This window comes from Tamandua tetradactyla, chromosome 18, assembly GCF_023851605.1.
Source record: "Tamandua tetradactyla isolate mTamTet1 chromosome 18, mTamTet1.pri, whole genome shotgun sequence".
NCBI lineage: Eukaryota > Metazoa > Chordata > Mammalia > Pilosa > Myrmecophagidae > Tamandua > Tamandua tetradactyla.
Genome location: NC_135344.1, coordinates 70,973,432 through 72,116,265, shown reverse-complemented (window position 1 = coordinate 72,116,265; position 1,142,834 = coordinate 70,973,432). Strand labels below are relative to the sequence as shown.

At 40.3% G+C, this 1,142,834-nt stretch overlaps 2 protein-coding genes and 3 long non-coding RNA genes across 12 annotated transcripts; 3 read left to right on the top strand and 2 right to left on the bottom strand.

The window, feature by feature from the left end:
* Positions 1-69,896: 69,896 nt before the first annotated feature.
* Positions 69,897-97,676, bottom strand: RAB12 (RAB12, member RAS oncogene family). The gene is made up of 6 exons (XM_077135954.1): positions 97,191-97,676; positions 83,816-83,876; positions 75,193-75,331; positions 72,933-73,022; positions 72,113-72,217; positions 69,897-71,084 (listed from the first exon to the last, which is right to left on the bottom strand). Exons 1-6 carry the CDS (start codon positions 97,636-97,638, stop codon positions 70,971-70,973), a joined length of 957 nt encoding a protein of 318 aa, XP_076992069.1. The 5' UTR covers positions 97,639-97,676; the 3' UTR covers positions 69,897-70,970.
* A 12,064-nt stretch (positions 97,677-109,740) lies between these two features.
* LOC143662701 (uncharacterized) lies at positions 109,741-115,297 on the top strand. Its single transcript, XR_013165552.1, has 2 exons — positions 109,741-110,166; positions 114,895-115,297. It is a non-coding gene; the product is annotated as an uncharacterized LOC143662701 (long non-coding RNA).
* Positions 115,298-317,433: 202,136 nt separating this feature from the next.
* On the bottom strand, positions 317,434-1,141,172 carry PTPRM (protein tyrosine phosphatase receptor type M). Of its 8 annotated transcripts, none has more exons than XM_077135947.1 (34): positions 1,140,786-1,141,172; positions 925,577-925,699; positions 805,709-805,980; positions 776,516-776,594; positions 759,630-759,745; positions 734,032-734,206; positions 729,125-729,418; positions 638,572-638,880; positions 633,534-633,643; positions 625,007-625,208; positions 618,990-619,092; positions 577,230-577,503; positions 576,235-576,271; positions 569,434-569,508; positions 541,281-541,413; positions 465,986-466,137; positions 461,480-461,554; positions 461,246-461,272; positions 456,445-456,632; positions 416,868-416,955; positions 402,689-402,765; positions 397,578-397,614; positions 377,098-377,195; positions 352,535-352,651; positions 351,771-351,821; positions 348,015-348,169; positions 347,643-347,778; positions 345,260-345,409; positions 344,150-344,323; positions 342,637-342,768; positions 338,541-338,666; positions 336,499-336,662; positions 330,580-330,715; positions 317,434-318,163 (listed from the first exon to the last, which is right to left on the bottom strand). In XM_077135947.1, the coding sequence occupies exons 1-34, from the start codon at positions 1,140,856-1,140,858 to the stop codon at positions 318,110-318,112; spliced, it is 4,512 nt and encodes a 1,503-aa protein (XP_076992062.1). In that variant the 5' UTR covers positions 1,140,859-1,141,172; the 3' UTR covers positions 317,434-318,109. The 8 variants fall into 8 exon arrangements, with proteins under 8 accessions (XP_076992062.1, XP_076992061.1, XP_076992060.1 ...); XM_077135946.1 differs by lacking the exon at positions 1,140,786-1,141,172 and adding an exon at positions 1,130,243-1,135,125; XM_077135945.1 differs by lacking the exon at positions 1,140,786-1,141,172 and adding an exon at positions 1,041,727-1,046,509.
* On the top strand, positions 339,106-362,553 carry LOC143662322 (uncharacterized). The gene is made up of 3 exons (XR_013165293.1): positions 339,106-339,508; positions 347,857-348,195; positions 362,410-362,553. It is a non-coding gene; the product is annotated as an uncharacterized LOC143662322 (long non-coding RNA).
* LOC143662321 (uncharacterized) lies at positions 551,373-578,336 on the top strand. Its single transcript, XR_013165292.1, has 3 exons — positions 551,373-551,548; positions 577,463-577,689; positions 578,066-578,336. It is a non-coding gene; the product is annotated as an uncharacterized LOC143662321 (long non-coding RNA).
* Positions 1,141,173-1,142,834: the final 1,662 nt, after the last annotated feature.

The following is a 1,142,834-nucleotide window of genomic DNA, read 5'->3' as shown; positions in this document are numbered from 1 at the left end:
GAGCCCCATCCTTCAGGGCCCCCCCACTCCCCGCCCCCGCCGTCCCCACGCTCCTCTAAGGACAGCTGGTACTCCAAACCGCTTTCGGGTCCAAACGGGCGCGGCGCTCCACTCTTGGCACGCCCAGTGGCCCGGGGAGCCCAGGGAAGGAGGCTGTGCAGGAACGGCTCGCCAAGCCCGGGGTCAGAAAGGGCGCTCCCGGCCACGCCCCAGCGCGGCCCGACGGTCCCCAGGCCTTGTTTTAATGAGTCCTCATAACGACCCCAAATTGGATGACCCTCCTCGCGGGGGAGGACGAAGGTGAGGGAGAGTGACGACGCCTGCTGGGGTCCCTCAGCCAGTCGGTGGCCGAGTCGGGATTCGAACCCCGGTCGGTGAGATTCTCCACCCCGTGCTCTCTGGGCTCGGGGACCCAGGCCACCGAGATTTGAGCACCTGTCCTGGTCACTCGACCTTCTCGAGCCTCGGTTCACTCAGAAGCCTGTATAATCGGAAGACACGCCCTGCCTCCCCCCACGCCTCCCCCCGCCCAGGTGTTTGTGAGGATTAAATGAGCAAAATAGGAGAAAACACTTTTTAAACTGTAAAGGGCTTTGCAAGCGTTACTGAAGTCAGTGTCTGTTGCAGGGGTTGGAAGTTGGAAAACAGTGAAAGAACTAGGACCCAAGTCTGTCCCCTAGTGCTGGCGGGGAGGGAGGCGTAGGAGCAGACAGGAATTACAGGTGTTGGGATGGACATTTAACCCAGCCGGGGAGATGGTGGGAGGCTTCTTCTGAAGCCGATGTTTGAGACGCACCTGGAAGGATGGCGAGCCTCATGGGTGAGGGACAAGGACATGCCAGCAGCCTGGGCGGGGCCAAATATCTGCTGCAGAATTTGGATGTTACCCTAGAGGCTGAGGGAGCCTTTGGAGGGTTCTGAGTAGGAGGGGATTCATGGTTTGCTTGGAAAGACCACGCTGGCAGCTGGGCAGCAGGGAGGCTGGTGGCTGTGAGGATAGGGCAGGTGAGGGCTGATGAATAGCTCTATCCAGGCAGTGGGGGGAAGTATGGAGAAAGGGGGACAGGTTTATGAATTTAAAAAGAGAACAGACTCCACAGTTTGTGATCATAATCACAAATTAACCTGCTGTACCCACCTTTTTCAAAAAATACAGTGTCAACTGATTTTTTAAAAATCCTGCTAGTCAGGACGGTGCCCTCAGAAAACATCCTGCCTGCTTTCTGCTCAGATTCCCTGGAGGAGAAGCCCTGGCCATGCCCCCTCTGCCCAGGTCTGAGGGGGATGGAACCCTCACTGGCTGTTTCAGATTTTGCCAGTTGTTGGTCTGGGTGCTCCTCTGAATGCGGGCAGCACACACAAAAAAGAATCTCTACCAAATCAGCTTTGATGCACTATCTAAGAAGACCGCAGTTATATCTCAATAAATATTAGGAGAAAGGGGGAAAACGATGGACTTTGTCTTGTTGGCACGGATGAGAGTAGCTGCAGAAATTTCTGGCAATGAGGCATGTTAGTTTGAGAGGCTTGTGCCACCCTTGCCCCGTGGTCATCCAGGCCATCAGCCCCCTCAGTCCTAAGGGCCCTTCTGACGCCTTCTTGTGACTGCCAGTCAACCAGCAGCTGGCAACGGTCACATCCCAGGGTGCAACTAACGTGAGCCCGGTGACCAGGACCTTTGCCCACAGCTTCCTCCAGAGACCCAGAAGTTCCTAACACTCTCACATTTCTGAGAGTTACTTCCAATACCTTTGCAAAGCTTTCTTGCCGCTTCATACCATATAGAATCCTGCAAAAGACCGCCTCAGGACTACTTCATCAAAGAGTCCAGAGAAAGCGAAAAACATTAGCTTATGTGACCATACGATTTGCAGCAAGCTTACTTTGCCCCCACATAAGTCAAACAAATTCATATTCCTTATTGTTAACCTGGCAATTGTTTCTACTAACTCTTAGCCAGAAGATGTTCAAGAAGGCTTTCATCGTTTTCCAATATTCAGTGAGATGCAAGTATAAAGCAATATCTGCTTGCGTAATAGATGTTTTTTAAAAGTTGCATGTGATTGTAAAAATCTTTTTTTTTTTTGTAAATCAAATGCTTCTATAGACATTAGGGAGTTCACTATTTAGAGGAGCCTCGAAGTGCTTTATTCTGTAAAACAAAATCCAAGTGTGACTGTGTTGGTTTGATCTGTTTGCCCAGACACAGTCCTTCCCTTTCTCCTACCCTGCTCTTTGTGGGAGGAACAGTCAATCCCTTAAACTGAGATGTCTTGGAAGATGCCACCTGGTGGTTAGTGTTAGAATAGCACCCCACCCTCCACAGAAGCTGGAAGTGGGGTGAAGGTCCTGTGTCATGTAAAATAGCTTCCAGGTGATTTAATGAGCTGGATTCCATTAAAGGGAGAGTATTCCTTTAGAAAGGCTTATGGCATGTTTGCTAAATTTGAAATTAAAAGTCCAGAGCTCTTTCCTCTCACAATGTAGCTGCTAAAAATTTTTTAATTATTTTAAATAATTAATTCCAAGCTTGTTGCATAGGGAAATTTAAGTTGTTAAATAAGCTAAATAAGTAAAATGAATCAAAGTTAGTTTATATTTATCCTTTTTCAAACCTCACTCTACGTAATTGACACATTTTACCTCTCCGTTCCCAGTTTCTTTTTTTTTTTTTCAAAAATGAAGGGAAATTGATGGTATGCTGTCACCCCATAATTTAGAACACTGCGCATTTCAACATGTCAATTCTGAACTGTACGGCAAGTCTTGTGTGTGCTTTTATTATAATTCAGCATTGCTTATTTCTCTCCCTACAAAGTTACTACCCTTCAAAGCAAACATGGTGACTTGAAGTAGAAAATGAAATAAACACTTCTTGCTGACGCTGTCTTTCCTGCCCAGCTTTAATGCTCCTCTTTACATACAAAATATACAAAATAAGGGCAAGTTTACGTGGAAAACAAAAATAAAACAATGGGTGCATAGAAGGTTCCGTAGCAGATAATACATACGAAGTAAGCAACCTATTCAATTAAGGAGATAGGACACTATATAAAATCATCATAAAAACACATTTTAGTTATTATTACTGTGCAGTAATTACTGCCAGGCAAATTTTACCAATGAAGACATATAACAATGTGAACTCCAGGCCTGAACACAACGTTTTGTTCAGTTACCTTGAATAGAATAGCTCCAGTCTTCCTGGGTGTTAGAGACCTTGCCTATAAAATTAGGGAGTTGAACTTAAATGAGCTTTAATAAACTTTCCAGCTTTATGAATCTGGGAGTTAAGGAGAACTTGTACGTGCTATTTTAATTATCAACATGGGATTATCCATAGTAAATGGTAGGCCACTTCTGTTCATTCTCAGACAATATGTAGTCAAAGAGTGTAAACTAATTTTAACAGAAGAAAATCATAATTAAGTTTAACATGATGGAATAAATAACAAATATTACTAAAATGTATTCTTGATTACCTGTTGGGACAGAATACTAAGAGTTAACCATGTTTTTAAGTGGTTCTTGATGTTAGGGGCTTAGAATAAGTAACTTTCGTCATTGGCTCCTTAAATACTGCTCACAGAATTCGAGTGTAGGATGAGGTACAAAAAGCATTTGCCAGTCCTCTCATTTAACAGGCCCCATCTGTGGGAAATCTCTCCAATAATTAGGGTGATCATAAAATTTATCATGTAGGCCAGAACACACTTGAAAGAAAGGCACACTATTAATTACCTTTGAGTGACAGGCATATCTGAATATGTGAAAACACAATTTTTGTGCATTAGCAGGTATTGCTCCTTGAGAATGATGGCCTAAACACTGGAGAAAAAAAAAGTTGGCATATTTAAGGGCTATAAATCTCTGAGCAGCTAAACTTGTTTAATAGTTGTCCAGGTCAAAGGGAAATGCTAAATAGAAAGACTTTTAGCTCCATGAATTTCTTTTGTCTTCCAGTGAAGCTAGGATCTTATCTTTTGTATCAACCTAATAGAATTTTTTTTTTTTTTTTTTTTTTAAAGGAAAGACAGAGAGAAGGAAGGAAGGATAGAAGGAAGGGAAACATCTTTAAACATTTTCTTGTTTTATTGTATTCTGTTTCTCCGTTTTTGTTACATGGGCTGGGGCCGGGAATCGAACCGAGGTCCTCCGGCATAGCAGGCAAGCACTTTGCCCGCTGAGCCACCGCGGCCCGCCCCTAATAGAATTTTTTTATCTAGAACATGGTGTTCAGTGATTTTGTGACCTCCCAAATCCTTTCAGCCTTTGCAACTGAATTTGTGTGTGTTCATTTCAACTTTCCCTATGGGATGCTTTCCAAATACAATCAAGAAGCTACTAATATTAGTTTGGAAATATATCACATAATGAAATCATAGAAGCATTAGAAAGAGGAGATTAAGAAAATAAAAATTCATTGCATATTCGAAATTCCGAGGGAATGAAACACAGTATTTAAAGATATACGTGTTTTCATCCCTAAAAAGGTAAATGAAGTAGAACAGAATGAGCTGTCTCCAGAAGTACAATTGCAAGTTTTCTGTCTTCAGAAAGTATTGCCAAGGCCAGACAGCCATTTTTTAAGGATGCTACAGGGAAGATTCTTATTTGGGCAAGGGGTTCCCTTTCAACTCCACAGTTCTATCCTTGCTCTCTTCCTTACAGTGTAAACTTCTCAAGTACTGAATCACAGGGCAGTACAGAAATCTACACAGTAGGTAATGTGCATTTGCCTGGTATATAACTAGTGTAATTTACCGGCAGAGCAAGTATACATGAGAAGGAAAACAGCTAGAAACTTGCAAAGTTGGGGAAGTGCCAGAAGCTGCTTTTGTCACTATGGTTATCCTTTTGGTCTTTATGGTTAAAGATGATAAGGGTAATTAACATCTTTGTCATTCTCTGGGCATTTTGAAAATTCCACAGTGAGAAAAACCTTTGTAATCATAAAAGTTGCCTTTTTATCCTTTCTTTGCTCCAATCCTTGAAAAAGTTTTTATAAACAGATCAAGTCCAAGAGAGTTATCACTTAGAACTCAGAACAACTTAGAGCTGTCATTGGCTCAAATCCATTTTATCAGAAATGATGCCCTTCCATCTATTCACTATGAGAGTCTAAAATCTGATCCAACATTCTATCAAATAGAACATCCTGGATTTTGTTTTTACTTTATTCACTGAAAATTATAAAGACAAAATCCTTCCTTTATACTAGTTCTACATATACTTCCAGGGGGGAGAAGATGGACCAGAAGTACATTTCTCTTACAGCTTTTTCAAATAAAACTCATTTTAATCTCAACTAATGAAGTGTAGAGAAATAAAAATCAAAAGCCTCAGCAAGACGAGTCGATTAACCAAATGTGGTATATACATACGATGGAATATTATGCAGCAGTAAGACAAAAAATGACGTCCTGAAGCACATGACAAGGTGAATGAGACTTGAGGACATCTGCAGCATCAGAAAGGTATAATCAGAGGCTTATAATACAGAATATGGGGGACTTAGAGATACATAGAAGCTAGAGATGTGTGAATGGTTAGCTGATGAGGTTGCATCCAATGTAAGGGAATAGGAGTGAAGGTGGTTCTCTAGTGGGCCTATAAGTAATATTACCGTATTGAAGATGAACATGATTGAAAGGGGTTGTATAGATCTATGTGCCCCACTGATGAACACTAGAAATATGAATTAGTTCTCAAAGAATTTCTTCAAAGATATGATTCTTGTACAAAGAGTGTTTAAGTCCAGGATATGGGGGGAAACTACTATTGCATGCTATGAGCTATGTTCAACAGAAAACCATCATTATTACCACAGCATCAGCAGAGGTAAATAATGGGGGGAGGGACAAGAGTTAAGAGGAGGTTTAGATTTCCTGTTTGGTGAGGGTGTGTTTATTGGTTTTCTTTCTCTAGGGAACAATGAAATTTATCTAAAATTGAGAATGGACTCATCTCATCTCAGATGATGGACTGTGAACTGTGGGCCCTCTACACGATGCCCAATGAATGCAGGTGGCTGACTAAGAAGTAGATTGGTGAACTGTGGTGCATACTTATGAATGAAGGTTGTGCTGCTACAAAAAGGAACAAAGTTATGAGGTGTGCAACGATGTGAATGAACATGTGGGACATCTGGTGAGACAAAATAAACCAGAAACAAAAAAACAACAATGGTATAGTCACCTTTAGAAAATACTTACAAGAAAACAGGAGTCTAGATTGTTAGCTTTTAGAGCAGACACATTAAGTCCCAAGTGGTGATTATTATTTCTGGATTTTGAGAGGCTGTTTTATATATATAATCTGATATTTAGAGATAGGAATGAAGCTGAACAGGTTGGAGTTAAAGTAATTCAGAACATAGGGGTGAGGAAGACAGTGTCTATATTTTAGAACCACATATACTCTTTGAGACCAATGGAAGAAAAGTTTATTTTATCTGGAACTGAAATTTTCTGTAGTGCATAATCTAATTAAACCTATCTGTATAGCTCATTTAAACAACTGTAACACAGAGAGCACAGAAGGAGAAAGAGGTCCTTTAAACCTGTATAGATTATTGTAATGCCTGGATACATCCTGAAGTATATTAAGTAGAAAATCAAAAAGTATTTGCAAAGTCCCCTGAGGGAGGGGAGAAAGACTATGGAACCATTCAACCTTACCATCAGGGAATCCCCTGATACTGTGTCAAATTTTAGGGACACCCAAATCAATAGGCCATGCCCTCGATCATGAGTCTTACTCTTGTGAAGCTTAAGTAGGTAGTGGAGAAGCTTAGACTACCTATAGGCATGCCTAAGAGTTACTTCTGGAGGACCTCGGTTGTTGCTCAGATGTGGCCTCAGTCTCTCCAAGCCCAACTCTGCAAGTAAATCATTGCCCTCCCCCCTACGTGGGACATGACATCCAGGGGTGAAAGTCTCCCTGGCGATGTGGGAGATGACTCCCAGGGATGAATCCAGACCTGGTATTGTGGAATCAACAATTCCATCCTGACCAAAAGGGAGAAAAGAAAAATAATAAAGTGCCAGTGGCAGAGAGAGTTCAAATAGACTGGAGAGGCTACTCTGGAGGTTACTCTTACACAACCTTCAGGTAGACCTTGCTACCTGTCATAACCTGCCAACCCCCAACCAGGACCATTCCAGCCAATCTTAAAGACACCCAGAGCAATATATAAGATTCCACAAGGGTTCCAGGCACTAGAGTAACTTTCCAGAAAGCCACAACCTCCAGATGGTTCCCTGGTCCAGATAAGTCCTGAAACCTAGCCCAGCCTCTCCAGAACATCAGATAGTTCCATCTCCCTACCCCGTATTAGGGACAGACCCTTCCAATATGAAAAATTTAGAATTGCCATAACCCGAACAACCCCAAAGAGAGGTATGGAAAGATTAAAGGTAATGGTGGAGTTACACAGTGAAGCTAGGACATAGTAAATGAATATGAATGCTGAATCATTAAATTGATATCTCTTTTAGTCTCCAGTTTTTTAGAGCAGCTAGATGTAAAAACCTAAAATTGTGGAATTGTAACCCATGTCAAACTCCAAAATATGCTCTACAACTAATTGTGGTGCTGTGCTTTGAAATTTATAGCTTTTTTGTATGTATGTTATTGTTCACAAAAAAAAAAGAGAAAAAAAGTTGGTTGTGATGATAAAAAAGTATTTTAGCCCTCTAGCCTCCTATATTCTGGAGCAGCTAGAAGGAAAAATATGAGAGGTTCTTATGACAGCCCATGACAAACTCTGGAATCTGTCCTGTAACTACTTGTTGAAGAGTGCTTTGAAAACTATTGCTTTTTTATTTCTTTACTTTGTATGTCTAATATACTATGCAATAAAAAAAGTTGGGAAAAAAAAAAAAGCCTCAGCAGGCTTTTGCCTTGGACTTTTCAAAGTAAACACCAAACCAGATTCATACACTTTAAAGAGTTTTTAAATTTAGGAACTGCTAAGAAGCAAATAAGAGCTCCCAAGATTTCTGAGAGAGGTGAGAAAACTGCGAAGAATCACTATCACAGTGTGTAATTTTTACATGAATTGTGCGTCTGATACCTCCTGAAGTAGAAATAAAATGCATTGAAAGATACAGTTGAGAGGCTACTGTCTTAACTAAGCCACAAATGGTATCTTTGCTGCCATATAACCCTTTTTTAGCATACTTGCATCTCAACCGGAAATCCACCCAAGTCAAATCATAACAAATGCAAACAAAAACAAAAGTTAATCCAAATAGAGACAACTGTTTTGGTTTGCTAAAGCTGCCAGAATGTACTATACCAGAAATACATTGGCTTTTACAAAGAAATTTATTGAGTTACAAATTTACAGTTCTAAGGCCATGAAAATATCCAAATTAAGGCATCCAGAGAAAGATACCTTCACTGAAGAAAGGCTGATTGCATCCAGGGTTCCTCTGTCACATTGGCAGGCACATGGTGACATCTGCTGGCCCTTCTCTACTGGGTTGGTTTCAGAATGACTCTCTCAGGTCCTGCGGGTCCTTCTGGCTTCTCCTGGAGCATTTTCTTTCTCTCTTAGCGTCCTTCAGTTCTCTATAAAAATTTCTCTCCCTTAAAGGACTCCAGCAAGTGGATTAAGACCCACCTTGAATGGGTGGGGTCACATTTCCAGAGAAACAATCTACTCAAAAGGCCCCACCCAACAAAAGTTCTGCCCCCACAAAACTGGATTAAAAGAATATGGCTTTTGTGCCTAAGAGTTACTTCTCGGGGATCTCTTTCATTGCTCAGATGTGGCCTCCGTCTCTTTAAGCCCAACTCTGCGAGTGAAATCATTGCCCTCCCCTCTACATGGGACATGACATCCAGGGGTGAAAGTCTCCCTGGTGACGTGGAAGATGACTCCCAGGGATGAATCCAGACCTGGCACTGTGGGATCAACAATTCCGTCCTGATCAAAAGGGGGAAAAGAAGTGTAATTAATAAAGTATCAGTGGTAGAGAGAGTTCAAATAGAGTCGAGAGGCTACTCTGGAAGTTGCTCTTACGCAAGCTTCAGGTAGACCTTGCTACCTATCATAACTTGCCAAACACCAATCAAAACCATTCCAGCTAATCCTAAAGAACACCTAGGGCAATATATAAAATTCTACAAAAGTTTCATGCACTAGGGTAACTTTCCAGAAACTTACAACCTCCAGATAGGTTCCTGGGCCAGATAAACCCTGAAACCTCAAGAGGCCAACCTCTGAAGAACATCAGCTAGTTTCATCTCCCTACCCCATATTATTGACAGCCCCTCCCAACATGAAAAAATTAGAATGGCCATAACCCAAATACCCCTAAAGAGTGGGATAGAAAGATCAAAGGTGATGGTGGAGTTATATAAACAAGGTAGGGTTTAACAAATGAATATGATTGCTGAATCATTAAATTAATATTTCTTTTAGTTTCCAGTATCTTAGAGCAGCTAGAAGTAAAAACTTAAAACTGTTGAGTTGTAGCCCATACCAAACTCTGAAATCTGTTCTAAAATGAATTGTTGTGCTGTGCTTTGAAATGTATTGTCTTTTTGTATGTATGGTATTTATCAGAGAAAGGAAGGAAAAAGTCTATTGTAATGATAAAAAAAAATTTATTCCTTCTAGCCACCTATATTTTGAAGCAGCTAGAAGGAAAAGTCTGAGATGATGGTATGACAGCCCATGACAAACTCTGGGATCTGTCCTGGAACTACCTGTTGAAGAGTGCTCTGAAAATGATTGCTTTTTCCTTTCTTTACTTTGTATATATGTTGTATTATACAATTTTTAAAGTTAAAAAAAAAAAGGACATGACTTTTCTGAGGAATATAACAGATTCAAACCAGTACAACAACCAAACCATTTAAAATCAACCAAAGCTGACAGAAGTGGAAAATACAAATTCTAAGCAAATTGCTCCAGTTTACCAGTATACTGATTACTCAGTTAAATAAAGTGCCGAGACTCAGCAATTGATCTTTGGCTTGTGAAGTGGTCCCAGGGGACTGCTGATGAGGAGAAAGACTCAGAGGTGTTCTGAATTTACTCTTCAGATGTTCTTTACCATTCATCCATTCGTGGTTAGTTTTCATTTATTCTTTCAAAAGGCGTGTACTGTGACAGGCACTGAGTATAAAAAATGAAAAGGCTCAGCCCTGCCGTTGAGAAGTTATGAGATGGACAGTAAAAAAAAAAAAAGATTGAAAGAAAGTTGCTATAATAGCACTACCCGGGACCAGCTACATAACTTTTCGGGTCCTATGCAAAAATGAAAACTTGGGATCCTGTGTTCAAAAATCAGGGGTGGGGGGGGGAATCCTATTAGATGTTCTGAAATGTAAAGCTTTACATTTCTTCTGTGGTCTCTCTATCCACTTGTCAAGGTGTTATTTATCTGCTATTTATTGTTGTTCTGTGTAAGGGAAAATTAACATTTTAAATCTTCACATCATGCGATGCCAGTTTTAAATAAAAGTATAAAAGCATTTAATGTGTATGGAGAATCACCAAAATTTTCCAACTTGTATTTCGAATCTGGTACATGCATATGTAACATGTTCTTACCAGAACAGCAGAAACACTGCGCTGAAGGGGCTCTACTGTTTTCGTTCTGTTGCTTGATACCTGCGCATTCTATCAACACTCTGTTGATACATGAGGAAGGACTGAGAGGCAGGGCAGTAAGGGTTGCCATCCCTTTCGCCTTCCCTTCTCTGTCATCACGGAGTGGTTGGCTAACCTGGGGAAGTAGCACGGGGAAAGAAAGAGATGATGGGGTTCGTTGATCGTTAGCAGTTCTTGGAACACCATTGCCTTCTCTCTGCATTGGAAGCAAGTTCTGGTTCTAAAAGAAAGGGTAGCCTCTCGGGCTGTCAGCACCGCTGACTCCTCAGCCACAGACCTAACACATTGTCTTCCTTGTACATTCCTCGAGTTTCGCCGAGTTCGTACATCGTGGGGCCACCAGAAGTCTGTGCTCAGCAGTGGGCTGAATGCAGGTGGCAAGGGGCAGCAGGCTGTCGTCTGGTCCATTTCTTCCCCCCCAGCTCCACTGTCCCGTGGGACCTCCCGTAAACACCTGGCTTTGTGTGTGAATGTGAATACTCCCACTGGACGGTCTGCTTGCGAGTCATGGGGGTGGCAAAATTTGTGATGTATATATGTTTCTACAATTTTAAAAAAAGAACAGCTAAAGAGATGATGATAATTAAATGTAATACATGATTCTGGACTGGCTCTAATAATGGAAGAGAAACAGCCCAAAAGGACATTATTATGACATGAAAAGAATGGAATATATATTGTAAGCCTCATGTCAATGTTAAAGTTGTTGAATTTGATAACTGCACGGAAGGTGATCACATAAGTGAGTATCCTTGTCCTTTCAAAATGGACATGGAAGTATTATGTGTGCAAGGAACATGAGGTATGCGACCTACCCTCAAATTTCTAGGAGATAAATAAATAAATAATATATATATATATATAGAGAGAGAGAGAGAGAGAGAGCGGGAGGGCGATGGATATATAGAATAATATGGTAAATGTGGCAAAATGTTAAAATTGGTGAATCTGGGTATCTGGAGAGAGGGTGGGATATATCAGAGTTCCTGTATGGGGTTTGTTTTACTTTTATAACTGTCCTGTAAGCTCAAAATTATTGCAACATAATTTTTTAAGGAAAAAGGACACATCCAAAGATAAATTACTAGTTTCTAGTTTAGTGCAACAGCAGAGAATTAAGCCAGGGGCGGGGCTCCTGTGGGACTCAGCCACAGGGGAAGGTCTAATGGCCGTGAGGCAGATTGATCCCAGAGATGCCTAACTTCTTCAAGGAAAAAATCAAGGCTCGGGCGGGCCGCGGTGGCTCAGCGGGCAAAGTGCTTGCCTGCTATGCCGGAGGACCTCGGTTCGATTCCCGGCCCCAACCCATGTAACAAAAAACGGAGAAACAGAATACAATAAAAAACAAGAAAATGTTTAAAGATGTTTCCCTTTCTTCCTTCCTTCCTTCCTTCTATCCTTCCTTCCTTCTCTCTGTCTTTCCTTTAAAAAAAAAAAAAAAAAAAAAAAAAAAAAAATCAAGGCTCGATGTCTGCTTTCTGGATTCTAAAAATTAGAAGCAGTCTTGGAATTCCCATCCATAAATGAGATGATAGTGTAAAAAGGATGTTTTGGTTTCCTAATTACTAAACAAATGTCATAGAATCGGTTAGCTTAAACAATGGGAATCTATTGGCTCATGGTTTTGAGGCTAGGAGAAGTCCAAACTTTAGGCATCAATGAAGTGATGCTTTTTTCCCCAAAAGTGTGGCATTCTGGGGCTGGCTGCCAGTCATCCTTGGTCCTTTGCTTTGGGGTCACATAACCGTGCATATGACAGCTTCTCCTGTCATCTCTCTGCATTTGACTTCCCTCTCCTTATAAAGGCCTCCAGAAATCAGGTTAAAACCCAGCCTCCTTCAGTGGGGCCACACCTTAGCTGAAGCCACATCTTTAAGAGCTCTTATTTACAAAGGGCCCACACCGTCCAGAATAAGGGCCGAGACCAGAAACATGGCCAAACCGGGGTCCCTGATTCAATCCACCACGGAGGATTTATAGACTCATCAGGAATTGGAGGCCTTTGGGCATGCACAGAGTTTATATAGGAAGGATGAGTTCGACTCAGACTAATTCTGTGCAAGTTAAAAATCGAAAAGGTGGGGAAGCAATTTTTAACTAAAAGTTGAATAGGGCCATTGAGCATGGCGCAGCACATTCCCCATAGCATGGTCCAGGGAAGGGCTGGCCTTAGGTTCCTGAATTAACTCATTGTCTTTCGATCTCTCCAGAAGTTTAAATGGGGTCCTGGGAGGGGCAAAGGAAGAAGCAATTAGATTCTTCGAGCCTCTGGGAAAACAAAGCCATTAAGGCAGCACGGAATCAGCCTGTGATTTTCCAATTTCCATTCAAGAGCACCATTGTGTTTGGGCCTGTTTTCCTTTAAGCAGCGGGCAAGTGCCGACGGAACAAGAATACTCCATGGATGTACTTAGGTCCTCTGGGGTGAAGGAGGAGCATGATTCTGACTCAACGCCTTCAAAAACTGTATCTCAAGTTCAGACAATCATTTGAGCACAGAGACAGTGTGGTTGTATCCAGTGCCGATTTAACAACATGTTTAAGAAAAGTCAGAAGTGATTAAGCCCTTAAAAATGACAAAAAATGTAGCATCATAGATGCAAAACTCATGCACCAGAGTTTGTGATGTCATTGATAGGTACTGTGTGTGTGTGTGTGTGTGTGTGTGTGTGTGTGTGTGTGTGTGTGTGTGTGGTTTGACTTATTTGGTCAGGCCACTGATTTTCAGCTCCTCCTATCACGGGTAGTTTTACCATGTTCACGAGCAGGGGAGAGTTTCCACAATCATATGCTGCCTTCCTTTTGGAGGACATTGAGTTTTGTCTGAGGGTTCCAAAGGAAGTAAAATGATGGCCAGGAGCTTACACCTGAAATTCTAGTAGGAGGGAACTTTTAGAGAACAGAGGGTCACGCAGGAGCCCCCTTCTCAATGCTTCTTTTCTGTTCCTTTAGGTTGGTACTGGGCCCCAGAAGGTTAATCTTTCTGTTTCTCCATCCCTGAGACTTCCAAACCATCCATCCAGGTAATTCATTTTTATTGAGCATCTACTATGTGCCAGGCATAGCTACACCTCTCCCCCACCCCCACCTCAGCACCTCCCCTGTCCACACTGGCGTCACCCTGCACATCACCCAAGCTCTCTTGAAACTCTAGGTAGTGACCAACTCTGAATTTCCTGCCGTTGCATGCTTGACCCACGCCGGGCATGGCACAGGATGGGAAAATACCCAGCTGGGGCTTGCAGCCCCTCAGGCTGTAACACTTCCACACTTACCCTGGACGAACAGCCAAGATCAGAGAGCACAAATGCCAGGGTAAGTGGAAGAGCTGCCCTGCCAGTTGCTGAGAATTTTCCTGAATAAAGGAGACATTTATTCTGTTTTAACTGTACAAAGCCGTAAGTATTCCTCTCCAAATACATGAGCCTGGATTTTGGCTTTTTTCCTTAAAATTGACAAAATATTGGTCTTTGTTCGAGAGACTGCAAAATCTCAAATGAGAAAAAAATCTGGAAAAATGACACATGCAATATTTCACTTCTGATTCACAATCTTAATAAAAAAAAACCCTTGTTGTTATGTAGACAACCTGAGAATTGAATGAAACATAAATATCTTCATAATAACAAATTTGGTCAGGAAGTGAGTAGAAGGGTAACTTAAATGTATACGAAGCCTGTTTTTTTTTCAACTGAAGAAATTCAGCCGTTTTTGCACAATAACTGGAACCAGAACGCATATGTTCTTTGCTGAGTTAAGAATTGGAGCACCTAATCTTTTTTTTTTCTGCTGGAGCACCTAATCTTAATTCTGTCCCTGGTAAGCAAAGAATGACTTGAACATGTCGTGCTTTGGGGCCAAACTGACCTAAGCTGAAATTTCAGCGTGCCTGAGCGGATACCTCCAGCTGCTAGATGAGCAAGTCTGTGCAAGTAGCAGCTTTGCTCCTCTCTGCCTGTTTCCCTTGTCTACGAACAGCATGACAATAACAGTGACCAAATACTCACCTAAGAGTTGTTGCTAGGATTAAATGAGATAATATATGTAAAACCCTTTGCACATTAGAAACACACGGAAGATTTCCACTTAATTAGCACTGTGACCTTCTGGCAAGCCATTAAAACTCATTGGCTTTCAATGCTCTCCAACTCTAAAATTCTCTTTCCAAACAGCCTTGAGGATTAGAGAGTTGTAATTAGCATATCAAACACCAGGCTCATTTGTGCCTGCTTTTGCTTACACTGCAATTCCACTGTTTATTTGTAAATGGTTCTCCCGCCCCGAATGGGGCTGCTCTCAATTGGGCAAGCTGTGTCTACAATCTTTATTTACCATCCTCATTTCCTGAGCAAACCCTCTTTCACTGTTAGCACACAGGTACACTTCTCCTCGCCAGCCTCTGAGGAATGGGCAAGGTTGACATAAGGCCATGTGAGTTCTCAAGCCTTCTGTATGTCCAGTGATGGGCATAGAAATGACCCCATAGGTGAATAGGGTCCCCTCCTTCTTTAAGAGGGGTGGGTGGATGGGGGGTTGGGGAGGTGGATGCTATTTCTACTGGGATCCACAACTGCAATTAGCTATGACAGCTGTTTGAAGCTTTTTTAAACTGAAAGGGAATTTTAACTGATCTGAAATTACCATAAAGACATGTGTGTGTCCCACAGAAATATGTATAGTGAGGACGACGATTGGATGGAATGGGTCTTGGTACCTGCTAGTGGACTCCACTTCCCATGGCGACATCTGCATCGGGCCTAATTAAGGCCCATTCATGCATTCAACAAATCAAGTCTATCAAACAAACACAGGGGACACAAATTTGACCAAGCATTGGTTTGGTCTTTAGAGAGTCTAGTTAGGGAGACAACATATAGGAAGTAAGAACTACAGTATGGACTTAACGTCTGGGGAGATGAAGCCTGCAGGGAGGGGGATACAGAGCAAAGCACGAACAATTCACCGTGATGAAGGTGGGAGGGGGTTAGTGAGGAATGATCTAGAAAAGGGATGACCGTATATGTCTTTCCCAAATATACCCCAATTTTTAAGGCTTTTTTCCTACTCCTCATTCTAAAGAAAGATGCCAGCTCTTGCCATCTGTTGGCCTCCTGTTTGGGGCATCACATTATCCCCAAGCTGAATGTGTGAGCGGGAGACCAGCCTGGACTAATAACTGCAAGGAAATCAAGGTTTCCCTGGCTTGCTTGGGCATGCTCCCTAGAAGAAAAGCTCAGCAGGAGCTACTCATCAACCTCCTTCTGAATGGGGAAACCAGGACTCGCCAACAGCTTGGGGTTATCGTGGGACCAGGCGAAACAGCAGTTGGTCATGTTCCCTGAACAAGACTCCGCAGTCTACACTCTAAACAGTAGGTAGGCTTTTCATTGGTCGCTAAGTCCCCGTCATCAGGTAGTTCAGTTATTGGAATGAGGCCACTTAGAGCCTGTCAGGATGTGGGAAACTGCCTAAAGGCAATCCTTAAAAGTATCCAGCAACTACCTTCACAGTCACCAGCTCTCTGCAGGCGGTGATTCTCAAATTTAGAAAGTATCAGACTCAACTGGAGCACTTGTTAAAGTGCAGAGGGCTGGGCCCCACCCTCAGAGTCTCTGACTCAGTAGGTCAGGCCTGGGGCCTGAGAATTTGCATTTCTAACGAGGTACTAAGTGAAGCTGAGGCTGGTGACCCGCCCCAAAGCATGTGTGTTTGATTGTCCTTGCTAAAGTAAACTTACTGACAGTTTAGGGATGAGCACTGGGCAAAGATTTACCACAATCTTGCACACAAAGAATGATACAAATTTACTCCTCTTAAAAATTTCAAAGTTTTTTTCTTGTAGTATCAAATACAACATCATGTTTCCGATTTTAACCACTTTCCAGTATAGGTTTCAGTGGTGTGAATTATAGCTACAATGTTGCACTATCTGCCTGCCAATTCATTACCAAACCCTTTCCATCACCTCTATACAATTTTCTCTGGGTAGGGATATTTTACAGAAAAATAAATAGTTATTGGATGATCTTTGTTAGACCCAATACTATAAGAAAAGGATATTTGATTAAAGAGCACCTTTCTCACACTTGCCTGGGTACGTGGTTGGCTGGTTTCCCAGAGCAAGTCTAAATCCCATCAAAGCTTATCATTAAATTGTTAACTTTGGTTTTTTCACTCAAGAATGCTCATTTCTGCCCAGAATAAGATTGGGAATTACAACACACAAACTTAGGTTCTATCCCATACTGGGTTTGGGACACATACTCTTTTGTACCTGGAATGCACTGTAAGGATACAATGTTACTCCCCCAGACATTTCAGAAGGGCGAATGCAATTTAAGGAAACAATGTTACTCTCCCAGACATTTCAGAAGGGCAGGGGCTCCAGCCAGGCTGCTCTAGGAAGTCAGGACCTCCTGTCCGCCCCACCAACATGCAGTTCCTTGCCTCTGCTTTCTCTGCACACTCATTTGTAACTTCTCTTCTCTCCTGCAATTTCTCTGCATGAAGCTCTCATGTCCTGCAGTGATGGCTGAGCTGTGACCGTCCTCAGCACAGTTGACCAACTCCTGGGAGAGAAAATCTGATTGACCCAGCTTGGGCCAAGTACTTGCCCTGGACCAGTAAGGGGAGTTGGGGGGGAACTTCCAGCTCCAGGAGCAATGGCCAGGCCACCTTGTCCCCCACCCCCCACCCCCGAGAGAGGAGGACGTGTCCTGCTGTAATGTGAAATGGACCTCATGCATTCGTCCTCACAGCTTTGTCATACACGCATAGAAACCCCAACACAAGGAGAGATGTGTGGTAGACACTCAGATTCTTTCCCTCATTCTTCTTCCTGAGAATTCATCAGGAATTTAGGAAAAGGGTAGGGGTGGGGCAGACAGAGGATTCTGGCTTGCCCTATCTATGAGACTAAGAGTCCTTCCTGGATGCTCTTTGGCAGACTCGTTCTTGCCCTTACAGGTTGCCCAAGGAGCCCAGACCCAGCGCTCAAGTGTGAGCCCAGCCCCTCTCTCCTTCCTTCCCTGGGGGATGGCGAGACTTCAGGTCTATAAGCTCAGGACACCAAGGAGCTGTCACCAGCCTCCCCTCTTCACACTCCAGAGAAGTGTGAACGTTTTGTCAAAGATTTTATTTTTACAGGAAAGGTGACAAAAATTATGAATGTGTAAAATTGTACCTTGATCTCAAGGGTCCAAACCAGATGGTTAACTGTAATCTGAAAGCTTAAATCCATGGACTTCATAGCATTGTGTTATTTTGTGCTGATGTATGAAACAGGAACGTTTGTAATCACCCAACAAAAAGAGCCAATGGCTTATAAAACTAGCATACATAAAAGGAATTTTGTCAAAATTAAAAACTTTTGTACACCAAGCGGCATTATGAAGTATGTGAAAAGACAACCTACAGAATGGGGAAAAGTAATTGGAAATAATGTATCTGCTAAGGGTTTAACATCCAGAATATATAAAGAACTGCTACAACTCATCCACAAAAAGACAACCCAATTTAAAAATGGGCAAAGGGCTTGACTTTTCAAGTAGATATTTTTTCAAAGATACACAAATGGCCAATAACCACTTGAAAAGATATTCAACATATCTGGGTATCAGAGAAATGCAAATCAAAACCACGAAGATATAGAGAGGGATGGAAAGGTCAAAGGTGATGACCTCTTTACAGAGAAGATAGAATTTAACAAATGAATATGAATGCTGAATCATTACACTGATACCTCTTTTAGTCTCCAGTATTTTAGAGCAGCTAGAAGTAAAAGACTAAAATTGTGGCATTGTAACCCATGTCAACCTCTGTGTTATGTTCTGCAATGAATTGTGGTTCTATGCTTTGAAATTTATAGCTTTTATGTATATATGTTATTTTTCACAAAAGAAGGAAAAAAAGTTGACTGTGATGATAAAAAACATTTACGCCCTCTAGCCTCCTATATTCTAGAGCAGCTAGAAGGAAAAATCTAAGAGGATCGCATGGTAGCCCATGACAAACTCTGGGATCTGTCCTGTAACTGCTTGTTGAAGAGTGCTTTGAAAACTACTGCTTTTTTTATTTCTTTACTTTGTACATATGTTATACTATACAATAAAAAAGTTAAAAAATAAATTAAAAAAAACAAGGAACACAGCTAGGATGGCTACTTTTTTTTTTTTTAAGGAAAATAAATGTTGATGAGGATGATGAAAAATTGGAATCCCTTATGTTGCTGGTGGGATTTTAAAATGGTGCAGCCACTGTGGAGAACATTTTGGCCAGCCTCAGAAAGTTGAACACAGAATTACCATATGATCCAGCAATCCCGCTTTTAGGCATATACTGAAAGAATTGAAAGCAGGGACTCGAACAGGTATTTGTGCACCAATATTCATAGCAGCATTATATGCAATTTCTAAAAGGTGGAAACAACCCAAGTGTCCATCAACAGATGAATGGATAAACAAAATGTGGTACATACATACAATATTATATTGTATGGAATATTATCCAGCCATCAAAAGGAATGAAGCTCTAATGTATGCTCTCAATATGGAAACACTTTGAATGCATTATATTAAGTGAAATTAGCCAGACCAAAAAAAAAAAAAAGGTCAAATATTGTATGATCTCACTTACATGAAATACCTAGAATAAGCAAATTAATAGAGACAGCAAGTAGCTTACACATTACCAGGGACAGGGCAGGGGGGCAGATATTGCTTAATGGGTACAGAGCTTCTGTTTGGGAAAAATTTGGGTAATGGAAGGTGGTGATGGTAGCACAACATTGAATACCACTGAAGTATACACCCGAAAGTGGTTAAAATGGAAAATTTTAAGTCGTTACCACAAAAACAAGTTTTTATACAAATTAGCACGAAGAGTTTATAAAGATGTGAAATCTAATTCAGTTCATGTTCGCTTCAGGGAGATTTTTTTCCCTTTCCCTTTCCTTCTCTTTCCCTTCTTTCCTTTTCTCCTTCTTCTGTTTGTCCATTTGCTTTTGCATTTAAATTTTACCAATTTTCTAGGACTTTCTATCAACAGAAGTTGCATTTTATTTGTAGTGTTCGACTCATTATACACTGCACCAAAAGGCCAGCTGGGAACCGGGTACCAGATGCAGGACAAGGCAGCACCTTCTTGCCTGTCCCCGCCCCGCCCCATCCCACCCCCACCGCTGCCCCACCTCCAGCCCCCGCCCCGCCCCACCACTGCCCCGCCCTACCGCTGCCCCGCCCCAAGGCCACGTGAACAGAGAACCCCTGTACACTGAGCGCCCCGGTTTTCCCTTCCCATCTCCTGCCATGAGGTCTCCCTCACCATGGCAGGGTCAGTTCTGTGGGAAGAGTCTGCCTGGTTCATTTTAATTTTAAAGTACCTGTAGTTTAGTAAACCATACGTCGGTTTAGTATTTATTGTTTTCCCAGGTGAAAAAGAAAATAGCTTTTGCAGGTCTGAGGACACGACTACCATTTTGCCATATGTCACATCAGTCATTGGTTAACTAGGTACCATAAGTAAAAAGATATTGAAGTTACCTCTTTAGGGGATTTTAATGTTTTCTTTTTTTATCTATACTTTCATTTTTAAAAGTTTTTATTTTCTACTTTAGCCATTTTTAAGTGTGCAATTCAGTCACATTCATTATCTTTATAATGTTGTGCTGCCATCCATTAGCAGATTTTTCTCATCACCCAAAACAGAAATTCTCCACCCACTAAGCAATAGCTCTTCATTCTGACTATTGTTGTTAATCATTTTCATGTTGGGAGGAAAGAAAATTGTGGAGGTATATTTCACTGTGTTTATAAGTCTTCAAAATTTTCCTGTCTTTACACCAGTATTTCTCTTTTCCTAGGGAGGGTGTAGATAAGGAAACTGCAAAATGAAAAGTTCCTCCTAAAAAGCAGCATTTTCTCTTTCAGACTAGCTATAATTTTTCAAGTCCTTTGACCAAATTTTGGAAAATAATATTTAGTCCATTCATTATAATTAACATATTAATTATATGTTAAGCATAAGTTTACTGGGGTGCCCATTTTCTCATCTGTTGTAAAAGGAAAAGCTTCTATTCAGCATGGTTCACTATCACGGTCCTTTTTCCTGCTTGAACTGACATCTGAAGCTGGTCATTGAGCCATCTTCACAGGAAATAATTTTTTCTTTGGCAGTGTGTGAGATGGTTCTCGAACTCTAGTGTGCTTCAGAATCACCAGAGGGGTTATTTAAATGCTGTTTGCCGGGATCTGTCCCCGGTCCTGATTCAGCAGGTCTAGGGAGGGGCCCGGGAACTGGCATTTCTAACCCAGTCCCCCAGGAGGCTGTGGTGCTGGTCTGGACCACAATTTGAAAACCAAAGGCCCAGATCAAGAGCAGCCGGCAGCTGTGCTAGCATTTCCTCTGAACCGCCCCCCCCAGCTGTCCCCTGCAGCCCTGACTCCTCCACCTCTCCCAGTTTTAGAATTTGGCTCATGCTCTATAGAGGATGAGCAGGTACCCCAAATCTAACACCGTATAAGGAAAATAAATCTTACATGGAAATGCCACATTTCAATTTTTTTCAGACGTAGTCATTGAATTATAGAGAAAAGAATGTCATACATCACGGAGCACCCCCGCCCCCACAATTAAAAGATGAAAGAACTAGACAAAGAGAGGTTTAACCATTCATAAACTTCACTGCAAGTCTCCTGATCTCTGTCCGGTGTATTTTCCCATCCACATCTTGCTCTCTCCCATTTATTTATTTAAAAAAAAAAGACAATTCAAGAGTGGCTGCTCTAGGCAGCGAGGAGGTCACGGGGTGAGGTGGGACTTGGCGGGGGCTAATGGCCAGGTCAGCCGCGGGACTAGCGGAGTGGACCTCCATGCGACCTTCCACTTCCATAGCAGTTTGAGGAGTCTGCTCAAAGGCAAGCAATAAGTGATTTTTGGGGGTGGTGGTGGTGCACAGTTCAGGAATTGAACCCGGGTCTCCTGCATGGAAGGCGAGCAGTCTACCACTGAACCACCCGTGCACCCAGTAAGTAATTTTTAAAAAATTTTCTAAACATACAAATAATAAGCAGATGTGATTGGTAGTCAGAAATCGTTTGGAATTTGTCACCAGAAATCTTTATTTAGTGTCTTTCTTTCTTCTGAAAAGAACAGTTTTTAATGAGGCTGTGCAGAAGTTTGTCTCCTCTTCATCACTGTCTATGACTGTACCCCATTATTGGCCTTCCAGTATCTTTTCTTCCTAGTCTTTTTTTAAAATAAATTGAGTTATTTAAAATAAAGTGTTATGATGCTATATGTAACATTTTGCACCTTATAAAAGGTGATAAGTTTCTTTCTTCTCTTTGCAGTTAAAACATCACGTTAATTGCTACCACTTATCGTATGCTCACCCTATGTCAGGCTTGGTACTAGGCACATTGCTTGCATTCTGTTGTGGAATTCTTAAATCTCCCAGTGGGACTGATACTGTCACTATCCCCACCTACACATGAGGAAGCTGAGGCCCAGGGCAGTCCAGCCCCACAGTGGGGAAATGGCAGAGGCGGGCTGTGCCAGTTTGAATCTGTGGTGGACCCCAGAAAAGCTATGTCCTTTAATCCTCATTCAATATTGCTGGGTGGAATCTTTTTGATTGTTTCCATGGAGATGTGACCCACCCAATTGGTAATTTTTGATTAGATCGTTTCCATGGAGATGTGTCTCCACCCATTCAAGATAGGGTTGCTTACTGCAGCCCTTTAAGAGGGAACCATTTTGGAAAAAAGCTCAAAGCCATGAGAGTCACCAGAACTGACAGAGCCCTGGGGAATCCACTGAAGAGAAAGCTAGCAGATCTCGCCAGGTGCCTTTCCATCTGAGAGAGAAACCCTGAAAGTCTTCAGCCTTCTTGAACCAAGGTATCTTTTCCTGGATGCATTAGGTTGGACATTTTTATAGCGTTGCTTTAATTTGGATATTTTCATGGCCTTGAACTGTAAAGTAGCAACTTAATAAATCCCCCTTTTTAAAAGCCGTTCCATTTCCAGTATATTACATTCCGGCTGCTTGCAAACTAGAACGTGGGCTAAGAACCCAGGCCACCCACCAATGGGACCTCGTTCTTTTTTTTTTTTAATTGAGAAATCTTCGCACACCATACAGTCTGTGCAAAGTATACAATCGATGGCTCACAGCATCATCACATAATTGTGTATCATCTCCACAATCATTTTTAGAACATTTGTATCACTCCAGGAAAAGAAATAAAAAGAAAAAAGAAAATTATTCAAGTCATAGTTATACAATAGTCTTCATGAATCAAGGCTACTGGAATACAGTTCAGCATTTAACAACACTTTGAAGCAATTTTCCAAGTCCTATGACTCTCAGAACTTTTCTAAGAGCTGGAAGAGCCTCAGAAAATTGATCTGAACATAATGAACCTCGAAAAAGATGATTCTCTCAAAGGCGCCAGCCCTCAGATTTTTTAGTGGATTTTTGTTCCACTGCTGTTACGTCATCCTGGTTAACCCTCCCACCTTGAACTGTGGCAGAGTTGCTGCTGGCACTGCCTGGCTTTGTGGTGGGCGTCTTCGAAGAAAACAGAGTCTCCAGAATGCAGAGAAAAATGGGAAAGTTTCCCCAAAGTCAATATTCTCTTTAAGGATGCTATTGAAAAATCATTCCTTGATGCCATAAGAATGAGATGTGAAGACGTTCAGCAGAATCACAACGTAATAGTCCAAAGTCTTGCAGCCTTTCAAAAATACGGGAATGGGCGGGCCACGATGGCTCAGCAGGTAGAGTTCTTGCCTGCTATACTGGAGACCCCGGTTCGATTCCTGGTGCCTGCCCATGCGGAAAAAAAAAAAATATATATATATATATATATATATATATATATATATATGGGAATGGTCAGATTGACTTTGCTTTCAGCATAGGCCGAGTGAATCCGCAGAGAGGAGGAAGGCGCTTTCCTGGAGTGCTGACAGCTTTGACTGGCATGGCGGTGGTGCTGATCGGGTGTCATCGGAGAGCAGAGACTCTGAGCGTGGCCTCCTGGTGCACAAGGCAGTGGCCAGATGGGCAGCAGAAGTTGTCCTGTGGCTGGAGCAGCTGGGCCCTTGGGCCACCCTCTACAGAGGCAGGTTTTTATCTGAAAGAGTAAGTGGAAGGTGAGGAACAAATTTTTTCGGACATGATTTGAAAAATTTTTAAAAACAGCTTTATCGAGAGATACTTCTCATACCATAACTTTCGCCCATTTAAAGAATACAGCCTAGTCGCTTTTAGTGAATCACAGAATTTGTAAGCATTGCCACAATCTAGTTTTAGAACATTTTCATCACCCAAAGAGAAAGGTCAAACCCCCTGTTAACAGTTGATCCCCACTCCCCCACCCTGAACATACACTTTCTGTCTGTGGATCTGCCTGTGGCGGACATTTCATATAAATGGAATCATACATGTATATATATATATATATATATATATAAATATATACATAACTCAGTCAAGCCTAACTTTAAGCAGCCCTCTTCTAAGTGTTGAGAAATTTCTGAAGAAAAAGCAAAGCCGTAGCTACTGAGTCTCACTAACTTTGTACCCTGGCTTTTAACTCTCAAAGAGTAACGAAAATTCAAGGTTTAGTAGGCCAGAATTGACATGGTTTTTACAAATTTCCCCTTGTGTTTTATAAAGGAGAAATGGCAATTTTGCAAGTGAAGTATTAAAAAATTTCATGTTAATTATTTTCTTAGCCGAGCAAAGTCTAATCAACTACTGACCTAATAGATATTTCACATGTTGTTATATATCAGCTGGAAAAGCTGGTGGCATGTGTATTTTTCATTTATAAGTGTAAAAATTCGGCCCTCTTCTCAACCTCACTACAGCTGAGAACTTTATCAATAACACCTTCTGGATTAAAACCGTAACCATCCAAAGATGAGACAGTTAATTAACAAGTGAAAATTTGCAGCATTGCAAATTTCTTTAATTTAGAAATGGGAAACAGAACAGTGTAAGGGGATAATCTTTCTACAATTTGCATAGATGACGTATGACCTATGACATATTATAGATTACAAATGCATTGAGGAAAAGTCAGTTGAGAGATACAGAAGTAAACATGCCTTTATTTGGTTTTATTAGACAAAAGAGAAACAAAAATTCATAATTTATTTTTGAATTAAAAATAGAGAACAAAATCCTACTAATTGAGCATAATATATAAAATGTATATTTCTGTTTTGGATGGTGCAGGGTTGCAGTTTACTGACTGCACTCAGATGTGTGAAGAAAATGTGGTTTTATTGCTTCATTAGAATTTGTTTATTCTTCCTTGGGAGTGTCCCACCATGCCAGATTGGTAAATTTTTGTCTAATCTACTAATTCAGTCTGACTAAGACATTTTAAAGGCTCTTTTCTTACCCTCACCAATGACTCAGGCTTTCAGATTTCTTCCCTCTCCCCTTTTGCTGCACAGGACGGTTTCTGGGTAGATAAGGGGCCTCAGACCCCCACTGGGCAGTGGGAGAGAAAAGCCCATTCCATCTGGTGTCCTCTGGATCCCCACTGCTTCCATCATCTCCCTGCACTGTCACCACTGGACTGAGACTAGTCCTATCTGATCTTACCCCTTTTTTTAAAATTTTCAATTTTGAAATAATTTCAAATTCATACGACAGTTACAACAATACAGATCCAATCCAGAAAACTCCAACATTACCCCTACCCAGATACCTGGATTTACCCACTTTTAACGTTTTGCTGTATTTGATCATTTTACTTATCTATCTATCCTCTATCTCTCTATCTATCTCTTGTCTAAACATTTGAGAGTCGGTTGTACACACCATGCTCCTTGAACACATAGTGCTTCCATGTACATTTCCTAAAAAAAATTACATAATCAACGTAAGTACAGTTATCAAGTTCTCAAGAAATTAAACATGAATGTAAAGCCTACAGTCCATATTCCATTTTTTCAGTTGTGCCAATAATCCCCTTTTGGGCCTTTTCTCCTCCATTATTAGATACACTCCAAGGTCATGTTTTTGTCTTGTCTTTTTAGTCTTTCTCTCTCTTTTTTACTATGGAAACATATGCATAAAAATAAACTTTCCTATCTCAACCAAGGATTCAATCACATATCCACTGTATGCTGCCTTCACCACTGTCCATTACCAGAACCTCCGCATTGCCCCAAACAGAAACCCTGCACCTACCGTACATTAACTCTCCCCATCCCCACCACCCGTTCCCTAGCAACCTGCACTTCACCTTCTGTCTCTATGAATTTGCATGCTCTAGGTATGTCAGGTCAGTGGAATCATATGATACCAAGCCTTTTGTGTGTGTGTGTGTGTGTTTGTTTTTTAACATGGGCAGGCACCGGGAATTGAACCCGGGTCCTCTGGCATAACAGGCGAGCACTCTACCTGCTGAGCCACCAGGGCCCACCCTTTTTTTTTTTTTTAAGCCTTTTGTGTTTGACTCACTTCATTCAACGTGATGTTTTCAAGCTTCATCCATCCAGTACACATATCAGAACTTCATTCTTTTCAATGGTTGAATTGCTATTGTATGTATATACAATATTTTGTCTATCCATTCATCTGTTGATAGACATTTGGGTTGCTTTCACACTTTGGGTGTTGTGAATAATGCTCCTATGAAAATTGGTGCACAGTATCTGTTCAAATACCTGCTTTTGAGTCTTTTGAGTTTGTACCTAGAAGAAGAATTACCAGGTCATGACTTTGGTAAGTTCTATGTTTAACTTTCTGAGGAACCACCAAACTTTTTCAGAGAGGTTGCACAATTTTACATTCCCACCATCCATGCACAAGATATTCCAATATCTTCACATCCTTGCCAACACTTATTTTCCTTCTTTTCTTTTTTTTGGTAATAGCCATCCTAGTGGGTGTGAGGTGGTTTTGTGGATTTGATTTTCATTCTCCTATTAGCTAATGATTTGAGCATCTTTTCATGTGTTTATTGGCCGCTTCTATATCTTTTTTAGAAAAATATCTATTCAAGTACTTTGCCCATTTTTAAATTGAGTTATTTGTCTTTTTGTTGTTGAGTTGTAGTTCTTATATAGCCTTGATATAAATCCTTATCAGATATTTGCTTTTGAAATAGTTCTTCCCATTCTGTAGATTTCTTATCACCTTCTTGACAATATCCTTTGATGCACAAAAGTTTTTCATTTTGATGAAGTCCCATTTATTTTTTCTCTTGCTCTTGTGTTTTTAGCGTAAAGTCTAAGAATCCATTGCCTAATACAAGTCCCGAAGATCTTTACCTACGTTTTCTTCTAAGAGTTTTATGGTTATAGCTTTCATATTTAGGTTACCAATCCATTTTAACTTAATTTTTATACATGGTTTGAGGTAAGGCTCTACTTTTATTATTTTTGCATATGAATATCCAGTTTTCTTAGCAGCATTTGTGGAACAGACTATTTTCTTCCCCACTGAATGGATATGGCACCATTGTAAAAAACCAATTGGCCATAGATATATAGGTTTATTTCTGACCCCTCTACACTGTTTTGATTACTATGGGTTTGTAATAAGTTTGAAACTGGGACATGTGAGTCCTCAAGCTTTGTTCTTTTTCAAGTGTTTGTTTTGTTTTTGTTTTTGATAGTCAGGACCCCTTTCCGTTCCTAATAAATTTGGTGGTTGGCTTTTCCTTTTCTGCAAAGAAAGCTGATGGATTTCACAGGGCTTGCATTGGAGGTGTAAATCACTTTGAGTTGATTGACATTTTAATGATATTGACTCTTCTAATTCATGAGCATGGGATATCTTTCCAATTATTTATGTCTTTTTTTAAGAATGTTTGCCTAAACAGATTTTAAAGGTACAGTTAATGTCTTCCTCTGGGTCAGAGGGCAGAATTGTTTCCTGACTGCGACAGAGAAGAGAGAATATGTCTTGCCATGGAGACATTCCAGGATAAGAAAGATTGAGACCTCGGTCCCCTCTCCAGAGAAGATTTGCTTCCATCTCCCCCTCTGCTGGGGGAGAGAATGCGTAGTTTCCCCAGCATCTTATTCTGAGATGGGGGTTTCCTGAGCTCAGTGTTCCTCAACTGTGTCAGGTCCTTGTGTATGTGGCTTCCTCGGAGCCTACATCTACACAGTCTCCATGGGACTCGGAGAGTTGTAGGAGGAACTGACTTGAACATGAAGGCCATACTTTCTGCCGTGCCATGAGAATCAAACCATCTAAACCCATCTGGGCTCATTGTGTTCTTACTGGCCAAATGTCTGGAAATGTGAAGAGTCAGCCTGGCATCTCCTACCTGTGCTGCCATTTGGGAAATGCTTGACCATGACACTCTTTCATGAAACTTCTTTTCATTTATTTTGTCAATTTTCTATGTTCATATTTGTACTGATACATTATATATTTAAATAAGTTATAATTTAAATTTAATGTAGCATATATGTGTTTGCAGATACAGAAGCAGAGGTTATTCTTTAAAAAAACTGAAGTATAATATTTATAGATGAAGGCATAAAAACTATAAGTGTACAACTTAATGTATTACCACAAAGTGACTATACCCAAGTATCCCCCGAGAAATAGAGAAATAGTAGCATTCTGGAAACATTCTAGAGGTAACCCCTATCCTAACTTCTAACACCGTAGGTTGGTTTTGCCTGTTTTTGAGCATTACATAACTGAGATCATTCCATGTGTTTTCTCTTGTGTCTGCTTGGTTCAAATTTTATTTATGGTTTTCATACATGTTGTCTTATATAGCTATGTTTCACTCCTTTCCACTGCTGCAGAGAATTCCGTTGTTTGACTGCCGCCATTTATTTATCACTCTGCTGTTCATGGTCTTTAGGTTGTTTACATTTTTTGGCTGTTAAGAAATGCTGCTGAGGATATTCTTGTGCATATCCTCTGGTGCTCGTGTGCCTGCAACTCTGTTGACTATTATCCTAATAGATAATAAAAAATAATTTTTCATTTTACAGATGTGCCAAATCATATTTTTACCAAAGTGTATGAGAGTTACTTTTGCTGCAAAATCTGGTATTATTCTTCCCCATAAATTTTAAGGTCAGCTTAAGTTCCAATAAACACGCAGACGCATGCAACACACACACATCTTTTAAGGACTGCACTATACACACCAGTATCTCTCTTGCTTTCTCTCTTTCTTTTATTATGATTAACAGAGTGTTTAAAAAAATACTTAGGAGAGAATTTCAAAAACATCTGTTCCTCCAAACCCTAGATAGGAATTTAAGTATTTTTTTCAAAGGGCTGTTGTTTTCATTTATTATGTTCATGAACCCTTTTGAGAATAAAATTTATAGGCCTCCTATATAAAGTGCATTTATGCACACGTGCACATAAAATGATATGTGGGCGTCTAAAGGAACACCCAGAAACCCATCAATTCATTGACTTCTGGTTGAGGATGCCCTCATACAGAACAGACCTCAGCACAGTAACTTTCTCAAGAGATTTTCCAGTTCTATTTCCTGGAAATATTTTTTTATTTCCCTCACTTATTTTCAGTGGGGAAGAAACCTAACTTTTTACTCTGAAAGAGTTATACCTCATTTAAAAAAAAAAGAAGTCTGGCTCATGCACACGAGCCCTGGAAGTTAGAAGGTCATTGTATTGGTCAGGGTTCTCTAGAGAAACAGAAACAACAGGAGATATCTGTAAATATGAGATTGATAAAATGTGTCTCAACAATAGTGGGGACGTAAGGGTCCAAAATCTGTAGGGTAGGCTGTGAGCTGACAGTTCCAATAAAGGTACTCAACAAACTCCCCAGGAGAGGCTGGCTGCCTGAAGTGGGAGGAGAGAGTCTCCTGAATTCTCCTTAATAGCCTCCAGGTGGTTAGATTGTTACTCATTGCAGAAGACACTCCCCTTAGCCGACTGCAGATGTAACCAGCTGTGGATGCAACCAATCCAATGTGCTCATGATTTAAGTCCATGAAATGTCTTTACAGCAACAGATAGGCCAGTGCTTGGTTGACCAGACAACCAGGTCAGGCACCATCACCTGGCCAAGTTGAAACATGAACCTGACCATCACAGCTATCAAAACTGAGTTCACTTTCTCTCGATGGCATTGAGAGAAATGCTTCATTGCCCCCTCCTCTCTCACCACCTCTCCCTCTGCCCACTCACGGTGGTGATGTTAGCAATGCCAACTGACACACAGTCAGTTGGCTGTCCCACTCCCAGCGCTCCACCTACCTGCAGCCAGACTGACGCAGGCTCTCCACCCCACCTCTGGGTTTATCATTGGTCTTGATTGTACATTTTCCAAGAAAAAAGAATTATTGGTCAGAAGTCAAGAAATTATGAGCCAGTGGGGAGGCCCAGGGTTCAGAGCAGTGGTTTTCAGCCCTGGCCACCCATTGGAATCATCTAGAACAGGGATGCCTGGCCCCACCCACTAAGTTAAACTGGTCTCGGGGCTGGGTTCAGGCATTGGTGTAGTTCAAATAGTTTCTTCAGGTAGTTCTGATGTTCAGAGTAGCTTGGGAACAAACTATAGGCCAAAGGCCAAGTCAACAATGTAAACAACTATTTTATACAAATGTATAGAAAAACTATCTTTATGTGGGAAAAGTATGGGGAAATGGAAGTCATCGCTGCAAATTCTAGAAGAGTTTCATTTGCAGTGGTCCATTAAATTCAGAGTACTTGGAGCAATTAAGCCCTTTCCACATTCCATCCAAACCTCCTTCTAACCAGGAATAAGAGATGATTAGATGAGTCTTTACCCTCCCACTGATTTATATCTTTTTTCCTTTTAAACAATTAAATCCTTAGTGTTTGTTTCTGTCATTAAAGGAATGCATCCTCAACAAACAGCAGCTTTTTGAAAATGTATTACTCATTTATTGCTAAATGTAGTCCCTTCCAGTTTTTCTCTGTTCATGTGACTTTTGCTTTTTTTCAAATGTATGTTCAAAATTAAGCGTTTTGCTTTCTCCCTGAAAATTCTAACATAAGTGACGTCCCTGGCTATTATATAATCTGGAAATATTATATTGTTTAACATTACTGTTGAATAGTCATTAATAATAGAAGGTTACAAAGAAAATTCTCTCCATGTATACTCTACCCCCAGCCACAGGTAACAAGCAGCCCCACCCTAAGCAATATCCTCTGCAAGCAGCTCATTGGAATCTGAAAAGCTTTTATACTGTTTCATTTTCTCTTTATTTCATTTTCTTACTGACTTCCTTTCTACCCATTTTCTTAGCTGGGGATCAGGTTGCACTAAGCTAACCCTTACTAGCTTGTACCTTTGGGGATTTACTAACCCTCTCTGTGCCTCGGACTGCAGTTCTCCCATTGTAAATGGGGATAAGAATGGTTCTTATCGCTTTTCCATTTACGTATTTATTTGGTTTAACAGGCACATATATAATACTCAGGATGTGCCTGACACTGTGGTAAACACTTTACAAATATCAACACATTTCATCCTAACGGGGTTCTGAGGAGTAGGCGAAGGTCGTAGCACGGTGCCTGGAGCACAGGAACTGTGCAGCACGCATTAGCTGGCATTAGCATTCTCCATCTGCTCACCCGTTTTCTTCCTCCAACTTTGGGAACTCCCCCCACATCTGTGAAGAGCTCCCCTCTCTGTCCTCCGTGAAGTCCTACCTTTCGTGTGAGTTTAGACTCTGCATAGGGATTAGCAATTTTCCACTCGCATAATATGCGGGGCTTTCCTTCCGTTTGCTTGTGATCTAGTTCTCGTTCAGACAAGCACCGTTTTGGAAGAGTAAGGGCTGGGGATTACCAGGAGACGTCTAAGGATGTGAAGGGTTCTCACAACTAAGGGCACTTCAGAAATCAGAGTATGAGATGGCAACTGCACGGTGTTTGAGGAGTGGTGGGAACTCCCCTGGGGCAGGAGACTGAGGATGAAATTAGAGATAGGTAAGCTTTCAGAGACTGGAAGCTTGCAGAGATGGGTCAGTTTGTCAAGGAGAACCCTGGGTCCTGCTCCCTGGAAGTTGTACTTTCCATTCTTCTTTGAAGCTTCTTGTCCCTGGGGCATTCCAGTTTTTTTTTTTTAACAACTTTGAGATATTTCACATAACTCAAATTCACCCATCTAAAGTATACAATACAGTGTTGTTGTTGTTGTTGTTTTTAGAACATTTTCTTTTTTTTAATAATTAAAAAAAATTACAAGAAACAAATATTCCCAACACATACATTCAGCAATTCACAATATCATCACATAGTTGCATATTCATCATCATGATCGTTTCCCAGAACATTAGCATCAATTCAGAAAAAGAAATAAAAAGACAACAGAAAAATATAACAAACAGAAAAAAGAAAAAAAAATTTACAGGCGATACCCCTTACTGATTCCTTTCATTGAACACTAGCATTTCAAACTAAATCTATTTTAACATTTGTTCCCCCTATTATTTATTTTTATTCCATATGTTCCTCTCATCTGTTGACAAGGTAGATAAAAGGAGCATCAGACACAAGGTTTTCACAATCACACAGTCACATTGTGAAAGCTATATCATTATACAATCATCATCAAGAAACATGGCTACTGGAACACAGCTCTACATTTTCAGGCACTTCCCTCCAGCCTCTCCATTACATCTTGGATAACAAGGTGATGTCTACTTAATACATAAGAATAACCTCCAGGATAACCTCTCGACTCTGTTTGGAATCTCTCAGCCATTGACACTTTGTCTCATTTCACTCTTCCCCCTTTTGGTCGAGAAGGTTTTCTCAATTCCTTGATGCTGGGTCTCAGCTCATGCTAGAGTTTTTCTCAATCCCTTAATGCTGAATCTCAGCTCATTCTGGGATTTCTGTCCCACGCTGCCAGGAAGATCCACACCCCTGGTAGTCATGTCCCATGTAAACAGGGGGAGGGTGAGTCTGCTTGCTGTGTTGGCTGGAGAGAGAGGCCACGTCTGAGCAACAAAAGAGGTTCTCTTGGGGGTGACTCTTAGGCTTAATTTTAAGTAGGCTTGACCTATCCCCTGTGGGGTTAAGTTTCATATGAACAAACCCCAAGACTGGGGGCTCAGCCTATAGCTTTGGTTGTCCACACTGCTTGTGAGAATATCAAGAATTCAACTTGGGGAAGCTGAGTTTTCCCCCGTTCTCACTATTCCCTGGAGGGGACTTTGCAAATACTTTTCCATTCACTGATCAAATCACTCTGGGATTCATCAGGGCATCACCTGGACAAACCAACAATATCTCATGTCCTATACAAAGTTCCATGTACTTAAGGTGTTCAGTCAACTATCCACATAAGTTATATTAGGAGATGCACTAGTCAAAGCATAGATTTGTACCAAATAAACATTTTTTGCTTTAGTCTCACACATTAGTTGAAATTTTAAACTATTAAGTGCCATCTATTTTCATCACACTGCAATAATGACATTCTTTTGTTCTTCCTAATGCAAAAACATTTTTTAAATTTGTAAATTTAGTCACTATCATTATACACTCTAGGCATTCCTAGATTACACCATCTCAATCTTTATCGTCTATCTTTCTTTGTGATTTCATTTATGCCCCAGCCCTCCTTTCTCTATCATTCTCATATGCAGCTTCATTCAGTGTTTTAACATAATTGTATTACAGTTAGGTAATATTGTGCTGTCCATTTCTGAGTTTTTATATTCAGTCCTGTTGCACAGTCTGTATCCCTTCAGCTCCAATTACCCAATATCTTACCCTATTTCTATCTCCTGATGGTCTCTGTTACCAACGAAATATTCCAAGTTTATTCACTAATGTCAGTTCATCTCAGTGAGACCATACAGTATTTGTCCTTTTGTTTCTGGCTAATCACACTCAGCATAATGTCCTTAAGAACCATTCATGTTGTTATATACGTCATAACTTTATTCTGTTTTACAGCTGCATAATATTCCATCTTATGTAAATGTCACAGTTTGATTAGCCAACTGTCTGTTGATGGACATTTTGGCTGTTTCCATCTCTTGGTAATTGTTAATAATGCTGCTATAAACATTGGTGTGTAAATGTCCATTTGTGTCCTTGGCCTCATGTCCTTTGAGTAGAGACAGCATATAGATGGATCCTGTTTTTTAATCCATTCTGCCAGACTCTGTCTTTTGATTGGAGAGTTTAGCCCATTGACATTCAGTGTTATTACTGCATGGGTAGTACTTTCTTCTACTATTTTGCCTTCTGGATTTTATATGTCATATCTAATTTTCCTTCTTTTTACCTTTACTCATAGTCTTCCTTTCTACACTCTTCTCCACACCTCTCTCTTTTGTCTTCATATCTGTCTCTAGCGTTCCCTTTAGTATTTCTTGCAGAGCTGGTCTCTTGGTCACAAATTCTCTCAGCGATTTTTTGTCTGAAAATATTTTAATTTCTCCCTCACTTTTGAAGGACGATTTTGCTGGATATAGAATTCTTGGTTGGCAGTTTTTCTCTTTTAATAATTTAAATAAATTATCCCACTGTCTTCTCGCCTCCATGGTTTCTGCTGAGAGATCTGCGCATAGTCTTATTGGGCTTCCCTTGTATGTGATGGATTGCTTTTCTCTTGCTGCTTTCAAGATCCTCTCTTTCTCTTTGACCTCTGACATTCTGATTAGTAAATGTCTCGGAGTATGTCTATTTGGATCTATTCTCTTTGGGGTACGCTGCACTTCTTGGATCTGTAATTTTAAGTCTTTCATAAGAGTTGGGAAATTTTCAGTGATAATTTGCTCCATTAGTTTTTCTCCTCCTTTTCCCTTCTCTTCTCCTTCTGGGACACCCACAACACATATATTCATGTGCTTCATATTGTCTTTCAATTCCCTGAGTCCCTGCTCATATTTTTTCATTTTTTTCCCTATAGTTTCTGTTTCTTGCTGGATTTCAGATGTTCTGTCTTCCAGTTCAGAAATCCTATGTTCTGTCTCTTGAAATCTACCATTGTAGGTTTCCATTGTTTTTTTCATCTCTTCTACTGTGTCTTTCATTCCCATAAGTTCTGTGATTTGTTTTTTCAGACTTTCAGTTTCTTCTTTTTGTTCTTTCCTTGCCTTCTTTATATCCTCCCTCAATTCATTGATTTGGTGTTTGATGAGGTTTTCCAGGTCTGTTTGTACATTCTGAATTAGTTGTTTCAGCTCCTGTATGTCATTTGAATTGTTGGTTTGTTCCTTTGAGTGGGCCATATCTTCAATTTTCCTAGTGTGATTTTTTTTTTTTTTTTTGCTGGTGTCTAGGCATTTAATTACCTTAATTAGTTTGTTCTGGAGATTGCTTTCACTTCTTTTATCTAGGGTTTTCTTGCTGGGTGAATTTGTTGTCTATCTGTTCTTTGACATTCCGTTCAGCTTTATCTGGACCTTTAGCTTAAGTTTTGTTTAACAGAGGAGAAATTTTCAGTTCTTGTTTTCTTGTTTCTTGCCCTGCTTGTGTGGTGCCTTACCCCCACACACACTTAGGAGGGTCTACTTAGATATTATAGACCCCAGCCAGATTTTCCCAGACCAAACTGGCCTCCTATCAGGAGGAAAGAGTCACCTGCATCGGTTTTCTCTGAGGGTGAGAGACTTTCCTGTGAAGTCTCTGGACTCTGCTTTTCTTACCCTGCCCAGTATGTGGCACTTGTCTGACTGCAGGTCCCACCAGCATAAGATGATGCGGTACCTTTAACTTTGGCAGACTCTCCCTGGGTTCTGGGGGGTGTTTGCAGCAGCTGGTCCAACTGGTCCAGACTGGGGTTCGCTGTGTGTCTGGTCACTATCGTGGCTCCAGGAGCTGCTCTGTACTGTTTCTGGTTATTTAGTAGTTGTTCTGGAGGATGAACTAAAATGTGCACGTTGTTAAGCCGCCATCTTGACCCCAAGTTCAGGGTGGTTGTTTTTAAGTATATTTACAGAGCTATGCAACGACCATCATAGCTTTAAGTTTAGAATAGATTTATCCCCCCCAAAAGAAATCCCATCACATTAGCAGTCATTTCCCACACTCCACTCTCATCTTCAGCTCCTGGTAGCCACCATCCACTTTCTATCTCCACTGATTCCCCTGTTCTGGACATTGCATATGAACAGAATCACACAACATCTGGTCTTTTCACTTAGCACAATGTTTTCAAGTTTTATCCACGTGGAGTATGTATCAGTACTTCATTTATTTTTATTTTCCCAATAATATCGTACTGTATAGATAGGCCATGTTTTGTTTATCCAATCATCTGTTGATGGTCATTTAAGTTGTTTCTGTCTTTCAGCTCTTATGAATACTGCTGCTATAAACATCTATATTCAAGTTTTTAGATGGACATGTGTTTTAATTTCTCTTGAGTATATAGCCAAGAAAGTAGAGTCATATGTTAACTTTCTGTTTAACTTTTTGAGGGACTGCCAAACATTTCTCCAAAGCGACTGCCCATTTTACATTCTCAGCAGTAATGCATGGAAGATTCTAATTTCTCTGTGTCCTCAACAACACTTGGTATTGTCTGTTTTTTTTATTATACCCACTCTAATGGGTGTGAAGTGGTATCTCATTGGTTTGTATTTCTCTGATAGCTAATGATGTTGGGCATCTTTTCAGATGCTTATTGGCCATTGTATATCTTCTTTGGAAAAATGTCTATTCAAATCCTTTCCCCATTTTTAAGTTAGTTTCTTTTTTATTAATGAACTGTAGGAGTTCTTTATATATTCTGGATGCATGCCCATTATCAGATAGTGATTTGAAAATATTTTGATAGAGACAACCTCATTTTGGGTGTTGTCTTGTCACTTCCTTGATGGTATCGTTTGCGGCACAAAAGTTTTAAATTGTCACTAAGTTTAATTTATTTACATTTTCCTTCATTGCTTGTGCTTTTGATGCTATATCTAAAACATGACTGCCCGAGGTCATGAAGATTTACTCCTAAGTTTTCTTTTGAAGATTGTATAGTTTTAGTTCCTACACTTGGGCCTGTAATCCGTTTTGAGTTGATTTTTGTGCATACTGGAAGGCAGGGATCAGATCTCATTCTGGACATCCCATAGTATCAAAGACTTGAGTTCTCTCACTAAGTGAAAATGATTGGCTTGAACTTCAGAGCAGGAACTGGGGCTCATTATCTTTGAGATGGGTAAGAGAAGATGACAAGTGATTTGCTTTCACAGTAAAAACAAATAAAAGCCTGGTCTCTTAATTAGCTAAATTGTTCTTCTTTTCTTTCTTTAGTTCTCATTCTCTCAAAACATTGAACTCTCCATAGCCTTACCTTTTATTCACTTCCCCTCCCTTCCCTTTTGTTTATTAAGCTGCAATATTGCAAACATTCAAATATTGGAAGACAACCCACAGCCCAGCTTCTTCCATCTTCCTCCTCTCTCTCTAACCTATGCTTTCCTTTTCATGCCTCGATTTGGCTGGAACACTCACCTGCAAATAGGCCTGATGACATTCTCTCCCATTCCCCATAAATCTCTTTGTATCAGATTGGATCACCCATCAGAAGAACTTACTTCAGGTTGAAGCTCTACTATATGTAATCAAATGTGTAACTCTGGGGATGTGACATCCATAGCAGACCTCCTGCATAAATGGGAGAAATGAGTGATCAATTGCATATCTGGGAATGATTTGTCAACTTCTACACCAAATCAGATAGAGCACTTTCTCAACCACACACATTAGTGTCTGCTCACTGAAGATCTACGGGCAAGTCACCTCTCTCGGCAATGCCTGGCCCGTGGGGAGAGGTCGATAAATGCCAGCTGGCATCCCAGCTGCCATCTCTGAAGCCATGAGGGCTGGTGGAGACTACCCACCCAGCTGGGCAGTACTGGGAAAGCTGCCGGCCAGTCCTGGGCAGGGACCATACCTGCCTTGTTTGCCTTCCAGGGGCTATAGAGCAGGGCTTGGCACTCGGATGGTTCACTCATGAATCAGATATAAACACAGCTAAGCATACGATGCGCCTTTTCCATGAAAGCACCAAGCTGTGGCTGTCCTTGCATGTCACAGCCTCCCTGGGGCCTAACAGAGAGTAAAGGAGGGCAGGGACCGCTGGGGTGGGAGAAGCAGCAACCACTGCAGACCTGCTCCCTATCCAAGAAGTGCACCAGCCACTTGCATCCTGTGGGTGACGGGCCAAGAGATTTGCAGGGCAGAGGCTCAGAGTTGCGTCCTGCTGGACCACAGTCGGCAGAGGCTCAGCTGTCTGCCAGGTCCCTGAGTCAAAGAACGATGGAAGAAGTTGGGCCGATTCAGCTTGCAGGTCCCACACCTGCTCTCCAGAGCTTGGAATTCTTCACTCTGCTGCAGTGTGGCACTGTACTCACACATGGTCCCACGTGGGGCCTCACTGCACCCTGCCTCTGCCACTTACCAGTGAGGGGACACTGGACTAATCACTTACCCTCCTGTTTCGGTTTGCTAATGCTGCCAGAAATGGATTGGCTTTTCCAAGGGGGATTCATTAAGTTACAAATTTATAGTTCTAAAGCCATAAAAATGTCCATATTAAGGCATCAACAAGAGGATACCTTCACTCTAGAAAGGCCGAGCACTTGCAGGGATTCTCTGTCACATGAGAAGGAACATGGTGACATCTGCTGGCCCTTGGCTCCTGGGTTTTGTTGCTTTCACCTCCTGGTTCCAGCGGCCTCCTCTCTGAGCTTCTGTGGGTCCTCTCAGCTTCTCCAGGATAAACTCTGGATTTTATCTCTTAGCATCTCCAAACGTCTGTGTCTTGGTTTCATTTCTCTGTTCTCCATGCCAGTTCTGAATTCTTTCTCTCTCCATGAGCTCTTTTAAGGACTCCAGTAAACTAATTAATACCCACCTTCAATGAGTGATGTCACACCTCCATGGAAACAACGTAATCAAAAGATCCCACCTTAAAATGGGTCTGCCACCCAGATTGGATTAGGATTAAAAGGACATGGCTTTTCTGGGGGTACATAACAGTTCCAAATCAGCACACTTCTTATTTCTAAAATCAGCATAAAAACAGTGCACATCTCAGAGGCTCCTAGAACAGCACCTAATGACTAAGGGTGCTGCATGCCCCCACCCTTGTCCTCCCCCCACCTCTCCACTTTGCACACAGCTAGAGCCCAGCTCCTCTCCAGGGAAGCCCCTGGGCCAGGGCCAGCAAAGGGCACAGAAGAAGGTCGGCCTTTGCCAAAGCATAGGAACAAAGACTCCGCCTGCCAGCCAAGGTCCAGACACACGCTCATGCGTCTTTTCTTTTTCTAAGTAACATAACTAAACTGGGAAGTCGAGGTCTTTGTCCTCACCTCACCCTGATGCCAAGGTCAGGCCAGCCTGGAGGCTTCTTGGGAACATGATGAAAAGAAGGTGGTCCAAGTGGTCCACTGTAAAAATCACAGGGTTTTGCACAAAGTTGCAATCCAGAGAGAGAGGGATTTCCCCCGCCTCATTCTGAAAACAGAAACGTGTTGCAGCCTCCTCCTCTGGGGAAGAAATGGGCATGCTTCATGCTAAACGAAGCTCCTCCCAGGGGCAGGATTTCACGTGGGCCTTGCAGGGCCCCACGCCCTCATTCAGCAGCGGGCTGGGATTAGCCTTTTTTCTGTTTGCAAGGTCACCCTGAGCCCAGCTGCAAGTGCAAGTGTACAGTGAGAAAGGATGCAGCGTGCAGGGTCCCTCGGCTAGCTGGTGTGGGAGCCAGTTTCCTAGGTGACAAGCTGTGCCATTTTCCTGAGCAAATTCACAGGAAGAAGGAAAGAAAAAAATTTTGTTTGATGAGCCTGAGGAATGAACTAACCGTCTTCAACTAGTAAAGGCTGCCCTGAGCCCCAAGCAATCACTGTAAATTGTGAACCAAGTCCTTATTTTAACCTGCTCTCTCCTTCCTTTATCTTTATCCTCCTCACAAGCAATAGTGCAAGCATGGTTGTCCACTGTTTATTATTCAATTTGTAGCAACAGGCTTAAAAAATGCATGGTGCAATTTATGTTTTCACAAGTGAGTTACGCTTGCTTTTCTGTGTAGCAGTTAATGCTAAATTATCAAGTTACAGAATGAAAATTAGGTTTGTAGGAGTGTAGAGACTTTTCTTTCTCTGTCTCAGAATTATAGCATCTCTTACTTAATTTCATAAGGTTGTGATTTAAATGTATCTCTCTATCCATCCATGTACCTACTCAAACACACATTGAAGCTCTATACAATTATGTTCCTTTCTCCTTTTTTTATTGCCAACGTTTCCTCACTGCATGCGTGGTCTGTACTGGACACTCATTTGTAATGACGGAAACCCCCCTGCCCTCAAGAACCCCACAATCTAGATGGGGAGCAGGTGTGAAAAGTCATTATAGCATATCAATTGGGTTTCACCAACCAATGTTCAAGAAATCCATGCTATACTTAAAAATTCCAAGTTCGTTCTTGCCCCCATTTCTGCCTGCAGATCTGGTATCTCCCTGCAAAGTTCTTTCACGGGGGGGCTGGCGACAGAGAAGTCCTTACTTAGCTCTTTATGAAGCCCCGTATCAGTCCCCTTGTGCTTGGGATGGATGAACACAGGAATAAATAACGGAGCGAATAAAAATATAAATAGCCCAATTTGGGTGCAATTCGGAATGTATTCCTAATAATTGGTTAAATTCATTTTGGATCACATACTTGAAAGTGTAGAGAGGGAGCTTACTAAGCAAAACAAACCAATAGCAGACCATTCTGCACAGCAAAAAGAGTACTGTCATTTTCTAATGTCCAGGATCAACTAGCTTTGTTTGGTTTGGGTTTTCATGTGTGGGCCTTCTTTCAAGTACACAGGTCCCATGATACTTAAGAGACTTTTCCAGGAAGTCATGGAACATCCCAGATGCAGAAGCCAAGTTTGGAGAGGTCTGCCTGAATTCTGCCACAGCTCCCCATCAGGCTTTGGTAGAAAACTTTTACTTTTTTTTTTTTTTTTACATGGGCAGGCACCGGAAATCGAACCCGGGTCCTCTAGCATGGCAGGCAAGCATTCTTGCCTGCTGAGCCACCGTGGCCAGCCCCTTTTTTCTTTTTTAAAAAACTTTGTTTTATTGTATAGTATAACATATATACAAAGCAAAGAAATAAAAAAGCAATAGTTTTCAAAGTACACTTCAAAAAGTGGTTGCAGGACAGATTCCAGAGTTTGTCAGGTACTATCACACAATCCTCTCATATTTTTCCTTCTAGCTGCTCCAGAATATAGGAGGCTAGAGGGTTTAAATACTTTTTTATCATCACAGTCGACTTTTCTTACTTTCTTTTTTGGTGAACAATAACATATATACAAAAAAGTTATAAATTTCAAAGCATAAATTTCAAAGCATAACACCACAATTAGTTGTAGAACATATTTCAGACTTTGACATGGGTTACAATTTCACAATTTTATGTTTTTACTTCTAGCTGTTCTAAAATATTGGAGACTAAAAGAGATATCAATTTAATGATTCAGCATTTATATTCATTTGTTAAGTCTTATCTTCTATGTATAATTCCATCATCACCTTTGATCTTTCCATACCTCTTTTTGGGGTTGTGTGGGCTATGGCAATTCTAAATTTTTTATATTGGAAGTGTCTGTCGCTAATATGGGGTAGGGAGATGGAACTATCTGATGTTCTGGAGAGGCTGGACTAGGTTTCAGGACTTATCTGGACCAGGGACCTATCTGGAGGTTGTAGGTTTCTGAAAAGTTATTCTAGTGCCTGGAACCCTTGTGGAATCTTATATATTGTCTTAGGTGTTCTTTAGGTTTGGCTGGAATGGTCCTGGTTGGGGGTTGGCAGGTTATGATAGGTAGCAAGATCTACCCGAAGCTTGCATAAAAGCAACCTCCAGAGTAGCCTCTTGACTCCTTCTGAACTCTCTCTGCCACTGATACTTTATTAATTACACTTCTTTTCTCCCTTTTGGTCAGGATGGAATTGTTGATCCTACAGTGCCAGGTCTGGATTCATCCCTGGGAGTCATCTCCCATGTTGCCAGGGAGACTTTTACCCCTGGATGTCATGTCCCACATAGTGGGGAGGGCAATGATTTCACTTGCAGAGTTGGGCTTAGAGAGACAATAGAGGTCCTCCAGAAGTAACTCTTAGGCACACCTATAGGTAGTTTAAGCTTTTCTGCTACCTACATAAGCTTCACAAGAGTAAGCTTCCTGATCGAGGGCATGGCCTATTGCTTTGGGTGTCCATAAAGTTTGACGCAGTATCAGGGGATTCCCTGATGGTAAGGTTGAATGGTTCCATAGTCTTTCTGCCTTCCTTCAGGGGACTTTGCAAATACTTTTTGAATTTCTGCTTAATATACTCTAGGATGTATCCAGGCATTACAATAATTTATATAGGATTAAAGGACCTCTTTCTCATTCTGTGCTCTCTGTGTTAGTGTTGTTCAAATGAGCCATACAGATAGGTTGAATTAGACTGTGCACTACAGAAAATTTCAGTTCCAGACCAAATAAGCCTTTCTTCCACTGGTCTCAAAGAGTATGTGTGGTTCTAAAATACAGACATTGTCTTCCTTACCCTTATGTTCTGAATTACTTTAACCTGTTCAGCTTCGTTCTTATCTCTAAATATCAGATTATATATATAAAATAGCTTCTCAAAATCCAGAAATAATAATCACCACTCTGGACTTAATGTGTCTGCTCTAAAAGCTTACAACCTAGGCCCGCTTTCTTATAAGCATTTTCTAAAGGTGACCATACCATTGCTGTTTTTTTGTTTCTGGCTTATTTTGTCTCACCAGATGTCCCACATGTTCATTCACATCGTTGCATGCCTCATGGCATTGTTCCTTTTTTGTAGCAGCACAACCTTCATTCATAAGTATACACCATCGTTTGCCAATCTATTTCTCCTTCAGTCACCTGCATTCATTGGGCATCATGTAGAGGGCCCAAAGCTCACAATCCATCAACAGTCTCAATTTTAGATAATTTCATTGTTTCCAAGAGACAGAAAACCAATAAACACATCCTCACCAAATAGGAAATCTAACACTCCTCTTAAATCTTGTCCCTCCCCCCCATTATTTACCTCTGCTGTGATGGTGCTGATGGTTTCCTTTTGAACATAGCTCATAGCATGCAATAGCAGTTTTCCCCCTGTACCCTGGACCAAAACACTCTTTGTACGAGAATCATATCTTTGAAGTAACGCTTAAGAGAACTCACTCATATTTCTAGTGTGAGTCCATGGGATATATAGATCTATACAACATCTTTCAATCTTGTTCACCTTCAGTATGGTAATATTACTTCTAGACTCACTAGAGAATCACCTTTGCTCCTATCTATTCCCTTATATTGGAGTTCAATCTCATTAGCTAATAGTTCACCCATCTCTATCTTCTATGTATCTTTAAGTCCTCTATATTCTCTATTAAAAGCCTCTGATTACACCTTTATGCTGGTCATATACATTATCTGTCCTTTTGTGTTTGGCTAATTTCACTCACCATTATGTCCTCAAGGCTCATCCATCTTGTCATGTGCTTCAGGATGTCCTTTTGTCTTACTGTTGTATAATATTCCATCATATGTATATGCCACATTTTGTTGATTCACTCATCTGTTGATGGGCATTTGGTTTGTTTCCATCTTTCAGCAATTGTGAATAATGCTGCTATGAACGCTGGTGTGCAAATGTCTGTTTGTGTTGTTGCTTTCAGCTCTTCTGGGTATATAACAAGTAGTGCCATTGCTGGATCAGCAGGCAACCCAATATTTAGTTTCCTAAGGAACAGCCGAACAGTCTTTCATAGTAGCTGGACCGTTATACATTCCCACCAGCAGTGTATAAGTGTCCTAGTTTCTCCACATCCTCGCCAACATTTATAGCTTTCTGTCTATTTAATAGCAGCCATTCTTATAGGTGTGAGGTGGTATCTCATTGTAGTCTTGATCTGCATTTCCTTTATAGCAAATGAAAATGAGCATCTCTTCATACGCTTTTGTGCCATCTGTATTTGTTCTTCAGAAAAATGCTTATTCATATCTTTAGCCCATTTTGTAATTGGATTGTTGTTCTTTTGTTGTTGAGTTGTATGATTTCTTTGTATATGCAGGAAATCAAACCTTTGGTATGTGATTTCCAAATATTTTCTCCCATTGAGTTGGCTGCCTCTTCACCTTTTTGACAAAGTTTTTTGCGGTGCAGAAGCATTTGATTTTGAAGAGTCCCCATTTATTTATTTTTTCTTTTGTTGCTTGTGTTTTGGGTGTAAAGTTTAGGAAGCTACCTCCTTCTATTACTAGGTCTTGAAGATGTTTCCCTACATTTTCTTCTAGAAGCTTTACGATACTAGTTCTTATATTTAGGTGTTTGATCCACTTTGAGTTAATTTTTACTTAGGGTGTAAGATAGGGATCCTTTTTCATTCTCTTGGCTTTTGATATCCAGTTCTTCCATGCCAAATTATTGAAAAGACTATTTTGTACCAGTTCAGAGGATTTGGGGGCCTTGTCAAAAATCAATTGACCATAGATTTGGTGGTCCATTTCTGCAGTCTTGATTCAAGTCCATTGCTCAATGCTTCAGTCTTTGTGCCAGTACCATGCTGTTTTGATCACTGTGGCTTTATAATAGGTTTTAAAGTCAGGGAGTGTTAATCCTCCCACTTCGATCTTTTTTTTTTTAGGATGCTTTTCGCTATAGGAAACCTTTTATTTTTAAGACTTTTCTTCCCAGAAGCTGGTCCCAACTGGTGGGTGCAGGAAGCTTCAGCTCCCTGAATGGGCAGCTCCCCAGTCTCCGATCCCAGAACTGTCCTAGAAACATGGCAGATGAGCTCTTTGCAAAAGTCCAACAAAAGGAGGCACTGTGAGTTCATCTGAATAATATTAAAAAATCGCAAACTGGATGGGGGCAGTGAGTGGTGCTGTAAAAGCCAGGTGGTATCCCTGAAGGCGAAGGAAGAGGTATTCAAAGTAGAACATGATTAAAGCTTCTACATGAAGCTAAACCCTAAAGCCTAGGTGTGGGAAATTTTGAATAAGATGAAGGAATGAGGACCACATGTTAGAGGAGGTTTCATTGGAGCTGGAACTTAGAGGAGCCCGCAGGATTTCAGAGGGCTGGAGAAAGGAAGGAAGGTCTGGGCATGGTTCTCCACGTGACCTGAGCAAATCCATGGAGAAGTCCAAGTGCCTCCAGATAGCTGGGCCCAAGCTGCTTGTCCACAGGCCTCTCTCCAGGCATCATCTTGGCACCATGAGAGCGGCACCAGGCCCTGGCCAGGCTGTCAGGAGCATGAGGCTCTCCTCCAGCTCCAGCAAAGGCACACACTGTCCCTCACCTGGACTCCCAGGGCCACGCTCTAAGAGCCGCCGATGGCCTGGCATAATCCTCTGACACCCAGAGCCTTGGCCAGTTCCTCGGTGGAGAGAGACTCCCGGACACCTAGCGAAGGGTAGGGAGAGGCTGAAGAAAGGGGAGCAGGCAGGAAGGGTTTGGGAGAGCCACTGGACAACACAAACAAGCTCTGCCGGCTCGTCTGGGGGCCGCCTGGCTGCCGGGGAATCGGGACACACTCAGCCAGCATTTGTCTCAGGAGCTTCACACACTTTGTGGTTTTCCTCTGCACAATCACATTTCATAGATGAGTGGACACTGCGGCTCCAAGAAATCCAGGGAGTCTTCCAAATTCATACATTAGCTCTTGGCAGAGTTGCAACTAAGCTCTGATTGGAGTCCAAGGCCCTTCTCTCTCCCCTCAACCTCTGGAGTTGCAGACACTGAGATCCTCTGGCCTAAACCCGCTGTCCCCCACCCCCCAAGGTGGACAGCCCATGGCTAGCCATCCTATCTCCAGTTTCTTCTTCCCCTTTCATTTACATCCCGTGGGGGGACCCAGTTTCAATTTGAACATGGCTATTTATATCAGCATCATTAGTTAGCAAAATCCGTGAGGCAAAGAGTAGGTCCTTTTTTTAACTTCATAATCTCTAAGTGGCCCAGACAAACATCTGATCAATGCAGACTTTATCTTAAGGTCAGATGGTTTATTGCATCTGAAGCTGAAGTCATATGAGACTAATACAATTGTGGCTGCTAATGGCAGTTTCAGTTTCCTCTTAGCCTCTCTCTTCCTCCCCCTCTCTCTGTGGGCTTTATCCCTCCACCCCACGGCCCTCCCCACCACTTTCTCCCACACAGCAGCCTCTCCTTGGCTAGAACTGAGATCCTTTGTGGAAAAGTGGTTTATAAGTAACCCAGGGGGTCCACCATATCAAACTCCAGCTAGTATATAGAGAAGTGTTTGAGGAGAAATTCTTTGGGGAAGGGGCACCATAGGAACTTTGCTTAAAGAAGAAGAGGTACTCCTATATTTTAAGAAGGCTAAGAAGTTAAAAATACAATAAACATTGCTTCTGCAAATGAGATGTGATCTGCCTGATTTGTTTCCCTCTGGTTTCTTAAGAGTCGCATCTCTTCTCAGCTCCCAGCCAAATTTCTTAGGAAGACACCAAGACCAAGCAGCAACCATCATTGCACCTTAAGAGACATAAATTCCTGATCTTTGATTAGACCTCTTCTGAGGACAGAGTGATCACTGAGTCTCCCTGGAGAGAAAACTCCTGTAGCTCTGTGTATGCGCGTCACCCTCACAGGTAACCCTCTGCCAAGACAGTGGCAACAGAGAGTGGCTGGGGTCTCCCTGCAATAAGCCAGAGGAACTTCCTTCCAGGACTGCCAGGGTCCTTTCACCGAATGCTAAGGGAGAGTCTGTTGGCTGGAGCAAGGCCCCTGCAAGCTCTCCCTGGGCTCCCTGACTCAGCACTGACTCAGCCAGGTTGCTGGTCGCCATGGCAACATGAAGGGCCTAGGCGGAGGCTGGCCAGGCAGCTGTAAGCTTGCACAGGGGCTGTGGTGGGCTCAGGGCTTCCAGAAAGAGCTCCCAGTGTACACAAGATTTACAGCATTTTTTTTTTCTAATTGAGGTAAAATTATAAAATGGTGATGACGAAAAAAATTGCACAAATGGTGGAGAAAAGGAAAGGTAACAGTAAAAACCTGAAAGTGACCAGTCAGCTATTGGGCATTATCAATGAAGGAGGGGGATAGTAAGAAAATAATATCATGGTGGAGCTTAAAAAACTCCCCAAGGGGAAAAGGGAGAAAGGAAATGAAAGGGTCTAAGGCAGCTGCCTGGGGGCAAGGAGTGCCAGGGGTGGGGTAGGAGTGTGTGTGGGGAGGATATAGAGTGAAGGGGAGGGGGCAGGGGGTGACAAAGCCAGACAAGCTGCAAATGTAAAAAGCTGCAGCTACCCTCAGCACCCAGGGGAGCATGCCAACATTTTTATATTTAGCATTAAGAGATGACTAGAGATTTTTTTTCCTGCCTCGAATTTAAAGTATTTCTTACTATGAAATCAGACTTTTCTTGTAAAGTGAAATTGGATTTAAGTGGCAGTTTCTAGTAGTCATCACAAATCATGCCAAATCAGATACACAAAAAAAGTGCCGGGCTGGTTCTGAGCAGACACATCGGCAGGTGTTCGCTGCTCTTACCGAATCTGTTCTCCAAGTTATCACTCTCGCCTCCCCAGTGAGAGAGGAGCTATTTTGGCTTCACTGTTGAAGTAAATTACAGGAGTCAGGGGACAGCCTCCTGGGCATTCTCACTGGAGTCTGAGCAGATCAGTTCTGAGACAGTCTCCAGGTTTCCCTCTGTCTCATAGGCTGTTTAGTTTCCCAGCTCATAAAACAAACACCCTGTAATGGACTGGCTTAAACAACAGCGCGATTGGCTCATGGTTTTGAGGCTAGAAGTCCAAAATCGAGGCATCACAAAGAGATGCTTTCTCCCCCAAGACTGGCGTTCTGGGGCAGGTTTCTGGTGATCCTCGGTTCTCGGCTTCTCTAGCACATGGCAACATGCACGAAACTTCTCTTTCAAGTGCCATAACTGCCAGCTTCTGGCTGCTCGCTGTGATGTCTTTGGACTCGAGTAATCCAGATTAAAGCCCAGTCTGGTTCACTGGGCCACCCTTCAACGGAAGTAACATCCTGAAGAGATCTTACTTACAATGCGTCTACACCCACCAGAAGGCAGACCAAGGACCTGCTCAAACTGGGGTCTGCAACTTAGTCCATCACACATCGGTTAAACAGAAGAACTCTAATGAGTGACAAAGCCAATACTTGCTTCTCTATTAAATTCATCGAAGAGAAAAGTGAGCAGAACCATGTTATTGTTCCCCAAACAGTGAAACCGCGTCAGGGTTATGTTTAATTTGGGTGAAATATTTTGACTCATTTTAAAGCAAGTCATTAGCCAAATGGGAAACTTTCTTGCTGTGCCAATAAATTGTACTGATCAAAATTTGAACAATGGTCCATTCTAGAGCTCTCTTTCAAACACCTTCTGAATTTCTTGAGATGCTACAAAAAGCTGTTCAGTAAAATACAAAGTTACATATCCTTAAGGTTGGCTTTTTTTGTTTTGTGTGCTGTATGGTGGAGGTCACATTTCATTCTTTTTCCATGTGAGTATCCCATTATTGCAGCACCATTTTTTTTTTTTTTTTTTTTAGGGGAAAGTACATGGGCTGGGAATCGAACCTAGGTCTCCCACATGGCAGGTGAGAATTCTACTGACCTACCCATGCACCCCCTGGATTGATTTAAATTTATGCTTTGTGCCTTAGAATGGTGGTGGGGTGGGAGCCCAGCCCCCACAGAATAGAACTCACCCTCTATGATTTTTCCTCTGATGTTCTGTTTGCTCAAAGACTTCGGGTTTCCTTGCTGTCATTAATCGGCATTTATCTCTGTATAAGAACATTTCAGGACAGTATCCAGTATATACAAAGAGCTCCTATGAATCAATAAGCAAAAGGCAGACAACTCAACAGAAAAATGGGTAAAAGATGGGGAAAACATATTAAAAATATAATGAGATGCTTCCCTATGTTCATCAGAATGGATTAAAAAAAAAAAGGTAGACAACTACAAGTTATTCAGAATATGGAGTAGCTGGAATACCCAACTCAATCAGTAAACTGGTGCCAAAGCTTTGGGAAACTTTTTTGGCAGTATTTATCAAAGCTGCATGTACATACTGTATGTCCTAGCAATTTTAATCCTGGGTATATACAAGAGACATATGTACCTGTGTTTACCAAAAGAATGATAAGAATGTTCAGATCAGCCCTAGTTTTAGTAACTCCACATTATCCAAATGTCCAACTCTAGGAGAATGGATAAATTGTGGTTTACTCACACAGTGGATTACTGTACACAATGAAGATGACACACTATGATTTCCTGTGGCACCACAGATAAATCTCACAAACACAATTATCAAGGGAAAGAAGCTAGCAGATTTGCTAGCATGATTCATTTATAAAAAGTTCAAAACACAGGAAATGAATCTATGGAGTTGGAAGTGAGGATACAAGGGAGTGTGAGGTTCTGATAATGCTTTATTTTTTGTTTGGGGGGGTGGGAATGGGGGCTGGATCCACAGGTACTTTGAGAAAATCTCTCACCTTACAATTTATGATCCATGTCCTTTTCTTTACATATGCTATAGCCAATGAAAGTTACTCCAAAAAACCAGAGTAGAACCAACCCACACACCTCCAGGAGAGCCCCCCTCTCCCACCCTCCCACCTTGAGAAGCCCTGCTCCCTCCAGTCCAGTCCTGGGGACTCTGGTCCTCCGGTAGGCCAAGACTGGCCTCTCCACCTTCTAAGACACCAGGAGATAATCGCCTTTTCCCCATCAACTCTTATTGCCCACTTATTGCTCACTCATCACTTTTGCTTGTCCCACAATGGTCTCTCTAAGAACTCTCTCTGCCTAAATCAATTGCCAAGGAGGGGAGTCAGAGACAAGTGAGTGTTCTTTTCTTATGTCCTAAACCTACTCATCTGCCTATAATTATACAGCAAGAGAAGCATGCTCTATTTCTAGCTGCTCTAAGATTCTAACCCTTTAAGGTGTCCTTGCCAAGTTATACACAAAATTCAGCTCCTTTCTCATATGCATGTTTTCTCCTTCTCAGACAAAAACTCACGTGCTGTAATTGACGTTGTTGTGCCCTCCTTAAGCTTCTTTCCCAGCCTCATGGGGACTGGGGTGCTTTGTGGAAATTGGGCGTGTGTTTTCCCCCTCTCTGTCACTAACAGCCCCTACTCCATTCCTCAGTGGATCCCGTGGTATCTGCCCACAGTCGTGGAAGACGACTTTGAGTGTGGTTCACAGCTAAAATTCAAAAAGCAATGCCAAGTAGAGTCAGTGAATAAAATATGGATTTGTTTTCCTTAAATGGCACGTCATCAAAATCAAAAAATAAAACTGATTTGAATTTACCAAGAGGATTTAATTTAAAATGTTTCTTGTACTTTGCCCACCTCTAACATTCTCTGTTTCAAAATCTTCAGGCTTCTGTTTAGGAAAATTCCCTTGCATTCAAACTGGATTCATTAGGTCTGTTCAAATTACTGCTAAAATCGAGGGCATAATTTTAAAATTTACATTTCTCTTCTAAATTATACAATTTATTCAAAAGATACATTTTAAGTATGTAAGTCTTTATATTTAGCTGAAACATTGAGAAAAGATTCTAATTTAGAAATCTAGTTAGTTTACCCTGGAGTATTTTTATAATTAATGTTGTGGCACCCCCTACTGGAAAGCTTTAATCACTGCAGAAGCATTTCAGTGATAATTTCAAGTATCCCTAAGATGTTTCATTGGATCTAGAGGCCGGATTACTTCCCAAGGGATTTGAAGTGGCTCAATGAATAGACATATTAATATAAAGTAGGAAATTACATTAAAATTCAAGCTTACAATGTACTCAACAACAGTCCTTCACTAAAGGTGATAATGGATTCCAGAAGAGTTTTCTTAAGTGATCCATGTGAGTTGAAGGTGTGACACCAAAGCCCAGTGAAGACAATTTCTGGGAGCCAGGGAGATGGGGTTCCTTTTCCAGTTCACATGAGTTTGCGCTTTCTTGACTAGGCAACGATACTAAGAAAGGAACAAAAGAGAATGACTTCAGAACTACACACCACAGAGTTTTTGAAGAAGTTGAACAGCAGATATTTGAAGCTTGTAGTCACTTTCAACAGCTCAGAGGGTGGGAATTTTGCGTAGCTAAGAGCAATCCCTATGTTTAAAGAGCACCAAGCAGAGGGTAGGGCCTCTTTCATTCAGATGGCAGGTAAAAGGCTTAATGAATACACGAGGCTGAATGGATAGCACCAGGCGGTCTCATCCTATTCCACTCAGCCTCACTTTTGATACTCGATTTATTCACAATCACTTAATTCCTCTATTGGCTTTTCTAAAGTGGGCAGTGGTAAATTATTCTGTGATTGGTCATGGGGGAAAGAGAAGGTAGTATTATTCAAAACAGCAGGGCCAAGCAAGAGGAGATGAGCAAGGCTTCCGGCAAGATGGCGGCCTAGGAGAGGCTGAGTTCACCCCAGCTCCATTAACAAGAGATGCGATAGAAAAACGACTGGGACAGTGGTTCTGGGTGTGAGTGATTATAAGAGGTTTTCTATCTGACAAAGGGAGCCCCTCAGAGAAAAAAAAAACGGAGAAATTGGGATGGAGCAAACAGGGTGGATGTACTCAGTCATGACTCTGCCTACCCCTGCAGCTGGCTTGGGAAGATTTCTCCTTTGGCTTTGTAGCAGGGAGTTCCTGTGGTGAACTTGGACGATAACAGATGTGCTTTTCCTGTCCATAGACTCCACCTAGTCAATGCATAGTGCCTACTCCCCATCTCTGTGACACACTGCTGTGGGTGCCTGGTTCTTTTGGCAAAGACTGAGGGACCCTCCCCTGGGGAGGAAGGGGGGATGTAGCGTGATGCTGGTCTGACATCCAACTGGTGGAAGAAACTTATTTGGGTCCTGATACCACTCTCCTTCTCCCACAGGGGCCCAGAGACTGCAGGTGTGTGCAGCTGGAGAGGTGAGGCCGAGGAGGTTGGCCGAGCTGAGTGCCATGACTGGCCGCTAAAGGTTGTACTTGCAGTGAGGGACAGGTGGTCTTAAGGGGACGAGAATACTCAAGAGTGCTACTTGCTGGGGAGAAGCAGAAAGTGCAGTCTGACAAAGCGCCTATCTGCCTAGCTGTCAATTAAGCCCTAAGTAGAACTGCCATTTCCCCTTGCGATTAGGGACTTGGTTTCAAGGGGAATGACTGACAAACCAAACCCAAAAGAGGATTCAAAATCTTAGAGAGGGAAGAAATAAATCTGAAAATAACCTTATTAAGACATTAAAATGCCCCATCTACAACAAAAGATCTGTAGATATGGCTCAGACAAATCACCAAATTAAAATAGTGAGGAGACACAGAATTTTGAACAACTAATTAAGGTTATTCATAACAACACAAAGGATATCAAGAAGACACTGGAGGAGCACATGGAAGAATTTGAAATAATAAATAGAAAAATATCAGCTATCACAGAGATGAAAGATATTGTAGATCAAATTAAAAGTATATTAGAGACTAAAAACAGCAGACTTCAAGAGGCAGAAGAATATGCAAATTAGAAGATAGGACAATTGAACTTCAACGTTCAAAAGAACAAATGGCAAGAAAAATAGAAAAAATGCAACTTGATCTCGAGGAAATGACAGACACCATGAAGCACACAAATGTAGGAACTATTGGTGTCCTGGAAGGAGCAGAGTAAAGGGATGGGAAAGCTAGTTGAGGACATAATGGGGGAAAACTTCTTAACCCTTATAAAAGACATAAAATATTCAAACCAAACAAGCCCAACAAATCCCAAACAGAATAGATCCAAATAGACTTACTCCAAGACAAATGTTTTTCAGAATGTCAAATCTTGAAGAGAAGCAAAAAGTCATGAAAGCAGCAAGAGACAAGAGATTTATCACACATAAGGCAAAACATTTAAGTTCCAACTACTCAACATAGAGGCAAGAAGGCAGTGCTATGACATATTTAAGATTTTGAACGAGAAAGACTACCAGCCAAGAATTCTTTATCCTGCCAAGCTGTCCTGCAAATTTTGAAGCAGAGATTAAAATTTTCACAGATAAACAATGGCTGTGAGAATTTGCCAAGAAGAGACTTGCCCTACAAGAAACATTAAAGGGAGCTCTTGTGACTGAAAAAAGGGAGGTCTCGAGGAGGGTACAAAATTGAAGAGCATTAGCAAGGGTAACTTAAAGGACAAAAAATGAGAGAGGGAAAAAAATATATAGATCTGACAAATAAAAACTATAGGTAGCTATAGAAATATTAGATAAAATAGATTCCTGAAATAAAAAAACTGGAAGATGTTTAGTAACATAGGTCATTACTATAGCAAAGTTGATATTTGTAATTTTCTTCTTCATATTTTGAGAATGTATATAGTTTAAATAGCTAATCAAATGATATTCAAATTAATGTTTAATATTTAGAATTTAAGAAACTCTGATATCTTTTATATTTTTTTCCTTGTTTGCCTTAATTTTAAGTTGGTTTATGAAACTTACTGTATAAACACAGGTTTACAATGATTATTTGGATAGTTTATTTAAATATGCTTATGGATAAGCTAAGATACCCATTTTCAGTGGTTCTAAGTGTCTTGTTTGTTTACTTAAACAAAATTTTTAAAATAAAGATGAGGACATAAGCAATAAAAAAAAAAGAGTAAATGCCATCTCATTTACTTTTGGCAACCATCCTATAAATCTCCCTTTAAAGTGAATGTGCTCATGAGGCTGGGAAGGGTCAGAAACCTCAGTTGCTGGCAGGTGGTAGCACAACGGGCCCTACAGACCCACCTGGCTCCCAAGTCCAGGCACCTTCTGCCAGTTTACCAGTTTACTGACCAGGGTGGAAAACAGGACTGAGAAGCAGCTTGCAGGCCCAGTCCTGATCACTTGGACAGACGCTTTCTTCTTGCAAACACAAGAAATAGTGATAAGTGTGCATAACTCTTCCTTTTGTGCACCTCACATACACGTCTAATTTTTTTCCACGCTTGATACAAAAGCCATCTGCCATATGTAGTTTCTCCTGACCAGGATTCAAATGTAAGCTAATTCAGAAACTGAACTAGTTTATCTTAGAGCTGCTTAAATCACTTCTGCTTGTCTTAAATTTTTTGTAATTTGATTTAATAAGTTTTTATTATCAAAGAAATATAAGTTCATTGTAGCATATTCCTGGTTTTTTTGATCAGCGCGGTTTAGAGTCTTTTGTACAGTTACACTTTTCCCATTGGATCAGAAAGTAAATTGTTTACATGGGCGCCATGTAAACATCTGGTTCCTATCAGCCAATCACCTAATGGGTTTTATCAGCATTCTATTAAGATTTTACATACAGTACAATTTACCCTTTTTTTTTTTATTAATTAAAAAAAGAATTAACAAAACAATTAGAAATCATTCCAATCTACATGTACAATCAGTAATTCTTAATAACATCACATAGTTGCATATTCATCATTTCTTAGTACATTTGCATCGATTTAGAAAAAGAAATAAAAAGACAACAGAATAAGAATTAAAACAATAATAGAAAGAAAAAAAAACAAAAAAAACAAAAACAAAAAACCTATACCTCACATGCAGCTTTATTCAGTGTTTTAACATAATTGCATTACAATTGGGTAGTACTGTGCTGTCCATTTCTGAGTTTTTATATCCAGTCCCGTTGTACAGTCTGTATCCCTTCATCTCCAATTATCCCTTCTCTTTTTTTTTTTTTTTAATTAACGGAAAAAAAGAAATTAACCCAACATTTAGAGATCATACCATTCTACACATGCAATCATTAATTCTTAACATCATCACATAGATGCATGATCATCATTTCTTAGTACATTTGCATTGGTTTAGAAGAACTAGCAACATAACCGAAAAAGATATAGAATGTTAATATAGAGAAAAAAATAAAAGTAATAATAGTAAAATCAAAACAAAACAAAACAAAATAAAACAAAAACCTATAGCTCAGATGCAGCTTCATTCAGTGTTTCAACATGATTACTTTACAATTAGGTATTATTGTGCTGTCCATTTTTGAGTTTTTGTATCTAGTCCTGTTGCACAGTCTGTATCCCTTCAGCTTCAATTACCCATTGTCTTACCCTGTTTCTAACTCCTGCTGAACTCTGTTACCAATGACATATTCCAAGTTTATTCTCGAATGTCCGTTCACATCAGTGGGACCATACAGTATTTGTCCTTTAGTTTTTGGCTGGATTCACTCAGCATAATATTCTCTAGGTCCATCCATGTTATTACATGGTTCATAAGTTTATCTTGTCTTAAAGCTGCATAATATTCCATCGTATGTATATACCACAGTTTGTTTAGCCACTCTTCTGTTGATGGAGATTTTGGCTGTTTCCATCTCTTTGCAATTGTAAATAATGCTGCTATAAACATTGGTGTGCAAATGTCCGTTTGTGTCTTTGCCCTTAAGTCCTTTGAGTAGATACCTAGCAATGGTATTGCTGGGTCGTATGGCCATTCTATATTCAGCTTTTTGAGGAACCGCCAAACTGCCTTCCACAGTGGTTGCACCCTTTGACATTCCCACCAACAGTGGATAAGTGTGCCTCTTTCTCCGCATCCTCTCCAGCACTTGTCATTTTCTGTTTTGTTGATAATGGCCATTCTGGTGGGTGTGAGATGATATCTCATTGTGGTTTTGATTTGCATTTCTCTAATGGCCAGGGACATTGAGCATCTCTTCATGTGCCTCTTGGCCATCCGTATTTCCTCTTCTGAGAGGTGTCTGTTCAAGTCTTTTTCCCATTTTGTAATTGGGTTGGCTGTCTTTTTGTTGTTGAGATGAACAATCTCTTTATAAATTCTGGATACTAGACCTTTATCTGATATATCATTTCCAAATATTGTCTCCCATTGTGATGGCTGTCTTTCTACTTTCTTGATGAAGTTCTTTGATGCACAAAAGTGTTTAATTTTGAGGAGTTCCCATTTATTTATTTCCTTCTTCAGTGCTCTTGCTTTAGGTTTAAGGTCCATAAAACCACCTCCAGTTGTAAGATCCATAAGATATCTCCCAACATTTTCCTCTAACTGTTTTATGGTCTTAGACCTAATGTTTAGATCTTTGATCCATTTTGAGTTAACTTTTGTATAGGGTGTGAGAGATGGGTCTTCTTTCATTCTTTTGCATATGGATATCCAGTTCTCTAGGCACCATTTATTGAAGAGACTGCTCTGTCCCAGGTGAGTTGGCTTGACTGCCTTATCAAAGATCAAATGTCCATAGATGAGAGGGTCTATATCTGAGCACTCTATTCGATTCCATTGGTCGATATATCTATCTTTATGCCAATACCATGCTGTTTTGACCACTGTGGCTTCATAATATGCCTTAAAGTCAGGCAGCGCGAGACCTCCAGCTTCGTTTTTTTTCCTCAAGATGTTTTTAGCAATTCGGGGCACCCTGCCCTTCCAGATAAATTTGCTTATTGGTTTTTCTATTTCTGAAAAATAAGTTGTTGGGATTTTGATTGGTATTGCATTGAATCTGTAAATCAATTTAGGTAGGATTGACATCTTAACTATATTTAGTCTTCCAATCCATGAACACGGTATGCCCTTCCATCTATTTAGGTCTTCTGTGATTTCTTTTAGCAGTTTTTTGTAGTTTTCTTTATATAGGTTTTTTGTCTCTTTAGTTAAATTTATTCCTAGGTATTTTATTCTTTTAGTTGCAATTGTAAATGGGATTCGTTTCTTGATTTCCCCCTCAGCTTGTTCATTACTAGTGTATAGAAATGCTACAGATTTTTGAATGTTGATCTTGTAACTTTGCTGTACTCATTTATTAGCTCTAGTAGTTTTGTTGTGGATTTTTCCGGGTTTTCGACGTATAGTATCGTATTGTCTGCAAACAGTGATAGTTTTACTTCTTCCTTTCCAATTTTGATGCCTTGTATTTCTTTTTCTTGTCTAATTGCTCTGGCTAGAACCTCCAACACAATGTTGAATAATAGTGGTGATAGTGGACATCCTTGTCTTGTTCCTGATCTTAGGGGGAAAGTTTTCAATTTTTCCCCATTGAGGATGATATTATTTGCTAGAATTTTATTGAGGATTTTTGCATCTGTATTCATTAGAGAGATTGGTCTGTAGTTTTCTTTTTTTGTACTATCTTTGCCTGGTTTTGGTATGAGGGTGATGTTGGCTTCATAGAATGAATTAGGTAGTTTTCCCTCCACTTCGATTTTTTTGAAGAGTTTGAAGAGAATTGGTACTAATTCTTTCTGGAACGTTTGGTAGAATTCACATGTGAAGCCATCTGGTCCTGGACTTTTCTTTTTAGGAAGCTTTTGAATGACTAATTCAATTTCTTTACTTGTGATTGGTTTGTTGAGGTCATCTATGTCTTCTTGAGTCAAAGTTGGTTGTTCATGTCTTTCCAGGAACCCGTCCATTTCCTCTAAATTGTTGTATTTATTAGCGTAAAGTTGTTCATAGTATCCTGTTATTACCTCCTTTATTTCTGTGAGGTCAGTAGTTATGTCTCCTCTTCCATTTCTGATCTTATTTATTTGCATCCTCTCTCTTCTTCCTTTTGTCAATCTTGCTAAGGGCCCATCAATCTTATTGATTTTCTCATAGAACCAACTTCTGGCCTTATTGATTTTCTCTATTGTTTTCATGTTTTCAATTTCATTTATTTGTGCTCTAATCTTTGTTATTTCTTTCCTTTTGCTTGCTTTGGGGTTAGCTTGCTGTTCTTTCTCCAGTTCTTCCAAATGGATAGTTAATTCCTGAATTTTTGCCTTTTCTTCTTTTCTGATATAGGCATTTAGAGCAATAAATTTCCCTCTTAGCACTGCCTTTGCTGCGTCCCATAAGTTTTGATATGTTGTGTTTTCATTTTCATTCGCCTCGAGGTATTTGCTAATTTCTCTTGCAATTTCTTCTTTGACCCAGTCGTTGTTTAGGAGTGTGTTGTTGAGCCTCCACGTATTTGTGAATTTTCTGGCACTCTGCCTATTATTGATTTCCAACATCATTCCTTTATGGTCCGAGAAAGTGTTGTGTAAGATTTCAATCTTTTTAAATTTGTTGAGACTTGCTTTGTGACCCAGCATATGGTCTATCTTTGAGAATGATCCATGAGCACTTGAAAAAAAGGTGTATCCTGCTGTTGTGGGATGTAATGTCCTATAAATGTCTATTAAGTCTAGTTCATTTATAGTAATATTCAGATTCTCTATTTCTTTGTTGATCCTCTGTCTAGATGTTCTGTCCCTTGATGAGAGTGGTGAATTGAAGTCTCCAACTATTATGGTATATGAGTCTATTTCCCTTTTCAGTGTTTGCAGTATATTCCTCACGTATTTTGGGGCATTCTGATTCGGTGCGTAAATATTTATGATTGTTATGTCTTCTTGTTTAATTGTTCCTTTTATTAGTATATAGTGTCCTTCTTTGTCTCTTTTAACTGTTTTACATTTGAAGTCTAATTTGTTGGATATTAGTATAGCCACTCCTGCTCTTTTCTGGTTGTTATTTGCATGAAATATCTTTTCCCAACCTTTCACTTTCAACCTATGTTTATCTTTGGGTCTAAGATGTGTTTCCTGTAGACAGCATATCGAAGGATCCTGTTTTTTAATCCATTCTGCCAATCTATGTCTTTTGATTGGGGAATTCAGTCCATTGACATTTAGTGTTATTACTGTTTGGATAATATTTTCCTCTAACATTTTGCCTTTTGTATTATATATATCATATCTGATTTTCCTTCTTTCTACACTCTTTTCCATATCTCTCTCTTCTGTCTTTTTGTATCTGACTCTAGTGCTCCCTTTAGTATTTCTTGCAGAGCTGGTCTCTTGGTCACAAATTCTTTCAGTGACTTTTTGTCTGAGAATGTTTTAATTTCTCCCTCATTTTTGAAGGATAATTTTGCTGGATATAAGAGTCTTGGTTGGCAGTTTTTCTCTTTTAGTATTTTAAATATATCATCCCACTGTCTTCTAGCTTCCATGGTTTCTGCTGAGAAATCTACACAAAGTCTTATTGGGTTTCCCTTGTATGTAATGGATTGTTTTTCTCTTGCTGCTTTCAAGATCTTCTCTTTCTCTTTGACCTCTGACATTCTAACTAGTAAGTGTCTTGGAGAACACCTATTTGGGTCTAATCTCTTTGGGGTGCGCTGCACTTCTTGGATCTGTAATTTTAGGTCTTTCATAAGAGTTGGGAAATTTTCAGTGATAATTTCTTCCATTAGTTTTTCTCCTCCTTTTCCCTTCTCTTCTCCTTCTGGGACACCCACAACACGTATATTTGTGCGGTTCATATTGTCCTTGAGTTCCCTGATACCCTGTTCAAATTTTTCCATTCTTTTCCCTATAGTTTCTGTTTCTTTTTGGAATTCAGATGTTCCATCCTCCAAATCACTAATTCTATCTTCTGTCTCTTTAAATCTATCATTGTAGCTATCCATTATTTTTTCTATGTTTGCTACTTTATCCTTCACTTCCATAAGTTCTGCGATTTGTTTTTTCAGTTTTTCTATTTCTTCTTTATGTTCAGCCCATGTCCTCTTCATGTCCTCCCTCAATTTATCGATTTCATTTTTGAAGAGGTTTTCCATTTCTGTTCGTATATTCAGCATTAGTTGCCTCAGCTCTTGTGTCTCATTTGAGCTATTGGTTTGTTCCTTTGACTGAGCCATATTCTCAATCTTTTGAGCGTGGACAGTTATCTTCTGCTGCTGGCGTCTGGGCATTTATTCAGATTTCTCTTGGTGTTGGACCCAGCAAGGTTGTAATATTTTTCTGTGAAATCTCTGGGTTCTGTTTTTCTTATCCTGCCCAGTAGGTGGCGCTCGTGGCACACGTTTGTCTGCGGGTCCCACCAGTAAAAGGTGCTGTGGGACCTTAAACTTTGGAAAACTCTCGCCGTCCTGGGGGTTCGCTAGCCGAAGCGGCTTGAGCTGGCCCGGGGTCCGAACGCAGGGAGGGTGTCCGAACGCAGGGAGGGTTGCTGGTCACCGCAGCCAGGGAAAGAGCCCGTCCGAATTTCCTAGCCGGCCCTGGGCAACAAGCGTGGCGGGAGGGCGCCAGCGGCAGCGGCCCGCCCGAGAGAGTGCACGTTCCCCGGGAGTCACGGGGTCACCGTTCTCCGCGGCCTGGGGGTTTCCGATCCAATTCTCTCAGTTGGTCCGGGGGCTGCGCGTGGTGTGGGCGCCAGTCGCCTTGGTTTCAGGGGACCACCTCTCCAATTCTCCCAGCCGGCCCGGGAAGGGGGAAGGGAGTAACTCCGGCCGCTTGCCACCCCGCCCAGTAAGGCCCGCGCGCCTCGGCGATCTCACCCGAGCTGCTTCTCTCAGCCAGCCAGCCGTTCCAGGATGGGGTACGCTGTCTTTTTTTATCTCTGTTGTGGCTTTGGGCGCTTTCTGTATCGTTTCTACTCCCCTAGTAGGTGTCCTGGAGAAGAAACTAAGATCCGCGCGTCTTACTAAGCCGCCATCTTCCAGGAAGTCCCAATTTACCCTTCTTAGTCAGCAGTTCTTAAGTCCTGACAAACATAAAGTCATGCAACATCAACACAGTCAAAACATAGAACCATCTATTACCACCAAAAAATTCTCCATGCCCTTTGTATCCAACCCCTGCCCCTGCCCCAGCCCCCGGTAACAACTGATCTGTTTTCTGACCTTATGCCTTTTCCATAATATCATACAAATGGAGTCATAAAACATTCAGCCTTTTCAATCTGGCTTCTTTTACTCAGCATAATGCATTTGAGATTACTCTAAGTGGTTGTGTGTCAGTAGCTCATGCTTTTTGTTGCTGAGTCATGTTCTTTTCCATGGATATACCATAGGTTTTTTATTCCTAATCCCCATTTGAGGCAAATTTGAGTTGCATATTAGCTCCCTAGGGCTGCAATAACAAATTACCCCAAACTGGGTAGCTTAAAACAACAGAAATGTATTCCCTCCCACTTCTGGGGGTCTGGAAACCCAAAACTGAGGTGTTGCAGGTCCATGCTCCCTCTGACACCTGGGAAAGAGAATCCTTTCTTGCCTCTTTGCAGCTTCTGGTGATCACAGCCATCCTAGGAGTTTCTTGACTTGTAGCTCTATCACTCCAATCTCTACCTCCGTCGTCACATGGCTGCCTTCCCTATATATCTGTGTCTCCAAATCTCTCTCTCCTTTTAAGGACATTAGGGCCTGTCTAATCCAGTAGGACCTCCTTTGAAGTGATTGTACCTGCAAGGAGCTTATTTCCAAATAAGGTCGCAAGCACAGGTATAAGGGCTTAGGACGGCGACATTATCGCTTTTTGGGGAAACACAATTCAACCCACAATAGCCTCCCTCTGCACCCTACCCCTCAAATTTCATGTCCTTCCTACATGCAAAATACATTCACACCATCCCAGCATCTCCCAAAGTCTTACACTAATCCAGCATCAACTCTTAGTCCAAAATTATCATCAGCTTGCAACATCCTAAATTTCATTTATAAATCATCTAAATCAGTTACGGATGAGACTCTGCACTTGGTATTTGCCAAAAGACCTGGAAGCAATCGGTCAGACTCTGGGTGTGGTCTATCCTGTGGCAAAATTCCTCTGCCCCTGTGGACCTGTGAACCTAGAAAAGGAGTTATCTGCTTCCAAAATACAATGGTGGGGCAGGAATAGGCTAGATATTCCCATTCCAGGGCAAATTTCACTGGGTTTCAAGGCTGTGAATAATTTGCTGTGGCTCCGGGCTCTGTCTGCCTGGCCTGAGGTGGTGGTGGCCCCACTCTCTCTGCCTGTAGCTCTGCCCTGAGTCATCCTTCACTTTCTAGACGGATAATTCAAGTGCACAGCTGAGTAGTTCTGTTGGACCATTTCCTTACTGTAGAATCTTAGATGTCTGGCAGCTCTGTCTCTGCCCCCGTCAGTCCAGCTGGCAGCACTTTAATGGTATAATGTTCTCAAAATCCTTGTGGGTCTTTTGTGTATGTCAAGGGGACTGACACCATTGGATGTGAGGGTTCTCCACAGAGCCATCCTGATGACCCCATCTCTATTCCAGGCTTCTTCTGAGATGACTGACTGGATCCATGAGTCAAATGTCTTATCTCTCCTGCAGAAGGTTGTTCAGTCACACCCTTGGTGCTCTCTCCAGAGCATGTTTTAGGATCTTTTGCAATGTGGGCAAAGAGACCTTGCCCAAATCAATCTCTGATTCTGATGATTTTTTTCTAAGTGGTTAAGTTCATTTCTCAATTTGTCTCCTCTTGCTTTCTATTATGAGCAATGAGGAGAAGCCAGGTGCCATTTTTCACATTTTGTTTGGAAATCTCTACAGCTGAATATCTATGTCCATTGCTTATAATTTCTACTTTCCACCCAACACTAGAACACAATTCAGCCATGTTTCTGCTACTTTATAAAAAGGATTACCTTTCCTCTGGTTTCCAGTGACACATTGTTCATTTCCATTTGAGACCTCAACAGAAGCAATTTTAACTCTGTATTTGCACCAACAGTCTCTTCAAAGCAATCTATACTTATTATTATTATTTTTTACATGGGCAGGCACCAGAAATTGAACCTGGGTCTCCGGCATGGCAGGTGAGAACTCTGCCACTGAGCCACTGTTGCCCGCCCAAACAGTCTAGACTTTTTATATTCATTGTTGCATGGTCTTCTTTCCCATGTGTGTCCAAATCTCTGTCTACGCAAGGACTTCATCACTGCATTTAGGGCCCATCCTAATCCAGCATGATGCCTCTTCACCTGACTACATCTGCACAGACCCTATTTTCAAATAAAGTCTCAGCCTCGTATCAAGAGCATGGACGTCAACATATCTTTTTTGGATAACATAGTTCAAGCCACAACAGGGTGTCTTTTGTTTTTGGGGATTATAAAGTGGCTAAAAACATTTGTGTTTAAGTTTTTATATAAATATCAGTTTTCATTTCTCTTAGCAGTGGGATTGCTGGTTGTGTAAGTGCATGTTTAACTTTACAGGAAACTCTCAAACTGTTTTCCTATGTGGCCATACAATTTTGCATCCCCATTAACAACATATGAGATATCCATTTGCTCCCTAAAACTTCCAATATTTGGTATTCTAAGAGTTGATTTCCCTCCCACCCCCTTCAAATAGATTTGTAGTGATATTTTCATTGTGGTTTTACTTTGTTTCCCTAATGACAAATGATGCTGACCTCTTTTTGTGTGCTTATTTGCTTCCCTTACATCTTCTTTGGTGAAGTGGCCATTCAAAGACTGCCCATTTTTTTCCCCCATTGGGCTTTTTGTTTGCTTATTATTGAGTTTGAGAGCTCTTATATATTCTGGGTACAAGTTCTTTATCAGATATGAAATTTGCAAATATATTTCTCCCAGTCTGTGACTTCTCTTTTCATTTCCTTTAACAGTATTTTTTGAAGAGCATTTCTTGATTTTGATGAAATTCAATTTTTTTTTTTAATGAATCAGGCATCTGGTACTATATCGAAGAAATTTTTGCACAAGGTAGAGTCCTAAGGATTTTCTCCTGTTTTCTTCTAGAAGATTTAGTTTTAGGTGTCACATTTAGGTCTATGATCTGTTTTGTGTAGGGTAAGAGGTATGGATTAAGGTTCATTTTTTTACATATGGATATCTAATTGCTTGAGCAGTATTCATTAAAAAAAAATTCTCCTTTCTCCATTGAATAGCTTTTTTCCACATTTGTTGAAAAGCAATTGACCACATATGCATGGGTTTATTTCTTGACTATATTTTGTTTCATTGGTCCCAATGTCTACCATTTCTTCTCCACTGTCTTGCTTACTATATATTTAGAGTAACTCTTACAATCAGGTCATGTGGGTCTCACAACTTTGTTCTTCTTCAAAATCGCTTTGTCTCTCTTAGTTTTCTTGTCTTTCTATATAAGAATCTGCTTATTGATCTCTACAAAAAATTCCTGTAGGGATTTTGACTGGATTGGTACTTGTGCTGGTTTGAAAGGAAGTATGCTCCCTAGAAAAGCCATGTTTTAATCAAAATCCCATTTCATAAAAGTAGAATAATCCCTGTTCAATACTGTATGTTTGAAACTGTGATTGGATCATCTCCCTGGATGATGTGATTTAGTCAAGAGTGGTTATTAAACTGGATTAGGTGATGACATGTCTCCACCCATCTGGGTGGGTCTTGATTGGTTTACAGGAGTCCTACAAAAGAGGAAACATTTTGGAGAGAGAGATTCAGAGAGAGCAGAGAAGAATGACATAGCCATGAGAGCAGAGAGCCCACAAGCCAGCGATCTTTGGAGATGAAGAAGAAAAATGCCTCCCGGGGAGCTTCATGCAACAGGAAGCCAGGAGAGAAAGCAACAGGGCAAGATGACGCCTTGCTTGCCATGTGCCCTTCTAACCGAGAGAGAAACTGTGACTGTGTTCACCACGTGCCTTTCCAGATGCGAGAGAAATCCTGAGTATCAACGGCTTTCTTGAACCAAGGTATCTTTCCCTGGATGCCTTTGATTGGATATTTCTATAGACTTGTTTTAATTGGACATTTTCTCGGCCTTCAAACTATAAACTAGCAACTTATTAAATCCCCTTTTAAAAAGCCATTCTGATTCTGGCATATTGCATTTTGGCAGCTAGCAAACTATAACAGTATTGTATCCATGGATAAATTGTGGGGAATGTCCATATTAACAACACTGAGCCTTCCAGCCCATCAAAATGGGATATTTCATTTATTTAGGTCTTTTTAAAAGTTTATAGGATATAGATCTTGCATGTATTTTGTTAGATTTGTACCTATGGATTTCTTTTTGATGTTATTTAAATGGCACTTAAAAATTTCAACCTCTAATTGTTTTAGCAAATATACAGCTGAATTTGTATATTGACCTTGTATTCTGTGACCTATCTAAAATCACTTATTCTAATAGCTTTGTTGTAAATTCTTTGATTTTTCTGTGTAGACAATGTTGTCTATGAATAGAGCCAGTTTTATTTTATTTATTTATTTCCCTCTATTTCTTTTTCTTGCCTTAAGACCTTTAGTATGATGTTTGATAGGAGAGCAAACAACCTTGGTTGTTCCTAACTTAGAGGAAAAGTAATTGGTCTTTCACTGTTGAATATGCTAGCTCTTGGTTTCCTTTAAGATACCTTTACCAAGTTGAGAAAGTTCCCTATTTATCTATTTCTTTTTAAAAGAGCTTTGGCAGTTTGTTCAAGAAATGTGTCCATTTTTACCTAAGTTGTTAAGTTCATGCAGTTTGTGGTATTCTATTAATGGACTGTTTTAATGTTCAATACCTTCAGAATCTGTAATTATGTCCCCTCTTTCATTCCAGATATTGGCAGTTTGCGTCTTCTATTTTTCATAATGAGTTTGGCTAAAGGATGCTTTCAGCTATAAGGAAAACCCCAATAAAAGTGGTATAAACTGGTGTCATTTGGAAAACCAAAGGTTCAGCAGCTCTAAAACGGAAGTGCCTGGATTCTTTCCATTTTTCACTTCTGTTATCCTCAATATTTTGATTATCTTTTTAGGCATAATTTCTCTATAGTTCCAAGAGGACTGCCATAGTTTCAAGCATCCCACAAAGATGATTAATTCCCAAGGCAAAAATGAGAGTACTTGCATTGTGTTGCTTGTTAGGAGTAAAAGCCTTTCCAGAAATCTCCCAGCTTACTTGAACTCATATTTCTTGGCAAGATTGTGGTCACAGTCCATCCTCCAATCCTGGGGCAAAAGGGTGGAATTATCATGGTGCGTTCACACCAGTCAAGAGTCACTCCCGTGGCTGAAAGAGCACACAGCCCCTTGCTACCTGAACAAAATGAAAGAAGTGAGGAAATGATGCTAGATAGAAACCAACACACCTGTTGCTCCCTGGAGCACATAGTATCTAGGAGACAAGCAGAGGAAGAGATGCTTAGAAATATTCTGAGGACACTGGCATTAATGGGATAAGTGGTGATGAGGAGCCCAAAATAGGTTGCTGAGGGAAATATCAGGAATATCTGGGGTTACAGAAGCCAAGGAGGAAGAGTCTCAAAAAAGAACTAGATTATTAAAAAATAATTGGTGATACCTAAATAAGGTCTGTAGATTAGTTAATAGTTCTGTATCAATGTCCATTCCTGGTTCTGATAACTGTACTACTTACCTGAGAGACCATCAGTAGGGGAAACCGGGTGAAAGGTATATGGAGACTGTACATCTTCACAATTTTCTGTCAGTATATAATTTCAAAATAAATGATCTAGCTAATTTTGCTGAGCATCTTCTGTCTGCTAGGTATCATTACAGGATGCTTTACAACCATTATCTTCACTTTTGAAATGGGAAAACCGAGGCACGCAAAAATTAAATAACTGCTAGAATGTGGCACAGCTGGTAAGTGGTAAAGCGTCAAACTTGCACAGCCAAGGTCACATTTCCGGCCACTACAACACATCGTTGCTCATAAAATAGCCTTACTCAAAGGGGCAGCTGGAAGGCAGAGGGCCCATCATTTGAGGGACCCCTGCATCAGGCCTTTACTACTTGTCCAGTGGGTTTAGCACAGCCAGGCTATTGGCGACTTGGGTGAGAAGCATTTCTGTGGAGAGTTGCAGCTGGAAGTTTAGACTGCAGGGACTGAGAAATGAATAAGGTGAGAGTGGAGTTAGTAAGTGCAAATGGCTCTGTTCTAGTTTGCTAGCTGCCGGAATGCAACACACCAGAGACGGATTGGCTTTTAATAAAAGGGGATTTATTTTGTTGGTTCTTCAGAGGAAAGGCAGCTAACTTTCCACTGAGGCTCTTTTCTTACGTGGAAGGCACAGGATGGTCTCTGCTGGTCTTCTCTCCAGGCCCCTGGGTTCCAACAACTTTCCCCGGGGTGACTTCTCCAAAGGCCTGGGCTGAGCTGCAAGTGCTGTGATGAGGAATGCTGAGCTGCTAGACTGTGCTACATTGCATTCTCTCATTTAAGCACAAGCCAATTAAGTTAAACGTCACTCATTGCAGCAGACACGCCTCCTAGCCAACTGCAGATGTAATTAGCAACAGATGTGATTCACCTACCATTGGTTCATGTCCACAGCAACAGAACTAGGTTCTTTCACCTGGCCAAGTTGACAACTGAATCTAACTACCACAGGCTCCTTCAAGGAGACTAGCTTCAGAGGGGAACTCCAGCGGGGGAGATCAGAGGAGAGCTTTTTGAACTTTTAAAATTTAAGCAAATTCAGGTCAAGGGGAAAAGGGTTAGCAAGAGATCTTGAATACACAGGAGAGGGAGGTATGTGCTGGCCCACGGCTCCTGAGAAGGCAAGTGGATACATCCATTCAGGGAACACTTGAGACAGACATTCCCCTGTGGTGTTCCTCTGTTCTGTGAGGTAGGAGGCAGGGTCACCCTCTGAGAGTGAGAAGAGGCCAGACAAGAAGACCACAGACGTTATGAAACTAATGGCTTTGTCCCCAGGCTGAAGGCAGCCATGGCTAGTTGGGAAATATGCCTTCACTGGCTTAATTCTTCAGCTTTCTTTCTAAATCATTTTCCCACCTCATTTTCAAGATTCTCCTTCAGGTATCCACTGCGTTCCTGCTTCCAGATCTCTCCTGCTCAATTCAAGGCAGGATCTATTATCCAATTATTTTATACTTGTTGAATGACAGATTTTACTTTGATGAGAATTCAAAATGAATTACTTATACCAAAACCTTTTGTTTCTAGCTACTGAATGAAAAGCTGCTTTCTAAGTCAAAGGGCATTTCTACAAAGTGGATAGATATCCTTAATGGGCTAAGGGACCCTGAGACAATCTTAGGCTTAGGCTTGACTAGCCAACTGTGAAGGCAAAGCTGATGGTACCCTGGGATTGGAGGGGGAGAGTCTGAGAAGCAGTTGGAAACCACAGTCAGAGCTTGTTCCTTGGGACAGCCACCAGGCATGCTTTACTATTTGATTCTTTTTCCCGAGGTTCCCTTTGGTCCCAAATTTACTGACAGCTTTTGGATATACTGTCCCTCATGAGTCAGCCTTGCCATCAGTTAATACTCTACTCATTCTTGAAGGTCAAGGAAAAATACTGCTCCCACTTCCCCCTCATTTTCTCCACTGGCCTTCTCCCCTTAATGAGGTGAGCTCTGGCTTGCATTCAAGTTATGGACCTGTCTCTTACACTTGATGAACTCCTTAAGGGAAAGGGACTGGTATTTATTTCTGTCTGGGTTCCCTACAGCACATAGTAACTGCTAAATAAATTTCAATTCTGTTGACTACAGAACTGCAGCATAAATAATAGGCCCATACAGCATGCCATGACCAGTTCCTAACTGCAGTTTGTGCATCTAATTGCGAATTCTAGGCAATATATCATCTTTACAAGCTCCTTCTCTGGTAATGTACATCACTCATAAAGAAAATAATTTTGGGTTGTTTATTTTACAGCTAGAGAGCAGCTGGACTAATTGCTTGTTTTGCTGCCATGTTGACTAATATTCACCCCTCATGTTTCAAAAACATTTAACCATTACTTATTTAACCTAAAACCACCTGCCAATTTGAAAACTCGCTTGCAAGACCCCAGAGGTAGGAATGAAGGAGATTAGAGCACAAAGAAGAATCTGCCGTTGCCCTGCTGCAAGGTACCCCGATTCACTAGTCATTTCCACGAAGAAGCAGAACTCCAACTAAATTTAATAGCCAGGTCACAGACTAGAAATATGACTTTGTGGCCATAACAAAACACAGAAATGGGGTCTTAAGGAGATTTTTAATTGTACTTTCTTGGATTATGTTCCTTCTCATCTGGATGCATAATTGAAAATTAATTTCATACCTGGCTCTACTTATCTCAGCATTTCTCTGAGAGTCAAATGAGACACTAGGCTAGGACAATGAGCTATAAAAATGTAAAATAAAGGGCGGTGCACTGGTGGCTTGGTGGCAGAATCCTTGCCTGCTGTGCTGGAGACAAGGGTTCGATTCCCAGAGCCTGCCCATGTAAAAAAAAAAGCAAAATTAATATTATTTACAACTGTTTTTTTTAAAGGAGAGTTAAAAATGAGATATTGAGTTTTAGCTTACTACATGATGGTGAGGCTCTACTGGGCCATCATCTGGGCATGACAGGCCACCAACTAGTCATAAATCTAACTACTTATGAAACAGATAACAAGGAGTCCCCCACCCAAAAAAGTTGCAGGATAACAGTATAGAAAACATCAAGTATTCTGACCCTACTGTCACAAAACCTTACCCATCGGTAGTTACAACTACAGACGATGGACACAAACACATGGAGAGGAAAATATAAAATAGAGCAAAGCTTCCTGATTTAGCTACAAAGGTTCGTAGCAGACAAAACTGCTTTTCTTCAACTCATCTTTGAGGATATTATGAGCGCACTCCTGATTCCAAGTACTCCATCAACCAGGAAAACACAAGGGATTTAATATAGGGAACTAGCTACACTGTGGCTAAAATGCTAAGTGAAAAAAAAGGGTGCAAAGGTAACTCAGTGGTTAAAAACCAAAGGAGGGTGCACAGGTGTTTCAGTGGTAGAATGCTCACCTTCCATGTGGAAGACCCAAGTTCGATTCCAGACTGTGTACCCTTCCAGTTCCTCAAAAAAACCCAAAGAAAGCAAGTACTACCGAGAGCTTGGAGGACAAAAAGCAGAGAGTGTGTTACTGAGAGGAAGGATTCCTGGAAGACTGCTTGGGCATCTGACAGCACCTCTGAGAGGGGGCAGGAGCCAGTGGGTATGTGGCCTTCTGAGGACCAGACAGGTATGTGGAGGGCCTGGCAGGCAGAGCACTGACAGCCCCAGTACTACTGGTACCTCTGACAGGGGCAGCAAGGCTGGAGTTGAGTGTCTCCAAGGGAACTGGAAATGACGCTAACAGCTGTTCCTGCAGGTGGATGGAAGGGAGCAGATAAGGGAATAGCAAGTGCCTTCTTGCCTCTTCCTGGACTCCTCAAGCTTCTCTCCTTAGCAGATGTTAACAGGAAGAACAAGAGAGCTAGACAGACAGAGTATAATATCCCAATCCCAGCATCAGGGAATAGAGCACAAAAGGGGAGACTTGGAGGTGAGAAGTAATAAGTAAGAAACTGGCACAATCCATGGTCAATTGTTGAGGATAAAAGTTACACACATCAAAAAGGCTTTTCTCTAAGACACTATATTTTTCCTATTAAAACACTCAAAAGATCAAGAAGTGGCATTAATGAATATTGTCAGCTATACAATTTACAACTGCACAAATAAGTGTGGCAACTCGGCATCATTCATAAATACAAAATTTTATTTGCACTTCATTAGTGTAGAAAGACCACAAGGCTTCTCAATACCACAACACTCAAGACACGCCGAGTTATTCAAATACATAATTACTTATTTATCTTGACTAAACAAAACAGTGCAGTTTAATAAAAGATATACCAAAGAGTTCACAAATTCATTACCAGACCCAAAGAAAAAAAAAAGAGCACAGACTAGGCTTTACTAGGAATAAGCTCTACCCAGCAGGGTGAAGTGCTATCATTACAAAGGTACAGGGTGTTTAGGTAAATACAGGTATGCTCTTTGATATAGTAAAATGTATCTCTTTAAAATTCCTTTAAACAGGATTTATTCAGGCAGCAGCGTTGTTTTAAAATCTTCTACTACAATTTCAAAACCACTTCTTTATTGAATCTCTGCAGTTCTTAAAAGTACAGGGTATGTCCGTCAGGAAACCGTGCCGATGATGCTGCAGCCTCAGACCAAGTCAAGTTCAGTCTCTCTAAACTAGTAATATTCTACCATTACATAACATTAATAAATAATCTTAAATGATGGCTATAAATGGATCTTAGCTTTGTGGCAGAAATACTCCAAGACTTCAAAGATGCTACAGCGGTGGAGAAAATGTCTTGTAAATAAAGAAAAAGCACTTTATGATAGCATTTTCCAAAAAGTCTTTAGTTTTACAAATTTTCTTTATAACAGTAAGCAAAGCACCACGTTCTCTCTTCTTATCAGAATATCTTCTGTCCTCATAATATAATCAACAAGGACAATTATATTATTTATTTCAAGAAACATTATACCTTGTATTTCTCCCGTTCTTCATATTAGAAGTACTACGTTTCCCAGTGTATGTGCACTAGTCACTGGGGTCATGAATGAAATATAATAATTTGGAGGGAAACATGGAATTTATAACCAAAACTTACCCAGGATTGCATATTTACAAGTTAGTGTATAGCTCTGATTTGGATTACAAAGTGCGAAAGGAAATTGTCAAAATGATTGTAGTGCAGAGTAGAGTTATTCCCCTTCCCAGGAAATGTTTCCGCTTTGTCTCCAAAGTAGCAAATCAACAGCATCGGACGTGGGGTCTTGGTGGAGGCAGTTCTGGTGGAATCTCAGGCTCTGGTTGTAAGGAGAGGATACTGTTGGACAATTCGTTCCTTAAAATATCCAGAGGCATCTCAAAGACAAAGGAAAAACAGAAATAAGCCTCTTTTTGATGAATACGTTTTAATGACACAATGTATACTATGCCTGCTTCGCAAACCATACAATAATAAGAACAAAAATATTGTTATGTACAAAGTTCTCTAATTAGTACTAAATAAAAACTAGGTTCATGGAGCTTTATGTCAAAATCTAACACTGCCCAGCCTATTTTATACCCGAGACCAGCATCATAAATACTTGATGTTTATAAACACTTATTTTCATAGAACTAAGTATAATGAAAATTGAACACATGAAGGAATGAAAAAACAGCTATGCATTCTGAGGGATTTTTATCATTATGAAGAAATTACCTTTGGCAATTACATAAACAAAGATTTTATTACAAGCTTCTGAATTGATGGCTGAACTGAATAGATTATACCTAATAATAATACAAATAAATTTAAAGAAAGTTCTTAGTAAAAATGTCAGTGTAAAGATGTCGGAAGAAGTGATGGCTGCTCAGTGAAGCTGTCGAGCAGTTTTCTGCAGTTCAGCACCGTGAAAAGGCCCTGGGACTGGAAAGGTGCTCCCAGGAGAAAGCAGAGCACCAAGAGGAATAAACAAGTACCAACAGCTCTTGGCTGAGCTAAGAGATCTGCGCACTCTGCAGGTTTCCACTGTCTTCCTCTAACTACATTCTCGTGCGAAAATGGGAAAAAAGGAAAGTAAGTGTCATATAAACATGATGTACTATTATACCATGCTCAATCATGCCACTGAAGTGTATCTTAATGCTAAGCACAAATATAATACAGCCATACTCATACTGATGCTAAAAACCCAGGAAGGGCAAACAGCTGCTGTGACAGAAAGCTGGATACCTTCAGCCTGGGTAACAGCTTTAGCTAGGTTCTTGGCCACAGAATAACTACTATACTTTCCTTTCTACATAAAAATTATCAATGAAAAATAAAGAAAACAACAATAACAGGTTTTACATTAAATGCTTCCAGATGGGGAGATTCTTTTTTCTTTTAAACTTTTTATTTTTACCTTTTTCAGAATGTCATCAACGAGTTTTAGAAATATTTCATCCACATTGAAATTATCCTTGGCACTTGCTTCACAGAACCGCATCCCAGTTATCTGCTGTGCGAACTAAGGAAAAAAATACATTTCTATGTGTAGGGTGCAATACAGTCGAGTCTAAGGGCAGCCTGCGCCTTCCGGGACCTGGGAAACCACAGCTTGTGAACTCTGCTTCAAAGTTCAAACAGCTGTGGCCTGAAGATATATAAAGCCCATTAATGCTCAAATAGAATTTCATGAAGATTCTAACATTGTAAGTAATAAAACAAAGTCCCTATGATGGTTACAGGTCCTTCAAATCAAATTATTTGCCCAGGTTTCTAAAACTGTAATGGCACATAAAATGTGCATGTAAAACGTGAATATCAGTGATTCTTTCTCCATGAGTGAATCCTCAGCAAAAAAACAAGGAAGTACATCAGAGTGAAAGAAAACTATGAAACCAATTTTTACAGTTTAAAATGTTTTGTTATAAAAATGTCAGATTTGATAATAACGTAGGTTATACTAACTTTTTTTTTTCTATTTCAAAATGAACTTAAAGGAGCAAGAAGTTAAAAACAGTTAAATCTTGAGAAGGATATGAATGAATAATTCTATCTATAATGGTTTCTTTAAAAATCTGCTAATGATTGCTATATCTGTATTACTGTGTGTACTTTTTTAGATGTTTGAAAGAATACATCATTACAAATATGCAATTTACTAAAGAAAAGTATATTGAGTGCTAAGCATATCGAGTGAGGGCTGTGGTTGCTTTTTCATGCCCAGGCAGTCCTCTTACCTTTTCACCTTGCTGCCTGGTGATCTCTCTGTCTGCTTCACAGTCCAACTTATTTCCAACTAAGAGAAGTTCTGCATCCTCTGAGGCATACTGTGGAATTAAGAAAAAGAAAAAAAAAGCTGCATTTCAACGACAGGCACTGTTATACACTGATGTGGAAATGAAAATCAGGATGGGAGTTTTTCATTTCTGCTCTCATCGGTCCCTTCCCTACAAAAATCTGTGAGCCACAACCATGTCCTGGGCAGGGCCAGCTGCGTGGGGCATAAGCTGGTTTTCATGGGGTCCCGGTACTACAGGAACAGGCATTTCAGAACTGTGCTGGCAGTCTCTGACTCAATAATTTCTAAGACTCTTTCCTAAGGAAACGATTAAAAATCTAGGAAAAGCGCTATACTCAAAATGGTGATCAACTGAAAAAAATCTAGACGTCCAATAAAATATAGAACTAAGTAAGGTAAGGTACATCTAAAATGCCGTCATTGAAAAAAAAATCATGCTTTCTTTGGAAGAAATTTAATGACACAGGAAGATCATCAAAATGATAAAATGTTTAATGAAATTAATAGGGTATAAAATTAAATGGAGGGTGGGCCATGGTGACTTAGTGGCAGAGTACTCGCCTGCCATGCTGGAGACGGGGGTTTGATTCCCGATGCTTGCGTATGTAAAACAAAACAAAACAAAACAAAACAAACAAAACAAAACAAATTAAAGGGAATTGCAGGTACACAGGTGGTTCAGTGGTAGAATGCTTGCCTTACATGCGGGAAACCCAGGTTCAATTCCCAGACCATACACCACCCTCTCCCCCGAAAAAGAAATCAAATGGAATTATGATTTCAAGTCAGTTTTTCAGGATGGTAGAGCTATAGATTTTTTAATTTACTTAGTGTTTTTCTTAAATTTCCAAATTTTATATAATGAGAGGTACTGTTAATTTTATAATTAGGGAAAAGGCTACATTTCTAATTAAAAAAACATGTATTTATTGGCACAATATAATTTTTCTTCTGAAAAAGGTTAAGACTTTGTGGGGAACTCATTTAATTTTCTGTACTCCAAAAAATGCTTCGAGACAGTCCACGCTGAGACAGCGAGGCCCTGGGCTCCCGTGACCTTCTGCAGCCGGGAACTGTGGTGAGGACTGGGACCGCTGCGGGGTCACGGGCACTCGAGAGGGGACAGGCGGCACAGCCCAAAGAAAGGCAAACCCCAAGGGCCAAGCATTGAAGGAGGAGAGCCCTAGAACCCAAACAACTGGAAAGAGTGTTCAACCCCAGGACTCGCTCGCAGAGAAAAACAAAAGACTCGAGTCTGGAACGGGGCCCTTCGGAGTGAGCCACTCTTGGGTTCTAAACTCACCAAGTTAGACCTGGGCATTTAGACTGCGATGAGGACTGCCCCTCTGGTCTCCTCAGGAACACCTGCTGGGGCATGGCAGGGAGGCAGCCAGGTCCCACAAGCAGAGCCCAGGAAGCGAGGAGTGGGGGGTGGGGGGGTCTCAGGTCTGTTGTGTCTCTGCAGCCCGAGTCCCTGACGCAGTGTCAGGGCCGCACACTGGCAACGTGTTTGGTAAAACCAGCAAAAGAATAGCTTCCAACTTTATTTGCCTGTTACGCAAAGGACCTAAACATCAAATTATTGCATAAGGAGAAGAAAACTCTCAAAATGTGACCAACTGTATATAGCACATCTTATGCCCAGCTGCTTTGCCATCCCCTCCTGGGAGGTGAACCCACAGTTTACATCAATCACATGGACCCAGGTTATGTGTATATACCTAATCAAGAGGAAATAATAATTTCTCTCTCGTTCACGTGATGAGCTAAAGGACACCTGTAATTTTTGCAGGCAGATGTCCGCAGACAGCTGAGGAGATGCTGTGAGAAGGCCATCTCTCCTCTAAGCTTTACTCTACAGACACTGACAGGACATGGCCTCACTTGAACTTGACACAGGAGCAAAGCTGTATGCCCAAGTCCATGGAAACACGTTTGGGCTTTGAAGCCAGTGACCCAGGGGACCAAAATAAAAGTCCTCATGTTATTCTTTACCAGCTGCATGATCCTTTGCGTTGTCTGTAACACAGGGATATATATATATATAGTTCTTGCTGCTGCAGGTCTTAAGATGGACTAAATAATGTTTGGTGTGTAAAAGCAGGCTCAGGAAACAGGCTTCCCCTCCTTCCTTCTGTAACAACTAACATCCATAAGTAAGGGTGTCAGTTCCCATCTGATGAAAATCCCATGCCTACCTTATCAATCATTTTCATCCACTTGGGCAAATCATCAAATGTCTCCTTCTTAGTGATGTCATACACCAATATGATCCCCTTGGCACTTCTGTAATAGGCTGAGGTAATGCTGTTGAATCTCTCCTGACCTGCCGTGTCCCTAAGAAAGAGCAGAAAAATCAGTTCCCAAACAAGTAAAGCAAGCCACCCCATATACCACTGCAGACATACACTACAATTTCATTTTCTAATGGGAAGGGACAAAAGTACCACACCTATTGTGTTCCTTTCCCCCTGTCCCTGATGGCTACTGTTCAAGAGAGCAAGGAAAATCCAGGCTGACGACTAAAGCTATATGTGAGATATGAAGTAGCTCTGTTCAGAGGTGTACCTGGATGGCTGGAGAAGGATTATGCAACAAATTACCCAGAATATCTTTCTCCTCTAAAAGGTAGAATATCAGCAATAGGTATGCTCACACCTATCAAAATATATGATTCTGTCTTTCTAAATAAAACAGAAGGAAAAAATTTTTAAATAATAGTACTAAAAAGAAACCTTTAATAGTTTGTATTTTAGGTGATTTGTGAAACAATTCTAAACAGATCTGAGAGCAATGATGACACACAGGGAATCTCACTTTTACACAGATGCTCAAACCCGCACACACTCAAACCGAGATGCTAAATGGTAAGTATCCTAAGACTGTAAGAAATGCATGCCCTCCAAATCAACAGGAGTTTAGTTCTCATTTCAGCCCCCAGTGCCAGTGCTAAGGGGGGGATAGGAGCAGCTGTGGCAGCCTATCTATTACTATTTCCTTGAGCAAAGGAGAAAAAGGATTTATGCCTCCAATCCTGGAGGCCAGGACTACCACCAGCAGCACAGCTGCATGGAGACAAGGCAGGGCCAGTTTCTGGATGTGCTTGACCTGGGCCGACTGTCACAGCTGGCTTAGTCCCCTCTCCAGGTAACTCCTTGCAGCTGTGACAACACGCAGGGCAAAGCCATTCCTGCGAGTGGTGGGAGTGTTCCCGAGCTAGTAACCAGTGAAGAGAAAGATAACCAACTCTCAATTTCTATTTAAACCAGGACGTTGAGGAAAAAAAAAAGCAAACGACAAATTTTATAACAAAAAGACAGGTGATTCCCACCACAGATATTAAAATTCTTCACACAGCAAAATCTTATTTTTTTCCCCAAATTGCTTTTCTAATGTGAAAATTCACACAGAAATATCATTAAGCGTAAAGTAATTTTTCAACTCATGACTCATCTCTTAAGAGCTAATATAAGCAAACATAACCTTTATAATGGATTTTTTTTTACCTTCTGGGCTAAAATTACAAGAGTATAAAGTTATTTAATACTACACATTACATAATGTACTCAAATTTACCAGCCCCTGCAACCATTCAACTTTACTCTAAAAGGCTTAAGACCCCAGTTTACTATATACTTTGAAGGGAACTGATATAGAAATATAAGAATAATAATAAAGATATACAGGGAATTGAGTACTGAACTGATATTAAACTGCTTCAGTTTTCTCAAGTATTATGCCCAAGTCAGTTCTTCCAAGTATTTTGCTTCTATAAATTGGTAAAATAAGAGATAGATATGCTGTTATTTCCTGACTTCTTTTCAAAGCATTAAAAATTGCTCACCCAAAAGGAGGAAATAATAAACTTCCCCATCTGGGGAACTCCTGATTCGTGCAAGCAATGGGGACAACAAATTCAATAGGTTGAGCCCTCTATCTTGAGGTTTGACCCTATAAACCTTATTCCTGCAAAGGAGAAGCTAAGCCTACTTATAATTATGCCTAAGAATCACCCCCAAGATAACCTCTTTTGTGGCTCAGATGTGGCCTCTCTCTCTAAGCCAACTAGGCAGATGAACTCACTGCTCTACCCTATAAGTGGGACATGACTCCCAGGGGTGTAAATCTCCCAGGCAATGTGGGATAGGACTCTGGGGATGAGGTGGGACCTGGCATCATGGGATTGAGAAAACCTTCTTGACCAAAAGGGAGAAGACAGAAATGAGACAAAATTGTTTCAGTGGCTGAGAGATTTCAAACAGAGCTGAGAATTATCCTGGAGGTTATTCGTATGCATTATAGAGATCTCCCTTTTTAGTTTATGGTGTATTAGAGTGGCTAGAGGTAAGTACCTGAAACTATTGAACTGTATTGTAGTAGCCTTGATTCTTGAAGATGACGGAATAACTAGATAGCTTCTACAAAGTGACTGTGTGATTGGGAAAACCTTGTGTCTGATGCCCCTTTGATCCAGGGTATGGACAGATGAATAAAAAATAAGGAAAAATAAATAAATACATAATAGGAGGGGATAAGGGATTAAAAAATCGGGTAGACTGAAATACTAGTAACTACTGGTCAATGAGAGGGACAGGTAAGGGATATGGGATGTGTAAGTTTTTTTTTTTCCTTTTCATTTCTTTCTCTGGAATGATGTAAATGTTGTATAAATGATCATGGTGATGAATACTCAACTATGTGATGATACTGTGAGCCACTGATTGTATACTATGGATGGACTGTATGTGTGTGAAGAATTCTCAGTAAAAATATTTAAAAAAAAAAAAAGACTCACCCATTTGGGGTGGACAACAGCCATTTTGGGAAGCTCTGTGGCCAGCAGTACTCTGCGGAGAGCCATGGAGGGGGGTCGGGGTAGAGTCCTGGGCACATAGGCTCTGTCCTTGGATGTAGGAACTGGTTTTTTGAAGAACTTAATCTTTCTGAACCTTGCTTTTCTCACATGTAAAATGGGGGAAATGACAACGACAACGAGAAAATGCACAGAAAAATCTATTTCAGCTTGCCACTCTCCTTTAACCCATACAGATGTTAAGTTCAGATTTTGCTCATAAAATGACCAACAGTTCCCTGCTTTTCAAAATCCTACAGAATCAGTCTTGTTATTTTGTTAATGCCTCCAAACAGAATAGGTATCCAGAGGAAAAGGGATATCTAAGAGGTTTGCAAATAGAGTAAACTTCATTATTCTCTGACTGTGAATTTGTAATCTAAGAACTCTGTTCTCCAGGCTGAAGTCAACCACTGCTGCGTGAAGAACACAAGCCCCACAGCATATAGCAACTGGCTGAGATATATTTCTCTATGTGAGAAGCCAAGAAATGGTTTTGAGAACTATCATATTTTAAATTAGAAATGAGGCTCTTCTCATCACTGAATAAATACAGCAGAGCTTTTGATTAGGAAAGACTAATAAGGAAAACAGTGTCTTTAAAAATGATCTATAATTCAGCTTTTCCCAAAATGAGTCCCAAAGAACCCTAATTCTGTGGCATACTGAAGGCATGATGAGAAACAGGTGTGTCATGTCTTGTAAGTTGGGGGCAATCGAGCACATAAAAAATAAGCCAGAATTCTTCACTGCAGGGTTTCCAAAAGCCTCTAATACAACATGCGAGTTTCCGAAAGGGGAAGATAATTTATAACATTTTCCAAATGTATCTGTTCAAAGAACACTGTCTTGCGGCTGCTATGGTTTATGGCCTCCTTCAGTCTAAACGTCTGTTGGGGACTGAGATATGTCCCCTCTAAAGACATGTTCAGTCCTAACCCCCAGGCCTGGGAGTGTGAACCCATCTGAAAACAGGACCTTGGTGAGGATGAGGTCAAACTGAAGAGGGTGGGCCTTATTCCAATGTGGCTGGAGCAAAGGAAACTGGACAAGGTAGTAGAAATCAGAGGAGACAGAAAGAGACAGACTGCCATGTGATGGACAACTGCCAGAAAGCTGTCTATCACCTAAATGCTACACACATTCAAGAAAGCAGGGCCCTGCCAACACCGATGGTGGCTGGACTTTTAGCTTCCAAACCTGTGAGGCAACAAATTCCTGTTGTTTAAGCCAACCCATCCTAGCAGGCCTGGCAAACTAAGATAACTTCCCATCAAATCAGCTTACATCAGTGATGTTATTAAACTTGATGGTAAATGCATTTGCCTGTAAAGCCAGGCCACTTGCTTTGTCTGAGAGGATACAAGAGCCCACTGCTTTGCTCTACTGGAGGTGTCAGGGGTGGGGATGGGGATGGGGGGCAGAGGTGGTCTGCTTTGTTTGCCAGGGCCCAGCATAGTGCCTAACCACAGCAGGCAGTTAACAAACACTTGCTGGAAAAAAGGATACACTCCTAAGAGGAAGAAAGCTGACGCCACTTCAAGGCAAAACAAATGACTTTGGGACTTTATTTTTTGACTGAGAAGTGCCCAAACAAAACAAAACAAAATAAAAAAAAAACAGGAAAACTTAAGAATATATTAGATAGAGACTGAATTCAGGATCTTTAAAAGCACCTTACAGCCCACATTAATAGGCAATGTCAAGGCAGCTGAGAAGAAACTGACTCAGCATTTCATTTATATAAAGGATCAATGAATAAAAATTTCTCTAAGCCTAGGCATTTAGCAGCAGACATCTATATCTCAAATCAATAAAGAGTTACATCTCTCAGAGAGTAGTGGTCCATTCCATTGCAAGTTGTGGCTTGTTTAGATTAGGATTTGATGAAATATCTTTAATGTTTTAAAAAATATTCTGTGCTGTTAATATATTAAGAAACATCTCCTATTTATTTAAAAAGCCAAAAACAGAGCGCATTATTCTACTCTGAAATTTGCACAATATAGCTGCACTGCAAATTTAAATAGCAAGCAGATACAAGATCTTCATTGCAGCATTTTTGGAACTACACATTTAATCTTTTCTAAGTAATTTTAATGTGGCTTTTAGTCTAAGTCAATTCACATTCATTTCTCTACAGATTCAATGAATTTAGTTAGGATCCAGAAACTGGGAGCTAAAAAACAGAAATTAAAGATAACAGAAATTTTTAAAGAAAAACCCAACAACTAAGAATAGTAAAAAAGCATTTCTGATGTAGCTAAAAAAAAAAAAAGTTACATGAATAATATACTTAAGAAGCTTAAAAACACTGAGAAATCAGCCCTCTCTATTGGTTTTAAGTCAGACACACAAAAGGGAATATGGACCACTAAATACACTATCTGAGGCAATACACAACTGCCCAGGTAAATGAGCAAATCATTTTAGTTTACAAAAATCCCAACAAGGAAACATTAAATAGTTCACTACTTCCCAGTTATGGCCATTTCTTGATTACACCTTTTTGTGCCTGGTTCTAAACGCTTCAAGTAGAAAAGCCTCTTTCTTTTAAAGACTACTCCACATTCCCAAAATATTTGGGTTGCAAATGTTTATTTCCTCTGTATATTAAAATCTTCTGCTATCGTATATGCACAAAGAACAGGGTAAATGAAATGTCCTCAGTACAGCAAATATTTATTAAACACCTATATGTCAGTACCATAAAAATCCTGAACAAGTCTCCACTTTTCAAAAAATGAGATGATAAAATATCAATGTGTTGATGTTTTCATCTTTCTTTGAAGATGTGGAACCCTGATTACTTTCCATCTTTTCTCCACAGATTTGAATTTTCATGATAAGGACAGCTGATTTCTAGAAAATTGCAGTTTATTAACATCAGTTAGTTGTCATGTGATCATATTCTTATTTGTCTCTGTTTCTGATGCAAATTGAAAAACTCCTGAAATTCTGTTTCCCCAGGTTGGTAATATAATGATATTCATGCAATTCAAAAATTCTTACACATTGTGTTTAATATACCCATTTAAATGATGCAATTGCTAATTTGCAGGGCAGGAACCAATGTCTAAGCTGTGAAAGGCTCTTCCTCTTCTAAACAGAACAAATGAACCGAGCTCAATACTAACAGAAAGGAGGCTAGTTAAAATACAATTTCCCAACAATACAGACTGGAATGATTTACAGAAGAGGGATTCTTAATTGAATAAATTTAATTTTATATCTGCGTAAAGGAAGGGTATGAATTTCATGGCTTCAGGTCTATTTCAACACAGCGAACTGAAGTTCACCTTGCATAATATCTAGCACAGCACTTTGGCTATAAATCCAAGGAGCATCAGTTCATGAAACTATATGATGATCCATTTTGTTTTACTTAAACTTTCAGAAAGTTTGGAAATATTCCAAATACACATTTGGAAATACTTTAAATACAGAGATAAGAAAAAAGATCCTTTTGTGATCATACATAATCAAGGAACTGAGAAATGTGATAATGATATTTGTACCTTTTGATACTTTAGACCTTTAGGAGTCTATAAATAATATTGTGTTATATGGCTATGTGCAGAAATCATCAAGAAAAAAATGTATTTCTTCTAAACAAGAACTCTCCACTGAAAACCAGCCGGCAATGCTACGTGGACTTAGGATCTAAGCCGATGAGAACAGAGTGCAGCCCACTGTGCCTCCTGGAAGAGTGCCACTTCCATCATGCTGGCTCTGCCATGGTGTTGACTGATGACAGAGGATGATGATCACCAGCCCACGAGACAAGGCAGATGACACAGCAACAGCCAGGGATGGCTCATCAAGTTCGGAAGAAGTCATGTAGCACTCCAAGGGCCAGGAATTAGAATCTCTACCCCAACACCTACTTACCTCTAACCTACTGGCAAGCAATAATGAATTTTCATCTTCTAAATAAAATATTTCAGAAGATAAAAATCATACTTCTGAGTTTTTCACGTGATTCACAGAGTGGCCAGTGTATTATGAATGTGTCATTCACTGTGGAAAATCCCTTCAGGAAAAGATAGTTTTGACTTTCTGACGGAATCATTGGAATATTCCACAGGGAAAGCATGCAATCAACCTTTAAATAAACTCAATGAATCTCACCTCTCTTTTACATATATTCTTCAATAATGTTGTAAAAAGTTTCAAAAATGGAGAGAACAAAGGCAAAGCAGTAGGGAGAAGCAGGGGAAGAGCAGTTTCTGGAGCAGACATTAAGGTCCAAGAGAAAAGTGGCTTCTGAAGGCAGCCTCATACAGGGGAGGCGATAAGGCAGGACGCTCTCAGATCAGACTGGAGGCAATGCAGTTAGATTCCAGGAGTGTCACATGTCTCCCCAGTACCACAGCCTGGGCGGACCTACAGTCTGCATGTTCCAGGGAGCCTCACGGCACATTTGGACTTACTCCAATAAATCAGGTCACTCCCGCCAAAGGTGAAAATTGAAATAGATAAAATACATTATATAAGGTATATCTTTTTAGTTATGCCACTGCCATCAGGCATGGCCATTTTCCACAAAAGCAAACTTTCCAAATGTCTAAGACTAGCTGCACTGCCCTTTGTGAGACCATCTCTTCATCAGCAAGTACTGTACCCACTGGTGTTAGGTACAGAGATGGGCAGACCCCAAATCCTTCCAAAAATGGGCTCTTTATCTTAAAGGATTTATAATGAGAAACAGCAGCTTACAAACAAGACATTTTGTTGCCATTTCCAGAGTTCAAACATGAGGAGCAAATACAAAAGAAAGTTTGCTGCCTTTCCAATCAAGAGCTAAAATAAAAATATATATTTTAAGCAAGACTATCAATGTTTCATAATTAAGTCAAAATAAACACACACACACACAAAAACAAAACAAACAAAACAAATCTTTAAAGTGAGTTACAGATAGTCACAGATGACCAAATGAAGGTATTACCTGAGATACCTCCGTCGGCAAGCAACGCTGGCTTGGCTGCAGGTGTGCCCACACAGGGACATGGATGGAGAATGAAGACATGCCACTAACATTCAAGCATTAGGTGACCGGTGATGCCACAGATGAAGCAGCAATTAACGCAGATGAAAGCAAACACACACATGGTGGACATACAACCAGAGCTGAGGGTGTCCTGCCAAGAGGAGTTAGTAAGCTGAGTACGCTGCATCTGTGTCATTAAAACAAAACGGCATTCTCAGAAAACCACAGTGGCACCACTTTCACACCACACTGGACCCAGGCTCTTTGCCTACAAATGGCACTAGCCACAGAGTGTGTCCCAGCACCACCTGTGGACTGTTAGCCAACAGGAAGCTCTTGGCATGGAACAGTTTCAACATAGATGGTTTAGTCTCTCATTTGGATTAGGATTCGAGAAGGCCGACTGCTGAGAAAGGGCTTCTCTTCAGCAAGGGGCCTGAGTTCACCCTCCAGTTGGCATCATGGGGATCCACCATCACATGGCAACAGTGGCGCAGTGGGCGGATTATGCCAGGCCCACAGCAACAGTCACACTGTGCCACTAGGTATGGTGATCATCCCATGCATGATTTGCCTTTAAATTATGCAAATGTGGGCATGAGCATATTGGATTTTCTTTGAATACTACTGCATAAAATAATATTAAAGACATGAAGACAAGCATGTGAGCCATCATTTTAGTGATGACAGTTTTGATACGCATGCCAAATGATTTGGAAATAGAGGCATGAAGGCTCCGAACTAGTCATTAAAGTAACAGTCTTCTTCTCACAACTCCCCATGTGCAAATGGAGTATGAAATAAGTAGACTCCCTTGTAAATTAGCTCTTGAAGGAAGCACTGTTTGTTTTATTTTAAAATGAGGAAAGAAGAAAAAAAGTGGGAGAGGCAAACCAGCTCAGTTAATTGTATTAGACAAGCATACGGACTAGTGTTAGACACGCACAGCACGTGACTAGGACACTCTTTCACTTACCAGATCTGTAATCTGATTTTCTTTCCTCTTAGCTCTACAGTTTTGATTTTAAAGTCAACACCTATAAATAAAAGAAAATACAAGAAATAAGAAGCATACCAATAAAGAGGCAATTTTTCCTAAAAATAATCCTATTTGCAAATTTTTATTTACGTACCAGGAAAATGGAAAGACAAAATACTGATATTGCTAGCTATCAGTAAGGAAAAGGCCAAAGTATACCCACCTCTGTAACTGTGAGTCCTACTCACACTTAGCTACACAGTTGTAAAAGACAACTGTGCCATGTTTTATCCTGAACTGTCTAGCGTTTGGTGCTTGTAATATAATTTATTATTGCCACAAACTTAGCATAAAGATCATCTTAAAATTACATATAAAAATGACATTAACCAAATGAATGGCTTTCAAAGAATGTTATCTTAGGGAAAATTCTTATGTGGAACACTGGAAACTTAATCTTGATTTCAAACAGTCTTAGTCTAAATTTAGAAATGACTGTATTAATGATTTTAGTATTAACAAAAAAATGTGGTAAATAAAAACACAACTTCTTTATTATATCATCAGTAGTGCAAAAGAATTGTTTTTAAATTTACTTATGCAAATTAACTTACCTAATTTCAATTTTTACTCACTTTGATATAACTAAGTAAACTATCCTGGGTCATTATCTTTTTCCAATTCAGCTCTTCAAGCTTCAGATACATTTCTGAAAACCAAATTTGTATTTGCATATGCTACCTTTTTATGTTTCTCAGTTATAGAAAAATCAGACATTTCAACAAACTTTTTACACATTTCCACAACTAAAGAAAGGAAACGACAGGGATGCTGGCTGAATTTGAGAATCAGGAACACACTCCCTACAAGCACCATTTCCCGACTGCTTCCTGCAGACCCTGAGTTTTTGATAACACCCGGAACATAACAGGCAGTGAGGAGACATGTGTTGGCTGGAAAGGGCACCCGCACACTGGTTCCCGGGTTCTTCACCCCTGTGAACTGGGCTAATGCTTCAGAGTCAGATGATGTGCTGGAGGTGAAGTGGAAGACATGTGACCAGCCTTTATAATTAGCAACACCGCAGACACCAGGCAGTACCCAAAGATATGTTTACAACTGCAGGGGTGGAGGGCTGGAGAGGTGCCCACCTGAACGGTCAGAAGCCGTGTAAATACAAAATGTCACAGGCCGACAAGGCCAGAGAATACTCAGCCACATTTCCATTCTTGATGCATTAATCTCACACACCAAACACAATTTCATATGTCACTGAACAAAAGTTGATTAATCCAATTTCACTTTCAGTTCGACCTGAATTTTTTTTCAAAGTCAAATGACTCCGAGATGGCCTTGAAATAGGAAGCAGGATTTGTGCACACCAATATCTTTCAAAAGCATCTGCAGTGACTCAATAAGATAACACCATAACTGGAAGTGATGTTCTATAAAACACAAAGCACAAACCGGATATATAAGCTAGGTTCTGATTTTAAAAGGCATAGACAGCTCAAGGACAAAACACTGTCTTCCTGACAGTAAGAAAAAGGTAGGGTTTTACTGCCGTAAGGTTACTGTGGCAGCAATTTAAAAATTAAACTTTTCTGTCATACGACCACTGTTCTTCTTTACTTTTGTTTTGTTACTTTTTTTTTTTTTTTTTTTTTTTTACATGGGCAGGCACCGGGAATTGAACCCGGGTCCTCTGGCATGGCAGGCAAGCGTTCTTGCCTGCTGAGCCACCATGGCCCACTCTGTTTTGTTACTTTTAATGTTTTTTTTTCTTAATTTTTAGTTAAGAAAGCTATAATTTCATAAATCTTGTCATAGTGGCTGTTACTTCATTGAAGAGAATTGGCAGTCATATCTCTCTCATGAGCTCTGCTTCAAATCAATTAAAAGAATCCCTTGAAACAGACAGAGCAGATAATTTTTGTTTCGTTTATGTTTTCTCTGCTAAGAATGGTTCTTTTGAATTTGAGCATGTCAGATGCTCTTTTTCAACTTTCAGCAACTTTTCCAATTCCAGCAGTCCTACAGTAGGACTATTTTGTAACCACAAAGTTTAATTAATAAAAATAATTAAAAATTATTTTTAAATTTTAAAAAATATTTTAAAATATTTTAAAAAGTATTAAAATCAGGAAATAAGGGGTTATATCACCATATGACTATAAATACATTACAGATTTTAATTTAAAAACAAAAAACTGAACATGACTAGAATTAAGAGTCTGTTTAGCCAAAATGAAGAATATCTAGTTTTAGTGAATAGATTAATTACAATAATATCAACAGCAACAACTGAAAAAACACCCAGTAGCTCAATCTAAAATTCCCTAAAAGAAAATAGCTCATTAAAACAGTCCTATCTCTTAGATGAAACATTCTTTACCATATCTAGTAGCCATTAAAGAAGTTGTAATCTTTGGAAACTTAATCTAATTCTAATTCAATTTTGGCTTAGAAATATTTTATACTTGTATCAGCCTATACAATGAACTAAACATTTCTAAAAGCTTCTTAGAGCAAAAATCAAAATACCTTTTAATACTGTTTATTTTTAATATTTGGAATAGATGTTATAGAAATCAAAATGACCCTTGATAAGTATTTCGGTAACAAATCATCAATAGCCTCAAGTATTCGGCGGAAGTGTCAGCACAGAAGGCTCCTCTCTGAGAAGCACTCTGGGACGGAGGTTACAGAAACAAGGCACCAAGGTGGGTGGGGAAAGCATCTCCTACAGGTGCCCTGTTGGGTCCCTGTCGTGGGGACACTGACCAATGGCTGCCCTCGCAGAGCACTGTCACGCAGCCTACGTGGTGCCCCTGGTGGCAAAGGGCCTTCTCTGCTGCCTTCCTTCTCAGGGACTAGGAACCTCCCTTCCTGCGTCCCAAACCCATCCCACCCGCGCCCAGCTTCTGCCTGCACCCCCCCTCTGGGACCCACACTCTCTCATAGCCCTGGTCATGGTGTTCTGTGGGTCTCAGTTGTCCATAGGCTACCCCCTAAGGACGCAGCCATCTTTGACTCCCTAAAGCCTTGGACATGCCTGGACACAGGAGCAACCCAAAAAACATCTGATGAATGGAATCTGCTCCCTTTTCCTCAGCAAATGCTGACTGTGTCAGGAGAAATGCTAATTTGGCGGCGGGGGCGGGGGGGGGGGGGAATTAGGGAAATTCAGGACTGAATGCGGGAGCAAAAGCATACTTATGTGGTAGAAATGGAGTGCTGATGCATTCAAGCTCTGGCTGGCAGAGGAGTAGAATGGAAAACAGCGAGAGGCTATGGACCTGGCACACAGACACCAACCTAGAGACGGAGCATCTATTTCTCCTAAAATTCAGAGTATTGACTATAGAGCCTTAAGGAATGGGACACCGTCTCTCTGACCCTCAGGTCCGCTCCAGCTCCACTTCCGTGCATAAGCCTGGCACGTGAAAACCACTCCGCACACTGCAGAGCCTACATAAACTAAGGTCTCCTTCATCTGTTCTACGATGCTACCATATTTCTCCACTTACAGACAGAAGAACAGGTTTCGTCACCATTTACCCTTGAAATAAAATTTTTCAGTGTAAATTATAGACCAGTTATTATACCTCAATAAAAATAACTAAATGGGGACAAATCAAAGATTTTAAAAAAAAAGGAAAAACATGCAATAAGCATCTCAAGTATCAATAATCATTTGAAATAAAGATTATAGATTTTTATAGTTACAGGTTATGAAGCTGTACATGATAAGCACTGGGACTTTTCAAAATCAATTATATCATTTTATAAGTTGCCACTGTACAAGATATTCCTAACAGAAATAAGGGGGAAATTATTAGAACTCAGTACTATTTAAAATAAGGTCATATTTCAAAATACTAAATAAGTGGTTCCTGTTTCAATGTACCAAGTGCCTACTTATTCCAGGACCCACAAGAACTGCCAACACAGGAGGTCCAAGTCCCACAGACCATGAAAAGTCAATTCGTTCAGACAGCACGTCTTCCCACAGCTACCTATCTACTGACCAGAGTCTCGCCAGCCTCCTTTCAACCTCTCTCAGGTGCTGTTCCTACCCCTGAAGGATGATGCCATCTTGCCTGTTGCACGGGCCATGTTATGACCACAGCATTTGAAAAATGGGAATTGGGTCGCCTCTACCTTCTCCTAGATTGGGTGAAATGAAAGGAGGCTCCAGCTACTGGGAAATGTGGGAAACATCATGTCAAACCTCTGCAGGGCACGGCAACCCATCCCTGTATCTGGGGCTCAGGAAATAAAGGTCCTGTAGTAAACCCTGCTCCTGAAGTCCCAAGTTCAGCAATCCAGGACTCCACATATGTGGATGACCACAAGCTGGCTTCATGTGGAGTCTGAGAATTGTCACAAATTAACAGAAAAAACAATAGAAATATGGGAGTGGGCTAAACGACCCACCAAAGCTCCCACTTCCTGGCTTTTTAGATTGCAAAAGGATGCTAAAGTCTCCTTACCTCCCTGGGCCCACCTTGGAAGGACAAAGATCTTCCAACCCGTAGAGCTCAGAGGACACTACCACAGGAAGTCCTGGGGCTGTGGGGCCAGTGTGCTCTCTCCTGCCAGTGGCCTCTCCACTTCCAGGCACATGCCCTCCATGACACACCACACAGAAGTACACACATGCACAGACCACAGACATGCAATCCACACAGCAACCCCCCCACATACACACATACATCACTCACATACATCCATTCAGCTTTTCTTCCCATCACCCAAATACTCTTTACAGAATTGTGTGAGGTTTATTTTTGTCCCTCATGGGCTTTCAAAACATCACTTGACATTTCTTAGGTAAATAATCTACTTTAAGTGAAATTCCCTATGTCTACCCATAAATGTGAATCATGACCATAAGTATTATGTAGTAAGTTAGAGGGTGAAGGTGTCCATCAAGAGAACTGTTCTGATAATAGGAGCTGCCCTCTCTTCAAGCAGCAGGTGGTTTTACCAATTTTATGGACATCTTTCTGAATATAAATTTTTTTGGCATGGGCAGGCGCCAGGAATAGAACCCGGGTCTCTGGCATGGCAGGCAAGAATTCTGCCACTGAATCATGCTGCACCACCCTGAATGTATTTTTGTGGTGCCTTCAGAAAGGACACAGGTTACAGCCTATCATCCCCACCCTTGCTGCATCACCATGTCCTCTCTGGGCCTTACTTTCCTTTTCATAAGAATAACTATGGCTGACATTTACCAAATGCTCTGTGCCAGGTACTCTGCCTTGCATCCATCCCATGGGATCCTCATAACAGCCCTGTGAGTTGGGTACTAATATTCTATTTCAGAGGAAGACACCAGAGCTCAGAGAGGACAAAGGGATCTGCCTAAGGGTATATCATATGCAGGCGAGCCGGAGACCCCTGATCCAAGTGGATACCACTGCCCACAATGAAACTGCTAGAGCACAAGTCCGATGGGCGAAGAGAAAAGTGCAGTGTGTTCTGCAAATGAGCCATCACCTCCACGAGTAAGTGGTTCAAGAGCAAAGCTGGTACTGTGCCCTCTTGGTACTGGTCTCCACATACCTCAGCAGTGTTGTAAGAAATCACCATAGGCAGTGCTAAGAATTAGGTAAATCAGGACTGTACTTTTTTTGTGTGCTGGGCTGTAAGAAATTATGAAAATGAAAACAGTAAAAATAAAGAGAAGCTTCTTTCTTCACATTCCTTTGTAGCAGAAGCAAAATGAAAACAAACACACCAGAAAGGTCCCTGTCTGAGCTCACAGCTGAATGAAAACTTCCTCCTTTTCCCTTTAGTTTCCTTCTCCTTCTTTCTGACCACCAAAGAACTGGAATTTCAACGAGAATACAGAGTTTATTTTACTTCCTATTTTCAAGGAGTTGAAGGATTTTCAAATACTTTGAAGTAAGTCTCAAATTGAAGGGTGAGTGTGCTGTGACTGTCAATTTTTAATAACTACCTTAAATTTGTAGAGTGGCTTTTCTTCCCAAGATATATCTTATATAATGTTGTTCAATTTGGGATATAATTTTCCTATCGAGGGGGAGGATTTCAAGTATGAAATGAACTTAGCATTCAGAGCAGGTCCTCTGAAATGTGCGATGTCAATTGGACGGGGTATTTTACCCAGGTCATGTGATACTTTTGATACTTCACCTTCATGTGTGTATTTTCAGTATGAATCTCTAAAGGATTAGGATTTTTGTTTTGGAATGTTTCAGAGTCTTTGTATTCATAGCATAAGTTAGGAGAAGGGATCAAAATTGAAATTTATAATTGCCTTTTCTGGGGGCCAGACACTGATTTCTTATCCCCATCTTATTCCCATACCATGAGGAGGGGAAAACAGGGGTAGCCACACTTTTTCTCTTATGTAGAAGAAACTGAGGTTAAGCCATCTTCCTAAAGACACAGTGACAGCCTGTGGTGGAGCTGGGGTCTAAACCCACAATGGCTTGTCTGACTCCCAAATTCCCACTCTTTTCACATGCCACACCACCTGCCGGAGCATCTAGAAGGATGAGATAATGGCCAAGGAGAAGGGCGAGTGCTTTTTTCCTTACGAAAAATTAAAAGCAGCAATTTGTGTGTAGGTGTGTTATTCTCCAGCTGGTCAAGTGGTAAGGTTCTACCACACCCAGGCATGAAGGGGGAGAAAAAGCACTTGAAAACTGCCAGGCGGCCGGCCCGCGGGGACAGCTGCTTATTTACAGGAGACTGCTTCTTCACCAGAGTCCTGAAGCTTCTACAGTAAATTAAGGTCTGGGAAAACTAGGAGACCTGTCTTTTTGTTTTGCTTTGTTTTCAAACGAAGAAAGTATTATGTAAGCCCCCAAACAGAACAGGAGAACCTGTCAATTTGGAAGGGTTTCTGTGGAATATATACTGTTCTTTAAAGGTTATGCTCCACTTCCCTGTTTTAAAGGGTGAGGACCTTCTGAAAAACTCAAATTAGGGCACTACTTTAGGTTTGTGCTTTTGGTTCTTCAAAAATATTTCCCAAATGTCAAAGATGTGAGATAAAAGGACAAAAGGAGGATAATCAATGCCTTCTTTTGTTGAAGTACAATAGCATTTTACCTCTTTTATAGCATTTTACTATGGCTGGCTCCATGACTCACTTCCCCTTCTGAAAAGGACAAGCACCAGGTAAGCAGGCATGAGCTGTGCACCCTATGAAATGGCGATCAGATTGGAGTTTCACAAACATATAAATTGCCACTCAAACAGTATCTGCTGAGTGATTACTGTCCAAAAATATGTCTTCTTTACCAATTCAAACAAATGCTTAATGAAAACAATGTATCTGGCACCCAAGGCTACAGAATAATTTGGACCTATCAGTTTTCAAAGGAACCTTCTCTGCTTTCTAAGTGCCATTCCAAGATCTGTGAACAGATGGCTTCTGGCAGATTTCACAGACTGGAGGGAAAGAGGCCATCGCCAAAAATCTGGAACTCTATCATGCATTAGGTAACCTTTCCTCTTCACGGTGGGCCTAGTCTAAGTGAAGATTCCTGAGATCTAAACCCAGGTCTTTAAAAAAGATTTTTATTCAACTGAGACAACCTGACCCCAATTGAATGCTCACATCTTCTCTGAAAGATAGCTACTGTATTCCACAAACACTGACATGCTCTCTACCAGCATATGAATTTGCAGTGAATTCATTAAATAAACCTAATTACACAATACCTAACATATGCTGTATAAAAACTTGATGTTAACTGGGCCACATGCGTTTCTTTCCCACTCATACACATCTCCCTGAGTCACTGTGTTACATCATCTTGGCTTGGATCTTTTGCACAAGTTACTCTCCAGATGGATGAAATGACACTGGAGAGCTGCAGCATTTCGGCTTATGGAGTGAAAATTCTGGATGACGTTCCCCAATTCACTTACCAGGGAAACACTTGAACAGATCCTGCATGGCTTGCGGCCTGCATATGATCACGGAGGAGTAAAATAAAACATATAGTTTAGGATTCTAATCCAATGTAGATGCTCACTCTGGGTTTTCTAACAGAAATTTCCGACCTAAGTTTCTAGAATGAAGTCCTGGTGGTAAATTTTCCCCTGACGACCTCCGCAATGCTTCTAGATAAAGCAATGGCATTCTAGCAGACTGCATTTATGTCATGTCATGTCATCTTCAAGGCCAGAGCCACAGTTAACCTCAGGGTCCCCAGTGTTAGGGGCCTCCTCCCACAGGAATGGATGCCCAGATGCACCCTCGTCTAAACTCAGTTTGTAAGGGAAGAGTGAGGCAAAGAGGTCAGGGACTAGGGCCAGCAACTGAGGAAAAGAGGGCTTCCATACAGCAGCATCATCTCCTAAGACCAGCAATGCTCAGGGACCTGTCTGGGAGTTTTTAAGAGCATTGCTCCAAAATGAGAAAGAATTAAGAGAAAGTAGTAAGGTTGTCAGAACTAAAGTTCCTTTTTTGTTTTCTCTGATCTGAATCTTTTCTTGAAATATTGGTTATAGTATTTTTATTTATTTTTTTCAAACACGTTCTTACTTGGCATATTAAAAGAATTGGTAAGCATGTGTTGGCCTCCAGTATTGTGGTAGAAATTTTACTGTCCATGAAAATCAGAATTCTGGTCTAGGCAGTTTTACTTCTACTTTTTCTGCATTTCAATAAACTCATTTTATGGAATTTATCAATATTTTACAAATAAGTAAATGCTCAAAATAGTAGATTGACTATTTTAGATAAGAAAGGCAATTATTAGAGTATTATTTTAATATCCAGAAGGCAAAAGACAATTATGACAGGGGCTTAGTAAAAAACAATTTCATTTGATACCACGTGACAGCTATATATTGTCTTTACAGGGCTGAGGCAAGGACCAAATCAAACAATCAGGAAAGAACTTCAGGGTGCAGGGACCTTTTCCGTGTGAAGCCATGAGCTCTCAGTACTTTCAACAAAGGTGAGATTTAAATCTCAAAGTAAGCTATGGAACAGAGTCAGAAAAACAGAAAGAACTCATTTCTAGTGTAGGCCCTGACTACTCCAACAGTGGATAAGCTGTTTATCCTCTCAGAAACTTGAGTCTCCTCATTTATAAAGTGGGGAGAACTTTCAGGATTGTTGAGAACTAGAGAGTGCACCCTGCTGGCACATGGTAAATGCTTGGCAAATGGGAGTACTCTCTAACAGGACATTATATTTTACATGCACAGACAACCAAGTTACTTATCCTAAGTTACAAACTAGTTAGTGGCAGAGCAAAACCAAGGGCCCAGGTTCCACATAGGACATGGCTTCCAGGGATGAGCTGGGCGCTGGCATGGGATTCAGAATGCCTTCTTGATCAAAATGGAGAAAAGAAAAGGAACAAAATAAAGTTTCAGTGGTTAAGGGATTTCAAATGGAATTGAGATGTCATTTTGGAGGTTACTGATATGCATTATAGATATTCCTTTTTAGTTTCTAGTGTATTAGAATACCTAGAAGAAAAGCTTGAAACTGTTGAACTGTAATTTGGTAGCCTTGACTCTTGATGATTGTATATCTATACAGTTTTTTTGTGATAACTTTGTGATGGACACTCCTTTATCCAGTGAATGGGCAGATGAGTAATAAAATAAAGGCAAAAATAAAAAAATAATGGTGGGGATAAGGATGTTTTAGGTGCTCTTTTTAATTTTAATTTTTTTTTTTGGAGTAATGACTATGTTCCAAAATTGACTGTGGTGATGAATGCACAACTTATACGATGACATTATGAGCCACTGATTGTATACTTTAGATGGATTATAGGGTGTGTAAAAATATCTCAATAAAACTGCATAAAATTGGCCAGGTTCCTCATTTCTAATCTGCTTTTTTCTACAATGCAGTGCTGTGGAAGCAGGGTGAGGTATCTACCTGGTAAAATCGTTTCAATCCAAAGTAACAGCATTCTTACTGCTATAGTTCACTTGATTTTGTAGGCTAATACACTAGTTTCCAGTACTGACATAGAAATAAAACAAAAACTACATATTTTTATGGCAATATTTTTGAAATATACTTCTTAAGGCTTATTTACCTTTTCAGGTTGATTCTAGGAGTCAAATGGGAGGAAGCTAGAGCAAGAATCCAGAGTTGCCAGACAGAAATGGTTTCTGCAGCTTCCATTCAGAAAGCAATGGTATGTACGCACACATAGATGCATGGGAGATGGTTACATATAGTTCTGACATATATGTCGGTATGAGGAAAGGAGTGACTCAGGAATATCAGATAGTTGTAAATTTCTATGGCCAGCTAGTTTCCCCCCCAATTCTTACACTTTAAAGTGCTGCCCCTGCACTTTTAAAAGAATTGTCAAATTAGGCTAGTCATATCATACCAAGTAACTCAATCCCATTACTACAAAATCACATCTGAAAATAATACCTGCTAGGCAATTTCCATTAAGTAGGCCAATTATTAAAAACAATCTTTTTTTTAAACTTCTTGTACCCTTGTGAATTTTAAATCAAATTAGTCTCCAATTTGAAAACAATAAAAAAATCAACATTTTGCTCAAGCATAATTTTACAAAGCAGAGAACTCATCTCAAACCTCTAAGGCTTTCCACCCCCATCTCAATCACTTAAAAAAGGTACCTGGAAAAAAATTAAAAAAAAAAAAAAAAGGCACTTGGTGGGGCTACTCTCTTTTAGTCTGTGAATGACTCGGCACTGGTAACGTTAGAGATGGATGGTCTCCGGCTGGAGGCGCATGGATGTGCCTGGATGAGTCTCTCTGACCCTCTGCTGTGTGCCAATCTGCAAGTCTGGACAGGGTAAGGGGAAACAGCCACCACGGAAGAGATTCCTTCTCCCAGTGGAGGTAATTATACCCTATGAAGATGACATTCAGGTGAGGCAACCACAATCCCACACCACACCCAGCACCATGCTTAAAGCGCATTTTTTTCTAAAGGAACTCAAAGAACGAGTTTATCTTCTCAGCATTTCAGGGAGGAGGAAGCCCTCTTTGACCAGGCCTCAGCTGACCCCAGATGGGTGGCACATCTCCACGACATCCCTGCCACTGTCCTTATACACCTGGAATCCACTTCCCCACAAGTTCGGATCACTTCTGGACAGAGACCGCATGCTATTTATACCTGAATCCCTGTGGGTAGCACAGCACCCAACACACAGGAGGTTCTCACTAAATGTGAGTTAGGTGGGAGGAAAAAGCAACCTGGAGGCAGAAATCCAAGGGGGTCTACTGAGAGCTTTCTTAAATTGTTTGAGTATTCTGGATCAGGACAGAGGTTATCATCTTTCTCTGAATTCCACAATAAACATTTACTGAGTCAAGCACTTTAGGAGGACACAAAAATATGCAAGACATAAACCCAACTGCACAGGAAACTCCACGGAGAGCATGCATGTGAGTATGTATTTATGTTTGTTTTTAAAAGTATACATCACACAGTATACAACTATGTGATGATACTGTGAGCCAATGGCTGTACACTATGTATGGGATGTTTAAGAATGTATGTGCTTGTACGTTGTTTTATCAATAAAAATTAAAAAGAAAAAAGAGAGACAGAGAAACTGTCTGATCTCCATGTTTCACCTCCATCCACCAAGCCTATACTGACCTCTTTGCATCACAGTATTACCTCTCACTTTTATATATTTAAGTGGGGCGCTACAATAGAGTGATAATTCTGAATTGTTTTTAATCCTACTTTATTACGTTGCATACTAAAATAGCACTGTGCACTTCACTGGATGGATTACCAACTCCCTGTAATCTACAGGATCCAAGATCATGTATGTGAAACAGAATTATTCTAATGAACTTTCAATCTCAGACTCCAAGGCCAATATTTAAAAAACAAATGGGGGTGGGGTGCGCAAGGGTAGTTCAGTGGTAGAATTCTAGCCTGCCATGTGGGGGACCCGGGTTCGATTCCTGGTCCATGCACTTCCCAAAAAACAAACAAACAAAAAATTCAACAAATGGTGCTTGAGTAATGGGATACTCATGGAAAAGGAATGAAATGTGACCCCCCCCACCAGACAACATATAAACAGGGTTCTGAGAGCGCATACATTTCCAAAATGATCTATTCCAAAAAAAGGAAAGAATTAAGGGAAACAATTTCTTGAAAACAAAACAATCGCAAAACTGGGGATTTAATTTTTCAATCAGACATTTTAAATATTGCATTGCTTTGTCACACCACAATTTAAAACCAGTTCACCTCAAAATTGTGCTACACTTTTTAAACCTCACATACCCATGCCGTTGAAAATACCGCTGGTTACAATAATAAATGTCAATTTAGATCCAAGCAAGAGTTCTGCGAAGATAAGTAAGACAAAGTGTTGTTCGGGTCAACTTCGGAGCACAAAAATGAGATAAGGACTTCCAATTAAAGCAGCCAGGGCTCTTTGAACCTCAGACAAGTACACGGAACGATACTTGTAATTTCATATTTCAAATCTAAATACCATCCCATGTTTCTTGGCTCTCCCAGGGGTAAATCCCCTAACCGCATTATCACTTAACCATCCCAGCGACGCCAGTCCCCTAGCTTTGACATTTTTAAGGGGTTTTTCACAGAAACAAACGTTACCCACACCGAGGGACAGCCTCAATGTCAAGTCTTGTACATCCGACCTCATAACAAAACTTTCTCTGCACTTTTCCTTTCAGACCCTGACGATATTGTACCGCCCGGCCTGACTGGTACTGGACGCCCTGTTCCCACTTCTGAGAGTCACTGGGTTATCCTGAAGTCACGTTTAAGTACAAAATCGCTCTGCCCATATTTACATTCAAAGCAAACTGTTGGAGCATAGTTTTATTTTTACTAGTCTCTTACAGAGTCTCCATAGCGAACTCTTAACTTCATTGCTTCGGAGCATCATAAAAATTGGTCCCCACTCTCGAGTTAGCCCTGTTTTCAGTGGAAATACTCCTCCTTCTTAGGCAAATTTTACAGATCGAAACTTGCTCCAGAAGACCCCCCCCCCTCGGCCTCTCTGTGCAGGGCGCCACGGCGGCGCGGGCTGGCCTTTAGCTTTACTCTCTGCACGCTGCCCGCCTGCTTCCCACCTCGCCCTCCTAGTCTAGGCGAGCAAAGCAAGAAGGCTCCGGGGTTTGCAAGAGGCTGGACCCGACCAGCGCACGACGAGGTCGCGCGGGCGGACTCTGCGGGAAGCGTCGTCGGCTCCTACCGGGGAAGAGGGACCGGCGCGAGGAGGCTGAGGTAGGAGAGGATGTGAGGCCGAGGCGGGCCGAAGATCGCCGGCCGGCTCGAGGCCTGAGACCCGAAGGGCCGGCAGGGGAGAGGGCCCACCTGCCCGCGCGCTGGAGGAGGGTCGGGGGCGGCGGGCCCTGCCTTACCCACGGTGGACTTGCAGGCCTCGCAGAAGGTGTCGTCGGTGAAGCGCTCCATCAGGCTGGTCTTGCCCACGCCGCGGGAGCCGATGATGATGACCTGCAGCTTGAAGTCGGCCGGCCGGGGCGGCTGCTTCCTCCGGCGGGCCTGGCCGCCCGACAGCGCCGGGGAGCCCGCGCCCAGGCCGCCCCCGGCCCGCCTCTGCCGCGCGGCGCCCGGATCCATGCACACATGCGGCTCCCGCGCGGCCCGCAGCCCGCCGCCGCTCGCCGCCCCGCGCCCCTCCTCGGCCCCGCGCCCGCCGTCCGCCTGCTCGAGCGGCTCCGGAGGCCCGCGGGCTCCGCGCTGCAGCTGCGCCGCCGGCCCGGCCCCCGCGCCCCTGTCGCCGCCGCCGCCGCCGCCGCCGGGAGAGGAGGAAGGGAAACAGCCGCCCCGCAGCAGCGGCAGCAGCATCCCGGACGAGGAGGGGCAGGAAGCGGCGGCGGCGGCGGCGGCGCGGGGCGGGGCGGGCGGCTCGGGGGCGCGGGCCGGGGACAGAGCGCCTCCTGCCGGCGGGAGGACCGGCCCGGGTGAGCGGGCGGGAGCCGCGCGCCCCCTGCCGGCTGGAGGACCGGACCAGGAGGGCTGGCAGAAGCAAGGCGCCCCCTGTCGGTGGGAGGACCAGCCGGCCGGGGCTTCCGGGCGCTCCCAGAGCAGCTCACTGGCTCCGCTTCTTTGTCTCCAGGTCCTGCTTCTTGTCTCCTTCCTGTCCCCTTTCTACTCAAGCTGTACAGTTACCTCTTTCTAACCTTCCATCTCCTTTCTTTCTGTCTGCTCTTTTATCTTTTCTTTCCCTTCCACCCTCCCCCTCCTCCCTCCTCACTTTTCTGTGCACGGTTGACAAGCTGTCGATCCCCCGCACCTCAATTTATCCTTTTGGACTTCTTCTCCCCAATTGCTGCCGCAGAACTAGCATGCTGCCGGGACACCGAGACAGCCCCCAAGCCCGCCTTCCCGGCTGTGGTCTACACTCGGGTGCAAAGGCCACCTACAGCTGCAAGTGCCGACCACCCTGAGCTCTGTCTTTCCCTATTCTGTTTGTTTTCCTTTTTTTTTTGCCACAGGCACAGGCAGCATCACTTATTTTTTACCCTAATCTCTGCTTCACTCGAAAAAGTGTTAGAATTTTAAAATCCAGAAGATTCGATCCTGTTTAACTTTTAAAATAAATAAATGTCATGCCCCTTTGGGGAAGCCAGCGAGTTACAACTCAACAGTGGTGAGAAGTTTAAACTCCAAAAGTTTAGGAATTATAGACTCGGGCAGTATGTTTTGCCACTTCTGTTTGAAAGGATTTCAGGTTACAGAAAATTCCTGCGCCAGTGCCTTGCTTAGGGATTTGTTTGACAAATTCCTCAGCATGAACTTGAGCCCCTTCAGAACACAGGGTCCTAAATACGATACCGGCTGGCACATTTCCGAGAATGATCACATTACCCACCAAACCTCAGCTTTATTTAGAACTGGGTTTAGTAAATGCAGAGTGCTGGTGTATGTTACTCTCCAAACCTGACTTGTAAATCTCCAGATTGCCCACAAAGTGAATAGGAGTAGGTTTGCCTTTATTAGAGAACTCAAGTTTCCCAAAAGCAATCACAGAGAAAACTTTTCAATAGTTCTTAGGGTATTTAAAATAGAATTTGATTGCTATTATTTTATATACAGCCCCATCCCTTAGCTAACAATCCCAGAACTTGTCGAGCTGTGGGTTTCTCTTCTGCTCAATAGGGAAGCAATCTAGGGTTGTCAGAGATGGGGGTCATGGGGCTCTGTGTGGCGTGGTGGAGGTGACTCTCAACTAATGCTCTATGTAAAGTCTGTTATAAACCAGAAAGCACTATGCAAGTGTAAGGAATTAAAGGACCTGATTTATGCACAACTTTTCAGGACTGTTTCTGTTTTGTGAAGCAAGACAGCTCTGCAAAAGTAATCTCAAGATTGTTAATTTGGTCCAAACTAATGGATAGCACTTCCTGTACTAGTAGACAGATGAATGTGGTGTGCCTTGTGGGGGATAAAGATTGTCTTGCCACAAAGAAAGCTCTGTCTTCCCCCCTAAAGCAATCTATAATTTCCTCCATTAAGAAGGTAATGGGTTAAATAAATTGCAGAGGTTCAGCTGGTACCACTAGAGGGCACAGTTAAGATGCGTGTGTGCTGTTATAAACCAATCATCAGTGTCATTCCAGGATGCGCTCAGCCCTAGAACTAGGCCTGCTTCATAAAACACATGATGGTCAATTTCATGTGTCACCTTGGCTCTTTTATTGTGTCCAGTTGCTTGGCCAAGCAAGCGGTGTCTGATTGTTACTGTGAGGGTATTTATTTTGTAGGTGGATTAGCATCTGTAGTCAATTGATTGCATCTATGGCTGATTGCATCTACAATTAACAAAGAAGGTTGCTTTTGACAATTAGGGAATCTCTTTATTCAATCAGCTGAAGGCCTTAAAGGGAGAACTGAGGATTTCAGCAGGCAGAAAGATGAATTTCTACCTCTACTTCATCGGCCCCTTTGCCTGAGGAATTCACACTCACCTTCGTCAGAATTCCCAACTTGTGACTTTTCCTGGGGAATCCAACCTTACCTTCACTGCAGCTTCAGCTTGTGGCTTGCCCTACGGAATTGAGTTTGCCAAATCATCATCTTCATGCGCACCAATTCCTGTAATAAATCTCTTAATATTTACACACACATACATATGTATCCTATCGGTACAGTTTCTCTGAGGAACTGTGATTAATACAGTACATATTCAGTAAATATTTGTTGAATGAATGAATGAAATTTTCATAGATTTCCGTATTAGTAGAGGTAGTTAGCAACTTGGGCTCTGTCCTAAATCTGGATTGTGAAATAATCCCTTCCTGTAGCTTTCTTTTTTCCAAATCCTGACACTTGGTAAGGCACCCTTTCTTCACTATCGCTTTAACATCACCATCACCACGGAGAGTTTGCAACTTTTACAAAAGGACAGGAATAGGAGAATATGGAGAGCAAGAAACAAAAACTCAAGGACAGAATCTGGGGATCGCCAATTCCCAAAAGGTAGGGAAAGGAAGAGAAGCCAACCTGGGAGAGAAAGGAGGTAGGAATCTGGAGGTAGTAGAATCATGGAAAATCAGGGGAGGATTGTTTTTTACCAAGGTTGGGGGGAGTGGTAAAAAGAAGGCTTGCTTTGCTTGGTAGCGTGGGACCACTAAAATGAACGAGCAAGCTCAAAATAGGCAAAACAATCTTATTAAATACAATGGGAGACTTTTTTTTTTTTAATCAGTAACCAAATTTACTTGGAAAGGCACATTGCCTCAATTAGTTGAAACATATCTTGAGAAAGAAAAATGAAGTGGAAAGTCTCACACTACCTGACTTTAAAAAAAAAACTTTTTGTATTGTATAGCATAGTATATATAGAAAGCAAAGCAATAAAAAAACAATAGTTTTCAAAACACTCTTCCACAAGTAGTTACAGGACAGATCCCAGAATTTGTCATGGGTTACCATATGATCCTCAGATTTTTCCTTTTAGCTGTTCCAGAATATAGGAGGCTAGAGGGCTTAAATCAACAAAAGACATTTTGATAGTTCCCTGACTTTTAAACCTTTTTGGCAAGAGAGTGACAATTGTCTGATTATTATAAATGTATAAGGAAATGAAAAAATATTTATCTAGGACACTGTAATTCGAAACTTCAGAAACATTGAGAATTAAAGTGTTGAGAAATAGTTTAAATATTGCCAGCCTTTTTTTGCTGTTTAACTTATGGCTCAGAGTAAGCATTTCCCCTTTGCCCTGGGAAATTGTTATCCTCCTTTTTAAGTTTGGATCAACTTCCAACATTTTATTCTTCTTGTTTTCAATGTTATGAAATCTCTCCAAGAATTCATTTAACATTAAATTCTTGCAGGTGCCCTTTCCTCTCGGATGTCATCATCCTTCTCATCACACCCACTTTTCTCCTTTATGCCAATAAGTTCCTTTCACTGAGTTCTTCTGGCTGCCCATCTAGATAGTCTCTAACAGCAGAATGTCAGCATCCCCATGGACAGCTGCTTCTTTTCTGACTCCATTTACATTTGATTCAAGTTTCACTTCAGGCATCATCACTTTTAGCCTCTTTGCTGCCCCCACATCTTTGTTGGCCAATTTCCTTTTTTGATAATCTGTTTTTGTAAAATGTGTGGATTTATCACCAGGAGATAAGGAGGCAATACAGCTCCATGCTTTGCTGTCTGTGCTGGTTTGAAATGATGTATGTTCCCTAGAAAAGCCATGTTTTAATCCTAATCCTGTTTCGTCAAGGCAGCCGTTTCTTCTAATCCCTATTCAGCATTGTATGTTTGAAACTGTAATGAGGTCATCTCTCTGGAGATGTGATTTAATCAAGAGTGGTTGTTAAACTGGATTAGGTAGAGGCATGTCTCCACCCATTTGGGTGGGTCTGGATTAGTTTCTGGAGTCCTATAAAAGAGGAAACATTTTGGAGAATGAGAGATTCATAGAGAGCAGAGCAGAACGACATAGCCACGAGAAGCAGAGTCCACCAGCCAGCAACCTTTGGAGATGAAGACGGAAGGGAAAATGCCTTCCGGGGAGCTTCATGAAATAGGAAATCAGGAGAAGAAGCTAGCAGATGATGCCATGTTCACCACGTGCCCGTCCTGATGAGAGATAAACTCTGACTGTGTTAATCATGTGCCTTCTCACTTGCGAGAGAAACCCTAAACTTCATCGGCCTTCTGGAACCAAGGTATTTTTCCCTGGATGCCTTAGATTGGATATTTCTAGAGATTTGTTTTAATTGGGACATTTTCTTGGCCTTTGCACTGTAAACTAGCAACTTATTAAATTCCCCTTTTTAAAAGTCATCCCGTTTCTGGTATATTGCATTCTAGCAGGTAGCAAACTAGAACACTGTGTGAACTGAAGTGACGTAGTCACCAACAGACTTTGAAGAAGTGATGTTGTAATAAAAAGCTTGACTTCATTTTTTGATGTTTGGCTGCTGACAGCTTTTAGGACTCCCTCTTCCTTCTTTTCCCTTCCCATCTGGGCGAGTTGTTAAGAACCCACCTGGGTGAACCTTCCCGCCTTTGACACCGGTGGGAGATTAATACCACAGGAGCCGCTGTGCACATGCGGGAACTCTCACCTGAACCCCACCTACTGTTCACAGTAAAAACCGAAACCCTGTCTCCTTTCCCCACTCTCTCAAGACCTTTTGAACCAACCCGGGAGGCCCACCCTGTTCCCCCGACAGAAGCCTCGATTGTATAAGTAACAAACCTCTTTGCACCCTCTTGGTATGTGTGCGGCATCATCAGTCTTGACATCTGAACCAAATTTTGAGTGTGGTCCACCCTATATCTGCAGGATGGTCACATCAAACCTGACTGGTCACTGATCACCATCACATCTGATATTTATATAGCGATTTGTGAACTGAAGAGCTAGTGGTAAGGTTTGCGATTGAACTCAACCGTGATTCCTGAAATTTCTGCACATCAGAAGCAGACAGAGAGGGGGCTTGCGGTATTGCAAGCATTCAGTACAATAAGTGGGGGCGGGGGTATGTGGATCAGATTGCATTGGGTAGAGGAAAACATGCAAAGTGAAGTCCGGAGACATGAAGAAGCCAGCAGGTCTCAGTTTTGTTCCTGCCAAGATGCATTTCAGCCCTTCTCATGCTTTGTGCATTCCCACAGAGACATGCCTCATTGTGTGCAACTCCTAATGATCTAATTATATGTTAACCCTTTTTGCTCTTACTGAAGAGAGCATATCAGAATGCAAGCAACTCTACCAATCACCACAGGTTACCCACTCGACAACCACTCCCTTCTCTGCTACCAGAATTCTGAATTTTGCACAGGTATCTACACTATTCTGTGAAGTCCTGTGATTCAGGTTAAATTTGTCCAAGCAACAGGACTGAGGGTGAATGCACATTTGTTTTACCCCATTGTTCTGATAATATTCTCCTTGCCAGTGAGTGCTTAGGAAATAGCATATGGCCATGTGTGGAAGGGTGGAGGATTCTGGTAAGAAGTTCTTAACTCTTAAAAAGGGAACCAAGGAAGAGAAAGTCCCTATTGCCTCTGGACCTTTCCATGTGAGGATATCATATTTAGAAGATAAATACAACATAAAAAGAGGAAACAGAAGGAAGGCTATGGGAGAAGAGAACATGTCTGCTCTTGGTGCTGAGTTGGCATCTTTTCAAATCAGTAGGTTGTAGATGTAGCTTCTTGTGCTGGTTTGAAGCTGTTACATACCATAGAAAAGGCCGTGCTCTTTTAATCAATCCTTGTGGAAACAGACCTGTTGGGGTTGGGAACGTTTAATTAGGTTGTTTCAGTTGAGATGTGACCCAGTCCATTCTTTGATTCACTGTTTGTGGACTCTTTCTTCAGTTTCGACTCTTCTCCAGAGGTCCAAGCAAGTGGGATTTGTCCTTTGATTCAGTGAATCTCTGGGGAGATTCCCTCCCCCCCCCCCCAGGGAAGCCTTACATCGCCATGTTAATGACATCCTCTAAATATAATTTTGAAACTTGCTAATTTTATTATTTAATTTCTTGGCACATTTATATAATTTTTTTACTATACTTATTGACTGTGTACATTTGACCGTATGACAATGATTTGTAAGATCTTTTTTTTTTCTGAGATATGCAAAAAAATGCAGTCTTTCAGGAATGCAGTCTTTCCTTTGCACAGTTGAATGGAATTTGTGGTTTCCTATTGACATGTAAAGCATGTGACTTTATATCCAGAAATACTGACTGTTATAGTTTTGCTTCAGGCTTGTGCTCTACAAATACAGGAATTCTGATTGATTCTTTTTCACGTTTTAGATACAAAAAGAAAACAAAATATAGATTATGTTTATAATTGTTTACACTTACAGGAGAGAATTCCACCTTGCTTAGGCATGGATGGAAAACGAATTCACCACTTACAATTTTATATCTCTGCATTCTGGCTTCTATCTCTATACATTATTCCCCTTCATTGCTGTGTATTTGCAGAGCAGATGGAGGACTGCTGTCTCTACCCCCAGAAAAGAGAGTGGGGTGGTGATGAGAACCTTCACAAGGAAGCAAGCATAACAGGACATCGAAGGCGCTCAGAGCCCTTCCACAACCTCTCTGTTACCATTTCCCTGAAGTTCAAGGCTGGATTGAGGCCTTTACTATTTATTTGTATTTTTCAAACCATTTCCTAGTTTAACCACTTTCAGGTATACAATTCAGTGATGTTCATTAAAACCACAATATTGGGCTATCATCAGCACCATCCATTACCAAAACTTTTCCATGACCCCCAGACAGGAGCTCTGTACCAATTAAGCATTAACTTCCCATTTCCTACACCCAGTCCCACCCCTGGGAACCTGAAATCTACTTTCTGTCCTTATTAATTTTCTTATTCTATTTATTTCGTGTAAGTGAGATGATATGACATTTGGTTTTTTGTGTGTCTGGCTTATTTTGCTCAACATGATGTTTTCAAGGGTCATTCATTTTGTAGCAAGTATCTGAAATGCATTCCTTTTTTATAGTGTCTGAATAATTATCCATTGTATGGACAGAACATGCTAAAATACAATTTTGAGAATTTACGAATTAAAAAAATATATTTTGACGCTTTACATGGTAGATGATACAGGTCTTTACATGGTAGATGATACAGGTCTTCCATCCACTTAGGAGCAGCAAAAACTTCTAGAAGCTCTAAGTACTATAAAGATTTTGCATACCACTATTGTCATCCTGACATGTAATGCAAAAGTTAAATCAAACTAAACTTCATATCCATAAGAAGGGACTGAGAAATCCTGTTCTCATGATAGTTATTTTGATGTTTTGTTCTTTTGTTTTGAGAAATATCAAATTCTTTCTTAAAACTCTGTCCGCTCTCTTTTTTGTTGCTTCTAGACACTGGGGCTCTGGGTAAAGACTCTATCCATCCATAATATTGTTCTGACATTCTTTTCTCTCTGTCCCCATAACATTTTCACCAACCTGGAGTCTTCCTGAGAAGAGGATCCGACTAATCCACCTGGGTCAAATGTCCATCCTTGGTATGCCAAGAGCTGTACCTGCTGAAAGAAGATAGACCCATGATGTCTTCTTCTGCTCTGCTTGAGATGCAGGTAAGGAGTAGCAATGGGTAAGGAGGTTGGGGCTGGACAGGCATCCCAAGGAATAATTGGCTACAGTTATTCTAAGAAAAACTATAAAGGTGGAAGTATAGCTCTTAGGAAAGCAAACATAATATGGCCTGCTCGGACTGGACCAAACTTCTTCTATCCCATTCCTCTTAGTTGTGAAATGGATAATGGAATGCAATGGAGAGAGGAAATGACTCTACCAGTTTATTCCCAAAAAGCCTGGAGACCATTTTACATATAAGAAGTCAGTAATGACTTTAAACATAAGCAGGGAAAAAGTAGGACTGAGCTCATTTCAGTATCAGCTGCCATTTTGTCAATTTTCTTCCCTCTTTAATATTGTTCTTTTATTTCAGACATAGTCAAAATGCACACATGTGGGGAGAAGGACATCCGGTGTGCTTTTTTTCCCCCATCTATGTCCTCTAAGAATGGACACAGATCCCCCATCTAAGTACTGATCCTATATCCTTGGAAAATTTCAGTTAAGCAAACACATCTTTTTTTTTTTTTTTAATTAGAAAATGTAAAAGTATTAGTGTATTTGGTTTCAGGTGATGGAAATATTAACCATGACAAGCTTTAGCAAAAGGCAAAATTTACTTTTAGGACATCGTTATGTCACGTAGAGATGAAAGGGAGAAATGTCATTGGACCACAAGGAAGGAACTGGAACCCGAGGCTCCAATGTCATCAGCACATTCTCCCCCAACTTTTCTCTATGCCTCTCTCTTGATGTCAGTTCCATTTTCATCTCTTGTTATTGCTCTGGTTTCGTGGTTCCCTGGAGAGGAAAAGGCTGTTAGCTGCAGCTCCCAGGGAGAAAAAATTAAGAGCTTACATCTCTTTGTTGAGTGGTTGTCTCTCATTTGCACTTCCCTTGTGGGGAGTTCTGATGTTCCTCTGGCTCATGGTTTTGGTTTCACCCATAACCATGGAACTCCAGCAATACCACCTGCTGTTTGCCCCTTCAGAGGGTTCAAGACCTAAGATGGGCAAGACCTAAGAGGGCCCCAAAATGTTTTTCTCTTGGGTACAGATCCCAAATGTTCATGGGAAACATTCATGCGGTATTTGCCCTGGCATTCTTGGGATACAGGCCTCCTGCACAGTCAGCTCTCTTTTTCACTCACCACAGCAGAGAGTGACTCCGTCTCCCACCTCTTAGATTTCTCTAGTAGGGAATGGATGCCAGTTGACTGGGTCCCTGAATGCATGGGACATATATCAAGCTCTCTAGGCAGTCTCTTGAATGCCTCTCTCAGTAGCTTGAGTTGAAGGCAAGCATTCTGCATTCTTCCCTTTCAGGGACTGGGATGGCTCTCTCTCTCAAAATCCTCTGCAAAAATTCCCACAGTTGCCACACATTCTCACCCTTTTGCACCTTTGATGTAGGTGAGGGTTAAAATTTCTCATGGACTACCTTAGGAGCTTGCATCTTTTTTTGGAGCCTCAGTTTTGGCATCTGATCTTTCTCAGCTTAAGGTTTCAGCCAAAACTTCCATTTTTGTGTCCTATTATACACTACACAATGCCCCCTTTTAAATCTTTCTTTCAATTTTAGAGAAATAAATATTGCTTTACCTTTGAAAGCTATTTGTACTTAAAGTTATGAAATCAAATATCCTTTGTTTTCAGCCCATCCATTCTTAAGCATTAGACATTTGAGGGGCTTCATCTCTCTCTGCTTTAGAGTTAAAATTGGAAATGATAATGCTTTTCCTTTATGTGGCACTTTGGAGCTTAGAAAGCACTGCTTGCAAATTGCTTGTTTCTACACTCATTTGTTCAAAAGTAGGAGACACAAAAGTACTGTTCAAAAAAAAGATGGAGTATGAATAAGGTGTCAATTTGTGTTCACCTCAAGCAAGTAAGTAAGTGAGAAAGTACATAATGGGTTTTAAAGCTATGGAAGAAGATTTGTACCCAAACCAAGATTATATGGTTGGGTTATTTATTTCAAATATTCTAATGGATTTTCTCATTGATGGTCATGCTGTTAAAAGAAGCACTAAAAACTTTCCTTGTGTTTTCCTGAAAGGAGGCATTCAGACTTGAAGGTTAAACCCCAGGATGCTGATTTTAATACTGAACATGCTTGTTGGTATGACTGGTATGAAATGAGTGCTCTCCTCAGAAAGTGTTTCACATGCAGCCAGAAGAATAGGTGGGACTGCTCCAGGCAGGGCATTTGCACAAAGCCTTAGGTGGCTCAAGCTGTTCCATTACCCAGACAATGCATCTGTTCTTCACTTGTTCCCGTAATTTCGTCTCCAGAGTCTGAAGTTACTGACCCCCACTGGGACTGGTCATTTGATTTGGAATGATGGCTTGTTAATGATGGAGCTATGGCTTTCTCTCTCTCTCTCTGTCACACACACACACACACACACACACACCACATAGCCAATTTTTTTTTTTTTACCTCTATCTCTCTTGTTCTCTCTCCCATCCTTTCCAACTTCAGACTAACCCAGGAGACATTTTGGCATTTGCATGGTGACTGGACATCTAGTTTTTCCTCTTATGGGGAGGAAGAAGGCTAGTGGAATTGGCAGTCAGAAACTAAGGGCTGCCTCCTCTTACCAACTGTATGTCCTACTTATGCCTGGGCACAAAGCACCAGAAATTCTTCCAGACTCCTCCTTGGGTGTCTCCAGTCATGGTTTTTATACCACAGGCAGTTGCCAGGCTTTTTTGAGGAAGTGGCTAACTTTAGTTTTTATCTCTTCACTACTTGTTCAATTGTTCAATTTAAGAAATTTAATGGGAGACAACAGGGTTCTTTATCAATAATACAGGGCCGGTTCAGAAGCTTTTATTCTTGGAGTCCCTCAATTAGGGCGCTATATTATTGTCTCAAGGCCGTGCCAGGACCAACCAGCCCCCATATTCATTGTTCCTTCTAATCCATAGCCAGGCACACACAAGTCAACTTGAGTCAGTGGCACTATTTCCTTTAGGGTCTCTAGGTGTGGTAGAAATCCAGATTTTGCACACCTTTTCATGTGACCTGAATCTCGTTTATTTAATTAAACTGGTTTATGCATTCAACCACCATTTGTTGAGTACATCTATCTGACAATTCCTGTGCTATCCAATAAGGGAGGTTAACCAAAGGATGCCTGTTTTGAAAAACTTACAATCTATTTCTACATCTACTTATTAGCATGGTGAATCTCCAGTGCACTGGAGGCCATTTCAAAGCCTTCCAGCCCCATCATTCTCCAGCTACAGCTACAGCAACCTTCACCATACAGGCTTTGACTAGCTTTGTAAGGTACTTCCGGGCAGTGTCCTGCATCTCAGCAGGTCCACACTCAGGACCTCATATTTCTTTTCCCAGGGTTTCTCTGACGCTATGGCGTAGGCCCTTCCACAGATTCTGCTTAGCACCTGTGCATGTATAACCAGAAAATGAAGGAGTTAATACCAGGGGGCACTCTTAGTCAGTGGGTGGTGGGAGCTTCCCCTTTTCATTGTTTGACCAAAACAGTAAATCAGAAGCAACACTACATACTGGGAGATATTGCAGGTATTGTCACTGCCGTCAGAGACTTAAAAGGATGCAAGAGGTGTGATCCCTGTCAGATCCTCATTAAGGTTCCAGTTTGGCATTTGCATAACACAGATGGATCCCAGGAGATGATGATGGATCACTGCTAACCTAAGAAAATGGTGGCCAGTTACAATGGCTGACTTGGGTGTGATTTCTTTATTGGAGCAGATTAGCATGAAGTATGCTTGGAGGATTGATCAGGAAAATGCATTTTTTCTCATTGTCATCAATAAGAAGGATCAAAAGCAATTTGCTTTATAGAGAAGTACACCAGTATTCTGAGATGGGTACCATAACTCTCTTACTCTCTGTCACAATGTAATCTGCAGGAACACTTAGTATCTTGACATTCCACTAACTGTCATGCTGGTCCACTATATTGATGTTCCAGTGTTCACTGGACCTGGTGAGTATGAAAGAGCAAACACTCTAGATGTGCTAGTAAGAACATGTGTGACAGACGGTGAGAGCTAAACATCATGAAGATCCAAGGACCTGACACCTCAACACAGATTTGGGATCGAATGGTTGGGAAGAGAAGGGGAAACTTCTTTAAGGTAAAGGGCAATTGAAAAAAAAAAAAGGCAAGGCACTTGATGAGCTTTTGGGGATTTTTGAGACACCATTTACCATAGTTGGGAATACTGCTCTGACCCATTTATTGGGTGGCTCAGAAGGCTGCCAGGTTTAAGGGTGGCTCAGAGCAAGAAAAAGCTTTACAGCAGGCCCAGGATGGGGTGCAACTACCCTTCCAAGCAGGCCATGTGACCCAGCAGAACTGATGCTGCTAGAGGTATTTATGGTGGATAAAGATACATTTCTGAAGCAAGGTCATTCTGCAGTAGAGAACTACCTGCCATTTGAAAAGAACAGTTCCTGGCATGCTTCTGGACCCTTGTAGAGACTGACTTCCTCACCAGTGACACCAAGTGACTATGTAACGAGACCACCATGAGCTGGACATTATCAGCTGCACCACATTATATGCTCAGAAGGTGCACAATGCTCTCATGATCGGCTCCAAGCAGGGTCAGCAGACCCACCTATGACATAAACAGATGGCCCAGAATCCCAGGGTAACCACTTCTGTGGCATTGATGTCTGCCTCTGCCTCAATCGAATCTATGCCGTACTTGGGAGTGGATGAGAAGAAGAGTTTCTACTCATTAACTGACCTAGAGGGCACAAATTCAGGCCTGCATCACAGGTATTTTCATGTTCATGATATTTTTGACTAGCCGTAAATGGGTGTATGAATGACGTACTCCAGGATCCAGTCTTGCGCATGAGCAGCTTTTAAGGACAGTGATAAGTGTACAACCTCCCAGTGGGCAAGGCTTTGTGGCTGACTTGTGTGGAGGACAGGGGTCAGAAGTAGGATAGATGTAGATTTCTGGGTAGTGGCAAGCGGTTTGACTGTTGGTCAGGAGCTGGAGAGGCACAAGATGGGTAGACTTGGATTCTACTTGGGATAGTGAAATTAAAGGTCTTCAAGATATATCAGTGGGCTAAAATACTTTAAAGACACCTTACCCGTGTATGAACAAGGTATCAGGAATTAGTAAGGTCTACATCTCCCTTAGAGATGTGATCCAAGGGTGGATCCATAAACAGTCTTTTTCACAACTTCCAGTTAGTTAGGAGAAAATTCGATTGCCTAATTCCTACTGGGGTGGTAACAGATTCCTGATGCTGAAAACATTGTTGCCTCTGCCCCAAGTGATCTTTCACGCAGGTAGTTGACTTGGGACTTCATGGGGCTTACAGAACATGTTATATGGCCTGCTCTGTGCTTGCTTACTAGTAAGTGTTAATGTATTCAATATTTCGAGCTTTTCATTATAATCTAGCGGCAATGTGGTAGGTGACGTCCATCCAACTCAGGTGTTGCTGGCTACCATTATTTCCTAAAAAAGCAATGGGGAGTCATGCACGACTGCTTTACTTGAGGGCAGTCACAGCACAGGAAACTGTGCAAGAACCAGGGTCCTGGGCTTGGAGTGGTCAAGGATCTCTGAAGATGGATGGGATGGTCAGAGAAACTTGAGTACAAGGTATCCAGGAAAATGAGGTTGGTTAAAATTAGTCAAGAGCTACCCAAGTATCAAATTTGTTATTACAAAACAAAAGTAATTAAAACAGTGTGGCACTGGGGCAGGGACAGACAAACAAGTGGAACAGAGAAAAGAGTCCAGAAACAAACATCCGGATATTTGATTTATGACAGAAGTATTTGTGGGACAGTGAGGGGACTGTGTCTTCAAACATCAGACCTGGTTATTGTTTGGGGATTAAATCACGTCCCCTATAAAGGCATGTTCAAGGCCCCTCCCCTGGTCCTGTGGGAGTGAACCCATTTGTAAATAGGACCTCTGAGGATGTTGCTATCAGTTAAAGGTGTGGACTCAGGTGTGAATAGGCTCTTCAAAGATCCTATTTAGATGGGGCCAAATGGAATCTGGCGGGCCTTTGTCCATGGGACTGGCATCCTTATAAGCAGAGGAATTTCAGATGCAATCCAGAAGGCAGAAGAAGGCACAGAAGGAGACAGTGCTATGTGATGGAAGTAGGGATGCAAGCTAAGGAACCCCAAAGATAAGCACAAGCTGGCACTGCAATGATACAGACTCGGGGAGAAAGCACGGCCAGTGGAGACCTTGATTTTGAACTTCCAGCCTCCTAAACCAGGAGATGATAAATTCCTGTGGTTAAAGCCAACTGGTGTGTGGTGTTTGTCACTGTAGCCCTGACAAACTAACACAGGTACCCCTATAGCAAAACAATGTAATTAGACTCCTACCTGACATCACCCATAAAAAGAAATTCCATGCACATTATAGGCTCACTTGTGAAAGACAAAACTATAAAGTATTTACAGGTTCATTGGGGAGTAAATCTTCATGTCTCTTGTACTGGTTTGAAGCTATTATATACTCCAGAAAAGCCATGCTTTAATCTTGATTCAATTTTGTGGGAGCAGCCATTTCTTTTAATCCTGATTCATACCGTAGGGTGGAAATTTTTTATTAAATTACCTCCATGGAGATGTGGCATGTCCGATTGTGTGTATGACCTTTTGATTAGATGGAGATGTGACTCCACCCATTCCAGGTATGTCTTGATTAGTTTGCCAGAGTCCTTTAAAAGAGGAAACATTTTGGAGAGAGCTCAGAGCAGAGCAGAGCTGATGTAGACGTTTGGAGATTGAGACAGAAATAGCTCAGGTGCTGAACAAGGACTCACAGAAAAAGCCAGAACTTGAAGAGAAGAAATCTCTGGCCCTGGCAGTTGCTAAGCTAAGAGATGAAACCCAGAGTTTCGTCATGGAGCAGCTAAGTGAATGCCTATGGACACTTAGAGAGGAAACCATTGCTGGGAGCAATGGAACTGAGAACAAGGACCAGCAGATGCCAACCACATGCCTTCCCAGATTACCCTTCTTTGAAACAAGGTTTCTTTCTCTGGATGCCTTTTTTGGACATATTTATGGCCTTAGAACTGCAGACTTTTAACTTACTATATTCCCTTTTTAAAAGTCATTTCATTTCTGGTATACTGCTTTCCAGCAGCTTAATAAGTGAATACAACTGCCAAAAGAAAAGAGTTGTTATAGAAAGCACAACAAACTCTATCCATAAAGAAAAAGATGAATAATTGGACTACATTTCAAAACTAAGCATTTCTGTGCATCCAGAATATGTGAAGACCTCCTGTACAGCAGTAAGCAAAAGACTACCCAGTAGAAAAATGGACAAAAGACTTAGACAAGCATTTTACATGAGACGAATTACAAAGACCAGTAACCTTAAAGGAACTTTACTTCCTTAATTTGTATGGCAGTGCCATGCCTCAGTTATCAATTCAGATAAACATGTCTCTATTTCTGCACATTTTATTCCTTATTCCAGAGACCCTTTGTTTTACCTGCCTAAAGAAGAAAACTTCTGTTTTCTGTTAGGATGGGAGAGGGCGTGGTTCCACTGCATAGACTTAGGAAAGGGTGTGGGATTTTTTAAAAACATTTTTTGTTATTGTGAAATATAACATATACACAAAAAAGCAATAAATTTCCAAGTACATTTTAACAACTAGCTATAGAAAAAATTTAAAAGTTTGGTATGGGTTACAATTCCACAATTTTTCTTTTTTTCATCTAGCTGCTCGAAGACACTGGAGACCAAAAGAAATATCAATATAAAGATTCAGCAGTTATACTCATTTGTTAAATCCTATCTTCTCTATTGTACTCCTCCTTCTCTCTTTTTTCTTGTGAAAATAACAGATATACAAAAAAGCAATAAATTTCAGAGTACATTGCAACAATTAGTTGTAGAACAGATTTCAGAGTTTGTTATGGGTTATAATTCCACAATTTTAGGTTTTTACTTCTAGCTGCTCTAAGTTACTGGAGACAAAAAGGAATATCAATATAATGATTCAGCGTTGATACTCAGTTGTTAACCTCTACCTTTTCTGTATAACTCCATCATCACCTTTGATCTTTCTCCCAGTCTTTAGGGGTATTTGCGCTATGCCCATCCTAACTTTTTCATGTTGGAAGGGGCTATTGATAATATGGGACAGGGAATGGAACTAGTTGGTGTGCTGGAGAGGCTGGGCCCTCTGAATTTCAGGACTTATCTGGTCCGGCGACCCATCTGGAGGTTGTAGGTTTCTGGGAAGTTACCCTAGTGCATGGAATCTTTGCAGAATCTTATACAATGCCCTAGGTGTTCTTTAAGATTGGCAGGAATGGTTTTGTTGTTAGGGTTTGGCAAGGTATGATAGGTAGCAATGTCTAACTGAAGCTTGCATAAGAGTGACCTCCAGAGTAGCCTCTCGACTCTGCTAGAACTGTCTTAGCCACTGATACTTTATCTGTTACACTTCTTTCCCCACTTTTCGTCAGGAAGGCATTGTTGATTCCGTGGTTACCGGGCCAGGCTCATTCCTTGGAGTCATCTCCTATGCCGCCAGGGATACCTTCATCTTTGGGGGTGGGACTTTTTGTATAATACATATAGCAAGTTCTGATGAAGTCTCACTTCCAGCAGTACTTGGGCTGCCATTCCTGAGTCTTTTGGGGGATTTTGGTAATGTATGTCATGCTGCTTCTCACACTGCTGGCTGAAGATTCAATGTCCTTGGGCTTACTCAGCCATTTCTTACTCTTGCATTTGCGTCTAGCCTCCAATTTTTGTTGTTGCCTTTCTTTCCATCATGGTGAAATTATTCCTTTTAAAAACTCCCTCTGCTCTCTTTGTAATGGCATTTGGGAAAAAGAGACTGTCTACATATGCATATAAACTAATTTCCCATCTCTAAACATATATTATTTAGACAAAATGTTTTAAAATGAAGAAAGAATCAAAATCTGGTATCCATGACTCAGTTTCTCATTGCCAACAGAATAACAAAGAACTGCAGATGCCTGATATAAGAATAAATTACTTAATCCATTTTTTTTTTTTTTTTTACTTTACCCATTTTTAATGATGACGTTGTCTTATTCCTATCTTCTTAGTTTCAAATGTCAGTCTCACACGGAGGAAAGCCTTCATGACCACCTGAGCTGATGTCAGGAGAACCCCACAAATTAGTCAAGGTTTTGGCTTACGACCCTCAGGGTAGACCATGGAGAATCTCGGGAGGACACCTCCCCCAGGCTAGTTCAGAGAAAGCAAAGTTCCTCTCTGCATGGAAATGTCAGGGGCTGCAGATTTGTTCACACTGAGATTCAGATGTCCATATAAAAAAAGGGGCTGATTCTGTTTTGAATTGATCTGGCTTTCCTGCGAGGTAGGGGAAGGCACCCCAACTTTTTTTTTTTTTTAGTGATATATTTTATAAACCCAAGATATTCAAAACAGCATCATTCAATGTGTAATCAATATAAAAATTGATGGCTATTTTACATTTGGCTTTTCCTACACAGTTTTTGAAATCCGGTGTGTATCTGATGCAGTACATCTCAACCCACATGGACAACAGGCTCAGGTGCTCGATAACCAGGTGTGGCTACTGGCTTCCATATCGCACTGTGTGGAAGGAGAGCATGACTACATGAATCAGAAGAAAATTAGAACCATGAGAAAGGAGAGAAAAGCCAGAAAGCAAAGGCTGAATTACGGCCAGAGGAGGGGACCATCCCATGCTTGTCTTATCCCACCAAGTGCATGGGCCTCGGGGATCCTGCTCACGGCAACTTCCCGTTCCAAATAAATGTCCTTGAAGAAGCCCATGGGTGGAGGCTGGCTGCCCATACCAGGGTTAGGGCCCTACACCTGTTCCCACGCTAGTGAATAAACAGCATCTTGGCTCTGTGCATCAGTCTGGCATTTAGTCTTTGGTGTTTTTTTTTTTTTTTTTTTTGGGTGCATGGTCCAGAAACTGAACCTGGGTCTCCCACAGGAAAGGCAAGCATTCTACCACTGAACCACCCGTGCACCCTGGCATTTAGTTTTATGCATGGTTCGTATGGTCCTGCCCTGAGCTGTGCACTTATGCTTGGTGTTCAGATAAAATCAGGCTTCTGGTCCTGCAAGGAAGAAAGCCAGAGGCCCCCTAAGGAAAGGTATGAGAAATGCAAGTTTCCTCCGGTTCCATCCCTGGATATTGAATCTGTCCCGCTCTCACCATGCCCAGTGCATGAAACCTGTGCTGCTGGAGAGATACACTGATGCCTTTCATTTCTGCTGTGGCTTTGCAGGTTAATGTCCACAGTTTACAGGCCCTTTTGGACCTGCCCCTGTCCACTTCTCAAGCCTCATCCTTCACCCTCGCTCTTGGCACGTGATTATCTTCTTACTTGGAAAACTATTCTCCCTTTCCCACTGTCCCACAGACTCCTCCCCTCTCTACTGCTGAGACTTTTTCCTTTTTCTTTTTCTTTTATTAGAGCAGTTGTAGGTTTACAGTCATGTAGAAAATGCAGATCTCCCTATACCTCCCCTCACATACTCAATTCTCTCTATCATTAACATTTTGCATTACTGTGGTACTTTTATTACAACTGATGAAACAATATTGTTAGAGTAATGCTATCATTTTAGAGTGCTGTTTATATTAGGGTTGGTGCTTTGTGTTGTGCAATTCTATGGGATTTTTTTTTTTTTGGTGGCAACTTACACACAAGCTAAAACTTCTCTTTTCATATATATAGTTCAGTAGTACTAATTACATTCCACAAAGTTATGCCTCCATCACCATACCCCATTGCCAAAAGTTTACATCATGCCAAACATAAACTACATATTAAACCTTAAATCCTTATATCCCTTCTCCACCCAGTCCCTGCTAACCTGTGTTATAGTTTCTGACTTTTATGAATTATCATATTCTACCTAATTTATATAAGTGAGATCATAGAGCATTTGTCCTTTCGTGTCTGTCTTATTTCAGTGAACCTGATGTCTTCAAGGTTCGTTCATATTGTAGCATGCATCAGAACTTCATTCCTTTTTATGGCAAAATAATATCCCCTTGTATGCCACATTTTGTTTACCCATTCATCTGTTGATGGACATTTGGGTTGCTTCCACCCTTTGGCAATTAGGAACAATGATGCCGTGACTATTGGTGTGCAAATATCTGAGTCCCTGCTTTCAATTTTGGGGGGGTATATATTTAGAAGTGGGATTGCTAGATCATATGGCAATTCTTTGCTAAACTATAATGAGGAATTGCCCTGTTCTCCACAGTGGCTGCACCATTTTAAATTCCCACAAACAATGTACAAGTGTTCTTATTTCTCTGAATTCTCTCCAACACTTGTTCTTTTTATTTTTTTAAGAATAGCCATTCTAGCAGGTATGAGATGGCATTTCACTGTGGTTTTGATTTGCATTTCCCTCGTGGTTATAATGTTGAGCATCTTTTCATATATATATATTGGCTATTTTAATGTCTTCCTTGAGAAAAGTCTAGTCAAGTCTTTTCCCCATTTGAAGTGTTAGGTTGTCTTTTTTGTTGTTGAGTTGAAGGGGTTTTTAATATGCTGGATATTAAACCTTTGTCAGATAGATGGTTTACAAATACATTTTCTCATTCTATAGATTCCCTTTTTACATTCTTATAAATTCTTTTAATGTAAAAAAGTTTTAAACTCTAATTAAGTCCCATTTATCTTTTTTTTTTTCTTTTATTGCTCGTGCTTTTGGTGGGAAGTCTAACAAACCATTGTCTAACACAAAGTCCTGAAGATGCTTTCCTGCGTTTTCTTCTGGAAGTTTTATAGTTTTAGTTCTGATACTTAGAGTCTTTGATTGATTCTGAGTTAATTTTTATATATGGTGTGAAGCATCCACTTTTATTCATTTGCATAGAGATATTCAGCTCTCCCAGCATCGTTTGGTTGAAGCGACTGCTCTTTCCCCATTGAGTGGATTTGGTAGCCTTGTCAAAGATCAATTGGTCAAAGGTGTGAGGGTTCATTTCTGAACTTTCAATTTGATTCCATTGGTCTATATGTCTGTCCTTGCACAGCACCAGACTGTTTTGAATACTGTAGTTTTGGTAATGTTTTAAAATCAGGAGAGTTGAGTCCAACTTTTTTCAAGATGGTTTTGGCTATTCAGGGCTATTCAGGGATATTCATATGGAATCATCAAATTGAAAAAATTTCAATTCCATATGAATTTGATGATTGGCTTTTCCATTTCTACAAAGTCTGTTGAAATTTTTTAAAGACTATTTTTATTGGTAAAACAACATACAGACATTCTTAACATACAAACATTTCATATGTTGTGTACAAACAATGGCTCACAGTATCATCACATAGTTGTGTACTCATCACCATGATCATTTTTTTGAACATTTGCATCACTCCATAAAAATAAATAAAAAAGAAAAAAGCAAAAACTTTTACACCCCATACCCCTTACCCCTCCCTCTCTTTGATCACTAGTATTTCCATCTACCCAATTTATTTTAATCTTGTTCTCTCTATTACTTATTTTTTATCCATATTTTTTACTCATCTGTCCATACCCTAGTTAAAAGGAGCATCAGACATGAGATTTTTCACAATCACACAGTCACACTGAGAAAGCTTTATCATTATAAATCATCTTCAAGAAACAAAGCTACTGGAACACAGCTCTATAGTTTCAGGCACTTCTCTCTATTTACTCCAATTTACTGTAAACTAAAAAGGGGATATTTATATAATGCACAAGAATAACCTCCAGGGGAACCTCTCGACTATTTGAAATCTCCCAGCCACTGACACTCTTTTTTAACCCCTCATTTCTTTCTTCCCCCTTTTGGTCAAGTTTTTCTTAATCCCTTAATGGTGGGTCCTGTCTCATCCTGGGATTTCTGTCCCATGTTGCCAGGGAGAATTTCACCCCTGGAGTCATGCTCCACATAGAAGGGAAGGACAGTGAGTTCATTTGCTGTGTCGGTTCAGAGCAACCAAAAGGGTTCTCTGGGGGTGATTCTTAGACCTAATTTTAAGTAGGCTTAGCTTGTCCTTTGCAAGAATAAGTTTCACAGGGGCAAGCCCCAAGATCGAGGGCTCGGCCTATTGATTTGGTTGTCCTCACTGCTTTCTAGAGTATCAGAAATTCTCTAAACGGGAAAGCTGAATATTGCCCCCTTTCTCCCCACTCCCCCAAAGGCACTTTGCAAATACTTCTTTCTTCACTGTCCAAATTTCTCTTGGATTTATCAGGGCATCACACTAATCTGGACAAATCAAGAAAATCTCATGCCCTATTCAAGTTTCCATGTACTTATGGTATTAACTAAACTGACCATACAAGTTAAATTAGGAAGTGCACTAATCAAAATGTAAATTTTGGCTTCGCCCGCGTTGCTTGGAGTTGAAACCTAGAGCTGGAGAAAAGCTGGTGATGATGGAAAAACTTATCTTAGAAATGGGATCATCAGACTCTTTCGTAAGAAGCCTACGGAACGGGCCCTTTTTAAAATGATCACCTGTTAGAGATTTCCCAAACCTAATCTCAGTTCTTTCTCAATTCAGTCTTTGTTTCAGTTGTCTAGTCATTCATTGTTCCAAAACATACTGATAAACTCCCATGAATCAGTAGGAAAAAGACAGAAACCCAATAGAAAAATGGGCAGAAGACAATTCACAGGACACTCGGAGTCCAATAACCTCGATAATTAATAACCTCATTAATAGTTGAGGAAACACAGTGAGATGCTTCGCCTTCCCCAGCGGTGACGACGTGGGGCAACTGGAGCTCTCATATATTTTTTGAGGAAGCGTAATCTGGTGCAACTACTTTGGAAAACTATTTGGCATTATGTAGTAAAAGTGTGAGGCTGCTCCAACACGCTGGAAATTAAAAGAAATATCCAGGAGAAAAGATGGCGGCTTAGTAAGGTACGTGCATCTTAGTTCCTCCTCCTACAAAGCAACTACTAGGTGAACTGAAACAGTGCAGAACAGCTCCTGGGGCTACGGCAGGGAATGGACACACAGTGTACCCCAGTCTGGACTGGCTAGTCTGACTGCGAGACTCGGCTGCGGTGAGATCCCCAAGCGGCGCGCGATTTCCTGAGCAGCGGCAGCTGTGGCGGTCGGAGCTACTCCCTCCCTCCTTCCCGGGCCGGCTGAGAGTCTCGGAGAGGCAAGTTTCCCAAGCCGAGGCGGCCGGCACCCCTCTTTTGCGGGCGGCTTCGAGTCCGCGGCTACGAATCTCGGATCAGAGGGCTATCCAAGCCACGGTGGCCCACCCCCCGCGGGCGGCTTCCTGGTCCGGTGGGGAATTCCCCAGGCCGCGGCGGCCGGTGACCGACGCCCCTCCCCCGTGGGCGACCTCCTGGTCTGGTGGCGAATTCCCCGGGCCCGCTGCGGCCAGCGACCAGCCACAGGGTCCCCTCAAGCTGCGGCGGCTGACGCCCCCACCACGTGCGGCCCCTGAACCAACAGAGAGAATTGGATCGGAGATCGGTGACCGGGGGGGGATCCATTCCAAACACTTGAGACAAACGTGTGCCACGAGCGCCACCTACTGGGCAGGATAAGAAAAACAGAACCCAGAGATTTCACAGAAAAATCTTACAACCTTGTTGGGTCCGACACCCAGGGAAATCTGACTAAATGCCCAGAAGCCAGCAGCAGAAGATAACTGTCCACGCTCAGAAGATTGAGAATATGGCCCAGTCAAAGGAACAAACCAATAGTTCAAATGAGATACAAGAGCTGAGACAACTAATGCTGAATATACGAACAAAAATGGAAAACCTCTTCAAAAATGAAATCGATAAATTGAGGGAGGACATGAAGAGGACATGGGCTGAACATAAAGAAGAAATAGAAAAACTGAAAAAACAAATCGCAGAACTTATGGAAGTGAAGGATAAAGTAGAAAAATGGAAAAAACAATGGATACCTACAATGATAGATTTAAAGAGACAGAAGATAGAATTAGTGATTTGGAGGATGGAACATCTGAATTCCAAAAAGAAACAGAATCTATCGGGAAAAGAATGGAAAAATTTGAACAGAGTATCAGGGAACTCAAGGACAATATGAACCGCACAAATATACGTGTTGTGGGTGTCCCAGAAGGAGAAGAGAAGGGAAAAGGAGGAGAAAAACTAATGGAAGAAATTATCACTGAAAATTTCCCAACTCTTATGAAAGACCTAAAATTACAGATCCAAGAAGTGCAGCGCACCCCAAAGAGATTAGACCCAAATAGGCGTTCTCCAAGACACTTACTAGTTAGAATGTCAGAGGTCAAAGAGAAAGAGGGGATCTTGAAAGCAGCAAGAGAAAAACAATCCATCACATACAAGGGAAACCCAATAAGACTATGTGTAGATTTCTCAGCAGAAACCATGGAAGCTAGAAGACAGTGGGATGATATATTTAAATTACTACAAGAGAAAAACTGCCAACCAAGACTCCTATATCCAGCAAAATTATCCTTCAAAAATGAGGGAGAAATTAAAACATTCTCAGACAAAAAGTCACTGAGAGAATTTGTGACCAAGAGACCAGCTCTGCAAGAAATACTAAAGGGAGCGCTAGAGTCAGATACGAAAAGACAGAAGAGAGAGGTATGGAGAAGAGTGTAGAAAGAAGGAAAATCAGATATGATATATATAATACAAAAGGCAAAATGTTAGAGGAAAATATTATCCAAACAGTAATAACACTAAATGTCAATGGACTGAATTCCCCAATCAAAAGATATAGATTGGCAGAATGGATTAAAAAACAGGATCCTTCTATATGCTGTCTACAGGAAACACATCTTAGACCCAAAGATAAACATAGGTTGAAAGTGAAAGGTTGGGAAAAGATATTTCATGCAAATAACAACCAGAAAAGAGCAGGAGTGGCTATACTAATATCCAACAAATTAGACTTCAAATGTAAAACAGTTAAAAGAGACAAAGAAGGACACTATATACTAATAAAAGGAACAATTAAACAAGAAGACATAACAATCATAAATATTTACGCACCGAACCAGAATGCCCCAAAATACGTGAGGAATACACTGCAAACACTGAAAAGTGAAATAGACACATCTACCATAATAGTTGGAGACTTCAATTCACCACTCTCATCAATGGACAGAACATCTAGACAGAGAATCAATAAAGAAATAGAGAATCTGAATATTACTATAAATGAGTTAGACTTAACAGACATTTATAGGACATTACATCCCACAACAGCAGGATACACCTTTTTTTCAAGTGCTCATGGATCATTCTCAAAGATAGACCATATGCTGGGTCACAAAGCAAGTCTTAACAAATTTAAAAAGATTGAAATCATACACAACACTTTCTCGGATCATAAAGGAATGAAGTTGGAAATCAATAATAGGCGGAGAGCCAGAAAATTCACAAATACGTGGAGGCTCAACAACACACTCCTAAACAACGAGTGGGTCAAAGAAGAAATTGCTAGAGAAATTAGCAAATACCTCGAGGTGAATGAAAATGAAAACACAACATATCAAAACTTATGGGACGCAGCAAAGGCAGTGCTAAGAGGGAAATTTATTGCCCTAAATGCCTATATCAGAAAAGAAGAAAAGGCAAAAATGCAGGAATTAACTATCCATTTGGAAGAACTGGAGAAAGAACAGCAAACTAATTCCAAAGCAAGCAAAAGGAAAGAAATAACAAAGATTAGAGCAGAAATAAATGAAATTGAAAACATGAAAACAATAGAGAAAATCAATAAGGCCAGAAGTTGGTTCTATGAGAAAATCAATAATATTGATGGGCCCTTAGCAAGATTGACAAAAAGAAGAAGAGAGAGGATGCAAATAAATAAGATCAGAAATGGAAGAGGAGACATAACTACTGACCTCACAGAAATAAAGGAGGTAATAACAGGGTACTATGAACAACTTTACACTAATAAATACAACAATTTAGAGGAAATGGACGGGTTCCTGGAAAGACATGAACAACCAACTTTGACTCAAGAAGACATAGATGACCTCAACAAACCAATCACAAGTAAAGAAATTGAATCAGTCATTCAAAAGCTTCCTAAAAAGAAAAGTCCAGGACCAGACGGCTTCACATCTGAATTCTATCAAACATTCCAGAAAGAATTAGTAACAACTCTCCTCAAACTCTTCAAAAAAATCGAAGTGGAGGGAAAACTACCTAATTCATTCTATGAAACCAACATCACCCTCATACCAAAACCAGGCAAAGATATTACAAAAAAAAGAAAACTACAGGCCAATCTCTCTAATGAATATAGATGCAAAAATTCTCAATAAAATTCTAGCAAATCGTATCCAACAACACATTAAAAGAATTATACATCATGACCAAGTAGGATTCATCCCAGGTATGCAAGGATGGTTCAACATAAGAAAATCAATTAATGTAATACACCATATCAACAAATCAAAGCAGAAAAATCACATGATCATCTCAGTTGATGCAGAGAAGGCATTTGACAAGATTCAACATCCTTTCCTGTTGAAAACACTTCAAAAGATAGGAATACAAGGGAACTTCCTTAAAATGATAGAGGGAATATATGAAAAACCCACAGCTAATATCATCCTCAATGGGGAAAAATTGAAAACTTTCCCCCTAAGATCAGGAACAAGACAAGGATGTCCACTATCACCACTATTATTCAACATTGTGTTGGAGGTTCTAGCCAGAGCAATTAGACAAGAAAAAGAAATACAAGGCATCAAAATTGGAAAGGAAGAAGTAAAACTATCACTGTTTGCAGACGATATGATACTATACGTCGAAAACCCGGAAAAATCCACAACAAAACTACTAGAGCTAATAAATGAGTACAGCAAAGTAGCAGGTTACAAGATCAACATTCAAAAATCTGTAGCATTTCTATACACTAGCAATGAACAAGCGGAGGGGGAAATCAAGAAACGAATCCCATTTACAATCACAACTAAAAGAACAAAATACCTAGGAATAAATTTAACTAAAGAGACAAAAAACCTATACAAAGAAAACTACAAAAAACTGTTAAAAGAAATCACAGAAGACCTAAATAGATGGAAGGGCATACCGTGTTCACGGATTGGAAGACTAAATATAGTTAAGATGTCAATCCTACCTAAATTGATTTACAGATTCAATGCAATACCAATCAAAATCCCAACAACTTATTTTTCAGAAATAGAAAAATCAATAAGCAAATTTATCTGGAAGGGCAGGGTGCCCCGAATTGCTAAAAACATCTTGAGGAAAAAAAACGAAGCTGGAGGTCTCGCACTGCCTGACTTTAAGGCATATTATGAAGCCACAGTGGTCAAAACAGCATGGTATTGGCATAAAGATAGATATATCGACCAATGGAATTGAATAGAGTGCTCAGATATAGACCCTCTCATCTATGGACATTTGATCTTTGATAAGGCAGTCAAGCCAACTCACCTGGGACAGAACAGTCTCTTCAATAAATGGTGCCTAGAGAACTGGATATCCATATGCAAAAGAATGAAAGAAGACCCATATCTCACACCCTACACAAAAGTTAACTCAAAATGGATCAAAGATCTAAACATTAGGTCTAAGACCATAAAACAGTTAGAGGAAAATGTAGGGAGATATCTTTTGAATCTTACAATTGGAGGCGGTTTTATGGACCTTAAACCTAAAGCAAGAGCACTGAAGAAGGAAATAAATAAATGGGAACTCCTCAAAATTAAACACTTTTGTGCATCAGAGAACTTCATCAAGAAAGTAGAAAGACAGCCTACACAATGGGAATCAATATTTGGAAACGACATATCAGATAAAGGTCTAGTATCCAGAATTTATAATGAGATTGTTCAACTCAACAACAAAAAGACAGCCAACCCAATTACAAAATGGGAAAAAGACTTGAATAGACACCTCTCAGAGGAGGAAATACAAATGGCCAAAAGTGTCCGCGACTTCTCGCTCAGCGTCAAGCCCCCGGCCGGCGGGTGAGACAATGAGGAGAGACAGAGAGACGCAGACAAATCCGCGCTGGTGAGAAACACAGATCCAAGACACGTAGCAGTTGTAAGCACAGACCTTTACTGGAGTTAAGCTTGCATTCTCTGTTACAGGTTCCGCGCGGGACAGAATACCCCGCGGGGGAACAACCTCTATGCGGCCGTCAGGTACGGCTCCCTGTGGGTCGTCTCCACCCACCCTGTCCGGGTAACCTCTTATATACTGTGCCCAAACCCAATAGGTTAGTGCCACGTATACAGAGGTGATTGGAAGATAGGGTTGGTGGGCGCGTACGTCATACGCGGAAACAGGATGCGGGCGCCATCTTGGCTCACTTGATGGGCGGGGGGAACTCTAGAGCAGGCTGCAGCGCGACCACTAGGCCTGACCCGGGAGGCGGCTCTCCACATCTCCCCCTTTTTTATTATTTTTGGTCCGTAGACCCTTTCTTAGACCCAGTGTCTCCATTGATGAGTGAGCTCCCGTGAGCTTGATTAGCCCACTACTTGTTTTGGTGCTTTGGGGAGTCTGGACTAGGCTTGCTAGGCACCAACCAGAATGCCTCCTCATATAGAGACCGGAGAGCCCGTGAACTGGAAACAACGTGACTCTCCCTGCAGTGCTTCACCCCGCAACTGGGCTAAGCGGGGCTCAGGAGAGCGGCAACCAGAGTCGAGAGTGTCACTAGATGTCTCTGTGCAATGGCCGGAGTCTAGTCTGGCCAGGACCGTGACTCTGCCTTAGAGATCATCCTTTAGACAAAAATTATGACTTCTGGTGCCGCCTTTTACACCCGGGACACGGCCATGGGCTTTGCAGCAGATCCTGTTTTCGAGCGCCCCGCCCTGAGTGGCCGGGACGGGTCATACAGTGAGGGGGGAGCTGGTTCGTTGCCAGGAGCATCAGGGGCGAGTGACATAGCCAACATGGTAGTGACACGTAATTGCTGCTGTGTCTGGAGCAAGCGTTCTAACAAACATTTAACAGTGACTAAACCCACTAATAGTCCCACTGCCACGAGGATCCAAGTAGTCAAATTGGGCCAAGAGAACCAAGAGGTGACTCGGTTCCACAGACTTTGTACAGTCTCGCCCAGTTCGGAAAGGTCGAAGGCAACGGGGGTTAACTTGATCTTCCCAAGCACTTTAAGGTCTGATTCCACCTGTTGGGAGAGTGGGGGGTATTAAAACTGGTCCCCCTTCTAAACAATCGAAGGGTGACCGGCATTTTCGTTGCCATCTCGTCAGTCGCCGCCATCATCAGCAGAGTTGGAGGCCGGGTCGGACGGTTCAGGTTGAAGGTTTGCTGATTTGTTGGGCAGCAGTTCCTCGGCGCCCCCGGGCGGTGTCACGGTTCTCACCAGTCTCTCCGGAATCCACACCGGCTGGCGTCTTGGTTCCTGGGGAAAAACACAAACAGAGCCTCTGGCCCAGCTGAGCACTGGGTCAGGGCCTTGCCATTGTCCTGACAGGACATCCTTCCAACGCACTAGACCTCTATGTGGAGGACTCGGAGTGGTGTGTTGAAGGGCAGGTGTCATTCCCTGTGAATTTTCATTTAAAAAATTGTACGTAAACAAGGCTATGGACAGTTGAGCCTTTGGGGACAGGCCGTGACCTATTCCCCCTTTCTGTTTCTTTAGTAAGTCTTTGATGTCTAAGATGAAAATAGACCAATGCTCTGGCAGAGCTGAGAGAAGGGGCAACCCCATCTGAACAGGTCCTAAGGACTCCATGCAATTATTAATGGCTCTTAAATCATGTAACAATCTCCATCTGCCTGATTTCTTTTTTATGACGAATACGGGTGTGTTCCAAGGCGATGTGGAGGGAATGATATGGCTCTCTTTTAGCTGTATAGACACTAGAGTATGCAATGCTGACAGCTTTTCTTTTGGTAAGGGCCACTGAGGCACCCACACCGGGGTACTGGTCTTCCACTTTAGTTTTATAGGTGTGGGTGGGAGTCTCCCCTCAGAGGCCCCTAGGAAAAACCCAGGCCTCGTCTGTCAGAATTGGAGACAGCTTGTATAGGCCTTGCGCGCCCGTGCAATGAGGCTCCTAAGCCTTTGCCGGGGACATATCCCATTCCTTTTAACAAGCGCTTAGAAGTTGGAGAGCAGCCACTGTAATTACCTGATTCGGCCACCAGAGGGAGCCCGTGGTGAGGGTTTTTGGCGAGATCACCAAAACCATTCACCGGAAGCCGCCGCGCCCCTGCAGCAGACGCTGGCGGGGCGGAAGGCTGCGTGGGTGAGACAGGGGGCCTCTCCCAATCGATTAACGGAGGCGCATCCGCACCTTCGGTCTCACCGCTATCTGACTCAGAATCAGAGGTGTCTGAACTGTTGTTTGGCTTGGACGGTTTATGAATTGACGGCTCACTTTTACAGGAGCCGTCTGCAGACGAGACCGACTGAGCTTCCTGAAACGCGCGCCGTGCCTGCTGCAGGGCAAGGGGCGGACCGAGGCCTGTAGCAACCTCTGCCTCAAGACAGGCGCGGACGGCCTCCCAGACAGGGACTAGGATCGGGTCCATGCACAAGCCTGTACGGCGCGCCCTGTCTATGTCTCTGCCAAGCTTTATCCAAGAAGGCAAACTAAGACTCCCGGTCTGGGGGAACCAAGGGGCGAAAGTTGCCACATCATCAAGGAACCGCAGGAGGGAATTTTTCTTAATTGAGATACCCCGCTCCTTCAAGAGGGTCTTTAAAGGAGCTAACAAAGGTGAACTTCCTGACTGCCCCATGCTTGCAGTCGGCACTGTACCTTACCCACTCGGGGAGCTCTCCCGAGCCACCGGGGCTACCTGAAAGCCCGCGGCCCTTAGCTCTCACGTAACAAGAAGCACTCACCTTCCCACGGTGATCAGGCGTGGAAAGTCCGCCGCGAACTCAGGATGCGCGTCCTCACCAGCTCGGGGAAAGGCAGCAGAAGGGTTCCCCGTACGGGCCACCACTTGTCCGTGACTTCTCGCTCAGCGTCAAGCCCCCGGCCGGCGGGTGAGACAATGAGGAGAGACAGAGAGACGCAGACAAATCCGCGCTGGTGAGAAACACAGATCCAAGACACGTAGCAGTTGTAAGCACAGACCTTTACTGGAGTTAAGCTTGCATTCTCTGTTACAGGTTCCGCGCGGGACAGAATACCCCGTGGGGGAACAACCTCTATGCGGCCGTCAGGTACGGCTCCCTGTGGGTCGTCTCCACCCACCCTGTCCGGGTAACCTCTTATATACTGTGCCCAAACCCAATAGGTTAGTGCCACGTATACAGAGGTGATTGGAAGATAGGGTTGGTGGGCGCGTACGTCATACGCGGAAACAGGATGCGGGCGCCATCTTGGCTCACTTGATGGGCGGGGGGAACTCTAGAGCAGGCTGCAGCGCGACCACTAGGCCTGACCCGGGAGGCGGCTCTCCACACAAAAGGCACATGAAGAGATGCTCAATGTCCCTGGCCATTAGAGAAATGCAAATCAAAACCACAATGAGATATCATCTCACACCCACCAGAATGGCCATTATCAACAAAACAGAAAATGACAAGTGCTGGAGAGGATGCGGTGAAAGAGGCACACTTATCCACTGTTGGTGGGAATGTCAAATGTTGCAACCACTGTGGAAGGCAGTTTGGCGGTTCCTCAAAAAGCTGAATATAGAATTGCCATACGACCCAGCAATACCATTGCTGGGAATCTACTCAAAGGAATTAAGGGCAAAAACTCAAACGGACATTTGCACACCAATGTTTATAGCAGCGTTATTTACAATTGCAAAGAGATGGAAACAGCCAAAATGTCCATCAACAAACGAGTGCCTAAACAAACTGTGGTATATACATATGATGGAATATTATGCAGCTTTAAGACAGGATAAACTTATGAAGCATGTAATAACATGGATGGACCTAGAGAACATTATGCTGAGTGAGTCTAGCCAAAAACTAAAAGACAAATACTGTATGGTCCCAATGATGTGAATCGACACTCGAGAATAAACTTGGAATATGTCATTGGTAACAGAGTTCAGCAGGAGTTAGAAACAGGGTAAGATAATGGGTAATTGGAGCTGATGGGATACAGATTGTGCAATAGGACTAGATACAAAAACTCAAAAATGGACAGCACAATAATACCTAATTGTAAAGTAATCATGTTAAAACACTGAATGAAGCTGCATCTGAGCTATAGGTTTTTGTTTTGTTTTGTTTTGTTCTTACTATTATTACTTTTATTTTTTTTCTCTATATTAACATTCTATATCTTTTTTCATTATATTGCTAGTTCTTCTAAACCGATGCAAATGTACTAAGAAATGATGATCATGCATCTATGTGATGATGTTAAAAATTACTGATTGCATATGTAGAATGGTATGATTTCTAAAAAAAAAAAAAAATGGACAGCACAATACTACCTAATTGTAATGTAATTATGTTAAAACACTGAATGAAGCTGCATCTGAGCTATAGTTTTTGTTTTTTTATTTTTTTCTTCTTATATATTTTTGTATTTTATTATTATTTTTTCTCTATATTATCATTTTATTTCTTTTTCTGTTGTCTTGCTATTTCTTTTCTAAATTGATGCATATGTACTAAGAAATGATGATCATACATCTATGTGATGATATTAAGAATTACTGATTGCATATGTAGAATGGAATGATTTCTAAATGTTGTGTTACTTTATTTTTTTTAATTAATAAAAAAAGAAATATCCATAAAAAATATATATATATACATTTTGCACCAAATAAACATCTCTCCCTTTAGTCTCACACAGAATTTGAAGTTTTAAAACATGGACGACATCATCCTTTACCCAGTCTTCTGATATACCTTCATCCTACCAGATGAGCTTCATTTATATCTCTACTTGATGTCTGATCACTTTTTTCAACTTTTTAAACAGTTCCTGTATGGAGTCCTGCTGACTTTCATAGCTTCAGAGCTCTAACTCTGAGTCTCAGGTGTCACATAAATACCTGAATTTTCTGGGAAAGACCATGTTATATACAAACAGCTCAGTGTCTCAGGAGTTTAGATTTAACAGTTACACATCCTGAATATATGTAACTGCTGTAAGAACTTAGAATCTATTACACTTTAGAATAAGCCCCAACCTGATAACCCATGCTCTCGACTTTAGTTCACTGAATTTTTATATTATAGTTAGTCCATAAGATTGAGGCATGTTTTATTCACACATCATACAATCTAGTCTAATCGTATAGACATGCCTTTGCCACCATACTCTATCTGAAGGCATTTCCTTTTCTTCCACACAGAATCTGTACCCCTTTCCTAATCCCCCTACATGTTGACATTTAGTTTTGGCATAATGCCTTTATTACATTCAGTGGAAACATATTACAATGTTACTGCTGACTATAGACCCTGCCTTACATTGATGGTACTTTTTCCCATATACTGTCTATTTTCAAACCCCTGCAATACTGACATTCATTTGTTCTCCCTCATGCAAAAACACTTTTTCTAATTTGTATATTTAATCACTATCATTGTACACTCTAGGTATTCCTAAATTATACCATTTTCAGCTTTTATCCTCTTTCTTTTCTTCTGGTTTCATACATGCCCACAGCCCTTCTCCCTCAATCATACTCACATTCAGCTTCGCTCAGTATACTTATATTGTTGTGCTACAATTAGGTGGTATTGTGTTATCCATTTCTGAATTCTTACAATCAGTTCTGTTGCACAATCTGCATTCCCTCAGCACCAATTGCCCAATCTCTATCCTATTTCTATCTCCTGATAACCTGTGTTCTTAAGTTTAATTCTCTAAGTTCACTCATTAATATTATTTTATATTAGTGAGACCATACAGTATTTGTCTTTTTGTTTCTGGCTAATTTCACTCACCATGATGTCCTCAAGGTCCATTCGTGTTGTGACATGCTTCATGACTTCATTCTATCTTTACAGCGGCATAATATTCCATTGTATGTGTATACCACAGCTTGTTTAGCCACTCATCCATTGATGAACATTTGGGCTGCTTCCACCTCTTGGCAATTGTAAATCTGCTGCTATAAACACTGGTGTGCAAATGCCATTTGTGTCCTTGCCCTCATGTCCTCTGGATATATACCTAGCAATCGCATTGCCGGATCATATGGCAATTCTATACTTAGCTTCCTAAGGAACTGTCAAACTGCCTTTCAAAGTGGTTGTATCATTTTACATTCCCACCAACAGTGGATGAGTGTGCCTCTTTCTCCACATCCTCCCCAGCAATTGGCTTTTGTTTTTCTGATAATGGTAGGTGCCAGATGATATCTCAATGTGGTTTTGACTTGCATTTCCCTAATAGCCAGTGAAATTGAGATCTTTTCACGTGCCTTTTATCCATTTGCATTTCCGCTTCTGAGAAGTGTCCGTTCATGTCTTTTGCCCATTTTTAATTGGGTTTGTCTTTTTGTTGTTGAGTTGAATCTCTTTATATATTATGGATACTCAACTGTTACCTAATATGTGGTTTCCAAATATTGTCTCTCATTGCCTAGGCTGCCTTTTTATTTTCTTGACAACGTTCTTTGATGCACCAAGTGTTTAATTTTGAGGAGATCCCATTTATCTATTTCTTTTTTCAATGTTCATGCTTTGGGTGTAAGGTTTAGAGAACCGCCTCCTATTACAAAATTTATAAGATAAATCCTTACATTTTCTTATAAAGTTTTATGGTCATAGCTCTAATGTTTAGGTCTTTGATCCATTTTGTATTAATTTTTGTATAGAATATGAGATATGGATCCTCTTTCATTCTTTTGTATATGGTTATCCAGTTCTTCAAGCACCATTTATTAAACAGGCTGCTCTGTCCCAGGTGAGTTGGCTTGACCACTTTTCTGAACACTCTATTCAATTCCTTTGATCAGTATATCTATCTTTATGCCAGTACCATGCTGTTCTGACTTCTGTAACTTTTTACATGCTTTAACGTCAGGTAATGTGAGACCTCCCACTTCATTTTTGTTTCTCAAGATATTTTTTAGCTATTTGGGCAACTTGCCATTCCAAATAAATTTGCTTATTTGTTTTTCTATTTCTGCAGAGTAAGTTGTTAGAATTTTTATTGGTATTGCATTGAATCTATAAATCAGTTTGGTTAGAATGGTCACCTTAACTATATTTAGTCTTCCAATCCATGAACATGGTATGCCCTTCCATTTATTTAGGTCTTCCATGGTTCCTTTTAGCAATTTCTTGTAATTTTCTGTGTATAGGTCTTTTGTATCCTTAGTTAAATTTACTCCTAAGTGTTTGATTCTTTTGGTTGTTATTATAAATGGATTTTTTTCTTGATTTCCTCCTCAGATTGCTAATTATTAGTGCATAGAAACACTACTGATTTTTGGATGTTGATCTTGTACCCTGCCACTTTGTTGTATTCACTTATTAGCTCTCATAGCTTTGCTCTAGATTTTTTGGGATTTTCAACATAGAGTATCAAATCCTCTGTAAACAGAGAAAGTTTTACCTCTTCCTTTCCAATTTGGATGCTTTTTTATTTCTTTTTCCCACTAATTGCTCTGGCTAGAACTCCAGCACAATATTGAATAATAATGGTGACAGTGGGCATTCTTGTCTTGTTCCTGGTCTTAGAGGGAAAGGTTTCAGTCCTTCTCCATGGAGGATGATGTTGGTTGTGGATTTTTAAATATACTTTTTATCACATTGAGGAAGTGCTCTTTTAATCCTCCCTTTTGATGTGTTTTCATGAAGAAATGATGTTGAATTTTGTCAAATGCCTTTTCTGCATCAATTGCATTATCATGTGGTTTTTCTGCCTTGATTGTTGATACGGTATATTACATTAATTGATTTTCTTATGTTGGACCATCCTTGCGTACCTGAAATAAATCCCCTTGGTCATGATGTATAAGTCTTTTAATGTGCTGCTGAATTCAATTTGCAAGTATTTTGTTGAGGATTTTTGCATCTATAGTCATTAAAGAGATTGGTACGTAATTTTCTTTTCTTGTAGTATATTTGTCTGGCTTTGGTATTAGGGTGATGCTGGCTTCATAGAAAGCTTCATAGCTTTCCCTCTGCTTCAATTTTCTTGAAGACTTCGAGCAGAATTGGTACAAATTCTTTCTTGAATACTTGGTAGCATTCACATGTGAAGCCATCTGGTCCTGGATGTTTCTTTTTTGGGAGCTTCTTGATGACTGATTCAATCTCTTTACTTGTGATTGGTTTGTTGAGGTTGTCTAGTTCTTCTCATATCAATGTTGGTTGTTCATGCCTTTCTAGAAAGGTGTCCATTTCATCTACATAGTCTAGTTTATTAGCATAAAGTTAGTCATAGTATCCTCTCATTACCTCCTTTATTTCTGCAAGGTCAGTGGTTATGCATCCTCTTCCATTTCTGACTTCATTTATTTTCATCCTCTCTCATCAACCTAGCTAAGGTTCCATCAATTTTATTGATTTTCTCCAAGAACTAACTTCTGGTTTTGCTGATTTTCTTGATTATTCTCAGGGTTATCAATTTCATTTATTTCTACTCTAATCTTTGTTATTTCTTTCTTTTGTTTGTTTTGGGGTTAGTTTTCTGTTCTTTCTCTAGTTCTTCCAAGTGAACAGTTAATTCCTCAATTTTTGCTCTTTGCTCTTTTGTAATATAGGCATTTAAGGCAATAAATTTCCCTCTTAGCACTGTCTTTCTGCATCCCATAAATTTTGCTATGTTGTGTTTTCATTTTCATTTGCATGGAGATATTTACTGATTTCTTTTGTAATTTCTTCCTTGACTCACTGGTTGTTTAAGAGTGTGTTGTTTAGCCTCCATATATTTGTGATTTTTTTGGCCCTCTGCCTGTTATTGATTTCCAACTTCATTCCATTATGCTCTGACAAAGTGTTTTGAAAGATTTCAATCTTTTTAAATTTACCCAGACTTGTTTTGTGACCCAGAACATGGTCTATCCTTGGGAATGATCCATGAGCACTTGAGGCAAATAGATATCCTGCTGTTGTGGGTTGTAATGGTCTATAAATGCTTATTAAGTTTAGTTCATTTATCACATTATTCAAATTATCTGTTTCTTTATTGATCCTCTGTCTAGATGTTCTATCCTTTAATGAGAGTGGGGATTTGAAGTCTTCAACTATTATGGTAGAGGTGTCTATCTCTCCCTTTAGTATTGTCAGTGTTTGACTCATGTACTTTGGAGCATTCTGGCTTAAAAATCATAAATATTTATTATTGCTATGTCTTCTTGTTGAATTGTTCCTTTTATTAATACATAATGCCCTTCTTTGTCTCTTTTAATTATTTTACATTTGAACTCTAATTTGTCAGATATTAGTATAGCTACTCCTGCTCTTTTCTGATTGTTATTTGCATGAAATATTTTCCCCAACCTTTCACTTTCAGCCTATTTTTATCCTTGGATCCAAAATGAGTTTCCTGTGGATGGCATTTAAATGGGTCTTATTTTTAAATCCTTTCTTACAGTGTATGCCTTTTAATTGGTGTGCTGGTTTGAAAGGAAGTATACCCCCTAAGAAAAGCCATGTTTTAATATAAATCCCATTTCATAAAGGTAGACTAATCCCTATTCAATACTGTATGTTTGAAACTGTAATCAGATCATCTCCCTGGATGATGTGATTTAGTCAAAAGTGGTTGTTAAATGGGATTAGGTGATGACATGTCTCCACCCGTTTGGGTGGGTCTTGATTGGTTTATTGGAGTCCCATAAAAGAGGAAACATTTTGGAGAATAAGAGATTCAGAGAGAGCAGAGAATGCTGCAGCACCACAAAGCAGAGAGTCCACCAGCCAGCGACCTTTGGAGATGAAGAAGGAAAACGCCTCCTGGGGAGCTTCATGAAACTGGAAACCAGGAGAGAAAGCTAGCAGATGACACCATATTCGCCATGTGCCCTTCCAGCCAAGAGAGAAGCCCTGACTGTGTTCGCCATGTGCCTTCTCACTTGAGAGAGAAACCCTGAACTTCATCGGCCTTCTTGAACCAAGGTATCTTTCCCTGGATGCCTTTGATTGGACATTTCTATAGACTTGTTTTAATTGGGACATTTTCTCGGCCTTAGAACTGTAAACTAGCAACACATTAAATCCCCCTTGTTAAAAGCCGTTCTGTTTCTGGTATATTGCATTCCAGCAGCTAGCAAACTAGAACAATCAGGGAGTTTAATCCATTAAAATTTAATGTTATTAATGTAAAGGCAGTCCTTTCTTTTGTCTTTTGTCTTTTGTATATCATACCTATTTTTTTTTCTATGTTTACCTTTACTGATAGTCTTCATTTCTACACTTTTCTACAGACCTCTCTCTCCTATCTTTTCCTATCTGTCTGTAGTGCTCTCTTTAGTATTTCTTGCACAGCCTGCCTTTTAGTCACAAATTCTTTCAGTGATTGCTTGTTTAAGAATATTTTAATCTCCCCTTTATTTTTGATGGGCAATTTTGCTGGATATAGAATTCTTGGTTGGCACTTTTTCTCTTTTAGGATCTTAAATATGTCATACCACTGCCTTCTTGCCTCCATGGTTTTTGTTGAGAAACCCACACATAATTTTATTGAGCTTCCCTTTTATGTCATGGATTGCTTTTCTCTTGCTGCTTTCAAAATTCTCTTTTTCTTTAACATTTGACAATCTGATTAGTAAGTGTCTTGGAGTATGTCTATTTGAATCTATTCTGTTTGAGTATGCTGTACTTCTTGGATCTTTAATTTTATGTCTTACATAAGAGATGGGAAATTTTCTGTGATTATTTTCTCCTTTAGTCTTTCTGCCCTCTTTCCCTTCTCTTGCTATTCTGGGACACCCACAACATGTATATCATACACTTCATATTGTCATTCAATTTAATGAGACCCTGCTCATATTTTCCCATTCTTTTCCCTATATTTTCTTTCGTGTGTCAGATTTCAGATGTACAGTCCTCTAGTTCGCTAATCCTTTGTTTTGCCTCTTTAAATCTGTTGTTGTAGCTTTCAAGTGTCTTTTAGTCTCTTCTATTGTGCCTTTCATTCTCATAAGTTGTGTGGTTTGTTTTTCAAACTTTCGAGTTCTTTTTGTTCACCTAATGTCTTCTTTATATCCTCTCTCAACTCAATGATTTGATTTTTGATGAGATTTTTCACATTTGTTCAAACATCCTGAATTATTTGTTTCAACCTCTGTCATGGTCAGGTTCATGTGTCAACTTAGCCAGGTGGTGATGCCCAGTTGTCTGGTTGGGCAGATGCTGCCCTGTCTGTTGCTATGAGGACATTTCACGGACTTAAATCATGATCACGTTGGCTGCACCCACAGCTGATTGCATTTGTAATCAGCTAAGGGGGGTGTCTTCTGCAATGAGTGATGCTTAATCTAATCACCAGAAGGCTTTTAAGGATAATTCAGAAGAGACCATCACTCTTCCTATTTCAGCCAGCCTCTCCTGAGAGTTCATTGAGGACCTTCATTGGAGTTGCCAGCTTGCAGCCTGCCACCCAGACCTTGGACTCTACATCTCCATGGTTACATGAGACACTTTTATAAAGTTTATATTTCAGATTATCTCCTGCTGATCCTGTTTCTCTAGAGAATCCTAGCTAATACAACCTCTGTATCTCATTTGAAGTGTTGATTTGTTCTTTTGCCTGGGCCATATCTTCGATTTTCCTAGTATGACTCATTATTTTTTGCTGGCATCTAGGCATTTGAATTCCTTAATTAGTTTATTCTAGAGATTGTTTTCACTCTCTTACCTAGGATTTTCTTGCTGTATGGCTTTGTTCTCTAACTGTTCTTTGAAATTCAGCTCAACTTTTTCTAGACCTCTAGCAAAGGTTCTGTTTAACTGATCCGAATTTTTTAGTTCTTGTTTTTCTGTTTCTTGCCATGCCTACGTGGAGCCTTTTTTTATGAAGAGGTTCTACTCAGGTATTATAGATCCAAGTCAGATTTTCCCAGACTAGACAGGCCCACATCTCAGGAGGAAAGTTTATCCAGCATCAGTTTTCCCTGAGAGTGGAACCCAGGATGTTGACAGACTTTCCTATGAAGCCTCTAGACTCTGTGCTTTTCCTGTCCTGCCCTGCATGTGGCATTTGTCTGCCCACAGCTTCCCACCAGCTTAAAGTAATGTGGTTCCTTTAATTTTGGCAGACTGGCCCTGCTGGGGGTGTGGTTGAGACAGAATTGAGATTGTAGGATGGCTTTAATTGCTTGAGTTTTCCAGTTACTGGGGCCTGAATTCCTTGAAGGAGGGATTCCATTTGAGCCAGGCCCATCCTTTCTCTTTGGGAAGGTATAGCTTTAAGGGAATTAACTCCTTTCACCTGACTATTTACTTTGTCTCTCAAGCAAACTTAATTCTGCCCTTGTCTGGGGCAGTGCTGGAGTCTAAGAGTGCTTCCAGTTCTCTAATGAGCTGTTAAGGAGTAGAAAAATAGTAGCCTCTCCAGAGCTGGACCCCTGCTCCTCAGGTTTGTCAATTAAGAGCTTAAGTCAGTATGTGGCATCTCCAGGCTCTATGTGCCCCTTTTTCTTGGGGTCCAGCTCTTTTCCAGTATTTTGTGCTGTCCAACTAAAAAAGCCTCTGTTATATATATATTTTTTCATCAGCCCTGCCCCCTCTCTACTGGGGCAAAAATTCCTAGTACTTTTAGTGCTTATTCCAGGTGTATCTGTGTTGGGGGCCTATTTTCAGTAGTCAGAATTTGTTAATTAATTCTGCAATTGCAGCTTGATTGAGTTAAACCCTTGTTGCTAGTACAGTCTGTCTCCTTTCCTTTCAGGGACCCAGGCTGCCGTGTCCATGGGGAAGAGGTGTCAGCCTCCGTGGCTTGGGGAATTGCAGTTCTGTGTGGAATCTCAGTCATTCCACCTGGCCAGACTGGTGTACGCTGTGTGTCTGGTAACTGATATTCCCCCAGCAGTTGTTCTGTACTGTTCTTGGCAATTTACTAGCTACTCCGGAGAGCAAACTAAATTCCACGCCTCACCATGCCATCGTCTCCTTAAGTTTTGAGATGTTGTGTTTCATTTTTGGTTATCTCAAGATATTTCCTGATTTCCCCTGTGATTTATTTTTGATCCATTGATAGTTTAAGAGTATGTTGTATATGTTTGTGGATTTTATAGTTTCTCCACTGTTATTGATTTCTAACTTCATTCCATTTTGATCATAGAAGATACTTTGTAAATTTCAATCTTTTAAAATGTATTGAGAGCTGCTTTGTGAAATAACATGTGGTTTCTACTGGAGAATGATTCACGTACACTTGAGAAGAATGTGTATTCTGCTGTTTTTGGGTGCAGTGTTCTGTATATGTTTGTTAGGTCTAGCTCATTTATAGTATTGTTCAAGTTCTCTGTTTCCTTATTGATCTTCTGGCTAGATAGTCTATCTATTGTTGAAAGTAGTGTAGTGAAGTCTCCAACTACTGTTTAGAGGTATCTATTTCTCTATTCAGTTTCATCGTTGTTTGCCTCATGGATTTTGGGACATTGTAGCGGGATGCATACACGTTTATGACTGCTATTTCTTCTTTGTGGATTGACCCTGCTTAAGTTTGATAGGCTCCTGAAAGCAATATAACATAAAATAGATTGGCTTTTAACAATGGGAATTTATTATCTTATAGGCCTACAGTTTTGAGGCCATGAAAGTATCCAAATCAAACTTTCTTCCAAGGACCCTGGACAACTCTGTCATACAGGAAGTGATGACGCTGGACAACTCTGTCATACAGCCAGTGATGACCCTGGACAACTCTGTCATACAGCAAGTGATAAATGACCTTGGACAACTCTGTCATACAGCAAGTGATAAATGACCCTGGACAACTCTGTCATACAGCAAGTGATAAATGACCCTGGACAACTCTGTCATACAGCAAGTGATGACCCTGGACAACTCTGTCATACAGCAAGTGATGACCCTGGACAACTCTGTCATACAACCAGTGATAAATGACCCTGGACAACTCTGTCATACAGCAAGTGATGACCCTGGACAACTGTGTCATACAGCAAGTGATGACCCTGGACAACTCTGTCATACAACCAGTGATAAATGACCCTGGACAACTCTGTCATACAGCAAGTGATGACCCTGGACAACTCTGGGATACAGCCAGTGATAAATGACCCTGGACAACTGTGTCATACAGCAAGTGATGACCCTGGACAACTCTGTCATACAGCCAGTGATAAATGACCCTGGACAACTGTGTCATACAGCAAGTGATGACCCTGGACAACTCTGTCATACAGCCAGTGATAAATGACCCTGGACAACTGTGTCATACAGCAAGTGATGACCCTGGACAACTCTGTCATACAGCCAGTGATAAATGACCCTGGACAACTGTGTCATACAGCAAGTGATGACCCTGGACAACTCTGTCATACAGCCAGTGATAAATGACCCTGGACAACTGTGTCATACAGCAAGTGATGACCCTGGACAACTCTGTCATACAACCAGTGATAAATGACCCTGGACAACTCTGTCATACAGCAAGTGATGACCCTGGACAACTCTGGGATACAGCCAGTGATAAATGACCCTGGACAACTGTGTCATACAGCAAGTGATGACCCTGGACAACTCTGTCATACAGCCAGTGATAAATGACCCTGGACAACTGTGTCATACAGCAAGTGATGACCCTGGACAACTCTGTCATACAGCCAGTGATAAATGACCCTGGACAACTGTGTCATACAGCAAGTGATGACCCTGGACAACTCTGTCATACAGCAAGTGATAAATGACCCTGGACAACTCTGTCATACAGCAAGTGATAAATGACCCTGGAAAACTCTGTCATACAGCAAGTGATAAATGACCCTGGAAAACTCTGTCATACAGCAAGTGATAAATTACCCTGGACAACTCTGTCATACAGCAAGTGATAAATTACCCTGGAAAACTCTGTCATACAGCAAGTGATAAATGACCCTGGACAACTCTGTCATACAGCAAGTGATAAATTACCCTGGAAAACTCTGTCATACAGCAAGTGATAAATTACCCTGGACAACTCTGTCATACAGCAAGTGATAAATTACCCTGGACAACTCTGTCATACAGCAAGTGATAAATTACCCTGGACAGCTCTGTCATACAGCCAGTGATAAATTACCCTGGACAGCTCTGTCATACAGCAAGTGATAAATTACCCTGGACAGCTCTGTCATACAGCCAGTGATAAATGACCCTGGACAGCTCTGTCATACAGCAAGTGATGACCCTGGACAGCTCTGTCATACAGCAAGTGATGACCCTGGACAGCTCTGTCATACAGCAAGTGATGACCCTGGACAGCTCTGTCATACAGCAAGTGATGACCCTGGACAGCTCTGTCATACAGCAAGTGATGATCATACAGCAAGTGATGACCCTGGACAGCTCTGTCATACAGCAAGTGATGACCCTGGACAGCTCTGTCATACAGCAAGTGATGACCCTGGACAGCTCTGTCATACAGCAAGTGATGACCCTGGACAGCTCTGTCATACAGCAAGTGATGACCCTGGACAGCTCTGTCATACAGCAAGTGATGACCCTGGACAGCTCTGTCATACAGCAAGTGATGACCCTGGACAGCTCTGTCATACAGCAAGTGATGACCCTGGACAGCTCTGTCATACAGCAAGTGATGACCCTGGACAGCTCTGTCATACAGCAAGTGATGATCATACAGCAAGTGATGACCCTGGACAGCTCTGTCATACAGCAAGTGATGATCATACAGCAAGTGATGACCCTGGACAGCTCTGTCATACAGCAAGTGATGACCCTGGACAGCTCTGTCATACAGCAAGTGATGACCCTGGACAGCTCTGTCATACAGCAAGTGATGACCCTGGACAGCTCTGTCATACAGCAAGTGATGACCCTGGACAGCTCTGTCATACAGCAAGTGATGACCCTGGACAGCTCTGTCATACAGCAAGTGATGACCCTGGACAGCTCTGTCATACAGCAAGTGATGACCCTGGACAGCTCTGTCATACAGCAAGTGATGACCCTGGACAGCTCTGTCATACAGCAAGTGATGACCCTGGACAGCTCTGTCATACAGCAAGTGATGACCCTGGACAGCTCTGTCATACAGCAAGTGATGACCCTGGACAGCTCTGTCATACAGCAAGTGATGACCCTGGACAGCTCTGTCATACAGCAAGTGATGACCCTGGACAACTCTGTCATACAGCAAGGCACGTGGCTTGGCACAGAGTGGTGTCTGCTGGCTTTTCCCTTCTGGCTTTTGTTGTCTTCTGTTTCTTTCTTCTATGTTTTTTTTTTTAATCTCTCTGCATTCATCACATTTATAAAAGAATCCGGTTAGAAGATTAACATCCATCCTGGGCCACATCTTAAATGAAGTAAACTCAGGGAAACCTACATGCAATAGGTTTTTTAAAAATCCAGTTTTGTTGAGATAGAGTATATATTCAGGACACCCTACTCTTCCAAATAAAATTGAGCATTGTTTTTCCTATTTTTGTAAAGTAAGTTGTTGGGAGTTTAATTGATATTGCAATGAATCTATAAATCAATTTGGACAGAATTGACATCTTAACCATATTTAGTTTTCCAATCCATGAACACAGCCTGTCCTTCCATTTATTTAGGTCTTCTTTAGAAAAGTTTTGTAGTTTCCTGTGTGTAGGTCTTTTATGTCCTTGATTAAATTCATTACTAAATATATGATTATTTTGGTTACTATTGTAAATGGAAGTTTTTTTCTTTATTTCTTCTTCAGATTGCTCATTGCTGGTGTATAGAAATGCAATTGATTTTTGTGTGTTGATCTTGTATCCTGCCACTTTGCTGTACTCATTTATTAAGTTCTCGTAGCTTTACTGTAGATTTTTCAGAATTTTCTATGCACAGGATTATGTCATCTTCAAACAGTGAAAGTCTTACTTCTTCCTTTCCAGTTTGGATGCTTTTTATTTCTTTTTCTTGCCTAATTTCTAGCTAGAACTTCCAGAATAATAGTGATGACAATGAGCATCCTTGTCTTATTCCTGATCTTAGAGGGAAAGCTTTCAGTCGTTCCCCATTGAATTTGATGTTAGTTATCAGTTTTTTATATTTTCGCTCCATTTTTTGAGGGTTTTCCTTCTATTTCTATCCTTTGAAGTGTTTTCATCAAGAAAGGATTTTAAATTTTGTCAAATGCCTTTTCTGCATTGATTGAGATGATCATGTGGTTTTTCCTCTTTAATTTATTAATGTGGTGCATTACATTAATTGATTATTTTGCATTGAACCACCCTTGCATACCTGGGATAAAATCCACTTGTCATAGTGTATAATTCTTTTAATGAGTTGCTGGATTCAATTTGGCAGTATTTTATTCAGGATCTTTGCATTCATATTCTTCAAATAGATGGGTCTGTAATTTTCCTTTCTTGTAGTATCTTTGCCAACATCTTAGGGTGTTGGCTTCATAGAATGTGTTAGGTACCTGTTCTAGTTTGCTACCAGCCTGAATGCAATATACCAGAAATGAAATGGCTTTTAAAAAGGGGAATTTAATAAGTTGCTAGTTTACAATTCTAAGGCCAAGAAAATGTCCCAATTAGAATAAGTCAATAGAAATGTCCAATCAAAGGCATCCAGGAAAAGATACCTTGGTTCAAGAAGGCCGATGAAGTTTAGGGTTTCTCTCTCAAGTGAGAAGGCACATAGTGAACACAGTCACAGTTTCTCTCTTGACTGGAAGGGCACATGGCGAACACGACATCATCTGCTAGCTTTCTCTCCTGGCTTCCTATTTCATGAAGCTCCCCGGAAGGTGTTTTCCTTCTTCATCTCCAAAGCATTGGCTGATGGACTCTCTGCTTCTCGTGGCTATGTCATTCTTCTCTGCTCTCTCTGAATCTCCTTCATTCTCCAAAGTATCTACTCTTTTATAGGACTCCAGAAAGTCATCAAGACCCACCCAAATGGGTGGAGACATGTCATCACCTAATCCAGCTTGACAACCACTCTTGATTAAATCACATCTTCAGGAAGATGATCTGATTACAGTTTCAAACATACAGTATTGAAAAGGGATTATTCTGTCTTTACAAAATGGGATTAGATTAAAACATGGCTTTTCTAGGGGACATACATCATCTCAAACCAGCACAGTAGCTTTCCATTTTCTTCAATTTTCTTGAAGAGTTTGAGCAGGACTAGTACTAATTCTTTCGTGAATGCCTGATAGAATTCACACATGAAGCCTTCTGATCCTGGGCTTTTCTTTTATAGGAGTTTTTTGATGGCTGACTCAATTTCTTTATTTGTGATTGATTTGTTGAGATCTTCTATTTCTTCTCAAGTGAATGTTGGTTGTTCATGCTTTTCTAGGAATTGTCGGCTTTGTTTGTCTAGTTTGTTAGCATGTAGTTGTTGACAGTACCTTCTCATTATATCTTTCATTTCTGCAGGGTCAGTAGTTATACCAACCCCCCACCCATTCCATTTCTGATTTTATTTATTTGCATCTTCTTTCTTTGTTTCTTTGTCAGTCTATTTAAGGGTCCAACTATTTTACTGACTTTCTCAAAGAATCAACTTCTGGTTTTATTGATTCTTCCTATCGTTTTCATGTTCTCAATTTCATCTATTTCTACTCCAATCTTTGTTATTTCTTTCCTATTGGAAAATACATATTCTGTGTCCCTGTTAGGAGGGGTCATTGCTGCTGTTTCTCAGCCTGCCCACCCTGTGAGACTGAGTGCAGGGAGGGGAGAGGACTGGCTAGTCCAGGATGGAAATTTCCTACCTGATCTTTTCACTTCTTCAATTCAGGATTTGAAGGTTCTCTTTCCAGTCCATATCCTCCTCCAGATTTCTGAATAATTCAGAATTGCTCTTTTTCAATGCTGAATTTCCGAAGAAAGATTTTCAGTAGCTGTTTATGTCACCATGCTGATCTTACCACAGGTTCACATGAACAAGAATGGATTAGCTTTAAGGAGTACATGCACTTCCAAACCACCACAGACCCTTTTCTTAATATACAGTAGTCCTTCCTTGTCTCTTATAACTGCTTTTTATTTAAAGTCTGCTTTGTCTGACAGACTTTTGTCTGACAGAGCTACTCCACCTCTCTTTTGTTTACTATTTGTCTGGAATTTTTTCCCATCCTTTTATTTTCAACCTCTTTGTGTCTTGGGTCTGAGTCTCTTGTAAACAGCATAGAGTTGGATTGTGTTTTCTTATCCGTTTGGCCAATCTGTTTCTTTTGATTGGGTAGTTCCCCCCATTTACATTCAGTGTAATTACTGATAAGATAGGACATCAGTTATTTTGTGCTTTGTGTTTTGTTCTTTTTTTTTTGTATGCTGTATGGTGGAGGTCACATTTCATTCTTTTTCCATGCGAGTATCCCATTATTACAGCATCATTTGCCGAAATTTTGTTTGTTTTTTCTTTCTTTTATTTGCTTGTTTGATTGTTTTTGGGAAGTGCATGGGCTGGGAATTGAACCTGTGAACCTGGGTCTCCTGCGTGGCAGGCAAGAATTCTACCACTGAACTACCCTTGCACCACCCCCGACCTTTTGTTTCTTATATGTCTTGTATCTTTTTATTTGTCCCTCTTTGCCTTTACTGTATCCTTCTTTAGTGTATAGTTGATTTTTTTGGAATGTAACTGTTTGATTCCTTTTTCATTTCTATTTATGTACCTATTGTCAATATTTTCCTTTAGTTACCCTGGAATTTCTATTAAGCAACCTAACTCTATAATCTATTAGTTTGAAAAGATACTGTTCTGGTTTGCTAGCTGCTGGAATGCAATACCAGAAATGGAATGGCTTTTAAAAGGGAGAATTTGATGAGTTGCAATTTTACAGTTCTAAGGCCGAGAAAATGTCCCAATTAAAACAAGTCTATAGAAATGTCCTATCAAAGGCATCCAGGGAAAGATACCTTGATTCAAGAAGGCCAATGAAGTTCATGGTCTCTCTCTCAAATGAGAAGGCACATGGCGAACACAGTCAGAGCTTCTCTCTCAGCTGGAAGGGCACATGGCGAATATGGTGTCATCTGCTAGCTTTGTCTCCTGGCTTCCTGTTTCATGAAGCTCCCTGGGAGACGTTTTCCTTCTTCATCTCCAAAGGTCGCTGGCTGGTGGACTCTCTGCTTTGTAGTGCTGCAGCATTCTCTGCTCTCTCTGAATCTCATTCTCCAAAATATTTCCTTTTTTATAAGACTTCAGAAACTAATCAAGACCCACTCAAATGGGTGGAGACATGTCATCCCCAATCCGGTTTAACAACCATTCTTAACTAAATCACATCAACCAGGGAGATGATCTCATTACAGTTTCAAATATACGGTATTGAATAGGAATTATTCTACCTTTATGTAATGGGATTTGTATTAAAACATGGCTTTTCTTAGGGGACATGCTTCCTTTCAAACCAATACAGATACCAATTTACCTGCAACAGCAGATACAGTATTTTCTTTGCTTCTCCATTTCCCTGCTTCACATGGCTTTTGTAACAAATTACCTCTTCATATTTTGCATGCCTGTAACATGGAAATATGATTGTTATTCAATTGTATTCTAAATCTTATAGGAAATAAAGAGTAGAGTTACATACTGAAGATACCATACTTTGGATTTTGCATATACTGGAGGCCTTAACTACATTTTCAAATTGTGCCAAGCTACTATCTCCTGCCCTTTCCTTTTAACCTGAAGATTTCCCTTTACCATTTCTTGAAGGTCAGGTCCGTCTGTGAGCAACTTTCTCTGTTTATCTGAGAATATTTTACTCTTTTCCTCATTTTTTGGGGGGGAGTACATGGTCTGGGAATCGAACTTGGGTCTCTTGCATGGCAGGTGAGAATTCTGCCACTGAGCCACCATTGCACCGTCCTCCCTTTTTTTTTTACATGGGCAGGCACCAGAAATCGAACCTGGGTCTCTGGCATGGCAGGCAAGAACTCTGCTTGCTGAGCCACCGTAGCTTGCTCCCTCCCTCATTTTTGAAAGTCATTTTTGCCAAATATAAAATTCTTGTCTGGCAGTTTTTCTATTTCAGTACGTCAAACACGTCATACCGTTGCCTTCTTGGCACCAAGGTTTCTGATGAGAAATTGCAATTTGGTCTTACTAAGGATCCCTTAGATATGACTTACTTATGGTTCAGGTTCTCCTTCGCATGAGGCTTTTCTACTTCTAGTAATTTGTCCATTAGAGAATCTTGACCCATGGAGCCAAATGGGGGTCGGTATTCAAACCCAGCTGATTTTTCTTTTTAGATGCACCAGGAATTAGGGACCAGTCTGGGAGTGTGCACAGTTTGCCAATAGTTGTTTTTTTGGCTGCTTTGTTTGTGTGTGCATGCAGACCACTAGGGCCCAGCTGCGGATCTATGTGGCCTTGGGTCCTTGTGCCTGAATGTGTGTGGGACTCAACGGGACTGCATGGGTGGCTCCATGGTCAGCAACCACACGAGGAGGTGCCTAGGAAAAAGTGCTGCTGCCATGTCTTTTGAACCGTGCAAGACTAAGCGTGGGAGAGGGATTGAGAAGGCAATTCTGTGCTATTCTCCTAGCTCTTTATATATGTGTTACTTTGATTTGTGGACAGCATCTGTGGAGTCTTCTTCTAGTCTCTCTCACCCTCCAGAGTTCCAAATAATTTGAATCTGCTTTTTTATTTTTCTGTCTCTAAGGGGAAATGATCTCAGGGATGTCTTCCATCACCACTTTGATGGCATCATTTTCTCACCCTGAACCTTTTCTTCTTTTTCCCACGTATTAATTACTTTATATGTTATCAACATACATTTATCCACTGGAAAATCACAACATACATTGATATTTTAAAAAGTTGTTTTAGTTACATTTAAAAATTCTTCATTTTCTGGGGGGACTACATGGTCTGGGAATCAAACCTGGGTCTCCCACATTGAAGGCCAGCATTCTACCACTGAACCATCTGTGCACCCTAAGCCTTTATTTTTAAGCCTACATATAAACTGATCTAAATCACCAAAACTTTTTTTCTACATTAGAAATAAAATAAAAATTTTACCTTACAAACTGTAAATAAAAGCCTCTAGCTTCCAAAGATTTCTCTAGTGATTGTGTTTTTGGCAATCCCAAACAGTTTTTAGAAATACAATGAATGTGTTGATGTGCATGTTCATTCTGAAAAAAAAGAAAAATCTATTGATATCTGTAATGCATTTTGAAGAGGAAAACACAAACTAGCATACAGCAGAACAAATTAAAACACTTTGACTTCAAAAGACCTGCATTTGGGCAAGTTAATTAGCAGAGGGTAATGGGACCAAGGCCCAGAAGAAATTAGGATGACGGAAGTCATGCTCTCGGAAACAAAAAATGATGATTACAAACCAATTACGACCTCCCTCCTGAACCTCCCTATTTGGGGTGCAACAGCACCCACCCCCAGCCCTGGCCCTTCCACATTATCACTGGGGCACTAATTATTGGACAGGACCAGTGAAAAGTTTTCAAGTCACTGACCATGTGACCTGAAGATTTTATTTAAAAAATTTATTTATAGGCCAGAATAAATTAATTACATCTCAAAAATATTCAAAACTGATGCAAATCAAAAGGATGACTCTGGTAAAAAAAAAATAGGTACTTTTTATTGGTTGATTTGGATTAATCCCACCTCTTTGAGCATAGTTTTTGAGGCAGTCTAATATTTTAGCTGAGAAAGCCCTTCTAGTACCTTGAATGCCAGCTCCAGGCACTCCTAGAACAGAGCTGGGAAGATGGTAGGAGCTAAATGTGTAAATGTGGCACAGCTTTGCTCCTGAAGCACCCGTGCTTATAGACATGGGTTGACTCAGGTCACTTACAGAGCATGGGCAGCACCTCGGATTAAAGGGGAATGAAGCTGAAAGAAGATTGAGGTCCCACAAATCATACCCACAGCCAAGGGGTCCCCAGGACCCGGTGCTCTGCCTGTTGTGTTGAAGGAGTGCAGTGAAGGTAAACTGAACATAAGCGAAAGAAAGACAGAAAAGGTGGCAAAGACACATTTTCTCTAAAGAGCACGTTTTCACCCTACATCATCTGGCAAACATGTAGAAAAATGAGGTTATTTACGACCAGTAGGCCCTTTGAAAGGGGAGGTCAGTTTCTTGCTCAAATGGCTACAAGGTCTGCACCGCTGCCAAGGTCTCTGGCATCTTCACTATAGGTCGGTGCTGGGGTTGGCTGGTTTCAATTCTCCTTTCTTCCCTCTGGGTCCTTTTTTGTGTGAGTAGCTTTTATTCTTTTTATTCAATGGAACAAGTATTCATTGTAACAAATACTCAATGTTGTGAATGTTCAAAAATGTATTTTTTATTTTTGTCAATTAATATAATGAATATTTAAGGTTACATGCAGAGGGATTTAATTTCTGAAATTTGGCCTAGTCCTTCTTTCTCAGTAGTTTCATACCCCGAGAGGTAATACAGACATTTGCTTACTACTTTTAGATTTATCAGCCTTAGCCAGCAGGCTGGGTTGAAACTGTTGGGTGCACCAGAAAAGCCTTGTCCTTAAATCCTCATTCAATATTGTTGGGTGCGAGCTTTTTGATTACCTATGGAGATGTGACCCACCCACTTGCAGGTGGTACCTTTTGATGAGGTGTTTTCCATGGAGATGTGTCTCCACCATTCAAGCTGAGTCCTTTACTGGAGTCCTTTAAGGGGGAACCATTTTGGAAAAAACTTCAGAGCTGACACAGACAGAGACATTTGGAGTTCCTCTGGGGAAGCCGTTTGAAACGAGAAGCAAGGAGAGAAAGCTAGTAGACATTGCTATGTGCTTTCCCAGCTAACAAAGAAACCCCATCAGTCCTTTCTTGAGTCAAGTTATCTTTCTCTGTTTGCCTTAATTTGGACATTTTTATGGCCTTAGAACTGTAAACTTGTAACTTAATAAATTCCCTTTAGAAAAGCCAGTCCATCTCTGGCATATTGCATTTCCGGCGGCTTTAACAAACTATAAACAGACAGTATCTATTAACCCCCTGAGGAGGTTATCAGACACTTCAACAGCAATTTCTGTAACATCTTCTGACACCAATGGCAAATACCACAGAAATTCAATCAATTCAATCCTGGTTCTAACTACCCGGAGTCAGGCCAGACCCCACAGGTGCAAGAGGTCCTCCGGGAGATGGTCCTTCAGGCACAGTCGCAAGGTCGGGGCTTCTTGGGCTGACCAGCTACAAATCTGGGGGTTTCTGCCACTATCTTGGGTTTGATAATTTGCCAGAACAACTCACAGAACTCACCGCAATTGCTGTACTTACAATTATAGTTTTATTGTAGTGAAAGGATATAAATCAGAAGAAGCCAAAAGAGGAGGTGCACAGGGCAAGGTCTAGGAGGGTCTCAGATACAAGCTTCCCTGTCCTCTCCTCATGGAGTCAGAACATGTCACTCTCTTGAAACTTCAAGGGCCCCAAGTCTACATGGGGGCTCATTACACAGGCATGATTGGGGAAATTGATGCTCACATGACTCAAATCAATCTGCAGCCCCTCTTCTCGTAGAGGTCTGGAGTTGGGCTGATTGGAGGTGGTGCAAAGCCCCATCCCCTAATCACCTGGTTGGCTTTCTGGTGTAACCAGACCCCACCCTAAGGCTGCAGGTGTGACTGGCCTCCCCCTGTCATTTCATTAATGCAGGAACGACCAGATGTGGTCCTGGGACCATCATGAAGAATGAAGGACATTCAAACCATGGCAAATTCCAAAGATTCAGAGGTTGCTTCCTCTAGAATTGATAACCAACCGAGTTTCTCATTATCCTGGTCTCCCTATCATGGAAGCTGGCATAAGGCTCTACCCTGTGCAGACTTGTCTGCAGCTCAGCCTCTCTGGGTCTTAGTGTTCATCACCAGAAATGGCAATAATAGTAATAACCTTGGGCTCACAGGGTCTGTGCTGGTTTGAAAGGATTATGTGCTCTAGAAAAGCCATGTTTTAAACCTAATTCCATCTCGTAGAGGCAACCTTTTCTTTTAATCCTTGTCGAGCACTATAGGTTAGAAACTTGATTAGATTATCTCCATGGAGATGTGACTCGCCCAATTGTGAGTATTAACCTTCCATTAGAGGGAGGTGTGACTCCACCCATTCCAGGTGGGTCTTGATTAGTTTACCAGAATCCTTTAAAAGAGGAAGCATTTTGGAGAGAGCAACAGAGCCATGAGAACCACGGTAACCATGAAAGAGCTGCAAGAGAGCCATAAGAACCATGAGAGTCCACAAAGTCAGAGACCTTTGAAGATGAAGAAGGAAACCACCCCTGGGGAAACATCATGAAACAGGAAGCCTGGAGAGAAAGCTAACAGATGTCATCATGTTTGCCATGTGCCTTTCTAATGAGAGAGACACCGTGAACTTCATCTGCCTTTCTTGAGTGAAGGTAACCTCTTGTTGGTGGCTTAATTTAGATATTTTTATAGGCTTGCATTAATTGGGATATTTTCATGGCCTTAGAACATGTAAACTTGCACCTTATTAAATTCCCTTTTTTAAAAACCGTTCCATTTCTGGTATATTGCCTTACGGCGGCTAGCAAACTAAAACAGGGTCGTTAGACAATTCAGCTACTCTTTTTTTTTTCTTTCAGGTTTTTTTTATTAATTAAAGAAAAAAAGAAATTAACACAACATTTAGAAATCATTCCATTCTACATATGCAATCAGTAATTCTTAGCATCATCACATACATGCATGATCATCACTTCTTAGTACATTTGCATCGATTTAGGAAAAGAACTAGCAAAACAACAGAAAAAGATATAGAATGTTAATATAGAGAAAAAATAAAAATAATAATAATAGTAAAAAAAAGACACAAATAAACAAACAAACAGACAAACAAACAAAAAAAAAACCTATAGCTCAGATGCAGCTTCATTCAGTGTTTTAACATGATTACTTTACAATTAGGTATTATTGTGCTGTCCATTTTTGAGTTTTTGTATCTAGTCCTGTTGCACAGTCTGTATCCCTTCAGCTCCAATTACCCATTATCTTACCCTATTTCTAATTCCTGATGGTCTCTGTTACCAATGACATATTCCAAGTTTATTCTCAAATGTCGGTTCACATCAGTGGGACCATACAGTATTCGTCCTTTAGTTTTTGGCTAGACTCACTCGGCATAATGTTCTCTAGGTCCATCCATGTTATTACATGTTTCATAATTTTATCCTGTCTTAAAGCTGCATAATATTCCATCGTATGTATATACCACAGTTTGTTTAGCCACTCTTCTGTTGATGGAGATTTTGGCTGTTTCCATCTCTTTGCAATTGTAAATAACACTGCTATAAACATTGGTGTGCAAATGTCCGTTTGAGTTTTTGTCCTTAATTCCTTTGAGTAGATTCCAAGCAATGGTATTGCTGGGTCGTATGGCAATTCTATATTCAGCTTTTTGAGGAACCGCCAAACTGCCTTCCACAGTGGTTGCACCATTTGACATTCCCACCAACAGTGGATAAGTGTGTCTCTTTCACCGCATCCTCTCCAGCACTTGTCATTTTCTGTTTTGTTGATAATGGCCATTCTGGTGGGTGTGAGATGATATCTCATTGTGGTTTTGATTTGCATTTCTCTAATGGTCAGGGACATTGAGCATCTCTTCATGTGCCTTTTGGCCATTTGTATTTCCTCTTCTGATAGGTGTCTGTTCAAGTCTTTTTCCCATTTTGTAATTGGGTTGGCTGTCTTTTTGTTGTTGAGTTGGACAATCTCTTTATAAATTCTGGATACTAGACCTTTATCTGATGTGTGGTTTCCAAATATTGTCTCCCATTATGTAGGCTGTCTTTCTACTTTCTTGATGAAGTTCTTTGATGCACAAAAATGCTTAATTTTGAGGAGCTCCCATTTATTTCTTTCTATCTTTATGCCAGTACCATGCTGTTTTGACCACTGTGGCTTCATAATATGCCTTAAAGTCAGGCAGTGTGAGACTTCCAGCTTCGTTTTTTTTCCTCAAGATACTTTTAGCAATTCGGGGCACCCTGCCCTTCCAGATAAATTTGCTTATTGGTTTTTCTATTTCTGAAAAGTAAGTTGTTGGGATTTTGATTGGTATTGCGTTGAATCTGTAAATCAATTTAGGTAGGATTGACATCTTAACTATATTTAGTCTTCCAATCCATGAACATGGTATGCCCTTCCATCTATTTATGTCTTCTGTGATTTCTTTTAACAGTTTTTTGTAGTTTTCTTTGTATAGGTTTTTTGTCTCTTTAGTTAAATTTATTCCTAGGTATTCTATTCTTTTAGTTACAATTGTAAATGGGATTCGTTTCTTGATTTCCGCCTCAGCTTGTTCATTACTAGTGTATAGAAATGCTACAGATTTTTGAATGTTGATCTTGTAACCTGCTACTTTGCTGTACTCATTTATTAGCTCTAGTAGTTTTGTTGTGGATTTTTCCGGGTTTTCGACGTATAGTATCATATCGTCTGCAAACAGTGATAGTTTTACTTCTTCCTTTCCAATTTTGATGCCTTGTATTTCTTTTTCTTGTCTAATTGCTCTGGCTAGAACCTCCAACATGATGTTGAATAATAGTGGTGATAATGGACATCCTTGTCTTGTTCCTGATCTTAGGGGGAAAGTTTTCAATTTTTCCCCATTGAGGATGATATTAGCTGTGGGTTTTTCATATATTCCCTCTATCATTTTAAGGAAGTTCCCTTGTATTCCTATCTTTTGAAGTGGTTTTTTTTTTTTCTTGAACAAAATTTTTTTTTTTTTTATTAACGGAAAGAAAAAAAAAAGAAATTAACACAACATTTAGAAATCATACCATTCTACATATGCACTCAGTAATTCTTAACATCATCACATAGATGCATGATCATTGTTTTTTAGTACATTTGCATCGGTTTAGAGGAACTAGCAACACAACAGAAAGAGATATAAAATGTTAATATAAAGAAAAGAAATAAAAGTAGTAGTAATAGTAAAAAACAACAACAACAAACAAACCAACAAGCAAACAAAAACAAAAAAAACCCTATAGCTCAGATGCAGCTTCATTCAGTATTTTAACATGATTACTTTACAATTAGGTATTATTGTGCTGTCCATTTTTGAGTTTTTGTATCTAGTCCTGTTGCACAGTCTGTATCCCTTCAGCTTCAATTACCCATTGTCTTACCCTGTTTCTAACTCCTGCTGAACTCTGTTACCAATGACATATTTCAAGTTTATTCTCGAATGTCCGTTCACATCAATGGGACCATACAGTATTTGTCCTTTAGTTTTTGGCTGGATTCACTCAGCATAATATTCTCTAGGTCCATCCATGTTATTACATGGTTCATAAGTTTATCTTGTCTTAAAGCTGCATAATATTCCATCGTATGTATATACCACAGTTTGTTTAGCCACTCTTCTGTTGATGGAGATTTTGGCTGTTTCCATCTCTTTGCAATTGTAAATAACGCTGCTATAAACATTGGTGTGCAAATGTCCGTTTGTGTCTTTGCCCTTAAGTCCTTTGAGTAGATACCTAGCAATGGTATTGCTGGGTCGTATGGCAATTCTATATTCAGCTTTTTGAGGAACCGCCAAACTGCCTTCCACAGTGTTTGCACCCTTTGACATTCCCACCAACAGTGGATAAGTGTGCCTCTTTCTCCGCATCCTCTCCAGCACTTGACATTTTCTGTTTTGTTGATAATGGCCATTCTGGTGGGTGTGAGATGATATCTCATTGTGGTTTTGATTTGCATTTCTCTAATGGCCAGGGACATTGAGCATCTCTTCATGTGCCTCTTGGCCATCTGTATTTCTTCTTCTGGTAGGTGTCTGTTTAAGTCTTTTTCCCATTTTGTAATTGGGTTGGCTGTCTTTTTATTGTTGAGTTGAATAATCTCTTTATAAATTCTGGATACTAGACCTTTATCTGATATGTCGTTTCCAAATATTGTCTCCCATTGTGTAGGCTGTCTTTCTACTTTCTTGATGAAGTTCTCTGATGCACAAAAGTGTTTAATTTTGAGGAGCTCCCATTTATTTATTTCCTTCTTCAGTGTTCTTGCTTTAGGTTTAAGGTCCATAAAACCACCTCCAGTTGTAAGATCCATAAGATATCTCCCAACATTTTCCTCTAACTGTTTTATGGTCTTATACCTAATGTTTAGATCTTTGATCCATTTTGAGTTAACTTTTGTATAGGGTGTGAGAGATGGGTCTTCTTTCATTCTTTTGCATATGGATATCCAGTTCTCTAGGCACCATTTATTGAAGAGACTGTTCTGTCCCAGGTGAGTTGGCTTGACTGCCTTATCAAAGATCAAATGTCCATAGATGAGAGGGTCTATATCTGAGCACTCTATTCGATTCCATTGGTCGATATATCTATCTTTATGCCAATACCATGCTGTTTTGACCACTGTGGCTTCATAATATGCCTTAAAGTCCGGCAGCGCGAGACCTCCAGCTTCGTTTTTTTTCCTCAAGATGTTTTTAGGAATTCGGGGTACCCTGCCCTTCCAGATAAATTTGCTTATTGGTTTTTCTATTTCTGAAAAATAAGTTGTTGGGATTTTGATTGGTATTGCATTGAATCTGTAAATCAATTTAGGTAGGACTGACATCTTAACTATATTTAGTCTTCCAATCCATGAACACGGTATGCCCTTCCATCTATTTAGGTCTTCTGTGATTTCTTTTAACAGTTTTTTGTAGTTTTCTTTATATAGGTTTTTTGTCTCTTTGGTTAAATTTATTCCTAGGTATTTTATTCTTTTAGTTGCGATTGTAAATGGGATTCGTTTCTTGATTTCCGCCTCAGCTTGTTCATTACTAGTGTATAGAAAAGCTACAGATTTTTGAATGTTGATCTTGTAGCCTGCTACTTTGCTGTACTCATTTATTAGCTCTAGTAATTTTGTTGTGGATTTTTCTGGGTTTTCTACATATAGTATCATATCGTCTGCAAACAGTGATAGTTTTACTTCTTCCTTTCCAATTTTGATGCCTTGTATTTCTTTTTCTTGCCTAATTGCTCTGGCTAGAACTTCCAACACAATGTTGAATAATAGTGGTGATAGTGGACATCCTTTTCTTGTTCCTGATCTTAGGGGGAAAGTTTTCAATTTTTCCCCATTGAGGATGATATTAGCTGTGGGTTTTTCATATATTCCCTCTATCATTTTAAGGAAGTTCCCTTGTATTCCTATCCTTTGAAGTGTTTTCAACAGGAAAGGATGTTGAATCTTGTCAAATGCCTTCTCTGCATCAATTGAGATGATCATGTGATTTTTCTGCTTTGATTTGTTGATATGGTGTATTCCATTAATTGATTTTCTTATGTTGAACCATCCTTGCATACCTGGGATGAATCCTACTTGGTCATGATGTATAATTCTTTTAATGTGTTGGATTCGATTTGCTAGAATTTTATTGAGGATTTTTGCATCTGTATTCATTAGAGAGATTGGTCTGTAGTTTTCTTTTTTTGTAATATCTTTGCCTGGTTTTGGTATGAGGATGATGTTGGCTTCATAGAATGAATTAGGTAGTTTTCCCTCCACTTCGATTTTTTTGAAGAGTTTGAGGAGAGTTGGTACTAATTCTTTCTGGAATGTTTGATAAAATTCACATGTGAAGCCATCTGGTCCTGGACTTTTCTTTTTAGGAAGCTTTTGAATGACTGATTCAATTTCTTTACTTGTGATTGGTTTGTTGAGGTCATCTATTTCTTCTTGAGTCAAAGTTGATTGTTCATGTCTTTCCAGGAACCCATCCATTTCATCTAAATTGTTGTGTTTATTAGCGTAAAGTTGTTCATAGTACCCTGTTATTACCTCCTTTATTTCTGTGAGGTCAGTGGTTATGTCTCCTCTTCCATTTCTGATCTTATTTATTTGCATCCTCTCTCTTCTTCTTTTTGTCAGTCTTGCTAAGGGCCCATCAATATTATTGATTTTCTCATAGAACCAACTTCTGTCCTTATTGATTTTCTCTATTGTTTTCATGTTTTCAATTTCATTTATTTCTGCTCTGATCTTTGTTATTTCTTTCCTTTTGCTTGCTTTGGAGTTAGTTTGCTGTTCTTTCTCCAGTTCTTCCAAGTGGACAGTTAATTCCTGAATTTTTGCCTTTTCTTCTTTTCTGATATAGGCATTTAGGGCAATAAATTTCCCTATTAGCACTGCCTTTGCTGCGTCCCATAGGTTTTGTTATGTTGTGTTTTCGTTTTCATTCACCTCGAGGTATTTACTAATTTCTCTTGCAATTTCTTCTTTGACCCATCGTTGTTTAGGAGTGTGTTGTTGAGCCTCCACGTATTTGTGAATTTTCTGGCACTCCGCCTATTATTGATTTCCAGCTTCATTCCTTTATGATCCGAGAAAGTGTTGTGTATGATTTCAATCTTTTTAAATTTGTTAAGACTTGCTTTGTGACCCAGCATATGGTCTATCTTTGAGAATGATCCATGAGCACTTGAGAAAAAGGTGTATCCTGCTGTTGTGGGATGTAATGTCCTATAAATGTCTGTTAAGTCTAGCTCATTTATAGTAATATTCAGATTCTCTATTTCTTTATTGATCCTCTGTCTAGATGTTCTGTCCATTGATGAGAGTGGTGAATTGAAGTCTCCAACTATTATGGTATATGAGTCTATTTCCCTTTTCAGTGTTTGCAGTGTATTCCTCACGTATTTTGGGGCATTCTGGTTCGGTGCGTAAATATTTATGATTGTTATGTCTTCTTGTTTAATTGTTCCTTTTATTAGTATATAGTGTCCTTCTTTGTCTCTTTTAACTGTTTTACATTTGAAGTCTAATTTGTTGGATATTAGTATAGCCACTCCTGCTCTTTTCTGGTTGTTATTTGCATGAAATATCTTTTCCCAACCTTTCACTTTCAACCTATGTTTATCTTTGGGTCTAAGATGTGTTTCCTGTAGACAGCATATAGAAGGATCCTGTTTTTTAATCCATTCTGCCAATCTATATCTTTTGATTGGGGAATTCAGTCCATTGACATTTAGTGTTATTACTGTTTGGATAATATTTTCCTCTAACATTTTGCCTTTTGTATTATATATATCATATCTGATTTTCCTTCTTTCTACACTCTTCTCCATACCTCTCTCTTCTGTCTTTTTGTATCTGACTCTAGTGGTCCCTTTAGTATTTCTTGCAGAGCTGGTCTCTTGGTCACAAATTCTCTCAGTGACTTTTTGTCTGAGAATGTTTTAATTTCTCCCTCATTTTTGAAGGATAATTTTGCTGGATATAGGAGTCTTGGTTGGCAGTTTTTCTCTTGTAATAATTTAAATATATCATCCCACTGTCTTCTAGCTTCCATGGTTTCTGCTGAGAAATCTACACATAGTCTTATTGGGTTTCCCTTGTATGTGATGGATTGTTTTTCTCTTGCTGCTCTCAAGATCCTCTCTTTCTCTTTGACCTCTGACATTCTAACTAGTAAGTGTCTTGGAGAACGCCTATTTGGGTCTAATCTCTTTGGGGTGCGCTGCACTTCTTGGATCTGTAATTTTAGGTCTTTCATAAGAGTTGGGAAATTTTCAGTGAAAATTTCTTCCATTAGTTTTTCTCCTCCTTTTCCCTTCTCTTCTCCTTCTGGGACACCCACAACACATATATTTGTGCGGTTCATATTGTCCTTGAGTTCCCTGATACCCTGTTCAAATTTTTCCATTCTTTTCCCAATAGTTTCTGTTACTTTTTGGAATTCAGATGTTCCATCCTCCAATTCACTAATTCTATCTTCTGTCTCTTTAAATCTATTATTGTAGGTATCCATTTTTTTTTCCATCTTTTCTACTTTATCCTTCACTTCCATAAGTTCTGTGAATTGTTTTTTCAGTTTTTCTATTTCTTTTTTTTGTTCAGCCCATTTCTTCTTCATCCTCCCTCAATTTATCGATTTCGTTTTTGAAGAGGTTTTCCATTTCTGTTCGTATATTCAGCATCAGTTGTCTCAGCTCCTGTATCTCATTTGAACTATTGGTTTGTTCCTTTGACTGGGCCATATTTTCAATTTTCTGAGCGTGATCCGTTATCTTCTGCTGGCGTCTGGGCATAATCAGATTTCCCTTGGTGTAAGACCCTGCAAGTTGAAAGATTTTTCTGTGAAATCTCTGGGCTCTGTTTTTCTTATCCTGCCCAGTAGGTGGCGCTCGTGGCACTCATCTGTCTGCGGGTCCCACCAGTAAAAGATGCTGTGGCCCCTTTAACTTTGGAAAACTCTCGCTGTAGGGGGGGGTCGCCAGCCGAAGCGCTTTGGGGAAGTGCCAATCCGAATCTCCCAGCCTGCCCGGGGATCTGCTTGCGGGGAGGGTCGCCGGCCTCTGCGGCTTGGGGGAACGCCTGTCTAAATTTCCCAGCCGGACCGGGAAGCCACGTGTTTGGAAGGGACCCCGGTCGCCATTCTCCGCGGCTTGGAGATCTCTGATCTAATTCTCCCAGCTGGTCCGGGGGGCCGCGTGTTGGAGGGGGGCACCAGCCGCTGCGGCTTGAGAGGACCGCCTGTCCAATTCTCCCAGCCGACCCGGGAAGGAGGGAGGGAGGGACTCCAGCCGCCTGCCGCCCCAGTCCGGGGAAGCCTGCGCCCCTCGGCGATCTCACCGGAGCGGGTTCTCCCAGCCAGTCAGCCGTTCCAGAATGGGGTATGCTGTCTTCTTGGTCTCTGTTGTGGCTCTGGGAGCAGTTCTGAATCGCAGTTCTGAATCGTTTCTACTTCTCTAGTAGCTGTTCTGGAGGAGGAACTAAGACCCGCGTGTCTTACTAAGCCGCCATCTTCTCCGGAAGCCCTCAGCTACTCTTTTGAGCACTTGTTCTGTGTACAGGTGGTTCACGGTTCCTAGAAGCAGTGAGGATTGCATAAGCTATGCAGGGAAGGACCCAGCATGCTGCCTCCCCCAGCTCAGCTCCACAGGGGTTGACCATTGTTATTATCGTTATCATTCCCGCGGCGTCCTGGCCAAGGAAGGGTGCAGCTCTGCACATCACGTGAAGGGTTGCCAACATACTCTGGGGCCACAGATCCACCCGGCTGTTCTTGTCCCTCCTGGACACTGAGGACAGGTTCCCCAGGAAGCTCAGCAGATACCCCATACCTGTTTATCCCCACTCCTTGCTCCCTGGGACTGTATTTTTAAAATTCTGTGGTTTCTTAGGTGACATTTACTTATTTGTCTTGTTTTGATATATCTGATCCTTTGGTCTATTAATCTCCCAGTGTTGGCTTTTAACTGTTTTTTGTATGTCCCACTGAGTCCAGATATCTTTCCCTGTAGCTTCTAAAGAGCATAAATAACCCTGCTTTACCTTGGTCTCCTCAAACCCGCGTCCAGACAATGCATCCCAGCTTTGTTACTAACACAGCAGAGTCATGGTGAAGAGCTCTAGCTCAGGGGGAATATCACTTTTTTCATCCATTTATACTATCCTCTCCTTATCGACAAAGAGGCTGTGAGTCAATGTATTTAGCAACTAACAAATTCAGGATGTGTAGAAAATCAGGCCATACTCTACTCCCCCAGTCTGCATAGATAGAAGAAGCTGATTGCAGTGGCTACTGGGGTACACTTAGAATTGTCCATTATATGAACATAATGGCAGAAAATATTGACAAAAGAGAGGGATCACCCAAAGATCTTTTGAAATATTTCCAGTTGCTTCCTATTAAAATGTAATCTTGGAATACATTTAAATTGTGCTCATCCTGGCATGTCAAAATTTGTACAGAAAACGGTAAACAATGTGTGGTAGAAAATTGCTTTGTTTTGTGGGTTCTCCTACTATATTATAAATAGTTTTCTAATTTAGGGAAAACAATGAGAAGGCTTTTCCTGCCTGAGGAAGGGAGCTTTACCTAGTGTCAAGGTAATTGGAATGCTTTAGTGAAAACAGCCCAACAGGAGAACGCATTTAGAGAACTTCCACAGGAGAAGAATCACCATCTGCAAGCCATAGAGGATGTGTGTATTGGGTTATGTGTATTACTGCGAGGAAAAAGGTGTGAATAAAAAGACAAATGGCTCAAAGCTACTTCTGCTGTTTGGGAAGATGTCCATGGTCAACTCTCCCCTTGGCTGGGCCCAACCCCTTGGGGTGATGAAAGGGAACGAGAGCCAGCTGAGCAGTGCTGGCGGTTTTGCTCCAAACCCAGGACCACTGCAGTGGGCCCTAGAGAGCAAGGTGGCCTTATCCCAGACCAGGCTTCCCTGGGGCTGGAGGTGCAGGTTGCAGAACAGGTTGGGTAAAGAGTATTTGCATCCCGTGACTCCTCCGAGTCATCTTAGAGCTGCTCAGCAGAACCCAGAAGCTCTCTCAGGCACACTCATGCAATAAGTCAAAGTTTCCCACTCCACCTTCCCCTGGAGGGGCCATTTACTACCAAATTCTCCCCAGATATTTCCCCAATGTGGAGCTCACCAGACAGCATGCATCCTGGCCTGTAATGATTGTTTACTCTACTCTCTGATGCTTCATTATTATAGTCCAGCAACATAATGAGAGGGGCCGGGAGCCTGGCAGGCAGTGGTGGAATGGGCTGGTTTGGGCTCTTATTCACTCCATTTCTTTGGGTCCAGCCCCAATTGTGTTTTCCTGGCTTATCTCACTTCTGTGCTCCTGAGAATGGATTCCACAGCTCTGCCAGATCCACTCCCTGCCTTTGCTCCCTTTCCTTCCTGCCTCCTTACCCCGACGTCTGGCTGATCTGTGTACTCTTTCCTGAGGATACAAAGATTGGCCTTTATTTCTACTCATCCATCCTGACAACTTGATTTCTTTATAGAGTACTTTCTACCTCCTATCAATACCGCCCGTTTAACAGCTACTCAAATTTCATGCATCTTTCTAAATTGCCTTATCCCCATGCAAAGCAATTAACTTATTATTTTTCCATCTGTTTGTCTTGTCCCATTTCTTTTTTTTTTTCCTTGTATTGTTCTATAGCATAAAAAATGTCGGTACCTCCTACTATCTTAATTTCCCTCTGGAAACTATGTAAAATATTAACTAACCTGATCCCATTCCCCAAAAGGAAATGCCTTAACCATGCCAACTAATGCATTGGGTGGATTATCTTTTAGCCATCTTAAATAAGTTTGAACTGCTTCTTTATCTCATTGTTCTAAGTGTGCTCTGTTTCTATTGCTATTTCTTAATGTATTTCTTGATTAAAAAATATAACCAAGAAATTAAGATTTCAGGGATGATTTTGATTACTAAATCATTATATGGATACTCCTTTTTCCTTTCTGATGTATTGGAGTAGACAAAGGGAAATTCCTGAAATCTCTAAATTGTAATGCAGCTGCCTTGATCTTTGATAATGATTATACAGTCCTTTTTTTCTGCCCTTGTCTTTTAAAAACCTGTGACTAACCTTCATTTGTACCCAGTTATCCAGCTTTTCAATTTTAGAGTCTGTAATCACAAAAGACAGCTCCTAATGTTTATAAATGAAGGGTCTTGGGTCAGCCCAGAACTAACTCACCCCAAGTCCAAAGTTATCTCAATAACTGAGACTGGATCTAACCAAATCATGTGTGCATGCGCAGTAATTAGATCCCCTCTAATGACATTACTGGGGCCACTGTGCTCATTATCCTAAACCCTGCCCATTCTTTTGTCTAATAAACCTATCTGAATTACTGTAGTTTGGAGAGACAGATTTTGGACCGCTAGACCATCTGCTCTCCTACTACATGCCTAGTAATGAATTCTTTCTCTCTTTGAAACTCCGGTGTCTTAGGAGTTGGTTATTGGGTGTATTAGGCAAAAGAATCACGGCCTTTGGTAACAAAAATGGAAGCAATTTCAAACTTAGAGAAAAGGTACACATTACAAGAATTGTTTTTTCCCAAATCGTTGGAAACTAATTTGCCCTTATGATGTCCCATAGCCCCTAAATTCTTCTTAGGCGTTTGAAGGACATCTACATAAGCATACAAATACAACTATTTAGAAAACTAACATGATGCTTGTCACCATCTCACCCCCAGGCTTCTTTTATGGCTTACCAATTGTCCTATTAACATCCTCTATAGCAAATGGATCTGGTCTCATCTCTTGCATGGTATCACTCTATCTCTTAAGTTCCCTTCATCCTTGAATAATTTCACACTGTTTCCTTGACTTTCATCTCCTTGACTTTTGAAGGTTATGAAAGTCTGAAATTTATTTAGCAGAATGTCCCTCAATTTCGGTTTATCTGATGATTCCTCATGGTTAAATTTGATCATGCATCTTTGCAGGAATATCATGAAGTGATGTTATAGTGTCATTGCTTCCTTGTCAGTGGAACATTTCAGTCTGTCCCATGATGGGTGATGTTGACTTGATCATCTGATTGAGTTGGTGTCTGCCAGGCTTTTTCACTCTCCAGTTACTCTCTTTCTCTTATTCAGTGTTGTGGGGTTAATTGTGTCCCCAAAGAAGACATGCTGAAGTCTTCCCCATATGTATGACAGAGTGTGAACTTACTTGGAAATAGGATCACTGCAGATGGAATTAAATTAAGATGAGGTAACCCCAAAGAAAGATGGGTCTTTAATCCAATGACTGGTGTCCTGGTAAGAAGAGGAGCAGAGACAGAGAGAAGACAGCCATTTGCCGGTAGAGAGATATGGAAGTGCAGCATCTACAAGCTAAGGAAAGCCAAGGACTGGTGACAAAGACCAGAACTAAGACGAGGCAAATAAGGATTCTCCTCTACTAGTTTTGGAGGGAGCATGGCCCTGCTGATGCCTTGATTTTGGACTTCTAGCCTCCAGAATTCTGAGACCTCGAACTGCTGTTGCTTTAAGCTAACAAATTTGTGGTACTTTGTGACATAGCCCTGGGGAACTAAAACTGCAAATCACAAGCATTTGGGGAGCAGATTCTCTGAGACTATGTAAATATTCAGTTCCTCATCAAACTTTCCAGTTATTCAATTATCTTCTTATTTATATAAATATGGGTATGTAGATTACAGTTTTATTCAATGGGTTATCATCTATTATTATCATTCTCTGTTTGCTCAAAAATGTCCCAGATGTAGCCAGCAGGCTCCTCTTCAAGCTGGCTTCTACATCCATTCCATTAATCTTTCCATTCTTTGAGCTCTGCCCTGCTTTCTGGCACAAGCAGATATTTCAGTCTCATCTTGTACTCTCCTTGTCGCAGCCCTGGGATTGTTGCTGGCTTGGAATTCCTAGGTTCTTGGCTGCCATGAGAAAACACAGATTGAGTAAGCAAGTAGAAGGTTTATTAAGTACATATGCAAAAGGAGCATGCGGGCACTCTTGCAAGGAAAGAGAGAGGCAAGAGGTGGGAGATGCTGGGGGAAGAGTTTGTCATTATAGTTTTTTGTTCCTTTTATAATTTTTATTAACTATGTATTACCCTTTCCTTCTTCTTCTTTTGTTAATACTTGACTGTACATAACTCACTCAGCTGGGGTCAGTTAGCCCCAGGTACTGTTCATTGCCGTTCTTCTCAGAGGTATCTTTCTCCCTGAAGCCTGATTGCTTCTTGGAATTTGCCCTTCACTCATCAGCCAGCCACCACCCTAATTCTAACCTTTCTTCAGAAGCAGACATTTTCTCCAGGGTGCCCTCGTTCATTTTAGTGTCAAATGGTACTTAGAACCCAAAATCTGGGCACTGAATGTGCTCATTGCTATTGGTGTATTGCTGTTCCCAAGCCTTCTCAGTCAACTCAGCCAGGGAATATATGTATGTATGATAAGTATGTGTGCACATACATTTCATCTTTCTCTAATTCCAATCAAACAACAGCATCCATGCTGGTTCTCTCCGTTTCCACTTCTTGACAGCCAGAAATCTGGCTCCCATTATCCTTAGCATATTTACTTATTTCATCAGTTTTCCCATAGTGAACCCAATTGCCATCACTACCTCTCTGTTTTCATGCAGATGTCTTCCTCAGCCATAGGGTCCTCAACCCTACTGGATCAAGCACCTCAGTGATGGCTTTCTCAGCCCATTTAGGTTTTGCTGCCCCCAAGGCAGCTCAGCCTGGTAAGGACACCCTCATCTTCCTTGGGGAACACCAGTGCTTACTCCTCCCCACCTGTATTAGTTAGGGTTCTCTGGAGAAACAAAATCAATAGGGAACACTTGCAAATATAAAATTTTTAAAAGTGTCTCATGTGACCACATGAACGCAGAGTCCAAAATCCGCAGGGCAGGCTGTGCAGCTGATGATTCCTATGGAGGGTCTGGACGAACTCCACAGGAGAGGCTCACCAGCCAAAACAAGAAGAGCCTGTCTCTTCTGAATCCTCCTTAAAAGGCTTCCAGTGATCAGATTAAGCATTACTCATTGCAGAAGACACTCCCCTTTGACTGATTACAAATGCAACGAGCTGTGGATGTAGCTGACATGATCATGATTTAATTCTATGAAATGTCCTCATCACAACAGACAGGCCAGCGCTTTCCCAACCAGAAAAACAGGTACCACCACTTGGTCAAGTTGACACATGAACCTGACCATGACATCACCCCAGGCAGGCATCCTCTGTGCTTGACTTTACCTCATGTGTTTTGGACTTCAGTGTTCAGAAAGTGATGGGAAAAGAAAAGGAGGAGCCCAAAGTACAGTTATATGTAGCGTCCACTGCCACAAAATGTCAAGCTTCTTGCCATGGCCGCCTACAGGACAGAATCCCTGGCTCCTGTTGCATCACTTTGGAGGATTAAGGTAAAATTCTAACCAGACTATTGAAATGGCTTGTATTACCTGGAAGAAACAGAAACTCCCTGTGGTCCAGAAATATTGAGGCTAGTTGGCTCATCTTATTACAACTCCCCACTGGCAGGAAAGGCTCCTTCTCTTGCATCCCTCTCTACCCCCACCTTCCACTGGTCATGCCCATCCTCATGGAGGTGGAGCCATGGGAACCATGCTTCCACCTTCTAAGCCATACTCTGAATATCTGGGATACCGGGTTTCTCCACCCCAACAGCCCCAACACTGCATCTGGGGTCTGAACAGCCTCAGCCCCAGATCAGGGTAAATGGCATTTCCCCTGCTCACCCTTTTAAGCCAGAAGGCAACCAAAGAGTAGCTAGCTTTCTGCAGGAGGATAGCCTGGATGTGCAGGCTGGGGCATTGATACTGAGCACTGACAAAACCCCTCTTGGTGCACAGTGGAGCCGAGGGTGCAAAGAGTGGGGTAAGCCATCAGCTAGGGGCTAGTACTACCCATGCTGCCCTGTTCCATGGTGGAATTCTGAGGACCTTAAAATTCTAAATGTGAAACTTGTGATCCAGGTTGGTATCAGAGTAAGAGGATAGAACATACTGGATTTTCCATTTATTTAGCCTGATTTATAACTGCCAGATATTTAGATAAAGGATATATGGAACTACATTTGTGTTCTGGAGCAAAATTTTTGCATGTATGTCCATCTGGTCTGGGAAGAGAAGAGAGTGGGTTAAAGAAGAGTTCAATTTTCCTACATAATTAATAAGCAGGAAATTTCAATTTGCTTCTGGCAGATAGGATTTGGGATCCTGGTATTGGAGAATAAGGGAAATGGGAGAAGGATCAGGATGGTGATATTAGGGGAAAGGGTATGAAATAGACCAAAGAAGGTTTTAAAAGCCCTACTGTCCCTCAGATCACTGGGGCACGTATTAATATCTGTACTGTAACCAGTGCCCAGCTGGCAATGGTACCAGCTGAGCCCTGTTCTAGGTGCAAGACTCTCACTGCTAAAAGAATTTAGACAAATGAGAGGGCCAAAGGGATAAGCAGTAACATTTACTAAAGAGAAAGAGAGAGAATACATGCTAAAGAGGTTAATGCAGATGGACCCAAGAGAGGGACACGCACTGAGTGGAAGGGGTTTAGCTCATTTTATACGAAGTTTTGTTGGTAGTAGGTTTCCATAGCAACCTTTGAACACCAGTTGTCTTCTTTGTCCAGGTTCCCACAGAGACCTTGGGACATCAGGTATCTTCTTTGTTCTAGGAGGAGATAGCTATTGGAATTTTTTTTTGTATGTTGTATGGCAGGGGGTCACATTTCATTCTTTTTCCATGTGTGTATTCCGTATTGCAGCACCTTTGTTGGATTTTGTTTGTTTGCTTTCTTTCTTTCTTTGTTTTTTTGGGCAGTGCACAGCCTGGGAATCGAAGCTGGGTCTCCCGCAAGGCAGGTGAGAATTCTACCACTGAACTACCCTCATACCCCCAGGCATTGGAATTTATGGTTTGCTACCATACACTTAAAATTCGTCTTTGGGCAGATGTTTAACAATCTTTATGACCCTATGCTTTCTGTAATTAAGACTTTTCTTTGGCCCAGGATTTTACAAGCTTTTAGGGTTTGGGGAGGTTCAATTGCTTGGAGGAGGTGTTGGGACTTTAGGAGAAATTTTTGTTCCATGAGGTTTGCAGTTCTGCATTAACTCTTCCAAAGCTGAATAGAAGACGAGGGTCCACAGCCTTGATGCCCTATGATATCCTGCCTCAGTACCAAATATCTCATGACTAAAGCTCATAAGATTAGCTTTAAAATGTTAGCTTTCTAAATTAACATGTCACCTTGATTTAAACATTCTTATTTTCTAGCTTTCTAAAGGAGTAAACAACAAAAGCTTGCACTTATGTACTATTGTACCATTTATAAAAGTTTCCATATACAAAGACTGAATTTTTGTATTACTGTCAAAAGTTATAACAGTCATTTATTTATTTTACTTGTAAAGTAACTTTTTGTTGGTGGGAGGGGCATTGGATATGCTCCTGAGTTTAAGGTAATCTGCATAATCTTTTATTCTTAATATTATTCATAGCAATAGCTGTGAAGCCATTTTTAGCAAGTTAATTAGCTCCAAGATGCTAAGCTTATTCAATTTAAGTAAACAACATAACCCTCTACATCAACAGCTTAAAACAAATGTGGTTTCCTATAACAAATACCCATAGTCTCCAGGTTACACATGGATAGTCTTTGAAATTATTTCAGCACACTTTCAATAAAACACAAAAACTTTTTGCTTGTTTAAGTAAACAACCTTAGACAAAACTCAGCTTTATGATGACTAGGTCAAAATACTTATAGATTTAATTTATATTTTAGGGTAACTTGAATGTAAATCCCTCCTAATCTCCTTATGTCTTGCAAAATAAAGACAAAGGGAAGTCTGTATGTGTATACGGGGAAGGGTGGTACAACAGAATTCTCTGTATTTTCTGTGTAATTATTCTGTATAACTAAAACTGCTCTAGAAATAAAGTTTGTAATTAAAAAACTTGGAAAAAAACATTCTCAGAATCCTAGTATCTACAGTTTTTCATCCTCTCAAAGTTCTTGCTTAAAACAAATAAATAAATAAGGAAATAAATGAGCAAACAAAAATTTTCAACCTCTTGGATCAGCTATCCTTTTAGTTAAGACTGAATAAGAAACATCTGGAGTTCTGGATTTCAATCCTTCTGGCTGTCTTCTAAACCAATAAGCCGCACTTATTTTGATAAAAGTGAGTTTCAATCAGTTGTAATCTCAAAGGGCTACTACCTTATTTTCATTATATTTCTAAAATGTACTAACATTTTTTTTACCTTTATATTAAACTTAATGTCTATAGAACTTTTTTATTTCTAAATTTAACTCTAAGAAATCAAGAACAGAAAAAAATTAGTTGGCACTAATTAATTCATCATTTTATTTCTAATAATACTATTTAAGGCCTTAATTGCTTAAAAACATCTTTAGGGCCCCAATAATAATTCACAAGCAAAGCAATCATTTTTAAGAAATAAGTTAAAAAATAAAAATTATTTCTATGCAAAATGCTGCTAAAGAGGTAAAAAGAGAAGTAGAAAAATCCTGTATAAAATATTTGTTCTTTTCCTTTTAAATACATCTTAATTTAGTTCAGCAAATTGTATTACAGTCTTGGAAAGTGGGAAGGGGTGGTGATTCATGTGGGTTTACACCACCGTTGACCTTTGCAGCTTCTTGGAGATGGATTTACTCACCCGGCACAGAGGAAGAGAATTGATCTCAGTTAAGAAACTACAAATTAGACAGCAGGGTGCTCCCATAGTAGGGTACGGATGGCAGTGTGCAGCGTTTGGGAATGAATGCAAACAAACAATACCCAAGAGAAATTTCTGCTGCCTGCAAAAGCTACTGAAGCATAATTAATTCCCTTTATGATAATAAGCCTTTATTCTGGTGTCAAATACTTAATTTTTTTTTGATTCACTATATTTGAGATGCAGTACTGCAGTTGTACTTAGATTTACATAGATCAATTATATTTATTTCAATAAAATAGGCAAAATTTTAAAAATGTTCGAGAAGATTAAATTATCCCTACTAAAAAAGAAGCAGAGCCATTTTCCTCTTTTATTCCCATATTTAATAGAGTTAAAAGTAATAAAAGGCATTAAATATTCATTTTCAAAATCCACTTTTCTGGAATGACACATCGTTGCACTTGGTAAGGAACTGTCTGTCTTTTAGGGTGATTTCAGTGATTACTCAGTACAGAAGTTGGCTAATTTTATTTCACAGGATTCATTTTGTAAATTTAGAGATTACATATACCATGCTTAACAGCTGGTTGATTAAGTTAATTCAGGAAATTAAAAAAATATCACTCAATCATCTTACAACAGACTGAATTTCTTTCCCATTAACCCATTGTTTAAAAATAGAAAAGCACAATGTGTGTTCTGGTGTGATGTCCTAAGATAGCACTGCCTATAACGTGACACAGAAAAAGGAGTTTAATTGCATCACCAACTTCACTCATTTTACAGATGTTTATTCCCTCCCTGGTCTTTTTACACTGGCGCCTGCCCCTGAGGGTGCCTGTGGAATCTGCTCCCCTCTCCACCCAGATTCCCGGTGAACTGAGTCTCTGCCAAGTCCCCAACATGACGATGCCACCAGTGAGAGAATGCTGTGGTGTGTGAAAAAAAGGCACCAAAATTTCCAGGAGGATTCAGGACTTGTGATGGACTTTAATCATTTGTTGGGTATCAAAATTTAACATTTGTGGCCACATCATGGGTCAGGCACCTAGGATGTGTAGCATATGTGACCAAGAACAGGGGCTAACTCAGAAGAAGTATCTGTGAGCCTCTGTGGCCAGGGGCCTTCAATGGAATTGCATGGGAAGTATCATGGATCTGATCAATGGCAAACACTTTCAGTTGGGATCCTGTATTCATTAAGATGTCTTAGTTTCCTGGCTGCTATGACAAATACCACACAATGAATGGACTTAATAACAAAGAATTTATTGACTCATGGTTTCTTTGACTGGGTGGCTTGCTTCTTCCTGGGGTTGGTAGTGCATTGACTGGCCAGCAATTCTTGTGGTTCCTTAAATTTCCCATCACTTGGGAGAGTCTTCTCCTTTCTCTTCCAAGTTCCATTGACTTCCATCTTCTCCCTGTGGTTTTCTTCCTTTATAAGATCTCCAGTAATAGGGTTAAGACCCATCTTGATTCAGTTGGCCACACCTTAACTAAAAATAACATTTACAAAAAACCTTATTTTAAATGAGTTCCCACACAAAGGGATGAGATTAAGATTTAAAAAAAATTTTTTTTTTCCTGGGGTACATAACAAACCAGGGCTGGTTTGATTGCTTCAAGTTGTAAGGGACTAAGGTCCATTGAGTTCTCCTTGTCCTCATGGTTCAAGATGGCTGCTGGAGTTCCAGTCATCATACTTATATTTCAGGCAGCAAGGCTGAGGAGTGGGGACTCTCCTTTCTAAAAAGAGTTTCTAAAGTACTGCATGACACTTCCTTTTATAGTTCTTTGATCAGATCTTGGCCATAGCTTGTGGCAAGGGAGGCTGGAAAATGTAGTAGTTTGGATGAGTGCATTTCCACACCCAGGATATGGTGGTAAACAAGCTCTACTCCCCACTTCTTCCCCCAAACAGAAAGAAAGAAAGAGAGAAGGAAAAAGGAAAAAAAAAGTCCTGACTGGAGTGTTTGCCACTTTCTATGGTATAAATACTATTGTCAAGGCCAATTTCAAGCTACTAATGGTTTAACAATGGTTCACACAAATTTCCTGGAAATGTAATAATTAGGCCTTGTTAGCTGGTTCCAGCTGGCTCAAGCAGACCACTGGACTGCAAATAATAGCAGAGTTTGTTTCTAAAGAGGAAGGGCAGAATGAACTACGGGTAGACAGCCAGCAGTCTCTTTCCCAGACCACAAACAGAAAATAACTATTTTAACCATGCGTAGGGTTGCAAACATATGTCCCACAATTCCAGGAGAAAGAGAATAGAACACTGATTTCTGGGGAAGCAACTTAAAGGATGGGTGAAAACCTTTAAGAAGATACTGGAGAAGATCTAACATTTAAAGACAGCTGCAGGGCCAGGAAAAGCTATCCTTGAGATCAACAGAGCTACAAGGAGTTCGAGTCAAGCAGATAATTTTGGAATTAATCACTTAAGAATGCAAGGACCTAAAATTATAATGATGAAGGGGCACCTCAAGGTGAAACCGGATAACTGGAATCTTCTGGAGAAGAGTGGAAGAAACAGGATAATCTATTTCGTTTAAGGATCCATTTTCCCTTTAAATTGTAAGCTCTCTGAGGCTTAGGGCCATGTTTTTCTTGTTCATTACTTCATTTTCTATGTATAGCCCAGTGCTTGGCACATTCATTCTTTCAACACACATTGAGTGTGTTACTGTGTGACAGGCATTGGTCTATGTGCTAAGGGATAAGCAGTGAACAAAACTGACAAAAATTCGTGCTCTCAGAGAGCATACATTTTATTGGGGAGGTGAGAAAATAAGCAAAATATTTTAAATAGTGATAAATGCTACAGGTAAAGTAAGACAAGGAAGTAGAATTGGGAGGATTATGTAAGCACTCAGTAATTTGTTTTTAATGATGTTTTAGGTTGGGTTTCCCAGAAGCAGACCCTTAGATGAGTAATTTGTGGATGAGCAATTTATTAAGATTTCATTCCTATTGGGAACTGGTAAAGGAGTGGGGAAAGCAAGATGGAGAAGGGGAAGAAGCCAAGCCTACATGTGATTTCAGGCTAGCCACATGAGGATAGCTTTTGCCTGATCTGCAGGACAAGGGAGCTTGGCTTTCATACCCTCTTAAACTCCAGTTATAGACTAAGGATCTAAACTCCTAGTCACTTCCAACTTGAGTAGTGTAAGGGAAGACTTCTCAGGAAGAGCTGTAGATATGGGGTGTTGGAAGCAAAAGCACTCCGAAGCCAGGAAGAAGCATGCAGGAATGCAGAGGATGGGGGACTGGGATGGAGCAGTGGCAGCGCCCACTACAGTCTAGCCCTTGCACTTGTGAGACCCACTTCTCCTTCATAGTGAACTCACTCTTACCTCCTACATTACTCAGTGTGGTGTTTGGTCAGTGTTCTAGTTTTTAAGCTACCGGAATGCGATATACCAGCAATGGAATGGCTTTTACAAAGGAGAATTTATTAAGTTGCAAGTTTACAGTTCCAAGGCTGTGAAAATGTCCAAATTAAGGCAAGCCTATGAAAATGTCCACTGTAAGGCATCCACTTGGTTCAAGAAGGCTGATGATGTTCGGGGTTTCTCTCTCAACTGGAAAGGCACATGGCGAACACAGCGATGTCTGCTAGCTTTCTCTCCAGGCTTCTCATCTCCTAAAGCTCCCCTGAGGGCACTTTCCTTCTTTATCTCCAAAGGTGTCTGGCTGTGTGGGCTCTGAAGCTCTTTCCAGAATGGTTCCCTCTTAAAGAACTCCAGTAAGCAACCCCACCTAAAATGGGTGGAGACACATCTCCATGGAACCCATCTAATCAAAAGTTATCACCCACGATTGGGTGGGTCACATCTCCATGGAAACAATAAAAAATCTCCCACCTAGTAATATTGAATGAGGATTAAAGAACTTGGCTTTTCTGGGGTACAAAACAGATTGAAACTGGCACAGTCAGTTTCTGGATAGGGTTTGCAAGAGGTTTTACATCCTGCTGCTGTGGTGCTTATGAGGATATAAATAGTAGTTAGCATCCGTGTTAGTGCTTCTGTTGGTTTAGGTGAATTATCTGAGTGAGAATGGGGATTGGGGGACACTGACAATGTTCACTGGAAGTGGGATTAAGTAACTCATTCAGGTATTGTTAAATATAAAGCATCTGCAATACTTGGAATGACCTGAATGGTAGAGTTGAGATCTGGCATCCAGAGTAAAGAAAAGCAGCCAAGGGCCTCACCTTACACAATGTTACTCAATAAGGCTAATTGCTATCTGGTGTGATCCAGGTTACCAGAGGTAAACGCCGTGCAGTTTTTGTAATAATAAAGATTTCAGAGTGTCCTATTTTTGAAATTCCAACATTTCAGAGTCTGAACATTTTCTTTCAGTCTGCTTCAGCCCAGGCATCCCCTTCTGGGGCAGGTCTTTTTCTAATAGTGGCTGAACAAACTGTGCTCCAGAGCAGGGAGCATCTCACCAGGAAGCAGGGATAGAGGACTGCTGACTCGGCTCCATGGGCAGCAAACAGCTGGCGATTGCAAAAGGTAATAGAGATGAAAACACACAGCAGCGCCAGCCGCATCAGCAACCTGCAAGGAAGACAGTCTGCAGAAGCTAGGACACAGTCTTATCAGAAACCTGTCAGGAAGAACGATGAAAAAGAAGATGTAGTCAGCTCACGTGCGCTTTGAAGACAAAGGCAGGCATGCCAAGAAAGAGTTGGGAATTCTCAAGCTCCCCAAGGGAGACCCCATCTCAAGATTGAGGTTGCTAGAAGAGAAGCCACTGCCTCATGAGCCCAGAACTCAATTGTTCCAGGGTTTGATAAAATTGTGATTCAGCATTCTATCCTGTCTTCCATAAGCTAGAACACGTCTATCATTTATTTTATCATTTGTACCCCTTAAATTGTCATCATATTAATTATATGTCATGTATCAGCACTGAAGTTGTGAGTGAATCCCTTGGTGTTTTTGTTTTCGTTTTTAACCTTACTTTCTTCCATTTGCACTGATTTAGGACTATGCTTCTACCATCTGAGAAAGATGGGTGAAATAGTTTACCTTAAAACTTAAAAAAATAGAGAGACCAACAAATGAAGTCTTACTGTGAATTACACACTTATTACATATGTGTGAAACTAGGACTATGTTAGGGCAAACTGATTGTGTAATATAAAAAGAATCATGTTAAATGATTTGCTTCAACGTCAAAAGTTTACTCAACATTTTTTTGAGTAAGAATCAGCATTATGAACATTTTGAGATATCTAGAGATATGTGAGGTTTAAGGACCTCTTTTGATGTTTACATAATCCCATTAATATTTCAGTTACCCAGTTTTATTGAATACTTTCTATTGAGCTGAGGCTGATAGCAGGTTTCTGTAGAAGTTCTGCAGAAAGTTCCTGAACACAGGTAAAATTAACAGTGTCCTCATCCTCAGGGGGCTGTTGGACACTGAGTACCCCCCCCCCCACCTTACAGTTGCTGTAGGAAGGCTGACCAATGCCCCAGCCCCCTTAATGACGTTGTGCCCTAATCCTTGGAACCTGCGGATGTCACCTTATTTGGAAACAAGGTCTTTGCAAATGGGATTAAAGTTAAGGATCTAGAGATGGGCTTTTATCCTGGATTATCTGGGTGGGATCTAAATGCAATCACGTGGATCTTTAAAAGAGGGAGGCAGAGAGAACTTTGTCACACACAGAAGAAGAGGTGATGTAAAGATGGAGCAAAGAGAGATTTGAGGATGCTGGCCTTGAACGTTGGAGAGAGGTGGCCACAATGCCGGCAACCACCAGAAGCTGGAAGAGGTCAGGGACAGATTCTCTCCTTGAGCCTCAAGAAGGACAGTGGCCTGGTGGCACCTTGATTGCAGCCCGGTGATACGGTGATACTGATTTCGGGTTTCTGGACTCCTGGATGTTTACTTAGCAGCTGGCAATTCAGTTCAGTCCTTCAAATAATGATTGACTTTCCTTCTATGGGCAAGGCCATACAGACACCAAGATGAGGTAGGCAGGGGCCCTGCATTCTAAGCACTCACACTCTAGAAGGGAAGTAGATGTAAACAAGTGGTGGTAAGTGCTCCCATGCAGACAAACAGAAAGTACAAAGGTGGTGGAGAGGGAGTGGGTCCAGAAAAGCTAATGAGAGGTGACATATGAGACCCTTAAGGATCTGTAGGGATTTTCCAAGTGGAAAAGGAGAGAAAGGCAGGGGAATCAGCAAGACTGATCATGCAGGCTGATGCTTCCTCTTGAAGGGGCGTCTCCACGCGGATCCTCCTTTCTGGGGTGCAGTGGTTATTATTAGGGAGTGATTTCACCCCTTCCCCCACAGCAGGCGTCTGGCAATCAGGAGACTTTTTCGTTGTTCCAATCTGGAGGCTGCTGCTGGCATGTAGTGAGCAGAGGCCACGGCTGTGGCTCAATGTCGTGCAATGCACAAGACAGCCCCCTCCCACGAAGAATCGTCCAGTACAAAATAGCAATAGTGTCAAGGTGGAATTGGCTTAGCTAATTCTCCTCATCCTTTAGATTTCATCCTAAAAGTCATGTGTTCAGAAAAGCTTTCTTCCACCCTGGGTAGGTTAGAGTTCTTGTGGTACTCTGTAATTCTTCATTTGCTAGTCTTACAATAACACAGATCTGTGCAGACTATAAGCTCCTGAAGAGAGGGCCTGTGTTCATTGAGCTCATCATATTGTCCCTACTATTTTGCCTGGCCTATGGCAGGAGCTCTGGAAATGTTTGCTGGATGATGGATGGATAGTTAGGGCATTTCAGGAATAGCAAAGAGTCCATGAGGATAAAGTATAGGGGGATTAGGAGGTTGGAAAGGAGTTATTGGGATGAGTGATGTGAAAGCAAGGCTGTGTGCCCTGATGATTATCCAGACTCACTCCATGGCAATTTAGGAGCTCCTGGGGCCTTTTACTCAAAGGAAAGATAAGGCTTGATGTCACTGTTTTAGAGCAGTAATGATTATAGATGGGAGAGAGGAGAGACTGGGTATCAGCGACATCTCAGTGGGAGTCTTCTAGAAAGCAGAGCTGAGCCAAGAGCTGAAATGCAGATGTTTTATTTGGAAGTCCAGCACAGAGCAGCGGGAGTGAGGAGAGAAAGGGAAGCAAGGTCAGGGAAAGCATGAAGCAATGCAACGATGCGTCACTGTGTTGGACACCAAGCCACATGGAGATGCACCTCAACAGGCACAGTTGCTGGTCTTGCCAGACTTCTCTGGAAGACTTGCAAGGAAAGACTGCATTTGGAGCTGTTTGGGATGGGTAGAGTGGAGAATGCTGGAGTTTGCTCAGTCCTCTCATAATTCCTGTTTCCCAGTGGTCAAGAGACACTTTGCGGTGAGCTACTTCTCCACATTCTGGGTGGGCATTACCTGGTTTCCCAATGTTCTAGTTTGCTAGCTGCTGGAATGCAACACACCAGAGATGGATTGGCTTTTAATAAAAGGGGATTTATTTTGTTGGTTCTTCAGAGGAAAGGCAGCTAACTTTCCACTGAGGTTCTTTCTTACGTGGAAGGCACAAGATGGTCTCTGCTGGTCTTCTCTCCAGGCCCCTAGGTTCCAACAACTTTCCCTGGGGTGACTTCTTTCTCCATCTCCAAGGGCCCGGGCTGAGCTGCAAGTGCTGAGATGAGGAATGCCAAGCTGCTAGCTGTGCTATGTTGCGATCTCTCATTTAAGCACCAGCCGATTAAGTCAAACGTCACTCATTGCAGCAGACACGCCTCCTAGCCGACTGCAGATGTAATTGGCAACAGATGAGGTTCACGTACCGTTGGCTTATGTCCGCAGCAACAAGATTAGGTATGCTCACCTGGCCAAGTTGACAACTGAATCTAACTAACACACCCAACATGACAGGGAAGTCAGCTCCTCCACTGGGTAGTGTAGCATTTTATAAAGTCTAGATGGGGGAAGCATCTCATTCGGGAATTTGGGGTAGTATGGGGATTGTGTGGACTTCGAAGAGAAGAAGGCCATGTAAGGAAGCCAAGAAGGTGCCTGAGTGTTGCATCTACTTCTGGCTCAGTGAGTTAACTAGCATTGTGACCTGGTTTTGAACCTTATTTTCCCAACGGTAAAGCTGAAGTGGGATTAGCCAGCCTTCTGTGTCCCTTCGCTAAGACTGCCTCCTATGCTATAACACCTCAGGGTGCTTGGAAAGGCTGCAGGGAAGCTGGGTTTAAACAGCCATGACCACCGTCAAGGAGAAGTCCTCCTGTTTGGTTTGAGCAGAGATCTTGAAAAAGGAGTGGATGGCGCATTCACCCCTATTCACCCCTCTACATGCCCAAGAAGAGGCATTGTTCTCACCTGTAGGAGAGGAAGGAGACCTGGCAACAGTGTTTGTCCTCTGAGAAATTTGCCACTAGCATCCACTCAGTGGTCAGCAGGAGCCTACTGAAAGGAATTTAAACAAAATTTACAAAATGAATGACTTTAATTGGTTGCAAAGGAAATATGATCATATTTTACAAATTGCTTAAGCCAAAAATTTGGAATGCATATGGTCCAGTGGCCAGTGAATCATAAGCCATGACGCTACATGCCATGTGAACGATGGTGACTTTGGGGTGGGGTGAGGGAAGAATCTGGAGCTGGAGGAGGCTGGAAGAGGCAGCTGTTTTTTTTGTTGTTGTTTGTTTTTCATGCTTGAGCTGAAACTTTTTGTGTTTCTACCCCCCACAGGAAACAATTGTTTGATTTATTTTATGAAAAAATGTTATACAACAAATAGGCAAAATATTGAGATTTGATAAAGTTGAGTAACATGTAGATGAGTATATTCAGTATATGTTTAAAATATGTAATAACTTTTAAAACTTTTTCCAACATTCAAGTTTTATTTTTAAAGAAATATGAATGCATTCTGACAAGTTAGCTCAACTATTCCTAACGGCCTCACAATTTTTTAATTGATATATATTATATATTCACATACCATGTAATCATCCAGAATGTACAATCGATGGTTCACAATATCTTCATATAGCTTTGCATTTATCATCACAATTGACTTTTTTTTCTTTTTTGTGAAAAATAACATATATACAAAAAAGCAATATATTTCAAAGCACATTGCAAAAATTAGTTGTAGAACAGATTTCAGAGTTTGGTATGGGTTACAATTCCACAATTTTAGGTTTTTACTTCTTGCTGCTCTAAGATACTGGGAGGCTAAAAGAGATATCAATATAGTGATTCAGCATTTGTACTCATATGTTAAACCCTACCTTCTCTATATAACTCCACCATCACCTTTGATCTTTTTCCCACTCTTTAGGGGTATTTGGGCTATGCCCATTCTAACTTGTTCATGTTGAAAGGGGATATTGATAATATGGAATAGGGGGATGGAAATAGTTGATGTTCTGGAGAGGCTGGGCCCTCTGCGTTATCATGACTTATGTGGTCCAGGGACCCATCTGGAGGTTGTAGATTTCTGGAAAGTTACCCTAGTACATGGAACCTTTGTAGAATCTTATATAATGCCCTATGTGTTCTTTAGGATTGGCCAGAATGATTTTGGTTGGGGTTTGGCAAGTTATGATAGGTAGAAATGTCTAACTGAAGTAGCCTCTCGATTCTATTTGAACTCTCTCAGCCACTTAACAAATAAATACCTTGTTTGTTACACTTCTTTTCCCTCTTTTGATCAAGATGGCGTTCTTGATCCCACAGTGTCAGGGCCAAGCTCATTCCTGGGAGTCATGTTCCATGCTGCCAGGGAGATTTTCACCCCTGGATGTCATGTGCCATGTAGAGGGGAGGGCAATGATTTCACTTGCAGAGCTGGGCTTAGAGAGACTGAGGCCACATCTGAGCAATAAAAGAGGTCCTCCAGAAGTAACTCTTAGTCGTACCTATAGGTAGGCTAAGCTTCTCCGCTACATACTTAAGCTTCACAAGAGCAAGCCTCAAGATCAAGGGCTTGGCCTATTGACTTGAGAGACTCTAATGTTTGAGACAGTATCAGGGGTTTCCCGTGGTTGTGAAGTTTAATAGTTGCATATGTTTTCCCCCATCCCTCAAGGGACTTTGTGTGGCATATTTCTCAGGGACTGGAGCCTAGCCATGCTTAAAATTTTTTAATCCTTCTCTCCCTCTCTACATTCACTCTCTGCCCTCCGTACCTGTAACCCCCCTCTCTGTTTCCCCCTTCCCCCTCTTGTTGTAGACCGCCCATTTCCGTAGCTCACCACTAAACCGCAAGCCTTCCTGTTATTCTCTTCACTCCTCTATACCTAACCTAAGCCCTCAGCCTAGCAACTGCCTCCTGCCTTGTGTGATTGGCTGTCTCCCCCTGACGTGTGCACCCAAGACTCCACCCCTCCCCGAGAGTACTTAAGCCCCACGCTTACCCCGCTCTGGGTCGTCCGAGCCCCGGGGTCTTTGGACCCCAGACGTCTCACTCCTCGGGTTCCTGGGTGGCCCATCCCGGAGTGTAACAATAAAAGCTTAAAACCCGCATCTGGCCTGAGTGACGACTTCTAGCGACCGCCGGCTGGGGAAAGCGCCGGCTCCAGCTTACCCAGGTTAATTCCTGCGAGCTCGCCCCAAACCCACCCAGTGTACCAGTCGCGCGGCCTGGCTGAAGCTATCAGCGGCAAGTGGCGCCCGAGCAGGGACCCTCTACACTTCCGTCGCTGACTGGACACTGGAGATCCTAGGACCTCTCTTCTGAACCAAGGTAAGCCTACTAGACTCTCCTGCTAAATAAACGCAGTCCTAGGTTCTACAAGCAGTGAGTAGTCCCCTCTAAATTCTGTTATGGGTCAATCTCTCTCTAACAGCCAGGTCCCCCAGGTGTGCGCCCTAGCCGCACTCTTGGATACCCACAAATGTAAACCTCCCACAGACGGCCGATCCAAGTCTGTAAATGCGGCCGCTGCGGAAGCCTCTCCCTCAAGCGACTCGAGAGGCACCCGCCCTTGCGGGACCATGGCAAACATACTAATGGCGGACAAACAAACTCCACCCTTCCGCCTTCTTCCCCATCATCCAGACCGGAAAAGGGCCGCAGCCTTTACCCCACCCTCCCTAAGAGCGCGGAGGCAAAACATCCTAAGCCCTCCCCCGCCCCTTCAGCCCCTCCCTCCGCTACCCCCCCCTTCTTCCTTTAGCTGCACTAACCCTTTTGTCCCGGAGGCGCAGCCGCCATCTTATGTTCCCCCACCGCCATCTTACGCAGGGCCGTGCCCGGGGCAACCTCCATCTTGCCCACCCTGGCTGCCCTGCTACAATCCCACTAACAATAACCCCTCCCCGGGACCTGGACAGCTCTAGCCCTCGGTCCGGCCGCTGCCGCCGACACAGGTAGTGCTCTTCCCCATTAATCTCACCCCATCCCCGCAGCGCCCATTCCCGTGGGTTCCCCACAGTGAGGAAAATATAAAGCGGCTACGCAAAGCAGTCAAAGAGGATGGGCTTACCGGTCCCTACGCTACCCAGCAACAGTTGCTCCAAAGGATTGGAGCCTCTTCGAAAGAATCCTACTTGCCATAATTTTCCTGTGCATCATTGCGTGTTTTAACCTGCTCATTTTCTTCCTCTAGGTGCTAACCTGCTTATTATTTTCAGTAAAAATGTTCTCCCTAGCACGCCCCTCCGGAATTCCCACCTGGCGACTCCTCCCTGTAACACTTCTAATTTTCTCCACAGCCACTTCTGCAAAACCTCCTGAAAGCGAAGTGTGGGCCGCAGTCCAATATCCCCCCGGATTACTGTTCCTCACCCCCGATTCCCCCACATTCCCACAACTTTTTGTTGATACCTTAATACCTCTTTCTCAGTAGTTTTCATAGTGCTTCAACCTAAACTCCTTTGGATCCCAATCAACGCGACCAGGTGGGTCGCCCCCCAGATACCCTTGGACAGCGCCACCGCTCAGCTTAGCCAACGTGCAAAACGAGACTTCGGCATCACCGCCGCCATCTCGGCGGCCATCATCGCCTCCGTTGCAGCTTCGGTCACGGCAGCCGTCGCGCTCACCCAGACCTCCACCTCTGCTTCTGTCATAAATAACCTTACCAGTTCCACCGCCTCGGCCCTGTCCTTACAGGCAGGACTCAATTCCCTAACCCACCAAACCCTGTTTCTGTGTCACCCCTGTACTTGTCAACACCTCTCGTCCTCGCCTCACCCTGCGTGATTGGAACTATACTCACAGCCTTCAAACTCAAATTCTAGCTATAGAAAACCTATAAACTGTCTAGCTCTCTCCTTTCGGACCTCCTCCATAAATTCTCTTCCCTTTTCCAACCTTCCAGCCTTATCTTCTACGGTGTCCTCCTACTAATTTTAATTGTTATCCTTTTCTTACTTAAGTGCCTCTTTTCAAAAATCTCTCGTCACAAACGAAATACAAAACTCTTAGCTCTTGCCACGCTAGAGCTCCAAAATCCCTTCGCCAACGCGGACAACCGTCGGCAGGCTCAGGTATGGCTCGCTAGTGTTGCTCACCCCCAGGACTGATCACCCTGAGGTTAGTGTCGCTCTCAAGACTGGCCATCTTGTGCAGTCGGCACTGCGCTACTGCGGCTCTAGCCTTGCCTGCCTATGCCTGTGCCACTCCCTGCCTCTCTCCATTCCCCTACGGGGGCTGCACGTCACCAGAGAGCGTGCATCTGGGGCCGCCGCACGGCTACCAGATGGGTACCGCTGGGTGCGACACAAAGTAGTCGCAGAAGAGGGTCTCTCTAACAGACCTCCTCTGGCTCTTCTGGGGCACATGAGATTTGCATAAGGGTCGGCTCAGCACATACCCTTCCCCTGAAATTCTGAGCCTCAAGTGCAAGGGGAATCTCATCCCTACCCCTCCCAGCAAAGGTTAATGCCCACCACCTGTCACACAGGTGAGCCTTTAAAAGAAAAAGGAGAGGAATTGTGGCATATTTCTCAGGGACTGGAGCCTAGCCATGCTTAAAATTTTTTAATCCTTCTCTCCCTCTCTACATTCACTCTCTGCCCTCCGTACCTGTAACCCCCCTCTCTGTTTCCCCCTTCCCCCTCTTGTTGTAGACCGCCCATTTCCGTAGCTCACCACTAAACCGCAAGCCTTCCTGTTATTCTCTTCACTCCTCTATACCTAACCTAAGCCCTCAGCCTAGCAACTGCCTCCTGCCTTGTGTGATTGGCTGTCTCCCCCTGACGTGTGCGCCCAAGACTCCACACCTCCCCGAGAGTACTTAAGCCCCACGCTTACCCCGCTCTGGGTCGTCCGAGCCCCGGGGTCTTCGGACCCCAGACGTCTCACTCCTCGGGTTCCCGGGTGGCCCGTCCCGGAGTGTAACAATAAAAGCTTAAAACCCGCATCTGGCCTGAGTGACGACTTCTCGCGACCACTGGCTGGGGAAAGCGCCGGCTCCAGCTTACCCAGGTTAATTCCTGCGAGCTCGCCCCAAACCCACCCAGTGTACCAGTCGCGCGGCCTGGCTGAAGCTATCAGCGGCAACTTTGCAAATACTTTTTGATTTTCTGCTTAATATACTTCAGGATGTATCCAGGCATTACATTAAACTGTACAGGATTAAAGGCCCTCATTCTTATTTTGTGCTCCCTGTGTTTGGATTGTTTAAATGATCTATCCAGACAGGTTGAGTTAGATTGTGTGCTGCAGACAATTTAGATTCTGTACAAAATAAATCTTTCTTCCTTTGGTCTCAAAGAGTAGATGAGATACTAAAATATAAACAATGTCTTCCTTACTTACCTCTGCATTCTGAACTACCTTAATCCTGGCTTGATTGGCTTCGATCCTATCTCTAAATACCATGTTATACATGTCTAAAACAACCTCTCAAAATCCAGAAGTAACAGTCACCACTCTGAGCTAAATGTGGCTGCTATAAGAGCTTACAATCTAGGCCCCTGTTTTCTTATAAGTATTTTCTAGATGAGATCATCCATTATTTGCTATTTTGTTTCTGGCTTATTTTGCCTCACCAGATGTCCCCCAGGTTCATTTGCAATGTTGAGGCAGCTGTTTTGGGTGGCTCTCCATGATGGCTCGACCAGGAAGAAAACATCACAGCATCTAAATGACACTTAAGGTCTGGAATTGCCTTCAGCTCCAGTGGTGACTGAAGGACAGGTTTAGCTACTCTATACCAGGTGCCGTGTTCACTGGCAAGAATTCCTCCTAGCAAAAGGGGGAAAATTCAACCTCCCCAAGTTGAATTATTGATATTCTCACAAGCAGTGTGGACCACCAAAGCTATAGGCTGAGTCCCCAGACTTGGGTTTGTTCATACGAAACTTAACCTCACAAAGGATAGGTCAAGCCTACTTAAAATTAGGCTTAAGAGTCACCCCCAAGAGAACCTCTTTTGTTCCTCAGATGTGGTCTCTCTCTCCAGCCAACACAACAAGCAAACTCACCGCCCTCCCCCTGTCTACACAGGGCATGACTTCCAGGGGTGTGGACCTTCCTGGCAACGTGGGACAGAAATCCTAGAATGAGTTGGGACTCAGCATCAAGGGATTGAGAAAAGCCCCAGAATGAGCTGAGACTCAGCATCAGGGGATTGAGAAAAACTTCTCAACCAAAAGGGGAAAGAGTGAAATGAGACAAAATAAAGTGTCAATGGCTGAGAGGTTCCAAACAGAGTTGAGAGGTTATCCTGGAGGTTATTCTTAGGCATTAAATAGATATTACCTTGTTAGTCAAGATGTAATGGAGAGGCTGGAGGGAACTGCCTGAAAATGTGGAGCTGTGTTCCAGTGGCCATGTTTCTTGAAGATGATTGTATAATGTTACAGCTTTCACAATGTGACTGTGTGATTGTGCAAACCTTGTGTCTGATGTTCCTTTTATCTACCTTATCAACAGACGAGTAAAACATATGGAATAAAGATGAATAATAGGGGGAACGAATGTTAAAATAAATTTAGAGTGAAATGCTGGTGATCCGCGAGGGGGAGGGGTGGGGGGTGTGGTATGTATGAATTTTTTTCTGTTTTCTTTTTACTTCTATTTCTGAATAGATGCAAATGTTCCAAGAAATGATCATGATGATGAATATGCAACTATGTGATGATATTGTGAATTACTGATTATATATGTAGAACGGAATGATCAAGGGTTGAAAAAAGAAAAAAAAAGAATTGCTTCTAGCAGCTCCACTTCATGTCCAGGGCCAGGGCTGTGCATGGCACAATATAAGAGGACACCATGCAATAACCCAGGAATGTGCATTCCAAGAGCTGGGGCTTCCTGTCCTGTATGTGCGCATACCTTGATGGTAAATTAAAAAAAAAAAAGAATATTAAATGATATATCTCATCATCTCCATTTAAGATTGCCAGATTTCAGAAATACAAATACAGGTAGCCTAGTTAATTTTTTTTTTTTTTAGATTTTTAAGGTAAGTAGTAAAGGTTATTAAAAACAGAGAGTACACGTTGGAGAGGGTACGTGGATGTGCCCAAGGGAGGGACAGGCGCTGAGTGGAGTGGGCCAGCTTGTTTTATAGTTAGCAGATTTCCATAATAACCTTTAAATGAATACTAGTTGTCTTTGTTCTAGGAGGAGATAGCTAGCAGAGTTCATGGTTTGTTGTCACATATCTAAAATTTGTCTTTGGGCAAATGGTTAACAACATTTGTGACCCTGTGCTCCCTATTATTAACTAAGAGTTCACTTTGTGCCTATAATTTTACAAGCTTTTATGGTTTGGGGAGGTTTCAGTGGTTTTGGGAGGTTTGGGGGCTTTAGGGAAATTTTTGTCCCAGGGAGTTCCTTTGGAGCTAGATGAGAAATAAGGAACTTGGAATTGTCTGTTAATGCTTTCAGAGCTGAGTAGGAAACCAGGAACTTGCAGATGTCCCATTTTATCCTGCTTCAATCCCCCTCCTGAAGAGCTCAATCCCTTTAATCTTAAAGGGATATTGAGGGATCAATCTTTGGTGTTTTTACAGAGTTGAGAGAGTATATGTAGGAATGTGCATAATTGGTGACAATGTTAGAAGGGCTGAAGGATATTAGAAAATGCAAAAACATTGTGTTACAATCTGCCCCATCCCACCTCTTGAACAATCTTTCTGCCACCTCTTCTGCATAAGTCCCCGAGCATGGGAATGGGAAGTTACAGGTTTACAGCTTGCAATGTTGAGAAATGAGAATAAAACAGCATTTGGGGGAAGACAATTATGCTTTGGCTCGCTTAGAGCTGCTTTGCCCTTCTGTTCATTTATTTTGTCATATGGTGATGTCATATGAATGTTGACAGCCATCCTATGTGCTGGGGTGCAGTTGAATCAGAAGTTCTGGTGTCCAGGATGTTACCTTTAGTAATCATCCACACTGAGCTGTTCCAAACACATGTCACAGATGGGTGAGTCCTTCTTAGAGGCACTATTGCTTTTTAAAAAAAGTTTCTTGTTTTTGAAAATGAATTTATGATTTGTAGTTTACTACAAACACTGCCACGTTTAGAGATACTCAGGTCTCTGTGATTTTGATATTTTTCATTGAGATCCAGGGAGCTATTGGCCCCAGGGCCCCTCCAGTCTTGGTGGAGGACAGCCAACAGGACTTTTGGAAAGGACTTGCTCCCCTTTGGAGGCTCAAAGCATTCTTGGGCCCAGGGTCCTGCCTTCTTGCCTCATGGGCAGGGTGCTAGAAGCTCTCTCCATCTCAGGGCTCCCTTGGTCTTTGGACTCCTGCTTCCAGGGCCCCAACTCTTGACATCGATGACAGGTTCTGGTGGCTTCTGCCCCGAGTGGCCCTGAGGTGGCCGTTTACCATTCACAGCTAAGCTTATGAGCCATGACTTATTCCAGTCTCTCCTTGCTTTCTCCTCCTCTGTAGGAAATGCAGCTCTCGAAGGCTGGTCTCCTGTGTGGAAGATGTTGGTCTCCTGGGATCTTTTGAAATCACTCGTGCCTGGCTTGCCAGAATATGTAACCCATGCCCTGCTGGCAATGGGGCTAACTGAGCCCCGATCCAAGTTCCATATTCTGGAAAAGAAAAGAATTTAGAGAGGAGAGGGGCAGTAGGACTTAGTGCAGTTTATTAAAAGAGAGGTTTTTAATTTTACATTTAGTGACTAAATGTACAAATTTAAAAATGTTTTTGCATGAGGAAGAACAAAGGAATGTCACTATTGCAGGGTGTTGAAAATAGATGGTAATTAATATTTTAAAACTGTAACTTATGTGTGAGACTAAATAAAAAGCGTTTATTTGGTACAAAATTTATATTTTGACTAGTGCATTTCCTAACATAATTTATGTAGACAGCTTAATAAGAAAAATAAAAATAAAAGAGAAATTTATTAAAAAGAGAGAGTACACGTTAGAGAGGTTAATGTGGTCATACCCAAGGGAGGGACACACCAATCCAGTTAATTTTGAATTTCAAATAAACAATGAAAGATTGTCCCAAATGTTACATAGGGTGTACTTATGCTAACAAATTATTTGCTGTTTATCTAAAATTTAAATTTCACTAGACATCTTCCATTTTATCTGGCAGTCCTACCTCAAATATGATGTTGTCTGAATATATAAACACTTGTGTGAATATATATATATATATATATATATTCCATTTTTGCACATATTACATTCACTATTCTGTGCCTTGATTTTGTTATTTAATAACACATTTCATTAATTACTCTTTATTGTATTATTCTATATCTGCCTCATTCTTTTTTTGAGATATAGTCATTTATCATATATTCCATCCAAATTATACAATCAATAGCTCACAGAATCATCACTTAGTTGTACAATCATCATCACACTCACTTTTAGACAATTTTCATTACTCCAAAAAGAAAATTATCAGACAGATACAAGAAAGGAAAAGCCAAAATACTCCAAAGGATAAGGAGACCCTTGTCTCCCCCTATTATTGAACCCTATTATTTCTGTTGATGAAATAATTTTTAAGCTTTACTGTTAACTATAGCCCATAGCTTGCAATAGCTGTTTCCCCCAACTTACTACTCTATTATTGACTCATTACCAGTGCCGTACATTTGTACTAGTTTACGCAAATACTTACATAATTTGTAGTGTTAATCAGTGACGTGCATAAATAACTACAAACAACCTGTTTCAACCGAAATCACCTACACTGCAGCACTGTTCCACTAACAAGCAAACCTCACACCATATCTATTTCAACCTCGGGATACCTAACATATTAGGTTACCACTCCACCTTCTTTAAATTTGTCTATTTCTAGATATCCTATATTCTACATATAGGGTATGTATGAAATCATGCAAAATCAGTCTTTTTTGTGTGTCTGGCTTATATCACTCAGCATTATGTCCTCAAGTCTTATCCATCTTGTCACGTGCTTCAGGACCTCCCTTCTCACTGCTGCGTAATATCCCATTGAATGTATATACCACATTTTGTTTATCCCACCATTTTTTGATGGGAATTTGGATTGTTTCTATCTTTTGGTAATTGTGAATAATGACACTGTGAACATCGGTGTGTAAATGTCTGTTTGTGTTCCTGCTTTCAGATCTTCTGGCTATATATTGAGTAAAGAAATTGCCAGGTCATATGGAAACTCAACATTTAGTTTTCTGAGGAACTGTCAAACTGCCTTCCACAGCAGCTGTACCATTTTACATTCCTACCAGCAGTGAATAATTGTTCCTATTTCTCCACAACCTTTCTAACACTTGGAGTTTCCTGTTTGTTTAATAGCAGCCATTCTTATAGGGGTGAGGTGATATCTCATTGTAGTCTTAATTTGCATTTCCCTTATAACTAATACAGATGAGCATATCTTCATGTGCTTTTTAGGCATTTGTATTTGCCCTTCGGAAAATGGCTATTCATATCTTTTGCAACTGGGTTGTTTGTTCTTTTATTCTTGAGTTGTATGATTTCTTTATATATACGGGATATCAAGTACTTATCTGATGTGTAGTTTCCAAATATTTCCTGCCATTGAGTTGGCTCCCTTTTTACTCTTTTGGCAAAGTCCTTTGAAGCATAGAAGTGTTTGATCTTGAGGAGTTCCCATTTACCTATTTTTTTCTTTCATTGCTTATGCTTTGGGTATAAGGTCTAAGAAGATATCTCCTATCACTAAGTCTTGAAGATGTTATCCTATGTTTTCTTCTAGGAGTTTTATGGTACTGGCTCTTATATTTAGGTCTTTGATCCACTTTTAGTTAATTTTTGTATAGGATATTGTTCTAGTTTGCTAGTTGCTGAAATGCAATATACCAGAATCAGAATGGCACTTAAAAAAGAGAATTTGATAAGTTCATAGTTTACAGTTCTAAGGCCAAGAAAATGTCCCAGTTAAAACAAGTCTATAGAAATGTCCAATCAAAGGCATCCAGGGAAAGATACCTTGGTTCAAGAAAGCCAGTGAAGCTCAGGGTTTCTCTCTCAGCTGGAAGGGCACATGGCGAACACGGCATCATCTACTAGCTTTCTCTCCTGGCTTCCAGTTTCATGAAGCTCCCCAGGAGGCATTTTCCTTCTTCATCTCCAAAGGTCACTGACTCATGGACTCTCTGTTTTGTGGTGCTGCTGTCTCTGAATCTCCCATTCTCTAAAACATTTCCTCTTTTATAGGACTCCAATAAACCAATCAAGACCCACCCAAATGGGTGGAGACATGTCATCACCTAATCCAGTTTAACAACCACTCTTGACTAAATCACATCATCCAGGGAGATGATCTGATTACAGTTTCAAATATACAGTATTGAATAGGGATTATTCTACCTTTATGAAATGGAATTTTGATTAAAACATGGCTTTTCTAAGGGGCATGCATCTTTTTAAATCAGCACAGGTATGAAGTAGGGGTCCCCTTTCATTCCTTTGGCTATGGATATGTAATTCTTCCAGCCCCATTTATTGAAGACACTATTCTGTACCAGTTCAGTGGATTTGGCAGCCGTGTTAAAAATTCAATTTCATTGTCTATCTTTGTGCCAGTGCCGTGCTATTTTGAACACAGTGACTTTTATAAAGTTTAAAGTAAGGAAGTGTAAGACCTCCCATTTCATTCCTCATTTTTAGGACATTTTTGACTATTCATGACCCTCTTTCCTTCCAAATAAATTTGATAAGTAACTTTTCCAATTCTGCGAAGTAGGTTGTTGGACTCTTTATTGGTACTGAGTTGAAGCCGTAGATCAATTCGGGTAGAATTGACGTCTTCATGACATTTAGTTTCCCTATCCATGAAAATGAAAAGTCTTTCCACCTATTTACATCGTCTTTGATTTCTTGTAGCAACGTTTTGTAGTTTTCTGCATTTAGGTCCTTTACATACTTGATTAAGTTTGTATATGCTTCCAACTTAGCATTTTCATGGTTACCAAATAATGTAAAACCTTTTTATTTGCGCTGTCTTTCCTAGGATGGATCTGGGCTTTAGATCCGCTAGGCTACTGTTGGTAAAATGTGTGGTGGTTTTTTTCTGGCATGTCATTTGGTATAAATTTAGCCACCATCACATTTGCATCCTTGGATCCCTTTGCATTCCTGTTTCAATACAGGCTGCTCGCTCTCACGGCACATGTGGGCAAGAGTCTGGGTCTCATCCTCACTGGTTTTCTGGATTGAATCCATGGTCTTCTGAGTCCTATGCCTTCCTCATCTGGGTTTATGCCTTCATTTTATAGGACAGCATCCTCTAGGAGCTGTCGTAGAAACCTGACCTAAGAAGTAATTTTATAAATCCTTGCAGGTTTGAAAATACCCTATTCTGCTCTCATAGTGTGCACTTTCCCTGTCTTAGATTTCCACATTGCAAATAATTTCTCTCAGAATTTTGAAGACTATTCCATTATTGTCTAAATTCTGGTGTTACTATTAAGAAGGCTGATCCATTCTGACTTTCATCCTTTTTTTTATGTAACCCATTTTTTATCCCCCTTCTTGGAAGCTTATAGGACTGTCTCTTTCTGATGATGAGCTATTTCTTGAAAATGTGCCTTGGTGTTGGTCTTTTAGTTCAAGGTGCTGGGCAGTTGATGGTCCCAACGATTCTGAAGACATATCTTTCAATGAGGGCCATAAGTCATATATTTTGTATTAGTTCTCGGATAGTTTCTTCACATTCATGTTCTATGTTCTCTCATTTTGAGACACCCGTAATTAAGATACTGGAAAAAAAAGATACTGGAATTTTGAGGCAGAATCTCTAGTTTTCTTATCTCATTGTCTTTTCCATCCTCTTGTCTATTGATTCTACTTTCCAGGAGATTTCCTTGATTTTATCTCTCACACCTTTCAATAAATTCATTAGAGTGTTCAGTATTGGATCAGTCAGAATAAGTTAGGATGTGTATGATAATAAATGACACCAAAATCTCGGTGACTGCAAACAACAGACATTTCTTTCTAGTTCATGCTATGCATCCATCGAGGGTCAGCTGTGGTTCTGCTTTGCATTATTGTTACACAGAGACCCAGCTGATGACACAACTTTCATCTGGGGCATTCCTGGTCTTCTAGCAGGGGGAAAAGTGTGGCGCATGACAAAGCACATATTGGCTCCTAAAGTTTCTGCCTAGACTGACACATCCTTCTGCTCATATTTAAATGGCCAACTCAAGCTGGCCATTTCTAGGGTGAGGAAGCATAATGCTTCCCTGCAGGAACATTTGTGAAAAATAATCCATCCTACCATATATCATATATTTAAATAGCAAGACTCTGTTTTTATTTTCTGTTCCATACGTTTCTTGATTTATGGTTTCAATATCATCCTAAACCTCACTGAGGATATTTTTTCAAGATTTTATTTTATATTTTTAAGTTTTGGCCTGCATAATTTCTGTTTCTTCTGGTGTCCCCTTTTTTTCCCCTCCTATTTGTTTATTTTTAATTTTCTATGGTGTATGTATGGAAGTCTTTGATTGCCTATTCAGATTTAAGAGTGAGTCACTTAAAAGCGTATTGATGAGTAGGCGTTTCTGTTGAGTGGGTAGCAGATGTCTTTCCAGGGACTAACAATCTTTAGTCTACGGAGGGTGTGTCAGTCAGTGTCCAGCCGAGAAGTAGAAGGCACACTCAGTAGGGGATTGAAGAGAGTTTAATGATGGGAATAGTTGCAGAGATAAGGGAGCCAGCAATGGATGGTGAAGCTCTTGGGGACCAGTAGCAGTAGGAAATAATTGCTGCTTGGGCCCTGGAGAAACCAGGGGAATGAGCCATCTCTGGAATCTAACAGAAGCATGCAGCTTTGGGAAGAGGGGCTACTAAATAGGAACCACTACTGTAGGTAGGGGAATGCAGCTTTTGCCAAACCAGAGCCTGGCATGCAGAGGAGGGAGGATGAATACTCCAGCCTCTCTCTCATTTGGTTTTCTGGTCTCGTGCTAGTGCATGCCCAAGCCCACAGAACCCAGCCAGAAGCCTGAGAGAGAGAGCCCAGGTGATCTGTGGAATAGAGCCTCCTGGAACACAGAGCCAGGTAGTGGAGGGTAGAGAGGAAATGTGGAGGGCCAAGAAGAGAATATCACAAACACAGATCTGTGCTCTGGGGAGCAACTCAGCTTCTCCAGGGAGGATCTTCAGATAGCTTGCTGGGGCTAGCCACCCATGGCAGGTTTTCTGCAAACGAGGTGAGAAGGGCAGCTGGGAGGCCAGCTGCTGTACTTGAAGGCTTTCACTGAATGCTTCGGTTTTCTTCCCCAGGTCCTTGGACGTTCAGGGATGAATCAGCTTCCCTTCTGCATAGTAACCCCTGAGGGTTGTATTTCAGGTTGTAGCTCCCTCTTCCCTACTAAATCAGTTATCACTTCTCTTTCAAAACTTCATTGAAATTCCTGTTTCTTTTTTATTCCTCTAACAACATAGGAACCCTTGTATTTCCAAGGTTCCAAGGAACCCTATGTTGTTAGATACGCTATTACGGCTATAAACAGTTTCGTAGAATGGCTGTAACAGAGGCCACTAACTGGGTGGGCTGAAACAATGGAAATTTATTCTTTCACAGAGGAGGCTAGATGTCTGAAATCAGTGTGGGCAGGGCCATGCTGCCTCCAAAACCTGCCGTGGAGCCTCTCTCCTTGCCTTCTGTAAATTCTGGTGTTTTCTGGCAATTCTTGGCATTCTTTGGATTGTAGATGCATCTGCATCCATCTTTGTATGGCCTCGTTTCTGTGTCTCTCTTTCTGTATCCAAATTTCCTTTTCTAATAAAGAGATCGATTGTATTGGATCAGGACCTGCCTTAATCCAGTTTGGCCTCATTTTCACTAGTCACATCGTCAAAGATTCTATTTCCAAATACAGTGACATTCATGGGTCTGGGGGTTTGGGCTTAAGCATATCTATTTGGCGGATGCAATGCAGCCCATAACAAACACCGATAATATTATGTGCTCCTGTTGTGAAGTAGTGAGAAGTTCACAAATTCACCAGTGTTCTTGCTGGAATGTTTGACCTACATGTAAATCACAAGGAAACAGTCCCGTAATATAGAATGTGGGATGTTTGGCAGGAACCCTTCAAAGGACTCAACATCAAGAAGAGTGGAGCAAAGGGAAGGGGTAGTCCTAGACTGGGGGCAGGAGAGAATAAGATACACACCTAAATGCAGATCTGCGAATCTTGATTGCATTCTGAATTAAAAGGAAAATTGGGCGGGCCACGGTGGCTCAGTAGGTAGAATTCTTGCTTGTCATGCCAGAGACCTGGGTTTGATTCCCAGTGCCTGCTCATAAAAAAAAAAAGTAGCTGTTTTTTTTCAGCTGAAAGCTCCAGGGTGCCTGTCCGGGTGTCTGCAGCCCACTTGCAGATGGACCTGCAACCAGAAGACGTGTGGAGAGAGAGATAAAGTGAGTGTGGCTTATGTCTCTGGTGAAGGGTTTTAGGAGTGTCATTGTCTTGTTCTTTTGAAAATCTTCAAAATAAAAAAAGAATAACTTAGAACTGCAAGCAAAAAGAAAACTTTCAAACTTTTCGAATTTTAAAATTTCAAAAAATTTTATTGTAGGAACACAACTGTCTAGTTCAGGGGTATGGGTCCTTTTGCTTTGTAAAATAAATAACTTTGGCATGCTGAAAGAAGAAAAGAAAGAGCAAAGAGAAATAGCTGGAGATATGCCCTGGGTGAGAAATGAAATATTTAGCGATTCTACTTGCCAAACACCAAAAACCCAAGCCCTCTTTCATCCCTCTAGAAAGAGGAGAGTGTCATAGACTCCGTTATGAGAAGAGCAGGGAATGTGGGAGCTACGACTCCCCTCTTCCATGGCACTGACCAGCCAGAGGTCCCAGCTTAAATAAAATACTGACTTAAAATTCAAAATCTAAAATTCCCCAGATACCTGGAGAAAAGGAGGGGCTAAAAACCTAGGCATGGCTTCTACCTCTGCTCTTTACTGAATTAAGAATAGCAAGGCACAAGAAATCGAGCTTCATCTCCCAGAAGACGACACTCAGGTAAAAGCTGAGAATGCTTACCCTGCAAAGTGCTACAGCATGGAGTAAGCTGACGGCTGTCCACGGGGATTGAAAACTCCCAAATGCCAGCTGACCTAGATTGCTTTCACTTTGGGATGCAAGTCCCACACACAGAATCATAACCACCACCAATAGAATGTGGTGGACACTGTACGCACATACAGGTTAACACAACCGGACGTTGTACACACATGCAGGTTAACACAACATCCATTTGATGTCTTGGCATTTTATAGCAGAGGAAGAGTTGGGGAGGGTGAATTTGCTCCTGCCCCATTGCTGATGCTTCTGAAGGCATGTTTGTGTACCTGCTCACTTGTTTTTATAGAAGTCATTTTGGTGTGGCTGGTGTGTACCTACACACCAATTGGCTAATACAAGTATGATTACAATGTGAATGGTCATGTATGCACACAGTCTGCCTACAGACACACACATGCTGACATGTGCATCATTAGGAACGGTAAAGGAAAAATAAACATTCCTCCTTCTCGGACATTTGTGTCCTCCCTGAGTCATCTGACTCAGTATTTCCTCCTTCTGAAGGCACCACCAATCTTGAAAAGACGTCCATCTGCACACAGGTTAGGGAGAAAGGAAATAAATGGGGTTTTAGAAACCAGATTGACAAGGAGGGGCCTGGAATCCTAACATAACAGACTTCATCCTGTGACTGAACCAAACTCTATTGGAAAGAGCCAAGGACTTGGTCAAGACACGGCCTTTGTCTTTGAAGGGACAATATGACCTTCTCCTCTTCAGTTTTTCTTCAAGGGAAGACAACTCTGGACATTCTTTTCTGTCAGCTCTCAGAGATGAGTCCTTCCACACATCAGGTAAACAACATACCCCAAGACATGGAGTTGTGGGCAGGCATACAGAGTAGCTTAAAGATCAGCTGATATAGGCTTCAGCGATCCCTGCCACAGTGGTTGGACGATTCCCATGGCTGATGGGGGAAGCCCTGGTCTCCATATGGAAGCCACACCTAAGGGTGGGGTTGAGCATCTATCAGCAAAAGTGTTTCAGTCTGTCAGTTCTGGAGAAATGGTGTCTCCTCATTGTGTCCAGGTATTGAGGGTGGGCTTTGAGCAGCAGAAACAGAACAGAACCCCCTCCTCATTCAAGGTTACCTTTCTCCATTTAATCAAGAAGGCAACATATTCAAAGAGAAGAAAGCGAGGGATCCTCCATGTTCGGGAAGGTCAATGACCAAAGAGAGATGGTGCATCAAAGAATACTCCTGGATGAACTTCCGAAAGCTTTAACCCTCTTCTGGATCTCATATATTGCTCATATATGGAAGAAATGTCTGCTTCAATGCATCAAAGCACATTCTAAAAATGACTTATCACATCAAAGTTCTCTGCATAAACTTCTTCCTACCCATTCTAAGAGAAAAAATGACAAAGAACAGTTTGATCAGGTTATTATTTCTCTTCTTGTAGTCACTGACAGGGCATCAAATGGCCAAATCAACAGAATTCCTGGACAAGAAGTTGCTAGAACAATAGGTAAGAGGTTTTGTTTTGGATTATCAACCTGCGTCTTCTGTGGAAAACTTTGCTTTTAGAGTCAAAGTACAGCTTCATAAGGCAGAGCATTCATCCTGCTTCTGCAGTAACCCTCTCCTTCTCTCTTACTTTCTGGGAAATGCTTGGCAGGGTCTTCATGTTGCATGTGGACAGCCAGGGCTGGCTATACTTCTGTGCTCACCTGGCACACAAAGGTTGTGACTGGAGAGTTGTCAGCATTTCCCCAGGTGGAAATTCGCTCTTCTGATCCCATATCTTGGTAGTGGGGGGCGACAATGGGCAGAATGGTGGTTTCTCTTGTTTGCAAAGAAGTTTTCTCAGGTTTGAATTGTCAGATAGTAGGATATCCCTTCTGGACCTCATAACTTCTTATTCAGCAGGCATGTTACGTATTGTAAAATTAGGCTATTATAGTGTGCTGGTTTGAAACTATGCACCCCAGAAAAGCCATGTTCTTCTAATCCAATCTTGTGGTTGCAGACCTACTGTGGATGGGATCTTTTGATTAGGTTGTTTCCATGGAGATATGACCCACCCAATTCTAGGCTGGTCTTAATCCTTTTACTAGAGGCTTCTAAGAAGAGAAAGGCAGAAAACAGAGAGAGCTCAGAGCCAACACAGACAACAGAGAGACGGAACCAAGTGAGGGACACAGAGAGAAAGAAAATACCCCAGGAGATACCAGAAGGTCCCACAGGAGCAGAGAAAACCATTTTGAAACCAACCCAAGAGACAAGGACCAGCAGACATTGCCATGTACCTTTCCATGTGGCAGAAAAACCCTGGATGTGATTGGCTTTTCTTGAGTGAAGATATCCTCTTGTTGATGCCTTAATTTGGACATTCTCATGGAACTGTAAATTTTTAACCTAGTAAATCACTTCTGTGAAAGCCAATCTATTTCTGGTATATTGCATTTCAGCAGCGTTAGTAAGCTGAAACATCAGGTTTCACTCTCAGCTTGCTGTGGCTTCCCAGAGACTGAGCTATAATTGTTATATATGCACTTAGAGTTTAAATTTGGAAGCAGAGGAAAAGTCTTCATTCTTATTAGAGCTGATATCTCAAGATTCATCAGGTAAAATCTTGAAATTCAGAGACTCCTTGTTCTTCAAAGGGATGGTCTTGACTTCTAACAATTCTTTCAAGCTTCTAGTAGGTGAGGTCCTGCTTTCCTTATACAGGTTGGTTGAAAGAAGATTAAGTTTTGCTGCTAAGGCCAACCCATCTCTGACAAAGTAATGCTGGGTGCAAGCATACCACCACTCACATATGCAGATTAAAATACATGCTACAAGAAATATTTGTAGCTGACAATTCCAAGTTTCCTCCAAAACCACTTGTTGCTTTGGCCAGGTGTTGATCAGAACGGACAGAGAGGTGTATAAGTTTCCTTATTGCTACAGTAACAAATGACAACAATGTTAGTGGCTTAAACAACTCCAATTTACCCTCTTACAGTTCTGGAGATGAGAAGTCCGACATCAGTTTCACCAAGCTGAAGTTAAAACAGTTGACAGGGCTGGTGGCTTCTGGAAGTCCTGAGGGAAGAAACTGTTTGCTTCTCACTCAGCTTTTTGTTGCTTGCACAAGCTGGCTCATGGCTGCTCCCTCCTTCTTTAAAGCACATCTCTGCCTCCATCATCACTTTGCCTTCTCCTCTGACCCTGACTCTTGTTATGTGTCTCTCTCATTGGGATGAAATCTGACCCAGAAGGTTTCTCGTAAAAACTTCCATCTAATTTTTGTCTATGCTTGAGATGTACTTATTTTCAGAAAGATAAAACTGCAAACACTTGCAAAGAAGCTAAGCTCTTAAAAACTCCAGCTCCTAGAGTCATTGCCCCCTCATCCTGTGGTGAACCACAGTCACTGGCCAATGACCCCATCTCCATGCTAACCTCAAGTTTTTGCCTTACCACAGCCAGGAAGTCCCCTTCCCAAAGCGTGTGCACTAAGCTCCCGACTGGGACCTTACTTTACCTTAGTTCATTGTAATAGTAAAATCTCTGCCCTTGGGCAGGATCTAGATACCATTTTCTGAACATACGATGAATACAGAAGTATGTTCTAGCATGACCAGGGACCGCAAATGCTCAAACCCAATTCTTTGGAAATCCTCTTGCTCACTTGCACCAGCCACCTGTGTGTGCAACTCCAGGCCCCCAGCTAACTGTGTGTGTGCAAGTCCAGGCCCCGAGTCACCTGTGTGTACAACTTCAGGCGCCATATAAAAGAACCATGTATACCTCCCTTTGGGGGAGAGAGTGCTTTTTGGACACAAGTACACCCTGCTACATTCTTTGGCCAAAGAATTAAGTGCTGCTTTGCTTTACAAACCTGGTTTTGTCCTATTGGTGTGAGTGACACTGGACAAGAGACCCAGTTTGGAGGTTAATAGCACCACTTGTAAGGACCATTTGATGGGACCACCTCGATAATCTCCCCATCTCAAGATCCTTAACTTAATCACAGCTGCAAAGTGTCTTTTGCTATATACTTTAAATGTAAAGTAACATTTGAAGTTTCTGGGGATTAAGACATGAATATACTTGAGAGACCATTATTTAACCTATCAAAAGGATGAGGTAGGATGAGATACTACCAAGTCCTTCTGACCAGAGATCCAGTGATGCTGCTTTCCTGCTGCTGGTCTTCCACTCCCAGCTCTGGGAGTGCCCTCTTGCATTCACCTTGCTTTATTAATTTTTTATTCAATGAACAATTCATAAATATCCATCTTGCAACCAAGTTCTTTGACCACATTCCCCAATCCTAATCCTTGCTTCACCTCCCTCTCCATCCCAAAGGTCAACACTGCTTGTTGGTTGATACTCATCAGATGTATCATTGCACTTACATTTATCTGTACCCATGGGAAGCATAGTAATATTTATGGGTTCCCTCAACACAAATGGTATTTTAATGTGCATATATATATATATATATATATATATATTTTGTTGTTGTTGTTGTTGTTGTTGTTGCATGCTTTTTTCACTCACTAATATGCCTTGGGGAGTTTTCCACATCACCACTTATTGATGGACCTCATCCTTTTAAACCATCTCACAATATTCTCTATAATGGGCACACAGTTGTTTATTTAGACAGTCTTATATTGATAGATATTTAGGATTTCTTCCCCCCAATTTTGGCATTATAAGAAGAGCTGCATTTGGAGGGTGCCTTATTGAAATATATGTATATGTATTAGTTTGGATTCACATTCAGCTACTGTACATAGGTCCAAAATAACAGTGGCTTAGACAACCTAGAAGCTTCTTTCTCTCACATAACAGTATGAACAGAAGCAGCCCAAGGTTGATACGGTGCCAGAGTGTCTTCTCTGTGTTGTGATGCTCATCTACATAGTTCGAGATGGACCACGTCAAGGCTGCATGCAGCCAGCAGAAAGGGAATGCGGGGAAGGGGAGGGCACTCCTGCTCCTTCCCTTTAAGGACAAGTCCTGAAAGAACGCAGGTCTCCTCTCTTCCCATCCCATTGCCCAGAACTTGGCCACACGTCACACCTACCTTTGAGGGAGGCTGGGAGATGTAGTCTTTAGCTAGGAAGCTGACGATAACATTCCCATGTGAAAGGGGAGAGAGGATGGGGAACTAGAAGCTAGTGCCACAGAAAAGCGCTTCTTTTTTTTTTAAAATTTATTTATTAATTAAAAAATAAAGAAACAAAATAAAACAACATACATAATCAGTAATTCACAATATCATCACTTAGTTGCATATTCATCATTTCTTAGAACATTTGCATTAATTCAGAAAGAGAAATAAAAAGACAATAGAAAAAGAAATAAAACGAACACAGGAAAGAAAAAAAAAGATTATACCTACCATACCACTTACCCCTCGCTTTCATTGATCACTAGCATTTCAAACTAAATTTATTTTAGCATTTGTTCCCCCTATTATTTATTTTTATTCCATATGTTCTACTCCTTTGTTGACAAGGTAGATAAAAGGAGAATCAGACACAAGGTTTTCACAATCACACAGTCACATTGTGACAGCTGTATCATTATTCAATCATCCTCAAGAAACATGGCTACTGGAACACAGCTATACATTTTCAGGCAGTTCCCTCCAGCCTCTCCATTACATCTTGAATAACAAGATGATATCTACTTGATGCATAAGAATAACCTCCAGGATAACCTCTAGACTGGAATCTCTCAGCCATTGACACTTAGTCTCATTTCCCTCTTTCCCCTTTTGGTCGAGAAGGTTTTCTCAATCCCTTGATGCTAAGTCTCAGCTCATTCTAGGATTTCTGTCCCACATTGCCAGGAAGGTCCACACCCCTGGGAGTCATGTCCCATGTAGAGAGGGGTAGGATGGTGAGACTGCTTGTTGTGTTGGCTGGAGAGAGAGAGGCCACATCTGAGCAACAAAAGAGGCTCTCTTGGGGATGACTCTTAGGCCTAAATTTTAAGTAGGCTTGACCTATCCTTTTTGGGGTTAAGTTTCATATGAACTAACTCCAAGACTGGGGGCTCAGCCTATAGCTTTGGTTGTCCACACTGCTTGTGAGAATATCAAGAATTCAACTTGGGGAAATTGAATTTCTCCCTGTTTTCACCACTTCCCAAAGGGGGCTTTGCAGATACTTTTCCACTCATTGATTGAATCACTTTGGGATTCATTGGGGCATCACTCTGGACAAACCAGCAAAATCTCATGTCCTACCTGAGTTTCCAAGTACTTATGGCATTCAATCAAACTATCTAAATAAGTTATATTAGGAGATGCACTAGTCAAAATATAAATTTTGTAATAAATAAACATTTTTTTGCTTTAGTCTCACACAGAAGGTGACATTTTAAAATATTAATTACCATCTATTTTTAGTACCCTGCAATAATGACATTCCTTTGTTCTTCCTCATGCAAAAACATTTTAAAAATTGTACCTTGTGCATTTCACTATTATTATACACTCTAGGCATTCCTAGATTATACCATCTCAATCTTTAACATCTATCTTTCTTTTTGATTTCATTTATGTCCCCAGCCCTCCTCCCTCTATCATTCTCACATGCAGCTTCATTCAGTGTTTTAACATAACTGTATTACAGTTAGGTAGTATTGTGCTGTCTATTTCTGAGTTTTTGTATCCAGTCCTGTTGCATAGTCTGTATCCCTTCAGCTCCGATTACCCAATATCTTACCCTATTTCTATCTCCTGATGGTCTCTGTTACCAACGACATATTCCAAGTTTATTCACTAATGTCAATTCATATCAGTGAGACCATACAATATTCATCCTTTAGTTTTTGGCTAGTCTCACTCAGCATAATGTTCTCTAGGTCCATCCATGTTATTACATACTTCATAAGTTTATTCTGTCTTAAAGCTGCATAATATTCCATCGTATGTATATACCAGTTTGTTTAGCCACTCGTCTGTTGATGGACATTTTGGCTGTTTCCTTCTCTTTGCAATTGTAAATAATGCTGCTATAAACATTGATGTGCAAATGTCCGTTTGTGTCTTTGCCCTTAAGCCCTTTGAGTAGATACCCAGAAATGGTATTGCTGGGTCGTATGGCAATTCTATATTCAGTTTTTTGAGGAACCGCCAAACTGCCTTCCACAGTGGTTGCACCATTTGACATTCCCACCAACAGTGGATAAGTGTGCCTCTTTCTCCGCATCCTCTCCAGCACTTGTCATTTTCTGTTTTGTTGATAATGGCCATTCTGGTGGGTGGCCAGAATCTCATTGTGGTTTTGATTTGCATTTCTCTAATGGCCAGGGACGTTGAGCATCTCTTCATGTGCCTTTTGGCCATTTGTATTTCCTCTTCTGAGAAGTGTCTGTTCAAGTCTTTTTCCCATTTTGTAATTGGGTTGGCTGTCTTTTTGTTGTTGAGTTGAACAATCTCTTTTATAAATTCTGGATACTAGACCTTTATCTGATATGTCGTTTCCAAACATTGTCTCCCATTGTGTAGGCTGGCTTTTTACTTTCTTGATGAAGTTCTTTGATGCACAAAAGTGTTGAATGGATGAGTATGAGAATGGGGACAAGCTGAAGGTACTTCCCTGTGCTCACGCCTTCCAAAGCCGCTGCGTGGACCCCTGGCTTACTCAGACGTGGAAGACCTGCCCCATCTGCAAGAAGCCTGTTCATCAGGGGCCTGGGGATGAAGAACAGGAGGGAGAAGCTCAGGGGCCAGAGGGTGATGAGGAGCCAAGAGACCACCCTGCCTCAGAAAAGTGCTTCTTGAGGGTAAGTGCCCGTAATAGAATGGTTAGGTCATGAGGGCATGCTCATTTTAATTTTGATACCCACAAATTATCCTCCAAAGTTATAGAGATTTACACTCCCATGAACAATGTTCAAAATATCCTCACCAACCGTTAATATTAGCAAGTGTTAACATTTTTGCCGTTTACAGTGGGTGCAAATGGTACCTAATTGTTTTTGTTGTTTGCTGTATGTCAGGGTCACATTTCATTATTTTTCTATGTGTGCATCCTGTTATTGCAGCACCATTTGTTGAATTTTTTTTTTTGGTGGTGGTGGGGAGTATATGGGCTGAGAATCAAACCCAGGTCTCCCACATGGCAGGTAGAATTCTTCCACTGAACTACCCTCGCACCCCTCATCTTTTAATGTTTTCATTTATTCTTAGTGAAAGTGAGCATTAAAAAATATCTTTATCGGCCATTTCTATGTCCTCTTCTTTGATTTTCCTTTTCTCACCTTTATTCTTTTTATTTTCTATTAGATTGTCTCTTTTTTCCCCAATTAACTGTAAGGAGTGCTTTACATGTTCTTGGTATTAATATTCGTTATTTCCCCCAATTTGTCATTTATCTTTCAACTTTGTTTTATGATAAATTTTAACTGAAGTTTAAATATGCTCTATTTTTGTAATGTAAAAAACATTCATTTTAAAAAGCAAATGTCCCTCTAAGTTTTGTTTTGTAGAGCTAGAAGATTCAGATGCGATTACCTGAAGAGTCACATCCCCTGTAAGTCACAGCGACTGAGAAAGCCAGTACGTGGCTCACGGCACCACCACAAGTCCCAATGGCATCTGATTCTGCCACGTGGTGTGCACAAGGCTCTTGTCATGAATTAAGTCATGACCAGCAGAGGTTTCTGACACCCGAGTGCAAACTCTGGCTCCTTTGAAACCCAAGGCATCTGACCCAGAGGAGAAAGCCTTTGATACTACCTCCTCGAGTCTGCAGGGCTGCTGGGGCACCCACATACACAAGAAGAGCCACCAGGTGAGCAAAACTGTTGCATCTACAGACCCTTGAGGCACAAAAGGCCCCCATATCTCAGCCTTCTTTGGGCTAAATTAGACAGAGAGGGACTCTAGGTCAACTCGTTGACCTATGTTCATGATTCCTGAAAGGAGGCTGGGCTGTGCTTCCCAGAAGTGGAGGTTTTGGAGAGATCAGTTCTCTTACATTACTTTCAGAATGGATGCTGGCACTCAGGGACTGCTTGAGCTCTTCAGAGAAGAGGTGCTCACTCCACGTTCCCTGTTAGCTTTACTCTTTTCTCAAAATGCACCAAAACCAAGCTGGCACCTGGGCAGATAAGGTGACGCTCTCTTGTCCTTATAAGAAGTTTTCCTCCTACCTACCAACATTTTAAGGCACATCTTGTCTAACCAAAAGATTGGCTATGTTATTATCAGTATCATCAGGCTCACAAGCCATTTCCCAAATCATGATGGACGCTCCACCACCGATTCAACCTTCCACTTTTTCTAAGGAAAAAAACAGCTCAGGAATTTCCTTGAAAAAAGAAATCCATTTTTAGATAGGGCAGTTCCTATTATAACTATCCATCCAATGGCCTCCTCAGCATCTCCTCCCGCCTCCCAAAAAGAGGAGCAGTTTCCTGCTCAAAGAATTCTTTAGAAATACTCTTCTTGATGAAAACAGGGAACCCAGGCCCTCTGACCTCCCCAGTCAAGAAAAATCTGGGACAAAGCTATTTCCATTGAAGGTGAGCATGATGTCAAATATTTACTAACCATTTCTATTTCATCTTTTCTGATTTTCCTTTTCCTCTCCTTTCTTCATTCTTTTCTATTATAGTGATTGTTGTTTTTGTGACTGACTGGAAATCTGCCCCCCATTCCCACACCCAAAAAGTAATATTCCTGTATTATCCAAGACACACTCCAGGGAGGCAGGATGATATGGAGGGAATATCTAGAGGATATGTAGATATCTCCTGGATGACAGCCAAAGAATGAGAAATGGAATGCTAAGCTCTGGTCCTGGCTTCATTGTTTTCTGACCACTTGGCTTGACGCCTTAGTTCTTTCAATTTACATCTAGAAAGACTGAAGTGTACCTGGTATCACTGGCTGCTCTTCATAGCTTCAGGTATAAATTTGGGCTTCCTTTTCTTCCATTGGGGAATCTTGGTGGTGATGAATTTCTTGACTTATTTGATTCTGAGGACAGTTAGGAGCTGCCCACTCTTGAACTCTGCTTGCTTTATTCTCTGCAAGGACCATATTCATTATTTTAACTCTCAGTGGAAATTTACTTTTTTCCTTGTTGCACATTTGTCTCATTGTCATGGTTTTAACAGATGTTTCTGAAGCCTGTGATGTCAGTAACATATAAGTGCAAATCTGAGGGTATGGCAATATGGATTTTACCTGAGAAAGCAATAGGGAGAACAGATGATATCAGGTCTTCAGCAGAGGAGTCAGTTTGTAAAGCGCAGAGCTGGGGCTGGGAACAACAGCATCTCATATTCATTTTTTTAAAATTAACCTTTTTATTTTGAGATCATTCATATTTACTTTTAACAAGGTAATTATATGAGAGCAAGTAAAAGATAATCACAAAATGTGACCTGTTAGAAAATGTGATAAGATGCCAAAATTAAATAACTTAGCAACAGGATTATTCAAACCCTTCTTTTCTGTATCTTCTTTGGTGAGTACCAAGTGGTGGATATTAACATTGGAGATAATAGTCTTTAGAAGGGAAATAAGGATTCCAGAATACACATCCTAAAAAGAGCAAGTGTTTTTAATTGAACAACAATAGTGTCTTTCATTTGTAAAACTAAAACCTGTTGCAATTTAGGTGACACTGTCATGTAGTAGGTTGAATTCTGTACCCCAACAAACACATTCTTAATCTTAATCCATCCATGTTCCTGTGGGCATGAACCCATTAAATAGGACTTCTTGAAGGTGTTATTTTAGTGAATATGTGGTGAGCTGAATCACGTGGGCCTTGATCTGTATTACTGGAGGCTGAATAAAGTGCCGGAAGTCACAGAAGCCAGAAAGAAGAGAACCTCGTCACTTGTTGGGATCCAGAGATACAAGGATTGAGGCGAGTCACACAAAACCTACTGACTCTGGGAGGGAGAAAGCCTTCTAGCCTCTGAAACCGTGAGACAATAATTTCCCATTGTTTCAGCCTATTCATTGTGGGTATTTGTCACAGCAGCCAGGCACACTGAGACATCACGCATCTGTGATCTTAACCAAGGGTCGGTGGCCAAGAAACCTATTACCACCCCCATTTTATAGATAAGAAAATCAATGAGATGATAACTCTTGGAGGCATCAGCACACTCCAAACAGGCAATTTGAGGACCGTTTAACATCGTGACTATTTTAAAACATCTAGGCAGGGTATAGGGAAAAGAATAGCAGGGAGCTGTTACCTCTCTTGCTCTGAAAAGGCAAAGCTAGGAAGTTACCAGTTCGGGAGAGGGCAGCCTGATGGGAGCAGGACATAGCCAACGAAGCCTCTTGGCCAAGAATAAAGAACGCCACTCTTCTCAGCACCCTGGTCTGCGGTAGCCTCCCATCAGCCGAATCTGCTTGGCCACATCCACTGTGGAGTCTGGTCTCCCTTCCGTCCAGGTTCCTCACTCTGGATCTAAAATGGTGGCTCTGGGGTTCTCTCTATAGGTCTTGTCTCGTCTGGGTGGAAGCAGCCTGTGTAGTGCACTCTGGCTCCTTAGTCTTTCCTTGTCTGAACTTGGACTTGAGTGTCTTCCCATGTTCCCAATATGACTCCCAAAGACTGGTCATTAATAGACTCATTTTAGACTTAAGAAGAACTCTGTATCAGAATCCAGAAACATATTCCTAAGCCACATGTGATCACAGGAAGTGTTCTGAGGGCACTAGCACTGCATCCGTATTAGTAAATACTAGGGTATATTTCTATATTTTCTGGAGAAATTGCTTTGAGTCAAACAAAAATGAAACCTTTGCTTTTTAAGCTTCAAACACTTTGCATAACACATTCCCAGCCATGATCTCATTTGAGTTTCAGAACTTCTAGTGAGATAGAAAAAAAAGCATCATCATCCATTTAATAGATAAGAAAACAGAGTCTTGGTGGGTTAAATGACTTGCTTGAAGTTTCACTGCAAGGAAGTGGCCTGTCTGATCCTGTATGACTCCTGTACCTCACTCCCCAGCCCAGAAATTTTGGTCTCCCCCAGCAAGTCTGCATTTTCCTGGGAATCATTTTTTTTTTTTTAATGTTTTTCTTTCAGCAGCTTGACCACCTCTTAGAAATCATACATTCAGTCTATAATAGTCCATGTCTGTTTCACGGCTTCGCTTATAGTTCTCCAGTGAATTTTATTTCTAAGTTGATAACTCTCAAAGAGTTTCATGGAGGAACCTGTGAACTTTCAGTTTCTTGCCTTCCCTAGTTGTTTAACACTCATGGTCTAGGTGAAGCTATTGCACAAAAATGACTTGTAGAACATGTAAAGGAATCCCTTAAGAGAGTGGGGCTTCCATTGCAGTATTCAGGAATCAAATATATTCAGATTCTCAGCATCTTCCTTTAGGGGAAGCCATCCTCCTCAACTGAGGTAGGACTTGCAGCAGCTGGGGGTAACCTCGTTATGCCCTTATCCATTGGAAGACTGGAGGGTCTCAGTCAGGCTGCCTTTTGGGGACAGAGAATTCCTGTCTCCATTGACCATCCAACGTGCATACAGTGAAACTCCCTACTAGTAATTCCAAAAGTTTCAATTTTTAAATGGAAATCTGAAGAGGAAAAAGTGACAGTGATGGACAAGCTGCTCATTCCACTATATAAACGTTTGTTCTTTTTATCACTTGCTTAAAGCCATTTTCCATTTAGAATTACCAAGGCTTTACAAAGACCAGCAGCATCAGTGGCAATGCATCGTAATTTCCATCTTCATAGGGAGTTTGAGCAAGAGAAATATCTGCAGCCACATTCATACCCTGATTAACTCTTATTCTCCCCTCAGTAGGCTGTGGTGGAGAAAGCACTTAACCGAATGCTCCTTCTATCTCAGCTGCAGGCAAATCACTCTTCCAGCTGGGCAGGGCATCGCCCATTTGTCCCCAGGATCACTCTCCCCCTTAGCCTCTGACTTCTGACTGGTTCAGCTAAGAAAGTCATGGCCCCAATCTGGGGGTTTCTGGAAATCCAGCCTTCCAGGCTGACTGGCTTATCCTGTCCATCCACATTTTTGCTTTGTCCTCACCCTCAGGAAACTCAATGTGGATTGGAAGTTTGAATGTTTGGAGTGAGGCAGGGTGGGGGTGGTTTGCAAGCTGCTTCCTTCTGTAACCAAGAAGTTAGGATTTAATAAATGACTATGATTACTGAATCATTATATAGACATTTCTTTTTCACTTTCTAGTATATTAGAATAGCCAGAGGGAAATACCTGCAATTACTGTACTATACTCCAGCTGCCTTGATCTCTGATAATGAGTCTCTCACTATAACTAGGCTTTATCTTGTGATTGTAAAAACCTTGCGACTGGCCCCACTTGTACCTCCTTATCCTGTTTTTCAACGTTAGAGTCCTATGATGATTAAAGCAGCCCCTCATGTTTATTAATGAAGGGATTTGAATTAGCCCAGAACTAACCCACCCCAAGTCCAAAACTGTCTTGCTAGACAGAGCTGGATCTAACCACAATTGGCCCGCCTGACAGGCACAGTAGCTTAAGCTTTAACTTGTAAATGACCTATACCTCATTCAACACTAAAAATCATGCCCATTGTCATAATAAGGCAGCTATTTTCTTTCATAGGTTCTGTGACTAAACGTAATCAAGCTGTGCATGCTCAATAATTAGATCACTGCTAAACCTGTCATCTTGGGCCATTGAGCTCATTATCCTAAAGGCTGCCCATCTTATGATATTACAGAACCATCAGAGTTACTGCAGCTCCGGGAGACAGATTTTTAAGCCGATAAACCAACTAATCTCTTGCTTTGTGCTTAGCAGTAAACTCTTTCTCTCTTTGAAATCTTGGTGTCTCAGGGATTGGTCATTCAAGCTCATTGGGCAGAGAACCCCTCCCCCCCTTTAGATTGGAATCACTTCCTTCACGAAGAATGAGATCCTATGATAGCAGCATCCCAAGAAGGATGAGCAGGGTCAAGAGGCCTGCATTAGACCAGAGGTGGGGTTAGGGATGGGGGTCAGGGGTGTCCATTGGGAGAACACTGTCTTGTAAACTAGTGTCACAGATTTTTAGTTTCAGGTGCATCCTCTGGTCCTCTCTCACACCAAAGAAGAGAACTTAACCCAAGATTTAAAAGTGTGGCTAAATGCAATAGTAGGCTTTATGCCAATCTCATTAATGTCACATCCTATTTTTAACAATAAATACTATTCATTCTCAGTCCCGAGTATTACAGCCTACACCACGCATGCATATGAAGCTTGAGAACAAATAAAAGAAGAAATTGTTCAGCAAGATTAGATTAGGAGGAAGAACTGAAATCCAATTTTTGATCCACATGCCCCATTTGGAGAGAAGCTTCTGGAGCTGGTTATCCATAGAGAGCAGCTGTGCACAGGTGGGTTATCTGCTCCAACCCCAAGGCCTCACCAGGATCAGGATGCTGTCAGATAATTACGTTTCTTCTATCCATTATTGCCACCATTGTTAACCAAAAGATGATGTTACCATTGAATGACAATGGTAAATGGAGGTGATACATGGGACAGGATGGAGTGAGGGTCGTGGAATCCGGGGTCTTGGAATTTGTCTGAATGCAACCAATAAGGGAAGATGTAACACAGCAAATCAAGCTTCTACTGGAAACTCTATGCTTGAAAATACTAACACTCTTTTGTCCTGACGTGAAGCTGAGTCAGTTTTGTATAAATGTTTCCTGAAAGAGGTCTTCCTGCAGGCTAAATTTAAGCCTGCTATAAATTAGTGTCTAATATAATATAATGTTTCCTTTCTACAAAGGGAAATAAAACTATTCTGTCCACGAGTAGACAGAAAAGTGAATTGGAGTTTGGCATTCACGTGAACTATAAACAGAGTCATCAAATTAATGTGTAGTGAGAGACTGGTCTTTATGAAAATATATAAGAAAATGCACTGACGATAAATTTCCTTAAAGGGTAAACTATTTTTTCTGCCTAAAGCCCATCTGGCTGTCACCTTGAAATGAATATTTATTAAGGGAATAAAATAAAAGCATTTTAAATCCACCCAGGAAATGTATTTAAATAGATATGATGACAAAAATATAATAATCCATGATGAGGTGGTCTGGGTTTTTAAAATGATAGAATAAATCACTTTGTTAAGGAAGAATAAGCTAGGAAGATGTTTTTGGCACCTCATATACAGTTCTCCTCAATCAAGATATGAAGCCAGCGAAGCAAGAGATGGCCAATTTTTGGGAAATGGGATCTCCGCAGCTACTTCTGAATAAACTCAATCCGTCAATCAGCAAACCTCCGTGTCCTGGCAAGCTGCCCAGGTTGGAGCCAGGGTTGGGTGATGTCTCAGGGATTCTCCGGGCAGACACTTTTAATCACCTACTTGAGGGCCACGCCCTCTCCACACCACCAGTGTACTACGTCAGATCATTACTCAGCTGGCAAAAATGCCAACACCAAAAAAGAAGGGTGCAAAACCAGCGTTCCAGGACCAGGCTTCGGTGACCCATGTGTCTGACCTTTAAGCAGCGGTCAGTCCAAGTTGGTGTCATTGGGCTGCAGCTGACCTGGACACAAACACCAGGCTGGGGCCTCTTCCTTGGGCTCTTGCAAATCAGAAGCCTCTCCCATCTCTTGCTACTCTTCGAGCCAACCCAGGAGAACTGTAACTTTGCCGTGGAAATGGGGGCCAAGTTCTGGAAGCAGGAAGGACCTTAGAGGGTTGCGTGGCCCTGGGCAGCCTGGATGGATGGGATCGGCTCAGCCCTGGCTTCTACTGGAACTGGACCTTCCATCAGCTGGAACTTCCCTGCAGAGAAAATTGTAAAGATAACAGCCCCTCTGCCTCTAAAAAAATGTCCAAGTTAGGATAAAAAGATGTAGAATATAGGGCAGGCCATGATGGCTCAGCAGGCAGAATTTTCACTTGCCATGCCTCATGTTGGAGACCCGGGTTTTATTTCCGGTGCTGCCTATGTAAAAAAAAAAAAAAAAAAAAAAAGTAGAGTACAGACTGTCACTCAAAACTCCACCTGCTGTTTACAAGTACATTTTTCTTATTTCTTTTTTCTTTTCATACAACTCTCTCCTTCACCTGCTAAATTCCAAGCAGACCCCAAGACCTGGCGATTCTCCATAAGAATCATTCCTTTTCCTTCCTACCCACTGCCCCAGGTCAGCCCTCAGCATCCCTGGCCTTGGCTACTAAAGGTCTCTGAACCTTCAGTCTCTTCCCTCCAGACCTCCCCAAGGACAGTCACAGATTGCACATCACTCCTTGTCTGACAGTCTCCAGGAGTTTTCTCTGGCTCACCAAGGTTGAGTCAGCCCCTTGGTGGGACATGCTTGTGTGGGGTCACTTCGCTCCACCCTCCCTCTGCAGCCTTTGCTCCCAGCACCCAGCACAATAGGCTCCCTAGACCCGCCTTCATTCACTCTCCCCGCTGCCTAGGACACCCTTCCCTCCTCACAGAGGACTTCTCTCTACCCAGCAGCTAGGGGAACACGCATCCTTCCCTTGTGCTGCCTGTCGGTTGTCTTAACTTCTCTCTGCCTGTCGGTTTTTCTTAACTTCTTAACTTCTCTTAAGTTTTCTTAACTTCTTTTGAGAGTTTCTGGGATCAGAGTTTCTGACCCCAAAGCCACCAGGCTACTATCTGCAAGATCTTGGGGACATTAATGCCGTGGTTAAGGGTGGGTATTTATCAGCCTCCTGCAAGGTGGACTTCCCCTTCAGGGCAAGGCTGTGTCTTCTCACTCATCTACAGCCCCTACACCACAACAGAACTCAGGAGTTGCTCATTAAAAGTCTGCTGTATGAAACCAGCCTCCAGAGCAGATCTATAGTTTGCAGGTCCATGGAAGTACAAAACAAATTATTTCAGTACTGGAAACTCTCTCATCTTGTAATTAGCTCCAGAGGGCATGTTGTTACTCAGCACCGACCTGGGTCACTCATTTTGCCCTTACTTGTCAACTTTCATAACTAAATTATTGTAGAAATCAGGGTAAGGAATAGGCTCTTGCTGACAGACACCTCTTCTTTCCTGATAATAGCACCAAGTTTTTGTTTGTCTTTGGTTTCTTTCCTTTAAAATCACCCTTCCTCCATTCTCAGTGTAGGTTGCATGGACTTTTACACATGTCCCCATTCCCTCCCTAACAGTGACAGGCCTGTATAGCTCAGGGATGGACCTGACAGGTCCCCAGGCCACTTGCAGGGTGGGCCGGCGAGTGAAGCTTATTTTTTCATAGAGAACCTTAGGCCTGTGTTTGGGAGTCCTGGGACTAATGTACTCCCATCTCCTGACCCGGGGGTGTGAGATTCGAAGGACTGGAACTGCTCCAGCCATCAGAAGAGCCCAGAGCTACAGCTGGAGGATCCAACCAGCGGACATGGAGCTGAGATCTGGATGCTGCAGACATGTTGGAGTCCTGGGTCAAGCCATGCCTGAAACTGGTAAACTGATAAGATGCTCATCTTATCTCAGAAGTCATTAATCCCCCAATTCCAAAGATTCTCTCAATGTTTCTTCCAGTTGGAACTTTTCACGGATCATAGGGTCTTTCCAATTTTATAAAGCCATGTTTCCAACCATGTTCAGAAAAATCCCACTGAATGACAAAAATTGAAAGAGAAAAATATGACTAAAGGAAACCTGGAAAATAAATACTTGTGCAGTATCTGGCAAGCATGCTGTGTAGATCTCATAACACCTCCTGCTTCCTCTAGCAGGCTGTGCTCTGCCGACCTCCAGACCCCTTGTCAGGCTGTGATCCAGGCAGACCATTGCAGTTTGCTAACACTGCCCAAAGGCACTATACCAGAAATGAGTTAGCTTTTACAAAGGGGATTTATTAGTTTACAAATTTACAGTTCTAAGGCCTTGAAAATGCCCAAATTAAGGCATCAACAGGATGGTACTTTCTCTGAAGAAAGGCTACTGGCATTCAGGGTTCCTCTTCCACACACGGCCAGTGTCTGCTGGTCCTTTGCTCCCAGCTTCCATAGTTTTCAGGCTCTGGCTTCAGTGGTTCTTTCAATCTGTGGGTTCTCTCTTAGCATCCCCAGGGCTTTTCTTCCTCAGCTCTCTTGAGGTGTTTCTCTCTGAGCTCTCTCAGCTTTTTCTGTCTTTTATTCTTTTATACAGGACTCCAGTGAAGGATTAAGATCCACCTTGAGTGGGTGGGGTCACATCACACTTAAAGCAACCTAATCAAATGTCCCCATCTTCCCACGGGAATGAATGAAAAGAACATGACTTTTCTGGGGTAAGCACAGAAGGAGTGTGGATCGGAAGCGAAGGGATACTTCAGGACTAGAAAGAAGTCACAAATCTTCAAAAGGTGGTAGTAGTAGAGATACAAAAGGATCAAAGGATAAGAATTCACGGTCTGACAGAAAGAGGTCTATATCAGAGAGTAGTCGATCAGGCAAAAGATCTTCAAGAAGTGAAAGAGACCGAAAATCAGACAGGAAAGACAAAAGAGGTTAATGGGAGAAGCCAGGTTTTCTTAGCCTATTCTTTGCAGCAGAAGATTTCTTGATGAGTAAAAGGATTCCCTTTCCTTGTAAAGAGGATGCTATGCTGCCTTAAGAATTGCATGTTGTAAAAAATCTTTTTGGAAAATACAGACAGTTTGTTTACCAGACATTCTTGTACTTTTTGCATAATTTTGTAAGAGTTATTTATCAAAATTATGTGAGGTTCCAAATATGTAAAAATAATAATAAAAAAAGATTAACAAAAAAAAAGTTTCAAACCAGCACTTAGGCCAATTGGGGTGGTCATTTCTCCCAGCTGCAGTGATTGGTTGAGAGACGGACATGTGATCCAAGGAGGACCTATCAGTTTATTCTCTGAGACTTTGTTTTATTACAGGGATCTATGCTCAGGCTAGGGTGGGTGCCATTTAGCCATCACCTGGATGCATAAAGGAAGTTATATATAGTAAGATGGTGTATTAGTTTGCTAAATTTGATGAAATGCAATATACCAGAAATAAGCTGGCTTTTTTTTTTAGCATGGTTATCTGAGTCTCTGGCATGGCATGCGAGAACTCTGCCACTGTGCCACTGTGGCCCACCCAAAATAGGTTGGCTTTTACAATGGGGATTTATTAACTTAAAAGTTTACAGTTTTAAGGCCATAAAAATGTCCACATTAAGGCATGAGCAGTGATGATACTTTCTCCCAGAAGGCTGGCTGCCAGTGATCTCCAGCACCTCTATCCCATGGCCAGGAATATGGAGACATCCGCGGCTCTCTTCCTTCTTTCTGGGTTTTGTTGCTTCCAGCTTCTGGTTTCAGTATTTGTTTCTATGTGTTTTCTCTTTGTTTTCTGTGTGTCCTCTCTTTTAGCTTCTCTGGGGCCTTTTTTTTTCTTTTTGCATGGGCAGGCACCGGGATTCAAACCCAGATCTCTGGCTCTGGGGCCTTTTCTGTGTCTATCTTTAATCCTTTTACAAAGGACTCCAGTGAAAGGATCACGACCCACCCTGCATGAGGTGGGCCACATCAGAAGTTAAAGAGCCTACTCACCAAAAGACCCTACTTACAATGGGCCCACACCCACAGGAGCAGATTAGCTTTGGGAATATGATTTTCTGGGGTGCATACAACTTCAAATCATTGCAGATGGAAAGAAGCCAAGTTTAGAAGGAAGCAGAAAGCAGAGTCAAAAAACTGTGATAAAGAGAGAGGGAGCTCTGGATCTTAGTTAGAACCATTTTCACTTGGGTTTCTGTCACTTGAGAATGAGAATGTCTTTATGAATAAATACATCTTTCATCCCACTTTGGAAAGACAGCTCTCAAGTGTGATGGTGGCTGTATTTCAGGCTCTGAGTGTGTCTTACATGTCACTGGTGCATGGTAGCTATTCAGTAATAGCAGCAACTGTTTTTAGCCATTTGCCAAGGGACGTGGCCCCAACAAGTGAATATTTGGGGGTTCTTAGTTGTTGTTTTTTGCACGGGCAGGCACTGGGAATCGGACCTGGGTCTCCAGCACGGCAGGTGAGAACTCTGCCTGCTGAGCCTCCGTGGCCTACCTGGGTTCTTAGTTTTAAAAATCTATTTTTAGAGGAACAATAAAGATGCCTAATAGTCAGCAGATTTTGTTTTTCTGTTTGATTTTTAATAAGTAGAAAGCAATGTTTCTCAAGGAAAATCTATGGAGGGAGATAGCAGATGAGTGGTTTTCTGGGGTCAGAGGTAAGAATAGAAATGAACAACAAATGGGCAGAAGGGATTTCACAGGGGTGAGAAGATGTTCTAAAACCAGCTTAGAGTGAGGTGGACAGCTTGGTGGGTTGTCTAAACATCACTGAGTTGCGCACTTGCAATGGGTGAATTATATGATATGTAACTTTTGCCGAATTTTTGCCCTTTCTTCTTCTTTGATATAGGCATTTAGGGCAATAAATTTCCCTCCTAGCACTGCCTTTGTTGCATCCCATAGGTTTTGACATGTTGCGTTTTCATTTTCATTCGCCTCGAGAAATTTACTGATTTCTCTTGCAATTTCTTCCTTGACCCACTGGTTGTTTAAGAGTGTGTTGTTGAGCCTCCACGTATTTGTGAATTTTCTGGCACTCTGCCTATTATTGATTTCCAACTTCATTCCTTTATGATCTGAGAAAGTGTTGTGTATGATTTCAATCTTTTTAAATTTACTGAGACTTGCTTTGTGACCCAGCATATGGTCTATCTTTGAGAATGATCCATGAGCACTTGAGAAAAAGGCCTATCCTGCTGTTGTGGGGTGTAATGTCCTATAAATGTTTGTTAAGTCTAGCTCATTTATTGTAATATTCAAATTCTCTGTTTCTTTATTGATCCTCTGTCTAGATGTTCTGTCCATTGATGAGAGTGGGGAATTGAAGTCTCCAACTATTATGGTAGAGTGTCTATTTCCCATTTCAGTATTTGCAGTGTTTGCCTCATGTATTTTGGGGCATTCTGGTTTGGTGCATAAATATTTATGATTGTTATGTCTTCTTGTTGAATTGTTCCTTTTATTAGTAGATAGTATCCTTCTTTGTCTCTTTTAACTGTTTTACATTTGAAGTCTAATTTGTTGGATATTAGTATAGCTACTCCTGCTCTTTTCTGGTTGTTATTTGCATGAAATATCTTTTCCCAACCTTTCACTTTCAACCTATGTTTATCTTTGGGTCTAAGATGTGTTTCCTGTAGACAGCATATAGAAGGATCCTGTTTTTTAATCCATTCTGCCAGTCTATATCTTTTGATTGGGGAGTTCAGTCCATTAACATTTAGTGTTATTATTGTTTGGGTAATACTTTCCTCTACCATCTTGCCTTTTGTATTATATATGTCATATCTAATTTTCTTTCTTTCTACACTCTTCTCCACACCTCTCTCTTCTGTCTTTTCGTATCTGACTCTGGTTCTCCCTTTAGTATTTCTTGCAGAGATGGTCTCTTGGTCACAAATTCTCTCAGTGACTTTTTGTCTGAAAATGTTTTAATTTCTCCCTCATTTTTGAAGGACGATTTTGCTGGATATAGAATTCTTGGTTGGCAGTTTTTCTCTTTTAGTAATTTAAATATATCATCCCACTGTCTTCTCGCCTCCATGGTTTCTGCTGAGAAATCTACACATAGTCTTATTGGGTTTCCCTTGTATGTGATGGATTGCTTTTCTCTTGCTGCTTTCAAGATCCTCTCTTTCTCTTTGACCTCTGACATTCTGACTAGTAAGTGTCTTGGAGAACGTCTATTTGGATCTATTCTCTTTGGGGTGCGCTGCACTTCTTGGATCTGTAATTTTAGGTCTTTCATAAGAGTTGGGAAATTTTCAGTGATAATTTCTTCCATTAGTTTTTCCCCTTCTCTTCCCTTCTCTTCTACTTCCGGGACACCCACCACACGTATATTTGTGCACTTCATATTATCATTCAATTCCCTGAGTCCCTGCTCATATTTTTCCATTCTTTTCCCTATAGTTTCTGTTTCTTTTTGGATTTCAGATGTTCCATCCTCCAGTTCACTAATCCTAACCTCTGTCTCTTGAAATCTACCATTGTAGGTTTCCATTGTCTTTTTTCATCTCTTCTACTGTGTCTTTCATTCCCATAAGTTCTGTGATTTGTTTTTTCAGACTTTCTGTTTCTTCTTTTTGTTCATTCCTTGCCTTCTTCATGTCCTTCCTCAATTCATTGATTTGGTTTTTGATGAGGTTTTCCATTTCTGTTCGTATATTCTGAATTAGTTGTTTCAGCTCCTGTATCTCATTTGAACTATTGGTTTGTTCCTTTGACTGGGCCATATATTCAATTTTCCTGGTGTGATTTGTTATTTTTTGCTGGCATCTAGACATTTAATTACCTTAATTAGTTTATTCTGGAGATTGCTTTCACTTATTTTACCTAGGGTTTTCTTGCTTGATGAGTTTGTTGTCTATCTGTTCTTTGACCTTCAGTTCAGCTTTTTCTGGGCCTCTAGCTTAAGTTTTGTTTAACAGAGAGTAATTTTTCAGTTCTTGTTTTCTTGTTTCTTGTCCTGCTTGTAAGGTGCCTTTTCCCTCCCCACCCTTAGGAGGGTCTACATAGGTATTACAGACTCCAGCCTGATTTTCCCAGGCTAAACTGGCCTCCTATCCGGGGGAAGGAGTCACCTGCATCAGTTTTACCTGAGGGTGAGACCCAGCAGGTTGAAAGACTTTCCTGTGAAGTCTCTGGGCTCTGTTTTTCTTATCCTGCCCAGTATGTGGTGCTTTTCTGCCTGCGGGTCCCACCAGCAAAAGATGTTGTGGCTCCTTTAACTTTGGAAGGCTCTCCCTGCTGGGGGCGTGGTGGAGACAGAAGAGAGGTTGTAGGCTGGTTTTAATGGCTTCAAATTACCAAGCCCTGGGGTCTGAATTCCTTGAGAGAGGGGTTCCACCTAAGTTGGGCTTCACCCCTCCCCTGGAGAAGGCACAGGTGGGAGACAGCCCTGAAAGCAGTCTGTTTCTGACTTTGCCTAGAGCAGTTGCAGCCTGAGTAGTCCACCGCTGAATTCAGAGGCAGTCAAGCCTCCATAGAAACAGTGAAAAAAAACCTCTGTTTCATCCCCTTTCCTCTTTTTCAGTTAGCCCAATAAGTGACCTCCGCCTTGACCAGGTTCGCCTGAGCTGGAGGCCTATTTTTAGTAGTCAGAATTTGTTTATTAATGCCACAATTGGTGTTTGGTTGGACTCAGTCCCTGCTACTGTTAGAGTGTCTTTCCTTTCCCTCCGGGAAGCCACCTGTGGGGGAGGGGCGCCAGGTGCCGGCCGCCGCAGCTTGGGGAACTCACAGTTCTGGAGACTCGCAGCTGGTCCAGCTGGTCCAGACTGGGGTACGCTGTGTGTCCGGTCACTATCGTGGCTCCGGGAGCTGTTCTGTACTGTTTCTGGTTATTTAGTAGTTGTTCTGGAGGATGAACTAAAACACGCACATTGCTAAGCTGCCATCTTGGCCCCTCCTCTGATATGTAACTTTTGATTCAATGAAGTTTTTATGATGTTGTATTAAAAACAGCATTGTTTCTAGAACCCTAGTTCTGCAATGTGTCTTGTCATGGTGTGGAGAACCAGGAGTAATCAATCAGGCCCAAGCAGGGAAAGTCCCCACAACATTGGGGTGGAATGCCCCTAAGAGTTAAACAATAACCAATGTTAGGGAACTGGGGGAACGAGATGTGTTTTGGCAACAGCTAACGGCATTTTTTTGCTTCTATGATCACGCTTGCTTGCTAGCAACTGTAAAACCACAATATGATTTCAGCTTTTATAAGCACACCTTGAAAATCTCTGGGGGGCTCCTCTCTGAATCTTCCTTCTTGGATGTTTCTGAGGCAGTCACCAGCCAGCTAAGTAAGACTCCCAATTGGCTTGCAGTTTTGAATTGTGTGGCCTCTCTTTCGGTGTGCCCCACAGCAATGGTCAAGTTCATGTGTCAACTTGGCCAGCTGGTGATACCTGTTTTTCTGGTTGGGCAAGTGCTGGCCTGTCTGTCGCAATGAGGCCATTTCAGAGAATTAAATCATGATCACGCTGGCTACATCCATAGCTGACTGCATTTGTAATCAGCCAAGGGGAGTGTCTTCTGCAATGAGTGACATTTAATCTAATCACCCGACGGCTTTTAAGGAGGATTCAAAAGAGGCAGTTTCTCTTCCTGCTTTATCGGCGAGCCTCTCCTGTGGAGTTCGTCCAGACCCTCCATCGGAATCATCAGCTTCACAGTTTACCCTGCGGATTTTGGACTCTGCATCTTCATGGTTACATGAGACACTTTTATAAATTTTATATTTGCAAGTGTTTCCTGTTGATTCTGTTTCTCTAGAGAACCCTAACTAATGCATGCCTCAAAAAAGGAGTTCAGATACGTTTAAGAAACACTGTTGGTGTTTCCCCTTGGGAGATTTACAAGCCTCCTGAGCATGTAAAGGATCTGAGCAGTCCTGCGGGGAAGAAACCTGCCCACCTTCACCTACGGCAGAATTCCCTCAATGCATTTAACATGCGACTTATTTCTCCCTCCGTTTTGACTTTTATTTATATTCCTCCAAATGAATTCTCTGTGGCACACGCTTCAGCAACTGTAATCTGAAGTTTAGTAGAAATGGCTTTGGTTGGCAGGCAGCTGCTCAAGACTAATACCCAAGGGGATTAGTCAGCTTGGCGAATGCAAAGAATGGCCAAGGGCCCACCAGATGGTGTCTGTGTGTGTTGCCACCTCCTCGGGAGAGGACAGGATAATGAGGAGGGGCCTGGAGTCCGGGCTTCTCCTAGCACTGCCCAGGCTCACCACCCACTTCTTTTAAAACGCCGCTACTGTTTTTATGAGGGAAAAGGGACCTCTTAATGACAGTCCAAGGCTAAAATCATAGACAGAACGTTCTGAGGGGTCTGTGACACCAACCAGGAAGTAAAGAACATTTATTAAGCATCGACTGTATGCCAGGCACCACCTCACTAGGCGTTTCTCTATCGTTGACTCACTTAATCCTGTCTATCAGCCCCTCTGGCAGGCCCTATTTCACTATTTTACAGGTGTGGAAACTGAGGCACAGCTGGGTTTGTACCCAGGTTTCGTCTATCCACATCTATGTTCTTCTTATGAGACTATAACTGAGAAATTAAGAACTAATAAATAACTATGATTACTGAATTATTATATAGATGCTCTTCTTACTTTCTAGTATATTAGAATAGCCAGAAGGGACATACCTGAAATTACTGAGCTGTGGCCCAGCTGCCTTCATCTTGATAATGACCGTATAACTATATAGCCTTTATCTTGTGATTGTAAAAAACCTCGTGCCTGGACCCACTTGCACCCCTTATCCTGTTTTACAGAATGTTTATTAATGAATGGCCTTAAGTTGGCCCAGAGCTCACCCACCTCAATTCCAAAACCATGTCGATGGATGAAGCTGGAGCTAATCAAAATGGGCCTGCCTGACATGCACAACAGCTTGAACTTAAACCTGTAAGTGACCTAAATCATGTGCATCATCATAGCAAGGCTGCCATTTCCCTACATAATGTTCTGTGACTAAGCCTGTAACCCATCTGTGCATGCTCAATATTTTCTCTAACCTCATCATCTTGAGTCATTGGGCTCATTGTCCTAAAGCCTGCCCGTTTTCTGATACTATGAAGCTATCAGAGTTGCTGTAGTTCAGTGAGACAGATGTGTAAGCCAGTAGGCTGCCTTATCTCCCTCTCTGAGCGTAGCTAAAAACTCTCTCAGTGTCTCGGGAATTGGTTTTTGAGCCCATCGGGCACAGAAGCCCCCCACTTTTGATGGATATCAGTACTACACGTGGAAAACCTGGTCAAATGCAACTGAAGAAAGTCTTTTCCACGGATAGTGGAAGAGATGGTAAAACAGGTTGTACTCGTAGGGAAATTTTTGGTAGGTCCCCTTCCATCATATGTACACAGACAGGGTGGTGGCAGCAGACATGCCTAGAGCCCGCGTCCCAGGGGACACCTTGCGGGGGAGTCACAACAGAGCGTGGGAACCCGGGAAAGTCTCCCCAGTGCACCGAGGTCAGGCAGGACTGCCAAGACAACCCCCGGCCCTTGTCCCCAGGCTCAGCCAACACAGAAGACCACAACCCATAAGGAAAATGAGATTTTCCAGAAGGGGAGGCAGCCCTCACTGACTTGCCAATGTGCATGAAAGCTGAAGGCATGAGGCTGCAGAAGGCTAGGGTTTCCTTCTCTGTCCTGTCCCGCTGGTGCAGCAACCTGTGACCTTGTTGAGGCGGGAGGTCACCAAGACCTGCCCCGTCTCTCCCTGGGAGACCTTCATGTCTCCTGTCTGGGTGAGGTTGCTGGGTCCAGCTCACTTGTGAGTCCTACGCGGCTGGTGGCCTGTGGGCTAAAGCTGTGTCTGGGCATCTCCCCAGAGGGACACGCTGTCCACACCATCTCTAAGGCTCCATAGGTAACAATGCCGTGGCCTCCATTTGTTGGACATTTAACGTACCGGGCATGTCACATACAGCAATCTCATCTAATCTCAGCATCCAAACCTCTAGGAAGTAGCAATATTAACTCTGTTTTATGAGAGTTATGTGATGCAGCGTGTCTCGGAGTCATAAGTGGGACAGAACCCAGGTCTCCATGTGCAAACTTGCGCACATAATGACTTATAGACAGATTCAGGCAATACTGTGTGTTTGGCTTCACTGGAATGTCCTTGCCTCTGTCTTGAGGACCACCCATCCCCTCTGTGCTTCCAGTCCCCCTTTTATGGCACTGCTTGGAGACCTGCCTGGCACAAGAGTCAGCCAGTCCCAGCTGGCCAGTAACCTCATCTGCCCAGCAATCAAAGATAAATGCCTTGGTGCCTAATAACTGCATAATAAATAGTTGTTAAACTTAATATTATCCCCAAAAGCAGCTGAAGAGATGAACTGGACGAAATCAAAAGGCAACTGTAAGCTGGAGGGTTCACCCTCAGTCCTGGGTCAGCCCAGGCTCCAGAACTTCTCTTCCTAGCTGGGTTCCTTCTTTCATCAGAGGCTCAGGGTGATGCCTTTGGGACACTGGCTTTTCTGCACAGCAGTGGATAATGTGGAGGGGACGTTTTCTTTTTATTTTCATAACGTGTTATTTTCCTTATTGGAAACGTAATACATTATGTTCGCCATTAAAAAGAAAAGAAATGTCAGCACAAAGAAGAAAGTTGAAATCACCTTCAGTATCTCTACTGAGCCAACATTTGGCCCTGTACTCTGAAAGGTTTTTCCTGGGTATTTACACATATTACAAAAAAAATGGACTCCTAATATGTTTGTAATCTGTTTCCCCCTCACCCCCCTCACCTATTGAATATTTCTCTCTAATATGATGTAGTTTTCCATAATTTTTGAGGTCTGCCTCCATTTCACCATTATAAGTGTCCATCTATCTTTGGATGGTTAGGTTATTTTAACTTTTTTGCTGTTATGAAAAATGATTTTGTGAATGTTCTGGTAACAAAATCTGCAGCACATTCATCAATATTTTCAAATGCTAAATTATGACATTTGGAACTTTGGGCTTAAAAATATATTCCAAAAATACAGTTTAAAAACATTTTTGAAATAAGTTTAAAAGATAAACAATACCATCAGGCTGTCCCTGGCCACACCCTGCTTCCCTAAGTGCTCAATACCATCCCATGACATAAAATATAAAGAATACATAGATGTTGAAGAAATAAGAGTCACTATTATTCATAGTAACACCTCCCAAAACAACCACTGCTAATATCTGATTTTACTTTCTTCATAAGATTTTTTTTTCTGGGCGTTAAAAAAAAAAGATCAATCACTTTATACAATTTGGTATTCTGTGGTTTTCACTTAAAATTAGTTGGCAAGATAATTTTACAAGAAATTTACATTTGCTCAAATTTTTCTCAATTCTGTGTGTTATCCGAGCAGGTAGTGAAGATTTAACCTAGAGAGTTTTCCCAGAGAAAAAATGAGAAGCTACTTAAACATGATGGATATTTAAATTGAACAAACAAAAACCTGGGATCACCTTTGAAGCACTTTTGCTAAACAGGCCTTGGAATGCAATAGGTGGGTCTCTGGTCTTGCTCAGAGATGGGTGGTTCTTGAGCACTTAGGGAAACAGGGTGTGGCCAGGGACCACCTGAGCCCCGGGCAGGGCACAGAACCACAAAAGCCACTGACCTGAAGGCCTCAAGCTACCTGGGCACATTGGAAGGCATCTGAACATCCAGGAGGAGCATGATATTTATTCAAAAAATATTTCCTGGTAATGTGTGTCAGGGATTGTTCTAAGGGCTGGGAATTGAGTGATGGACAAGATAAGTAGTGTTCCTTTCCTCCCTGGGTATCTAATCTAGTTGGGCAGGGGTTGGGTAATAAACCCCTGAATGAGAAATCTCCTAGGAAGTGATCTGCCAAGACTAAATCAGGCCACAAGGTATGCTTGACCTCAGAGGAAATGACAATTACAAGTGATGTTTGAATGATAGATGCTGGTCATGCTGTGATTCAGAGGGAAAGATTCTAAGACATGGCTCATGCAAAGGCCCTGAGGCATGACCCCAGGGGCTTGGAATATCTGAGAACAGAAAGGAACCCCCTGTGGCTGGAACAGGGCAGTCAAGGAAGAGGACAGTGGGAGGTGAGGTTAAGAAGGGGGCAGGCCAGAGATCACAGAGGGTTTTGCAAATGGAGATGTGATTTAATCAAGCGTGGTTGTTAAACTGGATTAGGTGGAGGCATGCCTCTACCCATTTGGGTGGGTCTTGATTAGTTTACTGGAATCCTATAGAAGAGGAAACATTTTGGAAAAAGGGAGATTCGGAGAGAACAGAGAATGCCGCAGCACCATGAAGCAGAATCCACCAGTCAGCGACCTTTGGTGATGAAGAAGGAAAATGCCTCCTGGGGGCTTCTTGAAGCAGGAAGCCAGGAGAAGAAACTAGCAGATAATGCCGTGTTCACCATGTGCCCTTCCAGATGAGAGAAAAACCCTGAAGTTCATCGACCTCCCTGAACTGAGGTATCTTTCCCTGGATGCCTTAGATTGAACATTTCTATAGACTTGTTTTAATTGGACATTTTCTCAGTCTTAGAACAGTAAACTAGCAACTTATTAAATTCCCCGTTTAAAAGCCATTCTGTTCCTGGTATATTGCATCCCAGCAGCTAGCAAATTAGAACAGTAGGCTTGGGAGGTTTGAACCTGCTGATCATGAATATGTTGTGGGAGGGTAAGGAACAGACAGGAATCAGAAAATGCAGCTTGAGTTTAGATGCCGGCGACTGTGTAGATGGTGATGGAATCTATTGAGTTGGGAAAAAAGGGTGAGGAGTAGGTCATGTCTGGGATGAACTTTCCTAATACAACAGGGAGATGAGGGCTTGAGTTGAATTTAATTTCATTTAAGAACATTAAGAAATGGACATTTCAGAACACTCAAGACTGTGGATTGATTCATGCCTCCGAGATTATAACATAAACATGTCTGTTATTACTGTTATCATTTGATAGACCAACAAGCGACTAGAATTTAAGTCCCCTCCGAATGACACAAGGTGTAAATAATGAAATATTTGACTGTTCTGTACTTGTCATTTTGGTTGTCTTCAATTTTTTTTTAATACATAACCACTGATATGAACATATTTGGGTTCATTTCCTATTGTTCTCACAGGCTTTAGTTCCAGAAGTGGAATGATTGAATCAGATTAAAAGATACTGACATATGCTAAATTGCTTCCTAGACCAATTTTACTCCCACCGGCAGAGTACAGAGTGCAGGTTTCATTCCTGCCAATTATATTTTTAAAAAATTAAAAAAAATCCTATCTCTGCCTCTGCCTCTAGGGAACTGAACCTAAAACAACAGGTGTTGGAGGCAGTCTAGGAAGGGGGGTCTGCAGGTGGGATTCCTGCTTTGGCTCACCCACTGGCCAGCGGGCACGTCTGGGTAAGTGGGTACCAGTAGCCCCATGATGACCCTCGCCCACTGTGCAGTGGGTGGGATGGGGTGGGGAGAGAGTGTACCTGCTGCATAATAGCTCTGGCATTTCACAGGTGCCAGGAAAATAGGAATTACAAAGATCGTAGAATCGGGTGGTTGTTGCTGAGCTTCCCTGATGCATCGAAGAGAGACAGTGGCAGGATTGGGTCACGTTATTGCCAATAAGTCCAAGGGAAAGGCTCAGAAGCCTGCTTGGTGGAATTTAAAGAGACCCTAAGCCCCGGGGGCTGGAGATGCAGAACGGCCCAGAGCATAATGCTGGGAGTGGTGGAACTTTCAGAGACAAGGACTCTCAGCCTTGGAGAGTCTCCAGAGCCTGGAGGGAGGAGCAGGAGTCTGAGACTTGGGAGAGGTGTCTGGGGATCTGGAACCCGCAGATGTTTCTGATCCCCTGGGCCTGCCGCGATGGCCTGCTCCCTTATTAAAGAGCAGAGGCTTCCCTTGTGATCAAACGAAGCAGGTGCAGAACAAGGCTTCCTACCCCTGCCCCCGGGATCTGCTCCTCCATCAAACTCTAAGACCAAGTCACAGTCAGACCTGGCTGGAGAAGAACTGGGCCTCCAAAAGAAAGAGAGGAGTCTGTGGGAAAGCAGCTGGGACCAGGTTCTATAAGAGCAGATGGGTGCTGTGCATGAAGCTGGATGAGGGAGAACATGGCAGTGTGGTAGCGCTCACTTGCAATGCAGGGCTCAGTGTCCTGACATGCTCCTGGGGGACCTCTTGGAAGCTTGGAGAACACCGCGAAGTGAGGTGGAGCTGACAGAACTGTACAGCCAAGTGTAGAAGAAGGAATTGGAAGCATTAGCAGTAGGCAAGCTGGAACGGATCTGTTGTACAAGGTCTGAAAACCATACTGGGAACCAAGACGATGATAAAGGCAGAATTCTCCTATGACCTCTGAGATTCCTGTCTCTTGGTGTACACGCCCTGGAGGCAAGTCTTCCTCTGAGAGTGGACAGAACCTTGAATGTGATGGGATTTCACTTCTGCAATTGCATTATAAATTGTAGGGCACAGGGAGGTTATCCTGGGTGGGCCTGACCCAATCAGGCGAGTCCTTTAAAAGCAGACCACTCTCTCTGGCTTATCTCCAAAGATGCACTCTGCCTGGCTAGTAGGAAAGCAGACATCCATGTTGTGAACTGCCCCTGGGGGCCAAAAGGTAATGAATTGTGGGAACCTCTGGGGACCAAAAAATGATTTCCAGCTGGCAATTAAGCAGGAAAATGGGGACTTCAACCTTACAACTGTAAGGAATTGAATTCAGCCAGTGACCAGCGAGCTTGGGAGAGGACCCCCAAACCTCAGAAAACTCATCCTGGCTAACCCTGAATTCAGCCTGGTTAGTTCCTGAGCAAAGCATCTGTCTGCACTGTGTCCAGACCCCTGACCCACAGAGTCTGTGAGATAATAGATACGCACGTTGCAGACCACTAAGTTTGTGGGTCATTTATTCTGCAGCAGTAGAAACTGAACAGAGCACTAAGTGAGGAGGAAGTTGGTGTTTTTGAGAGGCTCTGAAGGGTCTGTCTGCTGGACTGATGACAGGAGATGCTATAGCATCTCTGGTCTGTCTGCTGGACTGATTACAGAGTCTGCACTGATGGCAGGAGATGTTAGTACATCTCTGGGCTCACTGGGGGCCATGAGGCGATAGGCGAGGGCAGCAGGACAGGGTCATGAGGAGTGTCTGTCCCGGGGTCTCCTGCAGCAGTGGGGTCTGCAGCTCACCCCTTATCCCTCATAAGTTTTCCTAGAGCCTGACCGGGGCAGGTTGAAGGGCATCTAAAGGGAGAAGCAAGAGGATCTGGGCAGTGCAAGGGTGGCCTGTGGCAGATGCTATAACTGCCTGCCCAGGTCCCCTGCCCTCCCCTTCCCAGCTTTGGCTGATGTGCCCAGCCCCCAGCTGCTAGGTGCTTTGGTAAAGGGTTTGCCCCCTAATCTTCTGAACAATCAAAGCCAATTATTTTTTGGTACATATAAAATAATACTTATATTCTATCACTAAAATTTGTTCATAAAGGACATGATTAGGAAGTGAAGGGGACACAAAGATGTAAGGGAGGTTGAGACCACTCATGTCCCTAAGAAATTTATAACTGTAGTACGAGGTGTGTCCAAAAATAATGACTACAGAAGTTAGAATGTGATAAACGTCCCAATGTGCAATGGGAGAAAGAAGATGGGAGAGAGAGAGAAAGAGAGAGAGAAGGCAGCAAGTCCTTTGAAGGTGGGTAACGGGGAGGGGCTTGGTGCTGGAGCTGGCCTTGGAGCTGAGCCTTTGAGGGTGAGCAGGATGCCTGCAGTTGGGGGTGCCAGGGCCTGACCTTCCAGAGAGAGAGAGCAAAGGCATGGAGAGAGAACATGAACTCGGGAGCACCAAAGCATTCTCCTTGTCTGGACTGTGGAGAAGAGAGTGGGTGGGTGAGGGTTGTGTGTGTGTGCACTCGTGTGTGTGTTTGCCCGAAAGAAGCCAGAAGAGGAACATAGTTTTGAAGGAAGGTGATGTGTTCATTTTGGAAAAACTGAGTTTGAGAAGCCAGCGAGGATTTCAGATCAAAGTAGCCAGCAGGCAATTATTAAAGCTGGACTGGAACTCGGGAGAGAGGTCCAGGCTGGGGAGAGGAAGGCTGTCACCCTGGGTTGTTCTAGTTTACTAGGTGCTGGAATGCCATATACTGGAAACAGATTTTTTTAAGGGGAAATTTATTAAATTGCAAGTTTATAGTTCAAAGACTGTGAAAATGTCTAAATTAAAACAAAGCAATAGAAATGTCCAATCTATGGCATCCAGGGAAAGATACCTTGGTTCAAGAAGGCCGAGGATGTTCAGGGTTTCTCTCTCAACCGAAAAAGCACATGGCGAACATGGCGGTATCTGTTAGCTTTCTCTCCAGGCTTCTTGCTTCATGAAGCTCTCCCGGGGATGTTTTCCAAAGGTCTCTGGCTGTGTCAGCTTTCGTGGTTCTCATGGCTCTAAAAAAGTGGCTACTCTCCAAAATGTTTCTTCTTTTAAAGGATTCCAGTAAACTAATCAAGACCCACCTGGAATGGGTAGAGTCACATCTCCCAATATTCATAAGTTAACACCCACAATTGGGCAAGCAACAGCTCTGTAGCTATCATCTAATCAAGTCCCAACATACAATACTGAACAGCACTGATTGGATTAGGGTTAGAGCGTGGCTTTTCTGGGGTACATAAATCCTTTCAAACTGGCATAGCGAGAACCTGGAGAACCTCAAAATTAGGAAATAAAAAGAGATGTTGTCTTGGGGTGGATTCTCTAGAAGCAGAGCCTAAGATTTAATGAGGGAGAAAACAGTGAGGGAGTCAGGAGAGGGAAGGGGAAAGAGTCCCAATAGAGTATGGTTTCAGGGAAAGCCTAACTTCAGCCTGATTGTGCAGGAGCTCTGGAGTATGAATCAGAGCAGACTCAAAGCAGCAAATGGGATTTTCATGCTCTCATCCCTTTAGTCCTTGGCCATGGACTGTTGGGGGACAGAAGTGGAGGCAGCATGATTCCCGGGCACCTGCTCAATCCAAAATAACCTCCCCAATCCCAAGACCTTTAACTTGATCTCATCTGCAAAGTTCCTTTTTTTTTTTTTTTTATGTTATTATTACTTTTACATGGGCAGGCACCGGGAATCAAATCCAGGTCCTCGGACATGGCAGGCAAGCACTCTTACCTGCTGAGCCACTGTGGCCCGCCCTGCAAAGTTCCTTTTGCCATATAAGGTAACACATTCACTGGGCTCGGGGATTAAGATTGGACACCTTTGTGGGAGGGAGGCATTGTTTCCGCCCAGCACAACTTCCCGGTTGGAAATCAAAATCCAAGTGCTTTCTTAAGGCAAAATGTATCTATCATCATTTTCCTGCCTCTTTTCAACTGGAATCCCGCCCCTTAGAAGCAACCTCTCAACAGTGTCTTCTGGGTTCTTCCAGTATCTTCTGTGTAATCAATTATTATATCTAACCCCTTTTTTTTAAAACCAAATAATAGCATATGATACTCATTCTTCTTTAACGTAAAAAAAAATTAATGTATCTTGGAGATTTTTCCATATCACCACTTATAAATCTATACTGTTCTTTTTGACAGGTCTACACATTTCCATTTCATGGCTCTGCCATAAACATCTATGTCCAGTCCCTTACTAGAGGACATTTAGATTGTGTAGTGGGCATTAGTCAATCAGTTCTTCCCTCCTGCCATCCTAAAATAATGCCATTGTGCTTGGTTATTTATCTCCTTTCCCCAGCTGCAGATGGCAGTATGGATTGACCTGAGCCTGTGGGAATTTGGCATTATTCAGGTGACAGTTATTGGTCTGGGAATGTGCAGATAATCCAAGCTGATCCAATCAGACTGCAAGATAGGGCTTCAAGCTCGTATCTGGGGAGAAAAGTGACCCTCCGTCCTCTGTCTCCTTCTCTCCTCTGCACAGCAGAAGGAAGCAAGGAGCCATCCTGCCACCATGAGAAGAACCAGCCAATCCAAGAAGTGGCAGAGCTGGGCAAGGAAAGTCCTGGCTCCCAGATGACATCTTGAGGTACTTCTCATACCATATCTGTCTTCTATCCTCTAGATTTGCAGTTGTTTGCATGAATAACTTTCCTATTCTCTTAAGCTAGTTGTAATCACAGTTTCCTGATTGATATGCGGTCGGGAAGAGAATTTAATTATTTTACAGTTGTAGAGTTTTTAAAATGGTGCTTAGCACATAATAAGCACTGTATCGATGTACCCATGTCTGTTAAATAAATCAGTGAATTGCAGGTTGGCTTCCACCTGTCTTCTATTACATATAATGCCATCATGAATATCCTGCACATACATCATTGAGTCCTTCTACCTAAATAAGTACAGACATACCTCATTTTATTGTGTTCTGCTTTATTTGTGTGTATTTACAAATTGAAGGTTTGTGGCAACCCTACCTCAAATGAGTCTCTTGGGCACTAATTTGCCAACAGCATGTGCCCACTTCATGTTTCCATGTCGCATTTTGATAATTCTCAAAATATTCCATATTTTTCTCTATTATTATATCTGTTATGGTGATCTGTGATCAGTAATCCTGGATGATACTATTGTAATAGTTTGGGGGGCCACAAACTGTGCCCATATAAGGTGATGAATTTAACCGATAAATGTTGTGCATTTCATTCACTCCACAGACTGGCCTCTCCCCATCTCTCTCCCCCTTCTCAGTTCTCCTTATTCCGTGAGATACAACAATATTGAAATTAGGCCAATTAATGGTCTAATTTAGGTCTAATTAGGCCATGTGATAGTCTCTTGGTGTTCAAGTGAAAGGAAGTGTCGTACAGCTCTCACTTTAAATCAAAAGCTAGAAATGATTAAACTTAAGGAGGAAAGCATGTCAAAAGCTGAGAGTGATAGTCAGGCCTTTTGTGCCAAACAGCCAATTTGTGAATGTAAAGCAAAAATTCATGAAGGAAATGAAAAGTGCTACTCTGGTGAACACACAAATGATAAGAAAGCAAGACAGCCTTATCACTGATATGGTGAAAGTGTCTGGATAGAAGATCAAACCAGTCTCAACATTTCTTAAGCTAAAGCCTAATCCAGGGCAAGGTCCTAACTCTCTTCAATTCTGTGAAGTCTGAGAGAGGCGAGGAAGCTACAGAAGAAAAGTCTGAAGCCAGCGGGTGTTTGTTCATGAGTTTAAGGAAAGATGCCATCTCCATAACATAAAAGTGCAAGATGAAGAAGCAAGTGCTGATGTAGGAGCTGCAGCAAGTTATCCAGAAGACTGAGCGGAGATAATTGATGAAGGTGGCTACACTAAACAACGTACTTTCAATGTAGATGAAAATTGAAAGAAGACACTATCTAGGACTTTTATAGCTAGAGAAGAGAAGATAATGCCTAGCTTCAAAGCTTCAAAGGACAGACTGATTTTCTTGTTAGGGGCTAATGCACCTGATGTCTTTAAGCTGAAGCCAATTCTTATTTAACATTCTGAAAGCCCTAGGGCCCTTAAGGATTACACTAAATTGACCCTGTGCTCTAAAAATGAAAGAACAAAGCCTGGACGACAGCACATCCATTTACAACATAGTTTCCTGAATATTTTAAGCCCACTGTTGAGACCTACTTCTCAGAAAAAAAAAAAAAGGTTCCTCTCAAAATATTACTGCTCAAGAAGTCTCTGATGGGTATGTGCAATGAGATGAATGTTGTTTTCATGCCTGCTAACACAACACCCATTCTGCAGCCCATGGATCAAGGAGCGATTTCAACTTTCAAGTCTTGTTATTTAAGAAATATATTATGCAAGGCCGTGGCTGCCATTGATCGTGATTCCTCTGGTGAATCTGGGCAAAGTCCATTGAAAACCTTCAGGAAAGGATTCACCATTCCAGATGCAATTAAGCCCATTCCTGATTCACGGGAGGAGGCCAAAATAACAACATTAACAGCGGTTTGGAAGACGTTGATTCCTACCCTCATGGATGACTCAGGAGGTTAAGACCTCCGTGGAGGACTTAACCACAGATGCGGCGGAAATAGTTGGAGAGCTAGAATTAGAAGTGGAGCCTGAGGATGTGACCGGATTGCTGCAGCCTCTTGATAAAACACGAATGGGTAAGGAGTTGATTCTTATGGATGAGCAAAGGAAGTGGCCTCTTGAGATTGGAATCTACTCCTGCCAAAGATGCTGTGAACATTGTTGAAATGACAATAAGAGATTTAGAATATTATATAAACTTAACTGATAAAGCAGTGGTGGGGTTTGAGAGGGTTGACTCCAATTTTAAAAGACATTCTACTGTGGGTAAAATCAAACAACATCACATTCTTCAGAGAAATCTTTTGTGAAACTAAGAGTCCATCGATGTGGCAATCTTCTTTGTTGTCTTATTTCAAGAATTTGCCTTAGACACCTCAACCTTCAGCCACCACCACTCTACTCATCAACGTGAAGGCAGGACCTCCCACCTGCAAAAAGATGATGACTTGTTGAAGTCTCAGATGATGGTTAGCTTTTTTTTTTGGCAATAAAGTATTTTTAAATTGAGGGATGCACTTTTTTATTTTTTAGACAGAATGCTATTGCATAGTTAATACACTACAGTATAGTGTATACGTAAACTGTATGCACTGGGAAACCGAAAACTACATGTGACTCACTTTATTGCAGTACTTGTTTTATTGTAGCAGACTGGAACCAAATGTGCAGCATCTCTGTATAGGGGGAGTGGCTAGAAGAGCGCCGTCTGGAACCAAGGCTCTATGCATTTTAGATAAGGATGACTACTGATAAACTGCCTTCTAAAGTGGCTGGATTTACCCTTCCACCAACAGTGTATAAAAGTGTTTATTTCTCTGTGCTTTCACCAACAATCTTTTTGAATATGGTAGATTTAAAAAGTGGTATATCGTTTTAAGTTAGGATTTCCTTAGTTGTGAGGATGTGCATTTTCATATATATGCTTGCAATCTGTATATTTTTATTTTTTCCTTTAACTTTATTTTTTATTGTATGGTATAACATATATACAAAGCAAAGAAATAAGAAAGCAATAGTATTCAAAGCACTCTTTGACAAGTGGTTACAGGACAGATACCAGAGTTTGTCATGGGCTGCCATACTATCATCTCAGATTTTCCCTGTGGCTATGTGACAGAATACTATGTAGACATTAAAAATCATTAAAAATCTAGCTGCTCCAGAATATTGGAGTCTAGAAGGAATAAATATTTTTTTATCATCACAATTGACTTTTTAAATTTTTTTGTGAAAAATAACATATATACAATAAAGCCACAAATTTCAAAGTCCAGGACAACAATTAGTTGTAGAACATACCCATCTGTATTTCTTTTTAAAAACTATAGTTAAAAAATTCAAGTTTGAAAAAATCAAAACCGACTCAATTTTCATAGACTTGGCTATATAAAAATCAAAACACCCATACAAAAAGTGAAAGGCTATCTCTAAACTAGGAAAAGAAATATTTGTAACATACTTGAGAAATGGACAATATAAATATCTCATAAATCAGTAAGATAGGAATACAATTTAAAAATAGGCAAAGGGAACAAACACTTATCATAGAATTCAAATGGCCAATTCAGTGAAATTCACTAAAAAATCAAATGATATCAGATTGGCAAGAATTTTTTTCTTATAATGATTCTTAGAGTTGCAAAAATTCAGGGACACAGATACTTATGCGTACTGTTAGAGTGTGAATTGGCTCACTCTTCCAGGAAAGAAATTAGATAACATTTAACTACCCTTTAAAATGCATGTAACATGCTTTCTGACAGCCATTCATTTTCTAGAAATTTATCCTAAGGAAAATCATCAGAGATGTAAACAAAGCTTTTATGTAAATATTATTCATTACACCATTATTTATAATATAGAATTGGAAAACTGCACACTTCATGTGTATATTAGCACCGGGAATGTTAAATAAATGTGGTGTGGCTATATGACAGAATACTACGCAGACATTAAAAATCATGAACAGGTTATTAAATCACAAAAGAATTCGTTCAGGACATATTAAGACAAATGATGACAAGGCAGTTTAAACAGTGTGATCTCAATTGTGTGTTCGATGGAGTGTGTCTTTGGGGAGCTCACATGCACACACAGAGAGGCTCTAAGTGCACACACAAAGTGGTTAACCCTAGCTCTCTCTGTGATGAAATTTCAGGAGGTCTTTATTTTCTTCCGTATTTTTGTTTGTTTGTTTGCATGCTGTATGGCGGGGGTCACATTCCATTCTTTTTTCCATGTTAGTATCCCCTTATTGCAATACCATTTGTTGAATGTTTTTGTTTGATTGGTTTTTCATTTGTTTGTTGGCTTGTTTGTTTATTTGTTTGGGAAAGTGCATGGGCTGGGAATCGAACTCAGGTCTCCTGCCTGGCAGGCGAGAGAATTCTACCACTGAACTACCCTTGCACTTCCTCTCCTGTATTTCTTTGTATTATTTAAATTCTATTTTACAATGAGCATGTTAATATCCTTTTCTCCCAAACAATAAGGCTATTCAAATTACTTTCTATTGTCAATTTAATATATTATAATATTACAGTTTGAGACAACTAAATGATGCTAGAAAAATACTATGAAATGGAAACATTGAATATTCATTTTCATTAAGAATAGCTCAACGATTCATATGAAAACTATTCTCTTATTTATACTGGCTTATGACATATTGTTGGAAGGCCTGATAATTCTTATCCTATAGAGGGGAAATATGCATTATTTTAATGTACATAATGTAGCTGAAGTTATTTTTGAACAAAGCATGTAGGGTAGCACTTAGAGTCTGAAAACAAAATCTGCTTTAAAACTTCATGTTTTACAGTTGCAAATGTTTAGTTGAGACCCATTGTAAGAGAAGTTTCTTGAGCTACAGGCTACTGGGTTGTGTTTTTTAGAAACACGTAGTCTGAAAATTAAAAAGGATCTTATTTATTTTCATTTAGTTAGCAGTATCAGAAATTAAATTAAGATAAAAGTAAGCAGCAAGTACCATGTCTTCTTTTCAATCCTATTGTAGTTTCTAAATTTACTTCTAATGTTCAAAGAAGCTGGAAATTAGTCTGATACTCAATGGGGCAGAAAACTTACTTGCCTTGATGAGAACAAGAAAGATGCTGGGGAAGCTGTCCAATTTTGCATTTAAAAATGACAATAAATTGTTTCCTGCATGAATTACTTAATTTGGACCTGTAGTCACTGTTATTTTCATCTACTGCTTTTATCCATGCTTTCCATTGTTCCCTGTATATAGACATACTAGTCATTAGATTATGTTTGGGTCTGTAGAATTATTGAGGTATGAATAAACTGATTTTCTTCTTCATAAATGGTTGTTTTCTGTTGTTAATATTTTTACAATTTGCTAACACATTCCACCATGTAATAAATCGTCAAATTACTCAAAATCCTATCTCCAGTGACCAACGGTTTTAATAGGAATGGTATTTCTTAAACAACAATAACAAACACACTATTTTTCTTAGGGTTTTGAATGACTGTAGATTTAAATGGGCCACAGTCATCTTATACTGGGTACATTTAAGCTTGGTTTTAGCTGATAGTTGAGGTCTCCTTCCCTTCAAGACATGCCCCACAACTAGGTGAAAAACTTGAGTTGTTTAAGTTTTAACAGATTTTATATTGCTTTATCTAACTTCTTTAAAAATATATTATAAGAACTGAAAATCCCAGGGTCTTTCTTTTCCACCTGAACACTCAATGTTGAGGTTTCGCAGGCCTCATCAGTCCTGAGTCATCTTCTCTCTTTCTGACATTTTCCTCCCAGATAATTACATAAATCCCATAAAAACCATCTTCATGCTGCTGTGTCTCAAATACATGCCTTTTCCCTAGACCTTTCCTTTGAGATACAAACCCACAGATCCAAGTCCCAACTTCTGCAGCTCCTAGGCTAAGCTTTGGAGATATAAAGAGGGGAGAGACACCTTTCTGGGCTCAAGTTTTGGAATCCAGGCTGATAGGGTGAGGGTTTGGGGGACTAATGTTATTTCATACAACTTTTTCATACCACAGATGGGAAATTTGAAACCCACAAGACTTTGGGGTTATGTCCACTTGGAATTTGCAAAGAAACTCAACTTTGTCTAGAAACATTGCAAAATGAGTGTCTGAAAAACCTCTTGATTGCCCCCTCCATCCATTCACCATCCCCAGCTTTTTCTATGACAGTAAATAGCACTATTATCCCCAGCTGTTATTTATGCCAGAAACTTGGACTCATATTGACTCCTCACTTTCATTACAAGGCCATTGGCAAGTTCTATCACTTCTCCTTCCACATTATGCCTTGAACTTGTCCACTTCTCTCTGTCTCCATGGTCAAGTGATGATAAAGCTCCCAGAAAGCAGAGCAACGACAAAAGATGTGACATGGGGGAAAATAATAAGAAAATTAAGTGATCTATCCAGGAGGTCCAGCAAACAAATAATAGGCATCCGAAAATGTAGACCAGAGGAAGTGTAGGAGAGAAAATGATCGGACAAACAACTGAAGATTTATCAGAACTGAAAGATAGAAATTTACAGTTTGAAAGGGCTCATTGAGTATGAGGAAAAGGCCCATATGAAGGCACATTAGCATGAGATTTCAGAACACAAGGAAAAAGAATAGATTCTTAACTCCTCCAAAGAAAAAAGAGGTAATTAAAAAAGGATCAGGAGTCAGAATAATATGAAACTAATGGATGACAATTACGCATGTTAGAAACCAATGGAGCCATGCCTTCAAATTAAGAGGGAAAACCATTTCCAACCTAACATTCTACATCTAGCCAAATTATCAATCAAGAATAAGGGCAAGGAGAGTTTTAGACATACCAGACCTCACATTTTACTCTCCGTGTGCTCTCTTTCTAACCAAGCTACTGGTCCCTGTCCTTCACCAAATAAGGGAGTAAGTCAAAATGGGGGTTCTACCCAGATGGGTGACAGGTACAGGAAATGTCAAGGTGATGGGGAAGGAACCTAGATTAGGACAGAGGGCTCCAAGAAGGTGTATAGAGAAAAAAGATCAGTTGAGGTATAACAAGAGATCGTGTGGCGATTGTATAAATGGTAGAGTCTTTGAAGATAAATCAACAGATAGAAAGAAAGCTCAGACAAAAACCACAATGAATAACTCCAGCGCAATAAAGTTGTAGAAGAAGAGAAATTTTATTTTTCATTTTTTAATTTATTATACATAACCACATACACGCATTCTTATTATGTGATTGTTCCATTCTTGTTATATAATCAGTAACTCACACTAGCATCACATAGTTGTATATTCATCATCGTGACCATTTCTTAGACCATCTGCATCAATTCAGAAAAAGCAATAAAAAGAAAACAGAAAAAAATTCATACATACCATACCCCTTACCCCTCCCCTTCACCGATCACCAGCATTTCAATCTACTAAATTCATTTTAACATTTGTTTCCCCTATTATTTATTCATTTTTAATCCATATGTTTAACTTGTCCATCAATAAGGTAGACAATAGGAGCATCAGACACAAGGCTCTCGCAACCACACAGTCACACTGCGACAGCCACATCATCATACAATTATCTTCAAGAAACCTGGCCACCGGAGCACAGCTCCACATTTTCGGGCAGTTCCCTCCAGCCTCTCCATTACATCTTGACTAACAAGGTGATATCTGTTTAATGCGTAAGAATAACCTCCAGGACAACCTCTCGACTCTGTTTGGAATCTCTCAGCCATTGACACTTTATTTTGTCTCAGTTTGCTCTTCCCCGTCTTGGTAGAGAAGATTTTCTCAATCCCTTGATGCTGAGTCCCAGCTCATTCTAGGATTAGAAGAAGAGAAATTTAACTATGTGTATGTATGTGGTTCAGCTATGAATATTATTTATTATCACAATAAGGTAAACATTGATGTGTGTGTGCAGTGTGCTTGTGTTTGTATGGGTTAAGGTGAGAAAAGAAGCTATATCTTCTCTCTTATAAAAGAAACCAATAAACACTATCTAAAAGTGAAAAAAAATCAAGAAATAGCAATATCCACATTTTATTTAGAAATATGGAGGGAAAAATAAGAAGGAAAACTGTAGGAATGGTTGCACTCTAAGGGAAGGGGATTAGAGGTGGGGAAGGGTGGAGAAGGGAAGTTCCTTTTTTTTTGTAATAAAATGTATAAAACCACTTGGCTTTTAAAAGTGTTTATATACATAAAACTTTGCTTAGAAAGGCGGAAGGAAAGAAAGGAGGAAGGGAGGAAGAAAGAAAAGAAAGGAGAGGAAAGGAGAAAGTAATCTGATAAATTAGTTCATAGAAAGATAATTATAATGAGTTAGAGTTCCCCAAGGCAGTCCTATTTTAAAAAGGTGACACAAAAATCTATTCCCATTCTAACCCAAAGCTATGAATCAGGACCTGTAATGGGTAAGTAGGGGTTCTAGCTGGGAACCAGATAATCTGAAGACATTATCCAACTCCTTGAAGATCACAGATTGAAGAATGTGTGCTACCAGATTGCTGGAGGCAAGGAGGAAAGTTATTCCCTAAGAAGGCAAGAGAACAATACAGTAGGGATTGTTTTATTAGTCTCAGGATCTTCAGAGACCCCCACAGAGCCTGGGATACAGTTGAGAATATTGAATAAATGGATCTGAGCATGGGAAGCTTAGGGTAGTACCTGGTTTGACTAGGGAAGAGGACCGGGGTGCAAATAAAAATAAAGTTTGAAACTATGTCCGTGTAGACACCTGTAACGAAGGGTCTGGGAATTCTAGCTGAGAAGCAGACGGCTGACCCTGCTGGAGGCTGGTGATGAGGGTCAAGAGACAATTCTCAGTCATTTCCTAAAATCATGCATTTGTGCAAATGATGTGGGTAAGACAATACATTCAGATATCATTTGTGGAAGTGTCAATTAGATTATCAGTTTGGAAAGCAGTAAGGTAATACTGGACTTTGAAAATGTTTATGCCCTTTGATACAGTCATTTCTGGAATGCTCTCTCAGAGCTATAATTCTAAATCTGGACAGATTTTTGCACAAAGACTTGCACTGTGGTGCTAGTTATAATAGCAAGAAGTAAGAAACAATCCTAATTGTAGATGTGTGCTTTTTTTGGTATTTAAAAATAACAATGTAAATGTATGTGCGCATGATTTTTGTCTATATTAGAATTATGGTGCTGTTATGAAAATGATGCTTATAAAAATTTGGTAACATGGAGATACTATGTTATGTTGGTGGAAAAAGAAAACAAAATAATGTATCTTTTGTTACCAAAATCTATGTAAAAAACTGCCAAAGAAGACAAAACAACTGAAAGCAGTACAATTAAATATTAACAGCAATAAGAAGATTAATAATTTAACTTAATTTTTATGCTCATTTTTGAATTTATATAACGAACATGTATTGCTTTTTCATGGGAGGCATAACATATGCTTTAAAAAAATCTCCAATCACATCAGTAGATTTCTATCCTTGAAATCAGGTTGGTAATATAAAACTTCCTCAAAGATATCCCACGATTCTAAATCCCTTCTGAAGTATTTAGCTACTTTCGTTTCTAAGCATCTTTATCAAATATTGAATTTTAAACGATCAATCAAAAAGTTTAATCATCCTAATCTCTTTTAAAGAGTTATTGTGGGGCTCAAGTTATTCTTCACAATCTCTGTTAGAGGTCTCAAACTTGTTCCAAATGTTTCAAGAAGTTATTATTCCACTCCATTTAAATGATTTGTAAAGATTCGTATTAGATTTTCTCCAGGCTACACAGCTGTCGTAATGAACAAACCTAGTCGTTATTCAAAACAGAAGATGTCAAATCAGAAAGCCACAGAGGGGGAAAAAAAAAGGGTGGGCCACGGCGACTCAGTGGCAGAGTTCTCGCCTGCCATGCCAGAGACCTGGGTTTGATTATAGGTGCCTGCCCCCCACCCCACACACACAATGCCACAGACCTGGGTGCATGGCTGGTTCAGTGGTAGAATGCTCGCCTTCCTTGTGGGAGATCTGGGTTTGATTCCCGGACCATGCACCACCCCGCAAAAAAAAAAAAAAAAAAAGTCACAGAGCTTGCTCCCAGAAAGTATTTTGGCTGTCTCGCTGAAAGCAAGCTAATGTCAGGCAAGGGGAGGAAGACCCCAAGTACCGCCTTCTAGAACAGGGGCAGTGACCTTCTATGTTTGACAGGACAATTAAAATGCAGGACAAGCTGACGCATTCTACTAAAATTTCTTTTCCCCAAGGCAACCAACCAACCAGGCTATCGGCCAAGAGAACGGTGGAAAATTCTGAAAGGTCTCCCACCAATTGTTGCTGTTTTCTTGTCACATAGAAAAGACTAGACAGCTTTTTCTCCCAGCCTAGCCAGCAAATTGGCTGCATGGGGTCTCGGATACACAAACGTGTTACTCCTGAAGCTACAGAGATTTCCCAGAGCTCAGGTACTTGTCAGTTTTTAAACCTAGGCTTCACCTTCCCCTGCTCGGAGGAGTTCTACAAACGCTGACACGGTTTGTGCAGGGATGGATTTCCCTGATTTTAAGTAACAAGGGCCTGTCCCAAGCCGCATTTCTGAGCGTACGTCGCCTTGTAACCAGCCGGAACCACCAGATGGCTCTGTAGCCACAGCAAAGGGGGCCCACCCCAGAGCTCCCACTGTGGAATATTCCACCCCAGCAAGTTCTCCCCCAGACTGGTGATGACAATTACATTTCATCCTGGTTAGGATCTTTTAATTATATTTTGTCCTTTAATGTTTTCTTAATTTGTTCCTAGTTGACGTAATGTGTTAAATCGGATACCAACACCATGCAAACGCATGTCTCTAAACAATACATATTTTTTTGCACTGCTGTCCTAGGTACTATCATTTTTCTCTTATAAACTTTATTTGAGGGAAAAGAAGCTGTGCCTACCATCACGGAACAATTTTTGTCCTGTGCATCCCAAACAAGACGCTTTTCATTGTAATTCAAAATGGGTTGGTCTCTGCTATTAATAGGCAAAAAGCACACAGCTCCTTATAGCTTGACGCCAGTGAAAAGCACTCAGTCCAGGTCCCGAGGGCGAAGGCCATTGGTGGGGGCTCAGGGAAAACAGCGTTTTCCTGAACAAGCTGAGTCCCATGCTTGGTGACAAAGGCGGTCTTGTTGTGTGAACTTGCTAAGCTGTTCTCAGCAAAAATACCTTCTCCTCCCCAGGGACCATGGTGAGGTCTAACGTATGGGTTCCCTCGCTCTGGAGGTAAGGTGTTTGGAGCTCGTCTCTAGGAAGCTTCTGGGTGGAGGCAGTGGCGGTCACCTCTCTGAAGAGAAGTTCCGAAGGACCACCTGTCCCCATCTCTCTCCCACCAACCTGCCTTCCTCCAGGGAGGTCCTTAAAGCCCATGAGAAAGCATCAGGTTGGGCGTACATGAGAAACCCATAAAGCATCTCCCGTTTGTGGTCTAGGGTAGAGACAGTGATATTTAGGGACATTCCTCCCAGGTGATTATAATGTAGAGACAGGGTAAGGACCCACTGGGTTAGTGAGCGAACAGGAGAGAAGGTTCTAGATGATACATCTGTCATCACCGTCTCCCATCCCATTAGACCTTCTGAGAGGCACAGAGAGGCTGAGGGTTTGTTAATGGGGACCTGGGCCATTAGAGCCCAGGGAAGGCAGCTCTGGATGAAGCACTGGAGACCAAGCCAGCACTGAATGTCATGCAGAGGAGAGAAAGGGACGAGGCTAGGTGTCTGCATTTCCTCTACTCATTCATTCCCCGCCACCACCCTGCAAGGGAGGTAGAACCCCAGTTATTACAAATGTGATCCTTTCTCTTCTTTGCCCAGAGTCAGTGAAAAGGTGGAGATCTGCAGCACAGAGAACAAGCCTGGGGTGAAAGGAGGGGCAGCAAGATGGGCACTAAAGGGATGTCAGGGCTTCAGCAATGCTCAGCCTCAGTCTCATTTCACTGGGCCACTTGACCTGGAGAAGGTGATTCTGCCACATCTCACATCCACACCCTTGCTCCCATGATCACCACTCTAATTTCACAAGGTTTCAGAAAAGCGTACCCAGAGAAGTTGAGTCACTCTTCCAAGGCCTCATAGCAGGAGCTAAGGTGGCTATGGGTGCAGTTCTCTCACTGCTCTCCACCTGCCGCAGCATTCTATGCTGTCACTCCCCAGCACATTTCTCCTGGCTCTTCTCCTGGAGATGTCACTTATGCCACATTCACCTCTGGGCCTTTGCTCCGTGGCATACACTCTTGGTACCTTCAGCCTCTTCCTGGAATACCTGCTCCATCTCTCCACCTGCTGACCCTCCCTGAGCCTTGATGTTTCTTGAGGCCATGGCTTCTTTGCAGCCACCACGAGGAGAGCCTACTCATGCTGCACCACCAGTATTCCAGGGCTCAGAGGCAGGGCTAGCATTTTCTGTTCCAACCTCATTCGAAAGTCTCTGCTCACAGCATTTACCTGACAATTTCCATTTTCATGTGCTAACTTCCCTTGCACCGTGGGCCTCCTCTGCTCTGCCTTTCCCAAGTCCTACCTGGACGAGCTCATTGTTGACAATGATAAAACCAGCCCCCCAGCTGCCGGGGGCACTTGAACACCCATGACCTTGATCTCGGTTCCATTGCCAGCCCTCTTGGACCTTTCTAACCCGCAGGAGACTCCAACTCTGAATGTCTTAAATTCCACTGCATCCTCTCAGAATCCAGCCTCTGACCCTTTAAGCCAGCACATCTCAAACGTTAGTGTGCATCAGAATCTCCTAGAGTCTGTGTTATAACTCAGATGACTGGCCTCACCCTCCAAGGTTTTGATTCAGCAGATCTGGGATGGGATTCATAAATTTGCATTTCTAGGAAATTCCCAGGCCATGGTGCCGATATGGAGCCCACCCTCGAGAACTAACTGCTTCAAGCCTGTTATGTCCAGGCTCCACCTAGACTAATTAAATCAGACTCTCTAGAGATGGGCATTCATATACTTTTAAAGCTCCCCAGGTGATTCCAATGCACAGCCAGGATGGAGATCCACCGCTCTCTGTACCTTGACCCCACCGTCTGTTTCTTCACTCACTCTGCAAGCATCACCCTCAATGTCCTTGCCTAGCTTAGGAAAATTGCAGTCCTAGATCAATTCAACTTTCTGTCGTTTCTGCTTCTAAACCTGGGCTGCTGAACAGACACAATCACACGGATTCAGACCATTACCAGTGCAGAGTTTCCAGTCTCCATTGGGTACTTAATGCTACTCAACAGTTTTTTGATGGGTCCCTTGTTGGCTCTCTCTCCCAGCTTCCATGATGCCACTTTCCATCCTTCTCCAGCTCCTCAGTCTTCTACCTCCATCATGGGTTTTTCTGCCACACATGCTGGGACTTGCAGTCCACTTTCCTCCAAGGAATAGAAACTCTGAGCTTCAGTTGTCTTACCTGTCAAAAACAAAGAACAGTTCTCCAGCAGTGATGCTGAAAGTATTAGACTCAATCATATAAGCTGAGTGGCTGTTGGGGTGCTGGGCAGTCTAGGAACTCATAGAAGAAACTACTGTGGTTGTGATGGTGGTTGATATACCACCTCCTGCACAAATAGCCATGGACCCTGTCTTAGTTTGCCAGGGCTGCTATGACAAATAGAATCCAGTGGGTTGGCTTACATGGAAGGATTTATTGGCTCATGGTTTCAGAAACTGGAAGGCTAGCTTCTTCCTGGGGTTGGTAGCTTTTTGGTTGGCCAGCAATCCTTGGGTTCCCTGGTTTTTTCATCACATGGCATTGTCTTTTCTTCTCTTCTGGGTTTCTGCTGACTCTGGCTTCTTTCTCTTTATAAAGCTTCCAGTAACCTGGATTGAGACCCACTGTGCTTCAGTTAACCACGCCTTAACTAAAGGTGCCTTCTTCAAAAGATACTATTTATGGTGGGTTCACACTCACAGAGATACAGATTAACATGTCTAAATTGGGGTACATGATTCAATGTACCACAGACACCTCAATTTCCTGTTTGTCTTCCTTTAAATCTATATGAAAGTGTCAGGAAAATACTTCTTTCCCCATTCCTGACTACATCTACTAATTTGAAATCTTACCTTTGGAAGAATTTAGGAGTTGTGAAGAGCCTCTTCTGTCCTTCTTTCCACCTCCTTACTCCTGCTCACCACTGGTTGAGTTGAGGAGAAGAAGGAGTATGGTGGTTTGGCCACATCCTCTCTCTTTCTTTGGAGTGGCCAACCTTGCAAAGCTGAATATCTTCTCCTTGGCCACATGGTACATTTTTTTTTTTTTTGGCTCTGGATGCTGAATCTCCAGCTTGTCCTGCACCTGGTAGGGGAGGTTAGCTCTGGAGACAGGGAGTGTGCTTGTTGCGGTGAGGTGGAGAGAAGACATTGTAGGGAAGGCTCTGACCCCATAAGCTCTCTTTGCAGCTTTATCATAATAAATCCAATTTTTAAATGCCTGATTCCTACATGTGATTTCTCAGTTGGTTCCACATATGGAGGGAAGGAGAATGGGAGTGTGATTATCCTTCCCAAACCCCGTCAACGTCCCCACTCCTCTGTAAGTTTAATTTTTCTATCTGTGCCCTGGGTCCTATCACACTTCTTCAGGGACAAAGTTCTAGGGACTATCTATGGATAATCCATGGGTTATCCCTTCTCCCAAATGCATCTTTATCTATGGATAATCCATGGGTTACCCCTTCTCCCAAATGCATCTTTATCCTCTCTGTTCCTGCAAACTCTTTCTCTGCAGTATAATTTTTTTCCTCTTAGGAAAAGACAAACAAAAAACCAATTTCTTGAATGGGACACTCCTCTCCTGGCCTCCTGGCCTCGTTGAGAGCACATGCTGTCCACCGCATTCTTCCCACTTCCTCACCTCCCATTCATTCCCTTTTCAACCTGCATCCTGGACTATCCAGCTAAAAGGGGTCTCTTCAATGCCACTGGCCTCCCTGTAGCTGAACTCAATAATCATTTTTTCCAATCTTACGCATCATGTCTACAACACTTGATGCTGTTCACCCAACCCATTTTCATAAATGGTTAATGCAATTCATGTTCTTTCTGGTTTTCCCTTTGAAAACTGCTCCACTGCTCCTTCTCAGACTCTTTTCAACTCTCCTTTTCACCTCTCTGCCCCAAAAATGGAGGTGGGGTCCATGTCTGTCTTCTCTCCATACCTCTCCCATGCCCTGACTACCACCCACATGTTAGGATTCTAGAACCTCTACCACCCAGAACCACCTGACCCCCTGCCTGGTGGTTCCAGAGGCAACTCAATCAGAGTCCAAATGGACTGTGCCCCCCACCTTTACCCTGCCCTCCCCCCAACATAAACCAACAAGAAATGAAATCTCTCAGTGGTGCCCCATTGTCTGCATCAGCTTCAGGTGGGATCTAAAGCTCCTCATGGCCTGTCCTTTGTCTTGCCATGTGGTCTCCAGCTATCCCATTTGAGACTTCAAGTCCTATAAAGGGGAGTTGCCAGGGTTCACCCCACATGCCATGCTGTCTGAGGCATCAGGCTTTGTCCACGTGTCTCACTCTGCTCAGCCTGGCCTTCATGCAGCATTTGAAACTCAGCTCCCCATCATTTCCTCTATGATGGCTTCCATGAACCCTGTCCTGGCTGGGTTGGGCAGCCCTTACATATTCCCATAACAGATGGAGTGTATGGATTTAGCATATCACCTGAAATGCTTTCCTGTCATCCCACTTGACACTGCCTCTCCCAATGCCCAACGCAGAGCTTAGCCCCAGACGGGTACTTGACAAATGTTTGGTCTCAACACAAGTCCAGTTTCCCACTCAAGGAATCTGAAGTCCAGGTGGGAAGATTGCATAGCTCTGGCTCTGTGACTTAGCAATTGGGTGACCTTTGTCTTCATTTCCTTATCCGTAAGACAAACTGGTGATTTCAAATGAGTTAGCACTTGGCAAGTGATGGACTAGTGCCTGGCACTCTGGAAGTATTATTATTGATTGTGGTATAATCTAGATTCTGTGACTGAGAATCTGCTTATCAAGCCATGGGGGTGGGAATGGCTTTGCTCCATGGAGAGGGGAAGGGGAGGGGCAGGAGCTAGGCAGAGAGATGAATATATATCCAGAGATATATATTCTCTGCTTAATCAAGAAAAGCAAAAACTCCTATTTCTTCTGCCTCGTGTTGTATTGCGGTTGTGTGTGTATGTGCAAGTGTGTGTGTGTAAATGGCACAGTTTGTACTCTGAGCTTTTTGGTTTTGGAAGCTGTACTACGAGCCCACAAAGGGATGTGGTTTGTTATCCAACTACATTAAATCCTAGATTCTTTATTTATGAATCAGGGATTATAGAGTCTCTTTTATAGACACCATAAGAATTAAATTATGGTTTTAAATATCTTTTTCAATCCCTTTTTGAAAGGTGTTATGTAAGGATAAAGCATTAGGGTGATATTACCACAAGTCAAGTCTATAAATCTCAATCTATGCATCTAGTTGAATTTTTAAAATACATTTTTAATCCTTTCTCCCACTGGTTATCATAGATAGCAGGAAAACTCTAAAATGTAATGAATAATGATAAAAATCAGTGGAAACTGAGTCAAATATTGAAGCAAATTTTGAAAGGTCATCACTCATGGCTCTGCTATAAAAATATGTCAGAGATATATGGAAGTTATTTTATTTTATATTATGATCACTTTGTAAATTATTTTTCAGACTGAAAACATTCCCAGTCCAAGAACAACAAAAGTGAAGTTTTTTTTGTCCTCTCAAGTTTGCTTAGACAATTTTTCAATGAAACTCTGACAGAGTTTAGGCATGAAATACTGAAATTGCTGAAGATGTAATGAACTGACTTCCCTTTGATTAATAAGGCAACTATATCAAGACACATTAAGTACTACTACCTTCTCCATGAGGTCAGACCACAGACAGGTCATCCCCGATGTTCCCATAAAGATATCTTGTCCTAGCTCACCTATAGAGGTAGGATTTAAGCAGCTAGATGGCTCACCACCACCTGTAATCCTACTGAAGGTTTCTTAGAAGTGATGAATCTTAAACTTTCTCAGCTCCTCTTTTCTAAGACCAATGCTCAATAAAGGGGTAAGACACTGTTTCTGCTTCCTTAAGGTTTTGGGGCTTATCAGGGAGGACACTGATGATTATCCTGGCTTATTTCTCGAGGGAACATAAAGCCCATCCATCTTTACTGACATGGAAAGAAAGATGGCAGGTGGGGACAGATGGAGAAGAGTGACTTCAGTAATGGCACGAAGAAATGAAGAAATGAGAGGGAAGGAGACATTTAGAGAGCACTCTGCTTTGGCATGGGACGCAGAACTCCATCTCAGATTAGCTGATCCAACTGGGCTAACCTGGGACTTGGCTCCCATTAGAAGCCTAGGTATGGCCCATGGGGCATCTGGACATCATTGGACTTTGCTATTATTAGCTCATAAACAAAGGAATTTTTCCCTAGGCTTGAGGGTCAAACCAGAAGGATTTTACCATGCTTACTCATTCATCCCATCAACATTTCTGAGCACTGCCTCAGTGTTCCAGAATTCTCTATCAAAAACAAATAAAATTCAAACTCCTTGGCAATTCTGGGTAAATCCATTTGGCTAGGTCTTTCTTTGGGCCTCTGTTTTTTTCCTTCCTTGCTGTTAGAGCTCCTACCTTCAAAAGACTTTAGCTGTTTTTCCAAGATGATTACGATAGGGTGAAGATGGAAACAATCAACTCTGTGCTACCGTAGCTGAGACTAACTTGCCGTTTTGAAGAGTAATATCACGGCTCCCAGTCTCTGATTAGTTTAGTGAATCTTATCTTATGATGGCTGTGGAGGAATATGTATCCTTAGGTACAAAGGACTGTCAGTTTTTCATTACCTCTTGGAAGCTGGGTCCTGGTTGACAAAAGGCCGAGTTTATACTGAAGAATCCACTGATGCAGTAAAGAGGTTTAAACGGCCTGACATCATTTTTTCATCAAAGCCTCTAGAAGAAATTCAGTATGTAGCCCTATTCTCAAAATAAGTGCCCCCAAATTTGGCAGCTCATTCTGTCCCCTCTCATAAAAGCCCTTATGCATTAGTAACTGGCACTAACCAGTTTTTATTCTTACTTATTCCTCTGCTGAAATAGACCTATATGGCCATATTTGAACAAAATCAATGAACAAATATCATCTACTAAAATGAAGGGCAATTTCCTAATTTTCCACAGAGAATTGTGTCTTTTGTTAATCAGAAAGAAAGAAAAATTTTAATGTAATAGAACTCAATAGAAGACTTTCTTACATTAAAGAAGACCAGAATACAGTACTTCAATAAGGAACATTAAAATCCCCTCCAAGAGTCTTAGAATCAGCTCACATTTTTTTCCCCAACCAGTAGCACCAGAAAGAATTGTGGTGGTTTATGTGCTGGGAAAAGCTGCATGAGACATAGGCTGAGTGCGAAACCAAAGGGGAAGATGTCTCTCCTCACTAACCACTCCTTCCAGCCCTTATCCCCCACTGTCTGAGGTTATCAGCTGAGCAGAGACCAGCCCAAGTTTCTAAAAGAGCATATCCTAGATTTTTCCCATTGATCAGCTTCCTGATGTTTCAAAGTACCCAGTGACTCATATGATCCTTCAGTTCTGCTGGTGGGAATGCTTAGGCTGCCAGTTCCGGTCATGGAAATTATCCATGTGGTTTCTTTAGATATGGGAAGGCTTCCCAAGCTTGGCAACTGCTGGAAGATGGCATCAATCCACCAGAATAGCAGTGTTTTTTCCTTCTGGGGAAAACAGGACTTTTATAAATCATTGTGCTCTGAAGCAATATCCTTTAGACCATAGGAAAGGGATGGTTCCCTTCATACATATACTACTAATGTGCCTACCATGTACTGAGACCTTTCCATGTATGAGATTCTTCACTGAGCACATCCCATGCATTTTCTCATATTACCTTTCCAAAAATCTGGGTGTGATGGTGAATTTCACATGTCAACATGGCTCAGTTATGGTGTCCAGTTGTTAGATCAAAGAAGCACTGGCCTGATTATTACAGTGAGAGTATTTCATATCAGCATGTATAGTCAGTTGACTGCCTCTATGGCTGACTGCATCTACAATCAACTAAAGAGATTTCCTGCAGGAATGTGGGGATTCGTCTGGTCCAATCAGTTGGAGGTTTTAAAATCCAGAACTGGGAGCTCCAGATTAGGGTCAAAGTGCTCCTTCTTGCAAAGGCAAGAAGCAATATTCCAGAACTCAGAAGAAGACTGGTAAAATGAGGACTAAAATATCTAGGGGAAGGGCAGAGCTCTTCAGATCCACTGCCGATAGCTAGAGATAATGAGCACAGTGCCAAGATGGGGGACCACTGAAAGAGGACACATGTGCCTATAGCTGCTTTCTACAGAGGTCCTGGAAGGAACTCTGCTCATGCTTCAGAAGAAAGCTGATGGTACCACAAACCCTGACCGTGACTTGACCAAAATACTTCAGTTTCTGCAGCACAGGCCAAAGGGTTTGTGTGCTGTGGGGTTGGTATATTTCATATCTTGATGATCCAGAGACTACCACAGACCTCTTTCTTCTTCAAAGCGATAAGGCTTTGTTCTGGCCGAAGGCCCAGAGCTGAGAGCATGGAAGCCAGAGGTTGGCTCGTCACGAGACATCGGGCGACTCTGGGAGAGTCAACTGAGCCCACAGAGCAAGGGATTTTGTTGCCAGATAAAAGTGGTGGTGTTTCCAGGTAGAACCTGGCCAAGATTCAGTCACCAATCACTCTCTCCCTAGGCATTTCGTCTGGCTTGTAACCCAGCTAACAGGAAGGCGAGAAAGACAGGTGTTAGGTTTGCCATTGATATTGAATTTCATAGGAATTTAGCAAATACAATGGAAAAAATGGTTTGGGTGACTCCACTTTAGGAAAGAGTTAGTGATTCGAGGCAAAGCTGGAACTTTTTTCTTTTCTGTTTTGCTCTATTTAATGCCAGCCCACCCTGAACCCAACAGAGAACCAGACCAGATAGCAAGGCACGTCCCATCTGGAAGGTAGGAATACACATGTACAAGTGGTCACTTATAATGATTAGGCCCCTTCTACCAAGCTTGGTTTCCTGCCTGCCTCTTGTTGGAGCCGACAGGATGCCTAGAGTGGTCTAATCCTATCTGGAGAACCCTCCGGAAGTTCTGTCTAAGCTCTCTTTACTCCACCTTGCCTTTTGCCAGCATTTGGAACTCACACAGGAACGAGTCATCTGTGTCTCATTTCCCATCTATTTTGTCTTCTCCCCTTTTTGAGTGGAGAATGAGTCCAGTGACTAACACTTGCCCATCATTGCTAACCAATGTGGGCTCAATTTAGTAAAATTACTGCATTGCATTGGCAACCACTCTGTTCTAGTTTGCTAGCTGCCGGAATGCAATATACCAGAAACAGAGTGACTTTTGAAAAGGGGAATTTAATCAGATGCTAGTTTACAGTTCCAAGGCCGAGAAAATGTCCCAATTAGAACAAGTTTATAGAATTGTTCAATCTAAGGCAGCCAGGGAAAGACACCTTGGTTCAAGAAGGCCAATGAAGTTGAGGGTTTCTCTCTCAAGTGGGAGGGCACACGGCGAACACAGTCAGAGTTTCTCTCTCATCTGAAAAGGCACATGGTGAACACGGTCAGGGTTCCTCTCTCATCTGGAAGGGCACATGGCAAACACGGCATCATCTACTAGCTTCTCCTCCTGGCTTCCTGTTTCATGAAGCTCCCCGGGAGACATTTCCCTTCTTCATCTCCAAAGCTGGCTGGTGGACTCTGCTTCTCATGGCTATGTCATTTTGCTCTGCTCTCTCTGAATCTCTTTCATTCTCCAAAATGTTTCCTCTGTTATAGGACTCCAGAAACTTACCAAGATCCGCCCAAATGGGTGGAGACATGTCGTCACCTAATCCAGTTTAACAACCACTCTTGATTAAATCACATCTCCAGGGAGATGATCTGATTACAGTTTCAAACACATGGTATTGAATAGGGATTACTCTGCCTTTATGAAATGAGATTTAGATTAAAACATGGCTTTTCTAGGGGACATGCATCCTTTCAAACCAGCACACACGACAAGACCCTCTGCAACCTAGAATAAAACATAACTCCCCTTCCTGACACCGATGGTCGGCCCGAAGCTTTGCTTCCCATTCTGTGAGTGAAATCCGGGGACTGTAGCTTATCTCTCTGCTTCCAGGCCCTGCACCCCTAATGCATACTCTTTGGGCATATGCCTGCCGGCCTCCAGAGGAGGCTATTCCAGCACTAATGCTAATATCTAGTTGCTGGGAGGATCCATTGAGTTGCTTCCCTGTAGGGCTTCTTTTCACCTGCTGTTCTATTTTACAGTCCACTTACATCCTACCGCAGTCGATAGACATGTGGGCCCGTCCCAGTGCAGCCGGCACGTCAGCAATCCAGGGGCGTTCCCAGAAGTCCCGGCACGGTGCATTAGGCAGCGGGCCAGCAGGTGAGCACCAGGGAAAGGCTCTCCATCTCATTAGTTTCCCCCTGTACAGCAGAAAGCCTGGCCATCTAGGTTACAGCAATCAGGGCAGAATTGCTTGCGAATGTGTTGCTCTAGATTTCGGAGACGTCAGATGCTGCTGCTCTGTGAACGGTGGCGTTTCAGGGCAGGCCCGGGAAGTGGGGTTGATCCAGCCAGGAGGGTTTTGTTCCTGGCAACTACCTGGTTGCAAAGCAGAAGGCTTTCAGGTGTCAGTGTTAGATCACCATTATCTGAAGGAAGCTCTTCTCTTGGCTTAACGGCCAAATACAATGCAAGCTCCAGGACTAAGCAGAAAATCTGTCTTGCTCTGCTATGAATCTTAGTAGGGGCTTTAAAAGTCAGCGAGCGTTTTAGGGCTGACAAATCTTTTCATCCGCCAAGTTGACAAACTGGACTGGAGACAAAGACATTGGGATGGTCCTGGTGTCTGTAAGGGCACATATTGATAGATGAGGGATGCATGGCTTTGCAAGCTGTTATTGATCCTACCTTTCATCTGATTTTCAGTGGATCATTCATTTTCTTAATTGGAAGAAAGCTAGGGAACCAAGGGAGGAGATGACAGTTAGGCTTAACATTGGTGAACACAGTAATTGATTTCTGTAAGTACTGCGGGCCAGCTCAGCACCTAACAAACTACATTTCAGCCTCTGTGCTTGACCTGAGATTAGTCCTTGAAATCTCCTGGTCTTGGGGTGGAGGTGAGGGTGGGGGTAGGGGGGTGGGAGGATGGCTGGCCACTCATATAATTTCAATAGTGTAAGAAATATGATGGCAGGTATGCAAAGGGCTCTGTCAGCTAAGGGAGGGCTTCTGGGAGGAAATGAGTGGCCTCGTGGGCTGGGAAAACTACTTCCTGGACTCATCCAGTCCCTACTAGGACAGTGGGTGACTCAACCCTAACCCCCTCGCCACCCCCAGCTGGGTGGGGCTCTTCTGAAGCTGGTCTTAGCCAGCTGAGAGAGGAGGGCCTGGGCCCTGTGAGAGAGTTCTGGAGGAATCTGCAGGCAGGGCTGAGAACTGGCATGGGCTGTGGGAGAAATCCATTGTGCAGGATGAGAAGCCCAGGCTCGCTGCGGTCAGCCTGCTTTCCACCACGTGGGAGCTTCCTACCTTGGGCAAGTAACTTAAAAGTTTAAAACCCATAGGGCCCCCTGTAAAACCTCAGAAAGAGTTTGCCTTTGAGCTTTGGCTGTTTGTCTTGCCTCCGGGGGTCCCCTTTGCCTCCCCCTCTACCCTGCACAGCAAGTCTGGCCTGGGGAGAGCTGGCTTGGCTGGTCTGGGGCCACCGCTGGCCCCTTGGCTGTAACCGGCCAGCACCCAGGTCCAAGCTGATCTGGGATCTGCTCAGGGATGGTCACCAGCACTCGAGGGGTCATTTTCTGGGCTCTTAAGGAAAAACTGTCCTTGCTCTTAAAAGCCAGCCACAGGAAGCAAGAGCTCTCTCCATGGGGACATGGGGCAGGAGCGTGAGGCCTGCCTGCTTCCCTGACATGAGCTTCCCTGACATGAGCTTCCCTGACATGAGCTGGGTTTTCTGTCTCTTGCCCCCGCAAATGTTCTAATGGTGACCATCTCCCTCAACTGAGCTGGCCTCTTGCTGACTGTAGCCTGGCACAAGTTTTGTCTCCCCACCCATCCTCCACACGCAGCTGCCCTTCTGCAATCTTCACTGCTACAGAGGGAAATCCACGCCTTGCCCCCTCTTCCAGGCTGTCCCCACATCTCTAGCCCCTGCCCCTGTCCCCCAAACTCACTCTACCCTGGAAGACTCAAGGGGCTGAGCAGAGGTTGCTTGTTCATTCACTGCTTTCCCTGGAGACCTTCCCTACTCCTTCTCTTGTAGGGTGATGGACTGTCCAGGTTCTCCCAGGACTCAGGGATTGCCGGGACAACGGGCTGCCAGTGTTAGAACTAGGATGGTCCTCGGAAAACTGGGATGAGCTGGTTACCCCATCCTTCTGCCTCTTAACAGCTTGTTTCAAAGCAAGCACAGGCACCACCTCTTCTATGTTGCCTCATAAGTAACTCACCCAAGGTTGCACAGTGATTTGGTTTGCTAAAGCTGAATATACCAGAAATGGGTTGGCTCTTTTTTTTTATATGCTGCATGGTGGGGGTCACATTTCCTTCTTTTTCCTTGTGACTATCCCATTATTGCAGCACCATTTGTTGACATTTTTTGGGGGGGGTGGGGTGGGGGAAGTGCATGGGCCGGGAATTGAGCCCTGGTCTCCTGCATGGCAGGTGGGAATTCTACCATTGAATTATACATACCGTAGGTTGGCTTTTACAATGGGGAATGATTTACTTACAAGTTTAAAGTTCTGAAGCTGTGAAAAATTTCCAAATTAAGTCATCGACAGGATGATACTTGGTCTCTGAAGACCACCTGCCAGTGAGTTTGGGCTCCTCTGGCAGATAGCAAGTAACATGCAATGTCTTCTGGTTCTTCTCTCCTGGGTTGCATTGCTTCCAGCTCCTGGCTTCAGTGGTTTTCTCTCTCAGCTCTTCTGGGATTTTTCTGTGAGCACCTTTTAATTTTATCTCTATGTGTTTTATCCTCTAATGAAAGACTCCAGTAAGAGGATTAAGATTCACCTTGAATGAGGTGGGCACAGGCACATCTCAATTGAAATAACCTAATCAAGAGGTCCCACCTGTAATGGGTTTACACCTACAGGAATGGGTTAAATTTAAGAATATGATTTTCTGGGGTACATAACAGCCTCAAACTCCCGCACACAGGTAGAAAACAGCAAACCCAACATCCAAAAGCACATCTTTCCAACACTGAAATCTGCTCTTTCTACTGGATTGTGCGACTTCCTAATAACTCCTCAGCCTAGCTCTCTGAGCAAGAAGAATTAAAGGAGCTCATAGAAGTAAACATAGGTTTAGAAAATTTTACACACTGGAAGGTATTCAAGAGCCCAGATTATAGGCTCATTTGCTTGCCTGAAATGTGAGTGTGATTTTAACTTTATCTGTTCCACTTACCCATTTTCTATTGCGCAAAGGAAAAATGCTGCACATTCAACTAGGAAGGGAAAAGCACAGATGCTTGTCCAACTGACGAACGGGCAGCTCTGTGGTTGACTGACCCCTCCATCTACCACCACCTTATAAGCAGAATGGTTCTGGCGTATTAGCAAGCGCCCACTAACCCTCCACAATGTGGGTGATGGATGTCTGAGATACAAGCCCATTTAAAAAGTGCCTAAGCTCTTGACCAAGAAAATATAAGAACATAAATCATGGGTAGCTTTACATAGAAATTGCATGTGAATAATTCAACACCAACCCCACAACGCTCCTTATTTCTCCATTACATGGTGAGGAGAAGGTTCCAGCCTCTCAGTGTGGAGCTGCCCGCAGTGGGGGTGGGGGTGAGGGGTGGGAAGGGAGGGGGGGCGTGATGGAGATCTGTTTGTTCCATTCCCCAAAGTGATGTAAAAATAGTGAAGCCAGTCAATAGTGATTGATTAGTCTCAATAGCATAAATAATGGTTGTGATTGCACTTGAAGGAGAAATGCTTACTTCTTTGATTAATCTGACCCTCTGGGCCACCATTAATGGAGGTGCCTTTGAATGTTAATCAGAAAGTAGGAGAGAAACAGGCTGGACCAGGTACCTCTCTCTGTCCAGACTTCCCCACTCCATCCCCTGCTCTGCGCTCCAGCTCTTCTATCGTGTGTGCTGTAGCCTGAAACAGCTCTCTGTCAACTAGGACACTCTTGTACATTGCCCTCTCTCTCAGAGCTATTACCACTCGAGAAAAATTGCCTGCAGCGTGGCCATTCCTAATTAACCCACACTGCAGCCTGTGCGTGGCTCAGTGGCTGGGTCATCATCCCATTTCACAGATTGCAAGGCAAACACACCGAGGTTAAGTGGCGTCCCTAACCAGCCAGGAACAGGGCGGTGTGTGTGTGTGGTAATGATAGGAGTAGTGTGTTCTTCCAAGTCCTCAAGCCAACCTGTGTGTGTCTCCTAGGCCACGGGCAGTGCTCCAGGGTGGCCTGTCCTGTGACTTTGTAGCTTGTCCTTCTTTCCGATGGCCTTCCCTGTCTCCTCTCTTCTCTCCTGGTCCCACCTGTCACGCCCAAGCCCACCAGGCTTCCAGCCAGCCATTTCCACCTCTGCAGGTTCCTTCTCCCTTTTTCCATTACAGAGGGCGGGTCTTAACATCTGGGCTGTAGGGGCCCAGTCCAAGGGACTGGCCCCATAAGTGAGTCATTTTTTTGAGCTTGTGTCTTTATATTTGGAGACACAGTCACACTATCCCCAGCCCCTGGGAAAGCTGGAAAAGCTACAAAGCCAAAGAAGAGAGGGAAGTGGCCAACACTCACAGGGTATGAGACCTGCGGACTTGGGGCCAGTGTACCTCCTCTGCTCTCCTACCTCCCTCCCGAAACCTGGTCTCAGCCTTTCATCCCCAAAGCTGAAAGCGTTCCTACATTCCCCTTCCCCGGCAAGTTAGAAGGATCCAAGTCTTTTGCTTCTCTTGATGGGAGCATATTGAGCCTCAGTAAGGGAAAAGCCGATGTCGCAAAAAGGAAGCCAGGAGTTATATTTTGAGCACAGGCTGTTAAAATGAAAGTTTTGTTTTGCTCTTTTGCAGGGAATTCTCCACTTGAGATCTTCAGCCTCCTTTGCCTGAATACAGAAACTGGTGCCTGAGGACCCATTTGTAAAATAATACAGAGGCCCTGTGGGAGGTAGCTGTTTTGGAAGGAAGGAAGAGACCGCCCTTTGATTCCGATAACTTTCTTTACTTTCTGTTTAGTAGCGCTCAGTGTCAGTATCTGACTTTTCATCAGCAGCCAACGACAACTTCCTAGTTATAATTTGTTCTCAATATAGCAGCTTACACGTTTTGGTGCCAATCATCCTGGAGGCGGATTCAGGCATCACTTAATTCCAGAGGGTCCGTATAGAGCTTTCTAGAGCTGGCAAAGGTTGTGTCTAGTGTTGCTGAAGAGTAGGGCCTTGGGAAGTTCTGCTCGGTGCTATGGAAACGCTCACAAGGTGGTGCTAGCTCCCCAATCCACCCACTGGACTCGGTCCCATCTTTCAGTGCTGGAGAGAAGGCTTTTCAGAACATCTGGTGCTTCAAACTTGAGGTTTACATTAAGCCATTTTTAAAAAAAATTAATTCTGAGAATCCCACTTTTCCAGGTGCCTGTCTGTCTGTCTCGGTCTTGGTATTTGCATGGTTCCCTGCATCTGTGTTCTCTTCCTCTTTTCATTCCTCCATCACGTTATTAACCTCTGCTCTATTGTTTTTAGCTGATCACAGTATAGATGTGGGATTTATTTACACTTTTTGTTTTGTTTGTTTTATACGCTCTTCTCAAGTTACAAAGGATGAGTAGAATATTTTTTTATTCCTGTCTCAAAAGAATAATACAACGAGGTTCCATTTTTTTTCTATATGTGGTCCTTGACTGGCCTTTACCTGCAGTGAATAGCTTTCAAAAGTCAGAAGTTTCTCCAATTCCATAGGGCTATTTACTAATTAAAATTAACACTGAACAAAAAGGCGTAACATTTCCCCCTGGTACCATTATCTCCGAAAGGAATGGTTCATTCCAAAAGGAATGGCTATTGATAGAAGAAAGGAAAGAGAAGCAGTTTATGAGATGTTTTGTGCTGATACGGAAAGGATGACGGGAGTTTGGGTCATTCTCATGGTTGAAAAGCGGGACTGGAGAAGTCTGCATTTCAGTCCCGTGTGGCTGGAAAATACCCATTGATGCTTTCTTTTCTACAAGCCAAGTTCCACCCAGCATCACAGGCAGCTTATTTTTATGAGAACTGACTTCACTTGGCAAAACTAGACAAAAGTCAACCCGCCCCAGATGCCAAGCACACACACTCACGCACTCAGTAAAAGGAAAGCAAAAGTTCACATGCGTCTTTGTGTACAGTGCCTTCATATACAAGAGGATAGAAGCCACCCCCAGTTTTATTGTCATCATTTGCTTTTAAAAAAAATTTTTATTGGCGATCCTTAACAAATAAGCATTCTTGACATATAAGCATTCTAGACAGGGTGTATAATCAATGACTCACAATATCATCACATAGTTGTGTATTGTCATCATTCACTTTTACTTTAAGGCCAGAAGGCATGCTCTTGACAATTGTCACGATGTCATATTCGGAGGACAGCTTGTACAAGGACCCTGAGAACAATTTGCATGGAAAAGTTTCCAAAGGCTGATGTTACAGTCACAGATTCTTAGTATTTCTACCAAGTAGACTCTAGTATTAAAACTTAAAAATATATACGGCCGTTCAAGGGCTGCCAGGTGGTTCAGTGGTAGGATGCCTGTCTTCCATGCAGGAGACCTCGGTTTGATTCCTAGATCATGTGTCCCCCCCAAAAAAAGATCATAAAATATATATATGGTCATCCAAACTTGTTAAATGTGATATTAAGGATGCTCCTCAAAAGCAAAAAGCAGAAAAACGACCAGTCATTGAGTAATTCTATTGCTTTTACAAAGAGGACAGAACTGGAAGTATGTCAGGATGTGTAATCCATTTTACACTTAAAATAATTTCAAATGACTTTCTTTCAATCAGGGACAATCGTGGTTTGCTTTGCCCAAAGGGCAGACAAGCCATGCCACTATCTCCAACAGTTTGCCCAATTTTTCCTCTTATAACAATGCAAAGAAAGTGCTTGCACAAGCTGAATTCTGACTAAACCGTGGGAAAATGCCTACAGCCTTGACATTATTTGTTGTTGTTGTTACCATCAAACCAACAAAAGACAATTCTCAAGATCACACTTATTTTCATGTGTCAAATTGCAGTACTGTAATTTCTTAGCAGAGTAAAAAATATTCACTGCTTCCGAATGATATTAGGGCTCTTGTCCCCCCCCTTTCCAAGAAATCACTAAACTTCAAATAGCCACTGGTGGCTAGTTCACCTCCATACCGTCCTATCAGATTAAACACTCATGCGCACGTGCACACACACACGTACACACACATAACAAAACCAAACAAAAAACCAAAAAATCCCACCCTTCAACTGGCAGAAAATGTGACAACACAGGCTGCATTTAAATTCTTGCAGACAAAATCTAGTTCCTATTCCAGATTGTCATTCTGCCCAGGGCAAAGAAATAAACATTGGCAAATAAATATACTTTCTCTAAGCGGAGCATTTTTCCTTTACTTTCCGACACCCTTACCTTCCTAGGAGAGGGATTTATTTTTCGCTCCTAAAGTTATGGTATATTAAAAAGAGATAAAGACTGGAGATTTTTCAAGATAAATCATTCCAGTGAAATGAGACGTCATACCTCACAGCACAGCATTGCTTGGAGTGATCTCGGGCAGAGGGCATGCTTCCTTAACCCCAGCCCTGAAGTCTGATAACTAAGAATCTTAAGCAAGCACACAATTCTTCCAGCAATTGACAGGCTGTGCGTCCAGCGAGTCTCTGAATTCCTTTTGCAATCATGTACCATTTCCCTCCCCTGAAAAATATTCTCTGCTGGTTACCTCCACTTGTCCAGGCAAGGAACTCTGATTTCAGAGCTTGATGTGAGAATTCCAGGCTTGCTCCATGGTGACTGAGATGTTTCTTTCCTGAAGGACCTGGTCAGCACTGTTCAAGAAAGTGAGCTAAGAGAAGGCTTTCCCCTTTGCCTGCAGGTACTGAGCCCCATGACAAAGCTAGGGAAACAAGGAGGTAGTTCCATTGGTCCAGGGCAAGTCCTCTCTTTCATCTGGTGTGGGCTGGGAAGAGGAGGGCACCAACAGGTCATTAGGAAAGCACTTTCACTTAGACCCTCGTAGCTTCTTCTAGGCTAGCACACCTCACACTTTAACATGCACTTTATAAAACCATCTGCAGATGTTGTTAAAATGCATTTCCTGACTCAGTAGGTCTGGGCGAGGACTGATCATTTTCATTTCTAGCAGGGTCCCCGGCTGCTGCTGGGATTGGTGCTTGGACCACAATTTGAGGAGCAAGGCACTAGGAAAGGAGGTGCTACCGGCTGCTTCCCAGGTGTGGTGTGCATCAGCAGCACCTGGGAGCTTCTTAGAGAGCAAAAATACAGAGCCCCATCCCAGACCCATCGAATGGGTGTCTCTGGGTGTGGGGCCCAGCCATCTGAGTTTTTAAAAAGGTGTCTGGGATTCTTAGGTACGGCGAAAGTTTGGGAAACTCAGTTTTGGAGCCAGGTCCCTCTAAAATGTGGACTGGTGACCTCTCTGTCACTTAGAAGTTTGATAGGCCCCACTGGAGACCTTTTGAACCAGAATCTGCATTTTAACAAGATCCCAGGTGACGCATCTGCACCTTGGAGCTTGAGAAGTGCTGTTCCGGAAGCGTGAGAGTAAACTTGAACATTTGTGGTGAGGACACTCCTGAAATCTGAGGGTGACTGCTGTCCCCTGTGCCTAAGCCTGCCTGCCCTTGACCCCGGGTCAACCCTGCATTGCTGCTAGGCCAAGCTGGGTCCAGAGGGTCACTTGCCCATGGTCACCTGCCTTAACCCCTCTGTCTGTCTGTGCCAGAGTTCAGGGAACCAGGCCACTGGGCCTCACAGCATTTTCATCCTAATGTATGTTTTTTTCTTTTTATTTAGTTAGCAAAGCAACATATGTGTATCGTGGGACATATAAAGGTCAAAGAAGAAATGACTTGCTGCCATCACCTAAAGAACCATCATTTACATATTGGTATATTTTCTTTATGCGTTGTTAGCATTCCATTTTTTTCCCACTTAATTCTGCTTTAGGCCTTAAAAACTCTTCGTAAACATAATGTTAATTCCTACGAATATTCAATTGGAGGAGCAGAAATTAATCAACTTAAAAAAATTATTGTTAGACATTTAGGTCATAAAAATCTTTCTCTTTCTATACATGCAAGGAAGGTCTTTATATTCCTTTCTTTCTCCTTTGGGTAGAGTCCTTTAAGTGTAATTGCAGCAATTACTTAGAGTAATTACTGAGTTAAATGGTTTGAATATTTGTGAAGCTTTTGTTGTACATTGCCATTTTGCTTTCTGGAAAGTTTTTAGCAATTACAACTCACTTGTAGTTAAGTCAGAGTACCTAAATCACCTCAACCTCTCCAGCTTAGAGCATTACTGTTTTTGGAATATTTGCTAACATGGTGAAAAAATAGTATATCATCGTTGCTTTAATTTTTCTTTATGTGATGGTGAACAATTTGTTCATTTACATAGCCAGGTCTTGCAGGGCTGGAGCTTGTAAGAGCTATCTTTCCTAAGGCAACTTTAGTTTTTTCTCACGCTTGCCTTGTAAATTTCCCTCACCCTCTGGGATTCAGTGGCCCCCTCCCACCTTTATTCCAGGGGTCTCCTCTGCCTTGCAGAGCATACCCTTGGGCATGCTAAGCCCACCCAGCCAGCTCTCCCCACTAGCCCATATCTAGACCTGGCTGGGGAGAGGGAGACATTCCCCAGGCTCAGCACCGCTCACTCCCACTGTTGTCCCAGCCCGCTTCTTACCTGAGGACTTTTATATTCAGTTGAGTGGCAGCAGGACCGCTCCTAGCTCCATAGGGTAGGTGTGTGTGTCTTGCACCAGGTGGATGCAGCCCCATGCTGGGGTGTGCAAGCCTTGGGGAGGGGTCAGGGCTAGATTTCAGTCCCCATCTACCTACCTGATGGCCAGGTGCCCAGGACAGGGCCCATTTGCACCAGTGTTCCAGGAAGCCCTGCGGATTAAACTCCTGGGGGTTCTTCATGAAGCCCCCTCACAAGACTTGAGAGAATAAGTGCCTCCCCTTGCCTCCTATTCTAGCATCCTTTGTCTACAGCAATCCTTTCTTTAATCAACCTTTCAACAATGTTTTCTCCTTGAAGTGGCTTTGAGTTAAGGCATGCACAGCTACCGATTTTCCCACTTCTGTTTGGAATGAGGAAGTTACTGAGACAAAGACTCATTTGAACTTCCTGCTATGCATTTGCTCTAAATTTCATTCTAAAGCTAGATCCGTCGCTGCACAGTCTCTGAATGGCCTTTCCACCCTCAGCTGTTGCTGCCGATGGTTCTGCTGGCGCCAGTGCCCGTCTCTCTCCGAGAAGAAGCGGTGGCCATACGATGACTGGTGTAAGTTCTTCTTAGACCCCCAGAAGAACGGCAAGAAGGAAGGATTGGGGGGAAGAAAAACTGGTGAAGAGGACCTGCTTTTCTTGGAGTAACAAATGAAAAAATGGAGAAGGCACAGGCCATCAGATCTAATTGAGGAACTTCTTCCTGGTTTTAAAGAGTCTTAGAAAGAAACATTCTTTGTCCCAAACCTGCTGCTATCACACTTAAACCTCAGAGCAAGCTTCTGAGAACATACTAAGCAACAATTACTAGGTTTTGCTGCCACTGGTTGCTAAAAATCATATGGAAGGTTGTTAGGATAATGTTATACTGGTTTTGTAAGTTCAGTTTCTAAGTGAATGAATCATCATACTGTTTATAATCATCACCAAAAGTAATATTATTTCAGCAGCATCCTCATTAGCCCTGTGTCTCCATCCCTAGGGGGTAGGGGGTGGAATCTGCTGGACTCCAGTGTGGGAGAAGTGGGGAGGGACTTCCTGGGAGAACAGCGCACTCTCTTCCCCAGACCTATTCTGGGTATTTGCTTTCCTCCAGCTTGTCCTGCAGATACCCCAGGCTTACATTTCAGCGGTCATATCAAAAGACTATGGGGGGGGGACCATCTGTCCCTTAAATTGCTTGTGGGATCGTCTTCTCAAGCATACCACCAGTTAAGAATGGAGTGACCTTGGAGGTTGGATGGTATTAAGATGGAATTAGCATCACATTGAGTGAAATAAGCCTGACATGAAAGGAAAACTAGTGTATGATCTCACTGTTATGAAATAGAACAAGCAAAGTCATAGAGTCAGAAACAAGAATACAGGCTACTAAGTGGCAGGGCGGGGATAGGGAATGAGGAGTGTGGCATGTTTCTCAGGGATTGGAGCCTAGCCATACTTAAAAAATTTCTAATCATTTCTATATTCTCTCCCTGTCTCTCAAGCCTGTCACCTAGCTCACTGTTCCCCCTTCCCCCTCTTGTCGTAGACCGCCCATTTCCGTAGCTCACCACAATACCGCTAGCCTTCCTGTTAATTGCTTAACTTCTCTATACCTATCTCCTGCTAGGTTCAACTATATTTCTATACTGAACTTCAGCCCTAAGCCTAGCAACTGTCTTATAGCTTGTGTGATTGGCTCCCCGGACCCTCTGCCCCCTCCCTCACTCCTCCCCCAGTGCAACTGTATATAACCTGAGCTCCCTAAAAGCTCGGGGTCTTCTGCGCACTTGAGCTCCCTCAGTACTCATAGCTTATACTATGTAACAATAAAGAAGCTTTGTGCTGATTAATTGGCCTCTGGCTCAAGTCCTTTAGCCCCCTAGCCAACACGGCTAGGCCCTGCTTACCCAGGTTCACCCCCAGCGAGCTCGCCCCCTTCCACCCAGGGTTCTGGCCGCGAGGCTGCCCGGCGACTATCAGCTCGCCGCGTGTCTGCCCGGCTGAAGCTATCCCGGCAAGGAGTTAATACTTCAATTGTACAGAGTTTCTATTTAGGGTGATGGAAAAGTTTTGGTAATTGATGGTGGTAATGGTAGCACTTTGGGAGTATAAATAACAGCATTGAATTATATAATTGAATGAGGTTAAAAGGGGAAATTTTTAGGTTGTGCATATGTTACTAGAATAACATTTCTAAAAAAAGCCTATGGGGGAAATCTCTCCACAAACTTCCTCAACATCAAACAAAAACATGTCACCCAAGCAACTGTGGTATGAAATATACCACGTTCACAGAAGTTGACCAGAACCATTCTCATTTGCAGATAGAATTGAAATGCACAAAATAAAACAAAACAGAGGAACTCTCAATGGGAAGTGGGAATGGGTGATGCGGTTGATTATTTTTTTCCATTGCCTATGAATTTGCTTCTTTATAGCTAGTAATCCCTAATCACACAAATACAAAAATTTGAACAAACTGTGAATTTTGGCCCATCTTAGTGGCTGAATCATTCCTTGACAAGATTTCTCTAGGTGTAAATTTCTTGCATAAATTAGCATCCAGTGCAAAGAAAATAATATTCTGAGAAATGGCTCCTTTTATCAGAAAGAGTTTTCTTGGAGCTGTGTTACTATTTTTCAAAATTCTCAACACAATCCAGGGAGATGTGTTTTATTTGTGTTTCATATGTTATTAGGTTTATGCTTGACAATTCCTTTTTTTGGATAATTTCCCCTGGCTGAAGAGTAACACTGACTATGACACAGATTTATTATAAAATATAACAACCAAAGATGGTATAAAAATTTGTGTATCACTGGATTGTTGAAATCAGTGAACACATAATCTCTCTGTTATCTTGGAGGAGGAGAGGGTACATTTTGGGCCTGAAAACTAACAACATCCACAAAGAGAGGATCTTACTCTGGGATGTCACTGAGTTTCTAATGGAAGTCCTTCTGAGGTCAACTATCTTATTTTAAATCCCTCTGAACATCATTGCCTTCTGTCTCTCTTTGAATTAAAATTAGCTTCCTTGAAAGTACTATTCTTTGACTCTGCTGAATCAACCCAGTATTTAAGTCCACTTCCTCTTCTTTGTAACTATTTTTGAGATTTTGATGGTTCTCAACTCTTTTTCTATGGCACAGATTCTACATATGCTTTTCAGTCAGACAGAGCTGGGTGTGAAGACCTTAGGAAAATTACCAAGACTCGTTGAGCTCAAGCTTTCTATTCTGCAAAATGGAAACTGTGGTAGTTAATTTTATATGTCAACTTTGCGAGGCTGTGGGGTTCAGTTGATTGGTCAAAGACCAGTCGAGGTGTTTCTGTGAAGGTATTTTGTAGAGGGCACTTGAGTTTTTGTTGGATTATTTCCCACTCTCTGACACACAAATTTCTTACCAAAAAGTTTAGATTAGTTGTTACTTCTTCCTCACTAGATCCAATCATCTTAATGTCATCAATGAAATGGAGGAGTGTGATATCTTGTAGAATGGAAAAGTGATATCAAGGCCCCTAGGAACTAACATGACATAGGGCTCGAGAGTTGATATAATACTCTTGAGGTAGGACAGTGAGGATGTATTGCTGGCTTTTCCATCTGAAAGCAAATTGCATCTGGTGGTCTGTACTAAAAGACATTGAGAAAAGTTCACTTGCCAGATCAACTGCTGCATCCTAGATACTAGGGGATGTGAAGCCCTGAGCTCATGATTTCCTTTCCTATTTTCTCCAACAGAGTTAGGAGCAACCAACCTCACTAAACTTTAGTCTCATTAAACTTTATATTTATATATTTTATTTTAAAGAATTGACTCATGCAATTTTGGGAGCTGGTAGTCCAAAATGCATAGGACTGTCCATATTTGTGAAATTTTTTAGGAGTTCAGAGGTATGGAGCATATGGAGATATTCCTTATAAGATTAAGGATAGGTTGATGCATCTAGTCCCTTCTACAATCAAAAAGGGGCACAACGCTTAGTTAGCCTCTTTGGATTTTGCATGCAATAATATACCTCATTTGGATGTGCTACTCTACCTCCAAAACTCCAACTTTTAAATGGGGACCAGAACAAGAAAAAGTTCAGGATGTTGTGTAAGTTGCTCTGCCACTTGGGTCATATGATTCAGCAGATCCAATGTTAATTGAACTGTCTGTGGTAGGTAGAGATGCTGTTTAGAGCTATTGGAAGACCCCCATAGGAGAAAAATAGTGATATTAGGATTTTTTAGAAAAGCCCTGACATCCTCTACAGATTACTCTCTTTTTGAGAAGCATATTTTGGCCTGCTACTAAGCCTTAGTCAAGACTAAATACTGGACCATGGGCTGTGACCCTGCCTTGCCCCACCATGAACTGGTGTTGTCTGATCCACCAGGCCATAAATTTGAGTGTGCACAGCAGCACTACATCATCAAATGGAAATGGTATATGAGGGATCCATCTTTTTTTTTTTTTACATGGGTAGGCACTGGGAATTGAACCCGGGTCCTCTGGCATGGCAGGCAAGCATCCTTGCCTGCTGAGCCACCATGGCCCACCTGAGGGATCCATCTTGAGTAGGTCCTGAAAGCACAAGTATGTTACATGAGGAAGAGTGGTACCAATGCTCATGGCCCCAACTCCTGCCACATTACTTTCTCATTCCCAGCCCACAGTGGTGGCCTCACGGGGAGCTTTCCATTACAATAAATTACCTGAGGAAGAGAAAATTGGTCCAGGTTTACAGATGCTTCTGCACAGTGGTACAGGCACTGTAATCAAGTGAACAGCTGCAGCACTACAGTCCCTTTCTGGGAACTGAAGGACAATGATAAAGGGAAATCCTACCAGTGCACAGAAATTCAAGCGATGTCTTGGCTGTTCGTTTTGCTTGGAAGGAGAAATGGCCAGAGGTGTATTTGTATATCAACTCATGGGCTGTGGCCAATGGTTTGGCTAGATGGTCAGCTACTGGAGAAGGACATGATTGGAAAGCTGGTGGCAAGGAGGCCTGGGTGAGAAGCATGTGGATAGACCTTACTGAATGGGCAAAAAACACGTGAAAATATTTGTCTCATGTAAATGTTCACAAGAAGTTGACCTCAGCAGAGGAAGATTTTAATAATCAACTGGGTACTGGTCATCTTCTCTGTCTAGTTGCTCTGTCATTGCCCAATGAGTTCAGGAAGAAAGTGGTCATCATAGTAAGGAAGGAGGTTATGCTGAGGGGAGTTTAGCATTATAGACTTCCTCTCATCAAGGAAGACCTTGCTACAGTCACTGTTGAGTCAGTCTGACAGCAGCAGAAACCAACGCTGAGTCCCTGATATGGCACCATTCCCCACGGTGATCAGCCAGCTCCTGGTGGCAAGTTGATTACATTGAACCACTCCCATTACTGAAGGATAAGCTTTTTGTTCTTACTGGAATAGACACTTACCACCACTAGATATGGGTTTGCTTTCCCTAAACTCAATGATTTTGCCAAAATGACTATCCATGGACTTACAGAATGCCTTATCCACTATCCTTGTATCGCACACAGCATTCCTTCTGTTAGAGGAACTCATGGGTCAGCAAATAAAGTGTGGCAATGGGTACATACTCATGGAAGTCCCTGGTCTCATCCTGTTTCCCATCATCCTGAAGCTGTTGACTCAATAGAACAGTAAATGGCCTTTTGACAACTCAAAAGTATGTGGCAATACCTTCTAGGGCTGAGGAGATGTTCTTCAGGAGGCTGTATATGCTCTAAATCAGCATTCAATATATTGTGTTGTTCTTCCCATAGTTGGGATTCGCAGATCCAGGAATCAAGGGGAATGGAAATGAGAATGGCACCACTCACTATTACCCCTAGTGATCTACTAGCAAAGTTTTTACTTTCTGTCTCCATGACCTTAAATTCCAATGGTTCAGAGCACAAGGTTAGTTCTAAAGGGAGGAGTGCTTCCACCAGGAGACATGTCAATGTCTCCATTGAACTGGAAGTTAAGACTGCCACCAACCACTCTGGGTTCCTCATGTCTCAGAATCAACAGGCAAAGAAGGGAATTACGATACTGTCGGAGGTGAATGGTCCTAACTACCAAGGTGAAATTGGACTTCTACTACATAAGGAATAGTATGCCTGGAATATAGGAGTTCCTTTAGGGCATCTTGGTTCTGCGATGCCCTGTGATAAAAACCAATGGCAGACTTTATTCATGCAGCACTGCCAATAGCTCAGACCCTTCAGGAATGAAAGTTTGGGTCATCCCAAACCCAATCACCCCATTCCCCCTCTGGGAAAGACTCTTGACCAGCTGAGGTACTTGCTGTAGGCAATGGTGATATGGAATGTGTAGTGAAGAAGGAAGCTATGAACATCAGTTACGAGCATGTGGCCAGTTGCAAAAGTGATGGCTATAATTGCCATGAGAATTTCTTCCTTCTTTTGTTATGGATGTTTGGGTGTGTGCATGTATATATACATACATCAGCAAATATATGTACAGGAAATTCCTTTTTCTTCACTCTCTTATCCTCTTATTTAATATGCTGTGTTAACTCTACGATACAGTATTTAAGTGACAGAATATCAAGGAGTAAAGTGAGTATCACCTAAGCACTTGCACCTTCTCCTGGGGAAAGGGTTCGTCTAGTTTTGACTGCGTGTATCATGTAACAGGATAGTTATACCATGTTAGACTGAAGTATGACTTGATAATTAACAACTATTGTCTTTATTTGGAGATTAAACATGATTTAAGGAGATGTGTATGGTGCCAAGTTGGCAAGGTGTATACTGTGATGGTTGATTTTATGTGTCAGCTTGGATAGGCCATAACATCCAGTTATTTGCTCAAGCATGAATTAGATATTGCTGTGAATATATTTGTAGATGGGCTTGACATCTACAATCAGATTTTAGTAAAAGACATTAATTTTGATAATATGAGAGGGTCTCATCTAATCCATTGAAGGTCTTAAAAGCCAACACTGAGGTTGAACAGAAAGAAGAAATTCTGTTTTGCTAAATTCCTGCCTGAGTTTCCATTTCCAGCAGAATTTATTATATATATATTTATCTTCTCTCTCTTTCTATATATATATAATAATAGAAGGGGAATTTAGGATATTATATATATCCTATTGGTTCTGCTTCCCTAAAGAACCCTAACTAACACAGGGATACTATGCTGTATTGGCTATCTATTGTTGCATAACAAATCACCCTGATACCTAGTGGATTAAAAAGCATTTCTTTAGCTTCATGGTTCCACTGGCTGGCTGGCATTTCTTGCTTAGGCTGGGTTGACTAATCCCAGCTGGGCTTGTACATGCGTGCGCAGTCAGTTGGCAGGTCAGCTGGCTGCTGGCTGCTCCACGGTGGTCTCCCTCTCATCCAGCAATGAGATGTCACAGGAGCGATGGGGCTACCCATCCTTTAGGCTGGCCTGAGCTTGTTCACGTGGTGATCGTGTTTCCGAGAGCAGCAAGAGGAAGCCAGTGCATGCGCCCTTTTCAAACCCCTGTTACATCACAGCTTCTCCCATTCCATTCACAATGTAAGTCACGTGACCAACCCAAATTCAAGGGGTGGGGAACCAGCCTCTTCCTCTTTATAGGAAGGGTGGAGAACTGTGGACATTGTTTGTGCTATATCACAAAACACAACTGCACAATGATGGCCTGAGTTTTAACTGGTAGAAAAAATGTATAGGGTCTGGCACAGAGCGTGGCATGTGCTGGGCATGCGGGAAGCCGTGGCCATCTCATCTGTAAATGGGAATAATAATAGAACTGATGTCAAATGGTTATGCGACTCACAGACACTGAGAGACAGTATAGCCTGAGAGACAGCGAACACTCTGTAAGAGTTTGTTACTATCATTATTCCCTTTTTCTCTCTCTTTCTTTTCTTATCCCTCCTTTCAGGAGCCTCTAGTTTATTGTCATAGCAGGAACCATGGTTATCTGACACTTACAGCCTTTTGCTATTCCTTTTCCCCATGCTCATTGCCTCACTCAAAGCAGAGGCTATGAATTCTAGGGTTTATCAGGTTCTTTTGCAGCTGGCAGCAGCCAGAAGACCTGGTTCTGGTCAATAAGATGAAAGGGAAAGTCTGCTATGGGGGAGCTGGGTTTCCTGGTAAAAGGGGCAGATGTTTCTCCTCTCTTCTTTGCTTCCTCCAACCTTGCTTTGGCTTGGGGTGAAAGTGGTCACCCTGTGAGCCCAAGGCAACGTGCATGAAGATGAAACATTAAGCTGAGGGAGAGCGGTGTGAAGAAACAGGAAGAGAGTGTACCTTGCTGAGCTTGCTGAGCGGCAGAGCCCACACCAAAGTCCCTTTTGCCATGCTTTTGCCAGATGATAAAAACAAATTCCCCTTTGGCCCTCTGCTCATCAGGCATTCTGTTGTTTGCGGCTAGACCCCCAGCCTGATTCAATGATGAATTCTCTGGAAAGTGACCTTTGCTTTATACACACATGTTTTTCTCTACACATAAGAAAATTTGTAGAAATATAGAAATCAAGTTAATGATTTTGGTTATATTAGAAGCTTAGGGGGGGATAAACCATGGAGGGGGAAGAGGAAACAAAGAAGGGAGTTAAAATAATTAAAAATAAGATGTAATAAAAATGTTTAAAAAGATATAACAAATGATCATAAAGATACATGTGTGTATAGATACATAAAGTAAGTTCATCGTAAGCTATGTTTAGAATAAGAAACTGCAAACATTTGGAAATGATTATTCAGCTAAAGGGGCTTGGTAGCAGAAAAAAATAAAAATCTCTGAGGTCATTAAAAGTGATGATGTATATATGTTGGTACATATAAAAATACACACAGACATACCTATCTACATCTATAAACCAATATGGAACAGGCTTTAGGATATATGGTGCTCATAGAGAGTATATTAGAAAGATATGGTGTGATCCCCCCTATTTTTTAGGTATGTGTCAGGAAAAGCAGCCTGCTGGGATGAATATGCGACAAAATGAGTGCAGTCACGTCTTTGGTTGTAGTGCTACGGGTGATTTCCCCCCAATATTCTAGTTTTTCTACATTGTATCATTGTATCAATTGTATCGATTCTGTAATATAGAAACAGCTAAAATAGGACTTCTGGGAAAAGACCTGTTTCTCCATTAAGGAATGGAGCACTGCCCACCCAGAGCTCAGCTGGAGAGGGAAGGAAGGTCTGATAAGCCTTCATCAGTGCTGGAGGCTTGGTTTCTGGAACATTCTGTGACATGAGTGAGCAGAGAGGGCCCATGCCAAAGATCCCATTTCTTCGGTACCTACCTCTCAGGGGTGAGGCTGGGATTAATCAGATTTTAAAACTGCCTTATAAAACCTCTATTAGTTCCCTAGAGATATGAAAGGTGTAAATTTGAGGTGTTATTATTGTACATTATTATGGCTTTTCCATTCTGGCTGGGGCTGCAAAATCAAGACTATCAAATATTATAGGTCTTACATTCTGTTTTTATTATCAGAGTACTGGATAATAAATTTAAATGGGAGAGACAAAAATAAGATGACCTCTTCCCCTACCAGTTGTAACTGCTGTGAATTCAGGTTGAAACTTTGAGAACTGTGTGTCCTTTTTTTTTCAAAGTAGAAGAAATGACTTAGTAGTTAAATTCATGTATAAGGGTATGTGTGAAGGATGTAAAAATAGCTTGTCTATGGAACTCACCCCTCCTCGGGAAATTTTATGTAATGAAATTTAATGGGAACTAGCCTCAGCTGAACTAGAATTTTTTCCCCCTGTCTCTTTCCATTGGATCCACAGACATTTTCTTTTAATCATCTATTTCAAAACATGACTTTAACATATTGAAGTAATATTTATTTTTCCCTTTAAAGATGCTTGTTCCAAGCCAAGAACCTAAGGATTTTCCCCTCAGCATTTAATCTCTAATTTTGTAGGTTATACTCATTTGCAGATTTTAGAAACTGCCTTTTATTCTTTGGTAAGTGCTAAAGCAATTTAGATTAATGGGCCTTGGACTCTTTGATACCAGTTTTTAAGGCATTTCAAAATCTGTGTAAGATGATACCCTTTCATATGTGATAAGTAAAAATCTTGGCACATGAAAGACTTTTTTTTTGTTTTGTTTTTGCACAAAAGAAATCTTTGGAGCTGTAGAAAAATTGCAGAGGAGAGAGAAAAGAGCTTTGCTATTGCAGTTTTCTTCCCTTGGGGAACCCTCCCCTTTGCAGCTGTTCTCAGGATAATGGGGAAGGATGCAGCATGCTGCCAACTCCACAGAGTGGGGCCTGAGGAGGGCCAGGCTGACCCTCACCGGACTCACACCACGCTGGGCACCACAGGACCACCGCTTTTGTTCTCCAACTGAAATGCTTACTGAGCTGGTGCTCTACTTCCAGCTGCATGCATCATCTCACATGGACTCTACTGAGCGCATGCTATCTGATACAGATGGCCATCTAAGCCGTTCATTAGGGACCATGATTGGTGCCCTCAGCCAGAGAGGCATGTAGCATTTGTGTTGCATCCCCCACAGCCCCCCAAGTCCTGGGGTAGTGCACTCTGACGAGCCCTGAGCAAAGCCAGCACCATGGAAGTGGCGCCAGCAGCTCCAGTCACTCTTATAAAAGACTGTTAGATCCTATCCATTGCTGGTCCACCTTGAGCATGGGGCACAAACGTATCTGTCTGTCTCTGTGCTTTTATTTCTGTCTATTTGCATCAAGAAAAGATGCATCAAGGATAAAAAAGAGGGAAAGAAATCACATGGTGTTTTATGATATTTGGTCACCAACACAATGTTTTTCTTGTCTTTGATTGAGATGAATGCCAGGATGTGGGTGAATTGCAACTAGATGCTTATGTGAGCAGAAAGCATCCAGCCAACCCCCCAGAGAGGGTTGGAATTAAGCATTGAGTGAGTGGTACTGTGCTGGTACAGTGTTGGGGTTGGGATTTTACAAATTTCACATAGCTGTGCTGGAACAGAAGACAACCCCCCCAGAACTTCCAACAAATGGAAAATAATTCTGATGCATTTAATTTTGCTGGTAGGTTTTTCAGTGTAAAAAGTCAAGTAATTTTTTCCGTTTATGTTAATCAAAAACATATCAAGAATTCTGGGTAGTTGAAGTACAGCAGCTGCATAAATCTGAATCTCCCAAAATATCCTCCAAAAATCAACAAAGAACAACAAGAAAAGCAAATGAAATGACGTGACCCCAACTCAACTTAAATTACCTCTAAATAGGAAAATAAGCATCAAATTCCAGTAGGCTGTTTCTCATGTTCCCACCTCAAGACTTTGGGGAAATCAAGGGCCGTCTGGAAATAATTGAATGGAAGAGAGAAGAGGGAACTTACTGGTGGGACTTAGATTGACTTCAGATCACTCCCCAGAGAGGAATCCATCCTAAGCGCAAAAAATACTGAGCAACTGAGCACGATTAGAGAGGGCACTCTTCAAAAGGCATCACTTCTGGGGGAGAAGCTATAAAGGAAGGAAAACACACTCTTTGGAGATTGGGTAACATGAGGGAAAGAGGCAAAGAGAGGAAACTCTAGGGTTCTACAAGAAAGAGAGAAGCAAAAATAGTCCACAAATCTATCACCTTTCCCACCCCCAAAAGCCATCCATTAAAGAAACTGTACTTTCCTCCATTGACAAAAGAGGTACCTTTGAAATAGGAATTTTGTAAGCTAGTCATTAAAAGGAATAGGTGAAGCAGACTAAATATATACAAATCTACTATTAAAAAATAAAACAAGAAAACACCAGCTGATGAAGCTCTACATCTACCAGATGCTCACAAAGCAGAAGATAATTGAAACACAATCCTCAAAACTGAATTAAATGTTACCAAACAAGCCTTTAGAGATATGATAACCTACCTTAAATTAGAATTCCAAAGTTAGGATCAGAAACAGCCCAAATAGGAAGAAATGAAAAGACAACTGATTGAGCTCAGGGAGAGAAAAAAAAGACCGATTAATCTCAGAAATGGAAAATAAGTTACAGCATGTCCAAGGGAGAGGAGACTCAATGAAAACTTAATAAAAAGCATTGAAGAAAGGTAGAAAAACACAGAATGAAAATGAGGTAAAGAAAAAAAAAGGCTCAGAGAGAAAGGGATTGAAATGGAAAAGAGGCATAGAAAAACAACATAAGTAATTAGAAACCTTAAGAAAAGACAAGGTAATTACTGCCACTTTCATAGCACACTTGAAAGTGATTAAAATGGGAAAATTTGAGCTGTATATAGGAAGCAATAAAAAGTCATAAAAGAAAAGAAAACAAAACTCTTACAATCCAATAAAACTTTTTGGTACTAAGAGGAAACTTGAATCTACACATTGAAAGGGCTCACTTCGTACTTGGAAAAAAATTGACCAGTCAATCAAAAATGGACCATATCATAGGATGTGGCTTAAGAACAATAAACTCTGAACCATACCCTAGTGAACCTGTTGGGTAAAAGGAAATAATATGAAAGCTGGGATTTCAACCCTGATAGCTGGCATAATAGAAGTCAAGTAAAAAAAGAATTAAAATAACAAAGAAGGACATTTCTAAGCTAAAAGCCACAACCTACCATGAAGATTTGGCAATTCTGAATAGCTATGTATCAAATACCACACAAATCACCTTAATAAAGCAAAATCATCAAAAGAAGACATAAATGGAAACACATGAATAGAAGACTTTTACAAACCATAAAACAGACGAAGTGAAAAAATATAAAGATGAAGAAGACAAATAACATAATCAATTGTGGATATATATTAATGTTTAAACCCTTATAATAGAGACCACACCTTCTCAAATGGAATATTTACAAAAATAGATAATATATTAGGTCACTATAAAATTCAGAAAGTTCAATTTCTGGTTTTTGGCCCAGTAGGTAAAGAGCTTGGAAGTCATCATTCCCGTCCTCATGACAAGGAAAAAAAGTCCCTGAGAAACTGAAAATCAACAACTCTTCTTAGATCCATCAGAAAATTGAGGTCACTCCCAAGCTGGAGAGATAGGTAGATACAGAGCCACAGTTTCCAGTGGGCAGAAACTACTGCTGCTCCCAGCATTGGGCAGGAATAATTCAAGGGTAATTGACTAATTGCTGAAGGCTCAGTGTGGACTTGCTTGAGAGATACCATACAAACTACTGGATGCTGAATCTCTGGGAGTGGGGCTGGGGGCGCCTTTGTGAGTTTTGCCTCCAGGAGCCTCAGCAGCTTCTCACAATGTGATGACTGAAGACAAATTCATTGTGCTTCTGGTATGCGGAAGGGGAAAGTAAACATTTTGAAATATGTAAGAGCATTCTGTTCTTCTGAACAAATGTCTGCTGTTTGACTGGATTCTAACCAATGTGGGAAATAGCCACAATCTGTATGGGGTGAAGGGAAAGTTCTAGTAATGCAGCACTGTAAATGTGATTAGCCCCATGAAATGGTATGCTAGGGAGGGCAGGGGATGGGAAGATTTGTGTTGTATACACGTTTACACAATTAAAAAAGAAAGAGAAAAGGAAAAGATAATCACAATTAAATGCAATACGTGATATTGGAGATAATTTAAGAATGGAGGAAAAGAGGCTCAATAGGACATTATTGGGAAATAAGAAAAAGAACTGGAACATGGAATGTAAGCTTTATATCAATGTTAAATTTCTTGAACTTAATCATTACACATAAGGTGGTTATATAAATGAATATCCTTGCTGGTAAGAAATGTATATGGAAGCCTTATGTATTCAAGTAGTATGTTGTATGCAACCTTCTCTCACATGTTTAGAAAATAGAGATAGATAGATAGGTAGAAAGATAGAAAGATACAGTGAGGTGGCAAAATATTAAACTTGGTAGGTATCATGGGGTGAGGTAGAAACTCATGTTGAGCATGAGTTCTCTGTATGGGGTTTGTATTTCTTTTGCAACTGTCCTATGAGTTTGAAATTATTTTAAAAATAAAGGTTAAAAAATGAGGACGTGGTCCACGAATTGAATAGAATGATTTCTAGGATATATGATGCGAAAAATGAAAAAGAATGCTACCCTTGCTTATGAAAGAGGAAGGAAGAAGAAAATAGACAATTATGTGTTTGTCATGTAGAACGAAACACAGGGAAGGATAAACAAGAAGCTAATTAGTTTGGATACTTTATGAAAGAATGGGGGCGGATAGAAGGAACTGGTGTGTGTATGTGGGATGAGAATGACAATTCTTTGAGTGTACTCTCTTTACCATTATGACCTTTGGAACCATGTCGATGCTTCACATACTGAAGTTAAATAGTACAATACAGTTGAAAAGCCAATAAAGAGTCGTGGAGCCCCTAAATGGAATATAAACAGAAATGAATGAACCAAACTTTCACATGACTAACATAATGACCCTGAAGGATCTGGGGGAAGAACTAATCCAAGTAATTCGTGGACATAGTATGTGGCTTATATACAGTCAGTTTAAAGACAAAACACAGCTATAAACAAATCCTAACCTCTAATTTGGAGCATTCATGGTTTTCTTTTCCCCTTGGATAGATGGGCTAGAAATTCTGAAATTATTTTCTGAGAATTTTAGAACTGAACCAATAAGTAAACGTGTTGTGAGTAATGGGAGCTAGTGTTCTTTATTTAAAAAAATATTTTTACTGAGGAATAGCCACATACATACATACAATCCAACCATATTATATACTCAGTGGCTCACAATATCATCACATAATTGAGTATTCTTCCTCATGATCATTTTTAAAACTTTTGCATCACTCCAGAAATAGAAATACAAAGAAAAAAAAGAACTCCTTACCCTTCCCTCTCATTGACCCACAATATTTCAACCTACCCAATTTTTACCCTTTATCTCCCCCTATTATTAATTTGTTTTTACTCATCTGTCCATACCTTGGATAAAAGGAGCATCAGACACAAAGTTTTCAAAATCACACAGTCACACTGTAAAAGTTACATAGTTATATAGCCTTCTTTAAGAATCAAGGCTACTGGAACCTGAAACACAGTTTCAGGTACTTCCATCACTCCAATGCACCATACACTAAAAAGAGACATCTGTGTAATGTGTACGAGTAACCTCCAGGATAACTTCTCCACTTTGATTGAAATCTCTCAGCTACTGAGACTTTATTTTGTCTCATTTCTCTCTTCCCCTTTTTGGTCAGGAAGGTTTTCTCATTTCCATGATTCTGCATTCCAGCTCATCCTGGGGAGTTAGATCCCACATTGCCAGGGAGATTTACATCCCTGGGAGTCATGTCCCACGAAGGGGTGGGGGAGGCCAGTGAGTTCACCTGCCAAGTTGGCTTAGAGAGAGAGGCCACATCTGAGCAAAAAAGAGATTCTCTGGGGGTTACTCTTAGGCATAATTATCAGTAGGTTTAGTGTTTCGTTTGCAGGAATAAGCTGTGTAGGTACGAGCCCCAACATTGAAGGCTCAGCCTATTGGTTTGACTGTCACCACTGCTTGCAAGAATATCAGGAATTCTGCACATGCGGAAGTTGAATATTTCCTCCTTTCTCCCCAGTCCCCCAAGGAGACTTTGCAAATACTTTTTTACTCTCTGTCCAAATTATTCTAGGATATATCAGGGCATCCTACTAACCTGTCCAAACCAACAAAATCTCATGTTCTATTAAAAATTCCATGCAATTATGGTGTTCCAGTAAGCTGACCATAAAAGTTAAATTAGATAACGTGCTACCCAAATATAAATTTTGCACCAAATAAAAATCTCTCCCTCTGATCTCACACAGAAGTTGGAGTTTGAAAATATGGCCCATATCATCCCTTGCCCAGTATTCTGGTTTACCGTAGTCCTATCCAAATCAACTTCATTCATATCTCTAGATGAAATCTGATCACCTTTTCAGCTATTTTAACAATTGCTATGTGGGGTAATGCTGACTCTCATAGCTTCAGTGCTCTAACTCTGAGTCTCAGATAGCACATAAATACCTGAAGCTTCAGGGAATGACTAGTTTACATATAAATAGCTCAGTATCTCATTATTTAGAAATCTCGGTTACAAATCCTAAATGTATGTGACTGTTGTAAGAGCCTACAATCTGGAAACCTTTACAATAGGCCTAACCTGATAACCTATGCTCTCGACTTCAATTCTGAGTTTGTAAATTATTGTTAGTCCATGTGACTGAGGCATGCTAATATTTGTCTTTGCTTCTGTTATTTTATTCAAAATATTATTCTTAAGGTTCGTTCACCTAGTTGCATGCCTCACCACTTCATTCCTTCTTGCAGCCACTCAGTAGTGTTTTGTATGTAAACACAGTTCCCCCTTCCACGTCTCAGTCATATGGACTAGGCCACCCCCATCCACTGTGAATTGTGAACACTGCCACCCGAAACACCAGTGTGCAAATGTCCATTCGTGTTCCCACTCTCAGTTCCTCCAGGCATATACCTAGCAATGGAGTTATGAGATCATAGGGCAACGCTATTCCAGCCTCCTATGGAACCACCACACTGTCTGCTGGAGGGGCTGCACCTCTCATTTCCCTACCAACAGTGAATAGTTACATCTCTTTCTCTACATTTCCTCTAGCACTTGTTTCTCTCTCTTTTTTTTTTTTTGCATGGGCAGGCACCGGGAATTGAACCCGGGTCTCTGGCATGGCAGGCAAGAACTCTGCCTGCTGAGCCACCATGGCCCGCCCTCTATATTCATTTTTAAGCAATTTTATTTGCATGTCATAAATCCAACCTAAGTAAATACACATGACTTGGCCACTAAAATCTATATGAAGACATTTCCTTTACTTCCACATATAACCCATACCCCTCCCCCCACTCCCCACTTGTTGACATTTAGTATTTAGTTTTGGAATAATGCCTTTGTTATAGTCAGTGGAAGCATATTACAATGTTACTATTGATTATAGATCCTAGCTTATATTGATTGTACCTTTTCTTTTATACTAATAATTTTCAACCCTTGCAATGTTGATGTTGATTTGTTCTCCCTCATGCAAATACATTTTTATATTTGCACATTTAATCACCATCATTGTCCACTCTAGGCATTCCTAAGTTGTACCATCTCAGTCTTTATCCTCTGTCTTTCCTTCTGGTTTCATACATGTGCTCAGCCCTTCTCCCTCAACCACACTCACATTCAGCTTCATTCAACATGCATATAATTGTGCTACCATCTGTTTGTAACGTGCTATCCATTTCTGAATTTTTGCAATCAGTCCTATTGCACAATCTGTATTCCTTCCGCACCGAATGCCCAATCTCTACCTTACTTCTATCTTCTGATAACCTGTGTTCTTAACTTTAACTCTCAAAGTTCGCTCATTAATATTAGTTCATATTGATGAGACCATATGGTATTTGTCCTTTTATTTCTGCCTAATTTCACTCGGCATAATGTCCTCAAGGACATATGTTATATGCTTCATGACTTTATTCTGAAGTCATCCATATTGTTATATGCTTCATGACTTTATTCTGCCTTACTTTTGGACAGTATTCCTTTGTATGTATATACCACAGCTTCTTCAGCCACTCATCTGTTGATGGACACTTAGGCTGTTTCCATCTCTCTGCAATCATGAATAATCCCTGCTATGAACATTGGTGTGCAAATGTCCATTTGTGTCCTTGCCCTCATGTCCTCTGAATACATACCTAGAAATGGGATTGCTGGATTATATGGCAATTCTATACTTAGTTTCTTGAGGAACTGCAAAACTGCCTTCCAGAGCAACTGTACCATTTGACATTCCCACCAATAGTGGATAAGCATGCCTTTTTTTCAACATCTTCTCCAGCACTTGTCATTTTCTGTTTTGATAATGGCCATTCTAGTGGGTGTAAGATGACATCTCATTGTGGGTTTGATTTGCATTTCCCTATTAGCCAGAGAGGTCGAGATTGTTTCATGTGCCTTTTAGCCATTTGCTAAATTGTCCTCTTCTGAAAAGTGTGTTCATGTCTTTTGCTCATTTTTTAATTGGGTTGTTTGTCTTTTTGTTGTTGAGTTGAAGAATCTCTTTACAGGTTCTGGATACTAAACCCTTGTCTGATACATGGTTTACAAATATTGTCTCTTATTGCATAGGCTGCCTTTTTATTTTCCAGACAATGTTCTTTGCTGCACAAAAGTGTTCAATTTTGAGGAGGTCCCATTTACCTATTTATTTTTCAATGCTTGTGCTATGGTTATAAGGTTTAGGAAACCACCTTCTAATACAAGATTTGTAAGATATATCCCTACATTTTCTTCTAAATGTTTCATGGTCTTAGCTCTAAATTTAGGTCTTTGATCTATTTTTTTTAACTTTTTATTGTATAATATAATATATATATATAAAGAGAAGAAAGGAAAAAGCAATAGTTTTCAAAGAACTCTTCAACAAGTAGTTACAGGGCAGATCCCAGAGTTTGTCATGGGCTACCATACCATCATCTCAGATTTTCCCACAATGTTGGAGCAGCTAGAAGGAGTAAATATTTTTTTAACATCACAATTGATTTTTTCTCTTTTTTTTGTGAAATATAACATATATACAAAAAAGCAATAAATTTCAAAGCACATCACAATCAATTAGATGCAGAACAGATTTCAGAATTTGGTATGGGTTACAATTTCACAATCTTAGGTTTATACTTCTAGCTGCTCTAAGATATTGGAGGCTAGAAGAAATACCAATATAATGATCAGTAATCATACTTGTTTGTTAAAACCTACCTTCTCTGTATAACTTCACCATCACCTTTGGTCTTTGTCCCACTCTTTAGGAGTATTTGGGCTATGGCCACTCTAACTTTTTCATGTTGGAAGGGGCTGTCAATAATATGAGGTAAGGAGATGGAACTAGCTGATGTTCTGGAGAGGCTGGCCCCTCTGTATTTCAGGACTTATCTGGTCAAGGGACCCATCTGGAGATGCAGGTTTTTGGAAAGTTCCTCTAGTGCATGGAATCTTTATAGAATCTTATATATTTCCCTAGGCATTCTTTAGAATTGACTGGAATGGCTTGGGTTTGGGTTTGGCAAGTTATGATAGGTAGCAATGTCTAACTGAAGCTTGTGTAACAGCAGCCTCCAGAGTAGCCTCTCGAGTCTATTTGAACTCTCTCAGCCACTGATACCGTGTTTGTTTTGCTTCTTTTTCCCTTTTTGGTCAGGAAGGCATTGTTGATCCCATGGTGCCAGCGCCAGACTCATCCCAGGGAGTCAATCTTCCACACTGCCAGGGAGATTTTCACCCCTCGATTTCATGTCCCATGTAAGGGGGAGGCTACTAATTTCACTTACAGAGTTGAGCTTAGAGAGGGTGAGGCCACATCTGAGCAACAAAAGGGGTCCTCAAGAAGTAAGTCTTAGGTATACCTATATATAGGCTAAGCTTCTCTGCTACATGCATTAACTTCACTAGAGCAAGCTTCAAGATCTAGGGCTTGGCACATCGATTTGGGTGTCCCTAATGTTTGACACAGTATCAGGGGTTTCCCCAATGATAAAGTTCAATAGTTTCATATTTTTTCTTCCATCTCTCAAGGGGCTTTGCCCTTGATTATCTGCTTAATATATTCTAGGATGTATCTGGACTTTGAGTCAATTTTTATATAAGGTGTGAGATAAGGATCCTCTTTCATTCTTTTGTATATGGATACCTAGTTCTCCAAGCATCATTTGTTGAAAAGGCTATTCTCTCCCAGGTGGGTTGGCTTGACTGCCTTATCAAAGATCAATTGGCCATAGATGAGAAGGTCTATTTCTTAATCTGAAATTCAATTCATCAGTATATCTATTTTTATGCCAGTGCCATGTTCTTTGACCACTTTTAAGTTCGTAATATGCTTTAAGTTCAGGTAGTGTGAGACCTCCCACTTCATTTTTCTTTCTCAAGATATTTTTAGCTATTCAGGGCACCCTTCCCTTCCAGATAAATTTGGTTATTGGTTTTTCTAGTTTTGCAAAGTAAGTTGTTGGGAATTTAATTGGTATTGCATTAAATCTATAAATCAATTTGGGTAGAATTGACATCTTAATTATATTTAGTCTTCCAATCCATGAACATGGTATGGCTTTACATTTATTTAGGTCCTCCATGGTTTCTTTTAGCAATTTCATATAGTATTCTGTGTGTAGGTCTTTTGTATCCTTAGTTAAATTTATTCCTTAATATTTGATTCTTTTTGTTGTACTGTAAATGGATTTTTTTTCTTGATTTCCTCCTCAAATTGCTCATCACTAGCGTATAGAAACACTACTGAATTTGGGTCTTGATCTTGTACCCTGCCATTTTGCTGTACTCATTTATTAGCTCTAGTAGCTTTGCTGTAGATTTTTCAGGATTTTTGATATATATTATCATGTCATCTGCAAACTGTGAGAGTTTTACTTCTTCCTTTTCAATTTAGATGCCTTTTTTTTTGTATGCTGTATGGCAGGGGTCACATTTCATTCCTTTTCCATTGAGTATCCCCTTATTGCAGCACCATTTGTTGAATTTTTGTTTGTGTGTTCACTTTTGTTTGGGAAGTGCATTTCCTAGTTCTGTCCACTGGGAGGTGCTAGAAGCAGTGCCCCCTCAGGACATCGAGTACCCACTTCTTCATTTCTAAATTCCATTTTCCACTTTGAAGAAACAGGGTTCCTTGGGGAAATGAGTGATCCCAGGACCCGGGCAGAGAAAGTACAGGATGAGCTTAGAACACCTTTTGCCAGAAAGTAAAGAAATGCTGAAGGGATGAGGGGACACAGGAGTGGGCAGTTTGAGGGGACACAAGAGCGGGCTGCAAACCTCAGGCAATGCGAGCATCAAAATAAATAACAATAGTGATGAAGCACAATCCACTGGGTAAGATAAGAGTCTGTGAATTTATACCAGTTATGTCGATTTCAAAGTACTATGTACCCCAGAAAGCCATGTTTTAATCCTGATCTAATCTTGTGGGAGCAGCTAATACCTTTAATCCTGATTCGATAGAGTAGGTTGGAAATGTTTGATTAGATCATCACCATGGAGATGTGATGTGACATGCCTAATTGTGGGTGTGACCTTTTGATGAGAGGGAGATATGACCCCACCCATTCCAGGTGGGTCTTGATTAGTTTACTGGAATCCTTTAAAAGGAAACATTTTGGAGAGAGAGAGAGAAACAACAGAAGCCTCAGACACGACAGAGAGAGCAGATGTAGATGCTTGGAGAACAGTTGCTTCAGAGAACAGAGACAATGGTTTGGAGATGCTTGGAGCCCAGTAGATATTAAGTGAGATATTAAGCAAGGCCGAACCCAGACAAAGCCAAAGGAAGCCAACAGATGAAGCCCCAGGAACCCCCACAGGGACAGAAGCTGAAAGCAACAGAGCCTAAGAGCAAGGGGCCAGCAGGTGCCAGCCACGCGACTTCCCATCCGACATGTTCCTGATCCATCGGCCTTTCTTTAGTGAAGGTCACCTCTCATCGGCACCTAAATTTGGACTCCTTCACTTCCTTAAAACTGTAAACTTGTAATTTATTAAATTCCCCCTTTTTAAAAGCTGTTCCAGTTCTGGTATATACTGCATTCTGGCAGCTTTGACAAACTAACACTCCACTATAAATAAATAGACAGATCAGTAAACAAGCAAATAAATAAATGGCCGAAAAAAGGAAAGCGCTTCCTTACGGCAGAAAGCCAACTAATCAAGGTAGAAGGAATGATGTCATTAGGAAATCACCATCTGGCAGCCAGAATAGTAACCGCTAAGGTAAGCAAGACTCATCAGTGGGCGCTAAACATTGTGAGCTGAAGTTGGGCAACAAGGTGTTAACAGAGTCTCAAGGTATCTCCCCAGAAGATACCTATTAATTTTAAAGGAATGACTAACTTTAGAGGAGAGAAGCCTCCTGAACTAAGTGATCAAAGTTTACATCATGTACCTCCTGATATGAGGCTCTGAGAACACGCCTCTATGCGAGAACCTACGAAATAGAGCACACCTAAATCTAATCACCTGGAAACATCAGACACATTGAGGGGCATCCCATTAAACAAGAGAATTCTTCTAGAAATGTCAATGTCATAAAAGACCTGATTCAGGTTAAAGGTGATTAAGTATCCTGTATGACTTGAGGTTTTTTTTTTTTGTTGTTGTTGTTCTGTTTTTTGCTGTAAAGGAAATTATAAGGACAATTGATAAAATCCAAATAGAGATTTGTTGATTAGATAACAAAGTTGTATCCACGTTAATTCCCTGATTTTGATAACTGCACGATGGTTTTGTTAAGAAAATGTTCTTGTTTTTTAGGCAACACACACTTATGTATTTAGGAACATAAGGACATCACGCCTGTAATTGACTTTCAGATATTTCAGAAAAAGAAATGAGACGTATGTGTACTGCATTGGCTTCCTATGTTTGCTATATCAAATTAGCACAAACTCGGTGGCTTCAAACAACAGAAATGCAGTTCTGAAGGATAGAAGTCCAAAATGGTTTCACTGGGTTGAAATCAAGAACCTCTGTCTCGCTGCCTTTTCCTGCACCCAGAGCTGCGCCCCCTGGTCCCTCTTCATGGCCCCTGAGCCCTCCTTCCATCCTCAAAGCCTGCACTGTAGTGTCTTGCCTCAGCAGCCACACAGTCTTCTTCTTCCGTGTCAGGACTCCCTCTGCCTCCTTCTGATGAGGACGCTGGAGAATGCACTTAGAGCCCACCCGGATATTCCTAGAAACCTCCCCACCTCGGGGTCCTTCACTTAATCCCATCTGCGAAGTCCTAACTGCCAACATTTAGGGCATCTGGGTCAAGGGTATATGAGAATTCTTTGTAATATTCTTGCAACCTTACTGGAAGTCTAAAATTATGTCCAAACATTTGAAGGGAGGGGAAGAGGGGGAGAAATTATCTAGGAACTATATAAAGCTAACATAGTTCATGTCAGAGCCTCTGACACCCCTTCTTTTCTTTAAGCAGAGCTGCCACAGAGGCTCTGATATAAAGTGAGCACTGTTCTGCTTTATTGATCCTGAATGCCTGATTGTATGATGTAATTTTTAATATGGAACACTGGATGGATTCAGGGGGGCCAGGAATCTTGGAATGTGAGCTGCCGATAGTACATGTCACTATTTTGCAGATGCTGGAATGGAGGGAACACTTCTCCTTCCTGTCTCCTGCATGCCGGGAGGATATGAACAGCTGAAACCCAGAGCCTGGGAGGGGTGGAGGGTGCGGGAGGGAGAGGACAACCTTTATTATCTTCCGGGGGAGAAGTTCCCAACTGCTGCCTCTTTTCCCACTCACTTCCCAGAACTGCCACTCTGGGTTTCATTGACATTGGGGCTGGAGGCATCTCAAACTGAAGGTCTGTCCTTTCCTCTCTTGCCCTCAGTTCTACTCTTGGTTGTCCCATTCCTGTATGTAATCCAAGGCCAGGGGTAACAGATACACAAACCGAGGCTTCCATGAACAACAGAAATCTGTTGTGTCTGACCTGTGGAGTTCCTTGACACGAACACAGCCTTCAGGAGCCAGATTGGATTTCGGACACTGCTGGTGGCAGTCAGTACACCACACATTCATTTTTCACTTCTTCTAAAGCTCCTCTCTTGTCCCAAGATGGTCACAGAGTTGTGTTCTTTATGTTCTTTCAGTTCTCTCTGAACTTTTCTGCACAGAGAGGGAGAAAAGGGGGAAACTGTTCACATCTATTTACCAAGAAATGTTCTAAGGTTCAGTGATTTTGTGCAGATGAATCTTTGGAAAAGTAATAGGTATTTTCAGATTCAGAATATGGGCTTTTCCCAAATCCCTCCCCTGCCCCCTGCTGCTGTCCCCACCGTCCACCCTGCAGGACCTGGCATTCAGCAGAGAACTCAAGGAGTTCTCAAGGAGAACTCAAGGAAGCCTGAAGGAGCTTCCTTGAAGCTGCCCCTGCCTTGCACCAGCTGGGAAGAGAGAGAGCCTCAGACAGCCTGTGTTGTGAATTCTTCTGTGTGACATTGATTATTTTGGGAAGGGGTGGGAGAAAGCCAGGAGAACCCAAAGCACCATTTTCTGCACTTTTAGAAAAGTGGTTTGAATAGGCACTTACTTTTCCCAGCTCATCCAGATGGCTGGGTATTTGAGGGGATGTTTTGGTTCCACAGTGTAGTTCGAGGTCCATCGGCTGTGGATGCACATGGCCAGGGCTGCATCTCAGCGGGCTGGAGAGCCTGAGAAACACGCATAACAATGTTTCTGCAGCCTTTGTGAAAGGCTCCTGAGAGCTGTGCAATGTGGCAGCCCAGATTTGAGTGTTTGAGACGAACACTAGCTGTTGCCTAAGGTAGGAGATGGAATTAGTGACAGAGTCAATTCTAGTCGTGGGTCTAGAACAATACCCGGGCACAGTTGTGGTGCAAGAGGGATGACCTAACTCACTCCTGGTTAGTCTTACTTGGTGCTTGTTTTCTTGACTCTCCAGACCTCAGTTTCTACCACTATATAAAAAGGAGGTGGGACAAGGAGATTTTTGGGGGCCCTATTAGCTCTAAAATTGTGCTTCTTTATATTTCAGTTCTTCACTCATCTATTAATTTATTGATGGATTCAGGGGCAGAGTCATTGGGAAACAAAGTTTAAGCCTCAGGATCCCTGACATGTATGAGCTCTTTCCAAGGGCCTGTATTTTTGCATTAAAATGATTTATTATTTTTTCTTAAAGCGCCCTCCCATCTGATGGTATAAGCTTGAAAGCCCCACAAAACCTAGCTCCTTTGCTGAGTCTTTGCTGAGTGCCTGTCCTGCGGTTAGACCCTGGACAAGCCCAAGCGCCTGCCGTGGCGCTGAGCTGTATCACCTCTAGTGAGTGCCTTCCATTTCTAAGCCTCACTTTTCTCATCTGTAAAACCCAGGTTGTCGTGAGGACCCCACGAGGTAGCATTTGCAAAAGCACTGGGCCTTGAGCTGCCCCGCCAGCCACACTGGCCTCTTCCCCGTCCTCAGGAAGAAGGCGAAGCTCTTGGAGGAATTTGGTCAGGAGGCTCAGGATTTAAATGTGTGCTACAGCAACACAGGGCTGCAGGGAAGCCCCCCACCCCCCACCAGGAGGCAAACGGTGGCATCTGCCCCGGGTAATATTTCAAAGGGCCTTTGAGTTAGCAGATGGTTGGATATGAGGGCGGGGCTTGGCATTACCCCCTAGTTGAGGGCAACAGAATTTTGCATGGGAGATTTCTGCAGAGGCTAAGATTCAATCCTGGCAGAGTGTCAAGGATATCCTGGGAGAGGTAGGAGGAGGGGAAGGAAGGGAAGGTGGGAAACCTGGCTACCTGAGTAGGGTGACCAGCAGCCCAGACTTCCAGCTAAGTGACAGGTGAGTCATCAAGGGGAACTGGCCTGCCTGTCAGCAGAGAGAGAGCAGGAGGCAGCCACCAGGACCAGAAGGACAAGCCAGGCCAGCAGTGGCCCTCTCCAGGTCTCAGGTCAAAGGGCAGGTCACACCTTTCCCCCTTGGGTGTGTGTGACCTTAGGAAAATACTTGTCATGGGGCCCCAGTCTATATAAATTATTTGATGAAAAATATTACAAACATCAGGGGGCCATGTGAGATTGAGTGCTTCATTGATGAATATATAGGATAATGGGTGGAGAATAGATACTACTTATTTGTGTATTGTCCAAGCAGAGTATGGGAAGATTCTCTATCATGTCCAGATGCCGTCTCTTTGTGCACTTTTTTTGTCTAATGCCCCATTCCTGACTAATTTCATATCTCCATGAGCAAAAGTTAGCAGCAAGTTTTTACTTACAAAGTTGGGACTCTTGGATGTCAGTGGCTGAGAGATTCCAAACAGAGTCGAGAGGTTATCCTGGAGGTTATTCTTATGCATTAAATAGATATCACCTTGCTAGTCAAGCTATAGTGGAGAGACTGGAGGGAACTGCCTGAAAATGTGGAGCTGTGTTCCGGTAGCCATGTTTCTTGAAGATGATTGCATAATGCTTTCACAATGTGACTGTGTGATTGTGAAAACCTTGTGTCTGATGCTCCTTTCATCTACCTTATCACAGACAAGTAAAACATATGGAATAAAAATAAATAATAAGGGGAACAAATATTAAAGTAAATTTAGAGTGAAATCCTGGTGATTGGCGAGGGGGAGGGGTGGGGGGTATGGTATGTATGAATTTCTTTCTGTTTTCTTTTTATTTCTTTTTCTGAATAGATGCAAATCTTTCAAGAAGTGATCATGATGATGAATATGCAACTATGTGATGATATTGTGAGTTACTGATTATATATGTAGAACGGAATGATCAAAAGTTATGAATGTTTGTGTCTTGTCTGGTTTTTTGGTATTTAAAAAAAATTTAAAAATTAATTAAAAAAAAAGTTGGGGGTCGTGGAACCTGTTTGTGTGGAGCAGCGTCAGTCTTCCCTGGAGCTTCCGGGACCACCGATGTGGTCAGCACTGGTTCCATCCGTCCCCATGCGACTGCATCGCCCATCACTGCTCATGATCCTGGCTTCCATCAGGTCTTCTCCTGGACTCCTTAGGCTGGGCTTGTTTGCCAGGCTGCTGTCACAAATACCACGGACCAGTTGGCTTAAAGGACGGGACCTTGTTATCTCCTCGCTTTGGAGGCTGCCGGGAGTATCCTCCCAGCCCTGTGCTGACTGGTGGAAGAGTCTGGCCCCTTCACGCCCTCACATCCCATGTTCTTTCTATTCTGCTCACCCATCTCCCCATGCAAAGGCCAGACAGGGTAGATGAGCCCCTCAAACAAAGAGCAGCTCTGGGAATGAGCTTCCCAGGCGAGGTAATCCAAAAAGACAAAATGAGTGGGAGTAAAGGAAGAGAAGACCAGAAATGAGGCATAAATGGCAATGAGAAGAGAAAGGCATCTAAAGTATTCCAGACCAGTTAACAGAATGAGAAGAAAACGAGAGGAGGAGACAAAGAACAAAGAGATGGAAAACTGAAAAGGCAGCTCAAGACAGATGGCTCAGGGAAAGAAAGAACGAGAACAAAATGAGGCTGCTGCCCGCTGGGAGAGGAAGGGGCAGAGTGGGCTCAGTAGCCCTAAGACCCCATGCCTTGGTTTGCACTTTCTGAATTGTCCAGAAGGTCCTGGCAATCCAGGGACCACCTGAGCCCCTAGAGAATGGACAAAGGCTGTTATCTTAGTTTCTAGAAGGCAGGCAGCACTTCAAAGGAACTTGAAGTTGGTCAGTGGGCTTCACCACCCAGAAGGAGATGAGGATGCTGTATCTGTGTTTGCGCTTGGGGAAACCGAGGCTCCACTTTCCCGGAAGTCATATGAGGGAAGAAAAAGGTGGGAAACAGGGGTTAGTATTACAAATTGACATCCAGCCCAGTCCTCTATGTGCTGGTTTGAAACTGTTATAAAACCCAGAAAAGCCATGCTCTTTAATCCTGAGTCAATGTTGGGTGGGATGTTTTGATTAGGTGGTTTCCATGGAGATGTCTCCACCCATTCAAGATGGGTAGCTTACTAGAGTCCTTTAAGAGGGAACCATTTTGGGAAAAGCTTCAGAGCTGACACAGAGAGAGACGTTTGAAGATGCAGAAAAAAAAAAAGCACCTCATGGGAAGCCCTTTGAAATGAGAAGCTGGGAGAGAAAGCTAACAGAAGCCACCATGTGCCTTCCCAGCTGGCAGAGAATCTCCAAACGTCATCGGCCCTTTCTTGAGTCAAGGTATCTTTCTTTGGGTGCCTTAATTTGGACATTTATGAGGTCTTAGAACTGTAGGCTTGTAATTTAATAAATTCCCTTTATAAAAGCCAACCCATTTCTGGTATATTGCATTTCCAGCAGCATTAACAAACTAAAACACCGAGGAAGAAGTAACTTCCATGCTTCCTTCTTTCTCTTGTATCAATGGAAATATAATCATAAAAGTAGAGGGTTACCGAATGCTGCACCCAGTTCTAAGTACTTTACTTGTATTCATTCGTTCCGTCCCCTCAACAGCCTTAGGGAGGTAGCTCTATGGTTATTCTCATCCTGAAAGGGAAACAGAGGCACAGGAAGGCTGAACAGTGGGCTCAGGTGGTGAGCCAGGGCAGGCCCCAGAAGCCAGGAATTAGGTGTGAGCATTGTCTTTTCACATGGGCCGGGGGTGGGGCGGCCCCCTCTGCCCATCCCTCCCTCTGCATTTCGCAACATAGCTTCTTTGATTGTTGTCATTTAAAAGTTATATTAGCAGCTAATTTATTTTACACCACAATAAGGTGCTATTACTTGTTGTGAAGGGAAATAGGAAATTTCTGTGCCTCTGCAGTTCAGGGCATTTACTCGTTTGGTTGAGATATAATAAGTAGAAATAAAAAACATAGTTCCTGTGTATATACATTGTCAGGTAATATATATTCAGAACAGGATATTCAAAAATGAACCATCTGGGGGTGCGAGGGTGGTTCAGTGGTAGAATTCTCACCTGCCGTGCAGGAGGTGTGGGTTTGATTCCCGGCCCGTGCACGTCCCCAAAACCAAACAAATGAAAACCAAGCAAATACTCACAAATGGTGCTGCAATAACGGGATACTCACAAGGAAAAAGAATGAAATGTGACCCCCACCATCCAGCATACAAAAAAAGAAGTTAACCATCTGCCAAGACAACATTAATTTGTTTGGGAATGTGATTGCCTCATTCTGATATAAATTTACTGACAAATACATCACTCTGTATTTACAAATTGGCCTTGGAGCCCCGAGCAGGCAGCCTCTCCTCCCTGAGCTGATGAAATGTGTTCCGTGGCATCAGCAGGTTAAAAGGCCATTAGCTATCAGGAAGATGAAGATGTGAGCAGGACTGAAGGCCCGGGACCCACGATAAAGTCGGAAGCACGTTTTCTGCTTGTTGGTGTGAGAAATCTATATTGTCAATCTGTCCTTCATTGTGACGGTGGTGGGCTTGGCCCCGACTCTGGCCAGATGATAACCCCCCACCCCCAGGTCATGTCCCTATGAGGAGGGTTGGATTTCACGTCACATTGGCGATGCGGTGACAACTGGGTGGGCAGTGAGCATGCACTGCCATCAGCTTATCAAAGCAAGGCCGTTTCATGACCAAGGGGGAGTCCACCCTCTTGGACCACCAGGGCACAGATCCATGCCCGGGCTCAGGTGGCGTGGGCTCACATTACGGAATGCAACCCTGTGTGCACTCCCGGGCTCAGTGGCGTGGGCTCATGTTACGGAATGCAACCCTGTGTGCACACCTGGGCCCAGTGGCGTGAGCTCACGTACGGAATGCAACCCCCGTGTGCACTCCCGGGCTCAGTGGCGTGGGCTCACGTTACGGAATGCAACCCTGTGTGCACTCCCGGGCTCAGTGGCGTGGGCTCACGTTACGGAATGCAACCCTGTGTGCACGCCCGGGCTCAGGTGGTGTGGGCTCACGTACAGAATGCAACCCCCATGTGCATGCACGGGCTCAGTGGCGTGGGCTCACGTATGGAATGCAACCCCCGTGTGCACACCTGGGCTCAGGTGGCGTGGGCTCATGTATGGAATGCAACCCCTGTGTGCTGAAGGACCAGCACTGGGCAGCTCCAGGGAGCCGGGGCACAGGAGGCTGTAGCTGTGTTTTCCTTCGACAGAGGCAGAACCAAGCCAGGCAGGGGCAGCTGGAAAGCAGGTCATGAGCCCTCCAGCTTTCTGGAGACCACACTTCCCCCAAGAAGGCTGACTTTCCTTAACAGCTTCCTGTTCTAGAACATGCCAGGCCAGGCTGCTGTCTGCAAAGCTAAGGGGACAAAACAGCCAGTTTATAGTCTCTGAGGAGCCCCAGTGTCACTTGGTTTGATGGAGGCATGGCAGACTTCCTAGTTCCTACATCTAACCATTAATTTCGGGGAGAGGGAGGATGTGGTTTGCAATCAGTGCTTTTATTGCTATTTATATTGCAACTTTGCCTCGTTTAAGGGGACCCACAATCAGTTATCAAAAAAGGTATTGGGTGCTCTTTAAGTGCCAAACATTCTATCGGGCACTGGCAGATATTAAAAATGAAGTAGGTGACCCCATGAAGGGGTGGTGGCAGTTAGCGTGCCTCGAGCAACAGGTCAGGTTTGCAGAGAAGAGGCTACTGCACAATACCTTTACTTCCTTCAGCCCCAATATCATGGGAAGGAGGTATCGCCTTACGTTCTCGACTGGCCTGGAAGGTGGAAATGTGGGAGTGTTCTGGTTGGTAGAGTGGAGGGAGCTGTGGGAAAATCCCCAAGCAGGGCAGACAGATGGCTTTTATTTTTCCCTGCAGAACATATTCACTTTGCATGCCAGACATCTCGCTTCAGAAATGTTAGGAGGGAAGGCAAGAGAGAGGTGTGTCAGTTTGAAACTGTCGCTTACCCTAGAAAAGCCAGATACTTTAATCCTCATTCAATATTGGTGGGTGGGCTCTTCTTTTCTGTTTCCATGGAGATGTGACCCACCCAATTGCAGGTGGTAACTTTTGATTAGATGGTTTCCATGGAGACCTGCCTCCACCCATTCAAGGTGGGGTTGCTTACTGGAGCCGGTTAAGAGGGAACCGTTTTGGGAAAAGCTCAGTGTTGACAGAGCCCACACAGCCAGAGACCTTTGGAGATGCAGAATGAAAACCCCCTTGGGGAAGCCTTGTGAAATGAGGAGAGAAAGCTAGCAGACGTTGCCATGTGCCCTACCAGCTGACAGAAGTGTTCTAGACCCATCAGCCTTTCTTGAGTGAAGGTAACCTCTTGTTGGTGCCTTAATTTGGACATTTTCACAGCTTTACAACTGTAAATTTGCAACTCAATAAATTCCCTTTTTAGAAGCAGCTCTGTTATTGGTATATTGCATTCTGGCAGCTTTGACAAACTAAAATAAGAGGCAAGAGGGGAGGAGACCTAGCTTCATTCACATTCTATGTTAACTCTAATGGGTAACCATAAGTACCATCAATTACTTGCTATGGTCTTTTCATATTGAATAATTTAGGACGCTCTGGGTTGCAAGTGGCAGAAAACACACTTTACACTTACTCTGAGAAGAAGGAACTTCATGGCTCACACACCTGAAGAAGGCCAGAGGGGGTATAGAGTATAGAGATGTGGTGTGATGGGAGCCCTGGCTTGGGCTTTCTTGACAATTTCTCCTCTGCCTTCCTCCATGGTCAGCCTCTTCCTTGGGTTGGTTTTCTCAGGGTAGCCCATGACCCAGGATTACAGGTCTCATCTGTGCCATCCCTTCCAGGGTGAAAGCAAGTTTCTCTTCCTCGGGTCCTGAGCGTCATTCTGACTGGACCAGTCTAGGTCACACACCCTCCATACCAGGATTGGGGTTAAGTCTATCAGCCCCGTCAGTCCCACCCCAGCCACATGCCTGCTATCCTCAAAAGGCTGCCAGGGAAACAACTATAGTTAAGTGTGTTTCCAATGGACACATTATCCCCTGAATCTTCCTGAAGACTCTCTGACATAGTCACTGCTTTTCTTGTTTTACAGGCAGGTAAGAGACTTGGATTGATAAGCAAAATCAGGTAATGTGTGCAAGGTTGTGTGTATTTTGCAATTTTGTATTTGTAAGTGTGAGAGCTGGTGTTTACTCCAGGTCTGGGCCTCCAAGCTCATGATTTTAATTGATCACAGCATCTTAGACATGCATCTATGTTGTGCACCACAGATGCAGATTTTCATCATATGTTCCTCTTGCACTTAGGGAAAATGGAATCTGTAAGTGAAATAACACAGTCTAGCGAACTCCTAAATCTTCCTGGTTGACATCTACATCTGACTCTGAGCTGTCCATGCCCCTTTTCCCACGTGTCTGGGTCATAAAGGGCATGCGTAAGTTGCAGAGGGTTGAATTGCATCTCCCAAAGGTACTTTGGAGCTCTAAATCCCAGTGTCTGTTAATATGCTCTGGTTGGGAAATAGGGTCTTTGCATATTAACTCAAGTTGAGATGAGGTCATGCTGGAAGAGGTTGGGCCATAATTCCAAAGCAGCTGACTTTAGAAGAGAGAGGAAGGAGATTTGAGCAGAGATGCAGCCCACCCAAAGGAGAAGACCCTGTAATGACAGAGTCAGAGATTGGAGTTAAGCTGCCTCCAGAAACTAGGAGAGAGGCGGGGGGCAGATTTGTCCTTAGAGCCCCTAGAAGGAACCAGTCCTTCTGACACCTCGATTTTGGATTCCTGCCTTCCAGAACTGTGACAGTAAAGTTCTGTTGTTCCAAGCCACCAAGTTCATGATAATTTGTGCCATTTCTTATAAAGGTGTTTCTGGGATTTGGTGATTTCATCTGCCTCAAGTTGCATTTCTTGGCGAGAGATGAGCAATCTTTTCACAGGCACTACTGCTTGTGGGTGACTTCCACTTTTAGGTCTTATAAAGCATTTGGTTATGGCTTTGCAAGAAAGCCTGAAATTGAGAAATGTGGAAATATTTGCTGCCCTGATATTGAATGTCTGCCCCACCTGCTCTGTTTCCATGCTCATTGCATATACAATATTTTTTCACTTTGAGGCCAAATCACAGTGTACTGTTTTTGAGGCTATTTTAAAATAGCAATTAAGCTCACCCTGTGTAGCAACAGCGATGCCCCCATAATTCAATTAAAGTGACAACCTCAAAGAATCCTAGGGTTGGACGAGCACATGCAGAGTTAATGACACCTACAGCAGGTTGCCAGCCAGTGAGCGTAGACACATCCCAATCTGGGATCCCAAAATGTGCATCTTAGACTTGATTGAACTTGGCAGTTACGTGCCACAAACATAATCAAACGTATACTTCCAACAGCTGTAGGAGAGGCCGTTGAAATGAAAGAGAAAGAGATTACCTGGGATTTAAGCTCGCAAATTAGAATCACCTGGGAACTTCAAAAAATGCCTATGTTCAGGCTACATTGCCAGAGATTCTTATACATGGTAGGACGGGGATGGAGTGGGGTGGGGAGGAGTAGAGTGTGTTAGAAGCTCCTCAGGTGATTCTCAGGTGCTACTGAGGTTAACTTGCTCTATGGAGCACCTAGATCAGTGCTTCTGTGTCCCTGTGCCCAATTCTCCAGGTCCAGAGGTCTTGATGGGGTTTTACCATAGCCTAGCATCCCAGGAAGACCAGGCATCTGTTATTGTCCCCTTCCTGCCTCATCCTCAATGGATATCTGTCTTCTCTGCCCCAGGTGTGCACACCTAAGGACCCACTTCTTCCATGCAAATCACCTCCTGTAAAGTCATCTGGTGTCAAAGAAAAAACTGCACTGGACAATATTAAACAGGAAAGGATGACTTTGCCAGGGACTGCTGTAGCAGGGAGAGAGTCTAGAACTCAACTCCATTGGGACAAAGGACAGACAGCTGTTTAAGGGTTGGGGGTGGTATTCTAGTTTGCTAGTTGCCGGAATGCAACACACCAGAGATGGATTGGCTTTTAATAAAAGAGGGTTTATTTCATTAGTTCTTCAGAGGAAAGGCAACTAACTTTCAACTGAGGTTTTTTCTTACGTGAGAAGGCACAGGATGATCTCTCCTGGCCTTCTCTCCAGGCCTCTGGGTTCCAACAACTTTCCCTGGGGTTATTCCTTTCTGCATCTCCAAAGGCCTGGGCTGAGCTACGAGTGCTGAGATGAGGTATGCTGAGCTGCTTGGGCTGTGTTATTTTGAGCTCTCTCATTTAAGCACCAGCCAATTAAATCAAGCATCATTCATTGCGGCAGGTATGCCTCCTAGCCAACTGCAGATGTAATCAGCAACAGATGAGGTTCACATGCCATTGGCTAATGTCCACAGCAATAAATCTAGGCACCTTCACCTGGCCAAGTTGACACCTGAATCTAACTACCACAGGTGGGTTGGATGGAAAGCTCTGGAAGATGGAAAGGGGTGGGGGAAGATCACTGGGGTGGGGAAGTGATTGCTGAGATTGCAGTTAGGACTCCTCAGTTGGAATGTTTTTCTTTGCAGTAATGAGGCCACCTGGAGTCTGTAGGGGCTGGGAGAGAGGAGGAGGGAAATAAGGAACTACCCAGTTAGGAGCTTCCCAAGCACCTGGACAGCTTAAGGGTGGAGACTGCCAGAGGTTTAGTTGAGCTAAAGAGAAGCTAAGGCTGCCTTGGTCACTGGACATCAGTGCACAAATCCCCAAGACACCCAGCATCTCCATTCTGGATAGCCACCTGCTCTGCGTTAGGTGCATGTTCTAGTTTGCTAGCTGCCGGAATGCAATATAACAGAAAAGGAAGAGCTTTTAAAAAGAGGAATTTAATAAATTGCTAGTTTACAGTTCTAAGACTGTGGGAATGTCCAAATTAAAGCGAGACTATAGAAATGTCCAATCTAAGGCATCCAGGGAAAGATATCTTGGTTTAAGAAAGGCATGTGGCTTTCTCTCTTGTTGTTCTCTAGCTTTTTCCAAAGTGTTTCTCTTTTTAAAGGATTCCAATAAAACCAATCAAGATCCATCTGGAATGGGTGGAGACATGTCTCCACCTAATTGAGTTTGATACCCACACTTGATTGAGACATCTCCATGGAGATAAGCTAATTAAAGTTTTCAACATACAGTACTGAATAGGGATTAGAAGAAACTGTTGCTCCCACAAGGTTGACTAGGATTGAAACATGGCTTTTCTAGGGTACATAAACCTTTTCAAACCACAAGAACACTTCAGAACCCTGCAGAACCATGAAGCAGAGAGTTCACCAGCCAGCAACTTTTGGAGAGGAAGAAGGAAAACCCTCCTGGGGAGCTTCATGAACCAAGAGGCCTGGAGAGGAAGCTAGCAGATGACGCTGTGTTCACCATGTGCCCTTCCAGCTGAAAGAGAAACCTTGACCATGTTTGCCATGTACCCTTCCACTTGAGAGAGACCCTGAGCTTCATCAGCCTTCTTGAGTCAAGTTATCTTTCCCTGGACGCCTTTGATTGGACATTTCTATAGACTTGCTTTAATTGGGACATTTTCTCAGCCTTAGAACTATAAACTAGCAATTTATTAAATTCCCCCTTTTAAAAGCCATTCCATTTCTGGTATATTGCATTCCGACAGCTAGCAGACTAGAAGAGTGCAGTCGAACCTTGCCCTTCCTGTCCAGACAGGACATGCCTAGTGAACTCCCTGTTCTCAGTGGATAGGACCAATTGATCAGGTTAGGACTAATTGCTCTGCAGCCAGACCTAGAAAATGCCGAGCTGTCCGCATCTGTCCCCAACAAAATTCCTTCCTGGGGCAGGCAACAAACACTTATTTTGCTGTTGAATTGAAAACCAGGGTCTCCTGGCTCCAAATAATGGTCCCCTGATCTGGGAAAGTGGGAAACTATTTGTGCTTACATTGGGTAAGTTCTGGGAATTGTGAGGTATCATAATGGGAGTTGCCAGTTTTCATAATCAAGGAATCAGGTATTGGGGACAGACATATGTTTTGAGCCAGGAAAGTTCTGCCTCTTGGTTTCTCGCATACACTTTCTCTAACTGTTTGCAGTCACGTATCTGCTCTGCATCTTGAACAGGAAACGCGCTGTCTGCTCCTGACCTCCCACGTCTTAGGAGACGTTTGTAAACTCAGAAAATATTCTTTCCACTGGTGTGTCCCATCTTAAGAAAGTGCCAAGTACAAACATTCAGCTGTATGTAATTGTCAAACCGGAAGTGATTGTTTGCTTTACGCAAACATTTCAGCTGTGCTCTGGTATGAAAAACACTGGTTTGCAACTTTTGGGGAATGCATTAATTATCCAGAACCGAGATAAACCTGTAGTCCAAGGCTGGGCTTGAGGGGTGTCCATGAAAACTGAAAATGTAAATTTTCTGTCAGCACATGTACTTTTCGATTTTTTTTTTTATTATGAAAGAGGGTCCAAAACTTTCTTGGATATTCTCAAGTGGGTTGGTGACTCAAAAACAATTAAGATCCCCTTTGTATGTAGGAAGGTTCATAAGAGTTTAGAATTTTGTCTTTCTTTAATATTGGCTTTCATTGCTCAGGTCTTAAACACAGGTTTAGTGAGAGATCACGATGGAGTTCAGTGTTGGTGATAGAGAAGCATAAATTAGACAGGAAAAAGGAAAATAAAAGAACTGGAGCTTAAAATAAAACTAAGCTTCTTGAGGCCAATGCAAAAATATACATCAGAGACTTAGGCGTGTTACCAGCAGCTTACAAATTTGACTCTAAGCACTTTAGTACCTAAGTCTCAAGCATTTTTCCTTGGAGAATGTGGGGCTGACCTGACTTATGAAGCAAAACACTTTGTTGTAATGGCTACTTAAGTACTGACAATTAAAACCAATACCTATTACACGGTCATTTAAACGTGTGACAATTTGCTAATGCTTTTATAAGCTTATGGCATCTGAAAGAGGAGGTGAATTGTATTTTGACTAATATACACCTTAAAGTGAGGGTAATAAAAAAAAAACAAAGGGTGGTGCAACACTGGCTCTGTGGCAAGAATTCTCACCTGCCAAGCTGGAGACCCGGGTTTGATTCCTGGAGCCTGACCATGCCAATAAATAAATAAATAAATAAATAAATAAATAAATAAATAAATAAATAAAATAAAAAATGAGGGTAATAGCCAACAAATTGGAGTTTTATGAAATAGTTGGAGACTCAGATAATGTGGGGAAGATTGAGGAGATGTGCAGATGGACAAGGGCTTCTCATTAAGGCAGTGGATAAGCAGAAAACCAGGCCTTCCACTTTTGCCCAGGCACGCCCCCCCCCCCCCCCCCCCCCCAGGCTGAGTAGGGGAGATCCAGCCCAATAGGTCTCCAGCATAGGGAAAATCCCATCTGCCACCAGCTTCTTCTCTTTGCCAATCAGCGAGGAACTATTGGATCTCATGCAGCCTGTCTTAGTTTGCTAAGCTGCTATGACAAGCATCACCCAACTGGCTGGCTTAAACAGCAAGCATTTATTGGCTCAAAGTTTTGAGGCTAGAAGAAGTAAAAAAATCAAGACATTGGCCAGGTGTGCTTTCTCCAGGAGTCTGTAGCATTGGGTGCTGCCTCCCAGCCATCCTCGGGGTTCCTTGGCTTGTGCTTCTGCCTCTCGTGACATGGAGATGTCCTCTCCTTTCCTCAGCTCTTCCAGTTTCTGCTGACTTCTTGTTTCTTCCTGCATGCTCTTCTCCAACATCTGGCTTCCAGTTTCTTCTCTTTTTAAGCCCTCCAGTAATACGGATTAAGATCTACCTTCATCCCGTTGGACCGCACCTTAATGAAACATAATATTTTCAAGAGGTCCTATTTACAAATGCAGATTAAGATTGAGAACATGTCTCAGTTTGGGTACATAATGCAACCTGCCACATACCCTGCAGGTTGCTGCAGCATAGTCAAATGCTCCCTAACATACCCCAGCCTGAATTTCAGGTTCTCTGGCCGTCTGTGGGTGAGAGTGAATCCCCTGGAAGGAATACTGTGCTGGCCTCGCTGGCCTGCATTCACCCAGCAGGGGTGTACCTGGAGAGCAGGATCCTGCCTGTATAGCCAGGCCTCCTTCCCTGTTGGGGTCGCTTCGCTGGTGGAGTTTCTGGGCTGGTTTCTAATGCTATCAGCTCATGTTACTGAGGTGGCGGGAAGGCCTGAAGTGGCCGTGCTGATACAGTGGCCACTGTCTGCTTGGAAAGGTAGCCACTAAGACAATTAAAAGGCAGAGCTCCTCCTGGAGTTGGCTGCATTTCTGGGCCTCAACCAGGACAACCTGAAGACTCAGGAGAGGAGCCCTGGTGCCCCCACATCAATACGACTTCCTCTTCCCGCCCTGGGCTGGGTCTACTGTTCTGAGTTAGTGGTGTGGGGGGATGGCTTTGTCACACACCCCTCCTCGGGCCCTGTGACAAACCAGGGTAGGGTTTCCTTCCTCAAACAGACTTGCATTTGGCCTGTGTGTGGGTAGGGACCAGCCTGTCCTTCCCTTGACCTACCCTGACGGGGCACAAGTGCCCCCAAATAAGTCAACTCAGCTGATGGGGCAGGTGAGGAGGGGGTGTTTTAGGAGTCCCCATGAAATGGAGGACAGGAATACATCAAGCCGCAGCCTCTCTGAGCTGAAGTTCTGACCAGGAAGGCCGAGAAAGCATCTGGGGTCCTAGTTTCCCTTTTGGGTCATCTAGGGTCTCCTTTTCAACAGGTGCTGGTGTCCACGGCTGCTCAGGAACATGGATGGGACCTCATACAGCGTGGGGGTCTGAAGCTGGCCACAGGGGGTCTGAAGCTGGCTGTGGGGAGGCTGGGAAGCCCTTTGCTCCACTCTGCCACGATGGCTTCTGCATCTTTGAAGCATGAGGGCTTCAGTGCTCAGTGCTGGGGTTCGCCGTTGGCCTGGCACCTGGGCTGCTCTCCTTTCCAAGCCTCTCACCACTTGATGTTTCAACTCAGAGCCTGCAGCAGCCCAAGTGGTCTTCCTGTTGTCCGTCATTTGTCCCCAGCCTCGCTGATGTGCCCTGCATTTTCCTTGGCCCGACAAATCAGCAGCTGTCCTGGTTTGAAGTTCTTATGGACCTCAGAAAAGCCATCTCCTTTAATCCTCATTCAATACTGCTGGGTGGAATCTTTTTTATTGTTTCCATGGAGATGTGACACACCTAATTGTGGGTGGTAACTTCTGCTTAAATGGTTTCCACGGAGATGGGTCTCCACCCATTCAAGGTGGGGTTGCTTACTGGAGCCCTTTAAAAGGGAGCCATTTTGGAGAAAGCTTCAGACCCTACAGAATGGACAGATCCCCGGGGAAGTCGTTAAAGATTCTTGGAGAAAAAGCTAGCAGACATTGCCACATGCCTTTCCAGCCAGAGTAAAACCTTGAACATCACTGGCCTTCTTGAAGCAAGGTATCTTTCCCTGGATGCCTTAATTCGAACATATTCACAGCCTCAGAACTGAAAACTTGCAACTTAATAAATTCCCCTTTTTAAAAACTGTTCTGTTTCAGGTATATTGCATTCCGGTAGCTTGCAAACTAAAATAGCAGCACATCTGCTTCCTCCCATGTGGGAGTAAATCCAATAAGATGCCTCTGTAGAGGTGCCTTGGGGAGACCCTTCTGCGGCCATGGAGGTCACAGGACAGCATTTAATTTTCACTAAAGTGCGAGAAAATAAGTAAGGAAAAGATGCACATATATCCTCAAAGTATGCCAGTTGTCCAGGAAACCTGTCCAGATGAGGCGATTAAAACGCAAAGAGATTAGATAAACTGTCCAAGATCAAGTAATGAGCAGGGTGGCCCCACTTTGGACACTAATCCTGCCCCCTCATGCCTGGGAAGCACATGGGGCAGCCAGCCTGACTTCAAATCCCGACTTGGGCCACGTTCCAACCCAGCAACCTTAGGGGAAGCACCTACCCTCTCTGCAGATGGGTTCCTTTGCCTGCAAAATGAGCCCGATAAAATCAGCTTTTTTGGGTCATTTTGTGTTTCTTTATTTGGTAGGTTAGGTGGCCTTCTGTGTGGGTTCCGACTCCTCAACCTAGCCAGCGTGCCCTCACAAGGCAGTCAGCGTCCAGAGCTCCAAATAAAGCAGCAAGCACAACTTTCAGAAGCATTGTGAATTAATTAAATTATCTGTGGTAATTGCGTTTTCAGTCTATCACTTAACAGGGAGGGATAAGAGGGCATTTTAATGAACTGAGAGGAACCTCTACAGACTGCAAAGCCAGCATCTACAGCTGCTGTTGTTGCATTGTCTTTGTTTGTGGGCTCCTCTAGCTGCGCTGCATGTTGTGGGGTTCTGGGGGCAGATCCCACTCACTGAAACAGCCTGGAGAGCCCCCGGGCTTATATACAGTCTGGACATCAGCAAAGTAAGGGTGATTTCGACCATATTCCTGCCAGGTGTAGCTAAGTCACATTCACTGACATTTCACTTTTCATAATTTTTACTTTGCCCTTGTGAAAATATTTTGGTGGCTTTAAATTCTTTACATGTCATGTCCATAGTGACTGTATTGGAATGCAGGGTGCCCTTTTAATTCTCACCACAGCCTCCTATTTTGTTTAGTTCTGCATTGTTTTCTCATGGGAGAAACAGGAAAGACACTGCTTTGGCAGGCAAGGAAACAGAGGCAGAGAAGTCACCAAGCCAGCGGGGTCCCTAGTGACTGTGGTTAGTTTAGTTTAGATATTTCTGCTTGACAGGGGACAACACAGGGCTTTGGGATGGAGTACTGTCCTTTTATTATGAGAGAAAAGTGGGGGGCAAACTGCTACCTTGTTCTTTTCCCAAATACAACCTGATAACATTCAATGACATTGTGTTTCTAAGATCACCCTGTGATTTAAATTGTGCATTGAGCTTCTTACAACCCAGAGAGAGCCATGCAGCCATCACCATGAATCTTATAGGAAATGGAGAGGGGGTTAAATGGTTAAGTCCCCCTTGCTCAAGCTGCTACAAAGCACTTACACATTACGAGGCACTCATTTGACTGTGACTCTGGAGAGATCCAGCTCAGCACTAATGTGTGTGAAATAGCTGAAGTGTAGGGCCAGACTAAGACAGGGGGCTGGGGCCATGCCATGGATCTTTTCTTACAAAAGCCTTCCCATCCCCTCCCTAAGGAGAACAGAATGGAATAGAAGACACCAGGGATGGGAAGGCGTTCTAGTAAAAGCTGTTATCCAGTGTATTTGGGGCTGGTGTTCACTTGTGCTGCCCGAAGTGGATGTTTCCTGTGGGAGGGGTCCCCACGGAAAAGCCCAGGGAGGGCCTAGGGCACTATGGGCTGCTGTGGGCTGGCAGGAGCCAGAACTGGTGACAAGGGCTCAGAGGTTTACAGCAGCAAATGTCCTGCTGCTATTCAACAGGTCTGTCTGCAATTATCTCTTTGTGCTGCTAAACAAGCAAGCAAGCAAACAAACAAACAAACAAATAAAACCACTCTGATTCCCACATCAGATTCTTTAGAGGCTATATGCAGAAGAAATCCTCAACCAGGGGATTTCAAACTAGACCCTAGAGCCCCAGGGCCCCTGTGGAGGTAAAGGCAAGGGTTAGGATGGGGCTGGGGGACAGTCAGAGGAGAGGCCAGAGGGGGTGGCTTCTGCTTTTTCTCAATGCTTTGACCTGTCCAGCCTCCTCCACTTCCCATCCCGGGGCCATCTGTGAACTGTGCAAACTCAGGGGCTGTACATATTTCACGTGAAAGGAGATTGAGGGTAAGAAGAGCTTTTAAGGCCTCCATGCTCATCTCCCTGAACTCTTCACCTTCTATCTGTGGTTTCATGCCAAATGGAGGGATTATGGGTCAGGCTGGGCTGGGGGAAGTAAAAATCCTGGGTCTGGAGCAGGTGTTGGTGGGTGGAACTAAAGGGAAGGGGTCACAATTAGTTCTAGGGCCTTGACAGGTATTAGAAAAGCCATTTCTAGGAATCACATAATATTAACAACGACAATAGCAACACAGAGAGTAGCCAGCTATGGCCATCTCACTGATTATTACGTTCTAAACTTAATTTCATGTAAGTTTCACACAATATTTCTTAGTTTCCTGGCTGCTATGACAAATACCACACTAAGGTTGGCTTAAAGGGCAATTTTCTGTCTTTTGGTTTTGGAGGTTGGAAGCCTTGCTTCCTCCTAGGATGGGTGGCCTCTGGTCGGCCAGCAATCCTTGGGCTCCTCAGCTTTCCCATCATGTGGTGAAGTCCTCTCCTTTCTCTTCGAGGATCCAGCTGCCTCCAGACACCTTCCCAAGGCTTTTTCTCTTATAAGGTCTCCAGTAATAGGATTAAGACCCAGTTTGATTCAGTTGGCCACACTTTAACTAAACGTTCATGTTTACAATGGGTTCACAGCCACAGGAATAGGATTCAAGATTAAGAATACATTTTGTCTTTTTCTTGGAGTACGTAAATAAATCCACTTTTACAGATGAAGCAAGTGGGGTTGAGCTCAAGGTGGCAAGCCAGTGGAAGCTGAAATCTGGACTTGGGTTTCCTTCCAGATTTATACTCTTAGTTTCATGCCTTCCTGTCTAGATTAATGGAAACCAACACTCACCGTTGAGCACCTGGTAGGTAATTGCTGACTATTTGTGGATTTTAAGTACAATGCCACCAAGCTGCCCCAGACCCAAACCTCTTCCTCTGAAGACTGTTTCCTGGGCTAGAATAACATTTCAGAATACATGGGGGGAGGGGGTTTCTTGTGAGTGTTCTGTGGCAGGATTACAAACCTGAAGAGGAGGCTACAAGCAGTAATACAAAATTCTGGCATGCCCTCCGTGGGAAAGACGGGAAGGAAGAGCCATTGGAAGGCTGAAATGAAGCTTGCATGGTGAGGAAACCCCCCGGTCTACCACTGTGGTGGAATGGGCTGGTCTGTGCCTGAGATGCCCACAGCTGCAGGCCCGAGGACACATGTGGTGGCTGGTTTCCAATAACTTCTCGGGCTTCCTTTATTCAGTTCGAGGTATTTAAAAGTCTTCCCACTTTCAGAGATGGGTCAGGATGGGGCAGTTTCTAAAAATTAGCAAAGTGAATATGCAAGCAGCATAGGGAAATAGAGGCGTGAACATTTCTAGAATCTGGGAACCAGATATTTTCAATCCCCCTTGCGAAACTCAAGACTCACAGGATATTTTAATGTGTAGGAGCTTGATTTTAAAGTGAAAACAGACTGCATTTCTCTCATATGCAAAACCCTTAATGGCTTAATTTACCCAATTGCTTTTAGGAAAATTCTCCACAATCTTTATTTCAGCCTTTACTATAAAGACATGGGCCACCAGCACCTCTCCAGCACCTCTGCCTACCTCTTGCCCTGACTCTAACCTCCCTTCTTTATGTTCCTTGATTTTTCCCTTCATGGTCTTTTGCATAACGCCCTGTGGCCTGAACTGGTCTCTTGACAACCTCAAAGAGGACTTCACCTATCCCTTGAGTAAATTTGAGTTAATGCCCTTTTATATGTCCCATCTGTAAAGCATTCTCCGTGACCTGTAATTTATTCATTTTTTAAAGTTATTTAATTTCTCGCTCATTACACTAACTCTCTGAGGGTAGGAATTGAAAGTATTTGTTTATTGCAGTGTCCTCAATGCCTCGCACAAAGCTGAGCCTTGGTAAATATTTGTTGATTGAAAGTATAAATTAAGAAGTGAGTGAATCTCAGGCAACCTTCAAGGGACCTTGAAACAAATTAGCCTGAGTCTGGTTTCTGCTCTGAAAAATGGGAGGACTACACTCTGTGTGAGCTCGTTATAAAGGCTAAGACATATCATACATGTCCAAGGAATCCCACACAAGAGTTTAGAGTTGCCTAAATTTAAAAGGAAGTAAAAGCAGAGCTATTGTGGGACAAAGCCTTCATCTTCTTACATGGGGGTCCTGAGGTTGTTCCCAGGAGCAAATCAGGGAAATCTCTAAATTAGCCCAGTGCCCTCATTTTATAGTTGAGGACACTCTGATGATACGATTAGCAAAACTGAAATTATTCTTCCTTCTTCTGGTCTGCCTCTCCACTGCATTCAAACCACCAACCTGCTGCAGGAGCGTCTGCCCCAGGAATCAAAAGCAGCAGAAAGGCTACAAGCACCATGGCTGAGTCCAGAGACAGAGAGCAGATCCGCGGAGCCAGCCGGCTTCTTGAATTTGGAGAATTGCTGTCTCTGGACTTCTGCAGCCTCAGCTCTTGCAGACCTTGATGAAGGGCAAGTCTGGTGTTCAGGCCTGTGCTGGCTGGACACCTAGGGGGCGTGGTCAGAGGTCTCTCTCTGGCCATTTCCCAGCTTTGCTTTTTCACCGACTTTCCACGCTCAAGATGCTGTTCATATCTGAGTACCGACTGTACTACCATGAACGTCTTTTTTAATGGACTCACTTAAAAAAATAATTTGTTGGGGTGAATTTCACATAGCAAAATTGACCATTTTCAGGTTACTTTAGTGCCATCTTTTACATTCACAGGGTTGTACAAACACCACTTCTATCCACTTCCAAAACATTTCATCATCCCAAAAGGAAGGTCGGTACTCATTAAGCAATTGCGCTCCACTCCCTTTCCCCCCAGCCCCTGGCCATCTTCTTTCCACGGATTTAACTCTCTGGATATTTCACATGAATGAACTCACATACTCTGTGATCTTTTGTGCCTGGCTTCTTTCACTTACCATCATATTTTGGAGCTTCCTCCATGTTGTAGCATGTTTTTGTGTCACTTCTTAATGTTAATTAGACATATAATTTTATTTTATTATTATTTTTTTTTACATGGGCAGGCACCAGGAATCCAGCCCGGGTCCTCGGGCTTGGCAGGCAAGCATTCTTACCTGCTGAGCCACCGTGGCCCACCCAGACATATAATTTTAAAGAAACATTAACCCTGGAGGGAGTCTTGGTGAGTGATGAAACCATATAATATTAGAAATACAGTGCATTACAATAATACACTCAATTCGAGAGAACAATGTGAAGACTTGACCTTAAAGGAAATATCTTTGGTGGCTCCATTGGAATATAATGGCCCAACACCAACACCAGAAACAGTGTTTTATCATCACTGAAGCTCACACATGTTCTCGGGGCCTCTAATGCTACAGTCCACTTAAAAAATAAAAAAAAAAACAAATCAGTACAGATAATATTGAACATGTGAAAAACATAAAAAAATGGAGGTGATTCAAAGAAAGAGGAAAGACACCAAGTCTCAGAGGTTAAAGTCATTAAGAAAGACAAGGACACAAGCCCCATGATATAACAGGTGCAGCTCCTACACAATAAAAAAGGAAAGCACTTCAAAAGCTGGTGGTTCAGGTTTGAATTAAACTTTGTCTGTACAACCATGGCCTGCCCCTAAATTAATAGGTCACCAACCCAGAACCTGCCACCTACCAGGGGATTCAAGATAATATTCTCTTACTTTGGGATCTGGTAAATTTTCTAAAATTCTAGAAGGGTTTGAAATATGAGTTGCTGAACTCATAAAGCTGAAGTCATAGGACAATGTAAAGAGTGTAACATTGAGAATGTGCAGGAATAAGAACACAGATGAAAATAAAAAGTAAAATTGAAGCCATTTTATCAAGGTCAGTGTAACCTCTCTGTGAAAAGGAATTAATCAATTTTGTAAATATATTTTCTCCTTGGCCATGTTAAATTTAAGGGGTCTTAGTACTGGGGGAACTTATATATTAGATTGGGGATTTTAATTAAATATCTGAAAGTATCGTGTTAAGTTTGTAATCTAGATTTTTATGTAGAAATTTAGGCAAAGTTGATTGTTTAATATATTCACAATGCTAATTGTCTAATAAATTCTCAAGATAATAAATGGGATATTACATAAATTGCAATTAGTAGACAGTATTCCTCTCTGCATGAATTTGGGGCCAACTGTGGGAGTTAGCTGATGGTGAAGTTAGAGGGTACAGTTCACAACACTGCGTTCACTTGTGACACCAGCTGCAAGTTCAGAGTTTCCCCAAATTATCCCCCATATTACGTAATTCACTGTAAAGACTCACTGAACACACGGAGAGCTAATATATTTATGGTTATGATTTATTATAGGAAAGGGATACAGATTACCATCAGCCAAGGGAGAAGAGCACGGGGCAGAGTCCTGGGAAGTGCTAACTGTGGAGCTTCCTTGTCCTTTCCCTGTGAAGTCATGAACACATTACTTTCCTGGCAATAACATGTTATGGCACACATGGAGTATTGCATAATATGTTTATTCTGTATGAGTCCAAAATCATGATTTATCATTATATTTATTTCTTTGCCTTTTTGATCCTATAGAAATTAAAATTTAGAGTTTCAGGAGGTAAGATGGCTGCATAAGGAAGTGTGGAATTTAGTTAGTTCTCTAGAGCCACTAGTAAATAGCCAGGAACCAACTGGAAAAACTGTTTGGGAGACATCCATGACTGAACACACATTGCACATCTCTTGGTAATGGGTGGAAGGGATGTGATCATAGCACAGAAATGTAAGTAAAGCCCCCAAACTCCAGAGGCTGGAGACCCTCCATCACTCTTTTTTTTTTTTTACATGGGCAGGTACTGGGAATTGAACCTGGGTCCTCTGGCATGGCAGGCAAACATTCTTGCCTGCTGAGCCACCGTGGCCCGCCCCCTCCATCACTCTTATAACAGGTTGCTGGAGACACTTTTTATGGGGGAAAAGAAGCCCTCTCTACTAAGAACAAGGGAAGGTATCCCAACCAAGCTCCAATTGCAGTTTTAATGAGCAAATTTGGACTTCTGGATATAAGCTCCAAGAACAGATAAACCCAGAAAAAGCAGGAAAGTAACCCTGGAAGAGAGGAGATGGAGCTGATGAATAACAAACAAAAACAGAGGTAACCAAGCTCAAAATACTGGAAAAAGGCTGTGCTCCAAGATAAAGGGCCATAAAGCCAGGTACCAACTACAGTTCTGGACTGGCAAACCTTGGGAGCTCTGAAAAGGGATTTTCTTTTCTTTTTATTTTTTTCTCTCTATTTTTTCCTTTGAAAAAAGTATTCTAAGTAGCTTATTAGCAAAAGCCTCAGGCATTTCCAATTGTCTTTGCTGACCCAGGCAAGGGTGTGATTAAGACAGGTCTGAAGGATAAAATGATAAATCAAGTGAAGGGGATATTTCCTAAAGGGCTTATCTTCTCCAAAAAAAGAAGGGAGTGGGGCCCAGCTCAAGCGGTAGCGATCCTTCAGAGAATTCAGACTCCAGGGGCTGGGAACTAGAAACAGCTTGAGGTTGTCTTCCATCTCAGCCTCTGTCTCAACCATGCCCCTGGCAGGCTGAGAATTAACGGCTTCACACCACTTTACACCAATAGGGAGCTGTGAACTGACAAGTGCTACCTGCTAGGCAGGATAGGAAAAGCACAAGTTTAGAGGTGCCACAAGAAAGTTAGACAACCTACTGGGTCTCATCCTCAGGGAAAATTGATACAGTTTACATGCTCCTCCCGAAGCCTAGGTCTGCCTTGTCTGGAAAAATCTGATTGGAGTCTACCACATCTGGAGAAAACCTCTTTAAAAAAGGTTCCTTATAGGCAGAGCAAGAACTAGAAAAGCAAGAGCTGAAAAATTATGACCAGTTACACAGAAGCTATGTTAATGGGCTAGAATAAGTTGAACTGAATGCCAAAGGACAAATAAGAAACAAAGGCAATCAATAAGAAAACCCTAGGTAAAAGAGTGAAAATGACCCACAGAATAAACTAATCAAGGAAATCAGATGCCTAGATACCAGAAAATAATTACAAGTCATACCAAGAAAAATGAAGTTATGGCCAGTCAACAGAGCAAACTAACACTGAGAAGGAGACACAACTAATTAACGTTCAAGCAAACATGCTAAATCAATTAAAAAATCAAATCAATGAGTTGAGGGGAGCTATGGCAAAAGATGTGAAGGATATAAAGAAATCATGGGTGAACATAAAAAATAACTTGAAAACTTGAAAAAACAAATGGCAGCACTTATGGGAATGAAAGGCACATTAGAGGAGATGAAAAACACAATGGAAGCCTACAACAGCAGATTTAAAGAGGCAGAAGAAGGGATTGGTGAACAAGAGGGCAGGACATAGAAAATCCTACAAATGGAAGAGCACATAAGGAAAAGAATGGAAAAATATGAGCAGGTCTCAGGGAATTGAATGCCAACATGAAGTACACAAATATACATGTTTTGGGTGTCTCAGAAAGAGAAGAGATGGGAAAAGGGACAGAATGAATAATGGAGGAAACAATGACTGAAAATTTCCTAACTCTTATGAAAGACATAAAATGACAAATCAAAGGACAGTGTACCCTAAACAATTCAAATAGAGACACTGCAAGACACTTACTAATCAGATTGTCAAATGCCAATGACAAAGAGAGAACTCTGAAGGCACCAAGAGAAAAGTGATTCATCTTATTGGGAAGCGTCATAAGACTATGTGTGGATTTCTCAGCAGAAACCATGGAGGTGAGAAGTCAGTAGTATGATATGGCAAAGATACTGAAAAAGAAAAACTGCCAACCAAGAATTCAATACTTGGCAAAACTGACCTTCAGAAATGAGGGAGGGTTTAAAATATTTTCAGACAAGCAGACACTAAGAGAGTTTGTGAACAGGAGACTTGTTCCACAAGAAATACTAAAGGCAGCATTACAGGCAGATAGGAAAGGACAGGAGAGAGAGGTCTGGAGAAGAGTGTAGAAATGAAGACTATCAGTAGGGGTAAAAACAGAGAAAAATGAAATATATCAGAATAAAGTCATGATGCATGCAACAATGTGGATAAACCTTGAGGACATTATGTTGAGTGAAATCAGCCTGAAACAAAATGACAAATACTGCATGATATCACTAATATGAGCTAGCATTAATGAGTGAACTTTCAGAGTTAAAGTTGAGAACACAGGTTGTCAGGAGATACAAATAGAGTAGAGAGATTGGGCATTGGATGCGGAAGGAGTACAGAATGTTCAACAGGATTAGCTGTAAGATCCAGAAATGGACAGCACAGTACTATCTGATGGTAGAACGATAGTGTAAGTACACTGAACATAACTAAGTGTGAGTATGATTGAAAGAGGAAAGCTAAGGACATGCACGACACCAAAAGGAAAGATAGAAGATAAAGCCTGGGACCGTATAATTTAGCAAAACATAGAGTGGATAACAATAGTGATTAAATGTACAAATATAAGTATAGTTTTACATAAGGGGGAACAAATGAATGTCAACAGTGCAAGGTGTTGGAAATGGGATGGGATGGTGTGCCAGTTTGAAAGGATTATATACCGTAGAAAGACAATGTTTTAATCTTGATCTATCTTATAGAAGCAGCCATTTATTTTAATCCCTATTCAGCACTGTAGTTTGGAAACTTGGTTAAATTATCTCCACAGAGATGTGACCCACCCAACTGTGGGTATTAACTTTTTTTCTTTTTATTTTTTTAGTTTTAGGTATTAACTTTTGATTAGAGGGAGATGTGACTCTACCCATTCCAGGTGGGTCTTGATTAGTTTACTGGAATCTTTTAAAAGAGGAAGCATGTTGGAGAAAGTTTGAGAGCCGCAAGAACCATGAGAGTCCACGCAGCCAGAGACTTTTAGAGATGAAGAAGGAAAATGCTCCCAGGGGTGCTTCATGAAACAAGCCTGGAGAGAAAACTAGCAGATGTCACCATGTTTGCCATGTTCCTTTCCAGTTGAGAGAGAAACCCTGAACTTCATTGGCCTTTCTTGAGTGAGGTAACTTCTTGTTGGTGCCTTAATATGGACATTTTTATAGACTTCTTTAATTGGGACATTTCCATGGTTTTAGAATTGTAAACTTGCAACTTAATAAATTCCCCCTTTTAAAAGCCATTCTGTTTCTGGTATATTATGTTCTAGCAGCTTGCAAACTAGAACAGATGGCAAATGGAAAAATACTATTAATGCAAACTAGGATCTATAGTCGACAGTAATGTTGTAATATGCGTCCGTTAAATGTAACAAAGGAAATCTATCAAGGCTAAAGGTCAATAAGAGGGGGTATAAGGGAGGGGTATGTGATTCTTGGAGTGGTTGTTGTTTCTCCTTTTTATTTTATTTTTTATTCTTCATTTTCCCTTCTTCTTCTTTCTTTGAGGAAGAAATGGAAATGTTCTCATACAGATTGTGGTGGTAAATGCGTAACTATGTGATTATATCAGGAGCCTTTGATTTTCTACTTAAGATGAATTTATGGTGTGTGAATAAAACTGTTTAAAAATAAAAGAAAGGTACAAGTGCTGGAGAAAATGTGGAGAGAGAGAGAGATGGACCTATTCATTGTTGGTAGGGAGGTAGAAGGGTGCAGCCATGAGGGCAATGTCGTGGTTCCAAAGTAATCTAAATATAGGGCTGCCATATGATCCTGCAGTCCTATTATTGGTATAAGAATTGAAAGAGGTGACAGGTGTATACATACAATGGAATACTGAGCAGCTGCAAGAAAGAATGAAGTTGTGAGGCATGCAACTAGGTGAATGAAACTTGAGGGCAGTATGTTGAGTGAAATACGCCAGAAATGAAAAGACAGGTAGTATAATGCCTCACTAATATGGACTAACTATAAAGTGCTAACTGAGAGTTGAATTCAAGAGCATAGGTTATCAGGGGAAGGCTTATGGTAAAGTTCCCTAGACTTAAGCTTTAACAGTGGTCACATCTATTCCTGAGTTGTAACTGTTATTTCTAAACTCAGAAATGCTGAGCTCTTTGTGTATAATCTGCATGTTCCCTGGAACTTTGGGTACCTGTGTGACACCTGAGGCTCAGAGCTAGGGCTCTGCAGCTATGAAAGCTCAGCATTACCTCCTATAGCAACTGTTATAAACACTGAAAAAGTGAGAAGACTCCAATTACAGATATGAATGACAATGATCTGGTTAGGACTAAGGTAAAGCAGATTAAAGGGTAAAGGATGATATTGACTGTGTTTGAAAACTTCAACTTATGTGTGAGACCAAATGAAGACACATTTATTTGGTACAAAATTTATATTTTCTGTAGCATACTAGCTAATTTAATTTGCACAGTCAGTTTATTCAAACATGGAACCTTGAATAGAAAGTGAACTCGGTTTGAAGAGGAGAGTGTGATGTCCCAATACATCCTAGAGCAATCTGGGCAAAAGATAAAAAGTATTTGCAAAGTTCCCTGGATGAACTGGGGAAAATGTGGAAATGTCAAACATACCCATCTGGGGAAGACCTGATATTCTGGCAAGTACTGGGGACTACCAATTTAATAGGCCAGGCCCTCAATCTTGGGGATTGCCCTCATAAAACTTATTCCTGCAAAGGAGAAGCTAAGACTATTTATAATTATGCCTAAGAGTCACTCCCAGAGAAACTCTTTTGTTGCTCAGATGTAGTCTCTCTCTCTAAGCCAATTCCTTATGTAAACTCAACGCCCTCCCTGTATGTGGGCCATGACTTCCACGTGTGTAAATCTCCCTGGCAATGTGAGACTTAACTCCTGGAGGTCAGCCTGTTCCTAGCATCATGGGATTGAGAAAACCTTCTTGACAAAAGGGGGAAGAGAAATGAAACAAAATAAAGTTTCAGTGGCTGAGAGATTTCAAAGAGAGTCAAGAGGTCATTCTGGAGGTTATTCCTATGCATTATATAGATATTCCTTTCAATTTTTGGTGTACTGGAGTAGCTAGAGGGAAATGCCTGAAACTGTTGAATCAAGTAGCTTTCATTCTTGAAGATGATTGTATAACTATATAGCTTTTACAGTGTGACCATGTGATTATGAAAACCTTGTGCCTGATACTACCTTTATCCAGTGTATGGGAAGATGAGTAAGGAACGAAAGACAAAAAAATAAATTAATAACAGGGGGAGAGAAGGTATAGGAAGTTTTTGTGATTCTTTTCTATTTTTTTGCAGGGCCAGGTACCAGGAATTGAACTGGGTCTCTGGCATGGCAGGCAAGAATTCTGCCACTGAGTCACTGTCACATCACCTTGGGTATTCTTTTAAAATTTTATTTTTATTTTTTTTGTGTAATGAAAATATTCAAAAAGTGATTTTGATGATGAATGCACAACTATATTATGACACTATGACTCATTTGTGTACTTTGGACGATTATATGGTGTGTGAACATAACTCAATAAAATCATATCTTTAAAAAATTGATTATAGATATAATGATCTATTCTGAACTATAAGTTTGACTCAATTGGTTGATATATCTATCTTTGTGCCAGTTCCATGCTATTTTGACTGCTGTAGCTTTGTAATATGCTTTAAGGGAAGGAAATGTGCATCCTCCAACTTCATTTTTCTTTATCAAGGTATTTATATCAAGGTATTTATTCAAATAAATTTGATAATTGGCTTTTCAAAAAAAATAGTTTCACATCAAAATCATTATTTGTGCCATCATCTTTACCAGAGCTCCTTGTTTCTTCATGTGGCTTCAGTCATTTGTCTAGTGTACTTTACTTTCAACCTGAAGAACTCCTTTTAGCTTCTTTTAATAGGGCCGGTTGTGGTGATGAAGACTCTCAGCTTTTGTTTATTTGAGACTGCCTTAATTCCTCCCTCATTCGTGAAAGACAGTTTTGCTAGGTACAGAATTCTTGTTTGGCAATTTTTTGCTGTCAGCACTTTAAATATGTCTTCCCTGCCTTTTTGCCTCCTTGGTTTCCAATGAGAAATTGGCACTTAATCTTCTTGAGACTCTTTTGTAGGTGACATATCACTTCTCTCTTGTGAATTTCACTCTCTATTTTTTGGCATTAGATAATTTGATTATAATGTAGCACAGTGGTCTACTTGGGCTTATCCTGCTTGGATTTCCTTTATCATCCTGGATTTGTAATTCATGTCTTCCATTAAATTTGGGATGCTCTCAGCCATTATTTCTTGGAATTTTCTCTTTCTTCTTCCCCTAGGACACCACAGCATGTATATCGGTACACTTGATGGTGTCCTACATGTTCTTTAGGTTCCGTTCACTTTTCATCATTATTTCCTCTTTCTGCTCCACAGACTGGAATGATTTCAGTTGTCCTATCTTCAGGTTTAATGATTCTTTCTTTGCAAGTTCCAATCACTGTTGCACCCTTGTAGGGAGTTTTAAATTTTTCTTACTGTAGTCTTCAGCTCTGGTAGGCTCCTTTTCATGATTTCCATCAGTTTATTGATACTCTCTTTGTGTTCATCTATTGTTTCCTTTAATTCTTTGTCCATGTTTTCCTTTAGCTTTTTGAGCCTATTTGGGACCATTTTTAAAAAGTCTTTGTTTGGAATGTCCCAGGTCTGGCCCTCCTCATTGATGGTTTCTAATGCCAAAATCTTTCCCTTTGCCTGGGACATCAATTCCTATTTCTTTGTATGCTTCATAATGTTTTGTTAAACCTGGGCATTTTGATATTTTAGTATGCTGTCGCTGGAATTTAGACTCTGAGGTGATGGTTCCTTAAGCTTCTATCCAGGTAGTGTTATGACAGAAACTTTCTTAAATGCCAGGAATTAGCCACAAACACAAGGAAGAAGAAGGAGGAAGAGGAGGAGGAGGAGGAGAGGAGGAGGGGAAATAAGACACCTTTCTCAGTCTTTGCATATTGATCTGCTCTCCTTCAGGGCATATCCATACAATGAGTTTAGAGAATAGCTACTGGCCAAGTATAGGAGCCTCCCTGATCTATTATGCACATGTTTCTTGTCTTGGGGTATGCGTGTGGTCCTAGGAATTTCCTGTTTTCATGGATATGAATGTCCCCTCTTCCCTAGGAAAGAGTTTGCTCATGGTGCTGGGCACTGCACTGTATGCCCTACAGACAGCAATCCCTTGTCCCAGGCAGCCACGACTTGACTGTCCTCCGACAGCATCCTATAGGATTGCTGGGCAAGTCACCCTCTACATGCAGGGCAGGTTCTGGATGATGAGTCCCTCAGGCCACCACTAGACAGACTGGGCCAGACACACATGCTTCCTGCTCTAATGGGAACCAGGACCAGGGATCCTCACTGGGAACATGGGCTAGCTCTGCGCTGAGTCAGTGAGAGGATGGAGAAGCTGCCACCAGGGAGACATGAGATCCTACACTTTTGGGTGGCCTTTTCCTTGACTTGGTTCTCACCCTGTTGTTCCTCTAGTCCTTTAACCATTTTCTGGAGCTTTGAGAAAGATGTTTCTGGCTAGTTGTTCAAAGCTTCTGAGGGTGGGGGAAGGCAGAGCCTTAAAACAGGTTATACCACCATCCTGATCTATGAGCCTATTTTCAGAATCACTGCAGCAACCCAGAATCACAGAGCTGGAGATGAAGTCAGGGTTTATGTTGTGAATGTGGAGCACAATAGACCATGCAGATGTTGCTCCCACACTTCAGACTTCCTTTTAAAGAGTGTGCGTCATGCAGAGCTGAGACACTATATCACCGGAGTCATTTAAATGCCATTAGCTGGAATAAAAACAGAGTGAAAACAACATGTTGTCTGCTAATTGCCTGCATTTTAACTTCTGCTCCTTCAGACCCTCTATGCTTCTTTCTGCACTTTTCTCTCTATTGGGACCGTTTCCAATATCTGATGCTTCTTTTTCCTTTTTTAAATCCTAGGTGACTTTGTGTTGATAGTATATTCTCAAGTATGAGCCATTATTTTTTTCTGGATGTTTCAGAGTTTTTTAAAGACCCAGGACACATTCTCCAAGTATAATGACTTGCTTGCGCATATGAAGGAGCAGAGCATCTTGTTTACTTGTGGAGTCTCACCCTCATTTTTTCCTTCTACCAGTATTTAACGAATATGATGTGGCAGGAATGGTGTTAGGCTCTGGCGATACTGTACTGAACAAATCACAGTTCCTGCCCTCATGGAGCTTCCAGTCTGTTGGGTGACACAGACACTGAAAATGTACCTACAGGTGGACAAAGCACGACAGAGAGGAATTGAAAGGGGGCTAAGAGAGAGGCTAATGTAGCCTGGAGGGTGGGGAAGGCTTCCTGAATGAGGCAAGATAACATTTTGAGTTGCATTTTGCTTCCAGTACTTCGTTTTCCTTTCTGACTGCAAGCAGGAATTGTGGCTCTCTACTTCCTGGCCTGTGGGGATGTTGGGAGGTGGGGACGAAGTAGAAGGTGCCTGTGTGAGCCTTGCCCTGAGGTGCCTGGTGATGACGTCTTCAACGGCAGGTGGCCTGGGTGCAGCAGCAGGCGTCAGACATGACATCTCAGGACTGGGAAGGAGAGCAAGCTGTGTGGACTCTGGGGGAGAGGGGAGATGTTTTCCAGTAGGTAGTTGAAATTCAAGGAGGTGGCACTCCCCCGCAGGGATGGTAAGGGGGTGCCCAGAATAGGACCGTAGAGAGCCAATGCCAGCCTGACCCAAATGTCCTGTGGTTCAGGGAGGTCAAGGGGCAGCAGAGCAGCAGACCTGCAAGGCCACATGACTGGACACGGGTCTCCTGGCTACAATGGATGCAGTCTGATGAATGGTGGGCGCCCTATCTGCATAAGACAGTGGGGTTTTGTCCATTTTGGGGGGTGGGGTAGAGAAAAAAGTGTCAAGAAAGATTGAAATGTGATTTCTCTCCAGCCTGGCATGATAGGGCTGGAGTTGGATATCAGCTGATTTGAAGAAGATAAAAGGATGCTTCTTGAGACCGTTGAGCTGTATTCTGTCACCCTGCTATGTGGAGGAAGAGGTGTTTAAGTTGAAAGCAAAAGATGGGCAAAGGAAGAGGGTAGAGTGCCAGAGTGGAATAGTTCTTATGGCTGAGGGAAGAGCATGAGTATGTGTTTTGGGATGAGAAAGGGCTTGGGACATGGCAGGACATGAAAGGCTGTGTGGCCAGAGTCAGGATCCAGGGGACCAGACACTGAGCCAGGGCTTTGTCTCAGAGGCATTGGGGAGACAGAGAAGGGTTAGGTGGGCTGGGGCTGGGGTGGGGTGGGGGGACGGGATCACATTTGGCTTTTTGTAAAATCACACTGGTTAGGATGGGAGAATGGATTGGAAGGGGCCATGGCTCTCTGGATGCCATGGTAAAGACCACAAGGCTTTGGAAGTGTCTTTTTAGTGGGGATAGAGAAAAGAGAATGGATGTAAAAGAGAAGTAGAAGTAGACTGAAAACGCCCAGGTCCTCAGATTAAGCAACTGGGTGAATGGAGTGTCATATCCAAGGGCCGTGAAAAGGATGTCCCAGGGAGAAAAAGAAAACAATCCCTCCCACTCCAACCCTGATGAGGTCCTAAGTTCTGGGGCTGTAGAGCGGGCTCGGCATTTGAAGAAGGGAAATTTTTATGGATTTTCTGAATTTGGTGAAAAGTGGCTGAAGATGGGTGTGGATTAAGATACATTTATAAGTATGAAGCTGGTGTTTTTTTTTTCATTCCTGTGAGGTAGAAAATGAAGCCATTATTGCAGGGTAGGTAGCTTGAGAGTGGCAAAGACTTGGGTTAATTGCTTTGGAAACTGCAAATGGAAAAATGGATACCATGAATTTATAGCGACCACAATATGCCCATTTGTGTAATTTATTTTCTCTATCAGCTCTCAGCAGCTTGGATGTATTAAAAAAAGCAGATAAATGGTTTCTCCATTTCTTTATTTTTAAAGTGGGTTTCTTATAGGCAGGACATAGGTCTTGCTTTCTTATACAATCTTGGACTTTTAATTGGAGTGTTGAGCCTATTTACATCTTAATGTGATTATTGATATAGTTGAATTTAAATTTACCCACTTGCTATTTGTTTGCAATTTGTCCCATCTGTTCTTCAATTTTCCCTCTTTTTCTATCTTCTTTTGGATTAATTGAGTCTTTTTTATGATTCCATTTTATCTCCTTTGTTGGCTTGGCAGCCATAACTCTTGGTTGTGTTATTTTAGTGGTTGCTTTAAGATTGATAGTTTACATCTTTAACTTATCACTGTCTGACTTCAAATGATATTCCACTGCTTCACATATAGTATAAGAATCTTGTAATAGTACACTTCCATTTCTCCCCTTCCTGCTTTTAGATTATTGCTGTCATGCACTTTTCCTAAACATATGCTATAAATCCAACATTATATTGTTATTCTTTTTTATTTGAACAGTCAATTATCATTTAAGATATTTCAAGAACAAGAAAAAAGTATTTTATATTTACCCACATAGTTACTCTTTACAGGGCTCTTCCTTTCTTTGAGTAGATGCAGATTTCAGCCTGATAAAATTTCCTTTATTTTTGTAGTGGGGGTCTTCTGGGGATGAATTCTTTCTGAATGTCATAAAATGCCTTTATTTTACCCTTATTTTTTTGGTATATAGTTCTATTTTAGTTCATTCAATATTTTAAACTGGTGCATCACTAACTTCTGGCTTGCATTGTGTCCACAAAAATGTTGGCTGTAATTCTTATCATTGTAATTCTTATCTGCACATAATAGGTTTTTTTTTTTTTTGTAGTTCTTTTTGTGGTTTCCCTTTGCCATTTGTTTTAAGCAATTTTATTGTGATGTTTTTTTGGTATAGTTTTCTTCATGTTTCTTGTGCTTTGAGTTTATTTAGCTTTGTGTGCCTGTGGGTTTATAATTTCTATTAATATTGGAAAACATGGGCTATTATACCTCTCAATTTTTTTCTGTCCTCCTCTCCCCACTTTGGGCACAGGGACTCTAATTACACACATATTGCACCACTTGAAGTTGAACTACCATTCACTTCTACTCTGTTCATTTACTTTTTATCTTTTTCTCTGTTTCATTTTTGATAACTCACACTGATGTTTTCAAGTTCACAAATCTTTTCTTTGGAGAAGACCAGTCTGCTATTTACCCCATCTGGTATATTTTTCATCTCAGACATTGTCGTTTTCATCTATTGAAGTTCTATTTGGGTGTATAGATTGTCAAAAACTGCTGTCAAAACCTATATCCCTTGTAATAACAGTTTCTGACCCATCTGCACATACTGCAGTAACTTAGTCCAGTTCAATCCTGACTCTAACTACCCAGAATCAGGCCATGGTCCACAGGTGAAGGGTGGTCCTCTACAAGATGGCCCTTCAGCAGAAGGACACACGTACAGGGGCCCAGGTTACAAACACTTCTGACCAATTGGCTACAAATTCACGGGTTCCCACCACCCTCTCGGGTTTGATACTTCACAAGACCAACTCACAGAATTCACTCGAAGTACTATACCTGTGATTATAGTTTTAATATAGTAAAAGGATACAAATAAGAAGGCCAAAGAAGAAGATCTTGCATAGGGCAAGAGATCTGGGAGGGTCTCAAATGCAAGCTTCCAGGTCCTCTCTCTACATGGAGTCACCCTCTCAGCAGAGATGCATCTTATCAATTAGGAAGCTCTTTTTGAGCTTTGAGGATCCTTAGTTTATATGGGTTCCATTATGTAGGCATGACTTATAGAATCAATAGATGAACTAAATCAGTACTCTCTCTCCCCTGCCAGAGGTCAGGTTGCTGGGCTGATGTGAAATGGCTCCAAACCCACTTGGTTAGTCCTCCTGGTGTGGCCAGCCCCCACCTTGGTTGTCCCCATCCTGTCATCTCAATAGTGTGTGAATTATGCAGTGTAGCCCTGGTGCCAGTGAAGAACAAATCACTACTATTGCAGGAAATTCCAAAAATTCAGAAGTTGCTTCCCCACCTGGGGACAAAACCCAGCCAAGTTTTCCATGACACTACTTGGGGTCTTTCCTTTCGTGGGAGAGGGCGTCTTTGCTTATTTATTTTTCCTTAACGATGTCTTTGTTTAATATGCTCTTTCCTCCAGCTTCTGATCATACAAATACATTTATAAAATAACTGCTCTGATGTCCTTGCCTACTAATTCTATCATCTGTGTCATATCTGGGTCTGTTTCAATTGATTGCTTTTTTCTCCTCATTATGTGCCATATTGTCCTGGCTTTTTTTTGGCTTTATGCCTGATAATTTTGGATTGGGTGCCAGACATTGTGAATTTTACCTTGTTGGGATGCTGATGTTTTTGTATTCCCGTAAATATTTTTGAGCTTTGCTCTCTGCTGCAGATAAGTTACTTTTAAGGGAATATGATTGCTTCTGTTGTTGATATTAAGTTTTGTTAGGTGGGACCACAGCTGTGTTTAGTCTAGGGATAATTTAGCAACACTACTGAGGCCAATTCATCTGACTATTTTATCCAGTGGGAATAGGAACTATTCTGGCCTTGTGTGAGCTCTGAGAATTGTTGTCTGTAATCCTTTTGGGTGGCTCTTTCTTTGGTCTCAGGTAATTTCCTGCATGCTTATGCTAACCAGTACTTAGCTGAAGATTTGAGGGGACACTTTGCAGCTCTCCAGAGCTCTTTCTCTGTCCAGCTTTCTCTGGGCCTGTGCCCTGAAAACTCCAGCATTCCTGGCCTTCTCTCACTCCCAGCTTTATCCTGCAACAAGGAGACTGCTGAGCTCCACCTGGATTTCCCCTCTCTACACCATGATCTCAAAATTCTTTCCAGGCTGTAAGCTGGGCCAATCGCAGGGGTCACTTCATTTGTTTCTGTTTCTCACGGATCACCATCCTTCACTGCCTGCCATCCACTGCCTTGAAAATGATGTTTTAAAAATACTCCCCTCCCCTCAAGATTTTTTAGTTGTTTCAGTTACAAGAGTAAATCTGATCTTTGTTATTCCAGCTTGTTTGGGATTGGAAGTCCTGGACGAGTTTCTTTAAAGTTGAGCATTTGCAGGCTAAGTATGTTGGAACTATAAAGGGTCCAGGGCACTGAGGGTGATGGAAAACTGTGGTTGAAGCGTTACATTATGGGGATTAGGTTTTACTGGGAAAGAAGCTAAGCCATGTAGGTGTGGTGTGCTCAGAGAATGGGCTGGAGGTCTTCATAAGATCAGAGAAAATGGATGGCAGGAATAAGGCGAAGAGAAAACTTGGGTGGGGGTGACCATCTAACATGGCCAAAGTCTCAGATTAAAATGATGGTGTGATTTCTTCCTTAGGGGACTTTTATGCCCCAGCAGAGCATTGTATGGACTGCGCTAGGGGGCCCTTTCCACGGTGGAGTCCCTCTGGCAGGAACCATCTTGCTCAGCTTTGTGTCCTGCTTAAATGCACCCCGATTCTATAACCCTTTAATAATGGCTTTCTCAGCAATTTCCAGGTTTGAATGAGGCAGGGAAAGGCAAGATATTATTCCCTGGAGACTGAGGTCACACTGAGGAAGGATGTGGTTGCTAGTGATCAGTCATAGCTCTGGGTCAGCCCAGGCCTGCACAGCCAGGTGAGGGTCTCTGTCTGAGAGGGTCTCCTTGGGCTGGCAAGGGGAGTGGAGGGGCAGCTCTCCTACTGACAAAAGCTTTCTCTCAAAATCCCACCTCTCCCTGCTCCAGGCAGATGCACTCTAGGTCGGCCCACTCTCTCGGTGGTCTGGTGCAGCCGGGAGCTGCCCTCTTCCTGCTGCTGGGACACCAGGGACACACCACGGCCACATCACGTGTCATCATTTATTGAGTTGAGAATTCACACAAGTAACATCATACAGCAAATCGTTTCCAGAGCTTAGGAAAAATGATTGTCACTCACTGGGCTTCACAAAAGTTTCTTTTAATGAATAAATAATTTGATGAAATCAAAATATATTTACAATATAAACACATGGAAAAGCTTTGGATCTGCGAATCTGATCGTCAGGTTTTGCATTTTTGACCTGAATCCCTTCCAAGCTTTTCCCTGGGAAACAATACAAATCTGATAGAAACAACAACTCAAACAAGGTATCTTTGTTCGGCACACGCTTATCTGTTAGTCCTGGAAAGCTACAGAAGCTTATGTTATGCAACATGTTAGAATACAAATATGGACTAAAATAATACATTATATAATGCCAGGTAGCATTCTCCATAGACAAAAATGTACACACAGCTGTAACAATAACAAAGGATCACGGGCCACAAAATAATACCCCAAAGGTACAAATTCCTTCATAAGAATATAATTGTGCTCTTCAGTTTCTCAGGCGCCCATGCTACCTGGCCGGGTCTGTGGCCAGGACAGAATTTGGTGCCTGTAGCTCTGTGTGTCCATCTGTCTGGCAGCAGCATTACAGAGGGAGTTGGGCAGTGCAAGCAGTTTATAAACACTTTCTTGGGCTCTTAAAAAGAGCCGATTATGCGAAGCAATATAAGCATATCGAGAAGTCTTCATTGGGTCTCCACAGATACCAGGATGTCCTGGCTCCGTGGGACAGGAGGGCTGTTTGCGGTGTCAGCCGGAATTCAAGTACTCCAGAGCCACCTCATAGCAGAACTTGTACTGGTCCTGGAAAACGGAAGGGGACAATGTCAGCTCCACGAGGCCGAAATGCAGTTGCTTTTAAAGCTGTTAGGCCACATGAAGGTCTCAACTGGACTACAACTGATGAGGAGTTGAATTGGACATGAAAAAGTGGCAGCTCAGAACGACAGATGTCTTCACGCTCAAGGCCTGATGCTCAACGCTCATGAGAATTCCTGGACAGTTCTGCACAACTGGTTAAAACTGTCCCCATACCTACGTTTACCTGCATATTGACAAGCTGAGCTTTGCAGATGGAAAACCAGAAGCCTAAAGGCGCGAGATGATGGCTGGAGAGAATGGCTCCTAAAGACCTTTAGTAAGTTCATGTGGCTCCACTATCAGCCCAGCTTACCTTTGATTTCCAATCAAGAGGATGTTTTCCTTTGGCACCTGTAAGTGCCAAGCATTTGACCTAGCCCTTGATTTTAGAAGTTGATGATCCAAAAGGATGAGGCTGGTGGCCAATGATAGATAACACCCAAGACACCATCAAGTGAGGGCCCCAAGCATAGTGCCCCTGCAGGTGCTGTGGGGTCAGGGTGGGGGAGAGAGCAGGACTTCTTGGAGAGATCTGGAAAGAGGGAGCAATTGGCTGGATGGACAGCACCTTCCCTGGAGGACGGAACTAAAGTGTGGAGCTGGGGTGGGTGATTCCACAGTGGTTTACCTGTTGCCTTGGAAGAATTATTGACAGCATCTTCCCTCAGACCCCAGAGGGCCCAGTTTGGAGGATAAAGCATATGGCCATCCATACTGGGGGCACAACTGGCATTCCAGGTGGAGGTGGCAGGGCAAGGAAAGGCCTAGAGGGGAGAAGCTTTCGATCTTCTAGGGGCCATGACCACAAAAAATTCCTTAGGCAGGCAGGGGGTTCACTCTTTTGGGCCACAGCTTTCCCAGATCCTGTAACTTGTCCTGAGTGAGACGGTGAGGGGAGAGGCCCAGGCCAGGGGGTATGTTCTGTAGCTGTTCACCCACATGCTGATGACAGCTCCATGTCTGTAGCCTCTGAACAAGGGGAGGGACCTGGCCCAGGAAGTGTCCATCTGCCACCTGTCACCCACATCACTGAGAAACACACTCCTAGCATCTGGAGACTCAACACCACTGGTTCCTCATCTATCTCAATGGCCACCACCAATGAGCTATACTATCTATTTTTTCATTAAAAAAATTCCACTATTTTTTAAATATATGCTTTCTAATTAATCATTGAGATTTCCTTTTCTTCACCTGCATTTTGTTCATCTAATGACCCACTAAGCCAACCTATTTATTTGAGGACAAATGTTGGTTTATTCCTCTTTGTATGAAGTCTTGGTTTCTAGTGCAGGACCTGACATATACTTGAGAGTCAAATATTGATTACACCCATAAATGAAGGACAAAACAGGGGTTCAGCATCTGATTCAACTCAATGAACATTCAGCCTAGAGACCAGGGATTTCAGGGTACATGCTCTGTCCTCCAGGAGCTTATAATTTAGAGGTGAAGACAGAGTAAACAGATTACTTCAATATACAGATGTGCTATGAGATTAAAAATCCATAGCAGTATTACCCAATAGGATGGTCAAAATACAAAAAGAAAGACGATGACAAGTGTTGGTGAGCATGTGGAGATACTGGAACCCTCGTACACTGCTGGTGATGTCAAATGGGGAAGCCACTTTGGAAGACCGTCTGCAGTTCCCCAAAAGGATAAACAGAGAGTTACCATGTGAACCAGCAATTCCACTCCTGTGTATATACCCAAGAGAATTGAAAACATGTGTCTAAACAAAAACTCATAAATGAACAGTCATGGTGACATTGTTCATAATAGCCCCAAAGTGGAAACAACCCAAATGTCCATCAATGAATGAATGGATGAATAAAATGTGATATCCATACAATATATACAATAGACTACTATTCGGCCACAAAAAGGGATGAAGTAGTACATGCTACAACATGGATGAACCTTGAAAACATTTTGCAGAATGGAAGAAGCCAGTTAAATAGTCACACATTGTATGATTTCATTTATATGAAATGTCTAGAACAGGTAAATCCATAGAGACAGAAAGCAGACTAGTGGTTTCCAGGGGCTGGGAGATGGGGGTAATGGGGAGTGACTGATAATGGGTACTGGGTTTCTTTTGGGGTGAGAAAAATATTCTAAACTTAGGTCGCGGTGATAGCTGCACAACTCTGTAAATATGCCAAAAACCACTGAATTGTACACTTTAAAAGGATGGATTTTTAGGGTACATGACTTATAACTCAATAAAGCTACCACACACACACAAAAATAGCTGAAATATTGCTCACTCCACGCAATGACTCCTCTTACGTCAATCAAGGTATCAGATGGGGTGGACCCTGGAGAGCTTTCATATGTTAAATTGGAATCCAATTGCTTTTGAAAGCTGGATCTGGTTTCCAAGGAAGGCATCCACAGTGTAACCAGGAGTCTGGGGTCTTACTAACCAGTTCCTTGAGACCTCAGCTTTCTCCCTAAGAAAACATGGGGATCACATCCTATCTAAGGTTCCCTTTCAGCCTTGTCAACCTAAAATTCTATGATTTAAGGACTTGGTTTGTCTTTAAAGCAAGCCTGATGATATATGCAAAAGCCTCTGTTAAATTGTTTCACCTTGCAAATAACAAGTGCTTAACCAGCCTGTAGCTTCTTTCCATCCCATTCCCGTCCCTCTCTCCATACCCATGAGGAAGCACCACTCAGAGCACAGACTTTTTTTCTCCTTTTTTTTTTTGACTCGCACTGGAAAAACGATTACTTTCTCTAGGTAAAGTTAATATTTCTAATTCATATTCTAGGGTCTATTATTTCAGGATTTGATACTTTTATTTTCAAACTATTGATAAGGAAATAAATTATTTGAATTTTGAGATTCTAAAAGTCCTCCTTGTCAGATCCCTGAGCCAGGAAGTGCCCCAAGCATTTCTCTTGTTTTTGTGAATCATGGGAACAACTGATTTTTTTCCCCCCGTTCTTTCAGGGAAACCGAAGCGATTCAATCCCTTATTGCATAACAACGATTTTGCAGAAACCTAATTATGCAATTAATTTCAGTGATGACTAAAGACCCATTAAATGCATTTAGTGGGGAAAAGCGGTTGTTGGAGCTTCCACTTCTTGGTAAGGGGCTGTGCCCAGGAAGTCACAGAAATTGCTCTGTCCCAGGCATGATTAGAATTTTCAAAATGAATTTCCGCTCTCCTACCTCATCCCTTCTAAACTGTCAATCCCCATAGATTCTATGATGACTGGTTTCCGAATCAGGAAAATAAGGGGAATGAGACAGAAAATCACAAATTGCCGTGTCCCCTCCAGCAAGCATCTCTGCAAATGCCTGGAATCTTCCTACATTGGAGACTGATTACACTTGATCACCAGGTACATACGGGCCTGCCTTCTGCACAGTTTCCTCTTTCGGTTCACTTGCTTTGGAACAGTATAATTAAGCCGTATAAGCTACCCCTGTGCCTCAGGGGAAAAAAAGAACATTTGTGCTTTAGTCCCCAGCACTGCCAATTTGGGTGACATGAGCTGCTTTGGGGCATGGAAGATTAGAGAGACAAGAGGGGAGCCTGGGGCTCAGGGAGGGGACTCAGCAGGTGCTGCCCCCCTCTCCACTTTCTGTGCAAAACCAGGACTCTCTCCCCAGACCCCCCTCCCCGCCACCATCCATCACAACCCCCACCAGGCCAAGAGGGAGCCAGCGGAACCCAAAAGGAAGCCTGGACATGAGCTCACGCTTCAAAGGGCTCAGGCTGGCTCGGGGAGGGCACCGGGAGGCAGAGCAGCCACAGCCCTGGGTCTTGGGACACTCACTCGCAGAGCCTCGTAGGCACATGCGGCTGGCATCTAGGAATGCGGAATCCTGACCTCACGCCTGGGCATTGCCAACTGCCGCAGCCCAAGGTCTCAGGGTGGATCAAAAGAGTGCAATGGACACCGTTTCCTGGTGCCAGGCCTCCCTTCCTGTGGCAACTGCTTTTTTGAAAGTAAGACAAGTTTCACAATTTCGGCTGGATCCTGCAGGGAGAGATGCTTCAATCTGAAGGAACTGGCAGGAGGTGTCATGGACCCTACTAGACCGCCACAAGAGCCCTTGGGACAGGTCACACCAGGTGTATGGACCTCTGCGTTCAGACGGCTGCACTTCTCCAACCCTGCATGTAATGGCTTATTACTTGCATGGATATCTAAAAAGTATTGTAGAATTTTCTTCATTCAAAGTCCCGGGCATTGATGCCTGGCCAATTCTCTCTTTGAGTGCTGCCTGCTTATAGCCCAGGGCTTCTAAGGCCAGATGGAGCAGAGCTCTGCTTTCCCCAGGTGAGGGTCAGTGTGCATGGATTTGGGCTTGGCTGCAGAGCAGAGACAGGTAGGCACGGGCAGGTACTAGGTGGCATCTTCCAGAAGTTGGAGCTCTGTGCTCCATGGGCACTGCAGGCCTAGCCCTGGGGAGGTCCTGGGGGGTGGCATTCACAGAGAATTTCTCAAAACCCTTCTGTGGGAGCACAGGAAGACTGCCATAGGGCTGTTCAAGGTGCCATGGGTGTGAGGGCTCCAGGGGTCCCACGGGGGGGGGGGCAAGTTCTAGGGAAGCAGAATGCAGCTGGCATCAGCAGGGACAGGACACAGAGCCAGACCTGAGCTCGCTCCCTGGTTCCCCACCTGGCTGCCACACTGCCCACCGTCATGTACACACATGCACTCACATACACATGCATGCCCCAACACACACACACCCACTAACACACACACATACCCACAAACATGCACACATGCACACCCACCAACACAAAGACCAACACACATGCAGATACGCGCATGCCCACCCACCAATATGCACACACACACACACACTCCCACCACACACACACACACACTCTAACACACACATAGAGCCTTCCAAATAGCCTGTAAATTTTACAAGTAGAGCTATAGAGAGATTGGTTTATAAGTGTGAGTTAGTTGATTGTATTTTCTGCACAAGGGGGAGAATCACAGGCCCACACAACATGCCAATTTTGTAGAGGACGACATCACAGAGTATATTATTTTCTGTATCCTCAAGGGAAAATTAAGGCAGACTCTGGATGCCCAGTTCTAAATTACAGAAGGGGAGAACCTCAACACCATGCAATGTCTATGGTCTATCTGCAGTAAATAGGGGATGGAGAGGGAGGGCAAGAAAGCTTTTCACATATCAGAAGCTTGCCTTACTTAAAGCAGCGAATGGCCTTGTGAATCCCTGGGAGCACTTCCTCCACCCTGGCTGCACGGCAGGCTCACCTGGCTTGGGCTTGGGCATGGCCTGGGTACCATGGGTTTTTAAAGATCTCCAGGTGACTCTAATGGGCTACAGGGTTGAGAGCCCTTCTAGGTTAGAGACTGAGTTTCTCAGCCCTGGCTGCACTTTAGAAGCCCCTGGGGGGCCTTTACCAGCCTGATATGTAAGCCTGCCCTGGATCAATGAACTCAGAATCTTGGGGAGAGGAGTGGCGGGTTTTCACATCTCTTTTTAAGCTCCCAAGTGACTTCAATGTGCAGCCAGGTTTGAGAACCACTGAGGCAAGACAGCGTCCTAAGTTTACAAGTGGTGTAGGTATTGACAGGGAGCAGGCGCTCTCAAGAGACATTTCCCGAAATTAAGCTTGTAAAGTACTTACTGGATTCCACTCCCTTTACTCTTCCCCATACACTGAATTGTTCCCTCTTTCTCCTAGCTTGAGAGTGTTCGTTGCTTACGGTACTTCTACCCTGAATCTTTCCTGCCAACTCCCTGCTCTCACCTGTAAACTTACAAATCACCCTTACAACATTAGCTTTATAACTTTATCAGTTGAACCCCTTCCTTTAGACTCCCATGTGTTTGGTGATTATTTGGCTAAATATTTGGCTAAATTCTATTTGGATTTTTTCTCTTTTGACTCAGTGTAAATGGTTGACTTTTCCTTTGACTTTTTCCCTTTGACAAATCCTGATAGCTTTGCTCGAGTCCCAGCCTCTAAGCTGGTGAACGGCTTAGGAGAGACTTGTGGGATGGCAGGTGTGGGGGTCTGGAGCCGTGCACCCCAGAAAACATGTTTTTAAAGTTAATCCATTCCTGTGGGTGTGAACCTATTGTTAAGTAGGACCTTTTGATGAGGTTACTTTGGCGAAGACGTGGCCCAACTCAATCAGGATAGGTTTTAATCCTTGTACTGAAGTCTTATAAGCAGAAGGGAATTAAGACAGAGGGAGAAAAAGCCACGGCAGCAAGAGGTGGAAGGTCAACAGAACTCGGAAGAGAAGGGAGAGGCCAGGAGAGGACGCCATGTGCATTGCCACGTGACACAGGAGCTCAGGACCAACCCCCCAGCAGCCAGCTTCAGAACGCCAGTCTTCAGAAGCAAGCATTGCCTTGATGATGTCTTGATTTGGCCTTCTAGTCTCAAAACTGTGAGCCAATACAGTTTCATTGTTTAAGCCAACCCACTGCATGGTACATGCTTTGGCAGCCAAGAAACAAAAATTACAGAGAAAGCTTGGGCTTGAAGCAGTAAACCAGGATTCAGGCTTTGCCTTTCACTAGAGTTCAAAACTCTCAACTAACTTCCTTCTCTGTGAGAGGGGCATGTGGTGGCAGCACTTACCCTGCCTTGCTAAGACGGTGTGTCATGAGGTAACTGATGGGACCATTCTTTGTAAAGAGAAAAGCCCTACAGTAATCCATGATCAGTGTGCTTTTAAAAGATGTGTTACTTTTTAAAAGTAACAGCTTTACTGACTTCTAATTCACATACCATAAAATTCACCCTTTAAAGTACACAACTCAGCAATTATTATTATATTCCCAGAGCTGTGCATGGACTGAGTTTAGAACATCTTCATCACCTCCAAAAGAAATCTGTACCCATTAGCTGTCACTTTGCATTCCCTCCTCTGGCAACCACTAATCTACTCTTTCCCTATGGATTTGCCTATTCTGCACATTGTGTATACATGGAATGATATAATATGTGCCCTTTTATGATGGATTTGTAATTAATATTCTTATCCCTACTTTACAGATGAGGATTTATGTTCTGCCACCCCAACTCCTTCTAAGCTTTCAGAGGGAAGGATCACGTCTTCTATTTCTCTGGTATCTACTATCCTGCCCAGCTAAGTACTGGGCACAAAATAAATTCTGGAAAATGCTGGTTAAGTCAAATGGAATTAAGATGCATTAGTTGGCCATAGCATTGACATGTCAGCAGGTAAAATTTTATTTTCTTAAGAGCGAGGACCAGAGTTTCTCTTAGAGGCGAAACTGCCTTTGCTTGGGAAGATGACTTGACAAGTGGCCTTTGGAGGAAGATGAGACTTCCAAGGGCATGTTCGCTCAGCAGGAATTTGCTTTGCTCCTGAGAAGGAGGACAGAGAAGAGAAGGGGGTCGGAGTAGGGTCATGGGAGCAGGAGAGGGAGGAGCAAAGGAGGGACCGGAGGCCTGAACGAGTTACCTTGTGGCAGGGGCCTGGAGGATATGAAGAACAATGAGCCTTACTGTTCTAGTTCAAGTTGACCTCATCTGCAGACACTGATTAATCTTGTGAGCGAGCCTTGCCATTGCCATGTAGTGGGCATAGAGGGGGGCATGGATTTCATGACTGGGATTCCATTCAGCATATTCGGGAGTCAAAGTTAACCATGAGACCGTAAGTACCAGGCAATTTACAGGAACCTGAGAGGGGTTCTGTCCTTCAGTTCTGGGGATGTGGGCCAAACTTAGCTGGGTTTCAGGAGCCAGGAGGCTCCAGCTAACACGTAGCTCAAAAACAAATGATTGTTTAAAGTATGCCTTAGAAGGCAGTTTTGCCAGATTTGCAAAGGACATTTTGGGGAGAATATGGGCCATTTGGTTGACTCCCTGGGTAAGTCAGAACACCACACAGCCAGACAGAGGGTGGGTCTCTAAAGTTTCCAGCACTTCCCAGGAGACAGTATGTTTCTCTAAGAAAGACCCATCAGTCTGTTTCTCTGTTAAAACAGAGCCCTGGAAACTTCAAAAGCCAAATGAGAAAGACAGAGGTGAGAAGGGGAACCGGGCTTTTGAAGCAGCCCGTTTTCCTACAACTGTCTTAGCTTCAAAGGAGTCCAGGCCCCCAGGACTCTGCTTGGATCTAACAAGGAGAGTGAGAGTGGTGGTGAATCTCAGACCCAGCATCCTTGCCCTCTTGGGGCTCAGTTCTTTGATGGGGTCCTGAGGCTAGTTGAAGAGATGCATAACTTAGAAGCAGGGCTGGAAAAGAGGGTCAGGAGAAATCCAGCTGTCCCCACAGGACAACAAAATATAATCTGGTGTTATAAATTATTTGTCCTCCTGACAATCAACTGACTTTTCTTCAGAGCTGCCCAAACTACAGATTTGGAGGGATAAATCTTTGGAGCCGTGTGGCTCTCCCTTGAGAATGCCATACTTCAAACTGAATTGATGAATTTTCAGATGCAGATGTGATATAGAAAATGAGCACCGCAAAGGGGAATGGAGACAGACAGAGTCTCTTTGCCTACTCAGTCCCATCCTCTCACTGATTTTCCAGCAGTAAGATTTGAGAATTCTGAGTGGAGAGATGCTATTGATGCAGTCCCTTTGATGCAAGAGTAAGGAGATTTGGGGGCGCTGAGGCCGGCTTGGGATCCCCCATGCCTGGGGCCATGCCTCTCCCTCTCTCTCCTTTGCTGCCTCTTGGGCAGGACAGCACAGAAATCCTCCCCAGGCCTCTTTGGTGCATATTTGTAGCATCTTCTATGATGACGCCGCTAAGAAGACACACTACATTGGTGTTGTCACAAAATTTTGTGTTTAAAAAACTCAGGTCTCTGATGGCCATTTATAACCAATAAGATCAAAACAGATTTTATCATTCTAAAAGAGTTAATTCCCTCAACCAACACATACATGTACTAGTACCAAGCCAAATAGAAATTGTAAAACAAAAACAAACCACCTAAAGAGAAGGCATCCTGTTCAATTCTGGAAGCTTCAAACCTACTGAAGAGAGCACTGTGACACTGTTTTCTCTGGTCATCATATATTATCTCTGATCCTACTAATAGCCACCATGACCAATTTATCAGAAATTGATTTCCCCAGGAAACTGAAAAAACTTGCTTTACATTTCTCAGCCACTGATCTTATCCTAAAACTTGTGTTCCATTTAGGGGTTTGGGCCCTGTTTTAGTTTTCCTTGGCTATTCAAGCAAATATCACACACAGTGGGTTGGTGAAAACAGTGGAAATGTTTTGAGGGTAGGAGAAAGTGCAAATCAAGTCACTCTCCAGGCATTGCTTTTGTATTAGTTAGGGTTCTCTGTAGAAACAGAATCAACAGGGAACACTCGCAAATACAAAATTTATAAAAGCGTCTCACGTGACTGTGGGAAAGCAGAGTTCAAAATCCGCAGGGCAGGCTGTGAAGCTGACGATTCCGATGGAGGGTCTGGATGAACTCCACAGGAGAGGCTCACCAGCCGAAACAGGAAGAGCCTGTCTCTTCTGAATGAATCCTCCTTAAAAGGCTTCCAGTGATCAGATTAAGCATTACTCATTGCAGAAAACACTCCTCTTTGGCTGATTACAAATGGAATCAGCTGTGGATGCAGCTGCCATGATCATGATCTAATTCTATGAAATGTCCGCATCACAACAGACAGGCCAGCACTTGCCCAACCAGACAAACAGGTGCCACCACTTGGCCAAGTTGACACATGAACCTGACTATGACAGCTTTCTTTCCAAAGACTGTGGAGTACTGAGACTTCCTGCTGCAGTCCTTGGTCCTTGGATCCTCTGTCACATGGCAATGCATATGGCAGCCTCTCCTGGCTTCTCTGTTCTCTTCTGGGTTCCACTGATTTTTAGCTTCTTGCTTCCTATGGCTTTTTCTCTCTCTGCCTAAATTTTGTTTTTCTATAAAAGAGTTCAGCAACAGTATTAAGACCCATTCTGATTGAGGTGGGCCGCACCCTAAATGAAGTAGCCTCATCGAAAGGTCCTGCTTACAATGGGCCACACCCACAGGGATGAATTAAGTTTAAGAACATGTTTTTTTGGGTATATACAACTCCAAACCACAATAGCCCCTCAAGAGTCCCAGGTTCTCCATTAGAATTATACATAGCAAGAGAAACTTCCAGATTACTATAGAACAGTGGGCGGGGGTCAGAGGTTCTCTTCTGTCTGACCACCTGGTCTCCCTTCATTTCGTGAAGAATCGCCAGTGTCCCAGTGTCTGCACAGCTGATTTGGAAAAAGCCACATGTTTCTGCTCAGGAAAATTCTTGAGGGATGAGAGCCATTGGAAGAATGGCCTGAAAGAGTCTATCCAACCGGCTGCTTAATTCAGGCTGTGGTGAGAGTGAGATGATTTTATTTTTAAAATCAAGGTCAGCTTTGCCCAAGTACCAACCAAAGTTTGGAAGCTACACATTTGATTTCCAGTCAGTGAGATTACATACCAAATGAAATCATGGTCAGAATATTTTAATTTATGTGTTTCTTTCCAATTTCTGCCAGACGTCTCATCTGCCCCAAATCTGGGCCATCTCTGATTGTGCGACTGCCCTTTTCTCAGTGGTTTTCCTCCATCCCCAATCCCAAACCCAGAAGATTGAGAATTCAGTAGTGGCAGAACTCTTTAGGGTACTGGGAATGAAGGGCTGGCTCTAGACCACTTGGTGCCCTCAGAGCACGCTAAGTGGTCTTTCATCTCATCCACAACAAACCCGTTAGTATGTGGAAGGTGGATAGGATGGCGCCTGGCACATATTAAGCACCACATGCATACAAGCTGCTAGTATCCTCCTCCTCCTCCCCCTCCTGTGAAGGACCATTTCAGAGAGTTGTGTGCATCCCAGACTGTAGACCCTGCACTATCAGAAAGCACATTTCTCATGTCTACAATTTCCAAGGTACCTTTGTATGTATCATCTCATCGGAGCAACTCCAAAAGTGCTAATATCCCTGTTTCACAAAACAAGGGCCCTGAAAAGTTGGGAGACTTCCTCAAGAACACTGAAATGGTTGTCCGAGGATACCGAATTTGAATGAACAGTGAAGGAGAGACTAGAACTTGGGTTTCCTGGCCTTTAGCTAGGGCAGGGGAAGACAGGGAAAGAGTTTGGGAAGCGGTATCCTTTTTGCCCCGGAAGCCATTGTGGTAAAGACCACTGGTTTTGACCAGGCACTTGACCAAACAAGCCTCCCACTTTCTGGGCACCACCAGGCTTCTTGGAATAGAAAAGCTCACCCAGCGTGGGTGGAAAAGCAGATGTTTAGGGAGAGAGGCTTGATGACCAGGGCTTGGCTGTGTCCCAGCAGTGAGTCCTCACTTGGATCTAAAGTTACCTGGCCCACGACACTGTTTTGATGGTTTCTCAAATTTCAGATGGTGACCTTGGCCACCTTATAAACATTAACTTGAATCTCAACTCTCTATTTAGTTCCTTTATATATATATATTTAATTTCACTTCCCCATCATGGTGTTGTGGGCTGGGGTTGACAGGCTTTCAGAGGTAGTTGGCATCGGTCAACTCGTCCTCATGGGCCCCTGTCCTGGCCATTCTTCCAACTTTGGGGTCAGTCCTATTATTTACTGCAGAGCCTTTCTCTTCTAACAGAGAAGTAGAAAAGTAATCTAACAGCTTCCTCTTTTAAACTCTTCAGCTATTCTTGAGGCCCAGTGGTTGGCATTTCAACAGTGCTACATAAAAAGAGAGTGCATGAAATACTCTAAGAAAATAATTGCACACAGCCCTTTGTTTCTCAACCCCTTTAATCCTTTTCTCAGATATGGCCACCATAATTACATGCAATATTCTGTATGTCAAACTCCATTCAGAGCTTTGATAAATATTAGGCGATTAAGCTATCTATAAAATATATAATTTGAAAATCTGGCATTGCATTTGCTGTGATTATTTCCTCCCTACCAGGAAGGAATGTTGAGTCACGCAGAAGGCACTGCTAGGTACGGAAATGAATAAGGATGTTCACTCAGGAGGCTCAGCTATTTCCGCATTTCGAAGGAGGTGACACAAAACCTCCTTGTGAGAAAGCAAAGAATGAGAGGAAGAGGGAGGGAAAGAAAGAGGGAGAGGGAGGACCACGGTGGCTCAGTGGAAGAGTTCTCGCCTGCCATGCCAGAGACCCGGGTTCGATTCCCAGTGCCTGCCCGTGCCAAAAAGAAAAGAAAGAGGGAGAAAAGGTTTTCAAGTGAAGCAGTGGCATTAGGCTCTTGAAAATGAGCCTCTTCCTCTGCTTGAAGGTTTCCCGTCCAGTCAGAGTTGCGGGGAGAGGTCTGCTGGGAAAGCAGGTGGGGAAGGGGCCCTGAGGAGTGGGGCAGGGCACCTACCAGGAGGTCCACCATGTTGGGCTTGTTGTTCCTTAGTGTCTTCACAGCATGGAACACGTCCACCGCCCTCTGGTGCCGGAGCATCTCGCAGACAATGCTGATGGCGCAGAACGCGCCACTGCGGCCACCCCCGTTCCTGTCAGAGAAGACATAAGGTGGTTGGACCATGCTGCCCTTTGGTGAAGTCACTCGCATGATCTACGGAAACACAGAACCTCCAAGTCCTTGAGTCATGAGGGTTTCTGCGGCTGCCCAACTCCCACCCTCGGCCATGTCTCCCAGTTCAAGCAAATGGAGTCCATTAGCACAGCACTTGGCCCAAAGGTCACCTGTAGCCAAGGTGGCAGAAGAACTAGCATGACCTCCTCTCCCTTCATGTCGATGCCACACTTTAGCTATTTTTACAGAAAACCTCCCCAGCAGAAAACATGCAATGAGCAGATACCTGGCTGGTATCTGCTAGGGAACTGGTGGTGAGCATGGGGCAAGTTCAAAGACGTACCTGGACTTTCATTTATTTTTACTCCCTTAATATTTCATGATTTAACTCTAAAACATAGGATTCTGGATTCTTTTTTTTTTTTTTTTTAACTTTGTATTCTGAACTACTTTTGGGCTGACAGAGAAGGTGCAAAAACAGTCAATCCAGAGAGCTGTCCTGTACAGTCAACTCTCCCTGATGTTGACATCTTACAGAACCACACCATAGTGTTCAAACCAGGAAGTTAACCTTGGTACAAGATGATTAACTAAACCACAGGCCCTAGTCCTGTTTCACCAACTCTTCCACTAAGGACCGTTTTCTGGTCCAGGATCCGACTCAGGCTGCACGTGGCATTTAGTTGTCCTGTCTTGGTCTCCTCTGACCTGTGACAGCTCCTCAGGCTTTCCTTCTCTTGCTTGACCTTGACACTTTAGAAGAGTACCGGTCGGCTGGTCTGTAGAACGTCCCTTACTTTGGGATGAGGTTGTGCACCTTTGCAAGAGAACCTACAAAAGTGATGATCTGTGTCTTGTCATTGGAAACATTGACCTTGACCATGTGTTAAGATGGTGTTGGTTGGATTGGTTTTCACCATAAAGTTACTACCTTCCTCTGTGTGTTTAATGAAATACTTTGGGACTGTATGGATATCTCGTTTCTCTTCAAACTTCTATCCCCTAAGTCTTAGCATCCACTGGTGGATCTTGTCTTAACAACTGCTGTGGTATTCACCTAATGGTGATTTTGTATTTCCCTCTTTCCTTCAACATTCATTCAATGGAATGCTACCATAATCAAGGGTTGCACCTTCTTCCCCATTTACATAGTTCATTTGATTATTTATTTTTATTGATCTCAGTGTGGCTTAACAGATGTTAATTTTATTTCTGAGTTAAAATCCAATAATATCAACGTTTATTTTTTGGTGCAAGTTTTTCCCGCTTCAAGTATTAGGACCTCCTTCTGTTTTGCTCTGTGTTCTTTTGACACATCTTCACTGTGTTTTCCTAACTTTCTGGAACTACAAGATGTTCAAGTTTCAGCCTGTATTTTCCCTGTACCAGCTTTGGAATCACCTGCTTCTCTCAGAAGCTATGGGCTCCTCTTTTCTTCTCTCCCTTTTCTCCCCTTCCTCCTCCTTCCCTCCTTCTCTTCCCTTTCTTCTTCCCTTTCCTTTTCTCCCCTTCCTCCCTCTTTTATTCTCTCCCCTTCCTCCTTCTCTTATTCTCTCCCTTCCTTTCTGCCTTTCTTTCATCACAACATCACTATCATACCTAAAACACACACTAATACACTGTTTTAATGTAATCTGATTTCTAGTCCATGTTCAAATTTCCCAGATTGTTCCAGACATTTTCTTACAGCTGCTTTGTTCAAACCAGCATCCAAACAAGGTCCTACACTGCATCTTATTGCAATGTCTTGCAAGTTTACTTTAATCTATAGGTTCCTCTTTGCCCTTTTTTTTCTTGGCAACTCTTTAAGGAAACTGGGTAATTTGTTCTATAGAGGTTTCCCAAATTCTGGATTTTTCTAATTCATTGCCTCTCTGTGATATCATTGAACATATCAGTCACTAACTCCAGACTTCCTATAAATTGGTAGTTAGCTTCAGGGCTTAATAAGAACTCAGGATTTTTTTTTTGACAAAGACACCTAATAAGTGTACTTTCAATCGGAGCCAGGCACAAGATACCTGATTGTCCCTTGAATGTGATTTAAGATTCACTGATCATTGCATTCAGGTGTTGGCTTGACTGGCCCATGATAAAAGTTCCAAGCCAGCTTTCTAATAAAGCATAATATACCTACAACGAGGTCCACCAATGGTGAGTATACATCCCAGTTCATTATGACAAAGTATGTACCATGTAACCATCATTCAGCTCAGATGCAGACGTGTCAGCCCCCAGAGTTCTCCTCTCTTCCCTGCCCTCACTACCAGTACCTTCAAAGGGAATTGCTGCTCTCACTTACCTCAGCCCACATTTCTTTAGCCTGCCTTTGAAATCTATAAACGGAATCACGCAGTATATATTCTTTCAGTCTGAATTTCACTCCAGATATGTGAAAAATTCACATTGTTGTATCAGGAGTTTACTCTTTTCTATTGCTAACAAGGGTTCCATTGAATGAATATAGTGTTATATGATTTATGCATCAAAGAGCTGATGAAGATTTGGGTGGTTTGCAGTTTTTAGACACTATGAGTAAAGCTGCTACAAACATGTCTTGTAGTACACATACACTCTTGTGCTAGTCATATACCTTAGAGCAGAAGTTTGTCTGCATTTAGTTTTAGTAGATGCCATTAAACAGTACCAACTTGTACAATTTTTACTTTCTTCCAGCACTGTGTGAAAGTTCCAGTTACTCCACTGCCCCAACACTTGGTATCATCATTTATAATTATTAGTTTGTTTTTAAAACTTAAGCCATTTTGGTGAGTGTGCAGTGGTATCCAATTCTGTTTCCTGTGTGTGTATATTTTCCTGAGAATTGATGATGTTGACCACCTTTTCTATGCTTGCAAGAAGCATAGAAGCTCTATGCTTCTATTGGGATACCCTTTTCTTTCTTTCTTCCTTTTTTAATGAAGTGCCTGTTCAAGTCTTTTGTCCATTTCAAAAAAAATTGGTTTGTCTCTTTCCTATCGACTCGCAGTAGTTCTCACACATTCTGGCTATGGACCTTTGTCTCGCTTTCCACTCTCTTATTGGTGTCTTTTGGTGAATAGGAGTGTCTCATTTTAATGATGTCCAATTTATCAACACTTTCTTTTATGGTTGGTGTCCTTTCTTTGATTAACTCATGAACGTGAAGACTTTGTCCTATGCTTGCTTCTAGAAGCTTTCCTGCTTTACTTTTCATGGTTTAGGCTACAAGGCCATCTGGAGTTGATTTCTCTGTGTAGTGTGGGGATACATCCCCCTTTATTCAGGCCATGGTTTTCCGGCTGCCCGCCATAGGCTGTTAGGGCTGGAGCCCTGTAAATCAGGTGGGTGTTCTGGATTTTCTCTTCTGCCCATGGGGATGCCCACGTTTACCACACTGCTTCTCCCCATCAGCTTTGCCCCTCGCGGCTTGCAGGAAATGATCATTGTTATGTCAAATACTTTCATCCAGGCTTGTAAAGCGGTTCTGGTTTAATTAGCTAGGAGACACGTATAAAGACAAAAGAAAAAAAGAAAAAGAAAAAAAAAACCCTTATCCACTCTTAGCTCACCTTGAGCATACTTGGCTCAAGGAAGCATTCAAACCACAGCCCCTGGAGGGCGGCAGCTCCGTGCAGGGACTCTGTCCACTGCCATCAGGTGGTGCCACGCTCTGCAGGGAACAGAGCTCCTGCCTTGGAACAGCAGGCAGTTATTGCAGGAGTTCGGAGCACCCTTTTCTCTCGGGCATCAAGGACACTGATTTAATAAACTTTGCTTCTCACAGCAAAATAAAGTAATCTTAGCGTTAAATGTATAAATCTAACCAAATATAAACATTCTCATCGGGTCTGGGTCACATGCTACCTGATGTTAGAGCTGGGACTTCTGGGTCCCCAAAGAACTTGAGTTCTCTTCCCAGGAGGGCAGAAGTACCAGTGTCCACACTGGCCACTCCACTGGAACAGCTGCCTGCTGGTTTGCAGGCCACAAGGAACAGTGATGCAACTGTTTGGTTGTCGGGTCCCAGCTGCCTCTTGGGAGGGTAGGTGTGGCTGTGTCCAGACGTGGCGATTTCAGTGGCTGTGGCAAGACCTGTCTTAAGGCTGTTTAGAGAAGTCTCCCACCTGGGGTTCATTCCTTCCTTTGCCCTAGATGGAGCGCTAATAATTCCAAGCAGTAAGACACAGGATACACAGATCCAGCTGCTGGGATCTCCAGATGCAGGAAGTGGTATATGAAAAACACTTGTGGTATATCACAAAACCCCAACAGATGTAATATCAACTCTAACTGCAATGTCATGTTTCGTTGTTGGGATTGTATCAATTCAGTGAGGCTATATCTGGACATAGATACATAAATATGGGAAAGAGAGCTGTTAAATACTTTTTGGTATGTTTTTGGTTTTAAGGCATTGGGTTCATGACAGGGAAGGGAAAATAGTAATGTGGTAAGGTTAATAACAACAGCTTTTTGGAGGACAAAGGGTTGAGACCTCTTGCTGAGGATTAGCCTGAAGAAATCTGCAAGTCTTCAAATCTACCACGTCTGCATTTAGGGTGAGACACCGGACAGAGAGAAAGCAGGGTGCAATTCTAAATTGCTAAGAAGGCTTCAGAGGGTCCCGGGAGCCAGGAGGGAGGTGGTACTCACAGAACAGCAAACCATTCTCTTAGCCAAGTTTGAAAGTTTAACTAGTATTGGGCTGTTCAGAGTGAAACTTTTATTTTCTCTTCAAATTGGAAGAGATTTCATTGTGCATTTCTGATAACACTCCACTGGAAAGCAACAAAGGCTGATACTACTTTAAGTTTCTACAAATTCTGTAAACATCTTTCCTAACTGCCTTGCCTTTCTAATTGCCTGTTCCATTAAGCCAATTCCAGCTGGTTGATTAGCTACATATTATTGCCAATGAGAAAATGCAGGTGAAAGTGGTTTGAAATGTATACATTCTAGGATTTCAGGATTTCGCAATCTTGGATGCACATCGACATAATCTGATTTTTTTTTTTTAAAGTACTGCTGTCTGGCTACCACCCTGAGATTTGATTCAATTGGTTTGGGTATAGCCTGGGCATTCTCACCCTCCCTTTTTTTTAAGGTTCCCCAAATGATTCTAATGTGCAGCCAAGGTTGAGAAGCATTGCATCGGAGCAGAAGTTCTCATTTCAGTGCATCACAAGAACTTTGCAAATTTACGTATCTGACAGGATCCAAGGTGACTGTCAAACTGTTGGCCTGGAGATCATACTTTGGGTATCACTGCTTTAAAACCACAAAGGAAGAAAAAGAGGTGGTCTTCTGAAATCCCTGACATGATTTCCAGGAGACTCACCAAGTAACGTGCTGGTAAACGAGCTTTGGGGACGAGGTGGGGTGGGGCCTTGCTGTGAAGCATTTGCTGATGATTTGGAGCTACCAACAGCTTGAAGACCAGCTTGCAAAATTCCTGAAAAATTAACACTTGGCCCTCAGGAGCAGTAGGTGCCAGCTCTAGCATCCCATGATCCTGCCCAGGGATTTTTTTAGGTGGTTCCTAATCATGGTTTTGGTGCTTGGTTTATACCTGAGATGCACCACCCAAATGCAAAATGTGCCTATTCTGTTTTCTGCAAAGCACACGAAACCCTCAGTGAGTGAACTGATCCTGCTAAGTCCACTATCTCCTGTCACCCCGACCTATTTACTTCTTTCTATTCAAAGACAGCGGGAGGGGAGGTCTGCACTGCTCACCCAGCACCCAGCTGGGGTGAAGCGCTTGCTCCCAGCACTTACAAGCAATGCACCACCGTGCGACCTTCGCCACCATTGTACTCTTCCTGCCACTTGTCCACCTGGCGGATAAGCTTCAGGAAGGAGCGTTTGGACACCGGCGTGTCCCTGTACATGGGCCAGCCCAGGAACTGAAACTGCTGCACCATCCGATATCCATCCTGGGGCTGCAGAGAGAAAAAGGGCATTATTAACTTCACTGAATTACAGTGGGCTGCTTCCAATTATTTGATCTTCTCATTGGAGCAGGCCATTATTAAAGGAGAGTGCTGCCTATAAATAATGAAGGTAGTTTCTGCCGGTCTGAAGAGTTATGCGTTTTAATCTCTATCTGTTATAAAAAACCAGGTGCTTGAAACGATGGGTCAAGACAAATAAGAGTGAAGCAGAACCCGCATGATTTTGCAAAAACCAAGTGAAAAAATAACTCAACGTGGTATTGGTCCCATTGCCTTAAGTGGCAACATGGTTTTACTTAATTAGACATTAATTAAAAGTGAAGAATAGATTATAATCTGGAGATGTTTGCAAGTTCAGCGTGATATAGATAACACTGTGTTTTCTGTGAGTTTGTGTTTGCTTCTTGTTGTGAATCTTGCTAAGGTGTGGATAGTTGATCATTAGTCACAATTAAATTGAATTTTGGGATTAAAAAAAATGTTCCTGAGCTTATATTAGAGAAGTAACAACACAGCTTTATTGTGACCACAGCAAAATCGCTTGAACTAAATCTCCTGTGGCCTTCAGAACTGTTTGATATAATCTATGGCTCTTTTCCCCCAAAAAACTTTTTTTTCACTTGGCTGTTTGCATCTTCCTCTTTGGTCTCCCCTTTTTCTGCCTCAGCAATTTTTCTCTTACATCTCTTACTGATGGAACACATTTAGGCTCAGTCCTTGGCTCTTTTCTCTTCTCTCTCTCTCTCTCTATTTGCTCATGTGAAGATTTCACTCAGCCTCATGGCTTTAAACATCATGGACATCCCAGTAAGTCATAAATTTCTCTCTCTAGACCAGGTCTCTCTCCTGAATTTCACCCTTGAACATTCAACTGCCTTCTTGCTATTTCCACTCACAGTTTAACAGTCATCTCAAACTGAACATGTCCAACATTGAACTCTGGACTCTATCTCTGTGCACATGTCCCTCACCACCACCCCCGCCAAAACCTCCTCTGCGAAAATCCACTCCACGACTGTCACCCCCATAATTAATCCTGAGGGTCTTGATGCCCTGTCGTCCAACCTGCCAGCAAACCCCATTGGCTCTGCCTTCAAAATATATCAGGGGCTCTCTGCTGCTTACTCCCTCCAGCTGCTTTCATCTGCTCCCAGCCTTTGCCATTTCTCACCTGGACTATTGCAATAGCCTCTGGCTAGTCTCGCTTACTCCTTTATAGTCTAGTCTTAACAGAGAAGCCAGACTGGTCCTTTAAAAATGTAAATCATGTCATGTGATTCTTCTATCCAAAACTCTGAAATGGCTTCTTATTTTCTTTAGAAGCAAAGCTATAAACCTAACTGGCTGACAAAGCCCTATGTGATCTCTGCTCTCAGCTGGGCTACCTCCAGGTAACCTGCTCTCATCAGCTATTCTTGCCTTTGCTTACTGTGCTCTAGCCATAGGAACCTCCTTTACCATTTCTACCCCAGGGTCTTTGCACTGCAAATGTGCTCTTCCCAGAGGGCCATGCGGCTACTGCCTCACTTCCTTCAGGTCTTGGCTCAAAAGGCACACATCCTATTCCAAGACTGAAACTTTCTCTCCTTCTTTACATTGCCCTACCCCTCTCTTTGCCCCTGATTTTTTTTCTATAGCATTTATACCATCTAACCTACTTCAAAATTTCCTCACTTATTACATCTATTATTTACTGTTTATCTTCTCACATCAGAATGTAAGCTCTACAAGGTCAGGGATCTCGGTTTTGTTCATTGATAAATTCAAACTCCTAGAGCAGTGACTGGTGCAGAGTAAGCACTAAAGGTTTAATGAATGAGAGAACAGTAAGACCACATAATAAGCAACATTGGCCCTGGCTCTTACTCTGGCTGCATTATAAATACGGAATATTCTGCTGATGATGTCCTCTTCTAAGTCGGCAGAAACAAATTCCACTTGGATGGGACCGTGTCTGTGTACTCCATTTTCTGGCCAGTACTGGGGACACAACTGGATTCAGAACAGAAACACAAGGTTAGTTATAAGAATAACTTCACTCCGAACAGTCTGGAAAAGGTCAGTGTCAACATTCAGTAAATTTTAATACTCCATTGATTCACTTCATTTCCCTTCATTTCTTTCTCTTGCTTTCAGCAAGGAGACTTCAGGTCTTTCTTGTTGGTTGATTCCCAATGTGTCCTTTTAGTATTTTTTCCTTTCCTTTTTCAGAAAGCATCTTTTAGTCCTGACACAATTCTGCTTTCCAAACAGGTCTTGTGGACATGGTTCTCACATCCCTTTGTACGATATCTTTTGCATGCTGAAAGGAGCTCATATTTGGCTGTGGGGGAGATGCCAATGGCAGAGAGACCTAATAATGCCCAAATGCCCCACCTTCCCCTCTCTGGGATTGTGTCATAATTCATAACCACTTTGGGAGTAGGGCTATTTTGTGGCAAGATTCAGAATGGATTTGTTGGTTGCTGAGATAGTTTGGACCTCTATGTTCCCTAGAAAAACATGTCCTGAAATCGGATCTATCCCTATGAACCTACTGCGAGTAGGACCTTTTGATGAGGTTACTTTAGTTAGGTGTAACCAACCCAAACACGGAGGGTCTTAATCCTATTACTGGGATCCTTTATAAGTGGAATGAAATTCAGATAGACAGAGAAAACCACAGAGGGAGTGGCCAGAAGCTGTATATCAACAGGACTCAGAAAAGAAGAGAAGGACCAGAAAACGTGGCCATGTGCCTTGTCATGTGACCAGCCGAGGACCAAGGATGGTTGGCAGGGAGAAAGCCCCGCCTTGATGACACCTTGATTTGGACTCCTCTCAACCTCAGAACTGTGAGCTGACAAATTCCCATTGTTTAAGCCGATGCCTTGCATGGTATTTGCTATAGCAGCCAAGGAAACAAAAATCTTGGCATTTTCATGTTCTGATCCGAATGCTCCCTGCTCAGAGCTAGGGAATCTGGTGTAGTAAGAGTAAATGCTTTGCTGCTTTACCTAGAGGTGGTTTAATTAAAAACACAATTTCCTAGGGTCTAAACCCCAGGCATTGGTAATACTGGGTAACTGGAACTTTTGTACAGTGTAATGCACAACTCAGTTCATCAAGGAAAGTCAGAAAGGAAAAGTCCCTGAGATCTCTTCTCTTCAACAACCTTTCCTAACCCTTGAAACCCTGGTAGGCATTTAAAGTCTGAAATTAAACTTCTTTGGGGATGTGGTTGGTATTCCACTGACTTTAGTTGGAGACTCCTTTAACTTTTCTCTTTCTGATTTATCTAAAAGACAAATGGCTTGCGGTGAGCAAGAGAATTAATTTGTTATTTCATAATGCATTTTTATTGGGTTCAGAGGAGACACAAAATACATTACCTCATTTTAAGCAAAATCGTGAATTTCAGTCTCCAAAATGGAGAATCCACTGATTAAGTTTGATTTCCTTCCTTCCTTCCTTCCTTTTCTCTCTCTTGATGACTTTTATTGCCTGAAGGATCTAAAATCTCATTGTCAAAGATTGCAAAGGTTGATGTATATTCAGGAGAGCAATTTGTTTTTAGTTAACAATGGGTCAACCAAAACACAATCTCTCTCCATTATGGAGAAGCTAAAGGTTCTGATTTCATGAAAGCAAAATAGCTAAGGGGACCTTTGATGTTAGCTAAGCCTACAGTATTTTCAACATTACATATGTTTATATTTAAAGAACACTTCCATGAAAATTTTCCTTCCTTGCCAGCACTTTTGGATGACAAGTTATAAAACCACCTTGTCAAAATATAGCATACTGATGTTTATTTTTTTTGATACCCAAATGCACCCACTGTTAAAGTTAATAGGCATTATGTTGGGAAATTGAGATGGTAATAAAAGCCATAACGTGTTTTGAACTGTTTGGCCTATTTTCCTGTTGACTGAGCTAGTTTTGCTTTCTGCTTGCTCTCTTGGTTAAAGCTTGGACCGAAAGCTTGTCACTTATACTAGAGAAATATGAATGGCCCAAGCCCCTGCTTTGCTTTTGGCACACTGCATTCCACACTGTTCCCAAGTAAACCAAGCATAGAAAATGGCTTAAATGGTGCATAGCGTGGCCGTGAACCAGACCTATAAATACTTAAAATAGTTGAACGCTATTCTTGTACAATTGCAAAGCCTTTAAGTTCAAATGCTGTTTAGTGCTCTCGAAAAGACGGAATCCCAGGAGCCTCTTTTCTCTCACTCTGAAAATCTGCTCTGTCTGCTGAACAGAATTGTGGTCTTTTTTGTCTCTCCTACGCCCAATCACCCAAGTGTTGGGTTGAGGCCAGAGAGTTGGGGCTCCGAATACAGCTTTAGAATTCAAACGCTGTTGTTCAAAAAGAACACACTCAAGTCATTTAAGCCTTAGTAATCTGAAAACAAACAAACAAACAAACAAACAAACAAAAAAAACAGTTAAACAGTCGTTGTATCTCAGGATTCACAGCAGGAAAAAAAAGGAGGATTCTAAATCGGGAACAAGCCCCTTATCCTGTAACTGTCTATTACGGCAAGAATTCGGATCTAGTGAAATTGAACTCATGCCATTCTAAGTTAGAACCCAGCATTCTGATGTGCTACTTCCAGCTGTGTCTTTGGGTTGATTTTTAAGCACCCGGGGCCTTGCTGTCGGAACGTCTTTATAAATGGCAGCAATCTCTCCTCCAAGAGGGACGGGGGTGGGGTGGGGGGGAGAAGAGCTCTAAAACATTTAAGCTTCTTAAGCAAAATGACTAGACGAGACAAGGATTATCATTATTATTTCATTAACTAGCTTTCAAGATAGAGCCTTAACAATATAATGTAGTGCCCCAACCATAATTGAAAACATTGTAGAACTGAATTTAATGTTCACGCCAGTTGTCCATTTATGGAAGATTGATGACAACAAAACAGATCCTAGGAAGGAGAAATCTTAACCAGTTTGGATGCAGAAATAGTTCAGCTCGCTCTCTCTTTAAGAATTAGTCTCAACTAGATAGGAAATAGATTTAGTTCCAGAACAAGTTTATTTTTAATACATGCTAAACGTGAACTTTCAGTAATGGCTTGGCCTATGATCAGCACGGCTATACCCCAAAACATCTAAAACTGATAACTCTACCTTGCAAAGGACCACTGCACTAAAGCAACCCCATTCCTAAAAGCTAGCCATTGCTGTCAAATTCTTTCTCTTTTGATGCTGAAGAGGAGGAGCTATGCAGAAGCCCAATTTGTCATTCTAAGTTTCTTTTATTTCCAAGTCCCACTTTCATGTCTTTTTTTTTTTTGGTATGGGCAGGCACTGGGAACTGAACCTGGGTCTCTGGCATGGCATGTGAGAACTCTGCCACAGAGCCACTGTGGCCTGCCCCGGTAAAAAGACAACCTCATGTCTTTTTAATATCGTTAACAAAGAGTTCCAAAACTAATTGCTTTCCCTTCAAATTGTTTACTTCTCTCTACACCGCCGCTGTCACGTCAACCCCCTCATCCTCATCCCCAACTCTTCTGGGGGCTCCAGGTGAGCCCTGCCAGGAAGCATCCAAGGACTGGGATGAGGGCTGATTCTGATGTTGAATCCCTTCCCTGACTGCCCTGTGGTTACTTTTCTCTTGCTTTCAGCTCTGGTATGTTTGGATGCTCGTATAGCTTTGACTTTGGCTATTACCTTGCTGCCCTCCAGGCACTATCTCCACCCGACTCAAAGAGTCTGATTTCTGACCCTGTCTTGTCCTGCCACTCCCATGTCTATGACTTCTGCCTGTCTTTTTGGTGTCAGCCGACTTTCTGCGCTCACCCCTAACTCCACCTGACTCTTGACCTCTGTCCTTCAGCATCCGTGGTTCTCCAGCCTGCCCGGTGTTTGTGACCTGGCACTGGCACCTGTGCTTCTTGATGTGTAAACAAAGCAAACACAGGTTTGCCCCCTGGCACCGGTTCTGACCACTGCGGCTAATGCGTCTCACCTGGGCAGGGTCCACGTCATTTAGCATAACCACCGATGTGCAGTGATAATCCAGGACCAGTCTCCAAAAGTCTTTGACTGTGTTTGGCAAAGGATGCTGGGTGACTATAAAGGCCGAAGGCTGTTTATAGCTCTGCAAACACAAACAAGGAAGGTCTAAATATACTGGGAGATGCCAATGCAGGAAACTCAAGTTATTTTGTGCACATGGAAACCTGTGGCACCAGACACAGAGAGTATTTAACAGTTGTTGAATTCTAGCACCATTTACACCTAAATAGATGAAATATGAACGTGTCTACAAAATAAAGATGATAAAATCTAATAAACATCTCTCATGGATGTTTTGATATTTCTGGTGGAAGGGCAATATCGATCCCGTACCTAATTATTTTAATGGCAAAACATTAAAATAATGTTTCAACTTTGCTTTAAAACATTAAGCATCATTAAGATAATCTTACCTTACCTAAAATCTGTCATTTGAACGTGTGGCATCGTTACTTATTCCTATCCTACCAGGATCCAGATGCTCTTTACAGCTCTGGAGAGCTCCAAACAAGTTTAAGTACCCTTTTACTGATATCACACCGAAAGAATCAAAATTTCCATATTAGCCCTGGAAATATTCATTCACTCTTCCCATCAACTGAGCAGCACACGCTCCTTCAGTTAGAGGTAAACAGACTGACAGGGAGTAATGAGTTGTGGGTTATCTGCACAGACAGGCATTTCTCCCCCGATGTTAATTGCGGCCTAAATTAGGGAGGGAGAGAACCGGAATAATGCTGCAAACCGCATTACCCCGCTTCGCTGCCTCAGCCGCTCAACAGCTGCGGGTGGCTCTCGGGCCGGCAGGTTAAAAAATGTACATGCTCGGGGAGGAGCGGGAGCCGGGTCACTCCCTCATCCAGGTGTCCCGACCGGCTGTCTCTGAGACCGGACACCGGAACTTAGGAGTGAGCTGAAATGCATTTTGCTGGAAAAGCAGCCTGCATCTGAGAAGGGAAGTGCAGAGAGGAGGAGGAAGGGGGGGGGAGGAGGGGGAGGAGGAGGAGGGGAGGGGGAGGGGGGAGGAGGAGGGGGAAGGAGGGGAGGAGGAGGGGAAGAGGAGGAGGGGAAGAGGAGGAGGGGAAGAGGAGGAGGGGAAGAGGAGGAGGGGAAGAGGAGGAGGGGAAGAGGAGGAGGGGAAGAGGAGGAGGGGACGAGGAGGGGAAGAGGAGGAGGAGGAGGAGGAGGAGGAGGAGGAGGAGGAGGAGGAGGGAAGTGCAGAGAGGAGGAGGAAGGGGGGGAGGAGGGGGAGGAGGAGGAGGGGAGGGGGAGGGGGGAGGAGGAGGGGAAGAGGAGGAGGGGAAGAGGAGGAGGGGAAGAGGAGGAGGGGAAGAGGAGGAGGAGGAGGAGGAGGAGGAGGAGGAGGAGGAGGAGGGGGAGGAGGAGGAGGGGGAGGAGGAGGAGGAGGAGGAGGAGGAGGAGGAGGAGAAGGACGGCCTGCCCCCTCCCCCCGCCCCGCGTACGTCCATCAGCGCTGCGTTGATGTAGTTGCTGCTCTCCCCGTCGATGGTGATGAGGAAGGGCAGGCAGCGGTCTGGGGGCAGCACGTCCATGCAGCGGTTCTTCTCGTGGTTCCGGGGCAGGAGCGCTATGCTGCAATCCTCCACCCGCAGGGTTGGCGTCACCATGTTGAGTGTCTGCGCCAGGGGGTCACAGCCGGGCATTAGGGACGGGGAGGGGCTGGACGCCCGAGGCCTCTGCAAATCTCCTCCCCCACTTCTCGACAACACACACACGCACACAGACACATATAGACACAGTCACAGCATATACACAGACACATACACAAAATCACATGCAGACATAAGTACACAGAGCAGACAGATGGACGCACAGAGGCAAGTCGCACACATACAACAACATCCAAGCAACCACCCCCCGCCCCCGCACCCCCAAACACAGTGGCTCCAGCACCCCCAGTGAGAGTCTTATGTCTCTCCTCCCTCTTTGGGTTTCATGTGGGCAATGCCCATGAGACCTGTGGCCACAGGCCCGGGGGCCACTGCAGGTCCTGAGGGTAAGGGCCGCGGGAGATGACACGGGCAGGATGTCTGAGAATCTGGGAGGTGAGCGGAGGAGGAAGAGTTTGACCCTAGAATCAGAGGCATTTACACAAAGCTCGAAAAGGGGAATGCAATGAGGAACTCTCGTCCAGGAAGTGCTCTGAATGCATGCTTCCACGGTTTGACAGCACCCATGGTCACACTGTGGATGGGCGTAGGGGACACGATGTCAGGATTATGTGGGGACCACGTGGTGTCTGCTTTCCTCAGGAAGCACACAGTTCTGAGTGACGTGGCTCTCAGCCAGGCGGTTCTGGCCCCCTCCGCCCCTCTCCCCCCATAAGGGGACACTGGGCCAAGTCTGGAGAAATTGCTGGTTGTCACAACTAAGGCCGGGGGTGCTTCTGGCATCTAGTGGACAGAGGGACAGCCCCCAGGGACCGAGGGTTACCTGGGCGCAAACGTCAACAGTGCTGAGGGTGAAAAGCCCCGGGTTAGCACAAAGGTTCACGGGCTGAATGCAAGAGACTCCTCATCAGATGACCTGCCTCCCCCTTCGCCATGACTTACCCGGAATTCTTCTTTGATCTGACTGGAGTTTGTCTGAGGGTCCAGCTTGTTCATGTCGTAATACAGAGACCTCACTTGGGAAGCTGGGACTGAGGTGTCTCCACAAAGACAGGCTTCCAGAATCGCATCGTGGATGAACACGTACTGCTCCTGGGGAGACACATCGAGTGGTGAGTGTGGGGATGGGTAAGCCTTAACCCACCTCTCCGTGGATGTGAGCCCACTTGCAAATAGGCCCTTTGAAGATGGTGTGATCGGGTAAGGCATGACCATCCCCCAATATGGCTCAAGTCCTTATATGCAAAGGAAATGGGGCACCCAGGTGGAAGACAAGTGAGTGGAAATGGGGGTGGACTCAGCGGGAACAGCAGAGGTGGCCACGTGATGAAGATGCCACAAGACACCACAGACTCGGGAAGAAAAGTATGCCCTGCCGAGACCTTGCGGTTGAACCTAGTTCCAAACCATGAAGCAATAAGCTCCTGTTGTTTAAGCCAACCCATTGTGTGGTATTTGTCAAGGTAGCCCTGGCAAACCCAGCAGATGGTGGTAGAGAAATCTTGGAACTTGAAAGAGCCAGAGGAGGGAAGACACAGAAGAATTTTAACCCCACATAATCAAGACAATGGAACAACATTGGGTCGTAGACAGTGTATCCTTGACAGAGAGAAATGTGGTCCTGGAACCTGGCTACTTCAGGATCAGCACCCCCATTCCCGAGGGGACAGCTGGGCAAGTGACCCACGTGGCAGCTTAAAGGGAGGATGGGGCAACAAATCTACCACTGATAAATATCAGTGCAAGCCCTGCACGCTATATTCTGTAATACGTATCAGTGGGATCAGAATGCTCACTAATTCTGATCCTACAAATTTGGAACCCAATGCTTCAGGTGAGGACCGGGCAGAATTTTTCCTACCTGTAATGAAGAGGATTTGCTAGCCAGATTAATAGTGTAAAGAAGGTTTAAGGAAATTTGACATTGCTATGAAAACAAACTGCTCTGAGCATTTCAAACTACTTACTTTAAAACATTAATTAACGTGACAATTATAGAAGCCCTTACATGTCCATAGAAGAGTGCCTGAATGTATGTAAAATAAATCCAGTTTTTAAAAAATCAGTCCTCTAATTCTGAATTGGCACTCACTTCCCCTAGAATTAATTAGGAAAGTTTTACTATACTTATTACTGCTCTTTAATTGCATGAGATGTAAAAATTGTGCTTATTAGTTTTTTTACTAATTAATTTAATTTCTATAAATAAGTAGGACTGAGTGCTGAAAAAGCAGCCCCATCCTATTAGAGACAATGCCTGGGAAAAAGAGGATCAAGTGAGAAAGTGGATGTGACAACATTTGCTCAAAGTAAAGTACATTAGAAAATAAATGACTATCGTTACTATCTTTAAAACAGAATATTCTTTATGTAAAGAAAAGAGACCATGAAAGTAGCATTTAAAACTTCTACTATTTTTCTCCATGTTAAAAAAAATGAAATTAAACTTCCCTGTGGCTTCTGTAAACTTTAATGCACAATCTAAACATAAGCTATTATTACTCCTTATTCTTCATTCTGTTCATGAATCATTTTCCAGGTGGGTGCAAAGCCTATTTAAAGAGATCAAGTGGTAGTCAAAACAGGAATTTCCTAAGGACAGAAGCCTAATACCTTTTCTCAAAAATTTAAATTCCTGATACACTTTGAATTTCTATTTAGAGTTATTAGTTGATACAACACTTCTACAAAAACAGGCACGTTCCCATGATGCCAGGGCAAGGGGCAGAACTTTCAGGGACAGTACACTCGTTTCTTCTCAGTACTCCTGGAGAACAGCAAACGGACAGAGAGTACCCTAAAGCTATTTGGCCAATGCCTGGCTATTCTCGGAGGTTGTCTTGCTCTGGTTACCAGCTAGTTTAAAAGACACAACTAAAAGAAATGATATTGAGGGTCCGTGGGTGTTCCAGTGGTAGAATGCTCGCCTTCCACGTGGGAGACCTGGGTTCGATTCCTGGGCCATGCAACACCCCCCTTTCCCCCCGCCCCGTTAAAAAAAGAAATGATTTTGAAATTCTTACTACTTTATGTGGAGACTCAAATCGGGATCTACAACATTCCCATGTGGGCAAATTTAAGCTCATGGCTACAGATTCTGTTCCGTGAAAATTGCTGGCCTTTTTTGTTTGATTAGGGAAGGAAAAATAAAAGGAAGGATGGAAGGATGGAAGGATGGAAACAGGGACTGCCACGTATATCATTTTTTCTTCCCCTTCTAAAGAGTTCTGAAGATCTAGTTGCAGGGATTTCTTTTGCTTCTGGTTCTGGGTGGTGGGCTGGAGGTGTGGCATTGGGGGTCAGAGCTAAAGGAAGGCGCTGGTACCTCTGTCTGCACCATGTTGACCCTGCGGGAACGCAGCTCCCGGACGCAGTTGTAGATGTCCACCACACCTTCCCTTTCTGCCATGTCCAGCATGATATCAATGACAATGAAGCAGCCGGTCCTACCAGCCCCAGCGCTGAAGGAAAAAGAGGCTCCCTTTAGTGGAGGAAAAGGGACCCCCGGGCTGCATCTGCTTGACTTTATTTTCTTTTAGGAAGGTGAAATCCACACAACCTCAAGTTGGCACTTTGGAGTGTCTGGTTCGGTGTCACTTAGCACATTTGCAATGCCCAACACCCACCACCTCTACCTGGTTCTAGAGCACGTTTATCCCAGCCATGTGGATGCTGTAGCCCCAGCCACCGGGCTCACCTGCAGTGGACCACCAGTGGGCCGGCGTTGGGTGGGCTCTTGGATTTGACCTGCCGGACGAAGCCCAGCAGCCCCGTGGCGTGGTATGGCACGCCGTGGTCCGGCCAGCCCGTGAAGTGGAACTGTCTGATCTCGCGGATCTCATGAACACCTCTCTGCCCAGAACAAAGGAAATCACTTGGTAAGCATGAGCAACTGGGGAGGGGGGGTGGGGCGCCACGAACCCAGGAAGCCTGGGGCTAGAAAACCATGCACTGCTTGGGAAGAAGGTCACGCTTAGCTTCAACACCCAATGTGAAAACATCTCTCAGGAAGAAGTCTGTGGGGGTGATGAGGCAGGTGCTGATGTAGGGAAAATGCTAATGTGTGCCGTCCCTGCAAGGTGATGGAGCATTTCATTCTCTGAAGCTCCTTTCTCAAAGTACAATAAGTTAGATGTGTATACGTCATTGGATGCTGCGGTGTGCTGGGGAGGGAGGACTAGGAGGAACAAAGGACACCTGTGAGCTCAGCCCCAGCTTACTGAAATGCAAGGCCCTGTTCCAGCTTTTTGGAATCCTGGGATCCCTTTGTCCCAGGTGCCAGAACAGTATACATACACTGCGGGTGCTCAGAGAATGATCGCTGGGTGGATGAATGAGAACCACTCCATGCTAACTGGCCACAGAGCTGACTTTCACTTGCAGCTTGGTTTGTTAGGTTTTTCTCTCATCTAGGTGGACATTTAACCTGTTCATTCCAGCACCAGCACCACTGGGCATACGTGAGCTGCCCGAGGTGACACTTCTTTCCTTAAATGGGTCCCACAGTCTGGGAAAGAGGCTCATAAGCAAATAAAGACTATGGAAATCAAGAGGCATTTTCTTTTTTTTCCTGAATTCAATGTTAGAGCAGTACATGGAAGAGGGTTGCTCTGCCAACGAACTGAAGGGAAGGCAAAAGGATTTTTTAAAATCTTGTTTTAAGAATAATTAAGGTGATTTGTACCCGCATTTATTTTTTTGTATCAAGGTTGTAATTGAAGCAGTAGTCTGTTCTGAAGACAATATTCACTTCAGAATTAAAGCTAGATGTGATTTTGAGGATCACATTTGACTTTCCTTCCTCATTCAAGGAATGTTTACTGAATCCAATCTCTGTAGCAGGCCCTGAGTTTGGTTTTATTATATCTTAATATTCAACAACACACTAACTTTATCACATTCACCATCAGTCATTCTTCATAATTATTAGTGAGAGAAGAAATTCAAAATGTTTATTTGCTTCAAAAGACTGAGAGAGGCCAACGATGATAGATTTTAAGACTCTCACATGTGTTAATATGTGTTGGTTTAATAACCCACGAATGCTGAGGCTTTATTTCTCTGTGAAAATGCTATTTTTAAATGGAGCTTAAGTGTTAAGGAACTAAGCAGTCAGGGCTTCATAAATGAAAATCAACACTTTCATCCGCTCCATAGCCTCTGTGATTCCAGACTAATATTACTGGGCACTTAGGAACCCAAACTGCTGTCTATGAGAGCACGGTGACATTTGGCCACTCCAAAAGTCTCCGTTAGGAGATGCGCAGTTGTGCCTGTGTCACCTGTTCCTGGAGCCCCCTTATCACCCTTTGTCCCCCTGGCTTTTGTGTATGATGACTGGGCCAGAGGCCACCCAGTTTGGTGATAAATATCCCATGACTAGGAAGGCTTGCCTGTAATACCTATTAATTTATTCCAAAGGTACATATAGTGATTTGGTTGGTTTGACATTTTGAGCACATCCTTTTCTAGCTTTGCAGCTCTTAGCTCCATCCTCCCCAGCGGGCTCCATTCATCGTGAAATGTGCTCCCAAGACTAATTTTCTAAGCAAGCTAAATGGCAGTTTTGGGGATCCAGAAAACTTTTTCCCAAAATAAACTTCTTCCATCTACTATGCTGATTATTGACAAGGTTAGCAGAGGAAATGGCCCCCAATCCAGCTCTCAATCTTGTTCATTAACGCAGCAGTTTCTCCTTATGCTGCTTGGTGATACATTTGGGGAAGAAAATCCCAGATGTGATCAGCGACCACAACCTCAGTACTTCCCAATTCGATATTGATGACATTTTCTCCGTATTTTTCATTATAGCAAGTATTGGCCCTATATAAAAAAGTTATATTTGCTTAATTTTCCCAATGTAAATTGTGGGGAAGAAGAATCCAAGCTGCACCTACCATCCAGTGGGTGTATTTGTGGAGTGAATGAATATTTGTGGAGTGAGTGAGTCACCGGACACATGCCCCATCTTGAGACAGGAGGGTCATACTCTCAGTGCCTCCCCTGAGGGCCAGGCACTTCCTGGGTAGAGGGAACTCAGGGGCCATTGCCAGCTTCCTTTCTGCCAGGTAGAGATGGGGATGGGCTAAGAGCCTGGACCCACCAGCCTCCTCCTGATAGGACGGTACTACACGCTATTTAAAATTTGTTGAGCTTTGAGTTGTTAGACATGTGGGAAAGGAAAGATGACAATCTGATTCAAAACAAGAATTCACTGTGTTTTAAACTGAGTCCAGCACAACCCATTTTTTCCCCTTTAGGTTCCCCGCTGCAACACACTCTCAAAACAGAATCAGAGTTTCAAGAATCTCAAAAGTACATGTTTGACTGTTTTTTCTCCTTTCTTTTCTAATGAGAGAGCTAAAGACCTACGAGCAGCACTCCACCAAAGTACTAACGATTTGTTTTCCTTAAAGATTCCAATTGCCCGGTTGGAAAAATCACTAACATGTCATTTTGATTTCCCCAAATGCATTAACAAGCTCTCCTTCCTCCTCTTCCTTCCATCACCTCCTCATTGGTTGTCTAATGACTAAAATAACTGGGTATTTTAGAAACATTTCTGTGCAGCTGGGGATGTAGGAGAGTACAATATGAGGTTAGAAAAAGAGCAAAGAAACAAACAAACCGTTCCTTTAGCAACAGAGATGCATTTTCAGCTTATTAGAGATCTGCCTATTCAAAGAACTCCAAGTTTAAGTGATGGCTTTTGGATAAAATTTTTTTAAAGAAAAAAAAATTGGTCTTTTATCGCTACCTGTTTTAATGCAGTTATTCATGAGTGCTCTTGCCAAGAGCCATACAAAAATCCTCCATGATTTTTTCCCCAATCCTGCCTAAGAAGGAAAAAAAAAAACTGACATCAAAGTGTGCTGCTCAGAACTTGAAGAACTGAGTCAACCAGAACTCCACTTTTGAAGTCTCCAGGCCTCCTGCCTGCTTATTAAAAAAGGCAGGCCAAGGGGAAAAAAAAAGCTAAATAGTATGAGAAACAGTTTAAAATAAACTAGTCTTTTCAGCCTTGTGATTCTATGACAAATATGGATTTGCAAATGAGGATAAGTAGTTCAAAAATATCAGAGCAAATTACCCTGTAAACAGATGCTGCAATTTCCTTGATCTCCAAGAACTGGTCATATTAATCCCAAAAGTGCATTTAGATGCAATGAGAATAAAGAGTAGAGAGGAAGGTCAGGGGCCAACTGACCAGCAGTTCACTCCAAGGAGACCAGCTACTGGTCAAGAAGCTCAAGCTTCCATTGACCAAACTCATGACAAAATGGCCCTGCCCAGTGCAGATGTGCAGCACGCAGTTAGGTCAAATCGGCTCTTGATATAAAACTCAGTGGCCCCCAGAGACAAAATGGTATGTCCCCTTTCACCCAAGGCAAGATAAGGATAAGAAGGCAGAGAGTTTCCCAGCCACATTGCTTCCGGTTTCTTCACAGCCTACCTGTGACACTTCTCGGGGTGGACTGCAGTTTGCTTCACTTCCGGCCCCTCCCTGTGTCAGCAGAAAGAGGGGGGAATAAGGAAATTCCCTGTTATGCCCTACAATGCTCCCAGGGAAGAAGCCCCACCCAGGCACATGGGATGAGGCAGAGTTGAGCCAAGGCACAGCATTCACTGACTCAACAGCAGCCACTATAAAAGGCTGACATCTCAGTATGGAGGCGGGTATGACTGAATGCATTGGTTCATGCAACATCACATGTCTAATGGCCAGTCCTTGCTTATGTTTCCAGGTAGGTCATTTTTACCTGGAAAATCCATCAGTCCATATTACATCAAAAGGCTCGAAAAGCCTCAAGGAAATAGAGGGATTCTGGGAGGAGTTAAAACCAGTTTCTTAGCACTGCTACTAACTCCCCAATGGGAAACCCATATGGACATGAAGGAAATTTGTCAAACTTTCTGTGAACAAAGAAAGAGAGATGGGCTAAACAAAAGCAATCAGTTTTAGAAAAGAAAAAGACAAGTAGATATTTTTGGTTTAGTGGCAAATTATAGATTCATATGAAATGGGAATGATTTGTATTCAAGATGAAAGTGAGCTATTATAGAATCAGAGGGCAAGATGCAAGCTTGAGAAATCCCTAGATAGGCCCTACCTGCATTCAGGTGTGGCCCTGGATAAATCACCCTATATAAATTAGTGAGGTGAGGACAGTGCCACTAACATCTGATGCTGGTTTTTAAAAGGAGTACAAAACTTACCTTTTCAACAGCAAATGTTCTTATCACATATTCTGCCAGTAGTTCTGTTTCTATTAGAGTAACTTTAATGTCTTTATATATCTCTGTGTCATCTGGCCAGTATTTGCAGCATTTGACCTTTAGAAAACACAAAGGAAATTAAGGGTTTAGGTTTGTTTCTCTTTTTTTGAGGTCTCTCAATGGTAGGTCATGATGATTTATACAATAAAATTTGCAGAGAAAACCAAAAGTTCAGCTGTATATGCAAGAGAATTCTTTTATCTAAAAAATACATTTTTTAGATCACCTGTTCTTTTGTTCTTTCCCCAGAAGAAAACAAAATTTGAGTTATAGGTGGAGTAAACACCAGAAAAATGTTCTAAAGTTAACAAATTGTGTTTAAACTACAAATATCCCAGTTACAGTAACCATTCATTTCCTGTTTATCTCTACTCAGGGAATGCCCTAGAAAAATAAACTATAAAAGGGAGTTTGCAATATTTTAGCTCCTCTGAATTTAAGTTATTCCTAGTTTCAGAAATCGACCGATGGTTTTTGAGCAGGGGTGAACAGGGAGTCAGAGCCAGCATTGAACATTAGAGAAATTATTTGTTTTCTGAAGAAGGAATCAGCTTATGGGTTTTTCCAAGCTCCAAGTTAAAGCTATAGATTCATTTTAATCTAAGTTAAATTCAATACACAGAACCTGACCAAATATAAATACAGTCTTTCCATATTATTTGAAGCCTCTAACCTAAGGATTTTCTGGTGGAAGAGTTTTGTTGGACTTGGTCCTTTCAAGCGAGTTGGTTTTTGTGTCATGAGCTCTTCTAGATATCAGCAAAGGCCTGGGATACAGCGAGAGTAGGAGCAGAGACTGGGCGGGGACTTGCGGTTGTCCCCCAAGATCCTGCCTCGTCTGCTTCTGAATTCCTGCCCATTCCAACTGCTCCTGTAATCTACGCCTTCCCCCCGCCCCCCACCAAAAGGATGAGTTCCTCTCCTGTGACTCTGGCCCTGTTTCTCCAAGTGCCGAACTTTATTTCTAACTCCTTTTGTAGGTATCTTTCCTCTGATATTCAGCCAGCACCTCAAAGGCAATATGCCTAGAAGATAATTAATTCTTCTCATATCAACTTCTCTCTTCCTGACGCCCCACGGATGAAGCCTATGCTATGACAGTATGATTTTTCCTGCCACTCAGGCACAAAAAATTGGTAATTCCTTCTTCAGAACCTAACCAGTTGCCTAGTCTCAGTGTGTCTTTGAAAGAGCTCTCAAATATGTTTTCCAACTTTTTATCCCCTCTGCCACAATCTTAGGTCAAGCTCCAGTAACTACTTCCACAGACATTCTAGACATACCAGTAGCAGAGAAACCCTTCCAAAGTGCAATTCCAGGGCATTTACTTTCTCTGCTCAAGAATCTTCTATTTTCAGTCCGGCATCCAAGGACTTTTTTTTTTTTTTAGCCAAAAATACATTTTCAGCTTATCTTTTACTACTCTCCTTCCTATCTGCATGCATTTTATGTTCAAGGTCAAGTGGTTTGCCCTAACTCCCAAATGTATCCCATGATCCAAACTCCTACTCATGCCATTTCTTCTGTTTCCAATGTTTTCCTCCCACCCACATCTCCCCAGATGAAAATGTCCATTCCTCCAAGTCCATCATAAATGCCACAGCCCTCGAAAGTCTTTCCTCCATGGAGGCAGGTTCTTTCTCTTCTTGATGTTCCGATAAAACATGCTTGTTCTGCTACTATGACAGCTCTCTGAAATCGCTTGATATTGTTCTTTAGCCTTCTTACCTGTTGGCATGTAAAGGTTTTTTGCTCATTTCTGCCTTTCCTCCGGCACCTGAGATTGAGTCTTGTGTACACAGTCTAAGATATGGATCTCTGGGGGAACATCATTTGGACCAGTGTAGGGAGGAAAATCCCAGACTGGGAAAGTTGACAAAAAACAAATATAAATTGGGATGACCTCTCCAGATTGCCAAACACCTGTGGCACATGGATGCTTCCCATGTTGCATGATGTAGCTGGTCCTTCTGGATCTTTCTGGCAATCTGTTCAGTGACGATCAATGTAAGCTCTTAATTTCTTTAGATGGAAAGATGTAAGCGACACACATACTTTAAAAATTGGAGACATAGAGGAACATAAAACAGTGGTGGTCTTTGCCCCCATTAAGTTTTTTTAAATATATATTTTTGAGATAATTTCAAACTTACAGTACGACTGCAAAAATAATACAAAACTCATACATACATCCCCCTGACCCAGATACTCAGATCCATAAGCTTTTACCATAGTGCCACATTTGCCATATCATTCTTTTTACCCATCTGTCATCTATGTATCTGCCTATTTTGTAAACATTTAACAGTAAATTGTATACATCATGCTCCATGAACACTTAATACTTCCATGTCCTCATTAACTTTACAGTATCCTTTTGGAGTTTTTTTTTTTCATGAGGACATTATCTGCCTTTATAAAGGGCTTATTTATTTCAGAAATTGACATGATGGATATCTGTACAGGATCTAAAATAACTCCGAGTAAGAGACACCTATTATTTCTCTAGTCCCTTTCCTAGCTCCAAGCGAATCGGAGCACATATTTGTGGAGATGCCAAATTTGATAACCACAACTTCATTTGCAGAATGTCTAACATCACACTTTCACAATGCTAGTGAACAAAGATGCTTACATATATATTGAATTCTTTATATTGAAGGACTTTGACCTTTTGTGACTTTGATTATGTAAACAGAAGTTAGTGAATAAATATAAAACTACAGACAGAGACACATGTACACACTTTAAATAATTCCGGATGAAATGAATATACAATGGAAGATTTCACATATTGCTCTGAAAATCATAAAACATCAAAACACATGCCTACAACTTATATAATATTAGGGTGCATCCTATTTCGTAAAAAGGAACTTACTGTACGGCGTAATTGATTAGGACAGTTTGAAAGATTGTTTGGCTATCTATTCTACTTTAGATTTCTTTTCCTCCACGCCCCCCAATTTTCAATATATGTGGGGAAAGGGGGTTTCAATGCCTTGTAATTAGGGATCCCAAAAGCCCCAGCAACACACCGAAATCTCAGAGTTTCTCTCTGTGGTTCTTCCTGAGAGGTAAGCACAGCCCCCTTGCGCCAGCTGCCCGCCCCCTACCCCTTGCCCTCCCCGGGGCTCCGGGTCCCGCGGGCGGGTCGGATGCTCCGGCGCCCACGCGCGTCCGCAGCGGGAAGCTGATGCCGCCGCCATCAGAGAGACCCAGCTGGGGCTGTGGGTTTCTAAGTTAAGCCACGCCCGGGTCAGACAGGTGCCTGCCACTCTCAAAGCCAAGCAAGAGAGCCATGAGAAACCAACTCCCGCTGCTGTGAACGACCAAGCACTTCTCACCCGTGCCGCCCGGATTCCTAGATGAGGTGCTAATTACCAGAAAGGAGGAACTGTGGCTGCTTCCTTCCAGACTGTGTTTACAAAGGCACCTGGCTGGGCCCGCACAAAGAGGTGGGCCAACCACTGCAGACCCGGTCCTCCCATCTCAACCCCCAGGATAGCCTGAAATGGTTTGCCACATCTGTTTTCAGCCTACCCCAAACCTTTCGAAATTGTGTTCTTTTTAGTACCTTTTAACTTCTTGGACTGTTATTTTGCTTAAAAACAAACAATAAGAAATGGAAAAGGAATCTCAGCTTCTTTCTGGATGAAGCCTTTCCATGCCTGAAGAGTCTGGAGCTTGCCTCCTAGCCTCTAAGATCTGAATACAGAGATGTTAAAAGCATTGATTTTGAGGCACCTGTTGGAACTCAGAACCCATAGAGCCAGATGCTTCATTTTCTCTGATCTGGTGCCAGGCTCACTGCCTCCTGCAGCTTGGAGCTACCTGCACAGTTTCTAAGAGAGGATGTGCTCTTGCACACTCGTAATCAGATAAGGCAACAGCCTCCAGCCCCACAAAGGGGAGCTGTGATCAGTATCATCTAATTACCTCCACACCCCACGCTTGTTCAATCAGATCATCCATCAACCACATATCCGTTGCCGGCTGCCTGCTCATTACCGGGCTGAGCGGCAGGAGGAGACGGAATGGTGCCTGCCTCCAAAGAAGTTATAGTTGTTGGCTTGGAAATTCACAAACATGAGACAATGCAGAGAGCAGTGTAATGCCAGGATTTCTAACTTATTGAATAGAAATACTTGAGGAGTGTCATTTTAGCCAGCAGCCCAGATGATTCCCACGTATTATCACAGATGACTCTGAGGGGTTAGCGCTTAGTTCCCCAACCTGGCAGCATGGTACTGCTACCTCCAGGGCATCTTGAAATCTCTATAGCTGTGTTTCTCAAACTTGAGTGGACATCAGAATCACCGGGAAGGCTCATTAAAACGCAGACTGCTGGACCCACCCTGATTCAGTGGGTCTAGGGTGGGAGCCTGGGAATCTGCATTTTGAACAAGCTTCCAGGTGATGCTGCTGAAGGCGGACCACACTTTGAGCAAGGATTTGTACAACACAACCTGGCTGCATAGGCTGTGGGGTTAGAGCTACAGGCTAGCAGGCTGGCTTCCTCATGTACTGCTGATGTGCACTTGGATGGGTTACTCAAGTTTGCGCCACCGCAGTTTCTTCATTTGGAAGGAGGCAATGATTAGAGCTCCTACCACTAATCTAAGTTCTAAGATTAAGTCAGTGTTTACCTGATTTGGGAAACACTGCACACGAAAATCACTTGTTGGGAAGTAGGGTGCCTTGGTAAGCTCCCAAGTGCAAGCCCATTAAATCATAACTTCTGGAGGCAGGAATGAGGTATCAGTATATTTTGAAGCTCCAAGGTGATGCAGATGAGTGCAGGAACCACCAGATTAAGTGAAATGATGAGATGAAACATTTGGCCCAGCACCCAGAAAATTATCACTTACAGTTGCACATAAGTGAAATTCTAAGTGATAATTTTGTGATCTGGACTCCAAGAGACTCTGGGAGCTCAGAGGGCAAGCGGCTCACCAGGGGCTTGGAGAGGGTAAGCAGAGTTGTCTGGAAGAGGTGGAGAAGCTGAGCGTCAACAATTGTGCATGATTTAAGATGGTGGAGGGGACAACACGGGTGAAAAAAGAGGGAAAACCCCAGTGCTTCTTCTCTTTCTTTTTCCCACAAGCCTTAGTCCAGGGACCTAGCTGAGAGAGAGGCACCTGGCATGTCTATTTCCCCATCAGTGTGGCTTGATTAAAGTCCAGCAGAAATTAGGAAATATGTTTTCCAGCAGGAAAAAAATGTGACTATGTTTTTTTGGGGTAGGAGAGTCAAATGAAATAGAGCTGTGAGGAATCATGGATACATCAGTTTCCATGAATTCATTTTCAAGATCAGTGCCACTCCCCTGCCCAGAGCCATGCATGCTTTGAGTTTGAAAGAGCGAATTGTTGCATTCTTGGAACTGTGGCCCCATTTAGGAGCTTGGGGAGGCAAATGATTTGCCTGGAAGAAGGGAGCCAGCATGAGCTAGGCTGGCCTTCATCGCCTGCATTCCTTCCTCTTCCTCATGTTCTGAAATGAAGAACTAAAGGCAGCCCAGGGAAGCCAGTGACTTGCTCAAGTTAATAAACTAGACGGTGGTGATGGAGAAGCTGGACCTTCAAACTCTTGGGGGAATGAAACTCAACATTCAGGTGCTGTCTTCGGTATTGTCTGGAGGTCCGGCATCAGGAATAGGCACAGAGGAAGGAGACTTGAAACTGTCTAGCTGCTTTGCCTTTTTGGGGATGTGGGGACAGGAGGAACAGGAAGCACCCTCTGACCATCATCAATTTTTGCCCCTTAGCACCATTTCTGCCATGCCTCTGGCATTACCAACTCTCCCAGGCCTCAGAGAGGCCCCTGGGCAGTGTGAACATCTGTGTATGGGCACTGTGCTTGGGACAAGGACTTATTTTCCAGGGTACCCATGATGATGAAGAAGCATCGAAAAACTGAATAGATAACTATTACATGTGATGGAATAAACACAGCCTTAAATGGGTACAAGGGAGGAGAAGAAAAAGGCACTGTTATAAATTCTGATTTCTCAAGAGGCTCTGCAGACTTTTTATTTTTTTCTAAAAAGAGATGTCCAAAGAGAGAGTGACCACAGTTCTATTAATAGTTGTGTGCAGGACAGCTGGAGATACTGGATTGTGAGAGCAAAAACATTGCTATGAAAGCACAGTTACCAAACAGAGCTCCAGCCAAGTGCAACTGCCAGCTAGGTTTCCAAGCGAACAGTCTATTATATCCAAAAAACAAGTTTTACAGAGCTCTCAACTGCAGTGGAGACATTCACTCATTTAAGTATCCTGAAAATACAGATTGCTTTGATCAGTGTGATACAGTAAAGTAGACCTGCATTTGCTTTGCTCCTTGCTAACCTGTGATGTTGCAGTAAGTGACATACACCCTTTGAGCCTCAGAGAGCTCACGAATAATATGGGATAATACTACAGATTTCCTGGGGAGGTTATGAAGATTAAATAGGATGATATCTATATATATGCTTTGCCTAAGTACCTGGCTTATAATAGACCCCACTTCTTTCCAGACTAGCTTCATTTAGTCTTGGAGCCCCCTTGGCAACACCCTTCAAGACTATTTCAAAATTGGCACTAAACTGAGAACTTCTGGAGGACTGGAGAATTTGGGTTTGGGAAAATGACTTCACAATGTGAATAAATATTCCTTTGGTGCCTTTAAGCTCCTGTACCTAAAGTCCCCTTATAAGCTTCTAGTTTTACCTCTGGCTCTCCAATAACATCTCTTGACTAATACTATTACTGGATGAACAACCAATACTTATAATAAGCACCAAGGTCATGTCCATATCCAAACACATGCCTTCATCAACTTTTCATCAATAGTGGAATTTTAAGCAGTCTTACAAACCACATGAGAAATCTGGCTGCTGAATTCTTGCTCTACTCATTTGGATGGAAAGTTTCACCCAGTTGGATCAGAATGCATCATTAATCTCACTGCAGCCAGACTTTCAAGAAATACATTTGTCAAGCAATAATGTTTCCCACCTTCTTCAACAGATTTGGTTTTGACTCAGCCATTTTCAAAACTTAAGTCCTCCTGCCAAAGAAGGATGATTTGCCATCACTGGAGACAATAATAAGAGTGTCAGATATTCTGAAGATTATCCTGGAATAAGTGTTTCGGAAATCCTTTGAGCAATGACCATATTATTAGAATACATACATCTGTATGTCCTGAGGCCCAAGAGAGGGGACCTTTCTTAGAGTGATATCTGAATAGATCTAGTGAGAATAAAAGTCCATACTTGATCTCATTGATGTCTTCATATATAGCAGGAGGTAAGTTGATTGATGTTGGAGTAGTAGTTTAGGTCTAGGTATTTTTTTATATTTATAAAGTGTTACATTGACTTGTGCAAGTCCAAGAACCATTCTGAAGGTCCTTATTTGCAAAAGGAATCCTAGACCATATGTCATTAAAAGGATCTCAAGTATTCAAATTATCTGATTAAATGATTCCACAAAATATTGGAAAGTAAATATTATCACCCCTATTTTGCAAATCTAGTCTGAAGTTGGAAGAGGTTAGTAATCTGAAGCTGGGAGAGATGAATAATCTTAAACTAGGAGAGATGAGAAGATTTAAGGGATCAAATCCTGGTTGTGATGTGGCAAAATGTGTGTCTGCGCTCAGGGTTCTGGTGTCTTTCCATCCCTCAGATAATCCTTCAAACCCATAACTTGTAGAACACAGTCCAGACATTGCTGGGGCTGCAGTGAGGGTGAGATACTGTTCTAAAGCATGTGAAGCTGACGATGACCTGGAGAAGATGGATGTGTAATAAGAAACCTTATTCAAGGCAAAGTGAGGGGCCAGCCCAGTGGTCAAGAGCTGGAACCACCATGTCCGAGTTCAAAGGCTGTGTGACCTTGGGCAAATTACTTAACCTCTGTGGGCTTCATTTTGCCCCATCTATAAAATGGGGATGATAATAAAGTTGTTATGGAGATAAATTCAATTATTTTTTGGAAAGCCCTAAGAACATGTTTGGCACACAGGAAATGCTGCATTAGTGTGTGCTAAATTAAATCTTAAAGAATGAAAAGTGCTATTAGAACTTAGAAGAAGGAACATTAATTTTAAAAGAAGACATTAAAAGCATAAAAAGGAGATAATATTGGAAAGACTATGAAAAAACAAGTGCTATTTCCAGTGTGGATAATAGGGGTAGACATTCTACATGGAGGAAGTCAGCAGAGAGCTGTGGAAGCAAACCATGGAATGTCCAGGGGAGGCTGGATGGGTTGGAGTCCTTGCTGTGTCAGGGTCTGGATGACTGTGAGCTGCATAACAGTGGAAGGAAATAGTCCCATTTCACCTTACTGCTTCCAACACTATCCTGGCTGCCTTCTTTGGCTTTAAAATAACTGCAGTGGGAGGTGCAAGGATAGTTCAGTGGTAGAATTTTCACCCGCCATGCAGGAGATCTGGATTCAATTCCTGGCCCATGCACTTCCCAAACAAACAAATGAAAAACCAACCAAACAAAAATTCAACAAATGGTACTACAATAAGGGGATACTCAAATGGAAAAATAATACAGCATACAAAAAAAAAATAATAACTGCAGTGGTGTTGGGATGGAAAGGGCATAGGTGAGAAGAGGAGCTGCAGAACCAGCATTTTTAAAGGACACAAAGTCTCTCTATGCAAGCACGTAATCATTGGAGTCCATTGGGGCTCTGCAGCTGGGCCAACTTCCCTACTGAGATGGGCCACCAAGTGCAGAGTACAAACTGAAGGCTAGAATGTTCTTATGAATGTTTTGGGCCTGGGGAAAGGGGAGGCCAGATATAGCTGATTACCTATGGACATGCATCAAGGTGTCTCATGACACTGAGATTCTTCTAGATAGACAGTTGATATTTTATTTGTAAAGACTATTGATAAAGAAGGTTTGTCTAACTTTTCTTAAAAATTGACACTGAATGATGAGACAGTGTTGTGTGATAGAAAGAGCACTGGTCTCTGTTGTCATCTAGACGTGTGACCTTGTGCAAGGCACAAAACCATTTTGAAGTTCCCGGGATTCCTTATTTGCAAAAGAGGATCCTAGACCATATAGCCATAAAGATTGTTATTAATTAAAAATACCCTTAATATTATCCAATTATGAGACTCTGGACAGTGGTTTATTAGAAGGCTCTTGAGGTTAAAGAAGCAAGCAAGAAGAACTTCAGAAAGGTACTGGCCAAATGGAACGCTTGGCAGTGGTTGAGATGGGAAAGCTAAGTTTGCATAAATGTTTCCACAGTTGAAAGAAAAGAGCAACTGAGGAGACAATGGCAATTAAATGCAACAGATGATCTTGTACTAGATCTAATAATGGAAGAGAAAAGGGCCAAAAGGACATTAATTGGAATATACAAAAAATTTGGAATATAGACTCTAAACTTTATATCAACGTTAAAGTTCTTGAACTTTATTTACAGTGGTTACATAAGTGAATATCCCTTTTTTAGGAAATAGACATGGAAGTATTATGTGTTTAAGTAGCATGATGTAAATAACCTACTCTCAAATGTTTAGAAAATAATACCCAGATAAAAAGATAGTTAGATGGACCGATAAATGGATAGATAGAGGGATATAGCAAATATGGTAAGATGTTAAAATTTGGTGGATCTGGATATCTGGGTGGGGATATGTTGGAGTCCCCAGTGTGGGTTTTATATATTTTTGCAACTGTCCTGTAAGTTTAAAGTTATCTCAAAATAGTTTTAAAAGGCACTGGTCTCCTTGAGAATCAGTACCTTTACCTGTTATAATACCCTCTCTTCCTCTGATTATCACAGGAATTGCTAAAAAGAGTTAAAGACTTTGAAGAATATAGAGGAAGAAATAAGTGACCTGCCTGATTTCTTTTCTGAATGTCATTTAAATGCTCCTTAGCATGTGAAGTTTCTGATCCAATCAGTCGAATGGATTAAAACTCTACAAATCCACTATTGATCTTGCGATTTTGTAATTTCGCTCCCCAGAGACAAATCTGTCTTTGGTGGGATGATGGTGGGTACTGTCTTTTTCTAGAACAAAGAATTCTCCCTCCATCTTGAATTTTAAGTGGAAAAGGTTCTGTTTCTGTTTCAAAGTAGTGGACAATCCAGAGCTATCAGCTACAAACCCGGACAATGTCAGTTTTGAAATACCTTTTTTCCCCTTGCCTTTCCTATTCCCTTCAGCAGGCAGTATCCCCACAGCATGTCACTGGTCTCCGTCAGTTTTCCCATTTCAGATCATGCTTCCTTTCAGAAACTCCTAAAAGTAATCCAGTGAAATCCACACAGTCAGTTTGCCCCCATTCCCTGTCCTCGGTGTTGGCCCTGCCTATCAGCACTCATCTGTCCCCCAGAAACACCCTCACCATGTTCAAATAATGTTACCCAAACACATATTCCTTGATCCTGAGGTATAAAAACCCATCATTCAGGCATAAAAAAGCAATTTATCTTCTTGCCAGGTCTGAGGGAGGTTCTTTGGTTGTATTTTATGTCAGAGAAGTTTCCAGAACTCTTCCACCTTCTCATTGATAAAAACTTGGTCCCAGAGAAATGTGGCTGTAGCTGAAACCGTAAGCCACTGTCCTACCTGGTGCTTCAACATAAGCTCTGGGGCAGTGGATGCTGGTTGCTTGTTAGTCTTCTGGTTGCTTGTTAGCCTTCTTTTATTTCCTCAAGTAATGAAATGAAAGTTGAGAGACTGATGTCTTGTCCTTTTGTTTATCTGAAAGAAGTTGTATCAAGACCATAAAAGTGCTCCCTGGGTTAATTTGCCTCTTCTCCCCTATTCCCCTGGGAGAGTCCCAGCATTTACTCATGTATTTACTTAGCCTGATAACCCCCAAGACTTCAGGGAAGGGTGGAGCCAGGTCTCAGAAGACGAAGTTAGCAGATTGAGAAAACAGAGAAGTGAAAAAGATTTCTGCTTTCAAGAAAGGACACCAGTTATGGCTTTTCAACAAATGGTTCAAGACTCGGATATACCAGCAGAGTGCAAAGTGGGGCAAAGACCAATTTTCAAGTGCTCATGTGAGCAGAACAAAGATGGGGGACTGTCACCACTTTGAGGCCATCCCATATTGCGTGCAATTACAGTGCCAAGAAACTACAGACGCACGCTGCCTGGGAGCGCTTGGGGGTGTGCCATCCACGCGCTCAGGCTATCCAGCATCCATCCCAAGGCACACCTGTCCATCTGCTCCATATTCCAGCTCAAAGACAATGGCAGGAGATGAAATTGGGTGGGACAGAGTGAGACGACAGAGGAGCCCAAACCCAGACAAGTAAAGGGTGACTATATAGGAAGCACAGAAGCAGATGACAATGCAGGTTTCCAGGGTCAACCAATGGTAGTGAAGCAGTAGGGCCGGCTGAGGGCTGGCTGTAGCACTTGGAAATGGTGACCAGGCAAAGCAGGTACAGAAGCTTAGGGGTCTGCCCCTGTGGCTGGAGAATGCTAAAGAGCTGATCTGCACACAGCTCCTTTACTGGGGGAGCAGGAGGGCGCTTCAGAGAAGCACTTGTTATTCAGACCTGGAGATTGCTTTGCTCCTGCGATATCCTGCGGCGCTATTAGAGATGGCTGATATGAAGGTGTCAGGTGACTTGCAGCACACATGGATTTGTCTCTGAAGTCTAATTTACAATTCATCAATACTCGAGTAAAAATGACTTTTGCAAAGAGACCTAATGGATTAGGCTGAATTGCCTGAAACGTAATATCAATGGGTTAATCAGGTAAGCTAAGTATAGATTCACCTCTGACATATATTGCTGTAATGAGCTTAACCTATGTTTATAATCACGTTATTTATATGTGTGTGACTTTAGATTAAAGGTTGTTCCCCCAGTGTAGAAGAAACCAAGCGAAGGAGGGCTATAAACAGAAATAATCTTTGTATGAGGAAAGTTATTTTACACTGGCTTCTGTGGTTCCTTTGTGATGAATCTTCTGCCTTTCCAAAATGTCCACAGACTACTTTCTATGTGTCCAGCCTTTGGAACTGGAATTCACAGATAGAATATGAGAACTCTGCCCACAGGAGCCTGTGCTAGGCATGGAGGGAAATTGGTCATTGGGGGTATTTGTTTCTTCCTGTGCACAGCTGTACATAACAGCACTTTAGGCTGTCGAGGTCTGGAAGGCAAGAGTCTCTTTTTTCTGGAATTCACCCAAACAGGCTGAGCAGCCATGGAATATCTGCATGTTCACAGGGCCATTTATACCAAGGACAGGAGGCAGCTGACAGACGTGCAAAGCCAACTTTCCATCCTGGACAATGGCTTGCAAAGTCCCCGAAGGCAGAGAAACAGGAGGTGTGAGCATAGAGGCAGGAGGGTGTTTCAGGCTCCTCCACTGGAAACTCATTAATTCATGGTGACAACCCATGCAGAATTCAGAAAAGAGGAGATGATGGTCTGCACTTTGCACAAATAGCAGTTTGCTGTTCCCAACAAGACCAAGAACATGTATGAAAGTGAAGGAAGGATGTGTGAGCAAGGGAGGATGTGTGTAAGCGTGTGTATAATGTGTGTGTCTGTGTGTGACAAGCATACATTTGAGAAGAACCTTTTATAGTGTTGGGGACTGAATCACATCCCCTACAAGAGGTATGTTTAGGTTCCAACCCTTGGCCCTATAGATGCGAATCTCTTTGTAACTTGGCTTTTGAAGATGTTATTAGTTGAGGTGTACTCAGACTGAAGGGAGGTGAGCCTTAATCCGAGATGGCTGAAGCCTGTCTTCAGCAAAGGAAGTTTGCTGAAGTTTATATAAGCAAAGGAAATTCAGACATAGGAAAAAGAGGACACAAGGAGCAACCAGAAGCTGGAAGTCAACAGAACCCAGAGATTAAAGGAAAAGATGCTGCCCCAAGCAGTGTTATGTGATGGAAAAGCCAAGGAAGCCCAAAGACAGAAGATACTGACCCCGGAAAGAAGCAAGACTTCTAGCCTCTGAGACCGTAAGGCAATAATTCCTGTTGTTATGCCAACCTATCATATGGAAACTAAAATAGCCAGGTACAGGGAATGTAGAAGATATGAAGGAGATCTAGTCTGCTTATATATATATATATATGAGAATATATTTATTTGGGTGAACATTATCAGAACAAAGTTTACAGAAGCTTGGGTTAGCATTACAGATGTGAAGTTTTATAGAAGAATCCTCATTACCTTAAACTATAAAATGCAGCACTTACTATTTACTTTAAAATACTTAATAAGTCTTCAGTAAGATTGAATAATAAGGTATAAAGTGTAATATGTGGTTTTCTCCTTGCTTTATTCTGAGAGTATTTAATTTTAATCTTACATTTTTCAAAATCAGCACTCCGTTTAGTAGTCAATGAAGTGCTTCCTAGTTAAATGAATTTGTTTTACAATTGTATTTGTTCTTGCATTTATTTTTTTTTACCACAGTTAGCCTTTCAATTAAATAAATTTGCTATCCAAATTGGATGGATGGACATTAAGAAACGGGATCAAAACAAAAAGGTTTGATGCATTTGGATAACAGTTGATAACACCCGTGTATTTTTTATAGATCAACAATTTTGAGCACTTTTGAAAGAATATATCCTCCCGACATTGTTAGGTTAGGCCATTTTCAAAAGAAGGTGTATATGTTGAAGAACAGACTGAACATCTTTTATGGTCTGCATAAATTAAAGTGGAGCTAGAACACTGGGTCTCATTGGTACCTAACTATACACTGTGGGATCCCACTGCAATCTTCTACAAAAGTCACGTCTAACACAGCAGAAGAAGCAAGAGTGGATGGCTCTCTTCTGAGGAAGTGACACACATCATGTCTTTTTACAGAACCATTTCCTTTTAAAACTCCAGAACTCAATACTTTCTTCCTACTGATTTTTTCAGAGCAGACACAATAAGGGACACAGGCCTCGAACCCAGGAGGTTTGATGCATTTGGATAACAAATGCTCGCCTAACCAAAACGTACACGTAGGAAAATGATCATCATAAACATGTGGGATTTCAGAGTAGGAATGGATTTTAGAGTTCTTGCAGTCACTTTCCCCTCATTTCAGGGATGTGAGAACTAAGACTCAGAGGTAAAACTTGGTTGGTTCAAAGTTCATTGAGAAAAGCTCACAATAGTTGTGGTTACTGGTCTACCTCATGGTCACCCTTCCCGGTTCCATAAGGACCTGGCTACTGCTTATTGTAAGATTGCATTCCACCCATGGCCTCCTTGCAGCAACCTTGCTGACATCTTCCTCTATTCTTATCTTCTCCCCAAGAAAGGAGCATGCCAACTCCTACTCAGGGCTGACCTCTCTACCTGTGTCTTTGACCGCCTTAAAATAGCCATTTCCCCAGTTTCCTCAAGCCCCCAACCCACCCTTGCTCACCTCCCTCTTGGCCCATGGCCTTGCTCCTTAGTTCACCAGGAAAGCCAATATTCTCAGGAGAAGGTGCCAGGCCAATTTAGCTAATTTATGCTTTAGCTTAACTTATTCCCTGGCTCTACCCTGTGTCTGCTCTCCAGGCTCAAAGGAAACGAAGCCCTCCCTTCTAAGGCTGTGCTCCCATCCCTTTCCACCCTGGGAAGCACACGCCAGACACTTTCTGCTCACCAGTATTATCAATCTTAGAATCTCCTTCTCTCCTGAGTCTTTTCCTTATCACATAAATATTTTTAAAGGTCTCCCACCTTAAGGATGTGTTTTGATTCCAAGTACTTTTTTGTTTACAGCCCCTAGTCCTCTCTCTGATGAGTTCAAGTTCAGCTTACACTTCCTCATTTTTTCTGCTTGCCTTGACTCCATGTGGCCCAGCTTCTGTCCTTGCCATCGATAGTGAATACTTTCTGGCCACTCAAAACCAATTTCATCCATTCATCCTCTCTAAGAGGTCCTCAACTTCCTTTTGGAGAATTACTTCTCCAAAGTAATTGTCAGTAGGGGTCCTGGACAGCAGGGGATGAGCACATGAACAAACCTGGGGAGCCAGATGACCTATCCTTGTTCTTTGAACCCTGAGCACAATCACAACAAGGATGGAATGGTTGGAGCTTATCCTCTTGGCACCAGCATGCTGAGAAGATGGTTCTGGCTGCCGGCCCCACCAGGCTCCTGGCCCTCTGGAGCTGTTGCCTTCTTTCAGTCTACTTCTGAGCCTTAGTCTTCACATCGATGTGAGGTCCTAATATTCTTCCAATAAATTGTCCTTTTGCTTAAATTAGTTGCTTTAGAAGCAAAGTTGTTTTCAATCGATTCTGTTGCATACAATCAAAGAACCTGAATGCATCACCCTCTGAAACTACTTAAGCAAAATGTCACCAGTGACATTTCCCTTGTTCAACCCAATGGCTATTTTTCTGCCTTTATATCCTTTACATTGGCTCTGCAGCATCTCCAGTCTGTTCCCCTTTTCCACCCAACCCTCACTCAGATCCTTTGGGGTCACTCTGCTGTTCACAAGCCGAAGCTCAGAATCTTGATGTGGCCTGTCTAGCTCAGTAAGATGGGAGCTCAATTCTCTCCATACTTCCCTCTCTTTCCATGTTGTACAGAACACGTGCAGTTTCCTTTATGTGTCCTGGAATAACTTTCCCTTCCTTTTTTGCTGATTAATTCCTAATTATTCTTCCATACTCAGCTCTAAGACTTGCTTTCTCTGGGAAAAATTCATTGACAAACTCCTTGTACCTTCAACTCCCTGTTTGGATGACATACCATAGTATCCTGTAAAGCTTTTTTTTAAATCACAGAATGTAATCACTTTGTCTGACTCCTTCACTCCTTGTGGGGAGGTACAGATTTAATTTATCTTTGTAGCCCCAGCCTCTCATGACTATACAATATAACTGGTGTATAACATATGTTTGTTAAATGATTGAATTCCTTCCTATCTCTTCTGTGATTTTTCTCTGTCCCTTCCCCCTTTCTTTCTTATACCTTCATTCTATGCTTCCAATTATATCTTCCTTTCAGATTTCCAATTATGCTTATGTCTACTCTATTGCTAAACACACACACACCCCAACCACGATTATCACTATATTTGGACCTTCTTTCCCTTCTGGGTGCTGGTCCATCTTTCTCTTTCGAGTCACTTCTCTAAGAACCAGCTGCAAGTGTGTCTTTCCCACACACTCAAGCCATCATTCTCTTGCCATGAGGTTCACAGTTGTGTTGCATCTCTGAGACTTGACTACGTGTCAAAGAGCTGTAGGTTTAAGAGGAAGGCACTGCCTAACTATAAAGACCACACGGGCTTTGGATCTATACAGATCGGGGTTTAAATTCCAGTTCTGTGCCCTGGGCCAAATTATTTAACCTCACTGAGCCTCATTTTCTTAATTTTGAAAATAGCTATTGCTATATGTGTCTTGGGAAATAATTGTGATGATTAAGTGAAATCACTCTTGTGAAAACATTTAGCAGAATGGGACAGAGTAGAAGCTCAATACATTTTGATATCGACCTTCCTTTGCCTGTCCCACTTTCCTGACCTCTCGGTAAGCTTCTGACATATGGCTCACCCCATCCTTCTTCTGGAAACTCTGTCCTTTCCTAATTGTAGGCAATCTGGATTCTCTGTTCTCTCCCTATTGCTCTTACTTTATTTTTCAGACTCTATTGCTAGCTGTTCTTCTGACTGCCCCAGATATAGGTATTCTCCAGTGCACCTGGAGAATAAAATGTTTTAAAAACATTTTAAAAATGCTTTATCATAATAGTACATGTTCCACTTAAACGTTCCCATTTTAGCCAATTTCAAGTATACAATTTGGTGGTAGAAATTACATTTATGGTCTTGTGCTACCAGCACCAGCATCCATACCCAGTTTGTGATCCACAGAATCGAAGGAAATGCCTGACCTCCTCCATCTCTGATAACAGAGAGGCCATCCCCTGCCCCCACTTTTAAGGGAGGAGGGTGAGGTGCCACCTGGCCCTCAGTTCCAAGGATTTCTTCATCAACCTTTTCCACTGGGCCTACAGGTAAGGACCAGGTAAGGCCCCCACGACCTGGTGTCTGTGGATAGGAAGTATCTCAGAAGAAGACCAGCTTGGGGACGTGGGCAAAAGTACAATGGTATATTCACTTTTGTTGTTTAATCCTTGCAAAAATCCTGTGAAAAAGGAAGGTTCCATTAGTTCTTTCCAGATGAGGAAATCAAGGCTCAGAGACTTTAGATGCCACATTCCAGCTGATATGATGAACTTGTGGGAGAGCCAGGATTGACCCAAGGACGTATTCTATGATGCCCCATACTCTAGGAGGGCAGAGGGTACTAAAAATCATAATAAAGGAGAGTATAGGGTAAGTCACATAAAATGGGAGATGAAGGACATAAAATGGCCATTTGAAAAATCAAGCAAGGTTTCTTTCTAATAAAGTTTAAAATTAGTATTAAAAGAAAGGTCATGGTTAAGCAGGTGGCAGGAAAGTCTTCTCCATTTCCCAAGACAAGAGGCCCTGGCCATGTAGGGCTATTTATGTTTCAACTAATTAAAATGAAATCCAATTCTTCATTCACACAAGCTCCACATTTAAAGCATTCAACAGCCATCTGCAGCTCGGGGCTACTGAATGGGACAGAGCAGATACAGCAACTTTCCACCACATGCTGGAAAGTTCTGCAGGGCAGTGCTGCTCCACCTGGAGCCAGCTTTGGCACCAAAGGCACAAGGAACAAAGTAGGAGGCAGGTTTGGGGAGTGGCAGACTTTGGTTGGAATTTTTCATGTTTGCAGGAGAACTGTGGCGGATGAGCTTGAGTAGGGTGGCTGGGGGCCCTTTTTTGAAAGGGACGGAGGACGGACTTCATTCTGGATTCAGTAGGGGCCCCTGAAGGATGCTGAGCAGATGAGTGGCACATAGGAAGTGAATTTTCGTGAAAATTACTGCAATCGTGATGCAGAAAATGAACAGGGGAAGATGGCATGAAGCTGAGGGGACCGAAGTGGAGTTGCAGACACAGCTATGAGGAAGACCGTGGGCTCCCGAGTTATGGGGGGTGGGGGGCCCAGGGAGAGGCAGACGCTGCTGACTCCCATCCATAAGGCATGGCACTGTCATGGGGGAGTGAAAAGGAAGCTCATCTCGAGCTGGGATGGTGAGAAGAGCCAGTGAGGAACAGAGGTCTGAGAATGAATGACGAGCTTTGTTTCTGAGGTGCTTTGTTTTTATCCATATATTTTGTTGTTGTTTCCTCCCTGTTTTGAAGTACAGGTAAGATGTCTGTGAGCAGTTGAAAAATCCACGTGGGAAGTCAAAGATCTTAAGATATTTTCTTTAAATATCTGGTTCATTATAAAAGATCTATGAAAGGTAATAGTGAAGAATTCAAGACAGAAAAATTTGGCAATATCTATAAAAATAATTTGCCTCTTCCCTTTCACATGTGAGTCTGCTGTCTAGAGATTTTGCGAAAGGTAGTACTGTTATATTGTATTCATAAGCATGGTCCAAGTTATTCTTGTTATGAGTTAATATTCCCACATTTTATAATGCTCTCTTCATTGATCCTGGATCTGTCAGCTATTGTAGAAAAGCAGATGTTCTTTGTTGTATGTGACCGAGGAACTTGGAATCTTAATATACCTTCCTTGTGTGTGAGTTAGAAATTTGATTCTGAAGTCTAGTTTTCATCTTAAGCCTTCTTTCTTTTGTTATTCTTTTAGTGGCAAACATCGTGAAAGGAATTCTAGGTCAGCTCCTTTGGGGTGGTAATATTCTCTAAAGCTCCATGCCTTCAGGGGCTCCCTCCCACCCTCACTACTGATAGAGATAAATAACCCTGGTCCCCACTTCTCTTAGTTCCAAAGCATTTTATCACCGATTATCAGAACTCTTGCAGCAACTCAACAATAACTTTCCTAAATGACTGTAAGGCATCATTTGGATTTTTAATAAACAGTCACATTCTAATGAGGTCTTCATAAAACTGACAAAATATGTTTAGAAATCATTAGCTTAGATTACCGGTGCAAACACCTCCTCTGGGAGCCTGCAGATTTGGTTCTAAGACTTCTGGCAGATGGATTCGTGTAACAACACAACAGAGTTTTTGAATCTCCACACAAACGGTGTAAATTCGAATGCCTGGGAAACAGGCTACTGGATGAAAAGCTAAATGTCCCTCCGGTGGGTTCATTAAATAAGAAAAACAATCACAATCCATTCCAGTGCCATCGAGACACCAGGTGTGCAGGAGGAGCCAGGTGCCAGGAAACTGGTGAGGGCCCCTTCACGCGGCACACGGCAGAAAGGGGCTGCTCGGTGGTGACAAGGCGGGCTCAGATAATGACAGGCCCTGGCAGATGTCCTGGGGACCCTGCTGGAGGGAGGTGCAGCGTCCGTGTCTTCTGTACCAGGTGCTGCGACCTGGAAGCCCTCCCAGCATCTCCGACAGCGGCAATTAGAGCTGCCGGGTGAATTGTGCTGCAGGGCAAAAACAAGGGGGGACCCCGGCTCCCACCTAATGAGTCCACAGCAAGGCTATGTAAATAAACACGCACCCACCCAGCTCATGCTTCATTCATGAAGAATGCACAATGTGCTGTAAACATGATAAGTGGTAGCTGTAGCCCTTAAAATCCATGTTGTTTTGATTTCTTGGGCGGTTTGCTGCTGTCATTTTTTAAACATGGGAAGTGGGGGAGTCATCTCTAAACAAATGTGTGCATTTAACAATGGGAAAGAAAAGGGAATCAGATTAGTGTCTCCCCTGGATGGAACATGACCGCTTGCCAAAATTCCCAAATTGCACCAATGGTAGATGCCTTTAGAGTCATGGTCAATTAATGGCAGGTTGTTCCAAGGTGAATGGGATGGGGTGAGGCCTCATCAGTGCTTGAACCTGTTCCAACAAGGCTGGTGCATTACTTTAACCCTATGGACTTATATTTGTGGGGAAACCTGAAACCTAGTTACCCTAACCCTCTTCAGCTGCAAAGTTCACAGGCATTTCCAGGGTTATCTGTCATAAGGAATACTTGAGGCCATAACATACAATGGTTCACACCTTTCACTGGACATGCCCAAACCTCCAGTGGAAGGAACAGCAGTCACAACCACATGTCCTTTTTAGTTGTCAAAGATGGGAAACTCATCATGAAATCTGGCCCCCTGCAAAATGTGCCATGTGCAAGAGACAGGAGACTTCAGGGTGTGATTATTATGTATTTTTTACCATAGTAATTTTGCTGTACCTATATTCTTTTGACATTTTGTCCTAAGATTATACTGTCCTCATTTTTCCTTAAAGTAAAAGGGTCTATCATATGAAAATAGCTTAACTTCTTAAGCCATCAAGTCCAGATATAGTGTATTTTGGGATTTCCAATAAGGAAAAAAAAAACTCCAATGGTTCTTATTTTAACAATGGTCTCCTTTTCAAAATAATTTGCTTTGGGATTCTTTGAAGAGAACTCAAATGCAAATATTTAAATTTTGAACTGATGAATAACTTTTGGGGGATCCACTTATCGTGAGGGCCAATTACTCTATTTTCTTATGATCACATGTCAACAATGAACACAAATTTGTAAAATAAATGCAGGATTGAGTAAACATTTTAGGGCGAGAAGCTCAAATAAATGAAAACAGATATAACTTTGAGCTTAATAATTTTAGAGCTAACTTAGCAGGTGCTAACTGCTGTCTGACACGAAGTAGGAAGGCTTTCCCATTCATTCAGTTTATTCAGCATTTACTGAGTGCCTGGCACCGTGCTAGGAGGAACAAAGAAAAAGGTAGTAAACCAGTTAGTCCCTTCCCTTAAAGGAGCATGTTGTCTGGTGGAGCTGGTAATTGTTTTGCATAGCAGATCTGGGAGAAGGACATTGACGAACGGATGCCACCGTAGGTCTTAGACTTGATGGAAACACAAGGGTCACGTTAATACCTGTTGTTACTGAGTCATCGGGATGGTGTAGGGACATCGCTAACTGCCTGCCAGTCAATCACTTAATTTTCACAAGAATGCTAGGAAGCAGTTGCTATTATTTCCCCACTTCACCAACGAAAGATCAGGGCAAGAGGGCTCAGCACCCCCTGCCAGGACTGTACCCCTTCTAAGTCAGGTCATCTTCTTGAAAAAATATATATATATTAATTAGAGAAATTGTAGGTTTACAGAAAAATCATGCAGAAAATTCCAAGTTCCCGTATGCCCCTGTATTATTAACACCTTGCATTTGTGTGGTGCCTTTGTTATAACTGATGGAAGAACATTATTATAATTATACTATTAAGAATAGTCTGCAGTTCACCTTCTGGTTCCCTATTTGTGTGGTGCATTTCCATGTTCTTTTATTTTAAATTTATTCTAGTAACATATATACAACCTAAAATTTCCCCTTTTAATCACATTTCAATATATATTTCATTGCTGCTAATTATGCTTACAAGGGTGTGCTACCATCACCACCATCCATTACCAAAACATTTCCATCAGAAGCAGATTACCTTGTTCCCACACTCCTTCTTAGCAGTGAGGGAATTGGAAGGAATAAGTTTTATACTTTTTTTGTACAGAAAGGACTGCTTTGTAAAATTTTCTACTGGACATAGAGGTTCCATAGTATCTCCTTCCTTTGTTTTGTCACTTTCTTTCTATCTTTTATTGTACAGAAAAACTTGCATCTTAATAGGGTCAATTTTGCCGATTCTTTTCTTAATGCGTTTGGTGTCTTCGAAACAGTCTTAAAAAAAGTTCATACATATTTTCTCTATCTTTTCTAGAAGTCTTAAAGTTTTATTTATTTCTCTGGAATTCATTTTTGAGTGTTTTATGAAAGAGGATTTTTTTTTTGGCCCACATGGATAATCAAATGTCCCAACTCAACTGAGTGAAGAATTCACGCATTCCCATTCATTGTATATTTTTCCATGTATGCCTGAAGTCAATGTACGGGCTATGTATTTTGATCCATTATGTATTTTGATCCATTGGTCTATTCAGCTCTTTTTACTGGTTTATCTGACCTATAATTTTTCCCTTTTTTTTTTTTTTTTACAGTTTTCATTTTGACATGAAGGTTATACAGTCTTCTTAGAATTAAATGGGGAAAGAGTTTTTTTTCCTATTATTTTAGAATAGTTTTGATAAGATTTGAATTTATGCATTCCTTGGATATTTAACAGAATTTATGTGTAAGTAAATAATCTGGGCCTGGTGTTTTTCCATTGGTCAAATTTTAACCATAATTCAATTTTTATATAATTATTGTCTTCAAAGACTTTCTGCTTCTTTTTAAGTCAATTTTGGAAAATCTTATTCTTCTACAGTATTACCTAATTACTCTAAATTTTCAAATTTATTGTTAGTTACTCATATTCTATCATGGCAAAAAAAATTCTATCCCAGTCCTAATATTGGTTGTTTGTAGTATTTCTTCCTTTTAGTTTTGATCTATTGCCAGGGGTCTATTTAGTAGTATTTCCACAAACCAGGTTTTGGCTTTGCTGGTCTTTGTTACTGTTTCTTTGCTTTCTATTTAATACATTTCTGCTCTTTTTATCATTTCCTTTTTCTTTTTTTATTTTGCTCTGTTCTTTATCTACCTTTTTTTTTGTATGCTGTATGGGTGGGGCCACATTTCATTATTTTTCTATGTGAGTATCCTGTTATTGCAGCACCATTTGTTGAATTTTTTTTTGCGGGGGTAAGGGAAGTGCATGGACCAGGAGTTGAACCCAGGTCTCCCACACGGCAGGTGAGAATTCTACCACTGAACTACCCTTGCATCCTACCTATCTTTTTAAAAAAATTTTATTAATAAAACCAATCAACATACAATGTGAACATTCTTTTTTTCATCACATAGCTGTATATTCATCATCATGATCATTTCTTAAAACATTGATTCAGAAAAAGAAATAAAAAGAAAACAGAAAAAAAATTCATACATACCATACCCCTTACCCCTCCCTTTCATTGATCACTAGCATTTCAATCTACTAAATTTATTTTGATATTTGTTCCTCCTATTTATTTATTTTTAATCCATATGTTTTCCTCATCTGTCCATAACCTACCTATCTTTTAAAATTAAAACCTTTACTAGTTTTCCTTCTTTTCTAATAAAAAAGTTAAAGAACATATATTTCCTTTTGTGTTTATTTTCATAGCATCTACAAATTTAACATGGGATACTTGCTTTATGATTTACAGTTCTACATTTTTTTTCTGACTTACGGTATGGTGTTTTCCTTTGATCCAAGAGTTTAGTGGAAGTGCTTTTTCATCCATATCCTAAGTGGATTTAGATGAACTTCCTTGTCATTTCCTTCTGCCGGGCTGGTCTCCCTCTGTTTGTCCTTTTACTGAGTGCCTTTTCTTTGTGAAGTGTGGCTTTCTGTTGCAGCCTCAGTTTACATTCTTGGCATCACACAGGTCCAAGACCTTATCTCCTGTCCTGGGTGTACCTTACAAGTCACAGTCACGAAACTGACACATACCACCCCTGCCTTACCTCAAGAAGGCAGCTTCAGTGCCCTCTCTGTCTCTCTCTCTGCTTCTCACTTTGTTTCTGGCCTCTAGTAGTTTTCCTTATTTTCTTGAGATCTTAGCTCACCATTATTAACACATATGGTTTTATTTCTATATATTGAGATGTATGTTTGGATTTTATCCAGAATTTCTAGATGTTGGTAAGGGAAGGGTTTTCAGGTTAGTCTGTCATTTTTGCCAGAATTGGAAGTATCTGCCCCTTCTTAATGTCTCTTCATGGTTCATGTCTCCTTATACTTTCCTAGAATCTTAAGAGACAATCCCTTATGGTTTCTGCCCCAATATTTTACTTCTAAGGTAACCTCTAGGCTGCTTTTGCTGAGTTTAAATCTCCCAAGTTCAACTTCTCTAAGAAGTGCTCTTGACTTGAGCATGATGAGAATGGAGTTGAACCTATGATAAAACAAAGCAATTGCACCCTGTGCATTTTCTTACTTTTAAATTTCATTTTGGAAATAATCCTATAGTACACTGATAATGAGATCATAACTAAAACACTTCTAAAGAATTACAACAAATAAAGTAATACACACAACCATGGGGGAAAACTGAGGCGCATGGAAGTTGAAGGTGAGCAAGAGAAGGTGCTGGAATTCTAATCAAGTGATTGGATCCAGTGCTGTATCCTACTTTTTGAATTCATTTTCCTGAGTTAGGGAATGCAGGCACATCTAATCCAGCATCACTGAGTTTTGACACCCAATAAAAAGCATTCATGCTTTGAGGTGTTTCTGTGTGCTCAACATAGCTAGATAACAACTGCTTTTAAATCTTGAGTGCCTTTCCTGTGTGTTGCTATTTCAACAAATAAAAACAACTCGGGCTCCAATTTTCTGATAATTTGTAAGCCAGTGGAGCAATAGGAGGAGCTGTAATAGCTAATGATTTATGTAGTACATATATACTTAAAAAACTTGGCTCATACCTTACTTCATATTATAAACTAAGCAATGAACAAAATGGTCATTTATGTATAAATTCAACTTACCCTTCCAACCTCCACAAGGTTGGTCACCATAACTATGCTTGCGGTGTTTTCATGCCACACCATCCTCCAGAAGTCATATATGGTCTCTTGCATTGGTCCTGCAGCAAAAGGGAACAAAGAATTTTTTACTTTGTAAGTGTTCAACTGTAAAACTTCTGAGGCTTGCAAATAAATCTATTAATGCCTACATGCAGGTAGGTACTAAGTGGACTTTATTAAATGGACATGGATTTAGAGTTTCAGTGCAAAAAGGTACTCTTTCTAAAATAGCACCTATAGAAATATCAAATTTTTCATTCATGGTTGAATTTTCTCATATCATCAAACCTATCTGCATTTGAGCGCTTTTTACTCTTCTTAAACTACTACCGTGAAAAAAAAGTTACTTCTCCATCATTTAGTTATTTATCTCCATGATACTCAAGAGTGAAATAAAAAAATGGGTTACATTACTCTTTCTACTAACAATTGGCAGATATCCCAGGGAAATGGTATATAGAATGAAATGAGCCTCTCTAGGAAAAATGGCCTTTTCTAAGCTTCTGATATTTTTCTTATTCTGTGCTGGCTGTCAAATTAATCTATGTTTTTGCTTGACTTTCTAAAGTGAGAGAGAATTTAAGAGTTTTAAGCAGTTGTGTTTCCTTTCGCAGAATATAAAGATTCCCAGCATAATATGAATAGGCATCTACTTCCTTAGCTCTTGGGATCTCAGTTTTAGAAAGCTATTTCTTATGCACTAAAAAAAAAAGAGAAGGGAAATATGTATTACAAAATGCTGGTGATACAGATACTTAGGTATAGAAACTTGAAATTTAATGGTGCTTTTTTTTTCCAGATGAAAAAAATCGCAAACTCTAATTTATGATCATGCATATTTGAAGGTATAAAATGTAACAGGATAAATCTATATAAAACAAGTAGATATGCAATACTTACATGATATACACAGAATTGAACAAATGCTCAGAACTTAATTGTACTGTAGGAAATTGACAGTACAAATTATTCTATTTGGAGCTCAAATGCTTGAATTTGAGATTTGCCCCTACCATTTACTGGCTTGGCTATGTGATTTTTGTCAAGCTACTTTGCCACTGGAAACATCAGTATAACTTCATCTTTCCTCATCTGTATAGTGATTGCAACAGCATCTCTCAGGGTTATTTTGAGCATTCATGACATTTATGCACACTCAGGAATTTCGTAAATAGTATTTGGATGAAAAGCAGGGTACATTTAAAGATCATTATTAATGCTTTATCCCTTTGCTGATGCTTGGACTCTGAGCTAAACTGGCACAACTGAGAAACACCTTCATTCACCTTCCATTCTTCTGGACCAATTATCAATCACATCTGTAATTTTTTCTCTCTTTCCTTACTGTCAAAGCCTTCTTCCTTTCTTGCCACACTGCTGCCCGGCCATTCACCTTGCTGCTTCGTACACTCTTACCCTCCCAGAAAAAACTGACTTGATTTCCTGGTGTCCCCTGTGTCAAATCTGTTTTTGGGACATGTAGGCCACCTCCCACAAAGCCACACCAGTCATTTGAGCCCAGGCACTTTGGCATGTGCATATCATTCCCCTGACATACAGGCTGAAGGCTTAAGTGATATTTAATCTGAGGTTACAGAGGGAGCCAGTAAACATCAGACTGCATCAGTCACGCTTGAACCAGGGTATATTCATTGTGTACTTAATAGCTTATTAACTATTCAGAAGAGAAAAAGTACCAAGTCCATCTTTGTGCAAACAGTCTTTTCAATGTGACCCCTGAAACAAAGGGGTGGCCTAGATGTTTTTTGTTTGTTTGTCTGTTTCCTTCCCAAGATATATAGGCTTGTGCCACCAACTCTGAAGCTTCCAGAGATAGTTCTGATGAAAATGGCTATGGTGGGTAAATGGCATGTTCAGCACCATGGACAACGTTTGCCTGGGGGAGGAACGCCATCTCCTTTCAATGCCAAAATGAGTATCCCTGAGACAGTCTAGGCTAGAGTCCCTGCTTCTCACCCCCAAACAGTTCATTATCTTTTTTGTAAAGCATTCAACACCTTTGTGGTTACTTTTTTCAAGTTTTCCCTGGAGGGGAACATGGCCCTTTTGGTTTAGTGCCACTTTCTTAGTGGCCAACGGAGTACCTGAGTCTAGCAGAAATTCAGTGAATAAACGGATGAATGAAAAAGCCTGCGTGCATGTGTGTACATATTTTTTATTGTTAAAATGTTTATTATAGGAAATATATAATAATTATATTAATATTAATATATATTTTGAAGACTATCTGTAGAAGTTTGAAAACACATAACCTTAATTCTTTACCAGTTCATCAAAAGGGTGGCATGTTTTGCAAAGGTTTCTTTTCAGAAATGAGTACAATCATCATTCAGTTCCCAGAGTGTTCCACTTAAATGGCTACCCTTGACCACAAAGCTGATCCCTCCTGTTTCCCCACCCATGACTTGGCCTCAAAACTTAATTCCATCTATCACCCTAGGTAACAAGTGGACAATCCCAGCTTCCCAATAACTGTTTTTTTTTTTTTGAAGCCTTCATCCTCTACTCTGGCTACCCATTCACTGTGGAGTTTAAAAAAATTCTGATGTCCCAATGCAAAAGACTCTAATTTAATTGGCCTGGGGAAGGCATTGGTCTGGGTTGTGTTTAAAATTTTCCCCAGTGGAGATCTAAACCTCAAGGGCATCAGCCTCCTACCTTCCAACTGAATTGTCAGATGATTTCAAATGGAGGTGTGACTGTGAAGCCCAAAGAATTGTTTGTTTTGAAAATACTGATTAGTCTAACACTGTATGTGACCTCTTTGTCCAAGGGACCTCATTTCTCTGATTTAGAAGGAATTTCACTTATAAAATGTCTTCTAAGAACATGGCTGAGTATCCATTAGATGGCAACTTTGCATAACTAAATCTAGGTTATCTTTAAAATAAAGGGTGCTTATGACATTATCAGCTTTTTTGGGGTGGATAATGTATACTTTATTCCTCATGGTCTCCTTGCCCCTTGGCCTGGGCTAAAAGGAAATGATTAAGATGGAAAAATTAATTAGGAGAGGTTTTTTCAGTGCTAACATTAGGTTTCGACATCCAGAAAAACTAAAAAAAATTTGGTGTTAAAATCTGAAAAATGAAATTGAAGACACCTTAAGTTGATCCCAGAAAGAAAGAAAGGAAAAAACCCAAAACAAACAAGTACAAGCAAAGGGTACCCATCTCCTCCTTGTCTTTCCTGTTCTTGCTGTCATCCCCTGTGTGCCACCCCAGACTCCTGCCATACCAGCTGGCCGTCTCCAGACCCGGCCTAGCCCACTCCAGCTGGCCGTCTCCTGACCCGGCCTATCATGTCAGCTTCATAACAAAATTGTTCAGGAGTGGGTACTGGATATTTTTGGTTGATGTTTCCAGGTATTTCCTTGAATGCTCATTCAAATTCTGTATTCCTTTTATTTTGTGTGGGGGTGGGGGGGTTGGGGGGCAGAGAAGAAGGAAACCACCCTAATCTAATGCTTTTAATGTAAAATTTGTCAATCCCCTCTTTCTTTTCCCTCTGACATACGTTAAATAATTTCCTGAGATCTGAATAGATTATTACTTGGAGACAGTGTACTCTGACAAAATCAAAAAGCCTACTGGAGGTGGGGGGAGAGATAGACTTTATTGTACTGGTGAATGACTCTGCTGGATGTCAGCAGCTCTTGGTGAGGCCCATGATGGTCTTGGGGCTCACACCCTCGTGGGACCAAAATGCTGGGAGGAAAACCACAGGAGGGTTTAGTAGTCCTTTCTCTTCTGCCTCAGACTCCTGAACACTGCAGGACAAACACCCTCACCACGAGGAATATATTTCATAGTGGTCATTGGGATGCTCTAAGAGTACACAAACAACCAAACTCCCAAGACAAAGGAATTCAAAACATCAGGCAAAGGATTCCCAAAAACCTCCACTGCACCAGGTATGAACAGCTGCGCTCGGCAACTCCAGCGTTGGATTTCTGCAGTTCCTGTCTGGGAGGGAGCTGCTATAATTACTGTGGCAATGCATTTGCAGATGTTTGCACAATAGGCAAGGAGGTTATTCCCAGTAGTTGTCTGTCCCCCCCCCCTCCTGTGGGACTAACATGCTTGAAAGGTAGGGTCTAGAAATTTCAATAATATCAGGCCACTAATCCATTCTATTTCCCTCACAATAGCACATACAGACCTCTGCTGAGAAGGAAATGTGCAGAGAGGCCATTCTTGCCACTGCGAAGTCCCAGAGGGGACAAAAGACAGAAAGAATTAGAGGAATATAAAAAAATTAAAAGCATACATGAAAGGCATTCAAGGATGGGCTCCATTGTGTGAGATGATTTCTCTAGTTCATGGGAAATGAGAGAGATTTAAAATCATCATTTACAACCTTGATAGATGACTCAAGCCCATTGTTTCACATTCAAATTTCTCTATAGTCAGTTTTCTGTGTTTACTAGGGATGCTGAGAAGTCAAGTTATTTTAAGCTCACAGCAGCGTACTGGAGGTTTTTGAAGTGAGGAAAGACAATACAAATATGAACCTGGGCGTTCCATCATAAGTAGAGCAATACCTAATACCTCCTAACATGATGTCCCAAGTCCTGTTCAAAGTATTTTACCTGATTATCTCATTAAATTTAAAACTCACAACAATCCCATGAAATTGGTCCTCTTGTTACTGAAAGGAGACTGAGGTCTAGAGAAGTCATTAAGTTGCCCAAGGTCAAGTGGCTGATGAGTTGTGGAGCTGATTCTGAACCAGGCAGTCTGCCCTGCTATATTATATTGCTTCCATCTGTACATCAAATGCAACTCAACAGGTGTGTACGAACAAGGACCCTGGTCCAGGCAAGAATGAAATTGATGCAAATCCATGTCAACCATAGGAAATCTGCCTCTTTGAAAGAGTTTGGATATTAGGTCAGGTCCCCACTTTAGACCCACTCCTACTGCTTCCAGGCTAATATCCAGCCTCATGGGCAGAGCCGGCTCTCCAGTTGCCTTTTCCTCCCACCCTCATCTCTCCTTCCTGAGCTGCTCCCACTCAGAAGTACTTCTACAATATCCGAGATCTGTTTTTCTTCTCTCCATTGCATTCCCCATCCTCGTCTGAGCCACCGTTCTCTCTCACCAGTTTCCAAAGGAGGTTACAAACCTCCCTGATCCACAGAGGATTCTTGCTCCGATGGGTCTTCTACAACACAGCCAAGGGCTGATCCACGAAATACATAAATCCGATCATGTCATCTTTCAGCTTAAAAGTCTTTCAGGGTTTTTCCATTGCTCTTAGAGCAAACCCAAAACGTGGCCAAGCCCAGCCCAACCCAACCCCATCTGTGCCTAGACCACCTCTTCCCAGCCACCTCAACTGAGACCTCCTGGAGCCTCTGCCCAGAGCATTTCTGGCCTGACTGTGTCTCTCTTGGGCCCTCCCTCTTTTGCATAATTAAAGCCCAAACATCCTGCTATTCTAAGGTTTAGACCTGAAAAGCCATCTCCTCAGGCAAGTTTTCCAGGCCCTAGGTCTTGGCTCCCTGTTTCTTCATTGTGGCCCCAGTGTTTTCAATGCCCATTTTCCTTGATAATCTGCAAACAAGGATCAGTACCATTCATTCTTACTGTCTCCCTGCAACCTATGAGTTTATATCTAGCTTGCAACATTCATTCACAGCACCACTTTGGCTTCCACGGGGATTCGAATTTGCAACCCCTTGTGCTATGCTTAAGCACTTAGCTTACTCCAAGCCAAGAATTCTTCAAAGCACAGGAACACAAAGGTGAGTAACTTAAACATAGCTCCTCTTCCTTTCAAGAATCTTGTAATCCTATAAGGTAGGCAAGAGACAAGAACAGACCAGGTTCTAACAGAAGGTACACTAAGGTGATGTCTTAAGACACTTGAACTGCAAATTGAGATGGCTCACCCCTGCAGACTCCTGAAGACTTTTTTCAAGGGTACGTGGACAGTTTTGAAAGTCCTTCCTTCCTGCTAATTAACTTCTCTACGTACTTTGCCAAAACTGATCGCCCTGAGTCAAGCACTTATCCTCACAAAGGTCTTTCTCTCACTTGACAAAAGGGACAGCCCTCGCTTCCCCAAACATTACCAAGGCCACTGTACAAGTGTGAAAGCTGCAGTCACCACTGGAAATATAGGGTGTCCTGCCTTCCCCATCTTATTCATGCTTTTGGTAGGGGTAGGAAAGGGTGTTAGAAATGGCGTATTTTGGTTTTTGTTGGGATCCTCTGAGTTCTGAGCCTGTAGAATTAGAATCTTATCATGCTCATATTTTTTTAATGGAACTGAGCTGTTTTGTGGGGCCTTCCAAAATTTCTTGGATGAAATCCATGGATAAAGTTTTCTTTCAGGTTTGGTGTGCTTTCAATCCCTACTATAGTAAAACATATTTACCAAATATCAAGAAATATTCTATTACATCAATCCTCATCTTAGGAAGTATGTAGTATTGTTTATCCAACTAACAAATCAACACATAAACATATGATGAAAATTTTGGATATCAACCTAAAAGTGAAAAGAAGTTTTCTCAAAACTTCTTTTGAGAATACATAAGCAAAAATATTTGAAGACCACTATCAGTTAAGTGACATATGAGTCTTTTCATAGTATTTAAAATTAGGAAGAAAATTTGTCTGGCTGGTGAGGAAATGTCAGCAAAAGTTTTACTGAAAACAAGGCACCTAGCAGGGGACTCAAAGGATGGGTCTGGTTTTGACGGGTGGAAATGGAGGGTGGGGTGGTGGTTTCCCAGGCAGAATGTCCAGCCGCAGCAGGCTCAATGGCACTGGACAGGGGAAGAGGACATGAATGTGAGATCTTGTGAGGAAACCTGAAACCAATAAGAGTAATAATTATGGGTTCTGGTTTTATGAGCAGAAAAGAGGAAGGATATTAAAAAATCACAACCAGGCAAAGAAGAGAGCAAGGTAGCTTTAGATTCCAATGCTGGGCAAGTGAGAGGAAGAAGTGTTTTGTTCTCTGGGCAGACTCTAGGGGAGTTGTTTGGAAAGCAAAGCGTGTTTTACTAGATGTGGGCTCAGCCTCAGGCATGACGAAGTTTGGGCTGCTGAGGAGGGACGAGGGAAGGGGTGGACAGGGTCAAAGGACTGGACTGCCTTCAGAGTTGAGTTGACTCCCAAACCCTCTGGCCCCTTGGCATGTATCAATAGAGGCCAAGGTCCAGCATGGAAGCATCTACCCCTTTTCCTCCCAAGAAACAGGAGTACCTTGAACATGTACAATATGGAACTGTAGATAAAGAGCACATGGGGGACCAACAATGCCATCCTGGCCAAAAGAGGGAAAAGAAGTATAACAAATAAGTCAGTGGCTGAGAGAGTTCAAATAGAGTCGAGAGGCTACTCTGGAGGTCCCCCTTATGCAAGCTTCAGTTAGACATGGCTACCTATCATAACTTGCCAACCCCCAACCAAAACCGTGCCTGCTAATCCTAAAGAACACCTAGGGCATTATATAAGATTCTATAAAGGTTGCATGCATTAAGGGTAACTTTCCAGAAACCTACAACCCCTAGATGGGCCCCTGGAAAAGATTTGTCCTGAAATGCAGAGGGCCCAGCCTCTCCAGGGCATCAACTAGTTCCACCCCCCTATCCTATATTATCGACAGCCCTTTACAACATGAAAAAGTTAGAATGGGCATAGCCCAAATACCCCTACAGAGTGGGAGAAAGATCAAAGGTGATGGTGGAGCTTACAGAGAAGTTAGGATTTAACAAATGAGTATGAGTGCTGAATCATTACATTGATTTTTCTTTTAATCCCCAGTGTCTGGGAGCAGCTAGTAGTAAAAGCCTAAAAACATGGAGTTGTAACCCATACCAAACTCTGAAATCTGTTCTACAACTAATTGCTGTAATGTGCTTTGAAATTTATTGCTTTTTTTATAGGTATGTTATTTTTCACCAAACGATAAAAAAGTCTATTGTGATGATAAAAATAAAAAATAAAAAAGTTAAAAAAAAGATCATGTTCCCTATTGATTAGCAAGAGGGAAATGTTTTTAAGTCTTTTACTTCAGGTAAACACTGTCGGAATAACATATTCCAAGAATGAATCCCTGTGCATCCAAATGGCAGGTGGAGAACAGTAGCAGCGATTTCCAGGCAGCGACAAATCTGGAACTGCAATGTAACTCAAGGGGATGATTCTATTTGAATGGCACATGCAGCCTTGGGGTGGAGAGGTCTGGGCAGTCCTTGGCAGGGGGACAGCCCTTAGCTGACCTGGCGCCCTGGCCTGGCCAGGTGATACCTGAGCTCCCTGCTGGCGGAGATGAGGCTCAGGTGGGCTTCTTAGTAGGTCAGGTTGGCTTGTGAACGAGTGGGTGGTAGGTAGTGCTGCCCTTGGGGAACACTTTGGATGCTACTGAGGGAGAATCCTTATCCTGTGATTCCTTAGTGAAGACCTCTGCTTTGTCAAAGCCAAGGACTCTGGACTGGACCGAGGGCAGAAAAGGGAGGATGGCGGGAAGGGAGTTGACAAGGACAGGGGACAACTAGAAGAGGCATACATGGAGAAAGGACCGTTGGCCGGGTGCTGTGAGAAGGGCTTGAGGGCACTGCAGCTTGGACAGGAAGCATATCTCCACCTTTAAATGAGAAACAGGTTAAGGTAACCCAGTGGCTTTCTTAAGGCAGCACATAAGATGAGGCAGTGGCAAAGACCCTGCTCTGCTGGTCTTCTTTCAGGATTAACCAAGCCACGCTGGGGGTGACTGGGGACCCTGTCTGTGCATCCCCATCCTCCAGGTGTCTGAGCTGGGCTGGACTGATTCTGGGAATAGAATGGGTGTGGGATGGGGTGGCAGGTGGGATACCAAGGAGTACGGAAGGTACAGAGAGAATGGGAATGAGTAAGGGCAAAGAAGCTGCAGGACAACCAGGAGTCTTTCCTTCTGGTCCTGGCCCGGGTTAGGCTTTGTCAAGTTCTTCAGCATCCAGAGCACTCCCACCAGAACTGAAGACACCTGAGAGGGGATATGAATGCAGAAAAGGAGGGGCCTGCATTTATGATTTCATTTTAAAGCCCTTGCTACATAAGTAAAGGGGGCCCTAAATTTTTGGTCCATAGTTGTCATCGTTCCTGCTGGTGACAATCTATATAAGCATTTTAAAGTCAGTTATTCAACATTCGGAGCATGGGATGCCCCTGCAGTAGATTCTGAGTCAGTTTTTATTATACAACTTGATGCGATGTTTCAACATAATACTTCCATATAACACATATCTCTAATTTCACATTTAGTCGCTTTTCATTTTTGCAGTAGTGAGATGTAAAAGGTAAAATGTGCCACAGAGCTTTCAGGACTCAGCCAGCCTTGTGGGTCACCAAAGCAGTAATGGTGACACAGAAAACAGTTACCTTCTGCAAGAATAATCCTTAAAAACATTTATTTGATAGATGCATGTGTGCTCCCCTGAGGTTACTTATGTTAAAATCACGGATTTTTTAGGTATATTTTTTGGTTTCCTGCTGCAAAAAAGAAAACCAAAGTTGAGATGGCTAGGCAAATGTGATGTCATCTGCTCATTTTCCGGAACTGGTAAGTATATATAAAAAATTATCATTTAACATGAAACAATACAATTTAATGAATTAGAAGTGAACATACTGAGAGTCGTTCTATGATGGGGAAATCTTGGGAATATTTAAATGGACTTAAATCCAAAAGCATAACTAACAGTGTGTTAAAAATTACATTTTCTAAGGATAGGTCTCACATGAAGCACCCTTTATATCCAGAATCTAGGGTTAGACGGTTCACCAGTCTACTGGAACTTTAATTGAGACAGTTAAATAAGATAAAATAGGCACTGGGGGCTATAATATAATAGGCTTTTACAAAAGGAGTGTCAAAAGGCACGCTTTAAGCAAAGAAGTTAAATAGTGTTTTAGGTTAATAAATTTCCCTGGTTCCCACACGATGCCGAATCTCTTCTTTTTACACTGGAGTAGGTTTTTCTACTGAATGAGTTTTTTTCCATTCACCTGGCTCAGGGCTGCTGAGTAGGTACTTGCTGATTGCTCTATTTCTTCTAAATTGGCTGGCAGGTGTGTGTTCTTCTCACACCTACAACTAGCTATACACTTCCTGCTGCATCCATGAATAACATTTCCTCTGGAACACGTAATCCACATGTTGGTGTTTACATTCCCCCAAATTCTCCTTTTAGACTCAGATAAGGCAGTGTGGCACCATTAACTGTGCAGATATTCATGACTTTCTCTAGATAATTAGTTTCATGAAATGTTTGTTTCTGGGTACATTACTGAGAATATATAAAACACTGGATTAGACACCAAACCCAATCATATCAGGCTTAATTAAGAGAAAATTGGTATAAAACCAAACACCAGTGGACAGGTTGCATATAAACAGCAAAATCACCTGGGAAAACATTCTGTAAGTGCAGTTGTAACCTTTGCAATCATTCTCTCTTTTTGTGGTTAATAATCTGGCTTACACTTTATTCACTTATTCAATTATAAAAACTATGAAATATTTAAGAAACACAGACAGGATAAAGAATAATATATTGACATTGCTTGACAGGCTTTCATAAAGGTAAATTAAAAAAAATACCTACTCTCTTCCTAAAAAATAAGAGAAACCCGGTATATTTTAAATTCTAATCTTTACTTTCTCATTTTCCATATTATTATCGTTGTCTAGCACCTTGGTTCCAACATGAGTTTTCCCACCTTACTTACTCATTATTATAATTAATTTTTAATGTTATCAACTTTTATAAACGTTCATGGTTTTTATTGTGGTTTTCCTTAATTTATCCTTGTTGTGACAAAGTTTGTGCAGTTCCACCCTACTGTCTCAAGTCACATTAAAACAGTAATTTTTTAAAAGTAAAGTGAAAACAAAACAAACCAAGTCCTCAATATTTTCTTCCATTTCCCTACCCGAGGCTTGTCAAAAGCGACATGCTTGTCATAATTTGGGGGGAGTTTTGTACTTAACTTAAAGTTACATGTGTTAAAATTAATTTAAATAAAGCATTTAAACATAAAACTTTTCAAGATCATCTTTAGAAGCCTTAAAACTATTTCTGACACACAAATTCCTAACCTTTTAGAATAGGGTTATGTGTTAATGAAATCCCACAAAAAGACTAAACATAAAATATTCATTTTAGAAATAATTTTGGTTGTTTTGATACCACAGATATCATACGATGATTAAATTACCATTATGGGTTTTGTTTAAAAATATACTTATAGATATTATATATTCTTATATGCATAATATAGAAATGTTGGCAAAGAAACTGAAAATCAAAAGGTTATTCAAAGTGTTACATGAGTTCTAAGTGTTAGGACATATTTTTAAAAACTTTTTATTGTAGTAACAGATATAGAGCAAAAATGGCATAGAGTTTAGCCACATTCAAGCTTAAGAAAACTAAAAAAAACCAACAACCCTGTTATGTTTAAAAAAAATAGAAGCAGAATAAACCCAATCTGATGTGTTGTTAGGAACGGTTTTAAGAAATTTGCTAATAAATTATTGGTGAAAATTCTTAATATCCGTTATTCACTTATGTGAATGGTGAGATTTCAAGATTATCACTATTGTAGTGTCCATGTGTTACTGCCTGCAAGTGAACATTTCACTAGGTATATGTGTGTATGTGTATGTGTGTATTTTAAGAATGTAACCACAAGGTTTTTCTATCACTTTCAAAATGACAATATTCCTCAAAATAAACCTCCATCAAATATTGACTCCTCGGTTCTTTTCCTGAGCTGACATGTAGTCCTTGGGGACACCTGCATTTCCTGGGACTCTACTACGTGGAGTAGAGATCTGGGAAGCAGCCAAGAATTCCTTTCGGCTCAGCCCCACTCTTTCCCTGCCTCAGGTACAGATTTGATTAATGTCTTTGAGGCATCTAGTCTACCTCAAGCCATAAACATATATCTTTCCATTTGTCTCCCTCTGATTCTTCCCTGGGCTCTGCTGTCATTAATTTCTCTTTGCTGGACGATCACATCTCAGCCCCATTTTGCTACCCATCTTCTGAGCTCTTTAAAGGCCCATCTATAAATCATACTGTGTAATCCTTAATCAGAAGTTGGTTTGGATAAAATCTGTGGAGAAGGAATTGGCCCAGACTTTGAATTAAGCAGCGTCTTCACTGATGTATAGTCCAACCTGAACTGGGCATGCGGAACCCTTCAGAACACAAGGGTATGGGGCTGCTGGCTTTCATTGCTATTACTGCTGCTCAAATTCTTTTAAGACTTCAGAAACTGCAGTCGAATATGTTCTTCCAGTTTGCAACTATGGCTGATTATCTTTCCTACCTACACTTGTCTTTTCCTTAAAACTTGAGAGCAATGGTGATCTCTGCACTCTGGAGGGGTTACAGCATATTGGTGAAAATGGAAGTGGTTCCCCTTGATACATTCTTGTAGGAAGCAAGCATTAATAACACCACGTGTTAGCTTTTATGAAAACTGTATGAGTGTGTACTGTATTTGGGTGAAAGCCTGTACTGACTATCTGATATTGAGGAGTGTCCTTTGGAGTCCAGAGGATTGTAAAGAGAATGAAAAGAACTGTAGCTGATATTTACTGAGAGCTTGCTTTGGGCCAGGCACTGTTATAGGTACTTTTTATGTATCATTTAATCTTTATAAATGTCTCACGAGGTAGCTTTCAATGGACATCCGTATTGCCATTTTACAGATGAGGAAACCAAAGCGTCAGGAAGTTAAATGATTTGTGCAAGATCATGCATCTGCAGATCTCCTATCCAGGCTGATGCACTCTAACTCTAGAGTCTACAGTCTTATTATAAATCACTACGCTGTGTTACCCTTGGGGGAAGAAATGTTTTATCTAGTTACTGATAGAAACATGTTTGTATCCTGAAAGGGTTTTAGTACCAAAATCTAAATATTTGCCAAGGCATACTTGTGAGTAAAACCAAGCATGGGGTGATTCCCAGCATGATTTGCCCTTGCAGCTGAAATGTCAGGAGAAGCATTTCTGAATGCCCTGTCTACCAAAATGAACCATTATTTGGATTTTTAAAAAAATTTTTCAGGCTATATTCATCCCTCCTCCAGAATCACATCTTCTTAGCAGTAACAAACATTTTCTGTTTCCAGTGGTGCCGTTCTGTACGAGAAGGCAAAGACTGATGTTATTCTTGACATGGAAAGTGGGCTGAAAGAGGCAGACAAATTAGATTTGAGTGATAGGGGTAAAGATTAGGTCTCTGAAGATAAACTCTTATAAAGGAAAGAAGGAAAAGGTTGGAAGGCAGTGTTGTGGCAACAAGCCATTCTATGACACAGATACTGAGAAACCAACTCTAGAGGGACCTGAGATCCCTGGTCCCTGGGACAGGTGGTATGGAAATACGGCATGGAGAGCTGGGAAGAGGGACGGCAGAGAGTGTTTGCAGCTTTGGAAGGGAGAAACATGACAGATGTTCACAGCACAAGAGCCTCCTGCTGGCTGAGTCACAGAGCATTCATTAGAGCTGGTCTCCAAAGAGGACCTTGGTAATGGAGCCTGAGTACTTGTTCCTGGCGGTGGAGAGGGGGCAGGCAATCAAGGAGACAGAAGAGAATGGCAGCCCACAGCATGGAGGGTTTGGTGACCCAGAGGATCTGGCTGCCTTCTGTCAAAGAGAAGCAAAGTGAAGAGAAAAACCTATATTCACAGGCTTCGGGGGCTACTGCCATAGAAAAAGAAGCTTTCATTAATCTATCTTCTCCAATTAAGCATTCCTCAGTACACAAGTGGGATCTGCTTTTATTTAAGAAAAAAGAAAATAAATGTAATAAGTGAATAAAATAGAGATCAGTTGACTCCCTAGACATAGCTCTGTATATGCAATTTAGAATTTTTAATGGCAGTGCAGAGCAATATATTAGGAAACTTCCAGCAGCATCCTTTTGGGTAAAAAAGCAAGAAAGAGAAGTAACTTGCAATGGTCAGAAACTTCCTGAACTCTTTGCTGCCCTGATAGACATTTTCAGAACTGGGTCAATGAGTCTTTAAGGAATCTAGTCCTGAGAAACAAGACGAGTGGTTCTAGGTCTACATAGGATCTCAATTTTTTATCTGTTCAATGCAACAGGGGAGGCAGGAGAGAGAAATAGCCTAAAGAAGTTCCCAAATCTGATGTTGCATCAAAATCACAAACTAGTAAGAGGTGGATGTCATTTGTCTATGTACCTGCCCTGTGTAATTCCCGAGACCATGCTGTGTTTCCCAGCCAGGTACTATGCTAACACTTGGTAGGTGCCCAGAAATGCTTGTTCAGTTTTGCATGAACCTGGTCTGAAAGGAATGACTGTGTTTGCAAGGGTCCAAGGTGATGGAGGCCCAGGGCTAGCAAACAACTTGGAGAGTGAGTAAGTATTTAGATACAGCTCTATCCTCTCAGAAAACTGAGCCTGCAAGAAAGGTGTGATCTGAGAGCTGAACAGAAGGGCCCTCAGGAAACTGGGTCTGTCTTTAACATGACAGGTTTCTCTTAAGTCAAACATCAAAAAACTCTGATACGTATTAACGTTAGTCCAACAGTTCAAAAATATTTTTGCATACATGAGTCATTTGAACTTATATGGATGAAGGTTATTTAAATCAACTTGCGCTTTAAGTTCTGACTATAAAACCAGGGGAGTGGACTAAGAGTTTTAAGATTTCAACCAACTCTAAGCAATTTACAATTTTCTGCCTTTAAATTACTCTGGAAGATGTAGAAAGCATTTGCCTTAAGATAATCTAAAGAAAGCATTTGCCGTAAGACATCACTGGTCTTCAAATCATTTTATATTAATTCAGGTTGCGTTACTCAAGGGATATGTTTACACATATGGCACTGAAAACGACACAATGGTTGTTACCTAACAGCATCTATTTTTTGGCATCATTTTTTATTTTATCTTTAAACATAATCGCTGCTAATGAGCAAGTTTATTAAGAGCACAAGGATGAGAGACATCTGTGAAACTGGACCATTTGGCTAATTGGCCAGTGTCTTCGGAAATTAATCTGGTGAAGAAAAACGATTGTTTCAAAGGAAGTTTGTGAATAAGCTGTCGGTTGCAATTGTTCATTCTCTCCTGGAAAACAGATGTGTGGTAAAATGTGGGATGGCTTTACAGAGAGAACTTGCCACTGGGCATCTGGAATACCTAGCCCTCACAAGGGTGTCACTGTTTGCCTATGTATAAATCACACTTTCTCAAAGCTTTCCTACTTAAATCTCCATTTCACCAGATAATACTTTTAAATCATCTTCAAATAGGATACAATAAATGAATCCAAAACATAACCTAGAACCCACTGACAATGTAGGAACATCTTAGCTAGGAAGTACATTGTCAGCTAAGGTAGAATTTGTACTTGAAGTGCAACCTGTGCTCCTGCTTCGGTGAATACAAACAAAAGCTGTTTACTGAAAGCTGAGCTTTTGATTTAAAAACAAAGTTCTTTCAATTCTACTGGAAAATAATTTCAAGTCTTCATCTCTGTCTGGAGGCCACAATGTAGGAGACAAAAGCTTCTTTATGTAGTATGTAGACTTTCCCTGATGCTCTGACAACTCTCAGCTACAATAATGACTTGCCGATAAAAGTTAATCATATTATTCAAAGCACTCTTATTTATTGGCTTAGGTGCCTGAAGGAGAATTTTGAGCTGGGAAAATATAAGCCATATTTATCTTTCTGCAAATCTTTATTTAAAATGCTTATACCACACAGAGCTTGTGGAAGAAATGTAGAAGAAAAACAGTTTCAGAGCAAAAGAATGGCGTTATTCTAGCAAAGTTTCAACTGTTTTGCAGTAATTAAGGCTCTGTAAATATTTCCATTATAAACTGTTATTCCCATATTGTTATCATTTTAACATATAAGTTTGTTCATAGGTAAAAGTTTCTGAAGGTAACTTTTTTTACGTTCTCTTTGTTTCAAATTTTTGACAAATTTTAATTACAGACAGATAAAACCAATTATATAAGGGGTACATGGCAGGCAGTGTGTGGATTTACACACACAAGATCAGTGAAGAGCTTAGCAAAATTAATTTAGCAATATGGACTATCTCCAAAGATGATGCTTTGATTTATGACACACCTAACACAAGAAAGTGTTCATAAAAAGAGGAGTTGACCAGTTTTAACTTAGAAAGAGTCATAGATGTTGGGCATAATGATCTCAAATTGCCCCAGGAAGGAGACACTTTGTCAGGCCAACATGAGATATCCTTTCTGCTGGCTGGAATATTCTCCTTTCTAAACTGCTGTTGAGGATTAAATTATATACCCCATAAAGGGTTTGTTCAGGTCACAACCCCTGGTTCTGTGGGTGTGAACTCATTTGCAAATAGGGCCTCTGAAAGTGTTATTAGTTAAGGTCTGCCCAAAATGAATGAGGGTGGCCCTTAATCCAAAATGGATGAGTCTTTATAAAATGAAATTTGACACACAGAGAGAAGCTATGGGTTGTAGCCAGAAACCAGAAGTCAATGGAACCCAGGGGAGAAAGGAAATGACATTGCCATGTCAATTGCTGTGTGACAGAAAAAATAAGGAACTCCAAAGACTGATGGCCAACCAGAAGATACTGGGAGAAAGCAAGTCTTCTAGCCTCTGCAACCGTGAGTTAATAAATTTCTGTTGTTAAGCCAACTCATTGTATGATATTTGTTTTATGATCTAGGAAAGTAAAACAATTTGGGTCTGGCACACAGAATCTACCAATTTATTCATGCATGCATCCATCCATCCATCCATCCACCCATCCATCCATCCATCCATCTATCCATATATCCATCCATCTATCAATCTATCCATCCATCTATTTATCTTCTATCATCTATCTATTTTCTAAACATTTGAGATTAGGCTGTATACATCATTATCCCTGAACACACAATACTTTCTATGATTATATTTTGATTGTGAGATAAGTACAGTCACAGGCAATTCTCCCCTACCTGCGTGCTCACCTGCCTTTTATCATGAATCCTGCTTTTGAAAATCCCAACTCTTCCCCTGCTGTCAGTACAGCATGTAGTAACAGATGGTGACTTCTTCTCCCCTGACCCCTGGTTGGCTAATGAATAAATCTTGAACATTACAATTTTATTAATGTCTAGTCAGTCAGAGTGATTAAATTAATACTAGGTCATCAATATATGAGTCACCAGACAGAAAACAATTAAGCAGAGGGGAGACAGAAAGAACATACTAAAAAAGCAAAAGATCTGGCTTGAATATGGGCCCATCAATTTTCAGAAACATTACCATTATCATCAAAGGTCAAAGTCAGTTACTGGTAGAAAAATCAATAGTTTAGGGATAAGGAAGGAAAGACCTAATAGACAAATTTGTGATGTGCTCTGTATTGACAGAACTTTGGTGAAAATCTGTGTATTTCTAACTCTTGGGAAAAAGATTGATTGTCACTAAATTGGTCCATTCATGTAGTTTCATAAGCTCTTGTTGTGAATAGATTTTAGAGGATTATATCATTGCAAAACACAGAGAGGAAAAAAGCAAGGAGAGATTTTAAAATTGCCTCTGGCTGTTAGCCTTTATAATCCATTTCATTGGACTGTTAGAGGGTGTTTTTGTTTTTAAATGAAAGTATTCCATGAGCATAATCTACTGTCTGTGCAATAATCTGTGGTAATCAATTACCACAGATTATCAGAGATCTTTATTACCAGCAAACTAAAGCCATTGGTTACATTATGCTTGTGGTAAATACGTTAGAAAAGACTCTATTTTCTAATCTGAACATTGTGGTCTCAATGTATTTTTCTTAATATGATGTGTACTGTCTTGACTAACTGTGTGATTAAAGATACCCTTTCCTTCTATTTACTTTTCCCCTTGAACCCAATACCAATGATGTAGGTGCTACCATTTTGAAAAGTCCGACCTGCAGCAGACCCTAGCACTGGAGAAAGGCACAAGGCTCTGGAAAACAGGTGACTGTGCAACTTCCTTCCCCATTAAGGGCAGAGTGGTAGTCTATTACAAATTGATTACATTTGCCATTTTTTTAGCTGCCTACAAATATATTTGCTCATTAACACTTGGTAAATTGAATGCTACTAAAGAGGATGGCTGAGCAATTAAATATCATTCAAACTAATTCCATAGGAGCCAGACATGACTTCTCTTAATGGAATTTTTCTTCAAAGAGTAATCTTTCTCAGGGAGAGAGAAGCAGATAGGATGGATGTAGGGAAGCCAGATGAGGACCCCCATGGAGGACTTGGGGTGTTTCAATCTCTATTTTACCCAGCTGTTTTGTTACATGAATCTAGAAGTTCCTCAGTCATGAAAATTCAAGTAACTATATGCTTATACTTTCCATGAAAACATGGTTTGTTCATGAAGTTACTGGATACATAAGAAGCTCAGAAATAGTTTGTATATTTTACAATTCACTTTTCACATCCATTTTAATAAGCTGCTAATTTCAAATTATTGTCCAGTTTATTAAATCAGATCGGCTATGACCCTGTCTTTAGGACATTCTAGAAGCCATCTGCATGGATTTCAGAGAACTAACAATGGCATCGATTAGTTCAGTTGGGAAACAGCAAGGTACAGGGGAAAGGTGCAAGGGGTCAGGGGTCAGAGGCTTTGGGATCATGTCCGTGTCTATCCCCAGTCACATGCTTTCTGAAGACCTTAGCAGCCCATACACAAGTGCCTGCTCTGTGCCAGGTTCATGCTGGGCACTGTATATACAACATCACATCTGACTAGCAAAGCTATCTTGCCAGGAGCCATTAACAACTTCATCTCACAGAGCAGGACTCATTATCGTAGCTCAAGCCTAGAACCAGAGGGCAGAGTCCATAAGTGGTCATGTGAGACAGTGCATCCCATGTGTAGTATCACCAAAGAGAGTGTGGGTATCAGGAAAGATAAAGTCCCATGGCTCCTCCGAAACTAGTTGTGGCTAGAGTTTCTCCCCTCCAGAGTTCCACTGTCCAATACAGTAGGGACTAGGCAGATTTAAACTGACATTTAAAATTCCATTCCTCAGTCATAGTGGTCACATAGCAAGTGCTCAGTGGCCACGTGTGGTTAATGGCTGCCATATTGGACCCTGCAGATACAGAAGCTTCCCACCATTGCAGAAAGCTCCCAGACATTGTTGCTCTAAGTGCTGGTCTTCTACTCATTGGCTACAATAGCTGCTCCTATCAGGTAACTCAACAACGGCACCTGGCCTCAGTCCTTCAGCTCCTGCCCCTACCATATTGTCCATTGGACATCTCTTCCCTCTTTTGCCTCCAAGCCCAGCCTTTCCAACCATGATTGTCTTGGCACTCTTGATTCCCAGTAATTGCTCTTTGACTTTCTGCTGTGGATCCCTCTGTCAATTCCCAAACACTGGCAGATCACATCCTTCTAATTTCTTTGCTCTTGTTTTGGGGATATAATATATTGGTGGAAAAAATAAAAATATTAGTAAAACACAGAGACTAATGCTCTTCAACCTTAACTGTATCATCTCTGCTTCTTAATGCCCCATTCATTCATATTTAATTGATTCACTAACTCATTCCTTATAATGCCCAGTCCCTAACCCCACAATTCTCTCATTATGTTCACTTTCCATAGATGATCTGCCTCATTCTTTGGGGAAGCTGATATGAAAACCAATGCCAGGAGCTGCCTCAATGTTTTTCTCTAGATTTCCTTGGTTTCCTTTAGCCACAGTGATCCACCCACTGCTTTCCATTACTAACAGGATTAACTTACAGCTATGGATTTTTGCTCATGATGTTTCTACCACTTAGGAGTCCCACTCCCAATTTCTAGCTCTGTCATGTAGCTGCTCTTGGATCACTGCATTTGAAACAACCTTTTTCTCCTCCAGATTTCCTGAATACTTCATCTGCACTTCTCACAGAAGTTTTTAACTGATATTGAATCTCATATCTTCCTCACATTTTACCCATGAAACCACAACCCAATGTGTGTGTGTGTGTGTGTGTGGGGCGAGTGGTGGGGTGTGCTGGCCAGATTCAGCTTCCACCTCCAGCAGCAACTAGCATAGTTCTTTGTCTAGAGAATATTCAGTGCATATTAATGGAATGAATATCTCTGTATCTGTTTTTGCAAATGTCAAATTTATTTGTAAGGTAGGCAGATTGAATTCAATAATGAACTGATGAGCCATTTCTTCTAATAGTCTCAACATGAAGTTCCAACGTAATGATTACATTGCCAGCATTTCTGATGGGAAAACAAGGACACATGTTGATGACTAGAACTGCAATAAATGGCACTGCAGCTATGTGCAATATCTTTCTGCAGGAGGGTGAAGCATGTATGAAATGATAGCGAATGTGCAAACAGCCAAAGAAAGATATCAAAACTGAAATAAACTTACCTTGGGTAGCAATATAATGATTGGGTCGATGATAACCCTAAAAATAAATGAGAAAGAATATTTGATGAATACCATTGATTAGCAGTACAGAAGTCACAAATTCAGCTTGTGAAAATGAATGCATTTACAAATACCAGCAGCATCACTTGAAGTTATATTACCAAGCCTGGTGGCATAGAGTTTCTCTTAATAAGCAAAGGTGCATCAAGTTTAACGGTTCTGATGCTTTCACAGGAGGCCCGAGTAACTTAATCATAGAGGGCTATGAGATGATGGATGGGCAATAAACACTAACAACTTATGGATTCTCTGAACTAACATGGCCATGACTCTGACGAGGGCAAACAGCTTGGGAATGTGCAACAGAATTTCATTTGTGCTTGGGATGCTATTGGCAACGAGCCAAGAGTCTCTCATACTCTGTCATATCCATATAGACAGTTATATCAATAGTCCTACTAAAAACATTATCAGATGCTGATAGTGCAGTGACATGATGCTGCAGCAAGGATCATGTTTAAAGAGGCAGAAGTTTTGCTATACTTCTTCCTTTTATCAGGACTTTGTACAGAGGGGCAGAGATGAAAACTGAGACCAAAGAAAACTGAGAAGTACATGGGAAAGAAAAAACCAACTCAGAGAAAATTACACACAGGCAACAGAAGATATCATGACAGGTCTCACTGCTCTCCACTTCTGTGTCCTGAGATTACCCAAATTACTCTGTCCAAAGTCAACTGGAAAATGGAATAAAGAACCTTGGAGAAGAAATCCAGGTTTCTCAAACAACTTAAATGCGTATCTACCAGAGTGTTTGCGCATAAAAACAAATTGACAAAAATGAACTACAAAAACCAACACATCCTTTCATATAGCTGATCTGAAATATATTGGAAATAAAAGAATTATGACCAGTATTAATTAGAATAAGTTAGCAGCATGCATTTCCTGCTAGCTGATAAGTCTGCAAGGAGGAAGAACCTTGGCTGGCCTACTTGCTCTGTATGTCCTCCAGTGCCTATAAAAATGCCAAATGGAGAGGAGGAACACCTTTGACAAACTGAATTAACCCAAACAGTCTACAGATGAACTCTGTGTTGCTGAATACCATGGCCATTTCTTGGTCCTTATGTACTTATCCCATCAGCAGCACAAATATAATCAATCCCCTTGAAAAACTTTATTCATTTGGCTTCCAGGATATAACACTTGCTGATTTCCTTCCTCCTTACTCCCTGGCCACTCCTTCTGAGCTTCCTTTGTTGGTTCCTTGATATCCTTGTCCCTTTCACCTCAATGTTTGAATGCTCTGTCTACAGTCTTTCCCTTTGTGATCCCATTCAATATCCTGGCTTCAAAAACCATCTGTAGCTGATGCATCCTGTATTTTTATTTCCAGCCCAGATCTTTGCCCTGGAATCTAGAGATGATATCCATGGTCTACTCAACACCTCCACCTGGTTGTCTAAAATATATTTAAAATATCACATGTCCGAAACTGCACTCTCATCCTTGTCTCCCACCACACCCATATCTACTCCTGCACAGTCTCCTTCTCAACCGCAACTCTACCTCGGAGACACCCTTGACTCCTGCCTTGCTACTACACCCCAGGTCCAACATGTCAGCAAAGCCCATTGACTCTGTCTTCCAGATCTACGCAGAATCCTGTCATCTCTCACCACCTCCACTGCTACCACCTTGGGCCAAGCCACCACCTTTTCTCTTTGATTGTTTCTATAGCTATCTAACAAATTTTCTTGCTGCTTTTCTCACCCACCTACAGTGAGCTTTCCTCTCAACAGCCAGATCATGCTATTCCTCTGACCAAAATCCCTCTATTGACTTCCCATTTCCCTTTCAAGTAATTGTTCCCCTTACCTGGCCCCACAATCTCGCTGACCTCATCATCTCCAACTCCACCCCAGTTCCCCCTTCACACCAGTGCATCAATACTCGCTTGCTTGTCTTCCTTACAGTTGCCAGAAGTGCTCCATATGTTCCTTAGCCTGATATGCTCTTCTCCCAGATCTATATACACACATACATGGTTCAATCCCTTATCTTCTTTGCTCAATGTCACTTTCTCAGTGGAATTTATTCTAGCTATGCTGTTCAAAATTGCAGTCCCCCTCCAAACCTGGCACTCTTTAATTAAGCTCCTGTATGGCTTTATTCTTCTCCATAGGACGTACATACTAATTCCATACTACACAGAATAACTTATTTGTTTTATTTATTGTCTATTCTTCCAAATTACAACATGAGCTTCATTAGCACAGAGATTTTCATTTTGGCTCTGATTTGTTCACAATTAAAACTCTAGCACAAAGAACACTAGCATCTAAAGCAAAAAATGTTTATTTGTTACAAAATTTAGATTTTGACTAGAGCATTTCCTAATATAACTCATGTAGATAGTTTGATTGAATGTCATAAGTACTTGGAATCTCAGGTAGCACATGAGATTTTGTTGGTTTGTCCAGAGTGATCCCCCAGTGAATCCCAGAATGATTTGATCAGTGACTGGAAAAGTACTTGCAAGCCCCCTTCGGGGAATTGTGAGAGTGGGGAGAAATTCAACTTCCCCAAGTTGAATTCTTGATATTCTCACAAGCAGTGTGGACAACCAAAGCTATAGGCTGAGCCCCCAGACTTGGGGTTTGTTCACATGAAACTTAACCCCACAAAAGATAGGTCAAGTCTACTTAAAATTTAGGCCTAAGAGTCACCCCCAAGAGAGCCTCTTTTGTTGCTCAGATGTGGCCTCTCTCTCCAGCCAATATGATGAGCAGTCTCACCACCCTCCCCCTCTCTGCGTGGGACATGACTCCCAGGGGTGTGGACCTTCCTGGCAATGTGGGACAGAGATCCTGGAATGAGCTGAGACTCAGCATCAAAGGTCTGAGAAAAACCCTAGAATGAGCTCAGAGAATTAACATCAAGAGACTGAGAGAACCTTCTCGACCAAAAGGGGGAAGAGTAAAATGAGGCAAAGTGTCAATGGCTGAGAGATTCCAAACACAGTCGAGAGGTTATCCTGGAGGTTATTCTTACGCATTAAGTAGATATCACCTTGTTGTTCAAGATGTAGTGGAGAGGCTGGAGGGAACTGCCTGAAAATGTAGAGCTGTGTTCCAGTAGCCATGTTTCTTGATGATGACTGAACAATGATATAGCTTTCACAATGAGACTCTGTGAATGTGAAAACCTTATGTCTGATGCTACTTTTAGCTACTATATCAACAGAAGAGTAGAACATATGGAATAAAAATAAATAATAGGGGGAACAAATGTTAAAATAAATTCAGTTTGAAATAGTGGTATATGAAAGCAAGGGATAAGGGGTATGGTACGTATAGTTTTTTTTTCTCTATTATCATTTTATTTCTTTTTCTGTTGTCTTTTTATTTCTTTTTCTAAATTGATGCAAATGTACTAAGAAATGATGAATATGCAACTATGTGATGATATTAAGAATTACTGATTATATATGTAGAATGGAATGATTTCTAAATGTTTTGTTTGTTAATTTTTTTAATTAATAAAAAAAGTGAAAAAAAAACCACTAGCAACTGGCACATAAGAGGTTCTCAATAAGATTTCATTGATGAAATGAAAGAATCAAGGAGCCCTGAATATTGATTCCTTTCTGTTAAAATAAAATTAAAACTCATTATTCTGGTAGTTTTCTACTTTGATGTCTTTGTTCATAGTATTCTCTCAGCGTGGAATATTTTCTCTTCTTTATCTCTGCTCACCAATTCTTTAAAGTTTAATTCAAATCACCTCCTCTACAATGTCTAATATGATCACAGCTACTCCATCAGTCAGCGAAACTTCACTCATTAAGTGCTTCCTATCTCAGGCCTATGCCAGGTGCAGAGGATACCAAAATGGGTGGGATAAAAACTGTCCCTGTCCTCAAGGACCTCTCACGTGTCGCAGGAGCTGGGGCTGCAGTGTGAACCTCCTAAAAAGTATGTCCAAGTTGACCAGGACATAGGGGGCTGGAAGCAGACATAGTTTTTAAAATTTCATCTTCTAAAATTGTGAGGCCTCGAGGAAAGTTAACGGACCTCGGCATGTGTGTACTTCCACAAGACATTCAGCAAAGGTCTGCTGAGTGAAGGAATAAGTGCCATGTACTTTTGGAAGAAAACACTTTAATTAAAAAAATCAAACCTCTTCTGGGCATGATTTTGACCATTACCAAAATGATTTAGGGGGCTTTGTTTGATGAATGAGATACTTATTATTCTTAAATGATCAGTTCCTAGTCCTTACCCTCAAATTTATAACCAAAAATGTCAAATCTTTTCTTTTTCTAATTACCACTAAAAAAAATATTCTGATAGTTCTTTTTGGATAGTTCTCGCCTAGATATTGTCATATTAGCTGCCTTTAATAGCTGATGACTAATACTTAAAGAAAATAAAATAATCTCTATATATTTGGATAAAAGCTGTGCATGAAAATATTGATGGATCATGAAATAGACACAGAGTTATGTCTGATCAACTGCAAGGGCACTGAAATCTGTTTAATGCAAATATGGGCCTTGGAGGTAGCAAAAGATTTCCCTTGGTTTTCAGTCTATTTCATTCATTCTTTTAGCTGAAAACTGCTGTCTCCTAAAACATTAAGTTAACATGATGCAGAATGAACAAAGCAGCAGTCTTCAATAATTAAACAGCCTACATATTTAATGAAATGTCTTGCCTGCATTAGAAGTCCTAGTTAACAGCTGCAGACTGTTTTGAAGGGAACTTAAAAGTGTAGCGATGACAAGAGATTGCAAATCACCGTATTAGGTATTATAGAGTTTTGTCCATTAAAATGCAAACATCTTTTGAAAGTATCAAATAATCAAAGTCGTCGACAAAAAAATGGAAATAACATTTTCTTAGGCTACAAACGCATGGGAGGGCAAAGGAACCATGGACTGTTACAGAGAAATTCGCCAATAAATAAGCTGGCTTGAGTAAAGAAGTGGCCACATTTGCATGTTCAATTCTGCATGTTTGTTCCTGGTTTTGGCCCATGTGTGCCTATCAATCATACAGAAGACAGGGGCTCTGGCTTGTATGAGAATAGCATCAAATACATACATCAATATAATTTCCATTGATATAGTCTGAGTTGGTGTCTCCTTCCAATGTCTGCAGCCTCACCCGGGAATGATCATCTGCAACAGAAAATGAAAAGGAAACCATTTGAGAACTCAGATCTACTATGCTGCTTATTTCCCAGGGACTGAGATCAACCACATCTATGCTGGTTTAAAGATAAAGAAATGAATAGTACACACCTTCTGAGTATCCTCTTTTGCTCTTAGACTGGGAAGAGTTAGAATTCTTTGCATTTTCCAGTAGATCTCACTAACTTACTCTTTGATCATTTACAGACATGAAGCGTTGGCAAAGGTTTGAGACTTTTATACAGAGCTCTCTGAATCACAACAGAATTATTTCTTGGATGGGAAGTTTGAGAGGCTTCACTAAATCACATGCAACATCTGAGGCTCTGAAGGTTGCTGAGACATCCACCCTGATAAATGGCGGTTATAAAGTCACAGCCCCCCTTCTTTGGTGTGTGGATGTGCTAATAACTTCCCCCATCTTCCATCTGTCCAGGAAGGCATTAGGCAGTCAAAGCGGTGGCATCCTTCATCAGTGGCCACTAGAGACCAGCTAATACCTCTGCCAACCTCAGCCTCCTCACTGGAGGCTGCCTCGAATTGGGTGGTTTTAGGGATGAAGTGAAAACATAATGACACATACTCAATGCTGGATAGTGATGGTGATTGTGGTATTGATAAGCTATATTTACAATTTTTTAGGAATGAAAAGTTTTCTCCACAACTATTCTTGCAGCATATCACATATTTCCTTGAAAATCCATATCTTAAAAAAGAAAAGAAGTAACAGCCCCAAAAGGGCAGGGATGGTAGAATAGAGTGGAATTCCAGCCTCTCTATGTGGACCACACTTGCACTCAACTCCTCCTGACAGGAGATGTGCTTTGCTTTCCTGTCTGCACTCAGACTTTTCCTGAGAAGCTTTTTAAAAGGCAGGCTCTATATTACAGCCTTCCCACTCTTTAGAAGTAGGGCTCAGTTATATTGTACATTCATGTCAGATCCTCTTCTTTCATTTTATTTCTCTTAGAACTTCAGGGTGAATGCCACCCATTCCTGGTGATTTACCACACTTGAGTTTCTCAAATTGTCCTGCAACATTCTCTTTAGAGTTTCAATCTCTGTCAGGACTGCACTCTCATTTCCCATAAACAGAGTCTTTGAAATAAAGAGTTTTCCCATCATCTCCTGCAGTTAAGTCGGCTACCAAAAAATAAAATAAAATTTAACTTGGCTGTTACGTCTCTAGATTTAATTGCTTTTACTCTAGTCATAATTGGGAAACTCATAAGACATATGTACAACGTGATTTCCTAAGCAGACTGAGATTGTTTTCATTTGTTTTTATATGCATGGTAGTATCTTTCCTTCTTCTTATCCTTTTGTGGTCAGAGTCCACATTTGTGTGCATTTTGCATCTTGCTGGGCACCTTTCACCAAGGCATAGCACACGCCTCCATATGCAGTGCCCTGCCTCTCACACAACAAGAGAGCAAAAAGAACTTAACTCTTCTTCATGCCAAAGAAGGGGCAGCAGTCCAAGGTCATCCACAATGTCTGGACTGTTTCCATAATACCTCTCACAATTTTTAGTTTAATACTGGCTTGTCTAAAGTCCAAATAGTGAGCTGTTCCATCTCCTAGAAATCTCTCTCATGTACCCATTCCTATCCATCCCTAACTGTCCAAATTTTACCATTTTTCAACTCAAATGGTCCCTCTTTAATCTGGTCTTCTCGTTCATTCAATCTTTTATTTATTTACTTATTTCTTTTGAGCACCTCCTATGCGCTTTGCTAAGTATAGGGGAGACAATGGCACCAAAGTTAGTGTGAGATCCTTGAGTTCATGGAAATTTCAGGCAACAGAAAAGACATTAAATATGCAATGTCATAAATAATGTTATAAACATGATTTTATAAGTGATAAGTTGGAAAGGTATCGAGAGCAGTGATTATGTCACCTAGAACTTGACTTAGTCTGAGGGATCTGCCAAGGCTTCTTTAATAAGGGGACATTTAGATGGAGACCATGAAATCAGAAAGTCAGGGGTGGGGTGGGGCAGAGAGGAGAGAGTCTCTAATTTCTGCATCTGGGAAACAGCGCATGCTCAGGCCACGAGGTAGGAAGGATCCAGCACTTTCAGAGGCTGGAAGGAGGTCATGGGAAGGGTGCTGGGAAATGAGACCACAGAGGAAAGAAGGACTGGGTCATGAAGGACCTTTATCCTAAGCACAATGAGAAGCTCTGGAAGCATTTTAACAAGGAAGGGATATGCTTCTTTTTCATAGGGACCTCCACTGTTGTGGAGAGTAGGTAGGAAGGAATCCAGAGTGGAGCAGGAGGTCAGTGGGGTGCTGCTACCATAGGCTTGGAAAGGAGGTGATGGTAGCTGGGTGGGTTGATCTGAAGGCTAGTTAGAAGATAGGACTGACCAGAAGGATAACTTCATTTGACGTGGATGAGAAGGAGGTATCATGAGTGACTTTTAGGGTTCTGGCAGGAGAAATAGAAGAGAATTCACTGTAATGGGGAAAATGTGAGAAGAGGCAGCTTGGGGAGGTGGTAGACCATGAGGGGAGTGTGTTGGATGTTTTTACCTTGAGGTGTTTGTGATCCAAGTAAACTTACAAAGGTGGGGTATGAGTTTCAACAGTTCTTTGTTTTTCTCTGCTGCTCCATGTCTTATCTTCCTTATAGATCAAAATCTACTTAAGGGTAGGAGCCATGTCTTAAGTACAACCATGCATACTTCTGTGGAGCATCATGAAAATATGTTTTTTATTTTTATGAAAGTGAAAAAAAGTCTAACTCAAAATGAAATAAGACCAGAAATCCACTAGAAAGATAAACATTCAAAAGTCTGATGACACTAAGTGTAGGCAAGGATGGGGAGTAGGATGAAACCTCATACACTGCTGGTGGAAGTGAAAATTAGCACAACCACTTTGGCAAACAATTTTCTATGATGTAGTAAAGTTGAAGATCTCCAGGCCAGATGACCCAGCAGTGGAGCAATGGATGCCAGGTGCATCTTGATACTTAAGTAGGAATCTGCACGGAAATATTGTTTACAATAGATGTAACTGCAAACACTCCAAACATCTATCAACTGTAGAGGGGGATATAAATTCTGTTATATTAATAAAGTGGAAAACCATGTAGTAATGAAAATGAACAAGCCACAACTACATACAACAACCTGGATGAATTATGCAAACATAATTTTGAGCAAACATGAAAGAATATATACCAGTGCTGTCCAATGGAGCTTTCTGTGATGATGGAAATGTCCCATATCTGCACTTTCCAATATGGAAGCTCCTAGCCACGTGTGGTTATTGAGCATATGAGAATTGGTTAGTTCGGCAAAAGAACTGAATTAAAAACTTATTTAATTTTTAAAAGATTTATTTAATTTTAATTAATTTAAGTTTAAATAGTACATGCAGCTATTAACTCCTATATTGTATAACATTTAAGTTAAATTGCTTCCTTTATAGAAAGCTCAACAACAGGCAAAAGGTAACCATTATATCCATGCTGTCCAATATGGCAGTGGCTAGGCACATGTGGTAATTCAGCCCATGAAATGTGGTTAGTCCTAATTGGGATGTGCTGTATATGTGTAACATACATACCAGATTCCAGATAACTTCGTACAATAAGAAATGTAAAATGTCTCATTAATAATTATTGTAAATAGATTAAAATTTGAAATGTTAATATTTAGGACATATTGGGCTAAAGGAATTATCAAAATTAATTTCTCATTTCTTTTTCTGTTATTTAATATGCTTATTAGGAAATGTATGGTGGCTCGCACTTGGAGTTGATATTCTGTTTCTACTGGACAGCACTACTGGGGGATACATAGAACAGTAAAGATAAGCATGAAAATGATCAAGAGGCATGGTAGACGCTGTCTCAGTGGAAGGAGGAAGAGTTGTGCTCAGGAAGAAGTGTGAGGGGCTTTCTGGGGGTGCTGGTAACCATCTAGTTTTAGACTTGGTTGATGGTTTTATAGGTATTTGCTTTATAACAATCTATCGAACTGTATATGGATGCTTCATACATTTTTCTGAATTTATATTATATTTCATAATTTAAGATTTCCAAAAAAGAGTCCAATTTCTCTATTCCTCTCTTGCATGATACCTCCTTGCGTACTTGTCTGGCACCCTGTATACTGTCATCCTGGATATTTTGGGAAACAGCGATCACACACAGGAAGGGCCCTTCATGAACGAGTTATCTTAGACATTCCTTTGTTAGGCATATTCTCCTGCGATTAGATCCCTCTCTCTGTAGCAGGGACGTTCACACTTGCTAACAGTGGTCATATTGTTAATGCGCGCTCAGTACAGAATAGTTCTTTCAATGATAAAATACGTCACTGATACATAAAATACTGATAGGTACATTTATCTTAAGCTCAGATATCTATTTATTGGTCAATCAATTGGTCAATTGTTAGATCTCTCAATATTTTAGAAGTTAGAGTACACTAAAAATCAAGGAGTCCAACTGTAGAGGAGAACATAGACGTTTTGCCCACAAAGGTTGGCTGATGATGACATTATTGTAGTGTGATGGCAATGGGCCAGCACTTACTAAGTCAACCCCTCTGCTTTTCCTAAACAAGGATAAAACAGAAAGGAAACTCTCATGTCACTCACAGTGAGTCAGTGAAAATAAAGGCAACAGAAGTAGAATGATGTGTCCCTCCACCACAGAACCTACACACTAACATGCTATTTGGACAGCTAAGAATGACTCAGGGACAGAAGCTCGGGTGTCCTATTAAAGCAAGCTTTCCGTGGACTATGCAAGCAATAAACAGACAGTGGAGAGAAGATAAATCAGTCTATGGAGCCTCATCACCATAGTTTCTTGACATCTCATTCACCTTGAATCAGATGACAATTAAGAAGACTAATATACACTGACCATTCTTTGAGGAAAACTCTAGGGCTAAATAGTATCAAAGTACCCTGAGAAAATGCCTATGGGACATTTCCTGCATTTGACAAATATGGGAGTCACTCAGGCTAAAGATCCAAGGAGACGCCAGCCATCCCTTGACTGAGTCCCTGTTCTGCCAGTTTGCTTTGAAAACCAGCCAGCTGGGAAGAGGACCTCTTCTTACTGCCAAGGGTTAGCCACATGGGTTGCAAGGAGGATGAGGTTTGGCGAAGCTTAACTGCTTAGTTTGGAAAATCTAGTGGGATTTGGGGTTAACAATAGAGCAATTAGTGAGCCTGGCAGCAAAGGGGTCAAGATTGTGACATACTGTAGGGTGAAAAAGGGCAGGTTACAAAGCAGCATATCTAGTAAGAATCGATTTACATAAAATAACAGTGCATTTGCTATGTGTGTAGGTATGCTCAATGGGAGAACTAGAAGGGTGTAGTTTCTGCTGGGTAGTAAAATTTGTGGTTTTTGGTGGGGGGGTAGGGAATGGTGCATGGTCTGGGAATTGAACCTGGGTCTCCTGCATGGAAGGCGAGCATTGTACCACTGAACCACCCATGTACCCTGCGTGGTAAAATTTGGAATGATTCTTATTTTCCTCTCAATGAGTTTATGTATTACTTCAATTGCATAGATGTGTTATACTGTATTTGGAATCAGAAAGACATTTAATTGAAAAATAAAGCCAATAACTATGGCACAGAAAAGTAAAAGATTGGAGCAAAAGAAAAAATTAGCAGAGTTTGAATTTGGAGGCAAGGTTGTGGGCAAGTTTTCCCAAGTTCTCTTTTCTGCACAAGCTTTCTTTAATATGTATGAGTTGCTTTTATAATTGGGAAAAACTTCTTTAGACATGGATGATTGGAATATGGTAGAAATCCAACCAATAATTATATTGTAATCTCAAGTCAATGTTATCCCATCAGGAAATGAAACAAACTGCCACAGTGAGAAACTCAATTTGCATGAAGGTTTGGTTGCTATTTCTGATTTCCTTCAGAAAGTTTTGCTACATGAAGTAGGGGGAAAAATGATATTTTTGCATAAGAAATGCACATAAAGCCTGGGTTGTACCAAACCAATATTTAGCCCTGAAAATTTTCAATCTGCTCGCACTTTTCTCCATGTATGTACTGGAGGCAGCTAATGAGAAAGATCACAGCAGGTCTCTATGCTCTACTCCAAGCTCCTAAAACATATTACTTATGCCCTCTCCACCAGGTAACATTATGCAGAGAGAACTCCTAAGCAGCTTCAACTTAGAAGTTGAAGTGTTAGCTTTTAAGACTTTCATATGAAACATAACAGATATCAGTAATAGACTTGTAATCTTTACTTGTGTGCAATTAGATAATCTTACAGCAGTAGAAATCGCCTATGTAACTGATAATCATTCACCTCTAATCAATTCTCTTTCTCTGCTAAATACTCACGACATATTTACGTTAAACTAGAACCACAATCATTTCTAAGAGAAGACATGAAATTAATTTGAATTACAATTGATTATTACAATTTGTGGCTCCCTTTATTCCTGTGGTTACATGCTTGCTGAAGACTATTGTTGCATTGTGCTGCTACTTGCTTCAAAGTACAAGATGCAGCACCAGTGGACAAAACCGTAAGGGTGTTTCCAAATGCTTCATGAGCCTCAAACCCTTCGTGACCCCCATGAGTGCCCAGTGTCCCTGCTTATTTCCATCTGGGGTCTCTGGCTGAACCACTCAGGTTCTGGTCAAGAAGCAAATAAAGAATCTTTGGGATTAATGGTGGGTGGCTCCATATTAAGCTTTATTCTTGCAGTTGGTTTTAGATCTGGTTGACTTAGTCTTGTCTTGTTTCTGACTCTTTTTCACCAAGATCCTTCATCAGAGATTCTTATCCTTTATTCTTCAGAATTATGGCAGGGACCCCTGAGTTTTACTTTGCCTGATTTTCTAGATTTTACCCTTTGGCTTCTTAAATATACTGTGTCAATGTGCTTTTCCCTTACTCTTGTCCAATTGAATTTTAATGCCTCCACCTCTCCCTACCTGTCCATCCTCACCTAACTAAACACCTGTTCCCTCCTTCCCCACTGCTCTGGCCTGTTCCACCTAAGCCTGGCCATGACAGTAGATTTCTCAGAAAACGACACTGCTTGAGTTCTCACTTAGCAGAGAAAAGCACATGCTACAAAATAAAATCCTGGAAAAGTGATGTTTTCATCACTGGCCAACAAGATGGTGTTCTTGGTTAAAAAAATCTGGTGAGATAGAACAGGGCAGTTTTCACTCTTGTTTTAGTTCCCTTGCAATTAACCAGGAAAATGGAGTAGGAGAGCCTGTGTAACTCCATTCAAGACTGAACTCAAACGTGAAGTTGTCTATACTGTCATGTCTTCACCCCTACTTAGCCTCACCCACTCAGGTCACAGAAGTTCTTCCTAATTTAATTCATTACCCTCATGCTGTTACACCAGTCTCTGTACTGGATCTTTCAGCAGGATGCCACTGCCTCAATCTTTTCTCTACGATGCAATGCTCCTTTGTACTGGGGAAGTACCAATCACAGGTGTATTTTCCATTATCAGAGCCTCCCTAGGCTTGTTTCTGGGCTTTCGATGCCTTCATTGGCCTCTCCAGAGATAATCCCATCATGCCAAGGGCTTCATTCTCCAGAGATATGCCCATAACATCCCTCTCTTTTAGGTTTCAGATCAGCCTATAAAGCAGCCTACTTGGCATTTCACTTGAATGCTTCAAAGGCATCTCAATATGTTCTCAAACCAAACACATAATCTTTCTCTCCTGCCATCAGCTTCCTGCCCACCACCTAGCCCCCACCTCCAAATCCAGTTCCCATCCAGGGTTATTCTTTTGATAAGTGGATCATCCTTCCTTCTATCTATCTATCCATCCATCCATCCATCCACCCACCCCCCCACCCACCCACTCATCCATCCTGCTGCAAATCTGAAATACAGGAGTCATCTCTGACTCCTTGGTCTTCCTCATCCTTGCATTCTATTCATCATCAGTTTGATCAATCACTTGTCTTGAATGCATTTACTTTTCTTCCTCTTGGTTCACATTATTATCATTTCTCACCTGGACTAACCTGAATGTGTCATTTGATCTCTGCCCCATAGCTTCATGAAGGTGGGGTTTGGCTGACTGCTGTCCCCCGGTGTCTTCACATGTCCCACCTCTCCCCTTGCTCCTTCTACTCCAGTGGGCCCGGCCCCCCTGCAGTTCCTAAGATAAACTGAGGCAGGCACCCCACCTCCACCCTGCCTTGGAGCGCTGCCTGGACTGGTTTCCATCCCCCACTTGCTTCAAGTCTGGCTTTGAATCTCAGCTTCTCGGAGCAGCCTTCCTTCACCACAATCTTAAAAACAGGACCCACTGTCACCTGTTCCCTTCTCTCCCTCATTTTCTCTGCTATATCAATCACTTCTTAACTTACGTATTATGCAGTTTACTTCACAATTCCTTCTCTGTCTCCCCCAGAAGATTGTGAAGCACAGGATCTTGTCAGTTTTGCTCCCTGCTCTAACCTTGACACCTAGCAAAGCGCTTGGCTGATAATAGGCATTCAAGGAACAGTTGTTGAAAGAATTACTTCAATTTGATACAGTGTGTGAAGCATAGCAGATCAAGACGTGTTCATACAGGAAAAGGTGGGGGTTGAGGAAGGGGGCAGAACCCTGGGAAGCTCCTGTAGATTCTGGTTCTTTTTCCTCAATCACCAGCCCACCAGGACAGCTCCAAGGAGGCTACCTTGTTAGCTGGGAGATTTGGTGTGTGCCTTAAGCCTAGAGTTAATTGTAATGAGGAACTGTTGAGGGTTTTCAGAAGGCTAAATTTGCCTATGTGGCGATGGTAATGGTGGAGAGGGTTTAAGTTCATATTTGAAAAGGGCTAGCTCAGCAAATTTATCCTGTAAATAAGGGACAAGTTGCACTTACTCAAGAGCTAAAGCCAATAAACAGTTTTAAAGCACCATTAAAACCGTTTTATATGCACACCCTGTTGCAGGCCAATGAATGTACTCATTATGAGCACTTCCTGTACTTTTTGAAAAGCACTAACAGAATCCCTAAGACATGGTGAGTGACTCCCCCAGTCCCTCACCCTCGTTAGCAGCATTTCTGGTTATTGTGGAGGCCTGGGCTCCATGAAAAAGACACCCCATAAGTGAAAGTGCCCTTTCTACAATTGTACAATTTTTATTCTGGGGTGAGGGGGGTAGATGGTAATACTCTTCTCTGTTGTCGGTTGCCTGTAAGCAACTAACAATGTGAGTACATTCATAGGCATGATTTAGCTAAGTACTTTTATTCTTTTGTCTTGTCCAAATCCTTCCATGATTCAAATACCACCTAAGAGTTATTTTCATTGCCCTAACTAAAAACACTGCCTCAAATGAAGCAGTTCCCCAGCGAGGCTTCTCAGGGGTCCACTTAGACTTGCAGGGCTTCCTCAGAATAAGCTGGAAGCTCCCAAAGGAAGGGGGGTCACCCCTGGGAAACAGTGCTTTGTGCATGGAATGACCCTGAGGGCAGCCTTGGTCTTGGTGCCAACTGTAGCAGTATGATATCAACCCTTAGATGGACTCAAGCTCACCCTCTTTAGCTACGGTAGATTCTCAGTGATTTCATCTGGAGATTGGGATTTCCTATTTTGAAAGCATTAATTTGTTTGGCAGTGGTCTAAGTGGTTGCTATCAGAAAAGATGCCAGTGGAGGGCCTTATATAAAATTGCACAGACAGCCACAGGAATTCCAGAGGAATTCTAGAGAACAAGAGAAAACTAGAGGAAAAGCTAATATGGATGTGCAAGGAAAGGCTTGGGGTGCATGGAAGGTGAGGAGGAGAATTAAGAGACCAGGTGAGTTCTGGGGCAGGGAACTCCTTTATGACACTGTCCCTGGAAGGGTACAAAAACAATACAACCCTGTAAAGAAACAGGAAAAAGTGCCTTGAGGGGATGGATGGAGGGTGGAGGAGGGCTAAGAGAATGCAGTCCCAGGGGTCAAGGCTAATGGTCACACTTGGCAACCTACCTGGGGGTGAAAGCCAGGGCCTCCAGTCACAGTCTACATGGTACCAATAATTAAATCTAAAGAAGAGTAACTAACATGGGAGTAATGAAGAAGAAACAATGTGATTCTTTTCATAGTAATCAATGCTGTTAAGACATAACATTCTGGTTCACTTCCACACAGATGATATTCCTGGGAAATGGTGATGTTGACAAGGCCATGACTTACCCAAGGTCACACAGCTGGTGGCAGGGGTCAAATTGCATCTTCTAACCCCAAAGCACATCTTCTAACTCCAAACTCTATACTCAATTTTGTCCAAAAAGTCTTCCCTGATTAGTCTACCCTTCCCTCTTTTGCCCCCCTCACACACTTTCACAATAATTCCCCTACTATACATGTCTTCAGACATTTGTGGACTTGAGAATTCAGGTGTGTTTCAGTCTGGTCTTGCTCATAGATTGTAAATTCATCGGGGTAGGAGGTAGATTTAAACCTTTGCCGCTTCTTCCAACATTGTGTTAGACACACAGACCACATCGGGACGTGCATATTGGTTGACGGAATAATTGGCCCTAACTGCAGGGTCTTGCAAGTTGAATCTTTGGTGGCGGTACAAATGCACCCAAAGTGGTGGATATGGAAAATTCTTCTCATGGCACCTATTCTCCACTCAACCAGGAGTCAGCACACTACAGCCTGTGGGCAGATCCAGTCCCATCACCTGATTTTGAAAATAAAGTTTTATTGGAACATAGCCAGGTCTACCCATTTTCATCTAACCTCTGGCTGCACTAGAACGGCAGAGCCCAGACATTCAGCTGAGACTGGCTGGCCTGTAAAGCTTAATATATTTACCATTTAGCCCTTTATAGAAGTTTACTGAACACTGCACTACACTGTGTTTAATCATCTTCCTGTTACAGAGCCTAGCATGACATGGGACAGGGAGTGGGTGATTGATAAATACTTGTAGAATGAAGGGACAGATTACTGAGTCTACGGAATCACATATCCTCTGTCCAGCTTGAAGAGAAATAAGGTAGAGGAATGGGACCCGACATTTCTGTGGAAACCAGCAGAAGAGCAAATATCCAAAGGGGTCCAGTGGAGGCAGGCAAGGTAGACCAGAGCTCCGTGCAAAGGAGAGAATCTACTTGGAATGCTGTGGCAAGCCTGCTACATTTCACTAGAAAGGAAGCAATCAATATGGGGCCATCCTCATGCTTGCTTGGAGCTGGCTATGCCTCTACCCGAACCTATAAAACCAAAATTTTCTAGATAATTGAATTAGAGAATCATTTTTTTTTTCACACCAAAAAAGACAATAACCTCCTTATGTGATCACAGGGAAATCCCTCCATTTCTTCAAGCCTCAACTGGAGCATTCGGGAATATTGAACTATTTTACATTGGTATAAAATTTCTGGTTTCCACATATCTTCACAAAAATGCATTATGGGTTTTGATTATAAAAAGTTTGGGAGGTAGATTGGGCCATGTTTATCATTTGTTACACTTCTTGCCCCATTCCCCAGACCAGCATGCTAGCCTGCACTCTTCTGGCCTCCATGCTGCCTGTTTCCGTCACTCCCTTGGACCTTAGCAGCTCTGCTGGAGCTGCCTTTCCTTGCATCCATTCATTCATTAAAATGTCCTCTGACCGCCTCTCCCCTTTCAGAGTCATTCTGTGCTGGGTGATGGTAGGTGATAATAGGTTATCACTTAAATTTTTCTTCTGTGGAAGAGAAAAAGAACTTCTGCAGAAGGTCCTCAACAGTGGCAGTTCCAGAATTTCTCTGCATTAACTATGCAGCCAGAGGCCAGCCTGTGGAGTAGAGACTTACCTTGATGCTACCTTTTCCTTACTTGGTGCATCTGGGGTGATCTGGGTAGATGCAGGAGGAGAGGAGGGGCCTGAACTCATCCATCTGTCTCTTGTCCCCGACACTGGCCTGTAAAGACTCTGGTGTCAATGGTGAAAGCCTGTGGCCTGGTGGCCAATGAGAGTGGACCAAGCAGTCAATTGCAGGGCAGCAGTTCCAAAAGCTGTTCTAGGCTAGACTCCTGCTTCCACATCTTCCTCACCATGACCTCTGTACCCTCTCTGTGTCTCAATTTCCTCACCTATAAAGTAGGTATAACCATGGCACTACTAGTAGTCAATTAAGTCATCCCAGTAAAATGCTGAGAAAAGTTCTAGCACATAGTGAGTGTGCAGTAAACACATTTGGTAATTTTTTTTCATTAATCCTTCAAATTAATGTCTACCAAATGTAGGTATTAAACCATGAGTGCCTGGGAAAGGAGAGGACACTGGATGAAGCTGATGGTATTCATTCTCTCAGGACCACCAAAGCCACACTCTGTGGGCTGCAGGACAAATGTCCCTCAGCAGCCCCTTCATGCCTGTGTGAGGAGGGGGGCCCAGAGAACTACTGTGAACTTCCCCATTTAACCCTCAGGAGTCTCCTCAAGAGTTTTTTGCAGAGCTGAAGGCCTCCTGAAAAGGATTCTGTGAGTATCCAGAGAAATCTGGGTTCCTATAACAGTGCAGGGCTTCAGTGGGTTCCCAGAGAAGACGAGGGACTTGGAAGGGTCCATCCAAACCAAAGAATTCTTCCTGTGACCACTATCTGGGCAGAAATCACCTTTCCCTTCTCTGAGTCTTTACAATAGTGCCTACGCCTCTCCCACCTGGCCTGTGTCTTCTCATGGGATGTTCATAGTTGCCTGACTGCCTGCTCAGCTCTGTCCTTGGCTGGAAGGGGGTTTGCACACAGCCTTGATCACCTGTGTGCTCGGTAAGTACAGAAGGACGTCAACGGACATCACTGAGTGAAGCCCTATATGAACACAGCAACACAAAACCTGCAGCTGGCATCAGTAACCTGCAAATCTGCAGCTCTGGCTTTATTAGGCACCTCAGCTAGGAGGTGTCACATTATGTAAGATCCCAGATCTGCTGCCCCCCTGCACGGCCATTCTGTAATACATGTGGTCGAACTGCGCTGTCTAGTGGTATAGCCACTTGTCTCGTGCAATATGTAGATTTAAGATGATTAAAATGAAATGAAATTAAAAACTCAGTTCTCATTCACTCGAGCCATTTCAAGCGCTCAGCAGCCACACCTGGTACTTACTATATTGGATAGCATAGACCGAGGACATTTCTACAATCACAGAAAGTTCTATGGGACTGCGCTGCTCTAGAATCTATGTCGTCATCATCAGAAATGTTAACTCAGGGAAATAAAATTTAACCATGCTTTCACAATCGGTAAACCTAATCTCCTGCTCCCTGGAAGAGCCAAACCTTTCAAGTTTGTCCTCTTATAAGTGATCAGGCACGACGAGCTAGGTGTTCTCCAGGCCTAGCCTCCCGTTTTGTTTTGCTTTTTAATTTACGCACTGTTATAAATGGTATTCATTCTATTAGTCTACTCGAGTGTGCCTGTTCTATCTCACGTAGCCATGTGTGACTCACAGCAGTTTAATGCGGGGGATGGATGACTTCAGTCTGGGGAGAACCAGGCTCATCCATCTCCCAGGCAGCCCCGCATCATTATGGCACATTAATGAGTTTGCCTAGATTTAAAAATCATCTGAGGCATAATGGATTGGTCACATTCAGTTTCCCAGGAACTGGGACTTTCTGCAATATAATTCCAGCTCTTTTGCTAATGAGTGTTGCGATATGGGGACTATCATTTAACTTCTCAGTTTCAGTTTCCTGTCCTTAAAATGGGGCCATTACTGACCTACCTCACCTAATGTGTAGAGGATGAATGATGAACGTCTGCGGAGAAAGCGAGCTCCTTGCGTTCAGGCAGGCCGAGCATTCTAATTTTGATTCGTTCTCATGGAGCAGCTGGGAGACATTTTCACTCTAATGTTTGCTCCTAAGATGCATTTTCCTTCTCTGCATTTTAATATTACCCATGTCACCCAAATCTTAAACCTAAAAGTAAAACTGCCCCCCGTTGCAACGGTGCAGGGAACGTGTGGAGGTATTTATATAGCTTTTCGTTTCTTTAGTCTGAGCGTAAACCAGCTTTTGTAGCTGCATTCGGAAGGCAGCGATGGCGTGGTCGGCTCTCACTGCAATCAGAAAGTCCTACAACCACACGGTCGCACGGCCAACACTCACATGCGATGATATTCCCGTATCTGTTCTTCATTCTGTTCTCATCTTTCTTAGCCGAGTCCCATGGTGCAGATTGCCCTTCAAAGAAGCTCTGGAAGAAAGAAAGAACAAGCATAAGATTCATATCTGGGTGCAGTGAATATGGGGATTTTAATGATGAGGGGGCTCTAATGAAACGCTGAGAAGGAAGGAAAACGTTCCTGGAAATGAGTAAGGGGATTAGTGAGCGACTTTATAGCTTAAATATTTCATTTAGCTTCTTCCAAATTGTTCTCCTTTTAGCTAATATCTTACAAACACAGGGATGAGGGTTGAAGAGGTTGAATCCACAATTTTTCTGGGAAATCCAGTAAAAATGATCCCGTGTTCATTGCATTCCTGCCTAAATATTTAATATAGAAAAATGTACATGTATCTCAATTTCTTAATTATATTACATTTTCTCTTCAGTATTCTTCTAGGAGTTACATAAAGATACCTTTTATCTTTCAAATTTCTAACTGAAAGGTTATTTTTGGCTAAAACTGTGAAAGTAGGTAAGCCATCCTTCAAGGCTGAAATCCTGTAATAAACCCTGCTAGAGTTTTCTCTTCATTTTTAAAGGAGCTTAGATGTCCATTTATTTAAGGATTTGGCATTATTATGCTCCAGGCCTTTAATCTTCATGTTATTAGTATATATATATGTATAAATTTTTTCTTCTGTTCAAGTTATAATGAAAATGTCCTGCACGATCAGGTTGAGAAATGAAAATGAAAATCCGGACTTTTCATTTCCATTTTAATCCAGGTTACATTTTACCCTTTATGAGGCCAATTACAGAGGGAGGTTATGGGAAAGACTGCGGCAGGAAGAACTTAGTAAACTGGTTTCTTGTCTTTATCACAGTAACTCTTATACTTCTTGGTACCAACTGAGAGAGAAGGGAAGGGAAGGAAGAAGACAAAGGTAGACGAGATGCACAACAGCACATCCCGAAACGCTTTCAGCCAGAGAAGGTCTCTTTTCCAACTCATACCCTCAAAGAGGCCCCAGGAAGGTTTTTCCAAGTTCTCCCTTTAGAACGGAAACTTTTGTACTCCCTCAAATCTCCATCTAGCTATCTGGGCCATTTCCACCAACTACCAATATTTAGTGATTAGTCTGTGGTCCAACAGAACCTATTCCTTTTTACGCATCCAGTTATTCCTTATCAATAATTGAGTCTTATGTACTATGTCAGGAGAATATGATTTCTCCCAGAGGCTGCACATTGTGTCCTCTGGACCCCTGACATGCCTGCACATCGCAAAGCCCTCTGATGGTATACCTGGGTAGTGCCAGGCATGCTCTATTGTTTGTCTGTTTCTCCCTGGGACTGCAAATTTCCTTATATAGGGCTGCGTGTCCGCCATTCTTCTTTGCCCAAGGTCTATGCCTCATGGTGGAATCCAGTAATTAGTTACTGAATGAATGAATGGCTGTGGGGTTTGGGAAAAAGGGTGTTTTAGTGTTGCTCTCAAAATAAAGCTTCATTTCTACAGCCTGAGTGTATGAGGGGTTCTACTTACAAAACCTAAGTATCTGCAGTTTGAAGAATTCATCATGCCATAGTTTGCAAAGTCACATCTTGTTGATGACCTGCTGTGTTTTGATAGTGCTGGACACATATAGTTCAGCCTTCGCCAACAACGGGCTGGGAAAGAGCCCAATTCCCACTCCATCCCACGGTCTGGCTTCAAATCTTGTCACCAGTACGCACGTTTTCACAACAAAACAATAGGAGTAAATACAGTTTTATGGCTGTATAACACTACAAACATGATTATGAATTTAATAACTCAGAGTTGTAAATTGCCTGTCTTAATTTAAGGTACCTTATTCATTATCTTGGTTGATGTCTTACTATCATAATTTTTACTTTATGTTTATCACATCAAAAAAAATCTTGGGAGCAGATGAGGGTCAGAAGAACTATAGCTACAGATATACAAACAGATTCACACTATACATTGCTATTTGAATGACAAAATGCTGTACAATGCAGGGCATAAAAATAAAATCATTTCTGGTTTATTAATATATTAAGTCAATAAAATATTAGTAGCAAAAATCACTAGTTAATTCTATCTAGAGCAAGACCATGATATGATTAGGGGACTTATTCAAATATAACTTCTCCTTTGCTATAAAATAGGCATTTAAAAATAAGTTCAGGCAAATGTATGATGCTGTTATAATGAGTTAGTATTAGAGGGGTATTATTATAAACTATAGTTAACAGTAATACCTTAATATTCATTCAAAAGTAACAAATGTACCACACGAATACTAGGGGTGGGGAGGTGGATAAGGAGTATGGGATGTTCTGGATTTTCTTTTATGTTTTTCTTTTTTTTCTTTTTTTGAGTAATAAAAGTCTCCGGAAATTGATTGTGGTGATGAATGCACAACTATGTGATGATACTGTGAGCCACTGATTGTATACTTTGGATGGATTGTATGGTGTGCAAATATATCTCAATAGAATTGCATTAAAAATAAGTTCAGGGATTTTAAATCCAGATAATCTCTTTCTGAATAGTCTTTGCGGCTCCATGAATGAGAAATATTTCATAGCTGAGGAATAACTGTTATTTGACTTCCCTTATACCAATTTCATTCTACTTGGACTTTGTCACGATTTAAATACCAATTTCATTTCCACCCATCTAGAAAGTCTCAGGTTGTTAAATTTTCTAGGAAGATGGAAGAAGACACCTGAATTCTAGAAAGACCTTGTGATCTTCCAGTTAATCCATGACCGCTAGTTGACATAATCACAGGATGTCAAGGAGAAGCACCACCAATGGCTGAGAGGGAGAAAGAACCTTTTGTTCAACTAGAAAAAGAAAATGCCTCTAGATCACCTGTGGCAAAGCCACAGCTGAGTCTTAAGATCCTTTTCCCTCTTGACAAAGAGATGAACTATTGTGGTCTGCTGCATCACAGCTGTGTTTCCTCAGCATTTGTAAAATCATAGGATTTCCAGGGGTCCTTGCTTTTAAAAACAGTCATTTGGAGTTGACTGTTTTCATTTAACTGGTAACCAGGAAACAAACACAAATTAACAAGTGAAATAATAACCAAGCTCTAGATATATTCCCAAAATTTGGTCTTTAAAACAAAACAAAAATATAGCTGTTTCAACTATAAGGTTAGGTGACACATGACGTCTACAGATGCATGCCACGGTCTCCTGACTCCCTGTAGGCAGGTGACCAGACCCTGCATTTTCTGGAACATTCTGTTGCCAGTTATGTAGCCAGAGTCCCCATGAATATACTTCTATCTTTAGGAACATCTGTTCTTATCCTTGGCTTAGAAAGTAAGTAATATACCTATGGGGAGCCCAGTGAGAGAATGGAAGGCAGGGCTTTCCAGATCTGCTGCCTTGGATTTTTACTCCTTTGGTTCAGAGATGATTTTTATTAATTTTTAAAGACAGGCTCAGTGTCTTTACTGAGATAGGCTATCCGTTGCCATACACTTTCAAAATACGTGAGGACTATCTACCTTAGACATGCTATACCTTTGATGCCTAAAGTAGGACAAAAGTCAACAGCTTAAATTTCTAGTAGGAAAATAATACTTTATCTACACCGATAGAGCCACTGGATACTCAGAGAGGACATAGCATGATACAGGGGTCTTTCACGTCAGGAGCCCCTGGCTCCCTCCTGGTTTGGAAATTCTCAGAGCAAGAATAAAGGGGCAAGAATGCCTGCAATCAGTGCTGGAGAATCCTATCTTGTCTCTTGTTCCTCAACAAGTCCTGGCACAGACAGGGGACTCCCTTCACTCTTCCTTTCCCTAAGAGATTGAGGGTTCTCTGAATACCCTGTGAACCTGCCTCCCTTTCCTTTGCAGACATGAGATGGACACCAGCCACTAAGAAACCCACCTGGGAAACAAGCCTGGGGAATATTAACTACCTCAGGTTATCTGTAATTTTTCTTTGCAATCATTCAATTAGGTACTATTTTACATATTTTGGACTATTAAATATCTTTTCAAAACAAAGATTAGTCAAATTATAAAGTTTTCTCTTGTGCATTTTTCTCTGGACAAGAACAAAAGACCCTTAAGCTATCGTTTGAGAAAGATAAAAGTTATACGTGTTTCTTTGAAGTGACATAATAAATTGAATTATTGAATATACTGAGGGGAATTCTACTCTGAATCAATACTCTCTGGAAATAATTCAATATAATTACATAGAATTATATTGCATCTAGATAAAAAATGTTCATATTCAATTGGTTTAAAGTAAAGCCAGGCAGGTTTTGGATCCTCTTAGTGCTCAGACACAGGGAACTTTGTGGCTTGAAGGGGTCAGAGGATTTTCTTAGCATTTGCCAACGATGGGCTTCTGGCTACTCCAGGGCTGTTTTGCTCATCTCTTTCTCACATTTCCCTCATGCACAAATAAAATCTCCAGTTCATGCTTGATTTTGGATTGACCTCCATAATCTTGTTCCTCAAATTATTTTTTCTTGACAAAAGTTACAGTCAGGTTCACTTAAACGGAATTCAACCAAAGCACAGATGTTCTAGTTTGCTAGCTGCTGGAATGTGATATACCAGAAACAGAATGGCTTTCAAAAACGGAAATTTAATATGTTGATAGTTTACAGTTCTAAGGCTGAGAAAATGTCCCAGTTAAAACAAGTCTATAGAAGTGTCCAATCTAAGGCATCCAGGGAAAGATACCTTGGTTCAAGAAGGCTGATGAAGTTCAGGGTTTCTCTCTCAAGTGGAAAGGCACATGGTGAACACAGTCAGGGTTTCTCTCTTGGCTGGAAGGGCTCATGGCAAACACGGAGTCATTTGCTAGTTTCCTCTCCAGCTCCTTGGGAGGTGTTTTCCTTCTTCATCTCCAAAAGTCGCTGGCTGGTGGACTCTGCTTCTCATGGCTGCATCGTTTTGCTCTCTCTGAATCTCTTTTTACTTCAAAATGTTTCCTCTTTTTATAGGATTCCAATAAACAAATCAAGACCCACCCGAATGGGTGGAGACATGTCTCCACCGAATTCATTTTAACAACCACTCTTGATCACTGAAGATCACATCAAGGTCACATCAAGATGTGACTCCCTAAGTCACATCTCCAGGGAGATGAACTAATTACAGTTTCAAACATATAGTACTGAATAGAGATTAGAAGAAACGGCTGCCTTTACAAAATGGGATTAGGATTAAAACATGGGTTTTCTAGGGTACATACATTCTTTCAAACCAGCACAACAGGCGTGATTTTGAAAAAGAGGCCCAGTGGGAGACAGCAGAAATGATGGATAATGGCAGCTCCATGAAAATCATCCCTTAGCAGCTCATGTCTTCCCTTTCTGGGAGAACTTAAGGACAAGCCTTAAATAAAGACAGACAGAGGTCCTCTTGCTTTATTTTTATAATTTATTTTGAAATACTTTCTGTCATCACAGTTACAAAACTAATACAAATCCAACATAGTTCCACCCCCTAGATAACAAGATATATCAATTTTCACATTTTGCCACTTTTGCCATATTATTTGCTCTCTTTATCTATCTATCTATCTATCTATCTATCTATCTATCTATCTATCTATCTATCTATCTATCAACCTATTTTCTGAGAGTAGGTTGAACATATATCATTTGAACACATAATATTTCCATTTACATTTACTATGAACAAGGAGATCCACTCTTTAATCACCTTAAGTGCTGTTATCAAGTTACAGAAATTAAACATTGATATAAAGCTTATCCTATATTCCAGTTTTTATTATGTCAAAACAGTGTCCTTTTTGAGACTTTTCTCCTCCTTTCTTAGATACCATAGAGAACAATGTATTGCATTTAATTGTCATTATCTCTTTAGTTTCTCTTTCTTTTTTTTAATTATGGAACATACATAAAACTTAATGTTGTGGTACCCTCACCACCATCTATTACTGGAAACTAATCTTCACCCCACCAGAAACCCTACACTCATTTTGCATTAAATCTCCATTACCCTTAACCCACACCCTCTGGTAATCCGTGCTGTACTTTCCATCTCTATAAATTTCATATTCTCTGATATTTTCTTTGAGCTTAAATTTAATATCTTAAATCTATAACAACCTCATTCAACTTGATACCAACTTAATTTCAATTCTGTACATAAACTATGTTCTTATAACTCTTTGCTTCCTTATATTTATATAGTTTTTGACACTAATTACATGTTTATACCTTATGAACCCCAAATCACTGATTTATCATTACATTTTGTGCATTCGCCCTTTAAATCCTGTAGGAAATCAAAAGTGTTGTTACAAACAAAAAAAAAATACTACTGGTATTTATATCTACCCAGGTTATTATCTTTAACAGAGACCTTTATTTCTTCATGAGGCTTCAGTCAGTTGTCTAGTGTTCTTTCCTTTCAACTTGCAGATACCCTTTAGTATTTCTTGTATGGCTGATCTAGTAGGGACAAAGTCCCTCAGCCTCTGTTTATCTGGGAATATCTTAAGCCCTCTCTTCTTTTTGAAAGACAGTTTTGTCAGATAGAGAATCCTTGGTTGACAATTTTGTGCTTTCAGCACTTTAAATATGTCTACCCACTGTCTCTTGATGCCATGGTTTCTGATGAGAAATCAACATTTAATCTACTGAGGCTTCCTTCTACATGACACAGTGCTATTATCTCTTGAAGCTTTTAGAATTCTCTATTTTTGGCACCAGTTTGAGTAAAACATGGCATGGTGTGGGTCTATGGGGGTTTATTTTGTTTGGAGTTTGCTAAGCATCTTGGATGTGTATATTCATATCTTTCATGAAATTTGGGGAGTTTTCTGAGCATTCTCTCTGCTCCTTTCTTTCCCCTCCCTCTGGGTTGCCCGCAATGTTTATATTGATATACTTGATGGTGGGCCATGGGTTCCTCAGGCTCTGTTCACCTTTCTTTGTTCTTTATGTTCCTGATCCTTAGACTGGATAATTTTGATGGTCTTATTTTCAAGGTCACTGATTCTCTCTTCCGCCAGCTCCAATCTGCTCTTGAACAGCCCTAGGGAATTTTTAATTTCTGTTACTGTGGCCTTCAATTCTATTTTGTTCCTTTTCATAATTTCCATCTCTTTATTGATATGAACTTTGTGTTCATCTACCATCTTCTTGATTTCTCTCAGTTCTTTGTCTAAAAGGTTTTTCTTAAGCTCTTTGAGCATCTTTAGGACCATTTTTAAAAAAAACTTCTTTGTCTGGTATGTCCCAAGCCGGGTCCTTCATATTGATGGTTTCTAAAGCTTTCTCTCCTTTGCCTAGGCCATTTCTTCTTGTGTCTTTGAATTATTATAATCTTTTGATGGAATCTGGGCATTTTGATATTTTAGTGTGTTATCACTGGAATTTAGACTAAGCTTGTGCTAGCTAGTGTTACGATAGAGTTTTCCTTGAATGCAAGGAGCTAACAAAAAAAAAAAGGAGAAAAAGAAAACACCTTTCCCAGTCTTTGCTGATAGCTGAGTGTGAATGCTCTTCTTCAACGCTCATCCATCAAAAGAGATTACAGAATAGCTATGGGGCAAAGCATAAGGGCCTCCCTGATCTTTGCTGTGTGTGAGACTCATCATGGGCATGCAAATTTGGCTTTAGGAATTCTCCCATTTATAGAGATAGGAATTCCTCTCTTCCCCAAGAAACAGTCTCTTTATAGTCCTCATACAGTTCTGTACGTCCTATGCCCGCAATCCCTTGCCTCAGACAGCACTACTGGAGTGTGCTCTCACAGCCTTCTGCAGGAGAGCTCCTTGAGCCCCCTTCTACATGCAGGGCAAATTCTGGGACAATGAGTCCCACAGGCCATTACTAGACAGATTAGGCCAGATGTACACGCTCTCAGCATATGCATGAGGGTTAACCTGTTCTCTCTGGAACCGGGATCAGGGATGTGCAGTGGGAGCACCGGGGCTCCACATCAAATGGGTGAGGCAGAGGAGAGGAGCCAGCCAGGGCTCCGTGAGGGTCTACGACAAAGGAGCCTTTTTCTTGATTTCGTGCTTGCCCTGTAACTGCAGATCTTTAAGTATTTTCTGGAGCTTTCTGGAGCAAGATGTTTCAGTCAGTTTTTGCTGTTAAAAGCTTCTGGGTGTGGGGGTGGAGGGATGGAGGTCTGAGGCTTCTCACTTCACCCTCTTGATTGGGGTGGAGACCGGAAAGCCCAGTGCTCTCTATAGGAGGAACTTTAAATACAATATACACATTTTAGCAATATTTAGTGCTTGGGGTAGCTTTTTAATATGCAGATACAATTTAACACACCAACTATGGGCTGTTTATTGAGAAAAAAAAGCATTTCACGTATCTTGGGGATTTAAGTTAATGTTCTCACCGTACCTTCTGTTAGAATTTTCATAAATATACTCATGCTTTTACTCTACTTAAAATGTAATTAAAGTGTTTTCCTCTGACTGCTTTAGCTCATATATACTGAGAAAAGGCAGCAAACCTGGGAACCACTCCGAAAGAGTAATAAGCCTGTGAAACAATAAAAATGAAACCAGGCAAGCTCCACTGAATACCAATGACTTCTTCCTTTAAGATGCTACACTCTCCATGGGCACAAAAGCACAAGGAAATTGAACTTCCCGCACGCAGTCATTTTTTTTTCTGAATAGAAAACATGTTTTGGGGATTCAATCACCTCCTCCCCCTACCCTCAAGCCACCTTCATTTTCTACCGGTTATAATTATACATCTCAGTAGCCCACCTCAAGAGAACATTACTCCAAAATGATGCTGTCTGTTAAGAAAAGCCACAGCTCCCAGATATTAAAAAGGGAGGAAAAAAAAAATCCTATTCAACAGAAAAGCAGCCAGAAAGAATGGCATCAGGTCAAGGCTGTGCGAACGTACAGCAGGCTTTTCAGGCGATGCAGGGTCAAGTTTTTTAGAAGCTACTGAAATTGAATTTTTCCTCCCTTTCCAATATGAATAAGTCTGTGCATGTATAAAGTGACTACAATTGTCACCCTGAAGGAAGGAAGATGAACTCGCTGGGGCATGCAAATTCTCTGAACTTTGTTTTCTGTCCATACTTCTGGCTCTTCCAAAAGTTGCATTTTATTAGCTCGTCCATATAATCTATTCATTGTTGTAGCATGAAAGCAATGGAAGAAACCTACACTGCCCGGCGGGCTGCAAAGGGGTCGACGGGAAGGTGGCCCCTGAAGGTCACTTGTCACTGTCATTATCAGAAAGTCTGGGCAAAGACAGTCAATGACGGAATAAATGGGCACAGGAGGAGACCCAGGGTCTGGGCACAGGAAGAGCGCTGTTTCTAAAAATATTCAAATCTTAGTGTGAATGCTCACTGATTCTTTTAAAAGAAGTTGTTAACAACTCCCGATCTAAAGAATTTTGATTCCAACTTATGCCAAGCCCCAAATTTTGCAGAATTTTTATATTTTGCAGAAACCAGGGGAGTGACGATCTTAGTAAACAGCTGCACAGAGCTGCCTTCCTTTACCTAACATCGCTTTCTTTTTTGATAATGAAATTGAGGTTTGCAGCCTAAATCATATGTTTTAGTGCCTGGAAACAGTCCCTCCCACGGTTGGCTGAGTTTAAGACTTTTAAATTTTTTTCCTTTGACTATTACTCTGAATGACTTTTTACAGCAAGGCCTTATATTTAATACATGTTTATGGTGTTTCAAAGCTCTAGCACATAAGCATTTCCATTCCTATTTTACAGATAAGGAAATTTATGACCACAGAGGTTAAATGGCTTGTTGAAAACCATGCTGCAAGTAAGCAGAAGAATAGGGGACCTGAACCCTGGGCCCCTGCTTCTGAGTCCAATTCTCTCTACATTTTGCCTCAAATTGGGGGCAGATCACAGGATCTCTGCTTGCTTCATTTCACTGAACGAGCTGCTTTTGGAAGCTGCCTTGGCCGTGGGCCACAGGCCACCAAACCCTCTCTGGTTGCCAGTTCTTATGGACCAAGCCTGTTGGTGACAGGGCCTTGTCACCATCAAGCACAGTGATTTTCACAGGGCCTGGCATGTGAAGGACTCTCGATCCATCTGTTTGGTTCTCGCTCTCTTTTCAAAATGTGTCAAATTTAAAAACTCCCCTTCCCACCTCCATCTCTGAGGCAGGGAGCTCTTGCTAACTGCGTGGCCTGACCCTCAAGTGAATCGAAGCAGAAAAGAATCTGAGAACCCCTGACCTAGTAGCCACAGAGAAGAAAATGCTCTTTGAGTGGTGAAAGAAAAAGAATGATGTTGGCGATGAAAATGGTAACTGTGGAGCATCTGTTGTTTATGAACAGTTCATAGACTAGGCAGGTATCCTGTAGAATTACACTGATGCCCAGACAAGGGTGAGTTTGGTCAAGCATCCCTTTTCAGGGGCAGAGGGTGACTGTTAGGGAATATCCAGTTCTCTCTTGGCCTAAATTCCCTTCTCCTTGTTTCCCAAAAAAGAGCTTATTGGCCAGCATCCTGCGTCCCGGCAGTACGCTGTATGCCCCTTACCAGGGTACCTGTTTAATCAGTTGGACTCTTGTCTTCCTTCTCATGTGATCACTGATGCTGCAGAGGTAGTTTAGAGTTTGGGGAGTCTCTGGTTCCCTGACATTTGCTCCTGGGAGCTTTCAAGGGTCCCATTTCACGGAAGAGATTCCTCAGTTTGAAATGCGAAGGCTGCATTTGCAGTTCCTTCTTCTGGATGCCCCTGGGAGTGTCGCAGCTGTGTATTATGGAATGAGGAGTAGTGCATTGGAGGGGCTGGACAGCAAGGGATGATCAGCAGTGTTTTATATTCATTCTATAAAACTTTGTCAAACTTTCGTTGCATGAGTTGGACTTCAGGCATTGCATTGCCTAACTCTTCATAACGGTGTATATCATGAAATCAGTCAATTTTGCTAAGATTCTGAAATTTGGACTTGGTTATGTCTTACCCTGGCAACCCCAAGGAGGCCACAGTGATTGGATGGAGATTCAAAATAGTGACATCAAAGAGTGACGTTACAGGTGGTGTCCTGAAGAGGGCTGCTCTGTTTTAAAGGAGGTGGAAGTATCTGATCCAATCACTTTATGGTTTCTGTCAATAACTCTGGGTGCAGTTCTACATCTATGGATGCCACCTACATTTCAGAGAGATAGCAATTTTCATTTTCCCTCAGATGCAGGTGTCACCAGAGTTTGGGATGTTAATGCTACTTGATAACTGTAATTTCCTCCACCTCTGCATCTAATTTGAAGAGTGCTTTGTTACTTCTTGAGGCACCCAGATCTTCAGAGATGAACAAGAGAACATCCTTGGAAAAAGGCATCCTAAAGCATCTAGAGAACAAATGGCTGCTTTTGCAAAAATCTAGCTGCTCCTTTCCTCCTGAGAGAAGCCAGAAAAGTAGAGTCGTTACATATCTCTTGCAGTAGCTTCCTAAATCTCCTCACCTTCCTCCAGTGTGTATACTTCTGGAGTGATCTTTTAAGAATACACCTCTGCTGAGTAACAAAAAAAAAAACAGATAAATTGGACATCATAAAAATACAACCTTTTGTGTATCAAAAGACATTATCTAAAACATGAGAAGATAACCTACAGAATGGGGGAAAAAGTGCAAATCATGTATCTGATAAGTGTTTGATAGGCAGGAAGAACTCCGATAACTCAGCAACAAAAAGACAATTTGAAAATGGGCAAAAGATGTGAATAGACATTTCTCCAAAGAAAATATACAAATGACCAATAGCACATGAAAACATGCTCAATATCATTAGCCATTAGGAAAAGGCAAATCAAAATCACAATGAGATACTATCTCATACCTACTATGTTGGTTGTCATTTAAGAAAAATGGAAAATAACAATTTTTGGTGACGATGTGGGGAAATTGGAAATCTTGTGCACTGCTGGTGGGAATGTAAAATGGTGTCACTGTGGAAAATAGTTTCATGGTTTCTCAAATAAACATAGGATTACCATATAGCCTGGCAATTCTACTCTTAGGTGTGTACCCCAAAAGAACTGAAAGCGGAGACTCAAACAGATACATGTACACCAATGTTTATAGCAGCATTATTCACAATAGCCAAAACATGGGAACAACCCAAGTGTCCATCTACAGATGAATGGGTGCACAACACATGGTATATACATACAATGGAATAGTATTCAGCTGTAAGGAGAACTGAGGTTCCGATGTATGTGGCAACATGGATAAAGTCATGCTAAGTGAAATAAGCCAGACACAAAACGACAAATATTGTATGGTATCACTTAGAAGAAATATTTAGAATAAGCAAATTCATAGAGACAGAGAACAGATTAGTGGTTACCAGGGGTGCAGCAAAGGAGTTATGGGGAGTCACTACTTAATGGAGTTTCTGTTTGGCTGATGAAAAGTTTTGGTGATGGATGGCGGTGACAGCAATTAATATTCCAAATGTAATTAATTCCATTCAATTGTAGATGTAAAATTGTAAAATGGCAAACTCTATATTACATACATATGTTACTATTATATACTATGTAACTATGTTACCATAATGAGCAATAACAATAAAAAGCTACCTGCTTTCCTACTTGAAAATCTACCAAATGTCTCTCCAGACAACACGTGGCCATCCTAAGGATAAGATACCCAATACATCCAATATATTATAGCAGGCACAAAAAGTGTTCAACAATGGCTAGCAATCATGATTCTTATTTCATTTCAAATATTAAAGCTTGAGGTTTTGATTAAAATAAATCTACACTGACTTTATTGCTTTTTCTTCTTATCTTCCTGACCAAGTCTTTCATTCTTTTTCTTCCAGTGGCTCTGTTTTTTTTCTCCATTGATTCTATATGGGGCATTTAGAAAGGGGGTGATTGTTGTTTTATTCTTGGCCCAGAGTTAATAAAAAAAGCAAACATTCCCTCCATGGCACTTCTTCAAGAACTATGAGTTTTAAAATGTCCTCTCCTCTGAAATCATATCACATAAACTCCATCAGATGTGACTGAAAATTTAAGGATACTTTTTTTAGAGATGACAGGTTGGGAAATGAATAAGTGTAGCAGAAAAGGGAATTTTAATGTGAGATTTGTGACTCTCTCTTTTGACATCTGTTAATTTATAAAACCTATCACCACACTCCCTGGGCTCCTCCTGCAGTGCCTAAGTTATGGTGGTCAAAACTGAGAAAAGAGAATTATTTTAGAAATTCAGAAATCAGGCTTAGAAACACTTTTCAAACAATTTAGTGAAAAATAATTACATCTCAAATTACTGTCAGAAAGTTCAAAGTCTATTCTTAAATGCAAATACTTTTATTGGAAATTAGAACTCAGAAGTTATTTTTAGAGTCATAAAGGCTCTCCTTTATTGACAGCTTTTTTTTTAAGCCCAACGTGAATTTTTATTCACGATTGGGGATACCATCTCTATAGACTGACATGGAGTATTTCTTGTGAAGAGAGTCTGGGTAGTACGCCTTAGTCTATGGGTATAAGGAGGAGATGATGACTAAAGTCAAAACAATGAGCCTGTCCCAGGTACAAGGTGGTGTTCCTGGCATGGTGGGACTTTCTATGTGCAGTTGGTCAACCATCCATAGAAACAGAGTGGTCACAGCCTCCTTCAGGAATCCTGAGCTGCTCCATCTCTCAGAACACATCAAACATTACTGGCTAAAACCATTTTACTGCAGACTGTGGTGTAATGTCTTATTCATCTGAAGATACGCCCTAGAAATTGTTGTGCCTCTTGCTTCTCCTCAACACCTGGTTTGGGATTGGAAGACTACAAGCAGGTGAAGCCAAAGACAAGACAGGAGTCCCAGGAGATAAGTGATGACATAGGGAATCAGTGGCAATTGCACAAGCTCTTTCTACATTTTATTCACATGGGCATTACCTTCACCACTTCTCCTTATTCCCTTAACTACTCTCCTCTAATGTATTTAATGGTTTACTATGTATATTTGAAAACATGAATTTGGAAATGAAGCCTTACATCATGACAGTAAATGGAGAGCCAACAACATTTACTGCATAGGTTAAGGATAATTGAAACAGTTCATACAGTGAAAACAAAGCAACAAAATTACATTCCAGTCTGGCAGTACTGCAAGTCTATGTTCTCAGCCTGAAATATGCTGCTGCTTTGAGTTAGAGAGGTGGAAAGACATTCTAACCTCCATCTAAGGCTCACCTAAGAATCAAAAGGATAGGAAGAGCACCAACTGAGCAGAGAAACACTTCCCCACTCAGCAATTCAGCACTGTCTCTTCCCTGGTAGACTTCCTAAAACCACCTTTTGCACACCATCAATGGTTTGCACTACACACATTGGGGGAAATTTGAATTAACCATCAATCTTGGCTGATGGCACAGGATTTGAACAAGAATTGTGCTAAAATAACAATCTCTACCATAAAACAGTGAACTTTCACACACTATCCAGACTGTTATTTCAGCAAAGAACATTTCTGAAAGGAGATCTGAAATTTGCCTAGAAGTGTAATAAGGAAAAAGAACACTTTGGCTCAAAAGATTTTGATTACATACAAACTCTTTTAATGAAATCATAATAACCTATCAACATAGTAACAATACCAACAGTTCCCATTAATAATACATGATATTAAAGCACAAGATACTTTAATGTGTAGTTTGCATTTCCCTAAAAAGTAAACTTACATTTACCATTAATCTTACTGCTGGTGTTTATCCCAGAGAATCTAAAATTTATGTTCACACAAAATCCTGTAAATGAATGCATGTAGCACACTTGCTATGTTCCAAATACTATACTGTTTTACTCATAATATCTCATAGTTGTCAGCTCATTAATGGAGATGAGTCCTTCACCCACTGTGCTTGTTTGAAAGGACGCATGTACCCTAGAAAAGCCATGTTTTAATCCTAATCCCATTATGTAAAGGCAGCCACTTGTTCTAATCCCTACTCAGCATTGTATGCTTGAAACATCAGATCATCTCCCTGGAGATGTGATTTAATCAAGAGTGGTTGTTAAACTGGATTAGGTGGAGGCATGTCTCCACCCATTTGGGTGGGTCTTGATTAGTTTCTGGAGTCCTATAAAAAAGGAAACATTTTGGAGAAAGTAGGAGATTCTGAGAGAGAAGAATGACATAGCCATGAGAAGCAGACAGTCCATCAGCCAGTGACCTTTGGAAGTGAAGAAGGAAAATGCCTCCTAGGGAGCTTCATGAAAGGAAGCCAGGAGAGAAAGCTAGCAGATGATGCTGTGTTTGCTACATGTCTTTTCAGACGAGAGAGAAACTGTGACCCTGTTCGCCATGTGCCTTCTCACTTGAGAGAGAAACCCTGAACTTCACTGGCCTTCTTGAACCAAGGTATCTTTCCCTGGATGCCTTTGATTGGACATTTCTATAGACTTGCTTTAATTGGGACATTTTCTTGGTCTTAGAACTATAAATTTGTAACTTATTAAATTTCCCTTTTCAAAGTCATTCCATTTCTGGTATATTGCATTCTGGGAGCTAGCAAACTACAACACCCAGGTTCAAGTTAGAGCTGCAAATGAAACTCACGGAAAGAGAATCCAGTATATTCATAAATAAGCACTACCATTACTATTATTATCACCCATAAGTTTAAGGAAGCATTATACTGGTAACCAATAAATATGACTAAATTTTAAATTATGCTAAAGAATAACATTTTTAAAAACAGTTTTATTCATACACCTACACCATACATTCTATCCTAGGTGTACAATCAATGGTATAATCACATAGTTATGCATTTACCACCATAATTAATTTGCGAACTTTCCCATTTCTTCCAAAAAAAGTACCATACCCTTTATAGCCCCCTATTATTGACATTTAGCTTTGGCATAGTGCCTTTGTTAGTTACTGAAAGAATATTACTATCTTACTGTAAAATATAGACCTTAGTTCACATTAATTGTATTTTTTCTCATACATGACCTGTGCTGAGTTGAAACTATTATGTTCCCCAGAAAAGCCATGTCTTAATCCTGATCCAATCTTGTGGGGCCAGACCTATTGTTATCCTTAGGGTGGAAACCTTTGATTAGATTGTTTCCATGGAGACTGACCCACTCAATTGTGGGCGTGACCTTTTGATTAGATAAAGATGTGACTGCAAGGTGGGTCTTGATTAGTTTAACAAAAGGGGGGGCATTTGGGGGAAAGCTCAGAGTCAACATGAGACCCAGACATTTGGAGATGCAGAAAGAAAAAGCCCCCGGGATAGCTGTTTGAAACCAGAAGCCAAAGGACCAGCAGATGCCAGCCATGTGCCTTCTCTGCTGATAGAGGTGTTCTGGACTCACTGGCCTTTCTTGAATCAAGGTCTCTTTCCCCGGATGCCTTAGTTTGGACATTTTTTGGCCTTACAACTGTAAACCTATAACATAATAAATTCCCTTTATAAAATTCATACCATTTCTGGCATATCGCATGCTGGCAGCTTTAACAAACCAGTACTCCACCCTAACATTTTTGCTATGGACATTCACTTACAGGATTTTGTGTGGACATAAGTTTCCAGGGCTCTGGAGTAAACACTCAGGAATCAGATTGATGGGTATATGATAAACTTAAGTTAATGTTTTAAAGAAATACAAATTATTTTCCAGAGTGGTTATACCACTTTACATTCTCTTGTAGTAGAGATGTATATTTGTTCTAGTTCATGTAAGAACTTTCTAATATTTATACAACTAACCACCACCTTCATCCAGTCTAGGTTTTGCTAAGTTATGAAGTCCCAGTTTTTATCCTCTCGCTTTCCTTCTGGTGATATAAAGATGACTCTGGCCTTCCTTTTTCAGTCACGCTCACATTCTACTTTGTTAATTATATTTACAGTACTACACTACCATCACACAGTATTGTGGTATTTCTGAACAGTTACAAACAACCTTAAGGAATAATGTAAAAAAACTTATTTTGAAATAATTCTGGATTCACAGGAAGTTGCAAAGATAGTATAGAAAGGTCCCATGTGCCCTTCAGCTTTCCTAATGGATTCCTCTTGAACGCCTATAGAACAATATCAAACTCAGGAAACTGCCATTGGTGCAATGTGTGAGTAAATTCTATGCCATTTTATCACAACCTTGTAACCACCAGATGGCCATGATGCAGAATCCTACCACGTGCTCTGAGATTTCCCTCACTCGACTCTTTAGTCGCCCAGTATCTCTAGTCTCTAGGATGAGTCAGGGCTCCCCAGAGACCCAGGACCAATAGAAATTGATGTTAAGGAACTGGCTTATGTTTGCAGGGGCTGGCAAGTCCACAATGCATAGGGCAGGCTACAGGCTGGGAGCTCAGGCAGGGATTTCTAGTTTTGCAGGTAGAATTCCTTCTTCTCCAGGAAACCTCAGTTTTTGCTCTGAAGGTTTCCATGTTATCAAGGGTTTACATAAAGTCAGCTGACTGTAGATGTTAATCATATCTGCACAATACCTTCCTGGTAACATCTGAACTAGTGCTTGACCAAACCCCTGGGCACCATCGTCTAGCCAAGCTGACACACAAAATTAACCATCACATTTGGCCTCCACCACTCTTTTCTTCTGCTTTATAATTTTTATAACATTTTGAGATGTTAAGAAATGCAACCGTATAACATGTGTCTTTTGATATTAGTTCTTTTTTCTCACTCAGTATAATGCCCTTGAGATATACCCAAGCCATATGAATCAATAGCTTGTTTCTTTTTATTGCTGAGTTGTATTCCATGGAGAGGAATTACCACAGTTTGTTTAGACATTCCTCTTCTGAAGAACATTTTGGTTGTTTCTAGTTTTGTGCTATTACATATAATGCTGCTATGGGCACTCATTTACAGGATTTTGTGTGGACATAAGTTTTCAGTTCTCTGGGATAAACACTCAGCAGTAAGATTAATGGTAAATTTAAGTTTACTTTTTTAAGGAAATGCAAATTATTTTCCAGAGTGATTATACCATTTTACATTCTCATCAGCAATGTATGAGAGCTATGGTATCTCCATGTCCTCATCAGCATTTTTAGTTATTATATTTTGTAGCTGTTCTAGTAGGAGTGTAGTGATACCTCTTCATGATGCTCATTTGCATTTCCCTAATGGCTACTGATGTTGAACATGTGTTCATGTGTTTATTTTCCATCCATATGATTGGATTCTGCTTTGCTGTTGAGTTTTGAGAATGTTTTAAAAATATATTTTAGATGTGGATCCTTTGTCAGATAGGCGGCTTGCAAATATCTTCTCCCAACCTGTAGCTTGTCTTTTCATTCTCTGTAACAGTGTCTTTTACAGAGAAAAAGTTTTTAATTTTGATAAATCTCAGTTAATCGCCTTTTTTTCTTTTATGGATGATGTTTTGGTATCACGTCTAAGAACTCTCAAGCCCTATGTCCCAATAGATAATTTCTATTTGATATAAAGCACTGCAAAAATCTACAATGATTGATAATTAAATGACAATGTTAAATTGTGTTACCATTGACCAACCAAGATTGAATCAGTGATGGCAAAGTTAACAACAAAACACTTGAAAGTTTGAGATGCCTTTCTTGATGGTACATTTTGGACTCCAGTCACTCAGGCTTTCCCAGGTGTTTCATACACGCCCTCCCTTCTTCTCTATTTCTCCCTCTGAGTGGAAGAAGGGGGAGGTAGCTGAATGCTTCCTGCAACCACTACAGAGATGACAGAACTATTGATGGTACTGATGAAGGAAGCTGCCCACTCAGTTCATGGCTCAGCTGAGCTCCCTAGACACACTGAGTCACATATCAGGGCTCAAGAACTACACATGCTTAGTGGTCATTGGTCATCATGTTGGATATCCCAGGAGTAGAAGAACCCATCACCAAGGGAGGGGCTGTGCCCATGACTTGGTTGTCATTAAACTATCCCTGAACTAAGCATCCCCAAGCTTCTGGGTGTGGGCTGGAGAGGAGAGAGCAGGAACAGGTAGACTGGAGACCTCTGTGGCTCTACCAGGACATGGAAGAGCCCACGGCTGCAAAAATGAATGAACAGGGAAGGCTGAAAAAGGAACAGGGGAAGGTTGAGGTAAAAAAGGAAAGAATGAAAGCATCACTATTATGCTATATCCAAGATAAAGGTCATAATGACTGTTGTTTCTGTGCCTTCTGTGTTCTACCTTCTCTGTGTTATGATGTTCCTCTGGCAGGGAGCCTTTCTTTCACTTTTCTTGCCTACAAAATGAGACCCACCTATTAGAACTCAGCTCAAACCCAACTCTGCTGTACGTTTTTCCCTCCACAGATGTTTGGTCATCTCCAAAATTCTACTGATATGTGACACTTACATTTTCTTTACACACTCTGTGTACGTTATTTTTTTGCATAATTATATTATGCTTATCATAGCGTCTGAAGAGCAGACCCATATCCCTACATTAACTTCCATGGCAAAGAGCTAGGTATGAAGCAGGGAGCTGGTACGGTGTTCACTTAGTGAGTACCAAATCCATTCAGCATGAAAGACAAGGGCTGTTCTACAACAATGGAAATGTTTGTCATGTGGGTTACCCAATACGATAGCCATTAGCCACTTGTGGGTACTGAGTGCTCAAAATGTGGCTAGATGATCAAGGAAATGAATTTTCAGTTTTGTTTAATTTGAATGAATTTATATCTAAATAGCTATAGGTGGCTAGTGGCTACTGCAGTTGACAGTGAAGGTCATGGTCTGTAGGGGACCCACCAAGGGGGCCGATGGGAGGGGTGCCAGAGAATCGTCAACAACCTCTAGGGGAAAGCCCTTGGTTATATCTTACATTGCCTGACCTCTTAGCCTTCCTGATCAAAAAATCTGATCTTTATTTTTTTAGCAAAGTTGGAGATAAATCATTTCCAGTTATGGATTCACAAACATTTAGTGGACGTGAACCCCACATGTAACCCAGAACTCTAACATATTAATTAAAAAGGGAGGATATTTCTTCTTCAAGCCTCTTTTATGCACATAGTACCTTTTGCTGTGGCACTGACTGGAAGCCAAATCGTTACACCAGAGGCTGCTTGGGGGAGGCAAGCAGAATGTTTGGGGTGTAAGTCATCTAAATGTTGAGAAGCTGAGAAAACCTGGCTCTGGCAGTCAAACTTCTCCCTTTGTAGACCGAGACTCAATGCTGGATACACATATACAATATCTTAATCGCTGACCCTCTGTATACCTTTTCCAAGGTGAACATTCCCTTGTCGTAGGCGCGTTCATTCCTTTTTAGTTTGGAAGTGTTATTGTCACTGATTTCTTTGTCAAGTCATGGTCCACATGAGCTGGGAGATGTTCTGTCTCGATGGCGTGTGTGGATTAGAGCTGACCACTCACAGTTCCAGATGCAACCAATGCCACTGTCTTGAAGACTCAATGTCAAGTGAAAGAAAATGTGGCCCTGGGTATAACACGGTCACTCACCCCTCTTCAGGTCGGGCTTACTTTGTAATGTTCTGGGGGGGACTCCTCCAGCAGCTACAATTAGTGAAGAATTAGATGGGGATGCTAAAGAGCCAACAGCAATCTGCAGAGTCCTGGCAGTTAATTAAAGGTCAAGTAGAGTTCCCTTTTCTTCCTTCCACTGCTCTGCCTGCCACTTGGGGCCTCAGAGCCATGCAATCTTGCACTGATGCCGACTCATGACTCAAGCCTTTTCAGTATCCCATGCTGCACGATAGGAGATGAATGCGAGAGGGATGAGTTATTACATGCCCATCCTTCCAAACACTCCCCTACAGATCATACTCGACAGGTGAGAACATTTTCTAGAACGTATGGTCTTTGAAAAAGGAAGAAACTCCGAAAGACTTGTAGACATGCTTTCAAAGGAAGCAGTCACAAAACCACTTTTAAGAAGAAGTACATTTTGGTGCAGAAACAAGGTCATGAAAAGGAGCAAATGTTTCAATTGGCAGAAGAGTTTGGTGGAGAAGCAGATTTAGATATGAGCATGGACACGACGCCACTTCTTATTCTAGCACCCAACCACACAAGGGCTATGTCCAGAGTTCAAAGGACACTGCATGCCACAGCTCCTTTCTTATTTTCAGCAGTTTCTTGCCATTTGGTATGTGCCCAAGGAGTTCAAGGAAATGTATATGCAATTACATTTCTCCTGAAATGTATAATGTGACCAGGTCTTTCATCTATTTATTTTTTCATTTTGCCTCTGCACTCACTGACGACTGCAGCAATCCCTCAATCAGAAGTGAAGGCTGAGGTTTAATGACTTTATGTATAATTTAGTTTTCTGCAATATGCCTCTTCACTTTCTGTTCTGCACGAGCTTGGAAAAGCATGACAGTTTATCAGGTGTACAAGGACACCAAAGACTTATATACATTTTGGCTCTACTTATTTATCCTATAATTTCTCTCATTAGAATCATGCACTCAGGTTAAATTAGCTGCTGTGAAATATTATAAAAGTTCAGCAGAGGAGACAGATGATACCTTTACTTTTTGTGTTGTTCCCCAAATGGAAGCTTTTAGGAAGCTTTGGCTGTTGTATAAAAATTTTCCTTATAAGGACTCCAGGCATCTCTTTTTTCATTAGATCCACTAGAGATGATTTCAAGTAGTTTCTTAGATTATAGATGGAATAGGTTCTGAGAAGCAGCTATGGGAGTTAGCCAACAAAGGGATAAAGATCAGTCTCTGTGTATCGACTACTCAAATTCCAAAATGAAATAATGTACTGAGAAACCAAAATCTTACTTCATAGACATGTCCATGCTTTCCATTTTTTTCTTCTCTAAATTTGTCCCTACTTATATGAATTTACAGACACACATAATATATTGGCCTTTAACTCATTATTATCTGAATTCCTTTTAAAGCACCTATGTTATAAACAGAAAATATTTTAATAAGAGTAGCTTTTCTAGGAGCTACACATGATAATCAACAGAGTATTTCCCATTCATTAAGCCAGTTCATTAATTACAGACACACATACACACACACACTTGCATACAAAACAACAAGCTTTCATAAATCTTGATCACTGTAAGCTCTACCTTTATCCTAGAGGCTTTTTAACTAAGTTAGATTCTAAAAATTTGTATAATTGGGAGATTGACTGTTTGAAATATGTTATTTCTACGTACCAAACAAGGACAAATAATTTGATGCCTTTTTTCTACTGACCCTTCACTTCATCACATACATTGTACTTACTGCAAAAATGCAGGAGGATGCTTCGTGTGCAGTTTGGCATTACAGCAGCCAGCACCACAGGAAAAAAAAAAAACAACAAACTTTTTGCTCCTGTAGCCCTTTTCCTCTTCAATGCTAACTGGAACAAAGCTACCTTAAGCCTGACTCTCAGCATTTTCAAATAAAGTGAAAACTATACAAACAAAACAAATAAGACAAGGTCACCTTACAAGCTCATACGCCAACACCACATAGTCATGCTATGAATTTAACTTCCACCATTTCTAATATGTCTTTATACTCTTGGAAAAAGAAAAGAAAGAGGGATATGGTTTCAGTGAATCCCCAAAGTACGTTTTCTATTTCTGCTATTCACAATAGGAGAAAGTTTTCAAGTTGCCTTCTGTGTATCTGACACACGTAGGATCCCTATTCCAAATGCTTTGCCATGTTCTTCAATTGCCCCCCACCCCCCCAATCAGGTTTCTCAGTTTCTACAGGCCCAAAGCATGGTGAGGGAATGGCGATGAAGATTTTGACTCCTTGCGGAACCCAGAAGGTGGCGTGGGCATTGGAGTTTACTGTCCTGGTTTCATATTCCAGCACCGTCTAGCTTTGTGATGAGGGTAAGGGATGGAACACCCCCAGCCTCCACTTCCTCATCTGTATAGTGGGCAGGGTTGTGGGGAGATTTAAATGAGCTAACACGTCTATGGGCTTAGCTCAGAGCCTGACCATGGCTGGTGCTTACAAATGGTAGTTGCCTTTGTGAGAAAGTCGTTGATGACTCCCCCTTCTGCCATGAAGCCAACCACCTGCCCTCATCATTTTCAACACCATGAAACAGTAACGATTGGTTGTTAAACTTCAGCATCACTGGCCTGTGTTGTGCTATCACCTGGAAGTCCTGTAAATAGTTCCTTGCTCCAAATAACTACCACAGGGAAGCCTGGTGTTGGACACTGGAGAGACTCTACAAAAGAAAAGCAAGAGTCATACTAGAGAATGGGCAAAGCAGTTGTGGGGATAAGACTAACCTTCCCGAAACACATAACAAATGGTACAGCGCAGTGCATAGATAGAGCCTCAGTTACACAGCACACGTGTTGGAGGGCTGTGAATGTACAGAGAAAGTAAAGTTGGCAAGAACCTGATGGGTTGGAGGAGGCGAGGCTTGAGCCAGTCTATGAGGAACTGACTGGAAGGATTTGGAAAGGTAGAGGGGAGACATAAATGGGCTCCAAGAAGAGGTAGGTGATGCCTACAGAAAAGAGAAAGGCATGGAAATTACGGAAATGATTGGTGGATTTTTATTAGAGAATAAGAAGCTACAAGGAGGGTGGACGAGATCACTGCAGGATCATAAATGCCAGGTGGAAGGGTTTAGGCACTGTGCATTTCTAAGTATAGGACACTGAAATAAGATTTCAATGTGACTAAGGAAAGCAAAGCCTAGTAGTAGTATGAGGACTGATTGGAAGCAGAGGTGTCAGCTTGGTGGCCCTGGAAGGGACCCAAGCACGACGTGACACAATTGTGGAACACAGGGAAAACGATCTATTTGTGTGTTTATGTTACGTATAGATGCACACATAAACTGTCATCCCCATTCAGTACAATGTGGTATAAATACAGTGCTGTTCTAAAGGGGGAATTGTGGTTTTGAGAGTACATCACAAGAGGACATGCAAAGGACAGACACCTGCTGCTGGGGTGCCTTGTGTCAAGCAGCTCCAAGGAAGAGGCCAGAAAAGATTTTGAGATTTTAAGATTTTCTGACCTCATTCATGCTTCACCTAAACAACAGAACGATTCCTTTTTTTAGCTGCTCTTGCATTTGCCTTCTTGCCAAGTTCTGTAAAGAGAACCTCCTGCTACCACTGCATTCCCTAGTCTCAGTCTTCTCATAAATCCAATGGACTTGGCTGAAAGAGGGATTCTGTGCTTTCTAGTACCCATTCAATCACAATTTTAAAATATGGTGCCACGTTTTTATGCAGTCATTTTCTTATGGAACCTACCAATCGCAGATTGCATACGAAGTAAGTTTCTACCATGATTGTGGGTTGATAGGTAATCACCTATGCCCCATAAATTAAGTAGTAAACTCTGTAGGAGAGCCCTCAAAAGCACTGAGGCTGGGCTGATATCTGATGTCAACCAAAATCCCAATGAGTTCTTCCCTGATTAATTATGTATGCAAGCTCTTGACAACCACAAGGAAAGACTCTTTCCTGAGGACAGAGAACTCTGGGCTGTGGCACTTTCACTGGCATACAGGCTATGTCCCTAAGGCTTGGAATGACTAACAGTGCTTAGGAGGGTGCTCAGGGGAAAAGACCTTATAGGTTTAATTACTTAACCAACACTTGAGGGAATGCTATTCTGGAAAAGGGTCCTTAAGCAGCAATGGCAGCAGAGCTCAAGCACCGATTAAATGGTTTTGACATAAATCGCCAGTTCAATGGACCCAGAACAGCCACAACTCAAATACTGTTGGAGGGAAATACTACTGGAAAGAGTCACATGGAAATGCACTGGAAAAGCAATTATGAAAAATCATTTATTTATTTTATGGGAACACTGATGTCAAATACTGATATTTTTAAAAAAGAATTAAATTTATCTGATTAATGCAGCAATCATAGCTGGAACTCAAAACACATACATTTAGAAATTGTATTGCATACAAAATAGATGGAATTCCACGTTCTGCAGCCTACCCCATGCTATTTAAAATGACTAAGAGGTCAAGAATATTAATAAAGTCTGGACCAAACTATAAACAAGAAGTTGGACACAGAAATTGGCCATCGAGATTTTAAACCTAGCATAAACCAGCTAAATTCTCCATGCAAGATTTCCTCCCCAGCCATGAGAGCACTCAGGGCCTGACAATGAACAATGCCAGTTCTGTCTATGAAGAGCAGCGCCAGGGCCACCTGTGGCATCCAGGTACCTTGGCAGTAGGTTCCGAGCTTACTGGGGAGTAGGTCAGGCACCACCCTGCTCCAGAAGAGCTGCAGGATTTAAACGAAAACATTACAGTTCTGCACACCAATAATTGTTGTTAACACTCAGAGGAATTTCAAGAGGGCAAAGTGAAATGGATGCAGTATACAGAGCTTTTCCGCAAAGTACTTTTTCCACCAGCTTTGAATTGTTTATCCAGCTCCATTATCCTTGTCCTTCCTGCTCATCAGACTTACAGTACAAGTTGTATTGCTTCTAAATACAGGCGATCTGGAGTTGTGAATGCCACTTAAAGAACTCCCAAGTATACCAGCTTTTACTCCTGTATATGCTGATGTCCCCCAACCTCTGCTGATGGTGAAGATGCTTCCGTTGGGAAAACCTTGCTTATAAGGTTTGTAGCTTTTAGATAGTGTTCTGAAGGCCAGGCAGTGGAAGGAAAAGAAGAAGGAATAGGAGCTGTAGTGGGAAATGAAAAGGCTGTGGGGTCAGTGACAGAAAGAGAGGGATGGACGAAAAGTGAGCCGAGGAAAGTATGTGGCAGAGGTTCCTGAACCTATATAGCCCATCTTTCAAGGCCACTGTGAATCATAGAGGAGAATCAAGTTGAAGAGCATTGACACAACTTATCAAGAAGCGGGGGGGGGGGGGGGGGAGACCACGTCACAAAGGGAAATCAGACAGGTTGTCCTCATCATTTTTAGGGTATATCCTATGAGCAAAAGCAAGAAGCAAAGCTGGAAAGGAAGAGGTAAGGGGTTGGTCTGTCAGGAGAGAGAAATGCAGCAGTGGCCACAGCTAGAAGCAAGTTGATGATGGGATGACGGGAGGGTGTTGCCCGAGAGGGATCACTGTTACTATAACCAAGAGCAAAGGTCAGGAGGCGCCCAGGTTCCCAGGGCCCTGCGGTCACCATGGCTACAAGCCTGTAAACACCTGGGACCATGTTGAAAGCAAGGCTTTAGGTTGTAGGGAGGATAAGCCATCTTCTGCAGTTTCCTAACTGCTCCTGTGGGTGTTGTTGAGGACAGAGGTCAGTCCTGAGTCATCTTTTCATGCCTAGGGTCTAACTTAGACAGCCCCCATCATTGTCTGCTGAATGCATGAAAGGGCAAGTGAAAGAAACATTACCTTGTAGATGCTATAAATCTCCAGAGCTCCAGGAATCTTTGTCTCTGACTATCAGCAGATATTTCAAAGAAGCAGAAAACTGTCTTTGAGGACAAGGGTAAGCAATTTAATTAATTCTAGATTTTTGAACTTAAATATGCATGCTGACATTTCTATAGTGACTAGTAAAAGAAAACAGAATGCATGCTTTCCGAACGAATACAGAGATATTTAGAGTGTGACAAAAACTCAATCCAAAAATCAGCAAGAAAAGGAGCAAGTAGGAGGGGAGAAGTAAAAGAAAACGTTGAACAGATATAACTTACAAAATTAAGTAACAGAAATAAATTAAAAAATGTCAGTGATCACCACAAATTAAAAATACCCTAAATAGTAGAATGGTAGAGTTTAAAGGTAAAGGCTGTAAGAATCCATTAAATTACTCAAATTCACCTGTATGCTGTTTACAAGAGACACACGTAAAGGAGAAAAGGTTGAAAGTCAAAGGATAGAAAATACATCCCAGGAAAATGTTAATTAGAAGGAAACTCATCTAGTTACATTGAAATTAGATGAAATAAACTATAAAGCACAAACATTATGAAGGATAATGTTACAATTCATTTGAAGAGCTAACAATTCTGAACTTGAATTTACCTAATCACTTAGCTTAAATATATGCGCTCCTAAAATCCCTTTTTCAGTAATTGATAGATTAATTAGACAAAAAGTCCATAAGTATATGGAAAATTTGAACAACAAAATTTAAAAGCTTGAACTATAGGATATATAGAATATTGCACTCAACAAGACTTTTAAAAAAATGTTTAAGAGAATTAACTCTAAATAGTCCCAGCTAATTTTAATGAATTTTCTCTGATCAAAATGCAATCCTATGTCCTGAGGAATAAAACATATACTCATACACTTGCATGCTTCTAAATAACATACAGGTCAAAGTAGAAATCATAATAAAAATTTATAAATGCTTGATATGCAATGATAATTGAAACACCATCTATCAAAATTTATGGGTTCAGGTTCACTGATGCTGAGAGGAAAAAAATTAAATAAAATTAAAGCTTATTTTACAAACAAAGATTACAAATTAATGTGTATCACATCTTATTTAGGAAGTTAAAAAAAGAACAGGATAAACACAAAGAAAGTAGAAATTAATTAATAGCATAAATCAAAGAAATTTTAAAATATGCAATATTAAAGATCAATACAGCCCAAAGTTATTTTTTCAAAAAGAATAACAAAATTGATTAATGTATGGCAGGAATATTCATGAAAAGAAGATAGAAGACACAAATAAATACTATTAAGGATGAAGAAGAAAAAAAGGAACATGATTACAGAGAATAAGATAATAAGAAAATATTACTAATCAATTTATCCCCTTAAATAAAAACTTGGGCAAGATACACACATTTCTACCGAGGGTATTAATACAAAAATTAACTGATGAAGAACTAGAAATCCAGAATAGTCTTATCACTATCTAAAAATGTGAATTATTATTTGATATTTTTTCCATGATGAAAACACCATACCTAGCCAGTATAATAGATGAATTCTACACATTTTAGAAAAAGGTAACTCTAATATCAGATGCAACTGGAAAAAATATAGATGGCTATTTCATTCATTATAAAGCAGGCCTAATTTTCACCCTAAAATGAGAAAATGAAAATAAAAGAAAGATAATAAGCAGACAGGTCTTGCTCATGAACCTGGATGCAAAAATCATTAGTGAAGAGACTCAACATGCTTAATATATATCACGTCCAAGTTAGGTTTAATTTAGGAATGAATGGTTAGTTCAATATTAGAATATTAACTATATTAATTAACTCGCTACTTAACATATTAAAGTAGAGAAATAAAATAATTATTTTTGTATTTCTATTAAGGTTGAAAATGCATTCTAGCAAATTTATTATCTACCCATGCTAAAACTATAAGAGATCAGGAATGGAAGGAAATTTCTTCAGCCTAATCACAACTGATTATTAACCATTACAAGCCTCTCCTTTTAAAATCAGGACCAAGATACAGATGCTTATCAACCAGAGTTTCATTCAGCCTCATATTGGAGGTTCTAGTCAGCTTTACAAACAAGAAAAAATTCGATAAAATGTGTAAGGATTAAAAAGAAACAAAACTCTCATTCATGAGAGTTGATATGATTTCTCCACAGAAAATCCTCCAAATTATCTGAAAATCATTGAAATAAAGAGAGTTAAACAAGGTTTCTAGGCATAAGATCAACACACAAAAGGCAAGAGCATTTCTATGTACCCACAGTCAATAGAAAATGTAACTTTAAAAAGGCACCGTTGCCATAACAAAACCGTACACACAACTAAAAGATGTGCAAGAAGTTTATGGAGAGCATTTTGATACTTTGACACTTGATGGAAAACTATTAGAGAAGAACCAATCAAATGGAGACATAAACTAAAAGAGTGATTATGAAGATTCAAGATTGCCAAGTGGTCAGTTCTTGCAAGCTTTATAAATGGATCCCAGGCAATTCTATATACAGGGTTTTCCAATGAAACTGTCTGAAATGTTCAGGCTTTCCTCGGACAAGCTGATTCTAAAGTGATGCAAGCACAAAGCTTCAGGAATGACAACACATTTCTAGAGAAGAAGAGCAAGGCAGGGGGCAGGTCATGGAAAGCTCATAAAATCTACCAAGAGACACTAGCACTCGCGTAGAAAAAGGAAATGAACAACAGATTTGCACAAGGCCAGTAAACATGAAACCACGGTTAGCTTCAAAAAGAAACCATAATGAGTTACTCTTTTTCAGGCATCCAACCCAGAGACCAAAAGGAAAAGATTAATGGCCACTTCGGTGATGGCGTGGAAAGGGAAGCATTCTCACTGAGTGCTACTGGGAGCATGAATTGGCATTACCTTTCTAGGAAGTACATTGTCCATAAAGAACTGGAAGCATTTCACGCATTTTGAACCAGTAATTCCACCTCTTGAAATCTTACAGGAAATAACAGAGGTAACTCTCAAGAATTGTTTAGAGTAGTTTTACAGCAAAGACATAAGGGTATATTTGTTAAATAATATCAAGTGGGAAAACATGATATGAAACTATTGATATTAAGATTGCAATGTATGAAAATATTGGAAGGAAGCTGACATAAAATTGAGAGTGGGCTTATGGGTACTTTTTGTTGGTTTCTTTGTGTGCCTTCACACTTTTCTTAAAAGCTAGAAATTTCTTCCAAAAATCAGGCATTGCTTTTAAAGGAACGCAATGATAAAAGACACTCGAAATATAAACTTGAGATTTAGAAGTCTTTTAAAACATATTAAGGTGCAATGTATCCTCATAACTGCTTTTCATCACTAAAGTAGGGGAAAAAAGGTAAGCATTCTCTTTAGGCAGATAAATTATGTTAATTGGATTTACAGTATATTCTCTTCATGTTTCAAGAAATAAGCTTAAAATACACTTAATAATCAGCCAAGTAAAATATTTTGGCCATAAAATTGTCAAGGAACTCAACTGCATAATTACCTAAAGCACAAAAATACAATACATATAAAAACATATGCTGTATATTTATAATTAACACCGAATACATTGTAATTATTCTGTATCTATTGCATAATTTCCCTGAAGTAAACAGATAAAAGGTTTTCCTCGTCTCTTTAAAGGGCAACAACAGAAGAAAAAGGGAATGAATAAGGTTTTGAAACGTATAGGAAATGAATTACAAGGGTGAGTCCTAAAGTTTATTATATTTCAGTCATGGACATAAAATAACTTTATTTTGGGAGATGTGTCAGAAAAAACTGGAAATGTCAGTGTGTTCTCTTTATTTTCAGTGATATGACAGGGCAAAAAGATTAAGGGTTCTAATCTACTATTACATTGGTCTACAAAATAAAAATCACAGTAATATAGATAATACAATATAAAATTGGAAACAAATTAACTAGTTCAACATACCTAATGCATATATTTCCTTACACTTATGATCCTTAAAAACTGGGAAAGTGAAGATCAGAAGCACAGTGCAACTATGACAATAAGCACATTTCAGATATTTAGGGGGCTTGAGGCTAAAATGTAGTAATGCCAATACCATATCCCTCAATGCAGAGTTCCCAATGTGTTGGAAATGTACTAGATTGGAGTCAGAAATGAGACAAGGAAAAAGTTGAAATGGGGAAAAAGACAGGAAGGAAAGTTCAGAAGAGCATAGCAAATGAGTCCATCGAACCAGAAGCCTGGCATCACGGAGGTGACAGAAGTACTAATAAAACATAAATATTAAGTGCTTTACATTTCTATGGCACTTTGTCTCCACAGACGTTTGAAAGTATTTGCTCAATTTGTTTCAGAGTTAAATGTTAGCAGAGAAGGACCAGGACTCAAGTCTTCTGATGCCTGATCCATTGTCCTTTCTACCACACGGCACGGTTTTTTGAGAAAAATAATTGACTTTTCAACTGGTCATTTTTTGCATCATTTGGTCAAAGCTTAAAGGTCTTATCTTGGTTCTGCCTGGAGATTCAGTTAATAAGCTTGTCATCGTTACGTTGCATCACCTCGTTTCAAAAAACCCCGGAATCTTCCAGAGATAATCTTTCAGAAAACCTTGGGTTTCTGCACACAACTCAGGTTTACAAATTCATTCTTCCCTCCCCCTTTGCCCACCCTCCGGGGTTGGATTTTAATAACACCACCACCTGGGGAGGCGTCCTGTAGAATCCGTGACCTCAAGAGCTGCAGCCCAATGTTAGCTTATAACTAGTCGTGGTGGGTCTTTTCAGAAGGATCTCCCTGCATTCGCTGGCCCATGAGGTGACCTCACGTCACAGCGCAGAGACACTGAGTGAGACTAACTGGCAGCATCTGCTGCTGCTGAGATGTGGAATCGCACCAGAGCTGGCACCGCCATGGAGCCCCAGGGCTGGCTGGGTCCTTTGCCAAAGGACGGGAAGCTGCTTAAATCATGCAAGACAGCCCCAAGGTAAAAACACCCCTCCTGCTGCGAACCACAAGTCACAGCGATCAAACACAAGGCGGATTTCCACAGATCTGCTTCTTCGTGCTGTTGCATGAAGAAGTAACGTGGGGGGTGTGGAAAGAACACGGGCTTTAGAGTCAACCACAGACGGTGGATGGAAGCCTATTTTACACTATCGTAGTGGGACGACCTTGGTCAAGCTACTTAACATTCTCTGACTCTACTTCCTCATCTGTTAAATGGGTATGCTACTAACGTCAGAACAGTGAAGTTAGGAAATATATACCTATATGTTTCTTTGCAGAATGCTGAAACAGTAGCTGTTAGACAGAGGTACAGAATATCATCACCACCAACACATTTCTAGAAAGCAAGCAGTACTTGATGAAAAGTCTACCTCAAACCCTTGCTCCCCCACTGAAATACTTTTGAAACTGACTGTGATGATGTGTAATTTCTCTCTTGGGAGAGTCAGGGCATGAAATGCACTGAAGTCTCATCTAAATATTTCTAAACTGTTTCGACTAGGAGTTAAATAAGACATTTTAAGCAATCATGGGTTAAACATCCTTATCCTAACAGTATTGAAGGTATGGGTGGTATTAAATGAGTAAAAAGATCAAACTGAACTACACCCATCCTTATCATTTCTAAATAATCATTCTCAGGAGATTAAAGTTAGTCAACATAGCTTTTCTGGCTGGAAGCTGTCAACACTCTCCATTCTATATAATGATTTGCACCATTCTGAGCTCGCATTTTTAAGATAATTCTCTACATCTATAACCTTTTTTTTCCCTTCTAAGGATGTTTGTGCTTAAATACACACAAATCAGTTTGGCAAACCTAAATGCTTATACTCAGCAGGTGTTTGTCAAATATCTACTGAATAAATCAATTAATAGATTGCCTACTACATTATCAACTGCTCTACTGCTTGCTATATTATTCAAACAGAGTTATGAGACCATGGAGGGGCACAATGGTTTCTCTTTGGGAGGTCAGGAAAAGCTCGGAGGGTAGGTCCCATACAAGCTGAGTCTGAAGGGACTTTGGCAAGTGGGTTGGGGCTGAGAAGTCCCTCCAGGGAGGGCCCACAGCATGGGGCAAAGACAGAGACACAAAGGTGCTTAGAGTGTGAGAGGTGCTAGGTCAGGTGAGCTAAGCACGGGGCATATGGCAGGTGTAGGGGGGAGGAGCTGCAGGTAAAATTAAACATGAAATAGAGGTAAAGATCACGTCCCATCACGAAGTGCCACATGAAAGGGTTTCTTATTTTGGAAAGAATCCACAGGTGATTTTTGAGCACCCATCAAACATGATAACACCCATGTTTTACAAAGAACAGTGATGACAGAGTGGAAGACAGAAATGAAGAAGGACAAAACAGAGAGGGAGAAGTTAGGGGACCCTCACAAAAGCACTGGCAGCAGAGTAGGAGAGGAAGGGATGGAAATGAAAAATAGTGAGGTGGAAAATAGTCAGTTCTTGCGACTCACTGATGTGGAGGTGAGAGAGAGGGAAGGGACAGTGTCAACTTTCATCATTGCAGCGGACGGCGACATCATCAACCTGGACACAGGGCTATTGACTTCAGGGATGGATGAGGTCAGCAAGGGTTCGAACCCAGCATGGATAGCTTCCCTTCTGGGTCAAGCTAACCAGAGAGAAAATTGCTTAACTTCTCTCAGATTACATAGAGAGAATTCTCATAACCAGCTCCAAAATGGAATTGACTAGAAATGCTTCAGCAAACTGGAAAAAGTCCACCGCCATGAACTATCATCAGAAGAGAGACAAAGAGGTGCAAGAAAATAGCAATTTCTAATTAAACTTGCTGAGGTTTGTACAGTTACATCACGGGGTCAGGCGAAAGCACAGAAGGAAACTGGGTCAAAAGTCGGCTAGCACTTAAGTTCTGGAAGCAGGGAAGACGACACGGAGCACGCAAGAAATAAACAGATACTTTCATAGTTGTACTTCAAAAAAAATCAACCCAGTATTCATGGCAAAAACAACTCTCTCAATTGCATTGCTTAAAAAGATGCAGAAACTCATCTACTAAAGAAGTATCCATAAATAATGCACATTTGACTTGCCCCACAAATAGCCTGAAGCGATCTCAAAATTTCAGAGAGAAGTATTTATCATTTTCTTGTGGACCTGGCTCACCATCACCATCATAATTAAGGCAAAAAATGTGTCAAAAATCATTTGGCTGCTGCAGGCACAGGAGACGCAGCTGTTGGGATGCCTGATGCATACCCAGCGCTTGCCAAAGCTCCCCAACTCCCCATCCTGAGCCTTCAGCAGTTTTGTTTAGTTTGCTTTGTATCCTATGGGATGGAAAATAACCTGCGCTGATTGATGCAGTTGATGGACTCAGCTGGTGCCTCAGAATATGAAATAGGCACAGAAAGCCCCTCTGAAAAGTGGGGGGCTGGAGGTGGGCGGGCAGGGGCACCTCTGCCTCTGGACTGTGCAGGGTTGCCGAGCCAGCTGTGTTCAGCCAGTGGTTCTATCAGCCGAAGCACAAAGAGTACCTTTGTGCTACCTGCCCCTGCCTTTGTTTTCAAAAACCCAGCAAAGACACTGCTCTCCACTATTCTCAAAGCCCACATCTGATTCTCTAGCTAGCTAACCTCTAGCCCTAAGGAGGAGGCAAGGCACAGGCATGTTCTCCTCTCTGCTCTGTTCTTTTGCTGCCCAGAGCCAGGGCATCCAAGGACAGGGAGCTAGACCGGAAGCCTCTGGAGAGGGAAAGTGGTTTGTCAGGAGTGCTTTTTATTTAAGGTTACAGGGGATCCTCTGAGCTGGCAGGCAAGGGTGTAGAATGACAGTGAGATTTTGCAGGGCAGTTGAGACATTTTAATCAGAGTTCCTTAACCTGATACTAACTTTCTCAAATAAACACAAAGACATCAAACGCAGCACTGTGCCTGCATTTAACAAAATCAGCTGTTTTACTTAGAAAACAGAGAGAGAAAAGGAAGGGATCCACAATCAATAAATTGTTTACAAGTTTACAAGGAGATAGATGGGATTAAAGAAAATCCTGGTTCCTCAGAAAAATTCCATGGTTGTACTCAAGCTTGAGGATTTTGGCACAATCCTTTCATTTCCCCCGTTTAAACTCAGTTAAAAAAGAAATCAACCTTCATGTCCAATGATAAAGTTAATCACCAGTGTTTTGACCTTGGAGAAATACACATGAAAAAAGAGTAGGTGGGATAAGGATATATTATATATATATATTATATATATATATATATATATATATATATACACACACACACACATATTTTTCTGAAGAGAAGGGTGCAAAGAATTACTTAGGTTTACAAAAAGTTTCAGCTCTTGTAATTGGAAAATAAATGTTTTGCACCCCGGAGTGATATTGACTATTAGCTAGCCGAGAAGTACACTCTGTGATTTTCAGGACATCCTATTTGGAAGTAATTTTAAATTGCTGTCCTTCCTTTGTCTTAATTTTGCAACTATAGCAAGATTTGCTCTTTCTGAATTACGTGACCATTTGTCTACTGAACATTCATGTCTTTCTTTATGGATCCCCAAAGGGATTTGAGACCACCTCAAAATCTGAGGATTTGGGGGAGAAAACTGGGCTCTTGGGGAAAAACTCACTCTCCCACTCCCAGTCTACAGGGTTTGCCCGGCCCCACCTCGTTACCTGACTCAGCATTGAATAGCTTATTTCTCCAGTGCAGCTGGAGCCCAATAAGAGCTCCTAGGACCTGTCTGTGGGTTCATGGCTGGGCTGCAGAGGTAGCAGCTGGTCTCCTTTTCTGACTCCAGGAGTAGGGGCTGGGTCTTCTTACATCTGTGCCATTGAGTGCAGCCATCTCTTTTCTCCATTTCTGGTAAACCCTAGAGAGAATCTCCCCCCCACCCCCCTCCGCAACCTCCTGCCATGGGTTAGTACAGAACTCCTCTTTGCTTGTTAGGAGAAAGACCTGAACTCCTTATTTCACAGCCACATAAATAAACTTGCCCTTTCCACTGGGTCTTTCTCTTGAGGTCCCTGAACTACTCTCTGCTGACGACACGCCATTTTCTGTTCAATTCGGCGTGTTTACTTTTTTATTGTGATTCATGTCTGAATTTCTTTTGAATCAAATTATTGCATTTACCTGGTGAGATGTGCAATATGACTATCTTGTTAGAGCAAAATCAAAGAAAAAATTGGCTGTGAATATTATGCGGGCTCAGCTCTACCACAAGCTTCTTCCTTTTGTGTGGACACACTTCAGTCAGCGAGTTGATCAACCATGAATTGTCCCCAGGTTTAGGCCCAATTTCAAGCATTTCTGTCTTGGAAAAGATACAGAAGGATGGGTTGAAACAGTGTCAACAGAGAGACGGTCTCTATTTAAAAAATATCTTACAACCTGAATGGCTGGTCTTTCCCTATATACTGGAAAGACCTTTTTGATGATTACTTTGGGTGAGTCTTAGCTATACCTATGATGATTCTTTATATTTGATTAAAGTGGTTTGTTGCTTCAATGAGTCTTGATGACAAGCAGTCCATAGCATTTCTGAACAGGGGTAGAGCAAAATAATCCATATTACACTTTGTTCAGTATTTACATTTCCTTGCTCCTCTTTATGCCTTGGTTATCAATTATTGCATCTTTTGAGCGATTCCTGTGTGCCTCCTAATGATAACATTTAAAAATTGAGCTATCCACATTAAATAGAGACTTGTGTCACTTAAGTCTTTCTTCTCTTCCCAGTGCTTTCAGATTGAAGTTCAAGCTCCTCAGTGAGACAAATGAGGCCCTTTAATCCCCCCTTTTGTTCCACACCATTTCCCCCAATGCACCCCATTCTTTTGCTTCTGTGTCTACGCCCCTATAGTATTCTCTTTGGAATGCCCCTCTCACCTGCTCCTCCTTCATGCCCGCTTGTCCTTCAAGGATATAAAGTCATCCTTGCTCAGTCATTCTCCCAGATGGGCTCAGGAGCCCCCCTGTTCTCCCCATGCCCTTCAAAGCACCCCTTGCAAACCTCTCCTGAGGTGTCTAACCATTCCTGCTGGAATTGCTACTTGTCCCTTTCTTTCCACTGAGGGCAGGGGAGATATGTCCTTCCTTTCTTGTATATATATATCCCCTAGTGCAGAATCAGGTTTGTAGTAGGTCCTTTACATACAATTGTGAATTAATTAGAATAATTTTTAAAATTAAACTTTTCCCCAAATCCTACCTTGCCAAAGATGTCAGTAAGACCACTTTTATTGTTGATGTTGTTTAAGATAATAAAAGAGAGTCTGTATTATGCCTTGGGGCTTTCTTAACTTAGATATGAAAATACTATTTTAGGAATAAAAGGTGACAGCCGATATTTTAAAATACATAACTTAGTTTCTCAGTTCTTATATTTTTTAATCACGGAATCAAACCTATGCATTCTGAAGTTACTTGTTAACGGGGATGTTTGCTAATATATGACACTTGGTAAGGAAACTATCTAGTCCCATAGATGAAGTAAAAAATGCTCCGGCCCCTTTCCTTAAAGGGACTGGCTCATTCTATCAGACTGCAACATATAAGAGATAATGCAGAAGCACAGAAACTCAGCATGACACCGTTTCACTGTAGGAACATGGTATGTACGTCCTTTCTTGGATCTCATCTTTAAAAGTTGGTTTCTTTCCTTTTTTTTTTTTAAATAGTAAACATTTCATATGATGCCAGATACAATTTGAAGCACTTACAATGGTTTGATGGTTTAATAGTTTAATCCTCACAGCAACCTCATGAGTTTGACACTATAATGATACCATTTTACAGAGTGGCCCAGAGAGGTTAGGTAACTTGCCCAAGGTCACACAGTTAGTAAGAAGCAGAGTGAGCATAGAGCACAGATTGTCTAGAGCCTCAGCCTGTCCTGAATGGCAGCCTCTCCATGTCTTGACCATGAGATGACTCACACTGTGGCAGTCAGCATGCAAAGCTGTCCACAGCAGGCTTGTGTTGACCCTAGGGACACTAACTTCCCAGCGAAGAGCTTCCCTTTCACTACCTTTCTAGAAGGTAAAATGAACTTTGAAAAGGATCTGTCTGAGAATTTTCAAATTCGCAGTAGAATAATAGTTCAATTACTGGGGTTAGAGAAAGCAGAGCAGGAGAAACTGTGGTTTGGGGCCTACCATTGCACTTTGACCTTCCAGAAGCCTGGCTGTGCCACTAGGAAAGATGTGGGCATGCAATCCAGTGAGGCAAAATTGGGGAAGGTGGAGAAGGACATTAGGTGGCGGGCGAGGGGTTGCCCCCTTTTCCCTGCAGCTTCCTGCTAAGATCTATCCATTTGCGGTCAACTCCTGCCCACTTCTCCATCACGCTGTCCCCCGTTCTTCTGTACCAGCAGGGCTCCACAGGTACTTAATGATCTGAAATAATCACACTGAGTAGTATGACTTTCTCTAACTGTATTTTCCGTTTCACTTTTTTTTTTCAGTACAACCTTCCTATTTGTTCCTGCTTTCCTCTCTAGTATCCTTTCTTCTTTCATCCCCCCCACCTCCTTTCTTCTCTTTTAAAAAGATATTTAGATATTTTCAAGTTGAAAAATGTTTACTTTTCAGCTGTCCTCCTGGATCCACTTAGTAGCTAGAACAAAGAAAAAGTGTTGTCTGCGATGTAATTAACCAAATTTTATTTCATGGTATAACAACTTTTAATGACTCACCTGGTATAAGCTTAAAATAAGTGTATACTGAAGCAGTTTACACTTGAAGCCATAGTTTTCAGGTGAGCTGAATAGGAAATAACTTTTTTTACATACTTTCAAACATGTATTATCTATAGTGTATTATATGAAGTCCCATAAAATGGTCCAGGAATAATTGGATTCAGATTAATACGTGAATTGATTTTTTGACCCACAGCTAATCTCTTTGACCTTTACATCTTTGAAAAACATTTGAGCAACGTTTGCATTCAGAATATTGGATAAAATGATGACATCATCCTCACTCATTAGGCTTATCTAGATTCAACAACCGAATTTTGTCTCTCTTATGGCATTAGTGCTTTCAGAAGTCTTATGCCTCACACCCTTAATCCCTAAACCAACCTTTAAAAGTGCATAAGGAAATACGAAGAGTCAGTCAATTTCACTGAATTATAAATTACAACACTAAAGGTAAATCTAAAAATTTTAGGGGTGTGGAAACGCAGAACTTCATCTGAGAATATCTGAGAGACTTAAGTCCAACCTGGGGCATGATTTGGTGCTGTTTCCCTGACCTTGCATTCTTTGTCATTGACAGCAAACTAGATGCACTAGATCAGACGCACATCCGTCTACTTCTCTGCTTTGCACTAAAGACCGCTTGTTATGAAGAGGGTAGCCATTGCAAGGCCAGCCTTCGGACCACAAGTTGCTTTCACTTCTAAAACGAGTCTCTGGTGATTAAGCTCAGAAAGGTAGCCAAACCCAAGGCAAAGCAGCATCTGGGCACAAAACGAAGTCTCATAACTGCACCTAAAAGAGGACTAAGTAGCAGAGTTTGAACCCATACGACACAGAGGTAGTCTGGACCGGTTTAAAGAATGTTCTAGGTGCAGGTCAGATGCTTCCCAACTAACAGCTAGTTAGGTAGATACAGATTCAGAAACACACTCTAAGATTTAAAAAGGCACCTACCTCTATATACTCGTAGCTGTATTCTGTGAGGAATCATAGCTCATACAGACTGAGAAACTGGCTAATGTCAGAGGCCGTGAAAGGGATGAACCCTGTGCTTTATATAGAGTAAGATACTTTCACTGTTGGGGGAAATGACTGAGAATGCTGCCGGCACCAAGGCCTGGAACAGTGCCATGCTTTCCTGGGCTGGCAGCGCAGCATCCACTGTCCCGGTCCCGGGCAAGCCAGTCTCTCTACCTTTGTCTCATCTCCAGCATGTGACATCACTGGCTGGCCCGTGATGCTTTTAAGTGCACAGTTTCTTCCTGAGATAAGTACTATGAAATTATCCGGGGTTAGCATCATACTCAAGTATAAGCAAAGCCAAGGGGCGTGATGAACAATGGGGAAAGAGAGTCCAGCGGCTTCCTCTCTCATCGCATGCTTATGTGTGATCAAGGAGGACGGGAAGCCTTCCTCCTTTTTCCGTGTCACCCGCATTAACCCCGCGCATTGGGAATGGGCGCATGCCCGAGGCACTGGGGCCCTTCCCGGCAGCCCTCGTGGGGTGGGCCGCGTTGCAGACCAGGGACCCCGGCGCAGCGGGCAGGGGCCCCGCGGCCCGCGCGGTGCTCAGCTCACCTCGTATTCCTCCTTGAAGCCGTAGCCCTCGGCGCACTTCATCTGGGTGATGTGCTGAAGGAGGTCCGCCACGCGGATGGCGGGGTGGAGCTGCCCGGTCTGGTACGGCACGTCTGCGGGCTCGCGTTTCTTGTACGTGTGCGACTGCACCAAGCTGCTGGACTCGCTGGCCATCGTGTGGGTGTCGTCTGGGGAAGAAGGCCGGGACAGCGTGAGCGGGGCCGGCGGGGCGCGGCTGCGGGCGCGCTAAGGAGCCGGCCGCGGACCCCAACCTGCGGCCGCCATCGTAGGAAAAGAAAAGTTAAGTGTTCGGGCATTTCGACGGGATTGGCCACACTGATAGGAATGAGGCAGAAAGCTTTGTTTTTACAAAGCAGGTCCGAACGACTGTGTGGCTGCCGCCAAGCTGCTCGAGATAAGCCCCTGAGCCTTTTAGGGGGCTAACGTCTGCAGAAGTTTCGGCTGGAAACTTCATCCAGGACTGGCAGCAAATCAGTCTTGTGCGCTTCCAAAGATTAGTTACCTACTTTGTGTGATGAAGTGAATGAACTCTGTACAAATGTCCTGTGAGCAAAAGAAAAGTGCACAAAATGGTTCGGCTTATAAAGCTAGCAATGGCAATGTGGACTTATGTATAAGCGTGACATCCAAAGAGAAGCGGAGAAGGAAAAGGGAAGTCGGCTTGGGGTAACATTCTGATGCGTCACTTGGCATGCTCTGGTATCAGAAAGCTTGACAAAATATTGTGGACCGGTACTTGGCACGTGGAATGTTCTAGATCGACTAACATGCAGGTCAACATACAACGGAATCAGCTGGCTCTGCTGGAATCTACAAATCAGACACACACACCCGCTCCCTCCACACCTTTTCCATGGACAGAAGGGGAACTTACCATTTATTGGCACTTTTAAGAAGATACATATCAGGAGAAAAGAGGAGAAAAAGGAAACAGGGCATAAGCAATAGAACTGCGTGAAAAATCACAGGTAGTTTTAATTTTGTACTTTACAGTTAAGTTCCCTATTCCTAGATGATGGGAGGCAATGTCTCATCTCTCCCATCACGCTAGGATGGGATATTTAATCTAAGCACTAGATAACAAAAAGGAGGTTAAACTCCTAACGTAATTGCTCCTCACCCCCCTGAAACAAGTAACGACTAAATAGGCCTTATTTGTATTCAGCACATTTTCTCATTTAAATCTCTTTAACAAGTCAACCAAATTATACTACAAAATTAGTGTCGAAATTTGGTCAAATAAGCCTAGAGAGGCTATATTTTAATGGAAGACTACCAGTAAATGAAATTAATGAACTGCGGAAAGTATAGCTATTAAAAATGTCTTTGGCAGAAAAATGCTATTCGATTAAGAATTCCACCTTCTACAGGGTAAGCCATTATAATGCTGAATCCTCTAGCTGTTTTATCACTGAGGATGTCTATCATTGAAATATAATGCTAGAGTCATTTGAAATGAGACATCTCAAAATTGATTGCAGGTATGAAGAACTGAAAGGTATAAGAAAGGGTGTGTTCGATTAAAAAAAAAACCTGCCAGGGTGTTTATCAATAGGGGAATCAGCTATGGTAACTATTGGGGTTTTATTGAGAAGTTAGAAGTTTAGCTGCAAAGAAAATTGAGTTCAAGGGTCCTTGATGAGCTGGACCTGGCTGCACTGCAAAGCACGGGGGCTGTATGGCATGGGGTGGCAGACACGCGTATAGCTGTGTGGCTGCTGCTGAAATGGCACCTGGTTCACTACAAGGCGGCAGAAGACACAAACGACAAAATAAAAGAGGGTGGGAGGTTGATTTCATGATTTTTTTTTTTCATTTGGATTTGCTTTGAAACTCAGCAAGCCGTAAGTTCCCGTCTTATTAAAACCATCACAGATAAACCTGGACATTTTTCACATCAGATTGGCTTGCTGGCAAGTGCCAAGCCAATGAATGGGGATGCAGGATCCCTGCTAAACTACCGGACAAACTGAGCTTTTTAGCTGCTCCAGCAGGAAGTTCTGTTCTTTATACTCAAAGAAATGGAATGTTAATGAGTTTCCGTTTTGTGCCTCTCTCGTTCTCTAAGTTTTGTATCTTTTGGGGGGGAACATAATTAATACGCCTTCCAAGGTGGACTGACCTTCGAAACTTCCCTAATCATCTGGGCTTTTCACGTGGGTACATAGCAATCTCGCAATTCTCCTCCTGGCCTCCTTGGAAGCTCTACATCCTCAGAGCTAAAATCACTTCCACTGCTGTAGGTTATAGGTCTTGGCCTCATAACTTGGGGGATGCATCTTCGAAGCATTTAAAAACTACCTGTTCCATCTAAGAAAGAATTCTATTATCTAGTAGACATATATATCGAAGAAGGAATACACTTCTCCTGCAATATCTGCTATGAAATTGGATCACCTATATTATTAGAAATTCTCGATTCCACGGAAATTAGTGATTAATGTTTCCTCTAACTTCTTAAAAAGGAATTGTTAATGATCAAATATATTGTCTGTTGTTTTTAACATTTGTTAAAAAATTGCCCAACAACATTTTATTTTTAATTAAAAATTGTGCCTAAGAGGACATTGGAAATAAAGCTGCTCACTAACATTTCTGAAGGTTTTCCTAGAACCGAAAAACAACTCTATCTTTAATGAACTGTCTTGAGTTTTCAAAAAACAGGAAAAAATGCACCATGAATATTATATTCATGGGGTTTCTATATATTTTTTTCAGGGTGGGCAAGAAAATGAGGTAAAAGCATCCTAAAGCTCTATACAGTAAGGCTGGGCATGTGAGAGAAAAAGGCAAAGGGCCTGCGGGCTCCCAGTCACAATAAAACATTCTTTCTTGTTTTAAAGTAGGTTATAATTAGTACAGTCTCCCTAAAGAGCCAGGGTAGCTAAACAGTTTATCTCCTTTCCATAGTTTGACATAACCATCTCACCAATCCTTATCAGAGTCACATCTGCACCAAAGAACGTGTAAGGAATACAGTCCCCAAGCATGGCCATTTGTTATGCTGTTACAAATATGAGCTTTACCTGGGTAACTATGAGGACAGTTACTTATCAATCTGGCTGACATATTTTTCACTATGTACATCATTTTTGTGACTTGAATTGTCTGTTAAGGTGACTCAGTAAACAAGCCTAACCAACTTTAAAGAAAGTCCTTAGCATTCATAATCACAAAACAGTGACTTAAAAAAGAAGCTATCCAAAAAGAAAAAAAAAAAAGGAAGAAGAAGAAGCTATCTGCGTAATAAACTTGTCTTAATCCTGCTGTGTAACCTGAACATTTGCTTCCCTTTGACAAAGCATGTCTCAGCCCTCCCCACTCACAACTCCCCAAGGTCACCAAAGGAACTGGGAATGAATGCAGCAGCACACAAAGAAATCACAAATCTGTGCCTATCAAAAGAGGCTGCAAACGTCATTTGCATGAAGATTACATTGTTTGGGTACCTGAGATTAGCTTGCCCCCTCGCTTCTGAAAGGAATGAAAATGCAGCTTTCTTTCTTTCTCTTACAGTTGGTATTTAAAGGGGAACTTTAGTGCACTTTGTTAGCCAGTCCTCAAAATGATGCAAATTCAAAAATCCTGCTTTATGTCTGTTCTTCAGCTTCAATCTGAACCCTGCATTTTTTTCCTCAGGCAACAAACTCACTTAAGCCCAGATAACACCATCAGGGAAAAAAAAAATCACCCTCTTTACAAAAACTGTAAAAACTTAGAGAAAAGAGAAGCACAGGTGGAAAAATATTACATTGCAAAGAATCAGACCCTTGCAGGGAGAATTAGGGAGAAGAAGTTGAACAACTGCAGATGGAACTCTGGCTACAATGAATTGTTATATACCTGGAAGCCGTTTTTGCTGTGCTCCTTTTCGGTAAGGATAGTAGTAGAAAGAGAACACATGCCGTGATGCACTCAGGTTATTTATGCGTCTCAAATGCAGTAGCAGCTCATGCTTATTTTGTTATCATAGCCAGGTAATGCCATTTACTCTTCGCCCTTCTTATATTGGGCAAATGGGATTTTTTCTTTAACCCCCTGCTGGAAACATTTCATACTTTAAATGCATTCTGCCCCACTTGGCTAACATTTTATTTCATCTCTAGTGACATCTGACACACAATAAACCATGTGATTATAAAGTGCCATCACATCATATCGCTGTTCAAAACATCAGTTCTTTTGACATCCCACTATGTGGCAGACACACCACGGAAAGCTGGGTGGGGCCAGCAGCTCCAGGATGGGAAGGAAGGGGGCCAGAGCTCTAGCAGGAGAATTTTTCTGCACAACATTTGGCATAATCAGAAAAATGCTCTTTTTGAAGTTGAAGTTTGCAAGTGCTTAGCAATAAGTGAAAATAATGAAAAGCCATTCTCACTTTTATGCCCACCACACCGGGCAGAATCTCACTTAGAAGTACACAGCTGAGTGAGCACACACTATTTTCCCCCCAATTTAAAGCGAGCAGACCTCACTTTAAATATTGAGCAGACCTCACTTTAAATATTGAACATATTAAAAAGGAGAATATGGGAGCAGAGATGGTATCATGCCCCCGCCCCCAACATGCCGCAAACCCTTCTTATCACTGGATATTGTTTTAGCAAAAATCTTTTTTTATTATCTACCCTCCCAAGGCCTCTCCCTGAGCCCTTCCACCATGTCCTGCACATAATCTCTGCATTGGATGGAATAAGGCCTTCAGTCTCCTACAGTGTGGCTACTGACTTTCTCAATTACTCCTGCAATAAACTGTGATAAAGGGAAATGTTCTCACCTAAAATTGCAGTTGGCACAAATGGGTCTGTCATACATCATAAGCAGGTCAATGCAGAAAAAGTAAAAAAGAGAAAGAACAGTAAATGATTGATAAAAGTTCCCCCACTTTTCCCGTAGAAAGCCACAGAAAGCACTGGGTTACAACACATCAAGCATATTATGCTCCCAAAGCACCGACGGATTCTGAGTGCTGAGGGTGATGAGAGGGTGAGGCAATGGGAGAATCCGTTACCTGGGTAATAGGAATTGGGCACCGACGTGCTCAGCGTGTTCGTTTTCATGGTGAAAGATGATGGTGAAGACACAGCTGTAAGTAAAAGAGAGGCTGGTCAGGGGCTGTGGAGAGGCACTGCTCTGGCAATACAGCACTCCAGACGATGTGGATCCAATGAAGAAGCATCAGGGACTTATGGAAGTCCACAGGGAAAATACCAGTCCTTGTTGTCTCTGGGGAGTGACTTGTGCATTAGAGGACAAGCACCCTTTTATTACCAAAAGACTTTTCTTAACCCACAAATGAAGAAAGGCAAACACAACCGTGGCCGCCATTTTGAACAGAAAATTCACTAGACTTCTTTTTTGACTTGTAGCCTTGGCTTGTGGAATTCTCCATCACATCCTGTTGATTTCTACAACAAAGTATGATGGTGTGTCTATGCCTGGCTTCTGCAGAGAATACCAAAGACTTATAAAGTAAGAGTCAGTGAGTGTGCTATTACCATAAGTCCATTAAGGCAGCACATTGGTAATTAATTATGCGATGTGGCTATACTTTCCCCACATACAGTTTATCAGTATCCTTGGGTTCATCCCCAGTGTTTAAATATGTTATTTGAATTTTAAAAAAAGCAAAAACAAAACCAAAAACTATTCTGAATGTTCTTCAGTGTTCACTGAGGAAATATGCTGGAATATTCTTTCTCCTTTCATACCTTCTCATCTACTTCTCATAACTACATTGATAAAGTTTTAATATGGATAACGTCCAATTGCTGGGAAGAAGTCACAGTCTTCATTTAAGAAATTCAAATCTTTTAGTAGTTTGTTAAGTCCTCTCCTCATATTTTAGATATGCAGAGACTTTTCCATAATGCTATGCTTTGGTTTATGAAAATAAAGGTGATGCTACATGTGTGCTAGATTTAAGGTTCAAACTGCATGCATATATTGCTCTACACATCCTTTAAATCCTTATTAAAGGCTTATTTTTCTCTGAAATATTCCTCTGAAACAGTCAAGATTTACCTGTCACATCCTCCCTTCCTCTGTGTTATGAAGAGGGAGAGCAGATCTCAACCAACTTTTCTTATCCCATTGAAAATGGATATTTCTGTTTTTAAAGTTGTCTGTCAACTCTCTTCAACTTCTTAATTGATCAGTATTTTTTAAACACTTTAATTTATTTAAAGCATATGGAGAAATGATTTGAATGTTCTCAAGTGCTGACGTTAGTTAAACTTAAGTCTGAATTATCTTAGCTCTTCGAACAGTTGTCAATTAATTTGATGCTGACATTCTGATTGGGACAGTAATTCCCAATGGCACCCCCATATTGAGGGGCAGCATGGCCAGATCTCTGTGGGTGTCGTCAGGAAGGTTCATTCCAATAACACCATCTACTTTAGCTCTCCTGTTCAGTTCCTTCAGGACGGTGCCTCTACCTGTGCGTATATTTTTAAAGCATTTAAGTACTTGGTTTGGTTTGACTGTAGAATTGGTTGCAGCTGTTCAATAAATAATTGGTCGTAGAATTAGTAAATGACAAACAAGGAGCAGAATCTAGGCTGCCTGCCATTTATGAGAAATACAGAAGTATCACATTTATAATGAATGTTTATGGTCAGCTTCCAAGAAAGTGAGCAACCAATAAAAAGAAGAACAAAAACTGCTGGGTAGGTAGCTCCACAACACACCAGCTCCCCATGAATAATGATGTCTACCACCATTTTTATGAGGTTGGCAAATATGTGCAAAGCCGATACAAATTAATCATGCTTATCTTCATCTTTGTGTTAAAATAAGGTTGTTATTTTTTTGCTTGCTGGTCAATTAAAAAAAATATTTTTATTGACAAATCTTCACACACATAGAGTCCATGCATGGTGTACAATCAATGGCTCACAATACCCTCACATACTGGTGTATTCATCAGCATGATCATTTTTTAGAACATTTGCATCATTCCGCCATAAAAATAAATAAAAAGAAAAAACTCATATATACCACCCTCCTTAACCCCTCCTTCTCATTGACCACTAGTATTTCCATCTACCCAATTTAAAGTAAGGTATTTTAAAATAGTTTTGCTTTCTAGTATAAAAATTAAACCCTTCTCCCACTATACATATCTACTCCCTCTCCTTTTTATAACGTATTAAAATAGAGGGTACAACTCACATTTGCTTTGATGGACAGATTCTTCTCAACTTCCATAAATATGCTCATGCTCAATTTGATTGGAGATTCAAATTCTCCAATCTCATTTTTTCTCTGTTTCATTTCTAAAAGCAGCTCACGTCCAAATTTTCTCCCGACCCTAAAAGATCTTAAACGTATCCACACTTGCAATAGATTTTGAGCTGGCAGCCTGGTTTTCTAGTGAACACTTTTCCCTCCAGTGCTCTGCCCCTAGTACTGCTTTCTTATTTATTTATATTTATATTTTTAATTTAATTTTATTATTATTATTTTTTTGGCTTGGGCAGGCTCTGGGAATTGAACCTGGGTCTCCAGCATGGCAGGTAAGAATTCTGCCACTGAGACACTGTTGCACCATCCTGTTTTCTTATTTTAAATGCATTAAGATAATTTTCCCCATTATGGTCTCTCTAAATGGATGGGATTCCACGGGTCCTCCCCATGGCTCAAAGAGAAAAATTGAAAGGTTACTCTTTTGTTTTCTTGGCAGATTCTATTGATGGGGCTGAAAAGAAAGCTGGTACTCTTCATGCTCTTTGCATGAGCATTTGTGGATTTCTGCAGATACAGTCACTTTTTAAAAACTAACTGCCAAATTAAATTTCTTATCCTGGGGCAAATATCTCCTGTTGTTTCAACTTCAAAAGCTCGGAAACTGCTCTCGTGGATTTCTGCTCTTTGGGAAGGTCATTCCAAGTAAATGTATTCGTGAGAAATTTCACCACGAAATAGAAAGCTTGGAACATTAATGGGCTGTCCTGGAAAGTGAGACCATATATCCGTGTGGTCCTTCCCTACAGACATTCATGAAATATCAACTGCTACTCTAAGAATTCTAACCTTGGACGTGGGAGAAAGGACTTCTCCAAACCCACCCCATGGCAAGTGCATCATAGGTGGCTTTATTTTGGACCGTATGTGCATTACCTATTTTTTAAAATAAAAAATATAATATCTGCTACAAAAAGCAGAGATTTTTATATGAAAAAAATGGGAAGCAGTACAGTTTGTGGTATTCTATGGTACTGACAGCTTCTACTCCTTACACTGACATGATGACATGGAATGGGCAAGAACAGTGACAATGAAGATGACTGTTGTCCTGTCCCACCTGCAGCAAAGTGGGGCCTGCTCCTCCATAGCTCCCGTGGGGTCTGGTGTGCATGCAGAATAAAAGGCAGTAGCTTTTTTAGAAGGGCAATGTCAGACAAATGCAGCCAGCATAATGGAAAAACAAGACCAGACTCAACAAAGACTTGCTGTGTGTAAGAGGAACTCAGGTAGCAGGAGAAGTCAAGTGGGTACCATGCCACAACTTGAGTGAGGAGGAGTGGAGCCCAGGCTCCCAGCTCCTGAGACCAAGGTGCAGACACAAAACAGGGCAGAGTGGATGGTCAGAACCCCAAGCCCAGACTGTCCATGCTGAGGACTGTATTGTCTTCCTCAACAGAGATTCCATTTCTACGCCTGTGCTTTTAGTGCTGCTCTTGGAATGGGGTGGAAATGTTGCTGCTCTCTCCTGCCCCAGGTCCCAAGGACCCCCGCCTTCAAGCATTTTTTAATAATGGCTATGGCTGCACTTTGATTTCAAGCAAGATTATGCAGCCAGGGGTAAGTGCCAGTCCACGAAATGGATCTCCCATGGGTAAAGTAACCCCTGACCTTGGACCCAGCAAGGCCGTGAACCATGGAGCTGGAAACACACCTTGAGATTCACTCTGATCTCTGAAAAGATCACTGGGGACAAGACGTTTGTTCTTTTTGCATTTCATATAATCAGCATCATTCCTAGTTTCCTAAAATAATGCCTCATACCTGGATCGCAAGTATAAAGTATAGGAAGGTCTTAGCTGAGCTTGGTTTATCCACCTGGTGTGAAATGTAAGCCTTGTGGAGTTGAAATACAGTTTATTTTATTAATTGCCATGGATAGCCCTATAATCAAGGCAGAACCTGTCAGCGAAACAGATAAACAATTAACTTGTTACTGCCACTTAGTGAATTGTTTTATAACAGGCTTCCCCTGTGCAATTCTACACCTGGCTGGCTTACAGGTGGGCTCTGAACAACAAAAAGGATGATGAGAAACAGGTGCCTTCCTCTAAGGGGCGAGAGAAACCTTCCCATCCCTGTGGAGATGTCATTTCTGCTAAGCAACCTCTAGGGCCTACAGACGTTTTCCAGATCATCCACATGAGTGGAGAAACCAAAATGACATGAGCATGCCTCAGGGAGCTTTCTGTTTGTTCAAGCCCCAGCCCCACGTGGAATCCTGGAAAACCAGGCAGCCTTATTAAAAGCCAGGAAGTGAGGCACTCACAGCGCCCGTTGAGGTTGTGCGTGTCCATGAAGGAGAAGGCCTCGTCGCAGTTGGTGCCCTGCTCTGCGTAGCTCTTGTCCATGGAATTCACCATCACGGTCATCTCCTGCCGAGGACTGCTGGTTGTCTCCTTCCGCTTCTTGGCAAGTTTCCTTAGAACAAAAGGTTCGATTAGATGGATGTGCACAGACATGGAAAAAGAAGCTTTGGCACGCGTGTTAACTGATGTTCGTGAATCCCTTCTACTGAATTGATCATCTTCACCCGTGTATTCACTTGTGGCGCCTTTGCATCTCGGGTCCTTCGCCACGCCTCTGGGACACTGAGATGGACAGGTTTGCTGCCCATCCTCAAGAAAGCCGCAGCGATATTAGATATTCACAGTTTAACAGATAACGCCATGCTTCTCCACTATAAGCTAAGTTAAACTGCTCAAGGACTCCAGGGCAATGCAATCATAGTCTGCTTACGGATATGCCTCTTACATTCTTATTAACTTTTTACTCAGTTCTTTTCTACATGGACATACTGGGGATCAAAGAGAAGCTACCCGTAGTAAGTATTTGCCAAGTGAAACAAATAATTTTGGTGCATGCAAAAGACAAGTTGTCAAATGAAACACACAAGGCAAGGCGTTTGAAGGGATTATAGAAGTATGAGCAGACAGGTGGGCAACTCACAGAGCCTCAAAGGACAGAAGAGGTTAGGTTTTGGAGGCGTTGGAGGGGCATATTATATTCTCAGAAGATTATGGCCCTGGCCAGATCCCAAATGAACTCCAACTGGTTCCCCATTGAAGTTTGTTAACCCCCACAGGGCAGAATGAAACAAAAATCATGTTTCTGTCTTCCCTGGAAAGTTTAATTAGGGAAGCAAGTTCCTGTCGGTGAATCCCTCCTGGAGAGGATTACAATAAGAACCAGGAAGGGTGAAGATTTCCAATTCTTGTTGAGAAACAGTTTAATCCTGGCCTCTGCGTCTGGCTCACTGGCCACCAGTAGTTCATTATCTGAAGTTATAGGTATCTGGACACAAGCCAAAATAACCCAAGGGAAACCAAAGTATAAGTAAAGAGATAAGACAATTTTACAGATCTTACCATCGAGGTGGTAGGAGTTGTTTTTTTTTTTTTTTTGTTTAATTTTTTTATTAATCAAAAAAAAGAAAAGAAATTAACACAACATTTAGAAATCATTCCATTCTACAAATGCACTCAGTAATTCTTAGTATCATCACATAGATGTATGATCATCATTTCTTAGTACATTTGCATCGATTTAGGAAAAGAACTAGCAAAACAGCAGAAAAAAATATAGAATGTTAATATAGAGAAGAGAATTAAAATAATAATACTAATAATATATATATATATATATAAAGGAAAAAGAAAAAAACAAAAACAAAAGATACAAACACACAAACAAACAAACAAAAAACCATATTTCAGGTGCAGCTTCATTCAGTGTTCCAACATAGTTACATTACACTTAGGTATTATTGTGCTGTCCATTTTTGAGTTTTTGTATCTAGTCCTGTTGCACAGTCTGTATCCCTTCAGCTCCAATTACCCATTATCTTACCCTGTTTCTAACTCCTGCTGGTCTCTGTTACCAATGATATATTCCAAGCTGATTCTCAAATGTCGGTTCACATCAGTGGGACCTTACAGTATTTGTCCTTTAGTTTTGGGCTAGACTCACGCAGCATAATGTTCTCTAGGTCCATCCATGTTATTACATGCTTCATAAGTTTAGTCTGTCTTAAAGCTGCATAATATTCCATCGTAGGTATACGCCACAGTTTGTTTAGCCACTCGTCTGTTGATGGACATTTTGGCTGTTTCCATCTCTTTGCAATTGTAGATAATGCTGCTATAAACACTGGTGTGCAAATGTCCATCTGTGTCTTTGCCCTTAAGTCCCTTGAGTAGATACTTAGCAGTGGTATTGCTGGGTCGTAATCCATTCTGCCATTCTATGTCTTTTGATTGGGAAATTCAGTTCATTAACTTTTAGTATTATTACTGTTTGGATAATATTTTCCTCTACCATTTTGGCTTTTGTATTATATATATCATATCTGATTTTCCTTCTTTCTACACTTTACTCCATACCTCTCTCTTCTGTCTTTTCGTATCTGACTCTAGTGCTCCCTTTAGTATTTCTTGCAGAGCTGGTCTCTTGGTCACAAATTCTCTCAGTGACTTTTTGTCTATAAATGTTTTAATTTCTCCTTCATTTTTGAAGGACAATTTTGCTGGATATAGGAGTCTTGGTTGGCAGTTTTTCTCTTTTAGTAATTTAAATATATCATCCCACTGTCTTCTAGCTTCCATGGTTTCTGCTGAGAAATCTACACATAGTCTTATTGGGTTTCCCTTGTATGTGACAGATTGTTTTTCTCTTGCTGCTTTCAAGATCCTCTCTTTCTCTTTGACCTCTGACATTCTAACTAGTAAGTGTCTTGGAGAACGCCTATTTGGGTCTATTTTCTTTGGGGTGCGCTGCACTTCTTGGATCTGTAAATTTAGGTCTTTCATATAAGTTGGGAAATTTTCAGTGATAATTTCTTCCATTAGTTTTTCTCCTCCTTTTCCCTTCTCTTCTCCTTCTGGGACACCCACAACACGTATATTTGTGCGCTTCATATTGTCATTCAGTTCCCTGATCCCCTGCTCAAGTTTTTCCATTCTTTTCCCTATAGTTTCTGTTTCTTTTTGGAATTCAGATGTTCCATCCTCCAGTTCACTAATTGTAGCTTCTGCCTCTTTAGATCTACCATTGTAGGTATCCATTGTTTTTTCCATTTTTTCTTCTTTGTCCTTCACTCCCATAAGTTCTGTGATTTGTTTTTTCAGATTTTCTATTTCTTCTTTTTGTTCAGCCCATGTCTTCTTCATGTCCTCCCTCAATTTATTGATTTGGTTTTTGAAGAATATTTCCATTTCTGTTCGTATATTCAGCATTAGTTGTCTCAGCTCCTGTATCTCATTTGAACTATTGGTTTGTTCCTTTGACTGGGCCATATCTTCAATTTTCCGAGCATCATCCATTATTTTCTGCTGGTGTCTGGGCATTTGATCAGATTTCCCTGGGTGTGTTACACAGCTGGTTGAAAGCTTTTTCTGTAAAATCTCTGGGCTCTGTTTTTCTTTTCCTGCCCAGTAGGTGGCGCTCGTGGCGCTCGTCTGTCTGCACCGCAGTCGGCCCGGGAAACCGCGCGTGGAGGTGGGGGTCGCTGGCCGCCGCGGCTTGGGAGAGTGCCGGTCCTAATTGCCCAGCTGGCCCGAAACGCCAAGCGTGACGGGAGGGCCCCGCTATCCAACGTTCCCAGTCAGGCCGGTGAGCCACGTGCGTGGAGGGGACCCCAGTCGCCAGCCGCCCCGGCCGGGAAAACGCGCGCCCCTCGGGTAGCTCACCGCAGCAGATTCTCCCTGCCCGTTCAGCTGTTCCTGAATGGGGTACGCTGTCTTTTTTGGTCTCTGTCGTGACTCCGGGAGCTGTTTCGTATTGTTTCTGTTTCTTTAGTTGCTTTTCTGGAGGAGGAACTAAGACCCGCGCGTCTTACTAAGCCGCCATCTTCTCCGGAAGTCGGTAGGAGTTGTTTTATGCACCCAAGACGAACCAGAACAGGATTAGAGAATTCTAAGAGAAGGTATAACACTCAAAATACTAGGTCCTAAAATATTTTAATTTTATTAAGCATCTAGCAGCATTTACAAAAAAAAAAAAATAAAATGGCAGCTCTTTCTAGTAAATCATCTTGACTGATTAACCTAGGACACTGCAGAATTTAAAATGAGCCGCATAATCAAAATTATCACCATATTAGGGGATTGCAAGTGCAATGTAAGGCATTTACAACATTAGACCATATGGATAATCTTTATTATCATTTCCAAATGCAACATGATCCAAATGCCTTCTTGCCTGTAGTTATAAGAATCTTTTAATCTCATACTTTGAAGGCAGAGGGGTTTCATTAACAAGTTGCCCTTTTCATTGCTAAAATTTGCTGAAATAAGATATGTTTCTAAACAGAAAATCTCCTATAACTTCTATGACAGTGTTAAAATTATAAAGCTTTTGAAAAGTAAGAGAGGGTGAGTGCTTGCAGCACTAGCACTGCTCTCTAACCATGAGCAGATCGTAGATTGCTTTTTATGGAGTTCCTTTTTTTTCTAGGCAGCCAGGCTAGTCTGAGCCCCAGTCAGGGCTTGGAAGTTCTCAACAGGTGTTCTGGACAGCGAGGCGGCACCCAGCTTGATCTCCATAGCTGTGCTTACAATAATACATTTTCTCTCTACTTCTGAATCTGCCAGCTCATTGGAAAAAAACATTCTTAGGCCTGGCCTCCCCAGGAACGCTAAAGTGAAGGTTTAAGATAATTAGCTCCAAATTCAGGCAAAGTGCCCACTATTTGCTTGAATTTCTTTGATTTGCTTCGAACTGGTTTATGCAGATAATTGCCTCAATATTCTCTTTTGTTCCGTTCACGAAGAGGGGCAAAGTGAACTTGACTAGATTTTCCTTTTTGCCTTTTCTGGCTTGTATTCCTGTAATCCTAAAGGTTTGCAAATGACAGCCAATGTGTATTGTGCAGTATTGGTGGCAGCGGGCACGGGTGGGGATATGTGCCCTGATAAAAGCTAAGCTTGAGCTGCAAAACAGTGTTCTTTTTCATCCTCCATCGTGTGAACTAATCTCAAGCTAAATACTTCATCACTGATCATCTAAAAGCACAAAAGCATCCAGTTAAGGACAGGTATGAACCTGCTCAAATCAGAGATTTTGTCATAGACCAAGCTTTATGCCCAGATCCATGAAGGACACAATCTATGTTCATGGTTCTCCTTCAAAGTCCAGCTCACACATGACATCCAGGGGTGAATGTCCCCCTGGCGATGTGGGGGAGGACTCCCAAGGATGAATCCAGACCTGGCACCATGGGATCAACAATTCCATCCTGACCAAAGGGGGAAAAGAAGTGTAACTAATAAAGTATCAGTGGCAGAGAGAGTTCAATAGAGTTGAGGGGCTACTCTGGAGGTTGCTCTTACATAAGCTTCAAGGTAGACCTTGCTACCTATCATAACCTGCCAACCCCCAACCTGTACCATTCTAGCCAATCCTAAAGAACACCTAGGGCAATATATAAGATTCCACAAGGGTTCCATGCACTAGAGTAACTTTTCAGAAACCTACAACCTCCAGATGGGTCCCTGGTCCAGATAAGTCCTGAAACCTAGCCCAGCCTCTCCAGAACATCAGTTAGTTCCATCTCCCTACCCCATATTAGTGACAGACTCTTCCAGTATGAAAAACTTAGAGTTGCCATAGCCCAAACATTCCTAACGAGAGGGATGGAAAGATCAAAGGTGATGGTGGAGTTATACACAGAAGATAGTATTTAACAAATTAATATGAATGCTGAATCATTAAATTGATATCTCTTTTAGTCTCCAGTATTTTAGAGCAGCTAGAAGTAAAAACCTAAAATCGTGGCATTGTAACCCATACCAAACTTTGAAATATGTTCTACAAATAATTGTGGTGCTGTGCTTTGAAATTTATAGCTTTTTGTATATATGTTATTTTTTACAAAAAAAGAAGGATAAAAAGTTGATTGTGATGATAAAAAAATATTTAAGCCCTCTAGCCTCCTATATTCTGAAGCAGCTAGAAGGAAAAATATGAGAGGATCGTATGGTAGCCCATGACAAACTCTGGGATCTGTAACCATTTGTTGAAAAGTGCTTTGAAAACTATTGCTTTTTCATTTCTTTGCTTTGCATATATGTTATACTATACAATAAAAAAACTTAAAAAAATATTAAAATGGCAAATTTATGTTTATATATGTTACCATACTAAAAAAATAAAAAATAAAAAAAGAGAAAGACTGAGCTAAATACAAGCAAATGTAATAGGGAACTAACCTGTATCTAATGTTTGCTAACAACAGGTGCTGGGCTACGTGGTTTTTTTTTTTAATTAAAAGAGAAGTCAAGGGATAGTAAGATAAAAATAAAATGTATTATGAAAAAAAAAAGTCCAGCTCACGGTATCCTCAGCAAGCCTTCCTGCATTAACCTTATTTTTACTCTCATTGGACATCCCACACACAAGTGTCTCAGGGCTGGGCAGGTAATGCCAGACAGGAAGGCAGGTGCAAGACAATAAGGAGAGGTGGAGACTGGGGAGGTGGACAGACAAACTGCACTCAGCTCCAGCAGACTGGTGTCCCATGAAGTTCCCAGATTTTGCAAGTTTCAGAGAAACCAGGCCAGCAGATTTTAAGTAAACTCTTCTAATTTTTTATGTTTGGTCACATAATTCAGTTGTAAAAATAAAACAGTAAAGGGCCCAAAAAAAGTGCAACTGCCACCAGTTAAAAACAGCCCTTAGGAACTCAATTTTGTTGGGAAGGAAATGAACAGAGAACATACAGCTACTCTAGGTCAGTACCTTATAACTGGTACCTCATTCAATCCTAGAAACCTTGTAAGGTTGTTAGTCTTACTTCCTATCTGTGTCTCAGAGAAGTTAAGTAACTTGTCTAAACAGTGGAGTTGGAGTTCAATGCCTGATCTTTCTGACCCCAAAGATACTCATTCTAGGATAAGGTGCTATCTCTAGTAGTAGAGTATTTCATTAATTTGCATTTCCTGTTGCATTACTTTACAATCCTCACATTGCTTTCAGTATGAATCCTCTATCACAGCATAATCAAATATGTTTGTAAAAGTAGGATTCTTTTGCTAGCACCCAAGCAGTGCTTTACAAAGGAAGTGACATTCAACATGCTTGTTTGCTGAACTAACCATCATCATACTAAAGCATTAGTGAGGAGAGCTTTTCTCCAACTACCTATGAAAAGTAGCTTGCTTGGTTATGGGGGTTTTTGAATCCCTGTTTGGGATTTTTATGTGTTCTTTCACAAAGCTCAAATGCTCTAGTCCCTAATTACAAATGGGTGAGGAAGGATAGATTTAGAATTGACCTTTGGAAATGACTGTAAATAAACTGGGGTTTCCAAGTGCTTTTTCCCTTTTCATCTTCTCATTTCAGATCTGTATTTTGTTTCAAGTTAGAAATTTGAAAACTCACAGAAAAACCTGGAGAACTTAATGAAATAAAGTCTTTCATGCAGAGAAAACCCCTAAAATTGAAACAATTTTCTATACAATGTTATCTTAAGGCACAAGTAAATTTGTTTTCCATTCTGATTTTCCACAAATGGTTTGACTGCAATCTTAGCTAATCCCTAATCTCCAAACTTGAACTGCATGAATCTCAAAGGCCTTTGGTAATAATATTAGTTTAAAGAGGTCCTAGCAACATCAAAAAATAGATGGTAAAAGAAAAAAAAACAGAGGGAAAAAAATTAATCACATCCCCCAAATTCCAAGCTAGAATAAAGGTGGGAAAAGAGAGAAATGGGAGGAGTATTCAAATTGAAGGGGTGGTCCTTCATTCTTATGATAGTTCAGTATTTCCCCAATATTTCTTCTCAGGGATAAAAAGGAAAAATGATATGGAAGTAAGGAAAACGGAAGGAAACTTCTTGGCCAGTTGTTATCTACATAACAGGCATGAATTACACTGGTAAAGAACACATTAAAGAATGGGCTATTTAACAGTGTGTCCCACAGTGACAGGGTAAATAGGCGCAGTTAGGAGGGCAAAGTTTCACGGTGGAAGGAAAGCAGAACAAACTCTTCCTTTCTGAAATTGACGGAGTGCTGTCATCAGACAAAGGTGGAGGATTCTTTTGCCCGATGTGCTCAAATGACCAATTCCTGAGACAGCAGGGTTTCAAAGAGAGAAAAAGTTTATTGCTAAGTGCAAAGCAGGAGATCAGAGGCCCTTTTGGCCCCCAAATGTATCTCCCTGAACTGCAGTAATTCTGACAGTTTTATAGTATTAAAAAGAGAATGAGCGCCGTGTACCCAGACGATGCAATTAGAGATGGTCTAATTGCTGAGCAGGTGCAGGTTGATTACACGCTTAGTTACAAAACATACGTAAGAGAATGGTGGCCTTAGCACGGCCATGGGCACAAGTTTTATAATGAGGTGCAGATCACTCATACTTTTAAGTGTATGCTACTTTGCATGTCAGGCGGGCCTGTGTTGGTTAGATGCAATTGAGGTTATTAAGATGATTTTGGAATAGGAGTGGGTAAGTTCTGGGCTGACCCAAGACACTTCATTAATAAACATTAGGGGCTGTCTGTAGAGATTATAAGACTTGAATGTCAAAAATCTGGATAAAAGGGTACAAGTAATGGTTCGTTAAAAGATTTTTACAAAAGGCAAGGGCACAAGATAAAGGCTGTACCATCATTATCAGAGATCAGGACATCTGGACTACAGTTCAGAGATCTCAGGTATTTCCCTCTCTCTACTCCAACATCCCAGAAAATAAAAAGGAATATCTATATAATAACTCAGTAATCTTAATGATCCTTTAAATCCTAAATTCTTATTACAGTGTCAGCTGTGAGAAGGGCAGGAAGGAAGGGCACATTTGCCACAAGTGCCAAGTGGATATAAGGAGAAGGAACTCAAGAGTCAACTTCTGTATGGATGCTACTCTTACTGCTGCTTAGAGGCGCTTGGGGTTTGTGACATGGTCCATCAGAAAGCACAGCTGGCCTGAGGTTCTCTCTACTGGAGCCCTTCCTTGCCTTGTTGACTTCTGCAAACACAGACAGTGACTCAGAAAAGACTTCTTAGCATTGACCTTAGGTCAATACAAAATGTGTCTTCATTCAAAAAGATAATCTGTTATTTTAAATACGACAGGGGGATGGCAAAACTTACAGAGTTAAAAATCATATATAGACATAAGAATGGAAGGGCAAATGGTTTTACAATTAAGTGTATGCTTAGACTTAATTTAAGGAAGTGCTGGGGCAGGAGTTGGAACAAAGAAGTATTTAATTTTTTTTCTCAGTAGGGGTAAAATAGTAATGGGTTGAGTCAAACAATGCCTACATTATACTGAATTGCCAAGATCCTGCGGTATAAACCTCAATGAAAAGGGGGCTATCTATCACCTCAAAGCTAGATTTGTGAGAATTAACAGACAACAATGTTTTCAAAGGTAACATTTCAAGGGGGAAAACCCAGTGGTATGATCTGTAATTATTTCACCTAAAAAAAATCTTGTAATACAACAGCTGATAGAAGTACAATAGGAGCAGAATTTCAAAAACATGAAGCACATGGGATATGCCAGGCCCTAATGGAAACACTGCATGGCCAATACCTAACAACTGCCCTGTGGGGAAATTGTGACTCTTATCCCTGTTTTAGAGAGAAGGAAACTGAGGCACAGCAGCTGTTTAAGTATGTTGCCTCGGGCCACGTTGCTAGAGAATGTTCAACCTCTGGCATTATTTTCCTATGTTTAGATAAAATCATCTCTAGCCAACCTTCCCTGGTTGCTGAAGTCTGGGCATGGGAATTACAGGCCAGTTCACTTTGCCAGTTGTGGCTGAATTGTAGCTACTTTCCTAGTATCAGCTGTCTTCATCTCTTAAGAAATCCACTCAATCCATCTCTTACCCCTGGTACAAAGCTCCTTTCAGTGATTCCTTGACTAGTGACCAGGCATGTGTTTAATCACAAGGAACATGATTTAGTTTGAAGACAAATCAGGACTTTGATCCTTGTTGTTTGCTTTGGAGTTTACCTCTGGACTGTTGATAAGATAGAGGAATGATGTGGATGTAGCTGGCCTACATCATGACCCCAAGATGTTTGTCTTCTTGCCTTGCCAACCGAGAGATGGGCACAGGTTCTGCTACTATGTGGCTGGAGGCTACTGCTTTATGTTAGGTGGCCTCAGCTGTAAGGACAGGGTGGCATACTTCATTGCCAAGTTAGGGATTCTGCAAATGAGCACAGGGCAGGACAAAAGAAGCAAAGAGCCAGGAAGGTCTGTAAGACAGGTAACTGTCAGCATCCCTGTTCACAGGTACACACAATCAGTTATGTTTCATGTGAAAGAGGCTCAAATAACAGGCTCATAGTATCCAAAAATTAAATAAAATAGGGTCTTTTTTTTTATCTCAAACTTGTATGTTGAGAAGGAAATACCTAGAAGTTAGGTTTTCTTTTCAAACAAGTCGGAATGACATGCATTGTTTGTCTAGTATCACTTGAAAGTCACGACATGAATCTCTCATTGACAGCAAGGGTTGTCATGACCCCAAGTTACAATAAACAGGGGGCCACGATTAACATAACTTACTCATTGTAACAAAAGTCAAAGGAATAATAATCAACACGTGAAAGCAAAGCGAGTTTCAATATCCTCATACGTTCAACACAATTTTTATTTTCGGAATTAAAAAAATTAAGATAAGCGCTTGTTATATTTTTGGGGGTGGGGCGCGAGTACCTATAGCTTTGTGACAGTAGTGTTAGACTGAATAAAAGGAAACTCTTCCTCGCCCTCGAATTCAAAGGCACCTCTGATTAGTGAGCATTATTCTTGCATGGCTGGGAAGTTCTCATGATCTTAATTCTCAGCCAACAAGTTTTTCCTCTGCTTCTAGGTGAAAGTCACGCATCAACTCGGAGAGGGCAGGGTATCTGTGTGTTGTGTTTACTTTGCATCCCCTCCCCTGCAACAGTGCCTGGCGCATGGAAAGCATGCAACCGGTATTTACTGAAGGCACGACTGTCCCTATGATTCTGATGGACTGATTAACCATAGCGTCTTCTTTCCTGATCATACAAAAAGTATGATGAATGTAATTGTACATGTATGTGAGAGAGAGAGAGAGAGAGAGAGAGAGAGAGAGAGAGACACACAGACAGACAGACCGGTGCACAGATGCTGACTCGGAAGGTCCAGGTCAGTGCTTGGTAAAGACACATGCATGCCTCTCCCATTTGATCCACTTGGTCTGACACTTTGCAATTTGTTAATGGAATTAAAAAGACCCTGGTAGTTAAAAAACACAGAACCATTTCACAGATGGAGATGGTGTATCTTGGAATTTTTCTCAGCAGTGAAGAATTGGAAAAGCAGACAGCTTTCTTTGTAACTTAATTTAACAGGATTCAAATAACCACCTGGGAGAAAAAGCTTTTGGGCTGACCCCCACTACACTTAATTTTTACTCTCATTACTCGGCTGAGTGGCCACCTTCCTCCTTCCCTCTAGTTACCCTTCCTCCGAAGGAGGGAAACCTCGAGAGCCGCATTGTGCTCCCATCCTCCGCTGGGCTCCTGTGCCCTGGAGGTAAGCGCTCCTCCTTGCTAACCTGACTGTGTTTTATCGTGGGAGCCTCTGCACCCATGCTGAGGCCAGCATCGGTCAGTGCACACGCGTCCCGTTCCTCAGGCCCCCCGCCCCCAGAGAGACCCCTCCAGACACAGTGTCCTCCTCTCAGGATGGCTCACGGCTCCTAAGCGAGCCTAATGTGATTCTCCAAAGCAGCTGAAGACTTTATAAACACTAAAAACAGTCAGCAATAAAAATAGTAAGCATGATACCTGTCACCCTTAGCAATATTTTGTTTAGTTTTATATCTCACATCATGGCAATATGAATCCAGAGGGATTGGAGCCAGTGATGGTAGAGGAAATATGAAAGGGGTGCAATCCGCAATAGCATGAAATGGGAATAAAGTGACGTGAGTGAGAGCAGGCCCTGCTCACTCAGCTTAGGGTGCTGAATTCCATGTGTGTACATTACATCGGAATGTAATGGCTGCCAATGTATCACGCTGCAGCAAGATTAAATGGGTAGAGTGGTGGCCCTCTCTCAGGCTATAAACACAAGTGAGAAAGAAAGAAATTCCGAATGCATGTCATTTTGGAACAGTTTCCAAAACAGCCCTCCAGTTTCCTCTTGAAAAGTTTGTTAAGCTCACTGGAAATGGTGGAACATTTGTCTAATAAGAACAGGGTGAGCCAGTGGTGTCAGCACCTAGGAAAACAGGGCACCTGTTTGTTTCCAAATCTGCATCTTCAGTATCCTAATTTAAGCAGTGACATTATCATAAAATCCAGGTGACCCCCTGTGATGGGCAGAACTAACAATTCAAGGACCCCAGAAAATTGAATGAAAATTGAAATGGATGAAATGGATAAAAATTGAAAAAAGAAATCATTCCATTCCAAGTTGAACATATAGCTGCTGCTTAATTATCACAAGAGGAAACACAACCTGTTTCTTACCAGACTCTAGTAACCGGCATCAAACACAATGACTAAAAGAGATTGCTCTAGAAGTGCCAATTTTAACCCAGGAAGGAATGCCCCTCTCTGCTTGAATTCAGATTTCATTCACTCGGCAGAATAAATGTCTCCAGAGATGTCCACCTCTTAATCCCCAAACCTGTGAGTATGTGTTCTATTATATAGCAAGTGAAGATTGCGGTTGTAGATGGAAGGAGGCTGCTAATCAGCTGACCCTATGGCAGGGAGATGATCCCAATGACTTAGGTGGGTCCAATCTAATCATACCACATCTTGAAAGGCAGAAGTAGGGTAAGGTAGAGAGACACATGATGAGAAGGGCTCAACCCACCATTGCTCATTTTGAAGATGGAGGAAGGGACCACAAGCCAAGGGATGCAGGTTGTCTCAAGGAGTGAGAAGGGCAATGAAACATATTCTTCCCTTGAGCCTCCAGAAAGCAAACAGTCCTGCCGACACCTCTCTTTTGGCCAGTGAGACTCCATGTCAGACTTCTAACCTGCACAACCATAAGGTAGCATATTTGCGTTGTTTGAAGCCACTAAGTTTGCGGTATTCTGATACTGCAGCAATAGAAAATGAAAACAACTGCACACAAGCAACCCATGTCCAGAATTTTAATATTTTATCAATTATCATGGGAGTGGCTATGGACAACTGACTGACCATTTGTCCTTTGCAAAACAGCTACTTATCTATCAACCACACTTCTTAACAAGCCCTACATTTTCCTATTGACTGATCCAAAACAACTGTCCCTCTATTGTTAAAATACTTTTTTTCCCCCTTGGAAAACTATGAAAGTCACAAATTAAAAATCTTTACCACTGATTCTGAATTTGTAAGTTTCTCATCTTACAGATAAGGTTTTTAAAGCATGTTAGGTTTGTATTAGTGCTTTGGTATGCTGGTAGTGAAAGGTTCTTTCTTATTAATAAAAACATGAAAGTCAAGTCTTGGCATTTACATGCTATTTATTTATTGTGTGCATGGTATGTATGTGGGTCTGTGTGTGGGGGCTGCATGGGAATGACGAGGAACCAGATTTTTTTTTTCAAAATTAAAATGAAATCTCAAAAGTATTGCAAAGTTGAATTGTCAGCGTACTTGATGAAGCTGTGGTTCCTACATACTCGTGAACACTTGATATCCATAAAAAAAAAGTTTTCCAATCTGATGGGTGAAAAAAATGGTATCTCATCAATTTGCATGAACCTGTTTATGTTTGAGGTTAAACATTTTTTCAAATGCTACTTAGCCATGATCATATCTTGAATCCAGTTTTCTATTTGGGTTGCTTGTCTTTTCCTATTGATATATAGATGTTCTTTATATTTAGGCTATTAATAATTTGACTAAATATTAGTTTTTCATAGTCTATAGCTCTTTTAAAAGTTGTTTACAGTGTCTTTTGTTATAAGAAGTCTATAATTTTGATGTGTTTAAATTTATTAATGATGTCTTTTATGGTCTTAGGGCTTTCTAGTCCAGATGGAAAGAAATTCTTTTATTTTTATTAGACAACAATGGCCTGTCTCTTCCTGGAGAACGTATTGAAAGGAGACAAGTTAGAAACTAGCATGTCAGATATGGCATAGGAATATGCGAGGGATGACAGGGTAAAAAATAATGATGGAAGTGGATAAAATAGGTCTAGAAGTGATGATTTACCTGGGACATGTAGTGACCCCCTGCAGTCAGACTTTATCTCTAAGTGCCATTTCTCTCTAAAAGAAACCTTTTTTTTAAGAGAAATGTCTGATTTCAGTTGTGGGACAGACAATGCTTAAGATGAGTTTAGAACATCCTGTTATACCCAGAAATCAAGAAAGCAATCAAGCAGCTTTAGAATTAATGTCAAAGAACACAAGAGACAATTTGAAGGGGCTCCTATTGGCCAAAGATGAAGGACTCTGAACATTCAAACACCAGTGACTATAAAGTATTCAAATGTATCAAACACGTGAACAATCTATCAGTTCACAATGACCCTACTGGGCATCTTAAAAACTCGTTGTACCAACTTATTTTGAGATCGGTGAAAAAAGGGAGCAAATGAAACATTTATCTTGAGTTTCCTACATGAACCACATTTCAGGGTATTCAAACAGTTGAGTAGAGAATGGAACTTTAAAAATGCAGAAGGGATGACAGAATTGGAATGTTATAGTTTTGGAACCTGTAGTAAAATAATGAATCTAGGCAATCATCAGTAACTTAGAAAGGTTAGGTGGCTTGCCTGGTGATAAATCAGATGGAGGGCCAGAACAAGAGTCCAGGTCTCCATTATTTTATTCATGTCTTCCATCGTATTCTGACCAAGACTTTGAGCTCGACAAGGTCAAAGTCATTTAACTTTCACATGGCCAATCTGGTTTCTCTGAGTTTCACTGGAAATTTGGAGGAAATGAGCTGATATGTTCACTTCATATGAAGCCACTGAAAGGTGGCTGATTTTGGAAAATAGAAAAATGGCTTTTCTTTTTAACTGGGGGCTTCATCCCAAAAGGGGGTTCTCCTTTTCCTCGTTGGCAGTCTTTCTCCTTTTCTTGTGATTGAAGTGTCACACGATTGAAGTAAAAGGAGACACTGAGCCTACCCAGGTGATAGCTATGTGATTCTTTGGAGCAAATAGCACAGACATGAAAGACATCTTCTGCAACGTATGACAGACTTTCAAATTATCTTTCTCTAACTAATTAGCATTTTACAAAAATCGGGTTTAATCATTAAAGAAGCCATCTGCTTATCTGGGAGCAGGCTATGAATAGAGCTGGCAGTGTTCAGGGATGCACACCCAGCAGGTACTGCATTTTCTCTCAATTTCTGAAGGCAGGAGGAAGGCTTCACATCCCTCTTTCCACCCCCCAACTAATTCAAACATAATGCTCTATTCCGGCTCCTCATTCACATCAAAGAGTGAACAAACTTTGAGTTGAAGGTATTTAGAGATCCCCTTGCATATACTATATATATGTACATATAGGGGATAGTACAGCTTTGCTTAATGTCTGAAAGATCTGTTTTCTCTTTCAGGTTAAACAACATCACAGCAGACATTTACAGGCATTTGACATAAATCTCAATCCCTAGATTCTGTAAGGTCTTGAGCAGTTGGAACAGTTAAGAGTCCTAGCAGGGGAGAAGGGATAGCCAAATGGGCCAAAGCCATCTTCAATCAAATAGAATTTTTTTCCCATCGTGCAATTTTCTACTGCTTTGGAGGCTATGCAATGGGACATTCTACTGTAAAGTGTTTGCTCACGGAATCACAGGGGATAATGCTCAGAATTTCAATCTGCTAATGAGTAGAACTCAAAAAAGATAACTACATGAAAAATATCTGTAATATTTGAGACTGTCTTACGGTAAATTTAATAGAGTTGAAAAATTTTTTGCTAAATTACCCACTGGAAAGATAGGTTATATTTCTATCCACCAGCTCCCTGACACTGGCTTGAAGCCTCCTTAACATTTCATTCTGATGAGATACAATAATAAATTCTTAGAATTACTATCTCAGGACCGGGCATTTCTGAGCTGATTTGAAATTAGTTAACCACCTTCTAGAAAAACAAATAAGGCATGAGCTGCCTTTACTGAAAGCCTGGCCTTGTTTGTCTTGGAGGCGAAGTTGAGAAGTTTGTACAGAATTCTCAGACAAGAAAAGTCATTCTATAAATGACTCATATTTTAGGAAGAGTGATTTGCCACCTTTTCCTGTCTCCTCATTAGTCCCCCTTCCTCCCTGTTAGATGAACATCATTTTACTGAGGAGAGAGCAGCCCCCCGAGGGGACTTCCCTGCTCCCCCTCCCCTCAGTTGCCTGCACCCTTGCATCCGCACCCACATGCTCTGACAGATCTGCCTTTCCATGTGAAAGACACTGAAATGTCCAGTCTCAGTTTCCTCATGTGTACAATGGGTTGAACATATTACCCATTCTGTAGGTTTCTATGGGGATTAAATGAGAGTACATGTAAAACGCATGTTTCCAATACTCAATAGAAAGGGGAGAAAAATGAAACGGGGACCCTCTCTAACAGCTTAATTTTCCTGGACTTTTGGGTATCCATGAAAGATGTCTTTCACTCTCTTTGTGCTCAGGATTTTGTAAGCACCCTTCAAAAGTCCAGCATCATGCTCTGTGCTTGGCACACAAGGGTGAAGATGACATTTCCTACTTCTGAGAAACAGCGTACTAGGGTTGACGGCATGTGAGAACAAGTGACTATGGCAACAAAAACATGACATATTGCAGCACAGGCTCAAGGAAGGATTGGGGCATGCAGAAAGAGAAGTGAGTCAACTCTGGATTATAATTTGGATAGTGTTCTTCTTTGTGTTTACTCCTATCCTACTTTTCTATGACAAATTCCTCTAATTGCAGATTGAAAACGGAACACGCGCTCAAATTCACAATAGCTCAGGGAACAAGAAAGAAGGAAGTTCAAGTTCAAATGAAACAAAATATCTCCATTTTTCAAGGGCAATCACTTGACTATTATTTCACCTGCTTATTTCCACTTTATCCATTGGGATATTATCCTCTAAGGGTTTTAAACATGTGTTGATGAATAAACTGCCTTCATCTGACAGTTCTCATCAATGAGTATAAAGGAGATGTAATGTTTAATAACATCTATAAGCACATAAACATTTATACCTATTCACAGGTAAAATTTGGTATTAAAAACAGCAATGATTTTAACATAGGTAAATCAAGGAATGATCGAAGAAAGCCTCTTATTATATAAAGTGAACCAGCAATTATAGTCACTGATATCAAATTAGACAGCCAAGAATTAGATTAAAATCTGGTTCTTTTCCTCAAAGGAGTCTTAATCAGGAGGAACTACAGCTTTCCTAATTAAAAAAAATATATACTCATTTAGTGGGCCCATCTACCGTACAATGTACCTTTCATGATTCTCTCTTGAGAATTGGTTCTAATGGACTAGGGTCACCCCAGGAAGGCTCTGGCTCTGCCAATGAGATCATCAAGTCTAAAATGTCTTAACCTTTTTCCAAATAGCAAAAGAAAATGAATCCCTTTGTATGTGTGTGTGACGAAAAGCAGGAATCTTATGACTGCCCTGTGCTGTACGAAAGAGTTCTGATAAATGGCTTGCATTAAGCAATGTCTGCCTGCCCCTAGAAGCAAGCTGGTAAGCACTTTAAAGGACATTAAGTACAGAAATAGTAAAAATAAGGATTCTGAAATTACTGCTTATGGTCTGTCTGTTTTCTTTCTCTTGTTTGTCCCACTCCTTTAATCTTTTCTCTCCTCTGTCCCATTTACTTCTATCACTACGCTTCTTTAATACGTCCATATTCAATGGTGTTCTTCTTGAAAATAATTTAATAACGGCACTATGTAATGCTTCCTCAACACATTCTAAGGTGAGCAGAGGAAGCTTACAATTTGTATAAATATTGTAAAGAGACCTAAAGCCTTCAGTGGAAGCAAGGTTCCACATTGCTTGCTACTGCCTGAGTTGGGGAACCCAATCTCTCAACTCCCCTATCTCTTTGAGAGAAGAAATCCTGTCTGGGATCCTTTATGCAGAGTCATGAAACCACAGCCACCGACGACCTAAATCCGACTTATTCTCTGAAGAGCAGCATGTGTGCATTCCATGCAAGCACAGCAAATAGCAGGTCACACGCTACCCCTCAATGCTTTTCCTCGAAACCTGCAGAGGACCATTCTCAGAGCTTCGCATGCAGCCTTGCAAACATGGAAACTTCAGCACGAAATGGGAATCAGAAATATTTCCTTGCCATTGAGCACACGCTGCCCCTTTTCACATGGGCTCCCCGCGGCCCCCGCAAACGCACAACAGTCAATCTGCTGTTTATTCAAAACCACCTACAGAAGTTAATAGACAGTTATAAACTAATTGAGTGCTTCTGTGGCGCTGTCTCCTCGTTCATCTTGCTTATTCAATCTAACTCCCTTCGCCTTCCATAAGGCACAGTGTCCCTGCTGCTCAGAACGGTCGCTGGCTGCAAAAAAGGCCCTGAAACAACAGGAAGCTAATAGTTTAACTGTTCTTCCAAATTTGTTTGACAGAACTGACATTTAGTGCATTATGTCGCATTGTCCATAATCTGCAATTTACCCCTGGGCGTGCAGTGGATGCTCATTTTATTTACCTCTCATAGTTAAAAGCGTAATTAATATTCTGCTCTGTAACAAAGATTAGAGATTTGACAATCATTGCAATTTAAATTCCCCATTATAGCAAACATTAAAATCAAACATCTTCCACACGCCCCATTGCATAGAGGACACGTGTAGCTGTAATTTAACTTTTAGTTTTTAATACCACAAACTAATTTCTGCTGTCAGTTTAATGAGCTGGAAAACACAAATCTTGCTGCTCTCTATGTGGGCCTAGGCTGGGAGGGTTGAACCAAAGGGAGAGATATCACCGATTTCTTTCAAAACACATTTGTAAATGCACCAAACAAATTGCATCTCTGTAACCTAACAAGTACAATGCAATGTCGTGGATATGTGAAACAATTTTAGAAGTTAAAAAATAAAATGCAGCTGCAAAAAATACATTTCAAGAGAAGAAAGAAATTGCCGCACTATTCTCTGAAGTCAAGGTGTACATGGGTAAGTGAAAAGGAAATGCATGAAGACAAAATTCCAGCCAGCCCACGTGAGTGTTGGTGAGTAAGGCGATCATATAATATACATGACTGACATGGAGCAGCTTCTGGAGCCCTCAGAGGGGGACAAGGTGGCCAGCCTGCTGGAGGAGTTGCCAAACACAACATTACTGATATTCTAATTCATGCTAATTTTTACTAGAGTCTCAGCTTCATAAATTTTATGTGCCTGATTAAAATTATTGTTATGGAGAATACCTTTAGGCAGCTAAGACTCATTAAACAAGGAAGCTGGCTGGGAATGATCAGTAATGCAACAAATGTGTATACTGTGATTTAGCTGTCATTGAAAGACTGTAGGTGGGATATTTGTATTTAAATCCTCCCCTTCCCCTTCAGTGGAGCTGGACACAGGAGGGGGAGAAGAAGAAAGGCTTTTAGGAATCACCAATAGGTTCTGATTGTTCCTGGACTTCCTTCTTAAGACCCAGAAACTCACTGACTTGCCCGAATGCCTCACAAGACTTCATTAGTCACTGCCAACTCCAATCTGCTTCTGTTATTTTACATTCAGATCCCTGGAGGAAACGCATTCTCTCCTGCAATTTCAGGCTAAACCAAAGATAAACGGATTCACTTTAGAAAACGACAAGCCAGCATGTCCCAACTTACACTAACATCTCACAACATGGAGAAAAATATGTGTACACGTTGTTGACCTTGCCAAGGGATTAAATGAAAGAGGTATGCATTTCCAAGGCAGAAGGTTTCAAAATGGCCTAGGTCAGATGTTCTATCTGGGCTGTTCCCATAAGCTACACAGGTCTAGTTAAGGACCATTCATTTCCTTTCACTCAGCCCATACCCAAGAACCCTCCTGGATAGAGGGGTTTCCACAGGCAGGGCTCTGATTCTCCCCAGTGCCCCATCCTTGGAGAAACGGGATGCTCAGCTCTGTGAGAGGAGTTACTCAATTGCCTTTGATCAAAATGAATAATATATTGGCTTTTAGCATTTAAAATGAAAATCATTGTCAGTTTGGTATAAAAAAGAGCATTAATTTCTATGAAATTTCTGTAATTTCCCATAAAATGCTTTAGCATGCCCTGTGGACATAAAGTGCTACCATATGACTCAGGGTGGTTTTATAAACTAGTTGGGCAAAAATTAAGTCAAAACATGCTTGGTATTTAATAAACAAAATTTTGGAAAAGATCGGCCAACTGAGAGATTGGGCCTTTCAGGGGAAAAAAAGAAAAAACCCAATAGGAAGATGAAAACGAGCTATAATAGGTATAATATCAGTGTGATTACATTGACTCAGTGATTACATTGTGTATGTGTGTGTGTGTACGTATGTGTATGTGTATGTATATAAATGATCCCACTATAGAAAGAACAAGTTATCCTATCTAACAGAAAGCCTGACTGACTTTATTTACATACACATACAGAGTATGTAGAGACATGCAAAATATGACTATAAAGGGTTTATAAGTCAGGGACATATTTCAAGTTCTTCAGCTCATCTTTTCTATGCTATGAAAACAGAAAAACTCACTTGTGGTGTCAAGAAACAGAATGCAATCACCAGGTGGTAACACACTAACATTTTCTGACATGCTCACTTTTTTTCTGGCTGTACTAAAAAAAAGGAAAGTGGTCCTTGGAGTAAATGGGATGCTCAGAATAAAAACAACCTCAGCAGAACATGTTTTTTTTTTTTTTTTTCCTACCTTACAGAATATTATGAGTGCTGATAACAGGTTTTAAGAATCTGAGCCATAGTCTCTCCTTGTATGTAGATAGGACAGTCTGCTGTCCTACATCATCTATATATAATAAGTGAGTCATTTATTATAAGTTTCTTGAGATTAAGACAGGATAGCACAATGCCCTTTTTAGCCACATATTCTCCATATTCAAAATGCTAGTGCACATTTGAAGGGAGCTTCCCGTATCTGAAGGGAGAATTTCAGATACAGAGGCTGTGAATGCCCAGTCACTCTTGCTGGGAGTAAGTAAAAGGCAAGATCTGGGCTAAATACATAAAATCAAGATCAAGTTAGAGGTAGAGCAAAAACAAAGGTTTTTGTAGCAAAGCCAACCGACACAGAGAGAGATGAAGGAGAAAGCAGGGCTGTAAACAGCCTCTTCTGTGAGAAGGGAAGCCCTGGACCTGGGCTTTAGCACTAAGCTAGCACAGACAAAGCTGCTGCTAAATAACCATGGTTACGGGGAGAGGTGGATGGGTTAAATAAAACATGTAGTGCAGGTTAAATCAAGATCACCCCAAGCCTTTTTTATTCAAAGCAGCTAAGTTCCTCTGTATCTCAGGGAGCCAGGTGAGAAGCAGGAGGTAGGATTTAAGAGAGAATTAGGGCAGGAGAGAATAAGTTGGAGTCTTAAAATCAGAAAGGCTTTGACTTGTAGGCTTGGGAGAGGCAGAGATGGGAAATTTTATATTGTGTAAGTTTCCACCATTGAAGAAAAAGAGAGATCAAAGTGACCATGACAATATATGATCCTGGACTGGATCTAATAATGAAAGAGAAAAGGCCCAAAGGACATTGTTGGGACATACGACAAAACTGAAATGTAGATCATTATCTTTGTGTCAGTGTTAAAGGTCTCAAACTTGAAAACTGCACTTAAGGTGGGTATAAAAGCCAATATTCTTATTGTGTGCTCAAGGAGCATGATGTATACAATCTATGTGCAAGTATTTAGAAAATGGGCTAATAAGTGCATAGACAGACACACAGATAGATAGATGGACAGGCCAATGGATAGATAGAATTTTAAGGCAAGTGGGCAAAATGTTAAAAGTTCATGGATCTGGGTGGGGTGGGGTGGGTTGTTGGAGTTCTCTGTCTTGATTTTGTATTAATTTTGCAACTGTTCTGTGATTGTGAAATTATGTCAAAATTAAGTTTTGTTAAAAATTGGAAACACTGAATAATTGTTATGCCAGATATATGTGGAAGTGGCTCTTAATATGCACATTTCTAGGAATAAAGAAAAATGCTTTTATAACTGTCTTTGTGAAATTCGGGGCATGGCAGATCTTTAAGTTTCTTGCAAGGAAGGGACGGTAAATGAAAATTCATCGCATAATCCTCATTATTACTTTTTAAAATATATTTACACAGCTGATGGCCCTTTACTGTTGTGCTTCGTCTTTATTGTATTATGCAGTGGTGATACAACAATTAGTGGTGTCACAGGCACCTCTTCCTAATCTTGTTCCTCAATCACGAATTTTCCTCATAGATGATTTTTCAGAAATCCAGTTCTGGAGATAGGCAAGGCATAACTTGCAAATTTCTTCTTATTCGCTAGGGATAATGAAATGTCAAAATGGTGACTGTCAAAGAAAAATAAGCTTTGTTCTATGATAAAATGGATTTAAATCATTTGCAAGGATGGTCTGACTTCATAAGAGAAACACCAACTGTTGAAGGCTTAGAGTCTGGATTTAAAAGTTCAAAGAGACAGGGCCATTACAGATAAGAAAAAGAATCTATCAATTGATTAAAAAAAAACACACGGAAAGCTAGACGATGCAAAATTATCACTTAATGCAATCTATATTTTCTTGGCCATCATGGGTAATAATCACATCTCAACAATTCAATAATGAAATTGGAAACAAGCGTCACTCAAACTTTCAAAACTGTGGTTTAGAAACTAATATTATTGTGGATTAACACTACCAGCGTATAGTTAGAAATATTTAACCAAACAGAAGCAGTTCCTTTCTGATAGGAATCCAGAGCACAGCATTTCATACACTGGTCGCAGTAAGACCTCCCTTTGCATCACTCAGAGCCTCTGTAAGCCCTTCTAGGAGAGGCTGGTGCTTGTAGAACTCCAGCTTCTGCTGGACCAACTGTCACCTCCCCAGGCCTTCTGTGGGTGGGCCTGGTATTTTAATTGTGGGAGAATTTATAGAGTGATAAAATTAATGAATGAAGTGACTCATCTTCACATGCAGTTTATTCCAGCTACTTCCGAAACAGCTGGTTGTCTGAATTCTAGAACTTAGTTATTTGAGAAGTATCAAAAGGATGTTTATGAGAAGTCCTTGTATGATATTATCTTTCCAGAAGACTGGAATAGAAGATGTGTAATGAATGCTAGATAAACATGAACTTGGTCTTGTTGCACACCAGTCTTGTACATATTAAAGCTTGCCCTAGGCTTATGGGATGTGTGTGCAGCATTTGGGGCATCAGCCATCAGAGAGGCATGCTGGGTTCCTTAATTTGGGGGCAAAATGAGATGTTAGTTAGAAAACTACTGCCTATAGCAACAGTCTCAACTTTTTTTTGTGGCCTTCGCACATTGTAGGGTAGGTCATGGGGTCCATTGACAAAATAGGCTACAATGGAAGTTGTGGTTCACTCAAGGTAGAATAGGGAGGGATGCTTACTTTTGTAAAACTTCAGATTTTCAGAAGAAGGGAGCTAGAGTTTGAAGAACCTCCCAAGGTGGTTCTGACACATTACTTTGGCAAAGACAAAACCAGGGTTTTAATACTGGGTGTGCTGGAGGCGCAGCCTTCTCTACTGCTTGGTGTAGGAGTGAACACCTGACTCATTTCCGCTCATCTGGCCACGCTTCCTACTAATCCAACCATGAGGTCTCGATTGTATGCCCCACACTTCCCTGAAGCCACTACTTCACTCCATTTCCACTGCTACCCTTCCTAGTCCATGCCACTGTCAACTACCCTCTGGCTAGGACAGCAGCCTTTCAACTGTGTCCCCACCCAGAATCCATTCTCCACAACACACAGAATGTGCTCCTAAGGAGGTAAAGCATTTCAGTTCACTTCCTTGCTTCAAACACTCTAGTGGTTTCGAGCACAGAATGGATGGAGTCCAAATTCTTCACTGTAGCTTAGCCAGCCCTGCAGTCTAGTTCTTGTCAGCTTTCAGATGTCATCTCCTACCATTTGTCTACTCACTTATTATACTCAAGACACACTGACTTTTTCTTTTTCCTTGAAGCAGTTAAGTTTCTTCCCTTCCATTGTCCTTGTACTGGTCTTCTCCCCTTTGTCATGGGCTGGCTCCTTCTTATCACTCAAATCTTAGTTTCAATGCCAGTTCCTCAATGATGCCTTCCTTGATTGCCCCACCAATATTAATCATCTCTCATCCTCTATCAGATATCACTCCATTTAAGCCTTCTGCAAAGCTACTATCCTATACTTCTTTTACACGTTCATTTGCTTACGATTTGTCTTTCTTCACTGGGGTGTAGTCCCAGTCCCCAGTCAATAAGGATGAGTTGAATGAATGGATGGATGGGAAAGGTGCTGCTCTGACAGCTCCCTCTCTCTGTTTCCTATAATCCATGCATTATATTATGTACCACTCTCAGCAACAGATTCTTTTAAAATAGTTGTTGCAAAGAGATCACTTTGGGGAATGTGCTCAAAGAGAGCAAGTGCTTTCTTTGCTGCCTCCTAGAGATGCCTGTGCCCCTGGAAGGTGTGTTCATCTCCCTTTGCCAATAAAATGTCTCTGGTCCTTGGAGTTTTCGATAAGCCAGTTCTCTTTAGGTTTATAATTAGGAGCTGCACTTATTGGGTGCAGCAGTCCATTCTCCTCTTGGGTGTGAGCTTTCAGAACTCTGCAGCCACACACTGCAGGTCCTGGAGAACTTGTTCATGTTTTGATTACATGCTGCAGACTGCTGTTTCATGATACTGATGCCCTATCACATCAAGGCAGGCCATTACTGATTCAACATTTAAGAAAACCTTTATATGCAAGAATTATCCTCAAAGAATATACCTCAGTGATATCAGTGAGCTCTTTGTGATGATTCATCTTTCTGGTTTAACTCTCATAACCAAAGGACTTCAAACCCAATGTTGAAATGTTTCTGAATCACAGCCAGGAGGCCAGGGGGCTGCATCATACTAAGCCCATCACACTCTCTTTACTCTTGGTGTGGGACATTTGCCAGGAACCCACACTGAATGTATTGGAAATCTGAGAGTCATGTTTTCAAGTTAGCCTTATGGAATATTGGTAGATAGAATAGCAAGAAGGTCAGAAGATGAGGGATTGGCCTAACAGTGGCTAGGTAAAACTGTGCAAGAGGTCAGAAGAAGGCAGTTGGAATGATGGTGGGTTTGGTTGGGGGTGTGGGTGGGTGGATGCAGTGGGAAAAGAGAAAAAAAATGCATTTTTGTTCAGTATGTGTACACATTAGTTAACAAATTAGATATCTGTACACTATGGAGTGACAAAGAAGCGTTACATTTGTAATTAAAAAAACATTGATTACCGTTCACAATTCTAAATAGTGAAGAAAGTCATTTCCTTGGTTTGTTAATACACGTGTAGCTGCAGACTCACACTTACTCTTGGGACTCACACTTGCACACGGTACCATTCCACACACATGCCCACTGCTGCCGTGCTCACCTGCGATCTTCATTCATCCCTCGGTACTTCCTCTCTGAAGCCTTGCCTGCCTTCCTCTCTCCCTGGGGTTGGTCCCTTCTCTGGGCTTCCATTGCCTCTGGCATGCTCCTCTTTTGCAGCCCTGACCACTTTAGTTTATAGGCCTCTTCTTCACGACACTATGAATTGTTTGAGAAGATGGCTTCTTTCCATTCATTCACGAAGTTCTTTACAGGTTCCCATGTCCTCATTCTTCTTCTTCCTCAGCTCAAATCCTACAGGCAGGCACGACATCGGCTCCTTCACAGGACGCCCCCCCTTGCTGCTCCAACCTCACGCCGCATCACAGACCTGCCTGGAGTCCACCTCTCCAAGACTCTGGACTTGCATCTGTGCAGAAGGACATGGCTGGACAAACATCCATAGCCGTGCTGATGAAACTCCTGCCCACCAACCTTGAATGAGCCCTGGTGTCACGTGGCAACCACGACGTGTTTTCCTCCCTGTTTCATGCCTCTTCCTCTCTCCTCAAATCTTCAACTCCCCATCCTCCCTCTCAGGACCCTGCTTCTTCATTCACTGAGAAGACTGAAGCAGTCAGAATTTCCCACCACATCTCTGCCCCCATACTCTGCCTTCCACCCTGCTACTGCGGGCAGGATGACCACACAACCTTCTGAGTCTAACCCTTCCCCTACCCATCAAGACCTTTCCCTTCCGACTGCTCAAGGAGATGCCCACGCAACCCTCCCCTCTGGTGGCTGCACTCCATGTCCTCCTGTCACTCATCTTATCTCCACTCTGCAGGCCACTCCAGCTAGTATCCCATTTCCTTGCTTCTTTTTACATCAAACTCTTCTAAAGAGCTCTTTATACCCACTGTCCGAAATTCTTCTAGAGTTTTCTTTTGAATCCAATCAAGATTCACTCCTATCTGAAATCATAAGGCAGGATTGCTTGTGACCTCCACATTATAAATCCCATGATCATTTTTCGGTTTTCATTCTACACAATCTATCAGTAGTTTTTGGTCAAGATGAACACTCCTTTCTCCTTAAAACCTGTTATTTGGGCAATACGCTTTTCTGGTTTTCCTCCTACATCATTGGCAAAGCTGTTGGTTTGTTTTGCTTTTTGTTTCTCATCTCCTCAACCTCAACATTCCCCAGGACTCAACTTATACACCCTTCCTTTCTAATGCATTTTTCTTTTCTCCAGCCCAGGTTCTCCCCTCAACTCCACACTTCCCTAGTCAACCACTGCTCAACCTTCCTCCTTGGATATTTAATAGATATTTCAAATTTAAAAGTTCTCAAATTCCCAATTCTTAATTTCCTTTCTTCTCTCACCCAGATCTCCCTAACCTCTTGTTTTCCTTCAGAAAATGGCAAATCTATCCTTTCCGGTGCTCAAGCTAAAAAACTTGGTGACGTGCTTCACTTCTCACTCTGGCTCACACCCCCCCTTCAATCTACCAGCAAAACCAGTTGTTCCTACCACCAAAATATCTCTGAAAAGTGACCATTTCTCACCCTCGACTGTTCCAACTCTGCTCCAACCACCTTCGTCTCTTGCCTTCATGACGGCAGTTTGCCATCTTCTCTTCTGTCTTCCTCCCTGCCTCCCCACAGCGGACACTTAATGCAGCAACATTATTATTCCTCTACACGGTATGAAGACACATATAGAAAACTCTTCTGTTTTATATCCAAGAGGGAATGCGTTGCTCATGCAATCTCTTATGAAATTGGGTCACCTAAATTATTAGAAATTATTGATTCCACTAAAATTAATCTTCCAATGGACCTCCTCTTCATTCAGTATAAAAGCTAAAATCCTCTGAACTTGGCATTTCATATTTTTCCTCTTATACATACTGCTTAAAGTATTTATTAAAGGGCTTATATATTATATCTATAATACTTAATTCCTGAATAATTTTTATTGTACACATTTCTCTCAAATTGCCATTTTTCTTAGCTTTTCAACACACACACACACACACAGACACGCATACTGCTTTTTTTTTTCCACATACCACTTATTCAGCAACCTCATTTCATTAGCTGGTCTAAGGATATAACTAGCATTTATCTGTTTACAGAATCCTCTCATTGAGACTTTACCCAATCTAGTTTATTTGTCCCTTATCAATAAGTCATTAAAATTACAGACACCTTAATATATTTTTTCTAAATATAACTCATTTTCATTGTATTAAATCTGGGAAATATAAGAAAGGTCAAGGAAAACACAAATGACCCATAATTTCATAATTTTGCCATTCAGAATAATAATTACTTATTATTATAAGTAATTATTATTATAACACTTTAGGAATATTTTTATCTAGTCTTGTTTTTCACGAGTATTTATTTTAAATAAAATTTGGATCTTATTGTATTTATAAATCTATAGCTTACTTTTTACTATTTACTTCGTAATTTTCCCATGGCGTTAAAATTTGACTGAAAACATGGAAGTTAGTGACTAAACAACATTTAATTACTTGGTGGCACCATCGTTTGTTTAATCGTGTCACAACTGCTAAAAATTTAGGTAGCTTCCAAATTTTCCACTGTCACTTGTAATTCTCTGATGGTTAGATTCATCTATAAATCTTCACTACATCTGGAAATGCCCTTAGAAGAAATTCTAAATGGTGTTGGGTTGATTGGTACCCACATTTAAAAGATAGTGACAGAAACTATAAATAGCTTTCCAAAAAAATTAGTACCAATTTTTACTCTCAGTAGAAAATACATGAGGATACCCTTTTCACTGTACCTTAGCTGGACTTTCAGAAGTCACTGTCAATTTGATGTGAAAAACAGAGCATTTTACTTTTTGAATTTGGATTTCCTTGCTTACTAATGAAGTTGAAAGTCTTTAATACTTATCATCCAAAAACTACCCTATCCATGTCCTTTCCTCATTTTTCTATCAATATTTAGTGTTTCATTCTTAGATTGTAATGGATTCTGCTGAGGTTATCAGCCATTCGCTGCTCACCAAAGTGGTCTGCCTTGATACAGATTTCTTTTCTTTTTTGCTTGCATTGTTCTCTCTTCACTCAACCATTCTGCATGTGTTCTCTGCTCCCACCACAACTCACTCTTGTCCATTCTTCTGTCCCTGGCATGCATCTTTTCTTGGGTCCATGGTAGCCCGACTCTTCTCAGCCTCAAAGCAATCATCATCCTTACCTCATCCTGTCTTAATTACCTTTCTCCTTTTTTTATTTTTGCATGGGCAGGCACCGGGAATCGAACCCAGGTCTCCAGCATGGCAGGCAGGAACTCTGCCGGCTGAGCCACCGTGGCCCGCCCAATTACCTTTCAATATGTATAGTGTCTTACGAGATCCATGAGGTAAGTAAGACACCACTTCTCAAGCTTCACAGGCCTAGCATGTTGCCAACAAATATAGTGATTCAAGTCCCTGGGCACTTCAAACATACAGTAATGCCAAATAATTAGCACTGATTTTAAATTTCTTTGCAATTTTCTTCACACTGAAATATATCTTTCCTAAGAAGGAAAATGTCATCAAATGTAAACCACTCTTAAATAACAGAAATTCATCATGCGTTTAGACGGGATTATTTTATTGTACATAGTGCAGGCTGTCATTACATCCTGAGATGAACAAGGAAGTAATTATGTATAAAAGCTAGTGGTGTGCAAATGGATATATTTTTGGCAGACATGCTATCCACTGAACATGCGTTATTGGTAGTGGATGTGTCAAATTATTTTTCTAACTCAAGTATAACATAGCATTCTAAATATAACTATAGATGGAATATCACAATACAGCATATTGCTGTACTCTAAAATGCCAAAATATTGAAAGCTATAAAATATATGATCAATTAAACATATAATAAAGAAATAAAGAAGGCAGATCCAAAGAACTGAATGCAGTTTATCCTTATTAATGAGTACCATATGTGTGTTTGGTACATATTTCTAAAAATGAACTCATAAATATAACCTAAGGCCATATATTCTTGTGTGGATATGGGTGATATTTGTTTGGAGAATCCACAGGCTTGACTAACAACTTTCTAAAAAAATTTCAAATGATTGTACTTGATATATTTTCTTTCTATGGACAGGGATTGGATTTATATTAGTGAGAAATTGGATTTATATTAGTGATTCTTTGCATGTTAGATGCATAGAGTTCTTAAAGCTGTTCTATGCACTTAATGGTTTAATATTTCAGCTTAAAATTTTAGATGACTTTTTTTTTAACACTGAACATATTTTTTCCTTAAGGCTAGAAATGCTATCTAATCGTCAAGCAAATTAAATAAACTGAAGTCAGTTAGCCACATAGTATTTTGGTTCATATGAGTGTAAGAACAACTCTATGAAAAAAATCTAAGCACGTAACAGGAGCTTAAACAGTAAAATGTCATTCTATGTTTGTAAATGTATATGAGACAAAGAGAATATATGGCACAAGCTGGTAACCCAAACTCCTTCCATACTTTCACTAGAAGATTCCCAAAACCCGATACATTGGAGATGAAATGAAAAGATATAAATTCCCAAAAAGGTTTCTGGTTTTTGATGGGGAGTATTCAACATTTTTTTTTTTTTTTTGGCTACCATATAAGGATTACTTAAGAAGAAGAGCTCTCAATCCGGTCATTTTCTGTATCAAGTCCAAATACAAGTTTTCGACAACTCTTAAGTGAAGGAAAGTGCAGGAAAATGACCTTCCTCACACAATGCTTTCAATTCTCATGCATTAAAACTGTTCCTCTCACATGCAGCCAGTAGACTGGGGGTCATTTCCTTTTATTTCTGAATCATTTTTTCCTCCCTAAAGCTGTAAATGACATCAAGGTACAGTCTTCTACCCCTCCCTGCCTGCCTTTTTTTCTTCTTCTATTTCCTAAGATGCTATTATGCTGTCAAAACTAATCTATTTATATAACAAAAAAGTCAACACAAATAGAGGGCTCTAAAAAGAAAACAAGCCTATTTCACGTCACAACGTTGACTCAACTCACCTTCCCACACTATTCCCAACACACATAGAGAAGAGGATAAAACACATCCCAAAGTGACACATTCTCCTTTTTTTAATGTCACTTTGGGGGTTGGGAATGCTACTATTGAGACTGCAGGAAGGTCAGAAGTGGATGCAGTGCCTGCACCTTGGAAAGCCCCCCCGCCCCCCAGGGTCAGCCCTCCGACACACAAAGGCATTATGTGGCAGAAGCTTACAAGCCTTTGCAGATCTTTTAAATCAAGTCATTTAAATGTTATGGCCTTATTTTTTCAAGAACATTTTTTCCTTTTTTCAGAAGGAAAATACCTCTTGCAATTGCATGGGGTTTAATTTAATTCTGCCCACATGGAAAGTGTGATTATATGTGCAGGACACGGACGGGCACTATTAGGACACTTTTTCTACTTCCCTGCTTGAAAGGGGTGGTCCTGGAGTGACAGCCTCCCCAGCTCACTGCCCTTCTGCTTTCCTGGCCGTGTGTTTACTCGGGGAAGGCAAGGGTAACAGACTAGAGAATAATGAAAAAGGAGGAAACATATTTTATCAGTAGGACAGTTAATTTAGAAACTCATCTTTTATTCACTTAGAAGAAATAAAAAGGACAAGAAGGAAACTTTGCAACTTAGAGTTCTCTCTTTGCATGCGTATGTCTATCTATCTATACATATATGTAGATATATATGCTTTATGTATCAACTAAAACTAATACTTCACCCCCCAATTTTATAAACTTTCACATCAGTAGATCTGCCTTAGATTTGTGTTTGCTTTTTCATTCCCTGTCTCTCACTCTGTGTGTGTATGTGAGTGGGGGTAGTTCTTTTGATGAGCCATTTAAAAGTTCATAGAAGGCATCATGTTTTACCCCTAAAACTTTAGCCTGTGTCACCTAAGAACAAGGAATACTCCTACAGAGTCAGAGTATTATAAGGGTGATAATACTGATATTATCACCATTATCACTACTCTCAAGAAATTTAACACGGATTCAAAAATATTACCTAACGTATGTCCATCTTCAAATTTTGGTTGCAGAATTCAATAAGGGATCATGCATTGCCTTCAGTGGTCACAGTTCTCTAGTCTCCTTAATCTAGAACACTTCCCTGGCTTTTTGTTTTGTTTTGATTTTTGTTATGACATTGCCCTTTTCGAAGTATAAAAGCCAGTTGTTTGGTGAAAAACTTCCTGAAATCCAAATACTTTCTTGAATCTGACGTAGATCCAGGAATTTACTCCACAGTAGTTTGAAGCACCCTCCTCTGAGCTGCAGATGCTCCAAGGAGCAAAGGAATTCTATTAATGTTAATATATAAACACTGGAGACCTCATGGTACCTTCAAACCCAAATTACAGTGCCACGAGAGGGGCTAGACCAAAGGACTTAAACAGCGGGAGGCCCTCCTCACATTTTCCAAGAATAATCTGAGCTAGCCATAATTATACAGATAGACATTCAGTTTAATTCACTGTAAAACGAATACAGATATTTTATATTTGCAAATTAAAGTGGAAACTCATTTTTTAGGGGTGGTGAGTGGGAAAATAACCGTAGCTATGTGCTACTTGGAGCTGCAAGTCTCAAGGTGTGCTGATTTGAATCTGTGGTGGACCCCAGAAAAGCCATGCCCTTTAATCTTCATTCAATAGTGCTGGGTGGGAGCATTTTGATTGTTCCCATGGAGACGTGACCCACCCAACTGTGGGTGGTAACTTTTGATTAGATGATTTCCATGGAGGTGTGTCTCTACCCACTGAAGGTGGAGTTGCTTGCTGGAATCCTTTAAAAGAGGAAACATTTTGGAGAGAGTCCCTTTTTGTAGAGCCACGAGAAAGCCAGCAGACACCACCATGTTCAGCTGAGAGAGAAGCATTGAACGTTGTCGGCCTTCTTGAAAGGTATCTTTCCCTGGATGCCTTAAATTGGACATTTCTATAGACTTGTTTTAATTGGGATATTTTCTTGGCCTTAGACCTGCAAACTAGCAACTTATTAAATTCCACTTTTTAAAAGCCATTCCATTTCTGGTACATTGCATTCAGGCAGCTAGCAAACTAGAACACAAAGTTTGGCAGGTCCTTCTTAGGGGAAGAGGAATCTTTGGAGGGACATGTGTATAGGATGGGAGACAAGCTGGCCTGCTGGGCTGGAAGGCTTTTCAGCTATAAGGAAGGGAAGGCTGACGGGAATTTTGGAATTCTCAAATGACATTTTATTAAGTTAAAGAGAAAGGGAAGAATAGGAACACTGAGGCAGAATTAAGGAGAGAAATATTAAAAATAATAGAATGAAGGTCTTGATCTGTGAAGAAATAAAAAGCTCTTCTGAGGCAACAAACTGATATAGTGGACAGGTTGGACAAATTAACAGGAGGATGCTGTAGGCAGCAAGTTTTTTGAGAAGTCTACAAATTTCTTATCATCTATACCAGAACAAGAGGACAAGGTAATGTATTTTACCGAACGGAAGCAGGAAGAAAGAACTATATATGTGATCGAAACAAGACATAAACATCTTAAAGCACAGGATTATTCTGTGTGCTTTTTTTTTGGCATGCAGATGACCTATCTTTCTAAAGATAGGTAAAACATAGAGCCGCTTACTGAAAGTACATTACTCAGTCCTCTTTGGGCCCAAATTGGGTACATAATTAATAGAAATGTGACAAATACAATATTCCACAGAGAGGCAGCTCTTCTTTCTAGCACCACTTCAAAATACATCTATTTATTATTAATCAGGTGGGTCTAATATCCTAAAATGTGACCTCCAGGTGTTGCTGTGGGAAGATTATTACTCTCTTCCACTCTATTCCCCTCAAATAACAGTAAAACCCTGAGATATCGCAAACTAGTTTGAGAAACCTGACACTGCCTGAGTCTAAAGACTTGATGATAAAGCCCGTCATGGACCCTCAAACTGAAATACCAACGTAAAATGTAAAAATCTCATTCAACATTTGGAGTACTTTTTCAAAGGGATGTTTTAAGTTGAGCAAACAGAAGGGTGGGGAATCTGAAAAAGCAAGACTTGATGAAACATATGGGGGAGCAAAAGCTAGCATAAAGGTTCTTCTAAAGGGCCACCACCTTTATCAATGCAAAGCACAGCAAAAGGGATATTTAGTGTGGTGCTGGTTAATCTCAGGTGCCGACTCGGCTGGGTTACGGTGCCCAGTTGTTTGGCCAAGCAAGCAATGGCCTGTTACTGGGGGGTATTTCCTAGTCAGTTGAGTGCTTCTGTGGCTGATGATATCCACAGTCAACAAAGTAGACTGCCTTCAGCAGCGAGAAAAATCTCCTTAATTAATCCATTGGAGGCCCTAAAGAGAGAACTAACGATTTCAGCAACCACAGAGCCATCTTCCTCTGGGAACTTCATCACCACCTTCATTAGTTCCCAACTCGGGGCTTCTCCCAGGAAATCCAACATCACCATCAAGTTCAACTTAGGGCCTGCCCTACCTAAATTCAGACTTGCCAATTCCCATGGTTGCAAGAGCCAATTCCTATGACAAATATCTTAATATTTACATATGTGGGTTTGTTCATGGTGTTACTTAATTATGTCCAAATATAATGGCTTTCTGGGGGGGAAATGAAGTAATATCACCATAAACTTGTTTTGCTGTCGTATCATATACACATTTTAAAAGGACAAGAGTAATGAGTGACATAAGCTATTTGCACATTAAAAAAATGGTCATCTTGAAAAGAAATGGTCATTTATATGCATCAAGAAGTGAAAGAGTATATATTTCAAAAATCTCTATTTTTCTGATATCCATTCAATCATATATTCAGTTGAATGAATAGGAAAAAAACTTATTTTACTATGTAAATAGAATAACACAAATAAATTGTTTAAACATTAAATCCTTAGATTAAACATTATATATATATAATGTGGTTATGTAAGAGAATGTGTGTGTGTTTTATTTGCTTATTTGTTTTTAGAAATTTTACCAGATGTATTTAGGAGTAAAAAGGCAAGGTGTCTATAACTTTGGCTCTCAGAAAAAAATTGCACAGACACCTACACACACCAACAAATGATACAGCAAAATTTTAAGAAATGGGGCATCTAGGTGAAAGGTATATGGGAAATTTTTATACTTTGTACAATGTAGTTTTTTGTGAGTTTGAAATTATTTGAAAATAGAAAGTCAAGATAGAAAATAATTACAATTTACAGAATTAAAAAAAATTATTATTATGAGTGGTGTTGCTAATTTTACTCATTGTCAGTCCATCTCTGGACTCTGGCAGCTCCTGTAGCACGAACACCCCCAAGGAACATGCTGGAGTGAGGCTGCAAGCCGGTGCAGGGGGGAGACAGATGTCCATGTGTCACCCACACTTCACCCAGCCCTGCCAACCCGTGTAGAAGGTACACTTTGAAAAAGAAAGGAAGCCACTATACAACTGCAACTTGCAGCCCTCCGATCACTTATAATGACTTGAACTAGTGAACGGAGTCGTTAGTCTTTGCACAGAAAAGCTGGTTCACTTCCCTGTGACACTAGTGTCGGCCTCTTCTAACAGGCAAAGTAAACTCAAAGGAAGTGAGCAAAAAGGTGGCATGGGGACAGCCTTGAGCCTAATGGGCAAAATAAAATAAAATTAAATTAAATTAAAAAAAAAACAATATGTAAAAGTGACAGTGCTTTATGATTAGTTGCCCATTGCTGGCTGCACACCCCACCCCTGAGGACACCTGGCCAGGTCCTGCATTGCTGCTGCCTACCGTATCTGTGGCCTGGTGCCCTCCTCGCACTGTCCACTTCGGTTCTCCTTGGAAGGAGAATGACCAGTGCGTTGATGAGGGCCAGCACAGATGTCGGAGCGGGATGGTCCAATTCTCATTCTCCTTTGTAATATCTGACTATCTTGTAGCCATGGAAGTTTCTATTTAATCATGAGATGAGAGGCCATCGGATGAGTTTCTGGGGTCTTCTTGTAGCTTTGTGAACTGACCCGTAGACCACGCTCTCATTTAACACAGGGGGAGCTGCTAAATCTCCTTTGGGGCACAAGTCATATCCCAGGGACTTTCCGCAGTAAAATAATGCCCACAAATTATTTAACAACATGGCATGACTTTTTTGTTTCTTTGTTTGGAATTGGGCTTTGACTCAGGACACTGGGGAAGTGCGTCTATTCCTTCTTTTAAGATGCTTTGGCCACACAGAGGCAACAAAACCCAAAGGGACCACAGGTAGGAAGGACCTCGTTACGTGAGGAAATGCACTCCGTGCATTTCTCTGCATTTGGCCAATGCAAAAATGAAATCAATCACTGTTTCCCCACTAGGGAGAATTTGTAGGATTTATCTGGGCTGATTGTTTCCCTGTAGGATAGTTGGAAATGAAATACCGTCACTTCAATGAATCTTATCCCTGTGATGTATTGCTTAAATAAATAATAAATGAATCTTTCTGGGCAACTCAGCTGTAGAATAAATCAGAAACCCATGGTGTATGTGTATGTGCATGTGTGTATTATATATAGTATAATATATATATAATATTTATATGTATATATAAATATTTTGCTTTTTTGAGTAGGCTTGGAACATTAACTCTCTTTTGTCACAGAACCAGATTCATCTTCATTTTATATTTACTAAGGAGTCTCCTACTTTCATTGTCAAAGAGTGCTACTAATGGCAGCTGCCTAGAGGTAGGTTTGGTGTTTTTCTTCATGCTAGGCTAGACTTTCTCTTAGCCTCTCCCAAGAGCTGTGAAACTTGAGTGTGAGTTGAGAGCACAGGCGCTGGGCTCAGGTGGGCTGCCTCTGTGTTCCTGCTCTGGAGAAAGTTCCTTGCACTTCACCTCTCTGTGCCTTGGTTCCCTCAGCTGCAAAGTAAGGTCCTGGGAGAGTCTTCCTTACCGAGGATAAAAGGAGTAAGGGCACAAACAGCTCACACTTAGAACAGTGTCAGCTCTCAAGGCAATTTAGTAATGACTATCATATAAAAATATCCAGAGCAGAATGCAGGTGGGGAGGAAGAAGGGGAGACGGGCTGTTATGGAGCAGGGGCGGGTCTGGTCTCTCTATCTTGGATGCCATCTCCCTGAGAGTGAGCAAGGATCCTGCTCTCCCAACCTTGGAGGCATCTCACCTACGTCCACTTCTGCTGCCATCACGGCAAGACCTTGGACACCAAAATGACATCGGAACATTGGACGTGTCAGCCCAGCCCGCCCAGCTGTCTTATTTACTGAGCTGATTTTGCTGGCAGCTTTAGGGGCAGTCAGTAATTCCAGCTTGCCTAACCGGGCCATACTACGTTCAACAAGTCTAGATGAACTGAGATGGCGAGGAAGCTGGCTGTGGCAAATGAATGTTTCCCTGGCGAGGACAAGGCAGCAAGCAAAGTGCTAGTTTCACTGTTTGGAATCACCCATGCAGTGCTTGGTCCACTTTATGTTCCGAACCTCCTTCTCTTTCCCAACTAAAGAATCAGCACCCAGCAGTGTCAACACAGGCAAGTGCTCTCAGGGCCTATCTGCTAAATGAGCAAGTTGCACAGATGATTTATTTTGTTATAAACACGGAGGCCTGGCTTTAATGACAATAATATTAAAGACGCAGCTTCAGTTTACATCCACTTTCAGAACAATCGATGGCAAAATTTTGTCAGTGAAATGAAGGCATGTGTTTTCCTAGTTCACGATCTACCCCACTGTCCTGCCAGAAGAACTGATTTTCAAACAGACAGGCAGTCACTGAAAGTTTCAGAAGCAGAGGGTTCACGTAGGGAAATGCGCGCAACGAGTGGACAGGATTTGTTTCCACTCATCAGACTCAGTACATTTTCATTCCACCGGGCTACTTAGTGATCCCTCAGGGGCTGGAATTTCTGGAATGAGCCTCTAGGGATGGTGAAGTACTGCATAAAGTTTCAATGAGAGCGTGTTTGGCAGCCAAATGCCTTGACTCTCGATATTTTCCTGGCATGCGGTTAAAGAACATTAGTTTGTTTACCAACCAGAAACAAAAAAACTAAACTTCATCTTTAACTGTAACTGAACATTGGTCTGTTAGGACCACTAGCACACTGCTCCGTAAGGCATTTTGTGTGTGGTGTGAAAGAAAAACGCTGATGTTACCGAGAACTATATTAGTGAAACCACAGGACAGCATGTGGCCTGATTAATCTTATGAACTTGGTATTAACATATTGCTATAGCATAATGTAGATTATAAATTTATGAATGCACAACACTGACTCCCAATAAACAGAAAAGCTTAGTCTTCAGCAATTTAATTCCCTCTCTCTCAAGCTTGTCCTGTGAACAACAACTAAACTTTCAAAGTAGTGACTCATGAAATTCAATGAAGTAATAAAAATAAAGTAACATGCTATGGTTTTCCCAAGCTTTCATTGTAAATAAGTCCTTCCAACAATTTAAGTGTGGATCACGTTACAATGTATATATGATAGTCAATGGACATGTTGCTAATGAAGCTCCAAGGATGCTTGGCTCAGACACAGTACCTGCATAATAACTTTTCCGTGAAAATGCAGAGTGGGTAAATAGCAATATTATTACCTAAAATAATACTTTATAAGAATCGTAAAGAATTTACCTTATTACCTAGAACCTAAATCTACAGTTAAGAAAGAAACCATGAGTACCATGTTATGTCAAATGTCTTGATGCACGCACACACTCAAGGAATATTTTCGAGCACTTTCTATGGGTAGACACTCTTGTATCCTCTTGAACAAATCAGAGTCAAATATTGTCTTATCTTGAGATTCTTGAAATGCACATTTGTTTGGCTTCATACATAACATACTCCCAGTTAATTCCTTTTAGGCAATCATTACAGTTCCCTGTCTCCATACCCTTGGGGCAGATATATGCCCAGGTATGATCCACACCTACGGAGCTATATCCACCCCACCGCGTACTCTGTGCAGCCTTTAATTTCTGCAAGCCCGTGGACTGCCTTGCAAGGTGTCTGGGCCATGTCAGGGTTCAGAAAACCTGAGCCGGGCTTGCTCCTTCTGACACGTTTCTCCTAACTACCTTCTGAGACAACCTAACAGGCTTCCTTATCATAATCACTGTCAAATGTGAGAAATAATTTACAAAGACGACAATGAGACTTTCCATGTTGAGCTCCATCCTGGGCATTAACCCTAGACCACCAAACGCTCCAGACAAACACCACATGAAAGCAGTGGTAGCTTCTGAGTTTCTATTACACTGATGTCTCTTGCATCTGCACAATATCACCTTGTATTTGCATGAGTACTTTTCTTCAAGAGTGTAAACCACTGGCCGTGTAACTTCCTACAACTCCCAAGACTAACAGACCCTTGGGACAGAAGCATGAGACTCCGCCTGAAAATGAGAAAGTGTCCGGGAGCATTTGTCACGTCTCCAGCATCCGGACCCTTTCCTGACATAAGTGTAGACTAAACCAAGCTCACCTCTACACTGCTTGAAGGGATAGACATGGCAGGCCTCCATGGTCCCTCCAACCTTCCTGGCCACCAGTGATGTCCAACCCAAATTATGATTCAATCCCAGAAGAGCTAATTCAATAGAAGCAGATGTGTGGTCATTCCAGACCTCCCTAAAAAGCTGCCACCAGCTGGCCAAAATGTTTAACTGTAAAGGAACACAGATTAATTAATGACAAGGATATTACTCACGCTTAGGTAGGAACTCACATAGTGTCCTTTTTATTTTTTTCGCAGATGAGGTCAAGATTGATTTTCACCTCTGTCTTACTGCCACTTTGTCCATTCAAAGTGGATGACCCTATGGCAGTACTGCCTAGGTTTTCCTGCCTGGCACATCCGCACATTGTCACTAAGCTTTGCACAAGGCATCAGCACTGTAATGACCCAATACCTCAATCGTGTGCCATGGACCCACACAGCAAATCTATGCTTGAGTCAGAGATCAAAATTAGCTAATGGAGTCCGTACAAGAGGTCTCTGGTTTGGGCCTTGCCTGAAAAAATGAAACTCTAAGAGTAGAATATTTTGACTCAGTTCTCTTCCTGGCTACCTCTTGGTACCCCAGGCTGATGCATGGATAACAATACTGCAGGTTTTTAGAGGTTTCTGAAGAGAAATGTCACAGTCAAGATGAAAAGCCTTAAAAAGCAGAGCCCTGCAATTGGGGTGGTTGTTTTTTAGGCATCCCTGGGCGGCAGTTTCCCAGGAGATCCTTTCTTGACTCTTGTGAGGAAAGATGTGTATGGCAGATCCTTACAATCATCAGAGGGGCTCCTGCAGCTTACATCTGATGAGACAGAGGAAACAACCCCAATCTCGGGCTGGCCAACACTGCACCACTGTAAGTACCTGCCACTCCCAAATGGGGGTGCATCATGCAACACAGCATTTAAAAGGCAAGACAAATTAAAAAGGCAGCACAAAAGTGTCATTGAGAAGGGGATTTCTACATTGACTTTGAACACAGGATATGCTGGATGGCTGCAGCTGTGACTGCACTGTTTCCTGTTCGTATTATTTCCAGACTGCTGACGCCATCCATCACAACAAATAAACAAGGCCTAATGAACGGATACCCACTGCCACTCCAGACAGCTCCAAAAGTTCCTCTTCTTAAGGGATTTTGGCTCCAGGCTGGAGTCCATGCTCTCGCTCCAGTTGGCAGGGGCGCGCTCGGCTCCAGGGACTGTGTTTAGTTCTGAGATCCCTGGCTCTTTGCAGAGTTTTGTGATAAGTAGCCGCAGACAGAATTTTCTACAGACAGAATCCCGTTATTTTAACGTTTCTTGCTTTTCACGAGATTCTTCGTTTTGAGTGTGTTTCTCATAATTCCTTTGCTTCTAATCTCAAAACTCTTCTGGCTAAAAAAATTCTGCAAACTCAGTTACCATATGTTATTGTGTTTACTCTGAGACTATTGTGGATGTGATTTGCTTTCGATACAGAGAAACTGCTGAGAGAGGGGTAGGGGTGGAGGGGAGAGATACTAGGAAAAGAAGTTGGCACAGAAATTTCAGTTGCAGATCAAATATTCTAACCGTATTTTGGACTGTGGTGCTTAATTAAGCATGGAAAATGAAGGAGGAAAAGAAATGGAAGGACGAATGATTGGAAATAAAAGTTGTGGCTTGGTTTCAAAAACGCTCTTTCAAGACCCCTCTTTTTATTGCAAGGAGGATTTTGGTAGAAGAGTGACATCACAGAGCATCACTTGGAGAACATGTCACTCCCGAAACCGATCTAGTGCTACCACATTAATGGGTTCTGGTGCTTTTCTTATTGTGGCATTTATGAAGACTCAACATCAAAGACCCTAACAAGGCGCAGAGCTCACAACCCATTAGTGAGGCCATACGTATTTGGAGGACAGTGTGGACCAGGAGGGGTGCAGCTCCCTCTCTTTCAACTTGGACTTGCAGCTCAGGGTCTCTAACTCAGAGAGCCCTGGGTCTCCAGATGCCCTACTGTGCTTATCCAAAGCCTTCGGCTGCCAGCTGTGCACCCTGCTGCTCTCTCCCTCTCCATTCTCCAGGAAAGGCCTGAGTCTGCAGAAACCACCCTTTGGGGAGGGCATCTGGCCTGCAGGCTGCAGGGTACCTCTCCAGGCCTCCCTCTGCTCACCGCAGCTGACCACAACCCGCCAGCGGCCAGGAAATCCTGACGCTGCCATTTCATCACACTTTTTAAAGGGCTTTGGGAGTTACGGACATTTTGTTGACTTAACTTTTATACTGGCAAGTACAAACCTGCAGGGAAGAATGAAAATCAACACAAATCAATTAATAAGCATCTAGAAGAAAAAACGCAACTGTATTACTGTACTACTTGATAGCTTTCTCCCCCACAACTTTTTATCATGAAAATTCTTAAATGTATAGTAAAGGCAAAAGAAGAGTATAATATAAGCTGAATTAGCATTTGCATTTTCTTTCAATTTTTCCACTGGAACCATATGAAAATTAATTTTAATTATTATTTTTCTCCCTAAATACTGTGTCAGTATTCATATAACCCCACAATCATTATACCTAAGAACAAAGGTGGCTCTGATATTTAATATGTAGTCCATATTCAATATTCCCAATAGTTTTAAAATGCTTTGTATAGTTGCTCATTTTTGTTTCTGCATCCAGGTTCTAACAGTACATTTGGTTCTGTCTCTTTAGCTTCCTTTAATCTAGAACAGTACACCTGCCCTTTTTTTTTAACAACATTGACTTTTTTTTTTCCCCCATGGGCAGGCACCGGGAATCGAACCCGGGTCTCCAGCATGGCAGGTGAGAATCTGCCTGCTGAGCCACAGTAGCCCACCCAACATTGACTTTTTAAAGAGTTCAGTTCAGCTTTCCTGCAGGAAGTCTTACATGCTAGACATTTCTGATTGCTTCCAGATTAGACTTCCATGTCAGTGTTGGGGATTGAATCATGTCCCCCCAAAAGACATCAGGCCCCACCCCTGGTCCTATGGCTATGAGTCCATTTGTAAACAGGGCCTTTGAAGAGGTTCTTGGTTAGGATGTGGCCAAACTGAATGGGGGCAGGCCTTAATCCAATTTGGCTGAAGGCTTACGAGAAAAGGAAATGGGGCATGGAGACCAATAGTAGCCAGAAATGAGAGAGAGAGAGAGAGAGAAAGAGAGAGAGAGAGAAACTGAGGCAGTCACGAAAACTTCACAAGCAATTCTGATGGCATCACATTTCGGGGGCACATGATATGAAGTTGAACCACTGTGGCATTGTGAAATTTGAAAGTAAGTTGCTGGCTGCCAGGTCCTTCCTTTGCAAAGGCCCATCTTTCCTACACAATGAGGAAATAAGTAACCTGTGGGTGACACTTTACGATGGTGCGAATATTCTGGCTGTTTGTCATCTCTCATTCTGTTGTTTTAGCAAACACTGATGATTCTTCTCTGTATCAATGACGACATTGGGCTTTGCAGAATGGTGATTTTCTATTCCTATGTTTTTACATTTACTCAATGGCATCATTCAGTGAAAAAGTGCTCCTTCCCTTTCTCTTTAATTTTTTCATTTTTAAAACATTACATGCATGGAATTTTAAGAATCCAGGGTAATATGAACAATTGCTGTCATTGTTTTGGATAATCAAATTGTTCCAAATGTGGCCTGTGGGAGCCTTTCCAGCTGGCTTCTGTGTCTCTTGGACACGATCCCACTGGTCTTCGAGGATAACTTGTTCTCTGGCACAGGTGTTACAGGCTCACCTAATGTCATCCCTGGCCTAGACCTGGGACTAGTCAATTCTCCAAGAAGCCCTGGCTGCTCTGGGGAATGGAATCCAGAAACCAAGATCAAGTGCCAAGTATGCTCATTGCTATTAGAGTTTCATTGTTTCTAGTTCATTTCAGCGACTAGAGCTTAGGAAATCATATATATATGCATATATATTATAACATAATATTAAATGTATATTATAGCTTATATGTTTAATCATGACTTCATACTTATATGACTTCATGCTAATATTTCCCATTCAAATTTAACATGATGGAGATTTTCCTTTGCTTAAAAAAATTTAATTGTATCTCATTGAGTGATTTTAGTTCCTAATTACATCAATCTATTGGCCTATTTGCTTGTTCCTACTATATATAAAGTAATTTTAGAATAGTAATACCAATATTACTGTTACCAATAAATCTATTAAATAAAGTTTAAGATTTCATTGTAGTTCTTTCTGGCCTTAGAATATTTTCCACTAAGCATATATAGTCAGAGGGGCATGCTTAAATATTATTTAAATTCTTTTTTCAGCATGGTGATATTATCAATGTGTTGTATAGTTAAGAGTCATCCATTTCTCTTTATATTCAATCTCAAAGTTAGTTTGTTTCATATGTTTCACTTAATTTTTTTGAGTATGCAAAATACTTTTTGATTAAACAGTCAAAACTTTTAAAAGAAGTGTATTCAGAGTAGTCTTTTATTCCTCATCCTCTGTTTCAACCCCATTTGCACTCATCGTCCCCATACGTAACCAGTTTCAACCATTTTGGGTTTATCCTTCTTGGGCTACTTTTTGTAAAAAATAAGTAAATGTGTGTGTGTGCTTACACAAACTTACACATATACTTACTTATTTACCTTATTTCTTATCCAAAATATGTCATTCCTCGTGCAGTCATTTGCATCTTATATTTCATTGGCTGTTTCCCTTTTCAGAATGGTAGCTTTCTAATCCTATTATCCCATCCACATTGATAAGCTGACATCTTTCTCTAAAGAAGAGCTTTCCTTCTGCCTGCCCCTTCTCTGGAAATCACTCTACCTCAGTTCAGAGAAATTTTGTTCATCTCCTTTACAGCTGTACTTTAGCATGTATTCCATTTTCTCATGGCTTCTCAGTAAGGTGGGTCATTCAGATGTGTCTCCTATGTTCTTACGAGGAGAAACCTCTACCTTAAACCTATCCCCCCAGACATACTAGTTAAATATCAAATGATATCACCTGCAGGAAGGACTAGCCACCTGAAGAGCACCCTGGCCGAGGTGGCAGCTACAGGTGAATCTAGGTGGTCACCCGGGGCTGGCCTGGCAAAGCTTGTCTGACTTCTCTTCAGTCTCACCAGTTTTCCATTTTCCTCTCCTACTTCCCCCAAACTTTACCCTGCCTTCTCCTTCCAGGTAATTCTTCCTGGGCCAAACAGACAACTCCCGAAACTTACTCAGCTCCCTAATTGTGCCCTTAGCAGCTTTCCATCTAAAAAGATATTAACTAATTATGTTTTTGCAAACCTGTACCCCTCCAGGTATGAGTTATTCCACATGGCATTTACCACCCCCCCAATTCTTCATTAAGAGTAAATTCAGTCTGGTTCTATTTTAGGAAAAACAAATCTGTGATGACTACGTTGTTTTCTGTATTTTTTCTACATATATACTCTGAATTACAAAAACCTTTACCCAAGAAAACGATCATCTTGTATATTATTTTTAACATCTATGCATTTGAAATCTAATTCATCAGTTATATTAACTATATTTTACAAGATCTTACTACATATGAAATAAACGATAGAATGCAGATTTATCATTTTCAAACAGGCTGGGATATAACATAAGAGAGTCAAATACAATATATTAATTTACTGATGCTTAAATATGTGGTAGCATCTCTGTCTTTTTGGAAGCTAAGGAATACGAGAACAATCACTAGGAAAAGCAGGTCAGTGGCTGGAAATGTACTGTCTTTTCACAGAAATGAGAAAAACTGAAGTGACCCCTGTCTTACAGGGTTGGGGTTAAGGATGCTTTTAAAATACGACATTGCAAATTTTAACTATTCATTTTTTTTAATACTGCAAAGAAAGATCGACTATCAACTTTTTGTCGCATCTTTTAAGAGGCTCCTTTGATGGTTCAGGGTGATGCTTAGCTCAGCAGTCACTCTGGGCTCGGGACCTCAGCAGGGGATTTTCCCAGGGTCTGCCAGATTGGCTGAGGAGGGAACGGAAGACTTTGCTAATCCTGAAGGATGCCAATCTCAGGTACACATGCTGCTATCTACCATCTCACTTTGGGCAGAGGAGAAAACAAGAAAACACACTTAATTTGCAGCAAGAACCATTTAATTTTTACAAGGATGGTGGGCTGCCAGAGATTCTGCCTCCATAACGCAAGCTGAGAGAGGTCATGTGTCCTTCCCTGGACAACAACCACAGCAGCCACTCCCTGACGTGTTGTCCATTCACCTTCCAACTCTGTGATTTTTAAATGAATAAGATACAAACAGAATTTAAACCCAGCAGTCTTCAGAAAGGTGTTTTCTGAGAAAGTGGTTGCCTTAAGAATCCAATGGCTTTTAACTGGGGGTGGTGTAACTTTTATTTACGTTATACCTTATTTTTTGAATTTACGTTATACATTAAAAAAAATCCACCTGCCATTCCTGGAGATTCTGGGTATGTCTGGGGCAGACACTGAATCTGTATTAAAAAACAGCCCCTTCCAATCCCTTCCCCCCCAAAAAAAGCTCCTCCAGGAACTTATTTTTTATTTTTTAACATAGGCAGGCACTGGGAATCGAACCCAGGTCTCCTGGCATGACAGGTAAGCATTCTTGCCTGCTGAGCCACTGTGGCCCACCCTCCTCCATGAACTTTTGATGCATATCCATTCAATTTAGGAAACATTATACTTTATCTATTAAACTGGTAATATGCAAGTAAGAAAAAAAAAAGGCACAATAAAGACCGTCACTGATGCTGTTAAGTCCTTTGCTGCTTACAAAATTCGAATAAATAGCACAATACTCAGTCATTGTAGTTCAATGCCTAAACGTACACAGAGCATACAAGCTGTGATGGTGTGAGAGGAGTCCTTAAGATGGCTATTTTCTTTAGTATTATATTAACGCACCATCTGCTATATTTAGGAAGCAATGAGAACTTGCTTCATTATACAACAGTGTTATCACTTAAATATTTTCTACACAGTTTGTGTCAAAATTCCAGGTTGGTTCAACGTTACAGATTGTAGGAAAATGTTAGCTGTTGCTATGATTTATGGCTGTAAAAATCCAAGCTGTGAACACGCAGCCCTGCTTTGTGTAAAGCACAAGAAGCTTTCTCTTCCTATGGGCACGCAGTGTTCAGATTTTATGCACAACCATGGCGACCTTTCTGCTGAACTACACGCCTCCTGGCCTTTATTTTACCCTTAAGAAATGTCCCTTTCCATCTCTCCAGACGTTTCTGAGAAAGAATTAATGTAAACAAATTTAATTTATTTCTCAGACTTAGCTAGCTACAGTTTCTGACACAGTTTCTTCTGTTTATGGAATGACATCTATTTTTAGCTCATGGGATGAAAAGGATTTATGCTTTTAAGAATGGTTGGAAAGAAGCCGGGGTAAAAAAAAAAACATGTTAAAAATGAACATCTGAAATTGCCATCTGCATAGAGAGCTCCAAAAGGCAAATGGAATAAAGCGCAATGTATTGTTCCAAACAAACACTAGAGCTACATTTTGAGGGTCGTGTTGCTCCTGGAGAAGCTTGTGTGAGCCTGGCGAGAGCAGCCCAAGGCGGAAAAGCCCCACACCTAGTTTTCTATTTCACTATTTTAATCTTGGCCGCTGTGTGCACTGCACTTTCATTTTTCCCGCATGCCTGCCTCTCCCTAAGTTCTCCTCTTAAATCCATCCACTTTTCTCCAACTCCTCTGCTGTCTGTCTACATGGCTTCCACCTTCTCTGGCATGAAATTCTACAATGGCCTAGCCATGGGGTTGTCTGAGCCAGGCTGCCCACTCTAACCTCCTCCCCATGCTGCCACTAGAGAGAGATTTGGCAACACACATCTGAGTACTCATCCCCTAACTCCAATCGCAGCAGTGGTTTCCACTGCTCTTGGGATAAGATAAAACCTTCCACCTGACCTAGAAGGCTCCCCTTCTGGTCCGATGGTCCAGTTCCCACCTGCGTCCCCCCAGTCTCACTGCTTCCCAGGCCTCACCCTCCCACCTCCGTGGGTAGCGTCTTTCTCTCTCCCTGGCCTTTTCCAGTCACTCACGCTTGTCACCCTCCCTCCCAGCTCAGGCCCACTGCATGTGTGCTCCACACTCCATCCCCTGGGTGGACTCCTTCTCAGCCTTCTGGTCACCCATGAGTCCTTGCACAGGCAAGCTTTCCTTGACTCCTCTTAATCTCTGTTACAGGATTGGAGGTGGAACGCCACATACCTCTCCCTTCTGCTATCATGTCGGTGATTAATTTATTAAATTCTAAAATACCAAAGGAGTCACTTTTGATCAATATTCCTGTGGAGGGAGCCAATGACCCTGGTGAGAAAATGGAGATCAGAGCTTCTGGTCCATCTCTGAGAGCCACGCACAAAGCAAATGGAGCACAAGAGGGTTCAGGGCAATTAATGCAATTACTGCTGTAAAAGCAAACAAGAGAAAACACCTGGAGATTACCTACATGTCCATCAATAAACTATGCTAAAATATTAGACAATGGTTTAAAAGATAAGGTATATTAACTGATCTTGGTTGATATGGAAAGAGTCCTACTATATACTAAGCTAAACAAAAAGTCAGACTATCAGTAGGGAAAGATTCTATCTATGTGAAAACAAACAAAACACACAACACTCTATGTTTATACATAAATATGTGGGTAAATACACTGAAGAAAGACTCAGTAAAATCATACTCTCACACATCTTCTGAGCTATTTCTATTTTTTGACAAATTAGATATTCTGCATAACATTTTCATTGCACCTTTTCACAAAATACCCAAGAAGTACAAAGTATAAATTAATCTATTTTATTTTTCAGCTCTAGGAACCAGATCCTCCACCTGGCAAAGAGAAGTGTGTGCAGAGGGGGTAAGGGGCAATGTGGGGAGATGCTTTACCTTTTAACTTTATTTATGCCTACGCTTGATTACTTTTATTCTTTTTAGAAATGAGCCCATATTCATAGATTGGCTAAAACTGATTGATAAGTAGCTGTCTTTTTTATGCTAGTCTGATCTCAAATAGTTCCAGGGCTCATTTTCCTGGTGAGGAAAAAAAAAAAAAGAAGAAGAAGCTAATGTTTATTTCACTTATACATTAGAACAGTCCCTATGCATTTTTATTTTTCTTCCCTCTGTTGACCAAGGATCATTGTCTCTTCGGATGAGGGCATAGAGCCAAGTGCTCAGAGGTCTTTCATACTCATAAACCTACATAAACTGAGCCAGAGGAATTTTTATTGCAGGAGTGACACGTTTTTTACGCACAACAAGTAGATGGGAGAAAGATCCTAGAGAGGAATAGGCTTGCCTGAGGGTACGACCCGCAGAGGGGCGTGAGGCACCATGTCTCTGGGCCAGGAAGGACCCACACAGGCTGCAGCAGTAAGACCCAGCTCTGCCTTCAGCAAACGCCAGTCCAGCGAGAGGATGAGCTGCACAGGGCGGAGGGAGAGAGCCACCAGGAAGAAAGGAGGGCACAAGCTCTAGGACCGCCCTGCCTGTGTGGGATCCCAGTTTTCCACGACTTGGGTGCTGCATTTACGTAGATGGGTGACAGCGGGTGCCTACCCCACACGGCTCCTGGGGCGCGCAGGGCTGAGCACACACTTGCCAGGCTCATGCTGAAGGGCAGAGTGTTGGGGTGCACAGGGCCACTCCCCCAACCTGACACCCAGTTGTTGGGTCGGGGGAACCGGAAGGGCACTGTAACTGGAGCTGCAGAGGCTGTGCTGCCCCTCCCAACACGGCTTCTGGAACCGCCCCTTCCAGACACCTGACTTCCGGAGAACCGCCCCTTCTGGACACCTGACTTCCGGAGAACCGCCCCTTCTGGACACCTGACTTCCGGAGAACCGCCCCTTCTGGACACCTGACTTCCGGAGAACCGCCCCTTCCTGGCGTCACCTGACCCCCTTACTTAAAAACTGCTCACCCAGGCGCTGACTCATCTTCCTCCATCTTGGATTTCGTGAGCTCAGTAAGGGAGCGCGGAAATAAACCTGCCCGCTTTAAATTTCCTGGTCTACCTTCCTTGTTTCTCACCCTTTAGCCTCCTAAACCTTTCACCAGTGTGGTGCCCAAACTCAGCAGTCCCCCCGTACATGGAGCCTCTTTAAGTGCTGGGAATGCTGTCGGTCCTCAAGAAGGAACTAAGGCAAAGAGGGGCAAAGAAAGCAGCCAGTGTATCTTTATTAAATGAAAAGGAAATAGAGATAAGACGTCTGCAGAGAACCCAGGAAGCATAGGTCTCATTACTTTATGGAATCACACAGTTGTACAATTTTCCTCCCTCTTTCCTGTCTCACTATTGTGTGTTATGGACCAAAAAGGTGATTCTGATAAAGTCACAGTGTCTCATTTCTAGAAATAACATTAAAAACTGGGATGTGAAGCCTATCAGAATTTACTATCAATGTAAAAATCATTTAGATTTCTTTTAATCAGAAAGAAAAGCTAGTTATGTTTGGAGCACTTCTAATATATAAAAACATTCAGAATCCACGATTCATTTTGAGCAGGTTTTAGAACTAAGGAAGCCAGTGGTTTACACTTAGAACAAATCAAGTTCATGACCACAATGAGGAAGGTTTCCAAATGTTTTCAGGTATCTATAGGGGCAGTTTAAAATTTGATTATACATGAATATTTTGAAAGAAGTAAATAATTAAATATAACTCCTGGCATAGAATGGTGTTTGTGACATAGTGCAAGAAAAAGCTCTAAGACAGCTAAGAGAGTATTATACTTCCTCATATAAAACATTATAGAAAGGTGCAGACACATTTATACACACACACACACACAACTCACTGCAGGGTGTAAGAGATTAGATAATTTTACTTCTTTGAACTTTTCTTCTGTGATTGAATATTTTAACATATTTTACATTATTCAATATTTTCTTTTGTAATATCGAATATTTCACAATAAGCACGTATTAACTTTCCAAAATAAAAAATGCTATCAAAATTAAAATCTTCATTTAATTAAAGGTATTTTTCAGCGATAGCATAAAACAGTAGTTTCCAAATAGGAATACTTGTGGTGCGTTTTATAAATAGAGATTCCTGATTATTCTCTGTTCAGAGCAATTTAAGGTGGGACAAAAAATTACTTTAGGTGACTCTGATTTAGAAGTAAGGTTAACAAAACTGGAGAAAGGTGCTGCAATACAGCATTCACCATATATTTTAAATGCATTAGAGTTTAGGTAGGATAGTATCTTTGAGACTCAGTACTGCTTAGAGGTGAGACTTCTTTAAAATAAATGAAATAAATGAGATCCTTTAATACAATCAGCAACTATGAATATATTCACAACCCCTGTTCACTTCTTCTGCTCTACAGTGAAAATGTCTTGGCTTTCTGATGGGTTTTCCTTTCATAATGTAATAAAGGCAAAGAAAAAAAAAAAGAGTTAAATTAGAATAAGACCCCAAAATATCAAAGGCAGCACATAAGGTGAGCCTGAGACCCAATCTGATTAAAGCCCCATCTTCCTCTTAAATGGAAACAGGACATAAGTAAAAATAGGCTCTCTTTGAATCTCAGTTTTCTATTTTAAGAAGTTTGAAAAGACTGAATGACTTCTCAGATGACCAGCAATTGAGTACTCTTTGCAACTGGACCAGCACTAGGGAATGAAAGTGGGCTCCAAAACATCGACCGGGAAAACTTGATGCAGGTCAACATATTCTCAGGGGCATTCTCTTTGATTCAAATAGCCAGTAGGCATCGTCCATAGTAACACTTTCTAAGATGCACAAGAGGTAGAAAAAAAAGAATTGACTTGTGCAGAATCACAGATGCTCAGACAGTTCCCCGCGCCATACTGGGCTATTTCCCTTCTTGACGTGGTCCAGTTCAGCCTCATTGATCCTCCCTCTTTGGTCCCCAGGTCTAGGCTTCCCCACGTTTGGGAAGGACCCCCGACCCCCCATGTCCCAGCTTGACAACTCTCGTGCTTGGTGGAGGCCATCAGGTCTTCAGCTCCAGGTTGCATGGTCCCTACTTCTGCAGCAGCTTCAGGTGCTGGGCGGTGCAGCACATCTAAGCTCTGGAAGAGGAAAGGTTTCTGCCTGTTTTGTTCACTGCTATATTCACAACCTCTAGAACAGCTCTCGGCACAAGTAGAGTCTCAAAAACGTGTTGAACGAATGAATCAACAAATAAAGAGGCAGGGAAAATTTTGTAAATAATTCTTACAGAAACGATTTTATTTGATTGGTTGGATGATGGACTGAGAAAGTATCAATGGGAATCTTAGAAAAGTGAAAAAAAAAATCACTTAGTTTTGCTCCATAGGTCATCAGTATTGAATGACTAATAGGAAAACACACTCCCTCGGATGGGTAGGAGAATATGGGGTTAATAGAAAACAAAAAAGAAAGGATTCAAAAATCATTAAGAAATCAATGCACATGCAAACAAAGGACAGAAAAAAAAAGGAAGTGTAAAAAGAAAAGACAGAGAAGCAGCAGATGTATTTCTGTTCAATCTGATCCACAAATAAGTAGAAGCAGCACTATGGAAGGAAGTCCTAATAAATTCTGCAGGAGTCTGGAGGATGGAAAGAGGGTGGCAGCCTTTGTTTCCCTCTGAGGTTAACTTCCCTTTCTGAGCACACTGGCCTTGCTCTCTTTTCACCGACTGGCCCTTGGTGTTTTGCTAATCAGAGCAAACTTCTCCATGGGTACCAGCTGGGTGCCTCCGGAGCTAATCTCTCCATGACCTTTATGTGGTCCTTTCATGCGACTGTCATTTCAACATTCAGAATATATCACAAATTACCAGCCTCTTGGTGCTGGTGTCGGCGTTGGTTCTCTTTATTAGCAGAGATAGCTCTTTGGGGTTCAGCTTAATAATGGACAGCAGTGTTCTATAATGAGAGTGCTGAATCCCAGAGATTTTTTTTTTTCACACGCGAAATTCTAAATACGAGAACTCGCATCTTTGTGTGTTTGTAGTGCATGGATAATTATGGGAATTAGAGAAGTAGAAGAGGCGTAAGAAGCCATCAGATCCAACACCCTGCCTCCAGCCATCACTCTTAAATCACTGAGATAGATGGTTGGCCAACCTATTTTTAGAGCTCTCAACGGATAGAGATTACAGAGGCGCCCTTGTTAGTTTGCTTCCAAAAAGGACTTCTAGAGTGCGTCTAACTGAACTCTCTCTCGACTATTATACTGCCGTACAACAAGCAATTCATTAATTGCTCAAAATACTGCATGAATTAATTTGCCCTAGGAAACCATAAACAATACCAGCTTGTAAATTTTTAAATTTCCTGATTTGACCCTGGATGGGCTACATCTTCAATATTTAATACTTTGTGAATATTGCTTTCTTTAATTAACATGCAAAGCCCCGAATGCTTAAAAATGCTGCTTTTCCTCTCTTGGGTCATGAGAAGAACACATGCTTGTCCTTTCGTTTGCAGCCTCTAAGAAATGAGAACAAGCAGGAAACCCTGTAGTCGCAAGAGGCGAACAGGGCACAATTAAATTTGCTTTACATTTTCAGGGAGAAAACAGTAATGCTCTGCTTGTGAAACAATTCTCATGTTAAATTGTGCAATCTTTCACTGTAGAAATGCTTCCAACTCTAATCCTAAACTGTGAGTGACCAACAAAATTACTTTCAAGCTACCCATTTGACTCTGCGTGTCTGCCAATGCCAATTCTTCCTCAGAAGCTGAATCTAACCAGTCACATTTCATTGACTTCAAACATTTGACCTAAGGTATTAATAGGTGAAGACCTTAAAACAAGGAAATTACAGACTGTCTAATTAAAGTTGGTATTGGGAAGGGGGTATTTACAGATGGCTAGTGCAATTGTGCTTTGATCTTGGCATATGTAAAAGAGCACCCTCCAGAAGTAAAACAAAATAAAAGGAAAATTATTACATACTGAAGTTTCTATAGGGTTTTTGGAATATTGTTCTTTTTTTTTCTTTGCTAAAATTTCAAGTATGAAGCTTTTCTCTCTAATTTCCACAAACGGTGAATATTTATTAATTCCAGTGTAGAAGTCTTTCTTAAACACAAACATCCCCTCTTTATTTTAGACCTCTGCAGGTCACTGAAAATCTGAATAATAAGATTATAAATTAATTTTTCTTGACTGTGGTATAACAACCTTAATTAGCAGCAAATCCTCTTGCCCTATTTGCTTTTGCTGAATTTTCCTTAATTACTCTGCAGCCTAATTATGAAACTCCATCTAGAGAAGAACTCACAAAAGCCAGTGATGCAGAAAGCAGACAAGCATTTATTCCACCTCCTAGATTTACTGTTTGGAATCCTATAGTAAACCCGTTGGAACAGCCTCTGTTTGCCAGGGCATTAACATGTAAACAGTGTCAGAGAGAAGACTGCCATGCTAATGAAAAGTGATATGGAGTTTACTAATTCAGATAAGAGCACACAGATTGCCTTTTCTCCAAAGCACAGGGTCTGTCAGAGAAACAAATGCGGGGCCCATGTTGCAATTAATTTGATTCTTGTTCTTTTAAGGCTCTACTTGTAGATTTAATTAAAGCTTTCACACACTGGGCACATCCAGGAAGCATGTGAGTTTAATGGCTCTTTTGAATGAAAGCAGCAATGGACGTTAGCATTCAAACAGTAACAGGGCAATCACAAAACAGAAAGATGTTTTTAATAGGAAAGTATGCTCCTTCTTACTTACATAGCAATCCATTTTTTATTTTAATGAGAGACTGCAAATTGCAGTTTCTCCATAGGTTCCTCCCTCCTCCTCTTTGTGTTTTACTATTTCTAGGCTAAAAAATACTCTATACTATGTTAGGATTATCATGTTTACCCTATTTGCTTGATAACTCCTTTCATTAAATTGACTCTACTGTATTACCGATTCCTAAGTTACACAATCCAGAACCCATCTCTTCTTGCTCAGATCTTTAAGCTTACTTCGAAAATCACTATCTCTTATTAGCTTTGTAAAGGAAATCGATATCCTTTGTCCAAAAGTACTTTCCTAACCTGACCTATTTATACTGTTTAATCAGTACATGCACTTCCATGAAATGAGCAAACTGCTTTGTTACAGTAAGTGCTCTGAAGATACGATAAAAATCATAATTGTAAATAATGATAATACTTATTCCAACAGCACTTATATTCTTACCATGCGCTTTTAATCTTTTTTTACAGCTGAAAGTTTCAGTGTAATTGCTACCTCCTCCTTGAAGCATTTCTGACTATTCCAGTTGAAAATAATTTCTCCCTCTAGCTGGCAGAACTCTTTACTCACTCATCCTACAATGGTGTTTTATCACTTTCAACCTAATATTAGCTTTATAGATGTAGCTATGTTTCTAATCAGATCATGCATTCTTGAGGTCCTGGGGTTGGTCTGGAGTGAGGGTCATAGAAATGCACAAATGAACAAATCAAGTAATCAGACTAGAGTTCTCTAGGTAGTAATGCCAAGGTTTAGTTTATCTAATATATCTCTTTGTTATAAAGATCAGAGTTAGTGATACCAGAATCAGACATCAGTAGTGCCAAGGTACCTCAAAGATTATCTGACCGTGTTTGAACTGATCAAACAAGAGAGACCAAAAAAGGTCACATTACTTGTCAAAGGTCACATGTCAAGTTTGTGGCCCTGCTGTAGCCACCCAAAGTCTATTCTTTCAAACCAGACTATGCTTAATCTTTCTCAGAAGCAACTTAATATCTTCACTCTATGAAAATTCTCTTCAATGATCTGCAGATATTGACTACTATTCAATAAAATGGGCACAATTAAAAGACGTACAGAGTAGCCACCTTCGCTGGGCACTTGACAAGAAGAGGTGATTCCCTTCCTTTAGGCTTCAATCTCTTTTCTATGACCAGCTATTAAAGCCTGGTCCAGGACCAGATGGAATGACCTAAGCAAAATTTTCAACTACATTGTCTACTTCTACTCAAAACCCTTTCGAGAGACCTGACGACCTTCAGTTTCACATGGTCAAAAGCTAATTCAAGTTACACCAGCCAGTCGCTCATCTATGCTGCGTATCTCCCCACGAATGAGCCTCCTCATGGACTTGACAGTTCATCTTTAAACCCAAGTGCATTTGCAGATCTAACACGAAATTATGCAAGGATCCTTCCAGTAGCATCTGCCATGGAGCCCTCTGCTTGGGGTTCCTCTCACAGAAACAGGTGGCTCTTTAAACAAAATAACACAGTGAGAGAGACATTTCAGAATACTGTTACAAGAAGGACTTTTCATGAAACTTAGGATCTCTCAGCTTTATTGAGTGATTCATGAATCTGGCAGCATTTCGTTCAGAAAGTAGAGGGGAGCTCTGCCAAGGGGGTAGAAAGGGAGAGCTTATATTAGGCAAACGTGGAGGCAGGTGATAAAATGTTCTGGTTGGCTGATGTTAAGTTTTTCATTTATGGGAGTGTGTCTTAAAAATTGGGGAGCAGACAGACATTGGATAGTATAGCATACTTATCCCTTTATGTAGGATATCATTACTGGATTCAGACCGGCTAATCACTAAATGTTGCAAAAATCATAACTTTATTGGGACTACTCCACTCTTTTAGAAAGTTCCATCCTTTGTCAGTTTTATCTTTAAAAAAATCTCTGCCATGTCTCAGAAAGCTTGCTCCTGGCAACTCCCAAAGCAGTTGGCTGTTTTATTTTTATTTTACAATACCAACTTCTTTAAAACTTGAGCCAAATATACAGGATGATGCTCAAAGGTATTGGAATAACTACTTACAGAAGACAGGAACTATCTCTCTAAAGATACTTCTCTTTCCTAAGGAGAAAAATAAAAACTTGAATGCACCATTTGACTCATATATTAAGAAAAATGACTTCCTGTGGCATCCTGGTGGTATGTCCTGGCTGTGGACATAAAAAAGGAATGGTTACTAAAGTGTTAGGGAAAGAGTTAGTAGCCAGGTCTCTCAAAATGACCTGCAAGGATTTCTTTCTCAAGAGATTCTTTTTCCTTACAAGAATCTGTAGCTCAAATCTGATGCCAATTACCTCCTACTAGGTTATAACACCAACAGGACAACAGCATATCTGGTGAAATTATAATGATATCCAGAATATTAACACTGGACAACCTCATCCCATCTTCCTACCTCCAGATTTAGACACTTTTTTTAGATAATCAGCTGAGCCACAAGGGAGACACAACTTCCTGTTTGAAAGAAGCACAGTCCATAGATGCAAAATACATCCTCAACCTTGCCACATGTTCTCTTCACCCTGATTCTCTGCCACGCAGGCCCTGATGCTTTCCTCTGCACAGAGGACCGAGCTGTCTACAGAGCACCATTTCCCCATTTCTCACAAGTTCTACATACATGGCAGCCTGGTGGCATCTGGTTCAATATTTCATTAAATCCTCTGGAAAACTAACAGTTCAATCTATTAGAAAACTGCAGACCCTAAGCAACATAAATTTATCTGGCAAGCTGTGGCTGTACCACGCCACACAGCCCATTTGCTGTGGAGACATTTATAGTAGCAGAGTTTTTGTACAATCTGGATGCAAGAAATATAACCTTTTATAAGCCTCCCTCAGACAGCAAACACTGAAACTGAAGAAAAAGTTCTCAGCAGGAAAAGGTTATTTAGGTCTAGAATGAATGATTTTCATGTTTTTTCTTAATTATCCATGACTTTAACGTAGACTCTTTACTGGGGGGGAGAGGGGGGCTGAGTTTTTAACTACGTGTGTAGCCTGAGGTGCCTGCCCGCCTCTCTTAGCCTTCAGACAAATGACTGAAGAGTGTTTGTGGAGGACCTTCTTGGAATGTTCTGGCAACAAAAATTTAGAGTTAATTTATTTTTGCTCCAGGGCATCTGCAAGTTGTGTGGCTTAGAAGTAAGTGTAGATGAAGAATTTGCTTTTGGATTAGTTTCTGACAACCAGTGGTCAGTCTATATCCCTTGCAAATGCCATTGTCACTTAAAGAGCAATGGAAGTTTGGAAACCTTTGAGGGCTCTGGGGAAGAATGGACAGGCTGTGACCTCCCAGCCTGTTACTAAAGTCACATAATAATGCCAGGACCAGCTATAATTAAAGGGCATGGGCTGGTGCAGAGAATTATTCTTGGTGAATCTTCCTATAATTGGCTCCTTGAACCAGTTTCCCCTCTTAACGCTTGGCCACGAATCTGAACTTTGCTTTGTAATAATAAACAGAAAGGTAGGTAAATCTCTGATATTACTTTTAAGGGCCCCCAACAAACGAGTTATAGACCTAAAACTGCCTATTTGTAACTTAAAGGCTGCTTTTTTCCCCCCTTGAGCAATTTTAGTGTTAACAGTTTGTTGCACAGAGAGAGCAGGAAAATGCAGCTTTAATGACAGCAAATTGTAAATAGCTCATTTACAAATTTACTGCTGGAAAGCTTGAGGGAGCAAAGTCTTAACTAACTGCAGTTGTGAGATTGTATACAGGCATCGATCATACCGGGGTCTTTCCAAACCCTCCATGTGGCTTGGGACTTCTTGCTTAGTGGAGCTCACTTTATAGCACTAGAAAAATATGGTAGTTTTAAAATGAGTCATGTGGCCCTGGCGTTGTCACTGACACATCATGAAATTAGTATGGCTTGCATCACTCAGTTAAGTTTGTCATCAGAAAAGTCACATTAAAAAAAACTTTGCAAATCGGAATTCACAGCTGTGTACTCCCCGCCCCCAAGCATGTAATTCATTTGGATTTCCGTTTTTTCATCGACAAAATGAGAGGTTAGGAATAGATGAACTCCAAATTTCCTTCTAGCTTTTGAAATTCTATGCATCATTTACTTTGAACAATCTTATGCATTGAACGCATTCCAAAGGATAGGAGTGGAAAGTGAATACTTGCATACTAAATCATGCTGCAAAATTCCTTAAACTGTTGTTTCTGAAATAAGTACTTACAGAAAAAAATGGACCTAACATACAAAAAGAAATCACATTTCAAGGAATCAGTATCCTTTCAGCCTATACGAGACATACACTTTGTAAAAAAAAAAAGCCATATTAGCAATCAATCCATGTGATTCTGATTCCTGAAGACAAAGTAAAAGCATACACATACATGACAGTAAATTCCTATCTTGGGTGAAATTCTTGCCAATTTTATGCATTATATGGAATTTCAGGATAACCATAAATTAAAGAGTTGAGGTTTTTTCTTCTTTGCTGTTGATGATACTGGTTATGTGTCTAAGTCACATCTATGTGAAAAAGTTGTCTAGAGATAAATGTTATGCAGTGTTCAGAGAATGCACTCAAGAAAAGGGGAACTATTTAAACAAATGTATTACTTTATTCTTCCAAGGACAAAAACATCTTGCATTATTAGATAAGCAGTTTTGTCTTATTCAATACAATATTTTGAAGATAAGTAACTTTTTTGGCAGCCACTGTTAATGTTTATCAATTAACACTCAGAACATTTTTAAATGTTCTAAATTTTCTAAATAAACTTTTCAGAGGGAAAAGAAAGAAAATAATGCATATATAATGGTAAGAGAGAATAGGACTTATATCTCCTAGCTGTGGGGCTTCCCATTGTGATAAATGGCATTTCTCCTTTTCCATATTCATTTTCCTTCCATATATTCACTATCTTTCTCTTTCTAAGGAAAGTATCTCTTAGGGTGTTTACATGATATTTATAGAAGAATGTAAGCACAAAGACAAACAAGAATGCAATGTATTTGATTTAATTTCTTCTATCAAGTCTGAGAAGAGCTTCCATACACAATAATTATAAGTCAATTTGAATTATCAGTGAACAAATTTTCCTCTTTACAAACTGTCTGTGGTGCAAGCAGTTGTGCTACAAGCAAATACTTGGCCTGTGTCATGGTGAGTTTCATGTGTTAACTTGGCTAGGTGGTGGTACCTATTTGTCTGGTTAGGCAAGGGCTGGCCTGTCTGTTGTCATGAGGACATTTCATAGAATTAAATCATGATCACGTCAGCTGCATTCACAGCTGATTGCATTTGTAATCAGCCAGGCGGAGTGTCTTCTGCAATGAGTGATGCTTAATCTAATCACTGGAAGCCTTTTAAGGAGGATTCAGAAGAGACAGGCTCTCTTCCTGCTTCGGCCGGCAAGTCTCTCCTGTGGAGTTCATTGAGACCCTCCACTGGAGTCAGCAGCTTTGCAGCCTGCCTTACGGATTTCCCCTCCTCCCTTTTTTTCTTTACATGGGCAGGCAATGGGAAATAAACCCTGGTCTCTGGCATGGCAGGTGAGAACTCTGCCACTGAGCCACCACTGCCCCTGCCTTATGGATTTTGGACTTTACGTTCCCACAATTATATGAGACACTTTTATAAATTTTATATCTACAGCCATTTCCTGCTGATTTTGTTTCTCTAGAGAACCCTGACTAATACAGCCCAAAAGACCCCAAGAAGGGAATTCCATTAAAGCAATCATTATTATGGAGATTTCCATTGGTTAAATCCTATTCCCTAAAATTTAGTAAACAGGGGGCAGTTAGTCTAAAAATAGTTTTGTTCCACAGAATTCAGCATTTATTTAATACTAAACAATTTGCGATGATCTGTTTTATCTGGACCTGTTCTCTCCTCTAACACAAATAATTGAGTGTTGCTTTTCCTTATAATGGGATCCTTAAAAAAGAGTATTAAGAAAATACAAGAGAAATGAATATGGGGGCTAACTTATTTTTCTCACTAATGAAGAAGAAACAGATCAAATTACTAAACTTAAAGCAAATTTTCTAGTGGGACAGAGAGGAAAAAAGTTAAAATCAAGAGTACTGCGGTTCCAAGTCTATTCTATGCTTTTGTTTTGCCAAGTCAAGTTTTAATAGTAATGATGATCTTTGAAAGCATATTTTGTCATAACCGCAAAAGAGTTTATGAAGACATTACTATAATATTCTGTTTTTTAGACTTCACTATAAAGTGGTCTGAAGTTGCCAAGTTTAATGTGGAAAATAAACTAGTTGGCATATAACTGAGATTAGATGTGATAAAAAATGGAAATATTAAAATACTAGATCTCAGGAAATACCTTTCAGACTAAGATTAATACTATGAAATAATGTTGAAATATATGATGAAAAGCATATTAATGCCAATAAACATTTTTAACTGAGTGCTAGAAACCCATTTGGTACTGTTTGGGGTTGAGAAGCTGAGAGTATTTCCTACCACGTGGAAGATAAGACGAATGCGAAATACTTACATGTGAGAATAAACAAGCAAGGGCAGAAAGCTGGTATAAAAATCAGTTTAGAGCCCTCATGGCGGGTAAATGGCAAGGTGTGGATCACTTTCAAAACTTAGCATCCTGCTTCCCTATATCATTGGAAGGGAAATCTCTGTACTTATCTCAGTACTCAGATGCAATCCTATGTCAAGAGAGACAGAAGAATAAGAGCTGCTGCACCACATTCATTTTACCCAACTTCTCACCTATCAGAAGCACACGCCAGCTCTGTCTGCTTTTGAAGGAAGGGGTCACAAGCCTATGTCAATGGCCTATATCTGACTTGATGAATTTGAAACTTACACTGCACGTTACCTTCCTCCTCAAGACATGAGAATTCTCACCTTTGAACCCAGTGCTCCTATCTACACGAGCAGCTCTTCCTCCTCATTAGGCTGCAGAGTCACAGCAATGCTGAGAAGGAGAGCTGGGGCATGTCCCATCTACCCGCCGGCAGGCACACCACCTTCTCTCCGGCTAACAAGTGAGGAGGTAAGAAATAATAAGAACCCAGCTTGAGTTTCAAGTTCCAGTCTTTTGGGTGGGCTGGAAGCGGGGAACTAATTATGGGATTCTGAGTCCCAAAGATGAGTGCAGCTGGTCAGACCGATGCTGAGGGGTGCCACGGACTGACCTCTGGGACACTGCAGGGCACATAGGACAGAAGCCGGTTTCGCTTGTCCAAGCTGAGTGTCTGCTGCCATACGGTGCTAAAAGGGTGGACCGACAGAATCCCCAGGTACCAATGCGTCACTGCCACACCAACGTGATTTTCCCAGTGGGCATCAGGGGAACTTGAACATGATTCATGCATGAGGGTGGATTTATTTGAGACATGTTTCAAGGCTGCCCCTGTTCCTTGTAAAGGAACCCGAGTGACCCATTTCTCCTCTATTTCTGGACCTTGAGTGAGCAGAACGATGACAAAGGCAGCTTCGAGACTGCACCTAACACGGGCACCCAATTTCTTCTTTCACTAAATGTGTGAGGTGAGAAATAGGGGCACACTGGTTATTACTGGGTCCTGGGATTTTCTGGTGGATTCTTTCCAGCTCAGTTTGGGTAGAAATTGTGGCCCTCTTTTTCTAGTTCTATTCCATTTCAACTAAAGAAGTTTAATGACTCAGAATGGCAGCTCTGGAGATAGGTGGCCTGGCTTCTCCTCTTGGTTCTATCATTTACTGGCTGTGCAACTTTGAATAACTTACTTACCTTCTTTGTGTCTTAGTTTCTTCGAGTATAAAACAATAATAGTGCATTGGTCATAGAGTTGTGGCAATACATAATTGTGCTAGTACTCATTGTATTATATGTTTGCCTAGTATGGGGCAAACACATAGTACAATTTGGCTATTCATTATCCTCATCATTATCATTATCATATTAACTAACAACTAATACAAATGACAAGGCTATAATTAGAAGGGTCAACTCCTGTGCATTCATGGATGTGTTATTAGCCCTTAGGTAATTCAAGGTAAACTTTGCTTTCATTCTTTTTGGATCATTGTTTCTTGTGGTTCAAAATCCCACTGGCAGGGAAGATGGGCTCTGTAAGAAGTTTCTCCCCTCAGTAATGAAGCAAATGGGTTGAATTCAGAGGAGTACCTTTTATGAGCTGGGGACCAAGGGGTGGGGTACATGATGGGCAGGTGCCCAAAGGCTCACAGAGCTTAGGATCTACTGTTCAATCACTCATTTACTCAATGGGTCAACCAACAGTTATCAAGTGTCCTAAGGAGTTAGGAATGGGGGATGGAAAGGTGATGAAGCCCGGTTCTGCCTTCCAAGAGTCTCCAGTCAAGTGAGAGTCACCAAGTCTCTCTCTATAGAAAGGCTACTTTGCAACAGATAATGACAAGAGAGCAACAGAGAATAATTCAATATCCATTAACGAGCGTCATTCAACCGAGAGGAAGTTAACCTCCGCCCACCAGCTCTAAGTTCTACATAGACTACACTAGATTTATCTTCAGTCATTTCGTCAATTCCATAAGACTGAAACTGCATCATTTTGGGGCCTGTGTCGGGGGGAGTTATTTGGATTTGATTTGAAGCCCTGTGGTTTTCAGAATGCCAGATGCATTCGTATTCTGTTTCTAGATGATCTGTGTCAGAGTCACCCGTAACTAGTAAAGAAAATTTAAAAAGTGACAGCTGTGAAAGCTGTATTTTACTCTCTGCAGTCTAAAAATAGTGCAATAGGACATGCCATTTGCTTTGCTTATGATTGAAGTAGTCAGTGCGTCACCTGTCATTGAAGCACACATGTTCTGGCTGATTCCAGGAGGAAGGCTCTCCTGCCTTGCTTTGGGGTTACTGTGTAATAATCTCAGAGGTAGCTTTCAAAGGCAGGCTGGCCCTCTCTGTGTGTACATTGCCTGTCACAGTGGTGGGACACCTTGGGCTACATGCGTCAAATGGAGTTCTGTGTGTTTCTAGAACCTTCCTAGCCTCAAGTGAATATCCATCCATCACGTAAGTATCCTCTTGCTGGGAGCTGACAAAGCATCTCTCCCAACCATCCGGGCCAACAATCCCCACTTCCGGTCAACTGCCTTCTCTACTCTTTGGTCAACTGCATGTTCTACTCTTTGTATATGATTAGATAAATTAGGTCTGAGGCTGAGAGTTCAAACTCTCTCACACCATCACTCTGTCTGCCGATCTTAGGACATTTTTTGTGTGAATAAAGATGGCAGGCTTGCATTTCTGGGTCCCAGCCTAGTGTCTCTTTCACCTTAGAGAAGGCTCACTTGTGGCTCGATAAATGAGGTTATTAGACTGCTAAATCACAGAATCTACCAAGTAAGACACTTCTTGGCTCACATACCCTCATCCAGTGGGCTCAAGTCATGATGTTAAACCTTTCAGAATCCAAAATCTTATTTAGTTTTTCCTTCAAGTCCTTCTCCTCCTGGTAGCTTTCATATGTTCTACTTAGATTCTTCATAACTAATGAGTCTTTAATTACGGCTACTTCATTTACCTTAACCTAACTTGATTTGCTATTTGTCCAGAGTTCCAGTTTTAATTGTTTTAAGTGTTTCACTTATTGTCAAACTAAAACTAGCAGTGTCACATCTGAAAGAGAAATGATTGCCGAGTGCTCTCTATTTAAACTTAAAAATGCTAACGCTAAAGCAACGGTCAGGATGGTAATTAAAAGATGTTTTTGACAATTCAAAATCTTACAAGTCACAGAACACACGGTATTAAAAAAAAAGTAATGTCTTCTAACGCTATGCTAAGAAAAAGACCTGAAAATCAAATGAAGAATGTTAAATTGTACTTGATCGGTTCTATAATTTTGACCTTTGAAACTATGAACTTATGATCCTCATTAATCAACCCCATTCTTCCCAGTCAGTTTCTCTCTCCACATAGTGAATTATCATTTCACTTAGCCTCTTATAATTTCAGTTAAATGTTGCTGTTGCTCATACAAGTAAAAAGGCACACAGGATAAGACCCAGTACTTTCTGTCGCATTCCTTTGTTAGCATACTACCCAAGGCTATATTGGTGGAGCTACCTTGGGAGTAATCAATAACAGGCTGGGGGGCGTTCGCATACAGGGAGGTGGTGTTCCAGATGGTTTATTTTATGGTAGATACTGCTTGCCCCTCACCCTTGCAAGCCGAGGACTGATGAGTTTGGGTTACCTTCAACACTCAACAAGCTAGACTTCATCCAGCATTAGGTCAGGTTGGGAGACTCAGACTAGCACTCTAAAAGAGCTGGAGGGAAAAAACCCATGATTTTAGGATTAGGGAGGAGTTTTCGCACAAGTGTTAAAGATTGTTTGGCAATCCATACGGATGGGCCATTCAAGCCCCCACAGGAGGACATGATTAGGACGGTAGAAAATTAAAGCCACCCTTCTGTGCTCAGGCAGGTGAGTTCTTTCCTGCCGAGGCATGAAACTGGGTTGGCCTGGGCCCCTGGAGGGCTGTGGGCTGGCCTCAGCTGTTTACGTAGGAGTGCATCTTGTTAGGAAGGTGCTAACATCTGAGAGGGCTGTGGGCTTAGGGGGGCCAAAGTGCGAGGACACCTGTCAAAACTGCATCCTGGGGTAAAGACCAACGTGGATCCTTGGGCAGTGGGCTTGGGACACTGGGGCCCTTCAAAATCTTCAGTGTTCCTGATGTTACTTACATTCTGATTCTGATTCTTAAAAGCAGGTCACAAAATAGGGGGTGGGGGTAAAGGGTACATAGGGGAATACCCTACTGCCTTATCCTCAGTTACAACAGTTCGAGAGATCTCATGTTCTCAAATCCAGCATAAAGGAGTCCATAGGGACACCCACAGGCACGGGAATAGCAAAGGACCCTTTCTTACAAGACTCCTTAAGGGGGGCCGGATTACGTGCAGGCTAACCCCACCCTCAGAATGGGTCAGATCCCACCACTAAGGATGGGCATTGCCAGGGACAGCCTGTGACTCTCTCTTCCACTGAGTCAGCTGTTTTAAAGGACCAGAAAGATGATGATGTGAACAGAATTCAAGAAGTTTAACTTTAATGTGATGAGTGAAAGTGCTCTAAGAGATGTTACTCTTCAAGGCTCATTTAGAGTCCAAAGACTCAGCATGCATTAGAGAGGGGACTCAATGGCAGTTCTAAGAGTGGAACGCGGGGACAAGATTTCAGCGTAAAGCGAAGGTGCACTTAATCCAAAGAACCCAGCAGCATCGCTGACAAGCTGGTGAAGCTTATCTTGTCTTTCTAAGTAGGAACCATCCATTCACAAAAGGAGGTGCAGCTGACTTCTCTCTTCACGGGTCTTTTGGGGTGATGATGAGTGTGTGTGGGGGGAGGAAGCTTGAGCGAGGGAAGATTCTAGTGTCTTTATTTTTCTGGTACAAGAAAATACTTCTAGCCAGAGACATGACAGTGGTGAAAGCATTTTAAAGTGCGGTCACTTACATGTATCTTAAAATAGAATCAGAAATCACAAATTGGTGACTAGCATATCCCCTTTATTTGGTCAACACAGCATTAAAAAATTTGATTAGCTGCCAACAATAAAAACATAAAATATTTAGTTTAATTCAAATTTCCTCATGTCCTCTGAAAACAAACCAGGAAAATCTGTGACATTGCAGTATGCCTGATTAAAGCTGCAGAACAGATGCCTTCTTAAGACACATTCTCCACTTGGGCCCCAGCTTTGATAACCTGGGCCCCACCTTCACTCACCTGGGCCTCAGGTCACCTATCCTGGCCCCTGTTGGCAGTTACAGCCATGACCTTTTAAGCACTACCTTCCATGACCTATAGAACTGGAACTCTCAGTCTACCCCGGCTGGACAGATTTTAAAATAAAAATCTTGACTATTGTGACTAACCATGCAATGGACAGATGCAATTATAATTAGGCAATTTTCAGCAAAGACATCCTCCCATATTTCCAAGTGTGCCCTGAAGAGGCAATGCCTTTGCCAGCTAACAGGCACTGAGTGAAGAATTTCAGTTAGTGCCATGTTGCCCTTCACTTTCAAAATCTTAATATATTTCTGAGATTTTCCTCCTTGCCGTCATAGGAAGGCTTAAGAGCCATGCCTAAGAATTTTATCAATAACTGGCCAATTCTCTTGAGTAGGGGTGAGTTTCTGCAATCACTGACTGCATGACTCTAAACTCAAAGCCCAAATTTTCAGAAAAATCGGGTAAAAAGATAAAGGACATATTGATAGAACTCAATACTTCAATTAAACTAAGCTGTTTAGTAGATGGCTTTTTCCTGAATTTGTTTCTATTAATATTTCTATCTGACACAGGGCAGCAAATCAAGGGTACCACTAATTTCTATCGTATATACTTAAGGAACACTGTCTTGAGCAAATGCAGTGGGAGAGCTATTAGCAACAGCAGGACTGCCTTGAAACTGAGACGATGTCAATGAGTTGCAGACTTTGGAGTCACTACCAAAGATATAGCGTAGACACTTCCATGGAAAATCCATCGAATGGAGGACTTTAAAAACGGGATATTTTAAGTTATTTGGAGCTGATGCTCACTGTGTAACAAAAAATTCATCCTCAGGTTGTCTATTCATTTTCTGAATATAAGAATTTTTATCTAAATTGATGTTGCTTGTAAAAATATGCAATGGAGAACACCATTTAAAGTAGGTTTAAAAATAAATGGTAGTTTAAATAAATGATCACTATGAGCCCATTTTTCTTTCAGTTAAGCTGGATATAAATTTAAATAACCCCCATTCATTTCACCTATTTAATACATTAAACTTAAAAATCCAAAGAATTACTATTCAAGCTTTTAAAAATCAGGCTGTTCAAAAATAGGGCATCTGTCTACCAGAAGTCTATACTATAAAAATTAATAAAATATGTTATATGAAATTTAAATCCCTTCATAATTATATAAGGCCAAAGCAGTTCAGAGCCCACTGTTGCACAAAAGGGCTGCATTAAAGAAACATTTTTCCTTTAATTATTCTATGTCCCAAACATCCATGTCTCCTACCCACTGTACGCCCACTGAGTCTACCACACACTATATGCCCACGTTGTCTACTGTCTACTACATGTGCATCTACTCTGCACCATGCGCTTATTATGTCTACATCATCTCTAACCACACGTCTACTACATCTACGTCTACTCCACACCACGCATCTATTACCACTACCATTATTCAATACTACGCGTTCTACTAGGACTGCATCTACTCCACACCACACATCTATTACCACTACCATTATTCAATACTACGCCTTCTACTAGGACTGCATCTACTCCACACCACGCATCTATTACCACTACCATTATTCAATACTACGCGTTCTACTAGGACTGCATCTACTCCACACCACGCATCTATTACCACTACCATTATTCAATACTACGCCTTCTACTAGGACTGCATCTACTCCACACCATGAGTCTACTAAGCATATGTCTCCTTTATACCACGTGTCTTCTACGATCATGTCTAAACCACATGTGTACTATGCCTTTGACTACTTGATACCACACATCTACTGCACCTACGCTGATCCTACACCATGCATCTACTAAGACTATCTCCTATGACTCTATCTACATCTACTAAAAGCCTTGCTTTTAGACTGCTTTAGGTAAATAATTAACTTTAAAAAGTTTTATTCATACTCGGAACTGTGAAGGGGATTAAAAATGGTCACTTTTAGATAGGATAAACTGGGCTACATAATTGCCAATTTTTTAACTTTTTCACAAACAAATAGAAATGTGTCAGAATTTGACATGGAGTCAATTTTTCCATGCAGCAGTGAAAAATAGTGTCAGTTCCTTTCCCACAATGTAATTCCAATAAGGCAACTGTGCATTAAAATAAAGATGACAACATCAAGAAACTTGATTCCAAACTAGTTCCAATAGATCTAGAAAAGCATTATTCACTTTAAAAAGTCTACCCTGTGAGAACACTCTCCTACTCAAGTAAATATATTTACTAAAGGGAGACCATTATGTAACATAATATTGCATCTTATAATGTTAAGATCTGTTTAATTCTTTTACTGGCCTCCCAAAATATCCTCTTCTATTTAAAACAGTGACTCTTCCTTATCCCTTTGTAAGATTAATTTTATCTAACTTTCTATGAATGAACCTAAACTAAAGGGTTCAGATGCAGCCCTGTTTTCTTTAAAAAGAAATGTAGATGTAAGCTAGAAGAAGATAAATCAAGAATCTTGCCCAAAGGGCTCAGGTTGGAAATTAGCTTATACACTTCAGGTAAAACAGCCACAGATTTTGTCCCTTCAGTACTCCTTACTCTACAGTCTGGAAACTGACACTATGCCAACGTCAAAAGAGATGCAGCCCCTCTAAAGAACACAGAGCTTCCGGGTGGGATGGGGGTGGGAATGTCAGCACCCTGTCTCTGGAGACATCAAGCATGAAGAATGATCCATTTTAGAAGTAAATATTCCTGGCGCTCTCCTAACACCCATACGAATACTGTGAACTTCAGTGTCAGAGGTAAGATGTTTTAAAGTGGAGACAGGATAAAAATGAGCTGTGTTGGAGAATGACAGGACTCATAAGGAGTACACAGGATGGCTAGGACCTGGGATGATGGGGAGACACCAGGGGAAAGTGGTGGGCAACCAGGGTGGGGACTGTTCCCAGGGACAGGGGGTGCAGATGGTTCTGGGGACCTGCCTGGACCTTCTGGAGCAGAGGGAGCTGGGTGCACGGGCTTTTGAAGAGGGTCCAGGAATCTGTATATGTGCATGATGGAGGTTTTCCACACACTGAGAGAGTAGGGCTGTCCTTCGGGTCCTGTCCCAGAAGGCACACTCTGGACCTTATTGTGTCTGGATCTGATAGGTTTTAATACCAATGTATTTGTATTTAATGACAAGGCCAGACCCACTCAGAAGACGTTGGGGTGTAGAGTTAATTCCCCACAGGTGGTGGGTACTGATGCCCTGGGGCCTTTGGTTTACTTCTCTTTTCCACAACCCAGCCCTCGCTTGAACCGAGCAGGACTCTGCAAAGGGAACTCTAAGGTGGCCGTGGCCAAAGAAGGCCTCTCACTTGTTCCTTCAGCTACATCACCTTCACCCAGGCTGCAGAGAGCTGTCGTGTTCCAGGCAGCTGTGCTCCTAGCCATTACATAATTACATGCTCCATCCTCTGTGGGTCCTTGGGTGGCAAGGGATGGTACTGCCCTGGGCAAAGGAGTGGTGGACCTCCCTCCAGGAGGAAGGACTCCTTACCCTTGGTCCTTTCCCATGGGTCTGGAGAACAACATCTGCACTCCTGTCATCGGTCTCCAGAACTCCTGTGCCTAAGCTGTGAGCTTCCCCTCTCCAGGATTTGTCTTAGAGGAGGAAGGGGTTGAGCCAACGCTGCCTTGTTTCACAGCTAACTATAACACTTAACACATTTCTCTCGTGCACTAAACCATATGAGCATATGGTTTACTCACTACTGTAAGTTATCAGAAGTAAAATAATGAATCAAAGAATGATTCAAGATACAGCTATTCAGCACTATTTTTTAAAACACCGTAAAGGAGTGAGCGGGAAAAGTTTCTAGTTAGCTGTTCCTTTAGTGATAGCTCAGAAAAGAAATGAATATGTACTGGCAGGGTTTCAAACATATGTGGACTTAATGCACTGGTAAACTGCAAGGCGCTGGTATGCTGACAAGCTGATGACTCAACTGTGTTTCCGACTAATGAATACAGAGTACCTGAGTTTTATAGTGCGAAACTCAAAGACAGTGCTGAGCAGGTTTTACAGACTGGTTAAGAATCTGACAAACTTGGATTTATCCCCAGGCTCTGCCTCTTACCAGTCATGTGATCACGAACAATTTACCAAATTCTGGGTTCTCATCTGTGCTATTATTTATAACACAAAGTTATCTCATTTAATTTTCACAGTTTCCCTAAGAAGTGCGTATCATCATCGTTGCCCCTTTTCAGGTATGGAAACTGAGTTCGGAGAGGTTACATAACTCATCTCAATGTACGCTGCTACAAAACAGCCGGGGTATGAAGCCGGGTGTGTGAGATTCTAAACGTAAAGATTCATTCTCTGCCACTCTCCTCCTATAAAATGAAAATTTGGTGCCCACATTCCCCATCCACCTTTCAAAAATAAAGTCTTTTTAAAGAGCTCCCAAAGAACCTCTAATGGGAAACAGTTAAACCAAACCATTAGGTTGAGCCCAGAGAGAGTAGTTAAAAAAGGAGCTATTAGAGTAATCATATAAAATCTGGGTTTAAAAAGGCCTTTAAAAAGGTTCATTTTTTTCTACTTATCCTTGTACAAGTCCATTCAGTTGTCATCTGGAAAACTGAAGAACATTAGCTAATTGATAAAGATAACAAATCCATACATTTTTGTAAGCATGTATATCATGTTTCAAGCATGCCAAGTCACGTGCTAAGGTAGAAAAATCTCAATATCTAGTGATTACAAGGAGGAAAAACAGAGATTCTAATATCTTATATGGCTTCATTTTAAGTACTCATGTTCTAAATAATAATTACAAAAAAAAAACCCCACTTCTACATATGACTTTCTCAATGTAGTTTGAAAAAATGTGATTTTTGAAGTAGGACTTTGAATAAAGCATCCCACCTATGCTGGTTTGAAACTATTAAGCCACATTCTTTTAATCTTCATTCAATATTGTTCAGGATGTAATCCTTTGATTAGATTGTTTCCATAGAGATATAACCCACTCAATTGTGGGTGTGAGTTTCTGATTAGATGGAGCTGTGATTCCACTCATTTAAGATGTGTCTTGATTAGTTTACTGGAGTTCTTTAAAAGGGGAAACGTTTTGGAGAGAGTTCAGAGCCAACAGAGTCAACACGTGACCCAGACCTTAGGAGAGGCAGAAAGAAAATGCCCTGGTGAAGCCATTTGAACCAGAAGCCAAAAGACCAGTAGACACCAGCCAGGTGCCTTCCCAGCTGACTGAGGGGTTCTGGACCCATCAACCGTTCTTGAGCCAAGGTATCTTTCCCTGGATGCCTTAGTCTCGACATTTTTATAGCCTTAGAACTGTAAAATTCTAACTTAATAAATTCCTTTTATAAAAGCCATTCCATTTTCTGCTGTATTGTATTCTGGCAGCATTCACAAACTAATATACCATCTTAAAACTTTTTTTGCACATAACTCACACTTAGTTATAGTGGAAAATAATTCCTGCCTTCTATGTGAACAGGCATACCAGGAAAACCATATCTAATGCCACCTTGCCTCCAGCCACATACGGCTGCCATGCCTTTGAAAAGAGGGCTTTTATCAATTTTTCTCTCTTATCTTTTTTGTTTCATGATGTCTTCCGAAATACTTCCCATTTTTATGTAATTTTTTTTCTTGGTGGCATCAGTATTGTTTGACTATAATAGAATGTGTACTAAATATTTAATCAGGCTGCATTTTCAAAGTGTACATTTGCTACAATGTATCATGGAAAGGAGCGAGAGGTATAGTGCTGCAGGATTAAGATAATTATATTTACCTAGAACAGGTGTGTTCATGGGGTAGCATAGCTACTGTTTGTGATTTTGCCAAAGAACGCATACTTCTTTAATTATTCCCAAGTAGCCACAACTTCTGCAATTTCAATTTCCCATATTGGTTGAGACAGGAATATTACGGTAATTAATACAAATGTTCTCAAACTTCGAAAAGATGCATAGCAATGTTAGAAACAATAATGAATATAATTAATCAAGGTGAAATTGATGGTGCTTGTATACTAAATTCTGTCAGACATGTTATGGAGATAAATTATTCCTCATGAAAAGTGTTACAATGCGGGTATTTTCATTTATACAAATATATCAAAATATCTAATTATACACAGATGAAACATGATAAAAATTAAATATCTCCTCCTCAAGTTATTTTATACTAATTTGTGACTATATTACCCTTGGCTCTGTATGAAACTCTTATTTCATAGATATTCAGTTCACACCCTTTCTTAACATTTGCTGCATCAAAACATTCACCCTCAAGGGAACACACACTTTGGGAAAGAGAAAATAACATGAAATTGCTTTGCTTTCAGAATAGAATTAAAAAAAAAATGCATAGGTTTTGTAGAAGTCTTTAAGGAAAAGAAGGTTTCATATTAGAAAAGCCCAGGTAAGGGGCAAATGGATTAGTACTCATAAATGAAGTCATAGGTTTGTAAAGTCTTAGAGCCAATTAAAAATAATGGTTTTCCCATTTTTAAAAGTCTTTATTGTCCATATATAATAGAATTCCATGAGTTAGCAAGACCTGAAAAGATTTTACATTTTCTATGAGAGACCCACCTTTAACAACTATTTTTTACAGAAGGCAAAGAATTATTAGCTCAGCTAATAATTACCGATGCTTTCCAATATAAGACCACAATAGGCTCCACTGTGTGAATCTGCTCTGCCTCATTCCCATGATCTCAGACCGAGCTGGCCTGGCCTGGCCTGCCAACAAACAGACAGTAACTACCAACTCATTCTCAGCAGGACAGACTTTCCAGAAACATTGATGGCTTTGCTTCCCCACATTCTCTCTGTCCTTGTGGCCAATGGCACACATCTGCTCCGGCTGACTTGGAAGGCTGCGGCTGGAAGAAATACAAGCTAACGAGCCCCTATAGAAATGGGACTCTAAGTTTGATTAGCATTAGGTTCTAAACAGCAGAGACCACTAATAATAAATTGAAATCCCCACCTGAGGCAGTCGGTTTCCTTCCTTCCCTCTCTCTTCCCTTTCTGAGTTTGCCCATCACTTCCCCTTTAATTGAGTTTCTTGAATGACAGGAAAAAATAAGGTAAAAGATAGACTCCACCCACAGAGTACACCTCTAGTCTTGAAATAACCGGACAGAGAGCCCTGGTGGACATACTAATATAATTAAATACAATAATAGGACATCTTCGGGTTTTCCAGAATAACAAATGCTCAGTAGTGTCACCACAGGCTGCTACCCAGGAGAAAACCCGGTAGTTTGGATGTGGGGGCACTTGAGAAATCTCCTAGTCCAATTTTCTCAATGTACAAATGAGGAAAACAAGGCCTCAAATTACAAAGTTAGTTAAAATGCAGATTCGGGAATCCCAAATCTAAGCTCACTGTTTTACCCAAACAATGACGTTTACTACATGTCAATAGTACTCATGCAAATTAACCATGATACATATCATATTTGAACTATTCCATTTAAAAACACTAATTTAAAAATTTGGACATAAATTTTTGGGGAAAACCCTGAAAAATTAGAAGTCTTCAGAATTTATATTAAACATGGCAGTTTGTTCAGGTCTAAATTTTATATCAGTGTTTGCATTTATTGGTATGGTATTTTCGGTAATTGGCCTTAGAGAAAAGCATATTTTGTGTTTCAGAAAAAGCAAATAAAAGGTGGCATATTTTATGGAAATAGCCTCTTTAAGATTATTAACTACTAAATAATCATGTGAACTTGATATGACTTATTTAGACTAGGTATTTAGTTTAAAGTTGTATCAAGGCCATATGTTACTAAAGGCAATCTATTCATATGCATAATTCAGGACATCAGCTCACTGACTGAGAGTCCAAGGTAGAATAATGAATTAACCCAGCAGAAACAGATCCTTGGAGGATTAGTTAACATTGAGTTGAGGTCACAAGGGCAACTGGATTAGTAGTTTCAGGCTAGACCTCACAGAGAGCTTGCCAGATGACACAAGAATCCAACACGTGTCTACAATTCTAAAGAAATCTCTCCAAAATGTTTGTTAGAATACTCAGATACGGTAAGGACTATGATTGCTTAGCATTTACAGTGGGTCATGTTAAAACAAAAAGTTACGAGCCACTGGTGCCAAAGAAAATGATCTACATGAATACTGAAGCAGGGAACAGGTGAAAACCATCCAGGAAAAAATGTAGAAGTGAGGGATAAGTAAAAGAGAAAGAAAAAAGATGGAGAAACGGAAGAGAGAAGTAAAGAGAGAAACAACTAAAGATGAGGAAAAAAAAGAGTAAAGAAAAGAGAGGTACAGTGAAGTGGAAGGAAAAAGCAAAACAAGGATAAGGATCAATATCAAATGTGGGACATAAAAGGGAGAATAGCAAAGGACTGATAGCCAGTGGGAAGAGGAAGAAGAAGTGACGGGACAAATGGAAGAAGAGATGCAGAAGGAGAGCACACAGGTGTGACAGAGTAAGGTTTTGTCCTGGGCCTAACTAGACCAACACACATACAATGGAGGAGGAAGCAAGGATAGTAGTATAGGTAGGGATAGATATTTGGATATTAACTCACCCGTTAAACATTGCTGCTACGGGTTGTGTCTCTGTCCCGGACCTTCCTTCTTCTCACTCTACAGTAACATTGAATGACCTCATCCCCCATGGCTACAGCTCCATACAGGTTGATGATTTCAGATTATGGAATTCATTATTCCTAGTTCACCCTAGTATGTCCAACTGCCTGCTGAACAGCTCCACTTAAATATTTTACAGCAATATTGAATTTAACATCTGCAAAGCCGAACTTCCAACAGACTCCCCCAACACCCCCCCCCCCCAATAGGTTTACTTATTCTGTTCCACATTTTGGTGTATGGGGATATTTCTCTACCAACTTGCCCAAGTCAGTCGCTAGGTTCGTTTTATATTGTTCCTGCTCCTCCAGCTTCAACCTCCATGGAAGGCCATGGAAATTTAACTCCTAAATATCTCTAAATGGGTCCCCACTCCTCTCCCCAGCTGGTTTTCCTGATTGGCCCTCCTTCACCCTTAACCTCAGAGTGAGCTTTCTAACATGAAAATAAGATCATGCCAATACCTGCTTACAAGGTATCAGTGGATTTCAGGATGGAGCCCAAACTCCACAGGCAAACAGAAAGGACTTCCAAGACTCCACTGCACCAGCCTTTCCATCTTCACCTCTACCTCCCAGGACAGACCTCCACCCCTACTCTATGACAGTAAAAAACCTAGAGAGAACAGGAAGTCTAGTGATCTGTGGATTAACTGTTCGGGAAAACTTGTTCTATCCTTCCTTAACATCTACAATTTTAATGTTCATAATTTTTTGTCAATTGAGTATTTTATTATCAAGCCAGTTTTTAACTTATGAGGGCAAAACAAAAGACACTGGATATTTCTGAAGTACCAGAGGCCAGGATTGCATGTTACAGCTAACTCTATTTCTCTCCTCCCCGAGTCCACCTCTTGGCTAGCCAGGGTAATCTGATGAGATGCGTCTTGCTCTAGCGCTGTCACTGATGTGTCCAGGTCCTGCATTTCTGTGGAGCTGTCCTTTGAGATTCTTTTTCTCCTACCGTGTTTTGCTGATGGACCCACCTGGCAAGGTGCTTGCCTCTCATATGGGCTCAGTAAACTCTGTCATCATTATCATCTCCATTATCCTAATAAGAAGCACTCATCTTTTTCCTTCTGTCCTCCAGAACACAAAATACAAAGTCTGTAGGTAATAAGTACTAAACAATTTCTATGTGAATAAGTGGCTTGTAAGACTTTGCAGAGCTTTAAATGCACCACTTTCATGGGAATACATGGTTCCTTTGTTGTTCTGGCACAATGGGGTTTGTATGTTCATTCAGAAATCAAAGCCACTTACTCGACATTTTGTCCCATAGCCTTGAAGGCTGCATGGTGAAAAATGTTCATAATCAAGTCACACTTGTGTCAGGGCCATAAAAGCCAGCTCATGACCGAACATTTCACACGTATGAAGCAACTGGCAACCGATGGGCTAGAGCTCTATCTTTGCAAAGAGCTGGGGGCTCACCTTTTCTTCATCACCAGCACAGCACCAAGGAACAGAATAACGAACAGCAAGACCCCGGCAATGGCTCCGGCAACTTTAACAGTATGGTCTGCTTGTTTCTCAGGTTCTGGGACTGGTTTTGGAGTGGCAGCTCCTGAAAACGAAAGGAAATGAAAGAGGAGAGAGAGTGGGTAAGAGAGAATAAAGACGTTACATTCTTTTTTTTCTCAATGTTGCCGCATTTAACAGAGCAAATGAGACTTATCAGAGCCAACAGATAGGCAGGCTTTGATTTTTTAAAAACAGCTTTCATATGCACTGAAAGGAGTGAAATTGTGCATATTGTTATTCAGCATTGGGCTAAACCGTAACACAGGTTGGATAGCGCACCGCCGCCTGACCCTTTTAGGAGAGAGTCTTCTCAAGCACAGTTTCCTCTACTTTATTTTTTTTCTATCAACTCCCTGCTTTTTTCTGCCATTTAAAAACTTGCTAACAAACACAATAGCTATCCTAGGTCCTTTATCCAAATTTGATTTGTTGGAACATTTTCCTCAATTATTTCTCATAAATGAAGCAGCAATTCCAGAACATATTAGCTCAAACACCTGGAAAAGTGAGATAAGCTCATTTACCATGCATTTTACCAGCAATTTTTTTTTTTTTTTTTTGTAACGCAAAAAGAGTTTTTCCCCTGTGCCTTTGATAATCTAAATCTAGGTCACATCTGGTAAGCAAAAGACTCCTTTTGAGCAATTTATTCACCAAATGGGAAGCAGCTGATGATCACACTATTGGCACCCACATTTAATATCTGTTTAAATGAGATAACCAGGGCCGAACGGCTTCTACTGCCTCAGCTCCCCATCCCACCGTCTCCAAACACTGTGTACACTGTTTACAGTCTACTGTGATGCGACATCAAAACGATGTCTGTTAAAATATCCATTTCCTCTGCTAAATGGGTTCAGGATGAAAAACACTAGGAATGCCACGTCCAATTCACTGAACAGGACCCAGTATCTTCAGGATGCTTTTTCAGCAACATGACAGGGTGAAGTATCTGAGCTCATATGTCACTCTTAGTAGGTAGACAGGCCGCTCTGAAAACAGGGATTTTACTTTCAAATTTCACATTTTCAAATTTCAAATTTTCTTTTTTTTTGCATGAGCAGGCACCAGGGAATCGAACCTGGGTCTCCGGCATAGCAGGTGAGAACTCTGTCTGCTGAGCCACCATGGCCTGCCCCGTATTTTCATTTTGCCTTACCAGCAAAAATGTGATTAAAATGGAATGTCAATACTGGCTCCTTTCTACCCTTTCATTGTTGTCCCTTCATGTGTCCTAAAATGAGTTATCATGAGAAATGGGGATGCGCAGTTACACCTTTCCATCTGCTTCTTTGTTTCCTTTGGGAACATACAAACAATGTTTCTTTCGAAAGTTATTCATGTTGTAAACATGAGAGTTTATAAAAGAGACCTTGAAGCTTCTGAATATAATATAGCCATGGTCAAATTGGCTAGACTGGTAAAGCATAGGTAAAAAGTGTGAGTCTCTGTTACAAGTACATATTTCAACCAAAGGGGCAAATAGAGCGAAAGCAGCTCTGATGTAAAAACTGCCCGTTATTAAATAACGGCATTATCTGCTGGATAATCCTGTATTTGCCATCTTTATTTCTGATGACTTAGAGAAGATGTCCTGATTTAATAGCTGAATGATTATTCCTCAAATAAGATGTCCAGTAAAATCTCGAAAATATTAATGTTCATTATATTTGTATTGTAATTGCATCTGACATATCCAATTCCAATATGCCATTGGGATTATATAACCAGTGGGAGATGTGAAGGAGATTGCTACATTAAATCAATTCTTCAGAAATTGTTAAAGATAAAATGTGTATGTAATAAATAGAAGAAGAATAAAAGTCTTTAAAAAAAGCAATCCATGTAAAAAAGAAAGAACATATTCTGAATTCAAAAATTGGAAGAAATTCCAATGTTTTTCAATTTTTATTTTTTATGCAATTCAAAGAACTTTAACTTAAAAAATAATACCAGACTGGTTTATTCTTTCAGGCATTGGCATCTGGGAGCCATTCCATTTATTTCAAACATATTTTCCAAATAAATGATTTATTAAGTTTTTTTGGGGGGGTAACTAAATTATGTCAGCAAATTCAACATTTGGCAATTAAATATTTTATTTAGTGCTAAAAGCTTACATATAAAAACCAATACCAATACAAGGTGAATACTCAGTAAGAGATTTTATCCTGTGAGTGGTCACAGGTTTGCTTCTGCTAATGAAACAATAAACAATGAGCTATTTTTTATTAGCAAGTTACCCAGGCTATATGGGACGTGGTGAATGACCCCATGCATTCCTTTTTGGCCAACACAAGGTGATCACACTTGCAATGTCTCATTCTGTCCAGGAAGCAGACAAGACATTGTTATGCAGCCGGTGTAAGCCTTGGCACTTACTTTTAACTCAGTTCACATTGTGGGTCAAGAAAATGAAATGAGCTAGCTGGCTCTGCCTGACACAGCTGCAATGTGATTATGGCAGCAATCATGCAAAATGGGGCGGCAGCTCCAAAAAAGGGGGGAAGGGCTCCCCAACATTGCGGCTGTCCCTCGGTCTCCTGGGGGGATTTGCTATTGTCAGATTAGAAAGGTTTTACTTGAGTTAGAGGATGGAATCAGATGCTTGGGTTTAGGACTACTCTCAGAAGCATCTATGAAAACATAAGTTAGGGATGAATATATCACAACCCTCCAGTCCTGAGGGCCATCTGCCCAAGGACGTACATGTCATTATTTCCAGAATACACTAGACATGACCTTTCTGTTGTTTGCTCTCCCCCTACCTCTTCCAGAACACGCACCTTTATGTTCTTTCTTCTCCTTAGAAAGGGTGGCTTCCCCCTACTTTCATTTCTTTGGAAGTGTGTGGTTGTGGTTTTGAGCTGCCATTCAGCTTTGGACAGAGCATTATTTGTGACAGAACATGGTTGTAAGTGACATATATATTTTTGCTCACCCAATTTATAAATTTGACACTAAAATTTACAAACTGCTTGGCAAAAGAGTCGTCTTTACAATATCTTCCCATCTGTCTTATTTTCTTATCAGGTTTCCAATGGTAGAAATTTGTACATGAATTCTAATTCTTGGAAAGGGATTTTTTTCTCTTCTTGTATGTGTTCCTTGTATTTATTCCTTTCAAAGAGAATCAACTTAAATGTATGTATTTAACAGTGAGAACTATCTAGGTCTGAACATATTCATTAAAAATGAAGAATAAGTCAAATATTTCAGGGAGAGTGAGGCCAAGAGGCTGATAAAATTCCATCCTTTTCATCATTTTCACAAATGCCACCCCAAGAACTCCTAGAGACAACTCTCATTATTTGTTTATTTTAATGACCAAGAAAATAAAAAAAAAGTGGTACTCCAGTCCAGCTGCATTATTGAAGGGTTCAGATAGCAAGTCCAGTGTGAAAAATTTTGAAAGAAAGAGGACAATTATCCAATGCACTCTCTGGTTGGTTTTCAACTTGGCAGAAAACATCCCGGCTTGGCCTGATGTTGGATGCTAAATTAAATAACAGCAGCAAGCCAAGTTGAGAACATGATACAAGCGGCCACTGGCTTGAGGTTTGAGCCCAATTCTGACTACTGAACTGGCTGCATGAATTTTCCCAAAAGATCTAGGGACATGAGCCAGGAGGCTGTCCCTAAACGCCCCCATTGTTGTCTCACCTTGAGAGAACAGGAGGCCCCACTAAAGGGAAGTGAGAGGCAGAGCTGGGCAACTTCTGTTTAAAGGTGATTAGTTCTAGGCTGGTCTTGAATGTGGAGAAAAATTGAGCATTATTCTTCATTTATTCAACAATTATTTATTGAGTGCTTATTATGTGCCAGGAACTATTTAGGAATATGGCAGTGAACAGACACAAACAAAAACCTCTGTCCTCATGGAACTTATATTCTTGAGGGGAAAGATAGACATAAATGTAAACAAGCAATATTTGCATTATGTTAATTGATGCCATGTGCTACAGAGAAACATAAAGAAGAGCAGATGGGGTATGAGGGTGGGGCAGCTGCTACTGAAATCCAGGGATCTGAGAAGGAATTTTTGAGACAATAACATTTGAGCACCCAGGAGAAGAAAGCAAGGAAGAAACACCCATCTCCAAGGAGCGGCATTCTAGGCAGGAGGAAGCAAAAAGGGAAAAGCACGCAGTGAGGCTGTGAAACACTGGAGGAAAGTGGAAGGGTATGAGGTCAGAGGGCTGGGGCATACCTCTGCAGATTACTGAGGAAACTATCTTTCTCTGCATGAGCAGAGGAGTGACGTGATCTGGGTGAGATTTTAACAGGATCACTCTGGTAATTGCTCACAACAGATATGAGAGGGTCAAGGGTAGACGCAGGGAGATGAGCAGTGAAGCTGTTGCTGAGAATATGGGCCAGAGAGGTGGTGCCAGTAGAAGTGGTAAAGTGCAGTCCAACGCCAGGTACATTTGGAAAGTAGAGCCAATGTGTTCACCAGTGAACTGGATGTGTCACCACAACATCGAGGTTTCCAGAATGACTGGAAAGACAGAGTTATCATTTGCTGCAATGTAACCTGGGGGGAGCAGGTTCGGGAGGCAGATGGGGAAATCAGGAGTTTGGTTTTGGACAAGTTAGGTTTGAGCTATCACATATCCAAAAGGAGACATCAAGTAGGCAGCTGGATATGCAGTTTTGGGACACAAATTTCATAGTCATCAGCAAGAAGATGGCATTTAAGGCCAGGAGACTCAGAAAGTGAACATAGAGAGAGAGGCTGGTCACCAGTTTAACTGAGTGGGGGAAAGGAGCTGCCAGCAGGGGCCTCTTTCTTCCATTTCTTAGGGTTCTTCTGTAAGAGGGATCCAGAAAGGAATGCTGGGATCAAAAGAAGTTTTTGTTTTCCTTCTTCTCTGCATGCTAATGCTAATAGCCCACTAGGAGAGAAAGGAGGGGACTGCTGGAGCAGTGTTGGGGAAGAGGCAGGAAAGGATGGGGTCTAGTCCTCAAGTGGAAAGGTTGGGAGTGCAGGCACCTCATACAGCAAAGGAAGTCAGGGCACAGGGCACAGGGCACAGGGCACAGGTGCTGTGAGGTGAAGGGGCCTGGTAAGAGCGGGAGTGGGGCCATGGCATGGTCTCCTCTGGATTGCTTCATTTTCCTATCGAAAGAGGAAGCAAGGCAGATGAAATGAGATTGGGTGTGGGGAATTTGAGGACAGGTAAGTTTGGGAATAGTTGCCTAGAATAGTGAGAGTGTGACTACACAAGGCTGAGGATCTAGGGAATTAACTGGGGACTGACCTTGAGTTCCAGAGGGCATCGAAGGGTTTTGAGCATTGGAAAGAGAAGGAGATGGGGTCAATCAGCGTGGTAAGGGGTGGATATATGAGTGTTCCAGGGGAAGTGGGGTGTGATGCACACCTGGGCTTCCTGTGATAAAGGGAAGAGTGGGACAAAACCCAGTGATTCAAGGGGGAGAGTGATGTTGAGGGTGTGAGTTTTGGAGATAGGGATGTGAGGTCAAGAGGAGTACAGAGCTCTAGGGCCCCCTCTCTCCTTATAATTGAGATGAGAAAGAGGAAGAGGAAAGCGAAGAGAGCAACACATCCCAAAGGTGGGAGGCACAGTGGTCCGCAATCACATTAGTGGTGCAGAAGTACCACCCATACAGACCACCCACACAGAATGGATGTGGAGAAAGGACATGTGCTAGAACCCCCTTGGTCATATGACAGAACCAATCTTGACTTTAACCGTCTTCAAATAAACAACTCTTTATTGGGCACCATTTACGCAGGGGGGCCAGAGATAACCAAAGATGAGTAAGAAGACCTTGCCATCTTCCTCATGCCATGAACAATACAAGAGGCAGTGTGAAGGGTCACAGGTCAAATACAGAACCCCATGGCAGGGAAATGTGGAAAGGGAGCTTAGAAAAGGCTCCTTTCAGAGGTAGCATTTAAGAAGGGACCTGAAGAATGAAGAGACGAGTGGGAAGCCATCAGTCAAGACAAAGAAGTGGGGTGGGGTGGAGAAAGAGATCTCTGTGATCAGATACTAATGTGGCTAGAGCCCACAGTACAGAGAGGGGAGCACTGCAGGAGGGGCCTGGAAAACTGGGGATTGGCTACTAGGTTGAAGAGCCTGTATTAAATTTAATAAACAAGAACCATGGCAAATAAAGAAGCTATGCCTTGAGGAGAATAATTGGGCAGTAACACAGAAGCTCAACCGAAGAAGGAAAAGGAAGGGAATTCGGGGGCACGGGAAGACCATAAGCCCAGCCAACCAGAAGCCTCCAAGGTCTGAACTAAGAGGCATTTGGGGCTGAAAGGACACAAGGACTCAGGTGGTGCCACTACCTGTGCACAGGTAAAGGTAGAGTGCCACCCAAAGAAGACACTCTCAGGTCCACAGTCGGAGGGGCTGGGTGAATGGTGGTGCCATTTATGGAAATATTTTGCCAGTTTTCTGCTAGGGGAAAACCATTTATTTGGGTTCAATGTTTGAATATTTGCATTTTTTGTCAATATTTGCCTAACATGCAGAACTTGAGTGGTAACCCGAATTATCAAAATATCATTCTTCTTTTGGGGAAAAAAGAAAGAAATTGGAGGCAGCCACAATGGGAATTTCTGAAGAGAGAAAGTGAGCAGGTTGAGAAATCTTATGAGGTGGGATGGGAGAAGAAATGAAAATAGAAAACAAAATGGAAGCCATGGGAATATGTAAAAATATTGTTTTGCCAAGCGTTTCAGTGAGCACTGGTCCCAAAAGATATTCTAAACTTCAATTAAATAAACTTCAGACACTTTGCACTAGCATTTTTATGACTTTAATGGAATAGAGAATCTATGTGAATTAATTTTCATAGCTTTTGTTTGACCCTTTGCAGATGTAAAGTTTTTTCTTTCTTTCTCTTTTTAATACCAATATCCTGGTTTTAAATATTATTGTGAGAAAGTCCACATATGTCTTGTTGCTCAGAGAATTAAAATTCCTTGCAGCTTGGTGTTTAGCTCCGTTAGTTGTACCTTGACATTATACATAATCTCAAAACACCTCCAAGATTTTCCATTTAAATTGCACTTCATTGGTTTTCTTCCTGGAAACACAAGGCCAATCACAATTCCTAGAATAACCTACATCCATATTTCATGTATTGTCTGTAACCTGAGTGTATTTTGAATTTATAATTGTTCCTCTGTCCTTAATTCCTACTTCACAGCATGTAGAGCATGCACGACTTATAAATAATAACAGAAACATAATTTTTCATATATAACTGAGACTGTTGTTTGATATACACTGCCTCTAAAAATTAATCTACTTTTATATTTTTGTTCTAACTTCACTGCAGTGATTGCTCCCATTTATTGCTGTGATTGACACCCTATGGATAAGATATTCTATTAAAGCCTTAATGCTTACATTACAGTTTGAAGAGAATTATTAGTGCTATTACTATCCTGATGAAATGGCTTTATTTTTTCAAATTGCATTTCTCAAATCATGGTCAACTAATAAAATGAGGAAACAATTTATTAATAGCAAGTTATCAACAGTACACACCCTTCAGATGCAGTGAACAGTCAATGAACAGTCAATAAAGGGAATGTGAGTGGCTGCTTCTAAAACAGAGGTGTTTTGAGGATGAACCAGTGAAGAGTAGAAGTTTCCCACAATTTATTTGAAACTAAACTTTGAAGGCATTTAAATCAAAATCTACTTCCCCAAATTTCTTTCCAAACTTTGTGTCTTAGTTCATGGGCTAGCTTACATTGTTCTTAAGAATTGTTTCTGTTGGCCTCCCAGATGGTGGTGTGACAAGCTTCAGGGCTCTGCCTCCCATAGGTGCCTTGGACGATTAGCAAGAAGTAGCAGAAACATCTTTCTAAAAGCTCCAGAAAGCAGTAAGGGACTGTTGTTACATGGCAAGTGATAAGTCAGGAAACAGGCCTTTAAAAGTGACAGGATCTTATAGTACCCTGGCTGGTCCCTCCCCCGCCCCTCCCCAGCTCAACATGGAACCAGCCCACGATCCCCTTGCAGAGCCCTGATTCCACTCTAGAGGGAGTAGAGTAACCCTCATTTATAGAGAGCATGAGTGTCTGGCCCAAACTGTCTGATGGTGGCCGGAGGGACTCCCCATCCCAGAAGTAAAAGGTAGCTCCTACAGAATGTTGTGGGAGAGCCGTCAAGTGGCTGCCTGGGGCAAGCAATTTCTGGCCGTAGGATATAAAGTGCAGTGTCTGAGACTGTGAAGAAATTGTTTCCTAGGGAAGAGGGGACTTTTGGAACCATGGAAATGGGTGGATTTCTAGGGCCAAACATATATGCACAAGACAAGATGCATGAGCAGAGAAGATTGGGGAGGCCCTACACCTGGACTTGGAGGTATTCTTCAAGCTCATTGTATGGAAAAGCTCTGAAGGAGAGCAAAGACAGACAGATATTTTCTTTTTTTAAAATTTATTTATTTATTTATTTTTGTTATGTTCTAGCATTCAATGAAAGTTCTATATGTTCTAGCATTCAATGAAAGTTCTATCATAAAACTAGCTGGACACAAGCTTAAGGAACAGATGACTCAGAGTCTAAATTTCAGCAATAAAACCTTAAAATATAAAAACATCCAGGTTTAAACAAAAAATTACAAAACACACAAAGAAACAGGAAGTGATGGCCCAGGCCAATGAGGATATTAAATCATTAGAAACCATCAAGGAGGAGGATCAAACCTGGGTCATTCCAGACAAAGACTTAAAAAGTGGTCCTAAATACACTTAAAGAGCTAAAGAAAAATAAAGAACTAAAGGAAATCAGAAAATGATAGTTGAACACAAGAGGACATCAATGTAGAGTTGAAAATTATGAAAAGGAACCAAGCAGAACTGAAGGGAACAATAATGGAAATTAAAAACAAATTCCCCAGAGGGGTTCAAGAACAGATTAAAGCTGGCTGAAGAAAGAATCAATGAAATTGAAGATAAGATCATACAAATCGTCTAGTCTGAGGAGCAGAAGAAAGAAAAAATGAGGAAACCTGAACAGAGTCTGAGATACCAGTGGGACATCATAAAGCATACCAATCTATGCATTGTGAGAGTCTCAGAAGGAGAAGAAAGAGAGAGAGGGTAAGACAGAATCTTTGAAAATTTCAGAAACTTAAAAAGACTATGAATATACATATTCAAGATGCTCAATGAACTCTAAACAGGATAAATCTAAATAGGATCCATGGTGGAGCAAAAAGAGAGAATTCTGGAAGCCTCAAGAGAGAAACAATGTGTCACATACAAAAGAGTCTCAAGAAGATTAAGTTCTGATTTTTTACTGGATGCCACAGGGACTGAAGGTGGTGGGAAGACATATTTAAAGTGCTGAAAGTGAAAAAAAAAATTATCTATCCAGCAAAACTCTCTTCCGAAAAATGTAGGACAGATTAAGACATTCTCAGACAAACAAAAGCTTAGGGAGATTGTAGCCACTAGACTGATTCTACAAGAGATTTGCTAAAGGGAGTTCTGCAGTATGAAAGGAAAGGACAAACAACTAACTTCCATCACATGAAGAAGTAAAGATCTCCAATAAAGATAATGACATGGGTAAGTATACATATAAGGAGTTTTATAGCTTTGATTTTTAACTCCACTCTTTAATTCCTGCAGGGTCTAAAAGGCACATGTATAAATTATAATGATGAACCAATTGTTTTGGTATAATAATGCATACATATGTAATTTGTGACAAGAACTGTATAATGGTTGGGGGATAAAGGGATATAGGGATATAGTCATGGATGTTATTGAAGTTAAGTTGGTATCAAAGCAAACAAGATTTAGAATGTTAAATTTCAGCCCAATGGCAACCATAAAGAACATATTGGAGAATATGCAAATTCATAGGGCAGAAAGTAGAGTAGAGTACATAATGGGTGCAGAGTTTCTGTTTGGGATGAAGGGAAAGTTCTAGTAATAGATGGAGGTGAGGGTACTGCAACATCATGATGTGATTATTCCCACATAATGGTGTGCTTGGGAGGGGCTTGGATGGGAAGATTTATGTCATATATGTTTCCACAATTAGAAAAAAAGAAAAGAGAAAATGACAATTAAATCCAATACATGATACTGAATGAGATCTAAGAATGGAGGAGAAATGGCCCAAAAGGACATTATTGAGAACATATGAAAAAAAGCTGGAATATAGAATGTAAGTTCTATATCAGTGTTAAATTGATAACTCAAATTGTCAATGAACTTGATATGCACTTAAGCTGATTACATAAGTGATTATCCTTTTTTTATAGAAAATGTATATAGAAGCATTGTTTTCAAAGACATGATGTGTACAACCTGCTTAAAATGTTCAGAAGTTGATAGATAGACAGATGGATAGATAGATACATAGATAGATGGATAGATAGATAGATAGATAGATAGATAGATAGATAGATAGATAGATAGATAGACTGGCTTAACAAAGGTAGAAAAATGTTAAAATTGGTGGATTTGGGTATCTGGGGGTGGGGTGAAGACATGTTGGCGTTTTCTGTATGGGGTCTGTACTATTTTTGCAAGTGTTCTGTAAATTTGAGAGTATTTCAAAATAAAAGTTAAAAAAATTACTCCCATCAGAAAAAGGATCATGATAGGTTCCCACACAAAGTAGTAATTTTTTGCAAAAATCTCTGACAACGTTTTGCTGCTGCATGAAATTTGCCATCCAATATTTTACCCCAAAACTAAACACATGTAATAAATTCTACATGCTTGCTAGAAGAATCAGCATTTCTGAAGTTCAAAAAGTGTACAAAGAACCTAGCAAACTGCATGCAGGTGCTTATGAGCTACATGTACAAAAGGCCCTTAGAAGTACAGAAGATAATAATGTAGATAACCTTGTAGGATTTGTGGTGTCTTCGAATAGAGTGGGGGGACAGCGGGGAGAGGGGAAGGTGTCACAGAGTTTCCCAGCTCTCATTTAGAAACATATATCTCACCCTCAAAGAATTGCTTTTACAAATAAGGCTTATGCTAATTGAGGTAAGCTGTACAATATATCCAAGAACAGAGGATCTCTAATCTTAGAGAGTTTAACAATCGTTTGGAGAGGTTTGGAAACATTCTGATGGCCGGGATCCCCATGGATTTTGGATCAAAAGGTCTGCAGTAGAAATTGGGAATCTATCTGCAACCACCTTAGGTGATGCTCTACTAAACATGAAGAAAAACCCCTCACTTCAGTGCAGAAGTTTCCATAGTCTATGAAAAGATGGGAAAAATACTTAATTGAGTTGCTGGTTTTTAAAACTCCTCCTGATATATTAATATTTTACTTTATCACTTTGCCAGTTTCCTTCACTGTACTATTTGAAAAGCAACTTTTACACCATTAAGAGTTCAACCATGTGGAATCAAACCCTATATTTATGATTACCCATGGTAAGGAGACATTGGAAAATATTCTTACATATAAAATAATTTAAAGTATCGAGGCAGGTGTTACTAAACTAGGTAGGAAGGAAGAAGGCGAATTTTTTGAAGACCTACTTTTTAAAGTGCCAGGTACCTTACCTCATAAAACTTTTATTCAATATTACTCCACAAGGGATGATTAAAACCATTTTACAGATGAGGACACTGAAGCAGCATAAATCATAAGGTTAGATAGTTTGCTCTACGTCCACGAGAAAGGAAGTACTGGGGAGCCACTCTCTGAAGCCAGGTGTATCTGACTTTGAAACTCATGTTTGTTTCACTGCACCCCAGTCTTCCCCAATGACGTGCACGCGCGCACACAGACACACACACAAAACTCAGGTGAAAACAATCAGGAAGACAAGACTCAAGTCAAAAGTTATTTTCAACAGCACTATAAAGGAGAAGAGAATAAACTAATGAAAACACAAATAGATGTGCAGAACAATGCAATAAGGAAAGAAAATTCCCAAATTGAAAGTAAGATAATTATATGAGGACAAGGCATTCTCTGAGGATACGTGTAGAAAAGAAAGACCTGGTGTCATGGTCAATGAGACTGTGGAATGTATTAGAGGCATGATGCATGCCAGTAAACCTTCTAGAAGACAATATGCTGGGCAAGAGAGAGACGCTGAAAAAGAATCAGAGAAGAAACATATGTGGTTGAGAAAGCAGAAGAGAAAGACTCTGACAAAGGAGAAAAAGAATGAAGGCCATTTATCTAACCAAGGAGAGGACAAGTAGGTGTCCTGACACTGTCTTTTACTGGGGCTTTTCAAATGTATGAACCATTTCTTGTTCTACTTTTGACTGCTAGTTATTAACAGGCTTTTTTAACTTAGCAGGGACTTGATACGCCTTTGCTGAACACCATATAAGAGACTTTTATAGGGAGGGAAATGGCTGTTTGCAGTCTGTTTATGTATGGGGAAGAATATTTTTTAACACATAGGCTTAAACAAAGCAAGAGTTCAAGTTCTTACAGAAAAAAGGGGTGCATCTCACCCCTGTCTGCATCCATGGTACTTAGAATGCAATATCAATAAAAGTCAGAGCAAGCCAATGACTTCTGATGGTACATAGAGGACATATTGACCGTCCACATACACCTGGAATAAGTAACAAAGGAGGTTTATTTCTCTCCTTGGTGCAAGGAAAAGCTATCAGATGCTAAACAGGTTAGTCCTCACCTCCCTGACCAGTCTGTAACAAATTAAAAAACAAAACAAAACACTGCATTTTCTTTTCTCGATCTCTTTTCCACTGCCATGATCCCGGTCAGTTTCTCTTTGGAACTACTGTGCTTGCTTCCCAAGTGGACATATCTGCTCAGTTTCTTTTACACAATAGACAGTCATACTGGTCATCCTAAATAATAGCTTTACTCTGGTCACTCTTCTGTAGAAAATTCATGAACTTCTTAAAAAATGTTTTTCAAATGACAAGCAAGACCTTCTATGAGCTGGCTCCAGCCCCTCTTTCTGACTCAACGTCACCCCTCTTTCTAATTTCCTTCACCCACCTACGTTCTAGCCAGATGGAAAGGTTCCATTTTCTCATACACAACCACTTCCTCTTCTTGGGCCTTTGCTCTGGCTGCTTCTTCTCCACTGAAATCCTCCCCTCCTCTCTTTTCATGAGTTTAAATCTTGCCCATCCTTCAAAGGCCACATAATCCACAAACTTCCTGATTGCTTGGTAGAAAGAATTCTCTCTTTTCTACTGACCTCCTATAGCAATTTGTTTAACTCTTCTTGCAGAGGACTTGTTATTTTCAACTCTGCTTTCAGTTATTTTGGAAAATCCCTTATATCATATACTAAACTTTAAATTTTGGGGACTCATTTTTGTGGCCCTCAAATGATCTGGTCCAGTATCTTATTTGTCCACAGTAAGTGCTAGGACATGTCGCTGAATCAAAAATCTTTATACCATCCACAGTTAATATCATATTAGTTTTCCTGTTTCTCTCATTTGCATTCTTTCATAGTTTAACTACTCCTTTTCTATTTACATTAAAATCCCCAGATGCTAGGAAGTGGGCATGAAAGGAAAGATAAAGAAGGAAAATAGGAAAAGTGATAAGTACAGATAATATCAGGTCCTATTTTATGGTCTTTCCTTCACTGTTCCCTAGTATCTAAAGAGGGGTTTTTAAAGATGTTTATTAGCTCTACTGAGTATGCCAAGAGAGAGCAAGTCAACAGAAGGGTTTTCCCTAGCATATTGGTGACACATAAAAGCTCTTACTTTACTAGTAAATTCTCTGACCAAACTTCCATCAATGATGAAATGAGATTAATGGAAAGAAAGAGCTTGGAAATAAATGCCAGTGGCAAAACGTTATATTTCCAGCACCCAGAGCACTGAGATGTATATCCATCAATGATGAGAAAGTTAACTGGGTAGATATCATAGAGACAGGAAATGAGTATCTGTCAAGAACAGAGTGTTATGAACTCAATACTTGTAATGAGAAAGTGGATATATCCCATTTTTCATGATCATATATGGAAGTTGCTTTAGAAGTCTTTAAACTTGCCAAGATGTCTGCTCCACAGTAATTCACCAGTCTGGGGCTTTTCGGAAAAGGAGAGGCAAAAAAGAAACATCTAATAAGACAATGCTAATCTGTTTAAAACTATTAAGATAAAATTGATTTAATAAAATGGTTATCTCATTCCTATGACCCTTTCATGGGAGCATTTTCTAACTTCTCTACTACTCAAGAAGAACTAAGCAGAACCCTGAAGATTCCCCCTTTTAAGCCCTTAACCAAGCTAAAAGCACATGTGATGTGTTCTGTGTGTGTGCATGCATGTATGGGCATATGCATACACCAATAATGAATGAAATTACTCAAAGAAATATAGGGAGATCCCAGTGAATAAGCAATATCATCATAAAGATAACTTTGTTTTTTATCATGTTTACAACGGGAACATATATGGTGACCTTGAGTAAAAACAAAATTAAATCACTATAAGGACAATGCCTAGGCAAAATCCTAGATAAGGATTGGTATGCCAATATATCATTTGGCCAAGAGCTCTAATTTTAATAAGGTATATTATAATTAATAATAAATCATAATTAATAATTGTATTGTTAGCAATGCCAATAAGTAAATTATACATATTAAGTTGAACATCAATTACATTGTTTAAATGATGTGTCGCTTGGATATTTACTAGAGTAAATAGGAAAACACACTGGAGGTGCTGAAAGATGTGCTGAGATGATACCATTTAATAATTCCAAGACAGGTGTCAAGCATATTTTGAAATCTTGTTTCTCAGAGATAGTTATCTCCTTTTAATGAAAACGATGTGCTGAAGAAAAATTGTGGCTGAGCCCTCCTTCTACAGAGGGTTTCTCATTCCCTTACTCACATCTCTATTTCCCACTTCCTAATCCGTGCCTGAAAAAGTTATTAAATGAGTCAATCCATAGCATCTTGATAGAGTTTTATTAAAGTGCATCCTTGCAAGCTGTCTTGAGAATTGGTATGACTGAAGGACAAACTCAAACAACAGCGTGTATGTTCAAGACAAGAATACTGGGGAACAAAGGAACCCCAAACAGGATGACAAAGGGAGCTGGCATTTCGTTCCATGTGCTGGGCTAGGGGGAAGCACAGAATCGGTTATACACTGCTTTGGGACGTTACTGCTCTAAGTAGTTTGATCTGAACATGCAGTCACTCCGTTCATCATTATTGCCATCACCATCATTGGCAGTAGCGAGATAACACCTGAGTCATGCTAACACTGCTTATATCCCAAAGGCAAGCAAATGGAAGATGCCACCAGTGGGGGCTCCTTACAGGACTTGACACTTGATAGACTGATAGTGTCCTCCCTCGCTCCCATGTCCCACTGACATTTTCATGGCCTTCCTGCAAATGATGCCCTACCTTCAAGAAACCCAGTCATTTTCCTGGAACTTCAATCCTGAGCTCTCGGAAGGGCTTGCATACTTGGGACTGGCAGTGACCTAGACCTAATTCTCTTGAAAGTCCTTTGGACCATCAGACAATCTTCTATCAGAAAAACAGTAACCACAAAATCCCTTCAGAAGCCCCAGTGGCCGCCATGTCCTCAGAGACTAGACTGGGCCTAGCTTTGTGCTAGGCACTTCATTGGTATTAGTGCCACAGCCACTGAGTGGCTGACAGGCAGCATTTCCCTGTTTTATCACTATGGAAGCTGACATTTAGAGAGCTGAGGGAACTGCCTAAGCAGCCTGTCTTTGAACCCATTACTTTCTGTCAAAAATAAATGCTTTCTAAATTATGTGTATGAGATTTCAGGGTTCCTGTGTGGACTAAACCAGTAAAATCAGATTCAGAGACATATTAGACCCAGGTTCTGAACCTGAAATATTTGAGCGCTGTCCAGGGGAAGTGTGACATTTGGGTTTGAAAATGATCTGGATTCTAACTGGAGGCCCTCACGCTTCCCTGCCACCCCATCTGAAGCCACGAACTGCTCAAAGGGAGGTTGTGACCCTCGTGCTTTTTCATTATTTGTACTCGTGAGGGCAGACGAGAGAGCAAAGCACTAGCAGGACTCTGAGCTTTCTCCTAAGTGGCCCAACCTTGAGATTGTTGCACGCAAATATAGCATTTTATTGCATAATACACTGATCTTTAATCAAATTGATGTTTTACATTATTTACCAGCAAGTTTGGAAGATAACACCTGTATGATCCTATTGCCTTTATAAGTCTAGGACTCCAGCTTGACAACGACATGAGAACGTGGGTGCAGATCCAAGTGCTGTGTCACCACCGAGGTGGGAACCCTGCTCTTCCCTTCCCTTGGGACACCTTCCCAGATGGAGAGAAGCCAAGACACAGCCCCGGCATGCTAAAACAGTACAATGGCAATTCTCAAAGTAGTGGAGAATGGGGAAGAAGGGCACGGATCTAACATGCTAGAATTTTATAAGTAGCTTTTTTTTTTTAAAGACTTTGACCCTTCTTCTCAGTCCTCTAGAGACATGGAAAAATTTTGACAGTGGTGTTACCAAAAAGAACGAGGGAAACACTTCTTTCGTAAGGACTGTGCTTTTTCTCCTTTCATTCTCCAATTCTGAGCTCTCCCTTGATTCCTTCACAAGGTCAGTTGAGTATTTAAAACAAAATTCTTTCTTCAAAAAGGAGTTTTGTTTATGCTAGTTCTCCCCCTGTTGTTTTCTTGACCCACTTTCTTCTCTGTGTCTTGTCTGACGATGAGGAAGGAAATTCTGACTTCCTTTCTGTTCTGATTGAATATATTGGATCACATCAATAAGTACCTTCACAGGACTCCCACAAATAATAAGTATTTTAAAGTGATCTATAAATCTTTAAATAAGAAGTAGTCCAAGGTCAACCAAAAAGGTAATTCAGAGTATGGGGAACTCATGATCTTGGTCTACAAACTGTGAGTGAAATTCACTGGGTTTCTTAGACCTAAAATGGTCAAAATTCATCTTAAATGCCTTCTATTCTAAGTTGCAGTGATGTTTTCTATAGTAAGTAAGAGGATGAAAATCAAAATATCACAATTGGTATCTACCAACAAGTAGTTAATGAACAGCTATATGTGTCTGGTTGTATGTCAGGAATTGGGGTTAAACAGAAAACCTGGCAAAACAGGTGCAGTCACTTAGCTTTGGTAAATACATAAACAATATTCAGGCCTTTTCCATTTGTATTAATATTGAGAATAAGTTAATTTAATTTGAATATAAAGCAGAAATACTGTATTTCCTTGTAGAAAAGTTAAGGATGATTTAGCTCATTCATACAAAATATTTCTTGCAAAATTTTAAGCTATTTTTTAAACTGCAGGCACTTTTCTTACATACTATTCTACATTTTTTACCAAAATCTTGGCGTATTTTGAGCTCAGAGTATTTACTTTTAACACACCTTTTGGACATGCAAATGTACCAGATTAATATCAAAATTAAAGGAGAGATTTCCAAATAAATAAAATTGTTATTTATGTTTCAGCCAGAAAGGTCTATGTCTTTAGCAAATAAAAGATGGTTAAATATGCTTTTATTTTCTTTCATCATACTGCTGGTAGAATGACAAAGCATAAAAGGATATTGAAAAAATTTATTTTTTCTTATATGCTGAAATTTTTTTTAAATAGAAATGATTATTTCATGTAATGAAAAGGGAAAATAATACTATTTCAGTGCAATATCTATCTTTTAAATGTATTATTTCTGAAACTAAATTCCTGACATTTGACTCAATATTTCATTCCAAAAACTGACAAAGAAAAAGGAACAGAATATCCCATGGCATTCCTGTATCCCCTTGCCATTTGCTTGTAACTATACTGTTTTATGGATGAAACTGCCACAGCAAAATGACAAATATAACACATAAAAGGACAAAAAAGGGCAATAAATCACCAGTGACACGGCAGCCCATTAAAATGCATTCAGCTGGTGCTGCAGAAAGAATAAAATTTTCCCCTCACTTTACATTCTTTCTAGTTGAAAAGGAAATCTCTGAATCTTTAAGCAACCTTTGTAAGTGATGCTGAAATTCCAACTAAATTCTCCTCACATTAAATTTCTACGCTGCTCTGAAGCACCACAATATATAGCACTGACCATCCCTAGTCACCATTTAATGGGAAATGTACAAGATGGAGCTCATGGATTTATAATCATTCATCTTTATACGATACCACATTTGCCAAAAAACAAGATTCCCAGTCAGTTGGAAAATGGTAGTTCAAATTCAGCCATTGTTTCCAAGACACTGATTATTAGTTTAAATGGAGAGCTTGGTCATTTTTATTTATAGGCCTGTTCTTCCTTCAATTCTTACCCAAAGTTCTCTCTAAAGGTTAAGTGAAAGTGCTGACAAAGAAAATGGCTCTGGCCTCACATGCATGTAATGGTTTACCATATGTGGTGGTTAGATTCAATTGTCAACTTGGCCAGGTGAAGGCACCTAGTTCTGTTGCTGTGGAAATGAGCCAATGGTACGTGAACCTCATCTGTTGCTCATTACATCTGCACTTGGCTAGGAGGCGTGCCTGCTGCAATGAATGACGTTTGACTTAATTGGCTGGTGCTTAAATGAGAAAGCACAACGTAGCACAGCCCAAGCAGCTTGGCATTCCTCATCTCAGCACTTGCAGCTCAGCTCAGACCTTTGGAGATGCAGAAAGGAATCACCCCAGGGAAAGTTGTTGGAACCCAGAGGCCTGGAGAGAAGGTCCAGCAGAGATCGCCATGTGCCTTTCCATGTAAGAAAGAATCTCAGATGAAAGTTAGCTGCCTTTCCTCTGAAGAACTAACAAAATAAATCCCCTTTTATTAAAAGCCAATCATTCTATGGTGTGTTACATTCCAGCAGCTAGCAAACTAGAACACCATACAAATGAATATATGGTAACTTATTTCATTACCTAAAAATTATTATTGTTACAAATCGTTCAAGAGATTGGCATAGTCGTTGAACTTGAATATTTGTTGAATTGTTCGTGCTGGTTTAAGACAGATCATAAAAATAAAGATACGTTCCTTGAGAGTAAACAGCACATGTTACACTTCTTTGAACACTCCACAGCTCTTAACGCAGAGATAATTACATGACGAGCTCTATGAGAGGCTGAGAAGTCCATGGACATAAGAGAAGAATGGATGGGTTCTCCCTGCTCAAGCGGAGAACAATGTGTAGACTTGGACCAGCTCTGAATATGGCTTCCTAAAGCGAAGTCTCACAAGGATTGAAAAGTTTTAACTTTTATTTCCACAAGGACTGAACTATAAGCAATTCATAAAATTGTATGAAGGGTCATGGCTTCTTTTCTCATCTATGTAGTACCTGGTCCCACCCACTTCCTGAATCCCACTCATCCCGACAGCATTTGCATTTGGAAGCCCCATCTACATTAGTGTTGTGTTTTCATGTAAGAAAAAAAAGAGTGGTGTGGAAATTAGCTTCTACCAACTGCAGATACCAGAAACAGAATGTTTTACAAATTAGTTCATTCCGACAGAACATAACCGGTATATGAGTGTTTTTCACATACCAAGCAGAGTGGCAGGCTGTGAAGAGTATAAAGATTGATAAAATATGGTTCTTAGAGTGGATTTTTGTGGCAAAAACATTTTTATGTGTTTGTATACATATTTATGAGTAAACACAATTAATTTCTCAGGCACAACAACTCATGAGCCTAGAAAGTGCCTAAAGGTGGTACGATTTTATCTCAGTGCCCATGTATTCAAACAATATTGTTGAGTTTCATTATCCTTTATATTTTTTTTGTCAATTTCCATTTATAGGTATACCCCAATAAAAAACTCTCAAAATAAATCTAGCAGATCCCCCAGACAGTGGGTTGAATGAAACCATTCCATCTTGAAGGTGCTGAAAGAGTTCCTTTTTCATGCTTACTCCTGACCCTCAGATTCCCTACCATTTGCTTTCCCACACTATTGGCAGATATCAGTTACCCATGGCTGGTCTCACTTTTAGCTCTTCTCTTCACACACACCAGCTCTCCTCTGTCTTCTAGGTTGCTGGATAGTCTTCCATTCCTTAGACTTGAATTGAGCCTTTGCCTATTTCATCTCTCTTCCAATGTTTCAAGTGTAGCTGGAATGTACAATGCAAACCTGAACCCAATCAACTCCCTTAAAATATCTCAATTGCTTTCCTGTTGGTATGAAGACTAAATGCTTCAGTGTACCTTACAAGGCCATGGCGGGCATCTTTTGGCTTGTTTAACCTCATTGCTCACCACACAGCCTTCTGCTCTCTGCCTTAGAGTCTTCATGCAGTTCCTCAAACTTGGCCATGCTGCTTCCCACCACAGGACGCTTGCACCTGCTGGGCCGTCCACCACCTGAGCTAAAGTCTAAATGACTTGGTTCATGGAACAATCCCACCATTTTCAAGTCATCTTCAGTCCTTCCAGCTACTCAACGCTGCTGAGATTTGATCTCCATATCTTCTTTAACTTACAAATAGAGATGCCTGGGTGCACAGAAGAACTGTGTTGCCTGTCTGCATGATACCCTGCCGTGGCTAATTGCTCATAAATAACATCTAAGCCTGCTGGGGGGGGAGGTGAGTGGAAGGTGGAGAGGTGGATGGATGCAGTCTTGGGAGTGGGAGTCAACCAGATGGTGTTGATGTGTGGGAGGCATTCTTTGAAAAAAAAGATTGAACTTTTTTAATGTACCTTGTAAAAATTGTGAAAGTAGATGGAAACATCACTCACTTTATTTTAATTTGCACTGCTGGAAAGACTTAGTGAATTAAAAGATACACCATAAAGAAGAAACGTTTTCTGTAATTGAGTAATTTATAAAATTAGTCAAAGCAGGCAAAATGAGCCAATTTCAAAGTTTCTTGTTCTCCATCAGAATGTGTTTAAAGCCTACTCATGATAGTGATGAAACTAGAAAGTGCCTAGGAGTGAATCTGACAAGAAAGATCATTGGCTATTTCTCACTCATTTACTTAAACAGATAATGTTGAGCACCCACTGGGTGCCACAGAGGCTATCCTGGTTGCACAACACAGATGGATGGACACACCCTGCTCCCGCAGCCTGCGTTCTCACTGGAGGGAAAGGCACAGGAATCCAGTACTACAAGCCATGAGGGGAACTTTGACCTCAGTGATGGAGGTTGGGGGATCTCCTCTGGAAGTCTGGGTGGGGGCAGGTGACATTTGCACCGAATCCTGAATGTGGAGAAGGCGCTGGAATAGGAAGAGTGGGGAAGAGATTCGGTTCCAGGGACCGGCAAGTAGCAAGGCACTGGTGTGAGACTGGGCAGGGTGTTCTGGAGCTACAGAGATAAGCACTGAGAGCGAGAGAGGGGGGAACAGAGGGCAGAGGGGGGAACAGAGGGCAGAGGGGGACACAGAGGCCCTGGTCATGCAGGGCCATTAAGAAATCTGGAATTCATTCTAAGCGCAGTAGGAAGTTCTCTCAGGGCTTCAAGAAGAGGAGTGAGAGCGCCAGACTTTAATTTAAATATCAGCCCAGCTGCTCTGGAGCAAAGGAATTAGCAGGGAGCCAGAAAAGTATATGGGAGACCAGCTATGGTGCTGGTCCAGTGGGGGGGCAAAGGCGGGGCTTAGACTAGGGTGTGGCTGTGAGATGGTGATGTCATTGGATTTAGAATACATTATGGAGTTAGATCTGACAAGACTGGCTTACGTAGAAAACTCCAGATTGGTATTCAAAATCTTATAACAAGATCTGAATAGACGGAGAAGTATAGCAGGTCTTTCCAAAGGAAAACCTGACAACCATCATTATTTTTCATGACAATATATAGATTTGGGATTTCCAATGAGAATCCCAGTGGCGTATTTTCGGTCTTGACTACTCAGTGTGCACCAGGCCATGTTCTCGGTGCCTGTGGGACCCAGGAGATGAAGATTCCTGCCCTCAGGGAGGTTATATTCTAGTCAGGGGAGAAAGGCAGTAACAAACAGCCAATGCATGTGGACATTGATGAGTGCTCTATAAAAGGACAGAGGAGCAGGGTAAGGGGTAGGGAGGGCCAGAGGGAGGGGATAGGTATCCTGAAACCTGTAGTGTTAAGAAGGGTGAGTGTTCAAGGCAGATGGCACTGCAAAGGTGGGATTTGGGCAAAGACTTGTAGCAAGTGAGGGACCTGGCTAAGTGGACATATGGGGAAGAGTGTTCCCAGGCATGGGGAAAACTGGAGCAAAAGCTCAGAGGTGGAGCACTGCTGACGGGTTCAAGGAAGAGCAGGGATGTCCATGTAGTTAGGATTAGGGAGAGGCAGAGCAGTTAAAAAATGTAAATGGGACCCGTTCACAGAAGGTCTCTGTAAGGACTGTCACATACAGAGAAACACAAATGGTGACAAATGTCTGACTAAGAATAAGGAGAGAACTCTAGTTTTATCGGACAGTAAAATAGCAGTAAATGAAAAGGTCATGATAATGGCATAGGAAGGGATAAGGAGAGCCACACTAGAACCTATTTCTGACAAGTCCAGGTATATTTGAGAACTTAATAGATGACTGAAAGGTTGGCAGAATAGTGAGTGGACAAGGGACCAAAGGAATCCGGTGTTAAGGAGAACCCAATGGAAAGAGCTAATTAGGCTGAAACCAGCAAAATCTGGAGGGCTCTGAGGGCAGAGGAGAGGAGGAAGGCTGTAAGGAATGTTCAGAGACTGTTTTCAACATCAGCCACCGCTGTGGGAGTGGGGCTATGGACTAAACCACAGAGTCTGCTTCAAACACACGTTCCTGATTTGACCAAACATGGGCCCATGGAGGTGAGTCTGATCCCTGTGAGTTTAGGTTTTCCCAGTTATAAAATGTAATCGCATTTTCCTGCATGGTGGTTGGGAGGGTTGAGTGAAGCAAGGTACACGAAGTCTGCAGCACAGCATCTTGAACACAGAAGGTTCTCGGCAAGAACTGCATTTTCTTTCCTTCCTCCGTGGTGAGCTCGTTTAGTGACTTCCACGTCTTTACACTTTAAAAATCTCTTTCTATCTTTTGTTTTAGAGCCACAGTAAGGAGAAAAAAATCCCTTGGGATTTGATGTCATACAGTTTTTCCTATATTTAGACATATGCTCCATGTATTTTTCCCAAGACTTGAAATTATGTGGGAAAACTTGTTGCCTAGTTCTCTTTTTATAAGCGACAATTATACCTAGCAAGAAATTCCACAATGTCTAAGAAAATCTGATTTGTAACTGAATCCCAGAAGTCACTTTGTTTGTAAATACTTTAGGATTCATATTATCATATCAGACATACGGGTTAACCGAAATGGTTGATAAAATGTTCTTTATGGAAATTGTTCTCTATAGCATCTTGGAGTTGGCTGGATTACTAAGTCATAAGTAGAAATTTATTAATATAAAAGAAAATAACCTAGACACATTTAATCAAGTTTAAAAATTCTTAGAGAGGAATTTCTGGCATGGACAACTTTTCTCCCCAAAGCAGTTGGATATTATGGGTAGTAAATCAAGGATAAAGGGAACGAAGTAGAGATTAGAAGCATTTCCAGTGTCTAGAACTTTCTCTGAGTGCACCCTTTAGAGTAGGAGTTTTGAAGAAGAAAGGACATTTGTTCTAATATACATTCTGATCCCTTTTGCCACTTCCTAAATCAATGTTTAGCAAGGCATTTTTTGTTGCATGGGCAGACACTGGAAATCGAACCTGGGTCCCCAGCATGGCAGGCGAGAACTCTGCCACTGAGCCACTGTTGTACTGCCCAGCAAGGCATTTCTTTTTTTAAATTTATTTATTTATTTTTTTATAATACATAACTACATACAGACACAAACATTCTTATCATATGATCATTCCATTCTTGTTACACAATCAATAACTCACAGTATCATCACATAGGTGTATATTCATCACCATGATCATTTCTTAGAATATCTGCATCAATTCAGAAAAAGCAATAAAAAGAAGACAGAACAAAATTTATACAGACCATGGCCCTTCCCCTGCCCCTTCACTGATCACCAGCATTTCAATCTACTAAATTTATTTTAACATTTGTTCCCCCTATTATTTATTTAATTTTAATCCATACGTTTTACTTGTCCATCAATAAGGTAGACGAAAGGGGCATCAGACACAAGGCTCTCACAACCTCACAGTCACACTGTGACAGCCATGTCATCATACAATTATCTTCAAGAAACATGGCCAGCGGAGCACAGCGCCACATTTTCAGGCAGTTCCCTCCAGCTTCTCCATTACATCTTAATTAAACAGGTGATATCTATTTAATGCATAAGGCTAACCTCCAGGATAACCTCTCAGCTCTGTTTGGAATCTCTCAGTCATCGACACTTTATTTTGTCTCATTTTGCTCTTCCCCCCTTTTGGTTGAGAAGGTTTTCTCAATCCCTTGATGCTGAGTCTCAGCTCATTCTAGGGTTTTTCTCAATCCCTTGATACTGAGTCCCAGCGCATTTCAGGATTTCTGTCCCATGTTCCCAGGAAGGTCCACACCCCTGGGAGTCATGTCCCACATAGAGAGGGGGAGGGCAGTGAGCTTGCTTGCTGTGTTGGTAGAGAGAGAGAGAGGCCACATCTGAGCAACAGAAGAGGTTCTCTTGGGGGTGACTCAGGCCTAATTTTAAGTAGGTTTAGCCTATCCTTTGTAGGATCAAGTTACATATGAACAAACCCCAAGATTGGAGGCTTGGCCTATTGCTTTGGTTGTCTCCACTGCCTGTGAGAATATCAAGAATTCTTCATTCGGGGAAGTTGAATTTTCCCCCTTTCTCACCATTTCCCCTAGGGGACTCTGCAAATACTTCCCTATTCACTGTTCAAATCGCTCTGGGATTTATCTGGGCATCACTCTGGACAAACCTACAAAATCTCACCCAGGGAGGTATTTTTCAAATTGTGGGTTACAACCCATTAGAAGGAAATGAAATTTCTTCAGTGGGTAGAAACAGAATTTTTTTAAAAAAGGAAATAGAATAAGATAGAACAGAATAAAAAATATCAGAGTGCATCTTCTGCAGTAGTACATATCCTTAGTTTCAGTTGAACTAATGTGTCTGTATATGTGTGTGTATATTGGGTGATGACACATTATTTCTTACTGTGGACTGAGGATAAAAACATTTTACATCATTGTTCAGTGCAATGACAAGGACTGCTTATTGAACATATTAGCATTCTACTGTTTGAGCTCGTTATCTGGATCTTTCATGGTATCTGGGCCATTTGTTCAATGAAATAACAAATATTTTCTGATCACTTTTTGCTCTGTCAGGTGCAGTCCTATGTGCCAGGGTCAGACCACCAGGGCGTTTGTTTCCTTTCTCTTTTTCTAAGTACTAATTATTTCTAAGCAAAAAATTCTCTGTGGTCTGATATGCCTGATTTGTAAGAGAATCCCAGAAGTCCCCTTGTTTATAAATATTTTAGGATAGCTGGGAGGCCCCATTCTTACCAAAGCAAATGCAGCCAAGATGTGCTTCCTACTAGTACAAAATGAACTTAACTATAAAGGATACATTATCTTATGAAAAGCTTCTAGTTAAATTTAGTTTAGAATAGCATTTGGAGAGGTGAGATGCCAACAAGATCAAAACAGAAACAAAAACAAAGAGATGATGGCACTTCAGAATGAATTCCTCATGTATTTCCTGTTGGCTTATGGAAGAGGCAGTCCTTCTTGAGTACGCAAACTGGCACTAGCACTCTTGAATGGGTCACATATGTGAAATATTGTGGGATGTCCCACTGATCATTTTTAAGCTGTTTAACTACAGGAAAGGTTTTACATGTCCTTTCTTTGCTAAGCGACAAGTATGGTACTTCTTTTTCAAAAGAGTACATGTGTAGGTAGATATTGATGTTACCAATGACAACACACCTGAGACTGAGACGTCTGGGCAAGCATATAAAATAAAACTCTCTGCAAGAGTTAGTAGGTCTAAACCTGATGCACGGAAGGTACCCACTAAATGTCAAGTAAATGATCGAATGCATTAAGTCTCAGGCTTACGGTGTGCCTCATGGATAAATCTATTAACAAAGACAGAGTTACTGCTATCAGAGTTGATGGCTGATACAAATGGAAAATGCAAAAGAAATATTACCTGAGTTTGAATTTATCTGGGCAAGATGAACCGTCATTAAAAGCAGCAGTAAATACTGAAGAGAGAACAGGAGCTGTTTCTTACTGGGTTTTGAGGTTTATTCTAACACTTCATCATTTTGATCCCTAATAATAAAAGCAAATGAATACAGATCTCCTACATCCTGTGGGTGAATTTTAACCACACCCTGTACCTATATATACGTAGGCTTCACAACTGGTGCAAAATCATAACACAGACTGGATTTGACAGCCCTTATGAAAGAGGCTGACTTATGAGATATCTTCTTAATCATGTGAGTTTTAGAGAGAAAGTTGTATTCAGAAGCTTCACTTAATTCATAAAGAACATGCTCCATTTGAAGGTAGGAGAATAATGATAAAGCCTGAAATGGGGCTTCTTTCACTTTACCATGAGTACTCATCCTATGATGGTGTCTGCAAGCCATTTTTTGAGTGATTTGCTGACAAAATGGGTACCAGCTCAGATGTAGAGGGGGTCAGACGTGCTGAAGGACCCCAGGCAACCTCCATGCTGGGCACCTAACCGTATGTGGAGTTCCCTAAATGCGGGGAATCTGGAGAGGAGGACCGGGATTACGAGAGACACTCATTATCCCTCAAGTATTTTTACTGGTGAGAAGAAAATTTCAGAAGTTCAGGATAAGAAAGTGTCTGTGACAAGCAGAATATCAACCACTAAAAGAAATACACTTAAAAGAAACCTGGAAGTAAGGGAAGTGGAATTGTCCATAAGTTTATAGCTTTTAGGCCCTGAAATATGACTGAAAACACATACAAAATTTCACTAGAAATAGAAGGAAGGAAATAGAATTATCCTACATTTCTTTACCTTAAAAAATAAAGTCAGTCTATAGTTTTCCTAAGTCTCAGTTACTTCATTTTCCAAAACAAAAAGCTCACAGAACAACCTAAATATTTATAGTTTCTGGCGATGAGTTCAGCTTTATCATCTTAAATGTTTAGGCAGATTTCTCAGTTTCATATACACACACATACACAGAAAAAATGCTACAGTGTTATATGGAGAACAGTTGTATTGTCTCTTGCTTGGTTGTAATCATGCTTAAACTATATTGATGCTTTGAGCATGCATTGATCCTTTTGCAACTGGAATGTGAGTCCTGCCCATGCACTTAGGTTAAAAATCTTGACAATGGCTTGACTTTGATGAAGGCCAAAAGTTCATTTTCTGGGGTTCTCTAACCACTCACCTTTGATCTGGAGTAATTTACTGGACTCTTTTCCTACATGAGTTTATGGAGAGGTTCATCCACCTTTAAGTGCCATGGATGAACAAGCTAAGTTCTCTTGTTTAACTCTGTGACACTAAGCCATTTAATTTTTAAAAACTTTCCTAAATTATTCAATGCATTTGACTCGCAGATGCGCCACTGGTTTATATAAACAGGTTGCTTTGAAACAAGGATCTATAAAGGACGCAATCAGCTCCGCTCCAGTTGCATGTGCATGCAAAGATGTCTAAACAGTGCCACCCCCCAGCAACTTTGGGTGGCTTCATTTAATAACACTGGCAGACAAGAGTGGGTATTGGTAAATGCGTGTGCAACTAGACCCTGCAAGGGGAAAAATAAACCTCTCTCAGTCTCAAATCACAAAGGCTTCTTGGATTAATTTGGAAACCTGGGAATACATCTTTATGTTTGATGTCATCACTATGTCAAGTCCAGCAAATTTCATTTATCTATAACATTAGGCTAGAAAGGCAAATACCAACAGACAAAACACACAATGAAGACATGCAGTGGAGTTGTACTTGATGCATGGAGAGAAATGCGCATACAGAAGAGGCCAAGCATGTCACTTTAATTAATAAGGGCACAGGTCCGAACCAAAGGTCGGAAACATTGTAAACAAGCCTTAAGCGAAGGAGGAAATGTCGAGGGGAAACAAAGCCGAGAAAAATGAGAAGGAAATGGGCAAGATGACTCATCTATACTTGAACATCTGACCTGTTAGCTGGTCGTCACCTGCGGCGGGGGCGATGCGAATGTATGGTGTTGTAAGCTGAGTCAGGATTATCGCAGCTAAGGCAAAGGAAGATTTCCAGGTCAGCATGCATGAGGGAAAAAAAAGCCAGACTGAAGCTAGGCTATCAAGAGGAATCTCCATCAGTATATCAAATTGTCTCAACTTTGTTCCAACCACAGCAAAAAGAAAAGGAAAAACAAAACAAAACATAGCAAGGTGTTGAGTTTTTCTGAATTCTTTTCTCTTAAACAAGTTTTAGGCAGTTCAATGTCTAACTATGACACAGTTGCAAGCTTTGGCTGAGATTTTGGATAGATCAACTCTAAGGAAAAAACAAGTGAAAAGAAGAAACATTAGTCCTAAATAAGTCTGAAGATTGAGTAGCGTTTCCAATCGTTATAGACTACAGCGCGTAAAGACATACTGCTAATTCTGGCCATCCCAACTTTAGGCATTTTTTTAATGTATTAAGTTATTTAAAATGCTGTTGCTCAAAAAAACAATCTGTTCCTTTCTCATTAAAATCATCTTTGTGAAGAATATTGTCTCTTTCGCTAAAATAATCTTTTATGAAGAGAAATTTCTCCAATAGCAAGATTCCACGTAGAACATTTCTACTTGGGAAACTTATTTTGTCACATTTAGAGAGTAGAAAAATGCAATCTCAAGCATCAGTTAAAAAAAAAAGCTACTAACAGCCTGTGCTCTAGTTGTCATGGTCAACATGTTACCAAAGAAACGATGAAGATTCTTGAAGCTAGCCATGGGAGCTCCGTTTGCCTGCATAGCTCAGCTGTTGTGTTTAAGTGGTTAACATTGATGACACACAGATATTGAAAAAAACAGGAAAATAAAATGTCAATTCTAACATGACAGGGCTGGAAAATGAGGCAAAGAAAAAAATATCGGAAAATTAAGAACAGGCTTACATGAACGATTACTAATTTACACGGAACAGCCTGTGTGCTATTAGAAATGTGGCAGCGAGTAAGGAAAACAGATCATTTACCATCTGCAGACAATTAAACTCAAAACTGCTGCTGCATAATATTTTGAAATATCCCTCTGCACTGTTCAAACAGTGTTGTTCCTTGTAAGTAGACAACGGTAGCAACTGAGTTTAAAAATGGTGTAATAGTGTTTCACACATTATTAATGAAAACATACCAGTATTGCTAAGTTAGATGAATAAACTAACATTTTGGCCAGACAATGGAGAATTTCCAAGGCACTGCAAAGCTTATTCTCTTTATATAACACATTGGGAAATTTTGCATACTGATATGATAAGTTGTCTATTGTAAAATGTTATTTTTAATACTTGTTACAAAGTTGATACCAATCCCAACTTTTATAGGCTCAACAATTTTGCTTGGTCATAAAACTGGTGTTGTTCAACCAATATGCCTGTTCTGTTTTTCATTATGTACAGGAAAATTCAACCTGCTCTACCTTTGAGAAAAATTATATTGCCTCATAGGCCAAAACAGAGCACTGTTCCAGTATCCAAAACGGTGAACAATATAGCAAAATTACTTGAAAATAGCAATGTAGAGAACCTTTGCATTCACAAATTAAAAGGATCCCAAACTGCAATCCGAAGCCCCAGACTACCATGTAAAAAATACATCATCAACACCAGGAAGGGTTTTGGTTTTTTTTGCATGGGCAGGCACTGGGAATTGAACCTGCGTCTCTGGCATGGCAGGCAGGAATTCTGCCTGCTGAACCACCATGGCCCGCCTGGGGTTTTTTAAATATGATCTCTGTGTTCTGATTTATTCATGACAGTATTTATTTATTTATTTATTTTTGGGGGTGCATAGTCTGGGGATCGAAGTTGGGTCTCCCACATGAAGGGTGAGCATTCTACCACTGAACTACCCATGTACCCCATGACTATTATTTTTAGTTACAAGGAAATAACTTGATTATGTTACGGATTACCTTAAAACAGGGGTCAGCAGGCCCAAGGCTGTTGTCACAAATAAAGTGTTATTGGAACACAGCTATGCTCATTTGTTTACATATTGTCTATTGCTGTTTTTTTGTGCTATAGTTTCAGAATTGAATGGTTGTGACAGACTCAAATGGCCCACGATTTACTAACTGGACCTTTACATTAAACGCTGGTTGACTCTTGATGTAAAACATCAATAAGAATGCATTATAAATAGAATATCACTAAATTTGGTAAAATAAAGTCAGAAATTCGTTGATAAATTTAGGGTCCCTTGTATGTACGAAGGAATGTAGGAAGAGTAAAATAATGCTCAGAGAGTATCAGACTTCTGAAGTGCCATTTTAGGTGCATGTAGTGGGATCTTCTGGAATTTGATGAACCAGTATTTACACAATTGCATTTTGCATGACACTAGCATTTGTTGAAAAATAAGTTTGGGTCAAATAGAGTTGAACAAAGTTGAACAGTTTTCTTAAGGAATTTCTTAGTGGCCTTAATAAACTCATAATACACATCAGCAAGACTATTTCAGATCAAGAAAAGAAAACATTTTCTCTATAATATGTTGAATAATAAATGTATTCATATTTATGCTCCTATTCCTATACCTACAGGTAAATAATAGCAGGTTGGCATCTATGAGTGGTCTTCATATATAATTTGCTTTCTTGATATTGGATATGGGTAATTAAAAAGTATCTTAATTAGCTTTACATCTCTATAATCTTCTCAGTTCTTTTATCAGTGTACCTTCATCTTGCAGCATTGTGGTCTAGAAAGGATGGTATTTCTTTGAACGAAACAGTGAACAGAAAACAGCCTAAAGAAATGTCTCAAAGAGTCGAGTGATTAAAAAAAGGAACATTCAAATTTCTGAACATAGTTAGAAATTTTATCAGAGCAATGGAACAATGGAAAGCATCCAAAGTTTCCAGAAAACCTTCCAGCAAAGCACAAGCACATTCTAGAACAAATGTAAGGTAAATAAAGTATAAAACTTACAAACAGTGAAGTAGTTTTTCTTTTCTACAGAAAATTCTCCTTTAAATATAACCTTAGGATAACTGTTTTCTTTTTGTTGAAGGTTTATATTCTAACTTCTCTAATACTTTCGGAAAGAATTTGGTATGTGCTTGCCTGCAGTTTTTGTTTTGAATTCTAGCTACCCTACTGTTCGCCAAAGCACAGCAAGGAAAGGAACAGATGAACTCAAACGATGACCCCTTAAACCCCCACCCCCAACCCAAATTCAGAAAAAAAAACACAAGTAACCCTTGATGAACTCAATCAAAATTCTCAAAATTAAAAAGGTGATATATGTATGTATTGAACTTGGAAGTTTCACCGATTATTCTATCCTAACACATAGTAGGCATTCAAATACTTTTAAAACAGAAGCTCCCAAATAACTATATTGTTAAGGAGAAGCATAGGTGATAAAATATCGTACCATAGGAAATATTATTTTATCAAGGGTGAGTGTCATGTATACAGTTTAAACAGAATATTCTATCAATTAAATGACTATGCCTCACTTTGTACAAAAATCCCATTTACTACAAGGCAGGTTTTGATTCTTAAGTTTACCCTGTCATTTTTGAATTTATTATCAGCAAAGCCTTCCAAAACCAGCATAAAAATAACTCCCACCCTTTCAGTTATCATAAGGTAACCATAAGGAATATACAAGTTAAAGAAAACACACATGCTAATTGCTAAAACACAGTTGGACTGAGTGGTGTTGAAAAGAATCCAACTATGAAAATGTGACTGTGGTTAAAAAACAAAATGGAATTTTAGAAAATAGAAGAGTAGTCAAGTATTCTATTTATGTTCCTCGATTGCTTATAAAGAATCTTTCGAGTTGGGAGAGGCATGTCCAAACTTCATGTGTTCCTTATTCTACAGTGTCTTTACCTCTTAACTCAAGAGACAGAATAATTCTATGATGATTTTGCCTATAGTTAACAATCAAAATACAATCACACATAAAGAATGGGAGCTCCTCTAGATGCTTAAATTAAAGGAGGATAGATAAAAATATAGGCAGTCATCCACACATAGGGAAATATGGAACAACACACCTTCGGCTTTTTCCTGTGCCTAATTTTTAAGAGGCATTATATTTCAGGTGATTAGTGTCAAAATATACTCTTGGAATATAATTAAAATAATCACAACATTAAATTTATAAATAGCATGAACTATATTGCTAAGAGACATACCTTTACTTGAAATTATAAACTGAGCTCTCAGTGAAAACAGATTCCACCTCCATCCTTTCTCTATAAAGATACTTGTCAACAGTTGCTTTATAAGAGCATGGAAATCTTTGTAAATTCAAAGTGCTGCTTAAGAAAGTGGCTTGGAATATGAAAATTCAATGAAGCCAACAGGCTCTCAGCAACGTGTGGCAAAAAACACTCAGGATGTTTGAACTCTGACATTTCAAACATTTTTTCTCTATCGTATCACTAAAGGCATTTGATCTTTCTATTCCTCTGTTTTGAATAAATAGTCAAGATGGAATGGTTTCCCCTGCTGCAAAAATAAATTGTAGTATGAATAAAGAAAACATTTTCTGATTATAAAGGTGGCTGATTGTTGAATCTGTATTATGTAGAATTTAATAAAAGAAAATAGTACAAAACAGGTGGTTTTGCTTGGAAGAATTATCTCCCAAGGTTTCCTTCTGTCCTATGATTCTATGAAACACAAATGACAGTGTAATGTAATGAACAAATGAACATTAATATTTGTTTCTTTCTTTCCCCGAAAGAAATGATTCAGAATTTGTTGCTGTGTAAATGTTTGCAAATGACTCAGGAAACATGAGTGGGGAATGTTTAGTCAATCAGGTCATCTGATTGCCTAATCATCCTTTGGTGAATTGAAAAACAAATTACAATATTGATTAAATCTAGCTGATGGAAGAAAATTATCCAAATCACCATCTAATCCAATCTATTGTGGAAACAGCCAACTTGTCAAATTTCCACATTTACTGCGGTATTATTTATATAATTATTTAACTGTTCAAATAAAAATAGTGACCAAATTACCGTTATTTTCTCAGTATACTGGGCAGAGACTCGATTCCAACAAAGGGCAAGTGGGAATACTGTAATTGGGCAGAGGTTCTTCTGGGTGAAAAGACATGAGGTGCAGTGAAAGCAATTTTGGGGTGAAGAGCCCAGATGCTAGGATCAAGCCTGACCCTACTGAAAATGACCCAAATGTCCTTGGCAAGTCAATTCCTCTCCAAAAATGTTTCCCTCATCTGTCTCTTTTCTCCCAGTGTTGAAGAATTAAAGAATATGTGTATGGAAATTTTAAAACTCTAAGCTACGATGTTACATATAAGGCACTATAAATTAGGCACTCTGGAACTGAATTTGCTCTTTTTAGACCTCAAGGGTAATAAGATTTCAATAAAACGATATTTAAAAATTCCTGCTCCTGAGCATGGAAAAAGATCTGGAGATCGAAGAGCCTTCAACTATCATTCAAGGGCCCTGTGAGCCTGTGATAATTCATAGCTGTACTACATTAGTAGTGTACCACAGCTGATAAGACATACTGATGTCTGTAATTTAATTTATTAATTGATCCCTGTACAGAAAGGCCCTGAATCACATACAATATAATATAAAGAACTGAATGTTAAAAAATCATTATAAATAGATTCTAGGACATAGAATGATGAGCTCATGTGGACACACAAAGTACAAATGAGGGGAGCATCTTGCACAATCCCTGGTCCATAACATGTAACCAGGAACCAGCTGTTGAGCTAAGATGAAAAGATGAAATAAAAATTTCAAAAAGAATTTTGAAATTGCGGATGTATGCCCACAATATGTGCAAACTACGTCACCTGAAGGTTAAGCAATAACAATAAAAAGATAACTTTCTCCAACAAAACTCATCAAGGGACTACTTTGGATTTGCTTAAATCTAATGCCATAGAGCCAATAATGCCTGCTTACCATTTCTAAATTAAATCACACAAAACTTCTTTATTGTACTCTTGGTTACGCAAATGGTCAGAAAAAGTCTAACTGCAAGTATTAATTTATAATGCCTCATGATTAATATAACATTTTGGATTTCTCAGCGCGTTTTCGCATATGTGATGGTAGAACGACCTGGTAAGGTTCGCAAGGCGGCTGTTCTGCTTAGGCACACACGCACAGCCGACTCTGTCCTCTAGGAGGCGCTGTGTGGTGGACTTAGAGTGAGCAGACCAAACCACTTTAAACTTCACCCTCTGTCACGTTTTCTTAGACTTTTAACCGGCCCTAGGAAATGGAAGTTTCACAGTATCTCCTGCCCTCTGCACTCAGGCTACTAGGCTTCCAGGATTCAGAGAGACACACGTTATCTGTGAGGAAAGCACCCACAGACTATTTTAAAAGAGCTTTATAATTAGATAGCTGCATAAAAAGGGTAGACAATATTTCACTACTTTGTAGAAAGATTCACTAGAGGGAGTATTACCAGGTAAAATTACATTGGCCTTAAAACTGTGTGCTGAGATCATATAAAAATTAATTTTACTTTAAAATAATTTTTAAAACAATGAACACTGAAAATTGTCTGGAACACAGCAGTAGGTTTCTCTATAAAAAACAAATATTTATATGAAATAGAGTCCATCAATATTAAATGGCATAAGATTCATGTATGTGTATAGAAATGTATACACATACATACAAACATATTTATTTCTACAAAGTTAAGTGTCAGGAAGTGTTGAAACACTGTCTAAAATTTTAAGGGATATAAAGTAGGAGAGCATCCCACAATTTCAACATACCTTTTGTGGCCACACGGACGCAGTCTATTTTGGTTTCCTGTGTCAAAGAAAGAGGGGAAAAGTCATTATTCATATTATATTCAAAGTGAAGATGCAGTCTGTTTAAATAATACTAATAAGAAAAGATCTCACTGCACCAAATGTGGTTTTAATCATACAATGGTTATTTCTTGAACCATGCTCAGAAGCATTTTCAGGCTTCAGTCCTGGTGGTGGTGACATTTTTCGGACAGATAATGAGAGAGAGGAGCTAGAAACAAAATAGTAGGGCTGCATTGGAGACCCCTGGCCTCTCTGCACTCTTCCTTGTGTAAGCACTACTGGGGAAGTAACCTGCATCCCAGACTTTCCCCCTTTTTGTTGGCAAAAGAAAAGTCAACCAGGAAATCTGGCCCTGTGCTACGAAGGAAGCCATTGTGCTAACTGGGAAAACTTTCCCTTCCATCTCTAAGACTTTAAGATCATATCACCATCCTGGGTTGATCAGAACAGGAGAGGGGAAAAAAAATTCAAAAAGAACTTAATGAAGCTATTTTCTCTTTGGGAAAAAAAGAAGGTATCTAATTTAGCCACAGCTATACGAAGCATAAAGTCTTGCATAACACAGGAAATGGGACAGAGTATGTCGAAAAGACAGATGTTATGAATCTCACAAAAGTTTAAATGAGCTGAATGTATATGCTGTAGCTATATTATTTTCCTCTAAAATTGTAAGCAAAGCAGAATGACTAGCCAACTTTTAGTAAAAAGTGAAAATTGAAAATAAAAAACATCATGTTGACAATATAGTCTACCTGCTGAAAAAAAAAGATGAATATATTCATTTTTTTTCATAAGTTTCTCAAGATGAAAATAATTTGAGAAGGAAGGAAAACTGTTTCCAAGTGGAAAACATGGGAAAAGCGTGACTTCATTGCTTCCTATTTGATTCAATCTGAGTGTATTTACATTGATAACCTAAATTGCTTAAGTAACCAATTATCTCTAAAACTTACCCCATTGGCTCTACTAGCAGCCTGGTAATAAATTCTGTAGCTTTTATGGGGGAGAAGGGGGGTGTTCCAGTATCCATTGTAAGTCTTATTATCACCAATAGTAAAAGGCTGAGCAGCTTGGAGGCTGTTTGCAGGAAATTCTGCAGCGAAGTAGTACTGGGAGTTCAGGATTGATGCATTCTGGAAGTGAATTGGCACTGGGTAGCACTTTAATATTTCCGTTGCCTTTTTAGTTCTTCGAGGACGTTCTTCTTCAACCACTATTTGGTAGACACTGGAATAAAAGAGGAATCTCATCAGTGATCCTATCCTGGATTATTGCACTGTAACTGAACTGACCCTCTCTGTTGTTAACGGCATGTGCCTGCAGGACAGCCAAAACAAGGAGTCCACTGGACAAAGCACGCCAATAGGTATTTGGTACATAGAGGAAACTCCATCTACACCTGCTGCATGAGAGGTAGGTGCTTAATGTTCTTCTACAGAACTATATCACCCAAATAACTTAATTTATTGAGGGGAAAAATTCACCATTATTTAAAAAAAAATCATTCTATGACAATCTCTGCCGTTTATGTGAACACTTCAATATAATGTTTTTCTCATATGTAACTGAAGATGCATTTGCAGACAGTAAACTCAGCTCACCTGATAACATGAAATTATATTCACTGTAAGATTACTACAAAAAGAAGTGTCTGATTTCCTTCAACGACATCCACATGAGCACATGGGAAGTTTTAACAAATCACAAATCACCAAATATAACAGTAGATATTCATTAAGGTTTAACGCCCCACAATTTCTTGCATTCCTTTGTCCTTGACCGTATTCAGGCAGTGGGAAGAGATGGCACAAGAAAGCAGAGGAAAGGAGCTAGAGTCTCAAAAGTCACAGCCTGGGAGGTACAAGCAGCTTGTAAGAGCAGCCCCTGAGCAAGGCGACTTGAATTATGTATAAAGAGAAAATGACACTGAGAATGCTCCAAAGATGCCTGCAAGAAGAGATTCCCCTGCAGCTCTCCCTACTCCTGCTGGCCTCTCTGCCCTCACCTCTTCCCTGTGCATTTCAAAGGGACCTTGGGGGAATGGGAAAATAAATCCTTGAACTGCCTGACTATTTTTTTTTAAGTTATATACATTTGCTATAATGATGAACATTTTGTGTAGTTTTGTTGAAAAAATGACAACCGAGAAAGTTCCTAAGACTGAGAAAAAATTAAACCTCGACTAAAGCTTTAAAAAAAAAGAGTCTAGATTAGTTTGACAGTCCTTTGGCAAGGGAGATGCATCTTTTTCTCTCTGTATCAGAAAAGCACCAGGAGTCCCTGGAATAGCGCTATGATCCAGGGATGGCTTGATACAGGGGCCCTACTGCCAAGGAAAAGAATATGTCTTGGTTTCCTGGCTGCCATGAGAAAGACCACTGACTGGGCTGGCTTACCCAATAGGAATTTAATGGGTCACCGTTATGAGACTAGAAAAAGTTCAAAGTCAAGATATCAGCAAGGCTTCCTTTCTCCCCAGAGACTATCGCATTCTGGTGCTGGTTGCTGACAAGCCTTGGGGTTCCTTGGTGATGGTCTCTCCTTTCTCTGCTCTTCTGGTTTCTGATGTCTTCCAGCTTCTCCATGTGGCTTTCTCTCCCTTCTGCCTTTCAATTTCTTCTCTTTACAAGGCCTCCGGCAATATGGAATAAGACCAGCCTGGTTCAGTTGGGCCACACCTTTAATGAAAATAACATCCCCGAGAGGTCCTGTTTACAATGGGTTCGCATCCATTGGGACGCAGATTGAGATTAAGAATACACTGGAGTACGTAATTCAACCTACTGCAGATGCTGCTGGGGTTATGCCATGTCCCTTCACAAAAAAACATGCCCATGTCCTAAACCCCGGTCCTATTGGCGTGGGCTCATTCATAAACAGCACGTCTGAAGATGTTGTCAGTTAAGCTTGGCCAAGAATGAGGGTGGGCTTTACTCTAATATGACTGGAGACAATTGAGCCGGAGATGCAGAAAACAGAAGGGGGACAGAAAGAGACAGCGGCCCTGTGAGGGAAGCAGAGACTGGACCAGCCCCAGCACACTGCAGACTTTGGATCACACGGGGCATGCAGAGAGCTTGGTGTTGGGCCTCTAGCCTCCAAAACCATGGGGTGAAAAATTCCACTGTTCAGGCCAACCAATCTGTGGCATGTGCTTTAGCAGCCCTGGCAAGGACTAATCCAGATACCTACCACCCTGCCATCCTGGGGAATGTGTAGCGAGGACCCCCTTTCTGTTCGTGGCTGGGTGATTTCTGGATTTGTGCTCAATAAAACCACCAATCTCTTTGAATCAATCCACACAGCACAACCTGTCATAGTAACAAACACAGGTTGTCCAGTTTGTCATTTCATCTAAATAAAAATCAATTGTTCAAGAATATGAGAATGACTGCTCAGAAGACAGTTGTCCATATCCTAAAGTGAAATGAATAAGTGAATTTTGAGCAGTGAGGCAAACGTTACACAAAAATAGAAACCATTTTTATCTCCTGACATCAGAGACTTTCTACTGGATCTGGTCATATGCGAAACTGCACCAAATCTGTGAGCATTTTCAGTGCATGATGGATCCAGAAAAGGAGGTATTTAAAAAGCATCTTCTTATAGCTAGGATATAGGGACACATAAAGAGGGAAAATGGACAGCGATGTCTCTCCCCCTTCTCTCTAACCTCTCCCATCTGCAGTCAGATGCGGTGATTTTAAATAAACCCACAAATTCGCTGACACTTCTCCCAATAAGAGGTGGGGATGGCAGACTTCAAGGACTCACCTGTAACTAATAGAATGACACAAAGGTGGAGGCTGGAAGAAGCCATACAGGCTCTGTCTGGTTCCCTTGGGATGCTTACCCTGGGAGAAGCCGGAGGCGATGTAAGCAGGCCAGCTTTCCTGACTCTGCCAGGCTGGGGACTACGAGGCCAGGCAATTGGCTCACGCCCCAAGAGCCACCAGCTGACAGGCCCTTTGCTAAGTGTTGGGGAATTTGCTATGCAGCAAATAATAGCCAGGATGTCAGATGATGCAACAGCAAGAGAAAGGGGCAAAGGTAAATGTCAAAGACTAAATGTTACCTGCTCTGTAGTATGACCAGAGAGGTCAGGTGCCCTATGAAGAAGGATAAAAAGGATCACTTAAAAGCAATCACACTGGGTGGGCCACAGTGGCTCAGCAGGCAGAGTTCTTGTCTGCCATGCTGGAGACCTGGGTTCAATTCCCGGTGCCTGTCCGTGCAAAAAAATAAAAATAAAAATAAAAGTATAAAAGCAATCACATTAAAGAAGTATGACAGGCTCTCCTGATGCCTTCTGTAGGGTGGTGGCAGGTGGTGAGTGTCTTGGTCTGAGGGTTGGAGGCTCTAGGTTCCAATCATAATTCTGCTAACAATTGGGGTTTTAATTTCTCTGGGTCTTACTTTTGTCCTTACGATATCAGAGAATTAGATGGATATCTAAGTTGCATTTTATAGCTATCATATCCAGCATTTTTCTTCAACATTCAAGAATTACTTTTACTGCCTGGAAAGTTGTAGGAATAGTCACTTGCTTTGCAAAAGGATTCTCCACTTGATAGAATGAATTTTACCACTGGCTTCCTCCAAACAGTTTCTCTAATCTACTTGCTATATGATGCAATTTTCAAAATTGCAATTAAAAACCAGAATCAGGGAAAATCACACGCTAGCCAAAAGTGAAAAAAGGAAGATACATGGAGAGGAAAAAATACTGCAGAAACGATTTCCAGAGGGAGTACTGACAGTAAGTTGTATATCTGTATCCAGGATAAATATTTCATAGGAATAGAAGTGGTATTTTATTCGAAATATCTTCTTTGGAACTTTGCTATATTTTGGAAAGGCTGAGCATACAGCTTGGATTAAGCAAGAAGACTGTCCCAATGTCCCCACTTCATCCCCTAAAGACATCTCCAGGTGAAAAAAATAAGAACGACAATGAAGACGCCTAGGACAGCTTACCTGCATGGAGAACTTCCTGTGTGCCAGATGTAGAGGCGAAGCCCCTACACTGCGCAAGTGACAGAAGAGCCAGAGTGGAACTGTGGTTCTGATCTAGAACTGGTCCACGTGGTCATCTGATAAGACAGTGTCAGCACTGGCTGTCAGCAAGCCTGTTAAGGCCCTGGCATGGACAGATGCCCTGTTGGAAGCTTTCTCTTGCTCATACAGACACAACTAGCATACAAATCAGGGTCTCATCCCTTTCCATAACCCATTTGCTTTGAGTACCCGGTAAAAATTCTTTCTCTTTTATGGTATTAAAGGAGCTGAAGATGGTAATTAGGCTTCTGACCTCAATTCCTTCATCCATCTGTAGCCATCTCATGAATGACTTACAGTGCGTGCGCCCTGACTCCACAGCGAAAGGGTACCTGGTCCGTGTCTTCCTCAACTCCAGGTTCCCACCAGGAACCGTTCAGTAATGGCAACTACTCTCAACTCCCTTGACCGCCCAGCAACTCCCTCCTCATTCCAGGACTGCTGGATAAAAACTTAGCACAGTCTCTTCTGGTCCCAACATCTTGAATGCTTCTACTATGAAGACCTATACTCTTTCCTTCATCCTGCTCTAGACCCCGAATTTGCTATTTAAATTTCGCTCTTCCCCCCGCCCCCAACTGAAATCTGGTCACTTTTCACAGATGACCCTACCTTGATTCCCTCTTTCAATGTGCTCTTGCTCTAGACTTGCAAAAACAGGTTTCCTGTGAGCTGTGTTCACAGGAATATAATGAGCTGTGTTCCTTTTCAAATTATTCTATTTCTTATGAGCATAAACTATTAGAGGGCTATCCAACTGGCTAACAGAAGGGGGTGATGGCAGTGAGGAAAAGAGAGAGGTAGAAAAAGAATGATCTATTGCAGTGTTGCTTTTGCTAATCCTTTCAACCCCAACCCTAACCCTAACCCTAACCCTAGCCTTAACCCTGACCCATCATTGTTTTAAAAGTCTTATAAGCTCCTGGAAGAGTGCTATGACTTAGTTACTTGTGTGCCTTACTACACTTAGAACAAAGTGGGGCATGTCATAAACATTGTTTGAAGCATAATATAATTCAGAAATAATTTCTGTTTTATTTAGGGCATGTTATATGCTACATGTGGTACTCGAGAGGAAACCCTAAAATTAAGCATTAAATTTATTTTTATTCATTTCCTGAATGCCTAAAAGCCAAAGAAGGAAGAAATTACACAGGAAAAGCATCTGTGACAAGAGGAGGCTGGTTAGATTTTAAGTTTTTTCTGAATAACTCACAAATATATAATGTATCTTAAGGAAATCAAATGCTGTGCCTCCTTCTTCTCTGTTTCCCTCTCTTTTGCCTCCATCTCTCTTCCCATCCTCTTTCCTCCACCCTCACTAGTTCACTCAGTTATTCATCAGCAAATATTTTTGAGCACCTACTATGTGCAAGGTATTGCCTACTTTAATCTGAACAATACAATAGATAACCTGACATTTCCGAATGAAACACAATTTTGTTTTGGAATGTAAATACCGTTAAACAAACGTGGGTGAAAACAAATGAATTTCTTTCGAAGCAACACTTTTCTGACGATTAGATCAAAATTAGAGAATTAAATGTTCCTTTAATGGGCCTTCATTATGGCCAGCTGACATTAGTGACATTATACACTGTAGTCCAGATATATTACGTTTTAAATGGTTACCATCCACTCATCTTCAGATATATTAAAGGAAGAACTAACTTGACTAGAGCAATTTCAAACCCAAGATGTCTTTTCATCCTTGCTCCACGAGACAAATTAGATTTGTAAGCATCCAGACCTCAAATCTATTTGCTCTTTAATAATTTAAGCACTGAAAGGTCAAGCAGCTCTTTTCTGTTCCCCTTTATCAAAGCCCAAGCACTAATGAAAAATAGCTAAATCCTATCTGCTGCCCAATTGCCACACATTGCTGTCTGGCCGATGGAAATTAACACATTATTAGCTTCTAGGTCAACAGTACCTTGACAGAACCTTATGGCTGATGTGTTTTTCAGTTATACAAATAATATCGTCACTAATGAGTTTCATAAAATTTTTCCAAGCACAATGATAATCTGGAAACTAGCTTTGAAAAATCTCACCATCTAAAGGGTTTTCTAAAAAGATGATTAAAGAAAGCAACTTCTCAGGGATGGAAAAACCGATGGAAAATTTATAGTTTAGTGAGCTGAATTAAAATTCTGTTGTCCTTTCACACTCTCCTTATTTATTAAAGCTATCCCATTCCTAGCCTGTTCCATCACTATTTTGGAATTTAAAGTTATGTAAAGTCTTCTTACCCCATTTGGAATATTAAAGCACAATCCACACTGCAGATGGTTCTGCCAAAAAATGTGACACCATGCTATCAGAATTTTCTTATGCAATGAAATTTAACTTAAAGTTTAATTTATGCTAGAATTTTCTACAACAAAACTCTAAGGCCCTCACAAGGAGAATACAAAATCTGCATGTTTACAGAATGGAACATGAAGTATAACCCAGAAAAAAACATCTGAACATCTTTTTGTGTACTTTCAAAAATTTTAATGTTCAAATGTGATAAAATGTTTTTGGCCTTTTCTAACTTTGACAACTTTAAGATGAAGCCTATTGTAAATTTGACATTAACTTAAAATTTTTGTCATAATGGATTTCAAGATTAGACCCTTAGCTTTAAGTCCATATGTCTTATCAATTTATTCTATTTCCTCTTAGCATAAAATATTAGAGGTTCCTCCCACTGGCTAACAGAAAAAGGACAATGAGAAAAAGAGGAGCAGAAAATGAATGATTTATTTCAGTGTTACTTTTGCTAATCTTTTCAAGTAGGTACTTCTGAGCATTTCAAGGACTTAGAATATTTTCCTCTTCCTGGTACCTAATAGTAATTTTTTCCTTGATATGCACTTTTTTCAACAAACCATCCATTTTATATCTATAAAACAGAATTGAAAACAGTATGAACATCTCTCCAAAAACTGATTACTGGGGAGTGGAAGAAAGATGAAAATGTGATTTATACCCAAAGCTTGCAAAATAAATTTATAATTAAGAAAGTTTAATGCCAAGCTCTTATATTTTAAGCAACAACCCAGAATCTATTTTCTCTCTGTTACTTGTTCAGGTACGCCCTCCCCTAACTTTGTCAGCATTCTTTACTGAAATGACACTCTAACACTCACTCCAAACAACCTGGTAGAATCGAAACGAGGTTTAAAAGTATTTTCACCAGTTTAAAAATAGGAAAAAAGAGTTAGAATTCAAAATGTTTGTCATCATGGTTAGGATTCCACAGCATTCTTCATGTAACATTGATGCTGAAAGTAGCTGACTACTATTGTTCTGTCCTTAACATTATAAACAAAAATAACCACCATTACACAGAAGATGGGCACGAGATAACACACTGCATAGACTCATAGATCTGTGGGTTTGAACCTTCTGTTGTAGCAACTTTAATTTCTCTTTGTCCTGCTCTGATGTAGATAAGATTGGACATCAATTGCTTTGGAATATTTGCTGGGCACCACAAATGTATTTTATATTCTCTCAGCCTTAACTCAGGGAGTTTGCCTATCATCGATACATTACTATTGATGTGTGTGTGTGTGTGTGTGTGTACACGCCAAAGTGAGTACAGTTCAGTACCCTGCTGCTCTGCCAGTTAATGATAAAATCTGATGTAATAAAATATTAATTACAGCAGAAAGGTTGGGTGAGAAATACGAACTCATTTATAGTCCCATACTGGGAACAAAGGGCAGAGGGAACAAAATCCTTTCCTTATGGAGGCTGGGGATAATAAAAGAACAACTAGAACATTAGACTCAGACTGAGAAGCTCTGTAAAAGGCCACCTGTTATTAATCTTCACAATAGGCACCAAATTTCAAGTAAGTTAGTCCGAGATGGAGCAGTGATTTCTCCCCTTCTTAACAAGTGCAGACGGTTTCCTTTCCTTTACTTCACTTAAGTTTATCATAATTTAATAATCACAGTTTCAGAACAAACACAGGAATATAAATTATAAATCAAGGTTAGCTGTTATTATTAAAGCATATTCTCTTAAACAGTCCAAGTAGTTTGAATAAAAATAGGAACAGAATAATATTAGAGCCACATTCAGTATCTTGATTCATATGTGCTTGTATTATTTCCCATCCTGAATAGTTCAGGCCCCAAAAGCTAAGACTGCAGGCTAGGTGAGCTGGTAGACAAATGTCAGCATCAAAATAAGGCAATTACAAATGAGGGGGAGTATTGTTGAAGGAACACTGCACCTGGAGTTGTGAATGTCAACTCTGGTCTTGCCACTTAATCAATAATGGGCTTTCAAGCGCCTTATAATTTCCAGTATGACATTAGGCAGTGTTGTGACATCAATGAATGAGAAGAGACTTATTCCATTCATGTGCCCTTCATGCTTTCTTTATACAAGTATTTACTGAGTGTCAAGCACTGTGCCAGGCATGGAAAAATAAAAAGAAGAAATAGGCATAGACTGTCCCCTCCTTAAGAAACCTAGTCTAAGGGTTAGAAATAAGTCATTAAAACCAAGAACTGCCATGATAAGGTTGTGATAAGAATCTATTTAAAGGGGGGAAGTGTCCGTCTCTGCATCAAAACCTCTCATATCTACTACATTGAGGACATCTGGCCTGGATCCAAATTTTCTCACTAACTAATAACACCTAAAGACTATAACCACCACCTTTATCCCCAAATTATAAACAAAAACATCAACAATGAATGAACAAAAACCAAGTGTCCTTAGATTCCCTATGTAGTTTACCTGCCTTAATTACATTCCAACAACTGTTCCAATGAAGTTCCAACAATGGTTCCCCACAAACTCACTACAAGCTGCTCCGCCTACCTACTGCCTCCAACAGCTTTGAAGAAATCACAAGGACCCTTAACCTATAACACAGAAAACTGAGAACAACAGTCCTGGGTGTTGCCTCTGATACCCCCTGAGATCCTGGCAGGCATGCCCTGAGAACCCAAGTTAAAAGGTGATTTTAGTTTGCCAAAGCTGCTATGACAAATACCATACAATGGGTTGGCTTAAAAGACAAGAGTTTATAGTCTTGCGGTTTTGAAAGTTAGAAATCCAGAATCTAGGTCTTGGCAGGCTGTGTTTTCTCCCGAAATCTGCTGCATTCTGGTGATTGCTCTTCTCAGCCACCCTGTGTCCAAGAAGAGCTTTCTTTCCTGATGTCTGTTCCTCTAGATGCCGCTGACTTCTGGCATTGTCTGGTTTCTTGCTTCTTCTGACTGACCACATCCCCGTTTCATCTCTTCAGAAGGCCTCTAGTCCCATCAATGAAGGCCCACCCTGATTGGGTTCGGCCACACTTAAATAGGGCCTTCAAGGATCCTGTTCCCAAGTAAGTCTATACCTTGACTCACCTTAACTTATTCAGACACTACTGACAAGTGGGTCCCCACACCAGCGTCATCCTTAAGACTTAACATTTCTTCATGGGGGACTCTATTCGATCTCAAGAGAGGTCTTGGTAGCACAGTGCAGCTACACTGGCCCTACAGCCCAGCTCCTGGAAGAACCATGCTGTTGGGCAAGGGTCCTGCCTCTTGACCTCCTGAAAGGAGGAATCTCTGCTACTTGAGTGGGGAGGGAAAGAAGCCCCCCAAAGGGCATGGGGTTGGTTTTTATTTCCTTACCTTGCTCCAAATTTAGAACTATTTCTTCTACCCTCTATAATTACCTTTAAGGATTGCAAGCCATCATGTAATCAATATAGTTACATTGAAATATTACAAGTGTGCTTTGTTGTTTTTTTGGTGTGATGGGGGTAGAATCTGGCCCGATGGGCCACCCCAGGTTTTCCCTGTCCCCAGATGGTCTCTGTGCTAGGGCCTCTTCTCAGAAGGCTGGTGGGTGCTCTTCTAAAACACCCACAGCAGGGGCCCTGGAAATCAGACTGGGATGCTGTATCCAATACACAATACAATCTCAGAGGAAATTATGTTAAGAAAAGAAAATTTAGAAAATAGGGAATAGAAAGCTATGCAGCATATTCTCTTGCACAAAGGAAAGTTTAAAATAGAGTTAGAAGGAAAGTTAAATTAAGTTTCATTGTATAAACCCTCAAATGCATCTACTCTATTATTATTATCTTCCCTTGCCATTTTTAAAGCTTCTTTTCAAGAGTTCTTGAAGAGCAAACTTAGTTTCCAAAATGAATTTTCAAAGAGATGACTGACATTGTCATCCAAGAAGCCACATTAATAAAAATGATCTTTGTTTCCTGGCAGTAAAGGAATACAGAGTATTATTTTTTAATACACTCAAAGTCACCTAAAAGCAGGTAGGGGGAGGAGGCGGTGGTGGTAATAAGGAACTTAGAACCTTTTATTAATATACACGGTAGCAATTCAGTGATATTAAATAATAAGAAAAGCAAGGTAACAGTCTCATTAAAACTGAAATTTCACCATTCAGTGATATTTTGATCTTTAGGATTATGTGTAACCTAAATGAAAAAAGGAAAATAATTAGGTTAGAAGTCACATATCTAGAGTTCCTTTCCTTTAACAATTCTAGCCATAGATGGAACCTTTTCAAAAGGTTCGAAAGTGTGACAAGACAGCATCCAGCCCCAAAGTTTCAAGATGACCCTGCAATTTACATGTCTTCAATGAGTAGAAAGGATCAATTAAAAAGTTCCTCATAAGCATTTCAAAAGAATGGTTATTTGCTTTCTTGATTCTCTGGAGTCTCCTAAAATTGGTGAAAGGAAAAAACATATGCAACCACAACAAAATAAAGACAGACTAATTTGATTGAAACAAATCCAACACTCTGAAAAGTGATTTTGTTAAATCCAAGTCCTTGAACTTCTCAAAACTACATTGCTAAACATTTAGCAGGGTGTGATGGAGCTTGGCTTGTCAAAACAAAGCAAAACAGTCTTAACTTAAACACGGCAATGAAGAAATAGCCATAGGGAAACAACAGTTACAAAAACCAGCATATAAAAAATTCAAATAATAGGGATTAAACCCAACGATTCCAGAGGTCAGAATCTAAAAACACAAGTTGTGATATATTTTTCTAGTGCTTCCAATAATGATAAACAAAGGATAGTAATTTGCAGAATAGCCCACGTCTGCAAAGGAAAGTGAAACCTGCTTGGTTCCATGCAGTTTTCAGAGAAAGGTGTCTCTGCTTGGAGGCCAGCAGAAAGGAGAAGAACAAGTTCAGTTCCAGGAGGAAGAGGCCCTGCGGGATTGCATGGCGTTACATGGAAAGTGGGTAGCTTTGGAGTTAGAGCAGGTAAGCCTGGTGGCTTCCTTAAACCTCAACTGCTTTGTGTGTGGAGTAGGGAGGATCATCTACCTTGAATATCTGCTCTAGATGTTCAGAAGCAATTTCATACTAGAAGTAAGAGTTACTATTAGTTGTTTATTAGTGTAATTATTTCTCCATCATAAGCCACTCAGGAGAAAGAACTGAGGGTCAGGAGTATCGTTCTAGGGCCTGGGAATCTTCCCGAAGACATGGGTAGAATAAAAGGCATCAGCCCATTGCCTACAAGTTCTTACTTTCATTACAGTCTAGAACAGCTCTGACTCTAATAAAGGCTTTCATATATTGAGCACATGATATCTACGTTAGCTCCTGCTGTTAGTGCCGTGTTTACACGTCATTAAGTCTCCCAGCAGACCTGGGAGGCAGGTTTATTAGCCGCAGCCAATGGATGAAGAAAACAAGACCCCCCCAAATTACCTAACTTGTCTAAAGTTACAAAGCAAATACAAACTGGGACTTAACATCCATTATCATCAAATGCCAAGCAGCATTTTTTTAATGATCCTTAACATCTTTGCACCCTCCTTCCAAGCAGAGATGTTATTTCTATGATTTCAACTAACGTCTTCTCTTTCTGCTATGGTATTCTGATAGAACAAAGAGTCTTCTAACACTGTTCATTTTATAGTGTGAATGCACAATGTAATAATAAACACCACTTCCTTGTAGCACCCCCAAAATTGTCAAAATATGGGTTGCTATTAGAACAAAGATCTCAGGTGAGTGATCATCACAGTATATTGACATAGAATTTAAAGTGCTGAAGTGATTAGAAATTTTAAGCATATTATTAAAAGCGGATAATGAGGGATATTCTAAATAGCAGTCCATTCAACATGCTTTGCTAACTAAATCCCGATGTTACAGTTTTGCGCATTTTTAGCTTTTTTGTTTACAAAGCATTTTCCATGTCTGAACCCCCATGACATGAACTTTACAAATGAAGAGACAGATGCAGCGAGTTCCCAGGATGGGCACGCTTAGCCCTGGAGTGAATGACACTGCCTGGACGCAACCTCAGTCTCCTGGGCCCGTGTCCACAGTTCTTTCAATGTGCAACACCCCCTCTCTAAAAGATTAAGTTCTATCAGTTATCTACAACAGAGATTCAATTTCATTTATTCTCAGTAAACGTCCATTATTTGGAGAGAACTGAGAGACAGAGATCTTTAAGACGGCACCTGACATATCTCAGCCATCCTCCCCGCCACCACCCAAAGCCCTCTGTGGGGTGGGGGAGTTGCCTCTGTGGGGACCTAGCCGGGTGTTGCAAGCACACAAGAGCACCTCACTCACAGAAGGCTCCCCATGGAGGCAGAGGTCTGGGGCCACCTCTGAGGTGGGCAGAGCTAAGGGAGAGAGTGAGACAGGGAGAGTGTATGCATTTATGTGTGTGTGCTACGACTGTGCACCTGTGTATGTGTGTGTGCATTCTGTATGCGTGTGACTGTGTGTGTACATGCATGAATGTACAGTGTGCACAAATGTGCGCATAAGTGAAGCAGTGTGACTGTATGTGTGCATGAGTGCACACGTGCATGTACATGGGTCACATGTTTGTTGTGCATGTGCATGTCTGAGTGCAGCTGCACAAGTGTACAAATGTGCACATATGCACATGATTGGGTGTGACTGCATTTGCCCATGTGCTTGTGCACACTCGTGTGGATGTGTGCGAGTGAGTCAGCATGTGATGGGACACATGCATGAATATGCACACACGTGTGTTATATATACACACACATGTGAGTGCATGTGTATAAGTGTACATATGTGAATGTGTGTGTGTTGGGAGGCAGGACAGAGGAGGGAAGGAGAAAGAGAATATTCCATGCTAAAGAAGCATCAGATGCAAAATGAACAGTGCAGAGGATGGGTGTATTCTTAGGAATGGAGCATATTTCTGCGGTTTCAGGTTGGGGGAGGCTTGCAGGGAGGGCTCACACAGAGTGCTGGATGGTGAGGCACCTTCTCCCTGGGCTGGGATGTGTGGATTCGTCTGAGGGCAAAGGCAAACCACTGGATGGGAGAGTGAAAGGTCACTGTAGAGACAGTTGGAGCCTGAGTTGGGGAGCTGAGAAAGGCAAAAAGGAATCAGTGGAGGGGGTAATTAGTGACCCTTGGAGGTGAAAACCTGGATAAGTTTTCCCAGTAGTAATTAAGGGGTGCAGGATTACATTGATCTTCCTGATGGAATCTGCACTTGTGGCAATGGATTATTCGAAGTGGTCTTTCTGTCTTTCTCTTCTCATTGAAAAAGAAATATCACATGGTGATTAAAGGGTAAAGGTAGGCTGTTCTTTTATGCTTTTGTACTATATGGAAGGGTCATGGTATTCAACATTAATTTAGGGATGAAAATATAAATTTAAAATGTTACATGTTCCTGATATGTCTCACTAGATAAAAGGAAATCTTAGACCTTCCGCTTCGTATACCTATAAAAATTTCAAGTGCTAATAACTTCAGCTCCAAAGAAAAGGATGAGGTTAAATTCTATAAACATTATATTCCATACTTACTTGGGTTTGAGATACTGAACCAGGTATTCGGAAACTAAATAATGAAAATTATTCTGTGATCATTTTGTATCTCTTTATATTACATATATACTATATAAGTTAAGTCTAAAATGAACAATATTCATTTTCAGCATTTAACACATATAGTTAATTAATCTTCCTTATGTGTTGGCCAAACACCATTTATTGTGTGTGTGTGTGTGTTTTGCTTTATTTACCAGGTGACCACTGTTTTCAGGTCTTCAATATCTCTTAGCCTGGGCTTCCCTGCTACAAACAGACACCTGCCTTTCATTCCAGGGGCCTGGCCACTTGCTACCCATCCTTTAGGTTTCAGTTCTCAGTGAGACTGAGATATTTTTGAGATTTTCTCCTTCTGTTATATGCTCTTAGAAAATCCTGAACTTTTTTGTGGAGCGTTTCTCAGAATCCTAGCACAGTGACTTGAACACAATAGAAGATATTAAGTTAATGAATGAGTGTGTGAAAGAATGACAAATGTCAGCCCCAAAACTCTCTGGAACACCTTTCAGTGGTATGAAGAACAAAAGCTTAATGAGATACCAATGATGCTACAGAGAGCACTCTTACTTCTCACTGACACTGCACAGGGTAACATTTAGTAGGTCCAACGTGAAAACTGAGAGAATTGGGACATAGATAGCAACTTAAAAGGGACGTGATGATATTGGAGAAAACTAGTCTCATTACCTAATCGTTCTAGTATCTACTGAGCATTAATTTAATTAAATAGCTGAAAACCAAATGCAGGTAATCATCATAAGCATATTATAATACTGTACTTCATTAAGTCATTTCTGATGACACATAAGTATATCAACATCTTTGTCTGCTCTCATAATAAGCGATTATATTTTATATATTTATAAGAGCTGGTTAATAAAATATCTCGCTTAAGAAACTGATAGAGAACAGAGTTCACTGTATGGATATAGTCAAAAGATACAGAAGGGCAGTAACACGAGGACACAGCCGGATGATCTCTGAGTATCTTCAGCTTCAGCAGTCTACAACTCTCTAAAGCATCCTGGGTTAGCTTTCCTACCTGACCTTTATATGACTTTATCGGCCTCTTAGAAATTGCAATCTTTTTTCAAATATACAGGGGATTTTTTTTTTTACATTTTTAATATTGGAAAAGTTGTAGGTTTGTGAAAAATCATGCAGATAATAGAGTTCCCCTATAACTTCTGTCACCCATCCAGTTTTCCCTATTGCATTAGTGTGGTACCTTTATTAGCATTAATGAAACAATATTATTATAATTGTGCTATCACCTGTACAGTTACATCAGGGCTCACACTTTGTGTTGTACAGTCCAGGGCTTTTTTTTTTTCTTTTACAAATTTTTATTAATAAAACCAATCAACATACAATATGAACTTTTTAATCACATAGTTGTATATTAATCATTATGATTATTTCTTAGAACATCTGCATCAATTCAGAAAGAGAAATAAAAAGGAAACAGAAAAAAAATTCATTCATACCATACCCTTTACCCCTCCCTTTCATTGATCACTAGCATTTCAATTTACTAAATTTATTTTAACATTTGTTCCCCCTATTATTTATTTATTTTTAATCCATATGTTTTCCCCATCTGTCCATACCATAGATAAAAGGAGCATCACACACAAGGTTTTCACAATCACACAGTCACATTGCAAAAGCTATATCATTATACAACCATCTTCAAGAAACATGGCTACTGGAACACAGCTCCACATGTTCACGCAGTTCCCCCCATTACATTTTTTTTTTTTTTATTAAGTAACGGAAAAAAAAGAAAAAAAAGAAATTAACCCAACATTTAGAAATCATACCATTCTACATATGCAATCAGTAATTCTTAACATCATCACATAGATGCATGATCATCGTTTCTTAGTACATTTGCATCGGTTTAGAAGAACTAGCAACACAACAGAAAAAGATATAGAATGTTAATATAGAGAAAAGAAATAAAAGTAATAACAATAGTAAAAAAAAAAAAAGACAAACAAATAACCAGACGGACAAAAACAAAAACAAACAAAAAAAACAAAAACAAACAAACAAAAAACAAAAACCTATAGCTCAGATGCAGCTTCATTCAGTGTTTTAACATGTGTACTTTACAATTAGGTATGATTGGGCTGTCCATTTTTGAGTTTTTGTATCTAGTCCCGTTGCACAGTCTGTATCCCTTCAGCTCCAATTACCCATTATCTTACCCTGTTTCTAACTCCTGCTGGACTCTGTTACCAATGACATATTCCAAGTTTATTCTCGAATGTCTGTTCACATCAGTGGGACCATACAGTATTTGTCCTTTAGTTTTTGGCTAGACTCAGCATAATGTTCTCTAGGTCCATCCATGTTATTACATGCTTCATAAGTTTATCCTGTCTTAAAGCTGCATAATATTCCATCGTATGTATATACCACAGTTTGTTTAGCCACTCGTCTGTTGATGGACATTTTGGCTGTTTCCATCTCTTTGCAATTGTAAATAACGCTGCTATAAACACTGGTGTGCAAATGTCCGTTTGTGTCTTTGCCCTTAAGTCCTTTGAGTAGATTCCCAGCAATGGTATTGCTGGATCGTATGGCAATTCTATACTCAGCTTTTTGAGGAACCGCCAAACTGCCTTCCACAGTGGTTGCACCATTTGACATTCCCACCAACAGTGGATAAGTGTGCCTCTTTCTCCGTATCCTCTCCAGCACTTGTCATTTTCTGTTTTGTTGATAATGGCCATTCTGGTGGGTGTGAGATGATATCTCATTGTGGTTTTGATTTGCATTTCTCTAATGGCCAGGGACATTGAGCATCTCTTCATGTGCCTTTTGGCCATTTGTATTTCCTCTTCTGATAGGTGTCTGTTCAAGTCTTTTTCCCATTTTGTAATTGGGTTGGCTGTCTTTTTGTTGTTGAGTTGAACAATCTCTTTATAAATTCTGGATACTAGACCTTTATCTGATGTGTGGTTTCCAAATATTGTCTCCCATTGTGTAGGCTGTCTTTCTACTTTCTTGATGAAGTTCTTTGATGCACAAAAGTGTTTAATTTTGAGGAGTTCCCATTTATTTATTTCCTTCTTCAGTGCTCTTGCTTTAGGTTTAAGGCCTAAAAACTGCCTCCAATTGTAAGTTTCATAAGATGTCTCCCTACATTTTCCTCTAACTGTTTTATGGTCTTAGACCTAACGTTTAGATCTTTGATCCATTTTGAGTTAACTTTTGTGTAGGGTGTGAGATATGGGTCTTCTTTCATTCTTTTGCATATGGATATCCAGTTCTCTAGGCACCATTTATTGAAGAGACTGCTCTGTCCCAGGTGAGTTGGCTTGACTGCCTTATCAAAGATCAAATGTCCATAGATGAGAGGGTCTATATCTGAGCACTCTATTCGAGTCCATTGGTCGATATATCTATCTTTATGCCAATACCATGCTGTTTTGACCACTGTGGCTTCATAATATGCCTCAAAGTCAGGCAGCGTGAGACCTCCAGCTTCGTTTTTTTTCCTCAAGATGTTTTTAGCAATTCGGGGCACCCTGCCCTTCCAGATAAATTTGCTTATTGGTTTTTCTATTTCTGAAAAATAAGTTGTTGGGATTTTGATTGTTATTGCATTGAATCTGTAAATCAATTTAGGTAGGATTGACATCTTAACTATATTTAGTCTTCCAATCCATGAACACGGTATGCCCTTCCATCTATTTAGGTCTTCTGTGATTTCTTTTAACAGTCTTTTGTAGTTTTCTTTATATAAGTTTTTTGTCTCTTTAGTTAAATTTATTCCTAGGTATTTTATTCTTTTAGTTGCAATTGTAAATGGGATTCGTTTCTTGATTTCCCCCTCAGCTTGTTCATTACTAGTGTATAGAAATACTATAGATTTTTGAATGTTGATCTTGTAACCTGCTACTTTGCTGTACTCATTTATTAGCTCTAGTAATTTTGTTGTGGATTTTTCCGGGTTTTCGACGTATAGTATCATATCGTCTGCAAACAGTGATAGTTTTACTTCTTCCTTTCCAATTTTGATGCCTTGTATTTCTTTTTCTTGTCTAATTGCTCTGGCTAGAACCTCCAACACAATGTTGAATAATAGTGGTGACAGTGGACATCCTTGTCTTGTTCCTGATCTTAGGGGGAAAGTTTTCAATTTTTCCCCATTAAGGATGATATTATCTGTGGGTTTTTCATATATTCCCTCTATCATTTTAAGGAAGTTCCCTTGTATTCCTATCTTTTGAAGTGTTTTCAACAGGAAAGGATGTTGAATCTTGTCAAATGCCTTCTCTGCATCAATTGAGATGATCATGTGATTTTTCTGCTTTGATTTGTTGATATGGTGTATTACATTAATTGATTTTCTTATGTTGAATCATCCTTGCATACCTGGGATGAATCCTACTTGGTCATGATGTATAATTCTTTTAATGTGTTGTTGGATACGATTTGCTAGAATTTTATTGAGGATTTTTGCATCTATATTCATTAGAGAGATTGGTCTATAGTTTTCTTTTTTTGTAATATCTTTGCCTGGTTTTGGTATGAGGGTGATGTTGGCTTCATAGAATGAATTAGCTAGTTTTCCCTCAACTTCGATTTTTTTGAAGAGTTTGAGGAGAGTTGGTACTAATTCTTTCTGGAATGTTTGGTAGAATTCACATGTGAAACCGTCTGGTCCTGGACTTTTCTTTTTGGGAAGCTTTTGAATTACTAATTCAATTTCTTTACTTGTGATTGGTTTGTTGAGGTCATCTATTTCTTCTTGAGTCAAAGTTGGTTGTTCATGTCTTTCCAGGAACCCGTCCATTTCCTCTAAATTGTTGTATTTATTAGCGTAAAGTTGTTCATAGTATCCTGTTATTACCTCCTTTATTTCTGTGAGGTCAGTAGTTATGTCTCCTCTTCCATTTCTGATCTTATTTATTTGGATCCTCTCTCTTCTTCTTTTTGTCAGTCTTGCTAAGGGCCCATCAATCTTATTGATTTTCTCATAGAACCAACTTCTGGCCTTATTGATTTTCTCTATTGTTTTGATTTACATTTATTTCTGCTCTGATCTTTGTTATTTCTTTCCTTTTGCTTGCCTTGGGATTAGTTTGCTGTTCTTTCTCCAGTTCTTCCAAGTGGACAGTTAATTCCAGCATTTTTGCCTTTTCTTCTTTTCTGATAAAGGCATTTAGGGCAATAAATTTCCCTCTTAGCACTACCTTTGCTGCATCCCATAAGTTTTGGTATGTTATGTTTTCATTTTCATTCGCCTCGAGGTATTTACTAATTTCTCTTGCAATTTCTTCTTTGACCCACTCGTTGTTTAAGAGTGTGTTGTTGAGTCTCCACGTATTTGTGAATTTTCTGGCACTCTGCCTATTATTGATTTCCAACTTCATTCCTTTATGATCCGAGAAAGTGTTGTGTATGAGTTCAATCTTTTTAAATTTGTTAAGACTTGCTTTGTGACCCACCATATGGTCTATCTTTGAGAATGATCCATGAGCACTTGAGAAAAAGGTGTATCCTGCTGTTGTGGGATTAATGTCCTATAAATGTCTGTTAAGTCTAGCTCATTTATAGTAATATTCAGATTCTCTATCTCTTTATTGATCCTCTGTCTAGATGTTCTGTCCATTGATGAGAGTGGTGAATTGAAATCTCCAACTATTATGGTATATGTGTCTATTTCCCTTTTCAGTGTTTGCAGTGTATTCCTCACGTATTTTGGGGCATTCTGATTCGGTGTGTAAATATTTATGATTGTTATGTCTTCTTGTTTAATTGTTCCTTTTATTAGTATATAGTGTCCTTCTTTGTCTCTTTTAACTGTTTTAGATTTGATGTCTAACTTGTTGGATATTAGTATAGCTACTCCTGCTCCTTTCTGGTTGTTATTTGCATGAAATATCTTTTCTCAACCTTTCACTTTCAACCTATGTTTATCTTTGGGTCTAAGATGTGTTTCCTGTAGACAGCATATAGAAGGATCCTGTTTTTTAATCCATTCTACCAGTCTATGTCTTTTGATTGGGGAATTCAGTCCATTAACATTTAGTGTTATTACTGTTTGGATAATATTTTCCTCTAACATTTTGCCTTTTGTATTATGTATATCATATCTGACTTTCCTTCTTTCTACACTCTTCTCCATACCTCTCTCTTCCGTCTTTTCGCATCTGACTCTAGTGCTCCCTTTAGTATTTCTTGCAGAACTGGTCTCTTGGTCACAAATTCTCTCAGTGACTTTTTGTGTGAGAATGTTTTAATTTCTCCCTCATTTTTGAAGGATAATTTTGCTGGATATAGGAGTCTTGGTTGGCAGTTTTTCTCTTTTAGTATTTTAAATATATCATCCCACTGTCTTCTAGCTTCCATGGTTTCTGCTGAGAAATCTACACATAGTCTTATTGGGTTTCCCTTGTATGTGATGGATTGTTTTTCTCTTGCTGCTTTCAAGATCCCCTCTTTCTCTTTGACCTCTGACATTCTAACTAGTAAGTGTCTTGGAGAACGCCTATTTGGGTCTAATCTCTTTGGGGTGCGCTGCACTTCTTGGATCTGTAATTTTAGGTCTTTCATAAGAGTTGGGAAATTTTCAGTGATAATTTCTTCCATTAGTTTTTCTCCTCCTTTTCCCTTCTCTTCTCCTTCTGGGACACTAACAACACGTATATTTGTGCGGTTCATATTGTCCTTGAGTTCCCTGATACCCTGTTCAATTTTTTCCATTCTTTTCCTGATAGTTTCTGTTTCTTTTTGGAATTCAGGTGTTCCATCCTCCAAATCACTAATTCTATCTTCTGTCTCTTTAAATCTATCATTGTAGGTATCCATTGTTTTTTCCATCTTTTCTACTTTATCCTTCACTTCCATAAGTTCTGTGATTTGTTTTTTCAGTTTTTCTATTTCTTCTTTTTGTTCAGCCTATGTGTTCTTCATGTCCTCCCTCAATTTATTGATTTCGTTTTTTATGAGGTTTTCCATTTCTGTTCGTATATTCAGCATTAGTTGTCTCAGCTCCTGTATCTCATTTGAACTATTGGTTTGTTCCTTTGACTGGGCCATATTTTCAATTTTTTGAGGGTGCTCTGTTTTCTTCTGCTGGCGTCTGGGCATTTAGTCAGACTTCCCTGGGTGTTGGACCCAACAATTTGGAGGATTTTTCTGTGAAATCTCTGGGTTCTGTTTTTCTTATTCTGCCCAGTAGGTGGCGCTCGTGGCACACGTTTGTCTGCGGGTCCCACCAGTAAAAGGTGCTGTTGGTCCTTTAACTTTGGAAAACTCTCGCCGTTGGAGAGGTTCTCCAGCCGAAGTGGCTTGGAAGAGTGCCAGCCAGCCTGGGGTCCAAACGCGGGGAGGGTCGCCGGCCGCCGCAGTCCGGGAGAGCGCCCATCCGAATTTCCTAGTCGGCCTGGGGCGCCAAGCGCGGTGGGAGGGTGCCAGCCACCGCGGTCCGTCCGGGAGAGTGCACCGTTCCCGGGGAGTCACGTGTTTGGAAGGGGCCTCCCACCCGTCACCGTTCTCCGCGGCCTGGGGATTTCCGATCCAATTCTCTCAGTTGGTCCGGGGGGCCGCACGTGGTGTGGGCACCAGCTGCCGCGGCTTGAGGGGACCGCCTCTCCAATTCTCCCAGCCGGCCCAGGAAGGGGGAAGGGAGGGACTCCGGCCGCTTGCCGCCCCGCCCGGTGAAGCCCGCGCCCCTCAGCGATCTCACCGGAGCGGGTTCTCTCAGCCAGTCAGCCATTCCAGGATGGGGTACACTGTCTTCTTGATCTCTGTCGTGGCTCTGGGAGCTGTTCTGTATCGTTTCTACTCCCCTAGTAGCTGTTCTGGAGGAGGAACTACGATCCGCGCGTCTTACTAAGCCGCCATCTTCTCCGGAAGTCCAGTCCAGTGCTTTTTAAAAACTTTGTTCGAGTGACATATATACAACTTAAAATGTCCCCTTTTAACCAAATTACAATATATAATTCGGTAGGGTTAATTATATTTCCAATGTTGTGCTACCATCACCACCATCAATCACCAAAACTTTTACATCACCCCAAACAGAAGCTCTGTACCAATTAAGCATTCCTTGCCCATTCCCTTCCCTGAACCCAGCCCCTAGGAGGCTGTATTCTAGTTTTTGACCGTGAATTTGCTTATTCTAAATATTTCATATCAATGAGATCACACAATATTTGTCCTTTCATGTCTGCCTTATTTCATTCAACATGATGCCTGCATTCATGTTGCCACAGTATCCATTCCATTTTATGGCTAGTATTCCATTGTATGTATATACCACATTTTGTTTATACATTAATCTGCTGACAGACATTTGGGTTGCTTTTCGTTTTTGGCAATTGTGAATAAGACTACTGTGAACGTTGGTATCAAATATCTATTCAAGGGCCCGTTTTCAATTCTTGGGGTGTATATTTCTAGAAATGGAATGACCAGGGCATATTTAGCTCTTCTCTGATTTATTTTAGCAATGCTTTGCAGCTTTCTGTGTACAATCCTTTACATCTCTGGTCAGATTTATTCCTAGATAATTTATTCTTTTACTTGCTTTTGTAAACTATTTTACTTGCACATGAGATTTTTTTTGCTTTATTTCCTCTTCGTGTTGTTCATTATTAGTATATAGAAACACTACTGTTTTTTTTTTCTTTGCATGTTGATGTGGTACCTCATTACTTTGCTGAATTTGCTTATTAGCTCTGATAACTCTGTTGTGAGTTTTTTTTTAGTATTGTTTATATACAGGGTCATGTCATCTGAACATAGACCAAGTTTTACTTCTCCATTTCCAATTTGGATGCTTTTTATTTCATCTTCTTGCTTAATTGCTGTGGATAGGACCTCCAGTACAATGTTGAAAAGCAGTGTAACAGTGGCATCCTTTTTTTTTTTTTTCCTAATCTTGGAGGGAAAGCTTTCAATCTTAATCCATTGAGTAAACTGTTAGTGATGGGTTTTCGAATTTGTCCTCTTGCCATGCTGAGGAAGTTCCTTTCATTTCCTAATTTTCTAAGTGTTTTTATCAAGAAAAAGTGCAGGATTTTATCAAATGCCTTTTGTGCATCAATTGAGATATCTGCGTGTTTTTCCCCCCTTTCATTCTGTTAATGTTGTGTATTACATAAATTGATTTTCTTATGTTGAACCATCCTTGCATACTTGGGATAAATCCCATTTGATCCTAGTAATGTGGATTAGATCATGTACCCTGGTTTGGACATGTCTTGGTCTTGGTCTGCTAGTTGGCGTGGACTCATTTTAAATAAGATTCCTTCAGGGTATTATGTCAGTTAAGGTGGGGTCCAATTAAATTGGTTTGGCTTTAATTTGGATAACTTATAACTCCTTTATAAACTGAGTAAAAGTCAGAGAAGCCATTGAAACAGACAGAACTGGAAGTCAATGGAGCCCAGAGCAGAAAAAGGCACCATCTGCATTGCCATGCAACAAAAAAGCCAAGGACCAAGGATCTCTGGCAGTTAGACCCACACTGTCTTAATCATCTTACGGAAAGAATCATCTTGCTGACACCTCGGCTTTGGAATACTCCTAATTGAAAACTGTGAGCCAACAAATATCCTTTGTTAGCTTAAATAAAGCTAACACATTGCATGGTATTTGTATCAGCAGCTGGAAAAGGAAAACACCTGGTGCATAATTCTTTTAATGTATTGTTCGATTCTGTTTGCAAGAATTCTGTTGAGTATTTTTGCATCTATGTTCATTAGGAGATCGGTCTTTGATTTTCTTTTCTTGTGGTATCTATATCTGGCTTTGGTATAAGGGTGATGTCCTCATAAAATGAATTAAGGAGTGTTCCCTCCTCTTAAATTTTTTGGAAGGGTTTGAGAAGGACTGGAGTTAATCCTTTTAAATTTATTTGTCTTTTATTATCTTGTTTTTCTTTGTTTAGGTGTTAAATCTTATTGGAATGTTTGGTAAAATTTAACAGTGAAGCCATCTGGTCCTGGGTTTTTCTTTGTTGGTACATTTTTGGTTATTGATTCAATCTCTTTACATGTTATTTGCCTGTTTAGATGCTCTCTGTCTTCTAGAGTCCATGTAGGTAGCTTGTGTATTTCTGGAATTTTATCTAATTCATCTAGGTTATCTAATTTGTTGGCACAGAGTTGCTCATAATATCTTCATATCCCTTTTAAAATTTCTGTGTGGTCAGTAGTAATAACCGTCCTTTAATTTATGCTTAGTTATGTGAGTCCTTTCCTTTTTTCTGTGTCAGATTAGCTAAAAGGTGATCAATCTAATTGATGTTTTCATTGAACTCACTCTCAGTTTCATCGATCCATTCCATTGTTGTTTTTATTTTATTCTTCATTTCATTTATTGCCACACTAATCAGTTAATTTCTTCCTTCTGCCCACTTTAGGTTTAGGCTGTACTCCCTTCTCTAGTTCCTCTAGTTGTGAGAGTTGACATATTTCTTCTTTTCTTAATGCAAGTATTTAAAGCTATAAATTTCCCCCAAGCACTGCCCTCCTACATCCCATAAGTTTGGTACACTGTGATTTCATTTTCGTTTACTCCAAGATAATACCTAATTCCCCTTGTGATTTCTTCTTTGACCCATTGTTGTTTAATTTTCACATATTTGTGAACTTTCTAGTTCTCCTTCTATTGATTTCCATCATCATTTCTTCATGGTCGGAGAAGATATATTGTATGATTTCAATATTTTCAAATTTATTCAGACTTTTTGTCAACTAACGTATTGTATATCCTGGAGAGTGATCCATGTGTTCCAAGTGTTTTATATATGTCTGTTAGGTCTATTTAGTTTAGAGTACCAGTCATCCCTTATATTTCTTTATTAACCTTTTGTCTAGATGTGCCATCCATACTGAAATCTCCCACTATAAATCTAGAACATTCTATTCTTCCCTTCAAAACTGTCAATATTTGCATCATATACTTTGGGGCTCTGTCATTAATTGCAAACATATCATTCTTTTGTTTTCTTGTTGAATTGACTCTTTTATTACTATATAGTCATTTCTTTGGCCCTTAAAAATAGACTTAGAGTCTATTTTATCTGCTACTGGTATTTTTACTCCAGCTTTCTTTTGGTACTACATGTATGCAATATTTTTTGCAATCCTTTCACTTTAAACTTACTTGTGTCTTTGGATTTAAGGTGAATCTCTTTTAAACAGTAGATAATTGAGTCTTTCATCCATTCTGACAATCTCTGACTTTTGATTAATCCATTTTACATTTAAATTAACCAGTGATAATGCAAAATTTCCTTCTGCCATTTTGCTATTTGGTCTTTTTAAATCTTGTACTTTTTCAACCCTCAATTTTTCTGTTAATGTCTACTTTCACATTTACTTTATTTTTTCCCCCTCTCTTAAGTCCCTTCAATTTCCTTCTTCATACATTTTTCAGATTTTTGCTTTGTGGTTAAGTGGGTGCTAAATTTAGCATCCTAAATCTATAACAATCAGGTTTGATTTGATATTAACATATTTTCAATAGCATATACATACACTGTTCCTATATCCTTTGCCTGCCATGCTTTTTGTTGTGCTTGTTACAAATAATTTCTTTATACATTGTAAGTCCCAAAGTATAGATTTACCATTAGTTTTATGCAGGTGCAGTTTAGAACCTCTAAATAGTAAAAAGGAGAGTTGAATATCAAAAAATATTTTACAGCAGTACTGGCGTTTATAATTACCCATATGGTTGCCTCTACCAGAGATATTTATTTCTTTATGATGATTTAATTCACTGTCCATGGTCCTTACTTTTAAGTCTGATGAACTCCCTTTAGCATTGTTTGTAGGGCAGGTAATGGTGTCAGAGTCCCTCAGCTTTTGTTCATTTGGGAAGGTCTTAATAACTTTCTCATTTTTGAAAGACTGTCTCACCATATATAACATTGTTGGTTGGCAATTGTTTTCCTTCAGGACTTTGAATATTTCATGTTTCAACCCACTGCCTTCTTGCCTTTAATGTCTCTGATGATATAACTGCACTTAGTCTTAGTGGGACTTTCTTGTTAATAACACATTGCTCTCCTGAAGCTTTCAGAACTCTCTCCTTATCCTGGCATTTAACAGTTTGACTAATCTCTGTCTGGACTTGGTTCTATTTGAGTTTATCCTGTTTGTGGTTTTTGGACTTATTGAATGTGTACATTTATGTTTTTCTTTAAATTTGGGAAGTTTTCTGCCATTATTTCTTTGAATATTCCTTCTCCCCATTTCTCTTATTTTCTCCTTCTGGGACTCCCATAATGTTTATATTGGTACATTTGATGGTGTCCCACAGGTCTCTTTGCCTCTGTTTACATTTTTTCATTCTTTTTATTTTCCTACTCCTCAGCCTGAATCACTTCAAATGTCTTGTTTTCAAGTTCACTGATTCTTTCTTCCACCAGCTCAAATTTGCTGTTGAAATCCTCTAGAAAATTTTCATTTCTGTTTTTGTGGTCTCCATTTCCATATTTGTTTGGTTCCTTCTTAAAATTTTTCTTTCTTAATTAAGAGATTCTCCTATTGCTCATTCATCATTTTTACTGATATCCTCAAGTTATTTCTCTGTGTTTTACCTTACATTTCTTGAGTATTGTGCTGGTTTGAAATGATGTATGCACCCTAGAAGAGCCATGTTTTAATCCTAATCACATTTTGTAAAGGCAGTCATTTCTTCTAATCCCTATTCAGTATTGAATGTTTGAAACTGTAATCAGATCACCTCCTTGGAGATGTGATTTAATCAAGAGTGGTGGTTAAACTGTATTAGCTGGAGGTGTGTCTCCACCCATTTGGGTGGGTCTTAATTAGTTTTTGAAGTCCTATAAAAGAGGAAACATTTTGGAGAAAGAGAGGTTCAGAGAGAGCAGAGAACAACATAGCCACGAGTAGCAGAGAGTTTGCCAGCCAGGGACCTTTGGAGATGAAGAAGGAAAATGCCTCCTGGGGAGCTTCATGAAGCAGGAAGCCAGGAGAAGAAGCTAACAGATGATGCCGTGTTTGCCATGTGCCCTTCCACTTGAGAGAGAAACCCTGAACTTCATTGAACCAAGGTATCTTTCCCTGGATGCCTTTGATTGGACATTTCTATAGACTTGAGGTAATTGGGACATTTTCTCGGCCTTAGAACTGCAAACTAGCAACTTATTAAATTCCCCTTTTTAAAAGCCATTCCGTTACTGGTATCTTGCATTCCAGCAGCTAGCAAACTAGAACAAGTATAGTGAAGGTCCTTTTTTTAAGGCTTTGTCCTTTTGCTGAAGTATGGTATCTTTCATTAATGGTTTCTGGAGTTTTATCTTGTTGCTTTGGATGAGCCATTCTTTCCAGTTTTTTCATTTGCTTTGTAATCTTTTGTTGCACAATATACAGTTTCATATTTTAAGCTGTTAATTCAGGGATTTAGTCCCTGAGTTATTTGTTCCTTACGTTTGTATGCAGTTAGTGATATGACAGAGATTTCTTTGAATGCCAGGAACTAACAAAAACAAAGTAACAAACATACACACATCATTCAGTCTTTGCAAATTGGCTCTGCATTGGCTGGCATTCCTCTTCACAATTTAACCCTCCTATCAGAAAGTTAAGCTGAAGGTGAAAGTTTAGTGCCAGGTCATCTGTGCTTTCTCAGCCTGTTCTATGAGCCTGGGCTTGTGCTCTCTCATGACTTTCAGAGTTCCCTTGTTTATAGGAAAATCTACTCCCCTCTCCACTCCCTGTGATATATCCTTCCCTGCCTCCAAGTTGTTCTACTGCATGTCTTAAAGCAGGCAATTGTTTGCCCCAGGCCAGTTTGACTTTATTGTTTCTTTTAGTGTTTGAAAGCTGTTTATGTCTACAGGGAAAGTTTTGGGAGGGTAAGCCAGAGATGAGTGTCCTGGCTCAATCTTTTAGGCTATTACCTTCCCAAACTTGACTGGCATCAAATGTAGGCATGGGGCTACATTACTCCCTCCATAACAGGGCCAGGAATGCACAATGGGAGTGCAGGCTAGCTCCACGCTGCATTGGAGAGGCAGTGAGGGAGGCCAGCAAGGGGTACCGTAAGCTCTTACCATTTTTCAAGTTGTGTTTTACTGATTTGGCATTTTCTCAGTTACTGTAACCTCATCAGTTTCCTGGAGTTTTGAAGAAGATGGGTCTACCAGTTTTTGTTAATTGCTGAAAGATATTATGGGGGAATGGCATCATGGCACATCTCACCACCATCTTGGTCAACTGGAAGTCCTATATGTATGATGTTAGCATTTTTAAAAAGTGAGGGTGAGGCATCAATTCCCCTGGCCTTTGTCAAACATTTCAGCATCATCTCTCACAAATGCTTTAACTCCTAGCTTGAGCCACCTCTAGAAATCCATCATTTAAATTACCCAGACTTAACAGTCATGATTAAGAATGGCCAGCACTTTCTGAGAGTCAGTGGTATAGCAGCTTTGATATTCCTGAGGAAATGTATTGTTCAAACAATTCCTTTGCAATGAGTGTGTTTCAGTTTTATAACTTACTTTTAAATTATTCCATTATTAATACTTAAAGACTGTCCAGATAGATGGGGGAAAGAAAGAGCATACAACTTTCTCTGCTGTCATGGAAAACGGAGATTAACTTGCATGTACACCTCCATACACATTCTGGCAACTGCCTTGGCTTCTGATCGGTAGGATAAAAAATGCATGACACCTTTTTGTGTTCAATTCCAGGGAGGCCCATCAGGTATAACGTACAGTTGCTATGGTGAATGACTCTCAGGCCTTTCATCTAATCTGTACTTCCTATCCCAGACGTTAAACTTTTCCAAGACAAGCACAGTTTCCCTCTGGTATTCTCACAAGCATAGGGGCAATCAATAACAGGTCAAGCCCTGGAGCTCCTATGAGACTTAACCTGCAAAGGAGAAGCTAAGCCTACTTATAATTATACCTAAGTGTCACCTCCAGAGAACCTCTTTATTGCTTAGATGGGGCATCTCTCTCTAAGCCAACTCTGCAGGTGAATTCTCTGCCCTCCCTCTACCTGGGACATGACTCCTTGGGGTGTAAATATCCCTGGCAACATGGGATGGGTCTCCCATGATGAGCCAGAACCTAGCATCATGGGATTTAGAAAGTCTTGACCAAAAGGGGGAAGAGAGAAATGAGAGAAAATAAAATTTCAGTGGCTGAGAGGCTTCAAATAGAGTAGAAATGTCACTCTGGAGGTTATTCTTATGCATTTTATGGATATGGCTTTTTAGTTTTTAGTGTATTAGAATAGCTAGAAGGAAATACCTGAAACTGTTCAACTATAATCCAGTAGCCCTGATTACTGAAGATGATTGTATAATGATAGAGCTTTTACAGTGTAACCATGTGATTATGAAAATCATGTTCTCTTTATCTAGAGTATGGACAGACGAACAAAAAACTAAGTACAAAAAACCAATTAATAATAGGGGGGAATAAAGGGTAACATTTTGTGTAGAGTGCAATACTAGTGGTCAATGAGAGGGAAGGGTAAGGGGTATGGGATGTATGGTTATTTTCTTTCTTCTTCATATTTCTTTCGTTGGATTGATGCAAATGTTCTAAAAATGATCATGGTGATGAATACACAACTATGTGTTGAAAAAAAATAAAAAATTAAAATTAAAAGAATGGGCTACTTATGGCATAACAGGAATGAGAAACAGCATGATTAAAACCTTGGGTCTTCCTTGGCCCCAGTCAGGAATTACTCATATTCATCCACTAAGGGCTCCGACTGTAGCATTCCTTTCTGAGCAGAGAGAAGCATTACAAGCTCTGACACTCAATGAGCAGGCCTAGAAGCATTAATTCAGGAGGCTAATTCATAATATATATCATAACAGATACGATGAGCACCACAAAAATGAGCTAGCACATCATAAAGGGGTTAGGGCCATGCAGGTAAAGGGACGTAGGGAGAAACAGATAAGGGAAAGATCTTAAAAGTTCCTCTGAAGAGCAGGGACTAATAACAGCCACATATTTTTACTGCTTATGTAAAAACTGGTAATTAAAAATATTTATACAGTAATTTCAAATAAATGATTAAAGACGCATTGCTACGCTAGTTTTCTGCTTTAGGATATTAGTATTCACTTTAACGAGACTTTACATTCGATTAGTCAATATATTCTTTTTTCCCCTAAAAACAGACTAAATGTTTTTTATTTCTCTAAATCCTGTTTCTAATGATAATCAGTATTTAGCAATTATAGATCTTTTCCCTCATGCCCTAAGTGTTACCTGGGTATTTAACTGAGCCCAATGAAAAGGAACCCTAGAGGAGCTCAGCTCTTGCTCTTATTTGTTTTTCCGTAACATTCTTTTGTTTGTTTTTCCCAATGTCCCCTCTCCTCTAATACACTCTCCAATGCTTGGTCTTTGCTTCATTATTTTCCTTACTAAATCTCTTGGATGGCTACTCCCTGCTTAAGGGATAAATCTACACTACTGGGTATGGAGCAAGTAGGTTGTCCATTCTAGCCCCAACCTGGCTTTGCCTATTTGTCATCACACCACTCTCTAACCATTAACGAATTCTGACTCCAAGACCACAGCAATTTACTAAGTGCTCCTTCTTGGAACCTATCGGTCTCGATCATCCTTTATCCCCTGCCAGATACCCAACCTCGCAGATCACATACCTCCACATCACATAAATGCCTTGCACAATACCCATCCCTCAAGACTCAGCTACTCAACTCCAGAGGTCTCTCCTTTCTGAAGAGTTTTCTGACCCTCCCAGATATCAACCATTCCCTCTGCAGGATCCACTGATCTAAGTTCTCATCTGCAGTACCAACAGAAAACAGATGGCACTTTGATCCCTCTCCCCTTTCTAGATGGCTAACCCGTTGTGAACAGAGCCCAGAATAGGCTTGTCTGTATGGCCAGTGCCTTGTATAGTGCTTGGGACCTCATGAATTCTCAATAAATGTGGAACTAACATCTTTGTGGGGGGTTTACCCCTGGCTTTGGATGCATGAGGACCCTGATACTCAGAGATGTTGAATTTGTGATGGTCACCAGATTCATCTAAGTGCAATGTTCTTTCCCTATTTCATAGTGCTCATTTGAAAAGTTAGAACCACGATTTGTGGAATGTCTAAAGGTGAACTGTTATTTGATTATTAGACTAAGCCAAAGGGGGGAGTGACTCTGCCTATCCAAAAGGCTGGCCCATCTGACATTATCTTGTTCTTCAGATGGTAATGATCTTGACTATTAATTATTGATTGGTTCAGTAGTTTTTAGTTAATTTAGGGCAAGTTGTTGCCTACATCTAAAAACTGATTTATAATAAGCTAGTTTAAAATATATTTTAAATTAATATTTATATATTTAAATATAAATATATAAGATATTTATATATTTAAAATATAAAAAGCTAACTATAAAATATTTAAAAATTATATATAAATGTAATTTATATTATAGAATCTTTGTATCTTAAGGTTAAACTTTACATTGTGAAATTTTGCACAGTTGTGTTTTCTTACATGAATTATTACAGTTGTTTCAGCAAGAAAATACAATCAAGGAATAATATCTGTTGTAGCTAAATGAGAAAAGATATTTGCAAATAATTTATTTAACTATTTGCAAATATCTTATTTAACTAAGCTAGGATCAAACTTTTGAGTACAATTATATTGATTTAAAAGACAAATGATAGAATCTGGGTAGTAAATTCTAACATCATCATAATGACGGCATGATCATAAAATGGCACTTGAATCACATGTGTCTAAGAAAGTGGAATAACAATCACATTCTTCATGGTGGATATGACATTAAACTTCACTGAGCCATGAAAGTAACATATCTTGCTGGTTCTTCACCGGTTTGTCATAATCGTAAATTTTACTGCGTTGCAGAGTAATCTTCTTCAGTGGCTATGAAAGAGAAGATCAGATTTTCCTTGTTTTATGGTTAATTCACTCAGTAGAGCTGAGAATAACCATAATTAGCTAATGACACAGGGGTCATCAGGGAAACATCAAACCTTTTTCAAGAGTTGTACAGAGCTGGGGTTAAGGAAGAATTGACTACCCATTTATAATATCAATTTCTTAAAACTTGCAAATGCATAAATAGACAGACTCAATCAAGTTTCAAAATCCATTGCAGATATCAGAATTTACAGTAAGTCTATTTATGATTCTGTTGGTAAAGACAATTGCTAAATCTTTAGTTTCTTTTCCAAGCAAAATTAGATTTTTTGTGATATCAAATTTTAAGAAAGTGAGGTGAACGAATAAATGAAAAGCTGGAGGATTAGGGCTGGTCCTGTGAATGGAAACAGCATAAACCAACCAGCAGCATGACTTGAGTTTGCCACAACAAAAGCAAAGTCTTACGTGGCATTTAGTTGTGTGAAGTACGGTTTGAAGTGTTTTTAAAAAATTTATTCATTTAATCCTCAAAATAAACCTATAATATTGGTACAGTTATTATGCTAGTTTTATAGATGAAAAAACTAAAACACAGACAGATTAAGCATCTTGTGTAAGGCCACACAGTTAATAGTGGGCCTAGAGTTTGAAGCTGTGCAATCTAACCACCAATTTATGCCTCCATACATACCAACTAGCTCCTTTCCCCACCATCAACCTACCACAACAACACTGCGAAGTCAACCACTGAGGCTGGGAAATGGGCAATGGTTTTGTGTCTCCAGAACCAACAGCCAGTGAAGGCATTCTGGCCTTCTCTCAAGAAACAGCCAGAAAATATTTGTGAGGCCAGCTGCCATTTTTGAAGGCAGAAAGTCTGATCCTTCGGTGAACTGGCACAGAACATAAACTGTCTATGAAGCCATGGCAGGTATCTGCAGGCACAGCAGCAAGAGAAGGGGCTCAGGGCACACCGTGGCACTGAGGTGTAGGGGTGGGTGACTGGGAGAAAATAAATGGGGCAGGCAGGGGGACATCTGGTACTCAGTTCTGGGCCCCGAAACACAGAAAAGTAGCAGGATGGATGACAAGAGCAGAAGGGATGAAGACGTAATTTCAGTGTTTCATAGTTTAGGCGCAACTTGATCCTGGTAAACCTAAAGATTTAAAAATATACACATATTTACAGCAAAAAAAAATTATACATATATACACGCATAATACTCAAATACACATGTACACTGCACACACACATATACATGTACATATATATAAACACACACACATATACATATATATTTTTTCTATTTAAAAAATCTGGGGCACTTTACTAAATCATTCATGAAGCATGTGATAACATACTACAGCATAACCTGACTCCTGCTCCCAACAAAAGCATAGCTCATTTTGCCCGGCATTCCTAATCCACTTCTCCATGCCTTTTCCCGTAGATATCACCACATTGTGCTATGTGATTAGCTGTTTTCATGCCTGCCTCCTCTTTAGATGTGGCCACTTCTCTCCCCATAGCAGAGTTCCCTAGGTTATTGGAGGCTCTGGGAGGCATTCATTATTTAAATGCTTCATCTACTTCAGACAACCACCAAAACTCCTGAATGATGACACGTGGTAACTGTGCCTGCATTAGTTGGTTAAGCTGTCAGAATGCAATATACCAGGTTATACTTTTAAAAATGGAATTAAATAATTTATGAGTTTATAGTTCTGAGGCTGAGAGAATGTCCAAATTAAGGCATCAACAAGAGGTTACCTTCATTCAAGAGAGGTTGATGCTGTCTGGAGCACCTCTGTCAGCTGGGAAGCACATGGCTGGCAGATGTTGGACCCCTGTTCCTGAGCTCCATTGCTTTCAGTCTCTGTTCCTGTTGGGGCTCCTTATTTGGCTTCTATGGGGCTGGCTTTCATCTCTTGGCTTCCCTTGGCTCTCTCCAGGTTCTGGCTGGTTTAACATCTCATGGGAAGGTGTACAGCAATGCTTGCTGGGCTCCAAGCGTCTCCAAACATCTGTGTCTCTGTTCTCTGAAGCAACAGTTCTCTGAGCATCTACATCTGCTCTCTCTGTTTGGCTGTTTTCCAAGCATTGGCATCTGAGTCAGCTCTGCTCTCTCCAAGATGTTTCCTCTTTTAAAGGACTCCAGTAAACAAATCAAGACCCACCTAGAATGGGGGGAGTCACTTCTCCATCTAATCAAAAGGTCACACCCACAATTGGGTGCATCACATCTATGTGGAGATAGTCTAATAAAAAGTTTCCACTCTACAATATTGAATTAGGGTTAAAATAAATGGTTGCCCCCACAAAATAGGATCAGGAATAAAACCTGGCTTTTCTGGGGTGTGTAATATATTCAACCCGGCACAGTGCCCTATAGGGGAAAACTACAATTGCATGCTAATTAACAGGAAGACAGCAACAGTACCATAGCACTACAAGGGGGTAAGTAATTAGGGGGAGGGACAAGAGATTAAGGGAAGTTTTGATTTGATATTTGGTGACGCTGTGTTTACTGGTTCTTTGTCTCTTGAGACCAGTGAAAATTGTCTAAAATAGAAAGTGAGGACATGGTAAGACATAGTTTGCCTATTTTGGACATTATCCATGATGCACAATGGATGGAGGGGGCAAAGGGTACAAGGACTGAGAAGCTGAAAGGCAAACTGTGGCTGATATATCATCTATATATACTATGGAATACTTTGCAGCTACCAAAAGGAATGATGTTGTGAGGGTCGCAATGAATTGACTGAACCTTGAGGACAATGTGTTGTGCAAAATAAGCCAGAAACAAAAGAACAAATGTGATAGAGTCTCCTTCAGAAAATACTTAGGAGAAAATTGGAGCCGAGATTCTAAGCTCTTATAGCAGCCACACATAATCTGAAGTTGTAAGCTTATTTCCAGATTCTGAGACACTGAGCTATATGTGCATGAGCTGGTATTTCCCTGGAACTTTGAGTATTTCTAAGACCTAAGATTCTGAGCTCAAGTTCTGCAGCTTTGAAAGTCAGCTTTGCTATATACAATACCAGTTAAAGTAACCAGAAAAGAGATGAGTTCTCAATTGGAGATAAAACTGAAGTCGATCTTGTTGGGACTAAGGTAAATCAGAATACAGGGCAAAAGATGATAGCGTATGTACTCTAGAGCTTCACCTACCAAAGGTGGTGAAGACCAAAGGCAGAGAGGTTTATTATGTCTAGAACCTAAATTTTCTGTAACACACAATCTAAATCAACCTGTCTGGAGAGCTCATTGAAACAACCCAAACACATGGAGCCCAGAACAAGAACAAGGGCTTGTAATTCTATCAAGCTTAATGTAATACCCAGAGACATCCCAGATTATGGTGGGCTGATTAATTAAAAGGTATCTAAAGGTAGACTCGCTTTAGGCCCTGAAGAAAAAATTATGGAAATATTAAATTTTTGCCAACTGGGAACCCCCTAGAACTCTCTCAGACACTAGGGACACCCAAGAAAGTAAGCCAAGCACTTGATTTTGAGGCTTGCCCTTATAAAACTCATTTCTATAGTGGACAAGCCAAGACTACCTATAATTATGCCTAAGAATTGCTTCCAGGAAATCTCTTTGCTGACTCAGATGTGGCCTTTCTCTCTCTTTAAGCCTAAGTCTGCACGGAAAATCATTACCCCACCCCCTACATGGGTCAGAACATTCAAGGGTGAAAGTCTCCCTGACAGTGGAGGACAGACTCCCATGGTTGAGCCTGGCCCTCGTACTGTCGGATCAGCATTCCCTTCTAGACTAAAAGGGGGAAAGAAATGTAACAAAATAAGGTAATAATGGCTAAGAGAGTTCAAATGGATCTTAGAGGCTATTCTGGAAGCTACTCTTATGCAAGCTTCAGTTAGATATTGCTAATTGACATGGTATGCTAAACCCCAACTAATATCTTTCCTGTTAACTCTGAAGAACACAGGTGGCTCTAACTGAGACTCTACAAAAGTTTCACGTACTAAGTTTACTTTCTTGAAGCCTATAACCTCCAGAGGGTTCCTAGGTCAGATAAGTCCAGAAAACCAGAGAGGCCAACTCTCCAAGAATGCCAAGTAATCCCATCCCCCATCCCATATTGTTGACATACCTTTTCAACGTGAAAAAGTTAGAACAGGCATAGCCCAAGACTCCAAGATTGGGAGTAGGATCAAAGGAAAAGGAGGAGTTATAACAGAGAAGATAATATTTAACAAATGAATATGAGTCCTGAATCACTATAATGATATTTCTTTAAGCTTCCAGTGTTCTGATGCAGCTAGCAGGAAAAATCTGAAAATGCGAAATGGTGAACGATATCAAACTTTGAATCTGCTCTAAGTAACTACTTGCTAAAATGTATTTTGAAAGTAAATGTTTTCTTTTTCAATATATGTCATATTTCACAATAAAAAAGGCTTAAAAAAAGAATGAGGGCATGGAAATGTCACCTCAATCTTGTGGATGAAGGGGAAAAAAGACCATTAAATAAAATATTTTCCCCATTAAATTTAGCAAACACTTATTGATTCCTGTTGGGGATACAAAAGTAAATAAGATCCAGCTGTTGCCCTACTTATGCTGATTGCTATAATGGCATACACGTGAATGAGGGCTAGTGGTACCCCCAAAGCAGGATGGATGTAGAGAGGGGTGACATCTGCACTCAGCTTTGCAGAATGAAGGGGGCTCCTCAGGGAGAGAGAGGGTGCCAAGTTCCTGGCAGAAGTGACAGAAAGCTCCAAGGCTCCTTGTATGAAGAAGAGAATTTTATGACCAAGGAACTATAGAAAATGGTGTTGATGAAATGAAAAGCTCCATGTCTGGGAGTGGGGTGCAGGGATAAGAAACAAGGTCTAAGAAGAAGGTAGGGCAAATATGGCAAAAGGCAATGAGCTGGCTTAAAAGGAATATATATCCTAGAAAAGCCAAGTTTAATCCTGATCCCAGCATGTGGAAGAGCTTTTCTTTGAATCTCTATTCAGCACTTTACGTTGGAGTTTTGATTAGTTTATCTCCATGGAGATGTGACATACCCAATTGTGGGTATTGATTAGAGGGAGATGTGCCTCCACCAATTCCAGATGGGTCTCGATTATTGTACTGGAATCCTTTAAAAGAGGAAGAATTAAAAAGAAAAGCTTCAGAGCTACAAAGAGCACCAAGGGAGAGTCATGAGAACCATGAGAGCCCACAGAGCCAGAGACCTTTGGAGATGAAGAAGGAATATGCACCTGAGGTAGCTTCATGAAACAAGCCTGGAGAGAAAGCTAGCAGATGTCGCCATGTGCCCTTCCAGTTGAGAGAGAAACCCTGAACTTCGTTGGCCTTTCTTGAGTGAAGGTAACCTCTTGTTGGTGCCTTAATGTGGACACTTTATAGACTTGCTTTAATTGGGACATTTTCACAGCTTTAGAACTGTAAATTTGTAACTGAGTAAATCCCCATTTAAAAAAACCAGAACAGGCACCAAAAGCTGTCCTAAGAAATTTCACTTCTTGATTGAAAACTTTAAGCAGAGAAGTGATATGACCGGTTGTGCTTTTAAGAAAGATGATGCTATCAATATGATTGACAACAAATTACCGTGCTAGGTATCACCAGGACTCTTTCCCTGGACTCACAGAAATGGAGACAAATGAGTTGCTGCTGATTTCAAATATATTTTTAAAATCCCTATTCACAGTTCAAAACATCCAACTTCGAAACCACAGTCAATTGTACTTCAACAACTGTAATTTCTATCATAGGAAACTTATTAAAACCCAAAATATCTTGTTGTTTAAAATATTTTTTAAAAATGTTTTAAAACATGGTTCTCAAAAACAGGTTGCTTTTTGAGCAACCTGTTGCTCAATATATCTATTCCCACCTTGCTTTTTTCTTTGCACGGGTAGGCTCTGGGAATCTAACCCAGGTCTCCAGCACAGCAGATGAGGACCCTGCCACTGAGCTACTATTGCCCACCCTCCCACATTGATTTTTAAATGTAACTATTAAGGAAGCATTTGATATGGAGATTAACCACAGTATAATAAGTTACCAATGATGAAGAAAGCAACAGCAAGCATTAAAATAATAGGAGTTGCCTTTACTAGAATTAAATTAAAATTATATTCACATGTCTAGGACTTCAGTTCTAATGTTTGGGTTCTTGAAGCAATTACTGTCCACCTCCCAATTCCCATGAATAGACAACTGTGATAGGTGTTTTCTCCACTTACGAGTTTCTCCTGAATTTCACAGACATGAATACCAGAAAGTTAAGCTAACACATGCAAGCACGGAGTTTTGACTAAGAAGAGTGATCGCTCCAGTCCATTTATGAGCAAAGAAAATAACAATGCCTAAAGAACAAAATTAGTCATTTCAAAAGAGCATCACCTAAAGCATGGCCATGTGATCATGTCTCAAGCTGTAGACAATTAGAAGGTATAAAAGATCATTGATGAGGGATATTGCACAACATAGATAACAAAAGTAAAACTACAGAAAGCATTTTTGTTAGTACAAGTAAAGCACAAAAGTTTGTGTAAAAATCATTCTTTATTAAGGGCACACTATCACTATCAAACATTGAGGGTTTACTTTGTTGGGCTGTAACTGCATGGAATGAACAGTGGGGAGGAGAAGAGAAATCAGGGGATTCTGAATGAGAAAAAGAAAAATTTCCCTGCCTTGTTAAGAAAAAAATTGAATCCATGAACAGGCATTAGAATTCTGACCCAGATGCTCATTTGCTGGTTGGAATGATGGAATTTGTGTTCTTCCTAGCCATCTCAGGATTTAAATAATTTTATATGTCAGAACTGATGTGCTGATCAATAGAAAGGCAACAATCATTTAGATGGAGGGTTTAGTGCAATTTCAAGAATTTGCATTAACCAAGCTGAGTGTTTGTGGTGAATCAATACATAACCACCTTGCTTAGTGAAGTGCATAAACAAAGTATGACTGAATTTTCAACAGCAATGAATATGGATTAAAGAAAAATCAAATCAATTGAAAGAATGGGTCTTGAAAATCACACAATGAATGTATTTTTTTTTAATACATAATAATGTGCAAAATCTAGGAGAGCAAACAGATGTTCACTTTCATTTCTACTCTTTCTTCTAGTATTTATCTTATCATTTGGGAAACACTTTCTTGTATTGCAGTTTGATTACATGTGCATTTTGCAAATTTCCAGATGTGTTCAAATGTTGTAATCTACAGTATGGCTTACATGTTTTAGGTATCTCTGATTCCCTAATCAGAGTTCTTATTTCTCTAAACATTATACGAAATCTTGAAATTTTAACATACTCCATTTAGTTTTGAGGATATTATGGGCATTTTTTTCCCAAATTAGTCTTTCTAGATATATTGATCTTCCACCTACTCAATAGATAATCAGTCCCATTATGTCGCACAATATAACAAATCCCTGTAAAAGAACATTCACTTTCATGGAAAAAAAAAAAGAATTCTTTTTTAGCAGGTGAGGTTAAGATTATTTCCTTTCTCAAATTTTTGCCAAGGAAATTTGCCCATGTAGCACTGGCATCATTCCAGCAAAAGTGCTACCTGGAGAAGGTCTTCCTGTAATGCCTACTGCAGTGTGTCCCATGTGGACTAATCTTCATCCCACATCGTGGACACTCACTTGCAGTGATGTGGGCTATGAGTACAGCTAGTCAGCTTACTGACCTCCAGATGTGAACATGGAGGAAAGCATAATAGAGGCAGAACTCAAGAGTGACCCTGACACCTTAAAGGCGAGCTGAGCCAATAACTAGATGGTCTTCAATCAAAGCCGGGTGGTGTGAACTTGGAAAAAGGGGGTTACAATGATTATAAAAAAGGGTGTGAGCCCATAATCTGAAATGATAGCTTACCTAGAGGCGAGGGCCTGATGAGATGATGTAAGATCACAATGAAAGCTAGGCATTTTGGACATTTTGACAAGCACTTGAATTTGTATTTGTATACACATAATAACAGAAAGTCCAAGGACATCTATAATGAATAATTTACTAGAGGCCCTCTATCTCCAAAACAATTGGAAATGTGTATAAGTGGAGAAGAAAAAAATAATGCCTTAGCAAGATAGATGATAGAAAAAAAATGAACAATAGTTCAGAATGCAACTTCTACATGACAGATAAGGGATGGGGGTGAAGGGGGTGGGAAGAGGACTAACTTAGCTTCCCAGAGCAATGCCACTTGAGAATTAGGACTTAGAAAGCCCTATACAAAGACGGGGGTGGAAATCTGACTGAAAGCGTTTGGAGGTAAGATGCACCAAAAGCAGAAAGGGGGTAGAGGGAGTTTATATGATAATAGCATTGCACAGGGAATCACTGACTGTGTTGGTGGTAAGGGTTAGGGTTTCAGCTCTCCTCAGTTTGGAGGGATTGAAACTCTGTGACCTCTTAAATCCTTTAATTTGATCATGATTCCTTGGCAGCAAAACGCTGACTCTTGTCCTAACAACCCATTAGGGCTGAGTTGGTCAGGAAAAAAAAAAAAAAAGGATGCTGTCAAGGCCATGATTAAAACTTCAATTTTTGTTTAATAATAATTCAGCTTTCTAGAGTGAAAAAAGCCTGGCCCACAGACATGGTACTCTTGAGTCGTGGTCAGACATCTAAAGCACAGGAAGGGGGTGTGGGCCAGTCGGGACACTCTTAACCCATAAGCGGCTCCCCCAAAGGAACTGAGGGGCTGGTGGTGTCCTGTTGCAATCAGTATCATCAACAGAAATTTGGAATAGCACTTTTGCATTTTTCATAGTGCTATCACAAACTGTACTCCTGAACAGTGAGCCTAAATTGCGTACATGAGCTGAGTTTATTCAACAGAATAAACTAAAAAAATTATTTCATAAAATTTTGTAGATTTTTCAAAGATAGTTTTCTGTGATTCCTTCTGCAACTCACTTCACTATCAATGGATGCTATTTTAAGTTTTCATTTTATGAACTGAAACTTTATATAATTTAAGTAGAAAGAAATCCCACTGATTGCCTATGGTACCAGCGTGAAAATGTGATCAAACACAGCCAGGATTCAAAAGGTTAATGAGATAAAATTCTACAAAGGAACATGAAACAAACCCATCATGGTCTTAAATGTGAATGTAAATGTTTCCTTGGAGTAAGCTATTCAAAGTAATAGACTATTTTGAAGGGAATCTGTTCTGATAATTCGCAGGTAAAAGATCTAAATTCCCTCTGAAACAAGTAGAAATTTCATTTATAAAGATTAATGAGCTTATGACAAGTTCATAGTCAAGAGTTACTCAGGCATTCCTTTGCACCTTCCTGGGAAGAATAAATTTATTTTATTCACTCACTGTAGAAGTTACACTTTGTAATTTCTTATCTATACAAATCATTGCGGAATGAAAAATCTGGCCTAGATGTTGGTAATAAACTTCTATCGTTCAAATAAAGACTTCACAGCACTCTTACAATAATCTGTTTCTTTCTATAAAACAATTGCATCCCATATATTCAATTGAGAAATCAGCCCATTAACTAAAAGTTAACTGACTTAAAACCCCAGGTAAACGAAAAACAAATGTCTATTTAGAGAATGGGGATGAACATATGATCTGCCGTTGGATTTCTAAACAGCAACAAGCAATTCCCTTTCAGAAGGGGAGCCAGGCACTCAAGGGACAGTCCCTTTCTTCCTTATCTGCAAAGAACAACCCACTTGCATCCTAATTGAGCTCTTTAAACAAATCAGTGAACACCCTGCATCAAAGTACTTTCATTTCTCCTCAGCCCTTTCTTTTAATTAGGGCTAACAGAGGTATGGGTTTACAGGCTGACTGAGGCTGGTGGCAAATTCTTAAAAAAACACGTTTGAGAAATTAATTGATGTGCTCCCCCATCGCCCCTTGTTCCATACCTGACCGGGGCGCCTCGGCTGTGCGCTGGCTTCAGCAGGACTGTCACCGTATTATCAGTTTGATTCAAAGGTGTCTCAAATTCATAAGCTGGCATGGAGGGTGCTGGGGGAAAAGGCACAGGATGGAAGACTCATTAGTTATGGTTTATCTTTTCAGTTTTGTTTTCTACTTTCTTTGACAAAAACCACTAAGAGCTCAGTGCATTAGTTTAAATGGCAGCTATGGAGAGACCATTGAAAAGCTTTAGTTGTGTCTCCACCCCTGGACGAGGTCAGGGACCTCTGCTAACACACGTCTATATTGGCCTCTTTGATCCTGAGTTTACACTGGGAGAAGGAATAGGGGGAGGTTCTAAGGTGCTAGTTATACTGTTTCTCAATTCGGGGTCTGGCTAAATGGGTCTGGTCAGCTTGAGAAAATTTGTTGATGTGTGTGCTGATCATTGGTGCACTTTTCTGCGTGTGTGATATCCTTCAGTCCAGTGTCCACTCTAAACACATGTTTAAGAAATCATCAGTGGGGCCATGTTCCAGCCCAGTACAACCCTGAGACCAAAGAGCACACTAGATAGAAGATTACCCGTGAGTTTAATTAGGGGCTAAGAGACAGGAGGAAGATCTTCCCCAATGGCGGCTGGTTGGGAGATGCAAGTCTGCTCTCCACCCAAAGACAAGAGGACAATGGAAAGGCGAGTCGGGGGAAAGGCCTGCACAGTCTCTCAAGATTTGGTTACAATGGCATTTCAGCAGACTCTCCTGAGTTCTGCTTATCAGGTGAGGTGAGCTTTACATTCCCTGACCTTTAACGTCTGTCCCAGTCATGCAGGTGGCTGTGTGAATTGCTCTCAAAATGGGGGAGGGGTGGGGCCTGGGCCCTGGGTCCTCATAACCGGGTCCCACACAGCAGACTTTGTGGAACATAGGACAGACATTGCATCGTGAACAGTGTAAGAGCCGACAGTACCTAAGGCATCCCCTACACAGACATAACAACTCTGCAAAATGACGCTGTTATGGCCAAGGAAGGGGACTGAGTCATGCCACTGATAAGTGATGAGACCTGTGAATTCAGTCCTAAATGAGAAGCTTCTCTTCCAGACTTTTCTGAATGGGTGAATTCTGCCAGGCCAGCAGGATATTCTACGCAGTCTAATTCACAGGGGCCACAGTCCAAGGGAGGCTGGTGACACCTGACAGTGGTAGTTTAGGGCACACTCAGCATTGAGTTCTATTGCACACCTAGGTTACCACAGAAGCCTATTGCAGGAAGGTATCTGCTACAACGCTAAGGACAAAAAAGAATGCACATTAAATTTCCATTAGTAGACAGATATCACTTTTCCCCCTGCAATTGCAGGGAGTTTTCTGGAGTCATATACACCATTAGCTTGGGCATAAGTATTCACAGAGTCATACATACTGTACTTTGGGGTATGGGGGTCCTGGGTTTGTTACATATACAACTTTGGGCATTTTGTGTATAAGCTGTGGTCTAACACTTAGATTTTGGGGTGGCCCCAATACCCCAGGGACCTAGGATTCCCCACCCTGCATAGGCCGGGATCATGGCCATCATTCTTGCTTCCATGTGGGCATCCACACTGCCAGGCCCTGGCACCCTGCCCAACTAACTGTCAGCACAAATAGTTAATGCATCTCCTGGTTCATGGACAATGACCAACCATAGAGCCCTTAATTCAGCCCATGCTTTGCACGGTCCCAGTTTCCCACCATATATCGTCAGTATTGGGCTACACAGCTATTGCCATCCTGGTGGCAGGCTTCCTGTGTGCTGACCCAGCAGTATACCAGGCAGACTTGGGTATATGGCCACATCCGCCCACCATGGGTACAGGGACGGCCACCTGGGGAGGGAGGATCAGCAGGCAGGGGCAAGTGCTGTTCTGCCACACTAGAAACTGGTCTCAGGATATCATGCATTTCTGCACTTAAGGGGCTGTTGTTGAAAATGCCGTGCTGTAGCAGATAAGCATGCACCCACGTCTGTATGGGGATGGCTGGTCTTAATTTCATAGGGCATTTCTCAGTTAGTCCTTCAACTTACAGTAAGGCATTATAGGCAGCATGTAATTCTTTTTCTAAGGGACTGTACCACAGTTCAGCTCCTGAAACCAGAAGCTGATGGGAACCTGCTTTGCTTGTTGCTTTTGCCACAAGCCCCACCCAAATCCAATATCAGAACTGGCCATATTTAATTCACAAATCACATCTGTGTCCGCCCCCCACAAAGTCTGAGCCAGTGCAATGGCCCATGTGCTATTTTCAAAAACAGGCTGCTGGGAGGTATCCCATTTCCAGGAATAGCTTTTCCTAATCCAAACATAACATTTGGGCTGAGAGAGGAACGAAAGATTTCTAATATGCCAACAATCCCAAGAAAGCCATTGGTTTCTTTGGTGTATGTGGCTTAGGAAAACATTGTACCTTATCCATCACAATAAAAGGAATACATGTTGCCTTTCCCAACCACACAATATTCAAGAATTTGACAGGGCAGCCAAGGTATTGTAGTTCACCATGATCAATTGTCTATCCACAGCTGTTAAGATAGAATAGCAATGATCCTGAGACCTTTTTTAAAGTTCTGGAAAAGCGTTACCAGTTAACATGGCATCATCAATATAATAAGCAGAGCCACATTTTTCCATTAAACCAAATCCTTGAGACCACTGCTGATGGTCAGGCTGTGTGATTAGCTTCATGCTAACATCCTTGATTTGGTCTTTCCTGGCAAGGGCGAAAATGGGGTTGACTGGTTTCATTTAAGGGAATATTAAACAATTGAGTGTTAATTCCTTATAGCAAAGAGGCAATCTTGGAAACACCACATACAAAGACAGCATCACTCCACTCTTCGCCTCTTAAATTTCTTACTTTTTTCCCCCTACTTTTCATTATCAGATAAAGTATCTATGGGGCCCCAAGCCTTTAGATCCCAGTCAGGGGAAGTCAGGATATGGCCTCTTACTCCAGCATACCAGCATGCTCTCATTTCTAAACTCTTACATGCAGGGCATAGCCTCTCATTCAAGCATCCTCCAAATCTGCTGATCACTCTGTCTTATTGTAACAGACTTGCAGATTTCTCTGTCTTCCTCAGACCCCCTGCCATAGCTGGCAGAATCACACACAATAGCCCACTGACTGCAGCCCAACCTGATAAGTGGGCGACCCTTTCCCTGAACCAGGGAAACAGGGGAATCACCTCAGCAGAGCCCCTTTCCCCAGACTCCTGCTCTCTATGGCCAGCAGCTCTTTGAGAGGGAACTCCTTCTGCTCTGTTGTCTCTTAGAGTGTTCATGAAGTGTTGATGTCATCTGTTGTGTGGGGCTGGGTTGTGAGGTCCCAGGGTCTGAGCCCTGCTCCCTCTTCCATTCTGAGAGCAAGTCACACAGCTGCCTACATGACTGGGACAGATGTTAAAGGTCAGAGAATGGAAAGACCCCTCCCCTAACAACCAACTCTCATGAGTATCTGCTGAAACGCCATTGTAACCAAATCTCACGAGACTGTTAAACTTTATACGCCCTTCTCTGGACATTACTCTCTCTTGTCCTTTCTTGGCTTTGGGTGGAGTGCAGACTTTCATCTCTCAACTGGCTGCCACTGGAGAAGATCTTTCTCCTGTCCCTTAGCCCCTAATTAAATGCATGGATAATCTTTTGTCTAGTGTGTTCTTTGACCTTGGGGTTGTGCTGGGCTGGACAACCATGAAGGTGAACTTTACAGTTTTTCAACCTAGGACAAGGTTTCCCATTTATCAGAGATCTGTCTAGAGATTTGAAGGTGGCTTGAGAGTGGCTTGTTGCAGTAGGAGATGACTTTATAATCTTCCAGAGAAAGCATGACAGTGGAAAAGATACAGGACTTGAAGTAAAAGAGACTTGGATTTGACTTTCTGTTTTGTTTTCTTTTAACCAGTCCTACAGCTGAGGCACATTAATTATCTCTGGAGCTTGAGTTTACTCATCTTTAAAGACGGGGAAACTACCCCCCAAGGCTTATGATGGGAAGCCAAGGAGATAATAGATGGAGAGAGCCAGGCAAATATAATTTTATAAATGTTAGTTCTCTTCTCAGTGTGAATTTTACTGCTAGGGCCATTTCATGGCATTCCTTCTTCTCTAGATTGTTAATTATTTTTACAATAAGACAATAGCAGGTCTGTATGGTAATTTTATCACTGCCTTGGACGAGGCACATCATTTAATGGGGACCATGACACAGGAGGATCTAAGGTCTTTTCCCAACCCGCAGGGAGAGGTACCTGATGAGAAAGCTAGAGATTATTTTGTGCAAAGATAGCTTTTGAAATTGTGCTACCTATAAAAAGGTTTATGTAAAGGACATGGGCCATTTCTCACTTCTCTTTATCAGATTTTCCCAGCATTAAAAATGAACTCCAATTCCATTACAAATTAACTCCAACCTGTAATATAGAATTAAATTTTGTGGACTAGAGTAGATCCCTGTCTAGGGCCTGTGAAAGTAGAAAATGGTATTCAATTACTATAATCTGTGTTTTTAACTGTAGAAATCAAAGTTATTGTTGATGAGCCCGCAGAACCTAAGTAAAACCTCAAGTTCCATTGTTTTTGGATAGAATTATAAGGATTTGGCTGGTTAACAGGCACCAGGCTCATACCGATCAGAGCCCCTGTCTAATAAAAATGGTAAAAATGAATTATTTTTTTCTCAAATAATGCCCCTCTTAAGATAAAAGTTTTTGAAATATAAGCTTCCTAGGGGAAATTAAAAAAAATGTTTTTCATTTATACACACTGGTGTCTATTTCATGCACTAGCTATTGCCATCTTTAGCTTACATACAGCTGTAAATTAATTTGATCAAGATTCGAAACGAAGTACATGAAACAATAACAACTAGAAACCAAACTTTCTGGTCCTAAGTCCAGGAAGGGGTCCTTCTATTCATCCATGTGATTTCTAACCTCCCAAGCATTTCTTCTTTTCCAACTACTTATTTTTTTCCTATAACCTAAAGCTTTATATTGAATATCAAATTATTTTAAATTTCAAGCCATGTGTGTTTTCATAAATGAAAATCTTTCTACACAAAAAATTATTTCTTACATTATAATTGCTTAAAATCAATAACCCAAAGCTCCCTTCCTCAAATCTAGCAGAGAGCTTATACTACTCTAGTTATATTTCCCTTCTTTCAATTCCAATCAAAGACTTTTAAAAAACCAGGTAAATAGGACATTAGATATAAACATTAAGTAACCCTGGCTGATTAAAAGGGTTACTTCCCTCTCCTACACCATCCCCTTTATCCCCACCTAAAACAGTAAAGCAAGACTCAAACAAATACTTTCCCACTCATTCCCAAATGAGAAAAAAAAAGGAAAAAGAAAATGTCCATGGAATTGTGTTTATTGCTATTACATATCCCATACCAGATGGCAACTTCATTTCCCCTAGACTGAGGCACAAAGACATTTTCTGCACAGTTGCACATACCCAGAAGTATTTTTCAAGTTATGTCTTCTGCTGGATGGTGTAAAGGGGGGAAAATTGGACGCTGTAATTGCCTGGTGCCACTCATCTCTCTTCAGGACCTAGAACAACTAACAGTGAAGGTCCCAAGGAAGGCTGATCCTTCTGGAAGCTGACTCTGTGTAATGCCGACTTTCCGCTGAGCTCTCAATCATTCACGGTTCATTACAGAGATTTTTCCGACTCTGCTGTTTTAGTAATTTGGGATGAGAGTACACTGAATAAAACCTTCTGCCTCTGTCCAAGACCTTTAATGCACACTGCTAAAACAGTTACCACTCTCTAGCACATAAGGATTTTGTGCTCCCAAAGTACAAGTATTTTGTAGCATCAAATTCTATGAGTTGATATTTAGGCACCCAGAGGTATTAATTTGGGCAAGCTCTGTTATTTTGGGTAAACTTTGACAATGGAAATGAAGAAGTACAAAAATGTTCTTTCAGCTAAAAGACAAAACTCATGAATTTTTAATCATACCTGATATTTTGGTGGTGAATTGGTTTGTTGCTGGAGGTCCAAAACCCTTAGCGGTGCTAGCTCGGATGGTAAAGGAGTATGTGGTCCCTGGATATAACCCAAAAAACAGGAAATGGGTTTCATTTCCCAGTTTTGAAACTCTTCCACTCTGATCGGATAAATCAATTTCTGGGTCAAAGGAGCTGACTGCTTTGTAGGTGATCTGCAAAAGAATAAGAATGTGATAAAATATCTGCAGCAGATGGACCAAGATTGCACCTTTCTACAATAAAGCCTTCCGATGTATGCCTCCTCGGACACTCTATGATCAGCTCTCCAGTTCACTTAGACTCTCCAAGTCCTGCATCCAGCAAGGCAGCATGGGAACTCAGCTGAAACTGTGATGACCTATTACGTTTATAGACAGGGGGGACTTAAAGTCAGTAGATGAGGATGTGCAGGGTGACTCAGGATTAAGCTAGTACACTGAAGTTGTTTTCTTTCAAAATGCCATTTTGTAAAACTACACTAGAGTTGGCTTATTACAAAATAACACAATAGACAATTAGGCAGGACCAGTAAGGACCTGACAAGGGTAAGGCCTTATCTTTAATCTTGTGACTGTAATTTGATTTAAAGCATTTTCATCAACATGGGCCAAGATACCTGCTCCAAAAGCAAACCCTAGTCTTGTGCCGGTAATTCTGGATGCTAGGAGTCTAGTGTTCATTATACGTCATGTTCGTTGCTTTTCCTAAGAGCAACGCTGTTTAAGAGAACTTGCTTTGAGTTCTATTCTGCACATGCAGTTGCTGAGTACTTGAAATGTGGCTAGTATGACTGCAGAACTGAGGATTCTTTTTGATGTTATTGTATGTAAGTGGATTTAAATTCAAACAGTCACACATAAGTATTGGACAGTGATTCTCTAGAAGCTTTCATGATGTTTGCTACATAATAGATATTCAAAGAATGTTAGAAGAGCCTATAATGTGTGGAAATAAATGTCACATAGGTGTCTTTAAAATTTGCCCTTTCAAATGGTTTTTAAAGAATTTCAATAGGACTAGTTCATCAACTATTCAAGAACATGCACTTGTAGTGGTGATTACCCACTGCTACAGGTTGTAATGACATAATTTTTAAATGTGGCCTATTCAGAAGTTTTAAATTGCAAAACCGAGCACTTTTCTTGCTTTTAAATAGGTAAACTTGCTTATAATTTATGTGCATGAACATTAACACTGTTATTATACAGAGTAATAATTGACATTCTTTCTTCTTATATTTATACCATGTCATTATAATTAAGAAGACCTCTCCGAAGGAATTTTTAGATCGAATCAGCTACAATTTGGCAAGAAAATGTTTGCTGCATATATCATCCCAGCCGTGCACAGCACCCTCACACTCAGGCAGGGTGCCTGCTGCCAACCCTCTAATGGGCATCCCTCACAAGGCTACCGCATCAGGCAGGCAAGAACCCATCCATCACCCAGCTGCCATAGGAGAGGGTCCAGCCACATGATGGGCTTTGCAATGAGTTGTTTACTTGGTCCTCCATTCTGACAGCCAGGAGAGAAAGGCAGTTCAAAGAAGCCTGATCTAAACTCTGCTTCCTGGAGTGCATTAATCCATTCATTCACCCATTCAAAACATTGAGCGCCTTTTATTTGCCAAACACTGTGCCTGGCGCCGGGGTCTCATGGCGGTCTAGACTTTGCACCTGCCCTAAAAGAGGTACAGTGTGGTGGGGAAAGAGAGAAGCAACCTAGTAACTATCATCCAGTCTAATTAAATAAGCACTAACCTAGGACTAACTACAAAGCAAGGCTTCTATTTCTTTATCCACTCAACACTTTAGCTACCAGACTGCCTGCATTTACAATCGATGAGCCCTGATTGAGTGTAAATTCAGTCCTAACTATCTTTGACCACTGTATATTTCTGCCTACAACTGAACAGCTATTTCCATGTGGGTATGTTTCTTAATTAACATGGATAAACCAAACTCTCAACTAGCTTCCCATCCATCTTTGCATTTTGGCTAAAATGTGCCTGCTTTCAAGACTGTTTTGATCTGCATTTTCTTTCTTGCCTGCTGTGTTGGGTCTCTCTCTGGCTGCTGTAAATTCTTCCTTAGACAGTGCATAAAATCCCTCCTTCTGACTTTCCTTTGTTACCAGCCCAGATTGTCCTTCCATATCAGCAGCCTCCTATTCCTGTAAAAACTTTCACTTCTCTCTAACCTATACTGCCTACCAGGACCAGATTAATCTTATTCATTTTATTGCCTTATTTAAAACTTTAACAAGACATAAATATATACAGGACAAAGTCCAAACCCTTTAACGACTTTAAGAATGGCCTTGATCTTTTCCTCCAAATTTATTTCTGAATACTTGACCCTATGACATTATGTTACCTTCTTTTCTGGTCAAGGGATCAAGACTTACTGTACCAGAAATTCTCTTTTTTTTTTTTTTGCATGCTGTATGGCAGGAGTGACATTTCATTCTTTTCCCATGTGAGTACCCTGTTATATTGCAGCACCATTTGCTGAGGTTCTGCTTGTTTGTTTGTTTTTGGGAAATGCATGTCCCATAAACTCTTACTGGACTTTCTGGACACCGCTTGCTCACAAACCTTCCCCTGCCTGGAACACAATGCAGAAATCTCTTCCCTGTTTTCTCAGCCCATTCTGATGCATTCATTCCATTCAGACACTCATTGCCCAGTCACTCTCTGCCATGCCCCGTAGCGAGCAAAGGAAGCAGGCTTGGACTGTGGATGGGGTGGAGCTTGGAAGATGTGCAAGAAATAATTAATAATTTAAAAACACTAAGTTCCATATAAGAAACAAACAGGGTACTTAGAGAAAGACTAGTGAGGGGAGATATGCCCATGCACACCCAGAGGAGCCATATGAACTCTGCAAAGGAACCAGCCAGGGTGAATGTGGGGATGGACAGTTCAGGCAGTGGAACCGCAGGAATGAAGGCTGAGCTGTGGGGCAGCGCTGACCACAGTTAATTAACAGAAAGCAGGCCCGGGTGGCTAGAGCCTGGCGATGGAGGTCGGATTGGTCCCTGGAGGGGCTTGTGAAGTGAACAGGGGCTATACCCAGCAAAGCTGTGAACCCCAAGATCAAGGAGCATGGATACACACAATGGGGAGTACTCAAATGGGTTCAAGTGTCAAATAAAATGATCTGATTTCCCTTATTAAAAGATCACCTTGGTTGTCAGATGGGGGCCGATTTGACAGGGGCAGGGCAGGGGCAGGGGTGCAATAAAGGCAGCAGTCTGGAGGAAGACCACCAGGCCAAACCATAGCAGTTCAGGGCTTAGGGGTGGAGAACAGATGAGAGACTACAGTGGCTGGTATAAGGTAGGGGCAGAGAAGACAGCAAACAATGAGAAGAACTGGCATATTTTAGAGACAAATGGGAGGAAGTGGAGGATGGGTTCGATGTTGGGAAAGGGAAGACATCAAGGATTGATTCCATGTTTTGTGCCTGAACAAAAGAGATGGTGCTCCTTTCTGAGGTGGACAGAATGACCAAGGAGGAATGGGGAGCTGAAGTGTGGGCGCATCAAATGATGACTTTGACAGGTCCAGGAGTGACAAGCATTCAAATGATGTGAGGGTCTTAGGAATGGATGAGATCACTCAGGAGGGAATATAAAGTAGGGAGCCAGTACGGAGCTGAAGAAACTGATACTCAGCACAGGTTAGAGGAGGAGAAGCCAGTGAAGGAGCCAGGAAAGCTGGAAGAAAGTGTGAAGACAGACCTATCACAGAAACCAAAAGAAACAAGAGAAAGGAAATGTTTTGGGAAGGAAATGTATCCAAAGATGCTGCTGAGAGTTTAGGCCCATCTTTTAAGCCATAGACCCAGGTGTGCTCACCCCTAAAGCCTTCCTAAATCTGGCCTAACAATCACCAACCCTTCCTACTGTGTTCATGAAGCTCATTTGACAATAGATCATATCAGGCACTGGAAAATCTCTTGCTTGCTCATAAATCATGATTTAAAAATTCCAAAGGACCCCAAATGCTTTGTGTAATTTATCTTCTTTCTAAGGAGTGGCTGATGTCTTGTTCTTCTTTCTAATCCCATTGTTAACAGTAAATATTTGCTGCTTCAGTATTTATTTTCCTAGAAAGCCTCCTGGGGAGACCAGGTGTGTGCATAGGCTCACCCAAACACAACTGTTATCTGTTGTTGGGGCCTTGGCTCCACCTGCACAGACTACAAAGCAAGTACTTTACTGAAGGATTTGTTGTATGGGGATTGATGGGTTAGTACTCGCGATGTTACAGGACAAGCTAGACGAGGGGTTCATAATTTTCTTTCAGTACAGCCTTTTGATAATTTGGTATAAAAGTATGGATCCTCTCTCTCCCATTCCTAAAAATTGCACATATACCCTAACTCACGTACCCTTAAAATTAGGAAACCTCTTCCCTCACCCTGAACAATTCCCCAACAAACAACTTTGTTGGGCATATATGTACACACAAAACTTCAGAAAGTTCATAGACACACCCCTCAAACCCATCCAAAGAGCCCCAGAGAATCTGAATACAGCTATTAAAAAATGCTCTTCAAGAATAGGAGAAATCTAACTGTATAACTCTGTTAGCTGTCACAAGTTGGTATCCAGTAAACATTTGTTGGCCTGAGAAATAGTTCTTAAAGACACCAAAAGTATACCTCCAGGCTCAGTCCAAATGCAACACATCCTTCAGGCATTTATTATTTTTTCATTTGTTCATTCAACAAATGTTTCTTAAGTGCCTATTAAGTACTAGGTCGTAGGAAAAGCAGAAGGAAGTGCCTAGGAAGAAAGTTTGGGTTTGCTTTTATATCTGCACTCTATCACTGGCTGAGGTTTGAGGCAACTTTAATGAAGTGTCTATAAAGATTACCAATGTCCCAGTGTCGGATCAGGTAATTTAATGGGATGCTCCAAGTCAAAGTAGATAAGCAAGCAAGCTATAGGGTTAGATTTAGATGAGATGGAGTAAACTGCTGCTTATACTGGATGATCTCCAAGTTGAGGAGAGGTGCCTAAAATACTCCAAAATTATCTTCCCCTGCTTTGCTTAAAGCCTCAAAATCTGAGCTGAGAGATTTGTAGAGAACCATAATGGATTAATATGTCCTCTTTGACCTCGAAGGGATCAATGTCTTCTAGGGAGTGTGAGTCGACTGTACTTCTAGCCAGCATAAAACGTCATCCCTAATTGAGGTCTGAGCAATTTATTCTGTGAACACAAAGGAATGATAATTAAATCTAATTTCAAAGGGGGAAGGGATCTAGGATACTTCAGGAAAGTACAATATATGAATGAAGTACCGAAACATAGGCAGTACTGTAGAGAGAGGATAGGGTAGGGCATGTCAAGGGAACAGCAGAATATAAGCAAAGGAAGATCATGTGGAAGAATAGACTGTTCTTGGAGAAAAGGAAATTCCACAGGGAAGGATCATTAAATTTCAGGAAGAAAATAATGGGAAATAATGTAAATAGGGTAAAATCATGGAAGGGCATGAATATTGAAACCAAACTTCTTAAGAGAGCCCCTGATTTCTAATCTGTCTGCACTATTACCTATCTCAGTTAATGGTGATTAATTGAGCCAGTTATCCAGGCTTAGAATCTTGAGCGTCTTCAATTTTTGATTCTTCAGTGGCCCCAATCAGTTGACAAGTCCAGACCGTTTTGCTTCATTATGTGCTTAAGCAACACAGCTTTACAGACTAGTCACATACTAAACAGTGAGTGCCTGGTTTTGGTACTGACTTCATTCTTTCTATAGTTAGGTGCTGGTAAGGCTGTTACTTTGAGTACAAGTAAACCAGGACCTTTTATACTTTTGTCTTCTCACAATGCCTTACACAGATTAAATATTTTTCAAAAGTCTTTGATATGTTTGCTCTGCTTTGCAAAAATTTGGAAGAATGGACGTCTAGTTTTTAACAGTTATTACCTCTGAAGAATGAAAATTGGGAAGCAAGGATATTTTATTTTGAATATTTTGGTGCTTTACCAGAATTCTTTCAAAAGGCAAGGATTACATTTACAATTTAAGAAAAGGAAATATTTTTAGATTGCTGTTGAGGAAGCATGCAATTATGAGACCCACGTTTTAGGATGATAACTCATAAAATTAAATGGATGAAGCAAGGGGGTGGTAAGGGATGAGAAGGGTTAGAGCTAGAACAAAGACCTGTGAACAGAAAGGAAAGAGTTTTGAGAGGGTTGGGGATGCAGTTTAGGGGACTAAAAAGGAGCAAGCAAAGAATCAAATCAGGAGAGTGCTTCGCTTCTGTAAATTTTTGCAACTCCTGGAACAAAACAAAGCTGCACTATCTCTCAATTACTAATGCTTTGGTGTACCTCTCATAAGAGGTACAGAGAGAACTTGCGCATTCATTTACAACATCTATGATATTCAATCTGTTTTTGCTTCTCTCCTTGAAAAAGCATCCAATTGTTTCTTGCGCTCAAGAAACATATTATGCTGTTTATTACTGATCTTTTCTTCATCCAGGTAATTTACTCCTCTTCTAGTTTGTGCCTATAGTCAAATATATTCATTTCCATGACTATTTGGAAATATTTCTAAGGTTCCTGTTCCCTTTGGGGACTCCTGTTTTATTTCCTTAGTGTGTTGTCTGTCCAAGGAGACAGGGACCTCCTCCGGGGAGGGGGCCAAGTTTTGTTCAGACACCAGATTTGGCTCTTTGGCTCCTAGTGGGAAGTTGTGCATGTCATAGATTCAGCATGGGGTGGATAAAATCAGCACACAGTTGTGCATCAGCCAAAGCAGAGCTCCATACAGAGACTCTATCTAAGGCCTTCCTTACATCTGGGAACTTCCTTCCACTTTCAGAAAACATGGGGGAAAGAGAGAGAGAGAGAGAGAGAGAGAGAGGGAGCTTGGTGGCCAAACAACTTATGTTTAATCACATACATTTGATTTACACATTTGACACATTCCCTTTGGAACCCAGAAAAATGAGCCGGCCCGCTCTGCTCGCACATATCTGATCTGGAATAGCCTGACTTAGGGCACCTTCATGCATGCCCAGCCTTCTAGCATTTAGATTCGTGTTCACATGAACACGAATCTGCTGGCTGCTGAGGTCAGAGAGAACATAGGGCTTTTCTTTTGGATTATTATTCCTAATGCTTTCACATTAAAATTCCTCATTACACTGAGTTCTTTATTATACAAAGACACATGCTCAATGAGAAGAATCTGGCTGTTATTTTTTGTCTGCCTGGACGTCAACGTGTGGCTTTAGGGCAGGTGGAACCATTCCTTAGATCTCAACTTTGATTTCAAAGGCTGCATCTTTTCTAGTAAAAAATCTTGTTACTCCTCACCAAGGATCTCCGAAACTGAGATCGGAAAATGGTCACAAAGCCAAAAATATTACCTGAGTGGCTGCGATCAGTAAGAACAGTTATGGACTTCTTTGATTGGATAATAAAACTTAGCGCTGTGAGAGCCGAGCCATGAATTTGCATAACACTCAATCCTTTTGCGAAGAGGCAGCCAAGAAATGGCATCGATAACTTAGCATCGAAAGCACCTTTTCTTCTTTGCTCTTACATCATTTAGCTTTCAATTAAACATTTTTCTGTGTGCATTTCAGTACCAGTTTTCAGAAGCTATAAGGAAAGGTGAATGTGAGGTTGACTTGGGTCAGAGTGAGTGCTGTCTGACAGCTTCATCTGCTCAGGCTTCTGTCAGGCATTCTGAAAGGTATTCATGAAGGAGTTTCCATATGAGGAATGGTCGCGATTTTTAGAAACCTAACAACATATAATTTTGTTGAATTTGCATTCAAATAAACGCCAGCTTTAAAAAAACGCACCTGCTTGTTTCTATGACAATAGGCATAATGAAATGGCGTTCACACAGATGGGGCGATGACTGTCACCCCTGTTACTGCTGTTATTTTTTTCCTTGAACAGCTCATCAAATTCTCCTCTATTATCTATCATTCAATGGTTCGATATGCCTCAGTAGACAAAACTATGTCACAGAAGTCTAAAGGAGGTTTTGCTAATAAGAAGAACCCAAAGACATTATTGTATTGTTATTCCTGGAACAATTTGTATAGACTGCTAATTGGATAATCGGCGTGCTTGTATAATTCAGCAGTAAAACATGTCATAGCTAAGCACGAAGAGGATTCTGTGGTTGCCTCCTAATCAATGTACGCTTCAAAAACTACTCAGCTGTTTTTATTAGTGGTGATTCTCTTATTTTATACTGTGACTTAAACGTATCATCTGGAAACATCCCCGTCTTTGTAAATATACATCCTGCAATTATACATAATTCACAAACTCATTTTTCAATTTTGGGGGTTGGATACAATAACAATGATAGTTATTGAAGGCATTAAACGTCTTAAGAGGCATCATACCATTACGTAATAATAGCATTTTTAATACTAGGTAGCCTAGACAGCATAAGAAGTCATAAGAAAGACTATATCACTGGCACATGTATACACTACCTCATATAAAGTGATCACACCGTATGTTTGGGTTGGTTCTTGCCACTGAAGAAATATCTTCTCCTCAAAGGTACTTCCCTGGATAGAGTCAGCAGGAACAGCACCTGGGACTAAAAGGGGGGGATTGGGTTGAGAATGTTTGAATAACAAACTAAAATAAAACAAAGCGAAGTTTTCTAGATTTGGTAGGTTTTAACTCTCCATGGAGGCACAAGATCTTAACAGCCTGTACACACCCAGTTTTCTTCAAAACATCTGAAATCCAAAACCGTTTTAGCTATACCATCCTTATAAAGAAAATAATTTCATTAATTTGTCTTCATCTTTATAATTCAGTTTTTGAACATGTTTTATATTATACCTGATTTAGTATCCAAGAATGTCTATTCTATTTATAAACTAGTATGTCTGTATTGTTAATACATGTACAAATATTTGGGGATGCATGATTGTATTTTGGGGTGATGGAGTAAGTGATTAAAAGGTTATTGGAAAGGCTAACACATTTTGATTTCAAAACTTACTATAACACTCCTGTAATCAAGGCTAAGTGGTACCAACATATAGATCAACAGAATAGAATTGAAAGCACAGAAATAACCTCACACATTTATGGTTAAGTGACCTTTCTTCAATAAGGGTGTCTATAATAAAGGAGACTATTCAGAAAGTGAAAGGATAACACCAAAACCATGTATCTGATCAGGGACTTGCACGTAAAATAAAGAATAATTAAAACACCATAATAAGACAAAAAACCCAACTAAAAATTGCAAAAGCTCTGAAGATATACAATGGCCAATAAGCCCATGAAAAGATGCTTAACATCATTTGCCGCAATGAGAAAACACGTCACACCGATTAGGAGAGCTGTAAAAAAAAAAAAAGATAATAACAAATGTTGGCGAGAATGTGGGGAAACTGGAACTATTAAACACCGCTGGAAGCAACGTAAAGTGGTACTATTACTTTGGAAAATAGTCTAGCAGTTCCTGAGACAGTTAAACATAGATTTAACACATGAGCTATCAATTTTACTCCTAGGTATTTAACCAAGAGAAATGAAAACAGAGGTCCACACAAAATCATGTACACGACTGTTCACAGAAGCATTATTTACTGCAGTCAAAACGTGAAATAACTTCTCCAACAATAGCTGAATGCATAAATACAATGTGCTATAGCCATACAATGAAATATCATTTGCTAATAAAATAAATGAAGTATTAATACTGATACTTGCTACAACATGATGAACCTTGAAAAAATCATGCTAAGTGAAAGAAGCAAGTCACAGAGACTATATAGTGTATGATTTCATTTCTATGTAAAGTTTCAGAATAGGGAAAACCATAGAGACAGAATTTAGTTTATGGTTGTCTATGGTAGAGGATTTTTTAGGGAGGTGTGAGTATGGGGCAGATATAGAAGGCTTCTTTTTAGGATAATGAAAATATTCTAAAATTGATTGCAGTGATGGCTGCACAACTCTTCATATTCTAACAGCTACTAAATTGTACATTTTAAGTGGGGTAATTTTATGGTTATTCTAAATGGAGCTAAGTATAGCTGAGCAGAAAAAATTACTGATTCAGATGTGAGGATTGGGTTCAGATTTAAGTCTATCAGATAATTAAACTATGTAATATGGAGAAATCACCAAATATCCTTGGGTTTCAGTTGACTTATTTCTAAAAACAGGAAGTTAGACTCTTGTTATCTAAGGTCCAAAGTTTAAATAGTCTATATGAAAATAAATGTTTTCTTAGTTTGAAGCACTCTATGTGGGGTGCTACGAAAGCAAATAAAAACCAGGTATTTGAGGATTTACGACAGTCGTGAACAGTAAGAAAATTTGAGTTCCAGGCTCTGAATCTAAAGGGTTCATCATAATCAGAAGTTGGCTTAAACCATGCTCTGCCAGAGAAAATTCTACTTTTTCCCCCTTATCCATGGAAAGTTCCTGTTATTACATCATCCACCATTTTTCTCACAGCACCACGATAACCAAGATGAGCGGCTCTGCTATTTTGTAGCTAATTCTTAATGGAGAATATCTATTTACTTAGGTGCAAGTATAAGGAAGGTAAAAACAAGAGAAAACCAAACCCTTGTTTTCATTCTATTAATATAAAGGAGAGTAAAACAGCAAATGAAAATGGGGAATTGTCAAAGTTATGTTGACCAGAGAACATCCTGAAAGGGTATATTTATTAAAATGTATTGTGGGATATCAATGGATCACATTCTAGAAATGTTGACAGGAAAATCTAAGTGGGATTCATATAATTTGGGGGGTTTTGGAACAGCTAAGTTGAGTTTAAAAAATTCCAAAGAAATAATTAAATTGGAGAAGAAAACACCTTGCAGGAACCTGGATCTAGCATCTGTTTTTAGAGGCACTAGGAATTCAGGGATTGCAATATATAGACAAAATGGAATCTATCCCTATACTGCCAAGTGATACTCTTAAGATTAACATAGAGATAAATATTTTCCACATACATTCTGATGAAATAATTATTATTATCATAAAATGTTTTATTGCAATAAAAGTCACAGTGTTCCAAGACTTGTAGACTTCATGGTAAATAAAACGACCTGAGCATTCTTTCCGTCTCAAACTTGCCATTGTTCGACAATTATTCTATTTATGTCCTTCTTTTCTCTGTATTTTAAAGTGTTTTTTTTAAAGGAAGTATAATTTGAAGCAAAATGTGTTCAATTAACTGGATACTTGTGTGCTATGCAATATATATATATGTGTGTATACTGAAGTAATGCATGGCCCAAGTTCTGGGAATGGTAAGATAATTTAAACAAAATAAAAAATATAAGTAACTCTAATATCAGATTTAGACAGAACTAAACAGAATTCCTAACTCATATCAGTTCTAAATTGGAAACCCAAAAATGCTGAGTGCGGTCACTCAGCAAGGCATACCTCCTCATCTATAGAAACATCTGCATTTGACCTCTTTCTCAGGGATTAAAATATTACCAGTGATAAGACAAGAATTAAGTGCTTATCAACAATAACTTACATCCTTTAAAGACTAATAAAATATTTTTGAATATTTATTACCTATTAGCACCATAATGTTAGTATAGAAGAAAAGCAGGTGGTTTCTTCTCTGAAGCAGTTCACACAGAGAGAAGAATCCATATGAGAGAACAAGGCAAGATCATAACAACTGGCTATGAATCATAATAACAAAACAAAAACCATATAATAAATGTCCACTATCTTGCAGATACAACTAGTTCTCCATGTAAATGTCTTCTCACCTAACATGCCTGAGAAGTGTGCTTATTCTCACTTCTCAGATGAGGAGATTGAAGCTCAGAGATTTTAGAATCTTCCTCAAATTCACAGGTCAGAAGGGTGAGAACGAAGTGTGCTGGAGGGTTGAAGACAGTTTTATGAAGAGCTTAAGACCCGAGGAGAACTTTGAGGGACAGAAGAGATTGTACTGAGGGGCGGCCAATGGGACAGGAATTTGGAAAAGTGAGAATCAAAGGTCTCTCTGAATGGCATAAGGTGACCCCTTTACAAAATGAGGTGCAGTGGGGGAAAAGTTATCAGCTTTAGAGTATGAGCCAAGAATGTGAAAATCTTGAAAGGCGAGGCTTTGGAATGGAAGATAAACAGGGAGAGCCACTGAAGTGCAGAGAGTGACATGATGAAAATATGTTTTAAAGATCAGTCAGTGAGTAGGGGCCATAGGAGTGGGGGAAAAGCTAGAATCACAAAGAAAGGTTAGAAACCATGCCAGCAAGTTTAGCATAAAATAATAAGGAACTGAATATAAAAATACAAGATAATAACAGTTATTGATACCTGGGACACAAGGACAGATGAAAGAAATAGAAATACGGCTTCCAATTTCAGCCTTGACTGAGTGGCTTCTATCAAAGTAATACTCCCACCAGAAATTACTGTATAAAACAACTGTGTGAAGGCACCGGAGGGCAACCCACTCAAGCCAGGGCTTGAGGGGCTGCACAGGAGGGGGATTTGCGGTGGGATCCATCCTTGCTCTGGCTTTTTCTATATATTTTTTCTAGAGCAATATGCATGGTGTTGGGTAGGCAATCAACACTCCAAGATGATTGGTTAGCTCTTTAAATATAATAATAAAATATGATCAATAACATTTAATTCAAATTTTAAATCAATGCTCAACACTACATGAAGAGCTGTGTGCAGAAATGGAGTTAAGCATTATTTTTCCCAGGAACAAGTAAATTTATTCATTGAATGGACTTCCCATGTTCTCTGACACCTACAGTGATGCCTGGAAAATGAATTTTAGGTTGAATATATGATATGATACCATTGTATTTTACATGCTATTTAAACATTTTATAGTACATGAGGTTCCCCTGTATTTTCAGTGTAAAAGTACATTTACTTTCACGATATAGGATTTAAGGCATAGTTTGACTATTTTAAATTATTTTAGAGGTTCATTGTAATTGGGCATTAACTTTTCTCTGATGACTTGCTAATGACATGCATGGTTTATTTGTAAGCCCTTATTTATTAAACTAATATCCAATTACAATATTGTTTCTATGGAAAAATATGATCTACTTCATGACTGTCGACTTAATAATATAGTTTTTCAGCACTGTAGTGTAAGGCAAGGGCAGCTTCTCTTATTGCTTCAGAATGCCATTTAAATATATTTAAATAAGTATTTCCTATAAATATTCTAATAGAATTCCCCAAACAACAAATTTTCAGGCCAATACGAAGTAAAGCTTGCACTAAGAACTACGTAGAGTAATACAGAATTCTTATCCAAAATTGTACTATATGACTAATAAAGAATTATAATAAACTTCTACATCTTTTTATTCACTTTCTCCTTCTTCAATCAGTGCTTAAGCACGAAGAACCACAGATACACATTCTATTATTCAACATGGTAAAAATTCTTCTACTTTCATTTTAAAGATTTCAAATCACAAATAAAATCTGCTATTTTGAGGACTACATTTCACCAAAAAAAGATGACTTAAAAGTACTCACGGTCTTCGTCTGTCTGCACTATGAGTTCTTGACTTTCCTTCCGCCCCTCGGGGTTCATGAGGATGAGTTTCACACTGACGTTGGTATATGGTGAGAGGTTAGTGATTGTGTGTTGGGGATGTGAATTCTCTGTGTCCCAGCTTACTTCTTCCCTAACTTGTTCCTGTCCTCCAACTTGGTAACAGTAGTGGACTGTGAGGTTATAACTATGACAGCGAGTTACATTGTATCCGAATGGCTCCCAGCGGATGGTGATTTGTCGAGATTTGACCTCCACTACTTCCAGTTTTCTTGGGCCACGCATTGGATCTATTTAGAAAAGGAAAAGGAAAGAACATGAAAGAAATCATAAGGAAAAAGGATGATAAAACCTCCAATGCAGCCAAATGGCACAGACATTCCTACTTGTCTCTAGTATCTACTCTCTTCTTCTTCATGAATATTAAAGTTCTTATATCCTAGCTTGGCGCAAGGCCTTCCGGAGTGAATACTTACGTTTCCAGCCTTTTTCACGGTGAGGTGGGGTCATGTAACTAAGTTCTGGTGAGAGTAGCACATAATAGAAGATTTCAGAAACAGTTTCTAGGAGGTTCCTTAAAAGGAAGGGGCTTACTATCTTTGTTTCTCCTTCCTTCCTATTAGCTAGACTGAGGATATGATGGACGGAGCTCATGCAGCCATAATGGATCATGAGGTAGTTAAATGTTAAGCAAAGCAACAACGAAGAAGGAACAAGCTTCCTGGGTGATCAGTGGGCTACCATAACAGCAATGAACTGCATATTTCAAAACTTTGCATTAAAGAGAAATAAACTGTTATTTCATTTAAGCCTCTTTCTTTTGGGTCTCTAATACAATAAATCAATCTAAATCCTAATGGATAAATATATTTTATCTTCAAAAATCAATTTATATTTAATATAAATCAATAATAATATAAATGTACACTATAAATATCATAGTAATTACATGATTAGAAAACATAAGAAGAAAAGCTTGACAGTTCAGCATGAAATAATACGATGATGAGAAAGCATAAACTTCTGTGCAGAACTTCAGGCTTTTTGGGTTTTGATTGGCATAGAATTCTACGTAATCTGTGCTAAAGTTCTTGCCTTTCCATGATAATGTCTTAATATTCTTCCTTAGCCTAAGCTCCAAATATAGTGTCAAACTTAGAAATCTAAATGACATGCAGGGAATACAGGCATTTTCAACAGTTTAAAAGAAAGAAAATAGGCAGAGAAAGCTTAAGCTTGTTTGTGAAACAATGATGAAAATATAATAATACTAAAAACATAACATGCATGTGCTATGAACTGTTCTAAGAAGTTTGCATTTCAGCGGTTTGGGGACATCCTAATTTAAAATATTCTGCTTTGTCATTTCAATAAGTATATTTGAACTACATATTTTGATTATTGTTAGGTTGCAGAGTATCCACTGTACAGGAATGTAAAGAGGTCTACAAATTAGTAAGGGAAAATAAACATGAAAAAAATCGAAAAATAATAATAGCTACCATTTATTGTGTACTTATGCGCCAGTTGCTGTAACACACACACACACACACACACACACAGTTTTCTTCTTCCAAACAATCCTGTGGATCAGACACTTGTGGCAAAATTAGATGAGCATCTTGACCAGGGTCAAGGTTGACTGTGGCATCTGAATTCAGACAACTACACATGCTTCTTCAACTCCACTGTCGAACGTCCCTCAAAATAAAGAAAATTGGACTAAAGGAACTAGGACATCAAAGATGGCTACAAGTCCACCTAAAACATGACCAAAGAATGTAAAATACAATGATGATTCAAAGTATTTAATGTTGAGATGAAAGAATAAGTGCCTGGAAGAATCCTTCTCCTTTGCCCTGACCCGACAGAAGGAGAAGCTTTGGCGTGCCTTGGTCCCAGCCACACCCCCATCCGACTTTATCAGAAAGCCCTGCCTGTGCTTTGGGCATTTGTCTGGACAACTGATAACGTTCACATCTTGATTTCCACTTATGCATAAATTTCTTGTGTGTTTTCTCTGTCATTTAGGACCTAGAAGTGAATCTGGGTATCCTCTTTCCCCATGAATGCCAACAAATTAAAACGTTGAAAATGAAACTGTGTTTCTATTTTAGATATGCAGTCAAATATCTGCTGAAACCATAAGACGAGCTTAATTAGAATCATTCATGCCACCACATCCTATAATAATCCAAAGAAATAGGAGCAGTGAGAAGACAGCTCCCCCAAGGAGTCTTGAGCGCTATTCTCAAAGGATGTACCTTATTACTGAAATATATTTTTATATATTTAAATTACTAGTGTTAGGGAAAACATTACAAATAAATTATTTAGAAATAGCATTGAAGTTTTTTCCAGATTAGTGAGTTTTTACAATTTAAAGGAAAATATCTGATTTTATATAATGCTTCATTAGCTAAATGTTTACCAAAAGTTTTAATAAGCCTGAGATCCCCTTTTATGTAAATAGATTATCATGCAGCTCTTCACCCTTTTCCTTATTAATCACGTCTCCATAAAAGTCTGTCCTAAAGCATTTTCCCAAAATTTTCATCAATTATCCTTACTAATAAAATAAATGCTTCAGAAATTAGTTTAAACAGGCAATGCCGTTCTAACTTAATTTCAATAGAAAACCACTTTCCACTGCATAAATAAGCTTGCAGCGTTTCAGTATTCCTCACCCGAGACAACACACACTCAAATTAAAGACTAGATATCCAAGGTTTCTGTTTATTGGTCAGGTTTTCTTCAAATCCCTGCTCCCTTCTTCTCTTATTACCTCTTTGGATTCCATCATGGCAAAACGATGTCTCAAAGTTCCCATAAATTTGCCAAACAAATTAGCTCAGCCTAGCACAAAACAACCTGTGTGGCACCAAAGTTTCAAAATCTGCATTGTCATGACCAGAAAATTACAGGCTAGAGATGACCATGGGAAATCTAAATCCTGGATGAACCAAGCTCGCATCCAACCAACTCTTAGTTAGCCAGACAAGGCTCTCTTAGGGAAGCTTCTGCAAACGGACTATTTCCCTGTGTGCCCTTTGCTTACAAACAGTTCTGTTGCATCTACTACCATGTCAGTATCCACATGGCCAGGTCAAGTCCTGTCAATGGGGAAAGTGGGAAACAAAACTTCAACCCGGATTCCTAAACATTCTGCCAGTTGGTCAAAACCTTCACAGAGACGTGGCTTCAATACCAAGGCCCTGGGGACCCTGTCACCCTGGTGCAAAGTGGGGTCATTTTCTCTCATCAATGACCAAGGGTACGAGTTAAGTGAGGTGGGGAAATGGCTAGTAAAAAACACGCAACTTGAACACGAATGAAATGATGTGTGTGGCTACATACCTGGGAAAAGAGCCCTCCTCTGAGAATGGGGTTTATGAGCTAAGCCCACTGACGGAGAGAATCAGACACCAGCCTTTCAACTCATCCCAAACTAGCTGCCCAATTTCAGTGCCCCTATTTTTCTTTTCTTCTGCCATTCTGCAAAATTGAGTTCTGATCTAGCAATGGATTTATAATGATTACATCTTAAGTTAGTGTTTTATGGTCTGCCAGAAGCCTACCTATTAGTGTGCTAACTGAATGAGGCATTCCATGGGGACATTTTCTCTGGGGAGTTATACTGATGATCCTGAAAACTTTGAAGGGTATCGCTGTAGGGATATATCACACTGCAGGAAATAAATGACAACTTCCTAACCAGAAATGTGTCATTTCAGTACGCTAATTACAACTCGCCCTGCATTTCTGGGACTACAGTACCAACAAGACCAAAAAAAAAGACAGGCATACCATGACAACCATCCTATGTGCGAAATACAAATCTCTTAGGGTTAGATGACAGGGTAACACATCATATTCATAGGACCACTATTTGTAGCACATTTGCTCCCCTTTTCTCCAAATTCGAAAGATGCTACTGAGACAGGAGCAGATTCCACGGCCATTTCTCATCTCATTTACACCGGTTCCCTGGAAAGGGGACTGTGACAGGCCTCAGTGTTCTGAATCACCAGGCCAGCCGGCCCAGTCAGCCTCCTGCTAAGAGACTAGAAACTATCTCTAAGCAGTGTGATGCTGGCACAGCTCAGATTCTCCAGGGTGCCTGCAGTATTTTTTCATTCTGCTCTCTTTCTGCCAGTTGGAGCCGGTTTCAAGCAGGGAAAACTGACATTTGCAGTCCTGACCTAAGGGAGCAGCCAGCTCAGTTCTAGCCTCTAGCACTTTAGCATCCTACTTAATCAGTGACCCTGCCCCCTGCCACATGCAGTCCTGTCTCTCCAGCGAATAAGGGCCGAAGTGACTGGTAGGATCAATTTCCATTGCAGGTTCAATTCACAGCTCATTTCTCTGGAACTCTGCACTTTACCTTCTATTACTACTACAGTGCTTTTTCAGAAACTCAATTTCAGAACCTGGGAAAGATATTTGGGTGTAATTTTTGTATCCTGTCATTGATAATCAAAAACGTAGATTGCAACCAACGCTCCCTCTAGGAGGTTTCTCTTTTCATCCTCCTCATGAACTATGGAGCTCTATTGCAATAAAGGAATAAAAATCAGAAGCGGCACCATCGGCTATGGTATTTGTGCCTAACCAGGCACACAAAAGAGGTGGATAAAATAATAATGCGTAGTTTCATTTATTTTGTTATTCAGCTAATTAAATCAGAGCAAAGACGTGGTAAAGTAATATTATAGGCTTACAGTGGCCAATATCCCTAAGCAACACGGAGTTCTGTGTTTAAGTGACTACATACGCCATTGTTCTCCAGAGTTTTTCTAAAAAATTGCCTTTCGTCATTTAAGTTGAAAAACTCTAAAATATATTAAACATAATGTCACCTACAGGCATCCATATACCTGTAAAGTAATTAAATGGATTAAAATTGTCATAAGAATTATATGAATTCAGAGTCTGTTCCACTAAAACAGTTTTCATAGATATATTACAGTAATAGTTTTTACCACATTTTGTCATAATCTGAATCAAGAAACGCACTTTAAAACCACCCTGTGTTTCTTAAATATATCACTCATGCAACGCCATTTAAAGGAAGAACAGTTTCTTCCTAAACGAGAAATTGAATTTCAAGAACAGTACTAATTTTAAAAGATAAAAGTAAAAGTCCTTTTGAATGAATAAATGAAAGAGCGCAGTGTCTAGCCTTGGACGGCACTTCTCGGTTTAGGATGGGTCTGGTTTTCCCAGTTGACGGGTGTAAATTATAAAGGTAGGAAACCCACTTCTTCACCCTGCTGGAAAATGGATTATCCACATATGGATTATATTGATAATGTTAATTTTCATCACAATAGAAAGTTGGGATTTCTATTGCTGTTTTATGGGAAGTGTAGAGAATGAAACAGATTTTCTTGGCCAAGAGGCTAAATGCTGACTATGCACAGTCTCCAACAGCATTGAGTAAACCTCTGAACCGCAGTGTGTACCAAATGTTTTGTTTTCTTCTTGGCTCGGTTTATATGTTTAAAAATAAAGAAAGCATCTTAGGCCCTTGGTTATTCAGCCAAGCTGCAAGTCTTACAGGAGAATTCTTTTTTGAGAAATTTTTAAATTTGAATTCTTAAGTAAAGAGTCTGTAGAAAGAAGGTTGGAAAAGGAGGCAGTGAGAAATGTATTATTGACACCTTCCAAAATAAAGAAGTGTGGGTGGATAAGGGTTCAATGACAATAACATTTATTTTATTTCATTCTGTCTGAATTGATAAACTACAAAAATAAGGTTAGATGTTCCTTAATGACTGAGAGATGTTCTATTAAGCATGAAGTATTTTTTGTTGTTGGTATTAATTCAAGATTTTTCAAGCTATAAATAATGAAAACTTTAAAATACATTGAAAGCACAAAATAAAACTGCCACCTTTGTACCTACAAATATAAAAAGTTATTATTTTGTGTTTTGCTCAGATCACTTTAATTAAATAAATAAAATATTAGTAATATAAATTCTTTCTACCTTCCTTCCTGTTTGCCATCCCAATTATGATGTATCACTCCTAGATGTTTTTCTACTTTTATTATATATTTCTGGGATGTTTAAACATCTACACAAATGCTATCACTCTTTGCAACATTAGGCAAATTATACATATATAATTCAGTCATTTTAACTGGTGTCTAGAATTCCATTAAATAAATAAGCCAGTTTATTCGTCCAGCCTGACTGAGAAACAGTTAGGCCAAATGTACTTTGTCTCTAGTACAATGATTCTACAGTAAACAACACTGTATATACATCCCCTTAACCATAGTTTCCCTTAGGTGGATTAAAAAAATGGGCCTGTTGGCTTATAGAATTTACACAACTTGCAGTGTACTAGATATTGTCAAATTGCTCTCTAGAAGGAAAATAATGTTTCCCCCAAAGAGATTGCATTTTAAGGCTACAAGCTAATGACAGTTCCTGAGGACAAACCTTGAATTATTGGTACTTGTTCCAGTGGAATGCAAACAAGAAAGTCTAATGTGGAATTATTTTAGGAATGGTATCATTATTTGACAGAACCCTTGAAATAGAAATTAACAATGTTCAGAAACATTGTTTCATTGGCTGTAACAACTCTGACAAGTTTAAGAGTCTCTCCCAATATCCTCTCCTTAATATAACATTCTGTGTGTTTGTATTAATGCAAAATAAAATACAATTTCAAACTTATCAAAGAAGAAATTAGATAAATAAATAAATCAATGGATAATAAATAATCTCTAAAATATTGTTGAGATTTCTGATTACAACGAAATGACATACCATTTACTCTGAAGGACTCTCCCATTGCAAAATGACTAGATCCAGCATAATACAATTTTTTTTAATTGCACAAGGACTTAATGTTCACCAGTGGTGCCTTATATTGTGTCCCTTGTCCAAAAGAAAATATAGACCACGGTTGTTATGTCAGTTTTGTAAACTAAAGATGAAGCCTGGAGCCAGGGCAGGTTAGGGGAGCTAACTCTGATGTTTCCAGGTAAATCCCAGATTCTTAGAAGTGGGTTAAGGCATCCACAGTCAGTTAACATCTCCTGGACCTCATATGAAACAAACATAAATCTTCTCTGACCAAAATCATCTTTAAATTAGGCCCTCTGTCTTCAAAGATAAAGACCAATCAGACGTGAGATCACTAACAAATATTACCAGCAACACCAGAAAGCAAACTACTGTGACTGAGAGTCAGCAGAAATATGAGCCAACAAATTTAGATCCCCAAAATAATCAGACAGGATATAAATTATGAATAACATTTTCAAATGTAAAAATGTAACCACAAAAAAGAACTTGCAATAGGCCACTGTGAAAAGGGACCAGGTAAATTTTAAAAACAACTAAATGCACGTTTTAGAAATAACAAAAAATATGTTGAAAGAAAACAAAAACTCAATGGATGGGATTAAACAGTAAGATAGAACACAGATTAAGAGAATTAATCAACTAAAAAGAGATAAAAGGAAATTATCTAGAATACAGTACAGAGAATAGAAATAGGAAAGTGAAAGAAAATAAGGAAAAGATGTGGTGGAGAGAATTAGAAGGTCTAACTATTTTTAATAGGTATTGCAGAAGAAAAGCACAGAAAATAGAGAAAAGGCATTAACTGAAGTGATAATGTCTGAGAAATTTCTGGACTTGTCACAAAATAACAATCAAAAGATACAGGAAGTACTACATACACACACACACACGCAAGAGATGAGTGAAAATGAATCACACTCAGACATACTGTAAACTACAGACACTAAAATCTAAGAGAAAGTCTTAAAAGTATCTATAGAGAAAATATCATTTCCAGAGTAATGGCAATTAAATTGACATAACTGCAAAGTGGAAGGCAGAAAACAGGAAAACAATATATTTGAAGTGTTGAGAGAAAACCTGATAACTTAAAACTATGTATCGAGCAAAACTATCTTTCAAGGATGCAGGTGAAATAAAGATAATTTCAAAGAATCAAAACTAAGTGAATTTACTACCAATGAACTTGCAGTAAAAAATGCTCCAAGTAACAAAAAAGAAAGTGCAATGAACTCCAAAATCAGATTATTACAGGGAAGGCATGACTGTCTCAGAAATATTGTTGGTTCTTTGAAAACTCCTTTGTGAAGAATAGTCTATCCTTGGTTCTTAGGAAAGAAGGGCTATGGTCAAATACTTCTTAGATTTAAATGGAAGCAAGATAACATCTCGTGGAAGATTTTACTGTTCTCGATATGCATACATGGAGTGGCATCCAGTGATCTTAAAAGCACAACAGGCTTCACATATTCCTGGAATTAGACTTTTGGGTCCTGAAAGCTGGTTTTCGGGTCTGGTGCTCAGCTGAGTTCAGAGTTTGGGTGCCCAAACTTTGGAACCTCATTCTCTTCCATTCCTAGATACTTACTCGTAGGTCCAAAACAGAATTCAGGACTGTCTTTTCAGGAGAGGAAGAGAGATCCCAGGAGAAAGCAGTGCTCTTGGTTCATAGTTAGCCCTTACGGTGCCTTTGTGCAAATTAAAAAAAAGCATCCTTTCCCCAAGACACTTATTACCTCATGGAAAATTGTCATAAAGATTTACACATCTATAAGATCTTTGCTCTGAGTGGGCTCCCTATTTTTATGGATGCAGGAATTCAGCTTGAATTGTGAGCGTGGGGGATATGTGTTAAAAAGTGTGCAAGTTCCAGGGTGCAAGGGTAATTTGGTGGTAGAATTCTCACCTGCCATGCAGGAGACCTGGGTTCAATTCCCGGTCCATGCACTTCCCAAAAGACAAACAAATAAGCAAAACAAACAAAAAATAAAGAAACAAAAATTCAACAAATGGTGCTGCGATAGTGGGATATTCACATGGAAAAATAATGAAATGTGACCCTACCATACAGCATACACACACACACACACACACAAAATGTATAAGTTCCATGATTATGCTTTCTTTTATAGGTGTTGCACATGGCAAAAGTTCTTTCAGAACACAATTTCTAATTTAACTATTTAAAAACTTATGATAAGCCAGGTCTGCAGGTGTGAAAATGCTCTGAGATGTGTATGTTGATAAAGTTTCATGTTTTCTTTTTCCAGGAAACCAGTACCACTTACTCATTTGCCAGACTTCAAAATTCATATATAAACATAAAATAGTAAATGCCATTTTCATGAATGTGCCAATTTCAGGTACCTCACCCTGTACTAATCTTTCCCCTATTCCTCAACAGAACTCCTTCATATTTGACAGTTCATCTGAATCAACGGGAGGACATCTAATTGCTGTCTTCTTTTTATCTGAACTGAATAGAAAATTTTCCCATCAGTAAGAACAGCTATCAAACAATCACATAACCGATCACACACTACTCAGACAAATCCATCTGCTGTACCTTGAATACAGTCCTGCTCCAAAATTAATATCTCTGCTCAGACTCACTGTTTGCGTGCAGAAATAACCACCTTTCAACCGGGCAAACAATAGCCTTAAATTCCTTCCAATCTTGGTGCAAAATCCACCTCCTTTAGGACTTCTTCTCCTTAAAGTAAAATTTCACAGGCCCGTGTGACCAAAATCCCAATTGTACAGAAGTTTATCAGGTTTCTGTATGTTTTGTTATGTTCAGTAACAATCAAGTTCAGTAAATACTGATCCATACCTTCTTTGAAGGATTGATCTATGAAAATGCCTGTATTTGTCAATCAACACATTTGATAAAAGGGTCCTAGCACAATGCAACAAAAATGAGCACTGAGGTCAGTTCTTTTGTGCTTATAAGTCAATTAGGCAAACATCTTATTTTATATTCACTGATCTTCTACTTTACAAGTTTCTGTGTTGGGAATTGCATCTCTGTTTTACTTCATTGCTTTAAAATAAGTCAGAGGCTTACACTTAAACACTGGAAAGTTTAAGCTTTGCCTTAGCTGATTGGTAACATTTCCAAAGTGTGGAGGTCATCACTACAGTAGAAAAACTACTGCTGTATAGAAAAATTAGGAACTTAATTGTTTTGAAGCTCTGGATTGAACAAACTGCAACTCATCCTATAGATGAACTTTATAAGAAAACTGTTATATGAAATAAAAATGAGTCTCCAGTGAAAGATTTCCTTAGTATTTATATTAGGTTATATAAACAGGAGGAGGCAGAATTATTTTCACAGAGCTTTTCAGAACTGTTAAAAATTGGTTTGGAATGGGTTTTGACTTTTTCTAACTGTCATAAAGCTGTGATACCCACATAAAGCCTTAGAAGTTTGGAACTGATACTTCACCCAGAGCAAATGAGTTAACCAAACCATTCATGGTCAAAGTAATCCGAAAAAAGTGTTGGAAAAAAAGCCAATCAAACACAATTTTAGTGTCATCTATAGGAACACACTCTCTAGTTAATACGAAACAGATAGCTGTTATTTATAACATTTTTACCTGTTCAGAGCCTCCTAGTTTGATACTTAGAATCTTCCCATGATTACACAGTTTACAAGTCTGGGCATGTGGTTTCACAAACGGTCACATTCAACTCTACAAGATTGTTCTGCAGGCTGCAATTATTTTTGTGTGTTGCCATCAAGTTGTTATTTAAAAAAGAATGTTCCTCAATTTAAAATAGCATATAATTGATAAGTTCTTATTTAAAACACTAAGATTTTCATCCTTCTACTCTACTAGGAAAGTTGAAGGTAGAAGATGCACTTTCTAGCAGGATGGAAAGGTGTAACCAGGCCACTGTCAGATACCAACAGAGGGACAGAAAGAGGTATTGTCATTACAATAGGAGAAATTAGTTGGTACTTCTATTTTAAAAAAGAGAAGAAGTTGATCAAATATTCTGAGTTTCTTTCTCAGATGTCATCAATCCAATGAGTCATTTCTCTTTATAAGGATAGGAGTGAGAGGGCAGTGAGAGGTGGCTAGTTTTGAAAGAGTCACTATATTGTTTTCTCTTAGGAGGGTGGGGGAGGAATTCTTTTTCTCTCTAAGGAAACGTAAGAAGTTGAGGCCAAGTAGTCTTCCTCCCAACATGCATAATGTGAAAAATAGCTGAAAAAAATGTAATTAAATCAAATAATTTTTAAAACAGTCAACATTAGAACACATAAACTTTGTTTCTAATGTAAACTCAGAATAGCAAGCATATGTTATAAATGCATTATGATGGGACTAAATAATAGAGAGAGAGGAGAAATATTCAGTTCATACAAAGGCAGGCACCTAATCTCCAAACAAGTTTGAGAAAGCTGTTCAGCAGACCAAAATGAAGGCATTGGGTTAACATTAGGAAATTCTACTGGCAAAAGTAGGGTCCTGGGCATGGAACGAGATCCAAGGCAACTATATAAATACCATAGAAGAGAAGTAAGAGGTCAAACAAGGACTCAGTCATACTCTTAAGAAAGAGGGTCAGAGACAGCAGCAAGACAGGCATCTGAGTAAATGGTTGTTTGACATGGGGTATCAGTTGGGCATCTGGTCTACCCAGTTATCATTGTGGTAAAAGGAGGTCAGAAGGTAGTAAGAAGCAAGGGTAATTAGAGACTGAGTGGCATCATCCCTGCATGAAGGTAGTAAAGCTTCCAGAGACAGCACAGTTGTAGGCTTACATATGGAGTCCAGTGACCCCTGCTTTGGGGAAAGAAGGCCTGATGAGCTCAGAAGCAGACTAAGGAAACAGCCTGTGGGCAGCAGAATAAATGGACTGGAGAGGAGAAGCCTGGAGGGAAAGGGCCAAGGAGAAGGACTTTTACAAGAGGATTATGTTGGCAGTGGATGAATAAGTCCGTGCCAGGAAATGGTAACGTGAGAAACATCTTGGAAAAGCAGACCATAGGATGGATGGAGTGGCGGTGGAAGATTAGACAGGGGGCAGGAAAAAAGACAAATAAAAGTGACTCAAACTAATAGTAGTATGTCAAGACAGGGAGTAGAGGGAGAAGAGTTTGGTTAGAGATGTATTTGACAGTTCACTGCTTATCGGGTATTGGTGAAAGGGTATCCCACATGCCACTCAGGACAAATTTGAAGATCGTATTTAGGGTGGAAGGATTTGGAGGGTATGTGATCATTCAATCCCAGTGACACAGAACATGCTTCCAAGAAAAAGCATGTGGAAAGAAGAGAGGGTTAATGGAAAAGATTACGTTAGCTGTCCTTTATTTTGATTGTACATTTTTCCTTTAAGATTCTTCAAGGCATCTGCTCTCTCACATGAAAAATTGACAGTAATAAGATATTAGCAGTTATAATCTTTAAACCATTCATTCTTTGCTATATATCATTTTCAATATATTATTTTACAATAGGCTTTGCTTGAATTTAAAAAGAAGACGTATAAGTTTTTAGTCAAGTGAAGAATTTTCAACCCTGAACTAAAGCCTACTGGTATGCAGGTTTTTATATTTGGTACATACTTAATAGTTACACATTTTAGAGAATGTCTCATTTAAATTCTAATGTATTTTAATAAGGAATGAAAGAAAATATCACCCAGTGTATTTTTTTTCTTAAATTACCCCTAGTGCTTGATTACTCCTCCACAATCAAAATCACGTCTTAAATATGAATGATACAAAACAAGACTAGAGCCTGCATGTCTAACAGAGAAATTTTAGCTGCTTGTTTAAAATGACATACCTCGCTATTCAGTAATCACTTTATAATAACCCCTTTCATTTCCAAATCTACTTAGCCATCAGGCAGCAGTGAAGAAGAAGCTGGCAGCAGTTTCTACAACTGCACATTAGTTTTACATTTCATGACAAGCTAATTCTAGAGAGTTCTAAAGAGAGACAAGTATGGGTCCTTGTGGTTTTCTTTCCTTTGCATGAAGGAAACATGTGTCTGGCTGATAATGAAAGATAAAAGAATACAGACATATATTTTTCACTTCACCCTTATGTCAGTGACAATTTGCCCCAGTGGCACCCCAGGAGCCCTGGCACACATCTACGTCAACGTAAAGGAACTAGTTCTTCTAATTACTCTTCAGCCCAAGATAGAGTTCTACTGAAAAGTTTTGGAATTCTAACCACACATGGCTTTTCTGATAGGGTGATAGGTCTTCATAAGAAATTCTGGGGGTAAATGCCATAGAACCATGATGTAGAACTTCAGCTTACACATTCTGTAAAGCAGAAAATAAAGCTATATTATATTAGAAATGACAGATATGCTTGGTCATTTTAATTTGGTCCACAAAGGGCATTTTAATACAAACTAACTCAATGTCTTACCTTTTGGTGATGCCTCTAATTAAATTCAAAACCCCACCAAGAGTCAAATGTGTGTCTGTATAACATCAAATAGCTGAAACAGTAAATGAGTTTTCAAGGCATTTTTAATCCAACTCATGATCCATAGCGGGGCAATACTTTAAGGTCTGCATCTAAAGCATTTAAAGTTGCCATGAAAATCATCTAGCCAAATGATGAAACATGGTATAAATCTCAGATTTTAGCAGTTCTATCCTTGCCAGGAAAGCACAGGCACAGATGTTGTTTATAATGTTGCACAAAAATAAACAGGATATGCTGTTTCATCCATCAGGCTGAAGAAGATGTAGCAGGACATTCATTCTTGCTATCACTTCAGTCTATTGCTGCTGACAAACTGCATTAATTCAAAGTCATTATCCACAACAATGATGGCTAAATTGAGAATTTAAGATAAGACTTTACTGAACCCAAGTGACAAGACTGCATAGTCATATAAATCTAAGCTAAAGAAATGTTATCAATTAATGCTACAAGGCTAAATAGCATAGCTAATTTTGTTCTGAACGGATACATTCTGATATGTGTAATCAACCTGAGCCAAGGGATGTAGAATGAAATCATCTTTGACAAATTAACTTGCAAGTGCAGGAACTGATAAATGAACAATATTCTCCAGATCAACTGGTGAAAGAAATTTTGAACTTTTCAGCGCATTCAGGCCCAGAATGGACAGAAATACTTCCCTCACCAAGCAATTATGCATTAACTGCTTTAAAAACGCAGCAACAGAAGAAAATAGAGCACAGATTGAAAATGTAAAAACATGAGATTAAAAGGTAACAAATGAAAAGAAATTGACTTTCAGTTTCAGGTTAAACCTTCTTCTATTTCCCCATATAGGAATACACATCTGTTCTAAAATAACCTGTGAATCTGCTCTTTTAAATCCCCCCACCATCAATGACCTTGGACTGTATATCCCCTCAAAGCCAAGTCAACTTTTGATTAACTTGCTATATAATTTTTTTTAAATACTTTTTTTTAAAATTTTTATTTAACATACAAACATTCTTTTTTTTTTTTTTTTCTTTTTTATTTGCATGTGGGCAGGAGGCACCAGGAATCGAACTTCAGACCTCCAGTATGGCAGGCGAGAGCTCTGCCTGCTGAGCCACGGCAGCCTGCCCAACTTGCTATATAATTTTTAATAAGAGGACACACACTGTTAGCCCAGTGCAACCTTTTCCACCTGAGTGTTTGTACCCAACCAACCACAACACAGGAAGCAGGAATAGCTGGCTCTGAACCCTGGGTAACCACCAGCTACAAAAATAATTCGCAAGGGGAGGGCTCCTTGGATGAGAATAAAGATGCAAGATTCCTGCTTGGCTGCCACCCATCAGAGCATGGGGGACATATTCAGAGAGAGAGTGCCCTGTACCTACTCACCTTCCATGTGTTAAAACACTCTGCCCCAAGAGCTAGTGTTGAAATCTGGGAGCTTGTGATAGGATCCCAATAAGGCAAACACGCAAAAGAAGTGAGAACAAAGGGTAGCAAAAATAGGACTTCCTCACTCACCAGGGCTCTATGTACAGGAGGATTTGGGTAAGAAGAGGGAAGACAAAGCTGGGAAGGCTGTGCTGGGAGCTGGTGGGGAGGTAGAGGGAGGAGGTTCGACCTTGCATGCACCCAGTCTCCAGCTTACAGGGAAATGTGCATCCACGGTTTCATTTCTTCCATTTCAAAAAATTATTACTTCTTCAGTAAAGCTGGGACTGAAAAAGATTTTAAATTACTAGGTCTAGATTTGTTGTATCAGCTTGTAAATGGCATATATCCAAGGTTTTGTTGTTGCTATTTTTAACTGGGGTCTTTATTATTATTATACTATAGTATATATAATTATATAAAATATAATACATTATTATAATTTATTACTTTGGACCAGTGCATGGATACTTATGCTATGGGAAGATCCTATCAAAAACTCAGGAAATCCTCCAGGCTCATCATTACTGAAAAATCTGTCCTGAGAGAGTATAAATATGGATCCACTATCTATCGAATATCACATTTTAAGCAATAATATGAAAAATAATATCTATTAGTTTTTAAATATTTGTTATGTACCAAGCAGAACTGCAAGTAGGTGCTCACATGTATTTTTAAGAAAAAACGCCAATTAAATACAAAAGTAACGATTCCAAAATTTCATTTAAGACTTTGTAGAAACATAAGAAAAAGAACAAATCTCCTTTAATTTCAAGAAGGAAGCAGAACTGAGGAAGTATCAGATTGTTGAGGAGAGAAATATAATTATCTATAAAAGTCCCCAGAACTTCTTATGAGGCTTCATTTCCTCCCGGATGGTTTATACGCATACAAAATAATATACAAGATTTAACGGGTATTTGCAACACTGACAACCACATTTTATTAACTTCAAAGGCTGGTTTCTAGACAATAAATCTGGTGTGTTCTAATAACGTAGGCATTAAAAATCTGCTACTTACAGAATTATGAATTTGGTAATTACTTCTGAGTTGCACAAAATCATAAAACATATCAGGTTTTCTCTAACATAACTCTGGAAAACAATAAACTTAAAAAAAGTAGTGCCAGTTATTTATTAGTATTAAGACCTTTTCAAGATGTTACAAAGACACGTTTTACCCTGGATTATATTTCTACAATGAACTCTAGCAAATATCCTAATGCTGGCTGTGTGCATAACTTTACTTCCCAGTTCTCAGAATTAAAAAGGGGCGGGGGGAGGAGTGAAATGGCCACTGAAAATATTACTAGAACTCTGACTGTACTATATCTCCCTACTGAAAATTCCAGAAGTACATTGCAGAAAGGAAAAATGGAAAGCTTATGGATATTTTTAAACTGTGCAGGCTCCTTTTCTGGTCCCATACATCCAGCTGTATGTCTTCTGTTAAAACCAATGGAAATTTGATTAACATGACAATTAACTTCATTCTAAATTCCAGAGACATAACCGATCGCAGGGCTGACTCTCCAGATGCCAGGGGTTTAGTGCAGAAAAGGCAGCACCACCAGTTTGGGGTGGAAGTTACGGGGTAGCCACGCCTCTCTCTCTCTCCCCTACAAGATTCATACATGGCATTTGGGGGGGGGGGGAATCAGTCATTCAGTGAGCATGAATTGTACAAGAATCACTGAATTATAAGGTGATAAAAACATGAAAAAGACAAGATGCTCACAATCTTTTACATCAGTCATATGCAATTTCAGTACAGTATAAGCAATTAAAAAAAAAAAAAGAACCAAGTTCAAGGTTCAATGGTGACACATACGAGGGAACAAGATACCCAAAGTGTTAAGAGGTCAAGGGCTTACTCTTGGAGCCGAAGGATGTAGCCTCAGCCCCGTCACGGACACTTTGGAAAGTGGACTTCTTTGCTCTGGTCCTGTCATGCCCAGACCTCCTCTTCTTCCTCGGTTTAAAAGGGCGCCACCCCTAAGAGTCACCCCCAAGAGAGCCTCTTTTGTTGCTCAGATGTGGCCTCTCTCTCCAGCCAATATGATGAGCAGTCTCACCACTCTCCCCCTCTCTGCGTGGGACATGACTCCCAGGGGTGTGGACTTTCCTGGCAACGTGGGACAGAGATCCTGGAATGAGCTGAGACTCAGCATCAAAGGACTGAGAAAAACCCTAGAATGAGCTGAGAATTAACATCAAGAGACTGAGAGAACCTTCTCGACCAAAAGGGGGAAGAGTAAAATGAGGCAAAGTGTCAATGGCTGAGAGATTCCAAACAGAGTCGAGAGGTTATCCTGGAGGTTATTCTTATGCATTAAGTAGATATCACCTTGTTGTTCAAGATGTAGTGGAGAGGCTGGAGGGAACTGCCTCAAAATGTAGAGCTGTGTTCCAGTAGCCATGTTTCTTGATGATGATTGAACAATGATATAGCTTTCACAATGAGACTTTGTGAATGTGAAAACCTTGTGTCTGATGCTCCTTTAGCTACTATATCAACAGAAGAGTAGAACATATGGAATAAAAATAAATAACAGGGGGAACAAATGTTAAAATAAATTCAGTTTGAAATAGTGGTAAATGAAAGCGAGGGGTAAGGGGTATGGTACGTATAGTTTTTTTTTTCTCTATTATCATTTTATTTCTTTTTCCGTTGTCTTTTTATTTCTTTTTCTAAATCAATGCAAACGTACTAAGAAATGATGAATATGCAACTATGTGATAATATTAAGAATTACTGATTATATATGTAGAATAGAATGATTCCTAAATGTTTTGTTGTTAATTTTTTTAATTAACAAAAATAAAATAAAATAAAAATAAAAGGGCGCCACCGCAAATTCACACTCCACTATCTTTTTTTTGGCATGGGCAGGTAGCAGGAATTGAACCTGGGTCTCCGGCATGGCAGGCAAGAACTCTGCCTGCTGAGCCACTGTGGCCTGCCCCACACTCTGCTTTTTAAGAGCACCCCAGAATTATTTGAGAAAGTAGAGTCTATTTAAAACTTTCACTAATCTGAGTTGAATCAGGGGGGTGGGGAGGGCGGGAAGCAAGCAGAGAATTAGAACTTAAAAGAGTAGTGAAACTATTACATTAGGGAAGGTATACTTAAAGGATTGGAGAATTCAGGCTACTTTATTCACATACACATTTAACGTATTTCTCAAAATGAAAAAGTTAGCACTTCAGGGGAAATGAAAATTTTTCAATAATTTTAGTTAACGAAACAGCAACTTCTCACACTTAAGATTGAATTGGCAAATAGAAAAGTGGCTGCATTGCTTCATCTAAAGAAGTCAATATCTGAGGCAGAAAAGATTTTTCTTGATTTCTGAGGGCCTGGAAAATTAGTAAACATCTAAGAGATTGATTTTCGATTAAGCAGATGGGATAGTGATGTGATAATTCCAAGTGACGAAGGTATTAATTGTGGGAAGGGTAGAAAGTTACTATGTGGTGAAAGGTCTAGAAATTTGAAGAAAACTTTATCTAGTTTGAGAAGACAGCCCTAAAACTGGGACTTTCACCCTTATCCTAGGTGTTTTTATTCCACTTCATGGATTACTACACACAATGACATTATTTTGCCCAGCTTACTTATTTTGAGCTGAGACTTTCACTCTCTTTAAGGTATGATTTCTTTCATAAAACAGAGTTCAGAATCTCAGTTCAAATGCAGAGAAAGCTCATTAGGCACGAATCCAGTAGAAGGCAGCTTCCCTGTGCATTTAAAGTTATATCAGTGTAGACTGGGGTGAACTATATTTACATTATCATAATTTGGGATTTTGGCAATCTTTGAAATAGGACAGCACAAATTTAATTTAGACAGAACCACATGAACTGTGCGTAAATAAACGCAAGGCATCCAAATAAGTCTTCAACATTGCCTGAGTTCAGGTAAGAGCAGATGAAATAAGCAAAAAGCAGATAATGCCCATGAGATGCTCTCGGTCTTCAATGTGAATTGGTCTTACATCTAATCACAGTTAGCAAAATCTTCGAAAAAGCTTGACTTTTAATCTGCGTATAGCTGAGTGTCCATACACTACATTCTACCCACAGAAAATTGTACCATGTGGTCAGAATAATGAAGTCTCTTGGTATTTTCCATTTGCCAATGTTGTGCCTTAGCTAAGCGCCTCAGCCCTTGAAGAACTTGCATAGCTAGAGGAATCACATGCAAAAGAAATCCTTCCACTCCAGCCTGCGTTCCTACTGTCTCAATACTAAAAAGGAAGGAGGAGAATCTAGTACAACTTCCTAACCCACTGTAAATAGCTCTGAACATTTCCTAAAAGGTTACTTTGCCTGCAGTCCTGGCATGTGCTGCCTCAGGGGCAGCCAGCCGGTTTTGGACAGATGCAAATGGAGGACAACTTCCTTGATTCAACCTGTTGTTTTCCCTTTCGAAGCCAAACAAAATAATTTCAATTCTTCTGCCCTCTTTGACCGAGAGGTAGCCTGACATGTGGGAGCAGAATATGATCCCTGAGGTCTACCTTTCTCACAAACACACCAGTGGCTTCAACCTGCGGGGTTAGGCAGCTATTCTACTTGAAGCAATCCCTTTTGCTCTAGTTTAATAATACGTCAACTATTTATTCAGCTTTGGCGCCTCATTCCTACTGAGACCTGGAGGCTTTCTTACAGGTGCCACAAGTTACACATGCTGGGACATCAAATACATCATGTCAAGATTCTAAAGTAATTTCAAGTAATTTGTTATTTCCTCATCTACCTTGAACCTCAATTTACTTCATGTGTTTGTTTGTCCTCAATGCCCAAGACTATAAGTATATTTACCTAAACTTTCTCTTAGTACTTTCAAGGCTTCCACTTTTTCAGTTAAACCTTAATCTACTTTATATTTATGTAGCTATAAGAAAGGAAATAGATATCTTACTGAACATTTTTCCAAAGGATTATTCAGTTGTCCATAAACTATTTATGAAATAAATCTTTTTTGTTCACCTAGATTTTAAATGTTACTTTTATTAATTTAATATACTTGGACTTCTTATTTTTATTAGAATAAATATATAACGTGTTTTAATATATGCTAGGGTAAACCATCCCACTCCTGGATGCTTCTGTTTCAAATTTCTCTTGATGAGTCTCACATGTTTATAATCCTCCAAATAAATTTTTAAAATATTTTTCAAGTTCCCATAAGTTCTTACTGGGATTTTAATTGAAATCACTTTAAATACTTAGATTACCTTTAGGAGAATTGGCATCTTTAAAGTGTATTTCTTATTTATTTTGCTTTTTTCGTAGTATTCCTTGTCAGATTTTAACCTAGGCATTGCATGCTTTTTAATAATATTATAAAAGGAATGTTTTTAATTACATTTTATGTAGAGAATATACAGGGAAGCTAGGAACCACAACAAAAATAACACTAAGAACTAACACTTATATTGTGTTTATCATGAAGCAGCCACTATCCTAAGGCTTTACTCGTGATAATTTAATTCATTCTTATCTTACCCATGAGGAAATTGAAGCACAAATGTTAAGTGATATGGTAGAACCAGAATTTGAATGCAGGCATGATGGGTCCTGAGTTATGAGTTTTTATATATCTTAGTTTACAACTAAGACTCCCACTGAACTCTCATAATAGCTTTAATCAAGTTCCAGCAAATTCTTCTGCTTTTTCCAGGAAGAAAATAGTATTAAAGATGACTGATTAGGTTGTCCTCTTTTTTCAATATTATACTTCATTTCTCTCCTAATATATTGAATTGGCCAAAGGTTACCTAATATTGAATAACTGTGAATCTTTTCGTACTTTAGGACATTGGTGGTTATTGTATTTGGAATTTTGCATCTTATAAACATGTCATTAGTTATTTATTGCCTATCGTCATAGAAACTCCTCTTGTTTCTTCTGTTTTCTTGGCTAGCTTAGACCTTAGTCATCCTTCACTGACTCTAGAATGAGGACAATATTGACTTGCCTAGAAAAGTCTGCTGATGTGCTCAAGTTCAGCATCTTCTAAATTCCAGCCCAGCCCTCCATCCCACCACTCTCCTCATCTCCATAGATCTATCCTGCACAACTGTCCATGGCCCCATTGAGCAAGAAGGCAAGGCCACCTATCATTTTCAGCCTTACCTTTTCTCTTCACCTCCAAGTTTAGGGGAGAGTCACTACAATGCTGCAAAGGTGCCTGCATTTTAACTCTAGCACACTCCTTCTGCAGTCTTGTATCTTGGGATGCAAGATGGAGGCTTGTTTTTGTTTTTTGTTTTCCTTTTCTTTTTTTTGCAGAATTGGCTTGCTGTCGGGGCTGCTTTGTTTCTAGCATTTTCATTAATTCAACACATATTGTATCTGACAGAATTACTGCTCTGTTTGTGAAAAGGGCTCACTGGCCTCCAAACATCAAATGCATGATGTCCCTATCAAACTTGACACCTGTTTTTCATTCCCAGGCATTGATTTTCCTTCCCCTCGTCAACATATTTCATGGGAAAAAACTTGTTAGCACTACCTGTAAAGTATTGATTGCAGTAACACTGAGATCCCTATCTAGAAATTTACAGCCTTAATTTCCAGGAGGTTTCATCAGTTATCTTCAAGTGGGTGATGATTTAAGAATGCGATCAGCATGTGCTAACTAAAATGTTTACCACCGAACAACCTTCACAATCTGCAACTTAGAACACAATTGGAAACATAGAATGAAGTAGAAAGATCACATGAAATGGCTGGCTCTTTTCTAAGGAAGGAATCAAAATACCTATACAGCACATACTCTTTTTTTCAGAAAAGAAAAAAGGATACTAAGTAGAAAGGAACTGTAAATATTCAGTGTTGCAATTTACAAGAAAAGATGAAGCAGTTTCAGGTAATTTATCCTAACATTAGGAGTAGAAAGTTTTGTCAGTTGCAAAATGTTATGATGTGAAATGTGGCACTTTATGTACAGCATAGTAAGTCTTACCCGGATTTAATCATCATTCAACATTTATATAGTAAGACCTACTATGTGCTTGCTTCTTTAAGAATTTCACTTTACTCACGTTATTCATTAAGTTGGTATATTTTCTTTTCTTTTTAAGAGGGGAGACTTCACTGAGGCATTCCCTCTATGCTCTAGACAGATATGGAGAAAAAGTTTTCAAAAATGGAGTTGAAAGGAAATAATATTTTAAAATGTACTATATAAAAAAAGACAGATGAGCATCAAGATAATTCCAGGATCAGCTTACTAATTCTGTCACTCCAGGAACTTGAAAACAGAGAACTGCCACTCACACTTTCAGTCATGGTCTTCTTTATCATCGGTTTTACATAAATTCTCCTACAGCCACATGAGTGTTGGACACTTGGTAAGATGTAACCTGGGTGTTCTAGTTTGCTAGCTGCTGGAATACAATATACCAGAAACGGAAGGGCTTTGAACAAGGGGAATTTAATGAGTTTGCTGGTTTACAGTTCTAAGGCCAAGAAAATATCCCAATTACAAGAAATCTATAGAAATGTCCAATCTAAGGCATCCAGTGAAAGATACCTTGGTTCAAGAAGGCCGATGACGTTCAGGGTTTCTCTCTCAAGTGAGAAGGCACATGGTGAACACAGTCAGGGCTTCTCTCTCGGCTGGAAGGGCACATGGCGAATATGGCATCACCTGCTAGCTTTCTCTCCTGGCTTCCGGTTTCATGAAGGAAACGCCAGGAGGCGTTTTCCTTCTTCATCTCCAAAGGTCACTGGCTGGTGGACTCTCTGCTTCATGGTGCTGCAGCATTCTCTGCTCTGCTCTCTCTGAATCTCCCTCTCCAAAACGTTTCCTCTTTTATAGGACTTCAGAAACTAATCAAGATCCACCCAAATGGGTGGAGACATGTCATCCCTTAATCCAGTTTAACAACCACTCTTGACTAAATCACATCATCCAGGGACATGATCTGACCAGCACACTGGGGAAGCCACAGACCAGAAAGTAGGACCCTCAAGTCATTCTTCACTCTGTTCTACTTACACCAACAATTACTCATTACCCAACCATTGGGCCCAATACCGCATTCAGTGGTGTGGGAAACCTTCAAGCTAAAAAGTTTGTTATTTGGAGGTGGGTGTGAATCTTAGCACATGAACTTCATGAGCTAAGATGGTGATAAGGGCAGACTGTGTTGTACAAACACGGCCTGTAATACTGTTTGATGGTTCTAAGCAGAGAGACCCAATGCTGACTGGAATGGGCCCACATGGCTCATGAGGATGGTGGTATCTGGGCTCACAGGTAAAGGAAGTGACAGGTGTGCACTGCTCGCTCTACAGGGAGAACAAAGAAGCCATTCTGGGCAAGGACAACATCGTTAGCAGAAGCTTGATGTGAAAGGAGTGCATCTGTTCCAAGGGTTGTGCCATTCGAGGGGAGGTCCCACCACACAGGGCCTCCGGAAAGCTTGTACTTCGTCCCGTGGACACCCGAGAGGCATGGGGGGCGGGGGCAGCATTCAGTTCAACAGAGGTTTACAGTGATCCAGGCACCACAGTGATGCCAGGGATCAGGATTTAATAAGATGTCATCGCTACTCTCAAGGAGCTCACGTTCAGTGATGGAGACTGACTATAAACCAACACGAATTACAGCACAGTGTAACAGCACAGTAACAGGACACTAAAAAGCACGGGGAGCTCCATCTCTTTCCTGGACAATCATAACCTCCTAACTCCAATTTATGATAAAGTCGGTGCTTAAAAAATACGAATAAATATTAGTTTTAAGAACTGGATGATTTATTGATTAAGAGAGCTGTTCATAAGGTTCTAAGAGGCAGCACAGACAGTACTATGCATGTCGTTTGAAGGGGAAAATTCTGGACGATAATTCAAAGTGATCGTGCCTATGAAATAACAACATGTTGAAGTGCAATCAATAAATATGAATATGCACATATCGAATCGACAATTATTTAACAGGTTTTCTGCGAGTGACACTCGGGGCAAGCACTATGTGAGAAGCTACCTGATCCTTTCTAAGGAAAAAAAAAAAGGTGATCAGATTAGGGATATGTATACCAAAGAACAATAATCAGGATGAATAATCAGATGGGAAGGCATTTAGAAAGAAAGAGTGGATGACAATGCAACCAACTAACCAACACGGGGAAATGGCATGCAATAAAAGGGAAGAGGTGAAGAAGGGATGGGAATGGAGAAAGGGGAAAAACATGGGGTGGCTTCAGGATGAGGAAGGGGTAAGAGATGGAAAAGGAACCCAAAGATCAATTCTATTTAAAAAAGTTTTAAAAACCGTGAGACTTATCTTTATGTGCAACCAATTGCTTTCCTAAAACTGTGGTAAAGAAATCACTTTTCACTTTGGTTCTACCTCATCAAATCTTCCATACTAATTCAGAAACAAGTTTTCTCTTTTAAAATCAAACTTTCAGAGGCTAAGCTCCTGTTTTTTGCTATTTTGCTTTTGGTTTTTTATTTTTGTATGTGGGATGTCTCTTCCATGTCTGACAAATAAACAGGTAGTTTTCTACACATAGATATTTGGCTGTGAAATAGGTGAGCAGAAACGTGCAGAATCCGATTAAGTAGAAGTTTTAAAATGACTTGTGAAGGTTATTGCCTCACAAATGTACACATTTCCATGAAAAGTATATTCCAGAGGAATGTTACATCCCAATAATTTTGATATGCCCAAACTACAAGGACTTCCATTTTCTAAAGGGGGTGAACTTCTCATTCTAGAAAACATAAGGGAATTAATTATCAGGCTGTTTCTCTGAGTAAAAACTGAATGCAACCAGAAATACAAAATAACTGTCCAGCTAATTTATTTATTTTAAGATAACAAAAAGATTGCATTATATATTGCTGAAATTCTGAAAGTCTAATATGTAAATGGATAGATCAAGGCTTCATTAACCTGAACAGTAGTTCATGGTGCCTCCTCAAAAGTGAATTTTGCTTTTTGATGAAGAAATGGGGATTATCAAATTTGGGCAAATGCTTTTTTTTTTTATTACCTATACATAATGCATTAAGATATAAACCAGTAACAATGGATGCCTATTTGTTCCCTAACAAATAGCAATAATTTGGGGTAACTCTATCATAGAAAGATCCTTTGGCAGGAGAAATAATCTGTTTATCAATATCCAGCCCCAGAAGCTTGCAGCTGTTCCTTACATGTGCAAGATACTCAATAAATATCAAATATCATTTTTTTTTTTTTGCGGGGGAGGAGCAGGCGGTACATGGTCTGGGAATCGAACCTGTGTCTCCCTCATAAGGAACCACCCGTGCACCTGCAAATGCCATTTTTCTAAGTGAACATGTTTTGATCTATTTTAAGCATTCCAAAATTTGGAAATGTGCTAGCTGAAATACTCATGAAATAATATGCCAAATATTAGGAGGTCAACATAAATTCAACTAACGTAACCACTATAATTATTCACTGTACTTCCTTGAGGCTCTTAATAACGTGTGCAATTTTGGATCCAAACTTTTTGTACTCAATGATTTCTTGTATCCTGATACCATGTTTCCAAGTATTTTTTTACTTCCTACATGCAGAACTTCTAGTCTGTAAGTCAGGAAAAGATTCATGGCCTTGGTTGTGTCTGAGCAAATGGAAAAAGAAGGTGCTATCTACCAACTGTTTTTCCTTCTCTCAGTCTTTCTCTGTTGGCCATGGTATTCTCAGAATGTACCATCCAAGGATCTTATATACATGTAATCTTACAAACTAACCCATGGGTTAGATGAGAGATCTTGCCTTCTGCAATACTAAGGAATTGTCTAAAACCCCATATTCTAGTAGAGGGAGCTATGTGTCCATGTCTACCACTTTCTCCAAGGATTTCCGAGTAGGTAGGACTATATTTTCTCTTACTTCTGGTGCTGAGCTCTAGCTAAATTTCTTCTGGTGTTGGATCTTGTGATTGCTTCCAAGTGCTTCAGCAGGTCACTGAATGCATCACTCTATCCATTTGCTCTCTCTTGAGAATCTCTCTCACACAGGCATTTACTTGTGTAGCAGATCTCCCAGAAGATCTCTGGAATCAGACAGGAAGCATCATAACAGACCTAGAGAGCAGATGAATAGGTAGCAAAATCAAATCCCTGAGCTATATTTTACCTTGAAACTCAGCCTCTGGCTTTATCTCGGTGGTTTAGCTACCCTTGTTTCCTTGTCCTCTGAAAATCCACAGCCTCAGGTTCTATGTCACATTGAGCAATTTACCAAGCTATTATTTCAAACAAAGTCCCTTCCCTAATCTGGCACCCACTGTTAAAACAATTCATTTCTCTTTTGCACTGTTGGGGCTTCAATCCCACCCCTCACAAAAGCCATGCTCAAGTTTTAATCCACATTCCTGTGAGCATGAATCATTTATAAATAAGACCTTGAAGATGTTCTTATTCATCAAGATGTGGACTCATTGAGAATAAGATCCTTGAAGAGCCTATTTAGATGGGGTCAAGTTGAATCTGGATGGGCCGTAATCGCTATGACTGAAGTCTTAATAAGCACAGAAAATTGTACACAGCAGTCAGAAAAAGTCAGAAGTCAGAGAAGACCAGAGGAGGAGAGGTGGAGGCAGAGATGCAAGCCAAGGAACCTCAACAACTGTAGCAAGCCAGCACAAGAACTTTACAGACTCCAGGAGTAAGCACGTCCTGTTGAGACCTTGATTTTGGACTCCTACATTGTAAAACCATGAGACAATGAATCCCCATCATTTATGGCAACCCACTGGGTGTATATGTCATAAAAGCTTTGCCAGACTAAGAGGTAAACTGTTATAAAATACCACGTATTATATGAAACACAGATTTGGCAAAGAAACACACAAATTATATTTGCTAAATGAATCAGGGAATCCCTTCCTTGAGTGTATTTACCTTGAAAAATAAGCTTAAAGAGCAATGATGGTGATTAACATAAAGGAAGAAATCTCTTGTGATAGCAAATCAGGTTTCTTTGCAAGAGAGACGGAGGGTGGGTGGTTGCACTGTTCCCTGCCATCATAGCTGGTGCATCCCTAGCAGTGACTGCAGAGCGGCAGGAGTGTCCAGAGGTTTTCAGGACAGAGTTCATCACTTTTTCTCTTCTTCCAAATTTAAGGTCACCTAAGTCAGCTATTTCCAAACATTTAAACAAGAATATCACAAATAATGGAGAAGAGAGAGTGGAGGGGTCTGGGGATGCTGTATTTTAAGCAATTTGCTGCAAACATGATTTTTCTTTGAAGACCTAAGGTTTTCCTCTTAAAAATATGCAGATTTTGCATGCCTCTCTACAAAATGTTTGTTTATATAAAATTGTACTAAGTTGATTAAAATTGCTATCGATTCAAACATGTCACTTCTATCCCATAGTTTTGCTTATAAACTAGGACACAGGTTTCCTGGTTTGAGAGAAGCAGTCTTAAGCAGGAAAGTGATCGCCCAAGCATGGACAATTTAAGGCTTTGAGATGAAAAACAATAACCTGTAAGTAGGTTTTCCACGAACAGTCCTGCGTTTAAGCCTCATATCCTGGTTTGGATGACAAATTAGATGGTTGCTTTGCCTAAAGCCATGAAATTGCCATCATATTCTAGGTACACAGTTCTCTTTGGCAGAACTGCCCATGAGCCATGGGACAGTAAGAATGTTTCCCAAATTGTGGACAATCAGATAAGGCCCTGAGACTAACTAATGGGGGAGGATCAACGAAATGTTAAGGCTGTCAGAAAATTGACATATACATAAGACTTTACCTGCAATGAATGGAAAAATCAACTGTGTTCAAATCAATAAGTAAGATTACTAGTACTAAAAGGAGGCAGACATGATAAAGAAAGAAATAACCAAACAAAACAGACACAGAGCTCATCTCACACTGGACATGAAAAATAACTGCTGCCCCCCTAGTATATGGACCAAACTGAGATTCTCTAAGAGCAAGTTCAATATCTTCCCCTTTTTTCCCCCATGAACCCAAAAGACCAACATAAATGCATGCCTGTTGGCATGTATCATATGATAAGTTGAAATAGTCATATTGATTACTGACTTAGCTTTCCACCTGCTGATTAAAATAAGAGTTAGAAAAATGTCTTCACTATGGATAGGATAAACCCAAAGTCAGAGCATGGTTCACATGAAGGAGATGTGCTTACATGTGAGTTTGTGGGGGAGTATTTTGATAATTTATCATTATAAATAGTAAAGAATTAATTGTTACTATTCAGTTTGTACATTGTTCATTTAATTTTTTAAAATTTCAATTCCAGATTGCTTCTATAAATTTTTTTTGTATGCTGTATGGCAGGGGTCACATTTCATTCTTTTTCTATGTGAGTATCCCATTATTGCAGCACAATCTGTTGAATTTTTGTTGTCTGCTTTTGCTTTTGTTTCTTTGTTTTTTGGGGAGTGCATGGGGCAGGAATCAAACCTGGTCTCCCATGTGGCAAGGCCATGTGGGAGACCCGGGTTCGATTCCTGGTCCATGCACGTCCCAAAACAAACAAACAAGCAAAACAAACAAAAAACAAACAAACAAAACAAAAAAATTCAACAAATGGTGCTGCAATAATGGGATACTCACATGGAAGAATAATGAAATGTGATCTTGCCATATGGCATAAAAAAAAAAAAAAAAAGAATCAGTAAGTGGTGCTTCCCAAGAGTATCTGCCATCTGGGAATGGCATACCCTCAAACCTCAACACTGAGCCCTTAGCTAGGTGTGGGGACAGCATGGCAGAATGAGGACAACCAGGGGCAGCATTCCACCACCTGACGATGGCTCCAGGTGTGTGTGCTGAGGCACAATTAGTCTTTATAACTATCCCTCTTATCCACAGAAGTGATTTTATTTGAAGTGTCCTTGTCCTTTGGGCACAACTGGGGAGGGGTGGACAGACCAAGGAACCAGGAGGACAGGAGATGACAGCCCTCAGAGAGCGGAAACCTCAACAGAAAGCAGAGAGGGAAGACAGAACAATAATACCACCCTGAGTTCCAGACCTTTCCAAGTTCTACTTCAGCCATCTCTAACATGCACACCTGCATTCCTGTAATCGATTTCTCTTTTATGCTTAAACATGCATCACTTGGTTTCTGTTACTTGGAACCAGAGAAGCTTAACTAATGGATCACAGCTCCTTAGGACTTCTTGAAGCAGCCACCACATGTCACCTCTAGCCAAGCAGAAATGCTTAGCTGTCATCATGAACAAACAGTTGTCTTTCTAATGGGTCAGCATGATTTTCTAATAGAGCATGTGTTAGGAGAGTTACTGGGTACTCTACTCAGAAGACTGTCAGAAACCTAACAGCTTCTCTAAAACCTCCCTGACAGGTATTTTCAGCCAGGAGCTCTGCATATTTATTATCAGAATTTATCTAGATTACCACCAAGTCCTGTAACTGCCATGGAAACAAAAGACTAAGAGAAAGTTACTGGAACAGAGCCCAGGAAACTTCAGTGATTCACAACTGCCAAAGCATCAAAAAATCATAGTCCTATACAGAGCTATTTCAAATAGTACTTTGCTGAGCACATTTAAATTCTGTGTTCAACTCTGCTTCACAGACACAATATGCAAAATGGGTATTTACTGGGTTGGGCTATGGTCTTTTCTTCTTTTTCTTTTAGTACTATCAATGAACAAAACCATCAAACAATGGTAGTAGAAAAAATGCTGAAAGAATAGGGTGACGCACAATATAAATATAGCATAATTGGACTGTATATGCACTAAGCACAAATAGACCAAGTTGCAATTCAGCTGATTAAACAAAGACACCTAAAACCCTACTGGAGCACAGAGAATACTCCATGCTTTAAAACATTACCAAAAATTTGTATGGGTCAAAAAAGATTTTAAGAGTATTTTCAACTTGCAAAAATGTCCTGTTCTCTGAAACACAGCAGGAGTCCTAGACTTTTCCCCCTTCTCTAATTTTGAAAGTTCACAGGACCAAGAGAATTCCTTATTACATGCATTTTCTTCCAGAAACTGAATTTATAGCAACACCGATATGCTGGTTCAAAATGGTTTTGTACCCCAGAAAAGCCACGTTCTTTATCGTAATCCAATCCTGTGGGGGCAGACGTATTGTTGGGTGGGACCTTTTTAGTTAAGTTGCTTCCATGGAGATGTGACCCACCCAGCTGGGGGGTGGAACCTTTTGATTAGGCGGTTTCCATGGAGACATGTCTCTGCCCATTCAAGGTGGGTCTTAATCTACCTACTGGAGTCCTTTAAGAGAGAACCATTTTGGAAAAACTTCAGAGCTGACAGAGACATTTGGAGATGCAAAAAGAAAACGTCCCCGGGAAAGCCACTGAAAACCAGAAGCCGGGAGAGAATGCCAGCAGACGTCACCATGTGCCTTCCCATGTGATAGGCATCAGCTTTCCTACAGAGTCTAGGTGTCTTTCTCTGGAAGCCTTAGTTTAGACATTTTTATGGCTTCAGACCTGTAAACTTGGAACTTAATAACATCCCCTTTATAAAAGCCAACCCATTTCTGGTGCATGGCATTCTGGCAGCTTTAGCAAACTGAACTGAACAGGGTCCTGAATCTTCTCTTCTTCATTTCACAAAGACACATGGGAGCCCACAGGCTTGGAGTATCCCATTATTAAGGACACCTCCATGAAACAGATGGTTCTTTGAACGTAGGAACAGGGATGCTTTTAACTTTGCCATGTGTATGAAAGAACGGACAGGTTGGGGCATGTGCTTTTCTTCTAATGGAGAGGAATGAGCACAGGCTCTTCAGATACTTTTGGCCAAAGATACTTCAGTGGAAATAGCTAATGAGGACTAGTGACAGCAATTAATTACAAATGATTCATATATGTGAAAACTCATCGCTAAGGCTTTACCTTGATGTCAGCTCTTGTCATCTTGGATGATTAGGTAAAAGCACTTTTAAAGATAATAATCAAGTTTCTCTGGAGAATCTTTTCCTTAGTTCTGAGTTGGCAGGTATTTAACTCATGAGAACATTTCAACAGCTCAACATTTATATACAGAGTGAACTTCAACTCCATTTTACAAAGATGAAGTGTGATTCCTAATCCTCCTTTTTAAATTCCATGACTGTCAACAAGGGATAAGAAATAGGAGGTTATATAAGTATTTTCCACTTTTGTAAAGTCCAAAAATACTGAATAAGAACTAGCGAGAAGGAGAAATTATTAAAATCATGACCGACGTATCCTATAATTTGCCATACCATTTTGTCAACTTATTATAGGAGCAATAAAGCCTTCTATGTATTTTTCTACATGGGCCAAAAAGAACAGAGAGAATTTTGGTTGAATTTTCTGGTTGTGAATGTCATTAAACATGAAAATAAATTAATCTACTTCATTTAATTATTATAGGTCTGAGTTATGTATGCTATGTCTAATTATAGACTATGAAAATAAACTCAGTCACATTAAGTAGCTTGCCCAAAGTCACCCAAATAGTGATAAAATCACTCGAAAGTCAGCACTCCTTGTCCTTCCATTCCATTCCCCTGCCTCCTTTAATGACCTTCTTTACAAAGGGGCTCTATGCTACAGAGTAGAGTTTAAGTGTGTTCCATCTTTGAAGAATGAAGGGACTCAGTTACATGCTCTCTGGAAGGCCTTTCTGTTGCTTTTATTATTCAGTACTTTTCTAAGAAGTCCACAGTCTGTCACAGACATTGCCTTATTCATCTTTACATTTATCAGTGTATACTGGTTTTAGATGTTACGACTTTTGTTGTTATGGAAGGGAAAATTAAAATGAGCATTTGTGAAGCAAGTGTCAGCGAGTGAGTGGCAGTTTGGACGAGAAATCTTGCCACCTAATACATAACCCAGAAACCCTAGCCACTAAATTTTCCTTTTTGTGATATGGTATGACACCCAAGGCCATGCTACCATTAATCTTTAATGGAACCAAATGTCAAGTATACCATCCTGAATCATTATTTAATTTCTGGCCCAATACTCAGTGTAGATTCAATCTTAAGACCATACATTCCTATGTGAAGGGTTTAATAAAATCCAATTTCCTTTCTACAATTGCATAAATTATTTTTAACATATAACAACAATTTATTTGAGAAAGGAAAATGGATTTACCCAGAAATTTACATACGAATATTTTTCTTCTCTTCAAGGAGTCAAACCTCTTTTATTGTAGATTAATTATTTTTTCCTATTCTTAAAGAAACCCTAAAAGTAGTGATGTCATTCTGATAAAAGTTTCATTTCCAACTCATCAGCAACAGATGTCTGCTTTTGCTCTGAGGAATATTCTAATGCTCTTTGCAACGGGGAAAGCATAACAACCACAAAGAACCTTTTTGTCTCTGCTCAAACTGAGCTCACAACACCATTTCTTCACTTTACAAATGCACAGCAGAACGCAAAAACTGACATTTAAAGACTTTCCTCTAGGTTTTCCTAATAAGCTAACAGTATTAACAATAAGGTTCCTATTTTACTTGAATCTGGGCCCAAAAGTTACATTTGGGGGGTGGGGGGAACTCTTTAGTGAAAACAAAAATGATGCCAGAAAAATGCACGTACTCTAAGTCAGGCTGTAAGCCCTCACTAGATGATACTTCCATTTCACTTAACCGTACACCTTGATAGTTCAAAGCAAACATGAAAAAAATAGTGCTTTCACCTTCTGTGCTGCTGTAAAGGCTGCTCCTTCAGACTGCTTCATGTCCGGACTTTTATTCTTCATCTAGCACAATCCAAGCCACCCTTCAGGCTCAGCAGAAATACTGCCTTTGCTGATGTGCTGTGTTCTCAATTATCAACTCCTCTTGGGTCATACACCATTTTAACAGCTCCCCCACTGAATGTGCTTCATCCTCCCATTTGCTGCTGAACAGCTTCTGTACTCATTCTTGCTAAGTCTGCGAGCTCCTTGAGAGGATGGGCAGGGCTAGCTGATCTCTCTATTTCCCCTAGGGCATCTCCTACTTTCTTTCTCAAATAGGTTTCCCATGAATGTTTGGCTAATGTAGCGCAGACACTCCCTGGAACATAAAGTTCTAGGGACTAGTTGGGGCTTCAGTGACAGGTGACACCACACAATGCACTTCCATGACCTCGCCTGCAAATTAGGCCAATACTCCCTTTTTCCAGGGACCTGTTTTCCTGACCTCAGATAACTATGATGACGGTAGGTGAACATATCCTCTGTAAAACTGACTTTTGTTGTACAGGTGTAAGGCTTCATGAGTGTGTGTGTGTGTTTAAGGATAAAATGTCGCATACTGTATGAAACACTTGAAATAATGAATCCATGGTCTGCATTTTAACATATTTGATCCACTTCAATTAAAAACATATTTTAGAGTATATGCATTGTGCAGTCAGCTATAACAAACTTGTCTGAAGACTCCTGTCTCCAGATCCCCTGATTCCTTTCTCTTTTGTTTTACTTTAACATTCCTTAGGGTTATAGAAGCAGCCAACCGGTGGCAACCACGAAGGAGAAGGGATTACTCTGATTTCCTGTTAAAGTATCCAAGGAAATTTCGTGTCTCCGGACGCTGAAGATTCGCCAAAACATACACCTACGTCCTGTTCTTAGAGAAGACACTGTCCCTATATCAACTTGGCATGAGAAGATGTGTGTGCATATACAAAAGTACCTAGAGACCTGATTCAGATAGAATAACTTCTGGAGAAGATGGCGGCTTAGTAAGACGCACGGATCTTAGTTTCTTCTCCAAGACAGCTACTAGGGGAGTAAAAATGACACAGAACAGCTCCCAAAGCCACAACAGAGATAAAAAACACAGCGTACCCCATCCTGGAACGGCTGGCTGGCTGAGAGAAGCCGCTCGGGTGAGATCGCTGAGGAGCGCGGGCTTCACCGGGCGGGGCGGCAAGCGGCTGGAGTCACTCCCTTCCCCCTTCCCGGGCCGGCTAGGAGAACTGGAGAGGCAGTCCCCTGAAACCGCGGTGGCTGGCGCCCACGCCACGCACGGCCCCCCGGACCAACTGAGAGAATTGGATTGGAAATCCCCAGGCCGCGGAGAACGGTGACGGGTGGGGGAGGCCCCTCCCAAACCCGTGACTCCCCGGGAACGTGCACTCTCCTGGGCGGGCCGCTGCCGCTGGCGCCCTCCCGCCACACTTGGTGCCCCGGACCGACTAGGAAATTCGGACGGGCGCTTTTCTGGGCTGCGGCGGCCAGCAACCCTCCCCGCGTTCGGACCCCGGGCCGGCTCAAGCCGCTTCGGCTAGCGAACCTCCCGGACGGCGAGAGCTTTCCAAAGTTAAAGGACCAACAGCACCTTTTACAGGTGGGACCCGCAGACAAACGTGTGTCACGAGCGCCACCTACTGGGCAGGATAAGAAAAACAGAACCCAGAGATTTCACAGAAAAATCTTCCAAACTTTTGGATCCAATACCCAGGGAAATCTGTCTAAATGTGCAGAAGCCAACAGAAGATAACGGATCACGCTCAAATAATTGAAAATATGGCCCAGTCAAAGGAACAAACCTATAGTTCAAATGAGATACAGGAGTTGAGACAACTAATGCTGAATATACGAACAGAAATGGAAAACCTCTTCAAAAACGAAATCGATAAATTGAGGGAGGACATGAAGAAGACATGGGCTGAACATAAAGAAGAAATAGAAAAACTGAAAAAACAAATCACAGAACTTATGGAAGTGAAGGACAAAGTAGAAAAGATAGAAAAAACAATGGATACCTACAATGATAGATTCAAAGAGACAGAAGATAGAATTAGTGATTTGGAGGATGGAACATCTGAATTCCAAAAACAAACAGAAACTATCGGGAAAAGAATGGAAAAATTTGAACAGGGTATCAGGGAACTCAAGGACAATATGAACCGCACAAATATACGTGTTGTGGGTGTCCCAGAAGGAGAAGAGAAGGGAAAAGGAGGAGAAAAACTAATGGAAGAAATTATCACTGAAATTTTCCCAACTCTTATGAAAGACCTAAAATTACAGATCCAAGAAGTGCAGCGCACCCCAAAGAGATTAGACCCAAATAGGCGTTCTCCAAGACACTTACTAGTTAGAATGTCAGAGGTCAAAGAGAAAGAGAGGATCTTGAAAGCAGCAAGAGAAAAACAATCCATCACATACAAGGGAAACCCAATAAGACTATGTGTAGATTTCTCAGCAGAAACCATGGAGGCTAGAAGACAGTGGGATGATATATTTAAATTACTAAAAGAGAAAAACTGCCAACCAAGACTCCTATATCCAGCAAAATTGTCCTTCAAAAATGAGGGAGAAATTAAAACATTCTCAGACAAAAAGTCACTGAGAGAATTTGTGACCAAGAGACCAGGTCTGCAAGAAATACTAAAGGGAGCACTAGAGTCAGAACCAAAAAGACAGAAGAGAGAGGTATGGAGAAGAGTGTAGAAAGAAGGAAAGTCAGATATGATATATATAATACAAAAGGCAAAATGGTAGAGGAAAATATTATCCAAACAGTAATAACACTAAATGTTAATGGACTGAATTCCCCAATCAAAAGACATAGAATGGCAGAATGGATTAAAAAACAGGATCCTTCGATATGCTGTCTACAGGAAACACATCTTAGACCCAAAGATAAACATCGGTTGAAAGTGAAAGGTTGGGAAAAGATATTTCATGCAAATAACAACCAGAAAAGAGCAGGAGTGGCTATACTAATATCCAACAAGTTAGACTTCAAATGTAAAACAGTTAAAAGAGACAAAGAAGGACACTATATACTAATAAAAGGAACAATTAAACAAGAAGACATAACAATCATAAATATTTATGCACCGAACCAGAATGCCCCAAAATACGTGAGGAATACACTGCAAACACTGAAAAGGGAAATAGACACAAATACCATAATAGTTGGAGACTTCAATTCCCCACTCTCATCAATGGACAGAACATCTAGACAGAGGATCAATAAAGAAATAGAGAATCTGAATATTACTATAAATGAGTTAGACTTAACAGACATTTATAGGACATTAAATCCCACAACAGCAGGATACACCTTTTTCTCAAGTGCTCATGGATCATTCTCAAAGATAGACCATATGCTGGGTCACAAAGCAAGTCTTAACAAATTTAAAAAGATTGAAATCATACACAACACTTTCTCGGATCATAAAGGAATGAAGTTGGAAATCAATAATAGGCGGAATGCCAGAAAATTCACAAATATGTGGAGGCTCAACAACACACTCTTAAACAACGAGTGGGTCAAAGAAGAAATTGCAAGAGAAACTAGCAAATACCTCGAGGAGAATGAAAATGAAAACACAACATATCAAAACTTATGGGATGCAGCAAAGGCAGTGCTAAGAGAGAAATTTATTGCCCTAAATGCCTATATCAGAAAAGAAGAAAAGGCAAAAATGCAGGAATTAACTGTTCACTTGGAAGAACTGGAGGAAGAACAGCAAACTAATCCCAAAGCAAGCAAAAGGAAAGAAATAACAAAGATCAGAGCAGAAATAAATGAAATTGAAAACATGAAAACAATAGAGAAAATCAATAAGACCAGAAGTTGGTTCTATGAGAAAATCAATAAGATTGATGGGCCCTTATCAAGATTGACAAAAAGAAGAAGAGAGAGGATGCAAATAAATAAGATCAGAAATGGAAGAGGAGACATAACTACTGACCTCACAGAAATAAAGGAGGTAATAACAGGATACTATGAACAACTTTACGCTAATAAATACAACAATTTAGATGAAATGGACGGGTTCCTGGAAAGACATGAACAACCAACTTTGACTCAAGAAGACATAGATGACCTCAACAAACCAATCACAAGTAAAGAAATTGAATTAGTCATTCAAAAGCTTCCTAAAAAGAAAAGTCTAGGACCAGATGGCTTCACATGTGAATTCTACCAAACGTTCCAGAAAGAATTAGTACCAATTCTCCTCAAACTCTTCAAAAAAATCAAAGTGGAGGGAAAACTACCTAATTCATTCTATGAAGCCAACATCACCCTCACACCAAAACCAGGCAAAGATATTACAAAAAAAGAAAACTACAGACCAATCTCTCTAATGAATATAGATGCAAAAATCCTCAATAAAATTCTAGCAAATCGTATCCAACAACACATTAAAAGAATTATACATCATGACCAAGTAGGATTCATCCCAGGTATGCAAGGATGATTCAACATAAGAAAATCAATTAATGTAATACACCATATCAACAAATCAAAGCAGAAAAATCACATGATCATCTCAATTGATGCAGAGAAGGCATTTGACAAGATTCAACATCCTTTCCTGTTGAAAACACTTCAAAAGATAGGAATACAAGGGAACTTCCTTAAAATGATAGAGGGAATATATGAAAAACCCACAGCTAATATCATCCTCAATGGGGAAAAATTGAAAACTTTCCCCCTAAGATCAGGAACAAGACAAGGATGTCCACTGTCACCACTATTATTCAACATTGTGTTGGAGGTTCTAGCCAGAGCAATTAGACAAGAAAAAGAAATACAAGGCATCAAAATTGGAAAGGAAGAAGCAAAACTATCACTGTTTGCAGACGATATGATACTATACGTCGAAAACCCGGAAAAATCCACAACAAAACTACTAGAGCTAATAAATGAGTACAGCAAAGTAGCAGGTTACAAGATCAACATTCAAAAATCTGTAGCATTTCTATTCACTAGTAATGAACAAGCTGAGGGGGAAATCAAGAAACGAATCCCATTTATAATTGCAACTAAAAGAATAAAATACCTAGGAATAAATTTAACTAAAGAGACAAAAAACCTATACAAAGAAAACTACAAAAAACTGTTAAAAGAAATCACAGAAGACCTAAATAGATGGAAGGGCATACCGTGTTCATGGATTGGAAGGCTAAATATAGTTAAGATGTCAATCCTACCTAAATTGATTTACAGATTCAATGCAATAACAATCAAAATCCCAACAACTTATTTTTCAGAAATAGAAAAACCAATAAGCAAATTTATCTGGAAGGGCAGGGTGCCCCGAATTGCTAAAAACATCTTGAGGAAAGAAAACGAAGCTGGAGGTCTCGCGCTGCCTGACTTTAAGGCATATTATGAAGCCACAGTGGTCAAAACAGCATGGTATTGGCATAAAGATAGATATATCGACCAATGGAATCGAATAGAGTGCTCAGATATAGACCCTCTCATCTACGGACATTTGATCTTTGATAAGGCAGTCAAGCCAACTCACCTGGGACAGAACAGTCTCTTCAATAAATGGTGCCTAGAGAACTGGATATCCATATGCAAAAGAATGAAAGAAGACCCATCTCTCACACCCTATACAAAAGTTAACTCAAAATGGATCAAAGATCTAAACATTAGGTATAAGACCATAAAACAGTTAGAGGAAAATGTTGGGAGATATCTTATGGATCTTACAACTGGAGGCGGTTTTATGGACCTTAAACCTAAAGCAAGAACACTGAAGAAGGAAATAAATAAATGGGAGCTCCTCAAAATTAAACACTTTTGTGCATCAAAGAACTTCATCAAGAAAGTAGAAAGACAGCCTACACAATGGGAGACAATATTTGGAAACCACACATCAGATAAAGGTCTAGTATCCAGAATTTATAAAGAGATTGTTCATCTCAACAACAAAAAGACAGCCAACCCAATTACAAAATGGGAAAAAGACTTGAACAGACACCTATCAGAAGAGGAAATACAAATGGCCAAAAGGCACATGAAGAGATGCTCAATGTCCCTGGCCATTAGAGAAATGCAAATCAAAACCACAATGAGATATCATCTCATACCCACCAGAATGGCCATTATCAACAAAACAGAAAATGACAAGTGCTGGAGAGGATGCGGAGAAAGAGGCACACTTATCCACTGTTGGTGGGAATGTCAAAAGGTGCAACCACTGTGGAAGGCAGTTTGGCGGTTCCTCAAAAAGCTGAATATAGAATTGCCATACGACCCAGCAATACCATTGCTGGGAATCTACTCAAAGGAATTAAGGGCAAAGACACAAACGGACATTTGCACACCAATGTTTATAGCAGCATTATTTACAATTGCAAAGAGATGGAAACAGCCGAAATCTCCATCAACAGAAGAGTGGCTAAACAAACTGTGGTATATACATTCGATGGAATACTATGCAGCTTTAAGACAGGATAAACTTATGAAGCATGTAATAACGTGGATGGACCTAGAGAACATTATGCTGAGTGAGTCCAGCCAAAAACTAAAGGACAAATACTGTATGGTCCCACTGATGTGAACAGACATTCGAGAATAAATTTGGAATATGTCATTGGTAACAGAGTCCAGCAGGAGGTAGAAACAGGGTAAGACAATGGCCAATTGGAGTTGAAGGGATACAGACGGTGTAACAGGACTAGATACAAAAACTCAAAAATGGACAGCACAATAATACCTAATTGTAAAGTAATCATGTTAAAACACTGAATGAAGCTGCATCTGAGCTATAGGTTTTTGTTTTGTTTTGTTTTGATTTTACTATTATTACTTTTATTTTTTTCTCTATATCAACATTCTATATCTTTTTCGGTTATGTTGCTAGTTCTTCTAAACCGATGCAAATGTACTAAGAAATGATGATCATGCATCTATGTGATGCTGTTAAGAATTACTGATTGCATATGTAGAATGGTATGATTTCTAAATGTTGGGTTAATTTCTTTTTTTCCGTTAATTAAAAAAAAAAAAAAAGAGAAGGGGTAATTGGAGCTGAAGGGATACAGACTGTACAACGGGACTGGATATAAAAACTCAGAAATGGACAGCACAATACTACCCAATTGTAATGCAATTATGTTAAAACACTGAATGAAGCTGCATGTGAGGTATAGGTTTTTTGTTTTTTTTTTCTTTCTATTATTGTTTTAATTCTTATTCTGTTGTCTTCTTATTTCTTTTTCTTAATCGATGCAAATGTACTAAGAAATGATGAATATGCAACTATGTGATGTTATTAAGAATTACTGATTGTACATGTAGAATGGAATGATTTCTAATTGTTTTGTTAATTCTTTTTTTAATTAATTAAAAAAATAGTAGAATAAAAAAAAAACAAAAACATATTTTAGAAAATATTCTCAGAAATCAGCAGGAAATAGAGCTACCCAACTGGTGTCTAATTTATCGATGAATGCAGCAAACGAAACAAAACAATTCTATGGGTTTTTATTATGAATTTCCAAGCATTTTACCATAAGTACTTATAGTAACTGGGCAAAAGGGGAGAAGAGTAACCCAAACTTTACCAGTTCATGAATACTGGCCAGCAACATAGCTGGAAAGAAATGGAGAGAGGCTGAGTCCCCTTCTAAAGTCCTCAGGTGGCCCTCTGTTTAAAACGTGTGATTGGTTGGCCATCTTCAGATGGTCTTTGTGGACCAAAACGTGCTTTGAAAAATGAGTGTTGCTTTTCTAGGGATCAAATGGATCCAATAACTGAATTAATAAGGTGTTTTGGTCTCAAGAAACCCCGTTGTCTTCTTCCCTTGGGACCTCTAGTGTCTGTTATGTCCTGTACCAACCTGAATGTCCAAAATCAGCAACTTTTTGGGTGCACCAAAAAGAATTCACTTATACAAGGAGTTAATGACCCTCTAATATTTTTCTCAAGGTGTTCATAGGTGTGACCAATGAGAGTGTTGGCATCATGTCTTTCAGAGCCTCATCACCAATTCTCTTTTCCCCAGGGTCACAGGAGTTGCTGGTTCTCTTTCTTTCCCTGCCGAATCCTCTGCTCCACCACAGCTATTCCATTTCCCAGTAACACAGAACTTCAGGCCCAACTCAACTTTACTCCAAATCTCCTTTCAGTTTGCACAAGGAGAAGGCCACCAGGGAACAGCCTATACATCTTAGGAGACATTTTAGGCACCAGCTTCTGTTACTTGCTTAACAGAAGTCTCATCCTTGTCAGCAGCTTTTCCAACTTTAGTATTAAACTCTAGATTAATTCAGGTTAGTTCAAAATTTCCCTATCTTTACTTCACTTATAAAAAGATTTTTTTTTTCTTGCAGGGGTAGAGGGACATTTTCAATTCCAATTCCAATTTAAAAGGCTTTAAAAATGATAAATGCCCAATTCTATGCTTATCTCAAAAATAATTAGTGATAATCCTTTTTCAAAGATTAGGAGCAACCACACAAGGATCATTTTCCTCCCTGACTCTTGGTATCAAACCATCCCCGTCACAGATCCCATGGGAAGGATTTGCTCAAACTTAATTTTAGAACTTTCATATTGAGTCAAATAAACTATATCAACATAGGCTAGATTTTCATTTCCAATCGTTAGATTGCCAGTTATTCAATTCCCAAAGTATCATTTAAATGGTGAGGGACAGGGAGTTGTGGGAAGATGGCAGAGTAGGAAACCCCAAGAATTAGTCCTTCCACTGGAGCAGCTATTTAAACAAGGAGGAACTGTTTGAATCAACTATTTCAAAACTCTGGAGTCCAGTTAAACACTGTAGAGCATCTAGGCAAGAGCAGGAGGAAGAGGCTAATAACTTACAGTGAATGCCAGTAAAGTGCTCTCTCGGTATGGCAGTAAACTTCTCCCATCCCATCTTCTCATGGCAGGCAACAAAGGGGATGGGCCTCTGGTGAAGCTTCCTGGTGCTAGAGGGGGACATATATACTCAGTTCCCTAAGACTTAGAAGGCGGGGGTGTGGTGAGAGAGAGGACTAGCTGACCTCTCATCATGGCTTGTGATTAGTGACTTTGGATCAATGGGGGCCCCACTCTGAGAGCAGCCAATGTTCCAACTGCCCAGACAGAGGCAGTAGAGAAATGTAAAGATGCTACGGAGGACAACTGAAGGGCTGCATATGTTGGGGAGGTGCAGAGTAAGAAACAGCAGCATTGGGGAGCCAATATACAAAGATTGTGAAAGGTGTTCTGTGCTTAGGTTTCCTTGGTTTTTCTCAACTCCTGATACTTAAGACAAGCTCTGCTGTATCACCAACTAGATATAAACCCAAGAAACAGATATCTCAGGGAATAAATCCCAGCTATTTTAAAATATTAAAATGTATAATGTGTAACAAAAGGTTACAAGACAAAGAAACAAGAAACGATGTCCCATTCAAAGGAAGAGGATAAAAATTCAGAAAATATCAGTGAGGAAGACCAGACTATGGACATACTGAATAAAGATTTAACCATATAAAAAGATCTTCAGCATGCTCAAGGAGATGATATAAATAAGTTGAAAGTGAAAAAATGGGGAAAAATATATCAGGCAAGTAGTAACCAAAAAAGAGCTAGGGTAACTATACTGATATCAAATTAAAAAGATTTTATGTCAAAAAATGTTATGAAAAATAAAGACAGTCATTATAAACTGATAAAGCAGTCAAAACAATAAGAAGATATAACAAATACAAATATGCATGCACTTAGTAGCAGATACCCAAAATAGATGAAATGAATACTGGCAGATGTGAAGGGAGAAATAGACAGTTTTACATTAGTAGCAAAATTTAATATAATACTTTCAATAATGGATAAAACACATAGAAAGAACATTTATGAAATAGAAGACCTAAAGAAAACTCTAAACCAACTAGACTTAACAGACATACATAGAACACTTCACCCAACAACCAGAGAAAACATATTCTTCTCTAGTAGACATAGATCATTCTCCATAGACTGTATTTCATAACAAAACAACTCTCAATAAATTGAAAATCATGCAATCTTTTTCTCAGGTCACAATGGAATGAAGTCAGAAATCAATAACAGAGGGGTACTGGAATATTTATGAAGATGTGGAAATCAAACACCTAATGAGTAAAAGAAGAAAACCCGAAGGGAAATTAGGAAATACCTGGAGGTGAATTAAAATGAAAATACAACATTTCAGATCTTATGGGATGCAAGAAAGGCAGTGCCGAGAGGGAAATATATAGTTCTAAATGCTTACTTTAAGAGAATGAAGGGGGTGCAAGGGTAGTTCAGTGGTAGAATTCTTGCCTGCTATGTGGGAGACCTGGGTTTGATTTCTGGCCCATGCAATTCTGCCCCCCCCCCCCAAAATTCAACTAATGGTGATACAATAACTGGATAATCAAAAGGGGAAAGAATGAAATGCGACCCCCACCATGTAGCATTACAAAAAAAAAAGGAAGATTTCAAGTCAGGGAGCTAACCTTAAAACTGGAATAATTTAAAAAGTAAGTAAAAACTAAACTCAAAGCTAGCCGAAGAAAGGAAGTAAATAAAATAGTGAATGGAAACAACAAATAGAACCAACAAAACCCAAAATTGGTTCTATGTAAACATAAATAAAATTGACAAAACTTTAGTTAGACTGACAAAAAAGAGAGAGGATACAAATAATAAAAACCAGAAATGAAAAAGGAGGCATTGTTACCAACTCTGCTGAAATAAAAAGGGCTATAAAAGGAAACTATGAACAACTATATGACAACAAATTAGATAACCTAGATGAAATGGAGAAATTCCTAGAGACATGCAAACTATCTACACTGACTCAAGAGCAATCAGAAGTTCAGAATAAACTAATAACTAGTAAAGAGATTGAATCAGTAATCAAAAACCTCCCAACAAAGAAAAGTCCAGGACTCAGCAGCTTCAAAGAGGAAGTTTATCAAACATCCCAAGAAGAATTAAAACCAATCTTGCACAAACTATTCCAAAAAATTGAGGAGGAGGGAAAACTAACTAAATTAATTCTATGAAGCCAACATCACCTTCTCACAAAAGGAAAAGAAAATTCCAGAGCCATATTTTCTATGAATGTAGAAGTAAAAATACTCACAAAATATAAGCAGATCCAACTGCACAATCAAATAATTACACACCATGATTTAGTATAAGGGTGGTCCTGTATTAGAAAAATCAATGAATATAATTCACTACACATTAACAGAATGAAGGGAAAAAACACATGATCATCTCAATTGATGCAGAAAATGCACTTGACAAAATCCAGTACCCCTTCTTGATAAAAACACTTAGACTAGGAAAATAAGGAAACCTACCCAGCACGATAAAGACAATATATTAAAAGCCCACTGCTAACATTGTACTTAATGGTGAAAGACTGAAAGCTTTCCCACTAAGATCAGTTAGAAGATAATGATGCCCACCATGATCACTGTTATTCAAATTGAGAGGAAGAAATAAAACCTTCCCTATTTGCAGATGATATGATCCTATATGCAGAAAATCCTGAAAAATACACAATAAAGTTCCCAGAGCTAATAAATTAATTAGCAAAGTTGTAGAGTATGAGAGCAACATGCAAAAAATCTGTGGAAAAATTACATTTACAGTAACAAATAAAAGAATAAAATATCTAGGAATAAATCTAACCAAAGATGTAAAAGGATCTATGCACAGTAAGCTATAAAATGCTATTAAATGAATCAAAGCAGATCTAAATAAATGGAAGGACATTCCAAGTGCACGGATTGAAAAACTAAATATCTTTAAGATGTCAATTCAATCCAAAGTGATTTGCAGAGTCAATGCAATCCCAACAAAAATTTCAACAATCTTTGTTGAAGAAATGTAAAAGCCAATAATCAAACTTATATGGAAGGGTAAGGGGGCCCTAAATAGCCAAAGCCATCTTGAAAAAGAAGATCATGAATTTAAAGGAATCACACTACTCAATCTTAAAGTTTATTACAAAGTCACATCAATAAAGAATAGCATGGTTCTGATGCAAGGATAGAAATAAAGACCAATGGAATTGAATTGAGAGCTTAGAAATGAATCCTCATAATTATGGCAAGCTAACTTATTAATAAGGGGACAAAGGCCACTCAATTGGGAGAGAATAGTCTTTTCAACAAATGGTGCTGGGAAAACTGGATTTCCATATGCAAAAGAATGAAGCTGGACCCCTACTTCTCACCATATACAAAAATCAACTCAAAATGGATCACAGACCTATATATAAGAGCCAGAAGTATAAAACCCCTAGAAAAAGAAAATGTAGGAAAGTATTTTCAGGACCTTGTGTTCAGCCATGATTTCTTAGATTTTACACCCAAAGCACAAGCAACAGAAGACAAAACAGATTAATGAGACCGTATCGAAATTAAAAACGCCTCTGTATCAAAGGATTTTGTCATGAAAATAAAATAACACTCTACACAATGGGTGAGAACACTTGGAACCATACATCTGATAAAGATTTAATATCCAGAACATATAAAGAAATCCTTCAACACAACAGAAAAAAGACAAACAATCCAATTTAAAAATGGGCAAAAAACTCGAATAGATATCTCTCCAAAGAAGATATAAAAATGGCTAAAATAGCACATGAAACATTGTCAACATCATTAGACATTAGGGAAATGCAAATCAAGACCACAATGAGATGCCATTTCATACCCACTAGAATGGCTTTTATTTAAAAAATGGAAAATAACAAGCGTTAGAGAGGATGTGGAGAAACAGAAACACTCATTCACTGCTGGTGACAGTGTAAAATGGTGTAGCCACTATGGAAGAAATTTGGCACTCCCGCAGAATGAAAGTTAAACACAGAATTGCTGTTTGACCTGGCAATCCCAGTTTTAGGTATATCTCCCCAAAAATTGAAAGTTGAGGCTCAGATTTTTGCATACCAGTATTCATAGTGGCATTTACCACAATTGTCAAAAGATGGAAGCAACCCAAGTGACCATCAAGCAATGAAAGGTATATACATCTGATGGAATATTATTCAGTTATACAAGGGAATTTGAGAAGATAGATGAACCTTGAAGACATTCTGCTGAGTGAGGTGAGCAAGATACAAAAAGACAAATAGCGTATGATCTCACTGATATGAAAATAATTAGGATAAACAAATTCATATAGTCAGAATCTAGAACACAGGTCACCAGAGGATAGAGTGGGGGTAGGGAATAGGGCACTAGGGTCTCAAATGTGCAGTGTCTATTTGGAGTGATGGACATGTTTTGGTAATGGATGGTGGTGATAGGAGCATAAGACTGTGATTGCAATTAATTACATATATTAATTATATATGTAATTATATGAAAGTTATATATTTCAATGTGGTTGAAAGGAAAATTTTTAAGTTGTACATATGTTACCAGAATAAATTCTTTTTTAAATCCTTGGAACTGCACAACACAGTGCAGCTAAACGATGGACTATAGTTAATTGTACAATTATAAAAATGTGCTTTCATGAATTGTAACAAATTTACTACTCCAATGCAAGAAGTTAATACCAGGGCAGTATATGGAAATCTGGTATTTTATGCATGATTTTTCGGTAAACCCACAGATTCTCTAGCAACAACAACAAAAAATGTAGGGACATTTCTCTCTGTTGAGTTTGAAGTTAGGTTTTATATTTTGAAATGAGTATAAACAACTTTTAATGAGAAGAGCACTTCACTTAATGCAGAAATCCAGAAATTTGATAAGCATATTTATTCTTTGCCATCTTTAAAATAAAAGGGAATAGAAAATATGACTGAATATATGAGCAGCAATTTTTCATTTTGTTTTATATATATCCATTGAAGAGGGCTTTTGTGTTAAGGCAGAGATTGGGGTCAGCATTGAACAATCTGTGCCTCCGATATCTGTGATCTTGTTGAAATGTGATGTCCTTTCTTGCTATCATTAAGCCAGTGGTACACTCACTAAGCTACATGCACAACCCTGGATTCATTGAAAGGAGACAATTTCTGCACTTCGGTAAGCTTACCATAACAAGTTCTGCTTATGACTCTAAACAATACTTCGAACATTAAACTAAGGGGCAGAGATGGGCAAAGCCCTTTTCTCTGAGGCCCTAGGTAACCTATGGAGCATATAAAAAAAAGTCTGTAATTGACGGTACTCTGAATCAGCAGTGGTGCATTATTGGAATGAGTCTTAAGTTCCATTTGTTTTCACCCCCAATTTTTGACACTAAGGATAGGCTTGTTTTAGTGTATTTAGGTGTGCATTTATGTATGTATATATGTATATGTGTGTGTATATACATATACATATATATATATATTCTTAATTTATTCTTCTTAATTTTGAACTATCTAAAAATTTTGAAAAAGAATGCTATTTTTCTTGTATTGAGATATTCTTTGTGCATTATTCCTTGGTCTGATGTACACTTTCACATTTCATTTAGCAGTAATCAACTGAAGCATAATGTATCCATAAAAGGCAATTATCCTAACAGTTCTAATTATCTGGTAACACTTGCTCTTTTCTCCTTGAGTGTGTGGGTATACAGATGTTTACTATTTTTTTCTTTCTGGAAGAAAGCAGACAGAAAAAGACTCTTTTTTAACGACTCACTAATCCAGCCAAATGCCACTTCTTTGGAAAGAAAAACAAAATAAAAAAATTCCTCTGGAATGACAAAAAATAAACTTGCCAGTCAGAAGACTGCTTAATTACCATAAACAAATAATTCTTAATAAAGGCTTTCTAAATTAAAAAAAAAGCTTAAATGCTGAATTTTATATGATATATTTCAAAGTTTGAATGTCTAGATTCCTGGCAAAAGTAAGTTTTCTTTTTTGAATAACTGGCCTAATATTAATTTATTACATTATGAAAGTATCACCTGTCAGGAAAAGAATTACATTATAAAAGTATCACCTGTCAGGAAAAGAATTAGCAAATTTCCTCAAAATCTAACTAAATAATCTAAACCAAGATGAACTCTCCTTCATATATTGCCTGCATTAAACAAGAGGAATAACAAGAACCAATTCAAAAAAAGGGATTTTTTTTCTCATTTTAGTTTGTTTTTTTGAATTTCAGGATGGTTTTCACTAATGGATGTAAAAGAACTCTGCTTTAAAACATATATTCATACACTTCCCTTGAATGGTTTAACACTTTGATGTTAAAGAATATAATCTACATAACTAGAGTGATATAAATCCTACAGCTTGCTATTTTTGAATTGACAGAAAAACTTTTCGAAGCCCAAATGAATTTTCTCCCCAAAATGAATTTGTGGCCATTTCAACTAGTCTTTTTATATCCTTGAAGTAAGGAAATTCCTCTATCAAGAGGTTAATAAAGGGGAGGACTCAGAGACAGTACTTTCTGAACCTTAAAAATGAACTATAAAATAAAATTTTGGATGTCACAAATTAGAAAAAAGTGTTATTTATACTATTTTCATACTGCTTCCTGAAGGTTTTTATGCTGTTAACAACAGAACCAGTCTTTATAAACACGTTACATTGGGAACAGTTATATATCAAAAGTGGTATTTACCCAGATAAAGTCTCAATAAGTTTGCCCTCCCTACTTTTTTCTGGTTACTTTAACTGGCATTGTATGTAGCAAAGCTGATTTTTCAGAGCTGCGGAACTCCAGCTCTGAATGTTAGGTGTCACAGAGGTACTCAAAGTTCCAGGAAAATACCAGCTTATGCACATATAGCTCAGCGTCTCAGAATCTAGAAATATGCTTACGACTTTGAACTAAACATGATTGCTGTAAGAGCTTAGAATCTAGGCTTTCACCTTTCACCTTTTCAGTCATTTTACCCTTTGGTTCCCTTCATCCATTGGGCATCATGGATAAAACAAAATAGGCAAACCCATGTCTTACCGTGTCCTCATTTGGTTATGCAATCAGAGCACTGTCAATTGCAGACAATTTCCAACGTTCCAAAGAGACAAAGAACTAATAAATACAACCTCACCAAATATCAAATCTTCCCCTAATCTCTTATCCTTCTCCAACACCCCCCCCCAATTATTTACCCCTGTATTATTGTGCTACTGCTGCTGTCTCCCTGTTAACTATAGGCCATAGCGAAGACTTTACATTTTATACCTATAATTTGGTTACTTTCCTGAAGTGTTAATAAGGTAAATACTAACAAATTTACATTCTTCTTTCAAAGTAGGAGGAGATATTCTAAAGCCAACAGTTAGCACCAAACTAATTGGGTAATTGTACTACAAACATGTCCCTTTAAACCTTGTTCTTGGCCTCCAATTGAGTTAATTAGCAACCACAAATCCTGAACATTGCCTTCAATCATTTGCGTGAGTAATTATTTAGTAATAGCTATAAACGTTGTGACTTCAAAGTTTCCCATTGCATTTGAAAGTTAAGATGGAAAAGCAGTAGGGAATCTTTGCAACGGATTTCATATTTCTGCAAAAGAACTCTCCAGGTTATAATAGTTTGCCTTGGAAAAAGAGTGACTCCTAGCAAAGAATTACTATCAGAACTCACTGATATGTGAAAGAAATGGTCAAATCTTTACATGTATCTAAACACTGGTAAAAAGAAACTTATGAGAACAAAGTAAAACCATATAAGAGTTTTTGACTGGTACATAAGACTTAAGATGGATGCCACGAAGAACAGACATTGGAAAATTATGGTCCCTCCCTTCCGTTGAAAGATCTCCCTGCTTCCCCTTGCCCTCCTGGTAGGAAGGTCCTGTTCCTGAGCTTTGGCCACATTAATATTTCAGCCATGGTTTCCCCCTACCAATATTAGTTTCCCATCCATGTTCCAACCTGAGCCTTAAATGATCTCATCTCTTCTCTCTTTCCTTATACAACTTCAAACCTTATCAAGCCCCTCACTCTTCTGTATGTCCCCAAACTCTCCTAGCCCATTCCACTGGAAAACCTGTTCTCTTGGGAACAGATACTTCCTCATTTCAATCTGTATTTTCCCAAATCAAATTATTTTCTGACACTATTTTCAGTGATGAAGAAAGAATTTTTGGCAGATTCTTCAATGCCTCTTCCAGACCACTTTTTTTTTTTCACCACTTTCCCCATTGTCTTAATTTCCCAGGTCAGCTGTGACAAATACCCCATGCCTGATGGCTTCAATGACAGGAATGCATTGGCTCACAGTTTGGAGGCTAGAGGTCCCAAATCAAGGTCTCGACAAGGCCACCTGTTCTCCAAAGTCTATGGCATTCTGGTGGTGGCTTTCCAGCAATACTTTATTGCATGGTAATTTGTCTCCTCCTCTGGTTCCTCCTAACTGACAGAGTCTGATTCCCTCTGCCTATACTGATTTCACCCACAGTGGATTACAGCCCACCCTTATTCAATTTGGCCACTTATGACATCTTCAAAGGTCCTATTTACAAATGGGTTCACACGCACAGGACTGGGAATTAGGACTTGACCTTTGGGGGGGCTATGAGTCAATCCCCCCACTCACATTCAAGATACTGTTGCCAAATTACCTCCCTAACATCCAGACATCTTCCAATAAATCTAACACCTTTGCTCAGGTTTTCTCCTTTCCTTCATTTCCTACAGTCTATATGATTTGTAGCTATTAAAGCCACATTAAAAATGAAAATGGCTCAAAGAACTTAATGTCCATTCACCACCTCTTCTTTCTGATCTTTGATTTCAGAGACACCTTCAGCTTCAAAGACTCATACTTCCCTTATCTTAAATTTAGATCCTACCCTCCCTGGTCACAACTCCCTTTATCCTCAAGGTTTTCTACTCTTTTCATCGTCAATGTGCCTAGAAGTCCTTCCATTCCCATTATTTGTCCAAGGTGTTCCATCCTGCCCCACGGTCTAGGCAGAATCACGAAAGCAACATTCTAGTATTTCCTTCTCAACTAGCCTTTCCAACATGGTGAATCCTCTTTCTGAAAGAGGTGGGGCTTTCCAAAATGGGTAGGATTTGGCTAGCCTGTGAGACTGAAGACAAAACCCAGAGTGGTAAGGAAATCAGGACACACTTGAGGTCTGTGTGGGCATTCATGCTGGCGGTAACAGAATTTCACATAAGCAATAAGAGAGAGAGAATTGAAAAGTAGGTGAACACAGTCGAGAAAGACCGATACTTTTATATTTATCCTGTGGGAAATCTAGAATCCAATGAAGCCTTTTGAGCAGGCAAATTAGTTTACCAAAGAAGTTTTAAGAAAATGAATTTGGTGATGGCATCAAGAAAAAGAAAGGCAATGAAAATCATCTAATAAATCAAGAAGTGACCATAACAAGCCATTTAGTCTAGAATATTCTCCCATCTCCATATATCATGCTATCGCAGGTCTCACATTTGCTGTAAAATACTCTTAAAAGCAGACATTCTAAGACTTTCTACTTTGTTTATTTCAGGATGGAATCAACACTCACTTATACATAATAAATACCCAGCCAACTCTAACTGAAATACCTGTTCTTGAAGTTTAAATTCCAAGCACTTTGGCATTTCACTATTAGTAGAAATAAATTAAACTCAAACAGGAATTACAGCTTAAATTAAAATACATAACTCAAGAAAAATAATGGAAAATAGTTTAATTCCACTGTCTCCAGTCCCAGATTGTCTCATTCATTACAGCAAAACAAACTTACTATGTTTCATATACATTTCAAAGTGGAAGGTACATTAGACATCATTTACTACAATTGACGACCTCACATGGAAGAAAAGTGAAGCTTAAAGCAAAAGTTATTTAGTTAGTGTTCTAGTTTGCTAGCTGCTGGAATGCAATATACCAGAAACGGAGCAGCTTTTAAAAAGGGGAATTTAATAAGTTGCTAGTTTACAGTTCTAAGGCTGAAAAAATATCCCAGTTAAAGCAAGTCTATAAAAATGTCCAAGCTAGGGCATCCAAGGAAATGGTTACAGAAGGCCAATAACATTCAGCATTTTTCTTTCAACTGGGAAGGCAAGTGGAGAACACAGTGTCATCTGCTAGCTTTCTCTTCTGGCTTCCTGTTTCATGAAGCTCTCTGGGGGCTTTTTCTTTCTTCATTTCCAAAGGTTGCTGGCAGCTGGACTCTCTGCTTCATGGTTCTGCGGTGTCTGAAGTGTTCTCTAAAATGCTTCCTCTTTTAAAGGATTCCAGTAAGCTAATCAGGACCCAGCTGGAATGGGTGGAGACACATCTCCACTTCATCAAGTTTAATACCCACAATTGAGTCACATCTCCATGGAGATAATCTAACTAAAGTTTCCAACATACAGTACTGACTAGAGATTAGAAGAAATGGCTGCCTTTAAAACATGGCTTCTCTAGGGTACATAAATCCTTTCAAACCAGCACAGTTAGTTTCTTAGTTACTTGGTGTCCAGTCAGGATTCTAACTTAAATAGGTAACTCACTCATTCAGTCTATCTGGATTAAAAAAAGAAAAGTTACCAAACCTGAAGGCTTTATTCATTTCCTCATGGTGCCTCATCTTTTAAACACAATCCTTCAAAATGACAGTTAATATTTTTGAGCTCCTTACGTACCAGATACTCTGCTCCATTCCTTCCATTCTTCACCATGAATTCTCACTCAGCCCACAAGATCGATTTATTAAATAAGGGTAGCTATCATAGACACTCCCTTCTTTGAAATGTCCTTGCTTCTTTCTCCCCATTTACTGCAGTATTACTTGTCCTTCAGTAAGCTCAGCTCAAGTTTCAAACCCCCTGTGCAGTCTTCCTCTGTGGCCACTACTAAGCTCAGCATCTCCTTCAAAGGACTTGAGCATAAATCTGACCCCTCATGCATTAGATGTTAAGCCTCCTTATGATGTTATTAAGCATTTAATATTTACTCTTTGTTTCTCCTTCTATACTGTATGCTCTGAGTGTATGGAATATAGCTCATATATTTTCATGATTTAGCTCTTGCATATTTTCATATTCCTAGTGCTTACTAAAAAAAAAAACACATGCATGGATATGATAGGATCTGATGGGAGTGAAGTTTGTCTGCATCCTAAGCAGAGGCACAAAGGAGTTGGACACTAAGGATACTGGGGTCCAACAGGAACATATTTTTCTTTTTTAGCAAACCTCAAGAACTTAAGAGAAAAGAAAAACCAAAGCCAACATCCACATTCAAAGCTATGCAATGTCAAAAAGAACAATTCATTATTTTTTCTGTGTCAACCAACCACATTATTAAACCTCAAATCCCCCCAAATACAAAGGAATGATTTTGTCAGTTATTTAAGTTTTGAATTAAGGCATTCAAGGACTAAGCTAAAGAATGTTTCATTTCTCATTCTTTAATTATCTATTCCTAAAAACAATAAGCAAAGGCCTTTTATTAAAAAATAGGGAGGAAGACATAAAAGGAAGCTTTTTCTTTTAAGGCTTTAAGCTGAAAGATCAACTCTTTCACCAACCTTCTTCGTCAGCCTTTAATTTCCCCATACTTAGTCTTGTCAGCTGCTGTTTATTGATTTCTCAGAAATTCATTCTGTATTGTAGACTGAACTGCCGACCTCCTACTGTACACATCTGAGACTCTGCAATTTTCAGAGTAGAGAGGGGGATGATCTGATATTTGTGTGAAGCTGGGAAGCTACACTCCCATTTCATTAAGCAGGAGCTGATTTCTAATAACACATCAGTTGATTTCCTATTCTTCAAACAACAGCCAGAATGCAAATACTTCATACGCATTTCAGGAAAAATTTCTTTGGGAGAATTTCTCGGGTGATAAATTGTCCCTAAAGGATAGACATAGAGGTCCTGGGACTTGAAAAGCAAAGACAGAAATACAGGTGGGAAGGCATTTCAAGCCCCTACCTGGTAAGATAGGTAATGTCAGGAATTCAAATTCATAAAAAGGGCACCCCTTCTACTAATATTTTTATGCATTCAGCAGGAATCTACCACTAGAAAAAATCATGCTGCATGAAATAATTTAATACGCATTGTTCGACTCAATGTTAAAATCTCAATGGACAGAACTTTACTCTTTGTGGTCAATGGCAGATGTAGTACTGACTCTCAAACACTGGGTCCCCTCCGATTATTTCATCTCATTCACTGTTCTCATCCTCTACAATGTTTTTCATTGTGTCTCAAACCTTTCATCAGTTCCAGTTTTTTCTACTCGTTACATCAAGATGAGCACTGGTGAAAAAGTCCCCGAATTGAATGTGTTTCCAGCTACCCCAGTGGCTCGCCAGCACACTTGATTTGTCTGTGTTTTCATTTCACTTGAAAAAGAGATTGACTATTTCCAGTGATGCATTCAAGAATATTCTGATATCAGAGACAGAATGCCATTGCTGTGAAAAGCATATGCTAGTAGGCAGAATTCAAGGAAGTATTTGTTTGAAAATATGTGTTTGAAGAATCAGCCCCATTACCCCCAACTTGTCTGATCAGAAGAATCACTGATGAAAAATATAAATCTCAGGTCCTACCCTGTGAGATTCTGATTCAACAAGCCAGAGGTTATTCCATGGTAATTGTGGAGAGCATACAATGACACTTAATTTTTGTTCATTTTCCTGGTCCTCACAGACCTTAATAAGCAGTCATCTGATTGGAGTGAAATTGTTGAACTATGGAAGGGAAGGGTTAGGGTCTAGTTCTTCCATTTGGGTAAATTCCACAAGTACCCTACAGGGAAGTGAAATGTAAATTAAACTATGAGGCATTGTTAGAATATAATTGTATTTGTTATCTAATTGAGGAATGTTTCAGAAAAGACTTCAGAGAGTCTCAAATGGACTCAGGTGACTTCTCAGAGAATATTCACCTCAAAGCCCACACAAATATGCAATACTAATAGAAAGACGCTTTGCCTGCCCACATTCTGAGGGCTTACCTGGGTATTTTTGAACCTTGGCATGGTCTGGTGTGACCTGGGAGGCTGGTATTCCAGTCCACAGGCTCAGCACAACCACAGAGGTGTAAAACCTCCACAGGTCTGGGGTGGCCATGCTGTTAAAGAATAGCTCTGAGGGTCACATAGGACCCTCCTAAATCTAGTGGTGGTCCTCTGGAAACAATGCAAGAAATGTCACCAGGTCTTTCATCACAAAACGCCAAGAGAGATGCCAGAGTAGAAGTAGGAGAGAGTGTCACCCTTACAGGCTGCTGAATGCTGTCTACACTTGCAGCTGCATTTTTTTAAGTAATTAATTAATTAATTTACTTTTAATTGTGGTAAAATATAATAACATGAAAATAATTTTAACCATTTAAGTGGACAATTCTTTGATACCAATACACTGACAATACAATGTATACTATTATTTGCAGACTATTTTCATCATCCCAAACCAAAATCTCATACCCCTTTAGCAATTACTTGCCATTCCCCCATTCCCTTCTAGTGCCGATAACCACTATTCTGCTCTCTGCCTCTATGAGTTTGCTTATTCTAAGTTCTTAATATAAGAGAAATCACACACTATTTGTCTTTTGTTTCTGGCTTATTCACTTAACGTGTTAATTTTATAAGATTCCTTTACAAGTAGCCTGTACCAGCACTTTATGGCTGAATAATATTCCATTGCATGGAAAGGCCATATTTTGCTTATCAATTCATGTGTTGATGGACGCTTGGACTGCTGTCACCTTTTGGCAATTGTGAATCATGTCGCGATGAACATTGGTGTACAAATATCTGTCTGAGTTCCTGCTTTCAAATCTATGGGATACATACCTACCAGTAGAATTGCCAGGTCATATGGTAATTCCATGTTTAATGTTCTGAAGAACCACAAAACTGTTTTCCACTGTGGCTATACCATGTTACATTGCCACCAACATTGTACGAGCATTCCTACTTCTCCACTTCTTTTCCAACACTTGTTATTTTCAGTTTTTGTTTTTTTTTTGAAATAGCCATTCCAGTGTATGTGAAGTGGTATCTCATTATAGTTTTAATTTGCATTTTCTTAATGGCTAGTGACATTGGGCATGTTTTCACGTATCATTAGTCATCTGAATATCTTTGGAGAAATGTTTATTCAAATCCTCGAACCACTTTTTAATTGGCTGTTTGCCTTTCTGTTGTTGAGTTGTAGGAGTTCTTTGTATATTCTGGATATTAAACCCTTTACAAATATGTGGCTTCTAAATAACTGTGTTTCTGAAGCCAGCATTTTCTGATATATTTTATGATTAATTAAGTATAGGAAGACCAGAAATGAAACATTATAATGAGATGTGCAAATGTTTTCTGCTGAACATTCACTATGACAATAGGATCTTAGAAAGTCTTACTCAAGTGATTCTCATACTCCAAGAAACACTGATTGTGGCTATGGGTTTTCTCTACACAGCATGCATGCCCATCATTCTTAAAATGAAGTTTTATAAGGAAATTTAAATTCACTGAAGTCCCTTGAATGCATTTCTAAATGTTTACTTGGGACTAAGGACATGAACTAATAATTCATCAAGCAATGGCTATTAGCCATGTAAAAATACAGAGTTCTCTAATTAATAATCAAAACACATACTGCCTATGTTAGTTGGCAACAGGCCTAATGGGAGCTGGTTAGGGTAGTCTCAAGTTCATCTATTCCAACCAACTTTCACAAGCTACCAGCAGAACAGTAAGTGATCACAAATCCTTCTGTGAACTCACACCACTCTACGTCACCCTAAAACCATACAAATTAGGCTTCTGTTTACAGGCAGACCTCAACAGATTCCCAGTACAGCCTTACCCACTTAACTACTGAAGTCACTTATAATGAGGATAAAATGCTACGCATTCCTAAATTACAAGTTAAAAGGCTTAAAACACAAAAGTCAGATTGAGGTGTTGCTTAAGCATGAATGCATTTCAGCCATAAAATTCTAGTAAAATCCACTACTGAGAACAGTGATCGGAGGAGAGGAAGAAAATGGACAGCTCTGGGGAGCAAGAGGCTCCTGGAAACAGAAGAGGTTGGCCCTTTGGAGAGAAAAAGACACTATTCCACCCATGGAAATTCCAGTGGAGGTTGGGTCAGACGTCTGGGACACAAAGCCATGTCCTGTTGTTGACTAGCTCTAAAATTTAAGGAGAGTTTTCAATTTGCTGAACTACAGTTTACTTCTCTGCAAAATGGGAATTATGGCAAACTAAACCATTGTTCTGGGAATTAAATAGGATTTCTTATGTGAAGATACTCTGAAAAGTATTGCCATGTATCAAGGTAAAGTGATACGTGTATTGCTTTAAATACCAGGAAATAAAAACTTCCCAGAAACGTGACTTTCTCTAAAGTGAGCTTGTTCTTCTTTTAATAGGACAAAGACAACGAGATGTAATGCATGGAAATAGTTTGGTTATGCAGCTATAAAATCAGGTGGCTCTACTTTAGAGGATTTATGAAATACTTTTTTGGCAGCATAGTTGACTTGATTATCAAAGGAGAATCCTTAATTGAGATATAACTTTTCCACAACTTTGCTGCCCTGCCTTTAGGTATATTTCCATGCACCTACTCAGCAACCATGCCCAAAGGACCATCCTTTAAACAAGTGCTGGAATAAATTCAGCACTCAGCTATCCAAGCTGCAAGCATGCTTTTGGAAAACACAACATAGTGGATGCTTGGCATTTACATAACCAGAGAGGTGGAGTCTACTGAAATGCAAATTTTGTCATCACTACAAAAGCAGTGAATAAATATTCCTCACCGAGGGGGAAACATTTGAGGGAAAAGAGTTATCAACAAATCCAAAACTTCGGGAAACAAAGCAGAAATTCTGATTTTTGTAAAAGTGGTCAGGATTGATTTTCCATGTGGGATTCTATTCTGACTCACGCCATGCGGCTACCAGGAACTCTCCTCAGGGTTCCTTCCAGCTCCGAAATCTCTGACAATTAGCTGTTGCTCATGTCTCCTTTGCCTGGTGCTACCGGCTTTTCCTCATTACGTCTTTTCTCCGCCATGCCAGCTGTCAGCCCATCTTCTGAATTGAATTACTGGGGGCTGCCATCACAGCCTCACCCTTTCTCTGCATCACTCAGCTCCAGGCGTATTAGAGTGGTAGTGTCTTTTTTTTTCTTCCCAACTAGAGTGAAAATATGCTAACAATTGCCAAATGTTTTCAATATGAATTGCCCATAAAATTTTTATATCCAGCTCCTTCTAATATAGGTAACACTCACACAGCACTACACACAGAGGCAAATTTTACATAAAGACATAAGACAAAGCCACAAACAGCAAAACTGCAGTGATTCTATGGGCCTCTTTCATTGTTTTAAAACAAGGGGCATAGCCAACATGCGGCCTCTCAAACCTTACTGCAAATCGGTGGCTGCTTCAATTTAAAGACGGATTCACTTTTAGCCCTTAAAACAATCCTCAATTCGCTCTCACATCAGAGAATGTCATCTGGATTAGAGAAATCCAGGGCACACCTGAGATTTCTCTCTGTCTCCTCTCAGGCTACACCGAGATCAAGAAGGTTAATAGGTCTCTTTGAAGAAAGAATTTCCATTTTTTTTCAGAGGGATGTGTCTTAGCACAGGTAGCATTACCCATCAGAAAAGCGAAAGTGAGGGCTTTTTAAGGTTGGAAAGATTCTCTCAGCTCCCGTTTGGCCTAACCATGTCTGAACTTTCTGACAGGAGATAAGTGACTGGGACTTGGTCCTCCCAAGGAGAAGAAAAGGAAAGTGGTTATTTTTTTTTCCTTCCCCTTTAAGTTTCTTTAAATAGAATACTCCCAGGCAGAAGGCCAAGAGACAACATGAGGAGGGCATAATTAAGGAATACTCCTTTGGATTTAGTGGGTCCTCAAATGCATATTAGATGAAGCCATCGAACCAATGCTGTAATTATACAGATGCAAAGAAATACATAATCTCTTAAAAGCTTTAAGGTAAATAGAGGTTGTAATTAATTCCCAGAGGTTGAGTTTAAGGATTTGAGCCACAGATATGATTTTGTTTTTGCAGAAGCAAGAATTCTTGCTTTGCCTCTATAATCCTCAAGATGTTATAAAGGAAGGGGTTGGTCATGCTTCATTCAGCAGACTGGTTAAGGCAATGGTACCACCTTGTACAAGGAGGGAGGCTGAATGCTCCCAGGAATGCTCCTCTCTCTTTTCATCTGGGGGAAACTGGCCCTACCATTTGCCCTTGAAATGGCTTACCTACACTGACCATGACCAAAGCGAGAAGCACTCTGGGCAGCTCAGCACAAACACAAACACCAGGCTTCTTTGTGTATTTTATTTTATCTTTGCTCTTAATAGAGAACATTTGGAGGGTTCATTTTAATAGAAGAGAGGGACTTGGAATTAGGAAATAACTACCTCCTCCCTAAACCTGATAGTTTCTTCAGTGGCTTGTCATATTGGTGAGAAGAGATATCTCAGCATTTCTTATACCTCATCTTAGTCTGAGAATTGTTATCATGGAAAGATTGTATGGAAAATTCACTTTATCTCTTCTCTGTTGGGAGATGATGATTTATTGGCTCTCCACCTTTAGCTCCCTTCAGAATTACCTGACATATCTGTCAAAAACAAGCTTGCTGGGTCCCACCCCTCAGAGGTGCTGATTCATTAAGTCTGAGCTTGGGTCTGAGAATTTGCATTTCTTGCAAGTTCCCAGGTGTTTCAATTTTCTAAAACTGCCAGAATGAAATATATCAGAAGTGGGTTGGCTTTTTACAATGGGGTTTTATTAGGTTACAAATTTACAATTCTAAGGCCATGAAAATGACCTGATTAAGGCATCAAGAGGAAGATACCTTCTCTGAGGAAAGGCTGCTGGTACCCAGGACTCCTCTGTCACACGGGAAGGCCCATGGTGACATCTGCTGGTCCTCCACTCCTGGGTTGATTTCAATGGCTCTCTCCTCCAGAGACTTTTCTCTAAATGTCATCTCTTAGCTTCTCCCAGCACGTATTCTCTCTATAAACTATCTCTGCTCTGAGCTGTTTCCAAAAATGACACTTTCTTAAAGGACTCCAGTACGGGGTTTATGACTCACCATGAATGGGCTGGGTCCTATCTTCCCGGAAACAAACTAATCAAAATTTCCCATCCACAACAGGTCTGTCCCCACAAGACTGGAGTAGAAGAACATGGCATTTGCTGGGGTACATAACAGTTTCAAGTCAGCACACCAGGTGATGCTAAAATGGCTGATCCAGAGACCACACTTTGAGAACCAGTGACAGAAGAATATTAGATCTGGCCTTCGGTAAGAAAGAAACGAGCATGCCAGCATCTCCCAGATTCACCTGGTCTTTCCCAATGGCGTTTTTCAATTCCAGACCAGTAATCTGTCTTTTCTGCTACTGATTCTGACTTCTGCTTTGCTGATCTCTAAGCTAGCAGGTGCTGGTGGGTACTAACAGATTCACATATATTTAGGTCAAATCAAACCTGGCAAGGAACTACTTGCTCTATTATCTGAATATATCACCCCAATGGTAAAATATTCATTCCTTTCTTAATGTTTGTTTTTCAGTGTTAGCAAGATTTTCAGAAACCAGTCTCAAACAAGGAAAGAGGACAGGAAGTATGCATAGATATGCATATTCAGCGCATTAACCACCCATTCCAGGGCTTCTGAATCTGAGTACATCTTAAATGTAGTGGGTAGATCACCTGCAATTTGTGTGTTATCTGATCTTTGTGATCCTCTGGTGGCCCAAATAATCAGGAGCAATTTTCAGCATAGAAGCTGTAACTCTCTAGGTTCTGAAATGTAATGACATTAGCTGAGGCATAAATGTTCAAGGAAACCAAAGAAAAACTTCAATTATAATGCACAGCAGGAAATGTTTGAACTTCTGTGCTAGAGAGTCATAAATATCTGTAGAATATTATTTGTGCAGTAAGGCTCATCTTAAAGCCTTCTGTCTGTAGATTTTCTAAATGGCTGGCAGAGCTACCTGACATAGTAAACACCTCCAGCCAACTTGCTGCTGGAGGCTTAGTAAGGAAAGGCACTGAACCAGGAGTCCCTGCCTGGCTTTTCACTCAGAAATGAGACAGAAGGCTAATGACAGACTTGAGGACTGTCATCTTGGAATTATGTCATTATCTTTTATTTTGGAATCTACATCTGAGGATATCCCTATGAAATTGTAAAAGTTCAGTGTATACCTCGGATGGAGAAGGGACAAATCTCAAACTGAACATTTCATTCAACTTCCTATCTCCAGGAAATCTTTCACCTGAATGGTTGTCTGATATCTCAATAACTTTTGTTAAACTCTGTTAGAACTTCTGGTAAACCAAACATCATGCACACACCACATTTCATGTCTTCGAATGAACCATAACCAGCTAATGATTTGTACTGTGCAAAATTGAAGATGTGGCAGTAATAATCCTGTCATTTTGGGAGCAAAGGTATTCAGCACCTATAGAAATAACCATTGCCCCGTCCTGGAGCTCCTCAGGGGTCTACCACTGTATCCCTGAAGGGGAGACACAGGAATAGAAAGGAACAGTCCTGCTTAGCTTGGATGATTCATTCTGGCTCATCTACCTTCCAAGACAGAGAGTGATGCCTCCAGCTGCCTGGCTGATTAATTTCAGGTACGTGCTGCATCCAGCACATCTCTTAGTTCTCCTTCAAAGCTTCTGTTGCTCATTGTTCAGCTTCATCTTAGAAATTTCCTACTTTCTCTGAAATGTTATTTTTCACTAAACACTTGGAAATGGCATTCTTTTTCCTAGGTGCCCACGTCATTTCACGAATGGGTCCCCACACATTCTGTGCTTTGGAGTCATTTATGTATCCCAACTTCAGTGGTTTGTTTCAAGTGCCTACCACCACTGGGGCAGGATGCAAATATCTTTGGACAGACACGAATAAATGCTAGCAATTTTAAAAGCCTACAGGTTTGTTTACTTCCTCTACAGGAACATTTAGCATACACTGCCAACCAGAACAGATCGTTTTCTTCTCCTTTCTTGTGGCTTTATGATATATGGTTGCAATGAACAGGGCAACCACCATTTGGGGTGTTATGCCTCTGTGTTTCTATCAAACTTGGTCTAAACAGATAGCTCTAAAGATTCCACTTTAGATTAATGTCCGTTCACATGAACATTTATCCCCAAGGGTCCCATTTCCAGCTCTACCGTAGCAAGTGATTATTTCTCTGCTTAATCGAGCTTCTGTACCATGCCAACAAGTATTTTTGCATAAAAATGTGAACTGAGGCCAGGCCCTCACGAGAAATAAGAATTCTGTCATTCAAATATATTTGTAGAAATCCAAACATATCCTTTCTTATGGACCCAAATTAAGACCATAACTACTCAGAGACACTAGCAGAAACAAATGGATTTGATGAATAACACACATATATCAATTGAATAAATATATTTACCAACAGTTTATCTCATTATGGACTCTGCCTAACTACAGCATCGTTTTCAGGTTCCTACAAACGAAATTTCTGGCATTCACCATTTTCTCACATTTGACCATCCATGTATCTTGTAACCTTGTCTATTACTCCTTAACAACAAAAACGTTCCATTCAAGTCAGCCGACTATATCTTATCACTGTCTCCTAAGCCATACAAAGTCTACCTTTCAAATCTGTCTTAGCAAAACTGCTTTCTGTGCCTAGAATCTCATCCTGCTCTCTTCAGCCCATGAAGGGTTTTAATTCTTTTCTGGAGATCCCAGCTCAAGGCTTGCTCTCTCTATGAATCCTCCCAAGCTGCCTCACATGTACTCATTATCTTGTCTTTGCCTACATTTGGCACTGAGAAGCACTGATTACACTCCACTGCTAGTATTTTTCTGTGTATATGTTCTGATCTTCATCTGGATTGCAAAATTCCTCAAACTCATTGACTCAAACCACACCCCATCAATGACGACTCTGGACAATGAGAACGCAGATGTTTGGAGAAACCCATGAATGTGAAGGTGGACTTCTGCCTTTCGCCATTTAGACCTAGGGGGAAGGACCGCCGAACCTTAAAGAAGCACTGGGGTGGGGTGGGGGGGGGAATGTCACTGCTTTGGCACATCACCATATGAAGACATGTCACAAGTCTCGGATGAAGTAACTATTTACTTGCTATAAGAAGCTTTCTCCCTGCCTCCATGCTCAATAAAGCAAAGGATCACAAACAATTTATGATTGCACAGTCAAACTATGTCGTTAAACAGGAGGGTACCAGAAACCCAAACTTTACGACAGTTACTTCTCCACATGCCCTGGCAGGAGCAGGAATAGGGTCACTGATCTCTCTCTCTCTCTCTCTCTCTCTCCATTTCTCTTTCTCCATTGCTCGTTCTCTCTTTCTCTCTTCTGCCCTCCACCTAAAGCAAGGGACCAAGGAGAATACACATGAGATTTAGGCAAAGTATTTCTCTTCCCTTAAAAGAGCTGAAGATACTTACTCTTTTTGCCCAACTTTCTCCTATGTCTTTTTCTGAAGGCAAGTTGATAAATTAAAAACAAAAAACAAAAAAAACACCCCCAGGATCTTATTACACCTTATTAAAAAAATACTTTAAAGAGTTTATTAATTTCCTGAGAATCTGAAATATCACCCATACACTTAATGATAGGCTTTTTTCTCACATAATTCCTAAAAGTTATAGTTTTCCTACACATGACCCGTAAGTTGGGGGTCTTTACGACATTCACGGCTCATCTTTTCCTGGGACTCAAGAACGACACTGACCATCAGCAGAACCACTGGAGTCCAACAGTCACTAATGAAAACAAACTCTCTTGAATCCGGGCATCCATCACCTTATTAGTTTAAAATGAAACCAAACCAAAGCTATTCTATATGAACTCACTACTGTAAAATATAAATCTGCTTGGTGCAGCTGATTCTTGCCTTTAAAGGAAAATTATTTGCTGCAAGGATATTAATGAAATTAGACCTGGGATTCTATTACGTGTTTCTGCCTTGCAAATAAATGCTTCTACTTTGCTTTAATAATTATCTCTGAAAATTGCCTTCAGTTTGCTACTATCCTTTCTTTCCTCCTTGCCCTCTCACTTCCACCCTCCTTGCCTTCCTTCCTTTCTTCCTTCCTTCCCTGTCATGAGCCATTATCCAGTCACAAAGAATGTTAACTCCATTGACATTACTGCAAAAGTCAATCTTCAAGTATGAAAAGGACTGTGTCCCTGGAATGAAACAACTTCCACATACCCTATTTTGCATTCTTCATTACAAAAAGAATGTTGGTCAACAGATAAGACGCATAACTTTAACAGTGGGTGGGTTGAAAAGGGTCTTTACAGAGGATTTTTTATTTTTATACTCTGATACTTTCACAAAATTCTCCCTGAGGTTAGGGCACAAGCAGAAAGCACATCAGAAACTTCATTCATACTTTCTTCATTCAAGAGAATACATTGATATGAACTTCAAAACTATAAATTCACTGATTCCACTGAATTAAACTCAATTATACTGGGTCAGTAAGCTTGCAGCAAAGCAGAAGCTTAATCTGAATCTTTCCACCAGGCTCCCATTAGCTACAACCATCATTCATATAAAAAAAAACCATTGAAAACAGCCTGTCGGCTCCAAAACCTGGCAAATTGAGATGAGCTTTCTGCAAATGTGCCAAGCCTCTGCCCCTGAGGCCCCCACCATTACCCACCATCATTTGCATACATAGAAGTAGGCTGTCATTTGCACAGAGGATATATGCGAGGGAAAAAATAACTTAAAAAAAAGGTACTGAGGAAGAGGAAGGTGTGACATCCTCACCACCTTCTCCCAGGTCATCACTGCCAATCAGTCCCGCCATTCCTTCCAGAAGGATCAATGAGTCCTCAGATCAGCTCCATTGAAGTTTTTAACACTAACAATTTTGGGCAGTGTGCTAAATAATTTTTATATTCACATTTTAACACCTATAAGTAGTTATCACTCCAAAATATCATCACTAAAACCATTGACTTCACAGCGATCTGTAGTTGACATTACCCAAACAGTGTCAAAGTGGTCCCTTTCTATTAGCAATACATCATCTAAGGTAAAGTGGCTGTTGGGAAGAATCTGGAAATCAAACAGCAGCACCCACTCTGCACATACAGATACATACACATTCACAGTTCCTTATGCTGCTGGAATGCAAAGGCACTGGGGCAACTTGATGATGGTCAGTGTGAGAACCGACTCAAGGTACATGCTCAGAAAGGGAGAGATCAGAAAGAAGGAAGCACTACTCTGAAAAGTAGAGAAGGCTCAGAGAGCTGTTTGTGCATGGGGAAGTGAGGAGTGGGCAGAGAGGGGCAAGTACATAAGACAGGAAGGTACTTCCCATCTTCTAGGCATAAAATGTGACCCGTGGAAAGCATGCAGAAGTAAGTGAATTCAACATTAAAAACTCTGCCCAGGAAACATGGAATGGATATGTGACTCAAAGCCAGGCACAAGGAGACACGCTGCTCAACTTTAATTAGTGTGAAGAACTGAAGATTAATAGGCATTGTAAAGAAATAAGGGAGCTGAGACAAACCAAGAGGGGAAGTTTAGGGACAATGTTGGCAAAATGGAAGCAAGCTGAGCATAGGTTTGTCAACTGAGAAATAACAAACTAAGTAGTGAGGCAACAAAAGCTTTTTATTTGGGGTCTTAAAATTCTAATTTGGGTAGCGAAGATTCAGGTAGCCACCCAAATTGTGTCCCGTGTTGGTGCCTCCAGGCGAGGGTTTTTTTTTTTTTTTTTTTTTTTTTAAAACTTCGCTTTTTTTTTTTTTTTTAAAGGAAAGACAGAGAGAAGGAAGGAAGGATAGAAGGAAGGAAGAAAGGGAAACATCTTTAAACATTTTCTTGTTTTATTGTATTCTGTTTCTCCGTTTTTGTTACATGGGCTGGGGCCGGGAATCGAACCAAGGTCCTCCGGCATAGCAGGCAAGCACTTTGCCCGCTGAGCCACCGCGGCCCGCCCTCCAGGCGAGGGTTTTTAAAGAAAAAGAAAAAGATGACATAAGTTGTTGTGACAATACTGGGTGACGCTCCAAATGTCCTTCAATTTAGAGAGTTTACTGAGCTCTCTATCCTTGTTTCTGGTTGCTGGATATCCTTGGGCTTCTGATACCTGCTGAGATCTGCATAAGAGTCTCCTCCAGAATGACTTCCCAACTCCATTTTAAATCTCGTAGCCATAGCAACTCTGCTTTGTTTTATTTCTTTTTACAGATTTCATTGACCCGACTTGTCTCTGGCACACCTCAGGACAATAATGCCTAGTTACAGGAGGTTTTTTTCCCCTGTTATTTTGCTTTAATCAGGGTAAGTGTGCTGGTTTGAGACTGCTATGGATCCCAGGAAAGTCATGTTCTTTTAATTCTAATCCAATAATGTGGGGCAGCCATGTTCTGCTAATCCTATCCACTACTGTAGGATGGGACCTCTTGATTAGATTGTTTCCATGAAGATGTGGCACCCCCAATTGTGGTGTGACCTTTTGATTAGCTGGAGATGCAATTCCACCCATTCAAGGTGGGTCTTAATTAGTTTACTAGAGTTCTTAAAAGAAGCAACACAGGATAACATTTTTGAGAAAGCTCAGACGCAGACATAAGGAGTTGCTTGGAGTGACAACAGAGATGTTTAGAGAAACTGTATGAAACCAGGACAGAGAGGCTTGAAGAGAAGAAACTGCCAGCCCCAAAAGATGATAAACTAAGTGATGAAACCCAGAGTTTCCCCTGGAGCAGCTAAGCAAAGGCCCACATCCTTAGAGAGAAAGCCACTGTATGAAGAAGCTGGAAGTAACTTCCCACGTGAGATATCAGCCTTTCTTCAGAGTCAAGGAATCTTTCTCTGGATGCTTTAGTTTTGACATTTTTATGACTTTAGAACTGCAAACTTGTAACTTAATAAATCTCTTTTAGAAAAGCCGATCCATCTCTGCTTTATTGCATTACAGTGGCATTAGTAAACTAAAACAGCATGTTAGCCATACCAATAAACACTGCTCTCCCGGGTTTGCATTGACTGGTAATTATAAAAATTATAAAAAAAATTAAGCTTCAGATCAACAAAAGGTGCCTGGGTGTCAATTGGTCTATGGTCAATGAGGTTCTATATTCATTAACTCTTGAGGCCCCACAGGAACCCAATGGGGGGAACTGTTTTTAATTCCATTTAATGGATTAGGAAACCAAAGCCTTCGGGTTCAACAACCAGCTCAAGGTCAGAGCGGGGCAAACATTTTCTGTATTATATACTAGGCTCTGACAGAATACAGAAATAGGGTAAGATATTGGGTAATTGGAACTGAAGGGATACAAATTGTGCAACAGGACTGGATACAAAAACTCAGAAATGGACAGCACAATACTACCTAACTATAATACAGTTATGTTAAAACACTAAATGAAGCTGCATGTGAGAATGATAGATGGAGGAGGGCTGGGGACATAAATGAAATCAGAAAGAAAGATAGATGTTAAAGATCGAGATGGTATAATCTAGGAATGCCTAGAGTGTATAATAATAATGAAATGTACAAGGTACAATTTTAAAAATGCTTTTGTATGAGGAAGAACAAAGGAATGTCATTATTGCAGGGTGCTGAAAATAGAGGGTAATTAATATTTAAAAATGTCACCTTATGTGTGAGACTAAAGCAAAAAATGTTTATTTGATACAAAATTTATATATATATATTTTTTTTTCATATTTTTTTAATTTATTTTATTTTTTTTATTTTTTTTATTAACGGAAAGAAAAAAAAAAAAATTAACACAACATTTAGAAATCATACCGTTCTACATATGCACTCAGTAATTCTTAACATCATCACATAGATGCATGATCATTGTTTCTTAGTACATTTGCATCGGTTTAGAGGAACTAGCAACACAACAGAAAAAGATATAAAATGTTAATATAAAGAAAAGAAATAAAAGTAGTAATAATAGTAAAAAACTACAACAACAAACAAACCAACAAGCAAACAAAAACAAAAAAAATCCTATAGCTCAGATGCAGCTTCATTCAGTGTTTTAACATGATTACTTTACAATTAGGTATTATTGTGCTGTCCATTTTTGAGTTTTTGTATCTAGTCCTGTTGCACAATCTGTATCCCTTCAGCTTCAATTACCCATTGTCTTACCCTGTTTCTAACTCCTGCTGAACTCTGTTACCAATGACATATTCCAAGTTTATTCTCGAATGTCCATTCACATCAGTGGGACCATACAGTATTTGTCCTTTAGTTTTTGGCTGGACAAAATTTATATTTTGACTAGTGCATTTCCTAACATAACTTATGTAGATAGCTTGATTGAACGCCATAAGTACTTGGAATCTCAGGTAGGACATGAGATTTTGCTGGTTTGTCCAGAGTGATGCCCCAATGAATCCCAAAGTGATTCAATCAATGAGTGGAAAAGTATCTGCAAAGCCCCCTTTGGGAAGTGGTGAAAACAGGGAGAAATTCAACTTCCCCAAGTTGAATTCTTGATATTCTCACAAGCAGTGTGGACAACCAAAGCTATAGGCTGAGCCCCCAGTCTTGGGGTTTGTTCATATGAAACTTAACCCCGCAAAGGATAGGTCAAGTCTACTTAAAATTTAGGCCTAAGAGTCACCCCCAAGAGAGCCTCTTTTGCTGCTCAGATGTGGCCTCTCTCTCCAGCCAACACAACGAGCAGTCTCACCACCCTCCCCCTCTCTATGTGGGACATGACTCCCAGGGGTGTGGACCTTCCTGGCAATGTGGGACAGAGATCTTGGAATGAACGGAGACTCAGTATCAAGGGACTGAGAAAACCTTCTGGACCAAAAGGGGGAAGAGGGAAATGAGACAAAGTGTCAATGGCTGAGAGATTCCAAACAGAGTCAAGAGGTTATCCTGGAGGTTATTCTTATGCATCAAGTAGATATCATCTTGTTATTCAAGATGTAATGGAGAGGCTGGAGGGACCTGCCTGAAAATGTAGAGCTGTGTTCCAATAGCCATGTTTCTTGAGGATGATTGAATAATGATACAGCTGTCACAATGTGACTGCGTGATTGTGAAAACCTTGTGTCTGATGCTCCTTTTATCTACCTTGTCAATAAAGGAGTAGAACACATGGAATAAAAATAAATAATAGGGGGAACAAACGCTAAAATAAATTTAGTTTGAAATGTTAAAAAAAAAACAAAACAAAACTAGGCTCTGTGGGGCACAGCATCTCTGTCCCATATGCACTCTGTTTTGAAAGCATGAAAACAGTCACAGACAAGACAGAGGAATGGGTGTGGCTCAAAAGCTATACGATGGTTGAAAGTCATATGATGGAGGTGGGGGCCTGAATTTGAGTCACAGGCCGTCACTCCTAACACCTGCTCATGGTCAGGATGTAAGTTACTTGGCAGAAGAAGGATTCAAAGCAGCTTTCTCAGGATACAGCAATTGCGCCACCACCTTAAGGCTGAAAAGTATAGTCAATTAAATTTTAACTCTGTTTTGTTTCTGAAACAGATTGCTGTACAAAACTGGCTAACCCAAGCATTGACTGATATTAGCGTACATGATGGAAATGATACACAATCTAGAGTGAACTTTCAACTTATTTAAATCCAACAAATATCTCTACTTTCCTCCACCCCTCAGGCGTGGATGATCTTCCCATAACTACAGTGAACTCGAACTTCAACTTGAAATTGTATGGGGCCTGAACTCAACCTTGTGAAACCTCCGAGGGGTCTGAATCCAACTTGGGGATTTCTAAGATATCTTGTATCCAAAACCCTGAAAAATGGATTCCTCTGACTTTGTTCTCCTTTTAATCGAAATGAGAAAGGGTTTATTCATTCCATTCGAGCCCTAGACTAAAGGAAAGAATCACATTTGTTTTACCCAAACTTGCAGATCACTGAAAGAGTTTCTAAAATTGTTTTTACTTTCAAATACACACTCGTTTCTGAGGATACCACACAAAAATGAGGAGCTTCTGTTTACTTAAAATTTAACAATAAATCAATAAGCATTGTGAACAAGCACACATCCTAATAATGGTGACTCTGAGAACACTGTTTTTAATTTTTAAGGACATGTTTTAAAAACCAGATAATGTGATACTAACATCAAGGTTAAATCTATCTTCTTTCCACTTGTTTTTCTAAACAAAATGAAGTTGAAATTAACACATCACATGGGTTAATTCCCACATCAGCCCAAGCCGCCCCCTGGAGCCCAATGTCCCCATTCTCCATCTCATTCCCAGGAGAATCAGACATGGACATTTGCTGCAGTCTTACCCTCTGTTGACTTCAAATCAGTCCCATGGTGGAATGACCAGGTGGCTGCCAAGGAACCTCATGCCTTATATCTCCCCTATCACTGAGTTTCATTTCTAGGATATATTAAGTATTTTGAAGTGAGAGTTTATGTTATTAACAATTTAAGAACTATTCGAGATATTAAACATTCTCTTCTTGCTCCTTTGCAGGTAGCTGAGTCAATTTCAAAGTCACAGTTAAGTTCACCTTCTTTTGATTAAAAGAATATTTCATATAAAAACACATCGAAACACAACCTAACAAGGATTGACACAAATCTTCATACATATTTCTCGTATATGAGTCACAATGTGGGGAGGGCGTAAATAAAGATAAATTGGGGGCTACAATTACATTTGATAGTCTCCATATAAGGGTTACAAACACAGAACACTATAAGTTAGCGCATATACAAACATCTTCCGAATTTAAAAATATTTGCGACATCTCGACCTTCTGGGTTTGCACTCCCACCCCACAGCTGCTTACTGCTGCTTAATCTCTGACACACCTGGGCACATTTATTCACTGGCCTTGGCTGGGGACGGATGCGTTCACTGTTGCCAGAGTTAGGTGTGAGCTTCCTATCTCCAATGAAACAATGCAAGCTCTTTCTGGCAAGAAGAGGCACTGGCTGTCCAGGCAACGGCTGGCAATCACAGATTTGGTCAAGCTCCATTGTGTTTCTCTGTGTTGCCTTATGAGTGGACCAGAAGCACAGAACACAAAGCCTTCCTAGGTGACCAGGTACATAAAAGTGAGGAATCTGTTTTTCTCTCTCCTGAGAAAATGAAAACAAATTTCAAAAGCCCTACAAAAGGCTTTGATTCCCACATGCATGAGGCTGAGCTAAGCTGCTTTAAACACTGTTACACAGAACTGAGGGCTTGAATCATAGGGAATTGTTATCACATTCATTTCAAATTCTGATAAGCACTCCAGAAATTTTTTCATGTTTTGGGCTCATCTATTTGAGCATTGGACTTTAGACAGCTCTTCTTTCATCTTCAAACTTCAAAGTACAATTTTGAAATAAAGGTTTGCTTTCCTGTGGAATTCTGAAAGTTTTATATTATCAGGGACAATGGGTTGAAGTTTTCAGAAATATATCTTAGCCTCTGAAAGTACTTCCATATGCATTATACACTCTTCCCCTGTGATGGTGCTTAGGGATATTAAAAGTTGGGACCGTATACACTCAATTCTATAAATACTCCCAAGTCCACCTGTCCCCAGAGACTACTGATTATTAACTACGGCTTAAAAATTTTCCACATTCGTATCAATTTGAAATGTTTAGTTCCCTAGCAACAAAGTCACTTTAATTAGAAAGAAGGAACCCGATTTGGAGTCGGACACACTTGGAGTTGTGTCTTCAAAACTGTGTGTGACCTTTGAATGTTATTTAACCTCTCTGAACCTCAGCTTCCTCATCTGGAAAGCTGATACTGTTATCCACCTCACAATCATGGACATCAGGTAAGGAAATGGATGCAACAGTACCTTGTAAATTACAATGCACTAAAGACAGTATTCACGAGGGTGTTTTTCTTGATTTTTCTGAGACTATACTTGCTGATTAGCTGTTACCACTGACCTTTCTTTGCTTAAAAATACCACGTGGCTCCCTGGCATAGGGCTGTGTTTACTGGGAGAATATTACATAAGGAATACTGAAGCTCGTGGCTTTCCAGAACATATCATATTCTAATGATTTATACTCTTCTTCATCAAGTTAACAATATTTCAAGGCCAATTGATCATCTACCAACCTTGATAATGTCGATTTACTATTACGGATGAAAATCTCAAATGTCTCCTGCTCTTAAGTATTAAATATTGAGTCGAAATGGAGCTTTTATCGACAGCTTTATCACTTTATTTTACTGCCACACATTTTTATGTGACAGTAAAGCAGCTAAACACACATTAAATAAGTGCTGAGATAACATGATAATGACCTTTCACAGGTTACTTTTTCAAGGAAGGTTAATGGCAAAGAAGCCCAGCAAATAAGTTGCAAGGAGAAAAGCAGCCTGACTTAGATAGAACTAGAATCTATTATTTTAAACATTCAAAATATTTCCTAAGCCCCAAATGTGTGCCAGGCATTGATGTACACAAGGTAAAAATAATATGCCTTTGTTTCCTTTATCTTAATGGATTAATGATGGAGTCCAAGACAGGAAACACATTTATAGTATTATGAGACATATGTTATAATAAAGATATGTTTGTGTTAAGACAGGAGAGGGGAGAGGGAACTTGATTTTGTCTGGGTGAACATGACAAAACTTCACAGTTCCTTTCCATAAAGTATATGTCAAGAGCTTCACAAGCAGAAAAAAGGAGAAACAGACATTTCCAAGAAAGGGAACAGCATGTGAAAATGCATGGATGTATGAAAGAGAATTCCAGAATTATGCACTCAGGACTGGAGAACCTCAATGTGATGGAAACACAAGACATTGGGGAGGGCCTGGTAAGGTCTATTGACCTGTTCTAATGGTGACAGAACTTTTAAGCCTTGCTAAAGCCTCTGACTTTTCTGCAACCACTGTAGAATTAGATAGTACTAGCCCACTACTCAGGAGTGTGCTGGGGAGTCAGAGAGCTTCAACCGGCAGAGCAGGTGAGGTAAGTGGAGGATGAAGGGGTTGGTGAGATGAAAGATTGACTGTCTCACACTCTGACAGATGTAACTGGCTTCATTGAAAACCATATATAATTCACTGATCATGAGTTACTCTGAATGATGTGGATTCATTTGTCAAATATTTGTTGAGCGTCCACACTAGGCTAGGTGCTGGGCATGTCAGTGAACAAGACAGGCATTCATCCTGGAGACCTGCCTGAAGCTTGCAGGGTGGCCAAGAGATCAGACATTTAGACATGACTGTGAGGGGTTGCATCATTTAGGGAGACTCTCCCTGAGGAAGGGATATTTAAGCAAAGGCTGGAGGACAAGGATGCAGAGCAGGTGTGGGAGGGCACTGAAGGCCAACAGCATGTCCTTCATGATGCTCCCTAGAGAGGAAAGAGAAACTTGAGTTCAAGGGAATGAAAGGCAGGCAATAACATTGGAGCTGCAGGAGCAGAGGAGAAAATAAGGACAGAAGGTGGTGAGGGAGCCAGAGAAGGGGGTAAGGTCAGCCAGTCACTCTTGGCCCAGACAGCCAAACACCTTGCCTTCATTGAACTTACATTCTAGTGCAGGGAGGCAGGTAATAGTCAACACAGACGCAGAGCATGGGAGATGGTTTTGAGAGTCACAGAGAAAAAAAGCAGCAGAAAAGGGGACAGAGAATGCTGGGGAGAGTTGCACATTAGGGTGTTTGCATTTTTATTCACTTTCCACTTTTGCTTTCAAGTGATATTTGATTTGCTGAGGTCAGAGCTGTGACTTGAGGATGGAGAAGACTCGAGGGGAGCAAAAGGGATTTGAGATGATGAGGTGGAAGGTGGTATCAGTGAGCTGAGGTGGGTGGCTTAGGCTAGGCCCACAGATTGCAGAATAACTCGCAAATTCTGTGGCATATGGGGGAAAGAGTGTGTACAGCTCAGTGATTGATGTGGTGCAGGTGAAGTAGTGGAACGAGTCAAGAGTGAGTCATGGGCTTCTGGCTAGAACAAGTAGGCAGTGTGTGAAATTATTTATTGTGCTAAGGGGTACTAGTAGAAAAAATATATATATCTATAGTGAGGGAAGGAGAAGGAGGATCCTGAGAAGAGTAAAAATACTCAGTTGCATTCGAGGCATGAAGAGTTTGGGATGTCCCAATAATCCTAGTAGAGGCGACCTGTCAATGGCACACCAGTGGGCAGGGGAAAGGGCTGGGCTGCGGGCACTCCACCAAGAGGGTGTGAGCCAAGGCTGGGTTGAGATGGCTCCTTGCCCTGTGGTCTTTCTCAACAGTGAGGAAGAAATGGGTCAGAGGGGCCAGTTCCTCCTGTTCACTGCAGACCCTTCCTGCACACCCACCCACACCCTGGCCAGCTGACCACAGGGGCACGAGGGGGCTCTTATCACAACACGGAGCAGCAGGACCCTGTGGCTTTAATGTCCGTGGTTGGCTTTATATTTCATCTCTGCTATTATTTATTAAAAATGATGTCATTCCATGAAAATAAACCACTGGAAAAAGACAACTAATGCAAATAAATTATGGTCTGTATACTCTCTTTGGGAAAAGAAGATCTACTTAAGCAAATATTTTTCACTCAGACTAATAAATACATCATGTAACGTGTTAATTGCTTGTCTCAAATGAAGCACCCTAGATTCATAATCTGCACAAAACGGGGGTTCACATCTACCTTTCAAAACCCATTATTAAAATGTTCCTGGGCAAGTCACAGTGGCTTAGCAGGCAGAGTTCTCGCCTGCCAGGCAGGAGATCAGGCACCAGCTCCCAGTGCCTGTCCATGCAAAAAAAAAAAATAAAAGAAAAAAAAATGTTCCCAAAGGTACCTGCCTGGTTAGCTTATCAGGAAGAATGACTAACTGCCAACTACTGTAATGTCTGCTTTCTTCCCCAAATCCCCACTCATTTCATACATAGAGCAGCCTGTGGTGCCGATCTTTAGAAGTCATTTAGACTCCGGGACCCTATCCCGGAATGGGACACTTGTGTGTTTTGTGCTTAGACCGGGTGAGCGACAAGTGAGCAGAACAAAAGAAACTGCAGTGGAGGATCAATGATTTCCTCTGCTGGCTGGACACAGATCATCTGCAGAAACCATTTCTCTGCTCTTGCCTTTGTTTTCAGACACTTTGGCCACAGCGATCACTTCAATGAAATTCGAGACCCATCTTACAGATAAGGTCACCCCAGCAATGTTCAATTTTCTTTGCCAAGAGCCTATGGTTCTGGGAAAACACAGGTGGTAGGTCCCAGAGCTCTGTCCTCTTAGATTCCATGGTGAAGCACTGTTTTTATAGAAGTTGCTACAGGCAGTTCAGAGGGTGAGAAATGTGTCGGGCTTTCAAAAAGATTATGAAACAGTATTGGAATTTACTTGAAGGCATATACCATCCCCTGCTCACACACTCTTCTTATGTTTAATATCCTAGCCTGAGTATTATGATAGAAACCCGAGATTGAGCTTTGTAGTAAGGTTACAGATAGTGTTGATAAGGTACAGCACAAAATTTAGAATTCTACAACACTACAAAGAAATTCTTTTTCAAGGGAAAAGCATATATGCTGACATGACAGAACGGGAAAAGTACTACCCACATCCACCTAATTACTACAATGAAGAAGTTAGCAGAGGGACTCACACCACAGCCAAAGCAAGTGAGAGAGCTTACTTATGGACCACAGTTTTAATGTGGGCATCTTATGAATGCGCATCCTCAGCCAGGAGGCATATTTAATACCTAGTGGTCGAATTAGAGTTCCATTTTATAATTCAAAATAAATTGACACTCAGGTTTCAAAGAATTTCCAGCAACAAACCACAGACAAACAAATAAAAAAATAATGGATTATTTCAACTAACCTTACATTCTAGTTCTTAGTAGAGTTATAGCTGAATGACTCTGGCAGATAATTATCTTTTATTCTTCCAAGGATCTCTTAATATTGAATAATGCTGTCAGGTTATATCTATAAGCTATATACAACTAACTACCTGAATCAGTTTATGCCAACTCTATCTGTTTCTGTCTTGAAATGAGAAATTCTTATTGTCCAACCACATCCTCAAATCAACTCTAAGCCAGGCATGTGGGCTTTACTCAGAGCCCACTTTGTAGTAAGGGGAAAAGCAAACTGCACAGGAAGGAGAAGTCCTGCATCTGAGAGAAATTTCTGCTAAGTAGCTACATTTCCATGCTAGTCATTTCAGTGATTCAGGCCTCAACTTTTCAGTCTACAAAGTGTAGAAGTTTGATGAAGTTATAAAGAGCTCGTTATTTTTTTTTTCCCAAGTATTTTCTTTGTCATGGACTGGGGAGGGTCTGCGATTTTGCCTTACATGCAGGCTACCAAGTTTGCCTGCCTGTTTCATGGATGCTGTCAGAGGACACGAGCTCTCTGTATCAGAGACAACGGACTTCATAACCAGCCACACAGTAAGTGGTATGAGTCTCCTTGGTTCCCTTCTTCCCCAAAGTCCATGGGGCCAACATGGCAAGATCCAAGTGGATGCTACACACACCATAGGTTTGTGTCACAGCTGAAGAACCCTAAGTTTAGGGAACCCAAATCTTTTACCATGGGCAGTAAGCAAACCAGTCTGTTCCTTGTTTCAGCAGGAATCCTGACCTTATTTTACTGGGCAGTATTCAAGACTGCCCTGTGCTCTGTGAGAGACTCAATCTCTACCTTCCATGGCTGTACAAACACCTTGAAAAGATAAACCAAAGACCACCTGTGCTTCTTCATGCAAGACATGCATAAGTGTGAGACCCATGGAGTACTGCATCTCAATATCCCCTAAACAATTCAGGTATTATAAATTTCTCTCATTGTAGCTAGATCCATGATTAAATCCAAGCTGAGTATGAAAAATGGATTTCCAATTGATCCCTATAGACAATACTTATAGCATCCCTGCTAAAATCAAGCTGCATCTTTTTTTATGAACAGCAATGTTCTTTGCAGATCTCAATTATGATCATACATAGTAGTTAAACTTGAACACATTTACTCAAGATCAGAAATTAATCTTAACCAATTTCTCATTAGTCAATTGACTGAAAATACTGCATTCAATTTCTATCAGCTTCTATAATGGAGACTGTTAGTTCCTTATTCGGTGTTCATTCACCTCTCCCTCTTTCTAACAGTTCCCACTGACTTTGCTCAGCTATTCAGCCCTCCACACCTTTGGCTCAGTAAGGGTGATACCAGACCTAGATCCAAGAGCGTATCTTCATTTTTTTAAATCAGTAGTTCTCAACCAGCAATATCAGCATCCCTTGGGAATTTACCAAACCTATAGAATCAAATACTCTGGAGGTAGGGACCAGCAATTTATCTTCTAACAGGGCTCCAGGTAATTCTGATGTACATCAAGATCACTGAGGTATATTAATGTTTAAGAACAACACTAAATTAATCAGCTCATGAACATGCCATGCCTACTATTATAGGCTCTTAATTGGCCTACCAGACTGAAAGAAAGGAGTTATATTCTGTTTCAGAGAAGGTTTCTTTCTCCCTTCTCTGGGATGTGAACAAACCACATTTCAGAAGTTCCTTCTAAAGCCAACTTTTCACCATGAAGAGGATTGGTGTAGAGTTGAAGTGAAGGCAGTGCAGATTTCTCAACCCATGTCCCTGGAAATACCACTGAATCAGCAAATCAACAAATCGTAAAATCTGACTTACTGGCACACCTCTTATTAATTCAAGTTAATAAATGCCCTTATTAGTTAACCAGGATGAGCTGGTTTATGTAACATGCAGCTCAACACTTCCTGACGTAAACAATGTATGCTTTAAATTCCTATCAGCACCAACGCCTATTTTACTTTTAGAATCTCCTTCATATAACTGCTCAGGGAATCTCTGCAAGCTCTGCTTCATGGAAATAAGTGCAATTCATTGCAAACTCATAGAAAATTGTAAAAATTCCCATAGCTGAGGAAAGAACCTGTCAAATAAGAGCCTCATTAAATGTTTGCTGGCTGGTTGAATGAATGAATGACTCAATCAATCAATTAATTAGCCAATCAATCAAACCAAAATGAGGCATGAAGGGTATTATAATTCAGATATGTCTGCTTTGCTTTCTGTATTCATTCTCCATTTAGTTAGTTTTCCTGTGGTCACGGACTGTTTGATGCTTTCCTGGACATCATGTCACATAACATCCAGAGGTAGGAAAGGACTGTTTCTCTCTTTTTTTTTTTTCTTGGCATGGGCAGGCACCAGGAATCAAACCTGCGTCTCCAGCATGGCAGGTGAGAATTCTGCCACTGAGCCACCATCGCACCGCTCCCTTGCACATTTTTAAAGAGCAAAGCAGCATTCCTAGAAGCCCCACACTCACTGTGTAGTTTTCCCCTCAAGTTCTTCAGACCAGAATTCCACTGATTAAATACCTATGTGTAAAAATGAACTCTAAAAAAATATTCAAAGAAAATGTGGAAAAGCACCATCTAAAGAAAGACTGAAAAGTGAGAAGCCATTAGGAAAAACACACATACACACACACACACACACACAATGCTTTAATTAGCAAATGATACTGTGTATGTGTTATTAACCTAGAATAAATTAATATATGATTGGAAAGATTTCAAGTCAAATGATATCTTTATCTTATATTAATATATAGGGGGCTTTGTAAAAGATATGATTGATAGGTTTAACCATATGAAATTTTAAAATCTCTCTGTTGCAAAATATGCCATGAATAAAGTCAAAAGACAAGTAGTATAGTGATGGTAAATATTTAGAAAATGTAAGGCAGGTAAATGGCTAATAATCTTATTATACAAAACACTCCTGCACTTTGAAAAGGAAAAGATTTAAAAAAACATTGTACGGATAGAGATAGATGATTCAATGATGAAGAAATATAGTCAACACATTAAAAGGTGAAATGCAAATTAAATTGTCATCTAACATTTTAAATCCATAAATTGGTAAAAATATTAAAAGATCATCATTATTCAATGCTTAAATGATGCTGCAGCAACCTAACATTGCCACACCTTGCTGATAGAGTATAGCTGGCTAGAACCTTTTGAAAAGTAATCTGACAGCATCTACTCAAATGCACATATCTTTGGCCCAGCAGTTCTAGCTTGAAAGTATAATCTATAAAACTAAAATATCTGAGTACAATGATAAATATTTGTAGATATTTATTGAAATATTCCTTTCAATAATAAACAATAACAACAACCTGATTCTCCATCAAGGGGGAAAGGCTGAGTAACCACATTACAGAAAAATAAATAGCCACTAAGAATAAGTTAAATCAATCAATCAATCTATTGCCCTAGACTCTAGTAACTAGAGAGATAGTCAAAGAATATTGATACATGTAAAATTCAGTTGAACAATAACATGTTAGGTATGATCCCATTCTGTTAGAATCAGTTAAGGCAGGGAGTGGGGACATACATTGATATCTATCTGTCTATATGAACATAAAGAAAGATATGGAATAGAAACACAAAAGTATTGTAATGGTTAATTCCATGTATCAACTTGGCTGAGTTATGTTGTCCAATTGTTGGGCCACAGAAGCACTGACCTGATTACTACTGTGAGGGTATTTTAGATTAGCACTTGTTGTCAGTTGTTTGCATCTACAGCTGATTGCATCTACAATCAACAAAGCAGAATGTCCTCATCCAATCATCTGGAGGTCTTAAAGCAGAACTGAAGATTTCAGAAGTCAGGAGAAAAAAATTCCTGTCCCTATTTTTCCATCAAGCTTCTCCTGGAGAATTCAATCTCACCTTTATAGAAGTTTCCAACTTGAGGCTTGCCCTACAGAATATGGACTTGCAAATCCCCAAGCTGCATGAGCCAATTTCTATAATAAATCTTTTCATGTATATAGTTCTGCTTCTCTGGATAATCCTAATAGGTATTAGCAGTGGTTATCCCCAAGAAAGGGATTAAAAGAAAGATGGAGGGAATCTATTAACTTCTTCATCATGTATCCCTGTGTGTTTTTCACTCCTTACTTGGCATATATGACTTCAGTAATTGCAATAGCTCATTAACAAGTGATAAATATTAACAAATAAAATGTTATTTATGATGAATTCATGTTCTCTATTAAGAGCAAGATAGTCTAGTTAAAGAATAGTGAAATTATTATATCTAATATTTAAAAGAACTGTTAACATCTGCATCTTCTCTAATGATAATTTGTTACACAGGGTTTTCATGGGAAACTACAAATATGTGTCTTCAGCTTAAATGAAATAATCTATATGAAGGAATTTTTGCTACTTGGTCACTGGAAATATTTTACCTGAATAGTTATATTATTTATTTTACTCATTCCACAGGGTAATAACATGGATGGCAGATCAGCAATTTTGATAGCAAGCAGTTCTATTATCTTTTCCATTTTAATAATAGGTCTAACCATGCTTGCTAATAAAATTTCTTGTATTTGTAGTTTTAATTTCATTTATATGCATTATTCATTTTTAAAGCTTTCTATTCACTTGCAATTTATTCTCATAGGTAATGTAATTACCAGTTCTTTATATTATTAAAATTAATTTCTAAAAAATGTTACACAAACAAGGAAAATGGTTAACTCTCATAAAATAAAATTTTGGCATATCACCAAGCTTTCATAATCTGTTGTTACTGTACACATTTTAACTTTCATTTATTTCACTTCTTTTTTTTGGGGGGGGGGTTGTTTGGTCCAGGAATCAAACCCAGGTCTCCCTCATGGAAGGTGAGCATTCTACCACTGAACCACCCGTGCACCCCCTATTTTACTTCTTAATTGAGTTTTTTAAAACACAAGCAGCCTTAACCTTACAGAGGAAGCAGGCAAATTCCAATAGGAGGCTAAATGCCCCCAGATATATGATTGTCTGTTCATTTTCACTTGGACAGAAAGACTGAGGGCTGCTTTGATGAGAGGACATAAATCTGAGCCTTGTTGAAGGGAAAATGAACAGATGCACGAGTACGCGTGGGGCTGAAGATCAGATCCGTCAATTTTCCAACCCAGGAAATCCTCGCTCTCTCACTCCTGCATCAGGGGCACACAGTACAAGGAAGCCTGCCCCACTGGCAGTCCTCATTGTGGAGGGACTTTACAGGGCTGCTTCTGATGACTCAAGCCCAGAGCTCAGGAGCCTCATCTCCAACCTCACTCAGTAATGGCCTTGTACCTTCCTGAGGTCTGTACGCAGCGAAGGGGAACATGTCCTACCAGGTCACTGCAGTCACATCAATGGCTGTCTTGCTGCGCTTGCAAACGGTGCACTGTGTATATTGGGCAAACCTACAGGTATCAGGGCTGGGCCACTGCCTTTCAAAGGATGGAAAGGGTCAAAAACACTCGAGTCAACTGGTAATGGTACCACATTCACTAGAGCAAAATAGCAATGTCTGGCAAGTGAATAAAGCCTGCACTGTTACCTTATTTCCTTTGCCACCTTTCACCATGGTGACTCGGGGCACTATGCTGTTTCCTATCCTAACAACACTTGAAGGAGTGAAAATGCAAAGTTATCCCGGGTTCCGGTGAACTTGTGACCATATGAGGACACACATATCATTTTGCTGTGGTTTTATCTAAAAAAAACTGCATCTCGATGTGCACATATGTTGGGCTATGAAAAAAAGAAACAACTCAGTCCACTCAACTAAAAGTCCTATTGAAAGATTTTTGCCATCATACTTTGTACCCTCAGTTGTAGGATATCCACAGCAGTCAGAATTTGGTAGCAAGCCTAATTAAGATTCAGGGGACATCAGGTTACCCGGGTACTGTGCTAACCATTTTTCAGGCTTTAGCACATTTAATTCTCCCAGCAGTGCTATGAAGAAGATGGTAGTATTAGGAGAAAACCGATTAGAATTATTAGAAAACTTATGTTTAGGAAGGTTATGTAATTTTTTGAGGGATTTTAGCTTTTAGCATCAGAGCCAGCGTGCTGACCTTAAAATGACAGAAGTTAACCAATAAAACAAATGTGACCAAAACATTCTTAAAAGCAATGGCAAAATTACAAGTCTTTATGATAATTTCAAACAGCCAATTATGCTCCAAGTCTTATTAAAAAACACATAAGTAAATGGTACATGTTGTATACATATTATTGCGTGGGACCTCAGTGAATTTTAAATGCTTTCCTTGAGACCCGAAAATACAACTCCACTGCATTGTAAATCTGATGAAGAACTAAGGTAACTGCACTTATAAAATTAATCATTTCATTATCATACTTTCTCTTTTCGTTTTTTTGCAAAATATAAGATTTTGGTTAAGATTTATAGCTGACCAAGGTCTCCTTAAAAACGTCTCACAGACTGAGTAAATGTCTTCTTTTTTTTCTAGAAGGTATTGCTGCAGGAAGCTGAGGCATCCTCTGTCATTCCGAAGTCTGTGAGCTGCCCTCACAGTAAATGGCAGTTGGTGCTTAGTAAGGACCACTATCATAGTGATGGTGTTTCCTCCACAGCAAAACCCCCTCTGACAGAGACTTCTAGAACCAGAACACTGAAAAGGAGACGTGGTCAAGCTCCCAGTTTATAGATGCCCAGAATGCAGCCCAGAACGGTTTTGGGATTTTTTTTCCAAGTAATTCCATTCACTGGAGGCACAGCTGTCTTGGCCACAGGCAATCCGCAGCTCCTTCTCTTAATTTTCTCGACCTGCTCAGCTTCTTCAAAGCCACACAGGAAGATGCTTACAAAGATTTCAACAACCAGCCTATAAGTACTGTTAAGGTGCTCATTTTCCACAGTCAAGGGGCCTCCGTGACAACCTTCAGAGGACTATTATGGCACTGTAGGGGTCACTGGGTCACCCCAAAACCAAGGACCTCTATTTGCCATGACCTCTTCCGGGCGTTTCTAGACCTCTTTCAGAATTGCACAAGTGGTATTGTCTTGTCCCCCCACTTCTGTTGCCTTAGGGTTCAGACTCGGGGGAAGTCCTGAGTCAATATTTCGGGGCAGCAAGAAGTGAGAGTGAGGCATTAATTACAAAACCTCAGGGGAACGAACCCCTGGAAGAAGGGATCTCAGATATTCTAATAAAAAGAAGCTGCATCGTTAATCCGTTCCTGTCCCCTGCACGATGTGGCATCATCCAACGCAGTGTGTTCACATCTGCCATCTAACGGGCAAGACACTTCAAGGTCCTTTAAATGTTTGCAGTTAAAAAAAAGGCTCTTAATGGTTTAATGCACTGTAAATGCCCTTTGGCAGAGCTGTTTTGGAATTAGAACGCTTTTAATTTTTCCCTGGTAAATAAACAAATTAAAGATAAATTATGTTCCAGGCAATTAGGACCTTGGCCTTCTTCATTCTGAATAAAAGCTTTTGTCAGATGGGCGCTCCCCTTGCCCCTCAGCACCTGGGGATCAGCAGGCACTGCCGCCACGGCCACTGCCAACACAGCAGCAATTTCGCACAGAAAAGACAAATCTAGCTGTCCTTGATTTAGGAAGCAAACAAATCAGCTTTAGCAGGGTTTGATTTCAGACCAGTGCAAACCAGAAACAAGAAAGAACTAAGAAACAATTAATAAATAGAAGCAGAGAAACTAGCCTTCAGTTGAATGCAGGCATTGTGTAAGTTTGGACTTCAGATGTGATGCCAACTTGCCAAGAAACCTATTGCTCCTCATCCCCGAAAATGTGACTCTCATTCAGGCGTATTCAAAATGAGGCATGCTAGTGTCATAGCTATGCAAACAAAGTAAATTAACTTTTCAAAAGCAATATTAACTTAAGGCTCAGCACCAGTTAGACTGGACCTGGCAAAGCAGAGCATCACGCTGCTCCATAGTGCTCTCAGTGTATAACATAAAGACAATTCAGTTCCTTAAATCTGTAATTAGTAGAATAGTCCCATCATCAAGGATGCTGGGCTTTTTCCCTGTAGAGGCATGCATACATTTGTTCATCAAAGGGCAAGGCAATGATACAAAAGAGCTACCCAGATACATTTGTTCTAGTGCAACAGTAAAACTGTCATCCTGAGGAAAAGGAGCTCCTCAAAAATGCCTACCCTAAGGTGTTCAGTGTAACTCTATCTCTTATAAACTACAGAGCACTGAAAGAGGAAGAGATTCAAATTCAAAGAAAAGTATTTCTCATATCTTGTATCACTGAAGATATGATGGATAAGATAGCCACAACTGCACGTTATCCAAGCAAATGAATGGAACAGAAATGAACGCTAATGTAACATTCATTTAACGTTCTCAGTAGGGGCATTCTAATCAGATGGCTATAAGATGCATATACATCTCTGAAAACAGGTGTACAGCTTACCCACTTTTACGAGCCAAAAGACAGTAGGTAATAAAAAAAAACTCTAATTTCTTTTCAATCACTGTTCTGAGCAGAGGCTTCCTGAGGATGGGCTGGCTATCCCATTCTCACAGCACTTCGGGGGCACTTATTTGTGCCTCTCCCTGGAAACACAGCAGAGCCCATTTTAATAGTCAAGATTTCTATGCCATAAAGATGATCATTATTGCAGGGCGCTGAAAATAAATGGTAATTAATATTTCACCTTATGCGTGAGACTAAAGCAAAAAATGTTTATTGTGTACAAAATTTATATTTTGACTAGTGCATTTCCTAATATAACTTATGTGATAGTTTGATTGAACACCATAAGTACTTGGAATCTTGGGTAGGACATGAGATTTTGTTGGTTTGTCCAGAGGGATGCCCCAGTGAATCCCAGAGTGATTTGATCAGTGAGTGGAAAAGTATTTGCAAAGTCCCCTTTGGGGAATGGTGAGAACGGGGAGAAATTCAACTTCCCCAAGTTGAATTCTTGATATTCTCACAAGCAGTGTGGATGGCCAAGGCTATAGGTTGAGCCCCCAGTCTTGGGGTTTGTTCATATGAAACTTAACCCCGCAAAGGATAGGTCAAGTCTACTTAAAATTTAGGCCTAAGAGTCACCCCCAAGGGAGCCTCTTTTGTTGCTCAGATGTGGTCTCTCTCTCTCCAGCCAACACAACAAGCAAACTCACCACCCTTCCCCTGTCTATGTGGGACATGACTCCCAGGGATGCAGACCTTCCTGGCAATGTGGGACAGAAATCCTGGAATGAGCTGAGACTCAGCATCAAGGGATTGAGAAAACCTTCTCGACCAAAAGGGGGAAGAGTGAAATGAGACAAAATGGCAATGGCTGAGAGATTCCAGACAGAGTCGAGAGGTTATCTTGGAGGTTATTCTTATGCTTTAAGTAGATATCACCTTGTTATTCAAGATGTAATGGAGAGGCTGGAGGGACCTGCCTGAAAATGTAGAGCTGTGTTCCAGTAGCCATGTTTCTTGATGATGATTGTATAATGATATAGCTTTCACAATGTGACTGTGTGATTGTGAAAACCTTGTGTCTGATGCTCCTTTTATCTATCATGTCAACAGACGAGTAGAACGTATGGAATAAAAATAAATAATAGGGGGAACAAATGTTAAAATAAATTTAGTTTGAAATGCTAGTGATCAATGAAAGTGAGTGGTAAGGGGTATGGTATGTATATTCTTTCTTTTTTCTGTTTTTGTTTTATTTCTTTTTCTGTTGTCTTTTTATTTCTTTTCCTGAATTGATGCAAATGTTCTAAGAAATGATGAATATGCAAATATGTGATGATATTGAGAATTACTGATTATATACGTAGAACGGAATGATCATATGGTAATGTTTTTGTTTGTTAATTTTTTAATTAATAAATTAATTTTAAAAAAGATGATGCGTCATAAAACTTCGAGAATTATCCATTTAATAGAAAATTAAAGTCAGTGCATTAGGTCTCAAAACAGGTCACAAAGAGTCAAATGAGGTTAATACACACAATACAAATAGAGTAATTTAAAAGGTGCAATCATTCCTTTTCTGACGATTTTTAGTTCTATTAATTCTAAAGCACACATTTCAGCTTCCCTTTTTTAATTTAATTTTTTTTTTATCCTCAGCAACCTTAGCTGTTGACTCATTATTTTATCATCATCCTTCTTTAACTCCTGGGGCCACTTATTAGCAAGTCACTTAACCACAGTTAACCAATAACCAGGATACATAAAAAGCAATATCCCAAAATAAAACACATAAAAAGTCCACTGTGGAAATTAATCTAGCAGCATCATCCATTTCTCTTTCTCAAGTAGCTACCACTTAATGGCTTGTGATATACAGGCAGTACATAATTATAAGAATATAAGATATAACAGACAACACAAACTAAACTGCATCTTGCTTAACTGGATACCAAAGTAATTTCAACTCTCTGAACTCACCCAACTATAGCTGAACTGCAGAGCTGGGAAATAATTGGATATGTGTATAGATCTTGAATGTAGCTCCTGATTATAATCATTTTTTAAAAACACCTCATCCAGACATGGCATTTTATCATTTTCAAAACACCTTCACTGATAAGATCTAATCTGATCATCAAAAACTTCTCTGCCATAAGGGGCAGGTATCGCTGCCCTTATTTTAGAGATGAAGATATAGAATCAGAGGGGCTAAGTGATTTGATCAATGACCCATATGGAGAGCACACACACATATTTGAAATAGTTTTCAGGAGTGCAAGAGCTCTAGAAGCGTGCGACAATACAATTCTTGAAAGAAATCAGACCAGGTAATGAGATTGCATCTACAAGCCACATATGTAAATCAATTCCATGAATAGAGGGCAAGCAGTAAATAGTGATCTTGCCATTTTAGTACAAGAAGCTCAATAAAGTTTCATGTGACGCACCAAAATATTTTCAGGGCAGATCTCATGAATGCAGCACAGAAGGGAAAATAGACAGCTTGTCCAAAAGAAATGGATATAATAGAGGAAATGAGAGAAGAATATCTTGTCATGAATGGAAGGCTCACTTGTAAGGAAGACTATAACCCTGGGATATAAAACTGATTTTAGATTCCCCAGATAAGTGTTATTTCTAAAGCCTCTAGGACAATAGAATCAGGTTGTCAATGTCTACTTCTTCTGAATAAAAATGCAAAAGATAAAATTTTTAAAAATGGCATTAACTTTTTATACTACTTTTTTTTTTTACATATTTTTTATTTAAGAAAACAAGCAATACACTTAGAACTACCAAAAATGGATATCTTAGTTAGCTTAACCATAGGCATATTTGAATAAAGTATCCATACAATCATTTGTAAAGCCTGGGTTTGCACAGTAACTTTCATAAACCTATTTAAAATTAAGGCGGCAAGGAAAAACCTACGTATTCGGATAGCAACGTTCTTAAATTCTAAGTATTAAAAAACTAACTTAGATAACCTTTGATCAGCTGTCAAAACTGTGAATGTTCTCAAAACATCAAGTAGAAAGTTCTTACAAATATCTGCATTGGTACAGTAATGACCTATGTTACTAAATATTTTCCTTATTTCAAGAAAGTATGAAGATACAAATATTTTTACAATTAACATATGGAAATCCTAACCACCAAAAATGGATATCTTAGCTTATTCATAGGCATATTAAAAAAAAATCTAAGTAACCATCGCAAAGTCTGTTTGTACAATATGTTTCATAAACCAGTTTAAAATTAAAGCAAGGAAGGAAAAAAATCTATAGATACAGGTATCAGAATTACTTGAATTCTAAATACTAAACAGTATCTTGAATAAAAATGGCATTAACTTTTAATGAACACTTGCTATATGCAAGGCTCTGTTCTAGGCACCCTAAGCATGTGAATTCATTTAGGCTTCACAGCAACACATATGCCTTATAGACCCTGGGCAGTTCCCAGGGTCACATGTCTAATTCTGGGGAGCAGGGTGGATCCAAGCTCAGCCAGCTGGATCCCAACTTGGGCTCTCAATCACTCACTCCAGACGCTAGCTCCTACCAAATGGACATTTCATGAAAGTGATACTTCAGCACTTCAAATTAGCCTATGGAACTGTATTAAAAACTCACTGTTTTTTCCCTTTGGCTCAGATCTCTGAAAGCGTCATAGACAGACCTCCGAAAGCCTTCAGAGCAGTTTCTGCTGAGTGCAACCAGGTAGTATTTGGAAGAGGATAACATAAGGGTGAAACTGAATGACAGGGTAGAAGCATGATAGGGATCATCTTGCTGGAAAGAAAACAACCAATGAATCTAGACTCTTTACATGAAAGAGATCTTCTAAGTTGACAGGCCCAGCCCTCTGCTAAACATATAGAGCAAATTACCTTCCACAATGCAGGGATTTGCTTGATCTCATAAGCCACCAGAAACTCACTATTCATGACTCAGTTCTTGCCAAATGTGCACAGATATCCTGTTTTTCATCAAGCCCTTTGTCTGTTCTTTCCACCATTCCTCAGCGTTGAGCAAAGTTCCAGAACCTTCCTATCCTGGTTGCTGTCCCTTGTCACAATCTATTGTGTGCTCTGTTAATATGCAGGGTGGTAAATGTGGTAATTAGGGGAGCTAACCAGTACTGGTAGAACCAGACTACCATCCCCTCTTCATCACAGGCACTTTGTTTTCTTTAACACAATCTAAGAGTATAATAATTGTGTTTTGTTTTTTTGAGGAGTAGAGTGGGGTGTTGAGGCATTAGCATTATACTGGAAATACCATAACATAATTCCTAGCATAGATTCAGATTCACTTAAGTAAAACCTTCAATCCACTTTTTATATATGTTGCTGCTAAATTTTATTACTCATATTTCACAGTAGTTCTTTGGGCTTTTTAGATCATAGAGGATGCATTTGCATTTATTCCTACTACATTTTCCGTTCATCTACTGTTCAAACCTGGCCAAGGATATTTCCCAGCTACTTTTGCAGAACGCATATAATTCCTCCCATTTGTATGCATTCCATGAACCCTAAATGTTCAGAAACCATGTGAATTACAGTTTGGAACCCCTATCACATTTTCCAGTCTGTGGCTTGTAGCATCTACGTCTACCCAAACCTGTGTTCCAGTTTCCCACAGATCACCAACAGGGGTTCAGTATCTTACCTGCAGACTTTCTCAAAAGCCTCAGTTCAGGAAAGAGTGAAATGCGTGCAATAAAAAGTGTCCTTTGACTTCGCTTTCCTCACCTCTGCAACATGCTTCTCTTTCTCATTTCTAACTTAAGACTCTATTTTCTGAGATGGGCTCAACTACAGTTTTCTAAAAAATATGTAATGCCAGCACAGGGCCCTTGAGGACGCCGTTCTGTGAGCAGTGTCGCCTGTAGGGTGTAAACGGTGGGAGTAAAGGGAGTGTTTCATCATTGGACAGCCTGGATTAGATGAGGTCTAATACTTTAAAGCATAGTGTTGGCATGTAAACAGCAACTCAAGATTGATTTTGATTTCTTAAAAAGAACCGACAATCCATTCTACAAGGTACACTCTTCTTGCGAATAATGCATTTACACATCATGCAGCAGTGCTGAAAAAGCTCATGAAAACAGAGCTAAATTCATTACATTTAGGGGAAATATATATAGTAACGGTGTCAACAACCGAAATGTACAGACAAAAAGCCAAGAGAAATGATAAAATGGGTAAAAAAGAAGACTGAAAATATTAAACCAGCAGGACTGCCCATGACTAAACGTAAACGATCACTTCCTCTCTCCAATCTAAACAATGAAACTCTAAACTTCTTTTGGGAAAAGAGGGGAAACTGTATGTTGCCATGTTTATAACCAGCTTCCTTAAAATAACCTCAAAGTGAAATAACACTAAGCTTATTTCACAGAGAGTGAACTTCGAGGGAGACAGAGGTTTTTGGAGCTGGGATTTCCCTGTCTATAACATGTGGTTGCTCTGGAGACCACATGTGGCCCTTATTAAATATATAATAGCAATTCCTACACCGCAAAATGATACATGAAATGTTACTACTGTTTGCATTACAATAGGTGCTGATATAAGAAATTAGATTAGGGGGCTTAGGGAAGTGAGGAAGAGAAAGAATTGTGAGACTCCTTTTTCCTTAGAACAACAAAACAGAGCTGTGAGCATCACCCAGTCACAGCAGGTCCTATTCCAGGAAGCCCACTTTGAGGCTAGCACAGGGACACAGGTGTCTGGTCTGGGAAATAGACACGAGGTCTAAGAATCATAAAACAGGCCACTGCACTCAACACCACGTATCCCCTGAGGAAAAAAAGGACCTGTTCCTTTTTCTAATAACCAATCCATATTATTTTCAGACAGAATTTTTCCATGAGTTTTGAAGCTGTGGATAAAGTATACTTCAAATGATGAAGGAAAAATGCAACAGCTACAACTGTTAATGGTTTAATCATTTGTCCTACTTCTCCCAGATAGGATCAAATCAGTGTTCTGAGCACTTTAAAAAAAAAGAACTTCAACGTTATATTGATAAGTACCATCTTAAACAATAGTACCAGAGGAATTAACTCCATAAACATTTATAGACTCCTCACCTCAGCCCACCATTCAACCAGGGGGGTTCATCATTTAAATGATAAACAAGCACTTCAGGATCCCAGTATATGTTTTCTCCTCTGCTTCCAACTAGAGCAGCCATAGAGAAACGACAGCATGACCTCTGATGGGAACTACGTCAGGTATGGATTTTTATAAGACTCTCCATTTCTCGCTCCATCCATCCTACTCTTACTCTAGGTGTCGATAGGGGTCAGCACAGTCAATCTGACCTCCTAATCTAAGAATTAGGCCTTCATGAAGCCCACAAATGGCTCTGGCTTCTTTTACAAATGGGCCCATGTTCTCCCTGGGAAGTGGCCACTCCACCAAATACCTATCAATTAAAACAGCCTTAAAGCTACCTCTGAGATGGCATCTCCTGTTCCAAAGCCCTGCAAGGCTCTGAGCACACTAACTGTGAACACAAAGCAAAAGGGCCCAGGAGACGTTCTGTTTTCTCCCTGGGCATCTTTAAAGGAGAGCATTTCTGCAGATATCAGGGACATTTCCCACGCGAACCCTATGACCGTTACCGTGAAGCGCAAACTAAGACCAAGGAGAAAAGGAGGAGGAGGCAGGCTGAGCGACACCAACCCTCAACGTCCCTGCTCGCAAGGCTCATGGGCTATGAGACCAAGGCTCGCAGGTAAGGGGATGCTCTGCTCACGTGCAGGATGCCGGCGCGACCGAGGGGACACAGGTGTGCTGACACGTGTGCATGCCGGCGCTGCCCGGTGGGTGCCAGGCAGCTGGAGCCCACGGTGACAGGCATCTCCTACTCACCCGCACACTTTGTCCTGGTCCTCAGAGCTGGGCCGGGAGAGCCGGTACCGCCCTCCCCTGGCCTGGTGAGAAGCACACTGATCTCATATTCCGTGTCCGGATCGAGGTGCCCGATCTTGTAGCTCGTCGAGTCCACAGGCTGCCGGTCATTCCAGCTCCCGCTGGCAGTGCAGTATTCTACTTCCCTGGCGATGATGGGCCCGTCTCCGTTGATGGAGTTGGCATTGAGCTGTATCCACAGGTAGGTTGCTCCCACGGAGGCGAGTTGTGGGGGGGCGATGGGCACAGGTGGTTCTAGAATGTCAAATCAGAGAGCCATCTTTCAGACGCTTCTGTCCCCAGTTTTAGAACAGCCAAGCATACATGAATTATAAACATATAGAGGGTGTCAAAATGTCAGGAATGAACTTAGGAGAGCAATTCTGCTCAGGTTAATAAGAAAAAGCACACCAAAAAAGGTCTTCACAACTTCTAAAAGTTGTAGAAGAAACCCGGTTTAAAATCCTAAGTTTGTTAAAATAAAGGTATGCCCTGAATTTGTTTTAGGATGCAAAGCATTTTTTCTTTTTTTCTCAAACAGCTACAAGACATCAAAGGATTTTTCCCCCCACTAAAAGCAACTCATGGAAGCTCTCTCAAGTGGTATTTAAGCTCTAGGAGACAACCTATTGTCAACATGCTCATTACTAATGCCTTCAAAATCATCAAAGATACTGGTTCTCCACACCATTAACTTCAGTTCCCTTTTATTCATATCCCAAAGATACCATCACTTTAAAAACAAAGCTGAAATTATAGTTTATCTAATCATAAATGCATTTCTAAGATGACTCACTCTCCCCCCAGGTATCACCAGGGACCCAGTCAGCCACAGGAGACAAGAGCAGCTTGGACAAATGAAGACTTATCAAAGCAGTGACTAGAAAGAAAAGCTTCAAAGCAAAGAACGAGATATGTCCAGCTTGATAACTCTTAGGAAATCAAAAGCAAATATTCTACAATCCAATATAGTCTCTCTCATTGTTTAATACCCTACATGAGATTGTTTTCCCAGTTCATTGTCTGAGAAAGGAGAGACTCACAATCTTATTTTAAGTTGTGTTCCAGCTCAATCATTATTGCCCACCAGTGGCTCTCCGGATGCCACAAGGAGGTGACTGAGATGGCACGAATTTAGGGAATGAATTTAGGAAATGATATTACTGTAAGACCACATATTTGTGTCTTAAGAATGACTATCTCAGGAAAACGTAATATGTAGTGAGTTTTTTTCAAGGATGTGCCCATAGGTGTTCTGTGTCTTTTTGATGTGTTTTTGTTTTTAACTCCTGACTTAGCCCATATAAACTCAGGGGAAATAAGGCCTTCTATATTCTATGTCTGGCCAACCCTGGCTTGTATGCTGCTCCTTCCTCAGTCTTTTTCCCACAGCAGACATGGCTAATCAATTGCAGTTCCGCTGCTCTGAACAGGATTTCAGGCCATCCAGTACTATTTAGGTCTAGACCCATAAACTAAGGAAATTGCATGTCATTTCCTTTTGTTGGGGTTTTAGGGCTCTTTGCTCTTTTTTTGTTTTTTTTTTTTTTTGTATTCAAGGGATAGTAAGTCATAATGCCTTTTGAAAATAGTTGGGGAAATATCATCAGGGGTTGGAGTCCAAATAAAACTTCAAAGCATCACTATTACTGGGGGACTATAATTCAGTAAAATACTATTTTTATACTTTATGAATGAAAACTTTGTGCTGGCTCTTCATTTCTTTAGTGCACAATGATTTAACATCAATGTATATCATTAGGTGATTCCTTGAACCAAGGGCTGAAATGGGTCTTTTATCTGAAGGCATTTACATAGCCAGGTTCAGAGAGCAGATAATTACTTTTTTTAAAATTTAATTTAATTTAACTTTTTTTTTAGTTAATTATTTTTGAGTTGCAAATGCCAGCAAGGCTTGTTGAGCTGCCATTCAAAATACAACACAGGGCAAGTCACAATGTTAGTGATTACACCAATGCATCTAAATTCCTACCAGTCTTCTAAAATAGATAGGACTTTAATGCTTTCTTTTTGTCTAGAGAGTTTTTATCTAGAGAATGTTTTAATTCTCCATTAAGAAAAGTACCCAATATATTAAAACAAATGAAAGATTCCACTAGAACGTAGAAATAACTAAGACAGACATTCAGAATCATCTTTGGTTTACTGGGAAAATTGGCACAAGAATAAGCCAATATTTAAATTTTGGACAAATTTTCCAAAAGATAGGAAGGGAGGGAAGAAGGAAGAAAGAAAATAAGTGAAATGACATAATATAATTAATTATAAATCAAGCCGATCGAGGAAGAATTTATATCCAAATACATTTGTCTAATTTGAAATATACATGCAAATGCCATATATATATATAAAAAAATTTTAATTATATAGCATACACTCCCAAACCTACATGTGGAGATTATATGAAATATATTTACGCCCTTGGCTACCCAAAACAGTGGGTGACATGAATAAAGGTGAGAGTGGTAGTTAACTAAGCGATTTGGGTTTCATTTGTGGGACCGGCTCCAAATCAGGGTGTGGCCATAAAAAAGCGATTCGTTCCATGCCCTTTGTTTCCCCAACTGTAAAACGTTAGCATAAATGCTTATATATATATGACTGGGCATAAAAATGAAATGTTACATTTATGTGGGCAGTCTGAAAATATCATTCTATTTTAAAAGTAATTTTCCCAAGACAACACTTTACTAAACTACTGGAATCCAGTGATATTTCATTTTAAAATAAAATCTGTACAAAAATAGCTATACATTTATAAATGGAGAAAAAGTCAAATTTCTATGAGCCATGTGCATTTGCAGACTGTCACTAGCTGTGGCAGTGTGAGAGGCGGAAAGAGGTGCCTGGCCGTTTTTATCACAATGAGCCCAGACACCGTTGAATGATTGTCCATTCATTCTTTGGGTTTATGTTTATTCTGATAGACTAGCAAGGTATGATTTACTTGTAACTCCAAACAAATTAGATTTCCACAGGGGCAATGTTTAGAAAAGCTACTAGATTTGTATGGTTCCGCTCAAGAAGCAATAACATGGGCACTGGCTAGTAACGGGAAGCACCATACAAATATAAATCAGTAAAGAGGAAACAATCGCGAAGACCTGAACCAAGATGAAAATTAATAGTGATAATAATAGCTGGACTCGGCTGCAGGAACAGCTGGGATGCTCTCCAGTCCTGATGGTGAACTGGCCTCTGTTTTCTAAATAGTGACTCTTTCCTACCCAGAGAGCTTTCCGCGGGGTGGGGGGCTGGGGAGGGGGATGGATAGGTTTATGAACAACTTTTAGTTCTGCACTAGATATTAAACCTAAACTCAGATGTTAGCCAGACAAGCCAGCTAAAATTTCACTCAACCCAAACCTTTAAGAATCTGATGTGACAAAATATATCTTTTAAGTAGCTTATGAGGTGTGCTTCTTTCTTCTGAACGGTAGTTATTTACTTCCCACTAATAATCCTACAGGAAGGCTCACTGCTAAACATCTCCTTTCCCAAGCCTGGTGTGGGTAGCGTCGGCAGCAGGGACTTCACAACAGAAGCAAAAACCCAAATCACCCCTAAGTATCTCAGAGGTCACGTCCCTGAGGTCCTGATTCTGGAGGTGAGTGGTGGAGTGAGGGAGGACAGCTGAGGTGGGCAGGGGTTTATATTTCTTCAAATCTGGAAAGGCAGCTCTGGGATGCATTCCCAAATGAAGACCACTGATGTTCAGTACCAGAGTAAGCCCTTTTCTGTCATTATCCTCACCCCCACCATATGCCCTAATCTTAACACCTGCACTGTTCTGAATGATTCCTAAAAGAATCATTTTCGACGTGAGGGTGCCGAAGCACCAGCAGTACAAAGAGTGTATGTAGCTGGACAGAAATCCAAAATCATCTTTGGTTTACTGGGAAAATCAGCACAAGAACAAGCCAATATTTAAATTTTGGACAAACTTTCCAAAAAGTTTGAACCCAGGCAGTCAGTCTCTTAATACCGCTGCACAGAGAAATTTGCTGATGGAAGAAAATACAGTAATAGCTTATCCAAAGAGGTCAATTTTATGTTTCATATTTAACAAATGGCAGCGGAAAGATTGTTAAAAAAAAAAAGAAACAAGCCTCATTCTGTTCTCCTAGGAAGAAATAGCAACGCCTTGCCACAAGTTGTCTAAAAATGTCTCATGGTACATCTAAAGGAGCAAATTATTCAGTCTAAGACCCAAAATTACCATAGTTGCTTAATGCTATAAACTCCTTGGCCCACAAAACATATATATTAAACCAGCTAGAGGAAATTTATGTGCCCTCACTTTTTTTTTTCTTCCCATTCCCCCACCTTCCTGAATATAATGACCCAATTTTTCAGTCTTGCAAAATACAGCAATAGCACCTAACTGGAGCATTATGAATGCTGACACTGTATTATCAATATGGCCTGTGTGATATGACTGAGCATTTTTATACTGATGCTGCTTCACTTTATTAACCGCTCTGCTATCATAAACACCCTGTCTCGTGAATATTTGCATTTTAAGTGATTTCCTATCAGTAAAAAAACACAAATTCATTCCTTAAAAAAAAAAAAAATGCATATGGCATCATCTCTGTATATGGCCAAGAGTATATTCACTTCTCCCTGCACCACCAGACCAACATAAACAAAACACATTTTTCAAAAATATTGCTCATGTGTAAAATGCGTACGTAAAATGCAATCTATTAATATAAGCTTGTCATCAAAATGCTATTCAGAAACAGACAAGGATATGTCTGAGCTGTTAAATAAATAGTGAATTAACAGTCTGACCCGTGTCTATTTTAATAGGCTATTTTGGGGTATAAAAATGCATTAAATACCTTTAACTACCAACTCGGCATAGTTTGATATTCCAACACCTCCTTCGGTGCGGATCATGCAGCGGTACTTGCCGGCATCCCGTTTTGTCGTATTCACGACATTAAAAGAAGCTATGAATCGCCGGGAGCTGGTCACCTTTATTTCCTTCAAGGGAGCGTCTCGTACGTCAATGCCCTGCACAAATGGGGGTGGGGAGGCAACAAAAAGAAACCATATCAGTTGTCATATCAAAACATTAAGATGCCCAACAGAATATCACAGATGCTTATTTTCCTGCAGACCTTGGTTCAATTGTTTATCATCTACAGGCAATTCTTTCATGAGAACAGCTGGCAAGGAAACAAATTCTGCTACGGTCAACGGTTTAAAGATTCAGGGATGCAAAACTAAGTTGCAGAAATGTCTTGCTTTTTTGCCCCTTCAAGATATTAATTATGTTTAATCAGCTGGACAAAGGAAGAAACATACACATATGGAAAAGTACTTTATCTTGCTCCCAAACTAGCAACATTTGTTTTTTTTCATAAGACATTGTTTTATTTTTTTATGCTTGGCTAAGAAACAAAATTAACTCCCATACTGCCCTATTTCTGACCTCATTTTATACATGAACAAATAAACAATTCTTCAAGAATAACATTAAAAAAGTATAATTTAGATATCAGAATATTCCATACTGCACTAGGCCAGCCATCAAAAAGCAAACTGAAGGCCTGGAAACAAGCCCAGGCTTTATCCTCTTTCCTTGATAAAGAAAACCAGGCAGAAATAGATGCTTAATAAATATTGATACTGAAATGTAACAAGAGAGAAGTTTCTCTCCACACATCATAGTCCCAAGACCATAAAAAGCAGGTTCCACCATTGGGGTGGCTTTGTCTTTTGTTTTCCCCCCAAATTAAGTAAGCCTTTTACTTAATGCTCACTTAGAAGTCTACTCTATCTTTTCTATAGTTTAAAACCCAAAAAGAAGTTTATAATTTTCTGTTCTATAATTTTAATAAATATATATATAAAATATATAATTATCACAAAAGAGGCTATCTTTAAAATGTTATTTATAAGAACTAAATAGAAAACAATGGACAAAAGCCTTAAGGTTAATGAATGATGACAGGCGCCATGTCTAGTTCTTCACCCCGCCATCATTTTTGGGAAGCCACCCAGGTGCCATTACTGTGATGGGCCCCAGGCACACAAAGGTGAACTAAAAAAAGCTGTGCTTGTGGAGCTTCAGTTTAGCTAGAAGTTTAGGCTTGAAATGGATACAGAAGCACAAGCAAAGACCTGATGGAAGAGACCAGGTGGCCAGCAGAAATCACAGTGTGGCCAAGTTTAGATATGGCAGCCATGGGAGGCCACTTGAGGAAGTGACCTTCGAGCTGAGATCTGAATGGTAAAGTCGAGTTAAGCAGGCAAAGGGGGAGGGTAGGAGGGAAGGAGCATTATAGCCAGAGGGAACAATACAGGAAGCCCAAGATGATTAGAAAGAACTGGAGGCTTTGGAAAAGGTTAGGAGAGCCAATGGAACTGGGAGAGGTTGGCAGTGAATGCGCACTCAGAGATTTGCAAGCTAGAGTAAAAAAAATGTGTATTCATAGGCCATGCTAGACTACAAAGCAATACAATTCATCTGTAGCATACAGTGATTTCTGGTATGCAAAGTACCTCCTAAGCGTTGATCTTCTTTGGCAGTATGTCCTAACCAACGGTGAGTTTGGAAGTTAGGTTCGCCAACGTTCAGAGACCTTGGTAGAGTCTCACTGTCTTCCTCCACGCAGAGGAAATGTACTAATCATTCCAGTGATGTTGAGAATTTGAAGAATCCATGCAGAAACACACAAATGTTGGGGTGCTGCCTTAAACCTCACAGGATGGGGAGCAGGGTTTCTGTGGGCCTCCAGGCAAGAAGGGACTGGGCTATCTGCTCAGAGCCTACCTCCTTGTCTCCTCCCCAGGCCAAGAAAGGAGAGTTCCCTCCACAGGGGCTGACACTGGGGGGACAAGAGTTTAACCAACAGTATCTTTAATATTATCTCCCCAAAGAACTTTACTAATAGCTTCAAAAGTCATAAATCACAATACGAAGTCCCACATGCATGCTATGTGACAGGGAATAAATGGTTATAAAAAAATAAAACAAACAAGAAAACACAGTAAATCTAGCCTAATTAATTAATTAAATAGTAGAAAAGTTCCCTTCTATATTTTATACATTCAGTACCCCATCCCCATGCCCCCAAATAAATACATAGTAATTAAATTGCATTACTTAGACTTTACTGCCTTATAAAATTATGTTTCCTTTTTCTCAAACTGAAAAAAAACACTCATCTCTGGTGTTTGAGGAAAAAAAAGGAGACACTAAAGAAAGACAGATTTGGTATTTGCTTTGCTTGTTAACAATAACCACCACCAAAAATTGGCTTCAGGGGCTTTTACTTACTTATGTACTGCATTGCGGCATGAAGCCAGTTAGAATGTACTTCTATGGCAACCCTATAATATTTTTTTTTCTAATGGAATAAGCCTATCTCAAAAGGATGTTTATTCAGAAAGAATTTTAAAGTATGCACTTATTGACACCTCACAGCTATTCAAGGCTTAGTGAGGGCACACACATTTAAGAAAACTTCCTTTTTAGATTTATATATATGTTGAAAGGGATTACTTCAGAATTGCTGTGTCTTCATGCCACAGATGTATTATATAAAATAGCCTCAAACTAGCAACTCTCCACAGCTCTAATGAGTCCCATGAACTCTCAGGAATGAGCTGTTTTGTTGTTTTGGTTTTTTTATTTTTTTCAATTCCATATACTTAGCCACACAGAGTGGTAGATTCAGCCTCTTTTTGAGAAATTGCACATGGAAAGGATAAACCAAGTAGCTGACTGGCAATCATTTGGCTTAGAACCTATACTGGAATATTTAAGCCAGAAGTTTCGCTGGTGATCTGCAGGCTGGCTGTTGTGTATGAAGTCATTCACAGGTACACGGATTCAAATATTTCTTCAACCAGCTTTTGGTGAAGATTTTTTATATATCATACACTAGGAGAGAACAGAGGTGAGAGAACAATCCCTTACCTAGACGGATTTACATTCTTGTTGGAAAAGCAGCCTGTTAAGCAGTAAGTGCAACATAGGGCAGTGAACTGCAAAACAGTGTGAACATGGGAAGGAGACCTCACTGGAGAATGGGGTCCAGGCTTTCCAGGAAGCACTACTGGAGCCCAGACATCAACGGTGCATAGCAGATGCTCAGGCAGTGAAGAAGGAGAAGTGAGGACCAGTCAGGAGCAAGGGCTTTGCAAGAGTCAAGAGTTGAGAGAAAGCACAGAACTATAAGGGCAGTATTATTTATTCTGTACAGCTAGGACAGAAGGGTTTCTCAGGAGGGCAGGTGGTGAGGTTAATAAAGACAAGCAGTTCTTATCTTATGACATGGGGAGGATTATATTGATCCGGATGCCAAGGAATGGGAGGGTTTGTGCAAAGAGGTGATATGCACACACCCATAACTACTGTAATGGATTGATGGCAAGGGAAATCTTCCTTTTTGCAGAAATTGCAGTAACAAATGATAAAAAGAAGGATGATGACAGAGTGGAAGGATTCTAAAGATATTTAGGAAACAAAATCAACAAAAAGTGTCCTATATTGCAGTAACTTCTTTCTCCTTTGGCAGACCAGAAGGACTTAGGGCCAGGAATCCTATCTTAATTATTTTGTGTACCTGCACACACAATGAATGGAATTCAATAAATATTTGCTGACTCCAGGAATCACAGTCTCAGTGGAAAAAAACATTCCATAGGTAGAACAGAAAGATAAAAGTCTGTTAAATGAACAGATTTGTAACCCAAACTCTATAACCAAATATTCTTTATTTACAAGGGAGAGCAATACTGTCACCCAAATGCATCATGGTTGTTGAGTAAAATCATGGCCCTCAAAGACACCCTGCCCTAGTTGCCATCATCTGTGACTATGGTACCCTATTTGACAAAAGGAATTTTGTAGTAATGATTCAAAAAGGATCCTGAAATGGGAAGGTTATGTTGGATTATCCAGGTGGTTCAATGTAATCACAAGCATCCTTTTCGGAGGGGGACAGGAGGGTCAGAGCAGGAGGAAGAGGTATTTTGATGGAAGCAAAAGTTGGAGTGATGGCTTTGAAGATGGAGGAAGGAGCCGCGAGCCAAGGAATGCAGGCAGCCTTTCAAAGCTGGAAAAGGCAACAAGAAACAGATTCTCCCCAAGAGCCTCCAAAAGGAATGCAGACTTGCTGACACTGATCTTACAACTTTTGACTTCCAAAATGTAAGATTATAAATGTGCTTTTGTTGTAAATTTCTGCTTTTTAAAGTCATTAAGTTTGGGGTACTTTGCTACTGCAGCCAGAGAAACCTGACACAGCAAGCATCAGTGTACTGAAAATGTCTGTGGCTTTTGAAACGGCTCAGGAGTTGCACGTACTGATTTGTCAAAGCAAATCTTTAGGGGTTTTATGCTCCAGCATGAGCTATATCCAAAAGCCACCACCCCCACTGCAGCTCAATTACATAACATTTTCACATTTGCACCTACACTGGAAGACTTCTGAAACTTAGACAGGAGTCCAGATTAAATTGCTTACAATGAGTAATAGGTAAAATGCACTTGGTAAACTGATGGAGAATGCAATGAGAGAAAAAAAAACAGATATGATATGGCCAAGAGGGAATAGAATAGGAAAGCAAGATGGAAAGGTGCTTTTTTTTTTTCAGCCAAAAGAGGGAAGGAGCAACCACAGCAGCCAGAGAGCAGGACATTATAGCAGTATTTGAAATTCAAGATCCACTGATGCTGCAGCATGGTATAAAGACCTGCACAAAGTACATCCTTAAGGACAATGAAAGGATAAATGATTTTTCAATTCATGTGTTTACTGTAGAAAAGCTTTTAAAAAATACAGGAAGTAAAAAGGATGGATATTATTTAAAACTGCATCATCCCAACACTTAGAGATAACCATCAAAAATATTTTAGCATACATTAATTTATTTTCTACATTATACATTATTTTAATTCAAATAAAATTTGAAATAGGTAGTCCAATGTGTTTATGTATATATACAATATATGTTCATATAAGGCTCAAGGTCATACATAAATGTCTTTATATCTTTGTTTATTATCTGTGGAATTCTTCATAACATTAAATATTTTCAGAGACATGCTTTATTGATGATTCCCACTTTATGGATATAACCATTATTTATGTAAATGTTTCTCTATTGCTACACATTTCGATTACTTACATTTTTCACTATTAAAAATTATGTCAGAGTACAAATTCTGGAGTCTGTCCTGTAACTACTTGTTGAAGAGTGCTTGGAAAACTATTGCTTTTTTTCTTTCTTTGTGCTGTATATATCCTATATTATAAAATTAAAAAGTTAAAAAAATGATATGAAATGAAAAGGACAGTCTAAGACATGGTTTGTTTATTTTGGACATTATCCATAATGCCTAATAGATGGAGGGAGTCAAAGGATGCAATGACTGAGAAGCATAATGGCAAACTGTGACACATTCATATGATGGAATGGGGTGTGGCTACAAAAAAGGAAGGATGTCAAGAGGCACACAATGAAGTGAATAAACATTGGGGACAATGCGTTATGCATAAGCCAGAAATGAAAGAACTAATATGCTAACGTCGCTCTCAGAAAAAACTTATAAGAAAACTGGAGCCTAGATTGTAGGCCCTTAGAGCAGCTACAACTTAGTCTGAAGTTTTAAGTGTATTTCTAGATTCTGAGACGCTGAGCTATATGTGTATCAGGTGGCATTTCCCTGGAACTTTGAGTAACTCTGTGACATCTAAGACCCAGAAATGGAGTGTTGTAGCCCTAGAAGTTTGCATAGCTATATATAATAACAAAGTAACTGAAAAAGAAATTAGGCCTCAGTGAGAGATAAAATGAAGCCAAGTTGCTACACTCTCTCTAAGCCCAATTTGCAAGTGAAATCATTGCTCCCCCACCCCTCCACCTCATGTGAGACATGACATCCAGGAGTGAAAGTTTCTCTGGGCGCCTGAGTGATGAGTCTGGACTTGGCACCATGGGATCAATGACCCAATCCTGACCAAAATGGGGAAAAGAAGTGTAATTAATAAGGTATCAGTGGCTGAGACAGTTCAAATAGAGTCAAGAGGCTGCACTGGAGGTCATTCTTACGCAAGCTTCAGTTAGACATTGCTACCTATCATAATTTGCAAAACCTCAAACAAAACCATTCCAGCCACTCTTTCTTTTTTTTTTCTCACATGGGCAGGCACCGGGAATTGAACCCGGGTCCTCGGGCTTGGCAGGCAAGCATTCTTACTTGCTGAGCCACCGTGGCCCGCCCTCCAGCCACTCTGAAAGAACACCTAGGCAATATATAAGATTCTACAAAGGTTCCATGCACTAGGGTCACTTTCTAGAAACCTACAACGTCCAGATGGGTCCCTGGTCCAGATAAGTCCTGAAACCTAGAGGGTCCAGCCTCTGCAGAACATCAGCTAGCTCCATCTCCCTACCCCATATTATTGACAGATGCTTCCAACATGAAAAAGTTAGAATGGCCATATCCCAAACACCCCTAAAGAGTGGGTTAGAAAGATCAAAGGTGATGGTGGAGTTATACAGAGAAGGTAGGGTTTAACAACCAACATGATAGCTGACTCATTAAACTGATATTTCTTTTGATCTCCAGAATCTTAGAGCAGCTAGAAGTAAAAAGCTAAAATTGTAGAATTGTAATCCATACCAAACTCTGAAATATGTTCTACAACTAATTGTTGTGCAGTGTTTTGAAATGTATTGCTTTTTTGTATATATGTTATTTTTTCACAAGAAAAGGAAAAAAAAGTCAACTGCGATGATAAAAATATTTATTCCTTCTAGTCTCCTATATTCTGGAGCAGCTAGAAGGAAAAAATTTGAGAGGATCATATGGTAGTCCATGATTTGAAAAGTGCTTTGAAAACTATTGCTTGTTTCTTTCTTTGCTTTGTATATGTGTTATATTATACAATAAAAAAAGTTAAAAACATTAGGCCTAAAGTCACCCCCAAAGAACCTCTTTTGTGGCTCAGATGTGGCCTCTCTCTCAGCTGACACGGCAAGCAAATTCACTGCCCTCCCCCTGTCTTCGTGGGACATGACTCCCAGGGGTGTAAACCTCCCTGGCAACATGAGACAGAAATCCTAGAATGAACTGGGACTCAGCATCAAGGGATTGAGAAAACCTTCTTGACCACAAAGAGGAAGAGTGAAATGAGACAAAATAAAGTGTCAGTGGCTGAGAGATTCCAAACAGAATCGAGAGGTTATCCTTGAGGTTATTCTTATGCATTATATAGATATCCCCTTTTTAGTTTATGGTATATTAGGCTAGAGAGAAGTGCCTGAAAACGCAGAGCTGTGTTCCAGTAGCCACGTTTCTTGAAGGTGAATGTATAATGATATAGCTTTTGCAATGTGACTGTGTGATTATGAAAACCTGTGTCTGATGCTCCTTTTATCTATGGTATGGACAGATGAGTAAACCATATGGATAAAAAATAAACAAATAATGGAGGAACAAAGGTTAAAATAAATTGAGTAGATTGAAATATTAGTGGTCATTGAGAGGGGGGTAAGGCGTATTGCATATATGAGTTTTTTCTTTTTTATTTCTTTTGCTGGAGAGATGCAAATGTTCAAAAAACAGATTATGGTGATGAAAACATAACTATGTGATGATATTGTGAGCCATTGACTGTGTACCATGTATAGAATGTTTCTAAGTCAAGAATGTTTGTATGTTTGTTTGTTGTTTACAATAAAATACTTTTAAAAATTATGTCAGAATAGTGCATTTCCTGGGAATAAACTCTAAAAAATAAAATATAAAGTCAAAGGGAATGCAATTTTCAAGTATTTTTGGTGAATGACTAAAAAAATACCCAGAGAATTAGTATCTACTTATGAGAACTCTGTTTTTTGAGTTCATATGGCTCCTAAAGTCAAATACTTTCCAATTCCTTTTGAATATGACAAACACACCAAGCTCAGAACAAAGGATTGGCCTAAATCGTTGAGCTCTTTACACTAATATTTCAAATCCAGTAGATAAGAGAGAGGAAAAAAAACTCAGCTTATCTTGAGTAAAAAATAGAATATTAGGAATAATATTTATATTTTTGGAGGGGAGACCCCATGGATGTTACAGAACAAATCCAGTTATTTTCTTACTAGATAATATTTTTATATTAAAATTTCAAAGAATGCTATATTTTTCATATTTTCAAGAATGATAAATACCCTCTTATTTACTGAGATGCAGTCTGCACTGACCTCTCTCCACAAGACAAAGATATTCCTTGAAATTCACACATTTTATAATTATAAGTGGATTTTAAAATAAAAAGGAATATAACAATCAAATTAAGAAAGATTCAGTGTGTTTAAGATAATTTAACTGGAGAGCATGTGGTATCATTGAAATTTATACTTAGAATTAGGGGTGCAAGGCATTTTAAAAATATCTTTAAGAATACTTAGATTTGTGCATATCATTTCAGTTTATGGTATCATCAGCAATTTCATACAAGTAGAAAATTGCACTTTGAAAATGCAAGCAAAAATAGCAGCCTAAAGACAAGAAATTATTGTGGTCTCATTTAAAATGAATGAAATAACCCAAGAAAAAAATGGGAAGAAAACATGAAGCAGACAGAACAAAGGAGAGAAAGATGAGAAGGCTGAAAAAATGAAAGGAAGAAAGAGGAACAAATAAAAATCAAGATATATAAAATAGAAAAGGGGAAAGTGACAATGTAAAGACAGAAAAGACAAAAGGAATGGAGAAAACTTGGGAGAAAGGTAGCAAAGGAAGCTATCAAAGTAAGACCAAGACAGGGAGAGGCTCAGAATAGATGGCAGCTCAACTCCTGAACACAAGGAGAAACACAAAAATGGAAAACATCCCCTCCTTAAATTTTCCTTTGAAGTTCTGACATTTAGAAATTAATATTCCTCTTGCTTTTTTAATGTTGGAAAATTTATCAGGTCCAAAGTAATTTTAGGGTCTACATTAACACAATTATCAGACAGTATGAATAAAGGAGCAATCCATATCTGGGCTGTGGAAGGAGAAACGAGGTAATGTTCTCAAAGTACTGTGTGTGTGTGTATGAGAGAGAGAGAGAGAGAAGATGACGAAGAAGAAGAAATAGAGAAGAAGCATGGAGGTGAGGAAGAGGAGAAGGAGGAAGAGGAAAGGGAAGAGGAGAAGGAGGAATAGAGGAAGGAGTGACAGATCTCATTAACCACTTTGTAAGTATCAAATCATATTTTTTGGGCAAGTAGGAAATGAGACAGACTCATTTCATTTTCTATGGCATCAGCAACAACACCTATAGTATCTCTGGGGTCAATGTGGGAAAACCAGGGGGACTGGAAAAGTGTGATTGATCAGAGTTCAGGGTTGCTTGCTGGCATTCACATCGAAGTACGTTCCAGTGGCTTGGCACAAGGCTATCTCCTCCTTTCTGACTCCTCCAACATCTATTAATGAGGTGAAGTCACCTAAGACGCACTTGTCAAATGTACAGCTGGTAATGAATGAAAAATAATGGGATAGAAAAGGACACCTACACAGTTGAATCTAGCAAAATGAACGTCAATCAAATAAATGTCAATCTTGTTCATCCTCGTAAATTCAGTCTTGACCAGTTGACAGCAGGAGATGAGGCTGAGGAGACCTGCATCACTAAAAGGCATGCCATGAGTGTGGAGACAGATCTCACTTTCCAGTTGTGTTAGTAGACATAAAGTGTCTGGAAAGGTGGTTTCACCCCTCACACTCACACACCCTCACACCCATGCTGGGAGACACCACCAGACAGCCTTCTACATGGACATCCTGCTTTGGGAGGAATGGACGTAAGGTGGGTTTGTTCAGGGGCAAGTGGGCAGGGTGCTCAAGAAACTCATCTTCTACATGGTCAAGGCACAGGAAGAGCTGCTAAGAGGCAGGGAACAGTAGACTCAAGAAGGAGAAGCCAACCACCTTCCAGTATTAAAGGATGAGCATGTGAAATAGGAACCAGGTTTGAGCATCAGGTCATGGGGCTCCAGTTCTAATCCCTGTCCCTTATCTGAACTCTTGCAATAAAATGTGGTTTTGTATTCAGGTGACTTTTCTTTTCGGTTTTAAAGAGGTATGAATAACATATTTCATATGGAATCCCTAGGAGAGTCTGGGACAGCACCCCATAATCAGACACAAAAGATTGTGGAGATTGACTCTAAGGAGGAAAAATATACATCATAATTATATTCTATCCATTCAGGTTAACTTTTGCTGTCTAGTGAATTTCAAAAAAAGGGTAGTTTTGGCTATCAAATTAGATATGGAATACTTTACCTTTTGAGATTTGGGAATAAAGGCCAAGATATTAGAATGATTTCCCGGAACACACACAACTCCTCCTTCCACCCACACACAATCGTCCTCCAGTCCCCATCAGGGGCCAGGGTCACTGCTCGCTGGCTCAGCCCCAGCCACCCTGAGCAACTTGTTGCTCCTTTACCTCAATAGCATGCTCCTCCCTAGGGGCCTCTGCATTCTCCCTTCCCCAGCGTCCACCTGGCTAACCCCCTCGCCTCCTTCCAGGCTAACTCCTCCTACTAGAAATACAAGCTCCACAGGGCAGGGGTCCTCACCAGACTTCTCACTCCTGTATCTCCACCCCAAAAACCCTGCCTGGCACATCAGAGGCTGGCTCAGTGGTGACGGTAAAAGGGATATAAGCATTGAAGGGGTGACTAAACAAGCTACATTTTAGATGCTTTTTGATTCTTAGATTCCCTTTCCCAGGTCCTATGAAATTGAGAAACCCAGGGAGTAGTGGCTGGCCTGTCCTCTCTGACCCAGGTTAGTGCAGGAGAGCTCTGTGAGTTCCTTTCCACCTTGACAGGGCTATCTTGAGATAGCAACGTCCTCAGCAGCTCATGGGGCTATTGGACAGTAGCAGCCTACAGAGGACCTTTTTGTTACCAAAGCAGAAAAAAGCAATGAGAATGTACGTTGGATAGAGATGGCAAATTTATCAGCCAGTTTCCTCTCAATTTTTACAGAGTTAGAAAGAGGCAGCCTTGCCAAGGATGGGAGCTTTATATTCTTAATAGAATTATAGAGAGACAGTGATAAATAGTCAAGGATGAGCATTCAGATTGTTCTTTAGAATATTAGAGTTCTTAATGAGAGAGAGCCTAGGAAATGTTTACTGGGAACAAACAAAAAAAACCCTTATCCTGGATGCTATGCCTGGGAACAGAATGACCAGGGGTGTTAAAGAAATCGCTGACCCATCTTTGGTTAACTCAAAGGAACAACTAAAATGGTGACACCCGAGATGAAATGATCTTAGAGGGTTAAGTACAGCTCTTTAGAAAATCAACGGTATCTTCATATGGGAACATATTTCAATTTAAGCAAGGTAGAAAAAGAAGTACCGATAGTTATTTAAATTAGACTTGCAACCTTCTTTATGCAATGCACTCACTCTAGGACTTCTAAATGAGCAGTAATTTACCAGCAAAAAGATACATATTAAATCTTCAGAAAAATAGTGTCAAAATAACCAGAGCAATGATTGAAAGAAATTGAGATATGAAAAGTTAGCAGCACTTGGATGAAATTAATCAATCTCAGGCATCTTGGAGGAGTTCTAAATGCACAGGCTCAGGCCTGAGAGGGGCCATTCACCCTTCTTGAGCCAACCCGGTTGGGGATTAAACTGTACTTTCATCTGCTCAATAGGGAAAATAATCTGCATTATTCCTCTTTCAAATATGCTCATTTGTGAGATAATGATTGAAATTTGCACCACTGGGATCACTGATAATGTCAGCAGGGCCTGGTGTAATTTTGTCTAAAACATCTTATGTAATCTAAATCCAATAGCAATTGCTTACCTCAATAAAGTTGCTTTCTACAGCCCATCGTTTTGTTTTAAATAAAAATTAAGATAGTGCTAACCTTTGAAGTTCTAAACTATAATCAAGATAACCCAAATGTTCATCAATGTGAGGTACTAGTACCAGAAATTCGCAATTATCTTATGTTTTAATTTGCTACAGCTTCCGGAATGCAATATCCCAGAAATGGGTTGGCTTTTATAAAGGGGATTTATTAAGTTACAAGTTTACAGTTCAAAGGTCATAAAAAAGTCCAAGCAAAGGCATCCAGGGAAAGAGACCTTAACTCAAGAAAGGTTAATTATAACCGGAACACCTCTGTCATCTTGGAAGGCACTTGGTTGGCATCCTCTGGTCCTCTGGCTTCTAGTTTCAAATAGCTTCCCCAGGGATGTTTTCTTTCTGCATCTCCAAATCTCTCTATCTGTGTAGGCTCTGAACTTTTTCCACCATGGATCCCTCTTACAGGACTCTGGCAGGCAGATTAAGACCCACCTTAATCAAATGTCTCACCCCCAATTGGCTGGGTCACATCTCCATGGAAACAACTTAATTCCAACTCCTTCCTCTTCTGTTTTTATACCCCTTAAATATCCTGGCCTAACTACACAAACTGGGAGCACAGTTTAGGTCGCTACTTGAATCTGTGTTCCCGGAATGGCAATTCTAAGACACCAAATAAATACTTTTATTGCATTGCAGCTTCTTTTGTTGTTTCTCAGTCAATATGACATTACTCGCTCTTTTAAAAATGTTTTAGATGCTCATTTAAACAATATAGGTTATAGCTAATAAATGCAGTAGAGATGCCAGCGAAATTAGAAGTTCTTTTTCTTAAAATCAAATACTCAGTTGTTGACTGGATTAGCCCAGCCACATCACTGAATGACATTTCCTGTTAGTGTAAAGGGGTGGGTTTCAAGGCTAGCACACAGTCAATCCCGTTGGCTTCAAAACTGTAATTATGGCACTGGAGAGGGTGGTGACTGTTATCAGTTGAATTGAAAAGACAAGACTAATCAGTCATAAATGGGGCCGACAAAAACATTGCTTTTTTTCCCCATTCAGTAGGCCATAACACATACAACTCTCTCATAGCATGGCTGAAGGCTAAAGATGCAAGATAAAAGGACGTCAAGAACCCTGCAGTCTTGAATTTGAATTGGAATTAACACTATGAACACAAGACATGTGTCATCTTTAAATGTGTGCTATGCACACATGCATATATATCTTAGTTCCATCCCATGGAAAGATCCAGAAATAATAAGCTAGTAGCAATGAGTGCAACTAATGCTCAGACTATAATTTCTAATTATCATTTCCTGCTGAAAAGGAACCAGGGTTCCCTGAGGACATGGCTAACTCCAAGTCTAAAACAGGAAATGGAAAATATAAGGCAGGATCATGTTGTCACACTAAAGAGCCATCAGCGAGGACACAAGAAGGGAGACACAGCCCAAGTAAACCTCAGGGTCCAGGAACAGAAAGTGTGAGCAGCAATGAACATAAGAAGTGTCGTGGACTTAAACATACCAAAGGTGTTTAAATTCACGAGTCGATGATGATGATGAAATAACAATAATTTAACAACCAGATTGGCCTCTTCTAGATGATGCTGGTGAAACTTGTTATTTTGAAAACTTGCTTAAAAAAAAGGAAATGGATCGAGCATTTATACCATCTTCCATTAATGAGTTATACACACCAGGGCAACCAAATAATTGATACAGGAGAGCCTTTCTTTATAGATGTAGTCCAGCTACGAAAGCCAGAAGGGCTGGCAGGGCTGGAATAGCACCCTTCTGCAGACCCTAATGAACTAATGAATCTAGGCTATGTCACCAGTGGCTAATATCATAAAAAGAGACACAATTTGCAAGAAACACATAGTCAGAAGAACATATTAAATGGCACTGCAGGAAGGCAACAACAAAACCCAAAACATGGGAAACTAAGGACAAACAGTTTGAACAATTACAACCACCCTTGGATGGAGAATTTAAAGATACAAAAGACTCATCCACTTGCGAAGTCTGAACTTTTTTTCAATCCCAATTCAAGCAAAGTGCAGAAAAGAAAAGATATAAGAGAGTCCAGGCAATATGAGCACTGATTATATATTTTTCTAGTGCTAGTTATGTTGCTTTTTTTCTTAAGGGCTCTTTGAATTCTAGTGCTGGAGTTGGCAAACCGCTCTCTGGTGTCCAAATCCCGCCTGCTGCCCCTAGGTTTACAGCTCATAAGCCAAGAATGTTTTTTACATCTTTCAACAGTCAGAAAAATCAAAAGAAGAGTAATATTTTGAGATAATGAAAGTTACATAAAATTTGAATTTCAGTGTTCATAAATAAGGTTTGATTGGGACACAGCAATGCTCACTCATTTGCGTGTCATCTCTGACTGCTTTCAGGCTACAACAGTAACTGACACTGGCTCACAAAGCCTAAAATATTTACTATCTGGCCCTTTATTGAAAGAGTGCTTTAGAGAAATATACCGAAACATTTACAAGTTAATGATTGGGACTGCTTCAAAAACATCAGAGGAGATGCTGGTGGGATTCTAGATGAAATGGCTGGCCATGATTGTTAATTGTTGAAGCGGGGTGGTAGGTTCATTAAGTTCATTACGTTATTCTCTCCACCTCTGTAAATAATGACAATCTCTATAATAAATGTAAAATAGAATGTTTTCTTCAAAGGAACAATTCAAGACGAGCTTTCAATTTTGTATTTTTGAAGGACTGTGAGTATTTTCCCAGGAAAGCAGATGGTTTTGCTTTTGCCTTACAGGTAGAATGAGCAATGTGAAAGTAGAATGAACAATGACAACATCAACCACCTTGATTTGCTTGAAGCCACCACTTTATCCAGGGGATTATGAAGAGGAGGAAGGAGCCCACAGAGCTCAGTTGACATACCATTCACTCTCTATGGTGGTGACAATGGCCTTAGCCCTTTTGAAGAAAGAAAACTGCAGCCAAGAAGTCAAGGTCTGGTACAGAGTCTGCTGGCAGTCACCAGATACCCTAGCTCTTGCACAGACCTCCTGTTCTCGAGGTTTGCTGATTAACTGATCATTGCCCAAGGATGCTTTGCCCTGATTAACCCATGCAGCCCCTCACCGAACCCTTTCTTAAACATCCATATAAGCCACTTTCACATTTTCTGAGAAGAACCCCCAGCTGTTGCTGCTCCATAAACACGCTGCTCTTGATCAATAAAAACTTCCTTCTTGCTTTACAGAAAGTTTCCTTCTGCTACTTCTTTCATCAACAATTCCTATGCTATATTGAAGGGGAACCATGTAGGTGTCATTCACTTCCTGAAAATGACTCATGTCCTGTATGGTGGTAAAGATACCACCAGAATGGAAGAGCACATGGATTAGTCTCAGGGAAGCCCATGCATGTGGCAGCCACCTTCGTCTGCAGCAAGAATTACCTAACCTAGCACATAGCCAGCATGAGATAAAAATTTCAAATCTTTAAGAATAAATAGAAACTCCCTTAATTTACCACTTGTCCTTTCTGTTCAGTGGACATCAGTTCTTAAAACAGAGACAAAAGTAATTGTTATTACTCTTGGCAACAGACTTCTCTTTCCTTTGACTAAAGAAGAAAAAAGGGTGATATTTTTATAAGTAGGAGAGATGTAAAAGAGAATAATGGTCTGTGTCAGAATTTCAAAGATCATTCTCTTTTGCAACCGCCCCGAGAGATGACTACAGCTTCACTTCAAACTGTGTCACACCAGCAGAAGTACGGTGATTTGTTCTCCATTCTACTTATGAGGTCTTTACATTCCGAAATTAAAACTCATCAGAACTTGTCAAATTTTCTTTTCATCCCTGGGAAGGACCTAAGTAAACTCTTTTCCTAGTATATAATTCCAGATTCACAGATTGGAAAGTGCCTAGGACTTTCAGAACCATCAATGAAGACGCATAAAACATTCTTGCTAAGCTTTTTTCCATGCTTTCCTCACTTTCCAGGAAAATGAAACAGAGGAGGAAAATGTTAGAGACCCTAACAGCATCCACACTCCCCAAAACCTTCACTCGGAAACATGTATTACAAAAATGACACAGAAGAGATAAAGAGTCTGTGTTCTCAAGCCTCAAGCATAGAAATTCTGGAGCAGGGGCCATCTCTGTCTCCCTTCTAATAGTACAGCCTCTGACACTGAGAAGTAAGAGAAATGAACTTTTTAAAGAACATAAGAAAAGAAACAGAGCAAATGCTTTCACAGGATTTATGGTTCTTGGGTCCAAAGCAAGCAGTCCTAAAGGTCAGTAGCTGATGCCTAGCTCTTCTGCCGTCAGAGTGAATCATACTGACCCACAATTTTCCAATGACAATTTCAAATCCTGGATCAGAAAATGTAAGATTACTGTAGCTGAGAAAATCCACTTGCTGCTCTAGCTTTTCTCCCTGCATCCTAGATGAAGCATCAGTGCCTTACATCTTCTTTGACTGAGTTAGATAATATCACAAAGCAAAAGCTATTAATTTCTCCCAGAATCTCCCTAGACATGTAATACTGTTTCATCAATATAAAATAAATCTTTACCTTTAAATTACAGTAATCTGAAATCATTTTAAGTTAAAATGCATAGTATATGCCTCAAAGGCTTTCAGTGGTTTAAGTCTGAATGTTCAGTATTACATCATATATATGGATATTTAACTGACTAAAACAATAATGGATGGGATTTTAACCACTTAAAATTTTAAAGAGCAAATGGTTCCTACAGCAACTGAAGACAGCCTTCTTTGTGCATTCCTGGCATTTTCCATGATGGTAAGTGATGAGAAATTTATGTTTTAATATATATGGTGTAAAATACCCAAGTTAAGTCTGCCAAGGGAACCATAATTTCACTTCTTTACAAATCGCTTTGTGGCTTTTATACATAATAACAAAATTGTTCTGACATATAGTTGTGATTTTTTTGCCTCATAATCTACAGATGAAACTAAAAGCCACCATGAAAAGCTGACTAAATAACGCATTCCTGAACATAAAAGTCAAGGCAACTTTCCACGGACAGGGACACAATTTTAATTTTAAAATCTGATAATGGCTGTCATTTAAATTGCTATATGATGTTTATGAATCCATGAGGAAAAGTTCTAGGTCTCTCTCTGCATTATGCAAGAGACATTATGGTATAATTGTCAAGGGCATAAATTCTGGAGTTAGAAGACCTGGGTGCAATTTGTTACCAGCAATCTGGTAACAAGCAATTCCCTTGGGGGAATCACTTAAACTTCCCAAGTTTAAGTTTCCTTGTATCTATTAATCGGTAAAGGGAAGAGCTCTTGTTTAGGGATCAAGAAATTTAAAAATGCCTGAAAATAACCTAGCAAAGTACCTGAGCACTGGAGGGCAAACAGAATTATAATTATCTTTTTTTATTCCAGACACATATTTTTATTTCAAACATACTAGTGTAAAAACAATTGGTTTCCCGGTGCCTGCCTATGCAAAAAAGTAAACATTTTTTTAAAAAGTAAAAAACTATTGGTACTATTTATACATTTTTTTATTCATTCACAAGTCAACTTCTACAGCAGGTTGGAGTAGTTTTCCTTAGGAGAATCTTGTCTTTTTTTTTTTTTTGCATGGGCAGGCATCGGGAATCGAACCTGGATTTTTGGCATGGCAGGCAAGAACTCTGCCTGCTGAGACACTGTGGCCTGCTCTGAGGATCATTTTAAGTTAGAGAAATCTCAAGATTTTTTTTTCTCTCAAAAAATGGTCTAAAATGATCTGTTCTCAGGAAAGGAATGTAAGACAAATATCTGCTGGTGAAAAGTACTTTTTTCACATTTTGTTAATTCATACTCAGCTAAGTGGACTTACATATCAAATTCTCAAAAGAAAAAAAATATTTTTAGGCCAACAGCTATGAGATGAAAAAAAACCATAAGTGATTTTTTTTTTGTAGAAAATTAAGCTCCCCAAATTAAGAGCACATATTGAATGATATTCCTCTTTAAAAAATGAGTGGAGGGTGGGCCACAGTGGCTCAGCAGGCAAAGTTCTCACCTGCCATGCCAGAGGACCTGGGTTCAATTCCCGGTTCCTGCCCATGCTAAAAAAAAAAAAAAAAAATCAGTGGAGTAGATTTCCTACATACATTACAGTGACATAAGTCTGTTATCATGGTAAGAACTCAAAATGCATTCTCTTTATAAGGGGTGTATTGCAAAGTCCTTTAAATTAACTGAGGTCCTATGCAAGGAAACAAAAAAAGAATTGGAAGAAAAGCCTTACAACATAGAATAAAAAGACAACAACAAGGGTACAGAAATGAAGCTTTAGGAGAGATGACATATTGACCCCATTTGCTGCTGAAGCAAAATTACCCTAACACCTGCCTGTTTATGTAAATCAGTTTTTGCAACTCTGCAAGATATTTGCTGTATATTCTGAAACGGCAGAAAAGACACTACCAGACTTGTAATATCCCTCTTTTCATCAAAGAGCTTCCCTCTGGAGATGGACTGTAGGTCGAAAGCAAGCCTTCCAGAAAGAAGAAACAGCTTCCTGGCTTCCTTTGTACCTGTTCTCCTAGTCCATTTGTGGGTGTTGGCAATTCCCCTGGGAAGATATGTGGCTGTGTCATGCAGTCAATAAGCTAAGTGCCATTGCCAGGTTGTTCCTAAGCACTGGTTTCATGGCAGGCACCATACTAGGAACCGAAGTGCATTAATGTTTTTATTATTCCCTTTCCTGTGAATTGATCCATGTTATGAAATTCTTTTTTTTGGGGGGGGGGTGTGCATGGTTCGGGAATCAAACTTAGGTCTCCCGTATGGAAGGGGAGCATTCTACCACTGAACCTTTCATGCACCCCTATGAAAATCTTTTTAAGATGCTCTTCTAGACCCTTATTCCTAAAATCCCATGCTTTGTTTGCTCAAAGGGTAAAACTCATTTATATTGTGTTATGATGGATTTCTCAGTTAACCCAGATATTTTCAAGGAAATCTGAGAATATTGGGTTAAAGGCTAATATAATTTGAAATGCAAGATCACTCATTATCTCAATGAAGAAAAATGTCCAAATGACAAAATTCATTAACTAGTAAATTAATGAACATACTACAAATTGATTTTCACTAACAAAATGGAGGTATTTTTAATAAATGCCATAATAATTGGATAGATAGCCATGTTAAAGTTTCCTAAATTTTCTGGGCTTCAGTTTTCTCATTAGTACAACAAAGAACTTATTAAGATTTGAGGATTGTTTCCAATTCAGAAGTTACATGATTTTGTGATTTTAGAAATAAGCCATTTAAAAATGAAAGGAACCTTGGGGTATAAGGGTAGTTTAGCAGTGGAATTCTCGCCTGCCATGTGGGAGACCCGGGTTCGATTCCCGGCTTATGCACTTTCCAAACAAACAAACAAAGAAAGCAACTAAAACAAAGAAAACAAACAAGAAATTCAATAAATGATGCTGCAACAACGGGGATACTTACATGGAAAGAGAATGAAAGGTGACCCCCTCATACAGGAGACAAAAAAAAAAAAATGATAGGGACCTCTAAAGTCTGTCAATAGAAAATTATTATTTTCCAGGAGTTTTTTGCTTGCTGTTTGTGCTCTGCCATTTGTCCTGAAGGCTAAATTATTTTCATTGCCAACCTATATCAGGGTTTGATGTTACAGCCGAGTGAGAAAAGCAAGGAATGGGGGGGGGGGGTCTTAGTAATGCATCAGAAATGAAAACTTGGTAATTCTACTCCTAGATACATACCTCAAAGAACTGAAAACAGGGACTGAAATTCTTGTACACAGATGTGCATAGCAGCTTTGTTCACAATAGCCAAAAGGTGGAAGCAACCCAAATATCCATCAACCAGTGAATGGATAAACTAAATATAATGGTATATTATTTGACCCTAAAAGGGAATGAAACGCTGATATATGTGAATCCGGAAGACATCATTGAGTGAGATAAGCCAGACACAAAATAATGAATATTGTATGGTACACCTCTTGGATGAAGCGGCTGGAACAGGCAACTTCACAGAGATGGAAAGTAGATTGAAGGCTACTGGAGGATAGGAGGTGGGTGGGGGTGGGGCAGAAGCGGGGGGAGCGAGGAAGGCAGAGTTATTGCACGATGGGCGCAGAGTTTCTGTTCTGGGTGATAAAAAAGTTCTGATAATGGATGGTTGTGATAGTAGCACCACATTGAGAATATAATTAATAATCACTGAACTGTGCACTGAAAATGGCAGATTTCATGGAATGTATGTTTCTATAATAAAAATTAATTAATTACAAAACAAAACAAAAATCCCTGGGAACCAAAAAAATGTTTTAAAACCAAAACGTAAACAGGGACGTTTCATAAAGGCCAAAACTGGGACAGATACCCATGGAGCAGGTTGGCCAATGGGCCACGTTCCCTGGAAAATGATATGCACAATTTATCTTCAGATGTGCATGCATCAGCACGAGCTTTGGGTATCAACTTCCATTATTGTAAAGCCGAAATAGTATGATAAGTATTCATTCCCCAAAGAAAATAGAAAACACGGGAAAATAAACTTTGAAGAAATAACAATAGTGTTAATCTAATCAAGCACAGCATAAAGGGTAAATGATGGAATAAAAAACATGTAACAGAAACTGCCCAGAAGCAAATGATATGGAAGTATGATAAAAGAAAAGCTAGAATCCCATTTTTTTCTCAGTACTTTATACATACATACTCTGAAATATTTTCAAGATGTACACTCAACAAGTGAGAATAACAGGAAATACAATAAACCACGTTTGGGCTGCTGGAATGATTTCCACAAATACTTTTAATTGAGTATGTCATATGGTTACAGTTTATGTTTATATGTATAGACTGCCATATCTGATAGTACATAGCATGTATCTTTAAGAAATTCATTGCATCTCAGTTTTGCACTACACGAAACCAGTTCTGTTTTTCTATTTTAGATTATCCACAGATGTTTTTATTTGTTTGTTTTTGCATGCTGTTTGTCAGGGGTCACATTTCATTCTTTTTCCATGTGAGTGTCCTGTTTTTGCAACTCCATTTGTTGAATTTCTGTTTGTTTGTTTTGGGAAGTGCATGGGCCAGGAATCGAACCCAGGTCTCCTGCATGACAGGTGAAAATTCAACTATTGAACTACCCTCGCACCCCATCTGTAGGCGTTTTAAATACCTTGCTGTTGTAATGATGGATGCTCATAGACTGTGTCTTATTTTGTTCTATATTTTACAGAAACAGGTTCCATATTGGCAATAACCTATGTGGCCCACCGATGTGACAAACAAAACATAAGCAGATAGGATACATTCTGTTCATCATAAACATTTCACCTTTATAGTGTCATTATCAGATTTCTTTGTTCTTATTATTGAAAGATTCTGACAGTGGCCATATTTGATCTCTATTCTAAGCATTCAAACTCTTGGCCAATTTTCAGAGATAAGCATCAGTACATACATGCTGTGTATACAGATTCTATTTCTATGGTTAGGAAGGCCCCTTGATTATTATTTATTTGATTTTGTTAAATTCGAAGTCTTCCAATAAATGTCAAGTTTACATTGACTCTTCCCCTGTGTTTGGGATAGAAGGAGACAGCATGTTGTAGTAGAAGAATTGGTGGTGAAGGGAAAAGAAACTAGCTGTTCAGCTATATCCTATTATTATTTCCAGCTATTTCCCTCTGTGACCTTGGACAATCCTGAACCTCAAAATCCTCATCTAATGGCATTTCAGGCTAATTCCATGAAACTATGGCCTGTGCAGACGTTCATGGTGGAACTCAAAGGATTGTAAATGATTATACTCAAAAACCTTGATGCCCTCAAATAAAAGGTGCATTATTAATTTCTATTTTTGACTCACTATTGGAGAGATTCTGATTACAGAAAATTTTACAAATATTTTTTCTCATTCTCCTTTTCGGTCTAGATATCATAATTATTTTGAGCATCCAAGTGAGTTGATATACAGAAAAGCATTTGGGAAAAAGCTATAACATTATAGTAACAAGGATGAAATTTCCACATTCAAATGTCTAGATGAGACATAGTCAATTATCATGCAAGTTTGATTCAACTCAGTTTCACTATTACGGGTTTAGTTTCCCCTTAAAGAATGGCCATAGTCAAAGGACTTGAGGGTACATCAAGACGGTGAAAATGACTCGGTGAAACCATCACTTATTGTAATCTTCATCCTCACTGGAAAACTACTCCATGTAGTTCTATTAATCTACAGATTAATAGAAGGACACTGGGCTTGTTTCATAATCTGATAATAAAATAAATCTCTCTCCACAGAACGCTGCTCCAACCACGGGAAATAAAACACCTAACAGTAAAATTATCCTAACATCACAAATATTCACAAACCAAATAGCATTTGAGATTGCATGATAAAGCAGGAAGGGCATTGGTGGATTGACTATGAAAACATTCACAATGCTAGAGTTCAAATTTAACAGAAAAAAAAATAATAAAAGGGATCTGGTCCATTGAAATTTTAACGAGAGCTATAAGGAAGCTACAGCATGCAGGTGGCTGAGTATGCTTTATGTCTTCCTTTCTCTTTCCTAACCTGAATATGTGTTACCTTTTGTTACAACCGAGTGGTTTTCAGGCCTGGATGCACATTGGAATCACCTAGGAATCCTTTGTAAAATGTTGAACACTGTGCCCCTCCCCAGACCAGCTAAATGAGAATCTGTGGGATGGGACCAGACATTTGTTAAAACTCCTTAGGCATGCTATAGTGGAGTCAGGGTTCAGAATTCTACTTTTAGATCCTTTTTCCAAAGCAGTAGTTAGATTTTCATACAACTGAGAAATTCTCTTTAAAACTAAGTCTCCCACTGTAATAGGAAATAGAGATTCCCAACCCCCAAGGAAGCACTCAAGTTTAAGTGGAAGGCTCCCCAGCTGAGGATATTTGCGAAAACAGAAAGAGCAAATTGTGGTCTCAAGTTGCCTGTGAATTCTTGGAAATATCTTAGATGACTTGTGAAGACTCTGTGAGAGTAGGCTTTATGCTGTCTACTCTCAAGTAATAACACAAATATCAAGAGCAAGAACATTTTCCTGAAAACTTAAGATTTCTGGAGTTAAATTAAGGATGACAAGACTAGTTTTGTTTTAAAAAGGTCGTTGTTTCATACAAATTTCAATTAAAAATAACTGCCTGGTCGTTATTCCCATAAATAGCCAATCCTTGGTCAAGTTAAATATCAAACAGCTACTAATTGAGAAAACAAGTTAGAGTTTTTCTAACATCAAGAATTTAAAATGACTTAGAAGTGGGATAAAAAGAAAGAAGAAATATATGCTAAATAGTGAAGGCCAAGGCAGAAAAACCCTCTAACATGGAGATTACAAACTTTTATAGAAAAGGCAAAGGTAAAAATGGTTTTGGGACACGCAGCACCAGTCCTTTGCACACATCCTTCCTTCCTTCCCGGGGAGGGGGGCCTCCAACGGGACAGGAGTAGGGCAGGAGCACAGAGGGGGGCACCAAGCAGGAGGTCAGGGCAGTGTGTGCAGAGTGACTAAGAAGCCTACGCTCCAGAAGGTGTTCCCAGGTCGACAATAAGTTATCCACTAATCTTAGGCAGTCTCTTTGACTGTCTGCTAACTTCCAAGAAATGTAGGGATGCAAAGGACTACATGTTTGTAAGTATTTATGTTGCGATGGATAAAAGGAATAAACGATTTAAAAATTTCAGCATGCCATGCAAATGTAAACCATCACCCTCAAAAAACAGACTGTGAAGGTGGAGGGGTGGCACACAAAGTGGAAACACTCTTGAAGAAGTAAGAGCCACCATGAGATGTAATAGTATATCCAGAAGGTTTAAAACATGAAGGTTAGTCTCAACTCAGGCAACAGAAAATGAAAAATCAATCAATCAATCAATCCTGGAGGGAAAAACACAAAAAACCCACTACAGAATTTATAGTCCAGGTGGAAAAACAAATAAGCACTAGTCACGATGAAGTACGAGCGGCCTACACAGTACAGATTGAAAGGAAGAAACAAGAATGAAATTGGAGAATATTTTGGTGGGGGGGGCGGCAAACCTATAGTCTACAAAAGCACCCTAATTCTGGGTCAAAGGACAGGTAATTTCAGCCCACTCATTCTGTCACCGTCTGGGATATATCCACGGAGCCACTTTCCAAGCTGAAAGCACTGGTGGAATTGAAAAGACGGTAAAATTGTCGTAGCTGATCACACTCAAAACACATATTTAAATGGTCACAATAAATGAAACATTCTTAATTTTCAAGTCTATAGCTGTTTCCGTAGAAAGTCATATTACAGAAAGGCCTATGAACTTATTTTTGTTTCCCTCTTGGGAGTTCTTTAAAAAAGAGGAAGAGACCTGACAAAACCTGACAATTTTGGGGACTGGAGAGTGACCCCCATGAAGACATGCTCAAGTCTTACTCTGCAGCGCTGTGGGTGTGAACCCATCTGTACATGTCACTTGAAGATTAGTTATTTTTAGGTTAATTGGACTCATTTGTGAACAGGAACTTCAAGGATGTTATTCCTTTATCTATCTATTTATTTTTTGTGGAGGGGCTAAGTACAAAGGGGCACATGGGCACTTTTATTTGTTTCCAAGTTATCATTTATTTTCAAATTGTAAGGCTGTTCAAATGAACTGGCCAATCCATCTTTCACACATTTGCATTTGTGAAATGTGGGTTGTGAGGCTGGTAGGGAAGGACAACAGACTCAACCAGGTCCCGAAATGGGTCTGATTAGTAGGCCAAGAAGTGCCGAGTTCTCTGCTACTTGGTTACACTGAGGAAGTAAGAGAAGAGGAAGTACACAAATGGACGTAAGTGAGAGGAAGCCACCCAAACAGGAGTGCCCACAGGAACGAGATTCAGATCGAGGATGGTTTTCCTGTGATTCATAATTCAAACTCCCACAAGGATGTTATTGAGATGTTACTGAGATGAGGCCGAATTGAATCAAGTGGACTTTACTCCCTATGAGCAGTGGCAGTGCAGACTCAGGCCAAGTGAGGGAGAGCCCCGGGAGGAGACCAGGCTCAGCATGCGACAGAGCAGAGATGCCAGCCATGTAACTCCAGGGACTGCAGCAAGACAGCACCAGGGTGCTACAGACTCCAGGAGAAAGCATGGCCTGTTGATTCCAGACTTCCAGCCTCCAAAACCATGAGAGAGCAAGCTCCTGCTGCTTAGGCAACCCACTTGTGGCCTATTTGTCATAGCAGCCCTGGCAAACTAACACGTACTCCTAGTGTTACTAGGAGTTACTCCTACTCCAAAAGTAGTTTAACAATCAGACCTTCAAAACAAGATGGCTAAGAAGAAACAAAGGAAAATGAGAATAGAAATTCAAAATAGGTCTGTGGAGAAAAATAATTAGCTTATCCAGAATTCTCAGTCTGGCTACATGTTAATGAAGCGGGGAAGGAAGTGAAAAAACTGTACAAGACCATCAGCCCTGCAACAGCAACCTGCCCAGAGCCCGCTGTCCCCGTTCCCTCCTCAGAGGGGTCCCATCCCTCGTGCACGGCCGTACCTGCAGCCAGAGCCTGTCCCCAACCACGGTCCTGCCGATGGCACTGCACTGGAAGGTGGCAAACTGGCCGGCGTTCACTTCTACATTCTGAATCCGCAGGAAATGGGGAGTTCTGGCTGCAAGGAAGAGAAGAATGAAAGATATTAAAGACAGAGACTGGAAACTATTCCGGGTGTCTTTTTGAGGCTATCTGCAATTCTAGATCTTTCCGTCCCATTCGTTTTTTGGAGAAAAATAATGCTTTTGATTTTAAGGGCTTTCAAGATTTCACTCTAATGGTAAAAGCTATCAGGGGAGGTTTTGGTGTGCTTTGAAAGGAAAAAAAATGCTGAGCATTCTGGGATACGACCAAACAGAAAGAAGATATTTTATTGTTCCTGCTGTGCAAATTATCATAGCTCAGCGGTTCCTTTATAATAACAGATTTGTATTAATAAAGATTATACTGAAGCCTAATTGAGGCTTTGAACAGAAACATATTAGATATTTATACTAGCAACATGAAAAGAACAGTAAGAAGTTAAATGATGTTGTCAAGGAAACTTTTTTAACCCAAGTACAGAGCTGTGCGTAATATATATTTTAATACAACTAATTGGTAGGCAACATTGCTTGTATAATATTTTCCAGCTACCAAAAATACTATCCCTATAGACAAATTCTGTGAAATTACACAGGGACTGCCACAGCAAGGCAGTTTTTGCTGATTCTTATATCCAATTCAAGAAGTAAGGATGATTCAAATGCTAAATAGCATTAAACCAGAGACTATGTGTTGCCCATAAGGGACAGCTGTTTAAATAGAGGATAATTTTATTGGATGTGAGAAGCACAGACCAATTTCAATGTTACCCTGATAACATGACAAATCAGGATTTAAATTCCAGTGACAATTTCTACATTTAGGAAGAACATTCTCCTCTCACAACAAGGATACCTGGAGTGAAAGTGCAGCAAAGAGTGGGAATAGAGTGGGGGGAATTGTAAAGCAAAAATGCAGGACGATAATATTTTCTGGGAAGGTCAGATAAATCTGGATAGTAACTAGAATACTCTGTTTTAGGCTTTGCCAGCTTTCCCCAATTGCCAACCTGCCCTTAGGTCACCTCCATACACTATTCAGAGGAGGGTACCCCATCAAGAGTTACCCAAATATTGTAAACTAGCACTAACGTCATTTGAGCAGAACATAATTAGGAATAGAAATAGGTTACTCCAAAAGAATTAAGAACTGCATTTTAACATCATTCTAGTTTGCTAGCTGCCGGAATGCAACACACCAGAGACAGACTGGCTTTTAATAAAAGGGGATTTATTTTGTTAGTTCTTCAGAGGAAAGGCAGCTGACTTTCCACTGAGGTTCTTTCTTACGTGGGAAGGCACAGGATGATCTCTGCTGGCCTCCTCTCCAGGCCCCTGGGTTCCAACAACTTTCCCCGGGGTGACTTCTTTCTTCATCTCCAAAGGCCTGGGCTGAGCTGCCAGTGCTGGGATGAGGAATGCCAAGCTGCTTAGGCTGTGCTACGTTGTGCTCTCTCATTTAAGCACCAGCCAATGAAGTCAAATGTCATTCATTGCAGCAGGCACACCTCTTAGCCGACTGCAGATGTAATCAGCAACAGATGAGGTTCATGTACCATTGGCTCATGTACCAGCAGCAACAAAACTAGGTATGTTCACCTGGCCAAGTTGACAACTGAATCTAACTACCACAAACATCAATAATGTGCAGGAAAATCCCAACATTAATATGGAGGCCGCTAATAATTCAGACAGTGTATTTGTGACGCTGAACACGCAAAGTGTTCTAAGTAAATTTTTGATAGTCTACATAACTATGGACTGGACAACATTAATGTAATATTCTATGAGCTATTTGTTTTCACTTAATCAAATTATCTCTTGCTCAAGAATAACATAATCTCATAGTTTGTAAAAAATCTTTGTAAGTCAGATTTCTCTTCTACTCCTTGATCCAGAAAAACAGAAAGATCCAAAATTATTAGAGGAGGGAGAGAAGCTAATGGTTATTTGAGCACTTGTGACAGAAACTTTCCCACTGAATTCTCATAACTGCTCTTGAGGCAGGTAGTTTCTCCATTTTCCAGGTGGGAAACTTGTGGGTACCTGGCTGATAAGTTTCAGAACCAGAATATAAACTCTGGTCTCTCCATTCCAAAGCCCCTGCACAGCTGTCTTGCTAAAACATCTGTCCCTGTTTATGCTTAGCTCTCTCTCTCCTACCTGGAAAGGCTCAGCTGTCTGCCCATTGGCATGTTAGCTTCCTTCTAGTCCCTTCTCAAATGCTGTCCCCTGCATGAAGCTTCCATGGATTCTCTCATTTTGTTGTTGCTGCAGTATTATGTAACCTCTGCCCTATATGTGCAATATTGCACTGACCCCCTTGCTTGCTGCTGTCAATCCGTTGTACGTGCAATGGCACTTGAAGTTAGTGTCTCACATGTAGCAGGCACTCAATGCAAAGGTTAAAGTGAATTCCTGCTGTTTAAGATTAACACAACCACACCCATATCTTCAAAAACTATTCACTTGAGACTTCTACTTCTGTAGAATTCTATTCTTCTACCCACCCCACCCACAATTCTGGTACAAATTCACAAACTTTTAGTACATAAACAATTTTATTTCTATTGCTATTTTCAGTTACCTATACCAGAGGTCACCAAGAGTCACAGAAATCATTAAGAACTTTGAGATTTGATTCAATTAACAGGTCTATATCGGAAGCTGTAAAGCAATTTTCTTGCCGAGGAAATTAAAGTGAAATTGATTATTATTCTTTTTCTAACCCAATATAAGTAGGGGCGGCCACTGCATTATATATGTCACATTAATTAGAAACCTTTTCAAACTTTTCCCCCGTGAAATAATTCTAAGCACATGTGATGCCTAACTATGTGGCTATCCTATGCTTTCTATATACCAGGAGAAACAAGAAACACAAAGGAAGTGAAAATCCCTCCGTGTGCCAGTGCATTTGTACAGCAGGAGATTTTAGCTGCTTCACATGAAATCTAAATTTGGTGAACAGAGCAGTTTATGGGCCCCACAGTCCCTACGCACATAAACAAATGTACACACCCCTGCAATTCTGGCTCCCTAACAGAAGGCTACATCCACTTCTGTCAGGCCCCCTGAGCCTTTGGGGTCTCCTGCTTCAAGAAATCCCTTAAGTCTTCTCCGTAAATGCTGAGCTGTTTCAGGATCATGTCACTTTTTGGAATACCCAGGCTTCCTGAGGGACGTCTTCTGCCAACACAGGCAACAACCCAGAGTAGAGCCATAACTCCCCAAGCCATAGCCCAAGACCTCAGTAAATAAAACAAAATAAGACTGAGGGAAATACAATACGATTTTTGAGATTCTTAGAAGAAGAGAACCTGTCAATGTCTATGCAAGGCCAGACTCAGCCAGCCATACTGTACGGAGCCCTTGGAGAAGCTTTATGGACACTCTGTCCCCACCAAAGTAGGCAGGGTCTGGGGGTTCCAGGGGCCCCAGAAATGGCAAACACAAGATGAGACTGCATGGCTGCAAGGTCGGCACCCAGACCAAGGAAATCAGTTCTTCACCCCAAAGAAAACAATAGCCTCTACACCCCATAGTTGGCTGGTGTAGCCACAGCAAGACAGAAGATGATAAGGGAGGCATGCCACCAGGTGTTAAATGCAACAGGCAACTGTTGTGGAATACAGTTTCGTCTTGCTTTCTAAAAATAGAACCCTGTAGTCTGGCGTAGGCGACACGGGATAGGTGGTGATTGGGAATGACAGCTAACTTCAAGTTCTGCAGAATTTATGGAGAGGGATGTTTCCCTAAGGTCAGAAAGGGTGGCATCAGCAAGATGACATCGCTTGGACCATGGGTGGCCTTTCGCAGGTGGGATGGGGACTCATGCACAAGGTCCTGCCCTTAGGAGTCACTCAGGACATGTCTGCTAAATGCATGTGAATAAGTGGAGGGACAACTGGCACTCTAAACCTTCTCTCAACTCTCCAGTTGTTTAATAGTGTGGTTTTCAAAGTTCTTAAGGCCCTTCATGGATCTCAGGGAGGGTAAGCACAGGCTTGGTAGCTCGTAGGTTCTTCACTAAGAAGCAGACAGGAAACCAGGACCTCACCCCAATCACCAGCCCCTCACCTGGTAACTACGCTGCACCCTTCCCTGCCCAGTTAGCCAGCTCTTCTACTCAACCTGCTTGAGGACGGACCTAAGAGGAGGATGATGCATTGGGGACTCACAGCCAAGCGTAGCTTATTGATTACCAGCAACCCTGACCTGCCAGCGATATGGTTGTTTTCTCAGAGCTTTTGGCCAATAGCCCAGACCTGAAGTTGCCTCTTTCCCTCAGCTAATGCTCCAACCAACGGGCATAAGATCTTTCAATCTGGCCTCACTGCATCTTCCCATCCCTCAAATGAACTTGAGCAGAAAAACCTCAAACTCCTCTTACTACAGGAAAATCACAAGGTAGTAATGCAAGTGAGTTAGCAATACATAATCATGGAATTGATCATTCAGCCCCAGGGCACTTCAAGTCATCAAAGCTAAGCCACTGATTGCACTATTTTTTATGCTGAGGATACTTTAAAACATATTTCAATAACCTCAAACGCCTAAGACCCCCAGCCTAGCAGTGTCATCCTTTAATGAACATCTGTATAAGATGCTTGAAAGCCCATCCAACATAGCTCAACTCTCCATCTCTGTGGAGGGCTGGATCATACAGCACATGCTCAGAAGCCCATGCCTTGCCTCGAGCTGTCCTGCCCATCCATCTCCTGAACTCCTTCTGCTCTCCTCTTGCCATGGGTCACCAACAGCAGGTGAGGTCTTGGGTCTTCTCTAACACTCCATGTGGGCATGGAGCCATCTTCCATGATGAAGTGGGTTAGCAGGGAGGTTACTGGGAGCTGTTCATCCCACTTGCTTAAGGGCGGCAGCAGTTCTGAGCCTGTGCTAAATGGCTGTTTAATATTTTGAATATCACTAGTGGTGTAACCCTGTAAAGTTAAGCTACTAGGAACTATGTTAACCAAGTCTCCCTTAAAAACCCATCAGAAAATCTCCACGTGCGGCCCACGTGTCTTAGTCCTTCGCATCTTATCCAGGACCCCACCTGGACTCCTTCTCCCTCCCACTTATTTAAATTTCTCCTTTCTCTCTCTTTCTCTCTTCTCTCTCTCTCTCTCTTCTCTCCCACCTCATTCCCCACCCCGCCAAAAACCTCAAAATCCTTCTTAATTTTCATATCACTACAATTTAGTTATCTTATACTTTCTCAACCAGAAGGGTTTTGTTTGGGTTATTTTTGGTGCCTTTGGCATATCAAGGTGTTTTTGGCAACAAAAGAGCTCTACATCTAAAATAAGTACCACTCCTCCTGTAGGCTGTAGAAATGCAAGAAGAAGATTTTTTTTTTTCCTATAGTACCTTTTCCAGGCTTCCTGTGATCATTAGAAGGAGATGCAGTCCCTATAGCGGTAATCACATGTTCTTAGTAGCACATGGGGAAAGCTAAAGTGAGTTTAGTTTGGAGCATCTAGAGCAAGCTTCCATCGACTAAAATCCTCTTCAGAAAATGAAATTCAAATCTTGGACTTCCAAGTTCACCCTTTTAAAGCATTTCAGGATAATTATTTTGGAAAAGCAAGGATGAGCTATCTAATTGTTTTTTATTTGTCATCAATACTATAGCATGCTTTTGAACTGTCTGGGAGAAACACAATAATATATAATATGTTACATTATATAATATGTTCTCCCAAATCTGAAACTGTCTCATGAAACAACTTGCCTGGACTGTCTCTATTTATATTTTCCTCCTACTAATATGACTGATATTTTTCAAGATGCCCATATTTGAAATTAATTTTCTCCTAAGATTTGTGATGTAAATATTTGTGATGTAAATATTTGTTTTTCACATTTAGAAAATATTTTCCACAGGCAACTTTAAAATATAGGACAATTAAACATTAAAATATAGAAAAAGTAAGAAAAATTAAGAAAACAATTTTTGAACCATCAGTAAATGTATTTCTAAGAAGGAACTTTTGAAATGTGCATGTATTTCTGCACATTTATTTTATTTTATTTTTACTTTATTCGGGAACATCCTGCAACCTGTTGAGGAAATGCATAGCATGCGGACCTAAAGTTTGGCCCTCTCAAGGCTGAAAAATTAAACTTTGATTCACCTAGGCTCACAATGAACTCAGGAATGTCATATAGATAATTTATTTGTACTAGGTGAGGAAACAGATAGAAAACAAAATCCTGACAACAGCTGAGAATGGGGAGGTAAGGAGAGAGTGGGTAAAGGTAAAAAAAAAATTTCTGTTGGAAATCAGAGAGCTGCCAGTCCCTGGTGGACCCCCCCAGCTCTGTGCTAGAGCAGCTGTGCCAGGCATATGCTGCTGCCTGGGGTTCCACTCCTTCCCTTGGGAGCATGGCACCTGGTTTCTGACTGTGCACAGTGGTCTCTAAATAGACCTTTGTCATTAAAGAAACTTTTCCTCCAATAACTTGGACTATCGGTATCTTTCTGCCTTTTTGTGGCACCCATTCACTTATTTTTTTTCCCATTCAACATGGTATTGTCAGTTTTCCCTTGTAAAATGTTCATCCAAAACAATTGTAAAGTCTGCTCAGTGTACATAAGTGTTTCTCAATCTCTGGCACTATCTGGAGACATTTTTGGTTGTCACAGCTGGAGGTGGGAGGTGGTGCTGGCATCAAGGCGACGGAGACCAGGGATGCTGCTGAGCATGCGTTCTCAGGACGGCCCCAAGCAAGGCACTTTGCAGCTCAAAATATCAGCCCAAAGGACCAAGGTAGAGAAACCTGGTACATCATATGGATGCACAAAAGTTACTGAAACCCCCCACTGTTGAACAATTGGGTTTGTTTCTTTTATACATAAAGCCAAGAAAGAAATGTTTCCATAATAAAATCCATGAGCATATTTTCCCCCTAAGTTTGAATGTTCAGAAATCGAATTACAAAGACAAAAGATAAATATTTTCAAAAGACTTTCAACACAAATTGTCAAAATCTTTTCCATAAAGCTTACAACAGTTTACATTTCTACCACCAGAGTATGAGTGTGTGGCTTTCACAACCTCCTTAGAATTACTAAGTATTAATTTATTTACTCTTTCTTGAGAAATGTATGGAATAGAAATACTCTGCTCTACCTGCGAACTTACGATACATATTTTGAACATAAGATGGTCATCTGAATGTAAGATGCTCTAGGTCTTTTCATGTACAGCAAGTTTATTTTAGCTTGGGAAGGTTGCTTTCCCAAGGGCCATATTTTCAGCAACAATAATCTGAACCAGGGAGAAATGCACAATGAAGCACATTCACAATGGAATTTACTAATAGAGTCACGGGACTGGGGTGCCTGTCAGAATATAAATAACATTTCCAATTTGGGGGCCAAAGATGTGATTGTGATATTCGTTCTTTTCTTTATCTACCTAAAAAAGACACGTTACACAGAACTTTAGAATTACTTGTGTGGTGGGATTAAAGAACGATAAAATAAGCATAAACCAATCATAGTATCTCATTTAGACCTTAATTTAAGGTCTAAAGAATTTATGCCTCTGTTTAAACTGTACTTTGGGAGAGCCTCCCTGGAACTGTGTACCAGCAGACTGATTGCCTTTGTCTGGGAAAGAACACTGCTTGATTAAGGAAAAAGCTGCCAGAAAAAATAATCTCGCAAAGATAATAACACACCTTGAAAGAAAACCAAGTGAAGACATTAAGCCAAACCTATTAAGCAGCAATACTTTTATAAGTAAATTATCCTTTTCAAATGAAAGACAATTGACCTGAATGGAAGACAGCAACTTATCCATCAGGATGAACAAAAAAACGGGATCTGGGAATTCCCAGATCAGTTTCTTCCTACAACTAGAAAGTCAGAACATCTGCTAATGGTGTACATAAGTTTTTCCAATCAATGTTAAAAACTTACATAACCATTCCAAAGTTCCAACATGCCTAGATTCTCCCTGATCTAGGGCCATAAATCCTAGAACCTTTTTCATATAGGGAACAGTTTAAGGCTGCTACTATTTTAGGTTTTGGATTTCAGCACATTTGTGTTCAAGAATCAGTTTATTAGCTCTGAATTTATGCCTACATTCCTTAACCTAAGTCTTAGAGTGATTTTGTTTTCCACTTGTCAAATACAGATTAAAAAAAAAGTATCCATTTCATGGGACTGATATGAAAATTAAACAAAAAGATACAGGTAAGGCATTTTATGTACCTGGAACTTAGAAAGTTCTTAAAAATGATCATTATTACTTAATATAACTGATCTTTCATTTAAAACTAGGAAAGATTCCAAGAAAAAGATCCCTACAGCAGACAAGTTTAGGTCTCACGCTGAGAGGTTTTCCGAACCCTGCCAAACCATTTTAATCGTAATACCAAGTAGACCACCTTCAGAATGGAAAATTTCATCCATCTCATATTCAAAAAGAAATTTTTTTTCTCTTTCTTCAGATTTATAGACCCATTTGTCTCCTCAATCTCCTTTCAAAATGCTATTCCAGCTTTCCTCTAAAATCTGTAGGAGTTCTAAAAACTAGATATCTTCCATGAATACCAAGCAGGTTTTTAAATATGATTCCCTTGTTTTCTCATTCCTGCCATATTCTGCTGCTTCTCACTAAGAAAATGGTTTTATAAGAATAGAGGTTTTCAGATATTAATTTATTTCAAATCAGCCTTTGATCCCAAAGCTAGGAATTATCATTGGTCAAGATGCAAATGTTGGAGATGTTTTATAATTATTTATTCTTCAAAGCCTGCATCAAAATAGTTGTAACAAAATCAGAGAACAGTAATTTGAAAGATCAAAGTGAAAGCTGAAGTCGGACAAGAGGGGGCTGTGTCCTAAGCACCTTTTATTTTACTTTATATTTTAATGAGATAGCATAGGTTGAGCTGGATGCCTGCCCCACTGCAAGGACAGTCAATCATTCTTCTATTTATGCAACATGTATGCATCTCAAACAAGGGGACAAACTGCAGCCAAAAGAACAGCCTGCTATTGCTTATGGCAACACACACAAAAAAACAGTATGTTTTGCATTTTTTAAATTTAAATTATGGACATTATTAAATCACCCCATAATAATACACGAATCAGTTTAAATAGTCAAGATTGCAATTTGTAGCTAACGCATATTGGTGGGCCATTCAGGACACAGTGCCTAATGCCAATAATTATAACAATAACAACAACAATAATATATACTAGCTACCATTTCATTGAGCTCTTATCATGTACTAAGCATTGTTCTTTAAATTATATGCATTAGCTTATTTAATCCCTATATCCACCATATAGAAAAGTATTATTGCTATTTTTTTTCTGTTATACAAATGGGGTTTTAGGTGCGTGGAGTTCAAGTAACTCTTGTGAGAAAGAGTCATAGGAAACTTTACTCTGAACATGTTTCTGGTCAAAATTGTTTTTGTTACACTCAAAAGTGAAGAATGGGTCTTAATGAGATAATTATTCAAGTGGAAAAACAGAGTCAACATTCTTATCAGAGAAAAATAAGTTTGGCCTTTCAGACAAATAACTTTTATATGAGGTCTACTGTATCTTCTTCAAAGAATTATACTCCTTTGGAGAAGAATCCAAGTTCAGTTTCTACATTTAAAATAAAATGTCAATTCTGTGTCCCAAGTACCTCTCAACCAAAGCACAAGAATCTGTCCTTAATCAGAAAACAATCCTAATTTTTAATTTGTCACTATTAAATTCTTATTTTAATCACACTGTTTAGTAAGCCTTCATAACAATCTAAATTTGGGAGTAGGCAAGCAATGCATAGCTATGTAAATATATCATTGGTGAACTGAACTTTGGATGCATTTTTTATTTTAAAATAAGAAAAATTATTTAACTTAGTATGCCATTTTGTGAACTTAGCAATACTTAAATGTTTGAAGAAATTGCTGACTTATTTCATATTATCAAAGTAGTAATGCAGAAGAGTCTTTGGTTTCCTATTCATTTATCTAATATACAGCACATGGATTAATCAGGAATTCATCTTATCACGTATTTAAGTTGGCACCACAATAATGGGTCATGAGTTGATATAATTTTTTAGATTTTAGAATTCAAGGCAACCTATACACAAATAATGGCAACATATAAAAAGGATTTATCTGAGGCATGCCAGGTAGGCTTAACATCTGAATATCAATTAATGTAACACAGCACATCAATAGAATAAATGACAAATACCATATCATCTGATAGACACAGAAAAAGCATTTGCTGGACTCTAAAACTCTTTTGTGATAAATACAATCACCAAACCAGGAATAAAAGGGAACTTACTCCCCAAAACACATGCATGTCCTAAAATGCACAGCCAACTTCAGACTTGATGGGAAAAATAACTGAAAGCATTCCTAAGATAAGGAACAAGGCAAGGATATCTGCTTTTGCCACTTTTCTTCAACATTGTAGTAGAAGTTCTAGCCAATGCAATTAGACAAGAAAAAGAAATAAAGGCACCTAGATTGAAAAAGAGGAAATAAGACTACCTTTGCTTGCAGATGACATAATCTTGAATACAGAAAATCCCAAGGATCCAAAAAAAAAAAATTAGAGCTAATAAATGGGTTCAGCAAATCTCAGGATATATGATCAATACACAAAATTCACTTACATTTCTGTATACTATCAATGAACTATCTGAAAATGAAATTTAAAAGCCAATTCCATTATAGTACCATCAAAAATAGTATACTTAGGAATAAATTAATAAAAGAGGTGTGAAACTAGTCATCTGAAAGCTACAGGTATTATTTAAAGAAAATTTAAAAGACCTAAGTAAAGGGAAAGACACCCATGTTCATGAGTAAGAAGACAATATATTCTTAAAATAACAATATTCCCCAAAGTGATATACAAATTCAAAGTAGTTCCTATCAATACCCCAGATAAATTTACTTACTTATTTTTTTCAAAAATTGACAAGCCAACACTAAGATTCATTCAGAAATTCAAGGGACCCAGAACAACCAAAATGATCCTGAAAAAAGTACAAAGTTGGAGAATTCACCCTTTCTGACTTCAAAATTTTCTACAAAGTTATAGTAATCAAGACTGGCAGAAGGACAGACATAGAGATCAATGGAATAGAATCGAGCAACTAGAAATCCCTTACATTCATGGTCAATCGATCTTCAACAAAGGTGCCATGAAAATTAAAGGGGGGGAGAATAATCTTGCAACAAATGATGCTGAAATAACTAGGTCTCCATATGCAAAAGATTCATGTTGTACCACTTCTCTATACAAAAATTACTCAAAAGAGACCTTAAACCAATTTATAAGAGCTAACACTGTAAAATCTTAAGAAAAGGCATAGGAGTAAATCTTTGTGACTCGGATTAGGCAGTCCCCTGAGATATAATACCAAAAGCACAAATGACAAAAGAAAACAATAAGAAATTGAACTTAACAAAATTGAAAACTTTTTTTCTGCAAATGCTGCCATCAAAAAAGTGTAAACCCACAGACGGGGTGAAAATATTTTCAAATCATATATCTGATAAGGGGACATATATCCAGATATATGAAGCACACTTACAACTTCATAATAAGAACATAAATGAACCAACTAAAAAAAATGGGGAAGGATATGAATAGATGTTCTCCAAAGAAGGTATGCAAAAATGGCCACAAGCTCATGAAAAGACTGCCAGCGTCTTAGCCATTAGGGAAATGCAAACTAAAATGACACTGAGATACCACTTCAAATTTGCTAGAATGGCCATAATAAAAAAAGACAGAAAGTAATAAGTGATGGTGAGAATTTGGAGAAAGTAGGGCCCTCACACACAGTTCTTAAGAATGTAAAATGGTGTAGTCAATTTGTAAAATAATACTGTTGTTCTAAAAATATATTAAACATAGAGATACCGTAGGCCCCAGCAATTTCAATCCTAGGTATATATCCAAGAGAATTGAAAACAAATACCTACACAAAAACCTGCACATGAATGTACAGAGCAGCATTATTCAAAATAGCCAGAAGGCGGAAACAACTGAAATGTCCATTAACTGATGAATGGAGAAACAAAAAGTGGTAGGTACATACAATGGACTATTACTTGGCATTATAAAGAAATGGAGTTCTGATAAGAAACTACATCATTGATGGACCTAGAAAACATTGTTATGTGAAAGAAGCCAGACACATAACTCACATGTTATATGATTACCTTTGTAGGAAATGTGGCGAATGAGCAAATCTATAGACAGAAAGTAGATTAGTGTTTGCCTGGGGATGGATGGTGGGGCTCTTGGGTGATGAGCTCCTGGTTTCCTTTTGGGGTGATGAGTATCTTTTAAAATTGATTGTGGTGATGGTTGCACAACTCTGTGAACATACTAAAAACTATTGAATTGGATACTTTAAATGGGCATATTTACTGCACAAGAATTACAGCTCAATAAACATGGTACCATGCTATATGTCCTATTAGATATTAAAACATATGTATGGACAGGACAATAATAGATATTAAAACATATATAGATACAGGACAATAACAGATATGCACAATTCATAACCTATTTAGTAACAGGAGACACAGTTATGAGGCTGATAAAACACTTCTTCTACCAAGTTTCTCCTACCAAGATTACTGAACCAAATAGAAAATAGGATTTTAGTGTGCATACAAACACAAGAATTATCTCTGTTTGTCAGTGGTGGTCTTAAGCCAGAAAGTTGCTGATTTTTGCAGCCATATCCACATTTCAAGCTGATCCTGCATCTGATTGTCTCTACATTAAAATCAATTTTATGAGCAACTCTACACTAGTAAGTGATCAGCTACTTTTAAATAATGTTGACATGCCTACGCATAAAGCTGTGTGGATCCAAATAGGAGCTTTTGCAGCAGAGTAAATGAGGTATGGCAATTTTGCATCCATTCAGAAAGCACAGATTTGAATGTGGAATATCTATGCTGCTTATGATTTAAATTTAATGAGCATTGAAATTTCAAAATAATTGATTACTATTTAGAAATCTTGATAGGAAATCTCTTAAAATATTACCTGTAAAGCTTTCCATTTGAAGACCAAACTATTACCTTCTTTAAAAACCTATATTTGCATGATTTCTGCATGAATTTAGGGGTGGGGGAGAATAATATGGAAGGGGTGTCATGAAAGACACGTAAAGCTTACAGTTCAAAATGTCATTGCATTCATACATCCCCTTGGTACAGAGCCTTTGAAAATCTGCATCTCCTCACAGCAGTCTGAAAAGCCAATTAGGTTTTAGCACTGGTCCTCTCCAAAGGAGAGAATATGTTCACCGCTTTCTATGGCCCAAGAAGCTGGGCTCCTAAAAAAAACGCACTGCTAGAAGCATGAGCATATTTCATCTTTGTGTCCTTACTGCACACAGCGACTTCAATGCTGTGCAATGAGAGAGGGCTACAGCTCCGGGGCTGTTAGGCTACCAGCAGCCAAGCCTAGAGGAGAGGACTCAGGTGATCGAATAACAGAGATGCGAGGGAGAATGTTGGCTCTGCCACAGGCCAACTTTGCCCACAGAGGACACTAATGATACCTGCTTGGCTGTGAGCTTTGCTCTAAGGAGCAAGGAAGACAGCGTATGGCATTACAGCCACATCCCATAGTAGGCACACAGACAGCAGTCAGTGATTTTTTGACCCCTCAGTAAGAGGCAGTTCAGAGGTTGTGAACGCTGACGCTTATGAGAGGGTCCCGCACTACGCTGACGCTTATGAGAGGGTCCCTTGGCACTTTCCCAAGCCTGAGGCTATTCCTCCCAGGATTTGGCCCCATTCCAATCAGGTAATTATATTCCGTCACCTAAATTTGCCTGCTGTTCAGTTTAGGGCAGCATTGCTCCCGTCCCAGCCTTTTCAGAAAAAAACGAAGGGGAGGAATCCTTGAAATCACCCATCTTGCTGACACAGGAGAAAATGCAAATGTGAATGTTACAAAAGTCATGTCTGCCTTAGTTATGAAGCGGAGGGTGCTGGCTTTAACTGAGATGCGTGGCAAGCTTCAGGCACTAAATAAAGATGTCTGGGGGAGCAAAACCCCTCTGCGGAATCAGACAACTGCGCTTTAACACCCTCATCAGATAACCCCCCAGAAAGCTTTCTCAGTCCACTAACAGAGTGATCAAATGATCTGTTCAAACCCATGCAAAAAAGGCGAGACACTCCTGCGAGTGTTTGTATCTCTAATATCATCTCAGTTATAACCATTCCCTTCAGTGTGGGTAAAGACCTTCTGCCCCAGAAATCCAGTATGTATGAACTAGCAGGCTTCTCTTGAAGGCAGGGACCCTAAAATAAAGCTGGTTACAGTCCATCGATGGCTACACATTTCAGTTGTGGCAATATCATTCTAGGCAAGGGTCTAGGGAAAATAAAATATCCATACATTGCTGGTGGAATATAACAGGTTCAGAAACTTTCCATGGCAATTTGGCAGTATGTAGTAAAACTAAAAGTGTCTCCCTTTTATTGCAGCAATTCAGCTTCTAAGAATATACCTGCAGAGACCATTGCACATTGCAGCAAGAGGCACATACGAATGTTGCCACAGCAATGTTTTAATAGAGGAAAAAACTGGGAAAAAAACAAATGTTGATAGAAAAACTTATATTCGTACAATAGAATACCAGGAATCTACCTAACAAATTACTACTAAGTGAAAATTTAGAATCAAGAGTCAGAATAATATGTACAGTCAAATATCATCCATTAGAATTTATAAAGGTAAATTTTACTTCTTTGCTTTTCAGCAATACACAGTGATTATGGGATAAACAACACACCATGCACACACACCCTTCCAGCGTTGCAGTCGCTTGGCCCTCAAAGCTCCATGCTGGGGTTGGGAAGTTCCCTATTGTGTATTGTTTGGTAAAGTCTGGGCCTGGAAGCCCTCGATCTCGGGGTTCACTCCATTGGGACTCCTGCAAAGGATAGGCTAGGCTTACTTAAAATTGGGCTAAAAGTCAACCCAGAGACGTCTTTTGTTCCTCAGATGTACACTCTCTCTCTAAGCCAACACGGCAGGTGAGCTCACTGCTTCCACCCCCACCCCAACATGGGACATGACTCCCGGGGCGTAAATCTCCCTGACAACGTGGGGACAGGACTCCCAGGATTTGCTGGGACAGGCATTGTGGGTTTGAGAAAACCTTCTTGACCAAAAGGAGGAGAGAGAAATGAGACAAAATAAAGTATCAGTGGTGAGCAATTTCAAACAGAGTCGAGAGGTTAGCCTGGAGTTATTCTTATGCATTATATAGATATCCAATTTCAGTTTATGGTATATTGGAGGTGGAGGGAAGTACCTGAAGCTGTTGAGCTGTGTTCCTATAGTCGTGTTTTGAAGATGACTGTATATGATATGCTTTAACAATGTGACTGTGAATGTGAAAATTTTTTGCTAATGCTCCTTTTATCTAGGGTATGGCAGATGAGTAAAAATACAGATGGAGAATGACAAATGATGGGGGGACAAAGATTAAAATAATGGGTAGATGGAAATACTAGTGGTAAAGAGAGGGAGGAGTAAGGGGTATGGGATGCATGAATTTTTTTCTCTTTTCTTTGTATTTCTTTTTCTGGGAGTGATGCAAATGTTCTGAAAAATGATCATGGTGATGAATTACAACAGTGTGATGATATTGTGAGCCACTGATTATGAACCATGATGGAATGTTCTCATGTTAAGATTTATCATTAAAATAAAAAACTAAATACAAAAGACTGGGCCCGGCCCCCATGTCAGAAGATGAAAAAGCCAGGCATGCTTTCTCAGACTGCTCCCTAGCGAGGAGGGGAGGGAACACACCATAGCTAGTCCAGCCTGCCAACCCCACTGAGGGCCTTGCACCTGAGGCAAAGAGATGAGAAGAATGCTGCACAGGACCCTTGCCCAAGGTGACTTCCCAAGGGTGAGACCCCATAGGCAGCTCCTCGGGCACATGGTCCTGTGGGTCCAGTTCCGCAGCCACATTCTCGGCTGTTGCCCATTGTCTGAGCTGACATCACCCACCTTCCCAGGGAGTCTGTTTTCTACCCCATTTCCTTTGTCCAAATCTTTTCCTGCTTAATTTTAGCCTAAGTCCATTTCTGTTTCTTGCCAAGGAAGTATTACAATGACTAGGTTACTACCTGGATGACCGCTGGGAGGTGGGAGTCTGCAGTCAGTAATGCTTCATTTATTCAAGGAAAAAAGTTTAGAAAAAAAAAGTGTTTTTTTTAAGTGTGCTTCTTGCCTATTGCACTTCTTTAAAGCAGTAATTTTTAGAAGATGAAGAACAAACTCTTTCAACCCAGGTCCCTGGGTTGTTAGGTATGTCCGTTGGATTTGACAGGCCCCAGGCCTGTCTGGGGGTTCATGATATGAAACTCTGTGATGAGAACAAAGGAACTGTGCCAGCAGCAGATGGGACTTAGGGTGAAAGTGCACAGTCTCAATTTTTAAAGGGGAAATCAAAAGATTGTGGCAACATTTAAGCAGGCTTGTTGCAAAGTTGTCCAAGCATGCCAAAGTATTCCTTTATTCCTCATTCCTGATTTTCATTTTAAAAGACACTTGGTGCATACATAAAGTGACATTCACACATGAAATACATGTTACTGGGCATCTGGACTGACAAACCAATACCTGGAGAATCTCAGGGAACTTCCTTAGGGGGAAGGCTTTAATGCCTTTTCTTAATCAGTAACCTAAATGCAGCCCCAAAGATGCATCCAAACATTCAAATGCTTTTAGAAAAATCGAGGCAACTTACTACATGGATGTCCTAACACCTTCACTTCATCAATAGCTAGGTAGCCTTGAGGTCCAGAGGTTATTACTTCAAAAATCACCTGAAAAATTAAGAGAGATTTATGTTATTCACTCATTTTGCCAGACTTCTGTGAAATCTCTCTTATGCATAAGACACATAGTTTCATCCGTTCATCATCCATCCATCCATCCATGCATCCATCCATTCCTTCACCCATTTTTTTTTCAATAAACCATAATGAAGGCCCTACAGGTTCTGAGACAACAAAGATAAAAAAGAACCAACCCCAGGCTTTGAGAGGTTAATGTGTAGTGCATGGGTCACACACAACTCTGCCCCTAAGACTCTCCTGATTTATCAGGATTAAGAAAAGGGATCAGAAAGGCAGAGGCTGGGGTTCATCTACTAGGGCTGGAGATAGAGCAGGGCACCAAATATCAAATTCCTGCCCTCAGAGAACTCAAATTTGGGAGGGAAAACATTCATTAAATGATCATGAAAAATTAATAATGTGATAATTATTTGCCAAAATCAGGGAGTAATAACTAATGACCCAGAGTAAATCTACAGTGAATTTATACTTCCCAGCGGGCCAAGTACCATGTGTGTGCTGTGGGGTCAGGTTCTGCAAAGCAGTCAAGCTCAGAAAATAATGATGGGTAAACTTCGAGAAGGCAGAGGGGGAGTAGAGACTGAGTCTTCAGGGCTCCATGTCCAAAAGTTTCAGAAAATGGGAAGGATTCCCCCCCCCCCCAAAGTCATACTCAAGTTTGTGTGCAATACGGAGCATGAGATAAATGATTATAGAAGACTTTTAAAAAATTTTTATTGCACATTAAACCCACTCTCCATACATACACCTGGATTTTTTTTTTTCTGAGGCAATGTTAAGATTTGAAATGGTTTAAATAATATATTTTCTTTTTCAACTGTCCTTCCTGTGACAGGGATTCTCTGACCAGACTGAACCAAGTGGGACCTTAGGTTTTATACAAGTAAAAATAATATAATATGATGGGTAGAAATGAAAGAAAATCATACAAGGTCCAAGAAGCACTAGACCCATGTGTCAGTAACACCAGAGCTGCTACCTGAAGGAGGAGCACAGGTCAATTGTGTGAAGAGGGTAAATGCATTCCAAGGCCCTGCAAAGGCCCTGAGATGGGCTGACTGATGAGTGAAGAGGAGAATTGGAGACCATGGCTATCCAGCCAGCTATGGCCAGAAGAGAGAAGGTTCAGCTTGTAGGACAAGGATTCCAGGAGACACCATCTTAATAATACAATGAAGGGGCTATGTTAGCTAAAATAGAGGTGGCAGAGGTATTAACTAACAGGAGAATGAAATAAAGTTTCCACAGTGGTGTAAGCCAGAGGACCTCAGCAAGTGCTTGATCATGGAAAAAGCGGGAGAGAAGGAGGAGCCCAGCCCACCCTGAGGTTCTAGAATGAATGATATTTTGCAATGATGAGGCTGCCACAGAGAAACTGAGGCTAAAGGTGAAAGAAGAACAAGTAAGAGGGATATTGATTTTCTTAACCTGATTGAGCTACATGTGTAATATGTCTATTGTCAGGTTCTTCTTGAAAGAATTCCCATATACATTATTTTAACTTCTATTTACATGAAGCAGGAAACTATCACACAGTTGGAAGACCATGTCTTCAAACACAAACCACAATTGCACTCAGGCATCTATCCCAGAGGAATGAAAACTTCCCTTTACATAAAAACTTGGGCCTGGATGCTTTTAGAAGCACTATTCCTAAGCCAGAAACATAACAGCCCAGATGCCATTCAACAGGTTACAGCATATCCAGAAAGGGGAATGCTATTCACAATGAAAAGGAATTAATGGTTGATACATCCTACAACTGGGATGAATCTCCAGAGGATTATGCTGAGTGAGAGGATGTCTATCAAAAAAGACTTCATACACATGATCATATTTACACATCACTGTGAAGTTGCAAACATTAGGAATGGAAGACAATTTACTGGTTGCCAGGTATTAAGAGTGGGGGTGGAGCATGCAGAGAGGAGGTGAGTGTGCTTATAAAAGGGCAATAAGGGTCATCTTTGTGGCACTGCAACAAAAATGTACCTTCACTGTGGTGCTAGATGCACACACCTATGCAGTTAATAAAATCATACAGAAGTAAACACACATACTCAGATACACACAAATAAGTACAAGAAAAATGGGGAAATATGAGTAAGATTGGTAGATCATAGCAATGGCACTATTTTCACTGTGACATACTTCTAGAATTTTGAAAAATGTTACCACTGGGAACACTTGGTAAAGTATTAATGGAATCTCCATATTATTTCTACTGCATGGGACTCTACAAGAAACTTAAAAAAAATTTTCATTAAAAAGTAATTATAGAATGATGTCATCAACAGCTACTGAAGCCATTTTTCCAGAGATTCAGCAAAAAAAAAAAAAAAGACAAATCCTACTTGTTCAGAACTCTGGAGGAAGGTATAGACTGGAGAAGGATCCCAGATGCTGTATCAAAGAAAGAGAAATATCAGGTAGGAAACTTCCATCTGGACTGTCCAGTCCTTCCTACCTCACTTGGTCCCACACAGCTCAGGAAGTGCCAGAAGGCAGCAGCCAGGACCCCTCCCACCTCTACCAGGTACACAGACTATAAAATCTCTCACAGCAGTGAGATAAATCCCCACTTATATCCAGACACAGGACCTAAACCTGAAAGACCCATGGCAGGACTTACACTTTGGGGGTTGATAGAATACAAAAGGGCAGCAGGGGGAATTTCCAACATGGAGGGCCAGGGAAGGAACTGCAGAATCCTCACTAAAAGCAGTTAAGTAGCCAAGCAGAAACTGCCCAAATCAACTGTTTGGTGCCTGGGGGACAGGGGAGGACATTTTAAAGCCCAGGTCAGTGAGGAATGAAGATTTTGAGAAAGCATGGACAGAGATAGTGTTTCCAGTCTGTGTCTGGTGCCCATCCCCCACCACTGAGGGAAACAATAGAGGGAAGCCTGATCCTTGTTTGGGGGGTGGCTGTGGACTGGACAGTTGGGGGAGTCCTCCACTGTTGGGGACCAGAGGCTAACCTAAGATGGCGATTAAGCCAACATGGCACCCTGGCTGATGCAATAGCACTCCATATTACAACAAGGTTCTTCACGGAAATAGGTTCCCGCCAAGAGTCTGTTCTGTCCTTTTTCCCCTGGCAACAAGTGCCACCAATCATCTAACCAACCTTCCCGCTGGCGCGAACTCCTCCTATCATAATGCTCCACATACCCTACTTCCCTCCCTAAGTCGGTATATATACCCGTCTTGCTTAATAAAATTTGCAGCTTGATCAGAATCCTGTCTTGCTGTCCTTCTTGCGTCTCTCTGTCCCATAGCCATTCTTCCCTCAGCAGGTGGTGGACCCCGTTGACTGTCCTGCGGGTTGGGACACTCCACTACAAGTAGAGTGGGGTTCACAGCCCATTGAGCTAGATTTGGTCAGTGAGTGAGGACAAAGGAACCTGAAGTTTCAGCCCTGCTTGATCAGACACAACCTAGGTTCCAGGAAGAAAACAGCTTCTGAGGAAGATTGAGTGACCAAATGTTGCCATCTTTGGGAATAATAGAAAGTGCCGGGGAACTGCAGGGCTTTTTAGAACCTCTCCAGACCCTATCTCAGGCCCATCAGAGGTGGTCTAACACCCCTACACATGGGATCTGGCGTTATTTTTGGCTGAAAAATATGGATGACCAAACACTCAAAGCAGAGCCTTAAAACAAAGGTCTCACTGGCTGGTGAAGAAGGCATTTCTGGGCTGCTTCTTGGTGGGGAAGTTGAACTTTCAGTCCTGCAGCCCAAGGCCTTTCCACACAGGAGCCTGGGAATCACCAGACTCACTGTGCCGACAGGCAGGGTCTCAGTCAAAGTGCACAGTGACCATCCCCTACCTCCGGAGTTAGTGGCTTCAAGCTCACATGTAGACCTGTGGCCTAGACTGGATTGTTGCCTGGTTGGGTCCTGGCCCAGTGGGCTGCCACAGTCAGGGAGAGGTGAGGTTATGAGGAAGAGATGGCACAACAGCCCCATCTGCTTAGAGGGCAGGGAATGTGCACTCTGGCAAACTGCTTTTCTGCCCAGCCTCTAAAAAACTCCCCAAAGTGTTCTGCCTCCTGCATGAGGCCCCAGCCCTGGTTTAACTGCAGATTACTGACAAACCAAGTTCCAAAAGAGATCTTCCACAGACCACAAGACAAGCAAGGAAAATCAGCTTTCAAAATAACATTATCAAGATAATCAAATGCTAGGAAAACAGCAAAAAAATCACAAAGCAGATGAACAAGCAAGAAGAAATGGCCAAGTCAAATGACCAAATTAAAAAGGTGGAGGAGAAACAGAATTTGTTTCTAAACAAAGATGTTCAAACAAATATCCTAAATAAATACAATGAGTTGGCTAAAGGGATAAAGGATGTCAAGACATCATGAGAAGAGCACAAAGAAGAAGTTGAAAGAGCAGAAAAATAGTCAATCTGATGGAAATGAAATATTCTGTAGTTCAAATTGAAAATAGAGACACACAACAGCAGATTTTAAGAAGCAGAAAAAAGAATAAGCAGACTAGAGGAAAGAGCAACTGAATTTGAAGGCACAAAGGAGCAAATGGTGAGAAAGATGAAAATATTTGAATTGCATCTCAGGAAAATGATTGACAACCTGAAGTGCACAAATATAGGAATCAGTGGTGTCCCAAAAGGAGAAGAGAAAAGTAAAGAGCTAGGAACATTATTTGAGGAGATAATAGGAGAAAGTTCCCAAACCTTAAAAAAGACATAAATATGCAAAGAAGGCCAAGGAACTCGAAATAAAATAAATCCAAATAGACCCATTACAAAACTGTCAAATGCTGAAGAGAAGAGAGCCCTGAAACTAGCAAGAGAAAAGAGATTTATAACATACAAGGGAAGCCAAATAAGACTAGAAGCTGACTATTCATTGGGCAGCATGGGGGTGAGAAGGAAGTTTGTGTGGTATATTTAAGGTTTTGAAAGAGAAAAATTGACAGCCAAGAATTGTTTATCCAGTGAAGATCTCCTAAAGTGAGGGAGAGTTAAAATTTTCACAGATAAACAAATGCTGAGAGAGTTTGTTAACGAGACCTGCCCTGAAAGAAATACTAAAGGGAGTTCTGTAGGTTGAAAGGAAAGACAGGAGAGACAGATCTGGAGGAAGGCACTGAATTGAAGAGTGTTAGTAGGGGCAAATGAAAGAATAAAAACAGAGAGAGAAAAAATAAATCTGACAAATAAAAAAACAAAGGATAATATGGCTGAATCAAGAACTGTCTTTACGGTAATAACTTTGACTATTGATCAATTAAACTTCCTATTAAAAGACACAGATTGGCAGAATAGATTTTAAAATATGGTCCATCTATATGTTGTTTACAAAAGCTCATCTTAGATGCAAAGATACAAATAAGCTGAAAGTTAAAGGATGAAAAAGATATTTCACATAAGTAGTAACCAAAAGCAAACTGGGGTAGTTATAAAAATTTCAGAAAAAAATAGATTTTAAATTTAAAGGTGTCAAAAGAGCAAGAAAGGACATTATAAACTAATAAAAAGAGCAACTCATAAAGAAGAAATAAAAATTATAAATGTTTATGCACCCAAACAAGGAGCCCCAAAGTATATGGGGAAAACATTGGCAAAATTAAAGGGAACAATAGACATTTCTACAATAATAGTGGGAAATTCAACACACCACTCCTCTCTTCTACAGATGGAATAACCAGACAGAGGACACTAAAGAAATAGAGAGCCTAATAATATGATAAATGAATTGGGCCTAACAGACATACATATAATTGTTGTACCCCAAAACGCAAGGATACATATATTTTCTCATGTGCTCATGGAACATTCTCCAGGATAGATCATATGCTGGGGCACAAGACAGGTTTTAAACATTTTTTAAAACTGAAATTATTAAAAGCACTTTCTTTGAACTTAATGGAATGAAGCTGGAAATCAATAACTAGCAAAGAATCATAACTTTCACAAATATATGGAAGTTAAACAACACACTCTTAAACACTCAGAGGGTCAAAGAAAAAATTGCAAGAGAAAACAGTATATACCAAGAGACAACTGAAAAATGAGAAATCAATATATCAAAACCTATGAGATGAAGTCAAAAACTTATGATATGCAGCAAAAGTCATACTTAGAGGGAAATTTATAGCTCTAAACATCTACATTAAAAAGCAAGAAAGAACTAAAACAAAAGACTGAACTGAGCAACTGAAGAGACTAGAGAAAAAACATCAAGCTACTCCTAAAGGAAGTAGAAGAAATGAGAAAGATCATAGCAGAAATAAATTTATTGGAGAACAAAAATAAACAATAGAATCAATAAAAACAAAAGTCGGTTCTTTGAGAAGATCAACAAGATTGACAAACCCTTAGCTAGACTGACAAAAAAGAGAGAAGGTGCAAATAAATAAAATCAGAAATGAGGGGGTGTGCTTATTTGAAAAGATTATGTGCCCTAGAAAAGCCATGTTTTAATCCTGACCCAATCTTGTGGGAGCAACCATTTCTTTTAATCCCTACTCAATAACATAGATTGGAATCTTTGATTAGATTATCTCCACGGAGATATGATTCACCCAACTGTGGGTATTAACCTTGATTAGATGGAGATGTGACTCTACCCATTCCAGGAAAGTACTGATTAGGTTACTGGAATCCTTTAAAAGAGGAAGTATTTTGGAGAAAGCTTCAGAAGAATGATGACAGAGCCATGAGAACCACGAGAGCCCATGCAGCCAGATACCTGTGGAGATGAAGAAGTAAAACACTCTCAGGGGAGCTTCACAAAACAAAAAGCCTGGAGAGAAAGTTAGCAGGTGTTGGCATGTTCACCATGTGCCTTTCCAGTTGACAGAGAAACCCTGAACTTCATGAGCCTTCTTGAACCAAGGTGTCTTTCCCCGATGCCTTAGATTGGACGCTTCTATAGCCTTGCTTTAATTTGGATACTTTTACTGCCTTAGAACTGTAAACTTACAACTTATTAAACTCCCCTTTTAAAAAGCTTTAGAAAAAACTCTTCTAAAAAATTGAAGAAAAGAGAACACTACCTAACTCATTCTTTGAAGCTGAAATCATTCTAATACCAAAAACTGATAAAGATATTTTAAGAAAGGAAAACTACAGAACAATTTCTCTAATCAATGTAGATGCAAAAATAATCAACGAAGTACTTGCAAAATGAATCCAAGAGCATATTAAAAGAATTGTACAACATGTCCAAGTGGGATTTATTCCAGGCATGCAAGCATGGTTCAACACAAGAAAAGCAATCAGTGGAACACAACACATTAACAAATTGAAAGGGAAAAATCACATAGTTATCTCGATTGATGCTGAAAATGCACTCTACAAAATTTAGTATTCTTTACCGATAAAAACAATTCAAAAGGTAGGAACTTAGACAAATTTCCTCAATATGACAAAGAGCATATATGAAAAACCCACAGCCAGCATCATACTCAATGGTGAGAGACTGAAAGCATTCTCCCTAAGATTGGGAATGAGACTAGGATGTTCACTGTTATTGCTGTTATTCAACAGTTGTGCTAGAAGGCCTAGATCTAGCTTTCATAAGGCAAGGAAAAGAAATAAAAGGCATCTAAATTGGAAAAGAAGAAGTAAAATTCTCATTATTTGCAGATGACGTGATCCTATATTTGGAAAATCCTGAGACATCTATGAAAAAGGTAATAAAAAAATTATCAAAGCCATGGGATACAAGATTAATGCACAAAAATCATAGCATTTCTATACACTGATAATGACCTAACTGAGGAGGAAAGTAAGAAAAAAAATCCATTCATAATAGCAAATAAAGGAATCAAGTATCTCAGAATAAACTTAACCAAGGATGTAAAGAGCTGGTACACAGAAAACTACAAAACCTTGCTAAAAGAAATAAAATAATACTTAAATAGGTGGACAGACATTCCATGCTCATGGATAAGAAGGTTAAATGCTATTAAGTTGTCAATTCTACCCACATTGATCTTCAGATTCAATGTAATACCAATCAAAATTCCAACAACCTACCTTGCAGATTTGGTAAAGCTAGTTATTAAATTTATTTGGAAGGGAAAGGGACCTTGAAAAGCTAAAAGCACCCTAAAAAAGAAGAATGATGTAGGAGCACCTCCACTTTCTGACTTTAAAGCTTATTATAAAACCACAGTGGTCAAAACAGCAGTGTTTCAATACAAAGGTAGAAATGTTGATCAACATAATCAAATAGAGAGTTCACAAATACTCCCTCAGATCTATGTTCAATTGACTTTTGACAAGGCCCCCAAATCCACTGAACTGGGACTGAATATCTCTTCATTATATGGGGTTGGGAGAAATGAATATCCACATTCAAATAAATGAAAGAGGAGCCCTACTTCACACCTTATACAAAGAAAAAACACTCAAAGTAGATCAAAGTGCCAGTACTGTAGAACTCCTAGAAGAAAATATAGGGAAAACATCTTCAAGATCTAGTGATAGGAGGTAGTTTCTTAGACCCTACACACAAAGCATAAGCAATGAAATAAAAAATAGATAAATGGGAACACCTCAAGATTGAACACTTCTATGCTTCAGAGGGCTTTGTTATAAAGGTGAAGAGGCAGCCAACTCAATGGGAGAGAATATTTGGAAACCATATGCTGATAAGAGTTTGATATCCCGAATATACAAAGAAATTCTACAACTGAACACTAAAAGGATAAACAACCCAATTACAAAAATTGGCAAAAGATGTGAATAGACATTTTCCCAAAGAGGAAATATAAATAGCTAAAGTGCATATGAATAGCTTCATTAGTATTAGAGAAATGCAAATCGGTGCCTCAATGAGATATCATCTCACATCTATAAGAATGTCCACTATTAACCAAACAGGAAACGACAAATATTGGAGAGTATGTGGAGAAAGAGGAACACTTTTTCAGAGCTAATGAGAATGTAAAATGGTAGAGCCACTGTGGAAGACAGTTTGGTGATTCTTCAGAAAACTATATATTGCATTGCCATATGACCCAGCAATTCCACTACTCAATACATTCCCAGATGATCTAAAGCAGAGACACAAACAGATATTTCCACACCAATGTTCACAGTGGCATTATTCACAATTGCCAAAAGATGGAAACAATCCTAGAGTCTGTTAAAGATGAGTGGGTAACAAAATGTGGTATATACATATAATGGACCATTGTGCAGCAGTAAGAAGAAATAAGGTCCCGAAGCACATGACAACATGGATGAACCCTGAGTATATAACGCTGAGTGAAATAAGCCAGACACAAAAGGACAGGTAATGTAGGATTTCACTAATATGAACTAACTAGAACATGCAAACTCAGTCATAAAATGTAGATTAAAGAAGTAGAGAAGACAGAGCAGTTGCCTGCTATATACAGAATTGTTCATTGTTAAATAATCGGGAATGGTTGGAGGTGATGGTAGTTAGTTATTTGGATTATAAGTAATAGTGGAATATTGTAGGGGAAGTTGATTGAAAGTGGTTGTTTAAAGTCATGTGTAAGTTCTTCCATGAACTTGTAGAAAGGCAAAATAATAAATAATAGATATAGAGTGGTATATGGGGAAAAACATAGCTATATGCAGCTATGGACTATAGTTGACAGTACTATTTTAATATTTTTCATCAATAGTAACAAATTTACTAAAACTAGTCTATGGCTCAAAAGTAGGGGGCAGGGCAGGCCACGGTGGCTCAGTGGGCAGAGTTCTCGCCTGCCATGCTGGAGACCCAGGTTCAATTCCTGGTGCCTGCCCATGCAAAAAATAAAATAATAATAATAATAATAATAATAATAGGGGGCAATACGGGGCATGGGTGGATTTGGAGCTTTATTTTTTATTCTTATTTCTGTTCTGGAGTAATGGAAATGTCCCAAAATTGATCATGTGACTATATATACAACTATGTGGTGATACTGTGAGCCACTGATTGTACACTTTACATGGTGTGTGTGGATTGTGAATATATTACAACAAAATAGAAAAAAACCTGAAAAAAAGTAATTATAAGTTACTGCTTACTAAGCACATAATGTGCTACATAAACTGCATATATCACTCCATTGTTTTATTTATTAGTCCATGCAAACTTCTTCAATGATTTCCTATTTCAAGACTGCAGAGGTTTGGATACAAAGTAATAGTTCAAAATTATATAATGACCTACTGAAAATACATCTTAAAAACCCAATCTTTCTGATCCCAAATACCCAGATGTTTTTGCTACTCCAGGTTACCTGAGCAAAAACTTCAATCCTAGGAGTTGAAAATGCAGGACTGCCTTATTTAGGCTTATGTGATTGATGCGAAAGTTGTAAAAATGGAGGAAACAGTCAGCAGCACTGAAAATGAAAAATTCAGGGAACTTCGTAGACAGAGGCTTATTCCAGAAACACCTGCTTAACTAGATGACAATTGTGACACAGTTCCACCACGATAAATGTGCACAGAGAAGAGAAGAAACGAAACAAACCTTTGCCCTGGTCTTAAGTTGAATTTTTCTTTTTTCACTGGAGTTACAAAAGCAAGGAAGACATGTATGGATATTCCTGCAGTCGGATCTTGGTAATTTTTCTTTCTACTTCTTAAATCTATCAGAGGACAACTAAAGGGACAAAAAACATATGACCATTGGGAGCAAGTACAGGAAAAAGCATCCACGAGCCAGTGAGTGACAGCCGCATCCTGCACAGGGGAGAGCAATGGCAGGTTCTCTGGCAGCAGCAACGTCCCCTGCTGCGAAGGGGGAGGGGGAGCGGTGCGGATGCCCCAATATCAGCTTTCCAAGGGCAAACTGGTCACTTCGGTCATAAAAGATGAATTTTGAAGTTTAAGCCCAGACTTGCCCACCTATCCTTCCTCTCTTTCTTCTTTCCTTTCGTTCGTTCATTCATTCATTCATTCATTCATCCATTCATCCATCCATCCATTCATTCATTCCAGGCAAGGCTTTATCACCTGTCATCTTTATTCCACCGGAGTGAGCACTTGGGACATAAGAACAGAAGAGATGATGCTCCTCTCCTCACCCAAATCCTTCTCCTTCTCAAGGAAAAATCACATTTTCTTTACCAACGTCAAAGGCGGAAGCTTCCGATAAATAAACCTTATTTGACAGGATGTGTTAGCTCTTTTAGAATATATGGTACACCTAAACATTTTTGAAACTGACAGGTATGTGTTGATTTAATCCATAACATTTAATTTAAACCAACACATGGCCATGACAAAGACCAGGAAAAGAAAAAGAGAGCAGGAGGAAGAAGTGGAAGAAATCAGAAACCACAGAAGTCACCTCAACTTCTCTTAAGCTGTTTTTGTCATCCATCACCTTAAAATGTACGACCCTTGGAAGTTTTACGTTTAAGAATTCTATATTGCAGAATATGTACCATATGCTCTGGAAGACATAAGGAAAAATGTGACAGTTTTATGAAATTTAAACTTTAGAAAAGGAAAGAGAAAATAGAAGACGGTGAAAGAGCAGCAAGATAACACTTGCCACAGGATGGATTCAAATAAGACGGAGCTCACTGGAGTGGGATCCTTCATCACAGGCCTGTACCTTTGTCTTTATTAAACAAACCAGGAAATTCATGATGCAGCCAACACAAGCTTCACCAGGCAATTCAGCTTCCCACGCTGCTAAAATAAAACCAAAGACATGCAAGCAAATATATGCCCTTTAACCCTACTAGACAAAAAGAAGAAGGGAATTCAACGACAAACAAATCCATGCATTCCCAATTTCCCAACCAAATGACTAGTCATTGAAGCTGCAGCAAAGGAATTCCATGCATGCTTATTTCTGCCCCTTGATTTGCTCCCCTCCATCTTTCAAAACAAAGAATGACAGCATTCAATTATAAATACACTATGAGGACAATGGCTTATCCCTTTTTGTTCATTACAAACTGTTGAAGGCAAACGTCTAGAATTTGGGAGGTTCTAGCACTGACTTAACTAAAGCTAACTGTAAAGGCAAGAAGGGGAGAAAAATCTATGCAGACATGTTTATGTGGGTGTACACACATATTTATATATAATATATAAATAAATATTCTTAGATCACATACTTAGGAATTTATAAGCAAGGAGGTAGATAATGTGTTACAAGTTTGCAACAATAACCTTCAAAATTATTAGCAGCTCAACAAGTTTAAAGTTGAGTATACAAAGGTTTCAATACACAGCACAATTATAAACTGGCAGGACTCGTACCAAAATGTTTACTCTCTTGAAATAAATATTATTAAATAAAGACATCTGAATTGGGACGCTGTAGACAGTCTTTGACCACTTACTTTCCTATAAAAATCTGACCATGGAGAGAATAACTTTGTTTTTTCCAACAAACAGGAAGTAAAAATAACCAGCCTGAAAAACAAGGCCTATCTTTTTTTTTTTTTTAAAGGAAAGACAGAGAGAAGGAAGGAAGGAAGGAAGAAAGGGAAACATCTTTAAACATTTCTTGTTTTATTGTATTCTGTTTCTCCGTTTTTGTTACATGGGCTGGGGCCGGGAATCGAACCGAGGTCCTCCGGCATAGCAGGCAAGCACTTTGCCCGCTGAGCCACCGCGGCCCGCCCCACAAGGCCTGTCTTAATTAGGATTCTTAAAAATAAATTGTAGAATTCCATAAAAGGTTCCATTGTCATGACCTCTTACTAACTGTCAAGCTTTCCACATTGTACTATTTTCTAGCCAGTGCCTTTACAAAGAAAGGTTCGAAAGCAAAAATAATTTTTGTCCCTTTTGTCAAATGAGGCTCTCTGCTATTGAACATGTAGCTATCATCCACAGAAGTGTAATCAGTACACTGAGAGACTTGGAGAGGTCACAGCACCTAGGTCCAACAAGGTCAAGGTCAGAGGAAAGAACAACATGAGGAGACCAACAGTACCATCAGAGAATGAAAAAATAAAAGTGCAATAAATTCATTTTTTACTGTTGCCAAATAGGACAAAATCTATTGAAAATCTTCTATTTTAGAAGTATAGCTTGGATCTCTTAGGGGAAGCAAACCAAGGCATTTATTTTTAAATTCAAGAGTTCAAAAATTATTTATTCCATGCCCCAGGTACATTTTGTGCTATTAGCTAATTTTCCCCAATCACCCATTTGAGCTAGGTAATCTTGATTTCCATTTAGGGATGAATAGTCTGAACTACACAGGTTACGTGATTTATCTGAGGTAACAGAACTAGTACATTGCATGGTCAGGATGGAATCCTGGGTCTAATTTACTGGACTTTTTTGAAGGTATCAAGCCATCTTAATTAGCAGGTATAAGAGAATATGCATAGACAATACATAAACATATATATTCTCTTTTGTTGCTCAGATGTGGCCTCTCTCTCTCTAAGCCCAACTCTCCAAGTGAAATCATTACCCTCCTCTCTATGTGGGACATGGCATCCAGGGGTGAAAGTCTTCTGGCAACGTAGGAGACGACTCCCAGGGATAAGCCTGGCCCTGCCACTGTGGGATCAACAACACTTTCTTGACAAAGGAGGAAAAGAATTATAACAAAAAAGGTATCAGTAGCTAAGAGAGTTCAAACAGAGACAAGAGGTTACTCTAGAGGCTATTCTTAGGCTAGCTTCAGCTAGATATTGCTACTTATCATGGCTTGCCAAACTCCAACCAAAACCATTCCTGCCAACCCTAAAGAACACCTAGGGCTTTATCTGAGATTTTAGAAAAGTTCCATGCACTAGGATTACTTTCCAGAAACCTATACCTCAGATGGGTTCCTAGACCAGACAAGTTCTAAAACCCAGAGAGGCCATTCTCTCCAGAACATCAACTAGTTCTGTTCCCTTATCCCATATTATTAACAGACTTTTCCAACATGAAAAAGTTAGAATGAGCATGGCTAAATACCCCTAAAGACTGGGAGAAAGAGCAAAAGAAAAGTTGGGGTTATAACAGACAAGATAGGATTTAACAAATGAGTATGACTGCTGAATCATTAAATTGATTTTAGTCTCCAGTGTCTTGGAGCAGCCAGAAGAGAAAAACTAAAATTGTGGAATTGTAAGCATACCAAACTCTGAAATCTGTTCTACAACAACTAATTGTTGCCATATGCTTTGAAATTTATTCCTTTTTTTTGTGTATATATATATATATATATTTTTTTTTTTTTTTTTTACATGGGCAGGCACCGGGAATTGAACCCGGGTCCTCTGGCATCGCAGGCAAGTATTCTTGCCTGCTGAGCCACCGTGGCCCGCCCTGTATATATTTTTTCACAATAAGAAATGAAAAATAAATTTAAAGAAGAGAATATACACAGATAATGCATAAACATATGCATGTACATATATAGACATGCATGCACACACACAAACGTACATACCTATATATATACTCATTCATGCCACACATCTGCATGTGTATATATATAGGGGTGTGTGTGTGTATGTATGTGTACATAGACATATATTTATATATCCCCTCTAATGCATGGATATATATGTTCTAAAAATTTTACTTCCAGGTGTAAGTAAAACATGTCATAACCATCTACCTGACCTAGAAATGCAGATGCAAGGGATGTACAGCATGCTTTTAGCAACACAACTTTTTTTCTACAAGGGTGGAAAACCATAGCCCACGGAGAATGGCATGGCCTGTGAGCTATGAATTGCTTTTATAATTTAACATGGTAGGAAAAAAAAGAAGAAGAATGCTTTGTTACATATGAGAATTATATAAAATTCAAATTTCAGAGTCCATAGAGAAAGTTTTATTGGCACAGAGTCACATTCAGGTGTTCTCTACAGCTGATTCTGTAGTAACAATAGCAGAGCTGAGCAGTTGTGACAGAGACCCTCTGGCCTGCCAAGCCTAAAATATTTACTATCTGGCCTCCTGCTTCAAGATAAAATCTTTCTGCTCAGCTCACTAGGGCACCGTCATTTTTCTGGTTAACAAGAACGCAAATGTCAACAGCAATAATTTGTCACAGCCTCATAAATATAACTCGCACTCTGTGTGGAAGCTTTATATTACAGGAGGGGCAGGGAGAAAACCCTCTCCCTGGTTTGACTTGTTTCCTATTAATCATGCATGTGTGTTTTCAAATGCTCATTTAAGCCAGAAATATCATTACCAAAGTTTTAAAATAACGTAAAACTGCAATATGCCACAACAAAGCCACAGAAGGAGACCCCAAAACATAGCGTAAAAAACAACAAAATGAAATAATAACTACCTCATTTAGAAGTCATATCTTCTAGAAGAAATTGAACTACTGAGAATTTATAATAGGCAGTATTAAAACCTGACCCCCAGATCTCATTCTATGCAATGTTCTTTGGTGTTAGCTAGATTTCAACTAAATGGTTTTTTATGTGTTTGTTTTTACTGGAACAAATCCATTTTTAGGAAAACAAAATGTCTTCCCAGCTTCAACTCTGATTATTTTAAAATATGAAAGTGGCAGGGGCAGAGTTCTCACCTGCCATGCCAGAGACCTGGCTTCAATTCCTGGTGCCTGCCCATGCAAAAAAATATATATGTGTATGAAAGTGAACATGGTGGATCTCAGTATGACAGACTCAATCACAGATCCATCCTACCTTATTCTAGAAAAATTTGCCATGACTGAGTACTTAATTTTCATCCCTTCTTTTGGGCTTGCCAATTGACAGGTTTAATGATTCAGAACTCATAGGAGTTTGGGGTCACCCAGAGTCCCCATTTCTAGCACAATGCCTGAGGCATAGAAAAGACTCGGTACTTATTTTTGTTAGTGGCTTTCAGATATTATTTGCAGCCATGGGATATAATGCCATGCCAAATTGAGAGAACCTGTATCTATTCATTCAAATAATAAATAACAGTTTGGAGACAAAATGTATCCTTTCAGCCTTTAGAGCCCTTGGGAAAAGCCATTTTGCTCTCAGGTAGGAAGCAACTGGTTAAACCATGGACTCGCATGTTCATTTATTCATAAAAAGCCATCCTAGATGTCAGTTCCTGTGAGGCTTGACATTGGCCCATCTCTCAAACGCCTGCCAAGCAGGAAATGGGGAAGCACATTAACACTGCAGCATCCCTGATTGTGCCTGCTTCAGCGAAGGGCAAAATTAGCTTTCCGTGCTGCCACTCTCCCCTGCTATGTGTGAGCAAAGAAAAGGGATTGGTTTACCAACACGAACGCTTGCCACTGAAAATGGATTGGCGAAGTGATCTGTCAATTCCCAAGAACAAAAGGGAAAGTGGGATCCGACTGTGACACACGACCTGATAGAGTCTTTCTAGTTCTGATTTAAGTAAAAAGCAAAAATGGATTGCACCCATTTATGACAAATGCATACTATTTTTGTCAAGGGAGTTAGAGAGAAAATTTAAAACATAAACATGAAAAAAAGCCAAAGGAAAACCACAAATTATGTAGGTATGTGACATTAAGAAGACAGGAGGAAAATATTTAAGTATTTCCTTATATCAAAGTGTTATCACATGGGTGCAAGGAAGGGTAATTCAGTGGTGGAATTCTCACCTGGCATGCAGGAAACCCGGATTTGATTCCTGGTCCATGCACTTCCCCCCAAAACAAATAAACAAAAATTCAACAATTGGTGCTGCAATAATGAGATACTCACATGTAAAACTAATGTAATGTGCCCCCCACCATATAGTATACAAAAACTAATGTTTTAGAAACATTTTTAGTTAACTGAAAGAGAAAACTTTCCAGCCAAGAAATCTTTATCCAAAAAAGAGCCATCCTTCAAAAGTAAGGGAGTGTTTACATTTTCACAGATAAACAAATGCTGAGAGAATTTGTTAACAAGAGACCTGCCCTGCAAGAAATACTAAAGGGAGCTCTATCAGCTGAAACAAACAAAAAAAAAGACAGGAGAAAGAGGTCTGGAGGAGGGCACAGAAGTGGAGCAACTTCTGTGAAAGAGCAACTTAAAAGATAAAATTAGAGAAAAAATAGGTCTGCCAAATAAACTAAAGGATAAGATGGCTGAATCAAGAACTGCCTTTATGGTAATAACTTTGCATGTTAACGGATGAAACTCGGCAATTAAAAAAACACAGATTGGCAGAACGGATCAAAAAATATGATCTTCTAATGCTGTTTACAGGAGACTCATCTTTGATCCAAGGATACAAATAGGCTGAAAGTTCAAGGATGAAAAAGATATTCCATGCATAAAGTAACCAAAAGAAAGCTGGGGTAGCTATACCACGATGAGACAAAATAGACATAAATGCAAAGATGTCATAAGAGACAAGGAAGGACATCATATATTAATAACAGAGGCAATTCACCAAGAAGAAGCAATAATCATAGTGTTTATGCACCCAATCAGGAAGCCCCAAGTAAACATTGGCAAAACTGAAGGGAGCAATACTTCAACACTCTGCTCTCTTTTATAAATAGAACAACCAGACAGAGGATCGATAAGGAAATAGAGAACTTATACTATATGAATTAGACCTAACAGACATATACAGATTGTTACACCTAAATCACCAAGATCATACATTCTTCTCATGTGTTCATGGAGCATTCTTCAGGATAGATCATATGCTGGGGCACAGGACAGGTCTTAATAATTTTTAAAAAGATTTAAACTATTCAAGTACTTTTCTGATCATAATGGAATGAAGCTGGAAATCAATAACCATCAAAGCACCAGAACTTTCACAAATATATGGAGATTAAACAATACACTCTTATACAATCAGGGGGTCAAAGAAAATATTGGGGGGAAAATCAGTGAATATCTGGAGACGGAATGAAAATGTGAATACACCATATCACAATCTATGGGAGGCAGTGAAGGCAGTCAGTCCTAAAAGGGAAATTTACAGCTCTAAGCACCTACATTAAAAACGGAGAAAAAGCTAAAACCAAAGACCTAACTGGACAACTGAAATAATTAGAGAAAGAGCAACAAATGAACACTGAAGCACGTAGAAGGAAAGAAATAACAAATATTAAAGTGGAAATAAATGCATTGGAGAACAATGACACCACCACCAACAACAAAAAAACAATAGAAAATCAATAAAACCAAAAGTTGGTATTTTGAGAAGGTCATCAAAACTGACAAATCATTAGCTAGACTGATAAAGTGAAAAAGAGAGAAGATGCAAATAAAATTCAACATAAAAAGGGGGTCATTACCATGGGCCCTAAAGAAATAAGAACAATCATAAGAGGATACTATGCACAACTGATGTCAAACAACTAGACAAAACTTAGAAAAAATGAATCATTGCTAGAAATATACAAACAACTTATACTGACATGAGAAGAATGAGCAGACCTCAACAAACTGAGCACAAGTAGAGATTTAATCAGTCATCCAAAACCTTCCTACAATGAAAAGCCATGGGCTAGATGCCTTCACAGAAGAATTTTCCAGACATTCCAAGAAGAACTAATATCATTCCTGCTCAAACTCTTCTAAAAAAAATTTAAGAAAAAGGAACACTACTTAACTTATTTTATGAAGCTAACATCACTCTAATACCAAAGTCTGATAAAGGTACTACAAGAAAGGAAACCTACAGGCCATTCTCCCTAATGAACATAGATGCAAAAATTTTCAGCAAAATACTTGCAAATCAAATCCAAGGACACATGAAAAGAATTACCAAGTGGGGTTTATTCCAGGTATGCAAGGGTGGTTCAATATAAGAAAAGCAGTCAATGTAAGACAACACTTTAACAAATTGAAACGAAAAAACCACATGATCGTCTTGACTGATGGTGAAAAAGCATTCGACAAAATGTAATATCCTTTTCTGATAAAAAACACATCTAAAGGTAGGAATCAAAGATAACTTCCTCAATATCACAAAGGGCATATATGAAAAACCCATAACCAGCATCATACTCTATAGTGAGAGATTGAAAGCCTTCCCCCTAAGATTGGGAATGAGACAAGGATGTCTGCTGTCACCACTGTTATTCAACATTGTGCTAGAAGCTTTAGCTAAAGCAATTAGGCAAGAAAAAGAAATAAAAGGCATCCAAATTGGAAAGGAAGGAGCAAAAGTCTCATTATTTGCAGATAACATGATCCTATATTTGGGGATCTTGAGAAATCCACAACAAAGCTACTTGAGCTAGTAAACAAATTCAGCAAAGTGGCAGTACACAAAATTAATGCACAAAAAGCAAAAAGTAGTGTTTCTATACACTAGCCATGACCTAACCAAGGAGGCATTTAAGAAAAATATCCCATTCACAATAGCAACTAAAAGAATCAAGTATCTAGGAATAAAATTAACCAAGGATGTAAAAGACCTATACACAGAAAACTGAAAAAAGTTTCTAAAAGAATTTGAAGAAGACCTAAGTAGGTGAAAGACATTCTATGTTCATGGATAGTAAGGCCAAATGTTGTTAAGTTGTCAATTGTACCCAAATTAATTTACAAATTCAATGCAATACTAATCTAAATTCCAACAACCTACATTGCAGGCTTGTAAAGCTAGTTATCAAATTTATTTGGAAGGGAATGGTGCCTCAAATAGCCAGAAACTTCCTAAAAAAGAAGAAGGAATTGGGAAGACTTACACTTCCTGCCTTCAAAGCTTATAATAAAGCCACAATGTTAAAAATGGCATGCTATTGGGCCAAAGTTAGTCATGTTGATTAATGGAATCAAATTAAAAGTTCACAAATATTCCCTCAGATCTATCATTAACTGATTTTTGACAAAGCCCCCAAATCCACTGAAGTGGGACTGAATAATGTCTTCAGTAAATGGGTTTGGGAGAAATGGATATCCATATGCAAAGGAATGAAAGAGGTCCCCTACTTCACACCCTATGCAAAAATTCACTCCAAGTGGATCGATAGAAGCACCACTACATAAAACAAATATAAGCACCACTGTATAGAAGAAAATATAGGGAAACATCTTCAAGACCTAGTGATCAGAGGTAGCCTCTTAGACCTTAAACACAAAGCATAAGCAATGAAATAAAAATAGGTAAATGAAACTCCTCAAGATTGAATAATTCTGTCATTCAAGGACTTTGTTAAAAAGGTAAAGAAGCAGCCAATTCAATGGGAAAGAATATTTGGAAACCATATATCTGATAAGGTTTTGATATCCAAAATTTAGAAAGAAATCCTACAACTGAACAATGGAAGGATAAACAACCCAATTATAAAATGGGTGAAAGGTATGAATAGACATTTTTCCAAAGGGGAAATACAAATGACGAAAAAGCACATGAAAAATGTCATTTTCATTAGCTATTAATGAGATGCAAATCAAAACCGCAATCAGATACCACTGTAGACCCATAAGAATGACTGCTTTCAAACAAACAGGAAACCACAAATGTTGGAAAGACGTGGAGAAATAGGAACATTTTTTCACTGCTATTGGGAATATAAAATGGTACAGCCACTGTGAAGACAGTTTGGCGGCCTCTCAAAAAACTAAATGTTGAGTTGCCGTACTATAAGCAATTCTGTTACTCAGTATATTCCCAGAAGATCTGAAAGCAGTGACTTCAACTGACATTTTCACACTGATGTTCATTATTCACAACTGCCAAAGATGGAAACAATGCATGAGCCCTTCAACAGATGAGAGGCTAAATAAAATGTGGCATATGCAAACAATGGGATATTATGCAGCAGTAAGAAGGAATGAGGTTCTAAAGCATGTGACAACATAGATGAAACTTGAGGACATAATGCTGAGCGAAATAAGCCAGACACATCAGGACAGATATTGTATGATTTCACTAATATGAACCAACTAGAACATGTAAACTCAGAGTCTTAAAATGTAGATTACAGAGTACCTAGAGATGGACAAAAGCTAGAGAAGGGGAAGCAGTTGCTTAATATGTACAGATTTGTCAAAAAGGTTGATTTTAAGTGTTTGGAAATTGACAGAAGGAGGGTAGTTTGTAATTAGGATTATAAGTAATAGTATCTATTGAGTGAATATGATTGAAAGGAGTTGTCTAAAGTCATATATTTCACTGATTAACACTACAAATATAAATAAGTTCTTGTACGAACTACTACAAATGTATGACACTTGTATAAAGTGTTAACAGTAGGGTAGCATATATGGAAAAATTACCTATTGCACACTGTGGACTATATTTAACAGTAATACCATAATATTCTTTCATCAACAATAACAGCTGTAGCACTTCATTACTAGGGGTCAATAATTGAAGGCGGGGTGGATAACGGATATGGGGTATGTTGAGTTTTCTTTTTTTTGCATGTGTCTATCAGTTATTTTTCTCTTTGGAACAATGAAAATTGTCTAAAATTGAGTGTGATGATGATATCATAACAAAGTGAGGATATTCAGACACTAATGTATATTTTGGATGGAATATAGGGCATGTAAATATATCTCAGTAAAACCTGCAGATTCAAAAAATGTTAGAAATTAAAATAAAACTTTAACTTTCCAAAATTAAAGGCACGCAAAGGTACCTAAATTTTCAATGGGGCTAGTCATCACTGCTTTGTCGCTCTCTTCTTAAATTCTATTCTATTATTAAATGACTTTTATGTTTTCTACAGGTAGAAATGACTTTCCTTGCATTTCTTTTTTCCCCCTCCACCTTTTAAACAGAAAAAAACGTAATATATGATCATAGCCCATATACTCATTCTTGAAAGAGTATGTGGAAATAAATAAGACTGAAGGAAAAAATGCAGCAGGAAAATTATAAAGAAGAGTTCTGATAATACACAAGCAACAGGCCCAACGTATAATAACCACTTGCTCATCCAATAATAAAATATGAGCTAAGAATGAAATTTTAACATGTGGTAAATCTTCATAAATAAATAAACATATGATCGTTCAGAACGTAACGAAAACTGTCATGCAAACTGATCTGCTTACTGAAGGCAGTTTTTGGGTCGGTAATAAAGTGACCACCAAGGATGGCCTCCTCTGCTTTTTTGAAATCCTGCTAGTTTTTCTAAGCACAAAATGTTGAGTTTGGCTGTGACGGCTTAAAATTGCATTCCTGCTTGTCGCCCTAATGACATGAAACAATTCAGTTGGTTTGCACTTGGGATTAGGCCACAGTGAAGGAAGTTTTGGAGTGAGAGCACATTCTTTTTTGCACTCAGTACTTAGCAGTAGTTGCCAAGTGTTCTGCAAGGAGCACTAGACTCAAGGGATGCTCTGGAAAAGCCCAAAATGATGCTAAGGCTCTAGCTAGCCCCCACACCCGCTATGTGCCACTCTCACATCCAGGCTCTGAAACGGCTGCAGTAGAGAATGTTTGACTTCACTTAAATGAGTGTTTTCCATGTGATCAACAAATACTTCTTAACATTCCTTGGATGTGAGGAACACACTTTGGGAAGCACCTAATTCTACCCAAACACTGTCTCTAAGCAGCAAATAGCCATGTATCTGCTGTCCATCGGTGGTGGCTTTCCATTGCTTTCTAGAAAATTAGTAGGCCGGAGGCAATTGCAGCAAAGAAACCGAGTAAGCTGTGCAAGGGAATAAAGGCTGAAACTAAATTTGAAGAGATGGGTAAGATCAAGTCATTCCAATTACCTCAACTCCTCACTTACCAGGAAGGATGTCAGGCTGGTAAAAGATAAATCGTGGCTTAGTCTCCCCCCCCACCAACCCCTACCCTTAAAGTATAAGCTCTTCTGTGTCTCCCAATAAAAAAGAATTTAGAGCAGGGACCAGCTTGAATTCACTCCAAATCTCCACTCAGAATCCTTCCATATATCTCAAAGATTTGTTTTAATAGGCAGGAAGTCAGGGAGAGAGGCCCTCCACCCTCCTTTGGTGACTTTAGCCTCCACATCACAACCCCTCATGGAGAGGCCTGGGGGAGGAAAGAGCAAGCATTTTTCTCCTTTCAAAGCAAAGCGCTTCTATTCCAGACAGGGCCTCCCTTGCTCCTGATGCATTTGGATTCAGTGGATTCCAGAAGCCTGGAGACTCAGTGCCTTCCTCTGTGGCTATGTGGCTAGGAACCAGAGAAATGGATCCATCAGAGTGTCCTTTGCTACCAGGTAACTGAAAATCCAAGAGACAGGAGAGAGGAACGAGGACGGGAAAGAAGCAGAATCAAAGGCAAAAAAAAAACTTCCCCCCATCAGCATAATAAAGCAAGAGGGTAAATGTGAGAGGAAAATATTTTTAAGGTAGCAGGCTGTTGCTGAGGTCTAAATCCAAGGGGGCAGGTAGTACCAGCTTTGTGTCCTGGTGAGCACAGGTAGCCGAAAATTTCTCTGTGGAGATGCTAATGGAGAGCAGGTACCAGGGAGCAGCAATTAGAATAAACGTTAATTAAGGAATTAAATGCATGTTAATCACCAAATACTTGACAATTTATGTTTTAATGAACAGTAATTAACTTGCAATTAACTGTATTCCATGCAGGCTACCATTGTAATCTGTACCTGCTGAATGTTATTCTGCCACAAATGGTATGGTAAAAGCAACATAAAATGACTCCTGTGGTAAGAAACACATTTACTCTGCTCAGAAGCATTTCCAAACTCTGTGAACACCTGATAAAGATAGCATTAGACAAAAGATTTCCAACAAGAGATGCCCAAGAAGACATATTATGCTTACGAAAAATATAAAATAAGAGATATACTATGCTTCTCAAAAATACCCAGGGTTTGAGCACCTGACTAGTAATTGTCAGCTTTGTCCACTGTAAAGTTACTGTCCCCCCCACCCCCCTTTCTTTAATGCATCATTTGAAAGGAAGTCTCTATGCACAGCTCACATTGAGGGGTTGAGGGGAAGGGGTTATGCTCCAAAAACCAGTACTGCCAGTCCAATAATGAGAAAAACATTAGCCAAACCCCAGCTAAGAAATAGTCATCAACACGTCTGACCAGTTCTCCTCAAAAACCTGCTAACATCGTCACAAACAAGGAAAGTCTGAAAAACTGTCACAGCTCAGAGGAACCTGAGGAAACACGTTGACAAAATGTAATGTGGGATCTGGGAAGAGAAAAGACCATTGGATGAACTAAGGGAAGAGGAACAAAGTATCGGCATTAGTAGATAATACTGTATCAATATTGGTTTGTGAGTCGTGACAAATGTATCACACTAAGGTTAGATGCTAACATGTTAACATAGAAGCTGGCTGTTGGGTATATGGGGAGTCTCTCTTACTATCTTTGCAATTTTTCCGTGAATCTAAATTCTCCTAAGACAAAAGTTTCATTTTGAAGAAGCTAAAATACACACACATGCACAGGGCAGATGTGTCAGTATTTATGGAAATCCTCCCCAAATCCAAGAACTGCAAAGCTCAGTTTCTGACAAGATGAAAAATGAAACAGTATTTTTCAGGCAAAGCTGAGTGAGAAATGGATTTTATTGACAAAAAGCACAGGAGGAAAAGTAAGAGACAGAGGCAGAGTCTGTCTCAGCACTTCCCGAATGGTTTCCCTAAAGCACTTGCTCTCTAGGATGGTGTCCACACGTCCAGGAAAGGCTGATTACCACCAACCCTCAAAAACCCTCCCTACACACTTTCATAGGGAAGCAGTTCTAGAACATTCTGACGTAAAGAACTTGGTTCGCTTCATTTCACCAGTGTCTCACAAAAGGTTACCTGAGGAACCCTTTTTCATTTAACAGCTTTTAACGTCCTGCTGACACATTTAGGGGACACTGAGATGTGGAGAAGGCACTCACCTATTAATTGTTTGCTTTACTCTGGCTTTCACAAATCGTAATCTCAATAAATCGTCACAATTTGCAGAGGGTTTAGTAGGTCCCAAATAATTTTTCATCCTTACATTCAGCACAGTCCCTAAGTTTAGCCCCATAATTAAGAAAGTGAAGCTCACAGGGTTTAAATCAATTGCCCAAAGCACAGAAGTAAATAGGGCTGACCCCAAACATATCTTTTTTTTCACTTTACTGTGAAGCTGCTCATCTTCAAACAATATTACATATCATAAACAATGAACAAACAATATTACAACATGAAATTCTTTTAAAAGATCTTAATTCATTATAGTTAAACTCATTAACTCAATTTATCTAAACTACCTAGTGTCAAAAGTATTGTTATAAAGTATTATATGAATAGAAACTATTTTAATATACTGGTATTTCAAGTATATGTCAAGTTTGCATCAGTTTTTATTACTCTGTGATGTATCTTGCTACCTAAAAGGAGAAATGAAAATTTAGAGGTGATCTCTGGGGAAAGCAGATGGCCCCTTCAGGGTCTTACCTCCTTTAGATACCTATGTTATACTTTCTCATCCTCAGCTTTTGGGCCCAGAAATAGCCTTATCTGTATCCTAAGAACGCGTCATTTGGAATATTGACATTTATGAAACATATTCACAAAAGAAAATGTCTCACATACACATATAACTCCAGAATTTTCTCATAATTTGTAATTAGATATATAATAGTCACACAAATGGATTCACAATCTCAGCCAGTCAGAGCTTCCAACAGAGAAACCTTCATGGGAAATTAAATCAAAAGCAAAGAAAGGGCTCTTGCATGATTCACATTTGTTGGAGCATTGGGATATGATAGGCGTCTCCTTGTAAAGGGGTGCTTGTCGGGGCTGGGGGGTTGGGCCCTGAAGCCCAGAGAAGCCCCTCCCTTGGGTGGGGCAGGCTGAGTACTGACAACTTGTTTTTCTGGCTATCCTCTCCCCATTCACTGTCTCCAGTTACGCTGACACCTCGGGTAAGGAGCAGAAGTTAGCTTTGGTGGGTATTTTCCTTCTTCATCATTTCTGTTACTATGGCTTGTCCTTCTCAACCCAACTGTGGATGAGATCTGTGTTTGGGAAGTTTCCTGTTGGTACCTCTCTTGCATCATCTCCAACGGTACCATTTACCTGAACAGTTTATATTATGATTAGGGTTAGATTTGAGTAAGTCATCAGCAGATAAAGGTGAAATAAGAGGAAAACACTACATTAACTAGTCCTTTAAGACTTTAAGGGATGAGCTTGGTTGTAAGACTCAGGAAGTAAATGGTCAAGTGCACTTCCAGTGAGTCTGAGCCCTTCCGTGTTTTGGTCATCAGGTTGTGAAGCATTCAGCAGCATTGTATCAAAGAATCCTTACAAATCCACTTTTAAATTCCAAGTATGAAACCATTCTTAGTGAATCACCCAGAGAAGCAATAAACATAAAAGTGAGCCATAAAGCAATAATGGGAATTAAATTCTGGTTTAATTTGGTAAATCAGGCACTACTCAGTAATGTGAGAGAGATCACGGTGGGAAGAGGAGGGCATGGAGGTTAGGATCAGAGCTTCACAATTAGGAATGCAAAGTATTTTATCCAAAGGAGCTCAAGGAAGGAAGAATGCTTTGAAAATAATAAGAACCATTTAGGACCACACTATTTTCATTGTATTTCAATAATTCTTCTTGAAAGTCTGGTCTCCAAAGACTTTATATGAATTATATTATTCCATTAATACCTTGACTGTCTGAGCTAAGTGTGTAAAAGGCAAAACGAAAGTTTTACATCTGGACTGTAGCCACTGTCACTCTAAAGAGACACAGTGTGCTCTGGAGGCTGGGAAGGCTCCCAAAGGAGCTCTCTCCTAGGGGTTTGGGGCCACAGGAAAGAAAATGCAGTCAAAGATGAGCAGGACATGTATTCTTATGGTTGCAAGTGTACCCTACATCCTATGCCTGTGAGGCTGGCGAAGTTCCTTGCGCTTTTTTGAGGAACAGTGGATATGCTTCAGATCCAGGGCACCCCCACTTTGAGAAGGTCTCCCCGAAGGAGAAGCTTTTTTTTTTAACACTCAGCATTTCAGCCTGTTTCACCATACAAAGACATTTTGAAGCCTTGCTTTGCCAAACCTGCTTGCCTCCTATCCTGGAGAAAGAGCCCATACTTTTGATTTATACCCCTGCTAGGTTGCCAATATGACCACATAAAAAGAGGGTTATTCATTAAATAGAATATTTTTCCTCTGGAGGAAAACTAGTTTTAATTATTTTTTGTTTTATAAATAAAAATAAAACTGTGCATGTACCCTGGAGAAAATTTTGAATATGACAGATGGTACAAAGAAAAAAAAAATAAAATCACCTATTATCCCATTTAGTAGGAAGATATCACTTTTATGTTTGTTTCAGAATGTATTTTGGTCCTTAATATAGATATTAATTAAAAATATAATTAATGTATTGCTTTATATCTGCTTTTTATACATAGCAACATAAGCTTAAATACATCATTAAATTGTTTTCCATTAACATTATTCTTAATGGCTGCAAAATGAATTTTTGTATTGAGGTAGCATAAATTAATTGATTCTCTATTACTGGGCATAATACTGTTTCTGAATTTTCATTATCAGAAATAAACTGCCGTAGATAGCTTTGTAGTTAATTCTTTGCAATCATCCTTGATTATTTCCTTAGGATATATTCCAAACAGTAGAATGCTGAATTTAGATACATCTAAATTCTGAACTCTTTTTAAACTTATTGCTAATATATATTCTAAAAAGATGTTAAAAAGTTACATGTGTACCAACAGGGTGTTCACTAATTCTTTATTTTCATTCAAGAAATGTTTATTCATCACTTACTATGTGCCAGGAATTTTAGGAGGGACAGAGGATACAAAGGCAAATTAAGTAAGGAATTTACAGTCCATTTATTCCCATTACCAAATCCATGGGTAGGGGAATTGGGATTGATGGAATTTCACTAAAAAATGCCAAACCTGCAGAGTGAATTACTGGATGCAATTTTTGTGTATTCTGAATACAAACTATGCCTGAGAAGACCCAGTTTTCCTTTCCATGAGTCTAGCCAAATACCGAATTAAAAATAAGAAATCATCTTGGATAAATGTTCCAGTTGGCTCCTGAGTGAGTCTAAGGAATTAAAGAAGAGAAAGGCAAAATATCTCAGTCTTTTCAACCATTGAAAATAACTGAGGATTCTTAATATCAAGCTATTTTTAGAAAGTGTGGTGGGCAAAATGAAAAAGAACCCCAAATGCCCACTGTCACTCATTTCCCACCTTTGCTTCCAAGTCAGGGTGTTCCTGTGATCCTACATTCTCCAACAGAATGGATAAGATATCAAGGATTGCATTTGCACCCCTTCTTTACCACTACGGGGCCTCCATCCTTCAGTTACTTTAAATGGGAACTGAACTTGGACAATTTAGGTCTCAAAAGTTCACCCAAAACAGCAGAAGCAGTTCTGCAGCAGCTTCTCCATGAGAAAGACCCAGCCTGCTCCTCACGGGCTGAACTCCAAGATGGCTTACCTCCTCTTAGTGGGTCTCAGACTCCTGGAACCCTTCACAGAAGAGGAAACATTTTTCTGGGATTGATATGGTTTACTTCATAGAGAAAGTAAAATATCCTTGCAGATAGCATCTACAGATTGTGGTAGAATGGGTTACATACTCCAGAAAAGAACATACCCTTAATCTTAATCTGCATTCCTGTGGGTATGAACCTATTGTAAATAGAATCTCTTGAAGATGCTATTTTTAGTGAAGGTGCGACCCAACTGGTTGAAGGTAGGTCTTAATACGCATTCCTGGATGCTGGCCTTATAAGAAGAAGGTGGCAAAGAAGTCAGCCAGAACCCAGAAGAGAAAGAAGACACAGCTGTGTGATCTGTGCCAGGGATTCAAGCCAAGGAACCCCAAGGATTGCAGGATTGCAGCAAGCCAACGTTGAAATGCTACCAACCCTGGTGAGGAAGCAAGCCTTTAACCTTGGAAACCATAAGACAACAAATTCTGCTTGCTCATACCAAAATGAGCTTGTGGTATTTGTGATAGCAGCTCATGCAAACTTAAGACACTGTCCAGCTGCAGAGTACTGGCTTTACAGAGGTAAACCAATAAACGGCAGGTCTAAATAAATTCAAATTGCATTTTTTTCTCAGTTCTCAAGGTGAGATAACCACAAACAAAGCCATAAGACCCTCCTCTTCAAATAACCTAGGTATACAAAATGCCAGCACTATCTATACATTCTCTGATTATGCCAATGGCAAAGCACTTTTTATTTTTAGAAATGAGAGGATGTATCAAAACATAAAATGAAAAGAAAGAGCTTACCTGATAGAAGTTAGGCCAAAAAGTACTAATGGCCAGCTCTGCCCTGTTCCATGTGCGTGTTGGGTCTCCAGATATATTCCAGATAGGGTTTCCCAAAGGCCCATTGTTGACTTTCACATAGACATTGAGTAACCCTGGAGCAGAATTACTCTTGCTGGATACAAAATAGTGAAAGTCAATACAGTGGGTGTCATTTTCTTTGAGCTGAGGCAAGAGGAGGTGGGTTCTCTGCCCCTCGGCTCTCCCAGATGTGTTCACCAACATGAAAGAGCCTGTAAAAACAAAATCAAGGGAGGGTCACAGACGTAAACACCATGTTCTGGCTACTTCCAAAAACCCACCGGCATTTCCATGGGCAGATTCTGCAATTCCACATGATACTTATGCTTCAAAATCCCATTTCTTTCATTCTTTTCTCATTCCTGACCTCCTCCTCTTTCCATCACCTACATCTTCTCAAAACAGTGAATGGAAAAATCCCCTCTGTTACTATGAGTCTCTCCAACAGCAGAAACAACAGCCTAATGTTTACAGATGTGCACTGTCCATTCCTATCGGTCTACTTATTTTACAATGAGATGAAATGACAATGTCATAAAATTAAAACTCAGATCCTCTGTTGGACCAGCTACATTGCAAGAGCTCAGTAGCCACACACAGCAAATGCCAGCCATCATCTCAGAAAGTTCTAGAAGACAGTACTATTAAATAATGTACCACCATTTAGTCATCACAGCACTTTCAGAGCCTGGTGCCACTTAGAGAAGGGGAACAGGTTATTGTGGCTTGTTTGGCCCCATGATGTTCCTGGCCACCAATGGGATACAACCCTCTTATAGGACATCATCCCCTGTCCCCAGGGCTGTAACAACTGGTTCCTTCTGGACAGAAGGTACAACTGAGTGCACTGAGGTGTTTGCTGGCCACCTGCAGGACAGGCATCCTCAATAGTCTCCTAGGGCTCTCGACCTCTTGGCACCATGGCTCTAACCTGCCCAGGGTGCCAAGGATTCTCTAGGAGGGCTCCAGGTTTCCAGACACCCTGGTACTAAAGGGGCCAATTGAGCTCCCTTCATGTCTGAGCTCAACAGAAATGTCAACGAAGATTATATGAATGTTATGGTCAGATAAAGATAAAAGCAAGATGTCCTAATATGAATGGAAAAACAGGTTATCATTCAGTCCTCTTTAGCAGAGAGGAGAATGTGTGAAACTCTGAGGGGACCTATACCTAAACTTAGAGCATAAGAATTAAAATAATAACAATAATAATAAACCCAGGTGAGATGGAACTCCCAATCCCCACTGGATAAGGTGACTCTTAACCCTACTTGATATTCCTTTTAAAACTGCCCTCATCGTGAACCATGCTTTTCGAGGCCGTGTGCATTCATACGTTGATGAGTATATATTTTGGTATACATACCCGCACATATCTATAAACATACATACACAACACTAGAAAAAGAATAGAGTGTTCATCTTGTCCATAAGCTGTGATTTCCTAACTAGCAAATGAGAATGTCACCTTTCCCAGAGAATTATTGTTAAGGACTGAAAAAAATAAAAAAATGAATGTAGCTACCCTGTGCAAATTAATAGGCTATTGTTAAGGGATTGGTGTTATAATATGTTTGCCTATGGTTGTTAGTGTCACAGTGCTCCTATATGAGGGGAGCTATTTATTAAAATAAATAGGAACTGAATCACAGAGCAATCAGGAAGCAGCGCATCCAGGTTTTAGGATGAGTTAGAGGCAAAACCAGAACTTTGAGCCTCTGAGTTTCCAGCCCATTCCTCATGCCACCACACTCTAATAACTCCATTTGAGCTTATAAGGTGAACACAAACCTCTTCCTGACACTGGAGGAAAATGATAGTAATGATTTGAAAATAGAGCCATCTTTCAAGACATGAATGTTATGCAACTGTAAATCTAAGAGCCAAGCCCCAAGTGAAGGGTTATCTATGGAACATATATTCCAGAAATAAGGAAGAACTTCCGATGTGATTTAAGCAAGAGTTGGGATCAGAGAAAGAGAGTATCACTGAAGCCATTTGGGTTAGCTGTATGCTACAAAATGTGAAATATTGTCAAAAGATGCAGGAGAGGCCAACCCCATCACAAATCTCAAACAGGCTGTTGGTGTTTATAAAATGAGTTAAAGATTGTATCTTTCTACTCTTAGTGAAATATAAGCTGATCTATTTCATATTTTATCATTTGGGGCTCTGTTATCTGTGACATAATTACAACGCCGGTTCCTGCTGGTGGGGCTAAGACTCGATGATGTGAAGCCACCTCTGAATCTCCAAAATCCATCAATACTGGTTAATGTGCCTATAATATTAGGTCGTATGTCAATTCCACCTATTAGACTTGAGTAAACATGGGTGGTATATGTAGCAATATGCGAAGGATAGGAAAAAAACATATGCTTCTGTGTCTTGTGAAGGGTTTGTCCCCAGATGTTGAGATAACTTTCTACCTTACTGTTAAGAAAATCACAAGGATTCCCTAAAGTGTGATTCTCCTGGCAACACAGTCCTTCCTCTCCCACTACCCCATGGGGCTTCATTGCAGCACACACTGTTCTGTCGGCCAGCTCTTTGAGCCTTTTAAAGTACACAGAAGTGTTTATCTTGAGGTCAAGGTGAAATACAAATACTCAAATGATTCTAATGTCTATTGTCCTTTCTCTTTCCTTTTTCCTGTTTGAGCAGAATTCTGCATGCTTTGTTAACATCTCCTATTTCTGTAATGCAGATGAACTCAAACAGGATTAGCAAATAGGAGACTGATATGAGCATAAAACAGGAGTCCCTGTGGTTCATAAGCAACGTTTCACAGGATATCAATGTTGTAATGTGATTAGGGGCACATTTTCTCTCAAACCAAGGGCAAGCTTTATCAATATATTATGACACTTAAACAAAGCAAAAAGCCCTGCAGAGGTGCCTCCCCTTGGTACAAGAAGTGGCAAGAAGTTTAGTGGTCTTCTGAAGACCATTCCTTTCTCCACTCTGTTATAGGTCTGCTCAATAATTTTTAGAAGAAAATTTTTTATCCTTCTGAAAATAAGTGTTGAGAGCAGAATGGCTGCTAAGTCAGTTTCTAGACTGTAAGTTGTCTGGGGAAATTCAAGAATAGATGAAACTGTGAAGCTTTCCCCTCCAGAACTTCAGCGTTAAAAAAAGAAAAAGACAAAAACAAAAAACAAAAAACAGTTGATGAAGAAGGCAAACTCTGGATGCTACTTTTAAGTGGTCCCTATTAGAGGCAACTAAGGACAAGGACTTACATCTCAGAAGGGGGTGAAAACCCAGGGTACAGGGCTAAGGATAAATTCACCCAGATTCAAAGTGCCTGAGGAGATCAAATGGTGCCCGTGTTTTTATTAGAGTTGTTACTATTTGTTGGCTCTCTGGCTATGAGCTTGCATAGATTCTGAGTAGTCTGCCCCAACCTGTTTTTTCTCATAAGCTGTGCTCTTTTCAGTGCACAAGTTTATATTAGTCTGAGGTTCTATAAGAACACGAGAGTAGAGTGATGGGACAGCCTGTCTACGTAGCACATCCGTTTCCACTCTGTGGTTCTCGCCCTCGGGAAGCAATGCTTCCTGGACCACTCCCCTGGTTCCAGGCAAAACATCCTCCTTCCATGCAGTCTAGAAACTCACTTAGCAGCCATTCTGCTTTCAAAACACATATTTTCAGAAGAAGAAAAAAATTTCTTCTAAAAAGTATTGAGCAGCTGTCCCCTGGGGTCACTTCTCCTGAGCCATCCCTTTTGTCCAGTCCCTGCTGTCTCTATAAGCTCCCACATGCAGTGATTAATGTATATAAAGCACGTAGAACAATTCTTGGCACAAGGAATCGGCACAGGCTCAGTGCATGTTTGTGATTACGATTGTGAGGAATTTGGGTCCCCACACTTCCTAAATGCATACATTCATCTCTGCATGTACTTCTTTACCAGATATCTCTGCGTTTTCCCCTCTCCACGCCACAACTCTCCTGTTCGTATGCTAATTCTATTCAGTGGTAATTTTTAAGTTTCCTTTCCCTATGAGAGAGGAGCAATAATATTGAAATAATACAAACCTTTCAACTCAATTCATCTTGCCTCTACCTCTCTTTTTTCCTCTACCTTTAAAGTATCCAACAAAGTGAGATTCTCGCCAATACCACCATCTCCTAACAGCATGGCTCAGCTGTCCTGCTTTGAGCTTACTGGAAGAAGTGTGAGCAGGACCCTGGAGTAAACCCACAGTTGTGCGTAAAGAAATGACAGGAGGGAGGAATAGATGCCTTTTAATTGCTTGAATTTATCACTTTCTAGCTATGAAAGCACAGTTAACTCAGCAACCAATTTTTAAGGAATTAAAGAATTCAAAGCACTGGCATTCAATTTTAAACTAAGTTGTTTTTTTTTTTAAATCCCCATATGGCTGTATGTTTAATTTTCACCTTCTACTTCAATGTTGTGACTATGAAGAAATGTATTTCAAAGAGTAATTGGTTCTCCCTCTGTAGTTACTTCCTTACCTCGGCTTTGTTTTTTCCCTACAAAAGCACTCCAACTGGGCAAATAAATAAAAGAAATCATAACGCAAGTTAGCATAGAAATTCTGTTTGTGTTCAGATAGCAAAACACTCCCAAGTTACCAGCATGCAGGAGGGTGAAATAACTCTTGCAGGCAAAGAGGAGAACACCCCTGGATGGAGTGGGCTTCAGAAGGGACAGTCTTCACAGGTAAACTCTGAAGGTCTTTAGGAACGATTATTTTGGTTTTCCCGAAAAGGAAAACTCTCTTATGAGAGCACGCAATGCTCGCCTTCTTGAATTTGTGGGTGAATTAGATTTAGCTTAATCATATCTAATGGCAAATGTTTTTTATTTAACTCTCTTCCACCACTGTGGCAGGAGTAATAACCACATATAATAAGTTATTCCTTTCTAACCCATCATTAAAATTTGTAAAGGTGTGATAGAGGCTCTAGATTTTTAAAGGCTGAGGAATCCATACAGTCTCTTCTGCCAGTTGCGAAACTTTAAGCATACAACAAACAAACAAAAAAAGAGAACATTTTCTGTTATCCGGCAGGAAGAGAGACTCGTGTGAGTTATTCAATACTTTGGCTAACCTAGAAGAGGCATTATATATACTTTAACATCACTATAAAATTCACTTTTAAAGTTTAGTTTTAGCAAAAGCACAAAGATTATTGGTCTTTTCCTCGCGTCGACTGTTTCATCTTCATTTTTTCGCCTCTGACTACTGTGCTTCAGATCTGTAGACTTCGGGATTCAAAAGCCATATGAAAACTTTACAAGTTCCAACATCACTGGCATCTAAACTGACTCTAATTTACGTAGCCATCAGCACTGCTTCTGCTCTATTTAGATAAACCCAGGTTATAACAACCCAGTTATCTAGAGCAGTACCTCTCAAGCAATCCTGATGAGGATGCAGTGTTTGCTTCTTTTACTTTCAATGTGTCTTGAACAAAATTTAGGTAAAATACAATAAAAAATGAATTACTAGGAAAATAAAATTTAAAAGACACGCAAATTACAAGCCCAAATTTATTGTTAGTTTAAATAAACACGAAAAGCACTCTTTCCAAAGACCTATAAAATTTCTAAAGATTTACTCTCCTTTTTGGTGCTTGTCATGAACCAGTAACAATTTGCACTCTGACTCTGGTCTGCAGACCACAGGAATTCTCACCGACTTAAAGCTACAGCAGGTGAGCCTCCCGCATGTCCACACAGACAGTTTTTCTCAACGACGGAAGAGGAAGACTGAGAGAGGCAAACTGAAAGAAAGGGATGAAAAAGAGAATTCTCTGGTTTCTTAACTCAAAGTAATGGTAGAAAAGCCCATTGGTTATAAGAGAAAGCAATAGAAGAAAACAAAGAGGGAGGGGAGAATGCAAGTAGACAGAGAAGAGACAAACCTGGCTTTAGACAATGGGGGTGGGGGGCAGCTCTGAGACCCTGAATGTAAAGGAAAATTGGCTTCAAGGCAAGGGGAAAATGCTGAGTCCCCCTCAATCCCTGACCCACAGAACTTAAAATGCAGGGGACTGCAATATGCCGTCCAGTCCTAAGTTCAGCAGCCCCATACCCATCGTATCATTCAATCGTCACAATGAAGCCCTGAACGAGGAGAGGGAATCTGCCAACTCACAGAGAAGTCTCACTGAAAGTATCTGATAGAGTGAGGGGATTGGGTTTTTAACCTTCCGGCTTCCAAAATCAATGATCTAAGACCAATCTCTTGCAAACTTTTTTGACCGGAATTCAATACAAAATATATTTTACTTTGCAACCCCATTATACATGCTGTGTATGTTACACACACACACACATTCATATACACAACTTTCATGAAGAAATAGGTTATTTTCCTTCCTATGTGTGTATATGTCATGAACTCGTGGTTCTTCTCCTACCCTTTTCCATTTCACAAAATCAATACATGAGTAAATGCTGGAGGAAGCCCGCAACTGATTCCACAGTGCACTGAAGGGTTGCAGCTCTGGCTCTAAAACACTACTTTATAAGCCTTTTTTTTTTTTTTTTTTGTCTGCATGGGCAGGAACCGCAAATCAAACCCAGGTCTCCGGCATGGCAGATGAGAACTCTGCCACTGTGCCACCGTGGCCCGCCCCTTAAAACAGTACTTTAAAACTCAACTGCACCAACTCCTCTCCATCAGCCCAAACAACAAGATCTAAACTGTGCTCTGCCTCCTCGAAAAGAAAGGGTTTTGTTTTCAGTTCATGCTTTTTTTTTGGGTGGGGGGTAGCTTAAAATGTATGCTCCTCTCCTAAGTATCAAATATCAGGTTGTATCCCTCCCTCCCACTCCGTCTGTCCTCATTGATAAAGCAGCCTGAAGACTATGTCTTCTCTGAGGATACTAAGTTGTTGCAAAGCTCCTGAAGTCGGGAAGGTGAAAGTCGGTGGAGAAATAAATGAACCCATGAGCAAAACTCAAAAGGAAAAAAGGCTCTGCGGGGTGGGGCCACCACCACTTTAAAAAGACTTATTAGCACCCATTTAAGCCAGATGAACTGCTCCCTGCAGCAGATTCACATTCTATAGAGCAGAGGTCACACTTTCTTCTTAAAACCTGGCCTTGTCTCTGCCCTTGTCAAGGATTCACGCTAGTACAAACATGAAATGCATATTTTGCAACCACTAGAGAATAAAATTTTAATTAAAATAAAACTTCTCCCAAATGACATAGCACCCTTTCTATCTGCCCTCTTTCTTCTTGTTTTCCTTGTAAGATTTATCTGCACTAATCTTTGCCACATCCCTTATAAGGGCCTTTGCTGATGAAATTACAGTGAGACGGCAGAAGCTCACAGACTTAACCAAGACGAACCATTCTTACCGGTCATTGCTAGTGAGAACGCAATATTCTTCCTAGAGGAAAATCCGCCTAAGTGGTATTAAATTAGTCATCATCATAGGCCACCTAGCTAAATTCCTTAAAACACTCGCTTAAAAATCTGTATAAATACACAAAAGACACTCAAATGGCAATTTGGTGACTCACAGCCCAACTTAACTGACCAAGATATTACCCTTCTGCCTAAATAGTCACTTTAGCCAGGCAGGACCTAACTGCGTACCTATGTAAGTGTCAGGTATTTTAAGAACTATAAGCAATAAAACTTGGTCCTATTCATCTAGCAACTCACATCTTAGTTGAATGTCAGTTTTAAAAGTATTTTGTATACTGAACAGAAAGAATTTTAAAAGTTTACAGAATTAAATTCAATTCACCAATATGGATATAAATACACCCTGAAAAGCCTGTAAAGTTGGTGGATACAAGAGAGTGGTCCAGTCTTACAGAGGAATTTTGAGACACTATTACCCGATGAGGAGACGCAGCATTGAAAAACTCGTTGGAAACAGAATTTTCCCTGGGCAATTCATTTAGAGAAGTAATGGGCCCTCCTCTCATAAGAAAAGGTAAGCTTTAAGGAGAAGTAAATTGTATTAACAGTGTGTCATTTAGGCAATCTACTTCAGAGACCTCGCTGGAAAAAACTAGGCATGTGCTTTATAAAAAATTTATAAGTAAAGAACAAACAGAGTAAAGCAAACACAGCCTTTTCTCCATCTGAGGGTGCTAATGATTATTATCTCAGGAAATGAATCACATGGACGACAATCAAGTAGTGACAGCCAGACTATTTAGAAGGTACTTAAGAGACTGCTTAATTTCCCATACATCAAGCTTTTATTGATTGACATTTTAGAAACAGTTTGTTTTTGCTCTAAATCTCAGAATGACACAAGCTATCACAAATTAGACTTCCACTGATTCTCCTCAATGACTGTTGATTCTGAAATAAATTTTTCACGCCTCTGTCAGGTGATAATCTAAACTATGACTTGTTTTAAGAAGAAATTGTTCAGTTGGCTTGTACATAAAATGCACAGCGAACTTAATTACTTAAAAAGCACATCCTCTGTGACACTTTCAGCTTAATGAAAGCCTACTAGTGGAGCTGAAAAGGAGCTGGTTAAATCATCATTTGCCATAAAAAATAGTTCTCCAGAAAAGTCCAAGAGTTCTGTTCTTACTGAGAGTTCCCCGTTTACTTGATAGGGAAACCAAAATATTCTGCTTAAGACTTTTCATTGACCTGGCTGTGGTCAGTCTCCAGAAGTTATGCAGAGGTTTTTTTTCATATCATCGGATGGCACGAAGATGGAATTATCAAAACTTAACAAGGTGTGTCAGTAGAGGAAACAAAACTGGTCTCCACATGATACTGACTATACCATATCAAATTTATAAATCATTAAAACAGTTCAGAATTTAAGATCCTATTTGGATGAGCCTAAATTAAGTATAAGAGGGCCTTCCTCCATGCAACTGGAGTCCTCATAAGCAAAGGAAGTTAAAATGCAGTCAGTCAGAAAGAAGTTGGAAGTCAGAAGGCAAAAGTCAGTGGAAATCAGAGGAACAGATACAGAGAGAGATTGCCAGAAAGCTGCAGATGGTGGCAAACATCTTGATATTGACCTTCCAGCCTCCAAACCATGAGATAATAGATTCCCGTTGTTTAAGCCAACCCATTGTGTCTTATTTGTCATAGCAGCCCTGGCACACTGAGACACAGATACGAACTCATTTAACTATTACAGATGAGGAAACTGAGGCCTGGAGAGGTTTTAAAGGACTTGAGCTAGTAGGTGGTAGTGAGGGAATTAGAACCCCAAGCTAACTGGTCTGGTTTCAGTGGTGTCAGTGTTATAAAGCTCGAAAGCAGGTGGCCCCTCAGTTAAAGAGGTAATGTATCAATTAGAGGCCTCCAGGAAGAGCATTATACTTTCTTGAGTCACTATATAAAGAAATAAAGCCTCATTCTGATAGACAAACCTAAGTGTATCAGAGAAGGATAAAACATGTCTTTTAGTGTAATCCCCATTGGTAATTCAAATTTGAAAAGTTAAATAGGAATTACCTTTGAAGTAAAGATTTTGCATTTTTTCTTATGGTGCATCAATTAATTTATTATTCATCTCAGTAAAATGTATAGTTTTGAATATGCCTGCAACAAATGTTTGGACCTGCATGAAATAAGCAAACACAATGCCTCTGATTTTCATTATAGCTACCTCTAATTAATTAAAACAAAAATCAGACAGTCTATCAGTATGTGATTGCACAAATGACTACAAATATGTGTGCAAATACAAAAATCAAAATATGCAGATTTCTTGCTGTATCCCTCAAACCCAGACTTCCTGTATGACTTGCTTTAGCCAAGGAGACACTATGCTAGTTCTGGGTCTTCGTCTACGGAGGCTTCTCAATTCTCTGGATTAGAGCCCCAACATCTCTGGCCATGTCAACAAGCCCAGGCTAGTCTACAGGGGAAGGGGGCTGGTGTGGGGTGGGGAGGTGGGCTGGGGGCAGGGAGGGGGGAAGGGAGACCACATGCAGTGAGATGAGCTTTCTCAGCTGGGTCTTAAGGCATCCAAAGGGATTGCAGATGTGTGGGGGTGCCCAGCCAAGGTCAGCCAAGAGGGTCAGCTCACAGGAGCGACTCAGCCGAATCCCACCCAAATTGCTGACCAGTAGAATCAGCACCTGCGCATGTTGCATTACAGCACTCAGTATGGGGGTGCTTTGTTATATAACAAAAAGCTAACAATATTGGAATAGACTGTCTAAAGGATCATGTTATATCAGAGAAATGCGTTATATAAAATCAACGTCTTATTTTCAATTGGATATGTGATTTGAAAAAGTTTACCCTATTTGAAAATTTCAGTTGATCTTTGCTAATTTTTGAAAGTTACCTAAAAATGAGCTCATGCCACTATAAGCTGTGTGATTACACACATGTACACACATAAACACATATATAGTTATAGATACACATATTTATACACATATATACAGAGAAAAAGAGTGAGAATAAATAGATTTTATATTTTTATTTCTTTTTAAATTTTTATATTTTTCTATAGAATAAGTGGATTTTAAAAACATATTTACTGAAAAAAGAATAAAGACGGTAGAATGTCATTTTTTGACTAAATGGTACATAGTAACAAAATATACTCCTTTGGCTATACCATAATATATCTACCAATTCACCTACGGTGAAATGTTTCACGTGTCATTTGTGTAGAGTTTTTGAATGAAGCTTTTCGTTTTCTATCTCTTAGTGTTTTCAACCTGTAGAAACTGTAGTTTAATTAAAATAGTTTAATACAATACATCTTTATTGATTTTAATAGGTGAGTGATCTGGAAGCAAATTCAGATTTTTATTTCTATCATTGTATGTTTAAGCCTGCTTGAATTAAAAATTCCTTCAGTTTATAGAAGTTCCCAAATCTCATTTTTAGTTGTTTCTTTTTTTTTCAGAACCCAGAATCATTCTAGCATTTCTAATAAGATTTAACATTTTAAAGATCTCACATCTTTCATAGAGTTCTGTAGTGTTTTGTTCCTGTGTCCAGCATATTTTTTTGTTTGTTTATTTGTTTTTTGTTTCTGGTAAATTTCACATACCTTACATTTTAAGCAATTAAAAAGTTTTCCCTGTTTTAGGCTTTTTAAAACATGTACTCACTCCAAGATGAGTTGATCTGCTTACAAGGAAAGTAACTATATACTTGGGAAAATTCTAGGGAGAATTCTATAATTAATCCTTTGAAAAGCAAAGCACTAAGTAATCAAATTTTAAATATCCTCTCAGACTTTTCATTTTTTATAGAAAGGCCCAGTTCATTCTCTTCCTGTGTTTTAGCTTTTTCCTTTACTTTTGAAAATAACAAAGGTAATGTATGCCATGATAAACAGTCAAAGAAACAGAGGGTTTCAAAGAAAAATTAACTTCTTCTCCAATCTCACCCAAACACCCACACTTATCCTACTGAAGCTTAAGTGTATTTCCTTCAAATCCCTTCTTTACATACAAGAAATATATCTATATATGAAGGTTTTTTGTTTTTGTTTTTTTTTCAAAGGCGAATACCCATCAGCATTACTCTGAAGCTTGTTTTGGCTCTTCATTTATAATTCATGAATAGGTCTTCAGGTCAATACAGGACCTAAATCAGCATTTTAAATCCCTGCTATTACAAAGTATACTCTAATTAAACGCCCTATAAACATGCTGGTGTGTTCATATTTGCAGAATAATTTCCTACAGGTGGGATTTCCAGCCAAACAGTATATGCATTTTAGGTTTCCAATGTTTTGGATTTATTGGATAGAAACGCCAAACACCTGCTCCAGACATGAAAGTGGTAATTGTTTATTTATTAACATTGATAGCTGGGGGCTTAAATGAAGTAGTCCTGTTACTCCTGAGAAGAGCAGTTTGGCGCCTGCAAATGCAAGTTCAGGGCACAGAGGGTGCAGCCTGTGGGTCTCCTCCGATGTGAGCATGGGCCATCTTCAGGACTCCCTCTTGTTACTAGTACTGCTGCTGCTGTTGTCACTGAATATTTATTGAGCACTTACTATGTACTACTCGCACTGCTAAGCACTTTACGGCCATTCGGTCCCTGTTGAGGACAGTGTTGTTACATGTCGTCGGCAGGGTGAAGCAACATGCCCAAGGTCATGCAGAAAACCAGGCTTTTAATCCTGTTAGTTTAATTCTAGGGCTGATTTTTTTTTTTAAACCAAATACATAATCGAGGTTCCATAGCACATCTCAGGGTTGAATAACCAAATATTTGTAGCACGTGCTCTCTGGGGATAATTACAAATTGAGGAATGACAAACTATACCACAAGCTCCTGAGGTTATTGTCAGCTTTGGATTCCAACTCTTAAAAAATAAAATGAGTCGATTCTCAAATTGCATGTGCTATTCTGCTCTTATTTAAAAATCGCAAATGGAAACACACCAGGCTTAAGCTGACACCCGGGAGCCAAAATTAGTTTCATCACTTTTTCTCAAGTAAATAAGAGAGTTGATGACTAAAAGACTGCAAGATAAAAAGATGAGAATAAAATCTGTTTCTTTAAAAATTACTGAGGTTTGCTGAAGAACATGAATTTTAAATAAGACATTTAATATAATGTAAACAATTTGATCAACTCCTCGGAAGCCCAGAGGATACTGTTTATTCTTGTTGCTTCCTAATGCAATAAAATGACACAATAGCACTCATGAGGCTTTACTTCAAAATGTGTTTTAAGGTCAAATTATTCAAACCAGATGTCCAATTTCCTTAGCTTACACCACCCTGGAGAACACAAACATTAGCTGCTGCATGCTAACGCTGTCTGGGGGTCAGAACTTAATTGTGGGGGAACCACAGAGGCACTGAACCAAGTTAAGTACACTATTTTCTACCCCAACAAGGAGATGTCCATTCAATATTCTATCAAGAGCTAACATGACAATCATTCCCAATGTTCATTATCGTACAAATAAAAACCTCATTGATGCTGCTAACGAAATGGAGAGAAATGCAGAAGAGTTAAAAATACTGATTATCTTAGGCACTTTATTCCAGGGTAATCTGTCCTTATTTCTACGTTGGTATAAACTCATACCACACATGCATTTTATCCAGATGGACAAACAAAACATGGAGACAAAATGACACTGGATGCTATTATAAAGCAACATGAATACAAGGGCACAAGAATACGATTTCTATGTTGACATACAGAGAAAATCAGCATTTGGAATAGTAGGCCAGAGCAGGACTACTGGAGAACAGGGGGAAATAAAAGGGAAACTTCAAGTTAGAACCAAAGGATTTTATACCTGATGATATTCAGCCCAAATAATTTAAAAGGACAGTGTGTCCAGATTATGCTGACATCTGAACTTTACCTGACAAACAGCAGAATAATAAAGTCTGAATTTCTATTTCCCCAACCTTGCATATTGCTTGGAATATAGAAGGAAGCATAGGGAAGTATAGGGAAATACCAAGAAGTCTAGAGAAGAACAAATAGTTGTTGAATTTACTTACTACCTGGATGCATTATGTATAAGAAATCACAGTGGATATATTTTTAATTAATTTATGCATCTGACTAGTGAGAACGATTTTTTCCTTTACTTTTTCTTCTTTATCATTTATACAATTTAGAAACCAGGAAGAAAAAACAAAGTTTAGATATTTCACAATATCTCCACCATAAAGTCCAAATGTCTAAATCAGGGCTTCCAAAGTGTTACAGTAAGTAGCACGACTCTAAAATTACAACCCTCTTGTCATTCATTCCTGAGATCTATGAATGCATACTGAGTAAGTAACAGACTGTGTCCTGCAGGAGACACAGTTGATTCAAAGTTGAGTAAGACCAAAGTCCCATCCATAAGTCTAGTGGGTCGGCAATGTCACAAATAGTGATGGAGCCATTCCAAGAGCCCTTGAAGGTGGATAGAAGGTGGGGTGTCAGTGCTCACTCTGTAGAGGGAGGAAGGGATGGGTCTCTGGACAGAATCTCACAGGGCTCAGAGATATCCAGGCGAGAAGTGGAGAAGGATGGACTGGCGGTCCAGCACTCATTCAACAAACACTTGGGAAGGCCTTGAGGCTGACAGAAGGGTATCACTCATGGGGAAAGCACAGCCCCTCAGAAGCTTAAAGTATGGCAGTGTAGGCAGCCACAAAAAACAAAAAACAAGTCTACAGAGTTACAGGGGTATGCCAGAGATATACGTGAAGCAGTAGATGGGAGTGAAACACAGTAGAAAAGAGTGGCTAACGTGACTTTAGAATTATCTTCAGGGTAAATTAAGAACTAAGCTCGACCATCTCTGAGAAATTTGAAAGCACCACATAAATGCAAATAATTATCATCATTACCTGGGAGGGATGCTTGTGGTTTACTTTGTTCACTGTGCAAACTTGACAAGGCTTAGCCAGTGCTCAACGAGGGGAATCAAGAAGCCATTTAACCACACGAGAAGCAGTATTTCCACAGTTGTTTTAGGAATCACAGTATGTCTTTCCAAAGAAGGAAATGAGCACTTCCAAAAGTAACAGTGGTTCATGTGAAAATGCTTTGCTCTTTATGGCTTGGAACTTTGCTTTTATGAAACTTTGTTCAAGTACCGAATTGCTGCTTTAAGATATTTGAGGGAGCTGAACTCCCACCTTGCACACAAACAGGTCAGAGGCTTTAAAACTAACCATTACTGTTAGGGGTTTGAAAGCTACTTTACCCCCTCGAGAGTTAACTGCCAGAGAGGCAATTCCTTTGGAGAGTATTTTAGAGAGCATCTTTGAAACCCTTTCATTAGGCAGAATTATTACCACAGCATCCACATGGGGCCCAGAGAGAAAACTAAACTAAAGGCAAAGAATATTTAAAAATTGTTAAGGAAAAAAAATTAAGTGGTTTTATTATATTTTCAAATCAAAATCACTCTGTTGGTTTTATATTTAAAATTATCTATCAGATTTTTCACTCATTGATAGACCTGGGAATCCATCTATCTACAAATTAGTTCCTTGCTAGCCACATATATTCTGAAAAATTAAGTACTAGAAAGTAACAAAAACCCTGAGCTGCCAAAACAGATGTTTCAAATCCAGGCAGTTACTCAGATGACTCAGAGCCTGTATTCAACCATACTCACAAAAATTATCTCATTTCTGAACTTTCAAAAATTCACAAGAAAGGAAGAGACTGCTAAAAGCAGACATGCAGGTAACAATGAGAAAAATGAGTTGTCGGAAGGGAAGACATTGTAAAATATAGACAGGCATGGCAAGGCAAAGCATAGCAGTTGCGGGTTAGTTACAAGCATAACATGCTAATACGTTGCAGAAAACTTGAGGAAAACACTTTTTGTTCCTTCTTTCCCCCAGCTCCCAGTCAGAGGCTTTCTTCCCAGGAGGAAGAGGGCTTCAGCCATTTTCATCCTTTGCCCAGCCGAGGCTAAATCCCAAGTGAATGTTGTCAAGAGGGGCCCCTCATTTTCTCCCAACCACCACAGGTGGGATGGAGGTTCAATCTCAGGGGTGGTGCACTTAGAATACTGGGGATCCCAAAAGCCCCTGCTCCAGCTAGAGAGGAAGTAGTTTTGTGTGAGGAGAAGCAAGCTGAGAGAACCTCAGGCCATCAGCCCCCACCTCTACCGAGTACTCAGCTCCTAAGGCAAGAGTGCACTCACAGAGACGCTTGTCTTTTACCTACCCCAAGCTACAGAGTCCCAGCTCAGAGATTTTGACTGGGGGGATGGGGACAAGGGCTCAAAACAGGCCTCAAAACAGATGGCTCCTTAAACAGGGCAAAGGGGAGAAGATTCCAGATAGAGGCTGAACTGAAGGTCAGCTAGCTAGTGTACAAGAGGAAGACAGGGAAAAGGATGGCTGGGAAGAGCTCTCCTGGATAGGAACAAGTATCAGACCCTGACTCCAGAAACTATTCCTTCAAAGGAGCCACAATTTGATTGGATTGGCTATTAGCGCAAATCATGCCCCAGGACATTGCTGAAAATGATTTAACGGCCAGCTGGCAATTAGTGCTGCTTATCAACTGGGTATGGGAAAAAGAAGAAGAGAGACTTATCAAAACCACTGCCATAATGGACGGATGTGGCCTAAAGGTACAAGGACTGAGGAATGGAAGAGAGAACTGTGGTATCTACACACAATGAACTGAGTGGCTGCTCAAGAAGGAATGAAGTTGTGAGGCATGCAACTAGGTGAATGAAACTTAAGGACAGTATGTTAAACAAAATGTCAGAAACAAAAACAAAAATATTATCATACCTCATTCACATGTACTAACTATAATATATGAACTCAGATAATTGAATTCGAGAGCATGCATTAACAGGTTGGAGCCTATTGTAAAGGGTCCTAGATTGTAAGCTCTTACAGCAGTCACATATATCCAGGAGGTGTACATGACATTTCTAAATTCTGAGATATTGAGCTATTTGTATACAATCTGGTCATTCCCTGAAATTTTACACATATGTTGGGGTGCTTAATATTGTCCCCCATTTCTTTCAGGCTGTCTTCATTTTCTTCATTCTATTTTCTCCCTGTTCTTTGGCTTGCATAATCTGTATTCGTCTATCTTTAAGTTTGTTTATTTTTTCTTCTGTCAGTTTCAATTTACTGGTGAGCTCCTCTAGTGAATTTTAATTTCAGGGGTACTTTTTATTCCAGAATTTCCACTTGATTTTGAGACATTTGAGACTCAGAGTTAGAGCACTGAAGCTATGAAAGTCAGCATTACACCATTCGGCAACTGTTTAAAAAGCTGAAAATGTGATCAGATGTCAGGTAAGATACGAATGAAGTTGAGTTGGATAGGACTAAGGTAAATCAGAATAGGGGTTTAGGATGATACGGCCCATATTTTCAAACTTCAACCTCTGTGCAAGACCAAAAGGAGAGATGTTTATTTGGTACAAAATTTATATTTTTGGTAGCACATTACCTTATTTAACTTGTATGGTCAGTTTACTTGACTACCATAATTACATGGAATCTTGAATAAGCTTTGTACAGGTTAGTGTGATTTCCCAATATAGCCCTGAGAAATTTGGGCAGAGAATATAAAAATACTTGCAAAGTTCCCTTAGGAGACTGGGGAGAAAAGAGGAAATATTCAACTTCCCCATCTTGGAATTCCTGATATTCTTGCAAGCAGTGGGGACAAGAAATTCAATAGTCTGAGCCCTCAATCTTGGGGCTCACACCTATGAATCTTAATCCTGCCAAGGGAAGGCTAAGTCTACTGATAATTATGCCTAAGAGTCACCCCTGGAGAGCCTCTTTTGTTCCTCAAATATGGCTTCTCTCTCTAAGACAATGTGGCAGGGGAAATCACTACCCTTCCCCCTACATGGGAGATGACTTCCAGGAATGTAAATCTTCCTGGAAACACAGGACCTGATTCTTAGGGATGAGCCAGGATCCAGCATCATGGGAATGAAAAAGCCTTCTTGACCAAAAAATGGAATAGAGAAATGAGACAAAATAAATTCTCAGTGGTTGAGGGATTTCAAACAGAGTTGAGAGTTTATCTGGGAGGTTATTCTCATCCATTACATGGATATCCCTTTTTAGTCTATGGGGTATTGGATTGGCCAAAGGGAGGTACCTGAAACTGCTGAACTGTGTTCCAATAGCCCTGATTCTTGAAGAAGACTGTATAACTATACAGTTTTTACAACGTGACAGTGTGATTGTGAAAACCTTGTGTCTGAAACTCCTTTTATCCAGAGTATGGACAAATGAATAAAAAAAAAAACAGGGATAAAAAATTAATAAATAGTAGGGGGAGATAAGGTATAAAAATTGAATAGATTGAAATACTGCGGGTCAATGAGAGGGAGAGATAAGGGGTATTTCTTTTTATTTCTCTTTCTGGAGTGATGTAATGTTCTAAACATGATCAGGGTGAAGAATAACAACAACGTGGTGATATTGTGAGCCACTGATCGTCTAATATGATTGGACTGGACGTGTGTGGATATTTCTCAATTAAAAATATTTTTTAAAAAATTGCCATTCCAGCAAGATCATGGGTACCAAACCCACGCTTTCTTGGGTAGCAACATCGTATGCTTAACCGTGTGAGGTACTTCACTGAAATAATTGAGCAATATACTAAATAAATAAACAGGAAATAACAATAATGAATCTTAGAGAAGGGGGTCACTAGTACCCAGAGTCGTACAATACATTATCTAAAGTGCCCAGTGCTAACAAAAAGTGATGAAGCCTGCAAAGAAAGAGGAAAGAATGACTCATAGACTATAGAAAAAGCAGGCAGAATATACTACCAGATGTTGTATATCTGAAAAGAGTGACACCAGATGTTGAATTTATCAGAAAAAGAATTCAAAATAGCCATTATAAACATGTTCACAGAACTAAAGGAGATCGTGACTAAAGAACTAAAGAAAAACATGATGTCAATGTCTCATCAAATAGAGAATATCAATAAACAGACAAAAATTATATAAAAGAATCGAGTGGAAATTCTGGAATAAAATGTACCACTGAAATTAAAATTCCCTAGAGGAGTTCCCCAGTAAATTTAAACCGATAGAAGAAAAAATAAACAAACTTAAAGATAGATGAATACAGATTATGCAAGCCAAAGAACATGGAGAAAATAGAATGAAGAAAATGAAGACAGCCTGAAAGAAATGTGGGGCAATATTAAGCACTCCAACATATGTGTAACTAGACAGGATAGAAAGAAAGTCAGGGGAGAGACAAAGTAGCAGAAAGATGTTTAAATAAATAATGGCTGAAAATTTCATAACTTTCATTGCTAAACCATAGCCTACATATCTAGGAATTTCAGTGAACTTCATGTATGATAAATGCTAAGAGATTCACAGACACATCACAGTTAAAATGTTGAATGTCAAAGACAAGGGAAAAATTTTGAAAGCAGCAAAAGAAAAATGACTCTCAACTTAAGGGAATCCCTAAAAGATTAACATCTGATTTCTCAGCAGAAACAATGAAAGTCAAAAAGCCATGGGGTAGCATATTCAAAGCGCTCATTAAAAAATAAAAATAGAACTGTCAATGAAGAATCCAATATCTAATAAAAAGTAACTTTCAAAAATGTTAGCAAAATAAATACCTTCCCACATAAATGAAAACAGAGAGAAGTTGATACTAGTAGACATGCCTTACAGGAACTAGAAAGTGCAATTTTTCAGGCTAAAAGCAAGTGACCCTAGATTGTAATTCAAATGCACAGGAAAAAATAAAAGGCATGAGTAAATGTAATTATGGAATGATAAAAGACAGTTAAAAGCATATTTTAAATCTAGAATGCCTAGAGTGTATAATAATAGTGACTAAACGTACAAATTTTAAAAATGTTTTTGCATGAGGAAGAACAAAGGAATGTCATTATTGCAGGGTGCTGAAAATAGAGGGTAATTAATATTTAAAAATGTCACCTTATGTGTGAGACTAAGGCAAAAAATGTTTATTTGGTACAAAATTTATATTTTGACTAGTGCATCTCCTAATATAACGTACGTAGATAGTTTGATTGAACACCATAAGTACTTGGAATCTCAGGTAGGACATGAGATTTTGTTGGTTTGTCCAGAGTGATGCCCTGATGAATCCCAGAGTGATTCAATCAGTGAGTAGAAAAGTATTTGCAAAGCCCCCTTAGGGGAATGGTGAGAATGGGGAGATATGCAAATTCCCCAAGTTGAATTCTTGATATTCTCACAAGCAGTGTGGACAACAAGAGCTATAGGCTGAGCCCCCAGTCTTGGGGTTTATTCATATGAAACTTAACCCCACAAAGGATAGGTCAAGTCTACTTAAAAATTAGACCTAAGAGTCACCCCAAGCGAGCCTCTTTTGTTGCTCACATGTGGCCTCTCTCTCCAGCCAACACAACAAGCAATCTCACCACCCTCCCCCTGTCTATGTGGGACATGACTCCCAGGGGTGTGGACCTTTCTGGCAACATGGGACAGAAATCCTAGAATGAGCTGAGACTCAGCATCAAGGGATTGAGAAAACCTTCTTGACCAAAAGGAGGAAGAGTGAAATGAGACAAAGTGGCAATGGCTGAGAGATTCCAAACAGAGTCGAGAGGTTATCCTGGAGGTTATTCTTATGCATCAAGTAGATATCACCTTGTTATTCAAGATGTAATGGAGAGGCTAGAGGGAACTGCCTGAAAATGTAGAGCTGTGTTCCAGTAGCCATGTTTCTTGAGGATGATTGAATAATGATACAGCTTTCACAATGTGACTGTGTGATTGTGAAAACCTTGTGTCTGATGCTCCTTTTATCTACCTTGTCAACAAAAGAGTAGAACATATGGAATAAAAATAAATAATAGGGGGAACAAATGTTAAAATAAATTTAGTTTGAAATGCTAGTGATCAATGAAAGTGAGGGGTAAGGGGTATGGTAGGTATAATCTTTTTTTTTCTTTTCTCTTTTCATTTCATTTCTTTTTCTGTTGTCTTTTTATTTCTTTTTCTGAATTGATGCAAATGTTCTAAGAAATAATGAATATGCAACTAAGTGAGATATTGTGAATTACTGATTATATATGTTAATGTTTTTAAAAAAGCATATTTTTTCTTTTTTTCCTTTTAATTTATTTTAAAAGCATATGTATAAAATACTATGTATATGACATTTCATTGGGCCTTTCACATAGAAAAATGTAACGTATGTTTGCAAATAACAACCCAAAGGAACTGGGGAGAGCAAAGTTGAATTGGGCTAAAGAAATGACTACAGATGGCAAAGTAATAATTATAACACAATGTTGTTAAGTTTCAAACATTAATGGATATAACATGTATTAGCGTAATACCACAAAAAAGAGGAATAATAGAAGAGGTATATAAAAGTAACATTTCTATATATATCACTGGCAGTAAACTAGTATAAATCTGAAGTTGATTCTTACTGGTTAATATGTATATATGGTAAATCCTAGAGGAAACACTAAAAAAAAATCTAAAATATTGTTGAAAAGAATCATTAAAGAAATAAAAATGCTATATTAGAAAATATTCACTTAATGCAAAAAAGCAGTAACGAAGGACCATAGGTACGAAGAAAACACCATAAGACATATAGGGAAAAAAAGTAAAATGGCAGATATAATTTCAAATATAGCAATAATGATATTATATGCAGATGGATCAAGTAATCCATTCAAAAAGAAGAAACTGTCAGACTAGACCAAGAAACATGATCCAATGATATGTTGTCTACAGGAAATACACTTTAAATTAAAAATGAATATAGGCTGAAAATTAAAGGATGGAGAAAGATATTTCATGCAAAAGGACATAGAAGGGCTACACTAATATTAGACAAACTAGACTTTAAAACAAAGTGTTACTAGCAATAAGGAGGAACATTTTATAATGATAAAATAGTTAATGTATCAGAAGATATTACAATTATAACATTTATGTATCTATGTTATAACAGAGCACCAAAATATATGAAGCAAAAACTGTCAGAATAAAGAAAGAAACAGACCATACTTAATTGCTGAATGATTGGATGACTTACTCCTAAATCAGTAACAAGATAGGAAGCCTGCCCTTACCAGGTCTATTCAGTGTTGTACTGGAGGCTTGAGTGAGGACAACCAGGCAAGAGAAAAAAAATCAAAGGTATCTAGATTGGAAAGGAAGAAGTAAAACTATTTTTTAATGGATGATATAGGACCAGTATTCACAATAGCCAAAAGGCAGAGGCAACCCAAATGTCCATTTCAGAAGAATGGATAAAGAAAAGGTGGTACAGGGAATATTATTCAGTCATGAAAAGAAATGAAGTACTCATAAATGCTACAATATAGGTGAACCTTGAAAAAATTAATGGAAAGAAAGTCACAAAAACCTCACATTGTAAGATCCCATTATTAAGAAATGTTCAGAACAGGGAAATCTATAGCAACAGAAAGTAGGTGATTGGTTGTCCAGGGCTTGGGTGAGAGTAGAGGAGTGGAGGAGCAATAACTAAAGGACAGCAGATTTCACTTCAAGGTGATGAGAATGATCTAAAATTGACTGTGGGGATGATTGCACATACCTGAATATTCTGAACCCATGTACTGTACACCTCAACTGGGTGAACTGATAGCATATGAATTATAGTTCAATAAAGCTGTTTTTTTTTTTTTTAATTAACCTGAAGATGGCCCATCCCTAGTATAAAAGAACATGAGATACCAGGACCATTAACTTGTAGGATATTCCTGGTGCACATATCGGCTAGAAGCTCACAGGAGAGCTGTGCCAGCTCTTCTAGATGCTGGAACCTAACCCAGCCCACTGCAGGGAGATGGCATAAATGTCCTATCACGGACACCTCATTGCCTCATTGATCATTACCTCATTGATAGCTTGCTGTTCAATATGGCCAGGGGTATTTATAATCTGACATTTCAAAAGGGAGTCTCAGATACAACACAGTAAGTCCTGAAATAAAGCAACCTCCTTCCTACCTATAAACTAAAGAACGCTGGAGCAGAGATGTGTCGAGCTTGCTGTCATAATAAAGAACCACAAACCACAAAGTTCTGGAGACCAGGAGTCCAGACACAGTCAGGGCCGCACATTCTCTGAAGCTACAGGGTTCTGGAGGTGGCATTCTAGCAATTCCTGGCATTTTCTGGCTTGTAGCATAACTCAATCTGCCTTCATCATATGGCTGCCTACACTGTGTTTGTGTCCAAATGTCCCCTCCTTATAAGGAATCCAGCGATATTGGATTACGGCCCATCCCAATCCAGCTTGGTCTCATCTTAACTAATAACACTTTCAAAGATCCAATTTCCAAATAGGGTCACATTCATGGGGTCCACATCAAAGTTAGGCCTTTGACTTATTTTTTGAGGGGGATGCAATTCAATCAGAACAGCAGGTGACTTCATAATTCGAGGAGATAAAATTACAAATCCAATCTTAAACTGGTTTAGATCACACATTACTTTTACTAAAGAATGGCAAGAGGTGTCATTTGTCTTTCTGTCATAATCCACAGCTGAAACCATCTTGTTGAAGCCCCTGTTTTATTTGAAATTGTAGTAAGTTTTTCAGTCAGGCATTAATCACCAACTTATAAACAGTTAATATATTTGTCAGCAAATGCACAGGCTATCTTTACACTAAGGCCCTAGAATGGTGTAGTAAACAGTTCGTCAGCAGCCTTCTCTACCATTTATGCATTTTCTCACTCTTTCCATGCTATAATAACACAGCAGCACCAAACCATCCTAGACTTCCCCCAATGTCAAGCTCACACAAGCTTCCTTTACTGTTCCTTCAAGACTCAGTTCCAAGGCCATTTTGTACATTTATAGTTCCTAAAGATGGAGAGGCTATTTCTGCGCTGCTTGGGTGAATGAACCAAGAAAAGAGAACCATCTTTTGTACAGTACTCCACCTTTCCAACCCAGCCTCCGCTTCTGAAAGTCCTTCTTCAAGTGTTATGATCTTCCATGCACTGCTTTGTGCATCTTGTTTCTTCTTCCCAAATGCTTCTCCCACCTCCACCCAATCCTCCTGGAAAACTAGGACTCTACTGTCTCAGGACAGGTCTCTGGGAGTCTTGGCTCACCAGCTCTTCCCACCTCTGGCTCCACTGTTCCTGCTGGAGTCCCTGAAACTTCGACAGCATTGCACTGCTTGTTTGTGTGCCTTAGCAGCCCAGAGCTTCTCTTTTCACCCGGTCTTTTTAACACATTTAGCACAGTGCCAAGAATCCAGTATTGGTTGGACACACAGAATGAATGACATCTGAGTTCCATAGCTAGTTACCGGGCACTATGGTAGAGTTGCAAGCATAACAGGCTGAAATCCACAACCACCAAATGGCCATCTGACTTTGAATACATATGGGCCTGGATATTAGAATATTAATAACCTGGATTTTCCATAAATATGTATCTTTCGGAACATATCATTATTAGGGAAGAAGGAAAATAACTATGGCATGTGTAACTCAAGGGTTAGAAATAATTTCTATTAGGTATCTGTGAGAGTTTGACTAAAACTCAGTCCCTAGATCCACAACCACGGAAAGCTTTACCAGCGGAAGGAGAACGAAAATTTCAGCTACATCTAAAACATAGAAAGCATCTAATAAACACCCCATTAGAACAGACTCAGAGCAATCAGCACTCCTTAAAAAAACCCCATCAGTTTAACAACTGCCACTTACTGGCCACTTTAGGAATAAAAGATAATTTCTTTCCTTGGAAGGTTTAAAATCTAAGAAACTTAAAGCCTCAGCATTCATCTGCTGACATGACAACTGCCAATCCCCAGATCAATTAAATTAAACCCATCACTTAGATTACATTTTTGGTACTTTTTTAAAAGTAAAAGGCAGATCTGAAATAAAATAATGGTGAAATTCTAATGAATAATCTTATCGCCAAACTTTCTCCCATCCCAAACCTAATGGTAGAAAACTACATATGATTATACGAAGCAGTGCAAAATTTCCAAAGAGATTTCCTTTAAAAGGTATACGCATGTTTCATTTTTTCCTGATCAAAGTCTCTATGGTGACTTCAGATAATCTAATCTACTTAGACGGGTCCAAAGCCCTTCTCCCCTCATCTCCAGGTAACATACATAGACAGACTGCACGCCGCGTCCTTGCAGCTAAGGATATTTTATGATTCTGTATTAACGAAATAGGGATCATTTCTTCTTAGATTCAAATGAAGGTGAAATTATTCAGAGGCTTAATCACATTTACTGAGCAAATGTGCTTAGTCTGTTCAATATCAGAGGGACAGAATTAGCAGCTTAGGCAGAACGAGCCCTGGCAGAAGTGTCAAGCTCAGCCTCCTTCATCCTCACCCTACTTTTCTTACCCTCCACCTCCATGCCCCTCCATTCATTTGCTTAAGAATGTCTTCTCTAAATCAAATAAATACCCTAATCAGGTGTTATTAACCTGCGGTGGCCTCCCTGGATAAAATCAGAGGGTCCCTGAGCTTGGATGAGAACAAAATGACACATCCATTTTCACTAGCCTCTACCTGAATGAAGAATTTCCTTGATGAATGTAGGCAGCAAACTACAATAATATTAGCAATATCTAATATTATTATCTAATATAGATTATTAGCAATATCTAATAGTCACCACTAAAGGACCACAGATAGTTCATATCACATTACCAGGTGACATTAACCACTTATTAGACCTACTGCTGGATGACATTATTTAGTGCATGGAGAAAGATAATGATTAGGTCACAGTCGTTTGGGTAAAGATTTGAGTAGCTTTATTTCAATTGAATCAGAGAACGATGTGATCTTACATGTTTTATTTTATGCATTTAAAAACATCATTTGTAGAAGGGGCCTGTTGGTGGTCTCCCCAGGTGGCCAAGGACACAGAGAGCTCCAATGCTAAATGATAATGTCTTTCCATGATCATCCTTCCCTGATCGTTTCTGAAAGCAGGAAATCCCAGGCACCTAGATGAACTATAAATCAGAGGAGAGAATTTGCTCCCAGACCAACAAATCCCTGTACACTCTTGTGGAAGATAATCTGTCTATATCAGGACTTTGGCTTCCTGGATATCTCTTCCCTCTCTTCCCTCCCCTCCCCTCCTTCTTCTCCCCTCCCCTCCCCTCCCCTCTCTCCTCCTTCTCCTCCTCCTCCTTCTCCTCCTCCTCCTTCTCCTCCTCCTTCTCCTTCTCCTTCTTTTCTCCCTCCCTCCCTCCCTCCCTCCTTCTCTCTCTCTCTGTCTTTCTTTCCCTCTCTCTCTCTCAATACCTTATAGCCTTGATTTCACTCCCTATGACCATCTCTGTATGGGAAGGGTGAGCAAGGTTGATTATAAAAGGTAGAACCTTTCCGTGTAGATTCCCTGACCAAGGAGAGAATCTGGTTCTGCATATCCAATTCTGTCTTGACCCCGCTGTTTTAATTTGCTAGCTGCCAGAATGCAATATACCAGAAACAGAATGGTTTTTAAAGGGGGGAATTTAATAAGTTGCTAGTTTACAGTTCTAAGGCCAAGAAAATGTCCCAATTAAAACAAGTCTATAGACATGTCCAATTTAAGGCATCTGGGGAAAGATACCTTGGTTCAAGAAGGTCGGCGACGTTCAACGTTTCTTTCTCAGCTGGAAGGGCACATGGCGAACCTGGCGGTGTCTGCTGACTTTCTCATGGCTCTACCAAAAAGGGACTCTCTCCAAAATACTTCCTCTTTTAAAGGAGTCCAGCAAGCAACTCCACCTTCAGTGGTAGAGACACATCTCCATGGAAATCATCTAATCAAAACTTTCCACCCACAATTGGGTGGGTCACATCTTCATAGAAACAATCAAAATGCTCCCACCCAGCAATATTGAATGAGGATCAAAGGGCATGGCTTTTCTGGGGTCCACACAGATTTAGACCAGCACACCCACCAAAACCTGAGACCCAATCCTCAAAATTCAAATCACCTGTTACCTCAATGCAAGTTAGTTTAACAGACGCGCCAAGGTTTCTAGACTTGCTTGGGTTACAATTCATAGGGTTTTTAGGCTCATTTCAATTTAACTAAAATAAGCCATAGAAAATGCTGATTACATACAAGTATAAATATTTTAAAATATTATGCTGTCATTTGCAAAGCCTGGCTGCAATAAGCCAGATTGCACTGAAACATTAAAGACATGGAAATCCTCAGTGAATCATTGTGAGCCTCACCTATTTTTCATATTACTATAAATACTGAGTGTGTTTCATTGAAATCATTAGTTTACTTTATAAGCAGAAATTTAAAAGCATACAGCATACATTTTATTAGGGGATTATAGAGCTCCAAACCTCCAGAAAAAAATTAAATAAGTAAGCTTGCCCAGAAGATGAGAGAAACCAAGAAATGAGACATTTAGCCATCCAAAAGGCTGACTGATGACCTGGACACTAACCTAACAGCCCAGATTCAAAGAAGAACAGGGTATTGGACTAGGGAGCTGCCATTTCTCACTTCTCATGGGAGGGCAGACATGTCAAAACACGACTAAGAAAAGAACTTAACCCCTTGCAGGGGCTGCTTTAGCAGCACAAAGGACCGAGCATGAAGAGGGTCTGGGAAGGCAAGTGGGTCAGAAATGGCTCCTCTCTCAGATGGAGCATTTCTAAAGGATAAGGACTTCGGTTGGGAGGTCACAGAGAACACTTTGAAATGGTAGGGCCTGGAGCAGGGCAGGAGATTGCCTGCCTACAGAAGATGAGAGGGTAGAGATGGAGTAGAGAGTGGGTCACAACTGTGTAGAAGTATTATAATCCTGGCACAAACTCAGTGCAAATCTCAGAGCCTTAGTGCAGACTAGAATAATGTATCTGTTAGATATTTGACCTGCCTATTGGGTAGACCTTGCATTTAGTGTTTCTGCTAGATACAGGGGTCCAGTGCTTTTGCTAAACACAAGTATTCCAGAGGCACAGGATGAGAAAAAGGAAAAGGTGGAAAGAACAGAACAGAGGATTGACTTCTCTGCTTGGGTTTCTCAGCACACCTCTCGCAGCTGCCGTGCGTGTATCTACAGGTGGGCATGACAGAGCAGAACTCTGCTCTCACCAAACCAACAGTTCGAGCACAGGAACCTGTTTCTCTGGATCTGTTATATCTCTCCCAAAGTACAAGGAAATAATCTTTAAAATTCAACAAAGATAAGAAAATTCTCTGTTAATCTTCTTATACCCAAAGCACAGGCAATGAAAGAAAAAATAGATAGCTGGGACCTCCTCAAAATTAAAGTGTTTGCACATCAAAAGACTTTGTCATGTAAGACAACCTACTCATTAGGAGAAAATATTTGGAAATAACATATCTGATAAGGGTTTAATGTCCAGAAAATATAAAGAAATCTTTCAACTCAATAATACAAAGACAGCCCAATTAAAAAATGGGCAAAAGACTTGAATAGACATTTCTCCAAAGAGGATATCCAAATGCTAAAAAGCACATGAAAATGTATACTGATGTTCCACAAATCAACATCAGTAGCTATGAGGGAAATGCAAATCAAAACCACAAAGTATCAATTCACATTGATACTAGAATGTCTTCTATTAAACAAACAGAAAACTGCAAGTGTTGGAGAGAATGTGGGGAAGCAGGGACACTCATTCATTGTGGGTGTGAATGGAAAATGGCACAGTCACTGTAGAAGACAGTTGCTGTGGAAGCTAAATATAGAATTACCATATGACCTGGCAATCTCACTACTAGGTAAACACCCAGAAGAACTGAAAGCAGAGACTCAGACAGATTTGCACACTTATGTTCATAGCAGCATTATTCACATTTGCCAAAAGAGGGAAGACACTCAAGTGTCCATCAACAGTTGACCGGATAAACAAAATGTGGTATATCCATACAATGGCATATTATTCAGCTGTAAAAAAAGAATAAAAGTCCTAATACACGCAACAACATGCATGAGCCTTGAAGACATCATCCTGAGTAAATTAAGTCACACACAAAAGGACTAGTATTGTATGATATCACTGATATGAACTAATTATAATAAGCAAACTCATAGAGATAAAATCTAGAATATAGGTTACCAGGGGACAGACTGGGATTAGAGAATGGGAAGTGGAGGCTTAATTTGTACATAATATCTGTTTACATTGATTGTAATGGTTTGGAAATGGATAGTGGTGATGGTAGCACATTATTGGGAGAGTAATTAATAGCGCTGAATTATATAGGTGAATGTGATTAAAAGGAGAAATTTTAGGCTGTATATGTTACTAAAATAAAAATAGAAAGATAAAGCATAAGACTGTATAACACAGTGAACCCTATTGTAAATAATGGACTATAGTTCGTAGTACAAGTATAAGAATGTTCTTTTATGACTTATAATATAAGATATAATATAAGATTTCACCAAATAGGTAGGATGTGGGAAAAAAATAAGCCTAATGTAAACTATGGATGATAGTTAATTGTACTATTTTAATAACTTTGCATCAAATGTAACAAAAGTAACTACTGCTAAAAAAATTAGGACAATTACAAAAGAGTATCATGATTGACTGTAATAAAAGTTCCACACCCATGCAAAGTGTTGGGGACAGGGCAGTGCATAAGAACCCTATGTTTTATGCACGATTGGTCTGCAAACCCGCAACTTCTCTAATTAAAAAAATGTTAAAGGGACTGAGGGGAAGGCAGTAAGATGGAGAAGTAGAGGGGAAGAGAGATGTCTGTGAGTCACCTGACCATAGTTTTAAAAGGGGAGCTGTCAAAGCAACTGAAGGAACTCTGACTCTGTGCAAATCCATCACAGGGAGGGGAGAAGAAGACAGAAGAACTTGCTCACCAGTTCTGGTCTCCTACTGGTCGGGTTTGCCTCCTAGGACACCAAGCCCCCATATTTCAGATGGGCTCACCTGGCTCTTCTCAGAAGTGGTATCTGCTGTGAGGCAGGGATGCAATGACAGGGTAGGCTTGGGTGGAGAGTCTGGGCAGCATTGAATCTCAGGTGCGCGGGCAAGGTCAGGGCTCAGCCGAGAAGGCTGGCCCTTAGCCATAGGTGATATCAGAGTTGGGGACAATAGCAGGCCTGGCCTGTCCAGCAGAGATGCCAAAACAAATTGGTCCTCACTCAGAAGGAGCAAGAAGGAAACCAGTCCTAATGGATGTATGCATCTAATGGATCAGTGGGCCCAGGTCATCCTTTGGAGGGTGGTTAGTGGTCAGAGGAGAAAACTATGACCAACAGAATGCTGGAAGATGCACAACCTGGGTCCAGAAGGACCTCTGATGCATATATTAAACCCTGACTCCAGCTAGAGAGGAAACTCATTCTGCAGAGATTGAAAGAAAACTGGGGCCTGTGCCAGGTACAGGTATTTTGCTTTGATTAGTGTCATTATAATATTAAGTGAAATTGCTTGTGTCTCATTTATATACTTGCACTTCACATTTCCTACACTTTGGGGGCAAAAATTCAGAATTCACCAACTGCCTCAGGGATGCCCTTCAGTAATCAAAGAATGTAGTGTTTTTAAAGCAATCATATGACTGCTTTATTATTTAATAATAAATTAAATCATGAATTCTAGGAACAGTTGTTCTCCCCTCTTGCTTGAATTCCGACCAACTATCCACGGGAAAAATGACTCCAGTGTCATCTGACACATATCACTTGCTCAATAAATAATGACGCCTGCTGTATCTAGTATATGAAACACGTGGAAAGCACTATAACCAGCTTCCTCTTACAAGAGTTCTCTTCAAAACATTTCTGGGCACTGTTTTAATGATTATCTGTATTTACATTATATTTAAATATATTAACACTTTTTATTAAAATTATATATTGGTGACAATATATAACAACAGATTTTGCCTCTGGGCAAAAAATAGTAAATGGAAGCATAATGTCCCATACTTCAAACCAGCATTGGTAAAATAATCCTGTATTCTATCAAAATGTGGCCTTCCCTAGTATACCATCTTTATTTGCCCTGTTTGGTAAAAAAAAATAAATAAATAACTTCCACATAAAGATTTAAACCTCTAATCAACCCTAAAATGAGCCCAAACTTGATGGGATTAGGATTTGACTACTGGATCATTTAGAGCCAAGGGAAGGGAAATTTATCACAAGGGAAGGGAAACTTGTCACCTGAGAAAGTAGGGAATTCAAATGGAAGATTCACCCTCTCTCCCTCTACTAGTAGCAACTGAAAGGGGAAAAAATAAGCCCCTCGCCCTCTTTGCTCTGTTTTTGTAGAGGTTCCCTTCATCTGCTTCTTTACCTCTCTTTAGCTCTAAGGAATGGATCTGGTGATGTAAGCTATGCTTTATTTCTGTCCACAGATCACAAAGTTTAAGAGCATGGTCCTAGGGTTCTAGGGCTACAGTGCTTCAGAAAAGTTGACTGGAGCAACAGCTACAAACAAGCTGAACAACAGACCCATTGAAAAGGCAACGGCTCAAATGAACGTGTCATTGAGCCCCAGGGTTCAGGGTGAATACCAGGGGAGGAGGCAAGGCTTCAGTTCTCCAGCAGGGGGAATGTCTGCTTGAAGAACAAACAGAAAGGAAGCCATTGCTCTCCTGTCGAAGAAGTGATCTATAAACACAGGGATATACTCATTCCTCTTTCAGCTTCTTAATCGGACACTGCTGCAATAGTTTTGTTTTGTTTTTTTTAAATACTTCTCTATAGTTTCATAAAGATTTCTTTCATTTAGACTCTCTGCAGCTACCAGCCCAGTTATGGAGTTTCCTGTTAGCACAGTAATTAGAATACAGTGCCAAGAAGATGCAGGCTGCTTATTTTTAAATTCTTTTAAAAATTTAATCTGGTTACTTTAGTTTGAGGTTTAAAAAACCCAGACTCCCAGGTGCTTATGGGATAAAGTCCAATTCTTCAGCCTGAGGACCCTTCAAATTGGCTTCAGCCTACGTAGTAAGAGTTACCATCTGTCAGCCTGCATCTTGTATGCCCCTCGTACATATTCCTCAACCATAGAGACCTGCCCACTGATCTCTGAGAGCAGAGAGAAGTCAGCAACTAACTCTTAATGCAGGAGTCAAGGAGGGTTTCCCACAAGAGACGGCATTTGAGATGGAAAGATGATAAGGAAAGGAAGCGGGAAAGCATTCTGAATCCACAAGTTCTCTCATTAGTTTCAGTAGCAAAGGCAAGGAAGACTTGCCAGGATATAATATTCGTACCTACGAGTTTATACCAGATGTTTTTGAGTCAAAGAAAGCACACCAGAGGACCTGTCCAATTAATCCAACACATATGGACATTATTCAAAATATTTTTTAATTCCCTCTTTCAGAATTGCTGTGACAGTCACGTGGCACGCCTACGGGCATGTATGCGTAAAGGGCGACTAGGTCTACTTCATAAACCTTTGCTGCCAGGACAACAAATTCTTGTTTTCAAGGGCAGTATGATATAAACAGTCATAAAATGAAAACAGAGCAAGCCTCAGAAAACTTTTCCATTCCTGCAGAAAGTAGAAGAAAATCTAGAATATTGGGTTATTAACCTCACTAATCACATATCAGTTATGGCTCAATATATAAATGGGGAAATGAGGAGGGAGCCAAGCACCTACAGGGCCTTGACCCACAATGAAGTATTAAATAATCAAACCAAGCCAATGAACGTCATTAGACCCATTTTGATTCTGTGTTCCCCAAGCTACGCGAATTTCTCTCCAGGTACATCATGTGCTAGCCAGAGGAAACTGGTGTCCTCTCTGATACATGGTTATATTTTTTTTCATTACAAAATAATAAATTGGAAGTTTACTTTATACAAATCTATTAGGAGCTTGGTTACCAAGAAGCTGATCCATTCTTGTTGCACTGACCAAAAGCTCAATTTGTTCTAACAAACTATAATGTCATTTCAGCATTATTATTTCCATTTTACATATGAAGAAATTAGGATTTGGTGCTACATACTACAACATGGGTGACACTTGAAGATATCATGTTGAGTGAAATAAGTCAGACGTTAAAGGACAAATACTGTATGATCTCATTTACATGATATAATTAGATTATGCAAATTCACAGATTGAGATATTAGGATACGGGTTAGCAGGGATAAAGGCTAGGTTGCAGAGAGGGAAGTCAACATTTGATCAGAACAGAGTTTCTGTTTGAGGTGATGGAAAAGTGGTGATGGTAACACAATATTGTGAATGTAATCAGTGTTACCGAATTACATACTAAAAAGTGGTTAAAATAGGTAATGTTATGTTGTATATCTTACCAGAATTAAAAAACAAAAGCAAAAATATGGAACTGTAAAACCCAAAGATAACCAATCCAAACCCTAATGTAAACCATGGATTATACTTAACAATGTTAAGCATATTGGTTTATAAATTGTAGCAAAGATACCACACTAATGCAAACTGCTAATAACAGGGAAAACTGCACGTGGGGAGTGGAATATGGGAATTCTCTGTACTTTCTCCATGATTTTTCTGTAACCTACAACTCTCCTAAAAATATAAAAACATTTGTGAAGTCAAGAAAGGTGCCTAAGATTATTCAGTCAGAAAGGGGTGTAGCTGGATGGAAAGGCATATCTGTTTCCAAGCCTTTGTGATTGCATCATGGCATGGCCTTCTTTCTTCCTGTAAATTTCTACCTCCAAAGCATGGACGGCACAAAAGAAAGGGAGCCCAGGAAGATTTGTGCCTGGCGGAAAATTCAATAAATTTAGCAGCATTGCTCTGTGGACATGTGATGACTGCAGCATTTAGCCAAGCCAAAGAGCCTTTAAGCCACAAGCTGATGTCCCTACTGGAGACCACGTCTCATTAATCATGATATGCCAAGGATGCCACATAATGCCTGAACCTGCTCAGTCTAAGAGGACATGCACACAGAAGCTAGTAACCAGAAGAGAATTCTTCTTTGCTACTGAGTGAAGAAAGAAAGGAAAATGGTTTACATTGTACCGTGAGTGTCTTAAGATAGATACATTCAAGAATATCCTGGTAGTAAATAAAGCTGTAAATTCTCCCCTGGAAACTTTTAAATATAAAATGTTCATCTGCCTACAGAATTTGGTTGGAAGGGGACAAAGCTACCTAACCTCCAAGGATATGTGTCTAAAACTGCTACCTATTTAAAATTATTTCTTTGGAAACAAATCTGTCAAATAAAGCTCAAGTCTGAACTGCTGGATAAAGCACTAAGAAATGAAGAGTCTTTCTTCCAAGCCCCTTATATAATGATACAATGTTTACACAGGAAACTCACAGGTCATTAAAAATCCTTCTACAAAAGGGTAGTGTGAAATTTTTAACATTTAAAAAGTCTAACAGGTAAAGATTAAAAGTCTCCCATTCTCTCAACCTTTTAAATCCCTGCTGCAGAGGTGACAAACTGCTAACAATCTGGTGTGTGCACTTTTACATATTATATTCATCTTTAAATAGAATTTGAAGCTTAGGAAGTGAAATCGCTGCCTACTAACCCACTTTCGCTCTAAGTAGCCCTCCTTTGCTGGTTGGCAAAAGTTTCCATTGCCTTTTCTTTGAGCTCCCACCTCCTCATGTTTATTCATAAGGAGCTTGCTTCACTGCAAGATCGTTTTCCTCTCCCTTTACAGCACACACTAAAGCCGGTTCTGACCACTTCTAGCGCGAAGGGCAGGTGCGATCAGGAGAAGCCCTGACCTAAAGTCACTGCTGCCTAATTGTAATAATAAAAGTCACACCCACCAATCAGACTGAGCTGCCATTTTGAACATACAGCACACGAAACAGCATGCTTTGGAATTGCACCTGCTCCACTTAAGCCTACCCTTTATCTCCGATATTCCCTCGTCTGATCCTAAACCACTGACCCACCTACTTCAAACTACACAAATGTCTCAAAACTTTTCAGCTTGGGGAGACACCTCTGAGACATGCCTCCTACCTCCCTGCTGGGCTGACTTGCAATAAACTCTTTCTTTTCTCAAAATCCTGGTGTCATGGAATTCCTTCCATGCCCACCAGGCAACGAGCCCACTTGGGGAATGAAAATGGCAAGCCACAGAATATCTCTCTTCTCATCCCTGCATTCTCCACATACTCACCAGTATCCTACACTGAAAACTCATCTCATCATAGAGTTTCAAATAAAACGAAATAGGCTCTATTACATTTTTTAAAGGGAATAAGACCATATAGTTTAATAATTGTGTTGTTTCAGAGTAAATGTGGGAGATTGTTTTCTTATTCTTTTTTATGTGAAAAATAACATATACACCAAAAAAAGCAATAAATTTCAAAGCATACCGCAACAATTAGTTCCAGAACATATTTCCCAGTTTGGTATGGGTTACAATTTCACAATTTCAGGTTTTTTACTACCAGCTGCTCCAAGATATGGAGACTGAAATAAATATCAATATAATGATTCAGTCATCATACTCATTTGTTAAGCCTTACATTCTCTGTATAACTCCACCATCTCCTTTTATCTTTCTCCCAGTCTTTAGGGGTGTTTGGGCTATGCCCACTCTAACTTTTTCGTGTTGGAGGGGCTGTCGATAATGTGAGATGAGGAGTAGAACTACTGATGTTCTGGAGAGGCTGGCCCCTCTGCATTTCAGGACTGTAGGTTGTAGGTTTCAGGAATAATCCTAATGCATGGAACCTCTGTAGAATCTTATATTACTGGTGTTCTTTAAGGTTGGCAGGAATGGTTTTGGTTGGGGGTCTGCAAACTATGATAGGCAGCACTATCTAGCTAAAGTCTGCATAACAGTAGCCTCCAGAGTAGCCTCTTGACTCTATTTGAACTCTCTCAGCCACTGTTACTTTATTTGTTATACTTCTTTCCCCTCTTTTGGTCAGGATAGCATTAAAGTTCCCATAGTCCCAGGGCCAGGTTCATCCCTGGTATTCATGTCTTACATTGCCAAGGAGAATTTCACTCCTGGATGTCATGTGCCACCTAAGGTGACATGATTTCACTTACAGAATTGGGCTTAGAGAGAGAAATGCTAGATCTGAGCAACAAAAGAGGTCCTCTGGAAGTAACTCTTGGGCGTACCTATAGGTAGGCTAAGCTTCTCTGCTGGGAGGGAGGCAGGGCCATGTGACTGTATGGGCTGCAGGCAGGTGTAGCCTGGGTATGAAGGTGAGTGCCCACAGCCCCGATGCACAGGCGACACCTTTGGGGGCAGGGAGGGGGAGGTGGGGGGTGAGGGGCCGGGTGGGGTGCACAATTCTCTGGAGGGGCAGGGGGAGACTGTATACTTGTGTGGGAGAGATGGGTTGGGCTTGGGGCAGGCATGCGTGTGAGGGGTGGGAGAATGGGGCAGGGACATGCCATTGAGGGGGTGGCATCATGGGGGGGTGGCTGGGGTGGGGGCACTTGGAGTGTGGTGAGGGAGTAAATGATGGGCTTCAGGTGCATGGAGTGTAGCGTGAATTGTGAATCACTCAGGGGTGGCACATGTAAGGGTAGCACATTTGAGGAACGTGGCTTGGCTTACTTCCCTATCCCCATCTCCAGGTCCGTGCACTCCTGAGGGCTCTGGGCTGCTGTTTTGAAAGGGGGATGTTAGGCTGTTTGCACCTTCTGCAGCCAGGGCTTCCCTATGTGATGGAGAAGACCCACCCAGGACACTGACACCCTGGAATCACTGTCCCACTTGGCTTTCTGTCCCTTCTCCAGCTGTTCCTTGGAGCAGGGGTGAACTCAACCTATCCTATTTCACCATCTTCCCAGAACTCCTGCCAATACTTTTTGACTAGCTGTTTAATATACTCTGGGATGTATCTGGGCATTACTTAAACTATACAGGATTAAAGGCCCTCATTCTTATTCTGGATTTCCTGTGTTGGGTTTAAATGATCTATCCAGACAGCTTGAGTTAGATGATGTACTACAGAAAATTTAGCTTCTGGACTTTCTTCCTTTGGTTTTATAGAGTAGGTGAAGTTCTAAAATACAGACCATATCTTCCTTACCTTTGTATTCTGAACTACCTTAATCTCAATCTGATTGGCTTTACTTCTTTTCTCTAAATACCAGGTTATACATATATAAAACAGTCTCTCAAAATCTAGAACTAAGAATTACTGCTCAGACTAAATGTGACTGCTGTAAGAGCTTACATTCTAGCTCCCGACTTTCTTATAAGGATTTTCTAAATGAGACCATACAAAAATTGTCCTTTTCTTTCTGGCTTAGCTTGCCTCACAAAATATCCCACAGGGTCATTCACAATGTTGGTGCCTCATAGCTTCATTTCTTTCTGTAGCAGCCCAATATTCGATCGTATGCACACACCATCGTTCACCAATCTACCTCTCAGTCAGTGCATCCTTCAGCCACCTGCATTCATTATGCATCATGTATAATGCCCAAAGTCCACAGTCCATCAATACTCTCAATTTTAGACAATTTCATTGTTCCCAAGAGAAAAATAACTGATAAACATACCTTCACCAAATAGAAAATCCAAACCTCCCCTTAACTCTTGTTCCTTCCTCTACTACTTGTTGCTGCGGCACTGTTGATGTTTTCCCGTTAAACCCAGCCCATAGTATGCAGTAGCAGTTTTCCCTCTGTACCCCCAAATCATCACTCTTTGTATAAGAGTCATACCTTTGAATAGCTCATGCAAGAACTTATTTATATTTGTAGTGTTAATCAGTGGGGCACATCTATACAACACCTTTCAATCATGTTCACCTTCAATATGACAATATTACTTATGTACCCACTAGTACCCACTAGTACCCACCTTCACATCTATCTATTCTCTTACATTTAAATACAACCTCATTAGCAACCATCTGCCCATCTCTAGCTTCTATGTATCTCTAGGTCCCTATATTCTGCATTATAGGCCTCTGACTTTACCTTTACCATGTGCTCCAGTTTTCTAGCTGCTGGAATGCAACATACCAGAAACAGAATGGTTTTTTAAAAGGGGAATTTATTAAGTTGCAAGTTTACATTTTCTAAGGCCATGGAAATGTTGAAATTAAAGCAAGACTATAAGAGACATCCAGTCTAAGGCATCTAGAGAGATACCAAGGTATCTTTCCTTGGTTCAAGAAGCCTGATGATGTTCAGGGTTTCTCTCTCAACTGGAAAGGCACATGGCGAACATGGCGACATCTGCTAGCTTTCTCTCTAGGCTTCTTATTTCATTAAGTTTCCCCGGTGGCATTTCTCTTCTTTATCTCCAAAGGTCTCTGGCTGCATGGGCTCTAAACCTTTTTCTAAAATGGTTCCCTCTTACAGGGCTCCAGTAAGCAACCTCAACTTGAATGGGTGGAGACACATCTCCATGGAAACCATCTAATTAAATGTTACCACCCACAATTGGGTGGGTCACGTCTCCATAGACACAATAAAAAACCTCCCACCCAGCAATACTGAGGGAGGTTAAAAACCCTTGGCTTTTTTCTGGGGCACGCAATGGATTCAAACCAGTACCAATCCTTTTGTGTCTAGCTTATTTCACTTAGAATTATATTCTCAAGGTTCACCCACATTGTCACGTGCTTCAGAATTCCTGTGTATAACATGATTTATATCATCTGATTTAGGCTTACTGCTGCATAATATTCCATTGCATGTATATACCACATTTTGTTAATCCACTCATCTGTTGATGGACTCTTGGATTGTTTCCATCTTTTGGCAAATGTGAACAAAGCTGCAATGAACATTGGTGTGCAAATGTCTGTTTGTGTCACTACTTTTAGCTATTCTGGGTATATACCGAGTAGTGGTATTACTGGGTCCTAGAGCAACTCGATATTTAGTTTTCTAAGGAACCACCAGACTGTCTTCCATAGCAGCTATACCATTATACATTCCACCAGCAATGCATGTGTCCCAATTTCTCCATATCCTTTCCAACATTTGTAGTTTCCTGTTTCTTTAATAGTAGCCATTCTTATAGGTGTGAGGTGGTACCTCATTGTAGTCTTGATCTGCATTTCCCTTAAAGCTAATGAAAATGAGCATCTCTTTATGTGCCTTTTAGTCATCTGTATTTGCTCTTCAGAAAAATGCCTATTCATATATTCAGCCCACTTTAAAATTGGGTTGTTTGTCCTTTTCTTGTTGAGTTGTATGATTTCTTTATGTATACTGGATGTCAAACCTTTGGTCCAATGTGTGATTTCCAAATATTTTCTCCCATTGAGATGGCTGCCTATACACCATTTTGACAAAGTCTTTTGTGATGCAAGAGCATTTAATTTTGAGGAGTTCCCATTTATCTATTTTTTCTTTTGTTGCTTGTGCTTTGGGTGTAAAGTTTAGGAAGCTACTCCCTATTACTAGGTCATGAAGATGTGTCACTACATTTTCTTCTAGGAGTTTTACGATACTGGTTCTTATATTTAGGTGTTTGACCCACTTTGCATTCATTTTTGTATAGGGTGTAAGGTAAGGATCCTCTTTCATTCTTCTGGCTACTGATATCCAGTTCTCACATACTTATTTATCACATATTTATTGAAAAGACTGCTTTGTTCCAGTTCAGTGGATTTGGGGGACTTGTTGAAGATCAGTTGACCATAGATTCAGTGATAAATTTCTGCACTCTCGATTAGATTTCATGGCTCAATACTTCTATCTTTGTGCCAATACCATGCTGTTTTGACCACTCTGGCTTTACAATAAGCTTTGAACTCAGTAAATGTTAATCCTCCCACTTTGTTCTTTTTTTTTTTTTTTTTTTTAGGATATTTTTAGCTGTTTGGGGTCTGTTTCCTTTCCAGATGAATTTGGTAATTAGCTTTCCAAGTCTTCAAAATAGGTGGTTGGAATTTTGATTGGTATAGATTTGAATCTGTAGATCAATTGGGTAGAACTGACATCTTAACTACATTTAACCTTCCTATCCATGAGCAGGGAATGTCTTTCTCTTTATTTAAATCTTCTTTGATTTCTTTTAGCAATGTTATGTAGTTTTCTGTGTACAAATCCTTTACATCCCTAGTTAAGTTCATTCCTAGGTACTGGATTTTTTTAGTTGCTATTTTAAATGGAACTTTTTCCTTAACTGACTCCTCAGTTAGGTCATTGCTTGTATATAAAAACATTACTGATTTCTGCACATTAATTTTATATCCTGCCACCTTGCTGAATTTGTTTATTAGTTCAAGTAACTTTGCTGTAGATTTCTCATGATTTTTCAAGTATAGGATCATGTCATCTGCAAATAATGAAAGTTTTACTTCTTCCTTCCCAATTTGGATGTCTTTTATTTCTTTTTCCTGTCTTATTGCTCTAGCTAGAACTTCTAATACAATGTTAAATAATAGTGGTGACAAGGGCATCCTTATCGCATTCTCAATCTTAGGGCGCAGGCTTTCAGTCTCTCACCATTGAGTAAAATGCTGGCTATGGGTTTTTCAAATATGGCCTTTATCGTATTGAGGAAGTGAATCCTATCTTTTGAAGTGTTTCTATCAGAAAAGGATGTTGAATTTTGTTGAATGCTTTTTCGACATCTGTCAAGATGATCTTGGGATTTTTCCCTTGTAATTTGTTAAGGTGCTGTATTACATTAATTGATTTTCTTATGTTGAACCACGTTTGCATTCCTGGCATAAACCCTACTTGGCTGTGGTGTACAATTCTTTTAATGTGTTTTCAGATTTGATTTGCTAGTATTTTGTGGAGAATTTAAAAATCTATGTTCATTAGGGATACTGGTCTGTAGTTTTCCTTTCTTATAGCATCTTTACCTGGTTTTGGTACTAGAGTGATGTTAGCTTCATAAAATAAGCTAGATAGTGTTCGTTGTTCCTCAATTTTTTGGAAAAGTTTGAGTGGGACTGTATTATTATTTTTTTAAATGTTTGATAAAATCCCCCTGTACAGTCATCTGGCCCTGGGCTTTTCTTTGTAGGAAGATTTTTTGATGACTGATTGAATCATCTTCCTTGTCATTGGTTTGTTGAGATATTTCCTTATGTGTCACTGTAGATTGTTCATGAGTTTCTAAGAATTTGTCCATTTCATCTAAGTTGTCTAGTTTGTTGGTGTATAGGTGCTCATAGTATCCTCATGATATTTTTAAAATTTCCTCAGGGTCTATGGTAATGAACCCCTGTTAATTTAATTTTTTTAATTCGAATCCTCTCTCTTTTTTTCTACTAGTGTTCCATCAATTTTATTGATAGACTCAAATAGCCAACTTTTGGTTTTATTGATTCTTTCTATTGTTCCTTTGTTCTGCCATTCATTTATTTCTGCTTTAATCTTTCTTATTTCTCTTCTATTTGCTTTGGGGTTAGTTTGCTGTTCTTTCTCAAGTCCCTCCCTGAGCAGTTAAGTCCTTGATTTCTGCTCTTTCTTCTTTTTTAATATAGGCATTTAAGGCAATACTTTTCCCTTTAGCACAGCCTTTGCTGCATCCCGTAAGGTTTTGACATGTCATGTTCTCATTTGCAGTTGTCTCCAGATATTTACTTATTTCTCTAGCAATTTCTTCTCTGACCCACTGGATGTTTAAGAGTGCATTATTTAATCTTCATATATTTGTGAATGTTCTTGTTCTTTGGTGGTAATTGATTTCCAGCTTCATTCCATTGTGATCAGAGAAAGTGCTATAAATAATTTCAATGTTTTTAAATTTATAAAGACCTGCTCTGTGCCCCAGCATATGATCTATCCTGGAGAATGTTCCATGAGCATTAGAGAAGACTATATATCCTGGTGTTTAGGGGCATAGTGACCTACATATGTCTGTTAGGTCTAATTCACTTATCAAATTGTTTAGGTTCTCTATTTCCTTGTTGATCCTCTGTCTGGTTGTTCTATCTGTAGAGGAGAATGTTGTACTGAAGTCTCCTACTATTGTTGTTGATACATCTATTGCTCCCTTCAGTTTTGCCAGTGTGTGTCCCATGTACTTTGGAGCTCCTTGATTGGGAGCATAAACATCTATGATTGTCATTTCTTCTTGGTGAGTTGTCCTTTTTATTAATATATAATGTCCTTCTTTGTCTCTTATGATGTCTTTACATTTAAAGTCTATTTTGTCTGGTTTCTTTTGGTTATAGCTTGTGGAACATCTTTCTCCATCCTTTTTCATAACATTTTTCACACTACATTTTTTTTTTGATAAGGTCTGTCAAGATTTTATGTAGAAAATTCGTTTGATTCTTACAATAGTTAAGAACCCTTTCAGAAGTTAAAGGGGTAATATACTACATCCTCATTATCTCCACTTTAGGTCAGAGAGGTAAAAAGAAGTGAGACCAGAATTGGGAGTTCATAGAATTCTTTCCCTAATATGCTCTTATTTCTCCAATATTTCTGCAGTAAAAATCAGAGGCCACCCTAGAAAAGAAGAATGAAAACCAATAGAAAATAGTAGACAACCATTTATGTAAAAGCAACCACAGCCATAATTTCCTTTAGCTAAAGGAATTATTTTCTTTCATCCTCTTATGGTATAAAAACTAACATTTATGTTTAAATTTTCTGCTTTGTGAGGCTTCAGAGGGAAATTCTGAAATATACCCTAACAAATGGCCAATTCAGCAACTTTACAGTCTAGGCCCAACAGATATATAGAGAGAAATTTATAGCATATTTCTTCTCCAACACCTGCTCTCATTAGCAAGGCTTCTTTGAATGAAAAGGCAACCAGAGTGGAAACATCACCCCACTGCCTAACAATTTACAAAATCAGTTTTCACTGACATTCAAATCTGCAAACCTGATTAGGAAAATGCTGCTCCGTGATTGAAACTGTTTATCTGGGTGGACAACAGCAGTTCCAATGAGAATTGGCTAGGTTTATAATACTATATTAAATTCTTTCAAGAATAAATGTTTTTTTTTGAGTTGTGTTCTCTCCCTTCCAAGGGAACATACATGTGTCTATCAGTTCTAATTAATAAGATGTTTTTACAAGGTAATGAATAACCAGTATAAAGGAAGTAAATGAAGAAAAATGCAGAAACTCTATTTTCTTTTCTTCACCATTTCCAATGTTGCTCATTTCTTCTTGGACCTTCATGCTCTATCTAGGTTTATTTTGCTTAAAGAACTACCTTTAGCATTTCCTGTAGGATAATTGTGCTAGTAGTTTCCTTTTTGATTTCTTGATAAAAAATAACTTCATCTCACCTGCACTGAAAATAGAATTCTGGATTGGTAAATATTATCTTTCAGTATTTTGAAGGCGTCGATGTATTAAATTCTGTGTTCCATTGTGTCTTTTGAAACGCAACTGTCAGTCTTATTATTGTCATACTATCTTCCTTCTCTGGCTGCTTTTAAGACTTTTTCTTGCCTTTGGTTTTCAGCAGTTTGACTGCTGTTTGCCCAAATTTTCTTTGTATTTATCATACCTGAGTTCATAACTATTCTTCCATTTGTGCCTTCAGTCATTATCTCCTCAAATATTGCTTCTGCCCATTTGTCAGTTTCCTTTCCCTTGGAACTCCAATTACAGATGCTGGGATGTTCACTTCATATGGCTATACATTCTTTTCCTGTGTTTTCCATCCTTTCTTTTCCTCTCAGTACTTAAGGCTGAATAGTTTTTCCATCAAAATTTTGGATGCACACTTCAGCTAAGTAACATTTTCTTTTAAACCTACCCATTTCATTTTATACTTACTATATATTTTTATTCTAGGATTTCCATACTGTTTATAGAATTAGTTCTCTGCAAAAATTTTCCATCTTGCCATTTAGTTATTTTAACACTTTAATCATTATTACAGTCCTTTGATCCCTGTTAATTAAAGCTAAAAAAAATCCAATATCTAGATCACCTGTGGTTTCTATTTTTATGCTTTCTGTCTTATTGATTTTGCATTTTGAGGTACCTGCCTCTTTATTTATTTCTTGACCAGTAAATATTTTTTTAAATGTTAATCAACTAAAGATCTTGCTGAGATTGATACTATGAGATCATGAGAAGACACTAAACAGTTATGGAATATTTTATTCACACAATAAAAATTTTTGCAGGAAAAATCTAGCTACAATAGCCCAACGTCCGAATCAACAGATGTGGTGTACACACCGCAAAGGGCCACTTTAGTGCTTAAAAGAATTTACAAAGCCAAGGAAATGAGCTACGGGTCACTCCTGATAAACCGGCCTGCATGGATCTGCTTTACTCACATCAAACACCCTCCAACAGTCCAAAAACCAGTTCAAAACCTCTGGGAACACTGGCTTTGAAGTGGTTAGTAGCTACTTTAACTAAGCACCCTTCTTGATAAACTGAACATGAGGAGCTAAACTTTACAGTAAATTGAATCCTACCAAACATCATCCCTAGGAATCATGTACCAAAATGTTTAACCTGAAGCTAAGCCTGTCAGACTGAACTTCCTGTTAAATGCTATTGTGAGGAAAGAGTAACACTGCAGAAAGTGGGACAGTTTTGAAGACAACTGGCTTGATGTCTTTGACGAGCCAGGGCCCTGTAACCCAAATGTCCTTCGGCAGATGGATGTATAAACAAAATGCAGTCGGTCCACATAGTGGAAAATGATTCCGCCTAAAGGAATGAGGTTCTGATGCATGCTACAAAACATGGATGAACCTTGAAGACGTGCTAAGTGAAAGAAGCCAGACACAAAAGGTTACATGCTGTACGATTCTATTCATATGAAATGTCCAGAAGAGGCAAATCTGGGCCATTTGTCCGTTGGCTGGCAAAGCTGAGTATCTCTTGGCAGCAGTGTCTCCGTTCTTCTTCTGTCAGTGACAGTCGCTGGCTAAAACACTACTAGTCTGAAGGTAATTTTCAACTTGTTCAGGGTTTTTATGTCCCGCTAACTGCTTCCTTGTATGTGTGATGGGTAGTTCCAAGCCATCAGCCAGGTACGTTTTCATTGTTCCTTGAAGACAGATTTCTGCTTTTTGTGGAGACTTTTGCTTCACGGAAAACTTTGCCAAATCCTTTCCAACGAACATAGCATACTGAATCCTCATAATACTTGTATACATTTCGATGGTAGCATGGGACAAATCTAAGTAGTGCTTTTCAAAGTCTTCTACCGATGATAACACTTCTTTGATTTTCTTGTAAGGACTTTGACACAGTTGGCACCATCACCAGCTTCCAAATTGACACATACTGAGAAAATAGGACATCCAGATCATAATACTGTACCAGGGTGTCTTCAAACTGCTGCAGCATCTGAAAAAACAAGGGTGTGTTCTCCCTGAACCATGCAATATTAATAAAAGCTTCAGCCGGGCTCACTTCTCTTCTCTCTCAAAGTTCTCATGTCACATTCAAACTTGACTAAGTTTTTGGTAAAAGACCTAAGAAGCAATGTGCTGAATTTGGTCAGGAAGACATTCCAGGATTCCTGAGTTCAGGAAGAAACCTTCAAGGGGTCAAAGAGACACAGCTGTCACTTTATTTATTACAAAAGTCATTTCTTATTTTGTTCAAAATAGAATTTTGGGGAAGGATGTTGGTTTCATTTCTTTTTTCTTGGTGTCATTTTCAGCTACCAATATTAACCAGTCCACAGCACTATGGGCTTTCAGAATTCCGCCATTTAATGAGGTCATCTTTTACTGTAGCTTTATATACTTCAGTATCACAGCATTCTACCCAATACATATGAAGAAAGGGGGAAGGTAAACAGAGCTTTGTTTTCGTCTTTGGACAGCAGCTTCTCTTTGAACTGAACAAAGCTGGGCTCCAGGTGAATCAACTGTGGAGCATAGAATCTTCTCCATTTCACTGGTTCTCTTGGAAGCTGCTGGGAAAGTGTTGGATAAATAGAGGTCAATAAATTCTGATGGCCAGCACAGGTGACAATGGGCTTGTTCTCCTCTGTATAGATCGCTGGCCCATCCCTGTATGCCAATACCACAAGAGCCCTGCCTGGTTGCTTTTTTGGGGGGGAGTGCATGGTCCGGGAATCAAACCCGGGTCCTGCCTGGTTGCTTTTAATTGAATGTATTGTAAATGGAAAATTGGAGTAAAGTTGAGGCTCCAGCTGACGTTGTCTTCCTCCCGGGAGGGTTTACTTTTGCATCTGGCAGACATGAAGGTTAAGAGCAAATCACTGAATTCCAGGGCCTGAGATGATTGGTAAGATGGGCTTCAGTCACGAGGGAACTGCTCTCTTTCAGGTTCATTTATTCTTTGGGTATAATAAATCTTTGGGCCCCTTTTGGAGATTTAGTCTCGTACCCCACAAAGACATGTTTAAGTTTTAATGCACATTCCTGAGAGTGTGAATCCATTTGTAAATAGGACCTTTGAAGATGCTATCATGAGTTAAGGTGTGGACTCATTTGTGGGTGGATCTGCAAAATTCTCTTCTGACGAGGCCAAGGTGAAGCAAGGTGGCCCACATGATGCCTCATAAAGAGAAGAAATTCACAAGACAGCGGGAGAAACCAGAAGTAGAAGAAGCCAGTGAAGAGAAAGAGAGTGCCATGTGAGGGAGGCCATCTCCAGAATGCTACTAACCTGGGAGAAAGTGTGGCCTTGCTGCCATCTTGATTGCTTATTGTTTAAACTAACCCATTGGATGATGTTTGTCATAGCAGCCTGGCAAACTAAGACAGGTCCCAGCTAAAAGTGTGGGCTGTTTTCCAGGGCGCCTCCTTCTTGGTAGGACATGAATTCCAATGTTTGTTCCCAGGCTCTAAGAGTCTTTCAAAAGCTCTGGGCAGCTTTTCAGTCTTCCAGACGATACTTTTGATTTAGCAAATGTCTTAGTAGGAGAAGTTGTACTAAATGCTGGACCCATCTTTTTGGACTCCCTTCTCTCTGGAATACTGAACCCACCAACTCTTGGCTGCCTTCTAGATCTGGAGGTTTTCAAATTGATGTCCCCTGCCCCACCCCCAGATTTTCTAGTTGTTTTAAATGAAGAATGATCTGAAACAAGCTAGCCGGCCACTGCTGGAAGTGGAATTCATATGCTGTCAATCAGAAAGTCTTAAATTTCCAATTCATTTTTTCCCCAGGAAACATTTATTTCCAAATATATCTTAAAAAATTGCAACTATCCATAAAAAATGCAAGTTCTTATTCAAGAGTGATGCTGAAGTACATGAATTGTTCACACCTGAAGACTGTTTGTGTTCATCAATCTGTATCCGTTTCCATGTTTGTAAAATGGGGATAATTATACTACCTATTCCATATGTGGCTATGAGGAGAGAGATAAAACATTTGAAATATTTAGGAAAATACATAGCATATAGTAAAAACTCAATAAACATTATCAAACATTATGATTATTATTAAAATGATTATTAATACAAGTAGCTTCTTCCATACTCTAGATGCCTGAAGATAGTTCCATAGCTCATACTGAGGTTCCTCTTTTGAGTTTGTCACTTCTGGTGACTGCTTCTGGCTTCCATATTTTACTCTCAGCCTTTGCTAAGTAAAGTTTCATCTTATCGCTGATTTCTGCAGCATGACCAGTGTGTTCTTTTTTGAAAATTTTTTCAGCGAACTCTTTTAACCTATCTCCCCATGCTTCTAACCAACCCTTAATACAGGTTAAAGGGGCAGGGAGTAAGCCCAGGGTAGAAGAGCGAGCCATGGGGAAAATGCCACTAAAGCACCCACCAGACATTTTCCATGAGGATAGCACGTTCTCGATAACCTAAAACACTGTGAATCCCTATCAGAATCTCTGAGACTTTCCATCTGCAATCATAGACAAATGGATTTAATCCAAAGTGAAATGAGCAAAACATCACAGTCAGCCACTGGAGGGAAATCCAATTTAAAGGTGAGGGAGAAAGAATCAGTCTAGATGCAATATAGTCTACCAAATATACATATATTAATGAGGCTGATGTCATCTCAGATCAAGCCAAATCAGCCCGACGTTCCCCGGTGGCCTTAGAGAGAGGAAGAGCTGAGAACTTCCTAAGTCAGATTCAAGGCAGGAAGATACCTGGGAGTGTATTTACTAGGAAATATACAGTGCTGACAATTTAACTTCTAGAACTGAATATGCTACTTCATACAATAAATTACTAAGCAAATGAACAAAATGATAATATTTCAGTTTAGAAAAGGTAGGCTCATTTATATTGTATAAAGTAAGAGCACACCAAAGGAAATTTTATTTTTAAGAAATTTTTTGTAATTTACAATGTAGTGAAAACAAAGATATGACACGATAGTTAACTAGATTTTTTTCCAAGTGAAATCTGATGGTTTGCCTATTGTTGCACAAGTAAGGTTTATTAGCAGCAGGACAACCTGTATGAAAATAAACATCTCCATACTGCTTTTTCTGACTAAAGAAAGATGAAATCTCTTAGAGATGCTTGGCCAGTCTCAATTCTACAATGCTGTTCTACTTATTGAAGACGAGACAGACACAAATCAAAACCTTGAGGTTCATGTTTCAGATCGTTAGATGGTGCCTATGAACTGGATACAGGGCCAGGGAGTAGAAATAGGAAAAAAAAAGCAGGTTTTTCTCACCTAAAGTCTGGTGAGGACGGTAGTGGAGGGGAGACCAATCCTGATAAAAGGAAGTAAGAAATGTGAATATGGGGTAGCTCTGGATATATCACAGTCCCAACAGCCCAATGACTTAATGAGTCAGCATATCCACCCAAATGAATTACCTTTCAAAAGAAGATTTTTTCTGTCTGTGCTCTACTGGTTTCTCTATGGAAGAGCTCTCTCTATGTGAAAAGTCACCTTCCCTCTGCAATGTGACAGGACATATGCGGGTGGCCCAACACTCCTTCCTTTCAGGAGACTCACTGGATGGGTCAAGCTTGGCAAAGAAAAGGCCCCGTCTAGTAAATGAGAGTTCTCTATCCCTTGACCATACGAAATACACTGCATCTGAGCCTGTGAAATTGTCTATGAGATGTGTAATAGGGTTCCTGTGAAGGAGAAAGCAGTTCCATTCTCCTTTCCAATTACGAGTTGTAGGGAGATAAAGTAAAGGTTAGCATTAGTTATCTCTTATGCCACAGTGAGAAACTCTTCCTGAGATGGAAGCAAAATAAGTTGAGTTATGGAAAGGTAGACAAGCTTGGTTGACATGATTTCAGCACCTGCATCCATCTGTGTCTGAAGCCATACTCTACTCCTGGACATCTAACTATACAAGTAAACAAGTTCTTTTTTATGATTAGGCTAGATTTGGGTTTCTGAAACTACAGCCAAGCCAGCAGACTAGACCACTCTTCCATGACCAACAAGTAAATAACCCTCTTTGTCATTAAAGAAGTATCCACTGAATAAATAGTTATAAATTAAATTCTAAAGGACTTTCTACAGATTCAAAGTTTATAACTACTTGATTGCTTCATCCTTGGAAATAAAGTAATAGGTAGAGAGATCCAATAAAGGATGAGTTACACAGGAACTCCCAAAGATGAGTTAAGAGATAGTGGAAAGGGCGAGCCATGGTAGCTCAGCAGGTAGAGTTCTCAACTGCCATGCCAGAGACCTGGGTTTGATTCCTGGTGCCTGCCCAGGAAAAAAAAAAAGATAGTGGAAATAAGGGAAAAAGCAAGAATACAGAAGAGGGAACAACCTCAGCTACAGATCCCTAAGCCCTGGTGTGCTGGTCTGAATCTGTGGTGGACCTCAAAAAAGCCATGCCCTTTGATCCTTATTCAATATTGCTGGGTGGGAGCATTTTGATTGTTTCCATGAAGATGTGACACACGCAATTGCGGGTGGTAACTTTTGATTAGATGATTTCCATGGAGGTGTGTCTCCACCACTGAAGGTGGAGTTGCTTGCTGGAATCCTTTAAAAGAGGAAACATTTTGTAGAGAGTCCTTTTTGGTAGAGCCACGAGAAAGCCAGCAGACGCTGCCATGTTCGCCATGTGCCCTTCCAGTGGAGAGAGAAACATTGAACATTGTCGGCCTTCTTGAACCAAGGTATCTTTCCCCGGATGCCTTAAATTGGACATTTCTATAAACGTGTTGTAATTGGGACATTTTCTCAGCCTTAGAACTGTAAACTAGCAACTCATTAAATTCCCCTTGTTAGAAGCCATTCCATTTCTGGTATATCGCATTCTGGCAGCTAGCAAACCAGAACACCTGGTAAGACTGGGGACTAGGATTAGTAGCAGGGAGCTCCCACTTGGAATAGCTGATTGGAATTCCAAACACAAGAACAAGTAAAAAGAATGCCTTACAAATGGAGAAGGCATACAGGAGTCCATTCACTGAGCAACTCCTAAATGCCACGTAAGGGCTGGTCACTCTGTTGGGCAAATAAGGTAAGAGTAATCAAACATGGTTAGAGCTCTCCCATCTACTGTGGGACAGGAGTGTATAAATCGACAGCAATCTTATAAGGATAACACCCAGGCTACCCGCAGGGTACGTCTAAAGAACCACACCAGAGCACCACCTCCAGCCTGAGGGAGAAGGCCCAACATAAGCACAGCCTAGGAGGCTGTTTACGCAAGGGTACCCAAACATTTTAGAGAAAGTCCATCCTTACTAATTGTGGGAAATAAAAGAAAACCAAGCATTTGAATTTACTGATGATTCTAGTGGAAAGGAAGTCATGGTTTAATTCGTTCTACAATACCTTAAAAGCAATTTTCCATGAGCAAACAAGCCAAACAAAATGACCACGGCTTATGAAGGGATCTAGCTCCATTATACATAAATGCTTTTCTTATTATGCCACCTCATTCTGTTTTGGATGTGGGTAGCGGACACTGTGATGGGCTGCCCAAGGCTTCCTTCTCTTTAGGACTGGAGGACCTACTCCCGCCAGCTGCTGGGAATACTGCAGGCTGTCAGGGGTCAGCCTCTCCAGAAAATTGTCGGATGAAGAGAGCTACGTCATCCAAGACAACCTGCATCCAGTGACTGACTGGTCAACCCAGGGGCATAAATGCCTTTCTTGAGAGTGTATTGCAGGACTGGGCAGAGGGAGAAGTAGGGTTGCTTCCTTCCCTTTCTTCCTCCAACTCTGACCTGACAGACACCTAGCATGCTGATCTACAGCTTCCCAGGGAACCCAGTCTGCAAGAGGGTGCCAATAGGGGACATCTTTGGAATTCTAGAAAGAAATTCTGAATTTCCTCTATTGCAAGGTGAAGAGCAAAAATTAAAAAAGCACTGCCAAACTTAAAATAGAGTTTTGTACATACCTGTAACAAGGTGGAATCAATAGCAACAAAAAAAGATTGCCAAATCAGACTGGTTCATTTATGCTGTATTATATGTAGGCTTCAGTTTAATGGAAAAATTTGACAAAATAAAAGTTTTGATCGTAAGGAAATCCTGCAGGAACTGTGTGTTTTTTTTTTTTGTTTGTTTGTTTTTTACCAAATTATCTTTTTTTATTATTAATTAAAAAAAGAATTAACAAAACAATTAGAAATCATTCCAATCTACATGTACAATCAGTAATTCTTAATAACATCACATAGTTGCATATTCATCATTTCTTAGTACATTTGCATCAATTTAGAAAAAGAAATAAAAAGACAACAGAATAAGAATTAAAACAATAATAGAAAGAAAAAAAAAAACAAAAAAAACAAAAACAAAAAACCTATACCTCACATGCAGCTTCATTCAGTGCTTTAACATAATTGCATTACAATTGGGTAGTATTGTGCTGTCCATTTCTGAGTTTTTATATCCAGTCCCGTTGTACAGTCTGTATCCCTTCATCTCCAATTATCCCTTCTCTCTTTTTTTTTTTTAATTAACGGAAAAAAAGAAATTAACCCAACATTTAGAGATCATACCATTCTACACATGCAATCATTAATTCTTAACATCATCACATAGATGCATGATCATCATTTCTTAGTACATTTGCATTGGTTTAGAAGAACTAGCAACATAACCAAAAAAGATATAGAATGTTAATATAGAGAAAAAAATAAAAGTAATAATAGTAAAATCAAAACAAAACAAAACAAAAACCTATAGCTCAGATGCAGTTTCATTCAGTGTTTTAACATGATTACTTTACAATTAGGTATTATTGTGCTGTCCATTTTTGAGTTTTTGTATCTAGTCCTGTTGCACAGTCTGTATCCCTTCAGCTTCAATTACCCATTGTCTTACCCTGTTTCTAACTCCTGCTGAACTCTGTTACCAATGACATATTTCAAGTTTATTCTCGAATGTCCGTTCACATCAGTGGGACCATACAGTATTTGTCCTTTAGTTTTTGGCTGGATTCACTCAGCATAATATTCTCTAGGTCCATCCATGTTATTACATGGTTCATAAGTTTATCTTGTCTTAAAGCTGCATAATATTCCATCGTATGTATATACCACAGTTTGTTTAGCCACTCTTCTGTTGATGGAGATTTTGGCTGTTTCCATCTCTTTGCAATTGTAAATAATGCTGCTATAAACATTGGTGTGCAAATGTCCGTTTGTGTCTTTGCCCTTAAGTCCTTTGAGTAGATACCTAGCAATGGTATTGCTGGGTCGTATGGCAATTCTATATTCAGCTTTTTGAGGAACCGCCAAACTGCCTTCCACAGTGGTTGCACCCTTTGACATTCCCACCAACAGTGGATAAGTGTGCCTCTTTCTCCGCATCCTCTCCAGCACTTGTCATTTTCTGTTTTGTTGATAATGGCCATTCTGGTGGGTGTGAGATGATATCTCATTGTGGTTTTGATTTGCATTTCTCTAATGGCCAGGGACATTGAGCATCTCTTCATGTGCCTCTTGGCCATCCGTATTTCCTCTTCTGAGAGGTGTCTGTTCAAGTCTTTTTCCCATTTTGTAATTGGGTTGGCTGTCTTTTTGTTGTTGAGATGAACAATCTCTTTATAAATTCTGGATACTAGACCTTTATCTGATATATCATTTCCAAATATTGTCTCCCATTGTGAAGGCTGTCTTTCTACTTTCTTGATGAAGTTCTTTGATGCACAAAAGTGTTTAATTTTGAGGAGTTCCCATTTATTTATTTCCTTCTTCAGTGCTCTTGCTTTAGGTTTAAGGTCCATAAAACCGCCTCCAGTTGTAAGATCCATAAGATATCTCCCAACATTTTCCTCTAACTGTTTTATGGTCTTAGACCTAATGTTTAGATCTTTGATCCATTTTGAGTTAACTTTTGTATAGGGTGTGAGAGATGGGTCTTCTTTCATTCTTTTGCATATGGATATCCAGTTCTCTAGGCACCATTTATTGAAGAGACTGCTCTGTCCCAGGTGAGTTGGCTTGACTGCCTTATCAAAGATCAAATGTCCATAGATGAGAGGGTCTATATCTGAGCACTCTATTCGATTCCATTGGTCGATATATCTATCTTTATGCCAATACCATGCTGTTTTGACCACTGTGGCTTCATAATATGCCTTAAAGTCAGGCAGCGCGAGACCTCCAGCTTCGTTTTCTTTCCTCAAGATGTTTTTAGCAATTCGGGGCACCCTGCCCTTCCAGATAAATTTGCTTATTGGTTTTTCTATTTCTGAAAAATAAGTTGTTGGGATTTTGATTGGTATTGCATTGAATCTGTAAATCAATTTAGGTAGGATTGACATCTTAACTATATTTAGTCTTCCAATCCATGAACACGGTATGCCCTTCCATCTATTTAGGTCTTCTGTGATTTCTTTTAGCAGTTTTTTGTAGTTTTCTTTATATAGGTTTTTTGTCTCTTTAGTTAAATTTATTCCTAGGTATTTTATTCTTTTAGTTGCAATTGTAAATGGGATTCGTTTCTTGATTTCCCCCTCAGCTTGTTCATTACTAGTGTATAGAAATGCTACAGATTTTTGAATGTTGATCTTGTAACCTGCTACTTTGCTGTACTCATTTATTAGCTCTAGTAGTTTTGTTGTGGATTTTTCCGGGTTTTTGACGTATAGTATCATATCGTCTGCAAACAGTGATAGTTTTACTTCTTCCTTTCCAATTTTGATGCCTTGTATTTCTTTTTCTTGTCTAATTGCTCTGGCTAGAACCTCCAACACAATGTTGAATAATAGTGGTGATAGTGGACATCCTTGTCTTGTTCCTGATCTTAGGGGGAAAGTTTTCCATTTTTCCCCATTGAGGATGATATTAGCTGTGGGTTTTTCATATATTCCCTCTATCATTTTAAAGAAGTTCCCTTGTATTCCTATCTTTTGAAGTGTTTTCAACAGGAAAGGATGTTGAATCTTGTCGAATGCCTTCTCTGCATCAATTGAGATGATCATGTGATTTTTCTGCTTTGATTTGTTGATATGGTGTATTACATTAATTGATTTTCTTATGTTGAACAATCCTTGCATACCTGGGATGAATCCTACTTGGTCATGATGTATAATTCTTTTAATGTGTTGTTGGATACGATTTGCTAGAATTTTATTGAGGATTTTTGCATCTGTATTCATTAGAGAGATTGGTCTGTAGTTTTCTTTTTTTGTAATATCTTTGCCTGGTTTTGGTATGAGGGTGATGTTGGCTTCATAGAATGAATTAGGTAGTTTTCCCTCCACTTCGATTTTTTTGAAGAGTTTGAAGAGAATTGGTACTAATTCTTTCTGGAACGTTTGGTAGAATTCACATGTGAAGCCATCTGGTCCTGGACTTTTCTTTTTAAGAAGCTTTTGAATGACTAATTCAATTTCTTTACTTGTGATTGGTTTGTTGAGGTCATCTATGTCTTCTTGAGTCAAAGTTGGTTGTTCATGTCTTTCCAGGAACCCGTCCATTTCATCTAAATTGTTGTATTTATTAGCGTAAAGTTGTTCATAGTATCCTGTTATTACCTCCTTTATTTCTGTGAGGTCAGTAGTTATGTCTCCTCTTCCATTTCTGATCTTATTTATTTGCATCCTCTCTCTTCTTCTTTTTGTCAATCTTGCTAAGGGCCCATCAATCTTATTGATTTTCTCATAGAACCAACTTCTGGCCTTATTGATTTTCTCTATTGTTTTCATGTTTTCAATTTCATTTATTTGTGCTCTAATCTTTGTTATTTCTTTCCTTTTGCTTGCTTTGGGGTTAGCTTGCTGTTCTTTCTCCAGTTCTTCCAAATGGATAGTTAATTCCTGAATTTTTGCCTTTTCTTCTTTTCTGATATAGGCATTTAGAGCAATAAATTTCCCTCTTAGCACTGCCTTTGCTGCGTCCCATAAGTTTTGATATGTTGTGTTTTCATTTTCATTCGCCTCGAGGTATTTGCTAATTTCTCTTGCAATTTCTTCTTTGACCCAGTCTTTGTTTAGGAGTGTGTTGTTGAGCCTCCACGTATTTGTGAATTTTCTGGCACTCTGCCTATTATTGATTTCCAACATCATTCCTTTATGGTCCGAGAAAGTGTTGTGTAAGATTTCAATCTTTTTAAATTTGTTGAGACTTGCTTTGTGACCCAGCATATGGTCTATCTTTGAGAATGATCCATGAGCACTTGAGAAAAAGGTGTATCCTGCTGTTGTGGGATGTAATGTCCTATAAATGTCTATTAAGTCTAGTTCATTTATAGTAATATTCAGATTCTCTATTTCTTTGTTGATCCTCTGTCTAGATGTTCTGTCCCTTGATGAGAGTGGTGAGTTGAAGTCTCCAACTATTATGGTATATGAGTCTATTTCCCTTTTCAGTGTTTGCAGTATATTCCTCACGTATTTTGGGGCATTCTGGTTCGGTGCATAAATATTTATGATTGTTATGTCTTCTTGTTTAATTGTTCCTTTTATTAGTATATAGTGTCCTTCTTTGTCTCTTTTAACTGTTTTACATTTGAAGTCTAATTTGTTGGATATTAGTATAGCCACTCCTGCTCTTTTCTGGTTGTTATTTGCATGAAATATCTTTTCCCAACCTTTCACTTTCAACCTATGTTTATCTTTGGGTCTAAGATGTGTTTCCTGTAGACAGCATATCGAAGGATCCTGTTTTTTAATCCATTCTGCCAATCTATGTCTTTTGATTGGGGAATTCAGTCCATTGACATTTAGTGTTATTACTGTTTGGATAATATTTTCCTCTAACATTTTGCCTTTTGTATTATATATATCATATCTGATTTTCCTTCTTTCTACACTCTTTTCCATATCTCTCTCTTCTGTCTTTTCGGTTCTGACTCTAGTGCTCCCTTTAGTATTTCTTGCAGAGCTGGTCTCTTGGTCACACATTCTCTCAGTGACTTTTTGTCTGAGAATGTTTTAATTTCTCCCTCATTTTTGAAGGATAATTTTGCTGGATATAGGAGTCTTGGTTGGCAGTTTTTCTCTTTTAGTATTTTAAATATATCATCCCACTGTCTTCTAGCTTCCATGGTTTCTGCTGAGAAATCTACACATAGTCTTATTGGGTTTCCCTTGTATGTAATGGATTGTTTTTCTCTTGCTGCTTTCAAGATCTTCTCTTTCTCTTTGACCTCTGACATTCTAACTAGTAAGTGTCTTGGAGAACGCCTATTTGGGTCTAATCTCTTTGGGGTGCGCTGCACTTCTTGGATCTGTAATTTTAGGTCTTTCATAAGAGTTGGGAAATTTTCAGTGATAATTTCTTCCATTAGTTTTTCTCCTCCTTTTCCCTTCTCTTCTCCTTCTGGGACACCCACAACACGTATATTTGTGCGGTTCATATTGTCCTTGAGTTCCCTGATACCCTGTTCAAATTTTTCCATTCTTTTCCCTATAGTTTCTGTTTCTTTTTGGAATTCAGATGTTCCATCCTCCAAATCACTAATTCTATCTTCTGTCTCTTTAAATCTATCATTGTAGCTATCCATTATTTTTTCTATGTTTGCTACTTTATCCTTCACTTCCATAAGTTCTGCGATTTGTTTTTTCAGTTTTTCTATTTCTTCTTTATGTTCAGCCCATGTCCTCTTCATGTCCTCCCTCAATTTATCGATTTCATTTTTGAAGAGGTTTTCCATTTCTGTTCGTATATTCAGCATTAGTTGTCTCAGCTCTTGTGTCTCATTTGAGCTATTGGTTTGTTCCTTTGACTGAGCCATATTCTCAATCTTTTGAGCGTGGACAGTTATCTTCTGCTGCTGGCGTCTGGGCATTTATTCAGATTTCTCTTGGTGTTGGACCCAGCAAGGTTGTAATATTTTTCTGTGAAATCTCTGGGTTCTGTTTTTCTTATCCTGCCCAGTAGGTGGTGCTCGTGGCACACGTTTGTCTGCGGGTCCCACCAGTAAAAGGTGCTGTGGGACCTTAAACTTTGGAAAACTCTCGCCGTCCTGGGGGTTCGCTAGCCGAAGCGGCTTGAGCCGGCCCGGGGTCCGAACGCAGGGAGGGTTGCTGGTCGCCGCAGCCAGGGAAAGAGCCCGTCCGAATTTCCTAGTCGGCCCTGGGCAACAAGCGTGGTGGGAGGGCGCCAGCGGCAGCGGCCCGCCCAAGAGAGTGCACGTTCCCCGGGAGTCACGGGGTCACCGTTCTCCGCGGCCTGGGGGTTTCCGATCCAGTTCTCTCAGTTGGTCCGGGGGCTGCGCGTGGTGTGGGCGCCAGTCGCCTTGGTTTCAGGGGACCACCTCTCCAATTCTCCCAGCCGGCCCGGGAAGGGGGAAGGGAGTAACTCCGGCCGCTTGCCGCCCCGCCCGGTGAGGCCCGCGCGCCTTGGCGATCTCACCCGAGCTGCTTCTCTCAGCCAGCCAGCCGTTCCAGGATGGGGTACGCTGTCTTTTTTATCTCTGTTGTGGCTTTGGGCGCTTTCTGTATCGTTTCTACTCCCCTAGTAGGTGTCCTGGAGAAGAAACTAAGATCCGCGCGTCTTACTAAGCCGCCATCTTCCAGGAAGTCCCGGAACTGTGTGTTCTTGAGAAGGTGAAATGGTTTTCACATGATTGAGAAGACAATAAGTATTCATAGTTTCAATAAAAACACAACTAAACACACGAGCAAACGTATTTAAAGCATATAGAGCTGAAATATTTTCATAGTCCTGAAGTTTTCAGAAGTGTCTCGCATTTATCTAAGACCTAGACAAGTGCAAGCTCACACAAAGCAAGAATTTTGAACATGATTTGGTCATCTTCTAATTGTTGCTGCAGTAAAAATTAACTGCAGAGCCTCAAACTTTTCTAGTTGAATACTCTTCTAGGACAGATAGTCATGAATTCCACTCAACTTTCACTGATGAAGCTGAGGGCGCACTACAAAACCTTTTAATAAAATCTCAGAAAGACATAAGTCAGTGCCTCAGAGAGCTGCTCAACCAGACAAAATGCTAAGGATGTGAAGGGGCAGCCTTCATAACATCTGTCTATAAAACAGTGCAGTTTCTAAAAGAGCACTATCTCTCAGTAGAAGCTCAAGGGTTTATCTCAGTGAGATTTATAGGAGTAGCTTTTGTTCACCAGAGAGATCTTCAGTGAGATCCAGGGGGGCCCCAAAAGAGTTTTAAGAGAATTGAGTTGGTAGAAGCACTGCTCAGGCTTGCATGAAAAAGGACAGAGACGGCTCTAATAAAAAGAGTCCACTGAACCCCCAAACAACTAAAGGTAGAAAACAGACTGAGAAAACTACTCAGTGAAGCTGGCCACTTTTTACGGAAGAGAAAGAATGACTCAGACACACGGGAGAAGCTAAGAGCCAAGATGAATTGGCCCTACACAGTGGGAATGAGTACTAACCAAGGAAGGGGCATCACGTGCCAAGTGGCACTTCAGAACTTCTATGGACCAATGATTCCTGAAGCTCTCTTGTTCCCTTCCTTCCTGAATGGGAGGCTCCATGCGGCAGTCATCCTTGCCTATAGGGTATGAGAGGAGATAACTTATGTCTTTAGTTCAAAGGTCTTCAGATGGAGAAGCTCTGCACTTGGGAAGCTGTGCAAAACCATACCAAAGGAGGCTCCTCTGTACCTGGACCTGATTGAGACATGAGATTCTGCATTTTGAGTCGATACACTTTATACAGATGAAACTATACGTCTTGGGGGGCCAGGGGAGGTGAGTAAGTTGTGCGTAGGGAAGGGGCGTGATGTGGGTGGTGTGGTCCCAGAGCACTGAGGAAAGTTGTATTTTGCAAAATCAGCATGCTAATGACTATTCTGTCCAATTTCCTCCTCTCCCAACATGATGTTGACGTTCTACCACTGAGAGGTAGGATTTACGTTCACTCCACATGACCTTGGGGAAACCTGTGCAACTGCCTCAACCAAGAGAATGCACAGGAAGTGACTCTGCTAGCTGTCCTAAAATGCCTAAGAGGCTCCCTGATCTCAGGATGCTTGCTTCTGGAGCCCAGAGACGTGCTGTGAGGAGGCCTGACCCACATGAAACACTATACATAGTTTCCAGCCAATGGCCCAAGCTCAGCCCTCACCTGACAGCCAGCATCAGCTGCTAGATAGTGAGTGAGCAACCTTCAGCTGATTCTAGGACCCAGCCTTTGAGATTCCCAACAGGACCCCCAAACACCATGGAGCAGAGACAATCCTTTCCTGCCACACAAGTGCTGTGAAAGATAATAGTTTTAAGCCACGCAGCAATGTATAACTAATCCATACATTATGTTTCTGTGCCTCAAAACAGTAACCTCAGGTAAAAATTCCATACAGGAATTGACATCTCAGGGCCATATAAAAGTGAAAGTGTTAATGTTGCCTATACAAAGTACCATAGTATTAAGTTGGGAGAGTTATCCATTCCAGCAGGTCTGGGGAATCTGTAGACTTCTGTGCCATGCCTGAATGAGTGCTCACTAACAATGAGACAGAGATATAATCTGTTGATAGGCTTGGGGTAGGCCCTCCCCTGAAAAACATAGCAGAAATTCTGAAAATGCACAGGGCTATTCCTTTACCTGCCCTGAAAACACTTAGTATAAGGGCAAAAGAAGAATATTTGGTATCAGCAAGAAGTGCCTGTTATCTATTTTAACACTGATACAAAATCATCACAAATGGTTTGGTGGCTGCTCATAATTTTCAAGAAAGCCATCGGTAATGATGAAGAATCTTAGAAAGAGAAGTCGCCTGGAAAAAAAATGATTCTTTTTTTTTTTAAGAGCTTAATAGTAAGGAGTTTAAAAATTTAGGCTCAAATCTCTTGTTTACCAGTTATAAACTATGACAATATCACTGTGAGTTAACTAATCCATCTCTGACTTTGTTTCATTTGTTAAACAAGGATAGAGAGCAGCACCTACCTCCATCTTGATGGGTTGGTGTATGGCTCAAGAGCATTAACGCTCAAAGGTGCTCTGCCTGGACCAGGCTGCAAGACCTGGAAGACCATCGTTTTGTGCTGGGCAGGTGTGGTCTATTCCTGTCATTCTTGTGTTATTATTAACATTGCTTTCATGCCCCTTATTCATTACCTACCAATTAATTCCATGAACCAGGAGATGATTCAGCTTCCTGCTTCAATCCCCCTTTATGTGGCTGTGGGCATAGAGGAAAAAGGGCAGGGTCACTGTGGACACTTCTGAAGAAGCAGATATAGGGAATCTTCTTCTCTAGGAACTAAACCTACCACTTCAGGCAATCTAAGAACTAAGTCTTTGAATTATGAGTCAACAAGAAAAGTCAAAATATGTTTACCCATCTCCATTTTGAGCATCAGAAGAGTACCTTGTTCACTGCAGAAAAAAACAAATGCCTTAAAACAAAGCTAAGGTTCAAACTGGCAGCACTTAATGTGTTAACACTTGTTATAAGGATTCCTGTCTCAGGTTCCAGAAAGCTTAAGTGCAATGTACTCCTGTAACCTTGGAAACAGTTTAAATGAACCTAGGGTATTTAAAACAAAACAAAACAAAACACAGCACAGATATCACTGTGCCCAAAGGAGAAGAATTTCAAACTATGTGTTAAGTAGTTTTGTTGCTTGATCACCTCCACACCACTCATGCCCAGGTCAAAAGGCACAATTTACAAACTTTTTGAACCTACATTTCAGGTGTTTTGGGCATTCTAGAGAATTCTCAAGTCACCCAGCAAAGGTATGTCACTTTCTTTTCCAGGGAACTAGCCATTTTCACGCTTGTGCTAATGTACAGAGTATTTTAAGCCACTGGAGTGCCTGAAAACCTACAACTTGCTCTCTGAATAATCAAGGGCTTCTTTACAAAGAGCAATGATTTGAGCCTGAAATGCCCTAATCTGTCTGACCTGAAGTTAGAAACGCAACTACCATTTTCTTGTAAAGAGGCATTCAGCAGAAGAGAAGCTCCAGAATATGTTCTCTAACTTTGCTGAATTATTCAGTTTTGGTTATGTTATTTGCTTAGTATACGGTATGAGCTCAGTAAATAGACATTCTTCCTATACGATTGGCTTTTCAGCTCGAAGAACTTATACAATACCATATGACTACAAAATAATGAGTCTGATTTTTGCACATAGCTTCTCCAATTTTCACTGCAGCACTTTACGAATGACTTCTTGTCCTTTCATCTCAGATCCGTTTGGAATACAAAACAAAAACAAAAACAAAAAGAAGTGAAAGATGCCTTAACAGAACAGAAGTCCCAATAAGATTTATAAGTTTAGTACAATAAAACATTGACCAAGGCGTCTTGCATTTTCAAGGGCTTGTCAAGGCCAAGTAGGAACAGCGTCTTGAGTTCCAACAAAACAAACAACTTCTGCAGCCAACTGTTTTACCTACCATATGTTAATCATGGCTTTTATTCTACAAAACACAGAGACCAGTCACTGAAAACACAATTCAGGACATTTGTCAATTTCTTGCAAGCTCTGAAGGCTGCACAGGTAGCTGAGTCCTGCCTGAAAATGATGGACCAGTTGCCCACACCTTTTCCAGCACAGACTCTGCCAGAACAGCAAAATCCATTTGGCTACGAACTTTTGGAGGTAGAACCAAGGACCGCTTCTCACAGCCCGGGGATATCTTTGCCAAAGGGCTTCAAAGACAGGATTCCTTTCAAATGAAGAATATGCCTCATCACTGTGTATGTCCTCTAATGAGTAATCTGAGTTACTTCTTAATGAATCACATGCATATATTTCTTTCCCTTGTAAATTAACTACAACAAAATTTAAAACTCACTAAGGTCTCCTTTGCCAGCTAGCAACCCAGCCAGGAATCTAATTGGAATCTTCAGAAAATGAATATATTTTTGTATGGCCTGAGACAGACATGTTAAGGAAGTAGAGTTACTTCTCAAGGGTTTTATTTCAAAGTTATATATATATGGTTCAGAATAAACTCCACTCCTCACCCCATGAGCAAACAAAAAGCTGGATCTATTCTATTCATTGGTGACAGAAAACTCAAACTAAGCTAATTCATAAAAGGAAATGTATTGGTTCATGCAACTAACAGGTCCGGGGATAAAAGTGGTTTCGGGTACAGCTGCGTCACCAAACTCAAATCTCCAGCCCTGAGCCTGGACAGCCCCGGGCTGCCTGCATCTCAGGCAGGGTGATGGGCAGCAGCTGGGGGCCCAGAGCCTGGGACCCAGGTCCCGTGGGGAACAGACGGGGGATCTCTTCCTAGTAACTAGGACAGAAGTCTCATAATTCACGCTTACCAGGTGGCCTCGCTCCCTAAATTGTGTGGGCTTGCCATAACTGAGACAAATTCCCAACTGCAAACCTATCTTTATGGCTGGGGGAATCCAAGGCTCTGAGTTGAATGTCCCACTCCTAAAACCAGGCACAGAGCCCCATAAAAAGCACAGACTGTGCAGTGAGAGGGGCAGTGCCCAAAAGAAATGGGGCCTTTGTTACCAAGAGAAAGTAGGTGGATGGGGCTAAGGAAAACCCAGCATTCTCCATATTCTGTTATATTCAGTATAACAGAACAATGAAGTGTATTGAACTATTTTAATGAGATTTATAGTCACAACGGTTCAAAGAAAGGAGTAGTCCACTTAGCTCCACGTTAACCAGAATATTCATTCCATAAAGTACATGACAATATATGTTGAATGATTTCATTTTTTGAACACAAAGAAATAGGTCTAATCAATCCTCAATTATTAAGCTGTTTGACCCCCAAATAGAAGAGCAGAAGTAAACAGACAACTAACTAAATAAATACGTACAAAGAAAGAAGAAAGGAAAAAAAAAGAAAAATACAAATTTCCAAGGGGGAGAGTACCCTCGTTAGGCACCCAGGGCAATTTGTTCCCAGCAAAGAGCAGCTGAGTTTCTACAAAAAAAATGGAAACATTTTAGAAGTGCGACATGGAGGTTTTAAAACTTTCTTTCTGTGGCTAAATGAAAGAATTCCATTTCATAAGACTCAGAAATACATATCATAACAGGTCTTGTAGATCCCTGACAAAAATCAGATTTGCATGTCATATAACTAAAATTATCTTTAAGAGCAACCACACCTTAAAGATTTTAAAATGTTGTGTTATATTTAACACAAACACAGTTTGGCTGACCTATATGTACAATTTCTCAATTGATAGTCTTCATATCGACAAACCCAGGATATATAAATGCCACTGTAGATTATCAATCTTAGCTAATGCCTCCTGTCTCTGGAATTCAAATATCTTGACTAGCTAGGGTAGAATATATTAGTACTTTCCTGGATGTAAAATATGCATCTATTGTTATTTTGAACGTGAAGAGACTGTCATCTTGAATTCTCAAGTGGGCAAATAAATAATTAGGGTGTACACGGATGCAGGTTTCCTGAAAATATGTACCAAAATGTGTCTAACGTTTATGTACATGATTTTGTGTGTCCCTCACCACACAGAAGTGCTTTGAGCCATGCAAACAGCATCACTGCTATTATTATCATCAATATCCTTCTTTTCACCATGGGTAATAAAAAAGGCAGCGATAACCCAAATGGCAGGCAATCTGAAAATCATTTCATTCTGATTTCAAAATACAATTTGGTATTTAGAGTAAATGCACAGCTTTATATCACAGCAACCAAAACTGTCAAATGTGAATGATAAGAAATCACTCAAGAGGCTAGTGCACGTCCTTACCTGCAATACTTCCATAACGCCATCGCTTATCTTTCTAAAATATGTTCCGTGATTCACACCTCATACGTCTTTTCAAGAACTCCAAACATAGGCCACACAGGTGTTGTGCCTTGTGTGTTAGGAAACTGAGGAAGCAGGAGGGTAAGTTTGCAGCTGGAGGGTCGTGGGGCTGGTTCAATAATCCAGCTTTCCTAGAAGGCTCCCAGCACATGGTTTCTCCCTTAAACTGGAAGAATTCCTTTCCCTCTAGATCTTTCTTACTTATTCCAGTCTGGAAAACAGATCACCATTCCAACAGATGCATGACATGGTGCGTTTGCACAAGCTCACTCCAGGTCATTAAACCTAAGAAAAAAGCACCTCTGTGTAAAGTTGCAAGGACTGTCTGCTCGAAGGACCTTACCATCTTATTACCTTTGGGTTTCAATTTTCCCTCTTTTGACAAACTTGTCTGGTTGGTAAGAATTGTAAGTCAGAGCTCCCAAACCTGGTTGCTCATCAGAGTTGCAGATGTACAGATGCCTGCGTTCATTTGATTCTGGTAAGTACGAAGTGGGACCAAGCATAAACACCATACATGCACATGCACTCATTTATACAGTTTTTAAAAACCTTTCCGGGTGATTCAGCTCCTGGGCTGGGTTGGGAACCACGGGTGCATTTTCTGGACTGTTAACGCCTTGTGGTCAGGGACAGCTACAGGTTCCTCCTCTAAACTGGTAGAGCAGCCAGCACGGCACAGGCTGCAATGTCTGCTGACCCTCGGCTGTGCACACAGCAGATACTCAGAACCCATGTGGGCACCCAGAAGCAGGAAGGAGTGACCCTGCAGCCCCCCTCCATGGGGAGGCAGGCAGATGCCTTAACAAGTCAGTGCTGCAAAAGGAGGTGGCTCTGGGCCCTCAGGGACAGGACCCTAACAAGGTGGTCCAGAGCAGGGTTACAGCAGGGAGAAGAATCAGTATATCCATTCATGAAACAGGCACTTATGGAACCTCACAATTTTCCAAGGTTAAAAAGTCAGGTGAGTCATAATCCCTGACTTCAAATGAGGGGGTGTCCCCTAGAGAGGAAGGACCCTTAATCCAATGCAAGACTGTGGGAAGTGCTGGCACAAAAGTAAAGATGGGGTGTGGTTTCTCTTTCTTCTGTCATTGAACTTTAAAGGGAAATTGAGAAAGACTACCAAGTCACTGCTTTCTTTAATAAAGCTAATCCCCATGGCTGTGAGCAGAAAAAGAAGGGGTAGAGGCAGATCAGAGTAGGATAATGGGGAGGGAAGTTTTGGGTTGGTTTGTTTTTAGGATTGGGGAGATGATCACTTGCCTTTATTTATACCTGTATTAATAGGGAACACGTATTTTATTCTACTTTGCATGAAAGTGCAACCATAATGCCCTATGCAGAGTAAATGCACAAGATGTTTTATTCAAGAAATGTAAGCACTTTTATGCTCTGAATAGGAGTAAAAGAATATGCACCAAAAACGAAAGAACTGTTTTCACTGGATGATATCACTGGAGTTAGTTTTCTTTGATTATATTATTTTCTGTTTTTTCCATGATGAGCAAGTATTACCTTCATGGGAATCTCATTTTTATATAATCAAAAAATTCAACACCTTTAATTCCATGGTATCTGCTAGCTTCTGGCTTTCAAGCAAACAGCTGGGCCCAGTAACAAATGGAAAGAAACCTTTTTAGTATGTCCAGAACATGTCTTCAGAGTGCTAGCCCTTGATTTCACTGACAAGCACAACTAACAAGTGTGCTAGTCTTATTACGATCTGGCAGAGGCTTGGGTGGCACTGCCAGGATGACATCTCGCTCGGCACACTGGGTTTCAACAAGCAAGCCCTAGAAGGGCACATTAATAGGGAACATTTCCAAGGAAAGCCATCACGCTTTGCTAATGTAGCTTCCATGAAGTCTGAAATGCAAATCTCACATATGGAGACGACTACATGCAGAGCGAACTTTGTTCGCCGTGAGTGGCATTTTTCTATGAGAAAATGCAGTGCAGGCTCACACCCTCTCATCAAAGCATCACACTGTGATCTGTGGACACTGATGAACTGACCCATGTTTCATTTAGGTTCTAAACGCTGCTACTGGGTCTGTGCTTTCTGACCAACACCAGGCTGATAGGTTAATGAGGATGTGGTCACATGAGTCAGAGCACAAATGCGTCCTGCAAATCACCATTAGGCCAGACATATGTAAAATGGCAATTGTGATGATACTTTTATGGGATAAGTTGTTGGGAGGATAAAATGGGCTAATACATGCAAAGCTTTTAGAACAATGCATGGCACATGGACAGCATCAAGAGTATCCTATAAGGTATTATTCCAGACACATGTAAGCTTCAAGACAGCAGGGTTTTCCATCTGTTTGGTTTACTGCTACCTCCTGGGCTCTTAGAATGATGCCTGGCATGCAGTAAATGCATAAATATTGGGGAAGAGCAAAGAGGCAAATGCTGGGCCTGAGAGGGTTAGGATTGGATTACAATTAGGGGATGGTAGTGTCAGGACTTGCAGATCAGAGTAACGTTATAAGCTGCCAGTTCACTGCACTGTGGGGATCAGTGGGGACCAGCTCTTATGGGTTGAATTGTGTGCCCCAAAATATGTCCAAGTCCGAACCTCTGGTCTTCGTGAATGTGACCATATTGGGAAATCGGGTCTTTGGAGATGTGATTAGTTAAGACGCCTGGTGTCCTTATAAGAAGAGGGACATTTGAATACAGAACAAAGGCAGATACTGGGAAGAAGGAGAATGCCATGTGAAGACGTGGGCAAAGACTGAAGTGCTGCCCCTTCAAGCCAAGAAATGCCAAGGACTGTTGGCAAGCACCAGAAGCTAGGAAGAGGCAAAGAAAGTTCCCCCTACAGGCTTCTTAGGTGGCATGGTCCTACTGATACCTGGATTTCAGACTTCTAGCCACCAGAGCTGTGAGACAATACATTTCCATTGGTTTCAGCCACATGGTCTATGGCACTTTGTCACAGCAGCCCTAGGGAGCTAAAATGCCAGTCACATTCTAAGCCTCTTCCATAAGAGTCATTTTTACTCAATTTTCTTCTCCTCTCTCACACCCTCTCATGCCACTCCTCCACCCCTTGTACACCCCGAGCTATATCTTTCTCTATTAAAAGACCTTCATGGGTGATGCAAAGGCGACTCCGTGGCAGAATTCATGCCTGCCTGCCAATCCGGGTTCAGTTCCCGGAGCCTAGCCATGCAAAAACAAACAAACAAAAAGACCATTATTCCCTCAGAACAGAGGTTCCCAAACTTTCCCCTTTCTTCATTCATGGTGCTCTTAGTATTTAAGTTCAGTAAGCTTTTTCACAGTAGCCCAACACCAAAAGAAACATTTAATGGTTCTGGATATTAATTAGCTAAGTTCAAAAGACTTGATAGTAGTCACTGCATGGCTGCACGGTGTCCAGTTGATACCTCTGTGCTTCCCTTGACAATTTACACCCACAACAACACCCCCTGTTAATTTGCTGCAGTGCTCCAGGGTACCATGGCATACAGTTTGGGAACCATGGCCTTAATAATTCCCTCCGCTCTCTTTAAGACAAGCTACAACTGAATTTGGAATGTCAATTAGTTCAGTACCCTGGCTCCCTGTCACTTTCTCTTAGCAAATTTCCTCATTTTTGATAACTGAAGCAAGAGAAGATCAGTATCTTCAAATCTTAAAAATAAACAAAACACTTTCATGCATGTGGTACAGATCCATAAAGAAAACTAAAGTCTAGAAACACAACAGTAATTTCATTCATCCCAGGAACTGGAGCAGGCAGTCCACCACCCACCTCGAATAGCCCAGCCCCTCCAGCAAGTTTCCCTCTGGAGAAGTTCATTTATTTGGCAGCTGCAGGGGGGTCCCAGTCAGCTTAGACAAAGCATATTGGGACGATGAGCTTTTTCACCTTTGTCCAGATCCCAAGAGAGAAAAACAGTTTAGATGATTTCTTTTGTTTTACTGTAAATGGCAAGCCAAAGCTTTTAACCTTAGTAATTGGGCAGAAAAATGTAAAGTTCAATTGTATAATGACTCTTCTTGATGATAGGAATTGTCTTACTAGTTACAGAAAGGAAAAAAAAAAAAGAATTAGGAGGGGGAGAAGGAGGAGAAGAAGAGGAAGAAGAAAGAAGAAAGAATGAAGAATGAAGAGAGCCCTGAAAGTTATAGAGAAAAATTTAGTAGTATAAGTGAATTTTTAAAAATCCTACTAGCAAACAGACGAGAGAAAACAAAACAACAAAATCCACAAAAATACAACAAAATCCAACTACTACTGGGCTGATTGGTGACTACATTTAAACCCCCATGGATTGTCCCTTGTCCATCTGCCAGGATCGGTGAGAAACCTTCTCCTGCAGGACATCCAGAAGTCTTACTTCTTCCAGAGAGCCTTCTCTGAAAACATTATGTCACAAAAATTAATGCTGGACAGGCAAGTTGGGCCAAATCCAACAGAGACTAAATAGAGATTCTAGAAGAGCAAGTCTTCCCTGCCCTTGGGAATGGAAACAGAGGAGGGGGGTTGCCTGGGGCCTGAGTGGCGAGGGTGGAAGTGGCCCAGGAGCAGGAGAGACAATGTGTGGTTAGACAGGAAAGGGGCTAAGGGCATTCACTGTTCTGACACTTCTACCACCCATGGGAGAAGCCAATGAAGACTCATCCACCAACAGACTTGAGTGGGGTGGGGCTTCTGGGCCCCTTGGTCCATGCTGGTGCCTGCTGGGCTGCCCCAGTTGTGCATCTTTTCTGCTCATGGAACTGAACACACATGAGGAAGAACTCATCACCCTTTCTTCTCCTCCTCAACAATATGCCCTTTCTATTTCTAAACTGCCCTCTACCCAGGTAAACACTGCAGGGTCATCTTCCTTTATTTTGCATCTTTGCTGGTATGGGGAGGAGAGGGTGTTTCTGTGAAGGGGGATCTTTGTAAACATCCTGGGATGCCTCGAATACTGAAGTTGGAACAGGGCAATAAAGTAGAATAGATACTGTAAACGTGAGAGCATTTGACAGTGAACATGAGGACAGTGGTTCTCATCCAATGGTGTCTTGACCCCTGGAGACACTGGGCCATGGCTGGAGACCTTTTTGACTTCACATGTGGGGAGAGGGATCTAGGGTATCTAGTGGGTAGAGGCCAGGGATGCTGCTAAGCCCTCTGCAATGCATGAGACAGCATGCAAATATTCCCCATGAATTCAAGCTTGGACCACAGCACTGGCAGCTATCACAGGGAGTCATTGCTCAAAAGTGTAAGAGGCAAGTGGGAGCAATCTAGAATGCAAGCCTGAGAAGACTGAGGGCTGCCAGGAGAAAATTCCTGAAGATGCTCTCTCAGGGAGGCCCAGGGGCTAAGTGTGTCAGTGGGCAGAGACTGAGAACAAAGAGAAGGCTTGGGTGAATTTGACCATTTTATCTATTTATATCCTCCTTCAGTCCAACGGTGATTTAAGATAGTAGATTTACCATCAACAGGTCACGAGTGGCCTTGAAAGACTTCCATATGAGGGGGCCACAGAAGTAAAGGAAGTCAATGAAGACTTTGCCCATTTTATAGAATGGCACTAAAGAGCAAGCAGGAGAGAATATCACCCTTCTAACCACTCACGTATCAAACAAACAATGTGAGCTACTTATATCACACTTAGGAATCTTTATGCTACACATATCTTTATTTTATATATAATATTCTTAGGCTAAACTATCTATTGGCAAAATTATTAAATATTCTACTAGTACACAGTATGTAAATTAACCAGTCAGAATTGTAACTCTCAAGTCAAACAAATTAATGAATTTTCTCACTAATGTTGCCTTCTTTAGTTAGTAAAAGTTATAATGTTATAGCTGGAGATTATTATGATTCAAACAAATCTTGATGGGAGAAAAGCATATTTGCACAATATAATCCAGGTTAGGCATTTGGAAGCATGCTAGACACTTCCAATGAAACTGCAAGAGAAAAAAAATTGTACTGAAGTTCAAGGAGAAGAAAAGTATAGTTTAAAAGTAATGATCAGGGGCATAGTACTATCAATAAGTATAAATGAAACAAATTTCTTAATGAAGAAAAGAAGTAGAAGTGGAATCACATCTCAAATAGACACATTCACAAAATGGTAAAACTCTTATCATATCTCTGCTCATTTATTCCATAAATAGGAAACAACAACAGCTACTTAAACACATTAACCCATTAGGTAACAAGAATGTCCTCTTTATGTTACACAGTGAAAATTTTCTAAACTACAGAAGACAGACTGAAAAGACACTGCCCATACTTGGCAGAGGCCCCCTTGTACTAGGCTATTGGGTGAAATCTAAATCATGGAATCCAGATGGTGTGATGTGATGCTGGACCTTTATGCAGTTGATTGTTGGGCCACAGAGCCAGACCATAGCCCTGGTGATGGAGGTGAGCACTACCCATTGCTTATACTTTGACCTGTCATAGTAGGAACTGAGGACATAAGATTTAGACTTAGGTTATTGAGCAACAGTCTATTCTTTCTAGGTAAGTGGTCCATTGGTCTAGAATGGGAGGTGGTAGGCAGAACTGTGGCAGGCTCTCAGTGGAAGAAGGGAAGCTGGCCCTGCTGCTTTGAAGGCAAGCTGGAATTAAGAGGAAGCCCTAGGGCAGGTCTTGGCCACTGAGTTATTTTTATGCAGAGCTTCTCTCCACTGTACTGACATTACCGGCAAAGTTGGTCCTAAGGTGTTGCCTGGTCTCTAAGTTGCCATGATTAAGGAGACAGAGTAGTCACAGAGGTACCAGTGGGAAAGCTACTAGCAGCAGCCTGGCAACCTACAAATATCTTCTAGGGAGCATTTCTGAACAAACCTAGCTAGGTTCACCAGCCAATAAGGGATTGCTTGCAGGGGCCAATTTTCAGCAGTCAACCTATTGGGGTTCTGTCATAACAATGTCCTCTACATTCAAGGTCAATGCCTTTTGCAGACAGGCTCTAAGTTTTCTTTCCTTAGAAATTGCACAAAAGTAAGAGTGAAGCAAGATTAACTATGTCAAGCGAACAGATTTCTGGGTTATTGTCCAAACAAGTAGAGGAGTCTCATCCTTAGATGACTCCCTTTGAATCAGTTTGAGGCCCCATTGCCGGAATGAATTGGAACAGCCTGAAACCAGTTATTTTATTTGCCCTCTGAGCACACCCTACACCAGGTGGGGTCTCCCGACAAGGCCACAGCAAGCTCAAAGGGAACAGGCAGGAAGTAGACAGACTTTCCAAGCCTTACCACCTGCCCCAGGGCTCCACAAAGAGACCTCAACATCAGGGAAGCTTCCTGTTACCCCTTGAGCACAGCACCTGGATAAAGACGGATGCACCTGATTTGGGGGGAGGGGGAGGGGAGGAGGACATACCAAGGAGTTCTTGAAGAGATCCACACCCCATCCCATTTGTTTTCTCCATGAAGATCCTCCTCTGGTAAGATGACATGACTAGACTGGTACTGATTAGTAAGTAGGGTGAGGCAAGCCAAAGCAGCCTATTTAAGCATATTTGATCCCAAAAGCTAAGACTTCAGGGTAAAGCCCTAAGCATAACTTGTCAACCTGTTTAATTGACAAACAGCAATTGGTGAGTCCATCCAATATTAATTTGTCAAAAATTAAAATTTGACCATCACCACCCACTTGAAAAAATGGTTCAGTGGCTCCTGGCTGCCTCCCAGATGGAATCCTTTGAGGCTGAGCCCTGCTTCCCCTCCCCTCCTGCCTCCTCATTCCCCAAGCCTTCTCCCTGTCTTAATATCACACCCTTGTAATTAACATTCAACAACCCAAACTCTACTTTACCACCGACCATTTGGTAAACGTTGATATTCTTTCTTCAAATCACTCCTCCTGGAACACCTCCTGGAACTCAGCCTTAAAAAGAATTCAACTTTTCACTCGTGGGTCCTTAGATTCCTTACATCTTTCCACAGTACTATACGTCATAGTTTGTTTTCACATTTCTGCTCTACCAAAGTGTGAACTCCCCATTGCCTGCTATCTTTATGATCTACTACAGAGTCAGGAACTACACATTCATTCATCCGTGCATTCGTGCCAAATAACAATCATAGTGGCAGTTGAATGACTTAAGCACTCTGCAGTTCCAGGCACAGAGTGAGCACTTTCTAGGAGCTTCCTGTTTACCATCTGTGATGTCGAGTTTATCATTATAGCTGCTTTAGGGGTGCAAAAACTAGGTGCCAAGGTATCAAAGCTACTAAGTGCAAGCAAGGATTCCCATCTGCCTAGGACACATCCCTGCTCTCTCCCAGAATCCACCACGGGCCTGGCTCTGTGGTATATATAAAAATGAGTAGAACTTGGGGTCATGAGAGAAGAGAAGACTTGTAAAGGGAAAGGAAGTGTTTCAGATGCTGTGATGTTAGTTGGCCTGGGGAAGGAAGAGGTACAGATACTGGAAGGAGGCATTTCACCTTTAGAATGAGTCAAACTTGTTCTCGAATGACTGCTTGAAGCAAAGTGTGTGTGACTCCCTAAATTATAAAGGCTGATAATAATACCAATATCTAGTCAAGGAAATTAATAATGTCGTCTTTGATATCTACATACTTTTCAGTCCAAATTGCTTTTAAAAATAATATCTAAGTTAGCTTAGAAGAGAGTGTGCTGTGTATGGGATCATAGTCCCTAGAAGTTGTTATATTTTCCTCTAACGATTTCAGTTACAAGCTTCCTCCAAAGAAGGTGTTGACCAAGAAAAAAGGAAATTGATTTAGCCTGGGGGTGGGCGGGGAAAGAGTGAGACACATAACTTGCAAAACCCTCTGCAGGTCGGACCCAGGAGTGTGGGGTCAGAGAGAAACACTATTTTCTACATATACCACACATGAACATCGCAGAGTTTCCTTTCAGGCATGGAACATTTTTCATCCTTCAAAGCTCAGATAGGGAAGTTAGTTAGCCTCGATCCCCACTGGCTTTCAGCCTGCCTAGTCTAAGACTGATCTGAGACTACCAGCCAGCTCTCCAACCCATGCAGGTATCTATGCCACAGGCTCCCTTGGGTTTCTACTCTAAATCCCATGATTTCTGAGAACCACATGATGCACACACAGGTCCAATTTTACAATGTGACTCCAATTATCCTACCAGAGATGGTTCTATCCCTCATGCTTTCACAGGAAAACAGAATAGCCAAAGGGCAACCATACAGAGGCTTGTTTTATTGCATATGAAAACAGCATATGAATCATTTCATAAAATGGAACCATTTAAACTCATTCATAAATCTAGGAATACTTTCATAATAATAAAAATCATATATTTTATCTATTGTGCAAGTTCAGGTTTATAGAGCTATCAATGGTGAATTATACTAGAAAAGAGCAAGAGTACAAAAACAATCCCCAAATGGTATCTAATTCTGCAATATACATCCACTCCATGCCAAAAGGCAGTATTTCTGAAATTCACAAAACTTCATATACGTTAATTATTTACATAGGGAATATTTATTATGTGTATATCAATGTATTTCATACAATATATAAAAAATTTAGGAGTTACTACTATATGTTTCCTTAAGGCCAAGTTTAACTTGGATTATCAATATTATCTAGTGAACCCTGTCTTAGTCTATCAGTAAATAATAATCACCCAAATGATAGAAGTGCAAGGAGAAATATTCAAATCCACAGTTATAGCTGGGGATTTCAACACTCCTTTCTTAATAATTGATGGAGCAAGTAGACAGAAAATCAATTATGATCTACACTGTTTGAAAAATGTCATTAACCGACTTAATCTCATTGGCACACATAGAACCATCAACAGCAGAATTTACATTCTTTTCAAATGCACACAGAACATTTTGCCAAGATTGAACATATTCCAGGCCACAAATAAATCTCAATCATTTTGAAGGATTCAAACCAGACTAAAGTGTGTTTTCTAATCACAAAGTTAAATTAGAAATAAATAATATAAAGATATCTCGACGTATATAGAAACTAAAGACAATACTTCTAAATAGCCCGTGGGCCAAAGAAGAAATCAAAGGGGGCATTATAAAGTATTTTGGACTGAATGAATATCAAAACACATACTAAAGCCCATGGGATGGCCCTAATAAAGCAATACTTAGGAGGGAAAATAATGTACACAGTGAAGTATGTTCACTTTGTTAAGCCCTTTAATAAAGGGATTGCCAGACTTGCTTCACCACAGAATCCTCTGGTTTTAAGAAAGCTATTAGCATCTTGCAGAAGACGCCTTGAGACCCAAAATGTGTAATATTCACCTGGCAGGCAATGATATGCTGGCTTGCATTACAGAATTTCTCATTCAGGCGGGTCTCATCGCTCTGCTAAATTAGAACCTCTTCAAAAGGAGAAGACAAAGCATTTCTGGCCTCCTTCCGTGCGTATGGCACCCACATTCGACTACATAACCACAGATGGGTCCCCAACATTTAGGGGTCTCCAACAGATTTGTACTAGTGCCTCATTTTGCCTCTCAATATTAATTATCCCTCTAAGTATTAAATGCATTTTCCTTTAAACTATAATCTTTTGTGAATTTGCTGCTTGGCCCTGATCTTTCCTCAAAAAAACAGACCTCTGTTTCTAACTGTCTGGTAAATATCATTAGGAGGAAAATTTACTGTTAATAAGATAGAAACAAGCTTTCAACCAAATTTATCTGCTTACCCCATGATCAATTTTCCCTGCTTTCACAGAAGTGTAATCAGTGGACATTTTCCCTAATGACTGAGACAAGGGTGGGGACAGGTGGAAGAAAGAAAAGTGGATAGACTTGAGGGGTGATTTCAGAGGAAAATAGTATAAGAACTGGTCATTGAAGGAGGTGGAGGGAAAAGGAAGCTGGGACCACCCAAATCGCTGGCTTGAGCAGCTGGATGGAGGCTGGTACATTGCACAGGAGGAGGAAACGCTCAGATGTTCCCAAATGATTTTGCCTGCTATTTATCACTAATATTCTCCCTCTCTTGTGGACTGGATGAGGGAGGTTTCCCAGAACCTTTCCCCTATGTCACCTGTCCATTCATTCGTTCATTTGCTTCCTTGTACTATAATTGCATTCTCTCATCACCTTCCGTTGAAGTAGCATTCGTTTTTCATGGCCTGTCTCAGAAGTTCTTCCACAGACAGCTTTTCTTATTCCCCTCAGTACAATGCAGTCTGTTCTCTATTAAACTCCCATAAAGCCACACTTTTAATATGGCACTTATTTTATGGGCTGTACCCTGTGAAGTTAACACAGTGTGAGCTGCAGGAACCCACTGACACCTGGAGGTGCAGGGATGCCCTGCAGCTGCCGCCAGGATACCTCCCAGCACCTGTGCTAACACCTGGAGGAGCAGGGATGCCGGCCCACAGCTGCCACCTGGACGCCTCCCACCTCCCATGCTGGCAGCTGGAGATGCAGGGACGCCACCAAGTCACCTCCCAGCACCTGTGCTAACACCTGGAGGAGCAGGGATGCCTGCCCCATGGCAGCCGCTGGGACATGTCTCAGCTCCAATCTCCCACAGTCTGCGGATAAAAGCAGCTGAAAACCAACACACCCTCACAAATTGGATAATGTCAAATCTCAAGTATAGAGATATGCACACAACCACAGATTGCAAACCATTTGAAGAAAGCAGACACCAAAGAAGAAAGGCAGAAAATTAAACAAACATTAGAAGTAACAACTAGCAAACCATTATTAGAATAAAGAGATTTAAAAAGTTTTATCCTCAGAGATCTATATAGAAATAGGCTACCATTTTTTTAAATGTGACCTTAAAAATGTGGGAAAAATATTTTTGGAAACCACAATATTTGGTCTAAAGCATAGAAAGAACATGACTGAAGAATAAATTAGTAATCTGGAAGACAGCCAATGAATTATACCGCAATGCAATCACCTCCCCCAACATAAAAGAAAATTTTAAAATATGGAAGACAAGGAAGAACCCAGAAATTTTAACAAATGTCTAGTATGAATTCAAGTAGAAAAGAGGAGAAAATGACAGAGGATTTTAAAGAAATAAAAGAAAAAAATTTTCAGAACTGAAGGCTTACATCTTCATTCCAGAGGGCTGACAAAGATCTGAGCAGGACGAAAGAAAAGATGTCCCACATCTGGATAACAAGCCTCTTGGAGGCACATTCTCTGGTCCTAAGCACTTGAATATTTCATATGTGGCTGCCACAAATGTTGCATTTGAAGGATATTCAATATTTGAACTATGACAGAAAAGGAGAGCCCAGAAATGAAGACCGATTCTGTCTTTAGGGAATAGTCTTAAGGTTACTGAATCCACACTTTTGATCTCTATCAATCTCATCAAAGTCTCTGCTGCAAAATTCCTCTTTGAAATTACAACCCACTCATGTGCATCTACTGTCTCATTACATTTTGATTCTCCTTCTTCTCCCTCTCTCTCTTTCCACCCCACTCTGTCCCCTTCTTATGCTTCCTACTTTCATTTCCATGAAAAAAACATGAAAACCTGGACATATGTTTATCTTACAGGGAAAGAGAGTAAGAGACCCCCTTGAAGGGAAGCATTACCAGATTAGGCATGGTCTGTGATCACATATAAATAACAGGCAGTAACAGTTCATCAGCACAATTTTCTCATAAAGGGAGGTGGCTAAGACATCGGCGGCTGCATTCCACATGAACAGCACAAATAAGCGACATTGAGTGGTTGAGATATGCTTTTCTCTGCTTTCGTCCAACCTAAACTGACAAGTTTAACCTCATTCCCCATCCCCCATGCCCCTCTTTCTGCTCCACTGCTCTGACACCTTGTTTCACCCTCCATGCAGGTACCGTGGTAGTGACACTTGACATGCACTTTTCAAAGAGCTGGAACACCTGACCCCAATTTCTCCTTTGTAGCAAGTGCACTTTGGACAAGTGACGGTGTCAAGGGGGCAAAAATAAAACAGCTTTCTAAGTCTCGGTTTTTAACATTACCAGATAAAGTTGCTATTGGATATTTTAAATTCTGGACTGATTATACAGCTCTCCCATGCTGCTCTGCAGAGTTTCATTTTCATACACTTCCATGGCAGTTGGTCCTACTCTGTTCCCCTGGGAAAGAGAGTGTCCACTTTTTTCATAAACAGCTGCAGGAGATCTTTGGGGCAGACCACTTCCCTCCTGCATTACACCCATGGGGCTCAAGACCGAAGAGGCTGGCTTCTCGCTGGAACATGCATTCATCTTTAGTCCTCCAAACCTTAATGGGGCATCTCCAGGTTCCTTCACCAAGGAGAGAAGAGTCGCTTCTAAGAAATGCTCTTGCTTAGGAAAGAGAGCTAAAAGGAAGGTCAATGACAGCACATAAGGTACCTAACCACCTACAGTCCTTCTAAAATAATTTTTTAAATTGTCAAAAGTCCTTGAAAAAATGAAATAAAGAAAAAAGCAACCCTGGACATGATGGTCAGAATGGAGCTCAGAATTCACTGATGATGTGCCATCACTCAATAATGTCTCATTTATCCCATATTGTTATCACAGAGATAAGGTTGGTCAAGAAAATACATTGGAATAAAACTGCATTTAATCATTCTTCTCCTGATAGGGAATCAGTGGACAAGGACTGTAATGAATATGAACTACTATACTAAAAGTTTTAGAACTTTGGCTTAGCCTTACCCCAGTGTGCTGGTCTGAATCTGTGGTGGACCCCAGAAAAGCCATGCCCTTTGATCCTCATTCAATATTGCTAGGTGGAAGCATTTTGATTGTTTCCATGAAGATGTGACCCACCCAATTGTGAGTGGTAACTTTGATTAGATGATTTCCATCGAGGTGTGTCTCCACCCACTGAAGGTGGAGTTGCTTACTGGAATCCTTTAAAAGAGGAAACATTTTGGAGGGAGCCCTTTTCAGCAGAGCCACGAGAAAGCCAGCAGATGCCACCATGTTCGCCATGTGCCCTTTCAGCTGAGAGAGAAACGTTAAACATCGTTGGCCTTCTTGAACCACGGTATCGTTCCCTGGATGCCTTAACTTGGACATGTCTATGGACTTGTTTTAATTGGGACATTTTCTCAGCCTTGGAACTGTAAACTAGCAACTCATTAAATTCCCCCTTTTAAAAGCTATTCCGTTTCTGGTATATTGCATTCCGGCAGCTAGCAGACTAGAACACCCAGTGACAATCACTGAAACTCAATTTTACAAAAAGAAATCCCAGATATTGACATATCAGGGGTCTCATAAACAGAGGCTGCCATTAATGTGCAAATATCACCCCCCAAAACCTGGTTATATAAACACTCTCAATTGTTCAGAATATAGATTATAATTGACCCACAGTATTTACGAAATGAAATTAGAAGATATCTGCATACCTAGAATAGCAGTCTCATAAACAGCCCAGGTCCTTGCACCCCTTAGAGAAACTCTAAAGAGCAGAGAATAGCTCCCCTCCCCTTGGCTCTCATCCCACACACTGCACATAGGGTGCACACACATAGCTGCCACCATTTCTCTGAGTCTTCAGAGCATCCTGAGCAAAGTAAGACAAAACCCCTTTCCGGGGACTTAGAAGCAGAGCAAACCATTCTTACTGCAGGATGGGATGCCAGTGAAATTTTATTGGGCTTATAAAGAAGGCAGCTCTTACTGAAACAAATTTCAGTATTTGCTGTCATGGGCTGCTGCTGATTTATTGAGTCATGCTTACTTGTCCTCGGCTCTTGTAAAACTGTTCCATGGAAAGTCATCAATGTTTGTATGTTTTAATCTCTGCAGGATTGTTTCACAGGGCAAGCTGGTTGCCTCTGCTACATTGTGACTTGTGGCATTTGCCTAAATATTGGCTTTAAAAAAATCACTGAGTAAAAGGTAGAAGAGAACAAGTATTTAATTATTCAGAAAAAATGCAAACTATGTGTTGATTTTAATAAAGTGAAATAAAATTGATACCATCATCAAAATATCTGTCTTCAGCCTAGCGGAAAGTATGAAAGGTATAGAAAAATGGACTGTACTTTGGTAAAAATCTGTACATTTAAATAAGAGGGAACAAAACACTGAAGAAATTGAATGCTCTAGTTGGCATCTATTTCACATAAAATAGGCTTGACAAGCATAGTGCATTTTATTAAGCAACATACTTTAGAGATTTTGCTAATGTTGGTCCACAGATATAACGTCTCCAAATAAGCTCCAGAGCCAAGAACTTCTGCATCTCTCCCTGTTTCATACACAAATAGGCTCCTAATTAGGTATCTTTTAGGCTAACCAAGCACTTAGTTCACACTTGTTTCATTGCAACTGTAATGGATCAAGTGCACGAATCAAGTGCAAATGTACAGACATAGTCCATTGCTTATAAACAGGCTAGATGTAAGCAGACCATCTAGAAATTATAGTAAATGCTCTTATAGAATATATATACTTCATGTAATTTGCAACCCCAGGATATTACATAGCACACTCTGTCTCGTGGTTAGCGCTGCTGACTACTGAACCCAATGGCTAGATTGCAATACTCACCAGGGCAAATGCAATTTCATTGTGCATCAAGGGACCTGTCTTCAGCTACACCTCAACCCTGCCTTGCCAAGAGTTAGTTCCTGAGGCTGAGAGGAATAGGGACTGAAGTTGAGGAAAAGAGGGAGGGGTTAAAGAACGGATGGGCCAATGGTGGAGTTTTTGGTTATTATACACCTCTAAAAATACAGATTTCTGATTCTTGCTGGTTCTCTATTTCCCGTTTTCCCTCTCTCCCAGACTCTATTTGCTCATATTATTTCAGTCACCAATTCACAGCCAAAAGATGTAATATCACAGCTTCGCCCCTATAGTACACACACAACTGTGATGTCTTCTAACGTTGCTACTTGCTAGCATCTTTAAGAGGCTTCCCTCTTTGGCTCCCAGTTCTCTTTTTTTCATTCATACCTTCCCAGTCTGCCACCCTTCCCATCTCAGCTTAGACTCCTAAGAGAAGGACAATAAATCACATTTATCTTCACTGCACAATTCAAATTGGCTCATGTCTTCCAAAGGAGTTCATCACGGAGAGGTGATTGTGGTGGAGAGAGGGGGAGGGAAGCACTGCAGATGCAGAGAGCCATCCCACTTACCTCTCCAGTGCTCGGTGCCAGAAAGAACAGCCCAGAAGACCACACCTGGGCCAGTCCCAACAGGGCACATGTAGGGTAAGCAAGGGGGGGGAGAAATGACGTGCCACCAGCTGTCAACAGAAGGAAGTAGAAGAGAAGAGGACAGGATGCTCACCAGCCAGGAGCCAACAATGGCTGAGAGCTTAGTGAGCATTTGGCTCTCCTCTGGAGCTCTCTTCCTGAATTAACTTAGGGGGTTGGCACTATTACCTACAGCTCAGGGGTAGAGATACACAAAGTGACTTGCTCAAGCTGCTAAAGCTTCCAAGAGTTCTTCAGAGTTCATTCTCTTAACCACTGAGCCTCTCGGCTCCCAGCAGGCACCAGATACCTGTAGGAGCTCATGTCACAGGAGCCCTTACATTTACCATGTTTGTGGTCTATGATGGTTCCTTTACCTCCTTAAGTTTCAGGTCCCTTCACTGTGGACATTGGTATTACTTTTCAAATTACTGTGGAATTAAAATAGCTGAGAACTGAATCCATGGGAATATTGTGATGTGTGACTTAGAGCAGGTGCTCCATAACTGACAGCTGTCATTGCAATTATTACTGTTATTATTATCATTATTATCATTTCAACCTGGAAGCCCACGTATTGCTTACATTTCTTCCAATAAAGAAATATTACAATAAAGAATGAATATCACTATATTCCCTTTTAATATTACAAAATATTAGATATTTTTATTTTGAAGGAAACTTAGGAGACAGGTATTACATAACACTAAAGAAATTAATAAAATATTATTTATTCAAATAAATTCATTATTTTTCATATGTAGACTTTAATTTCAAACCAGTTCCTCAAAAACTTTTTTCGAAACCAGCTGAAATCTCCTGGTACTGCAAATGTAATTTCAACAGTTCATTGCCAGTCCTCTGACAAGCAGTAAGATTGAGGATGAATGAAGGAAATCTAAAGTATGTCAACAAATTCAGGGTCGTTTTCTGCCATTTGAATCAAACGAATAGTTAAAAATTGGCACAACTTATTGCTCTACACCTCAAAAAAAGGGTGGCGTTTCCCGAAGAAATTGAGGCCATGTCTTCCATATGTGGATAGGTTCTTCCATTTAAATGAAGTAGAAACAGATTGTCTAAGGAACCGCTGCCCAGAAGCTCATTGTAACTAAGACCTCTCTTTCCCCCGCCCTCCCCTGCCCCTCTCAGTGGCTGGAATGAGGGTCTCTGGCCAGCACACCCAACATTTTCTCCCCTCTTTGCCGTTGGCTTCCCACTTTTGAACTACATCAGATGTCTCTAACATTTCACAGGAGGGGGACAAGACATAAAAAGTGAAAACTGAATTCTACTCTGTCAATTTTGTTTCTAGTTCACAGATATGATGAAACAAAGATGAAGGAAGACATACTTGGCAAGTCTCTCCCCCAAACACTCTCACTCCCCCAGCCCTCAGGACTGACGGAGGGATATGTGTGACACCCAGGACAGAGGGAAACATGGTTTTCCCTGGGATAGGAGGAAAGATAAATTACTTTATGTTTATAGAAGAAAAGAGCCTTCAGATTCTGGGACGGGGCATGGGAGGGGGGCACTATGCCTGTACTTCCAAAGTCACCATGTGAGGCAAAACCTACACCTGTGCAACAAATGGTAAAACCACATAGAATCAACCAACACAGAGTCAAATCATATAAAAGTAAAGTTAAAAAGTACATATATTTGGATATGACTTACACCTGCTTCAACAAACATATAAAAACCAGCACCGTCAATGAGCAGAGTCTTAGCAGACTGTGTGTGTCTTTCATTGCTCAACCCAGTGGTGTGCTTTACTTATTCACGTGGGTGCCTCTTAGGTTCTAAAACCACAAATATAACTAAGATTAGTTACATCACTTTGTAGGCACATATACCTTTATTTTTCAGGTGTCTTTTTGATATTTAAGTCAACTTTAATTAGACATCTAGAAATCCTTGTTGATGAGGGTGGGGCTATGGACAGGTTCAATGGATATATACGGGTGGGTAACAAACAAGCCTAGTAAAAACCACAACTACCAGTTATTTGTTTGCTTTTCTGAATTTAAGATGACATTTAAATTGTCAAAGAAGTACTGCCTAGTATCCAGAGAACTTGCAAAAAGTTTAATTTTTCTGTTTTCCATGTTTTGATGCCAACATTCCATAGGCAGTACAAATGCAAATAATATTTCCTGGAAGAGACATTTCTGCAGACGTCTTTTCAAAAAAATTTAATCGACATTAGCACTATGAAAAAAATAATGTCACTAACAGCCTTGACTTTGAAAATTGGAATCTGTAAAGAAACATAAACATTTGGAAGCAGACCCAGGTTTGGCAAAGGAGAAAAAGTTAGGAATATGGAAAGAAAACTGCTCCTTTCCTGATGGGCATGACTGCCCAAGACAAGCCTCTCAAAGGAACAGGGAAGATCGGATCAATTCAAAGGCTCAGAGAGCTCTCTCAAAAGGCAGTAGGGAAAGAGTAGAGAGGTATTCTCAGATAATACCTGGCTGAAAACATACAATGCAGTCAGGGAAAAAGAAAAAGGAAGGAAAGCTCTTTCCTCCAAAAAGCAACCACATTTCATATACCTGCTTTCCCTTCTATTTCTGGAACAATTTTCATCGCTTTATCCATATGGTACAGCACTATGCTACTTGTGAACAAGGATTATAACTGCCCATCCACAGATGCAGGAAGGTGACAAAATCTAATGAGCAACTGACCAAGGGTCATCTGAATTTAAGGGAAAAGGGGGCAAAAAAATAATTAAGTATGTACTTATGAGCCTGTGCCTATCAAATACCCCTATTGTCCACAGAAAAGGAGGAAAATGAACAAGAATGAAAATCCATCAGCAATAAATGTTATCTGTGTATGGGGCAGCCACCTTCTCTGGCCATAACCCTGCTGTGCCCAAATCAGCCTGACGATCAGCCTCACACCCAACCTCCAATACACAAATCTTCTCTTTGCTGTGTTTGGTGCAGTCAGACATCAACCTATTGAATTTTTAAAATGCTATATTTTTATTTCTAGATTTTCCTTCCCCAAATCAGCTTATAATTTGTATTATAATGCCCTGATCCTGATGGATTGGGGGAGACTCATCTTGTTTGTTGTCTCTATTGACTATCTTATGACAGTGGATTTTCCCAAGGGCTTGTAGTTTTCATCTGTGAGCTCATAATCATTGAGAATCTTTTTTTCTCAGAAGTGTCCTGGGTTGTAGAGCCATCCTCGTGAGCTCATAAAAGGTTCAATAATTTGAACACCAACTTTTATGTTAGTTTCTCCACTAGGAGATTTTGCACAATGAAAATCAGGCTCATCAAAAAGGATGGCAGGCTAGGAGATCCCGTTCCCAAAATGAGAGAAATTTAAATGGTTTTCCAGCAAGGCTGCCCCCCTCTAAAACTCTAGATCCTAAACCTAAGAGCTGCTCAAGTCATCCCAGTTGCAATTCAATGCTGTGGGCCCCTCTTCATGTCTGCCCTTACTTGGTTCTCAGCTTGAAGACGTATTTGAAAAGTGTTTTTAATAATAAAATATTGGCACTATTTTTGAAGCTTTCCTTTGAATTTGGTAGAGGAGAAGACTATTCACATCAATTGCTTCTGCTATCTTGACTAAAAGACATGTTTCTCACCTAACCTTTAAATTCTCTTCTATCACTGTATTAGTTAGGGTTCTCTAGAGAAACAAAATCAACAGGGAACACTAGCAAATATAAAATTTATAAAAGTGTCTCACGTGACTGTGGGAACACAGAGTCCAAAATCCACAGGGCAGGCTGTGAAGCTGAGAATTCCGATGGGGAGTCTGGATGAACTCCACAGGAGAGGCTCGCCAGCCGAAGCAGGAAGAGAGCCTGTCACTTCTGAATCCTCCTTAAAAGGTTTCCAGTGATCAGATTAAGCATTACTCATTGCAGAAGACACTCCCCTTGGGCTGATTACAAATGGAATCAGCTGTGGATGTAGCTAACATGATCATTATTTAATTCTATGAAATTTCCTCATTCCAACAGACAGGTCAGCACTTGCCCAAATAGACAAACAGGTGCCGCCACTTGGCCAAGTTGACACATGAACCTGACCATGACAATCACCTTCTTACTAAATATACTGAACAACTACCTTTTATACGATTAATACTGGGTTCTATGGGAGGCACCGTAAAATATACAACCATACTTTCTGACCCCCAACAGGAACTTACACTCCAGCCTGAGAGATAAGACAGTTGAACACAGTAAAAAAATAAATTATCAAGTAAATAAGGAATCATCAAGGGTTAATAAGTTAAGCAAAAGTGCTTCTCACCAGCAGTCAAAAGAAGTAAGATATAAAGTTCAAGTTTCAAAACTCTTTGGACTTTAATAGTTTTTTAGAAAGTTTGTATCTTACTAGTGCCACAATTGAAGCAAAATAGACAGAAGCACAGCAGGTTATTTAAAAGGTTCAGAGATCTTATAAGGAACTGAATTGGTTGGGAGCAATCACTATAGGAAGAAATGGGTTGAGATTGTGAGGGAAGAAATAGCCAATCCTTGGTTACTCCAGGAACACAGGAATGAGCAAAACAGAGAAATCTGACATAATGCCCAGACTTTAAATTTTAATTACTCACAAATGCAGCAGTGTTATCTACAAGGAAGAGATACATATTTTTAAAACCATGAGAAGGAGCTGGTTTGTTGATTTTGGCAAAGGAAGATGATGAGGTTGGTTTTAGAAATGTTAAGGTCAAAAAAACCATGTTGTTTTAAACAAAATGGGAAGCACGGAACTAGGGGAGTGCGTCAGATTTGGAGATGTGTTTTGGTGAGTTATCTGCAGATGCATATTAGTTAAAGCTGAGCCAAGAATGGCAGCACCTCGCAGTAGGAGACAGTCAGTGGTTCCAAGTGTTTCTGTCACTCGGAACATAAGTAAAGCCAATCAGAGAAATAATCACATCCTAATATATTTTCCCCTTGTTCAATCTGAAATTGTGCTCTTAAAAAGGAAGAGACGCCCCATCTACAAATGCTAAAGCACAAATGACAGGAATCCTAGAGCAGGATATCCTCACACACCCAAGGTACCAAGAACACAGAATTATCCGTAAGCTCTTTGTATTGAAATGAAGATAATGTGGCGGAAAGGGATTTACTGGAAGTGAGATTTGAATCTGCTGACAATCTATAAGAGACAGTCAATTGCTTAAGGGAAGAAAGTGACCTAAAATAAAAGCATAATTTTATTTCATTTTTATTGAGGCTTAATTAAATATTTCCATTTTTAAAAGTCAGGCAAATGATGTCAATCATCAAAAGCCTCTGTGCTGATTTAAAACGTAGAACACAAGACGTGCACCTCTTCAGATTTCAAATCCAGGCCCACCTGCAGCCAACAACCAGAGAATAGGAATAACATTATAGATCCCAGGTCTACAATAGTGAAAATACACGACAATGAAATTTAGACAATGCGCCCATTTGAACAGTTTTAATTGAAATTTGGTTACAAAGCTCAGAGCCCAACTCTCAAAACATACTGTTACTTTCATAAGCAGGCTTTCGGGATGGCCCACATGTCAGAGAAGACAGCCATTATTCTGTCCTACCTAATTAGTATACCAGAACTCCACAGCCACACTGAATTATTCTGTCCTGCCTAATTAGTGTACCAGAACTCCACAGCCACACTGAATTGGCTCAGGAATGAGCACATAACTCAGGGTGGCATAGTGAGACTCGATCCTAGAACAGCTGCTGGACCCACTGGATACTCCATCTGGGGCATCTAATCTAATAGAATTATACCTGATGATAGGCTACTCATAACAGGCTGGACATCCTGTCTCCATCAGAGAGGTACCCACCCTTACTGATGGTGAGGCCAAAACAAAGGAAATCAGAGACGGCATTATGTGGCCTCTTAGATCCAGCTATGCCTGAAAGATTACCCGCTGGAAATGTCACTTACGTCATCATTTCACTTATATCTCAACAAATCTGCCGTGTGGGTTTGGGTCCATGTGCATTACATATGCACTAAACGTAGGAAGTCTAATACCAATAATTATAGTTATTATGTGTAGGCTATCATCAAATTCTTTTTAGAATTGCATTTGAGGTATTCTACCTATGTATTGTGACATTCTTTTTTTTTTTTTACTATTATCTCATATTTCAGATTAAGCTCTGATAATTCTAAGTTAATTAGTTCCAATTTATAGTCAGTGAAGGAGGTGAGTTATCAGGTAAGAGGCTCCAAGTGCTGTGAGAGTCAGTTTTCAATAACTTGAATCTAATCGTTTCACTCTTCAATGGTTCCCCATTTTCTGAGGATGAAATTCGATCATATTTTCAGGACTTGCCTCTGTTCAGACCCTTCTCTTTTTACACGCTCTCCAGGGGCTAAGCTTTCAGCCATCCTCAATTTCTCTCAGCTCTTCCAACATGTTATATACTTTTCTTGGTTGTGGTAGGCAGAATAATGGCTCCCAAAGATGTCCATTTCCTAGTCACCAGAATCTGGATATATATTAGGTCACAAAGAGGCAATTAAGGTTGCAGATGGAATTAAGGTTCTAATCAGCTGACCTTGAAGTGGGGATTATCCTAGATTGTCAGTCCGATGTAATTATAAGGATCTTTAAAAGTTAAAGAAGGAGGAGGGACAGAATCAGGGACTTTGGAGATGCCATATTGTTGGCTTTGAACTTGGAGGCAGGGGCTTAAGCCAAGGAATGGAGGCAGTTTCAAGACAGTGGAAAAGGCCAGTAAACTGATTCTGTCCTAGAGCCTCCAGAGAAGAGCTCAGCCCTGCTGACAATTTGATTTTAGCCCAGTGAGGGGACTTCTGACCTCCAGGACTGTAAGATAATACATTTTTCTTTTAAAAACTGCTTGTTTGTTGCAATTTTTAACAGCAACATTAGAAAACAGAAACATCTCTCTAGAACATCTTCCATCCCCCTTTTCCTGCCATTAATCATTACATTTTTCTGCTTCCAGCTTAGACGTCACTTGCTTGCTGCTGTTAGCTACTTACTTCAATGCTTCTATAACACCTTGAATTCGCAGACTGTTTTTCTATAATTTTAATTGCCATTATACAACTATAATTACCTCCATACTTGTTGGTATCCCTCAAAAAATTGTAACTTCCTTAACAATAGGCACTGTAATTTGTTTAATGGTGTCTGTGTACTACTTAGCAGAGCATTTGATACAAAATAGTTTCTCAATGATTATTCATTGCAATAATTACTGAACAAATAATTAATAATGATGTAGTCAATGAATGAATCAATACAGAGAGGTAGTATTTTTTATAGAGTTCAAACAGAATATTTCTCTTGCTATAATAGAGTTCCATTTACTAGGAGATTGGGTTCGAAAGTGACAATAAAGGTGAGCAAATTCCAATTTAGTCTTCTCAAATTGCAATATAACTAAACACTGCATGTCTGCAACAAATAATAGCAGTGGGCAGAAATGTCATAAAAACAAGACAGAAATAGCATACCACATTTCTCTAACATGCTGATGCTGAAAAGTATGGAAGTACCCTCTTTCCACAAAAGCTCCTCTTTTGTCCCTATCATCTCAGTGGTAATCCTCATTGGCCAACACCACTTCCATCCTTTTCTAATCCCAACAGCTCCACCTAAATAGCCATGACCCCATCTCCACTGCCCCCATGCCCTTAACTTTAAAAGCTCTTAAATCTTTTGCTGGGTTAAATAAAGCATGCCCTCACATTGGTGGCCCCTTGGACAAAGATAGCACACAATGCTTTTCCAAGAGAAGGCAGGAAGCAGCAGCAGGGTCCTAAGTGGAGTCCAAACGTGGAATGAGTGGTCAGATTGGGGCCATCCAAGGGGAGGGCCCAGAGGAGCAGGAGCCAGCAAATGAAGCTATGAGCTACTGCAGAGGGAAAAGGAGAAAGAAAAAATTCTCTTTGTTAAAGGTCGGCAGACCACAGAGAAGGGAAGAAATAGAATGCTTCTAAATGGGTTTTCTCTACCACCATCTAATACTATAGTCATTAGCCTCATCTGACTATTAACATTTTTTTTGAATTAATTAAAAATAAGAATCCAGTTCCTTAGGTTACTCGGTTGTCAAGTGTTCAGTAGCCCCATGTGGCTAGTACTACCATACTGGCCATGGCAAATATAGACAATGTCCACCATCACAGACAATTCTACTGGACAGCACTGTAATAGTGCTGGTATATGGTTTTGGACTCATCTAGCCACTGAATGAAACTGCTGTCATCTAGATATGATGTTGATGATGGGGGCGTTGAATGCTTTATTGTTGGACTTAGATAGTTTCCTATCATACTAATAGTATCTACAATTGATTTTAAAAGCTTAGATCAATTTGGATAGCTTTATGCTAAGGATCTTGCTGGACATACATTTTTAAGATACCTAACTCCAAGACTCCAACAACAGACTTAGTTTGAGATGAACCCCTTAAGTTAAATCCATGGCTTGAGGACTCATGGCCTAAATAGACAGTACCAGCAGTGCAAATCTATGCCAGAAATCAGTGAACTGGAAAATTAAAAGAAATTATTTAGAGTACAGCAAGGAGAGGGAAACCATTGAACACAGAGATGAGAGGTTAAGACAATTAGAAGCCACAGCATAAGGCATCATGTGTGTTTAATTTAATAACAAGAGAAGAGAGAAAGAGAAAGGGGCAAATAAGTATCTGAAGAGATAATTTCTACACATTTTCCAGAATTGATAACAGGTATCAAATAATTGATTCAAGAGGCCTAATGAGTCACAAGCAAGATAAATAAAATGAAATTTGTAGCTAGAAATATCCTATAAAAAATGTGTTAAACTAAAGATGAACAGGAAATCTTAAAGGCTGTTGCTTTTAAAACACAAACAAAAAACCAAACTCTTAAAGGCAGTCAGAGAAAAAAGACTAGATACCTTCAGAATAGTGACAAGCAAGTCCGTGGCCCCAACTTCTCCGAGATTTCCCCAGTTTCTTTTCCAGATCCGTTCATTGCCAGGGGCTTTCTCTATAGTCTCCTGGGATTTCAGTGTGTCAAACTCACTGGTGTTGCCCTACCCTGCATGCCAGCCGGGGGTGGGGGGGAGGGGGGCAGCGTAGAGGACCCTCAGGGAACAGCATCGATTTAATGAAATAATAAATTGAGCAACATATATGTTCGACTCACATAAAATGAGGATTAAAAATATTACATGGTTTATTTCTTTGGCAATAAGGAAAAAACAGAGGCTTCAAAGGAGAGGAGAAATCTTCACTTAAGAGTCCACGTATCCAAAATACTAAAGATACTTCAACACTGCACTGTTAGTCACTGAAAACCTTTCCAAATAAAAAGGGTAGGGAATTATTAAGTAGTGTACACATCACTGAGGCGTTTTGGTTTCCAATAATGGGACTGGGTTATTCAGATCAACCACCCCTCTAAAAGCTATAAAAATTTCTAGAGTAACACATACAAATAGAAATAAAAACCAAACAATATAACTTTAAAAGCATCAGAGATTTTTAAAAGAAAAAAAGAAACTCCCAGGCCAAAGGGTCATTTGAGTATCAGCTATTAAAGCTGTTTGTATTAGAGCATCAGTCAGAATAGCTCCCTTGGGCTGCTGTTCCAGGAGTCACAGAGCAAGGGACACAGAATCAAATCCCAAGGGAATGTCCCATTAAATAAAGGGGCTTATACCCTAAAGTGAGGAGGAATATGAGTGAGATGACCCCCTAGAAATGAACAGATCTGGAAAATAAATTGGGAAAATCTCTGAGAAGTTGGAGCCACAGACCTGCCCTTGCATAGATTTGCACCCCTGGTCTAGACAGTCTGGGTAAGCTATGGATCAAACAGCCCTAGGAAAACTTTAGATATTAGAATAATATGATGTAAAAGTTTGTAAACGAACATGCTTAGTATGCCTAAATAAATAGGCAAATTTGATTATATATGCATGGAATAAGAAATTATAAACAGACATATAACATTTATAAAAGAGCCAAATAGAACTTCTAGGAATGACAAAAGAAAGTAACTGAAATTAATTCTCAACGGATGTATTTAGCAGCAGATTGGACACAATAAAAGAGAGAATCAGTTAACTGGAAAACTAAAAGAAATTAATTAGATACAGCAAGGAGAGGGAAACCATTGAACACAGAGACAAGAGGTAAAGACAATTAGAGGCCACAACATAAGGTGTCATATGCATTTAATTTAATACCAATAAGAGAGAAAGAAAAAGAAGCAAAGAAGTATTTGAAGAGCTGATGTCTACACATTTTCCAGAATTGATGGCAGATACCAAATCATTGATTCAAGAGGCCCAAAGATTAACAAGCAAGGAAAACAAAAAAGAAATTCTTAGCTAGAAACATCCTAGAAAAAAAAATGGATTAAACACAAAATGAAGAGGATATCCTAAAGGATGTTGCCTTTAAAACACAAACAATAACCTGAATTCTTACAGGCAGTAAAAGAAAAAAGACTAGATACTTTCAAAGTAGTGACATGATTAGAGTGATAGATGCCATTTCACCATTACCAATAGAGCCATGATTCAGTTGAATGGTATCCTTAGTATGTTGACAGAAAATAAATGCCAATCTAGCATTCTACGCATGGAAAAATATTTTTCAAGCATAAATTTTTATAACATTGTTAAGCAAACAGAAACCAATAGTTTACCACCAGCAGACTTGGCTGAAGGGAACCTGTTCTAGTTTGCTAGTTGCCAGAATGCAACACACCAGAGATGAATAGGCGTTTAGTAAAAGGGGATTTATTTCATTAGTTCTTCAGAGGAAAGGCAGCTAACTTTCAATTGAGGTTCTTTCTTATGTGGGAAGGCACAGGGTGATCTCTGCTGGCCTTCTCTCCAGGCCTCTGGGTTCCAACAACTTTCCCTGGGGTGATTTCTTTCTGCATCTCCAAAGGCCTGGGTCGAGCTGCCGGTGCTGAGGTGAGGTATGCTGAACTGCTTGGGCTGTGCTACGTTGAGCTCTCTCATTTAAGCTTCCAGTCAATTAAATCAAACATCATTTATTGCAGCAGGCATGCCTCCTAGCCTACTGCAGATGTAATGAGCAACAGATGAGATTCACAAAAATAATTGGACAAATGTAAATACACATTAATTGCATATGTAGTAATTATAGAAAATTAAAAATATAAGACAAAATAGCATTTAATTTGAAAAGGAGTTAATGGTAGTAAACTGTTTTAAAGTCTCTATATTAACTAAGAATAAGAGCAAAGCTTTTGATTTACTTTCTCATTTGATAAGAATGAATGTCATAATTTCTATGGTAAAGCCTCTAAAATATTAGAAAAAGACTGTACAACTTTTAAAGTACTAGAAAGAAGAATGTTGGAGAAAAATACCCAGGAAATTTTAAAAAAGGCAAGAAAGAATAAACAATATACAAATATATTAGAAAGGTGGTAAAAATAAAAGCACTTGATACAATAGAAACAAATTATATGTCCTTAATTTTGTTAAAGTAAATAGTAAATGTCTTATTATTCAATATGATAGCCAGTATGTGCATTTTTCTCATTTTATAAAAATCAATGTAAATATAGAAGATCTGAAAAATATGATTAATGTATTTGACCTAATGGACATACATGGAATATTGTAACCAGCAATTGCAGAATACCAAAAAGTTTTGTAAATGGGCTATGAAAGATATTAAAACAAACTTCAAAGGATTTAAATGATTCTATATTCTCTAACTACAATATTATTAACCTGTGAATTGAAAAAAATACAACAGTCTGTTTAATTAAGAAATATGTTCCTAAAATGCCAGAGGTCAAGAAGGAAATGTCATGATACATTTAAAAAATATTTTGATATTTTTATTAAATAAGGAAAATATCAAAATTTTGCAGAATACGGCTTAAGTAACATTTATAAGGAGAATTTTGGCCCTAAATGTGAGGATCTTAAAGAAGTCATGTGAAAAATTAATGCTAAGCATCTTTATTGAACTTAGGAAAAAAAAAGCAAATGTTATCAGGAGAAAATAGAAGATATGAGAAGACATTAAAATAGAAAACAAACTAGAGATTAATACTAGAGAGTATTAATCCATAACTAGAAGTTGTCTTTTTCAAAAACTTAATAAAATCAACCAAGGTTAAAGCAAATCAGGTAAGCAAAAAACAAAGAAAAACCAAATTGAAAATATAAAAGGTGGTATTACTGCAGCTGTGCAGAATTAAGTAAATAAGAAAGACATTAAAAACAATTTAATGCAAATAAAATTTGATTTCAATAAAATGAACAAATTCCATTAGAAATACAATTTCCCAAAACCTACTCAAAACAAAAAAAAAATAGAAAATCTGAATAGTCCCATAACTGTGAGAGATATTGAATCAGTAGTCATATCTTGCACTGAAAATTGAAGGAAAAGTCCTAACCTGAAGAAAAGTATCTACAAACAGTCTATTTCAAACGTCCTAGTTAATGATGATTCATGAAATCTTTAAGAATCAGGAACAAGAACACTATGTATATTGAAGACCCAAAAAATAAAAATCTGCAGGAAAAACTTTTAGAATTAATAAGTGAATTTAACAAGGTAGGTGGATACAAGGTCAACACACAAAAGTGAAATATAATTCTACGTACCAGCAACAGCAAAAAAAAAAGAATTTTAAAATGACATTTATAATAGCATTGAGTATATGAAATACCAAGAACAAATCTAATGAAAGCTGTACAAGGTCTCTACAAGACATATTATAAAACTTCCTTGAGCAAGAATAAAGATCTAAATAAATGAAGACATTGTATCATGTTCACTGATTAAAAGTCATGATATTTTTAAAATATTAAATCTCCCCAAAACTGATCTATCAGTTGAACACAGTCCCAATCAAAAGCTCAACAGGTAGTTTTGTAGAACTTGGCAGGCTGGTTTTAAATATATATGGCAATGCCAATATTATTTAAATACTCTTGAAAACCATGAAAAAAGGACAAGGTGGGAAGACTTGTATGATCAGATATCAAAATATAATGCCACACAGTAATTAATAGTACAGAAATGGAAAAATTAAGCAATGGAACCTAGGAGAGAGTGTGGACCCACATCTAAATATGTTCATATTTTTATGTACTTATTTGCAACAAAGGTCGCACTGCAGTGCAGAAAACGTTGGCAGAAGGAAATAAGGGAGGGAGAGGAAAAAAGATGGAGGAAAAGAGGGAGAAAAGAAGAGGAAAAAGGAACTGAATTCTAACTCTCATGCAAATCATTTATAAAGTCTAAGTAGACAAAATGACAAATATAGAGGAAAAATATAAAGGTTTTATAAAATAATAGAGAAATATCTTCCAAGACTTTGATGTACAGAAGGATTTCTTTTAAATAATACACCAAAAAAACTTAACCATAAAATAAAAGACTGAGTCTGAATAAGTCCATTCATTAAAAAACACCATTAAGAGACTGAAAAATGAGCCACAGAATTGGGAAAATTGATTATAATACAAAACTAACAAAGGACTTATACAGAATATCTAAAGAACTACTGCAAATCCATGAGAAAGGGCTGATGACAGAAAAATAAATGAAATACTTGAAATCACTCTTCACAAAAAAGGAACTCCAAATGGCCATGAACAAAAAATTGTGTTCAACCTAATTGATAATCAGGGAATATATACATTTTAATTACAAATGAGATTCTACTACATACCTATTGGCTTGGCAATTTAAACTGACAATGCAAAGCATTGAGAAAGACACAGCAAACCACCAAAACATTCCACTGGCAAATGAAATCAGTACAACCACCCTGGAAAAAGTTTGTCAGTACTAAATAAAATAGAAGCTTCACAAACTTTAAACTTAATCCCAATCTTTGTATGATTATGTTCATCAAGGTACATATAAAAGAACGTTCATAGCAGCATTGCTCTATGGCAGCTGGAAAACACAAATGTTTAGCAACAGGAGAATGAGAATACAGGAATATATTTAAGCAGTGTAAATGAACTCCAGTCACAAATGACTTTCTTGAATCTTAAACAATACTGAGAAAAATAACTGACATATAAGCTAACGCAGAGAATAGATTCCATTCAGAGAAAGTTGAAAGACAGGCAAAACTAAACTAGAGTTCCCAATAATATATGCTTAGGTGTTAAAACTATTTTTTGAAAAGCAGTGGGGATATTATTTATTTATTTATTTATTTTTGCATGGGCAGGCACTGGGAATCGAACCCGGGTCTCTGGCACGGCAGGCGAGCATTCTGTCACTGAGCCCCGTCACACCACCCAACAGTGGGCTTATTAATGCAAAACTCAAAGTCTATTCCTTGACCTGATTAATGGTTAAACAGATATCAGCTTCATAACTATTTTACTGTGCATTCATATTTTATTTTATTGTAGGTATGTTAAATTTCACAATAACCTGATTTACAAAAGCCAATAGAAGATTCTACACCAAGACATCTTGAACATTGTATTCTTTCTCTTGAATTTCCTTAGACATTTAAAATAAATAAATACATATATAATAACAATATTGATCAGGATGTGTGACATACATACAGCACATGGTCAAGTAGTGATTGAAAAGAAGGTAAACTAGAGGCATAGAATGTGCAGATATGAAAAACCTGAAACACGTCCTTATATTATTATCATTATCACCAAATACTTTCTAGAGAAAAAGATTCACATTGGAACACGGCACATTATCAATTTAAATCAGCCTAAGAAAGGCATGATTAGTGTTTATTCAATACTAAGATGTGTCACAGAATCTGAGAACACCAATAATTAGCCTAAAGACAAATAATGTATATAAAAAGTTCTAGACTAAAATAGATGTCTTTATTTTAAATATAGCTCTGAAAATATCCATAGAGACATCATGATGGAGAATGCTCACGTGAGGGAATAATTTAATAGTTTGCAGGCCAGTTTTTCTTTTAATCTGATCATATTGCCAGGATTATGATTATGGTCTAAATCACATATTTTAGATTCTCTTGTCTTACAGTTCTTTTCTTAAAGTCACAAAAGAACAGGTAACATGAGCACTACCTCATATAGTTTCAAAATTAAAAGGCTTTATTCCTTTATTTTACAGGCTGGTTGAATCGTCTGCCCTTTTCTGGGAATTACATTAGTGGAGCTAATCCATACTTCCACTTTAAAAACGTTTTTAAAAATTCAAACATTAACTTTGCCACGACTGCATTCTTTGAGGCTCTATTGAGGTGATTTATTACTAATGCACTCACAATGTTTCCACTTCCAATGACAATTGGGCAATGAATTCTTGAATAAAACAATTAATTAAAAGAATATTAATATACTTTCCTCGGATTGAAAAAAATACCAGCAGGTCTTAAACTAATCATTTTAGTGCTAATGAAAGCAACAGATAAATCTTTAGTTCTCATTAAAGCTAATATCTGCCTGAAACAGAAAATAAGAACTTGTGGTAAGGGCATAAAGAAAACTCAAACCATCCTCCTTAAACAATTATTGCAAATATTTTGATTATATCTTTCCAGATTCCATCCATGGTTCTGTATTTTTGCAGAATGCAGTCACACTTTATTGTTTCATACTCTGACTTTTCCCTTAGTTAATAATACTAAGCTTTAAATGTCAATAAATACATCACTACATCTTCACAATAATGATTTATAATATTCTAATATAGGGAGGTACACCATAAAGAATTTAACCAACCCAAGATTATTGGACTTAAGATCTTTTTAAATGCTGCAACCATAAACAATAGAGAACACATCCAATGATCTTAAGTTTAATTGAAACTTTTTTACAAAAGTAGTACTACTCCAAAAAAAAAAATCGGGCAGACCATAGTGGCTCAGCAGGCAGAGTTCTTGCCTGCCATGCCAGAGACCTGGGTTCAATTCCTGGTGCCCACCCATGCAAAGAAAAAAAGGAAAAAAAATAGTACTATCCATGTATATGAAATATATAGAGTAGGTAAATCCATAGAGACAAAATGTGCACAGTGGTTGCTAGGAGCTGGAGGAGGGGGGAAAAGGAGGGGGAAGCAACTGCTTCAAGGGCTGTTGGCTCTGTCTGGAATGATGAAACAACCCTGAAACTAGATAGAGCTGATGGCTGTGAACTTGCTGAGTGCTGCTGAACTGAACATTAAAAAATGGTTACAATGGCAAAATTAATATTATGCGTATTTTACCTCAAAAAAAGAAAAGTAGTATTAGAACCTCTAATAAGAGGTTCTAATAAGACAATTCTTGGGAAAAAAAAACACTGAGAAAAAAATATTGACAAATGCTCTGTGGCTTACCTATCTTCCTCTAATTTTAGAAATCAAAATCAAAACATTTAAGATATTAGTTTTTTGTTTGTTTTTGGCGGGGGTGGGGTGGGGTGGCAGGGTGGAGTTGCATAGTTCGGGAATTGAACCTGGGTCTCCTGCATGGCAGGTGAGAATTGTACCACTGAATTACCTTTGCATGGATATTGGTTTTTAACCACAATGTGAATATGCTGGTTTCAAAAGATTTATGTACACTAGAAAAGCCATGTTCTAATTCTAATCAATCTTGTGGGAGCAATGGTTTCTTCTAATCCCTATTCAGTACTGTAGCTTGGAAACTTCATTAGCTACGGAGATGTGACTCAATCAGTTGTGGGTATTAAACTTGATTTGATGGAGACGCGTCTCTGTCTGCTCTATGTGGGCCATGATTAGTTGACTGGAATCCTATGAAAGAAGAAGTATTTTGCAGAAAGCTTCAGAACGCCACAGAATCACGAAGCAGAGAGTCCACCAGTCAGCAACTTTTGAAGATGAAAAAAGGAAAACGCCTCCCGGGGAGCTTCATGAAACACAAAGCCAGAAAAAGCTAGCAGACTTTACTATGTACCCTTCCAGCCTAGGGAGAAACCCTGAAAGTTACTGGCCTTCTTAAACCAAGGTATCTTTTCCGGGATGCCTTAGATTGGATATTTCTACAGGCTTTCTTTAATTGACCTTAAAACTGTAAATTTGCAACTTATTAAATTCCGCTTTTTAAAAAGCCATTCCATTTCTTGTGTATTGTATTACGGCAGCTGGCAAACTAGAATAGTGGGCTTGACCAATTTTCAATGAATTTACATTTTCAATAAATTTTCAGTAAATGTACCAGAGACCAGCACATATATAGGAGGTGAATATCAATTCAGTATGAATATCTTGAATTTGAAGTATCTATCCAGTACATTACTAAAAAATACTCATATTTTAGAAGCCAGAAGTCTACTAGGGAGGAGCAAAAGAACAATGCAAAACGTATTGCTTAACATTTCATATTGTTTAATAATATAAAACATCAAGAGAATTATGAGCACATAGAAAATTAACTTTTTAAAAGCACTTTGATTGAGTGAAATGATTAATAAATATCTCTCAGTATTCTAATTCATCATTACCCAAGGGAAGCCTGGGAGAGACCTGAAGATGTTTTGCACGTTTTTGGTTTTTTTTAACTATCATCTTTTATGGGTATTTTATGTCCCCTTTTACACTAACATCACACTTTACAAATGCACTCATTTGTCACTCAAGTGGGAAAACACTAGGGTAAGTATAACCAGTAGACAACAGGACCACCCTTTTAAGAACCTAAGAATTAGAGTCCTCCCATACTGCATGCAAGTGGCAGAGGGGCATCTAAAATCCATGTAGACATAAATGTCAACATCAAACTGCAGTGGCGATGCTGGAATTCCTCCAGCTGGAGGAGGCTGCCGCCACTGGTGGCTGCAGCAGCAACAGCTGTAGACCCTGAAACTGTGATTAGCCGCTGGGATGGCCATGACAAAGCATTCAAAGGAATGTCATGAATAACGTAGGGGCCACCCTTGCAAGAGAAAGTCAGGCTCTAGGGACTGAAAGTCCTGGGAACTCTGCCTGAAGAAGTCAAAGATAATTCCTGCTGCTGGGATATGGTAGCTGATTCTCCTCGATGGAGCTATCCCAGATGTTGAGACCAAAGGACTATGCTTAATTTAAGTGGTTTCAGATGCACCAGACAATAGCCTAAAAACCCATAATAGCCCATGTGCATCTAACTAGCCAGTAAGTCACAACGGAAGAGCTGAGTAATTAACTCTTTCAATTTTGTCACCATCAATTACAGAGGGCCATTACAATATTGAATAAACAAACTAAAAGTCCAAACAGGAGGTCACTCTGACTAGAGGAGTGGCGTGGATCTTAGGAAGAGCCAGACACTGGACATAGGGCATTCAATGCAACGAAGAAGCAAAGTGGCACCATCAAAACATCCCCAGGGAATAGGGGACCTCAGAGGACAAAGAGGCAAACATCTGGGGGATGGCAACGTCCCAGGGGAGAGCATCTTGAGCAGTGAAGGTGTCAGAGACAGGACAGGTTGGTGGACCTGCATGTACTTGAAGACAATGGAGCAAAGTCAAGGAGGGAGGAGTCCATGATACCAAAAAAGCATAAAGAATGACATTTTTATTTTAGGAATTCTAGAAGCATCAAAAAGCATTTCACTATAACTGTTCAATTCTCAGTGATCAGACAAATCTTCATAAACAGGAAACGAAAAAACTGGGATGTTCACAGGCATCCTGTTATAATATGAACAGTGATTTGTTTCCAAAACAAACAATACACATGCTATAAACATGTGTGCTGGTTTGAAATTGTTATATACTCCAGAAAAACCAAATTCTTTCAATCCTGATCAATCTTGTAGGGCCAAACCTATTGTTTATGGTGGAACCTTTTGATTAGGTTATTTCCATGGAGATATGACACACACAATTGTGGGTGTGACTTTTGATTAGATGGAGATTTGAGTCCACCTATTCAAGGTGGGTCTTGATTAGTTTACTGGAGTCCTTTAGAAGGGGATACATTTTTTAAAAGCATGGAGGAAGCTCAGATGCTACATTTGGAGACGTTCAGAGCCAACACAGACATTTGGTATCGCTTGGAGTGTCAACAGAGATGCTTGGATAGCCAATACAGAGAAAGTTGAGGCACAGATGTTTGGAAATGCAAAAGCCCAAGGAAACATCAGGAGCTTAGAGAGCTGACAGAAGCTAGACAGGAACCATGTGCCTTTCTATGAGATATTAAGCAAGCCAGAATTTGGAGGGAGACAAGAGAAGAAATCTAGAGTTGCTATAGAGAAGCTAAGAAAGTTTCAGCTGATGTCAACCACATGCCTTTGCATGTGAAAGAGGAAACCCTGATGCCATTCACCCCTTTATTTTTTTGGAGTCAAAATATCTTACTCTTGTTGATCCTTAACTTGGACAGTTTTCAAGGCCTCAGAACTATAAACTTATAACTTAATAAATCCCCTTTATAAAAGCCATTCCATTTCTGGTATATTACATTCTGGTAGCATTAGCAAACTAAAACAAAAATAACAAGAATATTCCTTTTGGAGCTAGCATTCTTGGAAGCAATGTAACAACGATGCCTTGAGATGGTCACCCAACTTAAATTAAGATGAAGACAGGCAGCTGTTGTATTACGCTGATATAAGTTGGGTCTGTATTTGAGTAACTTACTCAGATGTGAATACAGCACCAAGAGATGCTTCAGCTCTGTTGAAATAAGAACAGCAACATCCAAATGGCCCAGAAGAGGCAGGGTGTTCTGGCCATCTTCCCTCTTCTAGAAATGACCCAGTGGTTCAGGGACACTCCATTAGGGAGAGACACCACTGCACCCTGCTGGGACCTTTCAGGGAAGAGCTATCTCCACCATGACTCAGGTGTGTGGTAAGCTCCACCTTCCTTTCCATAGATTACGCAAAGGCAGGGAAGGGTGCATGGCCTTCACCCGCCTTCCCTCCCTTTCCGAGCCATCTGGTCAAAATATGCACAATTGTGGAAGCTTTTATGTTTGTTTGATAAACCTGGAAGGTATGCATGTATATGTTTCTATTCCTTTAAAACTCAGAGTTAAGGAATCTAATCTGGTCTGCAACTTTGTTCATGATTTGAAGGACAACTCTACACATCCATCATCCACAAACCCTAACTGCAACCATCTCTGTCCAGGTCAAGTCAGTCAGCAAGCCATGTCAGCTAATGTATACTTACATCATGCGCATGTTATTAATTACATCTGCTAAATCTATCATCTTTGATACTACTGCCTGGTGTTTCAGCTCAAATCCATACACACAAAAAATTGTTTCAAAAGTGGTTTCTTGAAAATTTTTGACAAAAGTAATAACAAAGATTACAGTTCAAAATAATAATATCTTTGGTAAACAAGACCTACAGTGCAAACATAGCACATTTTTAGTTAGTGAATGCTGGTACAAGGGTATCTGCAAGAGTGATGGCTTCATGAGATTTGCCAAAGTAGAAAAGAACAAACATGAAGGAAGATGATGAATATCTGAAAGTCAGATTTTACTTGACCTGTGATCTATTTGCGCCTGGTTCTCAGTAAGCTGTCTGACATAAAACAGTGACTGTGGCATGAGGCTAACAAAAAGTTTACAAAATTTGTGAAGCGGCATCTTGGGGTATCCCAATAGAGATTTTCCAGAACAAGCATGTTAAATTTCTCTATTAAACTAATTAATGTTGTCATGAAAGAAAGAGAATTACCCCTAATTATAGAAGCATCATTCAAAATTGTATTCCATAAGGGAAAAAAATAAAGTACAGATCACATTTTGAGAACCTCCTAAAACCAGCTGTAGGGCTGATGAACGATATTATGCCCAGAGAGAAAGCAGAATAGTGTACTGGCAGAATTCCCACTTCCAATGACACTGCTGGCCACCAAAACAAGACCAAAATATAATGGCAATAGAATATCAATAGCATGCAATGAAGAAGAACAATGATTCTCCACAATACCTGCCAGCAGGCAAACTACTGAGTAGTACAGTCTATGAATCAGCTCTTGGTACATGGGGGGTGGGGGTGGTTCTAAGGGAAAAACACACTGAACCTTCTGGTCTCTTGACATGAGAGAACTCTTCCTTTAATGTGTTTGAAGTTGTTTGGTAAGCCATCATGTAGACTTGGAAAAGGAGCCTGAGGTCATTTCTTCCGGAACACTGGCCAGGTTGCCGCAAGAGAGGGTCATAATCGCACGTGGTCCATGCACAAACAGTTGGCCCAGGTGAAACCCAGGGTCAAAGAGTCAGTCCCAGGCCAGTGCTATTTGTGAGGCCCCTGATACATTAAGAAAATGAAGAAATGCCAAGATAAATTTTTTTAAATGGTATTATTTTAAATCTTTAGCATAAAAGGCTTAACATCAAACATTAAAAATATTGTAATGCAATAAATGTATGCTATTCATAAGATAATGAAATGCATTCAGAATACAAATTCATGTACACTGTAAGCAACATGCTGCAGCACTGAGGCATGGGTTTGGCTGTTGGATGAATACATGCTTTCAATTTTGTTTACATGTTTCTGTGCCCTAAAGTTTATCCTTTTTAGGAGATAAGGTCAAAAGTCTAAATGTTGAGGCTGTTTATAAGTGAGAGGTTTAGGTTACCTCTTGTCCCTCTGTTCCTCCCCCTGACAACCCCAAAACAGAGCCTGGTAGACTTTTAACATCAAAAGCCTCCTGATCTTGGTTCAATATTGAATAAGGTGATGACGGTAGGGAAATGACCAAATCCTAGCCCCAGAATCTGTGTCTTCTCAGACACTGTCCTTGAAAGGTAAGGACTACTTAGCCACAAGGAAGGACCAGTGGAGAGTTTCCTTGGTCTCAAGTGGCTGACGCCATGGTGTGTTCCAGCAATGTCAACTGTATCTTCAATAGCTTGAAGTTATATAACCAGGAGATAGAAATAAACCCAAATAAGTACCAAAACAATTAAATGGGAAAAGGATGTGCTTTTCTCCCCCACTAATGGGGCCTGCATGATTGGATAACCATATGGAAAAAAAAACTTATATCTAACCTCACAGCCATATACAAAAATTAACTCAAAATGGATCCTGAACTTAAATGAAAGATATTTAGAAGAAAATTAAATATACAATTTTTAGGAGAAAACATAATAGAAACGCTAGGAATTTATTGGAATAATAAGCTATTGGAAAATCTTAGAAGACCTTGGAATGGGCACAGCATTCATAAACACATTACCAAAAGCTTGACACATAAAAGAAAAATGATTAATTGGAATCTGCACCATTTTAAGCATTTACATATTCTCTCTCAGTAAATTCTAACAATAACATTATAAGGTGCTTGGGTTCTCCCCATTTTACAGATGAAGAAACTTGAGCCTGGGAAAGGTCAAGGAATTTGAATAAGATCATATAGTCAGGAGGTGCTAACAATCAGGTTAATAACTAACCGATTGGAAGTATTAAGCAGCATAGTTAGAAACCACACAAACTCATCAAGAGAACTTAAAAGTACTCCCTAAAACCAAATGCAATCAGACTGTGATTCAGGAACCTATTTTATATCATCTCCAAGTTGAAATATTCAAACTTGCAGCATTTAATTGTGGGATGTTCCTCAGTTTGGCTCTGGCATAGTCTGCAGAGAGGAATCTCAAAGCCCAGCTCTGTAGGTAACTTGATAATAAAGTTATATATCTATACACTTACTAGTAAGACATCGTTTTTATTTCTGCTAATGAAAATTTCAGATATTATTTTAACATGTCTGATTAACCTGTTTGTTTGCAGGTGTTGTTTTCTAAATTTATTAAGTCATACATATAATCAGGGGATTCCAAAATTTGAAGCATGCAGACCTTTATAATGAGATGTAGCAGCCCCATGAAGTCAAGCACACATGTTTTCAGAGGGATGCTAGACAGGAAAGCAGCGAGACACCCCAGTATTGAATAGAGGAGGAACAAAGGGGAGAGAACAGAGCCATGGAATCTGCACCCCTCAAGGGTTTCCTATATGGAAAAAGAAAGGCAGAGAATCCTACTTACATACCTCTACAATTAATCACTTCTCCCAGGCACAAGGTTAAAACTGAGTTAGACACAGACAATTACGAAGAATAATCTACAAAAATTATGATGATGTCGTCTAGGGAAATCTAATGGTAGCAATAGCTTCAAATTATGGACTGGCATTTTGGTTTATTAGGACACTCCTTCAGATGTATTAAAAATCTGTTTACTCACAGTATTGACTTTTTTGATAAATATATTATCTAGAGGGGTTGTATGTAGTGATTCCCTTGGAAAATCTGACATTTATTCAATGATATTTACTTTACTGAATTAAGTAGCAATATATGCTCATATATCTTCGCTATATCTGGGAAATTATCTTATCAGAGGTAAGGTAAGAAAATATCCATTTTATAGAAATATCAGGGCGAAGTTTAATAAAATAAAGCTTAGGAAAAGCTCAAGTTGAATAAGATCTAGTAGTTATGGATTAATCTTTCACTGACTATATCCTAAACATTGTAAAGTTAAAGTTAATTCCAAAGCGTTATTTTAGTCAATCAATTGGGTGTTTTAAAAGGTACTCATTTGTTTCAAAGGGTATTGTTATATTCAATTTCAATTAATTTTCTCTTATAACACTTTGCAAGGACCTATGGCCTTTTCTTAAATAAAATTCTTTAAGGACAGGTGTAGCTATGGCTGGCAGCTAGTCACCTCATGTTCTCCTTCTTCCCACATATCCAACTAAACTATTTTCCCAGCTTCACTTGCAGAGTTTGGGGGCCAGAGAGCTACTGTAAGCCACCTGTGTGCTGGGCCAACAGAGGCCTCTGACGTGGGGTGCTCCATGGATCTTTACCATCTCGATGGCAACTTGAGGGTCATCTTGGAAAACACTGCTTTGAAGGTGGTAGAGTCATTCCCACCTGGATGCATGTGTGAATTGGGCCCCCCCACCCCCACCCTCCAGCCTGGACCCACACCAGGTCATTGCATGATGAAAGATGCATATCTACAGGGTTGGAGCTCTGAAATCTGGGGTTTATTCATCACAGCAGCTAGTGTTACTCTAAGACACACGTTTCTCTATTCTGAAAATCCTTAGACAAAAATCAAAGAGTTTCCTTATCTTTAGAAATTTCTATAATATTAAAATAAGAATCTAGACCACAGGACCTACTGAACTGAGTTGTGTCCTACTCCGGAAAAGCAATTCAGCAAAAAAACAAATTTCTTCTTTGGAAATGAGGGAAAATTCCTGAGTCACAGGGTCAAATTTCTGATAGCAACTTAAGCTGAAACACAGGAAACACCTTTGCCCCTTTACATCTACACGAGCAGAATATCTAGGGACGAAATAACATTATTTTAATTAGACTCTAAATTACACTTTTTAAAAAATCCTCAATGATAGAGCAGTTCAAATTATAAATTATTAGTTCCTTAAGGAGCAAAGCCTTGGGTCTTAATTGTTTTCTGTTTTATTTTTTTTGTTGTTTTTGTTTGTTGAGTTGTTTTGCATCTGCGTGTCTTTTTAATCAGTTTTCTTTTCCAATTATCTTAACAGTTAGCAGCTACTCCCCTGAATTATTCAGGAACTTATCTTTCTTTTTCTTCAGTTTACTGGAGGAAAGTTCATCAGTTTAGAAAGCATTAATCTTAAGACTTTTGAAAACTAATAATTTTCTCCATTGATCATAAAAATAGCAAGAAATGTAACAAACGGCCTGACTCTACAAGGCTCCACAATAATTAATATTTCTGAAAGGTATTACCGAATTTGTCAAAGATGAGGTCTTAACAGATTTCTTAAGACTCCCTTGAACTGAATAGTATAAGCGAACCAAGGAGGAAGGAAAAAAAAATCACCTGAATCCCTCCCTTTCTTTAGTGTCGGCGAGTCTGTGAAGAGGCCAGTGAAGGGACTCTGCACCCCAGGCTGACAGAAAGCTGTCTGAAACAAGGTCTTTCCCTAGGGGATGGACTCTGAATCCAAACATGGGCAGGATGTTGCCAGTGAAAGACTCGTACAGGATTTAAATCTGCTCCCCTAGGCCTCGGGGGAACCTCTGCTCTCAGCTTTACCATCTTTGCTAGGTCAGAAGGGAAAATACTGTTCCCATCTCCTCGGGAAGGTCACTACTGACAGAACCCTTATGAAGCACAAGAATAAACAGTAAGATCTCAACCTGGGCAAAGGAAAGAAGGAAACAAAGGGTTGAGGGCATAATCGTTCATTCATTTGCAAACCCCAATGCTACATCCTAACCAGTGAAGGCAACAGTCACATGGGACGAGAAGCAGAAGCCCCAAGAAAAAAGAGCAAAGAATTGCATGTCTCCATCTGCTGGGTGATGTGCAGAATTACCCAAATTAGGAAGCATGACCTGGCTTATTGGTACTTAAAAAAGGAAAAAAAAATCTTATTAAAGAAAAATTAAACAAGAGAAGAAAATATGACCAGGCGGCACGATGGTGACTCAGTGGCAGAGCTCTCACTTGCCATGCTGGAGACCCAGGTTCGATTCCTGGTGCCTGCCCATGCCAAAAAAACAAAAACCTCATTTCAGGTATATGAAAATATGACAGCTCAGATCAGCCACGACTATATATTTTAAATATATATTTAACAGAAGGTTTAAATGAAAGAACATGCCGTTTTTCTTTTCAGCATAGAATCATCAATGGATGAGCCAAATAGAAGCATTTTATGAAGACACTGCCCCTTCCTAAGTACAAGTACATATTTTAGAAAGGAGAATACAATATCTCCAGCCTCGCGGCAGCAACTGTAAAAGTTAGCACAGCAAATGGGCGGATGGCAACTTCTGGTTTATTGATTGCCTCTGTAAAATCTTCATAGACAAGCCCTAGTTTAAAGGATTCTCAGCTTTGAATGAACATGCTAGGAACTCCATGCTAAGGACTCCAAATCACAGAGACTTTCTAAAGTGAGTTTCTACTACAAAGCCCCCATAATGGGTGGCCAATTAGTAGACGAAAATGAATCCCTAGTGAGTCTATACCCTGTCATAAATTTAATTTTCTTTTCTTCAGCAAATTATTCTATGTTAATGTTAGACCTATCTGTCAAGTAAAGTATCCGCCTCCTTGTACTAAGTTCCTCCATGATCTTCTTTATATCATAAGATACAAAAACAGTGTCTGCCCATAGTGAATGCTTAGTATTTATTGTTAAGGAGAACCAAAGAGGTAAAAAGCTCATCTGTTTTGTCTTCTTCCAAAAGCTTATATACTAAAAATCCACAATTGCTGGCCAAATCAATGAAGACCACCAGATTCCCCTGGTAATGGTAACCCTTTACAGTGATACATTAACATTAAACCCAGAATAGTTTTATCTATCTTCCCTTAAATATTACTAAATTAGAATATTTAGAGTGCCTATTTTTGGAATTAAATGTTACCTTATAGAATCAGGCTACTGACTAGAGTTACAGAACTGGTAAATTTGCCATTGGGGTTTATTATTAATCCGTATGCAATTTCTATCAAGCACAGCTTCCCACTTTCCCTGGAACATCTTTATATCATTTGTCACTAGGCACTTTACACTAAAAGGGTCTGAAATTATTTTATCATTTTAATATATATGACAGTTTCACAGTTAAAAAATCTCAGAAGCAGCATCACTGAATGGATTTATATTAGCTCACTCATATAGGAATAAGTTCATATAATTCACTTTATCCAACCCTCTGTTTTCCAGACAGCCTACATGCAAACCATTCCAAGTAAATGAATATGAATCCAGTTCTGAAATTTGCTAGAGCAGAAGATTTCATAAACACTCTCTACCTTCCTAGAATTAAAAATATTCATAGACATTTATGTGGCTTCATACAAAGTAATTTCATGTGCATTATTTCATTTAGTGCTCTAGTGAAATGGGTATTTATTAGTTTAAAGCCAGAATATGTCTCATAATAGGAATAAACTATTCACATTGTCTTCTTAAGACACGTCCTATAATACTCAGACCTATCATTTCTGCAATGCTTCCAAAATCTTCCTCCTTTTTGCCTTCACTTCCAGAATCCTCAAAGCCTTTGATTGCCTTATTTAATTACCAAAGTAGGACATGATTTAGGTTGGTCAAGATTAGCAGTTCTCACAGTGTCTTCCAGGGATTCTAAAGATCCCTGAGGCACTTTCAGGAGGTCCACCAGATTAAAATGTCTTAATACTAAGAACTGAGATGTTGTTTGACTTTTTTATTCCCAGTTCAGTCTCGATTGCTCACAGGTATCCATCATTGCAGTACTGGCTAATGAAGGCATGCTTATAGACTCTTGCATTTAAAAAATTCTCAGTTTAAACTTCTAACCCAGTAAACATCAATAGATATTATCTAAATGATCAAATGCTCTTTGGGGAGTTTTACAAATTCCAAAGAGGATAAAGGGATCCTGAGACGAAAGAGTTTGAGAACTGCTCAACAAATAATCCAAAAATCTCAGTAGCCTAACACAACAATGCTTCCTTCTCACTCAGGCACACGCACAGGGCAGTCAGCTGAATGTGTGTGTATATGGGGGACAGGATGGTCATTTCTACATGACTCAAGTACCTAGGCTGAAAATGAATGAGATCGCCAACTTAGAAAAAGGGAAGAGAATGTGGTGAATCTCCTGCTGGCTCTTAAGGCTTCTGTCACATGGTCACATCAAATACAACCAGACAAGGAAACACAGTTTCTAGAAGGTGAGAGCCAAAAACAGTTGTTCAACGATGCTGCTAGCTACTGAAAGGTCTCTCCATGGCAGCTGGTCTCTTCTAGTACCTTTTCCAGAATTTATCTCTCCTTATACCCAGGTGAGCCTGGGGTCCTAGAAAATGCATTTCAGGAAATAGCCTGGGGAGATACTACTTATATATGACACATACAAGTTCAAATATTTAAACTGATTCTCTCCACAACAGTTTGAGAGATATATCTAAACAAAATTATATTATGGCAAACAGGGCCAAAGCTAGTATAGTGCTAGTATGTAAAAAGGGTTCTCTAAAAGCCTTTGTCTGACTGATGTGTAAAACCAATTATTTATAGTAATTTGTGCCATTACAAATGTTCAACACCTTTTTATAAGAGCAAGACCCAGATCAATTCAAATAAATTAACATTCCTGTCTGGACTGACTCATTCAGCCCAAGTAACAAATCACATGCCAATGGTGGGTTGACCAGATGACCCATCAAGTGAAAACTACAAGTCGTATCATTTTGTTCCCCAAATAATAAGCATTGATTGCAGTGTTAGAAAGGTCACTTGTCATCGGCTCAGTTGTTGACCTACTGGCAAATTGCAGCCTGTCACTCCACAGGAAGTCAGATTCACCAGGAAGAACAAAGGTATGTTCTGTTTATTTAGTACAATCAAGGAGGTGACACCATTTTCTCAAGATGTGAACAATATGAGTCTGAATTCAACAGAGATGGAAAGAGAAAGCATCACAAAAAGAAATATATATAAGAGGGATTTTATAACTTCTCAAGAGGACTACCAGAAATATATTTATATTTACTTTAAAAAGCACTGGCTCAAACCCAATCTATGTCTCTAAGTCTTATGTCAGGGAATTCTAATGTCTTATAAATTTTCTATAGATATTAGAATCAGTATAATAGATGCCTCTTTCAAGCTCTCTAGAAGGAACAAGGAAAAATAAAATTAAGAAACAACGCTTAACCACAAAAATGTTCATTTGAAAAACAAATTTACAGTGATGTTCCCTCTAAGATTCCACGTTACTCATATGCTAGCCCACATATCTGATTCAAACACTTAATCCTGCAGCATAATCAACTGTTTCCATTTGTCCGCCCACTAGATAGAGGCATTATGATTGCCCAGTAGACAATTAATTAAATGGCCATATTTATTCCTCATTCAACCACTTAAGCTTTTAAATATCAATTTAAAACACAATTTATCACAATCTCCTAGAATAAAGTAACAGTTAAATATGCATTAAAGGCCACTTATTTAAAATAATCATTTCCACAATAATTTAGTGGAGTTTGCCAAGAAATTCTGCATGATTTTTTTTCTGTTTTCAGCACCATGTCATAGACAGGTGTGCTGGTTTGAAAGGATGTATGCCCCCTAGAAAAGCCATGTTTTAATCAAAATCCTATTTCATAAAGGTGGAATAATCCCTATTCAATGTTTGAAACTGCAATCAGCTCATCTCCCGGGAGATGTGATTTAATCAAGAGTGGTTGTTAAACTGGATTAGGTGATGACATGTCTCCACCCATTTGGGTGCATCTTGATAAGTTTCTGGAGTCCTATAAAAGAGGAAACATTTTGGAGAAAGGAGGAGATTCGGAGAGAGCAGAGAATGCTGCAGCACCATGAAGCAGAGAGTCCACCAGCCAGCTTTGGAAATGAAGAAGGAAAACGCCTCCTGGGGAGCTTCATGAAACAGGAAGCCAGGAGAAGAAGCTAGCAGATGATGCCGCATTCGTCATGTGCCCTTCCAGATGAGAAAGGAACCTTGACCGTGTTCACTGTGTGCCTTTCCAGATGAGAGAGAAACTCTGACTGTGTTCACCATGTGCCCACTTGAGAGAGAACTCTGAACTTTATCAGCCTTCTTGAACCAAGGTGTCTTTCCCTGGATGCCTTGGATTGGACATTTCTATAGACTTGTTTTAATTAGGACATTTTCTTGGCCTTAGAACTGTAAAATAGCAACTTATTAAATTCCCCTTTATAAAAGCCATTCTGTTTGTGGTATATTGCATTCTAGCAGCTAGCAAACTAAAACAACAGGATACAATCAAATGCAAGCATTATCCAAAAGTAAAAGTTAATAATTCCATAAGCATCTTCTTAACAATGTTTCAGTTAAACACCAAAATATCTACCAATAGGATGAAGCTCTTTATACTGGGGTCATCCACTGAGGCATAAAACCACAGCATGACACATTTGTCCTATTTTAGAAAGTCCTAAAATGATATCCCCTTCATTTAATCGCTGCAAATCAGTTTTAAGTAAGGCCATCAGCTTTGGTCAACCTCTCCAGGAAGGATCAAGGAATCTTCTCAGTATGCTCAGAAAGGGAAGATGTGGGTCAACCTGTGTATTTTCAATGCAGATATTTTCAAAGCGGTTTGACAGGATAGCATTTTGCGTAAGATGCATGCGTAGATAAGAAAACACTTTGGCCTGGTACTAATTCGGGATGCCTCATTCATGCACTTTGGGTGTCACCACATTTGCCTTGAAAGTTTTGTCCAGTTTCAAAACTAAAGAAAAGTTGAAAAATACTACAATAAATACATACAGTTCACTTAGATTTAACTATCATTAACATCTTGCCACATTTGTGCTGTCTCTCTCTAAATATGTGCCTGTGCCCAGACACATACACTTGCAGTTTTTTCTGCACAGACATCACAAAACTTGCCCTAAATACTTCAGCATGACTAAGGATATGAGCATTCTCTTCCATCTTCATATGCTTTTGGGTACAATATACTAACCCAATTCCCTCAAATTACATCATTTGCTGATACACTTATCAGAAATTCAGAATTTTCTCTGACACGTGCCTGGTCACATGAAAAAATATGAATGAATGAATAGTCAGATAAGCTGCTCACTCTGCACCAGCTCTGTACAGTCTCAGGAGAATATCTAACCCACCATCTCATCTCAACCACCTCCCACTTCCCATTCCACATTTGTAATTCCCTGGATAACCTTGACCAACTGCATGCATGCACATGTCCCCTCACTCCTAATGCCCTGGAACAAGACGCCCTTTGATCTCACATGACACCTGTCACCCCAGTTTTCCATACCCCCTCCGCAAGCGTCCTCTCACACAGTGCTTCCTCCTAGAGCCTCTGCCTGCCCTTACCCACACTGACCTCCTGGGGCCCCAGCCTCCATCCAGTGCTCACCACATCACACCCACCTTGGCCGGATGCCTCAGCTCCAATTTATCATCACATTCCAGCACTTAGAACAAATGCCACACACATAGTGGGTGCCCAAAGATGGAGTGAACTTCTGATTTCCTGGTCGTAAGGGAAAAGAATAAACCAGGCCACACCATCACACAATTTTCTTATTTCAAAGCCTTCAGCTCTTCAGTTGCTTGGACTGTGAAGGGAAGACTGAGATGCTCTGGTCTGACACAAGCAGAACAAGGGTGGGTAACTGGAGTCCTCTGGCCACATGAATGTCCAAAGCCTTCCCCATTCTGCATGCACGCACTCATATACACACACATTTTTTTTCTGCATGAACATCACACTTACCCTAAATACTTTAGCATGGCTCCACTAAGGACATGGGCATTCTGTGTGAGGATCCTCCCTAATGCAACCAACAATCTGCCAATGGGCTGTGTCAGGTAGCAAAGCAATAGCCACTCCAACCCCATCTGCCCCAAAGAGCCACCTCCCATGGGCAGAGGCCATGTCCCAGTGGCCTTACCTGGGGGGGGGGGGGGGGGAGGGGAGTGAGTCATCCTCAGGCTCAGGCTTTCTGATTTTCAAAGAAATCATTTTCAGATCAGCCCCAGCCCCAGCCCCCTCCTGTGAGCCCAACTTGGAATCTGTACCCAGGAGACAGAGGGACTGTCCCCAACTTTTACATCAAATGCTTGTCCCTTCTCTTCACTCTCCCTGCCCAAGAGGGCTCTTACATTCTGATAACTTGACCCGTGCCCACTGTGAGTGGCCTTGCACTGAGGATTCTGGAACGTGGCACCCATGTGGCATACACAGGTCAAACAACCCTGAACCGAGCCCTCCATGGGATTTTCTCCAACCACCATGCCACCCATTTGTTGCCTGCAGCATGCTGGGCTTAACTGTCATACCTCTTGCTCCCTTCTCTTTTCAGGGTCTAACTGATGGACTTTCAAGCACTGCCAGGATTGGTCTGGTTACCCCATTACTTGGGTAAACTTTTACACAACTCACATGACGTAACCTTGCATGGTTTTATAAGAAATTAAGCAAGAACTGTAACCACTAAATATGCATATTTACATATCAGGTCCAATTTGTATACTCTTTGGCAAATATTTAAAAAACAACAGCTAGCCATTATTCTTAATCTTTGTGACAATTTCCTATCAGTCAGGATAGGAATTTGGAACAAATTTAAAGGAAAACATCTGTGGAGCACTGACTATAAACTATTGAAATACGTGAACATACATAACACAATGGCTTACATTTGCCCGCCGGAAACAGTTAACTATTAAAAACCCAAATACTTTCTAAAGAGTGACTGCCTCGATCTCTGAAAAGCTTTGCAGATACAAACCAAATCTGATGCCTAATTCAAGAGCTAAGTCCATCCTTCTTCATTCTTTCTCCATTAATTTGAAATGTGACCCATCGCCATCACCCCCGTCATGAATATCCAAGGACAAGGCCTTCCTCACTGGCCAGACCTGCCCATTGGAGCACAGTTCTCCACACCCAACGTTAAAATGATCTGTGCAGAGACTTGTGGCATTTGCTTAAGAACTCCCCACAGATCGCTGCTGTGAAATATTTTCATTTGCATCACCAACTAAAGTTATGTTCCTAAATTATGCAACTTAGAAACTCTTGACGGGATCCAACTTCAGATCAGTTTCTTTCAATGTGTCTCATAATTCACTGTTGAAAAGCTAACTGGAAACTCACTCTACTCCTCACCAACGTGCTTTGTGTAAAGAGCAAGGCAGGGAGAATGCTCATTAGTGATCACACTGCATCTGGATGCCAGGCGGGAGCCTCGGAGAACAACACTTGAACAAGGTACCCAAGGACAGCAGAACTGTTTTCACTTCCCAGGTGCAGGGAAATATTTGGAATGACCTAAAATAATGCCAAATTCAATGACCCCTCCGACCTCCCTATCATTTCAAATGTTACTTTGCATCATAACCTTACACTTGAAAATGAAAACGATGCAGGATAGAGAAACGAAGGGGCAATTACCCCAACACCTACCATTCTGATGAAAACATTATTAGTATTTTCATGGATTCCTTCCAGTGTGTGTGTTTTTTCTCCATTCAAAAATTGTATAACAATATATATCGTCTGTTTATTATTTGGTGTCATTTAGAATAGAAAACAAAAACAAACTTAGTATGAATAGCCCTATCAGGGAGAGCCAAAATTCCTAGGCCAAATAAACCCTGAAATGCAGAGGTACCAGTCTCTCCACGAGCATCAACCAGTTCCATCCCCCTTACCTATAATGCTGACACCCCTTCTCAATGTGAAGAAGTTAGAATGGTCATTGCTCAAATATCCGTGTGGAGCAAATGAGAGGAAGGAGTTGTAACCAAGAAGACAGGATTTGACAATTGATTATGACTACTGAATCATTATTGATATTTCTTTTTTAATTTCCAGTACATTAGAGCAGCTAAAAGGAAATACCTGAAATTGTGGAACTGTAACCCACACTAAACCCTGAAGTTTGTTTTATAACTACTTGTTAAAATGTACTTCGAAATCTGTCACTTTTCTGCATACATGTTACATTTCACAATAAAAAGCGTTAAAAAAAATTAAGCTAAGAAATGAACTCACACAAAATTTCCTCCTAGAAAATTACTCTATAATAATAAGAGGAGCGCATTCAATGAACACTGTGCAGGGCATGTGTTTTAGTTTGTAAAAGCTGCCAGAATCCAATATTCTAGAAATGAAGTGGCTTTTAAAAAGGGGAATTTGTTAAGTTTGAAGTCTACAGTTCTAAAGCCATGAAAATGTCTAAACGAAGGCATCTAGATAAAGATTACCTTAACTCTAAAGAAAGGGCTGATGAAGTTCAGGGTTTTTCTCACAGCTGAGAAGGTACATGGAGATGTCAGCTAGCTTTCTCTTTCCTGGTTTCTTGTTTATGAAACTCCCCTGGGAGTGTTTTTCTTCTTCATCTCCAAAAGTCTCTGATTGGGTTGGCTCTGTTGGCTCTAAAACTTTTTCCAAAATGGTTCCCTCCTAAAAGACTCAAATTAAGAACCCCACCTTGAATGGGTAGAGACACAGTTCCATGGAAACCATCTAATCAAAAGATATCTCCTAAAATTGGGTAGATCACATCTCCACGGAAATAATCAAACAGATCCCACCTAGCAATATTGAACGCTGATTAAAGAACTTGGCTTTTCTGGGGCACACAACAGATTCAAACCAGCACAGCCAGGTACAAGGCCAACCCCTACTGGTAGGTCTAACCTCCTTAACCCGGATCTCAGGGTCTTCCATGATCTGACCCTATCCCACTCCCTCCTGCAAAGTTCACCTTTGCCTTGGTGCACTCTTCCCTCTGCCCAGCCCACTCAGCCTGCTCAGTCTCACTTCCTCAGGGAGGCTGTCTATGCCCACTGCTCCCCCACTTCCTGACCTTTACCCTGATTTAGTTTTCCTTCTAGTCATCCAGCACTGCCCATTGCCTGCCTCCTCCATGGGACAGAAAAGTCTAGAGGACAGATATCCCATTGCTATAACTTCAGCATCGACAAACAGGTACAGGGCAATCACTCTATACACATACGGTGTTAGCCAATGGCGTACCAGTGGGAAAATTGAGGGACCACCCCAGGTCAGGAGTATGACACAGTGCAGCCAGCACCTCACCCGGGGAGGACAGTGCAAAGCCTTCATGCTCACTTGAAAGAGTCCCAAACAGAAGGCCGCCTGGGGTCAAGGACTGTCCCCTCACAAGCTGTACCTGTGCACATAGAACAGAGGGCGAGACTCAGAAGGGCACAAAAGTCAAGGCTGGCTCCCTTCTCTCAAAGCCTTGGGCAAGTTTACCCTCTCTGAACTCTAGTTTCTTAACTTGTAAAACAAGTATAATGACACCCAATCTCCCAGCATTATCATGAACATGGAATTTTTATGGAAGCAAATTTTGTTAAATGCTAAGTATCAGGTATGTGTACAGGATTATGTTGTTTGATAAGTACAAACAGATCAGAAAGTACTGGTCTGCCACTTGCTGGAGCTTCAGATTTTTGTGCTCTTGCCCTTGTTTCATTTTTATTTTTTAAGGGTCAAAGCATATAGGAAACCTAAATTTGGTATTGTAGCGTGGTGATTCTGATGAACTGATTCGTGGATTACCATTTAATCCAGAATTTAGAAGATCACTAATCAATGGGAGAAAAAGTTGATCTTACTGGATATAATCTTTTGCCAATCCAAGAATTAATTACCAAGATGGGCACACGAGCTCCACTCAGGAAGGGGTCTTTATTCCATTCACGGATAAATCCCATGTACAAAACAATGCTTGCACATTGCACTTTTAATAAATATTTGTTGCATGTTAACTGATTGAAAGGATGAGTGAGATAATTAGATGACTGTCTGAATATTGTTCCAAAAATATTTCTCAGTGGTACAAACTGAAATTTCAGGGAAAAAGAAGTCTTTTCAAGCCCATGGTCTTTTCTTGATTATTCACTAAGCCCAGAGTGAGCCTTGGAGCATGAATGCATAGGGAAGCCTTCCCTAGCACAAGTAAAACATGCCTGATGAATGCATCCAAAGAGAAAAACGTCAACTGCTTTGTCAATCCATTATCTTTTCCAAAGGTGAACTTGACTCCAACAAATAGCATGTAGTCATTTTTCTATTTTCTGGGTCATCACCCTAGAAGTGTATGCTGCTGCTCCATCATCATCTTTTTGACTCTGCCTTCCACATGGGCACCCACAGAGATGGCCAATCCTTTCTCCCAACATCTCTGGGACAATCAGCAACACCACCATTGCCAATCTGCTAAATGGAAAACCAAGATATGGACAGCGGAATGAGCTTCCCAAGGCTGCATGGGTATCAATGGAAAATAAGGAGATGTTCCCAACACTAGGATGCAAGTTTACTTAATTATAGCTTTTTGAAGAGGTAGATAATGTATGGGGATAATACAGGGCAGAATTAAAATACAATTCTATGGGTGTATGACTATGGCCGTAAGCTACTTTTACATTTTCAATACTATGCTTAAATTTATGATGTGTTTAGTTTTGTAGGTTTTTTCTTTTTTTGTTTATAAAACAGGGTCATATTTTTCTTATGCACAAGATATGGAACTTATTAAATATCCATTTTATAGAAGTGGAGCACTAAAGTACAAACATTACACAGTGACAAAGTATAAATATGTTAACCACTGTCAGGCCATGTAGGTTTCTACATCATAAAACACATCTTAACATAAACTTCTTAATTATACAATGTACTGAACTATAAAAAGTGATAGAATGCAACAGTGCTAACAAAAAGGACCAGGGTATTATTTGGATTTTTAATCAAGATTCTGTGCTCAAAGTCTTCATCCTTCTTTTTTTGATACAAGTTTAAGGAATTTCTCCACTGCTAATGGGAAGTCTAATTAATAGGAAATGAACCACACACAATAACAAAGAAATCAGGCTTGGCATAATTTCACCATCATGAACACTGTTATGGCTGAGAGCTGGCTGCAGAATTTAATCTACTAGAACATAAATAACAGTTTTAAATAGAAAAATTTAAATGGCATTCAGCATTTATCCGCCCTATTTATGCATTTCCAGAGCTGACGTAATGGCCTCAGCGTAGTCATCAAGTCAGTTTGTATAAAGCTCCAGACTGTATTTAAATTTTTTTAAATGGGGTTAAAAATAACCTCATACACGGAGAATGGAGACACAAAGAGACAAGTTCTCCATGCCGGAGCATTGATTTTAAAAGTCCTAGAGACAGTAAAAGATAAAAATTAGAGGAAAAAATTTTAGTCTCTCACTTGCAGAATTTTTAGGTTTATCTTGATGGATTATTAGATCCATAACAGTGTCACAGAAATTGGGATACTCACCAGTAATGAAAATCATAATATTTTCTAGATAGAAAGCAAAAAGATAGAAAAAAAAAATCCTAATCATCAGGTTTCTTTTTTTCGCATGGGCAGTTACTGGGAATCAAACCTGGGTCTCCAGCTTGGCAGGTGAGAACTCTACCTGCGGAGCCACTGTGGCCTGCCCTCAGGTTTGTTTTCTACTAAATTTAACAGCTCAATGTTTGGAAAAACACAAGCTGAAAGTGAAAGCAAGTGTAAAACAATGTTTGAGTGTATATATATATACATATATAAAATGATTATAATATTGAATACCAAAACAATAACTATATAAGCCAACAGTCCAAAATGACACTATATGCTGATATCAAAATGCTCTAAGAAAGGGGTCAGCAAAATTTTTTTGTAAATAGTCAGACAGTAAATATTTTAGGCCTTGCAGGCTATGCAGTCTCTGCTGCCAAATACTTGGACCCTTATAGCTCACAGCCTGTGGGGACAGCACATACGCCAATGCGCGTGGACACTTGCCAATCAAACTCTCATCCTGGACACTGAAATTTGAATTTCATTTGAATTTCATTCATCACCAACAGTCTTCACCTGCTCTTTTTATTTAAAACATTTAAAAATGTAAAGGTAAAAATTGCTCTTTGCAAGCTCCCACAAGATCCTCAGGAGAAAGAAGGGAGGGGGAGGGGAGAGAAGGAAAGAAGGAGGGGAAGGGAGAGGGGTAAGAGGGGAGGAGTAGACTTTTGGTGGAGGGGGTGGGCCAAAGAAAGGGGGAGAATGAGAAGAAAGAGGAGGAAAGGAGAAAGGAGCAGAGAGTAAGGGAGTGGGAGGAGCAAGGAAGAGAGGAGGAGAAGAAGAGAAAAGAGGGAGGGGAAGGAGAGAAGGAAGAGGAGGGTAATGAGGAGAGGGTCGGAAGCAGGCATGGGAAGCAGAGAGAGGAGGAGAAAATCAATACTTTTGGCTATGTATGCAGGCTGGAAACTCAGTTTTCAAATCTGTTATCTTAGAAAAGTACATGCAAGTCTATAAGATGATAATTCCTTACTTCTAACTACAATATTTCGCTAAGAACATAATTTCTCACTTAGACAGCCTGACGATACACAAATCTGCCCCCCTCTAGGCTATATTGAACTAACACTCAGAAAACGGGTCTTAGATATCGCAGTTAATTATGCAAAGTGTTCAAATGTTCACTAATAGTGTCACGTTTGCAACCTTTTCCCACAAATTAGATAAGTTCCTCGGGCAAAGGAGTCACTTTTCATACTCTATCTCCTGCAGCGATTAGTGTCACGTTAGGCAGGTTAGACATCATTTTATTTTTAATTTCTAAAGTTTCTTTAACAAACCGTGAAAAAACAAATGCCAGTGTTTGCAGTTCTACATTATGGCAAGAATTCTAATCTACTGGAACAGCGGTCCGTTTTCACACAGCCTTTCTGGCCCCATGCACACGGGCCCAGAGTCAGAGGGACAGAACCAGAGAGAGCTACAGCTTCTGCCCTTCCCTCTCATGTCCGGCACCAACCCAAGCAACCCAAACTTCTCAATTCATGAGTCGCACCATGTGTGGGGCTGGGAGCCAACAGCCCTCCTCTTGTAACCACCAGAAATTAGATGGAACAATCAAAACAGTTGAGAAATTGTGACATGAATAGATCTTCAACTCTAGAAGCCTTATATTAATTTCCAAGTAGCTGATTAGTTAAACAAGCAGAGGAAATTCAGACAGAATATTTAGACACCCCTCTTCACTCTTCCCGAGACAGAAGAGTCTTTGATGGCCATTGCAATTCGCTTTCCCTCTGTTTCGCCTAGTGCCCGATTATTTTAGGGTACGACAAGTATTTTTTTTTTCTTTTTAAACCTTTCTTAACATTTTTCGTAATGGCCTTCTGCTAGGAACCCATGCTTTCTATATCTAAAATTTAGACAACTAGGCCTGAGCTGATATGAACCATGGGGCATGAAAAGGAAGAAAAGGGTAAGAAGGTGACTAGAAATGTCTTTCCTCATGGGAATTTTGGGTGTCATGGGACAAAAATAGAATCAACAGAGGCCAAAGAAGACACTGCAGTATTTGGGCTTCTTTGTAGAAGTTATATTTTCCAAGCCAGCCTGCAACCTAAAGGGTCACAAAAATGAAATCAATTTCTTAATATAAAAAAGTTAGAAATCAAATTAGAAAATACTTAACAGAGAAAAGCTGAGTGCAGTCTTGTGGAGAAATGTACTTCGACTAAAGCTGGGTGCCCTCCCCACTTTCCCCAGCCACCCCCCTCCCATCCCCAAGCTCGGTGCTCAGGAGAAGATGGGAAGAACTGCAGGGAGGGGTGCCTGAACCTTACTCCAAGAAACACTGCCTCGCTCTCCTCAGTTCCTTTTCCTCATTGCTGGACCCAGAATGTGGGAAAAAACAACTGGAGTGTGCCATTGATGCAAACAGAAATAATATTTAAAAGAGCTTGTTCGTACCCCAGAGAGAGGGAGAGAGAGAAAATGAGAATGAGGATGTTAGCTGTGGGGAAATAACCTTCTGAAGTCTGATAAATCCAGAACACTGAAGAGCACAATGTTCTAAGGAGTTAAAGGTGGGAAGGAGTGGGCAAGGGGGCGGGAGTTGTCTTAAACGTTAAAGCTTAGGAAGAACAGCATTAAATTCTACTTCATGTCTAAAAGCTATCTTTGCAAGGTTACTTACTAAATATAATTATTGCTACACTGAGATGCATTAATGAAGGACTTTATATTCATTTAAAAGCACAAAAACTGCATTTTATCTGAAATCCAAGTTTAATAACAAGCTTTTCATGTTGAATCCCGATCACCCATCTCAGAAAGAATGTTCTACCCACTAGGGTTACAAGTTTATATAATGAATCTGCACATCTAAACTTTTCAAGGATGTCAAACAACGCAGCCTGGAAACAGTGTCCATCAAAATGCCAACCTCCCATCTAATTAGAGTTCACTAGTCTGCATCCTTCTACTCTTCCTGCCCAATGAAAAAGACCCTTGCTGCCTTTTGTGGAAGAAGTGCCCTTCACTAATCAGAAATGCCACAGAGAGCTCTACAGTGGAAAGAATGCCCGTAGTCATGCATCATCTTATTATCTTCAGAACGCTTTCAAGATCTTCAGGCATCCCTCCACGACCTCCCAGGTGAGAGGTAAGCCTAAGTCACCTCCCATGGTCTCCTCACTGTGACAGAGGCTGTTACTCGGATTCTCAGGCAAGGTTTCCCTCCATTTATCACATTTCCTAGAAGAAACATCAATCTATTGTATCTGCTACTTAGGAAAGGAGCATTTGGATAATGCCCATTATTCCAATCAGGTGTACCCAAAGATAAATGATGTAAACTTTAAGCAGACTTTGAAAGAGATATAAAGTTAAAACTCTTTTAATAACCCCTTAAATAGATCATCCTCACTGGCTAGTCCAACTTAACTGCCGCTCTCAAAGACCTACACCTTCACTCATTCAACCAATATCCAATGGATGTTTCCCATGCTTAAGACTTGTTACCACCTTTTATTTTAGAAGAAAACTTAAAACTAAAGGCAAACCTGAAGGCATCCATGGATCCGAAGTTGGTTTGGTCAAGGTGTTCACTTGCTCCCAATTAAAGTCATCATCTTCGGCTTGACTGTACCCACACCTGCTGTATGGCTCATCAAAGAGACAGCCACCTAGAATGCACAAGAGTGAAGAGGAACATAAGTGACAACCTGGCCTAATGGTGGAGGGAACCATACACCAGCTTGATGCTAAATTAAATCTGATTGGACCTTCTTGCTTAGAACTTGTGGATTCGACCCTTGCAGTCAAGTACTAGCCATGCCGTACTGTCAGATGACACTCTTCCCAAACAGTAATCCAATGTCAGTGTAAGCCCATTGAAATTAGGACCTAAGCAAATGTGAAATTCATATTTTCCAGCTGTACAGGTATTTGAAATAACTATTATTGAAATAACCATTATTGTGTTCTAAACTTTAATAGAATTGCCTTTAAAGTTCAATGTGTGATTTCAACAGAAAAAATCAAATAATTTTGTCAAAAAAATTTAGAAGACTCATGCTTTTGCCACAACACTGGCATAATAGTTGAGGACAAGTAGAGGCCATGAATGTATCTTGAAATCCAACATAAAAACAAATTTACCTTAATGCTTTAGAGATTTGATTTCCAAAAACTCAAAGAAATTATAAATTTACTCAGAATCCACCCAATTAATTTGATGGGAAAAATACATTTAAGAGTAAATATGGGCCCTTTTTTTTTCACATAAGAATTTTTTAATAGAGAGTTTGTAAGTTTTCAGAAAAATCATGCATAAAATACAATTTACCCATAAAACTCCCCATGAGACAAGTGCTCATGATAAAGCTTTGCTATATATGGTTCATTAGTACAGCCTTCTCAAGCATCAAATGATTCCCAGCATCATTAGATGATTAAAGGATAAAATCAGCCAATATGGGCCTTTTGACTTTTGTCCTTCCTTTTTTGCAAGAGTGCCCAGATGTCTTCTCACATGTGTATTCAATAAACTTTCTACGTGCTTACTCTATGCTGCGCTGTTCCCTTGAATTCTTTCTCGCAGCATGGCCAAGAACCTGAAAGCCAAGTCCGGAAACACTAGGAAGCCAGATCTGGCAACATGTTTTGGCGAGCCAGCCAGGAGCAAGTTCTGTTCTCCAACCATATGGAATGGAACTCATGGCTATAGCCTAGGAAGCTTGGCCATGTGCTGTCACTTTCCTTCTCACTTGGCTCATTGCTTTCATCTTCTATGATCTCATGTAACTCTGTGTCCTCCCAAAAGGTGGAATCATTTTAATTGTCCTCTCTAGGAATCTAAGAGCTCAAAGATGGCTGCCCCAGGATATAAACTCAGTTCACCCTGAGCCTCTGGCTCCCTCCTTGGAAGTGGCAAGAGCCCCATGCCACATAGATCCAAGGAGGCTTAGGGCAGTGGGTGATACTATGCTTTGGGACATGACTGAGGGTTTCTCCCTGTGTCAAGCAAGAGTTCGATGGGTGCCAAATCAAGTCCTCATCACTCCTTCTCTCTCTCTCTCTTCAGCTCTCTGAGACTTCCCCACACACTCTGAGGTCTCAGACCCTTTCTCCTACTGATGCTAGCCCTCTTTTTACCTCTTCAACAGAGGTCCTCTCCCCTGCCTCCATGAGAATTTCCCTCTTTCTCCTCTGTCTAGCTCTCTGTGCCTTTTGAGACTTCCATCTTTTGTAACACAGGAGTCTGGGCTAAGGATTCTTGTACCAAACAAGGTGTTGTTTTTGACACTCTAGGAAATCACTTCTGGTTTAAGCCCATAGGAACCGAGTACTTTCCATTTGGAGTGTCTCCCCTGAAATCCAGAAGCGAGGGTTACAGGATAAGCAAAAGCCCCAGCTATCCTGATTGGTGTAATCTGAGCCTATGAAAGCTGGTGAACACCCCTGTCCATATCAAAATGAGCATGCAGGCTGTCCTGCTCTCTGCTCACTTGCAGCCTCACTCTAATGGTTGACTTCTCACTTTCACACTCTGGATTTTTCCATCTCTTTATCTGCTACCACATCCCAAGTTCCAATGCATTTTGCTAATAGCCCTTCTGACAGTGTCACCCAGTGCAGGAAGAAGCCATTAGCTGGGGAGAACAGGCTTTTGGGTGGGCATGCACTTTCTTAAAAAAAAAATCTGTGCTGTAAGGGATAGTAAAAGCCTCACTCCTGGCCCTGCCCTACAGTACATCCATACCTAGACCCCTCTGATTGCCTGAAAATCATACTAAACCATGTTCTTAAAGGAGCCCAATTTACTGGCCACATGTTCTTTGCCTCTAACTCAATCATGATCATACCCAGACTGGCACCTGGGAAATCTCCTCCCTAGAATTTCTTTATTTGCAGCAAACCCTTTCCAGTCTCTTAGGCAGTAACCTAGGCAGCAAGGAAGATGAGTGGGTTGTTTCAGCAGCTTCGGGATGGTACCCAGGCATGTGCCTCCTGAGCCTTCAAGGACCCTGGGGATATGCAGGGATAGGAAGTCTAATTCCAGGGGTCCAAAGGATCAGTACTCGGAATGGCAGGCTGGCGACCCGGCACACTGGGCACTGATATGGAAATTTGCCTTTTTCTCTCTCTTCCTTAAAAATGGGTAATGCTTCCAGTATTAAACAAACAAACAAAAAAGCTTATTTTCTAATGTAAAACTGCTGGCTGTAATATCACCTGGGGGATGGCCAGTGTTGGCACACAAATAGGATAGTCAACTATAACCCTATCTTACAATTAAACCTCTTCTGCGGAAGGAAGGAAACGTGGCAAGAAATTCCTTATATACAGCTTTTATGGCCTTATATCAGGACAAACCCATGAAAGGCTTTTGCAAATTATGTTATGCCCAAAAGAACTGCCGGAAAATTCTTCCTCATGACTTTTCTTTGTGGAAGGAAGAAAATATTTTAAATAATCCTCTTTTAAATACCCTCCTTTAGTCTCTACTAAAACCCACCATAGCCAAATATAGAACTTCTCTTCTAAATTATGCTACAATCATTATAAGGCAAAAAATGGGGAGCAAAGCCATCAAAAGGGACTCTCAGTTACATTTCGTAAAAGAGAGAAAAAGTATTCAGAAATTCCCTATGTTCAGATATTTATAGCTCTCTCTCAAGATAAAGACCTAAAAAAAAAAAAGATGTGTCACTTGTGTTATGCCTATGTCTCCATTTCCATTAGAGAAGAAGATACTTATTTTTATTTACTAAAAGACATTAGAAAATGTATCACCAAGCCAGTTACTTGTAATAAGCTAAAGGAAATCACTCAGGAGAAAAAAAGGAAAACCTGGCTCTTTTCCAGGACAGGTTAATGGAAGCCATAAAGAAGTTTACTAATGTGAGCCCAAATTCCTGGGCAGGTCATATTTTGCCAGGCACCTATTTCATCAGCCAGTCTGCCCCTGACAGTCATAGAAAGCTGCAAAAGCTCTCCACGGGCCTGTAAATTCCCACTAATAACATATTAGAAATGGCATTTTCTGCCTTTAATAATCAGAACAAGGCCAAAGAGGAGGAAAAGGCAAAGAGAGGCAAGCAAAAAAGAAAAAACCCAGAGAACACGCTCAGCTTATTGTAGTCGCTGTTAACAGCTCCCTTTCCTCTTGAGGTCACCCAAATCTTGGCTCTGAGCCTCAACAGCCTTGCTTCAACTGTGATTCAGAGGGCCACTGGCAAAGAGGGTGCCAGAAGGACCTCAACCTCAGGGCCCACCTGGGACTTGCCATACAGGGTGGGCATGACAGCCCCTTGAGCCCTGCTTGCAGCAAGCAAGGAAGAGTGAGGGTGCCCTGGCTGCAGATGGCTCTGCGGACGTCACATCTGACCAACTTAGAGGACCCCCAGTTGACACTTGATGTGCCAGTAAAATTGTTAATTTCATAATTGACATTGGAGCCACTCAGTTCTAAACCCCTACTCTGAGCCCACCTCTACCCAGTCTTGCCTAATTATGGGAGCTGACATTAAAGTCAAGACTAAAGTCTTCTTTTTTCTTTTTATCTCTTTTTCTCTTTATCTTTTTATCTTACCCCTCTCCTTTGCAGGCACAAGGACATTCTACTGTCCCACCATTTTCTCATTATCCCTGAATGCTCCACCCCTTCTAGGAAGAGGTCATCTTCACTCCTTGAGGGTCACCTCAGGAGCAGTAAACCCGGCTAGTGTTCACCCCTTATTTGCCCTGAAGCCCCTCCTAAATCAATGCTGTTTTTAAATTTACTTTTTATTATCAAACCAAAACAACATCCAAACATGAACATTCTTAAGATATAAACATTCTATGCATGGTGCACAATCATGGCTTACAATATCGTCACCTAGAGTATGTATCACCATGATCATTTTTTAGAATATTTGTATCACTCCAGAAAAAGAGATAAAAAGAAAAAAGAAAAAGCTCATACACACCATACCGCTTACCTCTCCCTCTCATTGGCCACTAGTACTTCCATCTACTCAATATATTTTAACCTTTTTTCTCCCTATTTTTTTTTATAGCCCCTTACCACATCCTTTGATTCTCACCAGTATTTCAATCTACTGAATTTATTTTAACATTTGTTTCCTCCATTATTTGTTTATTTTTAATTCATATTTTTTTACTCATCTGTCAATATTGTAGATAAAAGGAGCATCAGACACAAGGCTCTCACAATCACACAGTCACATTGTGAGCTGTATCATTATACATTTATCTTCAAGAAACATGGCTACTGGAACACAGCTCTACTGTTTCAGGTACTTTCCTCTAGCCTCTCTAATACATCTTAAACAAATCAATGCTTCTTAACATCCCAAAAGACAAATAAACCCATTTTATGGAATAAAAGCATCCTGGGGCAAGTCTGCTAAGCAGCTCTGATCAGCATTCAAGTTAAGTTAAAGTGACCTTTTCCATTGAAAGAAACACCCCTTTAAATGAGAAAGTAAAAAGCATCCAGCCAAATATAAAACTTCCTTAAAAAAACAACTCCTACTCCTGTGTCCTGCTTCTCAGTCCTAAATTTTTTAAAATGTACTTTTTTCATATCCCTCTTCATCCTAACTCTCAATACTTATTTGCGTTCAAATAGCAGAAACTTAAGGATAAAATTCCCACCCTGCTCATTTAGATGGGACTACCCCAAAGCTTTTGAAATAATCCCCATATCTTTAAAAATGCCTGAGCAGCAGACCTTGCTGATCTTCAACTTCCTCAGAGCATGGTCATGCAAAAGGGTATCTTTATTAATGAACACATTTCTAATATAAAAGTAAATTTCATTTATTATAGTCATTACTGACTACAAGCCCTGAATGAATGTGGAAAGTTGTGGAGAGTTTAAGAAAGTAAGTTTTTAATCACTGCTAACTACAAAAAGTTGTGGAGAGTTTATAAAAATGAATTATGTTTGTCATAAGCAATAATGCTCTCAACTGAACTGCTCTTAATAAAAGGTTATCAAAACTTTTTCTTAACTATTAAGTACTCTTAAAGATAAAAATTTTATATCATATCAAAATAATATCCTTTAAAAAGTTTATGTTATCCTTATCCTTTATTTCAGAAGACATCTTCTCACTCTTAAAGGAAAAATGTTACAAAGGATTAGTTCTCTCATCTTGTAAAACTAAGGTGACCATAATTAAAAGGAATTTTCTATCTTCCTATTACCTAAATTGCCATAAGTAATATCTATTCACATATTTAAAAATTGTTTAAAATTCCAAAAAACTTAACAATGTTCTGGCCTAATACTAATCTGTATAAGTTTTTAGTTATAGTTAGCTTTTTAGTTAGAGTTACAAATCATGGGAACAACCACATTTGCTTGTCAGTTATACTACTTTACTCTAAAACAGCTCTAAAAAAGTAAAAGTTGTCAAAAATAAGTGAAAATTTCATTTCCAACAAAAGTACAGTGCCAGTTTGAATCTGTTGTGTACCCCAGAAAAGTCATGTCTTTTAATCCTCATTCAATATTGCTGGGTGGTATCTTTTTTATTGTTTCCATGGAGATGTAACCCACCCGATTGTGGGTGGTAACTTTTGAGTAGATGGTTTTCATAGAGATGTGTCTCCACCTGTTCAAGATGGGGTTGCTTACTGGAGCCCTTCAAGATGGAAACATTTTGGAAAAAGCTTTAGAGCCACCAGGACAGACAGAGCCTAGAGAAATGACGGAAGTATTAGTGCCAGTAGGCACTTCACACAGAGTGGACACAGATGCAGACACATGGAGAACAGAGACGCGGATGTTTGGAGATGCTTGGAGCCCAGCAGATGTCACCCATGAGATGTTAAATAAGCCAGAATCTGGAAATGCAGATGCCAGCCATGTGACTACCCAGCTGACAAAGGTGTGCCTAACCCATGGACCTTCCTTGAATTAAGGCAACCTCTTGCTGGTGCCTTAATTTGGGAATTCTCATTGCCTTAGAAAACAAGTTATAAACTTGTAACTTATTAAATTCCCTTTATAAAAGTCATTGCAGCTCTGGTATATCACATTCCAGCAATTTTCAAACTAACACAAGTATTTTTAAGAAGAAATAAGGCTAGTAAAAAAATTATGTTCTACCTGTTAAGCAACAAAACTCTAGTAAATGTGTAAAGGTAAAACAAGACAAAATATCTGTGGTAATTTGTCAACTATTTTTATTTCTAAAAGTCGCTTCATTAGCCAAAAACAAAGAAAGCAAAATATGCAATAGTCAGCCAAATTTTAGGGAAACCAAACCCTGTTCCCAGGGACTTCAGCACAGAAAGCAAAACGAATTGCTCTTGCCTGAGTTCTAGAATAAAAAGAAAAAGAGAAAACCATGCCTTCCGATACCTGCATTCTCATGCAGCAGTGTAAAAACAACGAAGCTTTCTCTCAATTAAACACCACCAAGAATAGTCAATTTCTTAAATGCCATGTTCTTACCAACAACAACAACAAAAATAGCAGTAATCTATTGCCCTGGTCATCAAAGAAATAATACTAATGTAACTTGAGGGAATCACTGGGCAGACGTGCCAGCCAAAGCCACAACCCAATCAAGTCCCTTCTAAACCTCATTCCTGCGCCCATGATGTGCCATGTGCCCTCTTATTTCCCAGTTAAGCAGGAATGGGCTGCCCAGCTAGGTTCACTCTTAGACCTAAACAATGATCATTTCTTTCCCTCTTCCCTGGTCTTTCCTGACTTACCCATCTTCTAGGCCCACTCACTTCTGTGCCACTCTTGCTATTGATCATCCCTTGCATTTTTGAACTTCTTAAAAATCTATTTCTTCCAGCCTAGAAGATTTTCACATCAAACCAATGCTGATGTGAAGATTTTCAGCCATTCTAACTACCCCTTTCAGACTTCTCCCCTCTCGACTTAAATAAAATAGCCAGAAAGTTCCGCAACCCATCAAGTAGGGTCTATACCCTCTGACAAGCAGGAAGAAGTTACAAAAAACAGACACCCATCCCTGAGCAACCCTCAAGATTAAAGGACAAGACCTTTCTGAGAAAGATTTTGAGGCAGTCTAGAATGGGGAGAGAGGGGAGCGGAAAAAACCACAAAAATGTGAAGAAGCCCTTGAGCAAAGATGGTTATTCCAGGTCAGGAGGGTCTGAGCCCTGAACCGACAACCTGCCTGGGTCTACCCCCTTATGGGAAACACCCAGCAGCAGCCGACCCATCTACAGCCAAATGACCCTCACCTGAGTGACCATCTACTGAAAAAGGTGGAGCCAACCAACACACCCAAACATACTATCTACCACCAGGCACTGCCCTGGAGAGAAGGGAGGGAAAGAGGAAGGGGAAGGGGGAATAGGTAGAGCTAATCTATAAAAACAAATGGGGGTGGGCCACGGTGGCTCAATGGCAGAATTCTCGCCTGCCATGCCGGAGACCTGGGTTCAATTCCCAACGCCTGCCCATGCAAAAAAAAAAAAGGAAATGGCCTTACATTGCCATTTACCTTTCAGCTTTCCTTTCTTGCAAGTGTGCCTGCATGTCTTCTCACATGTGTATTCAATAAAGTTTCTAGCTGCTTACTCTAAAAAAAGGTAAACTTGGAAAACATCAGCTTAATTTTGGTACTTATATAATTCTATTGATTGCATTAATAAAGATTAATTGCTTCAATGATGGGAATTAATGGTTATAATTATAATTGCTTGCCAATGATGGGAATTAATGGTTCTGGCCAAGGAAACATGCATTTAAGAATATTATGCTACATCTCCAATATATGCCCTGGTGGCAAGAAGGCAAGTAAAATAGCAATTGTACAACTTTAGAAGTAAAACAGACTTTAAAAGTCATCTAGTCCAACTTTCATCCAAATGCTTAAAGCGGTTCTATAATATCCCAGCCAGTCGGTCGGCTTCTAAACTGACATTGCACTAGGATTTGGTAAAGCATCCCTATCATGCAGTAAAATCCCCCTTTCAAAGGCCCAAACTCTACTTTTTTAAATACATACCAATTTATCTTAGCTCTAACCTGTGAAGCAAGAGTAAAATATCCCAGCTCTTGCAAAGGAAAGCTGATTATTTGAAAAGAGCTGGCATGTCCTAAACCTTTACTTCTCAATGCAAAAAGTGCTTCACCCCCTCAGTTGTTCATACTGGAAGGTTTTCAGACCTTTCAACCATCCTGGCAGGTGTCCGCTAAGCACTCTGAGCTTTATCAGCAGGACTCTGAAAAAAATGATACCCAGGGCTGGAGCTGGAACTCAATTGGCGTCTGCTGTTTTCAATAGCAGACATAGAGAGGTGGCTCATTCTGCACTCTGCAAGCCTGAAATCCTTAGGTCCTTCTCATACTAGTGCCATCAAGCCGTTTCTCCTCTCTCATAATAAAGAAGGGAGGTAACTTTTTCTGAGCTCAAGTACCAGACTTCACATTTACCCTTACTACATTCTATCCCATTGAGTCCACCCATCACTCCAGCCTGATGAAATATCTTAGAACCCTGATCCCACCACTGAGGGTTACTAACCCCCAACCTAGATCTGGGTTATCTACAAATCTGATGAGCAGGCTTTCAACATCTGTCTCCAGCCTTTAATTAATAAAAGTTAAAACAGGACACAGCCAACGGCAAGGGCAGGTAAATCTCAGACTGTTGTAAATGGTCTCGCCCAGCTTTCTAGCTTATTCTTAGCCCTCGGTCTCTAGGCATGGCAGTGAAATTCATGGTCCTGAAAATTGTCTTCTGTAATACTTCTAACCACACTGGTCTCAATTAACCATCCTACTGGGAACAGAAAACTCATTATAAAAGATACAGCATTAATTCGATATTTCACCTTGGCAACAATTGGTAATTTATACCTCCCTCTTACTGACTTTTAACAAGTTCAGAAACGAAGTGGGTGTGTTTAAAGTGCATAGCACTGACAACTCTCCAAACTGGGGTATGCAGACATTTATGAGAAACATTTTCCCTTGGTTGCAAATCCTAATTTTGAATTAGAAAACAGCTTTAGTACTGTAGAAATAAGTCCAAACAGTGGTAGAATACCAATATCCAAATGAAAGAAAGAACCATGAATTTGTACAGATACGCCGCCCCCCCCCATGGACACATAAGTGGCCTATTAATACAACCCTGCAGTTTAATCTTTTTAATTTATTTTTCTTTATTAAAGAAATTATAGATTTACAGAACAATCATGTATAACTTACATTCCCATTTCTCCTTCTATTATTAACACCTTGCACTGGTGTGAAACATTTGTTATAAATGATGGGAGCACATTTTTATAATTGTATTATTAACTGTAGTTCATGTTTAGCTTAGGGCTCACTGTACAGTGTAGTTCCATGGATTTAAAAATGTCTTATTCTGTTACTATACGTATACTCTAACATTCCCCCTTTTAACCACATTGAGATACATATTTCACTGCTGTTAATTATGCTCACAATGTTGAGCTACTATCACCACCACCCACCACCAAAACATTTGCATCATTCCAAATAGGAATCCTCTATATTTTAAGCATTAACTTCCAATTCCCTAGCCCCACCCTGTCCCTGCTAACCTATTTTCTAGATTCTGACTCAGTGAGTTTGCTTATTCTCATTGTTTTAGATAAGTGAGATCATAGAATATTTGTTCTTTTGTATCTGGCTTATTACACTCAGCATGAACGGTTAAAAACCTGGTTGCACAATGGCGCTGGCACTGCAGTTATAACCACATGTAAAAACAGCAGTGCACATTGACAGCAAGCACAGAAGACTAATAGAATATGGAAGCAAGGGTACAAGTTCCCCATTGCACAAAACTGTCTTATCATTGGAAGCAAACACAAAAAACCATGGTCTGCTTTATTCTGGACCTATGTACTATTATTGGAGCTCTGGAAAATTGGATAGACTATGAATTTCCCATTGTATCCTATATATCACCCTGCAAACCAATTTTCAGACCCACCACTGGCCTTCATCTAACAGATGCGGTTCCCTAAAAACAGGAAAGACAGTTTGAGTTAAATGGCATAAGATTAAAGTAAATGGCATCTGAACTGAAATAACCTACTAAAAAGAGAACAGCTAAGATTTTTGGATTTGAAGGTAGATTTGGGTAGTGGTCAAGTGGCAGGTTCAGAGGTCAAACATATGCCAAATCTCAATTCTTCCCCTTATTAGCAATGTGCTGTGGACAAATGACTACTAAGCCTCCCTTAACCCTAGAGGAAACGGATGGAACAACATGGAACACATATGGCGTATCTGAGGATTAAGTGAAATAGTGTATACAAAGTTAGTGTAGCACATTGCCGGACATGCACAACCAGTATCCATTAGGATTAGCTCAAGTAGCTTTCTTACTTTGTATCCTCAAGCAAGCAACTCTCAGGAGTTCCGCTCATTGCCAAGAGTTGGATGTATAATTGCAAGTTAAAGGTGGACTCCCCAGAATGGGGAGAAAGGGGGAAAATTCAACTTCCCCATTTGGAGAATTCCTGATACTCTCACAAGCAGTGGGGACAACCAAATCAATAGGCTGAACCCTCAATCTTGGGGTTTGCCCCTATGAAACTTATTCCTGCAAGAGACAGGCTAAGTCTGCTAAAAATTAGGCCTAAGAGTCACCCCCAGAGAACCTCTTTTGTTGCTCAGATGTGGCCTCTCTCTAAGTCAACTCAGCATGTGAACTCAGTGCCCTCCTCTCTACAAAGGACCTGACTCCCAGGGGTATAAATCTCCCTGGCAACGTGGGACAGAAAGCCTGGGATAAGCCAGGACCTGGCATCAAGAGACTGAGAAAGCCTTGACCAAAAGGGTGAAGAAAGAAATGAGACAAAATAAAGTTTCAGTAGCTGAGAGATTTGAAAGAGTTGAGGGGTTATTCTTACACACTACACAGGTATCCCTTTTTAGTTTGCAGTGTATTGGAATGGCTAGAGGGAAGTACCTGAAACTGTTGAGCTGTGTTCCAGTAGCCCAGATTTTTGAAGACAATTGTATAAAGATATAACATTAGCAACGTGACTATGTGATTGTGAGAACATTGTGTCTGATGCTCCTTATATCTAGGGTATGGACAGAAGAGTAAAATAGATGGATAAAAATAAATGAATAAATAAATAGTAGGGGAGACAAAGGGTAAAATAAATTGGGTACATGTAAACACTAGTGGTCAATGAGAGAGAGGCATGAGGGGTATATATGTATGAGTCTTTTCTTTTTTCTTTTTATTTCTTTTGCTGGAGTGATGCAAATGTTTGAAAAATGATCATAGTGATGAATATACAATTATGTGATGATATTGTGAGCCATTGATTGTACACCATGTATGGATTGTTTTTATGTCAAGAATACGTATTTGAATGTTAAGTTTTTACAATAAAAATATATTTTTTTAAAGTGGACTCCCCAGGGAGTTGAAAAGTGCATGTGTGTTCACATAGGTACTTTTCTCGGGGCTTCACCTCCTGAGCATGTTACTGAAGAGAAAAAGGGTTGGCTAGGTTTTCAGGCAAATGTGCTGTGAGCCAGTGATGACATCTGATGAGGAAGCAAATCCCCTGAAACTTGGTGAAACTAAGCATTCCAGAAAATGTGGTCTTGTTGATTTTCAAAACGACAGATGTGTGGTCTGCAACAGATTTCCCAAGGTTTTTCCAGAATTATCTTACTTAGACCTACCCCCAATTACTCATGGTTATACTATATTCTTCTGTCAACTAAAAGTAAATTGTTTTCTTTTGGGGAAGGGTAATCAGAGCTAAACCGAAAGTCATAATCAAGATGGCGGAAAGGTGATACAAGCTGTGTCGTGTTATCTACCGTTTGTTCTCTTTCTCTCCCTCTCTCTCTATCACACATACACACACACGCACACACACACCCCTACATCACACCTTAAGAAAGGCTTTTCTAGCAACTTAACACAACATAGAACATGAATGTACAGGATGAAGAAAATGTTACTCTGCAAAAGGAAGTGTAATTGATCTCAATTAGCAATGAGGACATGTAATTAGCAATGATGTTGATTTCTCTGCTATGTGACCTGTGACAGGACATGTGTTATGACACAATACCATGAAAATTAAATTCAGAAAATGAAATAAAAAGTAAAAGTTAAAAGGAAAGGCCTGGCTGGGTCACAGTGGCTCAGCAGGCAGAGTTCTCCCCTGCCATGCCAGAGACCTGGGTTTGATTCCCGGAGCCTGCCCATGCAAAAAAATAAAAAAGGAAAGGCCAATGGAGCAAAGGGAAAAATAAGAATGAGATGATACCAGGAATAAGGTTGGGACCCCAGCTCTACTTCAAAATGATAATAATAATAATAATAATAAATGTCACTGGGTTCATCTCCTGGAAGTTAGCCACAGGTTCTGCTCTAAGCTTTCTAGTAGCCAATGTAAAGAGGGAAATAGGATCTATTACATAATCCACAGCATCTGTGGAATACTAATAACATTAATAGGAGAAACGACCATAGCAAGTAACATTTACCGAGGACCTTAATCTTCATACCAGCCCTATATGGTAGATACTATTATTACCTCATTTTATAGACAGAGAAGCTGAGGCCTGGATGGTTGCAGTGCTTGCCCAAGCTCTCAATGACAGAGGGCAGGGAAGTGTCAGTGGACCCAGGCAGGCTGAGTCACTACAGTTCCTCCCAAACCGAGGCCACAGAAAATGACAACTGGTCCTCATCCTAAATCCAGAGAGAACACCCCCTGAGGCCCTGGGCAGAAGCAATCAACATAAGCTCATGAGCAGGGTCCTCGTTAGCATCGGGCGTGCAGAGCAGAGCCACGGGTTTCAGGGATTTAGCAGCATGCTTCAACAGTGGGCCACCAAACTTCAATTCCATAAGCTTGATTTTGTGGGAGCTCAGTGCGTTCTGGGATGAAAGCCAGAATACCCCCTGAAATTATATTGATGAATATTGTCTCTCCCAACAATTTCCTTGGTGTGGAGAGGGCGCATGGCTTTGTGTCTTTACTCCTGACTCAAGACCACACTCCTCCGTGTAGTTATTGATGAGCAGAACCACACGTTTAAGGAATTGGACAAAATGGTGCTCGGCCTGACATTTTTCCACGAAAACTGCACAGTTCAAAAAGAGCAGGTATCCGAAAACCCCCAGGCAGGCTAAGAATTCTCCTCAAAAGTAATGTTGATGGTTTCTCTGCTTATTTATCTTGGTGTTCCTTATAGCTCGGCACTGGAGAGGCACGCAGTAAATACTTTTTAAATGAATGGTTAATTGATACCCCAAAATTCTATGCAGAATCTGGCTGCTGTAATTTTGTCTGGACATTTTAAAAAGAAAGCATAATGTAATATCCACCTAAGCAATGGAAACAGTCTCAATACTGTCCAAAAAACTTTCAGGACATCTGTTCTGATGTATCCCAAGATGAACCAGTGACAAAATGTGTGTAAATCTCTGGTGTGCTGATTTTTTATTATGGTCGAAAACCATAAGCCAGTTAAATGTTAATGCAGTCTCTACAAATTATGGCTTTCCTTTTAGAAAAGTTGAGTTCTTTTTTCCCCAACCTCTTGCAATAATTAAGTAGCAAGGCCATTTGTCTACAAAGGTCATTCCTGACTTATGAAAATAAAATATTGTCATTTGCATGTTGGAGGGAATTTATCTTTCTTCTTTCTATGGAGTTATAGAGAATTGTCCAGGAGATCCAAGAACAGTGTCAAATCATTAAGCTATAAAGCAGAGTTTGCTCCACTTTGGCCTGAGAAGTGGATAAAGGAAAACAAATTCACAGGATTCAATTCCACCATTTACAGCAGTGTTTTCCAAAGTTTTTTCAACTGTGATCCACAGTCATGTCATTTGACTCAGAAGACATGAATGTATATTTTACAAACCAAACTCACACCTGTACCGGGATATACTATGCTGATATATTTCATTGTGTTGTGTTCATTCTTTTTTAAACAGCAGGTCTAGATTCACTAAACTGATTTCACAGTCCCTCACTGTTTGCTACATGTAGTCTTTAAAGTTTTGAAAAAAGAGCCATCACCTGGGGTTGTTTATTTGGCTTGAAGTTATAGGCATACCACTGCAATAAAGCAAATATTGCAATAAAGAGAGTCACATGAGTTTTTTTCATTTTCCAGTGCCTATAAAAGTTATGTTTGTACTATGCAATAGTCTAACCATGTGTGCAACAGCATTATGTCTAAAAAAAAGAGGTACCTAACTTAATTAAAATGTGATACAGAGACACAAAGTGAGCACACGCCAGAAAAATGGTGCCAACAGACTTGCTCAATGCAAGGTTGAGACAAACCTTCGATTTGTAAAAAATCACAATATCTGCAAAGCACAATAAAACAAGGGGCGGGTGCCTGTATTAACCGACAACTCTCTATGAGAGCGCTACTAGGAGAGGCAAAGAGCAACCTGTGAGCCTCCAAGTTCTCCGGGTATTAACTGCCACCATTCCCTGAGCGCTTACCATGTGTCAGCAATATAGCAGTCATTCCTTCCGGCTCAATATGTCTGATTCATAGAACATGTGCTACAACAAAAACCACGCAAATATTTACATGGGCTATCTCATGTGATCACCTTAAAAGTCCTAAGAGGCAAGAATCAATGTCCCTGTGTCAGTTATCAGGGTATCTCTCTTCAGCTTTAAATTCATGTTTCTTCACCAGCTCTCCATGAGCATACCCAGGCCTTTTGCACTTGGTAAGTGGGTGAGCTTTGTCAGCAGGTGAGGTGGGCTCCTCTGCAGCTGCTTTCCAAATTCCCATCCCCTCAGGGTAGGGCGGCCAGCTCACACAGCATGGACCCTCAGCCCTGGCAGGTTTGCAGGGCGTGACTCGTGTGGAACTCCTCCCAGCACCTGTCTTCCCTGCCACCCTCGAGAGCAGGCTTCCACCAGGTTTTCTTGGGGTGGCACCTCCAGGGAGCCCGGCCACACCCTCTCCAGCCAGGTCTGGATCTCGACGTTGGAAGGGTCTCTTCCTGTGATGTACAGTGGTAGAATATCTCATCCAAAGGTGCATGGATTTTACTGTAGGGCTGGCAGCTCCAGTGGGGTTGAGCTCATGCCCCTCCCAGACTACACTTCTTCAGCCCTATCCCACCTCTGTAAAGTAAGTAAACAGCAGTTGTATTTATATATTGAGTATGAAGTGACCTGCATGGCAAGCAGCAACTAGGATACGATTTCTGAGAAGATACTTGTGGACAATCAAAAGGTAGTTTCATTAACTTATTTGTAAGATACACACCATTGTGAAGTGTCCTGCATTTTACATGTTCAATTGATTTCTACACTGCAGCAATCCTTCTTCTTATAATAATTATAGACCATTTAAAGTTATTTTGTTAAAAAATGTAATACTCCTTGAGGATTTTTCTGCAACATTTTTCTCATTTGTTCTAAATACAGAATGGCCCCATTTAAGGCAGCCTTTATCAAATGTATAAAGTATTAAATGGGTCTCTCTGTAGAGAAAGCGGATTAAAAAAACAGTGCCAACATATCTACCTCCTAAAAGAAGTAATGTCGGATGCTCTATTTTCCTAAAATACATATAACCTCAGATAGTCTTATTCAAGTACTTCACATTTAATACCATATAAGATAAATGGCTATATAGGATACTACTCAAAGGATAAACAGAAAGTGGACGACAATATTCATAATTATTTTAGGGGTTAAAAACAAGCTTACACCAATATAGCAGAACCACTCCTTTCTTATTCTAAATCACGGTGACATCCACATTTAATTGTCTACCAAACAATAAAAGTATAAAATGCCTCTTAAACTTTGAGTACTCCCGTGATGTTTAGTGAATCAGACACTGAGCATTATAGAAATGCTCTTCTACATAATTTAATCTAGCAGGCAGTTTTTACACATTGCACAGGCATTTACATGGCTAATGCAATGCTCGATTCTAAAGAGCGCTATTTGCCAACGGATGTGTTTTATAAAATTTAGAGGAAGTGAGTTGTCTCGTTCTTTAAGTTGCTACGGCTTATTACACTTCCTGCATCCTTCACTGCATACCAATCTATGGATTGCTACCAGCAACCAAATATTTTTTCTTATTGATGTTTAAATCTGTATTTTAATGGATAGTGGCATTATTTCTATTTCAAATAGTGTGCAGATTCAGTCAAATTACTAGGAGCCTGTCTATGGTTTCCTATATACAAATAAGTATATCATAGAGCTGCTGCAAGGATTTAATTAAACTGCTTATATGAAGTCACTGGAATGAAACATAGGAAAATATAAAGTTAGAAAGGAAAACAAAATAAGAGAATACCTGCCATATCTGTCTGGGGGACAAGAGGGTGGCCTCTGGATGGGCACTGGCCACCTGATCTCTGAGTCCCACATTAGGGCACCAATGCTCAAAGCCTTTTCTGGACCAGCAGCATTACCTGACAAGTTGCCAGGCACAGATGCAGCTTCTTAGGCTCAGAATGGGGACCAGCAATCTGCGTATTCACAACCCTCCAGGTGATTCAGATGTGTGCTGATGTTTGGAAAGCACTGTTCTATACCGACCTATTTAACCAGAATCTTCTGGGAACAGCCCCAGGAATCTGCAGTTTTAACAAAAGCTCCAAGAGGAATCTAATCATTGGCCTACTTTAAAAAGAGCGCTCCAGATCAGTAGTTTCAAACATTTCGCTGGGAGTATCCTATCAGTTTCTTTAAAAAGGCACAACTATTCTCTATTCATTTATTTATGAAGTATATACACATTGTGCCTAACACAGTACAAATACACATACTAATTGATGTTTTAAAATATGAACTAGAAAATATTCTATATAAATTGAAGTTCAAATAATTTCCTCCATACATCAATGGATCGTATATTAGACCTCAAAGACCTTTTCAGGCAAGTCTTTTGGAGACCAGCACTCTAAATAAGACTTTGTAGTCAGAAATACCTCTCAAGTGAATCAGGACAAGAAACTAGCTCTGCTTGATTGAAGCGTTATCTTCCTTGCTATAATTTCATGCTGAAAACATCCTTATCTGTCATTTTTCTCCTAAGCAAAAGTACTTAGTAAGAAATGGCATCACACATAGAAAATGATCTTAGTCATTGTTCAGAGATACCCAGGAAATTAATAAAAACAAAAATTCCATTTTTTACCCCGTAGTACTCCTGCCTGTTTAGAATAATTTACTAATCATTATCTTGGACAAAGATATCCTGAACTCACAAAGGATGGTCAAGCCATGTTATTTCGCTCCAACCAGCCAGCCAGTTGTTGATTTTCACTAGATGCTAATTAAGCCTAAACACAACTTACTGTACTTCCCTCAGTGAGCATTTTGTATTACACATCACATTTATTGGGTAGAAATAAATGATAAGAAAAAAGAAAATATAAACCTATGTATTTTGTTGGAAAACACTCTTTCGACTCTCCTGTCATTAGGAGCATTTGCTCTAGAATAAAAATCTGTAACTTTGTAAGCCTATTTAATTGAAATCAGAAATGGAATAAATTAAGCCCTGGATCTCTCAGTTTCCTATTTTGTCTTTGGACAAGTCATAGGCTGTTTTTTTCTTTTGTTGCATAAAAAGGAGGTATGCATCGTATCTTAAGTACATGCAATGGACAGGATCTCAATGATGGAAAATGGGGTAGGATATGGTGATAGAGAAAGCATTCATTCAGTACAGCAGCCTAAGAGTCATACGTTCTGAGATGAGCTATACTAGAAAAGTGGGAAGCACCACCGCTTGCTTACACCCTATCTGCTCCTCCGTACCTTTCCTGGAGCACATCTCATTGGGTTGAGTATCATTCTCATGTTTGGAGATCTGCATTTTTAATAAAACATGGCTCCAAAACCCAAGTAACCTACCTAACGCGGTGCTCCAGTGAGGAGACAGCAATCTATTTCGATGCCAACAACGCAAAAAAGAAAAGTGGCTAAGTTGGACTTAACGTGAAACTGGAAGCCCATCTTCAGCCCAGAAGTTCCCTATGGGATTTTCAGGGCAATTCCGACCATGGGCCAGTTACTGAGCATACATATGGTAGAGAAGACGTGACTCCTTTGCAATAATTATGACCTGTCTCCCAGGGAAATGGAGAAGGTTGACCATGGGTGGAGCAATTGAAAGTGCAGTCACTATTAAAGATGATGAACACCCAGTGAAGTCACAACCATGCTTGTTATTCATTATCCGAAACAGGGACATAAAGCAGTATTTTCCTGTATCAGTCAGTAGCACTGGAAACTAGAGTCTGAAGCCAGAAACCTGCAAGTAATGACCTTTCCTGCCTAAAGTCTTATCCCCAAACAACTTGCTAAATGCTTCTCCTCTCCACCTCTCATTTCCACCATCCACAGGTTGAATTTGAGCTCCTGTCCCACTTGACTTTACTCATCCCTTCTCTTCTAGGCTCTGCCCTCTCCAGGTTGTCCACTCCCCTCCCAAACTCCTACCAAGCCAGCTGAGCAAGGCCCCTCCCTACTTTAAGCTATTAATCTGCATCGCAGTGCCCAGGGGGTAATAGTAAATACCTATCATGTGGCATATGTCTTCCTGATTTCATCTTCGCTAACTCTTTATTCTTGTTTCTTGTCCCCACTTCCCTTTAATTTTAGACTCTAATTATATCAAGCTACTTGTAGATTCAGTCCCAAAGACTAAGCTGCCCCAACCCCATCCTTTGCCCATGAGTTCCCTAAGCCTGCTATGTATTCTCTCAACCCTGACTGCAGAGTGTGGCTGGCAAACTCCTATTCGCTGCCCAAATCCCCTTCCCTTCTACCTACTACTGAGCGCCTATTGCAGAAAAAAAATCAATCATTCCATTCAGCGTGCCATCTCTGCCAAGCATATAGATGTCCTGGGGTCCTTATCATTCTGTACCGCAATATAGTTGTGGACATGTTGGCTGTCTCCCCTCAACAAGCAGCTCCTTGGACTAGGACCAGATTCTACATCCCTGTATCCCCAACCCCAGAAAGGTGCCCACTACTCATTAAAGACCTATCGGGTTTAACTGAACTTGATAAAGTTTTCTGAACACAGGTAAGAATAAAAACTGTTTGCTGCTCTACCTTTATTAGAAAGGAACACTAAAGAAAAAGTATTTAATGGTAATATTCACGAAACGCCCTTGCTACATCAAGGGAAAAGAAATTCAGATTTTAGAGCTCCTGCCTTTGTGATCTGACCCACAGCATCTCCTGCCCTCCTACCTCACTTCCTTCTTCCCTCTTTTCTGCTTTCTTTCCCTCCCTTCTTCCCTCCATCCCACTCACCCCCACTCCTCCTAATGCAGGAGTTGTTGCAGACATTGTATCAGGCACTGGAGAGAAAGGGGAAGGGGCTACACGAAACAGGCAGAGGAAGAAAAAGAAGCCCTTGTCCTCTAGGAAGACAGCCTGGGGGACAGGAAGTAGTTATAAGTGAGAAACATGAAAAAAATAAATAAATAAATAAATACAACTTCATTTAAATCCAATAGAGGAGCCATGAGAAAAAACAGAAACTTGTCCTGAATGTCCCCTTTCCCTAAATGATCCAGATGAAAAGAAAATCAGAGCATCAGCAACTCAGTATGAGAATGCACTAAGATATCCATGGCCCGTTAGTCTAAAAATTTGCATAAAATGGCTGTTATTTGGCAGACCTCAGCATAAGTCAACAAAAAGCATGTGGATTTTAGGAGTACTGCACTGGAACTTCAGTTTAATGCCTCAATCATTTCTGTTTGGTTTTATTTTTCAAATGTAAAAACAATGCCAATGATTGTGTCTTACGTATCTTTTAACTTCTGAAATATAAAAGTAGTTAATACCTAGTCAATATCAAACCTCAAAAATTATATACATCAAACCTCAGTTCTTAGGCCATAGAGAAAGTATGCTTTGAGGAAAAAAAAACTAATGTTTTAAAATTAGGAAGTTGGTTCTTATGTGAAATTCTGCAAGCTAAGAGCAATCCTAACAGTAATTTTTTGTGTGTGTGTAAATCAGCTTTCCTTGCGAGACATTTTACATGACCAATTAGTTGCTAAAATATTGCAATTGAGAACATTAACCCCTCTCCTGGTCAACACAGTTGGAGCATCTTTCTTTGTTTATTTTGATCAATATTCTATTTACTTTGTTAACATGTGTTTTTAACAATGACAAAAGAGGACAGGGGTTCTGGAGGGAAAAAACCCTGGGACAGGAAAGCAGAAGACCTGGGCCCCTGCTGTGGCCCTGTCTCCTGGGTGGCTTTGGGTAGGGCACCTGGCCTTCATGGGACACGGCGCAGTGTGGAAATACAAAGGGAAACATGGAGATTTTGCCACCAAAAAGACCGGAGGTTAGCCCCAACCCTATCAATTTAAAGCTTTTCTCCTCTGTCCATCTATAAAACTATCTGTCTTTTATATTGTTACAAGGATGAAGCGATTTTATAAATGTGTGTATTTATAGATGTGTGTGTATGCATATATTATGTTTATGAACCCATAATGCTATTTATCCATCCATCCATCTCAGCAAACGTGTAAATGTTGGTTCCCTTTCCCTTCTGGCCCTCAATTGTCCAGGTCTATAAATAAGGGCAGATGAATGAAACCATTTGTTTTTCAAACTGGGATCCTGATCTGCCCAAAAAGTAAGGAACACGGGTTCACAGAGGAAGGTTTCCAGCACTCTCAGCCCTATGAGGGCTGGTACCCCTTTGTGGTAAAGGTTTCTATCCAAATCCACCCCAAATTATTCAGTCCTGTTTGCCAAAGGGATCATTTGCGAATACCTAATATAATTTCAGTAGGACTCTTCAGGCCATCCCATTCCTCAGCTAAATTAACTAGCATCAAAAATTATTTTAATAAGTTTACATTTCTCAGTCCATAACAAAGAAGGGTCAAAACATATAACTCAAATAAATGCTATATGAAAATGGATTCATATAATCAGTCCTCTAACCACACTACAGAAAATATTTATCTAGAACTATCATGTGCACGACCACCGAATCGTCTGCAGGACTTTTCTGACCTCAGAGTCCATCACCACACTGATACATGACATCTGTGGTACTGAATTTACCAGCATGCACAATATGCCTATTATATGTTGCATTAAGGAAAAAAAATTAGGAAGTTTGCATCACTTTTCAGAAGGACACTAAAATATGCAAATATTCATGAATTGAAAGTAAAAACCAAGTTGTATCACAAATAACTAGGTATTAGATATTTCTTATTTTGGTAAAGAAAAGGATGTTAGACTTATGAAAAGTATAGAAAAAGCCCAGGTATAGGAATGGGGAACAAGTCCAAAGAAAGAAGATAATATCAATTTCAATGACTATAATAAATGTGGGATGAACCCTATTTGCTTCCAGAAACTCTTCACTGGTATATTTTTAATAAAGTCATGTGTGAAGCTTTTTATTCCCTATATGGCTGGCTTGTTTTAAGAAGCTGTGGTCCCTGGGGTTAGTTAGTCAATGCGTCTCTATGTAGTTGGTTTAAATGGTCAGAACATTTTACATTTGCTTATAGATGGTCTGGATCTCTTTATCTTATGGTATGCTCATTAAGAAAGTTCATTGTTGCACTTAGCTTTAGCAATAGCTAACTCAGTTTTGGGTATCTCTTGAATAGAAACTAAACCTTGTGGAGTAACACAGTAACCTCTGTGGAGTCAGGAATTTGTCTCAAGGAAGCCTCACAGACCATCTTAATTTTCTGTAATTTGCAATCTAACGATCAAATATGATATTTTGGGAGCTGAATTCCTATCTTGAAGAATAAGCTCTGTTTGCAAATGATCATTCAGCCTCAGTCATCATATAAAACACTTTTCTGACCTCAGAGTCCATCACCACACTGATACATGACATCTGTGGTACTGAATTTACCAGCATGCACAATATGCCTATTATATGTTGCATTAAGGAAAAAAAATTAGGAAGTTTGCATCACTTTTCAGAAGGACACTAAAATATGCAAATATTCATGAACTGAAAGTAAAAACCAAGCTGTATCATCAATTTTTCCCTTATTCTCCATAAATTTCAGGAGGATGTTTATTATAGAAATTTTGACATGATGTTAACCACAGAAGTGCAAAATGTAATATTATTAATAATTTTCAATAAAGGCCCTCATTATATTAAATTTTTATGAATTGCTAATTTGTAAATTAAAATATAAAACCCAGGGGAAACAAGAAGACTTAACTAGATGAAGGAAAAATGGGGATTTGAATTGTTTTGGAAAAAAATTATTATGGGTAAACATTTAAGTCTCTAGATTCATGAAAAATTGTATTTCCTTTTAATATTGAGATATTAACAAAAACACAAACCTCAGTGAACAAACTAGGCAGTAAGCCTTTACTTTCTTGAAAGCGCCAACTTTCCTTAATAACACAAAACATTTCTTTTACTTTACTGATCTCCAGTATTCCTCCCTGGGTATTCCATTCTTTCTGTTTTACATGCTTTTCTTCTAGTTTGTTGATTCTTAAATTCGGGTAGTTTATGGATCCCTTTGAGAACTGAGCAAAGCTACCCATGTTATGTCTCCCCACTGTGAATGCATAAATGTGCAAATTGCATACTTCCCTTACAGGAGCAGGGATGGGCGTTTGGCTGCCCTGCACCACCACCCCTTAAATGGTTTTAGTCAGACTGAAGAAAGTCCAACTTACATTTCTGCAGAGAAAGAAAAAGGCACCTCTTCTTCTAAAGTTAAAGATTTAAGTGACATTACAAATCATCCAAGTATTATATAAATAAGGAAAATAAGGCTGTGGGGTTTACCTGATTTATGATTTATTAATGGCAATTCAAGAAACATTTAACAACTCATACTATATACAAGGCACTGCGCAGTGGGGCAAGATGTGACAAAATGCAGGCTTGAGAGAGGGACTTCTGGTGAGACAAGATGGCAGCATAAGGAGCTCCAGGGGCCTTTCTTCCACAGAACTTTGGAATAATTAGAAAAAACTGGCAGAGTCATTTTCCTCAAAGCTCTGAAAAACAACTAAAGGGTTGGAGTAACTAAGTGAGTGCCAAAGTAAGAAATCACAACTTAAAAAAAAAAATCAGCAGGAAAAACTCATGACCCCGTGGCTGGCCCATTCCCCCACCCCCTCCATGGATGGTGCTGATCCAACCTGAGATCCAATTGTGGGTTCCTGACTCTGCTCCAAAGGGAGCAGTGTAAGGCCCTATGTGCATGCTGGGATGCCATGTCAGTGCAAATCCATCAGATGGTGCCCAAAGGTCTGAGTCAGGAAACTCAACTCTTACTTCAGTGAACACAGGGAGGACCCCAAGCTTTCGCTTAGGCTGATTTTCTTGATAGGAAGGTTAAACTCTGAAGGGAAGTACCAGCTAATGTTCTGTCGATTAGTAAATACTTAAAATTGTCCTTCATCTCGGTTTGCTTGTTTTTGTTAGCTCCTGGCACACCAGTAAATCTCTGTCATAAAACTAACTGGACACTGCTTAAAGAACAGAGAGGTTCCGGGACTAGCTCTCAGAGTTAACACTTTAAAATATTAAAATGTAATGAAAGATTACAAGATGAACAAAGAATTAGGAAATGATGGCCTAACCAAGAGACAAGATAAAACTTTGAAAAATCAATGAAAAACAGACTTAGGATATACCAGAAAAAGACTTGAAATAAAAATCTTCAATATGCTAACAGAGATCAAGAAACACCCATAGAAACACTAACGGATATCAGGAAAATGATGAGTTAACAATAAGAAAATTCAATAAAGATATGCAAATTTTAAAAAGGAAACAAACAGAAATAACAGATGTGAAGACCACAATAACTGAAATGAAAAACAACCTAGATTCTTCCAACAGAAGATTAGCAGTGGTGAAAGAAAGAATCAATGGACTCAAACATAAGATACACAAAATTATTTGGGCTGAGGAGCTGGAAAAAAAGAAGATTAGTGAATAGTACAGAACAGACCTGTGGAACACCAGGAACTGTACCAATATATATGCATTATGGAGACCCAAAATGAGAAAAGAAAGAGTAAGAAACAGAAGGAATATTAAAAGAAATAATGACAGGAAATTTCTTAAACTTGACAAAAAAAATAAATATGCACATCCAAGAAGCCCTTTAAACACCAAACAGGATAAAGTGGAAGAGAAATACATCCAGATACATAGTAGTCAAACTGTCGAATGCCAAGGACAGGAGAGAGTTCTGAAACCGGAAAGCAAAAAACAGCATGTTACATACAAGGGAACCCCCAAAATATGAAGTGCTGGTTGCTCATGAAAAGCCAAGGAGGAAAGAAGGCAGTGGAAAGAAATATTTAAAGTACTAAAATAAAACAAATGCCAGCAAAGAATTTTATATCCTGTGAGACTGTTTTTTGAAAACAGGTATTGAGTAAGATATTCCCATGTAAACAAAAGCCGAGGGAGTTCATGACCACTTGACTTGCCTTATAAACAATGCTAAAAGAGTATTTCATATTCAAAGGAAAAGATATTAAACAGTGAATCAAAGTGCATAAAGAAATAAAGACATCCAATAAAGGTAATCAACTGCGTAATTACAAATGTTAGTGGTATGCTGTATTGTATTTTTTTAGTATGTTAATCTACCTTTTAGTTCTTACAGGTTCTAAAATGCAAATTCATAAAATTCATTAAAAAATGATAAATCTATGGTTTCAGATAATGTATAAAGATATAATTTGTACAAACTTAAACTATTGAAACTTTTTAAACTTCAATAGCTATTGAAATTGAAGCTGGAATCAAATCAAATATGATTGCTAAAATTTAATGGTAACCAGAAAGCAAATATCTGAAAAACAGATAAAGAAGGAAATAAAGAAGGACTCAAAGTGGTATACTACAAAAAAAAATCAAATAAATATGAGAGTAAATATTAACAAAAGAATTGAGGGAACAAAATGGTACAAGGCTTACAAAGACCAAATAGCAAAATGACAGAAGAAAGTTTCACATCATCAGTAGCTACTTTAAATATAAATGAATTAAACTCTCCAGTTAAAAGGCAGAGATTGGCAGAATGGATTTTACAAAAAAAAATGACCCAGTTATATGCTGTCTACAAGAAACAACCCTTAAATGCCAAGATTAATGTGTATTTAATGTGATAGGTTGGAAAAATATATATCATGAAAATAATGACCATATAATAGCATAGTATAACTATGCTAATATCAGGCAAAATAAGACTTTAAGTAAAAAACTGTTACAAGGAACAAAGAAAGTAGTATATAATGAGAAAGGGATCACCCAAACAAAAATAAATAACAATTATAAATATATAAGCACCAAAATATATGAAACAACTATTGATAGATTTGAAGGGAGAAATAGAAAGTTCTACGTTAATAGTAGGCGACGTTAATACACCACTTTCATTGATGGATGGTATATCTAGACGGAAGATCAATAGGAAATAAAAGACTTTATGGAAACTATAAATCAGCTAACCCAACAGACATAGACAAAACACTTTAGAACACTATAGAATCAAAAACAGCAGAAAACACATGTTTCTGTAGTGCACATAAGTCATTCTCCAGGATAGAACATATCTTAGGTCATAAAACAAAATAAATTTTAAAACATTCACATCATACAATGAATCTCCTCTGACCACAATGGAATGAAGTTAGAAATCAATAACAGAGAAAGAATGAGAAAATTCATAATTATGTGGAAATTAAACACACACTCTTAAACAACAAATGGATCAAATTAAAAGTCATAAGGAAAATTAGGAAATATCTTGGGATAAATGCAAACAAAAGCACAACATATCAAAACTTGTAGGATGCAGCCAGGGTGGTAATATAAAATGCATAACTCTAAATGTTTACATTAACTGAGAATTGATGCAAAAAATGCAATCAACAAAGTCCGGCATTCTTTCTTGATAAAAACACTTAGAAAACTAGCAATAAAGGAAATTTCCTCAACATGATAAAAAGCATATATAAAAAACCCACAGTCAAAATCATACTCAATTATGAAAGACTGAAAGCATTCCCTCTAAGATCAGGAACAAGTCAAGGATGCCCACTGTCACAAATATCATTCAACATTTTAGTGGGAGTTCTCAACATAGCAATTAGGCAAGTAAAAGAAATAAAAGGCATCCAAATTGGAAATGAAGAAATAAAAATCTCCCTGATTGCAGATGGCATGACCTTACACATGGAAAATTCTGAAAAAGTCAGGACAAAGCTACTAGAGCTAATAAACAAATTCAACAAAGTAACAGGGTACAAGATCAACACCCAAAAATCAGTCATTCTATACACTGGTAACTAACAATCTAAAGTTGAAATCAAGAAAAAAAATTCCATTTACAATAGCAAAGAATAAAATATCTAGGATTAAATGTAATCAAGGATGTAAATTTCTTATATACAGAAAACTACAAAATATTTTTGAAAAAAAATCAAAGAGTACCTAAATAAATGGAAAAAGATTCATAGATTGGAAGGCTATATATTGTTTAAGATATCAGTTCTACCCGGAGTGATTTACAGATTCAATGCAATCCCAACAAAACCACAACAGCCTTCTTTGAAGAAATGGAAAAGTCACTAGTCAGATTTATACAGAATGGTAAGGGGCCTTGAATATCCAAAACCATCTTGAAAAACAAGAATGAAGTTGGATGATTCACATTTCCTGATTTTAAAACATATTACTAAGATACAGTATTCCTAGCAGGATGGTGTCAGCACAAGAACAGACATAGACAAATGGAATTAAATTGAGAGTTCAGAAATACTCCCTCACATATATGGCCAAGTGATTTTTGACAAAGATGCCAGACTTCTCAATGGGAAAAAAAATAGTGCTTTCAATAAATGGTGCTGAAAAAAACTGGATGTCCTATCAAAAGAAGGAAGGGGAACCCCTATATCACACCCTATACAAAATTAACTCAAAATGAATCAAAGACCTAAATGTAAGAACCAAAGCTATTGAACTCCTGGAAGAAAACAAAGTGAAGCATCTTTAGGACCTTGTATTAGGCAATAGTTTCTTAAACTATACTCCAGAAGGATGGGCAACAAAAGAAAGAAAAATAGATAAATGGAATCTCATTAAAATTAAAAAAATTTGTGCATTAAAGAACTTTAGCATGAAAGTAAAAGTTCTGTTTTCCCCACAAAATGGGAGACAATATTTGGAAACCACATATCAGAAAAATACATGAAAATCATCAATCAAAAAGAAAAAAAAATCTCCAATTAAAAAATGGGAAAAGCCTTGAATAGACATTTCTCCAGAGAAGATATAGAAATGGCCAATAATGACATGAAAATATCCTTAGCATCATTAGTCATTAAGGAAATACAAATCAAAGCCATGCCCATTCACACCACTACAATGGTAACCAAGTCTTCGAAAGGATGTAGAGAAATAGAAGCACTAGTTCATTTTTGATGTGAATGTAAAATGATGTGGCCACTGTGGAAAGCAATTTGGTAGTTTCTAAGCAAACTTAATATAGATTTACTATATGTGATGGTTAGGTTCAGTTGCCAATTTGGCCAAGTGATGATGCCCTGTTGTCTGGTCAGGCAAGCTCTGGCTGACCATTGCTGCGAGGATATTTCATGGTTGGTTGATAACCGGAAGACTGGTGTATTAAATCATCAGTCAGTTGATTGCATTTGTGGCTGATTATGATCCACTAAAGCATGTCTCTCACAATGAGATAATGTAATCAGTTGAAGTCTTTTAAGGAAGAAGAGACACTATTCACTGCTTCTTCAGCCAGTGAGCCTCTTCTGCGGAGTTCATCCAGACCCTTCCTTAGAGTCACCGGTGTCACAACCTGCCCTGCAGATTTTGGGCTCTCCCATTCCCACAGTTGTGTGACACACCTTTATAAATCTCATATTTACACATATCTCCAGCTGGTTCTATTTCTCTAGAGAACCCTGACTAATACACTATATAACCCAGAAATCCTCCTACTAGGCATATACCCCAAACAATAGAAAGCAACGACTAAAACAGACAAGTGCCTGCCAGTGATTGTGGTGTCATTGTTCATAATTTTCAAAAGATGGACACAACCCAAAGTGCCCATCAACAGATGAATGGTTAAACAAAATGTGGTATATAAACAAAATGGAATATTAACTACCTCTAAAAAGTCTGGAGTTCTGATATATGTGACAATATGGATGAACCCCAAAGACTTCGTGTTGAGTGAAATAAGTCAGACATAAAATGTCAACAAACAGTATGATCTCACTTATAGGAAACATTTAGAATGCGCAAATTCATACATTACCAGGCGCCCGGTGGTGGTAGGAAATGGGAAGTTAATCCTTAATCGATACATTTTCTTGTTTGGAGTAAGAGAAGTTTTGATATGGATGGTGGTGATGGTGGCACAACATTGTGAGTATAATTAAAACCACTGAATGAGACATTTAACTGTGCTTAAAAATTAAGCACATATTGTAGGTTGTATTTATGCTACCAGAATAAAAAAGAATTTAAAGACAGAATTGTAGAACATAATGAATCCTAATGTATATTATGGGCTACAGTTAATAGTACAACTACAATAATAGCGTTTCATCAATTATAGCAAAAGTACCACACAAACGCAACATGCTAATCTTAAGGAAAATTGTGAGTGCAGGGCTTATGTGGGAATTTTGTACTTTCTGCATGATTTTTCTGTATTCCTACAACTTCTCTAAAACTAAAAACCCTCAAGGTCATGACCCTCAATTTCAATCATTAAATATATAGGACACATAAGTGACCAACTATATAATTCAACCTTGCACAAGAGGCTGACAGAGCATCAGAAATTACTAAAAGGTTAATCAGATTAGGAAGAACAAGCTTCTGAGAAGTCACTGGGGAGGGGGAGTTTGAGGAGTTGCTCGGAAGAGGTGTTAAGTTTGGAGCAGTAGATATAGAGCTTTCCAGCAAGCACAGGCTCAGAGGAAAGAAATGTCCATGCCACAGGGCATGTTCAGGGAAGGCTGCTTTGTAGCGTGAAAGAAACTTTAGTTCCAGCACAAATAATACAAAGTAGCTGCTGAAGATCAGCCTGCAAAGGAAGACAGTAGGGGTGGGGGTGGGATGGGCAGTAGAATTACCAGCCTGGGTGTCCACACGTGTGGGAAAACAGGGATACAGCTTTGTCACGTGCCTGATTCCACAGGTTAGTAATGACGACTTGTAGCAAATGCCAGCAAAAACGTCATCCTATTTCATAGAAGTGTGAATCAGGTCAGAAAGAGTATGCGGCTCACCTAGAATCTGGGAGTTAGATTAAGGCAGAGGTGGAACCTGGGCCCTTGAATTCGTAACCCCTAAGAGGCCCCTTTTCATTACTATAATCGTTATGTATAAAGACAGCAGAATGACTATTCTGTGAATCCTCCTTACATATCTAGTACATTGGTAAAACGCATCTTTATGAAAAAGGACACATAAGATGTCATCCTGGAATTTGGTACCCAAACAGCACTGACACCCAACACCACTGAAGATGTTTATTAAACACGGTAAGCAAAGGTTTGAGGATAATAGAAATAAGTTAATTAAAGAAAGACACAGACAAGTGAGAATTATTTCCTCAACTGGATTCAAGAAAAAATTTACTCCTAGACTCCTATCAGTAATTCTACTGAACAAATCAATTCTTTACAAACTAAGTAATGTTAAGCAAGACAACTTAGAGATGTAATACTTTGCTCTGGGCATGTTTACAGAAAAATATCGGTGAGCATAGGATTTGCTGTTTGTTTGCTTTACAATTGGCATCAGAAATCTAACCAGAAAAGACCTTTTAATAAAAGGAACCATAATAAACCATCGCGATAACAGATACTGTGGCAAGGGCATCAGAGATCAAATCTCTCTTCAAAATTGAAAAGACATGCTCATGTCCGCCAGCTCAGAATTGCTGTACTACAAAGGAAATTAATATCAAAGCTGGAACAGCATCTACTGTTCCACCCAGTAAGATGAAAACAATGGTGCTTGGCCAAGAGGGACAAGGAAACACAAGAATCTGATAGGAACAGAGGAAATTAAGACAAATCTTATAAAGAATTCATAATGAAACAAGATTGTGTAACCTATCCATGTGCAAGTGAAACACTAAAGGGAGAACAACTTTAGTGTGGAAAAGGATATTGATAGGAGCAGCCTCTGATCTTAAAACTCTGGTCTTTATACTTACCTTGGCTTACCACAGAGATAGCTAATAACTTAAAAAGAACTAGTGCAAGGCGGTGCAACAGTGGTTTGGTGGCAGAATTCTCACCTGCTGTGCTGGAGACCCAGGTTCAATTCCCAGAGCCCGCCCATGCCAAGAAAAAAAAAAGAAGTAGTGAAGTTAACAAAAATTGCATAAGAGCACACATATGCTTAATTATGTCCTGTCATTTTTTAAATTTTTTATTGATATATATTATATATTCACATACCATGTAATCATCCAAAGTGTACAGTCGATGGCTCACAATATCATCATGTAGCTGTGCATTTATCATCACAATCGTGTGTCCTATCACTTTTTGAAGGCAGGATTTTCTATACAAAAGGCTTGACCACACTTTTGGCTAACAGTATTTAAGAAAAGAAATAAGGAGATGAGGCAGATGGTTTTCATCTCATTTTGTTCACGTCAGTTTAAAAGTCAAAAGTCAGACACTGCACAAGAGAAAATTTTTGGAACTGTTTTCAAATCCTATGTTTGGTTTGGACCCAATCCAATCAGTCACTGAGTGTTTCAATGACTCCTCTGCGGAGACCACATATGTTCTCCTCGGCTGTGGAAGGAAGCAGCCTTATCTATACCCTAAGATGGTGTGTTTCCATGCTTTCATTTCTCTTCCCACTTCTGGTTCCTTATCAAATGACACAAATGTCATGCTGGATGTAGAGATCACAAAGTCAAACTCCTCAAGGACCTTCAAAATGAAAAATCAAGCTGGTTTTCTTCTTTTTGCAGTCCTCTAACTTTGATCCCTGACCTTCCCTAACCACTTCCAATAGAACCTACCTTGGATCTTTCTGGCTGATCTTTCTGTTCAACATTCAGTTTGAATGTGGTTTTTTTTTACTGACAATTCTACCCCTTCCTATAACTGTATGTGTCCCTCCACCACTATTAGGTGTTTTATTTGTCAGATTGGAATCGTCAGATTGGAACTATCTTGGTTGCAGATAGCACAAGGTGCACCTTGGAAATTTTAAGAGTAGTTTACCAGAAGGGTAAGCAATGAGTGGTGACATTGGGTAGCCATGCTTTAGCAGGGCTCTGGAGAGGAAAGGGATAAATAGGATCATGCCCCAGAAAGCCTGCTTAGCACCCTGAATGCCCATGGTCACAGCTCAGCCTCTTGCATTCTGCAAAAGCCAGCACTGTGAATAATCGCTAACTAACTCCTCAGGGTTCAAGTTTCCTGCATTAAGTTTCTAATCGGCTACATGTAGTCCTATATCCACATTCCAGCTGCCAGAGAGAAAAAAAGAGGGGGTGCCCATCCCCCTTTGGTCTTCTCAGAGGGGGTGGTTTCTGCCTCCCACTTGTTTTGGGGACTCCCCACAAGGCACTTCTGTCCACTGCTTTGTGAAAAGAACAAAGCAACACTGCTGAAAAGATTCTACCACTGGTGCACCGCCAGATCAATTGAAAGGCTGCTGACTTCATTTGTAAGTGGCCCACCTGCCTAGCAATTATTCCAAGCAACGTGTAAAGGAGGCAGGCATTTTAATACTTAGAGACAATAGAGGGCATGAAAAGAGGCAACTTTTGGTGAGCTGGCAGTCCAGTCTAGGATAAATAATGCTTCAGTTTAATCATTAATATTTGCACACTTAGTCATTATTCAAGTATTTGCTTGAGCTACATGTCCATATTTATTTTAGATTCTAGTACATAGAAGATGACAATCTGTACTTTATAGAGCTCTGTCCATAATGAACACACAAGAAGTGATGGGGAACTGCCCAGGGTCTCTTTAAACTGCTTGGAACAAGATCAGGCACCATGTTATGCACATTAGGATTCTTAATCATTATTATGGATACCATAAGTATGAGGTACATGATTAGAAGGGTAAAGATGAAATAGAAAAATAAAACACAACCACCCAACACTGGCTAACATTTAAAATTTCAACTAATTCATATTCAATGGGAAGTTCTAAAGTAGTTTTACACATTGGAAATATAAGTTTGCCATTGGGAAAAATTTTAAAAATAATAAAAAGGAGCACTGTCCCATCAAAGATGTAAGTATGGATTAACAGCACAAGAATGACCATTTATTTCAGTAGTGCCAAAATGAAATAGGAGGAGATGGGCCAGAAGAAAAGGAAAACAAAGGTAAGTGAGGCCAAATCCAACAGTGTAATGGGTCCCAGAATGAAACGGTGTGCATACAGCCAAAAAGGAAAATAGAATTATAAATGAAGCCAACAGAAAGTGTTATGATTCCACCAGAAACGTTAGCAAACACAGCCAGAACAAAACGACATGAACAAAGATTTTAAAGAGACTCAGTTTAACCATGTAAAACTTGTTAAAGGTAGCACGGTAGAGCTAGTCTGCAGCTGCATATCAACAATCCACCTTGTTGATTTAAACACTGTTTATATTACCTAAAGAGATGGAGGAAGGAATTTGAGACTTATTAATCACCTGCTCAGTAACAGTTATTTAACGTACCTCCCTCGGTACTTACACTCAAAAACCCTGTTACACAGGAAGCATTGTGCTAATTTAACTGATGAGCAAACTAAAATTTGAAATGAGTTTTTCAAGATTATGTAAGCAGGTTAAGAATGATAACTAGCACTTAAATGAAGATATGTCTGCTTTCAAAACCTATTTTTTTTAATGTGGTACACCTGCATTGAATTTTATTAGTTTTTCTAATTTGTGTTTTTTCAATATTTAATTTATTTTGTATTATCAAACTGAAACAACATATAAACATGAACATTCTTAATATACAAACATTCTGTGTATGGTGTACAATCAATGGCTCATAATATCATCACATAGCAGTATATTCATCACCGTGATCATTTTTTTAGAACATTTGTATTGCTCCAGAAAAAGAAATAAAAAGAAAAAACTCACACATACCATACCCCTTACCTCTTACCCCTCCCTCTTACTGACCACTAGTATTTCCATCTACTCAATAGCTTTTTTTTTTGGTGGGGGGGGAGGGTGCATGGTCTGGGAATTGAACTCAGGTCTCCCACATGGAAGGTGGGCATTCTAACCACTGAACTACCCATGCACCTTACACAATAGATTTTAACCTTTGTTCTCCCTATTGTTTTTCTATACCCCTTACCACTCCCTTTCATTGTTCACCAGTATTTCACTTTACTCAATTTATTTTAACATCAAAACCAATTTTCACTCCTATACCCATCACCGTTCCCCCAGCACTGAGCGGCCAGCCTGGGCACAGAACATCAAGATTCAACAGCCAATACAAGGAAGCAGCCTCCGTCCTCATGGCCTGATGTCAGCAGTCAGAATCTACTGTCTAGTCCACTCTAAAGGTCAGAAATAGAGCTTGCTTAGTCAGTCTCTGTGTTTGAGAGGTTTACAGTCTTTACAAAGAAACAAGACACAACACAGAAGTGTCGCTTCAGCCAAAGAATAATGTGAGACAGACGAGTTCAAGGAGGAGAGAGATGGTGCATCCACTGGAGAAAACAGCGTGGCAGTTCTGCAAAAAGGTAAACACAGAATTACCATCTGGACCAGCAGTTCCACTCCTAGGCCTATGCCCAAAAGAATGAAAGCAAGGTGCAGGTGGATATTTTGCACACCAATATTCACAGCAGCATTATTCACAGGGCCAAAATGTGGAAGCAACCAAGTGTCCATTGATACACGAATGTACGAACAAAATGTCTACACACGCAATGGAATACTATTCAGCCTTTAAAAAGAGTGAAGTTCTGATCTGTGCACTACATGGATGAACCTTCATTTTGAGTGAAATAAGTTAGACACCAAGAGAAAGACATTGCCTGATTCCACTTACATGAAACAGCTAGATTGTGCCAATGCACAGAGACAGAGAGTAGAGGACAGATTATAGGGAAAGGAGGTCGAGGAGTTATTGCTTAATTGGTGCAGTTTCTGTTGGGGTGACTCAAAAGTTGTGGCAATGAATGGCGGTAAGGATAGCCCAACACTGTGACTGTAGCTCATGCCTTCGACTTGTACACTTAAAACTGGGGCAAAAGGGGATATTTTATGTTATATGGGATACCAAAATAATTATTTTAGAAATCTGAATATTAAAAAAGAAAGAAGGGAGAATTCTCACCGTCTTTCTCTTCATCTCAGAGGTGCCCACACTGGCTTCCTTTCACAGTGGTTATTCCAGGCCTTTGCACATACCATTTAGCCAAGATCAAAGACCAAGTCCCTCTGAGAAGAACCATAGTCTTAAAACCTCTTCCCACAGAGAAAACTCTCGCAACTCTTAGGTCTCATTTCAACCATCATCTCCTCAGAGGAATCATCCCAGAGAAGCCTGCCCCACTGCAGTGGAATCAGGCCTCCTGGTTACACGCTCCCGCAGAGCTCAGACTTCACAGAGGCAGCATGCAATGCACTTATGATGACTTATTCAGTGTAAAAGGAAGTACCGAAATATTGAGAAAAGTGAAGATTACTACTAGCGGAGGAGGAAGTTGTGAAGAAACATCTCATAGAGGGAGAATCGTGGACCAGAGGGAAGTGGCTGGGTTGAGGGGACGGGCTAGGGATTCTGCAATAGTTTCAGTCCCAGCTGCCTGCTGCTGTGCAGGTCATACAGCATTGACCAACCTCACGTAGGGCACATATCGGTGCCTTCAGGGAAGAATCGCTGTGGACCCTCCACAAGTGAAGAAACCAGAGCCGAAAATCTGGGGTCCTAGGCACAGGCCTAATTCCAAAACTACAAATAAAAACCCTGACTCTGGATCCGCTTTGGTTTCAGATGAGATGTGAAAATCAAGCAGATCCTCTCTCCTCACAAGACATGAGGTGGCACAGTTAAGAAGGACAAACTGGCTGTGCCAATGTATACAACGAACAGAGGTGAAAAGCACGGGGAATGGAATTTCAACAAAGTTAAATTTAGGGTTGCAGCAAGAACACTTTAGGTTCTCTGCAATAGTAGATGAGTCAGGAGAGGGTCTCGTGGAAAATGAGGGAAGACACATCCAGCAGACAATGAGAAATGTGAGATCAATTTTTAACGTGTCTAAGGAAAAGTGTGCACCAAGGCATGCAAGATATTTGGGGGGACAGTAAATCAGGTGGGAAAGGTGAGCTGGGAACTGATGTTGGTCTTGAAGGCTGGGCCTAAGACTCCTCAGTCCTCCAGGTGGGTGTGTCCCACCCTTTCTCATGCCATCACACACTCAGAAACGAACATGAGTCCATGCCACCGGGGTAAATGGCTGAGAAGTCGTCTCTGTCCTCCTGGAAGCCTAAATGGACACAGAGACTGGGGAGCTCTGCCCTGCCCTGCAAAAGGAAGACACTTTGCACTCATACCCCAAGGTGACTGGCTTCCAATTCATCATTTCTGGTCTTTGATGGTGGAAAGCACGGTCATGTTGGACTCCTGTTGTTGGAGACAGGGGCGGGAGAGGAGGCAGTCCAAGGTGAGTGTGTGACTTCTCCACAAGTAGTACCATCAGATGAAGTATGTCGTGATCACGAGGTGGCCCATATTTTATCCCGGTCAGTGGACAAAAGCACTGTGTGGAGTTACCAACAGGTAGGTGGGGAACAGGGGAGATAAGGTGTTAGCGTATCAGAAAGTCCTAAGTATCTAGCTAAAAAAGGTTTCCTTGCTATTATGGCCAATAAGAGGCTTTCTGGGCTGCAGAACAGACTCACAGGCAGCGCTGTCCTCTATTTGCAGCTCTATTTACGGACCAGAACAAGAAGAGCCTGATCACAGCCAGTGAGCACACAGGGAAGGGTGAAATCCAGAGTACTTTGGAGGAAGATCTGGCAGTGCAAACTAAATGATTTTTTTAAAAGCATTTAAAAAGCTTGTTTTATTAAGAAGTTTAGAACACATTTGAACATTCTTTTTTTTAAAAAAAAAGACAACAGACTTTAAAAGAGAACAAAGGATATAAATTTAAGTTTAGCTTATCAGAATGAAACTTATCCCCATGATATTTCCTCATATGGTTATTAAAGAGATAACACAGAAAAAAAAATATCCTTTAGTTACAAAATTGTCCTGCATTTCTGGTTCTTTTACCAATTTATGTGGTTACATTTATTAATTAGGGGATGTATTGGTGACCCTTTAACAATTAGAATACCGGGTCTTAAAGCCTGAAGCAAATAAGGACCTTGCTTAAGAAATCATAAAAGCAACCATTAACCAACATCAGTTGTCATTATAATGGTACGTAAGAGGCTTCGTAAGTCATCTGCAAAGGCAGGCTTTTATCCCACTTGCTTTAAATGAAATTTTTAAATGCTTGACAATGCAGAGACAGGTCTGGCCTAGTGAGGCAAACCACTTCAGTTAAAAACAAAATTATTTAACCCTAGGGATTTCTGCAAAAAAAAAAAAATTTTTTTTAATATCCCTAACATGGAGATGAGAATATATATATATTCTCATATATATATATATGCTCTGGAAACCACAAAGCAGTAGACTTCAGTAAATCAGTGTTAAAGTGAGTGAATCCACCCGCCGCCCTGTTTTTCAGCCTGGGTCCCTGTAAGCACAGTCCTTCCACCTTCCACTAGCTCCTTAAAACGTCTGAGACCATTAGAAGCAAAAGAGGTCAGACTGTCATTACCCTTAAACAGGCCTCCATGCGTTTTCCACACGGCTCCAAAGATTTTTTTAAGACAATCCATAATCTCAGTAAAATGAAAATATTATTGACTGACATCTCTGCACATTCCAAAGCATTCAAGAAGACCAGGCAGGTCCTGGATTGTAGGAAAAGATGCAATTAATGAGCAATTACTATTTAAAGACCAAATCCCTGTCAAAACAGCGTGACAAAAAAAATGGTGGTTTTTAACACACACACACAGCTTGTGATAGCGCTGCCAACAAAAACAGTGGGTGGTAATTCTGCCAGCTGAAATGGTGCAGGAAAGAGGGGTGGGGTGGAGTGGGAGCAGGGACTGGAGGCACTTTTCTGCCCCTTTTCCTTTTGCTTGCACGTTGGCAACAGCTTCCTCGGTAGCATCTGGATTCCATCCCTGCCAGGGCTCCCTCGTTTTTGTTTGTTTGTTTGTTTGTTTGTTTTTTGCATGATCAGGCACCGGGATTCGAACCCGGGTCTCCGGCATGGCAGGCAAGAACTCTGCCACTGAGCCACTGTGGTCCACCCACAACCTTGTTTTCAATAAGGCCACATGGGGGGCCCGTTCGGCCAACTAATCCCAAAGCAGACACTGGAGCAGTCAGAAGACCTCATGATTACATCACATATGAAGGAGATTACCCTCCAAATGCAGTTGTCTCATCCTAAGCAATCGAAGTCCCTTTAAGTTGCATCAAGAAATAACGGCTGAGAAATTCTAAAATTATCCTGCAGTTAAAACTTTGGCAAATAGGTCAAAACTTTTGACAGACGAACTATCTCCAGGGCGTGTCATCAACGGAACCCTCTCCAGTCATGGGGATGGAAAGCTGTGGGTTCAGAAGCCAACAATCTCAACTTTTCCAAAGGGTTTATTTTAAGATTGCAGTGAGGATGGTGGATGCTATAAAATATTGATCTATCGCCATCCCTAATGATACTGGGATTTACACTTGGCTTTTGCCTCTTGTTTTAATTAGGACTATATTTGTTATAAAGGACAAGAGAACCCAAAATGTCAGTGGCTTTAACAAGATACCAGAGTTTTTCTCTCATTTGGATGCCATCTGTGTAAATTGTCTAGCTCTGCCACACCATGTCCTCAGCGGTCCCAGGTCCTGGCAAGTCACCACTTCTACCCCTAAGGGTAACCCTGTGCTTAGTGTTTAGGTATTTTGCTAGCCAGCCCATTCCCCTTGGAGACAAGCACATCTGCTCTTCTAAAGACACGTAATGGAAGCTGTATGCGGCACTCTCACTCCTATTCTATTTTCTAGGGGTGTGCCATTCAACTGGGAGGCTACCAGCCAACTAGGCTAATTAGAGTCAAACCTAAATTAGTTCAAATACAATTCAATGAAAATCCAGTTCCTTGAGAAAATGTCCAAAAAGTCGGCAGAGCAACAGTGGCTCAGTGGCAGAATTCTCCTCTGCCGTGAAAAAAAAAAAAACAAACACTAAACTAAAAAGGTCATTACTGGAACACATGAACAAACTGGAATGTTGAATGTCAGCTTAAGTTTCTTGAACTTGATACCTACACTTCAGGTGGTTATATAAGTAGATATCCTTGTCTTAGGAAACACGCTTGACAGTATTAAGCGTTCAAGGAGGAGAATATCTACAATCTACTCTCCAACGTCCAGGAAATAGACAGACGGATTGAGGGAATGATACAGCAGACCTGACAAAATGTTAAAAGTTGGTGAATCTAGTGTCTGTTGGAGTTTTCAGTATGGTTTTTGCATTATTTTCAAACAACTGTCCTGTAAATTTGAAATTATTTCAAAATAAAAGTGAAAAATATCCTTTTCTCAATTGCACTGGGCACATTTCAAGGGCTCAGTAGCCTCAGTCTGAAAGTTGTATTGGGCGGGGCTGGTCTAAGCCTAGGGGATCACAGGGCCCCTCCCAACTGCGAGAGGCTGGGAGACGTGGCCTTTCTTCTGGGGTCACGTGCCCAATAGCATCAGAGGATCTCTTCCTACGGAAGAAGGAAGAACATACTGGGCTGGGGCGGCGAGGGACGGGCACTAGATATCTCACACTCTCCTCAAAGCTCTAATGTGTCACCTATATAAAGGCAGTCCTCGGATGCAGGCTTTTAAGATGTTCGTACATCCTTTACGTAAAACTGGAAATGCTGTCTAAGATGACTTAAATAAAAAACCCGTTTTTCTCTCTGGAAGCACACGGAGGCTCCCTCCTCTTTTCCCTCCCACTGTCTATAAAGGTGCAGTACCTGTCCCAGTGCTGATGAAGGTAAGACACAGGTCAGCGCATCTCCAAACTGCAGCCACATTTTACTTCCATACCCTGCTATCCCCATCTTCTCAATTAATGTAGTCATTTGGGAGGGGTGTTTTGATTCTTTACATGTTTCACATTTTACATCAAAATAGCTATTTGCTAGATTGGGTGGCGCGGAAGCAAAATTTTTAAAAGACTGTGGATTAAAAAAAAGTCAGAGAAATGATAGAAATCGGTGGGATTAATGGCTAAGCACAGGAGGACAAAAAAAAAATGGCCACAAATAACAGAAAGTAGAAAGGAAAAATCCTAGGAGTCACGTGAGGGTAAGAAGGAAAAAGATTTCACTCCGAGTGAGAAATAGCCCAGAGGGTTCTCATCAATAAGAGACCCTGAACAGGTCCTTGTTCCTTTCTCTCTTCCTGCAATAAAAACTGCCCTGGATGCCTTTCTGCCTCCCTCCATCCTGACTTGCTAGAGCAAGGTCACCATGAAAACCAACGCCATACGCATCCACCGTGCAGCTGGTGCAGGGATAGGGGGGAGGTTCTGGTCCTGCAACCACAGCTACCACAGGGTGAAACAGCAGAGGGAAGAGGTGTTCTAGGTATTCCAGGTAAGAAATCTGGGCACATGGTTTTATGAAAGATTATGGCCTATGGTGGTTGGGTCTACAGATTTAAAATATAGCACTTCGGGTTTATTTAGGGGCTCTAAAGAATTTGGTGGGCTTATAAAATTTTATATGTTGGAAAATGCTTGAATAATGTCCTAAATTTTGAAGGATTTCATCATTGGATGTAGAGTTCTAGATTGGCATAATTTTTCTGGGTTCCATTGTTTCTTAAGAAATCGTCTAAAAATCTTATTGTTGCCTCTTTGAAGATCATGTCTTTTTTCTCTGGCTGTTTCTAACGCTTTCTCTGTCTCGGTTTTTTAGCACTTTGGCCACAATGTAGCCACGTTTGGAGTTCTTTGTACACGTCTTGCTGAGGTTTGTAATTTTCCCAAATTTCTGCTTGATCTCATTTATCAACTGTGGAAATTCTCAGGCATGCCTTCTGTCCCATTCTTCTCTTTTGGGACTCCACTTCTATACTAAGTTATATTTATTCACCACGCCCTTAGGTCGCTCAGGGTATTCTTCATTTTTAGTCTCTCTGTACTTCAGGTTGGATTTTGTCTTCTATCTTTACACAACTTCTCCCTTCAAATGTGCCTACTCTGCTACTTAATTCATTGACTGAGTTCCTAATTTAAATTTTAAAATTTAAAATTGCCAGTAACTAATCTTATGATTCTAAACCTTGTCTTTTTTTTGTTTGTTTTTTGCATGGGCAGGCACCAGGAATTGAACCTGGGTCTCTGGCATGGTGGGCAAGAACTCTGCCTTCTGAGCCACCATGGCCTGCCCTAAACCTTGTCTTTTAATTCCTTTAACATAATAAACATGGTTACTTACTTTAAAGCACGTATCTCTCAACTACATTCCTGAACACCCTGTAGTTCTATTTCTACTGTCTGTATTTTCTCTTGGTTTGTGGTCTTAGTGCTGCCATCTATTAGTATGCCTGTTTTTATCTAATAGGCTTGTGACAGATGAAGAGGTTTGACGCACTAGCCATCCCAGACCACCTTAATCTAATCAACACCTGAGATGATTTGAACTGTTCTATTTCCTATTCACCCTATTTCTATTTCCTATTCATATCACTAGTCTGTGCCCTTTGAGGTCACAAAGTCTGGAGTATTTACCTCCACTTTGGCTGGTTCTGAAATCCAATTTTAGTTCCCCGGCTTCTAGCTGTGTGAATACCTTGAAAGTTTTGCTGTTTGATATCTAGTGCCAATTGGCAAAGTATTGGCCAAGAGGCTAAAATGGGGAGAAAAGTTTCCCCAAATGCAGGGCCCATACCTCTGGGCTTCCCTCCTTCCCTGGATCTTGCAACCCCTTTGCCAGGCCTACAAAGAGATGGTTGTAGCTCAGTTTTACAACTGCTCTCGGCAGAAGGCTGGCCTAAAACAGTTTAGTCCTAATTTGCAATACCCCAATAGGCTGATATTATTTTAGTCCCATTATCTTACTTAATCCTTAAAAAACCCCAAGAACTACTAAATAATATTTTATATCTGATGATATGTTTTTGTTTGTTTTTATTTTACATGGGCAGGCAGTGGGAATTGAACCCAGGTCTCCAGCATGGCAGACGAGAATTCTGCTGCTGAGTCAGCCTCACACCACCCTATATCCGATAATATGTATTTTTAGTGAATTTTAGTAACATCCATTTCATCAGCTCTGAGGGATTAATCAGGATATGAACCCAGTTCAAATAGAACTTCAGAACTGAATCTCTGAACCCCTATATATTATACTTTCCCTAATTTGATCTTTATTAAATTTAAATAATAGACTGAGAATATCAGAATTCCACAGATCAAAGCTAGTATTCTGAGTTCAAAACCCCATATTCCAGGAGCTCTTTCTACTTGTGTCTGGAATATAAATACATTTAGAATTTATTTTGTCCTATGGGAAAATATATATGAACTTCAAACAAACGATATTTTGAAACACAGCCCAAACTGCTTAAAATAAAATAATGCCTGCTATCACAGTGATCTTAGGGAAATGCGTACTAGGATAGTGGTGTTGGATATATTTCTCATTTTTTAAAGGAATAAGTTAATAAATTGAGGGTTTGCCAGACTATTCTAGGCACTTGGGATACATTAATGAACAAGAGGTAAAAGATTCCTGCCCACACGGAGTTTATATTTTAATAGGGAAATAGACTCTAAATAATAAAAACAACAAATAAGTCAATTACATAGGTGCTAAAATCTATCGGGGAAAACAATATAATCTGGAAAGTGAACTGGGAATATAGAGAAGGGGATAAGGGCAGATTGAAGCATTTTACTTTTACATAAGATTTTCTAAAATATATTTAATAGTTATACCACCTTCATCTCATTCTTTTCTGGATGAAGAACACATTTCCTTAAAGAATTGAAACCTTTTTTTTTAGTTTACCTGCCTATTCAGTTTCTTCTATTCTACACCTTTAAATGCCCTAGGACAAAAACCTTAGCACTATTCATTCTGAATAACTATTGTGCCTTTTTTATTTGAAGGAAAACAAATACCCTAATCATCTCTTTGTAGCAGAGTCTGGAATCTCCCACAATATGTGGTTCATTTTTTCCGTACTTGATTTTATGTATATTTCACAAGACACTTTTATGAAGTTCTACTGAGAATTCTTGAAAATATATAGTCTGATTTAGGCTTCAAAAAGGATTTGCCTGGTCAATCTAAATATCATAAATCCAATGTGATGCTTTCTCATTAACTAGAAAATATAAGTCAGAAGCTTGATTTCATGGGTAATCATTTCCATTTGTTTGATGAATTTTGCAGTTATTTCAGAATGCTCATGAAACCTCTCAGATAAAAAGGCACATTAAACCCAGAATAAGAGCTACTAAATAATGTGTTCTTATTTTTATGTAAACAAAAGTATTATTAATTTTCTTAGCTTCTATGGATATTCTTAATCTCCAGTTTAAAATAAGAGTATAGATTTCCATATAAACTAGTTTACCAGACCAAAAAACATATATAAGGAATAATCACACCACATATAAATTTCCCTTTTTTTGTCTGATGTCCGAAATTTCAAGATAAAATTCACTGGGATACATTAGCCAACTATAAACCCAGTACTATAACAGTAAAGTCCTGCATCTACTTCTTAACTCAGAGTTACATTTGTTTAATTTGCTAATATTTAGCAGCATTTTCCTTTTATCTTAAGAATGTAACATTATTCAAAATGCGTCTATTATCTATCAATTTCCACTGCTCTGGGTATTTCACAATAATCATCCAGTAAAACACTTAAGAATGGTACTGACAACGCAGTTACATTAGCTAATATAACAATGTCTTAGACTGTTGTGAAATATTCCATTTAAGCACAGTGTAATAAGTACAAGAATATTAAGTCCACCTGAATAACATGATGTATGGCACCAAACATTTTCCAAAGCTTTATTCCCTCCCATCCTCACAAAACTGTATTAAATCGGATAGACAGGAATTATAATCCCCACTTTGCTGTAGTTGAAAAAATCTGGCAGAGAAAAATGAAGTGATGATCATTGGCCACACAAGAAAAGCAGGAAAGTTGGATGTTTGGTCTGCCAAATGGGGCCCTCTTCTCTTTTCAGAACAACTTGGTTGAAGCATTGGGCTCAATCATTCAGAACTAGATTTGAATTCCTAATAATTAGGTGACAACTGGGCATGCTGCTTAATGTCATTGCCCCTCTCTTTTCCCATGAAATGGGAGAGGAATAACTTGTTTCACAGCACTGCTATGAAAATTAAATCAGATAAAGCATGTATACCACTGTGACAATGCTCACGTAAGGGACAAATAATCTCTTACATAAATCAATCCAATTCAATTTCCAATTTTTAAGTTAAATTTCTACTCTCGGTAGGAGTTCTTAATAATTTTTTAAAATTAGGCTTACCATGCACTATCTCTGGCTATTTCTCACACTTCTGCCTTGTAGGACCCAAGTACGCTTCAGAGTCCCAGGGTCTTGTTCAAACACAAAGTTCTTAGAGAAAGATAGAACTACATTTTTCAAATATATTTAATATATGTTACTTCCTAGTAGAATATCTACTTAATGATAAATAAGTACTTGGGTGAATGGGTGGAGGTTTGGATGGAGAGATGCTTGCCAAAAGGTAGGAAAAATCTAATTACACAATCAGATTGAGAAAATCCTATTCACCATAAAATAAAATGCATTGGAAGCCTATTATTGTATCCATTTATCTGGAATGTAAATTGCATTATTTTTCAAAGTTGTTGGAAATAGCCAACATATTTTTTCACTCTCTGCACTTCAGACAAATTCTCTTTCAAATGTATACAATGCCGTAGAAGAGAAAATGAAAATTCTCTCTGGGATTCCTTTACACTACACATGACATACTACCTTTTTCCAGGAGAATCTGGGCTAATCATCTTTAGTTTTAGATATTTGAGGAAATCTAACCACCTCTTCCCACACATCCACACCTTGTCTTCTTGCAAACTCTAGGAAACTTTTGTGGTAGTTACAAGGTATTAATAACAGAAGCAATTATGTCCTAAAGGATGTCAGGCTTTTGATGGAGCCAGGGGGAATGGAAGGAGGCACATCAAAATAACAATAGCTCTTGACAAATGGATGCCTAACCATTCCTGTAAACAGGAACCTCCCTGCAGGAAAACGTCCCCCCTGGGATCTATAATTTGGTTGTTACCTTAGAGAGCTGAGAGAAGCAATTACAGGACAAAAAGGCTGATTGCCCTTGCATCTGCTGAGGTGCAGCCGGTGATGATGTTTCATTTATACTAAAGGAATTCAAGATTGTTTTGTAGAATAGCAACCTGAAAGATAAAACTAATCTCATCAGAGGCATAGGTACCTTAGCGACAGGAAAATCCCTTAAGATTTAGTAGTCCAGTCTTAAAGGTCAAGCAACTTATTAAGAGTTGCGACAGTTTTGTTGAAAATCACCACCTTCCGTGCTTGGTGGAAGCCATCTGGGAGGGACAGAACAATCCCTGTGTGTTTTCATTAACTGGACATATTAGCGAGCAACGAATTCAGAGGGTTATTAAAAGTCACAAAGGAAGTCGGGGTTGGAAAAAGAAATTTCTTGTTGCAATGTTTTAAAACGATCTGGTCTGAGGCTGAGTCTGGCAATCCCACAGGCAGCAGCAGTTCAGTGGCAGAGACAATGAGGCACAGACTAGTAATAAAGCTGGGGACCACAAACAGGTGAGAGTCAGGCTCCCTTCCTCCATAAAACTTGCAGGGCATCCTTGGGCTATAGACCCCTATGGCTGCTCCTGTCCATAATGCAACTTGAGTCAGGCCCAGTGGGGGCTGCCTCCTCCGGCTGGGATGGCTCCTGGGATGCGGGAAACATGCCAACTCTCAGAGCCTACTGGGTGCAACCACACCGCTAAAGATAGTTCATGAATTCACTCATCTTGTACTCATCACAGCACAACAAGTCACATATATTATTATTATTTATCAATGAAGAAACTGAGACTAAGTTTGGTTAGTAACGGGCTCCAGTGCATAGAGTCAGACAGTTCCCCTCAGCATCTACACATGTGAAGCCACCCCAAACTGCTTTCCCTGCAGGCCCACCACCCACTGACACAGGGAGGGCAAAGCCAAGATGCTTGGGGCTTGGAACTGAAGGGTGGGGAAGGAGAGGAAAACAGACGGCCTCCCAGACCCTGCTGCAGCTCCACCCAACCCAACACTCCCCAGTGGAGATGTTCAGAGCCCTCAGCCCTTCACCCACTTGCCACCCGTGGCAGATGATTGCTTGAAATGTGTCCACTGTGACCGAAGAACCAAATTTTTCATTTTAATTAATTTCTGTTAGTTAAAATTTAATGGCTGCATTAAAGTTGGATAGCAGAGCCTTGGAGTTTAGTAGAGACAAGAAACATTTTCTCATAAATGTTAATACAGAACAGGAAATGTATAGTGACAAATATCTAAGAAATGTTCGGATGGAGTCTCTTGCCTTAAAAGTCAAAAACCAAGATAGGTGTAGAAAACCGACTTTGACCTGACCTCACCAGCATAGGAGATGGAAGCCCCAGGAGCTTTCTGAGCAGAGGGAGCAGCCAAGCAAACGCGGGGAGATCACAAGCATCAGAGCATTGCTACAAATACCATGTGGCTGGACCATTAACATGTCTCATGGAGAGAACAAGTCAAAATAACCATGGGGGACAGACCCAAGGAAATCTTGTTACATTTTAAGGTGTTCGTTGTTTGCATTTTCCACTAAATGTTCAGGTTGAAGAGTGAGGAAGCCAAAGGACATTGGTCTACTTGAGACAAAGGTGTCATTAATACAGAGGAAGGGTAATAGAGCTACGTGTTCATGAGAAAGGACCATTTCAAGTAAAGGGCAAGAGAGATTGGTAAAGCATTTTTGAGAAGTCTGCACTGATGATGGCATAGAGAAATCCAAAAGAGCTCATGAGGAGGGTCACAGGAGAAGCCACATCACCCTCACTGGCCATGCCAGGGCAATGCCATGGAACACAATAGACAGTTGACAGCCAGGGCCTGGGTTGCGGGAACACAGGGCCAAGTGAGCACCAGGCATTTGTCTTCCAGTGGCCTCATCGCTACCCTACCAGGAACACTATATCTCCAACAGGGTCCAGGCTCATGTTGGCCCAGATGGAACATGGACGGGGGCTGGTGCAGAGGCATTGCTTAGGTAAGCTGGCAGACAAGGGGCTGATACAGGCCCCAGCACTGATCCCACAGAGCCCCCAAGGGCCACCAGCACTAGGCAGTGACTACATACCCACCCGTCCATGGGTTGTTGTATCATTGTAATATCCAGATGCACACTAGTTGAATATGGGCTGTGGAGTTTCATCTAATCTGTGGGATCAAGCTGAACCTTGCACCACAGAGCACAGGGGGCCTAAAGGCAACACTGGTTTCATTTTCACTCACTCCTAGTGTTGAATGCCAAATGTTCTTTATTTTACTTTATTTTGATTTGAATTAGTTGGAAGCACTTCAAGGAAATTTCAGTGTAAAAATTCCAGACTTGGGACCTCTCTAAAAATTCTTCAGTTGCAGCAAAACCAGGCCCATATTCCCTCCTGGAGCTGGGCAGTGGTGGCCCCTCGCACCCCCCACTTCACGCACTTACACCCTTGGGTGCCCTCCGCCAAAAGTCATCTGAGGCTGTGACCCTCGCTGTGGGTCTGGAGGCACCCAGGCTATAAAGGACACTGCCGCTAAAATAAGAGCTCAGCTAAAGCAAAAATAAACACCCAGAGGAAGATAGTTATTATTTTGTCCTAATTAATTTGGAACTGTCAATCTTTGTAGAATTCAAGTTTCTTTTCCCCTCCCAGTATACCAACGGGGCTGCCATAGACTATTTTTAGTTGAACTTAGCAATGTCACAACACCTCTTTAAAAATTAATGCCAATGAGACTTTTTCAAGGTAGTAAAATTAATACTATATCTTCCCCTTTCCTAATTAATGTATTTGATAGATCTGCATCTCTTTGCCTAAGAAACCACAACTCTGATAAACTTTAAATATCAACTCTGCTACAATACAGATTTTGCTGCTCCTTTCCCCTCATTTTTATGTTCAGAAAATTACATGATACTCTTGAAAACACTGGTAGTGACTTGATTACTTATATAAAATTAAGCTCTTAAGTATACATAAAATTACAGTTATGTAAACAAAGTCCAGATTTATTAGATAAGCCAAATTCTAATTTAAATCTGAAGTATCACAGAACACGGGTGAATGTACTGCATCTACACTGCAAACTCACTTACTTTGAACAACAACAACAAAACCATCTCGTCCCTTCTTTTCCTGTCGCATCCCTTTCCAAGCTCCACTGCCTCAGACACGTAACACATTTGAGTTGGAACTGGCCAGTGTGTCCTTTGGTACTTGACATTTATCCTGCGTGTCTGACCTCTGGGCCCACAGACACACCTGGCTCAGAGAGGGCTTCAGGACATTTAATGTAAAGCTGTATGATGCCAGCTATGGCTTTGGTGGTTGGTGTAGAAGATGGGATTGGGAGTATATGGTCTTTCATAGTTTGGGAAACTTTCTTCCTTTGGGGGTAGGGAAGGTAAATGCCTATATTATAGTACGATGCAGTGCTTCCTAAATACAATGCAAACTGGCTGCCTAAAAAGCCCCACAAAATCTTGTTGGAAATGCCAGTCCCAGGCCTTGCCAAGAGGTTCGAATTTGGGTGTTCAAGTATGATACCTGAGAGCCTACATGCAATTCCCAGAAGTTCCTCAAGATTAAGTGGATTACTGCTTGAACTACTTTGATCTTCCTCTCCCAAGTATGCAACAAGGTCAAAGGCTGCCACGGAACAGAGCCCAGGACAGGCCCTCCAAGGGATGGGATACAGAACTGGAGCAGCCGCCCTTGAGCATGGGGAGCTGAGCATCTAGTGGGGAGGAAAGAATCCTCTAGGTGCACTTTAAAAGAAATCGAAGCCTCTATATTTATAGCCTTCTGTATTTATAGCCATCAGTCTTTTGTACATGGCTCTACTTAGCAATGGTCATTCACCAGTGAGAAGGCATGAATCTAGAAATCCTTTGCAGTGTCTGATCCTTTAACTTTTCACCGAAGTGTACCATCCATTTTAAGGAACTGTCATCAAAAGCAACCAAAAAAATAAATGCAGATGTTAAAAAAAAAAAAAAAAAACCCTCAATAGACACTTGCAGGGTATTTACAAAGCATTTTCATTCTGTAGGCTCATGATAGAAATAAAACATTGGTCAAGATAGAATTCATTGACTACAAACAAACTTTCCCGACGAAATGTGAGTTGGAGAGATAGGTTAGCAGTCAAATGTGGAGGGGCACTAATGAGTGTAGATGGCTGTCTCCCCAAGGGTTTCCAAACACAGACCAATAAAGAATGGGAGACTAGGCCTTTCAATCTAAACAAAATAAAACAACAATGATAAAAATAAAAATTAAAAAAACTCAATTTGCAAAAATCTTAAGAATTTAAATATATACGGGGCCACAATCGTCAGTGTACACTATTTGAAGCACTGGCCTTGATCACAAGTGCCTTCTGGTACCATATCCATTCCCTTCATGAAATTCTACCGCATGCTTGAGAGGTATTTTATGGTTTACCCACCTTTGTCCCCAACTTACTTTTCAACCTTCTGCTACTTTTTAACTTCTTCAAAATTCACGCTTCCAATTTTAACAAACTATAGCTTTAAATATGTGCAGTGTATTGTACATGAGTTTTACTACATTAAAACTGTTTTTAAAAAGAGGCAAGAATTGAAATAAAGTTCAGTTTGGTACATTTTTACTATATGATCAAAACCCTAATGATGCAGGAAATCAAACCCATTAGCTTCAATGACTTGATTTAGCCATGTAATACCTGCATTTGGCTAATGTAACAATATTAACAATTTCCTCTACTGACTTGGCAGACTGTCAATTAAAACCCCCACTATCTGCCCTCCCCATCTTCTTTAGAAATAATTATCTCTGATTTTAGCTGGGCACATGCCCACACAGGCTATAGGCTGCACTCTCTAGTCTTCCTTGTGGCAGAAAGTCTCCGCATAACTAAGTTCTGACCAATGAAAATGAAATGTAAATGTAAGTATCATGTTGCTACTTCCAGAAACCACGATAAGCTGCCTTATGTTGACTTTCTCTACATGCTACACCCCTTATGTCTTCATTCCTTCTTCCTTCATGCCAGCTGAAATTAGATGTGATGGCTGGAACTTGTGCAGCTATCTTGAGACTTGAGTTGCCACAATAGGATGGTAGAAGGAGCAAAAGAGAAGGGGCCTACCATATCCATCTTGGATTACTTATTTCTGTACTCCTTTTATTTGAAGGAAAAATAAAATTCTGTTTACTTACACCATTCTTATTTTGTGTTTCCAATCACCTTGGACTGGATCTACTTCCAATTTATATATAAGGCTAATTTCCATCAAGATTTAGATCACTCCGCAAAAGAAAAACTTAGCTCTTTGGTCTTTGTTTCTGAAGATGAACAAATTAACAAAGCTATCCACAGCAACCCTATTTATTTGCAAATTTATGAATAAATTTTTCATTAGCTTACAAGTGTTAAGTAGGATGGAGAAAAAAAGGAGTATCCTTTTGGATACATCAATCCAAATAGTGCCCCTCTTAACCCAAAGTTAATGGTGTCGAGTCTTAAGAGTCAGGTATCTTATTTCTTACCATGATCATCCTTTCCTTCTCCCTCAAATCTCCCAAATACTGATAAGACTTGAGATTCACAGAATCCGTGTAGAATTTATACATGAACATGTACAGTGGGGATTAAAAGCAAAGCAATTCCCGGAAGTCAGTAAACCTGTATTCTCGTCCTGGCACCACTGCAGATGATGCGATGGCCTCAATATGAAAACAGTGACCTCTTAAAGTGCTCTTAGCTATGAACTAAAGGGATTGTACTAGATCTCTAGTGCCCTTCTGTCTTACTTTACTGGGCTGCTATTTCAAATACCACACAATCCAGTAGCTCGAACAACATGCATTTATTAGCTCATGGTTTTGAGGCTACAAGTCCATAATCAAGATATCGACAAGGCTTGCTTTCTCCCAGTCTGTAATGTCCTATGTCTGCCATCAATCCTTGGGGTTCCTTGGCTTGTAGCTCTGTCTCCCCTCACATGGCTCGTCCTCCCCTTTCTGGCTTCTGTGGTGTCCACCTTGTCTTTATAAGGCCTCTAGTAATATGGATTAAGGCCCTCACAGAGTCACGTCCACACCTTAACTAAAAACACCTTCACGGTCTTATTGACACTGGGTTCAGACTCACAGGAATGTGACTGAGATTAAAAGAACATATCCATGTTGGGGCACATAATTCAATCTACTCCACCTTCCACCACTCTAGGGCTCTCCCATCCTAAAGCAGTACCACTAACAGCATCTTACACAGCACCACATTAAGACCAAATGAGCTTATTTCAATTTGGAACATTTCTGTTTAAGAATACGCAACTATTTATATACCATTGCATCCTAAGAACACACATCCCATTCCTATGCTAGTAAATTCATACTCATCCTTATCGTTAAGAACAAAATTTAGGGGAAAATTAAAGGCCATAAAGAATCAGAAAAGAATTTACTAGATACAGTGAATGTTTTGGAAAGAGTTTCAAAATCATAAATTGATGAAGAGAAAACAGAAACTGAATGAAGTGTTATTCCTTTCCAGAGTGCATATATCCTGTAAGACGAAAGTTGTTAAATACAATTTAATTCACTCTAGAGTACAGTTAAATAGGTATGATGGATGGCAGGCTGTCTTGATCTTTTCCATTTGTTAAATTATGATGGATGAGTGATGTTTGCTGCCGAATTTCCAGGCAGAGTCTGTCTGAACTCGCTGTTGTTATCAGGAGCTTCCAACAACGATTCTGAATTGGTCTCCATCAGAACAATGAGATACCCCACAATTACGATAAAAGGGAAGGCCAGAGACTTCACAGAGTGAGTCCTCAGAAACCTGTGTGATGCGACATGCAATCCACATGCCAGTGAGGCCAGGCTCAGGAAATGTGCATTGTTTCAGGCTTTTACATGTACTTTCTAAGCAGCCTCCATCCCCCTAAACAAGACAAGATGTTTTTGGCTCCATAATTACTTGCCTTTAGGGAAGGGATTTATTGTGAGGCAATGGTACATAAATTTTGTACTTCATGTTTCCTCTTTCTGAGTAATACAACAATCACAGATAAATGTTTTTAATTACCTGCTCTAAATTTGAATAAAGAGGGATGCAAAACAGCTAAACTGTGGATAATCCAAAAATAATCTTTCAGACTTCAGGCAACAATACAGGTGCTTGTCAGTGCTGTCTATATCCAATGCATTTATAGTTCCAATTACGTGTGTTTTAAGGTCATATAGAGACTTCTCTGCTGCCCCATGAAAACACAAATTTATAACGTAGGAACTCTAAAAATATAGGAAAACATTCTGTGAATAACAGAAACAGCTGTCAGTTAAATACTTAAACGGCTTAAGAAAACAATGTATGCACCACACGTCTATATAAATTAGTTTTTAATCCTCCACCGAGAAAAAGTGAATGTGAATGCTTCATTTTCAGCACCAATCATCGTGTGGGACATACTCTCAAACACTGGGAAGAAAGATTCTTTAAATTAACCATTTGTTCCCGCATAATAGTGAGAGTTCACTATCATCACAATGGTCCATCTTGACCCTTGCAAAACAAGTTTTATTAGAAAAGTGCAAAATTATTTCTAACAATGGGGCTCTACACACCCACACATCCCAAGGATGATGTTATATGAGGTTGCAGGCGGTGCCGGTTTGAAACTCTTGTGAACCCCAGAAAAGCCATGTTCTTTCATCCTTATTCAATATTGTTTGGGTGGAAGCATCTGATTAAGTTGTTTCCATGGAGATGTTACTACCCGATTGTTGGTGGGAACTCTTGATTAGGTGGTTTCCATGGACATTTTTATTAGATGTGTTTCCACCCATTCAGGGTGGGGTTGCTTACTGGAGTTCTTTAAGAGGGAACCATTTTGGAAAAAGCTTAAGAGCTGACACAAAGAGATACATTTTGAACTATAGAAAGAAAACGCCTCCAGGGAAGCCATCTGAAATCAGAAATGGAGAGATAGCTAGCAGATGTCACCATGTGCCTTCCCAGTTGACAGAAAAAACCCGAACGTCATCAGACCTTTCTTGAGTCAAGGAATCCTTTTCTGGATGCCTCAGTTTGGACATTTTTATGGCCTTAGAACTGTAAACTTGTAACTTAATAAATTACCTTTGTAAAAGCCATTCCATTTCTGGTATATTGCATTCCAGCAGCATTTAAGCAAGCTAAGACACAAGCGTAATAAAGATTGAAGGTCAAAGCAGAAATTTTCTCATAAATATTTGATACTTGAAGGGTATTTCAAATAAGCAATAAAGTATGTTTAAAGTATGTATTTTTCATTCATCAAATAAGCTACAGAAAACTTCAACAACTTAGAATGTCCCAAAACTTCATTTTAATTCATTATTTTATCACTAAGATAAAAATGAGACTAGAATTTAAATTGATACTAGCTTTACATGGTTCTAGAATCCTTAAAGTTACATAGGTTAAAAAAAAATCTAAGTAGCCATAGAGGACAGTTTAAATAGGAAACTCAGATGTATGCTTGCCCCCTTCACTTCCCAGAGAGGAAACCAGCATGACCTGAATCAGGGGGGCCCAAGAATCCTTGCCAAGTGTTCTAGTTTGCTAGCTGCCAGAATGCAATATACCAGAAACATAATGGCTTTTAAAAAGGGGAATTTAATAAGTTGCTAGATTATAGTTCTATGACCAAAAGAAAGTCCCAATTAAAACAAATCCATAGGAAATGTCCAATCAAAGGCATCCAGGGAAAGATACTTTGGTTCAAGAAGGCCGATGAATTTCAGGGTTTCTCTCTCAAGTGAGAAGGCTCATGGCAAACACGGTCAGGGTTTCTCTCTCATCTGGAAAGGCACATGGCGAACACAGCGCCATCTGCTAGCTTTCTTTCCTGGCTTCCTGTTTCATGAAGTTCCCTGGGAGGCATTTTCCTTCTTCATCTCCAAAGGTCGCTGGCTAGTGGACTCTCTGCTTCTCATGGCTACAACATTCTGCTCTCTCAGAATCTCCTGCTTTCTCCAAACTTTCCTCTTTTATACAATTCCAGTATACTAATTAAGACCCACATAGAATGGGTGGAGACACATCTCTATTTAATCAAGTTTCATACCCACATTGATTGAGTCACATCTCTATGGAGATAACTCAAACAAGTTTCCAACCTTTAGCACTGAATAAGGATTAAGAGAAATAGTTGCTCCCACATGATAGCTTAGGATTAAATCATGGCTTTTCTAGGGTACATAAATCCTTTCAAACCAGCACACCACGGCCTTTGCCAAGAAGTTTTAATTCCTAAGTGTGGTACTTAGGAATTGCCCTGAGGTACAAAAGGCACAAGAAAATACCTCATAGAAAGTTAGAGGGAAATTAATTTTCAGAAAGACTAAGTTCATTTCTTGGTGATCTTTCAGTTTTTTGACTTGTAAAAATACATTTAAGTTGTGGTACGTTTCACAAATAATTCAGGACACAGATAAAACTATCCCAGTCAATATAAAGTCTAATCGAAACATTTTGCTGTTTTGAATTTTAGACAGCTATGAAATAACAGAAAAAAATAAACAGGTTGAGCTCCTATAAGCATATATCAGAAGTAATATTCTTAAAAATCAAAATATCAGATTGCTACTTATCATCTCATAAAATAGTACTAAAGAATCGAAACTGGAAGTCTTGGAGAAGGAGCATAAAAACTTGAATGAGAATACGTGAGCAATGGTGACAAGATTTGGGTTCCAAACTCAGACTTGTTACTGATGTTGTAACCATAAGCAAATTACCTTAAACCCTGAAGTCCTCAATTTTATTGCCCGTGACACAGAAATGATAATACCACCTACAGTGCCACTTCAGGGATGATAGGAGATAACATTTGTAAAGCACCTGGCCCAGTCCCTGGCATGGGACATAACCCTGAGTAGGAGATGTTTCACCTACTTAACACAATTCTATGGGGTTAAATTTCTCAGGTTTGGACTTTGGGCAAACATGAAAATGTTTAACAAAGCACACAGGAATACTTATTTATTCATCCTCAAGTTATTCTAGAAATGAAAGCCAAACACAGATTCACTTCCCCACATCCAAACTGGGGAGATGAAAATTCGACTGTTCATTTGAACTTCCATGTCTGCAAAAGACCTTTCCAACATAAATTCAAATTTGACATGCCATTGGCTTGCCACCGAAAAATTAGATACTTGGCTGTCTCTCAAAGACTTCAGTGAATACAGCTGTGAAACTTTAACAACTGAAAAAAATAAAAGTGAGAATACACAAGGAAGTGAAAATTCATCTGAGCACACCCTTAGATACATTATAGATTAATACTAAAAACAACACATTTTCCTTTCAAGTGAAAATAACTTAGCAAAGAATAACTGAACTATTTTAGGGTTAAAATAATCTGCATGATGAAAAAATAAATGAATAAATTAAGAAATAACAAATAAAGAATATATGAAAAATAAATTGAGACTATATTTTAAGTAAATTATATCTAAAATAAATATTAAAAAGAAATTAAGAATATCATTCTGGAATGCATACACATACAAAAAACTGCCCTTCCTGAGAAAACCATGGTATAAAACAGAATGAGAGGTGAAAGCAAATGCTCTCAACAGTCACTTGCTCCACCATTCCCTCCAATAAACAGTAATGTCTACCATATCCCTGGCAGAAATTCACATTTACTTACATTCTGTCGATGATAGGGATCGCAATACTTTTCAAACCACTCATTCCATTCTGGCACAACTCTAATGAAAAGCTCATCATTAAAAATAAAACCAGAAAAACTCCAAACAACAGCAGCAACAAAACGAGAACCTAAAATTAAGCTTGTCCTACCATTGAATTATATGAGTAATATCTCTCTTCTTTGCTTCATTCTGACTCTTCTTAAACTAACCACAAGATTTTGTGTGACTTCCATCCATTACTCTAAGATAGAATATATCAGTTCATTCATTTGCAAAAAATGTTCTAGATTTCAAAAAATCATGAAACTTTAGGCTGAGCAATAGAAAGAGTAGTGGAAAAGTATGTCAAGTGCAAAGGAAGTGATGGCCCCAATGTACCTTAGAAATCCAACTTGGGGCACCGTTGTACAATGGCAGGTCATCAGGCTTCTAGAGGAGAATGACTACTCCTGTGCTTGGTGAGAGACTGTGAGAGTCCAAAGGAGGAGACTCAACTGAGAAACTAAATATATTTAGCTTGGTAAGTAGGTAAGTAGGTTGAGAAGGAGGTGAAGATGCCTAACTCATTTTCTCATCGATCTCTCCCGAACACTTCTAGATCCCAGCTCTCTACACGTCACAGAGTCTTTAAACATTTGAAGAGCTATGCAGGCTAAAAACTTGTCTCTGATAAGGGACTTGCAACAAGAACACACAAAAATCTCTTAAAACAACAATTTTTTAATCCAATTTTTAAAAATAGGCAAAAAATCTGGACATTCTCTAAAGAAGTTATACAAATATCCAATAAACACATGAAAAGATGCTTAACATCATTAATTAAAGAAATGCAACTCAAAACCACAATGTGTATTGGGGGTGCACGAGTGGTTCAGTGGTAGAATTCTCACCTGCCACACTGGAGACCCAGTTCAATTCCACCCACGCACTCCAAAAAAAAATTCAGCAAATGATCCTGCAATACTGGAATATTCACACAGAAAAAGAATGAAATGTGACCCCCACCGCACAGCATACAAAAAAAAAAAAAAACGTAAAAACAACATAATATGATACCCCCCTCACAATATAATTATAAGATGACTATAATCAAAACAACACAGTAACAAGTGTTGGGAGGAAACTGAGAAACTGGAACCCTCATACATTGCTTGTAGAAATGTCAATTGGTGCAGCTGCTTTGGAAAAGTTTAGTAGTTCTTCAAAAAGATAAACATGGAGTTATGGAGTTATCATACAACCCAGCAGTTCTACTCCTGGGTTTATAACCAAATAAAATGAAAACATACATCCATGAAAAACTTCTACACAAATATTTATAGCAGCATTATTCACAACAGTCCAAAACTGGAAACAACCCAAGTATCAATCAACAAATGAACAAATAAATAAAAATGGCACATCTGCACAAGGGAGTATCATTCAGCCTAAAAAGTAACGAGGTACCGATACATGCTACAACATGGATGAATCTCCAAAACATTACAATAAATGAAAGAAGCCAGGCACAGAAGACCATGTACTGTATGTTTCCATTTATATGAAATGCACAGAATAGGCAAATGCATAGAGATAGAATGGAGAATGAATGCTAATGTATACAAGGTTTCTGTTCAAGGTAATGAAAATGTTCCAGAATGAGATTGCAGTAAGGGTTTCTCAACTCTTTGAATGCACAAAAACCACTGAACTGTAAACTTTAAAATGGGTGAATTGTTTGGCATGTGAATTTTCTCTCAATAAAGCTGTTTTTTTTTTACAAAAAAAAGAAAATCTGTATCATTTCAGAAGGCAGATCTAAACATTAATGCTTAGAAGAGTGAGAAAGTTCATCTTGCCAATATAAAGTATAATATTAGGCCCAGCAAATAACTACAGTAAGTTGTCTCACTACTGAAGACACCCAGTCACAGCAAATTCAGAGAGAAGCTGAATCTAAGTGACAAGTTACCATAGATGGAATGCCACAGTCAAAATAAATCATTAGGATCTGTTGAATCTAGGGACACACAAAACTCTAAAATACTACCAGTCCATTTAACTGGTAAGAACAATTTTAAAGAAACTGATTCTTTTATTTCATAAATTCTTATTTTTCTAAAAAGAGAATAATGCTTTATAACAATAAATAGTTCAAAATAAAAAAATAAGACCCAGAATCCCATCACCCTATGAATTTTAAGGTTTATTTTTAAAAATACATATTTATGAGGAGCAGCCTACAAATCTTTAATACCACTTTCTTCAATCTTTGCGAATCTCTCTGTCTTGCAGTGACCCATAAGTTGCCTTCAGCCTTACTGCTAAACATATTCACATGTATGTACTCTGATCACGGGGAATTATATAAGTCCTATGTACTATAATGGAGTTAAGAAAAAATAGTTTACAGCTAGATTCTGAAAAATATTTTCAGGCAAGGTCAAGTAATTGATCCTTGTGGCAAAACCAATGGTGCAAGAATAATGTAATATGTCAGCAGTCCACAGGTGTGATAATGGACTAAATGAATTTGTCTTCATTTTATGAGACTCATCACTTGGCTGAGCCTTGTAGGCTTTGCCATATTTAAATCAGGTACTGGATCCATGGTGCTGTTGATTTTTTTATGTTAAAATAAAAAGCAGAATAAAACAATTAAAACCCTACTTTTCCAATAGGAGAAACCATCACAATTGCCTTTTTATCTGCAATTCCCAGCATGGTGGTTGATTAAAAGAGAAAATCATAAGAAGAGGCTTTATAAAGAGTGTACAAGAATATAAGCATGTTGGAACGAAAATGCAGAGTAGTGTTACAGCTACCCATTTGACAGAGAAGTACTGAATAACATCCATGTGCAAAACATAATACTTCATCTCCAGGAATTTTTGCTCTCCAGAAGTTTATATCATAATCCACTCCAACCCCAAAAGTGATTACTGAATACTAAAAAGCACATTAGAGTGAGTTTCAACAAAATAGTAAGTCAACAGGAATTCAGAAACAAGGTCACTTTTAGATGCTGCTGGGGGCAGAGCTTACACATTGAACACAATGTCAACTGCTAAAGAGTACATGTTAGGAAGCAATAGGAGATAAGGCTATATTACATCTGAGACTTAAGCACAGAGCTAAGAGAAAGGAACTTACTTTGTAGGTAATTAGTTTGGGGCACCAACCATGTGTGGGAAAGATAATTCTGAAGATGGGGAAGGATAGAAACTTCTGGGTTTGAAGCTATGGGCTTTCCAGGTCTGACTGAGTTCTAAGGCTATGGAAATTCTTAGTGTCTTCTCGTGACGGATGGCCTCCTACCTATTTAGCTCATCCTGCTTTATAAACCAGGCAACAGGGACTCCATGCTGGTTGGGAGATTAAGCTAGTTCCACATAATGTTCTAGCACATTGTATGGTTTTGGGTCACCTCTTTCAAATGGCTTTTCCTGACTTACCAGTCTGGCTTGACTCAGCATGATCATGGCATCAAGCCATCCCTCATATAACTGTTGACCTGAGGTATCTAAATGCCTTCTTGGTCTTTCAAGTTCCCCACAGGTCAGAGGCTGTGAATCAGTCTCTGAAGCCCAGTAGCCACGTCTGGAAACTAGAAGGTATTCAATACATGTTAAATGAATCAATGGGGGAAAAGGAAGAGGAAGTGAAATGATAGAGAAGATTTGTTAACAAGCTGTGATTACCACGGAGTTAGTGTCTGAAGCAAGGGTTGAATCTGAATTGTATTTAACCAAAATTGACCTTGAAAAATTCCTTAAACCACACAAAAAGTATAAGATGAATGGGTTTGTGGACACCACCAAGTAATGAGAGATGATTCATATTTCTCATCTCACACTCATCCTGGGTTATGCATTAAGTGAAACAGTGGGAAAAAAAAGAAAAAAATCATTAAATATTCTGGTAATTTACCTAAGTTAATTATCAATAATGATGCAATTCTAGGATCAATTTAACTGTTCATGGACTCTTCTCTAGGCTCAAGATGGCAAATCTTCTGATGGGGAAGTAACAGCACACAGTGTGGAGTTGTGGAGTATGGCAAGTCTCATCCAGATTCCTGGGAAAGAAGGCGTCATCCACTAACAGAGATGGAGGCCCAGGGCTGTGAAGTGGCAGCCTGATGGTCACGGCTGACCTGGTTTCCAAGCACGGTGCAAGGCACGGGACCCAGATACAGACACACTGCCTCCTCCCAGGGAAGCCTGCCCCAAGACGCATGCCCCAAATCCTGCCCAAGTGACATCTTGAGGTATGAAGGGTGGGCAGGACCGTGGGGGTCAGGCAGGCAGAGGTGACCAGGAGGAAAACCACAAAGGCATGAGGAAAAGCAGAAAACTCCCACAGGAGGGGAAAGCAGAGGCAGGCAGAAGCAGTCAGGACAGGGGAGGAAGGGCTGAACGTGGCGCTGAGGAATATTTATGGGGCCATGTGGACAACTGCTTGGGAAATGTTAAGAGTGGGACAGTGTCAAGGCCAGATTCCAGGTGACTAAAATTTCCTCAGGCAGCAAAACAGTGGGTAAACTGGGAGCAGTGGAGTTAACTGGGAGGCAGGAAAACAGATGAGGAGAAAATCGAAATGATTCTGGGAGCAGATATCATAACTCAGGCATGCAATAAGATGGAGAAGAGGAATCGCATTCCCAGGTAGTCAAAATGGCAGGATGGGCAGTTGTGAGGTTAGGTATTTTCTAGAAGATTGTATAGAATTGATATGTTTTGTTCTTTAGAATGTTGGTAGAATTCACCAGTGAAACCATCTGGGCCTGGTACTTTCTAGTTTGGAAGGTTATTAATTGTTGGTTCAATTTCTTGAATAGATTAGCAGTGTGTTAGCGGGGCTTTCATTTGCGTTTCTCTCACTATGCGTGAACTTGAAGGTCTTTTCACAAGTCTGAGGGACATTTGTATAACCCTTTATATGAGCTGTCTGTTCAGGCCTTTTGGCCATTTTTTCCTGAGTGTTTGGTCTTATTTTTTAATTTTATTTTTAAGAGTTATTCAATATTAGGGAGATCACCTATTATTTGTGATTTTGTTACAAACATTTTCTCCCAGTTTGTTATCTGTCTTTCGATTTTGTTTATGGTGTGTTTTTGTCCTGAAAAAAATCTCTTTTTAAATTAATTTTTATGTTAGCTGCTCTAGTTTGCTAGCTGCTGAAATGCAATATACCAGAAATGGAACGGCTTTTAAAAAGGGGGAATTTAGTGAGTTGCTGGTTTACAGTTCTAAGGCTGAGAAAATGTCCCAATTAAAACAAGTCTATAGAAATGTCCAATCAAAGGCATCCAGGGAAAGATATCTTAGTTCAAGAAGGCCAATGAAGTTCAGGGTTTCTTTCTCAAGTGAGAAGGCACATGGTGAACACAGTCAGGGCTTCTCTCTCAGCTGCAAGGGCGCATGGCAAATACCGTGTCATCTGCTATTCTCTCCTGGCTTCTGGTTTCATGAAGCTCCCCGGGAGGTGTTTTCCTTCTTTATCTCCAAAGGTCACTGGCTGGTGGACTCCCTGCTTCATGGTGCTGCTCTCTCTGAATCACTTTCTCCAAAATGTTTCCTCTTTTATAGGACTCTAGTAAACCAATCAAGATCCACCCAAATGGGTGGAGATATGTCATCCCCTAATCCAGTTTAACAACCATTCTTGACTAAATCACATCAACCAGGGAGATGATCTCATTAGTTTCAAACATACAGCACTGAGTAGAGATTATTCTACCTTTATGAAATGGGATTTATATTAAAACATGGCTTTTCTTAGGGGGCATACTTCCTTTCAAACCAGCACATTAGCATAGACAAATTCATCCATCTTCTATCACATCTAGGTTTTTAGTCATTGGTAGAAATCCTTGTATCCAGTTCATGCATGAATTCACCCATGTTATATTTGCATACATATATGTCTTCCTTTTTCCTTTGTTTTATTTTACTCTTCATTTTCATTTATTGAGTATGTCTTCCTTTTTGTTTTCCTTTACTCTTTACTGTTATTACAATTAGATCTCTGTTGGGTGCACAGGTAGTGGTAGAATGCTCGACTGCCACATGGAAGACACAGGTTCAATTCCTGGACCATGCCCCCCCCCCAAAAAAAAATTAGATCTCTGACTCCATATGCAGTTTATTCTGGTGTATGTTATGAAATATGAATTGTATTTTGTCATTTGTCAAATGATTATCTAGTTGTCTTGACATCATTTTTTAAAAGTCAATCTTTTCCACCAACTTGAGAAGCCACTTTTATCATACTGAATTTCCATGGGTTCTTGAGTTATTTTTAAATTCTTCCCAGAGGTCTCCATGTGTGCAATCACCACACTGTTTCATTTTTGAGGCTCTAGAGTATGTATGTTGGATAAAATTAATCCCCCATTGCTCTTTTCTTGCAGGCTTTCCAAGATATTTTTGTACGTTTATTATTATATATGAAAATTAGAATGAGTTTGCCAAGATCAGAATTAACTTCATTAGTATTGCATTAAATTTATTAACTTGGAGTTGACTGGCATGTTTATGACAGCAGACCATCCTACCCAAGAAGAAGTTATAAGTATCTTATTTTTTCAAGTCTACTTTAGAGTCTTTGGGGAAAGGTTTCACTTTTTACTTTCAGCAATCTTCCATATATACTTTTAGTATCATTCCTAAGTGTTTTATTTGCACTGTTGTCCTTGCTACCATAAATGGGATTTTCTCTGCCATTTGAAGATTAGTTAATGTTTGTATATGAAGGTGAGTTATTCTTGCAGGTTAATTTTATATACATAACTAAATATTTTTATTCCTTATATTTGTTTTCTTATTCTTTTGGATTTTCCAATTGTCACATACAAAGAGATAGTTTCACTTCTTCACATACAATTCTGATGCCTTTAATTGCTCTTCCTTGTCTGATTTCATTGCCTAATACTGCCACTATAAGGTTATTCAGCAGAGAATATAATGTCATTCTTGCCTTCTTTGTGGCCTTAGTGAAAATGCCTCTACTAGTTCACTATTAAGATGGTCACCTGTGTCTGCAGTTGTTTTTTTTTTAATTTTACCTACTGTTAAAGAATTGTTCACCAACTCTTAATTTATTGAGTTTTATTTTTAATCAGGAATCGTGTTGAATTCTGTCAAAGAATTCAGAATAAACTTCAGAATAAAAAGAGAATCATAATAAGGTCTTGTAAACTCTGAAAGCAGTGGTTTTGGCTGCATTTGTCACACTCAATACAGAAGGCTAACACATAACGTGTAGTATTATTTTGATAAATGTACAAATGAGCATATTTAAGCTCCTAAGTCTTCTATATACATATTGATTATTATATTGTTCTCTGCTGTTTATAATACCCAATGGGTGCATTACTGCTGCCAGACTATTCATACTTTCACATCTGATAAGTGGACTCGAGAACTAAAGTAAATCTAGCTGTGGCCACTACAGATGCCACTTGCACAATTGAAGCTTTAAGCATTTGATAAAAAATCCATCTCTGTTCTAAGCAACTGGTTTCTTTTCTCTCTCTGGAGGTCAAGAGCTGCAACAGAGAGCTAATCTAAGCCTATTTTAAACAATCTACACCAGTTTCAACACTCATTATGCTCTCATTGTAAAAATTTTAAGGTTAGAATCTCAGGGCCTGTAACAGCAGGTTGAAAGCTTTAATTCACTGGGAGGAGGGGACACCTTAAGCCAATAATACAAAAGCCTTTTTTAACAAAGGATGTTATTCTCCTAAAGTAGTAATCTATAGCAAATTACACAGAAAGAACTTGATTATAGTTTTCAACCTTTTCAAAAAGGATAATTTAATATGAAGTTAAAAGCTGATTCACTTTTGTAAGGGTTTTCTAGCCTTCAATTATCCTCTTTATGAATTGTCCACTGAGTTGATGTATAGCTAAACACCTACTGGCAAACATTATTTGGTTACATTTAAGGGTCTCAATATGATATTGCAAAAGTCAGGTATACTACCAAAAATATATATTCTTGATCCTTTGTTTAATTTGTATTTCTGTAGTCCAGATATTCATGGTATTTAAAATTTTTTGCAGTATTTTAAATTTTGAGAGTCAAACTCATGTTTCGAATAAACCAGTTGGGTATAAATAATCAGAAATCCTTTAAGTAGCATATTCTGCAATATGGCAGTGCTAAAGTAATTCCTGATCAAACACTGAGGTCAACAGAAATGGTGTCGCCTTCGGGGATCATTCTGTCTGAATACAGAAATAGAATATTGCAGCAACTACGACTTTGAGGATCCTCTAGTAATAAATTCAACCCTTTCACACAATACAGAAAAAATTTAACCCCACGGGGTTAAGGGATTTTCCAAGCCACACATCCAGTTATTGGAAAAAGTGAAGCCAGAATGAGATTTGGGCTTCCCAATCAAGAATTAAACTCCACCATAGCTGATGGATCATTTCGTTTTCACAGACAATGTGGGACACATCTTGTAAAGAACTGCACAGTATAATTTTATATAGCTGACATTATATGTCAATATATTTTGTTTCAAGACCTGTATGTAAAGTTTTTACCTCATTGAAAAAAAAAAGCCTACAGGTGATTAATAAAATAGTTCACTCTCTTTCACTGTTTTAACTTGTATAATAAAAATTAAAAGGGTACACTCAAGTAATTAATAATTCTTTATATTTTCCTGTAATGAAGTTTATAAAAACTCCCTCATACATGAGACAGGTTTTTTTAAAAAATTGATATCATAATTAATACCCAAAAGAAATTCAGGCATTCAGCGACACCAAACATCAATGTTCTAAAATTTACTGCCTTTAAAGTCAGCTTTTGTATTTGTTTTACACCCACCCATTCAACCCCATCTTGAAACACTTTTATTTGGTCGTTCTCAAAAATATATTTTCTAGGAAAGTTAAAAGACCGGAAGACTAATAAATTTATAGTTCCTTATCATATTTTTTTCTGTTTTAAATTCTCATTCCCAACACTCTGAACATTCTCAGTTCGCACATTATCTATATCCAGGTTAATTCTCATTAAAAGGTAGAAGCAACGTTCCCTTCTCATTGGTAAGAGCAGGGGTGTGGGTTGCATTTTGCTGCATTGGGATGTCTCTTCCCCTACACCGGAATCTTGGCCTCCAATACCTTTTGAATTATTTCCTATTTGAAATAGATACCTCTCCCGAGCCAGATTAAAATTTTAAACAGAAAAATATTTGCCCCCCCAAATCTCTCTTTCTTGCCTCTTTTTTGCCTTTTCTGTCACTCTTGTGTGCTAAAGAAGTGAGACTATAGTTCATTCTCAGATGCTCTTTACCCAAAGCAATGTCAATTGTTTGCCTATAGAGGAAGACATGGAGAAAGGCTTATGAGGGCTAAGAAACATAAGAGAACTATTAAACAAGATCCTCTAACTAAATAGCATTCATACATTAAATATAGTGAATAATCAATACAGTGTTCAAAAAAAGTGAAAATTATTTACTGCAATTAAAATGTAGATATAAATGCATCTAATCTTTTAATCTATGAGAGAACTGTTAAGTCAACACAATTGATTGGACTCCATCACTCACCAAAACTGTCAATCCATTGCACATGTTAAGTAAGACATTGTTATACTTAGAATTGCTCTTTTGTGTTCTACCAAAATGAGATTTCTTTTTTCTTCTCTCTAAAAAAATTATAAGCTAACTTTGGAAAAACTAAGAAAACAGACCCAATGAATAAGAATATTTTAAAACCACACAATATCAATTAAACCTAGAGATACAGATAGATTAGATATGTAAAAAGATACATAGGTGATAGAGAAAGAGAGAATAACAGAGAGATGATAGATAGCTACACAGAGAGAGAGATATTGATAAATTTTTAGATATTCTCTAGGAATAAATAATTATTTCCTTTTAAAAAATTGACCATGGTATTAACATTTTATATTACTTATTTTTCATTTAATATATTTGCTTCATGTAATGCATTTTTCTTGTCAACTGACTTATTACTGACAATTCTAATGGCAATACAGAATTCCACTATACAAATATAATAATTTACTTCAGTTATCTTCTAAGTTGTGTATTTACCTTACTTTCAACTTTGAGCTTTTAAAAACAGTGAGATGAATAACTTGGTAGCCCAATATTTCAATAAAACTTAAATTGTTTCCTTAGGATATGTTTTATAAATAAAACTCCAGGTTTTAAGACCTTGCAATATTTTGAAGTCTTTGCTACATTAATGTCTAAAAATGCGGCAATGTAAATGTACGAGCTAAGTGTGAGATTGTATATGTTCCAAGACCCTTGTTGACGTGATTGAATAAAAAATGGTTTTCCAATATTTCTCCATTTTACACATTAAAACAAATGAGTAAGTAATCATTACTTGAATTTGAATATCTGTAATTATTAATAGAGTTAAATATTAATTTGTGCTCATTGTCTACTTGTAACTTTCCTGTGAAAATTAATTCACAGTAATTTTCATGTCAAAAATACATTTATTTTGGGCAATGGGGCTCAGTGGCAGAGTTCTTGCCTGGCATGCCAGAGACCCAGGCTCATTTCCCAGAGCCTACCCATGTCAAAAAAAAACATTTATTTCATCCTTAATGCTGAATGATAATTTATCTTGGTATAGAAATCTTAAGTAAACATTTATTTTCTCTAAGTACTTTAAGTTCCAATGTCTTCTGGCATCTATTATCAGTGAGGAAAAGTCTGCAAGCCAGCCTGATTTTAAGTTTTTTTGTAAAGAATCGGCCTTCTCACTTTTGGAGTTTTTACTACCCTTCCTTTCTCCTTGATGTCCCTTATAAATTTTTACTATGAATTCATATTTACTAGAAATTATCTTCTGCTGGGGCCCTGAGAGACATTCTTTTAGAATGATTTTATGGTTGCCTCTACCTAAGTCCAATGTGATTAAAGAATACAAAATAGGATTTGATTTTGTTTATTAGTCAAAGGCTTCTACAGTATGGTTAGAGTTGGAATTCAGACCCAAACCCATGCACTGCACAGTTTAAGAGATCCAATGGCCATGCTTTGTCCTGCCTAGTACTCTAGCTTCTGCAATTCATTCTTTAGTGTGTAGTTTTGTCAAATAGTTTCTTCTCTTTTGGATTTATGCAAGGAGCCCAATTCATTCCTCTTCCTTCTCAGTTGGTTCTGCAAGGTATTAAAACCTCAGCACATAGAGGGTTTATCTGGACCAGTTACCTCATTAGCCATGAGGATTCAATTTCTACTCAATTGAGGGTCCTCATTTTGTTTTTAGCATCAGAGATGTTCTTTCTTTACTTTCAATCTCTGATTGAAATATATTTCAATATATCTACTGATATTATGAAATATTTTTATCTGTGATTTCCATGTTGGAATGGAAAGATAAGAGACATTTTTTATATCCTCTACTCTTACAGCCTACTCTAACCTGTATATTTTTCATAAACCAAATTTCATGATGATTAAGAGACATTTTTACATCCACTACTCTTATGGCCTACTCTAACCTATACATTGTTCATAAACCAAATTTCATGATACAAAATCCTGTAACGCTCATATCCTTCACTACAAAGGCAGTAAAATCACTCTTAGTGCAATGAGGCAAAGGATGCTCTTTTCGATAAATGTTTCTGGGTCAAATGAATGGCCATTTGGTAGTTTGATTCACAAAAATAATTTCATAAAAATCAATTCAAGATGGATTAACAATATATAAGTGAAGTAAAAAGAACACAATAACCCTTTTATAGGAAAACAAAGAAGAATATTTTTGTAACTTGATGTAGGCAAAAATTCTTAAATGGGCCACAGAAAACGGTAACCACTAAAGGTGAACTGAAACATTGGACTTAAAATTAACAGCCTCTGTTTCTCAAAAGATATTATTAAGAGAAAGAAAAGGAACACAGCAAATGGAAAACAATATTAACATGAAATATATAAAAGGATTTACATCCAGAATATTTTTAAAAAATCACCTATGTATATTTAAAAGACAGATAATCCAAGAGAAATACGGGCAAAAGACTTGTATAGACCGTTCCCCCAAAGATACCCAAATGGACACAATATAGGAAAAGGAACAGAACTTCATTAGACATCAGAGAATTGTAAACCACAATCTGACAATACCATACAGCCATCAGAATGGGTAAAATAAAAAAAGGCAGATCAAGTATTGTCAAGTATATGGAGAAACCAAGACACTCTAGTACAACTGAGGGAGTGAAACTGGCACAATCACATTGGAAAACTGTTTGATTGTGTCTACTAAAGCTAAGGATTTGTGTACTCTGTGCCCACTTCTAGATATACAGCCATGATGACAGAATGATGGCACTAAGATCCTAGAAGACTGACTCATGTAATATATTTAAGGCAATTTTCCCATAATATGGGTAGTACAAAAGTTTTTATACTTAGATATATTTCAGTCATCCAAGAAAATTTTACTCACATGATACATCTCTTTCCTTATATCATTATGCTGTACAGACAAGGTATTTAAAGAAATAATGATATATTTACTGAATTTAACTAGGTAAAGCAGGGGAATCTTGGGATTAAGCTGATGAGGAATTTGAGCCAAAAGTTACTTCTCTGAAAAGCTATTGCAGAAAAAACCACAAGTAAAAGATGCCTTGCCTCCTAAGTCATTTAACATATTATTGATAGATATTCAGTAGCAGCAGAAAAGAGAGAACACGAACATATTTTTCTACCTCATGCCCTGCAGTTGATTACCCAATATCAACAAAGCAGGGCATGAGTTTTGTCCTATTTTGTCCTCAGCCTACCAAGGCGATTTTGTATTGCCAAGGCCATTCTGTATGACAAGCTACTTGTAGTCACAAAGAGTATACCAAGTAATTAGTTCTTTTACAGGGAATTCTAATGTTCTTCTTTAGAGAAGCTGAGCCGAACAGTTACTAAAATCAAAGCAGCAAAGCACAAAATTGGGCAATAGATATTATAAGGAACACAAATGAACAATAAAAATTTACGTGATATTCAAATTCATTATTAATCGAAGAAATGCAAATAACCCCCCTTATACCAGCCTACTCCAAGAAGAAAAACTCTTCTCGAGTCAGTGCTCTGATTTCTCTGGACATATTTCTACATTCTACAACTATGTATCCATCTGTGCATAGTCAATCCTGAATCTTCCTTCATGCCAGATTGTGTAGTAGCTTCACTTCTTGTCTTACTTTAATGCTTGATCAAAAGTCAGTTCAACTATCAGGTTACAAGGAAGCAAAAAAACAAGAACCAGTGGGAGGAATAAAAGCAAAGAAGAGGGAAAGGAGAGGAGAGAATGTGTGCAAGGAAGCAGCCGGAGACAGGAAAAAAAGAAATTCAGAAAAATACGCCCATTCTTAGGCATGACAAAATACCCATGATGGCTCCATATGCTCCCATCACCACAGCTATATGTCCTGACTCGGTGCCTTTTTAACTGTGTGTATTTACATCTCTGAACTTCTGCCTTGCAAGTGACCACTAGGATCAGAAGATCTTAGCAATTTTCTCTTGCTACAGCACTGTATGTAATTGAGATACATGAAAACATTTATACATGCTTTGCCTGACTATAAATATTTACATGTACACATAAGTTTACCCAATAAGCACATCAGAGCATTCATTCTTCCTGAGGGTTCCCTCCAAACTTGCATGCACCTCTACCATGAAACTTATGAAACAGTTCTGACATTATTTGTTGGTACTTCAATTGCTCTCAGTTCAGGAGAACCGAAGGATGGAAAAATTCTCATTCCCCTTTCAGTCTTCAGCACCTGGCACAAGGAATGGAACAGAACAAAAATGAAGAGCATTTTCTGGGTACCATGTTTTTCTCCATTTGATCAAAACCTATCTGAGTGTGATTTTCAAAAATCTACATCAGCCCTCACGCCACCCCATTCCTCTGTACAGAACATGGACGAGAATGAATGATACCCTCTACCTGTATGTAATTAAGACCACATTCTCCATGCTGGGGTAGTTAGTTTCAGGTGTCAACTTGGCCAGTGGTGATGCCCTGTTGTTCCGTCTCTGTGAACTTAAATCATCAGTATGTGAAATTCATCTATGGCTGATTACATCTCCGGTCAGCCTGGGGGTGTGCCTTCCACAATGAGTGAGGTTTAATTAGCTGCAGGCTTAAAAGAGAGAGAGCAAGAGAGAGAGATCAGAAGAGAGCTCAGGTGCTCAGCATACCTCATTGCAGCATTTGCTGTTCAGCCCAGGTGTTTGGAGATGCAGGAAGTAATCACCACAGGGAAAGCCGCTGGAACCCAGGAGCCAAGAGAGAAGGCCAGCAGACGTCACCTTGTGCCTTTCCCATGTGACAGAGAACTTCAGATGAAAGCTAGTTGCCTTTCCTCTGAAGAACTATAAATTTTTAACTAACTAAATCCCCTATTAAAAGCCAATTCATCTCTGGTGTGCTGCATTCTGGCAGCTTTAGCAAACTTAAATGCCAATTTGGACTAACCTCTCTAGGTGGCTACTTAAATAAAACGAATGACAAGATTATTAAACTATAGAATTCATAAGAATTAAACTTCTTAGTGTTTGATAAGAAACCACTGGTGGATTTAACATGCTCTGTTCAACTTGAGAGCTGTCTGCTAAGGAAAAGGGTGAACACTAATTCAGTATTCCTCCAAAAAATTTTATAACCCCACCAATTTTATCAATTTTATCACCCCACAAGACAGGATCAGGTTCTTAAACTCAAGTGTGTATAGCAAGCTTTCAATAAGATTGAGTATGCAAGAGGTCTTCAATGAATAGCTGCTAATCATTTGTCTGTTACTAAATAACCTTTCATTCTTTCTAGGATTCAGAGGACATTAAAAAGAAAAAAGCTCAACAGGACCACAGTGCAGGAGTACGTTTTAACTCTGACGAAACCAAGCAGCCAGGTACTGACTAGTATATCTAGAAACCCTCCAGATGGGTGATACTCATGAAATTTGAAAATTTCTGGCTGATTGTTCCTTCAGGCTAAACTAAAATCGGCTCCAGGAAGAAAATGTGTTAGTGGTGATCCTCTCCTAGATTTTATTCATTTCCCTTCCTCCTGCCACACCCCAACATTCCCTGTTGATAAAGCGGCACATACGGATAATACTATTTGGTGTACACTAACAATCTTGGCAGGTTTCCCTTTAATAAACCACTCCAGATGTTCGCCTCAGTAATTACCCCTGACATCATTCAGCTTTAGGAATGAAATACTGCTGCTACAATTCCTTGTTTGTGTTTCTATGGATCATCTGCAAACATAGAGCCTGCACAATGAGCACAGGCTATGCATAAAAATGTGCACAAAAACCCAGCCATAGATGATCAGCATCAACCGGTAACTTCCAAAATGCAGTATGCCATTAGGAGTTTTCAAATGATTCTTGCACCATGTATTTGTACCTCTGTATCTAATAAAACATTTACATGCTCCTGTGAATTACTATTTCAAAATATGCCAGAAACCTGACAAATCCCATTCAATTAATTAACTCTGATACAGTTACAATAGGGTATCACACATAAAAACAAATCTAATTGTGGAAACCTGCTTCCAGGAAAATTAAAATTTAGATGCAATGTGCTATATTTTAGGTGCACTGTAAGAATCAGAAAAACATGAGACTGTTTTCATTTTCCAAAGATCCAATTTGCAAAAAAAGATTTTCTAAGATCATATTAAGAAGCAAAATAAGTCAAAATAGATCATATCTCAGCGTCAGGACAATAAGTTATAATTATTTGATTTTAAACAAAACAAAAACATAAATGACATATCTGATACTACAGGTGATGGGATTTTCTTGACTTTAAAATGAATCTACTTGGTGAGGAATAATCAACCATTCTCTTGTGATATTTAAATGATCGTGCTAAGAGGCCAACATTCACCATTAAAATGATTAAACTGATATTAAATGGTTGCTGACATTAGAATATTGAAAGTATTAATGCTGTCAGTGTCACAGGAAAAAGAATCGTTTATAAGGACTAATTTTACTTCAAGGAAGCTAAGTAACTAATTTACCTAATATCTTTAAACCATCTTGAGAGCAATGCCAATATTCCTGCCAAAATCCATTTGCTTCACTGAAGCTAGAAAATAAAGGTTTCACTTTGATGGGAGTTAGCCATAAATTGAAGGCCATACTACTTGAACCACCTCAATAAGCAGCACAAAACACCCCTCTCCTTTAATTTTCCAGAAGCCACAAGTCAGACCAGCTAATTCAGTAGAGGAACCCTCAGAGGTAGATGAAATCTAAACAGGAAATACCGAGCAAATGAAAAATAAACAACTATATGTCAAAGGCAGACAGGGGCGTTTTTAAACCTGTAAAATCACACCATGATGCACAGAAAGATCAAGGAAATTGTTGCAAACTTACTAAACAGCACGCATTGCTGAATGCACTCAAAAGTTAAAGCATAGCCCCTGGCACCCCGACTCTTTCTCCTAAGCAGTCTGGTGATTCCCAGGGCTTGCCGTAGCATGATGGACAACCGCAGGCCGCCATCGGTATGGGCTGGAAGAAGCCCATTTTGCCTGCTTCTCTGTGTCCGTGTAAGCCACAAGTGAAAGGGAAAAGGAATACCAGGGCCAGTTCGAATTGAAAATGTACCTTTTACACCTAAAGGAGAACTCAAAGGACCTAGGACTTCTGCAGCATGTGATAATTTGATGAGCAGAGCAGAATCTATTCACATCGCAAAACCTTAACTTCAGCCATTCTGTTTATTGACCCCAAGGCTTCCTGTGAATAAATGTGAGTGAGGTACAGAAGGCTTCCTAAGACTTCGGGCAACCTGCTTTCTCTCTGTAACCCATTAAGATTCGATCCAGCCACACCTCTCAGTTTTGAAAATACCAGTTCCCTGTTCTCATTTTCCTATACCTAGCCACACTGCCTCACCCTCCTTCATCCCAGGCTCCCGACCCCTGTCTGCATCTCTGATGGCCATGCAGCCTTCCAGAGCCCAGTGCAAAAGCCACTTCCTCTACGAGGGCTTCTAGATTTTCCTAACCTGTAATTATTCTCTTTTTTTATAATCTTACAAAGTAGCTCTTATCCACTTTGTATTAGAGTTCTTTACTCATGCTGTCAACTGCCCCGATTAAAATTTATGTGCTCGATTAAATTATGCACTCCAGTTTAGACTGTTCTTAACCTAAACCTGCATTTCTGTGGGTGTGAAAATTTTATTTTTCATTAAGGTGTGGCCCAATTGAATGAGGATGGGTCTTAATCAGATTATCGGAGGCCTTATAAAGAGGACCCGGAGAACCTGGAAATTAAGGGAGCCAGAAAGGACAGGATATGCCATATGATGGGAGGTCAAAATACAAGCCAAGATACCCCAAGAATTGCTGGCAGACAGCGCTGGGATGCTTCGGCCTTCAGGAAGAAAGCACAGTCTTGTCAATGCCTTGGTTTTGAATTTCTGGTCTCTGAAACCATGAGTCAATAAGTTCCTGTTATTTAAGCCAAAACATTTTGCAGTGTCTTGAAGAGCAGCTCGGGCAAACTGAGACACCTACTGAAGTCCCTCAAGACAGCACCTGTGCAGAATCCTTCTTTACGTCCTTCTCAGAGCATTTCACATGGGAGAGAGTCACCACATCTTTCTGCTAGAAGGAGCAAATTAAGCTAAATGTTTTCATATGTTAGCCATAGACTACCTCTTCCCATTCATTTCTGTTCATTGGCTTCCTAAGGATTGCTAGAAGAGGAAAATAGGAGGAAGGTTAGTCTGTGGAGTCAGGCAGCCTGGTTTCCAGTCCCTAGTTCAGCTCCTTACTAGCTATGAGACTGTGGACAAGTCACTCCACAAGTGGGTCTATTTCAAAGTGACCAACGACAGTTCCCACCTTCATGGGGCTGGTAGGAAGTAAATAAGACGACTCATGTGAAGTGCTCAGCAAATAGGAACCCCTCAGAGGCTAGCTATTACAATATTTATGAGAAGTTAGGCCACTAGATTCTCTCACATGAGAATGAATCAAGCAGTGCCAATGCCAGTGGGTCCACAGTCCATCACACACTGCCCTGCCAGAAGGAGTGCAGGTGGTGTTTGCACCAGCTCTAGGCAATGCAAGAGCATCTCATAAGATGTATGGACTCAGAGCCCCAGATAGAGTACTCTCAGATAAAAGCAAACTAATTCCAGGGAACCTTATGTCCTTGGATTCCTCGGTAACTTTTGAGTTTTGTTCTTCAACTCCCTCTCTCCTTGGTAAGTTAATTAAGGAAGGATAAATTTTCCCCTCTTTCCCAAATCTCCCATGCATCTGTATTAAATGCTATTTCTAGAATCACCACATACCTCACCTACCACTGGGAAATCCATGCACTTTGGTGGACACAAGGAATATCAAGCTCCTGTATTCCTTAGAAAAATCAACAGAAAATCTGATTTCCACCAGTAGAAGCAAAGAAAGATGGAATCTAATGACTACAGCAGCACACATCTATGAAACCCACGTGTTAGAAAGCAAGAACTGCTGTGGTTGGCTTTGTGAATCATTTGAAAGTTTCTAACTGCACAATTATTTCTACATAATCATTCAAAATCAAAACATGAGGGAGGCTTAAAATGCCATTATTTAATACATTTTTTGGCTTTCTTTAAAATGTTTCCCTATCCACACTCTGACTTTAAAAAACTTTTAATATCCTTCAGGCTTCCTCAAAAGTACTATGATGGGGCTTCAATATATAGCCAGGAAAGCATGAAGTGTAGTGGCTCAAAAGGAGAAAACACAGAAATACTTCATATGGTCTTTAAAATGCTTGAGAGAGTTTTCATAATTTGCTGCACAGACATTAGTATTTCCTATTATGTGCCAGGCTCTGTGACAGTCAAATTAAGTCATGGTCTCTCCTTAAGGGTTACACAGTCAGAAAGTATTTCACTGTAATAGAGACAAATTCCAAAATATCTATGTGCGGCACAAAACAAATTTCATCTGAAGCACTGCTCACAAATTTCCATGTTGTTCCCATCTGTTCAACACTAACATTTTAGAAATTGGTGCTTTAACTCTAGCCAAACACAAAAGGACTTTGATTTTCATTATTTTTCCTTTATGGAAGTTGGTTAGAGTATTACACATGCAGAAATGTTTTCTGAACAACTCTCTTAAACATATTCAAATACGTAATTCAGTGGTTTTAATTACACTCACAATGTTGTGCTGCCATCACTATCATCCATTACCAAAACTCTACCATCACCCCAAACAGAAACTCTGTACCAATTTTGAATTCTCTCTCCACTCCCTGCTCTCACTGTAGCCTCTGGTAACCTGTATTCTACTTTCTGACTCCATGAATTTACTTATTTTAATTATTTAATACCACTGAAGTCATACAATATTTGTCCTTCTGTGTCTCGCTTATTTCACTCAATATGATGTTTTTATGTCATCCATGTTGTTACAAATATCAGCACTTAAACCTTTTTACAGATGAGCAATAGTGCATTGTGTGTATTTACCACATTTTATTTATCTATTTATCAGCTGATGGACACTTGGGTTGATTCCATCTTTTTGCAATGTAAATAATACTGCTATGAACATTGGTGTGCAAATATCTGTTCCAGCCCTGCTTTAAATTCTTTGGTGTGTACATCTAGAAGTAGGATGGCTGGATCATATGGTAACTCCACCAAACTCTCTTCCACGGCAGCTGCATCATTTTATGTTACCACCACCAATGAAGGTCCCTTGATATTTTCCTTTGATTTTAAAATAGGGGCCATTTTAGTGGGTGTGAAATGGTATATTGTGATTTCGATCGACATATACCTAATGGTGAGTGATGTTGAACAGATTTTCATGTGCTTATAGGCCATTTATTTATCTTCCTTAGTGAAAAGTCTATTCAAGTATTTTGTCCATTTTTCAAGGGTTATTTGTCTTTTTGCTGTTAAGTTACAGGATTTCTCTTTATATACTGATATTAAACCTATATCAAATATGCACTTTCCAAATATATTCTGCCATTCTGTAGGTTGTCATTTTACTTTCATAATTAAGTCCTTAGGATTTGCAAACATTTTTAATTGTGATGGCATCCAATTTATCTATTTCTCTTTTCTTTCTCATGTTTTGGGATAAAGTCTAAGAAACCATTTTCTAACACAGAGTTCTTAAGCTGCTTCCCTATGTTTTATTGTATTGATTCTGATATATACGTCTTTGATCCATTTTGACTTAATTTTTATATAGGGTATGAACTAAGGATCCACCTTTAATCTTTAGCATATGGATATCCAGTTTTGCCAGCATCATTTGTTAAAGGAACTATTTTATTCCATTGAGTGGACTTGACACTATTGTCAAAAAATGACTGGGCACAGATATAGGGTATATTGCTGAAATTTCAACTAAATTACAATGGGCTATATGTCTGTCCTCGTGCCAGTACTATGATGTTTCAATTACTGCAGTTTTTTGTCTGATTATCTGCACTTTTTAGTTGAGGTGAATTCACATAACATCACATTAGCCATTTTAAAGTGTACAATCAGTGGTATTTAGTATATTCACAATGATGTGTACCAGCTTTATCTAATGCCAGAACATTTCAGCATCCCCAAAGGAAACCCCATATCCATGCCTATCAAACCCTGTCAGCCAGTATCTTCTTTCTGCCACTGTGGATTTACCTATTCTGCATATTGCATATAAATGGAAGCATTTTTTAAAATGTAAATATTTGTATCTGGCTTTTTAAAATTAGCATGCTTTTAATATGTCCATTTTTATAGCATGTATCATTATTTCACCCTTATTCGTAGCTGAGGAGTATTCCATTATATGGATACAATACATTTTATTACCCTTTCTATTCTATTCTGTGGAAGAGCTTGAGAGGTATTGGTGCTAATTCTTTAACTGTCTTATAGATTTCAACAGTGAAGCCATCTTGTCTTGATCTTTTCTTTATTGGATTTTTTTAAATTTCTGATTCAAACTCTTTGTTTATTATACTTCTTTTAAGATATCCTATTTCTTCCTGAGCCAGTTTTTGTAATTTTCATGTTTCTAGGAATCTACCCCATGGACATTACTTAACTTTTTGGCTTACAATTGTTCAGAGTGTCATCTTGCAATCCTTTTTATTTCTCTTAAGTTGGTAGTTAATATCTCCAGTTTAATTTTGTAATTTAGTTAATGGTGTTTCCTCTTTATTTTTTTACGTTATTCTGTCAAAAGGTTTCACAATTTTACTGACGTTTTCAAAGAACAAATTTTTGGTTTTATTGATTTTGTCTATTGTTCTTCTCTCATATTTTCTGTTTATCCACTCTAATATTTATTATTTCCTTGTTTTTCATAACTTTGGGTTAATTTGCTCTTCTTTTCATAGTTCCATAACAGGTAAACTGGTTCTTTGAATTATTTTTCTTTATTAATCTAGGTTTTTCAAAGTATACATTTGCTTGAGCACTGCTTTTCATTCATCACACAAATATCAATATATTGTGTTACCATTTTCATTCATCTCAAAATATTTTCTAATTTCCCTGATGATTCAGTTTCTGACACACTTGTTTAAATGGGGATTCTTTAATTTCCACATGTTTTAGAATTTTTCTAGTTTTCCTTATGCTACTGATGTTTGGGTTCATTCCATTATGTATGGAGAAGATACTTTGTGAGATTTCAGCCTTTCAAAAAATGTTTAGACTTGTTTTGTGACCTGACGTATGGTCTACCTTTGAAAATGTTCCAGGTACATTTGAGAAGAATGTATATTCCCGTTCTGTGGTGTGGCATATTCTGTGTATGCCTGCTATGTCCAGGGGGTTTATAGCATTAAGTTTTCTATTTACTTATTTTCTTTTTAGTAAAGAAAACAAAACATTTATTTTCACATTTGGATTTGCTTAATCCTTCCATTAAATTCACATAATAAGTAAAGATTTGCTTTCACATTTGCTGAAGCCCACATTATAAGCTGAGCTAGTACAGAACAATAAAAATGCAAAGGATTTAGTAAGGGGAGTGGGAACGGCAGCTTCAATCAGGCTTTCCAAGTTCACATTCATCATTTCTCATTCAAAAAACACATATTTCAGTGTCTACTAAGGCACTACTCCTTAAACCACTGCATTTAATTTAAAAAAAAAATGAAGTGGACAGGGGATTTGTATTTCTATAACACTGCACAGTTTTTGGGGGGTATCCATCGATCTCCTGAATAATATTCACTCTGCTGATTTTTTTTCCTTGTGGCGGAAGCATATGCTCAGGTGTCTCCTATTCCAAGAACTCTGCTTTTGACCCTGCTATCTGCCTAATTCCTTCTTCTAACTGCCATATCCAACAAGATTTTTTTCAGTTCCTTACTGTATTTGACACTTGATAATCTCCTTAAAAGTATTCCTTCTCTGTGTTTCTGTGACACTTTTCCTTCCTTTGTCCATTTTCTGCTTCCAAACCTTTACCAAATGATGACTCCAGAATTTCTACCTCTTGGAGATCTCTAATGCTCCTGTCCTAATGGCAATAACCCAGATGGCCTCTTGCGTTCTATGCTATCCTCTATTTCTTCTCACTATTACAGATTTATATTCATATACCCTACTTTTCTGACCCATTTTTAAATATTTTTATTGGGAAATCTTTACATACATACAGTCCATACATGGTGTACAATCAGTGGCTCACAGTATCATCACATAGTTGTGTATTCATCACCATGATCACTTTTAGAAAATTTGCAGCACTCCAGTAAAAGAAATAAAAAGAACAAAGAAAAATATCATAAACTCCATACCCCCTACCTCTCCCTCTCATGGACCACCAATTTTTTAATCTTCCCAATTTTTTATTCTTATCCACCATTATTTACTTATTTTTGTCCTTATTTTTTTTACTCATCTGTCCATACACTAGATAAAAGGAACATCATAAAGAAGGTTTTCACAAACACACAGTTATATTGCAAAAGCTATATTGTTATACATTCGTCTTGAATAATCAAGGCTACTGGAACACAGCTCAATAGTTTCAGGTACTTCCCTCTAGCCATGCCAATAAACCATAAACTAAAAAGAGATATCTATATAATGTGTAAGAATAACCTCCAGGATAACCTCTGAATTCTGTTTGAAATCTCTCAGCCACTGAAACTTTATTTTGTCTAATTTCTTTCTTTCCTCTTTTGGCCTAAAAGGCTTTCTCAATCCCATGATGCCAGGTCCCAACTCATTCAAGGAGTTCTGTCCCATGTTGACAGGGAGATTTACACCCCTGGAGTCATGTTCCACAGAGGGAGTAGGGCAGTGAGTTCACCTGCCAAGTTGGCTTAGAGAGAGAGAGAGGCCACATCTGAGCAACAAAAGAGGTCCTCTGGAGGTGACTCTTAGGCATAATTATCAGTAGGCTTAGCTTTTCCTTTGCAGGAATAAGTTTTATAGGGGTGAACCCCAAGTTCAAGGGCTCAGCCTATTGATTTGGTTGTCCTTGCTGCTTGAGGCAATATCAGGAATTTCCCCAAATGGGGAAGTTGAATATTTCCTCCTTTCTCCCCAGTCCCCTAGGGGAACTTTGCAAATACTTTTTTTATTCACTGCCCTAATTACTCTGGGATATAGCAGGTCATCACACTAACCTGGACAAACCAAGCAGCTCTCATACTCTATTCAAGATTCCATGTAATTATGGAATAAGTCAACTAAATTGGAATGGTCAACTAAATTGACCATACAAGTTAAATTAGGTAATGCATTAAACGAAATATAAATTTTGCACCAAATAAACATCTCTTCCTTTGGCCTCACACAGTAGTTGAAGTTTTAAAATATGGACCATATCATCCCTTACCCTGTATTCTGAACACCTTAGTCCTATTCAGATCAACTTCATTCATATCTCTGTTTGAACTCTGATCACTTTTTCAACTTTTTAAACAGTTCCTATATGGAGTAATATTGACTTTCATACCTTCAGAGCTCTAACTCTGAGTCTCAGCTGTCACATAAATATCCCAAATTTCTGGGAACAACCAGGTTATATACAAACAGGTCAGTATCTCAGAATTTAGAAATAAATTACAACTCCTGAATATATGTGACCCTTTACAATGGCCCCAACTTGATAACCCATGCTCTCAACTTCAATACATCGAGTTTGTACATTATAGTTGGTCCATGAGTGATAATATGAGTGATAAGATTTGCCTTTTTGTTTCTGCCATTTCATTCAGCATACAGTCTGTAAATTTCATTCACCTAGTTGCATGCCTCACAACTTCATTGCATCTTCCAGCCTCTCAGCAGTCTTTGTACATATACACCACAGTTCCCTCAGTTGTTGTACTCTTAGGCTGCCTCCATCTACTGCAAATCACGAACACTGCCACCATAAACACCAGTGTACAAATGTCCATTTGTGCCCCCACACTCAGTTTCTCCAGGTATATACCAAGCAATGAGGTTGCAGGATCATATGGCAACCCCAACCCTAGCCTCCTGTGGAACCACCACACTGCTCTCCAAAGGGCTATACCTCTTCTCTACTGACAGTGAATAGGTACATCTCTCTCTCCACATTTTTTCTAGCACTTATTTCTCACTGTTCAGTTTTAAACAATTCTATTCGCACATCATACAATCCAACCTAAGTAAATAGACATGCCTTCACCACTATAATCTATATGAAGATACTTCCTTTTCCTCCACAAGAATCCATATACCTCTCCCACATCCCCAGCTTGTTGGCAAATGCCTTTGTTCATTCAGTTGAAGCATATTACAATGTTATTGTTGACGATAGGCCCTGGGTTGCACTGATTATACTTCTTCCTGTATACTGCCCATTTTCAACACCGTGCAATGATGACATTTATTTGTTGTTTTCTCATGCAAAAAGGTTTTTACGCTTCTACATTTAATCACCATCATTGTCTACTCAAGGATTTTCTAAGTGACATCATCTCAGACTTTATCCTCTACCTTTCCTTCTGGTGTCATATGTGCCCCAACTCACCTCCCTCAACCATACTCACATTCAGCTTCATTCAGTGGACGTATATTATTGTGCTACAGATAGCATTGTGATATCCATTTCTGAACTTTTACAATCAATACTGTTGCACAATCTCTACTCTTTTAGTACCAAATGCCCAATCTTTACCCTATTTCTATCTCCTCATAACCTGTGTTCTTAACTTTAACTCTCAAAGTTCACTTATTAATGTTAGTTCATATTAATGAGACCATACAGTTTTTGTCCTTTTATTTCTGGCTAATTTCAGTCAGCATAATGTTCTCAAGGTTTATTCACATTGTTACATGCTTCGTGGCTGTATTCTGTCTTAACACTGCATAATATTCCATCATATGTACAGACCACAGTTTGTTTAGCCACTCTTCCATCGATGGACGTTCGGGTTGTTTTCATCTCTTGGCAATCATAAATAATGCTGCTATAAACATCAGTGCACAAATGGCCATTTGGGGCCTTGCCTTCAGTTCCTCTGAATATATACCTAATAATGTGACTGCTGGATTATATTGCAATTCTATACTTCGCTTCCTGAGGAACCACCAAACTGCCTTCCAGGTGGTTATACCATTTTACATTTCCACCAGCAGTGGATGAGTGTGCCTCTTTCTCCACATCCTCTCCAGCACTTGTCATTTTCTGTTTATATATATATATATATATAATGGCCACTCTAGTGGATGTCAGAAGATATCTCATTGTCATTTTGATTTGCATTTCCCTAACAGCCAGTGAAGCTGAGCATCTTTTCATGTGCCTTTTAGCCATTTGTATTTTCTCTTCTGAGATGTGTCTGTTTATGTCTTTTGCCGATTTTTCAAATTGGGTTGCTTGTCTTTTTGTTGTTGAGTTGAAGAATCTCTTTATATATTCTGGATACTCAACTCTTATCTGATATGTGGTTTACAAATATTGCCTCCTATTGTAAATACTGCCTTTTTCCTTTCCTGACAAAGTTCATTACCGCACAAAAGTGTTTAATTTTGAGGAGTTCTCATTTATCTATTTGTTTCTCAATGCTTGTTCTTTCAGTGTAAGGATTAGGAACCCCCTTTTATTACAAGATTTACATTTCTCTACATTTTCTTCTAAAAGTTTCATGGTCTTAGCTCTAATGTTTAGGTCTTTGATCCATTTTTAGTTCATTTTTGTATAGGGTGTGAGATTTGGGTCTTCTTTCATGCTTCTGCATATGGATATCCAGTTCTCCAAACACCATTTATTGAGGAGACTGCTCTGTCCCAGGTGGGTTGGCTTGACTGCCTTATCAAAGATCAATTGCCCATAGATGAGAGGGTCTATTTATGAGCACTCAATTTGATTTCGTTGGTGAGTATATTTATCTTTATATATAAAATTACCCTTGACCACTGTAGCTTCGTAATACACCTCAAAGTCAGGTAGTGTGAGCCCTCCTACTTCAGTTTTCTTTCTCAAGATATTTTTAGCTATTCAGGGCACCATGCCCTTCCAAATAAATTTGGTTCTTGTTTTTACTATTTCTACAGAGTGAGGTGTTCGGATTTTAATTAGTGTTACAGTGAATCTATGAATCAGTTTGGGTAGAATTGAGATCTTAACTATATTTAGTTTTCCAGTCCATGAACATGGTATACCCTTCCATTTATTTTGGGCCTCCATGATTTCTTTTAGCTATTTCTTATAGTTTCCTATGTATAGGTCTTTTGTATCCTTTATTAAATTTATTACTGAATATTTGATTCTTTTGGTTGCTATTGTAATTGTAATTTTTTTCTTGATTTCCTCTTCAGATTGCTCATCACTAATGTATAGAAACATTATGATTTTGGGGTGTTGATCTTGTACCCTGACACTTTCCTATACTAATCTACTATCTCTAGTAACTTGTTGTAGAGTTTTCGGGATTTTAGACATTTTAATACTATGTCATCTGCAAACAGTGAGAGCTTTACTTCTTCCTTATTATTTTGTCTTCTTGTCTAATTGCTCTGGCTAGAACTTTCAGCACAATGTTGAATAACAATGGTGACAGTGGGCATCCTTGTCTTGTTCCTGATCTTAGTGGGAAAGCTTTCAATATTTCCCCATTGAGGATGAAGTTAGTTGTGGGTTTTTCATATATTCCCTTTATCATGTTGAGGAACTTCCCTTCTATTTCTGTTCTTTGAAGTGTTTTCATCAAGAAAGGATATTGAATTTTTTCAACTGCCTTTTCTGCACCAATCAAGATGATCATGTGGTTTTTCCACTTTGATTTTTTGATATGTTCTACTACATTCATTGATTTTCCTGTGTTAAACAAGCCTTGCATATTTGGAATAAATCCCACTTAGTTATGGTGTACAATTATTTTGATGTGCTGCTGGATTCGATTTGTAAGTATTTTGTTGAGGATTCTTGCATCTATATTCATTAAAGAGATTGGTCTGTAATTTTCTTTTCTTATACTATCATTATCTAACTTTGGTACTAGGGTGATGTTGGTTTCATAGAATGAGTTAGGTAGCTTTCCTTCTTCTTCAATTTTTTTGAAGAGTTTAAGCAGGATTGGTACTAATTCTTTCTTGAATGCTTGGTAGAAATTCACATGTAAGCATCTGGCCCTGGACTTTTCTTTTTCAGAGCTTCTTGATGACTGATTTAATCTCTTTACATGTGATAGGTTAGTTGAGGTCATCTATTTCTTCTTTTTTTTTTTTTTTTTTTTTTTTTTTTTAAAGGAAAGACAGAGAGAAGGAAGGAAGGATAGAAGGAAGGAAGGAAGGAAGAAAGGGAAACATCTTTAAACATTTTCTTGTTTTATTGTATTCTGTTTCTCCGTTTTTGTTACATGGGCTGGGGCCGGGAATCGAACCGAGGTCCTCCGGCATAGCAGGCAAGCACTTTGCCCGCTGAGCCACCGCGGCCCGCCCTCTATTTCTTCTTGAGTCAATGTTGTTTGTTCATGCTTTCTAGGAAGCTGTCCATTTCATCTACGTTTCTAGTTTATTAGCAAATAATTGCTCATGGTATCATCTCATTATCTCCATTATTTCTGCGGAGTCAGTAGCTATGTCTCCTCTTATATTTCTGATTTTATTTATTTGTCTTCTCTCTCTCTCTCTCTCTCTCTCTCTTTGTCTTTTTGTCAACCTAGCTAAGGTTTCATTGATTTTATTGATTTTCTCAAAGAATGAACTTCTGGTTTTGTTGATTTTCTCTATTATTTTCATATTCTCAATTTCATTAATTTTTGCTCTAATCTTCATTATTTCTTTCATTTTGTTTGCTTTGGGGTTAGTTTGTTGTTCTTCTTCTAGCTCTTCCAAGTGACCAGTTATTTCTTCAATTTTTGCTCCTTCTTCTTTTTAATATAGGCATTTAAGGCAATAAATTTCCTTAAACACTGCCTTTGCTGCATCCCACAGATTTTGATATGTTGTGTTCTCATTTTCATTTGCCTTGAGATACTCACTGATTTCTCTTGTAATTTCTTCCTTGGCCCACTGGTTGTTTGAGAGTGTGCTGTTAAGCGTCCATGTATTTGTGAGTTTTCTGGCCCCCTGCCTACTATTGATTTCTAACTTCATTCCATTACGATCCTAGAAAGTGTTTTGTATGATTTCAATCTTTTTAAATTTATTGAGACTTGATTTGTGACCCAGCATATGGTCTATCCTTGAGAATGATCCATGAGCACTTGAGAAAAATGTGTATCCTCCTGTTGCAGGGTGTAATGCTCTATAAATGTCTTTTAAGTCTAGTTCATTAATTGTATTATTCAGATTCTCTGTTTCTTTATTATCCTCTGTCTAGATGTTCTATCCATTGATGAAAGCAGGGAATTAAAGTCTCCAGCTATTATGGTAGAGGTGTCTACTTCTCCCTTCAGTGTTGTCAGTGTTTGCCTCATGTATTTTGGAGCACTCTGGCTTGGTGCACAAATATTTATGATTGTTATGTCTTCTTACTGAATTGTTCCTTTTATTAATACATAGTATCCTTCCTTGTCTCTTTTAATTGTTTTACATTTGAAGTCTATTTTGTCAGAAATTAGTATAAATACTTATGCTCTTTTCTGATCGTTGTTTGCATGAAATATCTTTTCCCAACCTTTCACTTTCAACCTGCTTTCATCTTTGGGTCTAAAGTGAGTCTCCTGTAGACAACACATAGAGCAGTCCTGTTTTTTAATCTAGTCTACCAGCCTATGTATTTTGATTGGGGAGTTTAATCCATTAACATTTAATGTTATTACTGTACAGGCAGTATTTTCTGCTACCTTTTTGCCTTTTGGGTTTTATATGTCATGTCTAATTTTTTTCTCTTTTTACCTTCACTGATAGTCTTCATTTCTACACTCTTCTCCCAACCTCTCTTTCCTGTCTGTTCTGTGCCTGCAGTGCTCCCCTTAGTATTTCTTGCATAGACAGTCTCTTAGCCACAAATTCTCTCACTGACTATTTGTCTGAAAATAATTTAATCCCCCCCCCCCCCCCTCGTTTTTGAAGGATACTTTTCCTGGCTGTAGAGTTCTTGGTTGGCAGTTTTTCTCTTTCAGAATCGTAAATATAATACTACCTTCTCACCTCCATTATTTTCACTGAGAAATCCACACAGAGTCATATCAAGCTTCCCTAATATATGATGGATTGTTTTTCTCTTGCTGCTTTCAAAATCCTCTTTGTCTTTCGCATTTGACAATCTGATTAGTAAGTGTCTTCGAGTATGTGTATTTGGAGCTATTCTTTTGAGGTTATGCTGCACTGCTTGTATCTGTAATTTTATGTCTTTCATAAAAATTTTCAGTGATTATTTGCTCCATTAGTCACTCTGTTTTTTTCCCCTATCTTCTCTTTATGGGGCATTCACAACATGCATATTCATATGCTTCATGTTGTCATCAATTCCCTGAGACTCTGTTCATATTTTTCTATTCTTTTCCCTATTTTTTCTTTTGTGTTTTGGATGTCAGATGTCCAGTCCTCCGGCTCATAAATCTTTTCTTCTGCCTCTTCAAATCTATTGTTGTAAGTTTCCATTGATTTTTCATCTTTATTGTGCCTTTCATTCCTGTAATTTCTGCAATTTGTTTTTTCAAACTTTTGAGTTCTTCATGGCCACCCAATGCTTTCTTTATATCCTCTCAACTTCTTGATATGATTTTTTATGAGATTTTGAATGTCTGTTTGAACATTCTTAATTAGTTGTTTCACCTCCTGATCTCATTTGAAGTGTTGGTTTGTTCCTCTGACTGGGCCATATCATCAATTTTCTTAGTATTACTTGTTATTTTCTGCTGGCATCTTGGCATTTTATTTCCTTAATTGCTATATTATGGATGGTCTTGTTCCTTATCTGTTCTTTGACATTCAGTTCAACTTGTTCTAGACCACTAGCATAGGGTCTGTTTATCTGATCAGAATTTTTTAGTTCTTGTTTTTCTGTTTCTTGCCCTGCCTATATGGAGCCTTTTTTTTTTTTTTTTTTTTTTGAGGAGGGTCTCCTCAGATACTATATACCCCAGTCACATTTTCCAAGACCAGACAGGCCCACATCTCAGGAGGAAAGAGTAGTCATCATCAATTTTCCCTGAGGGTGAAGTCCAGCAGGTTGTCAGACATTCCTATGAAGCCTCTAGACTCTGTGCTTTCCCTATTCTTCCCAGTATGTGATACTTGTCTGACAGTGACTTGCCGTCAGCGTAAAGTGATACAGTGCATTTAACTTCACCAGACTTTCCTTGCCAGGGGCCTGGTTGAGACAAAGTCTGTAGTAGTAGGCAGGATTTTATTGCTTCTGTTTTCCGGCCCCTGCATCCTGAATTTCCTGAAAGAGGCTCCACTTGGGCTGGGCCCCATCCCCCTTTTCTTGGAGAAGATAAGCCTGTTAGGGAATTAACCCCTTTCACTTGACTAGTTACTTTGTCTCTCAGACATGTCTTAGCTCACCCTTCCTGGGACAGTGCTGGAGTCTGAGGGTCATTGAAGTTTTATCTAATGAGCTATTAAGAGGTAAAAAAGAAGAATCCTTTTCAAAACTGGACCCCTGTTCCCCAGGTCTGCCAATCAGGAGCTTCAATTGGTACATGGCTTTATGTATCTCAAGGCTTTATGTGTCCCCTTTTCTTAGGGTACAGCCCTTTTCCAGTATTTTGCACTGTTCAATTCAAAAAACCTGTGTTTGGGGTTTTATTTTTTCTGCCAGCACTGCCCCCTCTTTGCCCAGGTGAAAACTCCTGGTTCCTTTAGTGCTTATTCCAGGTGTATCTTTGCTCTGGGCCTGTTTTCAGTAGTCTGAATTTCTTAATTAATTCCACAATTGGAGCTTGGTTGAGCTAAGCCCTTGCTACTAGTAAAATCTGTTCCCTTTCCCTCAGGGAACCAGCTTGCATGCCTATGGGGGAGGGGTGCTGGCCTCCATGGCCTGTGAGACTTACAGTTCTGTATGAAATCTCAGCTATTCAACCCATTCCAGACTAGTGTATGCCACGTGTCCAGTCACTGATGTCCCCCCAGCAGTTGTTCCACACAGTTCCTGGCTTTTTACTAGCTGCTCTGGAGAATGAACTAAATTCTGCACCTCACTTTGCTGCCATCTTACCTTGCCTCCTTGCAGTTTTCAATAAGTTCTAAAGCCAGGGAGTGTAATTTCTTCACCATCATTATTTTGCAAGATGGTTTTGGCTACCAATTTTATGATTGGCTTTTACATTTCTGCAAAGAAGGCTGTTGGAATTTTTACTGGGATTGTATTGAGTCTGTAAATTCTTTTGAATTGCCTGACATTTTATTGTGTCTTTCTATTTATTTAGATATTCTTTGATTTCCATTGCATTGTTTTGGTGCTTTATGTGTATAAGTCCTTTACATCCTTGGTCAAATTTATTTCAAGATATTTAATTCTTGTAGTTGTTATTGTAAATGGAAGTTTTTATATCCTCTTCAGATTGATCATTACAAGTGTACTGAAACACTATTCATCTCTGCATGTTGTTCATGTACCCTGCACTTTGCTGAATTTGTTGATTAGCTCTAGTAGCTTTGCTGTAGACTTTTCAGGATTTTCTACATATAGGATCATGTCATCTGCATATAGAGAAAGTTTTACTTCTTCTTTTCTAATATGGATGCCTTTTGTTCCTTTTCCTAACCTAAATGATTGGGCTAAAACTCCCATTATAATCCTGAATATCAGTGGAGATGGTTGTCTTCTTTCTGATCTTAGAGGGATAACTTTGCTTTTTTCACCATTGAGTATAATGTTAGTTGTGCATTTTCATATACTTGCTTTACCATGTTGAAGAAGTTTCCTTCATTTCCTAGTTCTGTAAGTGTTTTTTCAAGAGCGGGTGCTGGATATTGTGAAATGCTGTCTCTGTCAGTTGAGATGATCATGTGAATTATTTCCTCCTCTCTATTAATGTGGCATATGACATTAATTGATTGCCTTGTGTTGAATCATCCTTGCATAAATGGGATAAATCCCACCTGATCATGGTGCATAGTTCTTTTAATGTGCTGTTCAATTCAGTCTGATGTATATTGCTAAGGATCTGTGCATCTATACTCATGAAGGATTTGGTTCTCTTGGCTGACAACTATTTTATTTCAACACTTTAAATATTTCTTCCCAATGCCTTCTTGCTTCCATGGTTTTTGATGAGAACTCAGCACTCAATCTTATTGGGCTCCCTAATATATTACTTGTTGTTCTTTTCATGCAGCTTTCAGAAATTTCTCCTTGTCCTTTGTACTTGACAGCTTGCTTCTAAGTGTCAGGGCATGGTTCTCTTTGAGTTTTTCCTCTTTGGGGTTCATTGGGATTCCTGAATGTATCTATTAATGTTTTTCATTAAATTTAGGAAGCTTTCTCTGTCTCTCTGTCTCTCTGTCTCTCTGTCTCTCTCTCTCTCTCTCTCTCAATATTCCTTCTGGCCTTTTTCTGTTTTATTTTTTCTTCTTCTAGGACTCTATAATGCACATACTGGTATGATTGACGGTATCTTGGGCTCTATTTACTTTTCCTCATTCTTTTTTTCTCTCTGCTCCTCAGCCTGAATCATTTCAATTGTTGTTACTTTGAGTTCACTGTTTCTTTCTTCTGCCAGCTCCAATCTGCTGTTGAAACTCTCTAGGGAATTTTTCATTTTAATTATTGTGGCTTTGTGGCTCCTTTTTAAAATTTTTCTCTTTTTTGAGATTCTCAAATGGTTTATTCTTTACTTTCCTGTTATCCCTTTGTTCTTTTTTAGTGTTTTCCTTTACCTCTTTGAGGATCATTTTATTTATGTCTCTGTCCAATATGTCCAAAATCTTCTTTCTTCTGTGATGGTTTCTGGATTTTTATCTTATTTCTTTGAATGGGCTATCTCTTTCTTTGTTCATCCAATACCCTTTTGTTGTATACTGGACATTTTGATTTCTTTAATGTGTTAACTCTGGGATTTAGTTCCCGAACTGTCTACTCCCTAAGTTTGTATGTAGTTGCTGATATGACACAGATTTCTTTGAGGATCAGGAGCTAACAAAAATAAATCCACCAACCTCCAAAAACACCTTTTACAATCTTTTCAACTTGCCTCTGCATTGACTAATATTCTCTTTCAAAATTTAGCCCTTCTGTCTAGAAGTTCAGCCTGAGATGAAAATAAAGAACACTGTCTTCTCCATCTTTCCTCAGCATGTCTTATGATGGGCTTGTGCTTGTTTGTGGCTTTAGGAATTCCCCACTTACAATAATTTGGATGTTTCCTCTACTCTATGGAATAGATTTTCTCCCATTCCTTAGTGGTCTAGGGTGCTCCACTGTGTGAGTAAAAGCAGGTAATCTTTGCCCAGGCCACTTTGACATCATTGCTTCTTCCACTGGGTTGGTTATGTGCAAGCTGCTTCGGCTTGCAGGACAAGTTCTGGAGGATGATCCAGAGATGAATTCAGTTCAATTTTCCAGGTTCAGTCTTTCAAGCTGCCACCCAGAAAACTGGCACTGACATACAAGTTCCTGAATATGAGCACAGAGGTCTGCTCCTTCCTGTGCAACAGGGCCAGGGGCCCACAATGTTAGTGCCAGTGGGCTGCCTCCAGGCCAGGGAGGAGAGGGAAAGGGACCAGCTAGGGCCCCACAAGCTTTGCTTGTCATTTCTTAAGCTGTGTTTCCTTGATTGCTTCAGCCCTTGCTCAGTTACTGCAACCCTTTTACTATTTTCCCTTGTTCTGAGGAAGATAGCTCTGCCATTTTTTGCTAGTTGTTCAGATATTCTGTGGGGGAACAACACCTTGGAGAATCTTGCATTGCCATCTTTGTTGATCAGAAGCCAACAATTTTCTTTTGAAAATTACTTGATCAAGAAGTGATGGCTGGAAAATAGTCATCCCCAGCGTGAGAAAAAGTAAATGTTTTTTCTGGATCGGGGAACTAGGCTTTTGAGCTCCTTTGTAATAGCACTATTCACTTTCCATTAAAATACCAGAAAACAAAAAACTGAACATTTAATCATAATTTAATTTCCCTTTGGATTAGGAAAGTAGTGTAGCTCTGAAGAAAGTCTGTCCTTAAGCCCAGTATTAACTCTTTACTTATGATCATCAAGCAAGTAAAAAAAAAAAAAAAAAAAAAAAAATTTAGGCTTTTCTTTAAGAGTTTTAGCAAGCCAGTAAGTTAATGAAGTAATCTTAAAAGCCTGAACTACATGGCTTCCAAATATTCTAGAATTTACCCAAGCCAGGAGTATTTCCAGGCTTCCAGACTTGGAACTCTGAACAGATTTCTTTCTTATGATATAGAGAGTTTTGCAGAGCCAAACTATTAAATGTTATTCTTTTATTCACTTATGAATTGGCATAAGCATTTCCTGAGATACACTGTCCTTGTGTATAGGGAACAAACTCTCAGCCCAGTAACAAATCCTGGCAAATAAACACAGGTATAATATAATGTGATAAATACAACAATGTAAATAACACACAAAGTAGAGCAGTGGAAGCATACACGGTGTTTAAATATGTGTTTTGAGATTGACCTCAGAACCTAATCACCAATTTAAACATGGTTTTTCTCAGAATGCAGTCCTTACAACAAACTAACAAATTACCTTATAGAAATGCAACCTTTGGCAACTCTTTCAGGGCTGCCAGAGCCTGGAAGCTCCTTTTGAATCTGTGACTACTTACATGTGCTTTCACAGACAGAAATATCATCACAGAAGGTTCTGGCTTCCTGCAGCCTCTGTGATACAGTATAAACTTCCTATATCAAATTCAGGATTTGCTACCAAATGAGATTAACTTCCACCACTATTAATCAAAGGTCCTGATTATGCACATTGACCAAATGGCTCCCTCCCTCTGATTTCTGATCCTGCTTGATAAATAGAGTATCTTTCATACAGTATAACTTCCTAAGTTACCTGAATTAGAAATATAATGTAAGTAGAACTATTAGACAATTATTTACTAGGGTCTTTGTGGTAGAATGATAAAAGATCATGTGACTGACTGTAAATCACTGACAAGGTATACATGTGAACTAAGAAAATTGTTTTAAAAAATTTAGAAGTTGCTTTCTACTGATTACAACTTTAATGAGTATAATAAATAAGGCTAAAACCAGTTACGTCAACTTACACGGAAAGTTAAGAATTAATGCTCCAGCTCTCGGGACTTGTTTATTCTCTGACACTGGTCTGTACATTTCTGAGTAGACCACTGTTAAATTTCAAGTTCACAGTTCTGCTGTTGACTCAGCTCCTTCTGTGAGAAAACAGGGCCCATCAGCCCATCACTCCCCAGCAGTGCAAGCAAACCATGGAGCATCATCCTTGAGGGCTGAGAGTGGGCAGGGCAGGGCAGAGTTGGGTTCAAATGCAGATTTCCAATATTCTGCAACCCCAGGTAACTTGTTTCCTTATGTATAAAATATGAACCATTATGAAGAGTAAGTAAGACCATAGACAATTTGCTTAGCCCAAAGCCCAGCACAAGGCAGGTAATTGTACTTGTTTTTCATTGTTCTTGCTCCATAAATCCCCTGAGAAAAGACTTCTCAAGCTCTTATACTTTGTCAACAACTGCCAACCCCATTTGTGACATGACAAGGCATGCCACAGTCTCTCTGGGTAGCAGGGACTGGAATAAGCCCAGTGATGATGGCTGCTCCCAAGGAAGGTTGTTGGAAGGTCCAGAAGAAGCAATTTCCATAGAAGGGCTATGCAGTCCGAGACAGCTGTGTTCTCGTGCTGTCAGGCAGCCTGAATACATTTAATATACATTTAATATACATTTTCTGTATATTAAATATACATTTTCTGTATGCTAGCCTGACAAAGTGAGACAACTTGGGAGCCTGTATAGCTCAAATGAGTTGGCCAGTGATTCCACAAGATCCACCCGGAAAAAACCTGCATGAAATAATGAGCTGTTCATGGTTACTTTCAAATCTAACTCAGAGTCCATGAAAAGAAAGGAGTGGGGGGCCACCAGTGTAGCTCCAAGTGTAGACAGGATTTGGATTTTAATGGCATCTGTTTAAGTATTTCTTGTCTTTTTCAAAGACAAGGAAAAGTGCTGGGGCCAGGGGCCATTACTACAGGTCCAAGGGCCACATGGGTGTTTCTGATTTCCTGCAGTACTGCAAGGGCATGTGCTCACGATGGGGAAGTCCTGAGACCTCTTTCCAGTCCCTTGAGTCCACTCTTTCCTGGTCTGAGGTCACACTACCCAGAACTTGAGTATATCTGCAGCTGCCATACTCCTCTCTGGTTCTCCTTGTCATTCTTGTGTCCTGGATTCCAGTCCAAACTTTTCTCAGATTAATTTTACCAAGATCAAGTCACCATCCTGCTGAGAAGTTTCCAGGGCTCCCCATTCCCTTTACTTCAGCATTTCTCTTCTGTTTCTTCTAAAAGATGGTCCTAAGCAGCCTTTCTATCTATACCCCACAGGGTCCTTCAGACATCCTAAAACCCAAGCAGAGCCAACACTCCACTTTTCCAGCATGGTCCTCCCAGCTGTATGGCCTCTGCAAGTTGGCGGTGATTGTCCATTCTTCTTGGAAATCTGCATCTTCCCTCTACGCACTCACATTCGCCACATAGCAAATTCATCTCCAGCCAACTGCCGTCACCCCCAGGAATACTTCCTCATTGTCTCCCATTTCCTCATAACCCAAAGTCCTTTTTAGGAAATCCCCTAGTCAAACGCAGCAGGTACACACAATAATTCTCATTATGCAGGTTTCATGAGTGAATGCATCTTTAGCTTTTTAAATGGAATTTATTACTTTAAATTATAAAACTTTAAAATATAATCTTATCTCACATAATTGGTTGCAAGCTACTTAAGGGAAAACTTTCAGTTTAATTCACTCTTCAATTCGTATAGTACTGAACAAAGTGACCTAAATATTAAAAGCATTCAAAAAATATCTGTTTAATCAGTGTTAAATGTGGAATGTACTGAAACTAATTTCCATCTTATATCCTAAAGGTCTTGCATTTTCAATCAAAACTCTTGTATTCTCAACATATTGAATACTGTACGCTTCCTAAGGTTATAATAAGGTAGAGAACAAAAATGTATCCAACAAAAGTATTTAAAAGTAGTTTAAAATTACATATCATTTATAAAGTTAAAACCCTGACATTTTAAATCTAATAATAAAATAAAAATAAACATTAAAGATGCATTCTCTCATTGGCCAGAGCACTTGAAAATGCTTGGTATGTTATTAACTTATTGTTTCAGTCGCAACACTTTGTCCTCAGAAGGTTGTCATCTCACAGTTGTACTTAAGAATTATCAAGTAAAACTCTGGTAAGCATAAAAGCAAGAAACTGTTCAATATCTGGTCAAACACAGCAGAAAGGACCCAGTATAAGGAGTTTCTGAATCCCACTGAAAGTTCCACTGAATTCAGCCTGCTGGGTATGCCAGTGCGACTGGGGCAATGAGTTTCCTCTCCGTAAAAGTGACCATCAATTTTCTCTCAAGCCGTCATTCTCTTTTCAGTATCTATTATTTCCCATTTGAAGAGTCCTCCCAGAAACTCACCACACTTAGCAAAAAGCAAACAGAATGATGCTCACAGAGGTTAATTTAATAAGACATTGGCTCATTTCAGTCTGATGCAGGTAAATCTGATTACAGAAAAAATCTATCCCTCTAGACTGCTGACCTATACTTAAAAGAGTTCATCTAATCATTGCATTTTATCCACACTATCAGAGTTACAAAGTAATATTCTATGTGGAAAGAAGACAACAGCATGAAAAACGAAAAAAAAAAGAGTTTTGGTGGTTTATATTTTTCTCTGAAAACTTTTCCACTGTTCCACCATCTGCACTGTATTAATTAGATGATATGACTTCCAAGGCAACTAACGCTTGGTTCTTCATTGGCCTGGACCTTCCAAAGGAAGTAAAAAGAGAGGAAGAAAGGACGCAATTCTTTCTTTATTGACGTGTTTAGATCTGTCAAGGAAATTCTGATACAAGTCAACCGTAATGAAAGTACAACAACTTGTATTGAACCTGCTTTCACTAGAAATGAATCAGAAAATGTTCCAGGAAACCACAGTTGGCTCACCTTGTTAAAACACACACACACACACACACACTTTAAAAAATAATTATTTCCAACGTATCTGATATGAACGGCTCCAGCTTTGTGGCCCTTCATCTATTCTCCACTCTTTTCTAGCAAAGGAAGGGGATTCATAGATCTAAAATAGCATACACATCTACTAACCCTTATAAATTTAAGACAACACATCAATCATCTCAGCTTTAAATTACCAAGATCAACGAAGCTAAAAAGGACTTATTCTCTGCTTTAAAATTTCTCTCCTTAGCTCAAATACCTGATTTAACAAGAAAATTATATTTGAATTTAATTAAATTTGCACATTATATAACATATGAAGATGACACAACTGTGGTCTTCCTCTGTAATAGTCTTATCACTAATACCAAAAAGTACAATTATTACACCTGCTTGGTGGCAGTATTTATTTTCTTCTCACCATATGAAAGTAAAGCACAATATTGCAGGATTTCTCACTGGATTCATTTCCTTTATAGCATATTTTAAGGTTTGTATTTTAATATAATATATTAAAAAGAGATATAAAAATTATATTATTCAAGAGTTCAGTCATTCTGAATGGCCGCAATGTTCTTTTAGAACCTTAATATCTTGCTAACATCTCCTAAATTGTTTTCCTAAATCATTTAACAAAGGATATTTCTCCCTTGGGTTGTTTTGGGTATACTTTATATCATGTTTCTCAAATTAAAACAAGTTTTCTGCAGCACCTCTGAAATTTAAAGTAACCCAAGCTATTCCACTGAGTAATACACTAAAACTCTGAGCTGAAGTATGCCTGTGACTACCAGAGGCAAAGTATATATGTATATATAGTCTTTCCTTTTATATTGTTCATATACATATATTGTGAACAATGTATGAGGTAGGCAAAGCGGATCACCTCACTCAAAGAGGAAAGGTATAATTATCTGGAATAATGGGATCTGTATGTCTTGGGATCACTTGCTTCCATTCCTATGGACTTTCTGTCCACAATGTTCCTTTGCATTTTTAAAGTTAGCCATGGCACAGCTTCTCTTGACTTCAAAACTTTTAAAAGCATGACTCCATTAAAGAATGAAGAACATTAGTGCAGTTTAGTGTCTCAATGGCCAGCTAAGTGCCCATTCATTGCTCCTGCATGGAGAGACATCAACCTGTCTCTGCCCTTGTGCTTGGATCTTGCGCGTGCTTGGTGCATCTACGCCCTTGAGAGTGCTTTGGAGCGCAGGGAAACCCTGGTGATACATTCATCTGATTACCTAGCCACAGGGAGGAGAAGGAGAGACAAGATTAAGGTTTTATAAAGCATGTATTATCTGTAAACCTTGCATATTGAAACTCTTCCTAATAGAGGATGCTATGTAAGTAGTGCTGTTTAAACTTTAATAGAAAGCTCTAAGCTAGTTCTTCACTTGATACCACAAATCGACCTTTTGCCCTTATCCACCTCTCCATGCCCAGGAGGCCAACCCATATAGACCCTGCTTCTGGTTGAGTTCAGCCCACCAGGGGCACCAGCAGGAAGGCTGAAGGAAGGTGACGCCTGCTGTTTCAATCAGGAGGCTCCTTCCCTGAAGGCTTTGGTTTGGCAGCAGCTGAATTCTGCCAAAGAAGCCCCAGTTTCTGTAGGTGACTTTCTTCGCTCACCATTGCTAGTCTGGAGGGGCCTTCACCATTCTGTGCTGGCTTTTCTTGTACCTGATGGTAACTTTGTCAACTGTTTCTCTATGAAACTCTCCTCAATCACCCATTTTGAAGGTACCATATGATTCCTACAAAAACTGGCTGATAGCATTTTTTAATTCATCTCAACAGGAAGTTGCTCTTTCTCCTATGAAATCTATTTACTTTATATTCCATTGATGTGATGTAATTTTCTGAATATTTACCTTATTTATTTTCACAGTATTATGAGGTCTTTGAGGACTCCTGGCTGAGAAGCCATTTGGATGGTGGGTACAGTGGTCAGGGACAGAGCAGGGCACTGATGGGTATCGAGTCACAGACCCTCCCTCAAAGTCTCCGCAGCAGAGGGTTTCTCCCTGTTTCGGAGGCCGGAAGCCCCACACGGTACCAGGAGCAACATGCTTTTTCTGAAGGAACACACACCCACTCCAGAGGGTCTGCTCTGATCTACAAGGTCGAATTCCCAGAACAAACTGATCTACCAACTTGGCCATAATCACCTGAGCTGGATACTCCAAGTAAAGGAAAAAATTTAGGGTGAGAGACATTGGAGGGACAACTCAGGTCCCAGGGGTGCCTGGAAAACTCTTGAAATAAACCCTCATGACTTGAGAGTGCCTGGGCTCTCAACTTCTTGAAATACCTTGTGTGGATACCTTAGCAGGATGTCTCCACAACTCCTACCTCTTCACCGCATGCCGACCTTGGAATTTTGCTACGTGCCATCATGGGGGATTTGTTTTTCTCCAACACCCACCCTTTCCTCAATGTTGGCATGAATAAAGGTGAAATCTTCACATCCTACAGTGACTGGAAGCAAACACGTAGAGAGCTTGCAATGACATCATCCCCAGATTTTTCTGGAAGAACCATCTTCATTATTTCCACCACAGATGGTTTCTTTTGAAGATTCCTTATCACCCTCTCTCCTTTCTGACATCATGCCCGAGGATTTCTCTCTTCCCGGTGGTACAAAGCTCACTGCTGGAAGACGGTGTGTATCTTTCAATGTGCAATGCCTGAAACCCTGCCATGTCTTCTGAGAGATAACCACCTTTCCAGGAAAAGGACCTGCGTAGGTCTTACAAAGTGTCACCGTGCTAGACAAGTGGGTCAAAGTGGAGTACAGGTAAGAACTGAAAAAATACAAAGCCAGAACTTCAATTGGCCTCCATGATGGTACTTCCAGGGAATTTTTTAAATTTTATTTAAAAACTCTTATAGCTCCTTGTTTATGTTACCCACAAACACAGAAGTTACATGTAGTAAAAATAATTTTAGTCCATCGCCATAACCATGAAATATGAAGCATCATGTCACTGTCCGTTAAGGAAATGATCATTCTGCCTGAACATAAACATTTTCTGTCGCCAATACCTACTTTATAGTGTTTAGATGTGCATTTAAAATGGAAAGTTAAATTATTCTAGGGAATAAAATTATCATTAGGAAGGTTTCCTAGAGCAATTACGGTAGCAGCAGATTTTTAAATTATCATCTAACAGGCTGCTGGTATCAGACAAATTAGAGTAAATCAAAATAAGATTAAATGTGTAAATAATGTGTTGCTCTAATTCCTTTATAGGTGTAAGTTACTACATGGAGCGCTTTCTATTTAAAATGGAGAACATTCACCGAAATTATCATTTTTGAATCTCCTTGCAGTTTTAGGCCATTATTTTATTTCCTTGCCAGAATACAATTAAACCTTAGATTTTATCTCACTCACCAGAAAAAACCTTTTTGCTTATGTATCCAATTAAAAATCTCACTTAATTTTTAGCATAAAAATTGTATGCGATCAAAAATAATGATTTTCTCTTGTCAAAATTATATTATCAATATTTAAAACAGTTTTGCTCTCTCGCAGTAAATCTGGTCAATGTAGTTCCCAAGGCACACATTAACATTTTATTTAAAGATGTTTATTACAACATTAGTTCGGTTTATAAAGTAGAAGAAATCATTTTGAATAAATCAGAAGCAATAATCTTATTTTACATCAATTCTTTCTACAACGGCTTATATTTGTTTTATGAAACAGTCAAGCTCTCTTTTGAAACCATTACTTTTTTCAGGAGCTTTCTCTTTCATGCCATTTACTTTGCCCTCTTTTTTCTTTTTTATCTTCAATCTTAAATTAATTCCCTGGGAAGCATGTAGCTTGTTGGCTGTTTGGAGGGATTAAATATAAGGGTTTACAAAGAAAAGCAGCTTTTGATACAATGCTATTAAAACATGATCACTTATCCATAAATTGTCAAATACGGAGGGTTTTTTATGTTAGACACAAATGTTCATTTTTAAAGCTATTATCCTAAAACAGAACGGGGATTATTTTTGTAGTTTGTATTCACTTTACAAATAAATAATCAGTTAGCATGACTCCAGGACAGCAAAGCTTTCTGATCCTGTGTTATCTGCTTGCAGAAGACTTTTTTCTTTTTTTTTTGCCACCAGTTTTCATTGTGATATGCGAAACGGGCCCCTCTCTGCACCCCCAGTCAAAGGATTTCCCTGATATTATGCAAATCTGAGGGATACACCTAAAATAACTCTAATTGAACATAAGCTCTTGGGAGCTTTGGGGTTCTTATGATTTAAGGTGGCAATAAAATATTACCTTAATATTTAAGGCAAAAGCGTGATGTTTAAATCACCATGCAATCCATTTTTAAAAATAGTCTTTGGGTAAGTGTTCTAACCAAAAACCGTGCTCTCTGGGCGAATGTCAGTCTGTGTCGTGGATGACCCACGCCAAGCCCCTTCTCGTGCAGGACAGTCCCTGGAGGCCTCTGCGGTTTACCCCAGCACTGGGTAGGTCCTAATCATCTGGAAGAGGACAATGGGTTGTCTGTCCAGGGCTGAGATGCCATCCCATGCCCGACACATCCCTGAAAAACGGAACCATGGTCTTAGGAGTAGGTCCTGTTCCTAAAACAACCTGGATTTCTCTTCACCACCAGTTTTCTGACCTGCTACTGGATTCTGTGAGCTTCCTGAAGTCCTGACAATAAATCCTTTTTGCTTTAACTGGGGTGCATTTTTATTGCTTGTGACCAGAGGACTCTAACTGATGCAGGTGCCTTTTGTGAGATGATCTCGATGATCAGGTGATGGACGCTGGCTTCACTTTAAACACCAGATGCGCTTCCAGATGAATTACGGCCTGACCTCATCCATGGTCCCGAGGAGTCCGTGGGAAGTAAATTCAAACAAAAATAATAGCAGCTGTCTTAGAAGACCGCTTCCAATGGTCTTGCTATTGCCATGTCACCTTAAGTCTTGATGAACAATCTCCACGGTAATGTTGCATTTACCCATTTATATAATAAAGGCCTTCCAATCGATGACTTAAAATCTCAAATATATTTGTAGAAACCAAGTGGCCCAGTTCCACCAACTCATTCCCACAATAAAAAGTGATAGGAACTGGACCACACTCCATCTTCGTCTCACATGTGAGGCATTTTAAGTGTTTGCATAGAAATAATTCTAGAAAGCTTGAAAAACAGCTGTCCTATTCAGTATGTTTACTATCACATTTAGGAATCTCTACCACTCTTTGGCACCGAAATATAATGATCACATTTTAGCTGAAATTCTTGCCCACAAATTTCTTAAAATCCAATGAAATTAGCAATTACTACTAAAATAGGGTATTCTATGGGTCAACACACAGAGATCCAGGCTTGTCCCAGCAGATGTCAGAGGGCACCAGGGGCATTGAAAAGCATTCATGTCCCTTGTGGTGGGCAGGATTCCAAAACTGCACCGGTTGCTATGATTCCATGTTCTAATCCCCGGGACCTGCGCAAATCATGAGATAGTACTCCCATGACTGCTATGTTACATAGCAGAGTTCATCTTAAAAGACCCACTTACCTTAGTGGGTCTGATCTAATCCCAAGAGCCCTTAAAGGTAGAGCCCTTTCTCAGGCTGTGGCACAAGGCGGAAGTCAGAGATATCGGAAGTATTAGATGGACTTGATGTGCACTTGCTGGGTTGGAAGGTAGAGGTAGCCATGTGAGAAGAAATGCAGGTAGCGTCCAGGATCAGAGAGCAGCCCCAACTGACAGCCAGCAAGGCAATGGGGACCCAACCAACCCTGTAGCTCCAACAATCTGAATCAGCCTGGAAGCGACACTTCCAGAACCTTCGGACAAGAGCTCAGCGCAGAAGATACCTTGATTCCGGACTATAGCACTCTGAGCAGAGAAGTCAGCAACCAGCCCAGATTTGTGACCTACAGTATATATATATGGAGCAAATAAATCAAGGTTGTTTTAAGCACTAAATTTGTGGCAATTTGTTACACAGCAACAGAAGACTAATATATCTGTTGATCAAGAAATTTTTGGTCAAGCACAACTATTTCTCACACCAAGGCTTCTAGGTATCTTCCCACAGAAAAGAAGGTGTCTTTGGAAGAAAATTTTCCAATTTTCAAGACAGAGAAGAAAGAGGTAACATCACCACTCTGTTTAAAGTGAAAAATTCCAAATGACTTCCCCCAAACCACTTACACCAATTATTTATGAACCATAAAAGTGTATGATTTCTTAAAAAGAAATAACATCTAATGTTTAAACTTCACTGCAAAAACAAACCTGAAGACATAATGTATTTCATCAACCATAAAATTATGCTGCAAATAGTTTCTTTGGGCATCCCTTGCAAATCGTACTGTTTAAATACTTTTGACTGTCTAGTGCAAACTAAGTCAATACTGTACCAATTATATAAACCCTTGTCACATATCCTGAGAAAGGGAGGATAATTTAGGTGTAGCCTAATAAAAGTCAGTGAATAGAATAGAGCAACATTTAAGATGCTAGGAGCCTTCTTCATTATTCCAAATTTCTTCAAGAAAATCCCTGGTTTTCAAGACATAGATCTCATAGCCAAACTACGCTAAATAAAATTGACAGTCGGTATGTTTTTGAATGCTAGTTTCATTTTTTTTTCCTTTTAAACAGACTTTATTATTTAGACCTGTTGTAGGTTTACAGAAAAATTAAGCAGAAAGTCCAAGAGTTCCCATATACCTCATATGCACATACACACATGCAGTTTTCTTTATTATTAACATTTGCATTAGTGTGGTACATTTGTTACAATAGAGGAACCACTATTATTAGAAATATATTAAGCATAAATTCCATAATTTACAGTAGAGTTCACTCTGTGTTGTAAAGGTTCAATGGGTACTTTTTTTATGGATATATATTATACATTCACATATCATGTAATCATCCAAAGTGTACAGTCAATGGTTCACAATATCAGCATATGGGTACACTTACCATCATAATCTGCTTTTTCATTCTTGAAAAATAACACATATACAAAAAAGCAATAAATTTCAAAGCACATCACAGCAATTAGATGTAGAACAGATTTCAGAGTTTGGTATGGGTTAAAAAGTAAAAGCCTTTTACTTTTAGCTGCTCCAAGACACTGGAAACTAAAAGAAATATCAATATCATGATTCAGTAATCACTGAATGCTAGTTTCTTCACCAAGATGTTTTCTATGTCTTCTTAGATGTTTCTTGGAAATAGCTACATCTGAAATACTCGCCAGTTAAAACATTTAAATAAATGTGAGCCAGGATAAGGCTAAATGTAGCCCAGGGCTTAAGAACAGGAACTCAAGAAACCTACCGAGCTCAACTGGAATCCCAGCTCTGCCATTTCCTAGCTGTGTGTCATGGAGAATGTTGCAGACCCTGAGCTTCCTCTTACACAATATAGAGACCAATCCCCCAGGGCTGTGTTTTAGTTTCCTTGGTTACACACATAAATACCATGCAGTGGGTTGGCTGAAACAATGGGAATTTATTGGCTTGGGGTTTTGGGGTTAAGAGAAGTTAAGTCCAAATCAAGTCCTCACCAAGACAATGCTTTCTCCACCACTCACCCCCACCACCAAGACTGATGTCCTGGGCTCCTGAGTCACATGGCAATGCACATGGTGGCTTCTCCTGGCCTCTCCCTTCTCTTCTGGGTTCCACTGACCTTCAATTTCTTGTTTCCCATGGTGTTCTCTCTGTCTGAATTTCATTCTGCTTATAAAGGACTCCAATAACTGGATTAAGACCCATCCTGATTGAGATGAGCCAAACCTTAACTGAAATAATTCAACAAAAAATCCTACTTACAATGGATCCACACCCACAGGAATGAATTAAGTTTAGTAACATATTTTTCTGGGGTACATAGCTTCAAACCACCACAAGTTGTAAAGATACAAAGAGGCAACACTAGTGCATATATGTGATATAAATATACATACATATATAAATATATATATGCATAGACACACTAATAAGATCTTACTATAAGACCTTATTGATATGTGTTGCTGTATTGCATCCACCAACTCTCATCTGTAGCCATCATTGGGTGTATGGGGGCACAACCAGGAGATAAAAACAGGGTGTTGACTGGGAATTTCTATCCCAGCAATCCCATCCTTACATCTGCCCAATTAAGCCACAGATATACTCACCTCCAGCTGCACGTATGAGAGGGTCATGTTTTTAATACATAAATTCAAATTTACATATAATATAAAATGAATATAAAAACTTCAGTGCTGTTATTAGCAGAAAAGCAACTGAGGATCAAGTAGATGATGTGGCTAGGGAAATGGTTTCAGCTATCTTTCAGGCCATGCAATTTAGCAACATTTGATAGTTACACCCAGCAACGCATTTGGGAACCATTTCTGAACAAAAATAAGAGGTTGTTTTTTTTTTCAAAGAATGTGGCACTATTTCATTCCAAAACACAGGAAACAAGAGAGAGATGCATATCGTCCAACTGAATGCTCAAAACAACATTTTAAAGAGAGAACTTCACATCAATTAAACTTCACTTGCCTATAAATCAACAATTACAAACGTGCTTGTTGAGTAAATTCGCTTTAAGCAAAGACCTATGAAGTGTAGGCTCTATATAAGACAGATCCTGCACTTCCTAGTTGAAACCTCACTATCTACTTTAAACCTCACTAAATCTCAACTTCCTCAATAACAAGGTGAAACAAGAAGAAACTCTCCATAAAGTTATCTGAGTAGTAAATGAGATAGTGCATAACTGTTCATAAGAAGGACTCATTAAATGTATCAGTTACTATTATTATTGATATCATTCATGCAGTTCTAGGATTCATCTAAAAAAAAAACTACACCATGAAAAGAAGAAAACTCAAGACAATTTACTCTTTCCTCTAAGCTCAACAGTGACCAGTCTGCATTCAGTTCATGCACATTCCCCCCTCCTACTATCCAATGTTTAACGCTTTACTACAAGATCGATGTCCGCGTCTGCAGCTAATGGAGAACACAGGAAAGGCCCAAGTCGGTTCATTATCAACAGAGTCACGTTCTGACCCAGCGAGGCTGGACAAAAGGGAGCATCAAGGATGGCAACGATGGGGGCAAGGGAGTGATACCCAGTACAATGCACAGTTCAGTGAGGATCTGGCCAGCGTGGGGTTTGGAGACCAAAGGCAACACCTTCCACTCTTTCCAAAGAGTGCTTAAACCGCGAAGCTGTAAGGCAATAAGTGTTAAGTCGGGGGAACCGGGAAGGGCACTGCAACTGGAGCTGTGGAGGCTGTGCCACCCCTCCCAACATGGCTTCTGGAACCGCCCCTTCCAGACACCTGACTTCCGGAGAACCACCCCTTCCAGACACCGGACTTCCGGAGAACTGCCCCTTCCAGACACCTGACTTCTGGAGAACCGCCCCTTCCGGACACCTGACTTCGGAGAACTGCCCCTTCCGGGTGTCACCTGACCCCCTTACTTAAAAACCGCCCACGCGCTCACCCAGGAGCTGACTCACCTCCCTCCATCTTGGGTTTGGTGAGCTCAGCCCGGGAGCGCAGAAATAAGCCCGCCCGCTTTAAATTTCCCGGTCTACCGTCCTTCTTTCTCACCCTTTCGCCTCCTAAACCTTTCAGTAAGTATCTATGCGTATCATTTTCTTTTTCAGCTTTGCTCATTCAAGCAAAAATACCCAATTTCCAGACCTTAATGCGCTTTTTTAGAGCACACTCAGGCGACAAGAGCAGTAAGAAGCATTGCCCACACGCGTTACACCCTTGTCTATGTGTAGCTAAGTAGAGCAAGTACACATTCCTTTTGGGTGGGAACACTTCCCACGTCTCCTTCAAAATGTCACCCTTTGCCAACACGAAGCAGAGGAACACAAATCCCTTGTCATTACACGACAGTATATTTTTATTTTGTCGCTACATTTCGAGTATCCATCAGTGAAGCTATCATGACACGCCAAAGGTCCTCCAAGATGGAAACCTGCTACCCAAATATTCCATACTGCAGGAAGTCTTTGTGACGCTGCATTTGATTGAGAGAATGGCGCCACTATCTCATAACACCTTGTGAATGCGGGTTGTGCGATCCCTTCAGGTTAGAAATATTTAACATTAACAGCAGCCAATAAATTATACTGAAAAGCCTATTGCTGAAGTTAACCATTAACTTAAACATGGGGCAAATTAATGGATTGCTGTCCTTATTCTTCGTGCACAAAAGCTACTTGAGATTATCATCATGAATTGTAAAACTTCAGATTCCTAAATTTTATACATAGATCTCTGAGAAAAAAGAAACTATTCTTAATTATAAAATCTTGGTCTGAAAGTTCCTTATTGCTTGTACTCAGATATCAAACTTGGAAGCACATGAAATATCTTAGAGTAGATAAAAGTGACAAATATGGCACAGGATGATTTTTTTTTTAATGTGTCTTCCTTGTCATCTAAATTTTACTTAATGAATGACAGCTGTTTATAAATGCTGTATATCTTGCAGGTACTGAATGCAACAAAGCACTTGACTAGTTGATAAAAATAAATACTAAACAAACATGCAGGGCAAAAATAGAACATGATCTATTTTTCCCCAGTGAATTAGAACAAAAGTAAAAATATTTAAGCATCTCTAGGTAGGGAAGGTGCCAGGAAATGAGTACCCTACATCTTGCTGCTGGGAGGATGAACTGCACATTTTCTTGGGAGGTTCCCTGGTCATGACTGCTAAAATGGAAAACTCAGACACCCTCTACCCAGCAACCCCACTCCTAGGCATCTGCTCTATAGACATGAGAGCATCACCATTTAAGGTTATGTGAATAAAGATATTTTTATAAACACTATATGTGACAGTAAAAGCTGCAAATAACTTGAAAGTACATCAACAGGGGCACTGCTGAATAAGTCTATATTCATCTATAGAATTTTATGCTGCAATTTAAAAAGCAAAGATCAATATGTGTTCACCCCCAAGATATTTTGAAATATTCCCAAGTAAAAAGACTTTTTAAAATACTTCATATGACATAATCATATTTCTGTAAAATAAAACAAGGGGATGGACTTCATATGTAAGTACAAATTTATAAGACAAAACTGTTAACATGAGGAACATCAAAATGTTTGGAATTGAAAAAAGAAACGAATTCTTGTAATAGCAAGCTTAAATTGTTTTTGTAATAAAAATAAGTAGAAAAGGTGAAAAGTACAGAGCAAAGTTTAGATTGGTATCTACATTTGCTCCAAATGAGAACACCCAGCTGCATTGTTGTAATTAAATATCATGAACCGCCACCGTTAAATATCTAACTGATGTCAACTGCTCCATAAAACCAGATTCCTGGTCATTTCTCTTTAGCTTTTCCATTGAAGGACACAAGCTCCTTATTACCAGGTCCACCAGCATCAACAAATTGTCTTTCAGAGTCTTTTGACACAGAATTTAACAGTGACCCAGGTGGGGTGGGGAGGAGTGAGGAGGACATTTACTTCCTCAGGCCATGCAGAGCTTGGAATGACCTCAGCTCGCCCTCGTCCCTGGGTCACTGCTAAATTCTGTGTCAAAGTCTCTGACTGATGATGCCCAACTTCACCCTCGGCATTTGCTGGTCCGGGACTGTACATGTTCAGGAGTTCTCTGGGGGAAGAGATTTCCCACCCCTGCGACATGATGATGCTTCCCACATTCAGTTCCCATAGGCAAAGCTACATCCCTGGATGCAGTCAAATCCCATAAGCAGGGTGGCCATATCCTTTATCACCCAAACTGGGAAACCTTCGAGAAGGATGCATCAAATATGAGGCCCGGAGAAGAGGTGAAGACGAGGATCAGCTGAGGAAAATGAGACATCTGGTCACCCAACCTCAAGCCCTGCGCATCAAGTCCTGCTGCCTCACTGAACTCCTCAGCACACCCTCCTCACAGTGCCCCCTTTTTAGTGCTGGGTGCCTTCCTTTATCCAGTACATCATCACCTACTTTCCTAAGGGACAGTGTCATAACCATTGTCACCCTTAAGTGCCTTAAGCTCCAAATCCTCATTCACTCACTCATTCCAGAAATGCACACTGAGCAACTACTAAACCTTTATGCCCTCACTCATCAAGTGAGCAACTGCCCCGCAGACCCCAGCAGTATGGCAGTGAGTAACACAGACCCCCATCCTCGTGGAGGTGGCATTCAGCTCAGAGTCAACAGAAATAAACAGAAATGGGATGTGTGGGCAGTGACAAGTATCATGGAGGACGAACAAGGTGTACGATGCGGGGAGCATGGCGCAAGGGTGGGGAGACTCTCCCACCGGGCAGCGCTTCAGCCGAGACCCAAGGAAGGCCAGAGCATTTCAGGGAGGGACCCAGGAAGAGAGAGGCCTCAAGGGAGAAGCAGGCTCAATGAGTGAGCAAGAAGTACAGAGTGAACCAGTCTTTTCGGGAACGAGCTGAGTAACTTGTGCCAAGACCAGGATCACACAGTAGGCATAAACAAGCAGCCTCTGTTTTAGTGGAATTGATGTACAAGAGAAGAAGATGTTAATCAACCACAGGAAAAGAAAAGGTCTTTTACTGAAGGGGGCGAACATCAACTCCCTTTTAAACCATGGACTTTCTGCTTCTCTTACGAAAGAGAAGAGTGGGAAGAAGTTAAGTTCCAGTGGATCATCTTCACTACATAATGATATTAAAACTAATTTTTATGATGTATCAGTTGAAACATTGAGCTGCTAAACCTATAGTCACGTGGTTTTTTTTGCTTGCAAGCTTCCACTATTACCACTGAAAAAGTAAAATACTTCCTTTACAGGACTCACTTGTTAATCTCCAAACAACTCCAAAAGCACAAATTCAAAGAAGAACCAGTAGGGTTTATAAACTGTAAGGAATCTAGAAATCATTGGCTGCCTAAGAGCATTTCTAGAAATGACATGATATGTTTACACAACCGTTATCAAATTTGACAGGGAAAGATCTTAATATGAGAAAGAGAAGGGTATTTGGAATTGACACTCTATAAAATTCACTCTGTCTAGAAAGTCTCAGCTATAATAAAATTAAAAAAAAATGCTGCTGTCTAAATCCCAAGGTTTCCCAAAGAATTTCCATGGCTGGACATCTTGGCTTACCAGTGATTTCATTGGCAAAACTGTGCAAAGCGCAGAAAGTTAATATTAGTTAGCAGACTTATAAATGTCTTTCACAGAACCATAAAAGTACTTTCTAAAAAGTATTTAAGTATTCTCAGAAAAAGAAAAATCATCTCTTTTATATAGTTCTAGCTTTTTATTAATCTGGCAAATTCAGACCAGAAAAACAGTCACCAGTAAAATATGTGCAGTTAAATCTTGAGGTTTTGGTGCTCTCCTAATGCTCTTTAATCCTTCACATGCATACATCAGACTAGAACTACCTTCCATCTGATAGAAAACTTGCCCAGGTGGGACATCATTTTTCCTTGAAGAGGTAGCTGAGATATGAAATCTCAGTGAGGGTGGGGGAAGTATGACAGCTGAGAAATAAAGATCTGTAATACTGATTTGGGATGCATACTAACTCTTCACATCCATCCTTTGCAGTCCAGATACACATATAAATCAGGCAAAGGACAAGTATAAGAGAGATAGGAGGTTAACTTAAGCTCACCAAAGCACTGGAAAAGGATAAACTTATACCCCACAGATGGAAATCAATCACCAACCCACCAAACTTTTTTGTCCTTAAATCCTAGGATTCCAAGGTAACCAAGAGATTATCTGTCTACTGACCTGTCATCTAAAAAGCTAATCCAGAGATAAACGCATTTTCTGACAACTGCAACGATAAATAATTTGTTTGCCAATAGCCAAGAATACCCTGAAAACGTAAGCCATGCAAAATATCTTTGCTTCCTGAGCCTCTCAGTGTTTAGAACAAGCTTGAGAACAAGATTCAGTCTTCATCCTTGAGGCCTATCAGTGCCCAAAATAAAGCAGTTTAACAATTAAAAAGAGAAGAAACACTGAATTAAGCAGTGAGTTAAAGAGCAAACAAAAATTTTCCCTCCAACTGCCAATTCTACAATGCTGAATAACTGGAAAGGTTCCTGGGTGGAGAAGGGCCAGATGCAGATAAAAAGGTTTCAGCAGTCCTAAACCAGGTGGAAAGAGGACCAGGAAACTTCTGAAAACGCGTCCAAACAGTCAATGTTTGTTCCATCTTCCCCACTGGAATGAAAAGAAGTTGGTGACATTAAAGAACTCCAAGGAATGTTTCAGACTGCACACTTTTGAATGTGACTTGTATGTATACTTGTTTCCATCAAAAGGTGTGGAGTTGACGGCGCTTGGGGAATCTAAGTTTGGACATTCTTGGCTATGCCTTGATGATGAGGCTCTCACACATCAAACGCGATTCAGCTTTCCCCGAAGGGTCATGGTGTCTTCAGCATCAGTTTCACTGCCCAGTGAATTATGCGTGACAATTTCAAATGCAAACTATTTGCACAACTGAAATAGTGTTTGTAAAACACTAAGAGAAAAATGAAGATCCTAAACTGAAACGAAAATATCAAATACAGCGACTCCATAAACGACATCCTTAAAGAAAAATAAAATTTTTTCAAGTCTGCAATATTAACCAAGTGGAGTTTCTATTAACACTGATTTCCTTTATGTTTCTCTCTACGTTTATTTCAGTTGTATTCCAAGATACAGCTTGGTTAAGATTTTTATAAGAAGTACACTGTTTAAACCTTTTATTAATACTATGTCAACATATGACACTCTTTTTGGTAAATCACCACTAGATCTAGAAAAGAAGCGTCACTTTAAGGAGAGAACTTGGGTCTTTAGTACTTCCTACTTGTGCTTTTGAACCACTCTGACTAGAAGTTATTTCTTTTCCATTTAACTGAGCAAAACAGTAATGCCTGGCTTCATTTGTAGGAATCCACAGAAAAAGAATGAAGAACCTACCACAGTAGACCTGGAAAGAATTTAACTTCTCTTCGCTGGAAAACTTACTATCCCCTCATCTGTACTGTGGCCTATCTATACCTATGAAGAAAAAAGTATTGCCCTATAAAAGTATGATCTCAAACCCACCTGTCCTCTCTGCACTGCCTGGCCATTGTATAGCTACTCCTTAGTCTTCTCTGTCAGTCTCCCATGAAGCAAGCTCCACCCTGTGTTAGTTAGATTCAGTTGTCAACTTGGCCAGGTGAGCATACCTAGTTCTGTTGCTGTGGACACAAGCCAATGGTACCTGAACCTCATCTGTTGCTAATTACATCTGCAGTCGGCTAGGAGGCGTGTCTGCTGCAATGAGTGACGTTTGACTTAATTGGCTGGTGCTTAAATGAGAGAATACAATGTAGCACAGCTTAAGCAGCTCGGCATTCCTCATCTCAGCACTTGCAGCTCAGCCCAGGCCTTTGGAGATGCAGAAAGAAGTCACCCCGGGGAAAGTTGTTGGAACCCAGAGGTCTGGAGAGAAGACCAGCAGAGACCATCTTGTGCCTTCCACGTAAGAAAGAACCTCAGTGGAAAGTTAGCTGCCTTTCCTCTGAAGAACCAACAAAATAAATCCCCTTTTATTAAAAGCCAATCCATCTCACGTGTGTTGCATTCCAGCAGCTAGCAAACTAGAACACACCCCCTTCTTTCAGTATGGCCCCCACCTTCTCCCTTCATGCTTCTCCTGTTCCCCTTTACAAAGAAAACAGAAGCCATAAGAAGCTCTTCAGCTTCCACCTAACCTCTGTGTCTGTTTAAAGGGGTTTCATCATTTTCTCCAGTTTTAATGTGTGTTCCCTAATGTGAGTTCATCTTTCTACTGGGTTTATTTTTCCTTTCATTTCTTTACTGAGATTGGTCCACATACTTTCTGTTTCCTTTATTTTCTCTCTTATATTATGATATGATCTCTTAACCACTCTTGGCAGAAAACTCAGTTGTCATTTTCTGTTGAAGCTATGAAGAACTATGAATCTGAATTCCTGTTTTGTTTGTGGCATAACTGGTCTTCTGGTATATATCCTTTTATCCTGTGTCTGCCTTCCGTTCTTCTACTCATCTGCAGCACCTCTGTGAAAGAGCAAGACTAACAATAAGGTGTTCCTGCTGGAATGCTAGAGGAGCACGTAGGAAGAGGAGCAAGCTTTAAGCCCAACACTTGATCTCCAAAAGACACTCTACCCTGGCAGTATTTCTTATTCAAGTGTTTGGTATAATCCTTTCAGCCTAAGCAGAGAGTCAGTGTGGCTTAAAGAGAAGTCCCTTATGCCACAGGCTCTCCATTGGGCCCTCCTGCAATAGCCTCACTCTGAGCAGCCTCCCGTTTTAGCAAGATAGCAAGAGGCTGTCAGTGGCCAAGCTGGACATGCGAGTTGGGCCCTGACTCCAGGGGGCGCCACTCACATAGACTTTGAGTATATGGGTCTCTGGAGTTGTTTAGTCCACCATTTACCCAGCGCTACACAGTGGCTTTCTCCTCCACCAACTCCACCGCCTCAAGCTTTCTAGGGTGTCTGACCTCAACTTCACTGGACTTTCTAGGGTGTCTGACCTCGACTTCACAGCGGGACTCCCACATCTACTATCTGCTTATTTTAGCAAAGTCATTTAATTTATGTTCTGGACGTCTACTTGAGAAATCCCTACCATGCCCAAAACGTGTGGACTGTAAATTCATTGCATCCTTGCTTCTTTGGCCCAAATCTCACTATATGCAGTCCATGATTTGAGGTTGTAGCTATTTAACGTAAGACTGCATTCTCTTGTTTGTCTTTCATTATTTTTGTTCCTTTTGTCTGCTTCTCAGGAAAAAAAAAGTACCAAAATGCCTTTAGTTCACCATCCTTAAGTAGATCTTTGTTTAATTTTTAAACAGTTTAAAGTAAAATAAATATTGTTCTTTTAGTAAAACTCCAGAGTCATTAAGCTGACTAAACTAGGAAAGGCCATTTAACCAGCAATATACTCTTCTCAACATTTCTAAAGACTTGAATCCTTTCTAAAAGACAAATTACAATTTGCTAAATTTCACTGGTACCTTATACACAAATTATAGATACACACTTTGCTCTCTACATACTAACACTCTGCATTAGAGGGGCCACTTCACCGTCTTCAGTGAATATGGGTTCCAACAGTGGTTGGGTTGGTGAACTTTGTTTTATAAAAATGCATTCTTGGAAGAGATGCTACAAAAACAATGATTCTTACCTGAATAAATTCAGGTTGATGACTTTGATGGGCAGCTTCTTTCCTAAGCAAGGACATTTACAAGTGTTTTGCAAATGACCACCTTCCTCTCTTAACCTTACCACGAATGAATGAGGCTTTCACACACTCCACCACGTGTGTAGTTTTATGGGCTTTGTGACACCAGCCAAGAAAAGGAGCTTTATCTTATAAAATTCTTGCCTTCGACTGCATTTCAAGTTTTATATTTGTTTATTTGTTTGTTTTTTAATCAAGAAAAACTTCAAAAACTAAAATAATTTTATGGGCTTTGAAAAAAAAATCTGGCTTTCTTTTTTTTTCCCTTCTCTCTACTGAGCTATAACAACCCCAGTGCAAGACTTGGGTCAACTGCCATAGTCAATTGTATATTTAACAGTTTAACAATTAACTGATTTACAAATGCATCACTCATTTTCTCTAAATCAAAAAACTTTTGGAGGGCACATAATAATATATATTTATTAATATATTATTATTTATAAATAATAATGGCCATATATTCTATATTGTTATATATTGCATTTGCCAAACTAATAAAACACTCCTCTATTTTACAATATAAATACTGCCTCTAAAAGGAGAGTTGCCTAGTATAACACACATACAGTTCTGAGTTTAGACTATTATATTTTTTCTAATTGAAAGTGACAAAAGAAATAATTGCTAGACTGTGACCCCTCAGAAGCCAGAGTTACATAGTCAGGAGGAAGAAAAGAGAAAAGAGACAGGGGAAAAAGTCTCTTGGGACTAAAGCACACATGCTGGTAATGGAAGCAACTGCAATAAATGCAAGCCGACAAGTATTCAGGGACGGAAGCAATATTCTATCAAATATTTTTAAATTCAGTTCCACACAAGTCAACTCAGTTTTGCCTTGGTATTTGACTAGACATTTAGCTGGTGTGAATATAATTACTTGTCTCCCTGCATTGGGGATGGAAAGTGGGAAACAGCATAAGGAGGTACATGCTATTAAAAAAAAAAATAGACTAGAAAGAAGCCCCAATGCGAAAGGGAACCCCAAAACCCAGAGATTCGTTCATGTTTAAATGCTTTTAACTTTAACACTTTTATGTCAGAATCAAAACAAAATCCTCGTTTTGCTCAGAAAATTGAAAACTAAAACTTTAATTTACTCTTCATTTCAAGAACTACCTTCTTCTTCATCTTATTTATCATGGGGATTGTGCCAGTTTAAATCTGTTACATACCCCCAGAAAAGCCAAGTTCCTTAATCCTCATTCATTATTGCTGGGTGGGAACTTTTTGATTGTTTCCATGGAGATGTGACCCACCCAATTTGGGTGGTAACTTTTGACTAGATGGTTTCCATGGAGATGTGTCTCCACCCATTCAAGGTGGGGTTGTTTACTGGACTCTTTTAAGAGGGAACTATTTTGGTAAAAACTTTAGTGCCACCAGATCCAACAGAGCCAGCAGAATGGACAGAGCCCCAGGGAAGCTGTTGAGGATTCTTGGAGAGAAACTAGCAGACGTCCCCATGTACCTTACCAGCAGAGAAAGAAACCCTTGACATCAACAGCCTTCTTGAACCCAAGTATCTTTCCCTGGATGCCTCAACTTGCACATTTCCATAACCTTCCCTTAATTTGGATGTTCTCACAGCCTTAGAACTGTAAACTTGCAACTTAATAAATTCCCCTTTTTAAAAGCCATTCCAGTTCTGGTATATCACATTCCAGCAGCTTACAAACTAGAACAGGGATCAAACACCAGTATAAGATTCTCAGTAGGTCTTACAACTTCCAGTCATCTTCTAATAGTTATCAAATTACACTGGCCGGCACCAAAAGCATCCTTTCCAATAGTATCTTCAGAAATCATTTTGGGCATTTAGTTGTTAAAATTCCTTGGAACAATCAAAGATGTATAAAAGCTTCAGCTTAGTTTTATTTTTATATTTTTATTGAAAATCTTCACACACACACGGTCCATCCATAGTATAAAATCAGTGGCTCATAATATCATCACATAGCTGTGTATTCATCACCAAGATCATTTTTAGAACATTTGCATCACTTCAGAAAAAGAAATAAAAAGAGAAAAGAAAAAATGCGTACAGCCCAAACCCCTTACCCCTCCCTTTCATTGGTCACTAGTATTCCCATCTATCCAATTTTTTTACTCCTTATTCCTCCTATTATTTATTTTTATCCTTATTTTTTTTAATCATCTGTCCATACCCTGGACAAAAGGAACATCAGACACAAGGTTTCACAATCACCCAGTCATGCTGTAAAAGCGATATTGTTATACAATCGTCTTCAAGAATCAACGCTGCTAGAACACAGCTCTACAGTTTCAGGTACTTCCCTCTAGATGCTCCAATACATGATGAACTAAAAAGGGATGTCTATATAATACATCAGAATAATCTAGGACAACCTCTTGACTGAAATCTCTCAGCCACTGAAACTTTATTTTGTCTAATTTCTCTCTTCCCCCTTTTGGTCAAGAAGGCTTTCTCAATCCCATGATGCCGGGTGCTGGCTCATCCCAAGAGTCCTGTCCCACATTCCCAGGGAGATTTACACCCCTAGGAGTTGTGCCCCACATAGGGGGGAGGGCAGTGAGTTCACCTGCCAAGTTGGCTTAGAGAGAGAGGCCACATCAGTGCAACAAAAGAGGTTCTTTGGCGGTGACTCTTAGGCATAATTATAAGTAGGTTTAGCTTCTCCTTTGTAAGAATAAGTTTCATAGGGGCAAACCCCAAGAATGAGTGCCCAGCCTATTGAATTGGTTGTCCCCACTGCTTGCGAGACTATCAGGAATTCAGAACTTCTGCATTTTCTTTTATCTCCCCAATCCCCCAGCGGGACTTTGCAAATACTTTTTTATTCTCTGTCCAAATTATTCTGGGATATATTGGGGCATCACACTAACCTGTACAAACCAAGACCTCACATCCTATTCAAGATTCCATGTAATTATGGTGTTTGAATAAACTGACCATACTAGTTAAATTAGATAATGGACTACCCAAAATATAAATTTTGCACAAAATAAACATCTCTCCCTTTAGTCTCACACAGAAGCTGAAGTTTCAAAATATGGACCATATCATCCTTTACTCTATATTCTGATTTACCTTAGTCCTATCCAGAGCAGCTTCATTCATATCTCTAGTTGAAGTCTGATCACTTTTTCAACTTTGTTTAACAGTTATTCAGCTCAATTTTGAAATGATAATAATGTTGCTAAATAAAAAAGATCAGTAATTCATAAAGTCTCTTGTAGCAAAATTAAAAGCAGTTATGAACTGCTACGTGTAGATAGATAGATAGATCGAAAGAGAAAGAGAGAGAGAGAGATACACAGAGAGATACATAGAGAGATACATAGATAGATAGATCCCAGTTCTGTTCTTCTCTGCTTATCCTGGAGATATTGATGCTGCTTGATTTACCAATCTTTAAAGGGAAATACAATTGTCAAAACTATTAATTATGATCATGATCATCTACAGAGTAATGCATGTATTTTCTTTCTGTGTCCCATATTCTGAACTTCTACCACCAGGTGTGCTACCATATATTTTATAGACTGAAAATATACCTTGAATCAAAACAATTCTTTTCTTATCAAAAAAAGGGGAGATTTTTACATAGAGATTCTCTATGTAACAAGCTTTTATCTTATCACAAACTCTTTACAGCCGCACTGGCCCATAGGTAGTCAGCTCCCACCCACCCATGTAATTGAGTTTTTAAAATGTGGCAGTCTAAATTGAGATGTAAGTATAAAATACACACCAAACTTCAAAGATCTAGTAGAAGAGAAAAAGAATGTAAAATACCTCATTAATAATTTTATATTGACTACAACTTGAAATGATAATATTTTTGATAATTCGAGGTTCAATAAAACATTAAAATATATCATTAAAATACATTTAAACTTTTTAAATTTTTAGCATCTGCCTACCGGAAAATCTTAAATGATCAATGTGGCTCATGATATTTCTATTGGACAGTATGGTTTTCTAGAGTGATGTTGAAATAGTCTATGAGGTCATTCAAACCTCTCTTAGATTAAAATTACAGCATGGGCTAGAACCCCTTTTTCCCCTAAGGCTACCCTAAGGTTTTCACGTGTGCCTTGGAGAGACATTCAAGGCACAGGGGAAGAGTGAGGTGGTCTACGGAGAAGGTCACTGAAACTCAAGATTCAGCTCATTGCCTTTTAGCCTTATCCCTGACATTTAACTCTTCCAGAAATTTCCTCTGCTTCACTACTTCCTGCTGGTAAAACTTCCCCAGCAAACCCTGACCTAGTCTCCCGGGAGGTAAACACATGCTCTGAAGATCAATCGCAGTACAGTAATCACCACTGCTCTAGAAGCAATGTGTGTCCACACAGACGTGCAAATGTAGCCCATGAAATTCCCTCATGCTGAACACAAGCAGGATTCCAACGCCCACCAGGCCACCGTGTGTGGTTCTCACCGGCTCGTCCCTGCCGCCACTGCACCTGTAACCACGGCGGGGTGGGAGGATGGCTGACCGGGCAGTGGGTGGCAGGCCCACCCTGCCCAATTCTAGCCCCAAGCCTACCAAGGGGTTGCACTGCTTCAATTGCATCACTTCTTCCTGTCCTTACTTTCCTAGATTTCAGGGGTTTAACTGGTAACTCACATTCATTCTCAAATATTCCCAGCACAGCATTTGGCACTCTTAGGGGCAGCAGATCCAGTACGTGCACAGAAGAGAGATTATTCATTCATTCATTCAACGAATATTTAGAGTTCTCACTGGGTGAGGCAGTGTTCTAAGACACTTGGCGTGCATCACTAAACAAAAGAAACAAAGTCCCCATATCCAAGCAGGGAGATAAGCGATAAACCAGAAACAAAATAAAAAGAGAGATTATATTGTATGCTAGAAGCGAAAGAAAGGGGAGCAGGGTAAAGAGGGCCTGGGACCCTGGGGGGCAGGTGTGGTGCGCAGGAGGGTGCCTCTTTGAGAGGAGAGATGTCTGCAGAGATTCAAGAGGGAGGAGACCTCAGGCTCCACTGCAGGAGGGAGGCCAGCGGGGGAGGGCAGAAGGATGGAAGATGATGGCACGGTGGTGATGGAACAGACTGTGCAGGAACTCCCAGGCTGGGAGTTCTCACTCTGAGAAAAGGAAGTGTTGGGAGGTTCTGGGCAAACGCTCTGACTCCTGTTTTACAAGAATCACAAGGGCTATTGTTCAGAGGCCAGACTCCAGGGGTCAAGGAAAGAAGCAAAGGAAAGTTAATTAAAATGTGTTAAGTACTGTTGCAATTACGAGCTAAATGATAACAATTAAGACAAAGAAAGATAAGAACAATGGTTTGGGCCTGAAGTTAGGGGAGAACAGTTACACGTGGTGAAAGTGGGAGAAATGAGGGAAATCACCAGTGCCACGAAGCCAAACGGTGTCATTATGATTCCGTATACCAGAGCAGAAGTGGAGGACATTTGGCAATGGGAAGGTTTGCCCGCACGTATGCAGTAAAATTCCGTACTGCTCCGTCCTGTGAAGGAGGGCGGCTTTCATGAGAGTTTGATTTCCCTTTTTTATATGAAAGAAGCTACTGCCCTTTTAAAAGCAAACAAATTACAACCACAGAGACATAAAAAAGGATAAATGCAAGTGACCCCAGGAATTCCAACCAGATTCAACATTCCAGTAGGAAATGTTGGTAGGTACACGGATTGCCTTAGATTACGTCTAGCAGGAAAACGTGTGTATGCAAAGAAAAAAAATCAGTATAAATAAACATTAATATGGAACTAATTTTCTTAGTTCTCATTTCACTGAATAATTATACCTTTGGGCTAACATGAATAATTTATTAAGTAGCATGCAGTTTATATGAAACCCTGCAACTTTTTTTGCCCTCATTATGCAATCATTTGAAATCATTCCAGGGCGAGCCAGAGTTGAAAAGTGACTTCCATGCAAATGTCTTTTCCCTGCCAGCTCATGGACACTTTACCAAGTGTCTCTTTAACGTAACAAGAACTATTCAAAAAGCTCTTTCAAATATCTTCTGTACTCAATAATTCATTAGCGTTCTAAAACGCCAAACTTCCTTTTTTGTTAGTTCATTACACATACTGATCATTAACTCGATTAAAATTTTAAGGGCTGTAAAACCACACATTTGCTTCTGGTTTCTTCACAAATTATCAAAAGCAATCTTGGTATTACTTAAACTAGAAGGACTGTAACAATACAATCCTCATAAAATAATTCACTTTTGGTGGCTGGATAACTGAAGGTCCAAGGAGAGGCCAATTCTCCATTAAATTCGTTCCCTTTTCCACTCTTCTAAGAAGAGATGTGTACTACAGCCTCAGTACATCAACCTGACGGCCAATCTCTTATAATAAGTCTCACACGGCCCAGGAAACATTCATTATACAGATCTGCGTGGCCCTCCTCATTTTTCTCGCTTCTTCACATTCTGTTACATTGTGGAGCATCATAAAATGGTAATCTAATTACAACTATTAATTAGGCCCGTGATTAATTCGAAATACCTGACACAAAATGTAAATAGTATGGTGAGAGACGTGCCACTTAGTTTATAATGAAATTCTAGCACCTGAAACTGTTTGGCATCATCAGTCAAGCAACTGTGCTTAATTTCCTCTCAGCTGGGCATATTAATAGTGTTAGTCCCTGGTATTGTTTACTAAAACTGGGCCTCAGCGCCAAACAATTAGTGTGCACCTGTACTCGCTCACAGCCTCCAGGCCTGTCCCAAAATGAGCTCATTAGTCCCTGCTTTGCTTGTTTGTTTGTTTTCCGTATGCTGTATGGCACGGGTCACGTTTCATTCTTTTTCCATGTGAGCACCCCATTATTGAGGCACCGTTTGTTGAACTTTTGTTTGTTTGTTTTTGTGAAGTGCATGGGCCAGGTATGGAATCCGGGTCTCCCGCATGGCAGGGGAGAATTCTACCATGGAACCACCCTTGCACCCTAGTTCCTGGTTTTGACTTCCTTTTAATACCTTTCCTCTCTGCTCTTCCAAACAGTCAGTGCCTTTGGGAATTCTACTGACTGCTCTGGAACCAGAACATAATGTCTGAAAGCCTTTTTTGTAAGCTACTAAGCAAGAAAATGCCTTTTAACCAAAACTTGAGATAATAACTTTGCCTCTTAGCAAGTTTTTTCTTTTTTATTAAAACATTTTCCATTTAGTGAAATGTATTTTAATGACATCTTTAAAATACTTGATGGCATGTCTTTCTCCTGAGATCAAAGCACATCCTATCATTTAGCCATCAATCAATTTATCTCATTTTTAAAATCTAATAGAATATGTACCACCCATGATTCATAGAATATTAACAAAAGTTAGAGTTATTCCATAAACCTTGATTCCAGTATAGGGTAGGGTAAGCATACTGAGCCCAAGTAATGGCTCCAAATATCCTAATTAAAATGCTATTTTAAATGCAATATATTCAAAAGGAGTCAGATCACGCAGAGGGACAATCAATTTGATCTCCCAATCTTTGAAACCCTATTGAAGATGGAACCTGAATCATATATAGTGCACCTGGCCAAATTTATAAGTCAATGCAGATAAAATATCTACATATCTATTCAAATGAAAATTTGAACAGCTTAAAAACCTAGATAAGCAAAAGCAAGAGGGAAGATGGTGTAGCAGCTCTAAGGAAGGATCTCGGCTGAGAATTCTAGAATGTAATACTTACCCATACGTGCATGCATGCGAAGACACATGCACATACATAAATACACATACACCCTGAAAAGGAAAGGAACATCACTCCTATCCATATATATAGGTGGAGGAATGTGGCCATAGCACCTGCTTAGTCATCAGCCTGCGTGTAAAAAGAGTATCCCACTTTAATGGCAAACTACCATGAGTGAGTGAGCCCCAGTCAGGAGGTACATTCACTCTCTGAGCTCATGCTGCTAATTTCCCAGTTATTATCCCCCTGTCAAGACCTCTTCCGTGGACACCAGCCTGTCGGTTCACTTGCATACTCAGTGCCTCCACTTGGATAGCTATTAGGCATGTCACACTTGTGCACATGCCAAACTCTTGGTTTGCCCACCATACTCCATCTCCCAAACCTGTTCCACAATCTTTGACATCTCAGTTCATGGAAACACCAGCAATCCAGGTCCTCAGGTTAAAAAGCCTGGGAGTCACTATTGGCCCAGTCCTCTCAGAATTCATATCCAGTTGTTACCAAATCCTAATGGTGAGACCCTTAAAAATATATTCAGAGACTAATCACTTCTCATCACTGCATCTACCAACTGGTCTTGATAACTACCAACTCTTGCACTGAATACTTCCATAGATTCCTAATGGGTATTCCTGCTTCCACAGCCCCTGCACGAGCTCTTCTATCAAGAGCAGCCAGAGGGATCCTTTTAAAGGGTGAGTTCACATGGCCATGACTGAAACCCTTCAGTGGCCTCCCATATCCCAGTAAGGCCCGATAGTGTCCCACAAGTCTTCAGGGGATAGCCCCTTTTGGAACTTGCTCCTACTATCCTCTGCTGCTCTTGCTTTGCTTCCACCTCCCTGCTCTCCTAATCCACCCAGACAGGCTCCGAGTGCTCTCCAATGCCTGCGGCACCCTTTCCCCATATATCTACATGGCTCCATTTCTAATTTTCTGAAAATGTCAACCAGGTATTACCTGACCACACTAATGCTGGAGAACACCTTCTCCCTGACCCACACACCTTTTCTCCCTTTCTCTGCTTTATTTCTTTCAACAGCATTTATCCCCATCTCATACACACACACACACACACACACACACATCTATTACTCCATCCTACCATGACAGATTATATTTTCTAAGAAGATGTCTCCAACACATGTTCTTCAAGGACAGCACCCTTCCCCATCAAGCAGAGGGGTGTTTGCTTCCTTCCCTTGAGCCTGGGTGGGCCTTTGCAGTTGCCTTAACCAACAGAGTGTGGTGAAAGTGACACCATGTGATGTCCAAAGCCAGAGCATGAGGTGCCGAACAGCTTCTGCCAGGCTCACTCTCGGATGCTCACTCTTAGACCCCAGCTACCACACTGCAGGGCAGGCCACGCCACTGGGAGAGAAGCCAATCCCTTTCTTCCACCCCATGTGAGCCCGGGCTGAGCTGGTGGCCAGCAGCCAGCAGTACTTACCAGCAGGCCTTAGGAGATACAGTGACAAGGCCTTGGGAGCACCTCCTCTAGCCCAGGGCTGGCTTCCTGGGCTGCAGTCAGCACTTGGGATTAATGCTCTGTGGGCACTGTATTAAAATGATTAATAGTTGTATATTTCACTTTGTGCTTTGTAAATGAAGCCTGATGTGTCAGGGACTTGGAGGCTGGCTCACAAGCTCTCCTGCCTTCCTGGGGCAGGTCCTCAGCTGCCTGCCTCCCCATACTCTGGTACCCCGACCTACCCAAGCTCTCCAGACCCACCCCCACCCACTCACTGCTGTCGTCCTCTGCCCTTGGTGGTGGGCAGAATCCACCATCCCCACCTGGGCTGGCCACATCATACACAAAGGATGCATGCTCTCATCCATTCATCCTCATCCAGGCACCAGACAGGTACAGCAGAGAGGCTGCAATTCCTTGAGGGTTGCCAATGAACAGTGGATTGGGTTGGGGTGTGGAAGGGTGTCCCAGGAAAGGGCGAAGCCTGGATTGACATCCCTATCCCAGCCAGGGCATGCTTTTCTTTCTGGGGCAGGAGGGGTTGAGGGAGTGTGAGGTACACAGTCCCCAGGTGCCTGTGCACTCACTCAACAGGCACTCCAGGCCCAAGGGGCCCCAACATTGTGCAGGGAATAAAATCTCCAGGAGAGGTGGAGAAGGAGACCTGGGAAGAAATGAAAATTGTTTTATATTCTAGAAACTCTAAAGGCACCCCCCTTCCACTCCCCCCTGTTTCTGAACAAGGGATCACTCATTTTCATTTTGCACTGAGCCCTGCAAATCAAGCTGGGTGAATTGCCCCAGCGGATGCCAAGAGAAGCAAAGCTCAGCCTTTCCCTCTGAGCCCTTCCTATACTGTAGTTCAATGAGGAAAACAGAACAAACAAAACGCTTGGTACTGTCACTACATTTGGGCAGTTAGTGGTGAAACAAAATATGACCAGAACACTGACTGTTCTGGCTGTTTCTCTGACTCGCTTGAACTGAAGCTTCCGGAAGGCACTGGTTTTGAGGGTATGTTACTGCCGTGTCCCCAATACCTAGAACAGGGCCTTGTGTATATTACACTTGCCCAATAAGTATACGCTCAATGATCCAAAGTCCCATTTTGATGAAACTTTGTTTTTAGGCAGGCTCACCAATAAACTGGTCATCAGTACTGCAAAACTTTAATTTAGTTGAAAACAATCAGGGGCAGATATATGAAGACTGAGAAGTTTATGCCTACTCATGGGATTTGTAAGGGTGTGGTCTTCCCACACATATGGTTAGGTCTGGGGGCTCTGTGGTCACTAATTCAGGACTGGGCAGCTGGGCCTAGCACCCCACCCTCTGGACCACTCATGACCTTCTCCAAGAACAGCCCCCCTACCCATGACTACAGAGCTTGCCGCACAGGCTTGCTGTGGGTACAGAGGAGGTAATTCACTGCTATGTAGAAAGCACCTACTACATGCAAAGAAATGTCCAGTGCACTTAAGGAGATGCAGAAGTAAACAAGACGTGGTCCTTGGCATTAACCATTTTTTTTGGCAGGAGGGGGGTGCATGGTCCAGAGTCGAGCCCAGATCTCCCGCATGTAAGGCGAGCATTCTACCACTGAACCACCAGTGCACCCTTGGCATTAACCTTTGATTAAGATTGTATATATGTTAACCCGCTGGGCAAATGGCACTGCTGCTCAAAAATAATACCGTGGATGCTGACCGACAGCCGCGAATGCCCCAGCTTACTCCAGCACTCTTTTCACTGTCCACTCTTGCCTTTTAGCCTCAACAACACTCAACACAAAGCAAGACCAAGCAAGCAGACACCTGCCTCATATGGGACTAAATGCCCCCCTCGCACGGGAGCAGTGCCACCATGCTTGCTCTCCCTGGGCGACAGGGTGGGTCTTCTTGGACCACCCACATCTTTTTCATTTCCCTTAAAATTTTTCTTTGGAAATTATTTCATACTTACAGGACAGATGTAAAAAATAATAATAATAAAATAAATAAATAAAGAGAACTCCAATATATGCCCCCCACCCCAATACCGAAATCCACCAATTTTAACATTTTTATCATATTTGCCCTTTCTTTTTTTCTTTTCTCTTCATTTCTTTTTTTTCTTTTTTTCTTTTTTTCTTTCTTTCTCTTCTCTCTCCCTTCTAAACATTTGTGAGTAGGCTGTTGAAGCACATATATAACATAAACTTTTCATCTCAGCCACTCCCAAGAATATAATTCAGCGGGATTAACACACTCGCAATGTTGTGCTCCCACCACCACCATTCATTGCCAGAACTTTCCCGTCAACCCAACAATATGCCTATATGCATTATGCATATAATAATAACCCTACACACATTATAGGTTAATAATGCATATAATAATATATAATGTGTAGAAGAATAACCTATGTGCATTATGCATTAATTCCTCATTTACCACACTCTTGCAGCTGGTAACTTGTACTCTACTTTCTGTCTCTATGACTATATACGTTCTAGCTATTTCATATGCATGGCATCATGCAACACCTTTCCCTTTATGTCTGATTTAGTTTACTGTACATGATGTCTTCAAGGTTGTCCATTTAGTGGAATGGATCTGTACTTCATCCCTTTCTACAGCTGAATAACATTCTGTTGTGTGTGTGTGTAATGTAGATACATACACAATATATATGTCTATGCATATAACATAGTACATATTGTTTATCCGTTTACCTGCTGTTGGACATTTGGGTTGCTTCTACCTTGTGACTACTGTGAATACCACACCATGAAACACTGGTGTACAAATATCTGTCTGTGCCTGCACCTTTTTTTCATCTATTTGATGAATGGTTGGGTAAAAGACATGCTTCCAAAGCTAGCATAGATTATAATTCCATTGACTAGATTGGAAACTTGTTAGAGATCATTTTTCTCTCTCTTCTTGGCATATTCATGGCCCCAGCCTTCCCTAGGACTCTTCCCAACCTTTCCCTATTGAGAACTCAGCCAATGCCAAGAAATTTAGAATAGCATATGCACTGGCAAGAAGCCCATGCTGGCCTTCTCAGATGTCCACGGGTGCAGCTGATGCAAGAACAGAACTGAGATACTGGGTCTGTTTTTCTCTTAGTGGATTTCAGAACTTCCACCACATATATAATGGGGGGCTTCTTAGAAGTCACAAAAGGGCATCACCGGCCAGTTTAATCAATATTCTGAGTACAAGAAAACCAAATGAGGATCCTAAATGCATTCCTCATGAGAAGATAAAAAGTTTTTTTAAAAATAAAAGGAGGCCTCTTGCCTCTTAACTCTTTTCTTGAGAGAGTGCCCCATGTGTTTTTAATAAACATTCTACCTGCTTACTCAACTTAGGCTGTGCCTTTGAATTCTTTCTCCTGGCATGGCCAAGAACCTTGGAAGCCAAATTCAGCAACATATCTTGGTGAACCAGCCAGGAGGAACTTCTCTCTAACCATCTGGACTATTAAGTCATGTCTATTGACCAAGAGGCTTGGCCGTGTGCTTTTGCTTTTGCTTCTCGTTTGGCTCACTGTTATTCTCTCCAAATGTCCTTATGCAACTCTGTGTCTCTAAGAATCTGGGAACTCTGATCTGGCTTCCCCAGGACACAAACTCAGTCTACTCTGAGTCTCTGGCTTCCTCCTCGGAGGGAGCATGACCCCATCTCCACACTGTGCAGATCCAAAGAGATTCAGAGCAACAGGTATACTGCCCTTGAGACCTGACTGGGGGCTTCTCCCCATATCAAGCAGGAATCCAATGGGAGCCAAATCAAGTCCCCACCTGCCCCTCCCCCTCCCTCTCCCTCTATCTCTCCTGTTCTCTGAGACTCACTCACACTCCTCCTTTCCTGCCCCATGGGGAACCAGACCCTTCCTCCTACTTAATCTGTTCCTCTTTTCACTTCTTCAACAGAAGTCCTCTATCCTGCCTCCATGAGAACCTCTTCTTTCTCCTCTGTCTGACTTTCTATGCCTTCTGAGACATTCTATCTTTTGTAATCCAGGATTCTGGGCTAAGGATTCCTACACCAAACATGGTGTTGTCTTCACCATTCTATGGAGTCACATCTATGCCCATGGGAACTGAATGCTTTTTAATGGGAGCAAATCCCCTCCAGCCCTTGATCATTTAGTGTCTATTTAGACAAACTGCAGTCAAATATAAAGCTTTCTTTTTTCTAGAGCAGTCTCACCTTTTAGCTCTCAGGAAACTAGAGGACAAGGGTGTTACCAGAGAATTGTCTAGACTTCTCTCAGGTGGGGCAGGCCCCCATCTCAGGAGTATAGGTCTGGACATCTCCTGGAGAGGAATGGCCCAAGGATGCCCAGTGACATGTCCCACCTGGAGACTTTACTACCCATGTTCCCAAGAGAGGAAGGATTCCTCCAGAGCACTGCCCTGGAATTCTTCCAGGCAAAGCCTAGGAAACTCCCTGGAAGAACAGTTCCAAACATTTTATCAGGAAAGGTGTCCCAGGCAAACCCAGAGACTTTACTCTCCATGACATTGGGCCAGCGGAGAAGTTGTAAGCTACTCTATTTCAATTTCCAGATAAAATAGGAAATGTCAACTAGAATCATTTCCCCTTGGAAGGCCACATGGCCTCAATTTAAGCTCAAAGATGGGGAAGCATAGCCTTCCAATGGGACTCTCAATTACAAAACCATTCTCCAGTCTGTAAAAGACAGGGAAAGTGTCAGAGATTCCCTATTCCCAAATGTTTATAACTCTCTATCAAGACAAGGATCTGAAAAGGACTTGTCACTTGTATTATGCCCATGTTTCAATTTCCATTAGAGAAGATCTTCTTAATGACCCCCTTTTAAAAAGTGTTTGCTAAAAGGCATGAGAAAATGTATCACCAAGCTGATTAATTGTAATAAGCTAAAGGAGATCATTCAGGAGAAAGAGGAAAACCTAGCCCTATCCCAGGGGAGGCTAGGAAAAGTCATAAAGAAGCATACTAATGTAAGTCCGGATTCTCAGGAAGGTCAAATTTTGCTGGGCACTCATTTCATCAGCCAGTCTGCCTCTGACATTTGGAGAAATCTGCAAAAGCTCTCCATGGGCCTGCAAACTTCCACTAATGGCCTATTAGAAACTGCCTTTTTGGTCTTTAGCAAGCAAGACAAGGCCACAGAAGAAAAGGCAAATTGAGAGAAGCGGAAGACCAGAGAACAGGCTCAGCGTATTGCAGCCACTGTCAAAAGCTCTCCATCCTCTCAAGGTCACCCAAGTTGTGGCTCCAGGCCTCAGAGGCCTTGTATATCTGTGGGTCAGAGGGCCACTGGCAGAGAGTGCCAGAAACCTCAAGACAACACTCAACCTCAGGACCCACTGGGACTTGGCCCCAGGTACCAACAACATGAGCTTTTGACTCAGGTGTCTTCTGAAGAGGGGCAAGGTGGGACAGCCCCTCTGGCCCTGCTCATGGCATATGAAGAAGACTGAGAGTGCCTATGGCCATTTATGGCTTTGCTAACTTCACAACTGACCATCAGTCTAGTGGAGCTTCCAGTGATACTTGACATGGCAGCTAAAATTATTGATTTCTTAATTAATACTAGAGCCACTTTGTCCTCAATTGCCACTCTAGACCTACCTCTACTTAAACTTGCTTAGTTATGGGAGTTGACAGTAAAGCCAAAACTGGGACCTTAACTACCCCTCTCCTTCGTAGGCTTGAAGACATTCTGGTGTCCCATAAACTCTTCATTGTCCCTGAATGCCCGACCCCCCTTCTAGGGAAAGATCTTCTGTACTCCCTGGGGACCACCTTAAAATGAATAAACCCAGCTAGTATTTATATCCTTCTTTGCCTCAAAGTCCTCACTAAATCAAAAGCCTCTTGTCATCCCAAAGGATGTCACCTGTCACTCCAGATAGTCTCCATATCTTTAAAAATGTCTTAGCAGCAGGCCTTACTGACCTCCAACTGTCTCAGAGCACAGTCTTGCAAAATGTAATTTTGTGAACATATTCTTGGTACGAAAGTGAATCTTGTTTATTGTCATTGCTGATTACAAGCCCTAGATGGATATAGAAACTTGTAGAAGGTTTGAGAAAGTGATTTTCATTAAGATGGATTGTGGGACTGCACTTAATGAAAAATTACAAAAAGTTTTTCTTAACCATCTGAGTATTCTGTCCAGAAAACAAAGTTGTTTTTTTTAGAAAACAAAGATTTTATATCATATAAAAATAATATCCTTGTTAATGATATTATTGTTAATGATGTTGACCTCATCATTCTTTATTTCAAAAGACAACTCTTCACTCTTCAAGGCTTTCATCTTGCAAAAGCAAGCTGCTAAAACACTTTAGGTTAAATTTGTATTAGTGACAATATATTTAGACATTGCATAAAATTCCTAAAAAATTGACAAAGTTCTCAATGTCTATGCTACATCCTGATCTGTATGATTTTAGATGTTGTTAGTCATAATTTTATTTATTCTTAGAAAAAATTACAGAGCATAAAACAATCAAATTTACTTGTCAGTTCTACTACATTTTACTCTAAAGCTTCCAAAATTTAAGTTTTTATGTAGCACATTCTCTCGGTTTATTTAAACAACCCTATTTCAGCTTTATTTGACATGGAACCTAAAAAAATAAAGAATAAAATCAATCAGAAAATGAAAATATTTTCAAAGTCCCTTAAGAGAGTAGATAAAAATGTACAACTCTTAAACTTCCCCACCTAAGGAAGTCTTGCTATTCGGTTAAGCAATAGGGACTCCCAATTTAGTAATCCAAGCTTTCAATCCTGAGGTTGGCCCTAATGAAACATACCTCAGTAATGACAAAGCTAAGCCCACTTTTAATTAATGCTTCAGAGTCACCCCCAGAGAACCTCTTTTGTTGCTCAAAGGTGGTCTTTCTCTCTAAACTAAACTCTACAAATAAACTTACCACCTTCCCCTCTATTTGGGACATGACTTCCAGGGTTATAAGTCTCCCTAGCAACATGAGGCATGACTCCCCAAAATGACTCTGGCCCTATGTAGAATCAGTTACCAAAAAAGGAAGATAAAATTTCAGTGGCTCAAAGAGAGCTGAGACGTCATTCTAGAAGTTATTCTTATGCAAATTTTAGCCAGATATTGCAAATTGCCACAGTACACCAAGCCCTAACCAAAAGTGTTCCTAAAAACACTGAAGAATACCCTGAGCTCCAAGTTGGTCCTGCCTCAAATCACGTATACTTTTTCTCACTCAGTTTGTTTCTTCCAGATTAGAAGCTTTCACAACAAACTCCTCCTCGCCAGAGACCCCACACTCAACCAATCACTCTGAATAGCACAGCCAGAGACTTCTATACTCCCACAAGTAGGGCTTTCAACCCACCGACAGCTTCAAGTAGCTACAGAAGACAGACCATTCGCCCAGAGTCCCTTAAGATTAAAGGAGCTAGGAATCTCTGAGGGGGAAACTGAGGCAGGGTCAGTTAGAATTAGGGTGGTAACTGGATGAGCAAAAGGCAAATTCCAAGAAGCAGTCAGGTCACAAGGAGAAAGATATCTCTGAGAAGAACAGCCGTAAACAAGTCCTGGAGCCAACCGATCTCACATGAATGAGTTATCCATGATCAAGTATTTCCAAGAAGGAAGAAGGGGAGGGTAATAAAATAGTTTTAAGAAGTTCAAAATTGACAAAAATCTATAAAAGCAGATTGTCCCAAGTGTCGGGACCTCTTGCCTCTCACCTCTCTTTTCTTGCGAGAGTGCCTGCATATCCTACCCCATGTGTTTTTAATAAACTTTCTACCTGCTTACTCAAAAAATAGTACAAAAAAACATAAAAATAAATGGAGATGATCTCTCTGAACAGGTCTTTCACACGGCCTCTTAATCATTCAACCTCATGCAAAGACATCCCTGTCCTCCAAAAATATATTTCTTTTGCTTCCAGTGATTCATCCTGCCATAAGCCCATTTAGAGATGCTAAAAATGGGTGTATAACGGTCTCACGAAAGCCAACAGGTTCCACTCGAGGGGACACAGAACTGCAGGCTCCCCTGCATTCCTTTACCTGGTAGGGTCAGGTGAGTCTCACTGGTGCTTCAGGCAAATGATCTAAGCATTAAAGTTAAGAATTCTGCCTGCCACATCCATTCTGCAGCAGGCCCTGGCTTCTCTCTCTCTCTCTTTTTTGTTTTTTTTTTTTTGTATGCTATACAGTGGGATCACATTTCATTCTTTTTCCATGTAAGAATCCCATCATTGCAGCACCATTTGTTGAAATTTTTTGTTTTTTATTTGTTTGTTTGCTTGTTTGTTCTGTTTTGGGGGAAGTGCATGGGCTGGGAATTGAACCGGAGTCTCCCACATGGCAGGCAAGAATTTTACCACTGAACTACCCTTGTACCACCCCCTGGCTTCTCTTGAACCTCCTTCTACAGAGGGTTGGTTGTTTCCACAGGGTCCACTTTTCCTCCCTAGATGGCTGGATGGAGAGAATTCTTCAGGCCAAACTATCTGCTCACCTGTCTGATGAGGGAACATGACTAACAACTTTTAAATGAGGCAAAAGAGTCAAATCATTGGCCTGCTGGAGAAATCAGACTCCTGTTAAGCAGCCACCGCCCAGACCTCACCTACCCCCACCTCCTTCTCTGGGGAAATCACAGACACACACTATGTGGCCATCCTCAGGCCTTCTGCTCCCAGCATGCCCCACCTCCTTCTCTGCTGTTGTCCTTCTATATCCTGGGAGGGAGATGTTACGGGTAAGGATATGGCCCAGGCAGAATTTAAAACCAGAGAGCAGGAAAAGGCAACCCCAGATGCTTATCAGAACAAGAATTCTTGGTGGCAGTACCCAACCCCCAGGTGGGTAAAACCACACTCAGACAGTGTAGATTGGTCTCTTTTCTCCAGCATGAAACGGCATGTGCAGAACTGCCATCTACAAATCCTGACCTGGAGCAGCTCTGACCACCCCAGGAGACAAGTCATGATGGAACATCTTCCCCTCCTCCTTTGGACTCTGTGCTGTGTAAGTCACAGGGAGATTATATGCCTTTCTGGACTCTATTCTGAACACTAAAACGGTCATTTCCTGAAATCTTCTCTTGTGCCCTGAACCTGTCTTTCCACGATGCGCCATTGTAGCAACTGGCTCCATGTGGCCCTCTAGAAAAATCTCAGGCTTCTTCACTGGTCTACAAAGACCAGGGTCACTTTCTTTGGTGCCAGGCTTCTCTCGTTAACCTGTCTGTCCAGACTTGAGGTTTCATCACCCATGGGACATTCCAAGGTCAAAATTCATGCGTCACAAATATGAAAAAAGATAAATCCAGGGAGGCACTGCCATGTAATGAGATTAAATAGTGGTATGTAAGGACTGGAGGCAGGATGGGTGGCCATTCAGAGAGCCAAACACTATCCACAGAGCATTTACTTCCTACCAAGCAGATTCTTGGGCTGGAACGTCACAGTTAAGTCAGGTAGGCAAGGCCCTTCCTCGCTGTGAGCTTACTTTCTCTCAGGGAAAGGAAAGATGCGATAAATAAGGAAAAAAAATAAATGAGCACAATAACTTCAAGTTGTAGGTACATGCATACGTAGAAGACAGGTGGGCAGGGGTGATGCTGCAGATGGGGTGACCTGCGAAGATCACCATTCATTCACTTTTTCAATAAATATTTATTAAAATTCCTATGTGCCGGCATTCCTTTAGGGGACACAGACAGAGATAGAACAAAGGGATTCCTGCATTCATGGGCTAACGTTCTAGTGGTGGATACAAACAAAAAATAATTAAAATATGTGGTAGGTAAGATTTTTCTAAGAAAATATAGCAGGGGAGAGGGATAGTGTGAGTGTGTGTGTATTGTTTGTACTTGCATTTTAAACAAGGTCACTATGCTGATTCGAAACTATTATGTATCCCAGAAAAGCCATATTCTTTAATCCTCATTCAATATTGCTGGATGAGATCTTTCTGATTAAGTTGTTTCCATAGAAATGTGTCTCAACCAAGGTGGGTGGCTTACTGGAGTCCTTTAAAAGGGAAAAATTTAACTTCCCCATTTGGAGAATTCCTGATTATTCTTACAAGCAGTGGGGACAACTGAATCAATAGGCTGGGCACTCAGTCTTGGGGTTTGCCCCTATGAAACTTATCCCTGCAAAGGATAGGCTAAGCCTACTTAAAATTAGCCCTAAGATATCTACTCAGAGGACATGAGGGCAAGGACACAAACAGACATTTGCACACCAATGTTTAGAGCAGTATTATTTACAATTGCCAAGACAAGGAAACAGCCAAAATGTTCATCAACAGATGAGTGGCTAAACAAACTGTGGTATATACATAGGATGGAATATTATGCAGCTGTAAGACAGAATAAAGTTATGAAGTATGTAACAACATGATGGACTTTAAGGACATTATGCTGAGTGAGATTAACCAGAAACAAAAGGACAAATACTGTATGGTCTCACTGATATGAAACTAACATTAGTGAATGAACTTGGAGAATTTCAGTTAAGGAAAGAAACCATCAGGAGACAGAAATAGGGTAGATACTGTGTAATTGGAGCTGAAGGGATACAAAAAAAATATTAATAATTTAAATAAATAAATAAAAGGGAACCATTTCAGAGAAAGCTTGAGAGCCACCAGAGCACACGCAAGACCCAGAGGTTTAGAGATGCAGAAAGAAAATGCCCCCAGGGAAGCTGTTTAAAATAAGAAGCCAAAGGCTCCAGCAGACACCAGCCATGTATATGTCTTCCCAGCTGAGAGAGGTGTTCTCGACCCATCAGCCTTTCTGAGTCAAGGCATCATTCTCTGGATGCTTTAGTTTGGACATTTTTACAGTCTTAGAACTGTAAACTTCCAACTTAATAAATTTCCTTTTTTAAAAGCTGTTCCATCTCCACTATATTGCATTCCAACACTCAATAGGTTGTCACCAAATAGGAACTAATTTGCAACTAGGTACCCTTTGAATGGAGACTTGAATATGGAAAAGCCACACTCTAAAGTAATTGTAGGCAGAATTACAAGCAGAGCGACAGAAAGTGCAAAGGATCTGAGGCAGAAGTGATGCTGGCCTACTGAACCATAATGAATGAGGAGAAGAAAGAGAGGAAATCAGGCCAGAAAGGGACCTACAGAAACCAGGTAACCAAAGCAAGGCAGCAGAAAGAGAAAGAAGATACAGTTTCTGTGAATGTTCACCAGTCAGTCTATTTACCAGGTAAAGCTCATGTGAGCTAAACAGCACAGTCTCAGGCCCTCAGCTATTTACTGCATCAGCAAGTATTCAATGAGAATCCGCTACATATAGGACCCTGGATGCTATACTTGTTCTGTAAGTCAAATCATGCTCCAGGTCAAATTTCCCACCCTACCAAAAAAAAGAGTATTACAAGGAGAAGAGAAAATCATCACCCAAACTACAGTAAACAACCTACATGATGCTCTCTCTAATACTAAGGACCAGTGATGCTATTTCTAAAACTAAGGACCAGCGATGCTATCTCTAATACTAAGGACCAGCGATGCTATCTCTAATACTAAGGACCAGTGATGCTATTTCTAATACTAAGGACCAGCGATGCTATCGCTAATACTAAGGACCAGTGATATTATCTCTAATACTAAGGACCAGCAATGCTGTCTCTAATAGTAAGGACCAGCGATGCTATCACTAATAGTAAGGACCAGAGATGCTATCTCTAATACTAAGGACCAGTGATGCTATCTCTAATACTAAGGACCAGTGATTGGATACACTGGAAGATAAGGAAGTAGAGAGGCCAGTTAATCCAATCCAAGCCATACACTGAAATGTAACACTCAGAAAGCATTCTGTACCCCCTCCATTAAATGTATTCATTTTAAAGTGTATATATCTATAAAAGAAGGCTCTTTTTTTACTTTAGGAGGTCACTAAGTTTGAAATAGATTCTCAGGCCTCCTCCTGAACATTCTGGAGAAAAAACAGGGAAGTGTGGTGAAGGTATCACATTCAAGCCACCCGAGAGAATGATGCTCTTCCTACTGTAAGGGATTAAGAACACTCAAGGCTCCCTGGCTAAGCAAGAAGTCTTCCTGATAAATAAGGCAAGCCCAAGCTTTCAATCATCAAAGAAACACCTCCATGCCTTTAGAGCAGCAGTGCTTCATAAAAATTTCAGTCCACTTTGAGCGATGTTCTGCACAAGACTAGTACACAATTAAAACTCCCACGTTCCCTTCATGGCTCAGCTCATGTAAAACCCACTGTGTAATCTCACTAGAAGATAGCCTAGGAAATGAGCACTGGAGCTGGTGTGTGTATCCTGTCATTCTGCATTACAGCCGTGTATGGGAAATGAGATGCAAACAGTTAGTGAGGACCGAGGTGAAGAAGGGAAATGAAAATGTCAAGAGCACAAGGAAACCGTTAAATGGCACCAAATGCCTGCCCATGTGCTGCTTGTCTCTCCCAATCGATCATCAGAAAGGACAAGCAACCTCAGGAGGAATGGCTGTCCTAAGTTGGACAGATGCGGCGGGCAATCAGTGCCTTTGATTGCCTAAGGCAGTAGCTGGCTTGCCCTACGCTGTCAGTTTACGGTCTTCACTGGAACCGGCTGCTGTCAACAGCAGACCCAAAAATAACCATGCGCGTGGACTCCGGGCCTGCAAACCAGCCAGTGACTTGGCAAATACTAAACTCAGAGAGCAAGTAGGGTGATTTGAATGAAGCATCTTTGAAAGGAACACTAGATGGACAGGAAAGCAGTCATCTTCTCTATCTTTCATGCAGTTAGATAGCAAATTTTAGCAAAAGGGACACACTGCAGGTCTGAAAATGTAGGGTCAGTATGGAGCAGAAAGATCCCAGAGGTAAACGTGAGGGAAGTGGCATCACCTCTGCTTCCAACATGTCCAAATGAGCTTCAGAGTGGGTAAAGGCAGGGAAAGAGCTGGAGAGAGGTGCTGAAGATGCGACCACCCTACAAACAACATCACTGCTGTTTCCACCGAGGACACCCACTCAGAAAGAGTAAAGGTTTTATGTTTTGGGACAAGAGAAAACTATGTGCAAGCGAAACCTTGCTATGAACAAGGAAACAGGAAAACAATGAAAACGTCCCCTGTTCTCTGAGAGAAAAGGGACTACCAAGGACAGTCCATCAGTCCTGAAAAGAAGCTCAGGTAACCCAGTGGGTCCCAGGGAAAGAATGAACACACCTCCAAGCAGGCGAATCTCCTATTTCCTCATTGCTAGGTATTACTGGCGAATCACATATTCACTAGAAATAAGATTAGTCAAATCCTCTGATGATTCAGAAACAAGTTCCCGCACTTTTGGCAGAGATGTATCAAAAAACAAAGGTGCATATCTACGGGAATTGTAAGAAATCACGATCCTTCTCTCATATTAGAAAAATCACACACTACCAGAAAAATAACTTTTGAAATATTTTACCACTGATAAGGAAGTCAAAGCCTACTTCCCTATTTTATTTATTTTAGGACTTTAGGAAAGCCAGGCAATAAGCTAGGAAATGGTAACCATATAAAGACAAACGGGAAAGTAGTGATTGCAACATTCAATAACAGTAGTATCTATATCGTTTTAGAAAGCAGCCATAATAAGCTAAATGCATTCATTAGGGAGGGAAAAAAAAACAATCAACATGACACGTGCATACACATTCCCTTAAACTTGGGATTCAACATCCCAGGCAGAGATGGATTTTCAAATATAATATCGATTCCTGATATCCATGTAGGTACTTTATTGAGGTTAATCAGAAAGGACTCCATCTTCTCTCTAATTCCCTATACACTGTTTTAAAAGCCATTTTCTAGTCTGATTAGCAGTTCTGCAACCTGGTAGGCAGTGAAGTAAAACTCAGATCGTTATAGCAGCGAATTTCAGAGGCTCTGACGAAAGGTTTAATAGGAAAGCGGAAAGCTTTTGGCTTAAATGGTTATGCACCTTCAATAACGCAAATAATCCATAATCAGAGATAACTAGTACTGTCACGCAGGCCTAAAGAATTCATTCTTTATATTATAGAGACTCTGTAAGGAAGGATACAGGTAAGGATGATGTACCAAAAAAGTCACAATGACACCACAATAAGTTATGGTTTGGGGGAATCTGACATTTACATGCTGTCTCAATCAGGGATAAAGCACACAGACCAGGAGATTTCAATTAAAAATCCCATCAAGTGCAATGATTCTTGGCTTCATAAATAGTGAACAATTTGTTTTAAACATTTTTCATCTTTTTGTCCATGAAAAAGTAGACAGTGGACTTACAGAGATTAAAATTCAACTTTTATCCCAGGAATAGCACATAAAAACTTAACATTTTGGGTGCATGGGTGGTTCAATAGTGAATGTTTGCCTTTCATGTGGGAGACCCCGGTTCGATTCCTGGACCATGCACTCCTCAAAAAAAAATTAGCATTTTTACAAAGCCCTTCAATATACATTAATCTAGACCACTGGTTCTCCAAGGATTGGCCACAGACAAGCATCTTCAGCATCACCTAAGAACATGTTATGAATGCAAAGGTTAGACCCCATCCCAACCTTGGGAGTAGGGCCCAGTGTGTGGGGTTTTTTTTAGGGGGGTGCATGGTCTGGGAATCAAACCCAGTATGTGTTTTGACAAGACTTCCAGGTGATTCCAATGCATGCTGAAGTTTGAGAACCACCAATCTACCAATTCTGTACGGCCATCGTAACAATCCTCTGAAATCAATGCCTTTAATCACCATTTACCAGATTCCAATCTGTTGGCAAACTAAGTAAGAGAGCTGGCCAGTGACATGGACAAGACCTCCCCAGGTTGCCTCAGAAATCTAGGGCCCCTCTTAGTACAACACACCTCTTTATAAACTACAAAATTTCACCTTGTAGACAACTGTATCTTCAATAGTTCACTTTTCCCTCCAATGAACCATGAAACACAGATTTTATCTAGAATCAACCTTTATCTGGAATGTCGCTTATGAGTGATGATAACTGACCTAATAATTTTCTCACTAAAACTTTTCCAGGAGGGAAAAGAGAAAGCCAGAACTATCAGCATTTTGGTGAGAGACAATTTAGAACATCTAACTCAAGAGTTGTGGACCAGATTGTATTTTGATACTCAGGAGAGATTAATCTGAATTTGTCTTTCTGAGATAGGGTTTTTAAATGGAATTCTTGAATGTAATAGGAGACCACTGATTCACTTCTCATCAGAGTTCTGCTTGGCAAATTTATGAAGAAATCTTCGTGCTCAATGTGCATCTTAAAATTATGTCTCTCAATAGGATACTATGTAAGAAAATGGTATCTTATATTTCAAACCTTGGTAACAGCATAATAACCTGTTTCATAACCATGCAGCTTAGGATAAACAGGACTTTCAGTGGCCTCAGAAAGGGCTAATGATACACAGAAATGGATGGCAAAGAACATGCTATGGTAATGCATTAAAGGATGAACAGAAAATGATTCCTCCTCCTTCTGTGCTATTCTGTTCCTCCTACATCCCCCCCCCCCCAAATATACAGAAACCTCCTCAAACATTCCTTCCTTAAGGAAACATGGATAAATTAAACACAGGTCCACTCTGGAGGAAGGATACCGAAACAATGAACAGAGTACAACAATGGGGCCAGTGCTAATCTAGAATCCAATGTGAGGAGCTGTGGGTCCTGCTCAGGCGAGGCAAGCAAGATGACAGAGCCAGCCCTTGGAGGGAAAGTGGGATTCAACCCCAGGGAGAGCAAAGGAAGGTACTCTGCCAAGAGATGGGCGTAATTAAATGCAAAGAGGGGTTATGAAAAACAAACACAAACTGTAGGTCCCAGCCTCCTCTGGGCTAGGCAAGCCATCAATTGTGGCTCGTAAGGGGCAAGTGACCAGCTTGAGAACACAGCTTGGAACAAGACTGCAAAGAGCCTTGAAGGGGAAAAGAGAGAAAAAGACTTGCATTCATCTCAAAACATCGTGGCATACATTTCTCATACATTATGTTACACAGAATTTTAAGTTCCCATTTTACAGATTAGAAAACTGTTACTAGCATTAAGAAACTGGTCCACAGCTATAAACAGAAGTGCCAGTATGTAAGTTCAGGTATATCTGATTCCAGATAAATGTTATAAATGCTGCCTTTTGAAGACTTCCAGCCTGGCAACAAGAAGTCATCTCAAGAGCATGAGGAAAATAATATATAGTCAGATATGTATTTCAAAACATTAACTGTAGCATCAGTATAGGGGAAGGAATGGAGGAGTGATGTGAAGGCCAGAGGGTACTACAGGTGCCCAACGAAGGAAAGAAGAAAGCACAGAACAGGGCACAAATGTGCAGACAGGGCACTGAGGCTGAGAATTTGGAAGTAAGGCCACAGGAGAATAAGGTAAAGGAGATTGCTATCTGAAAGTCAAAAATTCACAATTGAATACAGTAGATCAAAATGATACACAAAGTAACTCTTAAGAGCAACCCATCAAAGGAAAGACCATGTCATCCATTGTTTGTCCAATGGAGATCTTAAAAGGCAAATCCCAGCATGTCCATCAAAACCAGTTGGATTGGTGAATACCTGCTCATGGGCTGGACCTGGTCAGTGGGTGACACAGGTGTTACCTGGAAATGGGTCCTAACAAGGATCCCAGTTTCAACCTTAGCCATCTCTCCCCTTCACCAAGATTAAAATGTTCATGTGGATTGGTGGGTAACCCATCAGAAATCCACTTGCAATAAAAAATGAGGATCTTTTGAGAGGATACATTAAGACGTAATAGCAACACGAGCTCACTGATCAGGACAGAGAGACATCTCAGCATCATGATGATAGCTGCTTAGGCTTGTCTCCTGACTTGATTTCCCATGAATTCAGAGTCAAATTCAATGGAGAGAAAGTTCTAAAGTCAAACAAAGAACAACATCACTGACAACTCAAGCCACAGACATTGCTGATTTGGAACCACTTGAGTAAAATGAGGCAGAAGAAACAGGTCGCTGCCCTGTCTTTGGCACTACCAGGGTTGGCTGCAGAGGCAGTGGCAGTACTCCAGCTGGCAATAATGCTGGGTGCACAGAGGTGGGCAAGGGGGACATCAGAGGCCAGCCTGCTTCATTCCACTCCAGTCCCCACCCCAGGTACTGCTTCCTTGCTCCACACTAATCAACGGTCTTCCCCCTTTCCTTGGGAATCCAGCTCTCCTTATCTCAGGGCCTGTGCACACCAGGTTTTCCCTTCCTTCCATGTTCTTAATCCACTCCTTGACTAACTCCTCTTCTTCCTTATGGTCTCAAACGGATGTCAACTCCTGAAGGAGCCCAGCATTGGTCTGATTCCCCTATCACATGCTCTTGTAGAGCCCTCAAGGTGTGTTCTCTGATCCCTCGAGACTGCAAACTCGATGAGGACAGCTTAGCAGCATGCAGGTGGGATACAGGTGGGGGGCAAGAGTATGTCAGTGTTAAGGTTACTGTGGCCATATTTTAAACTCTGCGCCTATGTTCATGAAAGCAACTAAGGTTTTCCATTTGATTTCCTGCTTCCAGGGTCACCAAGAAAATTCTGATTATGTGTTTCTCCCAGAACTTGCCAACAAGGAAAGACTGTCCTGGCTAAAGGTCACAAGTGCCTCACTCCTTTAGGTCTTGTTGTAAATTAATAAAATACCTTCAGGACTGTTGTTATGGAGAGGCCCAATTCTGGTGAACTGACAAACCTAGCTCCTGGCTCTTTAAGATACCAAGGACCAGATTCCAGATCTTGGCAAACTCACAAAGGAGATGCCACCTTCTGGACAGGCAAAGTCTGTTCTCTACAATGGCACCTGCTCGATGGACTTTTTCTTTTCATTTCCATACTTGCTATAAATTCAGATGAAAATAGCAACATGGGTGGGCCTTTATCCTTGCTGTATATTGAATTATTACTGGTTTGACAGCCAAAATGAACATCAATCCATAGTGGCAGAAAAAGACAGCACATGTATTTATTGCTTTGAGACTACCTGGTTTATATTAGCATATGTGCTTTTGAAGCTTTGCCACAAACTAAGCTGTATGTCAGCACCCTAAAATGACTTTACATTTTATCTCTATATGCCCTTCCCAAAAATGTCCTTCATTTTTTAATGATTAGAAGTGATCCAAACAAAAGAAAACAAAAGCTTACCATTTTGCTAAAATAGGTGGGTCATGAATCAGTATCATTTCCAAGCACTAATGATTTTCCTGGAATTGTTGAAATGGTTACATAAGTAGAATTGAAACACAATTAAATCAAATGCATGAAAACATACCTGATACTCAACTACTTTCCTAATAAACAGTCAAAGGAGGTTGGTTACTTAAAATTAGTTTTTACATAATTAAATTAAACCTAGCTTTTATTTTAATGAAATATTTAGCACTTAAGTAAATATTTGCTAAGATTCATTTAAAAATCTAACATTTCTGCAAAACTGTTCCAAATCTAATCATACAAGTTTTTGCAGAGTTGAGGAAATAACAGATATGTTTCTATTTAACTATTTCAATATTACAGAAGATACATAACTGACTTAAACAGCTCACAAAAAGTTTATGTAGACATAGTAATTGACATGAAATCCATGAAGCAAAGACATATTGAATATTTAATAATTACCATTAGAATAGAAGACCTCTGATTCAGCCTAATGAGAAATGATTCATTGTTCACTTAATTGGAAAAAGAATGTTTCAAATTGAGAATTAAAAAGTGAAAAACAAACAAAAAAATTAACTTAAAAGATAAAAGCATATATTCATTCTTTAATCTTCTGATAGATGGCAAATTTTGCACCATTTATGCCTTTTCTTAGATTGCCAGTTAAGCTTTCCAATAATTCTTTTCTCATTTTTGTCAATTGACTTGCTTACTCTAGTGCAATAGTTTTGTTCTGGTTTTTTTAATTTTTTAAGTGGCTTACTATTAGTGTTTTTCCAACTGATTCAGCTATGTTTTTGTGAAAACAAATTTTCTCTACTCATATTTAATCAATTTTCTTGATAGGCTAATTATGTAATTTTAATTAAATTACAAATGCAACAAAAATAAACATGTTTGAGAGCACATACAACTTGACTCTTCTAGACAGAATTCTACACTGCTGGTATGGGGTTGGCATGTTTACATGTTTTACAGAAGTATTGAAGAATATTAGCTGTGTGTGTTAATTAATTTTTTTATGGTAAATAAAGATTTTTCTGATTGTAAATTAAAATGAATACAACTGTTCTTCGCTGCAAGACAGGATAATACAGTTTATAATAATTTAAATTTATAAACACAACAGAGATTTTATTTGAGAACAGTATACCTTACTTTGCAAAAGAATTCATCTCAGATATGGTTAATAAATAGAAACTTCCCAAAGTTTTGTAAATCATTCTATTTATGACATTTCAAATAACATGCAATATTTTAAAAGAAAAAAAAACTTTAATGTTGTAAGCAATACTAGTGCACAAAAGTGTACAAGGAAATTCGTTTGGAAAAAATTCCTACAAAATTATCATGTTTAAGTATGTGCTGCCTGTATAAATACATTTGCTTCCCTTCTAACTCTAAACTTGATTTTGTCTATATTAAAATTTTTTCATACTAAAATGATGTTCACAAATTAATCACTGGCTTATCTATTCTTGAAATGTGCTTATAAATAAAAATGCAATGAAAGAAAGACACAGAATCAGGAAAACAATTTTCACTGGGCTGTTGAAAAAAATCCCAGAATTATTTTAAATTGTATCTTTGCTTTACTATTTAAAGAAATAGTAATTTGGATTTCACAGTCCATTGAAATAACCTGAAAAACACAGTTTCACACTAAAAATAAAGAAGTGCAGCTCTGAGCCTTGTTAAGAAACAGAGGTTTTCAAATAATGACTCTTATTTCATGCCATACCAACATATAAACTTTTATTTTATAAAGTTTTATATGAGGGATAAACAAAGCCCAAATAATTGAAAGGGACACTACACCCACCCACCCCCGCCCCCAGCCAGTGCCCACGGGATGGTGTGTGTTTTCACTGTCATGAACTTCCCCATTTCATGTCTCATTAACAATCTTATGCTCTGTAACAGAGCAGAAAGATTATCTATTTGAAGAGAGTACGAGTATATTTAAATTTTATAAGATACTCCTAAATAGCATCCAGAAATAAGTTTTACAAAAGCAGCAAGTAAAATTCTCTCCCCATATGCCATCTCCTCAAATATAGAAAATGTATTAATATCTCATTAGGAAAATAAAAATCATACAAGGAATAATAATAATAAATAATTATATATAAAAATAATAATAATGAAAACATGGAATTGGAAGCTAATACTGAAGTCTCAGGGCCCCTTATCCTTCATATGCATGCAGGCTGATGTGGCCCAGGTAAGGAAGCCAGAAGGGTGAAACAGCCCATGATTTTCATGGTAAACGTTAAAGCAAGCACACAAGATGACCATGTAAACATTACCACAGCTTTTCACAAATAAAGTTGACACTGAAACTGTCTGTAGTCCACACAGGCTGCTGCTTATTAAAGAGTACAGACGGGAAAAAGAAAAAAGAAAAACAAACAGGGGCTCAGTGCAGTCTTTTGTTTCCCACACTGCAGAATAATTTTTTCCATTCCCAAGATGATTTAAGTTGACAAATTGGTTCTTCTGGTCGCTTAGCTTCCTGACCTCAAAAAGTCCATTTTCTACCTTCTGTCTCATCCAGCTGTTGACAGGCTAATGCCACCACGCAATGTAATAAAACCTCCAAGGGGTTTAGGATTAGGGTAGGAAATTGTAACAACAGTAGAAGAATTAGATGTGAAGTCTGCCCAACTTTTAAGACCACATTTCGCCTGTAAAAGAGAACAAATAGCTCCCTGGAAGGATGTTAATGTATATTCTATTTCTCCCAGGGCACAAAGCTTACACCATTTCCCGGGGATAAACTGGAAACTTTTCTCACCTAAAATACTTCTTGAAAGTCAGTACAATTTAGTGACACTCTTTCTAACTTTGGCAGAGTTTTTCTCAGAACCAAAAATTAGATTTTCTTTTCTTCACAGAAACATGAGTCCATAACTTAGTAGAGCTACTTGTATTTAGATCCTAAAATATTTAGGACAATTTCTGCCATGAATGCAGGTTCAGAAGGGAGATGTCTGCCCTTCCATTTACACGTGATGAAGACAGAGCTGGTGTACATTTCCTCTAGATCCCACATAGTACACAAAAGCAAGGTTGGCCCCGGCTCTGGCGGGGTCACTTAACATCTTGGAAACTCAATTCCCTCATCTGCCAAGTATTATTTGCAATGGTACTTACCTCCTAAGATGGAAGGATGAATGAAGATATCAGTAAAATACAGTAGTCAATAAATAATTTGCCCATTCATTACTGACCTAGCCTCTGATCATAAAAAAGTCAACCCTTACTCCTTAACTAAATGGCTGCCATTTTAAAATTACTTTTGATTAATCCCTATGTTAAGTAAATTCTCAGTACCATATCAAATCCTGTAAGGTAGCTTAATGATTAGAGTTATCCATAGGATACAGGACAGTTTGGGGTAATTACCCTCTTCTTAGAATTTGCACCTTCCCCTTGGGTCTATAGATGGGATACCAGTAAAGTATATACACTTCTTTAATTAAAATATGGGAGATGTGTCCATCTTATTTAGAGAGAGGACTTACTAAACATTCTGTAGTTACTTGACAGCAATGATATTGAAATATCATGTGCTCTGTGGATTAACTAAGCCTTTTCCTGTCTCTCCTTTTCCTTCTGAATATTACGGGAATTTTTTATTACATTCCAAGAGCCCACTAAGGATGATTAGGAAACATCAAATATAAATATTAAGTGCACACACATATATACACATTATACTTAGCTATATCATATAAAAAGACCAATCTATTGACTAGAATGAAACTTATCTATGAACTGTATTTCAAGACAGTTTTTTCCTTCATGATTCATACATGACTGTGGGTTGACTAGAAGGAACTTTTATTTGACTAAGGAAATGAAGAATTAATTAACTATAAAGAAGCCTCACAGTACACTGAATATAACAGATGCTTCTGATAGCAAATCAAAGCAATTACACAACTAAAATTTACGAAACTCCTACCACATATCCAGTACTGTGCCTGGGCAAATGAGAAATATAGAAAAATTCAGACTTCAGCCCTGCTTTTCAAGGTACTTAAAGTCTTGCCAGGGAGATGGTGTATCTACCGAAAGAAATAGAAAGTGGTTCAGAAGTAAACAAAGGGTCCCTGGAGAATAAAGAGATGGGTTGGTTGGAGTATCTGGACATGTGGTGCACAAAGGGGCTGGGACCAGGAGCTCCAAGTAGGGGCACATGGGCATTTGCACTGAGACAAGGAAAGGGATAATTGTGTTGAGATTTGGGTGTTGGATGTATCATGGTTTACACACTCGTAAGAGTTGTTTCCATTCTAATTAAAAACAAAAATATTCAACCTTTTTAGCAGGTTCATGCATTATTCTGGTCCATATTTATCATACCACTGACATTAAATTTGTTTTATAAAATTTTTAACCTCCAAAAGACTATGGCTACAAGGCTTGAGTATGGAGAAAAGGGACATTTTGTTGGCTGCAAGTCAAGGATTTAGAATCCAAACTTCTGGGTGTCCAAGGTGATAACCAAACGCATAATCTTCTCAAGTAAGAGTTAGGCCTCCTCCAAATCATTCCATTCATCTGATAACATATTAAAGTTCTGACAGAAATGATTTTAGCATGGGAGTCTAAAGCCCAGCCTTCAGCAGCAGTTCCAACACTAAACTAGATGAGTTTACTTCCTTTTTCAGAGATCAGCCCCACATTTCCACATAGTACTACTGGAGCTGTCAGTCACATGTTCTACCCCTACCACATCATCAGAAATTAGCTGGGGCATCTGCCCATGACTCAAGGCAGGACAATGAGGTTTCCCCTGGGACTTTATATACAGCTACTGGGAGAAAATAACACTCCTTTTCCTTTGGGATTATTCATCTGGCATGGGCTCAATCATGACTACTAATACAATTCACCATTACTGCATGGACATGGTGTGAGGTGCAAAAGGAAGATGCCTAATGACTTACAGTCTTTTAAGTGACTTTTCTTCACCATTTGCTTTAGGAGAGAATGGAACAGAACGTGGAAGGAGGAACTGTCTTGGAAATATGGTCATTCCTTGGCACTCTTGACTCCATCCCTACTCCTAGATGTCCCAGGATATGTAAACTGATACTTTTTTTTTAATCCTTAAACTAGATTTGATTGGGGACTTTGTCACTTTCAATGAAAGCCTCCTGATATACAATGGCCTACAGATAGTGAGCCTCCTTGGACCTCAACTTCCTAACTATCAGAAAACTGCCTCCCAATAAGATGCTTTCTAAAGTTCCTTACATGTAATTATTTGCTTCAAATTATGTGGTGGATTGGATCATGCACCACGACAGAAGACGTGCTTAATCTTCATCAGCATTCCTGGGAACCCATTTGTAAATAGCATCTTTGAACATTGTCAAATGAGTCAGGGTGTGGATTCATCTGTAAATAGGATCTTCAAAGCCTCTACCTAAGTGTGGCCAACTTAATCAGCTTGGGTCTCAATCCATTTTATTGGAGGCCTTATAAAGAGAAGAAATTAGGATGCAGAAGCCAAAGAAAGCCAGAAGAAGAAACAAGAAAGCAGCAGAAACTGGAAGAGCAGACACAAGAGGAGACCAAGGACAGCTCCTTGTGATGGAGAACTGCCATCACCTGCACAGTACCGACCCCAGGAGAAAGCATGGCCTTGCCGACATCCTAATCAGAGACTTTTGACCTCTAAAATCATGAACCAATTAACTTTGGTCACTTAAACCGACCCACTGTGTGGTACTTGTCATAGCACCTGGAAAACTAAGACATCATGTTATCATCAAATAATTTGGTATGTCTTAAGATATTTGTATTAATTAATCCCATCAATGGGACACTGGAAAAAAGCTGCCTTCTGCAGCAAGTTCTTGTTTCTTAATCAATCTCAAATCCTAATCATCAGCATAAAAAAGGATGTACCATTTTTACTGCCTTGACTTTCTAAAATATAGGAAACCCATTCTAAGTATCATTCACCCCTTTAAGATCAATATCTGTTCCAGTAAATTATTCTTCCATTTGGCCATTCCTCTTTAACTACAGACCACCTCCACCACCACAACTCCCACTAAGTAAATAAATAATCTGGAAAACCAGCATGGGCGTCTTTTGAAAGATTTAGAAACTTGTAAATGGTTAAAGTAAATAAAGCATGGCAACAAGGCGGTTTCCTACTTTACCATCTACTCCTTAAGATGTGGCAGCCTTCTTTAGCACATTTTTCAAACATTGAAACATTCTACTTGTTCCCAGGAAATGAGTCAATGGAAACAGGAACAAATTGCTTGCTCTACAATATAAGGATAGTATCTGCTGGCTCCACATATACAAGAAATACAAGCATGTATTAGAATAGTACAAGTCAATCAAATGAGAGAAAATGCTGAAAGGTGGAAATGGAATGTCTAGTGAAGAGCCATAACTTGGAAACCAACAAAAGTTAAAAGGAAAAATACTACAGTTTTAGAGAAATAAACATGGTTAAATTTAAGAAGATCAACTTTTCCACTATGAGGAAAATAGTTTATAATAGCTATTTCCTATAGATTAATTAAAGATTAATTAAGAGTGTTAAGAATGAAATATGTCTTGCATCAAGGATTAGATCAAAGAAAATCACTTTCTAAAAGACCATAAGAAATTATGCATTTTTGTCTATACCAATTATTGATGAATCAAAAGTAAAAACCAATAATTGGAGGACTTCTCAAACATATGTTAATAAATCTAAAATTACCATAAGAAACATCTTAACAGCATTCAAATAATGAATGCATTAAAAATGCAATCCTAATTTAAATATAACTTATTACATTAATTTAGTACTTCATATTCTGCCTCAGAAGACAGTGTACATAACATTCTCAACCTATACAAATGCACTTAAAATCATTAAAGATCTGAAGCAGACAGAAAATGAGGATACTTGAAAGCTCACGTCATTTGATCAATGTGTTTGGGAAATTAGAGGCCACTGAGATGTTTCTACAACACAGGACAAGCAGATGCGTGGACAGTGTTTGGTAACAAAGTTTCAAAGTTTAATTGTATTCATAAACCATCATTCTCCTTTAAAAAAAATAACGAACCTACACCAACATATTAAAAAGTACAAATTTTAAAATGAAACAAACTAGATTTATCACATAAAGTCAAAATATTAACCTCCAATTTCTCTGTCTTCCAAAAAATAATTTCATCTTGTCAATATAATGCCCTTAATCAGACACTTTATTCTTGACCCTCCCCCTAAAACACTGATCCAGCTTTGCTGGGTGCTCCAGGAAATGTGAGTAATTGAGTGTCCAGGGTAGGGTAGAGAGGGCATGCGCTCTATGAGCCTGGAACTAACCCATCTTTACTTTCACTTTTTGGTGACTGAATGCTTTTTGTACACTCTCAAGTCAGAGAAGAGGATTAATGAAATTTTAGCATTCAAAAAAGTGAAAAGAACTTTAAATATCTATTCTCCTGGCAAAAAAAAAAACAACTACAATCCTTCATGCTTAAATTACTACCAAAACTTCAGTAGATGGTAAGCTTTGTCAAAACGCAAAGTTAGATTTTTGAACACAGGTCTGATTCATCTGTGGGATAATCTGTTATATCAATGCAAAGCAGCAGGAAAGGTTTACAAGCAGTCAAACCATTCTGTCCTAATGAAGCTCTCTGAAACACAGTGTTTAATGTTTGTACTCGAGTTCAAAACCTTAATATTATCGGCAAGTCCCTCTTGTACATCAAAGCTCGAATTCTCTTCTGAGATTTTTCAATATGCATTTCTTTGATGATTATTAAGACTCTAATAAATCCCCCAAGTAGATGTTAATAAAGTAGGAGAAATAAAAAGAACACAAAACTTAAAATAAAGAATGTGAGCACAATATAAAGACATTAGACAGTAGCGAACACATAAGTACCTACTAAATATTGCTTGAATGAGTGAATAAATGCATGAAGAGGTTCCAGTCCTGCTGGCTAAGAGACAGGACCACGTTCATTGCCGAATAAACTTCTGCTTCCTTGTGTCTACCACTGACATCCTAACTTCAACGGCCATCACAACATGCAATTCTGATTTCGTTTTTATTTGATTGTGAAGAATCCCAATGCTTAAAAGAATAAAATAAGTTTTATTCTGAAATATGTGCTGTACCAACAGGAAATAAAGAAGGAATATCAAATTTATCTTCACGTTGCCCCAAAATATCAGTTTACTTAAAGAGAAATACATATACAAATGAACTAGCACAAATTCCTTGTTGCAACCATAAAATTACCAATGAACTGTGCCTATTGCTTTCTCTTACTGCAATGTCCTCTAAATCTCCCAGCTCAGTCCATTTCTTAAAATTCGTCTCCTTCAAAGCCTTGCTCAAAAGATGACTGCCCTGAAGCCCTTTAGATTTTTCTGGTTGTGCAAATCTCAGCTCCCCTGAGAGGCTGCATACATGGTCAGAGAAGGCATATCTTTGTTATATTTTAGTCCCAGTTACTGTCTAGCAGAAGGCCCTGCAATTTCAAGACACACAGTATTTTTTAATCATTGAGAGAATGAATAAAATTAATAAAGTCGTGACGTAGAAGACTGGTTTTACTTGGTAGTAAATGTATAATATAAACATGATTGATTCCATTCATTGATTTGAAAATGATTTAACCTTCAGGTGAAACAAAGAGCCTTGGGAGAACCCAATGAGGCTTACAATGGAGCCCTCTCCAAAACAGTGAGCTATGTCCTCTCCCTGTAACTGTGTCTCTTTCAATTTTCCATCCATCCCTCCAGCAGCCCTTTGAATGCTTACTGGATTCTAAGCAGTGCAATGGTTAAAGCATACAGGAAGAACTTACTGCAAGCAAGGTTCCAACTCCTAAAGATCAACTGCTCTCATCTTACATTTGAGGTACCCAACCAAACGCTGTCAAGGAAGGTCCCCTTTCTTTCTTTCCTGTGGCCACGGGAAACAGAGGCATTTGCCTGCTGTGTACTGCCTCCAACATTTTCTCCACTGCTGTTTTCTACCTTTTCTCAAACAAATGGAAGCCAAAGGAGTCATTAACCATAAGCAACCTGGGTAACTAATTTTAAACAAATGGGTAACTCAATCAAATTTCGTTGAAGCGGGCATTCAGTGGGTTTTACCGTGCCTCAGAGGTCTCTGAACAGGGTAATACATCTCCTGTTAATTCAGTACAACTGCCTCAGCTGGGAAGCCCTGTACGAGCAAATGTGACTTCTGGCAAGCCCCCCGGGAATTCTCCTGTCTCCAGTGGCTTTTTGGGGGGGATCATTTAGGCATTAACTTGTCTGTGCTCAGGGGTTCCCATCACATTTAGGTTCAGTATTAGGAAAATCAAATAATCAAAGCTCCTTAAAATTTAAAAAAATGTTCACAAATTCATTATTTTTTCAGTGGATAAATAATTTATGAATCCCTTACAATGCATAAACTTCTCCAGAATATTAAAGTATAGTGTATTAGAAAAGACATTAAATTAACTATAATGCAAGGCAATATTTGATGAATAATAAGACAAGTAGGACTCCCTAAAGGGAAGGTCACTTCTTTATGAATAATAAAAGTTAGCATTTACTGAGCACTTACCATGTATTAAGCACCCAGCACTGTCCTAAGCACTTTACATAACACATTAGCTCATTAAATCATGGAGTTTTACATAACTGGTTGGAAGGACAAGTTAGGAAGAAAAAGAAATTTGGGGCCCTGCAGAATAAAATTGCTTTTGACATTAAAATCAGAATTTTAAATATGGGAATATAAAATAAATGTTGATTTAACAATGAACAGAAGTCCATTTTTTTCTGTTTTTCTATCCCAGTGTGAAAAGGTTTAAATCTCCAACACAAATACATGGCAACATTTTAGAGGATAAAAATGCACATTTTAAAGGTTTGTTTAGTTAGTTAGCTTACTTTTTAACTAGTGATTTCTTCCTAAATAAAAATATTCATCTTCTCCAAAAACCTAAAAATGTCCTACAAGTTTGCAGTAGGACCAGCTTAGTTTGGTTTTTAAATTTTAAATACCAAAAATGAAATAAAATATATGCCTGTGTGATGCATTAAAAATTCATTGTTCATTATCTTGGGGATATTTAATATGCAAATAGCACATTCTAATTTGTTATTACATGCAGTGCACTTTCTTGCTCAAGTGTAGAATTCATACAAGAGAAAATAATGAGAGCTTTTATACTGACTCAGATCATTTGAAATAGAAACTTAGAGTTGTTTCCATCCATAAATAAGTTGGGTAAACACTGTATACAGGCTATAACTAAGGGCACAAAAATAAAAAATAAATGAAAAGAAATAACAAGCAGAAAGGCATTTGAAAATAACTTAGGGAAGACATTGGTGACGCATATTGTAACCTTGTACTAAAATTTAGACAAATTCATTTTTATTGGGAAGAATTCAAGACTATTTGTGTGTGTGTATGTGTGTGTGTGTGTGTGTGTGTGTGTGTGTGTGGTTGGCAATTCAATTGGGCATCGAAGATAAGTCCCGGATCTTTAATAATTACAAGTGAGGAAAGAACTTCCCAGCATGTGCCACTTTCATAGCCAGGGAGACAGAGATAACATATACCAGGGCTCAGGTAAATATCCAGGTGAAGGTGGAACACAGGGTTCTTGTAAGTGCACAAAATACAACAGCCTAAAAGTGGGGACCGGGACATTGTAGGAAGTACCAGATGCCACGGAAAGGAGCTTGGAGTTCATTTTTTTTGCACAGGCAGGCACCGGAATCGAACCCGGGTCTCCGACACAGCAGGCAAGAACTCTGCCACTAAGCCACCGTTGCCTGCCCTGGACTTTATTTTTCAAGTCTGCATTTTCTAAGCTGAAGGTGGAGAGAGAGGGAGAGGGGACAGTGGGGGTGGATATAGCAGGGAACAAAATGGAAAAAGCCCTGCTCTTTATGGAGCAGACATTCTAGCAGGGGGTACAGACAACTGAAAAAGAACCCGTATTGCAGTATGGAACACAAGGGTGGGAAATTAATCTGGGGTGTTCAGGGGGGTCCTCGCTGATCAGGTGACACGTGAGCAGGAGCCTGATGGAAATGAGGGAGGAGATCCAGGGAGGTTGGGGGGCTGTACTCCAGGCAGGGGAGCAGCAGGAATGCGGCTCCAGGAGGAGGTGTGTGCGTGTGTCTGAGGAAAGCACAGGGGGTTCCCGTGACCCGGGTAAAGGGTCCCAGCAATTACATAGTAGGAGACAAGGTCAGAGAAGGGACAGGAGCTGATCACGCCGGGGACAACATGTTTTGCCAAGTGAAATGGGAAGCCATTGGAGGTTACATGATCAGATTCACGTTTTGGAAGGGTCAGAGTGGACCGCCTTGGGGCACAGTGGAAAGCAGAAGGGCCAGCCAGTAGAGCAGAGATCCAGGAGAAAGAGCTAACAACGCAGACCCAGCGATGGCAGGGCAAGTGGTTACAAACGGCTGGGAGGGGGTCATCTTCTGAAGGAGAGCCCAGAAGACCCTCTGACAGCGTGAATCCGGGTGTGAGAGAGAGAAGGAATCAAGGAGGACCCCCAGTGTTTCCCCTGAGAACCAGGGTGCTGTCCTTGACCAAGATGGGAAGAGGCAGGAGCACATGAGAGAATCATAACTTCAAGGGGCAGGGTGCCTGGTGTCCCCGCCAGTATGCGGTGCCATACGCAGGCGAGGGTGGATATGAACCCAGGTCTGCCACATTCCAAAGCCCTCACACTCTCCACCTGGCCTCGGATAAGGGCTGAGAAGGAGGAACAAAGAGTGGAAGGGATGGTGGGAGAGCTGACCTGATAACCCAGAAGGTGGAAGTCAAAGAACCCTGCCAAGGACAAGAGGAGAGGAAGGCACTTGGGGACTTGAAGACACCAGAAAAGACAGGGAATATTTGCTGAGTGGTTGGGATGCAGAATCAACCTGACATGAATTAAAGGTATAGCAAGAACTTAGAGACCACTGCTAAGTACTTGTTGCATGATCTGAGCCCCCTTTGAATTAGCAGCAGTAAGTTTCTTTCCAGAAGGAACATGGAAGGTCTTATTATTACAACAGTGTTGTTTTAATTCAACTTAAAAGCCCACTTACATACCTCCAAACAGCCTGAGAGTTGATGAGACAGACTACCCCTTGGAAATAAGCCCCAGTTACTCAGAACTAGATGAAGAAATGGAAGTTGCTGGTGCTTTTAGAGAATTGTTGTACTCCCGTTTATCTGCTTCGGAGTGCTGTCTCGACACTCCTGCTTTAATGACATATGTAGTGGGGTCCCTCAGTGGCTAAGTCTGAGGATTCTCTGTCATCTCCTGCTTTAAGACGGGCAGCATTGACAATCTGATGGATTAATGAAAAACAATTCTTACTAACTGCTGACATAAAACTATTTAAGGCACTGAGGCTATTGTTGAATTTTTTCAAAATTTTCACAGCTTTCCAGAGCAGTATCCTAATCATTCAAGCTAATTTCTACAGTAACCAGTGCAAATCGTTAGTGACATTCTCCTCCATCATCTCACCTCCATGGCTCCTTCCCAAATGCCATCTCTAAGTCAAGAGAATTCGCATTAGATCATGCACTGGGTGCAATCTGCAGCCTCTCCAGACCCCGACACAGGTCCTGCTGGAATTTTACGCTTCTTCAATTGGAGCAGATGTGGTACCAGAGGTGGTCACAGAGGTGGTGCATGGTTCCCTTCCCACCTGCTGAGGGCCTTAGCAAAGTAAACCGCAGACTCTGCTCATGGAAGCGACATCAAATCTTCAGGCACTCAGGATCTCTGTAGGCAGTCTGTGCCATCAAGACCTCACCACCGCCCAGAACTTAACAGTAACCCGGTGAGCTGAAATGCAGCCTCTGAACTTCAAGCCAATGCCTAGTTCCAGTTCTGACCCTTACTATTGGTGTAACTTTTAGGTCAGTGATGCACCCTCTCAGAGCCTCATCTATAAAATGAGATATCACTTCACTTCTTTGCACAGCCAGTAAAAGAGCATGGCCACTTGACCAAAACACCATGATCTGGTTTCTTGCCCTAGTATGTCACGTGGGCAAGGGATGCATTAGGCCAACAGCTTGGCTTCTGGCCATTAACACCATCCAATCGCATCCCCTTCTATACTCAGCCACCTTCTAATATGGCTTGCCCCGACACTGCTTTGGATCTGGCCCAATGAGACTGTCATAGAACATGATATCACAGTTCTCACTGTAAACAGATAAACACTTAGGGTTGATACATCTGCACCTTGTGGTTTTGTTTAATGTGAGTCAGTACAGCACACAGGTCATAGTGACATTCAAATTTCACTAACATCCATGCCTAACGTCATGCCTCATTCCCTCAAGGATAACGATCTGTAGTGCTAGAACAATTGCAAGGAAAAACTCAAAATCAAGAGAAGGCAGAATTCGCGAAACCACAATCTCTCTGGAAAATGGTTATATATCTCCAGACTGTTACCTAACCCCAGAACTGCACTCTAAAATCCTCAGTGGCACCTCCAATTAATCCCAGGATATATTATGAAATTAAAAAGTCATAAATAGTCACAGTTAGATCCCTGTCATTTTAAAAACAAATGTATCAAGGGCAGAAATCCATCCTACCACAGTTAATAAGGTTGAGAATCACTGCTGTCAACATCAAGCTTATTGATTATTTAACAAAGGAAGGGTAAAAATAAAGAAACTAACAAACACAGGTTTTGATGAGACTGAGAAGTATTTCCTCAGTGGGATTCAGTTTCAATTTAAAGCTGAAAGGACACTTGGAGCTTAAAGACACTGGGTGATTTGGTTAAAATTCCAGAGGATTGGATTCGAGATTACTTTGTAATCTCATGACTTTAAAACCTTCTTAATTAAAGACTCGCATTTGTTTTAAATAAAGCAGGACATAGGTTTGTAGAACAGAAAGCAAATGAGTACGGGGGAAATGTTTCTGGACGGCAGCCACAGAACCACCTGAATTTAATGTGCAGCTCAATAAAAAAGGAAAATCAGCTCCCAACGTGTCTCTGCTTGCACATCCAACATAAGAGGGAGTTGGTGGAGACAGCCGCAATACAAAGTCACTGGCTCATGTGGTACCACGATGCACATCCGGAACTCTCCGCCTCTTAAATAAAAAGGCAAAGCGTGGCATTAGTGGTGTGCTAGCTTAACTCAAGGAGAGGAAAACAAATCTTGAGTCTCAAAAAAAGTAGCTTTGCAAGGACTCACTTTTATAGGAAACGGGCAACGTAAATCCATCATCCTCTCAAATACCTCAGAGTTCATGATACGAATCATTTTGAAATAACAATAGATGAAGCCTTAAAAGCGCTACTCCAGTTTCATTTTCTTTAATTCTTTCCCTCACTATTCTAAAATAAATCAGCAAATAGGCCAAAAGTCTATTCCATCTTTAAAAAATTAAAAAACAACAATGACAAAAAAATAAAAACGGCGCTCCTATTTCCTTCAAGGGGCTGTATTACTTCTCTCCTCCTCTTCAAAACCAGACTTCTTGGGGGAGTTTATCTGTCCTCACTCTCCATTCCTCGCCCCTCTCAGCCCTCCAGCCACCATCGATATACCTAAACAGCTCTCATCAAGGTCTCCAGGGACCCCCAGGCCCCTGAATCCAAAGCCATTTCTTCCCTGGCCATTTGTCTTCCTCTCCTGTGCACATCACCATCTCGAAATACACCCCCTCCCCTGGGCTCTCCACCCCACATTATATGCTGGGTGTGTGCCCACAACGGTCCCGGGTCCCCTTCTAACACTCTCCTCTCTCCCTGGACAGTTCCACCCACACCTCGGCCTCTGTTGCTTGCCCTCTCCTGATTCCCAGACCACATCTCCAACCACGGTGAGTTATCTCAGTATGGATGCCTCGGGCACCTCCCAAAAAAACCAAACTCCAGACCTTCCTGCAAACCTGGTCTTCCTCCAGACTTCCCTCAATGACAAACGGCCCATGCTCCAGCCTCAATACTCCCCTTCCCCACTCCCATTATCCAATCCATGATTGTCCTGCTGAACGTGGTTCCCCATCACCTCTTCCCTTCCCATCACCTTTTGCCTGGAATACTTCAATAGTCTGTCAGCTGATTTGTCTCCATCTCTATCTACTCCTTTCCCTCTCCATCCACATTCTAAGTCTTGTCACTTCACTGAGAATGATCTTTAAAAATAAGGTGTTGAGTGTGTAACACAACATAACCCTGTGACCTTGGGTTTCTCTGAACTAAAATGGTTTTTCAGTGCATTTAAGATCCTGAGCATGACTAAGTTGGGGTGCCTTCCTATATCTCATCTTGTTTCTAAGATCACTCTCCCTTCACCCCCTGTGTTCCAGCCACACTGGCTTTCTACTTCTAAAGCAGCGGCATGGTCTCCTCAAAAGAGGACTTTTGTACACCCATGACCTCTGCTGGAATGTTCTACCGCCACCACCCAATCCTACTGTGAACTGGACAATCTATAACACTGGTAAAGCAGCAGATGCCCAGGCTCTACCCTAAACCTGACGAATCTAAGCATCTCCAGACAGCCAGAATGCATCCTTTCAAGAAGTGGCCAGATAATTCTCCTGTTCAGCGGCGCTGGGGAACCTGATACAGACACTCATCCATCTAAGATTTGAACCCTCCACCACCTCCCTGGGTCCTGGTGTTCCCAGTCGCAACCCATCACTCAATGAGGCCGAAGAGGCCAAACAGCTTCTCTTTATATTAGCCTGGAATCTGTCTCCCTGGATCTTCTCCCCATTGATTCCAGTTCAATAATTCCTTAAGACCTCCCTCATAGGACGCTGGCAGCCACCATCTCAATAGCTTTCTTCTGTGGCTGCTTGGATGAGTCTGCCTCCATTGTGAATTTAAATGGTTTCTTGCCGGCCCTTTCTTGAAGCTAACTGGATGGCTCAGAAGGACTCAGAGAGGTGGACTGCCCAGGGCTTGGGGAAGCTGCAGAAGGATGGAGCCCAGGCAGTCTCTAGCGAGAACCTGACACAGCCCCAGCTTCCTTGTTTGTTAAATTGGGATACTAATAGTGCCCTTCTCCGTGGCCTGGTATAAGGACTAAACTAGGTCATCCTGGAAAGCATATAGCACGGCCCATGGTGTGAAGGCGTATAATCGATTTATGAGCTCTCGGAACACAGGGCTTTTGGTCTCTTTTGCCCAGCACTGCCAGCATTTAGAATAGCACCTGACAAGGAGTAGATCTTCAATTATCTGTTGAATAAATGAATTATTAACAAAACTAGAATTTAAAATGGTATCATTTTTAGTTTTGAATATAGTACAAAACTACAGGAGCAAATACAATGGAAATGAATTCAAACTTGGCATTCCTTTTAGTTTAAATTAAAACATACTCTCAAGATGCCAACTAACAGTTTTGACAAATTATACAGAGATTTCCGTATTTTTTTAAATAAAGTGGCATAAGAAGTATACAATTTAGAGTCGAATTTCTGTACCATATTTGCAATTTTCAGAAAGTCAGATTATCTTGTTAAGCTCTCATTTCAAAGATAATAACTACTGTGCAACAATAGTACACTAGGGAATGAGCAAAATGCATTAAATTAGTTGCATTAATTTTAAGTAGAATCATTAAACTGCTTAGACTTTTGTGTCTGAGTTATTTTACTGCTTTGATACTTAAGTGAAACATGATGAATACTTCAAACACTTGTAAAAATCTAGTATAATTTATGGAAACCCAGCAGCAACTCAGAGAATATGTACCTCTACAAGTATTTGTTACGTTGCTCATCAAAATAGTTTAATTGTCATGCGGCCATCTGAAAATCCTTCAAATTCTTTTAGAAGCAACAAGGTGGCTACTTTGCTTTCCGGTAGAGGTCCAAATAGAGCTCCGGGAGTCATGGTTTCCATTTGCCTGGAGTCTCTGATTTGGAAAAAATGGAATGCCTGTCACTCCAGCCTTCCCCCAAACAGGTGCGCCTACTTCTGAACTCACCTCTGCAGCTGGCGTCCTCACTATGTCTTTTAGAGGTTCTCATCAGGAATAATGACGGGGTGCAGAGTTCATGCTACCTGGTACTACCAAAACTGTTCATCAGGAATGCTGAAGGAAGCATGAAAGTTCACGCTGGACAGAGGGCTCCAACTCCAGCACCCTAATCCCAGCCCACCCTCCCACCCCAAGTCCCATATGCCAGCCATCCATTCTCCTACTCCCATAGAGTCTAACCCTGGGCTCGACAGGAAGCAGGTGCTTACAAAACACCTGCTGCAAAGCATGGAGCCTCCCCAAGGGTTCCAGGCATTGTGTCCCCAAGGCTCCTGCCCACCCCCGCCCTGAGGCCCAAAGCCTGACCCTGCACCCAACAGATGGGGGAGGCACAGGCAGGGGCTCTGGGAGGATCCCTCAATGAAGAGCTGGAGAGTCCAGCACACGTGATCAAGGTCAGTGGACTACCTCCCTGCCTGGCTTCTGGAACCCTCCACCTCCACCCGGTCCCCGAGGGAGGGAGCTGTGATCCCGGAAAGGGAGAGGCTGAAGTCTGATACCACAAGGACTGTACGTTTGGTGGCAAAACAACTTGAACAGGGGGAATTCCTGCTCACAGTGGTTGCAGGGGGGCTGGTTGTGCAAGCTGGTGGGGGTCAGGAGGTGAGTGAAGCAAGCATGGGATGGAGGGAGCGGCTTCCAGAGGCATCCTGCTTTCACCAGGATTTTAGGGTGAGTCATCCCAGAGCAGGGAGGAGAGGAAGAAGTTTAGGGAATTCCCTATGCGTAGGGCAAGGACATTAAATCATCCAAATAGACTGCCGAGGTTTAGAGTCCGGTGTCCCAAGTGGGGTGAGAGGCAGCCAAATATAATTTCCCAATGGGGAGGGAGGGTTTCTGTGATTAAATCAAGCCTCAGTGCATGGTAAAGCCCTGACACGGTCCCTGAGTGACAGGGACATAAAACCTAAAGTAGGGGGTGCTGGGGTCCCCACATTAGGACCTCACCACTATCCAGCCCCCCCCAAGTTCAGGAAGCCCCAACTTTATTAAAGGGGGAGTAGACGTTAATAGAAGTGATCTGTGTGTTCACATACATTTTATCCCCCACCCCTGGCATGCCGGATTGATGGTTAAAGTCATTAAAGAAATCCGTGCAAACTGTTTCAGGCTCCCAAGTATGAGGTCCTGAAAGAGGAAACGCGCTCTCTACCTAAACTCTATCAGAGCTACATTAAGAGGACCAAATCCAGAGACAAGAAGCTGTCCGAAAAGGGGTGGGGGGCACAACCTCTGTTCAAGTGGAACACAAACCTCGCAGAGGGCGTGGCATTTCCTAATTGGATGGTGAAGAGAACAGCCCAGTTGCAAAAACCAACAGGGAATCCAGTGCAGCTTTGGAGAACTAAATCCGGATGACTGCTCAGGCAGTCCAGCCATTCCTGTGTCCAGAGAACAGGGTCACGGGAGGAAAAGATGCTAAAGCCACGGGAGGCTCGCACCGACGTTTTCAGGGATGTTAACTCACTCACTCATGACAGTAGACAGTGCAGTTCCTATGTCACAGGACAAGGAATGTCAGAGCCACGGGAGCAACCCGTGCCAGCATGTGCTGCCAAGGCCACACAAAACCACAGCGCCCTGTTGCTGCCACAGGTTCACCCCAGAGTCACAAGGGGTGGCCACCTCCCAACCTTTTCATTCAAGAATGCATGGAAGAGTCATCGTAAAAATCTTTGCTTTCTATTCTTTTTCTTGCAATACAATTTGACCAAAGGGCAAGGACGAGGTCATAATCCTTTCTCATTTTTAAGCCCAAAATAGCAAACCGAACCAAATAGCGTGGGAAATGTGACTTTAAGAAACATTTATTTGTATTCAATATGATAAGAACTGGAAAATGATTATTAGGTGAAACCAAAACAGGAAATCTGGGACCTCTGATTTATCCAATACATGATTAGTTTTTTTTTTTCTTTTAACAGTTTTCATATCAGGAAATATGGGAAACATATTTCAGATGGCATTCAAGTGCCTGCTGGAAAAGATCTTTGGATGTAGCATTTTCTTAGCCCTTTCAAAGCTTTTTTTCACAAAAACTTTACGTTTTTACTCTCTTTACATAGACTGTCAAGACAACTGCTGGTTCATTTCAAACTCTTGCGGAGTTTGCTAGAGTTTTGCTAGAGACAAAAATGAATCTGTCGAGATGTTCGGAAATCCTGGCTGAGAGAGGGGCCTGGAGAAGGAATTCCCACACTGAGCAGGATCTAAGAGCCTTGCACATTTTAATGAAGTCTTCTCAACAACCCCATGCTGTGGCTACCTACATCGTCTCCATTTTACAGAAGAAACTGAAGCACAGAGAAGTTAAGTAACATTCCCAAGGCTGCACAGCTAAGAAAAGGTGAAGCCAAGGTTCAAACCCAGACAGAGTGACTGCAGAGTCTACACTTAGGTACTTTCTTACCTAATGACTGATTTCAAACTAGATGGTACGGGAAAAGTCCCTCTAAAGATATAAACTGTCCTCATTATGAATAGAGGGGCGGGGCCTCCAGCGCGTTCTCTAGGACACCCATGGTGTCCGCTGCAGCACAAAGACCCAACAACCTGGGGTGAAATCCCACTGGCCACTGGGAAGACTGAGCTGTGTGGCCGCAGGCAAATCACTTTCCCTCTCAAGACGTTTTATTGTTTGTTTTCATTTAAAGTGCCAGAAGCTGGGGTAAGAGGATTTGAATAGTAGATTCCGGTCTACACATGTCAGACCTGATTTCACATCCACCAGTGCTGGCAAATTTTGTTTAATCATAATATCTTTTTCCCAAATAATGTTCAATAATCCGTCTCTCATAATTTGTTTTCTCTGTGCTCTCGGTGTGCCCAAGTCAGAACAGAGGCATGGGGGAAACTGGATCCAAAAAGCCCTGCTCTCATTCCCACACCTCGGCTCCCCGGCAGTGGCACTTCTGTGTCTTTAGAGGGAAGACGCCACTGAACACAGTCGCACGGCCGCTCTGGAGAACATGTGCCTACTAGCCACAACCCAGGAGAAGCTCAGAAGTTATTTTATCACCCTAGGCTTTAATCATCTAAACTAACGGATGAAGCCTTGTAAACACAGGGAAACAAAGATGCTCGAGGTAATGAAAACTGCCAGCAAATGAAATAACCGACAATGCAAACAGTAAGACTATATAAATCAAGGGACAGTATTAAAGCCATATGGGGCTATTAAAGCTCATATTTTCCGATTGACCAGCATGCAAAAATAATCAAGATCATTTTGAGCACTGAAAAAGAGAGGCTATAAAAACTGCATAAATAGCATAATCACTATTTTATATAAAATTATACATATATACTGCATATATGTGGGCATGAAAAGGTGGGGGACACATAGCAGATATCTAATAGCACTTCTTTGAGTAATGATTATATTTTACTGTTTACACTTTCCGGTATTTTTTGTTTTCTTTCTAAAATGATAATACATTGCTCATAACCGGAAAAATTAAAAAATAAAAGATGGTTTTGGCAAAGACCAAATACCCACTTTTTTCAAATAAAAATAAGATGCAAACTAACAGCAAAATAATTTGTATAAGTAAATGTAAAGTACCGCTGCAAAAAAAAAAAATCAGGAATGAGAATTTCCAAAAAGTCAAATAACATTTCAAAAAGCAAATATCATATACTGAGGATTTAAAAATAAAAATGGCATCATAAATAATTTACACATGCGAGTGCCCAGAATCACAGAAAAATCAGAAATGGAAAACTGTAGAAAATGATTTTTCCTCCCTATGCCTGGAAAAAAGTTTGGAGGGATTATGGGTTCAGATGAGAACTCGGATAACTTTTAACAACCTCAGTTTTTGTTCTCTCTCGTTCCACAAAGACACACGCAAAGCCAGGCCTTATCCAACCAAGCATTTAACTCTCTACTCTGTCAGGTTAAAAATGAAGTCGAACTTTCCCTAACCCTCACTGCCTTGCTCCCTACTCCAGCGAGGTTCCCTCTCCTACTCCAGCCATGGAAGCGCCCAGGGACAGTGATGCCCTCGACCTGGTTCTCCATCACTGACCACCTCCCTCCCTGTGAGTCTGGTGCCAGCCTGCCTTGGGACTGCTCCATGGCCACCCCACTTCCCTGCAGCCACCCTGCAGCCCGGGGATGAAACATCCAAGGGGTTCGCGGGACAGCACTTCTTGACAATTCATGAATCCCAGACAGGGAACCAAGTATTTCACTCGGATCCCCTTCCCCCAGTTTCCTTCTTCCTGGGGAAGACAGCTGCGTCAACAACTGCCTTCCAAGGGACAAACCAATAAGCTAGGGAGCCCCACATCACCCTGTATCAATTCCTCTCCTAGCAACCAGGCAAGGCCTGATTCCCTACGATGAGATACAAAGCAATCACGTCTAGACTGAGTGCAGATGTTAGGGCTCTCAAACCCAAAACAGAACCAGATAGCGCAGAAAGGGAAGCCATGCATCCATCATTTATCAGAACTGAGTTTGAAAATGTTCTTCTCGTCTTCATTGAATAAAGTCTCAAATAGCTACCCACCCAGTCTGATTGTAGCCACATACAACACAAATTACCCCATTTTAAACACTTTCAAGTACACGATTCACAGGGAATAACTAAATTCACAATATTATGCTACCATCACCACCATCTACTATCAAACTTTCTCCCACACCCCACACAGAAACGTGTTCAAATCCCAGTTTACCAATTATTAGCTGTGTGACCTTGGGCACATTTCTTAACCTCTCTGAGCCTCTACTGGCTCGTCTGTATACCTGCCATACAATGCTATAAAGACAAAATGCATTCATAAACTTACAGCACTTAGAAGAGCACTGCATATAATAAGTACCATACAAATTTAAGATGCTATCATTATTTCATTATTATTATTAGCTATTTGAATTGGCCTTTCTGTTTCAGATATTTCTATCTCTTTCCACTGTGTCTATCTAATTATACTCAAAAGCCATGTGAGCAGAAACAGGGCAACATAGTACCAGGAATGTGCATTTGGGAATCAAAGGATCTCAGCCTGAAGCTGGTTCAGCCAAGTAACGGCCACACAGATGGCCTGAGTCTGTGATTTCCTCCTTGGAGCTTCAACTTCTCCTCTATAAAATGCATATCACATCACCAACCGCGGAGAGGTGCAGGGAAGAGTGAAGAACACTGGAGAAAAGCCAACTTTATAAAAACCTGAGCTGTGCCCAAGGAAAGGGATTCCCCCGAGAGCTCCGGTTCCATGAAAGCACAGGCAGCTCAGCGCCTGGCGATCTCAGAGCCCCTGGCTGCCAACCTCAGAACACGGGGTTCTTCCTGAGCAGATAAGGGGGTGCCAGGGCCCCACCCCTCAGGGTCAAACATGTGAGGAGGACGAGTTGCTTCCTACATTGGGGTTAACAGAAAATGGTGTTCAATACACCCACCCACCCCTAAGTAACCATCCAAAGCATTAAAAATAGAGTTAGCCAGTGGAGGGAAAAAGAGAAAGAATGTAATTGGAGGAGACCTGGGGAAGAGAAAGAAAAAGAGACTAAGAGAAAGGCCAAACCCTCCCCCGGGAAAGCTGCTCTATGTCTTGTCCTCGAGAAGAATCTACCTGCTTATGGTTTATATCAGTCTGGACAGGCTGGGTAATGCTGCAGTAGCAAGCACAAAATGTCAACGAGAACATCACTCCTTGCTCACAGGACACGCCCACTGCAGGTCTGCTGGGGGCTTTTCCCCATATCATCCTCACCCTGGGATCAGAACATCTGTGAATATTCCTAGTGAGGTCCTGTGAATCAAACAGTTCTCCAACACCTGCTCTCCTACCTGCTTCTTAGAGAACAGAAGGGGGAAACACTCTACTTGATCTGGAACACACTAATTAGAAGTTGGAAAGAGTAGCTTCGACGGGCTACCAGTAGATAAAATATGGCTGCTTCCTTCCTACAGTTTTCAACAAGTGTTGTCTTAAAATGTAGCCGCTGATCAGTACAGAGCTCAAACATTACTTAAAACCCTACATGATCCTCCCTCTCCTATACGGTAAACACACATACCTACAGGCACCGGCATGGCCAACCCTCTCTACTGAAAATAAAAACTTCTTTTTTATGAATAACATTTTTCCAACATTGGAGTCCCCAGTGAAATGTTTTTCTACAAAGCTCAGCCAATCCCAAGTGAAAATTCTTTCTTTCTTAGAAAATGTCATTGTCTATAAATGTACCCTGGGGATTATGTTCCAGGAGACGCTCCAGAACTTCTCGCGAAACTAAACCTTCTGTGAAACCAGCATCTAGGTATTCAACACTCTAAGCATCCAGACATCTGTATAACTCTGAATTATTTATTCACCAATCTTTGCACGACTTTCTAAGACACCGATGGTGACTGGGACAGTTTCAGCTATTTGATGTTACATGTTCTCAAGTGGCTAAAGTACCCCATTGCTTAAACCTGCCATCTCAGTTCCATTAGCAGTAAAGACCTCTCTATTCAAACTGCTAAGTAAATCCTCCGAGAGCCAGGGGATTGTTTCATGCTTGAAAGCAACTGTTAAGAATTTGACAACAACCAAACTGTTCCTATTTAATCCTTCTCCCAAGGTAAAAAGAATTATAGGTAAACATATGCCTTCATTATTTGCTTTGCTGCATTTCAATACCCAATCCCACACAAAACTGCCAGCCAAGGATTTAATGCAATCACTTCTGTATTTCAGAGCTATTGCTTTTGCAGAAAGGAAAAAAGCTTAACAAGGGCTACAGAGCTGTTAGCCAACAACTGTACTTTGTGGGGCATACATTTGAAATGTCAGAGAGTGAAGTCTGATGGTATTTCCAAGTTTGGAAGATCCAAAATAACAGTTCTGGGATTTTTTTTAATTGGCCCCAAGCATTTAGTTTTGAACTCAAATCAAAGGAGGTCACACCAAACTATCAAAGGAAGAATGAAGAACAGTGTTACAGAACTGAAATTCTTATTATTCGGTTTTGAAAGATGATAAGATACAGGGTCTAACGGTTTAGGGACTTATCCTTGGATTATTTGTGGTTCAGAATATTTGTTAACCTTTAGTAATTTATGTACTTGTAAAACTTCTGAAAATCAACCAGAGATAGGAGGTCATCTCCAGTAGAGAACTATTTGGAACACCAATGTATTAAACCACTATTTGCAACTGCTCTGCAGTCTACAGAACTTCCATCAGCACCGCCATGACCCACCCCCACCAACACACACACACACAGACAAGTCATCCAGTTACCAGCTACTTAAATGGAAAACAGTGGGGCAAAATTATCAAGGGAACCACCAATGATAGACAGCCCAAGTCATGTTCCTACATTTTATGATAACATATTTTCCACACTTGCTAACTAAGCTCCTCCAAGATACTGAAGAGACTACCTAGAAACTTTAGCACCACTCCCAGCAGGTTTCCACAGAAGCAGAATTAACCCTGTGGTCAGTCATTTAGTGGAAAGGCTACTGAGTGTCATTTCTAGTGTGGACTCAAAAAACAGCTCTTACCTGCTGAGATCTTGGGCTTCAGAATGTGACAAGGCATTGCCTATTTTAATAATACCTTATCCTGTGCAAATCCCCCTCAAATAAAGAGCTGCTGTGTTTTCAATGGCACTGGGATCTTGCTTTTCCCAAAAGTACATTCTCTCCTTTTGACCAATGGCGTCTCATAGATGGCTTTGATTAGTGCACGTCCTATAGGACAACCAATAGCAGGCAGACGTCACTTACACATTCACACATCAGCTTGAAAAGAGAGCATCTTCAAAGCACTTTTACTTTAGCAAATTCCAGGTATTCTGGAAGTCAGCACTCCAAGACATAATTTCCTTTATTTCTTACAGCATTTTCTTTAGGATGTGTACCAACACAATAATACTCTGATATGGATGGAAATTCTCCAGCTTTGTCAATACAGGCAGTAAAAATATGAAGTGGATTCTTATTATTCCCAGCCAAAAGATTGAGAAGCACTCTCATACAAATCTTGAGATTTTCTCAATACCATTCTGACTACAGAGACTTTCTATGTGATAGGATCACCTCATCATTTGAGGGGATAGTTTCAATCCTAATCTGTTTTGTCCCCCGATCATTTACCACATTTAGGGATGCTTCTCTCCTTAAATCATTTCAGTTTGGCAAACGAATTTGAACATTAGGCTACACCGGAGTATCAAAGAAGGTAAGTGTGCTTGCAAACTTAAAGGGAAATATTGTCATTATTTACACTATGTTATCCTAGCCATTGAGAATCGACCTTTCTGCCAGAAAATGTGTCTTTTCTCGCAGATAAAACAGATAGAACTCTGCTATCAACTATAAGCATTCAACCTGCTATACTCCAGAGAACGAGTGAATGGATGCAGGCAGGAGGGCATGTGCCTGGAAAGGGGCCAAGGAAGAGTCCCAAGGATAAGAGCCAGAGAATTTAATAAAAAATAAAATACACATGAAATCCCCAAGCACAAAAAATACCTGGTCAATTTGTTCACTAAATCTGTGTGTCAGCTCCCAGATTTACTAGTCTTAATATAGCTTGTTTTACTAACACATTAAACATAAGCTCTAAACTTTTGAGAGATCTAAGTTAAAGTGAGAAAAAACAATGTGCTTTAAAAATGTCTTCTTCAAATAGGAGGATAAATAAATATTCAATAAATTGGGATAAGCGAAGTGGCAATAACGGCGAGAAGGAGGGAAAGAAATGAAAACTTTATTAGTCTGTGATACCCTTATATCTATAGGCTGGGTAACCCATGTCAAGGCAAGAAACAAAAGGTGTAACATTCTCTTTATCCAAGAGTGTAATTCAACTGCCTCTGAAATGTGCACTGCTGAACTGTTGCTTCTGGAACAGCTTTCTTTTTTTTTTTTTGGTTGCTTTTTGTTTTATTTCAGGCTGTTTGCATTCTTAGCAAGTTGCGTGTGAAGATAACCCAATTTTATTAACAGTGGAATAATATTTCCAATACAGAGTTGTCATCGAGTCAAATTCAAGGGAGAAAGGTTAGAGGCCGGGACTGCAGTCCAGTTATTTCTCCTGAGCCCAGTCCCTGAAGCTCATAATTCCAACCGCTACTTCTGGCATTCCCCATCCACAGAGCCAATTCACACAGAACCTAGAGCCCAGGGCAGCTGTCCAGATGCTCCAGATAGTGAGTAGGTAACCCAAATCAAAACCAGAAATGTTCACAACTTATTCAATAACACAGCATTCCTGAACTCGCCACTTCCCAGACATTCCATCACACTAACCCATGAGTCATATGGTTAATGATTATTATCTTCTCACAGAAGGCTTATGCTAAAAAGAAAAATATACATAGTATAAATATAAATGTTTATATTTTTTATTTAAATATATATACACATATATACATACACATCCATGCTGGTGTTGACGCTTGCTGCAGACCCTCTCTAAAATTAAATTTTGTGACTAAGGCTTATATGTTTTTCCATTCAGACGAGTAACTTCTAATTTACTCTGGAAATACACGTTTTTGCCAAAATAGGAGATAGACACTATCTGATATATTTTGACTCATTTCAATAAATCCTAATTGAATATCTAATATTTGCTCCGGGGAAGTAACATGGGAAAAGGGAAGTTGTGCCTTATAGATTAGTAGAGAAGAAAGCCATTTAGATGAATTACTATAAGTTATACCATGTAAAACAGACATAAAATCTAGACACCAGAAAATATCAAGATCATCATATCACTTCTAGTCAGAAAGAATCAGGGGAGGCTTCAGAGAGGAGGTGACTTTTAAGCAAGGCCTTGAAAGTCAAGGACAATTTTGATTATTCAACCTACAAATAGAAATATCTGTCCCATCATTCAGAGGAAGACTCTGTACTTGGAAGAACAGATCACTACACTTTCCCAGATACTGAGGTTAAATGCCTTTCAAACATTCTATATCATGCTTCTGTATGCAAGCCTAAATATTCTGTAGTAACTGAATACTCAACTATGAGTTGTATTTTGAGGACATCTACTCAATACATTATTTTTAATGCATGTCTGCTTTCAATGAATACAGAACCTCTACATTTCTTACCATCAGAGCAGTGCTGATGCTGAAAGCATGTCAAGTAACCCAGCCTGGCCCAGCCAGCGACATGTGGAAACACTAAGAAAGCGCAATGCTGAGCACCAGCCAGGAAAGCAGGCCAGGCACATACGAGACATCAAGATCAACTTGGCCGGGGAAGTGGTGAGGACAGAACAGATCTCCTCAGGCCTCCCACCAATAAATTCTCCCCCCCAAAGCCCTCGCTCTGCTGTACCGGGAAGGGGAGCAAGAGGGGAAACTAAGTCGGGCCAAACTTGCCCTCTCAAGCACGAATTGGCTGCTGCCTCTCCAGAGGAGCTCCTCCAGGAATTTAACCCTGGAATAGGAGGCAAGGAAAAAGAGGACTCAAAGAGCCAGAGTTGAGCTGGACCAGCTCTCCGGCCCCCCACCCTCGGCCAGGGCTGGTACCTGATGAATGGACCCCAAACTCTGTAAAGCAACACAGACCGTTCTGAGAATCGGCAGCCAAACAACTGTGGTAAAGCAACTCAGGTAAAGGTTCTCAGCCTCCAAAAGGAAATGAGCACCTCATCCCTAAGGCTTTGGGCTGCTTGTTGATCAGGTCTGTCTGTCTGTACCTGCCGGAGGGAGTTTTAGCGATACTTAAAACACACGCAGCATCCCGGCCATGAGAATCCAAGTAGAGATTTATGAATTCCCTTCCAAGAAAAGCAGGAATGACGCCTCAAGGGCATCCAGGACCTCTTGAAGACAAAAGGGAAATGGTACTGCTCCTCTCCCTCTCTCCTGCTGAAAGCGTCCACCCAGGAAATTCCAGGTGAAGGCCTCTGCTCGCCTTCTCTATCAAGAAGTCGGCCGCTCAGTAACAAACAGCGGGGCCTTCACCTGTGCCAAGATACAAATATGGAAATGAGTTTGGGCGCTGGCCCAAAAGTTTCCTACTTTGGGTCACATAAAACCTTTCTTCATTTGTCTTGGTGTCTCATCGAATCCCACATTTGACTTTAGAAAAGGATCGTGCCCTCTCTGGTTTTCCCCACAGACCCTGCTTAACCTCAGCTGGTGTCAGGCTGTTACACAGTTATTCCAGAAGATTCTGGGGTGTACCCCAGAGGGCACTGGCTGCATGAGAGGCTGCTTGAGCAAAGGGTTCCCTGGGCGAAGCACCTTAAAAACTGCACTTTTAGAAGGCTCATGTAATAAAGGAAAGAGGCTTTAAGAATAAAAGCTGTCCTGAGAACACCAAGTCATTTCAAACTACTTCCTGTTCCCCACAGGAAGAGCTGAACATCTGAAACAAACCATACTGCCAAACCAAACCCAGAAAAGAAATCCACAAACCATGTGCTTTCATGAGTGGTAACATCATGGGTGCTTTCTCCCTGGACAGTTCCCAAATTTTCTCTATTGTTACATTAAAATTTTAATTTAAAACAATTACACTTACATGAAGACTTTCTAAAATATTTTTTTAGAAACATTCATGCCATCTCCCCCAAACTGAAAAAGTATCAGGTTTAAGCAGCAGAAAAATTTTGAAAATTGCTTTCCTTAAAATCCTGAATTTTAACCTCTTGGAACACCAATTTAGAATTTTTAAACAGACAGAAAGAACCACTTGCTAATACAATTATAATATTGTAAGGAAGATAAATGAGGCCAGTGTCATCCTGGAGAGTATACATTAAAAAGTCCTCACCTCTCTTAAAGTTTTACTAAACTTTTAAGGAGGGTTGTAGGAATGAAATTTATGTATATGTTCCCTGGAGTGAAAAAAACAACTCTCTTAACTAGGCCAGTGCTTTCAGAAGCCAAACGATGGAAACACGCACGTGTTTTCAAGACTGATGGTGTATTGGCATATCAATTCCCATGTCAAACTCATTACCTGTTTGTCAACAGCAGCTGAGAATCTTTTAACAAAAAAAGAACTAGTAATTCACACGAGGTAGTGGAAGGGCAAGGAAATTCATCCAGATGCTTTGGTTGGGGCTGATAGAATTTAGACTGTTAACTATTATCAGTTGACCAGAAGTGATCCAATTTTCTCTAAAGAAAATTCTTTCAATGATAACATACTAGGTTTGTTCTTTTTTATGATCATTTATCATTTGTCCCTGACTTCTAAGCTTATAAGAAGCTCTGATCCCCTCAAACATAAGCATTCCCCAGTTCTTTAATATTCCTTCAATTCCTCAGCTTCTTAAAAATCTTTGATCACAAACAATCAAATTTCTAGCATCTTTTTGTGTTTCTAAAGCCAGACGCACCCTAACTGTTGCCTTACATATACCACAGGCACATTTTGTATTTTATTACTATGGCAACACAAGTTTTGCCTTGTGTTTTTGCTGTCTGATGCTGAGTTAACAGTTTGTGTAAATTTCCAGAATAATCCCTAAATCATTTGCACAATGAGAAGGTTCGATTTGAATTCCATTTAACACATGTTCTCTAGTTCTCCTTCTCACCCTAAGCCATTTGGGGGAGTGTAAAGGAAAATGTTTTTTCCTATACTGTGATACATTGACCATCTGCCAACCCCATCGCCGAAACAAGCCAAATCCAGAGGTCTGTCACTAAATCAAGTGCATGTTTTCTTCTTATTTTCCAATAACTGTCTAGCAACCCAAATAAAGCTATAAATGTTACCAAGGAAAACTCATATTCCTTCTCAAATGGGTCTTTTCCACCTAAGCAATATCACAATTTATCTACCTGATTCAAGCAAACATAAATTGTGAGTTAGACCTATTGGAGCTGACAAGAGCTATCTGCTGACCCCAGAAGAGTAATCAAACAGGGCATCAACTTGTTGCATTGCACTCAACCAAGCGTGAACAACATGGTCCAAGCTCTCAGGGTCTCTTCAAGCTATTTGAAGAGATGATGTCGCTATGCCAGCAGCTACTGCAGGCAGTCTATATTGAATGACCATTGCATGAAACAAAAGTAGCCAAGACAATACACAATTCAGGGTTAAATTGCGTAGGGGAGTTTGGAGAGAAAAGGATAAGGTAAGGTATTTGAACTCAAGAACACTCTACAGCTCTCTGCAGCACGCCCATAGGACTATTGGGTGTACGATGTGTTTTCTGAGTCATCACAGGAAACCAGGTGTAACAGCTTCATAATTGTCCTTTAAGGCCATAAGTAAAGCCAGCTATATGGCTGATATCTCCCCTACAGTGCATAAACGTTCCAAAGCCAACCACTGGCAAAAAAGCAGAATCGCAGACAGAACGCTGACTTCCTCAGCCAGGTTGGAGGGCAATTCCTCTCATGGCCCTGGCCGCATTCCCCTGAGCAAGATTTGTGGTGGGAGAGTTGGAGGCAGGCTGTGCACACTGGAAGGGTGCAGAAGGAGGCAGGCTGTGCACACTGGAAGGGTGCAGAAGGAGGCAGGCTGTGCATGCTGAAGGGGTACAGAGGGAGGCGGGCTGTGCACGCTGGAGGGGTGCAGAAGGAGGCAGGTTGTGCACACTGGAAGGGTGCAGAAGGAGGCAGGCTGTGCATGCTGGAGGGGTACAGAGGGAGGCAGGCTGTGCATGCTGGAGGGGTACAGAGGGAGGCAGGCTGTGCACGCTGGAGAGGTGGAGAGGGCGGCAGCCTGTGCACACTGGAAAGGTGCAGAGGGAAGAAGGCAGTGCACCCTGGAGGGGTCAGAAGGGTGGCAGGCTGTGCAAGCTGGAGGGGTGCGGATGGAGGCAGGCTGTGCACGCTAGAAGGGTGCATCATCACCTTGTGATTTTGCTGTTTGATGCAGCAGGCTGCGCATGCTGGAGGGGTACGGATGGAGGCGGTCTGCGCACACTGAGGGGAAGCCTCTAGTGGGAGCTGAGCAAATTCAACTTTGTAGACCTCATTAAGTATCAGGTATCATCTCATGAAGGCTTGTTGCTGATGGGGGCAGCCTCTACCATGCTAAAGGAAGTTAAAGCTCTCCTGAGGCCAAAATGGAAGAGGCGGTGGGAAGGGGTGAGAAGCCCTTCAGTCAAGCTCCTCCCCGCAACCTTGGGGGATGCCCTGCCTGAATTCACGATTCCATTAGAGCTTCATGCACATCCACTGAAGAGCAAAGCCTTGGTCTAAACGTTAGTGCACAGCTGCACTTTAGATGGATGGAGGAGTAAACGCCTTCACTAGGCAGTGTGATGTGACCCCAGGTGGATGGAATCAAGGGGAATTTGTGAGCAACAGAAAGACCCATCCAACCAGAGGGATTCAGAAATGTCAGGAAAGAGTGGAAAGTGTCATGAAAATATAAAATGAAACCAGCATCAGTTGGATCCAGAATCTAGATTAAAGGAGTCAATGAGGATTTTCCAAGCAAAACACACCACCAAACACACGCGACCAGACACACACCCAAACACCACCCAAACACCACCTGCTACACAAACTGCACACACACACATAAGTCCATCACACACCACACACACATCATGCACGCACATACTCACAATGCACATCCCTTCACTTTAGTTTTTCTTCTTTCTGAAAAGAGAAACATGTTAATACAAGTAGATGAGAAATTCAAGCTACCGATGGTCTCAGTCACCTCGGCATCCCCCTCTGTCAGTGTTTCTCAAACTTGAGCAACATTTTAAAGCCTTTTGAGGAAACATAATGATCGAGGACCCAGAGGACCCAGAGACTGTGTTTAAAAGGCTTCTCGGGAACTCTGGTTTGAGAAACACTGACTTAAAAGTACACTTAATTCTCTGAAAAAAATTTCTTTGTGAATTATTGGAAAAGAGAAGATGACTGACATAACTTATCATCAAATACACTTTTAAAGTCATCAAGATTTAAAAAAAACAATTAAAAAAGTATGTCAAGCTCTTACTAAGAATTGTCACAGGGCTCCAAATTTGGGAATCCCATTTAGAACTACTGTGCAAAACCCACCAATTTCCATCAAACAAGCTGCTCTTGTCAGTTTGTGCTATTGTCAAGGTTAGTATAAGAAGTTTCCTAGTTCATAGAGTCTTTATTAAAACTTTCCTAAAATGACCATTTACCCAGCAGTTTCCCATGCCCATAGCAGTCTGCCATTGTCCTCCAGGCCCCTCTGTCTAATGCGTCTTCCGGTGATGCCTGTCATATAGTTTTCATTCACAGCAACCCTCTCCCAGCCGCTGGTACTCACCCAGCAGCAGGAGTCATCTGTTCTGGGTGGCCCCGGGGGAAGTGAAATTGTCCTAACTCTCAACCCAAGGACAAGGAGGGGCCTCTTATCTCATCGACACCACTGGTAAGCTCCCCCCAGTCTGGTGAGCCTGGTTCAGCTTCAGTCATGCAAAAGCCGCTGGAACTACCTTTTCACCTCCGTGGAAATAACCTCCCCAACTTCAGGCTAGAGGCCAGGACTGAACAAAAATCAGAAACCCAAGAGCTGACAGGGTGTGGGGATCCTTTAATTCTTGTAGGTCAGAAACTGTGTTTGTCCTCACTTGGGGGTGATGTGGGGGTTTGGGGAGGGCACAAAAGAACCTGAGGGGAAGTTCCATGGACGGCCCCCGGCCCCTCCCAGATGCTCCGCATCCCATGTGTATTTACTCTATAGACTGAGGCCCCACGTTTGGTTGTTTGAAGGTGGGGCTTCCAGGTTCTAAAGGTGGGGATGGGACAATTTTTGGAAGGCCCTGCTCCTCTATGATCTCATTTGCCAGGACGGAATTCTAAGTCTCGGAAAGGGGAAATGGTTTCTGAAGGTAACGGGTGGACGATGGCAGTGGCTGGAGTAGAATGCTGAGACCCCTGTTTCCCAGCCAACACGTGGCCTCAGAACCTACTGTCATCATCAGAAACCTCCTGTCATTTACAGTGATGCAAGAGGCGAACGTGTGGGCAAAATTCAAAGCGAATTTTGAGAAGACCAAAATCTCAGAAGAAGAAAGAGCTAGGCAGAGACACTGCAGAACTCTCATTCAGGACAACAGAGTTATTTCGAGCATTAAATGACATTAGCTAAAAAGGACACACTAGGAAGGAACAGACAAGTATGTGTAAGCGTTTAATAATAGCACAAACACACCCTGGGGAAGGAAAGAGGAATTATGAAGGGCATCCATTCCGCTGGCCATCATATCTGTCTCCATCCTCTCTGGTCAGCCGAGCTCAGGGACACACAGGGGCTGGTCAGTGCTTGCAGTTTCCCAGATGTTTTGGAGTTGCTGTCCGCCTTTACTTCTTACAGCTGCTCTAACTGGGAGTGGCTGCTCTCTCTCAGGTCCTCCCCACCCCACCCCCAAGGGAATTCTTCTACAAGTCCAGTCCACAGTGTGACAGCAGACAACACGGCCTCAGCGCCCTGCCTCCCCAGCACAGCTGAGGGTGTTTTGGCTGTGGCTGCTCCAGTATATACCCAAATCATCGCAGTTCAAGAACAGGACCCAAAATCAGAAACAACTTCTACACAGAAAAATACAGTGCCTTTATCTCAGGGATCAAGGGGTTCCATGAAAAGTCAAAAAATCCACCATAAACCAAAATCCCTTGTCTCCACAACACTGAAAGAGCCAAGCCCTTCCCATCCCCATTTCAGAGACCTCAAAAGCTCTCCAATGTTGATTCCAGAGACCCAGGAAGAGCTTCAAGGCATAATCAGATCACCAATTTAGCAGTTCTTAGATTAATCTCACAAAGCAACAGGACTGTCTTTCACCTGGGACACAGAGAATTTTTCATAAAAATAGAATGTAAAAAAAATACATATATATATATAATATATATATAATGTATATAATGTATAAAAATACACACATATATGTATATATATATATATTAGTAGCAACCCTCTTTGTTCTGGACAAGCTCCAGTTTCAATGGGCATGATGTCAAAGAGTGTGCTAGCCTGAAATTAAACTCAAATCTGGAAAAAATGTTCTTTGTCTCTCCACGCTAGCCATGCCTCCTTTTCTAATTTCATCTTGATATCTTCAGGGTACTTCTACCTTGGCATCTCCAAAAAATAAGGCTACTCATAAAAAAAAGGGGAGTGAACATTTCTTTGATGATCAAAGTTACACCTCTTCCGGGAGCTCTTGCCTCTCCAGCCTCTTCTCTAACCCGGGAATGGAAGGCTTTAGATTTGAATCATTACTGCAACAGGTGGGAGAGAGATTCCCTAGGGCAGGGAGGTCCAGTGTCCCTAGAAGGCCAGCACGTGGGCAGCTAGCTGGTCAGGCTAGAAGAGCCACAAACCCAGGACAGACCTGCTCTCTCCTCACCACACCCCTTCCATCCCCAGCAGTCAGGATTAGATATCAGGACTGTGGAGCAGAAGAAAATCATGTTCGGGATACATGGCCCCCGGCAGGACTTTCAGATGAAGTATGCTTGGAAGAAAGCAGAGCAAAGAATGAGCAGCTTACCTCTGGCATGCAGGGCTCTTATTTTAGGAAAGTGACATCTCAGCCCTCAGCAGGCAGCCAGCAACTTGAAACTGACCAGCCGCATGCTGATCATAAAGGCCCTTCCCCTCATCCTCTACCACATCAAGCTGGCACATGTAAGGGAAATCTCTCCTCACTTGCTGGGAAGAGTCTATTGGAATCAGACTCAACTGTTCAATTATTTAATAAATAGATCTAAAGGTGAGACACAAAGTGGTTTCATGCATTTTGCCCAAGGCCATACAGCAAGTCTCAGAGGCAGGATTTGAACCAAGAACTCTGGTCCCAGGGGCTCGGCTGTTGTCTAGGCTCAGGAAAAGGACACGAGGAGCTAGTTCAGCCTACCTAAGCATGTCACCTGTTCTGACCACAATTTACCTACAGGCTTTCTGTTTACATGCAGTAAACAAAGAAGGCAACATTAACATCAAAGGGCTGCAGTACGAATCTCTGTAGTCATGTGCTGAATCTACCTCCAATCCTCAAAGCTCCAGATCTCAGTTTCCACAACAGTAAAATGGTGATACTAGCAGCACCTTCCTGTAAGAGCAGGTGTGAAAATTTAATGAGGTGACTCCTGTAAACAGTGGGCCCAGAGGCTAGCACACAGTGAGCCTCGAATGCATTCCCTTCTCTGCCCCTCGGAGGGCATTCGCAAAGTCCAAGTGGAAGGCACAAGGTATGGGTTGGAGACCCCTGAGAGAAGGTGTCTCCAAGCTGGGGAAGTGGACATCCCTGACAGAATCTAATCAGAATTCAGGGAGCCACTGGGCAGGCTGGAGGGGCAGGCGGCCCCCAGCAGAGCTCTCATCAAACCGCAAAGAGGAAGGGAGCTCAGAGACGCCAGAAGAATCTGGTTCCCTGGGAATCCAGGCATCTGAGACTAAGAACTCAGTTTCCTCCCAGCACCTGGAGATTAGACTAAAGGAAACAAAATATCTCTCTACCCCCCTATTCAACAAAAGCTGGCATCTGTGTCTAAAGGAAAAGCTCATGAACGAGGATGAGAAATAAGGACAGAAGATTCTGGGCAGCCTTGCTAAGCCGTAAATCAGTACAGAACTAGACAAATGACACCAAGCTGTCCCATCACAGTCTTGCCGATGTGCAGAATTCTGGCTGTGTGCATCTGGTGGCACTTGGGATTCCTAACCCTTGGATGAATCCAACAATTCAAAGGGAGCCATGAAAAACAAAACAAAAAAAGTCAAAACTGATGTTTACTTTCCCTGATGACTTCAGAACCAAACTCCAGCTAGGTAAGATGTTCTTCAATCAACATCTGATCTTCGGCAGTGGAGAATAACGCAAAGTTCCTGCTGCCCTCTCCCCATCTGGTCCCCAGCCCTCCAACATCAGAGCCTCAGGTTTGCCTGTGTCCTTCATGAAGGGGATGGGTGGGAGCAACCAGGGAGAGCACTTCTCCTTTATGAGCTGTGCAGAGCCCAAGGACCCTGCCATCACCCAGGACCAGGGGACTAATGATGGTGCCTGCACAATTGTCCAACTTTAATTCCATCCACCTAAAGGCTTTTCCCAGAAACCCGATGCAGGACATTAGGTACCCAGGAGTTTTAAGGAGGGTCTTATTCTTGGAAGGTAGGCAGGCAGCAGGGTGCAGAGTAGCAGCCACCCCCCTGTTTCAGCCAAGGGAAGGGGTAAGGGCACCTTCACTTGCCCATGTCCTCCACCCAGAGTACAGGCTCTTGAAGAGCCCCCCTCCCCCACCTGAATTCCCAGGCCTTCCAGCTCCTTCCCAGCTCCTACCCACAGCCTGTCCTTTCTCTTCTGTTTCGTGAAAGCTTATCCAGGGATGAAGACTGGACCCCATATCACCCCTCTGTCCATGAAGGCAAGTGGAGTCTGCCTTTGTGAGCCATACTGGTGGGGCAGGAGTGGGTGGGTCTGGCAGCATGGCAGACCCCTCCCCAAATCTACTGCAGCCGCAGATCTCAAATGAAAGCTAAACCAAAGCGAGGCTATCCAGAATAGGCAACATCACGAGTGAGTTATGCACGATAAATATCAGCTCAGTCTGCACAAGTGAAACGCATACAAAGCCACGGGGGAACTAATCCTTAAAACAACCAACAGGATTTGACTTGATCCACTTCGAGGTCTTGAAAAGACAAGGTAATGTTCGCCCTTCCTTCCCTTATACGTCCATTGGAGAAAAGAATGTTGATATGCTATGACCACAAATGTCTTCTCTTTACTAATTTTTTTTTCATGACACACGTGACAAAGCAAAAACAAGCAAAACAAAAAACAGCAAGGGGTTATGTGACATTTTTGCTGATATCCTAAAAGAAAAAAAAATGATAGGTTGGTTAATAAAAAGAACTACTTTCTAGGATTTTATCATGGAGACTTTATATGAGAATAACATTTCTGTAATAAACTCATTCGAAGTTACACAGTATTTATTAATATTCTAGTGAGTATAATATTCTTAGTTGATCACATTAAAAATGTATCTGTGTCATGCTAGAAGTTTCTCTCAATTTTCCAGACTATGCCAAATGTCAGAACCAAAAAAATGGCAGAATTCTATTTGGAGGGCCTATGACAGCTAATCTACATATTGGAAATTATTTTACTGTGTCCTACCACTGCAAAATATGAAAGCATTAGAACTGTTTTATCATTCCATCCAAAAATTGAATGGGAAAAATACTTCTTTTCCAACCACAGCTGAAGTTTAGCAAGAGTTCTCAACACCTTGGCTGGTTGCTGCTGTCTCCCTCTCTATTTCCATGGAAATGAGCATGGCACCAGGGAGAGGGAGCACATCCAGGAAACATCTCTTAGGAACCAAATCCTTCTTCTCCCTTTTTGTTTATAGTTATGGCTGCACCAGGATTTCCACAGGATGGTAATGTTAAAATGCAAAAAAAAAAAAAAAAAAAAAGCTTTTGCTTCGTCCTCCTGAATCCACAAATTCTTTCAATATCCATAAATCTGGCATCACTACCCACCCTTAGCTTTCCCAAAACAAGCTCAACTTGCAAATATCCCCTCACAGCCTCTATTTCAGACTAATTGGAACTGAAATGAGTATTTCCAGGTGCTGTGACTAAGGCTCAAAACTCTAAGGGATTTCCCGCATTCGAGAATCTCAGTTTTCTGCATTTTAGCACATATTTCACAGGAAGCAGGGAGCTGTCTGTGAGTGTGTTTCAAATGGAACAGCAGCCAGGCCGAGTTGCATCCTGAACCCCCAGCCACACCTCCTGAGATGCTGCTGCCTGGGACCAGCCATCCGCCAGGCTCATTCTTAACCCTCCAGACCCTAAATCTGTCTCCCGAAGTCCCAAATTTAGCAGGAATCTTTGCTCAGCATGAAAAAAATTGGAACAACTCATTGGCAATCTGGATCATTTTTCAGTCTCCCAAAGATTGAGGCAATTTTAGTTAATCCCAAATAAAAAAATACTCGGATCAGGGTCGATTCCCAATAACTGCACTGATCGATACGTCAATCTGAAAACCACTTATTGAAGGAGAAAAAAAATCAGCACATCTGAAACAATGTGATGACTTCATAAATAATTGTGTTGGCATCATGTTTGTATAAGGAGGCCTGAATGCCATTTATAAAAGAAAGGAGGGAGGAAGCAAACCCCTAATTTAACTACAAATAAAGGCCAATGTGTCAGTTCGAAAAAACCATTGAAAACACGTTCTGTCCACAGCACCTGTGCTGCGGAAGCTTCTGGGCCCTGCAGCCGCAGGGATCAATGGCCCATTGAGAACCCGCAGGCTCAGGAAGGATTCTGCAAACTACTTACTGTGTGTTTCACAGCAAGACCCTTGAAGGGATAAAAAAAAATCACTAATTGTGAGCTAGGAGGGGAGTAGGTTTGTCTATTTTAAAAGCCAAACTATCCACCAGTGGCAGACAGAAAAGAAGGAATGGAGAGAATCAGCAGGTCTCAGACAAACATACACTTCTGATGACAAAGCAGGGGGGCAGAGAGAAATGGGAGACACTGTGCTCCTGGGGCAGGGGCGCCTGTTCCCAAGACGTTCCTGGGGGAGGGCAGCATGGCCTCAGCCTGGGGGAGGAGGAAGAGTCTATGTCAATGGCACAGAAGCACCGCAGATGCTGACAGGCAGAGCTCAGCAGAAGTTAGCGTACTATCCAAATCACACAGGCTCCAGAAAGATTCACAATGACTCCCCTAAAATGGAGTTGTAAGTAGCTATTTTCAGAGTTTTACAAGGAATCTCAGAAAAACAAATTCTACAGTCAAGGAAAATTCCAATTATTTATTTAGCATAAAGCTCAATGATAGCTTGAACAAAGATTATACAAAATGATTTCAAAGAAATTATTTTTAGTCATTTTCAAAATACTTTACTTTTTCATCCTAATATTTTAAGTCAAGTATTACAATATATATTTAAACTCACTGAAGCATTAATAAGCGCTTTCTTTTTCATTCCAACAAATTTATTTTGAGGTGCTGTGGGGAAATGGACCTGGCTGAATAACAGTATCTTTGAACAGTACAGTACTTTACAGTTTGTATAAACTGTACAGTGCTTTTCAAAGAAGCTTTGTAACAATGTAAATTTCCCAGGTCCCCAGGTTAAATACCTAATGTTAAACCCAAACTAATCTAACCAGACTTTTGTACAAAGGTTCTCACTGATATTCTTTTTAATTTTTCCTCTCTTTAGTACCCCACCCTCTGCCTGCCTTTTATATGCCTTTTACTGTACTAGACTGAAAAATAAGTTCACAGACAGACTGAATTGCCATGATCCATTTGGTGGTAAACCAAGCGAGGCTAGAACTAGGAGGCAAGACCCCTTTACCCCTCCCTGTCGACCCAGCCCTGACTTGCACATCTTTGTGCAGTGCTGACAGTTTTATAGAGCCCCAACTCAGAAATCGGACCACCAAGAGTTGACTGTACACAAAGCCACCATCATAGATTAAACTGTGCATCCAAAGACAGCTCCTAAACCTAATCTGCACTCCTGTGGGTCTGAACTCATTTGTAAATAGGACCCTTTGAAGATGTATGGTCAGTTAAGGGATGGGTGCATTTGTGAATAGGATCTCTGAAGATTCTGTTCAGGTATGGCCCAGCTGAACGAAGGTGGGCTTCCATCCCTATCTCAGAGGCTTTCTTATGAGAGAAAACTCAGACGCACAAGAGGAGCCGGGAGCCAGAAGTCAGCCGGCACCAGAAGGGCAGACACAGGAGAGAGAGAGAGGGCCAGGTGATGGAGGCTGAGAAGCAAGCCAAAGAAACCCAGGGATTGCCATAGGACAGCATCCATGAACCCCACAGACTTGCAGGACAAAGCAATGTCTTGCTGACAGCTTGATTTTTAACTTCTAGCTCCAAAACTGTGAGCTGATAAATCCCTGCAGAAAGCCAACAAGTGTGTGATATTTGTCGTAGTAGCCCTGGCAGACTTAAACAGCTACTAGCTGGTCAAGCAGACCTTGGCAATTCCTAAAGTGTCCCATGACATGGCCATCCCTTAGTGAAATGGGGATAAAGGTAGTCCTTCTCACCCAGGGCAGCTGTTGCATGCCACTGTATTTGGCATGCAGTAAGGGCTCAAAACCTCACTTCTCTGTCTTTATCATCTCTGTCCCAAATGTGGAAAATTCCTGGCAGGAACCAGATTTCCGAGCTTACCTGACACAAGCCTAGCTTATGAAATGTGTCTGGTGTAATTGATATCTGATGATGTAAACTTCCATTGCCAGGCATCATGGGTTGAAGGTGGGTGCCCAAAGACATCAAATCACAACCATGGAATGCCTAAATGTTTCCTTATTTGGAAAAAGGGTCTTTTCAGATGTAACTAAGTGAAGTATCATAAGAATAATAGCTCAGCTTGTGCTGCCCAGCTGAGCCCTGAATCCCAGGACATGTATCCTTTTAAGGGAAGCAGCACAGAGGAGCAGACCACATGGAGATGGGAGCAGAGGCTGGGGTACAGCCGCAAACTAAGACCACCAAGGACTGCTGGCAGCCACCAAAAATCAGCAGAGGCAGGGAAGGATTCTCCCCGACGGGTTTCAGAGGGAGCGCGTCCCTGCCAACACCATGAATTTGGACTTCTGGCCTCCTGAACTGTGACGGAATAAATTTCAGTTGCCGTTAAGTCACCACATTTATGGTACTTAGTTACAGCAGTCCAGGAAAAACAAAAAAACAAAAAACAGTGGTGTGTAGAGTAAGAAGTAGAAGTTTCCACAGTTAGGACTGCACTTCTTTCAGAAACTGCTAAGGAACAGGAATACCTCTGAAACTTGGACTTAAGATGCATGGAAGTGCTGGGAATGCTGTCATCTGGGTGCTATAACCAGTTTCCCTCTTATAGGCGGTGGTAATAAGGGCAGTGATCCACCTTTTGTTCTGGAAAACCACATGGCTGGGCCAAAGGGTGGCAAAGGTGCAGAGTTGGTAAGGGAGCACAGGCACCTTGGGGAGCCTGAGCTGGGAACGGGGAACCAACGGTGCTTGGCTACAGGCAGAGGTGACCTTCACAGCCTTTGCAGTACTCTTTTACTCTTCCAATATTAATTCTGGCTCTGGATTCTGAGCTGGTTCTTAGTCAAGCAGCTCTCCCTACAGATGGAGAAAATTTTCCAAAAGATAACAGAGTTGGCAGCCCAGGTAGGACTGAGGGGCCTGGGAGGAAGTGAGGGGCGTCACCCCCATTTGGCAGGAGCCCAGTGCCACCCCAGGCACCAGACAGGCCAATAGCCAGCGGGAGTCAGGGGATGGGTCCCAGGTATGGATGCCTCCATGCAGCTTGTGGGGTTCCAGCAGAAGGGGCAGGTAGGCACCCAGAAGCTAGCTCAGGGACGTAGGAGGTTATTCCCTTGAGGAGGAACAGACGGGGATGGGTGGCCAGAGGGCAAAGGTGTCTGGGACAAGGACTTAAACGTAGAATCACAGAGGAAGGCGTGGCTTATTGCATACCTATAGACTTCTGAGGTCTATAAGCCAGCTAACGCCTTTGCAGGTAAAGTCAGTTCAATCCAATGCACATTTGTGGGGTAGTTTGTGTAGCAAGGGCCTTATTAGGTGCTGCAGATGGAGGGCAAGACAAAATTCCTGCCCCCCCCCACCAGATTTCTGGGTATGGGGGAATCTCTGTAGGACGATGAAGAAAATGATCATACTGAAGAAAATAATAGTGACAATTGTGGCCACTCTCTGCTGCATGCTGCCTATTTAATCAACCCAGTTTGGAGATCTTTATTTCTATTATCTCATTTAGTCCTTGCAATAAAGTATGAGCTAGTCACTATGACCTCCTCTTTACAGATGAAGGGTCTGGGGTTTGGAGACATTAGGCAACATGCCCTCAATCAAAAGCTCAATCAAATGCTGAAACCCACCTGGGCAGCGGGTTTCAGACGCCTGCTCTGAGCCGCTGTGATCAGCGGCAAGAGGTTAAGAGATGCGGGTGAAGCATCATGGGGACACATGTAAGAAAGCACCTGATTTTACACCAGCGTAAGGCCCCCGATAGGGGAAAGGTGAGGGGAAGAGGAATGAGGAGGTGATGGGAATTGAGAGAGGAAACGATGAGACATTCCCCAGGAGGAGACTGGAGTAGGTCTAAGTGAGAGGACTGGGTTGGAGGCGAAATGGGCTCACGCCTTTGGAGTACCTTCAGGTGTATGGCAGGGTCCCCGTGCAATGCACAGCGGGGGAGTCTACCCCTCTGGTGTGTGCCAAAGGGAAGGGAAGGGAAGCCAGAGCGGGGCTGTTCTGTAAGCTGCGGATGCTCCTAGAGCCAAGTCTAGCCTGCTGGTCCCTGTGACCCAGGGCTCCATGCTTTGGCAAGCACCCCAGATGTTTCTGCGAACACTGAGGCTGGAGAAATTATGTTGTAACAAATGCAAGTGTTCATAGACCTTTAAGCTAGATAGCGAAATGCTGAGAAGTTTTAGGAAAGCAAGAATATGGAATGTTCCAGGCAAAAGATGGAATTGTCATATAGTGCTTTTTTTTTTACTTGCAATTGTATAGACAAACTGAAGACTTATTTGGGACAATTTACATCTTCATTAATTCACAAAGTACAATCCACATTCTAACTCTAGCTGTGAATTACAAATTGCGCTTGTCTAGGGGGTAGGAGCCCCCTTTATATTTCAAGCTTGAAAATTGCCCTTTAGCAGTTAAAATAATATTTTAGCTTTATCTCAAAACATAAAGTGAGTACATCTCATTTTCTAATCAAGATTTCAAAGTTCCTTTTTCTTAAAACCAGCTCTTAACAATAGGATTCTTACAAAACTAAAACGAAAGAATTATCCTCTTCCCAACAATAGCTGGGTGAAATTCCTCTAAGTCTAACCACAGCCAAGAAATTCTAAACACTTGCTTAAAGTACTCATACCACAGAAGACCACAGTGTGTTTTGGAATGGCAAAAATTAGAGAGAAATATAAAATCTTCATTGGCTCTAAAACTTGATAATAATGCCTTAACATTTAGAAAGTTTCAACAGCTCAAGGGTCACTACAAAAAATACAGAATTTCTATCATTTAAAATGAAACTTCACTGATAACTCTGTTGGTATAAATCATACTATATTGGAAATTGCACCAAAAAAAAGTCCTAAACTGAAACAAACACTAAGATAACAGTAACATTTAGACAAAAATTCTAACACGAGGCAAAAGTTGAACAAGCAAAAAACCTTTCTCCCAAGAAAAGGCTGACATCAACAATTCTATTAATACAGCAAAGCTCAACAACGGTTGAGAATTTTGTTATGAAATATGCTAGATTGGCTAAAAGATAATGTCATTTAATTATGGGAAATTCTCTCTTGGTACGTAATTTCCAACCCTGATCCTACAGAGCTAAGCACTGAAACAAGTCACCTGCGTTTTACTGGCAGCTGATAGGTAGAGAGAGTCTAATAAATGGGAATCACGTTTATCACGAGTTAGAATTACATTTTGCAATACATTCACTCATATTAAAATATACAGAGTGTCAAATACAATCCCAGACACTAAATTCAGATTTCAACGATATAAACATAGAATGATAGTTTGGAGCCACACAGTTTACGAGAACAAACGACTTGACTGTTGCAATACACTCCTGAATTTTGCCAAGTAAAAGGTTTTTTTGGTAATTCTGAGTTCAGACACAAGTAATAGTAGCCAATATAAATTTGGATTAAGATAAAAGGAATCTCACTTTGTTTTATGTAAGTACAATTTTAAAAATATAGGCCTTTCTCTTCACAAGAATCTGATCTAAAGTTATATCTAAAGCTTCTCACTAATTCCAAAAGGGATCTTTCTATATAGGTCATTTTGGAAAATGTAATACATTTTTGAGAGGAATCGTTCCAGATTTTGAACACTTCGGTGTCCACTGATACTAATATAAGGTATTTTTAAATGTTCTATTACATGATCCTAAACAGAACCGGTCAGTGCAATTTTGGGAAAGAGTCATTCCACCTATGAGTCACATTTTTACTCTCTTTGCAAACTTGCATGTTTCAAACTTTGCTTCTGAAATCTCTGCAGAAAATTTCATTCTTACAGATATCTAAACCAGCATTTTATGAAAAATCTATAACATAGGCTACTAATGAATACCAGGTTTACAGATTACCTGCACAATCCACTCGGACAGCCTCCCTTCCCTGCCTGACTAGCTCAGCGTATTGGAGTAGAACAGAGGGGGGATGTGGGCAGAAATTTCGGTACGAAAATGGCTTTTTAAAAAAAACCTCAGCTGATCTCAGGATAATAGCAGTGGCCTGCTACCAGTGTCTAATTTCATTCTGCCCCTGATTTCCCACGAAAACACAAAAACTCCCCTGCAAACAATCATAATAACACTCACTAGAGTAAATCAATAAAATACTCTGCCCATTTCTGAAAAGAATTACCTCCAGTTGCGGCATTGGTAGGAAGGGTCATGAAATGATTAGCTCTAACATCTGAAACAGTAAATGGACAAGAAAAGAAGAAACTCAAGAACGCCTTCCTCCCAGCCCATTTAGCATCCCTCATCGATGGCCCAAGGCCTCTACTGCTGATCCTAAAGCCCGTCGTCATTCCGACTTCCTACACACACACACATCCGCGCCAATACACTCACACACGCACACACATGCACACGAATGCACACGAAGTTTCTCTAAGTTACGAAAATGCTATCAATTAACAAAATAAATGCAGAAAGTGGGAAAGAATATTTGTAAAAGAAGAAAAAGGATAAGCGATATTTCTACCAAGAGTTTACCAAAACAATAAATAAGATGATGACCCAAATAGGCTTAGATAAAAAAAAGGAAAGGATAACTCAATAAATAAACACAAATGGTTAATACACTTTATTAGGATTTTAAAATTAAATATAAAAATATACCATATTTTCTCAAACAATTGACAAAGAGTAAAATATTTATGATAGGTCCAGGAGGGGTGTGTGTGTGTGTGTGTGTGTGTGTGTGTGTGTGAGACAGAGAGAGAGAGAAGTAACTGGATACAAACTTTCTGGAGGGCAGATGATCAGAAATTCATTAGAACTAATCCACCAACTAAGTAATTTATCTCACATACATAATCAGGGATGTGCAAAAAAGGACGATTATATAACAGTGTTGACCACAGCCTGGTTTACCACCGAGAGTAACAGCTGTCACTTGGGCATAACGTACAGGCAAAGAGAAAGCGGCATATAAAACATGTTCTTCTATGCAAGAAATATTATGCAGCCACAGAGATCATGTTCTCAAATGTCTTCCTAGATTATAAGAATAACAGGAAGTAGTTTAAGGTTATTTAAGGTTAATTTAAGATCGCAGCTTAAGACTAAGTTTAAAAAGTAGAAAAGTAAAAAATTGCATAAATAGGTCTAATTTTTAAACATGCACAGATTGAAAACAAACCAGAAGGAACTACATTGACCTGCTAGCAATGACACTGGGTGGCAGAACTACAAACTTTTTTCTTCTTCTTCTTTACAGTTTTTCTGTTTTTCCAATTTGCACTATGAAAAAAATTAACATTATTTTTTAATGAAGAACAGATAAAGGAAAACAACTGCACAATCTACAAATGATAAAGAAATAAATTTAAATCATAAAGAAATGTTTCTAATAAAATATTTCTAGAGGACTTGAGTTCAAAATATATGTATAAAACATTTTTTAAGAAGTTATCCACAGAATGAAATCTCTGCTGATATTTTAGGTAAAGGTAAGCTATTTCAATAATACAATTCATGAAACGCACTCATTTTTTTGGTGTAATTTAAAACAATTAATTTAATTACAAACAACACATGTTGTGAACACCCTCTCACTTAATTGGGAGATATAAAACTTTGGAAGAATATAGTGATGGAAAGAAACAACACAATAAGCGTGTTTACCCCCCAAAATAAGTAGAGAATTGCCTTTTGCTCAAAATGGCAAAATGATTTTTACTGAGCAACCTTACAAGTAATTTGTTTCATACAAACTCATCCACTGTGTCAAGTTTATACTATTTAGTCCCAATTTGTGACTAAACAGTTAGTGGAATTGCAATCAACTATTGGAAATGTGGAAGAAACAACAATAAAATATAGAGAAAGAAAAAGATGGCCCTGAAAATATTTTATCATATCTCAATACGCTTTGTTTACTTTTGCATCTTAGTTCACTGTGCTATTTCAATCTTTAATCCTCTAAAAGTAAAATAACTAAAATTGGCATTTTAATCCTGTAACCACTTTTTGAAGAGTGCTTTAAAAACTATTGCTTTTTTATTTCTTTGCTTTGTATATATGTTATCCTATACAATAAAAAAAAATTTTAAAAATTGGCATTTTGACACTTGGGTATTTTTTTCTACTAGTCTTTATCCAACAGAAAGATGGGGTAAGTTATTGTTTTGTAATTTATTGTCTGAAGATCTGGACAATAACTGAATGTTTATCATTTCTTCGCGATTTAGCCAGGAAGTACATTTATTGAAATGAATTCCTAAGGCAATAATTTCTAAAACAAAACTACTACCCATCACCTGTATTAAAATTTCTTATAATGGTTTCACCCTTAGAAAGAGTGCTCTTTTACACTATCTAAAATCTCTATTTTTTTTTTTCCTGGAGGCCCAGGTCTTGCCAGTTCTACTGCAGGGTAATGCTTTACCTACCATGATAATAGGCAAGTGTGTTGGTTTGAAAGGAAGTATATCCCCTAGAAAAGCCATGTTTTGATCAAAATCCCATTTCATAAAGGTGAGGTAGTTCCTTTTCAATACTGTATGTTTGAAACTGTAATCAGATCATCTTCCTGGATGATGTGATTTAGTCAAGAGTGGTTGTTAAACTGGATTAGGTGATGACATATCTCCATCCATTTGGGTGGGTCTTGATTGGTTTACTGGAGTCCTATAAAAGAGGAAACATTTTGGAGAATAAGAGATTCAGAGAGAGCAGAGCAGAGCGACATGGCCACAAGAAGCAGAGTCCACCAGCCAGCGACCTTTGGAGATGAAGAAGGAAAATGCCTCCTGGGGAGCTTCATGAAACAGGAAGCAAGCCAGGAGAGAAAGCTAGCAGATGATGCTGTGTTTTCCATGTGCCCTTCCACTTGAGAGAGAAACCGTGAACTTCATCAGCCTTCTTGAACCAAGGTATCTTTCACTGGATGCCTTTGACTGGAACTTTCTATAGACTTATTTTAATTGGGACATTTTCTCGGTCTTAAAACTGTAAACTAGCGATTTATTAAATTCCCCTTTTTAAATGCCATTCTGTTTCTGGTATTTTGCATTCCAGCAGCTAGCAAACTAGAGTAGCAAGAATACTGAACATTAGTGGAAGACAGTGGCTGTCAGAGTCAGACTCTCCCAAAGTTACAGTAAAGTTCAATTTGATCACAACACCAGTGAGAAGTCCTTTTTATCTTTTTTTAAGTGCTTGCCTTTCTCAAAAATACTCTCATCATCATCCAAGTCTAAAAGAGTTTGTAGTTAGGGTGACGAGATATCCCCATTTGCCCAGGATTGTTTCCATCGATCTCTGTATTCTGGTGATACTGCTCGCGTAACATTATGCCAACTCTCTTCATTCTCAAAGGGGTGCTATCTGTACATGGCTTCTCTACTTTAGCCAACGGTTTTCAAATTTACAATTACTCCCAGTTTCTCCCTCGGAGTGCCAGACACACCTGTTCATCCATCAACCAGAACCTCTGCACCAGGGCGTTTTTTAGGCACCTGAAATCCAAAATGCCCCAAACCTATGTTCCCTACACCTGGCCCTCTATGTTTCCTTTCTCCACAAATGGCAGCTCCATCTATCCGCTTCTGAAGCCAAGGGCCCTCTCCCCTCACTTACTCCCCGTGATGGATGGAATTCTGTTCTCTGGAAAAAACATGTCCTCAATCTTCATCCCATTTTCGTAGTGTGAATCCACTGTAAATAGGACCTTCTGCAGATGTTACTTTAGTTAAAGTGCAGCCAAGCGAATCAGGATGGGTCTTCATCAAATTACAGGAAGCCTTAGAAGGTGAAAGCCACAGAGAGGAATGGAAGCCAAAGTCAGTGGAGCCAGGAATTCAACAGAACTAGAAAATAAAGGAAGGATATTGCCATGGGTGATGGGGAAATATCCATGTGATGGGGAAAGCCAGGGAACCCAAGGACCACCGGCAGCCACCCCCAGAACACCAGCCTTCAAGGAGAAAGCATCGCCTTGCTGATGCCTCATATTTGGACTTCTCTTAGCTACAAAACCATAAGCCAATAAATTCTTATCATGTGAACCAACCCACTGCGTGGTATTTGTCCCAGCAGTCTGGGAAACTAAGACACTCATAATCTATCATAAAGTCCTGTGGAATTTCCCTCCAAAATAAACAGCTGCCCAATCTGCCCATTTCACTTTATCTGTTTCAGCGGTTTCCTGGAAACTGCACAACAGCCTATTAACTGGTCAACTTCCATCTACTCTTGCCCCTTTTGGCACATTCTCCTTGTGGAATCCAGGGTGAATCTTTCAACCCATAATTTCATTACCTGAATAGCAGCTCAAAAGCCACCTCTTCAGGGAAGCCTTCCTTGATTAACTCTAATTTCCCCATTATATATGTTATCATTAACTGATTCATCTTTCTCTGTAGCACTCATTGCAGTGTATAATTAGATGTTTGTGCACTCATTTCAGTGTGCAGTCAGACATGGGCTTCATGTACACATCTCAGCGTGTAACCAGACATGTGTCTGTGCATTCATCTCAGTGTGCAGTCAGGCATGTGCTTGTGCACTCAACCCATATGTAATCAGGCTTGTACTTGTACACTCATCTCAGTGTACAATCAGACATGCTTTTGCACTCATCTCAGTGTGCAATCTGAGAGGTGTTTGTGTGATTATCTGATGAAGTCTGCCTCCTCTACTAAAATGTAAGCCCATGCCAACAGAGACTTGGCTGGTTTGCTCACTTTTTTCCCCCAATACTTAACACAGTATTAGCATTTATTCCCTAAAGAGTTCAAATACAGGAGAGCTACATGTTCCGGGAGTGAGGAGATTCAGATACAGGTTACTAAAACATAAGGATAATGAGGTCCTCAGTTTTTCCCTGAGCTATATTAGCTTCATTCAAAGAAACCCCTGCTCTGTTGCTCCAGTCCACACGAAGAACGGGCATAAAAAAGTGCATATCTAATCCCGATGGGATGTTGCTGGAGCACCAGGGGAAGGAGGCTGGGCTTGGAGCTCGTGCTCTGTGTGGGCCCTGCAGGCCCACACTGAGTTCCCTGTCTCTAACACGTGGAAGCCATTATCAACCTCCTGGGATTATTTTTAGGACAAAATAAAATTTTTGATAAAAGACAAAACAAAAATTGCAAAGTTACATGAACATTAGGTTTTATTATTATGCTGATACATGAAGAATATACTGCTTCAGCTTCAACTGGGCTCAGCAAGGAAGTTGTGAATCAAACAAATATTCAGAGATGAACAACAGAGCAGGGCAAAGATCCTTGGAACTAAACGTATTCATTATAAAATCAATAGGGAGGCCTCCGTCTATTACTGATAGTAAAGATATTAAAAATGTAGACAGAGAGCCATCACAATTGAAGTATCCATGCCACCATTTTCCTCTTTCAATGCAGCCGGTGGAGACCTGACTTTAGGCTGAGATGCATTTGATGTGCTGGAGCCCCTCCCCCACCGCCCCGCAAACATTATCATGAAACAGGGTCACCAAACAATTATCTAAGCATGATCCCCAAAACTGGACGTCAACTGGGGCAGAACAAAATCGCTGTTTGAGAGACATTCCCCAATATTTAAGTAGTCAATTAAAAATAAAAAAATTCTATATGGGGGTAAATCTGTTTCATGACTAAGAGGGACATTTTACATCCAATTCCTCCCCAGTGGCCCATCAAGAAAGCACATACGCTTAGATTTTAATATTTCTTCTGGCACCTTCATGAGACTTTACTACAGTTATGGTAGTGAATACCTGCTCCAAAATCCTCCAGGTAAAAGCCAGCTCTGCCACCATCCGTGATGGGAATTCTGAGAAGACACCCAAGCTCTGTTTAACCTAAGGAGAGCAGCTGCCTCCCGCCAACCTCCAGCTCAGCACAAACTGCAGGATGCGGTGATTACTGTGATATTTTCACCACAGAAAGATCATGATCTCCCAGGGCACTGCGAGAGTCACTCCCATCATCTCCACTGCCAAACTCAGTGAAGAGAAGAGGCTTCGAGGGCGAGAATAGAAGAAACCAGCCATTTCTAACTCGGCTAGGTGTGCTGATTTCTGCCCCCAAATCAAATCAGTCATAGATCATCTTCACCTCTCAGAATTTTCTTCATTCAATTGCTTTCAAGTGATTCCTTCAATTTGGAGGTCAGGTTACACACAGCTGCATGCGCTCTGCTGCCCCATTGGTCGCAGAACCACTAATATGAAGATCCTACAAAACCCTTCTGTGGAACTGTCTCCAGGACCCACAGCCAGGAAAACTGTTTCCCTCTCTCAGAATGACCTCCTGTGTTCCCCTCTTCCCAGGACCACCAGGGAGCTTAACACTCACTTCTAATGAAGCATTGGTCTTTTTTTTTCACTGTTGTTTTAGTAAGATCCTGATCTGTCTTTTTATGACCCACTTCAAATAAGTTAAATAGGACTGCCTTTACTGTTTCTTCCATAAATCTGAAATGTTTTCTTTTGCCAGTCACAAATGTCTATCGCTCTCTTTACAGCTACAGGAATTAGACCGGGGGCGGGGGGGGGGGGAATGGGCGTGGGAGATAAGGAAAGGAAGTGCGTGGAGAACAAAGTTAACACCCACTTAGGTGCTGTGTTCTAATCCCAGTTACACTATGTATTTACCGTGAAACCTTAGGTCAACCCGCTACACTGTCTGAATTTTTACCTTCACATTTGCAAACTGTGGGTATACAACCCTCCTGACTACACTGTGGAGATTCCCGACAGGCAAGGTAAGGATATTCAAATGTCTGAATAAGCTCCCAATGTCAATAAACAGCAGAGGTTCAAGGTTAAAGGCGTATAAAATTCCTCAACTGCAAACCAGCAAGTAGACAGTGGACCAAAGTGACGGCGAGTGCTCCAATGACGGACATGTGACAGTGACAGCAAGACACACACATGCAATCTGACGTTAATGGAGGGATTTGCCTGTGGCCACATCCACGGAGAGCCATCCCCCTGATGCCGTCCACGTGGGTATGAAATCAAACGTCAGCTGAGATTAATTAGAAGGCTGGAGTCTCACTCTACTCTGTTGATAGGAAAAGTGCATTTCCATAATGTGAGGAAGCGTTGTGTGTCGGGAGCAAATCTGGTTGACACTGGGGGAAGGTTGCTTGATTGTGAATGCTGGCTGGGTGCTGCCTGTCAGGACAATTACTTTCCCCTCAAGTGGCTTGCTTTTTAACATTTCATTATCTTAGCAGCAACAACAACACAAAAACCCTGGAAGCCATAATTATTTATTACGTTAATTCTTCAGCTTTCTTCCTGAAATTTCTGTAAGACCATTAAGAAGTAGCTGTGCCCTTGAAACAAACCCTGAGTTTATTAATACTCAACCAGTTAAGGGGGGAAAAATAAACAGAGGTACAACGTGCCACACCAGCAATTATTAACTCAGTGGTCGATTTGCCCCATCTTCTTGCCACACATTTTATTCAAGGAAACATCTGATATTTTTAACGGGCTGAAAAAGAATGCCAAATATGTCAACATCATTACAAGGACCTAGAAAATCTGACAGGGGCAGAAGGAACCTGCTGCATGTGTCTAGAATATTTTCAAAACCAGGTTATAATAATGGGAGTCAGAGGCCTTTTAGCTGCTCCCAAAGATGGAGAGTTACTTCGAACCACTAGAGAACCTTCTAGAACATGGGCAATCTCCGTTTAACTCTCTTTCTTCCCCAATACCCACACACACACACCCTTTCCACCCCTTTATCTGTTCATCAAAGCACAGTCATGTTTCTCTTTCCTGAACACTTTCTCAATTAACACGCCTCCTTTTTGATAGACTGGAATCATGAAACTCCCCGGTTCCAGGACCCCGTGGATTGTCAGGGCCCTGCCTTTAACAGCAGCCCCAGAGCTAGGCGGTGGTTAAATGAAGTCTCTAGGATAGAGCACCAGAAGCTTCAGCACTGGAGCTGGTTGTGGCACGGGTGGGGACAGGAGTCCCCCCCACCCTAAAACCACCTGACCGAGCAAGAAAAGCCCAGAGAAAGATGCAAGGGACACAGCAGCTGGTGCTGAGCGGGCGACAACCCTGGTCTCTATTTGCAGCGATAACTTGCAGAGGCCACCACTGGGAAGCCAGGGGAGAGCATGCTGACAGCGGAGGAGAGTGTACATGGTCACTCCCAGGGGCATCTCCATGGATGTTCTGGCCTGGTGGGTGGAATACGGTCGATCCTCGTGCTTCACCACGCCCTATTTGCAAATCTGCCTGTGCACGAACATTTATTTGCAACCCCAAAATCAATCCTTGCGACACCTCAGTGGACGTTCACAGGTGCATGCGGGCACACACTTGAGTTGCCTGGTGGGCGCGTTCCCAGCTGACATGGACAAGCGGTACTGCCTCTGCATTCCAACCCTCAGACTATAAACAGGGGTCCCTGCAGTATCTTTAGTGCCACATTTTCTGCATTGGTGGGCTTTTCACTGGTGACTGCCCCGTTTAAAATGCCCATAAGCGCAGTGCTGAAGTGCTGTCTAGTGTTGCTAAATCAGACGGCTGTGATGTGCCTTATGGAGAAAATACTAGTGTTGGCTATGAGTTACAGCGCTGTTGGGGCGAGTTCAATGTTAACGAATATACAATATATACATTCAATAAAGGGGTCTTTAAACAGACACAAATAAAACACGGTTCTGTATTCATGGGCTGATAAAAATGCAGTGACCAGAGGCTAGCAGGGTCAGCACCTTGTATTTCCCCCAGGTGCAATGCACTGGTTTTTGGTGAATTCAGTTTTGTGGCGAGTTCAGAGAATGCGACTACCGTAAATAATGAGAATCAACTGTATATGATGAGTTGGAGATTCCGGAGAACTGAAATGACAACAACTCTTATTCCTCTCTTTTGTTATTGTTCCATTCGTCCTATTTTTACCCTCCAATCCCATGTTGCCTATAGAGACATGGATTATGCAAATATTCCAAAATTAATTATAGCCTCGTGTTCTATTTTCCAGGTTATTATAAAAACCTACAGGACCGAGCACAATACAACAAGAAAAACGTTCTTGGTGAAGCAAAGCTCTTAAGCAAGTAAAACTTGTGATCACATCTGGGTCTGAACTAACTTTCAGCCATAAGTGCAATTCACTATTCCCTACATCAAGTATGCTAATACATAATGCAATGAGTAAATGACTTTAAATTAAACATAAGGCCCACTACTCTTTAATAATGTCAATGAATAAACTTTAAACTCTTTGGAAAAGGAGCACCAACAGATATGGATAAGCAGTTAGACACAAGCATTGCTTGTCATGCTGTGAGTGCAACTTGTCCCCCAGGCATGCTCGCTGTCCCCACTTTCCAAAGTCAGGTGAGCTTTTGCAAGTGCTAAGCTCATCTCCCTTACTTGGAAAGCCAGTAGAAAACAGTAAGAAGCAAGTAGCTTTCAACCATGGTTTTTTAAAAATTCAGTGTATTTCCACCTATAATATGTAGTTTTCAAAACAGGCATGTCCAATTTTATTTTCTGAAATCACTTCTCTCTTTCTTTAGGCATAGAATATCTGTACCCTAGTATCTAAATATAAGCATAAGGAACCAGAATTTAAAATCTAGCACTGAAGATTTTGTTAATTCTTGCTCCTATCTTTGCCCCAAGATGAAAGTAAGCTCTAATAAATCTAAAAGAAAAGGACAAGCTAGGGCTCTCTCCCCGTTTCTCTTTTTAGTGGTGTTTACGCACACAGCAAAAAAGCTGTTTGTGCTTTAGAAGACTTCTTAACTGGCAGTGGGGTTTTCACTCTTGGGTTTTATTTGGGGGTGGAGGTTTGGGGATAGGTATTCAATTAGCATACGCACTCACTTGTTAGACTTGCTTATTTTTAACTCCCTCCCTCAGACAACTGGCATGCTGCTTCCCCAACCTCTCTGTTCTAATTCTGCACAAATGCTTAACAAGGTTTTAGAGATTTAATACAATTAGGAGTGTTGCTTACAAATTAATCAATCCATTAACACTAGCAAAGAAACAATTCCAGAGAAAAAGCCAGCCAAATGAGGATTAGAAAGATAACTGACAAAGAGGACAACCTGTTGTAAAAAAAAAAAAATCACACGGCATTTTCACAACTACAGTTATGTGGCTTGCATTTTAACATTTCAGAGCAAGGAAAAATGGAGATAGATTTTGTCATCTGAAGTATTTCCTCTTTCATTGTTCAGTATTTACAAGTGGAAAATGATCATCACTCTTTGTCAGTTCATACTCGCAAAAATTTCCCCATTTCCTTCTTTATTGACTCAAATACCCATCAATGCACAAATAAATATTTTAAATAGCTTTCTCTCATCATAAGCTGGCTATACTAACATAGGGAAGAAAATCTTGTATTTATAGAAAACTTAAAAGAAAACAAAAATATCAACAAATTCACTACTCAGAAAACAACCACTGTCAATATTTTGGCTTGTATTCTATGTATTTCCATACATTTTAATAAACATTTTAAATAATTTAGTAAAATTGGCTATATATATATATATATATATATATATATATATGAGAGACTTTCCCACTAGTTCTTGCCACTATGTTGTGATCTTTCGCATCATTAAATATCCTTTGTCATCATTCCTAATACCTGTGTAGCATTCTATTGCAGAAATACACCACCATCTATTCCATTCTCTATTGTTGGACATTTAGTTTGTCCCTGGTTTTCCATTTCTGTAAATAATGCCTTAATGAGTATACTTTCAGGTGATTCTTTGTATATCTCCACTCACATTTCTTTAGATAAATATACCATATTTGGATAAAATCCCCCTTTTCTTTGCACATCCCAACAGGTCACCTTTTCACCCCCCAGGTGTGTACATTCTGGATACAAACAGACGTTTTCGATTATCCATCACCCTGAAAGCAGGCCTCTGGGCAATGAATTGAACACAGAAAATCCATCACCTTGCTATCTTTTTCAGTCTGGCTCAGAGCCCATTACAAAAACCCTTAAGTATGAAATCCCAGAGTGATTTGAACAGTAAATAAAAAAGTATTTGCAAAGTCTCCTTCGGGGGATGGTGAGAAAGGGGGGAAATTCAACTTCCCCAAGTTGAATTATTGATATTCTCACAAACACTGTGGACCACCAAAGCTATAGGCTGAGCCCCCAATCTTGGGGTTTATTCATATGAAACTTAACCCCACAAAGGATAGGTCAAGCCTACTTAAAATTAGGCTAAGAGTCACCCCCAAGAGAACCTCTTTTGTTGCTCAGATGTGGCCTCTCTCTCCAGCCAATACAACAAGCAAACTCACTGCCCTCCCCCTGTCTACGTGGGACATGACTCCCAGGGGTGTGGACCTTCCTGGTAATGTGGGACAGAAATCCTAGAATGAGCTGAGACTCAGCATCAAGAGATTGAGTAAATGTTCTTGACCAAAAGGGGGGAAGAGAGAAATGAGACAAAATAAAGTGTCAGTGGCTGAGAGATTTCAAACAGAGTCAAGAGGTTATCCTGGAGGTTATTCTTACGCATTAAGTAGATATCACCTTGTTAGTCAAGATGTAATGGAGAGGCTGGATGGAACTGCCTGAAAATGTAGAGCTGTGTTCCAATAGCCATATTTCTTGAAGATGATTGTATAATGATAAAGCTTTCACAATGTGATTGTGTGATCATGAAAACCTTGTGTCTGATGCTCCTTTTATCTACCTTATCAACTGACAAGTAAAACATACGGAATAAAAATAAATAACAGGGGGAACAAGTGTTAAAATAAATTTAGATTGAAATGCTAGTGATCAATGAAAGGGAGGAGTAAGGAGTAGGGTATGTATGAATTTTTTTCTGTTTTCCTTTTATTTCTTTTTCTGAATAGATGCAAATGTTCCAAGAAATTATCATGATGATGAATATGCAACTATGCGATGATATTGTGAATTACTGATTATATATGTGTAGAATGGCATGATCAAAAGTTTAAAAAAATTAGTATTTTTTATACTTAAATATGAAAATTACTAAACACAGGATAAATATCCTTAAGTATGAAAAATACTGAACTGCCCTATTAGATGCTAATGTAGTATTTCTTAACAGAAAACTAAGGGAGACTCTTGATTTTATGTTAGAAAAAGAGATGACACTCCATTACCTTGTGTTTCATCAATTTCTTAAGCAGGGCATTACAAAAGCCTTGCCCCTGGGAAACCTGAGCTCTCGCCTTCTCTAAGACCTGAATAAACCATTTAACCTGTGTCTCAGGATCCAGGGGAATGAGATATTAAAACATCAGAGTGCCCACACGAAGTGAACAATAAATCTCAAACAGAAGTGCCTTGTTGATGTGAGACCGATTAGGCATCTCTCCAGCTCTGTGTGCTTTTTGTTCCCTGAAAGTTCTGCTTCCCAGAACAAGGTGAGAATTCAATTGAAAACTGTCAACTGTCAAGAAGGTCTAATTATATAATGGGAAAATAATTTTTTGCAAGATTCTTTCAGGTCATATGAGGCATTTGTTCATTTTTTTAGATTTCAGGTCTTATTCATGTGCTTATTCGTTATGCATGAGCTAAAGTCCCAACTCCTAAATCAGTTTCAAATCACAATTGCCTGTTTTGATCTGAGAAAGGAGAGTTGAGGCAGACAGACATAAAACATTTGCCCAAAGTCACAGTCTAAACCAAGACCAGAATTGACTCCTTAGAAACCAGAGTTTCCCAGCTTGATTTTTGCTTCTTCAGGGTACATGTTCAAACAGTAAGGTCTCTGGGTAGAAAAATAAATGCTACAGACCCCACAGCCATGTGGCCTCACCCCATCATTTCCAATGTCTGTGTGACCCTCCAAAAAGAGCCACAGACAGGGACTGCAAGCTATAGCAAAATCAAGGGGTAAATGGTACTGACAGTTGAAAAGGTATCTATTTCTATTTGACCGTGAGGCAGGCTCTCCTTTCCCCTCTGCCTTCTTACACCTTACCAAAAGCAGGCACATGTTGCTCTAAATCAATGAGTTACATCACCCAACACCCACATAAAAACAATGACAACAACAAGGCAACAGCCAACAAAAGAGAAATGTACTTGATAACGCATTTTCATATGCATGTGTATTTATTGAGGTATAACTTACATTCAATAAAATGCACAGATTCAAAAAAAAGCAGGCACAGGCTCTTGTAAAAACTTCCATGGCTTTGAAGAAACAACGTCGGATATTGTCCTCAGGGAAACCATCAATGACCAAAAAAAATCATCTGAAACTCACTTTTGGTATCCTGTCCTTCCACGTCATATCTGTATTTCATTTAACAATGACACAAAACATTAAAAATGAAGTACTTCAGTCCTAGTGGGATGTAGGACTAAATTATCACACAATTTAGTTATCAAGCATCTTCCTTTGCTAACACATGGTCAAAGAACGCATTTCACAAGCAGAAGAACCAGTGAAATTATGGGAACGAGGACACTGGTAACAATTAAATCCCCAAAATACTTTCAATGTATATAAGCATAATACTTCTTTTCTGTTAGCATATATACTCACACTCAAACATGGTATTAGAAAGAGCTTTAAACAACTCAAGTGTGGAGCTTTGAAACACTGATTCCTTGACATATTAACTGCAATGTTTTCCAGGACTAGTACCAAATACTTCTACTACAAATGAAAATATTATGTGATTCATTTTAGATTCAGTTGCATGCTACAGTAGAATCGTTAAAATGTATTTTTCAAATATTTATTTATATCAGTCAACGATAATCAATTTTCATCTTATAAAATGCTTCATTTTAATCTCTTAACAGCAAAACTATGCTAATTCCTGTATCAGTTTCTTAGTAGCAGTCTTACCTCCCTTTATTGACTATACAGGAATATATGGATAATGATGCTTTAGAAATTAACAGTTATTTCTGAAAGTATATATTATTTTTATTGAATTTTCCCAAAAGCCAAACACCAGAATTCTATATACACATTTACCAAAAGAACAGAATGCTTTTTAAATCACACTCCTCATTTTACAATAGTTTATAATTATAGGTGTCCATTATATTGTATTACTATAAATTAATGAGAAACAGAATAGATTTGTCACCATTTTATAACTTATTACAACACAAATTGCATTTAATTTAAACCATTTTAATTTTGACTAACTTGTAGTAATTTTTTATTTGTAATTTCTGTTAAATATTCCTAAAAATGCATATTAACACTTATTTGTAATTAAAAACTGTTAGAGTCTTTTCAATAGAAAGTGAAGCTAATTTGACTGACAACTTTAAGCAAAACTTCTTTGCAAAATGGATCATAGGGTAAATATTTTTCATTCACTGGTTAACCCAAATCTTAATCTCTTAAATTTATATATATGCATATATATATACACACATATGCATAAGTGTAGAAAAACAAACATATAATAAATATATGTATATTTAAAGCATGCATTGATTGACTAAAGTACATTGAAATGGGCATTATATTATGTCCACACTCATTTTGGGTATTCCTGTGTTAAAGAAGGTGCCCTTAAGTTAAAACCAACAGATGTAATTAATAGTCACTGATAAGTCTTGTTGAAGCCTCTTAGTCTACTTCTCAGCAAAAGAGAGGATGCATAAATGACTACAAATCCTTTAGAGGCTAGTTGGCTTCCAATTCTTTGCTGTCAATACATTTGAGAATGAGCCTAATCAAATTATCAGCTTATCGATCATTAAAATCATTTTTGATGTTAGACCTCAGTGTAATTTGGACAAAGTTCAAAGAATTAAGTGGCATCCCTGTACCAAAACCCCAAATTCTTTTTATATTAGCAAAGTTTCTCAGCACATATTTATAAAACTGAAAAACGTAAATAAAGTTGACGTTTAACCCCATTTTACTCCAGCAGTTACATTATATCTATCCACAGATGCATGAATTAATTTTTTTAAAAAGCCCAGTTGATTTCTGAGATAACTTTCCAATATATCTTTAAAACCATTCAGTCGTGTACTAACAATATTAGTAATAATTCAACTAGAAAAAATTTAGCACTTGGAGCTTGATGGTCTCTGAAAATTAAAGACAGAATTAAAATTTAAATCTTACACATATTTTGTTGCAGAGAAGTATGATTAGTATTCAGTAAAAGTCTTTCAAATTTAAACATGTTATGAAAGGATAAGATTCTATGGGGAAATAAAATGGAAATACCAGTTCAAGGAGAAAAATTAAGGAAATAATTAAAGAATTTGAGAAAATTTCTCTATTAAGTAAAACCTTGTGCATATATATATATTTTTTTGGGGGGGGAGGGCACGCACTGGGGACTTGTGGATATATTTTTAAATGAACAATAGAGGGTTTCAAACCCCCTTGGTATTTGCATTTTGTTTCTAGAGGATACCTCTAATGAATTCTTCAAGATTTATTTCCAAATGTTAATATTTACCATAAGGTAGAAATTCCCTCCTTCTCAACTGTGTAACATCTGATGAAGAATTTCAGATGTGAAACTAATGTGCAAGGGAATGCCCAATTTTTCAAAATTCTTTGATTTCATGCCCAAACTCATAAGGAAGAAGTCCACCCAAAGTCAATGCAGATGCCAGAACTTACGGGCACCAGCTCCTTCCTTGGGAAAACCATGTCACTGGAGCAAAACCCCATTAAGCATTATCTCTCCCCTGTATGTGCTCCTAATCCCAATGGTTTTGCTGGTTATGTTACTACATAGTCTCCACACGGGGTCTACCCATACGGTGACTCTTTGAAAGTCAATCTCCAAAATCAAATGACAGACCTGATTACGTGTTCTCAGTCCCCGCGTCCTGTGTTCCTACCTGCACCATGCATCTCCCCCACTGGTCTCAAACACCACCAACCAAGAGGAAGACACACCCAAAGATTCAAGATCTTGAAACAGAAGCAGGTTAAGTTCACGGTGTGTGCAGAGCAGCCTGGAATCCACCCAATACAGACAAATGACTACTACCGTGGCTACAGGCTTCAGTCAGGCTGGCCCAAGTTCAAGTCAGAGCCGTGCCCTATGAACTGCCTGACCTTGGTCACTCTGCTTCACCTCTGAGTTCATTTTCAGACCCATAAACTGGGGTAATTCCAATTGGGGTATTAAATCAGGTAGCACACATATAAAAAGCAGTTAGAGTAATGCCTAAAAATTGTGAAGTATTCAGTAAGCAGTGCTAGTTGTTGAGCTGTTATTGATATTATCATGCTTTTACACTTAATTGTTGCTGCTTAAACCACTAACCGCAATGCCGGACGCCAAGGGGGCGGCGACCACACCCTCACTTCCAGACTCGCTGTACTGACCCAACACTCACCTCCCCGCTCAAATACTTTAGAGTGAAAATTTGGTGTGTGGTCTGTCCACTTAGAATCCCACTCTGAGAAAGCGATCATGGGTCAATGGAATGAGAGACCGATCTGGTTCACCACTTTCTTTTTTTTAATTTTTTCAATATGCAAAAATCAATTCCACTTTATGTGCTATTAAAGAACAATCAGAAATTGATTATTTTAATACCATTTACAATAACATTGAAAACATGAAATTCTTAGGGATAAATTTAACAAAATACATCATTGCTTTCTTTTAAAACACACCAATACCAAGGGGAGATAAAGGTGGGAGGAGGGAAAAAGAAGAGAGAAAAAAAAGGGAAAAAACTAGGAACTTGATATCAGGCACAGGAATTAAAAAGAATCCAAGTTTTGGGCTCATGAACTTTCCCCAACACCCCACGCTTTCCCAACTTCTGGATGAATTCCAAACCCACACAAAACCATCCCTTTAACTACAACAGCAGATATGATCTACTGCAGAGAAATAGAAGGGAAAGACGCCAAGCTGTCAACAACACGAGCTTCTAGTTAAATAAATCAAACTACTAAAAAATGTGCTTCTCTCCCCAATTTCCCAGGCCTTTTCCTTGCTGCATCTCCTGCAAGTAGAGTATCACTATGACCATCTAAATTCACTCTTTAGAGTTTCTTTCAGAAAAAGAAATCGTACAATTTAAAGGCTATCCCCCTCCTTCTCTGACTGGCGCCTGCCCAGTGCTGATGTGCTTTCAGGCCATCCTAACTTCCCTGGCACACTGCAGGTCCTCCACCCATCCCCTGGCTGAACCTCGGCTGACCCCAGGCTCCGGGGAATCGCCTCATGTCTTACCCCACCCCCGCTTCCTGAACCCTCAGCTTCAGCCTCAAGCCTCCTTTACCAGGTTGCCTCCTCTCTCCCTTCCTAATTTCCACACTTTCTATGCTAAGCAGCTTACCTGTGGACCCCTGGAAAACGTCTGTTTTTCCTTGAGTGTGCACGCTCCTCTTGGACATTTATCACCAATGCCCAGCCCAGAGCTGGTGCTAGGACCTCAACGTGGAATTCACACATCTTCTCCTGCAAAGCAGGAGGGCATCATCCCACCTCACTGCTCTCTCAGTCCCAGGTAACTGCGTGTTGGGGGAAAGCATACGCTTCAAGTATGGGGTCTTCTTTAAATACTGAGCTGGATTTCTCACCGCTGTGTTCAGTTTCAATCTATACCACCAAGGCATGAAAGAACAATCTTGCAGGAGGGCCAGACTAGAGCAAACAATGTGGATGCAGAAAGCATCCCAGTGTCAGGGGAAAAAGGCCACCAGAATTGTTCTGAGCTTAGAAATTGGAATTTAACAATTTCCCATGTATAAAGAAACAAAGAGCAACCACGGGGTGGTTAGTAGCTTTTTAATTTTAACTATTCACAAGCTGAGGAGGAGAGCTGACAGGGTGGAATGAGAGGCCCAAGGTAGCTGCTCAAGAACTTCCCAACCCAAAGGTGAACCCCAAGAAACAAGCAGAGGCTGTGCAGTGGCAAAGGTAATTTGCTTGTGTTGAGTACTTCATGGTTTAGAAAGCAACTTTTGAAATTATTTACTGGGACCCTCATCATCTTTGTAGGTACTCAAAGTAGTTATTATAATACCCATTCTACTAATTTGGAGACATGAGTCACAAGAGACCTGACCCAAATCACAGAGCTATGCTTAGGGACAGAACCCAACCCAAAACCAGGTCTCCTAAACCCCAGACCCACAAATGTTCTCATCTTTAACAGTGAATATACCACTTCACTTTAGGAAAGATTTTTCTTTATGAAAGAAAAAGATTTCACTTTATGAAAGGTATAGGAATCTTTCCGAAATAAACATTTATGCCTCAGTTTGCATCTGGTGACAAAGACCATCACTTCAAAAGTGATTCTGGCAAAAAATTGGAGTCCATAATTTTTTAAAAATCACTCTGGAGCATATGAGTATTCTCTCAACATTCATTTATTCTACTCCTGTTAATGTACAGTTTATTTATTTATTTATTTATTTGCATGGGCAGACACCAGAGGCGAGAACTCTGCCTGCTGAGCCACCGTGGCCCACCCAATGTTTTATTGTGATGTAATTCTCTGGCAAGGAAAGTGATTTAAATAGGCTTCAAATGACATAGCCACTATAGAACCAAACGGTTCTCTCCTATGGAGAAGCCTACTCCTCATGTAGGAGTAGCCTACATGAAGAGCCTACTCATTGGATTGCCTGAAATCCTTCAAATACAGATCTATATGCTTCTGCATCTTGATGGAAACTCAAAAGCAAATGTAGTTTGTTCTAAAGAAGGTGGTTAACATCACCTTCCAAAGCCTGCCCCTTCGCCCAAAGGGAAAGACCTTAAAATAAACTGTTGCTGTTGCTACTTATCATAACTCGCCAAACCCCAACCAAAACATTCCAGCCAATCCCAAAGAACACTTAGGGCAATGTATAAGATTCTACAAAGTTCCATGCACGAGGGTAACTTTCCAGAAACCTATAACCTCCAGATATGTCCCTGGGCTATGCAAGTCTTGAAACCTAGAGGGCCCAGCCTCTCCAGAACATCAGCTAGTTCCATCTCCCTACCCCATATTACTGACAGTCCTTCCAACATGAAAAAGGTAGAATGGGCAAAGCCCAGATACCCCTACAGAGTTGGAGAAGGATCATGGTTGATGGTGGAGCTCTACAGAGAAGGTGGGGTTTAAAAAATGAGCATGAGTGCTGAATCAGTATATTGATATTTCTTTTAGTCTCCAGTATCTTAGAGCAACTAGAAGTAAAAACATAAAATTGTGGAATTGTAACCCATGCCAAGCTCTGAAACATGTCCTACAACTAATTGTGATTTGAAATTTGTTGCTATTTTATATGTATGTTATTTTTCACAAAAAAAAAGGAAAAAAGTTGATTCTGATGTTAAAAAAATATTTATTTCTTCTAGCCTCCTATATTCTGCAGCAACCAGAAGTAAAAATCTGAAAGGACCATATGGTAGTCCATGACAAACTCTGGGATCTGTCCTGTCACTACTTGTTGAAGAGTGCTTTGAAAACTCTTGCTCTTTCTTTGTTGTGTATATATGTTATACTACACAATTTTAAAAGTTAAAAAATAAATAAATGGTCGTTGACCTCAGTGATATTTTGCACCTGAGACCAGTCACACACAGAGATGAGATATTTCCAAAGGATTTTACACCTTTCATTGGATACTCAGACACTAAACACCATAAATTACAAAGCCAGAAGTCTCTCTAGAGGATCTGAAACCATAAAGAAGAGAACACTCTGCCCTACTCTTTTTACTCTTGAACAAATATGGATACTATTCTAATCAATTCATTTCAACCGAGTTACTAAGAAGCTAAGTACTCTTCTAATAAACTATCTCGGGGGTTATAAAGTAGCAGTGATGACACGGCACCGCTGGGCTCTGCAACTTTTATAATTTTTTTATGTCAAAATGAGAAATTGGATCAAATACTGAAGCCACACTTGACAATTACAACATGTGCCTGGGACCCAACAGACACAGGGACACGGACACAGGCTTAGGACCCAAAAGGCACTCAGGAAAATGGTGCTTTAGGATACAAAGCCAAATGACTGCATGGCTTCCGGAAACGGGCTGGATCTCAGTTCCACAAACTTGAAAATGACAGCCATTCTCACCTTATCAAACTGCTAAATGGGAGTAAATAAAATAATATGGCCAGGCCCTAGCACACTGCCCAGCACCAAGATGGCATGCAACTTTCATAGTTCCATCTCCCTTCTTCCCAGGAAACCTGGAGACATAGCAGCAACTTTAGGAATAAGGATTACAAATGAAGGAAATCGGGGGCTGGGGAAAACCATACCCTCCGGAGTTCGGAGACATAAAGGAAATATGCCAGACAATGGCGGAAAGGTATTCCAGGGGTCCTATGGGACTAAAGACAATGGGCAGCTATTATACCCCAGGCACTGAAAGACAACAATCTGCAAAGATTCTTTTTATACATGATACATTATCATATCTGATTTCTAAAGCAAACCCATGGTTCAGAAAGCCTCTGAATAACCCCATTCACTGATAAGGAACTGATAAACCACTTCCCCTCAGAGGGCAGGGAATTCCCAGAGGTAGCCCTTGAATGCAGCCCTTCTGATCCCAAGCTCCTTTTCTGCACGCTGTCAGTGTTTTTCAAACTGTGCTGGGCAAAGCAAGGCATCTCCGGCCGTCTACATTCAGGACTGCCTTGTGTGGAAAGCTCGAAGGCAGGATGGTCCCGATTCTCCACTTCCTTTACAATGGGGACCCCAGAACCCTACCCACCCTGCAGCGGGGTAGGCTGACCTTCTGACCAGCTTTGCCAGAAAAATAAGATGGGTGTGATTACGTCCCTTCCCAAGAGTAAGCCGAGAGGCCAAGGCACACTTCTGCTCTCTCTCTGGAAAGTCTGCCTGCTGGGGAATGAAAGCCCACATGGAAGAGAGCCTGGCTGACCCAGTCAAGGCCATCCTGACCAGCCTACAGCAAAGCAATGCCAAACTACTGACAGATCCCGGCCAAGATCAGCTGAGTAGATCCATTTACATCTATGGTGCGAAGCCAGATTAGGCCAGCAGAACCATTTACAGAACGTGAAAAGTAATAAATAATCCCTTTAAGCCACCAAGTTTGGGAGTTGTTTGTTATAAAGCAGTGCCTAACCAACATACCTTTTTCCCAATTAGGAGAGCCTGTTTTTTTCTCTGATTAGATAAAATTTTGCTTAGCCAAAAGGTTTGTAAGAGTTTCTACCTTTCTATGTAAAATTTTGCTTAGCCAAAAGAGCACGATGTTTCAAAAAAAATTTTGAGATCTATTAAACTAAGCTCAGTGATCTCTGTACTGTCCTCTCACTCATGGGCGCTTCGTCTTTCGTGAGCTGTGAAAGGTTTCATGGTGTCATCAGGAAGGAAAGTAAAGGGCTGCAAGATCCAAAAGTTGCATTTGAAACACTGGCTCAAATGTGTCCATCCATCTCGGCCTTCTCACTTCCAAGAGCCAGAAAATTCCCTGTTTGATGAAAGGCAGTTTGACCTGAGGCCTTCAGTTCAATCAAACAAGTTCTATCTGCTCCAGAGCACACTTCTGAATCCAGCTCACTAACACCCAACATGAAGAGGAAAAGTGGACGGATTACCTGACTCATTGTGCCCGTGGAGAAAAAAACGAACTGCGCAGGAGAATCGCACCTTTTCCTGGAACTCAGGCTCAGAAGACATCTCCTAGAAGGTCATTATAAACATTCTCTATCATGTAATAAAACAGGACCTCTACATCTTTTCAACAGAGGCAGCATTACATTTGAAAAGGCTTTTTTAGAACACACCCTGATACAGGTGGATGGCATCAAATCAGAGTGTGAATCAGCAAAAGGCACCTCGATATGCATGGGGATGGGGGGGTGCCATACAGCCCAGGGACCCCTTCTCAGAAGATCCAGCATTGGGTAGGAGAGGGGTCATCTTGACTCCCAGAGCCTCCACTGATGCTCTCAGCCAAGTTTTTGTTAGCTGTAGGCAGCTGTAAGTTTGAAAGTATCATCTGCCCTCAGCATGCAGCTTGGCATATAACCAATGTTCAAAAATAGGATTATCACAAATCAATAGCAATTAAAATCACCTGAAATAAGGCTTACCTCTAACTGCCCATATGTAAATGGAAAATTACAGGCCTTATCCTTTAGTGGTCCCTGTGAATGTACCTACATTCTTACATACGGAGGAATAGATGAGCTTCTCTCGTGCACCTAAGGGAAATGTGTGAAGCCTGGGAAATCTTTCAGTCACCCCTTCAGCATGCACTTCATCATGATCTCTCATGCTCATCTATATAAATGGCCCATGGATCCAGGCTTATCCTCTTACACCAGCCCATCTCACAAGCTGATTGAACTCAGGTAATAGTTGATGACAGTCTTCCTTCTCTTTATGTGATTACCTTATATAGATCCGTGAATCAAATGTCTTCATTTTGCAAGCAAGAAATCTGAGGTCTAATGATGTCATTGTTGATGTGACAGCTAATTAGGGAGCAGCAGGTTTAAGACAGACTTAATGAGCCACCTCTCCCAGAGACTACATTTCAATAGCATCTTTCTTTCCTTGAAAATGACGACCCAGTGGAAATGCCAAGGCTTTCAGAGACCAGCATACCCATTTTGAGATCCATGAGCCTTTAGGATCTACCATAATCAAACTGACAAGCTTTGGCCCTTGCTGACAGGGCCTGATAAGGTCAATTATTCTGCAGTGTGCATATGTTTCAATGAATGCGACAAAGAAATAAGTGCCAACAAATAATTTTCCCTGAATACTTTCCATATCATATAGTCTCAGGATCTTCATTGAATGGGTCATCTCTGTATACTATATAGTTTAGTATATAACAACACAGGCAATGATCCTCAGATGCTTTCTTAACACTGGTCAGAGAAGAGGTGACAAATTCTCCATGAGGGCAGGGTCTCTGAGTCACTACTACTCTCCTATCAGTAGTTTCTCAACTTTAACTCATCTGAGGTTCATGTTTGCCAGTGCAAGTGATCTCACTCCAGAGATTCTGACTCAGAGGTCTGTGAAGGCCAGGAATCTGCATTTTTAAGAAGTACCCCAGGTAACCCCAAGGCAGGTGTCCAACACTGCCCTCTGCCATAACCAGTTGTGTTGGATTTCTAAGGTGCTAGCTATTAGATGATCCCTTTGCTAATTTTACGGGCTTTTTTCCTTTTAAAATAGAGTATTGGCTATATGTTTATAACATATATATGTATATAATGTTTATAACATATGTATGTATATAATCACATGCATCCTCATGTCACTTATACTGCCACCTAGCAGAAAAACCCTCAGACCCTTGGACCCAGAGACAGGATATATTAGCTTGAACCATATGAAACTGCCAGTATCCAACCCTCCTGGACTGTTAAGGACAGTGAGTTCCTATGGTTAATACTCCAGTCCACGTGGAGGCCGGGAGACAGACTTGTGGCCCCTTATCCTGATGATTACACAAATACAGCCCTGTCACCTCAAGAGGCCTCCTAACAGCACAGCACCAGGTTCTCTTATTAAGCTTACCGATAATCCTACAGAGTCGATTCCCAGAAAAGAAAAACGAGGCTTAGTAAAATGAAAGAGCATGCCCCAGGTCACATGGCTATTTAGTGATGGGCTCAGGAACATCTGAGCTGAGGGCAGCCCCTCCCCTTTCTTCTGCACCTGGGATGGAGTGGGGGACTGCAGCTGACTTCACCATCCTTATACCCTCTACTGAGGCCATAGCCCCTGCCCCCAGGTCTACAGGCCAAACCACCCTACCCCAGCCTCCTTTGAGCTTTGCCCTAGTGCACCTGCCTGCCCAGTAGTCCAGGAAGAAAAGGGGCCACCCTACAAAGCCACATATGGCAGAAAAATGAGTACAACCAGAATAAGGGGAGAAAATACAAAACATACACATAACATGACAGCAACTGATAACGATGACCTGACTCAACATGGGTATTTCTAAAATATTCAATTGTCTAGACTTCAAAAGTCAAGTAAGTAGAGACTGTTGTCAAAGCAGCATCTGTTTATAATGTTTTACCCCCCATACATATCCCAGACCGAACAGAAAGGGACAGGGAACGTGCTTGCTGTAACCACAAAGAGACCCTAACACGATGCAGTGAGAGCTCCAGGTAGGTGTAATCATTTTCATTCTACATCCAAAATACAAGACCAGCAGACGTAGTCTATATTACTCCCTGCCATGCAAACTTATTATTAGTTATGTCAATGACCAAGTTAAATCCCCCCGGAATGGAGTCACAATAAATCTACTGCACACTTAACTTCATTTTATGGTAATCAGTATTACATCAAAATTCCACTTTACAGCAATAACCACTTTATCCATTTTTATTCTACATGATAAAACAGTCTTACTTTTATATATTTAATTAACAAAAGGCAACTCTTTCTCCATTAGGTTTAGCAGTTGACTCTATACAGTTTTAAAAATTGCTAATGGAACCAAATACAAATCCCATAGCCTGGTCTGCTTGGCTATTCCAAATACCTGGAAAAGTTGTGCTTAATAGGAGAAAAAAAAATTAAAGATCAGTAAGTCCAAGTAATTTAATTTTTTTTCCTCTAAGGGGATTTAATCCAATCACTTATTCATTCATTCAACAAGCATTTATTGAGTGACTACTGCATGCTATTACACGCTGTCTAGTCAATTGATTTTGTACGTTGTCAATATTTATTTTAAAAGAAATGCTTTACATCACTTTCTAAGGGTATATCTAAACAGAAAATGATAGCATGTGTCCATTTCAGGCAGTAGTTAGGACATGACATGAAGTCCCTCAAGCACCTCAAACTGGGAAGACAAGTCAAGCAGGAATCTTTGGAAATGGCCTGGAAAATAGGTGCCATCCAATTTCTTTCCACCCCTTCCAGAAGTCCACCTGGGAATTCATTCTGATAACAGCTTGGAAGCAGGAGCGAAGCACTAGGGCCTTACAACTCTAACTTCCACTGCAACCCGAATTAAAAGCATATTCCTTTCATTGTACACAATAAATCAGCTTTCCGCATACTGCACAGGGAGGAGAGATTAAAATGAATTTTCACCCACCTGTAAACAAACTGATGCTATATAAGCTTTTATGCTTTGCAGCCCACAAAATGTGAATGTTTTGCTTCTGCTTAGGCTGTTGCATTTTGAAATAAATCATTCTGTTAAGCAGTGGCCTTTTCCTGCAAGGGAGATTCTAAAACCTAATCAGTTTAGACAAGTCTGTGGCTCGTCTACTCTCACTGCACTCTCTCCTGCACGTCTGGCAATGATGCCCTTTTGTTCTATGAGGTCATTTTCCTGCTCTGTTAGCCCCGATTCTAAGTTAAGGCACCCAGCTATCTTCACATACTATCACCCCTCCCTTGCTTCCAAGCCAGAGCCCCATATTTGTGTTTTGTATAAAAAGTTTTTAATAACTTAATTCGTCTTCAGAGTTTTAAGCAGGAAAAATGACTGAACCCAATTTTCATGCAAATTTTAATAACTTCTTGAATTATATACTGAAAACAACAATGCTATACCAGTAAACCCTTCTCTTGCAGGTGCAAGCACAGTATTCAAGCCATTCACTTCATTTCCTTCTCAGGTCCACTACGAGGTCTGGCCGAGAAGGCACGAAGGTTAACATGAACTCTCACTTAGTTGGCAAATAGATACTACTGCTTCCCCTTCCAATGCTATAAATAGACTAGCGGCAGGATACCATGCAGCAACATGAAGAAAAAAAATTAGTAAGATTATCACAGACCTGTCCAAAGTTGTCTTTGGGGTCAGAGTTGAACTACAACAAACGAACCTACAATCTGTAACTTCCAGTACAGAATTCAATTTTACAAGGAAAGTTAAATGTCTGGACTGTCAGAGATACACAGGCAAGGCGCTGAAGGCAGACTGCATAGCATACCTCCCTGGAGCTGCGAGTGAATGAGTCCAGGGAGTTCTCCACGGGTAGCCTGAGGCTTTCCTGCTCAGGCAGGTGGGTTTGGGGACGCAGCTACACCTACTGATCGACAGCGGGAGCTGGGAGCAAGCGCTGGGCTGCCAAGCGGAAAGCACTCCTTCAAAAGCCGCCCTGGAAGTCTTGTGGTGACATCTCCCAGACTGATCTGGAAAGCAGTATCACAATCGTTGTTATCTGGAGTGTTAAATAACAGAGATGTGATTTTCTTTTGCAGATAACAGAAGAATGAGGCTCTGTGCTAGGATGCACATTGTCCATACTTTAAAAGAGACATATGACGAAAACCTTTTTTTTTTTATTTTCTGTTTCATTCATTGAGTTTATTTCCAAAGGCAAAAGTCCACATTTCAAATTTCAAATCCTCTGTACATTATGTCTCAGTTCTCTCCTAAGAAAGACCTCTTTCCTTTCCGTGTTAGTAGATTTTGAAAAATTTTATAGATGACCAACTTTTTAAAGTATGGTAAAATGATGTCTTATTTTTACCCACCCCCAGCCCATTCCCCTCGCCCATAAAAGGGCCTTAAAAATAGTATTTACTTGAATTAAAGGCATTATTTTAAAAAGCACACTGGGCTATACGCCTTACTACAATGAGGCCACAAATGTCTTCTAGACACAATATCAACCCAGGCAAATTTCCAATGGCTAATCACTGCAGCAAAATTTAATTAAAACTTTGCACCGTGGTAAGTAAAAGTATAGAAAACTCTTTTCATTTTAGTTTTACAACTGGCTGGGTCTAATATCTTTCCCCAGACAAGACGATTATTTCAAATGTCATCCTGGTACTTTTACCCAATACAATGAGCGTCACACTACAGCCACATGGGCGAGTCCTGACTCTGGCAGCAGTAATCGAGAGGCCAATAAGTGAATTATATTTTTATAATATAATATTTTTATAATTGTATCCAATAAGTGGATGTGGATTATATTTTTATTCCAAGCTCTCTTTCGGCATTCATAGAGGGAGGCTTGTGTTGCGGGATGAGGACCCCTGTGGGATCAGAACAGTGATTCTCAAAGTTCAGACTGCATCAGGGTCATCTGGAGGGCTTGTTGAAATACAGATCACAGGGCTCACCCCCAAAAGACTCTTGATTCATAGGTCGGGGCCTGAGAATTTGGGTTTTTAACAAGTCCCCAAATGCTGCTGCTGCTGTTCCAAAGACCACACTTCAAGAGCTCCTATTTTAGAAGTTTTCTCAAAAGGTGGCCACACATCACCTGTCCCAGGGTCCCCTGTGGATGCCACAGGCCCTTTCATGGGTCGTCTCCATCAGAATCCCCACGGGCCTAAAAATCAGGGTACATGAATAGCACCTCAGGAGTGCACTGTGCACCCCAAGTACTGAGAACACTGGTTTAAGCAGACCTGGCCACCTGCCTCCACCGAACCCATACAAGCCGCAGCCAGGTTGGTTGTGGGGGGGGTTCCCACTGCACTCAGGTCACTTGATGGCCAGGCCAGGTTTGGCATCTTGGCCTGGTTATTTCAGGACCCTTTCCCTCCCTCAACTTCACATACACTCTACCCCCTTGCTACAGAATGCAAAAAGAGGAGAGCCCCTCTCCCCTGCAGAGACGATGCCAAGCCTGCAGCACATGACTCTCTCCTTTCCTTCGCATCCCTGTTTTATTCCTTTATTTCACTCTTCGCATATCCCCAGCCACTTAAATGATTATGCCTTGGCCTTGCCATTGGCCCTACCAACAGTGGGGAGGGTAGGGCGGTCAGTCGACACACAACAAAGGGTGATGACTAAATATTCCCTTTTTCCTACCCAACACCAACCCTGCTTATTTTCCCCTGCCGGGTTTCTTGGAGCTCCAGTGTAAATTCTGGCTTTCTGATGACTTAAACCGAAAACCACTGCAGTATTTTAGGAATCCAAGAATCTGCATCCTCTTGTTATGGAAGCTTTATGTAATTCTGTGTCTTTTTTTTTTTTTTTTAAGTTTGCCTTATCGATTTGGAAAAATATGAGACATTAAAACGTCCTCACTTATAAAATAAGTGTATTAACACGTCGTGTTCATAAAGATAATACACTGAAATGTGCAGCTGTAAGAAAGTTTGTGAGGAAGTTGATTTTCAAAAATGAAGAACCATTAGAATTAAAGCACATAAAGCATGGTGGACAAGGCCTTGGGGGGGGGGGAAATGTTGACAAAACATACAATTCATTAAAATGCAAGACACCCCCTACCTGAAAACAATGCCTAAGGATATTCAGATAATACATGCTCATTCTAGGAGACTTAATGAAATCTAAAACAAAAACCAAAAGGAAATAATACATATTCAAAACGTAGTTTCTCTTCCAAAACAGATATATACAGTCCACCCTGTTAATTCCCACAATGTGTTAGAACTGCTGTGGAACTATAAACAATTTAAAGTCATCAACTCTTACAGAATTGTCACAGACATACTTACATTCTAACACCAACTTTTCCCAAATCTGAAGGCTTTGCTTCCTCCACATAGGGCTTATAAAGTAGGAAGACATCATTCAAATTAATGTTCATTAAGGAAAATTCATTTGGAAATTACTCGAGTTAAAGTCACACTTATCTATATATCATTCTATGCAAGGAACTTATTTTCTGAAAACCTATAAAATCATCCTTTGAAAACAGGAGACTGAAACCTGTAATTTGCTTGATCAGAGCAATTTTTTATGTTCAAGCAATACTTCTTTACATGTACATAATAGGAAAACGTTCGTGATTTCTTCGCATGTTCCTTTCATGTTCATTGAGTTAAATATGAAGTATTTTCATCATAGCAATTGCCAATCTAGTTAAGCACCACAAAAATGTAAAATGCCATGACTATGGTTACTTGAAAAAGAAAAAGAAATCAAACTATCCCCACTTTTTGTAAAACGGAAATTTAGAAGTTTTTATTTGAAATAACTTTAGGCTTAAAAAACAGCAGAAAGAGTTCACCGGGCCTCCCCTAATGTTAGTTTCTTATATAACCATAGCACAATGAGCAAAACTAAGAAGATAGCATCGGTACGATACTAATGAGCTGAACAACAAACAGACTGTTCGGATTTCTGCAGTTTCCCCACTAATATCCTTAAGAAAGTGCATTTTCAAAAAGGAAATTTCTCCATAAGAGTCTGAAACTCAAAAGTTTATGCTAATCAAGGTTTAATCTATTCTGAAACGTTAAAGCCAAAACAAAGGATAGAGTCTGTTTGTACTTCTTTTTCAGCGAACCAAAGCTTGCTTAACACAACACATCCGCGCCGTTCCTTAGTGTAAAACTAAACACTTCAGCGTTTAATATATATTACAACTTAGCTTTTAAGAAATTGGGTCAAAGAGGAATAACCTGCCAACTATTTGGCTTCTCTCTTGGAAAACAGAAGTTTAAGCCAAAGTCAAAGGATTTTAACTTTCTTTCTCAGGACTCACTCATAAACCTTTTCTGCAGAAGTTATTTTTAATGTGAAATGTAAAGAAGGAAATTCATTTTCAAAATGGAATGTTTATAGCAAATTAAGTCTTCATGGGTCAAAATCCTAATTTTTTCCCCTTTTTTCCCCAATAAGTTTAGTACTCTATTCTCAATGTTCGGCACCCAAATTATGTGTAGTCTACCTCCAGAAATTATTAAATAACAATGTCATAGATTCAAAACCCACCCTGAAAGAGGACATGAGAGTACTGCAGAAGGGAAGGCAGAGTGCCTAGTTTATAATCTGAGTTACATACCAAAAAAAGAAAAACAGGAAGAAAGAAAAAGAAAAACCCTCCCCTGATTATATAAACCTAAAGAGAATCCCTTGTGGAAAATGTTTATTTGAAATGAAGGGAAAATGCATGCCAAGACTCACTTTTAGCAATCACTCTCTCCCTCCCTTTGAATGTTTGCAAATGATCAGTGCTCATATTAGTAATTTATTCAGTAAATACTGGGTGCCTACTAGCCCTGAGTGCCTCCACACTATGTTTCATGGAGGACCAAGAGTCTAAAAAAAATTGACTTTCTCTCAAACATCTTACAGTCTAACTCCTCTGTCTCTAAAATGGATTCTCATGTCAGGTGAAAAACAGCCAATTAGTACAATTTCCAGAAGAACTGTAAAAAGAAATAAAATTTCAATGTCACTCAGAGAACAAGAACTAAACTCTCCCAACAGACAAAATAACCGAGTTTTTTGAAGTACCTGCACTATTTAAAATGTAAAGCGGAGAGGAGAAAACCGAACTGATCCTTGTCTACCCCAAATTTGCCAACTTCAGTTTTTTTTAAAATGCCAACACTTCTAAGCAATCTCTCTGATACTGCTCTCCCTATGATGTTTCTCCACTAATAGACCAGGATAATTCTAGTTTTCCAAATAAGAAGAAAACACATTTGGATTAATGGCTATGGTAACTCAAACAAATAGAGAAATAGATTTCTTCCGAAAGAAAACTCTGGCTACATTTTATTAAAAGCCTAATTATCTTACTGATAATTTCCATCTGCCTTAACAAAGCAACTGGTCAGTATTACCTAGGCTGAAATCTTTCTTAAGGTTAAGGACCAGACATTTAAATAAACTACATAGACACTTGTTTCCATCCCCATGTACACAATTTTAAAATCCATTCAAATGATATTTGACACGGCTTAACTTTAAACAAATCCCAAGCAGGGAGTTAGGGATTTTAACAAAGACAGAATGACCACCAAAGCCCCATTCTTGGTTTCCAATACTAATGAGCCACAGGTTTTAAAACTGGAGAGTTCTACCACATAACTCACTAATATGAACTGCAGCCCAAATGTGCATCAATTTTATACCATACAGCAGTGCATCATTTTATTAAATCCTCTGGAGCATGTTCAATTACCAGACAGTTAAGGAAATATCAAGCTTAGTAAAAGGGTATTTCTCTATTGAAGTTGACAATCTGGATTTCAAACCACAGAGCAATCAAACTAACTACAAGTTCAACTCCATCTCTCCCTCCAGCTGCGGTCAGAGTCTTGGAGCTCAACCATACCCAAGGGGCAACCTTCTGGGGCCTGTGTGCCCAGAAGACCAAATGGTCAATGGCCCAAGGAATTCAACTCTGTTTCCAAAGACCAGGGTTAAAAATATGGTCTTTATTGTTCATGAAAGTCCCATTCGCCAATTAAAAAAAAAAAAAAAGCCCAATTTACTCTTCCCTCCGAATAAACATAGAAACCAATTTCGCAATCTAGTTTAGGGCCAAATAACAGATTTTTTATTAATAGAAAAAGCAAGACGCCCACGGACGCCACTGTACGTGGACCGTAGTTCATGAAACTAACACACTCGACAAAGGAAGTGTGAAAGTGTGCCGGCGTGAGCCACCCATCCACGTGTGTCCTCCAGGTACTGACGGCAATCTCGGAGGTAGCAGATCTAGAGCTCCACCGACAGACCCCGGGCTAGACTGAGCTCCGCAGGACCTGTCCACGAGGACACTGCCACTGCGCGCACACACACACACACACACTCCCGCGCACTCGCGCGTGCACACACTCACACTGCCATTCCCTTCCCACCAGGAAGCCGCCTGCAGCCGGGCTGGGTTAACAAGTTACTCCCGAGCAGCGAAGCCCTGCTGGGGCTGGGGCGGGGGGCGTGGAGGGGGAAGCGGGGGAGGGAGAGGGAAACCAGCGAGAGAGACGAGAGACCGAGCCAGGGGCTGACCCGCCACCGCCGCCAAGTCGGGCGGGACGCGGCGGGCGCAGCACCTCACCCCCGGCCCGGCCCTACACTGGAGAGACGCGGAGAGCGCAGCGCCTGCACCCCGTACCTGCGGGCTGCGGCTCCAAAGTTGAGGCAAAGTTTCGTTGTGCTCTCCTGGGGGTGGGGGGTGGCGGCCGGGGGCTCGGTGGGTGACCGCGCCACCCGGAGGACAAGCGCAGACCGGGAGGGTCGGTGCCTGGTCTCCGCCGCTCCGACAAGTTGGCGGCGCGGGCCCGAGTGCCTGGCCCTCCGGCTGCGGTCCTTCGTCCAGCCCCCGCGGCCGCGTCCCGGGAGGCGCTGAGCCCAGCTCCGGCGCGCCCCTCCGCCGGGACCTCCCGCCCCCTGGCTCGCCCCAGCGGGAGCGGCCCCGGCGCCCTCTCCCGCCTCAGCCCCCGAGGCGGGCCGGCGGGCGCGCTCACCTGAGAACGTCTGGGCTCCCACAGTTAGCAGAAGTCCGGCCAAAGTCGCCAGCCAAGTTCCAGCTGCCCGCATGGTGCCGAGTGCGCCGGGCCGGGGACGGGCGGGCGGGAGGGCGAGGAGGACCGGAGAGTTGGGGTTTGCAGGCAGCGACAAGCAGAGGGTCCACCGGCACAAGCCGGACCTCAAAGCAGCGCAAACAGTTGCAGAAGTCCGGAACTCCGGCGGCGCCCGGCCGAGCGGGAGCCGGGTCCGCTTTCTCCCCTGTCCCCGGCGCCACCGTCCGCCCGACGCCGCGGGGAGAGCGGGGAGGACGCGCCCGCGGGGGCCGAAAGCCTCCTGCAGGGCCAGCCGCGGCGTCGCCGCTCCTCTCGTGGCCCCTGCTCGGGCCGGGGTTGCCGGCGCGGCCCTGGCCGTGACCGCGGCCGCGCGGCCACCGTCCCCCGCCGGTCCGCGGCGCCCCTGACCGGCCCCGCGGCGCCTAGTGGCCGAGGCTGCGCGGGCTCCGCGCTCTGCGCTCTCCGCGACTGACTGGCGGGGCCCGCAGGCCGGCTCCGGGAGCCCACGTCACGCCGGCCCCGCGGCCCCGCTAGAGGGCGTGAGCGCCGCGGCCCGCCCGCCTCTCCGCGGTCCCCGGCCGGCTCCCCGCGCTCAGCTGCACGGGCGGCGCCTCCGGGGGCTCGGGGGTTGTGGCCACCGCAGGGTGCCAGCGCCACTCGCGCGGGAGAGGAGCAGCGACATGCCCCCCCGCCACCGCCCCGTTTCCCGTCGCCCCGCTCCTCCCCCCCCCCCAGCCTTTTTTTTTTCTCTTTTTTTTTCTATTTTCGTCGCTGGCTCCCGGGAGGCTGACTGTTGAATGGGCTGCGCCCTGGCCAGAAGTTTGTCCCAGGTCACGCGCGGCTAGTAGTTGATGACCGCGACCGGCGGCGGGACGGCGGCGGCTCGCAGTCCCGTGTATCCCCGCGGCCGGGCGGCCATGGCAGCGAGCGGGACAGCGGCGCCCCCGAAGTGGAGGCTCAGTCCAGGCGAGGACGGCGGCGGTGCGGACGCCGAGGGGGAAGCGAGGCCGTGCTCTTCCGAGGGGCCGAGGGCTGCTCCGGGCCACCGGCGGGGGCGCGGGGACGCGGCGGAGAGGAACCGGCGAAGCCGGTCCGCGCCACGGGAGGGACTCGGGAGCCGGCGAGCAAAGCCCGCCCCCCCAGCCCCCGAGACTCCGAGAGCCCTCTGCGCGCCCCCCCACCAACATCTCTCCCCCCGACCCCCACCCACCCCGCCGCCTGCCGCCCGGCCGGGGCTCGGCTCCGCGGCGTATTCGTGAGGCCGGGCGCGGCCAGGCCAACGCGCTTCCCTTCGCCCGCCCGTGGGCCCCCGGCGAGCCGCGGGCGGGGCGCGCACACAGCGGTCACAGCGGAACGCGGCTTGCGCAGTACCCGGGCTTTCCCTGTCTGGTGCAAACGGTGGGAAAACGGGGAGGGGGCGTGTGTGTGTTGTGGGGGGGGGGGGAGGTGTGAATCAAATAATGTCTTGAAAGAGTTCATTTATTGTTTGGATACGGAATGACTATTTTAGGAAGTAAATATAAGCTTCCAGTGTTTGAATGAACTGGTTCACCTAAGAATAAAAAATTAAAAAGTGATCCTTCGCGTCTCTACGAACGTGCGCTTTGAGCCAGCGCCAGGGTCGGTGGGCTCCTGGCCTTGCTAACTGAATGCAGGAGAGGCCTGGGAAGAGGTTAAGTTAGAAACTAAGTAACTGTTGTGAGAAACGAAATAACTGTCGTGAGTAACGTGGTGTTCTAGCAGCCTTGCAGGTCAGGAGGCCGTCCCAGGATGCTCTTCTGGCTTCTTATTTATAAAGGCTCATCTGGATTAATAAATAAATTAATTTATTTATTAATAAATTTAATTAATCCTACGCTCATCTGGATGCTGTCTTAGACAAAAATAAAGTACCACTGTCCTTTGGGGACTAAAGGCCTTGTGCCTTTGGAATCCCAAAGCTGTTCTTCCTTCAGTGATTCCACTTACCAGATCCTTTTCAGGCTTGCTCTT

Excerpts from the sequence above, each read along its gene's own strand:
- RAB12 (XM_077135954.1), bottom strand. The coding sequence starts at position 97,638 with ATGCTGCTGCCGCTGCTGCGGGGCGGCTGTTTCCCTTCCTCCTCTCCC. Across the intron at positions 83,877-97,190 it reads GGCCTGCAAGTCCACCGTGG|GTGTTGACTTTAAAATCAAA; the intron begins GTAAGGCAGGGC and ends TTTTATTTATAG. Across the intron at positions 71,085-72,112 it reads TTGATGACATTCTGAAAAAG|ATGCCTCTGGATATTTTAAG; the intron begins GTAAAAATAAAA and ends TTTGTCTTTGAG.
- PTPRM (XM_077135945.1), bottom strand. The coding sequence starts at position 1,041,811 with ATGAATAATCTCTCTTCTGTGCACGTACTGGATCTGCTGCCCCTAAGA. Across the intron at positions 776,595-805,708 it reads TTTGGCCTAACTTCTATCAG|GTGATTTTTGAAGTAATAAC; the intron begins GTAAGCTCTTTC and ends TTAATTTTTCAG. Across the intron at positions 345,410-347,642 it reads TCAACATGGTGCAGACAGAG|GAGCAGTACGTGTTCATCCA; the intron begins GTACCAGCGCCT and ends GTGTCTCCCCAG.